This window comes from Lepidochelys olivacea, assembly GCF_965140295.1.
Source record: "Lepidochelys olivacea isolate rLepOli2 genome assembly, chromosome: 4".
NCBI classification, from domain to species: Eukaryota; Metazoa; Chordata; order Testudines; family Cheloniidae; genus Lepidochelys; species Lepidochelys olivacea.
In genome coordinates, this window is record NC_140414.1 from 139,110,673 (window position 1) to 140,264,105 (window position 1,153,433).

At 41.3% G+C, this 1,153,433-nt stretch overlaps 2 protein-coding genes and 2 long non-coding RNA genes across 10 annotated transcripts; 3 read left to right on the forward strand and 1 right to left on the reverse strand.

Moving 5' to 3' along the window:
- Positions 1-54,387: 54,387 nt before the first annotated feature.
- CTNNA2 (catenin alpha 2) lies at positions 54,388-845,136 on the reverse strand. Of its 4 annotated transcripts, XM_084626177.1 has the most exons (20): positions 844,993-845,136; positions 767,150-767,292; positions 750,647-750,753; positions 680,077-680,272; positions 629,617-629,783; positions 620,541-620,660; positions 617,500-617,766; positions 571,552-571,755; positions 223,343-223,423; positions 197,382-197,534; positions 137,651-137,743; positions 137,205-137,361; positions 129,757-129,957; positions 111,006-111,157; positions 103,624-103,737; positions 98,975-99,156; positions 96,354-96,459; positions 92,134-92,268; positions 81,197-81,340; positions 54,388-55,511 (listed from the first exon to the last, which is right to left on the reverse strand). In XM_084626177.1, the coding sequence occupies exons 3-20, from the start codon at positions 750,746-750,748 to the stop codon at positions 55,224-55,226; spliced, it is 2,862 nt and encodes a 953-aa protein (XP_084482303.1). In that variant the 5' UTR covers positions 750,749-750,753; positions 767,150-767,292; positions 844,993-845,136; the 3' UTR covers positions 54,388-55,223. The 4 variants fall into 4 exon arrangements, with proteins under 4 accessions (XP_084482303.1, XP_084482306.1, XP_084482304.1 ...); XM_084626180.1 differs by lacking the exon at positions 81,197-81,340; XM_084626178.1 differs by lacking the exon at positions 767,150-767,292 and having other exon boundaries at positions 844,993-845,117.
- Positions 275,729-278,417, forward strand: LRRTM1 (leucine rich repeat transmembrane neuronal 1). The gene has a single exon (XM_084626181.1). It carries the CDS (start codon positions 276,578-276,580, stop codon positions 278,141-278,143), a length of 1,566 nt encoding a protein of 521 aa, XP_084482307.1. The 5' UTR covers positions 275,729-276,577; the 3' UTR covers positions 278,144-278,417.
- Positions 845,137-845,225: 89 nt separating the features above from the next.
- LOC311519557 lies at positions 845,226-851,274 on the forward strand. 4 transcript variants are annotated; one of them, XR_014711304.1, is made up of 3 exons: positions 845,226-845,345; positions 849,356-849,569; positions 850,885-851,274. It is a non-coding gene; the product is annotated as an uncharacterized lncRNA (long non-coding RNA). The 4 variants fall into 4 exon arrangements; XR_014711305.1 differs by having other exon boundaries at positions 849,356-849,519; XR_014711306.1 differs by lacking the exon at positions 850,885-851,274 and adding an exon at positions 849,732-850,309 and having other exon boundaries at positions 849,356-849,519.
- Positions 851,275-1,042,350: 191,076 nt separating this feature from the next.
- LOC311519203 lies at positions 1,042,351-1,051,820 on the forward strand. The gene is made up of 4 exons (XR_014711225.1): positions 1,042,351-1,042,724; positions 1,045,790-1,045,916; positions 1,046,655-1,046,811; positions 1,051,665-1,051,820. It is a non-coding gene; the product is annotated as an uncharacterized lncRNA (long non-coding RNA).
- The last annotated feature ends 101,613 nt before the right edge of the window (positions 1,051,821-1,153,433 follow it).

A 1,153,433-nucleotide genomic window follows, 5' to 3' on the forward strand; every position in this document is an offset into this window, starting at 1 on the left:
AAACTAGGTTCAATGGGGGCAGGTGACAAAATCTTACAGGTAAGCCTTAAAAAGGTGACCTTAACAGAGGGTTAGATGTTGGGGGCGGACATGGAAAATTACAATAATGTCAAAGAAGCTACAAGAAGAAAATCACTGAGGGCATCTGATCAACATTTTAGATGCCTGTACCCAAATGCAAGGAGTATGGGAATAAACAGGAAGAACTGGAAGTATAAGTATATAAGCAAAATGATGATTTAATTGGCATCACAGACTTGGGGGATAAGTCTTATGACTGGAATATTGGCATACAGGGGTATGACTTGTTCAGCAAGTACAGATCGGGAATAAAAGGGAGGAGGGGTTGCATTATAAAGGATGTGAAGTCCTTGTTCTGAAGTCCAGAAAGAGGTGAGAGGCAGAGCAGTGAGACTCTCTCGGTAAAGATAAAAGGGTAAAAATAGGGGTGGTGTCATGATTGGAGTCTACTATAGACCACCAAATTAGGAAGAAGAGGACGATGGGGCATTTCGAAAAATCCAAAATACAGGACCTGGTAGTAATGGGGGACTTTAACTACCCAGATATCTGTTGGGAAAGTAATACAGCAAAACACAAAATCTCCAGTCATAGAGTCATAGAATATCAGGATTGGAAGGGACCTCTGGAGGTCATCTAGTCAACCCCCCTGCTCAAAGCAGGACTGATCCCTGGTTAAATCATCCAGTCAGGGCTTTGTCAAGCCTGACCTTAAAAACTTCTAGGGAAGGAGATTACACCACCTCCCTAGGTAACACATTCTGGTGTTTCACCACCCTCCTAGTGAAAACGTTTTTCCTAATATCCAACCTAAATCTCCCCCACTGCAACTTGAGACCATTACTCCTTGTTCTGTCATCTGCTACCACTGAGAACAGTCTAGAGCCATCCTCTTTGGAACCCCCTTTCAGGTAGTTGAAAGCACCTATCAAATCCCCCCTCATTCTTCTGTTCCACAGACTAAATATCCCCAGGTCCCTCAGCCTCTCCTCATAACTCATGTGTTCCAGTCCCCTAATCATTTTTGTTGCCCTCCGCTGGACTCTTTCCAATTTTTCCACATCCTTCTTGTAGTGTGGGGCCCAAAACTGGACACAGTACTTCAGATGAGGCCTCACCAATATCGAATAGAGGGGAACGATCATGTCCCTCAATCTGCTGGCAATGCCCCTACTTATACATCCCAAAATGCCACTGGCCTTCTTGGCAACAAGGGCACACTGTTGACTCATATCCAACTTCTCGTCCACTGTAAACCCTAGGTCCTTTTCTGCAGAACTGCTGCCGAGCCATTCGGTCCCTAGTCTGTAGCGGTGCATTGGATTCTTCCGTCCTAAACGCAGGACTCTGCACTTGTCCTTCTTGCACTTGGTCCAATCCTCCAATTTGTCTAGGTCCCTCTGTATCCTATCCCTACCCTCCAGCATATCTACCTCTCCTCCCAGTTTAGTGTCATCTGCAAACTTGCTGAGGGTGCAATCCACACCATCCTCCAGATCATTTATGAAGATATTGAACAAAACTGGCCCCAGGACCGACCCCTGGGGCACTCCACTTGATACCGGCTGCCAACTAGACATGGAGCCATTGATCACTACCCGTTGAGCCCGACAATCTAGCCAACTTTCTATCCACCTTATAGTCCATTCATCCAGCCCATACTTTTTTAATGTGCTGGCAAGTATACTGTGGGAGACCGTGTCAAAAGCTTTGCTAAAGTCAAGGAACAACACATCCACTGCTTTCCCTTTATCCACAGAGCCAGTTATCTTGTCATGGAAGTCAATTAGATTAGTCAGGCATGACTTGCCCTTGGTGAATCCATGCTGACTCTTCCTGATCACTTTCCTCTCCTCTATGTGCTTCACAGTGGATTCCTTGAGGACCTGCTCCATGATTTTTCCAGGGACTGAGGTGAGGCTGACTGGCCTGTAGTTCCCAGGATCCTCCTTCTTCACTTTTTTAAAGATGGGTACTACATTAGCCTTTTTCCAGTCATCTGGGATCTCCCCCGATCGCCATGAGTTTTCAAAGATAACGGCCAATGGCTCTGCAATCACATCCACCAACTCCTTTAGCACTCTCAGATGCAATGCATCCGGCCCCATGGACTTGTGCTCGTCCAGCTTTTCTAAATAGTCCCTAACCACTTCTTTCTCCAGAGAGGGCTGGTCACCTTCTCCCCATACTGTGCTGCCCAGTGCAGTAGTCTGGGAGCTGACCTTGTTCGTGAAGACAGAGGCAAAAAAAGCATTGAGTACATTAGCTGTTTCCACATCCTCTGTCACTAGGTTGCCTCCCTTCATCAGTAAGGGGCCCACACTTTCCTTGACTTTCTTCTTGTTGCTGACAGACCTGCAGAAATCCTTCTTGTTACTCTTAACATCTCTTGCTAGCTGCAACTCCAGGTGTGATTTGGCCTTCCTGATTTCACTCCGGCATGCCCAAGCAATATTTTATACTTATCCCTGGTCATTTGTCCAATCTTCCACTTCTTGTAAGCTTCTTTTTTGTATTGAAGAGCAGCAAGGATTTCACTGTTAAGCCAAGCTGGTCGCCTGCCATATTTACTATTCTTTCTACACATCGGGATGGTTTGTCCCCGTAACCTCACTAAGGATTCTTTAAAATACAGCCAGCTCTCCTGGACTCCTTTCCCCCTCATGTTATTCTCCCAGGGGATCTTGCCCATCAGTTCCCTGAGGGAGTCAAAGTCTGCTTTTCTGAAGTTCTGAAAAACTTTTTCACTAGGAGGGTGGTGAAACACTGGAATGCGTTACCTAGGGAGGTGGTAGAATCTCCTTCCTTAGAAGTTTTTAAGGTCAGGCTTGACAAAGCCCTGTCTGGGATGATTTAATTGGGGATTGGTCCTGCTTTGAGCAGGGGGTTGGACTAGATGACCTCCTGAGGTCCCTTCCAACCCTGATATTCTATGATTCTAAGTCCAGGGTCTGTATTCTGCTGCTCTCCTTTCTTCCTTGTGTTAGGATCCTGAACTTGACCATTTCATGGTCACTGCCTCCCAGGTTCCCGTTCACTTTTGCTTCCCTTACTAATTCTTCTTCTAATAAATTCTTAGAATGTATCAGGGACAATTTTTTGTTCCAGAAAGTGGAGGAAGTAACCGGAGCAGGGACAACCATTTTAGACTTGATTCTAAACAACAGGGATGGGTCAGAATGTGAAAATGAAAGGCAATTTTGGTGATCGTGATCATGAAATGATATTTCATGATTCTAGGGAAATCATGATTCTAAGGAAAGGAAAGAGTAAGAGCATATAGACTTTAAAGAAGCAGATTAGAAAATTCAGAGACGTGGTAGGTAACGTCTGGTGGGAAGAAAATCTAAGAGGAAAAAGGAGTTCAGGAGAACTGGCAGTTCCTCAAGGAGACAGTATTAAAGGCAAAAAGAAAAGGAGTACTTGTGGCACCTTAGAGACTAACCAATTTATTTGAGCATGAGCTTTCGTGAGCTACAGCTCACTTCATCGGATGCATACCGTGGAAACTGCAGCAGACTTTATATATACACAGAGAATATGAAACAATACCTCCTCCCACCCCACTGTCCTGCTGGTAATAGCTTATCTAAAGTGATCATCAGGTTGGGCCATTTCCAGCACAAATCCAGGTTTTCTCACCCTCCACCCCCCCACACACAAATTCACTCTCCTGCTGGTGATAGCCCATCCAAAGTGACAACTCTTTACACAATGTGCATGATAATCAAGTTGGGCCATTTCCTGCACAAATCCAGGTTCTCTCACCCCCTCACCCCCCTCCCAAAAACCACACACACAAACTCACTATCCTGCTGGTAATAGCTCATCCAAAGTGACCATTCTCCCTACAATGTGCATAATTAAGGTGGGCCATTTCCAGCACAAATCCAGGTTTTCTCACATCCCCCCCACCCCCATACACACACAAACTCACTCTCCTGCTGGTAATAGCTCATCCAAACTGACCACTCTCCAAGTTTAAATCCAAGGTAAACCAGAACATCTGGGGGGGGGGGGTAGGAAAAAACAAGAGGAAATAGGCTACCTTGCATAATGACTTAGCCACTCCCAGTCTCTATTTATGCCTAAATTAATAGTAGCCAATTTGCAAATGAATTCCAATTCAGCAGTTTCTCGCTGGAGTCTGGATTTGAAGTTTTTTTGTTTTAAGATAGCGACCTTCATGTCTGTGATTGCGTGACCAGAGAGATTGAAGTGTTCTCCGACTGGTTTATGAATGTTATAATTCTTGACGTCTGATTTGTGTCCATTTATTCTTTTACGTAGAGACTGTCCAGTTTGACCAATGTACATGGCAGAGGGGCATTGCTGGCACACGATGGCATATATCACATTGGTGGATGTGCAGGTGAACGAGCCTCTGATAGTGTGGCTGATGTTATTAGGCCCTGTGATGGTGTCCCCTGAATAGATATGTGGGCACAATTGGCAACGGGCTTTGTTGCAAGGATAAGTTCCTGGGTTAGTGGTTCTGTTGTGTGGTATGTGGTTGTTGGTGAGTATTTGCTTCAGGTTGCGGGGCTGTCTATAGGCAAGGACTGGCCTGTCTCCCAAGATTTGTGAGAGTGTTGGGTCATCCTTTAGGATAGGTTGTAGATCCTTAATAATGCGTTGGAGGGAATTTAGTTGGGGGCTGAAGGTGATGGCTAGTGGCGTTCTGTTATTTTCTTTGTTAGGCCTGTCCTGTAGTAGGTAACTTCTGGGAACTCTTCTGGCTCTATCAATCTGTTTCTTTACTTCTGCAGGTGGGTATTGTAGTTGTAAGAAAGCTTGACAGAGATCTTGTAGGTGTTTGTCTCTGTCTGAGGGGTTGGAGCAAATGCGGTTGTATCGCAGAGCTTGGCTGTAGACGATGGATCGTGTGGTGTGGTCAGGGTGAAAGCTGGAGGCATGCAGGTAGGAATAGCGGTCAGTAGGTTTCCAGTATAGGGTAGTGTTTATGTGACCATTGTTTATTAGCACTGTAGTGTCCAGGAAGTGGATCTCTTGTGTGGACTGGACCAGGCTGAGGTTGGTGGTGGGTGGGATGGAAATTGTTGAAATCATGGTGGAATTCCTCAAGGGCTTCTTTTCCATGTGTCCAGATGATGAAGATTGCAAACTATTCTGATGCAAAGGAAAGACAGGAAGAATAGTAAGAGGCCTATATAGCTCTGTCAGGAGCTCTTTAATGACCTGAAAATCAAACAGAATTTCCTACAAAAAGTGAAATGTGGATTAATAGTTAGGGAGGAGTACAAAAGAACAGCACAAGTATATAGGGAAAAATCAGAAATGTTAAGGCACAGAATGAGCAGCACCAGACATGGGATATAAAAGGCAGTAAGAAGTGGTTCTTTAAATATATGATGAGCAAGAGAAAGACCAAGGAAAGTGTAGGTCCCCTACTTAGCGGGGAGGGAGAGCTAATATCTGAAGGCATCAAGACAGCTGAGATGCTTAATTCCTATTTTGCTTCAGTCTTCACTGAAAAGGTTAATGATGACCAGATACTCAACACAATTAATACGGACAACAAGGGGGAAGTAACACAAGCCAAAATAGGCAAAAAATAGCTTAAAGAATAATTGGATAAGTTAAATGTATTCAAATCAGTAGGGCCTGATGAAATTCATCCTAGGGAATGTAAGAAACTAGCAGACGCAATCTCAGACCCACTAGTAGTTGTATTTGAAAACTTTTGGAGGATGGGAGAGGTCCCATTAGACTGGAGAAGGGCAAACATAGTACCTATCTTTAAAAAGGGGAACAAGGAGGACCCAGGGAATGATAAACCAGGCAGCCTAACTTCAATACCTGGAAAGATAGTGGAGCAAAATTATTAAAAAATCAATTTATAAGCACCTGGAAGATAATAGGGTTATAAGGAATAGGAAGAGTCAGCATGGATGTGCCAAGTACAAATTATGCCAAACCAACTCAATTTCCTTCTTTGATAGGATTACTGACCTAATGGATAGGGGGAAACAGTAGATGTGATATACCTCGATTTTAGTAAGGTTTTTGACACAGTTCTGCATGATATTCTCATAAGCAAACTAGAAAAATGTGGTCTAGATCAATTTCCTACAAGGTGGATGCACAGCTGGTTGAAAATCGTTACTCAAGAAATAATTATCAATGGTTTGCTGTCAAGTTGGGAGGGTGTATATAGTGGGGTCACACAGGGGTAAAACTGGCTTTAGTACTATTCAATAATTTTCATTAATGACTTGGATAATGGAGAAGAGAGTATGTTTTATAAATTTTGCAGATGACACCAAGAAGGAAGGCATTGCAAGCACTTTGGCAGACAGTCTTAACATTCAGCATGACCTTGACAAATTGGAGAATTGGCCTGAATTTAACAAGATGAAATTCAATAAAGACTAGTGCAAATTACTTCCCTTAGGAAGGAAAAATCAGATGCACAGCTACAGAATTGGGAATACCTGTCTAGGCTCTAGTACTGCTGAAAGGGATTTGGACATTATAGTGGACCACACACTGAACAGGAGTTTGCAGCTGCATCACACTGACAAAAAGGCTAATATGATTCTGGGATGTATTAACATGAGGGTTGTATGTAAGACATGGTAAATAATTGTGCCGCTCTACTTGGCACTGGTGAGGCCCCAGCTGGAGTCCTGTGTCCAATTCTAGGCACCATGATTTCAGAAGGACGTGGACAAATTGCGGAGTCCAGCACACAGCAGCAAAGTGATTAAAAGGTTTTGAAAATCTGACCTATAAGGAAAGGTTGAGAAAACTGGGTATGTTTAGTCTTCAGAAAAGAATACTGAGGGATGACTTGATAACAGTCTACCGCTATCTTAAGGGCTGTTACAAAGAGGACAGAGATCAATTATTCTCCATGTCCACTGAAGGTAGGACAAGAACCAATGAGCTTAATCCGCAGCCAGGGATATTTCAGTTAGAAAGTTTTTCCTAATATCTGACTCTAACAGTAGTTAAACTATAGACTAGGCTTTTGAGAGAGGTTGTGGAGTCCCCATAATGAGACGCTTTTAAAAACAAGTTGGACAAACACCTGTCAGGGATGGTCTAGGTTTACTTGGTCCTGTCACAGCATAGGGGGCTGGACTTGATGACATCTTGAGGTCGCTTCCAGCCCTACATTTCTGTGATTCTATAATCCCCACATCCTTTTCTCTAATACTGCTTCCTAGGCAGTCACTTTCCATTTGTTATTTGTGCATTTGATTATTCATTCCTAAGTGCAGTACGTTGCATTTATAGTGATTGCATTTCATCCTATTTATTTCAGACCATTTCTCCAGTACACTAAGAATGTTATGACTCCTAATCCTGCCCTCCAAAGCACTTCCAACCCCTCTCAGCTTGGTATCATCCACAAATTTTATAAAAGTGTACTCTTTCTGTCATTATCCAAATTATGATGAAATTGAATAGAACCGCACCCAGCACAGACCCCTGCAAGACCCCACTTGATATTACTTTCCAGCTTGACTGTAAACCATTAATAACTACTCTCTGAATACAGTTTTCCAACCAGTTGTGCACACACTTTATAGTGGGCTTATCTAGGCTATCTTCCTAGCTGAAGAAGAGAAGGTCATGTGAGACAGTATCAAAAATCTTACTAAAGTCGAGATATAGCACATCTACTGCTTCCCCCCATCCACAAACATGTTACCCTACCAAAGAAGGCTATTAGATTGGTTTCACATTATTTGTTCTTGACAAATCCATGTTGACTGTTACTTAACACAGTACTATATTCTAGGTGCTTATAAGTTGATTGTTTGATTATTTGCTTAATTATCTTCCTAGGTACCAAAGTTAAGCTCACTAGTCTATAATTTCCTGGGTTGTCCTTATTCCTCTTTTTATAGATGTATACTATGTTTGCCTTTTCCCTGTCCTTTCAGATCTCTCCCATCCTCTATGGCCTTTTAAAGATAATGGCTGAGATCTCTTTTCATCCAGTTCCTTAGGTGTTCTAGGATATATTTCATCAGGCCCTTGAAGATATCTAATTTGTCTTAACTTATTCTTTCCCTATTTTAGCCTCAGATCCTACCTCATTTACACTGATGCTCACTATGTTAGTTGTCCAATCACTGATAACCTTTTTGGTGAAAACAAACAAAAGTGGTATTTAATACACTGATCATTCTGAATCAATTCTGAAGCACTTAGAGGAGAGGAAAGTGATCAGGAACAGTCAGCATGGATTCACCAAGGGCAAGTCATGCCTGACTAATCTAATTGACTTCTAAGACAAGATAACTGGATCTGTGGATGAAGGGAGAGCAGTGGACATGTTGTTCCTTGACTTTAGCAAAGCTTTTGACACGGTCTCCCACAGTATTCTTGCCAGCACGTTAAAGAAGTATGGGCTGGATGAATGGAATATAAGGTGGATAGAAAGCTGGCTACATTGTCGGGCTCAGCAGGTAGTGATCAATGGCTCCATGTCTAGTTGGCAGCCGGTATCAAGTGGAGTGCCGCAAGGGTTGGTCCTGGGGCCAGTTTTGTTCAATATCTTCATAAATGATCTGGAGGATGGTGTGGATTGCACCCTCAGCAAGTTTGCAGAGACACTAAACTGGGAGGAGAGGTAGATACGCTGGAGGGTAGGGATAGAATACAGAGGGACCTAGACAAATTGGAGGATTGGGCCAAAAGAAATCTGACGAGGTTCAAGAAGGACAAGTGCAGAGTCCTGCACTTAGGACGGAAGAATCCAATGCACAGCTACAGACTAGGGACCGAATGGCTAGGCAGCAGTTCTGCAGAAAAGGACCTAGGGGTTACAGTGGACGAGAAGTTGGGTATGAGTCAACAGTGTGCCCTTGTTGCCAAGAAGGCCAGTGGCATTTTGGGATGTATAAGTAGGGGCATTGCCAGCAGATCGAGGGATGTGATCGTTCCCCTCTATTCGACATTGGTGAGGCCTCATCTGGAGTACTGTGTCCAGTTTTGGGCTCCACACTACAAGAAGGATGTGGAAAAATTGGAAAGAGTCCAGCGGAGGGCAACAAAAATGGTTAGGGGACTGGAACACATGAGTTATGAGGAGAGGCTGAGGGAACTGGGGATATTTAGTCTGCGGAACAGAAGAATGAGGGGGGATTTGATAGGTGCTTTCAACTACCTGAAAGGGGGTTCCAAAGAGGATGGCTCTAGACTGTTCTCAGTGGTAGCAGATGACAGAACAAGGAGTAATGGTCTCAAGTTGCAGTGGGGGAGATTTAGGTTGGATATTAGGAAAAACGTTTTCACTAGGAGGGTAGTGAAACACTGGAATGTGTTACCTAGGGAGGTGGTGGAATCGCCTTCCTTAGAAGTTTTTAAAGTCAGGCTTGACAAAGCCCTGGCTGGGATGATTTAATCCGGGATCAGTCCTGCTTTGAGCAGGGGGTTGGACTGGATGACCTCCCGAGGTCCCTTCCAACCCTGATATTCTATGATTCTATGATCACTGCTGCATTTTCTGTTATTGTCTTGCCCTCCTCATTGAGTAATTCACCTACCCTATCCTTGGTCTTCCTCTTGCTTCTAATGTTTTTCTACAGTGCTTTCTTGTTACCCTTTAGGTCCCTAGCTAGTTTAACCTTGTTCTGTATCTTGGCCTTGTTTTGTGCCTACATGTGGGGTTTTTGTTTGTTTTAATAATATTAACTCCTCATAATCTGACCAGGTTTTCACTTTTGGTATGACGCTTTTTTGAGTTTTAGGTCATTGAAGTTCTCCTGGTTAAGCGAGGAGCGTCTCTTACCATACTTCCTATCTTTCCTATAAATTGAGATAGTTTGCTCTTGTGCCCTTAATCATGTCTCTTTTTAAAACTGCCAGCTCTCCAGAACTTGTTTTTCCTTAGTCTTGCTCCCCAGAGGATCTTGCCTATCAGTTCTTTGAGTGTGCTAAAGTTTGTCTTCTTGAAGTCCATTGTCTTTAGTCTGCTGTTTTCCTTCCTTCCATTCTGTAGAATAATTACTGTTATCATTTCACAATCACTGTCACCCAAGCTGCCTTCCACCTTCAAATTCTCACTCTGTTCCTCCCCATTTGTGAGAATCCAATCTAAAACAGTCTCTCCACTAGTTTCTCTCTCCACCTTCTGTAATAAAAAAGCTGTCTTCAGTGCATTCCTACATGGGCCAAATGCATTTCTTGGGAGTTAATCAGGTGCTACAAGTGTTTTGTTTGTAATGTTTGAGGACAACGTTAAGTCTGACGTAACTCGCTAGCCCAGTTTGTCTCACTTTTAGAAATCTTTTCTGTGCTTTACTTATTGTAATAAAATTAATATATGACTGCCACACAGGAGCCAGGCTCTAGGACCCAAATTCCATAGCAATGTCAAGCACTTCTGGTAAATCACCCTTGCAGGTGTTTGGACCATCTATGAAGGTGCATGGTGATTATTTGAGAGTCATACTAGCATGCATCCGATGAAGTGAGCTGTAGCTCACGAAAGCTCATGCTCAGATAAATTGGTTAGTCTCTAAGGTGCCACAAGTCCTCCTTTTCTTTTTGCGAATACAGACTAACACGGCTGTTACTCTGAATACTAGCACAGTAATGCCAACCTGTCACAGCAATCGATCACATGTGAACTGTGGGTCAGACAACTGCCACTACAGAGAACAATGCACAACACACACACACACAAGAGCACTTTAAAAAGGGAAAGGGTTTTTTTTAAAAAAAAAGGTTCCATAGGAACTGAAATAACAAGTAAATAGTGTATGTTTACCCTAGAAATGCTACAGAGGTGCAGCTGTGGCTATGCTGATATTCACTAACAGAATTCTTCTGTTAACCTTGCTGTGTCTATACCGGGTCTTACCTTGGCATCATTACAGCCCTGAGTGATACAGTTAAGATGACCTAATTTTGTACTGTAGACCAGTCCATTGAGATTTGCGTAGCAAATTCATAACAAAATAGTTCCCAGCTAAAGTGAAACCCCTTTTCCCTCCTCCCCCCACTCACCGCTTCACCAGAATTAGAACAAATCTTTGCATCAGCTGAAGTTCCAGGCTAATGCAATCTTTTTAGGTACAAGCTTCTGCCTGAACTAAGCTTCCCTGGCAGGAATCTTTCTGGGCTAGGGCAGATCTCGGTCTTGGTTGAACTACCAGGCTAGACAAAGTCTTTCAGGGTTGGAACAAATCTTTCAAGCTTGGCAGGCCCCTGTTAGAGCCAGGCTTTCAAGCTAAACTCATTCTTACAAAGCTGCAGCAGCCCCCCCGTGTAAACCAAACTCCCAGTTGAGAATGACTCTTTCAAAGCTGAGGTAAGTTTTATAGGTGTTGACTCCCTCCACCAGGAATACCTATAAGTGGCAGACCACTACATCACACTACCCTATGATTCCAACTCAGGAGGAATTAGCTCGAAAAGACTCCAAGATAGTGTTATTAACAACAATAACCCAAATATCACATGGTTTTGGGGAGTGACTTCAAACAGAAAACATCCTGCTCCCCCTTCATTAATGTGATTGGGCCAGGGTAAAAAACACAACCAAAATGTCTCTCCAGACGACTCTGTTTTAACCCATTTTTATCCAGTTCCCCTCCCTCAGAGTCTCTGTAGTAGCTTCCTTGGATTTTTCCAACCCTCGTCCTGGGTACAACGGCAGGCTTAGAGATCAGTACCCATCCCTCACAACATACAAACTCCAGTTGCTGCCCCCTTCCCACTCCCAGGCTCCAGTGGTCTCCTTCCCTATTCCTCCCTAACAGGCTGGAGCACCCCCTCCAACTCTCCACAGCAGACAGCAGTACGTCACCCTACATCATGCATCCCTCCTGCTTCCCATTCCCCGTCTGTCCTGCAGGCTCTAAGAAGCAGCTGCTGGAGAAGAAGCAGCTGAGCTACAGGCTAGGGGAGGGGAGACACGTCCCATGTGTCTTCAGTGGAGCAGGGACTAGAGGCCAGATTTCATAGGTTAAGTGCCCTAACCACTTGGCTGTAGAGTCAGTCTCAGTGTTTCCTCCCCCACCACCTCCCAAGGTTCCTACCTGAATTTCCCAACCTTGCGCCACAGGATGAGTGGGGCAGCTCAGAGCACAAAAGGGCAGCTAGAAACTACAGACAACTAACTCCTGCTACACACACAGCTTGTTAGCCTCTAGCGGCCATAGAGAAAACTCAGATCAGATGAGATCACAAGAGTGGCTACTGTGTCCGCAGGTGGATTCAAATGAGCTCAGACCAGGACACAAGAAGCAGAAGCAGGTAATGCAGAGATTGCTACATTGGGAAGAGAGGAAGACAACACAGGGACGCAGTTGAGGCCATCCTCCTAACCATACAGGAGAGACATGACTGAGGGGGACTAGGTATCCCCTTGCCATGTGTGAAAGAAACTGCAGGAAGAAGCCAGCCAGGGATTCTAGCTTGTAGGAGCAGCTGCACAGAGGCAGCTAAACCAGTGCCGCAGACTTCTACAGTTTTGTTTTGACTTTCACTGCCCTGTGCTTATCGGCTGTTTGCTTCCACCCCCTCATAACCCATTCTTCCCAGTCACCTCGGCCTCACTCCACATGTGCCTCTTCTACCCTCTTCTTCTCCCCTGCCCTGCCCCCTCATCCCTACCCTCATTCATTTTTCTTTCCATTTAAAATATCCCCTTCAAACTAGCCTCCCTCCCCCCAAAACCTCCAACTAATCTGCCATTTGCTGCCATCACATTGTTCGTGTGTCTTGTGTTATATATCCCTCCCCACTACCCTCTGCCTATCTTGTCTATTTAGATGGAGCTCTTCAGGGCAGGGCCTGTCTATCACTGAGTACTTGTACAGTGCTTGGAACACTGCCCAATTGTTTTATAAGCTTATCCTCACAACATCCTTGTGAGGTAGATGAGTATTACTCCACTTTCCAGGTGGAGGACTGGGACGTAGATAGATATAGGAGTTGCCCAAAGTCACATACGTCTGTAGTAGAAGCTGAAATTAACATTAGAATCCTGCTGCAACTTCTGAAACCCGGGACTATGCTTTCATGTACAAGCGGCTAGAAGAGCTATATTTTAGATTATGCAGTATTATTGGATTCTGGTTTTTATGTACATAAATGTCTGGAGACCTTAGAAATTAGATTTCAGATGATTCATAAAATGGATGGCCAGGTGTATAGAGCGTCATAAGAATTTATAATATCATAGTCATATTGGATTTCCTCATTCTAATTCACTCATTGAAAGGCAGGAATAACAGAACATCTTTATTTTTTTCTCCTATTGCTTTCCTTTATGTTAGTTTATTATATCGATGTATGTGCAAAAAAGGCTTCAAGGCCTTATAGGATACCAAATGCACATTGCAGTTCTCAGTATACTAAGCTATGGACTCTGTTTCATTGAAGTTAGAGACAGAAAGATGGAAATTCACACAGTAGATTACATTTTTAATCTTTTAAGATTACCTTTGACCAAATAAGCAGCTTTCTCCCCACTTCCCCAGTGAAAATCTTGCTCTTATACAAAGCATTTGTAGAGCTCAGTTTGAAGTGGCCAGTGCATTCTGTCTATTTTGGATTCTGTAAGCTCCAAAAGCCTATGTGTCCTAGCAGACCAAATGGAGGACTGGGAAACCAGGAGTTCATGAATGAAGATGTCTTGCTTGGACAGTGACTTCCTGTGTGGCCTTTAATCACTTAACCCATATGTAATTAATGAAACTTATATGTGCCTCATTTTTCCTATCTGTAAAATGGTATTGCTGACTAGAGAGGCAGGTGCTTGTATTGTGGTTTAGATTGGAATGGGAGACTGTCAGACAGAGATACTCAGTGCTATTCCTGGATCTACTATTAATGCATTAGGTGATGCCCTTAGTCTGCCTGTGTCTCAGTTTACCCATCTGCCTGTGTCTCAGTTTACCCACCTATTTCACAAGCATGTAGCGAAGCTTTGGAGCAGATTGCGTCTATCCCTATCACAGGCATGTGGGGTTGGGGCAGGAAGACTTGCTCAAGGAGCCTTTTTGCAAGGCCAGGCACAATATCACTTCCTGTGCTTGGGTGACGTCGCAACTGCTCACTACTCCCCTTCCTAGGGTGACGGGGGAATCAGAGCCTGTCACAGGAGCCCATTTACCTAAGGGGAATCTCCTCCAGGCTCCTCCTCCTGGTGATTAGCTCCTTTCAGGTTCAGTCTCCTTTTGCTGCTAGTTCAGATGCCCTATCACCCTTCTGTCTCTGCAGTTCAGGATGCTCTCTCTTCATGGCTTGGCCCTCCAGCCAGGTCACTATAGTCCTCCCCTTCCAACATATCACAGACCCTTTGTACACACTGTCTCTGGCAGTTTTCTCATTCACTGCCCAAAGGGTGCTACTTCCCCAGTAGCTGGGAGACAAACGCGAGCCTGCCCTCAACTCTAGGTTTCAGCTCAGAGACCCTCTAATCAGCAGCCAAGGTCTGCACCATCTTAACCCTTTCTGCTGTGGAAGGGATACACAACTTCATGCTTCAGGAAATAAACAAACCTCTAAGTAACGGCCGTTTAGGAGGCATCATGACTGCCTACTGTGGAGTTTCTTGCACCTTCATCTGAAGCATCTGGTGTTGGTCACAGTCAGGGCAGGATATTAGACTAGATGGAACTAGCCTCTAATATCTGTTCTTATGTCCCTACAGATAATACCCTACAAATGGAAAAATATCCCTCCACCAACCCAAGGGGCAAAAATCACAACTCTAAGTGCTGGCCACTGGCATCCTAGTGTCAGGTCAGATGAAGGCTGAGCATAGGTGTACAACCTACGAATGATTGAAAGATAATCTTATTTTCCAAAGGTTGGGGAAGAAAAAAAATATCTAATTAAATCTTGCACTAAGAAATCATTATTCCATTGAAATAATCCAAATAGCATGGTGTAATTTTAATTATTATAACAGGATGTAATTGTGACTAAATTGAGGAGTTAATTATTCACAAAATAATTGTGCCATTCTTCCACAAATAAAATGAGACAAAAATGTATTTTGTAGCTCAGAGGTTTAGTTAATATGAACATAGTCACTATATTTACTGATGTGAATCTTTTGCAACAGTCAAATGAGTTCCAATCAATTTTCTCATATAAACCGCATATAGAAATTTTAACTGGCAAATTAGATAGCTGTCATCTAATGGCTCTAATGGGAAATAAGAAATCCCTACACAAGATCTTCAGATTAGTTTTCACCAGTTGTCTGAAGTAATGTTAACTAATACTAGTCTATGGTTTTTATTCAAATAGTCTGCACTGGGAATTGATAACTCAAATGCAGTAAGCCACATGTGTCACCCATGCGTAACATTTATGAAAATGCCTATCCCACATTATTGAATGAATGTGAATATTTTTAATCACTTGGGCACACTCTAAAATCATAGAAATGTAGAATGGAAGGGACCATGAGCAGTCAACAAGTCCAGCCCTTTTGCGGTGGCAGAACCGAACAAACCCTAGACCAGTTGTTCTGAAACTTTTGTACTGGTGACCCCTTGCACATAGCAAAACTCTGAGTGCAACCCCCCTTATAAATTAAAAACACTTTTTTATTTATTTAACACCATTATAAATGCTGGATGCAAAGCAGGGTTTGGGGTAGAGGCTGACAGCTCGCGACCTCCCCATGTAATAACCTCACGACCCCCTGAGGGGTCCTAACCCCTGTTTGAGAACCCCTGTCCTGGACCATCACTTGCAGGGTTTATCCAACCTGTTACTAAAAATCTCCAATGATGCTGATTCCACAACCTCCCTTGGAAGGCTATTCCAGAACTTAACCAGCTTTATCATGAGAAAGATTTTAACTAATATCTAACCAAAATTTCCCTTGCTTTAAATTAAGCCCATCACTTCTTGACCTACGTTCAAGGACATGGAGAACAATTCATCACAGTCCTCTTTATAACAACATTTAACATATTTGAAAACTGTTGTCAGGTTCCCCTTCAGTCTTCTTTTCTCAAGAGTAAACATGCTCAGTTTTTATAACTTTACCTCATAGGTCAGGTTTTCCAAACCTTGCATTATTTTTGTTGCTTTCCTCTGGATTCTGTGTAGTTTATCCACCTATTTCCCAAAGTGTGGATGCTGGAACTGAACACAGTACTCCAGTTGAGGCCTCACCAGAGCTGAGAAGAATGGGACAATTACTTCCCATGTGTGTTTAGTAGAGTGGGGACTAGAGTCCAGATTTCATAGGTAAGTGCCCTAACCACTCGGCTGCAGAGTCAGTCTCAGTGTCTCTCTGGCCCAATCAATATTTAAGTAGTTCTTGGAACATCTTAAATAGGAGAGATTGAACCAGTCCCCAAATACCCTCTATTCTAGTGGTTAGGGCCCTCCCCTGAGAGGTGGGAGACCTGGGGTTCAAATCCCTGTGCTGAATCAGGCACAGTGGAGGTTTATATCCAGGTCTCCTGCTGCCTCTTCTTGTGTTTGTGTGGGGTTGATCAACTAACAACAGGCAGGGGAACACCTAGCATGAGAATCCTGCTGAGGTTTAGACATGAGTTAGGCATAGGGTGTCACAAGTTAGGTGGCTTTGTGGAAGCCCACTGACAGAAATTTAGGCACCTAGGTGACTTTACAGGTGGAAATTTAGGTAAGGGGGGGTATGATGATCCACATTTTTCATGTACATACCTGAAAGTGGCAGTTATGTGCCTACATTCCCTTTGTGGATGTGTCCCTAGATAATATTGCTTACTTTAGAACTGTACATAAATGAACAAAATAAGTATTTTCATTAGAAAAGTCTAAATAATGATAACTAAAATTTAACCCTTTAGCAGTTTATTCTTTTATTTTCCCCATCACTGATATTTACAGAGAAAAGTATCCAGAACTGACTTGTGCATTTTGAGGGGTAATGAACAGGGATAAATCCCTGTCAAGCAGAGTTAGGGAGTGCAGTAATCAGCTGAGAGTTTAGACAGCACAGCAAGTAAGCATGCTAAACTGCATTTTTGGGCCAGGGCTCTGACAGAGAAGGACAAATAGGGGGATGGATGACCCTAAGAAAAGCCTTATTAACAGCTTCTCAAGGTTCTAACTTTTGTCCTGTCCTGATGCATTGCTATAGCTTGGAATCTGGAAAGTTCCAATGCCCCACAAGTTACAATAAGGAGAAACCAATTCTCTTTTACATAGATTTTTATACTGTGCTCATCACCGTAGTATCTGAGCACCTAGCACTACTGCATTAAGCAATGTGACTACACATCTGTCATATGCTATTTGCTCTGTGCTCCTTTCCCCGGAGGAAGAAGTGTATGTAGAGGAATGGCTCGTTTTGGTAGGGGTTTTTTGTCATGGGTTTTTTTTTTTTTTTTGTTAAATAAATATACTTGTTGCTACATGTTCATATTAAAGGATTTCCTACCCGCATATATTGTATTGCTGTAATCCAGCTGAGAGATGACACAAGCATGAAAAATTGAGGCTAGCACTTCATTTGTCTTGATGGGATGGAGTCTGTTAGCCAACCGGAGATAACATAAAGCATTACGTGTAGCTGTTTCGAGTAACTAACAAAAGAAATACAACCAAAGTGAGAAAGCAGAAAGTCTCTGAGGTGGGGAAATGGTTTTTTGGATATAAATAAAACTCCCAAATTTCATAATCTCATCTTCTGAGATAAAGAATTTCACTAGAAACAAAAAGAAAAGGAGTACTTGTGGCACCTTAGAGACTAACCAATTTATTTGAGCATAAGCTTTTGTGAGCTACAGCTCACTTCATCGGATGCATACTGTGGAAAGTGTAGTGATCACTCTCCTTTAGATAAGCTATTGCCAGCAGGAGAGTGGGGTGGGGGGAGGTATTTTTTTCATGCTTTGTGTGTATAAAAGATCTTCTACACTTTCCACAGTATGCATCCGATGAAGTGAGCTACAGCTCACGAAAGCTTATGCTCAAATAAATTGGTTAGTCTCTAAAGTGCCACAAGTACTCCTTTTCTTTTTGCGAATACAGACTAACACGGCTGTTACTCTGAAACTAGAAACAAAATGGAAGTGTTGTCAGATATATAGATAGATAGTTGAACAAGCTAAAGAAAGCCAGGTCAGGTGATTCTTTCCCGCTTTCCGAGTGAGTTAACAGGCTGAAGGAATCTACCCACTCCCTAACGTGAGTTCAGACTTTATTAATCAATACTTAGAATCTGTAGAAGTCAGAGATTAACACCCAGAGTGGAATTTTAGAAACACTCAGCAGTCTGACAATGCTGCTGAGCTGTAACTCAATCTGTTGGACTCTAAGGGTACGTCTACACTCCATTCAAACACCCCTGGTTGGCCTATGTCAGCTGACTCAGTCTCACGGAGCTCAGGCTCAGGGGCTATAAAGTTGCAGTGTAGGCATTCCAGCTCAGGCTGGAGCCCGGCCTCTGGGACCCTACTCCCTTGCGGGGTCAAACCTGGAGGGTTGAGTACACTGGAGTTGGAAAGTTTAATTTCTGCCTTGAGGAGACGCACCCACGCTCCCCCTGATGGAATTAGTGTGCTAAGATAAAAGAGTTGCCACAGCAGCATGAGCATGGGCCTGAACACCTGCCCCAAATACATGCCTAGCACCTAGGATGGGATCATATTCAGGGTAGCTAGCCCCTCCCACTGCTCCTGCTGCTCCACTTCTGTATTTTGCACCAGCTCAATTAGAGCTAGCCCTTGACCTGGAAATTACACCCTCCAGCACCAGTGTAGACGTACCCTAAATGTGGTCAGGGCAGTGGCATGGTATGTCCCGAGAGTACCTTGTAACAGCTTTCCCGGAAGACAATGGGACATGGACAAGTATGTTCTCCTATCGGATATGCTATAAATCCACTATATATTGATCTGATAATACACTCCTGGAGATAAGGGTTCAGAAAAGAGCTCTATCAATCTACCATGATCTAAGATGCCCCTCACTTTAGTATCTTCAGTCATTCAAATTATTATTGTATCTTGCCCAAGAGTCTGCTAGGTACTTTACAGTACACAGAGAAATAGTCCCTACTCCAAAGAGTTTACAATCTGCAGCCCCGATACTGCAATAATGATCTCAAAGAGCTCTGCATGGGCACACCAGTCTGCCCGCCTGGAACTATTAACAGAAGTGGGTCTAATTTGGGGCATAATGGAACCAGTCAGGGTAGTATTAGAAAGTAATTACAGGAATAAGCTCACATGGCTGCTCAGTGGACATGTCCACATGATAGGGTTTCAGTGCAATTTTTTCTACTTTTTTTTATTATATCCCCAGACAGAAAAGTTATGTTAAGCTGAAGTTAAGGGTAATATATATCAGTAACTTAAGGGTAAAACAAAAGTTACATAAATGTTGTAATTATCTAAAATAATAGGCATTATAAACTCAAGCAATTCAAAGTTAAATTGCAACTTAAAAGAAATCCAGATATTTTCAGGTCTGGAACGCACTGCTAAGGTACCCAAATAACCTTAACTCTGCTCTGGAGGAGGGATTAAAAAACAAATCTGTCTTTAAAAAAAACAATTAATTTTATCTGGAATCAGAAACAGTAAAAAGCCTCAATTATAATTGTATGGTTATTGCATGATGTTACTATAGTGTCCATCATTTGTTGAGACTCACCCACTGAGAACATTTTCACAACACTAAGAAAACTCAAGAGGTGATGACTGACCATGTGAGGAGTTTTGAGTACAGTGTGATATATCTATGTCCTATTGTACATTCAATAATCTGTAATAGCTATAATTAGCCTTTGAGCAGTCATTGTATAAATTAATAAGTGCAGACATGATTTGGAGAAGGAATTTGGTATGTCAGGCCTATCCCCAAGCATAAAGCTAAGGAAGATTTTTAGAAGTGTCTCTCTGAGGTGCCTCCCAGCTGGACTGGGGGCCCTTGCCATACCCAGTTACCACCACGGGGTTAGCCCAGTACAAGCCACAGCTGCTTAGTCCTTGCAGTGGGCCCTGCCTTTGTGGGCCTCCTTACTTTGTTTGTAGGTCGGGGGAAAGAAAAAATTCAGACTCAGCACAAAACAAGCCCCTCCTGGGATCAATAAAAAGCAAAATGTTCAGTGGTAGCACCTTAATTCAGGGGTGCATGTGTAGTGACCCACTGGGTGAGCTAAAGTTCACCTCATTGCCCTTCTCCAGTGCCTTAAAAAAAAAAAAAATCTCCCATAGAAAGTAGCTGGAGACCCAGACCTCAGTCTCTGAGGATTTTCAGCAAGGGTTGCACAGGGTCATTCTGTCATGATGGCCCATTGACTTCTCCTTTTAATGGTCAAGACCAAAGGAAAAGGGTTCTTCTGGTAACAAACAGAGAATCAGCAATCTTTTTCTGTAAATCATAAGGGTCAAAAGGCTGAAGAAAACATGCAGTAATTGAACAGTGAGTAACTATTCTCGCTACATAGGCGGAACACTTTGAACTGTAGCTTGCCCTGGCCACCTTGCTTTCATTTCTCATTGTTCATGCAGCCTCGTAGACCTTCTGAAGTGCTCCTCATTGACCAACCGCTCATTTCCCTAATTTACCTGGTGAGTTAATATTTGAAATTATGTGCTAACAATGCCAACTCTGAAACCTCTGTTCTTGTTCTGAACAAGATCGAAAATTCAGGATTTTATCTGGATGTTTGGATCAGCTGAGAAATCCAGAACTTGCTTTCTCTCTCCAATTCAGTCATCAAGCAGCACTGCTCCCTAGAACATAATTAAGCGTGTGTGGAGGAAGGGTTTTAGGCTTCCTAACAGGCAACTATTTTCCTAGGTCATCTCTAAACTACAGCAGCAGGGAGCTCTAGCCACTTGCCTCTGATCAGATATGCACGATCTTTCTTTCACAAGGCAAAAAAGATTTATATCGGTAAAACTATTGGGACAGATTATGATCATTCATCTGAATGACAGTAATACCAAATGAACTTTGAACTCCCTGGAAAGGCTGCCACAGGATTTGGATCAGACCCTTATCATCTGGTTGAGTGCAAGAAAAAGTTACAAAGGGCTTTGGATCAGATTAGACAGGATTCTACTCTTATGCGGAACTTTTATGGGGAGTTTTGTTTTCGTTACAGAGTCTCACTGAGTATATTCTCTTCCTCAGCCTTGTTATCCAAGACCATGAGCTCCTCAGACCCCACAAGTTAGGGAAGCAACGTGACCTAGTGAGTATTTCTTATAAGAATGATACTTGCACTTATAAGCTATGTCTGTAAAACACCCAGAGCTGGCACAAGCCGGCTGACTCAGGTTCATGGGGCTTGGGTTGCAGGTCTATAAAACTGTAATGTAGACATTCAGGGGCTTGGCCTGGAGCCTGGGCTCTGTGACCCCCAAAAGGGGGAATGGGCTCCAGCCTGAACCCCAACATCTACACTGCAATTTTATAACCCTGCATCCCAAGCCCCCTGAGCCCAAGTCAGCTGACACGGGCCAGTCACAGGTGTTTTATTGCAATTTAGACATACCCATAATGTGCCATTTATCCATAAGATTTGACTTGCACAGGTAGACAAACCAAGGAACAGAACGGTTAAGTGACTTGCCTGAGGTTAATCAGCAAACAACTGGCAGAGACTGCAATGAAACCCTGTTAAACTGATTAATGGTGTGCTGAAGTAAGCTCTAGGTCACATTGCCAATGAGGAGATACCACTAAAGGGAAAATGCAGGGCTCCCCATTAAGTGGTGACAATCATTCAGTAGGTGATATGTTTCTTTCTGCCAGAACATAACCAGTCATCCATAACTATGCTAGTCATAAATCATAGAATATCAGGGTTGGAAGGGACCTCAGGAGGTCATCTAGTCCAACCCCCTGTTCAAAGCAGGGCCGATCCCCAATTAAATCATCCCAGCCAGGGCTTTGTCAAGCCTGACCATAAAAACTTCTAAGGAAGGAGATTCCATCACCTCCCTAGGTAACGCATTCCAGTGTTTCACCACCCTCCTAGTGAAAACGTTTTTCCTAATATTCAACCTAAATTTCCCCCACTGCAACTTGAGACCATTACTCCTTGTTCTGCATCTGCTACCACTGAGAACAGTCTAGAGCCATCCTCTTTGGAACCCCCTTTCAGGTAGTTGAAAGCAGCTATCAAATCCCCCTTCATTCTTCTCTTCCGTAGACTAAACATCCCCAGTTCCCTCAGCCTCTCCTCATAACTCATGTGTTCCAGTCCCCTAACCATTTTTGTTGCCCTCCGCTGGACTCTTTCCAATTTTTCCACATCCTTCTTGTAGTGTGGGGCCCAAAACTGGACACAGTACTCCAGATGAGGCCTCACCAGTGTCGAATAGAGGGGAACGATCACGTCCCTTGATCTGCTGACAATGCCCCTACTTATACATCCCAAAATGCCATTGGCCTTCTTGGCAACAAGGGCACACTGTTGACTCATACCCAACTTCTCGTCCACTGTAATCCCTAGGTCCTTTTCTGCAGAACTGCTGCCGAGCCATTCGGTCCCTAGTCTGTAGCTGTGCATTGGATTCTTCCGTCCTAAGTGCAGGACTCTGCACTTGTCCTTCTTGAACCTCATCAGATTTATTTTGGCCCAATCCTCCAATTTGTCTAGGTCCCTCTGTATCCTATCCCTACCCTCCAGCATATCTTCCTCTCCTTCCAGTTTAGTGTCATCTGCAAACTTGCTGAGGGTGCAATCCACACCATCCTCTAGATCATTTATGAAGAGATTGAACAAAACCGGCCCCACGACCGACCCTTGGGGCACTCCACTTGATACCGGCTGCCAACTAGACATGGAGCCATTTATCACTACCTGTTGAGCCCGACAATCTAACCAACTTCCTATCCACCTTATAGTTCATTCATCCAGCCCATACTTCTTTAACTTGCTGGCAAGTATACTGTGGGAGACCGTGTCAAAAGCTTTGCTAAAGTCAAGGAACAACACGTCCACTGCTTTCCCTTCATCCACAGAACCAGTTATCTCATCATAGAAGGTAATTAGATTAGTCAGGCATGACTTGCCCTTGGTGAATCCATGTTGACTCTTCCTGATCACTTTCCTCTCCTCTAAGTGCTTCAGAATTGATTCCTTGAGGACCTGCTCCATGATTTTTCCAGGGACTGAGGTGAGGCTGACTGGCCTGTAGTTCCCAGAATCCTCCTTGTTCACTTTTTTAAAGATGGGCACTACCTTAGCCTTTTTCCAGTCATCCGGGACTTCCCCCCGATTGCCATGAGTTTTCAAAGATAATGGCCAATGGCTCTGCAATCACAGCCGCCAATTCCTTTAGCAATCTCGGATGCAACGCATCCGGCCCCATGGACTTGTGCTCGTCCAGCTTTCTAAATAGTCCCGAACCACTTCTTTCTTCACAGAGGGCTGGTCACCTCCTCCCCATGCTGTGCTGCCCAGTGCAGTAGTCTGGGAGCTGAACTTGTTCATGAAGACAGAGGCAAAAAAAGCATTGAGTACATTAGCTTTTTCTACATCCTCTGTCACTAGGTTGTCTCCCTCATTCAGTAAGGGGCCCACACTTTCCTTGACTTTCTTCTTGTTGCTAACATACTTGAAGAAACCCTTCTTGTTACTCTTAACATCTCTTGCTAGCTGCAACTCCAGGTGTGATTTGGCCTTCCTGATTTCACTCCTGCATCCCCGAGCAATATTTTTATACTCCTCCCTGGTCATTTGTCCGATCTTCCACTTCTTGTAAGCTTCTTTTTTGTATGTAAGATCAGCAAGGATTTCACTGTTAAGCCAAGCTGGTCGCCAAGGCGGTGCTGTAGATATTGTCTGCTTGTGATCATTATTGATCCAATGGCACATTTTCAAGGTTGATTAACACAGGTGTCTTAGATAACTACATGTTTTAGGAATACTAGATGACTGCTCACAATACCTCCGCATACTTCATTTCCTATCTGGTTTTTAACGGTGTTCGCACTGTTAAAGAGTTGCCATGTTTCAACCCAGGCCCCATCTCAACTACAGATGAAGAGATTCCTATAATATAGTTTGTAAAGCCCTCTGGGGTCCATTCGGATGAAAACCATAATATAAATGTAAAATATTATGAACAGCACCTATGGTTTTCAGTAGATTTAAATATGCTACTAGTTCCTGTGATATAACATGCTGTGGATAAGCTAGTTCCAGAGTGATTTTCATCCTATTTTTTTCTGCTGCTGGTGCTGATTCACAGTTACTTTATTTATTTATTTCCAGTGTCCTAAACCATATATGAAATTGATGAGTTCCACAGGATCACAGTCAGCAGATGATGCATTACCCTCCTTGTTTCCATTAATATTCTCACATGAATCCCATCTGGTCCTACAAACTGTTTTTTATTTGCTTAACCTATTTGCTTCTATTTGCGTCACTGATCCCAGAAATAGTCCAAGGTCATGCATATAAACCACTGCCCAAGTATTCTTTTTCTAGGTTTTCCACCCTTACATTTTCCTGTAACTGACCTAACCACCCCCTTGCCTTATGTGACTGTATTTCACATCCCACCCAAATGTATTCATCTGTCTCTTTCACACATCCCGTGCTTCTTTTACAGATAAACAAGTTTTCTGCATTTGAAATTCTCTGCCTAAATTGGGTCAACTTTAAAAAAAAAAGGTACTTTGCTTTTTGAGTCTCTGTTGGTCTCGGTTTTAGAAGTTCCATCTTTCAATGATTACCTGCAGCCACACTGCAACCTGTGACAGAAAAGCATGCAAGGAACACCAACAGAAATGATGTGGAGTAATTCTGCTCTTAGAACTAGGTAACTTGGCCAACACTATAATTGTAAAGGATCCCTTTATATGGGCAGTGGGGTCCTCAACCACTTCAAAGGCATCTTTTCCCTCTGCCCAGGACCCTTCCTTAAGCAGGATTAATCATCAGTGATGGAGGATATGAAGAACAGGGCACAGGAGGGAGAGAAATGGGGAACACGTAATGTCTCTCTCAAACTTTTTGGAAAAGTTTGTGGATGGTGATTACAGTCTGGGGATGCATTTCTTCTACCTCAGACCTATTAAGACTGTTAAATAGGAGTTATGGGGGCATTGTAAAATACACGGACTGCATGGTATCTGGGAGCTGATGAGAAGTCATGGGTGCTGAGCATCCCTGAAAACCATGCCCATTATGACGCTTTTCACTGAACCCTTTTTATTATAGGTTTGTTCTGCATCTTTCATTGCCTTAAGTAATTCAGTAGGTTCCTCGCACATATTTTTCCTTGCCTTTGGAGATACTCCATGAAGTTCACTAGGGTTTTGCTACTGCTGATTAATTTTGCATGGAAGATGCTCAAATACTACTGCTGAATGACATTACCGTACCATTACCACCACAGAAATCTCTTTCTGCACTCATATTTTTGCAGCCCCCAGATCAAGTAGTGCATGGATTGCATGACAAACAGTGGTGTCCCATCTACCATGGGAGTGTGGCTTGCATTCATATTGCTCTCCACATCCCAATAATGACTGGAATAATCTTTAAGAACAGAAAGATGTGTTGTTCTTTAAAAATGTATGTATCCTGTCCTACTAAGTGCAAGTGGAACATCAGAGAGAAATTGCCTTGAAAGGAGTGAATCATGACTCATGACCTTGGCAATCCACTCTAACTTTTGTGCAAGGAAGAGTATGTCCCCCTCAGATTTGTTCAGAGCATTAGTTTCCAACGAAAACACATGTGAAATTATGACTCCCAAGAATCATCACATTTGGAATAGCCAAGAACATCTTGAAGTCTGCATGTGAGATAGTGACATATGGTAGAAGCTGCCTGGTATGTAATTGGTGAACCCCATTGTAACCTGTATAGGCTTATCTGTGAACTGCCTTACACACTAATGCATGTGAGTAAGAGAACATAAAGCACCCCCTTGTCCTTCTACACCGGCTACCCACGTCACCAGTGTGTGTGTGTGTGTGTGTGTGTGGAAGGGCACTATAGGGCAGCTACTCCTCCTCCCATTAAAGAGACTGCAGAAGTCCAGTGAGTATGTGGAGCTTTGATTCCATCCCCCAGTGCATTGGTCAGTAGAGCTGATCCGGCACAGAGTGGGGGATAAATTGTGCCGGGATAGGCCTGGTACAGTTTATTTCCTCCTAGAAACAAGGACCCAATTGTGACTCTCTAGTTCATAATTTGTCCTGCTGGTCTGATCCTGGGGCAGTATCAGGGCTTATGATAACACTACAATCTAGCCCTGTGATGTGCTTAGCAGCATTTTTAGATATTTTATCATTATGCAGCTTTTCAGGCAAATCCTTTTCAAAGACAGAGTGTGGAATTAACTTGACAAAGAAAACTAAAATGACAAGTAAGCACCAGAAGATTTATCGTAAGTTTCCAAGACTATAGGTATGTCTATACTGCAATAAAAACCCTGTGGCACTGTTGCAGCCGGCCCAGGTCTGTTGACTTGGACTCGTGGGGCTCAGTTTGTGGAGCTATAAAAGCCCGAACATATACACTGCAATTTTATAGTCCTTCAGCCTGAGCCTGAGTCAGCTGACCCAGGATCTGCAATTCAGTGCCACGAGTTTACTATCACAGTATAGATTTACCCTAAGGTACCTTATAGCACCTATGCTGTGTGCTATGCTGATAAATCTATGGTTCTAGTAAATATATATTGTGACGTAGCAGGGTGTAATCCAGACAGATGAGCAGCTGTGTCTCCCCTGCCCACAACCTTAGGTGTCTTACAATGCCTTGCTGAAGTGGCTTCCACATGGGCCTGTCACCGCCTTCCAGCATGCAAGCCACATCCTAACACTCTGTGTACAACTGCAGCCTTCCAGCCACACTCGGATTACACTCTGGCAGTAACCTGCCTGGGTTATACAGCAGGGTGACCCCAACACACTCCCAGTCTTGGATATCCCCCCAGAAATGTATGCCCTGTACTGCCCAGCCCTCTCCTGGAAAATACAAGGTCCATTATACAAAGTCCATTATTTCTTTAATAGAAATAATATGCACACAACTTGCCACCCCAAATGGAATTTCCCAGACCCTTCAATTTAAACACACTGGATTAGATAAACCAATAAAATAAGTTTTTTAACTACAGAGAGAAATTTTAAGTGAGTACAAGTGGGGCATAAAAGTCAGAAATGATTACAAGAAAAATAAAGATAAAACACAACTGGTGCCTACTTTAACAGACCATGTTAAATTCAAAGCAAATTTTTCTCACCTCATGCTTTGAAAAATCTTAATGATCAAACTTCTTATGCCAGAACACCGCCCCCAGTCCATCGGTGACTTACTTCATCCCTTCAGGTGCAATGAATCAATGGGGAAGGGGGGGAGAGAGAGGTTTCTTGGGGTGTTCATCCTCTTTTTATAGTACCAATCCCCTTCTTGAAAAACATTGACAGCTGAGATTCAGAAGACAAAGAGTCTATGTCCTGATAGCTTTTTTTCACCTGTTTGAAATTCCTTTGTCTCCCTTTCCTGCTTCATGACTCTCTTTACTCCTTAAATGCAAGTTAAGCAGTGCACACATTCCTTTGTTTAGGACAGACCTGTTCGCCAACTTTTGGATAGGGAATGTGTTAATAACAACATGCAGGGAAATCTTATAACTTGACATTCAATGTTGCCACACATATTTTATCAGGACAATATTGCTCAGCTACTTACGAGTTTTCAAATGATAACTTACATGAAATACCTTGTACAAAAAATATTACAACAGTGTGTAACGTGTGAACACAGAGATATATTCTGTCATATATATATATATATATATATATATATATATATACACACATATAATTAGGGCTGTTGATTAATCACAGTTATCTCATGTGATTAACTCAAAAAATTAATCATGATTAATCACAGTTTTAGTCGCACTGCTAAACAATAGAATATCAATTGAAATGTATTAAATATTTTGATGTTTTTCTACATTTTCAAATATATTGATTTCAGTTACAACACAGAATACAAAGTGTACAGTGCTCACTTTATATTATTATTTTGATTACAAATATTTGTACTGTAAAAATGACTAAAAAGAAATAGTATTTTTCAATTCACCTCATACAAGCACTGTAGTGCAATCTCTTTATCGTGAAAGTGCAACTTACAAATGTAGATTTTTTTGTTACATAACTGCACTCAAAAACAAAACAATGTAAAACTTTAGAGCCTACAAGTCCCTTCAGGTTTAATTCTTGTTCAGCCAATAGCCAAGAGAAACAAATTTGTTTACATTTACAGGAGATAATGCTACCCACTTCTTATTTGCAATGTCACCTGAAAGTGAGAACAGGAGTTCACATAGCACATTTGTAGCCAGCATTTCAAGGTATTTACATGCCAAACATATGCTAAACATTCGTATGCCCCTTCATGCTTCAGCCACTATTCCAGAGGACATGCGTCCATGCTGATGACACTTGTTTAAAAAAATAATGTGTTAATTAAATTTGTGACTGAACTCCTTGGAGGAGAATTGTATGTCTCCTGCTCTGTTTTACCTGCATCCTGCCATATATTTCATGATATAACAGTCTCGGATGATGATTCAGCACATGTTGTTCATTTCACTGCAGATTTGACAAGACACAAAGAAGGTACCAATGTGAGATTTCTAAAGATAGTTACAGCACTTGACCCAAGGTTTAAGAATCTGAAGTGCCTTCCAAAATCTGAGAGGGATGAAGTGTGGAGCATGCTGTCAGAAGTCTTAAAAGAGCAATACTCAGATGCGGAAACTAAAGAACCCAAACCACCAAAAAAGAAAATCAACCTTCTGCTGGTGGAATCTGACTCAGATGATGAAAATGAACATTGTTGGTCCATACTGCTTTGGATTGTTATCAAGCAGAGCCCATCATCAGCATGGACGCATGTCCTCTGAAATGGTGATTGAAGCAGGAAGGGACATATGAATTTTTAACACATCTGGCACATAAATATCTTGCGACGCTGGCTACAACAGCGCCATGCGAATGCCTGTTCTCACTTTCAGTTGACATTATAAACAAGAAGTGGGCAGCATTATCTCCTGCAAATGTAAACTAACTTGTTTGTCTGAGTGATTGGCTGAACAAGAAATAGGACTGAGTGGACTTGTAGGCTCTAAAGTTTTACATTGTTTTATTTTTGATTGCAGGGTTTTTTTGTACATAATTCTACATTGGTAAGTTTAACTTTCATGATATAGAGATTGCACTACAGTACTTGTATTAGGTGAACTGAAAAATACTATTTCTTTTGGTTTTTTTTTTTACAGTACAGATATTTGTAATAAAAATACATATAAAGTGAGCACTGTACACTTTGTATTCTGTGTTGTAACTGAAATCAATATATTTGAAAATTTAGAAAACATACAAAATATTTAAATAAATGGTATTCTATTATTGTGTAACTTTAGCACCTTTGTGGCCAAGAGAAGGCATGCGCAGGAATGCAGCAGAGAAAGTCCTTTCCACACCAGGGCACCTGTTCCAAATACCCCAGAATGAACACACGCACCTTGGAAAAGTACAGTGAATATAGGAAAGTGAAATGTTTATTCCCAGAGGGATGAAAGGAGAAAAACAACAGAGGGAATAATAGAGGGAGCAGTAAAACAGGGTTGCTTTTGGCTCAAGGCCCCACAGGCCCAGTGGTACCACAGTCTGAAAGGGCAGACACCGAACAATGTGTCTGCACACAGAGTTCAGGAGTCCTGGGCAAAGTTCCAGTCCACTGGTGAGTCTTGGGTGCTCCTGGTTTTCTTCGGCATGAGTAAAATTCCCCCAACAAACCCCTCCTGTGTCCTCTTCTGCAAAACCACACAGAGCAACAACCTCCCCAGTTAACTAGCAAACAGTCTCCCTCCTTATTCCCAATGCCAAATCACAAGCCCCAGTATTCACAGCCCCATGCAGCTCTGGGCATCAGTGACACTGGGTCCAGCTCGGGTCTGTCCTTCTTGGGTGATTCTATCATGCAGTCCTTCTGTCTGGAGCTCCAGACATGCACCCTGTTGCTCTCTCCCCTCTCTCTCTGCTCCCAACAGAACTTCCTCCTTCTGGACAATCAGCACTTCCCTCCTCTGGAAAAAAATCATTTGGAGCAATTTCAATTTCGTACTGATCAGGCAGATCTGAAACCCCTCCAAGCAGAGTTTTTCAGTTAGAAAAGAAAGTCTATGTCCTGTTCTGGTTGTTGGTATCTTAGCTCTTGTTAGCTTTTGGAATTGATGGTCATGGGAGTTTACCTATATTACTGAATCAATTGCAACAATGAATCGGGATGAAATAAGGTTATTTCTTCCTGAGAAACATATACATTTGATCACATTTCAATTTTACTTCTTTTGAGGTTACCATTTTGGATCATAACTTTTGCTGATTATGCAAAATACATCTTCCACCTAGTGGCACTCACTTTTTCTGGTCTGCTCCTACCCTCCTTCCACCCTCTACTTTTATTATTATTAACTATACATTTAACACCTACAGATTTCACTCAAGATCAGGGGCCTTGTGGTGCTAGGCACTGCACAAATGCATAGTAAGAGACAGTCTCTGCCCAATGAACTTGCAATCTGAATAAACAAAGCGTGGAAGAAAAAGCAGAGGCAGAGTGTTTTAGCTAAGGAGAATACTTCATCTCCATCTTCTTGTCTTCTTCCATCTTCTTCTTACTTTCTTCCTTGCATCCCAATAGTTAAGGTTGCAACCAATTTTGCAACCATGTTCCATAGCGTGTAAGCCACTTGGTGCAAAGACCATCCTCTTGTGTGTTTGGAAAGCATCGAAGACATAGTAGGCACTACTATAAATAAATACACTGTGCAGGTGGTCATAGTCCCTGCTCTGAAGAAGTTTACAGTTGAAGGCCCCGATTCTGAAAATGCCCATCAAGAGCCACAGTTGAAGTCAATGATCTGAGGACCACCTGCATGGAGCAGCGTATAGGACCAGGGCCCAATATCTAGGTTACTTATATGGTCCCTAGTACTGTAGTATCTGAATACCTTGCAATATATTTTAAATATATTTTATCCTCACAACATCCCTCTGAGATAGGAAAATGCCATTTCTGCCGTTGTACAGATAAGGCATCAAAACACAGAAAGACTAAGGGTAGGATCCATGAAGGGACTTTGCCATTGAATGCTGAGCATGAAGGCACCTACCTTTGGAAAATCACAGGAACAAGACTGCGATCAACAAAGCTGAGTTAGACACTTAGGCTGCCTATACAATGAAAGGGGAGAGAGAGAGATGTTTTAGAAAGTGATCCACAAAAGCCAGGACCCTAGTGGGGAAGCTGCCTACACTAGCCAACAGAGATGCCCCGGAGAGGGGTGCATCCTAGACCCCACCCCTCTTTTGGGAACAGGTACAATAAATGCAAGCCTAACTCTGTTTAATGATTGATGACAGGGAACCGTCTCCCGGAGTCAGGCAGCTTAGGTGCCTAGAGGTGTTTCTTGCAGAATGAGTTAGTCACCTCCCTTGCTCCACACAAGGCAATGAGAGAAGGAGGAGCGGGTGCCCACATGATGGGTTTCTTCTTTTTGACCAAATTCCCTCCTATAATACAGGCCCTTTTAGAGGAAAGTGAGTACCATCAGCATATTTTTCTCCCACCAAACAAGGTGGCTTTAGTTTTAAAAAGACAGATTCTGTCTGCAGGTATCATTCAGTTAGTTGTATCAACACTAGTGACTCTCCTAAAAGAACATAAAAATAGCATCTGCTGAATTTCCATAAGGACTCATACAATAGCGGAGACTACTCACCAGATAACAAATCAGTATCTTCCTCATTGGGTTGCTTGTGGCTTCTACAACCTGCAGCCATTCTTTTCAGGGCCTCTCATCTTCTTCTGAGATGCTAACTGCTACTGTCCTTCTTGTAGCAGTCCTGCTAGCAGGGTCTGTTTTCACTCACGTTGTGTTACTTCTGTGCATGCTTTAATTTTTGTTCATTTTCCCAAAACAGAAACTTCCACATGGTTAATGGCTGAAAATCAGACCAACAAGAAATCCTTCCTCCCCCGCAGCTTCTTCCTGGACAACCCAGATTCTCCATTCAAACTGCTAGCCTGATGAAAAACGGCACCGAATGACCTATTGTTTTAAGAGTTCAAGCCTGTCCGTTTGCAGTTGACAGCTTAATTTGTCTTTTTAATTATTATTACCCAGTTGTGAAAAGGATCAAAACCCCTAAAAGATCCATTTCTTTGGCCAAAAGCTTGTGCCACAGACTGCATGAGAGTAAAAAGCAAGGACTACTTAATGGAAACTTAATACTGTAATAGCAGATCATAAACAGCCTTTCAATATAACTGGAATTGTGCTGTCACTCGAAATTGCACAAATAATTACAACGCCACCTGTGCAAGCTATCTGAAAACCTAACCCTTAGCGTTTCTTACTTTCCAACTTATGGGAGCTGCATTGATTATTTTCCTCTTATCAGTTTTTCTCCAGTTGACTTATTTGTGAGGTAAGCAATATCCCTGCCACGCCATCCCTCCATTTCTTTCTTTCTTTTTTTTTTTTTTTGGTCTGATTATAATAAGGCCATTCTTTTAAAATTGCCCATTTTACCACTGCCCACAAAAGACTATTGTTAACTCACTTTCTATTACAGTAATTTTACACCCATCAGAAGTGTCAATAAAATAAAAACCAAGCAATTTCAAGTTTCCTCCTGTCGTATAGCATGTTGTATCCCACCATTGCAAGTGATATGCTTCCCAGGAATGGCTGGGAGACTGATAAGATTCTGGCAGCTACAGAGAAAAGGCCATATGTTCTGGGACTGAAGCATTTTCACATTTCAATGGTGGTAATAATAGAGATCTGTGATGCTGTGTATGGTTTTGATACATTCATGAATCTGAAGCTGCAGTTGAGCAAAACATTTTAAGCACATGCTTAAGTCCCATTTAAATCAGGCCAACCTATTTAAGTCTTGTGTGAAGAATTCATTCCAGGAGCCCATCCCTATTCAGAAAAGCAATTGAGTGCATGCTATATTTTAAGCATGTGCTTAACTCCTGCTGAGGTCAAGTACATGCTTAAGTACTCTGGTGAACAGGGATGAACTGCAGAAGTAGGGCTTGAATGAATTCTTCACAAATCCACTTCTGATTTAGGCTGTGTCATACACTAAAGGTCAGAAACTCAACTGCTGTAAATCAGGAAAGCCAATAAAGCAATGCTATTTTGCACCAGCTGAAGTTCTGAACCAAAGCTTCCGCTGGTGACTCCCACATGTACTCACTGTACTTTTCTGAGCTGGTCCCATCACTGAAATTTCACTCCTGTCATCACAACTGAATTAAGTGTCAGCATCATTAACATTTCTGAAACATGCTTTAAAGCAGAAAGGCTAAACAACTGACTGAGACATTATGCCCCATATTCTCCACAGAAATATAGTTATGATATGAATATGGCATAAAATGTGTTTTATGCAAGATGGGTCATGTGAGGTATCATTGGAAAGGTTATGATTTACTGAATGTAATTATCCAATCTGGATGCATGTATCATTTCTGTATCTGAAGTTATGAATATTGACTATGTAACAATTACAACTGTGTGTGTACTTAGGGAATGTCCACCAGTATGCAATCAGCCTGGATGGGCCATTAGGGAGGACAATAGGATGGTGAAGATACTAATGTCCCTCCTTCCTGAGAAGTTTCCTGGGAGGCTGCCTTGACACTGCAGGGTCATGTGATCATACCATCTTGAAACACTGGTACTTCTGCATGGGAAGAGGGTGGGGGTCAAAACTGGGAAAGAAAAGATTCCCACCATATGCAAATCCTATTTAAGGCTGGGGAGTGACTTAATCTAGGCTTTTCTCCACTGCCTCCTGTCCAGGAAGGAAGACTGCTGAAAACACCTGAAGAAACAAAGGAACTAAGCTGGGGTAGGCAGGGGTTGAGCCAAGGCTAGGAATGGTGTCTAGCCTGTAAAAGGAATCCCTGGAGATTTAAACTGCAAGCAGTGCAGTTTACCTTCAAGAAACTCTTCAACCTGCATAAAACAACATTTAGGGTGAGAAATTATTATTCGTAGTCGGTATTCCTTAGTGTATTGAGCTTAGTTTACGTATTTTGATTTATTTGCTCAGTAATCCGCTTTGTTCTGTTTGCTATCCCTTATAATCACTTAAAAATCTACCTTTTATAGTTAATAAACTTGTTAAAACCCAGTTTGTGCAATTCATAACTGGGGAGGGGGGGCAAAAAGCTTATCTTGCATATCTTCTTCTACACTGAGGGAGGGGGCGAATTTTATGAGCTTACGCTATATAGCACTTTATACAGCACAAGACAATATAATTTTGGGTTTAGACTCCAGAGGGGGTGTGCACCAGAATGCTGGGCAATTCCCCGATGCTGAATCCTCCCACACAGAGCTGATTGCAGACACTGTCTGATTCTGCATTTGGGTCTGTCTCTACCTGTGTGTGTGCTGTGAGGGGGGTTGAGAGCCTGTCACAGCAGCACAGAGTAAGGGGAACCTAGGCTGGGGGGACAGGTGGGCTCCATTGGACCCCAGCACATCAGGTGGCACCTCGGTAAGGGGGGGTCCAACCCGTCACACTGACTCCCCTCTGGGACTCCATCCCCATTCTGCTTTGATCATGTTGGCCCTGGTTCCGTGCAGTGCAGAACTCCCTGGACTCCCCTTGTTCTGATAGACACCAATACAGGAGCACAGATAGATGAATGGATTAGACTGAAGCTAGGGAGTCGAAGCCAATGGGAGCTGCGGACACGCTACCTTGCAGAAGTCCTCAGTAGCTTGAAGGTTCAGCCCCAGAGTTGATGCTGATTCTCTAAAATAGAGTACAGTAATACCATAAAAATAAAGAATGTACCAGAGGTCAGGAAGGATTGAAGGAAGCAGAGAGGTGCAAAGCGACCATCTTGAATAAGAGCAAGCAGTTCTGAGGAAGGGGAATGCTAAATTATACATTTTCAGATAGTTCTATGATGTCTGTTAAAGGTTTCCCAGGAGTCCTATAATAATCAATTGCAATTGCAGTTACTTTTTCGTACCAACCTGAGTTTAACAGACTTAGCAAATGCAAATTTCACTAGCTTTTCCACTCAGTCAGAACATTTCTTGGGGATCTCTTAAAAGGATATATGCTAGGCTCTTTTAGGGATAGATTCTGCCACCTTTGCTCACCTTGAGTTGTACCTTACTTCACAATCAGTTCATAAGAGCTGATGAGTGTGAGTTAGAGTGATGTAATCTGGCTGTTAACATTTGCCTGCCTACAGGTCATATATCTGGGTTTAGAGTCACTAACACACACTGCAGAGCACAATCTTAACAAAGAGTAGCTAAAGGGGTTACTTGATCATAGTGTGTAAATACCTACACGGGGAACACAAATTTGATAACAGAGGGCTCTTCAACCTAACAGAGAGAGTTATAACAAGTTCCAATGGCTGGAAATTAAAGCTAGACAAATTCAAACTGGAAATAAGATTATTATTATTTATCCATGATTGTAATTGACCGTCGGAACAATTTGCAAAGCATTGTGGTGGATTCTCCATCATTGGAAAGTTTAAAATCAAGATTGGATGTTTTTTTTTCTAAAATATGTGGTTTAGTTGAAACAGAAACAGAAATTAATTGAGGGCAATCATATGGCCCGTGTTATACAGGAGGTCAGACCTGATGATCACAATGGTCCCTTCTGGTTTTACAATCTATGAATCATCAGGGTTGCATCTTGCTATAGATTAAACCCATTACATCTTGTCCGACTGTCAGTGGACATGGAGAACAATTGATCACAGTCCTCTTTATAACAGCCCTTAACATATATGAAGCCTTATCAGGTCCCCCTTCAGTTTTCTTTTCTCCAGACTAAACATGCTAGTTACTTTATATCACAATGAGAAACAGATGGCCCCTGCACTGATTCCACAACCAGTTACACATGCTCTCAACATACACACTGGGGGTAGTCAGCGGAAGAGCTCACAGAGCATAATGTTAATCCCATGCATTTGTAGGATTAGGACTACTTGTGAAGTGACAGGCAAGATAACAACATTTTGGGAGGAGAATCGGCAGATGGGAGCAGGGGGAGGAAGTAAAGAGTTTTTTAGAAGAGTAGACTCCTTACTGGCAGCTGGGTGTGACATAGCAGGCTCTCCTCATCTAGTACCCACTCCTGACAGCAATTCTGGCCCTGCAGTGGCCTGATTCTTCTCATGACTCAGCCTTCTGGGCAGGTCACTTGAAAGTCTCATTCCTCCTGGCGTAACAAAAAGTCTGGCAAACAGTAGCCCCATGGCCTTGAGAGAAGTCTTTGGTGCAAGTCCCAACTCCTTAGTCCTTCCATCCCCGGTCTTCGATATCTTCACACCAACTTTTTCAGTAATCAGTTGGGGAACCCGGGGCCTCCGTCTTCTCTAAGTTCCAGCCCAGGAAACTTGTAATAAGCAGGCTAGTTCTGCCTATTTACACTCCTTGCTTCCTCCTTAGGCTTCTTCCTACCTCAGCCTGACTTCAGGCCTTTCCCTCCACCCCTATCTGGGCCCCCTGTATAGTCCTAAGGGTCCCCAAGATCTCAGACTTTCCCCCTCCTTGTGGCCATGGCTCACAGGATTCCCCCTGGAGTTCTCAAAAAAATCTCAAACCAAAAGTACAAACTGAAATCACTTCTGCCTCTTTTCAGGCCCAAACTTTAATCCTGCCCAAGTCTTCCCTGGCTCTACTCCTCAGCTGAACACAGACATCCCAGAACAGCCTCCCTGGAGTCTTGAAATCCACAATAGGAGCTAACTCCCCTCCTTTGGCTTTCCCAGTCCTCTTCTTTCCTGACTTTTATCAGATCATCTTAGAGAGCAGGAAATTATTCCCAATCTCCTTTCTCCTGGGTCTCTCTAACTGAGCTCTCTGTCCTTTTAGGGAAACCCGACTCCTTTCCAGATGGACCTACTAATTAACTTACTTAACACCTCTCTAGGTGCCAGCTGGCCAGTTAATTTAGCTATCAAGCTCCTGTTAACCATTTCAGTACCATGGGACTTACCTGTAGAAGTACAGCAATAAGTACAGCTCTTACAGCAATAAGAGCATTTGTTTACTCAGTGTAGGTATGTAGTGATTAGAAAGATGATTTATGAAAGTGACGGTAATATATTATATTCTTGGCTCCCTTCTTGTGGACATCAGGGAAGTAGTGTTAAACAGGAACTTGAATGAGAGGAAAGAAATGGCTTGGCAGGCCAGAATCACGAATTGTTGTTCACAGTATTGTTGTGGTTGTGCAGGTGACAGAATATTAGAGAGACAAGGTGGGTGAAGTCATATCTTGTATTGAGCAATTTCTGTTGGTGAAAGAGACAAGCTTTCAAGCTTATACTGAGCTCTGTGTCAGCTCAAAAGCTTGTCTCTTTCTCCAACAGAAGTTGGTCCAATGAAAGATATTATCTCACCTACCCTGTATATCCAGAATTAGGAAGACTTTTATATTAGCCCAGTGCCGAATCCGTTGAAATCAATGTGGCAGGTCTGTAACTTGAAATCTTTAAATCATTATTTGAGACTTCAGTAACTCAGCCAGAGGTTAGGAATTGATTACAGGAGTGGATGGGTGAGGTTCTGTGGCCTGCAGTGTCAGGGAGGTCAGCCTAGATTATGATGGCCCCTTCTCATCTTAAAGTCAATGAGTCTTCAACTGGAATAAATTGCTCCATTGACTTCAATGGAGGTATGCCAATTTACAGCAGCAGAGGATGTGCCCCGTAGGAAATCTTTCCATTTATTTTATAATAGAGCTGGAGGGAAAATTCTTTTCATCAAAAAATGGCCTTCTCTGCATTTCAAATTTCTGTTTCCTTCTAAATGCCCTGGCTTTTCAACAACAACAAAACACTTCAATTTCCCCACAATTTTTCAGTGAAATATGTCAGTTTCTAAAAATTAAAAAAAATTATTGAAAACCAAAGTCTTTTTTTTCTTTTTGAAAAAAGATAAAAATATTGGGTATAAGTTGAGGGGGGGAAACAAAATGCCCACGGAAATGTTGGAAAATAAATCCATGGAAAATATTTACAGTTTTCCAACATGCTCTACTTCAAAGGTATGGAGCCCTATATGAATGTCATTTAAAAACTCTTTTTCCCCCAGTATTTATTTTAATATGGGATTGATTAGATGCTCAGGGAGTATGTTACATAAGGAAGCATTATAGAAAAAGAGGATCTTCCTGGATGGTCACATTGCACTTTCTGCGAGATAGAAACTGAGCTCAGTACTCTTCCAAGGTTTTGGGTATATTTGATAAAAATCAATTGTCAAAAGTAGCTCTCAGAGTCTGATTGTAAAATTATTCCTCCTTTCTATGGCGGAGGTGATGAATTAACTCAGCAGATATCACACATCATTTGAATAATGTCTTATTTCTTGTTTTCCCTTCAGGAAAATGAGTAGCTAACCACTGCCTGATATGTCCAGGAATTTGTTAGATGGGGAGCTACTGGAGTTGTAGAAGACTATTCACTGAACTGAGCCTCAAAGCTTGTGAGCATCCTCATATTATTTGCTCTGGGGAAATAAAAAATGCTAAGAGAGCTTATTGCTTTGCCCCAAAACATTAGAAAATATAGAAGCCCTGTCGCTTCTGAATTTCAAGTTTGCTTTATTCTCCACAGTGGTGAATATAAATATTTCCCTTAACCAATATTTAACGCCAGTCATTCCGACTTGCTTGGTTTCTTATACTTAGACAGGCAAGTGTGCAATGTTCATTTTGGATACTCATCCAGGAGCACCAAGGAATTTGGGTTTCATTTTTAATTTTGATCATCAAACTGAAAACAACATCTAGGGTTCGTATTAGCTGTATGTTTTTTTTTAACTGTGTGTAGCAAAATCCCTTCAAAGAAAAACAGCATTCATGGCAACTCTATGGTACAACAACAAAGAGCTACCCACAAGAGAACAGCTGTAGCGAATTCACTCACACTCAGCCCTGAGCTATCACTTATTAACACAATATGCTCCCTGTGCCCCAGTAAGCTTATCTGGTGGGAGCTTATTATTTAGAACCCTTGGTGAGACTCTGTCAAGTAAATAGCGTTTCCAGTGGTTTCAAGACCTCAGAAGTTCACTGGAAAATTGTAGATTGTTTACCATTGGTGCCACTCTTTTCCATTTTCTTTAGAGTCACCTTAGCTCTATTAATAGTAGGACTTGAAAAAATATTCGGCCCCATTCCCCTCTGTTACCTCTGTGTAAATCTGGCACTTACTCTGCTGTAATGGCGAGCAACTTTTGGATGAATTACTGGTTTAAAAGTCATCGGGCCTGATTCTGCTCTCTCTTGGGATGGCATAAATCAAGTCACTTGGTCAGATTCTCTGGTGCACTGTAAACCTTTGTAGCATGCCCATAAAATGTGAAAGGGTTGTAAAGCCAGATTAACCGGCTTCCTGAGGAATCTCACTGCATGGGGCATCCCAGGTGGCATAAATCTGGCTCTACATCACCCCTTCCTTATAGTCCTTGAGGATGTGGCCAGCCAGAGGATCTCTTGCCTCATTAATGAAAAAATCCTTTAATCTAGTAATCCAGACTGGTGAGTAACCAGCCCCAGGACTGAGGAACTGCAAATGACTCTTTTCTGCCCCACATCTCCTTGCCCACACATCGTCCTTCCATTTTAATGGTTCTGCCTCTTCAGCTCCATGCTCAGTGTAGGATCATAGAATGTCAGGGTTGGAAGGGACCGCAGGAGGTCATCTAGTCCAACCCCCCGCTCAAAGCAGGACCAATCCCCAACTCAATCATCCCAGCCAGGGCTTTGTCAAGCTGGGCCTTAACAGCTGTAGAGCAGCCTTGAGGCCGAGTTAGACCCAACTGCCATGGCACCTGCTAGAGAATGTCCCAGCAGCCAAGGATCACCAGAATTTATGCTACCTGCGTGGTGTGAAATGACCAGATTGCAACAGAGGACTGGGCCATTATTTTAAATTTCAGTGATGAGTTCAATTAATGCTAAAAAGGAGACTGAGCTGCTATTTCTTGATAGTAACACCATTAAGGATAAGAACATATGAATTTAGTCTTTAATAGTCCAGCGGAAAAAGATATCCATGCTAATATGAATTTAAATCTGGGTCAGATTACTACTGGTAGAGGGAATAAATGGGTAAGAACAAGATGTTAAGTCACTGTATTATAGTCTAATTTAATTTATAATTGAAGGGCCATCATGACAATATAATTATATACCATTTATGCCCAAGAGTGAGTATTTTAAATGCAATCCAGTTCAATTTGTATATGTAAGTGGAATTTAAGTTACTTTAATGTTACCGCACAAGACAAGAACTCACATTTGTTAAGGTTTTATAATATAAAATGATACATGATTTCCTAACAGAGACTCAGTCTAATCTAATTAAGAATGAGGAATCTTTGTGACAATTTCAAATAGGATCCGTCTGTCCTCCTGATAAAATTCTGCGGCATGAGGTGTAATGCAGTCTAAAACACCTCATCACCATTCTCTACTGGCTCCCTATCTATCAACATACAGACTTTAATATGGAATTAATCGTGTCTGAGAGACTGTGCATAGAATGTAACTGAAGTCCTTATTCAGTTAATGGGTGTTTTACCTTAGTATATTTTTACTTCAGCATTGGTCCTTCAGTGACTTCTTGATATCTTTTTATAATTATTTATTATCTATTTATTAATCATAATTATTATTTATAATTACATTAGTGTCTAGAGCCTCCAAGTGAAATGAGGAGCCCTTTGCGCTAGGCCCTGTACAAAAATAGTAAGAGACAGTCCCTGCACCAAAAAGCTTATGGGCTAATAGACAAGGCAGAAGGGAAAACAAAGGCACAGAGAGATGATATGATTTGGCCTAAGCCTCTGACTGTCAGAAGCTGGGACTAGACAACAAGGGAGGATCATGGAAAGATTTCCCTGTTTCTGAAGCATCTTGCCCCAGCCACAGTCAGAAGAAAGGATACTGGGCTTGATGGACTATTGGTCTGACCCACTATGGCCATTCTTATGCCCAAGGTCACAGAGAGGGGAGTAGCTCAGCTGGACTCAGAACCCAGACCTCCTGAATCCCAGTCCAGTGCCCATTCCAGCTGACCATGTTAGGCATGGACAAACTAGTCTGGATAAAAGTATTTTCTTCCTCCATTCCCTGCCCTCTTGAATCCCCCATGACTAAAACCCAACTCCTCCTAATTTTAGAGACAAATCTTTGCTGAGCATTCTGAAGAATTCTGATGACATTTTCTACCTTCATTTTTGTGAGTGGCTCTGTCCCTGTAAGCCCTTAGTCATATTTTGCAAATTCAATACGTTGGGCAAACTTAGATATTTCTTTGACCCAAAGCTAAACTCCAAACCTTTGCAGTTTACCCATTACTGCCCTTTATGCCCTTGTGCTGTCATACCCATGACCATAAAGGAATTTCAGGGTTACCATGACTCTGAGCACCACAAGCATTCAGAACTTCATGGCAACATAAAGGAGAGATAGAACGCACATCCTGCTGCTCCAAAAACGGATGACTCTACCACTTGAGCTAAAGAAGAATCTCTGGTAGCTTTCAGAGTAACAGCCATGTTAGTCTGTATTCGCAAAAAGAAAAGGAGTACTTGTGGCACCTTAAAGACTAACCAATTTATTTGAGCATAAGCTTTCGTGAGCCACAGCTCACTTCATCGGATGCATGCATTCGATGAAGTGCGCTCTAGCTCATGAAAGCTCATGCTCAAATAAATTGGTTAGTCTCTAAGGTGTCACAAGTACTCCTTTTCTTTGGTAGTTGTTAACAGTATAGTGTCTAGGGTGCACAATTGAATAATTGTGATTCCAGCCAGTAGAGTGATTAGTTATGTTTAAGCATTAGCCAGTCATTAAAGTATTTCAGTGGAAATTCATTCCTGACTTCAAATCTGGGGGTCTAACCTACATCATGTTTCCCTCCCAGTCAGATGAGTAACAAAGTGAAGTAACAAAAAGTGACTTACCAAGGCTGGTTGGGATTTGACAGATAAAGGTCTCCTATTGAGGTTCTTGGTGCTGTTATAAACTAATGCACAAACCAGAACATCCGCTTTTTGAAGCCAGACTTCTTAGCTGACAGCAACTGAACTCACAGCTCAGAGAAGTCAGCATGTGAAATTATAGTGTAGCTCTCATTCCTCTCCCCCGCACCGGGCACTCTGTTTATTCTGTTTCCTCTGTTCTTGTAGGTGAGGAGATCCAAGATTATGAACATTTGCTAAAGGTGCCTTTCCTTCTCTCCCAGGGTCTAATCTGAAGACCTTGCTCAGGCAAAGAAGCCTCCAGCACCTTTCTGTCATTCCTGGGAGTACTGAATTTTGGTATTGAAGCACTAGAGATGCCTTTTAACAGTCAGATAAGGACCAGATGGTGTACGTGAAGGGCTCAGGACAAAGCTATTGTGGGCCTGACTCTTAAACAAACCTGGCTTTATCATAAAAGGGTAATAACACAAGTCCTTTTGCATTATCTTAGATTCAATTAGTGAAATACTAGACAGCTGAATAGAGTTGCTACTGGCTTCCATCAGAGTGAACTGAATAGGTAGGGTAGCAATGATGTTGGTCCTGCATAATTCTGCTGCATTTGCAGAGAATGATATCAATATGATTCTGTTTAACTCAAGAGGTTTTTGATGCTGAAATATACCCTCTGCCATATGGCATTAGTGACAAGGTGTGATACTCTGTCCTGGCCTGCAGGATTAGAGTGGAGAAGTCCTAGATTCTTAAGGACGCTGCTTTTCTTTACTGAATAAACTCTAAATGATAGAGATCCTTTCCTGCCTAGTTTTCTTTAAAAGATGGCTACAGCAAGAGAGAGGTGTGTATTTAACACCATTTCCAAAGTTCTTTTAACCTCTTATCTTTATTTATTTATTTCCTTAAAGGACATAAGGGCAGCATAGTCCCTGAGGGATAGGGCACTGGTGTCAGAAACTGATGACTCAGGTTCTAGTCCTGGCTCTGCCACTGACTCACCATGTGACCTTGGGCCAGTCATTCAATTTTTTGCCTCATTTTCCCCATGTGGGGTTAATCATGTTTCCCCACCATTGTCAAGTGCTTTAAAATCTACAGATGGAGAGTGCCATGTATGTGTTTTAATATTATTTGTTGATATATTTTATTCATTGTCTTCATCTCCCTTTAGTTTCTTATCTTAATGGGCCTTGTCCTTGTTTTCTGCTAGCTGAGAAAGGAATCAGTTCCACCCTCACCCCCTAGCCATCACTTAGCAACAAAGCAACTGGTGAAATTGGTGATTTAAGGTCCAATCTTGAGCATCTGCAGTGAGGTGCTGATTAGGATCCTAATGATCATTTTCCCACAAGCCTAATTTGAAAGGTTTCCTGGTCTGAAATGTAATGGCTTTCTGGCATCCACTGGCCTCTAGAAATGGGATGTAAAACTTTTCCCATGGCTCTTCTAAAATGGAAAGCAGTCAAATAATTTGTTGCTCAGATGTGAAACTTAGGTCCCAGCCTGAGACTTTAATGGGTAAAACTGATTGAGACCCTAGGCACCTCAGTATTCACACCTTACATGTTACTGCTATAATATTGGTACAGAATATGCTGTATGAGTTATCATATGAAAGCTAATAACACGTTGGTTATTTATATTGTAAAACACATGTTAATGGTACATGGGAAGTTATGAATTCCCTCTGTATGATGTTACTAGAACATGTTTAAGCCTAGGCTAAGTAAAGGTGATAAACAGGTCTGTCCTAGAAAAAGGAATGTGGGTTTACCTCAATTTATGTGTTAGCAGTAAACAAAGCCACCATGCTAACCCAGCCTGGGTTATCCTGAATTTGAGAATTAACATGGCTTTGGCATCCCAGAGAGACACAGGAGAATGAATCCCCAGGAGGCCTTCCTGACTCGTAAGACAAAGACATTCCCCTTGGGGACATAAGTAACAGAGAGAGACTCCATCTTGATCTTTCACCTTAGGAGACAAAGGAACAAAGCAATTTCATCTCTAGGATGGGTCCTGTCCAGGCTGGCCCGTAAAATTTAGAATGAAGATTGTAGGTGAGAGAAACCATCTTCAACAAAGACGGTACCTTGATAGCTTAAGTTTTAGTTTTTTTAATTCATGTTTTCAGTTTTATTTGCTTGTAACCATTTCTACCTTTATCCTTTTACCTTGGTATCACTTAATCCATGAGGAATGAACGGCATATGTTTAAACGTGTACACCAGATCAGAAGCTGCCCAGAACCATTCACTGTAACAGAGCTGGAAGAGACACTGGATAGCATCAAGTGTGGAATAGTTGCAGGCAATGACAACATATCTCCAGAATTCCTGAAAAACCTTGGCCTCCGTGCTCAGCTTTGGCTTGTGAAATTCTTCACCAGGATCATCATTGAAGGCAGGCTACTGAAGATATGGCGCACTGCAAAAGTCATTGACCTCCTAAGGCCTATAAAGGGTCCAAATCAAGCATCAAGCTATCCTCCCATATCATTATTGTCGGTGTGCTTCAAGGCACTGGAGCACTTGGTCCTACAGTGCATATTACCCGACGTAGAGAGAATTTTGAGCCCTGACCAAGCCGGCTTTTGCCGAGGCCGTAGCACATGCAACCAAGTACTCACGCAGACTACATTTGTTGAAAATTACTTCCAGAGAAACTTGAAAACAGGCACTGTTTTCATTGACCTAACAGCGGCGTACAATATGATATGGCAAATTGGCCCGCTCGTGAAGGTATCACAGGACCTGCTACCTTGGGTCACAGGCGTCATTGAACTGTTCCTCCGCGATAGGCAGTTCAGAGTCCATATGGGGGAGAAGACGAGTGCTGGGAGACGACAGAGCAATGGGTTACCCCAGGGCTCTGTGCTTTCTCCAAGCCTGTTCAACCTTTACACCAATGACCTGCCAACAACGGAGTTACGAAAGTTCATTTATGCAGATGACATCTGTTGCAGTACCCAGGCCCAGATGTTTCACGAGCTTGATGCCACCTTAAATGGAGACATGATAAAGTTAGCTGACTACTGTAAGACTTGGTGCCTCCAGCCAAGCACCATAAAAACTATCTTGTTTGTTCCATCTTCATCGTGCCAGCACAACCCAAGAACTAAATGTTTATCTGAATGGTCAGGAGCTGAAGCACGAAGTGGAAGCGTTCTATCTAGGTGTGACATTAGACTGCACACTCCATTACTATGCCCACCTGAGGAAGACAGCAGCTAAAGTTAAGACACGCAATAATCTTCTTAGCAAACTGGCAGGTCTGTCATGGGGTGCTCATGCTCCAACTTTGCGGACGTCAGCTCTTGCCACCTTGTATTCAGTGGCGGACTACTGCGCACCAGTTTGGAGTTGATTGCCACACACCAAACCGGTGGATATGCAGTTACATGCTGCCATGCGTATCATCTCTAGCACCATGCATCTGACTCCACTCCCATGGCTTCCAGTTCTGAGCAATATTGCTCCTCCTCAGATCAGACGAGATGTTGCCACTGGCCGGTTACTGGAGAAAGTATGTGTCAACTCAAGCCTGCCACTGCATAATGACCTTTTTAAACCACCAGCTGCATGTTAGCCATCTCATCCGCTACGCCAGGATGATAGGGCAGAAACACTCTGACGAGAGGAATGGATATCTGTTATAATCCCCAACCAGTCCCTTGTCGCCAATCCCACAATTTGCCAACCTGGTTTTGTCCTGTCCTGTCGCCAATGGTTCCTGTTGAACAGGTTCCGGACTGGGCAAGGTCTCTGTGCAGCCAACCAGTATTGCTGGGGCCTTCGTGACAGCCCTTTGTGAAACTGCGGCGCAACACAGATGATGACGCACAGTGTTGATGAATGCCTGCTGCCTAGGTTCAGCGGTGGCCTATAAGAACTGCATCACGCCACTGAAGATGCCATTGCTTGGCTAGACAACTATGCACATGCTAAATAATAAAATCCATGTTCTTTTGCTTGTAAACTTGTTTTCCTTTTGTTATCAGTCATCGGTGCTGTGTAAATTCAGTAAAATGTGTGCTTCTAGAGAAGCTAAGAGGTTGGAGTCTTTGACTGTCTCTGCAAAGGCAGGAAACCTAACACTTTCTCTGTGAAGGTTCAGTCAGAGGGACCCTGCAGTAGGACAATTTTAGGGGTGGCAGTGTACTAAAGTCAGCCATCCAGGAGTAATCAGGTTGTGGCCTGCTGCCAGGCTGTGGAGATCAGAGCTCTGGAGCACAGCTGTACAGCCACAAGACACCCAGGGCTACAAGGCAGACAGTGACTGAACCCCTTACTGTTCTGGGTGAACCCCAAAATGTCACACTCAAACTCTTCCCCCCTCGCGAGGCCATCCTCCGTTCCCATCTCTTTAGATGTGATCTCCGCTCAGTGACTCTTGTATTTACATTTGCGCTGCCTCTGTTTCAGAGAGGAGATAAATTTCAGGAGAAGCTGTAAAAGAGAAAGAATGACTAAGATGGATCAAGCAAAGAGGGGTGGGAGAAACTAGAGAAAGATAATGAAAGAGAAAAAAAGCGATCAGGGTTTTAACTGTAACACAATTTATTTTGTCGAGTTGGGAAAATGCCTATGATTTGTGAGCTGCTAATATTTTTTTCTGTAGACATTCTTTTAACACTGGGCTACACAGGAAGGATTTGCCAGGATATAGACTATTTTTTCATCAATTTAATTATTTGACAGGTCACTAGTAACGTTAAAAAAAGTTGGATGATTTTTATGAGCACTAACAACATTTGCAGCTGTGCTTGTTGAGAAAAGGGTAATCAAATGTTGTGCTTTGGGTCATAAACTGATTGTCAGAGGTGCCACGAAGAGTTTCCGCACAGCACAAACAGCAAAGTGCATTTCTTATTTTTATTTTCACATTCCGCTGAAATATCAGGTGCTGCCCACTGTTGGGCGAGGGGTACCAGAATTGATGGGTTGATCCTGTGTCAGACAATGGCAAACCGACACTAGTCAAACAATGACCAAAGTAACTGGTGCTTTCTTATGACTTTAAATTCGGTTACACACCCATATGGAATGCTAGAACTGACATGCTGCAGGTGCGAAGGATTTGGTAGTGACATACCAATGCCATTTTGACAGTGCTTCAAAATGTACAGAAGCATACGAAACAGAAAAAAAGTTTCCCATTGAAATAACTCTGAGAGTTCACAGATTGGAAGGACAATTTTCAAAATTAAGTAGTGATATGGGAGGCCAACATTGTTTTCGGTGCCCAACATGCAGTATCTTAAACAGGGGACTGATCAGAGGTGGGTGCCATCCTTTAAAATCCCTTTAAAATGTCTGAAGCTGGGCACCCAAAAATTGAAGTTCCCCAATTCACAAGTCTCTTTTAAGATCTCAACCAAAATTTCTTTACACAAAGGAAAATATAGGGTTTGACAATAGATCGTTTGCTGTAAGATTTCCTGTACTAATGGTATTGGGATGAAAAGTACCACAGGGAGAATGGTGTAGGTTTGTGTTTGTGTGAGAACATGCAAGAAAGAGAAGATGACTACAATCAAATAATTACAGAATAACCATTTTGTCTCCGGTAGGAAGCCCAATTTTACACTGATGTGCAAAAGTGGGCTGAGATCAATTAGCTTCTGTCCCCTCTCACCAGGCCCTGGTGAAACAGAGACTTCAGTGCAGGGAAACTTTTAGCCAACCCCAGCAAAATAAACAAATGCCATTCCAACCACGGGATGCAGATTTCTCACTTATCACTGTTGACGAAATAGAAGAGGGGGAAAAAGAATGACGTCTTCACTTTTATAAAGACATGAACTAACTTCTAGAGTGAAACTAGGCAAACTCAGACAACTATCATTCCTCCATAAAGACAGGTAAATGGGTCGCTAATGAAAATGGATTGCAGTTTGTTGGGCCTCTTACCTTAGCTCATTGCGACTTTAAAAAGCTGTCTTAGGGGACAAATAAAAAAAAATGTACATGAGTGTTTACACAGACATTTGTCAGGAGCTAAGGACCCTAAATCATTCTTCAGTGAGGGTCCAGTAATGGTTCTTCCTTTAGGTCTCAAGATCTCTGTAGCTCTTAAAAACTGAATTAACTGGGGAGAAGTCACTGTTGAAATCATAAAAAAATACTCCATCTACACACTGTAACTTGACCTCTTAAATTGATGTGTTCTAGATCCTTGACCAGGGCCATTGGGAGACCATTTATTATATCATAGGCTAAACATTTTTCTGGAAGCAAATTCTGGGACCACCAACAAAAGATTCTAAAAGAGAATTGAGTAACATTTCTACTAAAGACCTGAGTCTTTGGAGAATAACTGTTATTTATTAGTATTTGTCTTTCAGTAGCCAAATCAATAGTTATAGGCTCTCTGGTCTATCAATCTGACCTGTCTATGCATGTATACCAGGCTGATCACTGTAGAGTCTGAGCATAGATTTTAAGACCAGACAGGACCATTATGATAATATAGTCTGACTTCCTGTATAACAAAGGCCAAAGAACCTCACCATTAATCTCTGCACGTAAAAGCTAAACTGGATCAGAAATGTCCTTTAAGCTAAGAAATTGCCTCTGAATATAAGGGTCCTTTGCAGGCTGAGAAAGACCAGAATAATTTCAGCTCTCTCTCACTGGTCTAATATTCAGCCATTTGGAACTGAGAAGTGAGCATAATAGTGGAAAATTCACAATCTGCGAAGATATGGCTATTTACAGATCCATCATCACTCAGAACTTGCCAAACACATTTGGAACTTTGAAATTTTACTTCAAGGTACAAATGACTATTGTGTTGGACAATCTGCAACATCAAACTATTCCTATGGCACTCCAGCAAAGCGTTTCAATAAAAGGCAGTGTAGATCAAGTCATTAAATATATATTGCTTTAAAAAAAATAACAAGAAAAAGAAAACACATTTCAGTCACCTGGAGCCTTCACCAGTTGTCAAATTCTCCATGGCTTGATGTTAACTGAGATATGAGGGAAACATCACTAGAACTGGAGTAAAGGGATGAACTTTTACCTACACGTGTTAGTCATTCAGACAAGAAATTGTCACTCTCTATAGGCCTAACTTAAGTGCCTCTCTAAAGGTCTGCTTAAGTACATCCCTATTCTGCAAAGCACCTAAACATGCACTCAGGTGCCTAAGTGGGTAAACCAAAGGGTAGATAGAGAAAAGTTGCAACTCAGTCGGAAAATCACCAGGCACCTGTGAAGCACAGATAATACCTTGATTTAAAACATTGTCTAGGAATGCCAAGTGGACTCCCTTTTGACTGTAGAAGGAGCTGAAAATACAAGCAACCTTGAGAGTGTTGAAAGAAATCTGTGGTCCACTTTGTATCACTAGGTAGACTTATCACAAGTGGGGAGGGCTATAAATTCCTACAGTGAATACTTTCCCAGGTGTTTGGCTGGTGGGTTTAACTGATCGCCATATTTGGGTTCAGGAAGGAATTTTCCCCTAGGTCAGATTGGCGGATACCCTGGGAGTGTTTCACCTTCTTCTACAGCATGGACATTGGTACCTTGCTTGTGTAAACTAGACTAAATGGTGGATTCTCTATAATGGGAAGCCTTTAAATCATGATTTGAGGACTTCAGTAACTCAGCCAGAGGTTATGGGTTTATTACAGGAGTGGGTGGGCGAGGTTCTGTGGCCTGTGATGTGCAGGAGGTGAGACTGATGATCATGATGGTCCCTTCTGGCCTTGAAGTCTATCATCACCTTATTATCAGGGGAGAAAAACAATTGTTGTATTGCACTGCCAAAAAAATTCAGATGAGACATTTTAGTTTTTGGGGTTTTTTTTGACTTTTCATAGGACATTTCTAAACAAAATGAAACTTAAAATTTTGTTTCAATTAAAAATATTTTGATTGGAATAGAAATTTTTGTTTCAGTTCAGTTTTCAAAAAACAAAATGAAACAAAAAAATGCAGTTCTAAACTGAACAATAATTTTGATATCATAGAATATCAGAGTTGGAAGGGACCTCAGGAGGTCATCTAGTCCAACCCCCTGCTCAAAGCAGGACCAATCCCCAACTAAATCATCCCAGCCAGGGCTTTGTCAAGCCTGACCTTAAAAACCTCTCAGGAAGGAGATTCTACCACCTCCCTAGGTAACGCATTCCAGTGTTTCACCACCCTCCTAGTGAAAAAGTTTTTCCTAATATCCAACCTAAACCTCCCCCACTTCAACTTGAGACCACTACTCCTCATTCTGTTTCGTTTTGAAATTTCCCATAATTTTTTTTCCTTAAAATATTCAAACAAAACCTTTTGTTCTTGACAAAGCCAGAATTTTCAGCTGAAAAATTATAGCCAGCTTTAATCACAGGAACTTAAAAATTTAAAATAGAAAATATCATCCAGTCCACCTTTTGGCCAAAATAGGATTGTTGTCTGCAGTGTATTTCTAGTGCTTCATATCCACTCTGCTTTTAAAGTACTCTAGCAATGGGGCTCTTGAAGGTAGTTCACCATGGTAGATCACAACTGTAATAAATATAAAGGGAAGGGTAACCACCTTTCTGTATACAGTGCTATAAAATCCCTCCTGGCCAGAGGCAAAACCCTTTCACCTGTAAAGGGTTAAGAAGCTAAAATAACCTCACTGGCACCTGACCCAAAATGACCAATGAGGGGACAAGATACTTTCAAATCTGGAGGGGAAACAAAGGGTTTTTCTGTGTGTGATGCTTTTGCCAGGAACAGATCAGGAATGCAGCCTTACAACTCCTGTTAAATTAGTAAGTAATCTAGCTAGAAATGCGTTAGATTTCCTTTTGTTTAATGGCTGGTAAAATAAACTGTGCTGGATGGAGTGTATATTCCTATTTTTGTGTCTTTTTGTAACTTAAGGTTTTTCCTAAAGGGATTCTCTATGTTTTGAATCTGATTACCCTGTAAGGTATTTACCATCCTAATTTTACAGAGGTGATTCTTTTACCTTTTCTTTAATTAAAATTCTTCTTTTAAGAACCTGATTGCTTTTTCATTGTTCTTAAGATCCAAGGGTTTGGGTCTGTGTTCACATGTACAAATTGGTGAGGATTCTTATGAAGCCTTCCCCAGGAAAGGGGGTGTAGTGCTTGGGGGGATATTTTGGGGGAAGACGTCTTCAAGTTGGCTCTTTCCCTGGTCTCTGTTTAAAACGCTTGGTGGTGGCAGCATACTGTTCACGGACAAGGCAAAGTTTGTATCTTGGGGAAGTTTTTAACCTAAGCTGGTAAGAATAAGCTTAGGGGGTCTTTCATGCAGGTCCCCACATCTGTACCCTGGAGTTCAGAGTGAGGAAGGAACCTTGCCAACACCATTGGGAAATTATTAGACCAAAGTGTTATTTTGCTTAGATTCATCCCCTTTCTACGAATCATAGCTCCGATTCAGCAGGGTATTTAAGCACATTTAAGTTTAAGCACAAGTAATGCCATTCCTAGGCAGAAATGCACTTAAGCACTTGCTTCAAGTTAGGCACACACTTAAGTCTTACTGGGAACTTAAGTTTTAATACATGCTTAAAGTGAAGCATTGGCTTAATTGTTTTGCTGAATCGGGGCCTGTAGTCTGGCTTTGGCTCGCTCAAAAGATTTCTTTGATCGTCTTGATTTGTGCACCCTCCATACACTTGTAGATGACCACCAGGTGCCCTGTCCCATTAGCTGCCCTTTGGACTAGATCATATTTAACTTTTAAAAGTCTTCTTCCCTCCAATTACTATTAAAAAATATGCTATCATGGAAAAGTTCTTCCCAACCTGCAACAAAAAATCCACCAGTTCTGTGTATTCACAAGTACCTGAGTCAGAAACTGATGGTTATACTTACCAAAGGGAGAAACTGTAAAACAGAAACATTTTGGTTCAGCTTCATCAAGGTGGGCTCCAAGCTCAAATCCCAAAACTCCACTGTATTCTCTGCAGAGGCACAGTTCAGAAGAAGCAGCCATTGTTGGAAATAGTATACGAGCCAGTCTTGTAGGTTGGATCTCTGGTCTTCTATGCAGAGGCCACACATTCTGGCATTTGAACAACAATAGTGACCACAGTATGGAGGGCTATGCCAGGACTTTTTTATTCCTGCTTAAAACAGAATCCAACTCAGGGATGCCTGCCAGAACGCCACACTGTTCTTCAGTCCAATGGCTGGGAGTCTGCTCACCAGCTGGAAGCAAATCATTATCAAAAAAGCCTGATCAAGTGCAAGACATGTTACCGAATTTTACCTCCTACAGCCAGAGGCTTAATGCTTTTCCTTGCACTGTAATTATGGTATGATATTGAGTTAGAAATGTGGCACTCACTCACTGTTTAAATAACTCTCTTTCTTTGGATTGTTACTGAACTGAATAATTGATCACCTGAGGTTGTTAATTGTCTTCACGTTTGAAATGTTGGCTTTCTACTGGCTCCCATTTTTCAGCCATCATTTATGCTGATAGGTAGGTCTGTTTACTCCTACTGAAAGTGGGGAGTGAAGGGAGGGAGACAAACAAAAAACCCACATTTTTTCAAAGAAATGGTTTGTATCGTGTACTATTTATTTTTTGAAGTCATCATTTTGGAAATGCTACTTAAAGGTATCACAATGGTAATATTGAAATTAGGGAGACCAATGCCCACAATTTACACTGTTCTTAATTGGCATACAACTAGTTATAATTAAAGTAAGCAAACCACGCAGCATATAAAAATCCTCAGAGTTCAACGTGAATAGAAGGTATTCCAGTGTTACCTAATCCCAAAGGGATACTTCGAGTAGTAAGAGATCCCTTTGGAATACTTCTGACGTGCCGTGATCTTTTTTTTTGTGATCCAGTAGTTAGGCCCTAATTGATGGCCATGAGGAACTGGTTGCAGGTTTCTAATTTAGGGCTGCTTGGCCCCAGGGTAAATTAGAGAAGGAAGGATACAGCTCTAAATTATGCTACTAAAACTGCTGGTGTAAGGACCCTACCATCAAGGACGGGTTCAGCATAGCTCTGCCATGCTCCATCCAATCCTGATACATACACAGTTCACACCTGACTCACCCCTTCCTTTATCTTTTGTGTATATAGAGGGATTCTCTGCTGGGAAACTCTGGCCAGTTTAAAGCCATATTTTGTTGGCCTTAGAGGACTGGGAAATTTGGGCCACCGATTTTAAAGATTTCGGGGCAGGGATTACAAGGACTCATTCTCTACTGCTGTATCTCTGCTGAAGCCAATGGAGTTACACCAGCAGGGAATTTGCCCCTTGTGTCTTTGTTTTGTAAAGAGCCAACTACACCTATGGTGCTCTATAAGTAATAATAATGAATACCATATGTCATGACAATTAGTGTCACGGATTTCAACTGGCTTCTGAGGTAAGGTTTTCAGGGGAGGATTCATGTCTTCCAATGTGTTTGAAGCTCACTTAGCACAGTGGGGGATGGTCTTGACTGAGAATCTTCAGGCATTAGACAAATAACACAACATAGCCTAGGAAAACTCTTATTGTGGTGTGACTGAAAGGTATTTAATGCGTTCAGTCTGTATGTGAGGAAGCAATATAATGCTATTGTGTTGCACTGATGTTCTGACAGACAACAGCACATGTCCAACCAATATATCCTGGGCAAGCATACTAACTCAGCTCTCAAAATAATATAAAGCAGATAAATGCCATGTACGTTATAACTCACTCTGCCCCGGACAAATTTTATTCATGCTCTTTCATCAGAGGTCAGGAATCCTCTATTAAGTTCTAGGAAATAAAAATTAATTTCAACAAAAATATTTTCATGCTGATTGTCCTACATTCAAATAGAGGAAAAACCTTGTTATAGTGATATTAACCCAATTAATGCAGTTCAATCAATTCTTAGACTGTAAAGTGAATATAAGTTAATGATGCATTTTTCAGTACAATAATGTGTAGATGGTTCTATGCAACCTGGCATGTCAAAATGATCTCCCAGATGCTCAGACACCTACATTAAATAGAGCTTTATAAATTCAGTACAAATTAACTACTGTGTAGCTGCTTCGGGGTGAAATGCATCAGATATTTTCTGCCACATTATATGAAAGAATCTGTTTGGGGAAGTTGTTTTGTTGCTGTTCTGTACAATTGATAGGAAGGTATTCAACTGAAGAATCACTGAATTTTATCTCACATACATGCTCCATGCTGGGATTTGACACCCCTCCCCTTCCTTGTTGTGAGAAAGTGAGTACACAATACACTACTTTGTCTCCCCCACCCCCAAAATGAACGCAGAAATGCAAAATAAATTGATTTCCATCTGAAGGCCATGGTGAATGATACCTGTGCATTAAAAGACAGAAGTCATACCCAGGACTCCAAGGTTAAATGAGTTTATTGAGATTTAGTGGTTACAATGGTATATTAGATACCAGTAATCCAAGCTACACCTACATATTTGCCTCTAAATTCTCACATAATTAATTTCTCTGCCTCTAAGCATTCCACCACCAAGTCTTCTATTTCTAACAATAATATAATAATAATAATATAAAAGGCAATGTCAATCACCATATTTGTGCTTCATACTTCACCATAAAGAATTCAGTTGGCAAAAAGTAAAACTTTTTCCATATTAATGGGATTAATTGAAACATGAGCATAGTCATAACCACTACTAGAATATAAAGAATAAAATATGAATTAAAAGAAGCATTTTAAAAATGGATTAGTTTTTATCCTTGTTCAAAATTCACATACTATGATGAAGATGAATTAAATTTAATTATTGGGCCACACATTTAAGCATATTGGCTAGTACATTTTTGCACTGTAACAGAAGCAATACGAGCTTTATGGTCTACCATTACACTTCCAGGTTTTTTCAATTAAATATACCTGCCAACTTAATGTTTCTTGCATGCATAAAGTTTTGCTTTTCAGTTTATTATTTACCCCCACAGTTGAGGTGCAAATTCTTTGGCCAATTTTATGCTATAGTTTAAAAAAGTAAGCTTGGGATAACTCCATGTAACATCAGAATAGAATGGTCTGCATTCGTGGGTTGCAGATTGTTAATTACTTTAATAGAGCCTCAGGACGCATGCAAATTGACACTGCTTCATTTGTTTTTTCCCCCATGCCAGACGCATACAAGTCGGCAGGTATGCATACAAAAAGGAATATAAAACCCTCCTGGTAAAGCCTACTGTTTTAGAAGGAATCCATAGCTTTAAATTCACTTAAAGCCTGTACTGGGGAAATGTGTTTCTTCTGGGAACCTCTTCTCACTCGTGTCTGATATTCTTCTGGCTTTTCTCTCTTTACTAAGGGTTTCTTCTCAGGGGCCTTCATCTTCCAAGATACAACAGGTGAGTTCACTGCAGCTGTACCATAGACCTTCTGATATTTCGTAGAAGCCACATATGATGCTTTCACCGTAAGGACCACAGCGTTCATCAGATTTTTAGCTGCCTGGATGAGGGACGTAGCGCTGTCCAGCTGTGGATAGAAAAGAGAATGAAATATGAACTCACCTCCAGAAGGATTTGATATATACTCTCAGATCTGATTGGATTTTCTTGCAGAAGGCCAGCAGAATATTATACAAAAAGAACAATCTCTGTACAGGATACATCCAGGTTTGTAGCACAGGTGTCCCAGGAACAGCCCACCAGTAATGTGCACTGAATCGGACTGCCAGCTACAGAGAAGCTGTGTGATACTTTACATTAAGTTTACAAACAGTTCAAAAGAAAAGAAGTTGTTTTTCTTGTGTGTGTGAGGGGTTCGATTACATAAATTCCTCTCAAAAGTGATGTCTCACCAAACCTCTGACAACGTAGGGCTCGCCTGTCCTAGAAGTGCTGCGGCTGTGCCGCTCCAGCACGTCTGCTGAAGATGCTCTGTGTCGCCAGGAGGGAGCTTTCCCATCGGCAGAATAAAACCACCTCCACCAGAGGCGGTAGCTATATTGGCGGGAGAAGCTCTCCCGACAACTGAGCACTTTCCACCTCAGTGCTTAGGTCAGTGTAACTTACGTTGCTCAGGGAGTGACTTATCACATCCCTGAGCGATCTAAGTTATACCGACATAAGTGGTAGTCTGTACAAGCCCTTACTTTTAACTGTGAGGGACAGCCAAACAGGTCAGGTGGGATTTCCCCAAACTCTCAGCTTTAGCCTAACTGCTCTCATTAAGTCAGTGTAAAACACCAATTGTTGTCATTGGGAGAGTTAAGCTAATGCTAAGCCCTTTGGGGAATCCCACCTGAATAGTTTAGAAAAGGTTGTGAAACCCTCAAGAAGCAGAAAAGACAAAGTAGCTGAGCGTAGATTTCACAATTATATGAGTAGGTAAAACAATGGTTTCACAATTATACATGTGTAAAACTATGCAAACTCTCACCCAGGTATTCGCAAAAAGAAAAGGAGGACTTGTGGCACCTTAGAGACTAACCAATTTATTTGAGCATGAGCTTTCATGAGCTACAACTCTGAAACCCAGGTATTATTGACTCTGTGTGTTATACTTGTCACTGCCTTCATTTTCCTCCAAAGGACCTTGATTTTGCAAACTATCCCTATTCATCAAAGCCCTTATGCATATGCTTAATAGTAAGCATGTGCTTAAGTCCCATTAATCCAATAGGACCTAAACATGTGCTTAACTTTAAAGCAATGTGACTTCAAGTCAACAGGATTTAATCATGTGCTTAAATAAGTATGTGATTAAGTGCCAGATTTTTTTGAGGTATTTAGACTGCTCCTGGGGTTTTGGAGGGCAGATTTGGGGTTTTAGACATAGATAGGTACCTAGTGGAATTTTGGAGCTAGGTATCCAGACGCTTTTGAAAAATCCCACAAGAAGCTACATGAAAATGTAGATCAGTGGTGAGCAACCTGAGGCCCATGGGCCGCATATAGCCCATCAGGATAATCCGCTGGCGGGCCGCAAGAAAGTTTGTTTACATTGACTGTCTGTAGGCAGAGCTGCCCGCAGCTCCCAGTGGCTGTGGTTCACCGTTCCCAGCGAATGGGAGCTGCGGGAAGTGACACGGGCCGCAGAGACACGCTGGCTGCCGCTTCCCACAGCTCCCATTGGCCGGGAACAGGGAACTGCGGCCACTGGGAGCTGTGGGCGGCCGTGGCTGCAGACCGTCAATGTAAACAAACTGTCACACGGCCCACCAGTGGATTACCCTCATGGGCCGCATGAGACCTGCAGGCTGCTCACCACTGATGTTGATCCTCAAACTCCTAACTGACAACCCTGTAAGTGCCCCAAATTCCTAGGAACCTACATTTCTGCAAGTAAAATCCTCACAGTGCCAACATTTCTGGCCATGCTTGGGCACATTGCCATCTCCTGACACTGCTGACACCATCTAAGCCACAGGGGGATTACAAACTAGGCTTTCCCCCCTGCTTATTTTACCTGCGGGGCCTGATCTGGTAAGCGTGCTCTGAAAATGCCTTAGAGCACACGTACTGGATCCGATCTCCACACAAAATGCACCCCAGAGGAGGTTTACCCAACAGCTCACTCACCCAGGATGTTGAAGACCTAGGTTCAAATCCCCACTCAGCCTGATGTAGGGCAGGGACTTGAACCAGCATCACTCAGCATTTTCCCCAACCACTGGGCTATGAAGGATCCTGGGGCAGGTCTCAATCTCCTGGGGAGGCTGCTCCACTTTGTGAAAGTAAATAATTACTCACTGGGCCAGAGAGACAATGAGAACGACTCTGTAGCCTGGTAGTTTTTGTAAGAAAGGGCTCACTTAGTTTATATGGCTAACTCTAGGAGAAGGTTCACCGCTGTGAATTCTGAGCAGATTGAGGAGCCTCGCTCCCTTTGACGGGCACAGCTTAAGCCACACCCACCTCCTCAGCATTTCCTGATGGCTCACTTAGATGGCTCCCCACAAAGATTGTTGGCTTTTGTGGCTCCCCTCTTGTAGATCCCTAACTCTCTGTGTACCTTGTATAGGGAGCTAGGGCACCTGATTTGGGGCTGAAGATTTCACCAGGTGGCAGGGCACCTGAAATTAGGCACTGAGCTTAAGTCCCCCTTGTAGATCTAGCCCTAGGCCCCTACCTGCATCTTTAAGTGCTTATACATCTTTGAAAATCTGGCCCTCAGGCCCAGAGCCACAAAGGTATTAAGGCACCTAACTCCCATTGAGTTCAATCAATACGAATTAGATGCCAAAATACTTTTGAGGATCTGGACCTAAGTGATTTGCTAAACTGGGGCTCAAGTTACCATGTTCATGTAGTTATTTGAAAAACATTGCAAAAGGGGGGTTAGTTCCTTGTTATTAAACCAACCAGGTCCTCATTGCAACAGGTTTAATTTTCTGCTAAAATAACAGTGTTTTCAGGCTTGTTGGGATTATGTCAGATGAGACGACTTACCATAGCGCTGCTTCCATCCCACTCTACTTTCCCAGCCAATTTCACAGTCATTCTAATGAGCCCCTTCCCTTCCTAGTTCCCTCCAGTCCCAGCTTTGGGTGATGCATTTTCATCTTTCACAACAATTTACATGTATGTTTAAAAAAGGCAAAATACACACAAAGGCAACATCAAACATATAATGTGCAGAATACATGGACACTATGAAAACACTTTGTGTTACTCAATATAAGCAACGATGTTGCCCTAATCAACATGCTCAAAATATAACCAGAAAGAAACCCGTTCCTCCAAGAATAGAAATGGGAAAGGGGGAATGGGCAGCATAGAAGTATTATTAACAATGTTCCAGAGGCCTGGAGGATGTGTGTGAGAGAGCAAGTGAATTCACAAAGCAGAAGGAAGCAGAGGAATCCCTCACTGTCAGCAATGAGTCGCACTCTGCAGCTTCTCCGTGGAGACGGAGACACAAGGATTCCACCATCCCTGCTCCGCACAAAAATGGAGGCTCCAAAATCCAGCGAGATGACATCTCTACAGCACCCAGATTTTTAAAATGCAGTGGGAGTGATTTACATGTAAAAAAACCCAGCAGTGTGCTCTTCACCAGCACTCTATTTCAAGACCTTTTGCACTCCGCATCTGTAACAGAAAATGTTCACAGCATTGTTTACTTTGTATTCCTCCTTGTCAATGGGTATTTCACTGCCTCATTCCTACATTTGTGCCATCCCCTGAGATTACTACCTCGGGTGGAATAGTGATTGGCTCTGTGATGAGTCGGACTGGCCCCGCACTCGGAATGAGAGGGTCAACCCTTCCCTGCTGGCAGAGGAAGCCATGCCCCTGAGGCTCTGCTAGGCATGCTCCAACAGACAGTCCAGTATAAAAGCCTGCAGAGCTGCTCAGTCAGGGTTGGTGGCTGAGGAAGGAGGACACGCAGCGGATGCTTCAGCCCAGGAGCAATGGTGACTCGTACAGGAGGGAACTGAGGGGCCAAGAAGTGGGACCAGAGACCGGCAGCTGTGGGAACCCCAGGGAGCACCAGGGCTGAGGAACCTTGAAGACTCTGATGCCACAGGGATTGCTACGTTTGGAGAACTGGTAGGAAGTGACCCAGGAATGGAAAGGGAGTGGTATCTCCCACCACTCTGAGGGCAGTGTGTTGCAGTAGGATTCCCCGTTGACCCGGGGCGGATCACGCCATAAATGACAGAGCCCTGGGTTGGAGCCCAGGCTCCCCTACCGGGGGTCTCCCACCCTTTTTGTGATGACATAGTTCACCAACCCCTCTCTTACCTCAAAGGAAATAGATGAACTCCGGCCGCTGGGCTGCACTATCTTATGAGGGGAAGAGGACTTAGAGGGACTCTAGGCCTCGGGCCACACTGCTTTAGGAGCGCAATAGAGAGACTCCGGTTGCTAGGCCGTGCTGTCCCACCAGGGGAAGAAGATTTAGAGGGACTCTAGCCATTGGGCCATACAGACCTGACTACCAGGGAGGTTGTAGAACCGGCATAGAAGCCGGGAGGTGGGGTTAACCTCCTTCCCCCCAACTCCTCCACACCCTGGAATCAAAGGGGTTGACAAAGTACAAAACCCGGCCCAGGCTCTTACAACTTGTCATGCTTCATTCCTACACTTCCTTGCTCCTTTCCCTCTCTCTGGCTGCAATGACATTTGGTTCAGTGTGCTTCCTTTTGTGCCACCATTTGTTGCTGATGAGCCCTAGCAGTCACAAGCAGATTTGTAGCACCTGATTTGAGGTCTTTTACTGCCTCTGCTAGGCCATTAAATCAAAGCTGAAGCCAGTGGTTTGTCACTGGAAGGGCAAAACATAATGACTGAGCTTTCATCAAAATCGTGCTGATGGAGACTAGCTAACATAAGGACATAAGAACATAAGGATGGTCATACTGGGTCTCACCAAAGGTCCATCTAGCCCATTACCCTGTCTTCCGACAGTGGCCAATACCAGATGCCCCAGAGGGAATGAACAGAACAGGTAGTCATCAAGTGATCCATCCCCTGTCGCCCATTCCCAGCTTCTGGCAAACAGAGGCTAATGACACTATCCCTGTCCATGCTGGCTAATAGCCATTGATGGACCTATCCTCCATGAATTGATCTAGTTCTTTTCTGAACCATGTTATAGTCTTGGCCTTCACAACATCCTCTGGCAAGGAGTTCCACAGGTTGACTGTGAGTTGTGTGAAAAAATACATCCTTTGGTTTGATTTAAAACTACTGCCTCCTAATTTAATTTGGTAGCCCCTAGTTCTTGTGTTATGAGAAGGAGTAAATAACACTTCCTTATTTACTTTCTCAACACCAGTCATGATTTTATAGACCTCAATCATATCCCCTCTTAGTCATCTAAGTCAGGAGTATTTCCTTTGTAATCAATCAATGTGGGACAGTACTTTGCGCTCCTATGAATTCCTTTCAGAATTTCAAAGAGCCTGACAAACTTCAATTTTCATGACAAAACTTTGAGGAGGGAATTTTCATGACAAAACTTTGAGGAGGGAATGATTACAGGCATTTTCGAGATGGTGTGAACTAAAGCACAGAACCATTAAGGGAAGCATTTTCAAAACTTCAAAAGCAAGGCACCTAAATCCATATTTACAGCCTGACCTTACAAGCACTTACCCCATTCTGTTAAGCACGAGGTAATTCCACGAGGGCCAATGGGCCTATTCACGTGCTTAGAGGTAAGCATGTGTATAAGTGTGCGAGGACCAGGGCCTTAGGGTACCTCCACACCACAAAAAAATAACAAAGAAAACCCCAAACAAACCTGTGGCAGCGAGTCTCAGAGCCCAGTTCAACTGACTCAGACCCACAGGGCTCACATTATGGGGCTAAAAATAGTAGTTTGGTATACAGTCCAGCTCAGGCTGAAGCCAGGGCTCTGAAACCCAGTGTGGGGTGGTGGGTCTCAGAGCCTGGGCGGGAACCTCTACATTACTATTTTTAGCTTCTATCGGGTGCCCAAGTCAGATTCTGAGACTCACTGCTGCAGGGTTTGTTTTTGCAGTGTAGATGTGCCCCAGGATACCTAAAAAAGTGGCCTGATTTTCAGAGATGCTAAGCACACCTGCAGCTTCCACTGATGTCTCCCATTGTCCAGCACCTCAGAAAAGCATCTCACTTATTTTTGTGCCTCTTTAATCACCTGTCCCTCCTTTTCAACCCATTATTACAGCAGATAAAGGGCTGCTCATCTTCACCAGTACTAATCTAAGGATGAGTTCCAGACACCCCATCATTGGTCTTAGTATTCATTTACATTCTAATATGCCTCCACGCTCTGAAAGCTTATGAGAGACATAAAAAGCCCCTACCATTATTAGGCCCTGGGTGTCCGCCAAACCTGCTCATAAGTATCCCCCATATCCAATTTGGCCACCTAAGTGAGTTCCTTATTGCCTTCAGGTCCTGGCCTGTAGTTTAGTTCAGCAGAGAAGAATTAATCTGAATGAGCATCACTTCAATTCACTTTTTAGGCCTTGCTGTGCCACTGTGGTACTTCAGTTTTAAGCTGGCCTGTTGAAATCAGGAGGGTTACACTGGCACAGAGCGGATGCAATAGTGAATCAGGACCTTGATGTATTAATTTCCTACAAAATCTGGGCACAGAAACACACACACTTTCCCAAATATGTAATGCTGATAACTGAAAAGGGGAAATTAACGTTGAAAATAAAAGCAACAGCAGGATATTATTGTGCAGACACAGAAAGCAAACACCACTCCCTAGCAATGGAAAGGAAATTATTCATGTGATGATACCCTTCGTGATAATAGCTAACACAGTCTTTTTGACAAGCTATGCAAGTGATATATTTTCAAGAGTTCTGATACTTGGATCACTTTTTGCTTTCATTTAGGGAAAAAGCCCTCAAAGTCACAAAAGAGAAATGTAGGCGATTGTGCCATAAAACTTCAACAGCAAAGAAGGGTGGAGAAGGAATCACAATTCTTAAAGAAACTTGGAATCATTCCGCTGGAGCCTGGTCATTCATTCAGGTTAAAACAGCCATCTACCCAAGAGGAGGCACAAATCATTTGGAAAAAAGACTTTGCTACAAGCTAACTTTGTAATTAATGAATGCAAGGTTAGAGAACTGGAGCAGCAGAGCCTATATCCTGCCAAGAAGATAATTTCAGGTGTAACAAAACTGCATAAGGCTTTCAGGAATGTGTGATCAGCTTCTACGCTGTGCTACATTTCCCCTGAAATAGAGGCAGAATTTTCCAGCGTCTTGTGGCAATAAGGATATTTTGCTTCTTTTACGGGCACACCATAATCAGAAGTGTCTGAATAACAAAAACCAATAGCTACAAAACTAAAGCGGGGGGAGGAAGACTGCTCATGTTTTCCTCAACAATATTTAAACGTAGAATAATTTTCCCTCTTCCTTTTATTATATCCTTAGTGTGGGGGAAAATGATGACTCTGTTTTAAAAGGAAGAGCATTTTCTTTCCAGCAGTCACCCTACGATTTAGAGAAGGAGAGAGAATGGAGCTAGCAGAAGGGAAGGAACCCTGATCTTTCACAATTCAATGTGCTTTTTTCAATGCAATGTTAATCTTTTTCTCCCTTTGGTGAGAAAGTGGTGTCGCTGAAATAGGAAAAGAAAAAAGTTACAGAATAGTTGGATACATTGGATGTATTCAAGTCAGAAGGTCCAGAAGATATTTATGCTAGGGTACTTAAGGAACTACCTGAATCAATCTTCAAACCATTAGCAATCTTCTTAAAGAACTCATGGAGGTCTGGCGAGGTACCAGGAGTCTGGAGAAAGGCAAACATCATGCCTATCTTTAAAAAGGGAACAAAGAGGATCTGGGGAATTTTAGATCAGTCAGCTTACCTTCAATACCTGGAAAGATACTGGAACAAATTATTAATAATCAATGTGTAAACATCTACGGGATTAAAGGGTAATAAGAACTAGGCAAAATGGATTGGGGAAAAACAAATCGTATCAAACCAATCTAATTTCCTTCTTTGACAGGGTTACTGTTCTAATGGATAGGGTGGAAGCAGTAGACATAATATATCTTGGTTTTAGTAAGGCTTTTGATGCAGTCCTACATAACATTCTCATAAACCAAATTGGGAAATGTGGTCTAGATTAAATTACTATAGATGGGTGCATAACTGGTTGAAAGACCATAATCAAAGAGTAATTAGCAATGGTTCACTGTCAAATTGAGAAGACGTATCTAGTAGAATCCAGCAGGGGTCTATCATAAGTCTGGTGCTATTCAGTATTTTCATTAATGACTTGCATAATGAAATGAACAGTCTGCTCATAAAATCAGCAGATGACACTAAGCTGGGAGAGGTTGCAAGCACTTTGGAGGACAGGATTCAAATTCAAAATAACCTCAACAAATTGGAGAATTGGTCTGAAATCAACAAGATGAAATTCAATACTGACAAGTCCAAAGTACTACAGTTTGGAATTAAAAAACCCAACTGCTCAAATACAGAATGGGGAATAACTGGGTAGGCACTAGTCCTGCTGGGGGCTGGGTGCACAGTGGATCACATATTAAATATCAGCCAAAAATGGAACGTAGTTGTTAAAAAGGCAAATATAATTCTGGGGTGTATTAACAGGAGAGTCGTACATATGACACAAGAGGCAATTGTCCCACTCTACTTGGCACTGGTGAGGCCTCAGCTGCAGGACTGTGTCCAGTTTTGGATGCCACACTTTAAGAAAGATGTGGAAAAATTGGAGAGCGCCTAGAGGAGAGCAACAAAAGTGATAAAAGGTTAAAAAAGGTTAAAAAAGAAAACTGGGCATGTTTTGTCTTGAGAAAAGAAGACTGAGGAGGGGGACCCGAAAAAAGTCTTCAAAAATGTCATGGTCTTCTTCAAAGAGGACTGTGACCAATTGTTCTCCATGGCCACTGAAGATAGGACAAGAAGTAATTGTCTTAATTTGAAGCAAGGGAGATTTAAGTTTGACACAATGTCAAATTTTCTGACTATAAGGATAGTTCTATACTGGAACAGCTTCCAAGAGAGGTTGTGGAATTCCCATCACTGAAGGTTTTTTAAGAACAGGTTAGACAAACATCTGTCAGGGATTATGTAGGTTTACTTGATGCTGTGTTAGATCCCCTCCAGCCTTACATTTCTAAGGTTCTATGAAAATATTTGTCTGAGGAACTCTCCCAACCATTAGTGTTGATTTTTAATAGGTCTTGGATAACTGGGCAATTTTCAGAGGACTGGAAGAAAACTAATGTAGTACCAATATTTTAAAAGAGTAAATGGGATGACCCGGGGAATTATAGACCTGTCAGCCTGCTCTTAATCCTGGGTAAAGAAATGAAATGACTGATATGGGACTTGATTAAAAAGAATTAAAGGCGGGTAATATAATTAATGACAATCAACATGGGATTATGGAAAATAAATCTTTCCAAACTAACTTGATATAATTTTTAGATGAGATTACAATTTTGTTTGATAAAGATAATAGTATTGATGTACACCTAGACTTCTGCATGGCATATAACTTGGTTCTACACAACAGTTTGATTAAGAAAAGAGAACAATACAAAACCAAAAAGGTGAATTTAAATGGTTCAAAACTGTTTTGATAGATCTCAAAATATAATGGTTAACTGGGAATCATCACTGAGTCGGTATGTTTGAAATGGGGTCCTGGAGGCATTTGTTCTTGGTCTTACACTATTTAATATTAGTATCAGTGACCTGGAAAGAAACATAAAATCATTACTGATAAAGTGTTCAGATGAAACAAATAATAATGAAGAGCACAGGTCACTGATACATAGTGATCTGGATTGCTTAACATGCTGATACAAGTAAACAAAGTGAGTTTCAATAAAGTCAAATGTCAGGTCATATGTTTAGGAACAAAGAATATAGGCCATACCTACAGCGTGGGGGGACTCTATCCCAGAAAGCCGTGACTTTGAAAAAGACTTGATGGATATTCAGTTAAATATCATCTTCCTGAAGGATGCTGTGGCTAAAAGGTCTAATGCAATGCTTGGATGTATAAATAGGGATATATTGAAGAAGAGTAGAGAGGTAATATCTTCATGTTCAGCATTGGTGTGACCATCACTGCAATACTGAGTCCAGTTCTCGTGTCCAAAATTCAAGAAGGATGTTGATAAACTGGAGAAGATTAACAAAAGATCCTCAAGAATAATTAAAGCACTGGAACATATGCCTTGCAGTGAAAGACTCTAAGTGCTCAGTCGGTTTATCTTAAGAAAGAGAAGGTTAAGTAAAGGGTTACTTGATTACAGTCTGTACATACCTACGTAGGTAACAGAAATTTTATAATAAAGGGCTCTTCAACCAAGCAGACAAAGGTATAACAAGATACAATGGCCAGAAGTTGAAACTAGACAAATTCAGTCTCATAATGAAATGTAAATTTCAACAGTGAGAGTAATTAACCATTGGAATGACTTAGTAAGGCTTGTGGTTGATTCTCCATTACTGGAAATGTTTAAATCAAGGATGGATGTTTTTCAAAAAGATATGTTCAACCACAGCTACTAGACTTGAAGCAGGAATTAATACAGGAAAGTCCTGTAGCCTGTCTTACGCAAGAGGTCAGACTAGAGTATGACAGTGGTCCCTTCAGGCTTTAAAATTTATGAATTAATTTTTACTACTAGTACTAATGGCTATTGTTAGTCTGATTGGCTTTATCAGGTTAGTTTGTGGTTGTTGTTGTTTTAAATTATTCTTATCCTTGGTTATCATATATTACAACAGCACCTAAAGCCATTGGAATGGGCACTGAACAGCAGTGTAAGGGCTAGATTGAGATTTGGATTACATAACTGTGCAGGACCCTCTTACACCCCTACTCTGGCTAACAGGACCTAGGTGCCGAGAAATAAGCAGTGCTATGCATCTGCTTTCTTCCTCCCCAGACCAAGTAGCAAGAAAGAAGTGTGAAATGGATCCATTCCACCCATTGTTGTAGGGGTAGTACTGGCCAATGAGCTTCTGGTATAGGCCAGCAGTGAAGTAGTATCCCCTGGGAGCCAAGAGGAAACAAGGGAGGAATTGCAAAAAGAAAAGGAGGACTTGTGGCACCTTAGAGACTAACCAATTTATTTAAGCATAAGCTTTCGTGAGCTACAGCTCAGAAAGGTGTATGAGGAATAATGCCTCCTAGAGCTACTGCTGTGGAAGTTCACCTTCTGCAACAGCCCTTGCTCACAGCTATGTCTTAAGGCAAAGGGCAAGTCTACACTACAAAATTAAGTTGACCTAAGTGACTTAAACGTACAGCTACCAAAGTAATTGAATCAGTTTTACATATCCACACTATGCTCCTTGTATAGGTGGTGTGTGTCCTTACCAGAAGCACTTGCACCAATTTAACTGCCAGTGTGGAGTATTGTGGGATGGTTTCTGAAAGGAGGCAACTGTCAAAGTAAGCAACACAATGTCTACATTGACACTGCATCAATCTAACTATATCAACTTAAGTACTACGCCTCTCATGGAGGTGGAGTTATTAAGTCAGTGTAGTGGGCGATTTAGATCAGTGGGAGATAAATTTTAGTGTAGATGCTTACAAGTTAGGTCGAGGTAAGGCCGCTTACATTGACCTAAACTTTGTGGCATAGACCAGGCCAAAATCTAGTCCTATATAAATAAATGTATATTTTTCTCACAATTATAGTAATGCCACCTGACATTTCTGTAGTGCTTTCCATTGCAAAGCACTTTACAGTTTTACAAGTGTGTATTAATGACAACCAAAATACAAATCACTACACCCAGGACTCAAATGCAGCCATCTCTGGGTTGTTTAACAGTAACACTACACAGTAGGCTAAGGCCCCAATCCACCAACTAATATAAGCACATGAGGAATTCCACTGAAGTCAATGTAATAAAGTGCTTTGCTGGATCTGGGGCTAGGACCTGAAGAAAAGTAAAATCCATTAGTCAGTTGAAAGTACATGGCAATGTGTTGTAGCTAAGCAAAATGCTATTATCCAAACCGGAATGTGGCCATGACACTGATGTTAAAAAGGTTTCATGGTTAGCTAGAGAAAACAAAGTATATTCCCCCTTTTCTTGATATTTTCCCATTGGATTGCAATTAACTTACTCCTCTTGACATGTTGACGTTTTAACTCATTTAGGTGGGTAGCTGTGTTTCATAACTTGCCAATTCACTGAGTGCTTCTTGTCATTTGCATTGTTTCAATTATAGGTAGGTAAACCATAGGGACTCCCAAACAGACTTAGTTATACTGAACACATTCTGCATCCTTAGCACGGTTTTTCATACCATCTCCCTCATCATAATGGGAAACAGACAAATGTACCAAGAATTATGGGTAGCTCCTCCATATAACATGAATCATTGCCATTTTGAGGAGAGACTTATATTGAAGTTGGTTGGTTACCAGTTTCATTATGACAATATCCAAAACTATAAGTAGTGTTCTAATAAAAGAAGACACACACAGAGGCAAACACACTTGATATAGAGACCGGGAGGATGCATTTGTATTGCTGAATAAATCACTTTGACCAATATTAATTGCCAAAAAAAAAGAAAAGAAAAAGAAAAAAATAGATCCCATTTTATTTTCTTTGTATAAAAAGGTCTATTTAATGTAAATAGGTATTTAATTTGTGAAAACAAAATATCTAGAGATAAATATAATAGAAGATATTCACTGAACTGAGCTATGTTTTAAATCACATTTAACAGCTAAATGAAGAGATAGTCCGTAAAGAAGTAATAAATATTATTCTATGTATAATAATAGGTTATAATACATAATTTTAATTAAATTAGTTTTAAATCAAACCGGTTGACCCATAACTCCTGATGGTTAAAGGCTGCCATAAAGGACTTTTAATCCTAAAAGTTAACAAAAATATATGCACCAGCCCTAAAAAACCTTTCACTTTGTTTTTACACTCTGCAACTACCCAGAGATAAAGATTACCTGACTGAAAAAAATCAGGAAAATCAGGAAAAATCTTTATATCACAGTGAAACCTATTTTAAGTAAGCAAATATGAAACCAGCCCCAAATGGTCATCCAGTAGAAAAGGTCTTAAACCCTAATGGTAGTGAACTAGAAAGTTTGAAGATATTTCAAAGTGTTAATTTAAGATGGGGTTTGTGTGTGGACGTAATCACTAGTTCACATTTCACTGTTATGCTACTTGCACACTGCATACCACATGCAGCAGCATGTAGGGTATGTTTAGCTACACTCCACAATCAAAAGCAGGCTGTGTCCACATTGCAGCGTGTAGCTACATGTGTTAGTGAAAGGCTCTGGCAGGGTCAAGGCAGTGGGGAAAGGCTCAGCAGCAGGGAACTGCCAGAGCCTGTTCCCACTGCCTCCCCACTATCAAGGTCCTTCCCTGTTCCTGGAGTCTTTCATTGCAGCGGCAAAAGGCCCGGACACCTCCTTTCTACTGGAGTCTTATCCTGCTGCAGGGAGTTGTTTTATCCTGCCACAGGGAGCTGCCAGAGCCTTTGCCCGTTGCTTCCACACTGCTGGAGTCTTTCCCCTCTGTTGGATCTTTTCACTGCAGTGAGGAAAGACTCCAGCAGTGAATAGGCAGAGGGACACTACACTGCTAAAAACAGCAGTGTCATCAGGGAAGGCACTGCTTGGGCAAGTAGAGAGCCATGTAAGGGATATACCTGGGTGCATACCCACAAGATCCAGGTGTGTCTTTGCTCATCTAAGAACTCCCTCCCCGTCTACACTGATATTTGTACCCGTGCTAGGGGGGAATGTAGTGTATGTACTCCACATGCCACTGAAAGGAGTGTGCAGTGTAGATGTGCCTTTTATGTAATCGAGTTTAAGGCCACAAGGGATCACCAGATCATCTAGTCTGACCTTCTGTATATCACAGACAACTAATACCACGGCCACACTGACCCCAGTGAAATCTCTTTCTGAGTTTACTTACACTGATGCATGGCCCTGATTCAGCAAAGTACTTAAGCACATTGCTAACTTTAACTTCAAAGCAGACTACTCACTCACTTCAGCTTAGGTATGTGCTTAAGTACCTTGCTGAATCAAGGCCTAAATCCAGAGTACCTACGAAGGATTTAGAGTAACTTACTCCATGTCTGCACTGCAGACTTCTGTTGGCACAGTTATGTTGGTCATGGGAGTGAAGAGGTATGATCCCTGACCCATGTAGTTGTGCCGATGGAGGTCCCTAGCGTAGACACAGTTATATCAGCAAAGCTGAACTTTTACCAGTACAGTTTGTTTCACTTGTTGTGGGAGGTTTAATTACATGAGTACAAAGTGAAGTTTTGCTGGTATAACTGCGTCCATATTAGGAGCACTTTGCTGGTAATGTTTTTTCTTGCCTTCACCTTGTCCTGTTAGTTGGGCCAGCAGCTCTTGTTCAGGTCCAAGCACTCTTGTTGACTACTTTTGTCCAAGCTGACACCAACTTTCTTCATGTCTTGCTTCGGCATCTCGAACCACCTTTTTCTGATTCTTCCTCCTGGTCTTTGTCCCGTGACTACTAGATCTGATACTCTCTGACCAACACACCACACGTCTTGTTGTCTCACATGACCCAACCATCTTAGTAGATACTCTCTCCGCTTTTCCATGATGCGGGCCACCTGCATGATAACTCATACCATTTCATTGTGTGACCCCATCCATCAACTCTTGTCTTCCTAGTGTTAACCTAAGCATTCTCATTTTGGCAGTATGAAGTAATTGTTCTTCTCTCATTCATCCGCTAACTTTCTGACCCATATGTCATGGCCAGTCTAATTATGGTCTTATATACTTTGCTCTTTAGCTTACTTGCCATATTCTTCTTGCAGAGAACTCCTGTCAACTACCTCCTTTTCCACCAAGTGCTCTTCATGTGATCCCTAACATCTGCTCCATGGTCCTCGCATGGCTCAACACTGAACCGAGGTATTTAAATTGTTGCACAGACTTTAACTCTATACCATCTAATTATACTGACTTCTCATTGTCCCTCTCAATAAAGCATTGCGTGTATTCCATCTTTTGTTGGTTGATTCATAAACCATTTTCTTTTCACGCAGCCCTCCACTATAATGGTATTGCTATACCAAGTTTTAAAAAAGCACCTTAGTGGTATCGCTGTATCAGTAAAATGTTTTTAGTGTAGATATGGCCTTACCTCAGAGTTTGGCCCATATATTCTAGCACTGAACAATATATTGGGCCAGATCCTTAGTTGGAGTAACTCAGTGTGGCTCATTTCAGTGGAGTTAGGACACTTTACAGCAGCTTGGCTTGATTAGATCAGCTAGACCATGCCCCTGACAGTGCAGGATTGGTCCCTATTGCACATTTTTCTAGAATTATAGACTCTAGAGTAAGAAAGGCCTGTTGCGGTAGCACAAAGGATCAGATTTATGTGCTTTAGCAGTCATCCATTAGCGGTAATTCCACTCCAGCTGAAATTTTGGAAATTGCTTTATCAAAATACCATTCTTATGTCAATGGCTGATGTTCCAAATTGTCAGCATTTATCCTATGAATGAGGCATGATGAGAGCATAAATTTTAACACTCGAAATGAAAATATGGAACACAAGCCAAATGGAAGCCACTGAGTTTTTAATGTTGTCCAGCTATAGCTATGTAAGTATTATTATTATTGGCTTCTTTCCATCCTGATAGGAACTGAATGTTAAGAAACAGTACTGTGTTCCACGCATCTGTCATAAATCTCACAGGAAGCAGGGATATAGATCCTTGTATTATTGGTACAATAGTCTTAAAGCAATGGGGGGGAAAATCTGACATACCAACTAGCTAGAGTGGTGTGGGAGGCAGTGAAACTGGACATATGGATGAGGGTTCTATTTGGGATACAGTGTTTCTTTATCCGAGTATAACAGGGTGTAGCAGGGCCCCACTTGGTCCTGCCTCTTCTCTGCTCTAAAAACCGCTACAAGACCTTCTGCCTCAGCAGTCACCAGTGCAGTTTATTTACATCATGCCATCCCACCACCTTCTCACCAGGCACAGCTTGGGGCTTCCGGCCTTGAGGACTTCTTAGCCTCCGGACCCAGAAGGGCAGAGCTGCTCCTTTCCCCTTCCCCTTCCCTTGCTTCCTCCTTTCTATCTGCCTCCCTTAGCTTCCTTCCTCTGCGGCTTTTATACTGCCCCAGGCTAATTAGGCTGGCAGCTGTTTCCCCTTTGCCAATCAGGTGCAGATTTCTCTAGCCAGCTCCAATTTACCTCCCTTAATTGGAGCAGGGGTGACAGAGGGCTGGCTCAGGAGTTCCTGCACAACACCCTGTCACACCGAGTGTAACTATAATAGAAACTTTGTGTTTGACATCTGCATTAAATACAGCAAACGAGTAGCTCACACATCAGAAAACTACAAAGCCATTTATTTAAACGTAATGAATTAATATTACCCACATATCGCAAAATACTTCAACTCTCTTTGCAAAGGCATCAGATTTCATGTAAAATCTAATGTTACAACAATAAAATCCTCCAAACCATTCTGCCATCTCAGCTGGATCTTTTAGTGTCTGTGGATGGATAACAGACACAGTCCCAACCACATCTGGTTTGAGGAAAAGACGAATCACAGTGTGGAGGAGAGGATGAAGGTCCCATCACAAAAATAAAATAAGAATACATCTCCTAGTGTGGTTGAGTCAAATAATACTTTGGAGAAGACACAAGATCCCAATCTATCACAGAAGATACATTGTCAGCATGGATACTGAAGTGCACAGAATAAGAAGTCTCTTGAGAATCCACTGATCCAACAAGAAGTCAGTTAGATAAAAATTCAGGTGAGTGATCTGCATACAACCAGAACTTCATAAAACTTTTTATGCTCTGATTCACAAGCAGGACAGATACACACAAATCAGTCCATCTTTGATTCTGGACATCTCCTGAACCTGAGATCATATGTAAAACCCACAGCCAGGTCTCTCTCTTCACTAACCCTCCCTGAATCTGAGTACCCATTTATGTCAGATGCATGAAAGAAAGTGCAGGCTTTCATATTCAGTTGCTATTACATCTATAAGAGGCCGATATAGGGTAGCATGTCAATACTATTGATTTGTCTCCTCCTGCTTTGAATTTTGTATTGTATGCCTTTTGTGAGACGGTTTAAAGATGTAACAAATATATCTAGATTTTTTTTTATATATTTCAGTTTTTCCAAGTGAATTTAATACTTCTATAAAGGTGTTAGATTGCCAACCCTGGAGACCAGTCTCCTCTTATTTATCCAGAGAACAGGAACAGGAACAGCAACTAGAGAGACAGTGCATGTTTTTCCTTACTGTCTTACCTGGAGAGACTTGGAATAGACTCATGTTGATTGGTTATTGCACAATCAACACCAAGTAGCGTAACTATCAGACACAAAGTGAATCATAAAATCATAGAATAACAGAGTTGGAAGGGACCTCTGGAGGCCATCTAGTCCAACCCCCTGCCCAGAGCAGGACCAATCCCAACTAAATCATCCCAGCCAGGGCTTTGTCAAGCCTGTCCTTAAAAACTTCTAAGGAAGGGGATTCCACCACCTCCCTAGGTAACGCATTCCAGTGTTTCACCACCCTCCTAGTGAAAAATTTTTTTCCTAATATCCAACTTAAACCTCCCCCACTGCAACTTGAGACCATTACTCCTTGTCGTGTCATCTGCTATCACTGAGAATAGTCTAGATTCATCCCCTTTGGATCCATCTTTCAGGTAATTAAAAGCAGCTATCAAATCCCCCCTCATTCTTCTCTTCCGTAGACTAAACAATCCCAGTTCCCTCAGCCTCTCCTCATAAGTCATGTGTTCCAGTCCCCTAATCATTTTTGTTGCCCTTCGCTGGACTCTCTCCAATATTTCCACATCCTTCTTGTAGTGTGGGGCCCAAAGCTGGACACAGTACTCCAGTTGAGGCCTCACCAATGTCGAATAGAGGGAAACGATCACATCCCTTGATCTGCTGGCAATGACCCTACTTATACACCCCAAAATGCCATTGGCCTTCTTGGCAACAAAGGTACACTGTCGATTCATATCCAGCTTCTTGTCCACTGTCACCCCTAGGTCCTTCTCTGCAGAACTGCTGCCGAGCCATTTGGTCCCTAGTCTGTAGCGGTGCATTGGATTCTTCTGCCCTAAGTGCAGGACTCTGCACTTGTCCTTCTTAAACCTCATCAGATTTCTTTTGGCCCAATCCTCCAATTTGTCTAGGTCCCTCTGTATCCTATCCCTACCCTCTAGCATATCTACCACTCCTCCCAGTTTAATGTCATCTGCAAAGTTGCTGAGGGTGCAATCCACACCATCCTCCAGATCATTAATGAAGATATTGAACTAAACTGACCCCAGGACCGACCCTTGGGGCACTCCGCTAGATACCGGCTGCCAACTAGACATGGAGCCATTGATCACTACCCATTGAGCCCAACAATATAGCCAACTTTCTACCTACCTTGTAGTGCATCCATCCAGCCCATACTTCTTTAAGTTGCTGACAAGAATACTGTGGGAGACCGTGTCAAAAGCTTTGCTAAAGTCGAGGAATAACACGTCCACTGCTTTCCCTTCATCCACAGAGCCAGTTATCTCACCATAGAAGGCAATTAGATTAGTCAGGCATGACTTTCCCTTGTTGAATCCATGCTGACTGTTCCTGATCACTTTCCTCTTGTCTAAGTCCTTCAGAATTGATTCCTTGAGGACATGCTCCATGATTTTTCTGGGGAATGAGGTGAGGCTGACCAGCCTGTAGTTCCCAGGATCATCCTTCTTCCCTTTTTTAAAGATGGGCACTGCATTAGCCTTTTTCCAATCTTCTGGGACTTCCCCTGATCGCCATGAGTTTTCAAAGATAATGGCCAATGGCTCTGCAATCACATCTGCCAAATCCTTTAGCACTCTCAGATGCAACGCATCCGGCCCCATGGACTTGTGTACGTCCAGTTTTTCTAAATAGTCCTGAACCACTTCTTCCTTCACAGAGGGCTGGCCACCTCTTCCCCATGCTGTGCTGCCCAGTGCAGTAATCTGGGAGCTGACCTTGTTCGTGAAGACAGAGTCAAAGAAAGCATTAAGTACATTAGCTTTTTCCACATCCTCTGTCACTAGGTTGCCTTCCTCAATTAGTAAGGGGCCCACACTTTCCTTGGCTTTCTTCTTATTGCCAACATACTTGAAGAAACCCTTCTTGTGACTCTTCACATCCCTCGCTAGCTGCAACTCCAAGTATGATTTAGCCTTCCTGATTCCATTCCTACATGCCCAAGCAATATTTATATACTTATCCCTGGTCAATTGTCCAATCTTCCACTTTTTGTAAGCCTCTTCCCGGTTTGTGAGCAGCAGGTCAAGAAGAGCTCCGCCCCTAGTTGGTTCCTCCAGCACTTGCACCAGGAAATTGTCCCCTACAGTTTCCAAAAACTCCCTGGATTTTCTGTGCACCACTGTATTGGTCTCCCAGCAGATGTCAGGATGATTGAAGTTGCCCAATGGACTTGAAGTGCAATGGACTTTCGGTCCAATGGCATCAATAAAGCACATAGACTAGAACATTTATTTTCATAAGACTGCGTTAGCCAAAGCTGTTCCTCATGATTTTGTCAGTGTGATCAAATAGCACAATGTGGCATTTCAATCTATATTGCTAAAAAAAAGTGTGACTGTCCAACTTTTCCATTTGTAAAACTGTCGGAACCTCTGTGTATGTGTTATCTTTCTGTCTTCATCTGAGATGATATCTCACATTCCAAGGCAAATTGCTTCCTAACTAAATTCAGATGCCTGCAATTGCCTTTGCCCAGGTCAGCATAAGAAGAGTTTGAGGATGACTTTGCTGGCATACATGGTTTTCCTCAGGGGAGCTTACCAAAACCATCAATCATATTCAGTCCTGAAATAAATAGGATGTAATAGCATTGCTGAATGGCAGATATCGGCAGGATAACAGTTCTTCTATCCTGGCATGGTGTTTCATTGCTTGCCAACTAATATTTTGCATCTTGTATAAAAAAGATAACATAGGGTTTAAACTCACAAGTGCTGAACACTTGTGAGATATTGAGTTCCCTCCATTTCCACTGAAGTCAATGAGAGCATTCAGGGCCTGATCCAAGACCCAATCAATGGAAAGATTTCTTTTGATTTCGGTGAGCTCACTCTTGCAGGTCTGAGCCCATAGCAAAAGGAAGAAGGAAAAGAAGTCCTGACCACATGCAATATGATCACATAGACAGTAGAGTATCTATATTACAGTTGATATGATAGTCTGTCAGCTAGCAAATGCAATTTTTCAGCAGAGGTTTAGCCATGTAACACATTATGTGAAGATTCTCGTCAATCACCAAATACATTATTTGTGAATATAAAGAGGTGCATTACTATAGATACTATTGGCCATTTTACTCCTTAAAAGAAGCAGTTTGGAATTTCTGGATACTTTGTAAATAAATTAAAACACAAACAAATGAGTTAAAAATTCAGTAGAGATTCCAAGAAAGAACAAAAAACAAGGGAAAGTAAAATGAACCAAACCCCTCTCATTCTATTCACAAGAGCAGTCTTGTGCATGTCAAAGTTTGGTGGCCTCAGTGGGATTACCCAGACGAGTAAAATAAGAAGGATTAAGCCCAATTTAGACAACAAAGATACTTTTTCATCACTTATGTCAATTCTGCAAATGTTTATACATCTGAGTAACTTTACCGATAGGAGTAGTCCTATTGAGTTCAATGTCAGAGTTACACACATAAAGTGTTTGCAGGACTAGGATTTAAGTGAATAATGATCCATTTGGCCAACTTTTAGAATTTGCAATGGAGGTCATTCAAGAAAAGTGCTAGAGGACACTAATCACACATTTGGCATTGACAGATATTTAACAATTCATCAGATTTGGCTGGTCCAACACCATTTCCTTTAGCAATTACATGTTATGTTACTGAGTTACATTAGGAAATTATAACTCATTTGGTCAAAGTTTTATTTTGAGCTTCAGAATCTTGGAAGGAACTTTACTCTGACAACACACGCAAAGGTACTTACAATGCAGTCTGAATAATTCACATGCTTTAAGATTTTTTGTACTAAATATCCTTGGGACACTCGTTTCTATATCCATGCAGAATAATGCAACCCTCCCTCCAATCCTTCTCTCCAATTTATAATTGACCTAGAAATGTTACACAGCCAATCTCAGCCTCTACTTTAAAATGGAAAAATAAAAGGAAGCCCCTTAACCTTTTCCTTTGTGAAGATAACCCTGGTATATTCTAGATTTGGGGTTATTTATGGTTATGTATGGTTCTCTGTACAGTTGCCTAGAGCTAGTATTTGGTATCTATGAAAACCATGGCCATGTGTCCCTTTATTTTGTGGAGGATCCATGATTTTTTCATGACTATGGGGGCAGAGTTGCATGAGATGCTACCAACGACAGCCTTCTCAGCTGTCTGAATCTGAGCCACTTCCTCTGCTCTGAATCTCTTTTGACGTCTGGCCTCAAAAAGGAATAACTAATGAGCATGATAAGGACAGTGTGGTCCTGGGGCCTAGGCATGGAATCAAGAAGAAGTGCATCCTAAATCTGACTCTAATGTGGGCTTCTTCTGTGGCCTTGGTCAATACACTTAGATGTAAAATGCCTGTTATATATGGATAAATCCATCTTTGGATGCCTAAGCTGACTGTCTAATTTTTGAGAGCTACTGAGCACCCAATTCAGTCAGTGAATGCTGAGGGTGCTTAGCACTTCTGAAAAAATCAGTTCCTTGTTGTCTCCAATTAAACAGGCCAAGAATTATGGTGAACAGCATGGGTGGATACTTTTGAAATTGTTGTCCTTAAGCTCTCTGTCTTATTTTTCCAAACTGCCAAATGAAGATAATTACTTACCCCATGGGGGTGTTGTGATTATTAATTAGTTGATGTTTGTAAAATGCTACAGAAGTGTTAAAACTCACCAAGACATAGAGGCTCCAAGACCCCTGGTTTATTTAAATCAATGTTCTTTGCAAAACTTTGTAAAAGTTTTGCCTTGACTTCGGTACGAGATGGGCTCCATTTCTCCAACAGCCCCATCTCATCCCCAAACTCATATTTTTTTCATGTACAATACAAGGCTATTAAGCATGTTACTGAGAACATGGCAGGTGTTGCCTCTAAATGTTCAACCTTGCTTTCTGAAGCAGATTGATACCTCTTATACTCTGAATTTTCTTTGTCAGCAACATTCCCAGTGTAATCAACTGAGCAGCTAATATTTAGTGATGGGTTTCTACGAATCCAAGTTGCTATCCTGGATATCTGTGCTAATGGTATTGGTAAATGATAGCCATAACTCAGAAGTGATTTCTAATTTTACTGGAGAATACTGGGGTGATTCTGGTGCCACTGCTAATGAGCTTCCAGCAGTGATACAACCAGGTTTATGATGGAAATGGTCGACTAAGTAACAATGGCAATGACAGTAAAAGATGAAGTGTTTATAACTCAAAAGATATACAATCTTCAGAATTTGTGGTCAACTGGGATGCTTTATACAGTATAAGTGCTGCATCCTTTCATAGCTGGTGTCCTCCGTCCAACCCCCACCCACTAGTTCTTGTTGTTTTAATCTTTTTTGCCAGGGAGAGTGCAGACTGGGAAGTGGTGAGACCTGGATAGGGAAGGTAGGTGTCTCAAAAATTATCTGAGGACCTAATGGCTTAAAGCACAACTGGGAGTCATGACTCCATGGCTTTCTTTCTGCCCATTACTTGCTATGATGGCATTGTTCAAGCCATTCACCCTCCCTGTGGCTCCTATATTCTCATTTGTAAAACAAATAGAATAAATATAAATAACAATAATAATAATAATAATATTTGTTTCCACCATGGGTTTTGTGAGGCTACATTGTTTGCAAAGTCGTTTGAGATACTCAAATGAGATACATTGTGAAAATGCACAGTAGCATTATTAGTTATTATGGTGAGTCTGGCAGATGACTGATTGGCTAATGCCTTTGAGAGAGGACTCTCCTACAGACAAAAAGTCTAGGGTATTAAGGTGGTCATGGTCTCCTTCCTGGTTCCTCTGACCACTGGAGTTTAGCCAGCTATGGTTTAACATTTCACTGGTGGTTCAAGTGACTACAGGACAAGGTTTAAAAGAATTGTGATTTAAACCTACATGAAGGGTTCCCTGACTGCTATGGGTCTGACTGTCTTTTCAGTGAAACAGGGATAAATCAAGAGTAAGACATGTGATGTCGATGGAGTTACACCACTGTAAAGGAATTACAAATGAGGGCACAATGATGATCTGCCAGCTGACAGTTTTTGAAGAGATGGAACATTTCACAATTTCACAACTCCTCCCTCACTCCCAAGATCATAAATGGAAAAGGAGGAGATAACAGTCATTTCTAGCCAAGAAGCCTCTAATTCAACTTCTGAGAGAGTTCAGACTGGCAAGTGTTGAGGATTTGGGAATTATAGGGATGCCCATTAATCACACTGAAAATGTTTGTGGATTCATGCAGCTGAAGCCATATAATTAAGCTGCTACTCAGAATGTAGCAGTATGTGCTTGAGGAAGCCACATGGGATTTCTGTGTGTTTATCTGCTTACACATACATGTATAGGTAAACCTGAGTAGTTCTTTTGTTCTTATACTGCTAGGCAGAGTGAGTGCAAAACTGATCCAAGACAAACTTGGATGTGTGCCTTAATTTTTTTTTAATAAATAGTGCTGTCGAGTAATTTTCAATGCATAAAAGAGGTTGGGAAGGATTAACTAGTTCAAAGACTGGATATTTGGAACAAATTGCTCAGCTTGCTGCAGATACAGTGCCCATATTACACACTGAATGAGATCAGTGGGAAAAGAACTGGACCACCATTTCTGAGTTGGTTTTTTTTTTTACTTTACTTTAAGTATGTAACTTTCATGCACAAATACCAGAAAGTACAATCAATATTGCCAATGACAGAATAAATATTTCATCCTGTGCAGTGTGGAATATAAGTACTTTGTACTTCCAATTTCTTTATTGTCTTTAGCATATTTGCCAATTAAATAATTGAACACGGGAAGTGGTTAGCTCTGTAGATTAGTAATAGGTTATTTAGCCTTTCACTTTCAGGCTGCAGGGTCCATTACAGTCCTGGGATAGTACTGACAGATATTTGTTATTATGACTAGCCATAGGCATCTGCCTGTTTTGTTGTTGCTTAGGGTTGTGTCACTTTGCATGTCCATCCCTTTACTGTCCATTCAAACTCCACCCACGGGTTGGCCCACTATGGAGACCCACCCTCCCTGCATTTATCTTGGAAGATACATTTGGGGAACCAACCCTCCATGGCCTTCAAGTGACAAATGCACTGATCCCACTGCATGTCACTGCCAGTGACCTAGAGATGGAGGATTCTGCATCTTGTACCCAATTCCTCAGAGCTATCCAGTCATCTGAAAAAAAGTATGTCATCCAGCAGACTAAATTACACTTGGGTTGAAAAGGCTATGATCATGCTCTCTTTGTCTTTTGATTTATAGAGTATGCATTACTGCGTTCTAGTACCGTTCACTGTAATATGATAAGGCCCCACACAGAGCTGGGAAGGAGCTTTAAATGTACAAGAACAGCAATATCTCTGCCATCCCTAGAGGCCAAAATCCTCACATGACCCTTCTTCTGCCCTTTAGTGACAGAGCTCTGACATCGTGACAGCTTTAATAGGTAGCCAAGAGGCAGAACAAGAGTAAAAGATCTTTGCAGTCCATCTTGTCTTTCTAAAATTCTGAGGGATACAGGGAGGGAAACCACACACAAGTAGTAACACCAGGACCAAGAAAAGAAAAGCAAGCTTTAAGTGCTATTAAATACAAAACCTATGGTTAAATAACGTAAGGGCTGTAACACAAACCAGCAAAGCCAGGATTTTCCGTTAGAGCTCATTCTGCTCCACCATTAATTCACAGCATCCTGAAGCTTTGACTTTGAATTTCAAAGATTGTGTCTAGTTTGCGTCTAAATATTAATCATGTGTTTTGGGCTTACATCACTTGCTTAAGAGGTTTTCCTCTCCTTTTTAATATTTTTTTTTAGAAAGGTTCTTAAAAATGGCCTGATGTCAGCAAGTAGACATACACATATTTAGAATTAAGCAGAAAAACAAAATAAACATAGAAGATCTGGAGAAAAGAAATGTTCCATCTATCCTAAAAAAGTAGACATTTCTCCACAGTTAATAGTAATAATAATAATAATTAATAATACATACAGGAATAACAATATCTTCCATTTATAAAGCACCTTTAATCCCAAAGCACTTTACAAAGTAAAGGCCTGATTCTTCACCCATGAGGTCAATGGAAGTTTTGCTACTGATTTCAAGGGGACCAGGATTGGGCTCTTAAATTGATATTTAACATATTCAGAGGGATCCCTTCACCCATTACGAAAATGTGGCCATCTCTGTGGTAGCTGTTTTACAACTCAGAGGAAGTCCGCACAACAGTTTAGATTGGGAAATGAAGAAAAAAAAATCTTTTCAAGTTTAGAAAAATAACATGCAACTGATTTTGTGTTAGCGCTGTACTTTAACCCCTCCCCAAAAAACTAAACTGACCAACAAACAAAATGCCCTCTTAAAATCTTTCCCCTCCCCCCCACAAAACAGTCAGAGCTTTACATAATGGTATAAATTAGAAACAAGGTTACTCACCGTGGAGGAGTCACTGCTTCCGTTCCCAAGCGTAGCTCCCTCAGCACAGGTGGGTAGGTGGGTAGAAAGTTGACTAGCCCTGCCCCCATCTATGACATCACATTCTACCTCATAAAAGGTAGTGAAAGTGCTCTGAACTCCAGTCTGATTTCCGAGAGATACAGAAAAGAGAGAGTGAGAGAGAGAGCAAGAGAAATATTGTACCCTAGTGCAGAGGGGAGAAGAGGAGAAAATGTGTGCTGAAGGAGCTATGCTTGGTAAAGGAAACAGGGACTCTTCCATGGTGAGTAACCCCACTGTGCAATTCCTCTCACTTGCTCCCTTACCGCAGGTAAGAAAATTACTGAACAATTTGCTAAGAGGGGAAGAGTGAGCTATGGTCCTATATGATGAAAACTAGAAGGGCCAGGAATGGCTACCCTGTTGAATCATGATTGCACTAGAGTGGGCTAGGGAATTTGGCAGAGGGATTAAAAAGTAACATTTCTGTGTATCTTTTTAAACACTGGGAACGCACATATAAAGGTGATGTAAGCAGTTGGAATTTCACCGACTTCAATGGGAGTTACACACAAATACACTAGGGTTGAATTTGGTCCATACAGAAGTCAGAGGAGAGTTTTAGCCAACCGTTTTATAGAAATCAGATGAGAGGGCAGGGAACCTTCACTAGCATGAAAGTCCAAACATTGTGGTCAGAGAGAGTCAACTTTCTCTCACCCTGCCTGCCTGAGCTGAGAGAGCAAGTGAGGGGAATGGTAAACATTCTGGGCAAACATTTATTTACAAAGCACACTTTAAAGTTCTATAAAGTATCAGCAAAATTACACAAAGGTGATCGCTTTAGAGAGTGTATATTTTAGTCTAGTAATTACACACAATGGTACCTTCTAGACTGAAGCCAATTCTCTCAGAGGACAACTTCCCTATAACCAGAATTGTGGTTTACAAATGGGAACTTTCATTCTAATTCTCTCTAAATGGAATTTTGCTCTATCAAATTCTGTATAAAGCAGGTTTGACAATATATATTACCATTATCCATTACAGTTTTGATTTTCTTATAACCCAACAAGGCGTCCCAGCTAAAAATGTAGTATATTTACTATGGGCTAAATCTACCAGCCTCCCTCATATTGAGTAGTACCTCCATCAGTAGGTAGCCACACTGCTTCCAGAGTAAGGGACTACTCAATGTGAGCAAGAGCAGTAGAATCTGGTCTGATTTTTTTTTCTTGATGTATAAGGAATGCTCTTAAGAGTCAGGATTACAAAGTTACACTGAGCAAATACTGATATTTTCCCTTAGGATCTCAGTTGCTACAAGGATAATGTAAATTGTAATCTACCCAGGATTATTTTTCAGTTTCACTAATGATTAATGTGCATCCTCTGCTCTGCTTGTGTTGGTTTTGGTTTCCCCCCTCTTCCGCTATAGCAAAAGAAAGTCTTTTTGATTAATGGCTACTACCAATCACTTCATTTAAAAACAGAGGTCAAGGATATTGCCTCTTTATCTGAACATCTTTCACTATATTTGGAAATGCAACAGCATTTTAACATTCAAAGTAAAAATTAAAAGAAAAGAGAGAGCAAGAACAACTTTACCACCTTGATTAGCTCCTCCAATCTGGCTTGTTCTACCTATCTTAAGCAAGAGCTACTGTAACTGTAAGAGGCGAAATATGAGTTCAGGAACCCAATGCAAAACTAGGCTGCATCTGAATGATGCAAAGTGATGATGGGTGCTGTAACTTTAGGTTTATAATTGCTGTAACTTTAGGATTTCTAACCGATTCCTGGTTAAATGATGTCTTTAACCTACGTCAATGTTTAAAGAGGGAAAAATAACTTTTCTGCCTTGTAATAGGACTGGATTGAGTTACGTCCATCTGAACCTTATGACCTACTGCTAAAGGCTTTCCACATTTTGGTGAATCTTCAATCAGTTGGTGGAGACTTCATTGTTACCTTTTCTAACCAACATGGGTTATTACTAATCCTCCAAATGGACAGGGAAAATTTATCTTTTAAAGGCCTTTGAGGTAAAAGGTAACTGCTGTAATCCAATCAGGTCACAATCCATAGGATTGTCTTGATCATTGCACTATTGTTGATTTTGCCAAATGAAGTAGGAGCATATTCTAAACTCTTCAGCAGATATCAGAACTTCAGAGGCCCAAGCAAATAGTAGTTGGCATGGTAAGACTAGATTTTGTGGGGAGATGCAAATTGTCATTTAAATATTACCCTCAAATGGAAATGCCATAGCACAGAACCTTCTGATGGATGGTGATGGCCAAATAAATTCTCCACTAATAACCTATTATTAAAAATGAGGCCGTCAGATCCCACAGTGATAGCATGGTATAAATACCTAGAAAGATTAGGTTTGATGATAGACTATTAGAAAATGTGAGAGGGCATTTCGGTTTGCACTGTGGAGACCGCACCTGGTGTACTGCTTTGGGCCACTCAGTATCGGAAAGACTTTGGTTGAAAAAGAAGAGGAAATGCAGAGAAGAGTAAAACAATAGTGAGCAACTTGAAGGGATTGATTTAGGAGGATATACATAAAATTTGGTTAAACAGAGAACTAAGTAAGAACTACTACAATGAACTACAAACACTTGCTGGGCAGTATATTTCAGAAGAGAGAGAAATTGCTCCTAGTGTGCCAAAGAACTATAACTATGAGTAACTGGAAGAGCATATGCAAAGTTGAGTATCAAGAGGAACTAGATGAGGGCTTTTAGGTCGTCAAATCACTTCCTAAGGGAAGTGGTTGCAGCTCTGTAGCCTAACGATGCTATAAACTTAGTTCAGCTAATGATTTGACATCTTGCACCTAACTGTCTAGCAGCCAGGAGCTGGATTTGTCCAGGTTTGGTTTCACAACAATCATCTGTCAAATAAAACAACAACAAACTTGCTTAATAAGAATTTGGCAGAAGGTAATAAATGAATAGGCTCTATTCAGGCATTGGCGGGTGCCACTGAGATAAAGTTTGAATGCTTTCCCTCAAGATTGTGGACGGCTGAGAAAAATGATGACTGCTTAGAAATACCAGCCCATAGATGTGCTACTGTTCCAGCTAAGGAAGGTAAAAACTGATATACCATGAGAAACTCAATGACGACTTGGAATAAAATATCACACTCAAGGCATGTCAAGGTGCCAGGTTCATAAGGGTCAAGACAGAGACCTTAACTCCACACCCCAGAAAAAAATTCTGTTTTGCTGTTGTCGTGGATTAAGTTGGTTCTGATGGATGGATAATGAAATCCATCTCATTCATCACATGTCATATCCAAGGAATGGCCAAACAGATAATATCCCATATGACACTGGATAGAACATGCAAGTCCTGAAAGCTTTTAAAATTGGCAGATAACATGTTGAATTTAGTTATTGGTATGTACGAGAATTCTTGGTATGGTCTATTAGCTCAGCGCTGGATGCAGTCAACATACCTTTCCCAGATTATCCTAAAGATCTAATAGGGCCTTTAATGAGGGCAGGGCAAACCATTTGAATTTGTTGCCTCATTTTCCCAGTCTGTAAAATTGGGGTATTACTACTTACCCAGCTCACAGGGTATTTTGATGATGAATAAATTCATGTTCAACAGTACACAATTCTAGGCATTATCATTTTTAGGGTATTTTAGGAGGATTGGTCCTACGTCTGTGTCTTAAATCAATAAATATTGGCCTCACATATAGGGAGCTGGTTTGTAATTCAAGGCTAATGGTGTGATGTGGAGGATAGACATATGTTTTCCTTTCTCCTGAGAAATTCATGAATAAAAGCAGCCAGATTACATCTGGTGACTGGAAGAAATGACTTAAGAAGTTTGACACACAAGAGACTCTGAACTTCCCTAATGCAAAGGCTGATTTGCTGCTTTTTTCTTCCTAAAGTTATTCTTACATAGTTTGTGTGATGGAATTAAGTTTCCCTGGTGAGTTTTATTGAGTGTTTTATATGCTGTTTTAAGTATTTTCCTTCAGTATTTGTGATTAGTTGGAAAAACTGTGTGAAGTTTCTCCTTGAGGGTATGACTTTGTGTGTGTGTGTGTATTATCCATCTGCAATGAAAGTTGTCAAGAACCGTAATTAAAGGGAAAGAGATTGAAGAGTCTAGTCTGAAGTTATTATTTCTTTAATATCACATAGAAGACCACTTAGCAGTATTTTGGAAGTGGGATTAAGTCTCACCACTACACAGATCAGAGTGAAATAATTGGTAGAACTGGAGTTTCACTGTATATTATCAATCAATTCTGATTTTATCCAAAAATCTCCTTCCATTACTATGTTGAATCTTTAGGTGCTCCAGGCCAGGTCTGTCATTTCCCCATGCATGCCATTTAGCTAAATGCTACACCTAAATATGGTCAGATTTAAAGTAATGGGATGGACACTCAACCCTAATTTCTGAGCTGGGGACATAATCTGGCTGCAACTGGGGAAATCTCAACTGCTGTAATGCTGGTGGACACAGATCCTAAACCTTCCACTCGCTCTCAGAGAAGGGAGCCTGATGGGGCAGGCTGGAGCCTTATTTCTCTACAAAAGTTCTCAACTGCATGGTCCTTAGGGATTATAGCCAACTGTTGTAAATCAGAGCAGCACCCAGGTTCCTCTAATTTATTGAAGGGCCGGGGTAGTTTGAGAATCAGGAAGCTGTAAGTGGCTCTTTGACATTCCCTTCTCCTCCATGCTGATCATATCATGGCACAGGAAAGAATCTAGCCTAGCATTCTAGTTATTTCATGAACAGAAGTTTTTTGATTGTCAGATTTCCTATATTTATATAATGAGAATAGTATATATTGAAATATATAGATTAGTATTGCCTTCAAATCCATAACATACTTGTTTCAGGCATCAGCTTCCAATAGATAACTTTTATTTTTTTTCCATTGAATTAAATTGCTCAGGAGTTCTTATTTTTGATATCAGGCTCTTTTTTTCTTTGAAAAACACTCTTAATTGTAAATTTCAGTAAATGTACCGTCCAATAATTCATAAAGTTACTAGTTATTACAGAATATGCACCGTACAGAGAGGGGAAAAAAAACACTTTAAAATCCCTGTGATTCCAATCATACATGTAGGATCCTTCTAGGGCTGTCAATTAATCACAGTTAATTCAAGCGATTAACCCAAAACAAATGAACTAGAATAAAAAAAAAGCTGTGATTAATTGTAGTTTTAATCATACTGTTAAATAATAATAGAATACCAATTTAAATGTACTATCAATATTTTGGATGTTTCTCTACACTTTCAAATATATTGATTTCAATTAAAACACAGAATACAAGTTGTACACTGCTCACTTTATATGCTTATTTCTATTATAAATACTTACACTGTAAAAAAGATAAACAAAAGAAATAATATTTTCAATTCACCTCATACAATACTGTAGTGCAATCTCTTTATCATGAAATTTATCCATTGTTATTTTTACATATAATTGCACTCAAAAACAAAACAATGTCCACTCAGCATAGGTGCTGGAACTAGGGGTGCTCCTGTACCCCCTGGCTTGAAGTGGTTTCCATTATATACAGGGTATACAGTTTGGTTCAATGGCTCTCAGCACCCCCACTATACAAACTGTTCCAGCACCCCTGCGACTCAGTGCTACCCTTTGTTCAGCCAATCGCTAAGACAAACAAGTTTGTTTACATTTACGGGAGATAATGCTGCCCACTTATTATTTAAAATGTTACCTGAAAGTAAGAACAGGCATTCGCCTGGCACTGTAGTAACCAGCGTTGCAAGGTATTTACATGCCAGATCTGCTAAACATTCATATGCCCCTCATGCTTCAACTTGTACAGTGCAAATATTTGTAACAAAAAAGAACAAAGTGAGCACTGTACACTTTGTATTCTGTGTTGCAGATTAAATCAATATAATTGAAAATGTAAAAGAATACAAAGATAAGTATAATTAATTTAAATTGATATTTATTATTGTTTAACAGTGCATTTAAAACAGTGATTAATTGCAACTATTTCTTTTAAATCTCACGATTAATTGAGATTTTTTAAACTGTCTGGCAGCCATAGTTCCTTGTACTATATTCACCGTGATTTAAATTAGATGCAATTACTAACAAACAGAAAGTAGGAATCTTATTATCAATAGCTATGAATTGTGATTAGGAAAAGATTACTATTGTATTTTAAAAAGCAGATGGGAGGACATTCTGTATAAAACATATTGCCGAAAGAGATTTCTTCCAAATCTGAGAGATCAACTGGCCAAGCAGCCCAGCACACAGAGGTCTAAATAAATTTTGGTTTATCAGTCTGTTTTCAAGGGTTTATTTCATGTATTATTCTTCTGTTTAAATTCTAATTCAGTAGTAAAACATACTCAGTTAGTGGCTGGAAACAGGAATATTTAGTTTAGATTCATGATGCTCTCAAATGAAAAGTAGGTGACAGTCTTGGCGGTCTACCAAATCGCTCATTGAGCAAGCTGTCTTTGTTTCACATAATGCTAAACTGTTACCCAGTTAAAGAAAGGATTAAATTGCTGTAGGAAACACAACAGTGGACATCAAGCTCCTGACACAAACATGAAATAAAACTAAATGCAAGCTCAGGGCCAAACTGTATAGTAGACTTTGTGCTGTGAATAGATCGGTTTCAAACCGTGAAAGGAGAGACCAGAACTACTGGTTGTTTTCTCCATAGCAATAAGGGAACATACAGGTCAGTTTTGACGTAATGATATATTTTGATACATCTGCTGGAACACCGAGAAAAGAAGTACCCCAAACTTTTGTGAAACTTGGATTTTGAGCTGGATTTAAACTTCATAGATTACATCCCTTTTCAACAACAACAACAAAAACAACAACGTGCTAATGCCTGTTGTGAGGCCATGTATCTGTAATTGACATTTACTTCAATGGGAGAAATGTGGAACTGCACCTCATAAAAGTTAGTCCATCTTAAGGGTGATTCCTGTTTATCAGGCAATAGCTGCACTTTGCACTGAATAAACTCTCTGGCTGAAGACTGAGGAAATGAACTCTGAAGTTGAGGTGCTTATTATCCCAGGATATTGTAACTACTGATTAATAAGAAATGCCTACTACTACTAATAATAATAATAACAACAATTAATAATGAGGCTGTCAAACTTATTATTTATTATTATTATTATTATACAGGATTTTTATTTGTAAATATTCAAAAGTTTGTATGCTAAAGTACAAAACCACATGGGCTGCAACAAGAAACAAAGCAGGAGATTAAATTCTGGCCACATTGAAGTCAATGGGAATTTTGCCTCCCTCACTGCAGAATCTCAGAGCCCAGCCCAAACCCAAATGTCTACACTGCAATTAAATGGCCCATATCCTGAGCCCTATGAGCCAGAGTCAGATGTCATGGGCCAGCCGTGAGTGTTTAATTGCTGTTTAGACATACCTAGTGAGGCCAGGATTTTACTCAAGATCTTTAGCAGGTATTTAAAAATCATTTTGGGCATTTCAGCCTCTATTCCCCTATTTCCTTATTATTTTATGTCTCTCCCTTTATATCTTCCTTGCCTCCCTATGCTTCCCTCACTCCAGGTTAATAAGGCTCTTAATCACAGAAGAGCTCTCAAATACGGTTTTCTTAGACTGTGTTTCAAAACTCAACTGGGAGACAGGGAGTTGGAGTCTCACAATCTAAACATAAACCTACTGATTCAGATCACCAGCTGGTATAAATCAGCACTCAGCACAGGCCATTGAAACACATGGAGTTACACTGATTTACACCAGTGGAAGACCTGATGTATGAGATTTACCTGGGGAAAAGAGTCTTGTTGATCGGTAGGCAGAGAACATCTTGAGATGGAAAGATCAAGGGAGAGATGGAAGGGAAGTTAAGGGAGAAAGGATTGAGAGAAAGGGGGGGAATGATTTAAAGGGCTCTTTCCTCTTATTGAAATAATTTCCCTTTCAGGAGTTTGACAGCCTCATTTTCTTTGCTTTTTGATATACTTTTCAGCCTATCTGTAGGTAAGTCAATGATACCAACGAAATCTTCATATATGAGGTTAATGTCATATTGATGGAGAGAGAGAGAGAGAGAGAGAGAGAGAGAGAGAGAGAGAGAGAGAGAGAGAGAGAGAGAGAGAGAGAGAGAGAGACTGGGCGTGTTCTTAGGTTTGAATGTAAAATACACTGCACTACAAGTAACTTATTGAGAATATAAAGAAATAGAAATTTCACCGAAAAGGCATACACCATATTATGCAATAACTTCAACATATCACATAAAATGGAACACATTTTCCCTTGCCAGAACAGAATTAAGGTAATCGGAACAGAGTATTTATGTCTCTCAGGTTCTATTCATTTTATATTTATTCACTGTATTTGGAAACATGGATTAACATTCCTAATAAAGTAGAAAGTCAAGCAGAGTTTGTATTCCCCAGAACCAGTGGTTCTGAAATCACAGCTAAACTTCTGGATGAGGGAAATGGTGAATTATACGGTGACTCCTTGTAAATACAGATGTATGTTATAGTTCCATCTCCTCCAAAGTTTGTAAATGTCAAGTGCCAGGGTGATTGTTACATCACAAAAATTAATTGAACATAATGCTACACATCAGTTTCCTGCAATAGTGAATGGTTTGGGGACCACGAACTCTGGATTTCCACTGCACTTTCAAGATCATTGTACTGTATGCAAGTTGCCAAATAACTGTTGTTCTTTTTTATGCAAATAAAGTAGTATTTATTTGCAGCTGGCTATCCAAGAGAGAATGAAGAACAAGATGGAAGCAGAAGTGGCAAGTGGATAAGTAGGCTACAGATGCAGATGTGGATTTGGACATCTGATCTCTGGATAGTCCCGAGGTCGGCAAAAGAACATACAGTACCCAGCACTTAAAGATGTAAAGCATGTTTTATGCTACCAGAAAAGCAGTGGATTCATTTTGATTCACCAAGCTCTAAGATATCAGTCTCAAAAAGGAATGTACAAAAGATCAACTTTCTGCACCATCTCCATTAAGTCTATGACGGAGTAAAAACTGAAGAAACAGATACGGCAAGCTTAGGTTTCTGCCAATGCCATTAACACTGTCTTTGGAGTCAACTCAAAAGCTAGTAATTTGAATGGCTGAAGTTAGCATTGCTTTGTACTGCAAGTGAATGCAAAAAAAGACAATGGTGATGAAGCCTGGGAAGCAGCAGATGTTAACAATGCCAGCTTGGGAATGAAGAAGTCAAGCATTCAGTCACTTAAATTTCACAGTGTATGATGATGTTTCAATACAACTGTATGTCAGAGGTTCACAATGGCCTGTTCAACATCCACGTACAATAAATAAAGAGAACTGGAAAAGAAATAAACACAAGCACAAAAGCCAAGCTGAGAGAAGATCTAATTTGGGCAATTGTTATAGATGGATGGGTGTGAAAGCTAAATGGGTATGGAAAGCTGGACTTGTATGGCAGCAGGTAAGATAAGGTCTGAAGCATTTGGTATGTAGTACACTTGTCAGTGATATAAGGAAAGATCACTCATTCAACACCAGGAACATGAAAAGGGATTTTCATTGCTGTGGGAAGATCAAGGTGTTAAAATTACACTACTTTGTACATCTGCCAAGAGTTGGAGACCATCTGCAGGAGAGGCACAGGTGGAGTACAGTGCAGCAGCTTCCTTCTAGGACTGCATGCATGCTTTCGAAATAATAGTTCCAAGTAGCCCAGCCAAGTTTTAAAGCTGCATACTGTGCTTTGCAAAAAAATCATTGTTTTATATCTATATTGAACAAAAGGGCATATGTTTTGTTCTCAGTTAGCTTTCAGAAAGCCCACTGATTTCCCTTGGGGGCGTATGGATAAAATAGAGGGCAAAGCATGTCCCAGAAGTCCTCAAATTTGATTGGCTTTAAACAATGAGAGGTTTTTGTTTTTTTTTTCTCCCCAAAATGGCATTTTCAAACAAACTTATCCAAAGTTTTCCCAAATCCCTGTCATCTTGAAAGCACAGTGGGGCTCAGGGAATATAGTATACACTGGTATATGCAAGAGGGAATACAGCATACACACAGTCTATATGCAGCTTGGGCAGTGACCAAACTGTGGTTCGGCCAAACCTACTGTGAGCAGCATAAAGAAAAAAAATCATGAAGAGCAGGAAATGCTAGTACTTTTTGCCACTGGTCTCACAGAGACAGATGGCTCAAGGTGAGGTGAAGGGGAGAAAACATCTTTTAAAATGCAGCAAAAACAGTTTATGTTCTGACTGCCTCTACACATTTCTAATCTGGGCAACAAATGTCTGGTGATTGTGGATAAAACATTTGCATATTCATTAAAAATTACTGGAACAAGCAAATGGAAGGAATTAGAATATGTATTTTTTTAGGTTTGGCAACTGTATTTGGAAACAGCACATAAAAAGTAAAATATTTTGCTGGCCTTCCAGAGTTTTTGATAAACCTAGTATGCATTGGAACCTGAGTGAATGAAATCCTGTTAGATATTACCATCTTAACAATATGCACTCCATACAGAGCAGTGCTGGCTCCTGCTCAGAGGAGGGAAATTACCAATACTAACAAAGGAAACTAGATTTACAATAAGCAAATATACAAAAGCTCCAAATAATTATAACATTCACGGCTTGGCAATGAGTTTCTAGACTATGAAATTACCTTTCTTTTGGGGGAATGAAGATTTGACAAGGTTACTATAAACAAAGGGTAATTGGAAAATCAAATTGCTCGACACAAGTTATTGTAAGGTCTGGAATAATGGAGATAACATTTTAAGAAGCTTGCTTATGACTCACTATTATTTTTGTCTTTTACATTCTTGTCACTAAAAACACTCCGTGGCAAATTGAACCATGGGATATGTAAACTGCTAAATACAAATACCAGCTTACCCCTGATACAATAAGTTCTCCTCCGAGATTCTGCACTTCTGCCTTCACCTTGCTGCAGATATTGAGCTGGTGGCAATAGAGGGCAATGCGCTGCAGATATGCCAATAGATCCTGCTTGCAGGCTGAATCAGGGCACTGCAAGGGGGGAAAAATAAGCAACACTGATTAGATCTAGCTCAGTTTATCTGTTCATTATACAAAGGCAATCCAAGGAAACAGTAGCACTGTTGACGCCATGTTAGATTCATCCATTTCACTTAACCCTTTAGTGAGGAATTTGATGAGAGCTGAAAGCTATTCTGTACCTCTTCTATAGCTTGAGACTCATAAATTAAAATGTGAAGATAGCCTGGGTGCTTTACAAAAATAATCTCTTTTTGTCACTTACCTGATGAACTTAAAGAAAACAAACTAATCTCTGTCGATGTTTTTCTTAGGGCATCATTCAGTTTGTAATAAACATAGGAGTCTACTGATGCATAATATACGAGTCCATCTATACTGGAAGGAATTATTTATAGTAATATACATAACATTACAGAAGATACTTTCAGGCTTGCAGCCCTTAATAAGAAGGAAATGAAATAATTTGGTCTCCTTGCCTGTCTAAGCAATACTTCTCACTACTACTGGTAGGCCATCTAAAGTACTGTACCATTTTGACATATTCCTCATGACAAAAGTGTGCAGAGAAAAATTACACTAGGTCAAACTAAGTAGAATTTGTGAAGGTTTCATAATCAATATAACCAGACAAGGCCCAAGCACAACTCATTTATAGTTCATTGAAATACACTTTTACAAGGAACTGCAGCAACCCCAACAATAATCAACAGCACAATAAACAGCACCCGTAGTTACTATTCCTAGACTTGCCTCCTGAGCACAGGCCTGTATAATTCACACAAATGAACCAGAGTGAAAAGGTCCCCTTCCGAAGAGCACGTCTCCAATAAACACTTGTCAGAGCTACACAACAAAGTCCGCCTTACAATATTGTTTGACTATGGAGATCAAAGATTCAGAGACTTTTGAACTAGCTTCTTTAGGTCATTAAAATGCTACATTCAATTTTCCATTTTGGAGAGTAAAACCACCACATGACACCTTAAATAAACATAATCAGATTAAACACTTACAGCCCAGTGGCCCCACAACTTCTGTCTAAATGGTTATAATAGCAATGACAAATAAGGCACAAGGGAAAAATGTTTACGGTGCACTTGGATGTAAAACAACAGCACTGGTTACATACACACACTGTGGCCCCTAACTCTGAAAGCAATCACTTAGTTTGCTCCTCTGTCTTTAAGTCTAACAAATAAAAAGAGCTGAAAGAACGAGGAGTGCTTGTGGCACCATAGAGACTAACAAATTTATTTGAGCATAAGCTTTCGTGGGCTAAAACCCACTTCACTGGATGCATGCAGTGGAAAATACAGTAGAAAGATATATATATATATACACACACAGAGAACATGAAACAATGGGCTCCATAAAGACTGGGAGTGGATGGGTCATTACACAAAGTTAAACTATTTCCCCATGCTTATTCCTCCCTCCACACACACACACACACACACTCTCACACAGAGTTACTCTCACCTTCTTGTCAACTGTTGGAAATGGGCCATCCTGATTATCACTACAAAAGGTTTTTTTCTCCTGCTGATAATTGATCACTCTCGTTATAGTGTGTATGGCAACACCCGTTTTTTCATGTTCTTTGTGTCTATATCTTCCTACTGTATTTTCCCCTGCATGCATCCAATGAAGTGGGTTTTAGCCCACGAAAGCTTATGCTCAAATAAATGTGTTAGTCTCTAAGGTACCAAAAGCACTCTTTTTTTTTTTTTTTGCTGATACAGACTAACACGGCTACCACTCTGAAAAAAGAGCTGGGAGTTCTTTGGAGACGTTAGGCCAATAGGCCATTTAATCTGTTCTGTACTTATGATAATATCATAACGTCTTCCTCTCGCATAGTTGCAATATCTTTCAAAAGTGAATTCCTAAGAGACCTTTTTTTCCTACTTGTGACAATTTAATACAGTAATATTTATCCTGCTCTTGAGGCCTATGAGCTGAAATAAATGAACTTTAAAACAATATCTCTCGAGAGCTGACAAGGCTTTACATGCAAGTACCTTGAATCAAATTAAGATGTAAGATCTCTCTCATTGGAACAGTAATTAAAAATGCCACAGTCAATAAAAAGTTTATACTCCATGTATGTCTCAAAAGTTCTGTAAAATATCACCATGGCCAAGGGATTAAAAGAGACATCTAACTCTCATATTGATTAAAGACATGGCTCAAGCCAATATTCTCTATACAAGCTGCGTGTGTTATGTACCTGACATTTATTTCTTTAAACTTTCCCACCTCAAAAACACCAGAATGAAAACTTCAAGATCATTAATGAGCATTTTACAGCTCTCTTGACAGGGGGAATTACATTAACACAGGGACAGATTTCTCGCTCCTAGGATGTATCCAACAGGAGTGGGCTCCAGAGGGGGAAATGGGCCTCCTGGGTGGAACAGTTCACATCGCCAAATCTTTGGGGATTATAGGAAAAAGCTGCAGCTCTGTGTACAGCTCTGGCCCAGAGTATCTTGCAGGATGAACCTAATGCCATTCCCATGCTCACATTAAAATCCCTGTGACCAGCAGACTTTCTCCCATTTTAAGGGGAAGACAAGGATGGTTAGAGGTCACAGCTGTAGGTTTGGAGGGGGATGATAAGGGAGGGTATCTGAGAGGATATATCCTCCTCACCTACAACCCCCTCCTATGGGCTTTCCATGTGAGTGGATGATCCAGGTCCTTCTTCCCTTGGGGGCATTTCTCTGTCTTTCTGTTTGTCTGTAATGAAATCATTTTTGAATGCCACATCTCATCCATTCCAATTTTTCAGGGAATTGTCTAGGTATCAGTGGACAGAAACTCATTGGTTTTGGTGAAATTTGGAAAACTGGAAGGGCTAATGGACAACTCACAAAGGCCTCTGCATCTGGTTAGCAGGCACAGCAGTGTCGACCACCTCTGTAATGGTCAATAAAGGAAAGAACTGGTTCTGGCATCCAATATAACAATACTTCCTATCTCAGCTTTGCCCATCTGCCCAATACAGTTTAAAAAGTTGACATCCTGAATGACTTATCTCTCAGACAGACAGAAAAGTAAAGAGAATAGTGTGGACAAGGGGGCACATACAGAGCCCCTAAAATGGAGGTCCCAGTATGACATGAATGGGGGCAATAAGCAATGGGGGCACACAAAGTGCCATGGCATGGCTGGAAAATAAGGGACAATGGTATGGGGTTGGAGATAGGGGACACATAGAAACCCTGAAATATGGGGGGATGGGGAAGCACATGGAGCCACTGCCATGGTGGGTAAGGGGGGCTATAGTGAGGAAGGACTGAATGAGGGGGAACATTGATTCCCTGGCATTGAGAGAGAACTGGGGACAATGGTATGAGGGATAGAGATCTGGAGGGAACACTGAGCTCCTGGAATGTGGCAAAAAAGGGAACAGGGGCACACAGAATCACTGGCAGGAGGAAGGGGTGGGGTGGGGTTGTATGGAAGCCCTGAATTGGAGGGGGATGGGAGGGTGGTGCACAGGGAGCTTTGGGTGGGGGGAGGGGACAGAGAAATGCAAGGAGCCCTGGCATTTGCAATGAGCTTGGGCTACAGAAGCACCAAAGTGTGTGACCTTTTTATTGCTTTTCGCCATCAACATTCTACTGCAATCATCATTTGTAGCCAAGATTCCTTTGTTCCAGATGAAGACTGTTGTAACTTCTGGGCTTTTCTGGGGTTCTTAGACTAGTTTACAGATTTCCCATAGCATGAAAGGTACAGAAGGGTGTGCGTAATCCCCTTTTAAGTAAGGGCAACAATGAGGAGGCTGGAGTAGCTCGGGTCACCTTGGTGTTTTTATCTACGTTAGCTGATGCTATTATTACTTAGTTGGTTTGATTTCTGAACCAGTGAATTAAAGGGCTTCAGTATCAGCTTCATTCAACTGACAATGATCTTTCCAAACTGACTGGTGCTGTACAAACAGCCTGTTTTCAGCCACTAGATCACAGCACGAGTAGAGACATTCTCTAGAGGGTCCTTAAACCACACAGCTAATTTGTACTGTCCATTCAAAATGCTATTGATTGACTGATTCATATTATATATTTATTTGTTTGGGACATTACCTGATCAGCTACAGCTCGTGCCAATTTGTCCATTCTAGAGCCTGCTTCTGCAATCTTCTTGGCAGCATTAATGACATCAGATGTATTCTTCAATGGCCCTTTACCTCTGGAAAGAACAATATGGTTATACTACAATCTAATTAAATCATGACACAGCTGCAGTGTCCTAACTCAGTATATGATTATTTATTTTATGAATGCCTTCCTAATTTACTGCAACTTCACCTTGGACTTAACTACTAATTATACGTTAGCTTGATTAAGAAACGGGTCTGCTATATTTCCTTTCACATACAAAATGCCTCACTAGCAGGTTAATTTGATGGTGACTTCAAGCCCATGAACTATGTTTAATAGTGTGCGCATTTTTAAGTGCTCATTAGGAAAATGTCCTTGCAGGAATACAAAACTTTTTAAAAATTCTGTTATTCCCAGACCAGCGCTTAACACCAAGTCTGACAAGTCTAGTGCAGAAATGTCACATTAGAAATCTCTTCTCTTAGATTTCTGTCATAAAGCTGCTAAACTACCTGAGGCATAATTCAGTTGCGCTTAAATCCTGCTTGATTTTTTAAAAAAAAACTTTACTACTAATTTGTCTCTCTTGATATTTGTGAGATGATGTAAAAGACACAAGTTCTTACAAATAATGACACCACCTAATTCTTTTATAGTGATTTTCACCTGCACATCCCAAAGTGCTTTAAAAAGGAGGTCCGTATTCCCATTTTACACATGGGGAAACTGAGGTGCAGGAGGGGAAGTGACTTGCCCTAGGTCACCCAGCAGACCAGAGGCAGAACCAGGAATTGTACGCTAGTCTTAAGTCCCAGTCACCTTAACAGTGACTGCCTATGCTTTGCTGTCAATTATATCAAGAGATCAGCACATCTGGCAGTAACACACTCCAGATATTTGGGAGTTATTCCATTTTAACACCACTGAAGCCACTGTAGGCAAAGGAGATGCAAAGGGGTTTTGTTTGTTTGTTTGTTTGTTTGTTTTTTAGTGGAAGATGTTAAAGGAGACTTTATTGAATCTGGTGTAAACAGATGCACTACAGTCCACTTTGACTTTTTTTTAATTTACTCCAAACATGATAGTGATTTTAGTCTCATTTTCACATTATTTCTCATCTTTCGATGTTAGAAACATCCAATTACCAAACTTTCAGTTTGACGATTAAGGTATTAAAACTTATGCAGCATGTGGTAGAGAAACCTTTGTATTCTGGTCCCCTGAGAAGTTATTAGATCATCACCTCTCCCTTCCAGAACTGATAGTGAGGCATGAGGAACTTTTCATTCTGCTTCAGAAAAGAGAGGTGAGAGATCCAGACCAAAAAGAGATTTTTTTTTATGTCCCTGTCATGAAGGGTTTAGAGGGATTTTACACTCCTTTCCCATGAAAGATGGGCAGGGGGCTAGACATATTGTAGGGGGAAGAGAAACTCAGCTCTCTAGAGAAAGATCCCTACATGATTCTTCTGCCTAAGGAAATGATTTTTTCCCTTTCGAGTGCAGAAAGGAAGAATAAGGCCACAGTGGGTTTGGGATTTTTGTTTGCTTGGTTGGTTGTTTTTTGCCTTGCAGAAGTGTGGCAAAACATATCCAAAGCATGAGCTTTTGTCATTCGCTCCCCAAGACAGCAGGGATTGTAGCACTGCATAGATAACTCTAACTTTAGGAGGGTGCGTTTAATCTCTTGTAAAATGGTCCCCCTAGTCTGATTAACAATGTGACTGGATATAAACAAAAATGATTTTGTTTAAATGATAACATTAATTAATAGCCTTTTGATGCACTGTAATTAGAAAAAATATTAAAGCAAGGAAAAAAGTCATTGTTATTGTCAAGTCCTGATGAAAGTTACTTCTGGATGAAATCAAGGGCTGCTTTTTTAAAGAAATTCAGTCATGAGAATGAGTTCAGTGGATTTTTTGCCATTATTTTTGATTGACATTCATTGCGATGAAATGTTGAAAGTTCAGCAAGCCTTATGCATTTTGACTCGTGTTAGACAAAAGGCCATTTGAGGGCCTATCAGGTCACACATTATCCTTGCTGCACCACTTCTGCTGAAATTAAAGATGCACAAATAACTAACAAAACCATACATCTTAAATGGTGAACTGTCCAAAATAGCCAGGTGAAAGGAACTATTTGGGCATGTCAGTAACCTGTGCGCTTTAAGCTGGCTTTATGTCCCCCCCAACCAACAAGTCACTAAGGAGTCTCAAATATAAATGTGTGTGTTTGATGTTCTGGCCCGCTGGTAGGAAGTAAAGCACCTCTGTAACTGATTTCACTGGGGCTACTCATGTGATTAAAGTTACGCAAGTGGTTAGGTGCTTTGCTGAATCGGGATGGAATTGCTCTTGTGCTTAAGTGCTTTGGTGAATTGGTGTCTTAATACTGAACAGTGTTTAAACAATATTGAAGATCTCCTTTGTGTTAAAAGGCAAATACACAGGGCAGTGATTATAGAACCAGCAATATTAGAATTGCTACAGACACATTACTTAAACATAGTAAATACACTCAATGTTCCTTAAACACCATCATAAAGAAATGATGCAGGGTTTCAGAGGAAGCTCTCAGTCCAAATGCTTTTGTGCTTACCTAGTAAAGTCTGTCATTTCCATCATAATCATGCACATCTGCTTTGCCAACACAATGATGTCATTACCACTGTCGTCCCACTTGGCCACCTCAGCATCCAATTTGCTCTTTTCTTGGTGGAATATCTCTACTTGCTCCGCAATCTTAGCCTTCTCCTCCTGGGGCAGTTGAGCCATGATAGCCTGGATAAAACAGAGTAGTTGCCCATGAAAAAAGGAAGCTAGAAATCATTTTAGTTTCTAAGGGTCTAAACTGGCAAGGTGCTGAGTGCACACAACTTCCAGTGTCTTCAGAGGGAGCTGAGGATGCTAAATCCATCACAGCTGAACTCAGCACTTTTTAGGATAGGATTTTAATTCTGAAAGCTGTAAAGTGAAATGTTTCAGAGTAGCAGCCATGTTAGTCTGTATTCGCAAAAAGAAAAGGAGTACTTGTGGCACCTTAGAGACTAACCAATTTATTTGAGCATAAGCTTTCGTGAGCAAGTGAGCTGTAGCTCACGAAAGGTAATGCTGAAATAAATTGGTTAGTCTATCTAAGGTGCCACTAGTACTCCTTTTCTTAAAGTGAAATGGTGCAGACAGTTTCTTCAGAAAGGATAATTTCACACCGAACAAAGAGACTCCCGGGGACTCCATACAGAATAGCAGAAATCAATCAAAGCTTATAGTGCCAGACGCTTACCTGGTGCAAATCAACATAGCTCTACTCACTTCAGTAGGGTTACACTGATTTACACTAGCACAGGATGTGGCCCCGGCTACAGTGAAATCTGCCATAAATGAGTCCAGTTGTTTTAAGTGGACCAGATTGTTTAGAATAAGTTATAGCATAACCACATGACAAGCAAAATTGAACTGGAAACCTCACAGGTGTGCTTCAGAATGGTCTCTTAAAACAGTGGTTGCCTGTTAAAGATGGTCTTTAGAACTGATTTCACTCTCAGAGCATTCACACTATTAAACATTTTTAAATTAAAATCTATGCATTTAATAACAGGGTCCAAATTTTGTTATCACTACATCAGCTATTTCAAGAGTAACTGCAACATATTCCTGTAAAACAAGGGATTTTTAAAGTCCTTATTAAATCTTTGCAAGTTTAAAGACTGTACATCTATGACATTGCAGACTGAAGAGGGTGGGCCGAAGCCACTACAATTAAACTAAAAGACAGGATTTTTTTATTATATCTAAAACTTTAGACACATGTAAAATGAAGGAAATACACACTAACAGGCAGCCCCGTAGTTTGACTGAGCGTCAAACACCTCCACCTCTCCATATCTCACTGTCAGTCAGAAACACCCTGGCTTTCTATTCAACTTGAGGTTGAAATAAGCCATGGCATGCAAGGGAGTATGTTTAAAATGAACGGAATGAACGTACCTTTCAATAACATTTAGTGGTTTAATTAGTTCTTGGATGATATGCAAAATGGCACTAAATAGGTTGATTCTAATTTGCCTTGACTATCAACAAAGGAAAAGGAAAATTACCAAAAAAATGGCAAAATTATGGAAGTTACTTTTGAAGATGAAATGGACACTTCCAACAATGATTCTCAAGATGAGATACTATTTGGCTTCAGGGTTCTGAAGACTGCATTATGCATTTAATGGGGTGTGACACATTTAAGTGTCATTAAATTTTTTCTTGTTTATGTCACTTTCAATCAGATGAAGTCTTTCTCTACATATTCTTACAATGCTCTTGGCTTTTAAAAATTCACAATTGACCTTTTCCAAAACTGGAATTAAAAAAGGTTATCTATAAACAGTAGATCAGAAAATGAGAAATTTGCAAGTTAATCAAATTAAAATTCAACACATGAGTTTTAATTAGGCCTTATCAAAGTAACTCAGTGGTTTCAAATGTTAACACATTAGTCTTTCCACAGAGAAATGCAGTGTAAGTTAAACTCTCTCTCTTTCTCCCCCTCCAGCCCCCTCTAAACACTCTAGAACTGATGAATTCATTGTAACTAATGGGATGTGAAAATAAAGATCTGTATTATCAGGAAGCTAAGAAGACCAAACTGTATTACTTGTGTTTGGTTCCTGTCTTCGTGGACAGTCTAACCTGACCTTCTCAGTGCTGGTTCAGTATGTCTTAATGACTCTGTTTCGGTTGCTGATGCCTTTCTAAGGAGCCATACCCAGCAGCAAATGCAGATTGTATATTCAAGTTTTATCTCCCTTCAAAGACAGACACCAATCCTTTCCACTGAAATGCTAATAGCTTTTATGGAGTAGGCATATTATACAAATCTATTATAGCCTCTAACTAAAATCCTAACTTTTCTCCAACAAACAGTCCTATATGGCATCCCCCAGGAGGCTGAGTACAGGGGTGCTGGAAAAGGAGAGTCCAAGGGGCCATTGCCCCATCACTTTTGTCCTGCCTCAAGGGTGAGTGATGGGGGGGGAGTGGGCAGACAGGAGGGAGCGGCGAGCGGGGCCTTGGGGGAAGAAGCAGAGCAGGGGCAGGACCTCCGGAAGAGGAAGAGCGACAGGGCCACCATGGTGGTGCCAGTGGCCCCCCTACATCTCGGGAGCCTCCGGAGCTCCTGGCTGACTAGCTGCAGCTCAAGGGGTCACTCAACACAGTGGCTTTTGCGGCTTATGCTCATCACACTGATCATAATCATCTCATTTTCACCTTGTCTTCCTTCTGATGCTGTTGTATCCACCCATTGGATCTTGTCTTATACTTAGACTGTAAGCCCTTTGGGGCAGTCACTGTCCGTTATATTTTTGTCCAGCATCTACCACAACTGACAACCACAATAATAACTATAATAGGATTTGAGATTACTCAATTGCTAGCTGGATTAGGCCCTTAATAAGGATGCTATGATTGTCTCTATTTCTCTTCATCTAAATCTATTTTTTTAATTCTAATTTTAATTACTGAAAGAGCAGCATGATCCCATTGCCCCAGGTTTAGCTATGAAAGAAATAAGGACAGAATCTGAATCCACTAAAGAGCACCAGGAAACTTTTCACACTTGAGTTTATTTCAGCACTCAGTTTTTCTGCATGCATTAAACATTATGTAACACTCTTTTAACCATAAAAACCTCTCACATATAACTGCCATGGTCCCTGGGCAGGCTGCCTCTTCTGAGACCCTTTGCCAGTCCCCTAAGTGCTCCCCTTTCTAGTGACAGGCCTGTTCCTCTACCTCTCTTTGGAGGGGACCCTGTGATCTGACCACTCTCTGACAGGGTCTCTAGGGTCCAATCTTCCTGGTTACCAACCACAATACATAGCAGGCCTAACAGGTTTGGCACCTGCCAATGTTTTTCTCCAGCACCCGGTGGGCAGCAAGAGCATACAGTGTCACAGAAACAACTTTTTTTTTTTTTTTTAAAGTAAGATTTATTTGCCAAAAGGTTCACAGCACTCAGACATGGATATAAAACAGAGAGCTCTGCGTGCCCACTATTTTACCTACATTTGGCGTTCCCCTCAAGGTAGACATGACATAACCTCAGTGCCTCTGTTCTCCTGGGGACCAGGTTACAGCCTGCTTGCTGCAGACCCTGCTCCTCCTTCAGTCTGTGTCAACCTGCAGCAGCTGAGAGCTTCCCCCTTCCTTTCAACATCTTTTGCTCTCCAGATTCTCAGCCTTGGCAATCAGCTAAGCAGGATTGGGACCAAGAAGTTGCTGTCGCTAACCTGGCTATGGTGTTTTGGTGTTTGTTGGGATGCTCCCCGTCTGGGCTATTGTGTTTCCAGTTTGGGTCCCCTAATAGCTCTCTTTTGATCCATCTGACAGTAAGTAACCCACCATAAGCAAACATATAGAGGGATGCACAATAGTAATAAAAATAAAACAGAGATTTTCCAGTTCTCCACAATGTCTCTTTACTGCTTCTGTACCAGGTTAAAAAAGGGGAGGATTTTAAACTCTCTTTCCAGTCAAATACATGTTCATGTGGTGTGTTAACAACATAGTAGTCACTGGATTTCTTATCTGAACTGAGGAGCCTACTTAGCAAAAGGTAAACATTAATCAGAGGGTGAAATAATCCTGAGGGTCACCCAACTTCATTTCTCCAGCATCTCTGACCCCTGAAGCACTTGTCCACTCCATTTGCAATCGCCGTGCCTACGCTAAGGTCACAAATCACAATGTCTCCAGTTTATCATGATATAATTACGCTGGTAAAATTACATTGAGTCAGTAACAAATGTCTTCAATTACAATTAGGTTACAGAGACTACTCAGCACCTTAAACAGCTTTCCTAGACAAGTCAGCACCCTGAGAAACATAACAAATGTAAGATATCTTCAGATACTGCACATTGTGCCCTTACGTTGGTTTGTTTGTTTTAAATTTCGTGAATACTCTCTGCTACAGTACATTCCAAATGTGCAAGGCCTTTTACTATAGTTCTAGCTTGAGCAAATAACGGATACAAGACATCACATAATCCTGACAAAAATCATACAAGAAACTTGGCCCAAATGTACTGCAAGTGAAAAGACCTAAATAAATATCTATGCCTGAAAACCAAAATTCCCAGCCTTCTTGCTGAAGTGACCCCCAAAATTTTAAATCTCCCAATTTGTTTTCAGAGGCATACCTTTTCATTTGGAGCTGAATACAGAGTTGACGGGGTACACGGATTTTATACTCACCCTTGCACTCTGCCCAGCAATAAGCTGGTCATCCTCAGTCTGAACACTCGTTCGGCTGCGGACATCATAATCTTCTTGTTCAAAGTCTGAATCATCCTCTAACTCTTCAGGGGTCTAGAAAAAGAGAGAGAAATAGAGAGAGGAGAAGGCAGTGATGACGAGCTTATAAAAGATACAGACAAACTCCAGTGTACAGTAAGTTCTTATTTCATCGACTACCTGCCCAGGAAACACTGTTTCTTTTTTTCTTTTAAATTAACTTGTCTGCCCAGGCAGTCAGGTCCTGAAATTGAATTGTCCTCAGAATTAAGTTGTTCCAACTCTGGTTTCTTTCACATTCATCATCGCCTTGCTGTGATTTCTCTTAACTCAGTTAACATGATGAATGCAGTCTCATGAACGCATATCTTTTGGATGTATTCGCCGCCGAAATGCAATATTTCAAAATAATGCTAATTGGTCTATAAAGGGAGACTAATACTATTAGAGTATGCCTAATCTTCAAGAGAGAAAGTAAGTACCTGGGAAAAGGTAACCAACAGACTGGTAGAAAAAGAGAAGTCCTCAAAGCAAATGTAGATGATCTGGTCAATTATTTTTAAAGCAGGTATAAAGTTTTGAAACATGCCATCTTGGTGGTGATGGAAACTAAACACTCTGCATAGTCCTAGGCCTTTGTAACTTCTTCCCCAGGTCCATTGAGTGAAAGATTGTTAGCTTTCAGGGCATGCTGCAAGATACACCTTTTCTCCCTTGCCCAAGAGAATTGGGTGTTGGACAGGGCTGAGCAGTGGTGGTGTGAGCTCTGTTGGGGGTCACGTGGGGAAACCAATTAGTTTTTGTTCTATTTATGTTGTCACTAGGTCCTTTGATCTAGTGACTGATGGAGCTATTTATTTATTAGTGTAGTTTTCCAATTTGTTTTGCATTGGATGGGTGCTCTTGTATTGTAGTTTGGGGGGAAACACAATGACTAAATAAAAATATAGCAATACATTATTAATATTAATAATTAAACAATACAAATATTTAACAATATATTGAATAGTTAATAATATTGCTAGGAGCTACTCTATCCAAATAAATAATCATAATAACAATATAAACAGAGAGATCACAGGTGTCGCCCATTCCCAACTTCTGGCAAACAGCCTAGGGACACCATCCCTGCCTATCCTGGCTAATAGTCATTGGTGGACCTGTCCTCCATGAACTGATCTAGTTCTTTTTTGAACCCTGTTATAGTCTTGGACTTCACAACATCCTCTGGCAAGGAATTCCACAGCTTTATTGCGATTGTGCTTCCTGTATGGTTATGTGCACATGACAAGAAGAGGCCATCTTCATTTGACTTTTAGAGTGTGAATTAAATATGAGATTTGACGTTGAGCTCTGAAGGAAGAAATACAGTATGACAGTATAGATATGAAACTTTGGCAGAATCACTGAAGGGATGCATGTACAATTAGTGTATGTAACAGGTTACACAGAAGATAAAGTGGAGGTGAAAATATAAATTGTCTTTTCTTTTCTACTACTGGGGAAATTGTTGAATGCTATCCATCATTATAAAATCCCACTGTCTGGTTCTGTTAATATTGTATGTGCTACAGTCATCTCTCAACTGCCTAACAGCTAGACTGTGACATTAAAATCTGCCCTCAATAAGGGACAATGTGTAGCAGATCCAGTCTAGGAGCAAACCAGAAAAGGACTTGTACCTCAAAGTCCAGCTCTTCATCAGCTCACCCCTTGCTCTAAGTGCTTTTCATGAATCAATTTATTTCACACCCACCATGCACTCAGCTAGCTATTGTGGCTGTCAAATAGAGGGTGGAGCCAGAGCTCCTCCTCATTCCTGCTCCTCTCAGCTCCCTCTACTCCCAGTTGCTCACAGGTGACAATACTGGTCAAATAGTCTCTCCTCTACCGCCCACAGCCAAAGTTGCAATCTGGGCAAGGTAGTAAGGGGGTCTTGTAACTACCCTATGCAGCCAGGAAAGGGCTGTGCTAATCCAGCCCTGAGAGAACAGCCTGGGAGAACAAACAAAACAATGTGGACAAATGACATCAATTTAGGGCACAGGAGGAAGTCTGTGAAAGAGGTAAGGCATACTCAGAAAGCTCTGCATTTAAGTGGTTTACACCTAAGAAAGCATTCTGAAACAAAACACAGCCGTTGCTTTAAAATCTGATATTTGTTGTCTTACAAACCACAGTACTCAAAAGAGGGAAAAACATCCAATTTGGTTTAGGTGGTGAGCTTAGAAAAAACAACCCCTCGCCCCGCAAAAAAAACCAACAAACCGTTATCATGCAAAAGAAGGGACACTTTAATAGAGGTATTTTTGTGTAACAATATTCTACAGTAGTTATATGGAACCTAAATACCTCCTCCATGCACAGCTCAGATCTAGCCCCAAGCTAGCTTTACACATCCATCCCATTTTCTGTTAAGGTTTTCAACTCTGGAGGATGAAATGTCCTCATTTTCTGCTGAAGCTGATTCTTTTCTGCATTAAGATCAACAATAGCAATCAGCTGGTTTTAGGCCCACATTCAAAATCATTGGCATGCTTTGGAATGTGCCCAACTTCACACCCACCACGTCAGGTATGCACAAAAGGGTGAATGCACTTTTGAAAATTGGGGCCTAAAACTGACTAATCAGCTGACTCTTTAGTTTGTTATTTACTATTGCAACATTGCTTTCCCGCAGCCTGATCTCCTAGGTATACCGCCGGATGCTAACTAGCTCTTCAATTTGCTTGGAGACAAGGCACAGGGATACAAACCACACTTTTATAAAACACATATTTTGACTTTTAAAGTACATGCCTTAGGCAGGGTCTTACAAAAAGTGTCATGGGGTCTTTAATGTCTGTGCACAGCAGACAGGATCTTGTTTTTAAAAACTAATCTTCAAGGCTCACAACAGTGTCTGGAACTCAATTAGTTTACTTTGGAAGAATGAAGGACTGATTAAATCCTGTCAGGACTTGAACCTGTTGCTATTGTAACACTGACAGACCCTGGTTGTCAGTGGGCGGGATCGAACCTGGGACCTCTGGAGCTTAGTGCATGAGCCTGTACTGCATGAGCTAAAAACCACATGGCCCTTAGCTAAGGCTGTAGAGCAGACTCACTAATCTCTCTAAGTGGTCTTGGTGCCACTAGATGGGATAGAACACCACACCCAGGAGGTGTGTGGGTTACATACTTCCTTGAGCTGAGGAAGCGCGTCCCAAGCTTCAGAGACTTCCCAGTTGAAATCCAGGACGAGCCCCCACTTGTAATGCCAACAGAGCCTAGTTGTCGGTGGGCAGGATCAAACCTGGGAGCTTAGTACGTGAGCCTCTACTGCATAAGCTAAGAGCCACATGGCCCTTAGCTAAGGCTGTAGAGCAGACTCATTAATCTCTCTCTAAGTGGTCTCAGTGCCACTAGATGGGACAGAGCATCACACCCAGGAGGTGTGTGGGTTACACTATAGGCACCAGTAAGACACCCATTTTAAATCCAAATTTTATCAATCACTGGGGACAGGAAGAGCAAGATCAGGCTACATTAGTGAACTGCAATGAAGCAAAATAATCTTCAGCAATATAAGTCTGTTCTATCTTCCATGTGGCCCCACCATAAACCAGAAGGAATAATTGTGCATCCATAAGATTTTAAAAAATGTCTATATGAGGAGATTTGAAAGGGGTGTTTGGTCTTTATCCATTTAAATATATTTTATAAAGATAAAACAACCAACTCAGCCATAGTTTTATATGTTTTTGACAACTGTAAGAAGTGCATTTTTTATAATAAACCCAGCATTGCTATAACTGCTATATAAGCCAGTGTAACCCTCTTAACAAGAAAAAAGAAAGACAAAAAAGAAATTACCCTATTCTCCCATCACCAACCAGACACCCTCAGAATTCTTCCTATTCTCCAAAAACTAGGGGGAATACAAGTGCCTTGGCGCATTCCTTGGAGTGTCATATCTGGAGTATTCTTGGACCAAGAGGGGACTAGTTCCATAACTGAGAGGCCCTAATAGAGAATGTCCTCCTAGCAGCACCTTTGCTGACTGTAGCATTACCTTACTGGCAATGAAAGAGAGGCAGCCTCGCAACAGATCTTTGGATATTTAGAGTCTTCTAGGTCAAAACCAACACGTTAAATTCAACCTGGAAACCAACAGGTATCCCATACACATCACAGAACACTGGTGTAATATGCTTACAAGACACACAACTTAACAAGCAGGTGATTAAATTCTGCACCAGCTCCATTTCCAAATTGATTTAGGATGTAGTCTCACACAGAGCATATTGTAGTAATCTAATCTTGAGGTAACAATGGCACAGATGACAGTCGCGAAAGACTCCCATCTGAGAGCAAAAGACTCAACCTCCTGGCCATTCAAACATGTAAAAGATGCCGTTGTGCTAGTTGCTAACTGTACAATGGGTTTCATTTCCATTCCCATAACTAGGGAAAACTCATAAGTAACTATGAAACAAAACGATGTGTAACAGGATCCCTAGACAGTGATAGATGACTGAATTACGTTATTTTCTATCTTCATTTTAGCTTCCATAATTGTATTACTACATTTATGCTACCATCAGTATTTTTTCAAGCTTGGAAGAAGGATTTTTTTTTATACCAACTATGTTAATATTCCCCAGTAGTATAATGGTTCTCCTTTCTTTTCCATAAGGAAAATAAAGAAAAAAAAGATTTCTTTCTCTTTCTTTAGTTTATTAAAAGCAGTAATACAAAGAAAAACTAGTTTAAAAGAACTGGATGTATTTCTTCCAAGGAATGAGACAACTATCTCAGGAACTTCCATTCTTCTCTGACATGCACATGAACAATTATTGGGGAATGATATTTTTTTCTGTCAGATGCTCTGACAAGATTACAAGTCATTTTAATTCCGGGAGAAGGTTTAAGGCACAAATCGGAGGGGTATGTGAGACTAACTTCATCACTGGGTAAAAATACTTCAGCGATTGTTTTCAAAGTAAGCCTTCGTAACTGTGCATTTAATTGTAATATAAGGTTATTTTCATGGATCCTGTATCTCTTACTGTTGTTACTGGATTCTGGATCTCTTGTCATTATTTATCTCTTGTTATTAGCAGTTTGTAGTTTATCTGTTTGTTACCTAAAGGACAGGTAAATTGACAAGAAAATCCTACTATCTCGTTGGCAATCTCAGCAGAGTCAAGACTGATGACTAAAGTACCCTTTTATTCATACAGATGGACTCCTAATGTCATAAATGAAGCAAACCAAGCAAGGCAGTGTGGTAAAATTAGCACTGCCAGTACCCAATATCATTTACAGAAGTCAATTTCTCCTACTTTGCAGTTGTTTGGATGGGTGCTCTAAAGAGAAACTGTTCAGACTGAAAATCACATTTCTTTCTGACATTTTGTACCCACTATCACTATAAGTAAGACTGCTCCTGCAAAAATGGACCCATGTAACTTTATGTCTTTGAGTTGCCCCATTGAACTTGCAAAATAATCTATCCATCCATCCCTCTCTCTTTGCTCTGACAAAACAAGTGTGAGTTTTGCCCAAGTGAGGAATGCCCATCAGGTTCCATCTATTTGTTAATGTTTGGAAGGAAGTTTTTACCCTGACCTCATAATGTGACTCTGCAGAATTCACCAGCTCAGATTTCATGCAGAACTGAAAAACAGCAGAATGATACAATTGAAAATGTAAATTGGGATATTTTCATAGAGCTCACAAGGCCTGCATGCTGATCAGCTTTCCAGGCTAGTGGTTAACATGTCAGGAGGGGAATAAGGGGGCGGGGGGAGGGAAAGGGATGTGAATCCAGAATTAAAAGTGGTGTTTTACTGCTAAGAAAAAAATCTAGCCCTTTCCACTGTAGGAGTGCAGGTGGCCTTGGTAACACATCTGGTATAGTCCTGCTGTGCAAGGGGAGGAGCTGGAAACCAGGGGCTTCTGCAGAGGGTAGCTGAAAGGCCCGATATCTGTGACAGTTTATACAGAGGGAAAGAGGACAGTCCGAGGTGGTCTGATCCTGTAACATAAGCATCCTCTAATTTCCCTCTCACGTGATGGGGTTGCATATGCCTGTTGTTAGGAGGAGGATTGCCTCTGCAAGCCTACCTTCCCAGCTATCTGGGTTTGGCATTAGACACTGGACCGGAACCTAAATGCATTGCAAATATAAAGTTAAGCATCTAAATAGCTTCCGTTGCATGTGTAGCAGATAGTGGCAGATGAATAAAAAAAGGCTGACAGCCCACATCCTTCCAGGTTTTTTATCAGTGCCATGCTAGTCACAACCACCAAGCATGGTTACCAGTTTGCTGAAAGCTGCTCAAAGTGAGGGCTATTGTTTCAACACTGCCAGTTGCTTAAATAGGGAATTTTTTATTTTGCTGTGTTTCAGATTCTTTGAAGTGTTTTCACAGCTGCTGTGTTTGCATGGCTTTCACTGGGCCTGAGGCTTGATCCTGACAGGTCCTACCGAAGCCACACATCCCATTGTTTACAAACAGGAGCTCAGTTGTTCTTAGGGCCAGGCTCTTTATGATGTGGCTGTGGTGACCCTGAAGAACTAGGCTGACCTATTCTCTGCTTATTATTGCTCAGCTTATTATAAAAAGGATAACCGATCAAACTGAATCGATCAGCTAGTCCACATTCAAACGGCACCTTCTTTACCAGCATAAACATTTTAAACCATCCATTTGGAAGCTCTGTGGAGCAGCAAGGTAATTTATCTACTCATTTACGTATTAAGAATACCTACCGAGATGCATGCAGGGATTAACAATAAAATATTCCATGCAAACAATTAAGGTCTTAACAAAACAATTGCACTAACACTGAAATAATTCTTTTGTACTAGGCCTTGCAATACAGAGAAATGTGAACAAATCCTACCCTGGATAATTAACAAATATATCTTTTGTGCATCTTTTGCTATTTCCTTGGGAACACAGAGCTACATAAACTGAAACCTACGCAACGCCCGATATCAAACTCTGGTTTAAAGAGGCTAAAGGCTGGAACAACAGGGTGCGATATGTTACAATTCAGGTGCACGGACAGCTATTTGTAGAACCTAGTAGTGCAGCACACGGCTGTCGCCTCTGCTGCTGCTCCTTAGTTGCTACAAACCTCAGACTCACGTACAAGTGTTAAAATAATCTAATCTCTTTACTAACAAGATCTTTCTGCTGTACAAACATTTGTTCTACATTCATTTCCAAGTCAAATGATTCGCCTTGATTGTAAAACAATTTAGGTTCCAGGCAGCTTTTACATTCCTCTCGTCTTTTATGACACTTTCCTTTAAGCACCAACCTTTATTTCCCAGGTGCCTTACATACCCTGATCATCAGAACAGCTTTCCTGATGTCACGAACTCCATCATAAACCAAGCGGGAGGCATCTATGAATTCATTCTCTTCAAATGGCTGTGGGACATTCGCACTCAATGCTTCAATGGCAACCTCAACTTGTTCAGCAAAACGTGGCATAACTAGATTAAACAAAATGAAAGGCAGTACGATTACAGACCTTCTTTCATGTATATTCTCCCCTGCCCTTGGCCATAAATCCTTTCCAGCGGGTATGAAACATGCTGCTGTCATAGTTTCAAGACACAGAAAGGAAGGTTCATTGACTGGATTTGTGCTGACTTAGAGGTGTGCAGGGCATTCTGTCACATTTTGTGAGAGAAAGAAAACAATGTAGTTACCTGTAATTATATGACAAAGAATTAACAACTCTTTAACAAAGAATGACTCACTGTCATTTTAAAGTCTCTAACTCATCTCATATGTCAGTTAAGTACATTCAAAAGCATGCCTAGAAAATTACAACTTGGAATTTATGCTAATACAATGTTATTCATGTAAAATGACCAAAATGCGATTTAGCCGTTATTCAAATTAGTTAACAAACCATAGTGTAACTCACAATGAATAAAAAGTCGTTCCCCCCCACCACCCCCAAACCCAAAACATTCTTAGACTGCAAAAATCTGGTAAATGTTATTTCTGAAGGTATGTAAGTCCCTGCTTCTTCATTATAGTAATGTTTATATGATGAAAGACATCAGCGGCTGTAAATTAACAATCCCTTCCAGGTGTTAATGACTGGGGTATATGTATGCTCTAAGAATACACACATAATGAATATATTCATTATTTATTTATTTTAGTAGTTGATAGATATTTCTATAGTTTTGTCACTGGAGTAATTGTAAAATCTTAGGGTGCTTCCCCGCTTGTATTGCCAATTTTGATTGGGCGTATTCTTGGAGGTTTCATCACATGACATAAACTTTAATTAAAGATTAATCTTTACCCTATTTCCAACAAGCACTTAGCATGGAGCAAAAGACTGTCACAAACAGTCCATTGAATTCACAGTCATTGGTTCTATACAGAGTAGCAAATGTTCCCAGTATCAGGGTTTTTTTTCGGCTAAGGCCAAATTCTACATACATTTAAGTACATGAGTAATCTTGCTAGGTTCTAGCCCACGAAAGCTTATGCCCAAATAAATGTGTTAGTCTCTAAGGTGCCACAAGGACTCCTCATTTTTGCTGATACAGACTAATACGGCTACCACTCTGAAAACTATTCAGATGCTTAAAGTTAAGCACATACATAAATGTTAGTAGGATATAGATATAGATATAGATATAACAAATATAAGCAATGCATGACTGATCAGTTCCCATTGATTTCATGGATTGGTTTCATGGATTGAGGTGAATAGATTTATAAATATTTGGCCATCTTTACTGATATATAGATAATCATTATTTGAATTGTGGTAGCACCTCGGAGCTCCAGTCATTGACCAAGTACCCTGTTGAACTAGGTTGTTTACAAACCCATGACAAAAAGACAGTTCCTGTCCCAAAGACCTTACAGTAACATCTAATCCTTTTTCTGCTCTTTTATTCTTTTTCATCCCCTTTATTTCTCACCACCAGCCCAATCCTGCCATCTGTATACAAGAGAAACTCCCAACAATATTACCGGGAGAAATGATCTCTTATATTTAGAAGAACCACCGATAGCAAACACAGACTCATCTTTTCCAGTTCTGAGCTTTATGCATGATTTAATTTATTCATTCTAACCTGAATTTGGCATGAGAAATTCTTATATTAATTGGTATTCATTAGACACGACTCACTTTAGTGGAACCTGTTAAACGAATAAATCAACTCAAAATATAGTTTATTCTGCCAACCCCCAAAATATATTTTATGTAAGAAGATAGTGGAGCTTTCTTTAATACATATAAATTAGGGATGGAAAAGACCTATAAGGTCCAGACAGTTCAGACAATGTAGGATTCTCCTCCACTGTATATCTGAAAGCTTTCTCTGATTCAGTTTGAAGTGAATTAAATGAAGAGGCATCTACCGCTTCCTTAAGGAGACTAACTAGTGCATGGCCAAAAAAAGCTCATCGATGGGATTTTTTTCCCCAAGTGAAAAATTTTTTTCTCATTACTTTATTTCTCCATTGTAATTCATCCCCCTGCTTGTAATATATACTGCAATTTATTTTTATAGCTGGGCTATATTTATTTATATAGGTTTTTTTCCTTAAAGCTTCACTTGATCCATGGAAATTAAACACCCTGATGCATGGAAATTAAAAAAAAGATGGAACTCTGTAATGTGTATTTCCAGCTAGCCTGGCCATCAGAAGAGACTCACTGAAATTGCAGCTTTACATATGTGGACTTCAGAGCATATTGCCTTGGAGTATTTGTAAGGGATTATTTACTTGATAAATTATGACTGCTCCTCTGGTATCATGGAAATATGTACTTTAAAACATGGAAAAGTCAGCTGTGCCTGCTTTATTCAGCAGAAGAGCCTAAAAAATGTACATGGTAAGAAGCACTTCTCACCATAGAAAGGCTGCATATTGAATTTTTGTTTAAAAGATTGAAACTCACATATTTACCCAATATACCACAATAGAACCCATTATTGTGCATTTCTTAGGACTAAATTGTTAAAGTAAGCAATAGCTCTGTGATAGCCCAGACAGGAGCTAGACTGTTCTCACAGGAGAATAGGGATCATTATGTCTACAAAAATTCTTCAGCTACTGGAAGCGTGTAACCCACATTAACCCAGTGAAAGTCTCTGTTCTCCCTATGCTGGCTAAACCGTGTGTAGAAGTTTATGAATCTGCTACTATTGTCACTAAGTTAAAGGACACATTTCCTTAGCTGAAGCATGTATGGGTCCCCACCTTTAAATTCAGAGGTTGTTCTGGGTTCAAGCCTCACAGATGGTCTCTCTCCAGGTGGTAATGCAAATGAGGCAGCAATTGTAGAATTAAGACTGTTAGCTCAGAGGCTTAGTAACAGATTCATAAACATCTAGCCAAGGGATCGGCAACCTTTGGCATGCGGCTCATCAGGGAAATCCTCTGGCGGGCCGGGATGGTTTGTTTACCTGAAGTGTCCGCAGGTTTGGCCGATCACAGCTCCAACTGGCCTCAGTTCACCGTTCCAGGCCAATGGGGGCTGCGGGAAGCAGCAGCCAGCACATCCCTCGGCCCACGCCGCTTCCCGCAGCCCCCATTGGCCTGGAACGGTGAACCGCGGTCAGTGGGAGCTGCGATTGGCTGAAGCTGCAGACGCTGCAGGTAAACAAATCGTCCCGGCCCACCAGCAGATTTCCCTGACAGGCCGCGTGCCAAAAGCTGCAGATCCCTGATTTAGCACTAGAGAGGGACAAAGAGCCATGTTTTGTTATCTTTGGAAGCATCCGCGTGCTTAACCCCTCTATAAGCAGCAGGGTTTAAAGACCTTTTGGGATGGCATTAGCCAGAAGCAGTCCTTGCACAAAATATACAGTTGTGATTGGCTGCTATGTGACAAAAGGCACTTATCCACTCTCAAACCATTTGTACTCTGCCACACCTGACAATAAACTGTCCCTTAATGTCAACTATCACACACACTTTAATTTGCCTTTTTTAAATGCAGAAAGTTATTAAACTAAATTTGGAATTGCTTGCTTGCCAAAATGCATTTTTAAATCAATGCTTTAGTTGTGGTTGATGTGCTGGACAAGCACAAAAAAACACATTAAACTAATAATGTCTTATTTCCCATTGTTTCTCTGGCCATACATTATTGTTGAGCACAGTAACGTTTTTTGGAAATTGAGGGAAGAAACCCATTGCTCTCCAGTTCAGGCTTTCGGGCCACACTTGAAAAAACGCTATGACAGTGATATTTGGCAAGTACATACCTTTGTTGCATTTATAAAACCCACATTCTGCATTTCAGTCTCACATCTGTAGAGACTGGGATTTTCCTATGCAGACAGCAGAAGTCAAAAGCAAAATTCAGCTGGAACCATAAACATTTTGATCGGGATTTGAAGTTCATGGGTGAGTGCGACTAGGAATTGGTTCAGTTTATTTAGTACAGAGAAGAGGCAAAAAATGGGTTTAGTTTGCCCCTTAACAACATTTTTTTGGAACTGCCACTGAACCAAAAGAAATCAGATATTCACACAGCTCTAATCTTGACCTTTACTATTTCTTCTAGGTCTTTGAGATGTGGTGATCAAAAATGAAAGCAGTATTCAGGGTATTCATGAATACCCTTGTTAATGTACAGCCTAACATCTTATCCATGGGCTGACTGCTGCTGTGCATTGAATAGATATCTCCAACAAGCTGTCCATAATAATGACTAGATATTTTTGAAAAAAGAAAAGGAGTACTTGTGGCACCTTAGAGACTAACCAATTTATTTGAGCATAAGCTTTCGTGAGCTAGAGCTCACTTCATCACGAAAGCTTATGCTCAAGTAAATTGATTAGTCTCTAAGGTGCCACAAGTACTCCTTTTCTTTTTGCGAATACAGACTAACACGGCTGTTACTCTGAAACCTAGATATTTTTGCTGAGCGGTTACATTAACTCAGAACCTATCAGTGTGCATGCAAGTAGTTTAAATTACTTCTCTATTTTGTGAAATTGAATAAAATTACCTTTCTTGAGGTCCTTCTGACTTAGTCTTTACAGCTATATCAGTATTTTCCTTCCAGCAAATTTTGCTTCCTCACCATTGACCTGTTAATTAATATATTATGCAACACTGGCCACAGTGCTAACAACAGGGCATCACAGGATTAATCTTTTCCCATGCTTTGTTCTGGCCATTTATTCTTTACTTCTTATCTCTTAAACTATTCTTAATTCACCAAAGGCCTCTACCTTTCACCCTCTGGTTATCAGTTTCTTAAACAGCCTCTTGTGAAAGAATATCAAAATCTTTAAAAAATCTAAATACATTAAATTATATCCACCGAGTCTCTTTTTGTATTACATTTATTTTTAAGAAGTTATTTAAACAATGATAGCAGATAAGGAAAATATAATTTAACCTTACAGAAGCCCTGCTGATTTATCAGTCTCTTGTGAGACTCATTTACTTGTTTTATAACTCTATGTTGAATGGTTTTCCATTCTATTCCTCGTAGCAGTGAAGCATAGTACTCTCTGGTTTATAATTCTCAGGGTCACAATAAGGACTGTTCTGAAATATGGGTATAATGTTGGATATACTCTAGTCTTTTAGTATAACAGCTGTTTGGAGTGATAAATTAGATACATCTGTTAGTTGCTCAGCTATTTGGATCTTTAGTCGCTGATTCATCAAAGCATTTAAAAACGTGGTTCAGTGCTTTGTTGAATTAGTGCCTTGATTTCCTTCAGAATTCTTGGAAAAGAGCCTCTGGTCCTGAATGTGATGAAACTCAGAAACTGAAATATGGTCAACTGAAGCCCAACAAAATAAGAAATTAATACTGATCACTTACAAATATTCGCAATCCTGGAATTTTGTAACTCTGCCTCCCACTCTGATATCTCTTCCACCACCCCATCTAATATGGAGCTCATCTTCTTTCCTCCCAAACATTCCTCTCTTTTCTGTCACTGCTGACAAAACTCACCATTACCCCTGTTAACTCATGGGGGCATCTTTGAAATCTTGCTTACCTTCTCCCTGCATGGCCAGGCCCTCAGCAATCACATTGTTTTTTCTCTTATGATGCATGTCTCCAATTTGCCTTTTCCTTTCCACCCACATTTCTTGGTAAACCTCTCTTGCACATGTTCTCCTATTCCTACCTATCTATCTTAGATACAGTTTCTCTCCTTCACTTCACCATTCATTCTCCTTCTCTTTTTAGCCTCTGCAAAGGCTCCCCTTGTTCTTCCTTATACATTTCAGTCTTCTGACGTATAAAAAATTCTACTGCTTTGGCCTCATTTCATACTATAACTAACCTGTGCTCTCCTTAGCCTTTCTCCAAGCTTTCCCTTTGCCTGCTCCGCAATCTTTGCCTTCTTCCACAACATCTCTAGAGTTTGCACAGCTTCCATGTCAGTATTCACCAAGGTCTTTATCTAACGCTCATTGAAGTCAATGGGACTCTTTCCATTGACTTCAATGAGTGCTGGACCAGGTTCCTTTGCTCACTTTCAAACCACTACTAGATATCTGCATGATCTACAAGGCTGAGCTTAACTAACATCCAAATGGAAATCCACCTACTTATACCTGTGTTGACTGTATGGTGTTCTCTCTATATCTTTAGATTTTATGCCCTTTATGGCAGGGTCATGGTTGTGTGTGTTTATCTTACTTTTTACATTGATGGTGTTATATAAATGATAAATAATGATATTGCAATATGTCAAACAGAAATGAATGAATTTCTGCAAAATAAAAAGAAAAAAATAATTATTTGTTTTATTACACAAACAATAACAACCTGGCAACTGATAGCTACACCTATTATCAATTGGAATTAGTGGCATATATGTGGAAAAAAATACTAACACAATGACAGGTTTCAGAGTAGCAGCCATGTTAGTCCGTATCCGCAAAAAGAACAGGAGTACTTGTGGCACCTGAGAGACTAGCAAATTTATTAGAGCATAAGCTTTTGTGAGCTACAGCTCACTTCATCAGATGCATAGAATGGAACATATAGTAAGATATGGTAACTTCCAACTTATCTGTAAATAAGGTCAAAACAACAGACTGGACTTCTACATAGATTGCTTCCGTCGACATGCACGGGCTGAAATTGTGGAAAAGCAGCATCACTTGCCCCATAACCTCAGCCGTGCTGAGCACAATGCCATCAACAACCTCAGGAACAACTCTGACATCATAATCAAAAAGGCTAACAAAGGAGGTGCTGTCGTCATCATGAATAAGTTGAAATATGAACAAGAGGCTACTAGGCAGCTCTCTAACTCCACATTCTACAAGCCATTATCCTCTGATCCCACTGAGGATTACCAAAAGAAACTACACCATCGGCTCAAAGAAACTCCCTGAAAAAGCACAGGAACAGATCTGTGCAGACACATGCCTAGAACCCCGACAGGGGTATCCTATCTGCATGTCGATGGAGGCAATCTATGTAGAAATCCAATCTGTTGTTTCGACCTTCAGAACGGAACTAGCTGTCACCTTCAGCCCCCAACTAAAACCTCTCCAGCGCATCATCAAAGGTTTACAACATGTCCTGAAAAATGATCCCTCACTCTCACAGATCTTGGAAGACAGACCAGTCCTCGCTTACAGACAGCCCCCCAACCAGAAGCAAATACTAACCAGCAACGACACACCACACAACAAAAACGCTAACCCAGGAACCTATCCCTGCAACAAAGCCCGATGCCAACTCTGTCCATATATTTATTCAAGTGACACCATCATAGGACATAATCACATTAGCCACGCCATCAGGGGCTCGTTCACCTGCACAACTACCAATGTGATATATGCTATCATGTGCCAGCAATGCCCCTCTGCCATGTACACTGGCCAAACCAGACAGTCTCTACGAAAAAGTCTAAATGGACACAAATCTGACATCAGGAATCATAACATTCAAAAACCAGTAGGAGAACACTTCAACCTCTGAGGCCGCTCAGTAAAAGATTTAAGGGTGGCAATTTTGCAACAGAAAAGCTTCAAAAACAGTCTCCAAGGAGCAACTGCTGAGCTTGAATTAATATGCAAACTAGATACTGTTAACTTGGATTTGAATAGAGACTGGGAGTGGCTGGGTCACTACACATATTGAATCTATTTCCCCATGTTAAGTATTCTCACACCTTCTTGTCAACTGTCTATATGGGCCACCTTGATTATCACTACAAAAGTTTTTTTTCTCCTGCTGATAATAGCTCATTTTAACTAATTAGCCTCTCACAGTTTGTATGGTAATTTCCAACTTATCTGCATGTGTGTGTATATATATATATATCTTACTATATGTTCCATTCTATGCATCCGATGAAGTGAGCTGTAGCTCACAAAAGCTTATGCTCTAATAAATTTGTTAGTCTCTAAGGTGCCACAAGTTCTCCTGTTCTTTCTTACTAACACAATGTTCACAAAGGTAAATACATCTGAGAGATACTTTAAGTTGTTATAGTTATTCTTAATAACCACTTTCTGTTCTATTTCTTGTAAAAACAAAGCAGAGCTAACTACACAGGGAATAGCTTGTAACACAAACAAAACTAAAATCCATGCACTATTGTAGAATGTGGTACAGGACAAAACAGAAGATTAAACTCTGGGGCCTTGTTTTCCCACTGCAGATAACAATTAACATCTATTGAAAGCCATATGAATTTTGCTTTTATATTTCTAAGAAGTCATTTAGACTTTATGGTTTCATGGTTTTTGTCTTAGATTTCTGCAACTGTCATGAAGTGGGAGTCAAGCATCTGCTTTGTTTTTAAAGGGAAATGAAACTATGTCATTATTCAAGAGGATTTAACCAGCATGTCCTTAATTAATGCTAATATCAAAGACACTGGGGGCATAAATGTGATCAGAACAGGCTCTAACAAGCACAAGAATAAAGGTCACCAGTCAACTAAACACAGCCAAGAAAGCAGGGAACAAATGAAACATATAACAACAAGAAAAAAATTCGTAACAAAAAAAACCTACACATATCAGGAGATTTTTTTAAAGTCACCATTAAATTAAAATGAAGAAAGGATGGGTTATGGGTTATAAAGTATTCAAAAAGAAGATCATTAAATGAAATCTAGAAATCAGGTACCAAATTCAGATCTTGTGTAAGTAGGTGCCACTTTCCTAAAATCAAATATGAAATCTGTCTTCAAAAATCTCACCATACTGCTGCTCAACAGGTTGAAATCAGGGTAACTCCACTGAAATTCAGTGGAGCTAGGCTGATGTAGGCCAGCTGAGGATCTGGTCCAGTATCTCTTTGAACACCCGGTTTAAAAAAATGCACAAGGCTCTGGTATCCCTGAAAAACTATATTTTGTAATTTGGGCTTTTATAGTTCAACAGCCAGATGCATTTCTTGAGCTGAGTCCTCAAAGAGTAAATAATAATAATCAAGGAAGTGTTCAGTGCTATTTTTTCTCTCTCTTATCATTTAAATTAGTTTCCCTGAGTCTACAAAAGCTTCTTCCTTTAAAAATGAATAAATGTTCAATTAAAAAAGATTAGGGACTTACCGTAGTGTTTCACACTCATAGCTATCGAATCCAATTGTATCCCACATTCATGTCTAAGGGCAGAATCTGTCCCTATATTATAATAACACTTTATCCTTCCATCACATCTTCTCAGGATCCCCAAGTGTTCTACAGACATTACTAAATTAAGCCCCATTGTAAGACATGATAAGAAAAGGAGGACTTGTGGCACCTTAGAGACTAACCAATTTATTAGAGCATAAGCTTTCGTGAGCTACAGCTCACTTCCTCAGATGCATATCGTGGAAACTGCAGCAGGCTTTATATATACACAGAGAATATGAAACAATACCTATTCCCACCTCACTGTCCTGCTGGTAATAGCTTATCTAAAGTGATTTCCAGCACAAATCCAGGTTTTCTCACCCTCCACCCCCCCACACAAATTCACTCTCCTGCTGGTGATAGCCCATCCAAAGTGACAACTCTTTACACAATGTGCATGACAATCAGGCTGGGCTATTTCCTGCACAAATCCAGGTTCTCACATCCCCCCCACCCCCAATAGCCCAGCCTGATTGTCATGCACATTGTGTAAAGAGTTGTCACTTTGGATGGGCTATCACCAGCAGGAGAGTGAATTTGTGTGGGGGGGTGGAGGGTGAGAAAACCTGGATTTGTGCTGGAAATCACTTTAGATAAGCTATTACCAGCAGGACAGTGGGGTGGGAATAGGTATTGTTTCATATTCTCTGTGTATATATAAAGCCTGCTGCAGTTTCCACGATATGCATCTGAGGAAGTGAGCTGTAGCTCACGAAAGCTTATGCTCTAATAAATCGGTTAGTCTCTAAGGTGCCACAAGTCCTCCTTTTCTTTTTGCGAATACAGACTAACACGGCTGTTACTCTGAAATAAGACATGATAGTAATATAATTTAACAGACGAGGAAACCAAAGGAAAGAGTTGTTAAGGGATTTTGTGTAAGGCCCCACAGTTGGTCTGTGGCAGAAGCAGCAACACAACTTGTGACTTTAGTGAACCCAACTCTGGAGGGAATGAGAGGGCACAGAATTGAGTTAGGAGGCCTGGGTTCTCCCCTCAGCTCATCCACTGACTTATTATGTGACTTGGGCAAGTCATTTCACCTTTCTGTGTCTCAATATAATAATCTGTAAAGCAGGACTAATCATACCTTTCTAATGTGTTTTGAGAACTGCAGATGGAAAAACACTACACTGTATAAGTACAGAATACTATGAGCCAGATCCTCACCTGGTGTAAATCAGCGTAGCTTCATTGACTTGCACAGTGCCAGGATTTGTGCCTGTGTTGTTTTCTGGCTCACAGTCATGAGTGCTTCCACTGAAATGCAGCTCCTATTCTTCAGTGTTTTGCTTTCTGAGCAGTGGCACAGAGGCCAACAGAGAGAGAGAGAGAGAGAGCTGAAAGCAGAGGACTTTGACTGGAGATCTGTTGGAGGAGAACAGAGGCAAGCAAACCCCTGTTCCATAGTGGCTGTGAGTGAGTTCTTGAGAGTGTGAGGTTGCATCTGAAAAAGTGGGGGTTTTACCCACAAAAGCTTATGCCCAAATAAATCTGTTAGTCTTTAAGGTGCCACCGGACTCCTTGTTGTTCTTGAGAGTCTGTTTGTTTGCTTGCTGGTTTGCTTTCAGTTTGCAAAGTCTGGTAGGGGGCAGTGTGTACGGAGAGAAGTAGAGCCTTTGATTACAGCTAAACCTTGATTAGGAGATGGGGCTTCCTTGCAGCCAACTGGCCCGCCAGCAGAACAGGAGCCATACCTGTATGTCTAAAGTGCCACCCGATAGATCCAAGGAAGAGAAGATCTAAGGTTAGGAGATACAGCTAGAAACTATGGTTGAGTTTCAAAGGAGGTTTGAGCAGATGATGAGGAAAGTGGCCAGTGGAAGCATGTGACTATGAGAACAAATCAGAGGGAAAGACTGGCTCGTGAAGGAGAAATAGACCTGAGGAATAGGTTTGGTGAGTCAGAAAATGAAGCGGAGAGGCAGTCAGTACCAGAAGATGGGAGAGCAAGGAAGAAGAGAAAGTGTGAATAGCCCTACAAGGAGAGGGGAATAGACCATGGAGATAGCCAGAGTTTGGAGCCCCAAGAACTCTCAGAAATTGCAAGTGAGAAGAGAACACAAGAAGACTTGCAGTCAGAACGGGCAGGCCAACAATCAGTGGGGCCATGAGACATTTGAGGTACTAAAGGAGCACTCAATGAAGACAAGGCAGTTGCAGAGAAGCTAAAGGAATTTGTCGCATGGGTCTTCATTGCAAAGGATGTTAGGGAGATTCCTACACCTGAGCCATTCTCTTTAGGTGACAAATCTAATGAACTGTCCCAGACTGAGGTGTCAATAGAGGAGGTTTGGGGACAAACTGATACATTAAATAATATTAAGTCAGCAGCACTAGATAGTATTCATGTAAGAGTTCTGAAGGAGCTCAAATATGAAATTGCAGAACTGCTAACTGTGGTATGTAACCTATTGCTTAAATCAGCGTCCATACCAGACGAATGGCAGATAGCTAATGTAACACCTATTTTTTAAAAAGGCTCCAAAGGCAATGCTGGTAATTATAGGCTGGTAGGCTAACTTTGGTACCAGGCAAATGGATTGAAATTATAGTAAAAGACATAATTATCAGATACATAAATGACAATGATACATTGGGGTGGAGTCAACACAGCTTTTGTGTTGTGAAAGGGAAATCCTGTCTCACCAATCTATTAAAATACTTTGAGGGGGTCAATAAACCTGTGGACAAATGTGATCTAGTGGATATAGTGTACTTGGATTTTCAGAAAGCCTTTGATAGAGTCCTTCACGAAAGGCTCTTAAGCAAAATAGGCAGTCATTGAAAAAGAGGGAAGGTCCTCTCATGGATCAATACCTGATTAAAAGGTAGGAAACAAAAGGTAGAAATAAATGGTCAGTTTTCACAGGGAGAGAGGAAAAAAACATGGTGCTCCAAGGATCTGTATTGGGATCAGTGCTGTTCAATATATTCAACATATTCATAAGTGATCAGGAAAAAGGGGTAAACAGTGAAGCGTCAAAAGTTTGCAGACAATACAAAATTACTAAAGATGTCAAGTCCAAAGCTGACTGTCCATAGGGATCTCACAAAACTGGATGACTGGGCAACAAAATGGCAGAGGGAATGCAATGTAGACAAAAGTAAAGTAATGCATATTGGAAAACAGAATCCTAACCAAACATACAAAATGATGGGGTCTAAATTAGTTCAATGTTCAATGTTCAGCAGCAGTAAAAAAACCCTAACAGATTATTTGGAACTATCAGGAAAGGAACAGATAATAAGACAGAAAATATCATAATGCCATTATTTAAATCCATGGTACGCCCACACCTTGAATACTACCTGCAGTTCTGGTCATCCCATCTCAAAAAATGTTATAGTAGAATTGAAAAAAATATATATAAAGAAAGGCAGCAAAAATGATTAGGGAACAGCTTCCATATAACAAGAAATTAAAAAGACTGGCACTGTTCTGTTTAGAAAAGAGATGACTAAGGGGGGCCATGATAGAGGTCATGAAAATCATGACTGGTGTGGAGAAAGTGAATAAGGAAGTGTTATTTACCCCTTCACATAACACAAGTACCGGAGTCACTCAATGAAATTAGTAGGCAGCAGATTTAAAACAATACTTCTTCACACAACACACAGACAATCTGTGGTACTTGTTGCCAGAGCAGGTTGTGAAGCTCAAAAGTTCAACTGGTTTCAAAAAAGAATTAGCTGAGTTCATGGAGGATAGGTCCATCCGTGGCTATTAGCCAAGATGGTCAGGGATAAAACCCCATGCTCTGGGTATCTCTGTGCTCCTGACTGTCAGATACTGGTACTGGATGAAAGGGAATGGACTACTCAATAACTAACCAGTTCTGTTCATTCCCTCTGAAGCATCTGGTGCCAGCCACTTTCAGAAGACAGGATACTGGACTAGATGGTCATCCTTATGCTCTTATGTTCTATTCTTTCCCAGGTGTAAGGCTGGTGGGTCTTAACCACACGCTCAGGGTATACTAATCACTGTATTTAGGGTTGGGAAGGAATTTCCCCATAGATCAAATTGGAAGAGACCGTGGGGTGGTTGGTTTTTTTTTGCTTTCCTCTGCAATGTGGGACACAGGTCACTTGCTGGTTTGAACTAGAGTAAATGGCAGATTCTTTGTAACTTTCAGAGTAACAGCCGTGTTAGTCTGTATTCGCAAAAAGAAAAGGAGTACTTGTGGCACCTTAGAGACTAACCAATTTATTTGAGCATGAGCTTTCGTGAGCTACAGCTCACTTCATCGGATGCATGCCGTGGAAACTGCAGCAGACTTTATTTATACACAGATAATATGAAAAAATACCTCCTCCCACCCCACTGTCCTGCTGGTAATAGCTTATCTAAAGTGATCATCAGGTGGGCCATTTCCAGCACAAATCCAGGTTTTCTCACCCTCCACCCCCTCACACAAATTCACTCTCCTGCTGGTCACCAGGGGGTGGAGGGTGAGAAAACCTGGATTTGTGCTGGAAATGGCCCACCTGATGATCACTTTAGATAAGCTATTACCAGCAGGACAGTGGGGTGGGAGGAGGTATTTTTTCATATTCTCTGTGTATAAATAAAGTCTGCTGCAGTTTCCACGGCATGCATCCGATGAGGTGAGCTGTAGCTCACGAAAGCTCATGCTCAAATAAATTGGTTAGTCTCTAAGGTGCCACAAGTCCTCCTTTTCTTTGTAACTTGCAATTTTTAAATCAAGATTTGAGGACTTCAGTAACTCATCTTGAGGTTATGGGCCATCTACAGGACTGGGTGGGTGAGATTCTGTGGCCTAAATGTACAGGAGATCAGACTAGAGGACCGTGACTGTCCCTTTAGGCATTAAAGTCTATGGATTTATAGTCACAAATCTACGTCCCTCTTATGAGAATAAGATAAGCAGTGACTTTGATCTTGGGGATGGAGCAGGGGATTGGAATTAGGGAACTGAGTTCCAACTTCAGCTCCAGCGCTAACTCACACTGTGACTGGAGTGAAATCCCTTCGTCATTTGGGCCTCCATTACACTGTTTGTAGTCTGAAGGTGACAATGCCATTGTGAAGCACTTCAATATCTACTGACAAATAGTGTAGTCATTGGTTAGATAAAAGTGGTATTAATCTGATTATTGCTTTAGTTTCCCCTAATTGTGTTGTCTTCAAGATATACAGTTTTCAAAAAAGGACACTTCAATACACTTCCACTAAAGACGGAAGTGGTTAGAATGCTAACCTAGTGATCAGAAAACCAAGGTTCAATTCCCTGCTCTGCCAGAGACTTTCTGTGTGACCTTGTGCAAGGCACATAGTGTCTCTCTATGCCACAGCTCCCCATAAGAAAAGGGGGTTAATAGCAATGTGCTCACCATGATGTTGTGAGGATAAATATATTAAGGATTCTGAGTTGCTAAGACGCTACAGTTATAGGGGACATAAAAGTATCTGAGAGAGAGAATGTACAGAATGAACTGAAATACAGGCTTTAAAATACAGTATCTGTAATCTGGAGTCCTCTTTCTCTACAGAACAGCAACCAGGTGCAATTTTTCCCAGACCTCACAGAAGGGGTTGGAAAAGATGCACTTAATAGAAAGCTATTATCACTTTGTTATAATTCAGGCTTTATTAAAGAACACGTTAACTATGCCATGTAAGTGTTTAATGTCCCTGTTGTAGATCCATTTTATTGTGTTTTTATCATTGTAAATTTGTTCTATGAAAGATGAACATTTTACATAAAGTTGGGCCAGAAATGTTAGCATAATAAAAAGTCTGAAAATTAATTTTGTTCTATTTAAAAATGAATTCATATTGTTCAGAAATCGCTCAGTTTACTAATGACAGGTTTCAGAGTAGCAGCCGTGTTAGTCTGTATTCGCAAAAAGAAAAGGATTACTTGTGGCACCTTAGAGACTAAAATTTATTTGGGCATAAGTTTTTGTGAGCTACAGCTCACTTCATCGGATGCATTCAGTGGAAAATATAGTGGGGAGATTTATATACACAGAGAACATGAAACAATGGGTGTTACCATACACACTGTAAGCAGAGTGATCACTTAAGATGAGCTATTACCAGCAGGAGAGGGCAGGGAGAAAACCTTTTGTAGTGATAATCAAGATGGGCCATTTCCAGCAGTTGACAAGAACGTGTGAGGAACAGTGGGGGGCAGCGGCACTGCTATGGGTACCTGCATGGCCCCAGAGTATGCCAACATTTTTATGGCGGACTTAGAACAACGCTTCCTCAGCTCTCGTCCCCTAATACCCCTACTCTACTTGCACTATATTGATGACATCATCGTCATCTGGACCCATGGAAAAGAAGCCCTTCAGGAATTCCACCATGATTTCAACAATTTCCATCCCAACATCAACCTCAGCCTGGACCCGTCGACACAAGAGATCCACTTCCTGGACACTACGGTGCTAATAAGCGATGGTCACATAAACACCACCCTATACCGGAAACCTACTGTCCGCTATTCCTACCTACATGCCTCCAGCTTTCACCCAGACCACACCACAAGATCCATTGTCTACAGCCAAGCTCTACGATACAACCGCATTGGCTCCAACCCCTCAGACAGAGAGAAACACCTACAGGATCTCTATCAAGCATTCGTACAACTACAATACCCACCTGCTGAAGTGAAGAAACAGATTGACAGAGCCAGAAGAGTACCCAGAAGTTACCTACTACAGGACAGGCCCAACAAATAAAATAACAGAACGTCACTAGCCATCACCTTCAGGCCCCAACTAAAACCTCTCCAACGCATCATCAAGGATCTACAACCTATCCTGAAGGACGACCCATCACTCTCACAGATCTTGGAAGACAGGCCAGTCCTTCCTTACAGACAACCCCCCAACCTGAAGCAAATACTCACCAGCAACCACACAGCACACAACAGAACCACTCACCCAGGAACCCATCCTTGCAACAAAGCCCATTGCCAACTGTGTCCACATATCTATTCAGGGGACACCATCATAGGGCCTAGTCACATCAGCCACACTATCAGAGGCTCGTTCACCTGCACATCTACCAATGTGATATATGCCATCATGTGCCAGCAATGCCCCTCTGCCATGTACATTGGTCAAACTGGACAGTCTCTACGTAAAAGAATAAATGGACACAAATCAGACGTCAAGAATTATAACATTCAAAAACCAGTCGGAGAACACTTCAATCTCTCTGGTCACTCGATTACAGACCTAAAAGTGGCAAATCTTCAACAAAAAAACTTCAGAAACAGACTCCAAGGAGAAACTGCTGAATTGGAATTAATTTGCAAACTGGATACAATTAACTTAGGCTTGAATAGAGACTGGGAGTGGATCGGTCATTACACAAAGTAAAACTATTTCCTCAGGTTTATTTCCTCCCTCCCCCCCACTGTTCCTCAGACGTTCTTGTTAACTGCTGGAAGTGGCCCACCTTGATTACCACTACAAAAGGTTTTCTCCCGCCCTCTCCTGCTGGTAATAGCTCATCTTAAGCAATCACTCTCCTTACAGTGTGTATGGTAACACCCATTGTTTCATGTTCTCTGTGTATATAAATCTCCCCACTGTATTTTCCACTGAATGCATCCGATGAAGTGAGCTGTAGCTCAAGAAAGCTTATGCTCAATTAAATTTGTTAGTCTCTAAGGTGCCACAAGTACTCCTTTTCAGGTTACTAATGAAGACTTTAATGGAAATAAACTTCAGTATATTTTGCTGGTTTGTGAAAGTCTGTTGACCCAAGAACCCAGTCACACTGGACAGGTCATATCTTCCTGTTTTAAATCCATGACAACTGCTTTTTGCTAGAGTTTACATTATTTTGCTGATGAAATGCCCTTTTGAAGCTAAATTTATGGTTAAAAACCTTTGATCTTGCATTGAATTTGCAATAAATATGGAATTAAAACAACCACTTTCTGATCCTCTTGTGTTTCCTTGACTAAGAACTATACAAAGATTTTCTATGGAATCTCACTAATGTCAGAGGACTACCACTCCAGCATCTTCAAAGGCATAGAGGGCCAAATTCTCACTCTCTTTGAACACAGGACTGGAAGTGACCACTTGGGTCATGAAGTCCTGCCGCCAACTAGCACAAGCAGCCCATCCTATACTCCCATTTATAAATGTATCAAACTCTATCTTAAACCATTTAGGTTGTTTGTCCTTCACTACTCTTATTGGAAGGCTGTTCCAGAACCTCACTCTGATGGCTAGAAACTGTCTAATTTTCAACCTAAATTTATTCCTGGCTAATTTTTACCCATCTGTTCTTGAGCCAACATTGTCCTTAAACTTCAATAACTGCTCTCATTCTCTTGTTTTTTTCCCGTTTCATGTATTTATAGACAGCAAACATATCCCCTCTTAGCCTTTGTTTTGCTAGGCTAAACAAGCCAAGTTCTGTTCATCTCCTCTCATAAAATAAGCTCTCTAGTCCAATTGTCCACTTTCTCTGGGTTTATCCAAATATAAGCCAGAGAGGTGTTTAAGGGATGTATGCTGATTAGGGCTAAGTGGCAGGGTATATACTATTATGTGCAGATCACGCTCCCAAAGGCTAAATCCTCCTTTGAAATGCCCCTCCGTAGGCCAAAGCAAGGATAAATTTCACCAGTTCTGCGGAGACAAAGTTTGTTTCCTAGCCTCCTCTAATTTTGATCATATACTGAAAGATGTACAGTCAGAATCTGGGATTCAATCCTTAATCTCCAGCGAAGGGACATAGAAAGCAGAGCTATTAACATTTCACCTTCCTGGTTTGTTTATGGGGCCACACTGTTCAATTGGAACAATAAAATAATAATAAATTATAATCCATGTATCAATATATTTTGATAGCTTGCTTTATAGCCTGATTTATATATCAAGAATTAACAAACATGCAACCAGTGATAAAGGATTCGCTATGTTGCAGCAACAAATCTGATGCTTCACTCTAATATTACAGTCACTTATATTATCTGTTGCTACATGTGTTTGAATTGCTCATTGGTTATTTGTCACAACTGGAACTGTCCTGGTGACCACAAAGCCTAGAACAAATACAGTGGTAAAGAAGTATATGAGTGAGAATAGGAGTGGAAAAATTTATGATCCTGCACATAGTCCTACTATGAAATAACTATGAAATTATATTACTTTTAAAATGATATAATCATGAATTGCCAGTCATTCCAAAGGACTTTCACTGAAATTTTGTTAATTCTGAGGTTTTCTTAGACCTTTGGAGAGGACATGAGGTTTTGAAATTAGCCTTATTATTTGGATTTATTTTTTCTGTACTTTTTTCAACATGTCAGTGTGTCTTTTTTATTGTTTTGTTTTGAAACATGAACTTTAGTCACTAACAAGCAGATCCATCCACACAGAGAGAGCACAGATGCTCTTCTAAATTACAGACTGGAAAATATGGATTTAAACTGGTTAGGAACTTAATGTGTTAGAGAGCTTAGTCAGAATAAGCTTACCGGTTTCTGAGAGCAATTTTGTAGCTTCCAGTACCTTCTCAGTATAAACTCCAGCTTCATAGTTTTCCATCTCTGCATTGATGATGTGAATGACTCTGGCTGCACGGCCACGGATTGCACCTGCAGTTCTGTCCAGTGTATCAACATCTCCCTCTTGGAGGGCGATCACACATTTATTCACATCCTCCAGAATATGGTTTTCTGCAGAAATAACACATATAATTTTCAGTTCATCGCTAGGCTTATACGTGTATACTGCAACTGTTGAGTCATAAGGAATAATTTGTCTGTTCTGAGTACTTTTCTCGTGTAATAGAATCATAGAATCATAGCATCACAGAAATATAGGGCTGGAATGAACCTCAAGAGGTCATCTAGTCCAGTTCCCTGAGCTGAGGCAAGGCACAGTAAACCTAGCCCTTCCCTGACAGATGTTTGTCCAACCCATTCTTAAAAACTCCCAATGATGGGAATGTCACAATCTTCCTTGGAAGCCTATTCCAGAGCTTAACTATCTTTATAGCTAGAAATATTTTTTCCTTAATATCTAACCTAAATCTCCCCTCCTGCAGATTAAACTGATTACTACTTGTTCTACTTCCAGTGAGCATGGAAAAGAATTGATTACTGTCCTCTCTATAACAGCCCTTAACACATTTGAAGACTGTTATCAAGTCCCCACTCAGTCTTCCGTTCTCAGGATTAAACATGCCAAGTGTTTTTTTTTAATCTTTCCTCAGAGGTCAGGTTTTGTAAGCCTTTTACCATTTTTGTTGCTCTTCTCTGGATTCTCTACAATTTGTCCACATATTTCTTAAAGTGTCTTGCCCAAAACTGGACACAATCCTCTAGCTGAAGGCTCACCAGTGCTTAGTACAGTAGGACTATTACCTCCCATGTCTTATTTACAACACTCCTGTTAATACACCCCAGAACAATATTCGCCTTTTTTGCAACTGCATCACATTGTTAACTCATATTCAGTTTGTCATTCACTACAACCACATATTGTTTTTAGCAGTACTACTTCCTAGCCAGTTATTATTTGCACTTTTTATAATTAAATTTCATCTTGTTGATTTCAGATCAATTCTCCAATTTATCAAGGCCATTTTGAATTATAATAATCTCCTCCAACGGGCTTGCAACCCCTCCCAACTTGGTGTCCTTTGGAGATTTTATAAGCATACTCTCCACTCCATTGCCCAAGCCATTAATGAAAATATTTAATAGTAGCAGACTCAGGACAGGCCCCTGAGGGACCCCACTAGATATGTCCTCCCAGTTTGGCAGCAAGCCATTAAAAGCTACTATTTGGGTATGAGTTTTTCAACCAATTGTGCACCCACCTTATTGTAATTTCATCTACACCACATTTCCCTAGTTTGTTTCTGAGAATGTCATGAAGGACTGCATCATGTGTGACTAAAACACAACAGCTTACAATATTGTTACCACAGCACTTTAGGCCATTTCCAGGGTATACTGTAGTCTCTTAATAAGGGTACATAATAAGTTATGGTGCTTTACATTCCAGGTCTCCATTTTGAGTCTGAACCTAGGTCAGTACTGACCAAAATTAATTTCTGTCCAATGTCTGTTTGGTGACTTATTCTGTGTTAAATAGGTTGAGTAGGTCTTCTCACCACAAAAGTCACCTACATAACTAGCATTTATTCGCACCATTATTCAGAGTCTCAGCAGAGTGAACAAACCAATGACTTATTTACCATTGAGACAGAACTACCCTTCTCACACTACACATTGTCACTCCAAAACAATCTTGAGGCACAGACGGATCCAACAGTTATTTTAAGGGTAAGTACAGCTCTTGGGATTCCCAGTGTTGTAAATCTGGTACTTTTCTCAAACACTAAAATTCACTTCAAATATCAACTCTTAATTAAATTTAAGAGTTACTAAAATAACAATAAATAAAACTGGAGTATAATATGGCCATACATACTGTATATGCATTGACAAGAAGTCAATATTTAAAAGATTAGTCTGTTTATTACTGAAAAGATTTAGGGTGTGAGTTTCAAAGGTGTCTAAAGAAATAAGGCACCCAACTGCTATTGAAAGTCAATGAGAGTTTGAAGCCTGTTATTTAGGTTTACATCGTGGATAAAATTCACTCTTGTGAAGAAAGTTTGCATATGCTCAGTCTCCACTAGCATGACATCTGAGAACATGGCCAGTCCAATGTCCTGACCCCTCACCTGCGTCTTCACAAAACACTCTGTAGAGAAGGCACTTTAGTAGGTAGCTTTCTGTTGGCTGGGGAGCACAGGTGATTCTTGGCACAATGAAGTCAATAAGAATTTAGTCATCAAGTGCAATGGAGTCAGAATTTCACCTCTTTCGCATGGACTCAGGGGTCTGGGTTCAGTTTCCACTTGCTGTCTCACATCATTTGGTAAAATAATCTTCTTTTATCTTTGTAAGTACTATTGTGTATCGTCTCTACCACCTCTCACCCAGGAATCTTGTTAGATGGGCAGTAGAGTGGCTTTAGAAATAATCTGGGGGAGTGAGAGATTTGTCAGGGGTTCCTCTCCCATGCCCATCAAATGGTATCAGCAGTGGGAGAGTGGACGGAGCAAGAGCTGGTTTTTGCATCCCTCACTGCATCCAGAACCAGGAGAAGTGAGGGATTCAATTCAGGGAGGGAGGTGGAGGCATCCCCATGCAGAGAGCAGGAAGTGGAGGAGCAAGCAGCTCATCCCCTTCCCACAAGACCAGGGACAGAAGTGGGAAGCTTTTACAGCAGGGAACATGCTCCTAAGTGTCAGTGATTGTGTCTGTCATGATACTATACTAATGAACATATGGCAAGGTCTTCAGCTTGTGTACATTATTGTAGCTCTATTGAAAGTAAAGGAGATATACCAATTTACACAAGCTGAGGGTCTGGCCACCAGGTTTTATACACTGCAGTATATCGTGTGTGCCTTACACAGCACTGTCATGTGTTGAAGCTGATTTTCCGTAGCATGGAACACTGTCCTTCTCCCTCCAGTCAACATAGTTCAAAAAGTCATGTCAACAGTGAAAGTGACATCTGAATTTTACATTTGGCTATAATCTCAGGCAAATCTGAGCTGCAACTTCTGTTTCTGCCAGTACCACCACAAATGAGCTGGGGATAAAATTACATACCTTGTAGTAAGATCAATAAATCAAGGATGATTATTTATCCAACTGATTTTTTTATCCATTCCAGGGTTACAAAAAATAGGCTGAAATTGTCATGTGACTTGCCAAAGATCCCATGGTTCGCTCTTAATTTTTCCCCAGAAAAGTTAACAATGTTGCCTTTCAAATGGTAACAATTTTGAATGAGAACTGAAATTCTCCAGTGTTGTGAATGAAGGTCATTTCAAAGGGAAAGTTCACTTCAAAAAAAGGACATGAATACATTTCAAAAATGTTGCTCTGCAAAAAGATTTTTGTAAACCCATTTTGCTTAGCACAGCATGCCCACATTTTGCCTGAAGTGAAACTCTTTCGGAAATATGAATGGACAATGTATTTGAAATGTAAAGTGTTTGATTAAAATTAATCTCAGCTTCCTTCTGTAGCCACTGCACCGATAAAAATGTGCCATCAATTGTGGCAATGGGTAATAAGTGGGGAGGGGTCACTTTGTCAGAAATTCTTAACCAGTCACCCAAACGGTTTTGAATACTTTAATGGTTTTACAACCAAAAATAAGCTATTGCTTCTTTGTGTGAATTTCTGATTGAAGCCAAGACTTCAGAGTTCACTGGTAATAGAGCAGAGTTCTCTAAACAGCGTGGGACAGTACATCATTTTTAAACAGATAAGAAAATAAAATATTGAAAAGACAGACCTGAACTCAAACCCCAGATTTGACCCACCTTGGCAAAATTTGGCTCTGGATCCAAGTTTTGTAACTCATGCTTATCCCCAATAAATACATTATGAGAATAAATTGATTTCTGACATAAACAGTCAGTACAAATTACCCCTGGGAAGAACGTGCAATTTATGAATGCAAGTGCTTTGCTTTGAACAGTAGAACAAAAATAAATAATAAAATGGCAGCTCCTCAGCTTGTGGACCGTATCTATGGACCACAGACTGGGTCCATCCATTATTTGTAGAGCTAAGTCTGTGAAAAGGTGCTTGGCAGCTCCAATTGTCAAATCAAAATATATGCTCTCCCAGGTTCAGAAGCACCCAATTTTCGGACAGTGAATTTTCATTTCCTTGTCATAGCTTGTTGTAAGCACTCTGCACTGGGGTTGAATCGTGGAGTGTAATCAGGTTCAACTACACCGTTTCCTTGTTACCAGGAATAACATGACGCAACCAAACAGAAAAAAAAAAAATGAAGGAATGCTTTCTAAGGATGAATAAGCCATTCCCCCCGCCCCCCCCCCACACTCTATTTAAAATAGTATTTTTGAAATGTGTATTTTAGATAAAGTATATATTCAAAATCTTTGCCTAATATGAAGTTGAGATCCAATAATGCCTCATCTTCCAAGATTCACAAAGAATAGAGAGCAAAAGCATAATAGAAACAGGGATTTTCCTGTTACTTTGAAACAAGAACTGATTACATTATTTTATGTAAAATGTATCTCTTCTTTTTTCTAAGTTAACTGTTATTACCTTTTTATTTACAAAAGAAGTATAAGTAAGTGGCTTTTGCACAGTTGACAAAGTTGTAGCAAGTGAAAACTTGTCCCTTTCCTTGGATTTGGTATTATTCTTGAAAGGATCTCAAATTAGACCACCACAGAATTCAGCCCATGCTGTCTCCTGAGGCTTGGCTGCTCTCAGAGATCCTCTCAAAGGACTGCTCAGGCCATACTCTATGTCCTTTTCTCACAACAGCCAATTCCACCTCCCTTACATCTTGATGGTTAATAAGCTACCGCAACAGTGAATCAAACAAACAACTTTTTGCAGCAGGATCACTAGCTTTTTATAGCTAGATTGTAACTTTACATTCTGCCATAAGGAGTAGTGTGTATTTACACCTCCCCAGAAGCACCAGAGAGAAAGGACTGTGAACCAGACAGTCCAAATCCCTTTCACTTTCCTTCCTGTATTTGGATGAGGAGTAAGTTACTTTAAGTCTTTTTGTGGAACAGCTTGCTCTCTACTGTGTTCCTGTCCAGCTATTGTGGTGGGTGAGCAAAGGGGTGAAGGGCCATATCAGGTATCCTTCAACTTACACTGCATTCTTTCCCCTTCCCACCCATTTGGTCACATTGTTGAGTCACAATCTGAGCAGGACTATGAAAGAGAGTAAGGCATCCTTTCTCTCACACTTGGATAAGGACCGTGACAATCAAGTTCTTACAAAATAACATTTGCAGACACTGGCAGCCTGTTACAAGACATTAATGAATGGGGAAAAGGGTGGTTCTGTACTTATTGGCAATAGAGACCGGTCCAGCCAAAACTCTAGACATGAACACCTCTGAACTTTGGTGTCATAAATATAAAGGGAAGGGTAAACCCCTTTAAAATTCCTCCTGGCCAGAGGAAAAATCCTCTGACCTGTAAAGGGTTAAGAAGCTAAAGGTAACCTCACTGGCACCTGACCAAAATGACCAATGAGGAGACAAGATACTTTCAAAAGCTGGGAGGAGGGAGAGAAACAAAGGGTCTGTGTCTGTCGGTGTGCTGCTTTTGCCAGGGAAAGAACAGGAATGGAGTCTTAGAACTTTTAGTAAGTAATCTAGCTAGGTATGTGTTAGATTATGATTTCTTTAAATGGCTGAGAAAAGAACTGTGCTGAATAGAATGACTATTTCTGTCTGTGTGTCTTTTTTGTAACTTAAGGTTTTGCCTAGAGGGTTTCTCCATGTTTTGAATCTAATTACCCTGTAAGGTATCTACCATCCTGATTTGACAGAGGTGATTCCTTTATCTCTATTTACTTCTATTTCTATTAAAAGTCTTCTTGTAAGAAAACTGAATGCTTTTCCATTGTTCTCAGATCCAAGGGTTTGGGTCTGTGGTCACCTATGCAAATTGGTGAGGATTTTTACCAAACCTGTCCCAGGAAGTGGGGTGCAAGGGTTGGGAGGATTTGGGGAGGAAAGACGTGTCCAAACTACATTTCCCAGTAAACCCAGTTAGAGTTTGGTGGTGGCAGTGGATATTCTAAGGACAAAGGATAAAATTAATTTGTACCTTGGGGAAGTTTTAACCTACGCTGGTAAAAGTAAGCTTAGGAGATTTTCATGCAGGTCCCCACATCTGTACCCTAGAGTTCAGAGTGGGGGAGGAACCTTGACACAAAATAACATTTGCAGACACTGGCAGCCTGTTACAAGACATTAATGAATGGGAAAAAGGGTGGTTCTGTACTTATTGGCAATAGAGACCGGTCCAGCCAAAACTCTAGACATGAACACCTCTGAACTTTGGGAACACCTGAAATCCAAACCCAGACCTGGATTCAAATTTTGCTTGTGACCCATACCTTTATAATGAGATCAAACAAACCCTGAAGTCTGGGAAGCTTGGAATCTGGAACCAACTCAGAATTCTGTGGCTTGAAGCTATCTCTGCTAATTACAGCAAAGGCAGAAATCCTGCGCTGTGGGGAAATGGATTAGATAATCCAACAGATCTTTTCCAGGCTCAGACCTCCCCTATGTTTGAGCTCTACTAGGTGCAGTTTTGGGGAGTGCATCAGAAAGCCAATTATAACTCCATAATTCACTGATTGCCTGGTCCTTATATTAGTTAGAACAACTAGTGTGTGCACTGAAGTGACTGGCACAGGTGACTGGCACAGGAGTGATCTCTGCCAGGTTTACACTAGTGAAGAATTTTCCTCCAAAAGGAAAATCTCTGCTGAATATTTCTGCCCAGAATCCATCCATTTTGTACCACCTGAGTGGCACAAAGTGAATGGATTGCACTGGAGACTCTGGGTCTCTCTCTCTTAACTTCTTTGACTCCATGAAGGTGGTTTGCCATTTACTGCAGCACGCAGAGAAACAGCCAGGCCCCTGCCCAGCCTCTCTTTTTATCGGGGCAACACCTTCAATTCATTTTGGCTGGATATATTAACCACCGGATACGAAAAGATGCAAATTAGGTAGATAGGTAGCTGTCCAACTACGAATACATGCGCTAGCAATAAATTTTGTCCATAACAAGGGGAAAACTGGTGCTAAAAATTTATACTTGTTTTACCTGCAATTGTTTTAGTCCCATCAGGGTTTGAAATTCAAAACATCTCCCAGAAGAGAGAAACACATGTACAATGTGACCAGTTATTAGGGATTAATTGGCAGGACTGGATCACTCCCACTGAGTTCAGCAAGCCAGCATTCGAAGTGGATGGAAGAATGCACTAATGGCTCATCTGTAATTCTAGCTGCCTTTCTAATGTGACCATTATTTTAATTTATTAGCTTATTTTTAGGAGGCTCCTTTGATCCCAGTACCTGAGACCGAGAGGAAGTCGTCCACAGAAGTGATGTCATCAACTGCCTCGGTCAGAACTCTCACTTGTTTCTCCCACTGATCTTTAAAGACGTCCATGTTGTCCTGAGCTACTTTGCTCTGGGGTCTGGCAGCCAACGTGAGAGCAGCATTTATTACCTATTATTTAGAATAAGTTGTTACAAGAAATGACAAAACTTTGCTCAAGGGGAAGAACAAATTGATTAAATACTATGTTAAAAGCACAGCTGTGCACTGTGTTCATTCTGTTCATTAAGCAAGGCTCACAATACAAATGTATTTTTCACAGTTTTTGCCAGGCAGTCAACAATATAATGAAAAAGGCAAGGCTATAATCTTCATATGGGACATTTTTCTCTGTCAAATACCTTATGCTCTTTAATGCTTTAACAGTCCTTGAGTACTTTTCAGCAAGGATTTTGCCTACCTGTGGGCATAGACTATCAATCTGGGTTGCTGCCATACGGACTAACTTCACACCTTCTTCGTTATTGGAGATAGAACAGGCCAGATTGGCAACCTGAAATGAAAATAGCAGACAGAGTCAGGTTTTCAGGCAAATGGCACATTTTATATCTGCTTTAATATTATTACTGAACCTTGCTTAGAAAGAGGGAATCATATTAGAAGCATGAACCTGCAACATTTATGCCACTGAGCAGAAACCCACATGGATCATTTCCTCCCTCACAAACTAAATGCAGCCATCCGCAGTATTAATATATTTCACATGTTCCTTCACTGCCAAGTGCTCTGCATCTCTCCGTAGTTCATACATGACACTTCCTGTAAGACTTTTCAGGGGATTGTTTATGTTTCAAAACAATTATCGAGATGTTTCTTTCTCTCTCCATGTTTGTTATAGTGTTCAGGCTCTGTCATATCCTGATAGTCATGCCCTACTGAAGAGATTCAGAGGTCCAGCTCTGCTTGGCTAACCACAGCCAACATTCTGATACCTGTACTCACACCCAGAAGTTCCCTACTACTTGAGTACTCCTTTTAGTCTCAGATTCTGATGCCCTTACTCACATTGAGAAGTACCTTACTTCTCAAGTACTCCCATTTATTTCAATGGGGCTGCATGCAGAGTAAGGTACCATTCAGTGAGGATATCAGAATCTGACCTCATGGAATGTAACCGTTAAAAACTACATTAAGGAGGACAGGATATACAAATCTCATTTAGAAGCATGTATCCCTCCGTGTGCTGTGGAGCACTGTTCCAGGAAGTGGGGCAGGTTCAAGCCATTATAATGCTACGGCTATTTGGAGCAGGAGTAGACTGGGAACAGTTAAGGAGATAAAAAGAAAAGGAGTACCTGTGGCACCTTAGAGACTAACCAATTTATTTGAGCATGAGCTTTCTTGAGCTACAGCTCACTTCATCGGATGCATACTGTGGAAAATACAAAAGATGTTTTTATACACACAAACCATGAAAAAATGGGTGTTTATCACTACAAAAGGTTTTCTGTCCTCCCACCCCACTCTCCTGCTGGTAATAGCTTATCTAAAGTGATCACTCTCCTTACAATGTGTATGATAATCAAGGTGGGCCATTTCCAGCACAAATCCAGGGTTTAACAAGAATGTCTGAGGAACGGGGTGGGGGGGAGAGGGGGTTTGTAGGAAAAAAGCAAGGGGAAATAGGTTACCTTGCATAATGACTTAGCCACTCCCAGTCTCTATTCAAGCCTAAGTTGTATCCAATTTGCAAATGAATTCCAATTCAGCAGTCTCTCACTGGAGTCTGGTTTTGGAGTTTTTCTGTTGTAATATCGCAACTTTCATGTCTGTAATCGCGTGACCAGAGAGACTGAAGTGTTCTCCGACTGGTTTATGAATGTTATAATTCTTGACATCTATTACCAGCAGAAGAGTGGGGTGGGGGGAAAGAAAACCTTTTGTAGTGATAAACACCCATATTTTTCATGGTTTGTGTGTATAAAAACATCTTCTGTATTTTCCACAGTATGCATCCGATGAAGTGAGCTGTAGCTCACGAAAGCTTATGCTCAAATAAATTGGTTAGTCTCTAAGGCGCCACAAGTATTCCTTTTCTTTTTGCGAATACAGACTAACATGGCTGTTACTCTGAAACCTGTAGTTATGGAGATTTATATGCAGACCTACCCGTCAAATCTTGCCCTTAACCGCTAAAAGGGCTGGAGCTCTATGGCCTGGATGTGAATGGGGGAATCAAGTCTCTCAACTGCTACAGAATGTCCATGCAAAAAATCCATTTTCAAAGGCTTTGTGTCACAGAGGGGAGTTTGGTCTAACTTGTTAAAATAGCAATTCATGCCAGAGTACAGAAAACTAAACAACATTGCACCTGTGATGTTTAGAAATATGAGTAATTTTTTTGAAGAACAGTAAAGAACTTTTTTTAAAAAAATTCACTGGGAAGTATGGCTCTGAATTCTAAGCTACATTAAAACACACATACATTTTTAAAGATGCTGTCTTGGTATTATTCATTGTGCTTGAAGGCAGAACTATCCGTTGGAAATGATTCATGAATTAGATCAAATACCCCAGTCTTTCCAATTTTCCTTTAGTCTCCCCTTGTGGTATTAATCTGTTCCTGTCTTTAGTGCACATCACCATATTTAGCCTTGATCCATCTGTTCTCCACAGAACCCATTTCATTTCACAGTTATTTAGAATGTGGTTTGCATGTATCACTGTGTCAAAATCCACGGAAGGAAACCACCCTAGGCTTCAAAGAGTCTTCTAGGCACTTCCCAGTCAAGATTTTATTATAATGTGGTGATTCTTGTTTTCATTACACGGTGAGACAAATGACTTCGTCTGTTTATTAACAGCCTTACAGCACTGATATCAGCAATGTTCTCCTAAGCTGATATACTCAAACTAATTTGCTGTTTTCTGTAGTCCCTTTTTCTTTTCTTTTCTTTTTTTTTTGCATACCTCAAGCAGTACCCTTTAATCTTCATTGGAAATAAAAACTATACCAGAGAGTAATTGGAATGCAGTAGCATGTGTGGAAAGTTAGATGATTCGATGAAATGTATAGGAGGATTACAGATTTAAATACCATCAAACAATGTTACATTCAGCACAAATCAGGGTCCTCATATTTTAAAATAAGTCATCTTTTAGATTTACTTTTCTTTTTGAGATGATCAAGATGAATGAATTGTCCTGAGGCCCAAAATGTACTATATATCTTAATTTCTCTCAGGTATGAGCGATATGGAATTGAAAGTCACTTTAATAGGACCATAATAGGTCTCCTGAAATGGCAATAAAACTATCAAGCTGGCATGATCTCGCCAATTCTACTGGGAACAGACTCTTCTCATTGCATTGACATTGAAATAAAATTTTCTTCTTCTTTCTCTGTATTAATCGCTCTCTTGGTTCTATCTGGTGAGGATAATATTTGGAAACTACTTTGTAAGAGTCTGTATCGAGTCATCCTGAGACAATTGGCTATTCTTTTTTGTAAAATCCAACATACATAGTATGGGGAACTGAATGTAATGTCTGGTATAATGATCAGTACTATAAAGAATCCAAGAGTAATCAGTGGCCATACTCAATATGCATCGTAATATGCATGATACCTATCTATATCCATCTATATCCATAATGCAAATTTTTTGATGTATATCAACTATAATCTCTGCCTTTTCCATGAGTTGTTTTAAGTCTTGTACAAATATTGTGCCATGTCCATTGATTACAATCAAATGAAACCAATTTAAAACAGTTGAGGATCTGGCCAACTGACTTGAAAACTATGCACAGCAGCAAACAAATCTTACACTAGAGGTTACACTTTAGTACAAATTAGAATTTAACACCAATTCATCATAAGGGAAATTATGCCTGTAATGCACAATGTGAGACAGACATTATTTGTCAGGAATTGTGGGGGAAATACATTTTTAATGCTATTAAGTGTGGCTTCAAGAACAAGAACACATTTTAGCTCATTCAACTCCTCAGTCTTGCAACATTTCTCATGTTTATTGACTATGATTAACTTGGGTCATGATATTAAAATAAGAGAAGAGAGTTCTTCAGAGGTACAGGGAAACCTTGTTTTTGGTATTCATATTTCATAACAACAATGCATATTGTGAAGAATCCTCGTTGGATGATAAGTTATTTACCATGAATTCCCCCCCTCACCCCCCGCACCCTCCTGCTGGTAATAGCTCACCTTACCTGATCACTCTTGTTACAGTGTGTATGGTAACACCCATTGTTTCATGTTCTCTGTGTACATAAAATCTCCCCACTGTATTTTCTACTGCACGCATCCGATGAAGTGAGCTGTAGCTCACGAAAGCTTATGCTCAAATAAATTTGTTAGTCTCTAAGGTGCCACAAGTACTCCTTTTCTTTTCACCATGAATAGGAATTCTCTTAATAGTGACACATGTACAGATCAACAGCCTTGAATCTGGATTGCTTTGAAATGACAATGAAATAGGTTGAGCACCTTGACACAATCATGACACCTTGTGAAGACTCTGCAATACACAGCAGTGCCATTTCAAACATGTATATTGAATAGTATCCAGATATTTAGGTAGCAAGGTGACCTGTCCATAGTTCCTTAACGGCAGGGTCCAAGTTGGAAGGTACAACCGTCTGCAATGAATATTATGTTCTAAGGATGTGAAATAACAGAGTACCGTGCCAAACAGTCTCTATATAGGGAAGTACCAGAAAAGTGAGGACAGATCTCGAACATAATCCTAGCCCCAGTGAAGTCAATGGCAAAACTCCCATTGACTACAACGGGTCCCAGATTTCACCCCTGGAATTTGGCTCGGATTGCAAAACCTTCAGAATGTTTAGAGATGAGAGGGGACTGCTGGTGAGGTGTTCTCTATGAGATGCTCTTGGCTTTGCAATTGACTGTCTCCCATGGTCTGGCCAATGCCAGATTTGATGACTTCCAAACCATACTGCAGATACCATCTTTCCTTTTGGGCAGCTGGGGAGGAGGTGGCTTGGTAGGTAGCAGGATTGTTAATGTGGTTGGGTTTTTTTAAATGTCTGGGCAGTATACTAAGTTTATTGAACACATGGAGTTCACTGACTGCCTAAAAGGGTTCTCATTTTTTAATTAAGATTGTCGTGAAGGATCTAGAGTACTTAAATAAATGAACAGGTAACTAAACAAATCAGCAAACCATGAAACACCTTTTGAAATGTATGTGGAACTAAACTAATATTAATCATCTGCTTAAATAACCATTAAGGTCCAGAACTTCAGGCCCATTGATCCTTTTGGACCATCAGAATGATTCAAAGGGACCTTAGTTGTCAGCAGTCATCAAACCAGAGTAGCCAGCTCTATCAAGTCCCTCCTTCACCTGAAAGTCTCCCCCCAGCAGTCCTTACCGCCGGCCTACTTGCCACTAAGTCAGCCCCAGGATCAGCAGAAATGAACAGATGGTTTAAGAAGCACCTTTACCTTCCTTCCCCACTAGCTGGACTAAGCCCTCTAGGCCCACTCCTTGAAATTCTTATATACATATCTTTAATCATGTAAATCACTCCATTGTTTTCAGTTATTTACAGGTAAAATATATGCAGGATCAGTCCTGAAAAAAAAAAAAACAGAAAACTTTTTTCTGTGATTTAGTCACAGGAATATCCCTGCACTAAGTAAAAATATGGCACAATTGGAAAACAGCATTTTATTTTTAAAATAATATAAATACAACATGTATTCTAATTTATTTTTATCTTTATTACTGTACACAGGATTAAATTGCAGTTCTAGGACATATTAAAGATACTAAGGCCCTTTTACATTTACAGCATCTTTCAGATCCCTTTACACTGCTAGAGTGTTAATGAGTATCAGGCTCAGATATCTTTCTTCTGTATTTCTGAACTGTACCCTTTCCACTTCTCACAGTTGAACTGAACCCTTGGGGATTATTACAAGTAATTGTGATGATCAAAATGTATTTTCCTCTGTATTAATCTTAAATTCAAAGATTTAGCAGGGCTGCTCTGGATTTACTGGAAGTGGTCCACAGAAACACAAATTAATTGCTTGGAGCAAAAATTCAGATGAAGGTTCCACAATATGTTACAACAAAGCAGGGATACAAATATAAATACGACAGGGCATTGAGGGAAATTTGCATAGTCTTTCCCTCCCCCTCTCCCATCCCCCTAACAGCACAGATTGGGTGAAGGTATCACACTGCAGAAGGACTCAGATGCTTCTGGGCTCTCAGTGACTATGCAACAGTTCAAAGATAATAGAAAAAATACATGTTTAAATGGTGATTTTGCAGCTATTGTTTGAGGTTGCCTTACCTATTGTGACAGGGTCGGGCCAGATGGCTATAGGAGAGTAACAGAAGGCAGATCTATTAGCCCCAGGCTAAGTAGGTCCCTTTTCCGTGGGTAAGGTAACAGGGAAGGTTCCAGAACAATCAGGAACCTTCTGGAGACAATTAAGAGAGGCTGATTAGAACACCTGCAGCCAATCAAGAAGCTGCTAGAATCAATTAAGGCAGGCTAATCAGGGCACCTGGGTTTTAAAAAGGAGCTCACTTCAGTTTGTGGTGCGTGTGTGAGGAGCTGGGAGCAAGAGGCACTAGGAGCTGAGAGTGAGAACACGGACTGTTGGAGGACTGAAGCATTATCGGACACCAGGAGGAAGGTCCTATAGTGAGGATAAAGGCGGCGTTGGGAGGAGGCCATGGGGAAGTAGCCCAGGGAGTTGTAGCTGTCACACAGCTGTTCCAGGAGGCACTCTAGACAGCTGCATTCCACAGGGCCCTGGGCTGGAACCCGGAGTAGAGGGCGGGCCCGGGTTCCCCCCAAATCCTCCCAACTCCTGGTCAGACACAGGAGGAGTCGACCTGGACTGTGGGTTCAGAAAAACGGCCAAGCTGAGGGCTGCCATGAAGAACCAAGGTGAGCAAATCCACCAATAAGCACAAGACCCACCAAGGTAGAGCAGGAACTTTGTCCCAACTGGTGTCAGTAGTGGGATCTGGTGTCCACAGTGCAGCGGAAGAAGGATGGTGTTTGGAAGGAAGAAAAAAAAAGAGGAGAGGGTCTATTTTTATTTTTTTTCACCATAATGGAGGAGGTAGTGCGGGCACTGATACAAGCCATGGCTGCCCAGCAGGAGGCTACTCGTGTCCAGGCAGCCGCCCAACAGGAGGTAGTGTGGCTGCAGCAAGAGACTAATCACCTGCTGATGGACCAGGCTGCTCAAGACTGGGCTATGTTGCGGGACCTGGTAAACCAGGTAAAGGCCCTTACAGAGCTGAACCGCAACCATGATGGGATGCAGATCATGCGGGCCAGCAATTGGCTGCAGAAAATGACACGAGAGGATGATGTAGAGGCATACCTCCTGGCCTGCGGGAGGCTTGGCCCTGAGAACAGTGATCTGGCATCCTCGCTCCATTCCTGTGTGAGGAGGCCCAGAAGGCCTACTATGATTTGCCTGAAGAGGCTGCGGCAGACTACCCCCAGCTGAAAGCAGAGATCCTGGCCAGATCTGGGGTAACGACCGCAGTGCGGGCCCAGCGATATCATCAGTGGAGGTACCAGGAAAACAAAACCCCGCGGTCCCAATTATATGACCTCATCCATCTCGCATGCAAGTGGTTACAAACTGAGTCCCGGAGTCCGGAGGAGATACTAGAGGTTTTGGTCATCAACCGGTACATGAGAGGACTGCCGCCAGACTTTCACGCCTGGGTAAGCCAGAACGAATCCTCGACCTAAGACAAGGTTGTCACGCTGGTAGAAAGGCGAAGGACGGCGAGGGAGCTGACCCAACCAGTTCAGGAAAAAGCACCCCGGGTTAAACTAGCAGCACCAAGCCCTAGAGCTCGGGTGACTGGGCAAGAGAAAAATGTTAAAACACTTTAGCTGCCATTTTCTGTGTCCAGAAATGAAAACACTCATCTGCCTCTGGGCATGTCTACATTGCCCCGCAGTGAAACTCAGGTGTGCATAGCAGTGTGCACCAAAGTGCTGCACTGTAACGTCCCCATGTGGATGCTGCGGGTGCAAAATTAAAGGTTCCTTGTTAGTACTAATGGACTCCTGTTTGAGGAGGACTATATTAGTGTGAACTAGAAATCTTTAAGTTTGTGCCTCCAGTGTCCACATGGGGGAGGTTCAGCACAGCCTGTTGGTGTACACTGCTATTCACCCTCCCTCCCCAGCCCCAGTCCGAACTGAAGGGCAGTGTAGAAATGTATCTGGCCCCCTTTAGTTTAATGTCTGAATACTTCACCCTCTGTGGAAGTACTAATCCTCACAATACCCCCATGAGGTAGGAAAGTAAGAGTAAGAAAATTGCACAGAAAGAGTAAGAGATTTTCCTAAAGTTACGAAGAGAGCCTGTGGGGGAGCAGGTCTTTCAAGGCCCAGACTAATGTCTGAACTGCCCGACCAGTCTTTTTTTAATCACTCATATTCTGTATTATGAACAGATTTCCATGGAATCGATACAGGCTTTTTGTACATACACAAATAAGTGCTAAAAACAGAGTATCACAGACTACATCTAGCAGCATTTTCTCCTTCACAGAACACAGTTCAGCTAGCTGTACCAATTCTTACTGTTAGGATACTCTTGGGGGCTACTCTCTTTCTCGATACCTGGTCCACATGGAACTGGGGAAAAGACACACTGAATGCTCTCTACAGTTCTAGGTACTTCAGTATGTGGAGGAGATCAACAAGATGGAGAGAATTTATAAATAGTAACACAGATTAAAATGGGTCTAGAGAGCCTCTTGTATGAAAAAAGAATAAAATAGCTCAGATTTCAGGCCTGGGATGAGATGCGTGTAGGCTGACATGTGAGGAATGTAATTCACTTCAACAGGACTCCTGATAAAGACAGGAGTCCACCATCTTGCAGCTTATTGCAGGACTGGGGTTTTGACATGTACAACATTAGCTAAAATATGGTTGGAGAAGGTGTTAAAATTGCTGCTAAGAACTCAAAGGTTGTCAGGCCCAAGGAGGAAGAGCTAGTATTTAAGGTTCAAATGAGCAGGAGCAGACAAACTAGTCAATATTGTTTGTTTGCCACTACACAAATGCAAGTGATCAGTCTGTCCCAGTGACTTTAATGGGAAAGTAATCACTAGTTTGCATTCATGAACAAATTAATGCTTCGATTCAAAGCTGAAACACTCAGCATCAGTCTACACAACCCATACAGTATCTAAAAACCTCATTGGCCTAAAACGATGCAATAAAGCATGAACTCATGATTTCCAAACAGACTCTCATTCGGCATATGTGGTTTTGGGATAACAGTAGGAAAGCACTGCCCCCAAATAACACAATAAATAGGCACATTTAATATTATTTTTATTCATCTGGCACCCTGCATTGCTCTTTTCCTACCTGTGTGAGCTATCATCACCCAGACAACTCAGTGTTGGTTTTTCAATTCAGATTTCTTTTTTGAGAATAAAAAAAATTAGCCTAATCACATTGCTTTTTAACATTACTAATTATTATTATTTTTGTTTTGCAGTAATACCTAGAGGCCTCAGTCAGACATCGGGGCACCATTGAACTATGTACTATACCAAAATATAACAAAAAGACAATCACTGCTCTAGAGAGCTTACAGTCTAATTAGCAGCGCTAGACAGGTAAATTTATTTTCATAGGCATAGTAACCGCTGAATTCTACAATGATTTTTCTGTGCAATGGAGCCTTCATCCAGAATTTTCTTTTTGTAACATAATGAGATTTATAGCATATTCCACTGGCTGAAAATTAGTAATGAACAATCATCAATAGGCCTGGAGTATATGTTTAATTTAGATAATGGATGGGGTGTGACAGAATACACACCTGTATTCACACCGTACACACTAGTGTCATTCTCTTTGTACAAAGTATGCCTTGTAAGGTATCATTTGAAAACTCATAATTTGCTGGTCAGCATTGTCCTGGTAAGATATGTGTGGCAACATTGTATGTGACGTGATAAGATTCCTCTGTGTAGTGTTATTAACACAAGTTCCACAGCCCTGCTCAAACAGAAGTTGGCAAACAGGTCTGACCTAAGAAAAGGAACGTGTGTTCTGCTTAATTTGCACTTAAGCAGTGAACAGAGCCATCAAGCAGGGAGGGACACAAAGGAAGCTTAACCAAGTGCGAAAAGCCAGCAAGGAACATCCTTCCACGTACGCTCTTTGGGCTCGTCTACACTGGCACTTTACAGCACTGCAACTTTCTTGCGGAGGGGTGTGAAAAACCACCCCCCCGAGCGCTGCAAGTTTCAGCGCTGTAAAATGCCAGCGTAACCAGCGCTGGGAGCTACGCCTCTCATGGAGGTGAGTTTTTGAGAGCTCTGGGAGAGCTCTCTCCCAGCGCTCTGCCGTGGCTACACACGCCAGGCTAAAGTTCTGTCACAGCAGCGCTTTGGCGTTACCGGTGTAGACTAGCCCTTTGTCGGTTAGTGCTCATCTGAACATGTTTTGCAAGCGGGGGCCTGAAACTACAGAAAGGAGGGACAAACACCCCCTGGCACCTCTCCCTCTCCCTGCCTATTGCATTCAATGCTCCTGAATGGAGAAAGGAAGCAGTCATTAAAATCTGGGGGAAAGGTCGTGACCCACAGAGTTTGGTCAGTAAGGCTGCTGAAAGCACGTGGTGAGAAACTTTGCTTGAATCTGATATAGTTTGTTAAGTCAGTAATCATTAGTCACCACGGTATGCATCCGATGAAGTGAGCTGTAGCTCACGAAAGCTCATGCTCAAATAAATTGGTTAGTCTCTAAGGTGCCACAAGTCCTCCTTTTCATTTTATCTTTATTTGTCTTGTCACCATTTCTGACTTTTATGCTTCGTTACTTGTACTCACAATCTCTCTCTCTGTAGTTAATAAACTTGGTTTTCTGTTTTATCTACCCCAGTGTTTTATACTGAATTGTGTGAATAACTATTTGAGATAATATATTGGATTATTATTTCCTTAAAGGAATAACAGACGTAAAATATCTGTACTGTCTAGGACAGAGGTGGGCAAACTACAGCCCGCAGGACCGTCCTGCCGGCCCCTGAGTTCCTGACCCCGGAGGCTCGCCCCCGGCCCCTCCCCTGCTCTTCCCCCTCCCGAGCAGCCTCAGCTCACTGCAATGCTGGTGCAGTGCTCTGGGCGGTGGGGCTGCGAGCCCCTGGGGCACCGTAGCTGCAGAGCTGTGGCCTGCCCTGGTGCAGCCGTGCCGCTAGCCACCGGTGCACCAGGCAGTGTGGTAAGGGGGCAGGGAGAGGGCGGTTGGATAGAGGGCAGGGGAGTTGGGGGATGGTCAGGGGCCGGGGGTGTGGATAGAGGTCGGGGCAGTCAGAGTGCGGGGAACAGGGAGATTGAAGGGGAGCAGGGGTCCCGGGGCATCAGTCAGGAAGGAGACGGGGGGTTGGATGGGGTGATGGGGGAAGTTAGGGGCAGTGAGTCTGGGGGCGGTCAGGGAGAAGGGGTGGTTGGATGGGGCAGGAGTCCTAGGGGGCAGTCAGAAAGGAGAGGGGAGGTTGGGTGAGGCAGGGGGTCCGGTGGCATTCAGGGGACAGAGAGCAGGGAGGGTGGATGGGGCAGGGGGCGTTGGGGGGCTGTCGGGGGCAAGAAGCGGGAGGGGGAGGGGGGGCAGGGGCCGGGCCACGACTGGCAGTTTGGGGAGACACAGCCTCCCCTAACCGGCCCTCCATACAATTTCAGAAACCCGATGCAGCCCTCAGGCTAAAAAGTTTGCCCACCCCAGTCTAGGAGAAGGCTGGGCTGTACAGGACATACATTTCTGGGGGGAATCTGGGGGACTGGGGGTGAGTTGGGATCATCCTGCAGCATAACCAAGGCAGGTGAGAGCCAGAGTGTAACCCAAGTGTGGTTATCAGGCTGCAGATACACACAGACACTTGCACGCTGGAAGGCTGTTTTTGAGCAGTCCAGGTAGGAGCAACTTCAACAAAGCATTGTAAGGCACCCAAGGTTGCAGGGCAGGGATGACAGAGCCCCACAGTGCTCTGGACTGTACCCTGGTCCCAGGGAGTAAATCCAACTAGCTAAAGAACAGGTCTGAGAGTCAGGAAATCTGTAGTCCTAGGTCTGTCACTGAGTTATTACACAATCTTGAGCCAGTCCATTATCTTATTCAATTCACCACTCACTACTCCGATACAATTCAGTTTGAAGTCAAATAAGAGTTTATAATGGGGTTAACAAACCCCATTCAGGCCGTAGGCAGACGAGAAAAAGAGAGCCTTCCAACGCCATAGGCAACCAGGCTGACCACATGCCAGCACAGCTGCCAATCAGGGAACAAATACCCGCAGCTGGAACCAATAAGGAAAACAAGCTCAGCTATAAGGGCAGGAGAACAGAAAGAGAAGAGGAGGCAGAAGGGCCTGGGATGACAGAGGAGCATAGTGCCATGCTAGGCTACCTCTGGGGAACTGATAAAGAGCCAAAGGAAGACTGCATAAGAGCTGATAGAGTTGTTTTATGTTAAGTTGATAGACTGGCTAATTTAAGTTAAATAGAGGAGAGCCAGCTCGGTGAAAATGGGCCACCTAGAAGGGACTGCACGCAGAACCTTTGACAGAGGTACACCTATTTAACAAATTAGGCCCTTCATGTCTAGGTTTCCCCACCTATAAAATGAGAATAATAATTATTTACCTCATGGGTATCTGTAGCCTTAACTCACAGCTTGTAAAGTAGTTTAAAATCATGTGATAAAAAGTGCTATAGACATGTGAAATACGAAGACTGTCTTAATCACTTGAGTCTATAAAACTGGGCAGTAAATCTTGAAATGAATGTATTACCATAATATTTATTTGAAATAATCTCTTTCTCATGAGACTTTCTGCTTTGGGTTTAAAATAATTCTGATAGGAATTGAACCAGTATAGATCCAGAATATATTGTGATTTTCAAAGGGGATTATGGATGTTAGATGCCTAACTCAATTCAAAAATTGAAATTCCATTCTTGGTGGCAAAGTTTGAAGCAATGTAAATGAGATCAGAATGTGGCCCGCTTCCTTGCAGCATTTTGGTACTTGCACTTCTGGTCGTGACTAGAAACTAGCAATGCTAGAGGGTTCCAAAATAAAACACACTGGAAAATCCTTACATTTTAGTATTTTTAAAACTGCATTTTCACTGGTGACATTTCTTTCTCCATAAAAAATTTCCAGGTGAAAACAGTGACTTGGATACAGTGATTACTAAGATACTAGGGAAATGGGTGTATGAAATATGAAATTATTTTCCACAGCACATGTTATAAACCAAAATCGTGGAAGTTCTGTACCTACTGTCAGCATCCCTCCCTTTTGTGTGTGGTTGCATTTGTGGGTGAGCAAGAGTTTATAGAAATTTTTTTGTGAAAGATTGGCTCTGCTCAGATAGACTGACTCCTCATGAGAGGCCTTTTTTTAAAAAAGAAAAAAGTACAGATTAGGAAGCAAAAGTACATATTTAAAGCAGCTGAGAATTCATTGACATAGAATAGTCTCTGTGAAATCTAATTCCCTTTGTGAAAAACTTCCGCAGTTGGGCAGAACACTCGTAATTACATATGATCCCCACTCCAGCATCAATACCATGGATGTGGGAAACTTAACTGCAGTACGATTAGGTGACAGTCAGAAATGCTTAGCAAACTAATCAGCATGATTAGGGAATAAAGTCCCATTGAGGTTATTGGATGGTTACCATTATAGACTAGCAGGTGGCTATTCTCATACTAAAATTATTCCTCATTTGAACCACAAACAGACATGTATTCTGGAAATTAATTACTTACTTTGGAGTAGCACATACTAATATTAAATATAATATCATGTATGTACAACTCTCCTGGTGTTGAACTCAAGAACAGATTTATCAATTCTGACCAGTGTTGGTGTTTTATGACTTCCACTGGCCAGGTTTTTTCCTAGCTGAATCAGCTATCCGGGTGTAGAGCCAATCTGTGTGACCTTCCCAAATAAAGCTTTTTGTTGAATCAGCCGTGCAAAATGTACACATTTAGTAGCTCAGACTGTTACTGCATACTAATTTGGCATCCAGATGAGTAAGACACTCAAGCACATGCATAATTTTAAGTATGTGAGTAATCTCATTGACTTCAATTACGAATGTGCCTAAATACTTTAATTAAGAATCAGTTTCTAAGTTAGCATGGAGTAAGGAAAGTAACTGAAGTTACACACCTGCTTAAATACCTTGCTGAATGAGGGCCTTAAAAGGCCCAGTAACTGTAACATCAACAGGCCCTTTAAAATGATTAAACTGTGTTTATTTTTAGTTACTAAATACGAATTTGCTCTTTTGTTTAAATTAATATTATTTAAGCTCTAAGGCCCAATTCCTGACCCTCCTTCTAGAATTTGAAATTCACATATTTTTAGTATCCCTCCATTCCAGGCATCCATTCCACCATTTCTGGTGGACTTCAACGCCTCAATTGATTAATTTAACTTTTTACCTTATTTAAAACAAATAACCAAACCACTACAATATTAAAAAAGTTATATACTCAACTCAAAAATAGAAAACTAATCAGATATGCATGTAGAATAGATCATCTCATGAACATTTACTCTTATAGCTGTCTTCCTCCTCATCCTCACACTATATCATGAATAGTAATCTTACTTCTCCTGTAACTTTTATTATATGAACCCAAGGGCAAGACATTTTATTTTATGGATCAGGACATAGAGGTGAAGGAAGATGGATACAGGGATGGATTTAAGCAGCAGGCCACAATTTTATTATGTGAACCATGGGAAGAAGCAGTATCCACCCACTCCCTCTCACATACCAGGCATTTGACTGGCTCCAATGCAGGTTAAATGGATTCCCACCAGTAGGAGAAAGACCTTCAGCCAACACCTAGGACTCAGTTCCCTTCTGAACCCTCTTGTCTTTCCTCTCCCAGGAGGAATAGAAGGTATCAAGGGGTACCTCACTCTGCAAAGACTTCTCTCCTTCCACTAACAGGCAAAAGGTGTACCAGTCAAATCCCAGATCTCATGTACCTCTGGGAGATGCCCCCTTTCACCTCATCTGTGCCTTGATACCAGCTGCAAGTTGCAACAAACTGACATTCCTATATTCCTACTACCATTAAATTCCTAGTCTTACTATGTTTCACCTAATCCGTGCCTCCACAATGCTGCGAGAAAGACAAACAACCCTCCTGTTTGGCACAGCAGAGAAAAAATGCTCCCTGATCCCCAAAACAGGTCAGAACCACAACATTCTGGAAACACAGCTCAATAATACCTGAAGTACCAGGAAGCAGGGTGGGACATCAAGAGGGCAACTGGCCAATGGGAGGCAGAGTAGTCCCTTCCCCTCCCTGAGGTGCTCCCCTATCTGTACTTTGAGGCACAAGATGGGAGTTCCCTCCAGCAAGTCTGGGCATGAGCTCTCTCTACTCCCTTCCTCCCCCTAAGAATTGGCCATGCCCCTGCTTGTCCATCCAAACTCCCCGACCCACACTGGTGGGAGGAGCAATTGTTTATAAAGTACTGCACACACATATAATGTTATAGAAGTAATAATAAAGACCTGCAATGATTCAGGGGTTACATTAGAGCAGAATTTGGTCTCAGAAACATATTTCAATGAGACTACTTGAGAAGTAAGGCACTACGCAGCATGAGGAAGAGTGGCTGAATCTTGCCCTTAGATAAAAAGAGGTATTATTAGGGTTTATAAAAAAGCTGGTGGACACTCCTCCATCATCTAGCTATATATAAATTTAGGTGGGCCAAGGAAAAAAGCAATCTAACCTGAGCTAAATAGCTAAATCTACCATCAAGTCCACACCTTTACTGTTCATTATTAGTTAACAGGTACTTCACTTTCTTATGTGGCTGATGGGAAATGAGTCTCAGAGATGACAGCTAGAAATTAATTTGATTTATTTATTTTTTGAGCTATGGCTATAAATGCTTTTTATATCCTGCTGATGCACCTTTATGCTCTTCCATTCGCAGAAAGCAAATTTATAGTCCCTAACAGAATTTTTTCTGCGAAGGTCAGAGATAAACGGGCACATCCATCTCTTTTTACCTTTCTTAGCAGATTCTAGTTGTTTTTCTGTTTAATTTGTGAGTCGAGTTAAGATTCCCCCCCCCCCCATAATTCTGTATAGGTTGTATTATTTATTTAATAAGGAAAAAACATTGAACAAAAGAGTAAGGTTTAGCACAAAGATATAAATCACCTATGCACGCCAACAGAACAGAAAGCTTAACTAACAGCAACTTTTACATTTGCACATACTGCGAAAAGACCAAAGGGGACACTCTCTTTCTCTTTGCTATTCCAAGAAAATGAAAACCCAGTGCATTACTTGTGTATGAAATCTTTTTGCTGAGCTGGAGTTAAGGCGATTTTGGTTAAAACTTGTCACCAATTATTTTCAATGGTTACTGCAACACCATAAAAGGTAAAGTACACAGAGATATGTTTTAAAATATGCCCCTTTCTTTTTAGGGGTGGAAGAGAGACAGAGAGACTTCAATATTAACAATATTTTTTAATGTTTATTTTAACGCAGGACAAGTTACAATGTGGATTTTATGTGATCCTGGTGTGGTTTTTTAAAAAAAATATTTTACCATATATGACATTCTGGGGTGCAATTCAGACCAGTGAGGGGCTGTGTCATCACCTGCTTTGAAAACTTGGTTGCCTCACACTGCTTTGTAAGTGACCCAGGTGGGACCTACAGCAGCAAAGAGTCTGCCAGCATGCTGGTAGCACCCGGAATGTCAGTGTATAGCTGCCGCCTGCCAGCACATTCCAGTCACACTCTGGCTTCCACCAGCCTTGGTGCAGGGTGACCCCAACATACTCCCTGTCCTGGATTTCCCCCCCCCCCCCCCAAAATGTGTTCTGCACTGTCCAGCCCTTTCCTAGACAGTCCAGATATATTAAGCCTTTCACCCTTCTGAGGGGATCAAGATAAAACAGTTTGCCACCTCAAATGGAGTTACCCACACACTTCATAACACTGGATTAGTTTTGATTAGAGTAAAAAGTTAATTTAACTACAGACAGATAGGTTTAAAGTGAATACAAGTAATGGGGCATTACAGTCAGAAATGTTTACAAAAGAAATAAAGATAAAGCACTTCCTAAACTTAATAAACTAGACTTTGTTCAAGGTGAAGTCCCCTGCCACATGTTTTCAGTACATTGCTGACCAAACCTTCAGGTTAGGATCTGCTCCCAAAGTCCAATGTTTTTTTTTCTTTTGTCTTCATAGATGAAAAGAGAGAGATGGGTAGGGAGAGAACTTGGGATGCTTTTGCCCCTCACTTTTATAGTTCGGTCAGACTTCAAAATGTTTTTCCTGAGAGTGACCCTTACATAAAGTTATTTCTAGCTGAGAGCAAGGAGACATGGAGTTTGGTGGGGGAGAGGTTTTTTCCTTGTTGCTTGCTAAGATTCAGATCTTTCTGTTTCTGCCCCCCCCCTTTGCCAAAGAAATGCCACCTGATAGGTGAGATCCCATCTGCTTTGATGACACTTGGCTAGGGGTGTCAAGTTGTCCTTTATCTTTGAGAAACAGGTTTACCCACTTCCCAGACTTGTCTGTTAAACACACGTCAGTCATGATGTCAACTTATGTTCATAACTTTACATATAATGTTACATACATTTTACCATTATATTATTGGCCAGCAGGTTATTAGTTTTCAGATGATACCTTACAAAGCATATTTTGTGCAAAGGTTATTACAATAGTGTATAGGGTGTGAATACAGGGGTGCATTCTGTCACACCATAGATTAGTGCTAGTTTGATGGCAATGGAAATTGATGTCTTCTACCTAGTCACGGAAGAAGTAGAGCTGGCAGCAGCCATGCAAGATTCCTCTTCCCTTCACCCCCACCAATATGCCTTAACCATGACACAGAAAGACAGCCTGTGTGGGTGGGTAGAGAAGAATAGGTATTCTCCACATTTTCTGGCAGAGTTGTGGCAGCCTTGTAGGCAGAGTGCTAGTTGTGATGGTGATTTTTTGTAAAGTGGATGTCTGACCACCAAGAACCAAGGTAAGACCACCAACTTATTTCATGGGAAAGCAGACAGGTGGATATAAAGGATTTTTTATTCTAATATTATTAAGAACAGGGGGTCTCTTTTTGGCCCTTCTTTTATATTCCCTAACATTTTATATTATGTGAGACCATGATGGCTGACATAAGCTATGTTTTTCAAACATCAGAGTACATCTATTATTGGAAGAAATATTTTCTTATAGACCTTAGATACTGCAGTATTATTAATTATTAAATATGTTGAAATTCATATCCATACATAATACCGTCTCTAAATTAAAGACTATATTTTCTGCTTTTTGCTGGAGTTTATTTTTTTATTACAGAACTAACAAATATGCACAACTTTTCATCCTAGCAATAACCTGAGCCATATGGTTTATCTGATTAAAAGACTATAAGAGGGATAATATTGCTGATTTGGCTTTACATTTTATCCCAATCCTCACACATTTTGCAGTTCTATGCATGAAAGATGATTACCTTCTCAAAGGATCATTATTAGTTCATAAATACACAAACCCATGTGTACATAATTGTGATTATTTTCTGTCCATCACAAAGAGCTCCATTTTTATAATTTTTCTTCAACTCTTCCAAATAAAAATGTCATGATACAACTCGCAGATATCCAGTTTTTATAATGATTTGCTGGCAATACCAGAAATTATATTAATTGTTAGCAAGTTATGGCACTTAATGCAATACAGAAACAAGACACCTAACTGTTAATCTACAAAGGTCAAGATTCTGAATGTTTATAAGGAATCGGGCAGAGAAGTGACAGGAATTTCAGGGATGTGTTTGATTTAAAGGAGGGTGTCAGTGAGTTCTTTCTCAGGGTCACCCCATACCAGCCTCTGTTCCTTTTTAGTTTTGTGGAGCAATGACTGACAGCAAATCAGTCAAAGCCAGGATTGTCCAGCAGAAGCAGGTAGATCCTACCAATGCTCTTAGTCCCACTGAGGTTGCTTTATAATTTCAACTCAATAATGAGTCCACTCTCCTGTCTGTGGAGTCCATTGGGAGGAAGTGGTCCTCAATTGGAATAGTTGTGTCCTTCACTACAGAGGAGGGTTGACAAAGTTTGGCTTGTGTGGTCAGCAGTTTGGGTCTTATTGAGAACTCCCTGTTCCACATTGATGATGATCTCCATTACCAAATATAGAAGTATCCATCTTTGATCCTTATGAGAAATATTTTCTCATCCTTTTTATGGCCTTCTGCTTCTCCTGCTTTTCCTTTTCTTTCTTTCTTCGCTAGAAGACCAAGATGACCTTTCTGAGCAAGGTCTCACCTCAAACATATCTGAGGGAAAGATTTTCTCCTGTCTCTCCTCCTCTTGGCTCTACACTTTGAACTCCAACAAATGGACTTCCTCCCATGAAAATGCACGGAAAACCTCCCTCTTCCTTTCCTTTCTTTTTTGTCATGGGAGCCTCTCTGGCTAGACTGCATAGGACCAGAGGACACTGAGAAAAAAGAAGATGAGTTTCTATATCTACTTTTGGCTTTACATTTCTTAGGCAGTAGGGCCTTAGACTACGTTTCTGGCTCTCAGATAGTTTTTTGGTCAGATTCCAACATGAATTAATGAGATTGAGGATGAGATATCATCAGCCTTTTAGGGATCTTAGAAAGAGACAAGGCTGACTTTTTTTGCTTTGATTTTTCCTCATTTCCTTGAGAGGGACAAGGAAATGCATACTGGTAACCTCTCTACTTCATTCCCCACTGAAAATCTTGGTTGGAGCTATCCCCTTTGGGCTTCATCATTGTATAGAAGGGCTTGTACACTACACCCTTAGTGTCTCTGTCTAGGACCCTCTAATGTAGGTCTGGAGAAGAGGTCTTTATGTTGGCAAGCAACTGACACATTGAGACTGCCTCAGGATGTAGTCTAAGAGAATCATACATGAAAATTAACTTTTAATGCCTGTAATTTTACAGATGGGAATTTCAGAGTCAGAATTAAATTAAAGTAAACTTAATTATAACAATTACATAATAAAATCCACATTCTGTGGGGGGGGAACATATTATACTGTGTGCCTTAAAATCTTAATGCTTAAAATTTCTGAAACTGTTACGACAGTAGTTATTGACAATAAACTCTGCACTCTGAAAGCCTCTGCATTAATTATTAATGCTAAGCTATCTAGGAACCTATTTTCTATCTAGCATAATTTTTATTACAAAATAATTAAAAGATGAAATAAACATTTTGGTTTGAACAGTATGAGCAAAATGCTAGATTTAAACAAAGAATATTAATGAAACTTCCAACCAGGGAAAACAAATAGAGCATTGAAAGGATTGTGGAGATGCCACTGAAGTGGGAAACAGCATAGGGTGAAATCACTGAATTGTTGAGGAAAGGAACACATGACGGGTGGTTAGAAAGATGCCACAGGGATGTGTCAGAGATATAGAGTAAAATGGCCCTGTTTGGAAGAACTACTACATTCAGTCAACTTTTGTGTATCCAATGCTATTTAGAGAAGAAAAAATTTATGCACATTATGAGGACTGTACACCTTGAAACGTAAAAAAAAAAAATTACCTTTAGAACATGCTGATATGAAAATTAATTGGCCAATAATAAACACAAACAAGCCATGCTGATGTGTTTTTTCTCTCCATACACTTCTCATTTGTGGAATCATTGCAATATAGAAGCTAAAACTGAGATGTGAGTTGCTAGATTTTGTGACTACAAGGAATAAGCAGAATAAAACTATAAATGGCAATTTCAGTAAAAAAAAAAAAACCTCTTGGCTTCCTTTGGGACCGTCTTTTACCTGATTTATAACAAACTCAGGAAGCTTTAACACTTTTTTTAAATGGTGTCTGAGAAGTTTTACACATCAGTACAAATAACATGAATATCTAAAACAAGAGGTTTGAAATCCCTTCGTACTGTTTTATTTGTGTGTGTATTTTTGTGTTTGAAAGAGCACTGAAAGGGATTATTTATTGAGTCTAAACATTTTCATCCTGTAAATTAAATTCCCACATATTACCTGGACCTTTACAATATTTTGTTGCAAGTGAAAGACCGAAGGAAAAAATGAAACCTTATTAAAACATTTCTCTGAAGGTTTCTTTTTTCTCCTGGGGAGACATCTTTCCCCACAGAAATATGTGAAAAGCCAGTTCCTCTGATCTGATTCTTGTATTATTATCATTGTCTACGCTCCACTGCCTCTCATACCTTAGACACTCACAGCTAAAGATAAAATACTCTGGAGACCTGAATAAGAGCTCTGTGGAGCTCAAAAGTTTGTGCCTTTCACCAACAGAAGTTGGTCCAATACAAAATATTACCTCACCCGCCTTGTCTCTCAGGTGACATCCGTAATGAAATTCTTGATCAGTTGACCATTTGTGTAATGTATACATATAATATACAGTGGTCAAACTTAAAATGGTTCTCCTGGTATGAAAGATCTTTCCTACCCATAGCGTGGGGAATATCAGTAGAACCAGAAAGCTCATTTTAAAAGACAGAAACATTTGAAGTGTGACCATTGTAAAAAACGTTTCTTTGCCTATTTTTGCATAGGACAACTATCAAAATATCTTTAGGCACATGAACAGTAAATATTTACCGATCACATACAATAATATTATAAAATGACATAAGGCTGACTGGAAATATATAGCCGTCCCACTCAAACACAAAATTTGAAATCCTCCTCACTCAAACCGCCTCATTGGAAGAAGGCTGAAGGCTAGATCCTCAGCTGATGTTTAGTTGTATAGTTCTAACTTTAGTGGAGCTATATCCATATACACCCGTTGAGGATTTGAACCTGAGTGTATAGGTAGATCATACAATATACCTGGTGGTCAAGACCTTCTGATTCTGTGATGGAAATGAATTCCAGAATAAACCCCCAAACTACATTTGAAATGTAGAAAATGTTCCATTTTCATCTTTGTTTAGGGGAAACAGTATTCAAGAGTTGTTTATGGGATCTATATGTGTATATATGTATCCACAAAGAATAATGAATAATGCATTATAGAAGACGTTAGATTGGTCCTCCCTACTTTTATTCTACTAAAATACATGGATTTAATGGTTGATTTATTCTGAATTCATTGTATCAATCCTCAGCATGTATTTGCACTGCTACAAACTGTGCCTTATTAGTATAGCTACAAACTGAGACTTATTTAGTTATCTGGGGTCAGTGAACATGTAACATAGTTTTATAAACTGATATTGAACAGGAAGAAACCGCATTAGAATGAAATCTGAATAACAATAAGACAAAGACTCAGGAAAATATTTTTTGCTCCAGCTGTTACACACACATATTTTTTCACTGTCAAGAAACTGAAGTTCTTTTTTTTTTAAATCTTTACTTTCTTGCCAGTTACTTTTTTTTTTTTTTAAGCTCTGTAACCCCCCTGGCAGTTGCCATGATGACAACCTACTGCCATCTAAAAGGGCAGGTGAGCAAACAGCAGGAGTGCTCTAGCTGTGTATGGCTGAACTAAGCATATGATGGGGTTTCGTCTCACAGACAGGGATTCCCACATGGCAACACAATGTGCTGCAACTTGGATTTTCAGTCTAACAGGATTTTAATACTATTCTTTTAAGTCTCCTTTTTTCTAAGAACTTTACAGTTTTTAAAATGACATCTTCTGACCAGTTTTATAGCAGTGTGAGATTATGGATTCAGCAGAGCTAGTCCTCATTTACATTCATGTGAGTGAGAGGAAAAGCAAGCCCAGTCATTTTAGAATAAGAGCTGTTTAAAAGTGTTTATTTGTGTGAACCCAGGGAGCCAAATTCATCTCTGAGTCAATGGAATCATAATCTAGCCTAGGATTTTCTAATTTAATGAACAGCTTTTTCATGTGCAACAATATTCAATCACAAATCGGTTACTTACTATGCATAAATCAAAATAAATTGTTGAGAAACACACCAAGAAGCAATACATAAAACTCAACTATCATGTACAGTTAGACCTATGTGACATCTGAATCAGATACTGTATACTTTGGAACTAAATTGTCTAGTCAATTGCTTTGCGAAATGCCATGTAAACAGACCTGAATTTCTTTTATCATCTTTAGCATAGACCTTGTAAGGAAATATATTTCTCTCCATGAACAATTTCAATAAACCGATGAAAATGTTCTTTGAAATTGTTCAGGTTCTCATTCTAATATTGAAAACGAAAGATTTTTAGTTTTCAGCAACTGAAAATAAAAAACAAAACAAAAGGACATTACCTGCAGAAACTGTGACAAAAAACCTACCAATAAAATTTTGATGGATATTTTTGACCAGTTCTATGGAATGGTTTAAAATGCGGATACTGTGACTGATTGTTCTGTTTGAATTCATATGACCTCTGAAAAATGTTAATTTCATCTGTATGGACTAAAATAAATTTAATTCATTATCATTGACAAACTAACTCTGGCTAAGAAGAATTCTATTTTGAAGAATCATGGCAAACACAAAGTAGGACCAGCTACTGCACTCAATCTCACTGATGGCAATTGCAGATCGCCTCTGCTGAAGTCACTGAAATTACTCTGGATTTGCAGCAGTGTAACTGTGACCAGATTCTGACCTTTGGTCTCCAGACATATTCCAAAAGCATTGGCAATGTCCATGGGATGCCAGTCATTTTCTATTCAGGGAACAATGTGCAAATTGGGATTACACATGTGCTAGACTGCCAAAAAAGGCCACATAACTGTGATAAATACACGTTGGAAAGGAAGAGAAGCTAGAATGAAAAAAAGGAGTAATAACATTTCCCTTTTCATAGGTTTCAGAATATTTAAAACGCATTCGATCAGTTAAAAGAATCATTCAATGGCCCTCACTGAGCTGCTCTTCAAGTAGAAATGGCTGGAATAGAATCTCCTATTTCCAGAAATGCTGGCCCTCAGCAGAGGCAATCCTTGATGTTTATTTTGAATGTATTGTCTCTACTTTGCAGTGGCTAAAATGCCTCTGGTTTCCAAGGGCTGAAGAAGATAGAGCCTCCGTTGTCTGGTGTTTTGTGTAGTCTTTTACTCCTGTGCAAGATGAATGCAAAAAATGGGTATAAAATACTACCAATCTGATTTGTGCTCACGTTTCCTCATGATTAATCTTACTTGTGCTCACATCTAACCCCAACTCATAGTTGCATAAGACAGTAACAACCTTGTTTCAGAGTAACAGCCGTGTTAGTCTGTATTCGCAAAAAGAAAAGGAGTACTTGTGGCACCTTAGAGACTAACCAATTTATTTGAGCATGAGCTTTCGTGAGCTACAGCTCACTTCATCGGATGCATGCCGTGGAAACTGTAGCAGACTTTATTCATACACAGAGAATATGAAAAAATACCTCCTCCCACCCCACTGTCCTGCTGGTAATAGCTTATCTAAAGTGATCATCAGGTGGGCCATTTCCAGCACAAATCCAGGTTTTCTCACCCTCCACCCCCGCACACAAATTCACTCTCCTACTGGTGATAGCCCATCCAAAGTGACAACTCTTTACACAATGTGCATGATAATAAAGTTGGGCCATTTCCTGCACAAATCCAGGTTCTCTCACCCCCTCACTCCCCTCCCAAAAACCACACACACAAACTCACTATCCTGCTGGTAATAGCTCATCCAAAATGACCATTCTCCCTACAATGTACATAATTAAGGTGGGCCATTTCCAGCACAAATCCAGGTTTTCTCACATCCCCCCCACCCCCATACACACACAAACTCACTCTCCTGCTGGTAATAGCTCATCCAAACTGACCACTCTCCAAGTTTAAATCCAAGTTAAACCAGAACATCTGGGGGGGGGGGTAGGAAAAAACAAGAGGAAATAGGCTACCTTGCATAATGACTTAGCCACTCACAGTCTCTATTTAAGCCTAAATTAATAGTATCCAATTTGCAAATGAATTCCAATTCAGCAGTTTCTCGCTGGAGTCTGGATTTGAAGTTTTTTTGTTTTAAGATAGCGACCTTCATGTCTGTGATTGCGTGACCAGAGAGATTGAAGTGTTCTCCGACTGGTTTATGAATGTTATAATTCTTGACATCTGATTTGTGTCCATTTATTCTTTTACGTAGAGACTGTCCAGTTTGACCAATGTACATGGCAGAGGGGCATTGCTGGCACATGATGGCATATATCACATTGGTGGATGTGCAGGTATACGAGCCTCTGATACAAGAGATCTTGTAGGTGTTTGTCTCTGTCTGAGGGGTTGGAGCAAATGCGGTTGTACCGCAGAGCTTGGCTGTAGACGATGGATCGTGTGGTGTGGTCAGGGTGAAAGCTGGAGGCATGCAGGTAGGAATAGCGGTCAGTAGGTTTCCGGTATAGGGTGGTGTCTATGTGACCATTGTTTATTAGCACTGTAGTGTCCAGGAAGTGGATCTCTTGTGTGGACTGGACCAGGCTGAGGTTGGTGGTGGGATGGAAATTGTTGAAATCATGATGGAATTCCTCAAGGGCTTCTTTTCCATGGGTCCAGATGATGAAGATGTCATCAATATAGTGCAAGTAGAGTAGGGGCTTTAGGGGACGAGAGCTGAGGAAGCGTTGTTCTAAATCAGCCATAAAAATGTTGGCATACTGTGGGGCCATGCGGGTACCCATAGCAGTGCCGCTGATCTGAAGGTATACATTGTCCCCAAATGTGAAATAGTTATGGGTAAGCACAAAGTCACAAAGTTCAGCCACCAGGTTAGCCGTGACATTATCGGGGATAGTGTTCCTGACGGCTTGTAGTCCATCTTTGTGTGGAATGTTGGTGTAGAGGGCTTCTACATCCATAGTGGCCAGGATGGTGTTATCAGGAAGATCACCGATGGATTGAAGTTTCCTCAGGAAGTCAGTGGTGTCTCGAAGGTAGCTGGGAGTGCTGGTAGCGTAGGGCCTGAGGAGGGAGTCTACATAGCCAGACAATCAAACACCTACAAGATCTCTGTCAAGCTTTCTTACAACTACAATACGCACCTGCTGAAGTAAAGAAACAGATTGATAGAGCCAGAAGAGTTCCCAGAAGTTACCTACTACAGGACAGGCCTAACAAAGAAAATAACAGAACACCACTAGCCGTCACCTTCAGCCCCCAACTAAAACCCCTCCAACACATTATTAAGGATCTACAACCTATCCTAAAGGATGACCCAACACTCTCACAAATCTTGGGAGACAGGCCAGTCCTTGCCTACAGACAGCCCCGCAACCTGAAGCAAATACTCACCAACAACCACATACCACACAACAGAACCACTAACCCAGGAACTTATCCTTGCAACAAAGCCCGTTGCCAATTGTGCCCACATATCTATTCAGGGGACACCATCACAGGGCCTAATAACATCAGCCACACTAGCAGAGGTTCGTTCACCTGCACATCCACCAATGTGATATATGCCATCATGTGCCAGCAATGCCCCTCTGACATGTACATTGGTCAAACTGGACAGTCTCTACGTAAAAGAATAAATGGACACAAATCAGATGTCAAGAATTATAACATTCATAAACCAGTCGGAGAACACTTCAATCTCTCTGGTCACACAATCACAGACATGAAGGTCGCTATCTTAAAACACAAAAAACTTCAAATCCAGACTCCAGCGAGAAACTGCTGAATTGGAATTCATTTGCAAATTGGATACTATTAATTTAGGCTTAAATAGAGACTGGGAGTGGCTAAGTCATTATGCAAGGTAGCCTATTTCCTCTTGTTTTTTCCTTACCCCCCCCCCCCAGATGTTCTGGTTTAACTTGGATTTAAACTTGGAGAGTGGTCAGTTTGGATGAGCTATTACCAGCAGGAGAGTGAGTTTGTGTGTGTATGGGGGTGGGGGGGATGTGAGAAAACCTGGATTTGTGCTGGAAATGGCCCACCTTAATTATGCACATTGTAGGGAGAATGGTCACTTTGGATGAGCTATTACCAGCAGGATAGTCAGTTTGTGTGTGTGGTTTTTGGGAGGGGGGTGAGGGGGTGAGAGAACCTGGATTTGTGCAGGAAATGGCCCAACTTTATTATCATGCACATTGTGTAAAGAGTTGTCACTTTGGATGGGCTATCACCAGCAGGAGAGTGAATTTGTGTGGGGGGGTGGAGGGTGAGAAAACCTGGATTTGTGCTGGAAATGGCCCAACCTGATGATCACTTTAGATAAGCTATTACCAGCAGGACAGTGGGGTGGGAGGAGGTATTTTTTCATATTCTCTGTGTATAAATAAAGTCTGCTACAGTTTCCACAGCATGCATCCAATGAAGTGAGCTGTAGCTCACGAAAGCTCATGCTCAAATAAATTGGTTAGTCTCTAAGGTGCCACAAGTACTCCTTTTCTTTTAACAACCTTGTGACTCCCTGCTGCATACAGCAAAAAGACTTTTGGAACCAAGCCTCTTAGGCATAGAATGAACAAAATATGACAGGTGTTGTCTCAGGGACAGTGGCAGAGCAGGACATAAGACAGTGACAGGCCAGGTTTGCTGCACAATCCACCTGGCAGACATTTATAAGAAGGCTATTCTTGGGACACTGATGTGACAACGTACCAGACTGTTGGGCCCCACCCTGCCCCTTTTCACCTCTCCAGTGGTGCATAGGGGCTGCTAGGCTGATATAACTAGCCAGCTAGGTATTGTGTAGTGTGGAGGAATCTCTGTGAGGCAAAAGGTAGGTATAACTAGCTTCTATATCAGTGCCCTCTATACCTGATCTTCAATGGAGGGGATATGGTTGGGTAGATGGAGGCATAGCCAGAATGTTGCTGGGTTCTGCTGATCTCCGGGTTGGTTATTAGCCCATTGGAACCATCCCCAACCAGTGTAGCTCAGAGTAGCTCCTAGGCTGCTTAAACTATGCTGGGGCCAAGGCCAGTGTGGAAAAGACACCAAGACTGGTAGCTGTAAACAGCTTCTCATTGGCTCCCTCCATAAATTATGTCTAGCATTTACTGAGCACAGTTGAGAATTGAGCCCCATATTTATTTATTTTTAAAATAATTACAAACAAACTGTTCATTTTTTCCAATCCACTTTTGAGCAACCTGTTACTTTAGCACAAAAACCTGTGGAAAAGTCAATTTAAAAAATCCCAAGCCGACACAACCTTAATATTTATTATGCTATCAAAGTAGAGAACAATTTGCAAAGATTTGTGAGGACTAAGGGCTTCTTTCTCTGCATTTGCTTGCTGGCATAAAGGCCATTTTCAAATTAACTAAGGTCATCAACTTCCAGTAATAAGCATTGGTAGCACTTCTGCTGCTATCAAGAAATTTTCTTCTTTAACATGCACAAATCTCAAGTCCACTATGAAAAAGTGAATAACATATAATTAACTGGTCAAATTTTTAGAGAACATGTTAACCATGATGTCTTACGTCTCCTCTCTGGGGGATTGTCTTTTGTTTCAGAAAATAAAAAAATACCGACAAAAAGGAAGCAGGCAAGAATAAATCTCATAAATATCTGGGGGGAGAGACAATGTCGGGGAGGAAACGTCTTTTATTGAACCAACTTCTGTTGGTGAAAGAGACAAGTTTTGAACTACACAGAGTTCTTCTTCAGTACCTGAAGAAGTTGTGTAGTTTGACAGCATGTCTCTTTCCATCAACAGAAGTTGGTCCAATAGAAAATATTACTCCACCTGCCTCATCTGTCATATCCTGGGACCAACACAGGTACAACAACACTGCACACATAAATATCTGATGGTGCATTCTTTCTATTCATAGATACATTTAGCAAATTACAGGGATGGGGAAGGGGTGTTGGTTGGGTGGGGCAGTTTAGCTTCTATCCGCAAAACTGCAAACTTCATGTTCATTTTCTGTAGCAACAGAAATACTTTGGGCCTTTCACCCACTGTTAACAACAGAATGTAAGACCCAAGAATCTCAAACCAATTTATACAAATCAACATCCTGTAAGGTAGCTATTGTTCTCATTGTCCAGATGGGTAAACCTAACGGAGCGAGCAAAAGGCTGGGATTTCCAAAGGAACCTAACGGAGTTAAAATTAAATGAGAATCTAACTCCCTTATGGTCTTTTTGAGAATACCAATCTAAATGACTAGCTTGAGGCAACATCATAAAGCAGGACCTGATAATAATATATAGTGTTTGAGAGTAACTGCCCAAAGCATGGCAGTAGCACTGCTGTAAAATATGGGGGTCAGAAATATTATATTAAAATAACTGTGGTATATTTTTATAAGGAGTAGGAGAATCAGGATAATAAATGAGGGATCTTGACACCTAGTACCAGTAGATAGTCCCATTTTGAAGGGCCCAATCCTGCAATGTGTTGAGTCAATGGGAGGGTATTCAAGGCCTCATAGGATTAGTTCCCACAGCACAAATAAATACCCTTTGATAAAGGTCAGATGATGGTAGTTCAAACATGCTTAGTAATAAATAAGGAAAGAAAAATACAGAAATTGAGTCCTTCAGGGAGAACTGTGTCTAAAGAAAATGCATATCAAAAATTTCTGCCTCAAAGAAACTGCCGTTTAACACCGCATATCTTTGATTTTGTTGGCATAAATCAAACCTTTGATGATGCATTAATGTGGTTTTGTGATGTAACATCCAATGTATGCATTTGTTTTGTGTGCGTGTGAAGAACTTTACGTCCAGCTGCTATGACTTCACTTCAGAGTGGCTGTCTTCAGAATGGCGTCACCTATTACCAACACAAAAGGCACTACTGCTTTCATCCGCTACCCACATGCTTTATCCTTTAGTACCAAGACTATTCTCTTAGCATTTAGCTTAGTGTCTGCTATTGCCAAAATAATTCAATGAACTATCTAATGTTTGAAAATTTCTACCCATCTTCCCTTAAACTGACATTTTGCTGTGCTGTCCCGCCATGGTTCAGCTTTATGTCAATCACACACTACTCGATACAAGTATATTTATCAATCAATAATCATACCTTACCAGAGAGTTTGAGATTTTCAGACATATTATACCCTACTCAGATTCACGTTGTTGTTATGAAAAAATACGTGTCACTCTGATGCTTAGTAATAATTAGTCAAAGCTACACAGTCACAATGTCTAGCTCAGCAGCTTTGCTAGTATAGCCCAGAGCTGGCGTGTAGAAGAAAATCATTTTGGAATAGAAAATAAATCAATAAAAATTGGAAATGGGAAAATACCCCAGATTAAGTTCTGCTCCAAATAATGATAATTTCAAGCTTCCTTCAGACTGTGGAGAGCTCTACCAATGTTCTTCCAGATAAGTAGTTTTGTTTTAAAGAAAAAAGAATGATCTGAAGGTCTCAAAAGAGTCTCTGGATAGACAGAGATGAACACAAGCAATTAAACTTTAGCCAGCATTTTCCTGTCCATCCCTTAAGATCTATATCTATCTCCCAGTAGTGCCTGCCTTCCTAAAGGTGTGAGTATCTGCAGTGTTGAAGGAATAGCATTTTTCTTTTAAGAAAGAGACTTTACTAGACCAGAAGGTTTGGATTCATTCCTCTGTTGATTACCGTACTGGAGTTACCAAAGAAGTTTGAATTAGCTAGAAGCTTGTTCATTATACCCAGAAATTGCTGAGCATGAAAAAGCATGGGGGACTAAATAAAAGGTGAAATTATATCACCTGATCAATTCTAACCAAAAATAACTTTGACATGTTTTAAATTCAAGGGACTATTTACAAAGAGAACCAGAGGCATGAAGTAAGCCTGGGAAACCAGAAAGACCAGATCTGAGATAATCCAACCAAAAACCTTAAGCAGGTACTGCCAGCATCAAAGTTTTGCTAATACTCCTCTTGAAAGCTATGAAGATATTTCATCAGGGTAAATTGCATGGGTATTTATTTAAGAAGGTAGGCCAGATAGGCTAGGTTACCAGTTGCAATGTCTGTAGAGACCAGTAAAGTTAATACTTATGCATGGAATAGCCAGAGGATTTGAAGAGGCTAGAGTTTTGCTAAACCAGTTCAGTTCACACCGACTCAGACTGATCTCACTGCATGGAACCACTGGTGGTTATCAGAGTTCTGACCTGTAAAGTGCACCAAGTACACATCAGAGAATCATCCGCAAAGGTCGTCCAAAGCTCTTCTCCACATTGCCTTGATCCTAGCAGTGCTCTGTGCAGGCCATTCCCCCAGATGAAAGTAATACAAGGGCTTCACTAATGTATGCTGGATTCTAACAACCATCACAGTTGAAAATCTAGCCAAGAATTGGCCTAAAATCAGGGTGTGTGACCACATCCCCTCTTCTCCAGAGGTGTCCTTTTTCCATGGCATGCTGGCAGCAGGAAGGATATGTGGGCATCAGAGCCTCTACACCAGCCCTGTGAATTAACTTTACAGTCAGGTTACACTAGTAGTGTGACACAAAGTGGACACAGCACTGTGGAGAATCTATCCCAAGGAATTTAAAATAGGAGAGAGATAGGATCTCATTCAAGAGACACATTAGATCTCTGTAGTAAATGCTCCCCTAAAATAATTCTCCTCTCACGGCAAGTGTTGACTCCAATATTCTTCTCTCTTGAAATGTGTGGGATCAATAAGAGATCCGTATACAGAGTTAAGATCATCCTGGGGTCTGAGAGGAAAATGTTGTCCTATGTTTCTTACTAATAGAACAAAGGACTGTCTTCAGTAGACAATGAAAAGAATACAATAATAATAATGAGTATTTGAGTATGACACATCTTCAGAATTCTGTAAAAGCACTAAACATTAATAGCACTTTGGTCACAAGATCTTCTGCAGGATTGATCAGTAAAAGTAAAAAAATATATAGTTCTAAGTTTATAATAAACTTTTCTTATTCTGATAGAGATAGCAAAGATAGAATTTCTGAGCACGACATTTTATTTGTCCTTTATTTTTCTGTTTTGAAAGCTCTCTATAAATCATCGCAATAAAGACTAAATAACTCCCTCTTGCAAGATTCAGATTTCCATTACTTTATACACAGGAACACAGACGGGTTTTTCAAATCAATATTAGAACAACAAAAATGCCATAATTACAATATAGGATATGGGAAAGTACACATAGGAGCCTGCTTTATTTATTATACATGTGAGAAAAAGGGAAAGCAGAGACAATGAAAAGAATAACAAAACTTGAGCTGGAAAAGATATAGAGAACATTTATGGCAAGTAAAAATCTGTATTTCAACCTCCTCACTAAAATAACTTCTGTAAAACATACCATTATTGTTTAATTGTATAAGTAATTTGTTTTCTTCTTTTTAATTGAAGACAAAATTTGAGCAAAGAGTTTGAGAGGCCAAGTGTAACCATTTGTAAACAGGCTTAAGCAACTAAAGCACTCACCGGGCTATATTAAGTAAGGGAAGGAGGTGAATATGATGAATCAATCAAACTCTAATCCAGAAAAGCATTTAAGCACATACTGTACTTAACTTTAAGCATGTGAGTACTCCCATAATATCACTCAGCACAATGGGATTAAGCACATATTTAAGTGTTTTGGCGCCACTTCGGGATGAATCACTTGATAATTATCTGTTCTGTTCATTCCCTCTGGGGCACCTGGTATTGGCCACTGTTGGAAGACAGGATACTGGGCTAGATGGACTTTGGTCTGACCCAGTAAGGCCATTCTTATGCTTGATTGGCATTTAAATCATTCATAATCTTCACTAGGGTCTAGATTTCACAAATAATTATTGTGAACAATGTGGGAGATATTTTTTTTTAATTTATATGATGAGTACTTTTGTTCATTTGATTACTGTAATGCTGTCTGCTATAAGGGGTCAAAGAGTCCGGGGTGGTTTTACACATGTATAAGAAGGCAGATAATGGTTGTAGATACCCCAGTCACTGATATTTAACAATGCAGATGTCGGATCCTTTCAAGGTATTCCCACCACATTCAGATGAATAGGCTGTTTGTGTTTATCCCCATCACCTTCTTATCAGAAAGGGGGGCAGGCAGGGAGGAAATCCAAATGGAAACAATTAAACAAAGAAATTTGGAAGGGTTAAGCACCACAGTCCTGAAACTGAGAGGTGTTAGAAAGAGACAGTGTCTCTCCACTCCCAGATGTTGGGATGTCTGGGATATGTCAGACCTGTCTAAGGTAAGACAATATGCATACAAGCCTCTTAGTTGTTTTAATCCTTTTCCTCTCTGATTGTTAGGTACTTATGGATAAATAAATACTATTTTGTTTTGAAGGGGCTGTTCAGAATAACTATATTTTCATACTGTTCACATATCTGGCAGGCACCAAACCCAGTTGGACCTGCTAAGGAAACCTGGCTGGTTAAAAGGGGTGCTGTAACCTGGTGACCCAATCTAAAAGTGGGATGAATCAAGGGATTCCATGGTGGGAGAAGTGCAAGCAGAGGTTCTGTCACTTTGCAGGTTGCCCTCAGTAGGACTGAGTGAGGGTTCAAAGTACAACTTATCCTGGAATCATAACAGTTATTCACTTAAAAGTCAATTGGACTACTCATGTGAGTGTAGATATTCAGAAGCATTAGTGATTGTGGGATCTGTCCCTAAGTTATGGGCATTGTTAGGCTGATTTAGAGAGCAGTAGGCACGACTATATTCTGTAAGGTGCTCACCACCCTTTTAAGCAAAATAAATGGAAAACAAAAAGATAAAGAAGTGTATGTTTGTTTTTTCTTTGAGATAAAATAAAGTAGTACAAGCAAGAAAACCACTTAATACAAAGAATCTCATGGGACAGATACTCATCTTGATGTAAAATATATTAGTTGACACTATTTCAGCACAATTTCTTTCCAGAGTTTTTTATATGTCAAGCTTTGGTCCCAACACAACAGTACCCTGAAAAAACCATGTGTAGTCTTGCATACACTTATTAGCAAACACAGGGCTTAGTACCATGAAAGTTCTCTGGCTTTCCTACTTTTGGAAAGGGGGGAAGCCTTACATTCTTAAGGCAGTTCATGGCTTTCATCCTCCATGGCTCTCTTTGAAGTCAGTGGGAGTCATTTTCATTCCCATGATATTGATGTTAAAACTAACCCCTTAATTTATTGCAATTATAACTGTTTGCCCTGATTTATAGGGCAAGTAATTCATAGAAACTTATTTGGTTTCATGAATAATAAATATAGCTGAAAGAAAAGGAGTACTTGTGGCACCTTAGAGACTAACAAATTTATTTGAGCATAAGCTTTCGCGAGCTACAGCTCACTTCATTGGATGCATTCGATGATAAGCTGTAGCTCATCAAAGCTTATGCTCAAATAAATTTTTTAGTCTCTAAGGTGCCACAAGTACTCCGTTTCTTTTTGTGAATACAGACTAACACGGCTGCTACTCTGAAACCTGTCAAATATAGCTGAGATATTTAACTACTTTAACCAGCCAAGATGCTCGCTGCTGTCTTAGCAGTTTGATGCCAAAATAGTTTTCAATGGCATAAAAAAAAATGAGAACATCTTTGAGAGGCACTGCAGGCTTTTCCATGAATCTTAAATAACTGCATATGTGGAATAGGTTCAGATAAAATACAACTGACCATAAGTGATGGCTATGGGACATTATCTCCTTGTTTTAGTTTGAGTGAGAAAACTAGAAGGAGGAACACTTTTGCACAGTTGGGGCCAGATCTTCATCTGGTATGAATCTGTGAATATCAACTCTCACCAGCCCAGCTGAGGTTCCTGCCATTGTTTTCTTGAGTTTTCACCTAGGGACTTCACATTGCAGACTCCAACTGGGCCTTCTGGTGCATATTATAAGGGGCAGATTTTGATTAAAAGAAAAAAGTCTGTGTTTTCTGCAGAAGGTCATTACAGGCACATTATCTGCTTGCTGCACAGTGGCTGGGGACACTGAAAAAACAAAACAAAATCCCTGAGTGTCCAAAGTTAAGTGGGGCAAGCTGCGTAGACCAGGAAGGGCAATTCTTGCTATAAGGAAGAGCAGAAAACTAAAACCAGTAGATAGCAGTGGTCTGCCTGGGACAAACCCTTTACCAAGGTGCCACTGACATAACTTGATCTTGATGATATGTTGCATGTTTTATCTACATTTGAATATATAATTCCTAAATGCGGGGTGGTAGCCAATGATTTCTAAAATGGATGCAATAGATTGACCAATACAACTGGCTGTTAAATGGCCCAAGCCCTTTGCACATAACTGAATCTAGTGTAATGTTCTTCAAGTCTGAAGGTTAAATGAAGATAACTGAGACTGTGGAATGGGGAGAGGGTAGACAGTTAATAAACCCTCAGACAGGAATCAAACATCTCGCTTCTTATAAATAAGAAATACTTTGGACTGCTAGTTGAGACAAGGGCTGTGTGCCAAATCCTCAGGTACTGTGAATCAGTGCCGCTCCATTGATTTCAGTCATGGTAGAAATCATGGACAAGGTCCTCACCTGATACAAATGAACAGACCTCGACAGAAGTCTATGGAATTATGCCAATATATACTAGCTGAGGATTTGGCCTTTATCTGTGGCATGTGTAGCATCAAGCATTATTGGTGCTTAAAACAACTAAACACTAAAAAAAAAAAGCAGAAGCAGCTCACTCTCCTGTTTTGAAGATCTTGGAAAGAATTATTCCATAAAAGAGAAATTCATTAGCAACAGTGAAATCAAACTGTGGAAGAGGCCATAGACCAGATTCATCAAGAGAATACTGGGATAGCATTTTTCATATTATACTTTAATGTATATACATGATGTGTAGTTGTGATGATAATTACCAAGGTTGGGTATGTATAGAACTCAATGAATGTCTGTATTTTAAGAAATCAGCACATCAAAAAATGAGAAGAGACATGGAAAGCTTCCATCAAAGATTCCATCAAAACTAAAAATACAGCAAAACATGAGAGGGCCTGGACCATCCTTTGCAAAAGAGATGATAGCTTCTTCACAAAAAAAGGAACAAAGAAAGGGGTAAATCAAAATTTAAGATAAAATCGTATTTGCACATTGTATGCCAGACTCTCTTACTGGTTTCTGGCTTTTCACCATCTCATTCTCTGTGTGCATCTTCAATTGGGAAAAGTGCATTCAGGATTGATAGTGACTTTCTGAGATGAAAATAGATATCATCACTCAGAAATCAGTGTCACGGTAGTTACCCTCTAATCCAGAAAGAAAAAAGATGGACTCTTACCTGGTTGCTAAAGTAAGGAGTTCAGAAAGAACATGAACAAACCTTATAAGGCTCATTTTGATCAACTTTTAATAGAACAGATAGTATATAAAAATGGAAAAATGACTGATGGTGTGTTCCACTGAAAGGTCAGCTTAAATGAATTATTTAGGTCATTCATACATTAATTTACTAGGATTCTCAATATCAGCTGTCATAACTAAGTTGTTATTATTTTACACTTCTATAATGGCTTTCAGATGAGCTTGCCAGTGATTTATCAATATTAAAGCTCATGCATGGCACATCTATGAGATAGGCAAGTATTATTACAGTGATTTTACAGATATGTAAACGGAGATACAGAAAAATTGCATAGCATGTCCAAGGTTACCCGGGAGTCAGTGAGCAGAGCTGAGACTAGTCCTGAATTTCTAGATTTTTATAGCTCACTGGCATTGTAAAGACTTTGGACATATAACACTACCCCTCCATCACTGTTCTCCCCTTCTGACAGACTATGCAGATATGAATTATTACAGTTCTCTCTACTTTGTGATTTTGAATGGTTGGCATTATCAGTTAAACAGTTGATATCCAGGTAATATGGTTTCTAGTTTTGGTTTCTAGTACTCTGTAAATTAGTCCATTATTAATATTTTGTTGGGTAGTCTAATCATGGTGGCCTGTAGCAGATACTGTTATTTCTCCTTTAGATTTCACTTTATTTCCAGACTGAATTTGTCTAGCTTCAACTACCACCCATTGGATCACATTTTACCTTTCTTTGCTAGACTGAAGAGCCCATTATTAAATATTTGTTCCACATTTAGGTACCGATAGACTGTAATCAAGTCACCCGTAACCTTCTCTTGGTTAATCTAAATAAATTGATCTCTATGAGTCTATCACTATAAGGCATGTTTTATAATCCTTTATTCATTCTTGTGGCTATTCTCTGACCCCTTTATCAACATCCTTTCTGAATTGTAGGCACTGGGACTGAACACAGGATTCTAGCAGTGGTTGCACCAGTGCCAAATACGGAGGTAAAATAACCTTTCTACTCCTCCTTGAGATTCCCCTGTTTATGCACCTCAGGATCAGTTAGTTCTTTTTGGCACAGTATCACCCTAGGAACTCACTTTCTGCTGTTTATGTACCATGACCCCGAAATCTTTTTTTGAATCACGGCTTCTCAAGTAAGGGTGCCCCATCCTGTAAGTATGGTCTACGTTCTTTGTTCCCATATGTGTACACTTGCATTTAGTCATATTAAAATATATTGTTTGCTTGAGCCCTGTTTACCAAGTGATCCAGAACATTCTGAATCAGTGTTCTGTCCTCTTCGTTATTTACCACTCCCCAAATTTGTGTGTCATCTGCAGACTTCATCATTGGTGATTTTGTGTGTTCTTCCAGGTCATTGATAAAAAATGTTAACTAGCGTAAGGCCAGGAACCAAATCCTGTGGGACCCCACTGGTTACAGTCCCACTCGATCACTTGTACCTAAGTTACCATCATTTTTTAGTTATGTGATCAGCTCCTCTTTATTTGTTCGGACGACGTCTAATACAGAACTTCCCGTGTCAGCTGTAACATTTTTCAAGTCATGAAATTGTCATCTCTTATGTTTAAAAATTCGAAGGATGTTTTAGTACTGGTAGCAGGAGACTTCCAGCATATGTCATTCACATTGAAGTCCCCCATGATCATGCAACCTCTTTTCCTACGCATTAGAGATAGGTACGTAGAAGGCAGTCATCCTGTTCCCTAGTGTGATTTGGTGGTCTGTAACAGACACCAACTAGTACCTCATTGTGCTTTATCTATTAGGACATTAATGTATAAGCATTAAGATCATTTTCCTCCAAATTATCAGTGCTTAGGGAACAGGCAATGCCATTTTTTGCATAGAGTGCCACTCTCCCTCCTCTTTGCCACTCAGTCCTTCCTAAATAAGTTATAACCATTGATTTTAACATTCCAATTGTGCAAATCATCCCACCAGGTTTCAGTAATACCAACTAGATTGAATTAGTGTTCATCAATAATCAAATCCAATTCCTTGTGTTTATTACCCAGGCTCATACCATTGGTATACAGGCAATTCAATAATTTCTTCTCTTCATGTATTTTGGTTCCCTAATTAAGTTTGTTCTCAGTATCTTGATTTTATGCGGAGTGCTCATATCTTCCCTTTTTTTACCCTCCCCTTTTGCTATTGGTTTAATCCCCTCCTGACTCCTCTAGCCAGCTGGTCCCCAAGGATATTGGTCCCCCTCCTAACGTGATAGAGGCTATCCAAGCTATACAGCCCCTTTTCCCCACAGAAGTTAGACCAATGTTCCATAAAACCAACGCACTCCATCACCTACCTAGCCATAGATTCATTTTCAGAATCTTTTGCTTTCTGTCTTCCTTTGCTTGAGGCACAGAAAGTATCTCAGAGAAAGTGGCTTAGACAGTCTTCTTTAGCATGCTCTCGAGTTCCCTGAAATCATCTGTCTGCGAGATATCCCCTGACACAGTGTCATGTGTGCCAGTATGAACCATCACTAATGGATCCTTGCCCGTCAACTTCAGAACTCTCTATAATCACAGAGTGATGTCTCATGTCTTGGCTCCAGGATGGCAGCACACCATCCAGTTGTCTGCCTCTCCCTTGCAGAATGTTCTTTCAATTCTTCTGAGTACTGAGTCTCCAGCAAGGATCCTCTGTTTACTGTTGATGTTTGGAGAACTCTTTGCTAGTAAGCTTGATTTTCTTACAAGTTGAGCTGAGCTGTCATTCACACCTACACCATAACTAGCTGCCTTCCCTTGGTCCTACTGGAGCTTGAGAGGTATTTTCCACAGTATTCAAGTTGAGCAGCTGCTATGGTTTTGAAATTTACAGCTTTATGTAATTTGTCCTGCTTCTCTTCTACTGTTTGGTGGCCAGAGTCTGCCTACCTTTATCTGTCTCCAGTCATACTGACTGCTGTCACTATGTCTTGCTTCTGGTGATTGCGAACAGTCAGGACTCCTCTCTGACTTCCTCTCTCACTGATTTCTTTGTGGCCAGCTCCATTCTTCCTTCAACCTGTGGTACTGGTGTTTCCCAAAACTGGTTGTCTAGGAACCCCTCAGTTTCTCTAACTTTTAATAGCATCTCAACTTGTCCTATCCAAGAATCTTTTCCTCCAGCACAGCCACCCATTTGCACTTTATGCACAGAAAATCCCTTCTGGCTTCAAGTAGGAAAGAGAACATGGCACATTCTTTGAAAGTCACCACCACTATTCCATCACTGGTCATCTTGATATTACACATGTAACCCTTCTGCCAGGCCAAGTTGATAGCAGCAAAGGCCGGGTTCAATACACAGGGGTTCCCTCTCATCAAAGCAAATGCAAAACTGGCTCGAGCCCCCACCCAGTGACCTGGGAAAATCTTACACACCCCCTGGGCGCCTCAAAGAGGCAATACTTCCCCTCTCGCAAGCACAGAGTCTCGGTGTAGCAGAGAATCTTTAATACCATGAGGTAAATGACATCAGCATTAAATTGGGGAAACACCACAACTAGTGTTCATTAACCAAACCATGAGCAAAGACCCACCCCAGCAAATTGGGCCACATCCTTTCCCTCGGGTTCTTGAGTCCCAGAACCCAAACGTCTCTTGAGTCCAGCAATCCACAAATCACCCAAAGTCCAAAATGTCCAGCCCCAGAGTTCAAAAGTTCATCTGCAGAGTGTTACTCCCCAGTCTGGCTAAAAACGTGCCTGTGTGTGGGTGGAAAGAGGTAAGGGGCACCTTACGTGACCCGAAGCTGACTGCCCCACAGGGCTCCACTCCGCCGTCTCACGAATGGCTCCGCTCTGCACAGCTCAGCTTGCCGTCTTACGAACGGCTCGGCTCCGCTCTGCCGTCTCACGAATGGCTCTGCTCTGAACGGCTCCGCTTGCCGTCTCACGAATGCTCCGCCAGCCTATCCACGAACAGCACCGCTGCACTCCAGATCTTCCGGCTCCCCACTACTTGACACAGTGCTCAGTGATTTCAGCTCTCACTGACTTCAGCTCATAATAGTGGGAGCCTTAGTGCTGGTGCACCATAAGGCCAAAGTGAATTCAGAACAGTACCTGTAGCAAGACTCTTAATAGACCCAAAATTAGCTCTGACATTCCACAGTGGAGAGAGACAGAGGTGCAATTGGTGTTTCAGACCCTCACAAAGTGGCCCACACCACTAGGTACTAATACCTGTCTCAAGCCTCTCTCAATTCACAGAGTTTTGGAACCCATGTCCCTTGCCTAGTGACTGCTACTTAGCTGATGGTGAGTCCCTCCATCATAACAAAAGGCCAAGTACAGTTCCAAGCACAGTTCCCATAATCAGGGTAATAACAATTTATTCTTCCTGCCCCAATAACAGAGACACTGGGGATCCCACAACAGCCAAAGTGACCATTTGGGCAGCTATGGCCTCATTCTAGGTGGGGTGGGTGTGCCTATGCAAGTGATATCGGCCCCTGAAGTTCTTTTCCACAACTTGCCACGCCTCACCACCAGATGTCAGGGTGGAGCTCATCCTGACTCTGCTTACACACATAATACTGAGCCTCTCACACTCCCTCTCCAAAACTCTCCCGTTAGCACCCTCTGTTCGACTGTTGAGTTTGCCTAGCAAGTGATTTTTTTATACCAAGTCTTCCGTGCTTAGCTCAGCTCACCTCTGCCCCACCAGGGAGTGATTAATCGCTCAGACTTCGAAGAGCTGGGTTGATCAAAGGGCCAGAGCTTCAGGGACATTAGCAAGGCTCTGACTAAAGCTACAAGGGCTTACTCAGGCTCTCCAGCCTAGCTATGCAAACTGTTTGTTCTCTGTGTGCAAACACTCAAACATACAACCCACCAATTCCAGCTACCTCCACGTACAGAGTCTGCAGCTGGAGTTACTGCCTCTGAAACTTTCCTGTTAGTTGCCTCTCTTCTTGGCTAGACTTCAATTTTTCACACAAATAATAATCACCATCATTTGGTATCATTTCCAGTTCTTCTTACTCATTTCCCATTATTCTCACCTATTAGAACATTTTTATATATTAATATTCTTTTCAAACTTCATTTTTCATTAAAAAAGATCTTCATTTTCTGTCTTATGGTGCGTTAAAGCAAATGTTCTTTTGCATTTAAGACATCCACATACTGCTTTTCACCCATGCACAGAAACACTGTTTTAGAACCATTTTACATAAGACTGCAGTTTGTAGCAATTTGCTTCCTTGTTCATAATCTCTGAACAGTATACAGTGCCCTTATTGAATCATAACAGCTGACATATACTGTTCCACATTTCTGGTTTGTCTGTGAACAAAAAGGATTCTTGTTCTTCAATACATTTGAGGAAAAAATAAACAATAATTGACACACTTAATTTGAGGGAACAGTCTGGAAAACAGTAATCTCAAAAAAGACTACGAACATGAGCATAGCAAGAAATTACACATGTTCTCTAACTTGATATGACAGCAAAAATGGTCAAAAATGTAGATATGTTCCCATGAAAAAGGCAGAAAATAGACTTGGTCTCAGGTAACAGTTTCAGTTTTAGTCAGGGCACTATGAGAGGGAACTTGGGAAGGATTTTACCTTCCCGAAAGCAGGAGTGCTGGAACAATTTGTATAGTGGGGATGTTGAGAGCCACTGAACCAAACTATCAACCCTATAAATGATGGGATCCACTTCAAGCCAGGGGGTGCGGCAGCATTTCCAGCACCCATAGTTCCAGCACCTATGCCTGAAGGTCCTTGAACATTTGTGAGGATCAAATGGGCATTTCCCACATGATAGATACATTTCTTGTGATTGCACCAAATATAGGTGTAGTCCAACATCCATTGGGCTTCAACACCAGCCCTGGGAACTTACAAGTTGTGGACTACAAAATGCGGAATGTTGGGAGAACTTCCTGGGTCCTACCAGGACGTACCCTCTGCCTCCACAGCAGGAGGTCTCAGCAGTGACTGAGCTGGGAGCATGTAGCAGGCAAGCAGAGACCAGACTGCAGGACTGCAATCCTGTTCTTTGTTCTTTAAGGAATAAAGCTTTGTTCCTGGTGGTTTGTCTGAGTGGGTCTGGCCTGAAGTGAACACATACTGACACACAATGCAGAGCACACAAACAAGCCTCAGGCCCAGTTTCCCAAAGTTGTTTAAAAAGTTACAAGGCAGGCTTCCCTTATCTTGAACAATCTCATAGGGGGCCAGGCTACACAGGCACTGGGGGAACCTTTGTCCTACTTGGCATCTGTAGTTAGTGCTTTAAAACACTATCTATTTTAAAGGCACTCTGTGGCTTGCAGATTACTTTTTCTAAACTTCTAAAGTCTTAGAACCACTTCAGGATCAGCAAAACACAATTTTATTTAGAGTTTTATAACCACTCTACTGTAACACTATAACTAAGGTTGAGAGGGCACTTTCATTCCAAATCTCTGTTCTCAGTACTTATAACTTTCTCAAACAGCTGCCCTTGGGCTGAAATTTCTCATGCTTGGTCTAAGCCCATAGGTGACACTTTTTTGGAACTTAGAAGAAAATCCATTGAAGTTCTTTTTTAAGTTATCTGAGCAAGCAAAATGGTGATTTTTCACACTAAGAAATTAATTGAGACCCTTTTTTTGGTGCTGCAGTATTTGATATCTCACAAAAGGGCTCATACTGAAACCAGATACTGTGCTGTACATAATCCTAAATAAGCAATGGGTGTTTTGCTTCTCTGAAGAAATGTAGTTTCAAACTATGGTTGTGAAATAAATTTGGGAAACTTTTTGATGGAAGTGTGCACCGTCCTGTACATTACGTTATTTAATATTTTCAGGTTCTTTGTTTAGTGTAAATGTAGTGCTCTGCATAGAGGTCTTTAGGAATACAGCATAGACAGTGGCAGTCACAAGTTTCCACACAATGACTCTCGCTAATAATGCTCAACTCCGACAGTGGAAAAATCACATCTAGCGGGTGAGAGGATATGTCTGTCTCCACATCCATTCAGTGCCAGACTTTTCTCTCAGCTTAAGTATGCAAGGGTGCTGATTAGGGCCCAATCAATCCTCCATACACTGAAGGAGGATTTTTGCCATTGAATTAAATGGAAGCAGGATCGCGCTCATAGTGCCAAATATTCATCCTGTGCACAAATCTAGTGTTAATCTGTTAAAAGTTCAAATTTCCCATCCTAATTCACTTTTTAGCAGCTAATGGAGCTCTCAAGTTTGTTGGACTCTACAATTTCAATGTCTTTGGGTCTGATGATTCTTCTGGGTTCACTTAGGATCTCCTGGTTGCCATGACAGCTACAAGTCTGTGTCTCCTACCTGCAACACAGTGCTTACAGGTGGGCACAGAGTAGACGAACTAAAGCTTTTTAAAATGCATGTGTTCAGACCCAGATATAATAAAGTTGAAGTAATCTAGTCTGGTGGGTCCTGACTGTTCGTACACAATCCTCATCAGCTAAGACATGATACTCTCAGATGGAATAAGGTATTTTTTGCAACCACATCTATTTGAGGCTCCAGTAATAATGAGGAGTCCAAAAAACTCAAATAAATCTAATGATCCATAGTCAGACTCCCTTGGTAAAGGGTGACTTGATGGTGATTACTAGATTCTTAATGTTTCGTTCTTCCCACACATATCACCTCTGTCCTGCTAGTGTTCAGCCCCTGGATGAAAATTAGCAGGCTAAAGCTGATTTTGGCCAGACATCGGGACAAGTGGGAGGATAGTACTATTTGCATCTGAAGTGAAAGCACTATAGAATTGGTTTTCTTTTGTCAGTGTATTAGTGCCATTTGAGACCAGGGCATCTCACAGTTCCCCTGAATGGTCTATATAGCTATTAAAAGGATGGGGAGAGAATCAGGACTTGTCAGACTCCACGAGTGAGTACTCTGGAGGTGGAGGAGATCTTTGGGAGCATTCTAAAAGAAAGGGTTTGTTTATTAAAATGAATTCTGCATGAAGATACTACAGAAGCTTACAAGAAGTGGAAGATTGGACAAATGACCAGGGAAGAGTATAAAAATATTGCTCGGGGATGCAGGAGTGAAATCAGGAAGGCCAAATCACACCTGGAGTTGCAGCTAGCAAGAGATGTTAAGAGTAACAAGAAGGGTTTCTTCAGGTATGTTAGCAACAAGAAGAAAGTCAAGGAAAGTGTGGGCCCCCTACTGAATGAGGGAGGCAACCTAGTGACAGAGGATGTGGAAAAAACGAATGTACTCAATGCTTATTTTGCCTCTGTCTTCACGAACAAGGTCAGTTCTCAGACTACTGCACTGGGCAGCACAGCATGGGGAGGAGGTGACCAGCCCTCTGTGGAGAAAGAAGTGGTTCGGGACTATTTAGAAAAGCTGGACGAGCACAAGTCCATGGGGCCATATGAGCTACATCCAAGAGTGCTAAAGGAATTGGCGGATGTGATTGCAGAGCCATTGGGCATTATCTTTGAAAACTCATAGCGATCGGGGGAAGTCCCAGACGACTGGAAAAAGGCTAATGTAGTGCCCATTTTTCAAAAAGTGAAGAAGGAGGATCCTGGGAACTACAGGCCAATCAGGCTCACCTCAGTCCCTGGAAAAATCATGGAGCATGTCCTCAAGGAATACATTCTGAAGCACTTAGAGGAGAGGAAAGTGATCAGGAACAGTCAGCATGGATTCACCAAGGGCAAGTCATGCCTGACTAATCTAATTGCCTTCTATGGTGAGATAACTGGCTCTGTGGATGAGGGGAAAGTGGTGGACATGTTGTTCCTTGACTTTAGCAAAGCTTTTGACAAGGTCTCCCACAGTATACTTGCCAGCAAGTTAAAGAAGTATGGGCTGGATGAATGGACTATAAGGTGGATAGAAAGTTGGCTAGATTGTCGGGCTCAACGGGTAGTGATCAATGGCTCCATGTCTAGTTGGCAGCCGGTATCAAGTGGAGTGCCCCAAGGGTCAGTCCTGGGGCCGGTTTTGTTCAATATCTTCATAAATGATCTGGAGGATGGTGTGGATTGCACTCTCAGCAAGTTTGCAGATGACACTAAACTGGGAGGAGAGGTAGATACGCTGGAGGGTAGGGATAGGATACAGAGGGACCTAGACAAATTAGAGGATTGGGCCAAAAGAAATCTGACGAGGTTCAACAAGGACAAGTGCAGAGTCCTGCCCTTAGGATGGAAGAATCCCATGCACCGCTACAGACTAGGGATCAAATGGCTCGGCAGCAGTTCTGCAGAGAAGGACCTAGGGGTTACAGTGGACGAGAAGCTGGATATGAGTCAACAGTGTGCCCTTGTTGCCAAGAAGGCCAATGGCATTTTGGAATGATTATGTAGGGGCATTGCCAGCAGATCGAGGGACGTGATCGTTCTACTCTATTCGACATTGGTGAGGCCTCATCTGGAGTACTGTGTCCAGTTTTGGGCCCCACACTACAAGAAGGATGTGGAAAAATTGGAAAGAGTCCAGCGGAGGGCAACAAAAATGATTAGGGGACTGGAACACATGACTTATGAGGAGAGGCTGAAGGAACTGGGATTGTTTAGTCTTCAGAAGAGAAGAATGAGGGGGGATTTGATAGCTGCTTTCAACTACCTGAAAGGGGGTTCCAAAGAGGATGGCTCTAGACTGTTCTCAGTGGTAGCTGATGACGGAACAAGGAGTAATGGTCTCAAGTTGCAGTGGGGGAGGTTTAGGTTGGATATTAGGAAAAACTTTTTCACTAGGAGGGTGGTGAAGCACTGGAATGCGTTACCTAGGGAGGTGGTGGAATCTGCTTCCTTAGATATTTTTAAGGTCAGGCTTGACAAAGCCCTGGCTGGGATGATTTAGTTGGGGATGGGTCCTGCTTTGAGCAGGGGGTTGGACTAGATGACCTCCCAAGGTCCCTTCCAACCCTAATATTCTATGATTCTATGAAGACCACTACTACATTATAGCTGGAGTAGAACATGGCAGCCTGTTTGCTTAGTGGATTTCATTGGAGATAGTACATTACAATGGTGCTCCTAATGCTACACTGACTTCTTTTTCACTTCTAGGTGCAGACAGTGATCTACATTTGTAAAGCCCTATACGGTTTGGATCCACCACATTTTGAAAGTTGGGTGGGAAGCTGGGACTGAAACTGGACTGAGATCAGCTCATTTCACAAAAGCCTACAGACAGCCATCAGATGGTAACAACTTTCAGTTACTAATGACCTGCATTGTTATTGAAAGCAACAAACTATATTTCACTGTAAACTCCTAAGCTATCCAATCCCTCTATAACTTACTGATTTAATTACCCATTTAAATACCCAAGCACAGATATTTGTGCAATCATTCATACAGCTGCTAGTGATCCTAATTTATGAGGTGTACAGGTAGGTTAGACGTGGCAATCTTGTAATCTGGGAGCCCTTCCTGGCCATCATGCATCAAGCATATATAGTATTGCTGAAGCTTTTGCTGCTACAATCATCTACCTTAATTTTTGAACTTGTCATCTGCATAGCAGTTTATAATGCTAATGACATAACACAACTCAAATAAGGACATTGCAGATTTAGAAGTACATCCTGGGAGGGATAAATTATGGGTGTGATAATCAGTTGCAACTAGAAGAATAGCAGCTGAGTGTTTGTAGGGCAGTGGCCTTGGTGGTCTGGATAAACTTGACATTGCTTCTTGTAAAAAGCTGAACAGGATTTGGTCTTCAGTGGCTGTCCTGACCATTATTTGATTTCTAGGCTTGTGGTTAATCTGGGGTAGGAAATGCTAATCTTAATGATTTTAGATAAGTGTTTAATTTCTGTGTTGGACATCTGGCCTGGTGGCTTATATTCATAATGCTCTGTATTTTTATGAAGGAATATCTTCTCACTCAAGTAGTACAAAATAAATAAGTGCATTATTAGCTTGAAGTCATACTGTCCTAAACTGTGGTCTTGTGAGATTCCATAGTCTAATCAGTACTTTAAGGGAAGACCTCCGAGGCATGGGGAATTCTGTCCCTTATATTTTTGCCGTCTTGTTTTCCTGTAAGTCCTCCAGTTCCCTCCAACATCCTTATTGCCTTCCCTCCTCCAACTTTGAACCTTTTGCCATACCACTCTATGCATGAATTGTCTTTCTACACAATGAATGGAAAGTTTACTTCTTCCTTTCTTCCAAAAAGTTTCCAAAAAATTTATTCCATGAAACATTCCAGTTATATTGACCATACGTCACTCAGCCTTTGTGCTGTATTGTATAGCACCATTCAGTGTTTGTCTCATCTCTTATCTATCTATGCCTTTATGCAGCAAACCTAATTTATCATCTTTAATTTTATCCCTTTGCTCCTAATTATAGCCCCTTGCTTCTATCCTAAATCATATGCGTTAAGACAGAGTGATGTTCCACATTTGACTCAACTTAATCACATGAAGATCTGAAATACACAACTGGAAAGATATTTCAAATTGCCCATCAATTGAAAAATAGTAGTGTTACTAAATTTCAATAGAAAACCAGCCAAAAATAAGCTGTACAGAAATGAAAAGGTAAACTAGCTTCCCGGGCAGCTTTAAACAAATCCAACTGTAAAGCTGAAAACACACTGAAAACTGCTCCCTTTTAAAGAAACACAAGCAACATCTGCAGCTGTGGTTATAGAGTGTCATCATAGACACAAATGACAGAATTATTTTCCAATGGAGCCTGCATTTCAGCTCTTGCATGGGGCAGTAGATGAGTAAGTGAGACTCTCTAGAACATTCTACCTTTGAAGAACTACAATATCAGCAAAGTCATTTTCCCTGTCTTCAGAAAGGATGTATCTCCCTTAGATGTCCACAGCGGGAGATTAGAAAATTGGCAAAGTGTCTGTATTAAGCAACACATTGAAAATAGTTGTATGAAATGAAGAGACCAAGAGAAACAAATGGAAGGAGGCAAGTGCTGGACACTTTGAAAATATAAGCATTAAAGTCACAATATTACAGCAAGTAAGTGGTGGCACTCAGAATAGTCAAGCTCTGGTTGCAGCATTCGCGCAAACCCTGCTGGACTTTCCCACATCCAGTTTGTCAGCCAGCATGGGGCAGGGTTTCTACAATTATTCCACCCAGCTACTTCAGCTGCTATGGAGCTCACATTAACGGCTGCCTTTCCTCCTTCCCCACTGTCACTGGTCCCTGCTGCCAGGCTGACAAACTGGGAAGAAGAGCCAGTGGGGGAGGAAGAAGTTATGGAGAGTGATGTGATAGTGTAACACTGACAGACCCCGGTCGCCGGGATCAAACCTGGGGCCTCTGGATCTTAGTGCATGAGTCTCTGCTGCATGAGCCAAAAGCCATGTGGCCCTTAGCTGAGGCTGTAGCAGACTCATTAATCTCTAAGTGGTCTCAGTTGCCACTAGCTGGGACAGAGCGCCACACCCAGGAGGTGTGTGGGTTAACGGTAGTAAAAACAGACGTGGCTAAACTAACCTAAACCAAACTAAACTTTTTGAGGAAATGTATCAGGAGACAGAAACACCATCCCACACACTCCCCCTTGCCAATAGCTCAGGGCACTCACCTAGGAAGTAGAAGCCCCAGGTCTAGGTCCCTACTCTGCCTGATTCACAGCAGACACCCATTGGCTATTCTGGGGTGTCTCTCTTGTGTTTTTTCACAAAAGATTCAGCTTTACTCCACATCAAAATAAAAACAAATTCCAAAACCTAATTTTTTTTGCAAAGCAGAAATGGTGCTTCCAGGCAGCCCTACCTGTGGGTAGATCAGAGGAGAAGACTTGTAAGTGCAACTTCTGAAGGGACAGAAACTTGCCATCCTCTCTCATCCCAACTTTATTTCCACCTGCTGATCTTTCCCTCTGTACTGTTCAGATACCACCTTGGCTCTGTGAATGAGCAGAAATCACTCCCTGCCATGTTGCCAAGAAGCTAGCTAATAGTATGGTCAACCAGAGTGCTTGCAGTAACTGTACCTCTGGTAAATGTAATCATTTAGCTGAATGGTGAAGAGACTTTCATTCTTCCTACATGGCATAAAGGAAACACAGTAAAAAAAAAAAAAGAGTGCACCTGTCACTAAAGACAGGCAAATGATAGGGTTGACGGTACTGATTTCTGCCTACCAGGGCAGGCAGGGAGTTGGGAATTTTTCACCATGTCATCACACAAGTGTGTCTCTTTCTTTCTCACTCACACACATGTTGACAGCTTAAGAGCAACCCCTAATGAGTTTTCCTTCTTCTCTGACCTATTAAAGGGTAATTAGAGAAGACTCGGCTATAAGAGTTTCTATTCACATTGTTAACATGACAGTTAATAAAAGACTGACAAGATTACAGGGTCCTAGTTCTAAGTGAAATGACATCTAGGCTTCACATGACCCTTGTCCATAGGAAGGGTCACACATACAGCGTCTCTGAAGTGCTTTCTGCTGTAGAAATCCTAAGAGTTAGGTGCCTGCCAGCTACCTTATTGTATGGAATTTCAGTGTAATGAAGTTACAAATTCAATCCCTGATTAAGGCACAATTGTCATTAATTCACTGATACATAAAAATCAATTATTTAAAATGGTGCTATGAGCTCCTGATTGAGGTATTAAGGTCTAAATGACCCAGGCTGCTATATTATAGGAGCGTACCAGCTAGCATGCAAGTAAAAGGATTGCAGAACTGGAGCTGGTTGGGAGCTTTTCGACAAAATGTTTTCTCGGCAAAAGAAGCTGATTTGTTGAAATGAAACTTTTGACAGAAACCGAAACATTACATTGGGAAGGTTTCTCAGGTCAGGATGGAATGACAGGGAGAGTGCCTCTATAGCCCTTTTGCTAAGGCATTTATCTGGGATGTGGCAGACTGAGGATCATGTTCCTGTTTTGAATCAGAAACTTTTCAAAAACGGTTTCAGAGGGGTAGTCCTGTTAGTCTGTTTCAGCAAAAACAACGAGGAGTTCTTGTGGCACCTTAGAGACTAACACATTTATTTGGGCCTAAGAAAATACAGATAGTTTCACATATGTTCAAGTGCCCATAAGTTAGTGGTTTGTTTATTTTTAGGGTAGTATTTTGGATGCAAAGCGAAAAATTCATAGGGATATATTTACTGAGCAAGCACAGGGGAGATATAAATTCCAACTTTTTGAGCCATCCTGGATGGCAGAGCTTCACAGAAGCCTTGCCAATGAAGGATGCTGTGGAATGGGCAAAAACAGTATATCTAAGAATGTCCTGGCTATGCTCTCCAACCCCCCAACTCCCATGACCCTTGGGCCAGGGCTCCACACTTTTACTCCAGTGGTGGCTCACCACAGAGAGAAGACTGCATCCATTTTCTGCAGCCATAACCTGCCCTTGGCACTTTCCAGCCCACGGAGTCTCTGCCAGGATCTATGTTGGCAGAAATCAATGGACTCTCACATGAATATGGTCTCTAACACTCAAACATTTATTATTTTATCACTTCTATCAATAAGGTTTCTTCCCCTGGTGTGTTCAAGAAGCTGAAGGGGTCACAAAATGTCAGTTGCTTCCCCTACCTCTTTTTCTGGCCCCCCTGCAGCAATTTGGTTTTCAGTGAAGTTGGCCATACAGGTTGAAGGGGAAATTTCTGGGGATCCCCAGATATTAGAAACTAGCAATGGGCTACCAGTCCAATGTGAACAGCAGGAGCTGAATATAAAGTCTCATAGCTTTTTCACACATCCCAAGGCCAGAAGAGACCATTGTGATCATCTGACCTCTTGTACTCCACAGGCCAAAAACTTCCCCAAAATATTTCCTAGAGAATATCTTTTAGAAGAACATCCAAAATGGTCAGTGAGGAAGAATCCCTTCAAAAGTGGCCCCCAATGATTAGTTACTTTTACGGTTAAAGGAAAAGAAGTACTTGTGGCACCTTAGAGACTAACCAATTTATTTGAGCATGAGCTTTCGTGAGCTACAGCTCACTTCATCGGATGCATACCATGGAAACTGCAGCAGACATTATATACACACAGAGATCATGAAACAATACCTCCTCCCACCCCACTGTCCTGCTGGTAATAGCTTATCTAAAGTGATCAACAAGTTGAGCCATTTCCAGCACAAATCCAGGTTCTCTCACCCTCCACCCCCCCACACACAAACTCACTCTCCTGCTGGTAATAGCCCATCCAAAGTGACAAGTCTCTTCACAATGTGCATGATAATCAAGGTGGGCCATTTCCTGCACAAATCCAGGTTCTCTCACCCCCTCACCCCTCTCCAAAAACCACACACACAAACTCACTCTCCTGCTGGTATTAGCTCATCCAAAGTGACCACTCTCCCTACAATGTGCATGGTAATCAAGGTGGGCCATGTCCAGCACAAATCCAGGCTCTCTCACCCCCCCCACCCCTTTTTTTTTCCGGGGACACACACAAACTCACTCTCCTGCTGGCAATAGCTCATCCAAACTGACCACTCTCCAAGTTTAAATCCAAGTTTAACCAGAATATCTCAGAGGGGCGGGGGTAGGAAAAAACAAGGGGAAATAGGCTACCTTGCATAATGACTTAGCCACTCCCAGTCTCTATTTAAGCCTAAATTAATAGTATCCAATTTGCAAATGAATTCCAATTCAGCAGTCTCTCGCTGGAGTCTGGATTTGAAGTTTTTTTGTTTTAAGATAGCGACCTTCATGTCTGTGATTGCGTGACCAGAGAGATTGAAGTGTTCTCCGACTGGTCTATGAATGTTATAATTCTTGACATCTGATTTGTGTCCATTTATTCTTTTACGTAGAGACTGTCCAGTTTGACCAATGTACATGGCAGAGGGGCATTGCTGGCACATGATGGCATATATCACATTGGTGGATGTGCAGGTGAACGAGCCTCTGACAGTGTGGCTGATGTTATTAGGCCCTGTGATGGTGTCCCCTGAATAGATATGTGGGCACAGTTGGCAACGGGCTTTGTTGCAAGGATAAGTTCCTGGGTTAGTGGTTCTGTTGTGTGGTATGTGGTTGTTGGTGAGTATTTGCTTCAGGTTGCGGGGCTGTCTGTAGGCAAGGACTGGCCTGTCTCCCAAGATTTGTGAGAGTGTTGGGTCATCCTTTAGAATAGGTTGTAGATCCTTAATAATGCATTGGAGGGGTTTTAGTTCGGGACTGAAGGTGACGGCTAGTGGCGTTCTGTTATTTTCTGTTAGGCCTGTCCTGCAGTAGGTGACTTCTGGGAACTCTTCTGGCTCTATCAATCTGTTTCCTCACTTCCGCAGGTGGGTATTGTAGTTGTAAGAAAGCTTGACGGAGATCTTGTAGGTGTTTGTCTCTGTCTGAGGGGTTGGAGCAAATGCGGTTGTATCGCAGAGCTTGGCTGTAGACGATGGATTGTGTGGTGTGGTCAGGGTGAAAGCTGGAGGCATGTAAGTAGGAATAGCGGTCAGTAGGTTTCCGGTATAGGGTGGTGTTTATGTGACCATTGTTTATTAGCACTGTAGTGTCCAGGAAGTGGATCTCTTGTGTGGACTGGATCAGGCTGAGGTTGATGGTGGGATGGAAGTTGTTGAAATCATGATGGAATTCCTCAAGGGCTTCTTTTCCATGGGTCCAGATGATGAAGATGTCATCAATATAGCGCAGGTAGAGTAGGGGCTTTAGGGGACGAGAGCTGAGGAAGCGTTGTTCTAAGTCATCCATAAAAATGTTGGCATACTGTGGGGCCATGCGGGTACCCATAGCAGTGCCGCTGATCTGAAGGTATACATTGTCCCCAAATGTAAAATAGTTATGGGTAAGGACAAAGTCACAAAGTTCAGCCACCAGGTTAGCTGTGACATTATCGGGGATAGTGTTCTTGATGGCTTGTAGTCCATCTTTGTGTGGAATGTTGGTATAGAGGGCTTCTACATCCATAGTGGCCAGGATGGTGTTATCAGGAAGATCACCGATGGATTGAAGTTTCCTCAGGAAGTCAGTGGTGTCTCGAAGGTAGCTGGGAGTGCTGGTAGCGTAGGGCCTGACGAGGGAGTCTACATAGCCAGACAATCCTGCTGTCAGGGTGCTAATGCCGGAGATGATGAGGCGCCCAGGATTTCCAGGTTTATGGATCTTGGGTAGTAGATAGAATATCCCAGGTCGGGGTTCCAGGGGTGTGTCTGTGTGGATTTGATCTTGTGCTTTCTCAGGAAGTTTCTTGAGCAAATGCTGTAGTTGCTTTTGGTAACTCTCAGTGGGATCAGAGGGTAATGGCTTGTAGAAAGTGGTGTTGGAGAGCTGCCGAGCAGTCTCTTGTTCATATTCCGATCTATTCATGATGACAACAGCACCTCCTTTGTCAGCCTTTTAGATTATGATGTCAGAGTTGTTTCTGAGGTTGTGGATGGCATTGCGTTCTGCATGGCTGAGGTTATGGGGCAAGTGATGCTGCTTTTCCACAATTTCAGCCCGTGCACGTCGGCGGAAGCACTCTATGTAGAAGTCCAGTCTGCTGTTTCGACCTTCAGGAGGAAATTATGCCTTATTTTAACAGTGAGCGTTAAAAGAACCAGTTCAGAGGAGGGTTCTGGGTTCATATGCCGCTAGTGGAATGTCTTTTTTCCCCAAAAGCCCCTCTATCTATGCTCCTAGCTCCCTCAGCTTCAGAACAATCAAAGTCTTGTATACTCTCAAGGTAGAAATAATAGACTTACTTAGCCTGGCTGCAGTGGTGAGTCAGAAGAAATAACTCTGCAGACTATTAGAGCTTTTCACACTCACTTCATACTGATAATTACAACAAATTAGCCTTGCTAAAGTTTAACACATTTCTATATATTATTTTTGCTGATGTTTAATAAGGATTGAGAGCATCTGCTGCTAACACAAGGAGGAAAGGTCTGAGATGGAAAGCTGAATTAAAATGAATCAGTTGAACAGAGGAAGCAGTGGACATAAAGCTTTAGTTTTAAAAATAATCTCTCAATTTGCAGGTCTTGAATTAAAGCAACCATGACCTTCCAAATGCTGATTTATGCAAATCAATTATGAATATCCTTAGTGTATAAATCCTTATCTATTCTAGGTCAAATGTCAGGGAAAACAAAAATATAAAAAACAAATCATATCAGTATATAAGGAGGAAAACCCAGACAAGTATTAATTTTTTATGAAGGTAGCTGAGATAAAAAAGCTCTGAAAGAATATTGACACCTTCTCTTCACTACTTCAGGGTGGGGGTGGAGGGGAAAGTCCTAGGTACTCAGATAACACGGGCACAATATGAAGAGAACAGAACATTTCGCAGACGGTCAGGCTTTGCAAAGTATGTTACGTGGGAATGTTCCTTGTTCAGTAATTAACGTTTCAGAATTAAATTTGTTAATCTGGATTTACACAGCTTTAAGTGAGTGCCCAGTGTGATCCTTGTGAATTCATAAAGTTCCAATCAAAGCACAAAGAATGCATTTATTTGTATTTTTCCTTCATAGAGCTTATTAGTAGTTTGTAACACCGAGATAATGGGCCAGATTTCTGCTGCCATAAATTGGCATCACTCCATTGATTTCAGAGGACTTTTGCTATTTTACACCAGCTGAAAGCTTGCTCCATGATTCAATCCCAAGAGCTGGCTGCATATGTAAATGATCTTTCTAAAATGTTACACGCCAGGTGAGGTAATATCTTTTATTGGACTAACTTCTGTTGGTTTCAGAGTAAAAGCCGTGTTAGTCTATATTCACAAAAAGAAAAGGAGTACTTGTGGCACCTTAGAGACTAACCAATTTATTTGAGCATAAGCTTTCGTGAGCTACAGCTCACTTCATCGGATGCATATTGTGGAAAATACACAACTTCTGCTGGTGAAAGACAAACTTTAGAGCTATCCAGAGCTCTTCTTTGGGTCTGGGGAAGAGTGCTCTGTAAGCTTCAACGTTTGTCTCGCTTACCAACAGAAGTTGGTCCAATAAAAGATACTACCTCACCCACCTTGTCTCTCTAATATCCTGGAACTGACCTGGCTACAACATGACTTCATATGACAATGAAAGATATCTTTCTAATGATGTATGTCAACTCCTCGAAGTTCCAGTCCATCCTTTCATTTATTCAGAACGTCTGAAGTATATTTCAGAGAGAGGTTTGCATAACACAAACAATGTAGGACTAGATTCTGGTTCAGTTATGCTAGCGTAAATCAAGACTAATAATTCCATTGATTTAAGAGATGTCTAGTATCTAGCTGGCATGGTAAAGAAGTTATTGAACAGATTTGACTGCCCAATTTGTTCCTAGTATACTAGCAATGCTTTTTCTTCCTCTTTCCAGTTTTCAGATGTTTCCATGTCATACAATACTGTAGGATCAATTTGAATTGTGCAGCAACAAATGAGATATCTCATAGGAAATGAAGGGCAGTGCTCATAGTATCTTCATAAGGAGAGAAAGACTAAGTAAGACACTTACACTTCCATGACAATGTGGAGGAAAAAACTTTTCAGAATGACAACTTGATGGTCAGGAGTTAATAAAGGCTCCTGTAAGCCTAGCAGACAAAGCGACTAAAAAACAGAAATAGAAATGTTGTTCTTTGGTCCCATCTGCTGCAAATTACTGTCCAACCATGTGATGCTATTGATTTGCTTGCACTATATCAAATTTTAATCACCATAAACCATAGACTAATACAGGCCAGCCCCCAACAAGTGCTTCTAGTAGATGACTTTGATTATTTTGACAGGTTTCAGAGTAACAGCCGTGTTAGTCTGTATTCGCAAAAAGAAAAGGAGTACTTGTGGCACCTTAGAGACTAACCAATTTATTTGAGCATGAAGTGAGCTGTAGTTCACGAAAGCTCATGCTCAAATAAATTGGTTAGTCTCTAAGGTGCCACAAGTACTCCTTTTCTTTTTGATTATTTTGGACACCCCTGGCCTTTAAGTTTATATGGGAGATATATGGCCTTTAAGTTTATATGGAGATAGATCCATGTAGGGCTTCATAAAATCCTTCTTTAAATTAATTCATATTCATGCAAAGTGGGTAGGACACTGTCTTTTGGAAGGACTGTGTTTTAGTGGGAAGAGATGCAGCACAACATTTAAAACAGCTAAAAATAAAAGTGCTACACATGGTGAGATTAACAATTGTTGAAAGAAAATTTAAGGACAGAACAATGTAACTGATTCTGGTTCACTGGTCTTTGAATGGAAAGTTTAAGTCAATTTAACCCTTTGGGCTCAGAATTTCTTGAGGCTCATGGTACCAGCAGAAACTTTTGACCCCCAACATTTAAGAACTTAATACCATTTGCAATGAATAGGTCACACATGTGAACCTACTATGCATTCCTTCTAGTGATGCAGAAGACAGTTTTCACATCTATTATAAGCCCCATCTAACATTTTCTATTGTGTCCTCAGTGGAAATCCGTTTAGGTCAAAAAAACTGACACCATTCAGATACAGCACAGCATCACCATTCTTGATCTTTTTGGCAACGTCCTTGATATTTCCCTTGAAAAATGTTCCAGCCCATACTCACTGAAGCAATGTTCCTCATCAAGATGCTAAAATAAAAGTACAGAAACCCTCTTTCCATTAAAAACACTGAGAATTACACCGTCTGAAACTTTATTTCCTTTTCACAAAGACTCGCTGTGTCCTCCATCAGATCAATGACAAGATTGTTGCACCCATTCCATTAATTTATTTATCCTCTCCAAATGACAATAGCTATGGACAAACTACCATAGTGCAATGTAGTGAAGAGTTTGTGACATTTTGATTATGGGTCAGTTGCCCTTTCAATTATGCCATTTTTCATTCTTCAGAATTTTATAACATGACTCTCTGAACAACAGGTTCCAGCTTTGGTACTGTATGCACATTATAAATCCAGCTGCAATTCTCCCTCATACTCCGGCCTCATAATGAGCTCAGCTGTCATTTTCCAGAGCAGCAGCCTTTTGCTTCCCCGCGCCCCTCCAAAATATCTGTTTATATAGTCAGTTTTGTTGTTGATGTTGTTTTAAAATAGAGTTTGCTATTTAGCTAAGAATATAAGGATGGCCATAGTGGGTCAGAACAATCTAGCCCAGTATCCTGTCTTCCAACAGTGGCCAATGCCAGATGCTTCAAAGGGAATGAACACTAGCTAGGGAACACTAACATGGTCTACACGGGCCAGTTAGTGTGCAAAACATTTGTGTGCTTTAGAATTCACCTTCCTCTGGTGCACATTGCTGCACTGTGTAGACAAGGCTTTAGGCACTTGGGAGTCTACATCCCATTGATTTTTCATAAGACTTAGGCTGCTAAGTGTCTAAGTCACTTCTGAAAATGGGATTTAATCTTCCAAGGGCCAATGTCTCAAAGGTATTTAGGTGCCTAAAGATGCAAATGCATGCCTCATGCGGTTTTCAGAAGTATCTACACAGGTTGGCACCTAACTCACACGAAACGAAAACACGTTCTGCAAAACAGTTTAGAAAAACATACAAAGTGTTGAAGTACAGCATACATTTTGGAAACTTGGCAAGTATTTTCCCTTGATTAGTGTTATTTCATGTTAGATTTTGGGAATCCCACATTTTAGCAGAATATTAATTTCTAATTAGGTAAAGCTATTTATAGTTAGTAAAATGATCACTCATAATCCAGGTAAAGAAGGTAGTAGAAAGCATTTTGGAGGTTAGTATTCCTGAATGAGGCACAGTGTTGATCCCACTCCCTCATAAAAGGGAGATGGGAGGGACAGAAATAGTCAACCAAGGCCTTAATGCAGGATTTTATAGTGCATGTTGCAGAAGATCTTTGAAGAAAGGTAATTTATAGAAGTCCAGTTCTTGCAACATATATCTTAGAAAAGTACTGGAATACACATAAAGTGAATTATCCCTCCCCTTTGGTTGGCCAAACGTCTACAAAAATGTCACATTTACACAAGTACATGCTGTTCTGATCCTGCATTCTGCATTATACCCAAAAAGCCCATTAAACTCCGTAGGATGTGCAAGGAATGAAGAATCAGGCTCCAGAGTCACAGACTGAAACAGTAGTAATGCTACTGTGTTTGGATTCCTGGTGCCAAATTCCGCTCTGACATAAGTATGCACAACTCCAGTGACTTCACTGGAGCAGTGCCTGCCTCCACAGGCGGTGACATTGGCCCTCTGCCTGTGAGAGAATCTTTAGCTCCTTAATCAAGAAAATATAATCTTTAAATCACATTTTGTAAGTGCGATGGGCAGCACTGTAATCTATTTTTATTTGCAAAATTAGTGACACAAGCAACCACGAAAACTTGGCTGCTATGACATGCCTTATGCATCTACAAATACAAATTATCAGAAAATTTTAGCTGAATATACTCCTGTATATGGACAGTAAACCATGATTTCAAATTGACATGTTCTCTTGGAGCATAATTTCCTATGAACCTACACACCTGAGGTTCAGAATTCTACCTATTCTTCAAGAAGGAAGTATCTATAACATGAACTTTTTTTTTTTAACTCTGCTACTTACTATGGTATTCCATCCCATTGTCATCAAGAGTGCAATACAACATAGTAAGCCAGGTTCACAAAAGCATCATTGTACAAAAATGAACAGTGTAATATGATCATAGATTCAGAATCATAACACAATTGTAATGTTTGCAGAATTAAAATGAATGTACCTAAACCCTATTTTCTTTTTCACTGCTACTGCACCAGTCACCAGATAGCAATAATATACATGTTTATCTTAATGCAAAGCACCCAACCCTGCAAGGTGCTGAGTTCCCTCTTCTCACATTGCAGATGCTGGTACTCAACCCAGTGTAGCAGGCAGCCAGCACTGTCTAGAATCAAGCCCCAAGTTTTTAAACAGTAAGTGTCAGTTTGTGATCTCAGTTAGATGGGTAACTTTAGATTTAAACCAACCAGTATAACTGAGATCAAAATCTGTTCCTGCAGTTTTTAAGAAAAAACATTTTTTAGAATTATAACCCAATAGTCCGTGTCAAATCTGCACTATCCAATTTTAATTAAAATGCATGTACCATGAATTGTTATAAAAGATGTTACTACAAGCTGCATAGTCTTCAAAACAGTGCTAGTAAAGAGGAGTTAATAATCCCATATAATAATATCAAAGACTAAAACTACTAAACAGTATTTATATGTTCAAGAAACAATTTTTTTTAATAGTTCTTAATCTGTCATGGAGAGCAAACTTGGCTAAACAAACATGTTTGACTAGTTAAAAGTTGTTCGATAGGCATCCAGATTCCTGACCATCATGTTTTGTTTGAATTATATCTCGAAAGAGGCAGTTTCAGGAACAAAATCATTGCAGTACTATCCTTGAAACCAGTTACAGTTTGCTAACATTGCAAAGTGTCTATATATAGAGAAGAAAAACATAGAGAAACCCAGTTTGTGTGTACCTATACAAAACAATATACTTACATACACACTATATGTATATAATATATAATACACACACACAGGGTGGGGGAGATGGACAGTTTTAGACTATTATCCATTTTATGATGCTTTCACTATTTTAGCTAGACAGTCTAATAATAATCTAGTTTGCTCTCTAAGCAATCAGAGTCAGATACAACACACTGAAGCATCTATTTGGCTTCCTGCCTGGTATAGAAGACAGCCTACTATACTGCAGTGCTGGTGAAGTTTAACTGAAATCTGCTTGTTGTTACTCAAGTCACTATTGACAAGACACAGGAAATTCTGCATAACACATGTTCAGCTGGTTTAATCTTACAGTAAAGCACAGGGCTGTCCCTGCCTGTCATTTTTACAAATCAGTAGATTTCTAAATAACCATCCCAAGTAAAAACCCCAAATTGCTTAAATCCCAAAGGAAAAGCCTCCAACGTTTCAGCTAATTTATCATTTTCCTTGACCCTCACAAGACAATGCACTCCAATGATGCCATCAGCATAACTTACCTCAACTAACTTGTTGGCATGTTCACGGAAAACTTGAGCGTATTCCTTCACTTCTTTCTCGTTACCACTCTTCGCAGCCTCAATAAGAACAAGTAATGGAACATTGGTCTCCAGGAAGGAGTCAGATATATGATCCATAACGGCCTTCCGTAGCTGTGTTAAAAGAAAGTGGAGCAGTAAGTAGCTGAAGAGTTATCGATACACATTTCCAGCATATTGATCAGCGAGTTATAGTTGAGTAAATTTGTCATATCTCAATGTTGTACAACGGGGTTTTTTTTGGTAGTATTTATGGATCTGTAGCATTTTTTTTTTATTTGTAGGAATTTCTGGTAGCACTTAAACCTAGATAACTAAAGGCTTGATTCTGCAATCCTTACTCACTGAAGCAATTCCACTGACTTTAATGGGACTACCCAGCTGGACAAGCACTACACACATAAGGGATTGCATGTCTATGGCAGCTGCTAGGTACCCAACACTTTTAAAAGTCAGGTCAGGTCATTTAGGAGTCTAAATGTAGATTTAGGAGGCTGACTTTAGGCAATCATTTTAAAATATTGGCCAGTGTATTTCCAGACCTCATGTGAAATCTGTATTCAGTATTACACTTGGCACATGCATGGTGTCTCGTTTTCATTAGCAAATCTCTAATAGGAACAATCTGAAAACTTTTCCATGCATTTCACAGGCAGGATTAACAAGTGTATAGAAAATGTATTCTTAATGAAAAAATACAAGCCATTAAAGATTGAACACCTGTTCTTCCTTTAAAAAAATACCCATGTTTGAAAAAAAAAATCCCACTACTTTAAGAGTGATGGCACAACCTTGTCCTCTGCCATTCTGCAAAGTACAAATCAATGTCAGACTTTCCTAGTCTCTGTAAAATGCACAAAAATATGATTGAAATATTAAATAATTCTTCCTGGAGATGTCACTGCTCTATGATAGTGTGGATAGCAGACATATTTTAGCAGACTTCCTTAAGCTTTTGGGTATAATTGTTATTAAAAATGAAAAATAGCAAACTCAAAGCCACCAGGCTGGAAGCCATCTAGCCTGGAGGTCCAACCAGACATTAGTCTCATTAAGTCATACATCTTGTAGCTAGACTGAAGGTCAATTCAGGTAATCATTCAATTTTGTAAGCCATGCTAGAAAGCTTTAACTAGCTGAGGTCCTTTCAATGCTCAAAATTGCACAGATAATTATTATATTGGGTGCTACAAGAAAAAAGAGGATTCAAGACCCCTGTGGAGTTCAGCTGCATTGACTGTGTGCGGTTTTTCTTCAAAGGGAAAAGCTAAACCAAAATATTGCTGGTGGTGACCACTCCATCCATTTCTTAGTATGGAAAAGGCAAGTGCCATTAACAAAGCAGAATGGTTTGAAAGGCAGTGTAATATTTCCTTTGTTAAAATGATGACAATTAAAATAACACAATCATGATTAGTAATAGATGAATAAAATGAGATATTATATTGCCCTGCCAAGTTGATTAAAGTGCTTCATCGTAATTATAAAAATAATTCATAAAAAATAAAAACTTGACAGCTATGACCACTACCTATGATGTGGACCAGTACAGTCTCATTATTTCCTTGTTCTCCCCTGTCTGTCTGCATCCATCTGTTGTCTTTTATTTATATTGTAAGTTCTTTGGGGCAGAGACTGACTTGTTCTCTGCTTGTACAGTGCCTAGCAGAGTGGGGTCCTGGTTCCTGACTGGGGCTCACAGGTATTACAGTAGTAAATAAATAAATACATAATAGAATATTAAAACATTGAAAATTTAATATAAAATAACCCATGAAAGAGCAGGTGATACTGCATAACATCACAAAACCTAAGGTGCATTCATAGAATCATAAAATATTAGGGTTGGAAGAGACCTCAGGAGGTCATCTCGTCCAATCCTCTGCTCAAAGTACGACCAACACCATCTAAATCATCCCAGCCAGAGCTTTGTCAAGCCAGGCCTTAAAAACGTCTAAGGATGGAGATTCCACCACTTCCCTAGGTAACCAATTCCAGTGCTTCACCACTCTCCCAGTGAAATAGTTTTTCCTAATATCCAACCTAGACCTCCCCCACATTGTGAGGCTGATGAGTCTCCAGTCACTATCAGATTTTTTTAAGGTATTTAGGTGCTTAAAGACGCAGATTGAGGCTTAGTAGGATTCCCAAAAGCAGCTAGGTGCCTAACTCTCATTGATTTAAATGGGGGCATTCACTGTCTTATAGTGATAAGCTAAGATAGACGCAAAGAGCTTAACAAAGAAAAGATTAGGGTGACTTGATTACAATCTATAAATAGGTATATGGGAACAAATACTTAATAATGGGCTCTTCAGTCTAGCCAGAAAAGGTACAACATGATCCAAGGCTGGAAATTGAAGATAGATAAATTCAGCCAGAAATAAGGTATGAGTAATTAACCATTGGAATAATTTATCAAGGGTTGTGACAGATTCTCCATCACTGATCATTTTAAAAACAAAATTGGAAGGATTTCTCTTCTCTCCTCCCCCTTTAAGAGATCTGCTCTAGGAATTATTTTGGGGAAGTTCCCTGGCCTGTGTTATACAGGAGATCAGACTACATGATCACAATGGTCCCTTTTGACCTTGGAATCTAAGACATGAACAATACAATTTTTACTCTGGCCAATGCAGTATTATATTTCTGACTATGTCATGATGCTCCCCTACCATATAACATTAAAACTGGAAGAATGTCTAAAAATACACCATTGATTTTCATTGGTAGTATCAAGCACCTCTACTCTTAAAACACACATTAGATGTCAATGAAAAAGGAGATCATCAGAAAACTGCAATTTGGACCTTACTATTGTAAATACAGAATTTATTTATATAGTAATGAACACCTAACTTATAATTAGAGCTGGATAATAGGGTCCTGAGTCCAAAGTCACAAAAACTGAACTGTGTTAGCATTCTGCATCATGGCAGATTAGATAAATATAAATTTAGTAAATCCTCATTTAGTTTATGTGCTATTATTCATAGCTGTCAGTGAATCATTCATAGATGTCAGTAGCATATTTCTGAACCCTTATGTAGAAAGGCATTGTAGTTTCTTTATAAATTGATTACCTGAATTTTTGGATGCCCTTGCATGGAAGTTGAAAGGTACAGATAACAGTTTTTATATATGCAGGAAACCACAAGTTTAACTATCCATCAGCACAGGCTATAAGGAATGACTTGACAAAATCATTTGTTAAATGTGACAGAGTATGAACATAAGGCATTCTTCCAATAGCTTAAACAGGTGCATGACAAGGTAATATTAATGGCACAAGACAAGACATTTAAAGGTATTAGCTCAGCACTACCAGTCTATTGTATTCAATTAGGGCTATTTATCAATGTGAATAATTGCTGGAAAAGCTAATCTTGTATCTTCCTCTAGGTACTACAGCAAAGTCCAGCCAAAGTGATGATTTATGAATGAAGAGTATTTAATTTTTGTATGGATGTGTCAAGGTTCCTCCCCCACTCTGAACTCTAGGGTACAGATGTGGGGACCTGCATGAAAAACCTCCTAAGCTTATCTTTACCAGCTTAGGTCAAAACTTCCCCAAGGTACAAAATATTCCACCCGTTGTCCTTGGACTGGCCGCTACCACCACCAAACTAATACTGGTTACTGGGGAAGAGCTGTTTGGACGCGTCCTTCCCCCCAAAATACTTCCCAAAACCTTGCACCCCACTTCCTGGACAAGGTTTGGTAAAAAGCCTCACCAATTTGCCTAGGTGACGACAGACCCAGACCCTTGGATCTTAAGAACAATGAACAATCCTCCCAACACTTGCACCCCCTCTTTCCTGGGAAATGTTGGATAAAAAGCCTCACCAATTTGCCTAGGTGACCACACACCCAAACCCTTGGATCTGAGAACAATGAAAAAGCATTCAGTTTTCTTACAAGAAAACTTTTAATAAAAATAGAAGTAAATAGAAATAAAGAAATCCCCCCTGTAAAATCAGGATGGTAGATATCTTACAGGGTAATTAGATTCAAAAACATAGAGAATCCCTCTAGGCAAAACCTTAAGTTACAAAAAAGATACACAGACAGAAATAGTTATTCTATTCAGCACAATTCTTTTCTCAGCCATTTAAAGAAATCATAATCTAACACATACCTAGCTAGATTACTTACTAAAAGTTCTAAGACTCCATTCCTGGTCTATCCCCGGCAGAAACCAGCATATAGACAGACAGAGACCCTTTGTTTCTCTCCCTCCTCCCAGCTTTTGAAAGTATCTTGTCTCCTCATTGGTCATTTTGGTCAGGTGCCAGCGAGGTTACCCTTAGCTTCTTAACCCTTTACAGGTGAGAGGACCCTTTACAGGTGAGAGGAGCTTTCCCCTGGCCAGAAGGGATTTCAAAGGGGTTTACCCTTCCCTTTATATTTATGACAGGATGCCATTCTTTCAAAGGGAAATGCAAAAGACTTGTATTTAAATGGGCATATAAAAAGTGATAGCATAAGGAAAGATTAATCTATAGGAAATTAACAAAAGATAGACAGCTCCTCTGATCTTGTGAACATCTACAGATGAACTACTTTCTTCTCCAATTACTTAAGAGCTTCCCTGATGCAGATGCAAACATTGTGTGGGTATGTCTATACTACGGAATTAGGTCGATTTTATAGAAGTTGATCTTTAGAAACCGATTTTATACAGTCAATTGTGTATGTCCACACTAAGCACAGGAAGTCGGCGGAGTGTGTCCTCACTGCTGTGGCTAGCATTGACTTACAGAGTGGTGCACTGTGGGTCGCTATCCCAGAGTTCACGCAGCCTCCGCTGCCCATTGGAATTCTGGGTTAAGCTCCCAATGCCTGATGGGGCAAAAACATTGTCATGGGTGATTTTGGGTACATGTCGTCAGGTCCCCCTCCCTCCATGAAAGCAATGGCAGATGATCGTTTCGCACCTTTTTTCCTGGTTTATCCGTGCAGACGCCATACCATGGCAAGCATGGAGCCCGCTCAGCTCACCGTCACTGTATGTCTCCTGGGTGCTGCTGGTAGACACGGTACTGCATTGCTATACAGCCGCAGCTCCTTGCCTTCGCGGCACACAGTGCAGTAGGACTGATAGCTGTCGTACGTCTCCTGGGTGCTCCTGGCAGACCTTGGTGAGGTCGATCAGGGCCTCCTGGACAGACCTGGCTATCCTCCTCTTAGAGCACCAAATGGGAGCCAGAGAGTCCAGATCATTCACTTCTTTAAGTTTGGTCTCATGGAGATTCAGTCCTGCCTGGACTATCATGTGAGCTGGAGGCTTCTGCCTCAGGCTGCTCTCTCAGCCTTCAGCACCACGCGGTGGTGCCTACCCCTTGCTCCCATGGCTCATGAAGCCTGGACAGTAGTAAGGAGCAGTTCAACTATAGGCTGAGCAAGTGCACAATGGTGGTAGAATGTGCCTTTGAACGTTTAAAAACTCACTGGCAATGTTTGCTGACTAGGTCAGACCTCAGCACAACCAACATTCCCATTGTTATTGCTGCTTGCTGTGTGCACCATAATATCTGTGAGAGTAAGGGGGAGAAGTTTATGGAGGGGTGGGAGGTTGAGGCAAATCGCCGATTTTGAGCAGCCAGACAGCGGGGCGATTCGAAGAGCACAGCAAGGCGCGCAGAGCATCAGAGAGGCTTTGAAAACCAGTTTCATGACTGGCCAGGCTTAGGTGTGACAGTTGTGTGTGTTTCTCCTTGATGTAAACCTGCCCCCTTTGTTGATTTTAATTTCCTGTAAGCCAACCACCCTCCCCCCTTTGAAATAAAGTAACTATTGTTTTGAAACCACACATTCTTTCTTCATTAATTAAAAAAAAAATGAGATAATGGACAAGGTAGCCCAGGTGGGGTGGGGAAGGAGGGAAGGACAAGGCCACATTGCTTATTGTAGCCACACTAAAAATCAAACTGTTTGAATGACAGCCTTCTGGTGCTTGGGCCATCCTCTGGAGTGGAGTGGCTGGGTGTCCGGAGCCTTCCCCCACCTCCTGAACACTGGGTTAGGATGCTATGGAACATGAGGAAGAGGGTGGGCGGTTTTACAGTGGATGCAGAGGGGGCTTCTGAGCTTGTTGGCTTTCCTGAAGCTCCAACAGACGCTTCATCATGTCTGTTTGCTCCCCCATTAGCCTCAGCATTGCGTCCTGCCTCTGCTCTTCACACTCACTTAATTCTTTCCTGGCCTCTGCCACTGAATGCCTCCATGCATTAAGCTGTGCTCTATCAGTGCGGGAGGACTGCATGAGCTTGGAAAACATGTCATCGCGAGTGCATTTTTTTCGCCTTCCAAACTGCGATAACCTCAGGGATGGAGATGATAGGGGGAGTGTAGAAACATTCTATGCTCTGATTCTGGGGGGACTGCATGGTCTCCTGTGCTGCTGAGTTCGCCATGCTGACCAAACAGGAAATGAAATTCAAAAGTACCCGAGACTTTTGCTGTGTACCTGGCTAGTGCATCGGAGTTCCAAAGTGCTGTCCAGAGCGGTCACAATGGAGCACTCTGGGATAGCTCCTGGAGGCCAGTACCATCAATTTGCATCTGCATAACCCCAAATTCGACCCAGTGAGGTCAATTTTAGCTTTACTCCCCTCATCGGGGAGGAGTACAGAAGTCGATTTTAAGAGCCCTTGAGGTCGACGGAATGGGGTTGGTTGTGTGGACGCAGTCATTTTTAAATCGATCTAACACGGCTAAATTCAACCTAACCACATAACGTAGACCAGGCCTGTACTGTACATTGTCATTTATAGATTCATAGATTCATAGATATTTAGGTCAGAAGGGACCACTATGATCATCTAGTCTGACCTCCTGCACAATGCAGGCCACAGAATTTCACCCACCACTCCTAAAAAAGACCTCACACCTATATCTGTGCTATTGAAGTCCTCAAATTGTAGTTTGAAGACCTCAAGGAGCAGAGAATCCTCCAGCAAGTGACCCGTGCCCCATGCTACAGAGGAAGGCGAAAAACCTCCAGGGCCATCCAATCTGCCCTGGAGGAAAATTCCTTCCCGACCCCAAATATGGCGATCAGCTAAACCCTGAGCATATGGGCAAGATTCATCAGCCAGATACTACAGAAAATTCTTTCCCGCGTAACTTGGATCTTACCCCATCTAAAAACCCATCACAGGCCATTGGGCCTATTTACCATGAATATTTAATTACCAAAACCATGTTATCCCATCATACCATCTCCTCCATAAACTTATCGAGTTTAATCTTAAAGCAAGATAGATCTTTTGCCCCCACTACTTCCCTCGGAAGGCTATTCCAAAACTTCACTCCTCTGATGGTTAGAAACCTTCGTCTAATTTCTAATCTAAATTTCCTAGTGGCCAGTTTATATCCATTTGTTCTTGTGTCCACATTGGTATTGAGTTTAAATAATTCCTCTCCCTCTCTGGTATTTATCCCTCTGATATATTTATAGAGAGCAATCATATCTCCCCTCAACCTTCTTTTAGTTAGGCTAAACAAGCCAAGCTCCCTGAGTCTCCTTTCATAAGACAAGTTTTCCATTCCTCGGATCATCCTAGTAGCCCTTCTCTGTACCTGTTCCAGTTTGAATTCATCCTTCTTAAACATGGGAGACCAGAACTGCACACAGTATTCCAGGTGAGGTCTCACCAGTGCCTTATATAACGGAACTAAAACCTCCTTATCCCTACTGGAAATACCTCTCCTGATGCATCCCAAGACGACATTAGCTTTTTTCACAGCCATATCACATTGGCAGCTCATAGTCAACCTATGATCAACCAATACTCCAAGGTCCTTTTCCTCCTCCGTTACTTCTAGTTGATGCGTCCCTAGCTTATAACTAAAATTCTTGTTATTAATCCCTAAATGCATGACCTTACACTTCTCACTATTAAATTTCATCCTATTCCTATTACTCCAGTTTACAAGGTCATCCAGATCCTCCTGTAGAGTATCCCTGTCCTTCTCTAAATTAGCAATACCTCCCAGCTTTGTATCATCTGCAAACTTTATTAGCACACTCCCACTTTTTGTGCCCAGGTCAGTAATAAAAAGATTAAATAAGATTGGTCCCAAAACTGATCCTTGAGGAACTCCACTGGTAACCTCCCTCCAACTTGACAGTTCACCTTTCAGTAGGACCCGTTGTAGTCTCCCCTTTAACCAATTCCCTATCCACCTTTCAATTTTCCTATTGATGCCCATCTTATCCAATTTAACTAATAATTCCCCATGTGGCACAGTATCAAACGCCTTACTAAAAATCTAAATAAATTAGATCCACTGCGTTTCCTTTATCTAAAAAATCTGTTACTCTCTCAAAGAAGGAAATCAGGTTGGTTTGGCACGATCTACCTTTTGTAAAACCATGTTGTATTTTGTCCCATTTACCATTGACTTCAATGTCCTTAACTACCTTCTCCTTCAAAATTTTTTCCAAGACCTTGCATACTACAGATGTCAAACTAACAGGCCTATAATTACTTGGATCACTTTTTTTCCCTTTCTTAAAAATAGGAACTATGTTAGCAATTCTCCAATCATACGGTACAACCCCTGAATTTACAGATTCATTAAAAATTCTTGCTAATGGGCTTGCAATTTCTTGTGCCAATTCTTTTAATATTCTTGGATGAAGATTATCTGGGCCCCCCGATTTAGCCCCATTAAGCTGTTTGAGTTTCGCTTCTACCTCAGATATGGTGATGTCTACCTCCATATCCTCATTCCCATTTATCATGCTACCATTATCCCTAAGATCCTCTTTAGTCTTATTAAAGACTGAGGCAAAGTATTTGTTTAGATATTGGGCCATGCCTAGATTATCCTTGACCTCCACTCCATCCTCAGTTTTTAGCGGTCCCACTTCTTTCTTTGTTTTCTTCCTATTTATATGACTATAGAACCTTTTACTATTGGTTTTAATTCCCTTTGCAAGGTCCAACTCTACTTGACTTTTAGCCTGTCTCACTTTATCCCTACATATTCTGACCTCAATAAGGTAGCTTTCCTTACTGATCCCTCCCTTCTTCCACTCCCTATATGCTTTCTGCTTTTTCTTAATTACCTCTCTAAGATGCTTGCTCATCCAGCTTGGTCTACAACTCCTGCCTATGAATTTTTTCCCCTTTCTTGGGATGCAGGCTTCCGATAGCTTCTGCAGCTTTAATTTAAAATAATCCCAGGCCTCCTCTACCTTTAAACCCATAAATTCTTCAGTCCAATCCACTTCCCTAACTAATTCCCTTAATTTTTGAAAGTCAGCCCTTTTGAAATCAAAAACCCTAGTTGCAGATTTATTTTTGTTAATCCTTCCATTCAGTTTGAACTGAATTAGCTCATGATCACTTGAGCCAAGATTATCCCCTACAACCATTTCCTCTATGAGATCCTCATTACTCGCCAAGACCAAATCTAAAATGGCATCCCCTCTAGTCGGTTCAGCAACTACTTGTTGAAGGAATCCATCAGCTATCGCATCTAGGAAAATCTGAGCCCTATTATTATTACTAGCACTCATCCTCCAGTCTATATCTGGGAAGTTAAAGTCTCCCATGATCACACAGTTTCCATTAGTATTTACTTTATTAAAAACATTAAAAAGGGCTCTATCCATATCCAAATTAGATCCCGGCGGTCTATAGCACACCCCAAGCACTATCCCAGGGGAGGCTCTAATAGTTTTCTTCCCAATTTAATTATTGCCCAGACAGACTCAGTCATATCCATTTCATCGCTTCTTATTTCTTTACATTCTATCTCATCATTGATATGCAGTGCTACTCCACCACCTTTACCTTTATTTCGGTCTTTCCTAAACAGCACATACCCTTCAATACCTGTAGCCCAGTCATGACTACTATTCCACCAGGTCTCTGTTATACCTATAATATCTGGTTTCACTTCCTGCACCAGTAACTCTAGTTCCTCCATTTTGTTACCTAGGCTCCTTGCATTAGTGTACAAACATCTTAATTTTTGCTGTTTGGCTCACTCACATTCTGTACCCTATTAGGCACGGTTATTTTACTACCAGTATAACCTATTAGACTTGTATCTACACTGCCCTTCCTCCTACCTACAGCTGTATCCACTCTTACTTCATTTTCTTTCCACTCTATGCTAAATTCTGGCGTGGAGATTACCTGGACATCTCCCAACCATCTCCCCCAAATTCCTAGTTTAAAGCTCTCTTAATCAGTTGTGCCAGCCTCCATCCTAGAAGTCTATTTCCTTCCCTACTCAGATGAAGTCCATCCCGAGAGAACTGTCCTCTATCCATGAATGCCTCCCAATGGCCATACATCCCAAAGCCCTCCTTATAGCACCACTGCCTAAGCCATCTATTGATAGTCATAATCTTGTCACACCTTTGTTGCCCTTCTCTAGGAACAGGCAGAATCCCACTAAAGATCACCTGAGCCTCAATTTCCTTAAGCGTCCTCCCCAGCCTAACATAGTCTCCCTTAATACTTTCCAGTGAGAATCTAGCCCTATCATTTGTTCCCACATGAAGGATAATTAGGGGATTCTTTCCCGCTCCCTTTAGAATCCTTTTTAACCTCAGGTCTACATCCCGTATCTTAGCACCTGGAAGACAGCACACCCTCCTATTTTCTGGATCAGCTCTGGTTACAGGCCTATCTATTCTTCTCAATAAAGAGTCCCCAATCACATAGACCTGCCTTTTCCTAGTGACGGTGCTATTCTCCAGTCTATCCCCTGTTCCCTCTGGCTGCAAGTTTTTTCCATTCCCATTCTCCCTTGTAATCCTTTTTAACCCATCCTGTATCCTCCTGGGGCTCATATTTGGTGTAATCTCCATTAACTCTTCCCCTTTTCCTATAGGACTAACCGCTCTTCTCTTCTTCCTTGCCCTGTCACCTTCAGTGACTACCTGCTGAGCCCCTTCTTCATTTTCCAACTCTGCAAACCTATTCTGAAGCTCTATTTCTCCTTCACTAGCCCGTCTTTTCCTCTGCCTAGTTCTTTTAGTCACATGCTTCCACTGACCACTTTCCTCACCCAGTCTCCCCTCAGAATTCCCTAGTCCTGCTTCCATCTGCAAGTCTGAGCTTTTCCCTTCAGATACCTCATGTCTTTGCTCCATAATCTGCTCAAACCCCTTCCTAAACTCTACCAGACTTTCCACCTGCATCTCCAAACCTCTGATCTTTTCCTCCATCAGCTCTATCAGACGGCATTTCATGCAGACAAAACTCTTACCAGGTGCCCCCTCCAGGATCATGTACATACCACAGCTTCCACATCCAGTCATCTTCATTGTGTCATCTGCTACATGGGTCACTCCCACTGCCACCTCTGAATCTGTCATAGCCTTCCCACCTAAATCCTGTTAATCTGGGAAACACAAACCACACCAAAACACCACCACCCACAGCAAAGCCAAACCCCACACAAGCACCACAAGACAAACTCCGCTTTCAAACTCCCACTCAAACTCCCCTGTTTACAGCTCTGTTTGCTAGCTCCTGTGCTGCTGCAGCTGTCAGCTATGGCTTATATTAAATTCTCCCTCCTTGTAGTTTAAAATCAAGCGTGGCTTCAAAATGAGCATGGTTTCTATTAATTACAGGGTTAAAGTTCTACTTACTAATAGAGGGTGGCATCAAATGAAAATCATTGTTATTAAATAGAGTATGTTAAATGTAAAGTGAATCAAATTAAATCCAAAAAAGTTGATGTGTCAGCCAAGCACAGAGATGTGATGTGTAAACAAAGCATGCAAATATTCATTTTAAATCATGAACAGTCTACTACAAGGCACATTCCCCAGCTTATACAATCAATGTAGTCAGTTTATGGTGCACAGAGTAAGTTACTGTTATTCATAGCTAAGGGTTCTACCGTTCTAAGCACTAGTTGGGCCTACTTTATCATTGTTGATTCACAGCTCTAATTGCACATTCCAGAATGATGCTTTTCATTGCTGTATAATAATTTTAGAACCGAATGTCTCTGTGCTACTTACAGTCATGTAGAGAATAGAATGTCTAATCGTGACACTAGAAGGTAGAGCCACCGCAGGAGATTAACAGCTCTAACAGATTGTTAAATTTTATAAAGACTGGCAGTATAAAGCTGTCTGTAAAAAAAACTTTACTTACCCTTTGTTCATAACTATATCACACAACAAACAGCATTGCATTCACCACTTTCGACTTAACACCACAAAATATACTGAACCCAGCTCCAATCACATGGCTTGTTAGTGTTCTGTAGCAGCAATTAGGTATAGATTAATTGGCACAGACAGAAACAAACTTTTCAACTGCAGGTCTAGTGAATCAAGTATGTCTCCCGAAATGTTATGAGGAATTGAGTTTTCAGGTACAATACAGTGACCATGAGAAGTTCTTGTAATACTTCATTTAACAGGAATTTAATAATTTGCATTAGAAATTTTGAACTATGGTCACAGGAGAGGAGTGTGTGAAATGCGAACCGCAGGCCTGCCCTAGTGCTCTCTCATCTTCCTTTGCTGGCTCTGTTTTCTGAAGCTCCAAACAATTTGCAGTGTAGATCCATGGCAGGATTCCTTTCTTTTCTAGTGACCATTCCAGCAGCTTCAGTGGTGATGCAGATTTTTATATGCTCCTGCAGAGCTCTCATCTACTACCCATGTACTAAGACTCACTGTAGCTGTCATTTAGATTTTTTTTACCCCAAAGATTAGGAAGGCATTACAAATCTTACAAACAAAACACCCTGAGAGCAGCTGACCCCACACATGATAGCTCCTGACAAAATGCTGAGTAATTACACTATCTTCAGAATAGTTCTTCTGTGAACCCGGATGTCAATGCATTCATCTTGTGCCCACAGTAGCTTAAGTGGGGAGAAGGTTCAACATTTAAAGCCTCTTAGACTTTCACTGCAGATCTCCAAGATCGACCATAAGTGATGCATTTGAGGATTTGAACATCAAGGAAATAGTTCCCAGAAGAATGTTACTACAAATAAATGTGATAATTCATTTAATTGTGTGTTTGAGTGTGGGACCTTTTCTCTTCCCTTATCATGATTAATGAGATGAGGGAAAAGTCTGGGGCTGATATTACTGATGGAAAGCAACGACAAATAGTGATTTTTTCCCATACCAATTTGAAGGAGGACAGAAGAGGAAGTCTTCTCCAGCAGTACTACTACTAAGGGTACAAATTCCAAAAGCATCTAAGTGACTTAGGAGCACAAGACCCCGCTCTTTAAAGGTATTCAGGCATTGCTCCTCTCAGCATTGCAACACCTGACTTTGGAGACCAAGTCTCATTTTTAAAAAGTGACTAAGGCACTTAAGGGCCAGATCCTCATAGGTATTTAGGTGCCTAACCCCCACTGATTGTAATGGGAGTTAGGCACCTAAATACCTTTGAGAATCTGGACCTTAGGCCCCTAAGTCCTCTGTAGCTCACGAAAGCTTATGCTCAAATAAATGTGTTAGTCTCTAAGGTGCCCCAAGTACTCCTTTTCTTTTTGCGGATACAGACTAACCCGGCTGCTACTCTGAAACCCAAGTTTCTTAGGTGCTTTTGAAAATGTTATCCATGTGAAAAAGGCAGAGGAGGAAGTAGTACAAGCTCTTCAGGGCAGAAACTGACTCCCACTATATGATTATAGAGTGAATAGAATGCTGTGGCCCCAAATCTATATGGAGTCCCTAGGCACTATCACGATACAAATAATAATAACTTATAATAATAAGGGCAGTAAGAAGAAAGGAATGAGCAGTGTGCTGAGTACAGGGCCGGATTTTCAACTAGGCACAGTAGGCACGTGCCGAGGGGTGCTGGTGTTCTAGGGGCACCTTACCTCTCTAAAACTGTGGGCAACACAAAGGTCAGCTGTAGGCAGTGGGAGGAGGGGGTGAAGATGCTGTACCTAGGGGCACGTAAGGTGTAAGGAGAACTAAGATATAGGAAAAACTAACCAGTGTTTTGAACAAAAGACTGAGAGTTTGAAACTGACACAGAAGGAGACAGAGTTTGGTGTACTTTGTGAAGAGGAGTGAAATGGTCAAAGCGATGGAAGATGATTTTTTAATGTCTGCACTTTGGGTGTTACGGAGAAGGAGAGATAAAAAGATGGGAGGACAAAAAGGAGGAAGTTACAGCAGTCAAGGTAACAGATGATGACTAAGGCACGAGCCAGGGTTTTAGAAGTAGAGACAGTGTGGAAAGGAGGGATTTAGAAGATGCCACAGAGGAAGAAGTGATAGGATTTTGCTAAAGGCTTGGGGGGGGGGCATGCAGGGGGAAGGACAATAAAGTGTCAAAAATGACAGTGCAAATGCAAGCCTGAGTGACACAGACAGAGCAGCTGTCACTGGAGCAGGAGAAAGGTGAGTCAGAGAAGGGTAATGGAGGAAGGATAAGAAGTTCATGGGATAATCATTCCATTTCATTGACAGCTACAAATCATGAAATGCTGTAATTCCAATGGCGAAACGATGCAACATATATTGATCAAGTACACTGCATTGCAGGACTATATATATATTATAACTATAATAGTCACAAAGGATATGAAAATTAGGGGCCAATATTAAAACTGGCTAATTGTGTTCAGTGGCTAAATAGTCTGTGGTTACATACCCTTAGTATTTGGATCATTGTGCTATTTCCCATTGTAAGTATATGCAAATGTAAGGGAGTGCTGTAGATCAGTGATTCCTAAAATTTTGGGCCATTGACCACCAGAGGTCCACAGATCACTTGACGGGTGGTCTGTGGACAGCTGACTGGTCACCTGGTGCTAATTCTCCTTCTTGTTTCCCACTGTTAAAGTACATTGACATAAGCTAAAAATACAAGAAGTACTTTTCTAACATCACTTTTCCTGTCAGGAACTTCTGCAAATTTCTATGATGAAGTTACTTGCTTATGAAACGGAAAGGAGCATCAATCACAAATGGTAAGAGCATGGTCCATGAGATACACTCTGTTAAGGTATGCTCCACTGTTACCATCTTGTAGTGTGCTTTCTTGAGGAGTTTCAGTTTCTACTGACTGACCCTCCTTAGTTTGCTCTCAGTCAGGTCAATGCCTAGACCCTCACCTCCAATTAGGTCTATGTGACATATAGTGACAAAGCTCTGTCCTTGCCTCCATGGGTCCCGTGTTTCCTGGTGGATTTCGCTAGCCTCAGAGGCTTATTGTGACCCTCCACGTAACCCTTCTCTCTCTAGAGACAAGGGTCACAGTCTACTGAGCCATTTTCATCATAAGCCTGTGAGGGAGGTGAGGAGAAGTTATCCTTCCTTGCACAGTCTCTGTTGTCTCCCAGTCTCAGTGATTAATCAGGGGGCAAAAGGCGGGGGGGAAGAGCCGGGGCCCACCCTCTACTCTGGGCTCCAGCCCAGGGACCCTAATAGTATCAGCTATGCTAGCTTTTAGAAACATGACGTGAACAATTCCCTGGGCTACTTCCCCCACAGCAACCCTCACTTCCTCAAGCTCCACTTCACCCTTACCTCAGGGCCTCCTTCCTTGTGCCTGACATGGTGTGTACTGCTCAGTCTCTCCAACAGCGCAACTTCCTCCCACAGCTCCTGACATGCACACCCACCTGACTAACTGGGAGGCTTTTAACTAGTTTCAGCCAGCCCCTGATTGGCTTCAGATGTCCCAATCAACCTAGCATTCTCCCTGCCTTCTGGAAAGTTCTTAATTGGCCCCAGGTGTCTTAACTGACCTGGAGCAGCTGCCATTTCACTTATCCTGGTACCAGGGATTTGTTTAGCTTGGACTAACATATTTATCTCCCACTACTTTTCTATAGCCATCTGGCCTTGACCCGTCACAATATTTATATATATGTCCTTCACTTTTTGGGCTTGCAGTTTCCTTCCATCTTCTGGCTGTTTTCTCAAAGGCGGCCTGATGTGAGTCTGTCACCCCTTTGTTGTCCCAGGCCTTTCTGCTTTTCTTTCCTTCTCTGCACTCTCCCCTTTAAAGCAGACCTTGTTTCCTATATTGGTTGTAGCTGTGGGTGCCTGCCTCAATGATTGGCAGCTGTGGCAGCTGCCTGGGGTTATGTTCAAGCTGCTTGCTTGTAAACAGGACAGACTCGGCTCCCGCTCTACCACAGTGCAGTCTGGGGATTGTCGACCCTGTTAATATCCTCCCCTGCAAGGCCAAAGCCCAGCCTTGGCTGGCATAGGCCAGGTCCCTGGACTGAAAAATGGTGTTTCAATGCAAAGTTCCTGCTTGGTGCTCTGTCCAAAAGGCATATGGTTGTAATGACAGTTATCATCTCATGGGATCATACTCAAGGGAGTATGATCCTTAACAAGTGTGAACTCATTCTCTAGAAGATAGTACCACAGCCTTTCTATTGTCCATTTGGTAGCCAAGCATTCTTTCTATCACTGAGCATATGTTCTTGCAGGGGAAGTTTCCAGCTGATATATACTATCAGATGTTCTTCTCCATCTACCTCTTGAGAAAGGACCATCCCTAGTCCTATCACCAATGTGTCTGTTTGTAGTATGATCTCCTTTTCAAAGTTTGGGCTATACAGCACTGGGTGTCCGCAGAGTATGATCTTGAGTTTTTGAAAGGCAGTTTTGCAGGTGGGTGTCCAGAGTGCCTGTCTTGGGGAGGCATCCCTAGTTAGGTCAGGCAAAATGGGGTATAAATCAGTGACAGTACCCAGGTTAGCCTAGGAAGGCATGCAATTGCCTTTTGGTCATGGGGTCTTGTATGCCTGTGAGGCATGAACTTTATCCACCAATGGACTTGTCCTCCACCAGCTCTGGGTCCCAAGCAATGAGCTTCTTCCTTTCCTATTGCACATTTAGCTGGGTTTGCTCTTAACCCAGCTTCTCTCAGGAATGGGAGTCCCAATCCTTGATATAGATAACTACATCATCCAAAGCTGATGTTATTAGGCCCTGTGATGAACATCAGCCACACTATCAGAGGCTCGTTCACCTGAACATCCACCAATGTGATATATGCCATCATGTACCAGCAATGCCCCTCTGCCATGTACATTGGTCAAACTGGACAGTCTTTACGTAAAAGAATAAATGGACACAAATCAGAAGTCAAGAATTATAACATTCATAAACCAGTCGGAGAACACTTCAATCTCTCTGGTCACGCGATTACAGACATGAAAGTTGCAATATTACAACAAAAAAACTTCAAATCCAGACTCCAGCGAGAGACTGCTGAATTGGAATTCATTTGCAAATTGGATTCAATTAACTTAGGCTTGAATAGAGACTGGGAGTGGCTAAGTCATTATGCAAGGTAACCTATTTCCCCTTGTTTTTTTCCTACCCTCCACCCCTTCAGACGTTCTTGTTAAACCCTGGATTTGTGCTGGAAATGGCCCACCTTGATTATCATACACATTGTAAGGAGAGTGGTCACTTTAGATAAGCTATTATCAACAGGAGAGTGGGTTTGTGTGTGGGGGGGGGAGGGGAGAGAAAACATGGATTTGTGCTGGAAATGGCCCAACTTGGTTATCATACACATTGTAAGGAGAGTGATCTCTTTAGATGGGCTATTGTCAGCGGGAGAGTGGGGTGAGGGGAGGTATTTTTTCATGCGTTGTGTGTATAAAAAGATCTTCTACTCTTTCCACAGTATGCATCCGATGAAGTGAGCTGTAGCTCACGAAAGCTTATGTTCAAATAAATTGGTTAGTCTCTAAGGTGCCACAAGTACTCCTTTTCTTTTTGCGAATACAGACTAACACGGCTGTTACCCTGAAACCTACATCATCCAAGTATGCCACTGCATATTGATTATGCTGTTGGAGTAATCGGTCCATCCAACATTGAAAAGTGGCCATCATCATGTGTTCCAAAGTGCACAATCTTAAATTAAAATAGGCCTAGTGGTGCAGAAAAAAGCCATCTTGTCCTAAGAATCTGTTTTAATGGCAAAGTGGGGGTAGTCTTAGCAGCTGTAGTCCACAGTGATATGGCTTCCAGGTAGCTGGTGGCATAGTCCATGATGACAAGTATATGCTCATGTCCAGAAGCACTCCACTCTTGAGGTCCTATAAAGTCAATTCCAATTCTTTCAAAGGCAGTCTCCACCAAGGGGAGCAGTATTAGTGGAGCCCACAGGATTCCCCTAGGGATTGTTAATTGGAATTTGGGACATGAAGCACAGAAATTATCTATTTCTTAAAGACCCTTGACCAAAAGTATCAGGCAAGAAGCCTAGACTGGGTCTCGTCCTTCCCAAGATGTCTCGCATATTGTGTGTGCCAGATGCAGTAATTTGCTGCAATATACACAAGGTACTAGCAACTGTGTCTGTATCTCTTGTGTCTGCTAGTCTTGGTCTACATGATGTAACTGTAACATTATCCATTGACTTTCCCCTGCATGTTGATTTTTTCTCACATTAAGAAGGGTGCCATTAAACATTCAACATTTGCAATTCCGTAAATCTGTGGAAGCATGCTTCCTTCTAGTCTAAATATAGGAGGTTTCTGGACTTAGTACAGGAAGCTGGGTTGGTGAACAGTGAGCTTTTAATGGAACTCTATGTATGGGGAATAATATCAAAACTATCTGCAGGGCTCATCACTCTTTGCATAATACTCTGAAAACACCTGCCTATATGTTCACAGCATCACACAATAAAAATTAACTGTTTCAAGCCAATGACTGCTGTGAGTTTATAGAACAGTCATGATCCTACCGAAAAGTTTAGATTAACTGTGGCTCCTTCACTTTTTGCCATGCAAAAATAATCTGGTATGAGTACTTAAGTTCCAGATCAATTTTTTCTTCATTTGATGGAAGGGTTACACACAACTACCTGTTTTGGGTATAGTTTTCTGAAATACGGCACCATATGTGCATCAGTAAACATTATTTGTAGAGTAAATTAAACTGAGCCTTATAATTAGGCAGTAAGGAAATTACTGCAGACCTGAAAGAATAAATCAGCATTATTAAAACACTCTCCATTTCCTCTGAAGCACTCTCAAGTGTCATAAAAACTCAATGTCACAGTGATAAACATCTAGAAGAAATATATTTTGAGATGGGCAACAAAAAGACATGGGAATTCAAATAAGCCTTTTAAGTTCAAGTCCAAACCACCATTAAAATGAAGTTTAGGAACCAGCTCTTGCCCCTAACTTTGACATCAGATATTTAGATATTTATTTAAAGCAACTATTCATAGACTAAATATACTAATGATTCTATTAAATAGTAGAAGACAAAAATGGTTCCAGAAATGTATACCTTGCCAGAAACCTACACCTTTCTGAGTCCAATCCTACAAATGACAGGTTTCAGAGTAGCAGCCGTGTTAGTCTGTATTCACAAAAAGAAAAGGAGTACTTGTGGCACCTTAGAAACTAACCAATTTATTTGAACATAAGCTTTCGTGAGCTACAGCTCATTTCATCTGATGCATCCGATGAAGTGAGCTATAGCTCACGAAAGCTTATGCTCAAATAAATTGGTTAATCTCTAAGGTGTCACAAGTTCTCCTTTTCTTTTTGCAATCCTACAAAATGCCTCTAATTCACAGTATCTTCAGTGCTGGCAGTGACTTGAATGGAAGGTGAAAGAGCTCAGCACTTTGTTGTATTGTGCGTTCATTCCCTGTACTTTGAGTAATTTAGCGACATACCCAGATTTCTATCCAAGACCAATATACCTTTGTACCAGGCTTTAAATCAAATGATTTAATTAAAGTACATATATACACAAAAACAATAACAGTACATATGCACTAAACATTATACATGGCAAAATCAAGTGTCCCTTTGTGCTACCAAGTGATTTCACAGAAACAGCTTCCTGATTTCCACAACCAAGAGCAATAGAGGCACTGCAGTCGAAGCAGTGATATATTAAGCCTCAAGAAGGAAGCTGATGAGATTCCAATGAGGAAAGGCTGATGCTGCAAGTGGCCTTAGGTTCAAAGTTATATACAGGTTCACTCAGGGAGGAGTCACTTTCAGAAATGCTAACATTTTATCAGGAAGCATTCTGATGTAGCAGGATGAAGCAATGTCACCAATCACACTGCAAATTCTCTGGGGGACAACTGAAACTTCATCTCTGGTAATACAATGCAACCTTAGAAAGGGACGGTCAAATGGCTAATTTATTCATCTACAAGCTGACTACGTAACATGACTTTGCATCAACTTTGCCTCTGCAAAATAAGTTGCTAGCAAATGCTCATCTAAGACTTAATTTAAAGCTGCAAGCTCTTCTGGATATTCTACTATTACATAACAAATATATACAGCTTTTCAATCTTCAGTATTATTTTATAAACTATCTAATGAATCCTCACAAGGCCCCTGAATTGGGTATTGTGGAGCCTGTGAAGCTCTCAGCTACTATCATGAAGGAAGCCATGAACCCAGAGAGACAGATTTGAGTCCATAGACTAAGAACATTATGTAAGAGTTTATCCATGGTATAATTTGCATTATATGGGTTTAGATACCATAAAACCTACTCCAACAGCATACATTTTTCAGGGTTAGGTGTCTCCTTTGTCTAACAGCTTGGCCTAAAGGACATGTTTTTACTCCTGGAGACTCTAGTGTATACATGAATTTTCAATGGCTTTCAAAGTGCTGTAAAATAAGATTTTTTCCCAGAGTTCATAAGCAACGGTAATGCAACGTCCTCTAAATGGCGTTGCCCCACATAAGGAGCATAAAATAATATGTTGTCTCCCGAGTGCTAAGACAAGAGATGTAACAAGAAGGACCAAGGATATCCTGGAGAATGTTGTCTAATTCCACCTACTGTAGTCTACGCTAGAGAAAAAAATTACACAGAATCATGGATAGTTTCTGAGACCTGCAAAAAGTGCTAAAGATGGAGTTAAATAGAGAGGTTTTCTCAAAGATCCTTTTAGTAGGTTGATACAGGAAACCAATTAATAAGTGTGCCAATGATACAGAGGGTTTTATTTATGAATTATATAAACTTACATATAAATACATAATGTGTTTCATGGTTTTCTACAATTCGAAAGACTTGGACCACCAGTGTATTTACTGAAAGGAAAATATCATCTCAGTGATTTTTGGATTTTAACTTTACAATCCTGATTCCTATTCTTTTATTATAACATCCTGTGAACTAAAGTTCTGCAGAGGACGTAAACTCCGTTTCACAGAAGACTGAGATTCTGCAACCTGTTTTCATGACTATTCAGAACTAAACCGCCAAACTTCTAAATTCTCCACAACAGAAAGCTCCGATTTGGTTGCCATTGGTGTAGTTGTTTTGGAGAGGTCAAAACACTTTGATTGCTGTAACTTAAAGAAACACTGGCAAATAGTGGCTGAACCAGATCAGCTGCTAAACTGGAGGAGAGTCTGGGGCACAGAGACTGTGGCAGCAGAATTGACAGGTGGCAGCAGAAATCACCACCTGCGGTGGTGACAGTGGAACAGCTGGTAGACTGCTAACTCTACTCCCAATGATCTGTAACCATGTTGGCTATCACTGTGCCTTCAGCCTGCATGTAAGCCAAATTCTTCCCTGCTTATCTTTGTTCCAATGTTACTGCAGAGTCACAGTGTCTCAAAGATTGTGTGTACATGCTGTTTCCGATTAGCTGTAATATTTAAACGATAAGAGTTATTATTTTTTCTCAGTAGAGAGAACATACAAACAAAATAACTGGCAATAGCATGTTTCTCTCTGCTGTGATCTTTCTTGTCAGCTGGAGCATGGTGTGAAGGATGTTTCCAATTTAGGGGGGCTGGTTTGTTTTCTTTACACAAACTTGTGTGTCTAAAAAAGCAAAAAATCCTGCCAATTGGCACAACTTGTTATCTGACACAGAACTCTCTGCTTTTCCCAAACAACTGAAAACAAAGTAAGTGGCAGCAAGAAGCAGTAGGTTGCTGTGGGACACTTGCTTCTAAGCACTGATTCAGTCTGACTCAGTTTGATATTATTCTCATTCACAGTTGACATAAAGGTGTAAAAATTATATCTACGTAATATTTTTCAAATACCCAGAAGATTCAAAGTGATGATTATACAAGGTGTTATTCCTCCAAAAGAGGAAAAACTGATACTGCTAGAAATTGTGAGATGGATTTTTTAACACCAGATTCCCCACCCACAACCACGTCAGCATGTTTGTGCATTGCTTTGTCTAACTAAATAAAAACCTCAATGAGATCTGGAGTAGAGTGACCTGGGAAAAAGAAATCAGTCTGACTGCTGAAGCCTGGGAAGAGAGCCCTTTCTGAGAGATGGAAGACAATCCGTCCCTTGCCCACAAATTCATTTTGTAGATCACTCAGTTCTAGGGCAATAACAATGAGCTTGGGGAGTCTGATTGACAAGAACTGAAAGAGGCTCCTACTCGAAAAAGTGACTCCGTAAAAAGGGTATTATTCTGCTTAGCGTATGTGCAATGTGCCTCAGGTAGCACATGACCAGGATTCATCACCAAATTTGGTCTGCTAGTTGGATCATTAGCTTCCCTGGCCCAGGCCAGATACTGATGGGGAGCACGACATGAACACTGAACCATACCCCCGGATGGCATGATGCAGCTCCACATTTGTTGTCCCTGAAAAAATGTCTGCTTATAATTTGATTAATTCACAAGTAAAAAGATTGCAAACTGCCAGGCTTGCACTCTCAAACTCGGTTCATTTCTTCTTGAACCTCACTGCCCATAATAAAGAATCTGTTGGACAAATCCTGCCAAGTCCACTGGGCAACCCCACACATGCAAACACCCTGTCTTCAGTCAGCCTCACCTCAGTCCCTGGAAAAATCATGGAGCAGGTCCTCAAAGAATCAATCCTGAAGCACTTGCATGAGAGGAAAGTGATCAGGAACAGCCAGCATGGATTCACCAAGGGAAGGTCATGCCTGACTAATCTAATCGCCTTTTATGATGAGATTACTGGTTCTGGGGATGAAGGGAAAGCAGTGGATGTATTGTTTCTTGACTTTAGCAAAGCTTTTGACACGGTCTCCCATAGTATTCTTGTCAGCAAGTTAAGGAAGTATGGGCTGGATGAATGCACCATAAGGTGGGTAGAAAGCTGGCTAAATTGTCGGGCTCAACGGGTAGTGATCAATGGCTCCATGTCTAGTTGGCAGCCGGTATCAAGTGGAGTGCCCCAGGGGTCGGTCCTGGGGCCGGTTTTATTCAATATCTTCATAAATGATCTGGAGGATGGTGTGGATTGCACTCTCAGCAAATTTGCGGATGATACTAAACTGGGAGGAGTGGTAGATACGCTGGAGGGGAGGGATAGGATACAGAAGGACCTAGACCAATTGGAAGATTGGGCCAAAAGGAATCTGATGAGGTTCAATAAGGATAAGTGCAGGGTCCTGCACTTAGGACGGAAGAACCCAATGCACAGCTACAGACTAGGGACCGAATGGCTAGGCAGCAGTTCTGCAGAAAAGGACCTAGGGGTGACAGTGGACGAGAAGCTGGATATGAGTCAGCAGTGTGCCCTTGTTGCCAAGAAGGCCAATGGCATTTTGGGATGTATAAGTAGGGGCATAGCGAGCAGATCGAGGGACGTGATCGTTCCCCTCTATTCGACATTGGTGAGGCCTCATCTGGAGTACTGTGTCCAGTTTTGGGCCCCACACTTCAAGAAGGATGTGGATAAATTGGAGAGAGTCCAGCGAAGGGCAACAAAAATGATTAGGGGACTGGAACACATGAGTTATGAGGAGAGGCTGAGGGAGCTGGGATTGTTTAGCCTGCAGAAGAGAAGAATGAGGGGGGATTTGATAGCTGCTTTCAACTACCTGAAAGGGGGTTCCAAAGAGGATGGCTCTAGACTGTTCTCAATGGTAGCAGATGACAGAACGAGGAGTAATGGTCTCAAGTTGCAGTGGGGGAGGTTTAGATTGGATATTAGGAAAAACTTTTTCACTAAGAGGGTGGTGAAACACTGGAATGCGTTACCTAGGGAGGTGGTAGAATCTCCTTCCTTAGAGGTTTTTAAGGTCAGGCTTGACAAAGCCCTGGCTGGGATGATTTAACTGGGAATTGGTCCTGCTTTGAGCAGGGGGTTGGACTAGATGACCTTCTGGGGTCCCTTCCAACCCTGATATTCTATGATTCTATGATTCTATGATTCAAATGATGTCCTCAGTGACACCGGTGTAATATCATTGCTTACGTGGGGTTGCTTATCTGTAACTGAGTGGAGATTAGCACACATTCTCTTGATGATGCAGAAGGAGAAACAGAATGCAGTTTATGTCTCTTAGCTGTGGACAATTTCCCCTCTGATTATACACTCTTCAGTGCAGTGACTCTGTCTTCCTGTTCATTTCCATACCACCTACTACATTTGTGATTTGATTATAATGAGAAGGGCTTTGGGCCACTACCATAACTCGAATAAATAACAGACTCTTCAGGGCTAGCAGGAATAAAACAGAGTTAGAATGTTAGAGGTTTTGGTTCCAATTCTACAAAAACTGACATACACTTAACTTTGCTCACATGATTAGCTCCAACTTATTTTTGTGATTGAAGTAGTAGAGATGATGCCAAATGCACACAAGGAGCAGTTGTGTTGAGTAAGGAGGTGCCATTTTTACATAGTCCCATCTGAGACAGGAACCTGATTTCAGACGTGAGCAATACAAGTGTCTGCTGGGAGCCCCACACAGAATAGCAACTCGTGTGTTGACCTTGTACTTCACTCTAGCAGTGGGAACAGAGTGAGAAACAAGATGTGGTGCAAACCACACTCTTGCAGTTTGAGGTCTCACAAATCAGGAGGCTGGACCTGCAGAGAGACAGTATTTTTCTGCTCTCATTAACTGTAGCAACAGAGATAATGTTAGCTTTTCTACAGCATGGCTGATGATTCATACTGTGTGGGGGTCCAACTATAGCACATTGTAAAACTGCAATGTTTTTATTATTACGGTATTGCAATGGGCATTGAGGCCAATATTTTCAAATCTGGGTGTCAAAAGGGAAGTAGCTAAATGTATGGCCTAATTTTCAAGGTGATGAGCACGAACATACATAAAAACTGTGGATGCCTAGCACCACTGCAAGCAAGGCTACTTAGACAGGTACCTAAATACAGACTTAGGTGCTTATGTCATCATGCTTATTTGCATAGTTTGGTCTGTTTGTGTACAGCAAAGGTCTGATTGGCCAGCCGATCCTTTCTGACAATGTCTCAACCATGGACCAACTCAGAGCTGGAATTTCATCACCCAAAAGAGGAGGAAGATCCTTCTACCCTTAATGTGAAATTGGTAAAACACCAAGGAGATTTAATTTAGAGGGAAACATCCAACTCCATCCTCCCCGACTAAATTTCCCATCCCCAGTTGCAGAGTTTTGCATCATATTATTCTGTTACAAAATACATTGCCTAGTAGAATAAGAAAAAAAACATAGTATGGAAAAAGCAATAAGCACCTTTTCACTTCTGTTTTTCCATCTTCTCCCTATTCATATGCCGTTTCCATTTAACAAGCATTTTAGCTGAGTTTCCTTTTAAAATGTTAGAGGCTTTGGCTCCCATCCTACAAACACTTACACATGTGCTTAACGTTTATCACATGAATAGTTTAGTGTATTTCAATGGGACTACTCATGTGAGCAAAGATAAGCATGTACGTCGGTAGCTGCACAACTGGCTTTAGTGGTTCCCGGGTTAACTAAAGCTTAGAGTGTTTCCCTTCTCGCAGACATAAAGAGCACTGGGTGATTCATCTAGCAGGTAATTCAGTTTCTCCATTGTTACTCAGCAGGTACCAAACCTGCTGCCACCATTAATTATAATGTAATAATAAATTGTAAACAAATCATGCATTTTTCTAATTCTACTCGTGTCAAAGAGAGTCTGAACATGCAGAACAATGACTTTCTTGAAAATGAACATGCATAATGAACACAAAGTACCTGTCTTCGCAGATCCCTCGTTTTTTTGGTCATCTTATCAATGGCAATGTTCAGTGGGTCCCCTTTTTCTTTTCTCCCAGTCTATTTAAAAAAATATGTTTTTACAGTTAGAAAAAAACAGTTCAAAGATGCAAAAAAGTACAGTCTAAATATATAGGTTTTAAAATTCTGAAAATGTATCAAAAGAAGCATTTCAAAAGCCACCTAAATATCTATGTATACATGCAGTAAATCTATCTCTGTATTGTTTGCACCCATCACAGCACAAATCAAGGTTTCTTTTCAATATACGTTATCAACCACACTATTAGGGGGACGCTGCTGTGTATAGCAGATTTTTGAACAATTCATAAAAGGATAAAAAAGGGAGATTAATGTGACTCACTAGACCGTTCAGAACTTTTGCACTGATACATTATGTTTGCATGCTATAGCACTTGCTGCCAAAATCTGGCAAGACCTCTCACTATATAACAAATATTAAGAGTTTCTAATCTCTGTCCTGCCAGGCGGTGGGTATGTTAAACACGATAATAAGCAGCAAAACAGCTTGAGGACAGAATGAAAATGTTCCATATGACTGTAACAAGAATTGTACTGGCAGACGTTAGATATAGTATAAAGGAGACTTCCACTTAAAACGCTCTCTTGTGCAGGAAGTCTCGAAGCACAGATTCTCAATGAAGATTAAAAAGGGGAGGGGAAGAAAGGGGAAGTTTTTTGCAGCTTAGTGTTAAAAAAAAAAAGTTTTAAAATTCCAAGGTACAAAAAAGCTTTAAGTGACTGTCAGATGTATTATCTTTCTTTTAAGAGAAGGCTGCTTCTTAAAGATTTGTTAAATTTTGTATCACATTGAAATCCATTTGATAAGGGTTTTTTTTTATGAACAACAAAGTTCTCTTCAATCCTTTCTCCCATTTTCTTTTCCCACATCTGTTTTCAAATATCATATTTACAATTATCCCCCACATACCATTAACCAAGATTTTGTACTTCCAACAGAGCCTAACTGCATATGTTTCTAGGATCTACTGAAAATTCACTTTCAAAAGGTTTTTTAAACATACCCTTTCAATAATGATTTCTCTAAGACATATGACTATGCTATCAACTCTAAACGGTCATCTTCTCATCCTCCGCTTTAACAAGTTAGCTGAGTCAATGTTTGACTTGTATTACTGTAATGTTAATTTTGATAAAAGGCCAATGCATTTATAATCATTCAGGAATCTGTAAATCCTCTTTTCTCAATCTCGAAATTCAAACATTACAGTAGCAAACGACAATAGGATTTCAAACAAAATACAATTTTACTCCTTAGGTTCAGAAAAAAAAAATCAATGATAAACCGACTGAAGTGAATTGTACACACCCACAGGAGAGAACAGGGACAATATACCCCTTCAATATTTTACAACAGAAGATATTTGTGTAGCCCACGGGTGAGTTTGCATTACAGGTGTGTCTTTCCCCCTACCCCAAGTCCCTAGTGTGTCAGTCAAGTTAGTGGGCACCATGTTTTTAAGTGGTTAGCCTACAGTTTGTCAAGGTGAAATTTAACATAAAAAAGGAAAGAGATTTGGACTGATATGATATGTAATCAAAACATATTTAAATTGTGGCAACAGAAGAGAGATTGTCAAGTGTGCTGGTCTATATAATATATAAATACAGTCGAGGTGCTAGTTTAAACTTAGAATATAAAGTGGTACTCTCATAAAAAAAAATCCAGTAACTCTGTTATATATATATATATATTAACTGTTTGCAGTAACAAGGGTTGGTGACATTAGTATTCAATGCCACTTTCATTTCTCTGTTGCGTGACTCCATGTATGTAATGTTATGTAAGGTCTCTCTTTCTCCTCTCTCGTCTAGCTGGCTACCGGGTGAAGTTCTGATCACAGAGCTGTGGCAAGAGGTACAACTGTATGAAATGTTTTAATCCACATTTATTGCTGTCATAGGGATAATACCTCATTGTGATGTAAAAAGAGCTGCTGATAAACAATGCAAGTTACTCTGCATATTAGCAAAATGATAATAATTAATAAGCTAATCAACAGAATTTAAAGCCACTTCAGGATGAACTTTTTAAATAGTCACATCACTACGCAACAATTGACTAGCATTTTTGTACTAATTTGGTGCAGTGTAAATTTTTCTTGGGTCCTTCCTTGATTTCTGTGATGCAGGATCAAGCAATTCCATTTAGCACCCATTAAAATGGATCATAAAGCTGCCCTGACCAGGCAGCTGGTAATTCCCCCAGAGTTCAACCCTCTCAGTGCAGGGGCCAAGCCAGGGCTGATGAGGGACAAAGATAGAGCGTGCTGTGCTGTGGCTATCTCCAGCCATTCTAAGAGCCATTGCAAGGCACAATAATTTGTAGCAGCGAACCTGAGGATTGTCTAAATTATGCCATGGACTGAACCAAAATCAAAAGTCCTGGGGGAGAACAGAGATGGGATACATCCATATTTTTCTCGTTTCCCCTTCCCCTCACAACCAGGTCCTGTGCAAGCAGAACTCTACTGTAGCTGAGGATCTAGCCTTTGCAATTCAGTTGTGAATGTCCCGAATGTAATTTCTTGGGAGACTGTTCTGATGTCTTACACGACTACTCACGCTCAGGATAATTCTGGGTGACATTCAGCCTAAATGTACACCATCTTAATTTCAACACATGATTTTGATTGACCCAACATGCTTTGGAAGTCATGTCACTCCCTCCTGAGAAATTCCTCTGTCATTGCTGTTTACATTTCTAAAGGGTTACAATGCCTCCCCCAGTACACAGTTTTAAACAGGAGAGCAAGACAAACACCTTAAATAAACAGCATTATTGGCAAAAATGGTAGGGCACATGATGTTACATAGCATCCAGCAGCTCTGTCAAATCTCATCTGTTGTTGGCTGAAAATATATATGTTATAAAAATGTATTTATTGTAGTCTTTAAAAACTCTTGTATAGAAATTGTTACGGGGAAGATCTTCTGCCTGCGTTCCTTGAAGGGAACTGACTGACAAAATGAGGCCTATACCCAATATCATGGTATTTCTCTGTTCCTCCCTTCCAATCCAGGGGGCATGAAAAGTACTTTGGAAGTGTGAGAGAGAGATGCAGAACCAATGGCATGTGTGGAAGAAGGGAATGTGGGGCCCACACAGCCCCAGACATGGGAGGGAGAAGGAAATGGGAGGCCCAAAGAGGCTCTGGCATGAGTAACCCAGATACAGGGGAAGGTGGAGATGCGGGGCACACGCATCAGCTTCAGCCAGGTCAGTGATTCCAGCATCACAACTCAAGCTTAACTATTCACATATTATATCTCTGTCAGGACATTTTCACAGTACCATCTCCATCAATTTTAGTACCATCCAAATAGCCTGGGAGCCATTCCTCGCCTTGTCTGATTTCTTTTCAGCAAACTGGGATGGGTCTTTTTCAATGGGCTCCTGACAAGTATTTGGGGGGAGGGATAGCTCAGTGGTTTGAGCATTGGCCTGCTAAACCCAAGGCTGTGAATTCAATCCCTGAGGGGGCCATTTAGGGGGTTCTGGGGCAAAACTGGGGATTGGTCCTGCTTTGAGCAGGGGGTTGGACTAGATGACCTCCTGAGGTCCCTTCCAACTCTGATATTCTATGAATCTATTAGTGATTATCTTCAAAAAATTGTGGAAGATGAGAAAGATTCCAGAGGATGGGAAACGGACAAATATAATTCCAATCTATAAAAAAGGGAAATAAGGACAACCCAGGAAATTACAGACCAATCAGCTTAACTTCAGTACCCAGAAAAATAATGGAGCAAATAATTAAACAATAGATTTGCAAACACCTAGAGGATAATAAGGTGATAAGTAACAGTCCGCAAGGATTTGTTAAGAACAAATTGCATCAAACCAACCTAAAAGCTTTCTTTGCCAGGGTAACAAGCCTTGTGACTAGGGGGGAAAGCCATTCCCAGAGAGCAGTTATCAGTGGTTTACAGTCAAACTGGAAGGGCATATCTAGTGGGGTCCTGCAGGGGTCAGTTCTGGATCCAGTTCTGTTCAATATCTTCATCAATGATTGAGATAATGGTATAGAGAGTACTCTTATAAAGTTTGCAGACAATTTTGCAAAAAAAGCAATTATCATTCTGGGATGTATTAGCAGGAGTTTTGTAGAGAAGACATGAGAAATAATTCTTCTGCTCTACTCCTCGCTGATTAGGCCTCAGCTGGAATATTGTGTCCAGTTCTGGGCTCCACATTTCAGGAAAGATGTGGACAAATGAGATAAAGTCCAGAGAAGAGCAACAAAAATGATTAAAGGTCTAGAAAACATGACATGGGAGAGAAGATTGAAAAAACTGGATTAGTTTAGTCTAGAGAAGAGAAGACGGAGAGGGGACATGATAACAGTTTTCAAGTACATACAAGGTTGTTACAAGGAGAAGGGAGAAAAATTGTTCTTCTTAACCTCTGAGGATAGGACAAGAAGCAATGGGCTTAAATTGCAGCAAGGGCAGTTTAAGTTGGACATTAGGAAAAACTTCCTGTCAGGATGGTTAAGCACTGGAATAAATTGCATAGGGAATTTGTGGAATCTCCATCACTGGAGATATTTAAGAGCAGGTTAGACAAACACCTGTCAGGGATGGTCTAGATAATAATCAATCCTGCCATGAATGAAGGGGACTGGACTTGATGACCTCTTGAGGTCCCTTCCAGTCCTATGATTTCATTGTTTCTGTGATGTCTATTAGCTGGGAAATGGGGATTTCATTACTCTCACAGCCTCAGCTTCCACTACAGTCTCAATTTATGGGAGCAGCCAAGCTAAGAATTTCCCCCTCCCACACCCAGATAACTTCTTAGATGGTTTGTAAGCCTAAAAAGCTATTTACACATAAAACGTTGGAGAGCACAGAGTGCTCAGCCTCCATGAACAACCAAGTGTGTGACACTCCAGTTATTTTCCCCCTCTCAAAACTCAACAGTCAAAAATACTTCCTGAACCATGAAACAGAAAAAAACATTAACTGGCCTCCATAAATTGAGCAAAGTCAAAGTCAACAGTTGCCACAGAGTTATTTTTAAGCTAATACAATAACTCAATTTACTTAGAGCAAATAACGAGAGTATCCCAAATACTCCACGCACAGAATTAGGAGTCAGTGTGGAAGGAATTTCATCCGCCAGTGCAATGAGGTGTTCTAACATGTAGTGGTTTTTATTCTTAAGACAATTTTCTCATGAGCTGTTCACAGGTGCATGAAACTGAATTAAAGGTATATCTTTCTCTCTAAACATATTTCCATAACCATGATACCTGCTATTCCTTATACCTGCTTAGTAATCAAGACCCACTTTGACCAGCTTGAAGGCATTTACAGAACATTCTTTTGCAGCCCTAGAAATCAGTATGGGGAAAAGAGTTGGGGAATACACTACGGTGTATTGTGTATGTGATGTTATCAGACTTTAGGGAGGAGGCTTAGCTATTACAGAGGAACTCTGCTGCCAGTTTTGCATAAAATTAAATACTACACAAATGTGAGTTATTAGAGTTAAAAAAAACAACTCCTGAAACTGACACACACAACACAACTAAGGGTGAATTTATATTTTTTTAATATTGGAGGTGCTTAGATAATTGTGATGATGAACATTATTATAAAGGCATAGAGATGAAAAAGGGACCTTGAGCTGAGATCATGTATGCTGAATAATCACCCGACTGAGCATTATTACTCAGCCTCAAAAGCCTCAAAAGCTAGATTTGATTAGCCAGAAGAAAGGTGACTGTAAACCCACGTACAAACAGGGCTGAGGTAGGTGCTACACAGGAATCAAAGTTGCTTCTGTGATTACAGAGCTGCATTGTTCTGGTGCAGACAGACGGCACATTTGTTGTTATGTCACCAATAAAAAGGAAGACTTCAAAGTAAAAAGTATGGAAGAAACTACCTACTTCTCCCTTTAAGACATCTTATCTGGAAGGCTAGACAGAATAATGGTTCAATTTATTACAATACAAAAAAAAAAAAAAACCTTTCTCCAGCTGTGTGAGAAGGAATCAGAAGATGCTATCGTTTTTACACACTCAGACACCTTCTGTCTTCTCTGCTCAGATAAGTGAAAGCTGGGATAGCTCAGTCTCATCATGTATGACATGCTGCATGACCAAGACAGACCTGCTGTCATTTATCCAGTAATTTAGCCCAAAGGAGACAGGTGTGACGATTGTCTATTGATCCAAAAGCTACCGTTCCTTAACATACTTTTAACTATCACCTTGGTAGATGCCTCCACGATTAGAGTTTATTCACAGCTGCAACACCACACTGTTAAGGTATACATTCATCTTCAAAAATATACCAGTCCTAATATCTTCTTTTCACTGCCGAACAACATCACTCCTTTAAAACTATGTTTCTGTTCAACATCTTCATAAAAGTGATGAACTGAAACGTAGTACTAGAAAAAACAGACAAAACAACAGACTCAAGTGGCAGCTTTAAGTGGGAAGATAGGAAAATATGCACTGGTATTTTTAGCCCTGTGGTCTATAAAAGGAGACTAAGTCGGGTCAGGAGAAGACTATTCCACCTATCCCATCAAATAAAGGTAAATGTCAATGATATTTGAAAACCCCAGGCTAAGTGGAGACAATGGTCAGGAAAATATATTTTGGATAAAAAGTCAGGTCCCCATATGAATAATCTGAATAGAATACTGCATTAGCCATACATTAAGTAAAAATATGTAATATCTGACATATTAAGAAAAACAACAAAAAATTTTGGAAGTGATAGAAAGTTTTAAACACTTTCTCTCTCTCTCTCTGTATATATATATATATGTATATATCAGCCACATACAAACCAATTTTAACCAGATTAACTAGAGCAAAATAGGGATAGATGTTCAAATGACAAAGCTGCCAGAGAACAGTATACTACGGACATTTTAATGAGAATTAGCACCAGTTAACCTTTTGTCACTTGAGAAAGCCATATTTAATTAACCCTTTTTTATCTCTGTACCCTGGCACAGTAACATAGTTAGACACGGTTCAACATATATATCACAATTTCAATTGGCTAACATGCTTTGAATCACTTTGGGAAAACAGGCAATGGTTTAATGCTCAGCTGAATCTTTACTGTGGAAAAAATTGCCTACATTTACGTCATCTTTTTTAGAAAAAATTCATCCTATTTAATTTTATACTTTCCCCAGCTTTAGTTTAAGAAAGGGCCTTCCACTCATCTATTAAAAAGAAAAAATCTTCTGCTTCCTTCTTTCTAGCACCCTCCCAAGAAGACAACAAACCTTTTTAACTCTTAGACACATGGGGTGAATTTCTGGCTCCACTGAAGTCAATGGCAAAACTCCCATTGACTTCACTGGGGCCAGGATTTCAACTATGCTTTTAAGTAATACCAGGATATATTTTCATTTTTGAATAGTAGAAATGCCTCCTAATAATATGCACTCACTCAATCTGGCCTAATTCAAAGTGTGTGCCTGTAACTGTGTACACACACAATTTTGTTAGGGATTTATCACATACTAAGTTTTAATGTGTACGTCCCATTTTTCTCTTGTCTATTTCCATGATTAAGTGAAGGAGCAGTGGGAAACTTTGCATAGATTAGGAAAAGAGCCCCACTTGGGATTCTTATTCCTAGACAAGCCTTTCTTATTAATATTGTTGTTTATGTAGAGGCATTTACATAGAGGTAGGCTGGCTCAGCTCACACAGAAAATCTGCAAGGACAGAGCAGAAAGATTACTGTATGTTAACTACCTTGCCTAACTGACCTATTGTGTTTATTCAGGGACCTTCCAAGCTTTAAGTCAGTTCCAGGCTATGGCTCAGTGGAGACTAGTAACTTGTTCATTAACACAAGTGCCAAACTCAAAATTCCCCCCAACTGTCTTCATGGGTTTTCAATCACATTAAACATCTCCAGACAGATCTTTGTTGGTGTAATTAGCACTATCGCCCTGCCAGTGGCATCAATTCGCTCTCTGTACACAGCATCACAGAGATGCAGATATAACAGTCATAAAGGCATGTGCCTCTCCAGCATACCCCTTTTGGCCTGTTGTGGCCCTGAAGGCAAGTTGCACTTAGTGCCCCTGGGGTCTTTTCAAAGTTACCCAGACAAGTTCAATCCCTCTTTGCAGGTCTGGTTTACTCTCTCATTCTACAGAGGGTAACTTACTTATTTAGCCACTCAAGTTCACACCCACCCATTCTCACACCTGTGTCAAAATCCTGCTCAGTTTCCACCCATGTGCAGGAGGTCCCAGCCCTCCTCCCAGAACTGGGTTGTACATCAGACAATCCTTCCGTCCCTCTCCTTAAGACTGGGGCCTCTTTTCCTTGGAGCTGGAGTCCTACTTTGGGCCAGCTGTCGAGCCTGCGGCAGCTTCTCCTCCAGCTGGCCCTTTTCCCAGTCACCCTCAGGCTGGGAGGGTTCAGCAGGCCTACTTCCCCCTGCTACTGTCTTCTCCCTAAACTCTGGGCCCTCATAGAAGCCTTCTTGCTCTCTGCAGTGTCTACAGGTATCTGCCCTCTATGCAGGAGGAGGGCAGCATTTATGCTTGCTCCTACTGCTAGCTCATTCTTCTTTGCCTGGGGAAGAGAAGCACTTTGTCCCATCCTCTCAGCACGGTTCCAGATCATAGTCCCTTAAAAAAATACAGAACAGGAGTCCCTGTAAATGCTACTTCTTCCTGGGACCCCTTTCCTCTCCCCAGATCTCCTCAGGCATTGAGTATCCGACCAGCCCAAACTGTTAAAAGGCTATGGCACATGATGGGGAGTATAGACCAGCCGGCAGTATCCCCTTTAAAGGGCCAGCTACCCACACATATTTGGTTTTGGCATGCACAGTAAAATGAAGGCAATGTAAGAGGAGTAAACCATGAGATGGAGAACATGTTAATATGTTTGGAGCACAAAGCTTCATTATGTATATGAATTCAATGTCTGATTTCTATAACTCCACTATAAACAATGTGTAGATGTGTTCCCTGGTTTACTGTGTCACACAGATGAATGTAATTTGGCCTGGGATGCTTAAACAATTAGTAATATATTAGTAATGTGGAAACAATCCAATATTCCAGTCAAGAAAGGCTCCTATTTAGCCCTCATCACGTCACATCTGAACAGCTTCCTGGTGTATGTCAAATGATGTGACTAACATTTATCTCTCATCTTCTCATCGGGGTGGGGTGGGGGGGTAGGGGATTGTGGTGTAGGGGAGTGTTTCTGTTGACTTCAGTAGGCTTCAGAGACCCCAATCAGGATTAGGGCTTGATTACACTCGTTGCTGCAAACAGCAATTGCCATTAAAAATACCACATATACCAGTTATCACAAAGTGGTTAATTAGTGGACAAAACATATTCTTCTGATGCTACTCTGTGATGCTGAACTTATGGGAACATTATGGCTCTGCAATGGCAAACAGTTTATTTATGTAAACAGTACATCCAGCTATGCATGACTGTAGTATGTATTTTTTTCCACAACATTTGTTGTGCATGTTAGCCCCAGAGCCATTCAAGATCCAGGATAGTTTCCATAACGATACATAAATCCCATTGAGCTGTTTAAAAGAAAAATTGCAAGAGGGGAAAAAGTTGGAGGTTTCAAAGGTGGGAGAAAAGGCTTAAATAAAACACCAATATTTTTTAGTTAGTAACATCAAAAATATTAGATAAACTGACCATTGTTTCAATCATCTGCCTGTTACTTTAATATTAAACATCACTGTATAAATGCTATTTGCATAGTCAGTATTCACTAAAAAATGGGGAATAACTGGCTCAGCAGTGATACTGCTGAAACGGAAGTGGTGCTTCCAGTGGCTCACAAATTGAATATGAGTCAACAACGCGATGCAGCTGCATAAAAGGCTAATATCATTTGCGGGTGTATTAACAGGAGTGTCGTGTGTAAGACACGGGAGGCAACTATCCCACTCTACTTGGAATAACAAGTAGATTGGAATAACAGAGACTTGGTGGGATAACTCACATGACTGGAGTACTGTCATGGATGGTTATAAACTGTTCAGGAAGGATAGGCAGGGCAGAAAAGGTGGGGGAGTAGCACTGTATATAAGGGAGCAGTATGACTGCTCAGAGCTCCGGTACGAAACTGCAGAAAAACCTGAGTGTCTCTGGATTAAGTTTAGAAGTGTGAGCAACAGGAGTGACGTAGTGGTGGGAGTCTGCTATAGACCACCGGACCAGGGGGATGAGGTGGATGAGGCTTTCTTCCGGCAGCTCGCGAAAGCTACTAGATCGCATGCCCTGGTTCTCATGGGTGACTTTAATTTTCCTGATATCTGCTGGGAGAGCAGTACAGCGGTGCATAGACAATCCAGGAAGTTTTTGGAAAGCGTAGGGGACAATTTCCTGGTGCAAGTGCTAGAGGAGCCAACTAGGGGGGGAGCTTTTCTTGACCTGCTGCTCACAAACCGGGAAGAATTAGTAGGGGAAGCAAAAGTGGATGGGAATCTGGGAGGCAGTGACCATGAGTTGGTTGAGTTCAGGATCCTGACACAGGGAAGAAAGGTAAGCAGCAGGATACGGACCCTGGACTTCAGGAAAGCAGACTTCGACTCCCTCAGGGAACGGATAGGTAGGATCCCCTGGGGGACTAACATGAAGGGGAAAGGAGTCCAGGAGAGCTGGCTGTATTTCAAGGAATCCCTATTGAGGTTACAGGGACAAACCATCCCGATGTGTCGAAAGAATAGTAAGTATGTCAGGCGACCAGCTTGGCTTAACGGTGAAATCCTAGCAGATCTTAAGCATAAAAAAGAAGCTTACAAGAAGTGGAAGGTTGGACATATGACCAGGGAAGAGTATAAAAATATTGCTCAGGCATGTAGGAATGAAATTAGGAGGGCCAAATCGCACCTGGAGCTGCAGCTAGCGAGAGATGTTAAGAGTAACAAGAAGGGTTTCTTCAGGTATGTTGGCAACAAGAAGAAAGCCAAGGAAAGTGTGGGCCCCTTAATGAATGAGGGAGGCAACCTAGTGACGGAGGATGTGGAAAAAGCTAATGTACTCAATGCTTTTTTTGCCTCCGTCTTCACAAACAAGGTCAGCTCCCAGACTGCTCTGCTGGGCATCACAACATGGGGAATAGATGGCCAGCCCTCTGTGGAGAAAGAGGTGGTTAGGGACTATTTAGAAAAAACTGGACGTGCACAAGTCCATGGGGCTGGATGAGTTGCATCCGAGAGTGCTAAAGGAACTGGCGGCTGTGATTGCAGAGCCATTGGCCATTATCTTTGAAAACTCGTGGTGAAAGGGGGAAGTCCCGGATGACTGGAAAAAGGCTAATGTAGTGCCAATCTTTAAAAAAGGGAAGAAGGAGGATCCTGGGAACTACAGGCCAGTAAGCCTCACTTCAGTCCCTGGAAAAATCATGGAGCAGGTCCTCAAAGAATCAATCCTGAAGCACTTACATGAGAGGAAAGTGATCAGGAACAGTCAGCATGGATTCACCAAGGGAAGGTCATGCCTGACTAATCTAATCACCTTCTATGATGAGATTACTGGTTCTGGGGATGAAGGGAAAGCAGTGGATGAATTGCATCTTGACTTTAGCAAAGCTTTGACACGGTCTCCCACAGTATTCTTGTCAGCAAGTTAAGGAAGTATGGGCTGGATGAATGCACTATAAGGTGCGTAGAAAGTTGGCTAGATTGTCGGGCTCAACGGGTAGTGATCAATGGCTCCATGTCTAGTTGGCAGCCGGTGTCAAGTGGAGTGCCCCAGGGGTCGGTCCTGGGGCCGGTTTTGTTCAATATCTTCATAAGTGATCTGGAGGATGGTGTGGATTGCACTCTCAGCAAATTTGTGGATGATACTAAACTGGGAGGAGTGGTAGATACGCTGGAGGGCAGGGATAGGATACAGAGGGACCTAGACAAATTGGAGGATTGGGCCAAAAGGAATCTGATGAGGTTCAATAAGGATAAGTGCAGGGTCCTGCACTTAGAACGGAAGAACCCAATGCACAGCTACAGACTAGGGACCGAATGGCTAGGCAGCAGTTCTGCGGAAAAGGACCTAGGGGTGACAGTGGACGAGAAGCTGGATATGAGCCAGCAGTGTGCCCTTGTTGCCAAGAAGGCCAATGGCATTTTGGGATGTATAAGTAGGGGCATAGCGAGCAGATCGAGGGACGTGATCGTCCCCCTTTATTCAACATTGGTGAGGCCTCATCTGGAGTACTGTGTCCAGTTTTGGGCCCCACACTACAAGAAGGATGTGGATAAATTGGAGAGTCCAGCGAAGGGCAACAAAAATGATTAGGGGTCTGGAACACATGAGCTATGAGGAGAGGCTGAGGGAACTGGGATTGTTTAGTCTGCAGAAGAGAAGAATGAGGGGGGATTTGATAGCTGCTTTCAACTACCTGAGAGGTAGTTCCAGGGAGGATGGTTCTAGACTATTCTCAGTGGTGGAAGAGGACAGGACAAGGAGTAATGGTCTCAAGTTGCAGTGGGGGAGGTTTAGGTTGGATATTAGGAAAAACTTTTTCACTAGGAGCGTGGTGAAACACTGGAATGCGTTGCCTAGGGAGGTGGTAGAATCTCCTTCCTTAGGAGTTTTTAAGGTCAGGCTTGACAAAGCCCTGGCTGGGATGATTTAATTGGGTATGGGTCCTGCTTTTGAGCAGGGGGTTGGACTAGATGACCTCCTGAGGTGCCTTCCAACCCTGATATTCTATGATTCTATGATTCTACTTGGCACTGGTGAGGCCTCAGCTGGAGTCCTGGTTTCAGTTTTGGCACCACACTATAAGAAAGGTGTGGACAAATTGGAGAATCCAGAGGAGAGCAACACAAAGGATCAGAGGTTTAGAAAACCTGACCTCTGAGGAAAGTTTAAAAAAACCTGGGCATGTTTAGTCTTGAGAAAAGAAGACGGGGGGGGGGGGGACCTGATAGCAGTCTTCAGGTATTTTAAGGGCTGTTATAAAGAGAAAAGTAATCAGTTATTCTCCATGTCCATTCAAGGTAGGCCACGAAGTAATGAGCTAAATCTGCAGCGAGGGAAATTTAGGTTAGATATTAGGAAAAGCTTTCTAACGATAATAATAATTAAGTACTGGAATAGGCTTCCAGGTTTGGGTGTGGAATCCCCATCATTAGAGGTTTTTAAGGATAGGTTAGAAAAACATCTGTCAGGAATGGCCTAGGTATACTTGGTCCTGCCTCAGTGCAGGGGGATGGACTAGAGGACCTCTCAAGGTCCCTTTCAGCCACAGGATTGTTATCAGATAATACGTTTGAAAGTGTGTGTGGTATAATAGATAAGTGCAATTAATACAATAGTTAATTATATATTTCTACTATATAGCGACTTTCAACCCAAAGGATCCCAGAGTGTTTTACAAACTATAAACAGAACTTTGCTCTTTGTTTACATAACAAGGTCACTTTCTACTGACACTTCTAGGGTGAAAAATACCCCATAATTGCATCTAACACGGTTGAGTAATTTGGCTGCTGCCTCCTGCACCAGTTAAATCCTCTGAATGGTCATCAAGTGGAGAATGTATTGCAGTAATCCAATCCAAACAGAAGGATATTCTTTTTTGCATGGCATGTCATCAGCCAGTAGAAATCAGAAAGACAAATATTGCAGCTGGATTTTAAAATGGCGGGATAATTGTATCACTAATATTACCTGTTAATTTCAGGGTGCTATGCCTCTATGAATTCTCAAGAGTTCCTAAGGATACTGTGTGCGAGTACACAGCTTCAATCCCTTCCTTTTCCACATAAGGTATTTGTGCTGTGACAGGGTGCTGGGCAAAGGGTTGCTGATTCAGCCCTCTGCCATGTCAGTTTCCATTTAAGGGAATACATTAGTGTTGGCCAGGGGTAACCTGGCCCTAATAGGGGAAGCAGAGACAGCTACCGCCTAATTAGCCTGGGGCTGTATAAAAGCCTCAGAGGAAGGAAGCCAGGGAGGGAGCAATGAAAAGGCAGGGAGTGGAAGCAGAAGCAGGGATGAAATGGTGGTGGGACCAAGCTAGTGACTAAACTGCACCAGTGATTACTAACCCCAGGGGATCAGAGTGACTTTGTGAACCTAACAGAGGCAGGAGCAAAAGGGGCCCTGCCATGCCTGTTACAGCGCACCTCACCACCTCTTTAGACACCTGAGTCCATAATTTGAAGCCAGTGACATTCTCAAAATTGCCACTCAGCTGCTGCCTAGCCCCTTAGGCGCCTAACCTTCTGCCTGTTGGCATTCATAAAGTCACCAAGCACTGATGGCATTACACAGCTAATGCACTGCTTGGCGCCCTCGCTCAAACCAAAGCCATGGGCACCCTTAAACTCTTCTTCTCTTCCTGCCTCTCTCCTCAGCATTTCACTCCTGGCCATCTTGGACAGGATGAGAGTTGCTTCCTTAGGCACCTGACTCTCCCCATACAATGCACAGGGAGTCTGGGCACCTAACTCACGGCTGAGACTTCCATTAGGTGGTGGCGCAACTAGGGGTGAGGCACTGCAATGTGTAAGTACCTTTACAGACCTGGCCCTACGGGGCAGGTTTTCAACAGCAGACAGGATTGGCACCTAGTAGTATTATGTAAAGCCTAATTCTCATTGATTTCAATGGCAGTTCGGTGCCTAACCTGCCTAGCTGCTTTTGAAAAGCTCCTATTAGGGGCTAGATACATAGAGGCAACTTAGGCCTGGCAATACCTAACTTTTAGGCACATAGCCAATCAGTGGAATTCACAGCCCTGAGCATGTTTCCTTCATTGGGCCCTGTAGGCAAGATAGGCAGGATAACAACTACTTTGAGAATCCCACTGGGGCTGAGGCGAGAGATAGGTGTCTGGGCTCCTGTCTGAGGTGGCAGTGTGCAAACCCAGCAGCGGAAACTCAGGCACCTAGGGACTTTTACAGTGAAAATTTAGGCACTTAGGGAATGCAGATGCCTCTAGAGTTAGTCAGTAGCTGAGCAAGGATTTTGTGAAATGTGCCTAAATATTGGCCTAGCACCTCCTGGGAGTTTGAAAATCTGGGGTCAAGTGATCACTCACATTAAAACTACGTTCTAAGATAAAGAAATATAGGCACCACTTTGGGGTTGCTTTCATCACACTGACTTTAAAATTACAAGGAAGTAAACATTCAGGCTCTAGAAAGGACCAGCTCTAGGAAGTCATTGGCATTGCCTGGTACTCAGCACCTCGAAAGGATTAGGCTCTCAGGATATAATAATATATTTGTTGAAACTGGAACCTTGTATGCTAGAAAAATTATTCACATTTTTAGATACGTTTTTCTCAAGGCAACCTCAGTACAATTACATACATCGGCATACCAATTTAAAGGTTTGTACTGATAAGATCTTTAGAGTAGTTTAAGAATGCCTTCAACTTGGATTGGCTATTGACAGTGCTAAACTGGAAAAAAATAGCCGCGTTTCCATGGGATAAATCATACAGTTTGGCTCAGAAGACACTAATGTACAAAAATTGTTCTGTTACAATTTAGTGCTTATAAAAAAAAATACTTCTGGAGGCAGAAGCTCAGCTGGTGTAAACTGCCATACCTCCACTGCACGACAATTTACAGTTGATGAAGATCCATCGTCCTCACCTTTTCAATGAAAGCTTGCAGATGCCTTCATTTAGAAGGTCAGAATCACTTACTCTGGAAAGCTAAATTATTCTAATTTCTTCATTGCCAGCCATTTACATAGTGTCCACCACAAACTCCTAATTTAAGAATCAACTGCTTCCCAGCTGTGAATTGCAATCTGCTTTTATATCTCCACTGCTCTGTTTCATAATCTCAGATGATTCAAGGAAAAGGGAAGAGGCAGTAAGCACATGTCCCCATTCACATGATGGGGCTATGTAAGGAAAAGAAGCTAGAATGAAATCATAACTCTCTTAACAAAATTACATTCTCATTCTATCAACAGTAATATGAATATTAATAATAAGTATAATAATACTTAATAACAATAATAATAATTTAATCTTCTCCACTGCTTTCTGCTCAAGAATCTCTAAGTGTTTTAAAAAGCTAACCACTGAAATTTTACAACAGTCCAATGAGTGGGTAAGAAAACTGTATGGGTGAAACACATCAACTATTCTCACAGAACAGAGAAACTCCATGAAACTATTAAGACAAATAGCAAACAATACTAAGTGCATTTAAAATCCAAGGGAAACGTAAGGAGGTGCAATGGATTTCCCTAAATTACACTTTGGCAAGAATAGTTGGATTAGCACTCCTACTGTTTAAAAAAATGGCTATTTTTTACACTATGAGCTACAGGTAGTATGAATATAAATAGCAGTGTAGCTATGGGAGAACAGGCAGCAGGAGTGGATGCATGGCTTAGCCATGCCAAGTGCAAACTTGCCTGAAACAGGTGGATATGTTCTCAGCAAGGCTAAGCTTCAGAGTAACAGCCGTGTTAGTCTGTATTCGCAAAAAGAAAAGGAGGACTTGTGGCACCTTAGAGACTAACCAATTTTTTGAGCATAAGCTTTCGTGATCTACAGCTCACTTCATCGGATGCATACTGCTAAGGCTAAGCTGTGCACAAAAGCAGGGAAAACAGATCCCTACCTCATAGTGTAGACATAGCTTAAGTGACCACAGCTGGCCAGAATCTGAGTTTTAAGTCTCATTCAAAGGACAATGTATCCAGCAAAATTCCTCTCCCCAACACCATGCTAATTAGACCCGAAATGCTGACTCACAGGATAAATGTCCCCAGATGAATTACCTATAACTTTTCCTGCAGCGCGAAGGCACACCTTGGAAATTTCCCTCTGAAGTACTGCTCAGGCCTCACCTTCTTTAGCTTTTTAGATCAAGCAGGATAACCACTAAGATAGTTCGACTGCTAGGAACAACATTTTTAAAAAGTTATATTTGGCTACAATATTTGACCCTATTGTCTCCTGGGGGGGGGGTCTTTTTTCACCTCTTTTCCTTCTGTTAGAGAGGCATTGTGAACAAGAACACATCACTTACAAAGGAAGAGATTTTTGGAAATGTGGACAAACAATTAGCAAAAAGGTAGGCATATCCAATCATGAGACTAGTTGCTGATTTACATGTAACTGCTTGTCTTAATGAACATGCTGAAGTGCCAACTGTAACTTTTAAAATATATTTTACCAGGTCTATTTATTTTTGGTTCATCTTTTACAGCATAGGTATCGCATCATCTTAAAAATCTGAGACAGAAAATATCTAGCCTATCTTCAAGAATTAATTGCAGGATTATTCTGGATAGTGCAATTGATAGTGCTTTGCCCAATCTGCTTTTAAATGTCTGGAGCAAGGGGGTTTCTACTACTTCACTTGGTTGAGTCCTTCCCAGATCTTGTCATAAGGGTATATATCCTGATATCATGTCTACATGTCCCTTTTCTCAATTTCCTCACATTATGTTCCTCCGGTGACCCTACACAATTTGTCTCCGTTCTCAATGTCCACACTCTATCTGATAGGTGGGTGTCAATGAAGGAAGTGTCCTCCTAAAATAAAATCTAATGTAAGGGACACAGGCAGTTAATACTGGAAGAGACAAACTGGTTTATAGCAGGGAATTAAATGCTTTTCAAATGTGCTTTCCTACTTTCTCCCCTACTCTGTCATCTCCCTCCTCCCCTCCGTGCTCTCTCTCTTTGTTTGCCAACCCATTCTCTGGGCCTCATTTAATTACAGTTTACACTGAAACCATATCTTCAAATGATTTGGGCCGATGTGCTTTTTCCATCAGTGAAATCACTGTTACTCTCCACCGCTAGCTTTCTCTTGGCATATTACTGTACTGCCTACATAATATCAGGTTAGTGCATGTGTCAAACTCTCTGAGAGCAATGACTTGTGTGTTTGGCAGCAAGCCTTTCCCAGTCTGGCACACCTCCAACGGAAAACCCACCTGCAAGCAAACAATGTGCATGAGAATTAATTGGACACATGCTGTAACTTTAGCTATCATTTTAAATTAATGGAGATGGAAGCAAGCCTGGGAAAGAAAATGACTCGATCCTCATTAATGTAAATAATGGATCACTATTGAATATTGCCTTCATCTTTGTGCCTGAATATTTCTAAGACATCACTACTCAGAGAGATAGAAGCGGCTGAAGTTTGAAACAAAAAATGAACTGGATCTAATTAAGCCCAAGAAGGAGAGATTCAAAAGAAGACAAAAAGGAAAGAATTGACTCTCTGTGTGTAATTCTTCTCCCTCTACGTACCAGACATAGTTGAGATATAGTAATAAACCTTAGACACTGTGTACTGTGTAGAAATGCTGCAATCTATTCCTGCCACCTCCTCAGATCAATGTGCTAAGTGATATCAATTCACGTTACTTGTCAGTTTAATTAGAGAAAGTGAAACACAATTACAGGGCATTAGTGCAAAGCCAGCATAAAACAGCAGAAGGCCCATTTGAGTTATTGGCGGCAATTAACTGCAGAAAGTAACTGTGCAACATTTTCATCACAATCTTTATTAAAATGTTAATCGAGAAAAACAGTTTAGCAAATACCATTATAAACTAATAGTGAATGAACTAATGTTTTTAATCTGTGCACTCATTAAACCCTTATATTCCTTTTTAGACTACAATTTTTGGCTTCTTTTTTGTTACTGTTTGTCAAAAAAACAACAATTAAATGGAGCCTCTTCTACTCCCTCCATGCTTATGAAACTTTAAGGTTGCAAATCTGATTATGAAAAAAGAAGAATGTTTTTACTGCAATGTGAACTCAGGCAAGCTACACATATCAGACCTGTTCCTGCTCCCACTGAATTCAGTGAGAGTTTATCAGTTTACAATGCAAGTAGGATCAAGGCATAAAATGTATGGTATTAGGACATGATGCTGTAATTTATGTATGCCCAAAACTTCTACAGAATTCCATGGGAGTTTTGAATGCTCAAGAAATGCAGCCTCTGAATCGCCCAGCTAGTAAGCACTTTCTTGAGCTTCCTTCAGTGGATATTTGTGCTCGTATGACATTTGTGCTTCAGGGATTCTACCATCATATTTTCAGACTGTCAGGCGATTGCACCTCTGCTGCAGTGAGCACTGCAGTGTGGCCCTCCTTTCCATCTGGCATATCTCTACCATCTTCCCTTCCCACTTTTAAACAAACACAAACCAATGTTTCCGTCCAAGAATTTTTTTCTTTATTGTGATTAATATTCTCTCATTTGCTTTTTACACACAACATTTCCCACTCCTCTTTGTAGTTGTATGACAGGGGTTATTATCATTAAAATAGTCTTATTTAGTTGTTGTGAATTATTGTTCCGTAGCCAATGTGACCTGATGGGACAGTATATAAATAAAATTAATTTGGCCGAAGGATGGACGTTGCCACCCCACTTTTAGCACAGTGCATACGTACATACTGGACCTATGTTCAAACCCATCACCCCCTTCTGGGGCTTACCTTGATTCTTAATTAAATTAACAAAAGCCTAGTAGAACTGTACTTGCACACATAAGCTTTAGTATTACATTTTCTACTGAGAGAGAGGATTTGTACTGCTCTCAGAACCATATTTCCATTTCCTTGCAGAGCTTTTCTACAGACTCATCCTGCAGGGCAGGTCAGGTGGATTTTGTTAATTGCTCCAAAGAACATTAAATATTAAGGGCCTGATTTGCCACTCACTTTCACCTTATGTACTTATTTTCACATGTTGAAATTGCTACCAAATCATAATTCTCCACTCTTACTGGTAGTAGCATTTTACACTCCCTTTAACTTTCACCTTTTCTGTTCATGAGATATATAGGAATTAATGGGACTCACTTGGTCTGACAAGCAGGGTGATTTAGTGAACAGCTCTGCACTTTCACATATATTCCTGTGAACTGATATCTACTTACATATTATTGTTACATTTATGCAATGTGAGTTAATTTTGCTATGAGTGACAAAAAGGTACTAATAATAATTGATGATTAATTTTGATGATGATTAATATTTGACCCAATATTATATCTAACATGAAAACACGCCGATAAAACCTATACACAACAGGCAAAACATTTAAGATAATAATAAAACCACTTTACTTTCTGCCTATCCTTTACAACTTCAAAGAGAAAAAAAAGAGTTACTGAGCATGGTGATTATTTTTAGTGCTTCACATGGTACATCTTCCTCCTAAGGCAAACCTTAAGTCAGAGAAGAGTCTCAAAGGGGCTAAAAGCAAGACAATCCAATTTTGAACATCAGAATTAATCACTGCCACAAAGGCCTTGTCAAGGTTCCTCCCACACTCTGAACTCTAGGGTACAGATGTGGGGACCTGCATGAAAAACCTCCTAAGCTTATCTTTACCAGCTTAGGTCAAAACTTCCCCAAGGTACAAAATATTCCACCCTTTGTCCTTGGATTGGCCGCTACCACCACCAAACAAATACTGGTTACTGGGGAAGAGCTGTTTGGAAACGTCTTTCCCCCCAAAATACTTCCCAAAACCTTGCACCCCACTTCCTGGACAAGGTTTGGTAAAAAGCCTCACCAATTTACCTAGGTGACTACAGACCCAGACCCTTGGATCTTAAGAACAATGAACAATCCTCCCAGCACTTGCACCCCCCCTTTCCTGGAAAATGTTGGATAAGGAGCCTCACCAATTTGCATAGGTGACCACAGACCCAAACCCTTGGATCTGAGAACAATGAAAAAGCATTCAGTTTTCTTACAAGAAGACTTTTAATAGAAATAGAAGTAAATAGAAGTAAAGAAATCCCCTCTGTAAAATCAGGATGGTAGATACGTTACAGGGTAATTAGATTCAAAACATAGAGAACCCCTCTAGGCAAAACCTTAAGTTACAAAAAAGATACACAGACAGAAATAGTTATTCTATTCAGCACAATTCTTTTCTCAGCCATTTAAAGAAATCATAATCTAACACTACCTAGCTAGATTACTTACTAAAAGTTCTAAGACTCCATTCCTGGTCTATCCCCGGCAGAAACAGCATATAGACAGACAGAGACCCTTTGTTTCTCTCCCTCCTCCCAGCTTTTGAAAGTATCTTGTCTCCTCATTGGTCATTTTGGTCAGGTGCCAGCGAGGTTACCTTTAGCTTCTTAACCCTTTACAGGTGAGAGGAGCTTTCCCCTGGCCAGGAGGGATTTCAAAGGGGTTTACCCTTCCCTTTATATTTATGACAGGCCTGTTATAGGAACCACAGTGTAAATATTTCAAAGAATATTAAATGAAATAACACCACAGTGAAAACTAAGGTTCTGCTGTACAACCTGACATAGCTTTGACAAACCTGTTAATTGTGGCCAGCTCAATTCTACTATTCTAATGGGTGGGATTTTCAAAAGAGCCTAAGGGAGTTTGTGCCCAAATCCCACTGAAATTCAGTGGAAATTGGGCGCTAGATCCTCAAAGGCAATTAGGCATCGGAACATCTAATTTCTAGATGCCATGGTACCCAGTGGAATCCAGAGCCCTGCATTAGGTGCCCAGGACTCTCTATACAATGCACTGGGAGAGAGAGGTGCCTTAGAATGGGATCACAAATAGTAAATATCCAGGAGAGGGGGAGGGCCTAATCCCCATCCTTCTCAGGGATTTAGCTGCCTAAATCTGCACTGGAGGGAGGTGCCTATCTAGCCTGGGGATTCTCAGACATGAACCCTCCCCTGAAGACTGCCTCTGCCTCCTCCTCCTCCTTCCCCCCCTCCGTCCATGGTAGTTTTGTGTAGGGTTAGGCATGCTCAGAGCATGCCTACCAGATTAGGCCCTGCAGGCAAGATAGGTAGGACAATGCCTAGTCTATGAATCCCGCTGGCAATTTGGTGTGACTGCGAGATGTACCCAGGAGCCTAGCCTGAGGCAGCTGTGTGCATGCTCACTGGAATGTAGGCACGGAAGAACTTTAGGTGCCTCCAGGGATAGGAGACAGCTGAGCAGGGGTTTTCAGGATCTTTTGGCTTATGCACCTAAAGCAGCAGTTAGGCACCTAAATCCTATTGTGGATCTAACCCTAGGTTTCTGGCTCCTTTGGGCTACATTAAACATCTCAGCCTGTGCTGCCAAGTCACCTAAGCAATTTCATTCAGTAAGACAACATATGGAAAATTTTCAAAAGGGCCCAAGGATTTAGGAGCTCAAATCCGATTTTTTAAAAAAATGGATTTAGGTTCCTACATTACTTAGGGCCAGATTATTAAAGATAGATAGGTGCTTAAAGATGCAGCTAGGAAGCTGAAGCAGATATGATGCCTAAAGATGCAGATGGGATTTTCAAAATCAATGGGAGTTAGGCTCTTAGGCGCTTTTGAAAATTCTACCCGGTGCCTATTTGCATCTTTAAGCTTCAAGATATATTTAAATATCTGGCCCTTAGGCCCTTTGAAAAATATAGTCAACACAGTTTAATTTTGATGTATAAAGGTGTGAATTATTCACCAGGATGTCAATAACAATTCTAGAAGTAGCATAATAGAGCATTACAGTTTCCTTGGCTTATTATTTTATTCCATATACACAATACATGATAATTTCCACTAGCAAAGGACTAGCATAATGGTTGAAAAGGTGTTTCCATAAAACAGCAACAATTACCAACGGTTCAACTACCTGTTCAGCATCATCCTGCAAGCTAGTGGCCGAGGTGGGATGAGAACCAATGAGCTCCTTCACCCAGCGCCAAGTTCAATGTGCCAGGCCAATGCTGGCCTGCTTTCTTTAAGGCGTGAATTGGCTTTAAGGATGAGTCCATTGTACGTGAGATGATCAAAATGTCTAAAGTCATTTTAGAAAATAAAATAAAGCTCTGCAGGAGAAACTCGATACCTTATCACACTGCATGGTGCTTTTCACAGAAAAAAACTATTAAGTAAATTACTGAGTAAAAGTTACTGGGAATAAAAAGGCCTACACTGTGAAAAACAATTATTCTAAAGTACCAAATGGACAGAAAAAAACCTCTTATTAAACAGTGCCACAATGTTATATGACCTCCCTAGTATCGTTTTGATCAATCTTTTTTCTCTCTTGGGCTGCATCTACACTATGAGCTGGGGTGATTAGAAAACTTCATTTTCTAATGCCTGGAATTCCCAGATAGGATTCTCTCTCTCCGGACTCCCAGGAAATGCTCACTGTTCATCCTAATTATTTGTTTAGGCACAGGCACCAGCTTCTAATTTTTCTCAGGGGTGCTCAACCCCTGCTCAGTCCCAGGCCCTGCCACCACTCCACCTGTCCTGTTCCCCCAAACCTCCACCCCGCCCCTTCCCCCAAGGCCACACACATGCCCTGCCTCTTGCCACCCCCTCCCCTGAGCACACCCCATCCCTGCTCGTCCCCCTCTCCCGAGTGCCTCCTGCACGCCGCTGAACAGCTATTCCACAGTGTGCAAGAGGCACTGGGAGGGAGGGGGAGGAGTTGATCAGCGAGGCCACCGACAGACAGGAGGCGCTGGGGGGAAGGACAGGAGCATGGCTGCTGGTGAATGCTAAGCACCTGCTAATTTTTCTCCAGGGTGCTCTAGCCCTGGGGCACCCACACAGTCAGCGCCTATGCGTTTAGGGTAATGTCCACTATGTGCTAGGTAATCTTCAGATAGAAGTGAAGCTACAGTTCCTGTCCCAATGAGCTCACAAGCTAAGGGCAAAGAGCCAAAACAAGCAGACACAGGTTAGGGAGATCAGTCTACTGCTGTGGCTATGCCATCCTGGAAGAGTCAGGTTTTCCTTGCCATGGTGGAGCCATAACTTATCCTATTTCACGAAGCAAGTTCCTACAGGGGTGTTGAGAGGAACAGCCCCATTAACGCTGGTTTGTGAAACAATGCTGAGCATGGTTTGCCTAGCTTGATGGATAGAGAGAGGCCTGTGCCTAAACAAATGATAATTTATTCCAGTGGCTGGATATTTTTTTTTAAAAATGCTAGTAATATATGTGATTGTCTTAAATTAACTAGAAGTTGGGGGGGAGAAGAAATGCAAATAATGTGAAAAAAGAGCTCTTTCTCTAGGCCAAAAAATAATTCAAATGGGTTGTAATATTGGATATTGGCTCATTAAAACACGACTATCAATTATAAGGTTATTTACTTATTTACACTAAAATCTGGAGGCAGAATATATGCAGACTTCAGTCCTGATTCAAAATGAAGAGTTGCAAAATTGTGCTAATAGAGTGCCAATCTGAATTCAGTGGTTTATAGGTGCAACTCAGAGAAAACATTTTTAGTTAATGACCTTTTCATCAGTGTAAATGGCCAACATATACTGCAGATTTTTTGAGTATTTACATAAAGTTGCCATCCCAAAGTGATAAGAGAGCGATTTTCTCAAATTAAATATCAGCCATATATCACATAGTTCTTGTTGCAGGGGCAAAAGGAGATGACTCCCTATTATTACTTCTGCAACATACATAATTGCTTGGTCTTAAGAACGATCAAAAGGCAACTTTAGAATCAAGAACACAACACCCTGAAAGTCATTGTAGCCTAATCTGTTCAGAGAAGCCGCCTGTATTCTGAAACAGTTTTCAAGACTTGACCTTTGAAAGGACATACAGTAATATATATGTGCTGCCAGGGGATGGCCAGGGAACAATTTTATTTTGCAAATGAATGTTGAAAAGCACTTTGTCAACTGTGTAGGCCAAGGGTTAGGACTTCAAAGGGGCCTTAGATTCAGCATTGCAATGCCCAACGTTAGGCACCTGTTGCCTAGTGGAATCCAATGTGCCAAGTTAGGAGCCTAGTCTCCAAATACAAATGGGGAGAGTTAGGAACCAACGAATGGGATACACAAAAGCCAGCATGCTGAGCGGGGAGCTAGTGAAGTTAGTCAATGAGAAATAGAGAGGAGAGAAAATATCATATTGCCTCTATATAAATCCATTCTACGCCCACAACTTGAATACTGAATGCAGATGAGGTTACCCCATCTCAAAAAAGATACACTGGAATTGGAAAACGTTCAGAAAATGGCAACAAAAATTATTAGAGGTATAGAAGAGCTTCCATAATGAGAGATTTATAAGATTGAGACTTTTCAGCTTGGAAAAGAGACGACTAAGGGGGGATATGATAGGGGTCTATAAAATCATCACTGGTGTGGAGAAAGTAAGTAAGGAAGTGTTGTTTACTCCTTTTCATAACACAAGAACTAGGGGTCACCAAATGAAATTGATAGGCAACAGGTTTAAAACAAACAAAACAAAGTATTTCTTCTCATAACACACAGTCAACCTGTTGAACTCTTTGCCAAAGGATGTTATAACAGTGTTCAAAAAAGATCTAGGTAAATTCATGGAGGATAGGTCCATCAATGGCTATTAGCCAGCATGGGCAGGGATGGTGTCCCTAGCCTTCATTTGCCAGAAGCTGGGAATGGGCAACAGGGAATGGATCACTTGATGACTCCCTGTTCTGTTCATTCCCTCTGGGGCACCTGGCATTGGCCACTGTTGGAAGACAGGATACTGGTCTACAGACCTTTGGTCTGATCGAGTAAGGCCATTTTAATATGCTTATGAGGGGTGTGGCCTAAGCCATGCCCCACAAAGGAATTTAACCACCTGAATCAGAGTTAGAGGGAGGTGCCTATATCTGCTAGGGATTCACCGCCATGAACCTTCTCCTGGAGTCAGACACCTAAACCCTTTCTTGCAAAATAAATCATATAAGTTTGCTGGCTTTTGTGGCTCCCATTTTAGGCACCTAGCTCTCCCTGTACATTGTATAGGGAGCCAGGGCTGTGGATTCCACCTGGCGGGCAGGGAGCCTAACATAAGGTGTTGCAATGCTGAGCTGAAGTCCCCTTTGTGAACCTAGCCCCAGGCCTCTAAATACACATTGTAAATATTTCTCTGCTGAAGTAAAATGTCATTCACAGCTTGACCTCTAGGATCAGAAATTGCTACTTCCAGAAGGAAGAACAGCCATGTCTTCTTAAAGACAGTGTAGTGCTTGCTTACTGCTCTTCAAAATCTCTCCTTTAGGGTGAGAATACTGTGCATTTAGAGTTAGGCATGACCTAACTGTGTCCCCACTGAAGGCACTGGAAGTTTCCAGTAGGAACAGAATTAGGCCAATGCTGAGCACTTTTGAAAATCCAACCCTTAAGGCTTTGTTTTCACGAAGTCAGGTGCAGGATTAGACATGAAAATTGGACAGCTGTATATGTGAATATCCAATAAATACACACCTGGACATCTACATGCACATATATCACATTTGTGTATATTACTGCAGTAACTGTGCTTACAAATTAAAGTCCCAGTGTTGCAAGGACATTTGGGCACAGGGATCCACCTATATGCAAGATTTTGTTCTAAATTAACTGCATGCAAATTTTGTACATTCGATTGTATACATGCCTTTTTAAAGATCAGGATCCTAACTTGGAGATCTCAATGGGAGCTGAATGGGCTCAGTATGTCCCAGGGTTTGTCCCTAAGATTCAAGTATCTTGCTTCTGCTACTAGTACATCATTGGAATGAAACAGAACTAGGTTGCTTTGGTCACTTCTGTAAAATTTGGTAAAATATTAAGGCAAGCCAATTACATTCTTTTTTTAAAAATTAACCATTTAAGCTGGTTTTCAGGTTTAAAACACACAAAAAAAACCTCCCCCCCCAAATGAGTGTCACGAATTACAGAAAAGGAGATGTGTCACCTTTAAAGCATATTATAGTGTGTTAAACTGAAGGATAACATTTCACTTTGTACATAACCTACTAAATCAAGAGACCTATAATCATCTCCCATCTAATATATTCCCTAATGAGTGCAAATCTCAGGTAGGAGTTTTAGAGTGTTTTTTATTTTTTCAAATGAGGATAGCAGAATGACTGACTAGGCTAGTATTCTTGTTGACTTATGAGTCCCGGAACAGTTTAATATGACAAATAGTTTCTCATAGCAGAGTCCTCTTCTTCTAATGGGGATTCTGTTCTCAGAAACGTGTACTTTTAATATCAGAAACAAATTGCAATGACATGAAAAAGAATGAGACTCTGCCACAAAAAGCTATTTATCATTCCAAATAGCTCCAGATTTCATCAAATGCAAAGAACAGAGCTGGATGGGAGGTAGGATGTATTTTGAAATTAAAGAGTCACAAAATGGCTGCTTCCATAATTTGCATCCATTATATTTTACTTCTGGATAAGCAAAACAAATGAAAACAAATACCTAAAGCCAAAGGCAACATGAAGTTAATGCATTTCTCACTTTCATTGTGCCATCTATTTGTTGCATCGGTTCTTAATGGAATATTTAATATTTTCATAATTTAAAGATACACTACCATATACCATGCACTATTTACTTTTTTCAATGATTTATTTCTTGTATCTTCTCTACTCATATGACATTGAAAAATGTTAAAATACTGTAAAAGTCAAAAGTTACAAAATGCCAGGATATATTACTCAAGTTGGAGTTAACACTGACATTAACAAAGCTATGCAAAGTATCCCAGGGTGTTTAAATATCATAGCTGGGCACCCTTCTATTTTTCACAAGAAAAGGAATGTCCCAGGGAATGACAGGAAAAGAGAAGATGAGATACTGTGCTGATAGGTGTTACAAAAGTTTGTAAAGAGAAATAAAACTTCCTCAGAATTCCTAGATTGTTTGTGAACTATTTCACTAAAAGGCATGCGTCTTCAAAAAGTTCTATACTGAAAAAGGAACGACTGCAGTATCTCAGATACTACTGAGGAAGTATTGACCTATAATAGGGAACACCATAAAAATTACCTGGCTTTATTTCCAGTAATGCATTTTACTAATTTGATTACGTCACTGAGTTGATGCATTAGGTTGATCTGTTTTTATTAGTACATTTTAATCTTTTTTAAAAAATAGGACAAGTGACCTCTTTTGATTTTCACTGACACAAAACTGGTGTAACAGTGGAGAATTGGGCCCATTGTCTCTTCACTAAGGTATAGAAGTCATGAGTATTTGTAACTCCTTGGGCACAGTCCAAACTTATTGTAGTCAATAGAAAGAGTCATTGACTTCATTGACCATTGAATTAGATGCTTATCCTTCTACATGCAACATGGTTATTAGAGTTAGAGAGCCTCCAAGAAGAAAAGAAACCCCACAACAGTAAGCATGGAGATCTAACATATTTAATGTCACATCAATCATTCTATATGGCATGCAATTTATAAACTACTGTGAATAATTCCTCGAAAGAACAGAGTAAAATAAACACAGCAACTTGAAACAAATAGAGACTTTGGGTATGGCGACACTGCAATTAAAACCCTGCAGCTGGCCTGTGCCAGCTAACTCAGGCTCACGGGGCTTGGCTAAGGGGCTGTTTAATTGCAATATAGACATTTGGGCTTGGGCAAAAGCCTGAGCTCTGGGACCCGCTCACCTTGCAGGGTCCTAGAGCCTGGGTTCTGTCTAAAGCCCAAACGTCTACACTGCAATTAAACAGCTCGGCAAGCCTGACCCCGAGTCAACTGGCACGGGCTAGCTGCAGGGTTTTAATTGCAGTGTAGACAGACCCTTAATCACAAATACCTCACAGGCCTCCAGGCTTTAAAGATCATCAATAGTTTTGATATGTTGTCTTTTATGCCCATGACATTTTAGCTTAATTCAAATAATTATAATTAATCAATTTTCACCTTCAATTTTGCTGGACAGAGAAGTCACCTGAAAGTGTAACCATTGAGATTCATATATGAGTAAATCCCCACATTTTTAGAAATGTCTATGCATCTAGAACATAATACGTGAAGAGATTATGTCTGTCTAAATGACAAGATTTCAGCTGTGCTCCATTTGGATTGGTGCAAGGCTGTGACATCATTAGAAAAGATCAGTCAATCAGAATGTGGATTTGCACAATCAATGTCCCTTGTCATCATTCAATCTGAGTTACTTGTATTGAGTAAACTTTAAAAGAGAATAAAACCTTTTTTCAGTGATTTCTTACATAGATACTACGTAAATTATTCAAAGTAACAAGCATATTGCATTTGAAAGAACATGCAACTGCAAAAATCAGTATTTAAATTCAAGAATATTTTTAAAGAATGTTTAGAAATCAAACTGAACTTTACGCTTCTTCAGGAAAGGAGAGTTAACTGATTTTTTCTGAAGTATGATCAGCAAAAATTTATTTTAAAAACCCAACAACTTCAACATAAACCTGTTCAAATATTTCAAACCTGTTTTTAATATGCCAATTGTTAGGATATAGATATTCAGGTCTGTCTGCAAAGGCCTGTATTTTGAGAATTTAGTTGTATTCTTATCACTTGGCTAGTTATAGAGACATAAAAGAATCAAAATCACTGCCTGCCGGTGTAAGGGCCTTCTCTTACTGTGACAGTCTGAGGCCTTGTGCTTAGGCTAAGGCCTTCGGCTAAGCAGCAGAGGCAGCCATAAGCTGGGAAGTGACCGGTCACATCCTCACATTCCAAACTAGTCACATTGAAAGAAGGCTGTATTGGGCTGTTAGGAATACAATCCTGTCCTGATAATGCCTATCGCCTCCAGAGAAAGGGAAGTGCCTAGAAAATATAAAAGGAAACTTAGTTTGATAGCATCCTGTCTGGCAAGAACTCACTTATCAATAGCTGGGATGTGAAATTCTCACTTCTGTATCGTCTTGTCATTATAGTTCCCACTTTGCTCTTGTTTGTCTGTATAATCTCTGTCTGGTTCTGTGATTGTTCCTGTCTGCTGTATAATTAATTTTGCTGGGTGTAAGCTAATTAAGGTGGTGGGATATAATTGGTTACATAATCATGTTACAATATATTAGGATTAGTTAGTTAAATTTCAGGAAAATGATAGGTTAAGGTATAGCTAAGCAGAACTCAAGTTTTACTATATAGTCTGCAGTCAATCAGGAAGTGGGTGGGTGGGAACAGGGCATGGGGGTGGGGAAATTGGAATCATGTTTGGCTAAGGGCAGAAATGGGAACAGGGCATGAGGGTGGGGAAATTGGAATCATGTTTGGCTAAGGGCAGGAATGGGAACAGGGACACAGGTAAGCCTCTGTGGTGTCAGAGCTGGGAAGGGGGACACTAAGGAAGGAAACTGGAATCATGCTTGCTGGAAGTTCACCCCCATAAACATTGAATTGTTTGCACCTTTGGACTTTGGGTATTGTTGCTCTCTGTTCATGTGAGAAGGACCAGGGAAGTAAGTGGGTGAAGGAATAAGCCCCCTAACACCAATCACCATAGTATCTGAGCCCTGTCATGCAGTAAAATTATGCTAATGGAGATGCTTTTGGATTGATCGATCTTTCTATCTAGGTTAATTTAGTGCTCATGGTTGGTGTTGGACTGGTAGACCCCAAAGAATGAATTCCTCTACATGATCACCAGAACACACCAGATCAATGGATTAGGTTCATTTCAGGAGAGTCTGATGGTTAATTTACATTTTACAATTTTTAATTCTTTTCCTGGCACCCTACAAATTGCTGGTCCTAGAGCATCACTCTATTTATAACATATGTGTACAGAGCCTAACACTATGAGAATGGGAGCCCTGATTGGGCCCTCTAGATAGTATTGAAATACACTGTACTGCCAACCACAATCATTTAAAAGTCAAGTCAGTTTTAAAAAAAATATGAGATTAGTTTAAAAATCACAAGATATTTAAAAAAAATAAATTGGGCGTTACAATTCTGGTTCTTTAGCCTTTAGATGTATTGTCAATCATTCTTCCATAACCGAGAAGACTGAAACCATTTTTTAAAAAAAGTCATGGAATCCCATGACTCCAGAAGTTGGGCTTTCCAAAAACATCAAATATTGTTATTTCACATCCGATGAAGTGAGCTGTAGCTCACGAAAGCTTATGCTCAAGTAAATTTGTCAGTCTCTAAGGTGCCACAAGTCCTCCTTTTCTTTTTGCGAATACAGACTAACAGGGCTGCCACTCTGAAACCTGTTATTTTATTGTAACTCACAAAAGAGCTGGCAATACTGACTACCAATCAGCAATTACAATATCCTTACGTACCTATCTTTCATGTTTGTAAACCACTTTGTTGTTCTAGTGCATCTATTCCCTCTAAATCACCCTTTTTTTTCAGTGAAACCCACAACACTCTCTTTCTCTCTCTCTCATACACACACACACACACACACACACACACACACAGTGCTAGGAGCTACACAAAAGTGTAGGTAGATATGTCCCCTACCCCAAAGAGCTTACAGTCTAATTAAAGTGAGCGTAACAAACAACTGGACAGAGGCAGGGGGGATATGGAGGATGAGGGACACAGTACTAATATGCTAGTACAGAGGCTACCTATATGCCCAACAGACTGATGGCTAAGAATAATTTAAATCCTCAAACTGTAGCCCCCCCCACCTCATGTTCCCTTAATATTATTCTTCCCACCCCCATAAAAAGTGACACAGGGCTTGCTGCCTATTTTCTGAATATTAATCATGTATTGTTTCCTTTTCGTCCTTCTATATAAACAATCCATAACTAACCTAGCATTATGAAGTAACTTGTATGAAAACCAAACAAGTACTATCCCCATGGCCTCTTCAGGCAATTGGCCTGCCTTCACTGTACATAACTCCCCCATTGGGGTGGCAGCTCCATGTCAGGTGAGGAGGCCACCAAGACTGCCAAAGGCTTTCTTTGCAACTGTCGCACTCTTTGCAACTGTCAAGTGAAAGAGGGCAGAACCTCCATACGCATTTATAGAGCATACACTCTGACTTCACAGCAGTGTGGGGCTAGGTATTGCTAGCACCTCCTGTATGTAGCCCTCTACTCAATTACTATATATACCCTACTCCTTCTCCATCAAGTCATTAACCAAAACCCACAAAACAGCTCACAGACTCATAAATTGATGGCATTGTTGGAGCTCCTGAGTCTACAAATGGTCCATCTCTGGCCTTGGAATCTATGAATTTATGAATCCTGGTGCTGCTGGGACACTTCAACAAAAAATGTTGTCACGCCCCAATTTAAAAACAAACAAACAAATGAAATAAAATGAAAAAGATCTCAGGTATACCCTGCCCCTTTGGTCCTGTTGTCTTTCTCGTTCTATTTAGAATAAGCAAATTGGGGCAGGGACCAAGTCTTCTTCTCTGTCTTGTACAGTGCAGAAAAGACTTATGTGCAATACTGAACAATAGAAAAAAACAAGCCTAAAAGGTAGACTCTCTCTCTCTTTAATGGTGGGTGTGATCACACCTGATGGCTATGAATGCTGACCCATTACACTGAGGGGAACCAATCATCACAGGACTTCAAAGATTCATGGCAGAGAAAAGGTAATTTAAGAAATGTGCTGAAAAGGCTCATCCCCTTTACTTTGGAAGATTCAGTCATTAATATTCAGGATCTTTGTATCATGTCATATACCTTTGTGATAAATATGTAAACCCATGTTGAATTGTAGCACAACATAACAATAAACAAAATCACATTATTTTTAACTGAAAATACACTATAGAGTATAAAATGTCAGATTTGTTCACAGCAGAAAAGCAGGATGAATTACTGTGTGGGGGGGAAATCACAGGATTTCCCTTTTTTATATGAATCACACTGTTTAGAACCATTTCTTTGGGGCATGATGTGACCTTTTCAGCTTGTATGGATTTCTCATGGGTTCTGGGGCAGTCACAGAGAAGCAGTGAATCAATTCCATATAGCTTTTCCACCAGGAACAAAAATGGCCCCACATTTAATTCACTATTCCTACTGAAATCACATTTTTATTTGAACATACAGGGTCATTCTCTCCCACCAACAGGGATCTGATGATACATATGCAGTAAACAAACTCAGTTTTTGCTCTCGTGTATGGCATAGTGTATTGCATTCATTAAAACCCCATTAAACAATGTCATCGTTACAAATACAAGCAAGGGTTTAGTTTAAATGTCATTTTAATGTCATTATTTAAAATTTCCTTGCTATTTTCATCCTCTCCTTTTACTTGTCCCAAAGCTATTGACCAGCTTTATGTGTAGAGATTTTAATTCTAATCACACACTTGGCCATCTCAAATCATTAGGCAATACACCCGGGCTACAGCACCACGTTGGCTTAATTCACTTTATTCTATATGTTAATTACTTAAATTCATTATGTTATGGTTTATTTGGTTATGGTACCCCTATGTAAAATAACATCGGTGTTCAGTGAGCAGTCCCATTGATTCTGACCCTTTGTATCTTCATGACGGATTGCAGAATGGCTTTGACGAATGCAGACCCAATACTAGCCCAAGCCTCAGTATGTAAATCAGTTATCATGGACACAATCTTTCCCTAAGTTTGCCAACTGCAGATGGTTCCTGCAGTGGTTCTCAAACTTCATTGTACCATGACCCTCTTCTGAGGAGAAAAATTACTACACAACCCCGGGAAGGGGGACCGAAGCCTGAGCCGGAGTCTGAGCCCCAGCTTCAGCCCCGGGTCCCAACAAGTATAACGTCAGCCCAGGAGACCCCATTAATATGGGGTTGTGACCCGCTTTGGGGTCCCGACCCAAAGTTTGAGAACCGCTGGGTTAGAGAGAAGGCTAATATATTATTTTTGGTCTTCTATTCATTTTCCCAAATTCATGCAGCTTCATAGCATTTGTACCTTTAGATTCACAGGTGCTTCCTTCTTCTGTTTAATATTTTATTTTGTCAACTAATTTGTGCTTTAATTCCTCCTACATTAATTTTAAAAGCTCCTTCTTTCTGATTTGTTTTCCATAACAACATTTTTATCCAATGTGAAATGCATTCCAAATCTCTCCTCTTTTGGCATTCAGAATCTCTGCTTTATAAACTGTCAACCTTCACTTTACTCTCTTTGATGGCTGCTTCTACATTCAGTTTTATAAATCCAGCTCCTCCTGGAGAGACATTGAAGTTTGCCAGGGCTAAATTCTGCTATCAGATCTATGAAACAATGTCTATAATTTAAAAAAAAACAAAACAACAACCACACTTAGGTGTTACAGGAGTTGCCAGCAATACCTGCATTAAAACTGCAGGTATTGTGCCAACTTTCAACAGTGAGAATCCATTTGGGCATAAATAAAAGAAGGGATCGGTGGTGGGAAGTGGCTCTTGGACCACAAGAAGAAAAGACATTACTGTGAACTGCAATTTTCTCTCCCAAAGAGCGACAACCAAACAGGTGGGTAAAAAGCCCTTTCTCCTATCAAAAAAGCAGGGTTTAAATGGGGGTCTGTAAACAAGTAGAGTTCACACTCTGCTCTGTAATACACTAGGCACACCACAGAGTATAAAATCGAAACTTAGTTCCTTCCCAAATTTTGGATTTATTGGTAGCTCATAACAGTGACGGTGCATAAACCCCACTTTAAGCTTTCTCCCCATGTTTAGCTGGTTCTACAGTTTTCCTGCAGGACCTCAGATTCTACCACTTGATTCCTCTGACCAAGAAAAGCCGTTCCAAAATCTCCTTCATAATCCTACATTGGGGTTAATTGAGCAGACCAGACCAAACCTCAGAATGACCCACCAACATATCTCTATACTGATTCCAAGCTCCTGACATCACAAGAGCCCCAGGCACAGTCCTAAAATCAGCCATGCTGTTTTAGAGCCTCATGGTGAGAGACTATCCCTAGAACATATCACGACTGTCATTTCAAGTCTAGTGAACTGCAAGTAAGGCCTAAGGGTATGTCTATATGGCAATTAAAAACTCACAGCTGGACCATGGAAGCTGACTCGGGCTCACGGGGCTTGGGCTAAGGGGCTGTTTAATTGTAGTGTAGACATTTGAACGACTACACCACAACCTTAATGTCTACACCGCAATTAAACAGAGCCTTAGCCCGAGCTCCATGAACGGGAGTCACTGGCATGGGCCAGCTGCGGGGGTCTAACTGCAGAGTAGATCAGCCCTGAAGGAATGAGGCTCTGGTGTGTGCTTAGTACTGTAAGCAATAGAGGAATAGAGCATATATTACAGCCACCTTCTTCAAAGATGCAGATTACAGCTGATGAAATCTGAAATAAAAGTCCAGGACAAGCTGCCATTTTTTCTGTGATTGAGTCTACCAGCTGAAGTATAGAAATTATCAACTGAAGTAACTGAAGATGCACAGGACTGACAGTTTTACTGGGACCTAAGCTCAGAGCATCCCCCCAAAAGCATCTGTAACTGGGGAGAAATGGGAAGTGGATGGGGCCTCAGTGAACATGATGTACTGGGTCCTCAAATTTCTCTTGCCTGGCACTAGGACATGGTGCAGCAGCCTTGAATGCTGTTCTGGGGAAAGAGACAGTCCAATGAGAGGGCAGCTAAAGCTGGGGAAAGTGCTCAGACTCTGCCCAAAAGGGAAGCTGAATGGCGTTTAGAGAAGAAGGTGGTGAAAAGAGACTGTGCTGGGGTGAAAAGGGGTTTGGCCAGAAGAAGAAGTGTTAGAGGAAGCTGAACCGTGATGAGCCAGGTGCAAGGAGTCTGGCTGCGAGGGGCACAGAGTGTATGTCTGGCAAGGCTGACCATTGGGACACTAACAGAGACAATACAGTTTGGGCACCTAGAGAACAGGTGGCTCTCCAAGTGAAGAGCTGTCATTCACAGGTGGAGATGTGCGGTCATTGCAGTGTCAAAGCAAAGGAGTATTGCTGGAGAGAGGTGAAACTGGGATAAAACTGGACTTTGCTGCCAGGTAGAGAAAGAGTAGATTCTCTCTTGGGGTGATACAGCATGTAGCTGAAAAAAACGTTTTATTGTGATGGTAATTTACAGTTTATTATTCTGCTAAGCAACTATTTGATGTTATTTTCTATGATATTTTATATTATTTATATTATGTTCTTGTTCCTGCCAAATTTCTTCGTTTTACTTTATAAAGTTTAACATTATTTCCACTATACTGGTTTGCCTGTGCCTCTCCTCACAGTGGGGATAGCTTAGGTCACCGCAAAGACCTGCATTATTGTACTGGGAAAAAAAACTGTACAGCTGTGTTTCATACACTACATGAGAGGAAGGATGGTCCAGTGGTTAGTATGCTTCCAGGAAACACCGTTTGAATTCCCTGCTCTGCCACAAATTTCCCATGAGACCCTGGGCTTGTTATTTAGTCTCTCTGTGCCCCATCTGTACAATGGGGATAATAGCACTTCTCTATCTCACAGTGGTGTTGCAAGGAGAAATAATATTAAAAGATTGCAAAATGCTCAGATACTGTGGTCATGGGGGCCATACAAGTACTTAAAACAGACTGAGATGTATGGAGAGGTGTCAGCTAAATGGAAAGAAATAACATTTGACATTCCCCAAGAACCTCCTTTTTGCTGAAATAGAAGAAAACATATGAAAAGGAGAGATAGCATTTGTCATTTTTGTGAGGGCCTTTTGAAAACATGAGGAAAGATGTGTACTGAAAAGAAATATACCCATATATAAATACTAAACAGTGTCTGCTGTAATCTACCTGAGTAAATAACAAAGGCTTTGCCTCTGCTATGGGAGATTAATTCCCCAAAGTACAGTTCCCTAACTGGAAGGTGTTCTGCATGTGTGATAACAACTATCAACAAGTGGTGGCTCTGGGTTGCTACCATCTAAGAACGGGCAGGTCTGGAAGCGAGTTTACTGGGCATAATTAATTCCAGACCTTCAGTGAAATAATTTACGCTTTTGAGCCTTCTCATACATGTAACTGTCTGACGACATAGTCTTTTACACATCCGTCCAGTAAATCAAATATCCCAGTGCTCTGTCTATCACACAGGGACATCATGTGAATGTGGAATTTCCTCTTTCAAGGTCTTTGGGGATATATGTGAACAGACATGGGTGTCCTTTCCCTTGACACGTGGAACATGGCTAACATTTTTTTGTTGTAATATACAACAACAATCTAAAGCAAAGGAAATGTGTAATTTAGTACAAGGGTCTATGTGACAGTGTGATTTGTCCATTTAAGTGAATACGTAGTATCTTGGAGGCTTCAGAGGGAAGGACTCTTTGGCAACTTTGATGGCAAAAAACAGAGCCACCCATCCACTGGATCAGAGATCTTGTAAGGATGGAAGGCATTCCATGCCTTCTCCCTTCTAAGCCTCTGTGGATATTTCTATTTAATTTTAGGGTTTCTTTTCTTCCCTGGAAACTTTTTTGGGGGAAGAGAGGGTAGGTGTGCACATATGTCATATGAGGCATGAATTTAACTGTTCTTTCTTTTCTCATTACATCATTCCTATCTTCCTAACTGTGCCCCACAGCAAAGTTTCAATTAATGGGCTCTGTGCAATGAAGTCACCTCGGCAGCTTTGAAAACCTTAACCTACACATTTTACTTTAAACACCTTGAACCTTAATGTTTTACTTTAAACACTCAACTGGTCTGAGCTCTCTCTCCACATCCGACTCCAGTCTCTTTGCCACTGACTGCCTAGAACAAGTTAAGCCCTTTATTATAGTGTTTTACTGTATTAGATCGCCATGACTGAAAGAGCAAATGAAAAGGACATAGTACAGTATATGCAAAAACTGATCCATTACATATTGATCAAGTGACAGGCATTTCTGGATTTTGTTTGTAGAAGTTAAATATAGGATATAAGAAATGGGTCCAAAATTCTATGTTTATGTATCTTATTTTCTGATTATGCATACTGGCATTTCGGTTAAACTATCTGAACTGTGTAATTTCCTTTTTTATTACATAAAGTGAAATTTTTGGGACCTGAGAAATTGTCCTGAAAATTTACAAGTGTCAGCACAAACATTTACTCACCGCCTCTGCCATGAGGATGATGATAAAAAAAATGATCTCTATTATATATGTGTACACACACACAAGCACATCCTGTGCAAGTGAATGAATACAGTGTTATCAGTCTGGCATAGTTGCTCTGTTGGCCTATATGTCCTACAAAGAAATAACTGGAAAGCCTGCTCTGGAATGCAGAGTCGGGAATGTGGCATATGTGGATACCATGGTGATAAGAATGTTGTAAATAAATACAGTTGATCAGTATGAAAATGAAAATGGTCTTAAAGCAGATTTCACTGTGCAAGGAAAATGTAAATATAGTTATTTATATTACATAGGAGGCTACCATATACAAGCAGTTAGACATATCAAATATGCAATAAACTGCAATATGCCTCATAACACTCACAGCTTGCTTCAGATTTTAGTGGCATCTTTTAGGTAGTTTTGCATTTGTAGCTTCAGAAGGATAGGACTTAGTGAAAATCTAGACCACAAGAAAGAATAGGACAAGAGTCTGAAACCCTGCGTGCATGTGAGCTGTCCTGGAAATCCAGTGAAACTTTTGGCTCCTGCCAGTCACAATCACAAGCCAAAATTCCATATGTTATTCCATACTGGGCATAAATTTATGGCACACAGCCTTTGCCTTCCAAGGCATATTTAATTTTAGAAAAACACATCAGTAAAATAAAGAGTTATCTTTTATACAGCTATATTTTGTAAATTGTGAAAACAATATTTTTTAAAACAAGAGTTTGTAACAGAAGGGCCAGCAGTTCACACTAATGATCGTAAACCCAGCAATTCCCACTAATGATCATAAACCCAGAATATCGACTAGATTAATAATGTTCTCATAGTATAGTACTTTCTTTTGAACTGGCTTTTTCTTATGCAAAAAAAGATGAAGCTTAGCTAATTTTACAGCTTCTTTCCTTATTGAAGAAATCCCATATTATACAAACTTTTACTCACGTGAGTCCTCACGTAAGTAGTAATGCTGGCTTCCCCAGAACAGCGGGACTAGTTATGAGTAAGGATCTGCAGCAGTGAATAGCACTTGCATGCTAAAGCCACCAAAAATGGGATGCACTGTTTTAAAGGCTATTTGCACTATGAGTGCCACAGAAGAAATTTGAACTTGTTTTGTTTTGTGTTATGCATTTTAATAGAAAATAATGGTAAAACTTCTTCACTGGTGCATGAAATCTTAAGGCTACATATCTTCATCTGTGTGTGGCAACTCAATGGGTTTGTAATGTAGAAAAATATATAGTGGCATAACAGAAAAGAAAAAATCTTAAAGTGTATACTCTGCATTTGCTACTAGGTGCACATGGTCTTTTCAATATGGAAGTAGAATTTTTGCTGAAGTACCTTGTGGCAAATTTGAAATACTAGCCTGGGGGCCCCAATGAGACATAATTCACTATCCTAGCTAGAACAAATCAAGCTTCTACGTCCATGCCTCTGAACTCATTATTGACCTCAGGGAAAATGTTAGCCTTAAGCAAGTTTTAATAAAGACTCCTGTGGAGTAGTTTCTGTGGCACTAAATGAGATAATGAGAAACAAACCACTTATCTGCAATAGACCCAGGACCTGTATATAACCCTAACATCAGTTTTCTAAGATTCTTGGGATTCTTTCCAGAGATGAAACCAAGATCCAAAAGAGATTTTTTTACCTTGCTCACTAATTTATTATGTAAAAGTCAGGCTTAAATTCACCAATATTCTGCTTATCCTGTATGACCATCATTTATGTTAATAATGTTTTGGTAAAGTAAAAATGTCCACATAGTAAGCAAAACTCAATTGATAACTAAATTTTTTACTAAACCAGCATAAAGTGCAAGTATCTAAAAATGGCTTTAAACATTAATATTCAGTGTAACTTTTTCTAATTTATTTAAAACAATTGAAATACGTTATCACCATAATAAGTAGGTGGTGCATTACACCAAGCATGCCACAGGCTACACTATTGTTTGAAGGTTTCTTGTAAAACAACTGAACACTAACTACCATTGCTGTAGGTAAATAAAAATAAACAGATGAGCAGCCTGTGTTCTTTTGAGGTTAGCACTGTATCTCATAAACGGTGACTGAACTGCCCCTCGTCTATCATTAATTACCAAATAAAACCTGCTAGGCAGAGGAAGGGGGTTGAAAATTAAACTGTGGTCCGGATACAGAGCGACGGAAAAAGAATCCTATGTCTGATAGTTATGATCATTAGTTTCCAACCCAGGCAGAGCGATCACAATTTTTGTGTGCGCTCATTTTCAGACGGGCATTAATTCACAGAGTGATGTTGTTCTTTATTTTTTGCAAATTCCACAGGCAAGTATTAAAGAATCATGAGATTCTGTGGGGTGAAATTGAGAAAAAAATACTATATGTTAATACTTTAGCGATACAGCTGAGGGAAACAATAATAAAAGCCAAGAAGAAGGTCAGCAGAAGAGGTACAGAAGGCCAGGTTCTGATCTCTGTTATACTGATGTAAATCCAGAGCTGTTCCATTCAAGGCATCCACATTAATCTGAACCTACTCTAACGTAACTCAGATCAGGCCCATTGTGATTAGGTTTTCATGAGAACAGTCACTTTGATATAATTTTAATTTAATTTGTACCTTTTCACTAGGTTTAATCAAGCATTTTCTATACACAGAGAAAATTAATAGACTAACATAAAACCAGGGAAAATATGTGCTATATGTGTTACAGTGAAATCATCACATATAAAGAAACTAATAAGTTGTGTTTGCAATCAATCAATTAATGTAATTCACATGAAAAATTTCTAGCACTTCTCCTTTTTATGGAATCTCTTGACTTTTTTAATTGTGTCTCAGGAATCATTGTGTAGTTTATGATTCTGGAGTTACTAGCCATGTGTTTGGGGGGAGGGTTGTTTTTGTTTTTAACTGGTTGGTCTAAAAGCAGATAGTACTTGGTGATTCCAATAAAAATGGAATTGAAGCACGTTTCTATGTAACCAATAGCCTTATATAGTTGAGATGTGGTGGGTAGAGAGGAAAGAACAAAATATTTCTAGTTTGAGTAGAGATTAAATGACAAGAAGACTGGAGTTGCCATCTACTGGAGTGTACAAAGAATGACAACTGACATGTACAAAAATCCTATCATGAAATAATTAGTCAAAATAAGTCCAAGTGTTGCCACACAATTATAAAAAAATAATAATAATAAAGGGATATTATTCTTCAATGACAATTTTTCAGCAATTCAAAAAATACATGAGGATGCTGTACTAAAACCATCATATTTGCTTAACTTTTTTATCCATAGCTTATAAAAGATTATTCTTAGTACTTCATAGCAGCACATGTCTATTCCCCTATTCAAGCTTCACAAACATAAAACAATACCAGAAGCTGAAAGCAGTGATCCACTCTTCAAATATGAATACCTAATCGTTGTTATATTTTGTTGTGGTTTTTCACCATTATGCTTTGACCTACAATAAGAGACCTTTAGGAAATATCCTTAGCTAATGAAACATCTAAAGACGAAACAGCAATTTTTTTACATTTGTGTTACTATTAATCACAGTTACTCAGTATTCATCTGTGCAATTGTAATCATATGCAAAAAAAGCTGTTCACTTTTTTATTCAAATAAGATCTATAGCAGAAATGATGTTTCTCAGATGCCTCCTCTAACAGATAGCAGAACACACAAAAGCTCTTCAATAAAAACACTTCCAGAAACCACTTAATATACCAAATCATTCCCGAGACAAAACAGATCTTTCCCACATAGATCAGAACACCTGTAATCACCAGTTCAGTAAGGAAAGCAAGAAGTGTAGAACAAGTGCTTCAGTTGACACGCTGGCTGTCTCTGAATTTCTGGTTAGCATATCTAAAAGAGGCACAAAAGCTGCAGGGGAAATTACACCAAACTAGTAGGGGGCATGATGTCCGGTACAGCTACAACCTAGCAATTCAATGTATTCAAAGGAACAGACACTAAGAGTCAGCAAGGGTGCTGACACACTGCATCGATCCTTACAAGAAAAAGAACATGGCTGTAAGACATTTGCATTTCTTGGCATTCTTTTAACAAGTTAATTTTTCTTTAACATTTAGTGAACATATTCATTAGTCTGTTATTAAATCCTTTATATTAAGTGACTGGACTGAAGTCTCTGACGTGATCTTTGTGATTATGATTAATGGAACTCATACACAAAGGATTATTTCTCTGTAAAACGTCAAATTGTATAATCGCTGGAATTAATCCCAAAGGGCCATAGAAAATGTTCTGAACAGTTCCAAGTCACATTTTTATCACATTTTTCCTTTGACTGGGAGGCGACCTTTAATTGCAGCTTTAGGAAAAGCAAGTACTGTAAGCAAGTCATCAAACATGATGAAAAATGATGTATTTCTCCAACAGAGCCTAAAAGTAACCAATTTATTTTTTACCCCAGTCTGTAGGCAAAATGGCAAAAGCTGATCAATAAACAACAGGGTTTTTTAAAGGGATACCATCAATTTCTTTCATCCACCAAGTTTGGAACCAACCCGACAATTGACATCACTGGCAGTTTTGTCAGAGTAAGGACTGAGTGAAAGATGGTAGGTTTTGGATTTTGGGATTTTATAAATCTAATAACTTTTTTTTACTTTTCTGGATATATATACATGATATTTCTGTAAAAATAGAAATCTGGGATATGTGGAGACAGAGTAATTTAATAATTGTCCTAACAGGTTTTGACTAGATGAGTGAAGACTTAGTCAATCTGCGAGTGGTAAATTTTGCCAGAATATGCCTATTTACTAGAGCAATCTGAAAATAAAGTGTGATTTTTATTTTTGTATGAAAAATTTCTCCATTCTCATCCAAGTGGTTATGTCCTTACAAAAATTCATTTTTGGTGAAATTTTAGAACTATTTATTATTTTTCATTGAATCACACAGAAGTTTTAAAAAACCCACCCAAGGAGTCCTTTAAAATGAGGACAAAGGATAACATTTTCCAAAGTAACTAAGGTACCTGAGTTCTATTGAAAGTCAATTGGATTTAAGCACTTCAGAAGCCTAAATCCCATTTTCAAAAATTATTTAGGAGCCTAACACACTTTTGAAAATGTTACTGTGAAAGCTGAAACTTGACCTGATGTTCAATAAGGAGTTAGTGGAGCAAGCAGCATAATGGGTGATGGGGTTTTGGTACCCATGTTGCTGAGGAGGCTGAATCTGCCTGGGTTCCCTTGTTTGTGTATCTTGGGAAGCATGCAGAAGATCCCTGGGGACAGGTTCACGGGGATAAGTTTGTAGAGTTTCTCTTAGAGCTGTTTGGGGAAGGATTTTTACATCAGTTTCAGCTTTCATCAGGCTGATGTTGTCTGGACGAGGTATAATCCATTGTAATTTTTCAAAAGACATTTGAAAATGTCAATGCCAGGTCACCACTGGAAAGCAATAGGCAGAGTCTCCTTGATAACTGCAGTTCATGAAACATGCTTTTTGTGGCTGACGTTATGTGAGAAACCAGTTTCAGGAAGGCATCTAGGAAGACACCTAGACAGCAACTACCCTGGTGATTTGGGATAAGTGTCCTTCATTGGAGGTGATAACATACTGGCACCATGTTCGTCAAAGTGATTCCTGCTGCCTTCTAGCCTGACTTCTGTCTGCTTGGGTTCATCTTCAGCCAGCTCATCATCTATTTGCAGGTATTGGCCAATGGGACTGCTGTTAAAGTATGATGTGAAGGTTAAATAGAGGTGCATACTAGATACTTCTGCCATTTGAGTCCATGGAGTCTCAGAAATTCTTCCAGTGGCTGCATGAAGATAAGGAAAAGGCTAGGAGAGATGATTAAACCTTGTCTTACTCCACAAGCGCCCTCCGATGGCACATAATCAGATGCCCATCACTACCTTCTGGTTACAGATCTTGAGGGAGGATTTAAATTGTGACAGAATATTTCCTTTCACCTCTTCAATATCTCTTACGCAGGATAACAATATCCTGTGATCACCCTTTATTTTTGTGACAGAGGAGGGGAAGAGGTTGTGGATGTAACTGATGGGAGAATAGAGGAGGAAGAGATTGTCCAAGGTTTTCAGATACTCCACTTTGAATATGGAACAGGATTTGTGATATTATGCTAAATGCACAAATAGTGGAAAGGTTACTTGTCCATCTTTCTGTTCTGGTGAGTAGAAACCAAAGACGTATGAATACCCAGAAAGGTCTGTAGTCGGCCCAGCAGCCCATTCTCATGTTCCAACAAAAGAGGAGGTCACCACTACAGAAGCTGCACTTGAGAAGCAATAGTGGCAGAGCTGAATTCGATAGAATCCCACTCTGGTTCCTAACTAGCATTCCCTCTCCTAATTTTTAATTTGTACTCAAAGGATCTGACCTCAGTAGGCTGTGACCAGCACACTGACAATCACAGGATTCACTTGTAGCAGATGAACATGTAATAAAATATGATTATACAGGAACGTCATCATATAAATTGGCCACCTCCAAAATGAAGTACTTTCACTGATACTTCAGAAGCAAAAGCAAATATCAGCAACAGACCAGACAATTAATACCTCAAATAAAAGTAATGAGAACCCAGAATGAAAAATGTGCACACTAATTCCAATTCTTCCTTAGCCACATACAAGCTAGACATAGGGCAAGTTGAGATGGTTTGTATTTGGACTCAAACCTACAAGAATATGGAAACTGCGCACCTTCTAAATTTCCCCTGCTGTATGGACTCCCATACTGACACAGTGTTGTCCTTTACCCTTCAAATAATTATTGTCCTTCTTCAAGGTTAAAGGGTAATAACAACAACAAGCAACAACAAAAGAAAAATGTAATCCCAGTAATAACTCCCAAAGCTACATATAAAATTATATTGTAAACCAGCCTTTTTACAACACACCCTGTTACTGATCTTCCATTTGACAAACCCTAATTACCATTCCTGGAGTTATTTTCTTGGGGGCAGAAATGGCCTTCTAACTCTTATTTGGTATTTTTGGAAGATGACACCTTTAACATGTTTTGGCAGCATATCTCCTCCAATGCTCAATAAGCCTGTGAGAACAAGTGAACATGGCTTCAGCTGATCTACCTCAGCACACAGTTTAGGCTCAGCTAAAATAGCAATCTGAAGAAATACCATGTGACAAATCTTTCCATACGGCATGAAACACGTCATGGGCATCTTCAAATAACTTTATGCTGGCTCCAAAAATGTGTGCATGAAAGCATCCCAGTTTTGTGCATTATTATTATTATTTGTATTGAACCATAGCACAAAGACCTCAGTTGGAACTGGGGTCCAATTATGCGAGGCAGTGTGTCAAAACAGAAACAAAGGAAACAGTACATGTCCTAAAGTGACTAAAATCTAAAAAAAGACAAGACAGATGAAGAGGGGGAGGACAGGCATACAACATACACAAAGAATGAGCAGGATGATGATAGGGGGATGCATGATGACTTTTATATATTTTTTGAAAACTATCCTCAAATGCTCCTCCACTCAGCCATTGTTAGTTATTATATATAAGTATATAAACTATGCCCATCTTCCATTCTAGCTACATTTTTGTCCTCAGATGGCATATTCCTAATGGCAAATTTGTTTCCTTAATCACTTTTTGTCCCCTATCTTCCTATTCCCAAGATGGATCCCATTTTAGGGCCTTGGAAGGAGGGTGGAGTTTGTAGCCAATCTGAAGAATCTCTCATGAACTAGCAATTAAGCAGACTATGATATGAGCAGGGTACTGGGCTGCTGAAGTATCATGCTGGGAAACTCCTGGGAGTTGTTTCTCTTCCCCCACTGACCTGAGGCCACGTGGCTAAGAGAAGAGGAGCTGCTTGGGGCAATGTGCAGCGGGAGGTGGATCCCCAGTCACTAGGTCTGGAGTGGCAGAGATACACTGCAAACTCAAAAAGGGGCACATATCAAGTGTTTTTAGTTTTACACCAATTATTTCCCTTGGATTTACCATTGTCATAGGATCGCATTATTTGGAACTTCACTGACGTAATCATGAAAAATTGTTATTATTTTTCCACAGTCTGGAGTCAAAGTCATATATAACACGCAGAATGGATTTATACATGTGAACACTTTGTTTATAGACAAAAATCTGTAGATAATGTTAAAAGATCTACAATACATTTTGAGCTATTGGGCATTTCACAGATACTGACCACTGATTTTGATTTAGAAGCTCTAACTAATAAAAGCTTGGCTCCATACCAAATCTGAAAAAGAAATCAAGCACTCTCTTGTCAGATTATAAGTATTTGCACTACAAAAAGAGTACAAAGTGAGCCAAGTGTTCTTTAAAAATGGTTCTCCAGTATTCTTAACAGACACAAAAGGCCCTATGTGCCTTTAGAGAGGACAATGCAGTTTTACTATTAAGCCTTACACTAATTTTGCACAAAATATGGAATGGGTCCTAATAAACTCTATGGTATTCATCCTATAGCAGAGATTTCCAAAATTAAAGACTCAGAATTGCATCAGTGAGTACAAACACTCACTAGTTAAGAAAGCTAAGTAAATTAGATGCCCCTGAGACCAAGGTCAACTTCTCAAGTGACTCTGCATCTGTTTATAGAATTCACTGTAAATTTCAAATCATTTGTTTTAAGACAACAAGTGATCAGTAATAAGCTTTCATTCTATCATGTCTTTTTTTGTTTTTGTTTGTTTTTTTTGCTGTCAGTTGTGTAAGATCCTTAGCATAGGAATGTGAAAACATAAAAAGATTTAAAGAGGCATGATCCAAAGCTTCCCATTGACTCCAATTGGCTTTAAATGAAGACGTTAATGAACAAAGATAGCTTTCTTTAAAATATATATATAAAAAAACCAAACAAACAACGCTACACACATACACATTAAATTGGCAATAATTTAAAGAAAGGTCAGATTGTACACTTGTTAGGACAGTGACCATCTTTATGTTATGTGTTTTTACAGTGCCCAACACTATGGGATCTTGGTCCAGGAATGGTGTTTCTAGACATTGTAGCAATATAAATTATAACAATACTTCAGCTTCTCTAGGTTTACCACCATTATCAGAATTAATCCCATGTGATATGATCATCAGTATTTATATTTTTGTATTTTATATTTTCCTACTATATATGATAAGATGTAAACTTCCTGTAATCTTCCAGTGAAATGGATTACATGCAAAAAATGATTTCAAAAGGAGGTCTATATTCTGATAATGGTAATTTTGCAAATTTTCTCCTTTCTGTCTCTGTATATTGTCAGAGCAGAAAAATGGTAGCATAAAAATATTGCCCTTCTAAACAACCAAAATATAGAAAAAGGCACAGATATCTGGGCATGATTTAGTCTGCCAAAGATCTGTTTGTATGTTTTCTATAGGGGTTGTGAGATATTGATCATCATCTATCCCCATGGCTACCTAGGCCAGTCTGTATTGTTTAGAGACTGTAGGAATTCTAGGAGTTCAGAGAACATTTCAGACGATAAAACATTCCAATAAAATTATCTGGAAACATATTGCTTAACTGTAATGCCTTACTCACTCGGAATATTACCTGTTCTGAGTGAAGAAAACACAACTAGAGACTTTATTCCAAGAACTTTTTTGTTCCTTGGCTCAGGTAGAAAAAAACTTGCACCAACCTAGCCTATTTGTGCTAATGTTCTCAGTGCCAAAACACTGGATGCCTTGAAATTAATTTAGTCTCAAACTCTTTAGCTAATGGGGGCAGTGCATACTCCACAGCAATGGTATAGTGGAAACTGTACTATATTCCCGCAAGAAGATTATGAGAAAACAAATATCGACTCAGGGTGGGATTTTTTTTGTTCTGATTTTCTGGTTGTTTATGAGAAATATATTTGGAAAAGAGCAAAAGAAGTGACTTGAGAAGTATTTCCTAATACTATGAAGAACAGATTTGTGCCTAATGCACTGTGAAGATTTTCCAGGAACAGTTTATCCAGTTGTAAAATGACTCCCGGTAAGGCTGCCAGGAACAGCTTTTAATTTGTTCACCCCAACCTTCTGAAAACTTATTTTAGAACTTTCTTTCTATGAATTCCTGCACCTTGTTAGTCTGAGTAGTGGTTTTTGGCAGAGAGACTTTGTCTTCACTGCAAAAAAGGTGAGTTTTTTACATCAAGACAGCGATCTCAATGTAAAATCCTAGTTGAGACAAGGCACAGGTAGTTTTTACCTTTAAGCTTTAAGAGTGTAAAGAGTTGATTTTGACTTGCTACTTCAAGGTAAAAATTACCTGTGCCTTGTCTCAACTAGGATTTTACATTGCAAGCACTATCTCAAATTAGCTATCTCAATGTAGAAATGTGTCTCTTTCCAATGAAACGTAGCCTTAGGTTTTCTCTATGCCGGGAAAATGAGTTGGGTTACAAGATGTGTCAATTAACACACTTCAATTAATGTGTTTTAAAAACCATTTAGTATGCAGTATAGACAAAGACAGTTATATTTTGAAATGTGTTACCTAGTCATGACTAACCATAAGAGGAAATGGTGACCCGTGGGGTATGTCTACGGTGGTGTGTGGTACCATTTTAACACCAGTTAACTGGAAATCAATTAACTCTAGTTAAGTAACACCTCCAGAAATGCTTTAGAAGGTCTTGGAATAGATGTTTGTAGAGTGTCTAGATTAGCATTTCTGAAGGTGTTAACTAGATTTAACTGAAATGCAATTCACTCGAGTTACAACAAGACCAAACTTCTAGTCTAGACGTACATGAACTAGGAGTTGTTTACAACCAGCTTAATTGTTATATTTTCTTTAAAAGATACACTGACAATTTTGCATGTAGATTGCCTCCATGACTGACTTTACAGAGGTTCACATGGGTAACTGTTGTGGCTGGTGATGACAACCAAGTATCTGCATGAAGAGATAAAAGTGTATTTATCATATTGTCAAAATAAATAGGCTGATTTACATGAGAATATCTATTTCTTAAAGATTGTAACACATCCAATGTGTCTATTCTGTACTGATAGTAAGGCAGCAGAGATAGCTATCTTTTACTTATTACTTCAACACCTCGAATGGCCAGAGTCATTTTGATTAAAAAAACTTATATATTACAATGTTTGTGTGCCCACTAAAAATACCATTTTATATAGCTCATCCACTCCTTATCAACTGATATTCTAAATCCTATTTAGGGGGGGGCAGTGAGGCAAATGCCAGGAGTGTCCAAGATGTAAATATCAGAGCAATAACAGATTTAATTTGCTACCCTTGAAGTCATGTCTTTTCTTTTCCTTTCCTTTCCTTTTCTTTCTTTAAATGTTTATAACAATGCCACAGTTCAGTGCACTTGAAAATTAAAGACTACAGTGTAAAGATCAAGGTTTGAGTTTGTCCATTCCTAGCCACAAAGGGAAATTAAAATCACCAATCAAATTCCCATTCCTTATTACACTGATAGAAATAACTTAGAAAATACCAAAAACAAGAAGTACATTTATGGTATTCTTTGTGCATGGCATAAACAAGATTATTTTACACTCTGCTCAATGGGATCTTGCACATTTTTGAGTTTACATATTTGATTGTTAATAAACTAAAGAGTATACATACACTTAGAGATTATGAGCCAAATTCTGCATTTATTTACACCGGTGGAACTCTACTGAAGTCATAGATTCATATTTTTCAAGTCTAGAAGGGACCACTGTGATCATCTAGTCAATACTAATTCAATCAGCTAAACTTTTTCTAAAGCTTTATATTTACCTTCTGTAACCTACTTTGCATTGATTTAATCAGTCTCCTTTAAATACATATACACTTAATTTATACTTCTGAAAACAACTTATAATAGCTGCATTTTATACAACTAAGTTAAGTCTTTTAATGTATACAAATGTGCCACAGGGTTTTGAACTGTAGAAAATGTGTAAACTTAACAAGTTGGCAGTGATAACAGCTTTGACAGAGGAAATTAAGTCATTTGAAGAAAAATTAGGTTGAAAGCAGATTTCTGTTTTTATTACAGTAAAAGGTACATTTTAAAGTGTTTAGCCACTCTATGATAGACAAGTTTACCAAAGACATTGTAGAACCAAAACACATTCACCCAATTTTATTTTTGTTCGAACCCATATTCCATACTTCTTGGATTTAGTCAACCCACTGCTTCAATGGCTGTAGCTAGACATATTGAGCTCTGCCATTCTTAGAACGACCTGCTTTCTTTGTACAAAAGCATTTTTAGATAGGGGCACATTCTCTCCTACAACAGAGCTCGACTCAGCACACCACAGCTGATTCTGGCCCCCTAATTCTGAGAGCCAGCCTTCACTTTGACACCACTTACATCAGCTGAAGTAAGATCTAATTTATGCCATTGGCATGGGATCCTTAATAGATCCTGTGCCAATGCAAGATGTGCAGCACCTTCACCCACATCTGTCTTCCTCCTACACCAGCGGAGAAGGGGCCAGATTTAGAAAATTAATGCCCTGGAGAGTACTCACCAATGCCAGAAGAATTCTTTTCTGATGATTTGCAGCTGCCTATGGCTCCTTTATGCCATTTAAGTAGTAGATATCATCATTACAAATATAGGGCCTGCCAACCTCTCTTGAAGGGATAACAGAATTCTGTGAAGTTCCCTTTACAGAGTTGCCCCTGACCTGTTCAGGGGCAGAGAGTATTGAGCTCCTCCTGGGATTCCAGATCTAAAACCTTGGGGGGGTTGTGCAATTTCCATATAATCCCAATGCCTCAGTCTCTGCTGCTGACTTCATCAAATACTCAGAACTGGAATCCTGAATATGTCCTGGCATGGCCATGATTTTTACAGCCTCCCTTTCCTAGTTAGCTTCCCTTAGTCTCTCCCCATGTTCTTTCATCACTTTCCCCAGTGTTTTTGTGTAGTGGGAAAGAGAAGCCAATATGCACTGCCACTACCGGACAGGAACCGGCTGTAGTTGCCACTACAGGACTTCCTGAGCTGTGAATAAGGAACACGAGCGGGAGGAGAAACACGGTCAATTTTCCATCCATGATTAGAAGTCTAAATACTACAAAAGTTTCAGATTTTGGTATGTGCCCAGCCACTCTTATTGGAAAACAATGGATATGTACAGTAGAAGGGCATAAATACATTGAATTAGGAGGATAAATAATTCTTGATTCCCAGTTCTGAGACTGCAATCAAAGGATTTTAACACATTTGGGAAGGATGTTTTGAACAAATATGTTTGAAATGATTCACTCACATATTCATGTTTGAATTCCTGAAAATAGTTTTGGCATTACGTTTTCTGTGACTTCCCTTGGAAGAGAACTTCTGTAGTATCAAATCACTGTGTTCCTTGAGCTGTACCAGCACATGCTCAAAGCAGCCAATCATAATCAAATACGTTTAGCAGAACCAGGATCTTGTATTGATTCGTCAAAAACCTGAAAAACTGTTTTGGTCAGTATTGTAGCCAAACTCAAAGCTAATCCAAATTTACACACCCACCTAATCATCAATGGTGACTTAAATAAGAGAACAGCACTTTCTTTTGCATGAAATGTGTTTTCATATCAAACTTCCTTAAAGGGATATACTGAACCCTGAGTTGTCAGTTCCAATAGCATTTGTCAGCCGTCTCACTTCTGATGGTATTTCATAATAGAAAAGAATGGCCAATATCTCCCTGACAATAGTATTGCATATTTCTCGGTCTAAAGATTACAGAGATAGCTTATCAACAGTGGTCTTTTCTATAAATAATGATGAATGAAAATTAGTATGCAATGATTTGTTGGTACATAGAACAAAGGGCAGCACAATTGGGAAAACATAATCTAATCGGGTTCCAAATCCCGTCTCTCCCCACCACAAACACACTGAAAGGGCAACCTGCATGTTGATCTCATTCAGAAAGCACAGCATTCTTTATGCTGCATGAATAATAGCTCTGTGTGCCATAGCATAAGCTAAAAAAAAAAAAAAAAAAAAAAAAAAGCGCCATTAGGAAAAGCATGTGCTGACCACATTAAAAATATGCAGGATGGTAAAAGACCAAATGTAATTAAAACATACGAGTCCAGAAATTCGAATTTGCAGAGCCCTGACTGCCTTTCTGTGAGAAGGATTGCACAGAATTCTAAAACATGCCGTGGTGAGAGGGTATCAGAATAAAAACATATTCCCAACAAATGACTATAAAATTCAAACGTTGGTCTTGAAAAAAATAAAAGAAAAAAAATCCAAAGATCACATTTTCTATACTCATTCTCAGAACAAGAAACAAACACCCACCCCTATGTGCCTTATGAATCCAGGCGAGTTTAAACAAAAGGGGTGGGGGGAAGAAAGAAAAAAAATCTAATTCTGTTCTTCCTACTTAGAAATGCCAGGCTGCTGATGATAATTTTTGTGTGTGTGTGTTTGAGAAATGGAGAGAGAGGCTTAAAGTATTTTCCATTTCATCAAAGAACATATATTACTTTACTGGCTCACTAAAATGTTGGTTTTATGCCCACCCCTTTTCAATCTGCCCATGTCTGAGATGCACAGTGCAGGCGTACAATCATGAGCAGCTTACGACACTCAGTGAGCACTAGGTGCCTCTGCATGCTTTACCAACATACTGCTCAGCTGAAGGGAAGGGATTCTTGCTGTCTCTCTCTCTGCTCTAAGCATCACCTAACAAGCAAAGCGAACAAAGAATGGGAAATAAAGCTATCCTTAGCCGGTCAGTGAGTGAATTGTAATCTGTCTCTGTGGAGTAAAGGTTGTGCTGGTCAATGGTCGTTTCAAATGATGGACATTAAAGAGATTGTCAAATCCTGTGGAGTCGTTAGTAAAGAGTTTGGAGTTTTTTTCACAACGTCACAGTATTAACTGCAGAGAAAAGGACAGAGAGAGAGAGAAAGAGAAGATCAAGCTCATGCACATAGTTCTGAAACTTGCACGTCCTAGAAGTCAGCTAAAAAGCTAGCTGGACATCCCTTTAGCTCTTTGAGCAGAAGCAAAATAAGACATTGTGAGCCTGCCAGCTTTGCACAAAATTGAAAGGGACTGAATTTGTAGCACAGAGAGGTCTTTTTAAGTTCTGCATATAATTAGTCCAAACACAAAGGAAGCAACTGAATGGAGGTTGTCACTCTCTGGAAAAGGGTGGGTAAGACACTTTTTAATTAAATTCTTTCATGAAGAAAGATTTTTTTTTTCTTTGCTGCAGCATCTAACATGAACAAAATCAACATCTTTTTACCTGTGAATGTCTGTGAACTTTAATGCTGCACAGCTCCTGCATGCTGTAAAGTGAAATATTTGCCTGTGTCTTTTTTCCCCCCTGAAATAAAATATGATGTAGAATTTGAAAAGATTTCAATGGACATTCTCAAGCATATTTGGAAATATTCTTGCTAATGGATTTCCTTCTTATTGGTCTCTGTTTAAACTGGTTGCTGAGGAAGCCCCCAGGGTTGATATTGTGTACACTGGGTGTCTTTTTAAAAATGCTTCCAGCCGTGAATAGTGGGTGTCCACAGCTATGTCGGTGTGAGGGCAGGCTTTTGTACTGTGAGTCATTGAATCTTACAGAGATGCCTCGCAACCTGTCGGGCATGATGGGCTTGTCTCTGCGGTACAACAGCCTTTCAGAGCTACATGATGGACAGTTCACAGGGTTAATGCAGCTCACGTGGCTCTATCTGGATCACAATCACATTTGCTCAGTGGAGAGGAATACCTTTCAAAAATTGCGGAGAGTTAAAGAACTCACTCTGAGTTCCAACAAAATCACCCAACTGCCCAATACTACTTTCCGACCGATGCCAAACTTGCGTAGTGTGGATTTATCATATAATAACCTGCAGTCTTTGGAACCAGATCTGTTTCATGGGCTGAGAAAACTAACAACTTTGCACATGCGGTCAAACGCCATCAAGTTTGTGCCAGTGAGAATTTTTCAGGACTGTCGCAGCCTGAAGTTTCTAGACATAGGATACAATCAGTTGAAAAGCCTGGCTCGAAACTCTTTTGCAGGCTTATTTAAACTCACTGAACTACACCTTGAGCACAATGATTTGGTGAAGGTGAATTTAGCCCATTTTCCAAGGCTCATTTCACTGCATTCTCTCTGCCTACGAAGGAATAAAGTCACTATTGTAGTCAATTCCTTGGACTGGATATGGAAATTGGAAAAAATGGATCTCTCTGGCAATGAGATTGAATATATTGAACCTCATGTTTTCGAAAGTGTACCTCACCTCCAATCACTGCAGCTGGATTCCAACCAGCTAACCTACATTGATCCTAGAATCCTCAACTCCTGGAAATCACTCACTAGCATCAGCCTTTCTGCAAACATCTGGGATTGCAGCCGTAACGTTTGCGCCTTGGCCTCCTGGCTAAGTAACTTTAAAGGTCGCTATGACAGCAATCTGCTCTGTGCCACCCCTGAATATGCACAGGGAGAGGATGTTTTAGATGCAGTGTATGCTTTTCACTTATGCGAAGATGCAGAAGACCCAACAAGTGTTAACATGCTATCAGCAGTAACAAACAACAGTGACCAAATGTTCACTTATAGCCCTGCCACAATAATATATGATGTGCAGGATACTGAAGGAGAAAGAACAACAAATGCCATAACGGTAACTATCCCCAGTGAAAACACTGAGAATGCTGTTCAAATTCACAAGGTGGTGACAGGGACAATGGCACTGATTTTCTCTTTCCTCATAGTGGTTTTAGTGTTGTATGTCTCCTGGAAGTGTTTTCCAGCCAGCCTAAGGCAACTCAGACAGTGCTTTGTGACACAGCGCAGAAAGCAGAAGCAGAAACAAACCATGCATCAAATGGCTGCCATGTCAGCCCAGGAGTATTATGTTGATTACAAACCCAACCACATTGAAGGAGCCCTGGTGATCATTAATGAATATGGATCTTGTTCCTGTCACCAGCAGCCAGCAAGGGAATGTGAGGTGTGATTTTCTGTGGGGATTTAAACAGTGTGCAACCAAATAACAATGGGCAGACAGTTGGATGGGGGTTTACTGTGCTTTTCTGATAATTTCTGATGCACTTCTTTGCTGAAATTGTAAGAGGATCTGTCTAAAAGACTTGATATGTTAGCTTTATTGTGTCTTAAAATCTTCAGGACAGTCAGTCCTAACATTTCATATGATAATATTCCCTTTGAAGATCTGACAATATTCAGGAATCCGAGAGTGTAAAAAGGTACCAATTATTGATTGATTTTTTTTGTAAACTACAAAAACGTTTAAAATAAAAAAAATAGCATTTACAGTTTTTACAGACTGGTGTATACTACATGAATTGTTACCTGTATGCAAATTACAACAGTTTAACCTCTTTTCTCTTCACATAAAGTGTTGAAATGAAAATCTATCAGCAAAGAAGCCACATAAAATTGAAAGATTAAAATTAAGCAGATGGCTTCACAGTGTAATTATTACACATCCACATACACCATGTTATTGAAAACAAAAAAAAAGCATGGCATAGCAAATATATTTTTGTTAATATGCTACCTGTAACAGTATATCACTAAAAGAAGGAGCTGAGTCATCTTGGAAAGGCTAAAGTTCTAACCTGTCACAAAGAAATATTTCTGAAGATTTTTCAAGATAGCTGACTTCTGAGTTGTACTAAGAGCCACAAAGATGCAGCATTTCCCATCAGTACATTCTGTATCTGAATTAATTACATTGCAAAGTCTGATTAAAAAAAAGACAGCCTAAAAAATGCTACTTTGTCTTTCCCTTTTTTAAAAAAAAACAAACACCTTATTTTAAAGGGCTTATTTAAAATCTTCTATCATTTCCCCCTTTCATGCTCTTATGCCGTATGCTAAAGGTAGAGAAACCATTTCTCTCTGCAATGTAGAGTAATGATGAAAGGACTAAGGAGGCAGCAATCCAATTTTCAGTGGTGAAAGCTCTGTGTGTTTCAAAAGTAGAACCTTGGGTGTAACACTGCAGGCCCATTAAGCATCGAGTGATTAGACCATACTTATGGTTACTATAGTAAACCACTGTCTTGGGATTGGGATAGCTTGTCAGTCACTGTAATCACAAGACATCCTGAACAGCCCCTCCTTTTAAAAATACCTGCAGAGGAAGAAAGTATATGAGCCCACCTCACTAAGTATTGACACAGGGATCGGTGATTACATTAACAGTGCTTTGTTAATCCAGAGCCATGCAGTGGTTTCATTTTATTGCCCTTCTTTAAATGCTTGCTTTTCCTTTTGCATTTTGGATTTTTCTCTCCAATATGTAACCAACCAATATGTACTGACTGCTCTCCACTCATGTCAATGAAAACGAGGGTGTTGCATTTTTATACCATCAGGCAGTGCATCTTTTCAAACCTTCCTCACACAGCATACCCTTCTAATAAAATGTTACAGATAATGGAGTTTGTAAAATGTATACACTTTGTACCTATTTCTTCATGCTAGGGCTAGCAACAACGGAAGGAAGTGCCACAAAATTGACATTTTTAATGTTAACTTAGATGTACAATTTTTTAAAAAAATGCCTATGACACTAACACAGATTTATAAAATGCAGATCATGAAAGGAGCAACCCAAGTTTTTTTCTGCAGAGAAGCTTAGTAGGCAATAATGTTTAATTGCATAAAAAGGAAGATTTTATAAATTATTTCTAAATGTCAAATGAGCATATCCTTTGAAGAGCCAAAGCTTACTCTTTGTCTGCTTAACAACTTTCACCCTGATTTATATTAATTAAATATGAAGTATTGCTGTAGTGTAATCAGATTATTTTATATAGTAAAACTACAATATCATAAATGAAAGCCATGATCCGCATCAGTAGAGGATCATTTTTTTCATTATTGCAAATTTGAAACTCAAAAATGAATGCTTTTGTTTTTAAGCCACTTACAATTTCCCTGCTGTCTTGAAATTTGCTCAGACTATTCTAGCTAGAATGGTATTTAACCATTTAAGCAATAGTGAATTTCTCTTTATGTTCCACTGCAAATCTGCAAGGGTCTAATTCTTCAGCCACTGAAGTCAATGGCAAAACTCCCATTGACTTCATTGGAAGAAGATCAGGCCCTAAATGAACAGTGATGAGCAGTGATGGAACCAACAGCAAGACATCCCCTTGTTTGTTTCTGTGTCTGCTGAGTTTTGTAAGACAAAATACTTTACACAATGTTAATTTAGAGCCATATTTTCCAGTCTTTGCTCATGAAAAGCTCCACTGAGTGCAAAGGGGGGTTTTGCCTGAGGCAGGTCTGCAGAATTTGGCTCTCTAACTTTAATTACAAGCACTATGATACACCCCTCAAATCAAAATGTAACTTTAATGTCATTTTGCAAACTGATTGGTTTAAGTTGGTTTGACAGAAAGCTTTCAAGAGCACCCCAAAGACAGTTAAAATTCTACATATGTGAAAAACATTGAACTGCCTTTATTTCTTCAGTAACTCCTGTTGCTATAAGAAAAAGTGCCGGTGTCTTCATTTTTCCTCAGCGTTCATGTACAGAGAAGATGTCTTGGTGCATGTAAATCTGCTGCAAGACTGGTGCAAAACATACCAGCTTTCCTCATATTTTTAGCATGTGTGTGGGGTGTGTTTTACATGCAAGTCACTGCACACATCTACAGAATTATTCATTCTGTTTATCAGTGTTAGCAATTTCAAATGAGGTTTTGTGAGACTTGAACAATTCAACCTTGGTGATTTATTCACCTCTATGCTTCATGCATCTTGCATTGGCACCTTAAGTAAACTAAGAGAGATAATCTGATTTTTAAAAGTGCAATACTTTTCACAATGAGGGCTAATCACATTACTTCCTCTTACCAGTTCTCTAAAAGGAGAGTAGTTACCACCAATGACTTGCTTCCCATAGCAGAATGATAGCTGAACCCTCCACACATAAGATAACAGATATTCAACTTCAGAGATGATATTTTTCAAATAATCACAAACAATCTTTTTTTCTAAACAGACGAGTGACAAGACAAACTTCTGCTTCTTCAGGTCTCCAGAGGATACCTGTACATATCTCCTGGGAGTCCTGAGCAGTCACCGTGGCCCCTTGTCATTTAAATTAAGCTATATGGCTATAAACCACAATGATGCTCTAAAGGCTGCCCAAATCTCTTCTGAAAGTTAATGTGAGAAATAAATGAATATTCCAAATGCAAAGGGGAAGCATTTATTGTGTTACAATCCAACTAATCAAAATACAGTTATTTCCATCCCGTTTCAGGCAGCTTGCATGGGTATATTTGAACATCACTACCTTTGTAGTGTACATGGAGCAATAGGAGAAAGCTCTTGCTGATTATTCTTTTCAGATTTGAAATTCAACTAACTATCCACAGAAATGTCAGTGTTTCTGTTCTGATCCCCTTATCAGACATTTATAGCATGGCTACAAAAATATGCTTCTGGGTGAAATGTGACACAGTTTCTCACCCAAGAGGTTCTAGGGGAAAGTTAGTGGGTAAAACTATTTTAAATAAATCCCCTTATTATGTTCCACTAGAAAGACAATCTCCCTTTTTTAACTAGGCAATTAGCTCAAGCTGTTCCTTTCAGTATTTTCACACACAAGGCAAGGCAAGGAAACTATCTTTCATGAGGATTGTTAATACTCAGTCAGTGTTATGGATCCATAATAGACAATCTTTTGCTACTAACATCAATACACAGTCACAGTGCACCCAATAACGGTTTTGAAGGAAAGGTTAGTGTGTATGCTCTGAATACTTATGCGGGATGATTTATGTCCCTTCCCGGCTTTTTCTTTTAATTTCTGAACTACAGAAAAAAAATGACCTGAAATCACAAAATCAATGTAATGTATCATATTCTGTATCTGGCCTGAATTTATAAATACAAAGAAATTCTAAGTTAAAGCTGTAAACTCCATCCTTTAGCTTCCTCATTGTGCTTAAGTACTGCTGGTACTTAAGTACACCAGTGGATGATCTTACATGCCATATGCACAGCAATCTCGACGTATTCTATAGTGGGCTAAGGATGAAACCTTAGATGAAGCTCTTAATCTCCTTGCTTGTGTATATCAAAGAAAGATCATATACCTGAACATATTTTGTATAGTTTAACATACACAATGTGTTTTTATGGTCAGGGTACTGAGAAACTCTTCAAATGTCTATATTTAATCATTTTCTTCTGCTCTGATAAAAAGCCCAGCAATTGCTTTTTTCCAGATATACTAAATTTGTTTCCTTCTGTGTCTTGTTCTACTGTGGTTGCAAAAGAACATTCTAAATAAAAAGCCCAGTTACTTCAGACAGCTTTCAGAAAGGCAAATGGGAAGCAGCATTTAATTAGCAAGCTTATTACTACTGCTAAAATATATTCAAATTAAAGAAAAGAGGAAGGAAATGAAGACAAGGAGACAAAAGACAAGGAGGAAAGACTTAAGTGAAGAGGACTAAACCAGGTCTTTTTAAAAAAAAAGATGATAAGCCTAAAGGACTGGCAAAGATTTAAAAAAAAATCGAAGACTGAGGTGGGTAGAGAAACATATAGCTTTACAGAATGAGCAAGCAAAGATGGAAGGGCTTGTGGAAAGGAGAGCACAATAAAAATATAGGTTTGCAGCATAAGGAAGACAAAAAGGAAGGATGGAGGAACATGAAGAAAGAAGAGAGACGGATAGGTGACAAGGCAGGCAAGATAAGTTAGCTTTTTCTGTGTGTTACCTCCCATGTTCTAATTGGGGGAGAGCCATCCAAAGACATTCTAGAAGGATACTGTCTCTCTCACTCTCAGGCATGAACACACACACACACTCACTCAGTCACTCACTTTCATTGGGAGGCGAATATAAACAACACTGTACTATTCCCTCTCCAGAACACTGGTAGTTGAATTCCAACATCATGTCCCTCTTTCAGTTTTTCAACAGCATTTCCTAGTTGTATTAGTAGCAACTCACTATGGACTTTCTAGAAAACTAGATATTTATACCAAAAGCAGTTTGCTTTCCTAACAAAAAGTGCCCATATTCAGAGCTGAGCTTGTGCTCAACTGATTCTCTTATTAACCATACCCGGACTCAATCTCTCTCACACTCAGGTTTTGTAGTCACAGGTATTACAACAAACACATATCAGGCATTTTTCCCATGCACAATTTATCAGTATGCCACAAGGTTGCTTTTCAGGATCAGTCCAGTGTTAATAAGTTGAATGTCCGGTTACTTGAGGACACATATACTTATCCTCAAAGCCTGAATTTGTCTGGTGGGCTGGAAAAAACGCCAGAGACCTAAGGTTAACATTTCAGATGAATACTGACACATACCAAACCCATTCACTTATTAGAAATAACCAGAGTATTTATTAAGTAAAAATCAAACAATCAAAACCATGCAAAGAATTCCTCACATCCTTTGTTACAGCAGAGAAACTTGCTGAAAGAACAGGGTTGAATGCAGTCTGCCTCAGAAGTTGTCTTAAAAAAAAAAAAAAAGGCCTGACTACACTAAATTAATGAAACAAAGCAACAATCTAGCTGGCAAGACAGAAATTTGTAATTGGGTGGGTGACTGTGAAGAACCCAGCTGAATGCCGAGGAGCACTATAATTTTATTGCAATATGTCGGGTTTATAGTGAACATATTTGCAGTGAAATCTGTATTTCTCTTCCAGACAGACATTTTATCATGATTATTAATTAATATTATTTTTATCGTTATTAATAAAATGTCACTTGCTGCTACTCAGACACAATTGTTTAGGATTTAGACGAATTGTTCTTGTTCTCTAGTATCAGTCATCCCTAACACTCTACTTTCAAGGCCAGGAAAAAGGACGAAGAAGCTGTGGGAAATAATTAAATGTAGCCGACCAAAATGAAATGGATTCTGAGTTCAGAAATGTGCCAACTATTTACATGAAGGGAGAAGAAAAGAAATGTACTTTACAAAAGCAATGTGTAAAATTCAGCGCTCCTGGGAGCGAAGAACTATTAGCAGTAGCCAAATATAAACAGAATGAGCAGGTGCTAGGCAAACATCACACACAGCTCTACTAATACACCTCCGTCCTGATCCACACCAACTCTCCTGCACTGTTCAAATCCGCAGCAGGCACAGCTAGTAATGCCCAGCTAGGTGTTTGTTACTGTGGACAGCATGGGATTATGACCAATTCATTTCCATTTGTGACATTATCAAGAGCTGACTACAAGACTCCAAATGTGACAGGTTTGCGTCAAATCCACTGGACCAGCTAGTCCTCATACTTAATGAAGATGATTTAAAATTATGATTGGCTTATATGATTAGTGACTAAGCACATAGCCTCAGCAAACTTTCCTCTGTGTTCCTCTGAAGACATGCTGTTCCCTTTCCTACTAACAGCAATCTGTAGCAGCAGAGTTTAATGACAGAAGACTTCAAATTGTTTTGTCAATAAAATCCACGATAAGAAATATGCATGTGTGTATTTAACTGATAGAAAAGGAAATTACCCAATTCAGGTATTCACTGCAGCCTGACTCAAGACTCAAGTTACCCAAGACTCAACTGAACAGCACACCTCTGTGTTCGAATGGGTAGTAAAAGGTGCAGGGAAACAGCTTCGTTATAGATGTGGGACTCAAACTGGCAACTGTTTTATGAAGATCCTTTAAACACAGATTTTCTTTCCTGTTTGTATTAAGTCTGCTCCATTTTTATTCTCCTTCTTTTTCAGTTTCCTCTTATCCCTGTCTTTCCACTCCCAGAATTCGTACATCCGCTGAAAAAGAATCTGAATCAAAAGAAAAATCAAATCAAATCAAATCTGAAAATCCAGAACTAAACTGCAAGAATAGTTCACAGCTATTGAATTCTAGGGGTTTTTATTCTTTTAGCAACTGCCAGCTCTTTGAAGCACGTCTGCTATCAATGGCTCGTGTTTGCAAGACTAGAGCTAAAGTGAGCTCTCTGGAGTAAACCTGAATCTGTGTCTCTAGTTCAATGCTTCTACTGACAGTTTGGCTGGCTAAGAGAGAGTGTGGTAAATATTAAAGAATGTTAATAAAAATGAGATAAAACATCTAGGGATTTTTTAAACTAAACTTGGCTCACTACTAAAGTTTATCTTGACAGAAAATTTACTTCTCTGATCCAGATCATTTCCCAAAGCAATTTTCCAACAGCAAACATAAATTTGTGGCTGCTGCTAAAAGGTTTTCAATCCCAATGCTAAAGAGGCCACTGAATGTCAAATGTTTACCTCAACTTCATGTAAATGTCATACTGTATTGGGCACCATTACTTCACATTAGCATAATCAGCTGCTCACTGCCATGACCTTAAACCTTAATGTGAGACATTTTTGCTTTCCATATAAACAACTACAGCAAAGGATCATACCATCAGTTCATATATCTAGATAATATCTTGTTTGTAATTAACTACATTCATACATACATACATCCATCTGTAATTACAGAATGATAACCTAATAAGCTGCATACCTTTTTACTACATGAATTTATGTCAATGGGCTAAGTAATTCCATAAGATTCACAGTACAGAAAGATCCAAATCAAAGTACCAATGAGGCTGGAAAACTAGTGCTACTGACAGAAATGTGGTACAGGGCCTAGTACTACCAGAGATGAGGTGAAAGAAGATATTGCTCATATGTTCCTAAACATGAGGCAACCGGGGGGAGAGTAAATGGACAGGGGGACAGGCAGTATACATGATTGTACTCTATGGATAAAACACCATGGACCAGAATGATCAAACTCCAGAAGTTAATGCTTTCTGAGACAGAATTAACTGCTAATAGTGTGTGTATTAGAGATCATATTTGAGGAATCAAACTCACTGGAGATAACTGGCAAAAGTAAACAGTGCCCAGTGAGGATTAGTCAGACACAGAAGTGATGAATGCCTACAATGGGGATGGCCCTCATCAACAGATCATGACATGACATGACATCCACCCAAAGACACAATCAAAGTACAAAACAAGTATATGCACCATATACAGGGGGAAACCAGAAGTCCACAAGATCTAATATAGACACTCCTGAGAACCTTCCTTTGCTCTGGTATTTTCATGCTTCTTTACCCTTTATCACCATCTGTTACCCACATGGAACCTCCATTCCATTTGGCTTAAGTGTACAATGATGAAACCAGAATTTGCTTTCAGGGGCTAGCAAATGGGAGTTTTGCGAGGGAGTTCTCCATGTGAAGGAGGAGTGAACCTTGTGGTGAGTTTGTTGTCTGTTAGTGGTTTGTTTTCGTGTGCTTGCTTGCTTGCTGTGTGCCTGCTTGATAGAAATTTATTGTGTGGTCTGTTCAGGGGGCTGTGTGCTGAGCCTACGGGCCTGCCAGGTGAGGCTAAAATCTGCCTAAGGCGGCTTTAGCCTGTCATCCCTTTAGGATTACTTCATAAGAGGGGCAGGGCTAAATCAGAGAGAGCAGGGGTTTTAAAAACCAGCTCATAAGTGATCAGAGGAGCCAGCAAACAGGAGCTGCAAACAGGGGAGTTTTTTCAAGGGAGCATGAGCCAGATACACCTAATAATCATTCTCTAAACTTAGGCCAATAACACTGCCTTCTCTCTCAACACTCTCCTCCCCACCCCCTCTCCCCAACAAACATAAAGTAACCCTGCAAGCGTAAAAAGAATGCAGGCAAAAGTTTAGCAGCAGAGTGCAGGGCTATCCAGTTTATTGCACTGAATGAAGCATGTATGATTACCTGCCTGGCAGGTGGCATATGTGTGTTCAGAGCAACCAGCGCATGGCACTCAGAGACCGAGGATGGGGTCCCTGAGACCAAAGTGAGTGAACTACAGGAGACAGAGCGGTACATAGATTAGACTTTCTGAGATACGTAGAACGATCCCACCCCCACTATGACAGCCTCTGGGCTGTCAAGGAGGATGAATATCTCAAGGAAGGAGAACATCAAGCTGGAGCAGAAGGAAAGAGAAAATGATTAGGGCTGGGTCACATGACTTATGAGGAGAGGCTGAGGGAACTGGGCTTCTTTAGTCTGCAGAAGAGAAGAATGAGGGGGGATTTGATAGCAGCCTTCAACTACCTGAAAGGGGGTTCCAAAGAGGATGGAGCTTGGCTATTCTCAGTGGTGGCAGATGACAGAACAAGGAACAATGGTCTCAAGTTGCAGTGGGGGAGGTCTAGGTTGGATATTAGGGAAAAAAAACTATTTCACTAGGAGGGTGGTGAAGCACTGGAATGAGTTACCTATGGAGGTGGTGGAATCTCTATCCTTAGAGGTTTTTAAGGCCCAGACTGACAAAGCCATGGCTGGGATAATTTAGTTGGAGGTGGTCCTGCTTTGAGCAGGGGGTTAGACAAGATGATCTCCTGAAGTCTCTTCCAACCTTAATCTGCTATGATTCTATGAAAGGATCCCATAGTTGGGACCCTTCTGCCAAACAATATCATGGTATCCTCTCGCATTGAGGACCCCTCTCTGGGAGGGTGGACCCTGTTATTAGGAAGAGACTTATCTCCCATTCTGATCTTACAGAGTTGTTCTCTTATCTTTTTTTGTTCTTCTAATAAAGTTCTGTTTTTTAAGAATCTGACTGGGGTTTTTGGGTCTTAAAAATCCAAGGCTGGTTTGTGCTCATCTTGTTTATTCTCAAGCCTTCCCAGGAAAGGGGGTGTAAGGGCTTGGGGGGATATTTTGGGGAAACAGGAACTCCAAGTGGTCCTTTCCCTGTTCTTTGTCTAAATCACTTGGTCGTGGCAGCATACTATTCAAAGACAATGCGAAATTTGTGCCTTGGGAAAGTTTTTAACCTAAGCTGGTAAAAATAAGCTTAGGGGTGTTTTCATGCGGGTCCCCACATCTGTACCCTAGAGTTCAGAGTGGGGAGGGAACCCTGACACCACCTAACCAGAAAGAAGAGGTGGATGTGGCTTTTAAAAACAAACAAACAAACAAACAAACAAACAAACAAAATCATCCAAAGCACAGGATTTCATGGTGATGGGGGACTTCAAGTACTCAGACATCTGTTGGAAAAATAACACATCAGGGCTCAGATTATCCAACAAGTTCTCAGAATGTATTGGAGACATTTTTTTTATTTCAGAAAGTGGAGAAACCTATTGGGGAGAAGCTGCTCTAGATTTGATTTTGACAAATAGGGATGAACTGCTTGAGAATTTGAAAGTGGAAGGCAGCTTTGGTGAAATAGTAGAGTTCATGATTCTAAGGAATGGTAGGAGGGAAAACAGCACAGTAGAGATAATAGATTTCAAGAAGGCAGACTTTAGGAAACTCAGGGAATTGATAGGTAAGATCTCATGGGAAGCAAGTCTAAGGGGAAAAACAGTTCAGGAGAGTTGGCAGTTTTCCAAAGAGACATTATTAAGGGCACAAGAACAAAATATCCCACTGTGTAGGAAAGATAGGAAGGATGGCAAGAGACCATCCAGGCTGAACCAGGAGATCTTCAATGATCTGAAATTCAAAAAAGAGTCCTACAAAAATTGGAAACTAAGTCAAATTACAAAGGATGAATATAAACAAATAACAGAAGTATGTATGAACAAAATTAGACAGGTCACGGCAGAAAAAGAGATTAAACTAGCTAGAGACATAAAGAATATCAAGAAAACATTCTACAAATACCCTAGAAGACAGAGGAAAATGAAGGACACGGTAGGCCTCTTATTCAATGAAGAATAAAATCATAACCGAAAATGCGGAAATGGAAGAAGTGCTAACTGACTTTTTTGTTTCAGTTTTCACCAAAAAGGTTAGTAGACATTGGACGTCCAACATAGTGAACGCCAGTGAAAATAAGGTTGGATCAAAAGTTAAAGTAGGGAAAGAACAAGTTAAAAATTACTTATACAAGTTAGGTGTCTTCAAGTCACCTGCTCTTGATAAAATACCTCTTAGAATACTCAAACAGCTCACAGAGGAGATATCTGAGCCTTTAGGGATTATCTTCAAAAAGTCATGTAAAATGGGAGAGATTCCAGAGGAATGGAAAAGGGCAAATACAGTGCCAATCTATAGAAAGGGAAATAAGGACAACCTGGGGAATTACAGACCAGGCAGCTTAACTTCAGTACCCGGAAAGATAATTGGGCAAACAATTAAACAATCAATTTGCAAACACCTAGAAGATAATAATATGATAAGTAACAGTCAGCATGGATTTGTCAAGAACAAATCATGTTAAACCAATCTAAATAGCTTTTTTTTGGACAGGGTAACAAGCCTGGTAGATGGGGGGAAGTGACGGATGTGGTATATCTTGACTTTAGTAAAGTTTTTGATACTGTCTCACATGATATCATAAACAAATTAGGGAAATACAACCTAGATGGAGCTACTATAAGGTGGGTGTATAAACAGTTGGAAAACCATTCCCAGAGAGTAGTTATCAGTGGTTCACAGTCAAGTTCGAAGGGCCTATAAAGTGCGGTCCTGCAGGGATCAGTTCTGGGTCTGGTTCTGTTCAATATCTGCATCAAGGATTTGAATAACGACATAGAGAGTGCACCTATATAGTTTGCGGACAATAAAAAGCTGGGAGGGGTTGCAAGTGCTTTGGAAGATAGGATTAGGTTCCACCTAAACCAAAATGGAACTAGATTGTTGGCAGTTAAAATTAAAAAGATCTTAGGACAGTTTTTTTAAAATAAGGGTTGGGGGAAAGCTGACAGGTATAGGGAAGACATCCCTTAGGGGAGGATCTATTAATGGAGATTCTCTATGTCCTAGTAAGAGGATGGAAGATGATAAAATACAGGTAGGATCTGATGAGAAACACTCAAATGAAAAAAAGTCCTTTTCGTTTACATCATGTAATGGCAGAACGCTAAAAAGTGACAAGTTTTTAAAGTGTTTATATACAAATGCTACAAGTGTAAATAATAAGATGGGTGAACTAAAGAGCCTCGTAATAAATGAGGATATTGATATATAGGAATCACAGAAACTTGGTGGAATGAGGATAATCAATGGGACACGAATACCAGGGTACAAAATATATCGGAAGGACAGAACAGGTCATGCAGCTGGGGGAGTGGCACTATTTGTGAAAGAAAGCATAGAATCAAATGAAGTAAAAATCTGAAATGAACCAAACTGTACCACAGAATCTCTATGGATAGTAATTCCATGCTCTAATAAGAAGAATATAGCAGTAAGGATATATTCCCGACCACCTGACCAGGATGGTGATGACTGTGAAATGCTCAGGGAGATTAGAGACACTATTAAAATAAAAACTCAGTAATAATGGAGGATTTCATATCCCCATATTGACTGGGTACATGTCACCTCAGGATGGGATGCAGAGATAGTTTCTTGACACCTTAAATTACTTCTCGGAGCAGATAGTCCTGGAACCCACAAGAGGAGAGGCAATTCTTGATTTAGTCCTAAATGGAGCACAGGATCTGTTCCAAGAGGTGAATATAGCTGGACCCCTTGGTAATAGTGACAATAATATAATTAACATCCCTGTGGCAGGGAAAACAACACAGCAGCCCAACACTGTAACAATTAATTTCAGAAAGGGGGACTACACAAAAATGAGGAAATTAGTTAAACAGAAATAAAAAGGTACAGCGCAAAAAGAGAAATCCCTGCAAGCTGCATGGAAAAGTTTTAAATGCACCATAATAGAGGCTCAACTTAAATGTATACCCCAAATTAAAAAACATAGTAAGAGAACCAAAAAAGTGCCACCGTGGCTAAACAGCAAAGTAAAAGAAGCAGTGAGAGGCAAAAAGGCATCCTTTAAAATGTGGAAGTTAAATCCTAGTGAGGAAAATAGAAAGGAGCATAAACTCTGGCAAATGAAGTGTAAAAATACAATTAGGAAGGCCAAAAAAGAATTTGAAGAACAGGTAGCCAAAGACTCAAAAAATGATAGCAATTTTTTTTAAGTACATCAGAAGCAGAAAGCCTGCTAAACAACCAGTGGGTCCACTGGATGATCGAGATGCTAAAGGAGCACTCAAGGACAATAAGGCCATTGTGGAGAAACTAAATGAATTCTTGACATTAGTCTTCATGGCTGAGGATAAACTAACCAGTAATAAGTCACCAGGACCAGATGGTATTCACCCAAGAGGTCTGAAGGAACTCAAATGTGAAATTGCAGAACTACTAACTGTAGTCTGTAGCCTACCTTTTAAATCAGCTTCTGTATCAAATGACTGGAGGATAGCTAATGTGACGCCAGTTTTTAAAAAGGGCTCCAGAGATGATCCTGGCAATTACAGGCCAGTAAGCCTGACTTGAGTACCGGGCAAACTGGTTCAAACTATAGTAAATAGCAAAATTGTCAGATACCTAGATGGATATAATCTGTTGGGGAAGAGTCAACATGGTTTTTGTAAAGGGAAATCATGCCTCACCAATCTACTAGAATTCTTTGAGGGGGTCAACAACATGTGGACAAGGGGGATTCAGTGGATACAGTGTACTTAGATTTTCAGAAAGCCTTTGACAAGGTTCCTCACCAAAGGCTCTTAAACAAAATAAGCTGGCATGGGATAAGAGGGAAGGTCCTCTCATGGATTGGTATCTGATTAAGAGATAGGAAACAAAGAGCAGGAATAAATGGTCAGTTTTCAAAAGGGAGAGAGGTAAATAGTGGTGTCCCCCAGGCGTCTGTACTGGGACCAGTCCTATTTAACATATTCAGAAACGATCTGGAAAAAGGGGAAAACAGGGAGGAGGCAAAATTTTCAGATGATACAAAACTTCTCAAGATAGTTAAGTACCTCCTTGGGTGCATGCAACCTGCTGTAGACATGGCCTGTGTTGTCTCTGAAGTCATACCCATACTTTTCTGCATTCAACATCTATTTCCCTGACTACTGCAACAAATGGAGAGAACATCTATTAACCACAGTGGACTTTGACTTAGGTTATTTTTGATAGAGCTATAAGGATATATTTTAATGATTCTTCCCTGGAGTGTTAGTTGAAGAGTTTTCTGTTCTTTTCTACAGTCCTTATTTCCTATTTCATAAAATACCCTAGTCCTAACTTGTCATTATTCGAGTTCTAAAATTCAAACTAATATCAGCAGTGGAGGAACTAGGTGTGTTAATAAAAACTACCATTTAGATCACTAAGACTAGATCATACTAGGTGTGTTAATAAAAACTACCATTTAGATCAGTAAGACTTACCTCAGTATCAGGTAAGTTGGTTGCAACAATAATTAATATGATAAAATACCTGGATGAACTTGACATGATAGGGATGAATCATCCTGGCTTCTATAAAAGAAAAGCATGCCTCTCTAATCCATTTTTGAGTATATAAACATAGTGGAGGATAAAGTAGAAAATCACACATTTGGACTTTCAAAAAGCTTTTGATAATGTCCCTCACAAGAGCTTATTAATGAAAGTCACAAAATGAGATATCACCTTCCATCCTATATTACAAAATGGGACAGAAAATAAAAAGAATAAATGGCCAATTTTGTACACAGAAAAAGTTTAAGAATAGTTTGTCCCAAGATTCCATACTAGGGTTGGAGTTGTTTAACATTTCTAGTAATGATCGGGGGGGGGGGGGGGGAATGTGAACAGTAGAGTAGCAACATTTGCAGATGACATCAAATTATTTAGGTTAGTCAAAAGCAGAGAAGACTAAGGATCTGCAAAGGGAGAAGGGATAAAAGGCTAATGGATGAGCTTCAGTGTGTCAAATGCAAGGTAAAGAACATAGGAAGGAATAATTAGAACTACTTGTCCACAGTGCTGAACTCTAAATTATTTGTAACAATTAACTAAAAAGACCTGAATATCATTCTGGAAAACTCAATGAAAAACTCTGGTCAATGTGTTGAGGTGATCAAAGAAAGGAAATAACATTTAAAGAAATGTGAGTAACATAAATGTGAGTATCATTGAAAACATTATAATTCTCTTGTATACATCATGGGAATACTGTGTTCGGTTCTGTCTACCCTAAATAAAAAAGGAATGTAGAAGGGGTTCTGTAATTAGTAATTTAAATGATTAGAAGCATGGAAAATCCGTCATAGAAATGATTCAGGCATACTAATGTAACACAGTTATAAAGTGTGTATCCATTCCCCCTCTAGTGGCTGGTCCATATAGAGGATATTATAAAAGAAACAAAATGGGCAATGAAAATGAACTTGCAACAAACTGGAAACTGATTTAAAAAAATATTTCTCCCACAATGCATAACTGATCATTGATTTTTACACTGTCCAGAATTGTGTCATTGTTACCTTGTGTTCTCTCTCTACCTGTTTGTTGTACTCCTCTTTGTTTCTTTTCTAATTACTTAGATTGTAAACTCTTTAGGTCAGGGACTATCTTTTTGTTAAGCATTTATGCTCAACCTAGCACAGTGGGGATCTGGTCTATAATTGTTGCCCCTAGGCATTACCTTAATGTGAATAATTAATAATAATAAAAATTAACCGCTGGGACTCATTGTCACTAGGCATTGCTGAAGCAAAGAGCTTTCCAGGATTATTTTTAAAAAGGATGGGATATCGATCTATATATGAAACTATCCACCTATTCATCCACTTGCACTTAATAAGAATATTAGGCTGGATAAAGTGGATATAAACTCTCATGCTTCAGGAATAAGACAACCAGCATTTGATATGAGTTGGGGAGAAACATCCCCTAAAGAAGATTTTTTTTTCTAACCTACTTGATAATAGGAGTTCACCCAGTACGTAAAGTAAAAATTCAACTACTTCCTAGATTTGACTTGCTTTTTTTTTTTAAGGTAACATAAGGACTAGTTCAAACCTTCTGCCCAGGTTTAATTGCTCCTAGGGTTCCTCAATCAAAACTTCTCAGCCCACATGCTCTCCAAAGAGACACCCTCATTTTCTTATATCCAGGTAGAGTGGTGAGTTACCTGTCTCAGAGCCCAACAAACCATGTTGATTCCTTTCCCAAAAAGATCAGTAGTTGCTAATAGACTGCGATGTTTTAAGTTAATACAGCCATCCTGTTCAATACCTCCCGACAAGTGGGAATCATGTATTCTGGTTTCCCCTCCCTTCCTGGATTGCTTTGGGATGCTCCCAAATACTGAAACAGTTGCCAGAGGACCTGCCTCCCGAAGCATCTTCTTTTCTGTGGTCATGAGCCTATCTCATGTCCACAGGTCACCCTCGGTAGCTCATGAAAAACTGAACGTATAGCTAGGCTTCCCTCAAAACAATTGCCCAGGGCAATGAATGGGTCACCACCAATAGGAGTCAGCCCTTCTATCTCCAACTCACAAGGTCACCATTGTAAAAGGATAAGCCCATGAGCTTCAGCGGTTGCAGCAGTCACCTGGAAGATCTCACATCCCCCCCCTCCCCCGTACCAATGTTTGGATACACCTTGAATCCACTTGGCTGATACTTCTACTTCCCCTTCCTCCATACTGCCGTAGTATATACTCGGGGAAACCTGAGACCACACAGCCACAGCAAAAGTGCAATCTTGCTCCATCATCACACTTCAGAAAGGGACAACATTGTTGTAAATGCTGCTGTTCCCCACAAAAAAGAATAGATTGCAGGAAGGCTGGTGACTCCACCTCGGAGTCTGAGTGAACGTCCTTTAGGACTGCAGTCTCAATGAGCACACATATCTGCCCAAACTCATATTTCCTGATAAGACAGAACTTTTTGTGTGACCCTGTTCCCCACAAGCCTGCAGCCTGGGCAATTGATGTTTTCCCTCTATAATCTCCCTATTCTCTTCACTTTTCTCCCCATCAGTTCCTCAGTCCATCCCTTGGGCTGTCTTTTAGGTCAGAGATGCAGCCACAGATGTGTTGGGCTCTTCACCTGTTCAACCTCTATGAAAAACATGGTGTGCTGCACCACTACTCTCAGCATAGATGGCTGGTGAGCCCAAATCTGCCCTCTACCAGCGTATCCAACTGCTTAAACCTTCCCAGAAGGATCAGTTGCTGCTATCAGGATGGGGTGTTTCAGGTAAATACTGCCAGATTGTTATAGCAGATTATTCCACAGTTCTCTTCTGGGTGTCTTGTCCTATCCCCTGATGCATCTGGAAACAGTCACTTTCACAGGTACTGGACTAGGTGGATTTATTGTCTGATCAGTATTGCAATTCTTATATTCCTGTGGCAATTCCCATTTTCAACTATAGTCAAAGAAGTAACATAGTTGTAAAGGGGGTGTATTTTGGCTCCTAAAGCAGGGGTGGGGAATCTTTTTTCTATTGGGAGCCACTGACCCACAGAAAAAATCAGTCGTGGGCCACACACAGCCACGCAGGGGGGCATGGAGGCCCGGGGCTGTGCCTAGGCTCTGGGATGGGGCCAGAAATGAAGGGTTCAGGGTGCGGAAGGGGGCTCCAGGCTGGGTCTGAGAGGTTTGGCATGTAGGAGTGGGCTAAGGGCTGGGGCATGGGGTTTGGGGCAGGGGTGCAGGGTCTGGGAGGGAGTTAGGTGCAGCAAGGGGTTCCGACCTTGGGCTCAGGGTGGGGGTATGGGCTCTGGGGATGGAGGGTTGGGGTTCAGGAGGGTGCTCAGGGCTGGGGCAGGGGTTTAGGGTTCAGGAGGGGGTGAGGGGTGCGGGCTCCAGTCGGGCGCCGCTTACCTCAGGCAGCTCCCGGTAGGCGGCGAGGCTAAGGCAGGCTCCTCCCCTACCCTGGCCCCGTGCTGCTCTCGGAAGCAGCCAGGATGTCTCCAGGCGGCTCTGTGCTGTGCCCACATCTGCAGACACTGCCCCTGCAACTCCCATTGGCCGCGATTCCTGGCCAATGGGAGCTGCGGGGGTGGTGCCTGCAGGCGGGGGTAGGCACACGCAGACTCAGAGCTTTCTTGATCGCCCCTGCTCTTAGGGGCCACAGGGGCAGCCAACCGACGGGCCTGGCACCCTAGCTCCCCATCACAGCGGGACGAGCTGGAGCTCACGGCTCCAGGCTCACAGGGGGCTGCCGAGGCCCAGGGCTTTCGGCCTCTGGTACTGAGACTTGCCGCAGGCCGGATGAAATTAAACAGGGTACTGGCTCCGGCCAGGGGGCCGGAGGTTCCTTTCCCCTAAAGGCTCAGAAACAGACACATATTTAAGCTTTGTCTGATAGCTTCTCCTTATTGAAAAATATTCAGAAAACAAAGAATTTCCCCTTAGCCCCTCATTCCAAGTAACATTTTATGAAGGTATCGGTGAATCATTCTTCCCACATCAAATTAATTCACCCGTGTACCACGTATAGAACTGGATTGGGAATCTATCTTTTTCCAGGGCAGTTTCAGACTACACTTGTATTTACAATAGATTGTGTTCAGGAAGGTATAAAGAATAGGAATATAAGAAATTTTTACAGACTATAAACCAAAGGAAAGAAAGGCACTCAGGTAACATGGTGATGGGGTGCAGTATGAGGAGGATAGATTTATGGATAAACTCACATAAAATTGATTCTTACAGGCCAATGTGAAATGAAGATGTCTCCTCTTATTGATTAAGATGACAAGATTTCTTTCACCAATACCTACACAGAGAACTATACGGTTATGACTGGTAAACAGAAAATAATGATGTACGTGAGTGTGTGTATGGGCACATTGGGTAAGATTTAAATGTAGGTGAAACTTTTGTATCAAGGTGCTGAAATAGCCTCATAAAATCTCCAAAGTGTGTATAATCCCTCTCCAGCTAATCAGGTTGCATGAAAACTATTCCTCCCAAAATAAATAGAAATCATGGTTATATCTTTAGCCTCTTGCTTTAAAAGATTGTCTACAGATTTTCAGTGAACTTCATTCATTAGTATGGAAAATACATGCTCTTAAGAAAAACAGCAGAACTTCTATAAATAGTGAAATAGACTTTTTTGTTTTTCTTCTCTTTGCCCTAATTTATCACAGACTAAATATATTCTGTCAGATGGTTCCTCATTCTAGTTAAAGTCCCAATGCATATTTTCATTTGAAAATCTAAATCATGTTACAACTTTCAGAAAGGGTGGCTTCTTCTTCAGAGTGACAGCCTGATATACTCTGTGATTTCCCAGAGTGCCATTACTGGGGCAAATTAAGTGTCAGATTCCAGACTAATTCATCACTTATTAATTAACAATATCAACAAACTCTTTTTCATTACTGATAACACATTTTACAGACTACCAGAAGGATTTTTATTACTAAACTTATCTCAAAAGCTCTTTCCTGTTATCTACCGCAATAATAAAAAAAATCATCATTCAATCATAATTTTAATGGCTGATCGTTTTTCCCTTCACTAAAATTAAATCATAAAAGCTATTTAATTAAATTGAATAGTCATTGAATGACTTTAATCATGCAAAGAATTAAAATGAAAGATTCTTTCTCCCCAAACCTTACAACATGTAATGACAATGCTGTTCCATGTGGCCTTACACAACAAACTATCTTTCTTGTTCACAAATAAAGCTTTTCTATTAACATCACTGTTTCTTTCAGCTTGTAATGGAGAACTTTGAGGCCTTTTGTAAAGTTTATGAAAACTTTAGCATGCATGCTAAACTACAGTTTTACATGTTGATCTAGCTGTACAGAACATTATTAAAACTGCAAAGCTACTATGCCATCCAGCTCCTGTTACTTCAGACTCCCACTAATGTCAGTGACACTGGATCAGCCCTAGGTTACAGAGCCCTGTAAATTACATGCACCCTTTTACATGAAACATTTGTGTGGTTCATAAGATTACACTCAAAGATGAACGTTCACAGTTCATGATGAAATGTTATTTTGAACTGTCCTGTTTTTGGTAAAAATCACAGTTTTTCCTTTTATTTGCTATATTCTAATGTCCTGTCTCTCCGCTGCTAATGAAGACGTTTATCCAATACCTAGTCTAACATGCCATTGAGATTTGATGTACTTTTCCCAAGACTGCAAAGAGGAAAGCTATTTTATACTTCAAATGGTTTTATAAAACCCCTTTCTCAATACCTATTCTTTATGGTTCTAGAGGACTAAGGAAGAGGTTCAAACACAGAGAGTAAAAGGAGGTAGAACAGAAAGTAAAATGTCCTGTTTAAGGAGGCCACGTGGATCGATTGCAAATCTAATGAACATGTACAAATCACAGGCTGGAAGAACACTCATACTTCTATCAAGAAGGCAGGACAGCCACCCAAACCCTTTCAAGCCCAACCCTACAGGAACGAGAATTGATTCCTTTCAACTGCCTATACCCCAGCAGGCCATCTTCATCCCCATTCTTTAAAAATGTAGGTATGATCCTCAACACTGTTTCCTATATGTCCCTTGGTCTCTTTACTGATCAATATTAGGCCTCCCTGTGTGAGGTGAACATAGCTCATTTTAATTCAGAGCGGTAAACAGCAAACTGATGCTTCATGCATTAACAGATCCATCCCATGACAGTGTCAAGCATGTGTGGGAATTAGAAATAACGTTTGGAAAAACTCTGGCCAAGTAAGTAATTATGCCCCAAATGATTTCGTGCCAGTTGGCTTGGGTCACAGATGGAATGAATTTTTTTTTCACATTCTTTATACACTGAGATAGTTTCCAACAATCTTGAGCTGGAAGTCTCTAAACTATTGATTTACAGTTACATATGTCTATTAATTAATTACACATTGTATAAATTACCATAAATCCTATGAACAAAATCATACAGAAAATGTATGAAAATACTTTCATTTTAAAGCCTGTTAACTGTCGAAATTATAAATAATTGTAACTAAAGATACTGTGTTCGTCAATGTTAGTCTGCGGGACTGGACCCCATGTGAACCCGACTGAACGGCTCCACCTGGCGGGCAGCACCCCCAAGGCAAGGGAGGGCGCGGAGGATTCCCTGTCCGTGTGGCGCCCGTGACAGCCCCCTGCACAGACATGGGCACTGCCCCAGTTTTTACAGTTTGGAGGCCCCTGGGTGTTGTCGGCACAGAGGCACCTGCCGAGTACAGCCTATACAGGCCCCGGCACGACCCCAGTCAGGTTTTACCATTTGGTTTGGTTTGGTTCTGATGCTTGGGAGCTTTTCCCAGGGCAGAGTTTGGGTTTTAAAGGGTTTAAAAATCTCCATGTTTGGATTTGCTCTTGGCGGCGGGGGTGGGGGGGTGGGGGCTGAGGGGGACCGGGCTGGACAGACGGATGCCGCACGCCCCTCACGTGCTCTGGGTTGCATTGCCAGCCCCCCCATCTCACATCCTGCCAGTGGCCTCGTCCCCTTCTCTGGGGAGGGTTTATTTATTTGAGCAGCGGTTGGGCCGCGGGGCCCTGCAGAGATGGGTGTAACCCGCCCGGCTCCAGGACTGAAGTGTACTGAACATCAACCTCAGCCTGGACCAGTCCACACAAGAAATCTACTTCCTGGACACTACAGTGCAAATAAGTGGTGGTCACATAAACACCACCCTATACCAGAAACCTACTGACCACTATACTTACCTACATGCCTCCAGCTTCCATCCAGGACACATCACATGATCCACTGTCTACAGCCAACCCCTAAGATACAACCGAATTTGCTCCAATCCCTCAGACAGAGACAAACACCTACACGATCTTTATCAAGCATTCTTAAAATGACAATAACCACCTGGGGAAGTGAGGAAACAGATTGACAGAGCAAGACGGGTACCCAGAAATCACCTACTACAGGACAGGCCCCACAAGGAAAATAACAGAACACCACGGGCCATCACGTCCAGCCCCAGATAAAACCTATCCAGCACATTATCAACGACGTACAACCTATCCTGGAAAATGATCCCTCACTCTCACAGACCCTGGGAGACAGGCCAGTCCTCGCTTACAGACAGCCCCCCAACCTGAAGCAAATTCTCACCAGCAACTACACACCACACCACAGATATCAATCGCTGTAGCAAACCTCATTGCCTACTCTGTCCCCATATCTACTTTAGCAACACCATCAGAGAACCCAACCACATCAGCCACACCATCAGAGGCTCATTCACCTGCATGTTTACTAATGTTATATATGCCATCATGTGCCAGCAATGCCCCTCTGCCATGTACATTGGCCAAACCGGACAGTCCCTACATAAAAGAATAAATGGACACAAATCGGACGTCAGGAATGGTAACACACAAAAGCCAGTGGGAGAACACTTCAATCTTCCTGGACCTTCTATAACAGATTTGAAAGTAGCTATACTTGAACAAAAAGACTTCAGAAACAGACTTCAAAGAAAAACAGCAGAACTAAAATTCATTTGCAAATTTAACACCATTAATTTGGGCTTGAATAGAGACTGGGAGTGGCTGGCTCATTACAGAAGCAGCTTTGCCTCTCCTGGAATTGACAACTCCTCATTTGTTGTTGGGAGTAGACTACATCCACCCTGATCGAATTGGCCCTGTCAACACTGGTTCTCCACTTGTGAGGTAACTCCCTTCTTTTCATGTGTCAGTATAATTATGTCCACATCTGTAACTTTCACTCTATGCATCTGAAGAAGTGAGGTTTTTACCCACGAAAGCTTACGCTCAAATAAATCTGTTAGTCTTTAAGGTGCCACCGGACTCCTTGTTGTTTATGTTAGTCAATGGTGCTTAAATACAAAAGGGTCTTAGACAAGCCAAATATATATATGCTCTTTCAACAATAAACATTATTTTTTCCTTATGTTCAATTCAATTTAGTATTCTTTTCATGTAGACTTTTTCAGGTATTTGCTGTCTCTGTAGAGAATCTGAATTGTAATACAATGTTTTTGAACATACAGCTTACTTTTTAGAAGCACTTTAAAAATGTAAAATAAAACTCCAGGAGAGCTGGACAAATAGTAACAAACTGATGACTAAATAATTTGTTTTAATAATGGAAGTTGTTGAATAATGAGTCACTTAAAGCTTTTTCTGCAGCATATACTTTTATATATCAATTAATTGTATCATTGTTAAGCACATTCTCATATTTAATAAGGAACATATTTTAAAAATCATATTTCTAATGCTAAGACAAGCTTCAAAACAAGATAAATATTAGAAGCCCAATAGAGTAAGATAGTTAAGCAACTGCGTAACTTTAAGGAAGTCAGCGGGACTACACGTGCTTAAAGATACACACATGCTATGATGAATTGGGGCTTTGTCTGTATAACTTATGCATTCAGCTTGATATTGTGAAGTTGTATTATGGAACTGCTGCAACATGAACGCCTACATGTCTGCGGATCCATCGTTGTCAGGGCCTGCAGCATGTACACACCAGACAGATACAAAGTGACCGACTGAAGGACAATGGTAGTCACTTAACATTTTTTGAGGGCTATGTTAAAAAAGTAAGTGCATCTTTAGAAATCCAGTGTTAGATTCCCCCACCCCACCCCTCCTGCCATGGGAGCGGGGAAGCTAAGAGCAGTGGAATCTTACCAGGAAAAGCACAAAAGACCAGATAACCAGGATGATTTAAATAAAGAAACAAAGACTCTGGACAACCCAAGGGTCATGGACCCCAGCCCAAAGGATGGCTTGGAGGGTGAGGAAACTGAGGTAAGAACATGCACTTAGTGTTTACTGTTCTATGTGATCTGTTCTTCCCTGTGCTTTACATGATTAAGTATAAAAGAGCACAAGGGTGTAAGACTGTGCAAAGTGTGTGTGTTGACTGCTTCACAGCCACGGCATGCCCTTGGGAGAGTCATACATTTTATAGGGGGAGTTCTGGGAAAGGGAAATAGCATAACTCAACTTGGCCAAGAGGGAGTACTCACTGGGATCTGTGACCCCTGCTTACGTACCTTCCTGAATCAGGGCCTAGGAAGCCAATCATGCATTGTGTTTGTACCCAAAACTCCCACTGAAATCAATGCAGGGCTGTGACCAAGGTAAATTATGCAGCCAGGCTTACTTCAGGGGATTTTTGTGAGGAGGCTGCTGATGGCCCTTCTTATTCTGTCGAAACACTCCTCTTTATGGTGGCCACTAACATGCCGGCGTAGTAGAAAACAAACCCTCCTCATTATAAGACAGCCATTGCCACATGCATGCTCAGCTAGGATCTGATTCAACTTCCATTTAGTCAAAGGGAATTTTTCCATTCACTTTAATGAAGGCTGGATTGGCCTCTGCTCCCCATTGTCCATGCTACACTCACCCTGGCAATACACAAAACAGACCCCCAAAATTCACCTGATGTGAAATGATTTTTTTTGCATGGGGGAAAGAATACTAAAACATAAGAAGTATTAAATATCACTGTGTATAAATAGCTCTGTTGCTGCTACCAGAAAGCTGAGCCAAAAAACACTGATTTAGTAGCCACGGCTAGCCAATTACCATTCAGATGATATTGACTGGTCTTTTTTGATTGAAGTGCTCAGTTTGGATAGTAGACCACTGTAGTAGATACCACAATGTAAGACAATGAGACTATGCAATTAAAAGTAGTACTGCAAAGACATCTAAAGTGTCTTAATTAACTATGACATTAAATGTATAAAGGTTCATGGAGCCTTTCCTGGGATTCTGCAGAACAAACAATTTGAGAACCAAGCAATAGCAAGGCAGAAGTCAGATGTCCAGGAGAGCTCTCTCTTTCTCTCTCTTAATAAATGGCCTGCAGAAGGAAAACACTGGAGAATTATAGCTAGAGGGAATTCAGTTTATTAACTGGGAAATAGCATCCCACCCACTTCAGAAACATGCATTTAATAGCCGATGGTTTATGTTTAGTAGCTAATTATACCATGCTGGTTAAAATGCAGCATATTGCTTACAGCAGAGGACTGGAAACTGGCCCTGACGCGCTTAACCACTGAATGCATCCAATGAAGTGAGCTGTAGCTCACAAAAGCTTATGCTCAAATAAATTGGTTAGTCTCTAACGTGCCACAAGTACTCCTTTTCTTTAAGCACATATGTAACTTTAAGCACAGGAGTAGTCTTATAATCTTCTTGTCTGGGGGGTATACACATGCTTAAGGGCTTTGCTGGATTGGATACTATTGCTCATTCTACAAATAATTCACTATGTGGTCCTGTGTAAGTCATTTAACCACTCTGTTCTTTAGTTTACAGTCAAATGAGCTAAAGAATTGCTTATTTCACATATGGTGTTGTGATACTTAATATTTCTTTTTGAGATCCTGTGATCAAAGTGCAATATATTATTAAGGTGTCTTCTTAATCTAGTTGGTTTATCTAATCATACAGGTAAAATTCCAGATTCTGAGATATACTTCTAAAGATGTGTGTTGTCTGTATATCTCAAGATGACTTAATTAAGATTCAACTTCAAGATACTATGCAGGATCGGATATTTTTTTCACAATGACTCATCTGTTATGGGTTGCCAATTTATAAAGCCAAAGTATAGTATGCAAAGGTTTACTTTTGCTATGCCCACTGCAAAGTTTCTGAAATTCAAATGTCTCTCTTTCCTAAGAACCTAAGTATTCAACAACTGGAAACATGTTTCTTTGTATTTTAGAAAGAAAGAAAGAAAGAAAGAAAGAAAGAAAGAAAGAAAGAAAGAAAGAAAGAAAGAAAGAAAGAAAGAAAGAAAGATTGATTAATTAGCCTGTGTTACAAAAGTTTTAAACATACATTTTGGGGAGAGAGGGGAACTAAGGGACACTATATTTTAGTCCAAATGGGGAATATACCAATATTGACACTGCTGTGCTTAAGACCCAACTACAGATTGAATCTGTGATTTATAGAAATAGGTAAGCTAGGAAATGCAATTACTATCTGTAAATCATTTTGCTATAACTGTCTACTTCAATATTCTTAAATAGCAAAATGCAACTGAAGCTATTTTAGTTAAAGCCTGCAGAAAATAAATCCTTTTGGCAACACTCATCTGTCAAGGGATTTGATGTTCTCCAAAGTACTTGTTGGTATTAAGCAAGCAATCTCTCACTTCTAATGGGCTTTCTTATTGATATGTATGAGCTAAGTAGTTTATTACTTATAGTTAAATGTGGAGTGATATGTTAAAAATACAAAATTAAGGAAATTGAATATTACATGATCTAAAGCATTTAATTACAATACAAAATAGCTTCAAGCCTCTCTAAGCTATTCCCTTAGAGGTATAGTAGCACTGTTTTAATAAAATTATGGTTCCTAGTTACCATGGGCCAACAAACATGACACAGTGAAATAATTGTGTGCAGTGTAGTTTTACCCATGTTGGTCCCAGGATATCATTATCTTTTACTGGGCCAACTTCTGTTGGTGAGAAAGACAAGCTTTCGAGCCACACAGAGCTGTTCTTGAGGTCTGGGAAAGGCACGGACCACTACCCTTGAATGGTCCCTTAGAATACATGCTAACTACTTATGCTAAACAATCTGTTCCACCTTGCATTTAGGTGTGATGCTGGTTGCACCTTTCCCAGACCTGAAGAAGAGCTTTTTGTGGCTCAAAAAGCCATATAGCTATATAGAAAGAGATAGATTGCTGTAGCTATATAAATAAAATATAAAGAAAAATAGGTTTCTTAAATGCTTATTTGGATCTCTGATAATCCATGGATTCTGCAGATACTTCTAATATTATGATACTGATATCACTGTTTGAATTTGAATGTTTAGAGAACTACACTGAAGTAGGAAGTTTTTGGATTCCACATCTGTCCGATTTAGTGATCAAGGGTCCTTCACTCACTATGGCAGTAGACAAGGGAAGACAAGGCAGGAGGAAATTCAGAGTTCACTGTATCCCAGCATTGAGATGTATAATCTCAATTCCATTGGCTTTGCCAAGAGATAGAGGAAGTTGATAGACAAAGATCCCACTCTGCTGCCAAATGCAATATTGCTGGTTACTAAAGTATTGACTGTCCATGCCCAATCCATGGACACATCCCCCAATCTTGCACGTATTACCAAATTTTGGTTGGATGGTTCTGTTGGACTGGTTTTCCAACAGTTGATACCGACAAGGTATTTGGTACAGCATAAGCCTAAAGGGGTTCAGGAATGAGTTGGCATGACAGTGCTGTTTTCATCCAATCTGAAATGTAGGAGGTCTCCCCTTGCAACCCTGGATCAAAGGGGTATAATTCCTGGGATGTTGGGACTTGGTATGTTGTGCCAATAACCCCCTACACTGCAAAGTCTGTGTGAAATTATGAAGTTCCTTACTAGATCTGGGTGAAATTTTTTGACTGAACGTTTATGTCAATGAAAATCTTTCTTCCCCTACATTTGGGGTGGAGCACAATATTTTGTGTCAATTTCTGCAAATTATTTTAGACAACCCCTCCCAACCTAAAATTTGTTTAGCCTTTTTTTTTAAAAAATGAAATGTTTAACTTTTTGTTTTGAAATGACTTTTAATGTCAAAATTTTCTCTCTCTTTTTTTTTTTACATTAAAAGCAAAAAGCTCCACATTCTGATTTGCTCAAAACCTCAACAAATTATTTTCAGAGTTGATCTGAAACAATTAAAAAATATATTTTTTGGAAGAGGCATCAAACTGAAAAATTCATTATTCACACAACTCTATTCCTCAGCCCAGGGGCTTTGGAGGAATAAACACTGATGGCACTCAGGGTATAAATTCCACCCAGATAACAAAGCCTTCTGTTCTGCTCAGGATTTCATGGGCTACATGACAGCCATGGAACTTACTGGGTCAACTCATATATATGGTCATATTCTTGATTTAGTGTAGGCTGGTATAATAAATTAGATGATTGAAAATTAGACCACTGTAATGAAGTGACCATTATCTTTTGTCAGGGTGAGAGACGTGTGATAGTCCATCCTTAAAGACTTACCAAACCAGGGCATTTTCAGCAGGCCCAGAGGGAAGGTATTGTTTGTTAGTCACATCACTCTGTCTCGGGTGTTAGGATCCGATAATAATCTTTTAATCTCATCCAGCAATATGGTGGCCTTCAGCACCATGTTCTTCCGTTTCATCATCACAGGTCACCTGGTCTTAAAGATTACTTTCAAGAGATGAAACTGAAAGGAAGATTACAGATGGTGAAGCTGATTGGTTGTAGGATAAAGAGTTTTTGAATTAATATAATGTGGCCAAAAAAGAGGGGAAGAAAGATTTCTATGCCTCCATCACACTGTCTGCAAAGCCTTGATTAGCAGATTGGTTTCAGATGATATGTCGTTAACCCAAACTGTCTTCCTTTGTCTGGTAGCAGCCTCCCTTTCTGAGGGATTTTGTGAGTACTATTGATTTGGTTCACCCCAAACATTGATGCAGGCAGGGCAAATCTGGAGAGGACAAATGCTTGGATTTCTCTGCTTGAGTGTCTTTTATGGAGGTTCTGTGTTGGGAGAATTTCCTGCCACAATTTGTGTCTAGGAGCTAGATCAGGGACCCATTGGACTAGACACTGTGTAAACATATATGACTGTTTCTTCTCTCAAGAAGTTATAGTCTAAAATAAAGACAACCCACAATAGGTGGATTAAAATAAAGAAACTGTAAATGCAGGAGAGAGGATGGAAGGGAGAAGAAAGAAGATGGGTTACCAAAAACAGGATAGTGTAGCTCACACTGTTAGCAAAATTCATAGCCAATTAGTAGCTGTACTGAAATATGCCACATTCCTAACTGCTACAGGATGGCAGCTTTCTGTATAAATGATGGCAGAAATGAGTTACAAGGAGGGAGTTGATGAAGGATGAAGATACTTGTGGCACAGGTCCACAATTTACAAATCCCATTTAGGAGTCAGGCTAGAGAACAGTTGTCATGAAGAGCACTTCTTCCTCCTGCATCTGTTTGTCAAGGCAAGAGCACTTCTTCCTCCCGCATCTGTTTGTCAAGGCAAGTACAGCTATGTTTGCTGGATGTGGACGGTGCTCCATTTATTCATGCTCTTGGTCTCCTTGAGATTAGAAAATTGTTATGTGTACTATATGTGTCTTGAACACTTCCAGAAGCTTAAGCAAGTCCAAAATGTGGTTAATCATCTGTTAAACTGAGTTCTGAACCAAGAACACACAGCTCCATTGCACTGGCTATCGGCTTCTGGATGGACCCGAAGGTGTTGATTTTCATTTATGGTCCCCTTAATAGTTTGGGACCTTGTGTAATTCCAGACACAGTGGAGCTCCAGCATCCCTAATGTAAGAGAGGGCAGCTGCAAGTTGTTTCAGTAATGATCCTTCGGTTTAGGAACTTGCTACCCTCTGTAGTCTGCCTCAGGCCTGTTCTGCCCCAGATCTGTTAAAAGATGCACTAGAAAACCCTTTTTCCCCATTGGGCATCAAAGGGGTGAAGGAGCAGTGGTTTTGGACTTAGGATATGTTGGATTTTGAGACAAATGGGCAGTGCATTAAAAGCGGGCACACTTTATTTGGTTTAATTATATTATTTATTGTTAGGGCCTTAGAAAAATGAAACCACACGTATTTAGTAACCTCAGTTTAGGAGGCTAACTTTAAGCACCCAAGTTTGAAAATGGGGCACTCAGAAAGTTTTGGACATGAACCTCTTTTAATATTTGGTTAAAAAGATTGAAATCAGTAAATAAAAAGTGTTTACCTCCTGGTGGATTTCTAAAGACCCTGTTCTAATAGAGTAGTCATTTGATTTTGTTAATTAAAACACTATCTTCTAAAAAATGGCTTTGCCTAAGATTAGAAAAGAAGGAAAAATTCCATGTAATATTGCCTTTTATATCAGATGTTCTGCCACCAGAATATGAAGTGGTTGTATTAAAGCTAATTGAGTACTTTTAATTTACACTGGCATACATGACTACTAAAAAGCCCTGGTATATCCCCAGACACTCTACATATGCACACATGCACACATATACACAATTAATTAGATACATATCTTTATCGTGAGATTATGTCCCACCCAATGGCTAAGTACTGTTTTAAATAAATAATATTTAGGTTTCCAAATACTGCAATTATATGACATTATTGTTTTCTATACTATTTACTGCCCAAATTGTATGGTTATCAGATTTTGCAATACAAGAACATAAGAATGGCCATTCCGGGCCAGACCAGTGGTCCTTCTAGCCCATTATCCTGTCTTCCAACAGTGGCCAGTGCCAGATGCTCCAAAGGGAATCAACAGAACAGGACCATTATTGAGTCATCCATCTGCTGTTGTCCAGTCCCACCTCTTGGCAGTCACAGATCTAGGAACATCCGGAGCATGGGGTTGCATCCCTGACCATCTTGGCTAATAGCCACTGATGGACCTATCCTCCATGAACTTTAGCGAATTATTTTTGAACCCAGCTGTACTTTTGGCCTTCACAAGATCCCATGGCAACAAGTTCCACAGTTTGGCTGCATTGTGTGAAGAAATATTTCCTTATGTTTGATTTTTTATTGTTGCCATTATCCCCCTATCTTTTAACCAGTTACTGATGCATGAAAGCACCTTCCCTTTTATCCCATGACTGTTTACTTTGCTGAAGAGCTGTTCCTAAGGGACCTTGTCAAAGACTTTCTGAAAGTCCAGGTACTCTATAACCACTGCATCACCCTTGTTCATATGTTTGTTGATACTGTTAAAAAATTCTAATAGATTGGTAAGGTATCATTTTCCTTTACAAAATCAGTGTTGACTCTTCTCCAAATTATCTGATCCACAAAGGTGGCCCCTATGCCCATGAAAAGTCCTATTGACTCTACATGTAGGATTGGCATCTAGAAGAATCCCACAACTGAGAAAGAAGGCTACAATGGAGATAAAAACTGCCTGTCTTAGAGAGGAAGTGAATATGTGTGTGTGTGTGGTGTGTATCTATATCTATCTATAGATATACAGAGATACATACACACAAAGCAAATGGGAAAAGGGGGAAGTTGATAGCAATGAATATACATTAGAAGTTAGAAATTGTAGAAAAAATATAAGGAAGAAAAAGGGGAAAAAAGGAGAAATATATGGCCAGCAGAGTTAAGGAGAACAAGAAGATTTTTTTTAAAGTATGTCAGGTGGAAATACTTGGTCCAATAGTAGGTGGAAATAACAGATCTGTCAGTAAAAAATGCAGAAAAGCAGAAACATTCAACAAATATTCCTGTTACTGTATTTGGGAAAAAGGCAGATGTTGTATTCATAGCAGATTACAATGATTAAACACTTTCCATTCCATCAGTAACTATAGTCAATGATGTTTAACATTTACCGAAGTTAGACATTTTAAAATCATCAGATCTGGATAACTTGCATCCAAGAGTTTTAAAAGAGCTGGATGAAGAGCTCTCTGGACTGTTGACTTCCAATAAATCTTAGAACACTGGGAAAACTCCAGAGGACTGGAAGGAAGTTAATGTTGTGCCAATATTTTAAAAGGATAAACAGATGACCCACATAATTATAGGCCTGACATCGACACTAGACAATATAACAGAATTATATGAAACTTGATCATCAAAGAATTAAAAGAGAATAATACAATTAATGCCAATTAACACGGGCTTATGGAAAATAGATCTTATCAAATTAAACTGATACAATTTTTGATGATATTACAAGTTTGGTTGATAAAGGCAACACTACTGAGGAACATCTGTTAGGCATTTGGCTTTGTAATCTACAATATTTTGACTAAGAAACTAGAATGATACATAATCAACAAGGCACGCATTAAATGGATTAAAAACTGACTAACTCATAGGTCTCCAAATGGAGTTGCATATGGGAAATCATCACCCACAGGGACCATTTGGTCCTATTTAATATTTTAATGACTGGGACGAAAACATAAAATCATTACTGATAATGTTTTCAGATGACACAAATGGGGGAACGGTAAATAATAAAGAGTACATGTCACTCACAGAGAGCAATCTGGATTGCTTTGTCAGCTGAGCACAAACAAACCATATTCATTTTAATACACAGAAATGTAAAACCATACATCTAGGAACAAAGAATGTAAGCATTAGTTACAGGCTGGGGGATTCTAACTTGAGAAAAAGTGACTCTGGAAAAGACTTGGGGATTACTGTGGATAATAAACTGAACATGAGCTCCTAGTGCAACACTTTTGCTAATAACACGTTCAAGGATTGCATTAACAGGGGGACATTGCATTAACAGAAGTAGAGAGGTTATATTCCCTCTATATTTGGTAATATAGACTGCTAATGGAAGAAGGATGTTTGAAAAATTGGAGATGGTTCAGAGAAGAGCTACAAGAATGATTACAGGATTGTAAAACATGCCTTATATCGGGATATTCAAGGAGCTCAATCTATGTAGATTATAAAAGAGAAGGTTAAGAGGTGATGAGATCACAGTCTGTAATTACCTATATGGTGAACAGAAATTTGATAAAAGTGAGCTCTTCAGTATAGCAGAGAAAGATATAACAAGATCCAATTGCTGAAAGTTGAAGCTAGACAAATTCAAACTACAATTAAGGTAAAACTTTTAACACTAATGGTAAATTACCATTGGAACAATTTACCAAGGGTTGTAGTGGGTTTTCCATCATAGAAAATTTTGCATTCAAGATTGTTTTGTTTTCTCTAAAAGATATTTCCAAGTCCAACCATAGCTATTCAACTCGAAACAGGAATTAATTCAGGGAAGTCCTCTGGCCTGTGTTATGTAGTAGGTCAGACTATATGATCACCATGGTCCATTAAGGCCTTAAAATCTATTTAAAAACATTGCTAGTGCAAATACAGATCAAGTAGTAAAAGTAGAAGACTATAAATATTTATCATCCATTTCCTGTATTTTTATGTAAAGAGTAAACACCATTTTCAATTGGCCATGATGAATCAGCTTTTATGTGGTAACAGTAAAAAGAACATGCTTGGCATTTTAATTCTTTATTGCACTGGAGCTGGATTTGGGAGATTTCAAATAATTATCTACATTTATGTTGCTATGTCATTTATGTTGAGAACTACATGGACACTGAAAGATTAAGACCTTTCTCAATTAAGTTTCATCCTGTCAATGTATACATAGTTACAAACCAATGTTAAATGTATATTAGGTAGAGCTTGACAGTATGCAAACAGATTTGTAACAAAGTCATTACATCGGATTAAGGTAATTTCTGTGGAACAAACTAACCTGCACCTTAAAGATGGCATGTCAAAGTCAATAAATGTTATGAGTCTTTGCTACTGAGCCATCACCAGCAGCTAAATTACCAAACCTCATTAGAAGACGTATATGACCATCGAAGTCTAATCAGGCATCCAAACATTTGTAGTAAAAAGTTTATAACAAACAACATCTCTTGCTCTCTCACACACACACACAAACATAAGACTGTGCAATATTGGGGCCTCAGGCTCTGAATCACATGTAAGGGGCTGGGCTGGCTTGTCCCCAGCCCACAAAGAACTAACTGCCACACCCAGAGTCTCTTCACAGGCAATTTTTTCCTCCCAAATATATGCAAATACACAAAGTTCCTCAGCCCTTCCTGGGCGAGAGTTCCCAGGGGATTTTCCTCTTTACCTTTCTCTATCCCTCCTGCATCAGGGACTACTGCAGGATTCTGCCTTTTAGCTGAGCACCGCCTCTCCGACCTTTCTCCCTGCAGACTCTTTTGTCCCCAGCAAGTTCCCACTGCCTCCTCCCCCAGGGGACTCTGACAGCCTCTGTAAGGGAACTCTCCTGCTTCTTACTGAAAGCCTGGCTCTTTGTTGGGAACACCAGCCCCCTCCTCAGACAAACCTGGTTAATGAACAGGGCTAGCTGGTCCCACCCAGCTACAATGTGTCTAAAGTAAAGCACATGCTTAAGTACTTTGCTGAATATGGATGGACTTAAGCCTGTACTTTTATGCTTTTGCTGCATTCAAATCTCAGTGTCCTGACTCCAGGAGTTCTTCCCTTTAATTTTTAATATGCATACTAGGTTATAAATTAGTCTCTCATTGATTGTATTTGAACACACATACTTTCTTCCACCAAGCAGCAACTAAGGGTGAATTGTTGGCCTTACTGAGGTCAATGGAAGTTCTTCCATTGGCTTCAATTGGGTCCAGATTGCACCCTAAGTATTTTTATAATTAGAACAACACTGTGCCGAATTTCATAGTTGGACTGTTTAAATGATCTTCATGCTAATGAATTAGAAACTGGTAAAGTAATAACTTCATAATCAAATGTACAATCATTGTGTGCTAATCCAAGACTAACAAACAGCTTTGTTCATTAGAATCTATTTAACTGAGTGAAGGAATGTTGGCAAAACCACCATTTTTCACTTCCATCCAGTCAGTGATGTGGAACTTTAAAAAAAATAAGTCTCTTCTCGAGAATGGCTGCACTAGTGATACAGCACCTCTGCCCCAACAGCAATGCCGTGTCAGTTCTGGGTATGAGCCCATGATCTTTTGGCTCAGAGGTACTGTCAGCTGAGACAGAATGATACTGTATGAAATTTGATACAATCTGTAGTAATTACCACAAAGAACCAAAGGACTCATTATAGTCTCTCAAGTAGACACATTTCATTTAGTATTGTGTTATCACATTTAGAGGTCAAAATTATGCCCCAAAATATTCCTTTAATCATCCACCCATTTGCGAAGGCTTTTTTCTACCAGAAGAAGGTATAATGTTTATAAGAGTTGGCGAGTAATATGGCTGGGAATATTGACTGTGTTATTTAAGGCCACAATTCAATATGATAATTAAGCACATGCCTAACTAAACCTCTGAGCAATCTTCACTTGCTTCAAGGACCTGATCTGAAACCCATTAAAGCAAATGAAAAGATTTCATGAACTTTGGATCAGGCCCTGAATTAGACACATGCTCAATTACCATGTGAATTGTGGCCTAATATATTTGTGGCAAACTCATCCTCTCATGAAGCTTCAACTACCATCTCTACACTGGTGATTTACAAATCTATCTTTTGAGTCCTGACCTGTCCTCTTCTGTCCAGTATTGTATCTCTAGCTGTTTTTTTTTTTTTCTGACTTATATGACTTGTTCTACTGACAAACCAAACTTAACCAAGGCCAAAACTGAGCTTTCCAAAAAAACTCTCTCACATTCTTCCTGTTCTCTACTACCTTCTCTATAGTCAGACACAAAACCTTCATATTCCCTGTCACTCAGCCTCATGATCTTGGGGGATCATCATATGGCAACATAATAACACCTACATAGGTCATTAGCAAGGTTGGAACCTTCTTATCTACTGCTCAGACTTCTCCCATGTGAGCTGACAGACCGCAGTAAGCTGTCCTCATCTACGTGAGCCAGCGCTTGAAAGAGATGAGACACACACTTTGCCACCGAGTTTCACTGATACTGACTGCTAAGGAATGCTGAGATAGGAATCCTGGGTTCCATTCCAGGCTCTAGAGCAGAGTGTACTATCGTGGGCACAGAATGGTCTGCACATTCCTGCCAAGATTAACCCCTTCTGTGCCATCCCCTGCCACCAGTCCCAGTCTCCACTCCGAGTCCCAGTCTCCTTGTGCAGCCAGTCCCAATTCCCCCCTCTCCTGCTCCAACTCTTTGTCTCCAGTCTCTTTTCCCAGTCACAGTTCCCCCCTCCGATCTCCTCCGCCCTCCTCCACTAGCTCTCAGTCCTAGTTCCCCTCCCTCCGAACTTCACGTCCTTGCTCCAAGCATTGGGGTACTAGCGTATTTCAAGAGAAGATTGCAAGATTTTTTTTTTAATGGGCAAAGCAATGTATTACTCCCTCAACTTGTTCTCCCAAATGTCTGGACTATTTTGGTTAAAATTAAATTAAAACAAAAATCAGCCTGAGAGCAGACATCGGGCACACAAAATGTCAACCCAAACAGTTGAAGTCTGGCAAAGTTATAAGCAACTGAAAACAAAGTCTTATCATGGGAAGTGTCAGGCAATCTTGAAAAGGAGGTGGTGTTACCAGCTCGATCTGTAATATACTTCTAAGGCAGCACTATCTTCTCAGTCTCCCAGTGTGCCTGATCCAAGATCTCCTCTTTTGTTTAGGTTGGAATCTATAATGGGCAGACTTTGTGTCCTTATCTGTGTCTTGTGAAGCACAGTTGGCCCTTAAATAAATGGAAAAAAAAAACCCTGTCATAATAAACTTCAGTTATGCCATGGTTTAATTGTGCTAGCTCCAAATTATTGCCAGTATCTGGCAATATCTGGTCTTTACCTAAAATCCCATTGGAGTCAAAGGATTCTGCCTGAATAAAGTCTTCATGTCTGCACTCTTCAATTATTTTTCTATTACGTAAATGTACCCAGATAAATAGGCTATAGACACATTATAAATAGAAATGCATAAAATATGTACACTAGTTAGCGAATTAAATATGCACACATGTGGAGCACCAAAGGTTTGGATTCACCCATCTCATTGGGACTCATGTAACTGTTCACCTAGAACCTGGCCTTCAATGAATATAGATAAACCAAATGATTAAATTACTCTATAGACTATAAATGCAAAATATAATCTCCAAGATCATTTATAGCACCCGAGAAACTGTTGGACTATTTGTGTTCACCAATGGAAGTGAGGGATTCACAATCTAGCTCTGAGTGATTAAAATTTTGTTGACCTTTAGCTGGGCAAATATGCACCATATATAATATATATGTGTCCCTACTGACGTCAGATATTTCCTAGCTCTTGTTATCAGTTCCCAGCTAGGTATTAAAAATCTCGGAAATTCAATTTTGAATGTCTTACATTGTGTACACAGCAATTTAATAATGTGAAATGGTTTATTCCTATCAGATCTTTTGGGGACTCTTAAAAGTAAATCTATATATATTTTCCTTTTGGACTGAGGGACTAAGATTATTGCATGAATATTCATCAGATGAATGACTGATTTGATTCAGTGCTACCTTATTTATTGTGGTCAGTGATACAAAACATGGAACTGTATATGATTTGATCCTGACTTCCTACAGAGATGGACTACCTCTTTCCTCAGGCTCCCCACCATCTGAAATCTTGCCAGCAGTGCCTAATTCTTGGGGCTGAGGGTTCTCAGTAGAGAGCCATTGCTGCTAGAATTTGGTTCCCCATCTGGACCTGAGCACTTCAGTTCAACTTGAACTTCTGTTTGATTCATAATGATTTCAGAGGTTGATATTGTGTCATTCTATATGCAATCATAAATATGACTTTATATTTTTGTGTATCTACTGAGAGAGATTAATGACAGCAGATATTAATGACTGTAAATAAATAAAGATTTAGCAAGAAATAGGTAAAAAAGTGTCATTTCAAGAACAGATTATTGACAGCAGCCTATTTGTGGGCTGCTTATTTTTTGTCCAAAGAAATCTCATAATTAAAGTGGCTTAGGGGTTACTAGATATATAAGCTTAAAGTTTAAGGGTGAAATCCTGGCCCCTTTGAAATCATGGGGCTTTTGCCATTGATTTCAAAGGAGCCAGGATTCAACAGAATAACCTTAAAAAATGGGTGATATTCAAGAGATGGTCTAAAAAATAAGTTCCTAGAGCAAGAGTGTAGTTGGCACTTCTTTTCTTTCCTCACTGGTCACAAATAAGAAGGCTGTTAAGTTTGAAAAATCCATCATTGCTTTGTTTAGTCTTTCCCAAAATTACCAGCCTCATTTGAATGTTTTACTGTGACTTTACTAGTCACAGACTTGGCAAACATGCCAAAGAGATCTGACGTCTCATCAGATAAGAATTCAGCTGCTAAGGGGAAGCACCCTGTTTCTTTCTGGAATCTTTATGTCTCTTTTAACCAAAAGACCTTTTCCTTTTGACATGTCATGCAGTCAAACAAACAAGGCTTGAGTGACAAATGACATGCCTAACCCTTCAGAAAGGAATCTCAACTCCTTTCGTAGAATAAGTTTTTATTTTTTAATCTGAAAGACAAGACAAAGATACATTACCCTGTCTGGGAATTGATGATGTCATCACAATGTTTAGAAAAGAACCTCAACATGCTGCTGCTGTTGCTGTGTGGCTCTTTTCTTTGTTTGTTTGTATAATTTAATAAAAAGTTGAACTTGTAAAGCTCAGATGGGTAGACTGTCCTATATTTCTGAGACTCTGCTCTCCCAATTCAGTGGGGCATGGACAAATCCGTCTGTCAATTTTCTGCGTGTCAAGAAAAAAAAAACTAATTCCAGCACAGCAGAGTTTGAAAAAAATGCATAAACCCCTAGAGCTTTTAAAACACGTTTAATTAATAACTTGATGTTATCACGGTTAACAGTTCTTGAACTATTTTGCCCTGCGGAGGTAGTGGCACTTTCCTCTTCTTACTCCACAGAATCAAAAAAAGAACAAAATAGATTTGCTTCTCTTGCTAGCTTAGAATATGAGGAGGGAGAGCTTGGTAAAGAGTTATCAAGAAATGTGTGTATGTTGAGAAGCACAGGTTAAAGTGGCCAATTTTCATAGATATATAAAATTAAGAACAGTAGGACACAGAAAGTCACATAGAACCTGAGCCAATTTCCAGTGAAGTCAGCGGGAGCTGTATCAGATCTCTGGTCTAGTCCCATCGACATGGAAGGATTTTTACATGTAACATATTATCAAATGGCTTCTACCAAAATATCTTGATAAGCCTTAAGTCAACCTATATTTTCAATGAACTTGCTCTAAAGAAATATTGTGTGGTATTCAACCTTCATCTTCCTTTGCTCTATTTCATTCCTCTGTCCCAAGTTGGACCTATACTCTCATCCTGCACAATTCCTCTCCTTCCTTAGCACTTATGTTCTTCAAATACTTGTGCAGATTATTATATCCCTCTTCATTCAAGTTAAATCAAAATATTAATATTTAGTCCTTTTACAGTTACCTGGCACAATGACAGTAACTGGAAATATTGACCCTCAAAGGGAGGTTAGGGCCTACTAAAGATAACAACTGAGCACTTTCAAAAATAGTATGTAGTAAACTATTAAGAACTACATTTAGAGAACCAAAGGAGGAAGGACTTGTTTCAGCAACTCTTCCCTCAATCTCTTTTAGCATTTTCTTTTTGCAATGGCTCTATTTCTCCCCTTTTGTTCTGAAGGGGGCAATGGCCTACTGTAGTAAGAGCTTGTATGAAAAATGTGTTCAATTTTCTTCCTTGAAATAGAAAAGGCAATGAACCCAAGTCACAGCAAAGCAGCTTGTGACAAATAAGGTATGTTCTACTTTCCTGTTTTTTACTCAGCCATAATAGAAAAAATATGACCATGTGACACACAGAAACGTATGGAGGCCATCTTAATATGTACCTAGGAAACTGAAAATTTGCCCCAAATTCTGATTGATTCTCTCTGGCAATAACTACTTAGATGGAAGGCCAATTAATCTATGCTACTCCAAGAGCAGAAACTAGTTTTATATTATCAAAATAAAAGGTCTCTTCAGTGCCGTTTTTAAATAATGTATAATATGGCTGAACAGTTTTTAAAAGATATGTTTAAAAATAATTCAAGAGTAATTTGCACACAAAAATACGTCCGGAAGCGTAAGTGGAGAGACATTTTTATAATAGAGGCACTCCTATCAAACTAGAATGCAAGTGATTTGATGATAGATTTTTCTTCATTACTTTTTTGATTTAGGAGCTCATCTTGTCAACTTTTACCCTCCTGCCTCTCCTCTTGCCATATATACGCACTTCGGACTCTACTTTTCCTCTCAAGAAAACAGGACTATATTTCAAGGAACACTGCCAGGTAGCTTTGGTACAAAAAATAACATTTGAAATTTATACACACACACACACACCCCTATCTATATCTCCATACGTAAAGTGTGTGTGTGCACGTGTGTGCATAAATATTGTCCCAGCAATATTGGTAACCTAGCCGGAGCAGCACTGTCAGATGTGGCAAGTGAAACTGACTGGAAACAGTAGCATAACAGTTACTCTCCTTTTCTTTGTTTTTTCTTGTTCCAAAGACTATCTGGTTGGAGCAGACTCCCAATAAATTTTGACAATCTCTGTCCAACTCCTCCTTCCCCAGAGCCATTGCCTTTCAGTTTGTAGTGACTTTGCCCTCTCTGGTTGCAAATACTTAACTACCATGTGTAGTCTCACTGGGACTATTTGCAAGACTGGGACCTCAGTTTGTGTTGTTCTGGGTTGCATTACTCCAGCTTCTCCCAGTAGGCCATGATCCTACAGTGATTTACACACATGCTTAAATTTATGTATTATGAGTTGTCCCACTGGTTCACAGTTTGTAAAGTTAGGCAGGTAAGCATGTCTTTGCAGGATCATGACCTTTATATCATAAACTCTTCCAGGTAGGGATCTGTTATCATCTTGTAGACGCTCACCTGTTTTACAGCATTACACTCCTGTGTTCTGTAAATAACAATAATTATAAAGTATTTATTTTCATTGTCCAAGGTGAATTAAGTGCAAAAAAGCACAAATGTGGAAAGTAAATTGTATAGTTTTTTTAAAAAATCATTCTTAATTATATTAGGTGTTAGAAATACCAGTATAGGCAATGAATTGCATGTTGTTAAATATATAATTTTTGACATTTAAACATTCTTTTTTTAAACAAACGTTGGGCCTGTTTTACTATAACCTTTACATGAATAACCTTTATTTATGTAAGCAGTCCAACTGAAGAATTGATTGTATGAAAAAGGGCTGAGTGAGCAGATTATTTATAAATATATCAATACTGAACCTATGAGTAGTAAAAGTGATGAAGCATGAATTAATCTATTACCTTCTCAATGGAAGGATGAACATTAAACTTGAAGAACAGCCAGTTATATTTTTACTAGTTATATTTATACTAAATCCAGTGCAATCATGGTCTGAAAAAATTCAACTTAAATTTTAATATTCATCTGAGTAACGTGTTGATCACCTTTATGACTGGGTGGAAAAGCAAATTCTATTGTACTCTTCACAAGTCCTTTTTCCACTTTTTATTTTTCAGGGACTTTTTTCCTTTAAATTACTTCACATCTTTATTGAAATATGATTTATTTAATAAGTACCGATTGAACACATACACACAATTATTTACAGATGTGCATCAGCAAAAAATAAACAAACTCTCTCCCTCCTCTGACCCCACCCAAAAAATCTGGCAACGTTACAGGTCTATTAATCCAATTGAAAATGTAGCTGTTGTGTTTAATGAGTAAATTGCCATATAACCTAATCTTTTACATGCATTTTGAAATACCTAGCACAATTTTCCAGTACTCTAAAGAGTAAAAAAAAAAAGAAAGAAATAATATTTTTTATCCTTATGAAGACATTTATGCAGAGAAAAGGGAGAAAATAAGAAAGGTCAGTGAATGATAATTGTAACAAGGAACCCTACAAGTCAGGTGCAAAACAACTTATGGACCATTCAGGTCGATCTCCCTTTTCTTGAGGAACTAGTCCTTAAAGTACATTTTCTAGTACTTTGTTCAGGCAAGTTTTAAAAAATCTCAAGCAATGGGGCTTTAAGTACTTCCCTTAACAGACAATTTGACACTCTAGTGGGGGTCCCTGTCAGGAAGTTGTCTGGACAGTCAGCATAAATTTTCTGGTTTCAGAGTAGCAGCCGTGTTAGTTTGTATTCGCAAAAAGAGCAGGAGGACTTGTGGCACTTTAGAGACTAACAAATTTATTTGAGCATAAGCTTTTGTGAGTTACAGCTCACTTCTACAGCTCACTTCATCCGATGAAGTGAGCTGTAGCTCACGAAAGCTTATGCTCAAATAAATTTGTTAGTCTCTAAGGTGCCACAAGTACTCCTTTTCTTTTTTCATAAATTTTCTGTTTCTTAATTTCAACTCACTACTCCTTGCAAGGAACCACAATACATAATTGCTCTGTCTTTAACATTCTTCTAATATTTGTCAATTGTTAGCACGTATCCTTTAGTTATTATAGCCAAACTATAGTATACATATAGCTCTTTGAATCTTTCCTCACAGGTCAGTCTTTCCAGCCCCTTATTTGTTGCTCTCTGAACTTTCTATTTTGTCAGCATCTGGTAATGTGGACCAGAAACAAAGTCTACTCAGAGCACTACAGAAAAGAATTATTGTAATCCTATTGTGTGATATAATGCCATTGCTAAAAGTGCAGCCATTTCACATTGCAAATTCATGTCTAACTCATTGTCCATTATCTCGTCAAGGGTTTGCCTTGACCCACCCCAAGATGTATTAGTGGACAGTTTCTAAGATGAATCTCATTTTGTTACCTTCCACCTATAGCAGGAAATCTCTCGAAATCCCTTATATTTTCTCTCTCTGTTCACTGCCGTTTAGAATGCCTCACAATTTCGGTATCATCTGTAAATTCCATAACAGTGCCTCAGGCTCTATGACACACATCATTAGTGATGGTGTTAAACAACACCCCATCTTACACCAAACCCTACCAAACCCTAGAAGGCAATTCCTCTCAGCTTGATATATTGCTGTTTTATCAGTACCATTTGTTTTTGGTCATTAAGCCAATTTTCAAATCACATCACAGCATTCCTATATAAGCCAATTTGAAATGAATGGTCAGGTAAATTATTGTGGGACACAGTATCAGTTGCTTTTCTAAAATTAAAAAATATACTTAATCTACTTTATTTCCTTTACCCACTATTTCCCCCTCACCCCAAAGATAGGACTTTCAAAGGTAGTTAGGCATTTAAAATCCACTGAATGTCAAAACTCCCTTAGGGTAAGTCTACATTGCAAAGAAAAAACCACAGCACCAAGTCTCAGAGCCCAGGTCAATTGACTCAGGCTTGAGGGCCTCGGGGTTGAAAGCAGTGTAGATGTTCCTGCTCCACTGGAGACCAAGCTCTGAGACTGTCCTCCCTCACCAGGTTTCAGAGCCCGGGTTCCCCCCAAAGCCTGAACCCCTGTACTGTTATTTTTAGACCCACAGCCTGAGTCCCATGGGCCTTTGTCAATTAGCCCAGGTTCAAAGACTTGGTGCCACGGGTTTTTCTTTGCAGTGTACACATATCCTTAGTCTTCTTTAAATTCCCAGCCTTAATACTTGACAAAAATATTTTGACTAGCAACATTTATTCTTTACAGTCCCATGCTCTTTATTATTTATAGCTCCATTACCTCCCCGAATTAAGGCATTTTTTCACCTCATACAATAAAAACCAAAGGTAAAGGGCTGGAAGGCAGTGTGTGTTATAGTCGTGTAATTACCACACTTTTATCAGCAGAAACTATATGGCTCTGTGTGAAGTTGGGAAACAATAGTAAATGAAACTGCCAGAAATAAATGCCTCCCTGATTCCTTTGATTATCTGAATAATCAAGCCATTGTTTCTGTGGTTGACCTTTCCTGCCATGATATACCTGATTATCAGCTTTCCTACACTGCCTTCCCACTAAATACTGTTCTCTTTATTGTGTTCTTTTGTTCGACTTGGGAGGATTTTTATTTTAAATCTTCCTTTCTCCTATTGAAATTGCCAGTATCTCCCAAAATACTAACTCTTATCCAACTCCTTGACCTGTTTGATTAAGGTAATTGAATGCTTAACTCTTATTTATATGATTCTGTTTAAAGTATCACACTAAAATCAGACATTCTTACAGCTGTAGCTCTTCATATTGCACGCAATATATGCAAGCTCCTATAACAGCTTATATGAAAAGAGTATATGACATTTTCCCCCAAACATCAGCAACTGCTAACACCGTTGATTCACTCATTTAGCATCACATCACCGCCCCACACGCTGAGATGTACACAAAAATCCCTTGATCTTGTCAGATGTTGGATTGCACAAAAACTTGTCACAAGATACTGTAGAACATTTTGTTTTAGATATATGATCTGATTGAGCAACACTTATCTGAGTATTCCTTATTCACACTGGAAGCATCCTCTCTTTAAAAATAGGACTGCTTGCAAGAGTAAGAATTATTCACATAAGAAAGTGTTGCAGGATCAGACCCATAATTTGAAAGCCATATTTTCCATCTCTCTCCTAATTTTACAGCTACAAATTAACTTGTCTGCTTCAGATTTCCAGAAAAAAAGCATGAATAGCTTTTGTTGATGCAATTTATGGAGCTAGTTTTAGAAAACACCTAATGTCAGCAGAGGGAACTATTTTCATCACAGTATATTGTTTAACGACCCTTGATGGTCATCAAATTTAGTGCACCTATAAAATGCAAGGCAGCTGCAGAGGATGAACCAGCAATTTAGAAAATACTAAAGAACAGAAAATTATCTAGTCAAGTTTCCATTTGTCATGTAGCAAATCTACTGACAATGCTGCTTCTGCATGTAAAATGAAAAAGAAATTTGTATCTGTATAGCACGCTAAGTCAAAGGGAGATTATATACTATATTAACTGCGATTGACATTGCAAAGTTTCAAAATTAGACAATTCTAAGAACAAATTTAAGCAAATTGTCAAAATTATGAGACACAGTGAATGACTGGCAGGAGTCAACAAGCTGAATAAGTGACATTCAGAAAATAAGTGAATTTGAACCTCACAGCAAAATCCTTATCAAATGAACCTGGGCCTGATTTCACAACTCAGTTAATTGGGAGTAATGCCAGTGACATTAATAGAACTATACTGGTGTCAATCTCCTGAGTGAGATCAGAATCAGAGCACCAGTATGCATCCGATGAAGTAAGCTGTAGCTCACGAAAGCTTATGCTCAAATAAATTGGTTTGTCTCTAAGGTGCCACAAGTACTCCTTTTCTTAGAGCACGACATGTTCACCTGGTGTAAACTGGTGTAGTTCACTGACTTCAGCAGAGATATGTTGCTTTACACCAGCTGAGAATCTGGCCCAAAGTCTTTAACACTGCCTTAACAGTAATCTAAAATCAGGGAATTTTCCTCCAAATGAGTGATGTGACAGTTTAGAATATATATCTGCATATATCTACATCAATCATCAAACTCCATTTTCCTTTGTGAGCACCATTTTCAGTCTAGGATTGTACTTTGCCTAAACTTTTGCCTTTTACCCTTCATCTTCTGCTGAAACCTTCCAAGAAATGTCAGGAGAAATTATTGCACCTGCAAAGGGCTAACAATGGAGAACAATCAATACTAGTTGGTCTTTCAAACAAACAGAAACTCCCTGGGCCAATGAGATGGCTACGGCTCAGAAGAACCACCTCTACAAGGTGGGTTTGAAACCAAAAATAGATCACCTAATGAGGGACTTGAAGTCACCCAGAAGAGTCACCAGATGGGGAAGACATTGGAACCTTATTGAAAAAACTGCTCACTCATCAGCCATTTTAGAGAAGATATCTAAGTAGCCAAGATTGGGCAGGACAAAAGGAGGGTCCTAGGACCCTGATTAAAATGCAAAGTACTGAGATGTGCTTAACTTTAAGCATGCCCTTATTTCCCATTTTTCAGAGTGGTAGCTGTGTTAGTCTGATTCAGCAAAAACGACAAGTCCTTGTGGCACCTTAGAGACTAACACATTTATTTGGTCATAAGCTTTCGTGGCCTAAATGGTATAAGCACTTAGAGTCATAGAAATGGAGGACTGGTTACCTGGTCCAGTCTGAGACAGGACTAAGTACTTTCTGGACCATCCCTGAAAACTGTTAGTCTAAACTGTTTTTTTAAAAACTTCCAATGACAGAGATTCCACAACCTCCCGAGGTAATTTGTACCAGTGCTTAACTACGCTGACAGCTACAAAGTTTTTCCTAATGTCTAACCTAAATCTCCCTTGCTGCAATTTAAGCCCAATACTTCTTGTTCTGTCCTCAGCGGTTATGTAGAACAATTTATCACCCTCCTCTTTATAGCAACCTTTTACATACCTGAAGACTATCTTATACCCCCTCAGTCTTCTCTTCTCGAGACTAAACAAACTCAGTTTTTTCATTCTTTCTTCATATGTAATGTTTTCTAGACTTTTAGTCATTTTTGTTGCTCTCCTCTGGACTTTCTCCAATTTCTCCACATCTTTCCAATCGAGGCCTTATCAGTGCTGTGTAGTGTGGAAGAATTATTTCTCATGTCTTACAACACTCCTGCTAATATACCCCAGAATGATGTTCATTTTTTTTGAAACAGTTACATTGTTGACTCATATTTAGTTTGTGATCCATTATAACCCCCAGATCCTTTTCTGCAGGATAGCCTCCTACGCAGTCATTTCCCATTTTGTATTTGTGCAACTAAATATTACTCCCTACATGTAGAACTCTGCATTTGTCCTTATTGAATTTCATTCTATTTATTTCAGACCATTTCTCCAGCTTGTTCAGATCATTTTGATTTCTAATCCTGTCCTCCAAAGCATTCACAACCCCTCCCAGCTGAGTATTGTCTACAAACTTTATAGGTGTACTCTCTCTGTCATTATCCAAATCATTTATGAAGATGTTGAACAGAACCGTACCCATGACAGATAGTTGTGTGACCCCACTCAGTATGTCCTTCCAGCTTGACTGTCAACAGCTGATGACTATTCTCTGAGTATGGTTTTCCAACCAGTTGTGCACCCACCTTATAGTAGAGTCATCTACGTTGTATTTCTCTAGTTTGCTTATGAGAAGGTCATGTGAAATAGTATCAAAAGTCTTATTAAAATCAAGATATATCATATCTACTGCTCCCTCCACAAGGCTTGTTACCTGTCAAAAAGGATATTAGGTTATTTGGACATGATTTGTTCTTGACAAATCCATGTTGACTTATGTATCACCTTATTTTCTTCTAGATGCTTACAAACTGACAATTTGATTATTTGCTCTATTATCTTTCCCAGTATTGAACTTAAGTTGTCTGGTCTATAATTCTCTGGGTTTTCCATATTCTCTTTTTTATAGATAGGTACCATATCTGAACTCATAGATTCATAGATACTAAGGTCAGAAGGGACCATTATGATCATCTAGTCTGACCTCCTGCACAACGCAGGCCACAGAATTTCACCCACCCACTCCTGCAAAAAACCTCTCACCTATGTCTGAGCTATTGAAGTCCTCAAATCGTGGTTTAAAGACTTCAAGGAGCGGAGAATCCTCCAGCAAGTGACCTGTGCTCCATGCTACAGAGGAAGGCAAAAAACCTCCAGGGCCTCTTCCAATCTGCCCTGGAGATAACTTCCTTCCCGACTCCAAATATGGCCATCAGCTAAACCCTGAGCATATAGGCAAGATTCACCAGCCAGATACTACAGAAAATTCTTTCCTGGGTAACTCAGATCCCACCCCATCTAACATCCCATCACAGGCCATTAGGCCTATTTACCATGAATATTTAAAGATCAATTAATTACCAAAATCATGTTATCCCATCATACCATCTCTTCCATAAACTTATTGAGTTTAATCTTAAAGCCAGATATATCTTTTGCCCCCACTGCTTCCCTTGGAATGCTATTCCAACACTTCACTCCTCTGATGGTTAGAAACCTTCATCTAATTTCAAGTCTAAACTTCCCAATGACCAGTTTATATCCATTTGTTCTTGTGTCCACATTGGTACTGAGCTTAAATAATTCCTCTCCCTCTCTGGTATTTATCCCTCTGACATATTTATAGAGAGCAATCATATCTCCCCTCAACCTTCTTTTAGTTAGGCTAAACAAGCCAAGCTCCCTGAGTCTCCTTTCATAAGACAAGTTTTCAATTCCTCGGATCATCCTAGTAGCCCTTCTCTGAACCTGTTCCAGTTTGAATTCATCCTTCTTAAACATGGGAGACCAGAACTGCACACAGTATTCCAGGTGAGGTCTCACCAGTGCCTTGTATAACGGTACTAAAACCTCCCTATCTCTACTGGAAATACCTCTCCTGATGCATCCCAAGACAGCATTAACTTTTTTCACAGCCACATCACATTGGCGGCTCATAGTCATCCTATGATCAACCAATACTCCAAGGTCCTTCTCCTCCTCCGTTACTTCTAATTGATGCAGATATCTAACTTGTCTAAGTAATTCTTAACTTGATTTTTCCCCCTATTTTAGAGTCATATCTTATCCCACTTACACTGATGTTCACTATGGTAGTCATCCAGTCATTGCTAACTGTTTTGGTGAAAATTGAAACAAAAGGGGCGTTTAACATTTCAGCCATTGCTGCATTTTCAGTTTTTGTCTTTCCCTCCTGATTGACTAGAGGGCTTACACTGTCCTTGGTCTTCCTTTCTATTTTCACATATTTGTAAAATGTTTTCTTGTTACCCTATATGCTTGTTTTATATATATATATATATATATATATTCAGGTTTTTGTAATTTGACCTACTTTCCACTCTTTGTGGAATTTTTTTATGGACTCTTTTTTTTTAATTTCAGGTCATTGAAGATCTTCTGGTTAAGCTAGGATGACCTCTTATCATACTTCCTATCTTTCCTATGCATTGGGATAGTTTGGTCTTGTGCCCTCAATAATGTCTCTAAAAAACTGCCATCTCTCCTGAACTCTTTTTTCCGTTAGACTTGCTTCCCACAGGAGCTTACCTACCAACTTTCTGAGTTTGCTAAAATCCGCTTTCTTAAAGTCCATTGTCTTTATTCTGCTGTTTTCCCTCCTACTATTCCTTGGAATCACCAGTTCTATCATTTCATGATCACTTTCAACCAAGCTGCCTTCCACCTTCAAATTCTCAACTAGTTCATCCCTCATTGTTATAATCAAATCTAGCCTCTCCTCTAGTCACTTTCTCCACCTTCTATAAGAAGTTGTCTCCAATGTATTCCAAGAACTTGGATAATCTGTGCCCTGCTTTGTTATTTTCCCAACAGATCTTTGAGTAGTTGAAGTCCCCCTTCACTAACAAGTCCTGCATTTTTTATAAATTTGTTAGTAGTTTAAAAAATGCTTCATCCATTTCTTCTTCCTGGTTAGTGGTCTATGGTAGACACCTACCATGACATCACCCTGGTTTCTTATCCTTTTTATCCTTCCCAGCTTTCAACAGGTCTGCCTCTCACGTCTATCTCAGCCTCAGTATAAATGTATCCATCTTTAATATACAAGGCAACACCTCCTCCACTTTCCCTACCTGTCCTTCCTTAACGAGCTGTACATTTCTATACCAATATTCCAGGCATGTGAATTATCCCACCATGTTTCTATGATGCCAACTATGCCATAACTGTGATTATTCATTAGTATTTCTAGTTCTTTCTGTTTATTTTCCATACTTCTTGCATTAGTATACAGACATTAAGATGTTCATTAGATTTTCCCCTCTAAATTTCCTTATTTCTCCTTTGTCCCTGCTGCGATCGTCCATGTTCCCCCCAGATTCTGACCCTTCATGCAGGTCTCCATGTTTTGGACTCACTTGTGTCTGCTGCCCACCGTTGAATTGATTTTAAAGCCTTCCTCACATGTTTCAAGTGTTTTGCTGAATCAGGGCCACAATCATTTCCAGCTTTTCTATAAAGTGAGCCATAATATGGTAATTTCTTTTATTTTTAAATATGAAAGCAATTCCATGTGGATATTGGTGACACTGATTATTCTGTATCTGCTGTTTCAGTTCCACAGGCCTAAGAAAGGACATATTCTGAACCAACCTCACTTTTTTTCACACACAAAATTTCAGTGTAACGTTCTCAGTAGTGGAACTCCCTATCTTGATAACCAGCTGGAGCCCAAGTTTGCTAACTTTCATACAGCAGTACCATGCAAATCACACATCTGTGTATAAATAAACAAAAAGGCAAAATTATATAAGTTCTACATAGCTGATTGATACAATTCCTATCAATTATGTAACACCACAGGACTGGTAGTAATTACTCTCCTTTATCCACTTTCCCTCAGAGAACAAGTAATAAAGCAGTATTTCAGTAAGTGGTACTAATTTACCTCTAGGTCAAGCTCAAACTTTTTTGTTGGGGTTAGATCTGCTTGCTTTACACGTTTACTGGTTTATTTAAAAGGGAAAAATATTTTCTAACACTGATTTCCTGAGCTCTGTCGCAAGGTAAAAACAACAACTCTCATTAACAATCAAAAACCCAAGACCTTATACCACGTCTACAGGTTACTCATTTGACATGTACAGCAACACGAGCGGAGAAACAGCCAATTCACTGGAAATTGACAATTTAATGAATTCAAGCAGACCTGGAAAATTATAACATTATTGGAGCAGAGAGTAGGTTAATGAGAAATATTTCAACTCGTGAGGGATGAGCTTACTCATGCCATGTGCAACTCCCTCCAGTTCTCTCTCTCTTGTGTTATGAGCTCATCCCTATCTTGTGCAAATATGTTTCACATTAGATTCTTCTCTGTCTTGCGGTCTCTATTTTCAAGACCACAAGACAATAAGGAATTTACTGTTAAATAAATTTACTACTTAACAGACATTTCAACAAATGCACAGTACAAGAGAGCAGCAGCATTATACAACATTAATTCATGTAATAGCATATTCAAAAAAAGAAAAGAATAAAAATAAATAAATAAATAGATAAACCAAAAGAGATGTTTAATGCTTTTTTAAAAATTATTATTGGTATGGCAGAGCCATTATCCAAGTGTAGACCTTATTCAAGAAAGAAATGGAAGGAGATTGGGAAGAGAAGGAAGCAGAGAGGAATATTAAGAAGCCATATTAATGGAAGGGAAAGAGAGGATACCAACTGAGAACTTAAAGACAGGTGTCAACTTTAAAGGTCTCCCCTGTGGACAAGATTCATGATGAGAGCATTTTTTGTAGGAATCCATAATATTGAGAGAATAAGAATAAATTGCTGTTTTCTTGTGTGAAAGATTTTCCTTCATTATGAGCAAGGAAGAAAGTTTTTCTCCATAAGTAACAGAGCAACTGTCTCATCTGGATTGTGTGGTATAAATATATACCAAACACACTTCACAGTATTATGGAGAGGGGGGCTGCCAGTGCATGCTATATTTGAGGTTGCAAAATGGTATCTATTACAACTCCCATTTCAATATGCTCACCACTTTCTATAACATGCATCTTTTGGGATGAACTTTTCTGCGCTTGGCTTGCATGCAAAGGTTATTTTTGAGAATGGGAAAAAATGTACAATTTTCCAATTTAAAAAGGGGAAAAGATCAACACAACTTTATTTTAAAAACATGGCTACAGCAAAGAGGTCTGAAATAAGACTGCTGATGGCACAACTTGCAGGAAGGAGATTGTAACTGCCTTGTTGAGATGTGCCTAACAAACTCCTCTGAAAACAATAGCCTTAGCTTCAGGGACAAGAGAAAATCATGGACCTGGAGGGGAAATGCGGATCCTGCTGCTTTAAGGACTCTGCAATTTCTGCTGCATCTAAAATATTCTGTAGATTCCAAGCTTTTCTTTAAAAATTGACAGCACACTGCCCCCCACCAAAAGAAAGGTGAGAACTCTTTTTTCCCAAATCTGACTCATTTAAATGAGGTGTGGATTTCAAAGGCAAGCTGGAAACACTTACATGTTCACATTATTATCACAAAACAGAATTGCTATGCAAAATTCTGTTAATTTAGACTTAAGGTGATGCAGTTAAAAAAATGTCAGAAAATGCAGACATTAAGTTTGTAATTCCCACATTAACTTGGCTTTTTTACACATATATTTTTGATTCCTGTTTCCCTGGGTTCTGTGTAGTTTGGTAGATTATTCCATATGTTGTAGAAATGTACGTGATAAAATAATCAGGACACACAATGATGCTGATTTAATGGTCCTGCAGCAACCCTCACTTTTGAATTACTTGAATTTTTTGAATTTTAACTGTGAATCCCTTTTTTCCCCATTAAACTTACATACTGGTTGCACATTAATCTTACTTCCACAATAAACAAAATAATTAGAACAATCAGGAAAACAGTCATCACTGTTGCATAATTATCTGCAGGGTATGTTTGGTGATCATTTAGGAGTCAATTAGTGCTAGAAAGCAGTATACAACAGCATACCCAAAGCACCCAGGAGAAACTCAAAGTCATGAATTACGTTAATCCACTCACTACATTTGGGGAAAGACTTACAGGCTAAATCTATATCCTAGTGCATAGACTCAGTTATCAGTCTTATTATTGCTTACTTTTTTCCAGTACGGTCCATGACGAGCTATGCGCTATACTTGTAGCAAGGAAGACATAATTCTTGGTCTTGAGAGCCTGCAATCTAAGAGACCAACGAAGGGTAGCGGAAAAGCAATATCTGGGGCCTTGTTCCCAACTTTGATGTTTCCCCTCTTTACTATCTGCCTCGTGATAAAAATGGAACAAAACAAAACAAAAAAACCCAAGCAAAGCTGGATCCCCCATCTTGGGATTCTCCTTGTTTGGGAGAGGCTCATGCTGGCAAAGCCTCCTCCTCCATCATGTCCTGCAGCTCCCAAAGTTTGGGTCCATGCCAGGAAGGGGACGTGTCCTAATCTTCACTTGCTGCAGAATCAGGGAGCCACAACCTGCACCTTTGTGGCTTCCCCTCTTATTTGTGTTCACTGGATACTGGTGGTGACTGGCGATATCTTGCCAAAAGAGTGTTTCTCATTACAAAGGGGATTTTATTTTAAATTAGAAACGTAAAACTCTCCCCAACAGCCTCTCTGCCTCACCACTAAGAGACAGGAATTCTCTCCCTTAAGTCAATGTGTGGCAGCTCAGTGGTTTTAGGAAGGTTAATGCATAGTTGATCTACATAAATCCAATGACTCCATTCCCACACACGGGATCGGCTCTAGGCACCAGCAAAGCAAGCACATGCTTGGGGCGGCACAATTCCAGGGGTGGCATTCTGGCCATCCTGTTTGGTTTTTTTCGCTTGGGGTGGCAAAAAACCTAGAGCCGGCCCTGCCCACACACAAAAAAAAAAACATTGAAACTGGAGAGCAGAAAGCCCCCTTAAGACACAGAGCAGAGTCTACATCCTGAACAGGAGAAGCACCCCTGTTCCAATGTGGCTGCGATCTTTTGCACCCACAGAGGAAGGATTTGTCCTTATGTGAATATGATTTGAAAGCAGACACATAACTATAACCATACACCTGGCAGTGTGTATACTCTCCAGCCACAACGCAAAGCAAGGCATAACTGAAGGATCTGGTCAATTGCTTTTATTAAAAACTAGATATATCAAGAGGCAAAGGAGTATAATCTAATGCCGCAAATATAAGGCCAGTAGCCAAGTTGTTCTCTATCATCGATACTTTATTACTATTTACACAGATTTAATAAGCTAAATAACTTTACATCTTATTAATTAAGTAACGTTTTTATGTTTAAAGAGTAAAATGATTCATTTGATTGATAAACCAACATTCAAACAGGTAAAAAGGTTTCACGACACTGCATTCCAATGCTGCTTATGATGTTTTAATGTTACATTTTGTCAATAAGGTTTTCACACTCACGTAAGACAGACAGGAGACTTTTTTCAGGCATTCCACATACTCCAAACGCATGCTACTGAGGGTTGACATTCTAATCCTTTTCTACTGAGCAAGCAACTAACTGTCCTTAATTTCCTCCGGCAAAAAGATGGCTGTTACAGTCCCAAACATGAAGGAGAGTTTGTGAGCTGCCTTCCAGGGCAGATGGGTAGAGAATTTCAAGGACATTCAGTATATCAAAAAATGTGGATGATCACAGATCCAGTAGAAGGGGAAAGGACCCATCGGCAGGGTGTATCAATGCTGTGTTGACAGAGCATAAAAGAAAATAATGGGCAGGTCTGAGAATTCTTACGTTTCCCATCAGGAAAGTGATACAAGCAGAAGGATTCATTTGGCAGTTTTCAAAGCCAGTTTAGCCGCTAGGCAGAACAGGCTAGGGTCTAAGACACTGAATCTGTGGCCTCCCATGGGGGGTTGGGGTTTTTTTGTGTGGTTTTATTTGTTTGTGTTTTGCATTATTGACAGGCACTGGAAGTTCTCTCTCTTTCTAGGATCGCATGATGATGTCACATACATATAAACAGGTATGACTTGGGCTCTGGAAAGCTCTGTAAGAGGCTGCAGAACTAGATGGGTCCCCATTTCCACAGCAGAGGCCCTCTCACTACTAGGGCTCTGTGAAATAGTTAGCCACTACAGCTGCTGTTCCTGTTGGCCCATTATTATCTACCCCATTTTCAGGCCAATTGGGAAGAATCAGGCTGCGTTCTACATGAGCGAGTTAGGGTTTCCCTTCTCCCAGTCTGCTTTAGAACCCAGGGTTTGGGCATGATGAAGGAATAAGCAGGTCCCTCAGCCCACCACTACTGCACCTCTTCTGGTGAAAAGAGGAGGAAAAGCCCTCCCATTAGCCTATTGCTCATATAGTTTGGGTGGGCTGGGAAGAAAAGGACTTGGCTTGTTACACTGCATGGCTGATGGGCCAGGGCTTCCCTCTTCCTCAGCCCACTGCTGTTCCACCTCTTCAGGCAGCTGGGGAAGGAGGAACTGCCATGCTTTTGGGGCTGCAGCACCTGAACAGACAATTCTTATTGGGGGCTGGAGGAACCTCTTCAAAATCCCCTTTCCCAAGCAAAACATTGTGGAATGTGAGTGCATGAGTGGGCCCTGTGGGGTGCTGGGGTTCCCACCTCCTGGAGTAGTGTACTCTGCCACCATTGCTCTGTCCACAAGCAGCAAGTTTTATGAAGATGAGGGTGTGCCTATAGTGGTGGGGTAGGGCTACTGGGGGAGGGATGCAGCTCTCTTTACAGGTTGAGGGAAGGCCTTTTTACTTCATCTAGGGCCTCATATCTCAATGTTACATGTGTGAATGTCACAAACTTGAATCCAATAGTCTGATGATCAAGCACGGTCAACAATACCGCACATTCTTATCTTTTTACAAATTGACTCATTCTGAAGTCCAGAACTCCCAATTTAGAACAAAGAACAAGACAACTAAAAGCTCCAGATGATACAAGAATCTCAGTTCAGGTATGTCAGCCAAAATATAAACTGCTTTAATTAATCTAAAACACCCTTAAACCTCAAAGCTGGATATCTCTTTCCCATTTATGTCTGTGTGGGACCCTTCACCCTAGAGATTATTGATTTTGCACCAGCTAGGAATCATTGATTTAGGATGAACAAATGTCTAATTTTAAGCAGCAGAGGAGAGTGATAACCAGATGTGGGTATAATCCTGGGGGAAATATGTATCCTGTGTCTAAACAAAGGGCGATTTAGGGTAAATTAACTCTGGAAACTGGATCACATTTTTCTCTCTGAAGGTTGCTGTGAAAGATACCCAGACAGAAGTGGAAGATTACATCTGTCATCCCAGAGTTACTCATAAGAGGGAGAAAATTCAGAGGAGCATATTAAAATTAAGATATACAGTATGGGTGTCCATTCCATACTCTGAGGGGTACAGAAGGAAAGGAAGATCTAGCTACCTAGCTAGGTACTACCATAATTGAAGTACAGATACATTTGTTTACTCTGAACAACACTGCGTTGGAATACCATAATTTAACGCCTGTGGTCTGGGAAACATATTCCTGACAGTTCACTGGGGTGCATTACAGAGCTTTACAGCAGCCTAGATAAAGTAGGTTAAAAATTGATTGAGTCATTCAACATCCTATCTTAATAATACGAAATACTAGAGGGAACAATTGTTTCCTCTGGGCATTCTCTCCCTTTCCTGCCTTGGCTGTTTACTCCGACACAATCACTTGTTCTCAACCTCACTCTACCCATTCTCCAGGCCTGCTTTCTCTCACCTCTCCACCTCCACTGCCTCCTTCCCCTGCATTTCTATTTTGTTGCCTTCTTTTATCCCCTTCACCTCAACCCAAAAGAAACATATCAAAAGCAAAACAAAAAAATGTGGAACTAAAATGCAGATGGCAGACCAGCTCTTTATTCACTGTGCTTGTTATGTTAGAACCCTTTTCCACAATGCTTTGTCTGTCTTGTTGAGACTATAAGCTATTCTTGGCAAGGACTGTCTTACACTCTGTTTGAACCATGGATAATGGGGCCCCAACCTCGGTTGACCTCTTGGCATTACTATAAGCTAAATAAACTATAATACCAACATTTGCAAACAAGGTAGAGAATAAATTATTTCTGAGCAGTGCAGAGGTATGTGTTAAATGAAAAAGAGAGGTAATAAATTAGAGGATCCTAAAGTATTTTTCATGATAATATAGAACACACTAAAACAACAAGGAGTCCAGTGGCACCTTAAAGACTAACAGATTTATTTGGGTGAAAGCTTATGCCCAAATAAATCTGTTAGTCTTTGAAGTGCCACCGGACTCCTTGTTGTTTTAGTGTGTTCTATATTATCATGAAAAATACTTTAGGATACTCTAATTTACTACCTCTCTTTTTAATTTAACACATACCTCTGCACTGCTCAGAAATAATTTATTCTCTACCTTGTTTGCAAATGTTGGTATTATAGTTTATTTAGCTTACAGTAATGCCAAGAGGCCAATCAAGGTACCCCCTGATACTTGATATAGAACACACTGGATCCAAACCTTTATATTTGAATATACATCCAAATGCCTACACCATTTCTCACGATGACCATTTTTACAATGATTCTACAAGCAAAGTGAATGTGGAATTTTTTGTCAAAGACAATAGAGGAAACAATGTTAATATTTAAATATTAATGTATGCTAGTGCATTTACTTGTCTGAGAAACTGATATAGCTACTTAGTGCAAATAAATCAAAAATAGAAGTTAAAATTACTGCAAATTGAGTTTAACCTTGACAATGAAGGGAACTCTAGTTGCTCTGTCCAAAAAAAAAAAAAAAAAAGAGAGGAAACTTTTTTATGCTTGAATATTTCTAGTACGGAGATCATTAATACCTAACAACATTAAGTTCACAGGTCACATCCAAGACCTTGCTGAAAACTGAGGGAAAAAAATGCTTATTGAGAGACCTATAGCATGACCTTCAATTCCTAATAGTTTAGGAGAAGTAATGAGTCATACATTCATAATGTTCTAATACCATTAACTTCAGTAAATACGTATTGTTCTTACTGAAAACATGCTTTATAAAAGAATGCAGAAGCATTTTATGTCCTCAACTTTCATTTCATAAGGGAATTCAATTTATAGGTCTGGATACAAATGTTGCATTTTTATACCAAGTATATAATTCAAGCCAATGTGTTTGTACAATTTTCAAGGGACAATCTACAGTATCACTACAGAAAAGCCAATTCATCTGCACCAATGACCTTCAAACAGTGTTCCAATCAATATAATATCAGAAATGCACACTAAAATTTACCCACCCATTTTCAGTAGCTAACTTCAGTTATAACAATGTACAGCCCCCATGCTGTCTCAGGATAGATTGCAGAACACCATCCTATCAAGATCATTTCCCAGTGTAGTATCGGTGCATCAAGGCTCGAAATCAAATACTGGTTCTGTGGTCTACACACCATTTTTCTTTCTAGCATATCATCTGGTCAGACTATAGAAATGTGATCTTGAAAATGGGAACAACTAGTGTCATAGATTGTGCGATACCTTTGCCAATTGAGCATGTACTTGCATACCTGAAAAGGTTAACTATTCAACCAGCATGGTATCAAGATGAAAACATGTTGAAATCCCTGGGCAGTAGACAGATGTTTTGCCAAAAATGAATAGTCCTACAAGTATGTGCTGTATGTTCAGGACAATGATACCTAATAAAAATGTTAATAAGGTAAATTAAGTGCAAGACGTTAAATGATGCTGGCAGTGCCATAACTGTAAGCAAAACATCCTTTGCATAATGTTCACAGTAAGTTTGGAAAAGGAAAAAAGAAATAAAAACAAATTCTCTACACTAGGTGTCACAGCTTTCCAAACCTAAACAATCTTCTCGGCTAATGAATTCACAATAGGAAATCAAGAATAAAGCATTTTTCAAGGTTCAGCAGGGTGGAAAACCTTTTGTTTGCTTTTAAATTTGCTGTTTGGTTTAGAGGTATACATAGGAAACAACAGAACATGTCCAGGAGTTTGTCAAATGAAAAATAGACAGTTATATGTTTGCTGTGTATTTTATTTATCAGACTACACCAATCTGTTATTCTGTTTCATCTCTTGCTCACTGCTGTTGATATACTTTCACAGGGTGTCTAGTGTGCGCTAATCATTATGGACTTGATCCAGAACCCATTGTAGTCAATGGGATGGCTATCACTGGCCTTCAGATGATAATGCTCAACAGCTGGGAACTGATAGTCAGGAGTCATGGGTTCTGTCACTGACGTGCTCTTAGGCTTTGCCCACATTTTCAAATGTGGTCTTTATTTTGGGATGCTTCAAACATTGATTGGCCAGCACATACTCACTCAGCCAGCACTCCCTGGCTCATCTCAAGCATGCCTGTACCCCCATGTGTGAAGTGTGTGTCCATCTCATGGTGTTAACTCTGAAAGCTGCTGGGATTACTGCCACCCAATTTATACAGAATCCCATTTTGCACACACAGTTCATCTCTCACCTGGAAATGGGGGTAACCTCCGGTGGCACTTGCTCCTTATGATCTGGGCAGCCCTGGTGTAGGAAAGGTTTTAGGGTCAGTAGCATCTCATCCAGGCTAATGCTTTGTTGCATTGCCAGGAGCCTCCTATCAGAGATGCAAAGGCATGTAGTTAGACTCTATCTCCTGTCCAGCAGAATGAACGGTGTTTACTCTGAAAGGTATGCCATGCTCAGCACCAGTACTGACTTTCCTGGGCAACATCTTATCCTCACTTCCTAGTGCTGGAGTCTCACTAGCATGTGCTGAAGTCACTTGGGTGCAATCAGCACTGGCTTCTTCATAGTGCTTTCTAATGGCTTGTGATCAGACTGCCGAGTCACCTTGTACCCAAAGGTGAAGAGATGGAATCATTCCATTCCAAAGAGCACAGTCAGTAGCTTCTTTTCTATCCAAGCACATCCCTTTTCTGCGCCCATCAGGGTTCTACCAGCAAATACTACGGGGCTGCAGGCTCCATAGGCCTCATTCGGCGGTATTACACTGAAGTTTTAGCTGCTCTGCAGGGTTGCAGTACTTCAGGACTGGTGCCTCACTTAAGCTTTCTTTATACATTTCAATTCCTGTTCCTGTTTCTCTGACCATTCCCACACTGCACCATTGTGCGTTAACTGTCTCACAGATTCCTAGGTTTCTAATAGGTGTGCACAGAATCTGGAAAGATAGTTGGCCATCCCTATACATTGCTAGTCATCCCTGTAAGACGCTAGACTGCCTTCACATCCTTTGATCTGGGCATTTCCTTTATGACTCTCAGTTTGTCTGACAAAGACCTTCAGAGGTCATGGATTGTGTCTTCCTTGTCATTTCTTTCTGCAATAAGAATCTCATCTGCCACCATCTTTATGCCTGGGAGTTCCTCTAATGCAGTGGTGGGCAACCTGCGGACCATGGGCCGCATGCAGCCAGTCAGGGTAATTTGCTGGTGGGCTGCCAGACCGTTTGTTTACATTTTTGCACGGCCACCCACAGCTCTCAGTGGCCATGGTTTGCTGTTCCCAGCCAATGGGAGCTGTGGGAAGCGGCACGTGCCTGGTCACCGCTTCCCGCAGCTCCCATTGGCCGAGAATGGTGAACCGCGGCTACTGGGAGCTGTGAGTGTCCAGGCAAATGTAAACAAATCATCTGGCAGCCAGCCAGTGGACTACCCTGATGGGCTGCGTGCGGCTCGTGGGCCGCAGGTTGCCCACCACTGCTCAAATGCCTGGATCAGTTTACAATGGAAGACCAGCAGGCCTGGGCTGATGCCCATAGGCATTCATGCCCAGAAGTACTGTCCAAAAGGTGTCATAGGTTGTCAGGTGGCTGAATGACTCATTTAGTTTAATATGCCAGAATCCATTCTTGACATCATAGAATCATAGAATATCAGGGTTGGGAGGGACCTCAGGAGGTCATCTAGTCCAACCCCCTGCTCAAAGCAGGACCAATCCCCAACTAAATCATCCCAGCCAGGGCTTTGTCAAGCCTGACCTTAAAAACCTCAAAGGAAGGAGATTCTACCACCTCCCTAGTTAACACATTCCAGTGTTTCACCACCCTCCTAGTGAAAAAGTTTTTCCTAATATCCAACCTAAATCTCCCCCACTGCAACTTGAGACCATTACTCCTTGTTCTGTCATCAGCTACCACTGAGAACAGTCTAGATCCATCCTCTTTGGAACCCCCTTTCAGGTAATTGAAAGCAGCTATCAAATCCCCCCTCATTCTTCTCTTCCACAGACTAAACAATCCCAGTTCCCTCAGTCAGATGTTCCAGTCCCTTAATCATTTCTGTTGCCCTCCACTGGACTCTTTCCAATTTTTCCACATCCTTCTTGTAGTGTGGGGCCCAAAACTGGACACAGTACTCCATATGAGGCCTCACCAATGTCGAATAGAGGGGAACGATCATGTCCCTCGATCTGCTGGCAATGCCCCTACATATACATCCCAAAATGCCATTGGCCTTCTTGGCAACAAGGGCACACTGTTGACTCATATCCAGCTTCTCATCCACTGTAACCCCTAGGTCCTTTTCTGCAGAACTGCTGCTGAGCCATTCGGTCCCTAGTCTGTAGCAGTGCATGGGATTCTTCCGTCCAAAGTGCAGGACTCTGCACTTATCCTTATTGAACCTCATCAGATTCCTTTTGGCCCAATCCTCCAATTTGTCTAGGGCCCTCTGTATCCTATCCCTGCCCTCCAGCGTATCTACCTCTCCTCCCAGTTTAGTGTCATCTGCAAACTTGCTGAGGGTGAAATCTACACCATCCTCCAGATCATTTATGAAGATATTGAATAAAACCAGCCCGAGGACCGACCCTTGGGGCACTCCACTTGATACCGGCTGCCAACTAGACATAGAGCCATTGATCACTACCCGTTGAGCCCGACAATCTAGCCAACTTTCTATCCGCCTTATAGTCCATTCATCCAGCCCATACTTCTTTAACGTGCTGGCAAGAATACTGTGGGAGACCATGTCAAAAGCTTTGCTAAAGTCAAGGAACAACACGTCCACCGCTTTCCCCCCATCCACAGAGCTAGTTATCTCATCATAGAAGGCAATTAGATTAGTCAGGCATGACTTGCCTTTGGTGAGTCCATGCTGACTGTTCCTGATCACTTTCCTCTCCTCTAAGTGCTTCAGAATTGATTCCTTGAGCACCTGCTCCATGATTTTTCCAGGGACTGAGATGAGCCTGACTGGCCTGTAGTTCCCAGGATCCTCCTTCTTCCCTTTTTTAAAGATGGGCACTACATTAGCCTTTTTCCAGTCGTCCGGGACGTCCTCCGACCGCCATGAGTTTTCAAAGATAATGGCCAATGTCTCTGCAATCACATCCGCCAGCTCCTTTAGCACTCTCGGATGCAGCGCATCTGGGCCCATGGACTTGTGCTCGTCCAGCTTTTCTAAATAGTCCCGAACCACTTCTTTCTCCACAGAGGGCTGGTCACCTCCTCCCCATGCGGTGCTGCCCAGTGCAGTAGTCTGGGAGCTGACCTTGTTCGTGAAGACAGAGGCAAAAAAAGCATTGAGTACATTCGCTTTTTCCACATCCTCTCTCACTAGGTTGCCTCTCCCATTCAGTAAGGGGCCCACACTTTCCTTGACTTTCTTCTTGTTGCTAACATACCTGAAGAAACCCTTCTTGTTACTCTTAACATCTCTTGCTAGCTGCAACTCCAGGTGTGATTTGGCCTTCCTGATTTCACTCCTGCATCGCCGAACAATTTTTTATACTCTTCCCTGGTCATTTGTCCAACCTTCCACTTCTTGTAAGCTTCTTTTTTGTGTTTAAGATCAGCAAGGATTTCACTGTGAAGCCAAGCTGGTCGCCTGCCATATTTACTATTCTTTCTACACATCGGGATAATTTGTCCCTGTAACCTCACTAAGGATTCTTTAAAATACAGCCAGCTCTCCTGGACTCCTTTCCCCCTCATGTTATTCTTCCAGGGGATCCTGCCCATCAGTTCCCTGAGAGAGTCAAAGTCTGCTTTTCTGAAGTCACAAACTACCTTGGATAAATCAGGTAGTATTTCCTCAATTGCTGATAATGGGCAGTGACTTTTTTTTTTTTCAATGCTCTGTCCAATGCCTTTTGATCAATGTAGATCTTCAGTTTACCTGAAAGTTTCCTCACCAGTACTAGCCGGCTAATTTTCTTTGTTAGCTTTGTAAGCTTGCCGATCAGTTCCTTCTTCAGTGGCTCCCCTAGGACTAATGAAATTTTGCATTTTGGTAGTCTCATGGACTGGATGTTGCGATCTATTCCAAACTTCAGCTTGCCCTTTGGGTTTCCGTCTCCTTGAAATACATACTTATGTTCTGTTACAATGCTGGACAGGGCTAACAGTGACTGTTCTCCCTCCTCTTCCAAGTTGAAAATTTTCTGGTGTTATACTGAGATCAAATCCATGGCTTATACTGCCCTGCTGTCCAGCAGTCAGTGGTATTCCTATGTATTAGCTACGATAAACTCTATGCAATGGTGTCTCTTATTTCATGGGTTTCTTACTGACAGCCTGCATTTGCCACTCAGAATCGTTTTATTGTACACCTGGTCACATTTCACCAGTCTAATATTGCTGCTTATCAGTGTGGCTGGGATTAGATTGCAGCTGGCTCCACAGTTAATGTAGAATCAAATTACTCTAATAACATAGATGCAAATATGGCAGCTGAATGGCTGGCAGCCTTCTTTTGTGTATATACTGAGATTCTTTCAGTCTGCTGAAGTCACACTGGAAGTCTCTATGGTCTCGATCACTGTATGTACTGCTGGATTGTTTGCTTGTTTCCTAGCGTAGCTGCAGCACTGGGGCACAAACTGGTTCTGTTGTCTACACCTCTGACACTGTTGCCTAGAGGTTGGGCATTTTTCTTTTGGTCTTTTGTGCTGCTTTCCACAGTGTATACACTGGACCATAATGCCTGCACTCTTGGTCAGTCTTTTTTTGTCTTGCTTTCTAGGGTCCTTTAACTTGATCATATACACTAGATTTGCACTAGTGGCTGTCACTATTTTGATCCATAGCCTGGACAGTTCAGATACCATTAGTATTTGGAAGCACATCTCCGGGGTTAGATCTGTTTCTCTCAACAATCTCTCCTATAAGCTGGAATCACGTCCCCCACAAACGATCCCATCTTTAATTAGGGAATCTTTCATGTCTCCAAAGTTCCATGTGGCTGCCAGAATTCTCAGCTCTGTTATGTACGTGTCTGTTATTCCCTCTTCTGCCTCTTGGTTTCAGGTAAAAAAACAGTCTCTCTCCACAGTGTCATTCTCTCTGAGGTCACAGCACTCCTCAAACGCCTGCATCAGCTGTTCCAGTTTTTCAGACATCCTCAGATTTGGCTGATCGCAGCACCCACTGGCCGCAGTTCGCCGTTCCAGGCCAATGGGGGCTGCAAGAAGTGGCGCAGGCCAAGGGATGTACTAGCCGCTGCTTCCCGCAACCCGCATTGGCCTGGAATGGTGAACCGCGGCCAGGGGGAGCTGCGATCAGCCGAACCTGCAGACGCTGCAGGTAAACAAACCATCCCGGCCCGCCAGCGGCTTTCCCTGACGGGCCGCGGGCCAAAGGTTGCCGATCCCTGAACTAATGGAACAATTTACCTAGGGTTGTTGTGGACTCTCCATCACTTGACATCTTTGAATCAAGACTGGGTGTCTTTCTACAAGATATTCTTTAGGTCAGCCAGAAACTATGGCTTGACACAGGAATACATGGGTGAAATTCTATGGCTTATGTTATGCAGAAGGTCAGAGCAGATGAGCATAATAGTCCCTTTTAGTCTTAGAATTTATGAACATGTAAATGTATGAAAATACCAGCCACAACAGAAGGCAGAGCCCCACAGGACTCAAGCCTTATAGAACTTGAACCTGCATCCACTGAAGTCAATGGGAGTATTGCAATGACTTCAGAAGATGCAGGATCAGACTTGTAGACCCTGATCCAAATCCCACAAAGTCAATGGAAAGAATCCGATTGACTTCAGTGAGCTTTGATCAGTCTCCTGCTGTATTAGTGGTGCTATTTGATGAGCTCCTACACATTATATTGTAATTTATGATCATTGAGATGCTTGCATATTGAATACTCAATTTTTATGTCCCAATTTGCAACATTCTACATTCTGATTTATCTATTTTTATTCTTGTACAGATTCATTCACCAACAGAGAGGAAATCATGCTTATTTACAAATTACCTATAAAGTGTTTTTAACACTGATTTACTGCAACACTTTCCTCGTTCTCCATTTTCCTGGTACTTCTCAATGATCAACATGATAAAATCTATATCAGCAAGCCTACTACTTTTACAATATCTGATTATCTAGTTTTAGCTTTGCAGTTAATGCTCATTTCCAAACCACTCAGAGCACTGATATTTATTTTCATCAGATATTTAACAATCACTAATGGAACCACCCCCATGTAGCTATTTATATTTCAAGACTGAACAATTAACGTTTCTCTCTTCTTTCTGCCATAATGCGGGGGAGTGGGGAGAACGCCTACAAGTAATGGCGGTTTGCAAAGGACACTTCTAAAGCAGTCACTCTGGGTAAATGTGCCAGAATGAAAGTAAAGCAGCCAACTGTGGCTTTAAAAAAAACATCTGTATCTTAATTGTCACTGCAGAGGATGCTTCAGACTTGAGTAAGAATCTCAAGATAAAAATACAGCTTCATAAAGGAATCCCCATTTCCCAACCCTATCTATCCTTGCGGTAGGAGGGGGAAGTCTAAGCAAAATAGGTTGTGGAGACATTTTAAATATATTTTGGGAAAATGCAATCAGCCTTTAAAAATCCAGTCAAACATCCCTCTTCAGACTGCAGGGTTTTTTTGGTTACTCTCACACATTGCCTGTGAAGGTTTCCCTCCTTTGCTTTTTGATAAGAGTCTAAACTATATCTTTCTTGCTTCTGCTCTTTGCTTCTTTGCACACTCTCTCTTTCTCTCTCCATTTTCTCCCTCTCTTTTTTCCCCATTCCCTGTCTGACAAATCATGTGTTTTTTACTTTAGTGGGCCAGCCTACACCACATCGCTGCTACCCTGCTCCATCTAGTGGGATTATTGTAGAATGTATTATAAAAATCAATACTCCACAGGAGAAGGGAAGACAAGCAGAACAGCACAGAACCCAGTCTGACCACTAATATTTAACATGCTAGCTTCCAAGGATCACAGCTGATTGATGTGACTAGATTTAACTCTGAAACCCTACACTTTCCTTTATGCAATATTAAACAGAGGATAACGTTACTACTCATATCATATGTATGCCATAGCAAGTATTAAGCCTTTGAACAACATGTAAGAATTTTACAGAACATTACAACCTTCACAGCATTTACAGCATTACAACCTTTGATTTCACTTGTATAAAACACTAATAAATGCAGAAGCATCAGCTTATTTTTAATGCTCAAAGAGCCATCCAAAATTATGTGAATACCGTGTGTGAAAGATAAAATGATGCAAACCCCTCATAACTCCTCCAAGAGAGACTATGAACGCCAGTTTGGTCAATAAAGTATTTAAGCCCTCAGTGACACGTAGTTTGATGTAGATCAATTTTTGAATCTCTTATAGTTTAACAAGGTCTTTAATTTTATTTTAACTGTAGGCATCAGACCATACACTGCCAGTAGAAGCACAAGACATCCACTTTCTCATTGGGTTTCTTTTAACAGAATGGTTCTTTTAATGGTTTCCTTTAGGTCTGGTCTACAAGACAAAACACTCAGTTACAGCATACAGTCATAAACATTCACTATGGCTAAATCTTGAAGTACTTAGTCACTGGACGTCTGATCTGAGGATTTGCCCATGGTATTGAAGGTTCGATCAACACCCTCCACATCACATAAATCCTGACTTGGAGCTGGGTTGGCACAGTGGAGCAGGTGTGCCTATGCAACCCCAGTGCTCTGCAGAATGGCTCTCTGCATTGGCCTATGGAAATCAGTGAGGCATAATCAATGCTTCAGACTCCCCTGAATCATTTTTCAGGTACTCTAAACTTAGGCAGCTGTCTCAGAGAGGGTGATGGGAGGTTTAAACTGTGTAAACAGGTTGAGCTAAGGGGTAAAATCCCAGCCTTGTTGAAGTAAATGGGAGTTTTGCCATTGAATTTTATGGGGGCAGGATTTCACCCGAGAACCTGTTTTTAGATTTTGTTGTACGGACCCGATCCAGTGAAGTGCTGAGGACACTCAATTCCCAGAGACGTCAAAGAGGAGCAGACTTCCATCTGCTGCAGCCAGAAATGAAGGTGGCATAACCACCTCCATGTGACCAAATAATATAATAATATATAATATAACAGAAAAATATAACAGACAATATTTGCATGTCTATATTTGGACATATGCCTGTATTAACTATGTTGCAATATTTTGTCCATTTAAACTCAGTCACCAAGTCAGGAAGAAAACTGTGCTCACTGATGCCTCATTATCTTAAAGAGGCCGGGTCAAACTAACAGTCCCAGAAATCAGACAATCGCTGGGCTTCAAAAGAGCCATAGGTCTTTACTGATAAAACCGCACCACAAGTGTGGAGGGCGCTGTACAGGCCAATTATAAAGAGACACGTACATGCCCTGAAGAGTTTACAATCAGAGAGTCTGGTCATGCAATCTCTTAACCACTAGTGAAACCAAAGGGACTACTTGTGTGAGTAAGAGTGTGCACAATTAGGCCCGCTCTTCCGTAACTGAGCCCGGACATATCACCTCTATGATGTGTCTAAGCATCACTCACCCAAACAGGGATCTTGAATTTAGTCCAAATCCTGCCCTACAATATCAGAGGGCCACACATTCTTATTACTGTCTTGTGGTTGTTCTTGGTTTAAGGGTGGGGAGCTACTGCTGACTAATTTTTATTGGATGTTTTTGAAACTATTTTAGATATCTATGAATAAACAGAAAAATTAATTAAATCCTCGCCGTGCTACTGAATCAGAGTTACTGTTTCTCTTCTGAGCTCCCATTTTAAACTGCCTCCTTTATGATGCTTGTATGCACAATGGAGAGGCACACATTGAAATCCATTTACAAATCACAAAAGGTCCTAAGTTATTCGATAAAACTCGCTATATGAACTTTGCAGGGCACTTTTATTATTCAGCCATAATTAGCAAATTAAGCATTGCAACTCAGAATGGCCCCTCAAAGTTCCCTACTGACAAGGAGTTCTAGCTTAAGCACTTCTGAAAGATCAGGCCTCATACCAGGCTTGGTGTTAGGGAATCCACATGGTGGGGGTGATGAGGAAACAAAGGACATATTGGTCCTGATTTTGAGCAATTTATACATAAAATTAACAATTCCAAAAGTCAAACTCACTCACAGGAACAATCCGGGCCCATAGGTGCTACTGCTAGGAATGAGAACACAATGACACAAGCCATCTTCTTTCCCACTCTGCTGGGAAACCAAGACTTGACTAGAATGACTCACAAAATGGGTGGATCTAGCCTGGACTGGGCTGGGATCAGGTTAATTCAGCACATCTCCTGTGGAACCTCCAACAGCTTTCACCCATGTGGAGCCCCAAACACAAATAAAGTTGCACTCCAGCTGTGGAACCCATGGAGGGTGGGAGGCAGAAGTGCCCTTGTCTGCCTTTCCGCAGCGATATGCTCTTACCTCCTCAGCTCCGCCCATGGACAGAGATGGGTGTAAACTGCACCGTCCTGATGTGCACCACTACTAGATGATGCTGTCCTCATGTATTTTTCTTGGTTTCCATATCTAACTTTCTTAAGAACTAGAGGCTTACCCAAGCTACCATTAAACTTGCTGGAAAGACTCCAATTGATTAAAATGGTAATTGGATCAGGCCCTAAGAACACATTGATTTTGACCTAAATTTTCAAAGTGTGCTGTGCCCAAGTGTATGCAAGGGACCTAAAACTAAGCCTATGCCTAAATAACAAATGTGACCCTCACCCAATAGGAGCATAGTTCCAAAGTGCACATAAATTGGGCTTGCACAGGTGTGTATCTACATTACCAGTGTAAACCCAACTTACGGGGAAAGCTGTGCATCTATATTAACTGCACACACAAAAAAAGCATGTGCACAAATATGAGCATACAGTTGTGAAAAGATGGGCCCACTTGAGTCAGACAGCACTAACAATATAATATGTTGGTATACTTTAATCAAAATATGAGCTTTCAAAAATAGCTACGTTTAGTAGTTACTATGTGGCTTCATCTGAACAAGAAGATTTACAATTTTCTCAAATATGTTTTGGTTAAATAAAACTTATCTATAATTGTAAACCTGAAATGCTAAGTATTAAATCTAGCATAGAGCAGATAATTTCTAATTCTGAACCAGTTAGCCTGAGAAGCATAAAGTGAATAACATTTGGTAGAAATTTGTACAGGCTGCAGAATGGCTTCCTAAGCCCTCTTTTCCCAGCAGAGTTTTAGGGCTATCAATGTTCATCATCAACAAGAGCTTTATTATGGGCCTGATTTCCAGAGGTGCTGAGCACCCACAACTCCAACTGAAATCAATGGGAGCACTGGTTCTCAGAGGATTCGGAAATCACATATTTATCTCCTTAACAGTTTCCCAGGGTTACACACATATTTGTAGTTAATGCTAAACTCCACTAGGTGTCTTCTAGCACTACATTTCTGTATGGAGTAGGAAATTGCCATATCATAACATCTCCCGTGTTAAAAATGTTTTTATACATCATTGGTTTCATGGTGTTTAGATCCTATTATTTTCTGCACTCAGACACTTGTTTCTTATTTTACTTTCACAGACAGGAGTTTTCTTCTAAGCTTATACGGCTAGAAAAATATGTTCTTCCTTTGGAAATACAACTTTGGAAACAAGTCACAGTGTCTTCATTTTTAGAGCCTGACAGTATTCAAATAATGTTTTCTTGTATTTCCATAGGGGGGAAAAAGCCTTCAGCTGTTCTGTGTTGTGTTTCTGTGATATTCCTTGTGGGTGGATTTCACTAAGCAAACAATACATTCCTGAAAACATAATTAAATTACTGCCTTGGCAGTTTTTTAATAAAATTGCCTCTGCTACTGCTGAAAGGCTTCTAATTTGTCTCTCTTCTATGAATTACTGGCAGTGGCAGCAAGAATGGTGTGGTGGGAAGGCTGATTTTAACTTCATCCCATAATCATCTGTAGTAAACTGGTTACAGCAAAAGGAGGGCTTCTCAAGTCCTATTCAGTTAACTAGATACATCAGTGTGATTTTGATAAAATGCCTTTCAAACGTTCCTTATAATCAGCACTGCACAATTTCCATCTCTTTGTGGCCATTAAAGATCCATACGAAATTTCATAAAAGACTGGGAATTGAAGTCAACATGCTCTTACCTAACACCAACACAGTAATTACATTTTGTCTAAGTAAATCCCTACACCCTTTTGTTTCAGGTTTCTGTGATATTCTTTACTTCCTGTCCTAAACTGCTGTGTCCTACTGTGGTGTTGTGAAGTTCAGCTATTAACAGAAAAATACTTGAAAATCTTCAGTTGTGTCGTTATAGTTATTAACACACACAAAGATAAACTATATGTAATTCAGAGTAGCAGCCGTGTTAGTCTGTATCCGCAAAAAGAAAAGGAGGACTTGTGACACCTTAGAGACTAACAAATTTATTAGAGCATAAGATTCCGATGAAGTGAACTGTAGCTCACGAAAGCTTATGCTCAAATAAATTTGTTAGTCTCTAAGGTGCCACAAGTACTCCTTTTCTTTATATGTAATTCAGACTTACTCATTTGTAATGGATCTAATTTTCCATTCATACATGTAATGTATTCCTAGGAACCTTGTGGGTGCAATTTTCAAAGCTTGGCCACTAAGTTGTCCCTGCAAAAGTTCTGTACAACCTTAGTAAAGGGAAACACCACATTTGCACATGCAGGCAAGTACCCATTTTGCAGTAACAAATGTCATTCCTCACAGGAAAAAAAGACACTATGAATGCTAATTCCTCATGTCAATTTTCACCTTTTAAACCTCAGCTACTGGGGCTGTAAAACTGTCATTAAAAGCATCAAGAATATTGCCAGAATGGGAATGTTTATTTTCCCCTATCTTCACGCTCAAAAGCAGCAATAGCTTCTTCCAACACAGCAGAACTCACTTTCATTTTAAGTCATCAACCTTGCTACACCAACCCTTCCCTGTAGGACAAAAAGTTCTTCCATGTTCGTATATGAAATAAACCAATAATAAAATTAAATAATCTAATGGTTCCCCAACTTTAAGATTTAGCACACCCCATCTAATGCTCAGAAGTCCTTGGTGCACTGCCTTAATTAGTATAGTATTAAAGGATTTTTAGCCATATAAGCCAACACTAATACCACCTGATAGCAGCCCAGTGGTGCGTGTGCCACAGTTTTTAGAACCGCTGAAATAAAATCTCTCAAAACGCAAGTTAGTCTCTTTTTGGCACTTCACAGTGCATTCTAGCTACTTGGGGCTAGATCCTCAGCTGTTCATAAGCATAGCTCTACTCTCATTAATGCAGATGCAATGATCTACACCAGCTAATCTGCCCTGTGCATCTGTTTTGCTTAAACTGTAAAATCTCTTGAGCAGGGACTATCTATGTTTTGTGTCTCATAATTCAACACACACACTGTAAGCATTTTAAAAGAGAACATTCAATGAATAAATAAAATAACTTAAAATTCATTGTTGGGCAGAGATCAATCATGAAAACTTTATTCTTATAGTAAAAGTTTCAGAAGGTAATGAGTGAGTGGAAACAAGGAGTCAGGATGGGAACTATTATGCAGCCTTAAGTACAGCAGTCACTGTCACTCCTGCTATAATAAGTTTCAGCTATCTCCCACAGACTATCTAGGATAACATGATTGATCAGAACCTTTTGCTGTGACCTCTTGAATAAGTTAAAAGCACTATATCTGAAAACTGCTGCTATGCTGATTCACTCTTAGCCAAAAATGGAATCTCTTTTGCCTTGTTTTCATGTACCAAGGTGACTTTTGAGCATTATGTTAGGTAAACTGCATCTCAAGTAACCACTAAAAAATAGTCTCTATACAAAATTCAGGGGCTTACACTTAATATTTCATCTGTTTAATTCCAATATGTTGGAATCAATGGGAAAATATGTTTCCTTTGCCATTATTAAAAGCTGTGCTGAATGGAATGGTTAGTACATGATTCTTTATTGTACCACATTTACTTTTGTATAGTAAAGGAGTTAAGTACAGTAATGGAGTTAAGTACAGTAAAGCACTCCATTTTCCCCCTCACTTATGTTGTTATGAACTTCCTTCTTTTCAGGCTTTGAAAATTGGGCAATTCTGCATAGAATACATAACTGCTTGCCAGGCAGATAATGGGGTGTCACAACATATTTTTGTACTTTTAGATTCATGCACTGAATCTGGATGAGTGTGGATGCAAGTGACTTTTTCAATGACTTCCCTAAGTGGTCCCTTTGTGTATTCATGTGTATTTAACCTACAGATATACGAGAGGAATCTGAACCATACTGATACTTTGACATGTTCCCAATACTTTGACAAATTTTCCTTTTCATTGTGTACAGTAATTCTTATTATTTACATAAAGGCATATGGTGCTCTACGAAAGATGCACAAGACATGCGGCAAGACTTTCAAAAATACTCAGCTTTGACCTGATAGGAATTTCACCACTGACATCAACGGGAACAGAGTTAGGCCAACATGGAGTACTTGAAAACTGAACCCATGAGCCCTGCTTGAAAGAGCATATTGTCTATTTCAGGAAAGTAAGAGAGCTTTTTTGTCAGACTCAAAAACCTGGAATGAAGGAAGTATGGCACTAGCTGCCCATTTTAAAGCAACGAGCATAAAACTCTTCAGATGAAGAGCTTTCAGCCAGAATTAATGGATTGTCTTGCACACAGTTTTTTCTCCCCTTATCCCTTTGTCACCACTTCCTGTCCATTTATTTTCTCTCCCTTCATCCAATTATCTTTCACCCTGCAAGACAAAAATGCCTCCTGATTTCCTAACTTTCTGTCATGCTCCCAGACAGAACACAGGAAGGGAACACATTGTTCCCTTCTGTCCCTGGAGAAACCCTCTGAATTTTGAGGTGGTGACGACAGCAGGCTGTCTCAGAAGAGACTGATAGAACTCCTGAGACCTTATAATTAATGCTAGCAAATCCATTGAGTCTTAATGGAAAACTACCTTTCACAGATAGAAACTTCAGTGTAAGGGGTTGCACGATCACAACCTGCCTTCCACTGGAACTGCAGGTACAAAGAGATTCAATTTGCACAGTTTGCATTGTGCTTCTAGCCATGAAATTCAGTTGTTAAGATGAGAATCTACACAAAGAACCACAGAAAACTATTGAATGCTACAAATTGTTTGTTGTGACACTGGAATCTTAAAAGGGTAACCTGAAAAAAAGATGCCATTGAAAAACAAGTTTTTCCTGTATTTCATGACAACCCTACATATTTATGAGTAATACAGATCATGTATATGGGGAAGACAGTTTTTTTCAGGCTACAAGAAATAGATATTTACAAGAATATAATATATCATAGAATGAGGCATTTAGCTCAGATCATAGAGTCATCTGAAAGGGACCTCGAGAGGTCATCTAGTCCAGTCCCCTGCACTCAAGGCAGGACTAAGTATTATGTTGGTCTTGCTTTTGGGTGATACCCCAGGGACTGTATTTCATAAACAGCTCATCATTGTGTACAGACTATCCAGTGAAATTAACAAACTAGATGAGATTTTGAAGTCTTTCCTCTTTCAGAGTCAAATCGTAGATCAATAGTTGTGTGACCAAGGCAAACATGGTGTCATAAATATAAAGGGAAGGGTAACCACCTTTCTGTATACAGAACTATAAAATCCCTCCTGGCCAGAGGCAAAACGCTTTCACCTATAAAGGGTTAAGAAGCAAAGTTAACCTCGCTGGCACCTGACCAAAATGACCAATGAGGAGACAAGTTACTTTCAAAGCTGGAGGTGGGGGTGGGGGGCAAAGGGTCTGTCTGTCTGTGTGATGCTTTTGCCGGGAACAGAACAGGAATGCTCTTCAAAACTTCTGTTAAGTTAGTAAGTAATCTAGCTAGAAATGCGTTAGATTTCCTTTTGTTTAATGGCTAGTAAAATAGGTTGTGCTAAATGGAATGTATATTCCTGTTTTTGTGTCTTTTTGTAACTTAAGGTTTTGCCTAGAGGCATTCTCTATGTTTTGAATCTGATTACCCTGTAAGGTATTTACCATCCTGATTTTACAGATTTTATTGTTCTTAAGATCCAAGGATGTGAGCCTGTGTTCACCTATGCAAATTGGTGAGGATTTTTTTTCAAGCTTTCCCCAGGAAAGGGGGTGTAGTGCTTGGGGGGATATTTTGCGGGGAAGACGTCTACAAGTGGGCTCTTTCCCTGTTCTTTGTTTAAAACGCTTGGTGGTGGCAGTATAGGTTTCAAGGGCAAGGCAAAGTTTGTACCTTGAGGAAGTTTTTAACCTAAGCTGGTAAGAATAATCTTAGAGGGTCTTTCATGCAGGTCCCCACATCTGTACCCTAGAATTCAGAGTGGGGAAGGAACCTTGACACATAGTGTGAAGGATGAATAAATACTGCAAGATATGGCCTAGATCAATTGGATTAAAAGAAGCAGCAATACAATTCTTCCTGTAACTTTAAAGTGCATTTATATTAAAAAGCCTGAATCCTCCTTGCTTTATTCATATAAGTAGTTTTATTAAAATTAATACGCGTTGGGATTATTCATGTGACTAAGCTGGATTTGGCCCAGAAACATTATTGCAAAAGTTGCTTCAAGGGGTTCCATCATAACTTTATAGACGATGGCAACTCTACGTTTGATCCAGTTTTGAAGTGGGTATATATATATATATATATATATATATATATATATAGTGACACTTTCCAAGTTGTCTGATTTTCTTTGTAAGAGCAGGGTTTTGTTGGATAGACTGTACAGGTCTTTCTTCTTATGCACACTCATCTCTCCCAAATAACTCAGTCTAAGTTGTCTAAATTGTGATCATGTGTGTTGTGTGTTTTATTTTCTCATTCATATTGACCTACAATACCACAAAGAGCTGTACCTGGCCTTCAAATCTCTTAATCAGTGTCATCAGTAATTCTGTCTTATTTGGTATGATAAGCTGACTAATAGACGAAAGGCCTACCTAGGACCTCTCAGATTTGAAGTCCCAGGTTATGTTGATTAAATATAATTCTTCATCAGGGAGACACTTAGCAGCCATGAATGCCTTTTGTCTATACGGACATTTCTCACTATATTAAAAAATAAAAGTTTCAGTTTTCCCCCGCAGTTTCTTCTATTCAATATCCTCTCCATTACTCTCAATGCCTTTTCACCATGAAGGAGAGTAACAGAATTATTTTCAGGTGGCTGTGCAAATTTATTTGGGTCTACTGAATAAAATATGTAATTTTCAATACATATGGCACCTGGAAATAAAAATAAACCTTATGGTCTGAATACTTAATTAACACAAAGACTTCTGGGTGGCAGTTGTGTAGGTCTGTCTTATGAACATACATAAAATAGCATATTCAACTATGGTTATATCAAATAGACAATACAAAGGCAGGATATAAAACCCCCCAAAAGTCCTGAGGAGACTTTGTTCCATATCCACTACTTCATGTAATAAATATTTTTCTTAGTAGGTCATTCTGATTGCAAAATACACTTACCCTGAGTTGATGGGATATACAAAAGGATATTAATTTTATAGCTGTGATCCAATTCCTAGACAGACCCACCATTACTATTCTTTGAGGGGACATTGAATAAGGATGTCCTGTGGTGAGAATGTCCAGTAATAAGGTCAACTGCAGGCACATGATCCTGCTAATGAGATAAACCCATGATGACAATGCTGGATTCAGACAGTCCTGAAAGGCAATTAGAAAGGATACGATGGTAATGTGTGTGAGTGCTGAAAGGCGGAACTGAGCCCTGGTCACTTTAACAATGGGATGTTTGATGTTCTATTCTATACAGGTTTTTATACTTTTAATGGTAAAATTGGGTTCATGCTGGAGTCCTATACTGTATGGTACAAGGTGCAATGACTACTGAGAGTGAATGTCAACATGCTTTTTACATCACAGTCCCAGTGGTTCTGCCACTAAGAGAAATGTCAGAAACGATTTCTGTAATTGTTTTATCTCAATATGTCTTCCTCAAAAGGATGCATTACCCATTCTTCTCTCTCACAGATCAGATTGTGTTGCCTCAACACCAGCAGTCCACTTATTTAGTTATTTAAGAAAGAACAGCAAGAAGAATAGAAGGAAGCTTTATCTTGGAGTGGAAGAGGCCACATGACCAGAGAATGGAGCCAGATATTTGGAGGAAGAATTGGGGAGGCCTAAATATAAAATAAGTCTGACAATTGTTAGGTATAACATTAAAAAAAAAACCTTTTGGTTTCGACTTAGATGAATATTTTTGTTTCCAGTGTTGTAGCCATGTGATCCCAGGATGCAAGAGAGACAAAGTGGGTGAGATAATGTCTTTTATAGGAACAACTTCTCTGTGGCACTTAAAAGCTTGTCTCTTTCATCAACAAAAGGTGGTTGGATAAAAGATGTTACCTCACACACCTTGTCTCATTAACTTTTCTGACATTTACATTATGAAGTACTCTTTAAGGAACAAAACAAAAACACCAATGTATTTACTTAGGTACCTGATTAAATTATATTATGCAACATATCTGTTGCATATTCAGCTACCGATGTCTGTTAATCAGGCAACTTATAATACTCTCCATTACACATGTATCACAACTTGACAAAACTGATTTGTAATTTCCATTCCACAGGCCATGAGATCTTTACTCTCTAACTCCTTTCACAGGCACATATCTTGACAATCAGACCAATTTTATGAGAGACACAAGGTGGGGTGAGATAATATCTTTTATTGGCCCAACTGCTGTTGGTGAAGGAGACAAGCTTTTGAGCCCCACAGAGCTCTTTTCAGGTCTTTAGGGAAGAAGAAGAGCAGCTCTTGTCTCTTTCATCAGCAGAAGTTGGACCAATAGAATCTCACTCCACCTTGTCTCTCTGACTTTAGGGGACCAATACCGCTACAACAGCATTGCTAATTTATCTCAGCTAAGATGAAAAACAAAAACAACATAGTTATTTACGCTACAGTGACTGTAGTTCTTTGAGATGTTGTCATTAGTGTGTATACCACTCCCCCCCCCCCCACGAGACTGGATATTTTTTTTTAATAGCAGTGTCCATCAGGGCCACTAACAAATCCTGTGCCTCTTTGTGCTCCCATAACCCTTCCGTAGTTCCATCACAATTCAAAGCCCAATATAGCAGAGGACTCTGGAAAGCAGGGGTGGAGGGCAGGATCTACGCTGAGTGTAGTATCTTGAAGAACCAGTGGGTAAGTAACTGAATTTTCTTCTTCACGTATGTGTCAGTGTGGATCCTGCTTTAGGTGGCTGGCAAGGAGCATCCTCCCCAGATGCTGGGCCTGAGGCTTCTTGGGTAACTCAGTCAAACAGGTTTCAGAGTAGCAGCCATGTTAGTCTGTATTCGCAAAAAGAAAAGGAGTACTTGTGGCACCATAGAGAATAACAAATGTATTTGAGCATAAGCTTTGCATCCGGTGAAGTGAGCTGTAGCTCACGAAAGCTTATGCTCAAATAAATTTGTTAGTCTCTAAGGTGCCACAAGTACGCCTTTTCTTTCAGTCAAACAGGGAGTTGAGTTAAGTTCTTCTCTTCCGAACTTTTGTTGCTGAGGAAGGACGAGTATGTTTGTGCAGCCTTGAGAGCTTGTAGTTCACGAGGTGATAGCAACAAGAAATAAAATTTTGCCATCGAGACAGTCTCATGAGCTTGAGCAGAGGCTCCCTAGGGCTGTAGAAGAACCACATTAAGCTCCCACGTAGAAGCAGGGTCTGTAAAAGAGTCCCCTTAGGTTTTTCTCCCAGATGGTCGGAGACCCTGGCCATATCCAGTTATTGACACAGGTTGGCTTATGCACAGGCCCCCGTTTCTTATCTCTTGCAAGGCGGACCCTGCCTATTGTGGGTCTTAAGTCTCTTTGGATGAAGGGATCAAAAGGAAAGTTAAATGCCCCAGTGCGTCCACGAATAACTTCTTCCCAGAGCCCTCAAACAGGAAAAAGGCCAACAGAACCTCCTTAATTGAGGCCCATCTGTGTAGCGGCTTTTGAGGAGTCCTGGTGGGACTGCTGAATTGGGCTCATTCCATCAGCCTTACCCCAATAGCTCACTGCACTCCCCAGAAACTGGTGGGGTGGAAATCTCCTGGATGGGTGTTTCCTGGTCAGGGTGATCTCTCCCCGCAGATGACTGCAGTTTTCTCCTTTTTAAAGACCTCCTCCCTACTCTACATGATTGACAGGGTCAGGGGGTAGGGCTAGCCCTGCATACAGGGCTACTCTGGTGCCTTCCTCATCAGTGTGGGGTCTATACACTCTCTCACAGGATCTCTAACCAAAGGGCAGATATGGAGAAGGCCTTTGGGGAAGCTCAACACCACAGGGTGTTAAAAGAGTGAGTGTGACTGTACTAGAGTGTGGTACACTGATATTGATGTCCGATTGACTTAAAAAAGAGCTAAACCCTAGTCCTATTTGTGTCAGGAGCAGTATGTGGTCCAGACTCTTTGGCATCAGGACCTCAAACAGGTTTAAACCATTTTGCATTTCCCATATGGAAAAATCATATCCACTTCAAGGAGAAAAGATCTGTAATGGAGGGTTTCCAACTCTATAGAAGGAGCTCCCAGATGCACAGAGAACATTGTCCATCAGTCCTGCTCAACCACCCAGCAGCCAGGCCACCAAATGCAGTGACTGTGGGCTATGTGCAACATTTGATCCTGATTCTTTGGGAGCATATCTGGATAGATGGGGAACTGTTTGGATATCTGTAGAAAATCCAACAGCAAAAGTTGCCTCAGCCAATAAGGGACTATCATGATGACGATAGCTTGATTCTTGGCCGGGGATGGGGGTGTGGATCAATGGGAAAGCAGCCACTTGACACCACAAATGTGTAAATGAATCTGGAAGGGAACTGGATCACAACTCCCCTGGAGCAGGAATCCTTGCATTTGCAGTTGTCCACATAGTGTTCCCCACTGCCAGAATATTGGTTTAGGATGTATTTCTGCAGTGATGGCTCATGTCTGGTTACCATTCCTGCTCAGGAAGTCCAACAGGTCATTGCTGACCCCCGGTAGGTGCAGAGCTATCAGAGTTTCTCCATGCTGATGTCACGATTCCTAGAATTTGAGTGCCTTCAGATAGAGAGGGAATAGAGCACCTCACTGCCTATTTGGATAGTGAATCACTGATATGTTGTCCACCTGAATCTACACTGTGGGATTAGAAAGGGCAGGCAGGAATGCATTGCAAGCAAGTATGGTGGCTCTCACTGCCAAGAGACTAATGTGTGGTTTTAAAATACAAACCTTGTATTTTCAGGTGATTCAGGTGGGCACCCCAGCCTGTCCCTGATGTGTCTGCACCCAGTGCCATTGTCAGGGTAGTAAACGTAAAGGAATTGAAGAAGTAAGTTTGAAGAAGCTTTTGAGAAATTAATGCAGAACAAAAGTCTGGTGAGTTGGACACTCACCAGGTTCCATCTCACTACTTCAGGCAGTAAGAGGGAAGGGATGTAGTCGCTCCTTTTTTATGTCCCTGTATGGGAACACGAGGCGGCACAGAGCCATAGAGGACACGGTTACAAACAACAACAACAAAAACCCTAGTCTTCTGCATTTGGGATGCATGCATTCCAATGCAAATATTCAAAGAGCACACTTTTGTCTGGCTATTAACGATGTACATAACTAAAATAATCTATGGCCCAGTTCTGCCCTCTGAGTAAATGTATACAACTCCCACTGAACTCAAGGGAATTGTACATGCTTAGTTGAGAGCAGAACTTGGCACCCAGTTAGTAAATAATAAGTAATTAATATAATACTAACTCATAGCTTGCATTGTCACATGGGTGTAATCTGTAAAGTTGTGTGTAATAAAAAGCCAAAAAATGATGAGAACTTAGACACTGGATGGTAACAGTCCACAAATCCCAGAGATGACTGAACCTGGTGATATTATAAGCAAAAAGAGCTCTCAATCATGTTCATAGCTTTTTCCATCACTTCACACTGATGCAACAGACATTCTAGGTTTCAGAATGAAACACAGACAGAGTGACAATCATGGAATCTTATTATGAAGAGAATAAACCAAATTAAAAATCCATACTTAGTGCTTCTATAATGCTTTTCATCCATAGGTGGCATGTGTGACAGATCGGAAGTAAGAATTGGGGAGGCATGGTTACCTTTTCATGGTCACACAGGAAGACAATGGCAGAACCAGAAAGATAACTCTGTTCTCCTGATTCCCAATGCTCTGCCCTGTCCATCTTTTCCTAGATAGCATAATTTAATGCCCATTAGCACTACAGAAGAATTAGATTACAACACCTGGTATAAAATTTAATGTTCAATGAAATACTAATTATATTAATTTTAAAAGGTGTGATAAGGTTCATTGTTTAAATACCTTGACTACATAAGAGGATATTTTCTTAAAAAAAATCTTTAATATTTTCTTAGTCACTGTATCATAGCAGCATTACACAAAGGACCAAATCTTACTTGCCTTAAAAGCCTTCACAGTTGATCTCTGTATGCATGCTAATGTAATTAACATTAATGTGCATTATATAAACACACATCAACAGAGGTAATGACACACATTTGTTAGCTATTTGATAGGTATTTGATAGTCAAATTCTTCTGATGGTCATAATTTCTAAAAACTCTTTGTATAGTTTATTTTGGATATTTGTGTTGGTGACAATCAATCCAATGCAGAACCCTGCAAAAGGGTTTATTCATTCCTTAGACATGTTGCAAGACCTAATGTGGAGCTCACATAGTGTGTTGAACTTTGTTCGGTCTTTTTGCAGTAGGGTGAATTTTACCCATTAGCATGATCCATTTGAGAAAATGAAGGGAGGATAAACCAGATTCTGAACTAATCACTAAGTACATGGGGTGAAGATATCTGGGTATTTACAAGATCTAATGGTTAGGAGTCAAAACTAGACAAATTCAAAGTGGAATCAAGGTGTACATTTTAAGTGAGGTAATTTACAACTGAACATCCTATCAAGGAATGTAGTGGGTTTTTCCATCACTTGAACTCTTTAAATCAATATTGTATGTCTTTCTAAAATATATACTGCTGTTCAAACAAGTTATTGGGCTTGATACATGAATTACTGGGTGAAATTTTGTGTCATATGCTATGTAAGAGGTCTAACTAGGTAATCACAATGGTGCTTCTGGCCTTAAAATCATGACTCCATCGTCTCGCAATGGGGGTAGATCAGGAATAATTCCACTGAAGGCAATATAGTTATACTGATGGGAAACTGCAGTGAAGGAGAGTCAGCCCTGACAAATCTGTTTTATTTCTTCTTTGCTAATGGATACCCATCAATAATAGTTCAGTTCATTTTTAAATGACTAAACTTTTTGAAGTAATCTACTAGTAGCTCCAATGACATTGACAAAAGTTGAACAACATATACCAGCCACATAAAGCTGAGGGCATGCTCCTTCAGCGTCCATCATGGGAATTTATCATCGGCTGTTCCCTATATGGTGACATTTTTTTTTAAATAGGCTTTTTTAGCCCAAATAAATATTAATGTTGTCTCAGAAGGTAGACTACATAAAATATCTTCTCTTTTCCAACAGATCAATATATTTTATCTATATAGGATGCCATTTTGTTGACTGGTGTCTGGAAATAATGCAAACAAGAATTTTAATAAAACAATAACTCAGTGGGGGAGAAAGCTGTATGACCACAGATTTATGTGCCATTTTAAATGAGAATCTGCCCGACAAGGTTGCAATATTTTATTCCATAGAACAATGTTATTTTTGCTGGGATTTGGTAGATGTATGGACCTAAATAAGCAATGGTGAGATCTTAAAGAATGAAAAAAGAAAAATTAAGAGACTGTAGTTTACTTGTAAAATATATACATCACATAGGACTCATAGACTACATTTTTCTTAAATAACTTAACATAAAACCTTTTTTATGGCCATCACATTGGTAGCCTTGTGATTTATAGTCAGAAACAAATGTTTTCACTAGTTTGGTCAATAAAGGAGTTCCCAAGCTGTAAAAGCGGGGAAAAAAACGGTTACTTGCATTCTTGTAACTGTTGTTCTTTGAGATGTGTTGTTCATGTCCATTCCAATAAGGTGTGCATGCATTGTGTACATGAGAGCTGCAAGATTTTTCCCTTAGCAGTATCCATAGGGTCGGTGTGGGTGTCCCCAGGAGTTGTGCCTTCATGGTGCCCAATAGAGGGCCCTGCTGACCAGACCTCCACTCAGTTCCTTTTTGCTGTCTACTCCGACAGAGGGGTAGGAGGGAGGGTATTGGAATGGACATGAACAACACATCTTGAAGAACAACAGTTACGAGAAGATGAGTAACCGTTTCTTTACTTTGAGTGCTTGTTCATGTAATTTCCAATCAGGTGACTCCCAAGCCCAAGTTCAGGAGGCAGGATGGGTGTTGTCCACTGATTGTAGCATTGCTCCTCCAAAGGCTGCATCATCTTGGGCCTGCTGGTTGATTACATAGCACATGGTAACAGCGTGCATGGAGGACCACGTCGCTGCTCTGCAAATTTCCTGGGTCCAAATCTGTGTCAAGAACACTGCTGCGGAGGCCTGCACCCAAGGGGTCGAGTATGCAGTAATCGGAGGGGCAACCTCCCCTGCCAGGTTATAGCACTCACATATGCAGGGTGCGATCCATGACAAAATTCACTGAGAAGAGACAGGAAGACCTTTCAGTCTGTTGGCCACAGTCATGAATAGTTGGATGGATTTTCAGAACAGCTTTTTTCTCTTGATGTAGAAGGCTAGCGCTCTGTGGACATCCAGTGAGTGGAGCCTCTGCTCCCTACCACTCAAGTGTGGCTTAGGATAGAACACCGAGAGGAAAATGTCTTTGTTGATGTGAAATTAGGAGACAGTCTTCGGGAGGAAAGCCGGGTGAGGCCTGAGCTGAACCTTGTCCTTATAGAACACAGTGTAGGGTGGGGTCTGATGTTAAGGCTTTGAGCTCAGACACCTTTCTGGGTGAGGTTATCGCAACCAGAAACGCCACCTTGTATGAGAGATAGAGTGGGGAGCATGTCACCAGTGGTTCAAAGGGCAGATTCATTAGTTTGGAAAGGACAATGTTAAGGTCCTAAGGTGGGATTGGCTGCCTGACGTGTGGATATGGCCTGCAAGACCTTTGAGAAATCAACTGACCATAGGGTTGGCGAAGACCGATCTTCCCTCTGCAACTGGATGGAATGCTGAAATAGAGGCCAGGTGAACCCTTATTGATGACATGGACAGGCCCTCCTGTTTGAGATGGAGGAGGTAGTCCAATATAAACAGTATAATGGTGAGCGTCAGGGAAGAACGATGCTGCACAATCCAGATTGAAAATCTCTTCCACTTGGCCACGTGGGTAGCTCTAGTGGAGGATTTTCTACTGCCAAGGACAACTTGTCTAACCTGGTCTGAGCAGGTAAGCTCAATCGGTTTCAGCCATGGAGCTTCCACACTGTGAGGAGCAACAACTCGAGGTTCAGGTGCTGGAGGCGACTGTGATCCTGAGTTATTATGTCCGGGAAGAGCGGCAAGGTGACCAGGGCTTCCACGGACAACTTGAGGAGGGATGTATACCAATTGTTGGCAGGGCCAGTCTGGAGCTATCAATATCACTGAAGCGTCTTCCTTCCATATCTGGAGGAGACCTTGTGAACAAGAGGGATGGGGAACTCATATAGGAGATGATCTCCCCATGGTAATAGGAACACATCCACTATGGAGCCTGGACTGTGGTTCTGGAAGGAGCAGAACTGCTGACATTTCCTGTTGAGTTGAGTGGCAAAGGGGTCTACCTGGAGAAAGCCCCACCGTTGCAAGATGGAGTTTGCAACACTGGGTGTAGGGACAACTTGTGGCCTTGGATCGACCTGCTGAGGTAGTCCACCAACTCATTCTGCACCCTGGGGAGGTATGAAGCTTGCAGGTGTATCAAATATTCTACACAGAAGTCCCACAGCACAAGGGCTTCCTGGCACAGGGGAGAGGAGCATGAACCTCCCTGTTTGTTGATATAGAATATCGCCATAGTGTTGTCTGTCATAACTGAAACACACCTGCCTGTTAGGGAGGCTCAGAAAGTCTGGCATGCCAGGTGCACTGCTCTGAGCTCTCGGACATTGATATGGAGAGCCAGCTCTGCCTGCAACCCGAAGCCTTGTGTCCTGAGGTCTCCCAGGTATGTCCCCCGCCCAGCCCAAGTCTGATGCGTCAGTCACCAATGACAGAATAGGCTGGGGGCTGGTGAAAGGAACCCCAGCACACACCAACTGTGGGTCGAGCACCACAGAAGGGAATCGAGGACATGGAGATGCAGAGTCACGACTCTGTCCAAACTGTCCTGAACCGTCCGATACATCGAGGCTAGCCAGGATTGAAGCGGACCAAGTCTGAGCCTGGCGTGTTGCACCATATAGGTACACACGGTCATGTGCCCCAGGAGTCTTAGGCAATTTTGTGGTGTGGTGGTGGGAAGCTGCCTGAGACTTCGAATTATGTCGCTCATGGACCGGAACCTCGATTCCGGCAGGTACGCCCTGGCCTGGCTCAAGTCCAGAACTGCCCCTATGAACTCTATCCACTGAACAGGGGACAGAGTGGACTTCCCCATATTCAGGAGAAGGCCCAGTGCATCGCACATTGCCATGTTGAATTCGCCTTGCGCCTCTTCTAGAGCCCTGGAGCAGCCCTGGATCAGCTAGTCGTCTAGGTGCAGGAACACTGTACCTGTCGTCTGCACAGGAACGTGGCCACGATTGCCATGCACTTGGTGAATACTCAGGGTGCTGCTGACAGATTGAACAGGAGGACTGTTAACTGGTAGTGGCTGTTGCTCACCCCAGACCTGAAGTATTTTCTGTGGGACGGAGTTATTGCTATGTGAAAGTATGCATCCTTCAAGTTGAGGGCGGCATATCAGTCCCCTGGATCCAAGGAAGGGATGATGGAGGCCAATGAGACCATGCGGAACTTGAGTTTCTTCATGAACTTGTTGAGTTCAAGCAGGTCTAAAATAGGTCTTAGCCCCGCTTTGGCTTTCAGTATTAGAAAATACCGGGAATAAAAGCCCCTGCCCCTATAGTCCTGAGGAACCTCTTCCAATGCTCCTGGATAAGGAGTTTCTCGTGAGAGGGGTCCCTGAAAAGAGATGGGAAAGGAGAGTGGAAGGGCGGGAGGGCCAAGAATTGGAGAGAATATCTCTTTTCTACTGTGTAGAGCACCCAATGGTCCAACGTAATGCGGGCCCACTCAGGGTACAAAGGGAAAAGACGGGATGAAAAGATAAGGCTGGAAGGATTCAGTCTCTGAGCTGGTGCATCACCCCCAGGTGCCCCTTCAGAAGGCCTGCCTCTGGCCTGAGGAAGGTTTCAACAGGCCAGAGCCCTGGCCGGAGGAAGGATGAGTTCCTGTTCCTCCTTCGCGACCTTTCCTGTCTGCCCTGAGGCTGATAATTCCTTGTGCGTGGGGGAGGCCTGAAATGCCTCCTCTGGGTCGGAGGCATGTGAAGGCCCAAGAACTTCAGGGTGGCCCAAGAGTCCTTGAGTCTGTGCAAATGCGAGTCAGTCCTTTCTGAAAGCAGTGATTGACGCTCAATCCTCTGCTCATATCTCTTGGCGGCAGCGAGGATGGGGTCTGCCACAGTGTCTTGGTGGCATTTGTTAATTGTTTTGAACAGCAGGGATGGCCCAGGAGAGGAGAGAATATCGACCATTGGCTCGGCTTCATCCACCACCTCTTCCCTTTTGTTATTTAGGTTCTGGGCCACCCATCTCAGCAGCTGCTGAAGGACTTCAGTCCCCGGAAAAATCATGGAGCAGGTCCTCAAAGAATCAATCCTGAAGCACTTACATGAGAGGAAAGTGATCAGGAACAGTCAGCATGGATTCATCAAGGGAAGGTCATGCCTGACTAATCTAATCGCCTTCTATGATGAGATTACTGGTTCTGGGAATGAAAGGAAAGCAGTGGATGTATTGTATCTTGACTTTAGCAAAGCTTTTGACACGGTCTCCCACAGTATTCTTGTCAGCAAGTTAAAGAAGTATGGGCTGGATGAATGCACTATAAGGTGGGTAGAAATTTGGCTAGATTGTCGGGCTCAACGGGTAGTGATCAATGGCTCCATGTCTAGTTGGCAGCCGGTGTCAAGTGGAGTGCCCCAGGGGTCGGTTCTGGGGCCGGCTTTGTTCAATATCTTCATAAATGATCTGGAGGATGGTGTGGATTGCACTCTCAGCAAATTTGTGGATGATACTAAACTGGGAGGAGTGGTAGATACGCTGGAGGGCAGGGAAAGGATACAGAGGGACCTAGACAAATTGGAGGATTGGGCCAAAAGAAATCTGATGAGGTTCAATAAGGATAAGTGCAGGGTCCTGCACTTAGGACGGAAGAACCCAATGCACAGCTACAGACTAGGGACCGAATGGCTAGGCAGCAGTTCTGCAGAAAAGGACCTAGGGGTGACAGTGGACGAGAAGCTGGATATGAGTCAGCAGTGTGCCCTTGTTGCCAAGAAGGCCAATGGCATTTTGGGATGTATAAGTAGGGGCATAGCGAGCAGATCGAGGGATGTGATCATCCCCCTCTATTCGACATTGGTGAGGCCTCATCTGGAGCACTGTGTCCAGTTTTGGGCCCCACACTACAAGAAGGATGTGGATAAATTGGAGAGAGTCCAGCGAAGGGCAACAAAAATGATTAGGGGTCTGGAACACATGACTTATGAGGAGCGGCTGAGGGAACTGGAATTGTTTAGCCTGCAGAAGAGAAGAATGAGGGGGGATTTGATAGCTGCTTTCAACTACCTGAGAGGTGGTTCCAGAGAGAATGGTTCTAGACAATTCTCAGTGGTAGAAGAGGACAGGACAAGGAGTAATGGTCTCAAGTTGCAGTGGGGGAGGTTTAGGTTGGATATTAGGAAAAACTTTTTCACTAGGAGGGTGGTGAAACACTGGAATGTGTTGCCTAAGGAGGTGGTGGAATCTCCTTCCTTAGAAGTTTTTAAGGTCAGGCTTGACAAAGCCCTGGCTGGGATGATTTAATTGGGGATTGGTCCTGCTTTGAGCAGGGGGTTGGACTAGATGACCTCCTGAGGTCCCTTCCAACCCTGATATTCTATGATTCTATGACTTCAGTGTCCTCTAAGGCTGGAGCAGTTGAGTTACCCGCCACTGCCTCATCCGGCGATGAAGAGGATGAGAAGGCAGCCGGTCCTGGGTTCTGATCACTGTCCTCGGTCCCCAGGGTCCCGCGGGGCAAGGAGCCATGGCGCAGTGCCACAGTTGGTGATGCAGTCGGTGGTACCACCAGTGCTGGGATGGTGCTGGGCTCGGCGCCTCAGTCAGTGCTGGGATCGGTATTGCAGCTGGGATAGGGGCTGTGGTCGACGCCGGGATTGGAACCACGGGCGATGCCGGGATTGGAGCCGTGGTCGATGCCAAGACTTTGCCGTCGCTGCCGGGAACAGTGCCGAGGACAGTGCAGCAGCTGGCACTGTTGTCAGAGTGCCCAAGACTGAGGCCACCGATGCCTATCTGGAACCCTGGCTTTGATGATAGGCCCAGGGTGTCCAGAAAGGCCACTGGGGGCCCTGCCACTTGTCCTGCCAGGGTGCCAGGTAGGGATGACGATCGTGGTGGGAGTGGGATCTTCTGCTCCTGCTAGAGTGAGAGGACTCGGCCTCCGAGGTCTCTGAGGACTATGGAGAAACGGAGCCTCTTGGTGCCAAGGATCAGTGCCAGCTTGGGGATAGGAGCGGTTCCCCTGCAGAACCCCCTGGTGCCAGTGGTTGATGTAATGGGGATGGCCTCACAGCAGACATCATCGCCGGCTTCCCCACAGAATGTACTGGGCCTGGGATCGGGGCCAGCAACCTGCCTCTCCTAGGAGGTGAGGTCGGCCCCGGAGTGCCAATAGGTCCACTGCAGCCTCAAATGCCTCCAGTGTGGGGGGCAGTTGTATGTCCTCGCAGTGGAGGCCCGGTGAGTGGCATGGGTCTGGACTCAACCGTACGCCTCCTGGGGCAGGAGTTGACGGGATCCCGGCTGATTGAGCGCCCGATGGGGGTTTGCTCGTTACGTGGTCCTTAGATCTAGCAGGGGAGTGCCCTCTGTCGGCCTTCTTCTTACGGAGCGCTGGGGAGTGAGAACGGTGCCTCACCGGTGACTTCCCTGGGTGGAGCCGTGTCGGTGCCTAGGGCCTCTAACTGAGTTCTTCCTCAGCACCGGTTCGCTCATCGACGGTGCTGATGCACTATGCACCGAGGATGCAGAGCTTTAGGCTGGGACAGGTGCGGCATGCTCAGGCTGGGGCCGAAGAGCTGCCTACATAAGTAGGACTCGGAGGTACTGCTCTCTGTCCTTAAGGGTCCTGGGGCAAAAACCCGTACAGATCTTACAGCAGTCTCTGAGATGTGGGCCACTCCTTGGCATAAACCTGCCACAGTCTGAGGATGGTTTAAAGCCCAGGGACCAAGGCATACCCAGGTGCCAGGGGAAAACATCGGGGGAAAGACCCCCCCAAAGGAAACCGATAAGAAAAAACTACCCTAACTATAACTACTATGCTAACTATGTAGACGAGGATAGAGATACTGTGAAGCATGTGCTTGCCGATGCAAGAGAGGTAGGGAGTTCCAGCTAGCTGTCACAGGCAGTAAGAAGGAACTGAGTGGGGATCAGGTCGGCAGGGCCCTAGATTGGGCGCCATGAAGGCACGACACCAGGGGGTGCCCAGGCCGACCCTACGGACACCACTAAGGGAAAAATCTTCCGGCTGTCATGCACACAGCATGCACGCATCTGATTGGAACTGACATGAACAAGCACTGGAAGAAGAATGGGTGTCCACTGGGGAAAAAAGGAAAAGTTCACATTGCTGCATGCAATGGATTTTATAATACAGTGGCAAAGAGTCCCATGTTTTCTGCAAACATCTCACTTCAGACATGACAAACTCAATACACCAAATGCATATCTTACAGGATATTGATCCACCAACACGAACAGGTAAGGTATGTACAGAACGCTCGTAACTTATCAAGATTCATAATCATTGTGAGATGTATGGATGGGTAAGGTTTAAGGACACATGTGTTTATATTGAAAGTATGCTTCATGGCTTTAGAGTGAGAATTAGTTACCGGGGTAATGTGGCTCGGTAATGACACATTCATGCAAGAGAGTGTCATCACACATCCTTTCTCATTGGGTGACCAACGTTCTATGGTCAACCCTTGCCACACCCCAGAACAGTCAAAGGAAAACCACCAAAGATAATTGCACAGGATTACTCCTGGGGGGACTCTGGGTGACTTGCGCCTGCAGAAAATGCCCTGCCCCCTCCCCACAGAATTCCTGTGCTTCCCTGCCAAAAATGGGAGGGAAGCAAAGGGAAGCTGGAGGGACAACCAGGGGTGCCATTTTGGGGGGGTTGCCCCTCCTCCAAATAGAGGTGAGGCATGGGGGGCACACAGGGTTATGTGCCACAGCCCCCCTCATTTCTGCAAGTGCAGAGCTGCCCAGCTGAAGGAGGCTGCCTCTCTGCTCTGCTGACTCTGCAGCTGAACACTGCCTCCTGGGTCCTAGTGCCAGTTGGGCTCCCCTTCTGTGTGCTGGGAGCCTTCCCGTTTTCTGTGCAACAGTGAGTGCCTGCAGTGGGGCTGGGAAAGGAGGGTCTGGGGAGAAGAGGCAGTGGGGAAGAAAAACAGGGGGAGGAGAACGTGGCACCAAGAGGAGGGGGATGGAGAGGAAAAGGGGATGGGGAAATCGCAGGGGAAAGCAGGAGCCCGGCATGCGGCATCACCTCAGCAGTAGCTGGGGATCCCTTGTTAAGCAGGCTTATCGAACCCTCATCCTGACAAGCCCTACCACCTCACACCTGGACCCCTCCACCGAGCTCCCTTCACCCAGACCCCCACTCCACTGATCCCCACTCCCCCAGCACCTGGACCCACCCCTTGCCGAACCCCATCTCCCCAGACCCCTATCCCCCTGCTGATCCCCAACCATCTTCACCTGGACCCCCTGCAGAGTCCCATTGCCCTGCAACTGGAACCCCCCGACAAGCCCCCGCGCATCCACATCTCCCACTGAGCCGCCTGCACTCAGATTGCCCCACGCAGAAACCTCTCACCCCACAGCTGGAGCCCCTCCCCACTTGGATCCTGCTGGGCTGACCCTGCCCACCCACAGCCAGTGCACCTGGCACAGAGGGGCAGGGCCCCAGGTTGTTTCTGGGGCAGGCCCAGCCATTGCACTGTGTCAGGGTCAGGTCCGCGTCCCCATGCCAGGGGAGGTGGGGCCTTCAGGGTGATCTCCCACCTCAATGCAGCCAGTGGCCTGTGCTCCCCACTGCCATGCTGGAGCCACATTTATTAATGGCAAATACAATTTGCAGAATTTTAAACTATTGGGCTCATAATTTTTATTTTTTTGGTGCAGAATGCCCTCAGGAGTAAGGGATTGAAGCCACTTAGAGATTAAAAGGAACATTACAGCAGACAGGAGATCATCCTGGCTGTCAAAAGACTGGTTCAATATAACAGTATAGGGAAAGACAATGTATCCATTCACTAAGGAAACCCCTTACGAAGCAGAGGGCTCTCATGAACATTTAGATCCTGCTTGTTGTGAAACCAGCCAGCTCTGCAGTGGACTGAACTTTGGGAGGAAAACCTCCTTTATTAGATAGGAAAGGTAACTATTGAAAAGTGTGCACCAGGTTCATGTTTTGTGATTTTGTTTTGTTTTGTAACTAGTTGTTTCCATCACTCTCACTTTTAGTTAAATTTTTATTCCTTCTCAAATAAACCTACTTCTGTTTTAATATAAGTGGTCACAAGTGCTGTGCAGGTTACAGGAGCAATGGATTAAGATAAAACTGGTAAACTGGGGCACACTGGTCTACCCAGATGAGAACGTTTGAGTGGCTGAAAGGCTGGCAGTGTTAGGGAAAAGACACCTAGATACCATATGAAGGACTCCCTCTAGCTTTAGGCAGCGGGTAACAAGGTGACTCTGAGTCCTGGATGTCCTGAAAACTGTCATAAGTACCCAGTGAAATGATGAGTTTGATACAAGGAAAAATATTTATTTGGCTGAAGGAAGGCATTATAAAATTTGATGCACATGGAGCTGTGCCAGACAGTCATGAGGAAGACACAGGACTTTCATTGCTATGGGAATTAAAAAACATGCCCTCTCCCCCCACAATAACTATGCAATCCTCTCAGGTAGGTGTGCTCTACAGCTGTGGGTTCACAGAACTAGCCACTTTGACCTGTGTTCTTTGCTTCAGCTGAGTATTTGAATAACAACTTTCTGTATGATTGGTAATAACAATGCCCTCCCCTACCCACTGACGTCAGTCAATGGGCTAAACGTAACAATATAGCTACAGCCTGTTTGGTGCAGTAAACTGAAGACTATAAAATGTCTAGAGGCAGGGGAAGATCTTGCTCGATCCTGAATAATTTTCACACTATCCATTTTTCTCTTCCATGTTCCACACAGTGGAACCAATGTTGTTGCCTTACTCACACAAGTAGTTCCTCTGAAGACAATGGGAGCTGTAAATGATCAGCACCTTTAATAATCCAGCCAGTTATTTATGTGCCTAACTATGGATATCATAGACAATGATTCCTTATCTATGTTGTTTTTAAAACTAACCTGTGGAATACCTTTCTTCTGTTACATTTCTTAGAAAAGCTAAAAAAAAATGCTCGACAGCTTAGAATTTCCTCTTAAATTCCATATAACTTTTCCAAAAGGCATGAATCATTAGTGTGTAGATAATCCTATGGGCCTCATCCAAAGTCAACAGAAAGACCACCACTGATGTTACTAGGTGTGGATCAGGCCCATGATTTGTATTGTAGCTCAAAAGTAATTTTTTTTTTACACAAGTATTCTACTGTATTTCACTATAAAGTTTTAAAACATCCAAACCAAAACCCAACACCATGTCAGTTCTGCTGTTAGAACTGTGGATGCTGCGAAATGGATGTTCTTCCTATCTGCAGAGAATCAACTCCACTTATTTATTCTTGTCTACAACATAAAAGCCCTGGTGGAGGTAAACATCTTTTCCAAATGCTGTCTGCTTTTCAAAACACAAACATATCACCCAAGATAAAATGCTTTCTCTAAATACATTTTTTTTTCATAGTCTGCTTCTCAAGTAACCATTTCATCTTCCGTCTCCCTTCTATTTTAACCTGTGTTTCATTTTGTCACCAAACCTTTAAAGGTCTTCACACTGTTATTGGATCTTTCTACCGGGTGTTCCGGTTGAAAACTGGATGCCTGGCAACCCTAACTAGGATGCAGGCTTGTGTATTTAGTAGCTTGTTTCAGATCCAGTCCTGGACATTCTACATTTCATGGCTTGTACATTTTTGGCTTAGGGATGAATGACTGCAGGAGTGAACACAGAGGACAGCTGGGTGTGAAGTGGTCAATGACTCTGCTTTCAGGGAAGCTGAATCTTGGCCACATTACTTCTAAATATCCCTGGATGATCTTTAATATAAGTAGCACTATTTTTCCCTGCCCAGTGAAAAATGGTCCTAATTATGAAAACTGCCTCGCTGTGAAGAATTTAGTTTTGTGCCTTATCACTACAGAACTTAGGCACCAGCCATAGCTTCACTGAATGAGATACACTTCATTTCACTGCACCCGAGCCTGAACACACTTTCCCTCCCCAATACAATCCACGGGAAACAATTTGGAGGAAGGAAATAGCCCAAAGGAATCAGTGGTACCACAGAAAGAAAATTCGTAGGCATCTCCGCTGGTGCAGATGATGTGTATCCCCTTTGACCCACCTATCCTTCCCTGCCTCATCCAATCACTGCTCCACCTCCTGAGTAGATCTAAGTGGGAGAATGAGTCCTCTCTTCCCCCATAAAGTAGTTTCTCCAGTGCTTAATAGTGGTTACATGGAAAATAATGTTTAGTTGCTCACTCAGTCTTTTTCCAGTGGAGAGAAATATGTCCTTAATCAATGGTTGTCTTTTCTAATACACTTTTCAAACAGCCACTGATAGAAAGATCTCCAGCGACAGTTTCCTACTCATTCCTAATGAGTCTTGGCAAGCCCACACCTTCAGATATCAGCTCCCTGCTCCCACTCAGCACAGTGAGCGATGTCCATGTTACCAGTGACCACCACTGACATTCTGCCATACACAGATTATTAGACATCAAAGTGACCAGAAATGCTAGTGAATTAAGCTTTAAAAATAGTAGCATTTTGGTTTAGGTGACAGGGGTTGCACAACTTGTAATCCTAGAAGAAATTATATCATTGTAAGTGGGAAAAGCCTGCTAAACACAACTGATTACACAGGGAAACTCACCCTAATTCCCTCCATTGTATTTTGATTAGACACCAGAAACTAAAAGCATCTGAAAGGCAAACTCAAAAGAATTTATCTTGTGAAGATCCTTGCAACTAATCCTGGTGTCCTTTTTCTGATTTAATGGTACTGATTTTCTTTTTTTTCTCTCCTGATTAGCAACTCTGTCACAACTCACACCAACCAAGGCATAACACAAATAGGAAAAAAAATGCTGTAAATGTATATGTGGAGTTATAGGATATAGCACCCATTTTTCTGTCAAGATGCTCTTTTAAATCCAGATCCGTGCTCCGGTATTGGAATGACTCACATGCTTAAAGGTAAGCACACGCTTTGAAGTACTTTGCTTGGATCAGAGGCAAAGTTCTCAGGAATATTAATAGGAAATACAATGGTCATTATTAAAATGTCAATGTTTACAACAGTTACCACACAGTGGTAGTTGAGATACCAGGTGCTCCCTCACTGCCTCCTCCTCATTACATTATTTTTAACAGACTGGGACTATGGCAACTGTTGGCAAACATTCACTTTGTCACAGTGACCACAGAACACCCACTCATTGCCAGGAGATGAGATCTGAATAATGGAAATCAGTGTACTGCAGTGGCAGTATACTGAGAAATTTTCTGTCAAATCTAACTGACAAGGGAGCTGTGAAACCTTATTGGTTTTGGCATACCATCTGATTCCATCAATTTGAGAAAAAGAAGAGAATTAACATTAAAAATATATACCGCAACTTCAAACCATTTTAACACATTCAATTTGTTTTTTGTTTAAAGCTTTCCAGAAGTCTGGGATTTGCCCCAAACTGTGTCAACATGTGTGCTGGAAGCAACCTTAAAAGTAATGCTACTGTTTCTCGACCCTCTTGAAAGGTTTAAAAAGTTGATTGATTCAATGGGGAGTGTCAGTCATGCTTGTCTGGGATACCAAATTGATTAGGTTTTTCTGTCATTTAGCTTAGCCCGATGCTTTTATTATTCCTTTGATAGCAAGGATAAGAATGTGAGAGTGCTTTGCATACTGGCAGACATGTAATAAATGCTTTACATAATTTGAAATTATTTGATTTTTTTCATGGAGTATAAATGAGGCCAAAATACGAAACTGATTCCATGTTTGATATTTTTGGGGAGTGGGGGAAGAGGCATTTTAACTCATTCATTGTAAGATATGAAAATAAAAATATACTGATATCATAGCAATGCAAGTATCTGGTATGAAGTCGCATAGTAATTAAAGGGAAAGATCACTAGTAAAATTTTAGATTGGAATCATTATGCAAAACTGGATGCTGCCCATATCAGATGCTGAAAACACTTGTCCCTCTAATCATTGCAAACTTTCAATTGGAGATTGCTGAAATGTAACCCCCACACCTACAAAATACACCCTCTTTGTCATTAACTATGTCACATTACAATGAAGTGGGTCTAAATGGTAAAGTAACACACAGCCAACAGTAAGCCAATATTTGATGATCACTGAACATGACCATTCTATAATAGTCACTTTTACATTGAAATGGTGTTGTAATCAAATTTCCACTAGAAATGCAATTTAAGTACATCAATATTAAACTGTAATTGCTTACTATAGCAAGTTTAATTTTTCCCATTTACTCCTCAGCACTCACAATAATTTACTATTTTTATTTATTTTGACTTCTAAATCAACCAACTCTTCTTAGAGTTCTAGGCACTTGTACATAATTAATGTATCTAACTCATAGTAAAATTAATAGGAATTAACAATTATGATAGCATATCCTGTCTGGATCAACTCTACACAATTAACAAGTTAACCAATCAGCCAATGAATGAAATATTAAAGAATTATTATTGGTGAAATCCTGATCCTACTATCAATGGCAAAACTTCCATCAACTTCAATGCGGCCTGGATTTCAGCCTGTATGTAATAATTTAGGATTTAACATTTCTTATAATATGTATTCCCCAATGCTCTACAGCCAACTATAATGCTCCACAATAGCCACAGAAGGGGAAACATTTTCTAAAATGGCAATATTTATGGAACAGCATAAAACCTTAAAACATCTGCCAATGAGCTCTATTTGGAAGCAAAATACTCTCCCAAAGGAAGTGGTAGAAGATCTTTCATTTGAAATTTTAAAACTAGAATGGACAAAGTACTGTAGGAAACAATGCCCAATATGGAAGATGGAATTAATGACCTAATATAACACTTCAATTATTGTCTGAAATCCATGCCAGTGATTGGAACAAAACTATGAGCCAGACTGTGACCCTCACAACTCTGTGCAGTGGAGTCTGGGTATATCAGCAGCCCGCTCGCACCAATAACATTCTGTCCGATGCAACTAAGCCAGTGCAGAACGGGAAAAAAATGTTCACCACATATATGGTTGGTGCAGATCACCTCGCTCATGGAACAGGAATAAGCAGGGTCAAATTTGGCCCCTCATAGAATCATAGAATATCAGGGTTGGAAGGGACCCCAGAAGGTCATCTAGTCCAACCCCCTGCTCGAAGCAGGACCAATTCCCAGTTAAATCATCCCAGCCAGGGCTTTGTCAAGCCTGACCTTAAAAACCTCTAAGGAAGGAGATTCTACCACCTCCCTAGGTAACGCATTCCAGTGTTTCACCACCCTCTTAGTGAAAAAGTTTTTCCTAATATCCAATCTAAACCTCCCCCACTGCAACTTGAGACCATTACTCCTCGTTCTGTCATCTGCTACCATTGAGAACAGTCTAGAGCCATCCTCTTTGGAACCCCCTTTCAGGTAGTTGAAAGCAGCTATCAAATCCCCCCTCATTCTTCTCTTCTGCAGGCTAAACAATCCCAGCTCCCTCAGCCTCTCCTCATAACTCATGTGTTCCAGTCCCCTAATCATTTTTGTTGCCCTTCGCTGGACTCTCTCCTTTGCTCCTGGGGCAGCATAACTACATGCTGCCACTTACTGAAGGTGAATTCAAGATGCCAACCCAATTTAGGGTGGCCACTGACAACACCAGAATACAGGACTTCTGGAACAGCATGGGCCCACCATTGCTGGCATGACCACATCCCTACTGTGATCACATCAGCAGAGGGATAGCAGTGCACATACTGCAAAATGGCATCCTCCATGCAGCCACGATAATACTGGACAAAACCACATTCTGGTTTATATCAGTACTGGACAGGGACAAACTTTACAAAACCAGGACTGTTCATCTTAAAATTGGACCAATGGCCTGTCTAACCCAATGTATATGGTTTTTTTTTGGTCTTGCATACAATAGGAAATGAATGACTAAAGCAGAACTGTGGCATACTTTATTTTTCCTAATTCTTCCAGCATGTATTGTAACTTGAATGTCATGGGGTTGGGGAAATGTTCTAATTAGTAATGCCAACTGAATTATAAAAACTCATTAAGGTCACTTGTTACTGACTTGAACTTTTACTCTTTGGTGCAACGTGTCAAAATCAAAAAATCAATTGCAGTTCTGTGTTAACTTCACTGTAGCTAGGAGTGTGTGCAATTAAGGAAGAAATCTTAACTTGTCTAGTGCTTTGAATATAGACAGTATTTATCAAAAGACAGAAAAAATATACCAGATACAGTATGCCATGACATTACTATTTTAAAACCTAAGACCAAATTATGTTCACCCAGCCCGTGCTAATGGTCCCATCCACTGTACTACTTGTGTGAATAAGATAAGCAGAATTTGGTCCTTACATACAGTATCAGGAAAACACCTTATAGACTATTTCCAAGGACAATACTTGACATGAAGTTAAATATCCTGACTTCAGACAAGGTTGTGAACCATTCCCTCAAGTTGAACAGTACCTTACTCACTGAACAGTCCCACTGAAATCAATACTCACCATGAATAACAGTTTCAGAATCCAAACCCTCATCTTCACATCTATTAATTAGTATAAATTAACATTTATATTTTCGTAGCACCTAAAGGCCACAACAAGATGGGGCTCCATTGTGCTAGGCACTGTACAACACATGATAAATAACAGGCATTTTCCAGACTGTTTAATGAATGTCTTTGGAGCGTCTCTCAAAAGACACTTGGCATTTTTCATGATATTTTATTGTTTTTTTCTGATTATTTTAATTAGGGAAGGGGAAGAGAGAAGTGAGCAGAATCCCATATTTTGTATCCAATACATACTTTTAACTATTCTGAACTGATTGCACATGAAACTTGGGGCCTGCCTAAATAAAAACAGATGCTGTTGTTGCTGTCAAGCTGAAAGAAGAAGAAATATTGCACTCTATTATTATAAACACAATGGATATATCCAATGGTCATATCTGCTAAGGTCTCCATCCAGTAAGAACATGGCTCCACCTGCCTTTATGACAACCCAACTGATTAAAACATTTTTCTGAAACATTAAAAAATTAAATCTTATAGTGACAAAGGAAGATTAAGGACCAGACTATCTCTTGCCCCATGTGGGATAATATAAGAAACCAATCCCATGAAAGGCTCAAGAACCATTTGTGCTCCTGGCACAAATACAAACTGGGAAAGTCTAAAGTTATCAGTTATCTCAAAGAGGGCAGAAAGGAGTGGGCCAAAATGGGCAGCAGCTGTGTTCCCCACTCAGCTGATCCCCAACCATCAGAAAATATGGTTACTTACCTTATAATAACTGTTGTTTTTTGATATGTTCTGCACACATGGATCCCACTTACAGTTTTCACGTGCCCAAGCACAGGAGTTTGAAATGTTTTCACTAACAGCGTCCAATAGGGGTTGTGCATACACTCTGCATGCCCTCATGTCCCCCAAGGCCATAAAGGGCACAGTGACTCCCAACCACCACCTCAGTTCCTTCACCACCCAAACTCCTCATTTATAAGACTCCAAGTTGTGGGGCCAAAGGGCAGGTCTTGAGATCCATTTGTGCAGAATATCTCAAAGAACCACAGTTACTATAAGGTAAGCAACCGTTTTCTTACTTGGAGTTACAGCACACTTGGAACACACTTACCGTGCTTGGCCAGCCGTCATTGTTCAAGGAGGTGGGAGCTAGCAGTTATCTAAAACTAGACTACAAAACTGCTCTTCCAAAGAGCACATCAGATCTTAGAATCATAGAATCATAGAATATCAGGGTTGGAAGGGACCCCAGAAGGTCATCTAGTCCAACCCCCTGCTCAAAGCAGGACCAATTCCCAGTTAAATCATCCCAGCCAGGGCTTTGTCAAGCCTGACCTTAAAAACCTCTAAGGAAGGAGATTCTACCACCTCCCTAGGTAACGCATTCCAGTGTTTCACCACCCTCTTAGTGAAAAAGTTTTTCCTAATATCCAATCTAAACCTCCCCCACTGCAACTTGAGACCATTACTTCTCGTTCTGTCATCTGCTACCATTGAGAACAGTCTAGAGCCATCCTCTTTGGAACCCCCTTTCAGGTAGTTGAAAGCAGCTATCAAATCCCCCTCATTCTTCTCTTCTGCAGGCTAAACAATCCCAGCTCCCTCAGCCTCTCCTCATAACTCATGTGTTCCAGTCCCCTAATCATTTTTGTTGCCCTTCGCTGGACTCTCTCCAATTTATCCACATCCTTCTTGAAGTGTGGGGCCCAAAACTGGACACAGTACTCCAGATGAGGCGTCACCAATGTCGAATAGAGGGGAACGATCACGTCCCTCGATCTGCTCGCTATGCCCCTACTTATACATCCCAAAATGCCATTGGCCTTCTTGGCAACAAGGGCACACTGCTGACTCATATCCAGCTTCTCGTCCACTGTCACCCCTAGGTCCTTTTCCGCAGAACTGCTGCCTAGCCATTCGGTCCCTAGTCTGTAGCTGTGCATTGGGTTCTTCCGTCCTAAGTGCAGGACCCTGCACTTATCCTTATTGAACCTCATCAGATTCCTTTTGGCCCAATCTTCCAATTGGTCTAGGTCCTTCTGTATCCTATCCCTCCCCTCCAGCGTATCTACCACTCCTCCCAGTTTAGTATCATCCACAAATTTGCTGAGAGTGCAATCCACACCATCCTCCAGATCATTTATGAAGATATTGAATAAAACCGGCACTAGGACCAACCCTTGGGGCACTCCACTTGATACCGGCTGCCAACTAGACATGGAGCCATTGATCACTACCCGTTGAGCCCGACAATCTAGCCAGCTTTCTACCCACCTTATAGTGCATTCATCCAGCCCATACTGCCTTAACTTGCTGACAAGAATACTATGGGAGACCGTGTCAAAAGCTTTGCTAAAGTCAAGAAACAATACATCCACTGCTTTCCCTTCATCCACAGAACCAGTAATCTCATCATAAAAGGCGATTAGATTAGTCAGGCATGACCTTCCCTTGGTGAATCCATGCTGGCTGTTCCTGATCACTTTCCTCTCATGCAAGTGCTTCAGGATTGATTCTTTGAGGACCTGCTCCATGATTTTTCCAGGGACTGAGGTGAGGCTGACTGGCCTGTAGTTCCCAGGATCTTCCTTCTTCCCTTTTTTAAAGATTGGCACTACATTAGCCTTTTTCCAGTCATCCGGGACTTCCCCGGTTTGCCACGAGTTTTCAAAGATAATGGCCAGTGGCTCTGCAATCACAGCCGCCAATTCCTTCAGCACTCTCGGATGCAACTCGTCCGGCCCCATGGACTTGTGCACGTCCAGCTTTTCTAAATAGTCCCTAACCGCCTCTATCTCCACAGAGGGCTGGCCATCTCTTCCGCATTTTGTGATGCCCAGCGCAGCAGTCTGGGAGCTGACCTTGTTAGTGAAAACAGAGGCAAAAAAAGCATTGAGTACATTAGCTTTTTCCACATCCTCTGTCACTAGGTTGCCTCCCTCATTCAGTAAGGGGCCCACACATTCCTTGGCTTTCTTCTTGTTGCCAACATACCTGAAGAAACCCTTCTTGTTACTCTTGACATCTCTGGCTAGCTGCAGCTCCAGGTGCGATTTGGCCCTCCTGATAACATTCCTACATGCCCGAGCAATATTTTTATACTCTTCCCTGGTCATATGTCCAACCTTCCACTTCTTGTAAGCTTCTTTTTTATGTTTAAGATCCGCTAGGATTTCACCATTAAGCCAAGCTGGTCGCCTGCCATATTTACTATTCTTTCGACTCATCGGGATGGTTTGTCCCTGTAACCTCAACAGGGATTCCTTGAAATACAGCCAGCTCTCCTGGACTCCTTTCCCCTTCAAGTTAGTCCCCCAGGGGATCCTGGCCATCCGTTCCCTGAGGGAGTCGAAGTCTGCTTTCCTGAAGTCCAGGGTCTGTATCCTGCTGCTTACCTTTCTTCCCTGCGTCAGGATCCTGAACTCAACCAACTCATGGTCACTGCCTCCCAGATTCCCATCCACTTTTGCTTCCCCCACTAATTCTACCTGGTTTGTGAGCAGCAGGTCAAGAAAAGCGCCCCCCCTAGTTGGCTCCTCTAGCACTTGCGCCAGGAAATTGTCCCCTACGCTTTCCAAAAACTTCCTGGATTGTCTATGCACCACTGTATTGCTCTCCCAGCAGATATCAGGAAAATTAAAGTCACCCATGAGAATCAGGGCATGCGATCTAGTAGCTTCCGTGAGCTGCCGGAAGAAAGCCTCATCCACCTCATCCCCCTGGTCCGGTGGTCTATAGCAGACTCCCACCACTACATCACTCTTGTTGCACACACTTCTAAACTTAATCCAGAGACACTCAGGTTTTTCTGCAGTTTCATACCGGAGCTCTGAGCAGTCATACTGCTCCCTTACATACAGTGCTACTCCCCCACCTTTTCTGCCCTGCCTGTCCTTCCTGAACAGTTTATAACCATCCATGACAGTACTCCAGTCATGTGAGTTATCCCACCAAGTCTCTGTTATTCCGATCACGTCATAGTTCCTTGACATCACCAGGACCTCCAGTTCTCCCTGCTTGTTTCCAAGGCTTTGTGCATTTGTATATAAGCACTTGAGATAACCTGTTGATCGCCCCTCATTGCCAGTATGAGGCAGGAGCCCTCCCCTCACAGACATTCCTGCCTGTGCTTCCTCCCGGTATCCCGCTTTCCCACTTACCTCAGGGCTTTGGTCTCCTTCCCCCGGTGAACCTAGTTTAAAGCCCTCCTCACTAGGTTAGCCAGCCTGCTGGCAAAGATGCTCTTCCCTCTCTTCGTAAGATGGAGCCCATCTCTGCCCAGCACTCCTCCTTCATGGAACACCATCCCATGGTCAAAGAAACCAAAGCCTTCTCTCCGACACCACCTGCGTAGCCATTCGTTGACTTCCACGATTCGACGCAGTGGAAGCAGTGCCCAACAATTAATGATATGTAAATGTATGAGCTGAAGACCAGGTAGCAGCTCTAGATATTTTCAATATTGAAATTTGACTTAGACATGTTATCACTTCAGTTTGTGCTCTGGTGAAGTAAGTTCTGATATTCAGTGCAGGGTTCTTCTCATTAATATCATAAGCAATTAAATAAAATCTGACCCATTTCAAAAATATCTGGGATGAAATAGCCATTCCCCTTAGATTTAGTTCTGTCCACAAAGAGTCTTGAAGTTTTAAAAAAAGATTTAGTTCTGTCCAGGTAATATAACAGCAACCTTCTCCCACATAGAATATGTTGTTTAGATTTGGCCAACAACAAGTAAAGATTTTTTGGATTTTTTTGTGGGGGGGATGGTAAGTGAATAAATTGATTGATATGAAAATCTGACAGTACTTTTGGAATAAAAGATGGATGTGGTCTCATAGTTACGCTGTCCATATGAAAAACTGCATAGGAGGGATTTATCATTAAGGCTTGTAATTTCCTTTTTCTATGAGCCAATGTAATTGCTACAAGAATGCCACTTTCACTGATAGCAGATGAATTTTACAATTCGATAGAGGTACAAAGTGGGTATCCATAAGTGAAGAAAGCACTAGGTTTAAGTCCCATATTGGAGTGATCTTTCCTACAGGAGGAAAAACATGAACAAGCCCTTTCAAATTAATTCACTAGTCAATGAGAAAAAACTGATTCTCCCTCTACTGAAGGATAGAATGCAGAAATTACTACTAAGTGGGCTAACTGAAGTGATAGACAGTCCCGGGTGCTTTAACGATAACAAGTAATTGGAATAGAACACTGACCTGGAACATAACCCTTAGCCTCTGACTATAATGAAAATCATTTCCATTTGGCAATGTATGTAGGCCTAGTGGATAATTTTCTGCTCTGAAGAAGAATACTCTGGAGCTCTGAAGAGCACTCCGTCTACTGAGGACATCCAGATATCATCCAAGTTGTGAGATGTAAAGAGGTCAGGTCTGGGTAAAGAATTACACTGATTGTGCTATATCAATGCTTTCTGAACTGGAATTGTGATAAATTGGTGATTTGATAATAGTATTAGGTCTGAGAAACAAAGCTGGCAAGACAAATCTGGAGGCACCACTATTATTTGAGCCTTTTCCTGTCTTGTTCTCTGTAAAACCCTTGTGCTCAGCAGAAAGGGAGGAAAAGCATACATCAAATGGTATGGCCAATGAATCATGTAGGTGTCTGCCAAGAATCCTGGACTCTTGGCTGTTCAAGAACAAAAAACAAAACAAAAAAACCCCACAACAACAGACCTTTCCTATTTTGATCTGATGAAAACAAGTACATTTGGGGAATTCTCCATTTTTTGGAAGGATTTCGTTTTAATAGTCAATTTTTCAGTTCCCATTCATGAGACAAGGACATATGTCTGCTTAGTGAGTCCACAATACCATTTTTCTCTCCTGGGAGGTTAAAAGCGGTCAGACAGATGTGATTCTGAATACACGTTCCCAAAGTTTTATGGTTCTTGACAAAGATGGTCTGATCTCACACCTCCATGTCTGTTTACATAATACATGGCTGTGAAACTGTCCATGAGAACTTGTTTTGAAGAAGTCCTTGATGATAGCTTGCAAAGCCTTTCTGCCTAATCTCACTGCTCTTAGTTCTAGTATGTTTATATGAATCATGGATTCTAGACATGACCAGAGGTCAGGAGCCTGAAAGTGATCTATACTTGCACCCCAACCTGTCTTGGATGCTCCTTTTATCAGTTTTGGACATGCTCGGACAGGCAAATGGATCTCCCATACATACATCTCCCTCCATCATCCACCATTCCACTGAGGTTCAGCTTTCATCTAGAATCATTACTGGAGTATTGGTTTGTAAGCTGACTCGATCCATGCTTGAAATGGTCTAAACATAATATGGCAAATGGGGTTACAAATATACATGAAGCCATATGGCCTAAAACTTTGAGTCACATTCTTATTGTAGTCCCAGGGTAAATATGAAGTAAAGGATCAGATTTTTTTAAAAAATATTTAAAATCTCTCTGGTGGGAGGAATGTTCTCACTGCTACTGAATCCAGGAGAACTCAGATGATTTCTTTACTGTGGGATGGATCCAGATTTGACTTCAAGATGATCCTAAAACCCAGGGATGAAAATAGATGAATCACTTTCCTTGCTGCTGCTATAACTTGTTTACGATTTCCCCCGCAGAAGTGGTCCAGATATAGGTAAATGTGCAAACCTTGTCTGTGTAAATGAGCTGCTGCCACTGATAGGCATTTCGTAAACAATCTCAGTGCCAATGACATTCTGAAAGGAAGTATCTGGAATTGATAATGACTCCCAGAGCCATAAAATGTAAATACTTCCAGTAGGCAGAATGCATTTGCACATGAAAATACGCATTCTGTAAGTTGATGGTAATGAACCAATCTATGGGATAACTGAAGCAAGAGTTACCATGCAGAGCTCACGTGTCAAATGAATTTGCAAACTTTCTTGAGAACTAAGTTCAGATACCAGACATCATTATTTTTTGGTATGAAGAAATAAGGAGAGTAGAAACCTTTTCTGATGTACTCCTTAAGTACTAATTCTGTTTCTCCTAGCTGGATAAGGCAGTCTATCTCCTGATGCATGATACTCTTGTGAGAATGGTCCCTGAAAGGGGGTGGGTGGAAAGGAGTGGGGAGGGATAGCTCAGTGGCCTGCTAAACCCAGAGTTGTGAGTTCAATACTTGAGGGGGACATTTAGGGTTCTGGGGCAAATATTGGGGATTGGTCCTGCTTTGAGCAGGAGGTTGGACTAGATGACCTCCTGAGGTCCCTGATATTCTATGAGGCAGGGATTGAAACTGAATGGTGTATCCAGCCCTGATTGCTTGAAGTACCCATTGAGCTGAGGTGATCACCATTCAAGCCTCCAGGAAATAAGTTAGACTGTAGCCAAAAGGTGGGGTAAAAACATACATCTTGTAAATTAGTCCAAGATCCTTGACCATCACATCGTATCTGATGTGTCTGTGTCTGACCCAACTGAGTAATGACAGAAGAGGGTAAGAGAGCAGATCACTTCTTCCATAGCTAGTTCTCTTTTTAAATTGTTCCAAAAGCCTCTGGTGATAAGAATATGAAAATAAGAAATTGTTTCTTTTTGAAATGAGGACCATATAAACGCAGTAATCAGAGCATGGATCTTGAATCTTTTAATTAATGCAGAGATTAATTAGTCTTATCACTGAATAGATTCTAACCATCGAATGGCAAGTCTTCTGGTTGCTTGCACTTCTTTTCGTAAACCTGACCAAATAACCACAATAAGTGTTGCATCGCAATACTCGTAACCTTTGATTGAGCACCAAAATCAGCAGCATCTAATGCGACTTGAAAAGAGGTTTTAGCAATAATCTGTCCTTGTTTTTAAATAGCTTTAAATTCATCTCTACCCTCTGATGATAATGTATCCTTAAAACGATCCCACTACAGCAAGTCATATTTAGATAGCATGGCTTGATGATCTGCTATCCTGACCTACAATAATAATAAAGAATAACATTTCTTTCCACAAAAACAAACCAACCAACCAACCAACCAGTCTTTCGGATTCTCTCCCCTTAGGAGTAGATTTCCCAGAGTTATTTGATCTTTCATTGGCTACAGCAACAACTAGTGGCAATGGAGCCGGATGCATACAAAATTACCAAATCCTCTGGAGGGTACCTGATATCTATCATAAGTATGTTTTGAAGTAGCTGAAATGGCAGCAGGGACAGCCCAGAGATCTTTTGACAGATCCAATATCCCTTCATTATTAGGTAGTGCAACACCACTTTTGGATGCTGGCTGTAGAATATCAAATCATTTATATGCTTTTTTCCTGAACTATATCCAAAGGAACTGCCAATGTTTTTTGCCTCTGTTGTTCCAAATTTCCAGAACTGTTTGAACTTGATCCCTTGATCAAGCTGTGGAAAGTTCTGACTATTGCTGCTTTTGTCTCTTGGAGTTTCGGGATGAATTCATTCCTCAATTTGCTCTAAGGCTGAATCCTTCCTCTCTGATGGCCTATGCTGCTCCCTAGTGCTTTAGGCACTATTTGGGCTTTGAGTCACTTGCTCATTCTGCTAAGTGACTTTCCCCTTCAAAGGTCTACAGATAGAGTCATTCAATTATGCGAAGGAAGACTTTGAAATTCATGTTGCTTGACTGCACAGGCTGGGTAATGAGCAATAAATAAATACATTAATAAAAACAACACACAAGTCCTGTCTGTTTAAATCTTTGCTAATTTCTATCTAATTAAAGTAAATAGTTAAGAGTGAAAGTCTCTCTTCAATGCTGGTTAATCTGACAAACTGTGCAGGCAAGCCATGTCAAGTTCAAAGGCGTCTTCTCCCTTCCTCAGAACTGGAATGTCAGATTCAAGCAGCCAGGGCAATTATGGTTTGAGTAGTACAAAGATATCAAGTAATTTATGGACACAGAGAAGTGGTGAATCTTCTATAGTAGCTCTGAAGCATTCTTTCAAGGGAATTATTTTCCCCAAATATCTATCATTTGGTACAATATAGTGTATTATAAAAGGAAGAAAATACAAACAGTAAAATAAATTGCTTTTCAAAAGTGTCTTTATTATCCAGGGTAAAATTCATCCTGTGTGGGGATGGTTTAGCAATACACAGAGGGCAATCAGCAGCATGGCAGGGAAATCTCTCCCAAAATGTGAAAATGTGTGTGTGAATACATTTTACACATAATCATTTCTCTTTATGTGTATGTATTTGTACGTACACACACACAGCTTTGAAAACTAGCTTGTGCCTTTGGTTCTGGAATCAGTAAGCATGTGTAATGTGCTTAAGCATGTTTAAACAGTAAGCAGTAACATGCTTAAGCATGTATTTTTATCAGTGGGATTCCTCACGTGGTCAAAGAGAGGCATGTATTTAAATACCTTGTGAAAATTGTAAGTTCTTCTAGAAGAGATTGTTATATTTCTGACAGAGTTTACCGTGTCTATTGTAAAACAATATGTACATTTGTGCTGCTAAAACTCTCTCAATTTTTTTTTTGTTTTTATTACAATAATTTGACATTCAGCTTTCTATTAGACCCATGTATATGTCTATATATAACTTACTGTGGCTCTTGCTTTTGTTCACTCTTCTCTCAGCCCTCCCCCACAAACTCCTCTATTTTTTTCTTGTATCTCATGGGTATCTTTCATGGGTTGTTTTCTCTGTCCTTCCCCTCACACCTCCTCTTCTTCCTATCCCTGCACTGTGTTCTCTACCTCCATGTTTTCTCATCTCTGATCTATCCCAACAGTATCTTTCTCCTTCCCAAGGCCCCTTAGCCTGTCATATTTCCTTTGACCCAACCTCCACATCTGTTCATTCCTCTCTTGCCCATAGCCAGTCAGTTGCCTCCTTAGACAATGCCAAACGCTCACCCAATTACACCCATCTGGCCACACGTTCGCATACAGTGTGTGTGGGATTAGCAGAAGGGACACAATAGTCTGATAAGCAGCTACTCCAACTCTACTACTCCAACCAGCTGAGCAGCGGGGGACAGCAGAGCAGCACACAGCAGGAGTTTGCCTGGGAGTTCGCCTGGAGTGAGCCCAGTGAGGCTTACATCTTGCCAACTTCTCTGAGGAAGCTCATAGTAAGAAGGTGATATGGAAGGGAGGGGTTCAGCTGTTGTGACCTGCACTGGATGTGCCATGTTTGTCTTTCTTCCACAGGACAGAAGCGACTTTGTGTGCACAAAGTGCAAGCTGGTCTCCATACTGGAAGAGAAGATTGAAGGTCTGGAGCAACAGATAACGACCCTGCGTTGCATACGAGAAATGGAGGATTTTCTGGACAAAAGTCAGGATATGCTTCTACGGGCACAAAGCTCTAAAGATTTAGAGCAGGTTGCACAGCGGAGCCAAGAGGCCAGTGAAGAAGCTTGGCAACATGTGACCTCCAGAAGAAGAAGGGGGAATGTCCGGGTTCCAGCAATGCGGACACAGGTAACTAACTGCTTTCATGTTCTCTCCACAGGTACCGTTGCGGAGAGTGGACCAGATAATATGTCTGGGGGGAGAAAGCAGAAGGAGACTCCTCTGGCTGGAAGGCATGAGATGCGCTGTCCTGAGATGGGGGGGTTCCACGACCACCACTCCCAAGAGAAGGAGGCGGGTGGTGGTGGTCGGGGACTCTCTACTCCGGGGGACTGAGTCATCTATCTGCAGCCCTGACTGGGAAAACCGAGAAGTCTGCTGCTTGCCGGGGGCTAAGATTCGCGATGTGACGGAGAGACTGCCGAGACTCATCAAGCCCTCGGATCGCTACCCTTCCTGCTTCTCCACGTGGGCACCAATGATACTGCCAAGAATGACCTTGAGCGGATCACTGCGGACTACGTGGCTCTGGGAAGAAGGATAAAGGAGTTTGAGGCGCAAGTGGTGTTCTCGTCCATCCTCCCCGTGGAAGGAAAAGGCCTGGGTACGGACCGTTGAATAGTGGAAGTCAACGAATGGCTATGCAGGTGGTGTCGGAGAGAAGGCTTTGGATTCTCTGACCATGGGATGATATTCCATGAAGGAAGAGTGCTGGGCAGAGATGGGCTCCACCTTACGAAGAGAGGGAAGAGCATCTTTGCGAGCAGGCTGGCTAACCTAGTGAGGAGGGCTTTAAACTAGGTTCACCGGGGGAAGGAGACCATAGCCCTGAGGTAAGTGGGAAAGCGGGATACTGGGAGGAAGCACAGGCAGGAATGTCTGTGAGGGGAGGGCTCCTGCCTCATACTGAGAATGAGGGGCGATCAGCAGGTTATCTCAAGTGCTTATATACGAATGCACAAAGCCTTGGAAACAAGCAGGGAGAACTGGAGGTCCTGGTGATGTCAAGGAATTATGACGTGATTGGAATAACAGAGACTTGGTGGGATAACTCACATGACTGGAGTACTGTCATGGATGGTTATAAACTGTTCAGGAAGGACAGGCAGGGCAGAAAAGCTGGGGGAGTAGCACTGTATGTAAGGGAGCAGTATGACTGCTCAGAGCTCCGGTACGAAACTGCAGAAAAACCTGAGTGTCTCTGGATTAAGTTTAGAAGTGTGAGCAACAGGAGTGATGTAGTGGTGGGAGTCTGCTATAGACCACCGGACCGGGGGATGAGGTGGATGAGGCTTTCTTCCGGCAGCTCGCGGAAGCTACTAGATCGCATGCCCTGGTTCTCATGGGTGACTTTAATTTTCCTGATATGTGCTGGGAGAGCAATACAGCAGTGCATAGACAATCCAGGAAGTTTTTGGAAAGCGTAGGGGACAATTTCCTGGTGCAAGTGCTAGAGGAGCCAACTAGGGGTGGGGGGGGGGGCTTTTCTTGACCTGCTGCTCACAAACCGGGAAGAATTAGTAGGGGAAGCAAAAGTGGATGGGAATCTGGGAGGCAGTGACCATGAGTTGGTTGAGTTCAGGATCCTGACGCAGGGAAGAAAGGTAAGCAGCAGGATACAGACCCTGGACTTCAGGAAAGCAGACTTCGACTCCCTCAGGGAACAGATGGCCAGGATCCCCGGGGGACTAACATGAAGGGGAAAGGAGTCCAGGAGAGCTAGCTGTATTTCAAGGAATCCCTGTTGAGGTTACAGGGACAAACCATCCCTATGTGTCGAAAGAATAGTAAATATGGCAGGCGACCAGCTTGGCTTAATGGTGAAATCCTAGCGGACCTTAAGCATAAAAAAGAAGCTTACAAGAAGTGGAAGGTTGGACATATGACCAGGGAAGAGTATAAAAATATTGCTCGGGCATGTAGGAATGAAATTAGGAGGGCCAAATCGCACCTGGAGTTGCAGCTAGCGAGAGATGTTAAGAGTAACAAGAAGGGTTTCTTCAGGTATGTTGGCAACAAGAAGAAAGCCAAGGAAAGTGTGGGCCCCTTACTGAATGAGGGAGGCAACCTAGTGACAGAGGATGTGGAAAAAGCTAATGTACTCAATGCTTTGAGCAGGAAGTCACTAATATGCAAGAACCAATCCATCTTGCTCTTACAAACCCAAATGCCAAGAGCACCCTTGATTTCAACTTCCAATAGAACCAAAAGGGATTCATAATGCCTGAAATCTATCTAAATAAAACCTTAGGAACCTGAGAACATCTAGGTTGTGACAATTGTTCTTCCTTTGTTTTAGGATTAGTCATTGCAAATGCCCTGTATGGAATGGATTTAGATTTATATAACAGGTAGCACAGAGTTCATAGGGTGAGAGTCCAAACTGACAGAGTCCCCTCTGCAGCTTGAAAGCGAGGGCTGCATACCCAGTTACAGTTACCTCAGAAAGTGGGCCTGGGGCTGCATTCCCAGGGAGGGAGTTGGCCAGTGTGGGCAGAAGAGTGCCAAAGCAACCAGCTTACTTATTATCCTGTGACTTCCTCTTACCCTCTGAAAACATGCTACAGTAATTGAAGGGCTACAAAATAAGAACTTCGCTTGGGTTACTATCCTGCCTAATCTGTGTGATGGTGATTAACCCCTATCACCTGCAAGGCTAGTGAATGCACCCAACTGGTCATGCTCTGCACCTGGGGAAGTGACTAGCTAACTGGCTTCTGGCCAGAAGGGGAGGAGCTAAGCCAAACCGAGTAGACCGAAGGAGCTCAGTTGAGACAGGTCTCCCTGGCTGAGAGAAGCCCAGGACTGGGACAACAGATACAATGGGGGCAGCACAGGCTGCTGCAAGGGAAGTCCCGAGACAGGGTTTTGGAATTTTAAGGGGAGGACTTCAGGACATCTGCCCAAGGGGAGAGAAGAATTATCCTGATTCATTTGGACTTTGTGACTTGGCCTGAGCCACAGAAGACCTGGAATTAGAGGCGAGCAGCCAGCCAGAGGCACCGAAGTCATACATATAGGCAACATCCCACACTGATATCAGAAGGCACACCCAGGGTGAGAAAGCCCCGCCACTCACAGCATATAAGGGAGGAGCAATTAGTAAATTATTTAAAAACAAAGTGCTGGTATTATTACATCTATAACAATAATTTATTATTATTGCTGCTCAAGCCCTGGAGTGACAGCAGATGTGGAAGATTCCTTCCTCCCCAGACCAACAGAGCTATTAGTTCACAGCCCTGATACGAAGGCTGTGCATTGGGAGTTTGATTTTCCTTATACTGTATGACTCACCTACAGATTTATTTCCTGATGACATACAGGGTTCAGAAATAAAACAAAATTTCACATCACCTGAGTGTTGTAAAAGCCCACAGAATTCCATGAAAAATAGAGCTTCTAATTGAATCTTCCCTCGTGTTACCTGTTAACAAAATTTCTTTGAATAGGGTTAGGTTTTAATTTGTCCAAACATAAATCCTGACTTGAAGTATGTACTGACATCCCAGTGAAGTCAATGGAAGTTATGTCTCTGCTTAACTTTAAAACATGTTTAAGTGCTTTGTTGAATTGGGGTTATTTTGTACTTTTTTCCATCTGCATCATCAGGCCCCATTCCCAGAGTTTGTTTTGTATTGTTTTATTTTCTAAAACAAATAGTTACCAGCAAAAGACAGTTTTGTTTCCCATCCTTGAGATATCAACAACAAACTGTAAAGCTGTTGGATAATGCAACAACTTAATATAGGTCATCATCCCTTACACAAATACCCAACAGAACAAATAGCCAGCAGCAGCAACAAAATGTCCTTGTATTAGTGTGAGCAAAACCTGAGATAAATATTACATTTTGAATCTGCACAATAAAAAATTCAGATCCAAGATATTATATTTTATAAATTTTGTGGTTAAGAAAAAGCACACATTTAAGGATATGCCAACTGTTTTAATGAGGCTCTGTCATAAATATAAAGGGAAGGGTAAACCCCTTTAAAATCCCTCCTGGCCAGAGGGAAAATCCTCTCACCTGTAAAGGGTTAAGAAGCTAAAGGTAACCTCACTGGCACCTAACCAAAATGACCAATGAGGAGACAAGATACTTTCAAAAGCTGGGAGGAGGGAGAGAAACAAAGGGTCTATGTCTGTCTGTATGCTGCTTTTGCTGGGGATAGAACAGGAATGGAGCCTTAGAACTTTTAGTAAGTAAGCTAGCTAGGTATGCGTTAGATTATGATTTCTTTAAATGGCTGAGAAAAGAATTGTGCTGAATAGAATAACTATCCCCGTCTGTGTGTCTTTTTTGTAACTTAAGGTTTTGCCTAGAGGGATTCTCTATGTTTTGAATCTAATTACCCTGTAAGGTATCTACCATCCTGATTTTACAGAGGTGATTCCTTTACCTCTATTTACTTCTATTTTTATTAAAAGTCTTCTTGTAAGAAAACTGAATGCTTTTTCATTGTTCTCAGATCCAAGGGTTTGGGTCTGTGGTCACCTATGCAAATTGGTGAGGATTTTTACCAAACCTTTCCCAGGAAGTGGGGTGCAAGGGTTGGGAGGATTCTGGGGGGAAAAACGTGTCCAAACTACGTTTTCCAGTAAACCCAGTTAGAGTTTGGTGGTGGCAGTGGATATTCCAAGGGCAAAGGATAAAATTAATTTGTACCTTGGGGAAGTTTTAACCTACGCTGGTAAAAGTAAGCTTCAGAGGTTTTCATGCAGGTCCCCACATCTGTACCCTAGAGTTCAGAGTGGGGGAGGAACCTTGACAGGCTCGTTTTGCGTGTTGTCCTGCAATGCAGTTGCAGTGTCTGAAGGAAAGTCCGGCTCATCAGTATGCACTAGTAGTACTTGTTGATGTATGCTACCTTTTATCATTTATTATCTTGACTTATACTTTACACATGAGTAGTCTTGTCCTCACATCAGTAAATACAGCCACAAAGCAATGAGAAATAGCAGTGGGATGATGACACCAATTGTATTGTCTTCACTTGAATTAAAATTGCTAAACAGTAAATGAGATTACTAGTCTAAAAATAATCTTAATTTAAATGTGAAGCTGCATTTATCTCCTTTTAGCTGTAATTCTCCAGAAGTGCTAAAAAACTGTCTAATAGGAATCTATTGTTTTGTAGGTTTTAAACGTAATTAAATTTCCTCCATCCTCCCACCCCCTATATGTTTTGTTCTGTTGCCAAGATTTACACATGGTAATTTGCAGATCAGAACTGAGAAATCAAGTATTTTCGTAAATTTCCAGAAAGGAAATTGCTTTAATATTCTCTTCTACTTTTTGTAAGAAATCCCTATTACTGCCTATGAAGAAAACAAGGAGATATGGGTTAGTTAAAATGTAGGATTGTAATGGATTTCGTAATTTACAACTGTTCTTTGGTGAATCTTAACATTTCTTTACGAGAGTCATAAAGCAGCACAAATGCATTGTGAAAATAATTCTAAAACATTATTTAGCTTAGCAGCTAACAATGCTAGTTTTTCCTATTAACTAAGGGTTTGTCTACGCTGCAGTGTAAACCCAGGGTTAACAGAACTCGATTTAGCAGACCCTGGGTTTGTTAACCTAGGCTTGAGTGTCTACACTCATTTGTAACCCCAGGTTACGAATTGTTGAACCCTGAGTCTCAACCTGGGGCTCCAGTGTCTACACTGCATTATGCAGGCCTGAGTCCAACCACCAATATCTCGGGCTTCCCAGCACCCTCCCAAATGTGGCTGCTTTAGCCCTTTGTCCATTGTACAGCGTGGGAAAACTTGACTGTCCACCATACCTGACTGTCCAGAGAACAAAAACCGTCAGCCTGTTGGATTGTGGGATACATTTGGCAGAGTCCAGCGGGGCTGCATCTACACTGCAAAACAAAAGGGCTTGAACACTGGACCCTGGCTTGATTCAGGCTCAGAACCTCCACCACCCTGGTTCAAGCACTCTGTCAATGTGATTTGTGTGTAGATGGAAAGGGGGTTACGCTTGAGCCTGAGTTCAACCCTGAGCCTATGTGGTGGCACAGATACACCCTAAGAGCTATTATTGACAAGCTTAATTAAAAGATTCACAAAGCAGAAATCTTGCTTTTGATGTGTACATATACATACATAATGCCCACAGAGCTTGAGAGTTGCCTCTAGGGGCACACTATTTATTGACACCATGAGCAACATATTGAAACATGCAATTTACCAAAGCGCCTACATTCTGCTGCAGCTTTCAAATGCCCATTACTACCTTCAGTTACATGGATGTATCATGGCGGGCACCACAGAATGCAAAGTCCAGAATCCCCTTTAGGTCAGGTCTGTGACTAGTGGAGCACACCTTGGAAGATACTGTAGAGGTCATGGAAGGCGTCAGCTGACTTGTTCCAGATTGTCGATTTTTTCACTGGTTTCAGGGATCAGCATCTTTGGTACATGGATGTATTGCTATCTTCCTCCTCCCCACCCCAACCCCCAAAAAGACCTGATCCCATTTTGTGAGTCACCACTGGTGGAAATACCTGAGTACAGCCATCTGCTGTTACCTCAACATGTAGAAATTACAGCCTGTCTCCAGTGTCCTGAAGCTCTGCAGACAGATTTCTTTCTGATGCAAATTGGACCCCTTTTGACATTTCAATGTGGGTGGGTGTCTGCTTAGAAATTTGTCCACATCCCAGTTCATTCAGAGACTAAGCTCTACTATGGTCCCTCTGTGTTTGAGTTCAAAGAGAACCACGTGCAATGTTAACACCAAATAATTTTAAGTCAGCAGCCCTTGTTTTTAAAGTAATTGGCTAGCAATGACCTTCACCTTCAATAAAAGTGAGCCAACAGCAGTGAACAACAACAACAACAAAAATCAAAGTTCAGTGGGGAATCGTGGCATTTTCCAACAAAAAAGGGGGCTGTCTGCCATTGAGTTCTGCCAAAGGATGTCACTAAAGAACTACCCCATCACGATAGTGAGGCAGGATACTGTTGGCCTGCTACCCCCTGATATGTCAGTGCACTCCCTTTTTACACCTGCACAACATCCCCCATGAATCATCTCCTCTTCCCACTCACACAATTGGACACTCCCAATAGTGTTTTGGGTGGCGGCAGGCCCAGCAAAAGAAATTTGGGGCACCAATACATCATGTTCGCTAGGACCCCAACCCTCCCATTTCACTTTATTTACACAGATGTTAGGCATTTGGGGCCCTGCAACAACTGCCCCCCTTTTCTTTCCCTTTAATAAGCACTAGGTGGATTTCAGAATTTCTCTGAGCTGCCTACCCCATGTCCCCAGTCCCTCCAACCCCGACCATGCATCTTCTCTGTTTCAATGAGGCACCCAAACCCCCAATCATATTTCTCTTATTAATAAAAAACAGGGGCCACTTTGTGCCCCTAGTGCCAATGAAGATTAGGTACACTCCTGCATCTTAAAGGGCAGAATCCCAACCTTTAATTGAAATATAAATATTTCCCAGTATTTGTGTGTGTCAGTCTTAATGTATCATTTGTGTGCCCTAATTCTACGCTGATTTGCATTTATCTTCATTAGAAACCCAATTATTTTTGTAATTGGCAATGTTTTATGATTTCACAATCCCAGGCTGGCTTTTAGTAGTGGACTCTAGCAGACTATGGAAGTGTTGAGAAGTAAAAGTCAAAAGCAACAATGAAGCTTTCACCAGTAGCTGCTCCCACATCTTTTGGTCTCTTTAGTAACACATTTCTGGACTCATGACTTGCTGGTGCTCTGAATTGGCAGTATAGGCGGGAAAACTGTATCAAGCTTTTTTAAATACACATTTCCAACCCACGCAAGTCAGAGTGGCTCACTGCTCTGCTTATCCATGGCATCAACTCTAAATTTGACATTATCCTCAAACTTTCAGAAAGTGCTGATTCTAGAATTGGTCATGCAACTCTAAGATACACATATTGACAGGCTGGGAGGGGAAAAATTACAGAAGACGACAACAGGTCTGATATTACACTGAGATTTCCTAGGTACAGAGAAATCCAAATCTGTATCAAGAATTGCCTCTCCCTAACAAACATTGCTGAGACCACTGAAATCTGTAGGGCAGAGTCTCCTTTATTTTAATTTATTTATTTATTTTCATAGTGACTAGACACCCCAGTCATGAACCAGGATCCGATTGTGATAGGCACTATACAAACAGAACAAAATGGGAGATTTGTCTGACCTCCTTATGAGCAGATGGATCCCCCCACCAGTTTTAATGGGCCATAACATGTTCCCTTCCGAAGTTTGGTGTTACACACAAAAGGAACTCAAAATGTAATATTCCAAAATACACCCCATGCCATCTCCCCAGGCTTGGATGCTATCAGGGTTCCTCCATTAGGACAACTCAGCCCACACTCTAGAAAACCACTCCAACGTCCCTCCTATTTTGGTGAGATAAAACTATAAACAGCAGTGAGTAAACAGAACAACATTTTCCAGCAGGAAATTCACCTACTAACAGAGTGGGGTTTTCAAGAACACTGCCAACATGGCCCACACAGCAACTCTTATTTTAATGGTGGCACTAGAAATCATGATTCCCAGAACATTTCCTCTGGAATACTCTAAATACAATGATTAACTCCAGATGCCCTCACAATACCACATCGTCCAGTTGTCCAAATGAGTTTATCTTTGTTCGGTCTATCTACAGCAGAATCACAGAAATGTAGGGCTGGAAGAGACCTCAAGGGGTCATCTAGTCTATCCCCCTGCAGTAAGGAAGGATCAAGTATACCTAGACATCAACCTCCAATGACAGGGATTCCACAACCTTCGTAGGTAACCTGTTCCAGTGCTTAACTGTTACAGTTAGGAAAAACCTTCTAGTATCTAACCCAAATCTCCATTGCTGCAAACTAAACCAATTATGTCTTGTCCTATCCTCGGTGCACATGGGAGACCAACTGATCACCGTCCTCTTTGTAACGATTTTTTCACATTGGAAGACTTGCATCCCCACTTCTCAAGACTAAATGAGCCCAATTTTGTCAACCTTTCCTCACAAGTTATGTCTTCTAAACCTCATCATTCTTGCTGGTTTCCTCTGGACTCTCTCCAATTTGTTCTCTTTTTTTTTTTTTTTAAAGCATGGTGCCCCAATTTGGACACAGTACTCCAGCTAAGGCCTCACCACCACAAAGTGGTTTGACACAATTACCTCCAATGTCTTACTTGCAACATTCTTAATATATCTCAGAATGGTTCTACTTAAAATGTTTCTAAGAAGATTTAATAGTTTGAGAAGTATTTCCTATTCATATTAGGGTGAATATTAGTTATAACTGTCACATTGGTGAAAACTCAAATGCACCCCCACCCCATCTGTGTACTTGTGTGGACATTTCCTGTATGTCAGACTCATCACAGCATCTGGGGTACCATGATAATTTTAAAATGCCATCCTGGATATTCTTTTTTGAAAGCTTGCATATATTCTGTTATTTTCCTTCAAGAAAAGATCCATCTTGTGTTTACACAGTCTTATCTCATTTAAACAAATCTTTCTGGTTTAACAATATATGTTTTGCTAACTGCTTCCCTTGTGAGGTCTAGTTGGTTGCCTTTGTGCCACTCCATTACAATCTTTTAAAAGACGTACACTACTGTAAATTGAAAGTACCTGACTCACTTCATTGATAGGCATGAAGTACCATATTACGCAACTTAATTCAGCACACAGGGGTCTTTCAAACTGACCTTTGTCTGTATTTGAAAGAGATGAGGTATTCAGAGTTGGTGGAAGGGAAGATTAAGAAGAAAAAACAAATCTAAAATGTCTTTCCATCTCCCCATGAAACAAATGATTTATGGTAAATATATTGGAGTGCTGATTACCATTTTCCTCTCGGAAATGAAAGAGGCTATCCTGAGCAAAGCAGCCTGTGAAGCAGAAGTGACTGGCCAGGTTTTAGTTGGTGCTATTAGTTTTGGGGAATAAGATGTAAAATGTGACAACACTTTTATTAATATCAGCTTTCAGCCTCTTTTTTTTTTTGCACTAGTCACATACTACCCATTTTCTCTGTTGACTCCTGTCCCTTAAGTACTGTGTACCCACAGATTCTATCCTACTGAGGCCTCCCTGAAGTCTACTGATTGTTTCTGTCCTAATAATTTTAGGCTAAATTTTCAGACCTAATATCCTCTTTTCTAGCACTGTAAGAATAAGGAGTGCCTTGGAGGCAGCATCTTCCACTTTGGGTAGGAGGAAGGAGGTCTTGTGGGAAGCAATGAGGATGAGTGGTTCTGGTTTATATTCCCAGCTATACCATTGACCAACCCTGTCAATTCCTCTAAAGAGTCTTTGAACTGGAAGGTGGTGATGTAACAAGAGTCAAGCTAAGTGGACAGATAAAATTATTACAATTCATTATTCATATTACAGCAGCAGCTAGAATTCCCAATGGAGGCCAGAGACCCATTGTGCTATGCTGAAAAATTTATAATCTATACAGATAACTCTGAAGAATTGTACCTGTGTCAGAGAGTGGGGGAGAAGGAAGTAATATTAGCCTTATTTTGCAGATGGGGAATTGAGGCACATACATTAAGTGATTTACACAGGAAGACTGAGACAGTATATGAATACAAGTCTCCTGAGTTGCAGTCCAGTGTCGTAACTAGAAGACCATGCTTCCCTTCTATTGGTAGCCATATGACTCCAATCTCTTATGTAAAAGAGACAGCTGATGTTACGTTCCACAGGAACACACTGACAGCTGATTTCACCACCAAGTTCAATAGGCTGCACCGGAAGAGACAATATGTTAACATCCTGTCATCATCTGATAAGTCATAGACTGCTGGGCTAACAATAATATATAATCAGCATCTCTATCTTCAGATAATGGCATTGTAACCCACACACCGCCTGGGTGTGGTGTCCTGTCCCATATAGTGGTACCGAGATCACTTAGAGAGAGACAGAGATAAAACGAGTCTGCTCTACAGCCTGAGCTAACTGCCAGTTGGCTTTTAGCTCAAGCTGTAGAGCAGGGGTGGGCAAACTATGGCCAGCCGAATGGATCCAGCTCGTGAGCTATTTTAAGCTGGTCCACGAGCTCCCACTGGGGAGCCGGGTCAGGGGCCACACCACACAGCTCGGCCCTTCTCCAGCTGGGGCCCTGGGTCGGGGCCGCACCACGTGGCTCCCAGAAGCCGCAGCATGGCCCCACTCTGAGGGTCAGGGCCGCTCCATGCGTAGCAACCAGAGAAAGGACATGCCACTGCTTTCAGAACCGCTTGAGGTAAGCGCCGCCCAGGGCCTGCACCCTTGAGCCTCTCCCCATGCCCCAACCCCTTGCCCCAGCCTTGATCCCCCTGCCACTCTCCAAACCCCTTGATCCCAGCATGGAGCACCCTCCTGCACCCCAAACCCCTCATCCCCAGCCCCACCCTAGAGCCCTTACCCCCAGCCGGAACCTGCACCCCTTTCCACATCCCTGCCCCAGCCCTGATCCCCCTCCGAACCCCTCAGTCCCAGCCCAGAGCCCCCTCCCGCATCCTGAACTCCTCATTTCTGGCCCCACCCCAGAGCCCACACCCCCAACCAGAGCCCTCACCCCCTCCTGCCCCCCAACCCCAATTTTGTGAGCATTCATGGCCCACCATACAATGTCTATTTCCTAATGTGGCCCTCAGGCCGAAAGGTTTGCCCACCCCTGCTGTAGAGGCTCATGCACTAAGCTCCAGAGGTCCCAGGTTCAATCCCACCTGCCAGGGGACCGGGATCTGTTGGCATTACACCATGATACCTGTAGTGTTATTGATCATGCCATACTAGGGCATCAGAACCTCAAGGGAAACACTAAGGGCTTGTTTACACTTACAGCGCTGCAGATGTGCCACTGTAGTGCTTAGTGAAGATGCTACCTACGCAGATGGGAGAGCTTCTCCCATTGGCATAGGTACTCCACCTCCCCAAGAGGCAGTAACTATGTCGATAGGAGAAGCCCTCCCATCGACATAGTGCTGTGTACACTGGGAATACCTGGATTTCCCACACCCCTGAGCGATATAGTTATGCCAACATAAGTTTATAGCGTAGACCAGGGCTCAGGAGAACTCCTCTGTGGAGGAGGTAGTTATAGACAGTAAACAAGAATAATCTCCGAGTTTGCGATTGAAGCCCAAACTTTTCTCAATACAACAAGTAGCTTAAAAAAATTAAAGAATAAAATGGTAAAATCAAAAACTGCACAAATCTCAATATCACCACTAAAGCTGAGAGCTCTCTTTCCAGCTTGTCTCTACCCCTCTCCAGCAATTTATAAGCTTTCTTGGCCCACGGACTTTCGTGACATTTTTACTTCATCCGCTTGCCAGACAGTAACCCAACTGAAAGCAGGTGCAGGAAACAGCAGACATTTCTCTTGCAGCCACGGGTTAGCATTCAAGGATTCACCTCTTGGCTCCCTTCCCATATGCTCTTGCTCAAGCTGCAGTAATATTGCATACAACCTGCCTAGTCCCCGCTCATCTCCACTTCCCCATGCAGCATAGTGTGTGTGTTGGTTTTTCAATTGCCTTTGTGCACAAACACACATTACTCTGTGCCTACCCAAGCATTGAGTGTTAACTCTTTCCTACACCAAGGGTAATTGAGATACTTTTTGCATCCTGGCAGTGGCCGTGCTGGTGAGTACTTACATGGGAAACCTCCAAGGACAATCATGGGTACGGCCAGAAGTGGTGGTAATGATTCAGTATTGTAGATGCCATTCTTCTCTTCACGTCTATATTGAACCAAAGGCCTGGCCCAAAGCCCCAGCATGGTGTTAGAGGACTCTGTGGTGTTGGAGGAACCATTTTTAGAGGGGATGTAAAATCAAATTCTGGACCTTAAAGCTACTGGGGCGTGTTTTGCGAGAAAAGAGTTTAAAGAAAAAGCATGGTCTTGTAGTTAAGGCATTGGACAGGGACACAGACTTCTACATAATCTTGGGCAAGTCACCTAACCTCTGAGACTGAGTGTGATATCCTTATTCACACTGAGTATTACCTCACACCATAAGTAAGCCCATTGAAATCTACTGGACTGTACTTGTGGAGCAAGGTTTTACTGAGCAGGAGTGCAGATCTCAAAAATCTGGCTCTCTCTTTCTCAGCTCTCCATCAGCAATATGGTGATAGTCACATGTTCTTTCACCTACCCTTTGTCTGTCTTGTCTATTTGGACTGTAAGTTCTTTCTACGTGTTTTTGCAGTGCCTAGCACACTGGAGCCCCAAACTCTGTTGTGGCTTCAAAGTGTTACTGTAATACTACTAATATCTCTGTTCTGGTCATTTCTAATTTGGGCGACTACTTTTTACCCATATCATTTCCCCCTGCAACATCATACACACGCACACAATTGTCTACATTTCCTATAACAAGCATTTGTGTGGTATTGCTGTATACTGCTAGGCAGCTGCCACATTCCATTCCAGCGATGGCTGCATTGTAGTGGTGAGTGAAAGGATTTCTATGTATGTAATTCTTTGGGATACTTCGGAGTGAAAGGGTCTATATGCAATTTATCATTATTAGACAGTACATCTAAGCAGGAACATGGAGGTCCTCCTCTTGTGTTCTAAACCTATGAGGAAAAAAGAGAAAGGGGAAACAGACACAGAAAGAGGGAAGGAGAGGGAGACATTAACAGAGAGAGAGAGAGAAAGAGAAAGAAATGAAATGAAATAAATATTGTGAAGGTGACAGAAATAGAAAGAAGGGGGAAAGAAAACAATGGGGGCTCAAAATATCTCCCACTAACTCTAGTATATTTATATAACACTCATATCAAGGATTAGCTAGACTATCAAATTTGCCTTTTGGCAACTCACTTACCCAAATCTATGTGCTTGGCTATTCTGTCTATGAAATGAGCTATTCATACATATATAAACCTCATTTTCAGTGTATTACATGTCTTCCTTTACAGACTGGTCCAAATAGGCTGTCTACTCATGCTTCCAGCTATATGTAATCCTTTACTACAAGTGACAGAAGTCTGCTACATTGATGAGGTTCAGGGTTCAAACTCTGCTGATGCTGGGAAGGGGGAAAGGCATGCATGGGAAATTACAGTGACACAGAACAACCTTTATTTGGCGTTTTTTTCCTTTTTAAAAAAGCCCCAAGTTCTTACAAATATTAATGAATTTAACTGCACAAGTCTCCTGATAGATAGGAAAGCATAAATATCTCCATTTTAGACATAGATAACTGAAGCACAGACACACTAAGGTCAACATTTGAAAACAAATTGGATGCCTCATTGATTGTGTAAGTAACATGAGAAATCTAAGGCCTGATTTTTCTGAACACAATAGTGTTTATGTTGAAACTCAAAGACATTAATTATCTTCATAACACCCTTCTGTGGCAGGTAAGTGTTCTTATTAGAGCTGGCCGGAAAACTGAAATTCACATTTTATGGGAAATTTCAAAATTTCAACAAAAAAATTAATTGCAAAATAGACCAAACACACCAAACTTTCCTACAGAATGGGAATTCCAAAAAAATTGTTTTGAAAAAGTCAAAACTACAATTTATTTTGACTTTGTCAGAACATATCTGCAGCTCCCAAAGTTGCCTGGACCCCCAGCAATCTATCAGATGGGAGCAGGACAGCTGGGGGACCCTTGAGCCAAACAGCTAAGAAGCCTGGGAGGCAAGCCTTCTGAGAAGCCAGGTTGGTGAGGACTTGGTGGAAGCCTGTTTTCCACGGAAAGTTCATCAAAACCGATAAATTCCTGTGGAACATTTAGACAAACTGGCATTTTCCAACAGCAAAACATTATCAGAAATTTTCTGACCAACTCCAGGTATCACTCTCTTTTCACAGAATGCAAAACAGATAAAAGGCTAAGTGACCAAGCCCACACAGTGAGTCAATTGCAGAGCCAGGATTAGCACTCAGGACTGCCTTATTCCCAAACCAGCGCTCTTTCCTCCAGGACACACTATCCTTACCACCAGAGGTCCTGAGCACTCACAGCTACCACTTAGGGTTGCCAAGTGCCCAGTTTTCAACCGGAAAGTCCAGTTGAAAAGGGAATCTGGCAGTGTCCGGTCAGCAGTGCTAAAAGTCTGGTTTCCCTCTGCCACCGCGGGGTGGGAAGAGCAGTAGCTGCAGCTGGAGAAGCTGCTCTCTGCTCAGCTGCTCATGGAGAGAAGTAGATGGCTGGCTCCCAACCAGCTCCCAACCTCTCTGGCAGAGAGCTAGATATGGGGGGAAACCTGTAACCCCCTCACCCCATTGTGTCCCGATTTCCCCTGGTCCCTTGCTCCAGGAACTGACCCCCCAGCCATGCCCTGATTGGGCAGGCAGACAGGCTCCGCATCATCTCTTCCCAGCCTGTCTCTGAAGGCAGCAGGTGAATCCTGGGACAAGGGGGGAGTCAATGATGGGGGTGGGGAGAGCAATGGAGGGAAGTGTAGGACCAAGCGGCGGGGGGCAGGGCCTGGAGGAAGAGGAGTAGATGGGGCCACAGAGAGAAGGGTTGGGGCAGAGGGGTGGACATGCTGTCCTGTTTTCAGCAGATAGAAAGTTGGCCACCCTAGAATGCTCAGCACTTCTGGAACACCACGGTGTCTCACACTGGGAGCTCAGAAAATGAAGCACATACAATTAGTAGCCCCTGATGAAAATCTTGGCTTAAGTAACTTACCTAGCATCACACAGGAATTCGGTGGCACAGCCCGGGATCAAACTCCCGCATTCAAACACCTTAACCACAAGACCATCTTCTCCTCGTATTGCTGTCCTCTGCCCCATTCTGTATAAACCTTTCTACTCCCTATAGTTAATGAGGACGGTGTCCTACAGATGATAGTCTCATTCACATTGCAATTCAGATTCATTTCATGAGCTAAGTCCATCACATTGAATAAGGGTGTGATCCTGTGGGGGGAAATAATGTGATCATTTCATCTAAGACTACCATAACAGATATGCACTAGGAGTCCGAAATAACACCACATGGATAAATGTAATCCCAGAATTTCCTAAAGTCTGCTTGCTCCCGAATTTAAATTGTATTGTCTGTCAGTCAGATTTCCATTCCTGTGAGCCTCTGATGCTCAAAGATGAGGCCTCATCTGGAGTACTGTGTCCAGTTTTGGATCCCACACTACAAGAAGGATGTGGAAAAATTGGAACGCATCCAGCGAAGGGCAACAAAAATGATTAGGGGACTGGACCACATGACTTATGAGGAGAGGCTGAGGGAACTGGGATTGTTTAGTCTGCGGAAGAGAAGCATGAGGGGTGATTTGATAGGTGCTTTCAACTACCTGAAAGGGAGTTCCAAAGAGGATGGATCTAGACTGTTTTCAGTGGTAGCTGATGACAGAACAAGGCGTAATGGTCTCAAGTTGCAGTACGGGAGGTTTAGGTTGGATATTAGGAAAAACGTTTTCACTAGGAGGGTGGTGAAACACTGGAATGTGTTACCTAGGGAGGTGGTGGAATCTCCTTCCTTAGATATTTTTAAGGTCAAGCTTGAGAAAGCTCTGGCTGGGATGATTTAGTTGGGGATTGGTCCTGCTTTGAGCAGGGGGTTGGACTAGATGACCTCCTGAGGTCCCTTCCATATTCTATGATTCTATGAGCTTTGTCTCACTAGGGGAGTATGCAATGAACCTGCTAGTTTGTATGTGTATCACTGCATTCTCCTGAATTGAAATGGAGTGGCTCGGTTGTGGTGAAGGTCCTATATTCGTAATTCTATATTCCTTTCCTACAGAAGACTCTTCTTTAGCTACTGTTGCTGTAAAATTACAGGTAACCAGAGCTTTTAGCACATTGATAGCCAGGAAGCTTGAAGGTGGGCACAAACTTGTCACAGTATATTTAAAATCTTATTTCAAGGTGACTAAAGTGCAGCCTGAGGGCAAATGTGGTCTTCAGCATCCTCAAATATGATTCCTACGTATCTTTTGATATGCTGTATGTTAGCTGTGGAAGTACAGCTCACAGAGACCAATTATCCAAACAGGCCAGCGGCCAAGTGTGCTATTCCTCTTGACTGGCTTTGTGAATGTTTCAGGGTATTTTTTGTTGTTGATGTTTATTTTATTTGCTAGTGAACTCAACACAAGCTATTTCTACCCCTATATCAAGTACACGGAAACATTGTGGCTGTGTGAGTTTATTCTTAATTTAAAAAAATATGAATGCAAACTAGGTGTGGCCCTCAGCTCCAAGAATGTTGTAGTTCTTAGTAGCCGAAAGTGTGGGCATCCTTGCTTTATTTGCTTTTAACTGCAAAAATGCTAATTTAAGCCATTTAAGGCCTATTCATTTATTCCCTCTAGGCTGAGTTAAAATAATTAACTACAACAATGACTGGGGCTCTATGAATTTACCTAGGTAGATTTTCAAGCATGTATCTGTATTTAGCAGCATTTACAGTAACAGCTACTTACCACATAGCGTGAACAACAGATTCATAGAGTACAAAGTCATTAAAACAATAACACAATGTCTGGATAACCCTAAATAGCTGTCACATGAACTGAAGTATCTGATGTGTGAAAAAGCCAAGAAAATGGAAGTTCAAAGAAGAGAGTCACTATGCTATCCTGGAGAATGTACATAACATGCAGCAAGCTACAGGTTTACAAGGAGTAAAGAGAAATATCTGTGTACAAGTCATGAAATAGAACCCTATATTAACTTTCCTCTCCTCTACCTCTCCAACATTAATAAAAAATAACTCCTCTGTAAATCTAAAAATACAATTTGACTATTTGTATTGCTAAAGCTTCAGTGGGTATGTTTGATAAATTTGATGAGAGGACCCATCCTCTTTTAGAAGCTCCACCTTGACCACGCAATCTGCATGGACTGAGAAACTCCATGTAGTTGCCGCCATTTTAAAGCACCACATAGAAAGGAGGTCTTTAAATAGTAAGCCCTTTACATCTAAAACAAACACACACACAGAGTCTAGAGAATATCACATTTTTAAAATATGCTAAAAAGATGAAAACATTAGGTGATGTGGCCATGTAATGATTTCTCTTAGAGGATATCTATGCAAAGCTAAAGAGCCACATTACTTCTGTTGGAAAATAAACAAACACAAAACCAAAACCAAAATAAAATATGGCACATTTCTATATAAAATATGGACATGCTGAATAGGAGGTTGATTCATAGACTGAAATCCTAACATTGTGGCAGCAGTTTGTTATACAGTGAGAATAAAACTTAAATTATTGTTTAGTCAGCTCTATCTCCTACTGTGGGTAATTTTTCAGCACTGTATCTTTTTTCACTTCCCTCCTCCCACATTATAAATTAAAAAGATTTTCTGGCACTTTTCAGAGACAACAGATGTAGTGCTTTCAGCATTTCTGATAATGCTGAAAAGCACCTCAAGCAGTAAATATCCTGCTTTGCTGCCAACCATTCCCATTTTTTCTATTCTGTTGTATATATTAATATATGTGTGTGTGTATACACAGAGCATAAATCTTCACATACACATGCACAAATAGAGACAGATATATATTCATTCTTTCATTCATTCAAAACAACAACATTATGTTTAAGTGATGATTTGCTGTGGTTATAAAATGCTGACATGTGGAAAATCAAGAAATTTGTCATTAAGGGTCTACAAGTAATCCTAATTCTCTTTTGGTGTCACCCATCATCTGTTCTATGGACCAGAAACCTTTTTACATCCTCCCTCAATCAATCATTTCCAATGAAGGCCCTAAATTCTCAAAAACCACCACAATTGGCCAAGAGACCATCTTCTGGTTCACCCAGTATTTATAAAGTGTAACTATTGATTGTATAGAATTTACGAGCACTGCTGGGTCTGTTTTAAAGAGTGTACGTTTCATGGATACTAGCTATACTTCTCAAAACCGTTTGGAAGATACTAGTCTAAGGTTTTACTTGAGGAGCCTGTAAACTCCGTAAACCCTGAAATGAAGGACAGAGATTATTATAAATTACAGTAGAAATGGGCATAGGAAGCATATTAGCTAAGCAGGCATAGAAAGGCCATCTTAAGGTCTAAAGACAGTCTTGTAAGAATAGTTAGGGGTCTGTAGTGTTTAGAATACAGTTTTCATGCTGCTAGCCTGCAGATGAGTAAGCTCCACAAGCAATAAACAAACTAACCTGGGCGGATTTGCAGCATTATAAACACTGCAAGATCTATCAGAATGTTTATAAACTCTATTGGAACCAAAGGAGATGCAGAGATTTTTCATAAAGTAAAACCCTCTCTTTTTCAGATGTGTGTCTGGTAAAAGTACCGCCTCTGGTTAACGGCAAACTTCCTTCCAAAATTTTCTTCCACCAAGATACTAGAAATATTTCAGAGTATTTCAGATCAAAGAATTTATCTGAGAAAATCAGTGCTGGATTATATCCAGACATATAACTGAAACTCTCCTGAAACTAGACTGTGACTTCAGGCATAGTAGTGCATAAACTGTGCCAAGCCAAGAGGCAGGAGATATTGTGACTCAGAGACATGGCTTAGGCATAATTCCTCCCCTGCTACCAACTTTGCTTCTGAGAGGTAGAAATTGACTGCTGATCTGTACAAACAGTAAGCAACTGCCCACACTGCAGTGCCTCACATACTCTGGCCAGCAGGTAAGATGTATAGCCAAAACTAAGTTAATTCCCTGCCCATATTTGTCTACTCATATTTGATCCAGGAATGCAGTAAGCAAGTATCTCTGCTTATTCCTACACAGCTGGACCCAAGATCATGGCATGCTGGGTAACAGTGTAATGCAGGGGCAGATCTTACTCCATATTACTCACTTGTATGAGCGCTTAGTCAAAATCACACCCTACCCCTTACTTTTTTTACTCATGGTATCAGTCTCATGGGATTTAACTCTGAAAATATTCTAATGTAACTTAAAACTTCCACAGGATCACTCAATGATCTATATTGCTGAAATGGATAAGGACAGCGTCCTGTTTTGCAATAGAGGGATTTAAAATGTTTTCTAGTGTCTTGATGCAATATTTTGAACTGTTAATGGGTTATTTCTAATATGAAATGCAAATCGGTTTTTACCATGAACTCTAAAGCATATGTTCTAATCTCAGTTCTGGGATGTACCCACTCACATCCCTGCACATTATACAAAAAATAAACTCATAAATCTGAAGACGCACACAGTCTTGACTAAGTCTTCACAATCATGACTAAGGGTTACAGGAAACAGTGCAAGGATGCTGACTATGCTGAATTCAAACTGCTAACCGGAGGCAGCACTGAAGAGTACCTATTGCAGACTTATGTTGGTTGTAATCAATCCATGAGAACAGCCCTGAATTAGGAGTGGAAAGATGAGGCACTGACCCAGGTGGAACTCTGGGTGGGACTTTGCCTCCAACCTTCCCACTATATAGATGGAGTGTACACGCTGCACCATCCTTTAGGAACAAGGTCTTTCATCCTTATTACACTCTCCTGCCCTCTGTGGTGTAGCTTGCATTCTTGGGCATGCCAGGAGGGAGCAGTCATAAAAGACAATGACTAGGAGAGGGGCTGTGGTGGGATGGGATATCCTAAGCCCATGCGTGGATCAGGCAACCTGTGGTGGGGTTCACCTCTCCAGCTCACTTCCACTGTAGCCCTTGCAGCACAGCTTGACTAATCTTGACTCAGAGCTTTAGAGCTCACACTGGAGGTGGGGACAGGATGATGTGGTATTTCCCTATCCAAAAGGAATAGGCTCTCATCTGTACTAAATCTACTCCAAGCATCTGGTAATCCGAAAATCTCACTCATCCATCATAGGATGCCTTCTCTCACACACTAGTGCCAATGAGTGAGGTGACAGAGCATAGTTATTTAAAAAAAAATCACATAGTGATCGTTCAGATTTCAGGGGGAATTTCACGCTTAGGCTCAGCTAGAAATATTTATTGCACGTAAAGCACAGGCTCACATTTTCTCTAACCTGTTGGGCAGCTGCCCAGGTGATGTGAATCATTGCTCCACTAAAGTCCATGGGGCCACACCAATTTACCCAGATGAGGATCGAGTTCAGGGTGAGTGACTAAGATGTTTGCAGAAACAAAAGGACCTTTTTGAAGACGAAATGGACACTTAAAAATGGCACCAGTTTTCTCTACTGCACATCTATTTGACATAAATTGTGGCTGTGATATAACACAAGGACCATGATTTATTACCAAATGTGTAAAATACAAACTGCACATTAATTCCTGAGCAGTTCCTGTTTGCTCTTTTGCCGGATTTGTGAGGCAGGTGTTATACTATGTACGTATTACTCCAGGGGGTGAAAAATACTGACCATGTGTTCATGCAAGATTGGATAGTCTTTTCACATGGAAATGCAGGTGCTTGTGAACTATTTATCATATCTGGCTATTTAAAACCCAAACACATAAACATATGATTAAGTTCCCAGGGACAAACAGTAAAAGTCCTTACACCAGATGTATTTCATACATTAACACTGCAAATTGTTATTGTGATGACACCATTCCAGGACCATAATTTAGTTTTGACATCACTGACCCGGCAATCAATGTTCTGTCCATTAAGTATTTTAAACATCACAGTAAAATTGAATGACAGTAACAGCAACACAATCAATACTATCGAGATGTCATCTACCTTTACTTTTTCCAGTCAGCTTTACTAATGTATTTTAACTGGGTAGGCATTTTAAAGTATCTTTATTTGGCAATTCATATATAGTTCTTTGCATATTTGCATTTTATTCCTATTTTTGTGTTTTTAATGTAGTGCCCAACACACAGAACACTGAACAAGTCCTTCAGGTATCTAAATAAATCAATGCACTAAAATAAACATTTGACTTTTTTTTCTTTTTTGAGTTTCAAATACTGACAATATTTTTTTCTACCTCTATCTTCCATACAAACTAGTTTTCCACTATCCTTGGACAAAGATAATGAATCAAACTTGCAAGTTTACCTTCAGAAAGTCTAATGTACTCTATCCCCAGTGCTTTTGTGTTCCTCTTCACCGCAAAAGCTTTGTGGCTTTCCACGTTGTTGAACATCACGGATGGTTTCCTCAACCAGCCAGTTGAATAACCAGAATTCAGATGAGCATCAGAAAGCAATTTTTCAAGTTCTGCAGCTGCCTGTCACAGAGAGTTGATTAGGCCTGCAGACTTCTTTTTAATTTGTCTCTCTTCCCCTTCAAACTGCTCTCCACTTAATTCAAAAATGGTCAGAAACTGACCCCTGCATGACTGTAGAAGCTGCTTTTGTAATTTTAATAATCCAGTTCAAGGCTGGATTAGCTGCTTCAAATCTTTCAAATGCCAACTGGATGCTTCATATACAGTTAACAAAAGTCACATTAACTTTGCTTTTTAATCTGCTCTCCTGCCTCCAGAAGAATCTTCCATTACCTAATGTGGAGTGCAATGCACATCCCTTCAAATCATGTTTTGTTTTGTTTTTTTAAACCAGTCACATCTATTAATGTAATATTTCAAAACAGGTTTTGTAAACCCAGATCTGGTCTGTCAAATCCCTGTCCTCACTTCATTTAAATCCTTCTGAGTATGGTCCAGTAGGTCTTTCTTGATGATAAATAAAGATTTGCTCCTTCACATAGCCTCTGAGTAACCCCTCCACTAACCAGTTAAGTCTAGGGGGTAAGGGGAGCTTTTCTTGCCGAGCATTTTATTATTTGTCTATCTGAACAGTCCTTGGTTGCTAGAGACAATTCCTGAACCTGACTTATGTTTTTGCTTTTCCAGAACAGTGGAATTCAAAAATCCGAGTTTCAACCAAAACATCCCGGGGACATGCTGCAGCCCATGCTAATGATCTGGAAACCTTAATTGCCGTCATCCATCCCAGTCCATTCATATTGGGATGTTCGGTTATTTTCAGGAGTCACTGAACAAAAAGCGTGACTCAGTTTGGGCAGGGGGAGGGAAGGCTGGTCAGAACCATGAAATGAACTTCCACAAGAACAAAGGATTATCACAAATCTCACCACCTTCTGCTCCAAGAGCAAGGCACAGTTCTTTGGTCTTACTTTCTCTAATATAAAAACAGAGCAGAGTTCACACTTAAAAAAAATTCACCCAAACCCAAACTCTATGTTGCACACACAATTCTTCCACTTGGGGAGAGGATAAAAGAAAGTACAAACCTCACAGGATAGATGAGAGTCATGTCACTTTCTGTATGACTGGAATGTGCTTCTATACTAAGGTGATAATGGCAGTATAACAATATATATGGAATAGAATTTAAAATATTTTAGCCTGGTGACAGCCTTAAGTCATTGTGGTGGTTTCTATGTAAATGTTCTATAGATACAGTGCTGAAGGTTTATATGTCACAGAATCTGAATACTTAAGAAGCAATTAACATTAAACAGATGCATAGTACATTCTACTTATGAATTAATGTAACTTATTCCAAAACCTAAGAGAGCTCCAAAGAATTATGAAGAATTTATAGTTTTGGAAGACTACTCTCAAATACCGTTTGTGACACCAAAAAAAAAAAAAAAAAAAAAAGATAAAACACTGTAAAAGATACAGTTACACAGAGTATATTGGAAATGCCTAAAAGTAAAAGAAATTGGTTAGAAAAATCCCTTCACTGAACTTGAAGATTGAATCCAGCCAGTTCTGAAATCAGAAAGGCATCTTCCTCCGACTAAATATTGGGTAACATGCATTTGCAATACATCTATACCATCGATCCAATAATGCAATTCAAAAATCTGAGAATGAAGAAACATCACCAGATTCGGAGGTATAGAGATCACATCCATCAAACCCTTCTTTGACACACCACTGAAAGTTCAGAGAAACCTCTATGAAAATACTCGCCAGCTGAGCCCAGCAGCACTTCAGTGTAAGCAGAGCTGTGAACCGACCAAAGCTGGATTTTCAGCTCTCCTTCCGACTGGCAGTCTATGGTGCCTTCTTACCTGTAATCAGGATCCAAATGGCACAGCTGTGAACCAAAAAAAAATATGGCCATTACACCTCTCCAGTGGCATAGCAGTCAACGCTGCATTCCAGACCCCAAGCAGACTCCAAAGATAGAGTAACTTTGCTGGACCCAGGAATTTAAGCTACTCGTGAGATTTCATTTAAACACACACACACACACACACACACACACACACACACACACACTGAAGTAACTGGCTAACTTTCACCTGGTTCAGAGCCACTAGAGTTAGGCTGAAATTAGACATTAAAAGCTAGTGGTTAATAACTACTCCCTAGGTGTTACCTAGTTGTCTAACGCAAAAGGTGACTACCTAGCTTTAGGGGGGAGTGGCCTGAAAACCAAAACAAACAAGTAAACAAAACCTTCAGACTATTCGTTGATCTTACATGGAAAAATCCTTCCTTGATAAGTCTTCTAAAGAACTGACTCCTCAGTGGGGACTCTAGCAAGCTAGCTGCCTGTATTAAGCACCACTCCAATGTTCCAAATCTCGTAGGCCTTATCTACATGAGAAAATTGTACCCATTTAAATAAGTCAGTTTAGAAAGTGATTTAATAAAATGGCACAACCACCCTGTATGGACACTCTTATTTCAGTTTAAGGATGCTTTATGCTGATATAGCTTAAACCGGTAATGAAACGATTTCAGCTAGAGTGATATTGCCCAATTTAAAATAAAATAAGAACGTCCATGCCAGGGGGTTACACCATTTTAACTAAATCACTTTCTACATTGATTTAACTAAATTGATACAATTATCTCAGGTTGACAAGGCAGTAGGTACGATGGAAAAGAGAGGAACGTGTTTACCTCTTCTAAAGAAGTTGCTATTGATTCAAATAATAGATCATTGTGTAAAACCTAATTGTTTGCATGATCATACATGCAAACTGCAATGTAGCCTTAACTACAGCCAAAAGACACTTTCTAAATTAAAATAATCTTAAAATGGAGGGGATGGTATGATCAAACTGCCTATGATGGCACGTGGCCCTTTGGTGATTGCCAGTAGCAAAAATCCCCAGCTGCTCGAGACGAGACATTAGATGGGGAGGACTCTGAGTTACTACAAAGAATTATCTTTCCCAGATAGAAGAAGAGCTTTTCCAGATATCAGCCTGGTGGGTCTTACCCATCTGCTCAGTTCTAACTGATCGCTATGTTTGGGGTTGGGAAAGAATTTTACTCCAAGTCAGATTGGCAGAGACCCTGAGATTTTTTCACATTTCTCTGCACCATGGGGCTTGGGTCACTTCCAGATTTAAACTAGTGTAAATAGCAACTTTTCTGTAACTTGAAGTCTTTAAAATGAGGTTTGAGGACTTCCGTAACTCAGCCAGAGGTCAGGAGTCTATTTCAGGAGTGAGTGAGGTTCTGTGGTCTGCAACGTGCAGGAGGTCTGACTAGATGATCACGATAGTCCCTTCTGACCTTAGAAGTCTAAGAGTCTATCCCTTTGATGTATTAATCCCATGCCTTAAAATCCACTAGGTACTCTTCATTACCTCAGTATATTAAGGAGTTGCCTTAAAGCTATTATAGGCCTCTGAGTGCTTTGGGGCAGCAGAATTACTTTGTGTAGTTGCCCTGAAAATATTTGCTGCCAGAGAGCTATTGTTGTTTATTCCCTCCAAAGTATTTTTGCCTCAAATGTTTCTCTTATTAAAAGATTAAGAGTCCACTTTGTGCAGAGAAATCTTGATAATTTTTTTTTAAATAGAGATTACATAAATAATGCATGCATTTGTTACCTTAATTACGGCTTAAAAAAATGTATTCCGTCTTTGAAACCTGCACTACTTTCTTTTTAAATGGAATGGCTGATGTGTTCCTTTATGTGAAATTCCAGAAGCTGTCAATATTTGTTTGCTAAATAAAAACTATAACAAGAGAAGAAAAGATAAAGGGGGCCTGTTTTAAAACTGACGTATGAAAGAAAAAATGGTTCCTTACTCCCTGACCATCCAGCTGAGTCCTGGGCAAGTGCAGACCCCTATTGGTGCACACATCCAGTTGCAGAATTAAGGCCTCAATGAGAAAAATCTTGTGCTGTAACAGTAACCAGCACGACCCCTTGTGTTAAACCTTAAGGGGATCATTTGTATTATATCTTCTGAACTATTAAACAAATATGATTAAAATGTTGCGGATATATTTTTTTTTCTTAGAAACATGCTGGCTCCCTAGGCAATTGAATACTGCTCCAAAATAATTTCCCCCCATTCCTCCAGCCACGCCAAAAAGAGAGGAAATAACTATTATTTAAGGGGCGGGGGAGGAGAAAAGGAAAACAAACGAACCATTAATGTGTGCCCATGCCTATTGATCAATCATGTTTGGGGGAAGTACCATGCCTGTCTACACGCACTGTAAAGGGGTTTGTGGACATGAAGGTGATAGATAAATAAAAATTGTTACATTGAATTAGATCTGCTGCATGCGACAGTTGTGGTGCATAGAGTATGCAGCAGAACTGTTACAAGCAGATGGAATTCAATATAACTTCTTACTTTTATTTATTAAAGAAGTAAATAATAGTGATGGATGAGCAAAGGAGTTTCAGTGAAACATTATCTAAACTAGACACTGAATTGAAAATTTCATGAGAAAGCCAGGCCACACAAGATTTCTATTATTTCTCAACTTTGGCTGGGTGGGGAATACAGTCTTGTGAAAGACTAATTAGACTAGCTAATGTTTTTCGTCACTTTGAAAATGGAAATCACTAGATAAATGTGTATTACCATCCAAAGTAGTCCACAAATCCCCAGTACAGTAAACATGATGTCAATATTAATTCAGATATTATTTTCCTGTTATCAAATAGGTTTGTGTCTAGTGACTACCCCCAAAGTTTATAGGCACTCATATACTTGGGGCCAAATCTGAGCACTGGTCCTGTACACAGTGCAGAGTCTTCAGGACTTGGATAGTCAGCCTGATCTATACACTCAAGGAGGGGAAGTAAAATCCTGAGGGCAGACCTCTACCGTACATCAGCTGACCTACCCCTTATGGAAGAGTCAATGAGTCTGCCCCAACATTTTACAAAGGTAGGGATCATGACAGGGACCACCGGAGACTGCTATCTAAGAAGGAAGTGCTTTCCTGAAGCCAGTGAGACAGGAAGGATCTTCCCTGCTGTGACAACTGGGGAGTGGATGCAGGGGCAGAATGGCTTTCAGAAACAAGTGCCTATTATGGACTTTGAAACAGAGCTGTAGCAGATGTTTACAATTCTCCTGAATCTTTAGTGCAGTTATGTGGGGGAGGAGAGATGGCTCAGCCCCTGGAATTCTCCAAGCCCCAACCCAAAGAGTAGTTTTGTACCTGTCATCAACAATACTCTCTCACCTCATAGCATCTCCACTGTGGATACCTGCAGCTCAGGGCTGCAGTAGTCTGCATGGAGCAGAAAGGAAGCAGGAGCCAAGGAGGACCAGTCAGTGATCTCCCTGGCCCCTTCAGTATCTTCCTAGGTCCTAAACCCAGACCAGAGGTCCTCACACTCCCTTTCCACATCATGACTCCCTTCCACACCTCTGTACTGTCCTCTAGAATGGTCAGGCAAATGTGCAGTCACCATGTATGCGTATGGGGTTAACGTACCTTTACTCCCAAATATCAAAGGGGCAGGATTCAGTCTTCAAAGAGATAATTTATGGTAAGGCATCTTTACTTTCTTGGGTAAAGTTTTCTCTCATCCAGACAGCTGTTTAGATAATATTTATTTTTTAACTTGCATTTTAAGAAAAATGTCAAATTAAATTAAAAATTGGAAACGGTGAATGAAGAGAAAAATACTAAAAATCTATTTGACTCTCCCCCGCCCTTCAGTATTTTCATTATCACCACTCCCATAACTGCATTGGTCACTGGGACACCACCATGAATGCCCCAACTGGGAGTCCGGGGACAGAATAGGCCCTCTGCTCCTCCTGCATGTCGTAAGAGGGGACGAAAAGGGGGCTTCCTGGAGAGGGATTGGCTTCACCAGGTTAGAAATTTGCCCAAGACACACCCTATGATGAGCAAGTTCAGTATTTTAGCAATCAAACCACCATTTAGCTTCCTATAACCTGACTTTTTTAACAGGCTGCAGGTTGATGCCTACTGGCATCAATCTTTAGAAACACTTAAATCAAGATCTGTGCATAATCCTGAAAAGAACTAAAAGTCTATTTGTTTTTTATGGCCAAATGTCTTTGAAAACACAAAAAAATGCTACTCTCAGCAAGATATTTACAGGTGACTGAAAACAGAACAAAAAGAACTGTGATTTATCAAATATCCCCTGAGAGTGTTTTATTTGTCACTGTGGCTTTGCAGACTATTACATCTCAAAGGTATTGGCAAGCATTTCTGTGGGACCATCAAGGCATTCAAATAATCTCAGAAAGGGTAAAGAAATATAGATGAGATGATCAACATCCTTGATAGGAAATTTTAGGAAAGAACAAAATGATTTGGTAAATGTGAATGCATTAAATGCACACTGAATAGCCTTTAACAGAAAGAAAAAGGAAGGAGGGAACTGAAGTAACAATGACCTTCCCCCACACCCCCTCTTAAACAGCAGCTTCTAAAACCTCTGAATTACCCATAAAATTAGCTAGAAGATAAATCTCACTATGGTGATTTGCTCTTTATAAGTCCAGAAACAGTGTTCTGAATTTCTAGCATATAATTACTTCCACATAGATAAAACATGAGTCATCTGTTCCAGCCTAACCTTTGCATTTAAAATTGCATTTTATTCTCGCTTATCTTTTTTCTAAACTGATATTACTGTCTACTATGTTTATTAAAAACAACTTAAAGCCACAGTGCATGTCAATCTCTGAATTGAGGCATCATTTGTTGTTATATTGTAATTAAAATGCCTTAGATTAAAATTCTAATCATTCCCATTAAGCTTGTCAAATTTATCTTAAATGTCAAATTTTTGTTCACTAACTATGTCCAGATGCCCAGTGGCCCTCTAGTAGAGCTCTGCAGAGCCGGATGAGAGGCCCAGGTCTGTTTTGTTTCCTGAGCTCACTCTGCAGTGACCACTCCAGTTGGTTATGCAGTGGAATTGGCAAATTCTAAAAGTTACTCCACCTGGCTATGTCCTCAACCTGTCAACTTCAGTAAGAAGAAAGGTTAACATACTGTACGGCACTGAAAGATGGTTTAGGGGAGGAGGGAGAAAAAGCAGGGGGAGCGGATGTTGGAGCCTGCTGCAGTACACACTGAATGGGAGTGTTTCCATTTACTTCAGTGGGCAGTGGATTGGATGGTATCTAAATAGAGAAGTTTCAACTAGAACTTTGATTAAGTACATTCCTTACATGGTCTGGCCCCAGATGCATAATTACACCAAGACATTAAATAAAAGTTCCCTAGGGTTTTAATTTACTCATCCAGGCAGCATGGCTTTCATAGCTATCAGTTGTCTTTTTTTAAGCCATTCTAGAATCATAGAAATGTAGGTCTGGAAAGGACACTGAGAAGTCATCAAGACGAGCCTCCCACTCTAAGGCAGGACCGAGTAAACGTAGACCACCCCGACAACCTGTTTGTTCAACCTGTTGGTAAAACCATTCAATAATGGGGATTCCTCTCCCAGAAGCCTATTACAGAACATAATTACCCTTACAGTTACAAAGATATTTTCCTAATATCTAAGCTAAATATCCCTCACTGAAGATTAAGCTCATTACTTCTTTTGGACATGGAGAACAATTGATTACAATCTTCTCTATAGCAGCCCTAAATATACCTAAAGATTTATCGGGTTCCCCCTCAGTCTCCTTTTCTGAAGACTAAACGTTCCCCATTTTTTTTAACCTTTCCTCATAGGTCAGGTTTTCTAAACCTATCATCATTTTGGTTGCTCTCTTCTGGATTTTCTCCAATTTACCCACATCTTTCCGCAAGTGTGGTGCTCAGAACTGGACACAATGGTCCAGTGCAGAGTCAAGGTCCTTTTGAATTCTAAGGTTGCTACCTGAAGTGCTTTCAGCCCCTCACTGCTTGGTGTTACCAGCAAATTGTATAAGCATATATTCCAGTCCATTATCCAAGTCATTAATTAAAAAATTGTATGATACCAGACTCAGGACTGACCCAGGCAGGACCCCACTAGATATATCGTCCCAGTTTGACAGCAAACAGGGATAACTACTCTTTGAATATAGTATTTCAAACAGTTGTGCACCCACCTTATACTAATTTCATTTAGACCACATTTCTCTCGTTTGCTTATGAGAATGTCCTGCGGAACTGCATCAAAAGCCTTGTTAAAGTCAAGATATATCTCATCTATTGCTTTCCCCCATTCACTAGGCCACTAACCTGATCAAACGGTTTAATTATGCCTTTAGTGACTTCACAGCAGTGGATTAAGCTTTTTTGTATAAAGGAAATCATGGGCCTTTTGGAGCAAATTGAATGTGGTCCCCCGACATCACTAAATATCCTTTTCCATAAATGCCCAAGGGACGCAAGCAGATTGAAAGGTTCTGCCATGGGGAAGAGGAGGGAGCAGGACGCCAACTGCAGTTTTGTTCTCATGAAAGGCAGCTCAATCAGGAGAAGGCTTTACAGAAGGCAAACAGAGACTTCCTTCCCTCCTCCTCCTGTCCACACTAAAACAAGCCTATTATATATATATATAAAATGCCATGTTCATTTTTTAAAAGGATGAGTGGTGAACAAGGGGCATTTGACAAAATGTGCACTTATCTTAAATATAATGGAACATGCTGACATCTTAACCTTCACTAATGCTAATTAAATTCAACAATGTGTCTAGTTGTTAGTTCAGAAAACTGAGTCAAATAGAGCATACTGTACAGTGAAGTTCTTCTCAGCATTTACCAGAACAAAGTAACTGGGCACTCTGTATTATGGTCACCCTTTAAGACATGCACCTACTGTGTAACTCAAACACGTTCCACCATTTACTATGCAATAGTTGATCTTTTCCATCTCTTCAAAGTGTTGATTTGCAAGGAGAAGCACTTTTCAAAGAAAATATCAAAGATCATGTTATGATGGTGTTGGGGGAGGGGCGCTACATCTTGGGTTGTTTACGCAAGGCCAGATTGTCCTAAGATCCAGCATGGGTGTGACATAGGTGAAGGGTCTGCAGGCCAAGGCATACTTTAAGATGTGGACATCTAAAACAATTCCTCTCCCTCCCCTGTGTTCATGTTTGCACCCTTCAAATGTTTATAGGTATTTACTACTGTGCATGGCTCATCCTTTAATCATCATTTAAGAGAACAGTACATATTTTGTTCCTTTAATCATTTCTCAAAAATTATGTGCTCCAACCCTGCAATCATTTCTGATGCTGTTCTCTTAATCCCCTCCAATGTGTTGATCCTCTCCAGATATTAAGAGTCTTAGAACTATATGCAATAGCTACAGTATTCCAGGCATGATCTCACAGGGTCTAACAGAGATATACTATCCCACCTCCTTTCTCCATTATGTGATTCCTCCCTGTTTAAAACACATTGGGGGAACTCCTGGACATCTTAATGTCAATGGCAAAACTCCCAATAGCTAGGATTTTGATGAATGAGGGCTGGCTGGCTGGTTTGTGTCATCATATCAAACTGAGAGCTAATATTTAATTTGCTGTTCACTATCACCTCAAAGTCACTTCTTTGGCATTATTGTTTGCCAAGTGCCTTACTCCAAGTACATGTGTGGCTTGGACTGGGTTAACTACTCCATCTTCAGAAAGAGTGCCCTGAAAACAAAGCATAGCCAGTAATCAGGGACTGTGAGAGCCTTTTATTCAAAGTGATTGAAAATAGAATTCTCTGGGAAAGGGAGGTTTGAGGGGATTGAGGCATTGGGCTCTGCAGATGTTTCTTCATTAAAGAAGAGTAGGGATCAGGTTTTGTTCAGTCATAATCTGGTTCCTCGAGCAAGTTCCTCTCCAGCATAATTGATCAAACAGGGGAAAATGGAGAAAGTACTGTCTCCACTGCTTTAAGCTCCAAGACCAAGGTGAAGACACATGGTTCATATCAGGTCTCAACTGATGCAGACAGTCCTGCTGGTGACAGCAGGAGTGTGGTGGGTCTGCAGATGGCACAACAAAGGACCCTGCTAATGAAGGACCTTGCATCACACAAGGTGCGCCTTTGTGGCATTCAGGGTTACCAGTTTTGTTTGGACATATTTCTGGGGGTGTCATCATGTGACAATCTTTAATTAAAGATAAATCTTTGATTCTTGGAGACTCCAGGATAATCCTGGAGTTGGCAACCATACTACCATTTGTCTCAGGTCTACTGGATTGAAGTGGCTTTGAGAAAAGAAGAAAAATCCTAGACAGAGACAAAATGATGTTTCTGTCTGAGTCACAAATCGTGTATGATTTTTCACTGAGGGAGCAATCACCAGGGATGCTGCCAGATGTAAAGAGAAAGACTGGGTAAAAAACCATTATTTTCCCCTGACTGACTGCTCCTTGCCTCACTATCAAACAGGATGATCTCGGTGGCCTGCAATGCTGGCAACCATGTTACAAAAACTCAGCTGACCTTAAAATTCTGTTTGGTATCCTCTGGATCACTTTTGAAGTCAGTTTTACAGACGAAGGGCTCTTTATTCATAACTATGCTCTGGATTTGAAAACACACCCGCTATTTCCTTCCAGGAACTCTTAAGTACTTGAAAACTTAGCTATAAACCTATGTAATGACTACCCAAGAGCAGTAGTTCTTAAACTTTGCATTGTTTGATGGCATAGCTGGAATAACTTCTCTACTAATTAAAGGAGGGGGAAGATTGCAGTTTCCAGGCACTGAAGGCTTCTGGAGATACCACTTTAGATCTTGTTAAAATAACCAAGGAACGTAAATTGTTCATACGTGATTAATGCCAGAGTGACCCTTTTACATATGAAGGGATATAGGTGAGTACAGTGCTTTTCAACCTTGTGTACACAAAAAGAAAGACATAAAAAAAAAAAAGACAACTAACAAAAGCAACATGAAACAAACATGACAGGTTTCAGAGTAGCAGCTGTATTAGTCTGTATTCGCAAAAAGAAAAGGAGGACTTGTGGCACCTTAGAGACTAATAAATTTATTTGAGCATATGCTTTCATGGGCTAAAACCCACTTCATCGGATGCATTCAGTGGAAAATACAGTGGGGAGATTTATATACATAGAGAACATGAAACAATGGGTGTTACCATACATACTGTAAGGAGAGTGATCACTTAAGGGGAGCTATTACTAGCAGGAGAGCACGGGGGGCGGGGGGACGGACCTTTTGTAGTGATAATCAAGGTGGGCCATTTCCAGCAGATGACAAGAATGTCTGAGGAACAGTGGGGGGTTGGGGAATAAACATGGGGAAATAGTTTTACTTTGTGTAATGACCCATTCACTCCCAGTCTTTATTCAAGACAAAGTTAATTGTATCCAGTTTGCAAATTAATTCCAATTAAGCAGTCTCTCCTTGGAGTCTGTTTTTGAAGTTTTTTTTGTTGAAGAATTGCAACTTTTAGTTCTGTAATCGAGTGACCAAAGAGATTGAAGTGTTCTCTGACTGGTTTTTGAATGTTATAATTCTTGACATCTGATTTGTGTCCATTTATTCTTTTACGTAGAGACTGTCCAGTTTGACCAATGCACATGGCAGAGGGGCATTGCTGGCACATGATGGCATATAACACATTGGTAGATGTGCATGTGAACGAGCCTCTAATAGTGTGGCTGATGTGATTAGGCCCTATGATGGTGTCCCCTGAATAGATATGTGGACACAGTTGGCAACGAGCTTTGTTGCAAGGATAGGTTGGTTCCTGGGTTAGTGGTTCTGTTGTGTGGTATGTGGTTGCTGGTGAGTATTTGCTTCAGGTTGGGGGGCCTTCTGTAAGCAAGGACTGGCCTGTCTTCCAAGATCTGTGAGAGTGATGGGTCCATGATATATGCCATCATGTGCCAGCAATGCCCCTCTGCCATGTACATTGGTCAAACTGGACAGTCTCTACGTAAAAGAATAAATGGACACAATTCCCTTTTTATAGATGGGCACTTCATTTGCCCTTTTCCAGTCCTCTTGACTCTCTGCTGTCTTCCATGACTTTTTGAAGATAAATCACTAATGGCTCAGATATCTCCTCAGTCAGCTCCTTGAGTATTCTAGGATGTATTTCATCAGGCCCTAGTGAATTGAAGACATCTAACTTGTTAAGTAATTTTTAATTTGTTCTTTCCCTATTTTAACCTCAGATACTACCTCATTTCCACTGACATTCACTATGTTTTACTTCCAATACCTACCAACCTTTTCGGTGAAAACTGAAACAAACAAAAAAAAGTCATTTTGCCCTTCTGCCATTTTCACATTTCCTGTTATTGCCCCCCCCACCACCCCCACCGCACACACCTTTGAGTAAAAGGCCTACCCTGTCCTTGGTCTTCCTCTTGCTTCTGCTGTATTTGTAGAATGTTTTCTTGTTATCTTCCTATCTTTCCCACGCAGTGGGACAGTTTATTTTGTGCCCTTAATAATGTCTCTGATAAACTGCCAACTCTCTTGAACTGTCCTTCCCCTGGGATTTGCTCCCCAGGGGATCTTCCCTACCAACTCCGTGAGTTTGCTGAAGTCTGCTTTCTTGAAATCCATTACCTTTATTGTGCTGTTTTTCCTCCTACCATGCCTTAGAATCATGAACTCTACCATTTCATGATCAGTTTCACCTAAGCTGACTTCTTTCAAATTCTCAACCAGTTCCTCCTTATTTCTAAAAATCAACCAGTTAACAAGTCCCTTAGCAGTCAACAGATTTCTACCCATGTTGCTGTTTATTAAAATGTCCTGCAAAAAATATATTTCATACACTTTCATTCTCATCTAGGACAATTATTTTCTAGTGAAGTATCTCTGATTATATTTTTGTTCCTAACAAAGGAACTTTTTAATACTCCTTTGAACATGACATATAAAGCACATTTGATAAGTAATATATACATGTGTGTTTCTCTGATTTTATTCAAAAAAAGCTTGTAAGAAAAAAATAAAAAATAAAATCTCCATCTATAAGGTCCATCAATAAAAAAAAACCTGCCATCTTTTTTTTTCCTGGCAAGAGGTGCTGCTTCTACATAGGCATTGTATCACAGGACCATAGAAAGTAATGTCAGATACTCTCAAATCATGTGACACTAAAAGCCAACTAAAAATATTAGGAAAGTCAAGAATAAGGGCAGCTGATAGGAAGTAAGAAAAGGGGGAAGAGAAGAGGGTGAAAGAAGATGTCATTAATTGAAAGAACTGTTCAACCTATTTTGTCTAGGTTTTCAAGATCTTCAATGTAGCTAGCTATGTTGTTAAAGATACATGGGCATATGCTAAATAAGGTATAGGTATGGACCAAGGCAGTAATGCAAACCATCATTGAAACACAGACGCATAGAAGATTAGGGTTGGAAGAGACCTCAGGAGGTCATCTAGTCCAACCCCCTGCTCAAAGCAGGACCAACCCCAACTAAATCATCCCAACCAGGGCTTTCTCAAGCCAGGCCTTAAAAACCTCTAAGTATGGAGATTCCACTACTTCCCTAGGTAACCCATTCCAGTACTTCACCACCCTCCTAGTAAAATAGTTTTTCCTATTTTTCCAACCAGAGCTGTAAACAGGGAAGTTTGAGTGGGAGTTTGTAAGGGGAGTTTGTCTTGTGGTGCTCGTTTGGGGTTTGTTTTTGCTGTGGGTGGTGGTGTTTTGGTGTGGTTTGTGTTTCCCAGATTAACAGGTTTTAGGTGGGAAGGCTATGACAGATACAGAGGCAGCAGTGGGAGTGACCCATGTAGTGGAAGACACAATGAAGATGACTGGATGTGGAAGCTGTGGTATGTACATGATCCTGGAGGGGGTACCTGGAAAGAGTTTGGTCTGTATGAAATGCCGTCTGACAGAGCTGATGGAGGAAAAGATCCGAAGTTTGGAGATGCAGGTGGAAAGTCTGGTTGAGTTTAGGAAGGGGTTTGAGCAGATTATGGAGCAAAGACATGAAGTATCTGCAGGGAAAAGCTCAGACTTGCAGATGGAAGCAGGACTGGGGAATTCTGAGGGGAGACTGGGTGAGGAAAGTGGTCAGTGGAAGCATGTGACTAAAAGAACCAGGCAGAGGAAAAGACGGGCTAGTGAAGGAGAAACAGAGCTCAGGAACAGGTTTGCAGAGTTGGAAAATGAAGAAGGGGCTCAGCAGGTAATCACTGAAGATGGAAGGGCAAGAAAGAAGAGAAGAGCGGCTAGTCCTATAGGAAAAGGGGAAGAGTTAATGGAGACTACACCAAATATGAGCCCCAGGAGGATACAGGATGGATTGAAGAGGATTACAAGGGAAAATAGGAATGGAAAGAACTTGCAGCCAGAGGGAACAGGGGATAGACTGGAGAATAGCACCATCACCAGGAAAAAGCAGGTCTATGTCATCGGAGATGCTTTACAGAGAAGAATAGACAGCCTGTAACCAGAGCTGATCCAGAAAATAGGAGGGTTTGCTTTCTTCCAGGTGCTAAGATACGGGATGTAGACCTGAGGTTGAAAAGGATGCTAAAGGGAGCAGGAAAGAATCCCCTAATTATCCTTCATGTGGGAACAAATGATATGGCTAGATTCTCGCTGGAAAGTATTAAGGGAGACTGTGCTAGGCTGGGGAAGATGCTTAAGGAAATTGAGGCTCAGGTGATCTTCAGTGGGATTCTGCCTGTTCCTAGAGAAGGGTAACAAAGCTGTGACAAGATTATGACTATCAACAGATGGCTTAGGCAGTGGTGCTATAAGGAGGGCTTTGGGATGTATGGCCAATGGGAGGCATTTATGGACAGAGGACAGTTCTCTTGGGATGGACTTCATCTGAGTAGAGAAGAAAATAGACTTCTAGGATGGAGGCTGGCACAACTGATTAAGAGAGCCTTAAACTAGGAATTTGGGGGAGATGGTTGGGAGATGTCCAGGTAATCTCCACGCCGGATTTTAGCATTGATAGGAAAGAAAACAAAGTAAGAGAGGATACAGCCGTGGGTAGGAGGAAGGGCAGTGTAGATACCAGTCTAATAGGTTATACTGGCTGTAGAATGACCGTGCCTAATAGAGTACAGAATGTGAGTGAGGCCAACCAGCAAAAATTAAGATGTTTGTACACCAATGCAAGGAGCCTAGGTAACAAAATGGAGGAACTAGAGCTACTGGTGCAGGAAGTGAAACCAGATATTATGGGGATAACAGAAACATGGTGGAATAGTCGTCATGACTGGAGTACAGGTATTGAAGTGTATGTGCTATTTAGGAAAGACAGAAATAAAGGTAAAGGTGGTGGAGTAGCATTGTATATCAATGATGAGGTAGAATGTGAAGAAATAAGAAGCAATGAAATGGATAAGACTGAGTCCGTCTGGGAAAAAATTACATTGGGGAAGAAAACTATTAGAGCCTCTCCTGGGATAGTGCTTGGGGTGCGCTATAGACTGCCGGGATCTAATTTGGATATGGATAGAGCCCTTTATAATGTTTTAATAAAGTAAATACTAATGGAAACTGTGTGATCATGAGAGACTTTAACTTCCCAGATATAGACTGGAGGACGAGTGCTAGTAATAATAATAGGGCTCAGATTTTCCTAGATGCTAGATGCTATAGCTGATGGATTCCTTCATCAAGTAGTTGCTGAACCGACTAGAGGGGATGCCATTTTAGATTTGGTTTTGGTGAGTAGTGAGGAACTCATAGAAGAAATGGTTGTAGGGGATAATCTTGGCTCAATTGATCATCAGCTAATTCAGTTCAAACTGAATGGAAGGATTAACAAAAATAAATCTGCAACTAGGGTTTTTGATTTCAAAAGGGCTGACTTCCAAAAATTAAGGAAATTAGTTAGGGAAGTGGACTGGACTGAAGAATTTATGGATCTAAAGGTAGAGGAGGCCTGGGATTATTTTAAATCAAAGCAGCAGAAGCTATCGGAAGCCTGCATCCCAAGAAAGGGGAAAAAATTCATAGGCAGGAGTTGTAGACCAAGCTGGATGAGCAAGCATCTCAGAAAGGTGATTAAGAAAAAGCAGAAAGCATACAGGGAGTGAAAGAAGGCAGGGATCAGCAAGGAAAGCTACCTTATTGAGGTCAGAACATGTAGGGATAAAGTGAGACTGGCTAAAAGTCAAGTAGAGTTGGACCTTGCAAAGGGAATTAAAACCAATAGTAAAAGGTTCTATAGTCATATAAATAAGAAGAAAACAAAGAAAGAAGAAGTGGGACCGCTCAACACTGAGGATGGAGGTCAAGGATAATCTAGGCATGGCCCAGTATCTAAACAAATACTTTGCCTCAGTCTTTAATAAGACTAAAGAGGATCTTAATGGGACTAAATCGGGGGGCCCAGATAATCTTCAACCAAAAATATTAAAGGAATTGGCACATAAAATTGCAAGCCCATTAGCAAGAATTTTTAATGAATCTGTAAACTCAGGGGGTTGTACCGTATGATTGGAGAATTGCTAACATAGTTCCTATTTTTAAGAAAGGGAAAAAAAGTGATCCAGGTAATTATAGGCCTGTTAGTTTGACATCTGTAGTATGCAAGGTCTTGGAAAAAATTTTGAAGGAGAAGGCAGTTAAGGACATTGAAGTCAATGGTAAATGGGACAAAATACAACATGGTTTTATGAAAGGTAGATCGTGCCAAACCAACCTGATCTCCTTGTTTCAGAAAGGAACAGATTTTTTAGACAAAGGAAACGCAGTGGATCTAATTTACCTAAATTTCAGTAAGGCGTTTGATACCGTGCCACATGGGGAATAATTAGTTAAATTGGATAAGATGGGGATCAATAGCAAAATTGAAAGGTGGATAAGGAATTTGTTAAAGGGGAGACTACAACAGGTCCTACTGAAAGGTGAACTGTCAGGCTGGAGGGAGGTTACCAGTGGAATTCCTCAAGGATCGGTTTTGGGACCAACCTTTTTATTACTGACCTCGGCACAGAAAGTAGGAGTGTGCTAATCAAGTTTGCGGATGATACAAAGCTGGGAGGTATTGCCAATTTAGAGAAGGACAGGGATATCCTACAGGAGGATCTGGATGACCTTGTAAACTGGAATAATAGTAATAGGATGAAATTTAATAGTGAGAAGTGTAAGGTCATGCATTTAGGGATTAATAACAAGAATTTTAGTTATAAGCTAGGGACGCATCCATTAGAAGTAATGGAGGAGGAGAAGGACCTTGGAGTATTGGTTGATCATAGGATGACTATGAGCCGCCAATGTGATATGGCTGTGAAAAAAGTTAATGTGGTTTTGGGATGCATCAGGAGAGGTATTTGCAGTAGAGGTAAGGAGGTTTTAGTACCGTTATACAAGGCATTGGTGAGATCTCACCTGGAATATTGTGTGCAGTTCTGGTCTCCCATGTTTAAGAAGGATGAATTCAAACTGGAACAGGTACAGAGAAGGGCTACTAGGATGATCCGAGGAATGGAAAACCTGTCTTATGAAAGGAGACTCAAGGAGCTTGGCTTGTTTAGCCTAACTAAAAGAAGGTTGAGGGGAGATATGATTGCTCTCTATAAATATATCAGAGGGATAAATACCAGAGAGGAAGAGGAATTATTTAAGCTCAATACCAATGTGGACACAAGAACAAATGGATATAAATTGGCCACCAGGAAATTTAGACTAGAAATTAGACGAAGGTTTCTAACCATCAGAGGAGTGAAGTTTTGGAATAGTCTTCCAACGGAAGCACTGGGGGCAAAAGATCTATCTGGCTTTAAGATTAAACTCGATAAGTTTATGGAGGAGATGGTATGATGGGATAACATAGTTTTGGTAATTAAATATTCATGGTAAATAGGCCCAATGGCCTGTGATGGGATACTAGATGGGGTGGGATCCGAGTTACCCAGGAAAGAATTTTCTGAAGTATCTGGCTGATGAATCTTGCCCATATGCTCAGGGTTTAGCTGATCGCCATATTGGGGGTCAGGAAGAAATTTTCCTCCAGGGCAGATTGGAAGAGGCCCTGGAGGTTTTTGCCTTCCTCTGTAGCCTGGGTCACTTGCTGGAGGATTCTCTGCTCCTTGAAGTCTTTAAACTACGATTTGAGGATTTCAATAGCACAGATATAGGTGTGAGGTTTTTTGCAGGAGTGGTGGGTGAAATTCTGTGTCCTGCGTTGTGCAGGAGGTCAGATTAGATGATCATAATGGTCCCTTCTGACCCAAATATCTATGAATCTATGATTCATATACAGCTTCTCATCCACTGTAATACCCAGGTCCTTTTCCACAGAATTGCTGCTTAGCCAGTTGGTCCCCAGCCTGTAGCAGTGCGTGGGATTTTTCTGTCCCAAGTGCAGGACTCTGCACTTGTCCTTGTTGTCATGATTATATTTACATAATTATCTACGCTGGCCCTAATCCTGGGAGATGCCATGTTCATTGATCAAATTGTTGAATGTACCTCATAGGACCAATGTCACTGTTAGTGTTATTGATTCTATTAAGTTACCACAGTACAGTCAGTCCTTCAGAGCATAAAAAGTGTTTGATCAAAGAACTTTCATTAGTCACACGTGCCATTTATTAAAACAGAAAACAGAGAAAATGGCTATTTCATCTTTCATTGTGACTAACAATGTAATTGAGCTGGGATAAAGTAGATAATGATAATAAGCACCATATTACCATCACATACACATCCCACATACTTCCTAGGCACTATTTGTGCACTACTTACATTGTTAATATCAGAATGCTTCAAGCAACATAATCCAATATAATCAAAGTTATAAAAAAACACCACACAACACTTTACCTTTTAATCAAAAGAGACTGCAAAGACTACAACCTTGATTAGGCCCCAATCCTAAAGAGCACTTGTGCACACATGTGATTCAGCCTGTATGAGTAGATTCCAAAGCCCGCAAATCTCTGGATTCTTTAAACTGCATATAAATTAGGTATACCACTACATTTATATTGTGTGGTCAGTGAGGCAGTCTAAGGGAACATTCCCTCACTCTGCTCATTCCAAGGTACCAGTGTAGGGGAATAAGGAGACAAGGCACAGATATGGAAATTCAGATTCAAAACACCAAACCTAGCAACCTCTCTCTAGCCTTCTTTAATGAAATCTGGGGGCAAATGGTGGTGCAGAGTCCAGAGTAGGGAGAAATGTGAAATCTAGAAACAGTGGGCAGGGTGGTGCTGTCACACACTCACAGCAAGAGGAGGAGAAATAGGGAGACACTGCCAGATGGCTCAGGCTGCTGATTCAACTACTTTTGTAAACATGAGCAAGCTGGGAAGCCCAGCTCCTCCTTTCATCTGTTGCAGTGATTACTTTAACCCTACTGTTACAGGTTCCATGTTACCCCTGGCTCTGAACCAGAGGAAAGACGGAGAGGAGAGCATGGAGTCTGCAGCAGAAGCTTGAGAACCACATCCTCAGTGAGTGTAAGGACATTCACTAGGACTTGGAAATTCAGACTTACAATTTATATATCTATATCTCCCTTCTGAAAGTCTAGATTTAAGAGCCTTTTCTGTAAAGTACAGAAAACCCAAAATGAGATTGGTGTTACCAACACTTTAAATTTATATGATGGCCTAATCTCATGTCCAGTTCTAGGTCAGCAAGACAGTTATATGGAGGAAGTAATAAGGAGGAAATGATTTGGCTATAATATCATCACAGTCCAGGACAGATAAATATCCACATCCAAACCAGCTGCAAAGAGATATGGTACTTTCACTCTGAATGCTGAAACATTCAGACTACCTTCCTCATAATGCAACATGAAAAATAGAAAGCCATCTACTTAGAATGGAGATACTGTTTTATTTTTCATAAATCTAAAGTGCCATGAGTTTAAACGGAACGGAGTGATACATATGACCAGGGGAAAAAAACATCAAGAAAAAAAAAAAACCTTCAACTCTGCATCTCCCAAGAATGATATTAAAAAACTAAGCAGCACTTACTCTTATTTAAAATGTCATCTCTGTTCAGTGTAACCGTTAGATATTTAATGCAGATAAATGAGCTAAGTGGACTCTATGAAGACTAAACTTCCCCTTTTACATCCACTCTAAAAGCTTTCAAAATCTCTCTGTCAAGAACAATTTGACTGTGTATCAACTGCATTCCCCTACTACTGCAGAACTTACAAGGGGAAAAAAGGTAAATATACTAGTGACATGAGACACTGTCAATCTAATGGGGTAAAAAAACTGGGATTGTACATAAATCTTACTTTGCTCATTAAAGTTCTCTTGCAATTAAAACAATAGCCAGGATGTTTCAGAATGCTATCAAAATGTTGTGTTTCCAATAATGTCATTTCTGGTGTTTCTCTGTTGACCTCATGATTAATTTAGCCCTCGGACTTTTAAGAGATTACCCATGCTTTTCTTGCCTTGGCTCATTTTATGAAATGGGCCTAGCTGAAAAAGGGCATGTGTCCATAATGTCAAGCCTGTAGTAGATATCTAGGAATAAACAGATGACTCAGAGACTTGCCTCTATATCTGCAAAGCATTGTCCCAGGTTTCATAATCCAATTCCTTTTGACGAGAACTGGAATTATATGGATAAACCTGCCCATTACTTTCAAAATGGAAGGTCTGGAATTAAGGCCTCTCCTATCTTCTTGGTTCTCCTCTGTTGATGTCCTGTTAGAAATTAAAGATACTTAACCTTTCTAGCAGATGGGAAAGAATATAAAGCACATAATTTAGCCTAAAGAAAAGGAGTACTTGTGGCACCTTAGAGACTAACAAATTTATTAGAGCATAAGCTTTCATGAGCTACAGCTCACTTCACCGGAAGCTTATGTTCTAATAAATTAGTTAGTCTCTAAGATGCCACAAATACTCCTTTTCTTTTTACGGATACAGACTAACACGGCTGCTACTCTGAAACCTATAATTTAGCCTGGCGTTCTCAAAAGGAACCGTTATGGTCTCACACATGAATACATATTTACCAACATACTAAAATGAGCGTAATTGACTCATCTTCCATATAAATCCATATCAGTTATAATTTTGATCCCCCAGGCAAGAACCACCATTACCCAATAGTTTGCAAATCTTTAAGTCATACTTAAACGCCATGTATTCGTTCAATGATCAGTATTCGTCTCATATCACTTTCATTCCAGCTCTATCCTAGAAAACTTCATCGTGTTTTTGACCAACAACAAAAATACTGGGTATTTTCAAAGGACAACTTGGCACCTTAGCACTAACTCAGAAAATTTCCTCAAAAATAAAGGAAAAGTTCTAGATCTGGAAGGAAAAACTTGGGGCCCAATTCAGAACTTATTCATGCTTGTCATCATTCCGGAATAACTCAATTAAAGACAGTGGAGTTACAGAGATGTGAAACTGGGAAAGAGGGATCAGAATGGATTCTAAATAATTTATGATATCCCCAGTATGAATCACCACCATTAGGATATTTCTGTCTATAGAAAAAATTAGCCACAGGAGTCAATTTTTAACTATTGTGAACTTGCCATTTTAAGTTAAAGGAAAAACAAAATATTCCTTGCCTCAGAGTTATGCCTGAGTAACCTTTCCATACACAGAGGTGGCACCTTCTGAACAAACTTGAAGCATGCTGGCTGAGTAACGTAGAGAAACTTGTACTGCTTCTACCTACATTGCTTTATCGGTTCTGTGGACAAAGGTTGTAATTTTCCAGGGCTGCCAATCTGGCACTCTTTATGACAAATACATTCTTGAAAGAAAATCCACAGGGTCCTATTAGCCAAGAGCAGGAAATATTGCATTGTTAAAACAAACAAAACACTGAGAAAAAAAAAAATTAAATTTTAACAGGGTAGTAAACATCTATGATTTCTGCCCCCCTAACAAATTCAGCTTAATGAAAGGCAAAATGTGTTCCCTTGCCAAGACTTTACATGATAAATTTTATCCTAGAGTGATATTTCACAGCTGTATTATAAACCCCTAAATAGCAAGGACTCATAATGGAACTGCTGAATTTAGCTACAGGTATACTGGTAACAGAGTCAATGATGTCTTCATAAAATTATACCTTGATGTCCATTTGCCAGAACTTGGCATACAAACTTAATACACAAAACCATCACTGAAATCTGGCATCATATTGGCTTTGATGGACACTTTACAACATAAACCATGACATTGCTTTGAAGTGAGATTTTACCTTGCATTCCCACTTCTGTTTTCATATGTTGCACAACACAGGATATGTAGGACAGATAAGATGGTATGACAACAGTCAAAGTTATAGGCAGTTATCAGGGCCTCTGAATTTCACTACTATGTTCCTGTCTTATCTACATCATGGTCCAGTTTTTGTGGGATAAGGACCATTCAGAATAATGCCCTGGAGTCTTGACAGTGAACTTACAAAAATGTTAAAAATAAAATACTGTACAAAATTGCACAACTAAATGTGTAGGAATTGTCATTTTTAACACTACAAGGAAGTATAGTCTAGATGCCATTACTGTAATGTGGGTGCACAACTGTTGAAAGAGTAGTTATCAATGGTTCACTGTCAAAGTGGAGGGAAAATCTAGTGGGGTTCCACAGGGGTCGGTCCTGGGTCTGGGGTAGTTTCATTAATGACTTGGATAATTGACTGGAGAGCACTCTTATAAAATTTGTCGGTAGCACCAACCTGGGAATGGTTGCAAGCCCTGTGGAGGACAGGATTCGTATTCAAAACAATCTTGACAAATTAGAGAATTGGTCTGAAATCAACATGAAGAAATTCAATAACAATTCAATAAAAATTTAAGTGAAAAGTACTACACCGAGGAAGAAAAACAAAACAAATACACAATCAAAAAGGGGAATAACTGGCTAGGTAGTAGTACTGCTGAAAAGAATCTGGGGTTGTAATGAATCACAAATTGAATATGAGAGAGGCAAATATGGGTGAAGAAAAATCTTTTACTGGACCAACTTCTTTTGGTCAAAGAGACATGCTTTCAGGCTACACAGAGCTTTGTGTGAAGGAGAGTTCTGTGTAGTTCGAAAGCTTGTCTCTTTCACCAACAGAGGGTAGTCCAGGAAAATATATTCCCTTGTTGGACCCCTCTCTCTAATATCCTGGAAACATCATGGTTACAACACCTCAAACAAAAACTGAATATGAGTCAACAATGTGATGTACTTGCAAAAAAGGCTGTTATCATTCTGGGTTGTTTTAACAGACCTGTCATATGGAAGACATGAGATGTAACTGTCCCATTCTGTTCAGCGCTCAGTACTGTATCTAATTCTGAGAACCACACTTTAGGAAAAATGGAATAAATTCAAGAGAGTCCAAAAGAAACAAACAAAAAATTTTAAGCAGTTTGGAATACCTGATTTATGTGGAAAGTTTAAAAAACTAGGCATATTTAATCTTGAGAAAAGAAGACTCGAGTAGGGGGAGACCCGGTAACGGTCTTCAGGTATGTTAAGGGCGGTTATAAAGATGATCTTTTGTTGTCCATGGCCACTGAAGGTAGGAAAAGTAATGGGCTTGATCTGTAGCAAGAGAGAGTTAGGTTAGATATTAGGAAAAACTTTCTAATTTATAAGGACAGGTAAATTCTGGAACAATCTTGGTATCCCCATCATTAGAGTTTTTAATAAGAGGTTGAACAGACACCAATCAGAGATGGTCTAGGATTACTTGGTCCTGCCTCAGTGCATGGGGCTGCTCTTGATGACCTCTCGAGGTCCCTTCCAACCATACATTTCTATGATTCTATGAATACATAATGAAAATAGCACATTTGTCTACAGATTAATTATACAGATCTAAAACAAACATGGGTTTCATTATAGCTCCAGCATTAATTTATGGAATGGACCAGCTCCTGCCCTGTGTTACACTGGTCCCTTGAGCATGAAGAAGGGGATACAGAATCACTACCCGCCACACCCACAGATGTGCTTTTGAAGCAACAGGGCAGGAATCATTCCTCATGCTCAAGAGGGAGCCTAGAAGTGATCTATTTTCCCCATCATCCAGCACAACCCAGTCCCAAAAATGTCCTGCTGATTAGGGGGCATAGTAAAGGCTTCAGTTTGTTAGTGTGTATACCTCGTTCAGAAGTATACAGCAGCTGTAAGGTTGAAAGAGGGTGATCCCCACATCCATGACCTTCTCTGCACCATCCTGATACAGAATGTTATTATTGTCCTTATTTGTAAGACAATGATACTCAGACCTCAGTGGTTTAGGAGCCAAAGGAGCTACAGTCATGTGAATTCATTGTTTCATTACTATAGTACTATAGATTCATATTTAAACTGTATGACAGTGGGAATATTTAATGTATTATTCGTTTTTTTCACAGCAAAATGACTGAACGAGTATTATTACCTTATCAACTACAATTGGTTAATAACACAATAAAAGCATCCTGATTGGTTAATAATTAAATCACAGTGTTATAATAGGTGCTGCAAAGTGCTGCAGGAGGCACGTTACAGAGCCACTTGCAGCTCGTGAGCCTCAGCCTTAGTATTACTGGCCTAGGAACCCTTGTCATGGAACAGGAACCCATTGTGCTGGGGGCTGTCCAAACACAGAACAAAAAGATTTGCAGGGCCCTAAAGAGCTTATGATCTAAGCATAAGACAAAAGACCACAAATGGGTAGAGACAGTTGGGGGAGTACAAGAAAACAATGAGACGATATGTCCTAAGAAACACACTTATCCTAGCACTCCTGCACCTTCCCACCAGTATGGTCAGCAGATAGTTCAGTTACATTAAGTAGGCTGATATTTAAATACTCTTAAGACATTTCCCTAGAGTCAAAGGTCAGGGTGAGCCATTGTTGGGAAGCCAACATTACTACAAACCTTGCTGTAATTGTTCTGAGGTCAAGTTTGTCCAGGAACCTCTAGAATGTGCACAAACACCCTTGGAGGGACACTTGCTGTTAAAAAGAAAAGAGTAGGTGGAGCCAGGTTCCCTGTGCCCCTGCCGTGCCCCAGAGCACATTCATTGTGTTTAATATTTTGATTGCTGGAATAGCCTCAGGAAGTTCACATCTCATATTTAGTAAGGAATCCCAAACTGGAAGCCTTATGCATCATGGGCAAAATGGACTTACAACAGTAACTTAACTTACATTTCCTTCCATTCAATAAATATGACAGCTCAAGAGCCACACCAAACCACTGGTTTAATGTATTGGGTGACGAACCTTAACTGCTTTAAATTTTAACAAATAAAATCAAGTTTTTTGACACTGCAGTTCTTTACCAGGTTTACTACTGTTTGCTTTCAAGCAAGGCCTTTCTAGTAAATAATACACATGCTGAATCAATAACTTACTACATCTCACTGCATCTTTTGCACAGCTGCCATTCAACAGCAGGGGGGGAAACGATACTAGAGTTTGATCATGAATTCTACCAGACCATACTGTGTCTCATGGTTATTGCCTTTCACATCTAATCCTCACAATCTGCACATCCACGTTAAAGTGGATCCTGAGTGGACCTCCCAGAAATGTACATGAAATAGACTCCAGCTCAGCAGCTCTGACAGTTAATTCTTTCTCAACAACAAAACCATGTCAGGAACACCCTCAAGTGCAGCATAACTGCACCAGCTAAACAACATTATGGAGGTTCAGAGACAGTTGAGCCCAGAGCAATACATTAGTATTTGTTTATTTGGAGATTCTGAATACATGGAAGTTATTTATATGTCTTTCAGTATTTGGAAATTCTATATTTTCAGGTATTTTAGGATTCTATAATCAGGAATTCTCACATTTGCCTTTAGTGCCTGTTTATCTCCATACAAACACAAAAGACCTGCCTTACAATAATAATGAATTTTAGACTCATGATTTAAGCTTGTTAGTCAAAATTGGGAACACAATATATAAATAGTTTATAAATAGTTAATAAATAGTTTACCATGTTCATGGGGTTTTTTTTACAGGATAATAGAATTCATATTTTACTATGATCTGTTTTATTATGAACAAGTGAAAGTCAGTCATGGAAACTTCTGCTTTGAAAAGTAGCCAGTGTGTATGGGGAGACTTTGGCAAACCAGTAGAGTGCCTGAAACCACTATGGCTTATTGCTAAAAGCAGCCAAGTCAGCGAGGGGGGGGGTGTTGGGTGCCACAGAAAGGGCAGCTTGACCCCACATCCTTCCTGATAAGAACTGTGTTGAAGTTGCTGATAAATGCATCTTAGAAGAGCAGGATGTGCCCCAGGAATGTCTGTTGGGGCCTCAAGGCTGCAAATTCTGGAAAAACCCACACCTGGTTAATCGATAATCAGAAGGAGCCTCTTGCTTGCCCATTGGAACTGCTTGCTTAACAAGTTTTCTTTAAGGGACATGTCATTCTATTACTAATGTATAAATAAGGGGGAAAAGTTTGAGGTGGGGGACTCTTCAGGACTGGACTCCCCCTCGGGATGCATCTTGTGTTCCCCAGTAGCAGACGGGCTGCCGTTGTGCCACTTGAGAGCCACACTCAGCTTTGGTAATTATCAGGGGTTCAGGGTGTTTTACTAACCTGTTGCAGACATGTATATAAGTGCTTGAGACTAAGTAAAGTTTAGCTTTAAGTGAAAGCTCTCTTGTGTTGTCCCGTTTGTGCCAGCCATCTATCGGTCGGACGGCTGTGTCTCCCCTTATTTATTTCTTGACACCACCTCGCACAGAGTAAAAGTTACCAAGAGCGTTGGGTTGAAAGAACCCCGGGTAACAAGGGCAGTTAGATATCTGAAGACTACGCATGATAGCCTCAATAAAAAATAATGCCGCTCACCTTTTACTTCATCCAAACAAACTTCTGTGGCTTTCATTAATATTTCAAATTTACAAGTTATATTTCTGGCTACAATGCCTTTGAAGTTATCAGTCTTTCAGACTTCAAAACACACAAATAGACTCCCTTCAAGTCTGCCATCTCGTCAAGTGCTGTTTCCTGTGTTCTTTTATTTTCCCAAGGGCCTGAACTGCAGCCCTGACTCCTGTGAGTAGCCCCATTGACTTCACATGAATAAAGCCTGTAGGATTGAGCCCAAAACTAGAGCGTGTGTGTAATCTATATCACACATACATCATATTCACCATTTTTAAGGATGCAGCGATGTAAAACAAAGAAGCAGAATAATGCGTGTGTTTTTGAACATATACAGTACAATGCATTCCACAAGGGAAGAGGAAAGCAGTCATGCCCCTGTTCTAAACTGAGGAGCTCGTGTAGCTTCCAAGCCATAGTGCATCCTTGACATCATCAAGAGAGCTCTGTGGCTCTGGAGGTTACACCATCTTCTTAGCTGGAGAAGGTTCACTGTTGTCTGGTGAAAATATTTCTTCTCCTTTCCTCCGTGTAGTGTTCCATACCCAGCCATGTTATTCCGGTTGGTGAAATGATTTTGCCCATGTGCTTGTGCCGCAGGAATCAAATTCAACCCTGATGTAACTTGAGTGAAGTCATTTTAAATTTAGAACATGCATTGCATTGTTTGGAGCACAGGCACTGTGATATTCTGCTATACTCCAGGTCCACCTGGTCTCTAATAGTGATCAGTAATGGTTGCTTCATAAAAGGTTAAAAACAAAACAAAAACAAAAACAAAATTGCAGACAGTTATGGGATAATTGAAGCAGCTGACATTGGCCACTGGCAGAAACTGGGATATTGGACTAGATGGACCACCAATGATCTGATCCAATTTCGCTGTTCTTATATTCCTGGCCACCAGAAACATATAGATGCAAACTTTGTTTCAAGAGGCCATGTCTTTAGCAATAAAGCTGTCTCTCAACTAAATAAAACACTAGAGAATATACTGTAGGAAGGTAATGATTCTCTGGAGGTCATCTGCATCTCTAATTTCCATGATTCACTATTACTGCATTGCAGTGCCAGCACTGGGTGTATCCTGAAGTGGGAGTTGAAACAGCCTACATCTTCTGATTCAGAACCTTAAGAACAAGTTGCTATTTGAATGAGAAATAAAGCAACATTAGTAGGTCTCAAAAAACCACCACCATAATTTAAACCAAATTATATATTTTTTCAATTCAAGTTTCTAATTCTTTTTCCTTTCACAGTTCCAACAGGCTAGTTCTACACCTCCAGCTGTGTATCAGTGTGCAACCTCAACTTTATCTGATTTTCCAGTCCTCTACCACTTTCAAAAACAGGGAAGAATTTTTTGAAAGAAAGGAAACAGTCCAAATAATCTTTTTCTGTTATCAAATAAATATTTTCTGGAAAGGAAGAGCATGCAAGTCCTCTACTGAAGTACAAGAGTTATTTGCAGGAAGACTGGAATTACTGTTTAGTCTCTCCACATTTTACAGAATTAACCATGTCAGCAATGGGAGGAAACAGGCTACTTTCAGTGAATCCCACAGAATTTCAAACACCTGCACATTACTACAAATGCTGCAATATCATCATGTAGCATATTTCAAATAATGAACATGCATATCTCCTAACTAACCTCACTCAGGTGACAGATTAGCTATGGTCATCTTAGTCATTGGGAAAAGCCTTCATGTAGCTTCAAAAAAACAATATGTCTGTTAGACAGTGAACTAATATATACCCTGATTTACACTTCTTGTAGCTCCAGCAAAGTCAATGGACTTGCAAGAGATGTATTGATACAACCTGTAACTTCCCATCAATGGCTCTAGTGGACTTTCGCAGGATATCCCAACCTTTCATCGAGGAGCACAGTTCTCTCAAATTTCTTAGCTGGCAGGATAACCATCCTGAAACAATACAATCCGTGCCATTCTTTGGTCAGACAGGCAGATTGTACATCTCTCTTTCAAAACTAACTACACCAAAACCATGAGTTTGGAGCGGGGGATGTAGAGGGAGGGAGATATTAAGGGTGAAGCAGCTAGTATCCTCTATTATTAAGGTTGCCTGATTTATCCCATTATAAAACCATTTTCAGTTACATATAATTTTGCCAAATTTTAACTGTTTGATTTTAACATTCCCATGCTGTCTGCCTGCCTCAGACTGATTTTTCTTTTCCAGCCAAAACATTTCAGCCATTGCAGAGACTGCATTAGGGAGAAAAATGTTTTGCACACATTAAAAAAAATTCTGCCAACCGTTTATTTGAGAAGTGCTCCCATGCTCTGGAGCAGGGACTTGAAATTTAACAGGAGGTGTCTTTGTGCCAGGGATGTGACTTTTCCTGGGACCGTAAAAATCCACCCAAATTTGGACAAGTTATAAACATGTGAAAATCAGTTTGCACATGCTCAATAGAGACTTACTAGAGCCTCAGAACTAAATTTCCTGAAAATTACATCCGCATAATGCATATGGACCTGGGAGCCAATTAAGGTTGCAGAGGCAACCTTAATTCTGGAATTCCCTAACTTGAGTGTTTCATTTTACAATCTTAATAGTGTTCTTTTAACACAGGTTGGGGTTTTGTTTAGTTTTTTGCTTTAATGTAGTATATTTTAATATTTTTGTGTTAACTATTTTAAACACACACACACTTTATATTACATACCAACTTTCATCTGAAAATACAAAAGTTCTTTACAAACATTAATTACTTAAGCCTAATAAAAACACTCATATTAGACTGAAGATACTATTATTCATATTTTACAGTTGGGAAAACAGACTCGGTGAGGTTTAAGTGTTTTATCTAAGGCAGGATTTCTCAACCCGTGGATCGCGACCCAAACTTAGGTCTCCAGAATGACACCAGACTCATGGGACTGGCTGGACTTGGCTCTCTGCTCTGACTGCTGCAACCGCCAGTGTCACAGCACCACTCCAGTTTGATTCAGCTGCCCCTCCATCATGACGACAGGGGGCCAGTCAGCCCAAACTTGAGTGAATGATGCTGCGATCCCATGTGCCAGGTTGCAATGCCACTCATAAATTTGGGCCAGCTGTGCCTCCCTCCCACAACTGCTGTTTTTCTTTTAAGTTTGACATCCCTTCTACTCTGTTACTGAAGTCATACAAATCCATAGAACAGTAATCTATTTCACAGTTTGCTCTATCACATAAAATAGTAAAGTGGGTTGTTCTAAATAGTCTGTCACTTAAAAAACCCTCACCAGGGAAATTATGTTCAGCTGAATCTCCTGTGCAGGGTTAGGATTATCAGATTCCAGATTAACAAAAACTGAAAGAAGTTTGCTCCATGTCCACATCACTCCAATGCCCCCTTTCTCAAAGCTCCATCTCTTCTCCTGAGTTATGTTCAAGCTACATTCTGACTCTGATATATTCTTGGCAGTTCTCTATCACTTGACAGCTGGTTCTCCACCATCCCCTCTTTAGATACTAAATCCATCTTTTGCCCTGTTGCTCTGTTCTTATCCCCCATGCCACATACTTACAGATTCTCCTGCCTCCTTTTCTGCAGTCAGCAGTTCCATGGATATGTCAGTATTTCCTGCACAGAGACCCTGTGTGCTAAAACTAGGCATTACAGTCTGTATCAGTCAGGCTCGAAGCTAGACAAAAGTGTGTGTATATCAGTCCCATAAATAACCACCTTTCCATTCAATGAAATAGAGTTGTGTTCCTTTTCTGCTGCAAGAACACAGTTGCTTCATACTGTTGCCTTTAGATGACTACTACCCAGGTTACTGTCACACTCCAGTCCACTCCCTTCTGTGTCATCTGATCACAGTGCGTTCATTACTTCTACTTCACACTTAAATTAGGCAGGGTGAGCAGAGCTCCAGCTTGGAGAAGCAACTGAGGGGAGGGTTCCACTAACAGTATCAGGAAGGAGGAAAAATTTTAAATGGTGTATCTAGAGGTAACCTTGTTAAACAGAGCAGATTCACTACAAAAATCTAATTTCCCCCTGCTGATACTCACACCTTCTTGTGAACAGTTTGAAATGGGCCACCTTGATTACATTGGACTCATTAGCACTACAAAAGTGACTTCCACCCCTTCTTGTCAACTGTTGAGAATAGCCCGCTTCCCCCTTAATTGAATTGACTCGTTAACGCTGACCCCCCCACTTGGTAAGGCAATTCCCATCTTTTCAGATGCTGTGTATTTATACCTCTCTACTGTATTTTCCACTCCATGCATCTGATGAAGTGGGTTTTAGCCCACGAAAGCTTATGCCTAAATAAATTTGTTAGTGCCACAAGGACTCCTTGTTGTTTTTGTTAGAGCAGAGATTGAGTTTGAAATCAGCCTCCTGGGTGCTTAAGTTGAAAATCATGAAAGTTGGCCAAACATCGTCCAGTATTGCTAACTTCCAATTCCACACACCAATTTCAGGCACTTAAAATCATGAGATTAAGTTAAATATGAGATTTTAAAAATACATTTTTTCATTCTTTTTATTTGCCTTCTGGATTTAGAGCCTTTAAGGATCATGTTTTCAAGCTTTTCTCTACAGCCATTGAGCTAGAAACTTACTTTTGAGGAAAATGAAAATTGAGATGGACATGCCAATTGTCAGGAGCTGGGGTTTTAAGAAAAATACCGAATCCTGTGAGACTTGTGATAAAACTGCAACAGCTGGCAACACTGATTGTGTTTGTTAGCAGATTGACCAATCAAAGGAAGCTCCATCTTGGGAGAGGACAAAGCTCAAGGAGGCTCAGTTTATAAGCATCAGTGTCTTTGCTGAACTATCGTAAGGCTGCCTCCAAGCTCTGCACTTCCCAAGCATATAGGAATGAGGTTCTGAGGAAAGGTACCTGGAGAACATCACAGGAGCCAAGGCCCAGGGAGGGGCGCTGGGCCACATTGAAAGCACAATGGGGGGTGGGGGAAAGGAAAATCACTGCCGAAAACGAATCATGGAAGAATGGTATCTCAATAATAATCTTCCATGAAGAACTATAGTTGTGTGTTCTGGTGGGAGGGTGGGGATGGAGAGTATTTCACAGAGATAGAATGGATTAGCATTGCTGAGGCATTTGGGGTATTTCGGTTCCATTGCGCTGCACAGTATACAGGACCTTACAGCAAAGTAACATGCTGATTTTTGTGAAGAAAAGAAAACGGTGTGAAAACACATTGATGCATTTATTATTATTCAGAGCCAATTAAAAACTAAAAACAGGCTAAGGAAGGAGGATTTTAAGATCAAAGAAACAAATCTGTTGGCACATTCTTAATACAGTGGCGATTGTTTAAAAGGAGGGTGAGAGAGAGAGAAATGAAATCAGCATTAACTTGGAGTTGGCAGGCAGCGGTATCTGAGATAGCCCAGTTATTTCCAATATATAGAAACAAACAAACCCCCCTAAATATGTAAAAATATTCTCCAGCTATAGGGTTTAAATGCAGTATCTCAAATGTATATAACAACTACTGGCTTTCACTCTTTTTAGTGGTGACCATTCCACTTTGCGTGCAAGAGTAAACAAAGTTAACATAATGATGCTATTTCTTATCACACATCTTCAGTGAGTTATTAACTTTCTGCTTCCCCCCCCCCTCAAAAAGATTCACAGAAATGCATTCCCTTAAACGGGCAAATAGATAAGTTTCACATTAATATCACAAGTCTGTCATCCTGTGGCAGTATTTTCCACAAGAATATATCGGGTAGGGAGTTATTTTAGAGGCTTGTTCTATTTGTGCATTATACATAATGCATTCTTTCAGTATCATTTGAGATTACTGTGTTCTAACATTTCATGTCACACTACTCATCTATCTAGCTATCTATCTACACACACAACACACACACACCCTCACTAGGCAATTAGGATTGTCCTATGGTACCTTTCTTTTCACAGATTCAAAGAGTTTTAGACATGAGGCAACTCAAATACACATCAGAAAACAAAACAAAAAAGAAAAAAACACTAAATGACTGGCAGAGAGCAAAGACTGGGCAGGGGGGTAACAGGACTACAGGTAGGAGCAGCACCCACTGTCAGTCACAGAGATGAGATTGATTTTCTTTAAGGAAAATCAACACTGGTACTGCATAGTTTGGGACCAATAGAAGAGAGCTGAACCACCTGACTCAATGAAGGAAAAAGAGAGCAGAGAGGGTGAATAAAAAGCAAAGAGGGAAGAAGTGTAGGTGTCATTTTACTTTGGCATTAAAATGCTTTCAGGTTTTCAAAGTGCCACACCCCCTTCACCAACCCATTAATAGCTTTGGAATTCACCATCTGAAAATTCAATTTCTTCTCTTGATATTTTCCTTCCTTTCTTTCCATTTCCTCCCCAGTTCAGCTTTGTTATAAATCACCTGCTCCATTGGTGCCTGGATACAGTTCAATGCCAGGAATTTGACATTCCTCCCCCTCTGTGAACTTAGCACATTCCAAAGCTTGGGCTCCTATTTATTGCAGAAGGTAAGCGCAGAGCCCTTGCATTTGTAAATTTACTGTTAAATCATTCCTTGTGCAGCCAGACCACTGCCTCGATGGGAGGCTGTACCGTACACACTGTGCAGTTACATGAAAATATTTCACAGGAATAATCAGCTCGGATAAAGAATCATGAAGAATAGATTCAGTCAGTCATCTAATATATCCCTTGACAGTTCAAGATTGTTCCCTGGTGAATTAATATTCGTTATATGCTAATTTCCCATTTTGCGCTCTGCAGTGCAATAGACATGGTTTCTACCCAAGGAGATTTGAGAGAGACAAGGAACAGACTTGAACACATGGGATGTGCCCGCGGATGGTGATAATATAAACTTTTAAAAAAATATAATTGTAAACGGGGTGCGGATGGAATTATCTTGATGTCATCTACCTCAGGGAGCCTCCCAAAAGAAGCCTGGTGTTGCAAAGGAACCAAGTCTCTGTGCTTCCTGAATGGTTTCACATAGCACTGCTGCCCCAGTTCTCCCAGCACAACCAGCAGCAGCAACTGCTGACATTTCAGTGGTTAGAAACTGACCTCAAGCCCCCTCACAATCCTGTTTCTCCTCCTGCCTGCTACCCCCAGCCCCGTGTCCTCCCATATAGTCCCATTTCTCCTTCTGTACAGCCATGTTCCTCCATCCATTACCCTTGGGTGTCCAACCTGCCTTCCTAGCGTGGAGATGGTAGAAGTATATGAACTAAGGAGAGCGGGGGATTCAAAAAGGCAGGCTAGGCAATGTTGAAGAGCAGCAGTAGTAGCTAGGAGAATGCAACCGTTCATTCAGCTTCTCTCTGGGAGAGCTAAAATAGTTATGATGAATAGGGGGAATAATTCTTATGCTGAAGTCTAAAATTGTCTTATCCCTAAGATGTTATCAAAATGCATGTGTGTGAAATATGGGACTTACAGTTTCTGGATCCTTGTGTCTTTAAAATAAAATCAGGAAATTTCAGACTCTTTTTAATGTTAAAACAAAAAAACCCTGATAAAATTATGGAAAATGTAATGGTGTCCAGAGTTGCTGTGTTAAATATGGGAAGTTAAAATACTAAAGCATGAAACTGAGGCATTTTAATCCTGCATTAAAGTGTAATTGTGACAGCAAATTTAACTCCAATTATACACATATAATTGCATTCTTCCGGGGGTTTTAAAAGTCCAAATTATAGAATCCCATTTCAAACAAGTAATTTTCAATGTACACCTCTATTTTAAAGAGCACAAAATGCTAAAACTAAATGTTATTTGAGGAGCTGGCTCAGAAACCATAACTCAATTAAAATAGCAATGGGAAAATTTGACCTATATGAGAAATCTTGCCATTATGTTTGGACTCAGGTGAAGAGGGCAAGAGGTATATCATCAAGAGGAAAGCAGCACAGTAATAATTGTAATGGGACATGACCAAAGTAAGAATTTCCCATGTCATACACAGCAATATTTTAAGTGCTGAAATCAGAGAGATGGTGCTCGTGTCTGCCATTGTCAGAACTGGACATCAAGCACAATACTTCCTCTTCTTTAACTTACTTTTTGTGTTCCTATGATGTGTTTTGCATTTTTGGTTGGGCCTGCAAAATAATGTTTTGCCCCAATTGCCCAAAAAGGGCACGTTTCTCATTTTAGCCATGTGCATGTCACCAGCCTGAGGCTATTGAGGAGTATTAGCATAACTGATATAAAACATGGGGGAAGATGCAGGGACTCAGCAACTTGTCCATGCATAGCTAACAACTTCTACTAAAGCTTGCCAAGGACAATTGCCCAAAGAGTTAAGAAGAAGCTCAGTTAATGAAGAAAGTTATTATTCCATTTTAAAGATGGGGAACTGAGGCAGGGAGTGACTTGACCAAGGTCATGGAAGGAGTCAGTGTCAGAGCAGGGATGAGAATGTACAAATCCATGCTCCAAATCCCACAGAGTCCATCAGATCACGTTGTCTCATGCTATTAAGCAGTTCACCACTCTAGCCAGAGATTAGACAGCCTGCTCAACAGGAAGAGAGCAAACTAGTTGTAACATCCCAGCCTGGGGTTAACCCAGTCCTGTCACCCTGGCTATGGAGACTGACCTTCCCTAAGATGCTTTCTCCCATCCAGTCCATTTGTAGCCTTTCCCTGATGTGGGGGTGGCGGTGGGGAAGAGAAGGTGAGCTGAGTTTAACCCCATGTGCACCAGGGATCAGTTAGTACCCTCTCCCACCGATCCCAGGTTGGTACTCAAGAAAAATCTGAAGAGCCCCAAAAGCATCTTTGCTGGTTCTAGCCCTATCAGGTCCTGAGACGTTAAAATCACATCCTTCTGATTACAGTCATGCTTTTCCCTCTCCCCCACCAACGGCCCTTCTGGTTAGGCAGCTGATCTCTCCCAAACCACTAAAGGATCAGATTCTCAATGGGTGTAAATCAACACAGAACCACTGAAGTCAATGGGGCTACACTGTTTTACACCAGCTGAGGATCTGGCCCTTTGCAGAAGTGTACGGCAGATGCTCTTGCATGTTAATTTCTCACCCTAGTTGCTGTGGAAGGAGAAAACCACTAAAGCCAGATCGCAGACCAAGTGGCAAATACAACCAGATGATCACTGGAACATAAAGCCCCAGATCCTCATTATCTACATTAATGATCTGGAGGATGGCGTGGATTGCTCCCTCAGCAAGTTTGCAGATGACACTAAACTGGGAAGAGAGGTAGATACGCTGGAGGGTAGGGATAGGATACAGATGGCCCTAGACAAATTAGAGGATTGGGCCAAAAGAAATCTGATGAGGTTCCACAAGGACAAGTGCAGAGTCCTGCACTTAGGATGGAAGAATCCCATGCACCGCTACAGACTAGGGACCGAATGGCTGGGCAGCAGTTCTGCAGAAAAGGACCTAGGGGTTACAATGGACGAGAAGCTGGATATGAGTCAACAGTGTGCCCCGTTGCCAAGAAGGCCAATGGCATTTTGGGCTGTATAAGTAGGGGCATTGCCAGCAGATCGAGGGACGTGATCGTTCCCCTCTATTCGGCATTGGTGAGGCCTCATCTGGAGTACTGTGTCCAGTTTTGGGCCCCACACTACAAGAAGTATGTGGAAAAATTGGAAAGAGTCCAGTGGAGGATGACAAAAATGATTAGGGGGCTGGGACACATGACTTATGAGGAGAGGCTGAGGGAACTGGGATTGTTTAGTCTGCGGAAGAGAAGAATGAGGGAGGATTTGATAGCTGCTTTCAACTACCTGAAAGGGGGTTCCAAAGAGGATGGATCTAGACTGTTCTCAGTGGTAGCTGATGACAGAACGAGGAGTAATGGTCTCAGGTTGCAGTGGGGGAGGTTTAGGTTGGATATTAGGAAAAACTTTTTCACTAGGAGGGTGGTGAAGCACTGCAATGCGTTACCTAGGGAGGTGGTGGAATCTCCTTCCTTTGAGGTTTTTAAGGCCTGGCTTGACAAAGCCCTGGCTGGGATGATTATTTGGGGATTGGTCCTGCTTTGAGCAGGGGGTTGGACTAGATGACCTCCTGAGGTCCCTTCCAACCCTGATATTCTATGATTCTATGATTCTGCAAGATGCACTTCACTGGCATCTGAAGTGGCCATGCTTCCAACACTGAAAGACGGTTGGGGTCTTTCCCCCCGACACACTTCCCTCCGTCAGCCCCCCCCTCCTCAAAACAAACAAACAAACAAACAAAGGACCTGTGTCTGTAGGTTTCATAGGTCCCCAAGTCAGACTTGGTGTGCTGATTGTGCACAAGTACATGGGTGTGTGCTGATTGTGTGTGTGTGTGTGCATGCATGCTGATTTTGTGTGGGTGGTTGGCAAAGGGAGCATAGTAAGCCACCTGGGATCTTTAAGAAAAAACTGTGACAAACTTTCAACCCCAGTGTCATAACCATACAGCAAAAGGTAGCCTAGAATTCCTCCTTACCTGTAAGGGGTTACGAAACTCAAATAACCTGGTTGGCACCTGACCAAAAGGACCAATGGGGAAAGAAGATACTTTCAAATCTTGTGGGGGAGGCTTTGTTTTGTGTGTTCTCTTGGGAAGCAGAGAAGCATCTGGTCAGAAAACTCCTTCTCCTATAAACCATCCTAAAAGTCTCTCATATTACAAAAATTGTAAGTAAAAGCCAGGCAAGGCGTGTTAGATTATCCTTTGTTCCACTTGTGAATTTTTCCTTTGCTGGAGGGAGGTTTATTCCTGTTTTTTGTAACTTTGAAACTAAGCCCAGAGGACGTTCTGCTGTGTTTTTGAATCTTTTGTTACCCTGTAAAGTTATTTTCCATCCTGATTTTACAGAGGTGATTTTTTCCTTTTTTTTAAATAAAATCCTTCTTTTAAGAACCTGACCGATTTCTCTCTATTGTCCTAAGACCCAGGGGTTTGGGTCCTCAATCACTTTGTAACCAGTTGGTTAGGATATTGTTCTCAAGCCTCCCCAGGAAAGGGGATGTAAGGGCTTGGGGGGATATTTTGGGGGAATAGGAACTCCAAGTGGTTCTTTCCCTGATTCTTTGTTAAATCACTTGGTCGTGGCAGCATGCCGTCCAAGGGCAAAGAATTTGTGCCTTGGGAAGTTTTAACCAAAGCTGGTAAAAATAAGTTTAGGGGGTCTTTCATGCAGATCCCCACATCTATATCCTAGAGTTCAGAGTGGGGAGGGAACCCTGACACCTAGCAACTGGTTTATATTTATATTCACGGAGGGGGGGGTGGTAGATTTTAATTAATTAATTAATTATTAAGAACAAAAGTGGAGGTTTGGTGTGAGTTTGCTAGGTCCCCAAAACCATAGGCCCAAAAGGTCAGTTTTGGTTCTCAGTTTTAGATCATGCACCCTATCCAAAAAACATGCACAGAAATAATTGGGGGGGGGGAGGATTTAAAAGCTAAATTCATCCCAAGTGTACTTGGGTTTATGTCAACATATTCCATGAACAAGAATGTTATATTGACTTTCAAAGTCTCTGCAGCTAGCCATGAGTCTAATTTGCTATTTTGGAAATGCAGCAGTGCCTCAGATTACAGCAGATTCTAAAACATTACCATGTAAATCAAGCACTACAATAGGCTACAAGGCAACACCCATGCATCTCAGAATGCATCAATATGCATGAAGCAAACACCTCCTCCTAGTGCAATAACCACTGCAGATAATGAATATGTTCAGCTCCCACCTCTCAACTCTCTTTCACTCTCAGATAGGAGTGCGACTTTGCAAACAAAAGCAGCATTTTAAGGCCATTTGTGTTAAAGGGTTCTGAAATACAGATTTTAGAATGACATTTTTTGTTTTACATTAAGAAGAACAAGAGGTTTGAAGTTTACCAAGATTTTTACCTGTTTTAGATAATATTTTTAGAGTGTACCCTTCTCCCATTAGAGTAGTTAATCCACCTCCACAAAAGACAGTAGCTATGCCAGTGAAGAAGCCCTCCTGTCGATATCGCACTGTCTACACTGGGGGGTAGGTTGGTGTAACTGCGTCAGTCAGGGGTGCGGATTTTTCACACCCCTGAGCAACATAGTTATACCAATGTAAGTTTATAGTGTAAGCCTGGTGTGTGTGTGCGTGCACACATGTACTTACATGCACACACAACTTATGTGGAGATGATAAAAGGCATAGCCATGCAATAAATGAATTTATCAGGCACCTCTGACTACTGTCTCCTGTCTTGTGCTCATTAACCCATCTTACTCTAACATTCTAAACCTTTGAGAAGTTTCAAAAAGCTGTTATTTTTATTTAAATCAAGGTGCCACTGAAATATTTCTTCTTTCCCTGCCCCCACAAAAATGTGGATTTCCTCCCAGCATCCCCAAATTACATCAGCCCAAAGGGGGCACAACCCAGACCTAGCTCAGTAATAGCTTTTCTACGGATAAGGATGGTAAAATTTTAGAATCTGATATCCTGCATCTGTACAGGACTAGGGATGGGAGCTTTATCCTGTTAGGAAAGAGAGATAACCAGCTCCTGAAGGGACCAAGTACTCACTTCTGGCTCTAGAAGAGTCCAAGATAAAAGGCTTTACTATTATAAAATTGTTATATATTTTATCCTATTTTCAGTCTTGCAGATTGTTTTTTGATTCCCTCAGAGATGTGTACATTAGCACTCCTGGCCTTCCTGCAGGAGGAAAACCAGCACCTTGCTTTACAAGAAGAGCAATAAAGAAAAATCCTAATTAATTAAATACACACACACACACACACACACACACTATATTTATAAAAACATGTGTTCTGTAACAAATATGTTTTACACCATTATCTTATTTATGCTGCTGGTTTTATCCAGGGTGACAACTGAAGCCACAAACACTCAAAAGAGCTGCTAGATAATGTGGTTTTAAAATCCCATTTTATCTCTCTGTTCCATCCATCCTATATGTTTATTTCCCAAGCCTCTGTTTAATTTGCTAACTTCAAGAATGTTTGCAAGTATGAACAATCCTGTGCTTTCTACATGACCATCACCAGAGAAAGAAGTGAAAGCTAGCAACTATCAAACATGAATGGCTATTGGCAGAATACCTGATCAGCATCTGGCTCTTTGGGGCCTCGTGTCTTTGGGGGAGTTGACAGGTTTGGTTACAAGAATTTGGTCTGATCCCAAAATTATTACACATGCCAACATACAACAGGGAATGCTGAACAAACAGATCATGGTCACAAAAAAAACCTTGCCTTTCCCAGACACAACAAAGCAAGGGAGAAGGAAAAGAAAAGAACTAGCCTCTCTGTCTCACCCAATAGTGTAGGGGAAAGGAATGACTGAAAGAATGAACCAACATCCCTACCCACTCCTGCTTTCTTCCCTCGATCCTTCAAAAAAAGAGTGTATTTTTAAGTAGTTTGGTGTTACTGCTCCCTGTTTAAAGCCTATGACCTCAGGCCCTGAATTAAATAGTTATATTCCTTTGCCTTCCCAAGTCCTGTAGCCCTTGTTCATAGTCTGTTTCTCATTCACTTCTACTGAGTTAAGAAAACCATATGAACCTTCAAGAGGGCATTTAATGCCTCTCTTCTAAATACTTCCCCTTTCTTTGATGGAGAAGGTGGAATGGAAGCATCCCTTATGGGAGCAGAGATGCAGTAGCTTGCTACAGCTAGGCTGCTGTGAGGATGCTAGATGTGACTATACAGTCTTGGATGCAGGAGGCATCAAGTAAAGGTATTTGAATGGCTGTTTGTATGAGGGTATATGTTTTAAGTTATATCTGTAGTGCAGGATTTATTTTCCACCCTTGTGGTACGCAACACTCTGAGGTATTAACGATACAGAAAGTAGACTCCGCTGTAAAGAACTACAGAAAGAAAAAAAGAAGAGTTGCACCACAAATGAATCCCCAAATATATCACTGTATGAAGCAGCTTTTCAAGCAACTTTGCTTCTGCATGACGACGAGCTTTCCCCCCACAGACTTCTCTTCCCAATCCATCTCCTGTAGCTCTCTTGCTGAAATAGAAAGGTGCAACCACTCTAAACCTTCTCTTCACACTCCCACCCCACACCCCCAGGGCCCAGAACATGCTGTGGCTATTCTAGTTGCACACTTCGTTCCTCCCCAAACAGCCAGGCCCCTGCCTCCTATCCACCCCCCGGACTGCCCCCCTCAGAACTCCCCACCCATCCAACTCCCCCTGGTTCTTGTCCCCTGACCACCCCCGCCCAGAACCCCCTGCCCCTAACCAACCCCCTGGAACCCCACCCCCTATCCAACCCCCCACTCCCTGTCCCGTCTGCCCCGACCCCTATCCACACACCTGCCCCGACAGGCCCCCCCCCCGGGACTCCCATGCCTATCCAACCCACCCTGTTCCCAGTGTACCAAGTCACTGTTTTCTCATATTCTCTAGAGAGCATAGCTGAGTAGGTGTCATTAAGATAGACAGTTCTACAATTGGATCCAAACTTACTTTATCACACAGAGATATGGCACTGGCCTTTGTTTACTATCCTTGATATTTGCTATCATGAGCAACGGTCAATTATGACCTAAGCATCATAGAAAAATCTTACTATTCAAGGTGATCTTCAGAATATAAAAAACAAACTAAAAACTTCAGTATTTAAGGGATACTTTCAACTGAAATCTCAGATTTCTGTTTGAGGATGCTTTATTTACCATTATCACTATAACACCCAAGATCATTACCTGAAAGAGATTAAAGAAATCTTTGCAATCAAATGAACAAAGATAAACACCCTGGAAAAAATACAATTTGGGCCCCATAGCATGAATAATACTCATGAGTAGTCCTGCTGACCTCAAAATAACTAATTATAGAAAGAGTACTACTCAATGTAAGGGTTAGAAAATCAGATCATTGTTCCATTGGTTGTTCACAAGACTTTTTCCACACATTAAGAAAGGAGAGAGGTTTTTAAAATAGGAAAATATTGTAAAACCACACAAACAGGAGTGGGCAAGGAAGATTCAGGGATATGTGTACTCTCCACTAAAACCTTTTCAGTCCCTAAATCACTGACGTGCAGGATTGCCAGCCACCCCAGATTTCTGGCATTCACCTGTGTGATCCCATATCCCTGAAGTGCTCCCTTGAGAAGCAATCTAGTTTTGGCGACTGACATTGAGTTGTGTTGTGATACTATTTTGATGCAAGATCACCAAATGATGTTACAACATGCTAAGAAGGCTTAAAAGTCATGACACTCTGACTGCTGCTAAGTTTGTCCCACTGGGCAAACTCCAAAGACGGTGCAATAGTTCACAATAAAACACAGGCTATATTGGCTTTTCAAACACTCCTTCCACTCCCAAACCAGTGTGTTTTTCTTGCTTTTTTTCTATCTATAATTTAGACTGTCCATGGTGTTTTCCATTTAGGTTCTGGAATAATCAGTCAGTGAGATGAGAAAATCAGATAATTTTTGCCCATATTTAGGCCAGACAGAGACAAATAGAGTTTTCTTATGATCAGAAAATTACGCAGAACTGACTAGGTTCACGTGCCTTCTTCAAAGCTTTCAGGCTGAAAAGCAAGGTTCTTAATTTATTTTGTTCAACTTCAGAATGACAAGTTTATTTTGTTCTGAACTGACACAGAACTGCTCTTCAAAAGGTTCAGAATGACAAGCAAAAAGTTTACTGTTAAAAATTAATCATGTTCTCTTTCTGTTCCCACTCTCCTCCTACTCTGCGCTTTTAAAGGGATACACGGCACAGTAACTTCACTTTCACATTACTAAGCCATTTCTTTTAAATATTCCCTGTTTGTTCAGTTTGTTCTGTGTCATTTCATGTCCTCACAACGTGCAACAGAAAACAATTACACTTTCCATGCTTCTTGATGACATGGAATACAATTTGCTTCATTATTTTTTACTAATAAAGTTTTGCATCTGAAGCCTTCTTTTTGCAAGTCTTCATACTTATCCATGACTCCAAAATGCTTTTTCGCTGAGACTTCCCTGGTCTTTCACTTTGTCTAGCTCCTCCTCTGCAACTTTGTCCACATGAATCCTTAAATTTGATCCCATCACTGCAAATTCTTAGTCCTGCCTTAATGTCTTTCCCATATCAATGGCTGCTATTTACCCTTTACTTATTTACTCTTCACCCCCTGCTCTAAACATTAGGAGGTCCAGAACATTGTAGCAGGCTTTTTTTTTTTATTCTTCTAGGAAGTGAGACCTTATCTGGTTGGTGATGCATTGTGTCATCTGCCTAGTTGATCTTTAATTTTCTGTTGCATTTCATTTATAACATGCTTCACTTCAACATCTGACTATATATCAGCCAGCTCATCACTGTCCTGGTGACTTCTTTATCCTCTCCTTGTGATACTCCACAGCTAGAGTTTATTTGTGCCACACAGTGTATCTGAAACACCCTTCTCTTAAACACCCAGAAGAAACACTTCTCTTTTTAGCACATTTCCTCACCTCCTTTTTTTCTTGTTGATTTTATGCTTCAGTCTCGGTAAGGCTTGTTGTAATACCCCACATAACGAAGAAAGGATTGTGTGATCAAGGGCCTCTAGGCAGTCCTTCACTCTGACCCCAGGGTCAATGAGCTTCAGAGTGCGAATCACATCTAATGCTGGGCCGCCAAGGCTCTCTAATAGACATCTTTGCTTTTCTGCACCTGGTACAGCCCACGCCTGCAGCATTTCAGTGGTATGCTCTAACCAGGGTTCAAACTTCTCTTCCCCAGCAAATAACCTTAACTTACGACAAGAGTTTGACGTAGCATGGGACAGCACAATCTTTTCCAATGTTTGCCCAAGGGGATTTCTGGAGCGCCTGCCACATTTCAACGTCCCATGGAAGAAGTTGTGGGAGACATGAATTTACTGAAAGTGTTAGTTTATTTGGATGACCTGACTGTGTTTGGAAGAGCCTTGGAGAAGCATGAAGAACAACTTCTTAAAGTGCTTGATAGGTTGGAGGACTATGGTTTGAAGCTTTCAATAGACAAATGCCAGTTCTGCCGAACCTCAGTGAAGTGTGTGGGTCACACCATGTCCCAAGAGGGTGAGAGTACTGATCCCGATAAAATAGAAGTACTCACTCCCTGGCCATGTCCAAGTAACTACAGAAAACTCAAGATCGTTCTTGGATTTAGTGGCTACTACCGCAGATTTGTGAAGAACTATGCTTCGATTGTAAAGCCTCTAAATGATCTTACCAGGGGATACCATTCAGGGAAAAATACAAATCTAAGACAAAGAACAAGGGGAGGTCCCCAAAGCCTCCTTTGCAGAGACACTATGGCCCCTTCGAACCTTTTGGGCCACAGTGGGATGAGAGATGTGAGAGAGCATTTCAAGAAATCATTATTTGCCTAACTCATGCTCCAGTCCTAGTCTTTGCTGACCCCAGCAAACCATTTATCCAGCATACTGATGCCAGTTTGGAGGGTCTGGGAGCAGTCCTGTATCACGAAGTGGAAGGCAAATGTAAACCTGTAGCCTTTGCCAGCCGAGGACTGTCTGATAGTGAAACTCGCTATCCCACCCACAAGCTGGAGTTCCTGGCCTTGAAATGGGCCATCACTGAGAAATTTCGAGACTACCTATCTGGTGCTCAGTTCCAGGTGTGGACAGACAACAATCCACTGACTTATGTGTTAACAAGTGCTAAGCTCAATGCTACAGGGCAAAGATGAGTGGCCGCTTTGGCTAGCTATGACTTCAGCATTCAATTCTGATCAGAAAGAAGCAATGTAGATGTGGACGCATTGTCTAGGCATCCACAGGCACCGGAAATCTCTGTGATACCCATGGATGGAGTGAGAGCTATTTGCAGTGTGAGTCATCGAGAGCCAGAGGCCCATGAAAGCCTTCATGGATGTTGCAGAAGCTCTGGGCCTGACCCCTGAAAGGGTGCCTTCTGCCTCAGTGAGCTATATAGCATTGGACCAGTCTCCATTGCCCACGCTCAATGTGGCTGCCTGGCAAGAAGCCCAGCTGCAACATATTGACATCTGTGATACACTACTTGCCAAAAGAGAGGGGCAAAGCCCAGCTGCAGTTGTCCCACCTAGACCTGAGGGTAAACTACTATTGAGAGAATGGACCAAACTTAAACTGATTCAGGGAGTGCTACAACGAGTGACCTTAACCTTTTACAAAAGCAGCGAGCACAACTAGTGCTGGCAAAAGAGTACAGAGCCCTGGCCATGAGGGCCCTGCATGATGATTTTGGACATCTAGGGATGGAGAGCACCCTGGAACTTATTCCATTGGCCCCGGATGGCTGAAAATGTTCGCAGGAAATGTGAGACCTGTGCCACAAGGGCTGCATATCTCAAGAACATCACCAGCAACAAACCTTTGGAGCTGGTATGCATTGGTTTCTTGTCTCTAGAAGTAGACAAGAGGAATGTCAGGAACTTTCTAGTAGTGACTGACCATTTTATGTGGTACTCACAGGCATATCCCACACGTGATCAGAGGGCCACCACCATCGCTCGAGTATTGTGGGAGAAATATTTCTCAGTCTATGGATTCCTGGCCCAGATACACTCTGATCAGGGGTGGGATTTTGAGAGTCAACTTCTAAAGGAGGTGCTGAGGATAGCAGGAATTAATAAGTCTAGGACAACAACTTATCACCCGCAAGATGATCCTCAGCCAGAGAGGTTCAACCGAACCCTATTAGATATGTTGGGGACTTTGCGATCAGAGCAGAAGGCAACCTGGAGCTTGCATGTCACATTCCTGGTGCATACCTACAACGCCACAAAGAACAATGCTACAGGAGTCACCCTATATCTCTTGATGTTTGGACGAGAACCAAGATTACCCATAGACTTGTGCTTTGGTGTATCAGAGGATGGAGATAGCTATGAAACTCATCAGCACTATGTATCCCGACTAAGAGAACAGCTGCCAGATGCTTATAACTTAGCTACCTCTGTGGCTCGGAAGAACACAGACCGCAACAAATATTGATATGATGCTCGAGTGCATTTGCAGGAGCTCCAGCCAGGGGACAGAGTCCTGCTGCGAAATTTGGGTATTGCTGGCAAACACAAGATAGCTGACAGATGGAAGGCAATACCTTACCTGGTGATGGAAAAGCTGGAAGATCTGCCTGTCTACAAGATCAAACCTGAAGAGGGTCTAGGGCAAATAAAGACAGTGCATAGAAATCTTTTGCTCCCTGTGGGGGAATTGGAAGGCACCCCTTATGAGATGGGCCACAACAGGGCAGCCAGCCAGAACAGAAGTGCTAGACCAAAGCCACAATCCAGCACAGACAGCAGGCCCCCTGTAGCTAACCTACCCCTATTCAGCACATCCGAGAGTGAGTCTGAGGAGGAAGACACAACCATGGTGTATCCTGGAATAGAGACAAGATTTCAGTCTCGATCAGCTGAACCAAAAGAGAGCTCCCCCTCCTCCGCCCTAAAATCCCATGGCAGAGGTACTTAGGCCCATTACTGGCACCTCTGTGCCACCAATGGGACCCGCCCTGTGATGATGCACACAGGTTATTGGGCAGTGGAGACATCCAGGGGGTGAGGGCCCTAGGCACATTGGACCTTCCACGGTCAGAACCGGAGATGCAGGGGCCTATGCCAGTAGCCGAGGGATCCTCAAAGGAAACCTTTCCATCCGTTGCTCAAGAAGATGTCCCCCCTACCTCTGCAACAGAGATTCTCAATAGACAAGACAGGGTAATAAGACCAGTAAAATAGTTAACTTATGATACTTGTGAAAGCCGAAGTGGGCTTTCTGAGGCCCTTTGGAAGGAACCAGTGAGTTGGTATAATAAGGAGTGTGATTTGTCAGGATGACAAATTCTCAGCAGCGGGGAGGATTTAAGCAGAGTCAGGATGAGCTCTACCCTGACATCTGGTGGCGGGTTGTGGAAAAGAACTTCAGGGGCTGATCTCCTTTGCGTGGGCGCACCCACCCAGCCTAGATGGTCACTGTGGCTGCTGTAGGAGCCCCAGTTTCTTTGTTATTGGGGCAGGAAGAATAAACTGTTATTATCCTGATTATGTGAATCAAGGACAGTGGAACTGTACTTGGCCTTTTGTTATGATGGAGGGACTCGTCATCAACTAAGTAGCACTTGCTAGGCAAGGGTCATGGGTTCCAAAACCCAGTGTATTGAGAGAGGCTGGGAACAGGTATTAGTACTTGGTGGTATGGGCCCCTGGTGAGGGCCTGAAACACCAATTGCACCTTTTCCTCTCTCCACTGTGGAATATCAAAGCTAATTTTGATTCCATTAGGAGTCTAGTTACAGGCTGCTGAGCTGAATTCACTTTGGGCCAATGATACACCAGCACTGAGGCTCCCCTACTACAAACTGAAATCACTAAAGAGCTAAAATTACTAAGAGCTGAAGTCACTGAGCGCTGTGTTAAGTAGTGGGGGGTCCTAAAGATATATTGTGGGACGGCTGGCAGAGTGAAGCAGTTTGCGGGATGGCTGGAGTGGCTCACGGGATGGCCGGTGGAGCAGAGCCCCACGGAGGGGGGGCAGTCGGCTTTGGACCACGTAAGGTGCCCCTTTACCCCCCACCCCCATTTTCACCCAGGCTGGGAGGTAAAACTCTGCAGATAAACTTTCGAATTCTGGGGCTGCACTGACCAGGGAAAGAGACTTTTGGGTTGTGGGACTTTGGGTGACTTTTGAGTTGCTGGACTCAAGAATCAAAGGAAAAGAACACGACCCAATTTGCTTGGGGTGGGTTTTTGCTCATGGTTTGTGTTATGAATCCTGTTGGTGGTATTTCCCCAACATATTGCCACAATGTTTCTCTCTGTTATTAAAAGGCTTTTGCTACACTCAGACTCTGTACCTGCGAGAGGAGAAGTATTGCCTCTTAGAGGTGCCCGGGAGGGGGGGGGTGGTATATATTTGTCCCAGGTCACTGGGTGGGGGCTCAAGCTGGTTTTGCATTGTGTTATTGGAACAGAACCCCTAGATATTGAACCCAGCCCTTGTTGCTGCCAACTCTGACAGGCAGAAGGATTACACTAAATTGACCACAAGTGCATCAAGTCCCATCCAGAATCCACCTGGCCAAAAATCTAAATTAAAATAAAGTATTCTACCTCAGCCCTCTTGTATCACATTTGAATAAGCATCTTAATTAAAATAGTTTCTCATCATATTATCCTCCCTGCAAGAACTTCTATAAGAACAGGTTGAATAAAATGATAAAATCCTGATCATGCATATTTATGCATCCAGGGCTTACGAAATCTGCACCCCCAGGGTGAGTATGAAGCTTCCCAGATGAATGCCATCAATGTCTACAGAGTCTTAGCTTCCAAAAACAAAACAAAAAAGGTGGGTTTTTTAAATAATTTATGGTTTCAAAGATAATCATCGAAACACAAAAGAGTGAAAAGTCAATGCAGTGCAAGTTTTCTAAACCCGATAACAAGGAAATGGCAAGCAGCAGCTGTGTGAAACTAACAAAACGTTAGTCAGTTTCACAGCATGACCCCAGTTTCTCTTCCAAAGCTTACAAATAAAATTACTGTCTACTATGCTAACTGCTGAGAGACCAATCTTGATCTGTTATTCGAACTAAGGAAGAAAGATCCTGCCTCCCTCTGAAGGGGATTAGCCAAGCATGCTGTCCTGTCTTAATGAATCCCTGCAAGGAAGAAGGGGAAAAAAGGGAGGGGGCGGGGAAAAGGAGGGAGTCTGCCCTACCTCCATCATCCATAGGTGAAACTCTGCTGTTGAATCACACTCGGTCTTAAAAAGAAAAGGAGGACTTGTGGCTTAGAGACTAACCAATTTATTTGAGCATGAGCTTTCGTGAGCTACAGCTCACTTCATCGGATGCATGCACTTGGTCTTATATCTGTGGTTTGGTAGACAAAAGCCCACTGCTGCCTATTTGTTTCACAAGCTAGATGTAGTTGTGCCCATGTGAGGTGAGGATACAAGTTACAGCAGCAGTGTCAGGGCTCCTGTACAAGACAGCTCAGTCATCATTTATACCAATGAAATGTTTATTACATGTGACTTTACCTTACGCTCCAGATGCCATAACTTGAACATTTTCACATGTCATTACACTCTGTCCCAACAAGGGAATATTGCATCAACTGAATCCCATTACTACTATGGTTCAAAACAACAATGGCAACAAAAGGGATGCAGTTGTCATTAATAAAAGTGTCCTTATGTATTTCCCCCCTTACATATGCATCAAACACACAAATAATGAGCTTCCATTTGGTGGTTTTATTCTTCCACTGAGTCATGGAGGAATTTATATGCGCAACCTCCACTACTATTCATGGAAGTTACCTGCAATAATCCCCTATCAGTCAGAGGGAAATATATCAGTAAGCTTGCGGTGCTGAGCCTAGCAGCACAAAAATGCATTATGCTCTATGGCAGCAAAATCCTGAATGTCAAGGGGTTAATCGCACTGAACACTGGAATGAAACATAAAAGTAAACATGTTTTATTGTTCATTTACAAACATTTAGATAAACTCAATGAATGTAACATTTCACTTTTAATAAAGTGAATGGAGAGTTTTGCACACCAACAATTAGACAATTTAATTGTAAATTAAACAAATGAAGTAAAAATGGTACACATTATACTAAACTATTAAAATCATGAAATGACTGTTTCTGGCCAAAGGAACAGAAAAACAGTAGAATTTAAAATGGTTAAGCCTCAGTTACACAGTGTCTATTAGCAATTACAGCAGCCCCACATATTTAGTTATTGCCCTATGATTAACTACACCCTTTAGTGATAATGGGCATTGCATTCAGCCTGCAGGATGATATTTTATGGACTGCTGGAGGCTTTTAATTTCTTTATAGTACATTAAAATATAGTCAGTCTTTGAGACATTTTAACCTTCTTTAGCATAAATGGTTGAACTTGAAATTCACCGACTTATACGGTCCATGGAGGATGTCATTAAGAATTGCTGTACTGGATAATTTTTCCCCACGAATGTATAATAAATTTAATTATTAATGTTCCTATATCATTTATGGCCCATTGTTTTTGAGCCATTCCAAATCTTTTCACCTTAAGTGTTCAGAGAGTCAGAAGAGTCATAGCACAGCATTCTAGATAAAGACAAAGGCACTTTCTTTTGTCACTACTCCCTGTATTAGCTAAATTAACCTACATTCCTGAGTGCTGACGATTAGACAAATTTCCAAGGTCAAGTAGAGAAATTTACTGGGGGAGCAAAGACATCTGTTGTTATGCAAGTTAATGATTTTTGCATCAATTCCAAGAGTAAATATAAAAGGGTTTTATTGTTGTTTTCAATACAGAAAGCACAAATGTGCAAGGGGAAAATGGAACAACTGTGATTATTTAAAGAAAAACTATGGAGAGGTGAGGTTTTTTCTGTAATGAGAAGGGCTATTACCTTTGCCGGTTATTAATTTTGATTAACACTATCTAAACTATGCACCTGTATTATTGTAATATTTTACTGCCATTTAGAAAACTCCATCTCCATCACCTTTGCAAAAATGAAACAAGCAAAAATCCCCAAACAAACCCCATCTTTTCTATATGCTAATATACACATAATCAAATCTTATGCTTCGGGGCATTATCTGATTGCTGAACAACTCAGGAAGGATTTTTTTTCCCTACAAGAACAGAACTGCATAATTGGCCAGGTTCTGTATTTTTTCATGTATATTTTATTTATTTGCCTTGCTCTGAAACGTCAACTCTTGGCCTCTGTCAAGCAGGGAATTGGAGCTGATGGAGCATTGCTCTAATTAGGCATGGAAACACTTATGTTTTTCTGCTAATGCTACTGAGAGGTCCTCTACAGATCTTTGTCCTTCTCTTCTAGAAGGGTCCTGTGGAAGTTACTGTAGCCTCAGAGCTGAAATAATGTCGGAGTAAGTTGAGAAGTTGAGTATTCTCTAAAAAAAAAACAAAAAAAAAAACAGGAGTACTTGTGGCACCTTAGAGACTAACACATTTATATCAGCATAAGCTTTCATGGTTAAAACCCACTTCATCAGATGCATGCAGTGGAAAATACAGTAGGAAGATATAATACACACACACAGAGAACATGAAACAATGGGTGTTATCATATACACTATAACGAGAGTGATGAGTTAAGGTGAGCTATTACCGATGAAGTGGGTTTTAGCCCACGAAAGCTTATGCTGAAATAAATTTGTTAGTCTCTAAGGTGCTACAAGTACTCCTGTTCTTTTTGTAGATACAGACTAACATGGCTGCTACTCTGAAACCTGAGTATTCTCGGTGAATCACTGACATCTGCCAGTGCCCAGGGAGACAAGGAATTCAGAGACCCCAGGGAGTCTCCAACGGGTACAGGTGGACATCAGCTGCACACCTGACAAAATACAGCTCTTGAGATAGGGCTTGTCATCACTAGGTTATTATTTTTAAAAACTGAGTTAATTGACGGCCAAGGTTCTGATCTAAGGTAAACCACTGTTTGTACCCTGGAACAAATGTGTGGAGAGTGTCCAGAATAGCCTGAGTGTCCTGATTTTCAAAGGTGTTAAATATCTGAAGTTAATTGACCAGGGCCAGCCCACAACATTTTGGCATCTGAGGCGGGGAGCTCAAATGATGCCCCCTCACTTGGGCCAAAACTTTGAAACTCTGGGTCCTTGGCTCCCCCCCCACACACACACAGAGTCTGGCACCTGAGGCAGCTGCCTCAGTTGGCCTCATGGTAAGGCCAGCCCTGTAATTGACTGCCAGTTAACTCAGGATGAAAACTAAACATAGACCTATCTGGAGGGTTCGTTTAGTTTCCCACAGCCATGGAATGCTACATGGCATAGGTACAGGCCTTAAGATCTAACCATTAATGAAAGGAGAAAGAAACCCAGAGAAGTCCAAAGTGACTCATGGTAACTAACTCATGCTGCTCTATGAAAGTTTGTTTTATAACCTAATAGTCATAATCCTCTGAGTGTCAGACCTGTGCAACATTAGCAAGCTAGGAGAAATGCTACTTTGCATTTATTTTCCGTGTTTGAATTAAAGCCGGTTGGACATTTTCAGACAGAACAGTTTTCCATTGGAACGCGCTTATTTGATGCAAAATATTACTGATTTCCTGACAGCTTACCTACACACACTCCCTGTGGCAGCCCACCTACTGGGCCCCTGGGGAGCCTAGATTAGCAGTCTCCTCAGCTTCTTGGCAGCTCCACTGTCAGGCTGAAGCCCAGGCTCCCAAACTTCTTGGCCAGAACTACCTGCTAGGAAGTCAGGCAGCCAGTTGTCTGGCTCCCTGGGCTGTCCTGTTTTATTACATTTATGTGGATGCGAGTGTGGGGAGACCTGCTGAACAGTTGAAAATCTGGTTTCAATCTAGGTCATACGGAACCTCTGCCATTCCCCATCTCTGAAATTTGTGAAATAAGACTTAAGGTGTGGCAGGTCTTTTGTATTTGGGGGAGGCTTAGCCTCTTCTATGCACTGCCCATGGCTCAATCACGGTAATGATTAGTTACCATAATGTTGGCAAAGCACTTTAATTGTTTTAAACTGCCATGTAAAAGCAACATTTTTTTCCTCATGTAAAAGGAACATTTCCCCCCCCCCCTTTTTTTTTTTTCTCTTGCCTGGAATGTTTACATCTCCAGAAGAAGGACCCTTTCCTTTGGGATAGGCCATAACTTCATCCATGGTGGTCTCTGACATCCCACAGGCAAAAACTAACATTTTTTCCTCTTAAAAATATTCATTTCAACATGTCAAAAAATAAAACTGCAAATAGGGATAGACACTATTCTCTATAGAATCGTAGGACTGGAAGGGACCTCCAGAGGTCTTCTACTCCAGTCCCCTGCACTGAGGCAGGACTAAGAATTATCTAGACCATCCCTGACAGGCGTTTGTCTAACCTCCTCTTATTTTATTTTAATTGAACAAGTTTTAAAATTGTTTCTGTTGGACCCATAATTTTTCTGTAGAAGCATCCTTTCTGTGGGTGTATTGTGGGCAAAGCTGGGTCAAGATCTCTATGGTAAACCTCAGATTTCAGAAGTAACGTTATCCAGGCTTAAAACTTGGCAGAGAGGATCTCTACAATTTTGAAATACTTTAGGATTGCAGTTTGAAATACACACCCACACACAGATACTTTCACATTAAAATAAAGCAATGCAAGCATGGAATTTTTTGATTGACAATTTTGCACTTATTTGCCAAACACAATGGATAAGGATAGTACCCAGATTTACATAACAACTGCCCAGGTTAAATATGTATTTTGACAGTTACTGCTGATACATTGGTTGCAGGTTTATTGTACTAATTTCGAACATATACATCATTCGTTTGCAGACTCATTATCCTTCACAATATAAAAATGGATTTGGAACTTTTAAATTAAAAGTAGATTTGGGAGCCTAAGGAGCCAGAGATTTCCAGTGAAGCCATTAGAACACCAAGGCCGATAACCCATGAGATAATACTTACATAACCTACTGGTTTATTGGGTGCAAAACAAACTGGGGACCCAAACATTCAATTCTTATTCACAGGAATGAAGTCAATGGATTAACTCTCATGAGAAAATGTTGCAAGACAGGACCAATGGTTCAGTAATTGTGTCCACTGGGCTTGACCTATAGAAATACTTTTAATCAAATGCTAATAAAAGAAAATCACAGCCTAATAGGTGATTAAGTATAGGCATAGACCTCCTATCTACCACACACAAATTATTATTTAACTCTGAAGAACTATAAAAACTCACATTTATGTAGCATCTTTCACCTTACGTATTGTATAGCTATAAACTATATACTGAGGTCCCTTCTAGCCCTACGGTGTACAATTCTGTGATAAATACACAGCACTAAAACTGCTGTTACAATATATCAGGGGTAAAAGGCAACAGCCAGACAGACTATGCATAGCACAGTACACCCCTGTAGAAAATTTTGGACAGACTCTGTGTCAAACCTCTCCTTCCACAAAAAGTATGATGGGGTTGTTAATGACTGTGCAGAGAAGACTGATCTTCAGTTATTTTTAGTTTTCCATTTGAAATTTACCATCCCCCAACCACCAAACATACAGAAACACACATGTGAACATGCGCTCACACCATAAAATACATGGGACTCCATTCATCTGACTAAAGAAAACTAAATTTACCCTATCGGGGTTCAAACCTCTATTTCTACAGCCTATACATAAACTAAAAGCACAAGCTAAGATCACTAAAGTCATCCCTTGTAGTTTCATAACAAAATATGGGTACAATCCTGCATGTGATCTGTGCACAGAGTGGCTAAAGAATTAGATCTTAATTTTTTTAAGCTACTGGTGTATTTATAAGGATCTTTTGCTATTTCTAGACACACATTTACATAGGCCTAAATACATGCACATAATCAAGCAGCAATCACTGCATTTGGATTTATCTGATAAATAATCAACGCTGAATAACCAACAATGAATGACTTTAAAGGATATAAAGTATAGACGGATCATTTCCCTTCACGTTTGATTTTCCAGATTTGGTTGGCTTTGATTGTAACTACAGTGTTATTTATACTTATCTTTTCTATTTACTACAATTAATAAAAACATCCTTATAATTATATATGTATTTATATGTAGATTACTATTATACATTTTTACACCTGTTCACTTCATTATAACCAATGAAATATTAGGTCCCAAGAGAAAAATCGATGATGAACTATCCCCAGATTATTTAAAATGTTCTGCACAAAGTAGACTACAAATTGAAAATTAATGAGGAAACTTGTTTAAAAATTGGCTTCAGTTACCCAAGGGTTTAAAAACATTTTTAAAGTGCATGTAGAACTCATTTTTATATGCAAAAGTCCTTAGTGATAAATAAATCACATTGTTTCTCAAAATTACTCCTACTAGATTAATTTTTCAATGTTTGTCTCTATTAATATTATTATAGCATCTCAAAAGACTAGCTTATACAGTAATACTTATTTAAATTATATCCCTTCCAGGCAAGATTCATCTTCCAACATTAGTATTCAAGGTAAGGGACTCCAGACTGGGTACAGCTATTGCTCATGAATGAGCGGCAGCCTGAAAAAACTCAACATTTATATTCCAGAGGGTCTTGAGTCAGGTACTGTACACATATGTATTTGTGCATGCACACACATGACAAGTCCAAGTGATGTGATAAAAAGGGGTCAAAGAAAGAAGTAATGTATGATTGTAATATTTGGAATCTATTTTTTTTTCTAGCTACACATGTTAGTGAACGCCTGATGCAAGGGCCACCTAAGTAAATGAGAGTCTCTTCCTTTACTTCAGTGGATTTTGGATCAACCCTAAGAGAGGCTGAATTGTCTGGGGGAAGAATGGTCTTTCGGTTAAACCGTTGAACTAGAACGCAGGAGATCTGCATTCAATTCCTGGGTCTGCTACAGACTTCCTGCATGACCTTAGGTAAGTCACTTAAGCATACACTTAAGGGTTTTGCTGAATTAAGGCCCTGAATTAAGTATCTGTCACTAGATACTCAGTACACACCTTTAGGTTTGCATGGAATTAAGTTGAGCTCCTTTCAATTCTTTAGGTGTGGTAGCTTACTCTTTTCTCCCAGCTGAAGATCTCATGGCTAGGTCAGGGCTTTGGTGGTTAGTTGCTTTTCCCCAACTTGATTTGTGAGAGCATCCACATTTCTTCCAATGCTTTAGAATTTCCAGATGGATAATTGTCATTAGGGAAGATTTATGTGATCTTCCTACTGCAAATCTTTTTAGTGTCAATATTTTTTAGGCCAGCTTACTTTCCAATGGCCCCCAGAAAAGTGTGTTTCCTTGCTATTGATCCTGCCTGGGCACCAGGCATCCACTTCCCTCTTACTCAGCTGAAAACTCCAGTCTCTCAATTTCCATATTGCCAGGAAAGGAAAATGCTACTTCCTTCCTAAGATACTATTTGGCCTTTAATCAATTCACATCACTCTCCTGATGATTTTGTCTCGGCTCCAACAAGCACTTGCAGCTTCAAATTGCACCAAATGTTTGCCCACATAAAAAAAATTACAACATCATAAGACAAATGGCAACATACACAGATCTTCTCAACTTATAAAAGTTTAAGGGCATTCTAAAATAGAATTATTGTAATATGGTTCTCTCTTTAAAAGACAGTGGCTAGGACTGAAGTAATATTTTACTGGGCATGCATGAGAAAGGTCTCTTTTCCCCTTTATTAAAACCTAATTTTGAAGTGAAGGATTAGTGTTTAAAATGATAATCTAATGAAAGTGTTATAATCAAGCTCATTCTATCTTTGTGTGGGAGGGAAAGGTGAGGAGAGTACTTGTTAGCGAATATCTTTTTTAAAGAAGTGTCGAGAACTTTCACAGTGAAAGGAACAGTTGATAAATGGCAGTTAGAATGAGAAAAGTGCTTGTTCATTGAACAAAGTGGTGTGTAATTTATTTTACTTCATTAGAAGCTGAATTCTTCAAACACTGAAAGAAATTAGAATGCTTGGAAACTAATTATTATAAGTATGTTTAATCATAGCTTTGAAGTTACTTTCAAAATAGTACTCTACTTCAGATTAAATTATATATCTTTCCCATTCACTGTAACCATCCAGATCCAGAACAGTAGAAAAGCTGCAAAATAAATCTAAGTGCTCAGAGAAAAGAAAGATTTTTTCTGCTGTTTTTTTGCCTCAGTTCTTCAGAAATATTTTCATATTCACATCTTGCTATTAACCTACCAGTCCCATGCAAAAATAAAATTAAAAGTTAATACTCAGCATAAAACAAAACGACACAATAATATTAATGGACAAACACATGCAGAGAAGTAAGAGAACAAGAAATGAGCAGATAATCTAACAGAAAACAGAAGTCATGCCTATAATTTAGAAAACCCACACACAAACATTTTAAAGTCTCCAACAAACAGCCACAGGTATCTGTATTTTCTGTTGTTTTGACAGTCACAGATCACGGAGCCAGAAATCCCTGAATTCTAGTTTCAAATCTGGCATTGACTGTGGATTGGAGCAAGCAATTCATAAGGACACTGTCTTTTCTGAACACAAAAAAGAAGCTTACAAGAATTGGAAGATTGGACAAATGACCAGGGAAGAGTATAAAAATATTGCTCGGGCATGTAGGAGTGAAATCAGGAAGGCCAAATCACACCTGGAGTTGCAGCTAGCAAGAGATGTTAAGAGTAACAAGAAGGGTTTCTTCAGGTATGTTAGCAACAAGAAGAAAGTCAAGGAAAGTGTGGGCCCCTTACTGAATGAGGGATGCAACCTAGTGACAGAGGATGTGGAAAAAGCGAATGTACTCAATGCTTTTTTTGCCTCTGTCTTCACGAACAAGGTCAGCTCCCAGGCTACTGCACTGGGCAGCACAGCATGGGGAGGAGGTGACCAGCCCTTTATGGAGAAAGAAGTGGTTTGGGACTATTTAGAAAAGCTGGACGAGCAAAAGTCCATGGAGGCGGATGTGCTCCATCTGAGAGTGCTAAAGGAGTTGGCGGATGTGATTGCAGAGCTGTTGGCCATTATCTTTGAAAACTCATGGAGATCAGAGGAAGTCCCAGACGACTGGAAAAAGGCTAATGTAGTGCCCATCTTTAAAAAAGGGAAGAAGGAGGATCCTGGCAACTACAGGCCAGTCAGCCTCACCTCAGTCCCTGGAAAAATCATGGAGCAGGTCCTCAAGGAATCAATTCTGAAGCACTTACAGGAGAGGAAATTGATCAGGAACAGTCAGCATGGATTCACCAAGTTCAAGTCATGCCTGACTAATCTAATTGCCTTCTATGACGAGATAACTGGCTCTGTGCATGAGAGGAAAGCGGTGGACGTGTTGTTCCTTGACTTTAGCAAAGCTTTTGACACTGTCTCCCACAGTATTCTTGCCAGCAAGTTAAAGAAGTATGGGCTGGAGGAATGGACTATAAGGTAGATAGAAAGTTGGCTAGATTGTCGGGCTTAATGGGTAGTAATCAATGGCTCCATGTCCCGTCGGCAGCCGGTATCAAGTGGAGTGCCCCAAGGGTCAGTCCTCGGGCCGGTTTTGTTCAATATCCTAATAAATGATCTGGAGGATGGTGTGGATTGCATCCTCAGCAAGTTTGCAGATGACACTAAACTGGGAGGAGGGGTAGATATGCTGGAGGGTAGGGATAGGATACAGAGGGACCTAGACAAATTGGAGGACTGGGCCAAAAGAAATCTGATGAGGTTCAAGAAGGACAAGTGCAGAGTCCTGCACTTAGGACGGAAGAATCCCATGCACCGCTACAGACTAGGGACCGAATGGCTAGGCAGCAGTTCTGCAGAAAAGGACCGAGGGGTTACAGTGGTCGAGAAGCTGGATATGAGTCAACAGTGTGCCCTTGTTGCCAAGAAGGCCAATGGTATTTTGGGATGTATAGGGGCATTGCCAGCAGATCGAGGGACGTGATCGCTCCCCTCTATTAGACATTGGTGAGGCCTCATCTGGAGTACTGTCTTCAGTTTTGGGCCCCACACTACAAGAAGGATGTGGAAAAATTGGAAAGAGTCCAGTGGAGGGTAACAAAAATGATTAGGGGACTGAAACACATGAGTTATGAGGAGAGGCTGAGGGAGCTGGGATTGTTTAGCCTGCAGAAGAGAAGAATGAGGGGGGATTTGATAGCTGCTTTCAACTACCTGAAAGGGGGTTCCAAAGAGGATGGATCTAGACTGTTCTCAGTGGTAGCTGATAACAGAACAAGGAGTAATGGTCTCAAGTTGCAGTGGGGCAGGTTTAGGTTGGATATTAGGAAAAACTTTTTCACTAGGAGGGTGTGAAACACTGGAATGCGTTACCTAGGGAGGTGGTGGAATCTCCTTCCTTAGATATTTTTAAGGTCAGGCTTGACAAAGCCCTGGCTGGGATGATTTAGTTGGGGATGGGTCCTGCTTTGAGCAGGGGGTTGGACTAGATGACCTCCTGAGGTCCCTTCCAACCCTGATATTCTATGTTTCTATGATTCTAACTTAAAATTGAGTCAAAAAAAAATTTCAGGCACTGCACAAACTCTTGATTACCCCTGCCAATTTTCATGGTTTTCCAATACATGTTCCATTTTATTTTTAAATATATATTTTCTCTCTTCTGTTGATAGGCAAAAGACCTACACAAGTAACATATGAAGCGGTGTAGTTGGTTGTCCATATAGAAGAAACAGCAACACTGACGATACCCAAAGTACATAAGTAAAACTCAAAGTAAAGAAAAATTGTAATTTCTTTTAATCTGATTCAGTTCTTGTAATTGTGGATGTTACTGGTAACAACAGTAGGTAAAAATAAAATACTTTGTGGTAGAAGTGTAATTTTTAGTTGATAATCCCTTTAACCACACAGCCTGGACTTTCCTATATTTAAAACAGGGTCAGTACTATTTATATACCACACTGGAATGCTGTGAAGATATCTGTGCAGTAATATAAAACATCTAGATAATACTTAGTCCAGCCATCAGTGCAGTGGACTGGACTAGATGACCTCTCCAGGCCCTTTCCAGTCCAACAATTCTATGAAACTAGCAGGCTAATGCTGTTGGCAGACTATGTACCTGTTCTTGCAGCAACAACCATTAAATACCTCCTTATTTGGACAGCTGTTACTGAACATTGCAGAATGTTCCCACCATTGTTTACATAGTTAGTAACTGCATTGACTAATTTTATGTTGGGTTTCAGAGTAACAGCCATACATACTGTAAGGAGAGTGATCACTTAACGTGAGCTATTACCAGCAGGAGAGCGGGGGGCGGACAGACCTTTTGTAGTGATAATCAAGGTGGGCCATTTCCAGCAGTTGACAAGAACATCTGAGGAACAGTGTCGGGGGTGGGATTTGGGAGCACCACCATACATGCAGGAAATGATTTGTTTCTGGTTTAGAAAAGAGTCAGCTGATCAAATACAATATAGGGCTTTCTTGACACATACATAGTAGCATCCCCACACAGAGAAACAAAAGGGAGCAAGAGAGCAGACGAACTCGACTACTACTCATCAATATATGGAAACTGGGGGGATATCCCCAGCCTTCAATGAAAAGCATCAGGAAAGTCTACAAATAATTTTAAACCTGTCTTACACAATGCTTCCCCATTGCAAGTGTAACTTCTTTAATGACATGAAACAAAGGTTCTCCTGGTCCCATTCTGTTTTTTTGTCGGTTTTTGTTGTTGTTGCATATGCTGTGAATTGAGTATTTGTCATACAAGATGATTAGATGGAAAAAGTATTCAGATACCTAAAACTGCAATATGGCACTGATGAGGACTGTTGCAATACCTTCCTATCAAAGAGAGCACTTTTTATTTCATAAGATTGATTGACTTGTAAATTTATGAGCATTCTTATTTCATGCTTGCCAAAATCTATCAAAGCAGCACACAGCAAACTTCAGGGATGTTGAGGAGCCCGGTCACATTTTTAAGCCATCTGTAGTCTTAAATGGATACACACTGACTCACGAGTTAGAAGACACATTTATGTGTTTTTTTTTTATTTTTGTGACTCAACAGCCCTGCACACAAGTGTACTGACATATCAAACCTACCAAGGGACCAATCCTGCAGGGTGCTGTTCAATGGGAATTAAGAGAAATAAGCTTTTTACAGAACATAGGTCCAAGTTAGGGCTTCCCCTTTCCCTTCCCGGCTTTATAACATCAGCTTCTTGATGTGATAAGGATACTAGAAAATAACCAGTAAAGCGTTACTATGCCACCACCAAGTACTAGTGTCCAGGACCATATTTGACCATGCAGGTCCTGAAATGCTACAGTTAGCTCTTACCACACCTGTCACCCATTCATCTCCAGTCTATCATAGTGAAGAACAGCTTTATAGATCCCATGGCTTGCTAAAGCACTATGGCCATTCCATTACCACTATAGCTTCTCCATAGCATTCAATATTTCCTTCACTTTAATTCTCTCTCACGCACATTTGTTCATTCTCCTGTCTCTAGTGTTACCAAACATACATCTTTCTCCGCCCTTCAATTAAGGACATAATGCGTGGCTGTCCTCTCCAAACGGGTCCATTCATGGTAAAAACACTTTTGTATAGTTCAGTTTCTATGATCTGGAGGGCAGAAAAGGGATTTAGCACTGTTGCGAATGTTATGCAACTGGTAGCACTGATTGAATTAGCCAATACTTATTCAGAAAAAGTTTAAGGGGTTCTTTGATTTAAAGTTATCTATTTAATGCACTTTTCATTTGGAATTTATGGAAGTAGGGATTCCCATCAGAAATGAGATGGCCATAAATAAGCAGTGGACCTGTGATGTTAAACAGTGATAAGTTAGTAGATTTTTGGTTTTTGTTTTTTTAAGGGGGTCAGAAGAGAAATCTAGCAAACTAATGAAGACAAGGGTAGAAGCATCAATATGTTTATTTCACAAACACATGTTGACACTTTGTAATTGGTAGAGACATTACTTTAAAACTTCAACCATAAGTGGAAGGGTGCCATTTCATCCTCTGCATTTTCTACTTTATTTATTTATTTTGGTACTTTCCCTGTAAAACACATTCTAACACATCCACACACTGTCTACTCCCACTCTGCTCTGCCCACCAAACCACATGCATCCCCTGAAAGGTTCCTCATCAAGGCACCTTTCCCACCTACCATCTGGCAAAGTTTTATTTTTTGAAAAAAGACCATATTTCAATTAAAAAAAAAACTTTTTGGGAAAAATTAGTTCTGCCTATCAGTAAGATCACATAGGAATAAAGTAGGAAAGGTAAGAAAAATCCTGACAATATCAAATTAAATACCCTTTTAAAAATATAATAAAATACATAGGTTTATTACTAGCAGAAATATCTTACTTTTGGGAGTACTGCATGCTCTCAAATGGAGAAAAAAATAAGTTCTATGTTTCAAATACTCTTTTATTCAAAGTTTAAATTAGTTTATGAACTGCTACAAATTGGCAGGTCTTACTTTTCAATACTCCCTAACTACTTATGGCAAGGGTGTAATAAAATGTAACAGGCTAACGTCTCCTGTGCAAACACCAAACACAAATTGCTAAATAAAAACCCAACTGAAGCCTATTTGTTGTGAGTCATATAACTGAAAATATAGTGTTTATTAAGGTGCTGTTCTTTAAGTATCTGATCCTCATCCTGCTGAGCTTCCTTACCAACACTTAAAATATTAACGTACTGGTTTTATTGCTTCCATCCACTGTTTTTGTGGTTAGCAATACATACATAAAATATGTCACATTATGTGTGTCTACATTATGTGGATCTATGATTTAACTAGAACGTGTGTTTAAAAAATAAGTAGGATACCTTTTTCAGTTACCAGTTATTCATAAGATTTTATATCAAAGCTAGTTTCTGTTGTACGAATTTCAGATAGTTTAATTGCAGTCAGATTTTAATGCAAATCATGGTTTGGAAACACTTAAGGTTTATGTCTGGATAGCTTTAAAAGCAAAACTGCACTGCTTTATTCTCTCTTTTGCAAGGCAGATGCACTGGATGATTGTCTCATTGGACTTACAAAATTGCAATATAAAGTAACAAATATTACCAGCCAGTTTCTATGCTAAAATAAAAGGATTCCAGATTATGAAAGTGTCCATAGTCATAGTAATTATTGTTATTAATGTGAAGGCATACCATCAAGGATTAGCCTTTTGAACAGTATAAACTAGAAGACAATGAAGGAAAGAGGTGCTGGTACAGTGTCCCAAGTGAGACAATACTAATAACCTAATAATAATTAACATGTTATAAGTGCTCAGCAAATAAGATCAGACCAGAATTGGCATATGAAAAAGGGTTTTACCATTTTGAACAATTTTCCATACATGTATAATATCAATATTGATCAAACAATTTATGGTTTTCAAAGTTTTTTTTCTATTGTGTGTCCCCCATTGTGTTGTAGTGACCACTATAGTTACCATTAGAAAAAGGTCTTCTTAAAAATACCTGTTTTCATATATTCATAACTTTCTGAATTATTCCACTTTGCAGTGGAAGTTTTCTGTTCTTGGTCATTTGGACAACATTCAGCAATATTTTGGAAATTCTAAGCTTTCATTATTTTTAAGGTTTTATTCCCCTTCCTTTTCCCTTTGGGCAAAGGTACAATGATCACTTTATAAACAGATAGTTTTCTGTCAGGCTGCTGTCCTGTTAACCCAGCCTATCTGTAGCCAGACAAGAGAGAGAAAGGGGTAATGATTTCCAGTTAAAAAATAAGTTTATTATTGTTAAAGTTTTGTTGTACATGGAGTTTGTTTGCGTGTTTTAAATCCAGAACAAATAAGGAACAATCTCACTAAACATTCACGTAGGTCGATCATCCGATATTCTGAGAGCAGGACAAGACAACACCACCTACACTACAATAGAAGTGCTTCAGAACCTCCGGCGAATCAAGATGGTGAAAACGATAATATATTCATAATAATATTTAATAACATTAACAAGATACCATATAAAACATGACTAACAGTTGTGGGACTTGGTCTCACATTTTATGCAATACATGACCTTGGCACAAAGACTGAACTGTGCATAGTCTTTGAGATAGCCCCTCCAGAATATTGATGGAGACATATTGATGACCAGCACTGAATTCCTCAGTTAAGCAATAAATTCAATTCAAAACACAAAATATCAGGGCACATTTTCCTGTTCCACCTATGAAGCGTAACTGTGTTATTTGTGTAGTCCAACAATATAAGGGCTTGTCTACACTACCTGCCAGATTGGTGGGCAGCAATCGATCCAGCGGGGGTCGATTTATCCCATCTTGTATAGACGAGATAAATTGACTGCTGAGCGCTCTCCCATCAACTCTGGTACTCCACCAGAACGAGGAGTGCAAGCGGCATCATCAGGAGAGCATCAGCTGTTGACTTACCGCAGTGAAGACACCGCGGTAAGTAGATCTAAGTACATCGACTTCAGCTACACTATTCACGTAGCTGAAGTTGCGTATCTTAGATCAACCCCTCGCAATAGTGTAGACAAGCCCTAGAAGGCCTTTCTTAGGCACAAGATTATTCTGTAATAATCATTCTGATAATGCCGAAATCTAACTTTATTTAAAATAGTATTATGACAGCATGACAATTATAAAAACAAGGGTAGGAAAAACAACTGCCATGAATCATTAAAACTGTATTAAGTGAGGACTTCAGAATCAGAACATTGGACATGATGGCACAGTGATTCTGTAAATTGAATTCTTTCATTTACAAGATATTATACCAAGGAACCAGACAGTACTATTAAGGTCTGAATAGTACAACAATACTTGGATAAGTATAAAATGGTAGAGTCCAACCATGACAATTTTTGCCAAGGAAACTTGTCTCTCTACTCTGTCAGAGTTCTTTGAGAAAGTTAAGACCACAGAAGGTAAGCCAACCTACTGGAATCAATTTACTTGGATTTTGAAAATGGTTTTGAGAATGTCCCTAATAAAACCCCGAGACTTTACACGTTTGCCTGTACTTCAGCCAAGGAGCTTTTATTTGCAGGAACTCAGTGATATTCAACACTTCAAGTCAGGAAATTCCATAGAAAAAAGCAGGAATTTTAAAGAACCAGAACTATACAAGACTCACTAAAGAAAATAAACATGGGGAAGGAGACAACGCATGTGTTAACTGATTTAGAGTAGCAAGATAGAAGTAATTATACAACGGGGAGAGAAGTTAACAGTAAGTAAATGCTTAATTTTGGGGGAAGTGGACAGTGAGTTAGTAAAGGTTGCTAATGGCATCTAATATTTTTAAATTTGGTAAAAACAAAGGATGGTTATGATGAATCCTAGGGAATTCCCCAAGGGGCTTAGGGAATCCCAGAGCTAGATTTACAAAGGGATTTAGGTGCCTAAATCTCAGATTTAGGTGCCATTGATATTCACAAGACTCAGCTCAGCTGCCACTTAACCCTACAGAAGTCTAAACACACTCAACGCCTACATGTTTTCAGTCACAGGTGCGTATATACACTGCAGTCTCACTCCAATAATCCAGACTTCTAACCCCAGAGGAATTCACAGACTGGGGGATGATAGATGTTCCTCCGCTTAACTTGCCAGCAGAGCCCGATTGAGAACATTGTTCTCTGATCGTGCCTAACTCCTCACAAAGTGCTCTGATTGGGCCAGAGACAGAGAGAGAGAGAGAATGAAAATAACCTGATGGGTTGAGCACTCACCTAGAATATGGGAAACCCAGGATCCAGTCCCCCTGCTCCACTGTCTCTATTTATCCAGAGTAGAACAGCTTCAAGAGGAGATACTGAGGCAGACCCACATCAGACTATGCCATAGCCCAATAGTTAGGGCAGTCACCTGAGAGGTGGCAGATCCATGTTCAAATCCTTTCTCCATGTGAGGCATAGGTGGAACTTGATCCAGGGGTATCTCACATCCTAAGTGAATACCCTAGCCTCTGGGCTAAAAGCTATGAAAGAAGGCCTCCTTCCTGCCCGTCCCCCTGCTTCTTGCAAGTAATGCCTGACTCTAGGAGGGGGTTCACAGCAGAAATAGGTGCCTCCTTGCAGCCTGGTTTTAAGAGCCAAACTCCCTGAGGTGGGCAGGGCTTAGGAAACAGCCCTCTTGCTCGTCTCCCATTGGCTAATTTAGATTGCTCCTTGCTCAGTTTGCTGACTTTTGTGAATCCCATTTTAGGTGCCAATCTCTCTCAATTCATTATACAGACAGCCTGAGCACCTAACTGAGCAATTGTACATCCCAGCAATTTTATAGGCACCTAAAATTGACACTGAGCATCGCAACACCTACATCTCTTTGTGAACCTAGCCCATTGTGTCTGATCCTGAACCACTAGCATCATTTATGTTTTTGTTTTATTGAAAGTGGACCCAATCCTGCAAGGTGCAGAGCACATCTGACGTGCTGATGTCTCAACGCCCAGTGGCTTCAATGAGAATTGAGATCAATCAGCAGCTCACCGGATCAAGCTTTTTAATAGGAGCAGACTCGGAATACTACTAAACCTGAAATGGTATATGAATACAGAAAGATAGTAATACATTATTCAGTCCCATTTATTTTATATATGCTGCTGGATATTAGTAGTGCAGAATCTCACTAATTCACGTTGAAGACCCATTGCACAATATTAAATTTTATAAATTAGCAATTAAAAGTCTAAACACAAACAAAACAAGGACAATGCAACACAAATAATGTTAATTTGTCCCACAAGTTCTATTGAAATTATTTATGATCAACTTTCCACCGTACTGGTATAATAAAGAGCCTGAAATACATTTTGTAAAAGTATCTAAGTCTTGTAATACTAATATCATACAGTAACACCCTGGTAATAACTAATAGCTCTGGAGAAAAGAGAGATCATCACAGGAGGCAACCAACGCAACAAGTACAGTTTGTCTGTCATGACCACGTGTAAGGTGAGACTGTAAAGGATCGGCACTGTCTGGGGAATGCAGATGTCACCAGATAGGTCTTGCCATGACTGTCTCAACAATGTTCCCCCAAAGAGAAAAAAAACGTGAAATAGGGTGATAGTTACTGTTCATCAACATAACTATTTATATTGGTCAATGGTTTTCAATAGAAAAAAAAATGGAACATCAGCTTACAAGGTAAAAAAACAAAAACAATTCACTAACATAGGTACTCAATGTATTAAAGATTTATGGCAGCCTTGTGTTCCTGAAAAAAATTTCTACAATATGTTGTCAAACAAAATTTAAAATGCTCTATACATCCTATTCACACCAACAGAGAGACTGTTTGTAACACACATGGAAGCAGGGTGAAAGAACGAACAAACCATAGGGTTCATGGTAGGGGGAGCTCCATGCTGCCCAGAGAGACAGAGGATGAACCAGTATCCCTATTGGCATATCAGTCAACATCTCTAGCACCTATTCAATGAATGCTTCATCAGGGATTCTAGAGTCTTGACCTACAGTATTGCAGCATGTGTGACTTTGAGGCCACACCCACTGCCAGTTCTGACAACAGGCTCAATGTGCAATGAGATGACATGTATAACCTCCAGTCCTCTGATTCTGAGGATATTTATTAATAAATTTACCCCATACACAAGAAGGAAATATATGACTCTATACTTACAGTTACTGCCTGAGCATGAGCTAATTCTGCCTACATTGTATCCAAATTTCTATTTATCTTCTCTAAAAGGGTTAGCATTAAAGATTGATGAGACAGCCATCCTGCTTCAGGTAGCAAATCATTTCTATTCAGAGTCTTTTCACAGCATGCTCCTTTTTTTCGGGCTAGGCAATGTGGATGCAAAAGAAATCTTAGTTAGAGTCTATATTCTTACATGTAGACATTATTGAAAGTAAATAGAAAACACACTGTATGAAACTGATACAAATCTGCAAAAAGAACAGGAGTACTTGTGGCACCTTTGAGACTAACACAAGTACTCCTGTTCTTTTTGTGGATACAGACACAGCTGCTACTCTGAAACCTGATACAAGTCTGAAATTATCCTTAAGGGACAATTAAATAAAATTTAAAAATAATTAAAAACCCCCCTTAGAAGTCAGTGAAAAGCATGCCTGAAAAGCTCAATAGCTCACCTGTAACCCAGAGGCTGAACTTTCTAACTACTTAATTTATATTACTTAATTCTCTGTTCTACACTGCAGATCTTTAAATTTGCAATAATTCATGCATTAGAGTGACTACAAGTATCTTCTGTGCTAAACTGTTGACTGGTCCAGATTCTTCAGCCCTCTCAGAAGTGTATACCACTAGACCTATGACCCTGTGTAAGTTATTTTCAATTTCCAGATGTGAGGGTGCTTTACAGAATTTGGGGAAACTTAGCCAAATGCATACTTCCTCTGTTTGCTACCACCTTAAAGAAGAAAAACTTAAATCAGCATAGCAGATTATGACAGACTGTGTGCTGCTAAAATGCCTACTGCATAAATGCTGATAAAAGTATTACTAAATAGTAATTAAAATTCTTTAAAAAACACCTTACTATACTGGGTTAAGCTCTCTGTAAAGAGCCTATCTCCATCTGCACAGTAATACATCAAATGCTACTCAATTTGTTAAGAGTGAAATTTATGGTCTATCACTTAGATCATAGGATTTTTCTGAAATAGGAAAATCCATTTATTAAAGGGATCGAGATATCAATGTAAAATTAAAACCAAAAGGATAAATAAGAGGATAAATAGTATTAGTCAGTATATTAGAAAATCATTTTTGCATACACAGAAATACTCTAATCGAGTTGTTTGTTGTAGGAAAGTATCAATTGTATCATTTTTTAATGTCTCCATAATCTCATCCAACAATGGATGTATTTACTGAGTTATGTAAACACAGAAGGCAGATCATGTCTGTACTGGCTGAATGCACATTTAGGGCCCTCCACTGGCATTAAGACCACCTGGACAGAGATCAGAGAGATGCAAGCCTCTCACAACCCCCACTTTGCTCATTGGTACAGCTCAAACTGGGCAAGACTGGGCTCCCAGGAGCTGAAGCAAGGCTGGCTTGGAGTTATGCCGAGTCAGTGCATTGCACAAGCAGACTCTGCCTAGGGCCCCTATGCATTTCTGATTATAGAAAAGACTGCTCCATGACCAGCAGAACCACAGCTTAAGAGAGGCAATTATCAACATCTACCCCGAAAAGTGAAAACCTCCCTCAGCCACTCTCAAGGTGTTGGGACTGCTATAAGTTCTTTTATACACATCAAAAGAATCGGGGCTATAAATGAAGACTTTCTGGGTACATGACAGTCGTTTACTGGCAAGGACATGGCACAGGCTTTCACTGCAATTTTGCCAAGTGGCTAGGAACAGAGTTCTAAGATGTTCTCAGGCTGCTTCCTGCAGTATCTATTTAAGCTTCATTTTTAGTTAAACCTATCTTTTATTTCAGGAATTTTCCTATGTCTCTGCGAATGCCAACAAAACTTTACTTAATTTAACCTGAAATTGTGTTTAGAGCCTGCGGTGTTAGAATGGCCAAGACGAGGCAGGAAGTCAGAGTCTGTATGTAAAGTCAACAAGCTACAGTGGAGCATTAAAATACTGCAAAGGATAGTTGTTGTTTTTTTAAAGGTGTAGAATATTGTCCACTCAATAGCCCCAGCAAAATTCCCTTCCAGGTAGACACTCTTTGATGGACTTTTCAGATTTTAGCTCACCACATAGCAACCCATCATTAATGAGGAAACTCTGACAAATGTGCGAGTTAACCGTCATCTCTTCCCCTTCCCATGGTTCCTTCACTTTCCCTTCTAATGAATGTTAAGATTTTAAAAGTGTTTCTACTTACATCACTCAAAATTGCAAAATGTCTTGTTACAAGACAAATATCTTCTTAAATGTTTCATGCCATGAGATGTCATAGTATGGCAATATGTAACAAGACAAGGTCTGTTCATTTCTCCATAGCTATAGTTCTTCAAAAATTTGTATTGATTAAATGATTTTGTGAAATTCGGATACCTAATTAGCATGTTTGGTTATTAGAAATAAAGTGTGGACTCCAATCTGTTACTCTTTCCACCATATTAATCTGCTCCAAAGAGAAAAATATGAAAGTTTCTCAATGGTCAAAAAGAAATTACCAATCTATTGGACAGGTTTAGAGACACAGGGAACATATCCACAGCAAACCCAAATATAGACCAGCGCAAATTAGATCCAACATTTTTTTTTAAAAAAGTCCATTACTTTTTATATCCAACTTCAAACACCTAGATTCAATTCTCAGAGGTTATAAACAGTCCAGATCCTATTGCAGTCACTAGGAGGTGAGGGTTTCTGAAAAATCAAGCCTATATAAGAGAACTGTTGCCCCCTTACTAACATTCAGTGGGGGTGTTTTGGTTCGCTAGCTCCCAGTACTAAAAGGGGAAGGATCTATGGGAAACCAGGCCCCTGAAACTGATAGTCCCCAGGAACAATGGGGAGAGGCCAATGCTCCAGGTCAGCCTGAACCACAGGGCGAGCAGGCTAATAAGGGAGTCGAGACTAGGGAGGTCCTGTCCTCCGTGTGAGCTGGAATTGCCTGGGTCGGACAGAGTGGGGCCGAGCTAAGGAGAAAGCAGGGGCCCAAGTTAAGCTGGGGAGCAGAGCTGTGCCAGACCCAGAGGGACCAGAAAAGCAGCCCAGAGAGAGCAGACCCTGTCCTGGGAGCAGAGCTGCAGCCGCAAAGCCAGAGGCACAGCCCAGAGACAGCTGACTTGCCCTGGGAGCAGAGCTGCAGCAACGAGAGCCAGAGGGGCCAGAAAAGCAGCCCAGGAAGCAGGTCAGGGCTGGGAGCAGAGTCACAGAAGCAGCCTGCAGAGCAGACCTGTCCTGGGAGCAGAGCTGCAGCAACCAGAGCCAGAGGGGCCAGAGAAGCAGCCCAGGGAGCTGGAGGCAGAGCAGTAGCAGCAGCCATGCTGAGATCAAGTGGTGGAGCTGGGGCTGGAGCAGTCCGGAGCTGGGTGCGGTGAGCAGCTGGGGAGAGCGAGGGGGACGCTGGGCAGTGGGCCCAGCACAGGGAGACACCTCAGCCAAGAGGCTCTGCAGGCCAGGCTTGGATCGTAACCCCGACAGGGCGGAGGCGACACTGGGAAGAAGGGTCCCACCACTTAGAGCCTGAGAGCGTGTGGCCACCACCAGAGCAAGTGTCCAACCCACAGCATCCCTGCAGCACAGCCAGGGCCTGAGAAGGAGGCCGGGGACTTCCAAGGAACAGACTGTGAACTGCCCTGACATTCCAGAGACCCTGTTTGTGATGTTCCCTGCCACAGAACGAGGTGATGTGTTTCCTTTAACCTTTCCCATTTTGCCTTATTCTTTTTCAAATTAATTGTTGATTAAATAACTTGCATTTGCTTTAACTTGTATGTAATGATCAGTGGGTAGAGAAGTGCCCAGTGCAGAGAGAGTACCCCGGAGTGGGGTCACCCTAGCCCCTGTCCTAGGTGACCACAGCAGGGTTGGGGGTCGAGCCCCCCAGGAATCCTGAGCCGAGCCTTGCTGGGGTTACGAGGACTCTGCCAGACAGGAGAGTGGAAGGGGGGAGTCCTCAAGGGCAGGAAGGCCACTGGGTAAAAGAAGTGGGAACGAGGACTAGGATCCTTTCGCTAGCCCACTTCACCGGGGTAGTGCAGAAGCCAGGAAAGTTCCCCACAATCGCGGGACTATTCCCCCACTTACACCTAGATGTCCAAAGTTGGGCACCCATAATTAATGGATGTTTTTGAAAATTTAATTTGAAGCGTTTTAGCTTGGGTACCTGACGACATTTCATGTACAGCCTGATCCTGGGTGGGGTGTCAGAGATACCCAAGCCCCTTTCCGTGTACAGGAGGGGAGATCCATGTGTAGAGATCCTTCCATATGCAGATCTAAGATTGGCCCAGACCATCCCACTGTTTTCTAGTGTTTTATCTAGTTTAATTGTATATCTCTGGGAAAGGGCATTAAGCCATTTCTGTCATGAAAACATTCCGTAGTCTTTAGAAATGCTTCTATGACCTCATTCAACAACAACAATGTAGCCTAAGTTTTACATCCTGTTCCTCGTCTTCATTCCAACTAAGCATTTGCTGTCTTTCTTCTTCAAATTATTGTTATGTAGTCTTTGCTTAGCCACGGAATACAATACTGATCATTATTGTACATTATATTGTTGAAGCACTTCGGGACCCAAATCATAACCAAGACCTCATTGTGCTAGCCAGTGTACAAACACATACCAAAATGTTCCTACCCCAAGAAGCTTACAGTCTAAACAAACACATTGCTGCTTTTCTTGATCTTTCATCACTGGGCGTATTCCCTGACCCTTAGGCATTATCATAATAGTTTCAGTATTAAAAATCCCGGCTCCCATTAAAGCGCCAGCACTACCGGGGACAGTGCAGAAGCACCCTGGCTTGTTCACACTAGCCTGTCCACTTCTGGAGCCATGGGGAACATGCCCAGGTTCTTCAATGTGTGTGGCGACATCTATCCTGCAGGAGCAGGGTGAAAAGACCACAACTCTCTCAGCAGCAGTAATGGAAGAGGAGCAGAGTGTAATTTCCTCCCCTTTCCCTTCCCATATAAACATGAGAATCTTGCTTGGGGTTCTGGAGATGCCCTAACTCCTCCATGCTGCTCCAAAGTGATTCTCTGCATAACCTTAATCTTCCCACCTCCAGCTTCCTTGGAAGCCCTTACAGCCCCAGAGTCAGCAGCATTAGCATCACGTACAACAAACAAGCATTCCTGTTCTCCAGCCCCCCACCCTTTTATCAGACCCTTTGGCCTTCAGACTTTCCAATTGCAGTTAATGGATTTCTTTGTTGACATTTACTATTATCCATTTGTTCTTCATCACCAGACACTGCACCTTGTCTCCTGATCCATACCCTCAATCTTTCTCCACACTCCCCCCAAACTAATATCCTTTAAATGATTATCATCTCTCCAATTTTATACTCTCACAAATCCATCCTCTAAGCCCCCCTTCACCAACTGCCCACACCCAACCTATCTAAGCACAAGAATTAAACAAACACAACAGATCTTTAACTGATGCATTTCATTTAAATTAAAAAACAAAAAACTTTCATAGCATGTTGTTCAGGTTCTTTCCCCACTCTGAACTCTAGGGTACAGATGTGGGGACCTGCATGAAAGACCCCATAAGCTTATTTTTACCAGCTTAGGTTAAAAACTTCCTCAAGGTACAAACTTTGCCTTGTTCTTGAACCGTATGCTCCCACCACCAAGCGTCTTACACAAAGACCAGGGAAAGAGCCCACTTGGAGACGTCTTCCCCCAAGCCCTACACCCCCTTTCCTGGGGAAGGCTTGATAAGAATCCTTACCAATTTGTACAGGTGAACACAGACCCAAACCCTTGGATCTTAAGAACAATGAAAAATCAATTAGGTTCTTAAAAAAAGAATTTTAATAAAAGAAAAGGTAAAAGAATCACCTCTGTAAAATCAGGATGGTAAATACCTTACAGGGTAATCAGATTCAAAACACAGAGAATCCCTCTAGGCAAAACCTTAAGTTACAAAAACAGGAATATACATTCCATCCAGCACAGCTTATTTTACCAGCCATTAAACAAAAGGAAATCTAAGCATTTCTAGCTAGATTACTTACTAATTTAACAGGAGTTGTAAGGCTGCATTCCTGATCTGTTCCTGGCAAAAGCATCACACACAGACAAACCCTCCAGCATTGAAAGTATCTTGTCCCCTCATTGGTCATTTTGGGTCAGGTGCCAGCGAGGTTATCTTAGCTTCTTAACCCTTTACAGGTGAAAGGGTTTTGCCTCTGGCCAGGAGGGATTTTATAGCACTGTATACAGAAAGGTGGTTAGCCTTCCCTTTATATTTAAAACACATGTGCATGGCTACATACATATACTTATAGCAACCATCAAGAGGGGCACATAACTCCATGACCAGACTTGCTCAACCCTTGTCTTACTTCCCCCCGCCCCACACTCCCAGCCTATTGTTTGTTGCATCTTGTCCAAAACATCAACTTGTAAGCTCTTTGGGACACAGGCTGTGTCTTTGCTATATTTGGACCATACCTACCACCTATTAGGAGCTCAGTGAATATTTTTAATAATGATAATGTGAACTCCAAAATCTTTCTAATCTCTATGGTACCGAGGTGCCCAGAACAGAAAGCACTATTCCATGTATAGTCATGCCACAGATGTATTAAGAGGTGCTATTATTCCCCATCTCAGTGGCATGAGGCCTCTGTTTGTCCCCACGACAACCCAGCCTCCCAGTCGATTCTTCTTTCCAAGAGTTCTCAAACCCTTGCCCCTTCCTGCTCTTCCACAGTAAAGTTCCCCAAGCACCTTCCTTTTCATGACGTATCCCATCATCACTGATGAAACTGAGAGACCCAGAAGTTCGTCACAACCATAACTGTTTATTTTAGCGCTATAGAATTAAACGTTAGCACAACATGAAAATTACATAAAACCAGAGTATGTCCATAAATTAAATTCAGGTTATTTTCTTCAATAAAATGCACATGGATTAAAGGAATCTAAGGAATGTGCAGTTCAGGAGGGAACTCTGACTAAAAGGTACAAATTAGATATAGCCCAAAATGGGGCAATTCATGTTAAATACAGTTTGCAAACATTTTCCCCCATCATCACACCCCCTTAAATATCTAACTTTATCTTTATTACTGTTTTTCAGACAATCACTCTGATTTTGATCCTCTGTTTCCTGTTAAACTGGCAATAAACTTTTACAGAAATGGCCTAAAATTAAGCCATTGTGCTTATAGTTGCAAGTTTTCAATTCCTTTCTAGATTTTCTTCCCCGCGATTACATCCAAACTTTCTTAGAATTCAATTTAAAGAGTAATTAGTGAAATGTATTAAAACAAATTAAATTGATCCACACTGATTTGTCAATACTATTCAGCTGTAGCTAACTGTCATCTAAAGGTCACTTATAATCAGCAATGGAGCATCCGCATAAACTTGCCACATCGTCTTTCTATTGCTGCAGTTAACCTGTATGAATGAATACTGAAGTGTTGCGCTCTCTGTTTGCTTGTCTATTCACTGCAGCACCATTTTCTCATGAGCAGTAAAATCAATTCTAAGAAAACTTTATAGAACCAGTTGGCTGGGAACCAGCTTTGTATAGATTTGGATTTGACCTTGCTCTTTTCAAGTCTATGAAGATAGAGAGCAATTCTCTCCCTGTCTACCTTAGGTTAATGAAGCTGTACTGCCTGACTTACTCAACACACAAACTTTTCTGATAATGGGCCATTCAACTGAAGACCAGCACTACTTCTACATTTTTCTTTAATATATTAAAGACTTCCAAGCTACTAAACAGGTTATACTAAAAGGCTGAGTTTTCAAAATAAAATAGCTATACACACAATATGAGAACAAAGTTCCTTCCCGTGAAACTCTGACAGATACTTGATTCACACTGAAGGGATCTGTCTTATAGCCTACCCTCAGGAGTTTTATAATAATAAAAACACAGGGCAACATTTCCATAAAAAAGGCTCATAGAACATCAGGGTTGGAAGGGACCTTAGCAAGTCATCTAGTCCAACCCCCTGCTCAAAGCAGGACCAACCCCAATTTTTGCCCCAGATCCCTAAATGGTCCCCTCAAGGATTGAACTCAGAAGCCTGGGTTTAGCAGGTCAATGCTCAAACCACTGAGCTATCCCTCCTCCACTAACTTTTAAGCAGTCTTCTACTCCTTGGAATGCTTGAAAGAAAAAAATCCTCTTCACTAATATGGGTATTTACAAAATAGACATTACCCTAATCCTATTTTTGCTTATACCCTATACAATCTTTTTTTTAAAAAAAATCTAAAATTAAAGGTATTTTTCCTGGTTTATCCTGTTTGACAAATATGTGGTTGGTGTTAATATTGTCTTTGAGCATTTTTCTCTCATAAAAAAAGTTTAAGAAAGACTTCACCCTTTCATCATGTTCTACTACCCACTTATCTCCCTCTCTAAAACAAAGATACTAAATTTGATTATCTATATAAACAGACATTTTAATTGTGGGAGCTAAAGGACAAAAATAAATTTCCACTTGGGGTACCTATATGTGAGATTTTTCCAAAAGTTTTCCCCATTCTCACTTAGAAATCCTCATTCACCATGGCGGATTGCTCAGTGTTGATCAAGTAGGAAAATCAAGTGTTGATTAGTATGCAACACTGTGTTGCAGCAGATGGAGTTCATTTGCTGAATTTCATAATTTCCATGTGATATGAAGTCCAAATTAAGTATTTTCTCAACAGAAATCCTTGTTTGCCACTAAAAGCCACATACACCCTGCCCCGTCCCCTCCCCCCAAAAACTAAGTTGTTAAAAAGTTATTTTGCTTTTTCAGAAAAGCAATGAAAAAAGGCAACAACTTGTCATTTTCATCCAAAACTTTTGTCACAGCCCTATTACACTCTGAATTTTGAGTCAGAGCTACATGCATTAACTTTCGTATCAAGTTCACAGTCGTTCTGGCAACATTTCACTTTTACATATATCATATAGTAGCAAGTAGCACAGTGCTGACCAGAGGTTTTGAAAAAAAATATCCCCCCGATGCAGTCTAAGAACAAACTCTGATTTATGGAATGTAAGTGCTAGTAATGACTTAGTCTGGGTGAAACAAGTCTATTACCCTGCAACCATATATCAAGTAGCTTTCATTTCGGTTATATACAGAATGTCAGGTAACCCACAGTCAGAACTGAACACTAAATTCACTCCAGGGTTAATAAAACTTTCTAGTGAGCAAGAATGACAGACAAGGTCTTGATTGTAATATGCAAGATAGCAATTTCTGTGTAAGTGCTTGAACCTATATTTCATAAGACAAACTTAAAAAACTGAAAATAAAGCATTAAACAGAAGTGGAAATAGCAGAGAGTGGTACTGGTAACTCATTTATAATTGTAAAACCAACCTACACTTTAAAAAAAAAAAGCTAAAATATTCAAGAAAGATTTGTATGTTGATTATGAATTGCCAACACTTTTCAAAATGCTCATTTTAAAAATCATGTTACCTTTCCTGTTCTGCACACAGTGATAATGTTCAGTATCACTTCTGGGAATTTGTGCCATTACCATGAATATTCCTGGGCCAAACAAGCACACTTCATTTAAATTTTAAAAAATAACCCAAAACACTAATCACCAGGAAAAAAAGAAAAACTAAAACAAAAAGGGTGAAAGGCAATAAAATGAAAACACTAAAAGCAAGTTTATTATACTTTTCTACTGATAGATTTTGAATAAATGTCACCTTGCCATTTGAAGACCCTCAAACAACAAACCTACCAGTGAGAAATTACATGTTCTTTCTGAATTGTCTTGAAATTAACATTCCTTTTGTCCACATCACAAATGAAAACTACCAGTCAAAACTTTTAAGCAGGAGAAGAGAACCATGGTAGACAGATAAACATATGGCATGCGGAGAAGAAAAAAAAATCACATCAAATCTCATTGCAGAAGAACCACAGTGAAGTATTAAAAATAGCTTTGATTTTAGGCCTTGTCTTCACTAAAAATTTTAGGGAATTTTCTGATCAATCTCCTCCTACTTATGTTAGCAAAGGTAGACACACTAATTCAGCTCAGCGGATTCCTCACCAATAGGCCCCCTCCAAACTGTCAGCTTGGAAGGGAAGATACTGGCTGCGCTGGATTTGCTGCACGTTTTCCGGAATGGATGCCCTGGGCTCCTTATCCCTCCTGACTAATCAATACTTGGCATGGTTTTGGACTGTGTTAAAGGTTGCTCTTTTGTCTCTAAAGAGTCGTCTTATTGATGCAAAGGGAATTCCCCCCTCCCCACTTCCCCCTCTCCCAAGGAGGCTGAACTGGCGAAGAGCTGAGTTTCATTCAGCCTCTCCTTCTTGCATTGTTGCATTTGCTTCTTGCAGCAAAGGTTTTCCCTCCCACCCCTGCACTTAGGGCAAGTGACTGTTGTTTAATCCTAGGAGATTGCATTGACGTATAACTGCTGGAGGTACGCTGGTTTGATGTTCACTAGCCATTGCATCTTTGTTGTTGTTCCGGACAAACCTGAATTACAACTGGGTTACACATGTTCCAGTACATTCTGTTGCAACTTTAGGTGGATGTAGTCTTTGCAGGGGGTACATTTATTCAGCTGTTTAGGCTGGGATGGTAAGTAGGGAAGAGTCTCTCTCAGAGAACAGAAGAACTCCCATATATCTGGGACCAAAAGACTCCCTGGCAGAGTCTGCCTGGAATTTGACCCTGCTGTAGCTCTAACCCTGTGTAGAGCGGTGGAGCTTGGCTTTGCACAATCTGTGTGTCCAGGCCTGCATGGGCCAGACAGCATCTCTGGCTGGTAGCCATTTTGACCTTGGGCTCCGTCAATCAGGACACAGGGTGGCTCATGTTTGGGCTCAGCAGCGATGAGCCGCATTTTCCTGCTACATTCGTTTTCTCCTTTGTTTATTTACATTCCTGTTTATTAATAAAGTTGCTGCCTTTGTGTCATAAGCCTGTCTTTCTCAACCTTTCCGGACTACTGGAGCCCTTTCAGGAGTCTGATTTGTCTTGCATACCCCCAAGTTTCACATCACTTAAAAACTACTCGCTTATAAAAATCAGACATAATTTCACTATTACTGAAAAATGGCTGACTTTCTCATTGTTACCATATAATTATAAAATAAATCAATTGGAATATGAATATAGTATTCACATTTCAGTGTATCCTATATAGAGCAGTATGAACAAGTCATTGTCTGTATGAAATTTTAATTTCTACTGACTTTGCTAGTGCTTTTTATGTAGCCTGTTGTAAAACTAGGCAAATATCTAGATAAACTGACGTACCCTCTGGAAGAGCTCTGTGTACCCACAGAGGTATGTGTACCCCTGGTTGAGAAGCACTGCCATAAAGTAGCCTTAATTTGTGGAGCTCTCCTGGGCAACATAGATGAGAAAGGATTTTTTACCTTGCTCACAGATCTAAGAGGAGTTAATTTCCCTTAGGTACAGACAGATAACTGATTCCTGCCCTCTAGAGCTCACAGACTAGGACATAACCATCCATAGGATCAGGACCTTTAGACCTGAATATATCTGAAATCATATTTTGTCATTATTATTTAGATTTACATAATGTTTGTTTTGCAAGCAGCTTGATAGGATAATCTTGCTTCCACAGCAAGAAACTGTCTTGGCATTGTGACTTTAAGGAGACAAAGCCACAATGATACACTTTTAACTTTGACACCGTAACACCTTCTTCGGGAAGACAAAATTTAAAATGTCAAGAGATTGCCATGACACCACTTTAGCTGAGACTTGCAGATTTCAGTGAAGGTGGTACAGATTATACCAGAAGAACTGAATGCAGAATTTGGACTTGTGTCTCTAAACAGGAAATTAGAGTTGGTAAATATTTTGGAAGTGAACATTACTGTGCATGCTACATATGCCACTGTGTGTTAAATTAGTCCTACCCTCTAGTTATGCATATCAGCAAGAATCTTATCACGTTATTCTGAATTACTTTTACAGTTATTATAAAATGTGTGTACAGTGCCACACATTTACACCAAATACTACAAAGCACACTCTCTGCCCCACAGATCTCCGACCTCAGTAAGGGCAAGAGTGTGGATTACATCAATGAGAAGGACAGAGGGATTGTAAGGAGAGTTTTGAAGGTACAGCCATAGAACACCAGGTGGATGAGGAGAGGGAGACTGTATCAGAAGTCAGGGGCAATATGATGGAAGGCATGAGAATGGGAGGAGATTAATGGATTGGAAGACGGGAAGGGACTAGGTGAGAATAGAGACATAGGTGAGTATATAAGTATGTAGAGGCTCTTAGATGAGACAAAATTTTTAATTTAATGCAGTAGGGCATTGGAAACCAACAGAAGGATTCAAGGCGGGAAGAACATACCATACTCAGAATGTTAGTTGAAGCCATGAGAAGAAATGAAAATGCTGAGAAAGGAGATAAGAGAAGGGCTCCTGTAGACAGAACTCTGAAAGACAACAGACAGAAGGAGGAAAGAGGGTGAGGTACCATCAAAGTGGACAGTGAAGGAGCAGTCAGCAGGAAAGGAGCAGAAAAGCTTGGTCTTAGAAAATGAAAGACAGGATGAAATGAACATGTTCTTCCTATGGGTCCTCATTTTCTCTCCATCCCTTGCCTATTGGCATCTTTCAGGTTCTGTTCAATGTCCCCTCCTTTTGACTTTTTCTCAGCATTTTTATCAGAAATTGATAGACCCTGGAGGAGGAGAGATGACCAGGAGTATCAAAGGAAATAGATATCAAGGATGGTGATAGAGGAGTGCACCTTAGATTTAGAAAGTGGGTCCTCCATAATATTGACAAGGGTGGTTTCGTTAGAGGGGAGAAGTAGCTTGAGCAGTCCAAATAAAAAAGAATCCACATAAAAAGGATCAAGAATGGGAGCCGCAAGAGACCGTGTTACACAGGAGAAGTAGATTGTATATACGAGGTGTCAAAGACAAAAACAGGCAGGGGCAGAGAGAGGACAACAGCAATTTAGAGACATACTGGATTGAAGGAAAGGTGTCTGCATAGGACCTTATTTAAAATCTGCATTGTGTAGACAAATTGTGCCTCCTTGTATTTGACAGTCTTAAGGGGAGCTACAGTAAAATAACCTTGAAAGAGCTGCAAATTGCACCTGTAAATTTTTCAGCACAGTTTTGAAGATTAAGCAAAGACAAATGCAAAATTTATTCTAGTGCATTACTTGCCCATTTCTTCTGAAATAGCAAAATTGTGCTTACTTTATATTCCTGCACGCAACACTTAATTCATCAGTCTGCTGCCAGGTTTCCATTCCATATTGTATGTCATTGAAGTGTAAAACTACTGAATACATTCCAATGTGATTTTACTCAGATTACAGAATATGTTCCAAGTTGATGTAATCAAATGGCTTTTATTGTGACAAAACTTAAGTTTACTGCTGCTACCCAAAATTTAGCACACAAAAAGTTGGAACTACAGTATGTGACACTGGGTACTGCTCTCTGTGCATGACTTGGCTAAACTTCACAACAATGTGCCTATTTCAATCATTGGTACAAGTACTGTAGACTCCCTCTTTGGGACTAAATGAGGAAACAATGCAAGTCTTAATAGTAAATGAACACTTAAAATACTCAGCTTGAATATTCTCTTTGTTGTTAATGGGCAATGCACAAAATGAGGTTGGTTTCATAGTACAGAACAGGATAGCTTCCTCAGTTATGCAAACCCTTATAGAATCTGGTGCAGGTAAATAGCTTTATACCTCACATTTTGGGGCCATGGAAAATGAAGCCTGCCTTAGCCCCGCTGTGCCACCAGACTTTACCAGCCAGAGATCACAATTGACTCTCAGAGGCTCCAGGATCGACCAGTCGATCACGATCTACTGGTTGGTGACCACTGCCACTCTGTAGATACCCTTTCCCCCCCAGCAAATGGAGAATCAGGGCCTGTATCTTCACTCTGTTGTCAATGGTTCAACAGTAGGGGAGAATGATTCCCTGCATTGCAGGATTTAGTGGGTGAAATGCTATGTGCTGTATTATACACGAGGTCAGAATAGATGGTCATACTGATCCCTTCTGGCATTAAACATCTATGTGTTATCACTGTTTGATGCTTAAAAAGAAAAAAAAATCACAAAATAGTACAAGCTACTCATTAACACCTTAGTTCTATAAAGGGCTCTTATAAATAGATTGAATTGAAAACACAAACATGTATTTTGAGTAATATTGGGCAGATGGGAAACATCACTGAGTATATAGCAACATTTTCCTGACATTGGCCATGATCAAAAAGAAAACAATATGAAGCTGACTGCCCAAGAGACAAACCATAGATAATTGACTTGTAGAGGTGACCTTTTAAATAAAAGTGTGTCAAGGTTCCTTCCCCACTCTGAACTCTAGGGCACAGATGTGGGGACCTGCATGAAAACGTCCTAAGCTTACTTTTACCAGCTTAGGTTAAAACTTCCCCAAGGTACAAATTATTTTACCCTGGGATTTCTACTGCCACCACCAAACTTTATCTGGGTTCCTGAAAAAACGTAGTTTGGACACGTCTTCCCCCCCCCCAAAATCCTCCCAACTCTTGCACCCCACTTCCTGGGAAAGGTTTGGTAAAAATCCTCACCAATTTGCATAGGTGACCACAGATCCAAACCCTTGGATCTCAGAACAATGAAAAAAGCATTCAGTTTTCTTACAAGAAGACTTTTAATAGAAGTAAAGGAATCATCTCTGTAAAATCAGGATGGTAGATATCTTACAGGGTAATCAGATTCAAAACATAGAGAATCCCTCTAGGCAAAACCTTAAGTTACAAAAAAGACACACAGACAGGAATATTCATTCTATTCAGCACAGCTATTTTCTCAGCCATATAAAGAAATCATAATCTAACACATACCTAGCTAGATTACTTACTAAGTTCTAAGACACCATTCCTGTTCTGTCCCCGGCAAAAGCATCATACAGACAGACACAGACCCTTTGTTTTTCTCCCCCCTCCCAGCTTTTGAAAGTATCTTGTCTCCTCATTGGTCATTTTGGTCAGGTGCCAGCGAGGTTACCTTTAGTTTCTTAACCCTTTACAGGTAAGAGGATTTTTCCTCTGGCCAGGAGGGATTTTAAAGGGGTTTACCCTTCCCTTTATATTTATGACAAAGTGTAAATGTAGTTTAAAGATGTTGCCTAAGAAAGCAGGATGCCAGCTGAAAGTGATCTGTATAGTTTCAATGTAAGCCACATGCCATGGGAGGAAGTTTGTATTGTGATAGACCCAGGCCAGTTGGGTACAGCAGAGCAGTCAAAGGCAGATATACTGGCCACTGGATAAGCAGTTTTCTGTTCCCTGACTGAGGAGAGCAGGGGCTGCTCCAGGCTAGAGTGGACAGATGACTCCAATTAGCCTGCAAAGAGTCAGTTGAAGCTGTTAGGCTAATGAGAACACCTGACTCTAATTAAAGCCCCTCTGATACTGTAAAAGGGCTCACTCCAGTCAGGCCAAGGAGAGTCAGAGGAGAGGAAGTGGGGCTGAAGGGCTGGGTAATGAAGACACCCTCAGGCCACTGGGAAGGGAGCCCTAAGGTAAGCGTGAAGAAGGCGTTAAGAGAGAGAAGCGAGGGAGCCATAGGGAAGCGGCCCAGGGAAAAGTAGTAACTCTGGCAGTGAAAGGTCGGCTGCCAACAGCTGCTGCCATTAGGGTCACTGGGCCGGAACCCGGAGTAGAGGGTGGGCCCAGGTTTCCCCCCAACCTGCCCCTACAGAAACACCTCCTGCGAGGGGAAGACAGGCCCCTGTCAGGACAGGAGGCTAAACTTTTCTGGAATAAGCCTGTAGGGACAACAGAGGCTGTGGGAGTTCTCTCACCAACCTCCTTGCTGGCTTATGATGAAAAGGGCTCAGTAAACTGTACCCTGGCCCCAGAGAGAGAAGGGCTACGTGGAGGGTCACAGTGAGCCTCTGAGGCCAGCATAAACCACCTGGAAGCGCAGGACCCATGGGAACAAGGTTGGAGCTCTGCCACAGTATGTAAAGGAAGGCTGGCGAGTGATCCCAAGGCCAATAAGCCTTGGGGTTTTCTGTCACATAAGTATCCATTTTACCTGAGAAAAAGCTGAGCAGTCCTTGAATATCAAAATAAGTCTATGACAAGAACCTAGATAGATTAGTGTATATAGATCAGTAGTTCTCAAACTATTTATCATTGTGGGCCACATCCAGAGGTGAAAGCAAGCCGGTATGGAGCAACTCCAGCTGAGGGGGAGATGGCACCGGAGTGCCCTGCTGGAGCACTCCTGCCATTAGGGAAGGCAAAGCAGCCCCCTGTGGTGAGGGAGAAAGGAGCTCAGCTGCCAATTAGGAGCGCTGCTGGTTCCTCTTCCCTCCCCGTGCTGCAGGAACACACTGCCAGGTTCCAAGTAGAAAAGGGAACCTCACGGAGTCGGTGCCTATGACCACTGATATAGATGCTTTAAAAGACATATCCAGCTTTGAGCAATGTTAAGAGTTTTATATTTGTTGAAGAGAAGATTTGATCAATTATGTTAGAATCCATCTGCTTGGCTACCCATATCTCATCATGGACATTTTTCTTAACACACAGCCAAAGACAAAGGTAGTTGCACAATAATAATAGTTCATAAACTAGCTAATTGCATGTGTTAACTTTGAAAAGAACTGGACTTAAGTGCATGCTGAAGTCCATTGAGGAAATAGACCATAATCTGAAACTTTTGGGTGGGAGGGAACCCACAAGCAAACTATTTTGCATGCTTACAAACAAGTTTAATGAGGAATGATTAACTTAATCAGACAACATTTGCAACTATAGTTGAACAAGTAGGTTTCCAAGGTTACAAGGGGGAAAACACTTGTGTGGGTGAAATGGTTGTCTTGATTTTAGAAAGTGTATTTAGGGAAATGGTTGCAAAAGGAGAAAAAATACTGATTCATCTTTGAGTTGGTAACACATGTCCACTAATATATGGCTCATTAGTATCCAGGATGCTAGAAAGCCTCTGTCACTGACAGTCACGAGATTGGTTTTAAAGTTAAGAAAAGAAATATTTGTCAAACGAACCCTCAAACACAGTTGTAAGCATTACAAACTTTATTCCTGGAGTATTACAGTCACATTTGCACCTGTGTCTCAGGGGATTTCTTGCCATGTAGGGAGAATCCCATTGACTAATACCGAGTGCCTATATAAACATAGCTTATAGAAGCATATAATTTGGTATGTTGCTTCTGAAAGGCTCTATGGCAAACTGGATGAGATTTGGGTTGTTATATTAGAAACCTAGGTTCTGTTCCCATCTCTGGCTGAAATGACCTTGTTCAAGCTCTCATTATCTTTGTGTGAAATAGGCAAATGACAGCCACCCGCCTAAGGTAGCAGAACGTGCCCCTTACAAACAAAGCCAGGCTTCAGGCAGACATTTTGTGAAGTTAATAGACAGAGGAGTTGAAAATAGGACTTTTCACAACATTTTCTTAAATATACTGGAAGTTTCCCACCACAGCTGCTGCTACATTGCGAGCAGAGAACTAACAGGATTGGCCAACACATCACTGGAGGTGTAACCATGCCCCCAGGCTAACCAGCATCCCTGTCTTGTGGGTGACTGCTATTGGTTAATCTCATCACTTTTATCAAGAGGTGGGAACTACTGGCAAGGGACCACTCAAAGGGTGGCACAGAGCAGAAGTAGTCCGCTTCTTGCAACTGCCATCTCCTGTTGCATCATGCTCTGCTTTATCGCCTCACATAATGAGTTCCTGAAGAGCCATTCAGCAAAAACAGCAAAGGTTTGCTGCATAAATAAACCCAGGCTTCAACTCAATCAGCCTAATTTGTTCTTCCTTGAACATTGTTAGTTAACATGAAGAGGAACTAAAACATGGCCATCTCAACTTCCTTATAGCATTACTTTAAAAAGCTCCTTTTTTAAATGTAGGAGACTCCTACAGAAGCACATCACACCAGAACTACCATAAAACAACTGCTTCTCAGTTAGCCTACTCATATGATCAAATTATTTTGATTAAAAGTTAGGGCTACGCTAACAAACATTATTCCTGTCTTTTTTAAAAAAAAAGGCCTTAGCAACATAGAATATTGCCTACTTAAAGCACTGTGACGCAAATATGTGTAAGAGCAGGTCCAGGGGGGAAAAGTCTCATGGAATTACTACATGTTCTAGACAGAAGTCAGGGTATTTCTTCTCCTCCCCATTGCACAATGAACTGGAGTTCCCCTCCCAGAGCCCAGTATATCTTGCAGAAGCAGCACCACAAAGATTGGGCTCAAACTACAGATTCAAAGGAGCAACAGAAGAATGGACCAGTAACGTCTCATTGCAGAAGAATATAATGGTAAATATCACAACAGGTTCTAAGAAACGGTGGGAGAGGGGGTGGTATGAGGCATTTTTCTCTTGAGGAGATGAGTCACAGGAACACTAGTGTAAATGTATAGAAATAATTGTTCATAAATGACAAAGAGCTGCAAAAAAGAAGCCAATTACACTGCCCAGGAAGCTTTACTGGTCCTATGAAACGCATACTCTATGCTACATATTATGAGTGCCATCTACTTACATCTTATCTAGTCACTATGTACAAATTTACCAATAGATCACACTCTTGTAAGAGTGATACCTGAGTCTGGGTGAAGGAAAAGAAGAGGGATTGGTTGGGTCCAGTTGTTGAGAAGAGGCTCATAGGTATAGTTAGGGCAGCTGGGTATAAACTGCATTGGATCTGGTATACTATTATTTGGCTCTAAGAACGGTGAAGACAATAAATTATCCAAAGAAATTGAGTTTAAAATTTCAGAGGCTTAACTAAACCTTTCAGAAATGTCTGTCCCAAGAAGGTTTTGAAGACGGATCCATCCACAACAATACAGGAAAAATTCAGGGTACATTTGACACAAAACAGAAACAGCCATGGTAGGTCTGTGAACTTCTACCTTAAGTACCTACCACAGTGGGAACTAAAATATAATGAGACCAATCCATGGACAAGAGCAGTTATTGAATGGAGGAGTATTTGTACTGAACAGGTGAACAATTCTCATTTTCAGTTAAATGAATCCTGCAAAGGTCTAGTGCAGCTGTAAAGATGACAGCATGTCTAAAAGTGATCAGATTTCTCAAGCAGAAATTTTATCCAAACAATGAACATCTTAAATTAGTGAAGAACTGTATGTATCTTTTCTTTACTGTTTGTTTCTATTTCTTTGTCTCTACATTTTCATCATCTTCCCACAGTTCTTTTTATTTTAGTCTCTTTATGGTAATGACAGCAGAAGAAAAGATTAAATATCCTTTAAGTTAAAAAAAACCCACAAATCCAGCAGAGAACTGTGTAAGAATCAACATAAGACAATAACCTATTATATAAAAATTATGTAGGGTTAACTAGCATGTATTGTGAAAGCCCATATTTGCAAACATTTAAAAAAATACTCAGACCAGTTCTAAAACCGATCATAGAATGTCAGGATTGGAAGGGACCTCAGGAGGTCATCTAGTCCAACCCCCTGCTCAAAGCAGAACCAATCCCCAACTAAATCATCCCAGCCAGGGCTTTGTCAAGCCTGACCTTAAAAACTTCTAAGGGAGGAGATTCCACCACCTCCCTAGGTAACGTATTCCAGTGTTTCACCACCCTCCTAGTGAAAAAGTTTTTCCTAATATCCAACCTAAACCTCCCCCACTGCAACTAGAGACCATTACTCCTCGTTCTGTCATCTGTTACCACTGAGAACAGTCTAGATCCATCCTCTTTGGAACCCCCTTTCAGGTAGTTGAAAGCAGCTATCAAATCCCCCCTCATTCTTCTCTTCCGCAGACTAAACAATCCTGGTTCCCTCAGCCTCACCTCATAAATCATGTGTTCCAGTCCCTTAATCATTTCTGTTGCCCTCCACTGGACTCTTTCCAATTTTTCCACATCCTTCTTGTAGTGTGGGGCCCAAAACTGGACACAGTACTCCAGATGAGGCCTCACCAATGTCAAATCATGTAACAGCAGTATTTGGAAAAGCAAATATAGGGACATATTCCATTCCACTGACAGCAATCTGGATTTATACCGGTATAACTGACAGCAGTATTTGATCTATACTAGCTACCAAGAACTATATCGTATAGTTTATGGTGTATAAATGCACATCTGTATGATTCCTGAACTGAATTAAATATTGGTGTTAAACTCTTGTGTTATAGAAGCACTGTTGGTGATCCCAAACTTAAGGCTGAGCTGAGCTTTAGGGCTTTTGCATTTAAAATTAAGTGAGAAGGGACCAACACACATTACTTTAATAGTAATGGAGAAAAATACATACAGCGGCAGTTTGTACAAAGAAGTAGATGGACACAGCTACAGAAAAGCCCAGAAACTGCTAAATAAGATTGACACACTCTTCTCAAAGGTTGATATATTGTATTCTCTAACATGTTCAGATAACCCTGGGCTGCTTTCTGCACATAAATGCAATTGCTGCAACTCAAGACAGCTCAGAATGTTTAGATTATAAATCCTGATTGACATACATGAACCACGTCATTGTATTCTGCCTCAGCTGAACCAAGTATCCCTGCATCTAAGGCGTTTACTCCAAACTAAAACCCACACATTGTGCATCATATAATGTGCACTGAATCTTTCAATGTTAATAAAACTCTCCTATGAATGTGAGTTAAGAGCACAGTATGCCAATTTTAGTACTTAATCTACCATTATGTTGCTTTTATATTTGGGGGACAAGGTGTTTTTCAGGATTAATCTTTTTTGTTCCTTGCCTCAATTTCCAAACTAATGGACACATTTTTCACACTTGAGGGCCCGAAATCAGATCCCTAAGTATTGATTTAGGTGTCTAAGTAAGCTGCCCTTTTTTGATAGGTACAAAAGTACCCACAACAAGTACCCTTGACTTCAGGTGCCTAAATATGTATTTAGTTTCTTAGCTACAGACACTAAACTTAGAAAATTTTGGCCACACTGTTTAGTTGAATTATTCACATATGACCATGGGTTAAACATTTGAACAGAAGAAAAGTGATTTATTTATCCTTGAAAACAAAATGGTTTTATCTAGTAATTACTGTATGTAAATGAGGTGTATATTTTTGGAAAAGTTAGAAAAGGTTTGAAGGTATATAGACAAATTTCACTGCAAATATAGGATGAGGACCTGATCCATGTGCACATTGTTTCAGTGGTTCCAATATTTTTCCCCTCTCTCATGTGCCGGTCCATTCCAAACTAGCAATATGAAAAAGCACTCTGTTTTTGCAAAAGTACTGTACTTGGAATTATTTCTTAAATTGCTTAAATAAAACGGCCACTGGACAATGAGCTTTTAAATCATGTTTCAAGCCCCTGAGGATTTATATTGCTAAACTACCACAGGAAAAAAAAATCTGGTTTTGTAAGAGAAGTGCTGATGACATGATCAGAGAAGAATGAAGTAGTAATGCCACTCTAATAAACCATAATAACTGTTAGCCTATTGGACATTACTTGTGACACATTTACAACCCATGGCTAACACTGCTTACCCAATTAACCTTCTGACCTCAGGATTTCCTGAGCAGAGTAATAAGGCAAAAAGTATTCGCTCCTACCAAAAAGAACTCTGGGATTCATGTGCCAAGGAGTTCAAGAACCAATACAATATATTTCCTGAATGATCTTCAGAAAACTGTATATACTGGATAACTCTCACTATGCAAACAGCCCCAGCATTCACAATCTAGTTCCGATAATTTTAGCAACCCACCTCTCATTATTTTCTTGCTAGACTAAGCTGCTGACGAAATGACAAGAAATACACATTCCTTTGAGGCAGTGTTTCCCAAACTTGGGATGCCGTTTGTTCACGGAAAGCCCCTGGCGGGCCAGGCCAGTTTGTTTACCTGCCGCATCCGCAGGTTCGGCCGATCGCGGCTCCCACTGGCCGCGGTTCACTGCTGCAGGCCAATGGGGGCTGCAGGAAGCGGCATGGGCTGAGGGACGTACCAAACGCCGCTTCCCGCAGCCCCCATTGGCCTGGAGCGGCGAACCACGGCCAGTGGGAGCCACGATCGGCCGAACCTGCGGACACGGCAGGTCAACAAACCGGCCTGGCCTGCCAGGGGCTTTCCCTGAACAAGCGGTGTCCCAACTTTGGGAAACACTGCTTTAGGAGATACATTAATTTATTCTTGAGTGGCTAATACGTCAACTCCTCATACATTTTCTGAGCCAGAATCTAATGTGAGAGGGCTGGGACACCTTTTGAAAGATCTGACTGTTCTTGTACAAATACATGATTCATCTGTATTAAATGAGTGGTTCATCTGCTTGTCCAGATGACATGTCAACATGCGTTCTTGTATTAATAACTGCAGCATAGTGCAGGCTTGATCAGCCTATGGACAGTGCCATCTCAGTCCTTTTTCTAGATACTCTGACTCTTTCACTTCCATTGCTCCCCCTGTCCCCCATACAAGTTGCTTGCTTTTTAAAAAAAATATTAATGAGTAACCCTTCTGCCTGTCAGAGTTGGCAGCAACGAGGGCTGGGTTCAGTATCTAGGGTTCCGTTTTAATAACACAAGGCAAAACCAGCTCAAGCCCCCACCCAGTGACCTGGGATAATTACATACCAACCCCCAGGCACCTCTGAGAGGCAATACTTCCCCTCTCGCAAGCACGGAGTCTGAGTGTAGCAAAAGCCTTTTAATAAAAGGAGGGAAGCAATAATGCGGCATTATGTTGGGGAAACACTGCAAACAGGATTCATAACACCAACCATGAGCAAAAAACCGACCCCCAAAGTAAGTTTGACCGTGTCCTTTTCCCCTCAGGATCTTAAGTCCAGCAACCCACCAGTCACTCCACCCACAGTTTTCTGACCATGGTTTGTGCAGCCCCCAGGGTTCAGAAGTTCCTCCACAGAGTTTACCTCCCAGCCTGGGTGGAAGTGGGGGGAAGTATGCGGGGGGGATCTCACATGCTCCACTGCTCGGGTCAACAGCGGATTGCCACACCCCTCCATGTGACTCTGCTGTAGTCTTCACCACCCGCTGCTCCTCTCCACCAGCCGCCCTGCTATCCGCTCTGCTCCACTCACAGTCCTGCTGGCCACGCCTCTCCCCCAGCCACCCTGCTATCAGCTCAGTTCACCACACTATCTACTCGCCTCGCCACTCCGCTATCTGCTCCATTCCTCCAGTCGTCCCGTGAACTGCTCCGCTCCGCTAGCCACTCCACTCCAGCCGTTCCGTGAGTCACGCCAGCCATCCCGCGAACTGCTCTGCCAGCTACTCAGCAATATATTTTCAGGCCCCCCCCCACTACTTAACACAGCACTCAGTGATTTCAGCTCTTAGTAATTTTAGCTCTTTAGTGATTTCAACTTGTAGTAGGGGAGCCTCAGTGCTGGTGCACCATTCGCCCAAAGTGAATTCAGCTCAGCAGCCTGTAACTAGACTCTTAATAGAATCAAAAATAGGTCTGATAGTCCACAGTGAAGAGAGAAGGAGGGGAAATTGGCGTTTCAGGCCCTCAAAAGAGGCCCACACCACCAGGTAAAAATGCCTCTCCCCAGCCTCTTTCAATTCACTGGGTTTTGGAACCCATGTCCCTTGTCTAGCGAGTGCTACTTAGTTGATGGCAAATCCCTGTCATAAAATAGTTCCACTGTCCTTGATTCACAATCAGGGTAACAACACTTTATTCTTCCTGCCCCAATAACAGAGAAATTGGGGATCCCACAGCTGCCAAAGTGACCATTTGGGCTGCTGTGGGCTCATGCTAGGCGGGGTGGGTGTGCCTATGAAAGCAAGATCAGCCCCTGAAGTTCTTCTCCGCAACTGGCCACAATTCACCACCAGATGTCAGGGTAGAGCTCATCCTGACTCTACTTACATCTGTAAAACTTCTCTTTTACAATGCAATGGAATATGGGCCAAATCCTGCTTGCTTTATTCACATACATCATTCCACTGATTTCCTGAGATGCAAGCAGTGACACTAAGCACAGGGTTATGAGTGCAGACCAGTATACTAAAAGCAGTGTTTTGTAGCTGCTGGATTCTCCTAAATAAGTAGAAAAGGGGACCTTTGGCAAGCAGCAATGAAACCCACATCTCCATGTTAAAAGAAGTCATCAGCCAAGAGCAGGGACGAATATGTGACTATTAGCAGCTAGGAAGGAAAGGCCATGTCCCTACCATTGACTTACAGCAGTTAGGAAGTTGCCAGTCTTAGAGATTCAGTAGCTGAGCAGCTGCATGTGGCAGGATTCCCTAACACCACCCCACCAAGTTTGCAGGAGGGCATCAGTACTGAGGATTTGAGGAGTGAACTCCCATGAAAGCAAGTTTGTTGGGTTATTCTGGAGTTGAAGGGGTTGACACATTTGGGAGAAGGACTGAGGCTACAACTTTAATCCAACCATGTGCTCAAGATATTACATGGATCTAGTTTCCTATGGGGTTTCAGGAAAGGGACAGATGTCCTTAATGTCTCCATGTCTGAAGAAACAAAAAGTGTTAGATATTGGAACATCTGCAAACAGAGTTTGATTAGGACACCATCTTATATTAAATTGAAGTTTGAGAAGGTTATCAGGCCAGGGAACACAATGATAAAAACTAATGTAAAGAGTAGTGGGGCCATCAGCCTTTATGACGTGGGGATGCTCTGCTGAATTTCTTGATCATGCTTCCCACATCAAGGAAAAGCAACAAATGGGCAAGTTTAAGCCTGCTAATTTGGGAAATCACTTGAAGGGTGTCTATTGAAGAGTTAGCCTTAATGATATTTGAGACAGTTTAATTTGTCCATTTAAAACAAACATTATCTGTGCCCTCTTCTGCTGACTGAGAGTCACACTCCTCGACCGTATAGGCTCATTTAACAACTGACAGTCTGACACATTCTGACATCTAATCAACTTGCTGAGGTTCATTACATTCAACAATAATTCTACTGTTCCAAAAAGTGACTGGCAATTAGCATTTTCAACTGGCCCTCTCTCCCCTTATGCTTAACTTGTTTTCATAAGTAAATCTATAAAAAATGGAGAGATTCAGAAATTTTAAATATATACGTCTTTGTTGCAAGTCAGATAGGCAAAATCCAGTTGTCCGCAAGAGACATACAAGGTTACTTAACTCAACCTCCAGCCAAAGCACATGTGCTACTTATATTTAAGGCTAAGATTTAATCATGGGTATTTTTAGTAAAAAAGTCATGGAGAGGACACGGGCAATAAACAAAAATTTACAGCCCGTGACGTGTCCATGACTTTTACCATAAACACCCCTGACTAAATCTTAGCTGCCCCATCATTCCACTATTCTGGGGGGCCCACTGGGCCAGCCCCACCGTCCCTGCTCAGGAGGTCCCTGGGGCCAGCTGCCTGTGGCCGCCAAGCAGCAGGTGGTGCGGCCGCCTCTGGGGTCACTCTAGCAGCGGCCACTGTGGCTAGTCCTGGAGCCAGCTGCTCGGGCGGCCCTGGGTTCACCACACTGGCTGCTGCAGAATTTGATGATGATCACAGAAAGACTCTGAAGCCATGACTTCCGTGACTACCGTGACAGACTCTCAGCCTTATATTATCTACCCATGTCTCCGGTGTTATTTTAAGCAGTGATGCTAAACCCAGGTCCTTAGAAGATTTTGAGGTCTACTAGATCTCATTGTTGGGAAAACTTTCCAGATATTCAGTTTAAATTATTTTTCTTCTCAGTTTAATCTCATACCTTGTTACACATGCCTGTAACACACTAAACATTCTCTCCTCTCCTATAGCTCCTTCAAATACTTGTAGATGAAAATGTCTCTTATATGTTTCTGTTCTTAGAAGGACAAAGCACAGGATTGGGAGCCAGGAAAGGAGTTCTAATCACTGCTCTCACAGACTTTGTGTGATGCTAGCAAGTCACTTAACTATTGTGGTACTCAATTTCCATCTCCGTAAAATCAGAACTAAAAAATACTTGCTTCATGTGTGTTGCAGGGATCTTGTGAGGCTTCTATCATTGTCTGTAAATTAATTTATCTGAACATAAGAGAAGCATAGTGATCTGATTTTGGAAGTATTATTTAAACACTATATGCTGTATAAGCAGTCTGACTGAAATGTAGCTACTTTTGAGGTTGGATCCAGTAGACAGCTTACAGAAGAGCCACAATGGAAGGGATATTTGGATAAGGGCAGGTGAAATTCCCCTACTCTCATGAAAGGTACTATGGGATCTTTAATGTTCATAAGGAGAACACAGGTCATTATTTTAAGACTATATAGTGAACTGAATGGTACTCAGTGTATCTATTCAGGAAGGATGAAGGCCTGGGTTACACCTATTCAGGAAGGATGAAGGCTTGGGTTACACCTGGGTTACACTTTATACTGGCATACTACATACATTCCCTTGTAGTGATACTATGGAAAGTAAGAGGGCTGAACACTGCCCATTCAGCTATGTTGCAACATATTTCTGTTGTCTGAACTCCCTCCTCAATTGCATACATTTCACTTGCATCCAACTGTTGTTTTAATCCATTTATCTGTCTAGAATTATGTTTGTAGATTACCAGCATGAACAAATTTGTTTTCGAAAAACCAGTGGGAAAAGATCAGTGGGTAGCAAACCTCCCAACATGTCTAGTCTCCAAAGCGGAACCGTTGCGTCCAACCCCTGTGGAGCCATCCCCACTGCAGCTGCATTACCCGCCAAGTCTGTGCCATACTCAGCCCCACTTTCCACCCCTGCCCATTCAACTGCAGTGTTACTCCCCATCCCTGAGCTTCTCGGCAGTCACTGACCATGCCCGAGAGCAGCAGAAGCTGCTGCCTTCCCTAGTTCTACCCCTGCCAACAGTATGCACCATTTGCTGCGGGCACTACTGAATGTGGGAAATGTTCTACTTTAATTGGGAGAGGAGGCTGGGGGGAGTCAAAGTGAGAGAGTCCTGCAAAACCGGGAACTGTTGGCAGGTACGGGCTGCAGCTGAATTTTACTTGGTTAGAATTATTCCTGCCAATGCACAAGGGTACTCTGCAGACAATGTCCTATTTCATTTTCATCTTTTCTTCTTTCTCTTCTTTTTTTTTTTTAAATTTAAGATGGCAATCATGGGCTGAATTTGTCTAAGGATCTTACTGGTAGAAGGGAAATCACTACTTGGGATAGACACACCGTAGCTGCTCCAGCAGAAGCCACACCCCCCCACCCGGCATCTCAGACCCCCAGTGCAGGGGGCTTTCTTTGAGGAAAAAGGGTCATTTCAATAGCTCAGCAATTCCTGACTGCTAGAATGTCTCCTTGGAGGCAAGGATAGTTAATTGTAAGCTAGAGAAACCTTCTGGCCACTAATTTATAAGCACCTAGAGGATAATAGCATTAAGGAATAGCCAGCATGGCTTTGGCAAGAACAATCATGCCAAATCAACCAAATTTCTTTATTTGACAGTGTTACTGCCTGAGTGGCATGGGGAAATCAGTAGACATGATAGACCAGTAAGGCTTTTGGCAGTCCTACACAACATCCTCATATGTAGACTAGATAAATGTGGTCCAGATGAAATTACAGTATGGTGGGTGCCCAACTTGTTGAAAGACCATACTCAGTAGTTCTCTGTCAAACTGGGAGGTAATATCTGGTGGGATCCAGCAGTTGTCCTTCCTGGGTCTGGTACTATTCAATATTTTCATTAATGATTTGTGTAACAAAATCGAGAGTATCCTTATAAAATGTGCAGTGACACCAAGCTGGGAGGAATGGCAAGAATTTTGAGGACAAGATTAGAATTCAAAACAACCTTGACAGATTGGAGAATTGGTCTGAAATCAACAAGCTGAAATTTAATAAAGACAAGTATAAAGTACTTCTCATGGGAAACAAAACCTCAAAGGTATAAAGACAAAATGGGGAATAATTAGCCAGGTGGTAGCATTGCTGAAAAGGATCTGAAGGCTATAGTGGATCACAAAGTGAATGAGTCAACAATGGGACGCAGTTGCAAAACCAGCTAGTATTCTGGGGTGTGTTAACAGGAGTGGAATATGTAAGACACAGGAAGTAATTGTCCCACTCTGCTTGTACTGGTGAGGCCCCAGATTGAGTATTATTGTGTAATTCTGGGTACCACACTTTAAGAAAGATCTGAAAAAATTAGAGGAGAGCAATAAAAATGGTATAATGCTTAGAAAACTTGATCTATGAGGAAAGGTTGACAAAACTGGGCATGTTTAGTCTTGACAAAAGACACCTGAGGGGGACTTGGTAACAATCTTCAGATATGTTATGGGCTGTTATAGAGAGGACTGATCAATTTTTCTCCACTGCAGGTAGGACAAGAAGTAATGAGCTTAATCTACAGTGAGGAAGATTTACATTAGACACGAGGAAAACTTTCCAACTAAGGGGAGTTAAGCTCTGGAATAGGCTTCCATGGAAGGTTGTGGAACCCCCATCATTGAAAGTTTTTAAGAAGAGGTTGGACAAACTCCTGTCAGGGATGGTCTAAGTTTACTTGATCCTGCCTCAGCACAGGAGGCTGGACTTAATAACTTCTAGGTCCCTTCCAGCCTGACATGTCTATGATTCTATAATATAAAATAAATTCTCCCCCAAAAGAAAATCTGAAAGGGAAAAGACAGATGAGAGTAAGAGGAAGTAGATGATAGGGAAGTGGCTGAGGAAGGTCATTTCCTTCTTGAGAAACAAGGAAATCCTAAAAAAGAAACTTTTAGTGTATGTTTTCTTTATGGTATTATTAGCAGTTGTTTAAAGCATAAGGATATTTTGCATTATTATTTATTTTTATTACAGAAGCACCTAGCCCCTTTACAGAAGATATAGATCGCCAGCCCAGATTACAGACCAGGATGCTATGCTACCAGCATAGGGTACCGCAAACACTTGCCTATCCTCACACCCCTTTCTCCCTCTTTCCTCCAATATAAATAGACACTCACCTTCATTGGCCTCCACTTCTTTGATCCTTAGAAACATTGGGGGATTGGTGCTGCTGGAGAGACAACATGTGTGTATGGGACACACAGTATTGCTTAAATATTCGGCCCAGCAAAAGTGCAGGTCAGAAGAGGCCAGGATATTTTTTTCTGCCTCTGTAGGACTATTTGATCATTTCAATGAAACACTTCACAAGGAGATTGCTATTTCTCAAAGGTTTGTAACAAGTCTTGTGTCTCATCATCCATCCAAGGTCTGGCAATACCCTACCACAACAATCTTCCAATCTCTTTGTTATTTAAGTAATCCCTGGACACCATTAAATGTTTTGCAACCTTTAGCACTCCTCCCTTTGGCTTACTCAGAATTGCATTAAGGTTGCAATCATCAAGCCTATTTCATTTTTTCACCAGTCCTCTCATGATCTATCCAGTGAACATATAAAATTAGACACTACACAACTATAAAGAGTGTTATAAAGAGTGCAGTATTAGATTATCACTAATTAATGTCATTAACTGTGTACTCCTGAATAGCCAGCACAAAAATGATTATTTGCCTTGCAGCAGTGTTGAAATTAAAACCTATTATGAGGCAGTATCAACTGCAAAAGGCGTCAGCAAAATATTTTTATTTTGTAATAAAAACCACAGTAAAACTAGTCTTTATTCAGACGTAGTTGTAACGTGGAAGGGGAACCCGAAAGTAAGAGCAACAAGACCATTTTGTAAACCTGAAACTAATGCTAGTTGATGGTTTTCCAAAATTTCACTATGCATAAAACACTGACATCCCTATGTGCCAAGACACCATTTAAAATAATATTTTTTATGACATTATAATAATTTTTTCAGTATTTTCAGGCCACTGGGGCATGGCAGAGAAAACGTGTTACAACTGATATTTTTATGCTGATATATTGGTTGCAATAAGCAATAGTTAAAATATAATAGTGATAAATAGTATAAGTTCACCCATAACTTGTGACACAAAACAAAACAGGATGGAAATAATCCACCAAAGTTGTAACAACTTAGACTTAATGATGAGCAATAGAACATGCAACTCAGTATAACAAGTAAATAATACATGATTACGATCAAAAGGAATAATTCAAGTACAGTAGAAGCTCAGAATTACGAACACCTCGGGAATGGAAGTTGTTCTTAACTCTGAAATGTTAGTAACTCTGAACAAACGGTTAGGGTTGTTCTTCCAAAGTTTACAACTGAACATTGACTTAATATAGCTTTGAAACTTTACTACACAGAAGAAAAATACTGCTTTCCCTTTATTTTTTTAGTAGTTTATGTTTAACATGGTAATGTCATGTATTTGCTTTTTTTCCCTTCTGCTACTGCCTGATTACATACTTCTGGTTCCAAATGAGGTGTGTCATTGACTGGTCAGTTCGTAACTGAGATTCTAGTGTAAGCAAATATCTGTTGCCAACTAAAGTTGACATTTCTACAGTTCTGTGCATTAAAATTTCTTGCTTACAGAAACACTATCTCCATATTAGCAAAGAGTTGAAATCTACATTCTTTTAGAAAGGAATATCATGAAAGTTGAGAAGCCAATAAAACTAATACCGTGCCCACAGTAAGACATGTATGTAACAGAACTGCCACTTGTTAGCAAACATAAAAAACTTCAATGTCAGTTTACTAAGAAAAGTGAAGTAAAAATTTTGTTCGGGATATATATATCTCTATAAACACCCACCCACTCATACCAAACAAAAAACTTACCCTCTACCCAGCATATAGATGTTAAGGCCAGAATGGGCTACTGTGACTATCTAGTCTGCCCTGCAAAACTGCATAACACATGCCCTAGAATTTCACACAGTATCCTGCATCAAGCCCATAACTTCTGTTGAGCTAGAGCAATTTTATAAAATAGATAGAGCAAGTCTATAAAATCATGACTGGTGTGGAAAAAGTACATAAGGAAGATTTGCCTCCTCATAACACAAGAACTAGGGATTACCAAATGAAACTAATAGGCAGCAGATTTAAAACAAACAAAAGGAAGTCTATTTTCACACAGCACACAAGCAACCTGTGGAACACTTTGACAGAGGATGTTGTGAAAGCCAAGATTACAACAGGGTTCAAAAAAGAACTAGATAAGTTCATGGAGGATAGATCCATTAATGGCTATTAGTCAGGATGGGCAGGGATGGTGTCCCTAGCCTCTGTTTGCCATAAGCTGGGAATGGACGATGGGGGATGGATCACTTGATGATTACTAGTTCTGTTCATTCCCTCTGGGGCACCTGGCATTGGCTACTGTCAGAAGACAGGATACTGGGCTAGATGAACCTTTGGTGTGACCCATTATGGCCATTCTTATCTTCTAGAAATACACCTAAGCTCAGAAACTAACAACACAAACACCTCCACATAAGTCAGTTTTCCTTGGAGCTGGCAGATACTTTCTTCTGGATCAGGTCCTAAGTAAGTAAATGGGTCACATGCAGTTTTCTTAACAGCAGTAAGTTCACTTCTTTATTTTTTTTTAAATGCATGCAGTAGTTCTGCCATTAAAGGGGCTCTCTGATGATATAGGCCCCAACGCTGCAGTACCAGTTGAGTAAATTCCTTACTGTAAGCACATGTGTTGTCCCATAGAAGCCAAATTTCCCACAATGCTATTTTTGTCACTATTAAAGTACATTTGATTTTTTAAACAAATACAAATTACATATTTTTGTTTACCGATTAAGATGCAAATAAAGTCACCCTGAATAGACTGTGATCAAGCAATGGAACTGGGACTTTTTTAGGCTCTCGTATTCGTACTGAGATTCCAGGATGGCAGTGGATGAAGGATTGAATAGGAAAATAAAAGTCAATTGCTCTGAGTCAGAAAAGTTAAAATAAACCAACCCCAATCATCTCAGTTTTAAACCCATGTTATGTCCTCACATTCAGTTACTGGTCTCCATGGCAGGTAGTCTCCTTCTCTTAGCAGGTCAGCCTTGTGCAAAGCCAAAATTAATGACCACATAAATTCTTCATGGCAATGAAAAACAACTGATGTCTGCTTCTGAATAGACTTGGAACAATTTAAAGATTCATTAATACAGGGTTCCTCAAAATATATCTTCTGATCAAGTTCCAGAAAAGTCAATTATTTTTTTAATTTATTTTTGGTTCAGCCCTTGGTTAGAAGAGTTCTTTTCTTAGCTGTTGACTGGTGTGTGCACATGTCTTCCTGCTCGTTGCTTCATGCTCCCTGAACTCAGTTTTCCTGTTCCCATGTGTATGTGCGTTACTCAGAGCCTGTCATTACATACTTGTCATACTTTGGACTTTTATGTTTTGTTCAGACTGTTGCTGACTTAAGTGGTTCATGATTATTACATATTTTGATTGGCCACCTACCTGTACATCTTTCTTTGATTTCCCTGTGTTTTGGGATTGCTCTTCTGGGATGTGTAGCCCATAGGGTTGACTTGCCTTTATTATATTCTCTGCTTTGCATTGTATTCAGCAGTAATGCAAGGAATCTACAGGCCTGTATCCTGTAAGACATTAGCTTCAGCAAGTTGGCATAAGGCTTGAGGCCTATGAACTTTGAACAGATAAACTTTGAATGGATATACGGCCCAACGTAAAACCCCAAGTATTGGGGAGCTGAAAACAGAGTGTATAAGGGGAATTTCTGAGCACAGGAATATACCCAACCACAAGAGTGTCATGGCAATAAATTGACGTATATGATAATAGGATGAGATCATTGATATACTAATCTGTAGAAGGAAGACACTCCAACATTAGTAAGGTGAGCATATACAAATAAGGAAAAGAGGAAAAAACCCTACTGAGTATGCATCAAACATAGTGGCGTCAGCGTATCATATAATGAAAGTTGCATCCCAGTCTATGGGGCAGTAGAAGAAAGACATGTCATCCTTGGGAGGTGCCAGAATGATAGCCACTGATGAGGGGGAAGGTGATGGTGATGAGGAAGATGATGGGTAACATTTCACATTATTTTACAAGGGATGCTCTGAATATATGAATGTGCAGATGTACATTCTGTAGTATCGCTATCTACCTTCCTGAGTTGGGGTGGGACTGAGTGTGCTCAATGTATTAATAAACTATTTGTAAATATAGAAGAGTTCCTATAGTGTGAGTGTGCAGCTGTGCACATTGTGGTTCCCAACTATATAATAATTTGAATAATACTGGGCCTGATCTTGGGACAAGAACCTGTCAACCCTCAAAGTGATAACTGGGAATTCTTAAGTAATCAATATAATCATATATAATCTATAGATCAGGCTACAGGTGCATCAGAGCGTAACACTTAATATATCATGCTAGACAGTAAAAACACGCCATGATGTCTCATGCCAACAGTTGCACTATCATTGTTTTTTAATGCTACCTCAATTACTGCTGATTTTGCAAATGTTAATCGCTAATCCAAGCACTCCTAAAAAGTCAACCCTTGCCCATTTTGGTCAACTGCACTTGCTTTGGATGCATTGATGAACTAGGCCCTCAGTATTACTGCAGACTTATGCCAGTATAAATCCATTGGCAAAACCCATACCCAATGAGGACCCCATCCTGAAAAAAATCTTTCCCAACCCCGCCCTTCTGGACTTCAAACAACCTCTCAGGCTCACAAATCTCATCATCGGAAGCAAACTACCCACAATCAGGGCACACTAACTCAAAGCTGCCAGCACAGATACAAAACCTGGAAGCATATTTCCACTGCTAGGATGATCAATACCCCCCACAACACACTTTTCAAGCTCCCTGGGTCCTACACATGCTATTACAACATGTGGTGTACCTCATCCAGTGCACAAAATGCCCCAACAACAACTATGTGGGTGACACCAGATAATCACTACATACTCAAATGAACTCTCACAGAAAAACGATAAGACAAAAAGCACCCTACCACTCCTGGAAAAATGCTCTTCACAACGCACTAACTCCACATCAGACCTCTCAGTCCTCATCCTCAAAGGAAACCTGCACAACACTACCTTCAGAAGACGAGCTTGGGAGATTAAATACATCACTTTCCTAGATGCTAGAAGTGATGATCCCAATACAGACTTTGGATTTATGATTTATTACAATAATCTGTATCCCACTAACCACCACCCCCTTTTTTTGTCCCATGACTGCCAAGGTGTTAACTGGCCATTTCACTTTGAATGTCCCTTGAAATGAGTTAACTCCTTGTGCTAAACAATCTGTTCCACCTTTTATTTAGCTGTGACACTGAGTTCCTTTCCCAGACCTGAAGGAGAGCTCTGTGTAGCTCAAAAGCTTGTCTCTTTCTTCAACAGCTGTTGGTCCAGTAAAAGATAGTACCTCACCCACCTTGTTTCTCTAATATTGTGGGACCAACAGAGCTACAACACTGTGACATTCCCCACAGTACAATCTGGACTGTTGGACAGCTGTGTCCCCTCAATATTCCAGCCTGGGGTGCCATTTACACTGCTTTGCTGTGAGAATCGCCACTCCTGGCCAGTTCACATACAGTCTATAGCATGAAAAAATCACTCATAACTATATTACATGAATGCTCCGCCCAGCCACTCATGAATTACATATAGGGTAATACCAGCGAATTGCCAGTCCCAGACCTTCCCCCAGAAATGTGCATCTTATACTGCCCAGCTCTCTACTTGACAATGCAAGCCCATCATTTGATCAATGTTAAATTATATGCACCAGCCCTATTATATCAAGTGAAGCTCCCAAACACTTCAATCCAAACACACTGGTTTAGATAAAACAACAATAAAACAAGTTTATTAACTATAGAAAGATAGATTTTAAGTGATTACAAGTAATGAAGCATGAAAGTCAGAATTGGTTAAAAAGAAAATAAAAACATAAAACACAAGCTATATGCCTAATTTAAAAATCTAAGTGAATTTAAAATCAAAAGGAATCAAAATCAAAAGGAATACCTCCCAGTCACGACCCCTCCCCAGTTCAAAGATGTTTCCTTTGTCTTTTCAGTGTTGTAGTTGCTGAGAGTAGAGATGGGGGAGAGAGGTAATTTGTTGTGTGTCCTCTCCATTCTTATACTCTTTCCCCCTCTTTGAGGATTATATCCAACTGGGCTTCAGAGGACAAGCAATCTGTTTATATGGAAACCCCCCACTGTGTCTTTGCCAATATGTAAAGTCCTCATTCATACCCTTCTTCCTGCCAAGGAATGGCTGTTTAACTAGGTGATTGTCCAATTGATTATGCGGATACCCAGCTGGCGTGCCAGTGTGTCTGTGCCTGATGAACTAGTTTGGGCCTTCCCTTCTAACTCTGGAATATTTTACAGCAATGTTATACAGTAGAAACATATAACTTTACATACAGTGTTGATACATATAATTTACCAGGACAATAATGTTCAGCAGATTATGAGTTTTCAAATACCATCTCACAAGGCATACTTTATATAACATTTATGATAGTCTTGTACCGGATGAATACAGGGGTACAGTGTCACACACTGCAAATGAAAATTGTTGAGGCCATAATATAACTAATTTAAACAAGCTAATTGCCCCCCTCAGAAAATAATACAGGTTATGTCTACACTATGAAGTGAAGATGTGCATGTAGTATGGGTTAGCATGCCCATGTGTGACGTTATTAATATGAACTGTGACTGTATAGATCATTGCTACAACCAAGGTCCAATAGTGGCACCAAATCTTGTACAAAGGAGGTCAAGTAAGGTATCTATGAAAAGGTTACAATTTGCTGGTTTTGATTTGCTATCTGTATGCAGGTATCATGTTTGTATTTAAAGTTATATGTATTGGCTCTATACTGTCTGTATTTCAAACTTGTGCTATGCTTCTAGTGACACCCCAGACAGTTTGGCATCAGCACTGCCTAGCCTGCTTGATGGCCCATTAAGGAACATCAGCTATATAACTGACCCATTGAGAGAAGGCAGATACACCTTATGACTCAGCAAGGCATGCAGGGACATGTTATGGAGAGATCTTTAAGAGAGAACTTTCATGCCATGTGCTGGGCAGCTTGTGTTTGAAATAAAGGAAGCACAGGCCACATGACAAGAGACTATAAAAGGCAGCTGCATCTTCTCCATTTTGTCTTCAGTCCTGCTTCTTACCTCTGAAGGAACTTTACTACACTAAAGCTCAGAATTGACCCATCCAAATCTGTGGATGTACTCCAGAGACTTGATTTGAGCCTGCAGTTTATTCCATCACTGCTACAAACCTGAAACAAGAACTTTGCCATTGCTGTATGTAATTGATTACTTTGACTGATTTTAGCTCTCATCTATATTTCTTTCTTTTTATAAATAAAACTTTAGATTTTAGATTCTAAAGGATTGGCAACAGCATGATTTGTGGGTAAGATCTGACTTGTATATTGATCTGGATCTGGGGCTTCATCCTTTGGGATCAGGAGAACCTTTTTTCTTTTACTGGGGTATTTGTTTTCATAATCATTCATCCCTATAAGGAGTGGTGCTGGTGGTGATACTGGGAAACTGGAGTATCTAAGGGAATTGCTTATATGGCTTCTGGTTAGCCAATGTGGTAAAACCGAAGTCCTCTCTGTTTGGCTGGTTTGGTGTGCCTTAGTAATAAAGGAACCCCAGCCTTGGGCTGTGACTGCCCTGCTCCAAGCAATTTGTCCTGAATTGATACTCTCAGTGCTGTCCCACAAAGGCAGCATCGTTATACCATATTAGTGCTATTCCAGCCTGCATGGCTAACAATAGTTGTGAAGACATGGCAGCATGGGCTTCAGCTCAGGATACAATCCAAGTACAAGTCCACCTGGGACTGTGGGTATGTACTCAGATTACTAGACCATTTTGAACCTGTGCAGCCTTCCCCACCCCCAGCACTACTATATTACTGATGCTAGCTAAATTATGCCTAACCATGCTACAATGACTCCTTAGATTTGCAGTGTAGACGTACCCCAAAAGAGCTGTAGTCAAATTATGTGTTTGGGTTTTAGTTGCTATCTCTGCCTATGACAGTATCAGCATATGAAAGCAACAGCTGGATTTACATAAAATTTGGCCAAAGACAGGGCATTAATAAGTTACTGATCATTTTAGGTGCCTTCATGAACACTGTTGAATGCAGTATTGTTGTAGTAGTGTTGGTCCCAGGGTATTAAAGAGACAAGTTTGGTGAGGTAAAGAGCCCTGTGTAGCTCAAAAGCTTGCCTCTCTAACCAACAGCAATTAGGTCCAATAAAAGATATTACCTCACCCACCTTGTCTCTTTTGGGAACATTGTCATGGTAGAAGATGATGTATTAGAAAATTATTATTGCTAATTTCTCAAGCATTGACAATATGCTCAGCTTTGTACCACGCATGGAGAAGATAAGGTCCCTGGGACCTCAGGAAGATCCTTCCTGACAAACTGGTTAAGGAAATCCCAGACAAGGATGCACTTGGGTGGTCATTATTTTGTAACCCTCCACTGGCAGTAGCACTTATTTCTGAAATTGAGATGTCAGAGTATTCATCATATTCTGATGAAAGCACTTGCTTCTAAGTTGGGAGCAATACTTTCCAGAGCAGGAAAGTCAATAGCAGTCATTCTCAGAAGATAATAAATGGAACCTCACCTGCAATAAAATGTTATTTGAGCTGAACAGCTCTTGTCCCTTGGTAGGGTCAGCAGTTTAATGTCACAACATTTAGTGTAATGACTGTGATTACAGCTTGTTTATTTACACACCTACTGTAGGGGGCTATTAAAGTTGCATAGTTTTATTTCTACTTATGATGTAGTATTGGTTTAATCTGAATTGGAAAAAAAAATACAATGTACAGGATCAGGTCAATTAGGAGGCTTTATAATTACCAGGTCAGAACTTAATAAGCTTGATCTTGTTTTTTTTGTCAGGAGAAAAAACTAAAAACATCCAATCAGTAAAACAGAGTAAAAAGTCTCTGGACTTTAGGTCAAAAAATGTAAAAAGGCACAAGAAAGTAATGAAATATAAATTATGTATTTTAAATAAGAGTTTAGTTTGTTTCCCCAGAATAAAATAATTACACAAAATGAGAGTAGAAATATTTACTGCTATATTGTGTTTTATTTTGGTGACCAAAGACATATTGTATATTTTGGTTAAGTTTTTTTATTTTTTTTAAAACTTGGATTAATGTCTTTATTCTAGTAGCAACCATGGTTTGCTAGGCATTGATCGTACACGTAGTAAAACAGTCCCCGCTCCAAAGAATTTATAATCTATTATTTGTGTGACGTTTCTCTGAATTAAGGGGCACGTTTTGTCCTCTCTTCTACAACCACTTAGGACCTGGAGATCCAAGATGAAACTGAAGTTATTTCTGTCATCCTGTTTGTCTACAAGTATTATGAAGTGTCCATCAAAATGGTACCCAAGAACATTTAACAATGTCGAGTAATCTGGGATTAGTTTTTCAGAAGTGTGTCCATAAATGTCCAGCATGCATGAATCCTGATATGCACATAACTACAGCATACATATACTCGAATCTGAGGGGCTCATTCACTGAAATTTGTTTGTAGCTGAAAAAGTAGACACTTTTTAAATCTGTACCAAAAGTTCTTAGATAGGGTAAAAAAAAAAAAAAAAAAATTTCACTGCTAGTAAGTCATGAGCGAGGTCACTAGAAAAATCTCAAAGGGCTGTGGAATCAATTTTTCTAAGTCTGCTCTTCTGCTTTATATCACAATTTTTACTGCTACTGCGTTGCTTGCAGTTGTGGGAAATTATGGAGGGTGGTTCAGACAATTATTTAATGAGAGTAGCTGTTGATAGTCAAAAGAGTTACAACTTTGTAAAACCATTAAACCAAATTGTCAACATTACATGTCAAAACATTCATAATAAATGTCTTTTAATCAACAATTCAAACCATTCACTAGCCCATTCATAACAACCCTAATTCAGAAGTTTAAATCACTTAATTTTGACTCTAATCAGTTCTCAAGCATCATTTTTCTCTTTTCCTATTTGTAAATTTCAATAATATCAATGGTTTGTGTGTGCATGGTGAAATCAACAATTAATGACAAAAATGTAATCCTTTCAAGCCTGTCTATAAACATACTGCCTCCTCAGCAAGCTGAACATTTAATCTCCAACAAAGCACAAGTGTGGTGGTGTTGATATTTTTTTTTTTTTTTAGAATTAGTTTTCTAGTACAATTTCTTTTGATCTGCCCTTAGAAGCATTTACAGAGTGTTTTATTATTTTTCATAAAATGATTGTCAGTATTCTGGCCTTTCACGCAGTCATACAGAACTTGCACAATCCATGATAACTTTAACTACTAAAGAGGATTTGAAGTGGTCAGCTACTCAGCAATAGTAGTTATAGTGCCCTTTGTAGTAGTATTATATAAGGAAATCCAAATTTCAACCATTTTCTACCAAGTAAATTAATCCCAAGGGTCCATAACTAGACAAATCTCACTGAGGCAAAGCTACTTCATAAACATAACTGCTATGACAGATTATAAAAATACATTCATTGCATTAGAATAGGAACTGTTCATGTCATAAATTCTCAAATTTTGCCACACTGAATAAATATACTCGTATACTCAATTACATAAATGTATAATGTTAGAAAGACATAAGGGACCAGTCCAGCTCCCATTAAACTGAAAAGAAAACTACAATTGAATTTATTTCCAACAATATTGGAAGTAACAATTACCAACTCATTTGCCACCCCCAGAATTTCTTGGTGTGACATTAGACTGGAGCCTGCATACCACCAGCACCTGAAAAATATTCATGACAAAATGAGGATGTGTGTACAAATCTCATCCAGAAACTTGCAGGAACAACCTGAGAAGCCAATGCAAAAATCTCAGATCTCTTCACTGGCCCTTGTCTACTGTACCACAGATACTGTTCACCTTCCTGGACACATAAGCTCCCACACTTCACTTGTCAATTCTCAACAACGTCACATGGATTCTTAGAGAAAGAAAAATTAATGCCACCACCATGGCTTCCTGTACTGGTGCAAATACACCCCAAATTCATTGCAACATGAATTCTTCAGGTGTTCCATTGTATGTGAGGGAACAAGGATCTTCCAATACCTGAAGAATTAAATAATATACTGAATTCTGACTCAAATCCAGAAAGCCTTTTTGGCTTGCAGTGCACGAGCTCAAAAACTTGGAGATTAACCCCAAAGATCAGTGGTGAGCCAGATGGAAGGACTCCAACATCCCAAATAAACAACTAATCAAGGATCCAACAAAAGAATCTAGTGGCTTTTCCCTCCCACCGAAAACTGACACCTTGTCAATCAACATCCCAAACGAGCATCTCTGCCATCCACTTCTTGTCACTTGAAGAAATCATTTGGACCGCCAGCCTAGACTCGGACGTCTAAATGCCAGTTTTAAGCCATACAAAAGATAGCTTGTTGTTCCCTCATTCTTCCAGATCACAACACTCCTTTAATCCTGAATATTAACTGCAATAGATTTGTGTACGTTTGTGTGTCCATCTGGTCCAAGAATTTCCCACAACCCACACAATAATGTCCAGGGCTTCTGTCCATTTGTCACTTAAAGTTCGGTCGATTATAATTGAGATTAAATCTGTTTGTCATCAAATCCACTGGACCGGAATTCTTTGGCACTACTGTGGCAGATTGGAAATTCTGCAGCAGGCACATTTCTATTTTTCTAATGAGTGTACATTATTGAATCATAGAAGCTGATAGGGAAAATGGTTAATTGGCAGGTGAGACATGAGTAGGAACAATTTAGCTTGTGGCAGTTGGGAAGAATGAGAGGCAGTTGGTGATTTTGGACCATTGGTTAAACCTGTGACTCAGTTCAAGTTGTTGTTCCGCATCAGATGTCTTGGCAAGTTAAATGAAAAAAATCAATGGATGTTAGGAGCCTAAATACCTTTGGCACCCTGTGCCTCAAAGCCATCTTTGTAAAATGGACTTCCCTACCTCACAGAGGTGTCGTGAGGATAAATGTGTTAAAGACTGTAAGGCACTCACCTACTATGGTGATGGGGACCATAGAAGCATCTTGATAGATGTAAGCACATTGAGGATCTTTCTACTAAATAATCAGCAATAAAACAGTTAATGCTGATATTTAAATGTGAAACCTTATATTTCAGAGCTAAAACATAGATGGAAAAGAGAATCCAATGCCTTTCAAGAGCCACTCTTTTGGATGATCTGCAGTCAAAAGAAGACAACATTGTTTCATTTAGTTTTTCAAGGTTCTCTTGGCAGCCAAGAGGACTAGAATTTTTTTTTTTAAATAAAAGTTTAGATTCTGGAGCATTCATATGATGCCAAAGTACTTGACAATGAAAATAATTGATAACAGGGAAATAGAAGCAATGTTGACTTAAGAGTTAATAAATATAATAAACTTCAAATGAAATCTAAATAATAGATTTTCAAAAAAATCTACAAGTGAGTGAATTTCAAAATCTTAAATTCCAGACATTTGCTACAAAGAGATCCAAAAAATTAAATTTTAAATTCTTAAAAGTCCCTACAAGTAAATGCTGTGGATTTGGGGAGAATACAGTAAATACACTTGAAGATCTAATCCCTGCTTTAAATGCAAATCTCCTCGAAATGCTAAATATGAAGTCAATGTGCCACGTCCTTTATTAGGCACACAATCCATAACTCCTGTCTGCGTTGTCTAGGCAAGCACCACTTACCACATCTAACTGCTTCTAACAGTTCTGGTTCATAACAGCAACAGCAGTAGCCACTTATGGCTTCAAAGGTAATGATCTGAGAGGACTGAGAATGCCAGTAACTGGAAGTAAAATTTTTCTTCCAATGTTTATGATGTCACTTAAATTGAAGGGGAAACAAAGAACCACAGACTGAGATCCTGACAGGCAGAACTGATTTATTATTTATTCTGTTTCCAGTACTGCCCACCATACATGAGGAACTTTCCATATGTAAAAAATGAAAGTATGGTCCTTGCCTTGAAAAGGTTCACATTTAAGGCCCTGGTCCCTGCACTGGCATCTGTTCATGCAGGTCCATGCACAGTCCTAGTCATTGAGAGCTGAAGATGCCCAGCATCTCTGGCTATGTCTACATGCTGATGGCGGCATCTAGGGTGTTGCCACATGCCACAGTGGAAAGCATGGTGCGTGTACTCTGTGGTATATAACTGTACAGTTGTGAAAGGCTCTGGCAGCAGGTAGGGAGAAGGGAAAGGTTTCAGGAGCTCCCTGCTGCCGGAGCCTTTCCCATTTGCCTCCCCATGCCAGAGTATTTCCCTCCCACTGGAGTTTTTTTTCTGTGGCAGGGAAAGGCTCCAGCAGCAGGGAAGCAGTAGTAAAAATAGCAGATATAGAGCTGTCATAAATATAAAGGGAGGGCTAACCACCTTTAAATCCCTCCTGGCCAGAGGCAAAACCTTTCACCTGTAAAGGGTAAAGAAGCTAAAGATAACCTCGCTGACACCTGACCAAAATGACCAATGAGGAGACAAGATACTTTCAAAGCTGGAGGCGGGGAGAAACAAAGGTTCTCTCTGTCTGTGTGATGCTTTTGCCGGGACCAGAGCAGGAATGCAGGTCAGAACTCCTGTAAAGGGTTAATAAGCAATCTAATTAGATATATGTTAGATTCTGTTTTGATTAAATGGCTGATAAAATAAGTGGATTCTCTATGTTTTGAATCTGATTACCCTGTAAGGTATTTACCATCCTGATTTTACAGAGGAGATTATTTTACTTTTTCTTCAATTAAAATTCTTCTTTTAAGAATCTCATTGCTTTTTCATTGTTCTTAAGATCCAAGGGTTTGGGTCTGTGTTCACCTATGCAAATTGGTGAGGATTTTTATCAAGCCTTCCGCAGGAAACGGGGTGTAGTGCTTGGGGGGGGGGGAGACGTTTCCAAGTGGGCACTTCGCCTGTTATTTTTGTGAGATGCTTGGTGGTGGCAGCATAAAGGTTGAAGGATAAAAGGTAAAAGTTTGTACCTTGAATAAGTTTTTACTTAAGCTGGTAAGAATAAGCTTAGGGGGTCTTTCATGCAGGTCCCCACATCTGTACCCTAGAGTTCAGAGTGGAGAAGGAACCTCGACAAGAGCCATTGCTTGAGCAAGTATAGAGCCATGTGTGTATATTTCCACAGACTTCAGTCATGTCTCTAGTCAGCTAACCTGTGCATCTATGTCTGCCCTGCTATTTATACCTGTGATAGGGGCTCTGCCCATGTATGTATTCTATATACCACCATAAGAAGTCTGCAGTGTAGTTGTACCTTAAATTAAAAATGGATTTAGGATCCTAACTTTAAACAACCAAGTTTAAAATTCAGGCCTGAGGCACTAGTTTAAACATTTGAGGTGAGAGGTTACATTTTCAATAACTGTTAAGCTATGTTGCTGTAGTTGTTTTTAATAGCTTTTTAAAGAGCAGACCTCTTCCCCTAGGTATAGGCAATTCTGTGCTACTGAGATGGCGGGGGAAGGGGGCAGGGGAGAACTGCTCCATAAATGGTTATTAAACAATCTTGTAAAGGAATCTGCTTTAGTAACAGTAAATAGCAAAGCTCATGAAATCCCACATGCAACAGCGGATTCTGCAAAAGTTATTTATTCCTTCCACTCAGTACATTCCCATGGCTTACCTGACTTTGCCTAAGGGAAGATGCTGACAAGCTCTGATGCCTTAAATTACATGTAACTGCACTTGGAGTTTGTCAGCTCCCGAAGCACCACACTGATCCTCTACCCTAACAAAAGGACTCCAACTAAGATAGCTACCAGAGCCCTCTGACACCAATTTTCAGCAACTTTGGAGTCAGGAGTTAAAGACAGAGAGAACTAGAAATCCCTAGTGTAGCCAATAGGGAAGTTTCTACCTGGGTGATCTGGATAAGCAGTTCACTGGACCAATGACAAGCCAGGAATGTGCAGACTCCAGTGAGGGGACAGTCTGACTCTATACATATGAGTGAGGAGTTGAGTTTCAGTTTTGGTTTGGAAGCTGAGGGAGAGGTAGTGAAGCTCAGTGAGCCCCTGTTAAACTCCCTTGTTCTGCTGGGAGATCCAGCAAAGTGGATCAGACAGTTCCAGCATGGCAGTGCCCGGCATCCAGCTGGGAGTTTTCTGACCCAGTGCCATTTACTGAGACCAGCCAAGGCCCCCACAGGATTCCAGACCTCCACTATATGTGAAAGAAAGCATAGACTCAAATGAAGTAAAAATCTTAAAAGAACCTAACTGTCTCATAGAATCTCTATGGATAGTAATTCTATGCTCAAATAATAAGAATATAGCAGTAGGGATATATTACTGGCCACTTGACCAGGATGGAGATAGTGACTGTCAAATGATCAGGGAGATTAGAGAGGCTATTAAAATTAAAAAAAACAACTCAGTAATAATGGGGGATTTCAGCTATCCCCATATTGATTGGGTACATGCCACCTCAGGATGGGATGCAGAGATAAAGTTTCTTGACACCTTAAATGACTTCTTGGAGCAGCTAGTCCTGGAACCCACAAGAGGAGAGGCAATTCTTGATTTAATCTTAAGTGGAGCACAGGATCTGGTCCAAGAGGTGAATTTAGCTCGGCCGCTTGGTAATAGTGACCATAATATAATTTAATTTAACATGCCTGTGGCAGGGAAAACACCACAGAAGCCCAGAACTGTAGTATTTAATTTCAGGAGGGGGCACTACACAGGAAAGAGGAAGTTAGTGAAACAGAAATTAAAAGGTACAGCGCAAAAAGTGAAATCCCTACAAGCTGCATGGAAACGTTTTAAATGCACCATAATAGAGGCTCAACTTAAAGTATACCCCAAATTAAAAAAAAAAACATAGTAAGAGAACCAAAAAAGTGCCACTGTGGCTAAACAACAAAGTAAAAGAAGCAGTGAGAGGCAAAAAGGCGTCCTTTAAAATGTGGAAGTTAAATCCTAGTGAGGAAAATAGAAAGGAGCATAAACTCTGGCAAATGAAGTGTAAAAATAGAATTAGGAAGGCCAAAAAAGAATTTGAAGAACAGCTAGCCAAAGACTCAAAGAACGATAGCAATTTTTTTTAAGTACATCAGAAGCAGAAAGCCTGCTAAACAACCAGTGGGGCCACTGGACGATCGAGATGCTAAAGGAGCACTCAAGGATGATAAAGCCATATCAGAGAAACTAAATTAATTCTTTGCATCAGTCTTCACGGCTCAGGATATGAGAGAGATTTCCAAACCTGAGCCATTTTTTTAGGTGACAAATCTGAGAAACTGTCCCAAATGGAGGTGTCATGAGAGGAGGTTTTGGAACAAATTGATAAACTAAATAGTAATAAGTCACCAGGTCCAGACGGTATTAACACAAGAGTTCTGAAGGAAATCAAATGTGAAACTGCAGAATTACTAACTGTAGTCTGTAACCTATCATTTAAATCATCTTCAGTATCAAATTACTGGAGGATAGTTAATGTGACGAGAGGTGATCCCAGCAATTACAGGCCAGTAGCTCTGACTTCAGTACCAGGCAAACTGGTTGAAACTATAGTAAAGAATAAAATTGTCAGACATATAGAGGAACATAATTTGTTGGGGAAGAGTCAACCTGTTTTTTGTAAAGAGAAATCGTGCCTCACCAATCTACTGGAATTCTTTGAGAGGGTTAACAAGCATGGGGACAAAGGGGATCCAGTGGATATAGTGTACTTAGATATTCAGAAAGCCTTTGGTGAGGAACTCTTAAGCAAAGTAAGTTGTCATAAGATAAGAGGGAAGGTCCTCTCATGGATTGGTAACTGGTTAAAAGATAGGAAACAAAAGGTAGGAATAAATGGTCAGTTTTCAGAATGGAGAGAAGTAAATTGTGTTGTCCCTCAGGAGTCTGTACTGGGACCAGTCCTATTTAACATATTCATAGATGATCTGGAAAAAGAGGTAAACAGTGAGGTGGCAAAATTTGCAGATGATACAAAACTATGCAAGATAATTAAGTCCGAGGCAGACTGCAGAGAGCTATAAAAGGATCTCTCAAAACTGGGTGACTGGACAACAAAATGGCAGATGAAATTTAATGTTGATAAATGCAAAGTAATGCTGTGGCACATGGCCAGAAAGGGTTAAACATCCTGCAAAATAAATAACTAAAGACATGAGGGGAGATAATGTTTGTATTTTTGTGTATTTACATATGTACGAGGAGGATCTACAGTGAAGTCAACAGTCCCTGTCTATGCTCTATTCTGATAATTCAGAGATCAAAAGACCATCCTAGCATTTAAATGAATTGTAAACATGGGATCACATTCTATTAGTCTCTTTGAAATGTATAGCAAATAATCTGTGAATAGTGGAGGAAGAAGCATATTGCCTTATGTTAATTACATAGCTAAGCACTGGTGATGCACCTCCTTCAAAGTCATCCTAATTACCTTTTTTCCAAGGAGGAACTCACAACTAGTCAAAGAGGACATGAAGTTATATAAAAGATCCATGGGTGCTGAGCCTGTCATCTCACATCTGCTTAAGGTTTTATGCAGGGGAAGCCTAAGCCACAAGAACTGAGATCCCAGTTCTAACTGGATCGCCCTGAAATATAAACATTGGACTATAAGCGATGAAGTACTTTTGAAAGAACTCTTTGCAACTACAAAGCTCACCATCTCCGCTATGTATCTAAACCTCAAAAATTAAACTCATGTATGTATGTTTATTGATCTTTTTAAGCATAGTCTCTTTTCCTTTTTAATAAACTGTAGTTAATTAATAAGGATTGGCTGCATGCATGTGTTTAGGTAAGATCTGGGGTGAGGGATAGCTCAGTGGTTTGAGCATTCGCCTGCTAAACCCAGGGTTGTGAGTTCAATCCTTGAGGGGGCCATTTAGGGATCTGGGGCAAAAATTGGGGATTGGTCCTGTTTTGAGCAGGGGGTTGAACAAGATGACCTCTTGAGGTCCCTTCCACCCCTGATATTCTATGGTTCAGTAACCTGGGAGGTAATGTGTCTGATCCTTTGGGATTGGTGGAACCTTTTCTTTTATATGATGAAATAAGATTTACAGGAATCTTCATCATATTTGACTTGGGTACCTGGATGGAGGCCTGAGGCTGGGCACTTTAAGAGAACTGTATTATTAACTCCTGAATAACCAGTGAGGTAATTAAGAAGCTGTTTTATGTTGGCTTGGTAAATCTAAGATTGGAACATCCATGAGCGTTTGGGGGGTTGTCTACCCCATTCTTTGCAGTTCACCCTAATTGAGTGACCACAGCTGGTCCCAACTGGGACTCTGGTCACAAATGCACATTGGAAAACATAATGCTAAGTATACATATAAAATTATGGGGTCTAAATTAGCTGTTACCACTCAAGAAAGAGATCTTGGAGTCATTGTGGATAGTTCTCTGAAAACATCCAATCAATGTGCAGCAGCAGTCAAAAAAGTAAACTGAGTTTTAGGAATCATTAAGAAAGGGAGAGATAATAAGACAGAAAATATCCTATTGCCTCTATATAAATCTTGAATACTGCTTGCAGATGTGGTCTCCCCATCTCAAAAAATATATACTGGAATTGGAAAAGATACAGAAATGGGCAACAAAAATGATTAGTGGTATGGAACGGCTGCCATACGAGGAGAGATGAATAAGACTGGGACTTTTCAGCTTGGGAAAGAGACAACTAAAGGGGATATGATTGAGGTCTACAAAATCATGACTGGTGTGGAGAAAGTAAATAAGGAAGTGTTATTTACTCCTTCTCATAACACAAGAACTAGGGGGTCACCAAATGAAACTAATAGGCAGCAGATTTAAAACAAACAAAAGGAAGCATATTTTCACACAACACACAGTCAACCTGTCGAACGCTTTGACAGAGGATGTTGTGAAGGCCAAGACTATAACAGGGTTCAAAAAAGAACTAGATAATTTCATGGAGGATAGGTCCATCAATGGCTATTAGCCAAGATGGACAGGGATGGTGTCCCTAGCCTCTGCTTGCCAGAAGCTGGGAATAGGCGACAGGGTTGGATCACTTGATGATTTCCTGTTCTGTTCATTCCCTCTGGGACATCTGGCATTGGCCACTGTCGGAAGACAGGATACTGGTCTACAAACCTTTGGTCTGACCCAGTATGGCCATTCTTACGTTAGTACACACCAGCTTCCAAGATACAACCCCAGATTGCCACTCACTTAACTCACGGCACTTCAATATATTTATAGTGAAAACAAGAAAAAGTTTATTATCAAAGAACAGAGATTCAAAAGACAGTGAGAAAGAATATTGCAAACAAGTGGTCACACTCAAAACAAAATCATAGCATTTTTACTAGAGCCTAAACTTAACTCATAAAACATTGCACTGTTTCCTTCAGGAGAGCTAACCCTAAGTCCTTTCTTTGTGTTTTAATAGGATGTCTGAGATAGCCCTTTCATGAGATCAAGCCCATTGGAGGCTTGTCTTCACTGACTCAAAGATGCTAGAGCATCTCTCTGTACCCCCAGATATACCAGGCCATACTTCTGTTTTTCACCTAAAAAGAGGGTCTCACCCCCGCTGTTTATCTCTGCTTGTTAATTTGCTTCTGAAGTCTCTGCAAGCTCTTCAGTAGCACTTGAATCAATATGCCCATAGAATTCTATTGTAAGATGCACAATACATAGAGGTCCACCAAAGAGATAAGTGTATCACACTTTCTGTCTGGAAAGTTTGTCTCAAGGCACATTGCCTTGGAGTGGCCTGTCTTTAATTGCAAGTTGTAGAGAACATGATTTCAGTATATATCCATAGATTCTCACGTATTTTCCATACATACATCTCACAGTGATTATGATGACCAATGTGACAGGCTTTCATTAGAGACTTTACATGACATTCCTTTGGTGAACCCTGTACTCATCTGTACCCCTGTACGGTTTGCATCCAGAGGTCCTTGGTTCACAGCTGTGATTTTTAATCTATAAGATAGATGCCCAGAAACTGGATGCGTGCCTATAGATGCATTTTAGAAAACGGAAGAAAATAAAATGTTAATACTTTAAGTGATTTTGAGCTGTATTCATCTTACAAAGTGATTTTCCCAAATGTATTCATGCACTTGAATAAAACACCAAAACCACACATCTTTTAATAGGTTGTCAAAGAAACTAATTCATGGTTTATTACCATTATTCATCCTTACTCAATAAATGGGCTCAGTACCATTCATCATTCATTAAAAATGGTTCATTTCCCTTGGCCTTTATTCACTGCTTAATATTCCTAATGAACTTAATGTAGCAAATGATGTAATCAGACAAAAAGAATGATAAGAGCTCTTTGTGCCACTATAAGCACAATCATATTTAATTAAGGATTGAGTATGAACTAAAGACTACCAGTTAACTGTTACAGACCCAAGATATTCTCTAGTTTAGAGCAGTGCATTTTTCTTTTTGCATGAAAAAAACAAAAGCAGAAAGTTCACTGTTGCTTATTTCTTTTTTAGATGCCTCTTCTGCTCACCATGTATGCTTGACATAACAAAAGGGGTCTTTTAAACCTAGCAAAAAGAGTTGGCAAGAAGCTAATAAATTAGCAATGGGTCCCATGGCACCTTGTCCAGGATCCCTCTGTGAAGGAAAAGATACAGTTACCCACTAATTAATGGGCACCTGAACATAAGTAGTAAAATTAGTAATCACATTCAATCAGGAAAATTATTGAAAACAGAAGAGCTATTTTGAAGGCATAGTTATTAGTTGATTAAACATTGCCCTTTACAGACAGCGCTGAAGCTGTGGCTAAAGGGTATTTATCTTCTGTTTCTAACTTTACCTTCTCTTTCTCCATGTATTTTAGATTTCCATTTTACAACATTTCCAATGCATACATGTACACAACAGCCTCTTTTCAATGTATGCAATATACTATAGATTGAAATACAAAATGTAATGATTTCTAACCTTATCTCATTTCTTCTCCTGGAAAAGACTTATAAAATCTTAAGGAGTCCCTTGTCTTTCTCCCCTCATTTTAAACTACATCTATTCAAGATCTTAGCTTAAGGTCATCATCTTCACAATCATGGAGAACAAATTAGTCTCTCTCAGACCCCAGACAATGCTATTCCTTTGTTGGCTGATGGAGTCCCTTGTTGAGTCAGCCAGAACATTCCCTCCTCAAGCAACAGGGAAAAAACAACAAAACAAAAACCAGCCCTGCTTCACCACTATTCCTGTGATATTTTTTAAATTGAGCTGTACCACCCTTTGTGGAGAGACTACTGAAATGTTTGCTCTCTAGTTGGAATACAATCAATGCCATGTTACTGAACTCCCATGAGGAGGAGCTGAAGTGTTTTATTCCATACACTGTCCATTGCAAAAGCCTCCAAGTAGGAGTTGATCTCCAAGAGCAAGAATCTAGTGCTACTTCAGTCCAATCTGGTTCTTTTGTTTTACAAACTGAATGAGATACTATCTAAAGCTCATGGCTGAGTGGAAGGATGACAGAATTCTGTTTTAGTGCCAGAATTTTAAGAATTCTGTTTTACTGGCACTTAAAGCTAGATTTCGGGTGAATTTTAAACATATTTATGTCTTTAATCTGAAAATCTGTAAGGGATTTTTTTTTTTGTTTTCATAGAAACTGCTGCAATACATAGCAATATCATGCATCCGATGAAGTGAGCTGTAGGTCACAAAAGCTTATGCTCAAATAAATTGGTTCGTCTCTAAGGTGCCACAAGTCCTCCTTTTCTTTTAGCAATATCATGAAAACTCAGAGTATAAGGAAACTTTACACGCCTTAGTTCTGCCTCTCCAGTTCCAATAAGAATTTTAGCTGTTTATCCCTTTGAACATCAAACGCCTTCAGAAACAACAATGTAAATTTCAGACATTAAACCATATTCATTTTAATTACCCTCACAGTGAAGCTACTAATGGGGGCAAAAAAAGGTCAATACCCTAAACATCTAAGACATTCCAATGACTACATAAATTGGAATGAAGACAAATAGTCAAAAAAGATGGACTAATACTGCCATTTTTCATTCTTTATGCTTCACTGCTAGTGATCATCATGGTACCAACCTGTCCCATTCACCTGTCCTGTTCACAGAGATGTTCAAAAGCCTATAAAAATTATCTAATGAACAGGACCTTCCAAATGTAACAACATTACAATGAAAAAGTCTATTAAATCTATACTTTTTAGTAACTCTACACAATTATTCAGTAAACGGCACTTATACAAACACATACATATATACACACAGCGATGAAACCAAGTTTTGCTTGATTTTTATAAGGAGTTTCCATCCAGAGAAGATTTAGCAAATATATCTGTGAAGATCAGTGCTTCTAGAAATCGGTAGCATCATGCCACTGCATTTGGATAACACCAGTTAATACCAAGTAAAAGACTGATTTCTCCAGGCAGAATGGAATATCAACAAAATCTTCAAGCAATATAACAACAAATGTTTACCTAGTTGATTGTCAGTATTTGGTTCCAGCTCACAGAGGATATTTGAAATTTAAAAGAGGATGTATGATAAATGATGAATTTATTACATTTTCTATTACATTTTCTATCAGATTTCTTTCTTTGATGACACTTGCTCTTTGCTCCTGTCAAGGTTCCTCCCCCACTCTGAACTCTAGGGTACAGATGTGGGGACCTGCATGAAAAACCTCCTAAGCTTATCTTTACCAGCTTAGGTCAAAACTTCCCCAAGGTACAAAATATTCCACCCGTCGTCCTTGGATTGGCCGCTACCACCACCAAACTAATACTGGTTACCCGGGAAGAGCTGTTTGGACACGTCTTTCCCCCCAAAATACTTCCCAAAACCTTGCACCCCACTTCCTGGACAAGGTTTGGTAAAAAGCCTCACCAATTTGCCTAGGTGACTACAGACCCAGACCCTTGGATCTTAAGAACAATGAACAATCCTCCCAACACTTGCACCCCCCCTTTCCTGGGAAATGTTGGATAAAAAGCCTCACCAATTTGCATAGGTGACCACAGACCCAAACTCTTGGATCTGAGAACAATGAAAAAGCATTCAGTTTTCTTACAAGAAGACTTTTAATAAAAATAGAAGTAAATAGAAATAAAGAAATCCCCCCTGTAAAATCAGGATGGTAGATATCTTACAGGGTAATTAGATTCAAAACATAGAGAACCCCTCTAGGCAAAATCTTAAATTACAAAAAAGATACACAGACAGAAATAGTTATTCTATTCAGCACAGTTCTTTTCTCAGCCATTTAAAGAAATCATAATCTAACACATACCTAGCTAGATTACTTACTAAAAGTTCTAAGACTCCATTCCTGGTCTATCCCCGGCAAAGACAGAATATAGACAGACACACAGACCCTTTGTTTCTCTCCTTCCTCCCAGCTTTTGAAAGTATCTTGTCTCCTCATTGGTCATTTTGGTCAGGTGCCAGCGAGGTTACCTTTAGCTTCTTAACCCTTTACAGGTGAGAGGAGCTTTCCCCTGGCCAGGAGGGATTTCAAAGGGGTTTACCCTTCCCTTTATATTTATGACAGCTCCATTTTAGCCTTGCTTATGTAGTTTGTAAATTGCATAACATTTTCCAAGACAATGGCATGCATCACAATTTATAATAATGGTGTTAACTGTCCATTTGTATGAATTATTACCAAAATAACAAACACTGGACATGATAGATATCTAGCAACAATTGGGCTCACAATATTCAGAAACAGCACCACCCCACCATGGTACTGCAACAATCTGGCAGGTACTGACTGCGCAAAGACAGCAGCTGGAAGAACTGCTTGGATTGCAGAAGCACAAAGAGCTAGTAGCCATATTAAACCTGGGGAGAGTTCCTGAGAGGTTTGCCAAAAAGAAACCACCACTAACAATACCATTAGAAGCCCATACTAAATTCACCTTCATTTTGTTGATTATAACTTGGCAGGCTAGCCCTCAAGAAGAGTAAATCCATCTGCTGTTTCTTACCATGTTTCCATTTTCAATATATATTTTATTGACTATATTTAAAAAATCAGAATTAAAATGTATGTGAAATGTCATTAGCATATGCCAATTAAACCACAGAACTAAGAACTAAAAAGTTACCATTCTTTTTTCAGGCATGGTTCTCTCTTCTCACTTGAAATTATCTGCTGAATCATAGAATCGTAGGGTTAGAAGGGACTGAAGGGTCATTTAGTCTAACCCCCTGCCAAGATGCATGATTTATTGTGTTTAAACCATCTAAGACAGATGGTTGTCCAGCCTTCTTTTGAAAACCTCTACTGAAGAAGCTTCCACAACCTCCCAAGGCAGTTTGCTCCTCCATTATCCTACTGTTCTTACAGTTAGGAAGTTTTTCCTGAGATTTAATCTAAATCTGCTATGTTATAGTTTGAACCCATTTTATCTTGTCCTGCCCTCTGTAGCAAAAGAGAACAATTTTTCTCCATGTTTTTTATGGCATTATTTCAAGTATCTGAAGACCACTACCATATCCCTCCTTAATCACCTCTTTTCCAAACTAAACATACCCAATTCCTTCAGCCTTTACTTTTATGGTTTGCATTCCATCCCCTTGATCATCTTTGCCACTCCCTCTGTATTCTTTCAAGTTACTTTACATCCTTTCTATAAATTGGTGACCAAAATTGGACACAGTACTACAGCTTTCAGAGTAGTAGCCGTGTTAGTCTGTATCCGCAAAAAGAACAGGAGTACTTGTGGCACCTTAAGAGACTAACAAACATATATGAGCATAAGATTTTGTGAGCTACAGCTCACTTCATTGGATGCATTCAGCTGAGGCCTAACCAGCGCCGAGTAGAAGGATACTCTCGCCTCCTGTGATTTGCATGTTATGCCTCTGTTAATGCAACCTAAAATTGCATTTGCTTTTTTTGGAACAACATTGCATTGCTGACTCACAGTGAGGTTGTGATCCACCTCAACTCCCAGATCCTTCTCAGCAGTGCGGCTGCCAAGCCACATTTCCCACATTCTGTATTTGTGCATTTAGTTCTTCTTCCCTAGGAGCAGCACCGTACGTTTGCCTTTGTTGAATTACATTTTGTTGCCGATAGTCCACTTCTTCAATTTACCAAGATCCCTCTGAATTTTAGCTCTTTCCTCCAAAGTATTGGCAACCTCCCCAGCTTTGTGTCATCTGCAAGTTTCTAAGATATAAATATCATACATTCATAATTAGGATAGTTTAAACTGTTTCTAACAACTCGAAGTCCATTTGGTCCATTATTTTAGTGTTGACAAAAATGTATTCTCCCCCCCCAATCTACATTTCTAGTTAATTTAATGCAAATGATTATAAATTCTGTTCTTTCTAAATTACCTTTTTTAAAGAATCTGAAGCAGAAATTGACTTGTTTTCTTTTCTCACCTTCAAGGTTTGACTTTAATACCAATGTGAAGACAAATTACTTTATTATGTTCAGAAAATCTGCTGAAAATCATTGAATTTTTAGTCCAAGTTCAGAAGATATTTCTTGTTTGACAAAGTAAATCAATATCTGCCACTGCCATAGAGATTGAATTTAAAGCCATTTTTCAGAACAAAAGAAACAAGAAAGATTTAACTATGACATTCATTTAAAGTAAAACATCCAAATACAATAAGAGCTGTCAAACATTTACAGTCGAGGCCTGTATTTCTGTTTGTTTTAATTACTCATACCATAGAAACATCTGTAATTGTGGTCGACCAAAAATGTGATGAACTTTTAAGATCATTCTAGCAGCACAAAGCCATGCATTTAAATGCACATTTCCAATTGCAATGATATTAAGAATAGAGAATAATAATGTACTTTGGCTATCACCATAGTGAATCCAATAATATATAGGGTGCAACAACTTGCATGAACTGTTTCAACATGGAGAAATGTCTTGTATGTAGTTTTATAAGCCATTACATGGAGGGTGAAACTGTGGTTTTGTTGAAGTCAGTGAGGGTTTTGCCATTGACTTCCATGGAGTTAATGTTTCACCCACAGACTTAAGAGGTGTTTTGCTGAAGCTACTACTTTAGTTCAAGGGAACAAAACTGACAGCTGCAGGCTGCTTTCAAACGGCTCAGTTGGATGAAACAGGGCTTTCGATGAATGCTGAGAACCTAGTAACAGTGTGTTGTGGGTTTTTTTGGTGTTTTATTCTCTGTTCATTGCCTTTTACACTGTTTCCCATGGAAGGACTCCAGAAGTGTTTAAGTTTGTGCTTATTGAATATATGCCTCTAAACTGCCCTTATGTATGGAATGCTTTCCTGACACTTATCTATACAGCCACAAGCCTCTTTTCCTTCCAGTCCCTCCTTAACAGCCACTTCTTCTGTGATGACTATGAAAAAACAAACAAAAAACAACCCAGGCTAACTAATAATGGTTAGATTGAAGGGGTTTCTGGGATATTCAAGGTGAAATCCTGAACTCATTGCAGTCAATGGGAGTTTTGCCATTAACTTCAATAAGGCTGCGATTTCACCTATGATATGTATTTATTTAAAACAGAATTATGTAATGAATATAGAACATGTTTTAAAATGTGCATAATGTACATAAAGTAAGTGCTCGTTATTGTTTCCTTCTTCCCTTTCCTTTATAATTGCACTTACTATCTTGGGAACCAAAATAAGAGGAATGAACAAGGGAATATGCCTGCCATCATTCTAACCAAATGCCTTGTAGAATTAGTACCTTTGCCTGGTTTTGGCCTGTGTGGAGTGTGAGTCTTTTGGTGGAAGATACTATGGATACTTTGTGATGGTACATCGCAAGAGAGCCAATGTTCTCACTAGAACCCTAGGACAATATAAATAGCAGCCGTTGTAGCAACAGCAGCGTGCTTTTTCCACTTTTCCACCTTCCAGGAGTCATAAAAGGAATATTACTGCATCTCTACTCACATTAAACTGCTCTGCAGAATTCAACTGTAAGAATATTTCCCCAAAAATTAGATGTTATTAATTACCGGATTCTTATTAAAGTCTTACAAAAACATTAACATTGCTTTGTTTATTTGGAAGGAAGGGGATCACGTTAGGATACAGCATAAGCTGTTTTCGCTCAGAATCCCCAAAACGTCTGGGTTAAAATCTTAGAGATTCAAAGTCGAATTCTGCAAATCAACTTGTGGATGCTGGGGTCTGCCCATGAAAGGTCAGTTGCAGGACTAGTCTCTTACAGAGTATGTTTTGATTGCAACTGAATATTGCATATTTTTGAGAACTTAGTATTTAATTTTTTTCACAAATAAAAAGCAACGTGTTTAACTCCCAAGTACTTTGTATTTTTCCTTTGTGTTTCTTTATATACATATGTACACACATTATATATATATATATATTATATATACACACACATACATACACACACACAACCACCCTCTGGAAGAAAGTTTGTGGAATTAACATATCACACATTTTTGCAATAATCTCAAAGAACTAGTTGAGATGAAAGGAAAAGAATAATGTATATGGAGCTGCAAAGTAGAACAAAGTGAATTAGTATTAAAAGAACAGTTAGTTTATGGCTAAAATGGCAAACTGCAGAAGATCACAGGATTTATATGCTTTTCAGATGTCATCTCAGTGACAATTTTTTTTTTAGAAAGATTAATATATACGGTAAAATATTGTGTGTATTGATGTTCCTTCAGTCTCACAAAAGAGGATTATTTGAAAAAAAAATTCAAGATGATTTATGTCCCTGTCCTCATTTATGGAAACTAGTAGCAAGTTGAAAAGTAAATAATGGTTGATTTGGATGAAGAAAATTAAAATCTTCCTCAAACTGAAAGTCAAATCACTGACTTTCTGAGGAAGCTCCTCCAGTGCACCACAATGCATTGCTATCCAGGATGGATTAGACTGTTCCTTTAAAGCACCACCTTGTGTTGGAAGAAATTGTGCTTACTGAGCAGGTTGCTCCATAGCATGGTGCAAAGGTGGGGTCAGAGAAGTAGCAGAGCCAAAGACTGACAAACTCTGTGGGAGTCACTGAGTGCTCAGCATCTTTGAAAATCAAGCGGCTTATTTCAACGCTTAAATTTTCATTTAGGAATGGTTTCAGAGTAACAGCCGTGTTAGTCTGTATTCACAATAAGAAAAGGAGTACTTCTGGCACCTAAGAGACTAACCAATTTATTTGAGCATAAGCTTTTGTGAGCTACAGCTAACTTCATCAGATGCATACTGTGGAAAGTGTAGAAGATCACTTTCCAAGGTATGCATCCGATGAAGTGAGCTGTAGCTCACGAAAGCTTATGTTCAAACAAATTGGTTAGTCTCTAAGGTGCCACAAGAACTCCTTTTCATTTAGGAATGTTTGCTTTAGTTTGTTTGTTTTCAATCTGAGAATTACTCTATATTACAGAGGCCAATAGAAAAACACAGGATATTCATTAAGATTTTGAAACGCACTATTTCAAAAAATCAGAATCCCCGCAAAAATGTTTATAGAAATATCCTATATTATACATCAGTAGCCTTCTCCTAGGCAGTGTTGTGGGCCCTACAGCCCAGTCTTCTCATGATTTCTGTAGTAATTCTAATAATATTACTTGTATCTTGTGTTAAATTGACCTTAATGTTGATATTTTTGCACACCCATAGATTTGCAGGTTCTGACACCTTATATTGAATACAGGAACAATTAGGATTCCTTGGATACTAGAAGAGAAACTGTGTTAGTGTGAAACATATTTAAACATGGCTCTTCCTTATATAGCTAGAGCTAACAAAGGCCTGTGTTCTAAAATCTTTTACAGAAGAGGCCTGTGTTACTGACTGTTTAACAAACCTAGTTGCTGCCTACTTCCGTAATACCTAGGCCATTACATGAATGGTCATTCTTGCAAACCTTTACTCACACAAGTAGTCCCATGAAAGCTAATGGGGCAAATCACATGAGTGAGCCTTGGTCATTTGTGTAACATTTTGCAGAAAAACAACAATGCTTAAGTGCAGTCTAAACTAGGCAGTGATATGTATGGGGCCTTCAAATTTCAATTAGAATAAAGTGGAAACTTGGAAACAGACTCTTTTATTAGAACATAAGAGTGGCCATGCTGGGTCAGACCAAAGGTCCATCTAGCCCAGTATCCTGTCTTTGGACAATAGCCAATGCCAAGTGCCCCAGAGGGAATGAACGGAACAGGTAATCATCAAGTGATCCATCCTCTGTCACCCATTCCCAGCTTCTGGAAAACAGAGGCTAGTGACACCAGAAAAGAAATTGAGCATAGTTCAATACCAGTGAGCTCAATAAAAATGAACAACAATGAAGTTCTGATCAAATAGAAGTGACTTATTAAAATTCAAAAATACTTAAGATTGAACTTGCAATCAGTTGCTCTGATATCTTGTACGACAAAATCAGATCCAATCATATTTAAAAATGACATTTTCAATTTTCTGATAACATTTACTTTCAGGTTTGAATATTTATCACATTCCTTGTGAATACCCTAACATTTCATGTTAAAAGTTGTTTTTGTAGAGTTAAGACAGTTAAAAAATGTAAATATTAAATCAAATCATTCAGGATTAGGACTAAATCTTCCAAAACCCGAAAACAACAACAACAACAAACACAAGGTCAAGTTGCAACCTTTCAGTTTTTTTCTTTTCCCAAATATTTTATGTATTTCACAAAGAGAAAGGAAAGTTTTCAAGAGTCAGACTTCAGAAGCACTTTATATAATTCTAAGGACAAAACACATGAAATCCAGATTCAGAGAGTTTAATACTGTTTTTTGTTTTGTTTTGTTTTTTGTTTTTTTAATGTTCCTGGTTTGTTTGGGTACCTGGCAGTCAATGGCACACATTTTTGGCATTGGAAACAGAAGATAGGATTCATTTTAGGTTTTGGCCATATGTGAATTTTGTCCAGGAAGGAATTAGTATCCTGATCTAAAAGACAATATTTTAAATCATCTTTTTACATTGCTCTGGACTCAGTACTAAATACAATACTTTACAATGAAATAAGTTAACCTACATAGAGAATTGTTGACATTGGGGACAGAAAAGACCTATGTGGAGCCCACACTGATCCCATGCCAGTGCAAAATGAACCCCTGAAAAATATTTTACAGTGCTTTATTCAGTCTGGTTCTAAATGTCACATCTGCAGTGCCAATTTAAAGTTGCGGATGACAGGAGACAAAGTTAAATGTCAATAGTATGAGAGCCTGAGGGAGGAGGTGTGTTTGACCATAAGTTTCAAAGATAAGACACCAAAGTGGTTAGATTCAAGTTTAAACCTTGGAATTCATCAAAGTAGCAAACAGACCAAAAACAGGAGTTACAAGGAGAGAAGAGAGAAATGAGAGAAGAAAGTAATCTAAAGGGTTTCAGGGATCCATAGACTCAGTGTTACCATATCTTGCTATATTATTGAAAACAGAATAGATTTTAAAATAAAATGGGTAAATACAGTTTTGGAAAAGTTAATCACAAAATGTGCCTAACTGAACATGATTTTCAGCAAATTTGTAATTTCAAGAGCACAATTGAGCCACTGGTTGAATTTGCCAGACACGTGTCTAAAAACACGCCCACACACAACAGATAGCCTTGTAAACAGAATCATAGAATATCAGGGTTGGAAGGGACCTCAGGAGATCATCTAGTCCAACCTCCTGCTCAAAGCAGGACCAATCCCCAATTTTTGCCCCAGATCCCAAATGGCCCCCTCAAAGATTGAGCTCACAACCCTAGGTTTAGCAAGCCAATGCTCAAACCACTGAGCTATCCCTCCCCGAGAAGAACATGAGTGCATATGCAATCATTCCCACCTGGTGTCTCCAATCCTGTGTCTACATAAGAACATAAGACAGGTTTCAGAGCAGCAACCATGTTAGTCTGTATTCACAAAAAGAAAAGGAGTACTTGTGGCACCTTAGAGACTAACAAATGCTCAAATAAATTTGTTAGTCTCTAAGGTGCCACAAGTATTCCTTTTCTTTTTAAGAACATAAGAATGGCCCTAGTGGGTCAGACCAAAGGTCCATCTAGCCCAGTATCCTGTCTTCCAACAGTGGATAGTGCCAGATGCCCCAGAGGGAATGAACAGAACAGGTAATCATCATGTGATCCATCCCAGGTCACTAATTCCCAGCTTCTGGCAAACAGATGCTAGGGACACCAGTCCTGCCCATCCTGGCTAATAGCCATTGATGGACCCAACCTCCATGAATGCATCTAGTCTTTTTTGAACCGTGTTGTGGTCTTGGCCTTCACAACATCCTCTGGCAAGGAGTTCCACAGATTGACTGTGTTGTGGGAAGAAATACTTCCTTTTATTTGTTTTAAACGTACTGCCTATTACTTTCATTTGGTGACCCCTAGTTCTTGTGTTATGAGTAGTAGTAAACAACACTTCCTTATCTACTTTCTCTACACCAGCCATGATTGTATAGACCTCAATCATATCTCCCCTTAGCCATCTCTTTTCCAAGCTGAAAAGTCCCAGTCTTTTTAATCTCTCCTCATGCGGAAGCCATTTCATACCCCTAATCATCATCAATTATTCCCCTACATCATCAATTATTCGACCATTGCCATTGCATACAACGAGTACACTGAGAGAAAGACACACTTGCCATTCACAAAGAAGCATTTTATCATTAGGTCATATCTGAATGGCACTGGGTATTCAATATCTCACATGAGCAATGATAAATTTACTAAGCTATAAGATTAATGCAGGCACTGCTTGCTGCTAGTACTTCATATCATTGTAAAAATTAATATGTACATTAGTTCTCAAAAATGCCTCCGTCTATTGATAACTGCAGTGACTAGCTACATATTTGTTTATTTATGTGGTATCTTTCAATAATTTTTGAAGACTGAATTAGGAAGCCAAGTACTGAGGTGATCTCAGGTAGTTCACGAGTCATTTGTGTTGACCGCTCTATTTTCCTCATGGACAAATCTCAACAGATGTAAAATGTTTGGTTCAATTCAGATAAGAATTCAAAACTCTGGTGGCTTATCTAAACTTCCACATCTACAGAAGTCCCCTCCCTCCTGAGTGGAAACCTTACCCCCTATTTTTATCTATCATACATGACCTCTTCCATTCAGAGCTATTGTGAACCATCACAACCACCCCCCTCATCTGATCCCTTCCAGTTCTGTTTGTGACATTGCCTTGAGTATGGAATTGAAGACCTTGACCACACTTCACTTTCTTTGCTGGACCTGAAAGTTAGATTTTCTTTTCACAATCTTGCATTCCAGAACAGCACTAGATTTAACAGGAAGTCATTCTGTGTGTCTTTTTAACTAATGCAAATGACAAACACCACAAAACATATTGATGACTAGGGTCATAAAATTAAATCAGATCAATGCTTTTCATGAGAAATGTTTTATTACAGTCCTGTCATAAAAAATAACAAACAAGATTTGCAGATAAATGCTAATCTATGGCTTTTGCTGAATGATAATAAAATAGAAAGTAACTTTTTCCATTCGTTGCTTCACGCTTTCTTTCATATTGTTCCAGAAAACTTTGAATTCCCACTCCTTTTCCTTGTGTACCAAGAGATCTCCCTTCGCTGCATTCACATTACTCCCAAATCTCAACTCTTCTGTGAAGCCTTTCAAATAGTAATTTACCAATAATTATTTTTTTAATTAAGTTTTTGAATTACTGAGAGATTGGATCATTAACCAGTTTATCATTCATGGTTAAATTGTACTCTGATTTAGACTGATAGCTTCTTGGAGCAGGAGCAGTATCATCAGAGTTTATAAGGCACTAGGCATAGTTACAATACTCAGTAAACAGTGCTAATAAATGAAGACATTCTATGTGAATTATTAATCCAAAAAAATTAAAGAAAATCTTCCTACTTTATGTTCTAAAACATGCTTTGTTCTGCTTCCATGTTTACTTGGTCTTATATCATTTATTGCTACATGTTCACCCTGCAAACTATGTGCAAATAAAGCTTTTATGTCTGGGATATAAGAAAATATATCATTTTGACAGTTGTAAATGACAAAAATATCTCTCAGAATCCTTCCCTACTTGGCTGATAAATGAGGCATATCAGCCATGGATTCTACTAACAAGTAAAGCCCGGTGTAAACAAGCTAAGCATTCAAAAGATGGCTTGGAAATTGAGTGCACTCTGTTTTGGAGAAGGAATAAGATTAATCCAGCAATAAATTGTACGCAACAAGCAAAATGCCTATTGAGTTATCTTACAACTTAATACTTGGCGTTAATGGGCCTAATTCTGCACTTTGTTACACCAATTTTATGCTGATGTAACTACTTTTGAAAGGAATGGAATACAGGGGTATAAAACTAGTGTAAAGGATGAGGGATCCTCCCTAATATCTTATTTGCAAGGTCATTCCAATATCTGACTATTATTTATTTCATTTATCTATGAATAATAGTGAAACTTATTTATCATTATTATTGTGTAGTATCCAAACTGTGCTAGGTGTTGTACAGTCACAAATGAAGACAGGACAAAATTCTGACCCCACTGCAGTCAACGGGAGTTTTGCCACTGACTTCAATGGGGGCAGGATTTCACTCACAGCTCCTAAAACAAAGCTTACAATTCAAGGAGTCAAACAACATATGAAGTGTGTGGGAGAGGACTAAATTAAAATATTTACCATCTTATCACAGAATCACAGGGTTAGAAGGCACCTCAGGAGATCATCTAGTCCAACTCCCTGCTCAAAACAAGACCAATCCCCAATTTTTGCCCCAGATCCCAAATGGCCCCCTCAAGGATTGAACTCACAACCCTGGGTTTAGCAGGCCAATGCTCAAACCACTGAGCTATCCCTCCCCACCTTATATACATTTCAAAAATAAATATCAGTTACACTCAGCTGCTCTTAAACCTATCCATTGTTAGTTGGGTAATTTACTGCAAGAAGCACAGATCCTACTAGAGGCACGGTCCACTAGGGCCACAGTCAAACATGCTCCTCTTTTTCTCATCTCATGAAGTGCCGTGAATGGCAGAAGCTCTGTCGGTGGGAGAAGCTCTCTCGCTGACACAGCACTGGGCACACAAATGCTTATGTCAGCATAACTTATGTTGCTCAGTGGGGTGCTTTATTCATACCCCTGAGTGTCATAGATTATGCCAGTATAGGCATAGCCTTAACCCAAGTAAGCTTCCACAATTAAACCAATGCATGGGACTGTGTAACTATATCAAAATTAATTAATGCACTATCACAGTTACCCATAGTTCTCAGCAGCAATATAACTAACACAGAACATGTTTGAATTTTCACATATACTTTTAGGTCCAAGATGGAGAAAATTAAATTATATGATAGTTGGAAAAAATGTTGATTTTCTTGCAAAAATGTGGAGGCCAAGAATAACAAAAACGAAAGAGACGGCTGCCTAACTAGAATACCACCTAGAGTCGTACAGGTAAGAATCAGGAGACTTATGCTTATGCTCTTTCTGTATTTCAGATTCGCGCTCTTCCATCCTTTTGTTTATTTGTGCATTAGGATATTTTCTGGAAAGTTTTGTTTAATAACACAAGAAGAAGAATAATTAATATTAAGCTTACTCATCCAGAAAGGTTTAGAAAATATAGGGAGCTATAAATTAAGCCAAATAAAGTAGCTATTTTAAATTGTGGATAGTTTCATTCACAGGCATTTGAACATACTTGTATGTGGCTAACTGAAAATTCAACTTACATAATATCTCCAAACACTATGAATATCTCCAGTGCAAAAGCATCAAACCAACAATGGAAATTTACTTTGTGAGAATTCTAAGGACCTAGACAAATTGGAGGATTGGGCCAAAAGAAATCTGATGAGGTTCAATAAGGATAAGTGCAGGGTCCTGCACTTAGGATGGAAGAATCCAATGCACCGCGACAGACTAGGGACCGAATGGCTAGGCAGCAGTTCTGCGGAAAAGGACCTAGGGGTGACAGTGGACGAGAACTGGATATGAGTCAGCAGTGTGCCCTTGTTGCCAAGAAGGCCAATGGCATTTTGGGATGTATAAGTAGGGGCATAGCGAGCAGATCGAGGGACGTGATCATTCCCCTCTATTCGACATTGGTGAGGCCTCATCTGGAGTACTGTGTCCAGTTTTGGGCCCCACACTACAAGAAGGATGTGGATAAACTGGAGAGAGTCCAGCGAAGGGCAACAAAAATGATTAGGGGTCTAGAACACATGACTTATGAGGAGAGGCTGAGGGAGCTGGGATTGTTTAGCCTGCAGAAGAGAAGAATGAGGGGGGATTTGATAGCTGCTTTCAACTACCTGAAAGGGGGTTCCAAAGAGGATGGCTCTAGACTGTTCTCAATGGTAGCAGATGACAGAACGAGGAGTAATGGTCTCAAGTTGCAGTGGGGGAGGTTTAGATTGGATATTACGAAAAACTTTTTCACTAAGAGGGTGGTGAAACACTGGAATGCATTACCTAGGGAGGTGGTAGAATCTCCTTCCTTAGAGGTTTTTAAGGTTAGGCTTGACAAAGCCCTGGCTGGGATGATTTAACTGGGAATTGGTCCTGCTTCAAGCAGGGGGTTGGACTAGATGACCTTCTGGGGTCCCTTCCAACCCTGATATTCTATGATTCTATGATTCTATTCTCAGAAGATATGTTAATATGAAATAGCAATATTTTTGCCATATTAAAACACTATTTTAGATTATTTATTATAAAAATAAACAGATATGGTCAGGCTGAGATACATCACAAAATGTTCATAGGTAATGTCTTTTTTTTCCAGTAATGATGATCCCTTTTAGCTCTCTTTTATGTACTCAGTGTTACTCCTCAGAAAGTCATACTAACCCATAGTAATGGGACTCAGGAGACCTGAGTCTATTCCTGGCTATCCCAAGAACCCACCCGAACACACCAAGAAATCTGTTACCTACAACCAGGTACTCAGATGCCACAGAAAATTCTCTGTGGAGAAAGTCCAGCATATACACCTTACACACTTAAACTGCCTTCACCAAACAAGCACACTCTAACAGAGAAATAGATTGCATCATGCAAGAGGCCACCAAATACCCTGAGAGAACTTACTTTCGTACAGAAATGAAATCCCCTCTGACCACACACCATTAGTTGTCACCAGACAGTGGAATCCTTATGGGGTATCAAACAATCACAACTCATATTTGATAGGGACCCCATTCTAAAAGAAATCTTTCATGAACCCCCCTTTTCTGGCCTTCAGGCCTCTACCCAACCTTTCCAGGCTTATCTTCAGAAGCAAGATCCCCATAAACCAGGACACACCAATTCAAAGTGGCCCGAGATACTGCCAGAACAACAGATCTTCTCTGCTGCAATGATCAATACACCCCACAACACACCTTTCAAGATTTATCATAAAATCATAGAAGATTAGGGCTGGAAGAGACCTCAGGAGGACATCTATTCCAGAGATAGCTCAGGGATAGCTCAGTGGTTTGAGCACTGGCCTGCTAAACCCAGGGTTGTGAGTTCAATCCTTGAGGGGGCCATCTAGGGATCTGGGGCAAAAATTGGGGATTGGTCCTACTTTGAGCCGGGGGTTAGACTAGATGACCTCCTGAGGTCCCTTCCAACCCTGATATTCTATGATTCTATGAAAGCAGGACAAACCCCAACTTAATCATCCCAGCCAGGGCTTTGTCAAGCCGGGCCTTAAAAACCTCTAAGGATGGAGATTCCACTACCTTCCTAGGTAATCCATTCCAGTACTTCACCCTCCTAGTGAAATAGCTTTTCCTCATGTCCAACCCAGACCTCCCCCACTGCAACTTCAGACCACTGCTCCTTGTTCTGTCATCTGCCACCAGCCTAGCTCCATGCTCTTTGGAATTCCCCTTCAGGTAGTTGAAAGCTGCTATCAAATTCCCCCTCCGCTTGCAATGCGCCTACTAATGCAGCCCAATGTGCTGTTAGCCTTCTTGGCAACAAGTGTGCACTGTTGACTCATATCCAGCTTTTCGTCCACTGTAATCCCCAGGTCCTTTTCTGCAGAACTGCCGCTTAGCCAGTCGGTCCCCAGCCTGTAGCAGTACATGGGATTCTTCCATCCTAAGTACAGGACTCTGCACTTGTCCTTGTTGAACCTCATCAGATTTCTTTTGGCCCAATCCTCCAATTTGTCTAGGTCACTCTGGACCCTATCCTACCCTCCAGCATATCTACCTCTCCCCGCAGCTTAGTGTCATCCGCGAACTTGCTGAGGGTGCAATCCGTCCCATCATCGAGATCATTAATGAAGATGTTGAACAAAACCTACCACAAGACCGATCCCTGGAGCACTACGCTTGATCCTGGCTGCCAACTAGACATCGAACCCATTGTTCACTACCCATTGAACCCAACGATCTATCCACCTTATAGTCCATTCATCCAATCCACACTTTTTTAACTTGCTGACAAGATACATCACATCCACCGAGCCAGTTATTTCATCATAGAAGGCAATCAGGTTGGTCAGACATGACTTGCCTTTGGTGAATCCATGTTAACTGTTCCTGATCACCTTCCTCTCTTCTAATTGCTTCAAAATGGATTCCTTGAGGACCTGCTCCATGATTTTTTCTAGGGACTGAGCTGAGGCTGAACGGCCTGCAGTTCACTGGATTCTCCTTATTCCCTTTTTTAAAGATGGGCACTACATATGCCTTTTTTCAATTGTCCAGGACCTCCCCCGATCGCCACGGGTTTTCAAAAATAATGGCCAACGGCTCTGCAATCACATCAGCCAACTCCCTCAGCACCCGTGGATACATTAGGTCCGGTCCCATGAACGTGTACCTATTGTAATATTCTGTTTCTCTCCAACTTCCAGCCATCTGTTAAAGTCTCCTTCTAAAATCTACCTGTGGGCTTTTGTCACCTGTCCCCTTTGAACCTAGTTTAAAGCCTTCTTCACTAAGTTGGTGAGTTGGTGTCCAAAGGCGCTTCTTGATCAAGGGGTCCCTATCACTTCCCAGAAATCCTCCCTCCTGGAACAGCACCCCACGGTCAAGGAAGCCAAAGCCCTCCCATCGATACTATCCAGCCATGCATTAATTTCCAAGATATGCTTGTCCCTGCCTGGACCACCAATCTCAGCCAAAAGCATGAACAAGAACACCACCTGTTACCTTGTCTCCTTCATCCCCTCTTCCAGAGCCACTCTTGGTCCATTCAGGATCATACGTGGCATTATCATTAGTGCTCACATAGATGTACAGCATAGGGTCAGATGAGCTTCAACAACCTTTCTGTGACATCTCAGAGGAGGTCTCCAGGCAGGCAGCACAACTCCCAGGATGTCAGGTCAGGTCAACAGATGGATACGTCTATCTCCTTTAGAAGGATGTTACTGACCCCCCCCCCCTTATGTCGTTTCCTCTTGTGTGCGGTGACTGTGAGCCTCCCAGTGCTGGGTGCAGATGGCTTCTGTTCCTCAACCAGTCAGGTCTGCACATCTCCTGTTGCCAGTACAGTATACCAGTTCTTGACCACAATGGATGGGCAATTTGGGAGCAGAGTGAAGCACTGTCTGCTGCACGAGGTGGCCAACAGCCAGTCTCCTCCCTGCAGAGCAGCTGGCTCTCTTTCCTCCTCTGGTGCAGCTGTAGTTTTCTCTAGTTGGCTAGTATTCTCCATCCCAGACATGTCCATGTGCATCCTGTCAATGAAATCCTTATGCTTCCAGATGCTATGCACATGAGCCCACTTCCTCCTGCAGATCACTTACGTTTTTCCTGAGGGACTCCACCAACAGACGCCTCTCACACTGGGTGGTTTCCCCCAGCTTTGTTTGGCAGGTACATGAAGGTTGCACCCAGCAAGTCAAAACCAGGACCTGGGTAGAGGCCTCCAGGGTCAGGATGTTTATTTGACCAAGGTCCCCACAGGTATAGGCAGAGGAAGAGCTAGCAGTCGTAGTGGTAGTCTGCCATTTTTCTCCCCACTGCAGGTTCTTCCTTTCAGATTACCTGCAAACTTAAAAAAAGACACCTCTCTACATTCCTCTGCTGGTGAACTCCACTGGTTAACTCCCATAGTCTCCCAGCTTCCTTCATCTCACCAGCTCCTGGGAACCTGCATTGCTTCTTTAAAATCTGTCCCTCCCCTCAACTTTAGAGGTCACAGCTGGAACAAGTGACTCACTCCCTTGACCCTCTATTGCAACAAATGCAAGGAAAATAATATTAAAAAGCAATGCCAGAATAAATGTAAATATGAGTCAATTCCATTACTGGAAAATTTCTGGTAAGACATATTTTTAATCTACCCATTTTACCTTTTTCCACTTCCAGAACTGTTAGGAGCTTGTTAATATTAGTTGCTAAATGGGGTGCAGTAGATTATAATGTCACAAATCATCAATTGTTTTGGCATACATGGAAATTGTTCTAACATACTCAGTGGTTCATGTGATTATGAAGCCATCAATGTAAATTATATTCACATTCAATGTAACTGATCTATGTAGTTAGATTTGTAAAGCTGTTGATATGAAACTTTGAATAGGGTTTCAGAGACTTGGCATCCGTTAGTGAATTCTGACCTCTATATTCCATTATAATGCCCATAACATATTCAGGAAAGTGAAGAGATTTTGTTTCTACTTCTAGCTCTGCTAGTAATTTGCTAGTTGATCTTGGACATATCATAACCTCTCTATGCTGCCGTTTACATGTGTAAAATGAGGAAATAATATATATTCACCTTTGTAAAGCAATTTGAGATTCTCAGGTGAAAGGCACCCTATAAATGTAAAGTATAATTACTATTATCAAATGCTATTTTGAAATACAGTACTTTTGGTACATAACATACAACTGGATGTTTTCCCTAGTGAAATTTATGTCACAAAAAAATTAAGGTCCAGATTAAGTGTTAGCAAAAAGAAAAGGAGAGGGGTGAGAAAAGCTGGATTTGTGCTGGAAATGGCCCACCTTGATTATCATGCACATTGTAGGGAGAGTGGTCACTTTGGATGAACTATTACCAGCAGGAGAGTGAGTTTGTGTGTGTGTGTGTGTGTGTTTCTTTGTTTGTTTTTTTGGGGGGGGGAGGGGGAGAGAAAACCTGGATTTGTGCTGGAAATGGCCAACCTTGTTTTTCATACACATTGTAAGGAGAGTGGTCACTTTGGATAAGCTATTACCAGCAGGAGAGTGAGTTTGTGTGTGTGGGTTTTGGGAAAAAAAAAAGGGGGGGGGTGAGAAAACCTGGATTTGTGCTGGAAATGGCCCACCTTGATTATCATACACATTGTAAGGAGAGTGATCACTTTGGATGGGCTATTACCAGCAGGAGAGTGAGTTTGTGTGTGATGTTTTTGGAAAAAGCGGCAGGGGGTGAGAAAACCTGGATTTGTGCTGGAAATGGCCCACCTTGATTATCATACACATTGTAAAGAGAGTGGTCACTTTGGATGGGCTATTACCAGCAGGAGTGTGAGTTTGTGTGTGTGTGTGGGGGGGGAGGCGGAGGGTGAGAAAACCTGGATTTGTGCTGGAAATGGCCCAACTTGATTATCATACACATTGTAAGGAGAGTGATCACTTTAGATAAGCTATTACCAGCAGGAGAGTGGGGTGGGAGGAGGTATTGTTTCATGGTCTCTGTGTATATAATGTCTTCTGCAGTTTCCACAGTATGCATCTGATGAAGTGAGCTGAAGCTCACGAAAGCTTATGCTCAAATAAATTGGTTAGTCTCTAAGGTGCCACAAGTACTCCTTTTCTTTTTGCGAATACAGACTAATACGGCTGTTACTCTGAAACCTGTCATTAAGTGTTAGATCAGTCTAGGTCTATTAAAGACTAGGGCTGTCAAGCGAGAAAAAAATAATCATGATTAACCGCGTGATTAAAAAAAGTAATTGTGATTAACCATGCGATTAATGACACTGTTAAACAATAACAGAATACCATTTATTTAAATATTTTGGATGTTTTCAAATATATTTATTTCAATTACAACAAAGAATACAAAAATGTACTGTGTTCACTTTATATTTATTTTTCAATACAAGTATTTGCACTGTAAAAAACCAAAATAAATAGTATTTTTCAATTCACCTAGTACAACTACTGTAGTGCAATCTCTTTATCATGAAAGTTGAACTTACAAATATAGATTTATGTAAAAAAAATCTACATTAAAATAAACCAATGTAAAATTTTAGAGCCTGCAAGTCCAATCAGTTCTACTTCTTGTTAAGCCAATTGCTCAGACAAACAGGTTTGTTTACATTTGCAGGACATAATGCTGCCCACTTCTTGCTTACAATGGCATCTGAAAGTGAGAACACATGTTCTCATGGCACTGTTGTAGCCGGCGTCACAAGATATTTACATGCTAGATGTCCCTTCATGCTTCAACCACCATTCCAGGGGACATGTGTCCATGCTGATGACGGTTCTGCTCAATAACAATCCAAGGCAGTGCGGACGGATGCATGTTCATTTTCATTATCTGAGTCAGATGCCACCAGCAGAAGGTTGATTTTCTTTTTTGGTGGTTCGGGTTCTGTGGTTTCCGCATCAGAGTGTTGCTCTTTTAAGACTTCTGAAAGCTTGCTCCACACTTCACCTCTCTCAAATTTTGGAAGGCACTTCAGATTCTAAAACCTTGGGTCGAGTGCTGTAGCTATCTTTAGAAATCTCACATTGGTACCTTCTTTGCGTTTTGTCAAATCTGCAGTGAAAGTGTTCTTAAAACGAACATGTGCTAGGTCATCATCCAAGCCTGCTATAATATGAAATATATGGCAGAATGTGGGTAAAACAGAGCAGGGGACATACAATTCTCCCCCTAGGAGTTCAGTCACAAATTTAATTAATGTATTCTTTTTTTAAGAAGCATCATCAGCATGGAAGCATGTCCTCTGGAACGGTGGCTGAAGCATGAAGGGGCATACGAATGTTTAGCATATTTGGCAAGTAAATACCTTGCAATGCTGGCTACAAAAGTGTCATGCAAATGCCTGTTCTCATTTTCTGGTGACATTGTAAATCAGAAGTAGGCAGTATTATCTCCTGTAAATGTAAACTCACTTTTTTGTCTTAGAGATTGCCTGAACAAGAAATAGGACTGAGTGGACTTATAGGCTCTGAAGTTTTACTGTTTCGTTTTTGAGTGCAGTTATGTAACCAAAAAAACCCCTACATTTGTAAGTTGCACTTTCACGACAAAGAGATTGCACTACAGTATTTGTATGAAGTGAATTGAAAAATATTGTTTCTTTTATCATGTTTTACAGTGCAAATATTTTTAATAAAAATATACACTTTGATTTCAATTACACCACAATACAAAAGTAGAAAAACATTCAAAATATTTAATATATTTCAATTGGTATTCTATTATTTAACAGTGTGATTAAAACTGCAAGTAATTGCAATTAATTTTTAAAACTGTGATTATTATTATTTTTACTTAATCGCGTGAGTTAACAATGATTAATCTCTTGCTATCATTCCTCTTTGTGATCTATTCAGCAGAGGAAGGGGAAGCAGAATGCAGATTCTGTCGAGCCAAGGAGACAGGTATCCACAACCTGCAGCTAGCCTACATGGAGGAAGGGAGATGTGGAAAACCACATCTAGCATCGAAAAGAACAGGGAGACAGGAACAATCTACTAGAGTTCCCTAAGAAACCACTATCAAGCCTCTAGTTGCACCAGACCCAAAGGGACTCACATTTAGCCATAGGAGAAACAGCAGCAAGAGCAATCCTGGAATTATCCATGGGACATTTTCAGTACTATCCTGTCTATGTGTTGAACTTCTAGCTGAGCAGAACACTAGCTCCCTAAGACCCTTCTGAGAGGCAGACATATGATCTGCTGTCAAGAGGGAGGGGAGAAAGAATAAGTAAGAGTTTCATCTACTTCCTTTCCACCACAAGGCCCTTCTGAAAGCATTAATCCCCCTGGCCTGATAGCCACTGAGAAAGTGAGGTGCTGAAAAGAGTTACCATATTTCCTCTTACTTCTTTCTGGAGAGCAGATTAACAGGTCAGCTGCCAAGGGGGAAAGGTATGCTTGGGTTGGGGGTCTGTAGAAGAAAGCAGGAGTGGAAAGATTAGTCCATGTCATAGACATAGACTTCCCAATGGACCATTTCCCTTCATGTGGCTGGATGTTTTAGGCCAAACAGCTACTTTTCCCAGACACACCAGGTAGTCAACGTATGTAAGGTAGTAGGAATGTACACTTGTCCTCCAGGCACACACATAGTACAAATATGATTATTTCCTTTCTTCAGCAACAAGTGCTGCCCTCCTCCTGCACACAGATTACTTTTTTAAAAACAAAAATAAGATATAAATTTTCAAAATAAAGAAATAATAAAAATAATAATAGCATTAACCAGTTTCAACTATTGGGAACCCATGGGCTGATTCTGCTCCTACATGATTCTTTAACTAGAGAAATAGAAATGGCAGGCTGGGGAGAAATCTCCTTCCGGGAAGGAGAAAGAACAAAAGAAAAAGAAATCAGTGGGTCCCCCAAAATAAGTTGTTGGTTTGTTTGGTTGGTTGGTTATTGGGGGGGGAGGGAGGGTTGCTTAAGGAAAACAAGATTGATTTATAAGTTGATCTGACCCTCACTTATTTTTTCCTCACATAGACAAGTCTGGTCACTGATGCCAGCCACACTTTAATATCACAGTGTGACAGGAAATGGTTGCATTTCATATCCCAGTGTCATCCTACTTCTGCTTCCTTTCAGCTGAGGCCTTCATGCATTATGTTCCAGGTACAGCTTGTCAGTTACATGTCACGCAATCTGGAAAGGAGTCAGAGAAATGAAAATGCCTCTACAAAGAGTAATACAAACATAGAGCTCAAGATGAGAACAGCAAGAATTGCTCTGAATTCTTAATAATGCTTTCAAAGGTCATTTAACAACCCTAAATATAGTTTCTTCTATGTAAAAGTAATTTTAATGAAGTGAAAACAAATCTCAGCACTCCATCTACAACTTTTAGCTGAAGTAATAAAATGTATCATGTTATATAAATATGTTCTATATAATATGCATATCACATGTACTTATTATAACATTCAATGATATAATTCCTTTAATCATGAAAGATCATGAAGTGCTTTGTACACCTACCATTTACCTACCCTCCTGAATGCAATCTTAACAGCTAATAGCAATACTATGCAAGTGTTCAGAAGAGGAATTGAAGAAAGCTCTACCCAAGGGAACACTGACAGACTGAATATATGAACCGTAGCTGCACTTTAGCCAGGACATCAATGTTAACACTAAGGATGCAAGAACGTCCAACGATGCAGTTTGTAATAGCCATCCAACAGTCTGGACTCAGGCAAAATCATCAAATGTTTTTAACGCACCCTGTCACAGGGGGGGATGGCTCCTTCAGGGAGGTGGGTTTAGCCTTATCTGTGAGTAACTAGCTACCTCCCAAGAGATGATTTTGAGGCCAGGAATCAGATGGTACACTGCAGGTCACCTGGCCCTCAGCTAAAAGGCCAAAAAGCTCAGTTTAGCGGAAGAGAACTTACCAGAGCTGGAAAGCTCCTGCAGGAGGCCAAGAGAACAAAGACCCAGACGGGTTCTCTCCACAATAGCTAGGTGGAAGGCCTGGCTAGTTACCTGCACTGTTGGCAGAAGCACTTGTGGTGGGGCCAGGCAGCAGGGCGTGTTGTCTCTCTTTTTATTTGCTTTGAGCTGCTTTGGTATTGAAAAATAAATCTATCTCTGGAGACGGGGACTAAAATCCTGCCACTATTGGGAGCTTTCTCTGATACCCTGGCTGGTGAATTAACCCACTAATTGGCTCATGCACCCCAATTACTTTTCTTCATCATGATCAACAGCCTCATAATAAGTCTCTCTTCACTCCTTCACCCAGAGACCCAGTCTCTCAGCAATTACCTAGAAATAAGCACAATGGAATATATGTACCCATATATACTTAGTGTGTGTTCACATCTCCTTCATCTCTCTTTGTACAGATGTAACTCACTCATATCACTTGATCTCCTCCAGATGCTTCTACTAACAGCTACCCCTCTGACCACTCCTCCTTGTCCAGGGTCCCATATCATATTTTTTCTTTGACATCTCTTCTTAAATGCCCAGCTCCTAACAAAGATTAATTCTCGACGAAACTTTTGTATTGTCTTTTGTATCCTTTAGCGCTGTAACTTCAGCACAGTCTGAGTATTCATTACTTTTCTCCCTCCATAGCCAGGATCTCATTACATCGTTTGTGCTTCTTCTTCCTTAAGATAATCAAAACTCCCCCTTTCCTTACTTTCGTCACCATTAAACCGTGTACAACAGCTGGGCATCTCTAACCTTGATTGCAATAATTTTCTTGTGTCCAGCCTCTGACGCTCACCTGCACGCAGTTCCCTTTCCAGCACATCCAAAATGCATCTGTTAGTCTTCTCTCTCTCTTCACTGGGATAACAGCACCAACCTACCACCTCTCTCTCTCTTTGTCAAGTGCCATTTCCCATCACCAGTTCAAATCCCTCTTTAAAACCAACCTCTTCAAGCAATTACTCTTTTCTCCTTATTATTACTCCTCTCCAGCAAGACAGGATGACTGTGCAGGTCTGAAAATCTGAGCTTAGTATTTTTCACATTCAAAACACAGGACATTCTACATTATGGTTCCCATAGTGACAATACATTGAGATATAAAAGCCACCCGAAATACAGAGGACAACAATGGACTTGTGGCTGTTTTCAGAGCCATGTCATTCTTACTATCCTGGTCTTTGCGTGTACTCTAACATTTCCAACACATAGTGCATAAATATTGCAGTTTTTGCACTTAATTTTTATATAGTGTTTTTGATAAATAAATATACTTTTCTTCTAAATAAATATAACTTTCATTCTCTTAAGTATTAACTAACCACCAAAAATAAGTATCAAAGTTGGTCTAATGTATAATACTTCATGGTTTTAAACAGAGCTGGGTGAACATTGCAAACAATTTCCTCTAATAGAACAAGTGTTTAGATAGATTTATCATCTATGCTAATGTCCCTTTTTCGCCCTCTTTCCATGAATACAAAGGCAATTAAGTGACTTGGCCAAATATTTTGGGGAAAGCAAAGTTTGAAGTCATGTGAATAAAGATTTCCAGAGACTGAATTTTAACTTCACACGTGTATTTGTGCCAAAAGTGTTTGTGATCCCATACAGCCATGGAACAGAAACAACATTATAGAACCTATCTGACTGATCGCAAACTAAACAACTCAACTCAAAACTTGGAAAACTGAAAATCAAATCAAGTTTTGCTGAAAATCAAGCAGTGTGCCCTTGTTGCCAAGAAGGCCAATGGCATTTTGGGATGTATAAGTAGGGGCATAGCGAGCAGATCGAGGGACGTGATCGTTCCCCTCTATTCGACATTGGTGAGGCCTCATCTGGAGTACTGTGTCCAGTTTTGGGCCCCACACTACAAGAATGATGTGGAGAAATTGGAGAGAGTCCAGCGAAGGGCAACAAAAATGATTAGGGATCTGGAACACATGACTTATGAGGAGAGGCTCAGGGAACTGGGATTGTTTAGTCTGCAGAAGAGAAGAATGAGGGGGGATTTGATAGCTGCTTTCAACTACCTGAGAGGTGGTTCCAAAGAGGATGGTTCTGGACAATTCTCAGTGGTAGAAGAGGACAGGACAAGGACTAATGGTCTCAAGTTGCAGTGGGGGAGGTTTAGGTTGGATATTAGGAAAAACTTTTTCACTAAGAGGGTGGTGAAACACTGGAATGCGTTACCTAGGGAGGTGGTGGAATCTCCTTCCTTAGAAGTTTTTAAGGTCAGGCTTGACAAAGCCCTGGCTGGGACAATTTAATTGGGGATTGGTCCTGCTTTGAGCAGGGAGTTGGACTGGATGACCTCCTGAGGTCCCTTCCAACCCTGATATTCTATGATTCTATGATTCTATGTAGGAAACAAGACACAGACAACAACATTAGGTTGAATGTGGTGGGAAGCAACTTTATTAAAGCCCAAACTCCCGGGAGGCTGAAGTTATCCCCCACTTTGCCTACCAGGCAGTTACTTGGGTTCAGTGTGATAAAACTAACCAAATTAACCAAGAGGAGAACTGAGGGGAATTGGCTGAAGCCTCCCTATTGATGGTCCATGAGTGTCTGGATCATTCATGTAACACAGTTGGGTGTGTTCCTGCCTGTGGATGGGAATGTAAGGACCTCTCAGATGCTTTTGCAGCACCACACCGTGAGAGGCAGCCCAGGCTGCTGCATTTGAAGGGCCCACTGGTCCCAAAGTCCAGGTTGCACACCAGGAACCCCGTCACATACAATGATTAGAATTACTTTGCTTCATTATAGACTTAGAACAAATCTAATTTATTCCGCATAATGAACAGTTTGAGGAAGATGATTTTTTAATTTGTTCTCAAATTTTATTTTTTATTAACAGCTATTTAAAACAAAAAAAAAAGGATGAATTTGGCTTGGAGTTTAGCACCAAGCAAACACAGCATATTGTAGTCTAGAAAAACCACCTAAGATCACTTATTGGCTCATCAGTGGATTATTGGCTCCAGGGGGCCACTCGGGCAGGGCTCACTGCACATGCAACTCCTGCCAACTGATCTTAATAGTGGCAGTAGCATTATCGCTGCAGAATGCTTCTCTCAGCCAGAACAACATTGTGGCTGCTACATTTTCAAGATGAATGTTGTTGCCATGGTAAAAAGCTTGTGGTCTCTAGAATGAGAACTTTGAAATATTAAGGACACTATGTGATTAGGGAAAGGTAGAACCCATGTTTTGATATGAGAGACAGGAAAATGAGAGAAACTATTTCTAATTACCATCTTTTCTCTCTACTGGCTTTCTGAGATGCACCCTATAATGAACATGCAATTACAATCAAAGCATTAAATAAGCATCCCCTCACTCCCACATTATACAGATTACTGAAGGAAGCACATAATGGAAAATCATTTTAGAAACCCTAGTATTGAATGTACTGTTAAATATATCTCACCATGTTCTGAATACATCCTCCTATTTTTAAGTGTATCCTTAACCAAAGCATGTTTAGTGAGATCAAAACTCTACTCCACATTACTATAGTCTTCCACCCTACCCCCAAAATGCATGCATAGCCCTACCCAAAGCCCTGTATGTGTGGGCTAAATGTTAATGTATTTTGTCAAAAACAGATTACCTTCCATGGCTAAATTATTCCATGTCATCATCTACAGTAGCCATCTGCAAGCCTAATCCCCTTGTGCTCTCAAATTCTGAGTGCCTGCTACACTATTTTTGTTTTACGTTCCCGCATAAATCTGTTAAACTCAATATGTTACAGCAAATTCCCCAAATCAAAAGCAATCTGCTGGCCTATAAAACACTGGCTACTGAAAATCAAAGGGTTCATTATGGTAACAATTCAAGAAGTCAGTAAGCAATCTTTGCGGTCTGAAGCTTGAATCACACACTACAGTATCTGCTCAGATAATCCATGCTGTAAAATCTGATCTGTTCTTGCTATACACAGTGTGGCCTGGCCTTGCACCCATTCATGTATTTCATATCTAATAAAAATCTGAACAGTTGGTCTGATTGGATTTTAAGTGATGCAAATTTGAAAATCAAAGAGGCAGACTCCCTTTAGACTTCGTCTATTTAGATTATAATTGTAAAGAACCTCAAATTACATTTACTGTGCTATTGAATTCTCAAGAGATTCAATAGGAGTTTTACCAAATGAAAACTATTTGTCATTTTAAATTTGTTAACAGCAAATAAAAGTGTATTCAGTATATGATGCCTTTTTTTATTTTAGTACAGCCTTGCTTACATATGCAGTAAAGGTGTAATCACTTTTCACTGCATGGATCACTCTTTGGTTTCCACAGTAATTTAATTACATTGTTTGACAAAAATAGTTATTTTTTTATTATTATTATTCTATTAGCCTGGCAACTAAATTAAATAGACAAATACCATTTAAATTCCCCATCAGACAGATAATCATTTGGAGAGACCAGTTTGACATTCCCAATTAGAAGTTTCTTCTCGGAAATGTAAATATGATGAAGTAACACATGTTGAAAGCATCAGTAGGCTTGAAAAGCAATAAGCTTTCCTAGCCTAAGATTTTTTTCTTAAAAACAAAAGTTGTTTGAAATATTTAGATTGATTTGGGTCAAATGCAGGCTTATAAACAGAGGCAATTATCATGATGGATAGATATCACTTTCTAGTTAAGGATTCTAACAGTAGAAGTCAAAATCTTCCCTAAAAACTTTTTTACTTGTTTTGATCACCAATCTCTGCTCAGATAATACCTCCTTGAAGATGAGATATTTATAAGTATGTATTAAAAACAAACAAACAAGATAACTCAAATGTAGCAAACATGACAATGGAAAAGAAAGTAGAATGCTCTCCCAAATCCAAATTTCCTTTTTTGGCATGGCTTTTCGTATTCCCCTAGTATGTTACATATTACTTGTGTTATCTGTCCAGATTAGGCCCTGATACAGCACCTGACTGACTGCAGAGCTTCTCTGATCTTTAAAAAATGTTCTTCTGTGTAAAGGCATACAAACTCATAGATGCAACAGAATTAACCACACAAAGGAAGTGTGTGTATGTATGCTCATACTTTCCTTATAAATATAAGGAAACCTTGGAGCTGTGTTAGACTTGCAACTTATCATATGAAAAATAAATGATCTTCCACTGTGGCTTAAAATGCAAAATAAGGAGTCACTAATTAGGGTATATTACTCCTGCAAACTCTTCAGCACATTTTAATACAGTTTGGTATCTGAGACAGACAAATGAATACATATATCATGTTATTTAAATATATTTGTTGAGAATTTATCACATAATTTATTAAAATAGCAGCTTAGTCCATCACTACTCTTGCCACCCCACCCTCTGATGTGGATCTGTAGATGCTTCAGGCCCAGGCTAGCTTACCCTATTGTGGGTACAGGTTTGAGCCTGTGCTCCAGTTTAAGTCAGGCTGGAACCCACCCACCCCTCTCAGTGAGGATGCAGACAAAAATAACCTGGGCTAAGCAACGCAGATGCTCAGACCTGGGTCTCAAAGGTTAACTGTGCAGTGAGTCTTTACTCCTCTCTGCATCATAGACACCGGACTGCACAGAGAAGCTTCTGCTGATTTAGGAATAGGGGTGGGGATGAAAGGCAAAATGCCATAGACTGTCTTCTCCACACACCAATCTAGGAAGCATAATCTGGCACCAGATCTAACCTAATTTCTTCTCATTCTCCAGCAAGTATTCTGTACAATGAATCGTAGGTCTTCCTCCTCCTGTGTCCCTAACATCTAGCATAGCCTCATTGCTAAATACAATCCTCAGCACCATCAGTTGCCTATTACCTCTTGCTTGACTCATAAATAGCTGCAATATTGATGGGTTAGATTCTGCAGTCTTTACACAGAGAAAACTGCAATTGAAACCAACATCATCTATAAGATTTGGCTCAATATATTTTAAAAATAACTATAACTATCAGTATGCAGCATTTTTCATCCACAAGGAGCACAAAGTGGTTTACAGACTGATTATGTAGGAATCATTAATTACTCTTTCAAATGCAGCCACCCCTGGGTAAGCCATTGCAGTCATTCTATACCAACAGCAATATAAATATGGCTTAGCCTTCTTGCTGCCTCCCAAGCTGCTCTCTGTTTGCATAATTCTTCTGTTCTCCTCTTTGGGCATCGTTCCATGCAGCCTCTTGTGTCTGTAACTTCCAACCCTTCCTTGTATACCAAACGACCAACCTCTCGTCATTCAAATCCATTCTCAAAACTCTCTATTTCCATGAAGACTTCCAAGAGAATACACCAATGAAAGTGATCATCAACTATCCATGAGGCGTATTATCTGACAGAAATGTACTGCCTGTACATAACTCAGAATATAAAATTATTTGGGAAGAGATCCTGTTTTCATCCATAGTTTAGTTTTCAAATATGTGACACTAATGACTACCTCTAATAAAGCTTAACAACATTGTACCTCTAGCTCACCTGGAAGGAATTATTCGCCACTCACACTTAAGTAGCCTCATAAATGTGCTCTGACAGGACAGCGCTAGAGGCTATGCATTTTGACTAGATTATCTAATCAAATGTTTTGCTCCCCAAAACAGCTGTACATCGTGAGTGGTATGGAACAACCTGAATAATTATGCAAATTTGAAAAAGAAACTGGTGTAAATCTATAAAAATTGCAGATTCTCCTCAGCCATATGTATTTTAAAGGCAAAGTACTTTGTTTCATGCAGTTCTAATCAAATTGCCCCTTACCATTGCCACTGGCTGCTCCTATTTTTATTATTATTTTTAAAGTAATTTGCCTAAAGATCTAAATCACACTAATGGAGTTAGACTACTGTGGGGTTAGCCATCTGGCTTAGTGGCTCATTAGTAAAGAAATGACCCCTATGCATAAAACACAGCTGGGTCATTCCAAGCTAATGAGCCTTCAAGTTTTATTGTCTGGTACATCTACAAATGGCTGGACGTGGATCTCTTTTATAAGTCTACAATTTTTACATACTAACAATTAGGCATAGGATTGATTAAATTGTAACAAATATTATGATCTGTGAACACAGACCTAAAATATCTACTCATGTAACATCAATATGGACTTCTTTAAAAGAACATTTCTATACTGTAAGATCTTGATAAAAACAATGCCTTTATCTTTATTTTTTCTGCATTAGAACTTGCTTAGTAACTTAATGTAACATGCGGATAATGTACTGCTCATTAACTCATTTAAGTTTAATATTTTACTCTATAATTTTAATGTAAATATATTGTAATAAAACACAGAGAGTTCATTCCTGAAAAATAATGTGAACTATTTATGTAAGGCTACTCACATTAGAAAGATTTACAGGATCAGAACCCAAACACCTGCTCCCACAAGAAGCTAAGGCCCCAATTCAGCAAAGTACTTAAGCACTTACATGTCTAACTTTAAGCATTTAAATAGTCCCATTGACTTCAGTGGGACTCCTCACATGCATAAAGTTATGTACCTACCTAGATATCTTACTGAATCAGACTCTGTATATTCTCATGAGATATTGAGTTACCTCCACTCCAACACAATGGGAGCTGATATAGAGTGATCTGGATTGCTTGGTAAACTGGGTGCAGGTAAGCAAACAATGTTTTATATTACTGAATATAAATGTATCTATCTAGGAACAAAGAATGTAGACCACACTTAAAGGCTGGTGGACTCTCTCCTTGGAAGTAATGACTAAAAATGTTCTGGGGGTCATGGTGGACAATCAGCTGAAATGAGCTCCCAGTCCAACACTGTGGCCAAAAGGGCTAATGTGATCCTTGGATGCATAAACAGAGAAATGTCAAGCATAAACAGAGATACCTCTGTGTTTGGCATAGTGTGTCCAGTTCTGGTATCCACAATTCCAGACAGATGTTGCCAAATTGGAAAGGGTTCATTGAAGAGAATGATTAAAAGATTAGAAAACATGCCTTATAGTGATAGACTCCAGGAGTTCAACCTATTTAGCTTAACAAAGACTTGATCACAGTCTATAAGTACCAACACAGGGAACAGAATTTGATAATGGGCTCTTCAATTTAGACAACAAAAGTATAACAAGATTCAATGGCTGGATGTTGAAGCTAGACAAATTCAGACTGGAAATGAGGTGCAAAGTTTTAACAGACAGGATAATAAGCCATTGGAACAACTTACCAATGGGGGTGGTGGATTCTCCATCACTGACCATTTTTAAATCAAGATTGGATTTTTTTCCCCTAAAAGATATGCTTGAGGTCAAAAAGGAATTAATTCAGGGAAATTCTATGGCTTGTGTGATGCAGATCAGACTGCATGATCATAGTGGCCCCTTTGGCCTTCGAATATATGATTTTATGAGCAACAGTGAAAATCAGACAGTTTTTCCAGTGTCTTTTGTACTAACTTTATATTAAATATTGTGAAATAAAGAAACATTTAAAAAATAGTGAATGCTTCTTGTTTTCTTACAAAAATAAGCATAATAAATTAGAGATAATTGAATATGCACTCACTGCAATCACAGGGTCTTATTCACACCGGTAGTCTTTACTTGCATTTATGTAATAAATTACACATATAAAGGTTTGCAGGACGAGGCCCTTAGGCATTCAAAATATTGTTTAATTTTAACAGGTAACAGATATTTTTAAACTGAAGTAATGGTATAAGGAGTGAGTGCGGTGCTTGAATTTTATAACCGAATTTAAATTTCAGACATTTGAACATGTCTATACAAAAGCCAGATGAAAGACAGACAAAATGAAGTTATTAGGAAAAAGGTCATGTCTGCAATGAAAATTAAATTCTCCAATGTAAAAAATCATCAGCTTGTTAATAAGAAGTGAGATAAACAAGCTAATGTTACTATCCTTTCACAATAAGCAGTAATTTCAATTTTGCTCTTTAAAAAAATAAAAACCAGTACATTCTCTGCCTCAGTGGTCCTACCAGCTGGGTAAAATTCAATTTTGTTTTTTCATCAAATTGCTATAATAAAATATAACTAACACAATTTTGTCCAGTTCCTTGGGTTTCCAGTGTTCAAGATAATGTGATTATATTAGATAACACCATTTCCTCTACCTATCCGTGTCAATCGTTTTCAACTCTTCCATGACATTTCTTATCAACGACAGATTGTATAGTTTTTAATACAATAGCCTGAGAGAGGCAAGGGTTTCATTACATTAATATGTCTCTGGTTAATTCTACCTTATCTACTTATTCAGCTTAGCCTTAAAACCCAATTAAAAACTAATTTATCTGATCCCTGGATTCTGAATACCATTTGGCAATGAATCTGACAGCCTTGTAGTAACTACATTACTATACATTGTGCCCCAAGGTATTCTAAATAATGTTTAAAAAATTCATTTAGAGCAGTAGAATTCTCTTTTGGGGCTCTTTGATTTCATAGTGAAGAACAAATGTTTTATCATAATGCAAAAATCTAGTTATGCTATTTAAAGATGTAGGGCCAGATCCTCGGCTAATGTAAATTGACATAGCTCCACTGGAACTAATGGGACTGTGACAGTTTAAACCAGCCTAAGATCTAGCCCATAGGCTCCAATTCTCCACTATGTCGGAGCTGTACTTGGTCATAGTGAAGAGTGGCGTCTGCAAGGGCACCAGTTGATTCAGTGATCCTTGACTTCCCAGCATTGGCAGAAGTTAGAGTAGCAGAGGGTGCACTCTAACTTTCACCACTGACAACTCCATTATGAAGTTTGCACCAGCAGAGGATCAGGTGTAAAGTGTATGTGGTGGACTGTAATATTAATCCTAATGTGTTAAGGGAAGACATTCTTTTTGCTTTCTACGGCCCCAAACTTGCATTCACATCCTTTTGCCTGGACACATATGACTGCATGACTTCTGTGATGATTTGCTATCATTTTGATACATGAATGACTTCAGTGGGGCTCAACATGGCACAGGGATCCCCGCTAGTGGATCCAAATGAGGGCCCTATATACTGCAATAATAAACGTATTGCAATAATAGATGTGCAGTATATTATTTCAGGTTTCATTGTATATTACATTTTAAGACTAATGAACAGGAAAACCTGTTACACATAAATGTATTATAGTGAACTCCTCCTATGTCAGGAAATTCCATATAATTTCAGTGTAACAAAATGGAAGCCAAACTATTTAAAATTGTTTTTTCTTGTATCAGTAACAAGACAAAGGTGATATTTAAAATATATTTACCTGGTGATAAAATGAGTTCTATGTAAGTTGCATATGCTACTTGTGTGACAGTGACTCCATTGCATTTGTTTTGTGATATCCTGATATATTACAAGCTAACCCAAAATAATCATATTTTATGCTAGATGTTTAATAAGATATCAGATTCAACTGTTTTGTGAAAAGAAATCCAATATTTTAAATTCAGTGCTAAAAATCCAAGAATATATTGAAAAAAATAATGTTCCAACCCAGTTTCCCTTCTGTTAAAAAAACCCTGATATTGTAATATGTGAGTTTTAGGAAACTGATCATATCACAGGTTATTTTTCTTACTTTCATTTGTCTATGTTAAAAACAAAAACATCACATGCTGCTATTGTACGAAGAACACACAGATCTGGATGGAATAGATTTAAGTTAACTGACGAGTTACCCTATGATATACTCACAAGGTTATGATCTGTCACAGTAATTCTATTGTAATCATTAAATCATAAGATGATATGACAGGTCAGACAGTAAAATTCCACTGAAAACAATGCAATTACTTTATGACATTTCATTATATTGTATAATTTACTTTAGTAGAAGGAAACTTGTAAGTAGCCTATATCAGTACTGTATATCCTTTGTATATTTCAGCATACATCTGTGATATCTTCCCATATAGAGATAAATCAGAAAAAATACATGTTTATTCCTGGAACAATAATTTCTCTAATATTTTAAAACCAAAATGCCAATACTTTTCAGAAATGCAAGAGGGATTTAGCACCTAATCTTTGATTTGCTCATTTATGCACATATACTACACAACATTCAAAATAATTTATTTGTCTTCACAAACCTTTTGACTCGGGTGTCTTGTTAAAGATCCTGTACCTAATAAAAATAAGCTTTCATTTTTGTTTATTATTAAATTTCCTTTTATTACAGCTATACAATATCAGAATGCAGTTCTTTTAATTATGCAGAGAATCCTTATAGCATGCAAGTGTGCCCTCTTCTGGACCAAGCCCATTATTTCAGAACCAGGCTTCTAAAAGGGCGTCTGAATTCTTATAGTCCATCAAACACTTAAATAGAATCATATCAGAATAACCATTAAAAGAAAAACAGTAATCCAAACAGTAGTAGCACTGATTGACCTGTAATTCTACACGAAAATTCTACATCCAAATAAATGAAACTCACCACTGCAATATATACATGGCACATGTTTACATACTAGAGTATCCAGCATATATTTTTTTTCAATTTTCACGTTTAATGTAAGTTTTGGTGCCTAATGCAAAATAAAAATAGAATTTCCAACACATATGTAAAAGAGAGGATTGGCCTTTACATGTGACTTTCAAGGAAATGCACCCTGGTTATTAAAACACCATTGTTAATTTATGTATTAATATTGGAGGGGATTCATTTTTTTTTAAATTTCAATCACTACTGGTTTTGTAGTTAGAGGAAGAACTGATTTTATACATAAAATGGATTAAATACAAGGCAGCTTTAAAATTACTATTATAGGTCAAAGTCTGGTTAATGTAGGGATAAATGGTATAACTCTATATCTCAAATTGTGATATCGATAAGATACCTCCCTCCCAAAAACCATATTGCTTACATGGACCTGCATGCTGCCTGAGACCAGTCTCATGTACAGCCACCTCCATTGACAATCCCGGTTATGCTAAACCACAGAAAGTACAGAATCTAGAGGAATCAAAATGGAGATACTTAACTGACACCATATGTTCCTGCTACTGTCTGTAGGTTTTTTTGGCCTTATATCTGGATATTACATAATTAAGATGCCATGATACCAAAAAATCCTTAAGAGAGCAGAAGACATGAAGCCTTTTGGGAAAAATAAATTCAAAACATGAGTTTCTGTAAGCTCACTAATTTCAGCAGACATGTTTATTTTGAAACATTTCCAATAAATATTTAAGACGTTTTTTCTTTGTGCTCAACATCTATAGGATATACAAAGATGGAAATCTGCCCTGTAAAAATACTGAAATGCAGGAGAAATATGCACAAAGCAGAGGTACATATAGAAAGCAAAATCATCATACCATAAATGATATTGCATTAACTACAGAAAAACTTCTCTCACAACAGGATAATAAACTTCATATGACATGTAGACAAACAATAGCAACAAATTAATGACCCATACACGCAAACTCCAACACTGAAAAGAGTAGTTAAAGAGCATTGAACAGTCACACAACTATAATCAGGGTTCACTCTGGAAGGTATAAACAGATGAACAAATAACTTTAAACAATAGCATGTTCAGTCACTCAAGAACTGACAATCGTTATTGAAGTACAAACTTCTCACCTAGCAAAGTGTATATGATTAGCTGTTGAAGGAGTCTTTACTTCTGTAAGCAGATGCATCAAAACAACCAAAAAATAATCTACTACTATTGAAGAACTGAAATAAGAAAAATAAATTGTCACCCTATACTTCTAAAATAAAAAAGGAGGGCAGAATGAAAATGATAGAAAGACTTCGGGTTGTACCGTACCGTTTGTATTATTGGACAAGTCACATATCCCTTTTATTTGATTATAGTGACTTTTAGAGGGGTGGCAACAATTGTAAGGTATAAATATTCAGGCACACTCATGGGGGCAAAAGGAGAGGGAGATTGTGCCTGGACATTTAGGATATGTCCACACTGCATCTGGGAATAAGCCTCCTAGCCCGGGCGGATAGCCTCACACTAGTCTAGCTTGAGCTAGCACACTAAAAACAGCAGTATGGACGTTGTAACTTGCGGTCCCAAATCTGTCCCACCTGGACATGCGAACCCAAGTCCACACTGCTATTTTTAGTGTGCTAACTCAAGCCCTTAAAAGTTAAGCCTGCCCTTAAGAACTCTGCTGATTTGGGCCTAAGAGGGAAAAAGGATAAAAGATCACACCCTGTAGGAAGCCATCTCATAGTAACTGAAGAGGAAGAGAGCCTGAGGAAGGATTTAAAAAAGGGATTAAAAAACAACACACTTAGTACCCTTAGTTCTATTGAACAAGTCATATATTCTATAAAGTATAATAGTTTATATAGATTGTAGTGGCACATAGAGGAGATGACAGAAATTATGAACTGTAGACAATTTGCTATTGTACTTTTGTGAAGAAATACCCTTGGTCATACAGTTTTATTTATAGGTTGCATTGTTTTTGTTGAATATCCCTTTTCTCCATACATTCATTTTCCCCAGAACTGAGTCATGTACATGTACGTACACACACACACACACACACTTTATAAATGTGTGTATGCGCATGTGTGTCGGGATGTATGGAACATTCACTTCTCAGTTCAGGGATTGCATATTCTTTTGCATTTGTACTATGTCCTTTGTGGGCAGTACCAGGAATTAAGAATAAACAAACACCACAATAAAAGCATTACTTGGCCCTCAGAAAACAAGGAATTTACTTTTGGTTTCGGGTCTCTTACCCTAGCACAGGTGCTCTGGGGAAGAGACAAAAGAGGGAGAACGCCTTTTGAAATGCAAAGTGTTCGACATCCTGGTCATGCAGGCTGGGTGAAATTTAGGTTTTGGAAACTTTCAGTTATGTTTATATTTTTCTGCTTGCAGCTTGTTCAGATGTATGCTGATAAAGATTTGCTCCTGCTGAAAAATCCTGCTCATTATTGCTAAATTCCTTCCTAGTAACCCCGCTAATCCCTGGTTAGAAGGGATGTGAAATTCCAGACTCATACAGAGAGTGAGGACTAATTAAAAACAAAAAAAAAGTAAAACTTGATGTTGTGGATAGCTTAGCAGTGGGAGAATGAATAGTTCCCAACTATTTCCCACTGATGCTACAACAGCAACACCAGTAGGAATATTAAATGAAGCAAATAGGATAGACACCCCAATGGTAGAAAGAGATGTACCACCCTGTGCCAAACTCCAAACGGGAGAGGGTTCTTGATAAAACAGGATGAGGAAATGACTCTGAGCCGTATCTTGAACCATTTGAACATTTGGGAAGAACACTTATGTTGAGCAATGGGCCTGCTCGGGGGGAGCCCTAAGAGGCCTATAGCTCAATGGACTGGTGATTATAATCTTCTCAAAGATATAATCTATAGTCAGACATTCTGTATGAGCTGGGGGAGTGAGAAAGGTTATCGTGGCAGTTTAGAGCAGTTAATTCATGATTTCAAGCCATGGCACAGGAACTGGTTTTGCCTCTGCAATCAGTGGCTGCAAACAGAGCCTAACTCCGCTGGAGAAGCAGTAGAGCTGATTATGTCAGAACCACATTGTTTCCACTGGCTGGAGTCAATGATTGCATTTGAGGCCAGCCTAGGTGACCACATGACAGGTGGAGAATTTCCTGGTTTCAGAGATTGACTGTGGAAGTGTGAGATTAGCTAGGAAGACACAGGGATGGGTGTTCAGATGAAGAGAAGCCAGGAGAGATAGTAAAGGAAAAATAGAGTTTTCTCTGATGTCTTTTGAAAGACTTGCAGTGGACCAAATATTTTCCCAATTTAACCCCGATTGCCCAGAACTGTACTGAAAACATCAAAGATTCCACTTGGGATAGACTAGGCTCTGGGTGAATCTCTCTAGGGAAGTCAAGGGGCAGTGACAGTTGCCACACGAGTTGATGCCAGATCTTGTACAACCTCAGGAAAAAGAGCACCTGGAGTTGTTTTTCACGTAGGTAGGAGGGTCATGGCTGCCATTCCTGCCCCTTGAAGGATTATAACTATGCTGTAGCTTGCAATTCCATTTTACAGATGTCTCCAGTGGTACTGCAAGATTTGTTTGATTCCCGTCATAATTCATGAGCTTAAGTTTCAAGGGCTGTTAGATTCTTATTATGCTGAAATGTTTGTGCCAGAATGGATAGTGGGCCCTTACATACATCTGTCTGCCATGATGTTGCACATTGGCTGCACTTAAAAAGAAATCCAGCCTTACCTTAACTCCTGGGTTATAGTGACAGTAAATAGATGAACTTCAAAAAAGAAAAGGAGTACTTGTGGCACCTTAGAGACTAACCAATTTATTTGCTCAAATAAATTGGTTAGTCTCTAAGGTGCCACAAGTACTCCTTTTCTTTTTGCGAATACAGACTAACATGGCTGTTACTCTGAAACCAGCCAAACTTCAGTGATGGTTATTCCCACTGTATATGATTTTTATTGTAACCGTGTGTGTGTGTGTGTTTCCCTTGTTCCACTGAAGTTTTAGACCATGAGTGGGAACAGACTGATACGTTTTCAAATCAATGGTGGCACTGACCTGGACTCAATTGGATCCATGACTGGCAGATTTGAAAGGTCTTTCATTTTAGTTATTCTGAACTTTCTGGCCCAGTAGGTGGAGGCAGTAGAGACAGAATACTGGTTAGCTAAGAATGGAATAATAGTTACCCAGAAGGAACAAAGGAAAAGGGCCCACAGTGGCACTGCAACTTAGTGTGCTTTAAGACCCTCCAGGGATACTCAACTAGGGGGGATTCATTCAAGGTTATACCATTAGTGGATGACCAATCACTCAGTTCCACTAATTTTATAGAAGAGAAAAAGAGGCAATGAAAAGCTCAGTCACATATATGAGTGCTTGGCTGTGGTTAGTGAGGCTCGGGTGGACCTAGTATTTCGATTTTGACTTAGAAGGAAATGTGCTGGTCAGAATCATCAGTGAACCTCAAATAGGAATTCATTTTCCCAAATTCTCATTCCAAGGATTTCCTGGAAACAGAGCTCTCTGGGTATTTCAACAACACATATGGAACCTATCTCCTGCCAGCGTAGAACCCAAGACATATTTAAACATTTCTCCCAGGTTGACATGCCCAAGGTAATAATGTTGACAGACCATGGCACGAGCATTACTTCTCAGGTGCTGCAAGAAGCATGCTTTCTCCTAGATATTTTTAAAGTCAGATAAAACCACAGTCTATCATGCTCAAACAGATAACCTACTTGATCCTTTTAATAGAACACTCAAAGGAATGCTGTGTAAATGTGATTACCAAAGCCCAAAATTGGACAAAGTGCTTATATATAACTGTTATCTGCAAAGCACGAGGTACCACTCTTTTCTACAGGGCTTGCCTGTTGTGAATTGTGTTTATGGAGGAGAGCAACCGGATATTTTGGCCCTGCAAAAGGAAACACAAGGCAGCAAACGTGATCCTGAATATCCTGAAATTATGGAAACATCTGGATTCTGTAGCAGCTTTTGCTTATAAAAACCTGCAGGCAACACAGATTCCCACAGTACTATCATAAAAGTGCTAAGCAATGGGTATATCAACACCAGGTCCTGCTGCTGTTACCAAGAAAAGACAAGAAACCAAACTACTTGCCATGTAGCTGGGACCCTTTGAACTAGTGCTCTGGGTAGGGTATGCAGATGGTAAATTTTTTGTAGTTGGGGAAAGGTAAGGTACCCAGAAGTCTCTCAAATTTAGACAGCTAGATGGGTACATCCTATGGAAGTAGGAGTTAGAGTGAGATTGCCAGCAACCAGGTGCTAGGCAAGCCAGGAATTTGATAATCACTTTGAAACAGCACATTTCATGATTTCCATAAGAAGTACCAGGAAAAATGATATTGTTGTCAACCATCCCAGTGACTCAACTGCTCAGAATTTTGTGAAGAGGGGGGGAATCTGCATTTCTCTCACCCAATAAAGCCAGTATGCTTCTAAAAAACTGCCCGAATACTTCATTTTCAACAAAATATTGAATCAGTTACTAAAAATTGCTTGATATCACAGGGATGGATCATTGCAACATAAACACACTGTTCTGACTGGTACTTAAAAAGGCAGAGACCCACCCTTTCACAGTCCCAACCTGTTTGTTTCCACATCACTTTTTCAGGCCAGGAAATATAAAACTGTTTCCAGAGATCCTCTAGGAGAGCAAAATGAAATGGCCCAGTTCATTATTTCAATCTTGAACTACAGTATGTAGCTTTAACTAAAACTTGCTTTTCTAAGTATTCCTTGAAAAGCTAGCAGAGCAATACTGAGAACAATTGATAGATTGTCCTTTCTAGGCTGCTGTAACTAAATCAGACAATTCTGATGACTCAGCAGTCAACCTCTGTCACCAATCACTGATTACGGAGTTCGAGACAACTATGGACATTTTGCTGTCTCGTGAATGTAATTTAATGTTCACTGTCACACCAATTAATCTTGTGTGATTCAGAGCCACCTCTCTAAAGGATGTAAGAATGATTTTTTTCCTTTTTTAAATATGAGTTCAGCTATAGCTGTTAAATATGGAACTTGACAGTGTCTTGAGAGTCCATAGATTTTCATTTTCCATCACCTCTTTCATTCCAATTTGGTTGTGCCTTCAAGAACAATGACCTCTAACTGCCCATTAAAGACTTTTAGATTTTACTCACTGCAGCACTTTTTTAAAATACCATTTTATCTGGGACAAACTCAAATGTATTTCCAGTATTTCAGTGAGCAAAACCACCTGAAGGTCTACATTTTCTCTACCTTCATTCCCTTACATTTTTTATCTTCAGACCGGGCATTCCATAGACCCATGGTATAGCCACAGAGCTCCAGTGACCAGGAGTTGAGAACAGGCGACAACTTTGGAGGACAAGTTACAAAAAAGCACCGAAGGCTTAAGGGGAATCTTTCCACTGTGTCATATCAAATATGTTTAGGGACTTTAAAAACAAAAGCCCACACAGATTGAGGAGAAGGATCAGAAATCTGGGAAATGCTGAGGAGGAGCAGAGGAGGATCAGAGTAACAAGGAAAACAACAAGAGGATTCTGCTTCTACTAAATTTACGCCACAGAATAAGCGGGTCTTTAAAAGATTGCTGCTGCACCCTGTCACTATTTTGAATGCATGCATTCTGAAGTTCATTCTAAGTCCCAGAGAGTGCTGCTATGAAGTTCCCTTTCCCCAGCCTTTTTAGTGTACCTGCTGATAGAGGAACCCCATCTGCAGGAAAAGCAGCAGCAGTGACTATTGGATACTAGCATCAGAGGGGTAGCTGTGTCAGTCTGGACCTGTAAAAGCGGCAAAGAGTCCTGTGGCACCTTATAGACTAACAAACGTATTTGAGCATAAGCTTTCGTGGGTGCATCCGACGAAGTGGGTATTCACCCACGAAAGCTTATACTCCAATACGTCTGTTAGTCTTTCTTGGATACTAGGTGCAGGAAACAGCCAGACAGGCCCCAAAGCCCTGACCAGAAACATTCCCTGAACCGCAATGGGGGGAACCCAACAGAAGCGCCTGAGCCCATGAGACTCAATGGCCATGCAAATTCCCTGTCTCCCTGCCCAGAGCTCCCGCCAAAAGCAGTCCCACTTCACAAAGGGGAAGAGCTTTAGGAGTTGACTTGGGAGCCTGCAGGCAGGGACCAGCCACTGTGTTCTCCTGTCCCGCACCTAGAATCCCATACCAGAAGCAGACCCCAGTCTTCTCCAGGGTGGAAAAAAGCCAGTGGACTCTGGAGGAAGACGCCAGTCAGGAAGGCCCCATTTCCACACTTCTTCTGAAAACAGGAAAGTTAACTACCATTGAGCCTGTGACACTCAGTAGTACGAGCACTGATCTAACAGGCTGATTATTGTCAGGGAGGAGTTAATTGTGTCTTTTTGGAAATGGTGGGCATATTAGAAGGTGTTTCCCAATCCCATATAGGCTAATCTACACTACAAGCTATGGGTGTGATTACCCAAGAAGGGGGTCACCTGTTGGCACAACTCATCATTCTCACAACTAGTGAGAATATAAATGGTAGTGTCACCATGGTAGCATGGGGTAATGGTGGGTACAAAGTCAGCATGGCAAAGCCATTCTACTGGGAATCATAGAATATCAGGGTTGGAAGGGACCTCAGGAGGTCACCTAGTCCAACCCCCTGCTCAAAGGAGGACCAATCCCCAACTAAATCATCCCAGCCAGGGCTTTGTCAAGCCTGACCTTAAAAACTTCTAAGGAAGGGGATTGCACCACCTCCCTAGGTAACCCATTCCAGTGCTATACTGCTATTTATACTTGGGCTAGCTTCATGAAAGCTGGCATGAGTATGTGTACAGAGCAGGGGAATCACACCCCTCTTTTATACAGTGGACGTAGCCATATTTTCTGAATATTCTTGTGGTGGGGCCAGGGGTGGGAGACTTCAGTATTACTAATCCCAAGATTTAAAAAAAAACACACACAAAAAAAACCCTGAGTTAGCCCCGCAAATCATGAGACTGATTTAAAAATGAGATTATAAGAAGTTTTACTTTTTGAGTTTTTTATTTGCCTTCTGGTGTTTGGGTCTTTGGGATTCACATTTTCAAGAAGGATTATGGGATTTCAAAATTGGGTTTTGTTCCAATTTGGAATGAAAACCCAAAATTTCAAAATTCTCCAGGTAACAGAATTAATGATATTTTTTTTCAAAACTTGGAACAATTAGACGATTTAAAAACGAAATTCTGCCTATAAAATGAAGGGGAGCCAGGAGCCTGGAAGCCCCAGATCCCAAAGGTCCAAGGCTCCCAGGTTATCTGGGGATTGCAGGATCCTGATTCCCTTTCAGCTCACCAGGTGGGCTGAAGTGGAGCCAGGAAGCCTGGGAGCACTGGCAGAGCAAGAAGCATAGGAGCTGGCACGTTTACAATTTGTGGGGCTCTCAGCTTCCCATCATCCCACCAGGCTGAAGAGCTGGGAGCCTGCCAAGGAGCCAGGTAACCAAACTGGCATGAAACTAGACAGCAAAAATTTCTGATGCGTTCTCCTTTCAAGCTCTTCTCTGAAGCCATGAGGACTAGAAACTTAATCTCTTTCATTTAAAAAGAAAAGTATCGCAAAACTACAGGAGCTACAGCTTAAAAAAATCACCAAATACCATGAGACTCACAATAAAATCAGAGTTGTCCTTTGGGAGAGCTAAGAAAGAAAGAAAGAAAGAGGGACTATTCAGGGGAAATCTTAAAAAAAATGTAACTGACAAGATACATACCTTTGACATTTTAGTTATATGAGGTTTATGACTTTGTCTATCTTGTCTTCTTAGAGGTGCTTCCTCTGTGTTTGTACATCTAGCACAATGGAACCCCAGTCCTCATGGGGGCTTTTGTGCACGATCACAATACCAATATACAATTATTAAAAACAATGATAGAGCTCCTGTGGGCTAATACTGCAAAACCTCCCACGGTATTAATCATTCAAACAAATATTTGCAATGGAGCCAGAATATCTGAATATTTGATGAGGGAATAAAACTGAACCAAATCTAATTCAGTATATTAATGAAAATCAAAGTGAAATGGTCAAGTTTTGTCTTTTCACCCCTTCTTAGCAAAGTTGTGTCACTTTGCCTGAAATCTTCATAATATTGAAAATCATTTTTTCTGAGACTGAAACTTAGTCTTCCCCCTTTTCCCCCTTGCAAACCTTCCTTCCACCTGAATATAAAAACTAATGTCTGAACAGTGAGAGAGGGAACAAAGCTTTTTACAGGATCCTCAGACCCTGAAGTCCTACCGTGCCTCTCCCCTCACCAACTGATCAGACATCCAGTGGCATCTTTCTGAACTACAAACCAGCGCTGATCGGCTCAATAAAAATTTGCTTGGAACATTGTATAAGTGGCAGTGTATGCTATATACAAGAATGCCATTTCAAGCATATAATTAGCTAGACGGACATTGTTAGCAACTCACTAGCACATCAGGGATCTACAAAATGAGCAGAAGAATTCTCCCTCCTGCATCACAATTTTCTTTCTGTTACCAGTTTGACCTAAAGCTATGGTAACATCACCTATTGTCACAATAGTGAAAAGTAAGATAGGCTGATTTGTCCTAAGACTGAATGCATCCAGTCCAATTCTACTGTTTTGCACCTAGTCATTCATACCTGAGCAAACGGATTGTAAAATGAGAGGTAACACACTACAATTTATACCCACTTTGTACTCACTATGCACAGGTGTAAAGGATTAGCTTAGTGCAAAGGCACAGAGAATCAGGACTCTTCTTTAAACAACATGAAACAAAAAAACAACTTGTAGGTGAAGAGTGAGTCTCCCTTGCCCTAGATCACTGAAGAGGGTAAGTGGAGGGGCACTTTTCGGTTGAGCAGAGCTATTAACATTTGAATAGGCAAGAAAATAATAATAGCATTGCAACTGCAATGTACAGTCTCTCTGAAATACTGGCATGCAATATTACTGGCATAAAATAACGGTATTCTTAATGAAGAGTATCAAAGGAGCGTGCACATTTTATGACTGATGATTAGCCACAAAGTTTCAGTTTTTTCCATTACCTCTTCCTCTTGTTCTTTAATCAGAACAATATAGGAGTAGATTTAAAATGAGGTACTGATAGCACTGGTTAAAGGCATTCTGGGCAGATGTTTGCAGAGCTGTCCAAGGGAAGCTTGTAGAACGTATCTCAGTACTAAGCGGGAACAATATACTCTTACAGACGGGCGGTCTCTTGATCAGGCTGTCAGTTGTCCCAAGTCATGCCTTATCGCAATCAGATTTAGTTTTACCTTGCAACAATTCTACCAAGCTTCTGGGAATTTTGCAAGTGAAATCTTTGGCAGTTGTAAAGCCCTTGCTTCTCATTACTGAAAACCCCATGTCCTCTTATCAAGACAGGGGTTAAAAACAAAAATGGAAGCCATGCCGGTAGATACAAATGTTGTATCTTAAAAAACCAAAAACCAAAAAACAACTAGGAAGTGATTACATGACATAATCTATTTTTTAAGTTTGAAATACTATACCTCAAACTAAACATTCATTTGTTAAGAAGAAGATACTTATACATGAACTGTTAAACTGATTTCATTACGTTCCATACGAAACATGAAGAGAAAAAGAATTGGGAATTATGGATCTTAGATCTAATTAGACTGCTATTAGAAGAATAGAAATATAAAGATGGACAAATATCCATCAGCTCAGTTACTTAAACACCATATATAAAGTGTAAAACACAACTCTCTTCCACTAAGCATTCTAAGAGAAACCCTGAAACTACATTAGCCATCCTCTGCATGGTCATAAACGAATGCTGCCATTTAAACTCTAAAGATTCTTTTGCCTTATCTGAAAGTGGTGTCAGAAATAAAATAAGTAATGTTTCTGAAGCAAGGGCAAATTCATTTTGCTATCACAAAGCATGGTACATAAGAAACAGGATACAACAATCCATCAGTTTTGGAATGATCTTTGTAGAGACCTTTTAGAGCTTACACCTAAAAGTAATAATTCTGTGAAACAAGATTCTGCAGACAGCAATCCAAAAAGCTATATTTCACATCATCATCACCTGTCCTTTAACTCACTCTCTTTACGGCTTTCACCTCAAGATAAAACAACATCAGCTTTGCTGTCATTTGCACCAAAAGAACATATCAACTGTCACCTTAAAAAACAGCAAACAATTTCTGTGTTGTAATCCTAGACTGGGGAATAGCTGTTCCTTGAAGCCAACACCATTTTACTGAACAGTAAAAAGAAAATATAAGCAATTTAAGAAATAAATTCTAGTTGTCTCAGGTATACAATAAAGCAAATAGAAGATTGAATACTTTCACTGGTTTGATATTGTATATTATCAGTCTTGCAACTAGAAATAATAATAATAATAATAAAAACACTTAATCCTTGAATGTTAGTTTTCAACATTTATCAGAATTGGGGACTTGGAAAAAACAGGATCAAAATATGCAATGTGTTTACTTAAACTCTAACGTTACCAGCAGATGAAAAATGAGGCATGCAGTAGAACACTTGCTCTGGTAAATATATTTGGACGGCTTAAATGTGCAAATACTCATTTGGAAATATTTCCAATCATATAATGTATGTTCAAAAAAGGGGAAATGGATTTGAAACCCTGAAATATCCTTAAACACAGTATCTAGGAGCTCATGGAAAGACATGGGCATCACCATTACCTCTTGAAGTGGCTACCACCATATTGTCAGAGAAGAACTGCTTCCGACAATATTTCCAGGAATTAAGTTGTAATATAAAAAAAAGGTTATTGACTGGTTATGATCTCACTGCATATATCACAGCCTTGCAATGATGGATGAGTCTAGTAACAATAGTGCAGAATATCCACAAATAATTTTGGAAGTATACATAGGCACTGTTAAGAAGAGGATGTTTATCATGTAGGAGATTATACACATAAAGCAAATGATACTGTATGTCTACACTGTGGTGACTGATGTATTTAAGATATTTTAAAAACATTTCATTATGTGCACTGCAATAATGATAGATAATACTGAACGGATTCAGGGAATCTGCACACTTACAGTTAATAGCTCCAATTACACTGTTAGCAAATAAGAATCCTCATGGTTTAACTACATCCTCCCACGTGCAAACTTAAAGCTACTTCATGTGAACTTCTGTGTGTACATCTGAATAAAACGCGACATGACTATTTCCCTACAACAATGAATAATGCTAGAAACCGACTGTACACATTTTCTTTTACAAAAATAGTATCTAGGATATTTTCATTTGACTTATCCACGTTCCCTGTTTGCTTACCAACTAGGAGTTTTATACACATTTCACAACAGCATTTGGGCTCACTAGAAATATTTAAAAGTTGTGTGGACTACCTTTTAGTTAAAATGAAACAAATCACTGATTCAGAACACAGTAGTCTCTTATTCTGCAGTAGAGTGAGGGAATCTTACAATTGGGGGCTTTCCTTTTCAGAACAAAATGCATTTCAGGATATAGTTATTTGTAACAAACTACTATAAAGCAATCTCAACCTCCCAAATGTTGAAAACCACCGAAGCATTTTAAGTGACTACCTTGATTTTCTTGAACTGCTGCTATTTAGGATAGTCAGTTTTACTAAGCATGTAGGCATTTTAGAATAGTCATAAAACTGCTTAACAATCCATACAGGAGGAAAAGACTAAAGAGAGCATAGAACTTACATTATTCATATACTCGCTAAGTAGGTCCTGGAGGGCCTGTCGTACAGCATTGCACTCAGCAACAATTCTCTCTCGGCGGTCATCACGTGTGCATGAAGAGTCTGCCATCAGTGCTGCTCCACTGATAATACTCTCCAACCTCTCTTCAAGAGATGGTCTGAATCTGGCCTCACTGAAAGTCATAGGGTCTAAAATAATCTTGTTCTGAAATATAAAACATAATGTAGAAAAATGAACAGCATTCTTGGGTGTTTGCTATTGTTTTTGAAATATCCCCTTTTATGGCTTTTCATCTTTCCTACTGAATAAATACAGGAGTTCTCTGCTACATTCCAGGAGGAACTACACTTACTGAAATATCTAGTCTCTATTAAATTTGAGGTCCTTAAATAACATATTTTAAAAGGACCAGACAACATACGCTTGTTTTAAAATTTGTTTAAAATAAACATCTCAACAGATGAGTTTTCAAATATGTCAACAGCCTAAAGCAAAAGGAGGAGGTGACCTTTAAGCACAGTAAATTGTTGACTATTATACTTTTACTGGATCTTATGAAGCTTTTCACAGCTGAGAACTGGTACATGAAATGTACCAAACATGCTATTTTTTTTTCAAATGTCACATATTCATTGAATACTTAAATCTCTGTTAATATCATATAATATTACTGCCTCTGTATTTATTCAAGTAATCTAATGTTCAGTTCTGTGTACAATGAATGGGTCTGCTCCACATTTTCAGCATCATTATAATTTACACTGATTTCATTAAATAGGACTTAACATATTTTTCATAATTTTTACAACTATTGCTTAATGATTTGTGTAAACCATCATGTCCTGTGAATACATTTCTTCCTTACTTAAAAACACAAACAATGTACTAATGTAAGCTTGCATTTAGGTGTTGGGCTGGTAGGGTTATGTTTTTGTTTATCAGCGCACTGACTTTTATTTGACCCACTGCTCTGGGACTCAGAAGAGCAGGGTTCAATTCCCAGTTTCACAGATTTCTTGTGCTAGTTTGGACAAATCCCTTGATCTTTCTGTTTTTTTCCCCCCCATTACATGTGAAATGGCAAAGGTAAATAATACTTCATCTCCCCCACCTTTTGCATATCTTGCCATGACAATGTACCTGTTGCAATGTATCTGCTACAGTTGTAAACAAGAACTGGGGAAAGAGGAACATCTTGGGCCTGGGACTGTTTCTAAACCTCTTGGATTTTCGCAATTTGCCCAGAACTGTCTCTTCGAAATTGCCCAGACAACTGCTGATGTGACAGAATGGATTATAAAGGATGTTAGATACACTCACAATTTGGAGTCGTTTGTGGATCCAAAGCCCTGTTTAGATTAAGATGTGGTAATCCTGGCTCCCCGCATCTTGTGATTGGACTGAATGTCGACTGGCCATTGGGACTTCAGTTCTGATCTTCAGATTCTGGTGTAGTATGCTTGGGTTATGAATGTAAACTGAGTGGTTTATTTTGTAACAATAAGTAGTACTTGTGGATTATATATGAACACTGTATCTGGTATCTGCCTGCTCTCCTATCTCATAGGGAGACTCCTGCTGTGGGTCTAACAAACCCTACATTGTGGGTTGAGGAAGCCATGCCCCCTTTACTGTACTGGGCATGGTCCAAGTGCACTGGTATAAGAAGGAGCAGCTCAGCTCAGTTGGGGCTGACTGCCAGGGAGGAAGGACATGCTCCGTTGGCTCCAGCTGAGGATCAGCCAAAGTCCGAGGCCAGGGAGGCCGGAGACACTGTAACCCAAGCAGACGCTAAGGCACCTATTGGGAACCCGCTGCCCCAGGAGTCACTGGGGACAGCGCAGACCGGATAACCCGGAGACAGCAGACCACAGCAACAGAAACTACAGTAAGCTGCAGCCCAGGGGAATTAGATAGTGGCTTGGTTAGTGAGCCAGTGTTTTGAGTCATTGTGTTTCAGTCGGAACCTCCCCACTGACTCAGTGGCATGTGCCCCTGCCACTACCAGGGCCTTGGGCTGGGGTCCAGTGGAGAGGGAGAGACTGGACCCCTTACCAGGGCTGCCACCCTCCCACCCCGCTTGTGTGTGGTGGTCCCCTTCCTGACTGACTTTGGCCACTAGGTCTTACTGCCAGTCTTCCTGGGGCGAATATACTGATTGTGGCTACTAGGCCTTACTGTCCCGCTAAGAGGGGCAAGCCTATTGACTTTGGCCATTGGGCCAAACTGACCAGCTATTAGGGGCGAATACATGGACTCTAGCCATTATGCCTCACTGCCCTGCTGAGAGGGGAAATATATGGACTTTGGCAGTTAGGCCTTACAGCCCTGCTAACTGCGGCAAAGCTTATGCTCAAATAAATTGGTTAGTCTCTAAGGTGCCACAAGTACTCCTTTTCTTTTTGTGAATACAGACTAACATGGCTGCTCCTCTGAAAGCTATTAACGTTGGTCGGTTGGCCCACTGCCCTGCAAACCGGGTTGAATTTACTGATTTTGGCCACTCGGCCTCACTGCCCTGCTAAGAAGGGTGAATCTATAGACGGGGACTACTACACCTTAGAGCCCCACAAAGAGGGGGCGAATCTATTGACTTTGCCCATTGGGCTGCATGGTCCAGCTCTTAGGGTCGAGTACATTGATTAGTCATTAGGCCTCATTGCCGTGCCAAGAAGGGCGAATTCATGGACTTCGGCCACTAAGCCTTACTGCCCTGTCATCCTGGGGCGACTGTATTGGTAGTAGCTATTAGGCCCTACTATCCTGCAAAAAGGGGTAAATCTTTTGATACTGGCCATTGCGCTGTATTGCCCTGTCTCACTGGAGCGAACTTACTGACTATAGCCGCCAGGCCTTACGGCTCTGCCGATGGGGACCAATTGATTGACTCTGGCCATTGGGCTACACTCCCCTGCTAAGAAGGGCGAGTATATTGACTGGGGTCTAGGAGTGTGATGGGGTGCACTCATCCTACACTGGATGTGGTCATCCCCAACCCTGTCACAATAGGTTATATGTACATTTTACTATCTCAACTCAACATTAACTAAGATTTTTGAGGGGAATCACCACAGGTGTATAGTAACTTTGCATCATGGTTATTACAGCTAAATCATAGAGACAAATATTGAAATACCCCCATTTGGCACCCTTTAGTATGCCACACCTCCTCCATACCTCTGCTTTCCCTCCCTGTTCTCCCACTTTTCCCCTTAGAGACTCATCTTCCAACCAACATGCTTCCATGTACAAACTCCATTCCTGAGACAGCTTCTTCCTCTGGCAAATCCCTGAGTTTGCCAGAACACAGTCCTAGCATGACACTTCAGAGCAGGTCCATCACTCCAGAACTACAATTTTCTGTGTGTCCCCCATTACTGCCAAATCTGAGCACACCACAATCTTTAATGTATTTATCCTTAAAACCCCTGTGAGGTAGGGGTTTTGAGGGGAGATAACATTATTATCTCCATTTTACAGATAGGAACTGTGTCACAGAGACATCAAGTGGCTTGTACAAGGTCACAGAGAAAATCTCTCAAGTCCTACACTACTGTCTTAACCACTGGGGCATCCTTCCTCCTATATATCCTCCTACAACTGGAGAGGTGGCTGGGAACATGAGGAGAGAAGCATGTGTATGAATTGGTCAATATGAGGAGCATAGGTGGACAACTGGATAGTCTCCCTGCTTCCCTCAGTTCCAAGTTCTCTTTCCCTTCCCCCATGCAAAACCCACAACTCTCTTCTCCACACCACTTATCCCTTACTAGTCAGCCTGTCTCCTGGCTCCCTATGGTCTCTGTGATGAGTCAGCTAAATAGCGATGGAATTCAATTAAGTTGTCATGGATTGGGGAAATAAATTATTTCAATTTTCCAAGTTCAGAAGTAAACAATCTAAGCTATTTTTCACAATGAGGTGGGGTTTTTTTTTGGTCTGTGCAGTTTGGGGACTATGGCAATTTTAGCTAGAGGAATCTCAAACAAATTGAGGACTTTTATTTTTATTTTAAATGAACGTTCAACATTTTTCCTCCACAAAAGTTACTGTTTTATGAAAAGATTATGTAGAAAATGCAACTGTCCCGAGAGTTAATAGGTCAAATTTTAGTCCTACTTTAAGAGCAAATCTCAATGCAACATTAGCTATAGAGCCTCTTCCAGGACCTTCACAAGAACAAAAGATAACAGGATACCGATGCTGCTTCAAAAAGCATCCAGCAATGTAAAGATCAGGATGATGAAGTATGGACACCAAGCCCTGAGCCTCTGAGATATCTGGTGACTTGGGGAGCAAAGGGAGAAAAAGAACCATGACCTCACAGCACAAAGTGCAGGGAAAGCAGTGAGTAGCACTGGAGCAAAAGCAAGAGGAAACCAAAGGCCAGCTGGTGCCAATGAAGTCTTTTGACACGGATTTTTTTTTTCAGGTCTCCCACCAGGCTGCCTCAGCTCTACTTCCAGCCGTTCTTTGACGGGAAAGCCAAAAAGAGGTTCCTCACCTAATACAGTAACTGGAGTTCTTCAAGATGTGTATCCCTGTGGGTGCTCCACTCTAGGTGCGCATGAACCTTTGGAGATTTTTTTTTTAGCAGTGCCCTTTATGCCCGCACATGGGCCCTGCACATCCTCATGCCCTGTACCAAGGCTGTATTGGCCTGTGTGGATGAAGTGCCCTCAATTCCTTCTCTACTATAAAGCCGACAGAAGCAGCTCTGAAGCAGAGTGGAGGAGGGCTGGTATTGGAGCAACCAGAGTGGGACATATCTCGAAGACCTCCAGTTACTCCTTCATCAAGTAGCATCCCTGTGGGTGTTCCACCTTAGGTGATTCCCTAGCAGTTACCCTTTAAGGAGGTGGGAGTTTTTGATTCCCTAGCAGTTACCCTTTAAGGAGGTGGGAGTTTTGGAACAGAGTCCATCACTGAAGAAAAACCTGCACTGCCTACAGCCAAATCTGACCTTCCAGTGTGAATTAGGGCATAATAGTTGGAAAACATGTGCACCAAGGACCCTATTGCAGCACTTCAGATTTCAGCAACTGAAACATCTTTGAGTAGATTTACAGACACACTGTGATCTAGCAGAGCATGCAGTTACTTTTAGGGGAGGTGTAACATCAGTGAAAACCATAGCAGGCAATAATACATCCAGAGATCCATTTAGAAAGTCTCTGAGTGCAGATAGGTGTTCTCTTAGACTTAGCTGCAAAAGAAATAAAAAGAGTCTAAGGGTCTTCCTGAATGGTCTAGTCCAATACAAGTAAAAGGCTAACACCCTTCTAATATCCAGTGTATGAAAAGCAGACTCTTGCATAGACTGTTGACGCTTTAAGAAAAAAACACCCAGAAGATTAATATGAAATTCAGAGGACGCCTTAGGTGAAGACTTCGGATGAGGTCGTAGAGATACCTTCTCCTTGGGGAACAGAATAAATGGAGGGTCTGCCATTAGAGCTCCCATTTCCCCAACGCTTCAAGCAGAAGGGATGGCCACAGACAGATGTAGCAGGATAGATTGTCGGGCTCAACGGGTAGTGACCAATGGCTCCATGTCTAGTTGGCAGCTGGTATCAAGTGGAGTGTCCCAAAGGTCGGTCCTGGGGCCGGTTTTGTTCAATATCTTCATAAATGATCTGGAGGATGGTGTGGATTGCACTCTCAGCAAATTTGCAGATGACACTAAACTGGGAAGAGAGGAAGATACACTGGAGAGTAGGCCCTAGACAAATTGGAGGATTGGGCGAAAAGAAATCTGATGAGGTTCAACAAGGACAAGTGCAGAGTCCTGCACTTAGGACGGAAGAATCCAATGCACCGCTACAGACTAGGGACCGAGTGGCTCGGCAGCAGTTCTGCAGAAAAGGACCTAGGTGTTACAGTGGACGAGAAGCTGGATATGAGTCAACAGTGTGCCACTGTTGCCAAGAAGGCCAATGGCATTTTGGGATGTATAAGTAGGGGCATTGTCAGCAGATCGAGGGACGTGATCGTTCCCCTCTATTCGACATTGGTGAGGCCTCATCTGGAGTACTGTGTCCAGTTTTGGGACCCACACTACAAGAAGGATGTGGAAAAATTGGAAAGAGTCCAGCAGTGGGAAACAAAAATGATTAGGGGACTGGAACACATGAGTTATGAGGAGAGGCTGAGGGAACTGGGGATGTTTAGTCTACGGAAGAGAAGAATGAGAGGGGGTTTGATAGCTGCTTTCAACTACCTGAAAGGGGGTTCCAAAAAGGATGGCTCTCGACTGTTCTCTAGACTGGTAGCAGATGACAGAACAAGGAGTAACTGTCTCAAGTTGCAGTGGGGGAGGTTTAGGTTGGATATTAGGAAAAACTTTTTCACTAGGAGGGTGGTGAAACACTGGAATGCGTTACCTAGGGAGGTGGTGGAATCTCCTTCCTTCGAAGTTTTTAAGGTCAGGCTTGACAAAGCCCTGGCTGGGATGATTTAATTGGGGATCAGTCCTGCTTTGAGCAGGGGGTTGGACTAGATGACCTCCTGAGGTCCCTTCCAACCCTGATATTCTATGATTCAATGTAGCTTATAGTTCAAAAGATTGTTTCATGAGATGCTTAAGAATCAGGCTGAGATCCCACAGTGGTGTAAGGAATCCAATCTGCAGAAAAAGATGGATAAATCCTTTTAGAAATCTTGCTGTGGTTGGGTTAGTAAATACTGAGAAACCTTCTACCGGCACATGGAAAGCTGTTACTGCTGTTAAATTAACCTTGATTGAATTCATAGAAAGGGCTGAATTTTTCAATTCCAACACAAGATTGAGGAAGTTGATGATTGTATGAACAGAGAGGAAAGGTTGTATCTTAGAGATGTTCTTTAGAAAGAATCAGCAAGATATAGACAGCCTGGATGTGTGGATCTAGAGACAGGTCCAAGTCAAAGAGGACCTAAATGTAAACCCTAAACTTTCCATAAGGTATTTCCAAAGTTACTGTATCAGATGAGCCTAGGGTAAGGTGATTTCCTGTCTGAAACAAAGATGACATCATTTGATGATGTGAAACAAAAAGTGAAAATACTGTAATGACTCAATTAGCGTATATGAAAATTTCTGCTAAACTGTGTAGCAGAAGCCCTTTACTGTTCATTGGTATTGGAGCTGAAAGATATGAGTTCTGTCACAGAGATGTACTAACTGGTCAAGTTATGCCATGTAGTGACACCAATTACATTGCTAGGTGGTCACAAATTTATGTTTCTGAGTATTGTTTAATCTAGCAGAAAAAGCCATAATGAGATCCAACAGCTGGAATATGAAGATAGACAAATTTGGACTAAAAATAAGGTGCAATCTGTTTACCAGTAAGGGAAACTAACAATTGGAACAAATTACTTAGGGATGTGGTGTATTCTCCATCATGTGAAGTCTTTAAATCAAGACAGGATATTTTCTAAACTTATAACTCAAACAGAAGTTTTGGTCCTGAGGCACAAATTGCTGGGTGACGGTGTACGGCTTATGTTATACAACAGGTCAGACTACATTATCATAATGGTCTCTTCTGGCCTTAAAAACTTATGAACCTATTACCTTACTGGAATTATTTCAATTAAGTTAAATTGGTTTAGATGGATGGTTTCAATGATGTGCACTCCCTGTTATGGCAAAAGTTCTTATATATGACTTGCACAGTAGTTAGGATTTTTCTGGAAAAATATTGTAGCAATGAATAATGTTTGTTTTTGTGCTAAAAGGCATAAGTACTGAATGACAAGTACTGTACCAATTGGTAATGTTGGAGGCCAGCATCACAAAAGGTCTGCTGCTACTTTCTGGCAGCTACCCACTACTTTATTTTTTCTGACAGAACCTCTACTGCTGCCTTCCAATTTTCAATGACAGAAGGTCTAGGTTGTTTACCCAAGTTTTCATTTTAGCCCATTTTTCACCTCCTACCCTCATTCCATACTACCTAGCTGTTATTCCACACTGTGTAAAACCTGAAGGATCGCATGGACTTTGCTTACTTTTGCCTAGGGAGTGAACATTTTGAAATTGTCTTGAAGCCAAGTCTCCTACATAGTAGCACGGAGGTCAGCTTCTGAACAAGTGAGTCAGTAATTAGAACTGATTAGATTATCTAGGCAGATTTTGATTAGAAAAAAGATGCTTTTATAATCAAATTATTTAACTGAGCAGTCCTTAGAAACAGATTAAACCAAATGTGTTATGCATTCAGTCACATAATGTATTAGGAAAAAAAAACATTTTAACTCCAACTGGAAAGAATATTTTTAAAAGAACAATCTACTTGCTTTCCAGGTTAACACTTTTATCTCAAATTAATGTTATTGTAGGGGTGCACAAGTTGATTTGTAGTTTAGAAGCTAAACAAATTACCAGATGGCAAATTTTGCAAGTGTACATAAATCTTAACCTTAAGTGTGTTGTATGAGATAACGATAAATGATTTTGGATCACCATTGGGTTATTTTCTGACTCATTTTTGTTTCTTTATAGTTCAAGGTGGCAGGTGCAAAAGAAGAGTCAATCTGTGCTCCTACCTAGGGGCACTTTACCCACACCACCTGCTGCTCTATAAAATTTGGCTGGAATCATGCAAGCAGGTTTCATATTTGAACAGTTTGCAAAGATGTTGTGTTACCATCTCTCTGCTGTTACCATCTGAACCTTAAAAGAAAATGAGTCAAGAAATAAATAAATATATAGAGAGCTACAACTAGGGATGGGAGAGAATTTATCCAATTATTGAGATGCATAATATTTCAGTCATTATTTCAAACAGACCATTCAAATGCCAAATCATGATAAATTCTAATGGAATATTTTAATTTTCACAACATTTTAATGAAACATAAGTTTGTGCAATTTACTGCCTGGGATAGCCCAAATCAACACAGCATTAATAGGTCAAATGACATAGCTAATTAGGAGAACCAATATATTTTAAAATCCTGATAATATATTATAACAAACATAAAATGCACTCCCTAGTTGTCAACAGCCTCTAACAGTGTGAAGTTATAGCAAAACTAACAAATTGTATTCTGATTACAGTACACTCATTCACATAATGTAAAAACAAAGTCAAAGGTGAAATCCTGGCCTCAGTGAAGTCAGCAGAAGGTTTGCCATTGACTTCAATGGGGTCCAGATTTCACCCCAGATATCTAACTTTTGGTTTTTTTTTTAAAAAGTGTCTGGCTCTATACATAAGGACAAATGAGAAGATAATTTTCCTTCCGGGGGGGGGGGGGGGGGCTACAATCTAAATAAGTGAATAGCAGAGGAACAACACACACAGAAATATGTGGGAACCTTGCTATGATTCATTGTTTAATAAAGAGGAAACTCACAGTTGAACAATTTCAACCAAATGTCACATTGTTCCAGCTCCACCAACTGCTGGTGTAGTGGAAATTCATGTATCATTCTCTAGAATGTGCCATTATGTTTCTTACATACCTTCTAGCATATATGTCAAAAAATATTGTTCCAGTTTTACTACCAACTAAATCATAACTGATCTCTTTGAAACGATCCATACTGATAGGGCTGTTCTAGTCACTCATACGTTAATTCCTTAGGTATGCACTTCACTGTTGCACTTGAAAATGACCTAGTTTCATTCACATTCATTGCACATCCTTAAGAATTAACAAAAGAGCAAAGTTACCTTTACTATCATACTTATAGTTAATAGATCTGTATCGCTAGAGAAAATGCAGTGAATAAACTGGGATAATTAAAATGTATGGAAATCATGAGAAATAATTTTTGCAGCCAACAGTCAGTCGATTACTACTTCTTCAGAACCTTTTCAACATTTCCTTATTAAAGGGGATTTTTAATTAGAAACATACACACTAACATTTAACACATGCAGTAGTCTCTACTACCAACCAGAGGATTTTCCACTGCCAACACTCTCCATGCTTGTAACACATTTTGTCCACACACACAAAGTACTTGCACTTGATTAAAGCAAGACTCTGTATATTGCATCCTGTACTGGGTCATTCTGCACTCTTGTTGCTGTAGTGCAGAGGTTATCAAATTGTGGTCTGCGAGCTCCATTCAGGTGGTCTGCGGATAGTTCCCTCTAAGGTATGTGCCTGGGCGGTCACACACAAGAGAATGAAGGGACACCCACGTAATTAGTGGAGCCACACAGGCGTGGCTCCACTAATTAGGTGTCTGGACCCTGGAGAAGACATATGTAAGGTGGGGGGCTGCCATGGCAGGGGAAGAGAGGGAGAGACCCCCCTCCTTCCCAGCCCCAGGTTGGGGGCTACCACAGTGGGGGAGAGAGGGCACATCCACTGCATTAGAAAGGTAAGACTAGTGATATTAAAATATGAGTTGTGTGCGTTTATTTGCAGATCCAAAAAACTGTTAATTATTAAGAGTTTTTTTATACAGAGCTTTTATCCAAAGCGCTTTACAATATTTAGCTAAAGATACAAACAACATTTGGAACGATCATTAAGTGGTCGGCTGAGACCCTCAGGGATTTTCAAGTGGCCCGTGGAAAAAAAAAAAGGCCTACACACCTAACTTAATTCCTCTTTGGGGAAGAGACTGTCTCTTAGTTCTTTGTAGGTACAGCGCTTAGCACAATGGGGTCCTTCTCCATGACTGGAGCTCCTTGGTACCCCAATTAAACAAAAGAAACAAATACATAAAAATAAATATTAAATAGATAATTCTCACCTACTAATGGATATGAGATAAATAGTCATATCAACTTGATTAGCTCTATGACCAGGAGAAGTCTGTTGAGTCATCTGAAAGATCCTGTTGGCATAGAGGGAATGGCCTTCAGTGGGTTCACTTTTTTCCTTCTGGAAATACTGGAATACCAGTGGACAATGCTTCATATTCCCTGAGGGCGGGGTCCCATCTGCCTCTGTTTTATTTCCCCTCCTATTTAATGTGCATGTAAAGCCTCTATTAGTATTAATGATATTTCCAAGGGGCATTGCTTTTCCAGAAGATTCCTGAAGCTCATCATTAATAAATAATAATACTTATTGTTATTACAGCATAACCCATAACAGGAAAGATGTTTTCAGTGGTTGGGATGCTAGCCTCGAACTCAGGAATTAAAGGTTCAATGTCTCGTTCTGCCACGAACATCCTGCATGACTTTGGACATGTTACTTAGTCTCTCTGTGCTTCAGTCCCCCATCTGTAAAACGCACATGCCTCTGCCTCAAAGGGGTGCTGTGAGGATTAATACATTAAAAAGTGTGAGGCACTCAGATAACATTGTAATGGAGGACATATGAGAACTACTTCAGTAAGAATCAAGGTGACACCATACAAAGCAAGTAGTAGTCCCTATCTGCAGAATTTATAGTCTAGGTAGAGGAGACAGGTAAAAAAAGTAAAAAAATGCCAATGTTGTTTGTTCCTTTTTCCCCCACTCAAAATTAAATTGTGCCAACCCATCCCCCATATTACCATTGCCCAGGTGCTTCAGTCAGCCTGCTTAGGGTGACCAGACAGCAAAGGTGAAAAATAAGGCCTGGGTTGGGGGGTAATAGGTGCCTATATAAGACAAAGCCCCGAACATTGGGACTGTCCCTATAAAAGCAGGACATCTGGTCACCCTAAGCCTGCTTCACCACTGATAGCCCAGTACACCCACCCCTCAGTGATGCAAGCAAACAAAAGAATCCAATACAATAGTGTTTGTGTACCTGAAGCTATGTACAGACATGCCCCTTCTGCCCAAGGGGCTCCAGCTGCTCTCTACCCTATGGCCAGAGGACTAATGAGAGATTTCTTCCTCCTCCAGGACTCCTTGCACTTGGGGGCAAAAGCTGGCCACAGCATATCCCACAAGTGGGGAAATATGCACAGGCCCTATCAGACATCAGGGCATGCAGCTGAGTCTGGGACCAGATAGCTGCCCTCCAGCTGAACACCATGATGACCAAAATACCTGGTTGGCTGAGAGGCATCACCCGACCTGTTCTTAAGCCCATCAGCAGTACCAGGCAAGTGGCTGCTCAACACTTACACCTGAAGCTGCAATCACTCATGTGCCTGCCCTGCTTCTGCACTGCTCCCTTGCTTAGTTTCTGACCCCTACCCCTCTGACTTTGCCTCCTGGTTGTCACAGCTCCAAACATTAGGTATGACTGCCCACTGCCTGGTCCATGACAGTTTCAGCAGTCTAAAACCAAAAGGAAGAAAGGACAGGTTCTGCCAGCAGAATGGATTTCATGAAGGTCAGCATCTCCAGGGTCAGAGATAGCAGGCCCTTTGCAAAACCTGCAGATGCAGATTGCAGGCACAGAGTGAGACACTAGAGGAACAGGCTGTGCTATGCACAACTCTGATGCCAGCCCCTTGAGAAACAAAAATTCCACTGCCAGACAAGCTTGCCAGGGACCGTGGTAAAATCTGTGGGTTTCTGTTTTCCCTCCAGTCATTCCCCATCCATCAGTCCCAAGTGGGACTTATCCTCAGCCTGCTGACCCAGAAGGCCTTAGCCAGGGCCTCTCTACTCTTTGAGAAATCAAGCCCTCTCCTGAGCCAGCTTGTCTTCTTGAGAACTTTGTTCATGCCACGGAAGTGATTTTTGATGACCCAAGACATGTGCATACAGCAGAAGCTGCACTCCAAGCATTGCCAGCCAGTTGCTAATTGCGTTGTGGAATTTTGATGCCTAGCAGCAGACACCCAATGGAATGAAGCTGTGCAGCACTGTCACTTCCGGCTCAACCTAGACGAAGAGATCAAAGGTGGGGCTGGTGTGGGTGGAGCCTCTGACTGGCCTGGACACCCTAACTGAACTGTGCATTAAGATTGACAGCTGCTTGATGGAATACTGCCAAGACAGAAGGTCAGCTTCCCAACCCCCATCAGTCTCGCTGACTCCAACCCACTAACCTTCCACATCCTTCCTACAGCCCATAGGTGCTGGAACTAAGGGTGCTGTGTGTGCTGCCACACCACCTGACTTCAAGTGGTTTCCACTGTATACAGGGTTTACAGTCTGGTTAAATTGCTCTCAGTACCCTCACTATACAAATTGTTCCAGCACCCTTGCTACAGTCTGAACGCTCATATCTGCTGGCAGGCAGGTATGGTGCATTTTACTTAGCCATGCTGCCAGCAACCTTACCTACCAAATCCAATCACAGACTAGAAGTCCTCTGCAGCTCTGCCTGCCTGCCAAGGGCTTCCAAGACAGAGGTATTACCCTGAAGAGAACGTCAGCAACCCAACACCCTCTGTGATGCCTGCCAAAAATCAAAGCTTCATTGACATGTTCAACAAAAAGAAAGCTGAGATCCTTCTGCCCCATCATAGCTACAACTGCCCCATCAACCTCCAGCCTGGCACAGAGCTTCCTTTCAGGTGTATCTATTCCTCTGGAGATATCTTAAAGAAAACTTGTTCCTAAGTGACCAGAGGAGCTAAAAAACAGGAGCAGTGAACAGGTGAGTTTGGTGAGGGAGTTCTTCAGGTGAAGGAGGAGTGACTGTGTAACACTTGGGGTGAGTTTGTCATTTGATGTGTGCTTGCTGCTTGACTGAATTATATAGTGTGATCTGTTGGGGGGGAGGAGGGGGGCAAAGTGCTGAGCCTAAAGGCCTGCCAGGCAAAGTGGAGAGCTTCTTAATGAGGCTTTGATCCCTGATCCCTTTAGGATCCATTATCCACAGGGTGGGGCTACTCAGGGATAACAGGGGTTTAAAAAGCTAGTTCATAAGTGACCAGAGGAGCTAGTGAAAAGGAGCAACTAACAGGGGAGCTTTGTGAGGGTGTTTAGAGAGGAAGTGTGAGAGCAGCTCCCCCGATTAACATTCCCTAAATTTAGGCCAATAAACAACCTCCCCACACTATGCCCTTTCCCCCCAAAAGTTCCAGGAGTAAAAATAATGCAGGAAGAAGTCTAGCAGCAGAATGGGGGCTATCCAGCTTGTTGCACTGAATGTACCATATATGATTATCTGCCGTGTGGGAAAGTGGCATGGGTGTGCATTCAGTGCAAGGAACTCAGGGCCCTCAGAGATCAAGTACAGGCTCTGAAGACCAGAGTGGCTGAACTGGAGGAGCTAAAGGAGAAAGAGAGGTACATAGATAAGACTTTCTGGGACACAGTAGAGCAGACCCAACCCCAGCCTGATAACCCCTATGTTGTTGAGGAGGACAATAGTCTCTGGGAAGGAGAACATCAAACTGCAGCAGAAGGAAGCAATCACATAGTTGGGACCCTTCTTCCAGATGATGTCATCGTATCCTCTTGCACTGAGGGTACCCCTCTGGGGGGAGGGAACCCCTTTTATTAGGAAGACTCAGGTAATAGTAATGGAAGAGTCTATCATTAGAAATATAGATAGCTGGGTTTATGATAACCAGGAAAATCGCACAGTGAATTACCTGCCAAGGATGAATATTGTGGATCTCTCAAGACATCTAGACAGACTTATGTGCAGTGCTGGGGAGGAACTGGTAGTCATGATAGACTGATGACATATGGAAAGGTAGGAGAGAGGTGCTGGAGGCCAAATTTAGGCTGCAAGGTAAGAGATTGAAGTTCAGGACCTCCAAGGTAGCATTCTCTGAAATGCTTCCAGTTCCATGTGCAGGGCCAGTTAGACAGGCAGAACTGGGTCTCAATGTGTGGATGAGATGATGGTGTAGGGAGGAGGAGTTAAAATGTATTAGGAACTGGGGAAACTTTTGGGAAAGGAGGAGCCTATACACATAGGATGGGCTCCACCTAAACCAAAATGGAACCAGATTGCTGTCACATAAAATTTAAAAAGCTTAGAGCGGAGTTTTTGAACTAAGGGTTGAGAGGCAGCCAAGAGGTTCAGAAGAGCACACAGATCGGACAGACACATCCCACAGGGGAGACTCTGTTAATGGAGATTCCCTATATCCTAGGAAAGAGAAGAGGCTAGAAGTTGATAAAATACAGGTAGGAACTAAAGAGAAATAGTCAAATGAGAAACCGTCCAATCCAATTACATCACATAATGGCAAACAAATAAATACTGAACAGTTTTATAAGTGCTTGCATAAAAATGCAATAAATCTAAATACTAAGATGGGGGAACTTGAATGCCCTGGTATTAGATAAGGATATTGATATAATATCACAGAAACGTAGTGGAAAGATAATAATCAGGGGGATATGGTCATACCAGGGTACAAAATGTACAGGTGCTGGTAGGGAAGTGACACTATATGTGAAAGAAAGCATAGAGTCAATTAGTAAAACTCTTAAATGAATCAAACTGCACCACTGAATCTTTATGGGTAGAAAGTCCATGCTTGAATAATAAGAATATAGCAGTAGGAATATATTACCAACCACCTGACCAGGATGGTGATGTGAAATGCTCCAGGAGATTAGAAAGTCTATAACCATAAACTCAGTAATAATGGGGGATTTCCACTATCACCATACTGACTGGGTGCATGTCACCTCAGAATGGCATGTGGAGATAAAATGTCTATACACCATTAATGACAGCTTCCTGGAGCAGCTAGTCCTGGAATCCACATGGGGGGAGAGAGGCAATTCTTGATTTAGTTCTAACTGGAGAATAGGGTCTGGTCCAAGAGGTGAATACAGCTGAACCGCCCAGTAATAGTGACCATAATGTAACTAACTTAATGTCCTTGTGGGAGAGAATATACCAAAGAACGCCACCACTGTAGCATTTAACTTCAGAAAAGGGACCTACACAAAAACAGAAATTAAAGGAGTAGCTGCATGGAAACATTTAAAAAAAACTCTATAAGAGAAGCTCAGATTAAATGTATATCCCAAATTAAAAACATAGTAAAAGGACATAAAAAGTACCACCATGGCTAAACAGAGTAAAAGTAGTAGTTAGATTTTAAAAAGGCATCCTTCAGAAACAGTAGGTCAAATCCTACTAAGGAAAACAGAAAGGAGCATAAACTCTGGCAACTTGAGTGTAAAAGCATAATTAAGCAGGCCAAAAAAGAATTAAGAAAAACTAGCAAAAGACACAAACTAACAGCCAAAATAAAAAAAAAAAAGTTTAAGTACATCGTAAGCAAGAAGCCTGCCAAACAATCACTGGGGCCACTGGACAATCAAGGTGGTAAAGGAGCACTCAAGGAAGGTAAAGGGCATTGCAGAAAAGCTAAACAAATTATTTACATTGGTCTTCACTACGGAGGATGTGAAGGAGATTTCCACTACTGAGCTGTTCTTTTTACATAATAAATCTGAAGAACTGTCTCAGAATGAGGTGTCAATAGAGCAGGTGTTGGAATAAATAGATAAATTGAATAGTAATAAGTCACTACGACCAGATGGTATTCACCCAAGAGTTCTGAAGAAACTCAAATATGAAACTGCAGAACTACGAATTGTAGTATGTAACCTATCACCGAAATCAGTTTCTGTTCCAGATGACTGGAGAATAGCTAATATGACACCATTTTTTTAAAAAGGTTCCAGAGGCAATCCTGACAATTACAGGGCAGAAAAGCCTAAATTCAGTACCAGGCAAATTGGCTGAAACTATAGAAAAAAACAGAATTACCAGACACATAAATGGACAGGATTTGTTGGGGAGGAGTCAACATGGCTTTTGTAAAGAGAAATCATAGAATCATAGAATATCAGGGTTGGAAGGGACCTCAGGAGGTCATCTAGTCCAACCCCCTGCTCAAAGCAGGACCAATCCCCAACTAAATCATTCCTCACCAATCTATTAGAACTCTTTGAAGAGAGACAACAAACCCATGGACAGTGGTGATTCTGTGGATATAGTGTACTTGGACTTTCAGAAAGCTTTTCACAAGGTTCCTCACCAAAGGCTCTTAAGCAAAGTAAGCAGTAGTGGGATAGGAGGGAAGGTCCTCTCATGACTCTGTAACTGGTTAAAAGACAGGAAACAAATGATAGTAATAAGTGGTATGTTTTCAGAATGGAGAGAGGTAAACAGCCATGTCCCCTAAAGAACTGTACTGGGACCAGTGCTGTTCAACATATTCATAAATTATCTGGAAAAAGGGGTAAACAGTGAGGTGGTAAAACTCTGAGAATGATAGGGGTCTAAATTAGCTTTTACCACTCAAGAAAGTTCTTGGAGTCTTTGTGGCTAGTTCTCTGAAAACATCTGCTCAATGTGCAATGGCAACCAAAAAAGCTAACTGAATGTTCAGAATTATTAGGAAAGGGATAAGATAATAAGACAAAAAATATCATAATGCCACTCTACAAATCCAGGTACACTCACACCTTAAATACTGGATGCAGTTCTAGTCACCCTATTTCACAAAAGATATTAGAACTGGAAAAGGTACAGAGAAGAGCAAGAAAAATGATAGGGGTGTGGAACAGCTTCCATATGTATAGTGACTAAAAAGACTGGGACTGTTCATTTTAGGAAAGAGATTATTGGAGGGGGGATATGATAGAGGTCTATACAATCATGAATATTGTGGAGAAAAAGTGTTATGTATCCCTTCATATGAAATTGATAGGCAGCAGGTTTAAAACAAACATAAGGACATACTACTTCAAGCAATGCACAGTCAGCCTGTGGAACTCATTTCTAGGGGATGTTGTTACGGCCAAAACTATAACTGGGTTCAAAAAATAATTAGATAAGTTCATGGAGGATATTTCCATCAATGGGTATTAGCCAAGATGATCAGGGATGCACCCCATGCTCTGACTGTCCTATGCTTCTAAATGCCAGAAGCTGGGAGTGGACAACTGGGGAATGAGTCCCTTAATAATTGGCCCTGTTCTGTTCATTCCCTTTGACGTATCTGGAATTGAATATTTTCAGAAGACAGGATACTGGGCTAGATGGACCATTGGTCTGTCCCAGTATGGCTGTTCTGATGTTCTAAAACCTGAAGAAAGGGTTCATCTGTCCCTCCATGTCACCAGCCGGGGCTTCACTTTTCTTTGTAAGGAGGAGTGCTCTACAATCTTGTGTGGATTACTAGGCATTAAATAGGGTTACTATCTGTAACCGGTACCACTTACCCCTTATCCATGAGCTCTCTGAAAAGCTCTGATATGTGAATTGTAAATTGAACCTTCTTGGAGCTTACATCTTGATTTGGATTTAAGATGATGATGAATGGAAGATCACCTTCTGCACCTAGTATTGCCATCTTGACTACTCAGTTACCTGGTTCCCATTCAAGGTCCTTATAGACCACTAAAACCTAGAATACCTCCTGACCACCAGACATCTCAACCAAAATCAGATCCCTAGTCCCTCTTTTTTTGTCCAGTTTGACTTTGTAGGTAAATGTCCAGGGATGAGAAATGGAAAGGCTGACTCAGTGTGTCACAACAATAAGTACCTCGAACCTGGCAGAGAACCTCCTTCCACAGATCATAAGGTGTCCTATTTTGTCAGTGGATAGCAGTCTGATGTTCTCTATTCATTCTCTGCTGCCCAACAATCCATTCACCACCCAGATCCACCAGGCCCTGGGTGATGCAGATGGCCAGCATGACTATGAATTCAGGCTGCAGGATGGTGTCCTCTATCAGGAATAGGATTTATGTTACGGAGGGGCAGCCTAGACTTCAAGTCTTGAAATTGTGTCATGACGTGCTTCTGTTCTGTCACTTTGGCCAATCCAAGACTGGTTTGGTGGAGTTTCTGGTGGCCAAGTCTATGCGCTTATGTCAAGGAATATGTGAAGTCCTGTAATCTCTGCTCTCAGACAAAGTGCCTGTGCTCTGCTTTTTGCAGTACTTGCCCATTCCACCTCAGCCTTGCTCAACCTTATCTATAGACTTCATAATGGAGATGCCTCACTTTCATGGGCACACAGAGATCCCACTGTTGGTCCATCTCCTAACTAAGATGGCAAACTTTGTTCTTGCCACACCATCTCCAGTGCCCTGGAAACTGTGTGTCTCTTCTTAGAGAGGATCTTCCATTACCACAGACTACTAACCAGAATAGTGTCTGACCAAGGCCCTTGCTCATCTGCTGTTTTTGATGGGAGTTTCTAAGACTTCTTGGAATAGTCCCTCACCTCTTCTGCCTATCACCTACAAAGCAAGGGGCAAACAGAACAAGTCAACCAGATACTGGAACAGTATCTTCATTGTTTTTTGAATTGCCACCAGGATTACTGGTTTTCCCTGTTTTCCTATGTGCAATTTGCCTACAATAATACAATCTATGCCTCCACCCAACAAAACCCATTCTTTTCTTAACTATGGCTCTCACTTTCACCCAGACATACCTAGAAGTTCTATGGTACAGACTTGGCTACCCACCTGTGCCAAGTGCACTGAGAACTCAAGGAGCAATTGAGATCTGCTGAAGAAGCTTACAAGCACCATGCTGACCAGGCCTGCCCCTGACCTTGCTGTATCAGCTCACCCATCAGACAAGCTAGATCACCAGTACCTGGGCCCATTCAAGACTTTGAACAGGTTAACCCAGTAAGAGTTAAACCGCAGCTACCCACGTTCCTAAAGTTCTATCCAGTATTTCATATCTCCCTTCTAAAGACACATTGAGAACCTGTTCCTTAACTGCTCCAACCCACCTCCACTGCCCATAAGCATTTGAGGATAGGAAGAATACTTGAGCCAATGAATTCTTCACTCCTACTGAGTTAGGGGGGAAAATCCAGTACCTGCTGGATTGGGAGGGCTATGACCCAGATGAGTGGTCCAGAGAGCTGATTGAGAACATCCACTTCCTGGACCTGCTACGGGACTTCTGTTAGAATATAAATATTCAGGCCTGTCTGCAAAGGCCTGTACTTTAAGAATTTAGGTGTATTCTTATCACTTGGCTAGTTCTAGAGGTATAAAAGAGAATCAAAATCACTGTCTGCTGGTGTAAGAGCCTTCTCTTACTGTGACAGTCTGAGGCCCTGTTCTTAGGCTAAGGCCTTTGGCTAAGCAGCAGAGGCAGCCATAAGCTGGGAAGCGACCGGTCACATCTTCACATTCCAAACTAGTCACATTGAAAGAAGGTGCTATTGGGCTGTTAGGAATACAATCCTGTCCTGATAGTGCCCATCGCCTCCAGAGAAAGGGAAGTACCTAGAAGATGTAAAAGGAAACTTAGTTTGATAGCATCCTGTCTGGCAAGAACTCACTTATCAATAGCTGGGATGTGAAATCCTCATTTCTGTATTGTTTTGTCATCATAGTTCCCACTTTGCTATTCTTTGTCTATATAATCTCTGTCTGGTTCTGTGATTGTTCCCGTCTGCTGTATAATTAATTTTGCTGGGTGTAATTAAGGTGGTGGGATATAATTGGTTACATAATCATGTTACAATATGTTAGGATTGGTTAGTTAAATTTCAGGAAAATGATTGGTTAAGGTATAGCTAAGCAGAATTCAAGTTTTACTATATAGTCTGCAGTCAATCAGGAAGTGAGTGGGTGTGAGGGTGGGTGTATGGGTGGGGGAGATGGGAACAGGGAATGTGGGTGAGGAAATTGGAATCATGTTTTGCTAAGGGCAGGAATGGGAACAAGGATGCAGGTGTAAGGCTCTGTAGTGTCAGAGCTGGGAAGGAGGACTCTAAGGCAGGAAACTGGAATCATGCTTGCTGGAAGTTCACCCCAATAAACATCGAATTGTTTGCACCTTTGGACTTTGGGTATTGTTGCTCTCTGTTCATGCGAGAAGGACCAGGGAAGGAAGCGGTTGAAGGAATAAGTCCCCTAACAACTTCCATTGAATGTATCCCAAGTAGCCAGACCCTAGGGCATCCCTGAAGGTGTGTGTTAGGGGGTGGGGGGTGGTACTGTCAGGAATCAGGGCCTGCAGCTGAGCATGGGACCAGATAACTGCCCTGCAGCTGAACACCTTGATTCACCAAACTATGTGATTGACTGAGAGGTGTCACCAGACCTGCTCTTAAGCCCAGCAGCAGACTGGGCCAGCAGCTGCTCAATGCTTATACCCACAGCTGCAACCACTCATGTCCCAGACTTGCTCAAGCCCTATTCCCCTCCCAGTCCTACTCCCTGCTTGGTTCCTGACCTTGGCTCAGACTCCTGGTTTCTTACTCCAGCTCTGACCGTTGGTGCTCCTTCTGGTTTCTGACTCCATGTCCAACCACTATGTCTGTCTACCACTGCTCCAAACCAGTAGGTTTGTCTGCCCACACCTGGTCCATGACAGGCCTTCTCAAAGAACAATTATTGTCTGACACTTAAGGTCTTAATTTCAAGTTACTGGGGAATTTTTTCATGTTTCTAATAAGCAAATAAACTGTTAAATACATTACTTATTTGAGAGATTCAATCAAATAAATGAAGAGGAAATTCTGAAGAACTAATTACATGGAACTGATAGCTCATTAAAGATGTCACTTTCCTCAGCTACTAAAAAGACAGATTCATGGATGTGGCTAGGAGAAATTAAGAGATCCAGCCAGCTCTAAGGTACACAATTATACTTTGTGCCCGACCTCAGAACTAAAAGTAATAATTTGTATCTTTAAGGAAGTATTTGAGAAATAAAGAACTGTATATATCAAGTGGCTGCATTACAACAGAATGAAAGTTAAGGGTCTGAAATATTTTCCATGAATTGAAGATACCAAATCATTCATAAAAGCACAAGAGGAAGTTGGTGATAGGTCTTATTTACAGTATTGAGATTTTTTTTTTCCAGGATGCTCCCAGAGGACCCCATCAGTGCCAGATCCCCATTATTCTAGGCAGCGTACACACACAGATGACATAAGAACAGCCAGACTGGATCAGACCAAAGGTCCATCTAGCCCAGTCTCCTCTCTTCCGACAGTGGCCAGTGCCAGGTGCCCCAGAGGGAATGAGCAGAGCAGGTAATCATCAAGTAATCCATCCCCTGTCGCTTATTCCCAACTTCTGGCAAACATGGGGCCAGATTCTCCCATCTACCAAGTGCACTTTGCAAATTCACTTTTTACTGTTTACACAAGGTAAAGTGATCTTAAAATGATGAAAAGATGTGCTCTGAAATGTGCTAGAGCTGCGCTCAGTATAAGGAGAGGCATGGGACTGGGAGGGATGGGGAATTTTAGGGAAGTAGGGGCCTTAAATTAGCAGCAGCAGAGAAAACTATCCCCCTGAAGTTTTAATTTACACTGGGGTGGGGCACTTGATAATCAGGAAGCTGCAATTGACTTCCCAACATCTTCGGTCAGCTCGAGTGCAGTGGATAATCAAGATAACGGTCACTTCCTCAACAAATTTATAATCTAGTCTTAAATTGAGACAAAAATGAATGTAAGCAACCAAAAGGGAGATGAAGGGAGTGCAAGGGGACAAGATTACAAGGCTACATAGTCTAAAAATATTCCAAACCTCCATTTTTTTATTATTCTTTCACTGCCTATTACCTTTTTATTTTATTATACACTTCCTTTCATTTTTCAATTATATTCATTTCTTAAATTTGTGTACTGTCTCTTTGCTTTCTTTAAGTAATCTCTAAGCAATTAAGACAGATTTACATCTATAATTTAAGATCTTAAACTTAAGATTTAAGGCCGTGATCAAAGCCATAGTATCTTAACACACAACACATTCTATAATTGCCCTTGTGAACTGAAGTGGACAATGTTCAGTGCAGTATCAGCTTCCTCAGGAGGGATCTGCAAAGAATCCGTGACCCTTCTGATAAGGTTCTGGAACTGTTTAAAATTGTCAGCCGGGATTGGTGGAGGTGGCATGACTGCTTTATCTGGGGATAAAGAAAAGATTTTGGCTGGTGGAGAGATCTATTCATCAGCCCTAGCTTCCAGTTAATCAAAAGGTTTCCTCCTGTGCTTCCGGTGTCCTGGAGAGGGAAGGTGATGAAGGTTGTCTAACTCTGTGATGGGTGGTGCTTGAGGCCCTAGAGAATTGCTGACGATAGACCACCCACCAGTCCCAGTATGGCCAAGGTGATGGGGCATATCAGATGGAATGGGTGGAAGCATCCATGGGTGCTCATACCAGCGAGATGGTGATTGTGGATCTCTCTCACCAGTGAGATCAACTTAGTCAGAGACCTCTGGAAAAAAGAGCCTCTATTGAAATGGAGTGGAAAGCCTTGGACAATATTTGAGAGACTGAGGCAAGATCTTCAAATTGACCTACACAAGGAGGATTTTGATGAAGTGGTGGAGCTGCAGAAGAAACTTGAGGTATGACTGTGGGTATTGGACAGACATCCAGGGATCTGGAGGTCCTTGGTACTGAGAACAGATTGGAGCCAAGAAATGGTGAGCCATGTGTCTCAGGCACAGCCAGGTCTCAGGAAAAGCAAAACTCTTGTGCCACTGAGTGTTGTGGTACTGTGTCGAGGGCTTGAAGAAAAGTTGATGGTACCATGAGTCTTGAGTGTTGCAAGAGGAGTCCAGATGGAGCCCTAGCAGTCTTTTTCAGTACTGAGTATGAAGAGGTAGAGCTCTTCATGCCACCTCACTCCTTTCATGGTACCAATTGTCTTTTGGAGCCCAACATTTTGAAGTCTCTAGGCTTAACAGTGCCATTGTCGGTACCCGAGGAACCAGCAGCCTCATGGGTTCCGGGTTGGAGAGATGGGAGCCAAAGTGGCTGGAGTCACTAACAACCTTGACTTTTTTTGAAGTACATTCCATACCCAGAGAACTTGGGGCACAGTCTTTGGAAGTCTTATGAGAGGACACTTGAATCTTCTTCTTAGATGCTTTGAGGAGTGTGGCTCGGAGGTAGTAGATATAGTCAACTTACTTGAAGACCAGCATATAGGGGCAATGGGGGAGGAGTCCCCGGCCCAGATCAGAGGCAGGGCTCAGTGAGCTATCCATCATGAGAAGACGAAGTTTGAGCGCCCTTTTTTTTAAGCTCTAGATTTTAATGCCAGATTACAGAAGTTGTGCTTTTGGGAAATATGGAATTTCCTGAGGCATTGGATGGACTGGAAGTGTCCATCAGTCACTGGTATTACCTCCCGGTATGATAAGCAGCATTTAAAATTGAGAGAACCAGGCATGCCCTCCCAGAAATGTAGAACTCCCAGGAGGGAAGAAATTATCTAAAACGATAACAGTCCTTTTCTCTCTCTCAAGATAATTTTCTTTTCTTTTCAAAACCACTGCAGCTAAACTACAACTAACTACTACTAACAACTATAATTAACTAGTAAAAGAGCTAAGGGGACACATCTGAGATAAAACTCACAATGGACAACTGCGAAGGCTCTGCCCCAGGCCTAGGCCACTGAGAAGGAGCTAAGGGCGGGTTGTCCACGCAGTACTATATAGCAACGGTGTGGAGCATGACACTGAGTAACACACATGAATAGGCCGAATGGACATAGTTATGTGAAATCTCCAATCAAAGGGGCATGTAGCGCTAGCACACCTAGTGTGGAGAACCCATAGGTACACTATTCTAAGAAGTAATTATTTCAAACGAACATAAAGTAGTATATGAAAGAACATCAAAGTCATGGTCCAAAATTACCTAAATATACAGTTATCAAGGTGGGTGTTTTGTTTCTTGTTTTTGCAAATTTTGGTAAAATGTTTTACTAAAACAGTTTATGGTCCAGGTCCTAAAGTCCTTACTTAGCCCAAATTCATACTGAAGTCAAGTTTTCTTTCATATATAGAATCATAGACTATCAGGGTTAGAAGGGACCTCAGGAGGTCATCTAGTCCAACCCCCTGCTCATAGCAGGACCAATCCCCAACTAAATCATCGGAACCAGGGCTTTGTCAAGCCTGACCTTAAAAACTTCTAAGGAAGGAGATTCCACCGCCTCCCTAGGTAACACATTCCAGTGTTTCACCACCCTCCTAGTGAAAAAGTTTTTCCTAATATCCAACCTAAACCTCCCCTACTGCAACTTGAGACCATTACTCCTTGTTCTGTCATCTGCTACCACTGAGAACAGTCTAGATCCATCCTCTTTGGCACCCCCTTTCAGGTAGTTGAAAGCAGCTATCAAATCCCCCCTCATTCTTCTCTTCCGTAGACTAAACAATCCCAGTTCCCTCAGCCTCTCCTCATAACTCATGTGTTCCAGTCCCCTAATCATTTTTTTTGCCCTCCGCTGGACTCTTTCCCATTTTTCCACATCCTTCTAGTAGTGTGGGGCCCAAAAGTGGACACAGCACTCCAGATGAGACCTCACCAATGTCGAATAGTGGGGAACGATCACATCCCTCGATCTGCTGACAATGCCCCTACTTATACATCCCAAAATGCCACTGGCCTTCTTGGCAACAAGGGCACACTGCTGACTCATATCCAGCTTCTCGTCCACTGTAACCCCTAGGTCCTTTTCCGCAGAACTGCTGCCGAGCCATTCGGTCCCTAGTCTATAGCGGTGCATGGGATTCTTCTGTCCTAAGTGCAGGACTTTGCACTTGTCCTTGTTGAACCTCATCAGATTTCTTTTGGCCCAATCCTCCAATTTGTCTAGGGCCCTCTATATCCTATCCCTACCCTCCAGCGTATCTACCACTCCTCCCAGTTTAGTGTCATCCGCAAACTTGCTGAGGGTGCAATCCACACCATCCTCCAGATCATTTATGAAGATATTGAACAAACCCGGCCCGAGGACCGACCCTTGGGACACTCCACTTGATACCGGCTGCCAACTAGACATGGAGCCATTGGTCACTACCTGTTGAGCCCGACAATCTAGCCAACTTTCTATCCACCTTATAGTCCATTCTTCCAGCCCATACTTCTTTAACTTGCTGGCAAGAATACTGTGGGATACTGTGTCAAAAGCTTTGCTGAAGTCAAGAAACAACACGTCCACCGCTTTCCCCTCATCCACAGAGCCAGTTATCTCATCATAGAAGGCAATTAGATTAGTCAGGCATGACTTGCCCTTGGTGAATCCATGCTGACTGTTCCTGATCACTTTCCTCTCCTCTAAGTGCTTCAGAATGGATTCCTTGAGGACCTGCTCCATGATTTTTCCAGGGACTGAGGTGAGGCTGACTGGCCTGTAGTTCCCCGGATCCTCCTGCTTCCCTTTTTTTAAAGATGGGCACTACATTAGCCTTTTTCCAGTCATCCGGGACTTCCCCGGTCCGCCATGAGTTTTCAAAGATAATGGCCAATGGCTCTACAATCACATCCGCCATCTCCTTTAGCACTCTCAGATGCAGCGCATCCGGCCCCATGGACTTGTGCTCGTCCAGTTTTTCTAGAAAGTCCCAAACCACTTCTTTCTCCCCAGAGGGCTGGTCACCTCCTCCCCATACTGTGTTGCCTAGTGCAGTAGTCTGGGAGCTGACCTTGTTCGTGAAGACAGAGGCAAAAAAAGCATTGTGTCCATTAGCTTTTTCCACATCCTCTGTCACTAGGTTGCCTCCCTCATTCAGTAAGGGGCCCACACTTTCCTTGATTTTCTTCCTGTTTCTTCTCGTTACTCTTAACATCTCTTGCTAGCTGCAATTCCAGGTGTGATTTTGCCTTCCTGATTTCACTCCTGCATGCCCGAGCAATATTTTTATATTCTCCCCTGGTCATTTGTCCAATCTTCCACTTCTTGTAAGCTTCTTTTTTGTGTTTAAGATCAGCAAGGATTTCACTGTTAAGCCAAGCTGGTCGCCTGCCATATTTACTATTTTTTCTACACATCAGGATGGTTTCTCCCTGTAACCTCAATCAAGATTCTTTAAAATACAGCCAACTCTCCTGGACCCCTTTCCCCCTCATGTTATTCTCCCAGGGAATCCTGCCCATCAGTTCCCTGAGGGAGTCAGTCTGCTTTTCTGAAGTCCAGGGTCTGTATTCTGCTGCTCTCCTTTCTTCCCTGTGTCAGGATCCTGAACTCGACCATCTCATGGTCACTGCCTCCCAGGTTCCCATCCACTTTAGCTTCCCCTACTAAGTCTTCCCGGTTTGTGAGCAGCAGGTCAAGAAGAGCTCTGCCCCTAGTTGGTTCCTCCAGCACTTGCACCAGGAAATTGTCCCCTACCCTTTCCAAAAACGTCCTGGATTGTCTGTGCACTGCTGTATTGCTCTCCCAGCAGATATCAGGGTGGTTGAAGTCTCCCATGAGAACCAGGGCCTGCGATCTAGTAACTTCCATGAGTTGCCGGAAGAAAGCCTCGTCCACCTCATCCCCCTAGTCCGGTGGTCTACAGCAGACTCCCACCACGACATCACCCTTGTTGCTCACACTTCTAAACTTAATCCAGAGACTCTCAGGTTTTTCTGCAGTTTCATACTTGAGCTCTGAGTGGTCATACTGCTCCCTTACATACAATGCAACTCCCCCACCTTTTCTGCCCTGCCTGTCATAGAATCATAGAATATCAGGGTTGGAAGGGACCCCAGAAGGTCATCTAGTCCAACCCCCTGCTCGAAGCAGGACCAATTCCCAGTTAAATCATCCCAGCCAGGGCTTTGTCAAGCCTGACCTTAAAAACCTCTAAGGAAGGAGATTCTACCACCTCCCTAGATAACGCATTCCAGTGTTTCACCACCCTCTTAGTGAAAAAGTTTTTCCTAATATCCAATCTAAACCTCCCCCACTGCAACTTGAGACCATTACTCCTCGTTCTGTCATCTGCTACCATTGAGAACAGTCTAGAGCCATCCTCTTTGGAACCCCCTTTCAGGTAGTTGAAAGCAGCTATCAAATCCCCCCTCATTCTTCTCTTCTGCAGGCTAAACAATCCCAGCTCCCTCAGCCTCTCCTCATAACTCATGTGTTCCAGTCCCCTAATCATTTTTGTTGCCCTTCGCTGGACTTTCTCCAATTTATCCACATCCTTCTTGAAGTGTGGGGCCCAAAACTGGACACAGTACTCCAGATGAGGCCTCACCAATGTCCTTCCTGAACAGTTTATATCCATCCATGACAGTACTCCAGTCCTGTGAGTTATCCCACCAAGTCTCTGTTATTCCAATCACAACATAATTCCTTGACTATGCCAGGACTTCCAGTTCTCCCTGCTTGTTTCCCAGGCTTCTTGCATTTGTGTATAGGTATATGATTTGTGTTGTTTTATACATTTGTGATATTTCATGCTCAATAATTCTATAACTCATTTGAACTCATTCTCCAACTCAAAATTTCATAAATCTGGTTTAAAGTCAGCAGGTTAAGGACCCAGAGAACCAGCAGGAGCTCAAAAGAAGGAGAGGCAGGCTAACTGCACCTAACATTCAAACCACAAATAAAGAAGACAGTCTCTTATGGAGATTGCCATTGTTAAGAGAAAACTATTCCGTTCATATTGTCATATCAGTCCACGCTCCCTGAGGGACTGTTACAACCCTATGTTTTGGTTACTTATTTTGTTTTGTAAACTTTGCCTAAGTAAGCATCCTGAAGAAAGGAGGGCTCTTGGATGGCTTTCAAAAATTAGGTCCCGAAAAAGAGAGGTTATTCTTCTGCTCCAGACAGTTTCCTGCTCTTTTCAGGAGAAACTTTAGATCTGGGCACAGGCTCAACGTACATTACGGTGACCAGATGTCCCAATTTTGTCAGGACAGTCCTGATATTTGGGGCTTTTTCTTATATGGGTGCCAGTTACCACCCCCCCCCCCGAATCCTGATTTTTTCACACTAGTTATCTGGTCACCTTAACATACGTTAACAGGAAGCATGATGTTCTTATACTAGTGATTTGATGCTATATAACTACTAACCTTAGAAAAATCTCTTAGAAATAAAATTGATTATCTGACAAAAGATTTCACACAAAAATACCCTTCAAAAATGTGAAAAGGACACTGTAAACTTTTCATCATTTGCTGACAGTCAATTAGTGAATGACTAATGTAAAGTGTTCCAATTCATTTATATTTATAATTAATCAACAAACTTTAAAGTCATAAATCAAAGACTCAGAGTAGGAGCCATGTTAGTCTGTATCCGCAAAAAGAAAAGGAGTACTTGTGGCACCTTAGAGACTAACGAATTTATTTGAGCACAAGCTGAAGTGAGCTGTAGCTCACAAAAGCTTATGCTCAAATAAATGTTAGTCTCTAAGGTGCCACAAGTACTCCTTTAAATCAAAGTCTGACACTATAATTCAGGTTATGAGTAATTGTTTCAGGTTTCCTTACTGTTGAAGATACAGTTTTTCACAAATGTATCTTTACTGGTATACTAAATGTACATGGATTTTTTTCAATAGATGAAATAAAATTTTAAAAAAATTATATACCTTGACATGGAAACTTATTTACTGATTATTAAAGTCCTGACAAATGCCATTTTAACATGGTAGAATATACCAAATGTATTTATCTTATGAAAAATAATTAAATGCTCTCCATTTGTTTAATGCAGTGTTTCCCAAACTTGGGACGCCGCTTGTGCAGGGAAAGCCCCTGGCGGGCCAGGCCGCTTTGTCTATCTGCTGCGCACGCAGGTTTGGCCGATCGTGGCTCCCACTGGCTGTGGTTCGCCACTGCAGGCCAATGGGGGCTGCAGGAAGTGGTGGCCAGTACGTCCCTTGGCCCACACCACTTCCCGCAGCCCCCATTGACCTGCAGCGGCGAATTGCGGCCACTGGGAGCCACGATCAGCCGAACCTGTGGGGGGATTAGGGATATGGAACAGCTTCCCTATGAGGAGAGATTAATAAGAGTGGGACTTTTCAGCTTGGAAAAGAGATGATTGAGGGCAGATATGATTGAGCTCTATAAAATCATGACCAGTGTGGAGAAAGTAAATAAGGAAGTGTTATTTACTCCTTCTCATAACACAATAACTAGGGGGTCAACAAATGAAATTAAGGCAGCAGGTTTAAAAACAAACAAAAGGACGTATTTCTTTACATAATGCACAGCTAACCTGTGGAATTCTTTGCCAGAGGATGTTGTGAAGGCCCAGACTATAATAGGGTTTTAAGGAAAAAAAAAACAAAAAACAAGATAAGTTCAGGGAGGATAGGTCCATCAATGGCTATTAGCCAGGATGGGCAGAGATGGTGTCCCTAGCCTCTGTTTGCCAGAAGCTGGGAATGGGTGACGGGATGGATCACTTGATGATTCTTTGTTCTGTGCATTCCCTCTGAAGCACCTGGCACTGGCCACTGTCAGAAGACAGGATACTGGGCTAGATGAACCTTTGGTCTGACCCAGCATAGCCATTCTTATGTTCTTAACTACCCCTATTATAAGGTTTGCAAGAGCTGGTCTGTACAGATGAAAACTGCTCAGATGGCCTATGTACACACGTAGCTGAAAAGTAAAAGAAGCATCAGCATAAGAGGCTTAGATAACTTCCTTTGAAAAAATAGTTTTAAATTTAATGTTTATACACTTCACCAGACAGCTTCATGGATTATAGATCCTCCCCCACACTCCCGAAAGTATTAATAAATCATCATTTTACACATAATACAAAAGTCAATGCAATGATATTTTCATTAAGGAGAAGTCTGAGGACTGCTGGTTTGTTAGATTTTCCCAATCTTTTTAAAGACAACAAAAGTTGCCTCTGACCATGGCAGAATCTAAAGAGAATCTATCAAGTCTTTTAGAAGCAAAGATAGTTTCGTTTCAATTTGTTCTAATCTAGTGGGGATTGGTTACTAATCTTCTATACTCTGTTTATTGCATGATAAAGTTATTCAAAAATAAATTACAGGACGACCGTACAATAAAAAACACTAAATGAATTTGTATTTCCATTCTAACTTTCTTAAAAAAAATATATTTCAATGGAAGTTAGGATTATAAATACCTTTGAGGATCTGGGCCTTAATCTCTCTGTGTCAATTGTAAAATAAGGATAGTACTTCCCTAACACCCGGGGTGGTGTTAAGATAAATACATGAAAAGATTGTGGGGCACTCAGATCTAACAATAATGGGGGGCTGTATAACTACCTCAGACAGAAAGAAGTGTCCTACCTCTCCCACCACCGCCCCCCAAGTAAGAAAATTATACTCCAGGCTTCTAGTAGCTCTACTTGCATTGCTTGATGTTCCTGAGTTATTATATATAAAAGTCATGATGACAGTATTGCAATCCATTTATCCACTTTGTGGTCTAGCATCCTACCTCCTCCCATTTTTCGATAGCTAACACACAATAAGAAAAACAGATTTTGATGCTTTTGGTTCCAGTTTAATTTGTCCACTTTAAATATCCGCACATAAATTCATTTAGATGATCTCACACCACAGAAAGTCATGTGAGATAAAAAAGTTATTACTATACTGCTCTACTCTCCATGTTCACTGCACAGTAAATTTATTCAATAATAAATGATACTGGATGCTGTACAATAAAAATACTAAGTGGTTTTGTATTCCCATTGGATTTTTAAGTTTACTTTTGGTATCCAAGAAAGAAACAAACAGTATTTTATCATTAATTATAATCTAAATCATATTCACGATGAATTGCTATATCTTTCTGTAATATTAACTTACTAGGGAATGGAAATGCTATATAGTACAGAGTAGAAATGGAAATAATTCACGTGTCCACTAGGTGGTGATATTCTACAAAAAATAGAAGGCAGCAGAGACTCTTGCTGTATAATACAGGTGCAACGCACTGGAGTCCCATGCATATAGCATGGTTTACAAAAGGTTTTTTCTCTGCTGCATGACTGAGGTGAGCACCCAATGATTTCCAGTGTCTACAGTTACCATTCCCTCTAAAAAACCAACTTCCACAAACTAACATAGCCCACTTATCTAAACACACAGAGACATTGAGGACAGAGTTCTGGCTCAGGTCACTCAAATGCTCTGCATTCCAGGGCAGACTGATCCTGCTGCTCAACTGTTCCACTTCAGTTGGAAGCTTCTCTTCTCCTGTAAGCGGAGGGGAGCCCGAGAGAGTAGGGAGCCCAGAGCTGCCAGAGAAGTCGTATATGGGAGACTGAGGAACTTTTGAGTCTACAAGGGGTACCAGCTGCAAGAAGCCCTGAAAAGAGGTAGCCTAAATTAACTGAATTGTATTCGGGAAAAGGAGCAGTGTGAATTTGGGAAGGGGGAGGGGGAATTTCAGCATACGCCAAGACTTCTTTCACATCAGTGTATGGTTCTTTTCTTAAGCATGCTGCAGAACATTACGCAGTTTCTTGTGTTCTTGATCATTATCAGCCCAGTTCAACAGAACAGAACAATTAGCTCCACCCCAGTCAGACCCGCAAATATATGTAAAATATCAGAATTGCCATATTGGATCAGACCATTAGTCTGTCTAGTCTGACAGTGTCTAGTACCAGCTGCTTCAGAGGAAAGCTCAAGAAATCCTAGGTGGATATTCATGGAATAACTTGCCCATAGAAGAAGTTTCTTCCTAGCCCACTCACCCACAGGTTGACTTAAGTGCAGATTATGAGGGTTTATAGCCCCTTTTCTGTATTTTTTTTAATCAGTTGTACCTCTGGGTTGTTCTCATTATCCATAGAAGTGTCCCATCCTTTTTAAAAATCTTACCAAACTCCAAGCCCCAACGCTATCTGGTGGGAATGTGTTGGAGGGTGCGGAGGGGAAATCACATAAATGTTCACCCACCAAAAGGAGAATTCGAAGCTGCAGGTTTTGCACTCTTTGCCACTTTTGTACTTGGCAAAACTATTGGCTCCTATTGAAAAAATAAAAATGCTCTTACATTTTGAAGCCTAGACATGATCTCCTCCACTAAAGAGGTAGCACTTGTAGTGGATGGCCTTATTCAAATCTTTTGAATCTATACAAATCCTTAACTAGCTTTGGTTTTATTACAAGGCAATTTTGTTTACATCAGTTATGTCTATTTGTTCAATAACGTCTAATTTTCACACCTGATCAGTTTCAGCTTTTACTTTTGTTTCCCAATGCTACTGGGACTTTATGGTCTGTATGCATTTTTAGTGGGACATTGTGATCTATAGCATTGTAATGTATTATAGCCTTAATGCATCCAAGTTCAGTAACACCGCATCAAATTCTTTAAGCACAAACATTTGTATCCTATTTGGTAGACCAACTGATCATATATGGAATCACATGTATTTAGACAAGTTTAGCTTAGAATTTCTATACAGGGTTCTCAATCTTTTTTGTAAATGTTTGCTGTGATTCCATACTGCTCCAGTTTCTATTCTGATATTTACTTTTAATTAATTAATTTCCAGTGTCACAAACCAAGCTATTGTATACCTTTGCTTTATAAATATACTGAGATCCAACAGAGAGTTCTGTGTCAGCATAGCTTTGTATTGTAACTGTATGTTCATTAATGTAGTTTGCTTTTTATTTCTTTGCATTTTGTTTTGAGAACATGCTTTTGCAAAATGGTCACTTTTATTGCCGACATGACATTGTACCTCTTATGTTGAGCACTTTTGTTTCACACTGTGGCTGTTCCCCCGTGTATTACAAACAAAAGTGTTTTCTGCTATTTGTATACCATTGTATTCTGTTTTGTGCCTTGGTATGCAGTTTTCATTAGATACATACCAGATCTTTCATTGCATTTAAGAAGCACTGTTTCCACTAGCCCTGTAAACTTCCATTTTTTCCCCCGAAAGCCAAGTCAGTTTCTCACACAAACCGTACTATGACTTGATTATCAGTTATACCACAAACAATTCACTCTATAACAGTCCCTCTGTTAAGTGCAAATTCACATGACCTAGCTTTATTATATAGATCTGCAAGATAATGCCCAGTCATTCAATCTGGCAGCTGGTTAGTAATAAAGAAATGGTGTTTTCCAAAATGATGGGCTTTGACTGATCACAGAATTATTGAAAAATTTGAATTACTTTGTGTAGCAGTTTGGAGCCTTCTTTTTCCTTCCAATAGATCACGCTGTAGATTTTCAATATCTTGGGGCCTTCTACTTGCAGCAGTGTGGATGGTTAAACACTCTGATTTCTCTGCAATAGAAACCATTTGCCTCCAGAAATTTTTGGAAGTGTTCCAGACATCTCTTTCAGTTCTCAACCAAATTCCCTTCCTTCCAAATGGAGATTTTAGAATGGCTTAATTTTCTCAAGTTCAGTTTGTTCTGACACCATGTAATAAAGGTGTGACACACAGGAATGCTGGTAAGAAGCATGGCATGGATCAGAGTTACCAAAGATTATACAGTTCTGTCCCCTGGCAGGGATAAATAGCCAATGTCTCCAGTAGCTACAGTTATAGACTGCAAAAAGAAAAGGAGTACTTGTGGCACCTTAGAGACTAACCAATTTATTTGAGCATAAGCTTTCGTGAGCTACAGCTCACTTCATCGGATCTATACTGTGGAAAGTACAGAAGATCTTTTTATACACACAAACCATGAAAAAATGGGTGTTTACCACTTCAAAAGGTTTTCTCTCCCCCCCCCCACTCTCCTGCTGGTAATAGCTTATCTAAAGTGATCACTCTCCTTACAATGTGTATGATAATCAAGGTGGGCCATTTCCAGCACAAATCCAGGGTTTAACAAGAACGTCGGGGGGGGGGGGGGGGGTTGTAGGAAAAAACAAGGGGAAATAGGTTACCTTGCATAATGACTTAGCCACTCCCAGTCTCTATTCAAGCCTAAGTCATTATGCAAGATAAAAAACAAGGGGAAATAGGTTACCTTGCATAATGACTTAGGCTTGAATAGAGACTGGGAGTGGCTAAATCATTATGCAAGGTAACCTATTTCCCCTTGTTTTTTCCTACAAACTCCCCCCGACATTCTTGTTAAACCCTGGATTTGTGCTGGAAATGGACCACCTTGATTATCATACACATTGTAAGGAGAGTGATCATTTTAGATAAGCTATTACCAGCAGGAGAGTGGGGGGGGGGGAGGAAACCTTTTGTAGTGGTAAACACCCATTTTTTCATGGTTTGTGTGTATAAAAAGATCTTCTGTACTTTCCACAGTATGGATCCGATGAAGTGAGCTGTAGCTCACAAAAGCTTATGCTCAAATAAATTGGTTAGTCTCTAAGGTGCCACAAGTACTCCTTTTCTTTTTGCGAATACAGACTAACACGGCTGTTACTCTGAAACCTGTTATAGACTGGTCACTCTAAGGCAAACATACACACCTAGTTTTATCTGGTCATAGAATAAAATACTGAAGTGATTTGTCAGGATTTTGGGGAATACATTTACAAGGATGTTACAGAGCCTTAACATGGATGACTAACCCCAAAACGGATCTTTGTACTCTATGGAGCAGCATTGATTCAGGGCATGAGTTATGTTGATGCTCTCAGTTCCTGTGCTTTGTGCCACAGCAGCCTATGGATACCAGGAGGAACAAATGCAAGGAAAGTCAGGCCCTTGGATGGAGAACGTTCAGTGTTTATGGAATCTCTGGAGAATTTAGCAGCCAAGTTTTTAACAAGTCTCAACTGAGCATGCATGAACCAAGATTTTCCATATGCTTATAACTTGGTCAACTTTTCATGGAGACAGCAAAAAGGTACATTCCTGACACCTCGTACCAAATTTGAAGTCCCTGCTGCAAAGTATGGAGGCATTACAGCTTCTCAACAAGACAGTTGTAAGAATTTTAAACATGGGGAAAACAATGCATTTCATTTTTGGAAATGGCTGTACCATTTTAGCTTAAACTCCAAAACCAAAAACAAACAAACCAACAAACAAGAACAGGAACATTTTCAGCCTAAATATCTTAAGTTTGACAAAGCTATACAGAACTGAAAACAAGGTCTCACAATGGAAAGTACTAAGCAATCTTACCAATCTGAGGAACAACTAGTTGTGCCTATAACACCACTTTGGATTTTATACACTTAAACAAATGATTGTCCTTTCTTCTATTATATCTTATTCTCTTTCTTTAATAAACCCTGAATTTAGACAAATACTTTTTGTATCTATGTTATTGGTCACAACAAAAATCTAGAGAGTCAGATAAATTGTATGGAAATTAAACATCAAACCCAAATTATCCAGTTGAAACTAAGAGCAATAATACTTACATTAAATATAGGCAATGTCAAATACTATTACACTTACTATCACCTGTTTAAAACAAAAGAAAAACATCTAAAACTAAAAATATTTCAGTGCCAAACTCTGACTAAATGGATTCATAAGCTCTTTACATTCCTATATAAAATATTTCCAAAATCTAGTAAATTATAGTTCTTCTCCAAAGACTACGATACATACAAATTATACAGAGGTAGCTGTTTCATTGCAATATACAATCAACATGCCATAGAATATGACAATTACCATGTGAAATCTATTTAAAGATGACAGTTTAAGTGTTTAAAATAGGTACAGCCTAATTGAAACTAAATATGAGGCTATTTTGGTTTACAAAGTACTTCAAATTATTAACAATGCAGGTATTTGCAAATAGCAGTGATGAGAACTATGGAAAGCCGAGTCTGAAATTAGCAGTAGCTCAGTGAAAGAAGTTTCAGGTGGTATTATGCTTAAGAACAAATCCGCACTCTTTTTGCTTTAGTGAAGAATGATTCTTTTGCCCTACCGTAGGTGTTTAGTATACACTTCATATCAATGCCAGGTTACCACTCATGCAAGTTTTTTACTACAGGAGATATGGAAACATTAATGTAGCAATGCTAATTACTCAGCCAAAAGGATTAAAAGTAGTATTCTTTTCCCTTGCTGAAGTTATACTTTAATAAGGAGGGTCAGAAGTGTCTCTCTATCCCCTTGTTTCCTGTGCTGCAGTCATGCTGGCCTGTTTTATCTGTTAGCACGTAGAGAAGTGACTTCAGAATCATCTCAGAATTGCAGCTACATTTGTTAGACAGGTACTCTTAGAGCTAAAGAGAGTGATGTGTCAGCCCCAAGAACAAGGCTAAGTAAGTCCCTGTCTGCAGCTAAGCATTCAGGTGAAAGTGGCTAAAAGCGGGCAAAACAAGATTACATTCAAATGAATCTTCTGTGTCCTCAGTGAAATGGACAAATTAAAATAAACTTCTTTTTTACTTCTTAATATTAGGAAGAAAGAGACTTTCTGAAAATAAAGCATATACATTTTTCACAAGTGCACTTACAAATCATGATGTGACTATGATTTTACGTGTCACACATGAATCTATTACACTTGCAACACAATGCAAAAGTGTGAAAATATATTACCTGAAAGAGGAATGATGTCTGAATATTCCTACGAAGAATCAGGGGATCCTACCTGATGACCAGCATAGTCTTCTCAGTCCCAAATATCAATGCATTTATTATCACTAAGCACAATGCCCCTTGTTGCATTGAACAGTAGCCCTTTCCAGATAGTGGTGGCAGCATCAGTTAGAAACTGATAAGCATCACATGATAATGGTCAGTTTCAAAATTCTGCTGTTCATACCATGTGAAAAACCCTCCTGTGCAAGATCCAAAGTACAATTAGATCAAACAGTGATAATTTTAGGGGACTCTCACCATTAAGGAAGTTTAAAAAAAAATATGTACAGGCACTTTAAAAATATGGGATTCCTAAAATCTTGACCCACCGTTTAAAGCCACAATTACTTCAGTATGAAAAAATATGATCAGTTTAATCAGAAGATACAGCATATGTATTATGGGCACAAAGAAGTTTTGAAAAAGCACAAATCAAAAATTATTTTAAACCCAGATGGGTCACACTTTAAACATAGGGTCCTGCAATATCTACACAGAAGGGGTTTTCTTGGCCAATTTCAGACCCTTCATAATCAGGTTTATTTTTGCTGAAGTCAATAAGTTTGCCAGAGATAAATTTGTCCTTTTATGTATTATCAACGCTTTTGACACTGCACGAGCAATTCTGTTCTATGCTAGCAGTGATAAACATCAATAATTGTAAAGATGTATTAACATCAAGACAACGTTCAGATTCCGTGCCATTTAACAACATATTCACAGCAAAAAATAAAAGGATTAATAAAGTCAATATTGACCGTTTCCAAGGCTACCAATATTTGCTAGACCATTTAAATTGACACCCGGCACAGAAGAAACACAGAACCATACCCTATAAAAAATGATTTAAAAAAAAAACAAACAATTTTAAACTTTGTCTAAATAGAGCTCTTTTCACATAGAATCACACAACTTTCCTATCCCAGCTATTAAGGTAACTCATGTCAATAAATTTGTTTCTGGATAAGGCAATCAAAGGCACATTAAATATCCCCTATATAGACAGAGGAAAAGCTTGATAAAACTAATTGTGTCTTACAATGTGTGCTGAAGGTACCAAGCTCTAGGCAGATGGAGCATATTCCCGAGACATAGGCTTTCCATTGAGAAGCCATGTCATCAGCCATTACAGCGTGTTAAATTCAAAGAAAAAATAGATAGAACAAGGGGAGGGGAAGAGCTGTTCTCTCAACAGTTCTCAAACAACTCAGATTCAGACCATTTAGGGTTTTATAGATCCTAACCAGCACCTTCATTTTGCACCTGGGACTGTGCATGGTAGCTAATGCAGAAAACAGAGTACTGATGTTCATCTTAAAATGGCACACTTTGGGGTCCGTTTCTGAGTGTGGAAAATGGTTAGGACACTGTGGAGGCTACCACAACCAAAATAATAAATCACATTTTAAAAACCTACATTATAGGAATGCTTACATTGCAAAGTCAAGCACTCAAAAGCCAGAAAATGCCAAAATTGGGGCTGGCTCTGCAAATTTAATCTGGCCCCCTTGTTGCTATGCATTATGATCACAATCTTTAATTACAGGTTTCAGAGTAGCAGCCGTGTTAGTCTGTATTCGCAAAAAGAAAAGGAGGACTTGTGGCACCTTAGAGACTAACCAATTTATTAGAGCATAAGCTTTCATGAGCTACAGCTCACTTCCTCAGATGCATATCGTGGAAACTGCAGCAGGCTTTATATATACACAGAGAATATGAAACAATACCTATTCCCACCAGCAGGACAGTGGGGTGGGAATAGGTATTGTTTCATATTCTCTGTGTATATATAAAGCCTGCTGCAGTTTCCACGATATGCATCTGAGGAAGTGAGCTGTAGCTCACGAAAGCTTATGCTCTAATAAATTGGTTAGTCTCTAAGGTGCCACAAGTCCTCCTTTTCTTTTTGCGAATCTTTAATTACATGATCACATATACTTTACCAGTGGGTTTCATAGCTATTTGCTGATAGCAGAGGAACATAGAGACTGAGGACCCTGGGTTCAATTCCAGGTTCTGGAGGGGAGTGTTCTCTAGTGGGAACAGACCTTTCTGGTCCTGTACCCCCACCCTGTCTGTCCTCTCTGCTCTTATCCACACACACACACCCTGACCTCCTCCTACCCCCAATCTCCCGGCTCCAGCTCCTCTCCTCCAGTGCTCCAATGCACTTCTTACCCTGGCTCCTGTCCCCTCTTCTCCTCCAACCTCCCTAGATCACATAACCCTTTTCCTTCCTCTGCTTCTATTTGCCCCAGTACAGACAAGGAGACAAGTGGAGCATGATTGAAAAGGCCCAGCCTGTCGAAGAATCAAGTTCTTACATTCTAAGTGAGATGGAGCATCTATGTTGCTTCCACCTTCCCTACAACTGAATGCCCCAAAACCATTGCTAAGGCAGAGTTAAGGCTTTACAGTGGCAGCTCCTGCCCTTCCAGGATGGCATGACCTTACCGATAGCAGAGCTGCTGCTCTGTTGCTGTAATTAGAGAGAGTGGAGAAGGGCAGGGCGGGGCACTACATCTATAAGCAGCACAGGGGGTTGGGAGAGGTGTGAAGTGAGCCACACAGCTGAATGAGATGGTCTCTGATTAAAGAGGATGCCCCAGGGAGAGGAATGCAGCTCGGAGCAGAGAGAACTGCTCCATTCATGTTAGTGGGTGTTCCTATTCCCCCCACCTCCATGTTGGAGAGTTTCTGATTGTGTCAAGCATACCCGTTCAGTGTCAGATACAGGCGCCCAGCACGACTGTTCAACCTCCCCACCCAGACAGGCAGGGCTTCCCCAGATTGTGGCTCCCCTGGGCCAGGTGGGAGGGTAAAGAGTTGGGCTCAGAACCCCCTGGAGGGACAAGGCACCCCAGCTCCCAGCTCACATGAAGGGGGTAAGGAATGGGGCTCAATCCAAGAACCTGATTCACACAAGGGTGCATGGGGGAGTGTCAGACTCCCATAGATGGGTCGGGGCTTCACAGATCCTGGCACATACACACAGGGGGAGGGAGTGGGGTTTAGACACACCTGTGGGCACGGACTTGTGGGGGGGACTTAATGAGAGGGGTTCAGACACCTCCCCAGAAAAGCAAGGCTCCTCCAGAAGCAGGCTTATATGAGGGGCCATGGAGGGGGTCAGACTCCCAGAGATGGGCAGGGGCCATCAAGCCCCCACCCCCAGATCCTGACACAGAGGGAGAGGTTCAGAAACTCCCAGATGGCAGGGACCCAGGACATCTCAACTCACATGAGAGAAGGTAGGGAGACGGACTCAGGCTGCTAGCCCCCGCAGACTACTGCTCCCCCCCAGAGGAGGCACATGGAAGGGGGGTTAGATCCCCATAGATGGGTAGGGGTCCCCCAGATCTTGGCACAGACATTGGGGTCAAGGAGCAGGGCTCAGACATCCCAAAGAGACAAGGCCCCCCCATAATCCAACCCACATGAGGCAGGGAGATTGGAGAGGGGCTCAGATTCCCTAGACAAGTAGGGGCCCCCCAAATCCTGGTGTAACACTGACAGACCCCGGTCATCAGCAGGCGGGATCGAACCAGGGACCTCTGGAGCTTAGTGCATGAGCCTCTACCACATGAGTTAAAAACCAGCTGCCTCTTAGCTAAGGCTGTAGACCAGACTCATTAGTCTCTCTCTCTGTAAGTGTTCTCAGTGGCACTAGGTGGGACAGAATACCACACAAACAAGGAGGAAGGTAGCAGGGATCAGAGGCCCTGGTGGGGGCAGGGATACCCAGATCCCAGCTCACATGGGATGGGTGGGGAGAAGGGCTCAGATCACCACCAGATCCTGGCACACACACAGAAGGAGAAATGTGGGGATGACAGCTCCCTGACCCTATTCTTTGCCAGTCATCCTACCACTCACCCCTATGTCCCCTTCCCAGCGTCCCTTCCCCTCCCCCTCATGAGCCCCCCCAACTCCTCTCACCTCCCCTACCACCCATCCGCATTTACCCCTCCCCTCAATGCAACCCCCAAATGATTTTCACTCCTATTCCCCCCCACTTCTCCACCCCCTAAAATGCCTTCCCACACCACTGAGGGCAAGCCTTTGCATATCAATTTAAAACAAATGTTTACAAAAATACTTTGATTACACTGTCTCCCCCGCTGCCCAAAGACAGAAAAAAAAATAACAGAGAGATTTTAGCCAAATGTCTTTCTACCTTTTTCAGATTTCTGTCCAAGGTGGGACTCACGCTGACACTGGGTGATTGTCACAGGTTCAAAGAACTACTGCCTAGTCCCTTGAGATATGAAGCAGGTGTAGAATCATAGAATCATAGAATATCAGGGTTGGAAGGGACCTCAGGAGGTCATCTAGTCCAACCCACTGCTCAAAAGCAGGACCAATCCCCAATTAAATCATCCCAGCCAGGGCTTTGTCAAGCCTGACCTTAAAAACCTCTAAGGAAGGAGATTCCACCACCTCCCTAGGTAACGCATTCCAGTGTTTCACCACCCTCCTAGTGAAAACGTTTTTCCTAATACCCAACCTAAACCTCCCCCACTGCAACTTGAGACCATTACTCCTTGTCCTGTCCTCTTCTACCACTGAGAATAGTCTAGAACCATCCTCTCTGGAACCACCTCTCAGGTAGTTGAAAGCAGCTATCAAATCCCCCCTCATTCTTCTCTTCTGCAGACTAAACAATCCCAGTTCCCTCAGCTTCTCCTCATAACTCATGTGTTCCATACCCCTAATCATTTTTGTTGCCCTTCGCTGGACTCTTTCCAATTTATCCACATCCTTCTTGTAGTGTGGGGCCCAAAACTGGACACAGTACTCCAGATGAGGCCTCACCAATGTTGAATAGAGGGGGACGATCACGTCCCTCGATCTGCTCGCTATGCCCCTACTTATACATCCCAAAATGCCATTGGCCTTCTTGGCAACAGTGGCACACTGTTGACTCATATCCAGCTTCTTGTCCACTGTCACCCCTAGGTCCTTTTCCGCAGAACTGCTGCCTAGCCATTTGGTCCCTAGTCTGTAGCGGTGCATTGGGTTCTTCCGTCCTAAGTGCAGGACCCTGCACTTATCCTTATTGAGCCTCATCAGATTTCTTTTGGCCCAATTTGTCTAGGTCCCTCTGTATCCTATCCCTGCCCTCCAGCGTATCTACCACTCCTCCCAGTTTAGTATCATCCACAAATTTGCTGAGAGTGCAATCCACACCATCCTCCAGATCATTTATGAAGATACTGAACAAAACCGGCCCCAGGACCAACCCCTGGGGCACTCCACTTGACACTGGCTGCCAACTAGACATGGAGCCATTGATCACTACCCGTTGAGCCCGACAATCTAGCCAACTTTCTACCCACCTTATAGTGCATTCATCCAGCCCATACTTCTTTACAATGGTGAAGGCTAACAGTCATGTTAACTCCTTCGTCTGTGCACGTTCAATGTAATCAATTTGGCATGTCAATAGGTGCATGAGTATTAGAACTGCTTGGCACATGCCTAACTAGAGAAGCAAACTCTTTTTCAAATAATATTTTAATTTCATTTCCCCCAAAGGACTGATGGGTGCCAACAACTCTGTTGGGATAACTCTTGAGCATCTGAGCCCCTGGTGCAATGATCTGAACTCTGGTTTGATCCCTATCTGTGCACTAAAAACAGGAGTAGAGAGGTTATTTTATCTCCATATTTTTCACTGGTGCAGCTGCTACTGGAATACTGTGTCCAGTTCTGCTGTTCACAATTCAAAAAGGTTGTTGATAAATTGGAGAGGAATCAGAGAAGAGCCACAAGAATGATTAAAGGAATAGAAAACCTGCCTTATCGTGGTAGACTCAAGGAGGTCATTCTATTTAGAGTAACAAAGAGAAAGTTAAGGGTGACTTGATTAGTCTATATGTACTACATGGGGAACAAATATTTAATAATGGGCTCTTCGATCCAGCAGAGGAAAGTGTAACATGATCCAATAGGTGGAAGCTGAAGTTAGACAAATTCAGATGTGCTGTCCTGCTCCCCGATTAACTGTGCTGCTAGGCAACCAATGAGCCCAGCTGCATTGCCTTAGACCAGAGGTTCTCAAACTGTGGTCCATGGACTGCGAGCTCCATTCATGTGGTCCGCGGATAGTTCCCTCTAAGGCGCAAGCGTGGCTCCACTAATTAGGTGCCTGGACCCTGGAGAAGATGCATATGTAAGGTGAGGTGGTGGCCTTGGGGGGAATAGGGTGAGAAGAGGGGGTGGGGGAAATCTGGGACATGCAGGGCTGCGGCAGCCAGAAAAAGAGGCGACTTTCCCCAGCTCCAGGACTGTGGCTGCTGGGGAGAAACAGCCCTCCTTCCCAGCCCCAGCTCAGGGGCTGCTGCAGCGGGGGAGAGAGGGAGGACCCCCCCCTCCTTTCCAGCTCCAGCTTAGGGGCTGCCATGGTGGGGGAGAGGGCACATCCATTGCATTAGAAAAGTAAGACTATTGATATTAAAATAGGAGTTTTGCTTTTATTTGTAGAACTAAAAAACCTTTTTTTATATATATAACACTTTTATCCAAAGCACTTTACAATAGTTAGCTAACAGTACAAACAACATTTGGAAAGATCATTAAGTGGTCTGCCGAGACCCTCAGCAATTTTCAAGTGTCCATGGGGGGAAAAGAAGTTTGAGAACCACTGCCTTAGACCTGTTAGGGTAGCCACAGCCCCTGATTGGCTGCTGGTTTAGCTGTGCTCCTTATAAGCCTGCTCCCCACAGCAGTTTATAGGCTGCTCAATGCATACTAGACTCACAGCAGTGCTTGCCCTTGTTCCAGTCCTTGCTCCTGCTTGTTCTAGTTCCCTGCTCCTGCTTGTCTCAGCCTGCTTCCAGTGTATGCTCCTGCCCAGCTCCCCAGTAGCTTCAGTGTTTTGGTTTCGAACACTGGCTTTGCCTCTGCTGGCTTATGACTCCAGTTAACCCTCCTGTTCTGGCATTTGGCTTATGCCCCTCTGGTACTGATTGATCAGCTTGTTTCCTGTACTCCACTCACCCTGGACCCAGCTCTAACTCGTAGGTTGAACTCTTGCCTTCACCATGAGGCATGACTGCCCATGGCCTGGTTGGTGATAGACTGGAAATAAGGTGTAATTTTTTTAAGGGTGAGAGTAATTAATGATTGGAACAATTTACCAAGAGTCATGGTAGGTTCTTCATTACAACAATTTTTAAATCCAGATGAGCTGTTTTTCTAAACAATATGTTCTAGGAATTATTCTGGAGAAGTTTTCTGGCCTGTGTTATACAGGAGGTCAGACTAGATGAACACAATGGTCCCTTCTGGTCTTAGAATCTATATTTAGAATTCAATACAATCTTGATATATTACAGAATTGGTCTGACATCAACAAGACGAAACTCAGTAAAGACACATACAAAGTACTGCATTCATAAAGTAAAAAATGACAAGTACAAAATGGGGAATAACTAGCTAGGCAGTGCTGAAAAGGATCTGGGGGTTATACTGGACCATAAACTGAATATGAACCCCCGCTCTAAAGTGCTAGTAACCCCTTCCACCTTGGTATCATTCACAAATTTAATAACCATACTTTTCACTCCATTATCTATCATTAATTAAAATACTAAATAGTATTAGACCCGGGAACACATCCCTGTGGGACCCCACTAGATACGTACTCCCCATTTGACTAAAAACCATTTAAAACTACTCCGAGAGTATAGTTTTTCAACCAGTTGTGCATCACCTTACAGTAATTTCATCTAGACCACAATTCCTCAGTTTACTTATGAGAACACCATGTGGGACTGCATCAAAAGCCTTACTAAAATCAAGATATACCATGTCTACTGCTTCTCTCCTATCCATTAGGCTAGGAAACCTATCAAAGAAGGAAATTAGGTTGGTTTGGTATTATTTGTTCTTCATAAATCCACGCTGGCTATTATTTATCACCCTATTACCCTCTAGGTGCTTACAAATTAATTGTTTAATAATTTGTTCCAGTATATTTCTAGGTATCAAAGTTAGGCCGACTGGTCTAATTCCCCAGGTTCTCTTTGTTCCCCTTTTTAAAGATAGGTACTATGTTTGCCTTCTCCAGTCCTCTTGGATTTGCCCATCCTCCATGAGTTCATGAAGATAATCGCTAGTGGTTCCAATACTGCTTCAGCTAATTCCTTAAAGACCAGCTACTTCCTTAAAGAATTTCGTCAGGCCCTGCCAATGAAATTATGCATCTAGAGCTCTTCCAAAAATGCCTTCTTAATGGTATTCCACAAAAATGGGATGAGGAAAACTTAGAACTAAGAAGTCATTGACAAGGCTTTAACCATGGCCCTTGCCACCAACTGAATTTTGAAGGCAGTGGCACCCTGTCTGCAAAAAACCTAGTAGCAGTGGTCTTCTCTGAAAATCTCCTTGTAGGTTTTTACTGGACGTGAGGGGCAAGAATCTAATGAACAAGCAGTTGGGCATAGCTCCTTCAACATTTCAGAGAAGAACATGTATTTATATCTTCCTGCACTGAATTTGCCTGTGACAACAACCAAATCATCCTAAATCACTGCTTATCTTTTTCAGCAAAGTAGATAAAGACACTCTTAAAACTCAACTTTTTAACAGAACTAAGGCAACCAGATTAATCAGACTACCAACCGACTTGAAAAATTTAGCTGGATAAGATTTTGCTTATGCTGAGGCGGATGGAGAGAGACTTCTCTGCTTCTGTCAGTCACAGCAGAAGAAAACAAACAATGACTTGGAAGTTCTAGCATTCACTGAAAGCAAGAGCTATTCCTCATTAAAAATTGATGACCACTTGCATCTTGCTTGCTGCAGCCTAACAAAAGAAAGTTGTGTACAAAACAAACGTATACCGTTCAAATTCTGTTTGACAAAAGGTACGTGGGATTTCCTGAAAGGTGTGTCATTTTGGGCACACACTTAATACTTACATCGAATTCATTTAGTGCTGCAGCAAGTTCTCCAATGCCAGTGTGCCCCTTGTTCTCATCGGTTGGTGAGGTGGCCTGTGCAGCATTAGAAATACCGGCTATTGCTTCTTGTACTTGTTTGAAGACATAATCTCTGTTGGCCCTAGTGGCTGCTACATCAGGGTGACGGAGAAACGCTTGAGAGGCAGTGTACAGCATAGTAGCATTCTTCTTCAGAGCACCTCGAGCAGCAGCCATTTCATCCCTACAGTGAGGATCTTTCAGTTCCTGTACAAAAATATATGTACACTGTACAGTTATATAATGAAGCTTTAGAATATGCTACAGTTACAATGTTTATTCATATATACTATTAAGTAGGGCCCTGTGGTCCTGATTCTGTAGCAATGGAATCCATCACAGAATTTACCAGTTATGTTACAACAAAATGTTCCTTCTGCCCAAGAAAATCTGTTTTTTATTGTTTTGTTTTTCTTCTATGTTATAATGGGTCAGCCACATGGAAAAATGGAGGAAAATAAGAGGAAAATGCTAACTATCTTAAAATGCAGGAAAACTTCTGGGCAAAACATCTAAAAGAAAAGCAGCAAGGCACACAAAAAAGGCAGTATGGAATGCCAGTGGACTTCAGGGGAAGAAGAAAAAGAAAGAGAGGGTGGCAACTACATGGAGAAGTGAATATTCTTAAACACCAGGGAAATTATTAAAAATATTTTAAAAAATAATTGAAGTAGAGAAAATATACAAAATATGTATGAACTAGAAACATGTGTGATGTCAAAAGAAGAAGGAAAGAGCCATTTCCGGGGGGGAAGAAACAAACACAAGTCAATATTCCTAGAAAGGTGGCCTTCTCTGCAGTGTAAATTGTGTGTGTGGAAGTATATTGTTTATAAATTATGTTGCACACTACAAATTATCTGTAAATTGTTTACTGAAATAATACACTGCAGAGATATTTTGCAACTGCACTATAATCTGTTCTTTTTCACTCTATTAGAAGGTGCGGTGACTGACTGGAAGCAGCATTGCCCAGGAGGAGGCCTAGCTATGAGCAGCCTAGTGAATGCACGTGTATTCTCCCTCCTTTATTTCCACATCTCCACAGGAAAATATACTTTAAAAATCTGTAACAGGGCTCATTGATTGGGCTGCTTAGGTGAAAGCTATATGCTGAGTGGAAGGGAATGCATAATAGTGAGACCCTATAAGGTCTGCCCCTATAAGTACCCAAGGTAGCAATAATCATCAGCTTTGTGTGTGCTCTAAAAGGGAAAAGTATGACCTTATGCAAAAACATACGTAATTTTGGATGCGGAATCATTTTTGTCACTTTCAGGTCTTCTATTTTTTTTAATTTCTTTGTTAATACAAAAAAATTAAATTATCTTTTTAATCATCTGAAAACTAACAATGTTGTTTGTGAGCATCAGAATAAATTCCTGTTCCTTCTGAAATAGAAAGACTTCTATTACATTAGACTATCAGAGACCTCCATCCATATGAACAACTTTTCCTTGTAAAAAATAAGGCAATTAAAAAAAATTGCATCTAACGTTAGGCACCTAAATATGTGGGATAATTTTCAGGAGAGTAAGGTCCTACCAACTCCCTTTGATTTCCATTACTAGTGTTTATAATTTGAGTTGAGTTGTTGGGTGTTTTAGAAATTAGAGCACTGATGTGATAAATGAAGAAAGGGGGGGTAGCTCCCTTTTATGGACAGCTAGACAGCCAGTAGCTATAAAATCCCTCTTAGGAGCTGTTCTCTAATCACTCTACCTGTAAAAGTCTCACTGCTATGCATACGTAAAAGGAAGGGAGTGGGCACCTGGCCAAAAGAGCCAATGGGAAGGCTAGAACTTTTTTAAAATTGAAAAATGACTCCCCTTTTGTCTGTCTGTGGTTGTTCTCCCAGAGAGAGGGGATAGGGCAGAGCTATGCTGTAAGGCGCTTGGGCCAGGTATGAAAAATCATCCGTATCATACCTAGAAACTACTCATTTAAAACCCCAGATATGTAAGTAGATCAGGAAATGTCTAGGAAGACGCAATTAGGTTTATTCCTTTTATTTCTTTATGGCATGTGGATTCCTCTGTGCTAACCCCAGGTGCTTTTGTTTTGCTTGTAACCTTTAAACTGGACCTCAAGAAAGCTATTCTTGGGGCTGAATCCTTGTAGTTGTTTCTTTTAAAATCTAGCAATGGCCTGAGTTCCCAGATGTATTTTCTTTCTTTCTTTTTAATAAAATTTACCCTTTTAAACAGCAGAATTGGATTTTTGTGTCCTAAGAGGGTTGTGCACATGTTGTTTAATTAGTTGGTGGCAACAGCTGATTTCCTTTGTTTTTCTTTCTTAGCCCTTCCCTGGAAGGGCGGTGAAAGGGCTTGAGGGTGCCCCACGGGAAGGAATACCCAAGTGCACCTTCCTGGGCTCTCAAAGTGGTTCTGCACTTGGTTGGTTTAACCTTGAGAGTTTAATACAAGCCTGGAGTGGCCAGTATTAATCTTTAGAATCCTTGCGGTCCCCCACCTTCTGCACTCGAAGTGCCAGAGTGGGGAATTAGCCCTAACAACTTATTTAGGTGCCTAAATATTAATTTAGAAGCTTAATTTTAGACATTCATTTTTGAAAATCTGTCAAAACATTTTTGGAAAGAAAATATTTTTCTTTATAAAGAACACTTCATGTAGACCACCACACAATAATCAGATATGACCTCCAGTCTCTACTGACCTGGACTGGACTGAAGTGACCACTAGATAACGTAATTTCCTTGGTCATTTGCTCTCTTATTCTTTAAGCCATTCTTAACTGAAGCATTGTTTTTTAAGATTTTCCTTTTTAAAAAAAAAAAACACTTCTAAAAAAAGGCAACTGTGCATTGGAAAATTAATAGGCTTAAGATATAGGTAATGATATAATAATTATTGACAAATCTGATGATGCAAAGCAGAAACAACATTTCTTTTAACATGATAAAAACCCAGGTTATTTTATATGGCTGAATTTTCATACCCACTGGTTTACAATTTACCCACCTGTTGTCTTCTAGCAGCCACATAGTTAAGTTTCACCATCTCTTTCCCAAATTCTTTAAACCGATTTGCTAGGTCTTGCTCATTTGTTGCGTTCTTCACAGCTTCCAGTGCTTCTTCTACCTACAATTTAATATATGAAATTTATTAGAGTTTTAATCTGTCTCTGTCATTTTTCCCACCTTGACCAAGTCACTAATCATTTTATGCCCCAGTTTCTCATAGGCAAATTTGACTCTCAGTTACACCAATGTACAGTTCTCTTAATGTTGTTCTGTATTACTTCTCCTTCTTTGCATGCCACTATAATGTATACCTCATATAACAGGTATTAGTTTAGACACTATCTTATTCAGATATACTTCCTAGATTAAACATGTTTAATATCTGTGTCTTTTTTTTTTATTGGCCAAGCTTGCCAAGGACCTATATTCAACTGTATGTAAATTCTCTGTTATGTGTCTGCATGTTTGTCTGTCTGTAATGCAATAACTTATGAATACCATACCCAATCCACTACAAAATTTTAGAGGATATTCTAGGCATCAATAGTCTGAACTCTACTGATTTGGGGGGAAAGTGGGAAACCAAAAGGAGAAAAGTAGGGGGCACAAGGAGCCTGTATCATCTGATTAGCAAAGCCACAGATGCAATCAGATCTGCATCTGTCTATAGAGCAAACAACTGGATGATGGTACCATTAATGCCACGCAAGAAAACAATACCCATATCCAAGCTCTGCCTATCCTCCCCATGGAGTTTAATAAGTTGACACCGTGAATGACTTCTCTCCCAGACTGAACGAAAACTAATAACTACAATGGGGGCAAGGTGAGGGAGACTAGCACCCATCTTCTGACATGGGAGGAAAACTGGGGACCCAGGTAAGGAGAGGGGGAAATCTGGCAAAGCCGAGATTGGAGGACCCTGGCCTGGGGGAAGTGGGAAATGGAGGCACACATGGAGCCCCCAGCACAGAGGAAAGGGTGGGAATGAAGGACCCTGGAATAGTGGGAGGAGGACAGTGGGGGAGGGCATACACAACACCTGGTGCAGGACAGATTGAGAGACTCTGATATGGAGGAAAGGGGCGCACAGAACCCCTGGCAAGGGAAAATTGGGGGGAGTAGCAGGGAGTCCCTGAAATAGAGAGGGATAGGACGGTGGCACACAAGGAACTTGTGGGGTGGAATGGAGGGATGTAAGGATCCCGTGACATGTGAAATAAGCCTAGTCAACAGAAGTTATTAAGTGTATGACCCTCCAATTGTAAACAGAGAGAAAAATTTCCTAATGGTGTATGTGCAGTATAGGCTTTCTGTGAAAACTAAGAGTATGTCTCCTCTAGGACTTTTGTTAGTACAACTTACGTCACTCAGGGTTGTGAAAAAACACCCCTGTGAGAGACATAAGTTACGCTGACAGAAGTGCTGGTGTGGACAGTGCTATGTCACTGGTAGACATAGACTCCCGTTGGCATAGCTACCACCACTCGTTTAATTATGTTGGCACAGAACAGCCACACGGGAGATCTTACAGCGGAGCATCTGCATCGGTACAGCTGGGCCACTGTAAGGTCTCTAGTCTAGACGGGGCCTAAGGCTATTTACAGCTTATGGGAACAAATCTAAAGCAAAGAAAATTAAACTTGCCATTGAAACTAAATTTGTAGATTACCCTATATTACATAGCTAACATAGCATCTTTTAGAATGTAGTTAAAACAGAAGGAGGCCCAACATGGAATAGTAACTATGGCATAAGAAGTAGTTTGGCGCTTCGTTTTCTATTTTTTCTACTGTTATCAAAACTGTTACATTTACTTTTACATAAAGAGCAGAACTTAACAGAAAAAACACACTCTCCATAGTGATTCAAATTCGTTCAGCAAAAGAGGTAAAGATATGAAAATCCTAGAAGTATTACCAAGTGCCCACTTAGTACAGCTATCACAAACTTACCAGCTTCAGCATAAAAGCTGCTTACCGTTACGATTATAATGAAAAGATTTAAAATACTTTATTCATCCAGGAAATAAAATTACCTGCCCTGGGAGCAAGTGGGGCAGTGGAATTTTGTGAACTTGTTCTGTCATTTGAGAGATCAGTGAAATTCCCAGCAGAAGGGTTGAAACAGTGAATGTAGATCTATCCTGATCTGTATCAAGTTGAATTAATGAAATATTTAACTGGAACAATAGGTGTTGTCAATCTGGACATGCTGTTAACAGCAGACACATGAACTGTCCTTTTTCAGAGGAAAGGTTATTTAATTCCAACAGGGACTGGTTCCTAAGAAAGGATTTAGAACTCCATCTTGCTCTCTGTAAAGTCTCTGGCACCTCATCAACATCAATAACAAGAGCAGGCATCTAATTAATTTAGACAGGGTTTAAAATATACAGGGTCTGCCTCACCACTAACTTGTACATTGTGTTATTTTTACCTTGCAAAGTGAATGTAAAAAGTTAGCACCAGTCCGAGTGGATAATATTCCTTCTGTCACGTTTTGCACCCACTTTACACAAAGATAAATGGCTGCACAAGGTGTAAGGCCATGGAGAATCAGGCTCACCCAGTTCTGCAGAGAAATATTCTAGCTGGAAATTTAAATGCATAGCTGTTTTCTGGAGGTGTTATGCTACATCTAACAGTTACAAGCTGCACTTTGCTTTTGTGGTCAAATCAATCTGGGCCTGCATCATCTCATTTCTTACCCATAAACTGAACAATGATGTTCAAATCCTAACTACCATGACAGCTCACAAAATTAGTATGAAAACTATATTGTATGGTCTAATTTGTTCCTGCTATTTATCTACCACCATTTGAAATACTAACCCTCAAGTTTTCGAGCCGCACAGGTATGTCTACGCAGCAAAGAAAGATCCGCAGCTGGCCTATGCCAACCAACTTGGGGTTGCAGGGCTCGGCTGTGGGGCTGTTTCATTGTGGTGTAGACTTCTGGGCTTGGGCTGGAGTCCACGCTCTGGGACTCTCCCACCCTACAGAATCCCAGAGCATGAGCTCCAGCGCAAATCTGAAAATCTACACAGCAATGAAAACAGCCTCGCAGCCCAAGTCTGAGTCAGCTGGCATGAGCCAGCCACGGATTTTTCTTTGCTGTGTAGATATACCCACAGAGTTCTTCTTCAGGTCTGGGAAAGGAATTCCCAGCAAAATGCAAAGTGGAACAGATTGTCTGGCATAAGTTGTTAGCACATATTGTAAGGGATCATTCAAGGTACAGTGGCCCATTATAACCTGTGCAGTCACAGGAGAAAAAGAGGGGGTTACTGGGTTACAGATTGTTGTAAGAAACCATAAATCCAGTTTGTCTGTTCAGTCCAGAATTTTTGGTGTCTAGCAGAGTAATGAATTTAAGCTCCCAGGCTTGTCTTTTGAAAGTGTTGTGGAGATTTCCTTTGAGGATGAGGACTGAAAGGTCAGATATAGAATAATCGCTTTATGAAAAGTCTTCTTCTACAGGGGATACAATATTTTTTATCTTTAATTATTTTCCTTTTGTGAGTGAATTTCAGAGCAAAGCGATTGTTTGGTTTCACCCACATTTTTGTTACTGTGGCATTTATTGCACTAGATGAGGTATAGCACATGTTGCAATAGGCATGTATAGGATACATGCATCTTGAAAGGTGTGTTGTGTGTGGGGGGGTGTTGCTTATTGTAGCAGTGGGGATATATCTGCAAGTTTTGCATCTGTTGTTTTGGCAGGGTCTGGTGCCACTTTGAGTCGGCATGCCCTGGTCTGTGGAAATGGTCCCTAACAATATGTGCTAATAACTTACTTATGCTAAACAATCTGTTCCACTTTTTATGTTGCTGTGATGCTTCATTTCCCAGTCCTGAAGAAGAGCTCTGTATGGCTCGAAAGTTTGTCTCTCTCACCAACAAAGTTGGTCCAATAAAAGATTTTACCTCACCCACCTTGTCTCTCTAACATCCTGGGACTGACACGGTTGAAACTACATTGCCTACATTTTTTATTATGATAGCAGGGCCGTCCCTAGCCATTTTGGTGCCCTACACCCCTTTCCATCCCTCCCCGTGGGTGTGGGTGGGTGTGCTAGCCTCAGGCCTCTGGGGGGAGGGGGAGGAGGAGGCAGGGGAGCTGGTGCTGATGAGAGACCAGATAAATAATTTAAATCAATCCCAAGCAGTAGTAATTTTTAAATCAATGAGAGCTGCTGGCTATTCTTCACATTTAAAATCAGGCAACGTATTTAGGTGCCTAAATAAGTCTGAGCACATATTTTTGAAAATCTTTATTAAAAAAACAAAGTACATTTAGAAAGCACATAATAGGTCATTAGCCATTGGTGTGAATTGATTGTAATTCATTAATATTATTTATCTTTACATTTCAGGTGAAATCTTAAATATCTTATTTAACAATGTTTTATTTCTATTTTCAGAAGAATAATAGCTCCAGTGAAGTAACACAGAGCCAGTTTGCCTCCACAGGGTGGAATCCTATCTAGGAAGTGATGTTTCCTTGGATCATTCCATCAGGATGGGTGGGAGATTGCCTCCAATGTAATGAGCAGAGGGTCTGGCTCATAGAACCTGTGCCATTCTGTTTCCCACTCTGTCTCCTTGGCAATTGCCAAGGTCTCCCCTTGCATACTGTAATCCTGTTCTGTTAAAGGGGAGAGCAGATTCACCACTGTTTGCCAGGGAAACATGAAAATGTGCATATAACACCCTAGCCCCACACCCCACTTGCTGGCCCTCTCTCCACATGAAGTTCCCCAGATCCGTACAAACTCCTTTTGGGCATGTGGCTGGTGTCTGACATTTACCAAGTAAAATCTAGGCATAGGTTTGGGTTGGAGTGCAGCATTACAATTCAATTCAACTCAACAATTATTACTAGGCCAATATCAGAACAACTAGGTTACAAGCAGCTGATAGATAAACTGTTATAATTCCAAGTACTTGAGTTATTTCTGCATCACCTCATCAGGCATTTCTCCCTTCCAATAAAGCCCCTATTGCACCATCCTTATTGGGAACTGTAAGAAACAATACATTTGATTTCTGTGCCTACTTTGTAAAGCTATTTAAGATCCTTTGGGACAAAAGGGCCTACATGTATTATTTCTACAATACCTTGAGCTATGTAAGTTATACCTTTGTTGTAGCTCAGTGACTATTTTTATTTATTTTATTTTATTGAAACATGGTTATGGCCAGAAAAGTTGCTATAAAAACATCTTCTTATGCAACAAATCTTCTGATTGTCTCGAGTGGCCCAGGATGCTGCAATGCTGAAAGCACCTTGGTCTATCTGTTAATTAGCCTAATTTGTATGGCCCAAGGGATAGGTGACTATATCACTGTTCAATATCTGCCAAACACCAAGGACATCAAGGATACAAAGTAATGTAGGGATGCAAAGCTGAGAATTGGTCAAAGGTAGATGCATTAGTCCCAGATTAAGCAGGTCCCTTTTCCCTAGGTAAGATAACAGGGACTATTCCAGAACACTCAGGAACTTGCTAGAACCAATTAAGGCAGGCAGGCTAATTAGGACATCTAGATCCAATTGGGAAGCTGCTAGAAACAATTAAGGCTAATCAGGGCTCCTGGTTTAAAAAGGACCTCACTTCAGTCAGTGAGGTGTGTGTGCGAAGAGCTGGAAGCAAGAGGCACTAGCAGCTGAGAGTGGGAAAGCATACTGCTGGAGGACTGAGGAGTACAAACATTATCAGACACCAGGAGTAAGGTCCTGTGGTGAGGATAAAGAAGGTGTTGGGAGGAGGTCTTGGGGAAGTAGCCCAGGGAGATGTAGCTGTCATGCAGCTGTTACAGGAGACACTCTAGACAGCTGCAATCCACAGGGCCCTGGGCTGGAACCCAGAGTAGAGGGCAGGCCTGGATTCTCCCCAAAACCTCCCAACTCCTGATCAGACACAGGAGGCGTTGACCTGGACTGTGTGTTCCACCAGAAGGGAAGGTCTCTGATCTGTTCCCCGACCCACTTGGTGGATCAGCAGAGACTGTGGGGATTGTTCTTCTTCCTTTTCCCCATGCTGGCCAGTGATGAGGTTAGCTGAGTGACTGGCTGATTTAAGCCATGAAAGTGGCCAAACTGAGGGCTGCCATGAATCTCTGAGGCAAGCAAATCCGCCAAAAAGCAGAGGACCCACCAAGGCAGAGGAAGAATTTTGTCACAATATATATCAGTTATTTCAAGAGACAGTGAGTCACAAGATATTGGTCCTTAAATTGACATGATTCCGATTACCATCTTACCTTTTCCCACCTATTTTTGACCTTAGCTCAGTGTTTATTCAACTGAAACTGCTCAAGCTAAAACCAACGTCTTTAAAGCCTGATGAAATCATGGCACAATTTAAGTGGGTGAGTGGGAAGGGGAAGTAATGGGATGTACAAAACAATAATGAGAAGGACTTCATTTTAAACCCAGTGTGGTATCCAATTTACTTACGAGAAAGGAATTTGTTTCTCTTCCCCAGAAATGTCTGGGAGGTGCAGTTCCATCTAACATTGCAAACAGCTCCAGTTTCCACGTTCAGTAAGACCCCCAATGGCCCAATGAAGTAAAGTGGAGAAAACAAATGGATTTATAAAATAAAAAAAGATAAGGCCAATTTCAATTAACTTTATGGGGTCATTGTAGTTCTTAATAAGATTGTGCTACTTTTTTAACTCCAACTACTATTTAAGAGTCAATATATCTCAGGGAACGATAACTAGATTTTACTTATGCTCATATATTATCAGCAGAACTAAGTAAGTTCAGAATGAAAAATATGCAGGATTGGCAATGACATGCAAGTAACAAATAATGCAGTATGACTTTCAAGTCTCGGGTTGAGATTGTAGGGGTAGAAGTGAAATTTTAAAATGAGAAAATTGTATATGGAAGCTATTGAAAGTCTTTGAATATGGATTCCTAAACTGATATTTTTTCACAAAGTCACATTTGAGAATATACTTGTTCTTCAAATAAATATGTTTAAATGAATATGCATATATTGTTACGATTAACAGTGATTATAAATATATAGGTATTTACATACGTATTTTAATATTAATGCTAACAGTAAATGATATGATAAAGTGATTAACAATCTTTCTGAAGAGCACCTACGTACATTCACAAATTGATTAAAATGCACTTCTCTCCATAAAGACTGAAGTGCAACTCACTGCCTTGACATGATTTAAATTAGAACTGATTATAGTACATTTTAGGGTGCGTGTTGGATAAATCACCTCATATAACTCTGACAATGCAAAGTGATTTTAATTCATTAATTTTCAGAGTACCTGAAGTGAAAATTACATACTGTAAATCGGTCTTTGTACATTAGTTGCAAGTTAATATTAATGCTGTTCCATGTGTGACAACTACCACCATCAATCTTTGGCCTTTTAATGCCAAAAAGTGGCCTAAAGCTACCTTGGTCTCAAAAATAATATAAAATAATAATAAGATACAAATATTTGAATTGCCCTCCTCTCTTGGAAAATAAAAATAACTAGTGTTCTTTTAAAGCTGTAAATAATGCAAAATGATCAAATGCAAAGTTAAACTTTCAAGTGCTTAAACACACTTAACAAAAAGCACAGGAGACAAAAATACATAAAAATAAGGCTGAAGGTTCTTTGAAATAATTTCTTGGATGATTTGCAAAAGCTACAGACTATGTTGATGTATGCTGCCTTGAGAATCCACAGAGACAAAAATGATATGAGAACATTACTAAACAGCGCCCACTTACAAAAGATCATTTGGAGAATGCTACTCTAAGCAGTGTATCATACTACTTCCAACAAAGGAACTTATCAACACAGAAAGTCAAAAAATTCTGGCTTCTGCTCAGATACAAGAACAAATGACCTCTTCACCTTTGAAATGGTCTGAATAAGAATTTGAACTGTCGTGTACACATAGGAGTCCTCTTACTGCTAAAATTAAGAGTTAGAAAGTCTCTACTGACAAAGCATTATCTGAATTAGAATGTTGTTCATTATTAAGTTGAAAAAATGAAGGCATATTCGAGAGTCACATTGCTTACACAGCATGTAATCACGGGACAATGTGCTGACATTTTACTACGATAGCACTGCATTCTTTAGGGCAGTGCTTTCTAGCATTTGTACAGAAAAGCGTTTGCCATTTTTCATTGTAGAGTCTGTTTTCAAAGGATTAAAATTTGTTTCTACAATCTCATTCCAGGCTAAAGGTTCTCATATCTCTGCAAGAGAACAATATCTAAAATTTACCAAAATAGGGGTGGGGGAGTACCTTTTGGGCCATCTATCAATAAAATAAACAAGGTTTTAAACATTATGTATATGCATTTTTACACCTAGGGCAGTGGTTGGTTTCCCCCCTCCTTTTTCTTCTCCCTCCTCCAGATTAGCAAAAGCTGGCCATGTGATAAAGACCAAGAGAAAAATCAATCATTAAACTGGGTAGTGACAATTACAAAACACTGTATGCCTTTACAGACAGGTAGATAGACAGCATCAAAAGCAGAATACAAATCTACAGCAATTCATTTGCAAATCTACATGTCCTCTCTGCTATTTTTTTTTTCATTTTTGAATACTAATTAGACACTTACCCTGCTTCTAATCCCAATCAATGTTCCTCCCTTGTGATACATTCAGTAGTCATATAGAAGCACCTAACTTACAAGGCACAACAAAACTGTAGTACTTAAATTCTGCCACAAGATAGCAATACTCTACAACTACTGTGGATTATTAAACCACTGGCATGAGCTTCACTGTGATTTAAATGTGACTTTTAGTCCAGCATGGTACACAACAGCAGTACAAGTACAATCTATCAGAAGTACCTAGCGATGCTGATTTTAACTCCAACACATTAATTCATTTAGATTGAACATATAAGGGTCTAAAAAGTAGAAATGTATTATATTCTAGTTCCACTTTAGTGCTTCCACAAGAACAGCAACTACAAAGACAATAGAAAACTTGTGAAACTTGGACTTTTGTTTATAATTTCAACACATCTTAAATGAAGAAAACAGTGTAGAAAATTTTAAAAAGTCATACAATTTTCAGGTGGGACAAAAGCCTCATGACATCAGCCATATCAGCCAGGATGAGTAAGCGAGTAACAGCCGACAGCAAGGCCCGAGCAGCCCGCACCATGGTGCCTCGTTTCACGGAAGAACATGGATCATCAGCAAACTCTGAAGAGGCAATTCTCATTGTTTCACCTACAATACAATAAAATAATTTTGATTACACAAAATGTTTTACATTTATACCATCCAGAAAAACAAACAATTCCCTGAACAAATTAACTGTTGCTAGCCAGAAAGGAATTTAGTTTTTGGTTTTGGTTTTGATTTTGGAGTAGTAGGTTGCTGAAGAGAGGAGTTCTGTGCAAAATGTTTTAGAATCTCAAAATAACCTGGGATGATCAGGTCAAATACAACAAGCTACACAGGAAGTAGCTATGTATTTGGCAGACTACTCAGCAACCTTCTCTACACAGACTACACTCCTTACTGTTTTTCTCCCATTGTATAAATCTCTTCTGTTTCTATTGCAGCCCCCCTGCTGCAGAATTAGAGGAATAAGATACCAAGACAAACTGTTGAATATTCACCTGCAGAGATATTCACCATAAGGTTAGAGAAGCTGCTATTGGAGAGCTGTAGGAAACATAAAAAACTCACCTCCTTTTATGCGGATGGACAGAGTCGGAGATTCATTAGGTTGACGCCAACCGAAATTTGCAAAATTTCCTTCCATAAACAGACTTTCTAATCTACACCCATTGTAGCTATCTTTCCCCTGTGAAGGGCTCCTATCCTACTATCATGTAAATCACCACCTTCTGTGCAGACTCACCAATCCACTCTCTCTCTGCTCCCAACTTTCCCTGCCATTTCTACATTATTTCTTGACCAGCTCCCACTCCAACTATCTCCCAAGTTTCTACCACTCATTTGTTCTGGGTCCCCATTCCTCGTTCATATGGACAGAGATCCTGATCTGATCTTCTCCCCACAGCTATCAATCCTGTTGATAGAGTTTTTATGCCATTACAATTACCTGTATATTCAGCCCTGTAATGAACCCACTTCTCCAGTCCTCTCCACTCCCCCCTGACCCCAATCTACACTTGTTTCACTTAAGATACTTCTCCCAATGGACTTGACAGAACTATCTCTTTAAGCTACTTGTTAGAGACTTAAAACATGGAGGACAAAGTCCTCTGCTTACAGGATGTATAGTATTTATGGTATTTATTATTATTTGTTAAACTTCAACCACGTTATCTATTATTTTGTTTAGTGTCTGGATAATGTAATAACATCCCTTATTATTATAATTATTATTATTATTATTATTATTGTGCCAAAAGTGTTCAAGGTGCTTAACAGACTATGGAAACCAGATCTGAAGAAGAGTTCTGTGGAGTTCAAAAGATTGTCTCTTTCACCAACAGATGTTTGTCCAACAAATTATGTTACCTCACCCGCCTTGTCTCTCTACAAAGACTACATCTTTTAGAATGAAGGATGAGAGTTCATAGGTAAGGCTCTGTGTTTGTCATGGAGGTCACAGATTCCGTTACTTTTCGTGACCTCTGTGACTTCTGCAGCAGCCCATGCGGCTGGCTGAGGAGGCACCTGAGCAGCTCGGGCAGCCCCTGGGCCAGTTGCAGTGGCTGCTGCTGGGGCAGTCTTGCCCCCCCCCGCCCCCAACAGCAGGATCATGGGGGTGGGGGCTCAGGGCTGGGGAGTGAGGTACAGGGCGGTGCTTACCTGGGGGGGGTGCTCCCTGGAAGGGCGACAGGAACTCCCCTCCCTCAGCTCCTAGCTCCACATGCTGCCTCTGCCTGTAGGCACCGCCCCCACAGCTCCCATTGGCCATGGTTCCCAGCCAATGGGAGCTGCAGAACCGGGGCTTGGGGTGAAGCAGAAGCAGCACGTGGAGCTAGGAACTGGAGGTTGCTGCTTCCCAGGAGCCAGGTAGAGAACCTGCCCCAGCCCCACCAACCCCCCACCCCCTCTGAGCACCCACGATGCCCCCCCCCCAGCATCTGCGGCGCCCATGCTTCCCAACCACCCGCGGCGACCCCCTGGGCTGTGCTACCCCTGAGTACCAGCAATGCCCCCCGGGCCACCCCATCAGCATCCACTGCCCACCCCTACCCCAAGTTTTCATCAGGAGTATATAGTAAAACTCACGGTGTGATAAGTGAAAGGGTGGGGGTAGCTCCCTTTTATGGACACCCAGACAGCCAGTTAGCTATAAAGTCCCTCTTGGTGGCTGCTTGCTTTACTTGTAAAGGGTTAAAGAGTCCCCCAGGTAAAGAAAAGGGAGTAGGCACCTGACCAAAAAAGCCAATGGGAAGGCTAGAACTTTTTAAAATGGGAAAAAAAGCTTTCCCTTTGTCTCTGGGTTGCTCTCTCTTGGCGGAAGAGACAGGGGCAGCAGGAATGCTGTGTAAAGTTTGAAGCAGGTATGAAAAATCATCTTCCATACCTAGAAGGATTCATTGGGACAGGGAATGTTTATTTCTTTATTTTGGCTTGTGGATTTCCTCTGTGCTAAGCTTGGGTATTTTTTGTTTTCTTTTGTAATGTTAAGCTGGACCCAGGGAGCCATTCCTGGTGTTTAACCCTTTTTCAGTTGCTCTATAACATCTAGCAAGAGTCTGATTTTCCAGATGAGTTCCCTTTCTTCTTTTTAAATAAAATTTACCTTTTTAAAAAACCTGATTGGTTTTGTGTCTAAAACGGTCTGTGCATATGTTTTTCAATTAGCTGGTGGCAACAGCTGGGTTTCCTTTTCATTTGTTTTCTTTCTCGGCTTCCCCGAGGGAGGGGTGGAAAAGCCAAGAGGCCTCAGGGAAAACTTCCCAAGTGAATTTTCCCAGGAACTGCAAGAGGAAGTTTTTCACTTGGGTGGTGGCAGCATTTACCACGCCAAGGTCAGAGAAAAGCTGTAACCTTAGGAGTTTAATACAAGCCTGGAGTGGCAAGTATTAATTCTTAAAATCCTTGCAGGCCCCCACCTTCTGCACTCGAAGTGCCAGAGTGAGGAATCAGCCTTGACAAATGGACAGGTCATGGGCCGTGAATTTAAATTTACTGTAGGTGACCTGTCCATGGCTTTTACTAAAAATACCCATGACTAAAATGTAGCCTTATTTATAGGCATTGTGGGGAAAAGAATGTTTTAAGACAGCACTTGGAGAAAAGGATTAAGGCAATGGTGGATGAAGGTATGGAGGTAAGTATGGAAGGAGATGAAGGGAATGTTTTTTCATATAGTTTGGGTGGAGAGGAAGTATGACAAAGACAGGAGATGGAAAAGAGATTATTGCAAAGATATAGGCAGGAGTTCAATTGTGAAAGGCCTTGAAACAAGAACCATGGAGTCTTCTGGCAGCTTGTAGAGGAATTTGATCAACTCAGCCCAAGTGGAATAATCATAACAGGGCAAAAGGGCTTAATGATTCACTATGCACAGTGGTAACCCTGCAGCTGAATATCTCTCTCTGCCAGAAATATCATTGGGGGTGGGGGGGCATCTTTGTCTTTGGGAGTAGCTTTCACTCTACTTTGGCTGTGCCATTCGTTTACAGCCACTGCCCCTGCCCCCAGGGTGCCTAGTGGGGTGTGCTGATAAAAATTGTACTCTTGTGAAGGAATTTGGTATTTGTGTTCCATGCACAGTGCTACCGGTATTAGGGATGTGGGAGTTTGCCCTAAGGCTTTTATAGGCAGCATAATTGCCTCTTTCTAGGGAGAGCAACCTTCCCTGACATAGCGAGGTATAATATGTCCATGAGATTGTGAGGATTTTTCTCCACAAGTTCCATCTGTATTCCCACAGATATAGCCATCCTTTTTAGGAGATCCTGACAAGATTCAAAATCATCTGGTACCAGAAAAGACTCTGGTACAAGGGCCTTATGTGGCGAAGAGGACTAGGTGTTCAGAGGAGGCAGGTTAGAACCCTCCTGAGGCTGGTCTTGCACTGTTGATGCTGGAGGTCTGTCTGAAGCCGGCAACAGGCGGTGCCACTGTTCTTCACACCGCAGAAGCTCAGTACTGACATTGAGCAGTAGATTGTTACCTCATGGAGAAACTTCATCCTTCAGTGTAGTGGTTGCCTGGTACTGACTTTGGAGTAGGAGACTTAGGAACCCCTTTCAGACTCTGAGGAATATAGTACTCCAAAAGCCAGGGTGGAGCAGTACCAGATGGCACAACAAGACATTGGGACCATGATCTACATGGGCCTATAGTTCCGGAGCCAACACCATGGGCTTCCTAGATATCACTACTGTGCCTTGTGGCAGAGTGGTTACCACTGAACTCAGAGCTGGCACCGAGATTGCTGGAAGTGCTGCCAGACCTGAAGCCACAGGCACTGTTGCAGATCCCAACATTGAAAAAAACATGGGCACCACATGTGACAAGCCTGACAAGGTACTATCAACCTGAATAATCACCAAGAGCAGTACAGAGAGGCTCAGCAGATCCTGCACAGCTGTGTATGCTTCTGAGGCAACCGGTACTGAAATGGGCCTTTGCTCCACTCTGAGCCTGAGGCAACAACTTCAGCATGCATGCCAAGGAAGTAGCCAGACTCGATGGTCCCAACATGGGAACTAGAGTCACTGGCTCTAGCCTGGTCGAGCCACTAGGATGAGGTACCATGGAGCAGCAGGCCAAAGAGGGTGCTCTACCTTTGGTACTAGAGCAGCTAACTTTGCAGTTGACGAGTGCCAAGTACTTTGAGGATATACAAATCAACCTCTTCTTTGGCTTCGGCAGCCAAGGGTGCTCCATGCACTTATACCTCTTTGAGACTGTCCTGGCAGAGAGGCTCTCCTCCTGGCTCTATCCCCAGGTAGGGCTGGGGAGTGGGGAGTACTGCTGGACACAGAAGAGCGGCATCCATGAAGATGTACCTGAGGCGTTATTCTCTCTGCATCTTATTTCTTGTCTTGAAGGCCCAGCAAATCAAAAACCTGTGCCTAATATGACCCTCACTCAAGAACTTCAGGCAGTAAGAGTGTGGGACACTGACAGGCATTGGTTTGTGATACCCTGATGCATGATTCATTGACTGGTTATTGATTATATTGATTTTTTAAGAATTTCCAATTAGTCACTGATTACAATTCTAAGGTTTAAAAGGTTCCAGTGGCAGAAGCAGGCACAACAAAATTAAATTCTATATCTGCTGGGAAACCTTGGCATGAACAGCGACACTCTTGCTGAGGGTGAAGCAAAGCTTTAAATACTCTTATTAGCATAATTAGTAAAAATTCAAATGTTCCAACCCAAATGAGAATATAGCTGTAGTGAAGAATGAAGACGGTATCCAGCACTATCTCTAACACATACTCACAGCCTTATCATGTAAACATAGTGGTTGGTGGGAGACAGTTGGTGTTGCGCGAGGGTCCTATCCTAACTCCAGCATTTTAAGCGAGTCTGATGGTCAAGATCTCAAAGCTTACATGGTGGTTTGGCCAGTTACAGGGCCTGGTGACTGTCATGAATATTCATATGGATACCTGGTCTCCTTTGTCCATAAGTAACTTCCTCACTCTAATAATTATGAGGTGCCCTTAACCTATAGGGTAGTATATTAATGATCTCAACTCTATGTCACATATGTCAATTCATTGCCAACACAAGTTGTGGTTATACTTTTGCAGATGCTCCTATCCTAAAATATCCAAAATCTGGTATCAGTTCATATTCCTGCAGTTATATGGTTTCATTCGATACAAAAATCCCCTAAATGCGATATTCCCAGTTCCCCAATAACTCAGGGTCATTGCTGTGTAACTTGCTTATCCTAAGGCTCATTGGCCTCAAAGCCTTATGATAACTACTTAAGTTAAATATCTTACAGAGGGTAGGGCTGTAGGTGTCTTGTGTTCATGCAACATAAAATACCTTTAATCTAGTTCTATGGGCTACAACCCAGAGAAGGTTTTGTAGCCAGGGGATGTTGGCACAGGCTCCCCCAGAGTCCACTGAATGTGAACAATTGGTGAAGAAAAGAAAAAGAGGTTCAAGGGCCAAAAAGTGAGTGCCATTAACCAGCTAACAACTAAAAATGGCATGTTTGCTAAAGGAATGAACGCCACCAATGGTAAGAAGAAACTGAAGGATGGGTGATGTGTTTCTGCCCTTTATACCTTTGGCTTGGAGCACAAGAAACACTAGGGCACAGGAGTAGCTGACCCTACCTCTGGTACCAATGCATGAGGGGAGCACTCATCTTGGGGAATGGACATATACAACTACTCAAAGAAGAATGGAGGACACTGGCATAGTGGGGTGGAGAAAAAGTACACGATTCCACACACGTACAGTCAGAGAGATGCTATTTCCTGGTTAAAAGATCTATTTCTGTAAACACTTATGAACATGAATAATTTTACACTTACATGAAAATGCTCGTTGATTTCAATGGATCCTAATTTTGTATGATCATTCAAAAGAATGTGTAATTAAAAGTCTCTTGCAATGCTAATTTGAATATAAAGCAGTACTCAAGTTGGGGATCTGTTTCAAGGCTTAAAATGGATTGGATCAAAGCAGTGTCAAATAAAGAGTTTTCAGAAGAGCCGTTTGCTGGTGAGAGGGCTTTAAAAAATATATTTGAACAAGCTGTCCAATCTGTGAAAAATTGTCATGATATCATGAATTGCCATCAAGAGCAATGACAGCACTTATGAAAAACTGCTCATTGCTGTCAACTGGAAAACAAGGAGAAAATCAGAACATACCATCTTCCCAATTCAGGCAATGAGAGCAAAACGACATTCTGGAAGTAAGTGCAATTATAAAGAAAAATTCATTACTGAGATTACTGATCTGTGGCCCTCTCTAAAAACAAAACCAACAGTTGACAATTTTTAAGGCTCTCAGAGTGTTTAAAAGTAACTGAGTCCATTTATGGAACATTGTTAAGGCCCCATCTATACCGCAAACTGGAACCATATTATAACTGCACTGGGTGAAAAGAATCATCCCCTAACTCAGCAAGATATGAAGTCAAATGCCATATTCTAGTTGCCTTTTTGAATTCACTATTATCCATCTGAATCCCAAATATCCTGCTATATCTACAAAAAGAACAGGAGTACTTGTGGCACCTTAGAGACTGTCAAATTCATTTGAGCACAAGCTTTTGTGACCTTTGTGACTTTGTCTGCACCCACAACTATTTCACATTTGGGGACAATATATACCTTCAAGTCAGCAGCACTGCTGTGTGTACCCGCACGGCCCCACAGTGTGCCAACATTTTTATGGTTGACTTAGAACAATGCTTCCTTAGCTCTCATCCCCTAACGCCCCTACTCTACTTGCGCTACATTGATGACATCTTCATCATCTGGATCCATGGAAAAGAAGCCCTTGAGGAATTCCACCATGATTTCAACAATTTCCATCCCACCATCAACCTCAGCCTAGACCAATCCACACAAGCGGACACAATTGTGCTAATAAACGATGGTCACATAAACACCACCCTATACTGGAAACCTACTGACCGCTATACTTACCTACATGCCTACAGTTTCCATCCAGGACACAAAAAGAAAAGGAGTACTTGTGGCACCTTAGAGACTAACCAATTTATTTGAGCATAAGCTTTCGTGAGCTGAGCTGTAGCTCACGAAAGCTTATGCTCAAATAAATTGGTTAGTCTCAAAGGTGCCACAAGTACTCCTTTTCTTTTTGTGAATACAGACTAACACGGCTGTTACTCGGAATCCAGGACACATCACACAATCCACTGTCTACAGCCAAGCTCTAAGATACAACCACATTTGCTCCAATCCCTCAGACAGAGACAAACACCTACAAGATCTCTATCAAGCATTCTTAAAACTACAATACCTACCTGCTGAAGTGAAGAAACAGATTGACAGAGCCAGAAGAGTACCCAGAAGTCACCTAGCACAGGACAGGCCCCACAAGGAAAATAACAGAACGCCACTAGCAATCACCTTCAGCCCCAACTAAAACCTCTCCAGCTCATCAAGGATCTACAACCTATCCTGAAAAATGATCCCTCACTCTCACAGATCTTGGGAGACAGGCCAGTCCTCGCTTACAGATAGTCCCCCAACCTGAAGCAAATACTCACCAGCAACCACACACCACACAACAAAAACATTAACCCAGGAACTATCCTTGCAACAAAGCCTGATGCCAACTTTGTCCACATATTTATTCAAGTGACACCATCATAGGACCTAATCACATTAGTCACACCATCAGGCGCTCGTTCACCTGCACAGCTACCAATGTGATATATGCCATCATGTGCCAGCAATGCCCCTCTGCCATGTACATTGGCCAAACCGGACAGTCTCTACGCAAGAGACTAAATGGACACAAATCTGACATCAGGAATCATAACATTCAAAAACTGGTAGGAGAACAATTCAACCTCTCCGGCCACTCAGTAAAATATTTAAGGGTGGCAATTCTGTAACAGAAAATCTTCAGAAACAGACTCCAAGGAGAAACTGCTGAGCTTGAATTAATATGCAAGCCAGATACCATTAACTTGGATTTGAATAGAGAGACTGGGAGTGGCTGGGTCATTACACATACTGAATCTATTTCCCCATGTTAAGTATCCTCACACCTTCTTGTCAACTGTCTAAATGGGCCATCCTGATTATCACTACAAAAGTTTTTTTCCTCCTGTTGATAATAGCTCATCTTAATTAATTACCCTCTTACAGTTGGTATGACTACTTCTACCTTTTCATGTTCTCTGTATGTATGTGTGTGTGTGTATATATACCTTCTTACAATATGTTCCATTCTATGCATTCGATGAAGTGGGCTGTAGCCCACAAAAGCTTATGCTCAAATAAATTTGTTAGTCTCTAAGGTGCCACAAGTACTCCTGTTCTTTTTGCGGCTACAGACTTTCATGGCTGCTACTCTGAAACCTGCTATATCTACAGTACTTGTGACTTGGTTTTCCATAATCTATAACTCTCACAACTTTTTTAACTACTGTAGTAAAAAGGGAATTAATAGGATTTAAGATCATATTTTATCTTAACATGCATCCACTATTGCTAAAAGATTTTCAGTTTGCCCCAACTTTATCTCCAGTGTACAGACTCATGTGCGAATGTTCCTAATGTGCAGTCAAACCTTAATTCCATTGTCTTTATGACCACTAAAACAGCATTCAAAGCAACCTCTGAAGACAAAATTCCCCAGAAGACAATACAAACAATGTGCAGGAGAGGCTTTGGTATTCTCATTGAAGAATTCCCACTGGGACCTCCTTCCTTTACGGTTAGGCCTAATTATTGTTAGTGTAATTTGTGTGCTAAGCACCTAGGGTGTTAAGTAACGAATGTACAGTCTAAGCGCATACATGAAGATTCCAATAGTTTATTTCTCTTACTGTCTCTATTTTGTAGCCAGATTAACAAAGACAGAGTTTGTTAGATCTCCAAAAAACTGCCAAAACTCATAACAGAGACTCATAAAAATTGTTTGTAAGAGTAAAAAGAGAGAGAACAAAACTAACTCTTAGGAAGCAAAATGACAGATAATAGCTTATACTGCATATCAAGCAGAATGAACTATATGAAAGAAAACTACTAAGCTGCATTAATGCTGTGGACAATATTTCTGAACCAAAGAGATTCAAGAAATTTCACCTTATGAAAAATCCTCCTATGGGATCTTCCCTCTCCCATTTCCAAATATGACATCATCCTAAGATGAATCACAAATACTCATAACACAAAATGACCACATATCCATCTTTAAAGGAAAGCTGCTGGTAACTGGATGATTGCCCCCCTTTCTGTCCTGAGGTAGTAGCGGTTGCTGTGTGGCTACACAGCCAAACTCGCAATCACAAGCGAAACACAGACTTACAATTAAGCTTCACAGTATTCCTGTGCAATAAATTAGGTACAGTAAGTACTATACTCATTTTATAGATGAGGAAACAGTGAAAGAAAGAAGGCATAGCCAACTTCTAAAAAAATGATTACCTTTTTTAGGTGCCCCTCGAGACACCTTTTGTCTGGTTTGACATTTAAGTCCCTGCTTTTAATCCATCTGCAGAAACCTGAGTGTAGGCAATACACTACCTCCCAAACCCCAAATGATCCTCCCATGCATTGGTCTTGGGAATTGGCAACTACAGCACATACGGGTTTCCGACTACATCCTGGATGGAGTTCCAAACATCTTATCTCATGTGTGCAGCAGAACAACATTGGCTCCACTGCCTTCAGGTTCCTCCAAAGCTAGTTGTGGGATGGGAAGTGGGATTTTCCCCGTACAGGAAAGTGCAGGATTTCCAAGTGCATTTTAATGCAAGGTTTGGCTTAGTATGAGGAAGGATTTTAAACTTGCAAAACCCATTTGTCCAACAGCAGGAAAGTGAGAGGATACTTGAATGAGTTACTACTACTTATGAATCTTCATAATGCTTTATTCCAAAGACTGTCAGCAATGACATATCTAGATTTAAAAGAATGTTCCAGTTATTTAGTTGTGAATTGTTGTATTAATTTAGATGGAATATACTAGTCAAAGGTTAACATAATCCAGTCACTGTGCAACATTAAACAGTGTTAATCAAGGTCCAGGGTTTGGTATATATAGAGATCTCAGCTTGCTTAATACTATTGAAAACACACTCCTAAAAATCTTTTTTTAACCTTCTATTAAACAAACAGTAATTAAAATTATCACAGCAGAACACTTAATATTCAAATGAAGTTTAACTGGATCTGTAGTAGAGATTTCTGTACCAAAGTGACCGGTTCCAAAGTACAAATTCAATATTTTGTCTTATATTTAAATTAGCATGACAAGACAGTGTTGCTATGTCAGGGAGAACCAGGGTTTGAAAAGTCAGCTCCTAAGTGACCAGAGGAGCTAGTGAACAGGAGCAGCAAACAGGGGAGTTTTGTGAGGGAGTTTAGACAGGGAGCATGAGAGCCAGATACAACTAATAAACAGTCTCTAAATTTAGGCCAATAAACTCCCCCTCAAAACAAAAAAACAAACAAAAATAATCCAGTAAGAGCTAAAATAACACAGGCAAAAGTCCAGCATCAGAGCGGGAGGCTACCAAGTTTATGGCACTGGATGCTCCATGCATAATTACCTGCCTTTTGGGCAAATGGCATATGTGTGCATTCAATGCAAGCAGCTCATGGCCCTCAGAGACCTCATACAGGCTCTGGAAACCAGAGCGTATGAACTGGAAGAGATAAGGGAGACAGAGAGAAACATACAAAAGACTTTCTGGGACAAAGTAGAGAGGTCCCACCCCCACAAGTCTGACAGCCTCTGTGCTACTGAGGAAGATTAAAGTCTCAGGAAAAGAGAACATTAAGGTAGAGTGGAGCGAAACGATCGCATAGTTGGGACCCTACCTCCAGATTAAGTCATGATTTCTTTTCGCACTGAGGATACCTCTTTGAGGGAGGGGATCCCTGTTATTAGAAACAGACAGGTAAAAGTGATGCTGGTTTCAATTATTAGAAATATAGATAGTTGGGTTTGTGATGGAGAAGCCTATAGAGGATGGTCTCCACCTAAACTAAAACAGAATCAGATTGCCGGCATGTAAAATTAAAAAAGTGGTAGAGGAGTTTTTAAACTAAGAGCTGGGAGAAAGCCAACAGGTGCGGAGGAGCACATGGTTTGGACAGGCACATCAGTTAGGCGAGGATTTATTAAAGCATACACTCACTATTCCAGTAAAGAGGAGAGGATGGAGGCTAAGTTCAGGTAGGAACTGAAGAAAACAGTCAAACAAAAAAAAAAAGAGTCATAGTCATGCAATCATAGAGTCATAGAATATCAGGGTTGGAAGAGACTTCAGGAGGTCATCTAGTCCAATCCCCTGCTCAAAGCAGGACCAACCCCAACTCAATCATCCCAGCCAGGGCTTTGTCAAGCTGGGCCTTAAAAACGTCTAAGGATGGAGATTCTACCAATTATAGTCAGTTATATCACATGAAGACAGACAACTAAATAGTGACAAATTTTATAAGTACTTGTATACAAATGTAAAATTCTAAATGCTAAGATAGGTGAACTTTGAGTGCCTGGTATTAAACAAGGATATTGATATAATAGGCATCACAGACACTGGATGGAAAGACAATAATCAATGGCACACAGTAATACCAGGGTACAAAAATACATAAGAGTGACGGAATAGGTCACACTGGTGAGGTATTGACACTATATATAAAAGAAAGCATAGAGTCAAATACAGTAAAGACCTTAAATGAATCAAACTGTAACACAGACTCTGATAGAAATTCCATGCTTCAATAATAATAGTTCAGCAGTAGGAATACACTACTGACCACTTGAGTAGGATGGTGATTGTGATATGCTCAGGAAGATTAAAGAGATTAAAAAACAGAAAACCAAATAATAATGGGGGATTTCAATTTTCAGCATACTGATTGAGAACATGTCACCTCAGAACAGGTAGCAGAGATAAAATTTCTAGCCATCATGCATGACTGCTTCTTGGAGCAGGAAGTCCTGAAACCCACAAGGAAAAAGACAATTCTTGGTTTAGTCCTAAGTGGCACACAGGATCTGCTGTAGACAGAATTATAACTTCCTCTTTTACATTTTGATAGTCATTAAACTTTGGTGAAAGATTAGACTTTAATTCCACAGGAGTACAAGTATTTTACTTCTAAAAAACATAGTTTGGGGATTCAATTTCTATATACAGGCCTCTTTGCCTCATGTCACAGGGTAGCTGGTCTCTGTGGATAGACTGAGCCAAGCTCCCCTGGACTGGAGCAGGAAGGCCTCATACAAATAAATAAAGAGGACTGGGCTACTTGGGCCTATAAAGGGCTGCTAGTAGGCAGCTAAGGAGGAAGGAAGGAGACAGGCTGAGTCCTGGTCAGCAGAGGTCACATTGGAATGGAGCAAACTCCTGTGGTGGGTCCCTGGAGCAAGTGGGTTGGGGCTCAAGGAAGCAACCCTGCAGCTGTGCCCCTAAGAAGGGAGCAGAGCTGGAGGTGGCAAGGATGTTGCCAGGAATTGGAGAGCTGGAGGCCCGGAGACCCCTGGGAGGGGTGGCTCTGAAGACTGTGGGCCAGGTATTGACTTAAGACTGCCTTCTGTATGTTTATTAACCTTTGTTAGAAAAGAATGAACCGGCCTGACTGGGGCTGGGTATGACAGCACATGCTTGGAGGAGGTGTGTTGCAATGGCCACCCAGTGACACTTTTTCTTTGGATTGTCAAAATAGATGGCCCTACTGGATCTTAGATACACACGTAGCAACAGTAGCCACAAATGTCATTGTTCATCTAGCAGGTCATCTTCTAGGTAAAACAGACCAACCAGAACATAAAGGGAGTGTTTGCCTACTACCTGAACTGCTGTTTCATTCTGGATTGGAGACTAGATCATCTACCATTCAAACAATTTACCTCAGGATGTGATAGATTTTCCATCATGGGAAGTTTTTTTTAAAAATCAAGAATGGATGTCTTTTAAAAAAAATGCTATCGTTCAAACAAAAGCTTCCATTCTAATTCAAAACATTCTTTTTTGACCTGGCCTCCTCTAAGATCAACATATAAGCACATTATGCAAAAAACAACAACAAAACAATCAAACACACACAATCTGCCTGTTCCAGGAACTTACAGAGTAGAAACTATATGTAGAAGAAGTTAGTCTCCTTGACTAATTTCTAATTCTAAAAACTGTCAGTTACCATGGTTATAGGCACGGTGTAATAGAGCCAGACTCACCCGGTGGCGCCTCCTGCTGATTGTCCTTGGGATTTAGCTCATCAGCCTCTGGAGCGCCCTCTGCCATCTTGTGATCCGCCTTAGCGCCAGCCCCAGTCCCTCCCAGGACCCAGTGCCTCCTCCCACTGGGGTGCTGCCCCCGGCAGTAAACCCCCAACAATCCTTGACGGTCTCCCCTCCCCGTGGAACCCCCACCCACTACCCCCACCTCACCTCAGTCTTGGCTACTGCCAGTCATCATTTAACCCCGCTCCCTGGGGCAGACTGCAGTGTATCAGCCACTCATCACAGGCGAGGGGGTTTTGACCTGCTGCCTCTGTCTAACCATGGGCTGCCCCCTTGCAACTCCAGTACCTAATAGGCCCTAATCTAGGCCTCGCAGCCTGGGGGTTTCCAGATTGGAGCTCCCCTGGCCTTTCCCCCTCAACCCTGCTCCAATCTAGGTATTCCCTCAGGTCCCTGCAGCCAGCCCTTCCCTCTTTGAATGCAGAGAGAGACTCTGGCTAAGAGTTAGCCTAGCAGCCCCTTTATAGGCCCAGCTGCGGCTATTTCCCCAATCAGCCTAGCTTCTCTTGCCCTCAGCCCCGGCTCTCTCCCAGGGATTTTAAGCCCCACAGGGCAAGAACGGGTAACCGTCCCGCTGCACACAGTATAAAAAATAAATAGACTAGAACAGGATGAACTTGAGTCTAGTCACCTTTAGAGTTCATCCTCTTCTATTCTATATAGTTCCAATAATTTACAACCTCACATAATGGACAGATCATTAAATATAAGAATTTAATTATCGTAGCTATAGGCTGTTCCTAGGGATGCTTTAAAAGCATGCACAATTTTATGGCGTTTCAGTAACAAAACTATCAATCTGATAATCTGCACTTTACAAAAGTCCCCTTAACAAAGGACCTTTTTAGACAGATACTAAGGTAATGGTGTTTTGGAAATACCTAAGATAAATTTAAATGAAGTAACATTATGGCATTCATTAAAACAATTAGATTGGCGTGGATATTACCATTAGAAAACAGATTACTATTTGTCATTACACCTGGTGATTGGTCCTCTGCTATCTGTCAATGTATTGCACTTCGGGAAGCTTAGTGGGGTTCCACAGAAATCTACACTGAGAACATTGTGATATTAGGGGCTGTGCCTTTAAGGGCTGAACGTCCCTGACAGAGAGTCTGGGCAGGCCACTGTGAAACTCGTGTTGTTATGCACAGCCAGTGGGAACCAGACACCAAGTAAACCAAAACTCTTGCAAGCATCTTAAGTACTGAGTGTTCACTTCTTGCAAGCATCTTAAGTACTGAGTGTTCACTGAACAACACACACATTATTTAAAATCATGTTTCATGATCTGCAAAATGGGATTACCAGCACATTACTTTAATTTGCAGGTGACAATAATATGGGATGTACTGAATCAGATGTGAAGACAGAAGACTACTAAACAAGACTTACAGAGGTTGGAAATTTGGGCAGGAAATAAAACATGAAGCAGGTCTCCCTTCAGTAATGATGTCAGCTCAATATCTCAGCAACACTCCCTTTGGATATTAACAATAGGAGTGATCCCACCTAGTAAAGTTTCATAGATTTGAAGACTAGAAGTGATGTAAAAGATGCTATTCTCAGTGATCTGTGTGTCTAAATACTATGGTATTGGACAAGTTCTAAATGGATAGAGAGATGAGAGCCACAAGGCTGCATTAGAGGCTGTGGAAGATTCCTTTTCCCCTGGACCATATCAATTATCCCTTGTGTAAAGCTCCTTTATTTCACATTGGCATGGAAAAGAAGCCTTTGCCTCTCAGAGGAAAGCTGTCACTTAATCTATGGCCACCACTCAAAGAAAGCACTAACTGAACTCAGCATTTTAGAATAAGAGGTGACATCTGATACATGCCCTGACTGAAGTGTTTAGTAGTTTAGAGAACTGAGAAGCTATTTGGGAGATGAGGAGGGAAGAGAGATGGTCAAGTTGATTGCTAGTGCTTCCTCATAGTAAGTGTCCAGTGAGGTTCTCATTCCATAGGGGGTCAAGACCCTGATAAACCAGAATTGGAAGCAAGTATAGACCAGGTGTACCCTAAGGAAGCTGAGAAATGGGGCTGAGGCTCCTACTGTCTGGTGCAGTGAGAAGACAATGCCCTTTCCCTAGCCCCTCATATGAGGGGAGTGTGATGGAGTCCAGCAAAGGGTTGGGGAACAGCCCTTGTAAGGGTGGGGGGCTGATTGGAGCACTCCACCAGGTGGAAACTATTATGGAAGTAATGGTGACCTGCATCATACAAGTTATTGTGGGATAGTTCCCAAATGACTTAGGTTAATAAAGTTGCAGCCTAATATAACCATATCCCTTCCACCTTGTCTTTCTTCGCACATGTCTGGGAGGCATAATCTGATCCATGCCCTAACTGCCGTGTTTAATATTTTAGAGAACTGAGAAGCTATTTAGAGCTTAGTCTTTATCATTAGAGTAAGAGCTTTATTGTCACCCATTCTTTCAGATAGCTGCACATTTGACTAAGCTGAGTTGCAGGTTTGATATGAACAGTTATTTTAAAGGTTACATGCTGGAATCTAACAATCTATCATTGCTAATATATTTTTTTTAAATATGCAAGTTGTATTAAAATAATGTTAGCTTATTTCTTCCTTCATGCGCGCGCCGCAGGTTTCCCAGCACTGCTCTTAGTGGTTAATCCTTCTCCATAAGTGAGGGGTAGTAATGAAACCCGAGGCTAGGTGTATAAAGGCACTTGCAACCTGAAAACCTGAGCATGCTAACCGGGGTTTCTGAGGCAGTTTGCACAAAGGAAAGAAGGAGCATTTTCTGCAGTTACAGCTCTGCATAACAAATAACAACAGAACATTTATTGTGACCTGTAAGGGATATGCCAAAGATTTGCTATGCATGAAGTGCAAGTTGATATCTGTATTAGAGGGGGGGAAATGTGGTCTTGAAGAGCAGCTTTTGAGAGCTGTGTAGCATTAGAGAGTCAGAAGAATTCTTGGACCATCGTATTTGGGTAAAACCATTGCAGATCCAACCAGAGAACAAATTGGTGTCAAGAAAACAAGAGAAAAGACAACAGAAGGACTGGCAGTTTGTAATCGAAGAAGCAGGAGAATATGGGCAGTATGTGACTACCAAAGGAAAGGTGACCAGAAGAAATCTGACATATGCAAAGGTATATAATTGCTTTCAAGTACTCAGTGTGACAGCTGCAGAGAATGTCTTGGATGATCCAATGGGAGGAAAGGGATCTCTACAGAATACACCAGCGGATGGATTGCCCAATCCTTAAGGATGTCAAATGTGCCTAAAACAAGAAATACAATCCTTAATTGGGACTTGATATTAAAAAGAGCTGACAAAATATTCTGTAGGGGATAGTGGATGATGGGTGTAAGGGACCAAGTGCTAGGTGGTCTTGCCTAGTGGTCACAGCTGGGCTCGGGTCTGCACATCAGGGGCAGCAGTTGCTGAGCTGGCGTCAGAGGAATCACAAGAGCCAGGATCAGTAATCAAGAGTTGGGGTCAGAGTCAGGCTGTGGTCAGAGACCAGAGGTCATATGTAGTGCCATGCTGGAATCAGGAGGCAGAAATCAGGCTCAGAGTCAGGCCAAGGTCAAAGATCAGAGATAGTATGAAGCCAGAGTCAGGAGGCAAGAGTCAGGGTCAGAGTCCATCTGAGACCGGAATTTGCAGATCAGTAGACATGGCAAAATCTGGAGTCAGAGCAGGCCAAAATCTATGTGGTTGCCCAGACAACTTCCTGAGCCAACCCCTGGAATTAAATAGGATACTTGGCCAACCAGAGGGCTGCAGGGTACTGTCATTCTGGCTCCCTTGGGTGGTACTTCCTGAGGCACTACTCTCTATCATGCTCCCTGACTGTATTTCTACCTCCTGGTGGCACTGTGGGAATATCAGCCATCCCAGGCTCTGCAGATCCAGGTTCCAGTTCACAGCTCCTTACAATGGGATTCTGTGCTGTCTTCCTGGAGCAAAGATAATACACATGACTAGATGGAATTCTGAAGACTACAGGCAATAATCTCTTTGGTTATTAGATACATTAGAATTAATAACATTGCTTCAAAAGACACCTCACCAATCATCAAAGACTTTTCAATCTCAGAATAGAGCTAAATGAGATGAAAGTTCAGGAGATCTTCTTGGTGAATGTATTCAAATAATTACAACAGTAATTACTATAAAATGTTGCCAATTTTTTGGTGAACTATTCATTTATTCAAATATAAGAATGACTCTCAATTACAAGGGAATTGTTTGAAATAGGCTGTCATTGATTAGAAATGTTACCATATTATTTTAAATAGAACAGTAACATGGTACTTCACATTTTGATCAAACTACAGAAACTCCAAAAATATGAGGTAAAATATACTGTTTAACTGTTCGAGGATGCAAAAGACTGACACATCTTATACTAAGTTATTTAAAATCTTGCATTTAATCCTTTAAAGTGTTCTTGCATAACCATTCATGAATGAAAAGTGCATTATGATTAATAAAAAGAAAAGGAGTACTTGTGGCACCTTAGAGACTAACCAATTTATTTGAGCATAAGCTTTCGTGAGCTACAGCTCACTTCATCTGATGCATACTGTGGAAATGATTATGATTAATGAACTTCAATTAAGTGTATCAACTACATAAAGGACAATGCCCGAAGAGGATGCAGATACTCTAACATACATAATGTGAATAGAAAGGGAAGTAGTGTATGCAACCTACTGTAGCAGCCTGCATTAGAAAGATTCAGATTGCATCATTTAGAATATTACTTTGATTCTGCTCCTTAAAGCCTTTTAAGTCCTACTTAGTCAAGCCAGTTAGTGAGTACATTACACCTGGGCTCTTGACACTGCACAGATTTCTCATTTTTCTGGGTGCAATTCAAAATGCTGATGTGCATAAGCCCGGTGTTTTTAGAATTACTTCCTTCATTCTCTATATACCGCCACAAAAGTTTAGATCAGCTCTTGCTATTGGTCCCCCATTTGACCTCTTGAGAAATGGAGGCAGGGTCTTCTCAGTGCTACATTCTGTTCTTTGGAAGTATCTCCCTGTGACTGCCTGCTCATGTGGGATGCAAGGATTCTATTTTCAACCACGCATTTGCTTGACAGAAGCCTAAGACTATAGTGGTGTATTCCACCAGGTCAGCTGGGGGCATTTACACTAGAAATGGTGGTTATTGTTGGTGCAGCCATGACCACATAATAATCGTTTTCTTTATTATGTTACTACTTTGAATGTATAGATGTTCATTCTATAGGTTAAAATTATGTTACTTTATAGATGTTACTACTTTGAAGTTATAGATGTTCATTCTATAGGTTAAAACACACAAAATAATATAGGAGGGCTGTCCATAAATATAGCTGCCCTAGCCCTTAGTCCCTGCTCAATAACCTGAACCCAAGAGACACAAAAGATGGGCTTTATGACATACCTGGAAAGTTAACAAATCCATAAATAGATGAATGCATAACAATGTACATTTAAACACGTATTTATCGCTATTAATGTATAACTTGTACAACACTAACAATGTGTCAAATGCTTTATAGACACATAAAAAGGCACAGCCACTGTGCCCATGAGCTTACACCTTGGGAGGGGGTTGAAATGGAAGTGGGGTTGAAAAGGCTGGTGATGGGGGATATAGGAAGAGACAGAATATGCACAGGCATGTACAGAGGTTGGTGATGGGGGTTTGTGCCTGGGGAAGATGGGTCTATGAGTGAGTGCTTCATGGTGGGGATGATAGTAGTGGGGAGATGACATGGGAGGGGTGAGCAAGTTGGTTGGTACCTGAGGGGAAGTTGTGGGGGTAGGTACCAAGGTAAGGTGATGGTTGGATGGTCAACTAAGGGGTTTGGTGACGGGGGAAATCTCAAGTAGCTGGAAGTGGTGGGAAGACTGCTGAGGGGGCCAGCTTGGGGTAGCTGGGTGGATGTTTGTTGGTGGGAAGGGAAGCCTGGGGCCAGTATTGAACTTATCACCTTGTTTCCTGGCCAGCTGCTTTCTTCTGCCTGCTACTACATCCTCTGCTCCTGGCTGTTCATTCATGACTTGAATACAGCAAGAAGGAACATAAAAGTAGAGGCAGAAGCCACCTGGCTTCCTGCAGAGTAGGTTCTACAGCAGACCCCAGTGAGCAACAGTTACCACAGTAGAGGAGTCCTTGCTTCCTGCCTATTGCTCACCTGGATACACAGGACTCCAGTTGGACTATGGGCAGGAGAGAGGTGCAAGTGAGAAGGTTACATGAAACATGTGATACTTGGCAGATTTTGTCTTGGTGGTAGGGATGGGCAGATTATGGAGATGTTGTTGGGGGAGGGGGGTTAGCAACATCAGCAAATTGTAGGGAGCAGTAGGTGACAGGTTGAAAATAACAACCTCCAGAGATTCTTCTGTAGTGAGAGGACAGTGATGTTACCGCCAATGATAGATAAGTGAGAAGGGAATAATTTGGGAGGAGAGAAAAGGAGTATAATTTTAGACCAGTTTTAGACATCCAGGAAGAAATAGAAAGGCACTCAGAAACTGGACGGCAGAAGATAGGACAGAGGCACACAAGAAGTCTCTAGAAGAGAGGGAGTGACTGCATCACAGGTTTGTGGTAATAAAGGTAGAAGTCAGGAAGGAATGCAGGAGCAGGTTCAGAAATTAATGAAAGAGAGCTGGAGACATATTTACAAGTTGCATTAGCACTGGCTGAGACTATTTCATTGCTACCAGTTTCCATAATCTTCAAACTAGGCATTTATAAGAACTTATATTTGAGACCCAATTTAGAAAAAACATATGGCTGGCTTTTGTATCATAAAAAAACCCAGCACTGATCTTGGAATCATGCCCAAAGAATCAACTTGCATGAAAGCCAAATCTGTTTTTTGCTTATCTATATAAAATAAATGGCAACATTAGATAAAAATCACAAGGAAGTTTAACGGAGTACAATAATCTCTGACCTATACTTGATTTCTGGTAAAAATTTAATACAATACCACTTTGCTGCCTGTTGAAATCAGAATTCCTCTACCGTGTATGTTAATATAATGTAGATAACCTCTTATCTAATGATGCACAATGCATAAATGTTTCAAAATTTCAGCACCACTGATGTAGCAAGATAAAGATACCTGCATTTCATATTGTTAAATTATATTCTGATCTGAATCAACACACACAGCATTGCACTGTCCATCAGCAAAGAGAAGAATCAAAGAGGCAGGTTGATGTGTTTTAGAATATAAAAGGTTAACAAATAATGCATGGTTATTGTTAGATGTATAGTGACAGAAAAGGACACTGCTAGCTCTGAAAGCTGCAGACAAGGATGTCACAGAAGAAAAGCATAACAACAGCAGAAACTGTGGCTGAATATAAGCGAAAAAGACAAATAGGGTAGAGAAGGTGGTTATCAATGAGGAAGATACAGAACAGAAAATAGTATTAGTCAGGGAAATGGTGGCGGAAGCAGTTTAGCAAAACAAATGGGGTAGGGGAGAAAAAATAAGGAGAAAGGAAAGAATGTAAAATACAGAAGTTTGCAATAGAAAGTAACCCTTTCTATTGTGATAGAAAATAATCTCAAGGAACAGACCCTGACTAAAGTATTGTGTGCAATATGCACATTCTGTCATATGGAGAGTTGTGTGAATGATAACTTTGTGAATGGTTTCAGAGTAACAGCCGTGTTAGTCTGTATTTGCAAAAAGAAAAGGAGTACTTGTGGCGCCTTAGAGACTAACCAATTTATTTGAGCATAAGCTTTCATGAGCTACAGCTCACTTCATCAGATGCATACTATGGAAAGTGTAGAAGATCTTTTTATATACACACAAAGCATGAAAAAATACCTCCTCCCACCCCACTCTCCTGCTGGTAATAGCTTATCTAAAGTGATCACTCTCCTTACAATGTGTATGATAATCAAGTTGGGCCATTTCCAGCACAAATCCAGGTTTTCTCACCCCCCTCCCCACACACACAAACCCACTCTCCTGCTGGTAATAGCTTATCTAAAGTGACCACTCTCCTTACAATGTGTATGATAATCAAGGTGGGCCATTTCCAGCACAAATCCAGGGTTTAACAAGAACGTTGGGGGGGGGGTTAGGAAAAAACAAGGGGAAATAGGTTACCTTGCATAATGACTTAGCCACTCCCAGTCTCTATTCAAGCCTAAGTTAATTGTATCAAGAACTTTGTGGGTATGTTTCTTTCACAAGAACCATACGCTAACAGGATATGGACCAGGACAAGGCAAGAATTTTATATAACATTTTTCTCACAGTACGAAGGCTTTACAGAATTACAAATCAATGTTTCTATATTTAAGGATCCTGTCACCTTCCACTGAAATGCATCCACTTCTGAGATGGAACACACAAGCAATTTAACATTGCATAGCAACACCAAACCAAAGTTTAAGTATGAAATGAGTGCAATGCAGGGGGATTCTGAGGCAGGGAGAATATAGTTACCATATTAGTATAAGGGTTGGTATGCTATGGATAATATCTTTATTCTTGCAAATAATTTAATACAATCTTTATCACAAGAGATCCAACACGGGATTTACATCATTATCCAAAAGACAACAGCTGCAGTAGCCCAGTACGTCCTAATATCAAGTTCAGGAAGTAATTTCATTCTTACTCCAAAGGAAAAGTGCAACCTGAGTTAATGTCATTTCCTGCAATGCCTTCCCCTCCTTTGGAAGTCTCTCATCCAGCTACTAATCAAGACTAACCCAGACAGACAGCTGCAGCAGCACAGGAGCTAGCAAACAGAGCTGTAAACAGGGGAGTCTGAGTGGGAGTTTGAAAGCGGAGTTTGTCTTGTGGTGCTTGTGTGGGGTTTGGTTTTGCTGTGGGTGGTGGTGTTTTGGTGTGGTTTGTGTTTCCCAGATTAACAGGATTTAGGTGGGAAGGCTATGACAGATTCAGAGGTGGCAGTGGGAGTGACCCATGTAGCAGATGACACAATGAAGATGACTGGATGTGGAAGCTGTGGTATGTACATGATCCTGGAGGGGGCACCTGGTAAGAGTTTTGTCTGCATGAAATGCCGTCTGATAGAGCTGATGGAGGAAAAGATCAGAGGTTTGGAGATGCAGGTGGAAAGTCTGGTAGAGTTTAGGAAGGGGTTTGAGCAGATTATGGAGCAAAGACATGAGGTATCTGAAGGGAAAAGCTCAGACTTGCAGATGGAAGCAGGACTAGGGAATTCTGAGGGGAGACTGGGTGAGGAAAGTGGTCAGTGGAAGCATGTGACTAAAAGAACTAGGCAGAGGAAAAGACGGGCTAGTGAAGGAGAAATAGAGCTTCAGAATAGGTTTGCAGAGTTGGAAAATGAAGAAGGGGCTCAGCAGGTAGTCACTGAAGGTGACAGGGCAAGGAAGAAGAGAAGAGCGGTTAGTCCTATAGGAAAAGGGGAAGAGTTAATGGAGATTACACCAAATATGAGCCCCAGGAGGATACAGGATGGGTTAAAAAGGATTACAAGGGAGAATGGGAATGGAAAAAACTTGCAGCCAGAGGGAACAGGGGATAGACTGGAGAATAGCACCGTCACTAGGAAAAGGCAGGTCTATGTGATTGGGGACTCTTTATTGAGAAGAATAGATAGGCCTGTAACCAGAGCTGATCCAGAAAATAGGAGGGTGTGCTGTCTTCCAGGTGCTAAGATACGGGATGTAGACCTGAGGTTAAAAAGGATTCTAAAGGGAGCGGGAAAGAATCCCCTAATTATCCTTCACGTGGGAACAAATGATACGGCTAGATTCTCACTGGAAAGTATTAAGGGAGACTATGTTAGGCTGGGGAGGACGCTTAAGGAAATTGAGGCTCAGGTGATCTTTAGTGGGATTCTGCCTGTTCCTAGAGAAGGGCAACAAAGGTGTGACAAGATTATGACTATCAATAGATGGCTTAGGCAGTGGTGCTATAAGGAGGGCTTTGGGATGTATGGCCATTGGGAGGCATTCACGGATAGAGGACAGTTCTCTCGGGATGGACTTCATCTGAGTAGGGAAGGAAATAGACTTCTAGGATGGAGGCTGGCACAACTGATTAAGAGAGCTTTAAACTAGGAATTTGGGGGAGATGGTTGGGAGATGTCCAGGTAATCTCCACGCCAGAATTTAGCATAGAGTGGAAAGAAAATGAAGTAAGAGTGGATACAGCTGTAGGTAGGAGGAAGGGCAGTGTAGATACAAGTCTAATAGGTTATACTGGTAGTAAAATAACCGTGCCTAATAGGGTACAGAATGTGAGTGAGGCCAAACAGCAAAAATTAAGATGTTTGTACACTAATGCAAGGAGCCTAGGTAACAAAATGGAGGAACTAGAGTTACTGGTGCAGGAAGTGAAACCAGATATTATAGGTATAACAGAGACCTGGTGGAATAGTAGTCATGACTGGGCTACAGGTATTGAAGGGTATGTGCTGTTTAGGAAAGACCGAAATAAAGGTAAAGGTGGTGGAGTAGCACTGTATATCAATGATGAGATAGAATGTAAAGAAATAAGAAGCGATGAAATGGATATGACTGAGTCTGTCTGGGCAATAATTAAATTGGGGAAGAAAACTATTAGACCCTCCCCTGGGATAGTGCTTGGGGTGTGCTATAGACCGCCGGGATCTAATTTGGATATGGATAGAGCCCTTTTTAATGTTTTTAATAAAGTAAATACTAATGGAAACTGTGTGATCATGGGAGACTTTAACTTCCCAGATATAGACTGGAGGACGAGTGCTAGTAATAATAATAGGGCTCAGATTTTCCTAGATGCGATAGCTGATGGATTCCTTCAACAAGTAGTTGCTGAACCGACTAGAGGGGATGCCATTTTAGATTTGGTCTTGGCGAGTAATGAGGATCTCATAGAGGAAATGGTTGTAGGGGATAATCTTGGCTCAAGTGATCATGAGCTAATTCAGTTCAAACTGAATGGAAGGATTAACAAAAATAAATCTGCAACTAGGGTTTTTGATTTCAAAAGGGCTGACTTTCAAAAATTAAGGAAATTAGTTAGGGAAGTGGATTGGACTGAAGAATTTATGGGTTTAAAGGTAGAGGAGGCCTGGGATTATTTTAAATTAAAGCTGCAGAAGCTATCGGAAGCCTGCATCCCAAGAAAGGGGAAAAAATTCATAGGCAGGAGTTGTAGACCAAGCTGGATGAGCAAGCATCTTAGAGAGGTAATTAAGAAAAAGCAGAAAGCATATAGGGAGTGGAAGAAGGGAGGGATCAGTAAGGAAAGCTACCTTATTGAGGTCAGAATATGTAGGGATAAAGTGAGACAGGCTAAAAGTCAAGTAGAGTTGGACCTTGCAAAGGGAATTAAAACCAATAGTAAAAGGTTCTATAGTCATATAAATAGGAAGAAAACAAAGAAAGAAGAAGTGGGACCGCTAAAAACTGAGGATGGAGTGGAGGTCAAGGATAATCTAGGCATGGCCCAATATCTAAACAAATACTTTGCCTCAGTCTTTAATAAGACTAAAGAGGATCTTAGGGATAATGGTAGCATGATAAATGGGAATGAGGATATGGAGGTAGACATCACCATATCTGAGGTAGAAGCGAAACTCAAACAGCTTAATGGGGCTAAATCGGGGGGCCCAGATAATCTTCATCCAAGAATATTAAAAGAATTGGCACAAGAAATTGCAAGCCCATTAGCAAGAATTTTTAATGAATCTGTAAATTCAGGGGTTGTACCGTATGATTGGAGAATTGCTAACATAGTTCCTATTTTTAAGAAAGGGAAAAAAAGTGATCCAAGTAATTATAGGCCTGTTAGTTTGACATCTGTAGTATGCAAGGTCTTGGAAAAAATTTTGAAGGAGAAGGTAGTTAAGGACATTGAAGTCAATGGTAAATGGGACAAAATACAACATGGTTTTACAAAAGGTAGATCGTGCCAAACCAACCTGATTTCCTTCTTTGAGAGAGTAACAGATTTTTTAGATAAAGGAAACGCAGTGGATCTAATTTATTTAGATTTTAGTAAGGCGTTTGATACTGTGCCACATGGGGAATTATTAGTTAAATTGGATAAGATGGGCATCAATAGGAAAATTGAAAGGTGGATAGGGAATTGGTTAAAGGGGAGACTACAACGGGTCCTACTGAAAGGTGAACTGTCAAGTTGGAGGGAGGTTACCAGTGGAGTTCCTCAAGGATCAGTTTTGGGACCAATCTTATTTAATCTTTTTATTACTGACCTGGGCACAAAAAGTGGGAGTGTGCTAATAAAGTTTGCAGATGATACAAAGCTGGGAGGTATTGCTAATTTAGAGAAGGACAGGGATACCCTACAGGAGGATCTGGATGACCTTGTAAACTGGAGTAATAGGAATACTATGAAATTTAATAGTGAGAAGTGTAAGGTCATGCATTTAGGGATTAATAACAAGAATTTTAGTTATAAGCTAGGGACGCATCAACTAGAAGTAACGGAGGAGGAAAAGGACCTTGGAGTATTGGTTGATCATAGGTTGACTATGAGCTGCCAATGTGATATGGCTGTGAAAAAAGCTAATGTCGTCTTGGGATGCATCAGGAGAGGTATTTCCAGTAGGGATAAGGAGGTTTTAGTACCGTTATATAAGGCACTGGTGAGACCTCACCTGGAATACTGTGTGCAGTTCTGGTCTCCCATGTTTAAGAAGGATGAATTCAAACTGGAACAGGTACAGAGAAGGGCTACTAGGATGATCCGAGGAATGGAAAACTTGTCTTATGAAAGGAGACTCAGGGAGCTTGGCTTGTTTAGCCTAACTAAAAGAAGGTTGAGGGGAGATATGATTGCTCTCTATAAATATATCAGAGGGATAAATACCAGAGAGGGAGAGGAATTATTTAAACTCAATACCAATGTGGACACAAGAACAAATGGATATAAACTGGCCACTAGGAAATTTAGATTAGAAATTAGACGAAGGTTTCTAACCATCAGAGGAGTGAAGTTTTGGAATAGCCTTCCGAGGGAAGTAGTGGGGGCAAAAGATCTATCTTGCTTTAAGATTAAACTCGATAAGTTTATGGAGGAGATGGTATGATGGGATAACATGGTTTTGGTAATTAAATATTCATGGTAAATAGGCCCAATGGCCTGTGATGGGTTTTTAGATGGGGTAAGATCCAAGTTACCCGGGAAAGAATTTTCTGTAGTATCTGGCTGATGAATCTTGCCCATATGCTCAGGGTTTAGCTGATCGCCATATTTGGGGTCGGGAAGGAATTTTCCTCCAGGGCAGATTGGAAGGCCCTGGAGGTTTTTCGCCTTCCTCTGTAGCATGGGGCACGGGTCACTTGCTGGAGGATTCTCTGCTCCTTGAGGTCTTCAAACTACAATTTGAGGACTTCAATAGCACAGATATAGGTGTGAGGTCTTTTTTAGGAGTGGTGGGTGAAATTCTGTGGCCTGCATTGTGCAGGAGGTCAGACTAGATGATCATAATGGTCCCTTCTGACCTAAATATCTATGAATCTATGAAAAGTGCAACCTGAGTTAATGTCATTTCCTGCAATGCCTTCCCCTCCTTTGGAAGTCTCTCATCCAGCTACTAATCAAGACTAACCCTTCTTTGCTTGTGAAGGAGGGCAAGTGACTTTGATGTTCTGAAGACATTTAATTCATAATGTTATAGAAGACATGCACAGTACTTATTTTTTGTTATTTTTGAACGGTCATTGAGTCCACTGTCCAGAGATACACAAGTATGAATATCTGGAGGTCTGAACGCCGCTGGAGTTATTAGAGTTACAAAGCAACACCCTACTCTCCCTCCTAAAACAACTAAGTCTATGGAATTTTATATTTAAAATAAGTTCTTGAATTAGCCAAGCACAGAATAGCATGACTTCCTTTATATATATATAAAAAAAAGTGAGAGGTACTTTTTCATGGTTGCAACACTGAAAACCAGGGTAGCAGACAGGATTTATAGACACTGGGATAAGAAAGAAAAGCACTCCCACTGTTTTTACACCAACATCATGCTCCCAGTGTTGTTTTGGTTTATTATACCTATCCTTACGCCATTTCCAGCAGCTTACTTGGGTTTTACTTTGCTAACTTTCTATTAAAAATAATTTTTCATACCCAAATCCATTAATTCTGAGCATTAAACTTTCTATTAAACCTTACAGCAATTAAGTTACTGTCTCCCCTTTTATTTTCTCTCTCAAATATCTCTTCATCCTAGTTTAATGTTTACCTTCCTTTTTTCCAGATCCTGGGAGACAGGCCAGTCCTTGCTTATGACAGCCCCCCAACTGAAGCAAATACTCACCAGCAACCACACACCACACAACAAAAACACTAACCCAGGAACTATCCTTGCAACAAAGCTCGTTGCCAACTGTGGCCACATATCTATTCAGGGGACACCATCATAGGGCCTAATCACATCAGCCACACTATCAGAGGCTCGTTCACCTGCGCATCTACCAATGTGATATATGTCATCATGTGCCAGCAATGCCCCTCCGCCATGTACATTAGTCAAACTGGACAGTCTCTATGTAAAATAATAAATGGACACAAATCAGATGTCAAGAATTATAACATTTAAAAGCCAGTCGGAGAACACTTCAATCTCTCTGGTCACTCAATTACAAACCTAAAAGTTGCAATTCTTCAACAAAAAAACTTCAAAAACAGACTCCAATGAGAGACTGCTGAATTGGAATTAATTTGCAAACTGGACACCATTAAATTAGGCTTGAATAAAGACTGGGAGTGGATGCATCATTACACAAAGTAAAACTATTTCCCCATGTTTATTTCCCCTTTCCCCACTGTTCCTCACACGTTCTTGTCAACTGCTGGAAATGGCCCACCTTGATTATCACTACAAAACGTTTTTTGTTTTTTTGTTCCCCCCCGCACTTCTGCTGGTAATAGCTCACCTTACCTTACCTGTATGGTAACACCCACTGTTTCATGTTCTCTGTGTATATAAAATCTCCTCACTGTATTTTCCACTGCATGAATCCGATGAAATGAGCTGTAGCTCATGAAAGCTTATGCTCAAATAAATGTGTTAATCTCTAAGGTGCCACAAGTCCTCCTTTTCTTTTTCCCTTTCTTGTCTTTCTTACTGAGTTTTCCCTTCCATCCCAATGATCTAGAGCAAGCTGCCATTTTTTATCCTCTGATCTTTTCCATCTCCCTTTTTGCTCATGCTGACACACTCAAACACCCCAACACATTTTATTGAATCATGGTTATTGCAGTTTATATTTACATTATTCATCTTCAAATACATTCTATAACATTGCACATCAAAAATATTTCTAACTCTTTCTTGTTTTCCTGCTGGTATAGGCCCCGATCCTACAAGCACACACCTGCAGGAGAACTCTTGTGCCCACAGAGAAGCCATTTGACACCAATGAGTCTCTGAAGCACACCAGACCATATGAACTTGTAAGATAGGTGCTATAGTTTTGTACAAGTTTGTATTCACTGCCTTGAGCTGCCATGATCATATCAGAACCACCTTATGGCATTTAAAGAGCCTGAATAGAAGGTGGAGGTTTGGCAATAGATAATACTCTTCCCTGAGTCTTAATTTGTTGTTTACTGCTATCTGCGCTCTGACACTGCTTACATTTTTAGAGGCTCCACCCTTACACCTATGTTTGATGGATTACTGAGCCATTTCTACTTTGACCTCTGTGGTAGAGAACATGCTGTCTTTGGGCAACTACCTCATCTAGGGTGACCAGATGTCCCAATTTTATAGGGACAGTCCCGATTTTGGAGTCTTTTTCTTATATGTGCTCCTATTACCCCCCACCCCCTTCCCAATTTTTCACATTTGCTGTCTGGTCACCCTAGCCTCATCCAATCTCTCTTCATTATTAAATTACTTATGACATTCTTCTCAGTAATGTTGCCTGTTTAACCACTGTAGGACCTTGAGCATAATGGCCACCAACCCCCACTTTCCATGTACCCCCACCCCTGATGACTCTTCTATGTTTCAGCTTCTTAATCTTAATGCCATTTGTTTTATGCGGTTTTAATTTTTCCTGTTTATTGATAATTCTGTAGAGCTCTGAGAATCTCAGTGTGAGTGGGGTTTGTTTTATAAAGAAAATAAATATTACATTATAACACAATACTTTGGTTAATTTATTGCATAATAATCATTCTTCTTCTTAAAGAATTAGAGTAAACACGGTCTAGAAGAATCAACATATGACTAGGAGCCAGGAAATCCTAAATTCTAACCATGGGCTCAGACACTGGCTTGTTGTGTGGTCTTGGACATGTCACTTGGCCAAAGGTTTCAGAAAGTCACCAACTTGAGAAATCTACAACCTGACATTCAAGAGGTGCTGAGCAACTATATCTGATATACTTCAACTGGAGTTGTGGTTGCTAGGGCACCAAAGATTAATGGATATGCTGATCATTTTCGCCTTAACTTCTCTGCAACTCAGTTATCCCAGCTGTAAAATGGATTTAATAATGCTTACCTATGTAACAGGGTTATACTACAGATTAATTAGATAATATTTACACAGTTTACATATATATATATATATATGTGACTAAGATGGATTTTAAAAGAAATATGCTATTTTTATTCTATTCAAATCTTTTTAAATTAAAAAATAATACTGTCATCGTTTCCCTTTAACAGAATCTAGTAAACAGAGCAACCCTTACTTTGACTACTTTGTTGAATTAGTAATGGGAATTCACTATGAATGAAAAGGAGGCTTGTCCACATGCAAAGTTTTCTCACAAGGTAAAAACTGTAGGGGAGGTAGAGGAAAAGCAATGATGGGCAAAAGAGAGAAGTGGAAATTGCTTTTCCCAGTAGGATATATAAGATTGTTGAACTAGAGGCATATAAGGTATATGTCCATGGAGAAGCATAAAACTAATGAAAAATTATATAAAATTCTTTGGAGATGCTGCTAACAGCTTCACAGTTGGGCAGTACTAGGATTTTCCTTCCAGTGGCACCTTTGCAATCTTCTTAAACACTTGGGGCCCAATTCTCTCACCATCTAAGGCTACAAAGTGGCTTCAGAGCATTGGGGGAGAGAGCCAGTGGAGAATTTCCCCTGCACAGAGGAATTCTGCCAGTGGAAAACTCCCCCTGCCATCTCCACACTCGAAGCATAAGGGAACAATGGGGTTCAGTTTGGGGCATTCTAGGGGCAGGGCTTGGACAGGACAGGAAAGAGAGGGGTCACAGTACTGCAAAACTCTACTGTACCCCACTGTCCTAATATCCCCGAGGGACCTTAACTGAGTGGTGTCAGCTAATGCTGCTCCCTTACACCTTTAATTTACAGCAGGATAAGTTAGGTGAAAACCAGGTAGCCAGCCACTGGCTCCTCTACAGTCCTCTCTCTCCACTGCAGAGTCCCGGTGCAGCAACTAATCTGCCCCTTCTCTATTTAATATCTATAGATTCAAATTCACTCTCTCTATATATATATATCAATAAACTTCCATAATATAAATACCTGTAACTATCTAAGTGGTTGAGGACTCTTCTAGGCCTAAATGATTTACAGCTTTAAGTTACTGGAAAAAAATCATTAACTCACACTAGTTTTGCAAACATTGTAAACCTAAAAAAAAAAAATAAAAAATTGAGAGTTTCCAGCCTCATAGGCATGTCAGAAATACTTAAGCTATAAGAAAAGTATATACAAACACTTGACTATTTTTTACCATCTTTGCTATTTTCAGAGGATGAAGCTGGAGCACTGCATACAGATTACATTTCCTGATCCAAAACACAATTATCATTATTTCCTATCTTAAAGCATCCCAAAGTCTGTTAAGTGTCTCACAGCATAGATAAGACATGGTCCCTTCCCCAAAGATAATTACTGAAAGGAGGTAAGAGGTAATAAAACAATAGGGCAGAGGGATAAATGACATCAAGTTTACACAGTGACTCAGAAAAGGGATGTGAAATAGCATGATATAGCATTACATATAAATATAAATCAATATAAATATCTTATTTGCAATGTTGTTCACAAATGAAACATGAAACCAATGATATACCTGAGATATATCAATGATATTTTTATCCTCTGGACAGGTGACCTACTCTTCCTAATAGATTTCTACCACAACTTCAAGAACACCACCCATTCATCAAAATCTCTCTAGTACACTCCCATGCCAGCATCAACTTCCTAGACACCATAAGCAGCTTCAACAATAGAATCTTACAGATAAGTATGTACAGGAAATCCTCAGATCACCATACTTACTTTCACCGCTCCAATAACGACTCCAAACACACCAAGAAATCTGATATCTACAGATACCACAGAATATGCTCCAAGGAGAAACACCTTAACACACTTAAAAACTGCCTTCACCAAACAAGGATGCTCTACCAAATTGTATCATGGAATGGGACACCCAAATACCCTGAGACTGTCGCAAAAAAAAGCAAATGCAATTTTGGGTTGCATTAACACAGGCATAGTATGCAAGTCATGTGGGTGATAGTACCGCTCTATTCAGCACTGGTTAGGCATCAGCTGGAGTACAGTTTTTGTCACCATTGTATAGAAAGGATGTAATGAAACTAGGAAGGATCCAGAGGTGAGTGACAAAGATGATCAAAGGGATGGAATACAAGCCATATAGGCAAAGGCTGAAGGAACTGGGTACGATTAGTCTGGAAAAGAGGAGATTAAGGTGGGACATGATACTTGAAAGACTGCCATAAAAAAAGCATGGAGAAAAGTTGCTCTCTTTTGCCACAGAGGGCAGAACAAGAGGCAATGGGTTCAAACTACAGCACAGCAGATTTAAATTAAACTCAGGAAAAACTTTCTAAGGGTATGTCTACACTTACCGGGCTTACGATGGCTTACACTTACGATGGCTGCAACATCGATCCACTGGCAGTCACTTTAGCAGGCCTAGTGAAGACCCACTAAATCAACCACAGATCACTCTCCTGTCGACTGGGGTACGCCACCGGAAGTCAACTGGGGTACGTCACCGAAACTAGAAGCATAAGGTAAGTCAACGGGAGAGTTTCTCCCATTGACCCAGCATGGTGTAGACACTGCAGTAAGTCGACCTAAGCTATGTCGATTCCAGCTACATTATTCACATAGCTGGAGTTGCGTAACTTAGGTCAACTTAACTCCATTTTGTAGACATGCCCTAACTGTAAGGACAGCAGGACAATGGAACAGACCGCCTCCTTCACTGGAGGTTTTCAAAAGGAGTCTGGATAGCCATCTGTCTTGCATGATTTAAACCTAACAAATCCTACATGTTAGCAGGGTGTTAGATTAGATGACCCTTGTGTCCCTTCTAACCCTATGATTCTATGAGACAACCTGCTTCAATACAGGAAGAGTGGGAACACTGACCATGCAACTGCAGCTGTCACCTACCAATCCACAATTGAACCCATACGGGGTATCATTAACCAATTACAACCCATACTTGATGAGGACCACAGCTTGAAAGAAATTATTCCCAAACTCCCTCCTTTGGCCTTTAAATAACTCCCCACCCTTGCTAAGCTCATAATCAGAAGCAAGCTCCCCACAGACAAGGGGACACTAACTTAAAGTGGCACCAGATCATAGAATCATAGAATATCAGGGTTGGAAGGGACCCCAGAAGGTCATCTAGTCCAACCCCCTGCTCAAAGCAGGACCAATTCCCAGTTAAATCATCCCAGCCAGGGCTTTGTCAAGCCTGACCTTAAAAACCTCTAAGGAAAGAGATTCTACCACCTCCCTAGGTAATGCATTCCAGTGTTTCACCACCCTCTTAGTGAAAAAGTTTTTCCTAATATCCAATCTAAACCTCCCCCACTGCAACTTGAGACCATTACTCCTCGTTCTGTCATCTGCTACCATTGAGAACAGTCTAGAGCCATCCTCTTTGGAACCCCCTTTCAGGTAGTTGAAAGCAGCTATCAAATCCCCCCTCATTCTTCTGTTCTGCAGACTAAACAATCCCAGCTCCCTCAGCCTCTCCTCATAAGTCATGTGTTCTAGACCCCTAATCATTTTTGTTGCCCTTCGCTGGACTCTCTCCAATTTATCCACATCCTTCTTGTAGTGTGGGGCCCAAAACTGGACACAGTACTCCAGATGAGGCCTCACCAATGTCGAATAGAGGGGAACGATCACGTCCCTCGATCTGCTCGCTATGCCCCTACTTATACATCCCAAAATGCCATTGGCCTTCTTGGCAACAAGGGCACACTGCTGACTCATATCCAGCTTCTCATCCACTGTCACCCCTAGGTCCTTTTCCGCAGAACGGCTGCCTAGCCATTCGGCCCCTAGTCTGTAGCGGTGCATTGGATTCTTCCGTCCTAAGTGCAGGACTCTGCACTTATCCTTATTGAACCTCATCAGATTTCTTTTGGCCCAATCCTCCAATTTGTCTAGGTCCTTCTGTATCCTATCCCTCCCCTCCAGCGTATCTACCACTCCTCCCATTTTAGTATCATCTGCAACAGATCCTGCCAGAACAACAGATGTAAAACCTGCAGACATATCTCCATGGCTACAATGATCAATACCTTCCCCAACACACCTTTCAAGATCCAGGGGTCCTACACATGCCTATTACAACATGGGGTTTACCTCATCAGGTGCAATAAATGCCCCAGTAACAACTATGTGGTTGAAACCAATCACGACATTCCTGAATGAACTCACATAGAAAAATGATAAAAGATAAAATACCATATCACTGGTGGGAGAATGCTTTTAACAAAACAATCACTCCATATCTGACCTCTCAGGTCTCCTCTTCAAACAAAATCTGCACACCTTCAAAAGGTGAGTCTGGGAGCTTAAATTCATAACTTTTCTAGACAACAAAAATAATGGATTCAATAAAGACACTTTTATGGCTCATTATAACAATCTGTAACCCACTAAACCTCCTTTTCTCTACAACCACAGAGGTGTTAACTGCTCACTTCACCTTGAATGGTCTCTTCCAATCTGTAGGTTTCAGAGTAGCAGCCGTGTTAGTCTGTATTCGCAAAAAGAAAAGGAGTACTTGTGGCACCTTAGAAAATGTGTTAGTCTCTAAGGTGCCACAAGTACTCCTTTTCTTTTTTCCAATCTGTATTAACTCCTTATACTGAACAATCTGTTCCACCTTGTATTTAACTGTGACATGCTGAATACATTTCCCAGACCTGAAGAAGAGCTCTGTGTAAGCTTGAAAGCTTGTCTCTTTCACCAACGGAAGTTGGTTCAATAAATGATATTATCTCACCGACATTGTCTCTTTTATAAATATCTCACTTAGATGAATGACTTCTTCAATTTTAATATAAAGGAAAATACCATGTTGATTATAAAGGAAGGAATGTGTAACATTGGTGAAATCTCAACTAAATGCTTTTAGGAACCTGGCTAATGAAAAGCTAAAGAGAACTGAGAATTAGAAAAGAGACTGAAAGAGGAACTCTGAATAACAGAGTGTGCTTACTAAGCAAAGATTTTGGGAGAGGTATCTCATATTTACATGACCAACCTAATGTAATAGCCTTTGTGAATAAGGTTTGTGTCCCTCCTCCTTCCATGCTCCCTGCATAGGGCTGGGTTTTCTAATCTGAATAGTCGGTGTCCAGCGAGTCACAGTACTGAAGCAGATAGCAGACTTGCAAGGTGATATAGGCATGAGAAAGAACCTGGTTATAATCTGAGTGTGCCAAGTTCTGGTTCTGGTTTGCTTTTACTGTTTGTGTTGTACTTGCTTTTATTAAATTTCAAAGCTTTTTCCCTTGCATTATTTTTTATTTATATACATTAAATGTGCTTATTCCAAGCTCTAGGTACTTTGTAAACCAAAAAGAAAAAAAAAATCTAGGAATAAATTCCATAACAAAATTTCAAAACAAATACTCTGTTAGATATAAATGTGTGTCTCTGCACGGCAGATCTATCTTTAGTCTCTTGCATAACATAGAACCTTGGGTCACATTCAGCCTTAGTGTAACTCCACTGAGCTTGAGTTTTTCTCTCCTGTAAGTGTTAAAATAAACCTGCTCTTTTATTTAGATCTATGATGTCTGTATCCTGTAGCTACTTACAAAAAAAACAGGCTTTTTTAGCAGATAAGATCTCCAATGAATGCATGAGAACTGTAAATTAACCTTGAAAAGAAGGGAAATACAGAGGTATTTAGCCTGTAGGGGTATCTCTACACTGCTATTAAAAACCTGAAGCTGGCCTGTGCCAGCTGACTTGGGCTTGCGGAGCTCGGACTAAGGGGCTGTGTAATTGCAGTGTAGACGTACCCTAGGTATTTCAAATACTCATTGGTGCCAACAACTTGTGTTCTATCTCGGCATTTATACAATCCTTATCATGGTGGTATCTGAGCATCTGTTTAATTGTGTCTTTGGATATTTGTTCAAATGTTTGTCAGGTTCAAATCACTGCTTTGAGGGAAGCCTGTGACAGCCTATTACTATGGAGGCATCATTAACAGCTACAAAGTTATGATAGTGTAAACTATGTATAGGGAAGCAAAGTCAATCTATTTACCAATTCTGTACTACAGGTTCTTCTCTCTGACCAAGTATTTGCACAGATCCTGAATCTCTATCCTCGCAAGAGACTATAGCTGGATTTTCCACAGGAACCTTCCAAATACTAAAAGGGGAAATTATAATAGGATTCACTTTCTTTCTCGTCTTAGGAATCGAGTACTAGTCTTTACCATAAGACAGGTAGGTACACACACACACACACACATTAATTTTAAATTCCTTATTATGAATAACACGCCAAAGATAAACTGTTACAACACAGCAGTTACAATGCACCTACTAGACTAACATCTCTAACTAGAGATTTGTTATTTTCCTTTAAGTGAAGAATAAAACACAGGGCCTAAACCCCAATATATAATACCATACAAAGTAAATACAAGGATTGGAACTTCTGACAATCAGATATCTTCTGCTTTCACATTGGCTCATCCTGGGTATTTGTCATAAATATAAAGGGAAGGGTAAACCCCTTTGAAATCCCTCCTGGCCAGGGGAAAGCTTCTCTCACCTGTAAAGGGTTAAGAAGCTAAAGGTAACCTCGCTGGCACCTGACCAAAATGACCAATGAGGAGACAAGATACTTTCAAAAGCTCGGAGGAGGGAGAGAAACAAAGGGTCTCTGTCTGTCTATATGCTGTTTCTGCTGGGGATAGACCAGGAATGGAGTCTTAGAACTTTTAGTAAGTAATCTAGCTAGGTACGTGTTAGATTATGATTTCTTTAAATGGCTGAGAAAAGAATTGTGCTGAATAGAATAACTATTTCTGTCTGTGTATCTTTTTTGTAACTTAAGTTTTTGCCTAGAGGGGTTCTCTATGTTTTTGAATCTAATTACTCTGTAAGGTATCTACCATCCTGATTTTACAGAGGTGATTTCTTTACTTCTATTTACTTCTATTTCTATTAAAAGTCTTCTTGTAAGAAAACTGAATGCTTTTTCATTGTTCTCAGATCCAAGGGTTTGGGTCTGTGGTCACCTATGCAAATTGGTGAGGCTTTTTATCCAACATTTCCCAGGAAAGGGAGGGTGCAAGTGTTGGGAGGATTGTTCATTGTTCTTAAGATCCAAGGGTCTGGGTCTGTAGTCACCTAGGCAAAATGGTGAGGCTTTTATCAAACCTTGTCCAGGAAGTGGGGTGCAAGGTTTTGGGAAGTATTTTGGGGGGAAAGACGTTTCCAAACAGCTCTTCCCCAGTAACCAGTATTTGTTTGGTGGTGGTAGCGGCCAATCCAAGGACAAAGGGTGGAATATTTTGTACCTTGGGGAAGTTTTGACCTAAGCTGGTAAAGATAAGCTTAGGAGGTTTTTCATGCAGGTCCCCACATCTGTACCCTAGCGTTCAGAGTGGGGAAGGAATCTTGACAGTATTATATTGACAAGTAGATAAAACATTTAGTTTTGCTACACAACTAATTATTTCAGCTATTCACACTACTGAGCATATACACAACTTCAAATAAGATCAGAAAGAAACCTTGACAACTACTGCAGGTGTTAGGCTAGCACACTTGTCTTTGGTTCATTTATGTAGTATACCTCCTGAAGACGTTTGGCCTCCAGTCTGTGATTCCTCCTTAATGATGTTTCCCAGTCTAAATCTCACTGACTTCTGTAAAATTATATGAAAGTGCACTGAGATCCAACCCACGGATTCAGTCAGGGTTACCCCTGGCAGCACTATCTTCATGGACCGTGATGGATTTGATTGGTGCCCAAATGGATGTGAGTTTTGCACTCCTGACAGAATTCACTGCTGATTGACTAGGAGCTTCTAACTAAGTTGGTATGTGTGTAGATGCAGAAATGTCTACCCTTAATGAAGACTTCCACCACCAGAGTTAAAACAGTTTCTGAGCATGAAAAACAACTCCCTGCCATCCACCTGGTGTGCTGAAATCGTAATTACTTCTTTGCAGCCACTCAAGGCTCTATATTGCCACCTTTTCAGGACAGGACATCTCTCTGTCTAGTGTCTCTCAGGTGCAATCCCCTCCACCATCATTCCTTTCTAACCTCCACTGCTCGATTGGGAACAGGTGAAAGTCATAATTCCTTTGTTTACAACTTTACATTCTAGGTGGGAAAAGCTTTCCATGTCACTTAAACTTTCTAGTTTGGTGCTCAGTGCTTCTCAGGTTGCAAAGTTTCTACTGCTTCATGTGAAAAGCTTCGAACACAAGAGAGTGAAAGCTGGAGCATCAATAAAATCTTATTTTCTCTCTGACATGCATAGTTTAAATGGAGGAGATATGTTTAATTGACCCGCTTCCCAGCTGACCCATCTTTGCAGGCTTTAACCAGTCCTCCGGCTATAGACCAGAGTAAAGATTTGGGAACACTATGAAAAAGTCACAAAGATGCTTGTGGGTAATATTATTGAATAAGGGCCTTGAGGTTGGCATCACTGTAAAGCAAAATAATAGCATACTACATCAGAAAAACAGGTGGTGGTTTGCAATGCTTAAAAGGTGAGGCTAGAAAGTCAAGAGTCATATAAATGATTCCTAATAATATTAAAAGGATAGTCTGAATCAAATTAATTACAATCCTTTCCAATTACTAAAATTGTGGGCCAAATCCTGCAATCCTTTTTCACACAAAACTCTCCTTAAAATTAATGGAAATTTTGCTTGTAAAGGAATGGATTGCAGGATTTGGCCTCACAATTGCAGACAAACAATAATATAAGATTTATATAAAAACATGCTATAAATGTTATTAGTTAAATATGAAAAAAGCCATGCTGCTTAGATAGATCTATTTTCATTATTTTCCCCCAGTAAAAGCATTTCTGCAATTCTTAATTTCTGTAAGTGCTGTCAGAGTCCACCAATGTGTTCCAACAGCAAGAATCTTTCAGAGAGAGAACTTTCCTCCCCGGTGTATGCTGGCATGAATTTATACATTTAACAGGTTAAAACAAAAACATAAGGTGAAACAGAACTCAAAATAAAAAAAAGCAAAACTCAAGCTACACCTAAAGCCAGTTCCTTTATAACCAAGTGTGGTCCTCTCCTCTGAGGTGTCCTGCTCAGCCTGCTCCCTACTAATCTTAGTTCTTCCCTGTTCAGACTATTATTGTGCTATTTTATAGGGCTTTCTGATATAGGTCCTTAGCCCCTGTTTGACTTAAGTTAAAAGCCCTATATCTCATTACCCAAAATCCTCTCCTTGTGGTAGCTTGGACCACCAGAGATTTGAGTAGGAAATTGGCTCCTGATTTCCTTTTTTTTTTTTCATTTTTAAAGTAAATTTTAAAATGTGGACCACAATTCTGCAGCAAGGAGTAGCTTCTCTGGAAAATTTAATGGCTAAGGATCAATGAGATACTACATCCTTGTTGTGAATTTAAAAAAAGAAAGAAAAAAGCTGGTATCAGAATGAGGTAATGCCTCCCCAGATGTTGAAGGTACTTGGTTCTTCATTTCCCCCAATCTCAAAACAATGTCTTGTCATGTTTATTGTTTAAGAGTTACTACTTTGTTCTTAAAACCAAAAAGGAAATGTATTATCTGTACAACACATCTTTGAGACCCTATGCAATGTCTAGTATTCATTACAGGTGCTTTATATCATCCTGGAATGGGAACATTAATATCTTTCAGAAGCTATTTCTCTAAGAGCTGAAAGATAATTAATAGATTTGAAAACGGTCTGAATGAACTAACAATAGAACATTTGCATAGAGTGGCACTTAGTGTAGAATATTTCTTAGACTGAGCAAATATGAATAACAATTGAATTTACTTCCAAATGTAATAAGCACTTTAAATTGGTTATGAATATTTACTGGAATAATGAGATGCCATTGTTCAGGCTACAAGTGCACTGTTTCCTCACTGAATACACAGTTGAATTCAAGGCCTCTGTCCTGATTTTCAAAGTCCTCCACTAGACTAGCACTACCCATCAGAGAGACCACTTCAGAATAAGAGGCAAAGAACTTCCAGTGGCAGTGACTATAAAACTATTGGCCAATGTGTGGAGATTTGAGTGCAGAAGAAGGAACTTTCATAGGGTAAGACCAAAACTCACTTCCAGATGAGATATAAATGCCTACAAGCCTCACTGCATTCAGTACTAAATGCAGAATTCATTTCTCTGACAAACCTTTCCACCAATAGGTTCTTTTATCACACACATTCTAAATAAGCAATTTGCTGCTAGCTGCTGCCTGGATGTGAAAGAAAGGGAAGTGATTATTTCTTCTTAAATACATGTGGGGTACCTAGATACTTTGGGGATGGGCAATCTATACAAATCTAGAAATAATATATTATATAGGCAGACAGATTAGATAAATTCACTAGGGAAGGATTCCTTTCGCCACTAATCCAAGATAGGAAGTAATGACTCAGTTTACTCAGAAAAAAAATCTGAGCCTCACAACGTATTTGCTCTTTAAACCAAAAAGGCCATGACCTGCTCCTGACCAAGGACAAATTCTATGGACCCAATTTGGAAGAGGTAGTCAATTTGTCTGAACACAGCCTTACTCTTGGACGGGTTGAGGGAGAGGGGAGAAATCTGGGATAGGGGGTCCTTTTGAATTCTATGGCATAACCCTTGAAATGATGTCTCTCCCTCATTTGTCAAGGGTGGAGGTAAACCAGGTAGGAATATATAGAGACAGATGCCCCACAGGGGAAGGTTGGATAGTGACTGATGATTCTTAGCGGCATTCCTGGAGAAGGAGTCACCTCTGGGTTTATCAGGCCTGGTTTTCTCCCATCTATTCTTAAATAATCTGTTGTCTCTCCTATCATATCTATATAAATTTCTGTAACACCACAACGTAGCTGTTGCTGAAGTTTCTTCATAGCCAATGTAGAGAGCTGATTTCACCCTTCTGTCAGAGATATGTTTGGGTAAGAAGTCCCCTTCAGCAAGGAGGACAGTGTCCTTGACACGGTTTGACAAGGCTGCATCCGTTTTAGGTAATCCAACCATGAATGTTTTTGACTGGTGGACATTTGAGAATTTTTTTGGCTCTTTTGGTCAGACTCTTTGCCTTTCCTGAGTTTTCCAATTCAGCCTTTGCGACTTTCATAGGGCATGACAACTGGAATGGGAATGTGAGGGTCAGTTTTCGAGCCTGTTGGAAAATATTTACAGATATTTTCTCTCTTTTTGACCTCATCCTTGACTCCTCTTTTTTTTTTTTATCCTTTTTGGCTGAACGCTATGGGAGATACCTAAGAAGGCAATACCCAGATGCCTTAGATTCTGAACGTCTATCCGTTTGGAGGAGGAATGTCTAGATTTAGATGATTTCTTTGATGTATGTCTGCTTTTTGGTCCCTCCCCCCCCCACCTGAGCTCCAGGCAGGAGGAGGGGGAAGTAGATGAGGAGTAGCTTCTACATCTATAACTCCTCCTTTGTCCCCTTTCTTCTGCAAGTTGAAGATTGTGAGATGCTGGAGAGGAGGAGACTGTGCAGGAGCTTTTTCTAAAATGGACACCCCCTGAGGAGCTAATGCTCCCAGTTCCAAAATGGCCTCTGAAACCCTACTGCAAAGGAAAGTGGTCGGCAATGGCAGGATATTATTTTTTTTTCAGTCTCTGGGTGATTCTTGAGACCCCAGAGAGACAAAGAGGATGCCCTAACTGCAGTACCTGCTCCCTTGAAGGAAGAGGGGTGTCTCTGGCAACACATATAGCCTCTTGGCATTGTGCTTTGGCTGTCAGGGTGGGGGGGGGTCTCTAGGGAATTACCTCATGCCAGTTCTGTTGGCTTCAGCTCCTCAAGCCAACACAGTAAACCCACCTGGGGTGTGACACCTGGCAAAGGGTCCTGGTTCATGTCAGTGGCCACAAATTGAACCCTAGTGTCCTGGGTGGTTTTTTTTCCAAATCCTTGTCTTTCTGGGCCATTCGTTTGTTCACAAACACCACTGCGCTGTCTAGTTAAGCAAGAGGAACACTTTTCCCCTTCAGTGCACTCAGACAAGGCTCTATCCATTCCCTTCCTTTTTTTTTTTTTTTTTTTTGCTTTTCAGCCATTACCAGGGGTTAATTTGGGAGGAGAGCTTAGTAAAGTTCTCTCAACTGGCCGGAGCTGAGTAGAGCAAATTTAAATGGCCCTTAAAAAGTTAGTAGCCCAAAAAAGTGGAGAGTTGAGAAAACAGGGCTGGGGGGGGGCGGGGGATGTGGGGGTAAGAAAAATAATCAGGTTATGATCTATAGAGAACCTGACTCTTAGCCTGCTTCACTTTGGAGGCAGAAATAATTTTGGAGGGGGTCTTCAGTAGAAGGAGTTATCTGGAGAATCAGTCCAGCCAATTAAAAAGATCTGACTCTTCCTCTTGTAGTGTAGGGGACTGAAGAACCCATCACTACTGTTATGGACCCACTCCTGAAGTGAGCATGACAACTGAATTTTGGTGATTAAATAAACAGACCTCAAGAAGGGAGGCTGGCTTGATACAGAAGAGCTTGAGAACCCCCAAGAAGGGGAAACCTAGGAAGCAGCAGGGTCTGACATAGGATCAGGTAACAGACAGTTAATGCACTCTCACTCTCTCTGCATACCGTACTATTGTCGTTGAGATCAGCAAAGACACTTAAACTTAAGAAGCATCATTATTATAAATTAGAATTGTAGTTGGTTCAATGGCTTTGGAATATACTCCAAACATTGGTCTGAAATAGAGCAGACCTGATTAACTTTGCTCCTCATCTTTTTTTCCAAGGCATTTGAAAACAGGGGAGAATTGTAAGGGGAGTGAAATGTTGGAGAAAGAAGGTGGGCTTAGCTTTTAATTTTCTTGTTTTATGTATGACTGTTTCCGAATATGGAACACTCCTGCAGTTGCAGGGGGATGCATCCAATGATTTAATAGCTCTTTTTCTATCTCTCTATTCTAAGACACAAAGTTCAGACACCTGTGAGTTTGCATTGAGTTACACATAATAAATATCACATTGGTCTAAAAATAGTAAATTACAGCTAGACCAGATCATATTTAAAAAGGTCTCCTGCTGAAGTTCTGTGTCTTTGATGTGCTTCTGTGATAATTACACCAAAATCAGACAGCCATTGGCATAATAATTATAATGTTAAATTTCACACACCATATAATTTTAATAGCAGTTACTTTCCAGTTTCTGATATCTCTGCCAAAATTAGTTTTATTTCTAAAACTATATGCTATTGACTTTAACCAAAGCCAGCTTCTCCTTTACATTAACTATAGTATTAAATTAATTTATAGAATGTTTTAGGAACTGATCCTACTTATACATTTATCCATTCAACTGTAAAGCACTCATGAAGATACAGAAAATTGGTTCATCTAATTTTCTAAACAATTTGACTTTTCTTTTCTTAAAGTTTCAAATTATTTTTATTAAAACCATATCAATTAAAAAAAATCTAAAAGTATTTTGTAATCATTTCAAATGCTGTGCAGTCATTACCAAAGAGCAGTATGTGTTGTATTTGGGGAAAAGAACAAATGTCTCATGTGCTGACACTGTATTATTACAAATGGTTTATTTAAAAAATATCGTGTTGATTTCATATTTCACCTAGTGACAGACAATTTGTAACAAAGGGATAAATTTATAGTTGAGAAACATTTGTTAACACCTTTTTTTATAACTGTATGTTGATTGGTGGCAATAAGGTATTGAAGATAATGGGAAGTAGTATTTTACATAATTCAAATGTGAAGAAAGGGACTCAACTGAATGAGGCATTAAAAAATTGTCTGAATTTCAAAAGTCCCACAAAACTTCAAGAACTGATGTGTGATGTTTTCATTTTGGGGTGGAGGCAGACATAATTATTCTCTCATAGCATGCATAAAAAATCTTTTAAACAAAGCAGAATTTTAAAAATAATGTTCAGTAACTGATAGGCTGAACCTCACATGAGGTGTTATTCCATGTATATTGGCTATGCGTAAATCAGAGGAGTTTTTAATGCTGCATGATTCAAAAGTCTAGAGACCACATAAAATGGCAGTTGGAAAGGAGTTCAAAGGAAGACCAACATTTTCAAACCCAAGACACCTTTAAAAAGGTGCTCAATGCTTTTCAAAATCAGGCCACTTATTTGGGGACCAATCTTTAGGCACCCATATTTTAAGGCATTGGCTTTAGTCCTACTTATCTCAGAAATCATCATTAGACATTCTAATTAGTGTACAGTCATTTTGAGTTAGGACTAGAGATTATTTTCTGACCTGTCTGACAATTTAGTTAAATCTGTGAGGTTAGTCAAGACATGCATACCTGATATATAAACACACCTAGAATTATTTTTGTAATAATTCTGAGAGTGTGACATTTGCAAGAGACTTGAAAGAGCTGTTTTCTTGTTCCCAGAATAGCTGCTTTCAAGAACTCTTGACTTGTTAAACTGAAAGTGTTGATCATCAAGATGTTTTGCCTCATTCCTGCTGGGGAAAAAAAATCTTAATTCTTCCATTTTCTTCCAGTAATAATGATCTTATATTTGGATAGTCCTTTTTAACAAGTAGGATTCCAAAGCACTGAGCAAGCAACATACTACAATTGCTTCACCCATTAATGAAATGCATCCCGTTCCCAGCTGTTCAACTGCATACATAAGATACAGCAATTTAGGACTGGAAGGGAAGAATATCATATCCAGTTGAAACTGCAGGGGAAGCTTTTAGATAGGAACTACCCAATATGAAATTTAGCCAGGAAATCCACACACAGTACTCTTGCAAAACATACGATGAGATTTTTATTTCAGCAATTTATGTCATCTAGTTAAACGTGTCAGTTCATGCTTCACCACAGCTGGACTGTCCACGTGTCACTGTATTAAAAATGGCACATGGATTTCTCTTGATCAAATAGTAATAAACCCATTGTGTTTTGCAAACCCACAATCCACCCCATTCTTATGACAGACATAGAGTGTTAACATAATCTGAATATTTGCAGTGTTTCACAGAGTACTGTTTAACACCTTTATCTTTTGTTACACTATTTCTGTGGCTTTACACACACATACACACACCAATTTTTTTAAAAAGAGGCATGTGAGCAATTTGAAAACATGCTCATGTGCCATAAATAGAGTGAGTGGAGGGGTAAGGGAAGGATTCCTCTCAGGTGCCTTTAACTTTATGAAGCACAAGTTTACAAATCAAATTAGTATTAAACTAATATAAGGCACTGATAAACTGAGTAAGGAGCTCAGATATGATAATGGACATGCTATCTATGCTTAGATTAGATAGGCTTCATGGATCACCCTAAATCAGGCACACATGGACTAAGAAAAGCAAAACTGAACAGCTGAAATTGCCAGCAGTCACAAGTTATCACACAGCTCTTTATAAGTAAGCACAGTTATTCTTAAGATGTAAGTATCACAGAGAAAACATATTAAAAACAATAAAAGAACCAACATTCATGCTAATAAGTTTCCCAGAGATCATCCCCCAACTCCAATTTCAGGTTCTGGTAGGAGTCTAACACTTCTAACCCAACAAAGGGTTGTTGTTTTTTTTCTGTTGATTACAAAGTTCATAAACAGTCTTAGCTCAGAACTAGCGTCCCCATGAATAGGTTACTCTTTCCTTTATACCGCTTGGGCCTTTGATGTTGAGAGTATAGAATGGGTAATCAGCAGATAATGGTCCTCTCGTCAGGGCGTAGCTTCCATAGCTTGCTTTTTTAAATAGCCACAGGTATGAAAATTGCATTCACCTTCCCCTAGAGATTCTCCAAGCAAACCACTTGGCACTGTTTCTCCCCAAAACCCATTCTTGTCTGCCACATTGTTCGACATAGTCTTTTGAAGTTCATGACACTTTCAAGGGTTCACATCATATCTCCACAACAGAGAGGTTACATACAACCCCAGCCCACAATAATACATAGTCGCTGCATTTAATACAATGGATTCCAAAAATACTTAAACTTAATTCAGTAAGGTTTTTCAAGGATAATGCAGGGAATTGTCACAACTGTCACACCTGCTATGTATTTTACCTTTAAAATTCTTAGCTGAGATACAAGGTTACTTTTGAATTTCCAAAGCCTTATTGTAGTTATTATTTATTTGAAAGCAGGTGTCCTATAATAACAATGCAAACTATTGTAATGGTTATAAAATTAATTTTCTTAAATTTCTTTTCCACATGCTACTGTGAAAGATGCATATTAGATGAGTAGCTTGCATATTGTTGGTATATCCTGAAGTTACCATTCTATAAAATATGCAAGGTATCCTTAACATCTATTTAACCACCAACTACATAGTGAAGATCAGATTATAATATTGCTTGTATTTTTGTGATTTAAGATTATGCTAATCTTTGTGTTACACATTTAAAAACCAAAGAATTCTACATCATTGCATTATTTGGTTGATAATTATTAAATTGTTCACCATGCAAAATATTGATTACATACATGCTATATATACATGCTTCTTCTTTAAGCCACTATTCAGAGCTTAACAGATTTGCAATCTATTTTCCCTGTAATTTCATTACAGAAAAAAGCTCATCCTCCACACAGTGATATAAAGAATAACTTGAAGCAAAGTCAGCCTCATGGTTTTGCATCAGCACTGGTCGTTTAGGACACTGAACAATCTCCGAGTTTCCTATTTCCTGAGTCAGTGGAGCTCAGGCAAAATGATGAGATGATGTGGTAAATTACCTAAGATAGACTGTTCTGTAGAGTTGGACAACAGTTTTCAGTTTATTCACTGAAAAAATCAGTTCCAGCCTTTGCAAAACTATTTGTGAATTTGACACAAATTCTCCAAGCAGTTTTGTCCCACCCCACACCCAAATTTTTCAGAGTACATTCACAAAATGACGGTATTCACAATAGGCACTGGGGGGATGGGATCAGTGGTGGTGCCACCTCCCTCATATTTTTAAATTCAATGGTTAGGACAGGCATTCAGAATAGTCATTAAATTAGAGGGACTTGAACATGGCAGTCCCAGCTCCCAGATAAGTACCCTAACCACCTGGAATCACAAGCACTCTCACTTTTTGCCTATTAAAGTATTTTATAAAGAGGAAGAGCTTCAACAGGAGAGACTGAAAAGACTAGGCCCAGAATACTTCACATTCCACTCGTTAGGATACTCCCCCTCAACACGGGATTTGAACCTAGGTCCCTTACATCCCCAGTGAGTGCCCTAATCGCTGGGCTAAACATTATAAAGGGTGTGGGCACCACCTCTGCCTTCTCCCTCCCCATTTTGTGACTCTAGCCCTTTAAAAATGTCCAGAAACAAAATGTTTCATGCCAAACAAAACATTTTGCTCAACCAGTTCATCAACATTTTAAGCATTTATTGGTTTCAGTTTAATCTCAACTAATTTTTCCCCCTGAACAACCAATAAATAAAAAAAATCAGTTATTGACCCAGCTGTAATTTTCAGCTAAACACATTGCTACTACTGAATAAACCATTAGTTATTTGTACAAATATTGAAAATATAATGCAATCTACACCATATCAGTAGTTTTAATCACATGATCATCATCCAGGAAGCTAGAGGCATACTTCTCTTGGAAGAAATCCAGCAATCATAGAATTATAAAACTGGAAGGGACCTCAAGAGGTCATCTAGTCCAGTCCCCTGCAATCAAGGCAGGACTAAGTATTATCTAGACCATCCCTGACAGGTGTTGGTCTAACCTGCTCTTAAAAATCTCCAATGACGGAGATTCCACAACCTCCCTAGGCAATTTATTCCAGTGCTTAATTTCCCTGACAACTAGGAAGTTTTCCCTAATGTCCAATGCAAACCGCCCTTGCTGCAATTTAAGTCCATTGATTCTTGTCCTATCCTTAGAAGCTAAGGAAAACATTTTTTTCTCCCTCCTCCTTGTAACAACCTTTTCATAGAATCATAGAATAATAGAAGATTAGGGTTGGAAGAGACCTCAGGAGGTAATCTCGTCCCTGCTCAAAGTAGGACCAACCCCAACTAAATCATCCCAGCCAGGGCTTTGTCAAGCCAGGCCTTAAAAACCTCTAAGGATGGAGATTCCACCACCTCCCTTTTATGTACTTGAAAACTGTAATTGTGTCCTCCCTAAATCTTCTCTTCTCCAGACTAAACAAACCCATTTTTTTTTCAATCTTCCCTCACAGGTCATATTTTCTAGACCTGTAATAATTTGTGTTTCTTTTCTCTGGACTTTCTCCAATTTGTTCACATCTTTCTTAAAATGCGACACCCAGAACTAGACACAATACTCCAGTTGAGGTGTAATCAGTGTGGAGTAGAGTGGAAGAATTGCTTCTTGTGTCTTGCTTACAACTCCTGCTAATATATCTCAGAATGATGTTCACTTTTCCCGCAACAGCGTTATACTGTTGACTCATATTTAGCTTGTGATCCAGTATGACCTCCAGGTCCCTTTCTGCAGTACTCCTTCCAAGGCAGTCATTTCCCATTTTGTATGTGTGCAACTGATTGTTCTTTCCTAAGTGGAGTACTTTGCATTTGTGCTTATTGAGTTTCATCCTATTTACTTCAGACCATTTCTCCAGTTTGTCCAGATCATTTTGAATTTTAATCCTATCCTCCAAAACACTTGCAACCCCTCCCAGCTTGGTATTGATGACAAACTTTATAAGTGTACTCTCTATGCCATTATCTAAATCATTGATGAAGATATTGAACAGAATCGGACACAGAACTGATCCCTGTGGGACCCACTTGATATGCCCTTCCAGCTTGAATGTGAACTACTGAAAACTACTGTCTGGGAACAGTTTTCCAAAAAGTTATGCATCCACCTTCTGTTATCTCCATCTAGGTTGTATTTTCTTAGTTTGTTTATGAGAAGGTCATGTGAGACAGTATCAGAAGCTAAAGTTAAGTTATATCATATCATCTGCTTTCCCCCTATCCACAAGGCTTGGTACCCTGACAAAGAAAGCTATTAGGTTGCTTTGAAATGATCTGTTCTTGACAAATCCATGCTGACTGTTACTTCTCACCTTATTATGTTTTAGGTGTTTGCAAATTAATTATTTGGTTCATTACCTTTCTGGGTACTGTCATTCCCTGGTTGTTCTTATTTCTCTTTTTATGGATTGAAACTATCTTCGCCCTTTTCCAGTCCTCTGGAATCTCACTCGTCTTCCATGACTTTTGGAAGGTAATCACTAAGGGCTCAGATAACTCCTCAATCAGCTCCTTGAGTATTCTAGGATGTATTTCATCAGGTCCTGGTGACCTGAAGACATCTAACTTGTCTAAGTAATTTTTAACTTGTTCTTTCCCTATTTTAGCTTCTGATCCTACCTCTTTTTTTACTGGCATTCACTGTGTTATACGTGCAATTATTACTAACCTCTTTTGGAGAAAACTGAAACAAAGAAGTCATTTAACACTTCTTCCATTTCCATATTTTCTATTATTGTTTCCCCCCTTCTCATTGAGTAACAGGCCAACCCTGTCCTTGGTCTTCCACTTGATTCTAATGTATTTGTAGAATGTTTTCTTGTTACCTTTTATGTTTCTAGCTAGTTTAATCTTGTTTTGTGCCTTGGTCTTTCTAATTTTGCCGATACTTACTTGTGTTGTTTGTTTATATTCATCCTTTGTAATTTGACCTAGTTTCCACTTTTTGCAGGACTCTTTTTTTGAGTTTCAGATTATTGAAGAGCTCCTGGTTAAACCAGTGTGATCTCTTGCTATACTTCCTATCATTCTTATACAGTGGGATAGTTTGCTCTTGTGCCCTTAATAATAATCTCTTTGAAAAAAGTGCCAGTGCTCTAGAACTGTTTTTCCCCTTAGACTTGATTCCCATGGGATCTTACCTACCTACTCCTTGAGTTAGCTGAAGTCTGCCTTCTTGAAATCCATTATCTTTATTGTGTATATACCCTTCTAGGTCAATAGAAGATGTGTATTATCCCATCAACTGTGGTGCCAACTATGTAATAGTTGTGCTTATTAACTAGCAATTCTTGTTTTTCCTGCTAATACCCAATACTCCTCGCATCAGTATATAGACATCTAAGACATTGATTTGATTTCTCCCCTATGTTCTCTCATGTAGCAATTATAATAAGTTCAGAGTTAGGACAGATTCACTGTACATACCTTGTTTGCGTACATCCTCTACAGCAACAACCAATTCCTCCTTGAGGTCATGGCTCTCTTTAGCAATCTGTTCTCCTTTTTCCAAAAAGTTTTGGGTAGCTTGCTCTACCGAAGCAGCCAACACATGCGCTTTCTTAGATCGCCCTTTCTTTTTACCAGATGGCCCTTTGTTGCTTGTGTTCACAAGGGTTGTCACCTTTGGGGAGGGAAAAAAAAAGTTTTTAAAAAAAGTTTGCACAGCACTTTAATTAGTTGCCCTAATTAGTATGAAATTAGCTGTCCCATATGGAAGATCATATGATCTGTATGTGTCAACTTTTTTTTTTTTGCAATAAAAATAGCCCAACCTTCAGACGTGCCAAGCATGCACAGATTTGATTGGCTTTCATTGGAGCTAAAAGTGGTAGGCACCTAAATTCATAAATTTCAAGGCTAGAAGGGACCATTGGGATCATCTAACCTGACCTTCTGTAGAACATAGGCCAGAGGATTTGCCCCAAATAATTCCTAGAGCAAATCTTTTTAGAAAGACATCCAACCGTGATTTAAAAGTTGCCATTGATGGAAAATCCACCACAACCCTTTGGAAAATCGCTCTAATGTTTAATTACCCTGTTAGAAATATATGCCTTATTTCCAGTCTGAATTTGTCCTGCTTCAGCTTCCAGACATTGGATCATTGGATACCTTTCTCTGCTAGATTGAAATGCCCATTATCAAATATTTGTTACCCATGTACTTATAGACTGTGATCAAGTCCCCACTTAACCTTCTTTTTGTTAAGTTAAATAGATTGAACTCTTTGGGCAGGTCTTCACTACCCGGCAGGTCGGCGGGTAGTGATCGATCTATCGGGGACTGATTTATAGCATCTCGTCTAGATGCGATACATTGATCCCTGAATGCGCTCCCCGTCGGCTCCGGAACTCCAGCTTGTGAGAGGCAGAAGCGGAGTCAACGTGGGAGTGGCAACGGTTGACTCGCCGCCGTCCTCACAGCCAGGTAAGTCGACCTAAGATACGCCATCTTCAGCTACGTTATTTGTGTAGCTGAAGTTGCGTATCTTAGGTCGACCCCCCACCACCAGTGTAGACCAGGGTTTTGAGTCTATTCTTATGAGGCATATTTTCTAATCCTTTAATCATTCTCATGGCTCTTCTTTGAACCTTCTCCAATTTATCAACATTCTTCTTGAATTGTTGACACCAGAACTGGACACAATGCTCTAACAGCAGTTGCACCAGTGCCAAATACAGAGGTAAAATAACCTCTCTACTCCTATCCAAGATTCCTATGTTTATGTCCCCAAGGATCACATTCATCCTTATGGCCACAGTGTTGCACTAGGAGCTCATGTTCAGTGGATTAGCCATCATAATCCCCAAATCTTTTTCAGAATCATTGCTTCTTAGGATAGAGTCCTCCGACTTTTAAATATGGAATACGTTCTTTATTCCTGGGTGTATGCATTTACAACCACTTGTTTTAATTTCTTAAATATGGATTTAGGTGCCTAATATGAGGCTCCCAAGTTTGAAAATGTGGCCCCAAATGTCCAGAAAATTATACTGATAATAAGGAACAGAGATATTTTTACTGCTTATTTCTTGATCCATATCCAGCCCCGGTTGGGAGAGCAAAATGTTATTAACTCTCAAACATTTGAAGAGATAGTGTTAAGAAGCAAAGTACAGAAAGTAACAGTATTAAAGTAATGCCACAATCGAGCAATTAAATATGATGACACAAAAGTTGGCGGCAGTCAAAAAAGCAACACTTTTCTGGGATGACAAACGGTATTACTTATATTGCGGTAGTGTCTAAATTTTGGGCACTTTCCAGGCACAAAGGAAGATGTTGCCCCTGCCGCAAAGACTACACAAGCTAAAAAGCATTATTAGTTTTATTACTTCAATGTACAGGTACTATGGTGGGGCAATAGTTAATGCTGCAGTAATGGTCCCATTTTTGCACTGAAGACATTTTAACTTAAAAATACTGTTCATGCAGTCACATTTTTTTTTAGTATTAGGTCACACTTAGAATTTATTAGACAATTAGAATTTATTGCAAACATGTTAAATAACTTGAGTAAGAATTTTTGGAGATTAAGAGACCAACATTTAGAAAACATTGCACACTGTATCTGATGTGCCTTTCTGCCACTCTGCCTGCCCAAAGAAATCACATTACATCACAAAATGCAAATCATTCAAGTTATATACAACAGGCTAATATACTTTCGGAACTAACATAAGCATGCAGGGCACATCTGTTGATGTGTTCTGTTATCATGTGCTTAAACCCTGAACGAAGAAGCAATGGAATTACTGCTGAGTCAAAATGACAGGTGGATTTAAATAGCTCTAATCGGGATATAAAAGGTTGTTTGGGTGACCATAAGGGTACGTTTTCACTGCAGGGTTAACCTGGACTGTTATCTGAGAGTTAAACCCTAACCCCTCCCTACCATCCTCACACAAAATCTTTGTACCCAAGTTTGTATCTGCTTTGGACCTGGGCTTACTATGCCAGCTGGGGCTATAAATTAGAACACAGTTTTCTCCAACTCCCTTTGCAGTCTGGACACCCACACACAGATCTGGTGAACTCAGAGCCCATGTTTGTTTGTTTGTTTGTTTTTATTTTAAGCAGAATTTGAACTTTGAATTTCCATACTTTTAAAAGTTGATTTCACTGTTTATATCATGGTGGTACATCTCTGTAACCTAATTCCAGATTAACAAAGAAACACAATAAATTACTCATAAAAGATTAGTAAGAACAGGTTTCAAAAGCAGTTGGCAGTGAAACTAATTGACCTTATACTTTCAATAAAAAGATATTGCAGAAATTGGCATGGTTAAACTGAGGGCAAAGAATATGAAGCTGGGATTTGAGTTTAATTATACCCTTGACGGGGGATGGATGTGACAAAGCATGTGTGACCAATTGACAGTGCTGGCTAAAGCATTCTGATCTCCAATGTATGGGGCACATGACCACAGAAGTAGAACACATATAGACTAGCACTCACAGAAGAATTAGGTCTGTTGATGCCAAGCTACTTCAGATAATACATACACAGGGAGAAAACATAAATTAACGAAAAGTTGGACAATAAAGAATTGTCATCAGAAAGTTTCTACATAGAGAAGAATCACTAACATGTTGCAGCACTGGCAGCCAAAGACAACGGAGTCCAGCGGTTCAAATAATAAATTACTCTAATAACATATAGAATTTTTTGTTGGTAGAAAAATTGCTCCTATGAATGGGCAGAGACAGAGGATGCCTAACTTTTTCCTGTTCCCAAAACATTCAGTTTTCCATTTAAAAAAAAAACAAACAAACGTAACCTTGTTGATTGGTATAGTGCACCATTCTGCACATCCCACCAAGATAAAGAAACAACTAAACAAAAATTAAGTAACCAAAAATTAAATAATCAAAATCACCTCCACAAAAATTCAATATACTGATTTTTGTTGAACCTTAATGGAAATGGTCCGTTATTGTGGCTATAATAGCATAATATTAAGTTTTCATTAATTATTTAAAAGGAAATTATTAATTTTCAAAATATTTACCCATCCTTAGAGAACTGATATCAAGGAACTTCACTAAAATAATACACGTTGGGTACTTTTATTTCAAAATTTCCCCAACCACTGCAATGCTAATATGTGATGATACTGAGGGCAGAACTAGGTTATAAATTTTCCAACAAAAGAGTTTAATCAGAAAACGTAGATTTATAGAACTCAAAATGCTTTGCAGAAACATTATGGGTTCGATGAGCTTTTTGTGAATGAAAGGGAGGTTTCTGTGGGAAACCTGCCACTTCTTCAGGCTGCTCAGGTCTTCCAGGATCCTCAGCTCCACAGTAGCCAGATGTATCAGGGCTTCCAGACTCCTGGTCATGGATCCGGGAACCTGAAAGCCCAGGAGCCCCAGCTTTACCCAGGGCTCAGCTTCTGGCTCCATAAGCTTCAAGTTTCCAAGCCAAGTACAAAATATATCAGAAGGACAGAACAGGACATGCTGGTAGGGGAGTGGCACTATTTGTGAAAGAAAGCATAGAATCAAATGAAGTAAAAAACTTAAATGACCCAAACTCTTTCAAAGAATCTCTTTGTACAGTAATTCCATGCTTTAATAATAGGGATGTATTACTGACCACCTGACCAGGATGGTGATAGTGACTGTGAAATGTTCAGGGAGATTAGAGAGGCTATAAAAATAAACTCAATAAAAATGGGGAATTTCAGCTATCCCCATATTGACTGGGTACACGTCATCTCAGGACGGAATGCTAAGATCAAGTTTCTTGACACCTTAAATTACTGTTTCTTGGAGCAGCTAGTCCGGGAACACACAAGAGGAGAAGCAATTCTTGGTTTAGTCTTAAGTGGAGCACAGGATCTGGTCTAAGAGGTGTATATATCTGGACTGCTTGGTAATAGTGTAATTAAATTTAACATCCCTGCTGCAGGGAAAACACCACAGCAGCCCAACTCTGTAGCATTTAATTTCAGAAAGGGGGACTACACAAAAATAAGTTAATTAAACAGAAATTAAAAGGTATAGTGCCAAAAGTGAAATCCCTGCAAGCTGCATGGAAACTTTAAAACCACCCATAATAGAGGTTCAACTTAGATGTATACCCCAAATTAAAAAAACATATTAAGAGAACCAAAAAAGTACCACCGTGGCTAAACAACAAAGTAAAAGAAGCAGTGAGAGGCAAAAAAAAAAAATGGAAATTAAATCCTAGCGAGGAAAATAGAAAGGAGCATAAACTTTGGCAAATGAATTGTAAAAAATATAATTAGGAAGGCCAAAAAAGAATTTCAAGAACAGCTAGCCAAAGACTCAAAAAGTAATAGCAACAAAAAAAAAAAAAAAGTACATCATAAGCAGGAAGCCTGCTAAACAACCAATGGGGCCAGTGGATGGTAAAAATGTTAAAGGAGCACTCAAGGATGATAAGGCCATTGTGGAGAAACTAAATGAATTCTTTCCATCAGTCTTCATGGCTGAGGATATGAGGGAGATTCCCATCCTTAGCTATTCTTTTTAGGTGACAAATCTGAGGAACTGTCCCAGATTGAGGTGTCATTAGAGGAGGTTTGGAACAAATTGATAAACTAAATAGTAACAAGTCACCAGGCCTAGATGGTATTCACCCAAGAAGTCTGAAGGAATTCAAATGTGACATTGCTGAACTACTAACTGTAGTTTGTAACTATCATTTAAATCAGCTTCTGTACCAAAGGAGTGGAGGATAGCTAATGTGAAGCCAATTTTTAGAAAAGGGCTCCAGAGGTGATCCCAGCAATTATAGGCTGGTAAGCCTGACTTCAGTACTGGGCAAACCGGTTGAAACTATAGTAAAGAACAAAATGGCTCCAGGGAGACTCTTCCAAGCATGATCTGTTTGAAATGTCATGTTAAATGTAGTGGGGCTGGCTCTGTCTGATATTAAGTCTGTCTGGTAAACTGCCAGAGAAAGACGCACACGGAAAACCCCAAAACCACAAGCCTGCAGGTCTTGACTGACTAAAGATACCCAAGTGCTCAAAACAGCTCCTTATATGGCAACAAAAGGTCATAGCAGATGCAAACATAAACAGGGGCGGAGGATTTAGCAGGGAAATTAGAGGGCAATTATTGGGCCGAGACCGAGACTAGAACTGCCCGCCTGGGGAGGAGAAGGACTGATGATTACAATAAAGGGGAAACAGGTGGTTCAGCTATGCTTCTGCAGGGTGTAGCGGAGCTTCAACAGGAATGGAGTCTTAGAACTTTTATATGCATCCGATGAAGTGAGCTGTAGCTCACGAAAGCTTATGCTCAAATTAATTGGTTAGTCTCTAAGCTGCCACAAGTATTCCTTTTCTTTCTGCGAATACAGACTAACACGGCTGTTACTCTGAAACTTGATCCATAACTGAAGACTCCAGTCTCCGTGTGTTCCTGTGTGTCCCTGTTGGTTGTGTCTGAAGACATAGGAGACTCCAACATTAATCGTCATTCTTTACATCAGTTTCCCTTTTCTGTGATTCTTCTCTTCATCTCTTATATCCCTTTTGTGTAATTTCAAGAGGCCTAGAGTGAGACACATTAGAAGCCAGTTTTTTTCTTTGACAGTTTCAATTATTATGTGCCTGCAAACACATGCACCCACACTTACTCTCTTACTCCCTCCCCTCCTCCCCCATTAGCTATCTGCCCTCAATTCATCTTTTTTTCAATGCATTTTCATAGAATCATAGAACTGGAAGGGACCTCGAGAGGTCATCCAGTCCAGTGCCATGTACTCATGGCAGGACTAAGTATTATCTAGACCAGTCGTTCTCAAACTAGGGTCTCCACTTGTTTAGGGAAAGTCACTGGCGGGCTGGGCCGATTTGTTTACCTGCCGTGTCCACAGGTTCAGCCGATCGCGGCTCCCACTCACTGCGGTTCACCACTCCAGGCCAATGGGGGCTGTGGGAAACAGCGTGGGCCGAGGGATGTGCTGGCTGCCCTTCCTGCAGCCCCCATTGGCCTGGAGCAGCGAACCGCGGCCAGTGGGAGCCGCGATCGGCCAAATCTGCAGACGCAGCAGGTAAACAAACCGGCCTGGCCCACCAGGGGCTTTCCCTGAACAAGTGGCCCTAGTTTGAGAACCACTGATCTAGACCATCCCTGACAGGTGTTTGTCCAACCTGCTCTTAAAAATTCTCAATGATGGAGATTCCACAACCTCCCTTGGCAATTTATTCCAGTGCTTAACCACTCTGACAGTTAGGAAGTTATTCCTAATGTCCAACCTAAACCTCCATTGCTGCAATTTAAGCCCATTGCTTCTTGTCCTATCCTCAGAGGTTAAGAACATTTTTCTCCCTCCTCCTTGTATTAACCTTTTATGTACTTGAAAACTGCTATGTCCCCTCTCAGTCTTCTCTTCTCCAGACTAAACAAACCCATTTTTTTTTCAATTTTATACTATCCTATATAATCTGTTAAACACGGAGTCTGAATGCACATCTTTACATTATATCCTCCAATTAAAGATATGTCTTTGTCTTTCTATACCCATACACTTTACAACAAAGGGGGAAAACAAAGGAGGTAGAAGAGAGGAGATTCTTCTCCCTAGCTCAGAGTCACACCAGTAGAAAAGCTTTGTTTTGTTTCAAGTTGAGGCAGGGGTGCCCTAAATATATTAATATCCTCGATGAAGAATTTTTTGACACCTAAAAACATATGTAACAGAGTTAAAACCAGTTAACACAAAACAAATGATAATACATCATGTTTCAGAGCTGCTCCTAAATCACAGGTAGACATAAACATGAATACGGAAAATCCATTATTTATATCAATTTGGTTGTCAGTGGCAGAATTTTTCTGCACTGTCTAATACATGTATATAAAGACAGGTCTCCAAAAAGCATATATTCATCTGCTCTAGGAATTATTTTTGGGAAGTTCTATGGCCCGTGTTATACAGGAGGTCAGACTAGATGCTCACAATGACTTCTTCTGGCCATGGATTCTATGAATCTTTCACCAGTGGTTCTTAACCTTTTCCATACCAGGACTCCTTTTCTCATGCCAAGAACTGGAGTCTTCCTCCCATCCAGCTGGGACTCTTCTCTCCTTTAGCAATATGAGAAAAGCAATCTGGCTGCAACCCACTGGCATGTTGTTCAGAACTGTTGAGAACCCATAACCTAGATAAAGATTAATCATCTAGATCAAAATATAAATACAAGCTTTGCAGAGGATGATGAACTGACATTAGTATGAAATATTTTTTTAGAACCCTCAGGGCTGTTATAAGTCGAAAAAGGAGCACCATACACTAGGAATTACTGCTTTCCACTCCAGCATCAGGCTTTTCCTGTCTTTTTACATTACTGAATTGCAGATGAAGACATCTCAAACAACAAATCTCTTTTACAATGAAATGCTGATCTTTAAACCAAGATCATAGTTTCATTTATAAATGAGAGGGTTTTTTGTATGTCACATGCGTAAAAAAGACTTTTTTGGTATCGCTGGCAAAAACTACACATTTCTGGTTTGCAATAAATTTCACTATTTCAGAATTTGGTTTCATTCCAGCTTGGCATGGAGCCTAGAAGCTCTTAGAACTGCAGTGTTACCAGACTCCCAAGCTCCATGGCAGGGAGTATGGAAGCCCTGGCGTGGTGGTGTCACGCTGGAGCCATGGATTCTTGGAAGGGTCTCTGACAGCTGGCAGGGAACCCGGCAGGTGTCCGTTGCAACTCTGTCAAACAGGGTTGTGTGAGAACCCTGCCTGTGATAAAGCAAAATTTATCAAACCATTTTCATGCTAGAGGCACAGATTTTCCAACAATTGACCTGCACTGACTGCTAACTTTTAAACAATGGCTTACAAATTTTAAACAATGGACAGACAATAGCTACAAACGTGGAAGGCATGAACTAGCAACATCTGACAATTATCAAAACAAAGGCAAGTCATTGCTAGTAGGTTTTTATGCAGAGGGTTGATAATTCCCATAACAACAAAGTAACATCATTCACCTTTGAACAAAGGAGAGATTTGGAGTCTAACTGCAGCCTGAGATCAATCTCATACATACTTTTACTCTACTGAACATGACAATGAAGAGGAAAAAATAAATACTTAGAACACACAAAACCCCTCTCCCCCCAAGGTTGGCTACTATTCCAATAACTCATTATCCTCATCACCATGGCAAATCCCAAAGGAATATAGTCTCCTTGCAAATTAAGGACTACTCAGATTGCTCTCTGGCAAGGTGCTTATGGTAGTCTGATTATGTTTAATTTATGTCTCTCACTGGCAATTCTGTTACACCACTGAAGCTTTTGACACACACACAATCAACAGTCATGTAACAGTGTTCCTTGGTGCAAAAGTTTCTGAATTTGCAGGTCTTTCATTCCTATAGTATATCCATACCAAGGAAACTGCCAAAACTACGCCAAGGAGGAGGTGATTGTTGGTTTCAGCTTCAAATATTCTCACTTTGGATCTTGTCCTGCCACTTGATATGGAGCAGCTGATGGAAACAACAAGAATCAGAAATGTCAATCTGGTGTTCGTCAGCCTCCCTCAGCACCCTTCCATGCAACAGAGTTGGTGTAACTGTGATTCCATAGATCCACAGCTTTGTAGCAAGCTGTCATGATTGGGCAGTGAGCAGCCAGATCTAGCTTGAGTCTGCAGTCCCAAGAGAAGAATCAGGCTGGGTCAGGATACCAGGAGGTCAGAGTCATGAAACAAACTGGAGATCAGAACCATGAATCAAATGCCAGGAGTCATACCAGGTTTGGATGATAGAAAATCAAGCCAGTGGAGTAGGAGCGGGAGCAAAGAAGCACAAGGCACAGAGTCTAGAAGAGGGTGGACCCCAGTTGTTTGGACAGCTTCCTGTTCCTGCTGCTGGCTTAAATAGGTACAATCTTGATGTCATGAGATCCCTACAGAGACCAAGGAAGGGCCTAAAACATGGAGGCAGCTGCTGCTATATGACTGTCCAAATCTTTTGAACATCCTCCACCATTCTCTCTGATGCCTCCCAAGTATTTGACACCTGCCATCTGCTCAATGTCCCTTCCAGACAAGTTAATACTGAGCTGGAAGCTATGCTATGGTAATGACCAGAGCTTAGTTTTATCTGGATTAATAACCAGAGCAATGCACACTGTTTTGGGCCAGACCAGATTAACTATCAGCTGCATCAAATCATCAAACTAAGCCAACAAGACAAAGTCACAGATGTATTCAAGATCTTGAAGCAGAAAGGTGTTCGCCCCAATGCAATTTACAGCTGACTCCTCAAGCTTATCCATCAACCAATTTATGTTGATACTGAACAATAGTGAGAGATCACAGCCTTGCCAAACTCTTGTGAAGATAGGAAACCATGCTGTGTATCTGCCATTGACTCAAATGCAGCTGTCCATTGTGTTACAGAGCTCTACCAATGACACTATTGCAACGGACAATGGAGGAACATCTTTAAATGTTCTTCCCACTGATGCAACTGATGCTGCAGACTCTGGCTGATAGAGAATTCAGATGGCGCTACCAGACAAGCTGGTGCCACCTTCCCTTGCAAATACCTCAAAGTTGAATAGAGGGTGTAGAGCTTGTGCTTGATGGCAGCCTGTTGTGAACTGACTGCCTGAATACATCACCAGTAACTCTAAATATATTAACTCTAAATAGCCATGTTTTCTGAGTCATGCAACCTAAGACCAATTTTGTGCTATCTACAAACTTTATCAGTGATGATTCTGTGATTTTTTCCAAATCATTGATAAAACATTAAAGAGCACAGGGCCAAGAATGGGTCTCTGAGGGACCTCACTGGAAACACACTCTCTTGATGACAATTCCTTATTTATAATTACATTATCATACATAGCCATTAGCCAGGTTTTAATCCATTTAATGTGTGCCATATTAAGTTTACATCATTCTAGGTTTTTTAATCAAAATGTTGAGTGGTATCAATGCAAACACCTTACAAAAGTCTAAATCTATTTTGTCAACACACTACCTTAATCAACCAAAGTTGTAATCTCATCAAAAAAGAGATATCACGCTAGTTTGACAGAATCTTCTTGCCATAAACAAAGGCTGATTGGCATAAATTAAATTACCCATCTTTAATTCTTCATTAATTAAGTTTCATATTAGCCACTACATTACCTTGCCTGGGATCGATGTCCGGCTGACAGGCCTATAATTATCTGGATCATCCCATTTACCCATTTTAAAAATTGGCACAACATTAGCTTTCTGCCAGTTTTCTGGAACTTCCCCAGTGCACCAAGACTTACTGAAAATCAACCTAAATGGTCCAGTGAACTCCTCAGCCAGCCAACTTTTGGAGACTGAAACATCACTGGGAATAATTAATCCAGACTTACGCACCTAGGCTCCAGAGATGACAGTGGTCTGGTCTGGCGTACTGGTAAGAAATGGCGTACCGTAAGCAGCCCAAACCACTAAGTCTTTTATGTTACTTTCACCCCTGCTAGGCTCCCTGTACAATGACTGGGAGAGAGATAGGCACCTAGAGAATGGGATTCACAAAACCCAGTGTGCTAGGCAGCTCCCTGCATAAGCTAGACAATGGGAGATCCCAAGGAGAGGGCTGTGTCCCAAGTTCTGCTCCTCTCAGGGACAACAGTACTTAAGGCTAGGCTGCATGTCCCTCTGCTTGGGAGTCTCAGTTGAAGAATCTTGCTGTTAGGTGCCTGCAACTTTTTGACAAGAAGCTAACAGAGTGGTGGTGGTGGGAGTGGAGGAGATATAAATCGGGCCTCACACTTGCGTTAGGCATAGGAACGCCTATCTTCTCACCCATTGTGAATCACACTGGCACTTAGGTGTCCAGAAGCCTAAAAGGGAGCAACCGTGCACATGCTTGGAAGGGGGAACACAGTTGCCTAGGAAACGTTTACTGCAAAAACCTAGGTGCTGATTGAGTTTAGGAACCTACAGAGTTTGGTGGCAGCTGAGCAGGAGTTTTGTGAATCTTAGTGGGACCTAATTCTGGGATTTAGGTGCCTAAAAGGGCAGTCACAAGTCCTTTTGTGACTCTAGCCCACTAAATTAAGACTTTTACTGGATTAAAAAAAGTGGTAAAAAATTAAGGTAATTCTTGTAAGACACGTTTATTTTATTGAATTTATTCTCTACACATATATAATGCATATTATAAACATAAAATTCCGGTTGCCAGAGATAAAAATATTAATTTACAATAGCATCTCTGAAAGGTTATTAGTATTCTGCAAAACATTTTTCCATTTCCCCCTAATACCCAAGTAAACATTTCTTGTTCCAGACAGTGGCATTTCTTGAACTCTAAATGGAAATGGTTGTATGTTATTCTTCTCTTCTCAAAATACTAATATGTCATCAATCTGCTAGAAACACTCAATGACCTGAATAAAGGCAGCCCTGACATTTTAGTGTAAGGACTTTTTTTCTCCTTCTAGATATAATGGCAGCCTTCCACCTGAATGCACTTATTGCCCGACTGATTATACTAATGGAATCACTCTGAGCATTGTTTTTTTTCAGAATGCCCATGGTTCTGAGAAAACTTTGTGTCGTCAGAGGGAAAAAACATGTTTGTAATGATATGTTTCCCATACTTTATCAAATGAAATCCTTTTGCAAGAATAAAGTTACAAGGGACAGTAATCTGGATATTATGATTCTTTAACACTGTATTTTCAAAAACAGACCAATTATTTTTCAGAAGTGACTGGTAATTGTGGTTGATTCAAATTTTGGGCGACACCTTAGTATGTTATATAGTCATATTCAGAGGTGCTAAGCACCTACAACTCCAACCTTTCAGGATTCGCTCCTAATACAGAAACAATTCAAAATTTTAAAAATGCCCATAGAAAAAAATGTTAAACGTAGTCCAGTGGTCCTCCTACCTCTCTAACCAACATTTCTTTCCCCTCACATCCATCTGACACACTTTGAAACTAGGTAAATAACTCTAGAAATAAGAGATGGAAAAGTCCTGTTACGAATCTATCAACTGACCAATACAAGATCATTCCCTACTCTATATTTTCTAGTGTTTTGTCTGGTCTGGATTTAATTGTCCTATGTGACGGGGCTCCCTCCATTTAAATTTGGAGACAACGTCACAGTCTAATGTATTTCACAATCAGGACTGATATTCCACTTAAAGTTTCCTCTTCTCAAGGTCATCCTGAAGAGTGATTGTGAAAAATGACATCCTGCCATTCTAGATTTCTTGGTTCTCAACTGCTCACACATTAAATTTACAAGTTTATAAGTAATGTGTGGTTTTATTTGCTTGTTTTATAAACTTTCAGCTCTGCATACTGTAACTCACCCTAGGATCTGGAAGTCAAGCTGTGCTCTTTCTGGGTTCATTACCAGTCATCCATAATAACGCTTACCCAACTGAGAAGCATTAGATGCTAGGAGAAGGTAAAAGCATTTGAAAGCTGGTACTTGCATTCTGTTCATGAGCAAGACAGAAAAAACATCTAACATGCTCTTCCATAGCTTTGTGGGCTCTGTAGTATTAATAGAAAAAATACAAATTTACTTTTTGTTTCTAAATTAAGCCAATACAATTCTGAACACATACAGAAAGAAGATCTGTTGAGTAAGATGTTGTGTTTTTATATAACTACTTTTCTGATTATAATCATGCTTCAATATTTCCAGTTACACTCTCTTGGTCACTTTAAATAAATTTGCACTCTCCTTACCACAAACTGTATTGTTTAATTTTTCCTGCCAAATTACGTCACAAATATATATAATTCGTTCTACGCTATCAGCTGTAAGATTCTCTGAAGATTCCAGGTATCTCTCTTGTCGTAAATATCTGTGTTATTGATTATTTTATTTTATACCCAGCAACAACATCATCTTTTTACTTAAAAAAGTCTGTGTGAATGTATTGTTCATGAAAGCTACCTGACTGACATCCATCAAGTTCTCCATATATCCAGCTAACATGTCCATGTAGTGTAAACTTCCCCACACTGCAAAGCCAGCATGCCTCAGTCTTGATCAAGCGAAAGTCCCTTCACAGGTAAGATGGTTGTTCTGTAGTTATGGCTAAAGCTAAGATTTAGTCATGGGTATTTTTAGTAAAAGTCATGGACAGGTCACGGGCAACAAACAAAAATTCAAGGCCCATGACTAGTCCATGACTTGTACTATATGCCCCTGACTAAATCTTAGCTTGTGGGAAGGCGCTGCTCTGTGCGGGTGCAGCGGACCGCTGCTGGGGCGGGGCAGGAGCAGTGGCTCCAGCTGCCAGAGGTCACCGAGCAGCAGCTTTTCTGGCTGTCTTTGAGGCCACCTACCTGCTGCTGCTCCCGCAGCCCCCGTGACCGCTTCTGGGGGCCGCTGAGCTATGACTGCTCCTGCTGTCCCCGGGCTGCTGCTCAGTGCAGGTGGCTGCTGAGCTACTCCAGCAGCAGCCGGCGTGGCTGTCCCTGGGGCCAGCTGTTTGGACAGCCATGAGGTCAGCCACACTGCAGAAGTCACAGAATCCATGACCTCCATGACAAACACAGAGCCTTAGTTATGGCCCATTTCAACTCTGTGCTCAGTCTGACAAGAATGTCAATTTGTGCCATTTGTGCTGGTGCCTTGATGCAACATGGACACTTGTCAAACACATACATTTACTTTTAAATAATGCATCTTCTGTGCTATGCTTTAGGAATTCAAAACCTGTCCCTTAGTTTACTAAATTAGATTATAGATATACACGCACACACATATAGATATATTTTTAGCACCTTGTTAGTAATTTTGATAAATATGGCTTTTGTCAAATTAGAAAGGCTTAGACAGGTGTTTAATTGAAGCTAATTAAGCAATCTATAGTCACTTCCGGTTTGCCATTTAACTTTCACTGAAGGGAGATTTGAACAAAATTGATTGCTTACTTGTTGTATTTAAAAGGCTGTTCAGTGGTTTTTATCCAAACAAAATTTAGAAAATCTCTCAAAACTTTTTCCCTCATCATCTTCTTAATTCATATTGCCTCCAATTTCTAACAAACACTTCTTTAAAAGACCTGCCTTTCCAGTGCAATAGCATTTATACAGAAAACATTATAAAATACACATTCATTGTTTCATTATTTTTATATTATTTTATTGCCTGAGTCTCCCACACTCCATTCACAACACCTGTTAGATTTTAATCCTTTTCAGCTCAATAAACATTAAATATAAAAAAATGACAGAAGGATATACTTAAATCAATCTCCATAAATGTTTCTCATGCATTCTCATCTTTTCTCCATTATCAGTTTCTTCCAAAACAGACAGCAACTTTCTAAAATCCTAAATATCTTCTACAAACAAGTTTTTCCTACCAACAGAATTTTTTCAATTTTAAATAAACATTGTTAATCTAGTACCACCAGACTGGCAAGAGAGCATCTATAAGAAATCTACATTGGTTATATCTAGTTTATGCCATTTTGTATAGTCACATTTATGTTTAGTACTAAAATGTGAGTTTGGGCTGTTATTTACTCATGAAAGACTAGTAAGAACTGCTGAAGATACTAAGAGGCGTGTATGAGTAAGTAAAAGCTAGAAAACATATTGTTGGGAAATTTTCACCAGGTCTGCCGATGACAGTGCCATTGGCCCAGTTTCTAGAATTGTGCCTATGGATTACTGATTTCCCAATGACATGTAATACCAATATATACGACTGAGTTTTCTTACATCACATTTGAATTTATTAAAGGAAATTCAGTCAACCAGACTGAATCAGAATCAGGGTCGCTCTCTGTTAGCCTTCAGAGTAACAGCCGTGTTAGTCTGTATTCGCAAAAAGAAAAGGAGTACTTGTGGCACCTTAGAGACTAAATAACAAATAAATTGGTTCGTCTCTAAGGTGCCACAAGTACTCCTTTTCTCTGTTAGCTGTTGTACATATACACAGGAAGACCAAGTACATGCCCCAAAAGACCTCAAGATCTAGAAGACAAACAAAATACAAAGGTTGACTGGTCGGGGGGAAGGGACACATTTTAATTTTTTTTTTACTGATCCCCAAAAACTAAATAATTTAACTTTTGTGTGTTGTGTATCAAAATCCCATTTATTTACCAGTACTTTCCTTTACAGGAAAACTATTTTCCATTAAGCCATAGAACTTTATTTTTCTCCATTATTTTGTATAGGAAGAGACTAAACCCAAATTATGCCAGTCTGGGTCATGGTAGGAAGTTCTTTCACTTGACCACAGGAGGGCATCCTATACTATAGTAACAGGGGGACATGCTAAACTGCGAAATATCTGTGGTGTGTATATCTTTGGGATGTAACAAAGGGTTTGGGTGGTATGTGGGGCTAACCACACCTTGTACCTTGAATGCCATTTACAAAGCATTGCCTTATCTGAGATCAAGAAATATGTTGCTTTTTTAGTTTTAAAAACCTATTAAATTTAAAAGTGTAAGAGCAGACTTAATTCTTGTAAGATCTATTCAACGCCAACATGTGCAAAATTCCTGTTGAAAAAGGCACGCCACCATTGCTTCTACCAGGGTCCTATGATTTTTTCCAAAAAATAAATAAAGCTAGGGTCATTCATACTTGGAAAAATAATGTACATTTGTTAGATTAATGGATATCACATCTAAAAGAGAAGCTTTAACATTACATTATCTTTATTTTTGTTCCAATGGTTAAGACTTTGTATTAACTGAAATAAGATAAGAGGATTTAAATAATCCTTAAATGGCGATCCATTTATATACTTAACCTACATAAATGTAACTAAAATCAGACCAAATAAAGCACTAGACAATATACTGAAAACAACAGGCCTAGGCTGATCAGAAGACTGGACCAGATTTTCTACCCTTTTCTAACTTCTACTATTCCATAAACAGTCTTTTAATCATCCAACATGAGAAAACAAGGATTTGAATCAAAACAGTTATATACAAGAATACATCCAGTATTCATTCTTTTGCTTCAGAAGTCATATTTCCCATGTGAAATATCAGCTGATTTGGCAATCAGCTAAAAATGGCTAACATAAAGGAGTTAACATCTATATCTCTTGTAGCATAGCAGCTGGCACAAGAGAACATTAAGGGATTCATGGATTATTATAAATATACAAATTAAAAATACTAGATAAAAACTTGTCAATGATTTTAAAAATATATATCTTTTACTAAACAAAGTTTGAATTCAGGTCCAAGAATGATGCTTCTAGCACAGTTCTGCAGCTGTATTCTGGATCCAAGTTTAATAGAAACCATATGCGATATAATAAAATAATAAATGCATTTTATCCAAGGATCTTAAGCACTTTCCAAATATTCAAAGGATACTTCGTTGAGTGTGTAATACCTAAGAATACAATCAACCAAGAGATTAGGGAAAAAAAATATTTCCTCTATTTTGTTTTTCAGCATGTTTTACATGGTGCACTTGACAGCACTGGTGAAATTCAGTCCATGTACTTAAAGATAAAAAATCAGGACTCTAAAAAGGTGGAGTGTAGTGTGTCTGAGGAAATGAAATCTCTCTCTATCCCGAATTAAGATGGTTTCCCATATAAAATGAGTCCCTCAGTCCAACCCACCCCCTCCTCCCTGGTTTGCATGGGTCTTTTACACAGCAACAGGGAAACAAAACTTTTTACAAAACAATACAGTGTAACTATACAATTGCAAACATTGTTATGGTGACTCAGGACATTTTTTAAATTGACTAGATTGCAAGTCTGACCGTATCCCCTAACATGAGCCTCCACACACTCTTATACCTAGGTGGCGTACCTGTGTCCAGCCAGCAGCAGCACCTCTCCTCAGCATCCAGATGCATATGTACCCAAATATACGCTGAGGAATACTGCTGCTGGCTACCACAGGTAAGCTATACACTTTGGGTGTAATCCTGTACTGGCAGAGGAATAGACTGGATGCTCTAACAGGTCTTTGCCAATACTAAGTTTCATGATTCTGTGTCCAGGGAGCGCATGGAGGAATAAGTAGGAGATGGTGGGCAGTAAATCAACTAACCTAGCACACTAGAAATAAGTATGTCTCCTGATTGGTTTGCCACCAAGGTGAGACAAATTGTTGGAACCAATAAAATAAAAATATAACAACTCTGCATGACTGCTGCTGATCTGATCTTCCTCAAGAGTAGCAGAACCATCCTACACAATTTTAAAACTGACTTCTGTCCCACATATTCCACACGTATATGTAGTTGCACAGAAAGCAATACTTTTTCCTCTTTGTTTTTTCAACAAAAGTATGAGTAATACATCTAATTATCCCATTGCATATGGTGCCTATGCCTTTTGAATCACCACAATACATGGCATTTCTCTGCCCACCAGATTACCGGATTTTGCTTTTCCTTCCATGCAGAGGCAAAGGGTCTTTTCTTGCAACTGGAGTTATCATTCCTACCCTATTATCTTTGCTACCATCACCAATATCAGCAGCCACTTTCCGAATAACCTTGGCCCTGATTTTTGCAGTAACAGGACGAGTCTGTGATTTCCCAACGTTTGCCATCCCTAGTGAGGCTAAAACTACAGGCACGACCTTATCTGAGAAAAGATCCCTCTCTATACACACACACACACACACACACACACACATACAGGTACACACAAAGGTAGCGAGAATACAAATACTATGTGTTCTAATAAATAGATCTAATATATAGTTTGCCACCAACAAGTGACAGTTGGCAGGACAAACCAGCAAGTGTCAAATCAGGAGTGCAGTTTTTTTCTGTAAGATAGAAAGTGAGATGGAGTTGCTTAAACTCACTCAGCCACAAGCAATGAAGGCGCGTATAATGGGTGTTCTTATCACATAGCAAACATATGACTTGATAGCAACACTGCAGAACGCTGACTTGACGCAGAAATTACTAAGTGAGGTTCTTTGGCCGGTTTTGCAAGAGGTCAGAATAGATCACAAAATCTGGCTTCAGAAATCTGTGAATCTATATTGCATTGTATACTAATTTTATGTGGACTACAACAGGACTAGGATACCATTATAGGAAAGGGTTTTTTTTTTTTTCCCTAGAGGCACCTTCTAAAGATATTTTCTTTGATTTGTGTGTAAGGAAAATATTCCCCAAAGTTCCTCAATTTCTTTATGTAATTTATTATTGTTTAATACTTTGTAAAATTATTTTTACCACACTACTCACTATAGCTAAGCCTGGTACCCTCAAGGCTTTTTGCCTATGCATGTGCCCACTGTGTCCTTAGTCAGCTTCTGGGTAGCACTGCCCCGGGGAGAGGAATCACAACCCTTTTCAACTTTGACTCTGTGCTCAGACCATTACCACCTCTGCTCACTCAGCCTCCTCTGAGAATAGAGTTTAGTTTTCTTCTCTACAAGATAGCTCATAATGGTTAACCTCAATTTCACTATCTCTCAATGCAATAAAAACAGAGATTACTGGCAGAATACCAAAACTAGAAACATCAGAAACGGAAAGACATTTGTACATAAACACATCTGGGTGCACAGTTCAAAAAGCTCCACTAGACCTGTATTAAACATTTGTATTACAAGTTATAGAAATATTACCTGTAGCATGGCTTAATTATACCTACATGTGTCTCTCTCACTTTCTCAGTAAAACAGGACGTCAGGGATTCTCCCAGCCTGTGACCTAAAAGGTTTGGGTGTTGACCAGGGTCATCCTTTTCCCTTCCTTCTGTGTGAGGGAATACCTTCTGGATATCACCCTTTTAACCTTGGATATGGTGATTAAGGGCTTCTCAGTTCCTTATACACTTATGGAGTGACATCGTTTACTTGATTTGATACAAACACTAAAATTAATTTCTCTCTGTTACTACAGATAATTGAAACTCGGAATTTCCATTTCAAGGGAAATGTTGACATTTCAGAATTTGTTTTCATTCTAATTTGGAACAAAAACAAATATTTTCTAAATTTCCCACAAAATAGAAATTTTGAAAAACATTCAAATTTTCATTTCAAAACATTTTTGTTTCAACCTTTTATGTTTCATTTTTATATTTTTTGTCAATATTTCATGAGGTGTCAGTAAGACATATGTGAAGTCATGTCATAGTGTGACATAATAAAAATCTTTGAAAGATTATTTTTAATTCACTTTTAAAATTATTGAGTACATCAGGGATCAGCACTGAATCCTTTCCTGTTTATTCTCATCCTGAATACTCCCACATGGAACATACAGAAGGAGGCACCTTGGTGCATGTTCTACGCAGTGAGGAGAAAGTCTAGAAGAGGATGCTAGTAATTGGAGAGATGGGTTAGAGAGGCATGGGCTCCAAATAAGCAGAGGAAAAGCAAACAATGTGGTATGTAATTTCAATAATGTGAATACTGAAGAATTACCCTTGAAACTAGATGGGAAGATAACACTGAAAACATAAAGTTTAAAGTACCTGGGTTCAAAGATCTGGGAAAAGAGAGGACAAAATTAGAGCTAGGATAATAAGTGGCTGGCTCAAATGGAGAAAGATAAGTTGTGAATTGTGTGGCAGGAAGATACCAGTAAGATTAAAAAGTAACATCCATATAAAATGGTGGTCTGTCCAGTTTTAAATGTATGTCACTGAGTGCTGGACAGCCAAGAAGAAACATGAGCAAATGAGGATGAGAGGTGTAAGCAGGAAACACCACACAAGGTATGTGTTTATTAGAGACATGCTCAAAGTAATACCCATGCAGGGAAAAATGAGGGGGTGCAAGCTCAGATGGTTTGGTTATGTAAAGTGTAGTCCTAACAACCACGTGGGTAAGACAGTCCAACAGATCAAGACTGAAGCAAAAAGAGAGGCCAAAGAAGTGGTGGGATGTCATAAAGAAAGCCATGTTAGCATGTGGTATGATAGAGGATATGGCATTGAATAGATCACTTTGGAGGGAGAGGATTTGTAGAGCAGACCCCATTTGATGGGATTAACACAAGGAAGAAGAGGAAGATGGTACCCAGATAATCCTGCCGAGTGACCCGCACCCACACACTGCAGAGGAAGGCAAAAAACCCCAAGGTCATTGCCAGGCTGACCTGGGAGAAATTCCCTCCGTATCCCTCGTATGGCAATCAGGTAGACTCTGAGCATATGAGCCAGAACCAGCCAGCCAAGTACTGGAGAGAAAGAATGCTCAGACCCACTTCAGAGCACTCACCCATCCCTTCCAGTGTTCCATTTCCAGCAGTTTGACATTTGATCTAGAAAATAAAATAAGCACTCTGAGTACTAATAAATGAAGCAGCTGTTTTCAATATTCTGGAAAATTCCAATTGGAATTGCTATTTATTAGCTCATAAAAACATTGGTTTTCATTTTTCCCCTGTAGGAAATTTCTTCAAAATCTATACGACTGTGTGAAAAAATTCTTTAGTCGAAATGGTATTTTGGACTAAAATAAAAGTAGTTCATTTTGCAGTCTAATTATTATGTACATAACTTCTATAATTAATTTCAGCAAGCTTTATACATCAGTCACAATCATAGGTTTATTTTTATTTACAGGCATTACCAATTAGGAAGGGAGATTCATGCTCCAACCAGTGACCTGTATCAAGATGTTCCTAAATGGCTAACAAGCTCACTGAAGAATTTACATGTTGGGCCAGTACGAAGCCATGAGAAGAGAGAGGACATTGGGAGGGAGAAGAGACAGAACTCCTAAAGTCTAGTTTACACACAAAATTGCACCAGTTTATCTAAAGGTATGATTTCAAACCCATTTAGTTAAACCAATACAAAACCCACTATAAACACACTACTTGAATTGTAATTTGATTTCATGTAGGACTACATCAGTAAGAACTAGGGACCTTTAAGTTCACACCATCTTCATCCACACGGGGGAGGTACAGCACATAATTTTGAAGTGCACTTCTATTCATATCCCCATTCTGCTAACTGTGGGGCAGTGTAAACATACCCTAAGCCTAAGACTTATCCAAATACCCATTTGATCTTACACTTCCCCTTCTCCTCACTGGGTAAACCATGGTCTTCTTAAGAGTGATCCCCTTTGGTCAACCTGACATAATTTAAAATATAGTAAAGGTAGGGAGAATACATGGGCTAAGCAGCATCCTTTAAAGACCAACAATTCAGGATCTATTTTCTACTATTATAGACCTATATTTAAGAGTGTAATCTTTAAGTCATTTTTACCCTTTCTGTTGACCTCACTAGCCCTGTAGCCTATCAAAGAAGAAAATAGGTTGGTTTGGCATTATTTGTTCTTGACAAAGCCATGCTGGTTATTCCCTATAGTCTTATGATCCTCTAGATGCTGTGACGGGGCAAGGCCAGATGTCTATAGAAAAGTAGTGGGAGATAGATATATTATCTCCAAGCTAAACAAATCCCTGGTACCAGGATAAGTGAAATGGAAGCTTCTCCAGGCCAATTAAGACATCTGGGGCCAATTAAGAACTTTCCAGAAGGCAGGAAGAATGCTAGATTGATTGGGACACCTGAAGCCAATCAGGGGCTGGCTGAAACTAGTTAAAAAGCCTCCCAGCCAGTCAGGTGGGCATGCATGTCAGGAGCTGTGGGAGGAAGTTGTGCTGTTGGAGAGGCTGAGTAGTACACACCATATCAGGCACAAGGAAGGAGGCCCTGAGGTAAGGGTAAAGTGGAGCTTGAGGAATTGAGGGCTGCTGTGGGGGAAGTAGCCCAGGGAATTGCATATGTCATGTTTCTAAAAGGTCAGCTACCATAGCTGATACTATTAGGGTCCCTGGGCTGGAGCCTGGAGTAGAGGATGGGCCTGGGCTTCCCCCACCTTTGCGCCCTGATTAATCACTGAGACTAGGAGACAACAGAGACTGTGCAAGGAAGGATAACTTCTCCTCACCTCCCTCGCTGGCTTATGATGAAAATGGCTCAGTAGACTGTGATCCTTGCCTCTAGAGAGAGAAGGGTTACATGGAGGGTCATAGTGAGCCTCTGAGGCTAGCAAAATCTGCCAAGAAACGTGGGACCCATGGAGGCAAGGACAGAGCTTTGTCACAATGCTTACATATTAATTGTTTAATAATTTGATCCAGTATCTTTCCAGGTATCAAAGTTAGCTGACTATTTGATAATTCCCTGGATCTGCTTTGTTCCTTGTTTTAAAGACAAGTTCTATGTTTGCCCTTTTCCAGTCCTCTGGGACATCACTTGTCCTCTCCATGAGTTATCAAGGATAATTCCTAACTCTATTACTAGGTCCTTGAGTACTCTAGTATTCATCAGGCCACACCAACTTGAATACATATACCTTATCTAAATATTCTTTAACCTATCTTTTCCCATTTTGATTTGCATTCCTATCCCATTGTTGTTAATATTAATTGTGTTGAGTATGATCACCATTAACCTTTTTAGTGAAGATTAATGCCTATTTTGCTTCAAACTCCTTAGCCTTCTTGATGTCATCAGTTATTAGTTCCTTCCCCTGCTAAGTAGAGTACCTGTACTTTCCTTGATCTTTCTCTTGCTCATTGTGTATTTGAAGATCTCCTCTTATAGCTTTTTATGTCCCTTTCTATAAGTCATTTTGTGCCTTAGCTTTTCTGATTTTGTCCCTACATGTTTTTCGTATTCTTTTGTACTCCTCCTTAGTAGTTTGTCCATGGTTTCCACTTTTTGTAGGATTCCCTCTTGATTTTCAGGTCATTAAAGAACTCCTGATGGAGCTGTATTGGCCTCTTACTACTCTTCCTACCTTTCCTTCTCATTGGAATAGTTTGCAGTTTCGCCTTTAATATTGTCTCCTTGCGAAACTGCCAGCTCTTCCAAGCTCCTTTTTCACTTAGTTTTTCTTCCCATCAGACCTTTCCAAGTTCTCTGAATGTGTTAAAATCTAGTTTTTTTTTTTAAATCCATTATCCTTACTCTACTGCTCCCACTCCTTTCTTTTCCTTAGACTCATGAAGTCTTTCATTTCATGATCATTTTCATCCTAATTGCTCTCCACTTTCACATTTGCTACCAATTCCTCCCTGTTGGTCAGAATCAAGTCTAAAATGATTGTCCCAAAGTTACTGCCTTCATTTCCTGAAACAAAAATGTGTCTCCAATACATTCCAAGAACTTACACAATGGGTGTAATTTATTAATTAGAATATTTGAGTAACATAAAAAAAACGCACAAAATTTTAAGAACTTAGTTCTTTGATACGTGAGTTTGTTATCCAGGAAATTCTAGTAGGAATAAATTGATTGGCTGTGTTGACAGATTGTCAGAAAGGTGGGAAGAGTTTTGAGTGGTACATGTGGGAGTATGATGCACAAAAGTACATGCTTGACAACTGATTTTTTTACAAAATCTCTGAGATGAAAGCGGAAACACTGAGCACATTTGATAAGATATACTTTTCAAAAGTGTGTTAAACTCTGAATTAGACTATAGCGAGTTACCCATTTTCACATGGCAGCTAAATTAGGATTGCTGTTAGGAGAAATTATTGTAATTAAATTATTTTGGTGCAAAAGTTGCTATAAATGCATCTAAATTGCTATACAACCTCCTACCTCAGATCAGTATGCCCTAGGAAGAAAAACATACTCCGCACATTCATTACCAAGTATAGCCCTAGGTCTCAGCAGATCCCAGAATCAACAAGGTCTATTCACCAAAACAGTCAGTGATGAAACCCTATGCTTCAGGTACACTTAAACTTCCAATTGCCAGAAACTGGGATTGGATCATAAGGGATGGATTACTTGCTAAATGCCCTTTATGGTTCATTCCCTCTGTAGCACCTGGCACTGACTGGTGTCAGATGACGGAATACTGGGCTAGATGAACCACTGGTCTGACCCAGTGTGGCCATTCTTATGTTCTTAATCAAAATTATCAGCTATGGTGAAACAATTCCATGTCTGAAACACTTTTTTTGTTTCTCTGGTGGGCAGATCTCTGGCAAAAACAACCTTGCAATTCAGAAAAGGAAGAAAAAAAAGGAAAGAAAAAGGAACTATAGAGGGCTGATCTGCAACTTTGGGAGTGGAGGTTCTTAAGAATATGGTCCTAGCTCCACTCATCTCAGAAACAAGCTGCAAGCCACCCCAACGTAACACCTCCACAGCATTTTCAGTGGCAATGACATATCATGCCCTTTATGACATATTTCTGGCAGATGAAGCCACATACCTTGGAAGCCCAAAGGCTGTGTTGTCCAGAAAGATATTAACAAATTGGAGATCATTTGGAAAACAGCATTCAAATCTGATGAAGTGATTAGAGGGACTGATTTGTGAGGAAAGATTAAGTGAGTTTTGTATCTATAGCTTGACTAGGTGACAAGTAAGAGGAAACATGATAAAATCTGCAAACATCTGAACAGTGTAAACTTCATAGAGGGGGAAAAATGATTTTGGAAAGACAAAAGGGTTTAACTAAGAGCAATCAGATAAAATTAGGAAATAGACAATTAAGATTGAATACCAAGAAAACTTCCTGAAAATGAGATGTATTAAACAGTGGACTATTGTTTAAGGGAAATAGTGAAGTCCCTGTTGTCTGACTGACTTAGATTTAGACGAGACAAAAGATAGAAAATTGACGACAAAGGAACATTCCATCTCCAACTTGCATAATTCTATAAACAGAATTTGAAAAAGATTTATATTCATAATGGTGAATTACGAATAGACTTACATATTGTAGATATCTACCTGTAGTAGAGACTAAATTTTTAGTGGGCTAAATCACCTTATGTTAACACTTAAAGATATCTCCAATACTTCAAGAAAGTTTTACTACTTCTGTTAAAGCAATTGGATCTACCAATGATCACTCATTACTGGTCGCAGATGTAGAATCACCCTCTCCTAAAAGACCAAGGAGACTTGTTTTGGAATTCAATACCCATAATAAGCAAACTTTATAAATGCATAAGTTGTGCATAGGAGATTCTTCTATTTGCATAGTTGTGTGTACTCTAAGTTCACCAGGCAGCAGTTAAATAAAATATACTTCATATTTTTATTTTACTGCATCAAGAGTAACTAGCAGACAGAACAGGTTTCTTTTGGCTACAACTTATCCTCAGAGGACATTAAGTGTCTGATTTTCAAAATGGAAGATTTTCTTTTATGGACATAATGAATTTGTGTGTGCATTATTTGGTGCCAACAACTGAAGTACATAAATATATCTGAACTTGATAGTTCTAACATCCCTGATTAGGTAATCAAAAGCAAAAATACAATTTTGCCCCCAAATTTGCTTTTCAGGCACAAATTGATCCCACAGAAATGCTATACCCCTTTTGAAAATTACCCTCAATTTGTTTTTGCTAAATATTTGGATTTGAAATTAATAAGAAGAATAAAAGTATTTCAGTATTTGTATTTTAAATATGTTATAACTCAAATAGAATAATCTAAAATTCAAAACAGAATAGTTTCCATGTTTATACTATGTAGAGGACAAATCCTTCAAAGCATTTACCACTAGATAGCAAAAGAGCTAAGATGTGTATTCTGTATCACAGGTTTCAGAGTAACAGCCGTGTTAGTCTGTATTCACAAAAAGAAAAGGAGTACTTGTGGCACCTTAGAGACTAACCAATTTATTAGAGCATAAGCTTTCGTGAGCTACAGCTCACTTCATCAGATGCATATCGTGGAAACTGCAGCAGACTTTATATATACACAGAGAATATGAACCAATACCTCCTCCCACCCCACTGTCCTGCTGGTAATAGCTTATCTAAAGTGATCATCAGGTGGGCCATTTCCAGCACAAATCCAGGTTTTCTCACCCTCCACCCCCCCACACAAATTCACTCTCCTGCTGGTGATAGCCCATCCAAAGTGACAACTCTTTACACAATGTGCATGACAATCAAGTTGGGCTATTTCCTGCACAAATCCAGGTTTTCTCACATCCCCCCCACCCCCATACACACACAAACTCACTCTCCTGCTGGTAATAGCTCATCCAAACTGACCACTCTTCAAGTTTAAATCCAAGTTAAACCAGAACATCTGGGGGGGGGGTAGGAAAAAACAAGAGGAAATAGGCTACCTTGTATAATGACTTAGCCACTCCCAGTCTCTATTTAAGCCTAAATTAATAGTATCCAATTTGCAAATGAATTCCAATTCAGCAGTTTCTCGCTGGAGTCTGGATTTGAAGTTTTTTTGTTTTAAGATAGCGACCTTCATGTCTGTGATTGCGTGACCAGAGAGATTGAAGTGTTCTCCGACTGGTTTATGAATGTTATAATGGCCCACCTGATGATCACTTTAGATAAGCTATTACCAGCAGGACAGTGGGGTGGGAGGAGGTATTGGTTCATATTCTCTGTGTATATATAAAGTCTGCTGCAGTTTCCACGATATGCATCTGATGAAGTGAGCTGTAGCTCATGAAAGCTTATGCTCTAATAAATTGGTTAGTCTCTAAGGTGCCACAAGTACTCCTTTTCTTTATTCTGTATCAGATACTGTTCATTCTAAAAAAGGCATGTTAAGAATTTCCCTCTTCTAAAACGGTTGAAGATTGCACACAAAAACAAAGTGGTGTAGTAGAGATTTTAAGCAAATCTAGTAAGTTCTTTGGGGGCAGGGATATCCTTTTTTCATGTGTTTTAACAGTGCCAAAAACAGTGGGGGCCCAATCCATGATGAGGCCCCATTCTGCCAGGCACTATACCACAGAACAAAAAAAGATTTTTCTCACCCCGAAGGCTTTCAATCTAAGATATATCTTTCCATTTACAATCCTATTACTGAAGGGAGATAGAAAGGAGAGAGCCTGCCACCTTATCACTAGTGTACAAATTCCCCAAATTTGAGGTGGGTGGGAATTAGTTTGCTTACTAGTAGAGGTGCTCAGAATTTTTCAGGCAAAGCTCTTTTTGGGGCAAAAAATGTAGATGGAGCAACACTTAAACATTTTGCAAATTTGTGTCCATTTCATCTAATTGTTTTGCAAAAATAAAAAATAAATCAGAAATAATCAGAATGTTTCCTTTCACCATTTTTAAAATGAAATGTTCTGATTTTTTTAGTTTACAGCAACTTTTTGTTGCAAAATTCCTTTTTTAAAAAACTCAAAAACGTTTAATGTAGGTAGTGTCTCCACTAAGCACTACCGTGGATGCAGCTGTGCCACTGCAGTGCTGTAAATGTAGACAGGCCCCAAGCACAATAGGCTCTTTCGGATTGAGCGGAAGTAAGACAACAAGTTGCCCTCAGACTAATGGGTTGTAATGCTGTACAAAAGTTCTAAGCATTCCCTGCCTTTAAAAATAATCTTCAACTTTTAAAAGAAACAACATACATGCATCAGAGGCTGCAGCTACTGTTTCTCATCACAAAATGCAAAGAAAAGAATGAGGAGTCACAGGAAAAGGGGGAATACTATAGAGGATGCTAAAATTTTTGACAATCTGTAATTTGGTTCTACTTCTGCTTGTCAGTCCATGAGAGAGGCTGTAACCTAACCAATTCAAAGCACATTTCTAGTTCCATTCCAATCAATGAGAATGTTACCACTGATTTAAATGGAAGTAGGATCAGCCCACTTGAGGATCCTCATGGTAAAATGTGTGCTACAATTGTTAACTACAAAGAAGTCCAATAATTTATATTGTACTGCAGGGGTACTATAATGCTAAAAGACTTAAAGTTAGTTATCAATAGAATCAATAAGATTCTTGGAGTTGACAAATTATGCCTCCTTGCAGATGTTGGTATAATTACAGACATATTCAAGCCCCCTACAAAATTTCTATTAAAAAAGATGCAAACCAGCTGGGTCATTCAGCTCCACTGAGAAGCTGTCAAACTGTCAGGAGCCTGCCTACATCTATTATCTGCTTTTGTTATTGAGGCTGTCCAATGTGCTCCAGTGTAATGAATAATGTAGAACATTTAGCTTGAATATTCAGTATTAGAGTGTACCAGTGAACATCTATTATATAACAGCCTATTTTGATAAGTTTTTATAATCTCTACTTTATATTTAATTAGGACTTATTGTGTCAGTTTTATCCTAACTTCTAGAAAAACAGACTCTTAAAACTTGAACATCTGTTGGGGAAAAAACAGATCAATTTAAAATACATTTGGATATATCATTTTAGCAATACAATTCTTTTCACTTAGATGGCACTCTGTAAGTATGAAATCTTAGCCTCTTTACTCCCATCTGATATGAAATTTCTTTTATTTTTATATATATATATATATATATATATATATATACTGAATTTACTTTCCAATTTATTTGTGGGCATATAACTCGAGGAGGAGGAGAATCACTTGATAAAAATGCCTAATTATTTTGTACATATACAATATTTTCCATCTGCTATATCAAGTCAGGATTAATTCCTGCCACCAGGAGGAGACAGAAAAAGCTAATTAGAACTGTTTGATGCCTTTTAAGCAGTTGTTGTACATAGCAACCAATAAACTCAAAAACTAGAGGACTGCAAGCTACACTCCTTACTGCAGACTTGTTTCAGGAAACCATCTCTATTCAGGAAAAAGAAAAGGAGTACTTGTAGCACCTTAGACTAACAAATTTATTTGAGCATAAGCTTTCGTGAGCTATAGCTCACTTCATTCAGGATGGCACTTAAGCATGTGCTTAACTTTAAACATGTGCTTAGTCAACAGGACATAAGTACAAGCTTAAGCGCTGTCATGAATTGGGGCCACAGTTTTTACTATATAAGGAACACCACATTCTTGGTGATGATTCCCATATTGCTGCAGTAGAGTTGTCAGAAACTAAATTTGAGGCTAAATAGTTTCATTTCTGCAATATTTTTAAACCAATGCAGGCACGATCACATAATTTAAATTATCAAAGTATTTTCTAAAAAAAAAAAATAATTATAGGCAACACAAATAGTGATGACCATAGTTAAGAATGCCAGACACTAAAACCCGGTTTTCAATTGCTTGTAACTTTGCCATAGTTTAATAATTTGGGTTAAAATTTTTCTTGCTGGATGTCTGCATCAGACTGAAGTTTCTTTTGTTTTCTGGTACTCTTTCAGCAAAAAATGATTCAGCCAACTTAAAAGAAAAACGATCAGGGAAAAAATGCATTTTTGCCCTTGTTAAAAAAAAATCTTACAACCACTTTGTTAAGCTGCAGCACCTCTATGCTTTGGAGCAGGGACTTGAAATTTGGCAGGAGGGGGAGGAGAGAGAGGTTGCCCAGGTGTCAGGAATGTGGGGGTTTTTTGCTGTTACGGTGAAAAGCCATCCAAATTTAGCCAAGTTATAAGCCTCTGAAATGCCCCACTCCTCCCCCAGTCCCTCCCATAGTGGACAATTCTGAGGGTATAAAATAAAAGGGTTCTCAAGCACCCTCCAGTTCTTTCCCTAATTTCATAATTCTTTACTTGAGACTCCAAAGAGGTCAGGAAGGTGGACAGGGAGTGTGACAATGTAGAGGTGACATGCTCGAAGCACAGCAATGATAAGTAATCTCTCTTTCTTCAAGTAGCCTCTGCATAGTCTCATTTGTAGATTAGCAAGCAGATTAGGAAGGTGGACTAAGGAATTCTAGGTAAATAAGGACTACACAACTGCTGAAAAAACTATTGGTTCTAGATAGCAGCTCAGTAGTGACCACAATTTCATTCTCCAAGATTGCACCTGAGTGAAGGATAATTTTTTTCCATAAAGGTCACACAGTCCTTCAAGTACCAGCACTGCAAATTCTATGAAAAAGACATAACTCCTGAAAATGATGCTCACTTCAAATAGTTGAGTACCTTTTGATATATCCAGGTGAATGAATAGCTGGTGAGTCATTACAATGGGCCTACTCACATATTTAAGGTTAGACAGAAAAGGTGGGTGAGGAAATATATTTTATTGGACAAATTTCTGTTGCTGAGAGACACAATCTTTTGAGCCACATGGAGCTCTTCTTCAGGTCAGGGAAAGATGATCTGAGCATCATGTAGTTGGGGATTGGCCCTGCTTTGAGCAGGGAGTTGGACTAGATGACCTCCTGAGGTCCCTTCCAACCCTGATATTCTATGATTCTGATTCTATGATCACAGTTAAATACAGATTGTTTAGCAAAAGTAATTAGCACATATTCTAAGGGACCGTGCCAGGTAAAGTGGCCTGTTAACATCTCTGCAGTCATCAGAGAAAAAGAAGGGGTTAGTGGGTTATAGATTATTGTAATAAGCTATAAATTCACTGTCTCTGCTCAGTCCATGATTTTTAGTGTCTAGCAGAGTTATGAATTTAAGCTCCCAGGCTCGTCTTTTGAAACTGTGGTGCAGGTTTCCTTTGAAGATGAGGACTGAGAGGTCAGATATAGAGGGATTGCTTTCTGAAAGTGTTCACCCAAAGGTGATAGGATGTTTTTATCTTTTATCATTTTTCTGTACGAGTTCATTTAGTGAGAGCAGACTGTCTGGTTTCACCCACATAGTTGTTGTTAGGTATTTAGTGCACTGGATGAGGTACACCACATGTTATAGGTAAGTGTGGGATCCATAAATCTTGAAAGGTGTGTTGTGGGGGGTGTTGATCATTGTAGCAGTGGAGATATGTCTGCAGGTTTTGCATCTGGTCTGGTGCTGCTTTGAGTTGATGTGTCCTGGTCTGTGGGGAGCTTGCTTCTGATGATGAACTTGGAGAGATTGTTTGAAGGCCAAAAGTGGGTGTACAGTTAAAATTTAATGGGTCTCTCTACGCTGAATGGTCCCTTAGTATATGTGCTAACAGTTTATGCTAAACAATCTGTTCCACCTTGCATTTAGCTATTACGCTGGAGTACCTTTCCCAGACCTGAAGAAGAGCTCTGTGTAGCTCGAACGCTTGTCTCTCTCACCAACAGAAGTTGCTCCAATACAAGATATTGCCTTACCCAAAGTGTCCCTCTAACATCCTGGGACCGACATGGCTACAACTACACTGCCTATTTAAATGTAGGCATATGTGTGAGTACTTTGCAGAATTGGGGCCTATGTGATCATTTGAGGAATCTTTCTGTACAACTTATGCATTCTGTTTGAAATTTTGAAGTAGTGACTCTGAACAATTGCTGTATCATGGAATGCTTCTAAGTCTGTGTTTTCAGCATTCCCTATTCCAGCATAGGGACGATAGCTGACATTAAACACTATCAGCACCAGAATGGGAAACTACTAGCAGTAGAATGACGACTGGAGGTGATGATGTTAGCTTTTAAAAAGAACTTACAGAGTGAAGGTAGTGAGCCAAGCCACACAAGATGTTTCAGACAGGAGAAAAGAAAAGGATGTACCAGCCAAGGTCAGAGAAGGCTCTGTGTTGAGAACCCAAGCCATGCACTGCAGAAGAAGGACTCTGACCCCAGTCCAAAGAATACTCTGGAGTGGTGAAGACACTGAGGCCGGGAAATGCATGCAGTGCTTATTATTGCATAGATCTGCATATTTGTTAGGTTATAAAAGAGCAATGGTCTCAGCACCCTGTGCAAAATCAGTCTGAGTGTATGAATTACACTATTCACATACCTCTTGGAGAGGTAACCTGTGGGCCCAGAAAACCCACCCAACTACAGTTCTCTGAGAGGGTGTGTTTAAGCTACAGGGGAAGTCAGAGGAGTTAGCACACCAGGGCTGGACAGTGGATTACACTGTCACAGCTCTCAGGAGATGGTGCTAGATAGTGGATCTACACCTTAAGTGTGAGCCTAGAGGTCCCAAAGACAGGACAGTGGCTGGACTCTGCTCACACTCTGAAGGCTTAAAACTCCTGGGGAATCAACTGCATTACATTACAGAAATCTGGTGAGTGGCTAAAGGGAGTGCTCAGCTAGACCTGTGACAGCCTAAAAGAGTAGATTAAAATACCAAGTTACACTTATGCAAACAGAGAAAAGAAGCATCACTTGGAAAAAAGCATCACTGCTACAGAATAACCAACACCATAATAGAATAAACTTTTTTTCAAAGTATATTGGTACATCTTGCTCCAACATCACAACTCACCTCACAAAAACAGTCCCCCGCTCCCTCTCCCCCCACCCCACCCCGCATCTCCCTTTAGCCATTTCAGAGCTAGGGCAAAAGGAGGTCAGATTTTTCATTATAAATACAGCATGTTAAACTTTTATAGGAGCCTAGTGAAAGTTCTAGGGATGACTGTCAATTTATAGAAAGATTACCTAAGAGAAAAAGTCAATTCTGATTCAGTGCCTGGTGTAAGTGAAAACCTGCTTTTTGGCACAAAAGGAAAGTGACAGAGCAGCTCAAGTATTCTTGGGTGTCCAAAACGTCACAGTTGAATTACTGTTTTTAAAGCCGGGGCAGTGCATTCTAACCTTTTTCTAATATCACTTTATATCTACCTAGAGAAAACCCACAGAGTTGACTAGTGAAATACCTGTCTGTATATCACTTTACAACTATCACCCAAATTCAACAGTTTGTTCTGTAAGTTAAAGCTTTCCAAGCTCCAGACTGTATGTTTATTACATGAGGGGAATGCTCCTTCAAAAATCTGCCACTTAGGAGTCAGGTCAAGAGAAATAATAGACTAGACAATGTAGTAAATCTTCAACGCCGAAAAAAAGTTATCTTGCACTCAGTCACCCTTTGAAACAAACCACTTCTGTACCAAATGAGAGCTATAGTAAAGCAGAATTTTTCTCTGATTTCAGTTTTCCTGGAAGCAAAGCATTAGAACACAAAATGTATGAGTATCTATAACAATATTTTTAAAACCTGATATCTGAGAAATTCCTCTACTTGCTGGTAAGAGTCACCCCAAATATCAATAAGTGTGATATGCCAATTAAAAAGCCATGCAACCATAATGATTACCAATCAGAGCTACTTAACAGAGGACACACTTTGTTTTTCCAAGGCTCATCAGCTCCAGATTGTTCCAGTTGCTCCAGATTTCAAAAGGAAAAGACATTTTAGCTTAGGTTTAGCTTAAAAGAGCAAAAATATTATGAAAAAAATTCTTTTTTACACAAGGATCTAAATGTTTGTATTTCTACACTGTAATCTCAGAATGTCATTCACATGGCAGAAGGGAATATGTGTACATAATTATCATTATAAGAGCTCCATTGTTTGTTTCTAGAATTATAAAGTATTGTCAAATGTTCTTTGAGCAATTCCAAGAACTACTTCTCCCTGGTGTGAAGGAGTTAGTATCATCAAGACAACAGATGAGAAGAGTTTTTAATTCCAAGAAAATACACGCAGGGGAACTCTTATAAATATATAATAAAATATTCAGTGTTTAACAGCTTGATTCTTTTGTCATTCAAAATAAAAAGCAAGCAGCAGTATAAACCAATTAATTACTTGTTTCCCAGTACTTGACCTATATAAACAAGTACTGGACATTTTAAAAAATGTCTTTCATGTTCCTCTTCACAGTTAACTGGAATTTTTACAGCTTGCTGGCTATTGCTTCCCAGCCCAGTTGCTCTGCTTAACGGCTCTTCTTCATTGTTTGCCTGACCCCCAGGGGGATTGTGTAAATCATGTACCATGACTGCCTTCCCAGGCCTAAGCTCTGCAGTCAGTCAAGTATCTTTGATGCACAGAGTTTAACCTCCCGCTGCTGACCAGAAATTAAGGTGCTGGACAAAGGTTTTCTCACTTGTTCTCAGAAATGGTTCCTGGCATCTCTTCCACAGATCCCATTATACCTCTTGGTCAGTTTTGCTCTTCAGGGTTGTTTGGTCATGCTCATCCTACTAAGGGTCCTAAATAAGTAGCTGCAGTAGAGACAACTTCATTTGAGCAGTATAAATGTTTCATCACATTTACAATCTGGTAGCTGACAATCTGGTAGCTTGCCATTATAAGTACTAATGCCTCAACAAATCACAACTTTCTACCCCCAGCTAAATGGGGAAGGAAAAGGACACAGCGGGAGGGTGGGGGGGTGGAAAGGGAAGAAGAGAAGACAACAAAGTCTCACATTCCAGGAGGTGTTCAGAATTTAGCTGTAGCCAGTGTCATCTGGGTCCCTGTCTCCGGTCCAGTCTGGTCAGGACATCTCTCAGGATCAGGATGAAGAAGGTCTGGAGTCCCAGGAAACAGTGGCGGTGACAGCCAGGATAACAAAGCTCACAGCAGCAGTTGTTAGCTGCTTCTTTTCCTAATTTTTCCCATAAATATTTTCTTTTTAAGAACCCAAAAAGGGAGCATTAGGCCTAATTTGTGACACATCAGTTTGGTTCATTGATTTCTGGTCCTTTACTCCTCTGGTTTACCATAATCTTAACACAAGTCCTTGAGTGGTAACAGTAAAACCCTTTATGTTTAAATTAATTCAGTCTGTCTCCTTCTTACATCTTTTCTTAAACAATTTTATATAATAAATAGGTCAGTGTGACAATTTATTAACTTTCACTCCCTTTTTACAGTTGAGCTTATGATGAAGGTAAATTTGTAGGCTCAGACACCCCCTCAGAGCTGTGATCCCATTAAGGTGCAGCAAGCAAACGCAAGGGAGAAGCTGAAGACCAAGCAGCAGGTGGGAGTTGATCACAGGCACTATAAAAGTACAATTATTTACCCTACAATAATGGTAATTCTCCAAGTATTGTCCACATAGATTCGTCTGTTCGTGCCCATGATCAGATTCTTTTGGACAGCAGTGTCCTTAGGTCCCATCCACCTAAAGCATAAAGGGCAGAGCAGATACAACTATCCCTCAAGTTCCATAAGAATATGACTCCTAGTTAGGGTGACCAGATATCCCATTTTTATATAGGTGCTTATTACCCCCCACCCCCATCCTGTTTTTTCACAGTTGCTATCTGGTCACCCTACTCGTAGGTAGCAGGGGAGGAGGTTATGCCATAGAATGTGTAGACAACACATCTTGAAGAATCACAATTACTGTAAGGTAAGTTCTTTCTTCAGGGGACTGTCCATGTGGATTTTATTCTTGGTGACTAAGAAGCAGTCGTCTATTGCTTCGAGTTGGACAATGGAGAGTAATGGACTTCATCAGCCCTGTTACTGAAAAGTTCATTACCTTCAATTGTTGTCTGGTCCTTCACTTGGAACCCTAAGGACTGAAGCTTTTAAGATTTTAGATATTGATACTTTGGATCATTAATAATAAGACATTAGATTTACATAGTCTTACATTGCCCTCCCCCACTTTTTTTTCAAACTCATTTGAACACTACCTTAACATGGTGTGTACGTGCACATTTGTGCACGTGTGTAACCATTCACATTAATTTCTTTTTTGTTTTGGGGGCAAAGCTGAATGTTTTTCTGAGGGACAGTGGGATGGGGGAGAAAGTCTTAAGAGAACAGAAAGAAAGGAAAGTTAACTGGGGGAGAAGGGATGTAATTCAATTATTATCCTCTTTATATTCATCTTGACTATCCTATAAATACAGGATTACTGTGTCTATATCAGAGCATATCAATAATTTCAGTATTTCTATTGTATTGTTTTCCTGTGACAGACATACTATTACTTTTATCCTTTTTAAAAAAAAATTGTGTGGACTGTTCTCACAAAAAAAGTTGTCTTCCATTATAAGATATTATATCAGGGGTGGGGAATGTATGGCCCACTGCTAAATTTCATCTGGCCCGCAGTGACCCCCTCACCCCCATGGGTCTGGAAGCCCCAAGCCTCCACGCAGAGGCACAGGAACTAGGGGTGTGCGGAATCCTGGCTGCTCTGCTCCCAGCCTCAGCCTCCTGATCCCTGTATGCATCCTTCCTGGAGCCATGGCCCAGTCTTGACTCCAGCTCTGGGGAGAGGGGGCATGAACAGGGGTACAGGAGGTATCAGGTAAAAAGTTTGGGGAACACTGGCTTTAAGCACCCCCACTGTCAAAATTGTTCCAGCACCACTGTCTCCACGTCCCCCATGGGGCTGGAGCCGCGAGCACTGGCTCGCCTTGCTGCAGGAGGAGGCCCCCAGCCTTTGCCCCACCGCAGCAGGTTAGTGGCTCACAATTGATTTTTTTCTGTGGGTCAGTGGTCCATGACAGAAAAAAGGTTCCCCACCCCGGTATTATATTTAGAGTTTTTACCATTGATATGCAGTAGGGATCATTGCCTGAGTCCACACATTTAAGATTGCTTTTTTTGCTGTGGCTGAGTTTGAATCTTTTTACAGGCCAACTCCCAATACACCTGTCTATATCCTGTTTCAGTTCTGTCTCTATTTTCCAGAATGGTTTTCCAAAAATATTTTACCATCCAGCAATCCCATATCATGTCCATGAAAGAGGGCCTCCTGTTTTGTATTTCATACAAATGTCTGGACAATATTATGTATTTTTAGGCTTTGAAGGATGAGATTCTAATTGACAATGTTGATAGACATCAGTAACACCATACACACTAACCAATGGACACATATTTTCATTGGTAATAACTGAAATGTATAGATAGGCAAAGTAAGAAAAATGCTGCTTGAGAACTTATCGGAGTTTTATTTAAGGGTATAGTTTGACATACAATGTCCCCAATTTGTATTTTAACCATTATAAAGCTTTAAGTTTTTGAATGTCAGTGTCTACTGTCATTAAATAATTATTGTTTGACTCCCCCCATTGTCTGACCCTACCCCATAATTTCCCACAACTGTGAAATTTAAATTGATAAAAATAAAAATAAATATTTAAAACCCATAATTCTGTGCAACTGTGAAAATTTAAATAAATAACAAATAAAAAATTGCTTAAAATAAACATGCATGAGGCCACCTCTGCTGGTCCAGAAGTGGGTTGCAATAGGTATCTGGAAGCTGGCTATCCCAGACTGCTACAGGTCTGTTGCCAACCAGTTTGGTGTTGGAAAGTCAACTGTGGGTAAAGTGGCGGAGGTTTCTGAGGCAATCAAGCATGTGGTTTATCCCATGGTAGTGGGCATAAAAGATATTCCTCACATAATTGCTGGCTTTAAGAGAATGGGATTTCCAAACTGTGCCAGGACCACTGATAAGACTCATGCCCATAGTTTTCCCTTGTCGAGAAGCACATGAGTACACAAACTGCAAAGGGTACTAACTCCATTGTTATGCAGGCACTTACGGACCACAGAGGTCAATTTATGAATGACAAGACGACTTATGAAATGGGGGTGGAGGAATGGTGCAGCGATTACAATAAACTTTGTTGATGACATAAAAGGCTTTATTTATAAAAATGTATTAAAAGAGTACAACAGTCACCCATTGCCAGGCAGGCCCACTGCCATTACAATGCCCAAACACCAATTACAAAAGAACATTTCCAAAACAAAACAACAAATGTGCATGAACAAGTGTAAACACTACAGAAACCCCCTACTGCTGCACATCCTCAGAACACCCTGTTTTCTTTTCCCTTCTTTCCTCCTTTTCCACGCACTCGGAGCCAGGGATGAGGGGTGGAGGTATCCACGGGAAAGAGGGTTAAGATGGAGAGCTTCATGGGGTTTAGTTGCCCTGACCAGCTGCTCCTGAGGCCACCCAGATATGGAGTTTTCCAGGCTGTTTCTGGACTGAGGGTAGGTCACAGGGGAATCAAGTCATGGTGTGGGAGAGGCAGCAGGAGCCAGTAATATTGCAGCCATGATTGAGATGAGCCACTCAAACAGTTGTTTCTGCGAGCACTGTCCTCCTCTCTTAGCCACCATTCCTGTTACAGGAACTCCAAAGCAAGTGCCTGCTCTCACGATGAAACCCAATCCTCAGGCTGTGCAGGTAGCCTCAGCATTTTCTCCTGCCTCTCGGCATGCCTTTTCTCCAGTCTTAAGTCCCTACATTTCTGGTAGCAGACCTGCTATTGGCTCTCTCAAGAGCTTCAACTATCTGTTCATCATGGAAACACTTCCTCTTGGAATGTCCGTACATCGGGCCAAGCTTGCAGTGCACTGAGGTCCAGCTGTGGAGCTACAGACACCAGTAGAGGTCGGAGGGCATGCAGTAGGACAAGACACAGAGAGTTATTGTCTCATGTAGCTCAGCAGAGGAGCACATAATTAATTCTTGTGGAATTTCAAGGACAGAAAATGTTACATTTAAAAACTGAACTGCAATCTATTGTGAAAGGGATGCTTCAGTCCACTGAAACTCCCTGGACACAGCCTGGTCAATCACAGTTAAAGTACTGCAGAGACATGGCAAGTAAAAAAAAAAATCGAATCTGTTTTTGTTTCACAAAAATTGCATACCTACTTGGGTTGGAGCAGAGGGTGAGGATGGGAGCTTTGGCCTTACAACAAAAGGCTTTTTCTATCATTGCAGGCCTTTCACATTTTGAAAGATATAACTCTTCTTGTAGTGCCCTGCTGACAAAGGGAGATGTTACTCCAAGCTGTTGGTGGAAAACCTGAGGTGTTCAACATATAGTGACTGGACAGCACATCTATGAGTGGAATGGGCTGGTCAGCTACTGAGGTGGCCCTCGAAAATATGCCCTTTCCTGTAGTGACTACTTATCTGGGTTACGTGCTTCAGGAACACTTTGTGGCTATCAGCAACTAGGATTGCATCATAATTCATGAGGGAATCAACAGGCTACTACATTACCCTCCACCTCACTCACCCTGTTATAGCTGCACATTTCTGGACAAAAATTCAAACCCCAGTCATCCTTGGAACAAATGATTGTGTCACCTATATACAACCTCTAATGTAAAGGGACTAGATTTGTAAATGGATCACATTTGTCCAAACACAAGCACACACACTTCACTGTTTCTACATGGCTCCATAGACCAAATGATAGAGCAGCAAACAAAGGAACTGCAATGTAATATTATTAGGGCTCTCTCAGTTAACTCACATGATTAACTCAAAAAGTAAACTGCGATTAAAAAAATTGTGATTAATCACAGTTAAACAACAGAATACCACTTGAAATGTATTAAATACTTTGGATGTTTTTCTACATTTTCATATATATTGTATTTTGTGTTGTAATTGAAATCAAAGTGTATATTATTTTTATTACAAATATTTGCACTGTAAAAATGATAAACAAAAGGAAAAGTATTTTTCAATTCACCTCATACAAGTACAGCAGTGCAATCTCTTTGTTGGAAAGTGCAACTTACAAATGCAGATTTTTTTTGTTACATAACTTTTTTTGTCAAACACAAAACAAGGTAAAACTTCAGAGCCTACAAGTCCACTCAGTCCTACTTCTTGTTCAGCCAATCGCTAAGACAAAAAGTTTGTTTACATTTATGGGAGATAATGCTACCCTCTTGTTATTTACAATGTCACCAGGAAGTGAGAACAGGCATTAGCATGGCACTTTTGTATCTGGCATTGCAAGGTATTTACATGCCAGATATGCTAAACATTCATATGCCCCTTCATGCTTCGGTCAACATTCCAGAGAACATGCTTCCATGCTCATGACGCTTGTTAAAAAAATAATGCATTAATTAAATTTGTGGCTGAACTCCTTGGGGGAGAACTGAATGTCCCCTGCTCACTTTTACCTTACATTCAGTCATATATTTCATATTATAGCAGTCTCAGATGATGACTCAGCACATGTTGTTCATTTTAAGAACACTTTCACTGCAGATTTGACAGAATGCAAAGAAGGTACCAATGTACCTTCTAAATATAGCTACAGCACTCAACCCAAGGTTTAAGAATCTGAAGTGCCTTCCAAAATCTGAGAGGGATGAGGTGTGGAGTAAGCTTTAAGAAGTCGTAAAAGAGCAACACTCCAATGTGGAAACTACAGAACCCGAACCACCAAAAAAGAAAATCAACCTTCTGCTGGTGGCATCCGATTCAGATAATGAAAATGAACATATGTCGGTCCACAGAGCTTTGGATTGTTATCAAGCAGAATCCATCATCACCCTGGATGCATGTCACCTGGAATGGTGGTTGAAGCATGAAGGGTCATATGAATCTTTAGCACATGTGGTACGTAAATATCTTGCGACTGAGAAAGCCTGTTCTCACTTTCAGATGACATTGTAAACAAGAAGCAGGCAGCATTATCTCCTACAAATGTAAACAAACATGTTTGTCTGAGTGATTGGCTGAACAAGAAATAGGTCAGTGATATTGCAGGCTCTAAAATTTTACATTGTTTTATTTTTGAATGCAGGTTTTTTATACATAATTCTACATTTGTAAGTTTGACTTTCATGATAAAGAGATTTCACTACAGTACTTGTATTAGGTGAATTGAAAAATGCTATTTCTTTTGTCTTTTTACAGTGCAAATACTTGTAATAAAAATAAATGTAAAGTGAGCACTGTACACTTTGTATTCTGTGTTGTAACTGAAATCAGTATATTTGAAAATGTAGAAAACATCCAAAATATTTAAATAAATAGAATTCTATTATTAACAGTGTGATTAATCGCAATTAATTTTTTAATCACTTGACTGCCCTAGTTATTATTTTTTAAAAAGCTGGAATGGCCCTAGCAGAAATCTGTGCCTTTCCAGTAAAAGTCCTCTTTACAGGTGTTCTTTACTGTTTGCATTTCCAGGTTGCCATTTTGAACTACATGTGGTGGGAGGGAGGAGATGGGGGGATGCAAAGGCACTGTGACACAGTGCACGATTAGCGGAGACACACATCTAGCCTGGGCTTCTTATGACTTTTGCATTTGTTTTAGAGTGGAAATCCCTCCCATTACTGTAGCAATAAACATTAAATTGGAGGCAGAAACTTACCAGTTTCAGGGGCGGCTTCTGTGCCCTCCACATCTGCTGCAGGGTCGGCAGTGGGCTGTTCCTCATGGGTGCAAGGGCATCAAACAGCCCCTCCAAGAATGGACCCAGAATTTGTGATTGATCCTGTTCCAAAGCCTGCTCTGGGATCGGTTTCAGCAACAGAGTGACTTCATGGTCCTCACTCGGTGCCTGCTGCTGGCTACCATAAGTCCCCATGCTGGATTCTGGGGCCAGCAGGGCACCTTGCGAGCTGACAACATCATACACCACGGTCGGCTTCATGCTAGGCCCAGTGCCTGGCACCTGGTCAAACTCACAAAATGGGAACAACGTTGGCAAGTTGCCCAAGGTAAGGGTCTGGTCCCAGGTCTTCCGGTACTTGCTCTTGAGTCACTTAGTCTGCTCCCTGCACCGGTCTCTGGTTCTCTAAATTTGCAATGCTGCCAGCTTCTTCCCAATCTGCTGTTATGCATGATCATTCCTGATACCTTCACTAAAGTTCACAGTTTTGCTGGCCTTGCACCAGAGAGTCACCAAAATCTGGCTGTGCTCCCATTACCATGAAGCAGTGCATTTTGCAAAAGGCTTGTTCTGGTCTCTGCAAAAACAAAAGGCTCTCTGATGGTGTGTTTGCGGCTCTGTGGTCAGAAGAAAATGGAAGGATTAACACCGACTCACTGGGCTGCTGCTGTATGCCAAGGGGTGACTTCCATTTTCAATTGAGTTGCCTGGAGATTGTTGGGATAGAGGAAGAAGGAAGTTGGCCCATGGGATTCTGGGATACTTTTGGCGGACTCCCAGGACCCAAGTGAAGAGGGGTTATGTCTACACTGCAAAGCAAAGAGCCTCAAACCACAGGTCACAGCTTAACACAGGTTCAGATCCTCCACCCTCCCAGAGTGCTAATACCCTAGGTCCAAGCCCAAGTCTGAGATATGTGTGTGTCGATGGAAGGGGCAGGGGGTTGGTCTCAAGCCTTAGTCCAAGCCTAGGCTTACATTTCAATGTAGATATACCCTGGGAGACCTAGCTCTGAGGCAGTCCACATGGCAGGTTGCCCTGGAGCTAGGGTCTCTAGAAGCTCTGGCTGCTGAGAATGCATGAGCCTGGTAGTCCTGGTAGCTGAGTAATCACAAGTCTGGGAACTTGGGAGCTGGGACTCCCAGAGTTTTCATACTCTTGGCTCCTCATCAGCCTGCTAGGTGGGCTGCCAATGAGCCTGGGACTCTGGGAGCTCCTGCTCTGAGGCAGTCCATTAGTGAGTTGCCCTGGAGCTGGGGACCCTAAAAACATGGTGTCAAGGTTCCTCCCCCACTCTGAACGCTAGGGTACAGATGTGGGGACCTGCATGAAAACCTCCTAAGCTTATCTTTACCAGCTTAGGTCAAAACTTCCCCAAGGTACAAAATATTCCACCCTTTGTCCTTGGATTGGCCGCTACCACCACCAAACAAATACTGGTTACTGGGGAAGAGCTGTTTGGAAACATCTTTCCCCCAAAATACTTCCCAAAACCTTGCACTCCACTTCCTGGACAAGGTTTGGTAAAAAGTCTCACCAATTTGCCTAGGTGACTACAGACCCAGACCCTTGGATCTTAAGAACAATCCTCCCAACACTTGCACCACCCCCCTTTCCTGGGAAATCTTGGATAAAAAGCCTCACCAATTTGCATAGGTGACCACAGACCCAAACCCTTGGATCTGAGAACAATGAAAAAGCATTCAGTTTTCTTACAAGAAGACTTTTAATAGAAATAGGAGTAAATAGAACTAAAGAAATCCCCTCTGTAAAATCAGGATGGTAGATACCTTATAGGATAATTAGATTCAAAACATAGAGAATCCCTCTAAGCAAAAACTTAAGTCACAAAAAAGATACACGGACAGAAATAGTTATTCTATTCAGCACAATTCTTTTCTCAGCCATTTAAAGAAATCATAATCTAACACATACCTAGCTAGATTACTGACTAAAAGTTCTAAGACTCCATTCCTGGTCTATCCCCGGCAAAAACAGCATATAGACAGACACACAGACCCTTTGTTTCTCTCCCTCCTCCCAGCTTTTGAAAGTATCTCGTCTCCTCATTGGTCATTTTGGTCAGGTGCCAGTGAGGTTACCTTTAGCTTCTTAACCCTTTACAGGTGAGAGGATTTTTTTTCTCTGGCCAGGAGGGATTTTAAAGGGGTTTACCCTTTATATTTATGACACGCCCCCCAAATCTCAGCTAGGGTGAAACACTTGCTGGGATTTCTTCCTGGAGCTCTAGGAAAACAGAGTTAATAAGACACATGTATCTCTAAATATACTACCAAGTACATAGAGACTAACAATATTTTCTACATCTCAAGGACAATTTTAACCAGTTGATTCTGGGAAACTTTCATGGGAGAGTGCATCAGCCACTTTGTTAGAAGCTCCTGAGATGTGTTGGATGTCGAAATCAAAATCTTGGAGAGCTAAACTCCACCGAAGAAGTTTTTTGCTATTTTCTTTGACAGTGTGAAACCACTTCAGTGCAGCATGGTCGATTTGCAGGTGGAAACACCGTCCCCAAACATATGGGCATAGCTTTTCCAGAGCGTAGGGAATGGCGTAACATTCTTTTTCACTGACTGACCAGTTGCTTTCCCTCTCAGACAGTTTCTTGCTGAGAAACACTACAGGGTGGAATTCTTGATCAGGTCCTTTCTGCATTAAAACTGCTCGGACGCATCTGTGGTTACTAGGAACGGTTTGTCAAAGTCTGGGGCCCTTAGTACAGGGTCAGACATGAGTGTCACTTTAAGCTTGTTAAAGGCCTTCTGACACTTTTTGGTCCACTGAACAGCATTTGGCTGTTTCTGTTTGGTTAGGTCTGTCAGTGGGGCGGCGATTTGGCTGTAGTGCAGTACAAATCGTCTGTAATAACCGGCCAAGCCTAAGAAGGATTGAACCTGTTTCTTTGACTTTGGGACAGGCCACTTTTGCATAGCATCCACTTTGGCCTGTAGGGGTCTGACAGTTCCTTGACCCACCTGTTGTCCAAGGTAAGTCACTCTGTTTAGGCCTATTTGACACTTCTTAGCCTTAACAGTTAGTCCTGCCTCCCTTATGCGCTCAAGGACTTTTTGTAGATGTTCCAGGTGGTCTGCCCAGGAATCCAAAAATATGGCCACATCGTCAAGGTAGGCGACTGCATATTCTCCTAATCCTGCTAGGAGACCATCTACAAGTCTTTGGAAGGTGGCGGGTGCATTTCGCAGCCCGAAAGGGAGTACATTAAATTCATACAGCCCGAGATGTGTGATGAAGGCTGACCTTTCCTTGGCAGATTCATCTAGCGGTACCTGCCAGTACCCCTTGGTTAAGTCCAAGGTAGAGATGAACTGGGCTGTCCCAGTTTCTCTAATAGTTCATCTGTGCGTGGCACTGGATAGTTGTCTGGGCGAGTTACAGCATTTAGCTTACGGTAGTCCACGCAAAAACGTATTTCCCCATCTGGTTTGGGAACTAGAACCACTGGAGATGCCCATGCACTTTCAGAGGGGCGGATTACACCCATCTGTAACATATCCTGGATCTCCCGTTCTATAGCAGTTTTAGCTTGAGGAGACACCCGGTAACGTTGGACCCTAATTGGGTGAGCATTACCTGTGTCAATGGAGTGGTATGCCCGTTCAGTCAGCCCTGGGGTGGCTGAGAACGTTGGCGCGTAGCTAGTGCACAGCTCCTGGATCTGCTGTCGCTGCATACGCCCAAGGGTCATGGAGAGGTTCACCTCTTCCACACCCCCAGCACTTTTCCCTTCGTAGTAAACACCTTCAGGCCACTCAGCGTCTTCTCCTCCCTGGGCTGTAAACTGACAAACCTTTAATTCTCTGGAATAAAAGGGCTTTAGAGAATTAATATGGTATACCTTAGGCTTTCGGTTGGAGGTGGGGAATGCTATGAGATAATTAACAGCTCCCAGGCGCTCCTGGACCGTGAATGGCCCTTCCCACCATGCTTCCATTTTATGGGCCTGGAGCGCCTTTAAGACCATGACTTGGTCCCCTGCTTTGAAGGAATGCTCTCTGGCATGTTTATCATACCAGGCTTTTTGCTCTTTTTGAGCATCCTGTAAGTTTTCTTTAGCAAGGGCTAAAGAGGTTCGGAGGGTGTTTTGTAGGTTGGTTACAAAGTCCAGAATGTTAGTTCCTGGAGAAGGTGTAAATCCCTCCCATTGCTGCTTCACCAACTGCAATGGCCCCTTAACCTCATGGCCACATACAAGTTCAAATGGGGAAAACCCTAAACTGGGATGTGGTACAGCTCTGTAGGCAAAGAGCAACTGCTGCAACACTAGGTCCCAATCATTGGAGTGCTCATTTACGAATTTACGTATCATGGCCCCCAAAGTTCCATTAAACTTCTCCACTATGCCATTTGTTCGATGGTGGTAAGGAGTGGCAACCAAGTGATTTACCCCATGAGCTTCCCAAAGGTTTTCCATAGTTCCTGCCAGGAAATTGGTCCCTGCATCTTTGAAGATGTCGGAGGGCAACCTACCCTGGCAAAAATGTCTGCTAGTGCCTGGCACACACTTTTAGCCCTGGTGTTGCTTAGAGCTACTGCTTCTGGCCATCGGGTGGCAAAATCCATGAAAGTCAGTATGTACTGCTTTCCTCTGGGTGTCTTTTTCGGAAAAGGACCCAGAATATCCACAACTACTCGCTGAAATGGAACTTCAATGATGGGGAGTGGCTGGAGAGGGGCTTTGACCTGGTCGTGGGGTTTCCCCACTCTTTGGCATACCTCACAAGACCGGACATAGGTAGAAACATCCTGGCCATTCCCTCCCAGTGGAATGACCCCCACAAATGGTCTTTGGTCCTGTTCACCCCAGCATGGCCACTAGGGTGATCGTGGGCTAAGCTCAAGAGCTTGGCCCGGTATTTAGTTGGAACTACCAACTGTCTCTGAGGATGCCAGTCTTCCTGGTGTCCACCAGAAAGAGTTTCCTTGCATAAAAGTCCTCTTTCTACAACAAACCTGGATCGATTAGAAGAGCTGAGAGGCGGTGGGTTGCTCCGTGCAGCCTTCCAAGCTCTCTGGAGGCTTTCATCTGCTTCCTGTTCGATCTGGAACTGTTCCCTTGATGCTGGAGACATCAGTTCCTCATGGGATTGTGGACCTCGGCTTGGTCCCTCTGGAAGCGATTTTTGGGATGGGGCTGTTTCTGTTGACTGTGAACCGCTCTCCGCTGGTGCACTATGTTGGGATTCAGGCTCCGGCTGAGCCTTTTGTGTAGGGTTATCGGCTGCTGCCAGTTCAGGTTCGGTGGGGCCCTCTGGTGTTGAGGTTGCAAGTACTGGATTCAGTGCTGGCAATGGGTCTGGTGTTGGTTGTTCGGCTGGTTCTGGTTCTGGGATTGGTTCCGTCTGGGTCTCTGGGATTGGATCCACTACTGCTGTTGCAGACATTGGCCTGGGGTCCGGGTCCATCACCTCTGACTGGGTCTTGATAGAAGTTTCCGGAACAGAGCTAGGCCTCACAGCTTGTTTAGCCTGGCTGCGGGTGACCGTTCCCACCCTCTTGGCCTGCTTCACATGATTGGCCAAGTCTTCCCCCAACAGCATGGGAATGGGATAATCATCATAGACTGCAAAAGTCCACGTTCCTGACCAGCCCTGGTACTGGACAGGCAACTTGGCTCTAGGCAAATCGAAAGAGTTGGACTTGAAAGGTTGAATCGTCACTTGGATCTCTGGGTTGATTAAATTGGGGTCCACTAAGGAAGCATGGATAGCTGACACTTGTGCTCCAGTGTCCCTCCACGCGGTGACCTTCTTCCCGCCCACACTCACAGTTTAGCTCCACTCCAAGGGTATCTGGGAGGTATCTAGGCCTGCGGACCTCAGGTGTGATTCCGGTGCAATGAACTGTAATCTGTTGGGGTTCTTGGGGCAGTTGGCCTTTACATGCCCCAGCTCATTACATTTAAAACATCATCCAGCTGACGGGTCACTGGGGCGAGGTGGGTTGCTGGGGAACGGGGTGGTGGAACGATAAGGGGTCTGGAGGGTTCTTTGGGAGGTAGGTGGGGTTTTGGGTGGCCCCTGGTAATAGGGTGTGGTCTGGGGTTGTCTCTTCTGGTCTCTGCTCCAACTGCGACCAGTTTTCTTCTTCTCTGCCACCTCCACCCATCTGGCTCCAATCTCTCCTGCCTCGATTACAGTTTTGGGCTTCCCGTCTAGGATGTATCTTTCTATTTCCTCAGGAACACCCTCTAAGAATTGTTCCATTTGCATTAGGAAGGGAAAATTTACTGGAGACTCACCACTTGCTCCTGATATCCAGGCATCCCAATGTTTCACAACGTGGTAGGCATGTCGGGTAAATGACACGTCTGGTTTCCACCTTAGGGCTCTGAACCTCCAACGAGAATGCTCGGGTGTTATCCCCATTCTGACTCTCGCCTTGGATTTAAACAGTCCATACTTGTTCATGTGTTCTTTAGGCATTTCAGCTGCCACCTCAGCTAAGGGTCCACTGAGCTGTGGCCTCAGCTCTACCATGTACTGGTCGGTAGAGATGCTGTACCCAAGGCAGGCCCTTTCGAAGTTTTCTAAGAAGGCCTCAGTATCATCACCTGCCTTGTAGGTGGGGAACTTTCTGGGATGGGAAGTGGTACTTGGAGAAGGACTGCTAGGGTTTGTTGGGATATTCCGCTGAGCCTTTATCTTCTCCATCTCCTCCACATGCTTCCTCTCTTTTTTCTTCTCCTACAGTTCTTTGGCCCTTGCCTCCTTTTCTTTGTCCCTTGCTTCCATAGCTCTCCTGTGAGCAGCCGCTTGGTGTTGTTCTGCCTCTTTCGCTGCCTCCCTTTCTTTCTCCTTTGCCTCCATTTCTCTCCTGTGAGCAGCTTCTATAGCTTTTTTGGTTGCTTTCATTGTCTCCAGTTTGGCTAACTCCAATTTGTGTAGTGCCTTGGTGTCTGACATCTTTACCTCTCTGTTTTTAACTAACTTTACACCCGAGGTTTAGAAATAAACAAACAAAACTGGGCTGTAAAATTTTGCTGTGCTGGAATAGAATACCTATTCTCTGATAGTGATTGTCAGCCTACAGAAAAAGACAATTCCCTTGTCTCTGCTGCTCTGGGCCCAAAACAAAGCAAAAAACCTCCAACTACTTGGAAACCTGCTTACCAGCAGCCTAAAGGAAAAAAAATTCCTTTTCAAACCTGTGCTCCTTGTAAAACAAAAAAATCAAAATCCTAAAAAAAACCCCTGCCACTTTTGTCTCCAGGCAAATGGGTAGAACACCTTCTCTCCCCCGTTTACTTTTAGGGAAAGAAAAACTCTGGGTTGGAAGAGTGAATTTCCCTGCAGGAGTTAAGTACCCCGCCTCCAGGCAAAGAAAACCTGCAATTCACAAAGATAATCCCCTTTTGTCTCAGCTCTGGCTCCAAAGCAGAGAGAAAACAAGCTGCTTTTCCAGCAGCTCCAAAGGAAAAAAAAAATTCCTTTTTAAAATCTGTATTTCTAGTTCAAAAAATCTCAAATTGATCTCAAAATGATTTCAGGTTAATCCCACCACTCTGCCACCATGTCAAGGTTCCTCCCCCACTCTGAACGCTAGGGTACAGATGTGGGGACCTGCATGGAAACCTCCTAAGCTTATCTTTACCAGCTTAGGTCAAAACTTCCCCAAGGTACAAAATATTCCACCCTTTGTCCTTGGATTGGCCGCTACCACCACCAAACAAATACTCGTTACTGGGGAAGAGCTGTTTGGAAACATCTTTCCCCCAAAATACTTCCCAAAACCTTGCACTCCACTTCCTGGACAAGGTTTGGTAAAAAGCCTCACCAATTTGCCTAGGTGACTACAGACCCAGACCCTTGGATCTTAAGAACAATGAACAATCCTCCCAACACTTGCACCCCCCCTTTCCTGGGAAATGTTGGATAAAAAGCCTCACCAATTTGCATAGGTGACCACAGACCCAAACCCTTGGATCTGAGAACAATGAAAAAGCATTCAGTTTTCTTACAAGAAGACTTTTAATAGAAATAGGAATAAATAGAACTAAAGAAATCCCCTCTGTAAAATCAGGATGGTAGATACCTTATAGGGTAATTAGATTCAAAACACAGAGAATCCCTCTAGGCAAAAACTTAAGTCACAAAAAAGATACACAGACAGAAATAGTTATTCTATTTAGCATAATTCTTTTCTCAGCCATTTAAAGAAATCATAATCTAACACATACCTAGCTAGATTACTTACTAAAAGTTCTAAGACTCCATTCCTGGTCTATCCCCGGCAAAAAACAGCATATAGACAGACACACAGACCCTTTGTTTCTCTCCCTCCTCCCAGCTTTTGAAAGTATCTTGTCTCCTCATTGGTCATTTTGGTCAGGTGCCAGTGAGGTTACCTTTAGCTTCTTAACCCTTTACAGGTGAGAAGATTTTTTTTCTCTGGCCAGGAGGGATTTTAAAGGGGTTTACCCTTCCCTTTATATTTATGACACATGGACTGCCAAGGAGCTGAAGAGCCTGGAAGCCCTGGCAGCCCTCCAAGCAAGCGGCTTGGAGCCAGTGACCCTGGGAGCTCAGGATGCTGAAGAGCTGCACACCTCAGGTGCAGGAATCCCAGACTCCCAAGCTCCTGGCTCTCCTTTGGCTTGCCACGCAGGCTCTCTGGGCTGCTGAGGAGCTGGGAGGCCAGGCTGGCAAAAAACCAGGCAAGGTATTCTCAGGCTGCCAGAGATTGGGAGGTCTGATTCAGCACCCAAGGTGCAAGCAGGCTGAAGTACCATGGTAATGGATCTATGGATTTTTGCCTGAAGAAGAAATTACTCAGATGACCACTGCTTTCTGGATAATTCCCGGACTCAGGATGCAGGCTCCCAAGAGTGGGGCTTTGCAAGGCATTTCCCAATGGAGAAAGAGGTGCTAGAGAGATGATGTCACTGCAGAAATAAAGATGAAGACAATAGAAAAGAAGTGGATTGGCTGACTGGGGATTGCTAATGAGATATTAAACAGCTCACACACAGATTACACATTTGAATATATCCAGGGCAGGAATGACCTCTTTATTGGTACTTTATTGGTGACCTTTCATTGTTTATTTGTATAACTGTATCACCTTGAGGGTCCAAACAGTATCAAGGTCTTATTAGGCTAGGTGCTGTCAAAACATGCAACAGTCCCTTCCTCAAATTACTTAAATCAACACTGAGAAAAGATGCATCAAGTAAGTGTTAAAAACACGAAATAAGAAGGAAGGGAATACTAGGGAAATAAAATAAAATTATGAAGTTACATATGTTGACTACTGCATATGCAACTTAAAAATAGAATTGGGAATCTTTTTTTGATGATTATTTTAAATACATAAAATCAGCTAAGTCTGAATAATAAACAAGCAAATTATCATTGCTTAATTGACTTCCTAATACTAGCAGTAGTACAATACTGCACATGCACTGGACAGGACCAAATGTCCATGAATCAGTGTTTCTATACTTTTCAGGCTGGAAATATATGGTATGAGCCTGATTGTATCTTGAGGTAGGGCAAGCTTGGAGTCCAGAATGGTCCCTTTGAGGATGAAAAGCTGAATAGATGTCAGCATATTTACTCTCAACCCAAATGATTTGAAAAGGCAGACCATCTCCCATAGGGCGTGGACAACTCTGTCATATGGATTGACTGTTCTCAGCCAGTAATACAGATACACCCAGCTTTCCGTTATACAAACAAATAGTTTCATTAAAATAAATAGGATCAGTTGCATAAATTAAGGGGTGCACAATCTGATTCTATGCATATTTTGCTTTGTCTTCTGATTTTTCAACTCTTGAGTTTAGCAGCGTTACCCGCTGCCAACTGGTGGGCACCACATCAGACACTGCCATATCACCACTCCAGGCAACAGCCTTGTTATTCTCTAGGGAAGTCTCACAGTACTTTGTGATTGGCAAATCCAAACCATTTCACCTTGGTATCTACTTTATTGCTGGTGTCTAGAACTAGAAATAATTTCCCTGTCCTCTCAAAGGATGAAAATAGCATCATAAATGTATTTAACCACTGAAATTCCATCACTGAACAATGACAGACTTGGCACTTATTTGAGACCATGGAGCCCAAGGGTTTGAAAAGACAGAACATATAACCATCACAGACTTTTCGTGCTCACTGGGGAGTAGTATTGTAAACTCTGAGTTCTGTATTTACACAAAGCATGTAACGATACTAGGCATTTTGTGTGTAATGGAAAAGACAAATTGTGGGAGGTAAAGACACCCCAAAATGAACACTGGCTCCAAAACCTCCCTCTGCAACTCATATCAGCCCAAAATTCTTAACACATTGTTTCAGAGAGGGGAAAGCCAACTTGGCAAATGCCCAGGGGCAGAAGAGACTGATATTTTGCTCTCTCAGAAACAAAGGAATGTATGCCTTGACTTTTTACTATTTTGTACTTGGATTAGTACAATCTTACAGACCACTATATTGCTAATTAAAACATTACGAGCCATGTATTAAAGCTTAATCACTCTGTTCTATAGAGTGCACACATATGCTTAATTTGCTGTGAAAACCTGGACAGATTAATATACATCCTCTGGAAATAACTCAGTATTCAGTAGCTGTTCAGTATGTTGGAACCACCCTTCAGGTAGCTGAAGGCTGCTATCAAATCCCCCATCACTCTTCTCTTCTGCAGACTAAATAACCCCAGGTTCCTCAGCCTCTCCTCGTAAGACATTTGCCCCAGACCCCTAATCATTTTTTGTTGCCCTCCGCTGGACTCTCTCCAATTTGTTCACATCCCTTCTGTAGTGTGGGGACAACTGGATGCAATACTCCAGGTGTGGCCTCACCAGTGCCAAAGAGAGAGGAATAGTCACTACCCTTGATCTGCTGGCAATGCTCTGACTAATACAGCCAATATGCTGTAGACCTTCTTGGCAATGAGGACACACTGCTGACTCATATCCAGCTTCTCGTCCACTGTAATCCCCAGGTCCTTTTCTGCAGAACTGCTGCTTAGCCAGTCGGTCCCTAGCCTGTAGCGGTACATGGGATTCTTCCTTCCTAAGTGCAGGACTCTGCACTTGTCCTTGTTGAACCTCATCAGATTTCTTCTGGCCCAATCCTCTAATTTGTCTAGGTCACTCTGGACCCTATCCCTACCCTCCAGCACATCTACCTCTCCCTGCAGCTTAGTGTCACCTGCGAACTTGTGGAGGGTGCAATTAATCCCGTCATCCAGATCATTGATAAAGATGTTGAACAAAACCGGCCCCAGGACCGACCCCTGGGGCACTCTACTTGATACCGGCTGCCAACTAGACATCGAGCCATTGATCACTACTCATTGAGCCGATAATCTAGCCAGCTTTCTATACACCTTATAGTCTATTCATCCAATCCATATTTTTTTAATGTGCTGGCTATAATACTGTGGGAGACTGTATCAAAAGCTTTGCTAATGTCAAGATATATCACATCCACTGCTTCACCCATATCCACAGAGTTTAGTCAGGCCTTAGCTTCATACTTTGGATCTGTCTGCTGTAGTTCAATTCAAACTCATTTAATTCAGGGGGGTGGAAGCGCCCTGTGAATGGAGAGCGTGGCAGAGGGATAGGAAGGGATAGGAGCAGGAGTGAGGAGACACACTGAGACTCAGCAGGGAAGGAGCCAAATTCTGGATGAGAAGGAGGGCCCTAGGGTTCCTACCTACTCCTGGGCCCATCCCAGGGCTTTTTGGTGCTGCTCATTGTTCCCTGGCCTGGTCATGGGCCCTGTGGCTACTGCTCCAGCTCATTTGGGTCCTGGTCTTGCCTCCACCCGCAGCGTTCATGAGTTTATGCAGGGGTGATGCCTTCACAATAGGTGCTAGCCCCACTGCCTGTCCCCGGAGTTCTACCACCACTGATTTAATCTGTCATTTGAAGTCTCATGCAGTGTTGTTGTAGCTGTGTCGGTCCCAGGATATTAAAGAGACAAGGTGGGTGACCAACAGAAGTTGGTCCAATAAAAGTTATTACCTTACCCGTCTTGCCTCTCATTTGAAGTCTCAGACCTTTTCTGTTCTAAAACAGAGAGGATCCTTAAAAAAAAATATGAAAGTAGCAAAGTCAATAGCTAGGGCTTTTAGAGTAAACCATGTTCCTACCAAAAGAAATCTCTCTTTTGGTCTCAAAGTAGCCGGTACCAGCATATTTTATTGTTCAGATGTTTCTAGCAGCAACCAACACTTAATTAGCTGGGGTAGTCCTGTAAACCTTGACAGAGGAGACAGAAGTCTTCATCCTCCAATTCAGCAACAAGCAGAATCTGCTTTTAAGCAGCAGATCTGCAGCTGTGTAGGATAAAGCTGTAATAAAACTTAAGACAAACTTTTCATTTTCTATCCCGTCATTTTGGAGACCATTTTGCCCATTTTTTCTTGGCATTGTAAGTTCTCTCTTTAGAATGATGAGTCCTGGAGATCACTGAATGTGATATTTCCCTCAGTTAGTGGCCACACCAAAACCCAACTCTTTTCTGGGGAGCAGTACAAAAAGAAATATCAAGTCTCTTGCAACTGAGACCCAGAGAAAAGGTGCCAGTCATAGTGGAGCACAGGTTTCCTTATCCCAAAAGGTATGCTAGCAGTGCCCCTGTGTGGACCTCTATCCATTATAGAAAAATAAAATGTAACCAAACTCTCCACAGAATGTACAGGTAATCCATATTCTAAATCTTTGGAACTGTCTCTGAGTAGTTAACTTTCAAGATGTATTTTACACATCTCCATGAGACAAATGCACAGGATGTACCTCAGATTCCATGTGGATGACAAACATAGTTAATACAAAGTTCAGGCTTGTGGTTTGCAGCTTGTCTTCATCTTGGGCCCTGGAGGTATCTCTCTAACAGGCTCATCACAGCCCAGTTATACAACAGAATAGTTTGCCCCTTAGGCCCAGGCTCCAGCTGAACCATAATTTGCCTCAAAGACAACAAAAAGACTATTTGACACAGCTGAACTGATATCAGTTTTTTGTTTGTTTGTTGAGGGGAGGCGCATATTAAACAGACTTTACCAAATATCAGGGCAAATAATGCAATAACCTTTCTTTCTTTGGTGTGTGTGTGTGTGTGGAGGAGAAGGTTTTACTGAATAGTTTAAATGTTTGTTTGTTAAATTATAATATTCAGAATTTTGTGAAAGTTGAAAATTTTATTTATAAATTGACAATTTCTTAAAGGAAAAAATAACGTATATTTCTTATTCAATTATGTGGATCTATGTTATCAGTTCTATCTTCAGTTCATGTTCCATCATGCTGCAGTTTCTTTCAGAGTCTAGACTATTTTTTAAATGAAAACATTTACATAAATAGCAGGAGCTCAAGCAGTTTCTTTGTTCTGGTTCTGGTGAATGCTCAATAGCCTTTTATTTACAAGCTGGCTATGAACCAGCATTGAAAATTTGAGCAATCAGCCTTCTGTTTGTTTAGTTGCACAACATGAGCCAACAAGTCAGGTAAAATTATGGAGAAACTGTTTAAAAAAAAAAAAGAAGCAGGTTTAAATTCCAATTTTGAAATTTGCATTCAAAACTTGCTTTCCCCCGCTATGTTTAATCGTAAAACAGTTGCCTGAAATAAAATAAATGCTTCTGTTCAACTGACATGAAGGCAATATTTATTGCACACTTTTCTAAAGTGTCCTTCATATTAGAATCTGAGTGTTCAATGAGCTGTAAATTAATTAGACATATTTAAGATTCCCATTATTCAACAAGAACATGTTAAAGTTTCATAGCACAATGTCTGTTGACCAACACAATGCAGATTTAGAGCAGACCTACATGAAGGACAAATGGTTAATCACCCTTTGAAAGATGCAGAAACCACAAATTTCCTCAAGTTCAGGTACAGAAAACATTTCTTCACAATTACAGCATAGATAGCTCTGAGCTGCAATCTTCAGGTAGAGACACTGACCACAAATGAAGTTGTAATAGGAGAGGGTTATTATCTGGATTTTAGCAAGTAGAAGAACTAAAGATTACATAAAAATTTTAGTAGGTTGCTTAAGACAAACATTTTAACATAGCTCGACTGTGTGAGTGAGTGAGAAGCAATGTTTAGTTAACATATCTAGCCAGAAGAGGACAGTTTCTGCCCACAGTTTGACCCAAATGCATTTTTTTCTGAAAGATTAAAATGAGAGCCAGCAAAGAAAGATTTGTTAGGTACCTTAAGATATGTAAATGTCAATGAAAAAGTGTACATCCAACAACAATGGCAACAGACTATTCCCAGGTAATTAGCATAGGAAAGAAAGAAATGGAAAAAATGATTGTGCAATATATTTGAATTTAAAAGAATTCTAAGTAAATATGCAGTTCTCAGGTGCATTAATGTGCATTAATGTGTTATGAAAAAAATCTATCATTTTCCAAAAGCTTACATAGAACAACATTAACTTAATTAAGACTTCAAAGCAAGATCTGGTAGTTGGTTTATTTCTTCAGTAATCAGGATGGTTGGGTAGCTTTTCTAACTTTTAAGATAAACATTGTATGAGGTCATATAACAAATTAATGCAGTGAACAGTAATAAAGCAAATGAGATGTTTAATGTACGACAGCTCAAGCTTCATTCTCAGTACATAGCTTAGTCTCTGTGGGAGGAAGTATCTCATTTTAAATACCCTGGGTTACAAATCAAGTCTTTGGTCTCTGGGGAGTTTTAGCTACAAAATGAGATTAATATCTGTTACCATTTTCTTGCTTTATTTACACATTTTAAGGTCAGAAGGATCCATATTTATCATCCAATCTAAGCTCTCTATATAACATAGCCAATAGATTTTGACGCTGTAATTCCTGAATAGTATCGTAACTTCTGACTGAACTATATGGCTAAGGCCCTTCATTTTCAGTTTTTACCGATTTTTACCAAAAATGTCCTAGGTTTTACAAAAGCTATTATTTGTTTGTTTGTTTGAACCAGTTTTCAGTCAAATTTTGGATGCAGCTCAGTAACTTGGCCAGTTCTTAGGGAAACTCTCTGCGCCCGGATCCTTGCTCTACAAGGAGAGATGGCAGCTTGGCAACCTGGGCAGACCTCACAGGATCCTAGGGAGAAGCCCCCCAAACCCAACTCTCCCGCTCTGAAAGAAGAGTTGGTGGCTTGATAACTGGAGCAGGTCCATAAGTGGAAGATATGGAGCAGGCAGCATGAGGAGATGGCACCCTCGCCTCATCCACCTCTTCTAGTTCCAGAATACTGATACTTACCCAAAAAACTGTGGAGTCAATTTTTGCAGGTTTTTTTTTTTTTAATTTTAGTAACAAACACTAAATTTACACAAAATAAAAACCCAAAATGAAGGGTGTGAACTATAGCATATATCTTAGAAACACATCCAATCTTGATTTAAATACTTCAAGAGACAGAGAATCCTCCACATAGAATTATTCCAATGGCTAATTACACCACTGTTAAAAATCTGTATTTTATTTTTAGTTTGAATATGTCTAGCATCACCTTCCAGCCATAGGATCCGGTTAGGCTAGATTAAAAAGACCTCTACTACTATGCAAAAGATTACATAGATCCTGACCAAGTGACCTCTTAACCTTCTCTTGGAAAAACAAAGTAGATTTTGAGCTTTTCTAGTCCTTCTCTCTAAGACACGTTCCCCAGACTTCATAAAATTCTTTTAGCTCTTTTCTGAACACTTTCCATTTTGTTAACATAATTTTTATAGTGTGGATACCAGAACTGGAAAGTATTCCAGGAATGGTTTCACTAATGCTGTATTACAGTGATAATACCACCTCTGTACCTGTGTTTGATATTCTCCCACTTATACCTTCAAGGATCATATTAGCTCTTAGCCACTGAATTGCATTTTGAGCTCATTGTTCAGATGTTATCCACCAAGACTCTTGAGTTCCTTTCAGAATCATAGAATCATAGAATATCAGGGTTGGAAGGGACCCCAGAAGGTCATCTAGTCCAACCCCCTGCTCGAAGCAGGACCAATTCCCAGTTAAATCATCCCAGCCAGGGCTTTGTCAAGCCTGACCTTAAAAACCTCTAAGGAAGGAGATTCTACCACCTCCCTAGGTAACGCATTCCAGTGTTTCACCACCCTCTTAGTGAAAAAGTTTTTCCTAATATCCAATCTAAACCTCCCCCACTGCAACTTGAGACCATTACTCCTCGTTCTGTCATCTGCTACCATTGAGAACAGTCTAGAGCCATCCTCTTTGGAACCCCCTTTCAGGTAGTTGAAAGCAGCTATCAAATCCCCCCTCATTCTTCTCGTCTGCAGGCTAAACAATCCCAGCTCCCTCAGCCTCTCCTCATAAGTCATGTGTTCTAGACCCCTAATCATTTTTGTTGCCCTTCGCTGGACTCTTTCCAATTTATCCACATCCTTCTTGTAGTGTGGGGCCCAAAACTGGACACAGTACTCCAGATGAGGCCTCACCAATGTCGAATAGAGGGGAATGATCACGTCCCTCGATCTGCTCGCTATGCCCCTACTTATACATCCCAAAATGCCATTGGCCTTCTTGGCAACAAGGGCACACTGCTGACTCATATCCAGCTTCTCGTCCACTGTCACCCCTAGGTCCTTTTCCGCAGAACTGCTGCCTAGCCATTCGGTCTCTAGTCTGTAACGGTGCATTGGATTCTTCCATCCTAAGTGCAGGACCCTGCACTTATCCTTATTGAACCTCATCAGATTTCTTTTGGCCCAATCCTCCAATTTGTCTAGGTCCTTCTGTATCCTATCCCTCTCCTCCAGCGTATCTACCACTCCTCCCTGTTTAGTATCATCCGCAAATTTGCTGAGAGTGCAATCCACACCATCCTCCAGATCATTTATGAAGATATTGAACAAAACCGGCCCCAGGACCGACCCTTGGGGCACTCCACTTGATACCAGCTGCCAACTAGACATGGAGCCATTGATCACTACCCGTTGAGCCCGACAATCTAGCCAGCTTTCTACCCACCTTATAGTGCACTGCCTTCCAGATTACAGACCCTATTCCAGTAAGTGTGACCTGCATTCCTTGTTCTTAAATGTTTGACCTTGCATTTGGTTACATTAAAATTGCATTGTTCAAGTTAGCCAAGTTTACTAAACAGTGAAGATTACTCTATAGAATTAAGTTGACATTATTTATCACTCCACCATTCTTTGGTGTCAATCTTTAAACTTTGCCAGTAATTATTTTTTATTTTCTTCCAGATCATTGATAAAAATATTGAATAGCATTGGGCCAAGAACAGATCTCTACAAAACTCCATTTGAACTGCGCCCCCATTGGATGATGGTTCCCCAGTACTTTTTGAAATCTATGTGTCAGCCAGTTTTTAATCCATTTAATATGTGCTACATTTTTTAAAAGCACTATACAAAATCAGTCGGAATGGCATTTGGCACTCAATCAAATGGCTTACAGAAATCTATTATGTCAACGGTGTTTCCCTTATCAACCAAAATTGTTATCGAATAAAAAAATGTTATTAAGTTTCTGTGACAAGTCCAATTTTCCATTAAACCATGTTGATTTTCATGAATTAGACTCCCATCCTTTAATTCAATTAATGTTATCTGATATACCTTCCTTATTTCTGTTTATATATTTGAGATAAAAGTTGAGTTTAGGGGTTAGAATCCTGATCACTTTCCATCTTGTTCAGATCAACACTACCACAAAGTATGTGAAACACTAGTAAATCATTTTTCATACACAACAATGAATTATAAACCTAATTTTGAGTATGACATTTAATTTCACAAGACATTTTGACAAAGTTCATGGAACTGCTTTTTAGACAAGCTGAGAAAATACATTATGCACCAAAACAAACTAATTTTTTTCACTAAACATTGTAGAGCTTTCTTATTTTCTTAATTTTGTAAACCTTACTCTAAAGGCAACCTCCCTCAATTAACTGGCATTATCCATTTAAAAAATAAAATAAGAATTCAGATTATTAATTAATTTAAGAGACAAGAAAAAATATGTTTCCCCTGAAAATGGAGTTCAGGTTCTTGAACATATGTAGTAATCTAGAATAATATACATGGCATATATTTTAAAATATTAATTTACGTATTCCTTGTGGAAGATTTGAACTTGATTGGGCAGGGAGGTGTCCATAACCTCTGTTTGCCAGAGGCTGGGAATGAGCAACAGGGAATGGATCACTAGATGATTATCTGTTCTTTTCATTCCCTCTGGGGCATCTGGCAATGGCCACTGTCAGAAGACAGAATACTAGGCTAGATGGACCTTTGGTCTGACCGAGTATGGTCGTTCTTATGTTCTCAATGTTATCCCTTTTGTGCACTTGAAATTTCATCCATAATGTTACACTAGTTTACTGTAATTATAGTAGTTACTAGTAGTGACACCTATGCTTAAAGGCTGTCTAACACTTTCCATTATAAACCTTGTTTTCAGTTACTTCTTACTTTGCCAAACTAACTGTTCAGGCTGAAATGTTATGCTGGGTGTCTGCCTCCCACTGATTTTTTGTTGTTGTTGTTGAAAATTTCAGCAAAAGCAGTTAGCCATTTCCAAAAAAATGAAATTGGTGAAAATACGGTTTGCCTGTTTTAAAAATTTCTCACAACTCTTTAAATGGGAAGCTCTAGGACCTACTTATTTTGGAGCAGTCAATTGAAATTGAGCAGGAGAGTCACCCTAGTGTTAGGAAAGTGCCTTTTGCTATCTCAGTGAAAATCTGCCCAAGTTTGGCCAAATTACAAGCCCCTGGGGTATGTCTAGACTGCAGGTGAGAGTAAGCCCCTGAGCCAGAGCAGACAGACTCCTGCTAACAGGGCTCAAGCTCGTGTGCTAAAAATAGCAGTACGTGCATTGCAGCTTTGCAGGGCTGGCCTTACCATGAGGTGAACTGAGGCAGCCACCTCAGGCGACAGGCTGTGGGGCGGGGGGTGGGCGCTACTAGGACCCAGAGTGTAGGAAATTGTGTCTGCTGGTGGTGCACATGTATTCTCTCTGCTCTAGATGGACAGAGATGGTGGAGTGCTGTGCTGGAGGAAGGAGGGCACAAGAGACCTAACAGGCAGGCAGGAGAAAAGTGAGAGGGAATAACAGAAAGTAGCTGGAGCTGCAGGGAGAGAGGAGGAGGAGCCTCTTATGTACCTCTCTAGCACCCCCAGGAGCCTGGACTGATTAACACCACCTTCTCAGGGCTCTTCCTATTTCCTGCTGCTTCCCGGAACCCACCTGGGGCAAACAGGCAGCCAACTGAAATAGTAGGAGCCAGTTAGGCCCTTACGACGCTGATATCTTCCCTCACTCAGGCCCTGCTACCAGCCTGCTTATTTGTCCCCTTCAGTTGAGTGTTGAGAGCCACTATAACTGGCACAGAACAGCAGTCATGAGTGAAAGAAGAAATCACCCCTCTGGGGCAGCATTCAGAAAAAGAAAGAAAGCAAAGGAATCTTTTCTATCTAAGCAGTAAGGAGCTCTCCTGAGATACGTAGACATAAATGTTCACGGTGAGCCTTTCAGCCCCAGTGAGGATGTGAGTGGTGAGGAGATGCCTGATCTTCCAGTTAGTCAGAGTGCAGGTGACCTGGCAGCTACTGCAGCATCCATATCTCCATCTCAAATGGATGTAACCATGCATATTCCTGAAGAAAAGTGTAGATCAGAGAAGAGTGTGGTGGAGGCGCAAGAAACAGCTGCTGCTACCATAACAAAAACGGTAGTAACAGTCACAGTCCTATATTTTCCCTTTATGACTGAAAGTGAATGCTCTGTAATTAATCCACTCATATTTATAATAGATGTTTTTGCCAACCATCGTCCTTTGTGCAAATTTTATTACGAAGGGGAACTAGTGCCCCACTATTTGGGTGACATTACTGGAACACAAAGGCAAACTAATTCTTCTAGTTTTTTTCTAGAGTCTAAACTATTCATAATCAAGAAAGCAATTACAGAATCCTCTTATGAATGTGCCATAGTTGGGGCTGGTCCTGCTTTGAGCAGAAGGTTGGACTAGATGACCTCCTGCAGTCTCTTCCAGTACTAATCTTCTATGATTCTATGAAAACCCCCTGCATTTGGAGGGTCTAATCACCTTTCCATCACAGTTACAGGTTTTGAACCAGCTGCAGTTAGGTCTACCAGTGTTGTTGTCATCAACAACAGTGAAGGAAGTACAGAGGCCATATGGCCCGGAGTGGGGGGAGGGAGGGACAAAGGCAATACGGAGCTTAAATATGGATAACTTTTCAAACTACTAGACACCATTTATATTAAAATATTACCCAGAACTATCCGCAATCTTTATGCACCAAAGTCAACCCCCAGCTATTCGTGTACAGTTTCCACAGAAGCCAGTGGAAGCTGTACACAAGTATCCGAGCACAGAATTCAGCCCTAACTAACCTCGATGATTTTAGATTGCTTTTGGTTAAAACTCAGTCTATGGAAATAAACCTATCACTTACTTTGGTCACTATGTACTAAGGTGCATACTGTTCCTTGAGGAAGTGTTTCCAGTTATATTTATGTGTGATGTAGTATTCATAAATACAAAATTTTATAATGAAGGGAAATTGTAATAAACCTTCATAAAACAAAGAAGGCAACAAATACAGTAATTACTTTTTATTGTTAGTTGTAGAATGAGTGAGGCAGAGGAAAGACAAACATGACAACTGTAATCATCAGATAAATCTATTCAGTATTTTTCTGTAAGAAATAGAAATTCTGCTAAATTCTTCTCAATTAAATTTATTCCTAAAAAGCCCGCTTAATAACAGCAGTAATATGAAAGTCAAATGCCATGTGACATAGCATATCTATTGTCCTTTCTGGATGAAGACAAGCAATGGGGATATGGGTTCTTTAGCAAGTTCTAATGCTCTTAGATCTCTGACAGCTATGTAAGTTCTAATTAGTCTGCTAGTCCAGGGTTTCCTCATGTAAAAGCAATTCTATCATTTCTTATGAATGCTCATGATCTGTTAATTGATTTTTTAAATCAGCTTAATAGGTTTTCCATAGTTTCTCATTTGGAACTTTAATTAACTTGTCTAAAATTCAGTTTTAATGTACCGTTTTTGGCTCAATGAGTCACTATTTTTCTTGGACATTTTTTTTTTTGTTTCCCTTTTTAAACCCATTTTTCTATTCAACTTTTTAAATATCTATTCAAGACTTCAGTGACATTAGTTGGGTGCTCAGTGCTTTTGAAATTCAGGTCACTTATTTATGTGTCTAAATATGAACTTAAGAATCTAAATTTAAGCACCCATCTTTGAAAATTAGCCCAAGAACTTTAGGTCCAAAGAGCTGGATATTATTGTTTCTACTTTTCCAAAATGCCCCTGAAATCTTTTGCATCGTGAGCATTAAGAATATAGGCTAACATATTCAAATTTTGATGCCTAATTGAAAAATGGTCCGATTTTAGAGGTGCTGAGTATCTGTAGCACCCACTGACTTCAATGGACACAATAGATGCTCAGCACCTTTCAAGAGTCAGGTCATTATTTAGGTATTTAAATACAGATTTAGGCACCTATATTTAGAAAATATTTCTTAGTTGAAGGTACAGAAGAAAAAAGTAGTTTAAATATATTTTTGCATTGCCTCTGAGTCCAAACTTTTTGCAACCCATTCAACAATGTTCATTTCTGAAATAACCTTCCCCTGGTTCTGTAACACCAGATGCCTCTATTAACAATTGCATTGTAAATTCTGTTAAACTGAATGTATAATATGTTGTTTAAGAAAGAAATGCTTTTTACCAGCTGTGATGAGTTTTGTTTTAGTTATTTGGGTATTCCCAGTAAAGCCTATTTTGCCTGAATCTCTTCCTATTAGTACACAAAATCACTTGTGTGTGAGTTAGGTATATTATGTATAGATCATCTGTAAAACAAAACCACAAAAGCAAGGAAAATAAATGTTAAGGCATTTAATGTGCCTTGTATTCCTCCACCCAGAGAATAACACTTCACTACTAGAACTACCACTATACAGCGCAGACAACCCACCACAATCTTAATTTTGCCTTAGTGGGATGCCAGCCTACCATCACGCCTTCCCTGGACTCCCTACTACCATAAAAAGCCAGACTTCCTGTCAAGGTTCCTCCCCCACTCTGAACGCTAGGGTACAGATCTGGGGACCGGCATGAAAACCTCCTAAGCTTATCTTTACCGGCTTAGGTCTAAAGGTTCCCCAAGGTACAAAATATTCCACCCGTTGTCCTTGGACTGGCCGCTACCACCACCAAACTAATACTTGTTACTGGGGAAGAGCTGTTTGGAAACGTCTTTCCCCCCAAATACTTCCCAAAACCTTGCACCCCACTTCCTGGACAAGGCTTGGCAAAAAGCCTCACCAATTTGCCCAGGTGACTACAGATCCAGACCCTTGGATCTTAAGAACAATGAACAATCCTCCCAACACTTGCACCCCTCCCCTTTCCTGGGAAAGATTTGGTAAAAATCCTCACCAATTTGCATAGGTGACCACAGACCCAAACCCTTGGATCTGAGAACAACGGAAAAGCATTCAGTTTTCTCCTCTGTAAAATCAGGATAGTAGATACCTTACAGGGTAATTAGATTCAAAACATAGAGAACCCCTCTAAGTTACAAAAAAGATACATAGACAGAAATAGTTATTCTATTCAGCACAATTCTTTTCTCAGCCATTTAAAGAAATCATAATCTAACATGTACCTAGCTAGATTACTTACTAAAAGTTCTAAGACTCCATTCCTGGTCTATCCCCGGCAAAGGCAGCATAAAGACAGACCCACAGACCCTTTGTTTCTCTCCCTCCTCCCAGCTTTTGAAAGTATCTTGTCTCTTCATTGGTCATTTTGGTCAGGTGCCAGCGAGGTTACCTTTAGCTTCTTAACCCTTTACAGGTGAGAGGAGTTTTCCTCTGGCCAGGAGGGATTTTAAAGGGGTTTACCCTTCCCTTTATATTTACGACACTTCCCCACTACTGTCTGTTATACACCATTCTGGAAAATCACAGTCACTCATGTCTGGGGACTAACCACAACGTAAACCAACAGTTTACCAACTTTTGGGGGAGCCAATTTTTAATTGATTAGAAATCAGAAAGCAATTCACCACTTTTCTTGAAATGACTCAGAAAATTCAAGCTTTCCTGAAAGATGACATGCTGAACATTTAGGGCAGATATGCTGTGTTCAATAAAAACAAAGAGCCTAAACTCCTGCTTTAAGTACAAAACTGAATGCAAACTTAACTATGACAATGCCAGAGTTTTCGTAGGTGCAGCGGCTGGTGATGTTATGTCTCTGCTGTCTGAGCAGAATAAAATCAGAGAAAATCAGGGGGATAAAATTCTTCTTGTTCTAAAATGACTAAGTATTTGTATGCAATAAGGGAAAGTAATTGAGCTGCTCAGTACTATTTACATAGATTGGGATTAACCAGCCCACATTTTGCCAAGAGCATACATAAGGTCTTTCATCTTGATCTTTTTATCATTTTAAATTATGAATTCACATCTTCCTCTCCCATATTGTGGTAGGGGTTTCTAACGGCTTTCTTAAGAGAGCAATACATCTAATTTTAGAGCTTTTGAAAAGGAAATGTAAGTGAATATACATCCATAACTACTAGAGAAAATGGAACACATTCATATTAACACCAAAAACTTCAATTGCCACAACAAGACATAACACAAACCTGCTGATGCTAACAAGCATTCCTGACGTAAACAATTAGAAAAAAACAATTAATTAATTTCTCAAGATTAATTTGTTTGAATTTGGCTGTAGTGACCTCTCTGACACAAAGGATATAATCAGAAATTTCTAGAATAATTTCTTGCCTTAAGTTCCACCAAAATAATTGCTATCGGCCAACTTGCTGTGTTTTTTTCTTGTCGTAATTTTAATTTTAATTTAAATAAGATTAGTTCTGAAAAAACAAATGTATTTAAATTAAAAATCATATTTAAAAATCTGTTTTATTATTATTGTTATTTTAGTTATTTTATTTTATTATTTTAATAATCAATTCTTATCCACCCTGATTTCATCAATATAGTTATTCAGTGCATAACTTTTATAATTGTTATTTTCATCTATCTTTCCATAACTGTTGTTCTTTAAGATGAACTGCACATGTCCATTCCACTGGAGGTTTGTTGCATGCAATTGGAGATTCTTCCCTCAGCAGTAGCTGTTGGGGCAGCACATGTAGCTCATGCCACTGTACATATTGCCTCCAATCCCCTCAGTTCCTTCCTACCAGAAAGACTCCAGTGGAGACGGTTATCCACCAGAGAGTGAAAAGCTGAGATAGCTGTCAAATGGACTCTGATGGAACTACACGCTAGCTCTTGTTGTTTCAGGAAGAGGTGAAAGTCTAAGATACGGGAAATGGAATCTTGGACTGCGTGGATGCCTCTTTGCATAGACCAAATGGAAGATCTCTTCCATTTACCAAGCTAAGTAGATCTAGTTGAAGACTTTCTGCTATTTAAAATAATTTCTTGTACTCATTTAGAGCAATCTTGCTCTAAGACTGTCAGCCATGAAGCAGCTATCAAGTGGAGGGCATCTAGGTTGGACTGTAGATGTCCCGGTAGATGTCCCAGGAGATCACATCTTCATCTCTCGGAAGCGACAAAGGGGGTATGACCGACAGGGTTACACATCTGACTGCAGTACCAGGTGGGTGAAACCAGTACTAACAAGTAATCCCTGATCTGCCTCAAAAGCTTCAGGTATAGATGATACCTCCAAGGGCTCCTGACACTGTTGTGACACAAGGTGTGCTAGTCCTGGGATCAGTCTCAATGGGCCCTTTCTGGGCTCTGGAGTCAACAATATGTCTTGGCATGCAGACTATATATGGGGATGCCTCTTCTTTGAGTGCTCTTCAGAGTCCTTGGCTCCAATTGATGTCTTGCCTGCAGATTTCGATGTCCCCGGTACCGAGTTTTTCAAAGACTCACAAAGTCTTTTATTTGGTACTGATGAGGTGGGTCTGTCTATAGACACAGCTAGAATCGGCAGAGCACTCCTGAAAGACTTGGACATGCTCAGTATCCACTCCAAGTGGGAATGTTCCAATGGAGGGTGAAATGCAGACTCCATGACTAAGTAGTTGAGCCTGGCAGCCCTGTTCTTTTTGGAACAAGGTTTGAACCCCTCTTCAAATGTGATATTTGTCATCTACATGTGCTCCCCCAAATATTTAAGGCCGCTGGGGTAAAAGTTGCTCACCGACATAGGTTTGCCACATGAGCAACAGGCCTTGAAACAGGGAGAACACAGCATGAGTTCAGTACAGGATCGGTACCCAAATGGGCACCAGAGACTGCACATCACTAAGAACTAAACTAAACTTACTCTAATCTCTAGCTATGTACAAAATACACTACTCTATACTAAACTAACATGACAGATACTATAAATACAAGAAGAGAGGGAAGACTTTCAAATGCAAAGATAACAGCTCCAACAACGGTTACTGGTGGCAGGAAGGCACTGAGGGGAGTCGGGAGCTGATTGGGCCTTTATACTGGTGTGCAGTGGCAGGTACCAGAGGGCACTTGTGCTGCCCCAATGGGTACTGCTGAGGGGAAAATCTCTGACAATCATGCACGAGGCATGCACACACCTACAGTGGAATAGACAAAGGCAATCACTTTGAGAAGAACTTGAATATTTTAGCCTACACTCTTTTTCAAAAGGTCCTATATCATTTTCAATGTGTCTCCTACGATTCCATTTTAGTGGGAGCAAAGGGCTGACAACATTGACCATGAGATGTCACAGGAACAGAATTCCACAGGAAGACTTCCATACGTGGAAAGGAGATGGATCATCACTGTCAAACAAATTCAGAAGCAATCATTTTTGTGTAATATGTTTCTGTTAAAAATAAACGTACTGTGCTCAGAACATTTCATACTAGCAGGGCCAGTCATAAGCAAAGCAGAAAAGACCAAAAAAAAGTATGTGAAAACTGATGAAATATTCTTATAGCAAGAGACTTAAGAAGCTCAATTTATCTGGTTTATCAAAAAGAAGATTGAGCAGTGGCTTTATTATATCCTTTACAGGGAGAAAATACCAGGATTAACAGGATCTTTTATCTCCCTGAGAAAGGTATAACGAGAACCAATAGCTGACAGATTCAAATGATAAAGATGGCACTTTAAAAAAGAACAGTGAGAATGATTAACCACTGGAACAAATTACCAATGGAAGCAGTGAATTTCCCACTTCTTGAAGTCTTCAGATCAAAAGTGGATGCCTTTCTGGAAGATATGCTTTAGTCAAACACAAGTTAGTGGACTCAAAACAGGGTGGCTGGTTTAAATTTTGTAGCCTGTGTTATACAGGAGGTCAGAGTAGGTACTCTAAAGGTTCCTTATGGCCTAAAAAATCTATGAAATCAAGAAGTTGCTTACGGACCATCAGAGACTCTGAAATGTACAAACTGGTTCAATTTTCCCCTCCTGAAGCTAGACAGTGCATTGCCTCCCACTCTCATCTTGTTGCTAAACTATGAAAAAAATCAACATGTTGCTGCACTCAGCAAAATGGTGGTGGACTTCAGGGCACATGTTAGTTTCTATTGTTGGATAAAATGATGTTACAAAGTCACGTATAATTATTTATATTATGTACATTGGTCTTGCTGATCTTAAGCCCATCAACACCAAACCTGACCAAGGCAAATGCAGAAACCTGTGTATAAATCACTAGTCCCAACCAAACAGGAGCTTTACTGTTTTCGTCTGAAGTCTTCAACCATCCTCTCAGAGACCATGGAACTTTTCCCCTGGCAGACTTTTCACCCTTTAGTAAAGGCTACTTTCTGCTGACCTATTACTGCCTAACAGAGTCAGCCTGCTATAACTTCGCCTGACTTCCCTCTCTATCAGCAGGACCAGAGCGAAAGATAACTCATAACCTAATTTGTCACCCCAACTCAGCATGTTAGGATCTTGCAGATTTTAAAAGAGCCCTCCACATTGGCAGCAGATTTATCTGTCTAGGTTTGTCAGGAGAGTTCATTAACATGTTAAATGAAAGCCACACCCATGTGACATTCCCCTGGTGTTATCTGGACCGGTGATCTGCTAGGTCACTCCAATCCTCAACTCCGGGAGCCAGCCTTACCCTGCTCTACTGTGAGAACCCCCACTCCCAGGTTGTTCTCGCACAGCCTCAAGCATGTAAGCTGCTCCCAGCTACATGAGTGAACACTTTTGGCCAGCCCCTGCTTGGATTGTGCAAGCAAATGATGCTAGCCAATATTTCCAGTCCCAGACACAAGCCTATTTCCCCTTGTTTTTTCCTACCCCCCCCCCCAAGACGTTCTTGTTAAACCCTTGATTTGTGCTGGAAATGGCCCACCTAGATTAACATACACAATGTAAGGAGAATGGTCACTTTGGATAAGCTATTACCAGCAGGAGAGTGAGTTTGTGGGGGGGGGGGGGTGAGAAAACCTGGATTTGTGCTGGAAATGGCCCAACTTGATTATCATACACATTGTAAGGAGAGTGATCACTTTAGATAAGCTATTACCAGCAGGAGAGTGGGGTGGGAGGAGGTATTTTTTCATGTTTTGTGTGTATATAATAAGATCTTCTACACTTGCCACAGTATGCATCCGATGTAGTGAGCTGTAGCTCACGAAAGCTTATGCTCAAATAAATTGGTTAGTCTCTAAGGTGCCACAAGTACTGCTTTTCTTTTTGCGAATACAGACTAACACAGATGTTACTCTGAAACATGTTGGAGTGTCCAGTTATGCCCACTGTATGCTGCAAGCTTATATGAGCTTGTCAATTTAACAAAGACATTGATATGTACCAGGATTGTTAACCCAAGGGGAGTCTCTGATCACTTCAAACCAAAAACGCTGCTTCAGGTAGAACAAACAAACAAATGTATTAACTACAAAAGATAGATTTTAAGTGATTATAAATCAAAGCACAACAAGTCAGATTTGGTCAAATGAAATAAAAGCAAAACACATTCTAAGCTGATCTTAACACTTTCAGTGCCCTTACATACTTAGATGCTTCTCACCAAAGGCTGGCTGGTTGCCCTTCAGCCAGGCTCTCCCCTTTCATCAGCACTTCAGTCACTTGGTGGTGGTGTCTGTAGATGGAGGTGGAAGAGAGATAGCATGGCAAAGTTCTCTCCCTTTTATCATGTTCTTTCTTCCCTCCTGGCTTTGCCCCCCCCGTTCAGAGTCAGGTGAGCATTACCTCATCCTAGTCCCAAACTGACCAAGGGAAAGGGGGTGACTCACTCGAGAGTCCAACAGATCCTTTGTTGCTGCCTAGTCCAGTGTCCTTTGTTCCTGTGAGGCTGGGCTGGGTTTGTCACATACGTGCCCTGATGAAATGTGAACTGCCCCTCTACTCCTGGAGAGTTTTGCCTGGGCTTGTTTTAAGCCATGAAGACACATTTTCAGCCGTATAACTATATGCATGAAATTACAACCTATAACATTACTATAACAACAATGCTCAGTGCATCATGAGCCTTCTGAAGACACCCGACATGACAAACTTTGCACTGGATATCACACAATCAAATTATAAGGATGAACACGGTGAGAACATGGGGGTACAGAGTGACATAACCCATTTGATCACTTCATAAATCTCAAAAGGTCATGTAGCCAAGGTTTACCTTATCCTGGGTTGTCAAATGTAATTTGAAGAAAAATATAAAATACCTTTTTGTCCCAACATATAAAGGGCAAGACAAACATATTACTGGTGGCAGCAATTTTGCTGGAAAGTGACATCATTCAACATGAGCAGTATGGGAGCCTCATATAAAAAAGATCATTTAAAAATAGAATTTTTGTTTAATATCAGTTTTACTTTCACTGTAGAAGCCAACATTAATCTCAAAAGAAAGCCTACCCCTTGTCCTTCAGACCACTCCCCAAGGTCCACCTCTGCCATAATGTCTGTAAGAAAACTGCCAATTAATAATGACGTAAGGGACAAAAGGGGATAGTTGGCATTTACTTTATATATAATTGTTAGAAGAATAATTGCAGATTGTCATTATCTATTATAGCTATATAAAATTGTATTTGTCTGATTTTATTCCTCTCCCACGATTTTTTTTATGACATTTGTCTTAGACTGCAAAGACTCTAAAGCAAGAACTCCTGAATGTGTGTTTGCACACTGCCTCGTGCAAGGAGACTGCCTGGGAGCCCTTTAGCACTACTGTAATAAAGAATAACCATACATTGAGATATAGCATCACACTCAAGACAACAGCTAACTACTGTACAAAAAAATCAACTTACCTGTGTAACAAGGGGTTCCAAGAGCCTCTCTACTGTAAGAGTCCTGATTTCCAAACTTTTTGGGTCCCATTTTAAAATGATAGGTGAAGTTGCAGAAGTCATGCTCCCTAGAAGAGACAAAATCACATAAACCTATGTAAATTATTCAGTCTGTGTATTTTTAGATATTACATAAAAAGGAGTACTTATATATTCTATGCACACAAGATATACAGCAAATATTCCTGCATCACTTATCTACCTCCCATATGTACACAAGACCCACAACTAATTTCACAAAATGTTTGAATTAATTCACAAGGTCCCTTTCCCGCTACATCCTCACTGAACTCCTTCAACACCCACTTTTGTCATGCTGCCTACATTTGATCTAGTTGCAGTGCTGCCAACTCTTGCAATTTTATCATTAGTCCGGCAATATTTGATGTTTTTCTCAAAGCCTCTGCTCTTGGAAAAATGTAATTATGTGAACATCTCAGCATTTATTTACAAAACGAAAAGGAAGTGTACAGCCTCCACTACTGCAGAGAACAGCTTGAAGATGTGAACCATAAAGGCTCAAAATCCAGAACACTTATAAAAAGAAACAAAATGTATTATTTTTAAAAATCTCATGATTTGGTGGGGAGAGGCTAACTCAGAATTTTTGAAGGTTTGGGGTTAGCAGTACTATGTTGACTTGTATAAAAGCTAACCATTTGTTGTTCCTCTTCCTCTAACCTCTGTCTACCTAGCTGTCTTTAGACAGTGAGCTCACTGGGTTAATTTCTGAAAAGTGCCTAGCATAGCATGAGCACTGTCACATAAAAATAATAAATAATAATAAAAGTAGCAATAATAATGTTTTACAATGTCTTGTATAGCTGAGATCAGAATAATACCTTCTATATTTAATTAACCCGGACATTTAAAATGGTTTTCTTAATCCAAACTAATTACTGCCTACACTAAACCACAGAGGAATGTATTTGAGTAATATGAAAGGCATGTTATAATTTACAAAAGCAGAGGCATTCAGGCACATACCCTGAAATGTGCAATCCATAGCACGTACTTAGTACTGTAAGTATTGCCTACCACCAGACAACATCTGATGGAGGGATTTGTAATAGGAAGGACTTGCCCTGTATGATTCAGGAGAGTTGCCGTGCCCATTAACTACCACTCAGAACCATAGGTAGGTAAATGCAGATCAAAGGCATTTCACAAAAGACAAAGAGATATTTATCTTGTCCACACACTACCTAAAATATATCATAAGCCAATACAAAAGCAGAGTGTAATACCACAGAACCTAACTAATCCATGCTCCTTATAATTTGCAGATGCAAAAAGAGTCCTCTCTTCTCTCTTGTTTGCAGACATTTTGCAAACTGAATGTTGGTGTGAGCATTTGATCAAGATACTTACAGGCTACATCTAGTGATGCTTAAACCCATATTGGTCAGCTCCAATGCGGTCAGACAGGTACTAACAATGAACCCTTAAGAGTTTACTTTTTTACACCCTGTAACAAGCAAGTGTTGTCATTGCCAATTACTGAATTCAACCAAAAAGCAATTTGAGACAGTTCATGATTATTTCTAATCTTAATCCAGATAAGATTTACAACCTCCTTTCTCCCCAAGGCCTTTCCTCCCTATTTCTTTCCTCCTTCTTGCTGATCAACAGTTTTTCCTTTGCACCTAAATTCACAGTGGACATAATTTTTTAGATAATACTGGTATGGGGGGTGGAAAGGTCAGTGTTGACTCTTTTTTTAAGACAGATTCTCTTTGTCACATTTTAAACCATCTGGAGACATCCTTATTGGTCAGAGGCCTTCCTTTTAGAAACTTCCCCTTATTTCATTAGTTATTCTTTGAACAAAAATATCATTGACATTGTTAATTCATTATGACCAGACTATACTCCACCTAGCAGAGCAGACATTGCTAGAAGTTTTCTGGATCCAGTATGTGAAGGAAATTGAAATGTTTGCAAAAAACATTGATGGGAAATTCATTAATCTGAATCTTGATGGGTGGAGCAATGCACACAATGATCACATAATATGCACCTGTGTGACGACATAAAATGGGATTATCTTTTTTACAGAAACAATTGATGCATCAAGAAATGCCCATACAACAGACTACTTAGAAGTAGTATCAGTAAAAGCTGTAACAAACTGTGAACAAAAATTTAAGTGTCAGGAGTGCAGCTTTATCAGAGAGAATGTTGTAAATTTAGCAAAGATGAGGAGAAATCTAGAAGAGGACAATGAAGGGAACCTGAAACTTGAAGGGAATCTGAACCTTGAAACATATGGGTTCAGTGCTCATTTGATTAATCTTTTAGACAAAGACTTAAGTACAACTCCGGGAATAAAGGAAAATGTCAAAACTGCAAAAATACTTCTGTAACAACCACTTTGCTTCAGCTTCACCAAAGAGAGCAGGAGGATGCAAATTAATTCTCCCCTAAGATGTATGATGGAATTCAGTGGTTGACTGTTTTGAGTTATTAAGGACTGGCCTATTCCGATGACAATTTGTGAAGAAAATTGTGACAAAACATATGGAAATAACACAGCTAAAGTAGTCAACATTGGACTGAAGAGAAATGTAGAAGATATGCTGAACATACTGAAAGCTATTTCTGTAGCCTTGGACTAACTGCAGAAAGAATGCTACTTCATTGCTGATGCTGCTGAAATTTGCAAAGCGCTTCAAGAGACACTGAAGAAAGAAACACCCAACAACAAAGGAAAATTGCAGGCAGTAAAGAAGCTGATGGATCAAGCAATTAATCTACCTCATTTTTTTGGCCAATATTCTCCCCCCCCAAAGTATCAGGGTAGATTCCTAACTGCTAAAGAAGATGATGCTATATGACATGGACATCTAATAATCATCATTGTCATGCCAACCATACTAAATTTAAGGGTTCAAGGTGAACCATTCAAGCTGTACATGTTTGCTGAAGAAGTTTTAAAGAAAGTCACACCACTGAACACACCACTGTAAATCACTAGCTAAGCACCTGGAACAAGAGTCTGTTGAAGTGCTAAACCAACTTTTGACAGCAGTAGCCTCTTCTTCAGGCACAGAAATAATATTGTCTTCATTTGGATTAATTAATTTAAAGATGAGAAATCGATTGGGAGTTGAAAAAGTAGGAAAACTCGTCTTTCTCTTCCAGTTTATGAATAAAAATGAGACAGGAAGGAATGAGATCTACTAGTTTTAACAGTTTAAAGGACAGCTTAAATAACTTAAAAGACTGTTGTCTCACTTTCAAGAGACGTAGGTGAGTAGAAATTTAAGCTACAGTCATTTTCATCTAGGCATATTTGAAAATTTCTCCAGGTTGAACTGAAATAATCAGTTTAATACACTGTCTAGTAAATAAGCAGTATATAATTCACTATTTTCTAATATACTAAAATGTACTATAAATAAAAATCTTAAAATATTAAGCTATATAATTGCTTAAATAAATGTATATGGTTATAGAGCACTGTTCTAGGTAGCAAAAAGATGTATCAAATCTAGTATAAAGACGCCATTTAGTTGTGAATCAACATGTTTTAATGATATCAACCAATAAGAAAACACCTGTATTTAGAAAATAACAAAGTACAAATGGAAAAATTGATTAAAATCAAGGCTTTCCAATTTGTGATTTAAACCATAACTTAAATTGCCTTGCTTTAAATCAATCTACCCTGATTGCAAAATCAACACAGTTAAGCAAAACAAACAAAAATGTTAAGTTAAATAATTATTCATTCTATTTCATTAACTAATGCCACCTGAACAATTCAAAATGAAAAAGAAAGTGAATAGGGGTTACACTCCTGAGCATAATCTGTTAGGATTAAAGATTTTCCTTGCAACTGATAGGGAATTCTTTCCTAGCCGAAAAAAACAGTCAAACAAGGAATAGGTTGCATAATGACAGCTTTCAGTGTAGCAGCTGTGTTAGTCTGTATTCGCAAAAAGAAAAGGAGGGTTCACTTCAATGAAGTGAGCTGTAGCTCACGAAAGCTTATGCTCTGATAAATTTGTTAGTCTCTAAGGTGCCACAAGTCCTCCTTTTCCTTTTAAGGAATAGGTTGTTGATCATATTCTGTTCACATATTCTGTTATCTCTTCTAGCCAAACAAGCAAAAACATTACTTCACATATTGTATTTAAACACAAGAACCTCACAGCCCTGAAGTATTGCAGTGTACTTAGGCCAGATGGGACACTGGCAGACCAGGAGCCAGCTCATGCCAAGGCCCCAGGCCTCAATGAACATTTACAAATGCATAGCTGGAAACCAGATAGATGCTGCATGTATTTTTCTCACTCCACTATGCCCCATGTTACAATGTAACAGTGAACACTTGCATTGTATATATCCCTGATAACTGAAAGTGCTGCAGCCTGGGGGAATTACGAAGGTTAAGATTTTGTCACGGTTATCTTTAGTAAAAGTCACGGACAGGTGGCAGGCGTACAAAAAGAAAATTAATGGGAGCCATGACCTGTCCGTGACTTTTACTAAAAATAATGAGGGGAGAGAGGGTGGGGTGTTGGGAGGGAAGGAATGACAGCTGGAGCCCCATGGTGTGGACTGACAGCCCCAGTCCCGCCGTCATGGTGGGGATGGGTGGGGGAAAGCACAGTCCCAGCTTCAATCCTGACTGAAGCCATGGGGCAGGGACAAACAGCAGCAACTCCAGCTCCAGCCACACCTGAAGCCATGGGAGGGGAGATGCACAGCCCAGGGTCTAGAACTGGCCACAGCCATAGGGATGGGGGGGGGGATGCACAGCCCCAGTCCCAGCTGAAACCAAAGGTGAGGGGCTCACATCCCCGACTCCCACCCCAGCTTCTAACAACTGAAGCCGAAGTCATGGAGCTCTGGTAAAGTCACAGAATCCATTACTTCTGTGACCTCCATGACGGAATTGTATCCTTAACAATTACACACCTTCTGGTGGGGGATTGTGACCACCTGGATGATAATCACTGAGCTAACAAGGTAATTGGGGAGAATATAAGGAGAGGAAACAGGAAGCAAAGGCAGCTGAGGAAGGAGCTCAAGAGGAGCTCAGAGGGTGAGCCTGGGCTGAAGGATTAGGGCTACAGGGAAGTCTGTCCTCGCTATAAGCCCATGTTGGATGTTCTGGTGATGTAAGAGGGAAATATATGCACACCTTGGTGAAGGATAAACAGCCTGCTGTGTGTTTATGACTGCGGAACCACCTGAACTAGTGCCCTGTGACACACTGTAACACGCTGTAACACTCTGTAACTAAGTAACCCATCAAACACAACAAATGTGTAATGCAAATGAAGGACTATAGCAGGAAGGTGCGAATCCCTGCATATTTCAAAAAAATAAAAGGTCATGTGTGACGATCAAAGACTCTAAATGCTTTCCTCTCTCTCCGCATCATCAAAGAAAGAGCCCATGTCGGTAGTGACTCTGTCAACTTGTTTTTCTGTGACAAGAAGCTATAAGTATGGACACAAGGAAAAAATCTCCATCTCTGGACTGTTTGGATTCTAACGGGGCAGAATAACCAAACAAGAAGACAGGGATCCCCAGAATTATTCTGGGTGGCCCTGAGAGACTTTTGAGAAACGGGCAGATTACTACATCTCTGCTACCATTTGGAATTATAGACTGTGACGCACCTGTGCATATATTTTACCTGCATTAATCTCTCAATAACTCTCATTTCTTTTTCCTCATTAATAAACCTTTAGTTAGTTTGCTATAGAACTGACTACCAACATTGTCTTTGGTGTGAAATTTAGGAAACAAATCAATCTGGGTGAGTAACTCGTCTGTTGGCATTGGGTGCAGCCTGATTATTTTGTGGGTTTTGGTGCAAGTGACCATTTATCACACAGACTAGCTTGCCCAGTATCTAAGGGGACTGTCTGTGACTCCATTTTAAGACTATTGCATTACTTTAGGAGTTCAATTTGGTACTGTCTTGGTGAAATCTAATTATAGAACATACCAACAGTTGGGTGTCTGCCCTGAGGTAGGCACTCATGGCCATAAGCCACTCCAGACACCATGACCCCACATTTCTGCCACCCTATTATGTAGAAGGAGGAGAACCTATGCTATCTGTCAATAGATGATAACCACAAGACTTAATATTATTAATATTTTTGTTTAAATATAAAATATTATTTTTTTAGTGTGACAGAGAAAAGGTTCAGGAAAAAGTCTCTCTTTTCATCTTACTTTCCCAGCTCAGAAAGAAAGCCAATATTTTCCAAGAGAGAGATGGTGGTAGAAGTAATATCTTTTATGTAAGCTCAAAAGTTTCTCTCTCTCCAACAGAAGCTGATACAGTAAAAGATATTACCTCATGCACCTTGTTTCTCTAATATCCTGGGACTAACAGGGCTTCAACATTGCAAACAATCTTTTCCAAGTTACTTTAATTTTCTTGCTTTTCTCCAGGAGTTTCTGCTTTGCAAAACTTTCCATTTTGAAAACCTATATTGACCATGTAGTTAGATAAGCAATAATCCAATGTTTCTTGAAACTGAAGTTAGTTTGGGTGTAAACACTTATAATTTACAGGTATGTGCTGCTCTTTATTCAGACTAAGTTTCACTGAACTAAACTATGACCAGCATCTTTCTAAATGTTTATTGGAGAGGACATGCAGTTCCTCAGTACAAAACCTGACTGAAAAACATTCACCATTGTTCCACTGACTTTGATTTAAAGTCCAGACCTTGAAGCATGTTGTCAACAGTGGAAATCCCTGAGCCAGAGAGTGTGATGAGTCATCAGAGGCAATTACCTTCTGATAGGCCCCATGCCAATCAACTGGGTCCAGCCAATCACAGGCAAAGACCCACCCAAATGATCCCAAGGTAGATATATAGGCTCTTAGGGGAAGCAGTCTCTTCAGTCTACTCAGCATCACTACCTGGTCAGGAACACTCCCACTGCCAGTAGTGTCAACCCACTGCCCTTGCTCCTGCTCCTACTCCAGTCTGTGTCCGTTTCCATAGTAGCGTGGGCCCGTGTCAGTGCAGAATCCTAATGTCAGTGGAATTCTGCATGGGTAGTCCACACTACCCTGAGCTTTTAAAAAACAAAACAGACATATTTTACTGTATGTGAGGCTTTTTCTTTTCCACTCATGGAAAACAGGGAGGAATCAAACTCGAGTCTACCACACTACAATGTGTTGACTTCATCCATAGTGTAACGATCTTGGGGTTCATTAAATAACAAACTAGTGAATGGGAAAGGAATACAACCTTCATAAAATAAACTGGAGAGCCTCTCTGCTGAACTGCTGCACACAGCCATGCTATGTTTCCAATTCTAGTCTCCAGGGCACATCACCAAATTCCCACATTCACAACACTATCCCTTATGAGGGAGTGTGTCCAAATCACAATCTTTCATAAACATCTCTCTACACATAAAGAAAAGGAGTACTAGTGGCACCTTAGAGACTAACAAATGTATTTGAGCATAAGCTTTCGTGAGCTACAGCTCACTTCATCGGATGCATTCAGTGGAAAATACAGTGGGGAGATTTATATACATAGAAAACATGAAACAATGGGTGTTACCACATACACTGTAAGCAGAGTGATCACTTAAGGTGAGTTATTACCAGCAGGAGAGCGGGGAGGAAAAAAACTTTTGTAGTGATAATCAAGGTGGGCCATTTCCAGCAGTTGACAAGAACGTCTGAGGAACAGTAAGGGGTTGAGGAGGGGGGGAAAAACATGGGGAAATAGTTTTACTTTGTGAAATGACCCATCCACTCCCAGTCTTTATTCAAGCCAAAGTTAATTGTATCCAGTTTGCAAATTAATTCCAATTAAGCAGTCTGTCCTTGGAGTCTGTTTTTGAAGTCTTTTTGTTGAAAAATTGCAACTTTTAGGTCTGTAATTGAGTGACCAAAGAGATTGAAATGTTCTCCAACTGGTTTTTGAATGTTGTAATTCTTGTTGTCTGATTTGTGTCCATTTATTCTTTTACGTAGAGACTGTCCAGTTTGACCAATGTACATGGCACAGGGGCATTGCTGGCACATGATGGCATATATCACATTGGTAGATGTGCAGGTGAATTAGCCTCTGATAGTGTGGATGATGTGATTAGGTCCTATGATGGTGTCCCCTGAATAGATATGTGCACACAGTTGGCAACGAGCTTTGTTGGAAGGATAGGTTCCTGGGTTAGTGGTTCTGTTGTGTGCTGTGTGGTTGCTGGTGAGTATTTGCTTCAGGTTAGGGGGCTGTCTGTAAGCAAGGACTGGCCTGTCTCCCAAGGTCTGTGAGAGTGATGGGTCGTCCTTCAGGATAGGTTGTAGATCCTTGATGATGCGTTGGAGAGATTTTAGTTGGGGGCTGAAGGTGATGGCTAGTGGCGTTCTGTTATTTTCTTTGTTGGGCCTGTCCTGTACTAGGTGACTTATGGGTACTCTTCTGGCTCTGTCAATCTGTTTCTTCACTTCAGCGGGTCAGTAATAGCTCACCTTAAGTGATCACTCTCTTTACAGTGTGTATGGTAACACCCATTGTTTCATGTTCTCTATGTATATAAATCTCCCCACTGTATTTTCCACTGAATGCGTCCGATGAAGTGAGCTGTAGCTCACGAAAACTTATGCTCAGATAAATTTGTTAGTCTCTAAGGTGCCACTAGTACTCCTTTTCTTTTTGCAAATACAGACTAACACGGCTGCTACTCTGAAACCTCTCTAAACATAGTTAGTGTTCTACCAAATTCATGATCCATTTTGGTCAAATTCGCAGTCATAGGATTTAAAAAACCCGAAATTTCATGATTTCAGCTATTTAAATCTGAAATTTCACAGTGTTGCAATTGTAGGGTACTGACCCAAAAAGGAGTTGTGTGTGCGTGGCCGGGGGGGTTGGGAGGAAGAGGAAGCGGGGAGTTGCAAGCTTATTTTGTAGAGTGGGGGGTTGCATTACTGCTACCCTTACTTTCTGCACTGCTGCTGGCCAGGAGTCTAGCTTTCAAGACAGAGCCTCCTCCAGGAGCAGCGCAGAAGTAAGGATGGCATGGTATGTTACTGGAACCTTAATTTCTGTGCTGCTGCCTGCAGAGCTGGGCCCTGTCAGCAGCTACCACTCTGTGACTGCCCAACTCGGAAGGCAGCATCTCAGAAGGAAGGGTGGCATGGTATGGTATTACCACCCTTACTTCTGTACTGCTGCTTGCATGGCGCTGCCTGCAGAGCTGGGCACCTGGCCAGCAGCCGTCGCTCTCTGGCCGCCCAGATCTGAAGGCAGCACAGAAGTAAGGGTGGCAATACTGTGACCGCCTAAAATAACCTTGTGACCCCCTGCAATTCCCTTTTGGGTCAGGACTCCCAATTTGAGAAACTCTGGTCTCCCCCATAAAATCTGTATAGTTTAGGGTAAAAGGACACAAAAGACCAGATTTCACAGGGGGAAGACTGGGGGGGGGACCAGATTTCACCATTCGTGATGCGTTTTTCATGGCCATGAATTTGGTAGGGCCCTATACATCATATAGCCCTTTTCCTTCCAAGTCACACAAGTTTCCTTTTAACTACTACCTGGACTACAGTCCAGGTTCCAGGTTAGAATGCACATCATCTAATTAAGTTTGCAGCTACGTAAGGGTAACAGGAAAAATAGTAATTAGCTTTCCATATGTAAAGCAATACTCACTGAACAGAATAAATATATAATTTCCTAGAAAGATGGGAACTAAAATACTAGATCAGGCCTGTGGCCCATTTTATCCAGTATCTCAGTCTCAGTAGTGCCTAGCACCAGATGCTTAAGATGAGGTGCAAGAAAGCTGTACTACATGTTATGTCACCAGCAATAATGAAGTGACAGTATTGGAGGAACACAGAGCGGTACTCCTAACACGACATTTACTAGTGGAAGGAGATAATTGTAGCATGAAGAAGGCTTGAAACATAAGGCTTTGTATGTGAGGCCTTGTATCAGAGGCCTCATACCAGGCCTTACTACAATAATGTCAGGCAAAGGATACTTGTTTATTTAAAAAGGAAGACACAGGAAGGACAAAGCAGAAAAATAGAAATAAGAGTAACAAGAGTTGCAACAAGCAAGAATGAAATAATACCTTAGTCCTTTGATAAAGGCTTACATTTTCAAAACCCAGTGGAAATATGAACTAAATCATTCTCAACAGTCCTGTGTAGTAAATAGGTAATATCCCAGACAAAAACAACAAACAAACAAACAACAGTTCATTCAGAGTTAAGTTTGAGCAGACACACCGCTAATGCATTTAGAAAATTCCTTAATGGAACATTGCAGTTTTAAAAAAAAAAATCATTGGGAGGCATGAAAGTGCACAGTTCAGATAAACTAAGCAACTTGAGCTCTGCTTCCCTACTACCAGCAACCTCCCATCTCTCACCTAGCGGAGCCCTCATATATGTTGTGACATATGGTTTTAAACGAATCAATCTACAACACTTTAAATCCGTTTTTATAAGGGATTTGAGAACTCCACATCTTATATGCAGAAAAGCCATGCTGTTTAAAAAATGTATGTGGCATGTAGTAAATGTGTTCTAAATCTGATTCTCTGACCAAAAAGGGTGATCTTTCGCCACTACGCTATCTTTTACTCTCAGAGCGTAAGTCACAAACTAAGTGTTCTCTGCTTACCTGATTTATATTTGTTAGTAGAAAAATATTTTAAAAAATATAGCTACCCTATTTGGAGGCACATGTGTTTTAAGAATCTATGTTTCCTCCTCCAAGGAGCTTAGCTTCTGTAGATCTCATTAGAGTGTAAGTGACTTGCCCAAAGTCACACTATGCATCAGTGCAAGAGCCAGGACTGGGACTCAACAGATCCTGGTTCCCAGCCTTTTCCTCAATCCAGTGGCCTGTGCTACCTGTCACAATGGGTAGGGACAGACCAAAAGAATCAGACTTGACGTAGAGGAGGACACAAAGTAGAAAGAATCTGAAAGGTAATTGTGCAAGAAGTAGGGGAAAAAAACAAATTCAGGGAAATATGAAAGGAAAGAGGTAGACAGGAAGAAAGAAAGATACAAACACAGAAAAGGAAAAGAAGATGACAGAAGTAGGCAGAGAGGAGAAACAACCTGTGGGTACGAGCACCTGTCATCAGTCACTGACAAACAGCACAGCTGTAAGCAGATCTGTCTGAAATAACAGCAGTTGACATTGGAGGCCCAAACCACCTTACCTAAAGAAGAAAATTAAAAGATGGGACAGGATGGTTTGGAGGGATATTTGTCTCTGTTTATTTGAACTACACATTTTTGACATACCTGTTTATTTTGTTTCTTGTGTGTGCTGCCTTTTCTCTCCATAAACTTAAACAAGAAAAATAACCAAAACATGGTTACACACATACCACACCCATACACATGAGGGTGGCAAGGCCAACTGCTCAAGTCAATAACAATTAGAGGGTGATTGCTTGACTCAGAAAGGAAAAACAATACGGTCAAGTTGTAGGTGTTTAATTAAATTTTTTCCAACTAGTTTTTCAATAGCCACATGTAAGAACATAAGAACATGTAAAATTCCTAACTCTATTTTTTTTTCTGCCATGCAACATAAGAATGCACTTTTGTACAAAGAATAATTATGACCATCGAGAAGAAAAGCGCCTCAAAAGTACCTAGGGTTACTTAGGCTTAAGTCTCATTTTGAAAAGCACCTAAGTCCCATTGAAAGACTCTTACATCACTTAGACACTAGACAATTTTATCCTGGATCACTAGCCACTATTCATTCACACACAGCAGCTTAGCCCCATCGGCTCCTACGACCTCAGATGGAAACCTGTACAACCTATTCTAATGGGCTGTAACAGACCAATACCTCTGAGCTCACCACCACTCTTGGTTCACTTGGAACCAGACTGAAAGCTCATTGAAGTCAATAGGCTTTGGATCAGATCTTTGTGAAAAATGATATTGAGAAATGGATTACTGACTGGGTTGGGTGAATTCATACCATATGGTACAGTCTGACCCTAGCACGAATTGTCTCCCCTCATAGAAGCGGAGGAGACCCTCAATTTCTATTTATTGCTAGTGAGCACCTTCATGAATATCAGATGTTCTCATTATCTACATATTTCACAGTATGGACCAGTTTTCAGACACTTTTCATCATTTTGTGGCAATATCAATGCAATATTCCCTCTTCTTTTAAAGTAGGTAGACATAATTTGTGGATTAAGACAACCAAAAGGAATATCTATTTCATTTTCACATCTTGCACCAGATGTATGCCGTTACTCAGTAAGCATGTTTAACTACTGGAGATTTTTTTTATTCAAAATATCTAGCTATTGGCATTTATAAAATACTTAGTGTAGTAAGCAGTAATTATCTTTGCTTTAAAGTGGTTGACAATTTGTGCTCCAAATATCATACAGTAGACTAATCCAAATGTTAACAACTCCTACAAGAAGCCCTTTCTAAAATGTAGCCTAAACCTTTCCTGCTCAAGCTTTTATTTGTGAAAATATGAGATCCCTTCCTTACAAAGTATCACTGTGCCTACTCCTAAATTCCTGTACTAGAAAACTTTAATGAAATCACACCTTAGTCTCTCTGCATCTCTTTCCTCAAAAAAGATTCCTTCCATTCTTTAGGTCAACCTTCCATATTGTCCTCCTCTGTGCTCTCTGTAATAACTAGAGATCTTTTAAATTAAGTTACCTAAATTTCATTACAATGTTCCAGAAATATGCAGAAGTGCCATGCAGAAATGCAAAAAACAAAACAAAAAACCCCATTTCTTTAGATTTAATATGTATTCTTTGTTTAAAGCAACCTATCCCCCCTATTAGGATACGGATACTGCTCATATCACCTCTAAATGCCTTTTTTGCCTGTCTCATTAATATTTAATTGGTATTTCATGTTTTTGTTCTTCTCAGCCCAGAAACAACACATTTCCTGAATTTAAAAGAATATTTTAGTCATCTGACAATTTACCCAACAAGTCCAAAAGCTCCTACAATTTCACTATATCCACCACTGTGTCAACTATCTCATGCTTCAGTACCATCTGCAAGTATGGATGCCACACAAATACAGTAGTTCAATTTTCCAACTCAGTAATTAATTTGTTAAAGAGGATTGCTCTCCACACAAAACCCTGTGGGAACCCAATTGTCATTTCACTCCAGGAGGATTTTGTGCCATTAATGATAACCCTCCTCACTGTTCCTGCCAACTTGCACATATTTTCTCATCAGTGCTGATATCTAGATTTATCATCTTGTTCAACAATTGTCTGTGGGGCAACTTACTAAAAGCCTTATTGAAATCCAGGTAACTCACATCCACTGCCATGCTTTCGTTATTTTTTTCGCTCCTTCAAAGATGTTAGATTTCTTTGACCTAATCTATTCTTAGTGAGCCCCTGCTCAAGAGAGCCTAAACTCTCATATTCATTTCTAAAGCACTACGTCAGGATTTGTCTTTGATGGAGTCCAACTATGCCATTCTATAATTATTCACTTCTCTCCAGCTAATTTTTTTTAAAGTAATATAATCACAGAAATTAGAGATGGAAAAGACTCATTAGATCTTGTAGCCTGACTTCGTTTTCCCATACTGACAGGAAGTTTGCCTGATATTCATCTTAACTTTTCTGTTTGTTTGTTTTTTTAAATTTTAATCACAATTCATCATGGGAAGCTCTTGAATTCTCATAAGCTGTTTTGCTCCTCTGGTCCATTGGACCATTCTGCCCTGCTAGGGATTTGATCAGGAGAGTGGTTTTATAAGCCACTTCTGAAATACTGGTTTCAGAGTAGCAGCCGTGTTAGTCTGTATCCACAAAAAGAAAAGGAGTACTTGCGGCACCTTAGAGACTAACAAATTTATTTGAGTACAAGCTTTTGTGAGCTACAGCTCAATAAATCTGTTAGTCTCTAAGGTGCCACAAGTACTCCTTTTCTTTTTGCAGATACAGACTAACACGGCTGCTACTCTGAAACCTGTTGTTATGCAAGGCACTGAATTTAGCTGTATGGAGTGGAAATCTATCAACTTCATGAAAAAACTCATACAGATACAGTGACATGCATCCGATGAAGTGGGCTGTAGCTCATGAAAGCTTATGCTCAAATAAATGTGTTGGTCTCTAAGGTGCCACAAGTACTCCTTTTCTTTTTTTCTGAAATACTGGAATACAACTTGGGAGCAACATCATAGCTGTATTTTGAGAAGGAATAAAGCTGACTAAAGGGTGTTAAAGCTAATGAAAGTATTGTTTTCTCTCGTATGGGCAGTCCGCTATCTATTGAAAAGATACTTGATAAAGCAGTGAGCCAGAAAATGCATGCAGTCCTCTTAATTTAAGAGATAACTATCCAGAGATGGAAGAGTGCAGACAATGTGCTAAATCAGCACAGCCAGATTGGTCCTTAATTTTATTTTAAAAAATAAACTTTGGAAGAATCTAATTTGAAGAGGATGCATTTGTTACACTCCTGGGTTATTGGTCTACAAGTATCATACCATACATAACTATTGTGAAAGGGTCCCCACCACTACAATCACTGGTCTGATACAGTCAATTTGCATGCTCTTTCATTCCGTTTGGCCATACCTTATTCAATAAGCAGCAAGGTAAGCAACTTCAAGGAAAATGGTACCAATTTGTGCCTTAATGAGGAGTTACCCTTACATAGGACTTGTTGTACTGCAGCCATTGCTGTGCCTACTGCAAACCAAAACACTGAGGGGGCCTCTGGGCTCAAATGGATGGGGTCCATGATGACGCAGTGACACCATGGAGCTATGTGCTGCTACCTCCACCAAGTCCAGAAATATTATGTTCATCCTATTAGCTTGGCTCCACCCACTTAGCTGGTTTAGAAAATTGGGGAAATACGAGAGGGCTACTTTCCAGCAGGGAGCCAACAAAAGTAAGTGGGATACTTCTCAACAGAGAGCTGTTATGAAGAGTATAAGATTACTAAATACACTTTGCTACAAATGCATCTGATTCTGAAGGTATGAAGAGGACTGAAAGAAAATTTACCCCAGAAATAAAGGCATGAGAAAGAAACACAGAGTAGTTCAAAATAAATTATTGAAAAACTAGACAAAATGAAGACTCGACCAGAGAGGATTTCATAAAGAATCTGCATGCAAATTGCAAGTAGGTTCACTTTGTTGATATTGATATTTAGTGGTTCCACTGAACATAGATAGGAAAAGTTAAGATAATATTATGCAGCCAGCTGAGAAATTGTGGAGAAAGGGAGTACATAGTACACTTAAGCGGCATGAATTGATTTAGGAACAAAAAAAACAAACAACCCCCCTTTTCACCCCCCATATAAAACAAACAAACAAACAAACCCAAAGCTCTCTAAAGTCAAGTGATAAAGCTGCAGTAAACTAGCCCCAGGCAGGAGCAACTTCTACAACTGCAGCTGTAATATTATAGCAAAGATGAGCAAAAATGAGCTTCTAATAAGTCGCTAAATTATTAGCAACAAGGCTGGTTCGACTCAATACCAAGATTTACATGCATTGTACAGACACACCCCTGTCTTAAAAAAAAAAAAGAGAACAAAATACCAGCAATATCTCTGTAGTCACGACAGGTTTCAGAGTAGCAGCTGTGTTAGTCTGTATCTGCAAAAAGAAAAGGAGTACTTGTAGCACCTTAGAGACTAAGAAATTTATTTGAGCATAAGCTTTTGTGAGCTACAGCTCATTTCATCGAAGCATAAGCTTTCGTGAGCTACAGCTCACTTCATTGGATGCCTCCGATGAAGTGAGCTGTAGCTCACGAAAGCTTATGCTCAAATAAATTTCTTAGTCTCTAAGGTGCCACAAGTCCTCCTTTTCTTTTCATAGTCACAATGTCACCCAAAATAGTCATGGAATACAATCATGAAAACAAACTCGAGGTTACAGTTTGTACCTGGAAAAAGAAAAGGAGTACTTGTGGCACCTTAGAGACTAACCAATTTATTAGAGCATAAGCTTTCGTGAGCTACAGCTCACTTCCTCAGGCTGTAGCTCACGAAAGCTTATGCTCTAATAAATTGGTTAGTCTCTAAGGTGCCACAAGTACTCCTTTTCTTTTTGCGAATACGGACTAACACGGCTGTTACTCTGAAACCTGTCAGTTTGTACCTGCTCTTACTTTTCTAATGTTCTTATACAAAACAACAGAAAGCAATCCCAGACAGCGAGGCAGTCCCTTGGGTAGGCCAGCCCCAGGCGATTTAGGACTTTGTAGGTCACAATCAACAACTTATCTCCACCTGTAGACAACAGGCTTTATCCAATATAGTCAATCCACTACCTTTCATCTGCAAACTATTTTTAAAAAAATGTATTTACAAAGTTATCCATGAAAGGTACTAGACAGGTAGCATGCATTCTTCAGCAATGTGTCTCATACCACATCTAGAAGGACCCCTTGGAGAGGTAAAGAGAAAGTTAAGTTACCATGCCCATTCACTTACCGCTCTGTTGAGATTGCCAACAAAGTTGTCAATATCAACTATTCTGTTACTGATGCGGATACTTGTCCAAATAGATCATCAACAGCCATCTGATGGTAATTGTTCAGATTACTACAGATCTGGGCTGGATTTCAATCACTGACCTGGGGTGAAGGTGACATTGTGATTACCAAATTATTGAGCCATCCCATCCCCCAAAACAGTTATTTTAATCAATTTTAGAAATAACTAGCATGTGGTTCCCAGTAAAACTACCAGTAATCTCATATTAAATAACCATAAACATCACAAGTCACGTAGTATATACATTTAATGAGACTGGGGAGGGAGCAAATAAAAAATGAAAATCGGACAACTTTGTATGTTTTATAACTACACAAAATGGAGCTGACAGTTCTGATTTTCCACAAGTTTATTTCTTGCATTTACAGCCACATCCATATTTCTGTTTAATAAATTCAGGCACTGTAAGATGCCTGCCTACATCTCTCTATCTGCTTTACAATCCATAGCTTGAACATGCTTGAAGCTTCCTCTAAACTTGTGGGTGGAAAGGTGCTGAATGCATGTGAAGAACGCTCCTGTAAAGTTCATAGTGTAGTTGTTGTTTGGTTTTTTTAAACTACCCCTCTATTTTTCTTCATAATACATAAATGCAATATATAACATTACCAGTAATAAAGATTTGAAACTTAGCTAACATGTCTATAGTCTAGATAATACTTAGTCCTCCATGAGTGCAAGGGACCAGACTAGATGACCTCTCGAGGTCCCTTCTAGTACTACGATTCTATGAATTCTGTTGATGATGCACAAGCCATAAAATCCAATATCTAGTTCAGTATTCATAATGATACTGGCTAAGCAGTGCTGATAGGAATAAAAGCAATAAAAACTTGATTTTAATCAGTAAAAAAGAAGGTGTGATTTAGAATATAACAGAAAGCGGATGAGTTGAAAAAAATGCTACCATTTTTGCAATCGGTAGTATAACCATAACAGCACTTCAATTTCTCTTCCTCAGTTTCTTCCACGTACAAAACAGAGATTGTTACACCTACCTATTGTACTGACAGGAGAGTTGTGTAGATTATTTTATAAAATGCTTTGCAGATTTTAAAAAAATCTAGTTTTGAAGTTGAAAAGCATGATAAAAGTGCAAGGAACTTTCCTTTTTTTTGTTTGTTTTTGTTTTTGTTTCCCTAATTTCAGTACATGCTTCTGGATCTCAACCAACACAGTATGCATGGACATTCTCAGCTAAATAAATACTAGGACTCTACTGGTAGAAGTGGCCAAGCCAAACAAAATTAAACATTCCCAAAATGTAAAATTAACATTACCTTCAAATATTTTCATTTCTTCCTCTAGCCTCATGGTTTAGAAGTGATATTTAGAGAGGCTACAGTTTTTTTTAAATCTAGGAGCTAGCCATAGTTCTAGGAAGATCCCAAAATGTGAAATACATCATTAACAAATTTTAAAATAGCAATGAAATATTTTTATTCCAAGTTCCAATTACAGAAATACCAATATATAGATTCTTCCAAGAGAGAAAAAACGAAAGACGTTCTACCCACTTATATCACAAAACCTCAAGGAATATCCTTCAGTCTCAACTCCTCCACTTATGGCATTCAATTTCCCTAAAATGCTTACGAAGAAAGATTTGTTTTGCAGCCTGCCCAGATGGAGCAATGAATTCTGGCTCTGGCAAACTAAGGAGGGTAGCATGAATTCTAAGGTTGAGAATCCCCCACAAAAAACTCTGCCATCCACTTCCTGTTCATACCAAGTGAGCTTCAGCTAGAGTGTTGGTGGTAATGCTGGTGTGGGGAGAGAGGCTCTCCAATCAAGTAACCAGGTGCTAAACTATTTAGATCTTTATACTTTGGTTTAAGAGCAGCATCTTGAAATTCACTCCGAAACATTTATCAAAAGTTTTGAATTACTGAGCCTGGTACAATTTGGAATTTTTCATTATTACAATGTTAAACCTCTCCCAGCTTTTACACAGTTATGTTTGAACCATATAAGTGCTACTGGCTTCTTCCTGCCTCTGCACCCAAACATTGCTATTGTTTGACTTTGTTTTATTTTATAATACAGTAGTTACTACGTAGTTTGCTTCAGGATTTTTTAGGATGAAAGGGGCATTGTTGCATAAAAATCACTTCAGTCTGATCTTTTTTTTCCCCTACCGTCACACGTTACACTTAAAATTACTTTAAATAAAAAAAATCAGAGAAAAAAACTCTATTTTTTTCAGTTTCTTTATTTGTATGTAGGGGCCTTTCACATACCAAAAAGGGAGAAAAAATAAAAAATATACGGCTAAAAATATCCCCACAAAAATGGCACGTGGCTGCGGGGCATGTTCGTATCAAGCTGATTGAAAAATGCAGAAAAAAACCCCATGAGATGTGTTTGTTGAAATTAAGGAAAAATATTTAGCAAACAACTTCTCATGAAACTTAAACAATTACAAAAATTGATAAACTTTAATGCAGTATCTGAAACCATTTGTAACTAATCAGTTTTCAAAATGGACTGTGTCACATTACAAGTGTCTGTGAATGATCAAACTATTTGGAGTATAAACATATTTTAAAGCAATTTTATCATGTCAATATACAGTAGACACATCACTTTCTGTCCTTGGCACTTAAATATGATAATGAACTCACTTGTTTTCCAATATACATATTTGTCTCCTATTTCTTCGAATGTGGGACCTGTTAAAGTGTTTATTCAGAAAATTGGGTGAAATAACTCTCTATTGATCCACCTAGTCCAATTTGTGTGGATTCAAAACTAGAACTTTCCCACAGTTGTCAGGTTCAACAAAGCCATAAAGCAAATTTCAGCTGAAACAGCACAGGGTTTTCAGATTTCAAGCTGAAATCAGATGAAACCACAGTTTCACACAATTTCTTCCCAACACACCAGCCATGGTGAAACGACTAGTGAGCTAGAACAGAATTTCACCCAGCCTGTTTTATCTGGTTTCACATTTCAATGAGAAAAGTAAAAGGTGTCGAGTCCAGGGTGGAATGTTTTAAATTTTAAATCATGATTTAACTTGATTTAAGTAACCCATGTTAATCTTGTTTGGCATTTGTACTTTCTAGTTATTTTCCTAAAGAAAGGTTGATTTTTATTGGTTGGTAATAATTAAAACGTTGTTATACAGCTAGATCTAGCCTTTACATTGAATTTGGTACTTATTTTTGCTAACTGGGAGCATACACTAGATCTAAACACATTTATTTAAGAAATTATATAGATTAATATATATTTATTCAGTTCTTATTTTTTATGTATTTATTGTGTTAGAAAATGGTGAGTGATGTATTTCTTATTTACTAGAGGATTATTTTTTTTACTCATGATTTGTGTCAAGCTCGATTTGGATGGAAATTAGAATTTGATTAAAAATGCTGCTAAAGGCATTTAAATCTATTTCTATCTGCTAAATAAAATTACTTTAAATGTGCTAGATATATAAGAAAAAAGTAAGTTTATCAAAACATGTTTTACATTTAAAACAAACAGGTTTATTAAACAAAGGAAGTGAATTGAACTCAATTTTTGGTCATCATGTCCTTCAAGACCTTAGAACTAGTAGATCTGATCCTCTCACACCTAACTTTTATTCATAAGTTAGAAAATAAGCTTTTCTGCTTTTTCAACTCCCAATCAGTTTCTTGACGTTGAATGAATTAATCATTGAACTGAACTCGATAAATAAACTGAAATGAAGAAAATATTCTCTCTCAAACTATCAAAGCTGGTATAGCACTTCAACAAACTCTGATTCTGGGTGCTTAGCCAACATCTTCAACCAGTTCAGTGGTCTGACTTTCTTTAAAAGCTTGGCAGCAAATATGTACTGTTTAATTTTAAAAAAAAGTTTAAATTTTAATAGATTAGAATAAGTATAAATAAAGACAGTATATGTGTTGTCTAGAGTTAAAGTTTAAATAGGATTATTTTAAAAAAAGAAAATGTACTTAGTTTTAAAAATACAAGTTTTATGGGTTTTTTTAAAATCATTTATTTTTATGCACCCTGGCTGATTGACCAAGTAGGTGGTAAGCTAAACATTGGTTTCTCTTGCTATATTGGCCACTAATTGTTAATGAGACACTTCTGAAAAGATTCCTGCTTGAGCCAAGTCAATGTCTTGTACTTTGGCACATGAGTTACATTCCTCAAACTGCATCTTAGAAAGATATGGGCTGTAGCTTACTGATGCAATTTAACTCAGTAAGTATGTAGTGGGGAAGAGGGTGAAGGAGGTAGCTAATATGACCCTATATAAGTTATTATAATACTTATTGTCGTATTAATTATATCTAAGCTTCTCTTATGAATATTTGTTTTAGAATATGAAGTTAGGGAGGAAATTACCTCTACAGTACCACCACACCATCTAAGAAAAGAGAATGTAAATCACTGAAAGACAAAATTATGGTTTTTTGAAGCTTTATGAAAGATCTGGGAGAGAAAAAATCTAGGATTTATAAAATAATAAAGAGCAGAAAACCAAGGTTAGGAAAATGATTTCATTTTAGGATTCTGAAGATATAAACCACTTCTACTTTGTCTTGTGCTGACCAATCTCAACAGAAACTATTGTTTTCTTGTATTTCATTAAAAGTTGTCCATTTTTTCTCAGCATAATTTATATTTTTAGTTGATGGCTCTCCTTCAGTATCTACGAGATAAAAGCTTTTATGTAGCACATATACACAAACAAAGTTTCCGGTATGAATAATTTCAATCTCATTCATGGCAGAAACAAAATAAACAATTACTCAGAAGAAGTTTTGTACCCAAAAATACAGATCAGCAAACCATCTCATGTCCTGGAGGATGTTACACAAGCAATCTACAGATTCTAAAGGAAGTGTGCCGCAGAAGCTACTCCTCACTGAAGAAAGAGGATGAAATTCTACAAAGCCAAGTTTATGTTTCCTTCCATGAAAACTAGAACAGAACCAGATTTAATTGTATATGTTTAATCTGGCTTTTTGGGTACATTATTCTGCTACAATATCTCCACACCAATCAGTACCTTTGTATTAAGCCAATTGTAGAAATTACTTAACAATAAAAAAGTAAATCTATTAAAAAATCCTCATTGTCTCATCATTAGTGAAGTATTTGTCCTGTAGATTAAAACATTAATTTAGACCTTTAAATAAAGTGAGTTTTGATTGTTGGTAATACATCTCCCTAAATTGTTTTGATTAATGTAGAATATTGGAATGATGTTCTTATAAATCACTTAACTCTTAACTGCATCTTACAAATCCCTTAGCTCTTCTGTGTTGGTCTTGCAGATGGGAAACTTGATTGGGACTCAGAATAAGTGGATTCAATTCCCAGCTCAGCCACACACTTCCTGTGTCACCTTGGAGAAGTCACTAATTTACCCTATGTTTCAGTTTTCCATTTGTAAAATTCCAGTACTACTTTCTGCAACTCATAGGGGTCAAACATGAAGATAGAAATCTATTCATGGTTGAGATGTGCCAATACTATGGCAATGATGGCACATACATGAGTACAGATTCATAGGCTGCAAGGCTAACATGCACCATTTTGATCATCTAATCCGATGTCCTGTATAACACTGGCCAGAGAATTTCCCCAAAATAATTCCTAGAGCATTTCTTTTAGAAAAACATTGAATCCTGGTTTTAAAATGGTCAGTGACGGAGAATCAACCACAACCCTTTGTAAGTTGTCCCAATGGTTAGTTAACCTCAGTATCAAAAATATAGGCCTAATTTCCAGTCTGAATTTGTATAGCTGCAACTTCCAGCCATTAAATCATGTTATACCTTTCTTTGCCACACTGAAGAATCCATTATTAAATATTTTTCCCCAGGTTGGTACTTATAGACTACATTGAAGTCACCACTTAATCGGCTCTTTGCTAAACTAAATAGATTGAGCTCCTTGAGCCTATCACTATAAGGCATCTTTTCTAATCTTTAAACATTCTTGTGGCTTTTCTCTGAAACCTCTCCTATTTATCAACATCCTTCTTGAATTGTGGACACCAGAACTGGACACAGGATTCCAACAGTGGACAGACTAGTGCCAAATACAGAGTTAAAATTACCTCTCTGCTTCTACTTAAGATTTCCCTTTTTATGCATCTCAGGAGCATGTTAGCTCTTTTGGCCATAGCATCACACTGAGAGCTCATGTTCAGTGGATTATCTATCACAATCCCTGAACCTTTTTCAGAGGCACTATTTTGCAGGCTAGAGTCTCCCATCCCATAAGTAGGGCCTATAGTCTTTGTTCCTAGATGTATACATTTAGCTGTAGTAAAATGCATATTGTTTGCTTACACACAGTTTATCAAGCAATCCAGACAGTTCTGAATCAGTGAGCTGTCCTCTTCATTATTTACCACTCCTCCAATTTTGGTGTCATCTGCAAACATTATCAGTGATGATTTTATGTTTTCTTCCTGGTCATTGAAAAAGCTGGTAAAGAGCACAGGGCCAAGAACCAATCCCTGTGGAATCCCACTAGAAACAGACCCACTCGGTGATGATTCCCCTCTACAGTTACATTCTGAGGTAGTCAATTTTCTGAGCAATCCAGTCCCCCAGTGTCTCAACAGACCCATGTAGTTCAAAACTTTGCAGAACCAAACTCAGCTAGACAACCGTAACAATGCAGCAATTGCAAGTGATCAATTTTTCCTGAGAACTTGATTGAAATGTGAGAATCAAGTGTCCAAAGAATGCCCTGTCCTTGTCCGATCATTTAAAATATTGTGGATAGAGCTTTCTATTTATCTGGAAGCATCAGCTGTTACCCTAGTCAATCTATCATATTTAAATGTACAAGTATGTCCTTTGTTGCCACAAATCAAGGTAGCATTCACGGGCACTTTGCCAATTCTAAAGGAACATATCAGATACATAGGGCATTAATGAAGATGCATTTTACCTTACATACCACAGTATGGACCTCATCCTGCTCCACTGATGCCAATGGGAGTTTTCCATTGACTTCAGTGGCGGAAGAATCAGAGCCTGTGAGATGCAGTATATACGGTGAAGAAGCCATACAACATATCCTGAAGTACGACTGCCTCTAAGTCAATTAAAGGTCCTCCTGGTTTTTTATTTGCTGATTTGCATTCCCTTCTTATCACACACTTTATTTCAGTAACTCTGTAGGCTTGTTGAATAATGTTTCCATAATGTATTTTTCCAGTGGACTGGCTTCCTAAAGTGTACCTCGCCTTAGAAAACTTCCCTTATCAACTTTTCTAAAACAATGATTTTCATCAGTGTTGTTTTTGCAAGATGTGTATTCTCATCTGTTGAAATCCTTGGGTTACCACAAGAAAAGAAAAGAAAAGAAAAGAAAAGAAAAGAAAAGAAAAGAAAAGAAAAGAAAAGAAAAGAAAAGAAAAGAAAAGAAAAGAAAAGAAAAGAAAAGAAAAGAAAAGAAAAGAAAAGAAAAGAAAAGGTCTATGCTCTGCAAATGAAGATACGATAGCTACTGAGACAAATAAACTATATTATATATAGTTTATCACTTGAATAAAGGCAACAGAAAAATATGATGGGAAGGACCAAGTTTCACTTATATCTGCCCCCTTAAATCACAACTGAGTGTAAGCGACACACTCACCTGATCCCAGGGACAGATCTCTGCTTAATACTCCAGAAGAAACAAGAAAATACTTCCTAACACCAGCATTAAACCGTTGAATCCCATGCATGTGATCAACGATCACCATAGTTAATCTGCAACATAACTTTATCGTTTATTGGCTTTTACCTAGAACACTCTAAATGGTTTTAAGGGCCCATTACTTGAATACTACCTCTCCATGTGATAATGATGTATTTATGAAGTAATGAGCATAAATTACAGCACTCTAAGTCCCCCTCAGTTTAAAAAGAAGGGAAGTTAAGGCAGGGTTCTCTCTCAGGAGGCCTAGACTTTGCAGCTTACTCCCCATCTGGTTTGAAATAGCCTGAATCCATGCGCTTTAAGGGCACACTGCAAAGCCCCCTGTTCTCCCTGACTTTTGGAGAGGCAGAGTACAATGAAGACTGAGGACTGATGGCAATGAGGTGTATTTCTCCCTTGTTTTTTGTCCAAACATTGCCTGATCATGTTCTGTTAGCACACTCATTGAAGTGCATAATTAGTCATTTTTAAACAGTACAAATTATTCTCACATGAATATCAAATTCCTATATACCCTAAACAAAAGTCTGAAGATTATTCTCAATCTTCACACCACAGGATTGAGTCGTCTTTATTTTTCCAACTGTCTGTAACCCCTTCCATCATATGAATGCCTCATTGCACACACAACACAAACCCAGCAACAAAGAATTTCCATAGCAACTGTTGAAACAGACTGCAGCTCAGCAATTCATATCATGTCTTCTTAACATTTTATGTTCTTTCATCCATTCCTTAATTTGCTTAGTTGTGTTTTCCTATCTACATTGGTCTGCAGACTCTAAAAACAATCAAATATACATTGCTCATTAAAGGTCTAATAAAATTAAATTATTTTCTTAAAGACAAGTGGGACTATTACTGTTCAGGGATAAATGAAGTAGCTTCAGTGTTCACAAATGTCTGAAAGGAATAAACAGTTCTTCAAAATATATTTAAAGCAACCCTCCACCCGCAAAGAAATTTTAAGTTTCACTCTTCAAAAGTAAATATTTCTAAGAATGTATCTGATATTTATATTAATATTTCCAAGAGTAATGATAAGAGAAAATATACATTACTGTGAAATTTGTAGAGTATACTGTATCAGAAAAAATATAGGAAAGAAAAACTTTTCCAATTTAGGAAATATAGTACCAGAGCAGATTTACAAGTTGGAATCAAGGCAAATTCAAAACTTCTTTCTCCTAGAAGCAATTTAAGCTGGGTGCTATCTTGTTGACTTTTGTTAGATTTTGGTTTTCTGCAATGGCTTCTATGAATTAAGTAGTATTTTAACTTATCTCTAACATCTGGTGTACTACAGCCAACATTAATTCACCCCAGCAATACTGACTAGTCCACAACAACATTCTTTGAAATAATCAAACAAACAGTTGCTAAGCTCTCAACATCAAGCACCATGGAAAATGTGCTGATCACAATACTCTCTGAAGCGTGTTTTGCATATTGTAGGTGCAAACTTCGCAGTTTTTTAGGACCACAATGGTAGAGTTGACTACATGGGCCAAAATCTGATCTGAAAGCCATGTAAATACAAAGTAATGTCACTGAAGTCAATAGATTTACTCAGGATATACAAGGGTATGATGAAGTGGAATGTGACCCAGTGTTGATATTATGTTTATTCACACAAGAGGACACAGGTCATATCATAGAATCATAGAATATCAGGGTTGGAAGAGACCTCAGGAGGTCATCTAGTCCAGCCCCCTGCTCAAAGCAGGACCAATCTCCAACTAAATCATCCCAGCCAGGGCTTTGTCAAGCCTGACCTTAAAAACTTCTAAGGAAGGAGATTCCACCACCTCCCTAGGTAACACATTCCAGTGTTTCACCACCCTCCTAGTGAAAAAGTTTTTCCTAATATCCAACATAAACCTCCCCCACTGCAACTTGAGACCATTACTCCTCATTCTGTCATCTGCTACCACTGAGAACAGTCTAGAGCCATCCTCTTTGGAACCCCCTTTCAGGTAGTTGAAAGCAGCTATCAAATCCCCCCTCATTCTTCTCTTCCGCAGACTAAACAATCCCAGTTCCCTCAGCCTCTCCTCATAAGTCATGTGTTCCAGTCCCCTAATCATTTTTGTTGCCCTCCGCTGGACTCTTTCCAATTTTTTCACATCCTTCTTGTAGTGTGGGGCCCAAAACTGGACACAGTACTCCAGATGAGGCCTCACCAATGTCGAATGGAGGGGAACGATCACGTCCCTCGATCTGCTGGCAATGCCCCTACTTATACATCCCAAAATGCCATTGGCCTTCTTGGCAACACCGGTACCCTGTTGACTCATATCCAGCTGCTTGTCCACTGTAACCCCTCGGTCCCTTTCTGCAGAACTGCTGCCTAGCCATTCGGTCCCTAGTCTGTAGCAGTGCATGAGACTCTTCCGTCCTCAGTGCAGGACTCTGCACTTGTCCTTGTTGAACCTCATCCGATTTCTTTTGGCCCAATCCTCCAATTTGTCTAGGTCCCTCTGTATCCTATCCCTACCCTCCAGCATATCTACCTCTCCTCCCAGTTTAGTGTCATCTGCAAACTTGCTGAGGGTGCAATCCACAGCATTCTCCAGATCATTTATGAAGATATTGAACAAAGCCGGCCCGAGGACCGCTAGGGGCGCTCCACTTGATACCGGCTGCCAACTAGACATGGAGTCATTGATCACTACCCGTTGAGCCCGACAATCTAGCCAGCTTTTTATCCACCTTATAGTCCATTCATCCAGCCCATACTTCTTTAACTTGCTGGCAAGAATACTGTGGGAGACAGTGTCAAAAGCTTTGCTAAAGTCAAGGAACAACACGTCCACTGCTTTCCCTTCATCCACAGAACCATCTCGTCATAGAAGGCAATTAGATTAGTCAGGCATGACTTGCCCTTGGTGAATCCATGCTGACTGGTCCTGATCACCTTCCTCTCCTCCAAATGCTTCAGAATGGATTCCTTGAGGACCTGCTCCATGATTTTTCCAGGGACTGAGGTGAGGCTGACTGGCCTGTAGTTCCCAGGATCCTCCTTCTTCCCTTTTTTAAAGATGGGCACTACATTAGCCTTTTTCCAGTCATCCCTTCTGGCCTTAAGCTATGAATTTGGCTCAAGGAACACAGCCAGAAAGTATTAGAAATATAGATAGTTGGATTTGTGATAACAGGGAGAACAGCATGGTAAATTGAGAAGGTTGTATATCTCACAAGACAGGTAGACACAAGCGTGCAGTGCTGGGGAGCAGACAGTGGTCATGGTACATGTAGATACCCATAACACATGGAGAGGAAGGAGAGAAGTCCTGGAGACCAAATTTAGGCTACTAAGTAAGAGTTTAAAGTCCCAGAACACCATGGCAGCATTCTTGGAAATACTTCCAGTTTCACGCGTGGGTCAGAAAGACAGACAGAACTGAAAGGTCTCAATGAGAGGATGAGATGATAGTATAAGAAGGAGGGTTTTAGGTTTATTAGGAACTGGAGGAACCTTCTGGAAAAGGAGGAGCCTGTACAGGAAGGATGGGTTCCACCTAGACAAAAATTAGATCAGACTGCTGACATGTAAAATTGAAAAGATTGGAGAGAATTTTTTAAACTAAGGGCAGTGGGATACCTGACAGGTGTGGAGAAGCACATGATTCGGGGAGAGACATCCCTTAGGGATGAATTTATTAAAGGGGGATCTCGAAGTCCTACTAAAGAGGATAGGAAAGAAGTTGGTAAAATACAGGTCGGAGATAGTCAGGAACAGTCAAATGTAAGAGTTTCATTTAAATAATGACCATGAAGGCAAGCAATTCCATATTCACAAAATGTACAAGCACTTATATACAAATGCTAGAAGTATAAATACTAAAATGGATGAACTAAAATTCCTGTTATTAAATGAAGATGTTGATATAGTAGGCATTGTGGAAACTTGGTGGAATGATGATAATCAGTGGGATACAGTAATACCAGGGAACAAAATGTATAGGAATGACAGGAAAGGTTGCACTGGTGGGGGACTGGCACTATATGTGAAAGAAAGCATAGTGTAAAATAAAGTAAAAATCGTAAATGAATCAAACTGTACCATACAATTTATATGAATAGAAATGCCCCGCATAAACAATAAGAGCATAGCAGTAGGAATATACTATTGACCACCTTCGCAGGATGGTAACAGTGATTGTGAAATGCTCAGGGAGATTACAGAGGCTATGAAGGCAGAAAATACAATAATGGGGGATTTCAACTATGCTCATATTGACTGGGTATATGTCACCTGAGGAAGAGATGCTGAGATAAAATTTCTAGAAACCATAAATGATTGCTACTTCATGCAGCTTCTCCTGGAACCCACCAGGGGAGAGGCAATTCTTGGTTTAATCCTAAATGGATCACAGGATCTGTTCTAAGAGAATATTGCTGAACTTCTTGGTAAAAGTGACCAAAATGTAATTACATTTAACATCCTTGTGGGGGGAAAATGCCAGAGAAACCAACCACAGTAGCATTTAACTTCAAAAAGGGGACCAAAATGAGGAGGCTAATTAAACAGAAATTTAAAAAAACAGTCACAAGAGTGACATAGCTGTAAACTGCATGGAGATTATTTAAAAACACTATAACAAAGGCTCAAATTTAATGTATAGCCCAAATAATAAAAAAGTAAGAATTAAAAAAACGCCACTGTGGCTAAACAGCAGAATAAAAGAGGGCATTCAAGACAAAAATATATCATTTAAAAATTGGAAGTCAAATAAGGAAGCAAAGGGTAGGAATAAATGGTCACTTTTCACAATGGAGAGAGGTAAATGATGGGATTTCCCAAGGATCTGTACTGGGGCCACTGCTGTTCAACATATTCATAAATGATCTAGAAAAACTGGTGAGCAGTGAGGTGCCAAAATTTGCAGATACTAAATTACTCAAAATAGTTGAGTGAAGCTGACTGTGAAGAGATAAAAAGGGATCTCACTAAACTGGGTGACTGGGCTACAAAATGGCAGATGAAATTCAATGTTGATAAAGGAATGCACATTGGAAAAAATAATCCCAACTAAACATACAAAATAAATTAGCTGTTATCACTCAAGGAAGAGATCCTGAAGTCATTGTGGAGAGTTCTCTGAAAACATCCATTCAGTGTACAGCAGCAGTCAAAATAGCTAACAGAGAGTTAGGAACCATTAGGAAAGGGACAGATAACACAGAAAACATCATAATGCCAATATATAAATACATGGTATACCCACACCTTGAATACTGTGTGCAATTCTAATTTCCCCATCTCAGGAAAGATATTTTAGAACTGGAAAAGTTACAGAGGAAGGCAACAAAAATTATAAGGGGTATGAAACAGCTTCTGTAAAAAAAGGCTAGGACTGGTCAGCTCACAAAAGAGACGACTGAGGAGGGGAAATGATCGAAGTCTATAAAATCATGAGTGGTGTGGAGAAAATGGCGAGGGAAGAGCTATTTACCCCTTCACATAACACAAGAATGAACGGTCACTCAATGAAATTAATAGACAGCAGCCTTTAAACAAACAAACAAAAGGAAGCACTTCTTCACACATAATCAGCCTGTGAAGGCCAAAAGATAACTGGGTTCAAAATAGAAATACCTATGTTCATGGAAGATGGTTCCATCAAAGGGTAATAGCTAAGATGGTCAGGGACATAGTCCCATGTGTCCGTAAACCTTCAACTATCAGAAGCTGGGACTGGACAACAGGGGATGGATCACTCAAAATTTCCATTTTGTTCATTCTCTCTGAAGCATCTGGCACTGGCCACCACCAGAAGACAGGATACTGGACTAGATGGACCATTGGCCTGACCCAGTATGGATATTCTAATGTTCTTATAAAAAAAGTCACTACTACAGTCTCAGGTCTGTAGCTGCAATTGCAGCCCACGGTTCTGGCAAGTTGATCTTTGTAAAACAGTGAATTTACAAAAACTCTCACGTAGCCTCTCCACCATTTGCCTGTCGTTTTGCTTCCCCTGTTGTGGGGGCCTTGGGCATACATGCAATGATACAGAACTTGTTCATAAATTGTAAATTTCTCACACCATGCTGTAGTTGGCTAACCACTACTATGTTGCAAAGAAATTGAGAGCCATACTGTTACATTTTGTTTAAAAGTTTTATACAAGTCTAATATGCATACAAATATTCCCATAAATGTTTTTTGTAATTTCAACACTTTTATTTGAATTTCACATTGCTCTCAAATGTTTGTAACACAAACACTGAAACAATATGGCAGCATATGAGAAGCAGAAAGTGAAAAATTTGTGCTCAGCTTGTATGGGGAAAAAGGAGAAAGTACCTATGTGACAAACAGGTAGCAAACCTGTGTATTGCAAGATGGAGTTTTCAGTGGTAATCGGATGATAGACAATGTGGGAGGTAAGTTAGATTGTTACCATGGTTTTAGTTATTGTTGACATGACAACCAAGATGAAAAATCTAAGATAAAGTGACACAAAGAGGATAAGTGACTTGTTCAAGGCTACATGGTGGACTTTGGAAGAGCTCGAACTAGAGTTCAGGAAATCCTAGCTCTGAACTGTTACTGAATTCATAGACCATATTTCCTTTCAGAATTTTATATGCACAAAAGTTACAAGAATCATACTGATGCTTCCAGAATTTGTATTTATTTATTTTTAGTTATGCTTGTTAGTTCTTGTGAGTTTGTCTCATAGAATAAAATATTTTAGCCTATAGAAATAGCTGTGAATTGAAATTACCTTTGTTATAGTTGGCATGTATGTACAGCAGAGTTGATACAGGCTTCTTATCCATGGGTGGCTTCTAAAACATGCTGACTACTGTGCGCTTGATGTGAAAGGTAAAAATAATAATCGTACTTCTGTGTAAAGTAGGCAGCTTCTGAAGATGTCCATACACACACAGTGTATGCTCAGCAACTGAGACTCAGTGGTAGTTATCTTTGTTCGTAAAGTCAGCAGTTCTTTTAAGGGTGTCACAAAATATGTACTTAAAGTTTTATCTTCTTAGGGTTTTTTCTGCCCAAAAATATGGACAGCTGTTCTCTGTGTATACTATATGCCTGGCATAGTGGGGTGTTTTGTTTACCATGCATGTGCTGACCTCTGTGATTGTGGTCACTTGAAAGCTCCTATTGAATTGTGTTACCATTTATGACTTGTGTAGAGGTCATGAAATGTTGGGCTAATTTGGTAGTACCTTCACAGACAAAGGTTATGGAGTGTTTTAATCCATATAAATTTTGTCCTGGTTTCATTTTTAATCTGGTATTAAAAGCAACATGAAAATGGATTTAGAATGTCTTATACAGAAGCTTTTTTGCTCCCAGTGTTAAAATGAAGTGAGTTAACAATAAAATCATAGAATCATAGAATATCAGGGTTGGAAGGGACCTTAGGAGGTCATCTAGTCCAACCCCCTGCTCAAAGCAAGACCAATCTCCAACTAAATCATCCCAGTCAGGGCTTTGACAAAAAAGTAATAAAATAACTAATAAAATAATTATTAGTATGCATGCTCCTGCTGGTGAGGGACATAGCTGCCGTCAGCACTCTACAGTTATATCTGTAGTCCATTTTTCTGTTAAACTCGGCCTTTGCATGATTTAACTTTTCCACAAAAAATACAGGGTATCTCCCAAGTTATCATCACTTGTCCTTGGAAGGTAAGTGATGACCCCTGCTTCGTACATGGTTATTTTCTTAAATATTCTCATCGTATCATTCCTAAAAGTGAAATAATAAAACTGAAAGTTAAAGATGTTAAGTTGGATGGTTGAATAACTGCATTTATACTAGCTGTCTATATAGACTGAATATACTGTAATGAAACCATCTTTATATAGAGAGTGTAACTCTGCAACTACATTCAGTCTGGTTTCTGGTCTCTCCACTCCACCTAAGTAGCTGTGACTAAAAGGTCTCAAACGGTCTCTTCCTGGTCCACTTGCAAGTCTTCTATTTTCTCCTCCCTTGATCCTTTGGCACTTTTGACACCATCAACCTTGTTAAAATCTTGTACTCCATTGGCCTTTGTGACTCTGTCCTTTTCTGGTTCTCCTCCTACCCCTCTGGTCTTCAATGTCTTATTTGGTGGCTCCTCCTCTTCTTACCTCTCTTTCAGTAGATGGGCCCCCTCTCCCCCCTGAAGCTTTGATCATGGCCCTCTGCTTTTCTCTTTTCAACCTATCTCTAGAAATTGGTACTCAAAAGTATGGCTTCAAATATCTTGATGCAGATACCTCTCAATTCTCTGCTAAAGACTTATCTCCCTCCAACCAATCCTACATATTAGCCTGCCCTACTGACATGTGCCCTGTCTTTGCCTTTCAGTTAACAAGAGGTGCACTCCAAATCCTCTTGAAGCTTTCCTCTATGATATACAGTGCCTTACGTTGGTTGCTCACAGAAATCCCAGATCCTCTGTCGCAAAAGGAGCAGTGTACCCCAGTTTACCAGTTTTACTTTAAACCACTCCCCTCTATAACATGCATCACTTGCAATGAAATAACAGAAGGCTTATTTAAAACAGAATAGAAATTCCAAAGTGGTGGAAGCAAAAGGCTACAATACAAAACAAAATCATAAAACACAAACTAGGGTCTACACTTCTTAATAGTTACCTGTCTTACCTAATGAAGTAGGTTTTTCCTCCAAAGTTAAGTCTGTTGCAGAGCTGGCTGGCTTCAGAGGAATCAGAATCCAATCTTTCATGAAAAATATCCCTACTCTACAAGATATCTCCTCAGAGAATGGATACAGAGTGTCTCTCCTGACTCTGTTATACTGAAACAGTCGTTTATCTTTGTTCATAGGCAGGAATCATCCCATCTGTTACAATGTTTCTTTTTTACCACCAAGTGGCTTTGGTTGTTCACATTTGTCACTGATGATTTTCCATTGACCATTCTGTGATGGGGCAATGGGATATAATAAAATCGTGCATTGCCTCACCGGCTGGTCAGGGAGGGTTGGCCACTCCCTCGTGCATAAACAGGCTGTCACTGAGGGTATGTCTACACTACAAAATTAGGTCGATCTTATAGAAGTCAATTTTTAGAAATCAATTGTATACAGTCAATTGTGTATGTCCAAGCTAAGTGAATTAAGTAGACAGAGTGTGTCCACAGTACCGTGGCTAGCATCAACTTTCAGAGCGTTGCACTGTGGGTAGCTATCCCACAGTTCCCACAGTCTCCCTGCCCATTGGAATTCTGGGTTGAGCTCCCAATGCCTGATGGGGCAAAAACATTGTCATGGGCGGTTTGGGGTACATATCGTCAGTCGCCTCTCCCTCCGTGAAAGCAATGGCAGACAATCGTTTTGCGCCTTTTTTCCATGCAGACACCATACTGCTGTCAGCAGATGGTGCAGTAGAACTGCTAACCGTCGTCATCATCCATTGCTTCTGCTGCAACTTTGCTCTGCTGCTCTTGTCTCAATAGCGAATTTCTCCATGTTGTCTGTCATGTGCTCCCGGATACTTGTGTTCTTCCTTGGGAAATGTGCGCGATGCTAAACATCATCCTCCATCGCTTCCACTGCAGCTCTGCTCTCCTGGTGCCATGAATCCACCTCGCAGGTCCTCTCATTGTTCTGTATAAATATCTATTCTCATGGCATCTGTCGTCAGCCACTGCTTCTACTGCAGCTCTGTTCTCCTGCAGACGCCATACCACAGCAAGCATGGAGCCCGCTCAACTCACCACTGCTGCAGTATGTGCAGAACCTTCAAAAGCAGGCAAGGAGGCAACGACAACGCAATCATGATAGTGATGAAGACATGGACACAGACTTCTCTCAAAGCATGGGCCCTGGTAATTTGGACATCGTGGTGGTAACGGGGCAGGTTCATCCCATGGAATGCTGATTCTGGGGCCAGGAAACAAGCACAGACTGGTGGGACCGCATAGTGTTGCAGGTCTGCTATGATTTAGTGGCTGCAAAACTTTCGCATGCATAAGGGCACTTTCATTGAACTTTGTGACTTGCTTTCGCCCGCCCTGAAGCACAAGAATACCAAGATGAGAGCAGCCCTCACAGTTCACAAGTGAGTGGTGATAGCCCTCTGGAAGCTTGCAATGTCAGACAGCTACCGGTCAGTCAGGAATCATTTTGGAGTGGGTAAATCTACTGTGGGGGCTGCTGTGATCCAAGTAGCCAATGCAATCACTGAGCTGCTGCTATCAAGGGTAGTGACTCTGGGAAATGTGCAGGTCATAGTGAATGGTTTTACTGCAATGGGGTTCCCTAACTGTGGTGGGGTGAGAGACGGAACGCATAGCCCTATCTTGGGACCGGACCACCTTGGCAACCAGTACGTAAACCACTGCAATGGTGCTGCAAGCACTGGTGGATCACAAGGGACATTTCACCAACATCAATGTGGGATGGCTGGATAAGGTGCATGATGCTCACATCTTCAGGAACTCTGGTCTGTTTGAACAGCTGCAAGAAGGAACTTATTTCCCAGACCAGAAAATTACCATTGGGGGTGATGAAATGCCTACAGTTATCATTGGGGACCCAGCCTAACCTTAATGCCATGGCTCATGAAGCCGTACACAGGTACCCTTGACAGTAGTAAGGAGCAGTTCAACCATAGGCTGAGCAAGTGCAGAATGGTGGTAGAATGTGCATTTTGACATTTAAAAGCATGCTGGAGCAGTTTACTAACTAGGTAAGACCTCAGCGAAACCAGTATACCCATTGTTATTGCTGCTTGCTGTGTGCTCCACAATATCTCTGAGAGTAAGCAGGAGATGTTTATGGCGGGGTAGGAGGCTGAGGCAAATCGCCTGGCAGCCGATTACGCACAGCCAGACACCAGGGCAATTAGAAGAGCACAGCTGGGTGCCCTGCGCATCAGAGTAGCTTTTAAAACCAGTTTCATGACTGGCCAGGCTATGGTATGACAGTTCAGTTTGTTCTGTTTGTTTCTCCTTGATGAAAACCCACCCCTTTGGTTGACTCTAATTCCCTGTAAGCCAACTGCTCTCCGCCCTTCGATCACCGCTTGCAGAGGCAATAACGTCATTATTGTTTCAAAATCATGAATTCTTTATTAATTCATCACACAAATAGGGGGAAACTCACAAGGTAGCCCGGGAAGTGTGGGTGAGGAGGGAAGCACAGGGTGGGATAGTGGATGAGGGGAGGAGGGAAGGACAAGGCCACACTACAGTTCAAAACTTATTGAATACCAGCCTTCTGTTGCTTGGGCAGTCCTCTGGGGTGGAGTGGCTGGGTGCATGTAGCCTCCCGCACCCCTGCATTCTTGGAGGAGGATATGGAGCTTGGGGAGGAGGGCGGGCAGTTATACAGGGGCTGCAGTGGTGGTCTGTGCTCCTGCTGCCTTTCTTGCAGCTCCACCAGATGCCTGGGCATGTCAGTTTGCGCCCCCCCTTAGACTCAGCATCGCATTCCTCCCTCCTTTCATCGCATTCATTTAACACTTTCCTGGTCTCTGCCATTGTTTGCCTCCACGCATTCTGCTGAGCTTTCAGTACGGAAGGACTGCATGAGCTCTGAGAACATTTCATTGCAAGTGTGTTTTTTTCACCTTCTAATCTGCACTAGCCCTTGGGAGGGACATGATAGCGGGAGCATAGAAACATTTGCAGCTGCAGGAGGAAAAAAGGGAGAGTAGTATTTAAAAAGATACATTTTAGAGAACAAAGGGAAGACTATTTCACACTGAATCAAGCGATTCACATTACATAGCACATGTGCTTTTGGTACAAGGTTGCATTTTGCCTCCAATATTGAGTGCCTGCCAGTTTGGTGTGAGACATCACACATGCTCGGCTGGGCAACAGAATTGGGCTTGCAGGAACAGAGTTCTGCCTGCATCGATTTTTCTCCCCATACAGCGATCAGATCCAGTGTCTTCCGTTCGGTCCATGCTGGAGCTCTTTTGTGATTCTGGGATTCCATGGTTACCTGTGCTGATGAGCTCTGCATGGTTACCTATGCTGATCAGCTCGCCATGCTGGCCAAACAGGAAATGAAATTCAAAAGTTCCTGGGGCTTTTCCTGTCTACCTGGCCAGTGCATCTGAGTGGAGAGTACTGTCCAGAGCGGTCATAATGGAGCACTCTGGGATAGCTCGGAGTGCAATACCATTGAATTGCGTCCACACTACCCCAAATTCGACCCAGTGAGGTCAATTTTAGCACTACTTCCCTCACCGGGGACGAGTACAGAAATCGATTTTAAGAGCCCTTTAAGTCGACAAAACAGGCTTGGTCATATGGATGGGTGCAGGGTTAAATCAACCTAACACTGCTGAATTCGACCTAAACTCGTAGTATAGACCAGGGCTGAGTCACTCCCTGGTGACTCCTTTTAACTTTAAGACCATAAGGGCATAAACTTGAATATAGTTACATTATGCCTTAAATATTTCCTATACACACATCACACCATGATTACAAACATTAGTATGTTGCAAGCTTTCACTAGAGACCACTTAAGCAAAATAGCAGTGAAAATCAAGACACTGCAACAACCTTCTCAGAGAACTGGTTGGTTCTTCATGGGGAGTCCACCACCAATCAGTTCCTCATCACAGACCCTCCTGCTTGCCTGCCCAGCTTTAACCTTCCACATTGTCAGTGGTCCCTGATTAATCAATTCTGGACGGGGCAAGGCCTTTGTGCAGTCAACCAATACCGTTGTGGTCTTCAAGACAATCCAAGCTGCAGCTGCGGCACAGATCAAACAATGATACATATTGTCAAGGAGTGCCTGCTAACTAAATTTAGCAGTGGGCTCCAAGAACTCCACTTGGCCACTGAGAACACTACTGCTTCGCTTAGCTAATATGCAAATGCTAAATAAATACTAGAGACTTTAGATGCTAACTTTATGGGAAATTACTTTGTAAGCAATGTGTTTGATGTCGTGAGTTTGTCAGGTATGAGACGAGAATAGTTTTCGAAGAGCAGGGGACCCTTTGCCAAGGGAGCTGTGTGTCAAAGATAAGGACTGTATTATTTTCTGCCTTACATAGCACTGAATACAATAGTTCTTAAGAAGCTTTAAAAAGACTGCAATGGAAAAAAGATTATTTCTTCCTTCGGAGGACTGGATTGGAAAGGGAAATTTCACGTACACTTTTGCATGTGCCTTCTTGCTTGTCTTCCTTATTTGAGAAGCCACTGACCACATCAAGCTCAGGAGGGGGTAGAGTTATGCTTTTTAGTAGCCTCACACTTCCTGGGACAAGTCTAGCTTCTGCTTGTGATGGAAACAACAATGACTGATTTCATTACGCTCTACATCTTGCCATGACCAGCCAGTCCAAGTAAAAATATCACTTCACATCCTAAATTCTGGATCTCAGTCATGTCAGGGTAGTTAATGAAAGGAAAGAAAGTGATTCGTTGTGGTGTCATAAGTCCTCTGTGCGACTCAGTAATTGCCTGCCAAGAAGGCACACATGGGAAAGGTTTGTGGGCTGGAGTGGGCATACTAAAAGGAATCCTTCACAGTCACACACACAAACACACTGATTGACTTTTAATTCTCTTCCTCGATTATGAACTTGCTCCCATAAAGGTCATTTGGCAGCTATTTTAGTTTTTCTATCAGCACTTAAAATATACTGTTTTTCTTGGGAGCAAACTTATCAGATTTATGAAGGGCTTATGGCATCTAAAACTCCTTCCCAATTTTAAAAGTCCCCTGTGCTATCCAGTTCTCATGTAATCTTAGTTGGCTAATTAAGCTTCCTTTTAAGCCAACTGATAGCCATTGCTTAATTTTCGAGTTTTGGAGGTTTCACAGCGCTGCCAGTGATGTCAGCTGACAAACCCCATGAACTTTTGGCACTACTGCTGGATCCATTCTATACCAAATTTAACAAAAAGGCAGAGACAGAATTTAATGTTAATTAATCCCAGGTGCTCTCTGGTCCTGCATTTGAGGTCATGGATTTGGTGACAAACAATGGTGAATAAATAAAGGAATCATTTCTCCAAGATAGATCACATCCTTTACTAAAGGGGCAACAGAAGAATGGATCTAAATAATTAATATCAACTCGTTCTCCTTTATCCTGAATATTATTGACACATTAAAACAATTCTAACCGATTAGAGAAACATTCTTCTTCTTTGCTGAAATCGTGCTGGTGAGATCCTAACATATTAAGATCTTCCAGATATTATTATTCTATTTCTAAATTATTGTTTCAACCAATTTACCAGGTATAGATGTGAGACGTACTGGCCCCTAGTTCTCCAAATCACCCCTACAGACTTTTAAAAAATATAGGTTTCAGAGTAACAGCCGTGTTAGTCTGTATTCGCAAAAAGAAAAGGAGTACTTGTGGCACCTTAGAGATTAACCAATTTATTTGAGCATAAGCTTTCGTGAGCTACAGCTCACTTCATCGGATGCATACTGTGGAAACTGCAGAAGACATTATATACACAGAGACCATGAAACAATACCTCCTCCCACCGCACAATCCTGCTGGTAATAGCTTATCTAAAGTGATCACTCTCCTTACAATGTGTATGAAAATCAAGGTGGGCCATTTCCAGCACAAATCCAGGTTTTCTCACCCCACCCCCCACACAAACTCACTCTCCTACTGGCAATAGCTCATCCAAACTGACCACTTTCCTTACAATGTATGATAACCATACATTGGCCCACCTTGATTATCATACACATTGTAAGGAGAGTGGTTGCTTTGGATGGGCTGTTACCAGCAGGAGAGTGAGTTTGTGTGTGTGTGTTGGGGGGGGGGGGTGAGAAAACCTGGATTTATGCCGGAAATGGCCCACCTTGATTTTCATACACATTGTAAAGAGAGTGGTCACTTTGGATGGGCTGTTACCAGCAGGAGAGTGAGTTTGGGGGGGGGGGGGGGGCGGAGGGTGAGAAAACCTGGATTTGTGCTGGAAATGGCCCAACTTGATTATCATACACATTGTAAGGAGAGTGATCACTTTAGATAAGCTATTACCAGCAGGATTGTGCGGTGGGAGGAGGTATTGTTTCATGGTCTCTGTGTATATAATGTCTTCTGCAGTTTCCACAGTATGCATCCGATGAAGTGAGCTGTAGCTCACGAAAGCTTATGCTCAAATAAATTGGTTAATCTCTAAGGTGCCACAAGTACTCCTTTTCTTTTTAAAAAATATAGGTACATTTGCTATCCTCCAATCTGCTGGTACAATACCTTTTTTTTAAATAAAGGATCACATACTTTTGCTTTCTAGCACAGCCACTTCATTCTTGATCTCCTTCAGAACTCTTGGATGTATATGGTCTGGGCCTGGTGACTTACTTCATCTCACATTTTTGACAACTTGTCTTCTGACATATCAATCTCATAGCACCTCCATCTTTATTTCCAGGAAAGAGCAAGTTTGGAGTAAGTATGTCTCCAACATCCTCAGCGGTGAACACTGATGGAAGAAGTTGAACAACTAGTGTCTTTTCAGCAACAGATTTGCGAAATAAGAAAGTGAAGGGAAGGGCAGGAAGGGATGTCTCCCTGCCACAAATCCCACCTCTTTCCCCAAAGAAAAATGTAGCTATTTTAGGGGTTTGGGTGAAACACTACAGCATGTAGGTTGTTGATTGATTCCTTTCTCAGAAATATCACTCTTCCTGTGTGCTGCAAAGGAGAAACTGTTGAGGGTCATTTAGGCAGATGTACTCTGAAGAAAAAGAAAGGCTGCTGCAAAGGCAATTGAAGTGTGGTTGTTATATTTCTACCCTCACCACAGTCAGTCAGTAAGACAGTCATACAAAAAATATCTGCTGAAGACAAGAAATATCCCACAGTAGCTCTGGCAGAGATGGATAAAATGGAAAATAGCATAGTGCTGGGGTGAATTCTGGTCTCATATTACTAAGACTTCATTAATTTTGTAACATACAGGACTGAACATTTGTTAGTATGCTATGAAGTATCACAATAAAACTCAGTTGTAATTGTAAAAATAAATGAAGATACATTTTGTGATGCAGTATCCTTGATATCTGTTTTATAATATCTGTGCATTTACTGTCTAAAGTGCAAGGATCATCTAGTCACTTGAGCAAATTAACAAGAGTCTAGTATATTTCTAAATGAAAATCACAACAAAGTCTGATATGTATTAGCAACATTGTCTCATCAGATGATGTTACATTTCCCCCTCGCCCCAAATTAAAAAACAAAACAAAAACAGCTGTTGGAGTTAGTGATCTACATAATTCACTCCTATTCCTCTGCTAATTTGGAAGCATAAAAATCAAAATTAATTTATATTCCCAAAATAAATCCAATGCTATTGAAACTAAATATAGAAGCTACTTTTATAAATGTAATATCTTTAAAGACTAGCATTTTAGTTTAGACAATCCAAAATGAATATAGGATTTGACAATATCTTAAACTTCTTTCCTAGAAGCAAGTAAAACAGTACTCCAGGCTGAATCTTTTAAAATTCAAGTGCCTGATAAAACAACTAAGAAGAAAACTGTCAACTGTGGATAGCGAGCTAAACAATGAGGCCACAGTGCAGATGTAGAATTGAAGAATCACATTTCAGATACATAAAATTAACTTAATTGAAAATGAGAAGTTGCCTATACTTTTATTTTACTTATTTCATAATTGTCAGGTTGTTTTTTTTCTCAAGGATTTATTTCTAATAAAATACAGGTAGTAGTTTTATTTTAAAAACATTTTATAAACTTTAATCCTCAGTGCTTCAGCGAGAAATTATATTCACGATTCCACATCAGGGCAAATAAGGCACAAAGCAGTTAAGTAAATTGCCCTGGGTTACACAGGAGGACTCTATCATGGCCAAGATTAGGATTAAACAGTTCCGCATTTCCAGTCCTGTGCATACACTCTAGATCATCCTTCTTTCACAGTTCTGTTCTTGAAGTCATACTTTATATAAAGTGCATACTGTAGAAAGTTTCAAAGCAGTGTTAGAATACTGCTGAATACCTGAATGTCTAAAACATTACTGAAAAAGAAAAAAGTGCAACATTAAGGAGCAATTTAGAGGTATAAATCTGTTTAAAATAAAATACATCTAGATTCACTTGGATAAAGCTCTATATATTCATAAACATCTGTAAAAATAAACGTTTGACTTTTAAAAAATGTTAATTCATTTTAGATAGCACAGTTTGGACAAGTTAGATATAAATCTCATTTGGCAAACTATACCCACTAAATATAGTGAATATAACAGTCTCTCTGGGTATTTCTATGTGTTAACACATCTGTAATGCTCCCTTCTATTCTGGGCACAAGAACATTATCAAAAATATATGGCCAAATGGAGAAAGTTGAGTGAATAGCAAACAGAAATGATAGAAGATTGGAGGGATTTACTGATCAAAAAATGCTAGCTAGCTATATATTGGTATATAAATAAATAAAATGTACACACACCCACTTTCTCTAAAATTTCAGAGAGGGGAGGGAAGGCAAACACCAAAACACATCAAAGAGGAAGAAGAATGTTTTAGGATGATGCCCAGCTGTATAATTATAAATAATGGGATGAAACTAAGGATGTGGAAATAGACATATGTTTTGGATAGTGACATTTATTAGAGACTATGGAAAAATCTTCCCTGGAAAGTGGCAGAAGCAACATCACTTGAGATATTTATGATTAAAATGGACAAACACAATTGAAAAAGTAGTTTAAGGAAAAATCCTGTGTTGGCAGGGAAAGGTCTTTTTCCACTCTATTTGCTAGGATCTCAAGACTTGTAGATCAAACATTTGCTACCCTACAGCAAAACTGAATACAAAAACTTTTAAGACCGAATTCCATTGCCTAAAGCATCAAATACAGAACAGTACTTTTTCCAAATGATTAGTTTCAGTCGGTCACTGGTTTATATCTGCTTTGCACAAATTTACCATTAGCATTCAAATCCATTTAAAAAATGTAACAATTAAAACAAAAGCATCTACACCATGTAAAATACAGAACTTCCTCTCTCCTACAGTTGCCAGAATGCTGCTATTGTAATCAAAGAAGAAAAATTAAAGATAAATATTTAATCTTGGCACTCCACTTTTTGAAAATTATATATATATTTTAAATACCTAGGTAATTAGGTTAAAACTAATGAAATATGTGTTCTACCTGAAAATTTTGTTTATGTGTTTGGGCTTTTAAAATAATATATTTTTCCCGTGGGTTATTTCTAGGGCTGTCGATTAATCGCAGTTAACTCACGCGATTAACTCAAAAAAAGTAACTGTGATTTAAAAAATTAATCAGGATTTAATGCAGTTTTAATCGCACTGTTAAACAATAGAATAACAATTGAAATTTATTAACCATTTTCAAATATATTGATTTCAATTACAACACAGAATACAAAGTGTACAGTGCTCACTTTATATTATTAATTTGGATTACAAATAGTTGCCCTGTAAAAATGGTAAACAAAACAAATAGTATTTTTCAATTCAACTCATGCAAGTACTGTAGTGCAATCTCTGTTGTGAAACTGCAACTTACAAAGGTAGATTTTTTTGTTACGTAACTGCACTCAAAAAAACAAGAAACAGTGTAAAACTTCAGAGCCTACAAGCTCACTCAGTCCTACTTCTTGTTCAGCCAATCACTAAGACAAGCAAGTTTGTTTACATTTACAGGAGATAATGCTGCCCACTTCTTGTTTACAATGTCATGAGAAAGTGAGAATAGGCATTCATATGGCACTTTCGTCACCAGCATTGCAATGTATTTACATGTCAGATATGCTAAAGATTTGTATGCCCCTTCATGCATCAGCAACCATGCCAGAGGACATGCTTCCATGCTGATGATGCTCATTAAAAAAAATAATGTGTTAAGTATATTTGTGACCCAACTCCTTGAGGGAGAACTGTGTGTCTCCTGCTCTGTTTCACACACATTCTGCCATATATTTCATATTATAGCAGTCTCGGATTATGACCCAGCACATGTTGTTCATTTTAAGAACACTTTCATTGAAGATTTGACAAAACACAAAGAAGGTACTAATGTGAGATTTCTAAATGTAGCTACAGCACTCAACCCAAGGTTTAAGAATCTGAAGTGCCTTCCAAAATCTGAGAGGGACAAGGTGTGGAGCATGCTGTCAGAAGTCTTAAAAGATCAACACAGTCATGCGGAAACTACAGAACCCGAACCACCAAAAAAGAAAATCAACTTTCTGCTGGTGCCATCTGACTCAGATGATGAAAATGAACAAGCGTTGGTCCATACTGCTTTGGATTGTTATTGAGCAGAACCCATCATCAGCATGGACGCATGTCCTCTGGAATGGTGGTTGAAGCATGAAGAGACATATGAATCTTTAGCACATATAGCACGTAAATATCTTGCAACACCAGCTACAACAGTGCCATGCAAATGCTTGTTCTTACTTTCAGGTGACATTGTAAAAAACAAGTGGGCAGCATTATCTCCTGCAAATGTAAACAAACTTGTTTCTCTGAGCGATTGGCTGAAAAAGAAGTCGGACTGAATGGACTTAGGCTCTAAAGTTTTACATTGTTTTGTTTTTGAATGCAGGATTTTTGTACATAATTATACATTTATAAGTTCAGCTTTCATGATAAAGAGATTGCACAACAGTATTTGTATTAGGTGAATTGAAAAATACTATTTCTTTTATTCTTTTACAGTGAAAATATTTATAATAAAAATATAAAGTGAGCACTGTACATTATGTATTCTGTGTTGTAACTGAAATCAATATATTTGAAAATGTAGAAAACATCAAAATATTTAAATAAATGGCATTCTATTATTGTTTAACAGTGTGACTAATCACATGATTAATCGTGATTGATTTTTTTTAAAATTGCTTGACAGCCCTACTTATTTCCCTTTAATAGAAAGTTTCATCACAGCAAGGATTAGTTTACAGGTCCAACCTTTGGTGTTTTAGGCAATTTTTTCAACTGCTTCCTCCTTCTATCCGTGCTCTCCATGGCAAAACTTAGAGGAAACAAACACTTTTTGAGGTAACGTTGATTAGGTTTTTTTTTTTAAATGTTCAAAACTATTCAGCAGTTTGAGTAAATCAATCGTGAATCATATCATACACTAATTGTTCTACAGGATGGCCACTTCAATAAGTGAATTGAGCTGTAGCTCACGAAAGCTTATGCTCAAATAAATTGGTTAGTCTCTAAGGTGCCACAAGTACTCCTTTTCTTTTTGCAAATACAGACTAACATGGCTGTTACTCTGAAAAAAGTTATCAAGGTAGAAATCAGTGTCTCTCAAACTTCATTGCATGGTGACCCCCTTTTGACAACAAAATTACTACATGCCTCCCGTGCTCTGTGTTACTCTAGAATCAGCACCGATGTTAGGGGTGACAAGCAGGGCAATTGCCCAGGCACCCCACAAAGCTAAGTTGCTCAGGCTTCAGTTTCAGCCCTGGGTGTCAAGGCTTCGGCTTTCAGCTTTGGGCCCCAGCGAGTCTATTGCTGGCCTTGGTGACCCCATTAAAACAAACTCATGACCCACTTTGGGGTTGTGACCCACATTTTGAGAACCACTGAGGTAGGTGGCTGTCAGTGAAAAGATAGCTACCACCTAAGACATAAGGAGTGTGTGAACCCGCCAAGAGTTTTTGGCTGAGTATTGTTTTAGTGGTAGGGGAGGGGGATTTGAAGGCAGGAGAGATAAAAGACTGAAAAAAACAAGACCAGAGAGAGAGAGAGACAGAGAGAGAGAGTCAGAGCAAAAAACAAGAAAGCCAAGAAGTAGCCTATGAACACAGTGTGCTCCTGAGAAAAGCTAGAGAAAGAACTTTTGGGTCTTTGGTCTGTAAACTAGGAAACTGTTCTTTTTGTTCTTGGTTCATCCTGTATTCAGAGGAGACAATGTTGGATACTCCTAGTAAATCAACAAGACTGCATCAAAGAGAATATCAGACTCCCATCAATTTCTACTTTCAACTGGAAGTTCCTCAAGGCCCCAAATTTGACTAGTCACTCTGGTTGAAGAGGGGCAACAATATTTTCTTGTGGCTAAAATACCGGATTAGAAATGAAGAGATCTGGCTTCTGTTCCAAGCTGCCTATCCTAATAAGTCTCTTCTTATTTTTTTAATGTTTCAAGGAGGAGAGGGTAACACCACATTTCTTTAGGGAAATCTGAATACTGTCTGTTCCTTAAGGAAAGGAACCTGTGACAGCATTTAACAATCCTTGATATTTACTTTTGAAAATTAACAGGTTAACACACAAGATCCAAGGGTGAACTCTAGTGACACTAATTAAGATATTAAAATTAAAATGTTTCAGTTTTCCAGATAGAAGTTGGGTATGTCCTCTTGCTGAAGTTTCTGTCAGCAGACAGACTTTGTAATGTGTTTTTCAGTGAGAATATTCTTGATCATACTGCTTATCACTGCATTCTGATACAGATAAGAAAGATTGGTACAGTAATGACAAAGTGAAATTTATCCTGCTGTACATGTAGTTTTTATAAGTAACATGCTATCAGTTCTTGCAATAATTATGTAACAATTAAATGTTCCTATTCCTTTTGCAAAGTCTTCTGTTTAAAATCTCTGTATTCGTATATAATTAGAGCAGGCTGATTTGACAGAACATCAAGGATCAAATAGACATTCTGACTGAGTAATATATTTCTGTCTCTGACTGCTGGCACGAGCCCTAGTAGTGCCAGATACATTATTAATTAAGAACACTGGAAATGACTAGACTATTGTACACACACACACACACACACAATCATATTATCAACAAATCAAATAATACATTCCCATTTGAGTACAAACCTGGGCAGTAGATATCCCAATTGCACCCCTGAACCTTCACAATAACCTAAACTATGCTCCAATGCCTAATGTGGAAATATATGCTATGTGCCACCACATGAATAGCCAGCACACAACCTTGGAGGTCCCCAGTGAGATTTCCTGATAGTTTAAGTCTTTCTACTACACAAATAAGACTGATTTTGAGTAGAGAAATTCATTTAAGACTAGTTAATTAAAGCATTGCATGAGTTAATTTCACCCCAATAAGTGTTTTCCGTTAAAGAGGAGATTCAATCTGTGCAGTACATGTATCCCAGTCCTTTGCAGGAATTTGCAATTACACTGTACCACTTTAAAATATATATTACTTGAAAATTATTTTGAGCGTAACCCTCATTTTTATCATGGAAGCAACCTAGAATTCTGAATTTTCCACTTAAAATTGGATGTATATCCCTAAAACATAGTAATTCACACAAAACCTTCTCAAATCTGGAATACTTCAAGAAAGAAGGCAAGCCTTACTTTCCTGGCACTACTCAGTCTCCCTAAAGCCACCTTAAGATTTCTAAAGATTTAAAGTTATTCCTCTTTTGAGATTTCCACAAGGATTCTAATTTTTGAGGCCTTCATAGCATAACAGACACACACTCTCAAAATGTCACATACTTGATATTTCACAAAGAGCTTCACACAACAGAAGTCCACCAGAATAATTTTTGAATTCAAAATACTATGCTGAATGAAAATTCTTTTCCTGATAATTTTCCTTATTTGGGATCATCTACACCAGGTCAAACACTGTATTTATAATTTCTCCCAAAGGACAGATAGAAACAAAAAAAATATTTTTTTGATATTATACTCTATCTATACAAGGAGTATACTTTCTCTCAGACTTCTCTTGAAATACTATGAAAGCAGTACCAACAGACAGGCAACTGTTATAAACAACAACCAATAACTCTAGTACAGTAATATATGCAAACATCCCCATGAAAATTTTTATTTAAACCTAGTTTACAGCAGATTATCCTAATCTGTGTGAGGAAGGAGTTTAGACTAGTAAGTCAACTTAAAAAAAAAGAAAATTATCAGGTGAAGGAAATTTCACCTTCTCTCATCCATCCTCTAATTTTAATCCAGATGTTTAGGATCTCCCCAAACAGTGCAAGAACCTCAATTAGTGAGAAACTAGAACCTGCCAGCTCCTGTCAACACCTGTATGACAAAAGCCACATTCATGGATGTCTTCACATCAATCCTGTAATGTTTGACAGAGGTGTAAATGAACATCCAGGTGGCTGCCTGAATAATATGTAGCAAGAATGCTTACCCTCTGTCCGAAAATGACTAAGCATTGATCAAGTCAAAAGCCCTTAACTGGCTCTGACATGTTTTTCCCCAATGTGAAAGTAAGTCTCCTCAATCAGTTCTTTAATTTGCTTTGAGGGAGTTGACTTAGACACTGCTTGGCCCTTTTTTGTTCGTAGGTGTATGACAACCTTTTCAAGAGACTCCTGAAAGAACCTGAAGACTGGAGCAGTATAAGAATGTTATTCACATTTATTATTTTTCAAGCACCCAGAAATATGCTAGTTAAAACAAGTAAATATATGGTTTTGTCCCCAAAAGTATACAAATTCAAACTGACAACTGAAAAATCAAACAGACAGGTCGTGGAGGAGAAGAAGAGGGTAGGAAAGACAAAGGTGACAATGGTAAGCACATGAGATTAGACAGTAAGGAATTACACAACTTGAAGGTTATGTTATTAATTATTATGAATTATTATTATTATTTGTTTTGTAGTAACACCTAGGAGACCCACCCCCACCCCCCTTTGACAAAGCCCTGGCTTGGATGATTTAGTTGGGGTTGGTCCAACTTTCAGCAGGGGTTTGGACTAGATGACCTCCTGAGGTCTCTTCCAACCCTAATGTTCTATGATTGTGTCAGACTCTGTATAAACACAGAATGATGGTCCCTGTCCCAAAGAGTTTACAACTTAAGTATGTTACTTCCCCCTCCCAATTTCCCCCCTTGCTTATATTTTCTCCCCCTAGAAATAGCAGGAATTAATTTCTAGTTGGAATTTCAATATAGCCAGGGACATGGTTTGGAAAACAGGTTTGGATAGACTATTTCAAGAATAAACAACAGCATGGAGAAGGTAGAGCAGCAACTGTGAGAGAAGACAAAGGAGCTGATGTGATTGGCAAAGCAAAGGAAGCAGAGAGAAATACAAAAGGAGACCAGCTCAGAAAGGTGGGCAGCAAGACCACTTTGACTTTAGAAAGGAAAAACAAAGTTTTTAAAACAAAAGAGTTTAACTCCGTTCGTTCTTTAAATAAGCCTGTTTTTTCCGGGTCTGTGACCTTCCGGGCTAAGTCTAATCCCCTCCCGATAGGAGTTCTGGGGCCTGGGGTACTGTCTCTTGTATGCCCCAGAGGTCCCAGTAGGGCCACTGAGTGGGGAATGACACAAGCGATGGCAACCATAGGTGGCCAAACCAGGTCTGGGTGTCAACCCTGTGGTTAGAGTTAGGCTGTAGAGGTGGGCCTAATGCTGAAGTACTTTGTATGGGAGAGGAGTGATGTGATGAAAAAGCACTCTCCTCCTTGTCTTCCTCTTTGCTACAAAATGCAGGGGCCAAAGATGAGGTACCGAAGGGTGGTGATTTTGGCATTGCTGAAACCAGTAACTCTTTGTGGTACAGAAAATACTGCAGTGCTGGTGGTTTTGGTTCCAAGGTGGCCAGTGGTGACAATGCTGTTGTACTTGCAGGCGTTGGTACCGAAACGTGAGCACTCTGTGTTATGGGAGCAGAAGGTGGCGCCATAACCTGTGGAGAGTACATCAGTGCCGCATCAACTCCAAGCCTGCCCATTTGGGATCATTGGCTTTTGCAGTACTGGAGGATCCCGGTGCCTTGTATGTACTCAGCTGTGGTGCAATTGGTAACGAGGATGTAGAACAAGCTGGAGACCATTTCTTTTCCAGTGGCTCTTTAAGAGCGCAGGTTATTGCTCTTTTCCTCGCTACCTTTTTGGCGGAGTGAGCCTTCCTCTGTGAGAAAGGTGAAAGTTGTCTTTCAGAAGCAGTCGTTAGAGACCATTAACCAGAGGGGGTCCGCTGTCAGGTATCGGATGCCGGCCGCAAAGACTTCTCCATCAGGATAAGTTTAACAAAGCGGTCTCTGTCCTTCCTGATGCGAGCCTTTAAATTGCTGTAGTGAGAGCACTTCTGTGGGACATGTGTCTCACTTAGGCACCGGACACATTGAGAGGTCCATCTGAGACTGGGATCATCTCCTGGCAGAAAAGGCAGTGAACCAGCATACTCTTATGTCCACAATCAAGAACAATCTTGAAAAATTGGAGATGGTTCATAGAAGAACCGTGAGATTGATTAAAGGATTAAAAGACATATCTTTCAGTGACAGACTCACGGAGTTCAAGCTGTAGCTTAACAAAGAGAAGGTTAAAGTTAGTTACAGTCTATAAGTACCTACCTGAGAACCATATTTAATAATGAGCTCTTCAATCTAGCAGAGAAAGGTATAACACAATCCAATGGCTGGAAGTTGAAGCTAAATAAATTCAGACTGGAAATAAGATGGAAATGTTTAAAAATTAGAGAGAGTAATCAACCATTGGAACAATTTACTAAGGGTTGTGGTGGATTCTCCATCACCGACAATTTTTAAATCAAGATTGGATATTTCTGTAAACGATCTGCTCTAGGAATTATTTTGGGGAAGTTCTCTGGTCTGTGTTATACAGGAGGTCAGATATGATTTTTGGCTTGGAATATAGGTACTTCCACAGCTTTCCCCGAGGAAAGCTTTCCATGAAGAAGGAATGGCTTAACTCTTAGTCTCAGATTCAGGAAAATACTGAAGCACATACTTATGTCTATCTTTATTCAGGAGAGAACATAACACATGGTTAACATTTGCGATGTGTTTAAGTGATGTTCTGAACAGGGATGCTTTCCTGCACTGGGATCTTAGATCATATGCTTGGACAGAAAACTGAAGCAAACAGAAATAGATTTTCCTGTGTTTGATTTTTTTTTCCTTATCATGATGGAACATTCACCCCACACCAGCAAGGATGGGGTTCAAGTGGCAACAGAGGCCAATTAGCCATAGGCTGCACCTGCTGGGGAGCTAAGGGTCAATGAGACTGATTGAGAACAAAGCTCAGAAACAGGTAGGGCTTCTATAAAACCTAGAAGATGAGGATGGAGCAGGGGGCTGTAGTCAGGGAGCCAGCAGTCACGCTCCCTGATACAAGGAGGAGAGTAGGACCCTGAAAAAGGCAGGGTAAGAAGCAATACAGGGAAGAAGCAGTAAAGTCTGACACAGATAGAGCTGACCTGCTGGTTCAAGGATCCCCGGATTTCCCTAACAGCCACTGTGGGAGTGGTGCAGCCAGCACAGTGGCAATGGAGAGGACTTCAGGAAGGAGACTGCCACGGTGCACGTCACTCACCACACTGGGCTGGCATCTTCTCTTGGTCTTTCTGGGGATTATCTTGAGGTTGATGCCACAGTCCACAGTCTGCACCCCACTCCTTCTTCGTAGTCCACCTGCAACCCCTCTTGCAGCGTCAGGAACCCCAGCATCCTCGTCATAGCTCATCCTTCTGGCTGCGTCACTGTCTGTGTTCCCCTCTTCCAGGGGAGTTTAGCTCCAAGTCCATCCAATTCCTAAGGGGCGAGTGGTGGGGACCCAGGCTCACCCACTACTCCAGGTCCCAGACCAAGGACCCTCTGGACCACAGACTCCTGCTGTGCCTCCAATTTTTCTCCCTGCTGCTATGTCTCCATATGCCACTTACCCATAGCCCTAACACCTTCTTCACCCTTCCTCAGGGCCTACAATTACCCAGCCTCAGCAGCCAGCCAGGGGCTCCTCTTGCTCACCTAGTCCCTGCCAGCAGTAGCTCTGTGCAAGTTGCAGCAGGTCTCTCAGTCTGTTAGAGACACAGTTTTCACTCCTTGAGCCCCGGGCAGCTACTGATCCTGCTCTGCCCTTAGGTTCTTTTTATATGGGCCTGCTGGAGCTGACTGGCCACTCCTCACATCCCCTCTCCTATTGGCTGCTTTTCATGCAGCCTCCCAAGGGCTCTATTAAGTCCTTATGGCCAGTGTGGGGCAGATGCCTAATCAGATTCCTCCCACTCAAGACCCACCACCCCAGGATAGGGGGTATTACCTCCCCTGCCTCCCACACAGCTGTGCTCGCAGAACGTCTGTCTCCTGTTTCAGGTCACCCACTGGGAGGTACAATCTGCCTCTCTCCTATATGGTCTGAGTCCCTACCACAGCCTGTTCTGCCTCCGTGTGGGTTCTCTTGTCTGTCCGGGTCCTCTCCATCCCAGTCACCTTCTCCATCACCTCCCTACCACTCCCTGCTGGGTGTGGGAGATGGCTCCCTGCCAGGTCCAGTCATCACTGCCAGATCCATCTTGATGGCCTCTGACCTAGCCTGGTTCCCAGGCACCCCTTTTCTATCCTGCCTTCTCCTAAGGGGGCAATGCCTTTATATATGGCCCTCCTCATGGCACCCAAAGCAAACTCTTTGCCTCCCCTTGGCCATGGGACTCCCATTGTCCTTTCCTTACTCAGCCTCTTCCCCTGAACTAGCCATGACCCAACAGCTTATGTATGGGCATTCCCTCTCCAGGTGCCCCTGCTGCCCATGGCCCAAAATGCCAATTTCCTCCTTGTTCTCCTCACAGGTAGGACTGTCCTGGGCTCGCTCTTCTTCTCATTTTCCGGGTGAGGCTTCTGTCCCCCATCCCAGTAGGGGCATGCTCTCTTCCAGTGTCCTTGTCACCTACAGGAATAACATGGCCCTGTCTCAGACACCGGCCTCCTGGCCCTAGTGCCTTGCTTTCCCTCTTTCTCTCTGCAACATCTAGTAACCTTTTCCCATAGAATCTTGAATATATACAGCTGTTGTTCAGCTTGCTGGGCTATATAGATTGCAAGTACTCCTGTGCCTCCCATTGGGTCTGTTGGGTTTCAAGTACCTGCTACAGCAGGGCCTAGATTCACCCTTGCTGCTTGTCAGCCCATTTCTTCAGGGGTAGCAAATCTGGAGTCCAGCCTGGGAGGGTATATGAGCCTTCAGCAAAATGTGGTTCCACATATTGCTGTTCCATTGTCTCTCAATCTTCACTGTCTCTACTTATGTCTTTTCTTACTCCCCTTATGTGAGGGTCACTTCCCACACTGGCCTCTTCCCCGTTTCCTTGTATCAAGGGCAACCATGTGCCCGCATTCTCCATCACGGGTCACGTGCACATCACTCACAAAGCTGAGCTGGCATCTCCTCCTTGTTGTTCTAGGGATTAACTCAAGGCTGATGCCCCCGTCCATGGTCTGCACACCATCATTACTTCTTCTCGGTCCACCTGCAACCCCTCTTGCAGTGCCAGGAACCGCAGCATCCTCTTTATAGCAGAGCCCTACATCCGTTTCACTATCCATGTTCCCCCCTTTCGGGGGAGTTTAGCTCCTAGTCCATCCACTTTCCCCAGTGGCGACTTCAGTTTAGAGATGCAATGGAGGATCAGGATAAAATGTGTCTCAGGGGGGTGGAGGAGGGTGACTTGGAGCAGGAGTGGGATGACTTGTGAGCGCAAGCTCCAGCAACTCCAAGGGAGGAGGCATCCCTGCCCTCAGGGGTTACACACATCAGGGGAGTGTGTGTGATGAGGCATTCACTCCACACCAGCAAGGATGGGATTAAAGTGGCAAAAGAGGCCAATTAGCCTTAAGCTGTACCTGCTGGGGAGTTAAAGGGCAATGAGATGGATTGAGAAAGAAGCTTACCTGGGCAGGAACAGGTAGGGCTTCTATAAAGCCTAGAAGCTGAGGATAGAGTAGGGGGCTACAGTCCGGGAGCCTGCAGTCACACACACTGATACAAGGGGGAGAGTAGGAGCCTGAGACAGACAGGGTAGGAAGCAGTCCAGGGAAAGAGCAGTAAGTTCTGACAGAGACAAATCTGAACGGGTGGGTCCAGGTTCTCCTACCACCCACTGTGGGAGTGTTGCAGCCAGATAGATGGACACTATCTGAGACTTTGAAGAAGGAAACTCTGATAATACCCTGAAAGCGGAGGACAATAGTAATTTGGCCAGAGGCCTAAGCCACAAAGCAGAGGTGCTGCAGCTCCTGACCAGCAAGAGAGGGGCTGCAGAGTGTGTGACTAAGGTAACAGGCTGACTGACTGCCAGATGGGGTATGGACACTGGTGATCTAATTCCCCAAATGAACTATAAGGAGGACTTGCCAAGCAGTGAGTAGCATGACCCCTGACACTTTTCCCTCAGATTGACAAGTAATGCGATCAGATTTCTGCCCACAGCTATAGGAGTGGTAGTAAACAGCAGTACAAGCTTCCTCATCTTTAGGGGAGAGAACTCCATATTGGTGCAAAATGATTATGAATAAAATTATTATAACTTATTTTACTAGGTTGTTACAAACTTGTTTGTGCCTTTACTGAGTATTAAGAGATAGTTACAAGTATCAGAGTAGCAGCCGTGCTAGTCTGTATTTGCAAAAAGAAAAGAAGTACTTGTGGCACCTTAGAGACTAATAAATTGGTTAGTCTCTAAGGTGTCACAAGTACTTCTTTTCTAGTTACAAGTATGTTATAGCCAGAAAGCTTGTAAATATAACCTATGATTAACTAGTTATGTTATAAAATGTGAACTCTAATCAATGAAATTATAAATGTTTAAAACTCTTGTTCACTTTTTAAATGTTGAAATGGGAAACACCTTTGTGAAATGCATACTTGCAAATATGTTAGCTAAATGCAAAGGCCCTCTTAAAGCTCCTAATATTATTGCTATGAAAACATGCTATATACAATCACAGATATCATAGAAATGTAGAACCGGAAGGGACCTCAATAGGTCATCTTGATCAATCCCCTGCACTGAGGAAGGGCTAAGTAAAGACCATCCGACAGGAGTTTGTCTAACCTGTTCTTAAAAACCTTCAGTGACGGAGATTCCACAACCTCCATAGGTAATTTGTTTCAGTGTTAACAAACCTAATGTCTAGCTTAAATCTCCCTTGCTGCAATTTAAGCTCATTACTTCTTGTCCTGTCTTCAGTGGTTACTGAGTATGATTTATCACTCTCCCCTTTATAGCAGCCTTTTATGCAGTTGAAGATTGTTATGTCCCGCCTCAGTCTTCTCTTCTCCAGACAAAAACAACCGCATTTTTTCACCCTTTCCATGTAGATTATGTTTTTTAGACCTTTAATCATTTTTCTTGCTTCCCTCTGGACTTTCTCCAGTTTGTCCATGTCTTTCCTAAAGTGTGGTGCCCAGAACTGGACACAATATTGCAGATGAGGCTTTATCATTGTGGAATACAGGAAAAGAATTACTTCTCATGTCTTGCTTACAACACTCCTGCTAATACATCCACAAATGATGTGTGTTTTGCTTTCTTTTGCAACAGTACTACATTGTTGACTCATATTTAGTTTCATGCAGTTGATAGATTTCCATTTCATACGGCTAAATGCAGTGCCTTGCATAATGACAGGTTTCAGAGTAACAGCCGTGTTAGTCTGTATTCGCAAAAAGAAAAGGAGTACTTGTGGCACCTTAGAGACTAACCAATTTATTTGAGCATGAGCTTTCGGCTACAGCTGTAGCTCACGAAAGCTCATGCTCAAATAAATTGGTTAGTCTCTAAGGTGCCACAAGTACTCCTTTTCTTTTTGCGAATACAGACTAACACGGCTGTTACTCTGAAACCTGTCATATTTAGTTTGTGATCCTCCAGATCCTGTTCTGCAGTACTCCTTCCTAGGCAGTCATTTCAAATTTCGTATCTATGCAATTATTATTCCTTCTTAAGTTTAGTACTTTGCATTTTTACTTATTGAATTTCATCCTATTTATTTCAGACCATTTCTCCAGTTTGTCAAAATCATTTTGAATTCCAGTCCTGTCCTCCAAAACACTTGCAACCTTTCCCTGCTTGGTATCATCTGTGTACTCTCTATGCCATTATTCAAATAATTTACAAGGATGTTAAACAGAACTCAACCCAGGATAGATCTGTATAGGACACCACTCGATATGCCCTTCCAGCCTAACAGTGATACTATTAATAACTTCTCTCTGAGTATGATTTTCCAAGTAGTAGTGCTCCCACCTTATGGTAGGTTTGTCTAGGCCATATTTCCCTAGATTGTTTATGAGAAGGTCATGTGAGATTAACAAAAGCCTTACTAAAGTCGAGATGTATCACATTTACTGCTTGCTCCTATCCACAAGGTTTGACAGGGGGAAGTAGTAGATTTGATTTATGTACCAACATGGAATCTACGGGCCATGTTAAACTAGTCTAAGAAGTCATTTAAGTGTAGAATATTTATATTAATGGGGGATTAATTACTTACTGGCAGTATGCAAGCCAACCCTCATCCTACTCCAGGAGGCAAGAATAATCTCTCCACAAATTGTTGTTAGAATGAAGAACTCTAGCTAAAGATTTTCTATGAGTTTATTTAATTTTAAAAGGCAATTTTGAAAGCTGAAATCTTTTATATGAAGAACTGGAGTGTTTAGACTTTTTGAAAACAGAATTTCATTTCCTGACAAACGCTAAAAAAAAATCTCAGAAAATGGACTAAGTAGGAAACAAATGTTAAAACTAATTTTTAAAGTTATCTGTCACTTTTCTGCCACAAGAACAACAATGGCAATTAAAGAAATGTTATATATTCGTTAGGCAGACTGCATATTAGAGCTGCATGTGTCACCTGAGCCAAACCTAAAGCCACAAAGCCAATGAAAGGGTGACAGAAACAGATTTGAATATAAACAAGAGGTATGTTTCCTATAATCTAATGAAAATAGGAAAGAGGCGGGTATAACAAGACTCTGAAGTGAGCAACCCATTCACACATATCCCTGCTACTTTTAGACAGCAAACGTTCCATAAGTCATCCTGTGCATCTCTATAAGCAAGCTGCCACAGACAAATGAGAAAAAGAAAGATGACTCAAGAAGAAACCCACCCAAGGAGAACTTCCCCAAAACTTCAACGTGGATTAATGAGAGAAGTTTACTAAAATGCTGCCAAGAGATTAGGTTTAAATTCATATAATGATTCTATTAGGATACTCAAATCCTACTGTAACTTAAAATATTAACAGTTTCTCCTCTTATTTACCAAGTTGTTACACCATGTATTTCTGGAGAGGAGATGGGGCTATACATTGGTTAAAAAAAGAAAAGAAATAGTGGTATTTAATTAGATTTTAAAATTCTTAATATCTGTAATTGACCTGTCTCAAAACTGTCCTTAAATGGCTTCTTTTAAGTAACTGATTTAAATATTTTCTTCAATTTCATAGGATTTAGTTAAGATTCCTTATTTTGCTCAATTACAAACTATCTGGTTATTTACTACTAATCAACAGGATCCATCTGCCCTTAAACAAAATCATTTTGTCCAGTAAAAACTGTTTTAAAATATCTAATAAGATACTACAGAATGGATTCCCAATAGTTTTGGGAAACAAAATAATTTGATCTCAACTTACCAAGAGGAAATGCCCCACCAAAGGCAGGTTCACTGTCAAGGATATAATCTCTTTTAAAAGGTCTCCACAGAGAGATTGTAAAGGAACTGACCAGTTTATCATTTGTTTTCAGATACTGAGGTATGTAAAAAAAAAACAACCCGTGACCAAAGAGTGGGAACTACAACTGTAAGTTAGCAATAGCAGAAACAATTAGTAAGAACTGGCCCTACCATTTCTTGTTTCTCTAAACTAAATATTTTTAGTAATTTTAGAATAAAATTACTTGCTATCCAATTATTTAAAATTACCCTTTCAAATCCCACACATGTTCCTGCCCAACATCTTCAGTTCTGACCCAAAGAACCATTTTCAAAGCATTATGGAGTTTTCCACCAACATACTACTGAGAATTGTTATTTTCATTTTTGGCCATCTGGGATGGAATAACTTTAAGACCCTCTTGTCAAAGAGAAGTAATAAATGAACACTGTCCTCAAATAAGTTATGTGATCCAGATCTGATATTTTCACGAACAGACTCTTAAAGGTCCAGAATTTTAGAATTGGAGACATACATTAAAATTAAGAAGTTTCAAGAAGTCCTAATACTGAATAGTATATTTTATGACCTTACTGCAAGGGTTAATAATGTGAAAAGGTCTGAAAAAGTTACTGGTTCCCCAAGTGCCATGCCTAACCCACTTCTGAAAAATATATTCTTCTGGGAGCATTGCACTAACTCATGCTACTTCCCAGAGATTCCTTCCATTTATACATTACACAATTTTCTCTCCGCCTTTTTATATGTGGCGCACACGTGGGCGCACACATTTTTTTTCAGAGATTCTAAGGCCAGAAAGGACCACTGTGGTCATCATGTCTGACCTGTATAACACAGGTCAGGGAACTTCCCCAAAAATAATTCCTAAAGCAGATCTTTCAGGAAAACATCCTTTCCTGATTTAAAAACTGTCAGTGATGGAGAATCCATCATGATACTTGGTAAACTGTTTCAGTGGTTAATTACTCTCTCTCACTGTTAAAAAATTCTGCCTTATTTCCAGTCTGAATTTGTTTAGCTTCAACTTCCAGCCATTGGATTGTGTTATACCTTTCTCTGCTAGATTGAAGATCCCATTATTAAATATTTTCCCCCAGGTAGGTATTTTTACACTGCAATCAAATTGCCCCTTAACCTTCTCTTTGTTAACCTAAGCTTCAGTATCACTATGAGGAAGGTTTTCTAATCCTTTAATTGTTTTTGTGGGTCTCCTATTTATCAACATCCTTCTTGAATTCTGGACACCAGTATTCCAGCGACATTTTCACCAGTGCAAAATAAAGAGGTAAAACAACCTCTTCATTTCTACTCAAGATTTCCCTGTTTATGCATCTAAGGATTGTGTTAGATCTTTTGGCCCCAGCATCACATTGGGAGCTCATGTTCAACTGATTATCTGCCATTACCCTCAAATCTTTTTCAGAGTCACTGCTGCCCAGGATAGAGTCCCCCCATCCACTATGCACAGCCTAAATTCTTTATGCCTAGATGTATACATTTCGATTTAGCCATATTAAAACATATATTGTTTGCTTGCACTCAGTTTACCAAATAATCCAGATCACCCTGTATCAGTGCCCTGTCCTTGTCATTATTTACCGCTCCCTATCCAGGTTTTGTGTCATCTGCATGTGTGATCAGGGATTATTTTATATAATGTAGATGTAATGTTCTGCCTTACCATTGGTCTAACTGAACAACAAGTTCTGGAACATGCACACATCCCCAACATACTTCAGAATATGAAAAATATAATGACCATGACTTGTTGTTTACTTTACGAAGAATATCTTACTTCAGCATGGTCAGACAGATAATGAATTAGCTATATAACCCAATAGCCACAATCCCTATTTTAAATGCAAATGCCAATATTTTCAAAGTTGGGGGTACTAAACTTAGGCAACTATAGCCTATTTAGCTACATAAATAAAAAAGGCTTGATTTTCAGAGGTGTAGGGCACACACAGCACTCACGTTTGAAAATGTTGACATTACTGAAAGGAATTCAGGTAGATGTACACTTACCACAGACATCTGAAGAAACAATTGTTCATTTACAGTCCTGGCCGTACTGTGCCTTAAATAATACTGAAGAAGTTTTCTTTTAGCTCAAAAGAAACAAAGAATGTTATCTATGAGAGCTCATCTTACATCCACATGTAATGGCCGCCATCACACACCCCTTCAATAAAGTAACTTGCACACAGGGTTTTTAGGCACTAATTAAAGAATTTTACACATTGAAGCTATTATAATCTTAATAGAAACAAAAGTGAAAAGAGAGGATAAAACAGGAAGAAAAAAAGTGCCTGTAACACATATTTGTTCTATAGAATAAATACAATGGCAAAAATTTTCAATGCAGTGAATCACAAGCACAGTCATAAGACATTTTAATACTACCCATTATTCCTCATGCCACTAAAATAATTAATACATCTTTTGAATCACAAATTGACTTTAGCTATTGATCAGAAATCTTGATGTCCTTGGAAGGAGCAGAATTTTCAAGAAGTCTTTATACCATTAAGCAGTCTAAAATAGATTTATATAGAGTACTACACAATGGAACCAGCTTTCTGGCTTATAACAATACCTCAGCAACCATACAACTACAGTATCAACCCAAATGTAAGCCACAGTAAGGAATGTGGAGAATTTCAGATTTTATGGAAAATAAAATTATAGTACTTGGCTGAGACACTTCTGTGCAACAAGAAGGGAAAAAAAACAGGTACCTTTTCACAGTGTTGTTCTTTCAGATGTGTTGCATATGTCCCTTACACTGTAGGTGTGTGTACGTCTAGTGCACTGGTGCCAGTGGCACCTGTCAAGGCAGCTCTGCCCACTCCCGAGCTACACGTGTTCTGAACCGAGGGTATAAAGGGCGAAGCTCCCCATCCCTCCTTCAGCTCCTTTGCATTGGAAGCCAATAGTAATTCCAATGTGTCAGGGAAGGAAGGTGCATTGCGTAATGCACATGTGCAACGTATCACAAAGAATAACCATTATGAGAAGGTAACATTTTTTCCCTTCAAGTGCTTGCTTATGTCCATTACATTGTAGGTGACTCCCATGCTGTGACCCCAGGCAAGAGGGCTTGGGATTGCATCAGAACAGGGACTGTAGGACTGCTTTTCCTACATTAACAACCTCCTTTGATGCAGCTGTCAGTTGACAATACCTGGCGAATGTATGAAGAGAAGACCATGTCACTGCCCAGCAGATGTCCACAATGGGGATGTATACCACAGAAGACGGTGAGGCTGAATGTGCTCTGATTGAGCGTTCTGTCAGCTTGTCAAGAGGCAGTATCCCTTTGCCAGTGTAATACATGCCAATGCAGATAGTGATCCATTCTGAAAAGGTCCCTGTGTTGAAACTGTTTGTCTTTTCATATGCTCTGCAGATGAAGATTGAAAGAAATGTGAAAGGGCTTTGTCCTACCCAGGTAAAAAGACAAAGCTCAGTGAATATCCAGGTGTGCAGCATTCACTCATCTTTGTGAACATGCAGCTTCAGAAAGGAAACTGGCAAGCATCTGGATATATTCAGGTGGAAATCAGACACTACTTTTGAGGGTAATTGAGTGTGGGATATGAGGGTGATAAACTGATTTGAGCCAAGCCTGTAATGCTCTGAGGGCAGCCTGGTATGAGGTGTCACACAAGTACACAAAGCCATGTGGCCTAAGACCCTGAGGTAATTCCTCACAATGGTCTGTGGGTGATCCTTGAGGGACATACAGAGGTCCCATATAGTCTGAAATCTGGAAAGAGACAGAAATGCTGTTGCAGAGATTGAGTCCACAACGGTCCCGATGAATTTGTAGAGACAATAATGTCGACTTTTCTTTGTTTTACTTCAGGACCAGGATGTTGAACCAATAGAGAATTTGATGGACAATGGCATTTGCCTGACATTTGGAGTGACCCCAAACCAACAAAGATGCTGTTCCCAGAGCTGCTTTGTCTTGGCCTTGAAACCCCAGTGAATTTTATGTGGTGCGCTCGTGGGCCATTCCCAGCGAATGGAGCACCACACATGGACCTCACCCATGCACTTGAAACAGTGTGAATGAGAGTCACCAATGGGCATGGGCTTTCAGCACTCCAAGCAGTTTCAACCTTAGGGACCCGGGCATAGCCTCTCCAGTACTGAGATGGGCCTGGAGGCCCACCTGAGAGGGGAAAAAAATTAAAACCAGAAAAATGTAAACCAAAATAAATATTAACAGAAAACTAACATCAAACAAAAAACGAAAGTGTACCACTAGTAACAAAAAAGAAAAATATAAAAAGAACTTAGTTCACAGGGAACAGAATATGCTCTGACTACCAACAATAGTAAGAAGGAACTGAAGGAGGTGTGGGCTGGTTCCGCCCTTTACAACCTCAGTTTGGAGCATGAGGAGCTTGGGTGTGGGCGGGGCCATTCCTACCAGTCCTGCTTGGGAAAATTCTCCAACACGCCACTTGCAGACATCTACATATGCAAGCATTCAAAAAAAAGAACTCTGATTTCTCTGCATCCTAAGTGTCTCAATTTTGTGGAATATATCTAGAGATTTAAAAAAAAAAAAGAAAGGAAGAAAAAGCAACTAAAGGATAGTCAGGTAGTATGACAATTTGACAAGACAACACAATTATGTTAATTTTAGAATAAGTTTTAATATAATAAAACATCACTCTAATAATATATTCAGTAAAAATAGTGCCACTCTAGTTTTGCAGATTTCAATAAAACCCAGCAATTTCACACTATCAATGATCAACTATTCAATTATAATACTGATAGAAAATTCAGTGGAATAAACTCTATTAAAGATACTCTTACAGACCAACAATCTGATCCTGCAAACACTGACCATAGGGCATGATATTTAAGATTGTAGTATGTTGCCTACCTCTGCAGCAAGATGCACAGTTCACTTGGCGGTTTAAAATAGTGCAAATAGTGGATTATCTGTAACTTGAAGTCTTTAACTCATAATTTGAGGACTTCAGTAACTCAGCCAGAGTTTATGGGTCTATTACAGGAGTGGGTGGGTGAGGTTCTGTGGCCTGTGATGTGCAGAAAGTCATGATCATGATGGTCCCTTCTGAGCTTAAAGTCTATGAGTCTTCCCTGCAGTTAAGTCAAGTGATCAGCCTTTGCCTTGTCCATTTGTAGAATTTGCACTGCTACATCCCAGACTGTACATAAATCTTTTTGCAGCTACATATGAAATGACTTGCCCTATAGATGTTTCTTCTGCAGATCAAAGACCTTAATATAATGTCTTTGATTACATATTTGGCAGAACAGTGCTTCCATTTTTTTAAAAAAAATGAGTAGTAATTCTCAACCATCCTGCTGAAGATTGTCATTGTTAGGTAGTCTTCTACAATAGGGATCTGTGAAGACAGTATCCTAAAACACATAGACGGTTTTTGGCAATCTTGTTCTCCGAATGTATTATATATGCAGATCCACACACTGACAATCTCCTGTGCTTAAGAACTTTAAAAAAATATGTCAAGAGTTGGAGAGAAACTAAGGGATGGCTGGGGGATAGGTTGGTTCGTTCATGCTGTCTTATCTTTACCTTTTTTCTCTCAAACCATCTCTATTTCAATGACACTTTCAGATATACCTATTTAGTAATGTTTGACCACAGTATGAGCTTCTAAGCAGCATTCTTCCCTTAATTCCAAGTTTCAAAGAATATGATTTTCATTACAAATTCTAAGACACATCTAATATATAATGCAGTGCATTAACCTTAATTAACTGTCTTTTTATGAATGCTATTTAGTATTGGAGAAGCCTTGGAGAGATAACATCTCATTTTCTTAAGTAAATCTAACATACAGTATAATACACCTAAATCACATGCCATGTAATGGAATAGTTGGAAACTTAAAACAATTCAGCAATATATGTTCATAGTTATTACACTGATGTAAGAACACTAACAGACATTTTAATTAATCATTTAGAAAATTGAATAGCAGTGCAAGCTGTACAGATCTGCAAGAGAGAATGGTTAGGAAACTTTCCTGATTGCTATTGGTCAGTAGGCGACTACATGTGCACCAAAGCCAATTCAGTTGGTATTCTCTATCTTCCACTCCCCTTTAAAAAACAAACAAACAAACAAACCACAACCCTGAAACGACTTTTTTGAAATGAGCACATCTTGTGGATGGATTACAATTTGAAGCCAGATTGCAATTTGAAGCAAATTCTTACAGATGAGTTTTAAACTTCTGAAAATGGGACTTTATGATGGAGGTACCGATGTAGTTAACCATCTCAGCTCAAAAATCTTTCTTCAGTGGTTGAGATGGAAATAAAAAAAAAGTGTATTGAGAGGACTGAAGAGAAGACTGGTGACTAGACATCACCAAATCAGCTATGGAATAGTCACCTGATTTAAAGCTGTGCTGGAAGGAAGATAAATTAAATACTAAAGTGTGTTTGTAAAAGGCACCTTTACAATCCACAAAATTTAAAAAAAAATTATATATTGCAGATTTGAAATTGAACCCTTCTAGAATCTTTGTCTTACCTAAGAACCTAGGCATAATGGAGTGAATTAGAAGAGAAATTAAATTGTTCATATTTTTAACCCCTGGAGCCACTCTAATTCTCTCTCATTATGAAGAATATCCCATATATAGTTTGACATTTACTTCTATCCATGAGCAGGGATTTTGACTTTTTTTTTTTTAAAGAACACAACTTTTGTTAAATAACTGTTTTTCTGAACAAACTCAAAAGCCCTTCAGAGAGTATTTTTCTGCATGATTGGTTCATCGTGGGCTTTCCGTCTTCCTGTAATTAGCAGATCAGTAGTTGATATACCGATGAAAATAGAAGGGTTATAATGGGGAACTCTTTACTGCAGTACTGAAAAAGTGCTACAACGTTTACACTATTCATGTTTAATGGTACTCCCACACAAACTGTCAACATTCTAACAGTGTGATTTTATTTTATTAAATATATTTATATTGATTAGTTTTATCCTCACAAAACAATAATTGAGTTGTAGGCACATTCTATACAGAAGTTGTCTTTTGACATCTTGATATTTCACTCTTTGTATTCTATGCAGGACAATTTACCTCTTATTGGTTGATGAGAGAATTGGACAACACAGAAAAAGAGAGGTGAAACTGGTCATGAACATGGACTTTAAATGTAATGGGAAAGTACAGTAACTTTATATGAATGGGAGGGGAGCCTATTGGCTGTTCTGCGAAATATGCACATTTGCTCCTTCCTGAGGAGTCTGAAAGAGGGTGCTTAGTATAACCATTGGTTTTAAGGAGGTCTGTGATTGGCTTTGGATTAAACAGTCCTCTAATGGCAGCCATTATCACCTTTCAGCAGAATAATACTGACCTTGTACATCCACAGCCTTGCAAAAGGAATCACAAAGGTGTATGAAGCCATCAATATACGCATACAGAGAAAACCAAAATGGGGTTACTAGTCTGAAACCATTCCCTGTACTCCAACTTGGGAAAGACTTCTTGAAACTTGAGAAGCACTTACATATGTCAGAAATTGAGTGGGTTCCTGTGGTGCTCCGGGGTTTCATCCACATCAATAAGAGGATGTGTCACCCCCTGCCCTGTAACCCTGAGTGTTGCTGTGCTATACAGCTTTGGCTAAGAGCCCTGACACCAGCAGCCTTGTCACAAAATGGCCTCACTAGCAGATGGGTTACTCATTGCATGGTGTTACCAATGCCCTTCCACTCCCAAATCTCCCCAAACCCATCTCCTCTGCAGTGTCCAGTCCCCTTGATACTCACAGAAGTTAAGTTCACTACCTTCAAAGAAACAGAGGACACACCAGCCTGTTACTTTAGTGGAGGACTTCACCCTTCAGTTTAATACACAGCACTTTGATGGATTTGTCATGAAATAATAAGTTTAACAAAGAACAGATATTTAAATAAGTAAGAATATGCTTACAAGTAAAACAAAACAATTTCTAGTAACTAAAACTCAACTTCAGCAAGTTACAATCTCTATCTAAGCAGGTTTCTCACCTACAGTCAGTTTCAGGCCAAGCGGATCCACTTTTCATGAGCTCATAGAGTGCTACTCACCCTTTGATCCCTAGGTAGTGGATGCCAAAATAGCTTTCTCTTTCTGGTTATATTTCCCAAAGTCTATTGTGTCTGTTTCAGGAGCCAGAAAGGCTTTCTGAGGGATGCAGACTCCATTTCCCATTATGATCCTTATGCAGTCTTCCCTCCCACCACTCATTTAGCTTGATGACTTTGTTTAACTTCTATTTAGATGCACTTTTCATTGTCCTCTGAGGTGTTAGCTGGCTCCCTTTACATTGTAGACAAAGGAAAACAAGTGAAAACATTTTTTTTTGTCTAGGACAGGGTGGGCTTATGCACTTCTTACAAAACATCTTTTAAGACATCTTTCCAGCACACATCTATAATTCTTTACAAATCACCTGTACATACATCAAACAATAATATTAATGACCAGTTTGTTACCAGTTTGCATATGATGCCTTACATGACACCTTTTAGATACAGATTATGACAACCATGTTTTGAGGGCAATGAGTGTGTCAGGCCTGATGTGAATTATGGTATGGTCTTCACTCTGCCAGTTGGCATTAAGGAACTCCCTGGGTCACAGCTCCAAATCCAACATCTTTATATTTACTGTTAAGCCAACAGAGCTGAAGAGGTAGCATATACTCTTTAAAACATGTATTACTCCACGATACAATTGTACTCTTTGAACCGGTTTCAGAGTAGCAGCCGTGTTAGTCTGTATTCACAAAAAGAAAAGGAGGACTTGTGGCACCTTAGAGACTAACCAATTTATCTGAGCATAAGCTTTCGTGAACTACAGCTCACTTCATCGGATGCAGTCAGTCAAAAAAAAAAACCTGAATGCATCCGATGAAGTGAGCTGTAGCTCACGAAAGCTTATGCTCAAATAAATTGATTAGTCTCTAAGGTGCCACAAGTACTCCTTTTCTTTTTACTCTTTGAACCAGCCATCCAGATACAGATACACCTGCTGGCTCTGATAATGGTGGACAGACATGACTGTCATATATTTTATTAACATAGAACTTCAGCCAGTCTGAACAGTTATGTCCTTATTCATATGATTACCACTCAGATTGAATACGAGATACTTCTTGTACCTCTGCCTTAACAAGACGTGCAAGTACGCATGCAGAAGGCCAAGGGCCCCAAACCAAATATTCCCCTCAGAGACTACATGGAATTTTAAATGCTGAGATATGAATTTAATGTTCAAAATCTATAACAGAACATAGGCTTTTTTCTTTTGTTGGGGCATAAGGAAATTAAACCAATGAAAACCATCTCCCCAGTAAAGCTCTGGAATTAACTCAATAGCACCTATCCCCAAATGGAAGTAGATTTCATTTCATTCAGGAATCTGTTGAGAAGGATCCTTGAGATCCAATAAGTGGTTTAGAAGGTTTTGGCAGGCCTCAAACCAAAGCATTTGATCACTGGTCCATGTCTGCAAAAACTGGCACAATTTGTCCCGAAAAGGAGGAATAAGTGTAGGCTAGTTCTCAAGCTGTAATTTGGATAGTGTAGAGGCAAACATGCACATTATATGCCTCTGTTATGTTCTGTCATGGGCCAAATCTGGCGTGTTAGAGGATAGAATGCTTGTGAAGGACTGGTGTCCATTGATGCCATCCAGCCATTGTGTTTTAGGTCTTCCAGGTGGTCTTTTCCATCCTGCTGTCATTGGATCAAAGATAATTCTTGCAGGGAAGTTGGTAGGCATCAGAGCAGATTACCATACCTCCATAAGGAGCACTGGGTGACTGCTTGAGAGTGTGTGACCTGTTTAGTTAAAAAATGGGATCTCTTCATTCAACTTGAATTCATACCATTTAATGTTTTCTATCATTCAGAGATGCTTTATCTGAATGGTGCCCTATTTCTTTTCAGTCTTGACACTGAGGGACCATGGTTCAGTCCCACAGATCAGAATAATGACCACCAAAGCATCATTAATCCTCAACTTCATTTCTCAACTTATCAGGGTGTCTGGTGCGCAAAGGACATTCTTGATGATGTATGCCATTATGGGCCATACTTTTGCAGTGCGGAATTCGAGTTCTCTCTTGATGATGCCCATGTTAACAACAAAGCTGAGGTAGGTGAAATCACTGACAATCTTGAATGGGTGATCACCCACTAAGTTGCAAGACCCCACAACATGCTCAAAATCATCAACTGGAAGATTAACCTCCAATTAACTTTCAGGCCAACTTTTGCTGCTGAGCTTTCCAGGGCTTTAAGTGCTGCAATTAGCTCACCCATTTATTTGTCAACAAAATTGACATCAGTGAGGTTCTTATCATCAAGGCATATGCTTAAAATGGGTTTACTTAATGTCTGGTCAAGCATGTAGTCTATGATGGCATTGAAGACTTCTGGAGTGCCAACGTGTCCTCTCCCATCCATTCCCATGCACCCACTGAGCCACAACAACACGTTGAACCCTCCACCATCTTGTGCTAGTTTCTGGGCTGATTGTGTTAGGCTTTGTATTATGTGTGGCCCCTTAACTGTCTCTTACAACTGACTTAAATAAACACATCAATTTGAAGAGGTTTTAACCCTACCCATGACAAGATTTCAACCAATTTATAGCAATATAGAAGACAGAACATTCTACAGAACTTGTCAGGGAGGCCTGCAAATATTAAGATCAACCAAAGTGATTTCCTATCAGAGTAAAATACAGCCTTGATATCCACAAATTCAATGTGAATGGGCTGCTTGAATTCTTGTGCATTCTTCGTAAACTGGCGTACTGTGAAGATTTGCTCCATAATGGAATGGCCAGCTTGTTGTGATCTTCTCTTGCTCCTTGAGACATCAGTGGCTCAGGCCAACAAGGCAAAGAAAAAAAATGGATAGAAGAGTAATGCTGAGAAAGTGATGTCTCATTTCCTGTCTTTACTTTACTTTTCCAAAGTGGTAAAATAATGTCTTTTTCTGGTCCAGCATTTTTTAACAGTTCCATAGGAATTCCACAGGTATCTGCCTCTTTATTTCCCTTAAATGTATTTTACAGCTCTGTGGATTTTGCCAATAGTGAATTTGCCAGGATCATTTTGTACAGAATGTATCAACTTGCAGAGGGCTTAATATCAGGGTCCAAAGAAATTGGGGATGCATTTAGCAGCTGACTGAAATGTTCACTCCAGTGTGCCAAGCACTCCGCTTCTGCATTGATTAGCTCAGCAGAACTAAAGTAGACCGCACTGAGTGAATGATCTTTTTTATCAGTTAGATCCCGAAAGCATTTATCTTCGAGAGCAATAACTTTGGCTTTGGCTTTCAAAAAAGTTTTAAGTCATTATGTACTGTTTTATTTACAAGCATGATTTAACTTATGATACGTACTTATATTATCTCTCAAATGAGTCCTGAGTTTATTAAGGTATTACTAGAAATGCAGGGCTTCTTAACTCTTTTTTTTGGGGGGGCGGAGGGGAGGGCAGGGGTAGGGAGGAACCAAAGGCAGTCACAGAAGTATTGATTACCCGAGATAAGAAGTCCATCCAGGCGGATTCAGCATCAGTATACAGTAACATGGTCTCAAACTGTTCAAAATTTCAACTATATAATGGTTTCGACTGCTCTCAATTTTTAGATTTGATCATTCAAATTTTGGTAGCCTAATTGTCATCTTTCCTATGCTTTTTCAAGTCTAAGATGGACATTTCTTGAGACTACTTTGTGGTCAATGAGTAGCAGCCGTGTTATTCTGTATCCACAAAAAGAAAAGGAGTACTTGTGGCGCCTTAGTGATTAACAAATTTATTTGAGCTATGCTCAGATAAATTTGATAGTCTCTAAGGCGCCACAAGTACTCCTTTTCTTTTTGTGGTCAATGTTACCGAGCTCAGCAGATAAGTAAGTTCTGCAGTTGCTGATGAACAATTTCCAGCTACAAGAGATAACAGTGTAATCAATCATATGCTTTGTTTGGCCATAACTACTTATCTAAGTAAATTGGTGAATTTGCGTTCTATGAAACCAGGTGTTCATAATGACAATCTATGAGAAACATACAATGTAAAAGGCATTTGCCGTTGTCATTTAAGATATCTGGGATAAGAAGTCCAATAGTTTCTCCATCCTCCACTTGAATTATCAACAGGAACATTAAAGTCACCAAGGAACGTGACGATGTCGTAATTTGAGATAGTTGAAAAAAGAATGCTGAATTTAAAATTGGTTCTAAGCTGTCTAGCCCATCTGTATAATTATTATTTTACCGAATCCATGGAGGAAAGCCAATGGACCTGAAGGAGAAGTTGACGACTGCCTTTCTTTCACCCTTTGAAAGACTTTCCAAACCGACTAGATCCAGAACCTTGTTAGAACTGGAAATAGTCTGAAAAGGAAGTGGAATAGTGAAAATTGCTTCTTTACAGCCCCTTATGTATGAAGTGACTCCTTGAACTCATCTGTAAGACTTTGCTATGCATGAGTGATTGATGAAATACTGACTACTCTGTTGTCACTTTACAAGCTAAAAGAAATGCAAGATGTGAATAAAGATAATAAATGATTAAGAATAAAATAAATTTTGAAAATGGTCAATTTTGCTAACACCAACCCAGTTTTTCAACACAGCTAAGAACTCTTCTCTCCATATATAACTATATATTCACTGTGACCCTTTGAGCTAATGTGATTACTTTCTCAATCTATATAAAGATCAAGGGAAAAACAAAGAAAACTAGATGAACTTGGAGAAATGGCAGAGACAAACTGAAGCCTTTCAGGTCACCAGATAAGTATAATTCTACCGGTACTTCCATGCAGTATGAAATATTTTAGCATATAAAGATTATTGGTGATGGAAAGAGAGAAAGTAAAAAGCATACCAAGAAATAAATAGACATAAGAAACTTTGTCAGACTTGGAAGATTTAATAGTTTTCCCATGGTGAAGAATTGCTACCACTATCACCATGTTAAAAATCATCAATAAGAGAGAGATGCAAAACTTTGAAATACGAAGCAAAAATTGTTCTGACTGCTGCAGAATATTGTGTTCCATATACTACATTATATTTATGTTCAGAAATTGCTACTAAGTGTTTAAACTTGGTCTAAATGTTTTGACAAGCTGCTCAACAGTGAAAGAGTTTTGTCTGACTTTTAGTCTCAAATCATGAAAAATTTCTAGTAGTTACAATCCAACCCAATGGTTTTAAGATTAACCAACAGGTTACCAAATGCTAACAATACCTACTTAAAATCGTGTTAGTAACCCTAAAATCAACATTCTGATGGAAGGAAAGCTTTGCTACATTTTAAAGCAAAATACAGTTTTATATCAGGCAACTAAGGACATAAGAACAGCCATACTGGGTCGGACCAAAGGTCCATCCAGCCCAGTATCCTGTCTGCCAACAGTGGCCAATGCCAGGTGTCCCAGAGGGAGCGAACCTAACAGGCAATGATCGAGTGATCTCTCTCCTGCCATCCATCTCCACCCTCTGACAAACAGAGGCTAAGGACACCATTCCTTACCCATCCTGGCTAATAGCCATTAATGGACTTAACCTCCATGAATTTAGCCAGTTCTCTTTTAAACCCTGTTATAGTCCTAGCCTTCACATCCTCCTCAGGCAAGGAGTTCCACAGGTTGACTGTGTGCTGTGTGAAGAAGAACTTCCTTTTATTTGTTTTAAACCTGCTGCCCATTATTTTCATTTGGTGGCCCCTGGTTCTTATATTATGGGAACAAGTATCCTTATTCACTTTCTCCACATCACTCATGATTTTATATACCTCTATCATATCCCCCCCTAGTCTCCGCTTTTCCAAGCTGAAAAATTGGAGTCTCTTTAATCTCTGCTCATATGGGATACGTTACAAATCCCTAATCATTTTAGTTGCCCTTCTCTGAATCTTTTCTAATGCCAGTGTATCTTTTTTGAGATGAGGAGACCACATCTGTACACAGTATTCAAAATGTGGGTGTACCATGGATTTATATAAGGGCAATAAGATATTCTCCATCTTATTCTCTATCTCTTTTTTTAATGACTCCTAACATCCTGTTTGCTTTTTTGACTGCCACTGCACATTGCATGGACGTCTTCAGAGAACTATCCACGATGACTCCAGGATCTCTTTCCTGATTAGTTGTAGCTAAATTAGCCCCCATCATAGTGTATGTATGTACAAAATCTACAAATGCAAACAAAATGCTCTGGATCACAGGCCAGGTTTCCAATCACAAGTTTATCAGGCTTTATCCCAGCAAGCAGCATTAATTAATGGTTTCCCTCCAACTTTCAGATAGTGTTTAAAAAACATCTCTTGCATAGAAGAGCTGCACTATTTTTGCTCTCTTAACAAGTGGCTGAACTGGAGAGCCTGCATAAAGTAGTAAGAGGAAAATTCACAGCATGTAAAGAAAGAGACAGAATTTCAATAAATTCTGAGAAGAAAGGCAAACAAAAAAATCGGATTATATAACAATATCAAATTGTCCATAAATATCCAGTTTCATGGTGATTCACTCACTGTAACTTAGAGAGTAACAGATAAATGGTAATGAATAAATGTTACTAAGTTAAAGAGAAACTATGAAGTAGTTTAGGCCCAAAGTTTCTTTTTAAAGTCCTGGAGGGAAATATCTGCTCACTTTTATGGATTGTTTTCAAATACATTCACTCCACCCAGATTTTTTCTTATTTTTAAAACAGCCAGTATATGCAGTAACTAGAGTTGTAATAATATAAAATAAAAGTATTTGCACATAACCTCAACCTCACTAACATTGAGTTTTGATATATCATTATTGACTGATATGTGGAGGATGTAGCTGTTCATAGGGTTTGAAATATTTTGATGTTTAGAAATCCTGAAAAAAATGATTTTACAGTTCTTGGAACTTTCTTCATACCCCAATTTGGTTTTAATTTGGCAAGTATCTGTTCTAGGAGATCTCCAAGAAATAAACTAAAAATCTTTAATCAGCTTTATTGCACTTTGCACAGAAGAATCTTGGATACCTTTATTTGCCATTCTGCCTTTTTAATCAACAACATATTCAGTTCTCCCTTCACATTTATTGGTATATTGTCCTTTCTTTACCTGCACTGTTATGTAGCACTTCCCATCTTTTCCTCCCCTCCCTCAAATGGATAGCAATTCTTTCCAATCACTTTTTTTTAATTGCTAGCCACTTCAAACAATGCACCTTGAAGAACTAGCTTTTTTTTAAAAGGTCCTTTCTGTGTACTTGTGGGATCTCCTGGGGCTCCGTTTAAGCAGGCCGCAGCTGGTGAAACTGGTTGAGAGAGCCAATACTATGCAGGCTGTCAAGGTTACAGTGCTAACTGCTCCTGTCCCTTCTTCTGGCCTCACTGAGTGCACACCCTGAGGTGTTAGGCTTCATGGATATACATATCCTGAGTTGGAATCCTGAAATTTTCCCATTCTTAGAGCAGGCCCTACGCTACAGTACCCCATGTACCAACTATGATTACTCAGCAGACTCAACTGGGTTTAGCACTTGAAAGCCTTCCTTTTGGGAACTTGTGACCAGTGATTAATACAGCTGACCAGACAGCTTTCTCGGATAACAGTATGGTATAATCTTAACTATTCTTGGCTAACTATTCTTAACTCATCTTGAGTATTCTATCATTCATAATGGCAATGAATAGTCATTGGGCCATATTATGCTTTATTCCTACTGTGAAGATTACATAACACTTTGGTGTAAGAAGTATATTTAGTTACACTATTCATCACAGGTCACAAACTTCTGAAGGGAAAAACCATAGATGTCTAAGCCAGTATTAAACCAGTGGAAGGAAATGGATACTGGGAGACCAAGTCCCATATCACAGAGCCTAGGGCAGCAAAGGCCTACTGACCTAAGTCATAATTAGGGTAATCCTAAAAGGCAGAGACAGTACTCGAGCACAAATACCTGCCACGAAGTATCAAGGAGGTGATCTCAAATAGAGCCAGGATTTAAAAATATTCTGCATACAGTGTCATCTGGTCCTGGTGACTTATTAGTGTTTAGTTTATCAATTTGTTCCAAAACCTCCTCTAATGTCACCTCAATCTGGGGCAGTTCCTCAAATTTGTCACCGTAAAAGAATGGCTTAGGTTTGGGAATCTCCCTTAGATCCTCATCCATGAGGACCAATGCAAAGAATTAATTTAGTTTCTCCACAATGGCCTTATCAATCTTGAGCATCTCAGTCATCCATTGGCTCCACTGGTTGTTTAGCAGGCTTCCTGCTTCTGATGTTCTTTAAAAAATGTTTGCTATTACTTTTTGAGTCTTTGGCTAGCTGTTCTTCAAATTCTTTTTTGGCCTTCCTAATTATATTTTTACACTGCATTTATCAATATGCCTTTATAATTCTAGTCCCTAAACAACTGTTAAATGTTGATTTTCAGTAAGTCTTGGAGAGATTAGTTCTTGGCCTTATGCTAGTTAATATTTTTATCAAGAAAGAAAGAACGAAAGAAAGAACGAAAGAAAGAAAATCATAATAATTGACAAAGTCTGCAGATGACAGAAAAATTCAGAGAGTGGTAAATAATGAAGAGAACAGGTCATTGATTCAGAGCTTTCTGGATCACTTGGTCAACTGTGCACATGTAAATGATGTGTGTTTTAATATGGTTAAATGTAAATGTAACCCATGTGCCTAATAGGGAGATATTTCTTTAAGAGATCTATTGGAAGGGTAGGAATGAGTTATGTCTGGGTCATTGTTGCTAGGCAGATGCACAATTAGCACTCCACATCCAGAAGTTTCTGGAATTGGTGTGGTAGTTTTGGGTATGCTAAACAGGTCCTCTGTAGTTGGACTCAGACTCCATGAGGGCAAGTAGTCAGGGTAGCTATTTTACAAAAGGCCATGTGCCCTGTGTGGGTTGGAAGAAGCTGAGCCACAGGAGCAGAAAACAGGCTGTTTTCCCTAACTCTGAAGCATTTTGCAATAGGGTTTTTAAAAACTATATACTTAACTGAGCGGTTGGTTAATTAGTTAGCTGGTTAGCTAACTGAGTGATTTCAAAGGAGGAGGAGGAAGAGTCAGTATGGATTCCAGCTGAAGATTTCTACAATCAAGTGGAGGGAAGATGTTATTGTAGTGCTTTTGACTAAACAGACTGTATAGATTATGGTGATCAAAGACTAACTGAAACTCAGGTGAACTTAACCTAAGCTTTTGGGAACTCTGAGTTACTTCTCACTGTGTTTTTGTGGGGACTGACCTGTTTAGATTTAATTTGTTTTCTTTATTTTTGTTTATGTACACCTCTGAAGATAATGTACATGGCTTATATAGTGTAGAAATTAAGTTATTACTATTATTACTACTATTCCATTCTTTATATTTATAAAGTTGGTACTTAAAAATTAAGTTAATTCCCTTTGTTCTTTTTTGGACTTGAATGTGAGGAGGTTGACGCCATGCAATCCTTGCAGAAAATCCTTAGTGACTGAATGCTGTGTCTCCAGGTGCTTTTCTATGGGAGTTGGGTTTTTTTAGGCACTGGAGGGCAGTGAAGTAAACTCTAGCCCACCCAAAGGTTACATATACATCTAGGAACAAAAAATGTAGGCCATACTTACAGGATGGGGAACTCTTTCCTAGGAAGCAGTGACTCTAAACATTATTTGGGGGTCACAGTGGATAATGAGCTGAACATGAGCTCTGCTTTCAGCAGGGGGTTGGACTAGATGACCTCCTGAGGTCCCTTCCAACCCTGATATTCTATGATTCTATGATGCTGCAGCCAAAACAGCTAATGTGATCCTGGGATATATAAACAGGGGAACCTCAGGTAGGAATAGAAAAGTTATTTTACCTTTATATCTGGCACAGTTGTGACTGTTGCTGGAATACTGTGTTTGTTATGGTGCCCACAATTCAAGGAGGATGTTAATAAACTGGAGAGGGTTCAGAGAATATCCACAAGAATGATTAAAGGATTAGAAAACCTGCTTTAGTAATAGACTCATAGATGGAGCTCAATCTATTTAGTTTAACAAAGAGACGATTTAGGGGTGACTTGATTTCAGTGTTTAAGTACCTACTGGGGAACAAATATTTAATAATGGGCTCTTCAGTCTAGCAGAGAAAGGTATAACACAATATAATGTCTGGAAGTTGAAGTTAGACAAATTCAGATTGGAAATAAGGCATAGATTTTCGATAGTCAAGGTAATTAACCACTGGAACAGTTTACCAATGGTCATGGTGGATTGCCCATCACTGACATTTTTAAATCACAATTGGATTTTTTTTTCTAAAAAATCTAATGTAGGAATTATATTGAGGCCATGTTATACAGAAGGTCTGATTAGATTATCACAATGGTACCTTCTGGTGTTGGAATATATATGAACGTATATATTTAGAAAAAGAGGTGCCTTCCCAGCTGATTACATCTTGACTCTAAAGCTATAGGTATCTTGTTAAGACCGTGAATATCTCAACTTAAACACCCACATACCATGCCAAATGAATGTTGCTAATAAGTTACTTTTGCAACATTAAGAATGAAAATGGAAATATACAAGTCAGAATATTCAAAAATTTAGGTTCCCTCATCCACAATAACTGAAGCATGTTATAACACATAATATGTTCATATAGCACTGAGGCCATATGAACATTGCCATGGGAAGCTTAGATTTTAAGTATCCCACATTTGTGCATTTAAATCTTCAATTTTAGTATTGTATTAGACATAGTAACACAAGGAGAGCAATCACCCATGCAACAGGCCAGATCTGCTCCACTTGATGTTTTAGTCAACCTCCCCAGAAGAGATTATTATTCTGCAGAATTTAAAATTTCATATTTTGTAATACAAGGTTCTAGTCTGATCTTTCTTTATGATTGCAAAGAAAACCTAATGTGAATCACTGACATAGAGACATAGCTAATTATCTGGATATTTAAAATGTCATCATCATCAAGTTTCAGAGAAATTTACTGAGAAGAATGGCCTCCACTACTGTTTCAGTCTGTCTGCAACCCTGAAAAAATAACTTTTCACTATTGATCAATTTTAGGAGAAATATCAATCCATTTTTCCAGGATCCATCTTGGAAATATCAATCCATCTTTCGCTGGCATAAAGATGTAGACTGCAGCAGTGCTGTCATTTCTACTTCTGATTCTGTGATTGAGCCTCTGTCCAAAAGAGAAGGAGGAAAGAAAAGTGTGTCACAACTAGGCTCCTTTGTCCCCTGCCCAAAGATGTAGGGAAGAAAAGTGAGCCACTTTTGGGTTTCCCTCACCCACTTAACAGATACCATATTCTACCTTCAATCTTTGTACCAAACTCACATTAATTTACAGTGGCATTCATGCTGAAGTCAAAGGTTATTATTTATATCCGCTAACTCCTTCCATAGCTGCCAAGTTTTTTGAAGCCACATGTGTGACATTGTATGCAAACTATTTAATGAGAAATATGCACATTTGCAAGTAATTTGAATATAGACTGAAAAACAACTGGAAGTGATTTAGTGTCCATTAAAGGCATCTCGTGAATGAGGCACTCTGTTCACACAGAGGGGAGCCGCAGGGCAATCATCCTTCGCACAATGCCCTCCCAATATACCTCTGGGAGGGTGGCAGAGAGAGGGAAGTTCCTGTAAGGGTAACAGAGGTAGTTCATTGTCCATGGTCCCTGGAGTTCTTGGCTTCTCTGTTGAATCTACAAGTTTGTACTAAGTCTGGTGGTCACTTTTTCAAGGTTTTTTTTGCAACCATAATGGCTAGAGATTTGTTTGATTGTTGCTTTGCAAAACTGAAAGCTGGAATTAGAGATTTATTGAGAGGCCATCCTCCTACTCCCCCCAGCAACTCCTTTGAGCCACCTCCAGGACATGTATGGGAGTGGTGAGGGGATGCTCCACTTTTTGGGAAACTGCCTTAGGCTCTACAGAATATTTTGTTGGAGATGGAGGTGTCCCTCTCTCACCAGAGCTGCTGCTACACCTAATACCTTCCCCCTCTCCAACCAGTGCAGCAGCAGTTATGTAACCTGACAACTGAAATAATCACCTTATACATTTCTCAGTGGGGTGGGGACAAGATCTGGCCAGGCTATGAACTGTTTAAAAAAATTATCAGCGTGATTGAGTGAGGAGAAAATCTTAACATTCTTTTAACACAGGTTTTTGTATGCTATAATCTTCCTATAAGATTACAGGCAGACTGACGGTTTACTGAATTGCTGACGAGCTACACCAGCTTTCACTTCTAGGTCACCTATTTGAATTCAACCCAGCTCAATAGGGATTGAATGTCATTCCCTAATAGATGTTTGCTGGCCCCTGCATGAGATGAATTGGATGGACCTCTTTTACAACTCCCACATCACAGATTCACCACAACACTGCGCACTAAACAGACTCAGAAGGAATTAAGAACTGCATGGGCCCTGGAGAATAGACTACGTCTGTTACTTCAGTGAAACTTCCCCACACTCACCCTGCCCTCTTAGATCAGGGCTGAGGCATAGTGGTAGGACACTTCAAGAAAGAAGTGTCTCCTGTTGCTGTTCTCTTGATAATTAATCTGACACCTTTTGCCAACATTAAATTACATATTATATATTAAAATTTAAGAGAATGCATACTTGCAAGTAATTTGCATATAGCCAAAGTAGCTCATTAAATAATTTACATAAAATGTGGCCTCCCTCACCTTCTTCTCCTAGGATAGTGGTGACTTAGACCTCGTGCCACTGATTGGTAGAGAAAAGGTTTCTCACGGTCTCTATCACTATTTTACTTTTGCAGAGAAGGAAATTGAGAACTTTTCCTAATTCCATATAGTTAGAGAAAGCTGAGAGAGAAAAAAAAAATCAGCAGCTCAACTGATTTTCCTCCTTCTCCTGATCTAGCTTCTTAAGGGAATTCAGTCAAGATGATGTATTTTGGCCATGTAGCCCTTTAAAATTTCTTTCATTGCTGACTGACAGCCACCTAGCAAAGAACCAGTTTTGTGCATTAGGATATCAGGAGAACACCTGAGCATGCTTGTATTGTCAGTGCATTTCAATGTCATTCTCATGAGCCCTATAGCCATAAAACAATTAGGCTGAACCTCATCTGACTTAATCCCATGATGGATCCAAAGTATTGTCTTTGGAAGAGAGGGCATGTCATAAATATAAAGGGAAGGGTAAACCCCTTTGAAATCCCTCCTGGCCAGGGGAAAGCTCCTCTCACCTGTAAAGGGTTAAGAAGCTAAAGGTAACCTCGCTGGCACCTGACCAAAATGACCAATGAGGAGACAAGATACTTTCAAAAGCTGGGAGGAGGGAGAAAAACAAAGGGTCTGTGTGTCTGTCTATATGCTGGTTTCTGCCGGGGATAGACCAGGAATGGAGTCTTAGAACTTTTAGTAAGTAATCTAGCTAGGCATGTGTTAGATTATGATTTCTTTAAATGGCTGAGAAAAGAATTGTGCTGAATAGAATAACTATTTCTGTCTGTGTATCTTTTTTGTAACTTAAGGTTTTGCCTAGAGGGGTTCTCTATGTTTTTGAATCTAATTACCCTGTAAGATATCTACCATCCTGATTTTACAGGGGGGATTTCTTTATTTCTATTTACTTCTATTTTTATTAAAAGTCTTCTTGTAAGAAAACTGAATGCTTTTTCATTGTTCTCAGATCCAAGGGTTTGGGTCTGTGGTCACCTATGCAAATTGGTGAGGCTTTTTATCCAACATTTCCCAGGAAAGGGCGGGTGCAAGTGTTGGGAGGATTGTTCATTGTTCTTAAGATCCAAGGGTCTGGGTCTGTAGTCACCTAGGCAAATTGGTGAGGCTTTTTACCAAACCTTGTCCAGGAAGTGGGGTGCAAGGCTTTGGGAAGTATTTTGGGGGGAAAGACGCGTCCAAACAGCTCTTCCCCAGTAACCAGTATTAGTTTGGTGGTGGTAGCGGCCAATCCAAGGACGACGCGTGGAATATTTTGTACCTTGGGGAAGTTTTGACCTAAGCTGGTAAAGATAAGCTTAGGAGGTTTTTCATGCAGGTCCCCACATCTGTACCCTAGAGTTCAGAGTGGGGGAGGAACCTTGACAGGGCAACTTCCACATTTGTCACGCCAGATCAGTCTATAGACCAGCACTCAGGTTACTAAGGTGTTGCATAATTATTATTCTTCAAGATGCACATGCCCATTCCACTTTGGTTATTGGTGCGCCCAGCACACAGCCATTGGAAACTTTTCCCCTGAGCGGCTCAAGCTGACATGTGCCACTGCATGCAGTTATAAAGGACAGAGCCGCCCCTAGCTCCTCTCAGTTCTTTCTTGCCTCAACTCTGATGAAGAGATGTGGGAGGGTGGGTCATGGAATGGACATGTGCAACACATCTCAAAGAACAACAGTTACAGAACAGGTTCGTAATAGTTTAATCTTCTTCTTGTGATTGTAATGTGCATTCCACTCTTGGTGACTCAGAAGCTGTAAGACAAAAGGCAGGATCAGACTCTATTTCAATGAACACTGGAGAACAACTCATCCCACTCTAGCATCGTCTCTGGAGTCTTGAGCCACAGCATAGTGAGAAGCTAGGGTATAGACAAACAACCAGGATGCCACTCTATAAACATCCACAATTGGAACTTGTGTCGAAAGGCCACTTAGGCAGATTGCTACCTTGTTGAACGAGCTCTGATTCTGTCACGCAGGGCAACATTAGCCAGGTCACAGCACATGCATATCCAGGATGTGATCCAGGAAGAAATTCTCTGAGTAGAGAATAACTGACCTCTTACTTGGTCTGCTGCTATAAATAGCTGGGAGGATTTACAAAAGTGACAGGTTCTGTCCAGATAAAATTCCAAAACTCTGATATCCAAGGTATGCAAACATTCTTCCTTTCTGATTGTATGTTGTTTTAGGCAGAAAACAGACAAATAAATTGGCCAATTGATTTTGAAAGAGGAAACCCATCTTTGGAACTAACTTTGGATGAGGATGCAGGTAAACCTTGTCCTTAAAAAGCTTATTTATGTAGGTCCCAACATTAATTCCTGCATCATCCCTACTCTTCTGGACAAGGTAAAGGTCACCAAAACATATCACTTTCATTGATAGATGCAGTGAGGATGAAAAGGCTGCTTTCCTGAGCTGCAATAAAAATACTTGGCACACCAGTCTAATAGCTTTCAGTTCTCTGACATTAATGTGTAAAACTAAGTCCTCTGAGGACCACAGACCCTGCGTTTGTAGACAACCCAGGTGGACTCCCCATCCCAGAGCCGAAGCATCTGTCACTAACATGAAAGTTGATTGGGGACCGGCAAATGGAACACTTATACATAAATTGGCTGGATCTGTCCACAAATCTAGGGAATGAGTTTCAGTCTGGTGTATTTAACCACATAAGTGCAAGAGGCCAGGTGACCCAGAAACCTCAAACAATTTCAAGTTGTTGTGACCAAGTTAGCTTTCAAATCTATAACAGTCGATCAAATTGCCTGTAACCTGGAGTGTGGAAGAAAAACCCTGGCTTCAGATGAGTCCAGTACTTCCCCTATAAACACTATCCTCTTACTGGGGAGAGGACAGATTTTCTGTGTCAATTAACAGTCCCAGAGTGCTGAATGTTAACTGGATCAAGGCAACACTCCTCTGCATTTGCCATTTGGACTGGGTTATCTAGGTAGGGGTAAGCCTGTACTCCCAAACTTTAGAGGAATGCAGCTACTACCGCCATGACTTTCATAAAAACTGTGGGAGTTGCTGATAGGCCCAAAAGGTAGTATAGTGAACTGGTAATAATTTTGACTTACCAGCTATTGGAGGTGCTTTCTGTGGACTTGATTCATTGTCACATGAGCATCTTTTAAACTGACACCAGTCCCTAGGATCCAGGAAAGAGATAATAGAATCTAGGGTGACTATGAGAAATGTTATTATTTTTAAGAATTTGTCGAGATGATATAGGTCTCAATTTAATCTGAGACACCCCTGCCCCCTTCAGTTTGAGGATTAAGAAATATTGGGAATAAAACCCCTTCCATCGGAGACCACATGGAACCTCCTCTATGGCTCCAAAGCAAAGGAGCAACGGAACTTCCTGGATAAGGAGTTTTTCATGATAGTGGTCCCTGAAGAGGGACAGGGAGGGAGGGTAGGCAGGAAAGGTAGAAGCAATCTGCAGAGTATATCCCACTTACATAGTTCTCAAGACCCACTTGTCCAAAGTAATCTGGGACCAAGCACTGCAGAAGTGGGACAGATAGTTTGTGAAAGTGAGGAGGTTCGGGTCTGGAGAGATGGAGACTTATGTCGACCTTGACTGGCCCATCAAAACACCAGAGCTGGAGCTGAACAGCAGAAGGGGGAGGCCTATGGTTTCTGCCGAGGAGTGAAATATTGGGGTGTCTGGTGTGGCTGACAGTACTTCCTCATTGCAGCAGGTGTATACAGACCCAAGAACTTCCAGGTGGCGCTAGAGCAGTGCTACTCAAAGTGGTGGTCCGCGGACCGGTGCTGGTCCGTGAGCAAATCGGCTGCCGGTCTGCGCGCACATTGGAAAAAAAAGTTGCCGGTCCCCCACATCAGAAAGCTTGAGAAGCACTGTGTCTAGAGTCCTTAAATCCATGAATCTTGCTGTCTGTCTGGTCCGAGAACAGAGAGGGACCCTTGAATGGCAAGTCCTGTATAGTACTCTGCGCTTCATAGGGAAGACCAGAAGACTGCAGCCAAGATGATCTATACCTTGCCACCACAGAGGCCATGGTTCTAGCAGCCAAGTCTGCTGCGTACAGCCCCACCTGCAGCGAGGTTCTTCCTGCAGTCTGCCCTCATTGACCAGGGAAAATAAGTCCTGCTAGTGTTTTCCAGAAGCAGCTCCTTGAATGTTACCATGGAACCCCACAAATTAAAATTTTGTAGTCCCAACAGAGCCTATTGTTAGCTATACACATCTGCAAATCCCCTTCGAATAAATCTTTCTGACAAAGAAGTCTAGTCTTTTAGTGTCTTTTGACTTGGGGACAGCAACCTGTTGCTCCTATTGTTCTCTCTCAATAGCCACTGCAATGACTAAAGAGCCCAGAGATGAGTGAGTATAAAGGTGTGCAGAGAAGAGTGAGGGGGGATTTGATAGCAACCTTCAACTACCTGAAGGGGGGTTCCAAAGAAGATGGAGCTAGGCTGTCCTCAGTGGTGGCAGATGACAGAACAAAGAGCAACAGTCTCAAGTTGCAGTGGGGGAGGTCTAGGTTGGATATTAGGAAACACTATTTCACTAGGAGGGTGGTGAAGCACTGGAAGGGATTACCTAGGGAGGTGGTGGAGTCTCCATCCGTAGAGGTTTTTAAGGCCCAGCTTGACAAAGCCCTGGCTGGGATGATTTAGTTGGGGTTGGCTTGTTTTGAGCAATGGGTTGGACTAGAGGATCTCCTGGGTCTCTTCCAACCCTAATCTTCTATGGTTCTATGAAAGGTACTCAAACCCACGTGAGGGTACATAGTACTTTCTTTCCACTCTTTTAGAGGTGGGAAGCAAAGAGGATAGAGTCTGCCAGAAGGCTTTTATTGGCTCTAGTATCTCTTCAACTCACAGAGCCATCCTGGAGGGATTTGTCAATGGTAAAATGTCAACCCCGGGAAATGGAGGGCTACCTGACCTCTTTGACCTGTGCACCTAAGTCGGCAGCCACTCTCTTTAATAATGCCTAATAAACTTTAAAATGTAGGGAGGAGGTGGTGAAGTCATGCTGTACAAAACAACCTCCTCTGGAGAGAATGAAGAGGATGCCAAGACTGGAGGGGGAGAATACCTTCTAGCAGCTGTTGCTCCAGTTCTGAAACCTCCTCTTGTTGCTCAGTACTGGGCCAGGTGCGAGACTCTGGGGATGGAGTCTTTCAGTGCAGACTCAGAACTTCTAGATGAGACCACTGAATATGCATAGTGCAGGGAAGATCTGGAAGCTAGGAAAAACCCTAAGGGTTCTACAACAGCCACTGATATGGGGCAGGGCTCCCTTGTCCCAGCCACATTCCTATGGCAGGTCCAATTCAAGGATCATGGTGCTAGGTGGGAAGAGAGGAGTTCTTTGGAGACAGGTGGTTCTTGCTTCGGGGTTCTAATACATAAAATCCCATCTCATAGTCTGATGACAATGATTCTCCTTCCTCTGACCATGGCAGGGCTGATCCAGTCAGTGTTGGAATCCTCTGCCAAGAGCCTGGTGATGGACAGTGTCACACCATCATAGCAGGTTTCTCCTTGGACAGTACTGAGGGGTGCCTGTCTGGGAAGCAAGAAAATGTAGTACTAGAGGTTGAATTGCTGGCACAAGTGATAGCAGTGACAAAGGACTGGATTCCTATAAGTAGACACCAGCACCAGCAGGTAAAGCAGGTTTCTTGCAGCTGCAAACATCTCAGGCATAGTTGACACCAAGATTGTCTCTCACTGTGGTGCCAAAGAAGCTGATGGTGCCACTTCTGGCACCAAGTTCAACAGTGCCTCTTCCAGAGCCAGAGACAACTGTGCCAACTTAGGCACCAAGTTGGAGGAGGAGTGCTTAGATTTCAGGTACACACTACACGACTCCTCCTTGAGCCTCTTACCAGATGTAGAGGGTAGGGCCCTTCCCATGGCCAGTGCCTCTCTGGAAGCTTTGCATTTCTTCCTCAGTATGGACAAGAGAAAACAGAGCCAGGATTCCACTAAAGCTTGAGGTGCACTTCTCACTGAAGCTGCAGCATTTGGCACTGAGTCACACCGGGACAGCTCTGATGGTGGCCTGAGTGTCACTACCGTCAGCAGGGATTTCAGCTTAGCCTCCCTATCCTTCTTCATCCTAGGTTTAAACTCCCTGCAAACCTGGCACTATCCTTGAGGGGTGCTTCCCCCAAGCACTTCTGGCAGCTATTGTGTGGGCTGCTCACTAACATAGGCCTGGAGCAAGAAGCACATGCTTTGAAACCTGGTGACCAGGGCATCCCTCAGTACCACGCATAGAGAAAACCACAAACAGGGCAAACAAGAAGTCAGAAAAACTTTATATAAACACAGCTAAAACATACTATCTTAAGAACACAAAATAATAGACCAACGATATATGTGCACATTATGTTCACAAAGGCTGAGAGAAAGAACTGTTCTGGTATAGAACACAGTTCCAGTGACCATCATGGGTGGTAAGAAGGAACTGAGCAGGGGCTGCGGGACTCTGCCCTTTAATACCTGCTTACAGTGGCGCATGGCAGCCAGGAGAGCTCAAGCCACCCAACAGGTACCACTGAGGAAAAAGTTTTTGATGGCTGAGTATAGTGTGACAAAGCTCTGTCCTTGCCTCCGTGAGTCCCGCATTTCCTGGCAGATTTTGCTAGCCTCAGAGGCTCACTGTGACCCTCTACATAACCCTTCTTTCTCTAGAGACAAGGGTCACAGTCTACAACAGCGCAACTTCCTTCCATAGCTCCTGCCATGCACACCCACCTGACTGACTGGGAGGCTTTTAACTAGTTTCAACCAGCCCCTGATTGGCTTCAGGTGTCCCAATCAACCTAGCATTCTCCCTGCCTTCTGGAAAGTTCTTAATTGGCTCCAGGTGTCTTAATTGACCTGGAGCAGCTTCCATTTCACTTAACCTGGTACCAGGGATTTGTTTAGCCTGGAGCTAATATATCTATCTCCCACTACTTTTCTATAGACATCTGGCCTTGCCCCGTCACAATAGGTATCGTTCAGGACTGAAGACTACGTCTCCCACTAGTGAAAAAGTTTCTTCTGAGACTGTCACTAGAGAGTTTTGTGCACCTGGGAGGTACCTCACCGAGAGCGTGACATGGTTCTGGATACACCAGAGAGGAAGAAATTTCACTCCTTCTCATTTATTTATATAGAAGATGGCCATCACATTGTCCAACATTATCTAGACATGTCAGGACTGTATAAGTGGGAGGAATGCATTGCAGATTACTCACACTGCCTTTAGTTTTAGGAGACTAACGTGCATCCTGACCTCCCAAGGTCAGTGTGATTGCCCATAGGGCTCCCTAGCCTATAAAGGATGTATCAGTGATTATGATTTATTTGGTTATGAATGGAAGAAAAGCAATTCTAGCACACACCTGCTCTGAGTTCATCCACCATACAAGGGAAGCCATGACCAGACAGGAATTGTTACCCTGGTGTTCATGTTGTCTCTGTCATGTTGTCTGAGCAAACAGACCAAAGCTAGGCCTGTAGGAGGTGAAGCCTGGCAAGTGGTGTTACATAACAACACAAGGCCACATGGCAGGGAAAGACAGACTCTGACTGTGGTTCGAAACCTATGGGCGACTTCTTATCAGGCTGTTCTTGGCCAGGGATCTGTCCACATGGAGGTAGGCCTTTGCTGAGTCAAGTCAAGGTCACTCCTAGAAGATTTATGATTTTTCTGGGAGTCAAAGTAGACTTTTCCCTGTTTACGCAGACTCCCAAGGATGCCAGAAGGCGAAGCAAAAATGAAATTGTCAACTGAACTTCCCAGCTAGATAAGTCTGCTAGAAGCCAATTGTCTAGGTATAGAAATACTGCATAGCCACTTCATCTCATGTGAGCCACCACCCCTGAGATGATCTTCATGAAGACCAGGGGTGCTGCTGCCAGCCCAAATGGAACTACTCTGAACTTTCATGATGAGAGCTATGAACCAAATGCAGTTCTCCAGGGAGGAGATTATCAATGCAAACATAACAAAATGGAATTTTGATCTGCAAATAAAAATATTCAGCTGACATATCAAGAATGGGTCTACATCCTCCTTTTTTTCTTGGGGACTATGAAATTTTCGGAGTAGAACCCTTTCCCTTGATGTTGAGGTGGCATTTGCTCGATATCTCCTCATTGGAGGAGAGAGTCCACCTTCTGGTAGAGAATCTCCTCATGAGAGTGGTCCCTACAGAGGGGACAGAAAAGAGGTTTGTGGGGGCGAGTGGAAGGAAATTCAATGGTGTAGCCAGAAAGGATGATATCTAGTACACACTTGTCCTTTTTATTACTCTCCAGTTGTGGGCAAAGTATGATAGTCAGCCACCAAAGGTTAAGGGTGCAGGGAGGGAATGACATAAGTAATGGTATGCAGTTCTTGAGCATCCCATCAAAAGTAACCCCTGGATGGTAGAAGGGGTTGAATGGCTGAGGTAGAGGAGGCTGTATACCTTGGTTTTTGTTTCTTCTGGCATTTGCTTGGCAGCTCATACAGTTTTGATGGTAGAAAGGCTATGGGGGAGAAGGGTTTGGATTATACATTTGTATGTGGTGTTTCTTCTTTAGGGACAGGGTATAAATGCCCAGGGAGCAGAGGGTCGTCCTGGAATCTTTTTAATGAGACTTTAATGTGTGTAGCCAAGTAAAACAGTTAGCCTTCAGAATTGTATTATTGGTTACTATAAACAAGCCAAAAACAACCCATCTTGGTTTTCAGATTATAGACTGAGCCTGCAACACTGGCAGTTTCAAAAATATATCTTCTTTTATCAGAAAAGAGAGAAAACTGATTCTAGAAATCAAGGAGAGTCAGCAAACATGGAACCTCACTGTGAATTTGTGATAGTCATTTTTAGAGTAGTTTGTATTTTAATTCTTAAAAATTAAATAAAAATCCTCAAAAAACAAAGCTTACCCAAATTATTTATAGGATGTGGAGGCTTAAAAATTACAAATACATTTTAAAAGTGAAATGCAGCCAGAATGCAAGATTAGACCTCATAAATATAGATGACAGCAATGACATGTGGAGTGGTGTTAGGAACACAGCACTTGTTCTGCTCTAGATATTGGGCCACAAGCTTTTGCAGAAGACATACAGAAATTTGAGGGCCTGAACTTGGACCTTATCATATAAAAGCCTCTTCCATTCACTTAAAATACAAGTCTAACCATGTATCCTATTATTTTTAAGTCTTCCTGTGTATCCTATTATTTCATATTTCAAAATAATGTAGTTGGAAGTTTTTTAAAGACATTTCTCTTTCTCACCACACACATACACACACTTTTAAAGGAGAAGATACTAGGTGAAAATGTTGCTTTCAGGTGCAAAGATCAGAATTTTGAGTAACTTTTCATTAAAGCTGCTCTGGATTTACACCAATGTAACAATGGAAATTAGCTGACCATTTCTACCAACGTTATGATTAAGTAAACTACCAAGATACAGCAATTTGTGCTCACTTCTTAGTTGTTTACTCTGTAAACAAAGGTAATTAGCATGCTATAGCTCATTTTAAATAAATATATTATTTTTCTAGGTGCTAGATAAACTACAGGTCACAATCTGATCTCATTTATACCACTGCAAATCTGGATTAATTCCACTTACGTCACTGGAGTTATTCTGGATTTACACTGGTGTAAATTAGATCAGAATTTCTCAATGAATATAATTCTATTAGTCAAAACAATCATAATTTTTACTTCCAGGATGTTAACCATGGGCTTTGTCCTCTTTGTACTATTAAACAAAGACTGCAGCTCTTTTATTTTACCTTATAGATTTATGAAAGTCTACATTATACAGCAAAGACCAAGCACAAATTTTAAGGGCTAGACTTACAAGGAAGACTTAGGCATAGCAACACTGAGTGTTGCAATATCCACCTTTTAAACTCCCTGCCACCTCGCAGATTTCACAACCTTAAGTCAGGCACCCAAGCTTCCCATACAATGCACAGGGAGAGTTAGGCACCTAAAAAAGAGATTCACAGAAGCTAGTATGCTGAGTGGGGAGCTGCCAAAGCTAGCCAGTAGAAAATGCTGGAGAGGGGAGAAATGCCTTAGGCCCCACCCCTCAAAAGGGAGTTAGGCACCTAACTCCTGGCCCGAAGGAGGCACTTCCCTCCATTCAAGATTCACAGCCTAAGACAGGTTAGCCTTTTCTTGCCAAAAAACAAGGAGGACAACATAGCACAGCTAAAACTCCCCCTCACCCACCTTGTACTCAATGGTTAGCGCACTCAACACGGATGTGAGAGATCAAGATTCAAATCCCCACTTTGCCTGATTCAGAGCACTGACTTGAACCCAGGTCACCCATATCCCAAGTGAGTGGCCTATATAGAGTCACACTCACTCTCTGGCCCAATGATTATTTAAACACAACAGCTTCAAAAGGAAACATTGAGAGAGGCCTGTCTCAAAATACGCTCATATAGCCTATTGGTTATAGCACTCACCTGGGAGGCAGGAGACCGGAGTTCAATTAGCTACTACAAATTAGAAAAAGAGTGGGGATTTGAACATAAATCTCTCATATCCTGACAAGTGCTGTAAATACTGGGCTAACAGATATAAAGGGGGCAGCAGCACCTCCTCTTTGCTCCCTTTGTGTAGGTTAGGCATGATCAGAGCATGACTACTGGACCGGGCTCTGCAGGCAAGACATTCAGGGAAACATGTAGTTTGAGACTCCTGCCTGGGCTTAGAAATTAGTTCGGCACTGAACTGCTAATCAGTGTCAGAACGTAGGTGGTTTTGCACATACCTAGTAGAAGAAATGTAGGTGCCTACAAGGTTTGGCAGCTGCTGAGCAATGGTTTTGTGAATGCCAGTGGCATCTACAGTGGCCACTAGGAGTTGAAATCTTCTTTGTGAATCTAGCCTTAAGTGTTAACATTGACCCCAATTCTGTAATTCTCTATGTGCAGGTGCACCATTGTACTCACATGGAGCCCTGCTGATTCATCTGGGCTCTATATGGGTATAGCTGTGCGCACATAAACAAAGAATTGCAGAATTGGGGCCATTGTCAGTAATGGACAACTCAACACAGCACAAACTTGATAATTTAAAGCAGAAAAAGAGGTTGTTCAGCAAACACTCAAGGGCAAAAGATATTTCATCACAGGAAACACTGCCTGTGTTGCACATCTATTTACATAATTTGTAAGATTACAAGCTATGTGGACTCAAAAGTCCTAAACCGACATTAAAATAAAAATAACATCTTATCCTAACTGAAACAGAAAATACCAAAATCTCTTTTCCAGAAGCAGCCAAGTATATATAAAATCTCATCAGACAAATATGTCTCCTCAAACTATTCAAGCAAGTTAGAACTGCAAATAATTTTTGCACTTCTTCTCAATAGGTTTTCTTGCATGCATACTTGTTAATATGATTCCTTTGGAAAGGGCACAATTACTACTACTGTAGTTTAACAATATTTTCTTCTGGATTGAACTCACTGATCTATTGTTAATATAAAGCTCTTGGAATTGCTTCAACCATGACATGTCACTTGCTACTAATTTAAATCTAGTTACAACAAACATTCCACAAGAAAAATACCTAACAATGTAACAGAAAATAAAATCTTAATATCAAAAAGAGAAATAAATTAAAAAGAGGTATATTTATATATACCATAAGTATGTGATTCTAACTGAAAAGTTACATATTAAAGACATTTTCCCTTTGGTCTTTTCTATTTTGATACATTAAGCTCTCTAGTCAAAGCCGTTTTCTTAAAGTGATAAGCAAGTATGGTAAAAGCTATCACACGATGGATTCAGCTTCACTCAGACTCTGAATGAGAAAGTGTTGTCAACGGGTCCATTTTTGTAGGAGAAGCGCTGAAATTGAGAAGTTTAATGGCCTCCTTATGTCCTGAAGGGACATTAATGTAAATTGATACATATTTCCCCACACACGGATTCAAGGCAATATAGAAAAGATGGCTTACTAGTAAACAATAAGGTATTTTTAAAATATTTTAAAGTCTATTATTTATTAACATCATGAACAAATTAATCATTTCAGGTAAAATTTTCAAAAGCGCTTGAGACTTAGAAGCCTAAGTCTCATTTTCAAAAGTGACTGAGGCATTTCAGAGTTTAAGTTTCATTAAAAGGGACAGATGCTAAGTCACTTGAAAATTATGTCACCCATTTACAAAGTGTCCCCCATCGCCATCTTCAAATGCATTCTAAGCCTTTTGCAGCATATAAACACGATTAAGAAACCCAAATATAAAGACAAAGAGAAGAGGGGAGGAAAGGAGAGAAGTTATACCTAACTTAATCATTCCAACCCCGTTTACAATAGCAACTGACTCCCAAAAGAGCCTACACTGTCTATTAGTTAATACTTATAAAACACTTTGAATATGTAAAGCACTATATAACTGCCAATTATTATTCTTTCCTACCTCTCAAACAAAAACCAGGTGATGTAATCTTACTGAATATTTTATGGGATTCAACCTTACTAGAAGTGATCAATTCTCATTAAATCTTGAAAAATTGGTCCAGTCTCTGTAACAATGCTGAAACAGGAGGAGGAGGGGGTTGCATGAGGGGGTGTTTGGATTTTTCCTTCTTTCAATGATCCAACCAGCAGACCAAATTCAGTGATGAATCCTGGTCACATGCCACCTGAGGCACATTGTGCATACACTAAGAACACCAGTACAGGGGAAACTGTGACTGATAACTGCAGCTGGTCAAAAATTTTCAAACAGGAATTGATAGATTTCTTTGTAATGTTACAAAAAGCTTTGAAGCATTTCATGTTGATAATATAATATTAAAGTCTAAAAGCACCACTTCTACAAGGTTGTTCAATAGTTCTAAAATAATTTTGGGTGGAATTTCCATTTTTAAAGAAATTTGAAAATTTCATCTTTTCATTCCTATTTGGGACAAAAAGACATTTTAAGTGTCGGTCTTTCCTGTAGAATGGAAATTCTAAGTTTCAACTAGCTGTACAGATAAAAGTTAACAGCCACAGTTCAGTTTCCTAGAGTAGTTGGATTTTAATGGTTTAACCCTGTCCTCAACCTATCTATTCACTCCAGAGTTTACCAGAATGCCGCATTTATAATGAAATGGGCGAGTTATTGGAGAAAAATCTGTAGGACATCTCGTGTCAGGAGAGACCTGTGTTTTATTATTGACTCACCGACTGACTCACATTATGAACTTGAATAAATCACTTAACCGGATTGTGTTGTAGTTTCCTGTTCTGCAAGATTGATTCAAGACCTCATATTTGTGAAGCACTTTGAGTCCCCATGACAAGAGATTCAATACAAGCATAAAGTACTGTTTTGATTTTTAAAAGAATTCTTGATGGCACAGCAACAAAAATGTTTAACAAAAAGAGTTCTGGTTATGGAATTTATTAGGAAACAGTGAACTATCCCACTTGAATAATCATTGTTAGCTGTCCCTCACCATTCAATTTTTTAAAAACTTGTGATATGGCTTAATTAATATTTCGTGTTTCAGTAAGTATCACACACATTTTCTACAACGTGGCAACAAACATTTCTACATTCTCTAGTAAGGAGGTAAAATACTTCAAATATTGTGAAAACCAAATAAAACAATACTGCACTATTTTTAAAAAAAATAAGGAATTATAATACAGTTGTTGTCACCACGGGTGCTCTGGAACAATTAAGTTAGCTGTCAATTCCATCCTGTTAATGAGCCAAGTCTTCCTTTCTCTTCTTAGTAGAATCAAGTCTTAATCACATTTTCTACAATCGTGTGAAGAACAGATCTGTCCCATCTACACTAGCAGTTAAATCATGTTCACCAGCGTTCAAGGGCACCCTTTGCTAACAACTCTTATCGGCAAGGGGCAATTTTCTGGTGTAGATAAGGCACTAGAGTCCCAAAGCCAGGGTTTTTGGTGCTTTGCTTTAGAAAGCAAACGCCACAAACGAATTGGTGATTTGGGTAACCTTCAGTTTCAATAAAGCCCTAGTGTAGTGAAAGTACTTTAGTGAAGTTCTATTAAAGGTTTGTGTCTGAGCAATTGCCAAATAATTAAGGCACACACATAGATAAGTACTGAAAAAAAGTTTATTTTGGCTAATGACTATGAAGATAGACAGTGGTAATTGCTGAAATGTATTGTGTATCTTTATTTATACCTTATAATTGAAGAACATAGACCTTAAATGATGTTAGTCATCAAGCTGAGCACTTAACTAATCTATATAAACATGCGTTTATCACTGTTACCCTTATTCTTCCTCACCCAATCATTTATTTTGTCACATCCTCTTGTATCTTCTTTTACATCAGATTGCAAGCTCTTTGGGAGAAGAACTGTGTCTTCTTCTATGTCTGTACAGAGCCAGTACAATAGAGCCCCAAACCTGATTAGGTTCCACACTGCTACTATAATACAAATAATTTTATATTAGTTTAATATTGGCATTCTTTGTTAACATTACTTACTATATTTATTGTTTCTATCCTTTGTTTTGGGTTACAAATCCTAGCATAAATAGAGCTCTTCTGTTTTGTTATGCTTTTGGAGGGCTATTTGTAAACAAAGGATACAGAAAAGGAACAAATAGCTTGCCCTTCTTTGGCTAGCACTTCAGAGTCCACACTGCCCTGAAAACTAACCATCTGAGTGGCCGGGGCAGTATACAGAGAAAATTTTTCCAAACCCACTGATACAGATAGTGTACAGTACCTATAGAAGACTGTCATGACAAACACTATTTGGCACAAAAGATAATTAAGTAACTCTAGTAATTAAAAGTGGCTCTGTGGCATTTCAGCGGTACCCACACATTTTCAATGTTAACATGACATAAGGAACCCCCAAAACATACATAAATTAAGGTTAATTCCACCTCGGAGTTCCAGTGATATTGACAAGGTAGTAGAGCTGCACTCTTGTGGCTTATGTCGTCACCAGAACCCATTAATGGAATTACAGTCTCATTATGTACAGTTGGGGGTACATTATTCCTCTAACAGTCCCTAAATACTGTTACATGATTGACTGCAACATTTCTTCTACCCAAGTCAATGCTTGTGCATTTCTAGGAGGAATTCTGTTAATTTCTATGATTTTTTATGCCCCCAGTTGGGGGAGGGGGTGGAGGGAGAGAAGAGAGCTACAAAACTATAACATTAACCATGAAATTTGAAATGAAAAAAATCAAATACATTTTAATAGTTAGCTACAGAGCCAATAAAGTCTGTCGTTCTCATCAGGAATATCACTAGATTTAAGTCTATTCCTTACTTTTTCACCCTCCGCTCCAAAATACACAACTATATTTGCAGTAATCTTGACAAGTTACATAATCTTAATGTTCTCAAGGAATATATGCCAAAATATGGTACAGTTTGAAGGTTTTTACATTCCTTTGACTGATAAGAGTTTTGCATTGCTAGCTATAGTATCTTTTTATTTCCAAAATAACAAGAATGCTGGAACACATTCATCCTGACAGAGTATAAATAAACTTCTTATAGCTCAATAAATGGATGTTTGAAAAAGAGGAGGAAAAAAAATAAAATTGCCTGGAATACAGTACCTATCACACAAATGCTTTATATATCTTTGTATTGAAGCTGAAGAGAGAAAAGGCAGCGTTCACATAAAGCATTTCTTAAAAATGCCTGACCAGCACCTTAAAAAGAAACAAGAAATTTACACCCCCAATGTGTCACGAGATAATATAACCCACCCACCCATCAAGAAGCAGGTGCATGCTACATATTACCCTTACAAGTTTCTTTTAAACACCCTCTCTGTTTTGCATAACAACATTTTAAAAACATGTTCACTGTGCACACCACAAAACACAGCCCTTCAAAGAAGCAAACAAAGCAACAAAAATCACACCTCTACGTACCAAGTACCACCCTGTTTATACACCCCATGTTTAGCGGAATCTGCTCCTAATCCAAAACCCAGCTATGTCCCATAGCGTAAAACACTTTGTCACTTCCCACCCCTAATTATCCAAACCCCATTCATCTGAATGTTTTTGACATCCCCAGAACATTGTGGATAAAGACAAGGTTGCACTGTACATATTAAAAACTTTAGTTCTTTGCCCCTCACCAAATGCTTTGACAGGACTAAGGACCTTTCAGGATGGATTCCAAATCAAATATTAAGCGGGTGGTTTGAAATATAGTAGAAATTGGAAGAGGCCTAAAGGGAAAGGGTGTAAAAAAGCTGCTTTCTCCACACTAGCCTCCCCCCTCCCCTTTCCTGGTGGCTTCTTACTGAGACAATCAGAGCAGCAGCAGAGAAAGGCTGTAAATTAGAGACACAGGGTGGATGGCTAAAAAGCCCTCTGATGCCTGAAGAAAGGGGAATTTAAAAAATGAATAAAGAGAGGGAGACAATGAAAAGAACAGAGAGCTAGAAGCACCTCCAAGGGATGGCAGGGGGGAAAAGAAAGGACCCAAGCCACCTCTGACCCTTTTCCTTCCCTTCCTAAATATAATCCTCCGCTTCCCACCATCCACGCCGCACAAAATGACCATTAATTCAAGTCCATCCTTGAAAGGGGGGGGGGGGTATCTCTGCCTGTGCCTGTCTGATCCTCTCTCCCCCCCCGGGGGCGAGCATTACGACCGCATTAAAAATCGGGAGAGAATTGTGGTTCCTTCTGGTGGGTGCCAAATGGGGACCAGGGGAGAAGGCGCCGGGGTGGGAGGGGAAGGAGAGAAGAAAGGAGAGGAGAAGGGGAGCCGGGGAGAACAGGGAGCGAGGCAGGGTGAGGGGAAGGCAGCAGGGCGAAGGAAAAGGGGGACGAAGGGAAGGAGCCCGGGGATGGGGGGCGAAGGAAAGGGAAGATGCTTTGCCCTGGCCTCACCTCAGCTGGGTGGGTGGGGATGGGCGAGCCCCTCGCCTCCTGCTTCTCCCCGGCAGCGACGGTCCCTAACGGGCCAGGGGTGCGGTGCGGCTCCCCTCACACAGCGCCGGGTCCCCGCCTCCTGCTGCCCGAGCCGCGCTCGCTGGGCTCTGAGGGAGCCGGGAGCCGCCGCCGCCGCCGCGAGGCTCTGAGCAGCCGCCGCTAGGGGAGGAGGCAGCGCGCCTGCGCCGCCGCCCGGGCGGGGAGACTGGAGGAGCCGGCGGCGGCTCCAGTACCCGGGGAGGGGGAGTCCGGTCCCGGCCCGGCTGCCTGAGAGCGGCGCGGGGCACGGGCCGCCTCAGTGCGCAGGTGCGGTGAGTATGGAAACCGCGTTACCAAGGGCCGGGCGCCGGGGCGGGGAGGGGGCCGCCACAGAGCGGCCGGGGAACGGGCCTGGGATGGGCAGCGGCCGGGCACGAGGGGTCCAGGGCAGAGCCAGCGGCCGGGCCCGGGGGGGTCACAGGGCAGAGCTAGCAGCTGGGCACGGGGGGTCACAGGGCAGAGCCAGCAGCTGGGCACGGGGGGGTCACAGGGCAGAGCCAGCAGCCGGGTCCGGGGGTCATGGCGCGGGGCAGAGCCAGCAGCCGGGCCCGGGGGGGGGGTCACAGGGCAGAGCCAGCAGCTGAGCACGGGGGGGGGGGTCACAGGGCAGAGCCAGCAGCCGGGCACGGGGGGGGTCACAGGGCAGAGCCAGCAGCCGAGCACGGGGGGGGGGTCACAGGGCAGAGCCAGCAGCTGGGCACGGGGGGGGGGGTTGGGGGGTCCAGGGCAGAGCCAGCAGCCGGGTCCGGGGGTCATGGCGCGGGGCAGAGCCAGCAGCCGGGCCCGGGGGGGGGGTCACAGGGCAGAGCCAGCAGCTGAGCACGGGGGGGGGGGTCACAGGGCAGAGCCAGCAGCCGGGCACGGGGGGGGGGGTCACAGGGCAGAGCCAGCAGCTGAGCACGGGGGGGGGGGTCACAGGGCAGAGCCAGCAGCCGGGCACGGGGGGGTCACAGGGCAGAGCCAGCAGCCCGAGCACGGGGGGGGGGGTCACAGGGCAGAGCCAGCAGCTGAGCACGGGGGGGGGTCACAGGGCAGAGCCAGCAGCCGGGTCCGGGGGTCATGGCGCGGGGCAGAGCCAGCAGCCGGCCACGGGGGGGGGGTCACAGGGCAGAGCCAGCAGCCGAGCACGGGGGAGGTCACAGGGCAGAGCCAGCAGCTGGGCACGGGGCGGGGTTGGGGGGTCCAGGGCAGAGCCAGCAGCCGAGCACGGGGGGTCCAGGGCAGAGCCAGCAGCCGGGCATGGGGGTCGCAGCGCAGGGCAGAGCCAGCAGCCAGCCCCGGGGTGGGGTCACAGGGCAGAGCCAGCAGCTGAGCACGGGGGAGGTCACAGGGCAGAGCCAGCAGCTGAGCACGGGGGTCCAGGGCAGAGCCAGCAGCCAGGCACGGGGGTCACAGGGCAGAGCCAGCAGCTGGGCCCAGGGGGACAGAGCCGACTGCTGGGCATGGGGTGTGGGGCACAATGCGGGCCAGATCCGGCTGCTGGGCATGTGGGGGGCACAGTGCAGAGCACAGCCAACTGCTGTGTGGCAGGGCTAGCAACTGGGCGAGGAGGGAGGGCTGGGTGAGCAGCTTGGCATGTGCAGGGGAAGACAAGGTAGGGCCAGCAGCTGGGCATGGGTAGAGCGCAGTGTGGGGCAGGGCCAGTAGCTGGGTATGGGTGGGCACAGTGTGGGGCAGGGTTTGCAGCTAGACACGGGGGAGCACTGGGGCACAGGGCCAGCTATGGGGCACAGGGGTACTGTGTAAGGCAGGGGTAGGGCCAGCACTTGGGCAAAGTGTGGGGCATAGCCAGCAGCTGGACACGGGGCCAGTGCGGGGCATGGCCAGAAGCTGAGCATGGGGGTACAGTAGCTGGGTACAGGGGGCACAGTGTGGGGCAGGGGCAGTAGCTGGGCACAGTGGGGCAGGGGTAGTAGCTGGGTACAGGAGGTACAGTGCCAGGCTGGGCAGTAGCTAGGCACAGTGCTGGACAAGGACAATATGGGGTACAGAGCTGGGACAGAAAGGGAGATGGGGTTCATGGTTTAGGGCAATGGGATGGGCACAGGACTAAGGCATTAACAGCTGGCCACTGGGTGGAGCTCAAGTACAGGGTCCGGATAGCAGTGGGCAGGGTTACCATGGGAATGGAAAAGGTAGCAGCAGGCACAGAGCAAGAAAGACAGGAGTGCTGATGGGGCAGGGTAGCATTAGAGGATATAGCACTGGATCATATGGGGTGCAAGATACAGTGGTCAAGGGTGGATCATGCCAGTCTGACAGAGAGAGAGCCACAGATGGCATGAGGCAATCACCTCAGCACAATGATAGGCTCTCTCATTTATTCAGATTTTGGTCTCATACACACACCTAGGGTGCCCAGTTGGTCTGGGGCATAGCAAATGGTAGCAGGCATAGGAGGGATGTGATATGAAGAGAAGTAATCTTCCTGGAGTTTTAAGTGTGTGTGTAAATTAAGCCCACCTTTCAAGATCCCATAAGTTTTAAGTATAGTAATGGGAGAGGCCAGGAGACCAACATCCAAAAATAAGGCAACTTGTTACTAATGTGTTGCTGACAATTTAGATTGCTGAAATGACACCCCTCTGAGCAGGGTCCTAGAGCCAAGCTTCAGCCTGACTCTAGAAGTCTGCACAGCAATGAAACAGCCGCGCAGTCCGAGCCCGAGTTGGCTGGCATGGACCAGCTCTGGGTTTTTCTTTGCTGTGTAGACATACCCTCTGTGTCTTCTAGTCTTGGAGCAGGAGGATATCTTGTTATGTGTCTTGTACAACTCCAGAATTCAGGTCTTACATATCTCTGCCAAATCCCCACAAGCCCCATTCACACCTTTTTGCGCTGGTCTTATTCCATGACACTTCCTCACATCCTCAGTTTCAACTGTGATACCAGCCTCACCACACTATTTGGTCCTTACAGATGGAACACCTTCACTGAGCTGGTTCACAAGACTATACTTCTCTGTAAACGACACCCCCTTCGGGCCTGGGGTGACTCTGCAGGCATCTTCCTCAGTTTCCCCAGAATAATGTGGTCACAGTCTTTGAAACAATATTCCCCTTCTGCTGAGGTCTAATTCAGTATCATTCATCTCCTACAAAGGCTTCTTTCTGCCCACCCCCTCAGATTTAAAAGTCCTCCATCTTGGGACTGTGGCTTTAAAATTCTGGCCTTCCTTGAGCTGTAACTCACCCTTGAAGGCTAGGGTCTCTCAGTCCCTCCTTCCTGGGGCTGTGTGCTGGCTGACATCTATTGTTCAGCAGCTCCTTACCCCTCAGATCTAGGCATGGACCGAGTTAGTCACATGACCGAAATCATTTTCCCACCTGGGGAGGCAAGTTAGGCTTGTCACAGTTGGATTGGGGCCCATCTCCCCAAAAAGGCCAGCTACCCTATGTAACTCTCCCTATCTACGTCTCTCTTGGAGACCCCACCCCCAGCACAATGCCAGCAGGAAACTAGCTAATTATATCAAGATATGGGAGAGTCTACATTGGTGTTCCCTCTGACTTTTGTTTTTAAGTGCATGCAGAATGACCGGCTGAGTTCAAGTTTAATACTTATGAGTGCAGTCCCTTCAACCTCATTCACCTTGTTGTTGTTCTCATTCCATCTCATTCGTTCTCATTCCACAAATTCCATCCAGCTATTGTCATTCGCTCTCTCTCTCAATCCATCTTCCATTCTTATTCACTCCATCTCAGTCATTCACTCACTCTTTTCACATTCTCTCCCAATCTGATTCTATTCTCTCCTCTTCTCCCCTATCTCACATTCTCTCAGTCCATCTCTCTCTCTCTGTCTTCCCCATTATTCCTCCTCCTCACCCAAATCAGTAACTGCTGTCCCTGTCTCTTCCTCTCAACCATATACTGCTACCTCCCCATTCGAAAATCATGCAGTGCCTTCAACCCCCAAATCAATGGCTTCTGCTCCTCAGGCCAAGATGGGCCCTGTTGCTGCTGCTCACTTGGGCAGCAGGAGGCCCTCATCTTGGGACATAGGTAAGGATACCTAGATTTTCATCTCCCCCTTCCTTTTTTCAGGCTTAAAAAGGGGGAGGGCAGATCTGCAGAAGTCTTCACGCCCCATCAGCCATAGAGGATGGTCACAAGGATCTTCAATCTCTTTCCAATATTCAATGCTGGGAGAGGGGTTGTTTCCAGTCTTCTCTTCCTCCCATTCCCATGTCTGAGGAGATAGCTTCCCTCCCTTGGCTTGGGAATAAGGAAACTGCAGATTTCAGGGCTAAGTAGGGATCTTAATTCTGCCTTCCCCCTAGCCAAGAGCAGCAGAAGTGGCCATGGAAGAGGCAGCAGAAGGGAGAACCCAGAGCACGCTTGCCAGGAGTCAGTACCAGGAGGAAATGGGAGATCCTGGAGGCAGATGCCATCCTAGGGAAGAAGTTCCCCCACACACCATGCCCATGAGCTATGCAGCTTATGGGTAATCTTGGTCTACATCCCTAACGAATGAAAACATATTATCAAAACAATGTATATATACCTCCTACCCCTGTCCTTCATATGTCTGTGTTTATTCAGTCTTTTAGTTTGTGAGATCTTCAGGGTAGGGACTGCACCTTATTTTATATTTGTAAATATATCTAACACATGGTGGGGGCTAATATTGGTAATTTTCCTTTCTCTCTACCCCAGACAGAATCCCTGCATGTTAATGAATCTGAGGATGAGGCATCTTTAACTAGCACCTCTCAAGATGCACTTGCCCCGGACCTGCCATGTGCTGAAAACAGTCCATGAGGGTTTTTAAGGACCTTAGTAGGAAGAAGACTATAGATGTTTCTGGATTCAATTCAGGCTTTGATGAATCATGAAGATAACAGAATGTTAGTTTTCTGGAGAGGCAGGAGGCTAAAAACAAAGGGAGGAGAAAGATCAAAGAAGAGATTAAAATAAGGAGTCCTTGGAAGCCCTCATGGGCTGTTTTCAGCAAATGATTGGAGAAGATAGAGGCCTAAAACAGGAGGTGGAGTTAATTTGAGACAGACTAATGAGATGCAAAATATAATGATATTAGTATCATTTAGATTGAGTAAATGGGCCAAAGACGTTAACATAACACAGTCTGGCATTAAACAGTGTTAAACAAAGTTCAGGTTTTGATATATGGAGACTTTAGGCTGCTTAGTAGCATGGCAAACACACTATGAAATTCATGCCAAAGACTATCAATTTATTGACTGAAACGCACAAAAGGAAAAGAATAAAATGAGGTAAAGAGCATTGAAACAAACTGATTCTTTATGCAAAACAAACTTAATCAAAACTTAACAAAGTTCCTTTTTGTAGATAGTGTATATTGATTAAAGTCTCTTATTCAGACAAAAAGTTCTGCCTGAGGAGGAAGAAAGGGTTAGTTCAATTCTGAATCCCTTTCCTGCTTCAGACAAAAGAGACAGACACAGAAGGGAAAGAAGAGGTAGGATAGTAAAGATGCAGGAAATACAGCTGTGATGCTGGCAGGCCTGTTTCCAGCTAATGCCGAAGTCCCCATGTCTCAAGTGAACACTGACAAATACATAGCTGGAATCAGTCTGGCTCACCTGTCTGTCAGTATTGTTAAATAGGTATCGGCATTATGATAATGTATTTAGTCTTTATTGAATGCTTGTGAGTTGCTGCATGCATTAATCTCATTTATAACATCAGTATCCCTTATTGTAAGGTGTGGTTTGAGTGATTGCATTGTGAGCCTCTGTGACTGTGTACGTCACCAGACAGGAGAGACATACATTAATTAGTATGAAGGGATGATAAGCAACAGAAAGTGTTACATCCTTCCAAACAGGTAATCTGCATCAACACCAGACAGACTATTGTGGGATGTTGTAGTTCTGCTCTCCTGCCCTCCAACCCCAAAGATGAATCATGCAAGAGGATTCCTCCTATCAGCTGAGTTTGCAGTTCAGAGCACATGGCAGGAGAGGGATAGAAACCTCAAACAAGAGGAACTAAGGAGCTCTATACTGCTTGCAATCTGGGGGGTAAGCAAGAGATATCCAGCTGTTTAGACTGGCTTAGCCCTAAAGGATATATGGAACTTGTTGGCTATAGAAGCTTCTATTACCTTTTCAAACTTAATATTGTAACTCATTTGTGAATCTATGTTTACCTGCTTTAACCTTGTAAATAACTCTCTTGTTTTCTTTTCCTATTTAATAAACCTTCATACAGTTTATTATATGATTGGCTACAAATGTTGTCTTTTGTATGAAAGCTAAGGTGTAACTGACCTGGGATGAGTGACTGGTCTTTTGGGACTGGGAGTAACCTGAATATTGCCATGATTCTTGGTGTAAGGCACCATCTTTCACAAAGGTATACTCACTGGGGTGGCAGCATACAGAATATCCACCAGGACTGCATGTAGCACCATGTTTAGGCTGTTATTGTGCCTGAGGAGTTTACACTTGATAATTGGTTGGTGACATCTAAGTATAGATCTCCCAACCAATTTGAGGTTTGTGCCCTACTTCCTAACAGTCTGCCCTGAGGGTGACACTTACGTTCTTGAGTCACTGTTGGAAGCATTACAACAGCTTTGTTGATGTTCTCAGGATATAGCGCAGCTGGTCAGCCATGAATGGATGCTTTGGGCTGGCATGTTGGCCTGTTGCTCTGGACCCAAGCTCACCTTCCTGTTCTTCACTGGAGTTTCTCAGGCCAGCAGAGCTGGATGGGCATCTCATATCGCTGTGCTGGTGACCTGCAGTGGATTTCAGAATCAGGTGAAAAGCCACGAGAAAGAGAGAGACCAGGAGAAAAATGAGGGGTAGAAAGGAGCACATGAGGGAAGGGAAGACTGAACAAGTTCTCACAGGTATCAAGTTTGGGTCCTTGCTGGTGCAGTGATGATGGTCAAGTGTCCCCACTGGAGTATCAAGTTCTGGTGTCACAGCAACAATCCTTCCACTGCAGCTATGGTAAGGGTAAAATTTCCTTTCTTCCCCACCCAAGTCTCTTTCTAAGTAACCCAAAAAGGCCATGAATGAAATAATCCATCCTCTCATTATTTGTCCACCAACTAGGCCTAATTTCTGACACACCAATTTTGGCTGTGCTCTGCTCCATTTGTTTACCAGTCATAATCTTAACACAGTCCTGAAGTGGTATCAGTAGACCTTTTCTGTTTAAATTAATTCAGTCTCTGTCTCTTTAGACCTTTTCTTAAACAGTTCTATATAACAGATTATTGTGACAGACCTGGAAGAGCAATAGGGACTTTTCCCTGGGTCGGTAAATCACTAGATGTTGTTTCAAAAATACTATTTGCAATGGAGGAATTTATTTCTCTCCTTTAGGATATTATCTGGTTTGAAACTACTATTATTCCTCCCTCTTCTTTTATCACTGTTAACTGTTTCATAAAAATGGAAACAATATTACCACTGGCTACCAAAAACTGAGATAATTTGTTAAGTATTATTTGTAACCTAATGATGGTAGCATTTCTGTTCCTTCAAAGAAAACACTTGAGAGCAAGTCTTTCAGCCACAAGAAACCAACTGACTGTTCCTAACTGTTATTTCCAACTGTCATGGAACTATCCAGTACTAAATTCTGTTCCTTGCATTAAAGAAGCATCATCCCACTCCTCATGCTGTTTGATTACCAGGGGTGAGGAAAAAATCACTCTATTGTACCTAGATGAAATGCACATTTTTTTACACAGTACATAATTAACCTGTGGAACTCAGTGGCATAAGATAATCATTGAGTCCAAGAGTTTAGCAGGATTAAACATTTTTAAGGAAAATGAGAACATTCACAGTTACATTAGGATAAAAAAGCATAGAAACCCACATGTTTCAGGGCATAAGTCACCTACTGCTGGGGATTGGGAAGAAGCATCCCTTGGGGTCAAGTTAATGCATTGCACAGATTCTCGCACTTCTCATTGTAAGTGAGAGAGTATTGAGTAAATAGATGACTGGTCTGATCAGGTATGGCAATTCATATGTTCTGAAACGTGGTTCCATCAGGATCATAACAGTATTTTAAACATATCGCCAAATTTAAACAATTTGGGAACATGTTTAAAACAAACTTAAGTCCAGTCTTGGCATCATGAGGAAACTGTTTCAGCCATTTAGGGGAATTCCTGTGTTGTATTCAGGTCCCTCAGCAAGATTAATCTGTAGTGCAGAATTTAAAATTATTTAAAAATTAGTATGGAGTTAAATTTACATATGAGATTTTTTTTTAATTTGATGTTGGCAGATCAATTACTGTGTGCAGTTCTCCTCTTCTAGTAAGTTGCTAAATATAAATGTTGACCATCCTCATGCACTGCCCAACCGGTTGCACTATATGATTCATTCAAGGGCCATGTGGAAATAATAGTATGGGATAACGTAATTAAAGATTACATAATTAAAGCGTAAAGGGCAAAATTAAGGTTGCCTGCACAGTGTTAACTTTGGTGTTTCTTGACTTTTGAGTGCTTAACTGTACAACTTTAATGTTCTTTGAATATATTTTGAAATAAATGTCCTTCTCTTCCTATCCCTCCTCCTCCCGAAAATCTATAGACAAAAAAAGTTCCATAATGTGGTGGAACAGAGCTTTTATGAATAGGGACAGTCTTAAGTATGTGTTTAAGTACTTTGCTGAATCAGGCTCTGAGTGTTTTCTTTTGTGCACCGGGGACCTAATTCTACAACCCCCACTCACTATGAGTAGCATTTACCTACAAGAATAGTCCTACTGAAATGAATGGTACTGCTAGTACGATTAAGTGTTGGAGAATTAATGCAGGGTTCTCTGTACCTTCAAAGATGTTGTGGTGCGTGGCAGCATGGTGTTTTATGAAGGTTTGTAGGCCATTTCCAAAGTAGGTTGGATGGATGTGAGGAAGTCTGGTCTATAAGTGACAGCTGAGCACGACTAAAGATGGTTGTTTTTTGAAATATGCTGTATAATAATGTAGCTTTATTTAAGAGATGATATGAGCAATGAGGATATTATAATATTGTCCATCCATCACGAGAGTGTATTTCAGACTTGGTTGGCTAATGTATGCACAGAAATCCATATGTGGACTCTTAAATACCCATTTTATGCATCTGTGTGCTAATTTGGGTGCTTAAAATAGGTATTTAAGTGCCTACATATGGAGGTAGGAGTGTAATTTTTGGCATCTATGATTGAAAATTGAGAAGCACAGCAACAGTAATGCTTTCAAAGCTTGCAGGTCATTTCAAATGAGTATTGTAGGACATGTCCTTTGCAAGCTGGGATCCGTCACTGGCCATGCTCTCAATCACCTTTTCTCCCTGCGTTCTCTGACTCTTAAAGAATCTGTCAGTCAGAGCAGGGAAGAACTTACACTGACATGTGTTTGTGTAGTAGCTAGAAGGCAAACAGCAGCTGTAGTTCATGTGAAAAACCACGGGGGTCACTTCTGCCCCTTCTTTTATATTGCAAAGATGGTGGGACAACTACCCTTTTTCCCTTTGGAAAGCTGAATTTAGAAATTCAGAAGCCATAGCACTTTTCATTATAATATATCCTCTGGTAATAAATCCAGTGATATAGTAATATTTCTCATTAGAGACTGATTTAGGGACTTTTCTTTTAATGATTGCTTTACAAACCACAAAAATAGTTTTGCCTTTTTATTTTCCTTTTACTTTGAATTTCTGTTAATGTTAGCTTTTTCCTTTATTTGTGTGTGTGGGGGGGGGGAGTGCTGTCTTTTATTTATTTGTGAAAGATGCCAAACATCTATATAGTTTTCTATTGTTGAAGTGAGGGAAAGGGAGTTAGGGAATTTGGAATATGTAGAGATAATATGCCATACTCATTCAAACATTAAGTTCAGATATTATTAAAAATGGTTGTCGTTGTTCAGATAACTAAAGCAAGCATCTCTGGAGGATGGCAGGAGTTAAGGACCAGGAATGGGACGCAGAAAATGTGGCTTCTACTCCCAATTCTTCCACAAACTTTACATATGACCTTTAATAACTGACGTAGCCTCTTTTAAACAGCTTCTTTTTCCCCATCACAAAAATTGTGATAATTACACATACTTCACAGGATTATCTTCCTTCAAATCCCTCCTTTGCCATAGTGCCTACAGAAAACTTAACAGATAGGCAGCTGATTTGTGGACACCACCAGCATTGTCTCCTAAGGCTTCCTACTTCTCTGTTGTTTTTTGCCTAGTAATTAGATTGTAAAGTCTTTGGAGCACAGACCATCTTTTTGCTGTGTGTGCGTACAGTGCCTAACACAATGGGGTCTAGGTCCAAGACTGAGTCTCCTACATGCTACCGCAATACAAATAATTGTTCTGTGTGTCCCATGACTGACTTGGTCATGGGGGCACCATTCCAACAGGCAGTGAGTGCTTTTAATCTGGTGGTGTCTGTTTCTGTTCCAGGACCCCTGTGAGATAGGGAAGCAATATAATCCCCATTTTAGAGTTGGGGAACTGAGGCACAGAGAAGCTGAGTGATTTTGCCCAAGGTCCCACAGGTAGTTCATGTTGGCACAGGGAATGTAACCTGGGTCTCCCACATCCCAGGCCAGTACTTCAACCACTTGGCCATCCTTTTTCCCCGTAAGTAATTGTTCAGAAGCTTCATTTACTAGAATACTTAACAAAACAGTCAATGCACTTGCTTCACCTCTGTGACGCTTGTATGTACCTATTACCTCACATTCCTTTATTTGTGGCCTCCCATTTACTTGTGCTCTTCCAAGATTCATCTGGAATCTTCTAGACACTGAGTCACATCACTTCTCTTCAAATTTCACTTTAAAAATGTTGAGCTAAATCTCAACAGTCTTACTCAATCTTATTCAGTCCTTATTTAGGCAAACCCCCACTGGCTTCAGAATTTGGCCCTTCATGTTTACTTTAACACATGCTGAACCATAAATTCTACCCTTTATGACATCTTACTGATTTTACATTCCATATTTTCCTTTACAATTTCTTGGTACTATGCCCCTTTTACTTTTGGACAATACGTCATGAGTTTTAGGAACCAATTTATGCCAGACACCCCTGACTACATTCTGGATGCTAGAATTTTAACCAGTTACTGATGGACAGCTCTTTTGGGAGAATCTCAGCAATCTATCTGATGTAGGAGTTTTTCCTAGATTTTCTATTTCTTTGAACTTTAAAATCATGAAGAAGTTTTCTGATGGTTCATGTTCCGCTTTATACATGGGGATCACAGTCAGTGCATGTTTGCTTGTGCACAATACCTGATTTGTCCAGTTGCATCCGATCTTATTGTTTACTCTTGTCAGTTGTCTCATATCATAGCAGTCCTATTCCCCAGTGGTCTGGTGGTAGATAAGTTCACATAGCAGATGAGGAATGTTCACTAACATCACAGTGGGTAATAGCAACCACAGGCAGCAGAGTTGTTGGCCTGTAAGCAAGGAAATCATTAGTCTTCCTTTCATTAGCTCTGCTACTGTGGTTACTGAACTCTGTTTTGTAGTACATTAGACTAATTAACATTAAATACCATTATACAGTGGATTGGCTTGATGTAAGGGTAGCTAGACAGTTCTTAATCCTCTCTCTCTTACATCACAAGAATAACAAACAAAAAACCCTCTGACCTCAATACACTGTGTAGCTTGAAAAAAATGCCAAAGTCAAGATTCTAGACAGGCACAAAATGGCCCAAACAGAAACAGTGTCTTACATCATGAGGTTAATGAGATTGTGTTCAGATAAGAAAATTAACAATATTTCACTTTCTCTCCACTATCAACAGAATCCCAGCGACTCTGAGGATGATGCATCTTTCATAGAATCATAGAATATCTGTGTTGGAAGGGACCTCAGGAGGTCATCTAGTACAACCCCCTGCTCAAAGCAGGACCAATCCCCAATTTTTGCCCCGATTCCTAAATGGCCTCTGCAAGGATTGAACTCACAACGCTGGGTTTAGCAGGCCAATGCTCAAACCACTGAGCTATTCATTCCCCTTATCATTATCTAACACCTCTCATGATGCACTTGCCCTTGGACCAGCCAGATGTTGAAAACAGTCCACAAGGGCTTCCCAGGATGTTAGTAGGAAGCAGAATAGAGGAGATGTTTCTGGAGTCCATTTCAGGCCTTGATGAATTATGAAGAAGACAGAACGTTGGTTTTCCCATGGAGGCAGGAGGCTATAAAACAAAAGGAGGTCAAGAAAGAGATTAATGTAAGCAAATAGAAGCAGTGCAGCACCAGGAGATGGAGGCCCAGGATAGGAGATGGAGTAACAGTGTGAGACATAGTTGGGGATTGGTCCTGCTTTGAGCAGGGGGTTGGACTAGATGACCTCCTGAGGTCCCTTCCAACCCTGATATTCTATGATAGACTAATGTGATGCAAAATATAATGATGATATTACTATCATTTATTCCCAGACGGCAGGGGGTGATCTCAGATGAACTCTAACTCCAATTCTTATCACTACCACAACATATTTAATGGCAGTGATTTTCACATCCTCTCTTTTCTTCCAGATATCTAAAGCACCTTACGAAAGAGGTGTCAGTATCATTATCCCCATTTTACAGATGGAGAAACTGAGGCACAAGGAAATGAAGTGATTTGCCCAATGCCACCCAAGAATATAACCCAGATCCCTTGAGCCCCAAGTTCAGTATTCTATTCGTTAGGCCACATTGCCTCTCTTGTGTAAGATTTTTTTTTAAAGTCACAATTAAAAAAATGATTTAGTTGAAATAAAACATTTCGATTGACTCAAAATATTTTTTCTTAATTTTCCTTTGCAGAGAATTTAAAAAATCTTGAGTTTTGTTCAGATTCAAAATAAAGCCAATTTTTCATTTTTCAGTGGACCCTTCGGTGAACCCTTTTGTTGCTCAGTGTAATTACACCAGCAATGAATTTGCGCCAATATATTTGGGATAGGTGTTTCCTTAACTATGGTTCAATGGAAAAATTCATTATTCAATGATACCTTACTGAAATTCACTCTGTCATATATTGTACTGTGCATGTGGTCATCCAGTGTAAATACTCTTTCTTATAATATAAAATCTGTAGGAACAGCAAGTGATTCATGACCTGCTACGGAGGCTTCTGAGTCCCCTTCCAAAGAGGGGCAGCAGGGGATGGGGAGAGAGAGAGACACACACACACTTTCTCACCGGTGGGGTAGCAGAATCAGGGCCTTGGATATGACAAAACAAATAAGGGTAAGGGGAGGGGTGAGACAAAGGTTACAATACTGGGATCATGCAGTTACTCAGTTAATGTATGTATAATCTTAATTGTAATGGTAGATTTTATTAGTTTGGGGTCATTTTTGTTTATTTAGAAGTACATTTCAAAGCACTTCACTGAGTTACAGCTGTGTGATTGGTTGACTTTTTAACTGGAGTCATGGGAGTAAAATCCTGTGCAATATGAACTTTTACTCCAAATATATTTTAATTATATCTACATATTTGAAAGACACATTTTTTACTGTTGTTTGCAAATGGCAATTCTCAACAAGGATGGCTTCTCAAGAAGCAACTATCTAGGTGCTCAGATATATTATAAAGTACTGCAGGTTTGGAAAGTTTTTTAAACCAATTTTTTAGGTGACAGTGAATATCCCTTGAAAAACTGCCTAATTTATCTTCTGTCTTATCCACAGACTATCTCTGAAAACTGTTTCATTATAAATTATAATGAAACTCAAAAAATGACCAGAATGGTAATTGAAAGAACATTTGGTATCTGAAAAATGAGATTTAGATGCTTAGATAAATTTGGTGGAAAATTATTAAACTGCCCTTCAGAAGAGTGTAGGATATTCCTGGTTGGCTGTACATTATATAATGTGGCCATTAAATATGCCCCATCTTTAAAAAGAAGAGGCAGCAATTTAATGAGTAAAACCAAATTACTGATGTAAATTATCATAATAATGTATACTTGAAAGATTAGATTACAAATAAAGCAGAAGAAATTGAAAATAGAGCTAGATTTCTAGATCTCATTTTTAAGGTAAAGCAAAAATCAAAGCCTCCATTCATAAGGATGTAAAAATAATTGTGTGCTTAAATACAGGGCTGCAATTCAGGAGAGCTGGGATCTATATCTAGTTCTGCCACAGACTTCCTGCATAATATGATCATATGATCTCTCTGAGCCTCGCTTACCCCATTTGTGAAAAGAGACACTTTTCTGCTTCATGGCGATGTTGAGAGACTAAATATATTAATGTGTGTACTTTATCAATAGGTTTGTTTGAGAGCCCTACCAATTTTTCCCTGTACGCCATGGAGCTTCACTTGCAACACCCAACTCTAGGGTTAATGTAAAGATTGTACTAGATGAAACCGTGACTCCAGGAGGAAAATGTCTCTCTATCCTATGTTTTCTGATTGGAGCTCTGGATTTAGTTTAGTGAGTCAGCCAGGGGAGACCATAGAAAATAGAGGTCTCATCCACAGTAGCTAAAATCAATGTCTGCAAATGGTACTGCTGGCAAGGTCCTCCAGGGGAAGAGGGACTGCCTGATTTGTCCATTCTCAAAAGCATTTGGGTACCTTTTCCAGCCAACTGTAAGGCAACACCTTGGGCCTGATTCTCCACTGCCTTGCACACTGTGTCATTATTGACCACTGTGCACAGTAAATGTAAATTGTTATTAGCACTGTAAGAATGTGAAGAATGCTGATTTGGTAGTATTTTACTTTGCTCTACTTTGCATAGGTGTAAATAAAAGGTACAAATAAGGAGACTGGGGAGGGGGGAAGTGTCACATGGTACCCATGAGGATAATGGCTGCTTAGTCCTGGACCACCTCACTCCCTACATATCAATTCATCTCTAATAATTACATTCCTAACAAATAGTCAAGTAAGTTTCTGTCATAAAAGATTAAATTAATCCCCTGGATAAACTTCAAACTGTTGACTATGGATTCCAATGAAAAAATGAGAGGCAACAAAAGACCTATGCCTGAATTACCTAAGCAGCTGAAGCGGGAGACTGCAAGGCCGCAGCAGAATCTAGGCCAGGATATCGTGGCACTAAAAGAATTCCTCGCAGACTGACTGGATACAATCTCAAAAGATATTTATGGCCTCTCTAAAGATATATGTGATGTAAAATCCCAAATGGTTCTCAGAGCTACAAAAGATTGTCATTGAAACCAGGAAAATTAATGAAGAAGCTGCCTCGTTAAAGCTTAGACAAGACAAACTGGAAAAAAACCAGGATGACAGAAAACAGATCTCAAAGAAATAACCTTTGCTTTTGGGGCATTGCTGAGGGTCTAGAGGGGAAGGATATTATCAGCTTTCTTCAGAAACGGCTACCTGATATACTTAAATTGGACCCCCCTGTTATGCCTATTAGATATTGTAACGGCTCATCAAATGCCTGGTACTGGAGGGCAGGAGTCTGGCAAGCCCAGACCCCATCATCTTCAAGCTGCTGAAATTTACTGATAAAGCAATGTTAATGAATGCTGCCAGAAGGCTGAAACCCATATGTACAAAGGCCACAATTTTTTTTTCCTGACTTCCCAGCTGTGCTACACAAAAAGAGGGCTGCATTCAGTGGCATAAAGTAAATCCTGAAAGGGACCAACATCAGATACAGCATAAAGTACCCATCCACTTTCACTATGGATTTAGTAGGCTTCACAAGATTTTGCAAAAACCCCTCTGAAGCTTGGCAGATACTTTCAAAGACTGACACCAGATTTGACCAAAAATAGCAGAATGTTTTTTTTCCATCATGAAAAGCATACCTCAACAAGTTTAAAAATCATTTTGTTTTCATGGAATCTTCCAACTCCTAGCAGATAACCAGCTATACTGAACTCTTCTGCTGATATCCTTTGGAACTGAGCAACAACAACTGCATAGCACGGGAATGCATAGACTAACAATTTAACACTAAGCGGGCATTTATAACACCATCTACTGACTGAAGTATTATCAGCACTAATCATCACAACTTGTACTGCTAGACAGAATCTCTTCACTAACTCTGCCTCTGATGGATTATGTTATGGTGACCACAAGTCTCTTGGAACAGTCAACGCTCCTGCCATGTAAAGTAGACTATAACTGATTTTATTTTTCATACTTAGGTTTTGTACTCATTTATATTTGATTTACCAAATTGATTGTAAATTTACATGTGATGAGTCTGTATATATGTATATGCATATACATATGTGTATGTATACATAAAATCTTCTGTAGAAAGAAATATAATATATATATTCTAGACTGCCCAATGGTATTTACAGGGTAATATTTGACTTAAAATATATTTGTATTTAGAGACATTTAGACTATTAAATTAGATAATATAGGAAGAGGAGGAGCAGATGGAACTGACGCCATCAGGGATCTGAATGTGCCCAAACTGGCTTGTTTTATGGCTATTAATTTTTTTGTTTGTTTTCCGTTACAAATATACTTTGGAAGACACATGATATTTAACTATAGATCTTTTTTGTATACCTGGCATTCTTAGAGACTAAACTGAAGTCATAAATTCATTCAATACTAAACAGTATCTAATATATATAAATACAGACCGTGTCCTAGAAATGTGGCTGTAGAATATGAACAGGGAAATATGTATCTTTAACATAAGGTTATATATCTTAATATATCTTTTAAAACTTTGCCATTAATTTTCTTAAAGTGTGTTCCTGGAATGTAAGTGAACTTAATCAACCTTCCATAAGAATTAGAATCCTGAGATACTTCAGATTGAAAAAGTGCCAAGTAGCTTTACCGTAGGAAACTCAGCTAGCAAAAATAGATACCAATAGAATCAAGAAGATGTAGGTAGGTGTTGAGTATCATTCTTCATTGAATTCTGAGAGCAGAAGCACATCCATATTAATTCATAAAAGTATAACTTCTAAATGTATAATTCCTGGTCTGATCCTGTAGGAAAATATGTTCTTCTTGAAGGCTATTTCAACTAAAAAAAGTTAATTCTAGGAAGCATTTACAATCCAAGTGGAGGGTAGTTTTGACGTTTTCAAAGACATTGCAGGTGTTCTCTCTAATAAAAAAATATTCCTATAATATTGGGACATGATTGGAATACTACACTAGATAGACATCTGGACAAATCCAATTACATGAGACCCAGATCTCAAAGCGCCATAGGCCAACCCACACTGTTAATGAATGAACTTGATTTAAAAGTATCAGGGGATAGCCATGTTAGTCTGTATCAACAAAAACAACAAGGAGTCCGGTGGCACCTTAAAGACTAACAGATTTATTTGAGCATAAGCTTTCATGGGTAAAACCCTCACTTTTTCAGATGCACCAGCATCTGAAGAAGTGGGGTTTTTACCCACGAAAGCTTATGCCCAAATAAATCTGTTAGTCTTTAAGGTGCCACCGGACTCCTTGTTGTTCTTGATTTAAAATATATAGGAAGACTGAGACACACCAAGGAGTGTAACTGTACATATGTGTAACCTTTCTGCCAGGCCGAGTTAATAGCAGCAAGGGCCGGGTTCAGTACATAGGGTTTCCCTCTCAACAACGCAATGCAAAACCGGCTTGAGCCTCAACCCGGTGACCTGGGAAAATCTTACACACACCCCTGGACGCATCAAAGAGGCAATATTTCTCCTCTCGCAAGCACAGAGTCTCTGTGTAGCAGAAAATCTTTAATAACATGAGGTAAACGACATCAGCATTAAATTGGGAAAACACCACAACTGGGTTCATAAACCAAACCATGAGCAAATTGGGCCATGTCCTTTCCCTTTGGATCTAACAACCCAAAAGTCTCTTGAGTCCAGCAACCCCAAAATCATCCAAAATCACTCTGCTAGCCATCCCATGAGCCGCTCCGCTTCACCAGCTATCCCACAGTATATCTTCAGTCTCCTGCCCACTACTTAACACAGCACTAAGTGATTTCAGCTCTTAGTAATTTTAGCTCTTTAGTGATTTCAGCTTGGAGCAGGGGAGCCTCAGTGTTGGTACACCATTGGCCCAAAGCAAATTCAGCTCAGCAGCCTATAACTAGACTCCTAATAGAATCAAAATTAGCTCTGATATTCTACAGTAGAGAGAGAATGAGGAAGAAGAGGAGAAGAAGGTGCAATTGGTGCTTCAGGCCCTCAAGACAAGCCCACACCACCTGACACAAATGCCTATTCCCCCATATCTTTCAATTCACTGGGTTTTGGAACCCATGGCCCTTGTTTAGCGAGTGCTCCTTAGTTGATGGTGAGTCCCTCCATCATAAAACAGTTCCTCCGTCCTTGATTCACATAATCAGGGTAATAACACTTTATTCTTCCTGCCCCAATAATAGAGAAACTGGGGATCCCACAGCAGCCAAAGTGACCATTTGAGCTGTTGTGGGCTCATGCTAGGCGGGGTGGATGTGCCTATGCAAACAAGATCAGCCCCTTAAGTTCTTTTCCACAACTTGCCACAATTCACCACCAGATGTCAGGGTAGAGCTCATCCTGACTCTGCTTACATCTGTTTCTACAGTACATTCATTTTACTCCACAATTGACTTTTTTCTTGTGTCTTCATAACTGATTCCAGGACATCTGGAAGCAGCTATTGATAATATATTAATTTCAGATCATGCTCCCATTATATTTACCATAGACATTGGTTACACATGATTAAAATCTTCTAGGTGGAAGCTGAACGCTCTGCTACTAAATGCTGCAACATTTTATTCCACAGTCTATTCAGTCATCTCTAACTTCATACAAGAAAATAAGCAATCAGTTACATCAGATACCATCTTTTGGGAAGCTCTGAAAGCAACTGTAAGGAGTAAATGCATAAAGTATGCCTCCCAAAAGAAGAGAAAGACTCAAGTTGCTAGACTCTCTGGACAGGGAAATAAATGAGTTGCAGAGTAAGTATAAGACTGGCCCAAATAATCAAAACCTCCTACATTCTCTAATCAATGCCAAATATAAATATAATGAATGTTCATCCAGCCAAGTCGAATTTGCACTCAACAGGATCAAACAAAGATATTATGAATGGGGAGATAAAGCAGCTAAATTACTTGCCAGAAGACTTAAGAGGGAACTAGCCAACATATTTCTTCCTTATTGCCATCCTGGAACCAATAGATAAAAATAATCAATTTAAACTATTATATCAAGCTTTGTACAAAATCTGACAACCAATTTGACTTTGATAAATGTGATCATTTCATGAAAGGCCTACCCTTTAATACCCTAATTTCAGAACAAGCGTTGTTTATGGACAAAACAATCAAAACACAAGGGATTGAACAGGCTATGCAAATATGAATTCAGGCAAGGCCCCTGGGATAGATGGGTTTCTGGTAGATTTCTACAAAACATTTTGAAATCAGCTATCTTCTGTTCTTTCTAACGTTTTCACTGAAACATTCCAAAAATGAATCAAGTCTTGTGACGCGAGAACTACTTGAATTACTTTAATATTAAAGAAGAACAAAGATGATTGCAACTGTGCTGACTTCCACCCTATATCTCTGTTGAACATAGATTGCAAAATAATTGCAACATTTTTAGCAACGCAACTGAACACCATCACCCCATCAATTATGCACACAGATCAGGCTGGTTTCATTAAAGGAAGATTAGCTGCTGATAATGTTAGAAAAATTGCTCACCTGACCCAGCAAGCTCAGATGTCAGATTTTCCTTCCATAGCCCTATCGCTAGATGCAGAGAAAGCCTTTGATAGGGCTGAATGGTCTTATCTAATGGCTGTCCTAAAAAAAAACCACACACAGATGTGGACCAATATTCCCGAATTGGGTCAGTGTATTATGTAACTCTCCCCTCACTTCAGTATCATCTAATGGAGTTATTTCTCCAACATTTCAACTAGCATGTGGGATGTGACAGGGCTGTCCTCTCTTGTCCCTCCTTTTATATGTTGCACTTGAACCACTGGCAACGTACGTATGTCAGCATTCAGGGATTGAAGATATGACTGTGAGCAGGAAAGAATATAACATCAGTTTATATGCTGATGACATTTTTGTACTATTGAATAATCCTCTGTCCTTACTGGGGAGACTGGAAATAGCCAAAATGAATACCTGCCCTAGAATGACTTATATCATTCTCCTATTGCCTTTCAAGGTCTTTTCGTTGCTCTTAGTTTGAATAAATAGGCTTATCATACAATGTATATGGGATAAAGAACAGCTTCCCATGTCACACAAGACCCCTAAAAAACCCTGGGCAACAGGAGGTAGGGGATTGCCAGATTTCTATCTATATTTTCTAGCATACCAAATGCATCCTAATGTAAGGTGGGTCCCCTCCAGTAGCTCTGTATACACACCGGTCTGGTTTGAGATTGAAAAAAGCTTAGCTATGCCATTTGGTTCCTTCTCTTCTTTTTTATTCCTTAAAAAGCTACCCACATCCTTAAGAAAAAGCCAGTCTTTGCATCTGCATGGGACATTCTGCAATGCATTAAGATGACTACAGCATCCAATCTCACTAATTCTCTTCTCATACCACTATGGAATAACCCATACATCAGGATCAAGGCCAACTCCATGCTTAATGCAATTCGGATAGAGAAAAGGTTAACAAAAATTAAAGATATAATAGGAGATGATAGACTGACCTCCTTCGATTACATGTGCAGGAGATATCAACTACTGCTCTCTAACAGTTCCTTCTTTCAGCAGCTATGCTCAAGGATTTATGCAAGGATGGGGGACAACTGGCCTGTTTCAACTTTCTCACCTCTTGAAGAACATGTTAAGAAATATGGAAACAAAAGTCACTTTTTAGGAATTACTTATTGGTGGCTTAATGGTTTTCATTAACTTCTCAATCTCCAAGAACAATGGGGAGAAGAACTTAGCCTTACTATCACAACAGAAACCAAGGAGAATATCTGGCTCAATGTGAAACATACTTCAAGTTATTTATCCTTGCAAGACTTCCACATCGAGCTATTAAACAGGTATTACTGGACTCCAGAACATTTGTTTAAGGCTAGATTGGCGATACATAGTGAAGGTTGGAGCTGCAAACAGCTCCATACCAATCTTTCACGCATCCGCTATACCTGTCAAAAATGCATGTGTTCCGGAACACCATATTTGGTGTTCTCTCAAAAACTTTGAAGTGTTGCCATTTTTCATTCTCCAAGCCTGTGTATTTTAGAGGTGCTGGATGAATTGGTCTTGCCAATTAACATTAAGATACATTGCAGTAACTATTTTAGTGGCCAAAAGTGTTATTCTGAAGAAATGGAAATCTGCAATTTCCCCTTCATACACAGACTGCTTAGTGAGCTCTCTACTACTGCATTAATGGAAAAAATATGGCTCTGTCTAATAGAAACACTTGGAAAAATATGAGGTTGTCTGGTCACACAGGAAACTATTGCATGCTTTTGCAATTTATTATATATTCGTCCTCAGTACTCAGAGGTTATGGTCTCACTTATTTTTCTATTTACTCAATTTAACAATTGATGCCCTGCATGGCTTCTACAGGTTCAGGGCTTTTGTTTATTTGTTTTTGGTTTGTTGTGGGTTTTTTTCAGATTTTATACTGAACACTGAATTTTGTTATTTATGTGATATTTCCATCTTATGAATGCATTTATATAGTTTTATTTTAGGTGTTCATAGTTTATATTAAAAATAAGGTTTTAAAAATAATAAATAAGATCTACCCCTTCACTAGAGGTCCAATTTGTGAACACCTAGGAGAGAATAAGGTGAGAAGGAACAGTAAGCATGGATTTTTCAAGAACCAATCATGTCAAACCAACCTGATAGCTTTCTTTATAGGGTAACAAGACTTGTGGATGGGGGGACTTTAGTAAGGCATTTGATACTGTCTTTCCTGACCTTCTCATAAACAAACTACGGAAACAGAAGCTAGATGGAGCTACTATATGGTGGGTGCATAACTAGTTGGAAAACCATTCCCAGAGAGTTCCCAGTGGTTCACAGCCAAGCTGGAAGGGCATATCAAGTTGGGTCCTGCGGGGATTAGTTGTGGGTCCAGTTCTTTTCAAAATCTTCATCAACGATTTAGATAATGGCATAGAGGGTACACTGATAAAGTTTGCAGATGATACCAAACTGGGAGGGGTTTCAAGTGCTTTGGAGGATCGGATTAAAATTCAAAATGATCTGGACAAACTGGAGAAATGGTCTGAAATAAATAGGATGAAATTCTATAAGGACAGATCAAAGTACTTCATTTAGGAAGGAACAATCAGTTGCACACATACAAAATGAGAAATGACTGCCTAAGGAGGAGTACTGCAGAAAGGGATCTGGGGATCATAGAGGATCACAAGCTAAATATGAGTTAACACTGTCATACTTGCACAAAAAAGCAATCATTCTGGGATGTATTAACAGGAGTGTTAGCAAGACATGAGAAATAATTCTTCTGCTCTACGCTGTGCTGATTAGGCTTCAACTGGAATATTGTGCCAAGTTCTGGCCACCACATTTCATGAAAGATGTGGACAAATTGGAAAAAGTCCAAAGAAGAGCAACAAAAATTATTAAAGGTCTGGAAAACATGACCTATGAGGGAAAATTGAAGAAATTGGGTTTGTTTAGTCCGGAGAAGACTGAAAGAGGACATGAGAACAGTTTTCAAGTACATAAAAGGTTGTTACAAGGAGGAGGGAGAAAAATTATTCTCCTTAACCTCTGAGGATAGGACAAGAAGCAATAGGCTTAAATGGGAACAAGGGAGGTTTAGGTTGGACATTAGGAAAAACTTCCTGTTAGTATGGTTAAGCACTGAAATAAGTTGCCTAAGGAAGCTGTGGAATCTCTGTCATTAGAAATTTTTAAGAGCACGTTAGACAAACACCTTTTAGGAATGGCCTAGATAATACTTAGTCCTGCCATGAGTGCAGATAACTGGACTAGATGATCTCTCGAGGTCCCTTCCACTCCTATGATTCTCTATGGTAAGATAGTGCTTGTCGATCCTCAGATAGAAAGTTCTCTAGAAGTGTGAAGTATTACTACAATTATCATTATCTACATATTTTTATTCAAAAATTGAAATATATAGCTGAATACAATGGATTTACAATTAAAAACAATGTTTTAGCCAAAGCCTACAGTGTGTTCTCCCAGGCAACCCTCACAGTGACATATCAAATAAGCTTCCTGGAAAAGATATCAGTAATGTGATGGAGTTTTCCTGAGCCCTATTATTATTAAATTTGGGACTGGTCCTGCTCTGAGCAGGGGGTTGGACTAGATGACCTCCTGAGGTCCCTTCCAACTCTGATATTCTATGAATTCTATGAATTATTTATTTGTATTCCAGTTGCATTCACAATGTGCTAGGCACTGTCCATACACACACAGGAAAACACAGACCCTGATCTAAAAAACCCTCATGATTTAAGGGCCTGATCCTGCACCAGTTAAGTTAATGGGAGTTATGATATTGACTACACTGGGAGCAAAAGCAAACCAGAAGGCCCCAGTTATGCAAGCTGCTATACATTGGCAGACCCACAGCTCACACAAAGCCCTAAATCGATCTCAGTGGAGGATTGAGCCCTGGCATATTCATATTTTTATATATACAGCACTATTAATGTGCATAGCACATTAAATAGGGATAAAAGACTGGTTTTACAGCCCCAAGAATACTGTGGCTCCTCCTGCATCCACTAAATTCAACAGCAAACTCAACCTGAATTTTATCAGTGAATGTCAAGGTTCCTCCCCCACTCTGAACTCTAGGGTACAGATGTGGGGGCCTGCATGAAAAACCTCCTAAGCTTATCTTTACCAGCTTAGGTCAAAACTTCCCCAAGGTACAAAATATTCCACTCGTTGTCCTTGGATTGGCCACTACCACCACCAAACTAATACTGGTTACTGGGGAAGAGCTGTCTGGACACGTCTTTCCCCCCAAAATACTTCCCAAAACCTTGCACCCCACTTCCTGGACAAGGTTTGGTAAAAAGCCTCACCAATTTGCCTAGGTGACTACAGACCCAGACCCTTGGATCTTAAGAACAATGAACAATCCTCCCAACACTTGCACCCCCCCTTTCCTGGGAAATGTTGGATAAAAAGCCTCACCAATTTGCATAGGTGACCACAGACCCAAACCCTTGGATCTGAGAACAATGAAAAAGCATTCAGTTTTCTTACAAGAAGACTTTTAATAAAAATAGAAGTAAATAGAAATAAAGAAATCCCCCCTGTAAAATCAGGATGGTAGATATCTTACAGGGTAATTAGATTCAAAAACATAGAGAACCCCTCTAGGCAAAACCTTAAGTTACAAAAAAGATACACAGACAGAAATAGTTATTCTATTCAGCACAATTCTTTTCTCAGCCATTTAAAGAAATCATAATCTAACACATACCTAGCTAGATTACTTACTAAAAGTTCTAAGACTCCATTCCTGTTCTGTCCCCAGCAGAAACCCAGCATATAGACAGACACACAGTCCCTTTGTTTCTCTCCCTCCTCCCAGCTTTTGAAAGTATCTTGTCTCCTCATTGGTCATTTTGGTCAGGTGCCAGCGAGGTTACCTTTAGCTTCTTAACCCTTTACAGGTGAGAGGAGCTTTCCCCTGGCCAGGAGGGATTTCAAAGGGGTTTACACTTCCCTTTATTTATGACACGCCCCCCAAATCTCAGCTAGGGTGAAACACTGGCTGGGATTTCTTCCTGGAGCTCTAGGAAAAACAGAGTTAATAAGACACATGCATCTCTAAATATACTACCAAGTACATACAGACTAACAATATTTTCCACATCTCAAGGACGATTTTAACCAGTTTATTCTGGGAAACTTTCACGGGAGAGTGCATCAGCCACTTTGTTAGAAGCTCCTGAGATGTGTTGGATGTCGAAATCAAAATCTTGGAGAGCTAAACTCCACCGAAGAAGTTTTTTGTTAGTTTCCTTGACGGTGTGAAGCCACTTCAGTGCAGCATGGTCGGTTTGCAGGTGGAAACGCCGTCCCCAAACATATGGGCGTAGCTTTTCCAGAGCGTAGACAATGGCGTAACATTCTTTTTCAGTGACTGACCAGTTGCTTTCCCTCTCAGACAGTTTTTTGCTGAGAAACACTACAGGGTGGAATTCTTGATCAGGTCCTTTCTGCATTAAAACTGCTCCCACACCACGCTAGGACGCATCTGTGGTTACTAGGAACGGTTTGTCAAAGTCTGGGGCCCTTAGTACAGGATCAGACATGAGTGTCGCTTTAAGCTTGTTAAAGGCCTTCTGACACTTTTCGGTCCACTGAACAGCATTTGGCTGTTTCTTTTTGGTTAGGTCTGTCAGTGGGGCAGCGATTTGGCTGTAGTGCGGTACAAATCGTCTGTAATAACCGGCCAAGCCTAAGAAGGATTGAACCTGTTTCTTTGACTTTGGGACAGGCCACTTTTGCATAGCATCCACTTTGGCCTGTAGGGGGTTGATAGTTCCTTGACCCACCTGGTGTCCAAGGTAAGTCACTCTGTTTAGGCCTATTTGACACTTCTTAGCCTTAACAGTTAGTCCTGCCTCCCTTATGCGCTCAAGGACTTTGTGTAGATGTTCCAGGTGGTCTGCCCAGGAATCCGAAAATATGGCCACATCGTCAAGGTAGGTGACTGCATATTCTCCTAATCCCGCTAGGAGACCATCTACAAGTCTTTGGAAAGTGGCGGGTGCATTTCGCAGCCCGAAAGGGAGTACATTAAATTCATAGAGCCCGAGATGTGTGGTGAAGGCTGACCTTTCCTTGGCAGATTCATCTAGCGGTACCTGCCAGTACCCCTTGGTTAAGTCCATGGTAGAGATGAACTGGGCCCGTCCCAGTTTCTCTAATAGTTCATCTGTGCGTGGCATTGGATAGTTGTCTGGGCGAGTTACAGCATTTAGCTGACGGTAGTCCACGCAAAAACGTATTTCCCCATCTGGTTTGGGAACTAGAACCACTGGAGATGCCCATGCACTTTCAGAGGGGCGGATTACACCCATCTGTAACATATCCTGGATCTCCCGTTCTATAGCAGTTTTAGCTTGAGGAGACACTCGGTAAGGGTGGACCCTAATTGGGTGAGCATTACCTGTGTCAATGGAGTAGTATGCCCATTCAGTCAGTCCTGGGGTGGCTGAGAATGTTGGCGCGTAGCTAGTGCACAGCTCTTTGATCTGCTGTCGCTGCATATGCCCAAGGGTCATGGAGAGGTTCACCTCTTCCACACCACCACCACATTTCCCTTCGTAGTAGACACCTTCAGACCACTCAGCATCGTCTCCTCCCTGGGCCGTAAACTGACAAACCTTTAATTCTCTGGAATAAAAGGGCTTTAGAGAATTAATATGGTACACCTTAGGCTTTCGGTTGGAGGTGGGGAATGCTATGAGATAATTAACAGCTCCCAGGCACTCCTGGACCGTGAATGGCCCTTCCCACGATGCTTCCATTTTATGGGCCTGGAGCGCCTTTAAGACCATGACCTGGTCCCCTACTTTGAAGGAACGCTCTCTGGCATGTTTATCATACCAGGCTTTTTGCTCTTTTTGAGCATCCTGTAAGTTTTCTCTAGCAAGGGCTAAAGAGGTTCGGAGGGTGATTTGTAGGTTGGTTACAAAGTCCAGAATGTTAGTTCCTGGAGAAGGTGTAAATCCCTCCCATTGCTGCTTCACCAACTGCAATGGCCCCTTAACCTCACGGCCATATACAAGTTCAAATGGGGAAAACCCTAAACTGGGATGTGGTACAGCTCTGTAGGCAAAGAGCAACTGCTGCAACACTAGGTCCCAATCATTGGAGTGCTCATTTACGAATTTACGTATCATGGCCCCCAAAGTTCCATTAAACTTCTCCACCATGCCATTTGTTTGATGGTGGTAAGGAGTGGCAACCAAGTGATTTACCCCATGAGCTTCCCAAAGGTTTTTCATAGTTCCTGCCAGGAAATTAGTCCCTGCATCTGTGAGGATGTCGGAGGGCCAATCTACCCTGGCAAAAATGTCTGCTAGTGCCTGGCACACACTTTTAGCCCTGGTGTTGCTTAGAGCTACTGCTTCCGGCCATCGGGTGGCAAAATCCATGAAAGTCAGTATGAACTGCTTTCCTCTGGGTGTCTTTTTCGGAAAAGGACCCAGAATATCCACAGCTACTCGCTGAAATGGAACTTCAATGATGGGGAGTGGCTGGAGAGGGGCTTTGACCTGGTCTTGGGGTTTTCCCACTCTTTGGCACACCTCACAAGACTGGACATAGGTAGAAACACCCTTGCCCATTCCCTCCCAGTGGAATGACCCCCCCAAACAGTCTTTGGTCCTGTTCACCCCAGCATGGCCACTAGGGTGATCGTGGGCTAAGCTCAAGAGCTTGGCCCGGTATTTAGTTGGAACTACCAACTGTCTCTGAGGATGCCAGTCTTCCTGGTGTCCACCAGAAAGAGTTTCCTTGTATAAAAGTCCTCTTTCTACAACAAACCTGGATCGATTAGAAGAGCTGAGAGGCGGTGGGTTGCTCCGTGCTGCCGTCCAAGCTCTCTGGAGGTTTTCATCTGCTTCCTGTTCGGTCTGGAACTGTTCCCTTGATGCTGGAGACATCAGTCCCTCATTGGATTGTGGACCTAGGCTTGGTCCCTCTGGAAGCGATATAGGGGATGGAGCTGTTTCTGTTGACTGTGAACCGCTCTCCGCTGGTGCACTATGTTGGGATTCAGGCTCCGGCTGAGCCTCTTGTGTCGGGTTATCGGCTGCTGCCAGTTCAGGGTCGGTGGGGCCATCTGATGTTGAGGTTGCAAGTACTGGATTCAGTGCTGACACTGGGTCTGGTGTTGGTTGTTCGGCTGGTTCCGGTTCTGGGACTGGTTCCGCCTGGGTCTCTGGGACTGGATCCACTACTGCTGTTGCAGACATTGGCCTGGGGTCCGGGTCCATCACCTCTGACTGGGTCCTGATAGAAGTTTCCGGAACAGAGCTAGGCCTCACGGCTTGTTTAGCCTGGCTGCGGGTGACCGTTCCCACCCTCTTGGCCTGCTTCACATGCTTGGCCAAGTCTTCCCCTAACAGCATGGGGATGGGATAATCATCATAGACTGCAAAAGTCCACATTCCTGACCAGCCCTTTTACTGGACAAGCAACTTGGCTGTAGGCAAATTGAAAGAGTTGGACTTGAAGGGTTGAATCGTCACTTGGATCTCTGGGTTGATTAAATTGGGGTCCACTAAGGAAGCATGGATAGCTGACACTTGTGCTCCGGTGTCCCTCCACCCGGTGACCTTCTTCCTGCCCACACTCACAGTTTCCCTCCGCTCCAAGGGTATCTGGGAGGTATCTGGGCCTGTGGACCTCTGGTGTGATTCCGGTACAATGAACTGTAATCTGTTGGGGTTCTTGGGGCAGTTGACCTTTACATGCCCCAGCTCGTTACATTTAAAACATCGTCCAGCTGACGGGTCACTGCGGCGAGGAGGGTTGCTGGAGAACGGGGTGGTGGGACGATAAGGGGTCTGGAGGGTTCTTTGGGAGGTAGGTGGGGCTTTGGGCGGCCCCCGGTAATAGGGTGGGGTCTGGGGTTGTCCCTTCTGGTCTCCGCTCCAACTGCAACCATTTTTCTTCTTCTCACCACCTCCACCCATCTGGCTCCAATCTCTCCTGCCTCAATTACAGTTTTGGGCTTCCCGTCTAGGATGTATCTTTCTATTTCCTCAGGAACACCCTCTAAGAATTGTTCCATTTGCATTAGGAAGGGCAAATTTACTGGAGATTCAACACTTGCTCCTGATATCCAGGCATCCCAATGTTTCACAATGTGGTAGGCATGTCGGGTAAATGACACGTCTGGTTTCCACCTTAGGGCTCTGAACCTCCGACGAGACTGCTCGGGTGTTATCCCCATTCTGACTCTCGCCTTGGGTTTAAACAGTTCATACTTGTTCATGTGTTCTTTAGGCATTTCAGCTGCCACCTCAGCTAAGGGTCCACTGAGCTGCGGCCTCAGTTCTACCATGTATTGGTCAGTAGAGATGTTGTACCCAAGGCAGGCCCTTTCAAAGTTTTCTAAGAAGGCCTCAGTATCATCACCTGCCTTGTAGGTGGGGAACTTTCTGGGATGGGAAGTGGTACCTGGAGAAGGATTGCTAGGGTTTGTTGGTATATTCTGCTGGGCCTTTATCCTCTCCACCTCCTCCACATGCTTCCTCTCTTTTTCCTTCTCCTCCTCCACATGCTTCCTTGCTTCCATTTCCCTCTTGTGGGCAGCCTCCTGTACCTCCTTCTCCAGCCGCATGAGTTCTATCTGTCTTTCATGTTCCCTTTGTTTTTCCTCAGCCTGAAATTTGGCTAATTCCAGCTGTAGTCGAGCCGCGGATTTTGTCATTCTAACCTCTCTGTTTTTAACTAACTTTACACCCGAGGTTTAGAAATAAACAAACAAAACGTGGCTGTAAAATTTTGCTGTGCTGGAATAGAATACCTATTCTCTGATAGTGATTGTCAGCCTACAGAAAAAGACAATTCCCTTGTCTCTGCTCTGGGCCCAAATTAAAGCAAAAAACCTCCAACTACTTGGAAACCTGCATACCCAGCCCAACGAAAAAGCAAATGGGTAGAACACACACCCCCTATTTACTTTTAGGAAGAAAAGAAAAAAAAAAAAACCTCTGGGTTGGAAGACTGTGAATTTCTCTGCAGGAGTTAAGTACCCTGCCTCCAGGCAAAGAAAACCTGCAATTCACAAAGATAATCCCCTTTTGTCTCTGCTTGGCCACAAAGCAGAGAAAAAACAAGCTGCTTTCAGTTTCAGCTGCTTTCTGGACTTCCTTTCCAAAAGGAAAAAAAATTCCTTTTTAAAATCTGTATTTCTAGTTCAAAAAATCTCAACTGGATCTCAAAATGATTTCAGGTTAATCCCACCACTATGCCACCATGTCAAGGTTCCTCCTCCACTCTGAACTCTAGGGTACAGATGTGGGGACCTGCATGAAAAACCTCCTAAGCTTATCTTTACCAGCTTAGGTCAAAACTTCCCCAAGGTACAAAATATTCCACCCGTTGTCCTTGGATTGGCCGCTACCACCACCAAACTAATACTGGTTACTGGGGAAGAGCTGTTTGGACGCGTCCTTCCCCCCAAAATACTTCCCAAAACCTTGCACCCCACTTCCTGGACAAGGTTTGGTAAAAAGCCTCACCAATTTGCCTAGGTGACTACAGACCCAGACCCTTGGATCTTAAGAACAATGAACAATCCTCCCAACACTTGCACCCCCCCTTTCCTGGGAAATGTTGGATAAAAAGCCTCACCAATTTGCATAGATGACCACAGACCCAAACCCTTGGATCTGAGAACAATGAAAAAGCATTCAGTTTTCTTACAAGAAGACTTTTAATAAAAATAGAAGTAAATAGAAATAAAGAAATCCCCCCTGTAAAATCAGGATGGTAGATATCTTACAGGGTAATTAGATTCAAAAACATAGAGAACCCCTCTAGGCAAAACCTTAAGTTACAAAAAAGATACACAGACAGAAATAGTTATTCTATTCAGCACAATTCTTTTTTCAGCCATTTAAAGAAATCATAATCTAACACATACCTAGCTAGATTACTTACTAAAAGTTCTAAGACTCCATTCCTGGTCTATCCCCAGCAGAAACCCAGCATATAGACAGACACACAGTCCCTTTGTTTCTCTCCCTCCTCCCAGCTTTTGAAAGTATCTTGTCTCCTCATTGGTCATTTTGGTCAGGTGCCAGCGAGGTTACCTTTAGCTTCTTAACCCTTTACAGGTGAGAGGAGCTTTCCCCTGGCCAGGAGGGATTTCAAAGGGGTTTACCCTTCCTTTTATTTATGACAATAGCACATTAAATAGGGATAAAAGACTGGTTTTACAGCCCCAAGAATACTGTGGCTCCTCCTGCATCCACTAAAATCAACAGCAAACTCAACCTGAATTTTATTCGTGAAAAATTGTATCTTAACGTAGACAAGATATTTCATAGAGAGAGAGGCCTTCAGAAAAGACAGCATGGGATAATCAATGGGAGTTTTGTCTGGGAAAAAGGATCACAGTATTTGATTCTACATAAATAAAATCTAACTATGGGCTTGACCTTGTGCCATTTCAGACAGTGGGTGTTTTGCCACTGATTTCCATTTTAGCAGGCTTTAACTTAAAGTGAAATAATGCTACGAAGACAATATAAATTCCTTTACATTGACATGTACTGTATACGTGTAGTCCACTGGCTCAGTTTTATTTTGCTTAAATGTTTTATTTGATCATTTTAAATGACAGGAAATAAATGACAAGTAAATGAAACACATTATTAGGTACAGGATCATTATACATATGTCATGGGAGGGAATTTGTCTAGTCATGATGCTCCTGAGAGATTTAAAATTTTTGTTTTTTAACTGAAATTTTTCCAAGTTAAAGCCATGGTGTGTACATAAGATGTACACATGCAGAAGGGGAAAAAAAGACTTATGGCCTGGTTTTTACTTCTATTTATAGAATTTTATATATTTCTTACTTATTAGAAATAAGGGCTAGATTCTCAGATGGTGTAAATCTGTCTCATTTCAAATGAATGGTGTTGCACCATTTTATACCAGATGTGGCCCTTTGTACCTCAGTGCTGCCTGTATTCCCATCTATTCTGACATGAAAATTCTGTCTATGTGCCTGTCAGATTAAAAAATAATTTTAAAAAAATTGTTCCACATGATTTTGTCAGAACTTTCTAGTTAATAATCAGTTTGACCACCTCCATCTTCACACACATTTTTAGAATTTTCACTTGAATAAATGAAATCAAGTGGGTTGTAGAACAGTAAGGGAGTTTTTGTGCTTCAATATTTTGTGGAGTTGTTTACAGCTAGAAGATGGGAGGAGAAGTGTTGTTAAAGGAATAACCTTGGTTCATAAACCTGAAAAGTAAAACAATGTGGGAAAGTTCACAACAGGAAAAAAGGGAAAAGAATATCATGCTCCGATGGAATAATCATATTGTACAATAATTCAAAATAAATGAATCTGTTGAGCAACTAGCGACACTACATGAAAAGAGCTTTTTACAGTGGAACAAAAGTGGTACTGATATCTTAATTGCTGATTAAAGTCTGCAAATACTATATCTATACAATTATGCACATTTTAAACAAGAATCAGCAAGACGTAGCTAACAAGAAAAAACGAGTTCTACAGTGCAATGCAGACTTCTTCAGTTTTTTTATATGACATTGCTGATAAACAATTTTGTTGTTATTATTTCTGCCTCACAGCAGCCACAATGTAATCACCAGTTTCCACACATTGAAAGTGTGGTCGCTGCTCCACCGAACTTACCTTCGAAATGTTACAAAATAAAGGAGAATCAGGGAAACAGAAACAATAGAACCATATGTTTTTTATATTTTGGCTGGTAACAATGGAGCAGAGTCTGATTATTTGTTATATGAATGTTATATTTTTAAAGACTGTCAAGTGTGTCCAGAACTTGGGATGGCACTTTTTCCTTGTTTAGATTTATACCACATCAGCAACAACCAAAATCAAGCAATTAATTATATACTGATATTTTAATGCCATATTTTTTTGTTTTGTTTATCAATAGCAGTATAGGCATTCCCAAGCTGCTCTACGTGCTGATGAAAAAGTGGGACTCTTGAGAACCAGGTCAGGAACTTCTCTGTATGCATAGGATGTAGCGTGGAAGAAGGCACTGAGAATCATAAGCAGAGTGATACAAACGATTAGGGTACATAAACTGGAAAGATCAGAGTTATAGAGAGCCTTGCAGAAACATTAGCAAACACTTGATCATACATAACAGCAAATAGGCAGATCAGATTCTTGCATTCCATCCAATGCTATTGATTCAGTGGAACAATTAATTCAGAGAGCCTGTTGAACAGAATGTTTGGCCAATGCTTCCCTGAGGCCAAATCCTCCAGCTCGCAATGAACAATGGAAGAATAGAATTTCCATCTTTGAAACCATCTGATTTCCTACCCATTCCATTGGTGGTACACATTTCTTGTTGTCCCAGTCTATTTCTGAATAGGAGGTCTAGCCTAAAATATCAGCAAAAAGCCAGGTCCTACAGCAAAATACCATTCAGAGTTACTGTAAGGTATGATAATGGAACAGTGACAAGAATTTCTGTAAACTTTTTTCAAAATAATTATTTAGAGATGGCACATACCAAAACTTCAGACCCAAACCACTGCACATAAATGGGTTAGGATTGTAACTGCCAGAGCTAAGTCTGCCCTGTAGTTTTAGTCTAAGATTGGATCATGAATGGGAATAGTATTATTTTCCAGGAACCAATTTAGATGTGGCACAAAATAGTTGAAATCTCATGAAAACAGATAATCCCACAGGAGTGAGATTTTTTTTTCAAGGTGGCAAAAATCTTCTTAGATCAGCTAATTTGACACAATTTCCAGCATTTTAGACTTTGGTCTCAGAAGAGACATTGTTGCCCCTAAATTCTTATTCCTTTCCCAGTCAGATTTCTGAACCTTAGCTAGAACATAAACCTGGGTCAAATGTTGCTTTCTTGGCCCACTCTGTTAAAATTTCGTAAGCATTTCTCTAGGTGACTAAAATATTATAGCTAAACACTGCAGTTTTCCTTTTAAAACCATCTATTTTTTATTCAGGCATTACACAAGCTAAGACTTTATCTAGCAAAGTCCTCAGGAGGATCTCCCCTATTCAACAAGACCCAAAAAAGCTGCAAATGTAATAAATATAACATTTAGGGTACATCAGTAGAACAGCTAACAAATATGCCTGTGTACAATACTTCCTTAAAGTGTGTCTTCAGACTGCAAATCTGATCAGTCTTTGCTCAATTTACATCAAGCTGGAGTGCTTGAAATTGCTTTTTGATCTGAATAAAGCATGCGATGCAACGGCAAGACTGTAGCAAAGGGCTTTCTGGGAAATGACAGAAGTGTCATGGAGATTCCAGTTTATTAAAGTGCACATTGTTAAACAATAAGGGAAGTTACTGCTAAAACCTGAACCATGGCATAACACTTCCAAAATGAACTCCTTAGCGCAGGACGAAGGAGAAGCCTCATTGGCTGAAAACATCAGCTATTGCAATCACGATTTCCCACATTATTTTATGCCTGTTATAAGATCATTCTGTAGGCACATTTTGAAAATTACGTTGCTGTTCCTTTAAAGCAGCTTATGTGAACTGCAAGCCTGAACCTGCTACTCTTCTTCATCTTATTCTTGCCACTTTTATTCGCTGCCACTCTTATTCATATTCAGTTGGGTGCGGGGGTCTGATTATTTATTATATTTATGTTATATTTTTAAAGAAGAGTGCCAAACATGTCTAGAACTTGGGTGGCACTCTTGGTTAGTTTAACTTTATACCACAGCAACGACAACAAAAATCAGGCAATTAATGATAGCCTCATAATATTTTAATGCCATATAGTCTTTGCTTCTGGATAGTAGTATAGATATTCCCAAGCTATTCTACAGACACGCTGATGAAAAAGTGGGACTCTTGATGCAATTCACTCCATTAATTCTGAGAGTCCTCACATGGGAGAACCTGCAAGATCGGGCTCATACACAGCATTCAATGCATCATACAGATACTTTTTGCCCATTTGGCGCACGTGTACTTACTATCACATTTTACCTCTCTAGAATTCCTGAGCTGCCCTATTTCTACATCTTAGTTAGTACACAATGAAGGTGGCTTCATTACCTTTGTATAATGTTCAGAAGGGTCCTAATTAAAACAAACTACAGGTTCCAGGGAATTGGTTCCCTTAAAGTGCATCTTCCAATGGTCTGAAGATTCTAGTGTAAGGAAATAGGAAGCCATACATGGTGCCTTCTTCAACTCCTCAATGCTCAGGAGGAGAACGTCCACTGCTATGCCCCTTAAGTGGGTACAGAATACATTCAGTGATCACTCCACCACTTCTGCTGGCCAGTGCAGAAGGAAAGCAGGCCCAATACCCATTTTGGGATAGCCAGCATCTGCTGTGGCAGCAGGAAGGAGCAGTCTCTGAACTCAGGAGAATATGAGGACTCTATATTGTGCTCAGGCACAACACAGGGATCTAAGAATGGTTGGGAACTCTTGCTTCCTCTTCCCCCTGCACATCCAAGCAGCCACATGCAGACAGGTCCAGTATTCTGCAAGTGGTTGCACATCTCCAGCCAGGAGGGAACTAGGTTTGAAAGCAATTTCAAGCGTACCAAAAAAGTTTTCCTGCCCACAGCATCTCCAACGTTTTTTAGAGTGTTTACCTAAAATCTTAGCTAATTTGTCTGGTGTATTCTTGCTAATGGTTTAAACTGTGGTTGTGATAGACTAATGAGACCAATACATTCTTTAAAGAATACATAAACCCTGTCCAAGCTTCTTGGCCAATGCTTATGCTCAGCTCTTTATCCCCCATCCACGTTTGTTAACAGTATGGCTGGCATTTCTATTATTTCATACATTGTTATATCCAGGTGAATATGTTTTCCATTTATTTGTTCTTTGATATCTGAGTTTATAGCACATCAGATTGAAAATACAGATACATGGGAAAGGTGGATAATTTCCAATTAATATTTATATTATGGAGGCTCCAACTATAAAGGGCTCCAACTAGGATCAGAGCCCCATTTTGGTCGGTGCTGTACAAACACACAAAAGAGACAATCTATGCCAGGCTTACAGACTGATGACGGGGTAGGGGAAGAGGATACAACATGCAAGTAAACTGGTGAAAAATTGACACTTCTTTGTTAGTTATGATTTGGTTTTGTTAACTGGAGGTAGCAGTGGAGAGGAAGAAAAGGAAAGAAGGGGAAGAGAAACTGTCAGTTTGTTATGACACATGGCCATCAGGGTTTTGTAGACACCTTGGAAGAGATGAATCTTCAGGAGGGTTTTGAAGGAAGATAAGATAGTAGCCATAGGCACCGACTCCGTGGGTGCTCCAGGGCTGGAGCACCTACGAGTAAAAATTAGTAGGTGCTCTGCACCCACCAGCAGCCAAGATCCCTTCTATCTAAAACTGCAGTTTATTAGATTTAAGCACCACACAGATATAAGCAACAGGTTTAGAACATCCCAGATATTTACCTAACATCTGGAACAGTATTTAGTAATTAAGAGCAGTTTCAAAACGGGCAGTTGCTCACCTGCTGGGGAGAAAGGGTGTTAGGAAACCTCCCTCTCATGATGGCTTCAGAGGACGGCTCTAAAGTACACTCTATTAGCTAATCTTTTATAACTAACTTCTACAAAACACAAAAGACAGAATGACCCCTACTGCATCATCACTTTTCCTAACTTTAAATAAACTTTCTAATGTCAGAGGCATCTAGATTCAAGGTTTTCCAGCCACCAAGGTTTTCAGTCTAAAGTTGTTTACTTTTCTGCCCCCTCCTCCTATTCTGATTAGCAGAAACTGCCAGCTAGATTTACCTATTTCTTATACCCTGTATCCAAATTAACCCTTACCTATGTGGTGTTCTATTTCATTAATTCAGAATGGCTGAATTCATAAAATATGGTTGCAATTAACTTGATCACATTCTGGGGCATACACACCCCTCAAATCCAGGGCAACAGTAGGACTGGAAGGGACCTCAATAAATCATCTAGTCTAGTCCCCTGCACGGAGGCAGGTCTAAGTATTATTTAGACCATGCCTGACAGGTGTTTGTCTAACCTGTTTTTAAAAATCTCTAGTGACGGAGATGTTATATGTTAGATAGTCATGATTAACAGTAAGGAAATCTATTTATTGTTTTAATTACAGTAGCATCCAAAAGCCTAGTCAAGATCAGATCCCCATTGTGGTCGGTACTGTGCAAACATTGTAAAAGGTTACAGTCTAAATAATGTAGTACTGACGTTTTAGGGTAAAAAGAAATAGTGTGTATCTCAGATGCCACCAGATGGTAATTATTGGCAAATAATGTTTGTTGTTCTTCAGTTTTTAAATATGCATTTGTATGAATCTGGTAGATAGAAATTTCCACCTCCCAGATACATCGACTTTTTGTGTGTGTGGGGTGGGGAAGGAGTATATATATTAGCACATTCTTTATATTTAGGAAGATATGAAAATATACTGATTGGCCCCTTCAATGAAGAAAATGTTGTCATATTTGATAAATTGATACAGAAGAAAAATTAAACACCATTTCTCAGAAGAATATATAAAAAGCAAGACTAGATTATATATGTATCTTGATACATCTTTATATTTTGGTATTTTCAGGAAGATGGATTCCAGTCCATTAAAACTAAGGGTTCAAGAACAAAAAGGCAGCTATCTGATGTATAATCTGCCACATAAAGAACTACTAGCTAGCCGATATGATTGTATATCCACATTTCTATATGCTTCGAGAAGAAGGAAAATGTTGAACTGAACAGTCAGTAACGTTGCTTAACACAGCTACCACTCTGAAACCATTCGCTAGAATCATAGAATCATAGAATCATAGAATATCAGGGTTGGAAGGGACCCCAGAAGGTCATCTAGTCCAACCCCCTGCTCAAAGCAGGACCAATTCCCAGTTAAATCACCCCAGCCAGGGCTTTGTCAAGCCTGACCTTAAAAACCTCTAAGGAAGGAGATTCTACCACTTCCCTAGGTAACTCATTCCAGTGTTTCACCACCCTCTTAGTGAAAAAGTTTTTCCTAATATCCAATCTAAACCTCCCCCACTGCAACTTGAGACCATTACTCCTCATTTTGTCATCTGCTACCATTGAGAACAGTCTAGAGCCATCCTCTTTGGAACCCCCTTTCAGGTAGTTGAAAGCAGCTATCAAATCCCCCCTCATTCTTCTCTTCTGCAGGCTAAACAATCCCAGCTCCCTCAGCCTCTCCTCATAACTCATGTGTTCCAGTCCCCTAATCATTTTTGTTGCCCTTCGCTGGACTCTCTCCAATTTATCCACATCCTTCTTGAAGTGTGGGGCCCAAAACTGGACACAGTACTCCAGATGAGGCCTCACCAATGTTGAATAGAGGGGAACGATCACGTCCCTCGATCTGCTGGCAATGCCCCTACTTATACATCCCAAAATGCCATTGGCCTTCTTGGCAACAAGGGCACACTGCTGACTCATATCCAGCTTCTCGTCCACTGTCACCCCTAGGTCCTTTTCCGCAGAACTGCTGCCTAGCCATTCGGTCCCTAGTCTGTAGCTGTGCATTGGGTTCTAACGTCCTAAGTGCAGGACCCTGCACTTATCCTTATTGAACCTCATCAGATTCCTTTTGGCCCAATCTTCCAATTGGTCTAGGTCCTTCTGTATCCTATCCCTCCCCTCCAGCGTATCTACCACTCCTCCCAGTTTAGTATCATCCGCAAATTTGCTGAGAGTGCAATCCACACCATCCTCCAGATCATTTATGAAGATATTGAATAAAACCGGCCCCAGGACCGACCCTTGGGGCACTCCACTTAATACCGGCTGCCAACTAGACATGGAGCCATTGATCACTACCCGTTGAGCCCGACAATCTAGCCAGCTTTCTACCCACCTTATAGTGCATTCATCCAGCCCATACTTCCTTAACTTGCTGACAAGAATACTATGGGAGACCGTGTCAAAAGCTTTGCTAAAGTCAAGAAACAATACATCCACTGCTTTCCCTTCATCCACAGAACTAGTAATCTCATCATAAAAGGCGATTAGATTAGTCAGGCATGACCTTCCCTTAGTGAATCCATGCTGGCTGTTCCTGATCACTTTCCTCTCATGCAAGTGCTTCAGGATTGATTCTTTGAGGACCTGCTCCATGATTTTTCCAGGGACTGAGGTGAGGCTGACTGACCTGTAGTTCCCAGGATCTTCCTTCTTCCCTTTTAGAAGATAGATTGTGGTCAAGAAGTCAAATTCAAATCAGAGCTGCTGCATTACCAACACGAACATGCATGAACTATTCCTGTGTCTTCACTTCTTTTCATTTGAAAAGACTGTTACTTCAGCATCTTCTTAAATCAGGACTACATAGGAATAAAAAGCAAAGTGGCCTCCAACTGGAAGGAATCTTATATATTCTACGAGAGGTAGTCATACAAGAACAAAGATTTCCTTAGTTATTACCACCTTCTATAAGACTGATGAAGCCCATGCAGATAAAGAACTGAGAGACTTCACTAAACTGCCTCCTTTAGAGGTTAGGAACCACAAAGGCTATTTTAACATACACTATACAACAAACAAACCAACCAACTTTACCACCAGGTGATGCAGCTTGGAATAATTTTATAAGTATTCTGAAAGTAGCCAGCATACTGGTATGGTGATTTTTTATTTCCAAAAGGACAAAACAACTTATTACTTTGTCTTCATTTACTCTTCATTTCATATCACCAAGCAACCTACCCATTCTGAAAACAAGGAGAACTGGCTATAACTAGCATTCTGCATATCACTACCATGTGTTCCATGGACCCCATTTTGTACATAATAGTTTACCTGCCTTGCAAACAGCAAATGTATTTTTTCCCTCCTGATCCCAGACTACATATCTGTGAGAGCACAAACCCATTTTCCCCACTTTGAGAATATTGTTAAACAGAATTATATAGTTAAATCACAGGCTGTTGAGTAGCAAGCAGAACTTTAACAGGGTTTGCCAATCATTAGCATCATCTTTATTGACTTCCTTGGGGTTTGGATCAGGCCCATCCAGCTACCTAAATTCCATTCTACAACTTCAACTGTCAATTTAATTAATTTTATTTGTGTGTATATATATATCTAAACTTTAAAATGATATATACAAAATGTCAACTGTAAATTATGTAATTTCTAAAACACAGTATAGTATTTCTGTGTGACAATGAATAGCTTCCATTACCCAGAAGTGGCTGCTTTTCAGTGAGTAGGAGGGATGAGGGGGGGAGGTCAGTGCTACGGAAGCAACAGATCCTTTATTCTATGCAGAAGGGAGAGATCAACGTGCAGAGAGTCCCCTCTGTGCTCACATCCAGGTGGTGTTATTCAGTTTAGTGTGTAGGGGAAGATTGGGGTAAAGTTTTGTACTGAGATTTGAAAATATGATTTTGTTTCAGGACATAGAAGTGTTAATCGAGTCAATAAAAAAGCACCAGTAGGAAGTAAAAGCAGGCTCACTGTAAATCAAAATGAAAAATCTGGAGAATCACAATCTGTTAATCAGCTTTTAGGAAAAATAAGGGGCTTGATCCTACCTTTCAGCCAAGGTAGTAGCAAAAGACCAATTGAGTTCAATGGGAGAAGGATTGGGTCCAGAGTGAGAAGACATAACAGATATACTGTTTTGTTGATGAAGAGTTCATAAATAAATTCACGGGGGAACAGTGCAGAAAGGATATTAAAAGAGCCAGTGAGAACCATGGACTGGAGTGTCATTTCTCAGAAGCTCTGTGGTTCAAAAGGATGTATTATAGTTTATATTGATTTACAGTTATTAGACAGTTATTGTAATTTGTGTTGATAAAATAATCACAGAGTATGGAAAATATGTATTAAATGTGAGCAGCTCTGTAATACTTACACACTTATTGCAACACTGATCATCAGAAATAAGTATATTCTAATACACAGTTAATGAATATGTAACTTGCAACACATAACAGTGGGTCTGATGGATCACACCCACAAGGACTGGTTAGATGAAATGATATTGGCTTGGTTTTAGGATTATTTAACTGATATATCACAGGATTTCCAATTAGGAAAGAGTTTTTCAAAAAGTGTGTGGTTTTCAGTGTCTGACTTCCCCAAGGAAACAGTATCAGGGCTAATTCTGTTTCTTGTTTATTGAAAAATTAGCAACCTTGAGCAGGGGGTAATACAATGGTGAACCAGCTATATTCCAATTAAGTGGCATTGTTCTCTAATCATCATTTTCATGGACTTTTTGGAAGGTACCATCCAGGTTTCTGCAGAAAGCAAAATAAAATGTGGACCTCATCCAGGAGAGCTCCTTTCATGAGGTAAGCCGAGAGGAGCAAAAGTTTTTTCAGTACACTGGTGCAGTGGTTAGAGAAGAATTGGGAAGGACTTGGGGCCACAGCTCCTGTCATAAATATAAAGGGAAGAGTAACCACCTTTCTGTATACAGAACTATAAAATCCCTCCTGGCCAGAGGCAAAACCCTTTCACCTGTAAAGGGGTGAAGCTCTGTGCTGAATAGAAAGTATATTCCGGTCTTTTTGTAACTTAAGGTTTTGCCTAGAGGGATTCTCTATGTTTTGAATCTGATTACCCTGTAAGGTAGTTACCATCCTGATTTTACAGAGGTGATTCTTTTACTTTTTCTTTAATTAAAATTCTTCTTTTAAGATCCTGATTGCTTTTTCATTGTTCTTAAGATCCAAGGGTTTGGGTCTGTGTTCACCTATGCAAATTGGTGAGGATTTTTATCAAGCCTTCCTCAGGAAAGGGGGTATAGGGCTTGGGGGGATATTTTGGGGAGAAGACATCTCCAAGTGGGCTCTTTCCCTGTTCTTTGTTTAATACGCTTGGTGGTGGCACCATAGGGTTCAAGGACAAGGCAAAGTTTGTACCTTGGGGAAGTTTTTAACCTAAGCTGGTAAGAATAAGCTTGGGGGTCTTTCATGCAGGTCCCCACCTCTGTACCCTAAAGTGCAGAGTGGGGAAGGAACCTTAACAGCTCCTGACATACCCTTGCATAAAAACATTCAGTGATATGGAACACATGCACAGCAAACCAATGTGAGATGACTCATCAGCAAGGGGCCTGGACTTTTCAGAGAGTGAGGATAGGTACAGACAATAGTCAAAGGGGAAGATGGGATACAAAGTTTCCAGGTGGTCCACAGTGGTCAGTCTAGCTCAAACAGTTCTCAAGATACTAGCCATTAAAAGTGTTGGATAGAGGTGAGAGGCAAGGTCATCATGTGCTTTAGACGACAGTGTATTAGATTGGGACCCTGGAGTCCTGGATTTTGTTCCCAGCTTGGACACTGGCTGACTGGGTGACCTTGGGCAAGTCATTTCACCTCCCTCTGCCTCAGCTTCCCGTTCTGCAAATGGAGATGTTGATACTGACCTCCTTTGTAAAGCACTTTGAAATCTACTGCTGTAAAGTGCTATATAGGAGCTAGGTATTATTTCTGTTACCAGAATTCTGTGATTTTAAGGTGTGATCTTCTCTCAAACCTCTAGGGTGAGAAAAAGCTGCTAAACATCCCTGGAAAGCTTGAATTCATTTCCCAGCTCCATTGGTGTATAACATTATTTTTTGTTCCTGGTGGCTAACAAGATATTAAGGCTCCTAATTCAGCAAGGTACTTAGCACTTTCATAACTTTGTGGGTAGCCCTATAAGGGCCATTACTACACACACACTTAAAGTTGGGTACCGGCTCATTCAGGAATTAATGTTCATTTGGTCCCTGAGACAAAGCAAAAACACATGCCACATTTAAGACAAGCCAGACTGCTTCCACCATCCCAGTTGTCCTTGTCCTGTCTCTTGCTAAGCAAGTTATGCAGATTGCTGGTGCAGGGGAGAGTGTTTTATGCTCATTCCCTCTCTTTGGGACAATATAAAGCTATTTGCAAGGAAAGGAGTCTGGAAAGAGGTTTTTTCACTGTGGTTCTGCTTGTGGAACTATTTCCCACTCCCCTTAAGCTCACAGTAGCACTAATTTTGCAACTTTTGAACCTTCACTGGGCATTTGGGGTGTCTAAGAACTGCAGCAGCTGGCCTCTGGTCCTTTGCCAAAGATTAAAAAACCACAGTACTAGAACCTGCTGATTGTAGCTATTTTTAATTGTTAGATATGGTGTTTGTATATGGGTTATCCATAGTGTGCACTGCATGCTTTCATTTGAGGGACATGTCTGAAAAGGGAAGCATGATCTCAGTCTACCTTTCCAAGTGAAAATAGATATAAACAGTAATGGCCAAATCCCGGGTTTATTGGGGTCAATGGGAGTTTTGACACAGATACCAGGATTTTGACTTTAAGCAAACAAACAAAATTGTTTGAGCTCCAAATTACATGCATGTTACACATGTTAAACAATGAGTGGCTGCTTTTAAAGCAGGAATAGAAAATGAGAAGGACATGAACCATTACCAACCTCTATCAAAGTAATTGTGAGCCATATAATAGAAAGCCAACAGTAATACGGAATTGCTGGGTAGAACATAATACAGGATGCGAAACATTAAGCTTTATAGATAGTAAACAGTACACAGAAGTTGTCTTACAATTACTAAAGGAAACAGGAAAGTTATGGCAAATTCTGAGAACATGGGTCATCTAGTTATGAGAACAATTAGTATGAATTACAAAGGTTTTGTTCATGCTACTATAATTAAAGGTCACTCAACACTTCCAATTTAAGTATCTATTTCCAGTGTTCTTTAATTCACTGCAGAAGTTCATTCTGGGCAAAAATTTATCATACCAAGTTTCAGTCAGGGAACCATGTTTTAAAAACGTAGCTTGTGCGTATGATTTACAAATTAAATTTGACTGCATATTTGAACAGAACTATTGGAGGTTACATTACATGGGATAATTGTCTTTTTATTTTTCTTGTTTTTTATTTTCTAGCCACAATTTTGATAGATGACACATCCAATACTTAGTAGGCATTAACAGAATACCCTGTAACAGTCTCTCTATTACCAGTATTCTCCTACACATAATTTTTAATATGTAATCTCTCTGGGGCAAGAACTGTCACAAACTGAATACTTGTACAGAGCTTAGTGTGACAGATATGACAACTTCTTGCAATATCCTTGAAAAACCTTATGGAATTAACTTTAAATATCTTAGGAGTCCATTGCATTAAATGCAACAGCTACTTATTATTCTGGGACAGGATTGTATGTAACCTGTCTAGTGTGGAGAAGAGATGTGAAGCCTCAGAAGTGTTATGAATTTCAAAGGACTGTATTGAACAACATTTCAGAAAAGGATGCACTTTCAGAACAAACAACATAAAGTGGTTTGCTTGAGGAATCTTTAGGAAATGGTGAATGCAAATTCCCCACCTCTGGCTAAGCCAAAAAAGAAAAAGGCCTTTTGAAGCTCCACCCTGAGAAGAGGACAATTATCTGCTGAGTTCCTGTTCCTGGAGCCTCAAGACCAAAGGCCTGAGCTGTATAAAGGAAAGAATAATTTATTTATGGGATTCTAGTTCTGAACTAGCACTGTTTTGAAGTTATAACCATGGGAAAAACCCCTTTGTAGTGTTTGATGAACTGACTCCTACTAGAGCCTGAGGTTGGAGTTGGCTGGTGATCTCTCATAAACATATTAGCATGCATGTAGGGTTTTTATTTTTTTAATCTATTTTATCTGTAATGCCTTAAGAATAAATGTGCTTGCTTATAAATAGCTGTGTAGTAACTTGTGACTGCTGACAATTACAGCTGTTCAGAGCGTTCAGACAGAAAGCAAAGCACAGATGCTGGTCGGTTTAAGCAGTCTGGTTTGCTAGGGATATCACAGTGTAGGCAAGCAACTGTGCACCCTGGAAAAACCCTGGAGAAAAGGGAAAGACATGAGGTTCTCTCCCCAAAAGGCTGACAGCTGAGGAGCCAGGAACCTGAAGTAGCTGCCGTTGACGAGAGAAATACAGGGATAGTTGCCCTGAATTGTGATATTTAATACAATGGGGCCCTGCAGTATAAATGTTAAATAATTTTTAAAAATAATAATATGATGTGCTATGTCAAGACAGGTGACAGTAATACACAAAACATAGTTATAGATTAGTGGGTCTGAAGGTTTCTGGGACACAGTGATATGTTGCTGATTTTTCTACAAATGGAAATCCCACGTAGCCTGTGATAAACCCTAGGTGGTTGCATGCTCTTGCAGAGAGGGTTGAAGGACTCAGGAATCTATTCATTTGAAAATAAAAATCCTTGCTCATATGCATAACCAAGGATGGTGGCAACACCACATACTTATTGTTTGCATGATGGCAGTACCTACAGGTCCCAGCCATGGATCAAGGCCCTTTGTGCTAGGTCCTAGTACATATTAGTAAACAAAATTGTAGTATGGTAACATGCTCGAAGTGGTTATACCTTTTTGTCCTGCATAGACAGCATGTCCTGGAGTTCTAGTTGGGTAATTTGAGATGGCGGGGGAGAGGACATTTCTTGTAGGGGGATCCTATGGTTTCTCTAAGAGAACACTGAAATATAAAAACACTGGACACTTGGAACAATCTGGGAAATTTTAAAAAGAAAAATGTTGATCTTCCAACATATTTGTATGCATCCCAGGTGGAAGTGTTCTCTCACATGAATGATTTAGCAATATCCACAGATGGGGTGAACTCCATCAGAGCCGGGGAAATTACCCCAAACCTCCATTTAATTTGGGGACAGAATATTTAACCAGGGACTTCGAACACCACTCATTAGCATATCACTGCTGGACCCACCTAGCATGTCAGAGAGACACTTGCCTCTCTCTGATTACTGCAGTAAAATAAAAGAGACTGAAAAAAAAAAAGAACACTCAAAACTATGTTACAATGACATGAAAAATCCAATTCACTGTAAAATCGTAATAGCTAGCAAGTCACAGTTGTCACTCCAAACTATAGTAAATTCACCCTGTCATTACAGCATCCTGTTATTACAATGCCATTCTCAGACCCCTGCAGCATATGGGTAAGAAAGGGTGAGTAATGGACAAACAGCCTATACTTGGTATTTCCTTGCTGTTTTATGTCAAATATTAACTGTGGCTGTAATGCAGTTTTTGTGTTGGTGTACATAGGAACTCTGTTTGCTGGCTGAATTGGGAACACTGAAAGAGAACAACCCTTTCCTTTCTTTTTGCCTCCTTTTTCTGTCTCTTCCCAAATGGCAGTAGTATGTAATAGTTAAAACAAGAGAATGGGAGTTAGGGCTCTTAGGTTCTATAACTGACTCAGCCACTGAGTGACTCAGTCACTTTCTATGTGACCTTAGGCAAGGTTTTCAAAATTAGAAGACTGCAGTTAGGTACCTAAATCCACACGAAGTATCCTAAATTAGTGGCCTTATATTTCAAGGTTGTGGACTATCTGCAGTTCCCACCACAATCTGTGGGAACTGTGGGTGCTTAATACCTCTGAAAATCAGGGCTCTTTATACCATTCTCAGGACTCAGTCCTGAACATTACAGGTGCAGGATGCTGTGCCTATGTGCACAAGGTTAAAAATGAGGGGAAGGACTGGGAATAGAGAGAAACCTAAGTCTGCATTAATGAGAGGATTGCTGTGTGGTCACCAGGTTACCCTTACTCTTACAGTAAGAGTCAGGCCTACGGTGGAATGAGTTGTTGGCTGAAAATTGCACCAAGAACACCGTTCAAGTACTTTTGCTCACTGTGTGTCTATCTTGGTTCTGTGACAGTTGACTAGGCCTAGTGCTTACCCCTAAGAAACCCACAGACAATCTCTGCTCACACTTGCACAAGATGTTAAGAACCCTGCACTCACAGCTATGCACTCAACACACAAGCACTTGTAGGGTAAAAGTTTCAATGTCCTTCCTCAAACATTTCCACTGATACCCAAAGGATCTGTACTGGAATCCATGCTGTCCAACATATTTATAAACTACCTGGGAAAGACGGTGAACAACAAAGTGACAAAAATTGCAGACAACACAAAATTATTCAAGATAGTTCAGTTCAAAGCTGAGGGCGAAGAGTTAAAAAGGGATCTCACAAAACTGGGCAACAAAACGGCAAATGAAATTCACTGGTGATAAGTGCGAAGTAATGCACATTGGGGAAAAAAAACCCAATCTCAACTATGCATACAAATAATGGGATCTAAATTAGCTGCTGTCACTCAAGAAAGTGATCTTGGACTCTTCATGGATAGTTCTCTAAAAACATCCAATCAAAAAATCTAATAGAATAGTAGGAACCATTAGAAAGGGATAGATAAAAGAAAATATCATAATGGCAATAAATAAATCAATGGTACACCTACATCTTGAATACTGAGTGCTGTTCAGGTTGTCCTAGCTCAACAAAGAAATATTAGAATTGGAAAAAGTACAGAGAAAGGCAACGAAAATGATTGGGAGTATGGAACAGCTTTGTCACGGAGTCCCTGGGCGATGCTCTGGAACTGCTCCCCATGAAGCCAGTCAGGACTCTGGGGAAGTCTCCTTTCTGTGAGCAGCTTGTCTTCAGGACACAAAGCTCACACAGCTTCCACCTTCGTGGATCTGACCTCGGAGCATTCAGCATCCTCTGCCCCTCCGTGCGCTTCCCACAGCGAGTTCGCTCAGGCGGGGCTCCTGGGGAAGCTAGAGGGTCCTGCACCCCAACTTCGCAGTCAGACGTGACTCTCAGTCAGCCAGTAAAACAGAGGTTTATTAAACGACAGGAACATGGTCTAAAACAGAGCTTGTAGGTGCAGAGAACAGGACCCCTCAGCTGGGTCCATTTTGAGGGGCAGTGAGCCAGACAACCACGTCTGCCCTTCACTCCACGTCCCAGCCAGGCCCAAACTGAAACTCCCTCCAGCCCCTCCTCCTCTGGGCTTTGTCCCTTTCCTGGGCCAGGAAGTCACCTGATTCCTTTGTTCTCCAACCCTTTAGCTCTCACCTTACAGGGGGGAAGGGCCCAGGCCATCAGTTGCCAGGAAACAGGGTGTCGGACATTCTCTGTGTCCAGACCCCTGCACATACCTGCCCTCTAGGGCTCTGCAATGATCATACACCCTTACCCCACCACCTAGATACTTAAGAACTGCATAGGGGAAACTGAGGCACCCCCACACTATTCAGACGAAACATTAAGAACAGTCCCACTTCGTCACAAGCTTCCATACAAAAAGAGATTAAAAAGACTTGGACTGGTCAGCTTGGGAAAGTGATGGCTAAGGTGGGATATGATAGACATCATTAATATCATGAATGGTATGGAACAAAAGTGTTATTTACCCCTTCACATAACACAAGAACCATAGATCAATGAAATTAATAGGCAGCCAGTTTAAAACAAACAAAAATAAGTACTTCACACAATGCACAGTCAATCTGTAGAACTCTTTGCCATGGGATATTGGGAAGGCCAAAAGTATAACTGTGTTCAAAATACAATTAGCTAAGATCATGGAGGATAGGTCCATCAATGGCTATTAGCCAAGATACTCAGGAACACAACCCTATGCTTCAGGTGTCCCTAAACCTTTGACTGCCAGAAGCTTGGAAGAAAGACAGAGGGTGGATCACTTGAGAGTTATCCTGTTCTGTTCATTCCCTCTGAAGCATCTGGGACTGGGCACTGTCAGAAGACAGGATACTGGATTAGATGGACCATTGTTCTGACCCAGTGAGGCCATTCTTACATTCTTATGATTGATTGTTCATGCACATTGTTGTTGCTGCCACCACTGTTGTTAAGCTTTGCTGATTCTGTGCCCTACTCAGTTGGCTTCTCCTTTCTGCACTGAATGGTGAACACTGAAAACAGTGCTGTGTCACCCTGATAGAATCTAAGAACAGGAGGGGATTTAAATCAGCTGGGGCATTCAATGACTAGAGATACCGCTTTTTAGCAAGGGGAAACTAATGTGTCTTATCAAGGAGAACAACATTTACCTCCGACTTCTTGTTTCCATTACCCATCAAATCAAGCTCCAGCTACCTATTCACCTGATGAGAGACAATAAAGCAAATGGTGAGTACAAAACAAAGAGAAACTAGAGCTTATGACATTCAAAAATTAGCCCATATTGTAGCTCAGATATCTCCCTGCAAATAAAATATTCAACAGAGCATAAAACTACATTTCACATATTCAAGGTGCATTTGATTGTTATAGGAGTAGAGGCAAAATCAGAGAGCTTTTCAGTAAATCAGTTGAATTGCTTAACTTCTTGATGGATTCAGGATATTTTAAGTCTGACCAGACACTGTGCACCTGCTGTGCCTTTGAATATGTACCAGGTAAAGTGTATCTTCCAATTTACTTCAGTGGAGTGTTAATGTATGATAGAAGGCCCAGCAGCACTAGGGTTAATGAGAGTTAAATGTTATAATCTTATGAAAACAAAAAGTCAGAAGGGAGTGGGGTGGGGAAATCAGCTTCTAAAAAAACCATTTTATCACATGGTGAAAATGGAAACAGAAGTGTTGGAAGGGCATTAGAATGGTACAGTTTATACTGTATCTATCAAATATCCCTTGGAAGAGTAAGGCACCAGAATCAATTTTGAGAGGACAGTTAAGGGGCCTACAGACTGGAAAGACATCAAGAAACCAAGGTGATTGTGGAGATTCACCTTTTCCTTTCACCAAGTAGATACATTACAGTAGACGGTTTTCTAGGACTGAAACAATCTGAACAAAAGCTAGAACTGTATAAAAGTGACAAGAAATAGGTCTTAAAATTTCACCTCTGAATTTATCTTTTCCTTTTGGGCCATTATATAACTTAAATTTCACTTTTGGATGGAATTTCATCAAAATAGCCATTTTCATACCCAAAATACAAGTAGAGCATCAGTACACTGTAACCCTGAGGCTATACCTAGTATAATGTGTTTATTTCTGGCATCTCAATACCAGATTAAATGTGATGGAAACCAAAGAGCAATAAGAATGATTAAGAGGGATAGTGTACAGGAAAGATGTAAAGAATTAAATATATTTAGTTTGGTGACTCACTGTAGGTACACACTATATTTTAAGGATGACAACATCTAGGGCCAAATTTTGACTTGAATTACACCCTGAATAATGCCCCTTAAGTCAGTCACTGATGTAACTTGATAGCAAAATCTGCCCCACAACATTAATAAAGAAGAACACGTGATAAAGCCTTGCTCTAGTTAGGATGGAATTATAATGGTATTGATTAGTTCAAAAGGGGTTTGGGGTGTTTTAGAAAGAAATTTTCACAGAAGAAAAATGAAACTCTTTGTTCCCATTTAAAACACAATATAAAATTATATAGCAAGCTATCAAAACAAGTAAGTTGGGTTGATGGAGTGTATATAAACTCCAGGAACTTTTTGAAGATAATGAATAAAAACAAGCAACCTACTTGAAGATTTTTAATAACCTTGCATCACAGTCCAGCTGCTTACATTGTATTTTCAGCTTTTTTTGAAATGACGCCAAATTAAAGTAAATTTGAATATTATCTACAGAGAAGTTCTCTGTGGAATAATCACCAGAATGTTTTTCATTATAACACAATTATATCACAAACTCCTAATGATCAGAATGCAGAGAGACTGATTATTTTCATTATGCAATTACTTTATAACAAACATTTTAGAAAATTCAGCTGCATGCAAACAATTCTCTCAAAATACTTCATTTGCCAGATTAACCACCGGATGGGATCCCCTTCATCTCCCATCAGAAACTCACCTGTTCTCACTGTCGATTTAAATTACAATAGCAAGCACACAAAGATGAGAGAGAGACAGAGAGAGAGACACAGAGAGAGAGAATGCTTGCTTCTTTGAGTATAGAGAATGATTTTAATGGCCAGATTTTCAAAGCTAGGTAAGTACAATTGTTTGCCTACATTTTCACATGCCTCCATTTATGTGTGCAAATCCCCAAGGTATAAATGCAAATCTAGTATTTGTGCCTGTATATTAGCTGGTCACAAATGCACATAGCATAGCTATTTAGGAAATAAATTAACTGTGTACACACATAAATGCTTGATATGCGTATTGGGTACTTAGGTGCATTAGTTAGGGACGCACAAATATATGCATAGAGTTGCATGCAGCTAACTTTAACATTCTAGCCCTTAGTGCATATAAAAATAATTAGAGCTTTTGCAAATAATCTGAGTCTTTCATACATACATAAATTAGTCTTATAAGACCGAATCTATCGCTCATGTAGCACCACCACCTGAATTGGGTTAACTAGGAATGAATTTAGGCCATTATCTCATTTCACAGATGAGGAAACTGAGGCATAATTTGGTAAAGCATATGCCGAACTTCACATGAGGAGTCAGTGGCAGATCCAGACAGTGGATGTATGCTGCCAGCATAGAGAAAGCCACACAGAAGAGCAGCTGCTCCTTACAGGCTGAGGTCTTGGGTTGTCCTTTGATCTAGCATATCTGCAGGGCTTCAAAGTTGCACACATTCCTCTCTGTCAGACCTAAGGACCTTGCCCTCTCAGGGTAGCATTCCTTGGAAACTGCAGGAGTGCAGTCTCAAGAAGGTTCTACAAGAGCCCTCCCTCTCCCAGATTACTCCCAAAGAGTTATCAGTTTGGAAGGTAATCGTTTGAAATAGGGGCCTGAGGGTAGAGGATGCTTAGATCTTAACAACTCTCAGGCTGGTGATAAAGGAACAATGAGAAAATCCTCCATGCTAGAATTTGGATTCTCCCACCTGTGATGTTTCTTTTAATGCTCTAGACGTCTACCTCTAAACCTTCTTTAATGGGAAGTGAGTTCGTCAGAATTCTCAGGCTTGTTTGAACCTACTAAGAGAACAAACAGCGAGGCTGGGAAAGCCTAGAGTAGGTAAGGCCACTAAAGTTCATGTTTCTGACAAGCCAGCTAGATGCATCTTGTGGACAAATAATGCTCATTATAGAAGCCATGCAAAATATATTTTGCACCGTGAACGATCACAGATGTAAGGCCGGCTAGTGCATTTTGTGAATGTGTATTTTTGATGTTCTTTTTTTCCTATTTAAAATATTTTCATTTTGTTCAATAAATGGGAAATACATGTACCCACACCAGTAACACAAGATCAGCTGTCACATATCCTGACAGCAAAAACACAAACAAAAATGCAACACATCATACACTAGTCATATTGGTCCAAGTTTTCAAAATGGCAGTTTTGCACATGCCTGACTTGAACACTCCCCCAAGCTGTTTTGAAATAGAATACTCCATCCAGTCTAATTTTCCTTTACTGTTCTTTATAATAGTTGATTCCATCCAATTATATCAAAACACATGGAAGAGATGTGTTATGCCTAATTTAAGGATGAATGAACAGAGGAATCATCTGCCATGTGACTTACAAAAGGCCACTTGCTGATTCATAGATTCATAGATTCATAGATATTTAGGCCAGAAGGGACCATTATGATCATCTAGTCTGACCTCCTGCACAATGCAGGCCACAGAATTTCACCCACCACTCCTAAAAAAGACCTCACACCTATATCTATGCTATTGAAGTCCTCAAATTGTAGTTTGAAGACCTCAAGGAGCAGAGAATCCTCCAGCAAGTGACCCGTGCCCCATGCTACAGAGGAAGGCGAAAAACCTCCAGGGCCTTCCATCTTTGAAAGTGCCCATCACTGGGTATCCTGGCAGATGCTCTGAAGACATGACTCCAAGTTCTTTCTCAAACCACTTGTTTCCACTAACAATGTTACTGATAGCCACTGTTACTTTAAGGCTCAAACCGAGCGCTTTGCCTGATATTTTCAAAAGAGGCCTAGAGAGAGTCAGGCCCCCATTTTCAATTGATTTTTCAGTGAAAGTCAGTGGGAGTTGGGTGCCTAACTCCCTTAGGCCCCAAGTATAAATCCCAACCTTTATCTTTTTCTATACATAATCCATATATATTACTGTGCTGTGCATATATTTAAAAAAATCCTCACATATACCCACTAATAGCAAAATACAAAGGAGGAAAATGTACAAAAAAGAAGTATCCTCTAGATTAAATGATACTTGACACATTTTTGTTGGTGCCAGGATACCCAGTGATGGGCACTTTCAAAGATGATATATACGACAGGTGGAATTTACATTTATTTGAAAGTCTATGGGATTTGTGATCTTAGGTTCATTTGAAAATCCAACCCACAGCTACTGGAGCTGGTAAAAAGCAATCATCATTATTATTATTATTGTGTAAAAACTGTTGAAGTTGTTTCCATTTTGCAGAGTTCAAAATAGAGCCTTTTCTATTTTCAAAATTTGTCATGATATTTTAACCAACATTTTTGACAAAATTACAGTTGAAAGTTTCCATTTACCAACATTTGTTTTTTTCTTATTGAAAACTAGATTTGCAGTAAACAAAACATTTTGGTAATGATTTTGCAATCAATTCTAATAAACAGTTGATTTAATTGGTTCATAAAAATATTAACAAAAGTGGAAAATCTTTATAATGGGTATTTTTGGCAAAACATGTTTTCAATAAAAGGACTTTTTCAGCAAAAAACTTTGTGCAAAACACTTTGATCAACTCTAGTGATTATTCATATTTTACTGCATCAAATACTTAATGCTGCTCTTGTCTTAAACCAACAATTCATAATATAAAAAAACAATATACATAAAAATTGGTATTGTAAAAAATGAACCAATCCACACTAGCCATACATATGCACACCTCTCCTCATGCCTTAGTTTGGCACATTGTCTAATGAAATACACCTCTACTCCAGTATAAAGAAGACAGCACCAAATGCAGCTCCTTCCTCTCCTTTCAGTCAACTGGACTTCAGCCAACTGGGAAATAGATTGGATCCAAAGGGGGTTCCAAAGAGGATGGATCTAGACTGTTCTCAGTGGTAGCAGATGACAGAACAAGGAGTAATGGTCTCAAGTTGCAGTGGGGGAGATTTAGGTTGGATATTAGGAAAATCTTTTTCACCTGGAGGATGGTGAAACACTGGAATGCATTACCTCTGGAGGTGGTGAATCTCCTTCCCTAGAAGTTTTTAAGGTCAGGCTTGACAAAGCCCTGACTGGGATGATTTAGTCGGGGATCGGTCCTGCTTTGAGCAGGGGGTTGGACTAGATGACCTCCTGAGGTCCCTTCCAACCCTGATATTCTATGATTCTATGATCCATAATTAGGGAAAGTCCAGTAAAAACAAAAAAAAATAGGTCATTGTTCTTAAAACAACAAAGATGATGCAATGCTTCTGGCCAGTTATTTTTATACATGCATGTATGGGCTGTGATTTAGATTAATTTGATTTAGCCTGTTTTAATAATTGCGTTACGTTTATCTGGCTTTCCATGCCAGATGGTTCAGGCAGCTTAACAACAGGAAAGATGTTGTGGCTGTGGCCGTGAAATAGAACTTATTTATAGAAGTCTGACCGTCCCTCGCACACATCAGAGTTCTGCACTCCTGCATTTGAGCACTTTGCAGTAGGTTGCCCTTATGTATATCTACTTGATTCTATATAATTTATTTACCTCCAGGGGAGGAAGTGAGCCAGTACGGGCCGGTACTGCGTACTGGTAAGAACCCACACCCAGCCCACGTTAAAGCGCTGCTGCCCCTTTTGCGCCCTTTTGCACCCTTTTGCAATAGGGAGCAGCTGCCCTGGGGCTGGCGATTTAAAAGTCTGGAGCCCCGGGCCCTTCAAATCAACACGGGAGCCCCAGGTGGTGTGGGTCAGGCAGCCTGGAAGGGCTGCTGACCTGGGGGGATGCTGACCTCCAGCCCTGCCCCTTCGCCTCGACACCCCGCCCCTTCCAGGGGCCGGAGCCGCCCTGGCTCGGTACCGGTAAGTGTCCTCAGTTACTTTCACCCCTGTTTACCTCCCAAAGTTACTTAATTCATTTTATTCAGAACGTGCTTTTTTCCTTCGGTTGGTCTCCTAGACTGTGTGTGTTCTTGCAGCTCCTGATTCTGCACTCACACCATTGTAAATTGAGAGCTTCTCCACTGAAATCAATGGCGTTACACTGTGGATAGAGAGCTGGCAGAATTGAGTCCACTGACTTTAATCCTTACATGAACAGCTCCCATGCTTCAGGAGTTCTCGCAACACTTGGATGTTTAAAATGTCTTCAGATTGGTAATTCTCTTATTCAGAATCCCAGACACATGCTAGTTTTAAGCTCTGATCCAAAAGCTTTCATCTGTAGAGACTGAAATTCAGGAACCTGCTGTTTCTGATTACTTGTATTATTCCATTACATTTCCTTTGACTTGCTTCTCCTGATTTAATTTACATTCACACACAGTAGGAAGCAATAGTCATTTTGCCCTCTGATTTAGCATTAGAGACTTCCTGTATACAATTCATCTGTTTTTCAGACCTCCAATTATACTGTACATAGAATAGTTATGCACACTTAAAGGCTCACAAGATTGAACAACAATTTAAGAGAGGTGGAAATATGGCTGGATTGACTGGTTTGGAAGACAGACATCCCAATTTTGCCTTCAACGTGCTTCACAATTAAATAATTTGAATAGTGCCACTAAAATATACAGCTCCCAGCTGTTTCTATCCACCGTGACACTCACTATCAATATTCTGAGCAATAATCAGTGCCCCTTTTACTTCTTCAAGAGATATTTGTCTGACAATGAGCTCAGTTCTGCAAAGTGCTGAGCACCCCTCATGGAGCTGACCATTCTCAACTCCCTTGGATATCAAGACCAGGCACATTAGGTCAGCAATCTGCTCCCACTGAAATCAATGGCTACATTTCCATTGACTTTAATGGCAGAGTCAAGCCCGCTGTGCTCGAAACAAAATGCTCATTCCATCAACCTGTGCATAGAAATTATATATTTTGCAGAGAACCCTAAAAAAGTGCTTCTATTATTTTGCAAATCACACAAATAGAAAATCCTTTTTTTTTTGTGGTTAAAACGTTTCCCCCTCATTTGTCTACATAAAATCAATTCAAGAATATGCATTTATACGGCTTTCATCCCAGCCATGTGTCTAGCTTCTTAAAATAAATGTTATCTGAGCTCCAAGTCCTTTTGTCAAGCACGTGTCAGTCAGCAGCGGTAAGAAGGGATTTCCTCCTTCCCCTACTCCTCTCATTCCTTTCCATTATGTGGCACATTTTGAAAAGCTGGCAAAGCTGTAACAAAATGGTCACTAACTTTCCTAAAGGATCTTAGAGAAGAGGTATGTTGTTTAGTGCCAAAGAAAGTCAAACAATCTCAGCATGCACTTTACCTGTTAGGACCTAATTCTGGTCCCACTGAAGTCCAAGCAAACGGGAGTTTTGCCATGCATAATCCAGACCAGACATTCCGCTAATGAGTAATCACTTATCCAGTGAATTTCAGCCCTTCGTTCTGTTCATGAAGAGCTTGCTATCACACACATCTTTTGCATATTTGTTATCTGTAATTGTTAAATAATTTAGGGGAACAAATTTCAGCCTGTGGCATTTTCACAATTTGTTTTTGTTTTTTAGACTTTTCACTTTTTGTGATTCGAGGCTGGTGACTCAGATCATATGGTGCTATTTTTGCTCCATGACTGTGTGATTGAAACTTTTTAAAAAGTGGAGTGGTCAAAAAATGCTATATATGTTATGCTTTGACACAGATTCCCTCCCCCGTCATTTTTTTTTTGGCTAAATAAAATTGATTTTTTTTCGGTTATAAAAAAACAAAATTTGTTCAGTTTTTATTTGTCTTCCTTCTTCCTCATTTTTCATGAGAAAAATGAAAAAAAGAAAAGAAGGTGAGCATGGGAAATTCTCCCAAAAGATGAACACTTTGTTTTGGGGATTTATTTGTTGAAAAAAACAAAAATTTTGAAAAACCTGAAAATTTTCTTGTCTATCTAAAGGCCATTTTTCATCTAAAAAAATAACTGACAAAAATTTCACTCAGTTCCAATAAAAAAGAAGATATGTAACAAATAGCAAATAACATAATTTCATGCACACATGAATATTAGCAGAGCATAGCAAATGGAAAGAAGTCATGGACGTGGTTGAATTGAAGAGTCATTCAGATTCCATAGGAAAGTCTGTGAATTCTGTTTTTGTAAGCGTTTAGCGAGCAAATCTCCTGGAAACAGATAAATTAGGACCTGATTGAAAGCCCGTTGATACCAATTATTTTTGGATCTAGCCCCTAAAAAGTTCCCCCATCCCCGTAACAGAATTGGTATAGCACACAGTATCCAAAAAGGGAAATATGGAATGTAGGATCACATGAAGCAACTGAGAGCTAGTAATATGGTAAATAACCAGATAATAATCGTCTTCAGTGATGAAGGGCTTATTTATATGCACATAGGCCCCTGTCATAACCATAGGGGTAGCCTAAATTCCTCCTTACCTCTAAGGGGTTAAGAAGCTCAAGTAACCCAGTTGGCACCTGACCAAAGGAACCAATGGGGACAAAAGATACTTTCAAATCTGGGGGAGAGGTTTTGTTTTGGCTTCTTTGTTTTCTGTGGCCGTTTGCTCTTGGGACTAAGAAGTATCGGACAGCAATCCATGTTCTCCAAATCTTCCTGAACAAGTCTCTCATTTTTCAAATTTGTAAGTAACAGCCAGGCAACGCGTATTAGTTTACCTTTGTTTTCTCAACTTGTGAATTTTCCGTTTGCTAGAGGGAGGTTTATCCCTGTTTTGTTGTAACTTTGAAACTAAGGCTAGAGGGGGTCCCTCTGTGCTCTTTGAATTTTCTGCTACCCTGTAAGGTTAACTACCAGCCTAAGTTTACAGAGGTGATTCTTTTACCTTTTTCTCTTTAAATAAAATCCTTCCTTTTAAGAAGCTGACTGATTTTTCCATTGTTCTAAGACCCAGGGGTTTGGGTCTTTGATAATTTTGTAACCAATTGGTTAGGATATTATTCTCAAGCCTCCCCAGGAAAGGGGGTGTATCGGCTTGGGGGAATATTTTGGGGGAATAGGACTCTAAGTGGTCCTTTCCCTGATTGTTTGTTAAATCACTTGGTGGTGGCAGCGATCCCAAGGCAAGAAGTGAATCTGTGCCTTGGGGAAGTTTTAACCTAAGCTGGTAAGAATAAGCTTAGGGGGTCTTTCATGTGGGTCCCCACATCTCTACCTAAGACTTCAGAGTGGGGAAGGAACCCTGACAGTAAATAACCAGATAATAATAGTCTTCAGTGATGAAGGGCTTATTTATATGCACATAGGCCCCAATCTGCAAAAATACAGGAGTAATTTTATTCAAGGGACTAGTCCCATTAAAACCAATGGGACTTCTCATGTGCATAAGTATTTGAAGAATCTGGTCCACAGATGGTATATGCAACTTCATATTTTGCATTTCTTAATTCTAGTATGCTTAAATTCTCAAACTTAACATGGCCTTAATGTAAATCTTTGCATTTCACTTAACTCCTTCCTCCTTAACATTTAAAATCACTCATGTACATTTAAAAATGATCATTCCAACAGTGTTTTGCCAGAATTACAGTCTAATTTGGCTTTGAAGTCCCAGGCTGTCTCATTTGCTGATGGCTGTTAGGTATTGTACTTCAGCCCTGTTTCAGGGTTTCTTGCATGTAATTTTTGAAAGTTGCCTTTGAGTTGGTGTGGTTCACTGACACCTCATCTGCTTCTGATCATATGCAGATGACACACAGTTACATCTCCAAATGGATTCAAATGACAACCTTTCACTGACATTCAGCACTAATTGCCTTTCAGACATGAGGGTCTGGTTAACGATCAATATTAACAAAATGGAAGTCAATGAATCATATATATGATCCATTGACTTCCATTTTATATAGTCACCTTACTTTATGCACCACGATTTGAAACTGGGGTCTTCTGCCATTGCAAGGGTTGAGCAAATACTGGGGAGAAGATAATAACTTTATTGGACCAACTTCTGTTGTTGAGAAACACAAGAAGTTGGTCCAATAAAAGATATTACTTCACCCACCTTGACTTTCTAATTTCAACCTCTTGTGTGTCTGCATTCCATAAATACTCACTTTAGCAAATGACCTTACTGGCAGGGTATCTGAAATTAGTTTTCAATTTTGAAATAGGTAATAGTCCCACCAGAAGCCCAATTCTAAAGATTAACACTTGGCCAATAAGGGGTTAAAAGCTTATCATGTGACCTATTTTCAACCAACTACTGCTCAAATTTTGAAAACACAATACTTTCAGCCAGCTCTTGACTAAAGAACAACAGACATTTTTCAGTTTATAATTTCAAACAATCCATGTATCTGAGAAAGTTCTGATAAGGTTCATGGACAATCCAAGAACAGAAAAAGAAGTGAAATTCACTAAATAAACTATTCATCATTAATTATTCACCTCACCTTAGTAAATATACACACTTTGGCATGTGGTTATAGTACATGTAGGTGTAGTACTTGTGAAACTATATGCATACAAACACAGGCATTTAGTCAATATGTTCAGTATTCCCAATGGTGTTTCTTTAAAACTAGAGATGCATCTACTAAAGGTATGTATGCTCTCCCACTGCCAGGTGCCTTCCACTACATGCTGCCAAAATTGCAGGCTTATTGCTATGATGCTATATCACTCCAAGAAAAAATGACCCCCCCCCCATGACATTTCTACCAGCAATCTCAGAATTGACAAATTGAGATGAACTGATTCTTTGTGAACCCAGAAATTGTTTTAGTTGACCCAAATCTGCATTTTTCCTCCAAAAAGAATTTTGGCTGAAAAGTTGTGCCCAGCTCTAGTGGAGACCCATGCTGTGGGGTCAACATAAGAACATAAGAATGCCATACTGGGTCAGACCAAAGGTCCATCCAGCCCAGTATCCTGTCTACCGACAGTGGCCAAAGCCAGGTGCCCCAGAGGGAGTGAACCTAACAGGTAATGATCAAGTGATCTCTCTCCTGCCATACATTTCCACCCTCTGACAAACAGAAGCTAGGGACACCATTCCTTACCCATCCTGGCTAATAGTCATTAATGGACTTAACTTCCATGAATTCATCCAATTCTCCTTTAATCCAGGTCCCTTTTCTGGATTCTCTTCCCCTCCTCCCACCGCCCCCCCCCCCAGTACCCACATATATGGAGGGATTATAAGTAGTGAAGAAGGCATTTTGACAGCCCTGTGTACTGTGGGAGAATTTCACCTTGGGAGAAGTCACAGTACCTAAGCTTTACTCAGCAAAATCATTTCCACAGTGAAACTCACTTAAAGACCCTTTCCAATGAGCAACTGCTTTAAAGTATCCCCAGGTTTCCAAAGCAATCTGAGACTATGGCATGAACCCTACCTGGAACAAAGAACATCACAAACCTCACCACCTTCTGCTCCAAGTGAAAGGCACATTTCTTTGACTTTGCTTTCTTAAATACACAGCAACATGTATATTTTTTTTAAAAAAACAAGCTGCCAAAACATGACACTCCACTTCATAAACTTCTCCCCTCTGGAGGGAGCATGAGAAAATAGATACCACATTAGTCATGTTCCTTAATTCACTATTGGAAGGTGCTCAGATACTATGGTGATAAGCACAGTTTAAGAATCTATAGAGAGTGGAACTTTCCCTTTGGGATCCACTAGAAGATGATTGGCTTTTGTAGGTCCTTTGAGTGTTCGTTCACTCATGACAGGTGCCACTATTGCTATGTTTGCTTACCTCATAAGGCGTGTTTGTGAAGCTAAACTAACCTTTGTGATGGCTTTTGAGAGGCTTGGATTCAGGGAACTAAAAATGTGGAAAATGTTCTCACTAGCTTCTTGGCACACCTTTCACGATATGGACAACTGCAGGAGTCTTATACTTGCTTTGTAGTGTAAATTCTTCAAAGACCACGGTACCAGTGTACCAGTGTACATTTCTCTGAGGCAACTTGAAAAGGTAAAAAAACAAAACAAAGACATATTTTCAAGGTACATGGATCCTGCTGACCTTGAATTCCAAACTTAAATAAACTCCTTCTCAGGGTTCCAAACACACAGGAAGAGAATGATGGGATGACTGAGTCATCCAAGCTTTGGGTTTGAAAACAGACAGGGTCTGGCTCTGATTTCCTTTGCACAAGTGTAATGCTGTTGACAGCAGTTGAGTTAATCCTGATTTATCCCAGCATAAGGCTATGTCTACACTACAGAGCATGTAGTAGCATTCTATGCTGGCATAGCCTCCTAGTATAGACACAGCGTACACCAACAGAAGAAGTTTACAGAAGAAGAAGAGGCTTACAAGAAGTGGAAGATTGGACAAATGACCAGGGATGAGTATATAAATATTCCTCGGGCATGTAGGAATTGAATCAGGAAGGCTAAATCACACCTGGAGTTGCAGCTAGCGAGGGATGTTAAGAGTAACAAGAAGGGTTTCTTCAGGTATGTTGGCAATAAGAAGAAAGCCAAGGAAAGTGTGGTCCCCTTATTAAACGAGGGAGGCAACCTAGTGACAGAGGATGTGGAAAAAGCTAATGTACTAAATGCTTTTTTTGCCTCTCTCTTCATGAATAAGGTCAGCTCCCAGACTACTGCACTGGGCAGCACAGCATGGGGAGGAGGTGGCCAGCCCTCTGTGGAGAAAGAAGTGGTTCGGGACTATTTAGAAAAACTGGACGTGCACAAGTCCATGGGGCTGGATGCGTTGCATCCGAGAGTGCTAAAGGAATTGGCGGATGTGATTGCAGAGCCATTGGCCATTATCTTTGAAAACTCATGGCATCAGGGGAAGTCCCGGAAGACTGGAAAAAGGCTAATGTAGTGCCCATCTTTAAAAAAGGGAAGAAGGATGATCCTGGGAACTACAGGCCGGTCAGCCTCACCTCAGTCCCCAGAAAAATCATGGAGCATGTCCTCAAGGAATTAATTCTGAAGCACTTAGACGAGAGGAAAGTGATCAGGAACAGTCAGCATGGATTCACCAAGGGAAAGTCATGCCTGACTAATCTAATTGCCTTCTATGATGAGATAACTGGTTCTGTGGATGAAGGGAAAGCAGTGGACGTGTTATTCCTCGACTTTAGCAAAGCTTTTGACACGGTCTCCCACAGTATTCTTGTCAGCAAGTTAAAGAAGTATGGGCTGGATGGATGCACTACAAGGTGGGTAGAAAGTTGGCTAGATTTGTCGGGCTCAACGGGTAGTGATCAATGGCTCCATGTCTAGTTGGCAGCCGGTATCAAGCAGAGTGCCCCAAGGGTCGGTCCTAGGGCTGGTTTTGTTCAATATCTTCATTAATGATCTGGAGGATGGTGTGGATTGCACCCTCAGCAAGTTTGCGGATGACACTAAACTGGGAGGAGTGGTAGATATGCTGGAGGGTAGGGATAGGATACAGAGGGACCTAGACAAATTGGAGGATTGGGCCAAAAGAAATCGGATGAGGTTCAACAAGGACAAGTGCAGAGTCCTGCACTTAGGACGGAAGAATCCAATGCACCGCTACAGACTAGGAACCAAATGGCTAGGCAGCAGTTCTGCAGAGAAGGACCTAGGGGTGACAGTGGATGAGAAGCTGGATATGAGTCAACAGTGTGCCCTTGTTGCCAAGAAGGCCAATGGCATTTAGGGGTGTATAAGTAGGGGCATTGCCAGCAGATCGAGGGACGTGATCGTTCCCCTCTATTCGACATTGGTGAGGCCTCATCTGGAGTACTGTGTCCAGTTTTGGGCCCCACACTACAAGAAGGATGTGGAGAAATTGGAGAGAGTCCAGCGAAGGGCAACAAACATGATTAGGGGACTGGAACACATGAGTTATGAGGAGAGGCTGAGGGAACTGGGATTGTTTAGTCTACGGAAGAGAAGAATGAGGGGGGATTTGATAGCTGCTTTTAACTACCTGAAAGGTGGATCCAAAGAGGATGGATCTAGACTATTCTCAGTGATAGCAGATGACAGGACAAGGAGTAATGGTCTCAAGTTGCAGTGGGGGCGGTTTAGGTTGGATATTAGGAAAAACTTTTTCACTAGGAGGGTGGTGAAACACTGGAATGCGTTACCTAGGGAGGTGGTGGAATCCCCTTCCTTAGAAGTTTTTAAGGTCAGGCTTGACAAAGCCCTGGCTGGGATGATTTAGTTGGGATTGGTCCTGCTGTGGGCAGGGGGTTGGACTAGATGGCCTCCAGAGGTCCCTTCCAACCCTGATATTCTATGATTCTAAGTTTTGTAGGAACACAGCCTCCCTGAAGCACTTTGTCAGTGTAGCTATTCCAACAGTGCAGACACAGCTGTGTCAGTCAGGGTATTGGTATTTTTACCCCAGCCAATATAGGTATGCCTATGCTGATAAAAGTTTCAAGATTGGACTAGCGTGGGTGAGATTAGAGTCAGGTACTTAGACTCTCAGGAGTCCCCTCAAGTCTAAGGGACTTAGAAAAGGGAAAGTGAACTGGAGCTATCATTACTTTCCCTGCTGAAACTTCACGGGACCAGGGGGAAGCAAAGGTGATGGGCACCCCTTATTCTGAGCCACAGCCCATATGGTGCCCAACCACTACTTATTTCTAGGGAAAGGGGAAGCACTGCTGTGGAAGTGGCTGACCCCTAGTTTGGTAAGAGGGAGGAGAGATCAGGATCCCTTCGCATTTGATCCCAGGGTGGCATGATATGGCTCAGGGTACTTTAGATGTGCCAGATGCAAATGCTTTAATTCTCTGGAGCAGCAGCTACTGACATTGGCACTTTGCTTATGCTAAATACCAGATGCATTCTGGGAAACATATAAGAAGAACTGAGGGTATGCCTCCAAGTTTGGATAATCATTTTAGGGACAAATCCTGCAAATTACATAAAAAAAAAAGACAATGACATCATGGTTATTTATAGATCCACAAGACTCTGGAATTGTGTGTTAAGCCGGATCTTTTGAGACTTCTTGGTTACAATGATTTATGTCTATGCCCATCTTTGGCCTAATTCCTTACTGCCTGGATTCTTGTTTAAAGCCATTTACACCCGCATAAAGTAGGTGTAAAATGCTGCCATTCTAATTTAGTACTGTTTTACACTCACTCTGCACTGACTGTATGGGGGTAAATGATTACACAAGATGCAAGGCAGTGGAGAATCAGCCCTCTCTTCTTTTATTTTCTTTGTTCTGCTCAGATGTTTCTGCCATTTTGCTTCTGGTTTGGTAGATGTCCCTCTCTTCGTAGCACTGCCTGTAACATGCTTTCTTTGAGAGATCTGGGAGGCTGAAATTCTGACCCTAAATCAATGGGAATTTTATCATCAGCTTCAATAGCGTGAAAATTCCACCAGCGGTGTTTAGATAATAAAGATACCTAAGTCTTACATAGAACTTTTCATCAGCAGATCTCAAAGTGCTTTACAAAGGTCACTCAGCAGGCCAGTGGAAGAGCCAGGAACTGAACCCAAGTCTACAGAGTTAGTCTAGTGCTCTCTACTGTTTACATACAATTTACGTCTCTGTACTTCCAGCAGTAAGCTCCATGCTTGAAAGAAGCACAAGATCTGCTGCTGCAGTTAGAGAAAGGGATCGTTGCAACACAATGTAAATGCCCTTGATTCTGAGAGGAGACACCAGAATCAGAGCAGGGACAATCCTCGGTCCCAACTGGTCAATGGGCGTTCTATTCCTAATTAAAGTTCTAAGGGCAGCGTCAGGCTCTCTTTCCAGTCAGTGGCGTTCGGCAGGAAAGCCGATGACAGGCTATAACACTGTTTAAAAGGTAAACAAAATGAAAGACACGGTGGTACGGCAAACACCTCATTGCAGTAAATCATCAGAATCTGCTTCAGTGAATCATCATAAAAACAGAACTCGTAACACAGGAAAAGCAGAAGGAATGTAAACATTTAAGAAGAAAGAGATGCACACAGTGGTCCTGATTCTCCACTACCTTGAACCTTATTTAGACACTGACAGCTGTGCAAAATAGATTTAAAATACAACCAACCTAGAATAGCTATGGCACACTCCCAGCCTAAGGGCTTTGTCTACAGGAAAAGAAGTGTGACCAGACATCCCTACTTCTAGCAATCCCTGGTGACTGGAATTGACCCTTGGGGCTGTTGCATCTGGCACAGTAACAATGGGGAGTGAGTTGGCAAAGAACTGGGATCTAAAAATCTGTCCCTGTTGCTTTAAGATTAATTTTTAAGTTTAAAAATCTCTGTAAAAAAAAATCACAAGATGGAAATGAGAAGGTGCTATAATTCTCAAACCACTGATTTTCCAGCCTGTAATGTTGCTGAAGGATGTTGTCATTTGAGCATGTGTCACTACATACTCTCAGCAACACTTAAACCTTACAGACTCTTGGCATTATCTCTATTCTGTCAAACTGGTTCTGCACTACTCAACCATAATTATTAGGAACCAAAATGTATTTGATCTTAAAGCTCTTAAAGCTTAAACTGTGTGTTTGCTGCATACTTCTAAAACCAGACAGGATAACACAACTTTTACCACATGCTTTCTCATCAGTAGTAAGGACCCTCTGTGTGTGGAGCTGGCTTTGACAGCAGTTTGCTGATCTGCACCTCAGAAGCATAGCAGGGTCATGATTCAACTACTAGCTATCTCTAGATCTGTGGTAAACATGTATGGTTGGCTTAAATGGTCTTGTTCTGCTTTATAAACATTCCTTCATTTGCTTTCGGGACCTGGCATAAATCATCTTTCGAATTTAGAACTGCATGACCTAAATCACCTTGATTTATATGTTGATTAAGCAGGACCCCCCAGGGTAATCAAAAGACCATTCCCACAACTCTGGACACTGATTTCTGAATTTGTTTCATATCTAGGCTTGGAAGGATTAGTTTTGTATTGGTAAATGATGATAAAAACGTTAATTTCCCTGTATGCACACAAACAGGCAAAAAAAAATTCATAGCTAATAGAAATTCACAGCTACACAAAGTAAGAAAATCGCTGCTGGAGAAATTAGAGTTTGATGTGAGGGTATTTACTTTGTATATTTTGACAGATGATGTTGACAATTTGCATTTGAATGGCTATAAAGCTTTAATTTTTTGAATCTCAATATCTACTGTCATTACATAGATATTGTCTGACCCCTGCCATAATTCCCCACCCACATTAAAATTTAAATAGATGACTACACCCCCTTTCCTGGGGAAGGCTTGATAAAAATCCTCACCAATTTGCATAGGTGAACACAGACCCAAACCCTTGGATCTTAAGAACAATGGAAAAGCAATCAGGATCTTAAAAGAAGAATTTTAATTAAAGAAAAATTAAAAGAATCACCTCTGTAAAATCAGGATGGTAAATACCTTACAGGGTAATTAGATTCAAAACATAGAGAATCCCTCTAGGCAAAATCTTAAGTTACAAAAAGACACAAAAACAGGAATATACATTCCATTCAGCACAGCTATTTTACCAGTCATTAGACAAAAGAAAATCTAACACATTTCTAGTTAGATTGCTTACTAACTTTTTACAAGAGTTCTGAAGAGCTCCTGATACGTTCCCAGCAAAAGCATCACATAGACAGACAGACCCTTTGTTTTCTCCCCACTCCAGCTTTGAAAGTATCTTGTCTCCTCATTGGTCACTTTGGTCAGGTGCCAGCGAGGTTATCCTAGCTTCTTAACTTTTTACAGGTGAAAGGATTTTGCCTCTGGCCAGGAGGGATTTTATAGTTCTGTATACAGAAAGGTGGTTACCCTTCCCTTTATATTTATGACAAGCCATGTTAGAGATCAGTGTCCAAGCTGTTCCCATGTCTATTGCCCATGGAAGGCAACATACTGTGTCGTGTGGGTACTCCCTATCTCCGCTACCTTCTGTCCATGACCTACTCCAGGTCCATGCAAAAACTTAATCCCATGGGAGCACATTGGTGGAGCTTCCACAAGGTCCTTACAATTGGAGGAGTATGATACAGCATTGAACCCCCTCCACAAATAGGCACGATCTAGCTAAGCTTCTCTTCACATATGAATTACCCGTTAGTGAGTGTCTTTACAATAGAAGTTCTAACACTCCATCATAAAAACACTTGGACTCCATTTGCACTCTAAACTTAATGGATCAGATTCCTTTCTAGTGTAAGTCCATTGACTTTAATGCAGTTCAGTCATTGATGCCTTTGGTCTACAATCTAAGTTCTAATGACAGACTCTATTGTCAAACACTACCATTCTTTCCAGAAAATCCACTATCCACATTATGAATTCACTTCAGCTTTGAATTAATTGTGCTTTAATTGGCAGTCATGAATTCATTTGCCCTTTTATCTGCAACAATGATTACTTATGGTATTATTATAAATGACTGCAACTACAACTAATGAGTCAGACTTCAAAGCAGAGACACTAGAATACATTTCTAATTACATTTTACATACATTTAAGGAAGTCCCACTGTAGTGGGAGGATGCAGAGCAAAAATCTGATTAGATTTGCAGTTGCTTAATCTGCTGTTGTACGATTCTTCCATGCTCACAATTGGGTGTAGCTCAGTCAACCAGGTCCCAGGCCTGTAATCGAAACAATCACATTTCCTTGGACATGAAAATTAAAGTTAACAGAAGGGGCAAAAGGAGAAAAAAAATATTGCCTGAAAAAAGATGGCTCAGATGAAAATGGCCTTTACTCTTGATGGTTAAACTATTGGGTTCAAGCCATAAATTTATGAAGACCTGAACACAGTGTGTATTAACAAGTTTCAGAGTAGCAGCCATGTTAATCTGTACCCGCAAAAAGAAAAGGTGGACTTGTGGCACCTTAGAGACTAACAAATTTATTTGAGCATAAGCTTTCATGAGCTAAAGCTCACTTCATCGGATGCATGCAGTGGAAAAAAAGTGTATTAAGTAATCCAAACCTGTTTGGTTAAAGGTCCAGAAAAGGCATGCAATATTCTTGGTGAGTGCATTCAAGACAGACAGTATCTCAGCTTTCTCTCTATCTATAATTATAAAAAGCAAGATTTTTTACTGATTTCTCGACTGAGTTATTAGCTGGAAAGTCCATGCAATGGTCTTCATAATGAATCTGAGATCAGTATTCGCATCAGTCACTGAACTTCCATGCAAGCAAGCTGGTTGTTGATTTGATGCAGGTCAGTAGTTAGAGCTGGAACATCCAAATAAATTACATAACTTGGCAAACTCCTTGCTTTTTCAGTCTCTTGCATATTCAGTGTACCTTCCTTTCAAAAGTTTGAAAGGAAAGGCTTTCAGGAACTGTCAGCTTTCATCTGGGCTTTCCTACAGCCTGTTGTGAAATAACCTCACCTTCTTCTGGGGTGTGCTACTCACTAATCTAAAAGAGGTCAGGAGTTCCCTTTTTATGCCTCAAAGCTCCATTCATATGAATCTAACTTAGTTTAGTTTCTTCAGCCAGGGACACATTATGCCCGGCTCTTGTATCAGTGTGCAACGAGCTTCCCTTTGTACTTTCTGTTTAGGGCTGGCCACAATCACAGCCCCTTGTGATCACCTGAGGCTTGTGCAAGTCTAGAGCTGCTATCCACCCCCAAAAGTGCCAGGGAGGGATGTGGAGAAGACAGGTACATGTTCCTACCAGGTTCTGCCATTGGGGAGATGCCTACTGCAGTCTTTTGGGAGTCAGAACAGCTAAGGTGTTGCATGGGAGTCCAGAGCCCTGGGTTCTATTCCAGCTACTGACCTGCTTTGCGACCTTGGGCAAATGATTTCCCCATCTACTCTCTAACTTCAGTTTATTATTTTAAGCTACTAATTTAAATGCCTTGATCATTGCCCTGTATTTGCTTTTGCATTTTTCTTGAAATTTTTTTTTAAGTGTAGCGAATTGCTGGGAATGACAAAAACTAGAAAATCATCTGCTAAAGCTTCTTGCAAAGTCAAAAGGAAGGACAAACAAACTGCCATCTTCTATGTCTTAAGAGCACTTATGTTTGAGCCCCTTAAGAGAGAGCCTGTAGGATGCTCTTGTGCCCCTGGTGGACAAACTGGCTGCTAGAGAAAAATCAAAAGAAGAGAAAAAGCCTTTCAATGTAGTTTTTGCTAAAGGCAGCGGTGAGCTGGAGCCGGTTCGCACCGGTTTGCTAGAACCGGTTGGTAAATTTAGAAGCCCTTTTAGAACTGGTTGTCCCTTCCGTTCTAAAGGGGCTTCTAAATTTAACAACCGGCCAAAAGTGGCACCTTAGGCGCCAACTCCGTGGGTGCTCTGGTGCTGGAGCCCCCACGGGGAAAATTTGATGGGTGCAGAGCACCCACCGGCAGCTCCCCGCCCTGCGCCCGGCCCCAGCTCACCTCCGCTCCACCTCCGCCTCCTCCACTGAACGCACAGCCCCTCTCTGCTTCTCTGCCCCCCCGGCTTCCCACAAATCAGCTGTTTGCGCAGGAAGCCTGCTGGGGCTGAGAAGCAGGCGGCTTCGTGCTCAGGCCCAGGGAGGCGGAGGTGGAGCGGAGGTGAGCTGGGGAGGGGGGCGCGAGGAGGGCCACCCTCACCGCAGCAGGTAACCCAGGGGTGGGGGGGGGGGCGCAGGGGAACCACTCCCTGCCCCAGCTCACCTCCGCCTCCCTGGGCCTGAGCGCGAAGCCACCACCTGCTTCTCAGCCCTCCCAGGCTTCCTGTGCAAACAGTTGATTCGCGGGAAGCCAGGGGCGCGCGGAGAAGCAGAGTGGGGTGGTGTGTTCAGGGGAGGAGACAGAGAGGAGGTGAGGTGAGCTGGGGCCGGGCGCAGGGCAGGGAGCTGCCAGTGGGTGCTCTGCACCCACCAAATTTTCCCCGTGGGGGCTCCAGCCCCGGAGCACGCAGGGAGTCGGCGCCTAAGGCGCCACTTTTGATGTGATCAGTGGGGGGGAGCAGCTGCTCCCCCTGCTCCCCCCCTAGCTACGCTCCCCCACCCCTAGGAGCTGGAGGGACCTGCCAGATGCTTCCTGGGAGCTGCCCCAGGTAAGCACCGCCGGGATTCCCCACCTCGCCCTCCAGCAGGTTCCTCTGGCTCTTAGGGGCGGGTGGGCACCCACTATGATGGCCCACGAGACCCTCCTGCCCAGTTCTGGGGGTCGACAGGGGAGTGGGGTGGATGGGGCAGGGGTCTGGGGGGGCATCAAGGAACGTGGGGATTGGATGAGGCAGGAGTCCCCGGGGGGCAGGGGTGGGCCACGACCCCCTTGTGGGGTGAGGAGGGAACCGGTTGTTAAGATTTCGGCAGCTCATCACTGGCTAAAGCATTCTCTTGTCAGCAAGAACACAGGCAGAACTTCTGGGCTGTTCTTTTAAATTCTTATTTCAGTCTTTTTAAAGAAAGTCCTAAATTGAGACACTGAGGGTTAGTGTGACAGTGGTAAAAATACACAGAAAGGGTCCTCTCTGAAGCTTCTCTGTCCTTCTACTTCACTGAAGAGTTTCTACCGAGTCTGCCCCATATCCCCTCCACGATCCATTCCTCCAGCCTGGCTTTCTCCTACAGATCCAAAAAAATGTTTCTCACCCCTCCTTATCCTCATGTTCCTTAAAGAGAACAGGAGAGGCTGCACTCTCAGTGGTGATAGAGCAGTGAATTTATGCCTGTGTGTTTCTGAATGGTCAGAGGCCAGAGAAAGTAGAAGCACAAAGCAGCAGCAGTCAGGAATCCCTTTCAGATTGGGCTGCTCTTCTCATTCCATGAGCTGGCAAATGTTTGCCTTTCTTACTTTCAAGGCCAGTGAAGTTCTGCTCTTTGATTTACAATACGAAGAAAATAATCGAGTCTGGCTTTTTCCCCAAATGTGGCTGCAGAATATACTGCCTGTTGAAGTCAAACACTTTTTTAAAAGTATCCTTATTGCATCATTTGCCCTGAGCTGCTGGTTACACTGTCGCTGAAATGAATGGGGCCAGCATATCATTCTATTGCACTAGCATCAAACCCCATTCATATAGCACCACAGTTACCCACTGCTCTGCATACGCAGGAAGGCACGTGCCCTGGTCTAAACAGCTTAAAATCCAAGAATGACCGGATGACCTAGCAGTAGACAAGGCACTGGACAACTGTTCAGCAAAGGGATAGGAGAGAATTCTCCCATCCTTGGAGGCTTTTAAGAACAGGTTAGACAACCCTCTGTCATGGATGGTCTAGGTATACTCCATCCCGGCTCCACAGGTGGTGGGGGAGGGGGAAGGATGGTAGACTAGATGGCCTCTTGAGGTACCTTCCAGCCCTACATTTCTATGCATTCCCACAGATGGTAGTTTTTAAAGAGGATTTGAAGAACAGAGGGTAAAAAGAAGGGGTAGTGGTATGAACCTTTTGTGGAGAGTACACAAACTCATACAGTAGATCTTGAAGGCAACTAAATCCCTCAATGGCTCTTGTGGAGAAAGTCATTAGACACCCCCACCAGGTATAAGCATGGGAGGTGTCACTACTGGATTTTCACAAGAATCACCGTTATTTAGCTCAGATTCTCTATAATTAATATATGAGATCCTTAAACTCATCCATCCTGATCTGATGGTCTAGCAGCAGCATGGTCTAGGATTGGGCAAATAGCCAGGCTCTTCTGAGTAGCGATAATACCCTACATCCCAAGGATGTTCTGGGAATTAATTAATGTTTGTGAGGTGCATTACTAGTACTAAGTATTTGGAATAGTGAGGAAATCACTATACAATCCTGGATATTCTGGAAGCAGAAAAAGAAGCTAAATTCACTATTATTTGTTAGGCGTTATTTGCTTGGCTGTAGTAATTCAATCCTTTCCCATCTCTAATTTCACTACTATTCCTACAGTGATATGTACTGCCTACACGTATCCATTCTCAAACTGACTCATTAGTCTCACCTGTTTCCATTTCTGGATACTTAACTGGAGACTTCTACCGCCTAATTTACAGAGTTGCTGAGCTCTTGTTGACTTCAACTGGATTTGTGAGCACTTAGCATCTCTGGAAATCAGGCTGTTTTGAGGCATCTCAAAATGGTCATCCAAAATCAGTGGACGCTCTTGTCACTTTTAACCTTAGTGACTTGTCCAGTGTCACAACAGCAAGACAATGGTACCACACAGCGTGGGCTAGAGCTCTGGAATCTGAACTCCCTGGCTTTTGCTCTGACAATTACTGTAGACAGAAAAATGCCTCAGCTGTTCGATTACTTCTTGAAATGTGCACATTTTAAACCCTATTTTCAATTTTAAAAAGGAAGCAATGAATTTTCATTACCAGTGGTGGAATTCCAAAAGTTAAAAGGAAAACATTCACATCCTTCTCCCCCACAATAAAAAACCCTCTTAATTTAATGCAAGTTTTATGCAACCTAATATTTCATGTGCCATTGATATTAGACTTTATCCCTTAGTAATTACTGGTTGCTCACACACCAATTAATTAGACTGTAGCATTAGTGATCTTTTTGCTTCTCCGAAGGGCTGAAATAGTGATGTCTAGCATATGAACTATATCTTGACTTTGATTAATTTAGACACAAAGCATTATTCTGCACACAAAGCAAATAAAATCATTTAAACTGTCTGCATCTTCAGCAATATCCAGGAGGGCACTGCAGAATTGTGCATTGATTACAGCATTCAGCACAATGAGAATGACTCGGACTCTTCTCCTGAGGTCAGCCAAGATAAGCCACATTTGTCTGCATAGCCCACCCTCTGGTTTGTACCTCCATCTCTTTCTCACATGAACGAACAGGTGCAATCAGTTGTAGGTCATCTACCATCAGTTAAAAGTTTTTCATCTCACCTGATATTTGTTTGTGTTTGCAGAGTTGGAGAATGGTAAGCAAAAACTCACTGCAAGAAAAATAAAGTTTCAATTTGTGCAAATCACTTTGGGATTTAAGTTGATTTACCTGTGTTTTTTCTTCTCTACCATTATGACAGCTTTCTTAGTTCTAATATACCACTGTATCACTTCTCTATGGGCCAGATTCTGCCACTTTTATTCCCACTGAGTAATGCCTTATGCCATAGTCAACACACTGATTTCAATGGGACGACTGAGAGAATAAGATACTGCTCAAAATAAGAATGACAGAATCTGGTCCCGTATGTTGATATGACACAACAGATTTGGACAAAGTAACAGGCAAAATCATGATCTCAGTTAGCCCTCTTGTCCTAGACAACATTGCAGAAGAGTAACTAGGCACAAAATGTATCCCAATGATTCTTTCTTCTTCATTACGAACACTGGCAATGGAATGTACACTCAACAATTAATTATTTCAGAATGCATCAATCCAAACCTAATGCTGGTAATATAAGTGGATGCAACAATTCTTTGAGTTACTACATACCATGCAGTGTGATATTCAAAATGGCATTCTATACCATGTATTCGTGAAAGAAAATCAAAGTAAATATGTGACAGCAGTCACCAGTGTCGTCAGATGTTCGGCTGCATGTGTGTGTTCTCTCTGTATGCTGTACTGACTCTGGCCAGATAACCTGTACAGCAGGCTCCGATCGAACTGCCCAATAAATCCAGATTCAGTTTTCAGCAAATGAACTTGGTCAGGTTTATTGCCGACGAAGCCCAGCTATAATGCCCTGACTCAATGGTTACAGATACACTAACACATGTATGCTCGTGACAATGGACTGGCTCAGTGAATGGCAAGGCTTTCCATCCTCCCCTCAGGCAGACAAAGACATTGCCTCTGAGATACATCTTTATATATGATACAAACAAATTATGTATTACCCCTCTGACGTAATTAGGTGCCACGCTCTGATGTAGTTAACCACCACCTGTTTCGATCAAAACATTTCTATCCTTCATGCTGTCCTCCTGACCTTATCTTCAGGATGGGTCAGTGTGCTTATCTTTGGGGAATGTGCTTCTATCGAGGTGTTCTGGTACCTTGGAATGTGTTTGCATATATATCTTTATGCTTAGCACCACTTAGGAATGTGTGTTTCTGCAATATCAGCACTGTTCTTGCCAGATTCTGTGAGCAGAGCCTGCCTCTTGCTCACAACTTAACTTTGCTTTAGATCAGCAAAGTTTTGACTACTTTATACCAGGCCTCTGATATATAGGCTTATGTTTCAGGCCCTCTTCCTACTACAGTGTGGATAATGACACAGGTCAGTCCAACTGCATCAAGAGAGCTGATCACCAATTCAACTTCACAATAGCGAGCGTTGTGTAAACCTTGAGTGAGACAGTTTCTGTAGACTCTCCCTTTGTGAAACCATGGGTCTAATATTTGCCCATATCTAATGTAGGGCAAATACTAGGTGGGTGCATGCAGATCAGGCATTAGCCCATGTATGTGGCCTGTTAGATAATTTGGGCCTGATCCTTCAAGGTGCTGAGTTCACTTAGCTCCGTTCAAGTCAATGCAAGTTAAGACACCTTCAAGGACTGGCCCTTTATAATCCTGGTTTCCTGTCCACTGTTCTAATCCCTAGGATTAAACTGGTCAAAGTGATGGTGTGTACATTTTTCCTTTTTAAGATAGCTATAGCTCAAACAGGAAATTAATTTAAGGAAGTACTTTGGCCTGTGTTATGCAGAAGGTCAGATTAGATGCTCACAATGGTCAGCTTCCGGTCTTCCTCCATTCTTCTATAAATCCAGGACAAAGTGCTCTTGACAGATTCAAGGAAAAAGAAAGCAAATTAACAGATGACAATGACTAATAGTGTAACTGTTCTAGATCAAGCTTCCTTAAAGTAGGAATAATCAACACCACACTTGAATTCAGACAGAAATGCTACAGAAACTAGGGACTAAGTAATAATATATAAAAAGCAATGAAAAGCACCTGGACCCCATTGCACTAGTGAAAAAAAGACAGTCCCTGCCCCAAAGAATCTAAGTATGAATTTACATTCTCAATTTAAGACCTGACTGTACAATCCTTTTGCTGGGTGCGCGCCGGCTTGTCTGAACAGTCCCACTGAAGTCCATAGAGTTACCCAGGTACGTAACTATTCCCCAGAGTGAGTAAGAGGAGCACAACTGGCCCTTAGGCTGGGATTCTGAAAGGAACCAAAGGATACATCCACACTGTGTGTTTTAAAACCCAAGGCAGCAAGTCTTGGAGCCTCCATCTACAGACTGTGTTTATGGGGACTAAAACCAGCTGTGTAGAGGTTCGGCTTAGGCTGTGAGGCCCACCCTCCTCACTGGGTTTCAGAGTGCAGGCTCCTCCAGCCTGAGTGGAAACCTCTCCAGGGCTGTTTTTAGCCCTGTAGCGCAAACCCTGCGAGCCTGAGTCTGTTGATCCAGGCTCTGAGACTCACTGCTGTGGGTGGGTTTTGTTTTGTTTGGTTTTGTTTGTTTTTTTACAGTGTAGACATACCCTAAGGATCTGACTCCCTTCCATTGAAATTTGTGGCCTAAAGGAACAGATTCAGTGAGTAATTTTTGCCAAATACGTTTTGTATTTAAGGGTCTGCATACTTAATCTCAGTGAATTTAAATTTTCTTTTGACACTTATGGAGTAATTCCAGACAAGCCTCAAAGGGCACATTTATCTATATTTCCCTTCATGTCATTACTATTCCGCTGTCAACTGTGCACTGTGTGTGAAGAAAGTAGCATAATTATTTTGCCCATTTCCAGCTTATGCTCTAATGGTTGGGACAATTCCAGTTTTTAATGGTTTCTCTTGCTGTTGGCGTGTCCATTTCTTTAACATCTTTTATGCTGAAAGAAACTGGTATTATGAGAGACACAATTTGTGGCAGGTTCACTCGGTCAGCAGTATGACATTATTATATCAGAATTTAATATAATATGAAAGTACTTTTGCTTAAATCTTTCTCTATCTGCCAGGGGGTAAATGCTTATATTTTCCATGTAGACCCAGCCTTTACAGGCTTCAAACATGTCAACTTATCTTAATGGCTATTGTAATACTGTATATTAAGATGATGCCTAATTTTAGAGATACCAAATAGCAAATCATATATTACTGCTGCAGATAAACAAAAGAGCCTCAAGAAAGATACCAAAATAAAGGACTAAAGCCAGAAAAAACATTATTCTGTGCATTAATTTTTAAAGCAAGTTCACTGCAACACTTGGACAGAAGCATAATAACTCTAGAACTCACGTACTCGCATAGAGTATTATACTGCAAACACAGAAAAAAATGTTTGCGAATAATTTTGCAAATAAAACCCTAGCCAATTATTTGTGCTGATATACACAACCCTTTTTTATTCATGAACAGTCAGGTGAATGAGTTTATATCCCTAAGAATACTGGCAGAGAACAAAAGCTTCATGAATACTAGCACAAACAAACACCTGTAAAAATGTCCACAATGTCATAACCATCCTGGAAAGCTCTTCCTTCTCACAAAAAGGCACCTTCTTATAATGTTGCATCATGATGTGGCCATATTTTGGTTTTGCAACATGATTATGTTTTGCAGGCCGGAAAAAAATGATGTTAAGGACCTAGGAATGTCATGCAAGCATGATGAGATAGACTCAACACAAAGGTGGAAACTGTGAAGATTTAATAATCAGCTAAGTAGGTCAACTTTTATCACTAATTTTTATGCTGGAGGTGAGCCAACCTTCAAAGTTTGATGGCTTGATTAAGTGTGTCACAAATAGAGTATTCATTGGCTGTTATAGGAAGGTCAATTTCATTTCCCATCTATAATTTTAAAAGTGGTTATTGGCAAGTGAAAGTAGATCTAAAAAGCAGAGAGAAGACGTCTTTTGAAGCAGGACAAAGACTGACAGTTTAAAAGTAATGCCTTTTGGATTATGCAGTGTGCTTGCCAACTATGAATGGTTCATGGAGAGGATACTGCGACAGCAATTGCACAGAAAGCCTCTCTCAGCCTGTTTATTAAATCTGGGTGCCATCTTGGCGCATGCTAAATCACAGAAAAAAACTAATGTATTTACCAAATGGTTCGTGGTAAGCGTAAATTTGCTAGTTTGAAATTAAATTCAAAGGAGTGAGAGTTGGTTTAAAAAAAGTGTGATTTATGTTGGTCACTTTATCAGCAAGGAAGAAATTTCCCCTGATTAAAAAAAAGTGAAGCAGGGAAGACAGAGTGATCTGGATTGCTTGATAAACTTGGCACAAGCAAATAATATGCCTTTTAATACATAGGTATGCCGTACTTACAAGATGGGGGTGGGGGTCTATCCTAGGAAATAGTGACTCTGAAAAAGGATAATCAGATGAACATGAGCTCCCATTGTGATTCTGTGGCCAGAATAACTAATGCAATCCTAGGATGCATAAACAGGCGAATCTTGAGTAGGAATAGAGAGGTTATTTTACCTCTGTATTTGGCACTGTAGTGACCGCTGCTGGAATACGGTGTCCAGTTCTGGAACCCATAATTCAAGGATATTGATAAATTGGAGAGGGTTCAGTGAAGAGCCACGAGAATGATGAAAGGATTAGAAACTCTGCCTTACAGTGATAGAGTCAAAGAGCTCAAATCTATTTAGCTTTACAAAGAGAAAGTTAAGGGGTGACTTGATTACAGCCAATACATATCTATATGGGAAACAAATATTGAATAATGGGTTCTTAAATCTAGCAGAGAAAGGTATAACACTATCCAATGACTGGAAGTTGAAAATAGACAAATTCAGACTGGAAATAAGGTGTAAATGTATAATGGTGAGAATATTTAACCATTGGAACAAATTACCAAGGTGTGTGGTGGATTCTCCATCACTGACAATTTTAAAATCAAGATTTGAGGTTTTCCTAAAAGATATGAGCTAGGAATTCTTTTGGGGAAGTTCTATGGCCTTTGTTATACAAGAGGTTAGACTAGATGATCACAGTGGTCCCTTTTGGCCTCAGAATCTATTAATCTAACACTAGGCCAATCCCTTGTTCATTGGTGGGTTTGCCAAAATAGAAAGATAATTGGAATAATGGTTAGTGGATAGAAGGAAACCTCTGCCTACCCCAACATCATAGCCAGGTAGAAGAAAGTAGGAGAAAAATGTCCTAAACCTATGACACCATTTTTGGTTTGGTTTGGTTTGCTTTTTGGGAAGAGCTTATAATAGCACCTGCATTCACAGAAATACTAACCAGAATGACTTAAATTCAGGCAAAAAGCCAATGCTACAAAACAACTGTGCTCCTGTTTTTATTCTCTAACCTCTCCCTTCTTTATATATATATAGTGACAAAGCTCTGTCCTTGTCTCCGTGGGTCTCATGTTTCCTGGCAGATTTCACTAGCCTCAGAGGCTCATTGTGACCCTCCACGTAACCCTTCTCTCTCTAGAGACAAGGGTCACAGTCTATTGAGCCATTTTCATCATAAGCCAGCGAGGGAGGTGAGGAGAAGCTATCCTCCCTTGCACAGCCTCTGTTGTCTCCCAGTCTCAGTGATTAATCGGGGTGGGGGGGCAAGGGAGGGAGCCCGGTCCCACCCTCTACTCCAGGCTCCAGCCCAGGGACCCTAATAGTATCAGCTATGGTAGCTGACCTTTTAGAAACATGACACGTACAATTCCCTGGGCTACTTCCCCACAGCAGCCTTCACTTCCTCAAGCTCTACTTCACCCTTACCTCAGGGCCTCCTTCCTTGTGCCTGACATGGTGTGTACTGCTCAGTCTCTCCAACAGGGCAACTTCCTCCCACAGCTCCTGACATGCACACCCACCTGACTAACTGGGAGGCTTTTAACTAGTTTCAGCCAGCCCCTGATTGGCTTCAGGTGTCTCAATCAACCTAGCCTTCTCCCTGCCTTCTGGAAAGTTCTTAATTGGCCCCGGGTGTCTTAATTGACCTGGAGCAGCTGCCATTTCACTTATCCTGGTACCAGGGATTTGTTTAGCCTGGAGCTAATATATCTATCTCCCACTACTTCTCTATAGACATCTGGCCTTGCCCTGTCACAATATATATATATAGCTCCTTTTTCCCCCCTTCATCCATATTAAAAATACAACCTCCCGCAAAAGACAGAAAAAGCTAGAAGGCATGGGAAAAATCAATCGCTCTGTTCTACTCCTGAAAGATACTGCACATGTAAAATAAAGGCACATACCTACTTTGTTGCTGTCTTACTCAATCAGATCATCATCTCCAGGACACGAAAGAACTGGAAGAGAAAGAAGAGTGAAGATTAGTAACACATTTTCCACAGTTCATCAGAATACCAATCATCTTCAACAGACAGACTAGTCGAGCTATCAAGACATTACTACCCAAGAAAATCAAAACTTCTGGAGGTGGTTCTTTCTCTATCCACAGTTTGTGTCCCCTGCCTAGGTCTCACAGTATTTATTGCCAAGAGGACCACTTGCACAGATGACTGCTACTGACTCTGGGTGCAGGAGGCACATGCTTGGCTCACGCTCTGACCCCGCTAAAGCCTGTCTGTTGATTCTAAGGAGAGAATACAAGAGTGCAGGAAACTACTGGTGCAAAAAGAACTTGGAAACCAACAAAAGAGAAAAAGAAAAACTTTCAATAAAGTGCACACGCAAAAAAAGGAGAGAACAACTTGCTCGTATCCTCGAATATCATCACTCACATAACGTTGTGCTCATTACAATATATTCTAAGGCAGCAGGCCCACAGTCAGTTAGGGTGTGGAGAAACAGCCTCTGCCATCTCACTACAAAGAGCAGTGCGATGGTATAGCTTCAAGGAGTGCATGTGAAGAGCCTGTGAGAGGTATTACAAATTGAAAGCGGTTAACAAACCTTCCCACAACTTGTCTGTTCTGTTTATACAGACTGCAAGCTCTTTGGGGCAGGGACTGCCTCTCACTGTGGGTCTGTATAAGTCAGTGGTTTTGGTTGTGAGGCAACTGAAGAAAACTGATGACCATTTTGATTTAATTGGCAAACACAAGTATAAATGCTAGCATAGACATTTCATAAATGTTTGTTCCAGGACACAAATATTTTGTAATTAGGTTGAACGGCAAGCAGGGACAAAACCATTGGGAGCATCTATATACTAGTATTTACAATGATCACAGTCAACTTACATTAATTTGCAATTACTTGGCTCAAATTACAACACAACCACAGACCCGCTCTGCATATACAGCACCTAATACAATAGGCTCTTGATCTTGGTTGGGGCCTCTGGGTGGTGCTGTAATACAAATTAGTGATAATAAAGTCACTGGAGGTAACAGCCAAACACCAATAAATAAAAGCAGAATCCGATACGGTAACCGTTACAATATCAATCTAGTGACACATTAAATAAATTGTCATATTAGTTTTAATGTGTTTCCCAATTTGTGGCATATAATGTAATATTTGCAGCACAAACTTTGAGTCAAGTTTTCAGTATACTTCTTCCATTTAGGTAACTGCAGTGCACCTGCTGTACAAAGCTGTGCTCAGATCTGTGGGAGAGGCACCCCAATCCAATGCTACTGTATCCACTTGCAGAGAGTACCATATGTATAGACACAGGGCAATAGTGCATCTGAAATAGGATGGCTAACGTGGACAGCACCATAAGAGGGCTGTCCGCTTGGCCAACACACAGTGAACTGAACCTGGTACCTCCAGAACTAAAGGCACGAGATGAGATAACTTGAGTTAAAGCACTGTATGTAGGGCTGAACCAGACGCATATCTTCTGTGGACTGGCACACGGGGTGAATGGATACTCTCAGTCCAGGTGGGTTACAGCTGCACTGCTGCAGCTTGTCCCTGTTCAATCAGCACAGTGCAAACTGCAACAGTGCATATCTCTACAGTGAACAAAACGCGAGGTGCTGGCTGGTTGGTACCTAGGGCCTGAACCTGCAGGTGTTGAATGCATGCAACTCCCACGGAAGCCAATGGGAGTTTTGCTGCCTGCAGCAACAGCCCCTTAGAATAGCACAAGATATATTTTTGTGCTTTGGATCCCTAAACACTTTTCCCTTGAAGTAATTCCCAGAACTGTACATGGTTTGCATTTATTGTCACACAAAGCTCCTTGCTTGTTTCAGTCCACCTGGTAATAGTCCATGTTGCAGGCCAAGGAGTAGAATCTTTATTTTGCTTTCCCCGTGCTCTCAGTTTTGGATCCTTGCATCCTTTCTTTGGGTCTGCTGTGTGTATTTCTCTCGGCTGTTTGGTACACAGTTTCACTTGCAAGAATCCCATTTAGAGAAATGCCAAATGATTTAACATTCATGCAGGTAGCTACATACAGCTTGTTCCAGTAAACTCACTTATGTGGGTATATATAGAATAATATTCAGCACTTTATAATTGCTGATGAGGGAAAACAGCATGTCTCTGAAGTCTCCAAGGTAATAGAACAGCTTAATCTTGAAACTACATCAACCAAAATTATTTCACTTCCCACCAATATTGAAATAAGCTGGGAGTGGATCTGAACGTGGTCATTACCATACGAGGTCGGACCAATAGTCCATCTAGTCCAGTATCCTGCATCTGAGGCAATGATTATAGTAAAACATTTTGCAACTGATCTCCTGCAATGGAGCAGCTATACCAGTGCTAGCAATAATAAAACTGGATTGTTGCAGGGAAATGCTACAAAAGTTTCTAGTAGACAAGGCCAATTCTTAGATGCTTCAGTGTAAATTGCAGAGAACCCTTTAGTGGACACATATGGAATAACCTTTCCATGGGGGAAGTTTCTTCCTAACCTCATCAGTTATGATGCAGAGAATGAGGTTTATATTCCTTGGCAGTTTTCAGCCTATGTATGTAACTGCGTATGTTGTTATTCATATACGTGGCTAACCTTTTTTGAATGGTACCAAGTTCTTTGACTCCATATATTGTATCAGTGAGTTCCACTGGTTAGTTATGCCTGTTTTTTTTTTTAAGGGATTCCTTAAATTAGTTTTGCATTTTTAGTTACCATGTTTCGTATTATGACAGAGGACAGATAGGGCCTTTCAATTCATTTTTCCTAAGGCATTTTATAAACCTCCATTAGGCCACCTGTTCTCCTTTCATAGATGTGTTGTAATCATCTTTTAAATCTCCTTTCACATGGAAATCTCTTCAAGCCTCTACTAATACATGGTGCCCTTCTTTGGACCCTTTCTATTTCGAGGATATAATTTTTGAGATGGGATGATCACAACCGAGCACAATCGTCAAGGTGAATGCACATCAATTTATACCAAGGCATTAAAATATTTTCAGTGTTATTCTCTGTCCCTTTCTTAATATATCTTGATATCTTCTTTGCGTCTTGATCACAGCTGTGCACTGAGCAGATGTTTTCCCTGAGCTGTCCACAGTGACAGCCAGATCTTTTTCCTCAGTAATTACAGTGAACGTATAACTTAGTAATGCATATGAGTAGTTTGAATTGTCCTTTCCAATGTGTATCACTTTGAACTTGTCTACAACAAATTTCATCTGCCATTAGTGTTGGCCAGACATCTAGTTTAGCCTGGCCCATCTATAGTTCTGCAAAGTCTTATTTAGTCTTGACTGACGTAAATTACGTTATATAAAATAATACAATAATTCTACTTTTATGCATCCGATGAAGTGAGCTGTAGCTCACAAAAGCTTATGCTCAAATAAATTGGTTAGTCTCTAAGGTGCCACAAGTACTCCTTTTCTTTTTGCGAATACAGACTAACACGGCTGCTACTCTGAAACAATAAAAAACGTTGTTGCCAAACTAATTTTGCCACCAAACTCATTTCTCCAGATTATTAGCAATAATTGTTATTTATTTCAGCTAGTGCCCACTGTGTGCTAGGTGCTTTTCAAACTGAAAAGAAAGCATGGTTCATACTCTAAAGAGCTCACAAGATAGAGTTTTGAGGCCAGGGGTGTAACATATAAGCAGAATTTTCAAGGTGGTGATTGCCCACATCTTGGTAATATAAAGGTTATGTTTACAATTTTTAAAAACGGTTTGATATAAAACTATCCCAAATGCTTCTCAGACTTGTCAGTGTAAGTCAGCTAGTTACCCTGTAGGCATCATAACATAATACATTTTATTAAACAACCACAGCCCTCACATGGACTGTTGTGGCAGCTTTCCTTCCATGGTAAAATTTGACTTTTTATTCCTACTCTTGAATTTTTATCTTAAGAATATAAGAATGGCAATACTGGGTCAGACCAAGGATCTGTCCAGCCCAGTATCCTGTGTTCCAACAGTGGCCTCTGCGAGAGGCTTCAGAGGGAATAAATAGAACAATGCAATTGTTGAGTGATCCATCCCCTGTTGAGCGATCCATCCCAGCATCTAGCTGTCAGAGGTTTAGGAACAACCCGAGCATGGGGTTGTGCCCCTGACCATCTTGGCTTTGCTCATCCATTAATTTTTCTAATTTTTTTAACCAAATTACACTTTTGGTCTTCACAACATCCCCCTCAATGAGTTCCACAAGTTGACTATGTATTGTGTGAAGAAATACTACTTTAGATATTTTTTTATACCTGTTGTCTACTAATTGCATTGGGTGACCCCTGAATTCTTGTGTTATGGAAAGGGGTAAATAAAATTTCCTGATTCACTTTCTTCATACCAGTCTTGATTTTATAGATGTCCATCATATCCCTCTTTAGTTATCTCTTTTCTAAGATGAACAGAGTCTTTTTAGTCTCTTCTCGTATGGAAGCTGTTCCATACCTGTGTTCATTTTTGTTGCCCTTCTCTGCACCTTTTCCAATTCTAATACATCTTTGTTGAGAGTGGGCAACCAGAACTGCATGCAGTATTTAAGGTGCAAGTGTATCATGAATTTATATAGTAGCTTTATGATATTTTCTTTCTTATTATCTATCGCTTTCCTACTGGTTCCTAACATCCTGTTAGCTTTTTGGAGAGGCACTGAACATTGAGAAGATGTTTTCGGTGAACTATCCACTATGACTATCAGATCTCTTTCTGGAGTGGTAAAGCTAATTCAGACCCCATAAGTTTGTATATATAGCTGGGATTATCTTTTCCAATGTGCATTACTTTGCACTTAACATTGAATTTCATTGGTCATTTTGTTGCCCACTCGCCCAGTTTTGTGAGATCCCTTTGTAACTCTGTGAATTTTGGACTGAATTATCTTGAGTAATTTTGTAGAGTCTGCAAACTTTACCACCTCACTGTTCATCCTTTTTTCCATATAATTTATGAATATGTTGAACATCACTGGTCCCAATACAGATCTTTGGGGGACACTGCTATTTACCTGCTATTTACCTCCATCCTGAAAAGTGATCATTTATTCCTATCGTTGGTTTCCTATTTTTTAACCAGTTGCTGACCCATGAGAGGTCACTCTTATTCCACAAATGCCTACTTTCCTTAAGAGCATCTGGCCAGGGTCCTTGTCAAAGGCTTTATGAAAATCCAAGTATACTATATTCACTGGATCACCCTTGTCCACATGCTGGCTGATCCCCTCAGTGAATTCCGATAGATAGGTGAGGCATGATTTCCCTTTACAAAAGCCATGTTGACTCTCTCCCAACATATTGTGTTCATCTATGTGTCAGTTAATTCTGTCCTTTACTATGGTTTCAACCAATGTGTCTGATACTAATCTCCTTTGGATATTTTTTTAAAAATCATTATTACATTAGCTACCCTCCAGTCACCTGGTACAGAGGCTGATTTAAGCCATAGGTTACATACCACAGTTAGTCGTTCTCCAATTTCATATGTGGGTTTCTTCAGAACTCTTGAGCGAATACCATCTGATCCTGGTGACTTATACTGTTCAATTTATCAATTGGTACCAACACCTCCTCTACTGAGACCTCAATCTAAGACAGTTCCTCAGATTTGCCACCTAAAAAAGAAATGGCTCAGATGTGAGAATCTCCCTCATATCCTCTACAGTGAAGATCAATGCAAAGTATTCATTTAGCTTCTCTGCAACAGCTTGGTGCATCTTGAGTGCTCCATTCGCATCTAGTGGCCTCACTGACTGTTTTGCAGGCTTCAATATGCTTAAAAATGTTGTTAGTTTTTGCACAGGTGTCGACTTTCTAATGTGTTGGGGGGGGAGTGCTCTGCCACAGGCTCCCCCCACTCCAAGGCCCCACCCTGCCTCTTCCCACCCCACACTGCCTTGCCTCATTCCATCCCCTCCCCCAAGCAGATAGGGGGGCTTCTGGTGGGTCCTCAAGACCCACCTTTTTTTTTCCCTCCATGGGCACTCCAGGCCTGGACCACCCATTGAGTCAGCACCTATGAGCTTTCGTGTCTTTTGCCAGTTGATCTTCAAATTCTTTTTTGTCTGCCTAAGTATGTTTTTACTATTAACTTGTCAGAGTTCATGTTCCTTTCTATTTTCTTCAGTAGGATTTGACTTGCAGTTTTTAAAAGATGCCTTTTGTCTCTAACCACCTCTTTTACTCTATTGTTCAGCCATGGTAGCATTTTTTTGGTCCTCTTTCTGTGGCTTTTTAAAATTACTATTTGAGGTATACATTTAGTTTGAGCCTTTATTATGGTATTTTTAAATAGTTTCCATGCAGCTTGAAGGGATTTCACTCTTGTGACTGTTCCTTTTTAAATTTCCATTGAACTAGCTTCTCATTTTTGTAAAATTCCCTTCTTTTAACTTAAATGCTAATATGGTGGGTTTCTTCAGTATTTTTCCCCCACAAGGATGTTAAATTTAATTACTTTATGGTTGCTATTACCAAGCGGTTCAACTATATTCACCTCTTGGACCAGAGCTTGTGCCCTGCTTAGTGCTAAACCAAGAATTGCCTCTCCCCTTCTGTCAAGGTTCCTCCCCCACTCTGAACTCTAGGGTACAGATGTGGGGACCTGCATGAAAAACCTCCCAAGCTTATCTTTACCAGCTTAGGTCAAAACTTCCCCAAGTTACAAAATTTCCACCCGTTGTCCTTGGACTGGCCGCTACCACCACCAAACTAATACTGGTTACTAGGGAAGAGCTGTTTGGACGCGTCCTTCCCCCCAAAATACTTCCCAAAACCTTGCACCCCACTTCCTGGACAAGGTTTGGTAAAAAGCCTCACCAATTTGCCTAGGTGACTACAGACCCAGACCCTTGGATCTTAAGAACAATGAACAATCCTCCCAACACTTGCACCCCCCCTTTCCTGGGAAATGTTGGATAAAAAGCCTCACCAATTTGCATAGGTGACCACACACCCAAACCCTTGCATCTGAGAACAATGAAAAAGCATTCAGTTTTTTACAAGAAGACTTTTAATAAAAAATAGAAGTAAATAGAAATAAAGAAATCCCCCCTGTAAAATCAGGATGGTAGATATCTTACAGGGTAATTAGATTCAAAAACATAGAGAACCCCTCTAGGCACAACCTTAAGTTACAAAAAAGATACACAGACAGAAATAGTTATTCTATTCAGCACAATTCTTTTCTCAGCCATTTAAAGAAATCATAATCTAACACATACCTAGCTAGATTACTTACTAAAAGTTCTAAGACTCCATTCCTGGTCTATCCCCGGTAAAGACCAGCATATAGACAGACACACAGACCCTTTGTTTCTCTCCCTCCTCCCAGCTTTTGAAAGTATCTTGTCTCCTCATTGGTCATTTTGGTCAGGTGCCAGCGAGGTTACCTTTAGCTTCTTAACCCTTTACAGGTGAGAGGAGCTTTCCCCTGGCCAGGAGGGATTTCAAAGGGGTTTACCCTTCCCTTTATATTTATGACACCTTCTGATTCTAAAACAAGCTGCTCCAAGAAGCAATGATTTATGGTGCTAAGAAATTTTCTCTACATCCTGCCCTGAGGTGACATGTACCCAGTCAATATGGGATAGTTGAAATCACTCATTATTATTGGATTTTCTATTTTTGGATGGTATAAAGTATCAGGGAGTAGCGGTGTTAGTCTGTATCCACAAAAAAAACAAGGAGTCTGGTGGCACCTTAAAGACTAACAGATTTATTTGACAGGTTTCAGAGTAACAGCCATGTTGGTCTGTATTCGCAAAAAGAAAAGGAGTACTTGTGGCACCTTAGAGACTAACCAATTTATTTGAGCATAAGCTTTCGTGAGCTACAGCTCACTTCATCAGATGCATACTGTGGAAAGTGTAGAAGATCTTTTATACACATAAAGCATGAAAAAATACTTCCTCCCACCCCACTCTCCTGCTGGTAATAGCTTATCTAAAGTGATCACTCTCCTTACAATGTGTATGATAATCAAGGTGGGCCATTTCCAACACAAATCCAGGGTTTAACAAGAACGTCTGAGGTGTGTGTGTGTGGGGGGGGGGTAGGAAAAAACAAGGGGAAATAGGTTACCTTGCATAATGACTTAGCCACTCCCAGTCTCTATTCAAGCCTAAGTTAATTGTATCCAATTTGCAAAAGAATTCCAATTCAACAGTTTCTCGCTGGAGTCTGGATTTGAAGTTTTTTTTGTTGTAATATAGCACCTTTCTTGTCTGTAATCGCGTGACCAGAGAGATTGAAGTGTTCTCCAACTGGTTTATGAATGTTATAATTCTTGACATCTGATTTGTGTCCATTTATTCTTTTACGTAGAGACTGTCCAGTTTGGCCAATGTACATGGCAGAGGGGCATTGCTGGCACATGATGGCATATATCACATTGGTAGATGTGCAGGTGAATGAGCCTCTGATAGTGTGGCTGATGTGATTAGGCCCTATGATGTGTCCCCTGAATAGATATGTGGACACAGTTGGCAACAGGCATTGTTGCAAGGATTGGTTCCTGGGTTAGTGTTTTTGATGTGTGGTGTGTGGTTGCTGGTGAGTATTTGCTTCAGGTTGGGGGGCTGTCTGTAAGCAAGGACTGGCCTGTCTCCCAAGGTCTGTGAAGTGATGGATCATCCTTCAGGATAGGTTGTAGATCCTTGATGATGTGCTGGAGAGGTTTTAGTTGGGTGCTGAAGGTGACGGCTAGTGGCGTTCTGTAATTTTCTTTGTTAGGCCTGTCCTGTAGTAGGTGACTTCTGGGAACTCTTCTGGCTCTATCAATCTGTTTCTTCACTTCCGCAGGTGGGTATTGTAGTTGTAAGAAAGCTTGACAGAGATCTTGTAGGTGTTTGTCTCTGTCTGAGGGGTTGGAGCAAATGCGGTTGTATCGCAGAGCTTGGCTGTAGACGATGGATCGTGTGGTGTGGTCAGGGTGAAAGCTGGAGGCATGTAGGTAGGAATAGCGGTCAGTAGGTTTCCGGTATAGAGTGGTGTTTATGTGACCATCGTTTATTAGCACTGTAGTATCCAGAAAGTGGATCTCTTGTGTGGACTGGACCAGGCTGAGGTTGATGGTGGGATGGAAATTGTTGAAATCATGGTGGAATTCCTCAAGGGCTTCTTTTCCATGGGTCCAGATGATGAAGATGTCATCAATATAGCGCAAGTAGAGTAGGGGCGTTAGGGGACGAGAGCTGAGGAAGCGTTGTTCTAAATCAGCCATAAAAATGTTGGCATACTGTGGGGCCATGCGGGTACCCATAGCAGTGCCGCTGATCTGAAAGTATACATTGTCCCCAAATGTAAAATTGTTATGGGTAAGGACAAAGTCACAAAGTTCAGCCACCAGGTTAGCCATGACATTATCGGGGATAGTGTTCTTGACGGCTTGTAGTCCATCTTTGTGTGGAATGTTGGTGTAGAGGGCTTCTACATCCATAGTGGCCAGGATGGTGTTATCAGGAAGATCACCGATGGATTGTAGTATCCTCAGGAAATCAGTGGTGTCTCGAAGGTAGCTGGGAGTGCTGGTAGCGTAGGGCCTGACGAGGGAGTCTACATAGCCAGACAATCCTGCTGTCAGGGTGCCAATGCCTGAGATGATGGGGCGCCCAGGATTTCCAGGTTTATGGATCTTGGGTAGTAGATAGAATATCCCAGGTTGGGGTTCCAGGGGTGTGTCTGTGCAGATTTGATCTTGTGCTTTTTCAGGGAGTTTCTTGAGCAAATGCTGTAGTTTCTTTTGGTAACTCTCAGTGGGATCAGAGGCTAATGGCTTGTAGAAAGTGGTGTTGGAGAGCTGCCGAGCAGCCTTTTGTTCATATTCCGACCTATCCATGATGACAACAGCACCTCCCTTGTCAGCCTTTTTGATTATGATGTCAGAGCTGTTTCTGAGGCTGTGGATGGCATTGTGTTCCGCACAGCTGAGGTTATGGGGCAAGTGATGCTGCTTTTCCACAATTTCAGCCCGTGCACATCGGCGGAAACACTCTATGTAGAAGTCCAGTCTGCTGTCTTGACTTAGGAGGAGTCCACCTAGAATCCTTCTTTTTGTAGTGTTGGTAGGGAGGTCTCTGTGGATTAGTACGTTGTTCAGAGGTGTGTTGGAAATATTCCTTGAGTCGGAGACGTCGAAAATAGGATTCTAGGTCACCACAGAACTGTATCATGTTCGTGGGGGTGGAGGGGCAGAAGGAGAGGCCCTGAGATAGGACAGCTGCTTTTGCTGGGCTGAGAGTATAGTTGGATAGGTTAACAATATTGCTGGGTGGGTTAAGGGAACCATTGCTGTGGCCCCTTGTGGCATGTAGTAGTTTAGAAAGTTTAGTGTCCTTTTTCTTTTGTAGAGAAGCAAAGTGTGTGGTGTAAATGGCTTGTCTAGTTTTAGTAAAGTCCAGCCACAAGGAAGTTTGTGAGAGTGTGTGGGGGGGAGGGGGAGGGGGGAGGGAGTGAGAAAAACCTGGATTTGTGCTGGAAATGGCCCAACTTGATTATCATACCGATTGTAAGGAGAGTGATCACTTTAGATAATCTATTACCAGTAGGAGAGTGGGGTGGGAGGAGGTATTTTTTCATGCTTTAGGTGTATAAAAAGATCTTCTACACTTTCCACAGTATGCATCCAATGAAGTGAGCTGTAGCTCATGAAAGCTTATGCTCAAATAAATTGGTTAGTCTCTAAGGTGCCACAAGTATTCCTTTTCGTTTTTAGATTTATTTGAGCATAAGCTTTCGTGAGTAAAAACCCCACTTCTTCAGATGCATGGAGTGAAAATTACAGATGCAGACATAAATACACTGGCACATGAAGAGAAGGGAGTTACCTCACAAGTGGAGAACCAGTGTTGACAGGACCAATTCGATCAGGGTGGATGTAGTCCACTCCCAATAATAGATGAGGAGGTGTCAATTCCAGGAGAGACAAAGCTGCTTTTGAAACAAAGGAGGTGCTGTAGTCATAATGAACAGGTCGGATTATGAACAGGAGGCTGCCAGGCAACCCTCCAACACCATATTCTACAGGCCACTATTCGCCGATTCCACTGAGGAGTACCAAAAGAAACTATACCATCTGCTCAAGAAACTCCCTGCTACAGCACGGGAACAAATCTACATGGACACACCCCCAGAGCCCCGACCAGGGGTATTCTATCTGCTTCCCAAGATCCATAAACCTGGAAACCCTGGACGCCCCATCATCTCAGGCATTGGCACTCTTACAGCAGGATTATTCGGCTATTTGGACTCTCTCCTCAGACCCTATGCTACCAGCACTCCTAGTTATCTTTGAGACACCACCGACTTCCTGAGGAAACTACAATGCATTGGTGATCTTCCTGAAAACAGCATTCTGGCCACCATGGATGTAGAAGCTCTTTACACCAATATTCCACATGAGGATGGACTACAAGCTGTGAAGAACAGTATCCCTGATGAGGCCATGGCACACCTGGTGGCTGAGCATTGTGACTTTGTCCTCACCCACAACCAATTCAGATTTGGGGACAACTTATACCTTCAAGTCAGTGGCACTGCTATGGGTACCCGCATGGCCCCACGGTATGCCAATATTTTTATGGATGACTTAGAACACCTCCTTAGCTCTTGTCCCCTAGAACCACTCCTCTACTTGTGCTACATTGATGGCATCTTCATCATATGGACCTACGGGAAGGAGGCCCTTGAAGAATTCCACCTGGATTTCAACAATTTCCACCCCACCATCGACCTCAGCCTGGACTAGTCTACACACGAGACCCACTTCCTGGACATTACGGTGCAAATAAGTGATGGTCACATAAACACCACCCTATACCGGAAACCTACTGACGACTATACTTACCTATATGCCTCCAGCTTCCATCCAGGACACATCACACGATCCATTGTGTACAGCCAAGCCCTAAGATACAACCGAATTTGCTCCAATCCCTCAGACAGAGACAAACACCTACAAGATCTTTATCAAGCATTCTTAAAACGACAATACCCACATGGGGAAGTGAGGAAACAGACTGATAGGGCGAGATGGGTACCCAGAAATCACCTGCTACAGGACAGGCCCAACAAGGAAAACAACAGAACGCCACTGACCATCACGTCCAGCCCCCAGCTAAAACCTCTCCAGCACATTATCAACGATCTACAACCTATCCTGGAAAATGATCCCTCACTTTCCCAGACCTTGGGAGGCAGGCCAGTCCTTGCTTGTCTCCCAGACAGCCCCCCAACCTGAAGCAAATACTCACCAGCAACTACACACCACACCACAGAAACACTAACTCACGAACCAATCCCTGTAGCAAACCTCATTGCCTACTCTGTCCTCATATCTACTCTAGCAACACCATCAGAGGACCAAACCACATCAGCCACACCATCAGGGGCTCATTCACCTGCATGTCTACTAATGTTACATACGCCATCATGTGCCAGCAATGCCCCTCTGCCATATACATTGGCCAAACCGGACAGTCCCTACGTAAAAAAATAAATGGACACAAATCGGACATCAGGAATGGTAACATACAAAAGCCAGTGGGAGAACACTTCAATCTTCCTGGACATTCTATAACAGATTTGAATGTAGCTATACTCGAACAAAAAAACTTCAGAAACAGAGTTCAAAGAAAAACAGCAGAACTAAAATTCATTTTCAAATTTAGCACCATTAATTTGGGCTTGAATAGGGACTGGGAGTGGCTGGCTCATTTCAAAAGCAGCTTTGCCTCTCCTGGAATGGACTCTTCCTCATCTGTTATTGGGAGTGGACTATATCCACCCTGATCAAATTGGCCCTGTCAATGCTGGTTCTCCACTTGTAAGGTAACTCCCTTCTCTTCCTGCGCCAGTATATTTGTCTGCATTTGTAATTTTCACTCCATGCATCTGAAGTGGGGTTTTTACCCACGAAAGCTTATGCTCAAATAAATCTGTTAGTCTTTAAGGTGCACCAGACTCCTTGTTCTATTTTTGTAGCATCTCTCATCTCCCTGAGCACTTCACAATCACTGTCACCATCTTGGTCAGGTGAGTGGTAGTATATTCCTCTTGCTACTCTCTTATTATTCAGTTATGGGCTTTTTATCCACAGAGATTCTATGGTACAATTTGATTTTACTATATTTGACTCTGCTTTTTTCCCCTCCATCATCACGGCCTATGCTGTCATTCCTACGTATTTTGTACCATGGTATTACTCGTTCACCCATCTTTGTATTTAGAGTTCTTGCATTTGGATACAAGCTCTTATAAAGTGTACCAACATTTAGTGGTCTCTCTTCATGTGCTATAATTGAATGGAACGTCATTTTACTGATTCTCTTCAGTTCCTGCCTGTACTTTATCAACTTCTATCCTCTGCTCTTTACTGGGATAGAAGTGTCTCCCATAAAAAATCCTTCCCTAAGGGATATATTGTCCAAGCTTCATGATCCTCCATGCCAGTCAGCTTTCCCACAGCCCTTAGTTTAAAAACTCATTTATGTCCTTTTTAAATTTTACCTGCTAGCAATTTGCTTCAGTTTTGGTTCCTTCCTGGACAGATTCCCCCTTTCCCAAAAGTTTCCACAGTTCCTAATAAACCTAAATCCCTCCTCCACATGCCATTTTCTCATCCAATAATTGAAACCCATCACTTCTGGCTATCTGCCCTGCCCTTGGACCTGGAAGCATTTTGGCGAATGCTACCGTGCATTCTTTTGATCTAGTTTCAAGCTCATGGCAGAACTTTCCCTCTCACCCTGAGAAGAGATAAACAGCCTCTTGTGATGGACATAGTCAAATGCTTTTTGAAAGTCCAACTAAATAATATTACCCCCCAGTTCTGGGGGCACCAGAACAGGGGAGGCCAGGGGGCCATGGCCCCATCACTTTTAAAAGTGGGAGGGCTATGCCAAGGGGAGGGGCCTCAGGGGAAGAAGTGGCACAGGGGCAGGGTCTCCGGGGAAGGTGTGGTGCGGGGGTGGGCAGTTCAGGTGCCTGTCCCCCTCTCCCACTTTTAGGAAGCTTCCACCACACATGCCCAGTTCTTCTTTAGCCACCGTTTTACAGGCAACCTTAAGCCCTGATTACCATTCAATCCATGTGCAGTGAAGCACTTAATCACCTCCTTAATGTAAAGGATGTCCTTAAGTGCTTTGCTGAAAAGGGATGACTTAAGTATGTGTAAAGCTTTGCTGAATTGGGACCTTAAGGAACTGATTAGGCAAATGGCAAGCAGAGACTTTTACTCTAAAATGTATTCTGTTCATGTTTACCTCCATTTCCCATCGTCCCTCATATTTTTCCACTTCATCCACCTGCTACGTACTGTCCGACACCAAGAATGTAATCTTTCTGGGGCAGAGGATGTCCATCTGCTTTCCTACACATCTGTACAGTGCCTCACCCACTGGAACCCTGATCTTTGACTGGGGATCCTACGACTATGGAAATATTTACTACTAATTATAATTTGGAGAGACACAGGAGCCATCTAAGTGTTTAATAACTATCTTTATTTCCTTTGATATTTTCAAGGAATTGGCATACATTATACCTACTCTCTGTACAGTGTATCAGTTTTGTTTGACTATTAGATGGAGGGCATTCATTCTGCTGTGTTAAATGCACAGTGTAAGTCTCAAACTTTCTTGAGTTTCATGGGTTTCCTTCCTCTCAGTGTCTGTGGAAATATTATTCCTTGTAGTTCACAGATCATCGAAATGACATTCAGTTGTCATTACCCCCCCTCCTTTCATTCTCCCCCACCACCCCATTTCATGCCATACTGGTATTCTACGCCCTATTTCAGCATCTGGCTACAGAGAAAATTGAAATACTTCTGGGCTCTGTTTCTTCCATCACGTTGGCAATGATAGCTGAAACAGAAGAACCTTTTACATCACTGAATGAAGACTAAAAATGTAATTAATCTCTGCAGTGCTTATTGAATCTTAAGAGGATTTCATCACAAATTTTTCTTAACTTATAAAATGTTTGGCATATTTGAATCTTGTACAATATGATGAATTTGCTTTATGTACAAACCAAATTTTTAAATCATATTAATAGGTACTTTTTATTGGGCAGGTGAAGATACTGGTACACCCACTTATCTACACAGGTTCAAAATGTATCTGTTTCAAATGTGGCTTCTGTTTATTCTTTTCTTCATACACAGGTAACTTTAATAACTAACTAACTAAAAACAAGCAAGGGATCAGATGCCAATTAATGCATGAGAACACAGTGATATACATTATTCACCGATAATGGGATGGACTAAATCCTACATTCTTTCTCTCAAATAAATTTCCCACAGATGTCATCAGAAGTTATGCCAGTTCATCCTGCAGGACTGTATTGACAATTAATTGGTATGTATTGTTCCACTACCCAACTAGATGTGCACATGGAGAGAAAAGGTCTTCTACCTGTGCAGACAGGGGTGTGGTAGGCAGGTGTCTCCATGTCATGGCTTCTTTTCCTCTGACCATTACCCCTGTAACACCATGATAATAGCTGTCACAGCTAGAATGAAAGCCCTACGATGGCTTCAACTTATTCTTTTTTATAAACCATAGTGCCCAGGAGCCCTAGTCATGGAGCAGGACCACACTGTGCTAGGTGCTGTACAAACACAGAACAAAAAGGCAGTCCCTCCTTAAAAGCTTACAATCTCAATATAAAAGACAACAGATGGATACAAGGAAACAATAAGACAATATTAGTCAGTGTGATCAGCAGTGATTGGAGAGGCAAGTGGGGTCAAGATTTTTTTTTTTTGACAGTAACACTTTGGAGACTGGCATATTCCACATCCTATATAGCTTCCCTCCCCCCAAGAAGCCATTTTGCCAGCATCCTTTAGAACACTATATGTTAATCTGTCTATTCAGGACACATTGAATACTGGACAATCAGAGAAAACATTTAGTGCCTATGTTAATTTAGAACTGGACCCAAGTGTTACATGCAGTGCATTAGCTGCAAATCCGATTAGCACGAATGGGGTGAGAAAACCTGGATTTGTGCTGGAAATGGCCCACCTGATGATCACTTTAGATAAGCTATTACCAGCAGGACAGTGGGGTGGGAGGAGGTATTGTTTCATATTCTCTGTGTATATATAAAGTCTGCTGCAGTTTCCACGATATGCATCTGATGAAGTGAGCTGTAGCTCACGAAAGCTTATGCTCTAATAAATTGGTTAGTCTCTAAGGTGCCACAAGTACTCCTTTTCTTTTTCCCAGAGAAATACCTCTACATTATGGCCAGATCCTCAACTGATGTAAATGATGCAACTCCATTGTTTTCAACGGGGATCTGCCAATTCACCATCTGTGGGTCTGGCCTTGTATGTGTCTTAAATCCACCATGGGGCATTGTCCTTTGCAGGATCTGGCTACAGAAGATCTCCCCTTGGGCACACATCTTCTCCCCAAGTCCAGAAGGGAAGGCTAAGTTGCTGCCTAGCACTGTTCCCTGACACATAGAATGCCAACACATAGATCCTTGGAGTTGAAGAGGCTGCTTCACATTTCAGGGAACAGTGTTAAGTCCCTTCCAAAGCTGTTCTCTATGGGACAAATTGGGGAGAAAAGCTTGGGAGAGGGAGCCATGGGTGCATGAAAACTCTGAGGTTCCCTTTGTAGTTTCTTCTGAATTCTTCCACTGCAGGGTGAGGCAGCATTTGCCCCGGGAAAATGCCTTAGGAAAATGCAGAGCTTTGGACCATAAGTCTCATAGATCACTTGTGTTCCACACAGAGATCTGCTGGTGGTATAAGGGGTCGACACTAGCTTACAGGGATCTCAAAATAAGCCCATTGAAAAGTTATTGCATCACCAGGCCACATTGAGTTTCCTGCAGATTCCGTGTATCCCTTATTGAGGGATGGGATAAAACAATAGGGAATCTGCAATCTGTTTAGGCCCCTGCTCTGCCCAGTTGGGAGGAGGAACTTGCACCTGGGTCTCCCACATCCCAGGTGAGCACCCTAACACCAGGTTGGAGAATCAGTCTCTCTTTCTTGCCCAATGAATGTTTAATTCTTTATGCCAAGTGGAACAGTACGACAGAATTGATTAAAATAAAAGGAGGACTTGTGGCACCTTAGAGACTAACCAATTTATCTGAGCATAAGCTTTCGTGAGCTACAGCTCACTTCATCGGATGCATTCTGTGGAAAATACAAAAGATGTTTTTATACACACAAACCATGAAAAAATGGGTGTTTACCACTACAAAAGGTTTTCTCCCCCCCACCCCCCCCCACTCTCCTGCTGGTAATAGCCCATCTAAAGTGATCACTCTCCTTACAATGTGTATGATAATCAAGGTAGGCCATTTCCAGCACAAATCCAGGGTTTAACAAGAACATCTGAGGAACAGTGTGTGTGCGGGGGGGGGGGGGGGGGGGAGAAGGAATAAGCAAGGGGAAATAGGTTACTTTTTATAATGACTCAGCCATTCCCAGTCTCTATTCAAACCTTAATTAATTGTATCCAATTTGCAAATTAATTCCAATTCAGCAGTCTCTCGTTGGAATCTGTTTTCGAATTTTTTTTGTTGAAGGATAGTAATTTTGAGATCAGAAATCGAGTGACCAGAGAGATTGAAGTGTTCTCTGACTGGTTCTCTCTGGTTCTTACTATCCTTCAACAAAAAAAATTCGAAAACATACTTTCTGGAATTAATTGGAATTAACTTGCAAATTGGATACAATTAATTTAGGCTTGAATAGAGACTGGGAATGGCTGAGTCATTATAAAAAGTAACCTATTTCCCCTTGCTTATTCCTTTCCCCTCCCCTCCCTCCACTGTTCCTCAGACATTCTTGTTAAACCCTAGATTTGTGCTGGAAATGGCCCACCTTGATTATCATACACATTGTAAGGAGAGTGATCACTTTAGATAAGCTATTACCAGCAGGAGAGTAGGGTGCGGGGGGAGAGAAAACCTTTGTAGTGATAAACACGCATTTTTTCATGGTTTGTGTGTATAAAAACATCTTATGTATTTTCCACAGTATGCATCCGATGAAGTGAGCTGTAGCTCACGAAAGCTTATGCTCAAATAAATTGGTTAGTCTCTAAGGTGCCACAAGTACTCCTTTTCTTTTTGTGAATACAGACTAACACGGCTGTTACTCTGAAACCTGTCAGAATTGATTAAGAGAGCCCCAATGGTCTGGTGGTTCAGATACTGACCTGGGCTATAGGAGACCAGGTTCCGCTTGTGTCTTTGTTTTTCTGTGAACATTTTCAAAAAGATCTATTTCCTCCTGGTGCAGGACAAAACCAAATGCCAAAACCTTGAGATTTTTTGTGAAAGAGAATTCTTGTTTTCTGGTCAGCCACACTCATTACAATAGCACAGCTAATATAGCTTCCAACAGCATCTTCTTCCTCCCCTATAGTGGCCTTCCTGTTTGCTTTCTCATCCCCCTATGTGAATAACCAACTGAAAGCCAGGCAGACAGCAAGAAAAAGGGATTAAAGGAATACAGCAGTCGCCACAGAATAACAACGTTAAGAGAGAGGAAGTCTCCTGCAAGTGGTTTTAAGTAAAAGCTCCCGGCACAGCTACAGCCTGCATTTGTTGCCTGATGTTGACTTTTCTGTGAAAAAAAGGAAATTCAATTTGGAGCACGAAATAGGGGAGGAGACAGGCAGAGGAGAGAATGCTGAAAGCCACACTGGTGGAACTAAGGGCTGGTCTACACTATGAGGTGGTGGTGGTGGGAAATCGGTCTAAGTTACGCAACTTTAGCTATGTGAATAATGTAGCTGAAGTCGACGTACTTAGATCTACTTACTGCGGTGTCTTCACTGCAGTGTGTCGACAGGAGACGCTCTCCCGTCGATTCCCCTTGTGCTTCTTGTTGAGGTGGAGTACCAGAGTCGACGCTAGAGCGATCGGTGGTCATTAATCGCGTCTATACTAGAGGTGATAAATTGACCCCCGCTGGATCGATTGCTGCCCATAGATCCGGCCGTAGCGTAGACAAGCCCTCAGGGACTGTACAGAGCTCTGCCATTTCAAAACCCACTCTTCTCTCCTCTTACATTCTTTCTTCCTTTGAATCGCACGGTCAGGCTCTCCGGTCTCTTTTATGCTTTATTTATTTATCCTTCTCTTCCCCCTACAGGCCTCTTCCTCTCCCTCTGATTATTTTGATTAGAAAATGTTAAATTGTCTGAAGGGAAAAATACAGACGTCCAAGAGCTGGTTATTCCCTCCCACCCACCCCTCCCCATTGAAGTAGCTTTGTTTTCTAATGCATTACTTGTGAGTAAAGAAGCCACAAGTTAAAAATGTTTTATTGGTCCTTTTTCATATCCCTCTACCTGTAAAGCCAGTTGTCTTGGTTACCATTAGCCCAACTACATGGGTTACAGAGAGACAGGAGAATAGAAGTGATACATTTTAGTAACCTCTAAGAAAATGACCTAAAATAGCTTCTTCCATACATAAGGAAGACTGTACATTTAAGATCTGATATCTTAGAAGCTTTCAGATCTTGGAACAAGTGTTCTGTCCCCATTAGGAAGCTGTGAATCTCCATTTTCCAGTGGCATAAAGCACCTACTTACAGCCTCAATGAGTTAGGGGATAGATATTGCATCTTAAACTTGTCCCTGGTCCAGGACCAAAAATTTAGAGCCCTGCAAAACTGCAGATATCTGCTTTATATCCGTGGACCATTTTTTCAGATTGCATATGGATACAAATTTTGTATCCACGAAGGGCTCTGCAAATATTGCTCACCCTGCACTTAAAACCACCTTAATTTGGGGCTAGAAACATTCCACATTTAGGGAAAAGAAGGAAAATCCTTGGAAGTTTTATTTATCTTTTACATAAGAGATCAGCTGCTTAAAGCTGTTCAGAAATATAAAAAGTTAGAAGTAGCCCTGGAACAGGGATGGAGCTATAGGGCAGCGTGCAGGTGATGGAGTCAAAGGTATGTGAAAATAGCAGTTTGTCACCTGGTTATGAGGATTGTCACATGACTATCAACACCAGACATGTGACGTGAAGACAAATGCATGCATATACTCATCAACCCTTTGACAGACCATTACAACACTACACCACACAAGTTTAGGACAGGAAGTGAAGAATGCCTTATCTAATTGAAACTGCGGGGAAGGGTTTGGAAAAGAGAAATGTAATATCCAAATGGGATTTCACTAAGAGATCAGGTTTAATACTTTAACACTTGTGAGAAATGAGGACCACAAGAGGTCAGGAACTAGTCCTTTTATTTAGAATAATAATCAATATTGATTTTATAATACTGTGTTGGTAAATGCATTTCCTTGTTTGTTTTAAGTAGGATTAAATCTCTCTTGTCATCAAGACACGCCTCATTTCCTTGTTTCCAAAAACAAAACAAAAATATCCAATTTAGATGATTGTTTTCTCCAGTGGCAGACAGTTTAGCCTAAACGATTCAGAAAAAAAAAGGACAGCTAATTATTTACTCCTTTCCATGCACTTTAACAGAGCATTCTTTGCTGCGAGTAAACAGACTTTCCACACTGGCTCCTCGCCAAAGTAAGGGAAAGAATGGAGGGCAAAGGAGACAGAACCTCTGTCATGTATTTGTAATCTTCAGGATGCATAAAGAAAAAATATAGTCTTTTATAGCTTGGCTCTGCCTGGCCATTAATGGGAATTAGACATGGTCAGCATTATATACCAAACACGAAGATTGCACCTCATTACAAGACACAGACCTCCTTTTAGATTCAAATTTAACTCAATCTTCCACATAGTGGGGGTCCTCCCCAGTCCATGGCTTAGTAGTTACAGAAAGAGACAGAGTTGAGATTCCTAGGCTGTATTCGAAGCTCAGTCACTGATTTGAAATGACATCTTGGTCACTTTATAACTATTTATTATTTATACTACAGTACATCTACTGGTCTCAATGAAGATCAGAACCTCATTGTGCTAGGCACAGCAAAAGCACACAGTAAGAGAGAGAGACCTTGCGTGAAAAGCTCACAGTCTAAACAGACAAAGGATGGGAAATGGAGGCACAGAAATGGAAAGTGACTTACCTGAGGTCAGGGCAGAGCTGGGAACTGAACCCAGATCTCCTGAATTGCAATGCCATGCCTGAACCACAAGCCCATCCTCCTTCTCCACTGCTTTGATTTCACTGGTACTCTTGCCTATAAATATATTTTGAGTCCAAAACAAGGGCCAAATTCTGCTCCCCTTAAAACTTATGCAAACAAATGGATTCACTCTGGTGCAAGTGAGAGCTGAGTTTGGATCAAAGCATGCTAGAAAGATAAGTTATTAATCACCATTGATTATTTACATTGTGGTAGAACTGAAAATGTGCAAGAGGCTGTACAAATGCATCAAAAGTCACAGGGTCAAATCCCCAGCAGGTGTAAACTAGCATAGCTCCTTTCAATAACACTCAGGGTTTTGCTTTGGTGGAGCGACACTGGTTGAGACCAACTGAGGAACTGATCCACAGGTCCTGGCTGACAGGCTAACACTGAGCTTTACATTATAACATTTTTATATACCTTTTTAAAAATGCTGTTGTCATAAATATAAAGGGAAGGGTAAACCCCTTTGAAATCCCTCCTGGCCAGGGGAAAGCTCCTCTCACCTGTAAAGGGTTAAGAAGCTAAAGGTAACCTCGCTGGCACCTGACCAAAATGACCAATGAGGAGACAAGATACTTTCAAAAGCTGGGAGGAGGGAGAGAAACAAAGGGTTTGTGTGTCTGTCTGTAGTCGTCTTGGCCGGGGACAGAACAGGAATGGAGTCTTAGAACTTTTAGTAAGTAATCTAGCTAGGTATGTGTTAGATTATGATTTCTTTAAATGGCTGAGAAAAGAATTGTGCTGAATAGAATAACTATTTCTGTCTGTGTATCTTTTTTGTAACTTAAGGTTTTGCCTAGAGGGGTTCTCTATGTTTTTGAATCTAATTACCCTGTAAGATATATACCATCCTGATTTTACAGGGGGGATTTCTTTATTTCTATTTACTTCTATTTTTTATTAAAAGTCTTCTTGTAAAACACTGAATGCTTTTTCATTGTTCTCAGATCCAAGGGTTTGGGTCTGTGGTCACCTATGCAAATTGGTGAGGCTTTTTATCCAACATTTCCCAGGAAAGGGGGAGTGCAAGTGTTGGGAGGATTGTTCATTGTTCTTAAGATCCAAGGGTCTGGGTCTGTAGTCACCTAGGCAAATTGGTGAGGCTTTTTACCAAACCTTGTCCAGGAAGTGGGGTGCAAGGTTTTGGGAAGTATTTTGGGGGGAAGGACGCGTCCAAACAGCTCTTCCCCAGTAACCAGTATTAGTTTGGTGGTGGTAGCGGCCATTCCAAGGATAACGGGGGTAATATTTTGTACCTTGGGAAAGTTTTAACCTAAGCTGGTAAGGATAAGCTTAGGAGGTTTTTCATGCAGGTCCCCACATCTGTACCCTAGAGTTCAGAGTGGGGGAGGAACCTTGACATGGTGGCACAGTGGTGGGATTAACCTGAAATCATTTTGAGATCCAGTTGAGATTTTTTGAACTAGAAATACAGATTTTAAAAAGGAATTTTTAGGAAGTCCAGAAGGCAGCTTTGAAACTGAAAGCAGCTTGGTTTCTCTCTGCTTTGTGGCCAAGCAGAGACAAAAGGGGATTATCTTGTGAATTGCAGGTTTTCTTGCCTGGAGGCAGGGTACTTAACTCCTGCAGGGAAATTCACAGTCTTCCAACCCAGAGGTTTTTTTTTTTCTTTTCTTCCTAAAAGTAAATAGGGGGTGTGTGCTCTACCCATTTGCCTGGAGACAAAAGTGGCAGGGTTTTTTTTAGGATTTTGATTTTTTTTTTGTTTTACAAGGAGCACAGGTTTGAAAAGAAATTTTTTTTTCTTCTTTGGGCTGGGTAAGCAGGTTTCCAAGTAGTTGGAGGTTTTTTGCTTTAATTTGGGCCCAGAGCAGAGACAAGGGAATTGTCTTTTTCTGTAGGCTGACAATCACTATCAGAGAATAGGTATTCTATTCCAGCACAGCAAAATTTTACAGCCAAGTTTTGTTTGTTTATTTCTGAACCTCGGGTGTAAAGTTAGTTAAAAACAGAGAGGTTAGAATGGGCAAATCCTCAGCTCGACTACAGCTGGAATTAGCCAAATTTCAGGCTGAGGAAAAACAAAGGGAACATGAAAGACAGATAGAACTCATGCGGCTGAAGGAGGAGGAGAAGGAAAAAGAGAGGAAGCATGTGGAGGAGATGGAGAGGATAAAGGCCCAGCAGAATATACCAACAAACCCTAGCAATCCTTCTCCAGGTACCACTTCCCATCCCAGAAAGTTCCCCACCTACAAGGCAGGTGATGATACTGAGGCCTTCTTAGAAAACTTCGAAAGGGCCTGCCTTGGGTACAACATCTCTACTGACCAATACATGGTAGAGCTGAGGCCGCAGCTCAGTGGACCCTTAGCTGAGGTGGCAGCTGAAATGCCTAAAGAACACATGAACAAGTATGAACTGTTTAAATCCAAGGCGAGAGTCAGAATGGGGATAACACCCGAGCAGTCTCGTCGGAGGTTCAGAGCCCTAAGGTGGAAACCAGACATGTCATTTACCCGACATGCCTACCACATTGTAAAACATTGGGATGCCTGGACATCAGGAGCAAGTGTTGAATCTCCAGTAAATTTGCCCTTCCTAATGCAAATGGAACAATTCTTAGAGGGTGTTCCTGAGGAAATAGAAAGATACATCCTAGATGGGAAACCCAAAACTGTAATTGAGGCAGGAGAGATTGGAGCCAGATGGGTGGAGGTGGCAGAGAAGAAGAAAACTGGTCGCAGTTGGAGCGGAGACCAGAAGGGACCACCCCAGACCACACCCTATTACCGGGGGCCACCCAAAGCCCCACCTACCTCCCAAAGAACCCTCCAGACCCCTTATCGTCCCACCACCCCGTTCTCCAGCAACCCTCCTCGCCCCAGTGACCCGTCAGCTGGACGATGTTTTAAGTGTAACGAGCTGGGGCATGTAAAGGCCAACTGCCCCAAGAACCCCAACAGATTACAGTTCATTGCACCGGAATCACACCAGAGGTCCACAGGCCCAGATACCTCCCAGATACCCTTGGAGCGGAGGGAAACTGTGAGTGTGGGTGGGAAGAAGGTCACCGCGTGGAGGGACACCGGAGCACAAGTGTCAGCTATCCATGCTTCCTTAGTGGACCCCAATTTAATCAACCCAGAGATCCAAGTGACGATTCAACCCTTCAAGTCCAACTCTTTCAATTTGCCTACAGCCAAGTTGCCTGTCCAGTACAAGGGCTGGTCAGGAATGTGGACTTTTGCAGTCTATGATGATTATCCCATCCCCATGCTGTTGGGGGAAGACTTGGCCAATCATGTGAAGCAGGCCAAGAGGGTGGGAATGGTCACCCGCAACCAGGCTAAACAAGCCGTGAGGCCTAGCTCTGTTCCGGAAACTTCTATCAGGACCCAGTCAGAGGTGATGGACCTGGACCCCAGGCCAATGTCTGCAACAGCAGTAGTGGATCCAGTCCCAGAGACCCAGACGGAACCAGTCCCAGAACCGGAACCAGCCGAACAACCAACACCAGACCCCGTGTCAGCACTGAATCCAGTACTTGCAACCTCAACACCAGAGGGCCCCACCGAACCTGAACTGGCAGCAGCCGATAACCCTACACAAGAGGCTCAGCCGGAGCCTGAATCCCAACATAGTGCACCAGCGGAGAGCGGTTCACAGTCAACAGAAACAGCTCCATCCCCTATATCGCTTCCAGAGGGACCAAGCCTAGGTCCACAATCCCATGAGGAACTGATGTCTCCAGCATCAAGGGAACAGTTCCAAACCGAACAGGAAGCAGATGAAAGCCTCCAGAGAGCGTGGACGGCGGCACGGAGCAACCCACCGCCTCTCAGCTCTTCTAATCGATCCAGGTTTGTTGTAGAAAGAGGACTTTTATACAAGGAAACTCTTTCTGGGGGACACCAGGAAGACTGGCATCCTCAGAGACAGTTGGTAGTTCCAACTAAATACCGGGCCAAGCTCTTGAGCTTAGCCCATGATCACCCTAGTGGCCATGCTGGGGTGAACAGGACCAAAGACCGTTTGGGGGGGTCATTCCACTGGGAGGAAATGGGCAAGGATGTTTCTACCTATGTCCAGTCTTGTGAGGTGTGCCAAAGAGTGGGAAAACCCCAAGACCAGGTCAAAGCTCCTCTCCAGCCACTCCCCATCATTGAAGTTCCATTTCAGCGAGTAGCTGTGGATATTCTGGGTCCTTTTCCGAAAAAGACACCCAGAGGAAAGCAGTACATACTGACTTTCATGGATTTTGCCACCCGATGGCCGGAAGCAGTAGCTCTGAGCAACACCAGGGCTAAAAGTGTGTGCCAGGCACTAGCAGACATTTTTGCCAGGGTAGGTTGGCCCTCCGACATCCTCACAGATGCAGGGACTAATTTCCTGGCAGGAACTATGAAAAACCTTTGGGAAGCTCATGGGGTAAATCACTTGGTTGCCACTCCTTACCATCATCAAACAAATGGCATGGTGGAGAAGTTTAATGGAACTTTGGGGGCCATGATACGTAAATTCGTAAATGAGCACTCCAATGATTGGGACCTAGTATTGCAGCAGTTGCTCTTTGCCTACAGAGCTGTACCACATCCCAGTTTAGGGTTTTCCCCATTTGAACTTGTATATGGCCGTGAGGTTAAGGGGCCATTGCAGTTGGTGAAGCAGCAATGGGAGGGATTTACACCTTCTCCAGGAACTAACATTCTGGACTTTATAACCAACCTACAAAACACCCTCCGAACCTCTTTAGCCCTTGCTAGAGAAAACTTACAGGATGCTCAAAAAGAGCAAAAAGCCTGGTATGATAAACATGCCAGAGAGCGTTCCTTCAAAGTAGGAGACCAGGTCATGGTCTTAAAGGCGCTCCAGGCCCATAAAATGGAAGCATCGTGGGAAGGGCCATTCGTGGTCCAGGAGCGCCTGGGAGCTGTTAATTATCTCATAGCATTCCCCACCTCCAACCGAAAGCCTAAGGTGTATCATATTAATTCTCTAAAGCCCTTTTATTCCAGAGAATTAAAGGTTTGTCAGTTTACAGCCCAGGGAGGAGACGACGCTGAGTGGCCTGAAGGTGTCTATTACGAAGGGAAATGTGCTGGTGGTGTGGAAGAGGTGAACCTCTCCATGACCCTTGGGCGTATGCAGCGACAGCAGATCCAGGAGCTGTGCACTAGCTACGCGCCAACGTTCTCAGCCACCCCAGGACTGACTGAACGGGCATACCACTCCATTGACACAGGTAATGCTCACCCAATTAGGGTCCAACCTTACCGGGTGTCTCCTCAAGCTAAAACTGCTATAGAACGGGAGATCCAGGATATGTTACAGATGGGTGTAATCCGCCCCTCTGAAAGTGCATGGGCATCTCCAGTGGTTCTAGTTCCCAAACCAGATGGGGAAATACGTTTTTGCGTGGACTACCGTAAGCTAAATGCTGTAACTCGCCCAGACAACTATCCCATGCCACGCACAGATGAACTATTAGAGAAACTGGGACGGGCCCAGTTCATCTCTACCTTGGACTTAACCAAGGGGTACTGGCAGGTACCGCTAGATGAATCTGCCAAGGAAAGGTCAGCCTTCATCACACATCTCGGGCTGTATGAATTTAATGTACTCCCTTTCGGGCTGCGAAATGCACCCGCCACTTTCCAAAGACTTGTAGATGGTCTCCTAGCGGGATTAGGAGAATATGCAGTCGCCTACCTTGACGATGTGGCCATATTTTCGGATTCCTGGGCAGACCACCTGGAACATCTACAAAAAGTCCTTGAGCGCATAAGGGAGGCAGGACTAACTGTTAAGGCTAAGAAGTGTCAAATAGGCCTAAACAGAGTGACTTACCTTGGACACCAGGTGGGTCAAGGAACTATCAGCCCCCTACAGGCCAAAGTGGATGCTATCCAAAAGTGGCCTGTCCCAAAGTCAAAGAAACAGGTTCAATCCTTCTTAGGCTTGGCCGGTTATTACAGACGATTTGTACCGCACTACAGCCAAATCGCTGCCCCACTGACAGACCTAACCAAAAAGAAACAGCCAAATGCTGTTCAGTGGACCGGAAAGTGTCAGAAGGCCTTTAACAAGCTTAAAGCGACACTCATGTCTGACCCTGTACTAAGGGCCCCAGACTTTGACAAACCGTTCCTAGTAACCACAGATGCATCCGAGCGTGGTGTGGGAGCAGTTTTAATGCAGAAAGGACCTGATCAAGAATTCCACCCTGTAGTGTTTCTCAGCAAAAAACTGTCTGAGAGGGAAAGCAACTGGTCAGTCACTGAAAAAGAATGTTATGCCATTGTCTACGCTCTGGAAAAGCTACGCCCATATGTTTGGGGACGGCGTTTCCACCTGCAAACCGACCATGCTGCACTAAAGTGGCTTCACACCGTCAAAGAAACTAACAGAAAACTTCTTCGGTGGAGTTTAGCTCTCCAAGATTTTGATTTCGACATCCAACACATCTCAGGAGCTTCTAACAAAGTGGCTGATGCACTCTCCCGTGAAAGTTTCCCAGAATCAACTGGTTAAAATCGTCCTTGAGATGTGGAAAATATTGTTAGTCTTTATGTACTTGGTAGTATATTTAGAGATGCATGTGTCTTATTAACTCTGTTTTCCTAGAGCTCCAGGAAGAAATCCCAGCCAGTGTTTCACCCTAGCTGAGATTTGGGGGGCGTGTCATAAATATAAAGGGAAGGGTAAACCCCTTTGAAATCCCTCCTGGCCAGGGGAAAGCTCCTCTCACCTGTAAAGGGTTAAGAAGCTAAAGGTAACCTCGCTGGCACCTGACCAAAATGACCAATGAGGAGACAAGATACTTTCAAAAGCTGGGAGGAGGGAGAGAAACAAAGGGTTTGTGTGTCTGTCTGTAGTCGTCTTGGCCGGGGACAGAACAGGAATGGAGTCTTAGAACTTTTAGTAAGTAATCTAGCTAGGTATGTGTTAGATTATGATTTCTTTAAATGGCTGAGAAAAGAATTGTGCTGAATAGAATAACTATTTCTGTCTGTGTATCTTTTTTGTAACTTAAGGTTTTGCCTAGAGGGGTTCTCTATGTTTTTGAATCTAATTACCCTGTAAGATATATACCATCCTGATTTTACAGGGGGGATTTCTTTATTTCTATTTACTTCTATTTTTTATTAAAAGTCTTCTTGTAAAACACTGAATGCTTTTTCATTGTTCTCAGATCCAAGGGTTTGGGTCTGTGGTCACCTATGCAAATTGGTGAGGCTTTTTATCCAACATTTCCCAGGAAAGGGGGAGTGCAAGTGTTGGGAGGATTGTTCATTGTTCTTAAGATCCAAGGGTCTGGGTCTGTAGTCACCTAGGCAAATTGGTGAGGCTTTTTACCAAACCTTGTCCAGGAAGTGGGGTGCAAGGTTTTGGGAAGTATTTTGGGGGGAAGGACGCGTCCAAACAGCTCTTCCCCAGTAACCAGTATTAGTTTGGTGGTGGTAGCGGCCATTCCAAGGATAACGGGGGTAATATTTTGTACCTTGGGAAAGTTTTAACCTAAGCTGGTAAGGATAAGCTTAGGAGGTTTTTCATGCAGGTCCCCACATCTGTACCCTAGAGTTCAGAGTGGGGGAGGAACCTTGACAGCTGTTGAAAGTATAAAATGAAGCATGTCTATTGGGGGGCAGGGATAGCTCAGTGGTTTGAGCTTTGGCCTGCTAAACCCAGGGTTGTGAGTTCAATCCTTGAGGGGGCCATTTAGGGATATGGGGCAAAAATTGGGGATTGGTCCTGCTTTGAGCAGGGGGTTGGACTAATGACCTCCTGAGGTCCCTTCCAACCCTGATATTCTATGATTCTATTCTGTACCCCGACGGGCCATGTGGAAGCTTCAGGGCAACATACTCATATGAGAAAATGATCAGTATTGTTAAATGGGGGTTGTGCCTGTGAGAACACAGAACAATCTTCAAAAAAAATTCAGCTTGTGTGAATCCTGTTGAAATGCACTTGGACTTCCCTAGCTGGGATTCTTTAAGGAGAAAGCCATGAAGAAAGAACTGAACGAAGAAGAAAGAAATAAAAAGTCTATGCTGATTGTACCGTTCTGTCTGCTCGAGGCAGAGCCATGTGGGATGGCTGTTCGAGCTGAGTGGCACTGCAGAGGAGAAAGGCCTTGACATCAGCAATGCTACGACTGTGAGCCAACAAAACAGAGGGCAGTACAGTAGGAATAGGGATGGCATGAGAGAAAAAGAAGGTCTCTGAAGCTGGGCTGAAAATACGTTTAGAAAAGTATATGAAGGATTTTTTGGAACTGGAGCATGAATGTAGGGACAAGGGTGTTGCTGGAGGATGGGTTTCATGTAATCCTGCCCTTTTTTACACACGAAAAGCCAAGCAGTAACTTGGTGCATGTACAGAATTTAACTGCTGAGCTTTGAGACAGTCACTGAGGAGAGATGCTCTCTGACCCCAAATTATAGGTCTTTGTGGGGGAGAGCTATATATTAGGGCTGTCAAGCGATTAAAAAAAACAAAATTGAAAAAATTAATCGTTATAAATCACGCCGTTAAACAATAATAGGATACCATTTATCTAAATATTTTTGGATGTTTTCCACATTTTCAAATATATTGATTTCAATTTCAACACAGAATACAAAGTGCACAGTGCTCACTTTATATTTACTTTTTATTATAAATATTTGCACTGTAAAAACAAATAGTATTTTTCAATTCATGTTACCAATTATACTTGATAGGACACGCACACAACTGCTGCGAATTATACCTGATAGGTCACTCACAGTTCGAATCTAGGCTGAGGCACATGAACAAAGTCCACAACGGCAGAGTTCCCCAAAAACACCAAGTTTATTACGCTCGAGCATGGTGCCCCCTGCTAGCCAGGAGGGGACCCCGAATACAGATTATACAAAGGTTATATACCTCTTAGCAAAGCATGTTGCCCTCGTGCATCGGAAACTCTAGCCAATAAACAAACCCTTTTCTTAACTACCACCTATCCCTGCTTGGTGCATTCCTCGTGCTAAACTAGTATGTTAATTACACAGCATGGTCCTAAAGCAGTGCATCAGTAACTTTTATTATCAGGATGGGAGGCCTCACATCAAAGGCCAGGAGATAGGGAGTTAGGGACAGACAAAGAACAGATACCTGGAGTCAAGGCAGGCTGGAGACAAGGAGGAGGATTTTCACAGGAATGCAGTATCTAAGGAACACTCCTCCTGGTGCATGATGTGCTTGTTTTTAGACAATGGTGGGCCCCAAATCAAAATGGAGTCACATGTGCTAACTTTTCCTTAACATTCACTTAATCAAGTACTGGAGCGCAATCTCTTTAGCATGAAAGTTGAACCTACAAGTGTAGAATTATGCACAAAAATAATTGCATTCAAAAATAAAACAATGTCAAATATTAGAGCCTACAAGTCCACTCAGTCTTATTTTTGTTCAGCCAATCGCTCAGACAAACAAGTTTGTTTACATGTGCAGGAGATAATGCTGCCTGCTTCTTGTTTACAGTATCACCTGAAAGTGAGAACCGGCATTCGCATGGCATTGTTGTAGCTGGCGTTGCAAGATATTTGCTTGCAAGATGTGCTAAAGATTCATATGTCCCTTCATGCTTCAACCAACATTCCAGAGAACATGCATCCATGCTGATGATGGGTTCTGCTCGATAATGATCCAAAGCAGTGCAGATGGACACATATTCATTTTCATCATCTGAGTCAGATGCCAGCAGCAGAAGGTTGATTTTCTTTTTTGGTGGTTTGGGTTCTGTAGTTTCCGCATTGGAGTGTTGCTCTTTTAAGACTTCTGAAAGCTTGCTCCTCACCTCGTCCCTCTCAGCTTTTTGAAGGCACTTCAGATTCTTAAACCTTGGGTCGAGTGCTGTAGCTTTCTTTAGAAATCTCACATTGGTACCTTGTTTGCATTTTGTCAGATCTGCTGTGAAAGTGTTCTTGAAACTAACAACATGCTGGGTCATCATCCTAGACTGCTAAATATACTAAATATAACTAAACACTAAAAACACTAAATATATGACAGGATGTGGGTAAAACACAGAGCAGGAAACATACGATTCACCCCCAAGGAGTTCAGTCACAAATTTAATTTACACATTACTTTTTAACGAGCATCATCAGCATGGAAGCATGTCTTCTGGAATGGTGGCCGAAGCATGAAGGGGCATACGAATGTTTAGCATATCTGGAATGTAAAAACCTTGCAATGCCAGCTACAAAAGTGCCATGTGAATGCCTGTTCTCACTTTTTGGTGACATTGTAAACAAGAAAAGGACTACTTGCGGCACTCCTTTTCTTTTTGCGGATACAGACTAACACGGCTGCTACTCTGAAATTGTAACTAAGAAGCAGGTTGCATTATCTCCTCTAAATTTAAACAAACTCGTTTGTCTCAGCGATTGGCTGAACAAGGACCATGTGGACTTGTAGGTTCTAAAGTTTGTGTGCAGTTATGTACCAAAAAAATAAAAAACCCTACATATACAAGTTGCACTTTTACAATAAAGAGATTGCACTACAGTACTTGTATGAGGTGAATTGAAAAATACTATTTCTTTTATCATTTTTACAGTGCAAATATTTGTAATAAAAATAATATAAAGTGAGCACAGTGCAAATATTTGTAATAAATAGAAACAACACACTTGTTTGTACACTTTGTATTTTATGTTGTAATTGAAATCAATATATTTGAAAATGTAGGAAAAAACAAAAATATTGAATAAATTTTAATTGGTATTCTATTGGTTAACAGTGTGATTAAAACGACGATTAATCGTGATTAATTTTTTAATCACGATTCTTTTCTTTGCGTTAATCACATGAGTTAACTGTGATTCATTGACAGCCCTACTATATGTACAAAATGGACTGAAGACAAGATAGTATTTGCTATTCCACTTCATCCTCCCTCCCACCACCCCCATCACTGATAAACCAATATCCTGCCTTCAGGGCAGAGATTTCCTAGAATATAGGCCCCGGGGTTATAGGAAGCAGCAGCAGTGATTTGGAGCTGGAGCAGTGCATACTGGTGCAGCACACCCCTCATTTGCCAGCTGCTGGGCTACATTGGGTTGTCTTACTTGTGAGGAAGAACAAGGCTTCTTGGGTGCAAGAAAGACTGTTGTCCACCCAGCAGTAGGGGGCAGAGGAAACTGGGATGAAGTTTTGGTGGAGCAAGGCCCTGTTTATCTTTAATAACCCCTCTGCTAACTATGGATTTGGCAGCAGTTTTATATTAAATAATGACTCATTCTTCGATAGTGACTTATTTATGTGCCTGCCTTAATGTTTTGCAAATCACTGTTTTGAGGACGCCCAGCTGGAAGCCGCACAAGCTTGGGGAAAAGAATCAGCTTGATAGAGAATCAGATTCAATAAAGGCAAGATGGAAATTGACAGCTGGTGCACATGGCTGGAAATAGAAAGCATGTCATCTGGAGAGTAGAAACACAGACCTACTGCTACTCCACGTCTGATTTGCATGGCCTCAGAAAGCAGGTTGTTACTGGCTATAGATAAATAAAAAATGAAAAGAAGGAGGAAGAAAAGAGAGATAAATTTGCTTATGTTCAGTGACAGCATTTCTTCAGGTCTGAAAGATTCTATTGGTTCATAGATTTTTAAAGCCAGAAGGGACCATTATGATCACAGAGTTTGATCTATGAGAGATTTCCCAGTACTTAAAATGGAGAAGACCAATGAGACCAATAGTCGCTGTTAAAACTGAAGTAACTTTTAAAGTGTGACCAATGTACCAAGAGGTAGTAGTTTGTTTCTTTTGTACTGAAGACAGACATCTTCTCCATGGGCCAAACTTCCATGAGTCCTAAGGCAGGCATACAATTTGTGGTGGTGAGGAAGGAAGGAAGCAGAAGGTTTCAGTGGACAAGACAATGGCCAGGAGTTAACAGACTTGTATTTTATTCCTGGCTCTGCCACTGACTTGCTGTGTAATGCTGGACAGGTCCCCTCCCTGCCCTCTTTGTGCCTCAGTTTCCCCATCTATGAAAAGTGGATAATACCTTCCTTTGTAAAGTGCATTATAGGGGCAAATTGCTCTGTACATGTCAAGAATTAAAGGGGAGATTTTTCAAAAAGACAAATGCAACTTAGGTACCAAACTCCTCTTGTAAGTCAACAGAGGTTAGGCACATAACTGGCATCTATCTGTGCCTCTGAAAATCTGCCCCTAAATACTGTTATTGTTACATTGATATTCTTCTCAATGCTGAATGTGACTAAAATATTATTGTCACTATGTTGTGTTTTCATGGTACTATATCCATATATCTGAATATATCCTCCCCTATACATATATACATGTCTAGAACTGTGATTGTGGATGACTGATGCTTAATTTCCAGAAGTTGTTTTTTTACTATTAATTGAAAAGCAAGGACTTTTTCCGATTGTATCTATTATCTATTATAAGGTAAGTTACAGTTGACATGGACAACATTACCAAATATCCATTCCTGTTGATAAGTAATCCTTCCTTTCAGGTCTACATGTCATAGAATATCAGGGTTGGAAGGGACCTCAGGAAGTTATCTAGTCCAACCCCCTGCTCAAAATAGGACCAATCCCCAACTTTTGCCCCAGGTCCCTAAGTGGCCCCCTCAAGGATTAGTGGCCCCTGAGTTTAGCAAGCCAATGCTCAAACCACTGAGCTATCCCTGCCCCCCAATGTCATTCAGTCTTCCTCAGACTTACGAACACCTTGGGAATGGAGGTTGCTCGTAACTCTGTAATGTCCATAACTCTGAACAGAACTTTACGGTTGTTCTTTCAAAAGTTTGCAACTGAACATTGACTCAATACAGCTTTGAAACTTTACCATGCAGAAAAAAAATGCTGCTTTTAACCATTTTAATGTAAAGGAAACAAGCACAGAAACAGTTTCACTACCTTGTCAAAAAATTTAAACTTTCCCTTGATATTTTTAATAGTTTACGTTTAACAGTACCATATTTGCTTTTTTGGGAGGGGGTCTCTGCTGCTGCCTGATTGTGTACTTCCAGTTCCAAATGAATTGTGTGGTTGACCGGTCAACTGGTCAGTTCAAAATTCTGGTGTCTGTAACTCTGAGGTCCTATTGTACTGAGGCTTTTCCCAATCTGTTGTTTAATGGTTACAGAGGGGGAAAGAGTCAGGTCTCCTAAACTGCATTCTTAGTTTGGTCATTGACTTACTATGAGATCTTGAGGGAGACAAGGTGGGTGGGCCAACTTCTGTTGGTGGAAGCGACAGCTTTCAAGCTTCACAGAGCTCTTACTCAGGTCTGGAGAAGGAAAGCAGTGTCCATGTTAAATACAAGGTGGGACAGAATAAGCAAATGGGGCTCACACATGTTCTTGGAGACCACTTAAAATGAAGTAACAATTAACACCTCTGCAATCATAGTACAATGGAAGATTAGTAGACAGCAAGGTATGTTACAAGTTGTTATAATGGGCCACAACACCAATTTATCTGTTAAACTCATGGTTTTTGGTGTCCAGCAGAGTTATGAATTTACGTTCCCAGGCTTGTCTTTTGAAGGTGTTGTATAGGTTTCATGTGAGGACAAGGATGGAGAGGTCAGATAGGGAGTGATCATTTTGTGAAAAAAGTTCCCCCACAAATGTTACATGTTTTTACCATTTTTTGGTTTGAGTTCATTCAAGAGTGCAGTGATTGTCCTGTTTCACTCACATAGTTATTGTGGGGGCATTTGATACACTGGCTGAGGTAGGCCACAGGCTGTGATAGGCATGTGTAGGGACCTATGGCGCTTGAAAGATATGTTGTGGGGAGGGCGTGATGCTGGCAGACCAGGTGCCAGCTTATCCCAAGGACCCTTAGCCTCAAATAAACTCTGACATATACATAGCTGGAAGACGGTCTGGCTCACCTACGTGTTAGCATTGTTAAAACAGATGTTAGGTTTATAAGAAGGTGTTTAGGCTTTATGAAATGATTGTAGGAGGCTGTATGTAGTAATCTCACCTATAACATCTATACTCCGTGTACCCTTTGTAATGGTGCAAATCATCAAACAGGAAAGGAGCAATAATTAATGTAAAATTCTGGCTTTCTACAGAAGATGTTAGGTCCTGTCCACTAAGAAAGTCCATTTAAACCAAATGAGCTATTGTGAAACATCAAAGTAGAAAGATTTTAATTGCTCTCCCCACAACCATGAAAAAGGAGACTTGGACTTGTCCCATCTTGTACTCTGGGGGAAGGGAATACAAACCCCTGAGAAGAAAAAACTGGATCTCCGTGCTGCTTGAACTTTGAGAGGGCAAGATTTCTAAGCATAAGAAAGGGATTCCTAGCTGCTTAGCCTGGTTTAGCTGTAGAGGACATATAGAGCTTGCACAGGACAGCAGCTTTTATTACCTTTCGAAAGCTAAGACTGTAACTCATTTGTGTGGGTGCATATGTTTACCTGCTTTAACCTTGTGAACAATGCTGTTTCTTGTTCCTAGTTAATAAATCTTCAGTCAATTTATTATAGGATTGGCTACAAGTCTTTGGTAGGTGAACTGAGGTGCAACTGACCTGAGGTAAAAGACTAGATCTTTGGGACTAGGATCAACCTGAATATTGTGTGATTTTTTTGTGTAAGGGACCATCTATCACCAAGTCAAGCTTACCTTGGAACTGTCTGTAACTCCACATTAAGGCTGTTATAGCACTTGAGAAGTTCACAGTTGGTACCTGGTTGGTGAAATCTAAGTACCCTCAGAACCAGTTTGGAGTTTGTGCCCTGCTTCTTAATGGTCTGTCCTGAGATTGAGTTTCTCACGCTCCTGAGCCACTCCAAACCAGCTTGACCAGGGGTATTAATCATTCTATCAATGGAGATATGTCTGCAGGTTTTGCATGTGTTGTTCTGGCAGGGTCTGGTCCTGTTTTGAGTTGGTGTGCCCTGGTCAGTGGGGAAACTCGCTTCTGATTATGAGCTTGGGGGTTTGTTTGAAGGCCCAAAGAGAGGATGCGGGGTTCTAACTGTTGTATGATACCCTCTATGTGGCATTCTAGTTGGAAGGTACATGACAATTAGCAGTGTGGGGTCAGTATAGCCTACCCCCCCCCCATATTGAAGCATATTCTTCTGGGGTATTTGGGTGGCCTGCTCCCTGATGAGATCTTGAACACTTGATTTCTCCTTAGGTCAGGATCCCTACTCGTAAAATTGAGATGACATTTGTCTGGCTCATGGTTGAGTTGTGGGGCTTACTTGAGCTCAGAGGTCCTTGAATGGAAGGCATAATACAAATGCAAAGTATTTGTCACTATCATAATTATAGCTATAAAAATGCTGAATCAGGATAATAAAGGCATAGGAAATGTCATTTATGTTAAATTAGTTCAGGGTAATTTTAATTGCTAGCCCTTTATTGAAGACCAACATGGGATAATTAACAGCAAAGTAAGGAGAAGAATAGGTAGGACCCAAGTCTCCTCTCATATCAGTTTTATGTTCACGTAATTCCACTGACTTATTATGATGATTATTTGGATTGCAGGAGTGCATAAGAGCCCCCGTAATGGATGAAGACTGCACTGTGCTAGGCCCTGTACAAACACAGAGTTCAAGGTGCTGCTCCTGATGTATACTAGTATAAGCCAGATCAGAATCAGACCTGTATTTCCTCTACACAATGATGATCTAGTGAGCCAACATTATATCCTTAGTACTCTGCCTTTTGATCTAGTGGGTCTGTCAGCATTGTATCTATACCACCTTCTATCAAATGACTTCAAGGTGCCCTTCAAAACAATGAATTTTAGTCTGCCAGCAGCTCCGTAAGGTAAGGAAACATGCCTGATTGGAGTAGTTGCACATTTAAGACATTGTCCCTGGAGGCTAAGGGGGCATGTGGGGGTGCATCACCACAGCAGGAGACCCGCAAGTATTGTGACTGATGCAGTAGGATTTCTCCAGGGCTCTGGAGAAGCACAGTCCACAGCCACCCCTGGGAGTTCCAAGTATAAGACGGAGCATGGAAACAGTGCAAAGAAAAGGGGCTAAAATCAGGCAATGCACTTTGTTTCCCTTGTATTGAAATGAACATGACCATCCAGGGTCATCCCAAGTGAACATGACCCTTGCAAGATTCAATGTCTCGCTCTAATTTCATTGCACAAGGTGCTGTAATCTACAGTTTATAGTCCTGTTTTCATATGTTTCTGCTTGTTTCGGTCATTCTTACATTCAGTTGGATATAGGTTGAGCCCACTCACTTCCACTTAGTGTTGTATTTAGTAGAATATTGTTGACAGACAGGAAAAGCTAGATTAGGAATTTCATTTGAAGGAGTGGAGATTTGGTGATATACAATCTAAATTTAGATTGAGCTCCTGAAGAAAGAGGGGAGAAGATTATTGGTGTCTCTGGACACTTCGAGTTACATAATCTCTCCTGTTCAATACTCCCCAAAGTTTAACAAGAACAAGAAGCCAGGTATAGTAGGGCTATCACAAGGGAAGGTTCTTATATTTAACTCTTTTCTACATTTAACTCTTATACCAACTCTCCATTGCTTCATGCACATTGCTGGTTTCAGTTCCTCAAGGTTCTCATTGTCAATTTTAAGGTGCCCACTACTGCAATACTGTGTGTAGTTCTGGTGTCCACAATTCACGAAGGATATCGATCAACTCCCTGTGCGCTGTCAGCACCAAATCCTGAGCAGAATGTGGTTCAGCTTTGTGTGAAATGCCACAATCTTGGAAGGATCTGGCCTTCCTCCAACTAACTGTTCAGTGGCAAAAGCAGCGTTGCATACTTTTCAGCCACATCATGTGGATGGTCAAAAAAAACCCAAACCATGCATACCATGCTCTGAAATGCTCCATGGACACGTGAAGGAGTGCGTGGCCTGATCCTATCTACAATTGCTCATGGGGCTGCCTCAGAGATTCATGGATTTGCAGGACTGAGCCAGACCTGGAAACGTCACACTATGATGCCTGGTGTGATCTATCAGCCTTGGTCACTCTGGCTGGTTCAACAGTTGTCAGCAGACTATATGCATTTGCTGATGATAGGGTAACCAGATGTCCCGATTTTATAAGGACAATCCCGATTTTGGGGTCTTTTTCTTATATAGGCTCCTATTACCCCCCCCATCCCGTCCTGATTTTTCACATTTGCTGTCTGCTCACCCTAGCTGATGATGGTTGATCAGTTGGAGAGGGTGCAGAGAAGAGCCACAAGAATGATCAAAGGATTGAAAAACATGTCTTACAATGGTAGACACCAAGAGCTAAATCTATTTAGCTTAACAAACAGAAGGTTAAGGTGTGACTTGATCACAGTATACAAGTACCTACACGGAGAACAAATATTTGAAAATGGGCTTTCCAATCTAGTGGAAAACGGTATAACAAGATCCAATGGCTGGAAGCTGAGGCTAGACATATTCAGACTGGAAATAAGGCACAAGTCTTTAACAATGAAGATAATCAACTACTGGGGGGAAAACAAAACAAAACAAAAACAAAAAAAAAAACAATTTACTAAGGGTTGTAGTGGACTCTCCATCACTGGCAATTTAAATCAAGATTGGACTTTTTCTGAAAGATCTGCTGTAGTTCAAACAGGAATTCATTGAGCAAAGTGCTATAGCCTGTGTTATACAGGAGGCCAGACTGGACAATCACAATGGTCCCTTCTGGCCTTGAAATCTATGAAGACATTACACAGCTTTGCCCCATCTCCATCTCTTCTCCCACTTTAGCCTCTAATCTTCTTCCTCTCCTACTAATCTTATTTCTCCCAAGCTTGGGCCCAAATCTGGCATGATTTAAACTGGGGTCAATGAAGAATATTTGTATTGAAGTCAATAAAGTTACACCAGCGTAAAACTCTTGTGAGGGGAGAAACAGCACCATGATGTCTTGACCGCTTCCTTTGACTTGTTTGATGACACTCATCTTCAGACCATCTCTCAAACAGCCTGAGTGCTTGAAAAGGCCGCTTAGTGAATATCTGCCAAATGCCAACTGCTAGATCTGGTCCATTTTTTTTTTTGAGGTGGGGTGCTGTCAAAATGTAATTTATGTGAAAAATGGCTTTTTGTCAAAAGTGAAAATTGTAACAGAAAAAATATTTTTTGATGAATGGTTTCTCAATGAAAAACAAAAAATATTTAAGTAAAAATTGTCATTTTTCAGTTAAAAATATTTTTCAAAAAATGGGCAATTTTGACCAAAAACAGCCTTTGAAATCCAAACATTTTTCAGTTTTGTTTTCTGAAAAAAACTCCCAGAAATTTAATTATGAGAAATTTCAACAAAAAATTAATATTTTCTTCTGAAATTTCCCACCAAAAATAATTGTTAGTTGGGGACCAACTCTACAACCCTGGCCTTTAAGAAACTCCCAGATGTCCATTTCTTTTGGGGAGAACTTCAGCTCTGATGACCTCACTCTTTCCACTTGGGTTTACCTTGTTCTAGGACCTAGGTTATGTAGAATCTAGGTTATGTTTTAGATTGTAAGCTCTTTAGGCAGGGAATCTCATTTGTTCAGCACATTTTACCTACTGCATGGGAAGATTTTTTCAATTTCCCTGTCACCCAGGAAAGGTTTTATCCTTCTCCTCTCCCTTGCCGATGAAGGAGTGAGATCTGAGAGCCCAGCCGGTTTGCTAATGCGCAGCCTGAGCTCTCTTCTTTCATCCCTTCCCTCCCTTGTCTGATGCATGCTAAGGCCAGTGCCTAGAGACAAGGTGAAGTGCTCGAGAGGAGCAATCTCATGCTTTATTATGCTACCTGTGTGAACCAAAGATTAAATACTCTCAGCTGGAAGGTCAGCCCACCTAGCTGTTAAGGATCAGAAAACATCCTACTTGTCCCCTACTTCTTTCCTTACTGGTTCCCAGCCTGAAGCAGAGGTTAAGAATCAGTAGTGGGGTAGTTGTGGGGTAAGGGCTTTTTTTCAGCAGAGTGGATTGGGACCTCCTTCACCACCCCAGAGCTCCTAGCTGCCCATCTCTCAGCAGTTAGAAATGCCCCACAGTGGCCACCTGCAAATGCTGGAAATTAAGCAGTTGGCAGATGTTGTACATCTGGGAATTAGCAAATTGTCTAAGGGTTAATAATTGGAAGTGCTGGACCTCCCACAGCAGGAATGACCATCCAATGACCCCAAGTTAAAACAGAAAAGTTTTATGTTCCTCCCCTCCCAAGAGGATGTCCCCAAAAAAAAGACTTCCTTGAAACCTTTTAATGATCCCCACGTTGAGAACCCATGACCTATGCCATCAAGTAGACTATCCTCTCTGTGGAGTAATTATCTCTGAAACTGGGAAATGTAGAGAGGGGAGAATGGAGAAACCAAGTGTAACCAGTGCTAAAGAACTTACTTACCATGTTACTGCATGTGTCATTAAGGTTCTGCGAGTAATGTAGGCTGTGTATATGCACAGAGTATGCTAAATTCTGCTCAGTTATGTGTGTGTAAATCTGGAGTAGGGTCATTCCATTGACTTTAATGGATTGGAGATGGATTTATGCTAGTCACTGAAAGCAGACAAAATAAAGCTAGCCCAGTGTATTGAATGCCCTGAATTGGCAGTAGCACTGGGAACAGAAAGTGCCTTTTGAAATGCACTGTCTAGACTCTTCAGTGCAAAGCGGTCTGTGCAAGTGTGTTGGGAGAATGTAGATTGAAGTAGACTAGACTGTTAGGAGCAAACCTCAAGGTCTTTCCTTTTGCAAAAAACAAAATCCCATGTGTACCACATACCACAATCTGCTGGCTCTCTGTCTATAAATAGTGACTGCTGATAGAAATTGTGGTAAAATATTGCCCTAGGGATAAAAGATTACGATGCAATGCCTGGAGCTAAAGGCTGAGATTTGTACAATACAACAGAGATGACTTTTCCTGTCCTGAGGGCAATGTTATACTCAGCAATTGCTCAACAAAATAAAGACGAGAATGAAGCTCTCTCTCTCTCTCCACATATACACACATGCAATCAGCCATTACTTTGTTGTGTTCATTGTGCTTTTAAAACACTGGCTGTTAATGGGAAAGTTTCAAGATAAATATATATGTTATCCAAAGAACCATGGCAAAAGAAAGTTAAGGTTGCAGAGTCAAACACTGAAAAAGTTCGGAAAGGCCACAATTAGAGTAGCCTGGTCAACTTGAAACCAGCCCCCTTATGCGTACATATTATGATTCAGTCTATAATTACATTATATCCTGCTATATTTTCCAATAAAAACCCATTTTTTATCCTGATGCTGTGATGCAAACAGATTAAAAACAAAAAGCTTCCTCATGACTATTCAGACTCCTTGCTCTTCAAGACTTATGCTACCTTCTTGTGCTACTGGTTCAGCCTAATTTCTTGCATTTCCATTAGTATTTATCAACAGCTACTGACTTCATGGTCTGCTGTATCCTCAGTTGGAACCTGCCTTTCCTGCCCCAACCAAAATCAACAACAAATATATCCCTAAGCAGACACATTACCCAAGAAAAGTTAGGCAAGCCAGAGACTCCAGTTGTCCATTAGGGACTTTACTATTCCGATGGATCTTATGTAGGAGGCTCAGATACTACATTGATGAGCAGCAGCATAAAACACTAGGGTAGCTACATAGATCCCATGGAAAGCAGTGGGAGCTTTTCCATTGACTTGAGTGAGAGTTGGGTCAGCTTTGTGGAAGTTATTGCTCAAATACCCACTTTTGATGTAATTTATAATATTATTTCCCCATTTGACAGACAGGGAATTGAGAGAGAGAGAGGCTTACCCAAGGTCACAGAAGAAGTTTACAGCAGAGCTGGGAATTAAACCAGATCTTGTAAGTCCCTGTTCAGTGCTTTAACCACAACGCCATTATCCTTCTCCCCCGCTTACACTGTTACACGACTCCATTTGCCAAACACCATCTTTATCCATTCCTTTGCTTTTCTTTTTCTAAATTCTCAAATCAAACAATAGGATAAGCCCAGAGACGTGCACAGTATAAATACCTTGGCAGAGAGAAGGTATTGTAACAGGCTAATAAGATGGTTTATACATCCCTTGAGAAACAAACAACCTGGCTTAGAATTTGTTGGTTTTTTCCATTTATTTTTTTTGGCTAGTAGTTTCGTCTCTCTTCCATTGTCTTGTAAACACAAAGAGAGAATTCATGTTATATAGCCATTGTCTAGCAGTTGTTACTCTATGCCTCTTGAAGTTTATTTGAAGGAGAAAACAATTAAGGCCCTTATCCTGCAAAATAGTTAAGCACGTGCTTAATGTTAAGCATGAAACCAACAGGACAACCCACATGCTTTAAGATGAGCACAGAATCATAGGATTGGAAGGGACCTCGAGGTCATCAAGTCCAGTCCCCTGCACTCATGGCAGGGCTAAGAATTACCTAGAACAGCAGTTCTCAAACTTTAGCAACCTGAGGATCCCCATTTTGATATAAAAATTTTTGTGGACCCCCAAGCCCCCATGCTCAGTCCCAGGCCCTGCCTCCTTATCCCAAGATGCCACCCTCACTCCACATCTTCCTGCGCCTGTTCCACCCCTCCCCTCCTCTTCCCCACCTCTTTCGGCCCCCCTCCCCCGAGGGCGCCCCAGCCCCGCTCCTCCCCCTCCCTTCCAGTGCCTCCTGCATCCCACTGAACAGCTGTTCCTCAGCGAGGTGATCAGTGGGGCCGGCAGCCTCAGACATGACTCATGGACTCCAGTTTGAGAAATCCTGCTCTTAAAAAACTACTATGATACAGATTCTACAACCTCCCTGGGCAATTTATTTCAGTGCTGAACCACCCTGACAGTTAGGAAGTTTTTCCTAATGTCCAGCCTAACCCGCCCTTGCTGCAATTTAAGCCCATTGCTTCTTGTCCTAGCCTCAAATGCTAAGGAGAAAAAAATATTCTCCCTCCTCCTTGTAACGACCTTTTATGTACTTGAAAACTGTTACCATGTCCCCTCTCAGTCTTCTCTTTTCCACACTAAACAAACCCATTTTTTCCAATCTTCCCTCATAGGTCATGTTTTCTAGACCTTTAATCATTTTGTTGCTCTTCTCTGGACTTTCTCCAATTTGTTCACATCTTTCCTGAAATATGGCTGGACACAATACTAGGTGTAATAAGCATGGAGTAGAACAGAAGCTTATTTGTTTGCAAGACTGGAGCCATCCTTGTTAAAAACAACCAAGCAAACATGCAAGATATCCTCAAAGACAACAGCTCCAGAACTGTTAGAGTGAACACTGCCTATTCTGTTTTTAAAATGACCTCCCCGAACCATCCAAATCAGATCACGAGGAATAGTAGCAGCCAAAGGGACCCAGAGCACAGAAAATAGTAATGTTTTGTTGAATGTGCCTATCTACTTTCTGGTATCACCAGTGTATGGTGGTTTCCATTTAAGAACCTCTTTCTCCTCCTCCATCCAAATTTCCATTAAAAAAAAAAAAGATGGCAGCTAGATGATGTCAGAGCAGTAAGACTTTGGCTAATGCCTGAGTCATGATAATTCTCTCTCTAAGAAGGGACACTGTACTTCCATCATTCGTACACTTTTTAGCACAGAGAAAAATTGTGTAGCACTCTGTTGCTGAACTGCATTCCTGGACTTCCTGTGTGAGTACCTTATCTCATGTCACAACTTTCATACTTTAGCTCCTCAGGCTGCATTAAATTCATTTCATGCCATTTCTACAAGCAATTCTAGTCTACTTTGGAGCTGGAGGTGTAGACATATCCACACTAGCTTGAACTGAGCATTGTAACTATGGTGGCATTGGCAGTGGGAGGGGCTAGCCACCCCAAGTCAATTGTAACCCACACACCTTCTGGGTATGGTGTTCTGTCCCATCTTGTGGCACCGAGACCACTTAGAGAGAGTTAAATGAGTCTGCTCTACAGCCTTAGCTAAGAGGCCATTGGCTTTTAGCTCATGCGGTAGAGGCTCATGGATTAAGCTCAGGAGGTCCCACGTTCGATCCTGTCTGCTGACAACCAGCATTACACAATCCCATCTGAAACTCTAGGTATATATTTGTAATGGCTAGTCCCTCCCACCACCTGTGAAGACATGGCTACACTACTAATTTTAGCGCTCTAAAGCTATCAGAGCCAGTGCCGGTATGTCTACCAGAGCTGGAAATTACACCTTAAGCTCCAATGTAAACACGCCCTTAGGCTAGTGTTAAACACGTCTGAAAATCCCACCCTATAAACAGTGAAACAGACAGCACATTCCCCACCCCCCACCCCAACTGCTTTGGCATCAAAGACAGAAAAAGTTGTGTGCGCACACACTTATAGATCCTGAGGTCTCAGGGTCTATCTGCACATTTTGAACTTTTTCAAAATATTCTCACTTTTCATTAAAAACAAGTTTAAGGCCCCCCTCCCATTTGTGAAGATGAAGCTATTAGAATGTAAATGAAAGCGCTGCTGCCTTTTGACATAGCCCTGTAGAAAACTTGCCACCAATTGAATAATAACAGCATAAATGCTAAATCGAAGCATGGGGAGTTTTTCCCTCTTAAGAATCAAGGAAATTAAATGCAGATGCTGCTCCCTGTTATATATGTGTGAATCCCACTGGGGTGGCAGAATTTGGCTATTGAAGTAAATTTAAATTCAAATCTAAGGCTGATTGATTTGGGGGGAAAATGGGGAAAAACCTGGAAAGAAATGCTCAGCTCTACCATGATTAAATAGATCCACTGGGACCATAACAAATGAAATTGCTGTCCATAGAATAGCAGAGGGAACACGAATTCATTGAGAAACATTGCACTCAGCTTGGGAAGTCTTGACTTTTCTAGAGTAATTTTTCGTTCACCTCCCTCCGCAGAGAGGCAGTGTATTCCAGAGGCATGGGGAGCCAGGAAATTGGGGTTGTGACTCTGCCACTGATTTTCTTAAAGTGGTTCACGCAGTGATAACTTTTGTAATCCAAATGAATAAGAGACCGTGTATAAGACAATAGTAGACGTTCTCATAACATTAACTCCTTGACATAACGCACGTCTTCGATATAGAACTTAGAGCAGAACATGTTCCAGATGTCAGTGACCGCACTGCACTCTACATCCAGTGCAACTCCATTAATTTCAACTGCGTTGCTTCAGAATAACTATAATCAGAATCTGTCCCTTCACAGCTAGTCCAAGTTATTGATAATCACAGGCCTGATTTTCCATAAACTGCACAGCAGTATAATAATTTTCTCCAATGCAATGTGAGTGTAAACTGGTTGGAAAATGCTAGCACTAGAATCAATGACTGGTGAATTCTGACTGGGTAGTGTTATACACCCACTTTTGCACTCACCTGTCATTGGTTTGACTGCACCAGGTACAAAGTGGTGCAGCATCTCTCCCGTATGGGTAACTTAATATTGTGATAATGTTATGGCAGCTTTAGATTTTTTTTCCATTCACTGACTTGCAGGCCTGGTCATCCCTTGGCTTCTACACTATTGTCCATTACACTTGTGCACAGAGGGGTTAAATGCTACCAGTTCAGCATTATCCTCCCACCTGTACCCACTTTGCATGGGGTAGTAAATGAGGATACAAAATGCAAAGCAAGGGAGAAGAAAACTTTGCATGTTTAAATTTGCACATTTCCCTTCTTTTTACATTTTTCTCTAAGTGACACAGAGGCAGACTTTAAAAAACCCCAAACAACAACATAAGAAAACAGATCAGAGGTGCCTTTCAGATTCTAGAACAGGTTACAAAATGTTAAGGAAAGTCAAATTTTAAACCTCACCTACAAGACTGTGTCCTTTGTTAGGTCATCATCAATGTAACCTACTCCCTTTTGTGACACCTAGGGCCTCTTTGCTGGACATGACTGTATGCAAACCATTTCCCATTAAGGATTAAAAATGGAATGGGGAAATCAAAGTGAAATGGAAATGAAAGATTTATTTCTTGTGAAGTGACTAATGTGATTAGCTTTATTGTAAGGGAGAGCAACTGAAGCTACATTTTTGATCTCTGACTAGCTGGGGAATTGTAACCATGTTGAGCAGTATGCTTTCAGATCTTTATGCTCTGGGCAAGGGGTTTGTTCTTTGAAGTGCTTTTCTTTTTTTTCCCTTGGTGGACAGAGAAACTAGGAAATATTTAAACAGCCTAGCTCTTTCAGGAGAACACGTCAGATCACTGGATAGTAGTAGTTACTCTAGTTACAGTTCTGACCACCAGCATCAGTACAGAATGCTCTGAACAGCTGGCTTCACACTGACAACAATGACAGTGATAGTTGGCACCTGTGCATTTCAGAGGGCTTTATAGAGGTGGCATGACAACACTTTACAGATAGGGAAACTGAGGCACAAAAAGGCTCAGGGACTTGCTCAAGACCATGCAGCAAGTCAGTAGTGGAGTTAGGAATACAGCCCAACTCTGATGGCTCCTATCCATTTGGCGGTGTTGCTTTTCTCTACAGAGGGAGATGAAATACAAACAATAGAAAGTCAAGTACAAACTACTTTAAGCCACACACACATTTTATAAGGAGCTGTAGAAAAAGATTTTGCTATATATAGCACACATTCCCCCCCTTCCCCCTGCCGCCCCCTTCATGTTCTCTGTGGAGCTATTTAAACACAGCATTTCTCTCTGTTTTCGTCAACTTATTCCAAAAAGTAATCAGTCTTACATCTAAATAGAGTGTAGGGCTAATGACCAATTATTCCACCACATTCACACCCCAACTCCTATTTGAAGTCAATGGAATTTCTGCAGAGAAAACAGGGGAAAGCATCTGTCCCATAGACCCTGATCCCACACAATGAACCTTGTAAATACAGAGATCTGTTCTTCATGGAACACGTTACAGGATTAGGACGATAATATAATTTCCTCTTTTTCGTGCACTGCTTGTGGAAAACAAACACAATCTTAATGTACACATTGCTTTTTTTTCTTAAACTCGTTTTAAAAGATGGTTTAGTTTCCTGACTGGGCCAGAGGGAGGGAGCAGAAAGTGGGTGCTGTGTCTCATATGGGAAAAGGGAATTTGGTGTTTGAAGGAAAGGATGGAACATGGAAGAATCCTCCTTCTCTTATGGGAAGTAGATGTTACAAAGTGGATGTAGAACACAGAAGAACCAGATACCGTTCTGAGGAGGGGCATGCACATAAGAAGAATATTCTTTGCTACTGTGAGTTTCAAAGGAGTGAAGGTATTTTGGACAGTGGAGGAGAAATTGAGGAGAGGGACCCATGGTGGGAGCATTCACGGATGGAATGGATGATTGGTGTAGCATATACACCACTGCCTTCTACGAAATAGAAAGTCAGAGGCTATAAGATAATGGAGATCTTTCTTTAGCTCAAGTTATGTTTTCAGAGCAGAAGTTCCTGAGCTTTCTCCAGGCTGTTGACAAGGAAACCCATAGGACTACATTAATGTAAGGGGGGGGGGACTGTAAGGGGGGAGAAGTCCTGCTCTTGTGGGGAACTTTTCTGTCTTCTGCACTACCCTGGTGAAGTGGGCTAGCGAAAGGATCTGAGTCCTCGTTCCCACTTCTTTTACCCAGTGGCCTCCCTGCCCTTGAAGGCTCCCCTTCCACTCTCCTGTCTGGCAGAGTCCTCGTAACCCCAACAAGGCTGGGCCCAGGATTCCTGGGGGCTCGACCCCCAACCCTGCTGTGGTCACCTAGGACAGGGGCGAGGGTGTCCCCACTCCGGGGTACTGTCTCTGCACTGGGCACTCCTCTGACCCACTGACCATTACATACAAGTTAAAGCAAATGCAAGTTATTTAATCAACAATTAAATTTAAAAAGAATAAGGAAAAATGGGAAAGTTTAAAGGAACCACATCAACTCGCTCTGTGGCAGGGAACATCACAAACAGCGTCTCTGGTACGTCAGGGCAGTTCACAGTCTGTTCCTTGGAAGTCCCCGGCCTCCTTCTCAGGCCCTGGCTGTGCTGCAGGGATGCTGTGGGTTGGACCCTCGCTCTGGTGGTGGCCACACGCTCTCAGGCTCTAAGTGGTAGGACCCTTCTTCTCAGCATTGCCTCCGCCCTGTCGGGGTTAGGATCCAAGCCCGGCCTGCAGAGCCTCTTGGCTGAGGCGTCTCCCTGTGCTGGGCCCACTGCCCAGGGTTCCCCTCGCTCTCCCCAGCTGCTCACCGCACCCAGCTCCGGACTGCTCCAGCCCCAGCCCCACCACTCGGTCTCTGCGCTGCTGCTGCTGCTCTGCCTCCAGCTCCCTGGGCTGCTTCTCTGGCCCCTCTGGCTCTGGGTGCTGCAGCTCTGCTCCCAGGACAGGTCTGCTCTGCAGGCTGCTTCTGTGACTCTGCTCCCAGCCCTGACCTGCTTCCTGGGCTGCTTTTCTGGCCCCTCTGGCTCTGGTTGCTGCAGCTCTGCTCCCAGGACAGGGTCTGCTCTCACTGGATCTGGCCCAGCTCTGCTCCCCAGCTCAGCTTGGGCCCCTGCCTTCTCCTTTGCTCTGCCCCACTCTGTCTGACCCAGACAAATCCAGCTCAGACATAGGACAGAACCTCCCTGGGCTTCTGACTTCCTGATTAGCCTGCCCGACCTGTCATTCAGGTTGACTTGGAGCCTTGGCCTCTCCCCATTGTTCCTGGGGACTGTCAGTCTCAGGGTCCTGATTCCCCATCGACCGTTCCCCCTTTTTACTACTGGGAGCTAGCAACTAAAACACCCCCACTGAATGTTAGTAAGGGGGCAACAGTCCCCTTACATTAAGCTGAAGAGATGACCATAAACTCTGTGCAGCTATGGAATCATTATAGCATGTGTCTCAAGGAGCACATAGGAGAGGTCTACAAGGGGAAAACGGAAATGAGGACACACATGACTTCCTAATACCATAAATTTCTGTTGTCTTTGTAGTGAGGTGGGAGAAAAGTGAGCACGGTAGCCCTTTATTTTACCACTAATGATTTTTATTACAATAGCACCCAGAGGCCGCAACTGAGATCAGGCATTCATTATGCTAGCTGTTGTACATACACAGATAGTCCCTGAAGAGTTTACAGTATAGAGAAGACATGGGGTAGGAGGGAAAACAGAAGTACAGAAAGATGTAGTCCAAGATGACACGGGAAGTCAACACAGGAATAGAACCCAGCCTCTCCTACAGAGACTTCCGTTGCAGTAGAGGTTGGTGGTGTTTGCCACTTCCGGTGTATTTTATTTCTTTAAAGTGATTTTCTCATCGATTGTAATAGACGGTAAAATGTCAGAGCCATAAAACTCCGAAAGAACAATGCCTTGTGCAGAGTTTTAACATTATATAAAGAGTGCCACGTGGCCAACGAACTTCTAACTCTGTGAGAGCTAGATTAGGCAAACCTCACCTCACAGAACCTCTCTCCAGATTCCATCCCTGCACACAGGCCTCAGCCTCATACTCTAGCAGCGCCTGCTACTCAGTGTTTTCATGACCAAGCCCAGTTTTATAGTGATTTATAAATCAATGATAAAAACTTGCTCTGGGCTAAATCTTGGCATACAACATCACAGCCAAAACCTGATGTCACTAAAGCTGATTAAAAACTGGTTTGACGTTTTAAATTACACTGAAGGAGAGAAGGGGGAAAATCAGTTTATGTGGATTTCCCCCCTCAGCCCCATACCATTTGAATTAAAATATATATGAATAACTATGCTCTGCCACTACTTTCTCTTTTGTAGTCCTGCCATCCGGCCCTCTTATGTGCCAGACGCTGCTTTTCTAACCTTTAGTATGTGCAAATGAGACCCCTTAAACAATATCAGAAAACATTTCTGTTTCAGAAGCACTTTCTGCTTTGGAAATGATTTGAGAGCTATGGTGAATAGTGTTCTACAGGCCTGATCCAAAGCCCACAGAAGTCATAAGAGTCCTTCTGTTGACTTCAGTGGACTTGGGATCAGGTCCTAAAAGAATCAAGTGTTCTTTAGTATAATATTTTTCTGCAAATTCTAGTGCTATAGAATGCTGTAGTGAAATCATTTGGATTAGTAAAGGTTTTGGGCATTGATGGTGGTGGTAAAAGTTTTTAGCTAGCTGAAGAGTTTTGAGCTTCATGAGACTACAGAGATGAGGTGGTTAACTTGGAGGCCTAATTATAAACTCTGAGGCCCCCATATTTCTTCTGTTGAGGCAAGCTCCAGACCTACACCAGAAGCCACCCAAAACATTGCAGTTGCACAAAGATGAACTGAAATTTCAACAAGGGAACTGCTCTTGTTCCTATTTAAATCACTAGAATTGTTACCATTGACTTCAAAGGAAGCAGGCCAGGATTTGCATTGATGAGCATTGTACCAGAAACACCTAGTTATTGCATTTATCTAGTTTGGCTAGAAATTAAATCAGCATTTCCAACTCTTGTGATTTTATCACAAGTCTTGTGATACTGGCTGTATTTTTCACAGCCACAGCTTCACAGGTCATAAGATTACATGAGCATCTCAGCTTTCATTTTAAAAAATTAAGTGTTGAGCCCTCCTGATTGCAGATAGATGCTTGTACATAGGAGCCCTAAAGGTGAAAACCTGAGAAGCCAAAGAAAAAGAAACCCAATTTTAATATTTAAGTCATTCACAAGGGGTTTCTTTTTCTCTCTCTCTTTTTTTAGGAGGGTGGGGTGGGGTGGGGTGGGGTGGAATGCTTGGGGTTAGTCCTCACATTCATGCCATTTGAGTTGCACAACATCAGAGGTAATACTGATTTTGCCAAACTTTCTCAGTAGCTTTTTTTTTTTTGGGGGGGGGGGGGGAAGCTCCAATCAAGCTATTTTTTTATCCAAATTCCTAAAGTTGAAGAGAAGCAAGCAAGGAGAGAGAGAGAGAGAGTTTGAATTTCAGCCTCTCTCTAAAATATTTGGATGACTCTTCCATAGGCTGCTTTCTTTGAAGAAATAAAACACCGTCTACACTCCCCAAAAAAGAGATTCATGAATAGTCAGCAATAAGAAGAAGGAAAACATAAGAAGTTCTTACCAGCTTAAAGAAAAAGCATAACAGCTACCATTTGTAAAATGTCTAGTTTAAAGCTCTAGGTGTTTGGTTCTGCCAAATTTAAAGGGCCAGCTGTAGAAAGGCATGCTGGGATAAAGTTCCCATTACAAGGTAACCCTTCACTAAAGAGCCTTAATAAGCCGGGGGGGGGAGATCACCAAAGGAGGTTTCTCTGTGTGGTGTCATGCCTGGCCTCTCAGTATCATATTAGGTTATATGTAGGGTTTATTTTCTCTGTTTTTGTTTTCTTTAACTTTTTTCACTAGGGAGAAATATATATTTCCTATCCAGCTCTATTAAATATCTGCATACATGAGGATCAGGGCTAACATTTGTACAGGGCTGCTTGTACTTTGACTGGAAGTACATATAATTGTTTTTTGTTTCATAGTACTGAATTCACTCAAGTCTTGAGAAAAGGGGAAACTGAAAAATTTGTCCGATACCTTGTGTTGGGTTAGTACTGCTGCCTCTGTATAATTACAGCCGATTGATGAGACTTTAGATGCAGTGCCTGTCTAAATGACTTTTATTTGCTTTTGTTCAAAATAATGCTTTATTTTAAAGGAAGCAAAGTCAAAGTAATAATGCCTATGTGAGGGAGAAACATGTTGCAACCTTCAGTTATTGCAGAGGAAAGAAAAATCACAAGATATATGGTCTAATCAACTGCTGTGTGCCCAGCAATTATTAAAAGGCACAATCAAATAACAGTGTGACATGGAATGCTGTGTTGCATTTCACTACGTTACCTACGATATATCTTGTGCTTTATAAACCCTATTTGTTTGGATTTAACACAGCCTGCAGCCATGCCACTGCATTGGGGGATATTAGCAGGTGACATAAATGAAGCAGGCCTGAGCCCAATTAGTTTTAGCACCGGATTCCTCAAGGAAATTCAGGTGCTGCAGAAAATGATGTTGGTGAAGCAATTAGTGGCACTCTTGGTTCATTCTGAGTCAGTATGAACCAGTGTCTTAACGTGGAGTGATGGGGTGTTACATAAAAACTGGTCTACTTCAACTGGTGCAAACTGGCTTAAACCTCTAATGTAGCTTAAGCCACTTTAAGTCTTGCTTAAATGACTTTAGCTTGTATTGATAGATGACTGAGAAAGATAAATCAACATAAGCAAAAATTAAACTGGTTTAAGTGTATCTTCATTAGGAGTTTGCATCTGTTTAAACTGCTTTTTAGATACAGGCAAGGCCTTACTGATGTAAATAGGAGTTGTGCATGTTTGGGATGAAGAGCATAGACCCCTGGCTATAAGCCTTTTCTCTCTGTAGTCAGAAGGAGCAGGATGGTATACGAAGATGGGATTGCAAATAGGCATGATGAGTTAATAACATGGACATTAGATTATAACGTGATGGGGGTAGTTTTGGTGCAATGAATCATTATCTTTACAAGGCTACCCTGCTTTCCAAGCCCCCACTCCTGATGGGGGAATCTGGGGCATCTTGCTCACTCTCTAAATACTAATCTAGGCAGTGATCCTTGTTTTTCAACAGCTGTGTCTCCCTGCCCTGCCTCTTCCTTTAAAAATATATTTTTGCTTCCCCAGAGTCAGTCAGCTGTTGCTCTTTAAAAGGTAACTACAAATGGTCCAGGTATGATAGTCAGTTTTGTAGTCTTATGGAGATGATAGTCATCCTTGTGACAGCTCTGGTGTTACACAAAGCCCTTGAATACTCCTGGCTCACTCAGTACGTGGTCCTCGCTCCAGATCCTTCAACTTCCAGCCATGTAAATGGTTTCACATAAACTGAAACAAATATTAAAAAGGTATTCACATGGCTTTCATTTCCATAGAAGTAAGTTCCAACAACATTCTAGAGAAGGGTTTGCTTAGTGGCTGCTTCTCGCTTGCAAACCGTAGGCGCAAACCTGCAAACAAATGCTGGTACAAGCAGTTGCATTAAAGCCAATCAGATTAAGGCTAGTAGCACTGGGCCTGGTTCTGCTTCCATTGAAGTCAATGGAAGTTATGCCACCGACTTCAGTGGGAGAAGGTCTGGCCCTAAAAGTGCAGTCAGCTACTGCAGGATTATTAACAGGTTTGCCACCTCCCAGCAGGCTGAGGCAAGAGACATTTTATTTGAAACTGTCACATTCAAAAAATTCATGCAAAGACCTACACTGTACAATACTGATCTACAATCCATATTTTAGTCTCTTGTGCAAAGCAGAACAGAAATGTTAATCTATTTTTCTTCTCCCTCTAGATACTGAGTCATGCAATCCAGGAGACTTGGTTATATTCCATGACTCTTCTATGGAATGGTTATGTAAACTCGTGCAAGTCACTTCACCTCTCAGGACCTCTGGCCCCTCCCACCCCCCCCCCCCCATTTAGGCTGTAAACTCTGTATGGCAGGAGTTGTCCCTAATTATTGAAGCATTTTCAAATGAGCCCAGCACATAGGGACCTCAGCCCTTATTAAAATCTGACTGTTCATTATGGGGCCTACATGGGAACTGAAGTCTTGTAAATCTGGCTCCGAACACAGATGCTGAGCCTTTCTGAAAACTCTTGCCACGAGTATTTGTACAGTGTGCAGCTGATACACATTTTCTGATGTGAACTGATTGATGAGGCCCCAATTTCATTTGGAAGGATCGTCCAGAGGACAGGATTCTACTGGCAGGCACATAAGCCCTGACTTCAATTCCCTGCTCTACCACAGATTTCCTGTGTGACCATGAGCAAGCTACTTAGGGCTAGATTCACAAAGGTATTTAGGCACAGAACCACTGCTCACCTGATGCCTTTGTGGAACCTACATTCCTACCAGTAAGCCTGCACAAAGCTGCTTAATTCCTGACATCACCCCACAGCTAATGAGATGCTCAGTACCCTCGCTCATGCCTAAACCCAATAGGATTGCCAAACTTCCTCAACATGGCTCAATGTGGTAGGCATGTGCAGATCATGCACACTGGATTGGGCCCCAGACAGACAGCTGGGGCAAGAATTTGTGTGGATGTGGTTGTCTGTCCCAGAATAAATAATAGCCCAGTGGGTAGGGTATGCACATGGGATGTTGGAGACCAAGATTCAAATTCCAACTCATCTTATTTGGAGCAGGCACCTGAATGCAGGTCTCCCACATCCTATGTGCCTAGCTACTGCAGGCTCTAAATAAGCCATGTATAACATACTTTAATTGATGTGTAGAATATCTATTTTAATAACTGATGTTTTCAAAGGCAGTAGCTAATTAATATGAGGAACGCAAAAAAACCCAACCAAAACAACAAACAAAACACAACCACCACCACCACAGGCATGCTGGACCAATTAATAGTCCTTCTCCTAGCTAGCCAAGATTTTCAAAACTAGGAGACTAAAAGTTAAGCAGCTAAGTCCTTATTTAGGCATCTACAGAAATGCCCTGATTTGCAAGAATACTGAGCTCTTAGCAACTCCCATCACCCAAATGGGAACTGTTGGGTGGTCATCACTCATGAAAAATCAGGTCACTTACTTAGTCTAAATAGGGATGTAGCTGCCTAAATTTAGCTAATTTTGAAAATCTTGACCAATGTTTCTTAAACCCTAACTAAAATCCTGAGATGATAGTATTGTGGGCAGATGGTCCTGTTCAGCAGCCATGAAGCTTGAGAAGTGGGCCAATTTCTTGACAGATATAGTGCCTAGGAGTTTTAAATCAGTGAAGCTTGTGAGTTTGTAGAGTACTCTTGGTGGCATGCCAAAGCTAGAATACAAGCCTTGCTGTTTCAAAGCTCACCAAATTGCATTATTAACCTTGCACTTAAAATACAAGACCATTAGCAAATATTATTTGGATAATTAACATGCAAAAGTGATAGAAAGCAAATAGCAACATTCCCCTGGACACCTACTCCTCATTTGCACATGCTAATTACTTCCATTTGCATACACATGTGAAAACACAGTGTCTTCCGCATTAGTACTGATCACATTCCTCATTAACTTAAGTCAATACCCCCAAAATGCAAATACAGTTGTAGCTAAATTTAACACTGTTTTGCATAGACCAATAACCCATAACCTCTTTGGATTTTTTTGGCCATCCTGGATAGTAACCTAGTGACTAAAAGAACAGTTGCACACTCTGACAATGAAGGCAAGTCAATCTCTTGCAGTGTCACCTTCTGACGCCGTCATCTTCTTGGCCTGCATTTGTCAGACGTGGGAAAGCTGAGCAGCTGTTGGCACAGGCAGCTTATTGGCATGCGGCGAATATAACATTTCCTCTGTGTGAATGACTTGGGAATACAACTCTGTTCAACCCCTTTCACCGTTTCTGAATCAATACAGACTACACAGACTCCTTAGTTTCAACCTATAGTAAAGAGAAAAAAGATGTTGGTCCTGCTTTGAGCAGGGGATTGGACTAGATGACCTCCTGAGGTCCCTTCCAACCCTGATATTCTATGATCCTTTCTAGTGTCTACATTAACCATTGCAACAGGCCAGGCTGTATTTTGTGGAAGGGATTGTCGTGAGCTGGGTTAGGAACAGCATGGAAGTTAGAGGTTTTTAATCTTTATTAGGCCATCTACTCCATACCCCTCTTTCTAATGCAAAATACAGCCTGAGGAAGAATAGATTATGGCAGTGTGAATCTTCAGACATGGTATTTAAACTCTGATAAACTACAGGTGTAAGTATTAGTTATGCACCTAAATTCTGTTCCTTAAGTTTTCAAAATGGGTCATTGCCAAAGCTGTTTTGGACTTTATAAGGGTATTACAAGCCAGGGTCCAGTTTCACTGCTATGCTCTGGTTCTTTTGCGCTATCCAATTAAGCCACAACCTTTTGCAACACCAGTGCGAAACAGCCAGAGCACACTGATATACCTGGCTTTCTGGTATAGAAAGTTACTTCTGGCTTTTGGGTACACCACTGCAAGTTAGATGCTGATGTAGACTGTAAACATAGACATAAGATGAGAACGTAGAAATAGTGTCATAGAATCATAGAATATCAGGGTTGGAAGGGACCTCAGGAGGTCATCTAGTCCAACCCCCTGCTCAAAAGCAGGACCAATCCCCAATTAAATCATCCCAGCCAGGGCTTTGTCAAGCCTGACCTTAAAAACTTCTAAGGAAGGAGATTCCACCACTTCCCTAGACAACACATTCCAGCGTTTCACCACCCTCTTAGTGAAAAAGTTTTTCCTAATATCCAACCTAAACCTCCCCCACTGCAACTTGAGACCATTACTCCTTGTCCTGTCCTCTTCCACCACTGAGAATAGTCTAGAACCATCCACTCTGGAGCCACCTCTCAGGTAGTTGAAAGCAGCTATCAAATCCCTCCTCATTCTTCTCTTCTGCAGACTAACTCCTTTAGCATTTCTTTCAAGAGTTGTACTAAAATGGTCAATTTTTATCATGGCAAAAGGCTAACTGTGGGGAGTCACAAGGTTCTGTTCTAGAATGGGGTTTTTAAAATGTATCTATTAATGATCTAGAACAGGGGGGTGAGCACGGAGGTGGCAAAATTTGCAGATGACACAAAAATATTATTTTCAAGCCTTGAGAAGACTGAACAGAACTCCAGAGGGACATAACCAAGCTAGGTAAATGGGCAACTCAATGGCAGATGAGATTCAGTGCTGATAAATGTAAAAAAAGGCACACTAAGGGGGAATAATTTGAATGACTCATACACCATACAGTGTGAGCTGCAAATTAACTATATCAACACAGGAAAAAAAAGAAGATGTGGGCATCACTCTGAACAGCTCAGTAAAAACTTGTGCTCAACGTGCAGCTGCAGTCAAAATAGTAAACAAAAATATAATTTTGTATAGAGAGTAGGAAGGAGAATAATACAGAAACAATCATGAAATTATATAAATCAGCCTTTACCTGGAATATTAGGTTTGGTTCTGGTCACCCGTCGTCTCAAGAAGCAGAACTAGAGATGATTCAGAGGCAGGCGATTAGAATAGAAAAATTCTCATAAAAAAGAGAGTTAAAAAAATTGACCCTGATCACCTTAGTGACTGAACAGATAAGAAGGGCCAGGATACAGGGATAGAACCTAACAAATGGTATAAAGGGGAAAGATGAAGAACTTCCACTCACCCTTCCTCATAATACAAGAATAAGGGGACATTCCTGAAGTTGGAAGGCAACAAATCCAAAACTGGTTAAAAGAAATTCTTTTTTCACACCATTCCTAGTTAGCCGGTGGAACTCTTTGCAACATGATACCACTGAGGGCTAAAGCATATCATCAAGATTAAAAAAGAAAGGATTGTTCTGCCTCTGGCTGCAGAAATAAGGCTCTCTCTGGAACACAGTTTATAATTTTCATTCTGGGGAAGGTCTAAAGACACAAGTCCCTGAATGAAGACATGTCTGGTACTTATGTAATATGTAGAGTCTTATAATTATATTTTTACCAGCTTCAAAACATTTTCAGAGCAGCTAGAGTCAGAAACTGTGCCAAAATGTACTGCAGGGAGATCTTGCACCTCAAAGATGGTCTTCCAGGACATCCTAGCCAGGAGAAACTTCTCACCTGCTCCTCAGGAGAAGGATTCCAGAAGGAAAATTTCTTCCATCTCACCTACTGCCCAGGATCCTGATGATGGTCGTTGTCCTGCTGTGCTGGAAGGTACCCAAACCAGCAAGACCAGACTTCCCTCAGAAACCACCCAGCTGGACCTCAACACCTCACTAGATGCCTGTCCAGCTGAGCCTCTCCATACTACTCTCCCAGAGCCACGAGAACCATCTAGTGAATCTGCTGCTACAACTGAAGCACATCCAACAGAGAGAGAAGAAAAGGAGAACGATTGCATCTATCTCCAGTATCCCCTCCTTGCGGACACACTCCTCTGCCTCTTCTGCTATCTGGTCCAAGGATTCCAGTACATTGGCAATCTCAAGAGAATCCACAGCAAGCAGATCGCTTTCCGGTATGCACTCTGTGACCTGCCTTTTGAGACGCAGAAGAAATGTAAGTCTCATCAAGTCAACTGCAAAGGACATCTCAAACTGGAAGAGTCCAACTCTATCAATCCATGTTGCCGCCACCCCATCTCTGCTCCGAAAGCAGAAACACCACATGCTCCGGCTCTGGCTTTCGACTCCCCAATCACTCCAGCTATTGCATCCCAACCAACTCCCCCAGAGCCACAGCACAAAGAGGTGGTCCAACCATCTACTGAGGGAAGGACTACCCCTGACCCTGAGACCACCCAACTGGATACTACCATTGAAAGAGTAAGTGCTGCCTCAAAAATCCCTAAACTGGACCCTGCCAAGAGGAGTATCAGTGCTCCCTTGCAGTTTATGCAAGGTAACTCCATCTCCAGATGGCTTAGTGCTTCCTCACAGTATGTCCAGCACAACGCTGTTGTCAGAAGGGTCAGCCCCGCCCCCCACCCCCACAGATAACTTCACAGGATTCTGTCATCTGAAGAGCGAGCACAACCTCACAGGCCACCCAGCAAGACCCAGACAGTGGAGGAGCTATTTCCACTGCTCTCACTCTGCAACAGGACTCCACCCCTAGGTGAACCAATACAGCCTCCAAGATCACCCAATGGGACCTTGCCCCAGAAGGTCTCAAGTTGCATCAAAGACACCCCCCCACCCCAGACAGAACTCATCCACAGAAGGACCAGCATCGCTCCGGAAACTCCCAAGCAAGATCACATCCCTAAAAGGGCCAGTACTGCTGCCTCTAAAACTGTCCTTCCTAAAAGGACCCGTGCTGCCCTAAAATCTGTAAGGGAAGACACTGCCCTTGTTCTGGAAGATCCTGCTGAATGGATTTCTGAAAACCGGGAGGGGAAAAAGGCAACAGGCTAATCCCACAGCAGTTTTCTAGCCTAAGCCTGAGGAGATTGAACAGCCGGAAGAGCAGCAGCCCACGGTGAGGGCTGCCACCCATGGCAAACCACTTGGATGGAGGAGTTGGTGAGGACAGCCTCCTTGTAGACAGACTCACTAAAGATTAGTCTGCAGAAATCATTTCTGGGAGGAAGGAAACTCAGGAGATCACACTGACTGCGCACAGAGCTCCTGCATCCAGACAGAACCACAACATCATGAGGGAAGCCAGGGAGAAGGAAGACCAGTTGCCACTATGACCCAGAAGCACATCCAGGATCCAGAAGCTCTACCAGTCAAACCGCCCTCAGGCTATGAGAGAGATCTTCGACAGACCCACATCCCACTTTGCAATCCTGTCTGAGAGACTATTCTCATACTTCAAGGGGGGTTTGACTGTGTAGCTCAGAATGATGCACAGCATCCAGACTGCCTTCATCCTTTACCCCACATTGACTGTGCAGAGGACCTGGAACAAGACTTTACATCACAGGAAATAGAGACCAGACTTACAAAGACCGAAAACACAGCCCCAGGAAAAGATGGCATTCAGTATAACATCCTGAAAAAAACAGACCCCAGCTGCCTGGTATTAACTGCACTTTTCAACAAATGCAAAGAATTCTGCCATACTCCCAGCTCCTGGAAGAAGTCTGTGACGGTGCTTGTCAACAAGAAAGGCGAGCGCGATGACCCCAGCAACTGGGGACCCATCTCTCTCTCTGCTCTACCATGTACAAGCTGTATGCCAGCTGCCTTGCAGCTAGGGTCACAGACTGGTCGGTGAACAGAGGAGCCATTAGCTCCATCCAGAAAGGCTTCGTGTCACGCCAAGGCTGCGATGAACACAACTTTGTCCTTCAGACTGCCATCCACGCGGCCAGGAGGGCATGGAGGCAATGTGCCTTAGCATGGCTCGACCTGGCTAATGCTTTTGGATCAATGCTGCACCGGCACATTTTTGTTATGCTGCAAGAGTTCGGGATGCCTGAAAATTTTCTCCAACTGATCTGTATGAACTGTATGAAGCCTGCATCACCACCATCCGCTCCATGGAAGGAGAAACGCCGGGAATTCCTATCCGTAGTGGCATGAAGCAAGGTTGTCCCCTCAGTCCCATTGTTTTCAACTTAGCCATGGAGCTGCTCAGTCCTCCCTACTGGCACCATGGCAGAAGATCAATGCCTTGAACACCTTCCTGATACCCCATATCTCATTCATCCTGAGGGGATCTGCCGTGGCGAAGGTACCTCTGAACAAGGCAGACAACACCATCAGACAGCTAATAAAGAAGTGGATGTTTCTTTCCCAGAGAGCCAGCAATAAACTGGTGTACATCTCACACAGGCAGGGCAGCACCAACATCCCTGGTATGCGTGATCTGTGCAACGTTGCAGTGATCACTCATGCCTTCCACCTACTGATGTGCCCAGGCACCATGGTGAGGAGCATCGCAGAAAGTGCTTTGCATGATGTCATCAAGAAGTGAATCACCAGGACCCCCTCCAACCATGATGTCGCCACCTACCTAAGCGGCTTGCTGGAAGGCGAATTTGGAAGAGATGGGGGAGACTTTGCTTTGCTCTGGACTTGTTCCCGCAATGCTATTCGATGACTGGAGAAGTGTATTGGCTGTTGCTGGACATGGTGCGAGAAATGCCAGGAGCTGGGAGGCCTGGTGCCACAGGTGAAGAATACGGTGCACACAACCATCATTCCGAGAGCTAGAACCATGCTGGAGAGGATGTTGAAGGATGCCATCCACTGCCAGTATGTGGAAGACTGCCAGCAGAAGCCGGAACAGGGCAAAGTGTTCAAGGTGATGTACAAGTGGGATGCCAGCAACCACTTCCTCCTCGGAGGCAGCTTCACCCGATTTGCCGACTGCAGGTTTATCCACATGGCCTGGCTCAACTGCATTCCACTCGATGGAGCCATTCGCCACGGGAATCAGGACAAGCGATGTAGGATGTGTGGCTATGCTAACGAGACACTACCCCATGTCCAGTGTAGCTGCAAGCCCCGTTCCAGAGCCTGGCAGCTGCGACACAATGCCATCCAAGATTGACTGGTCAGAGACATCCCGCCACCCATAGGGAAGGTTGCCGTGAACTCCACCATCCCCAGAACCGACAGCCAACTGTGACCAGACATCATCACCAGCGAGGACCGGAAGATCGTCATGGTGGACATCACAGTGCCCTTTGAGAACAAGCCCCGGACTTCCATGATGCCCAAGCTCAAAAGGTGGAGAAATACGCCCATCTGGCCGACACCTTGAGAGCTAGGGGTTACCAGGTTCAGACACATGCACTGATCATTGGAGCCTTGGGCGCATGGGACCCCCAATAACGAGCGAGTGTTGCAAGAATGTGAAATCAATCAATGCTATGCTCGTCTGATGCGGCAACTCATGGTGTCAGATGCCATCAGACGGTCGAGGGACATCTGCATAGAACACAATACCAGACATTGACAATACCAGGAGGGATGAGCTAGAGTGCCGATGAGAAGCGCAGTAAGGAAAGTAACTGAAAGTATTTCCTAAATGGACAACCTACCCTAATTCTCAGTTACTGAGGGACAATCTCCACTCATTGATATATTTTGCTTTCCACAACCAAATCTCTGTACAACTTCTCATCAGTGATATACGCAAATATCTGGATGCTAATATCTAAACTGTATTCTTAAATTTATTCACCTAAGTTTGGGTTATTGCTGATTATGTACTCTATGTATCATATGACTTTTAAAAACAAACTCTGTATTTGTGGATAATCTAAGCACTATAGCCAGATGTACAGACACTTTTCTCAACCTATGTAGTACATTTTTTTTAAGATTAGCTTTAATAAATTTTTAAATCAGGTTAAGCTGTTATGTCTCCTTCCTGATTCAGAGGACTGTATCCTGCAGTGATTGAGGAGATGTACTTTATATTCAAATAGGTCTTTTCTTCCCCTGACTCCATGACTGACTTTTAGAACAAAGGTGTTACTTCTGTTCCAAATACTCCTGTTTTGTGAATTAATAAAATGGTATGTCCTATTTCCCAAACACAGGATGTACTTTTAGTCTAAAATTAATTAGTCTGAATCAAGCAAAACAAGAACAAGAATAAAATCTTCGAGAGAGCACAGTGTATGCATTGGTTCTGTAATAGGTTGTTGCAATTCAGAAAACAAAATGGCTATCTCTGCAGTCCAGGAAAAGCTCTTAGGTGCTGTAAACAGGAAATGAAGACATAACATTTTAGACCTATGGTACCTATTGTACAGGACAGTATGACTCAACTTTACCCCATTACCCTCTGCCCCCTATTTTTACATTTTTCCTAACCAGAGTAATGAGCAGTGTGGGTAATGCATCTCCATCAACAGGTCCCCTAACCCTGGAAAGTGGAGTTTGAACCAGTTTAAGAAGCCTTTTCCTTATGCATTTCAGAAGCCTACATTTTATATAACATCAGAAAACCAGGGTATATCTTGCTGTTCTATCAATTCTATAGTGAGGAGTGGGTGCTGCTCTGTAAACCTAAGCTTGGAAAAGTTAGATGAGGCTTTGAGGCACACCAGTGAGAACTGATCTTCCAAGGAAAAGTCTATGTGTGGTACCATTGTAATAAACAGTCTTTGATTTGGTGCAAAAGCACCATATCTGTCATCTTACCTGGACAGTCATTTTGTCAGAATTACAAGGGGGAACCATGCAGAAATAAATGAGTTTTACTAAGGAGTCAAAAATAGTTGCTTCTTATTCAAGAAAGATTAAGTAACAAAACTTTGAAATGGAAGGTGTGGAAATGCATTCCTAAAATCCCCATTTTGTGTAATTTTAGGAAATGTATGTGCGTGCTAAAGTATCTTGTTCTGACGTTTTTTTATCAGATCCACATGGAGTTAGTTCCAGCTATGAAATGCAAATTTGTCTCACACTGATCTTGCTGGCAGTATAAAGATTAAAAATGCATATGTAATGCTTATCCTGGAACGTTTGAAAAGGGTTTTAGATGGTGATTCAAGGTTTTATGCTGCTGCTCAGAATCGTGTTAATGTCACAGACTTATACTGGCCCAAAATGTATAGAATGGTATCTCCTTTGGAGATAATATTTCTTTGCTATTAAAGGGACATTGCCAAGTAGGGTAGGTCTCCAAAATGGAGGGTGGTTTTTTTTTTTTTTTAAAGGGAGGATTTGCAAATTCTAATATGCACACATCTGTTTTTGTGGCTTTTTGTTTTAATTTCAACTTTTCTCTGAAGTGCTAGAAACCCCCAAAACAGTGCACCATTGTGTTAGTGCATGAGAGAGCTAATAATTGACATACTGTCAGATTTGTTGACCAGAGGGAAATGCAAGAAAGAAATAAACAGTGAAGAAGAAGAAGAAGAAGAAGAAGAAGAAGAAGAAGAAGAAATAAAAGTAAAGCAACACAGATAAAAATACTTTAAAATAGGAACCATATTCTCCAAGAGTGAGTGCCTAAAGTTAGATCCACACATCTAGCTATCTAACTAAAGCTCAGATTCAGGAAAGCATCCCTGTTAAGGACAATGCTAAAGCACATGTCCTGAACGGATGCAAAGTGGCCTGATTTTCAGAGGTGGTGAGTCTGATTTGCATGGGAACTATTGTTCCTCTGGAAATTAGGCCACTTAAGATCTGATCCAATGACCAAAGAAGTTAATGGAAGGATACCCCTTGACTTGAATAGGTGTTGAATAGGCCCTAGGTTGGGTTCTTAACTTTATCTTTCCCAGAAACAAATTTTAATTTATAATATGATGGTTCTTGTTTTATAATTCTTTTTCTGGTGTGCACAGATATAAGAGATTTATGCTGGCTAGTAAATGTAACCACTTAAGGGGAGTAATATAAAAAAGTGCAGGTGCACTTAAGTTTGAAAAATCTGAGCTCCCAAACCATAAAATGTCTGAAGTAGTAGGTGTTTCAAGTGTCCTTATTAGTGAAGGTGCTTAATCTGTCCTATATGATCACCAGTGATGAAAAGAACGATTATCAGCAGAATAGTAAATCTATGTCTTGTCTGAGTAGCTGTGAGAGGTTAAACACCATAAGCAATCATATCAACTAATGGTGTATATAGAGTTCTGAGAAATGCCATATACGAGGCTCTGAACAAAGAGGTTTTTAAGGGAAACTAATAAAACATAATTGCCTAACCTGTACAGATTCAAGGTGAAACTATGAATTCCGAGGACTTTCTTAATACTATCATGAGACCATACTCTGCTATTGTAATTCCAAATCTAAAAGCTCAGGTCCCTATTAATAAGGCTCAAAACTAAATGCACTCTGATAATTAGCTGCATAAAAGGGATGGAAGGAATACAGTATGTGATAGACCCAGGCCAGTTGGGTACAGCAGAGTAGTCCTGTTGGTATCCAGGAGGTGAGAGGACTTCTGCCTGCCCAGTATTCAAGGACTTCCCCCCAGCCTAAGGAGATGATCCACAAGTCTGGGATTCCAAATATGTTCGGGGGACAACTAATGAGATAACAGGAATGGGAGTGAGGTCCCAGGGCTAAACAAAGGGAACCTGATGGGGACACCGAGCAGAGATCCCCGGACAGCACCCACTGCTCCTCAAAGGCATCCAGGGAGCCAGCGGACGCCACCCAGAGGAACTCTGCCTGGATGCGTGAACAGACTGAGGAACTGAAATAGGCCCCACAGTCACAGGAAACCCCATTGGCCAACCTCCTCTCCCTGGTTTTGTAGATGGCCATTTTGGCCAAGGCTAGGAGGAGGTTGACAAGGAGGTCCCGCGACTTTGTGGGGCCACGGATAGGGAATGCATAGATGAACAGGTGAAAGGAAAAGTGCAACCAAAACTGTAATAAAATCTCTAGGAGGAGCTGGAATAGGGGCTGCAACTTGGCACACTCTAGGTACACGTGTGTCAGGGTCTCCCTCATGCCGCAAAAGTGGCAGGTGTCCAGGAGGGGAGTGAACTGCGCCAAGTACACACCCGTGCTCACGGCTCCATGAAGGAGCCGCCAGCTGATGTCTCTGGTGGGCCTTGGGACCAGGATGGAATATAGGCTGGCTCACCAGGGCTCCTCACCCTCCAGAGGTGGCAAGAGGTTCCGCCACTTCATGTCAGGGCGGGACGCGAGGGTGAGGAAGTGAAGAGTGTGGAGCATGAGCGTGTATAGATGTTTCCTTGGCACAGTCTGGAAACGAACTGGCTCCAAGTCATGTAGCCGGCTCACAGTGAAGGGGCAGGGGTGTTGGTTGGGTCCATGGGGCGGGGGCCCGATGAAAAGGTCTGGAGGACCTGGAGTGGAGGGTGGGCAGGGCGTGCCCTCTCACAGGACCCAGTCGAGGTAGGCCCAAGCAGCGGGCAGTAAAGTGGCCCTCACCTCCTGAAGTACGCGCAGGGGAGTACGAGGTCTGGAGAGGTCTCCCACACAGAGCTGGGAGTTGTGTAGCAGGGGCTCCATGAGGAGATCTGCCCCCTCGGTGGCTGCCATGGACCTTGTCACAGAACAGTTTCCAGGTCCTGAAGAGGTCCTGGTAGAAGACTGGCAGCCCAGAGGGGTCTCACGGAAGACCTCTCAGATAGAGATAAAGGAGATGCCGGTCGTATCGGAGCCCTTGGAAGCGGCGCAGGAAGGCGTGTGCCAGTACGCTCCACGTCAGACTACCTGCACCATAAAGGAGCCTCTGCAGGGCCTGGAGGCGGAAGACATGGATCTGAGTGCGTAGGTACTTCAGGCCCTGCCCTCTCTCCTCCAGGGGCAGATGGAGGACCCCTGCAGAGACCCTGTGTGCTCCTGGCCAAATGAACTCCAGACTTGCCGTCCAGAGGTTGCCAGGAAGCCTGGGGCTGGGAGTAGGGTGTTGAGCATGGACAGGACTAGTTGATTAAGCACCAGTGCCCTCCCTCAAAGGGAGAGACACCAGAGTAGTCCTGTCCATTTCTGGAGCCGCTCTGTCACCCTGCCCTCTAAACCATGCCAGTTCTCTGGCAGAGATGGATGCGTGGCAAAAAGGTAAATGCCCAGATAGAGCAGCGGACCTGCGCTCCACTGGATGGCCTGAAGCGTGGGTGGGAGGGAGCTCGCCTGCCACTCATCCCTGACCACCAGGCCAGAGCTCTTGACCCAGTTGACCTAGGCGGAGAAGACTGCTGAGTAGACTGCCTGGCAAGCCTCCACCCGCACCAAGTCACCTGGGTCCTGGACCAAAAGGAGCAAGTCGTTGGCGTATGCTGACAGGACCAGCTGCAGCTCTGGCTCTTGCAGCACCAACCCCGTCAACCTCCTGCAGAGGAGACAGAGGAAGGGCTCAATCGCCAGAGAGTACAGCTGGCCCGAGAGGGGGCACTCCTGCCGTACTCCCTGCCCGAAGCTGACTGGCTCAGTCAGGCTCCAGTTGAGCCTGACCAGACACTCTGTGTAGGCGAAAAGCACCTGGAGAAAGCCCACAAACTGGGGTCCAAAGCCTAACTCTTGCAGAGTTCCCAGGAGATACCCATGGTCCACCCTGTTGAATGCCTTCTCCTGATCCAGGGACAGGAGGGCGAATGACAGACCATCCCTACACTCAAGCTCCAAGAGATCCCGGATCGATACACGTTATCAAAGATGGTACGGCCCGGGATGGTGTAGGTCAGCTCTGGGTGGACCACGTCCACCAGCACGGAGCCCAGCCACAGCAAGATGGCCTTCGCTATGACTTTGTAGTCCGTGCTGAGGAGTGAGACAGGACGCCAATTCCGTAAGTTGCAGAGGTCCCCCTTCTTCAGCAATAAGGTGAGCACGGCTCGCCTGCATGAAAGAAGGAGGACCCCGCTCTGCAAAGACTCAGCCCAGATGGTGACGAGATCTGGGCAGAGGACATCCCAGAACATGCGGTAGAACTCCACGGTCAGCCCGTCCATGCCCGGAGATTTATTGGTGGGCATGCGGCAGAGGGCTTCCGAGAACTCAGCCAGTGTGAGAGGCAGCTCTAGTGGGTCTCGGTCGCCTGTGCTGACCGTCGGGAGCCCGTCCCAGAGCACTCTGCAAGCGTTAGGATCGGTCAGATCCAGGGAGAAAAGGCCTGCATAGAAGGTCCTGGCCCTCCTGCATATCTCCACCGGATCCGTGAGGGGGGTGCCATCCTCTGCCAGAAGGCAGGTGATGTGCTTCTTGCCGCCCCCCCCCACTTTTCTCCAGGGCATAGAAGAAGTGGGAGCCATGATCTGTCTCCCAAAGAAGGCAGATGCGGGATTGAACAAAGGCACTTGTCCCCCACCATAATAAGAGGGGGGAGAACAAACACCGGAGGTGGGGGGAAAGGGGAACAGGTCGACCACTCCTCCCCTCTAGGCTGCTGGAAGGGGAGGGCTGGATGGGGAGCGGGGGGCTATCAAGGACGTGGGGCGGGGTCAGTCACCAACTCAAAATAGGATTCTGGCTCCTCTAGCTGCACTAGGGGAGAGGGGTTATAATAGCGTTGGGGGGTGCAGTGATACAGGGGTCAACTAAAATGGGAGGGGCACAAGCACATGGGAGAGGAGCATGGGCGCACAGAGCGAGGGGCTAATCAGGGTGGGGGGAACTGCAGGGGGAGGGAAACAACCAGGTTGGAGGTAGGACAAGGAGACCCAGGGGCTAGCTTCAGAGGCTGGGGCGGGGCAAACAGAGCAGCGGAGGGAAATGGGTGGGGCAGACAAACTGAAGCTAGTGAGGGGGCCTGGGGCAAAGGGGAGGGGCAAAAGGCTGCAAGGGCCAAATGGGAAGGTAGCAAGGGGCAAAGCAGCATGTGTCCCATCAGGGTAATCCACTGGTGGGCCACGAGACAGTGTTTACATTGACTATCTGCAGGCACGGCCTTCCGCAGCTCTCAGTGGCCGCAATTCCTCCTTAAAACTTTCTTCTGCAGTGATGACTACAAAAAATTAATCTATGGTTAGACCACTGATTTGCTGTGACATGCTGCCCAGTATCATCTCATTGTTTCCTTGTACTCCTTGCTGTAATAATTGGTCCTACAAATTTACCTTAATTGTAAGCTCAGCTCTAAAAAGTATGTAAATGTCCATAAAATGTCACAATAATCTAGAATAACAAAGGTTGATAGGAAACAGTGCAAACAGGAGACAGAAAAACTGAATTAGTCTAAACAAAAAAGGCTTAATGATATAACTCAAGGACTATGTTAAAATCATTCTCAGTAAAAACAGAAGCTGTGGAACGAGAAATGAATGAACTAAAATTGGTTAGTGAAATATTAGGCCTAAATGATGGACACGGTATGAGGGGATGGACTATTCCACCTACCATTCCCTTTGTGGGTCCTTAATGAAGGAGACTTTGAGGCTGGAGAATAGAGAAGAACAGAAGGAGGGGCTACTGAGGCAAGCTTTGTCATCATGGCTGCCATCTCTACCATCTCCTGGGACCCCACACCTTTGTCTTCCTAATCTGGAGAGATGTCCTGACTGAACCAAGCCAGGAAGAGGCATTCAGATTACATCGCCATCCCGAACAGCTCCAGCTGAATCCCAAATACCACCCAAGATTAAATGAGATCGGACTTTTAACAACAGCAGCAACAATGGCTCCAGCTCATCTCAACTAACTTTTTCTCATTTACAGTTCTTACCAGCTTTGATACTGTCTAAGAGATTGTCAAACAAGAGTGTTTCCTTCTAAAAACTCTTTCCAGCTAAAGGGAACAAGGGCTGATGTTAAATGAAAGACTTGCTTAATGCTTTGCATTTCACGTTTTAAGTTTTTCCTTCTTTCTGGTATCGCTAATAAAAGGCTAAAAAGATTTTTAATGGTGTGTTTGCCATTGTTAGGGGCTTATTCCTTCACCCGCTTACTTCCCTGGTCTTTCTCGCATGAACAGAGAGCAACTATACCCCAAGTCCAAAGGTGCAAACAATTTGATGTTTATTGGGGTAAACTTCCAGCAAGCATGATTCCAATTTCCTTCCTTAGTGTCCCCTTCCCAGCTCTGACACCACAGAGCCTTACCTGTGTCATAGAATCATAGAATATCAGGGTTGGAAGGGACCCCAGAAGGTCATCTAGTCCAACCCCCTGCTCGAAGCAGGACCAATTCCCAGTTAAATCATCCCAGCCAGGGCTTTGTCAAGCCTGACCTTAAAAACCTCTAAGGAAGGAGATTCTACCACCTCCCTAGGTAACGCATTCCAGTGTTTCACCACCCTCATAGTGAAAAAGTTTTTCCTAATATCCAATCTAAACCTCCCCCACTGCAACTTGAGACCATTACTCCTCGTTCTGTCATCTGCTACCACTGAGAACAGTCTAGAGCCATCCTCTTCGGAACCCCCTTTCAGGTAGTTGAAAGCAGCTATCAAATCCCCCCTCATTCTTCTCTTCTGCAGACTAAACAATCCCAGCTCCCTCAGCCTCTCCTCATAAGTCACGTGTTCTAGACCCCTAATATTTTTGTTGCCCTTCGCTGGACTCTCTCCAATTTCTCCACATCCTTCTTGTAGTGTGGGGCCCAAAACTGGACACAGTACTCCAGATGAGGCCTCACCAATGTCGAATAGAGGGGAACGATCACATCCCTCGATCTGCTCGCTATGCCCCTACTTATACATCCCAAAATGCCATTGGCCTTCTTGGCAACAAGGGCACACTGCTGACTCATATCCAGCTTCTCGTCCACTGTCACCCCTAGGTCCTTTTCTGCAGAACTGCTGCCTAGCCATTCGGCCCCTAGTCTGTAGCGGTGCATTGGATTCTTCCGTCCTAAGTGCAGGACCCTGCACTTATCCTTATTGAACCTCATCAGATTTCTTTTGGCCCAATCCTCCAATTTGTCTAGGTCCTTCTGTATCCTATCCCTCCCCTCCAGCGTATCTATCACTCCTCCCAGTTTAGTATCATCCGCAAATTTGCTGAGAGTGCAATCTACACCATCCTCCAGATCATTTATGAAGATATTGAACAAAACCGGCCCCAAGACCGACCCCTGGGGCACTCCACTTGACACCGGCTGCCAACTAGACATGGAGCCATTGATCACTACCCGTTGAGCCCGACAATCTAGCCAGCTTTCTACCCACCTTATAGTGCATTCATCCAGCCCATACTTCCTTAACTTGCTGACAAGAATACTGTGGGAGACCGTGTCAAAAGCTTTGCTAAAGTCAAGAAACAATACATCCACTGCTTTCCCTTCATCCACAGAACCAGTAATCTCATCATAAAAGGCGATTAGATTAGTCAGGCATGACCTTCCCTTGGTGAATCCATGCTGGCTGTTCCTGATCACTTTCCTCTCATGCAAGTGCTTCAGGATTGATTCTTTAAGGACCTGCTCCATGATTTTTCCAGGGACTGAGGTGAGGCTGACTGGCCTGTAGTTCCCAGGATCCTCCTTCTTCCCTTTTCTAAAGATTGGCACTACATTAGCCTTTTTCCAGTCATCCGGGACTTCCCCCGTTCGCCACGAGTTTTCAAAGATAATGGCCAATGGCTCTGCAATCACAGCCGCCAATTCCTTCAGCACTCTCGGATGCAACTCGTCCGGCCCCATGGACTTGTGCACGTCCAGCTTTTCTAAATAGTCCCTAACCACCTCTATCTCCACAGAGGGCTGGCCATCTATTCCCCATGTTGTGATGCCCAGCGCAGCAGTCTGGGAGCTGACTTTGTTAGTGAAGACAGAGGCAAAAAAAGCATTGAGTACATTAGCTTTTTCCACATCCTCTGTCCCTAGGTTGCCTCCCTCATTCAGTAAGGGGCCCACACTTTCCTTGGCTTTCTTCTTGTTGCCAACATACCTGAAGAAACCCTTCTTGTTACTCTTGACATCTCTTGCTAGCTGCAGCTCCAGGTGCGATTTGGCCCTCCTGATATCATTCCTACATGCCCGAGCAATATTTTTATACGCTTCCCTGGTCATATGTCCAACCTTCCACTTCTTGTAAGCTTCTTTTTTATGTTTAAGATCCGCTAGGATTTCACCATTAAGCCAAGCTGGTCGCCTGCCATATTTACTATTCTTTCGACTCATCGGGATGGTTTGTCCCTGTAACCTCAACAGGGATTGCTTGAAATACAGCCAGCTCTCCTGGACTCCTTTCCCCTTCATGTTAGTCCCCCAGGGGATCCTGGCCATCCGTTCCCTGAGGGAGTCAAAGTCTGCTTTCCTGAAGTCCAGGGTCTGTATCCTGTTGCTTACCTTTCTTCCCTGCGTCAGGATCCTGAACTCAACCAACTCATGGTCACTGCCTCCCAGATTCCCATCCACTTTTGCTTCCCCCACTAATTCTACCCGGTTTGTGAGCAGCAGGTCAAGAAAAGCGCCCCCCCTAGTTGGCTCCTCTAGCACTTGCGCCAGGAAATTGTCCCCTACCCTTTCCAAAATCTTCCTGGATTGTCTATGCACTGCTGTATTGCTCTCCCAGCAGATATCAGGAAAATTAAAGTCACCCATGAGAATCAGGGCATGCGATCTAGTAGCTTCCATGAGCTGCCAGAAGAAAGCCTCATCTACCTCATCCCCCTGGTCTGGTGGTCTATAGCAGACTCCCACCACTACATCACTCTTGTCCCTGTACCCACTCCCCACCTTAGCAAAACATGATTCCAATTTCCCCCCGTATTCCCTGTTCCCATCCCCCCTCCTTACTTCCTGATTGACTGCAGACTATACAGTAAAACTTGAGTTCTGCTTAGCTATACCGTAACCAATCATTTTCCTGAAATTTAACTAACCAATCCTAACATATTGTAACATGATTATTTAACCAATTATATCCCACCACCTTAGTTTGCACCCAGCAAACTTAATTATACAGCAGACAGAAAATCACAGAACCAGACAGAGACCATGCAAATAAACCGAGCAAAGTGTTAACTGTAATGACAAAACAATACAGAAGTGAGGATTTCACAACTACACCTATAAAGACATAAGGGTTTCCCAGCTGTGTCTATTGATAAATGAGTTCTTACCGAACAGCCTCTAGACTCTTCCCTTTCTCTGGAGGGGATAGGCACTATCAGGACAGGATTGTATTCCTAACAGCCCAATAGCACCTTATTTCAATGTGACTAGTCTGGAATATGAGGATGTGACCCATTCGCTTCCCAGCTTACACCTGCTTCTGCTGTTTAGCCAAAGGCCTTAGCCGAAGAACAGGGCCTCAGACTGTCACAGTAAGAGAAGGCCTTTACACCAGCAGACAGTGATTTTGATTCTTTCTTTTATACTCTATAACTAGCTAAGTGATAAGAATATACCTAAATTCTTAGAGTACAGGCCTTTGCAGACAGGCCTGAATATCTATATCCTAACAGCCATGATACCAAGCAAGTGGAGGTATACCAAACTCTGGACCTTGCTTAACACTGTTTAATGTTGGACACTGCCTGGGTTATGCTTATGCTCAAATAAATGTGTTAGTCTCTAAGGTGCCACAAGTCCTCCTTTTCTTTTTGCGGATACAGACTAACACAGCTGCTACTCTGAAACCTGGGTTATGTTTGACACCTTTGGCCCATTTATTCCATCCAAATTAATACAACACTCCCTGTGTTTTTTTTCTCCACTTGTTATCCAGTTCTCACACTTACATTGTAAATTCTCTGGGGACAGGGAGCATGACTTTGTTATATGGTGCACAGTGTCTGGCACAATGAAGGCCTGCTATTGTAATACAAAAAATATACATCCATGCTCAGGGACTTCGCACTCACTTTAGCAAAGTCATAGCATTCCATCCTTTCACTCCCACACTGGTAAGGTGATACCTCTCCTCACTTACTGACCTGTAGTGCCAGCATTTTGTAATGAGCAAAGGGGTGTGTGTGTAGTGACAACGTCAGACCTGGCAGCTCTGGAAGGATGGTGAAGGCAGGTATATCAGTCTTAGAATGGTGAAAGTCCTTTTTTCCTATGAATTAAAAGAGGTTATCACACGTTAATTATGGACACCTGAGTGTAGTCAAGGGCAGACTCTGACCTTTTTAAACCTCTTCCAGGGATGAGAAGCAAGCTCCAGAAGGGTTGTGTGCAGTGAGGGGGAAAGGATTCTCCTATATAAAGAGCTGTTTATTCCTATCAAGGGAAATTTATGTATTTCTGCTTGGTGAGAGGGCCTTGGTTCCTAGCGTAGCTGGGCCAAGAGTGCGTTAGAGAGGATGACTGGCAATTGATAGTCAGCAGAAGAAGAGACAGTACTTCAGTAGGAGTTAGGAAACATAATTTTGTTTTGGTTTTGTTTATTAAACAAACAAACAAACAAAAACACCCTCAGGCCAACCCTAAAAATATTGTAAATAAACCATGAAGTATCAAACTTCCAGAGTGGGAGTGATTTACTCCAGGCCCTCCCAATGCTAGAGGGAGACACACTGAGCCCTGACATGATTGTCACTCTCTGTGTGTGTGTGTGTGTGTGCGCGCAAACCAATTCTCACATTCACACAGTATGCATTTACTTCACAGAGTGAATGCAACAATTTTTTTTTTCATATTTGGAAACAAAAAATGAACTTCTGAGTTTCTAATGGGTAAGGCCATTAGAAATAGCTACTTTTCCTCCTCAAATCTGATGTCTTCGGGTGAGCCTGGGGGATATAACTAGGAGTCATAAAATGAGACTGAGCAAAGCCAAATGTTGGCTGCATGTCAGGGAAAACATCTGTGTGGTGCAATCTATTAAACTACTGAATGACCAGTTGCTTATCGAGGTGTCCACATACCAACGATGAGGTGATTAAACAAACACTTCCACGGTCGTAACCCAAGCGGGTTTTATCCCAACAGGGAGAAAAGCTGGAGTCCATGAAGAGCAAGGGGAACAAATGACTATTTGGGCCAGATCTTCAGCTGGTGTAAACTGGAAGCCAATGGAGCTATACTAAACTGGAAGCCAATGGAGCTATACCAGTTGCATTGTTCATGATTTTATAATGTGCTTTTCCTGTATTTTCACTGAGAAAAGTTATGAGGAAAGGCAATGCTGCTGAGACCCAACTCTGTGGTTAATTCTGTATAATGTATGGGCACAGCCTATTGGCTAGATATCACCATTTACAATACCCATTGGGCAAGTCTTTTTGGCAGCCCCATAGATTTATATGAGGCTACAGCCGTGTAACTGCTGTAGCGGAGAACATATTCAAAAGGTATACTGTACATGGAGCATACATAGCAATGCTAACTGGGATATTATATTTTGCATTTAAATGTATTTCCAACCTTATATAAAACCTTCAGAATTAAAAAAAAAAAGAGCCATTTTGTAAAAGCATCAGAGTAACTAATGTGCCAGAACATGGGCTGCAAATCACAAGGATAACTGCATAGCCTGGATGCTGGCTAGAGGCACTGAGAACCAAATTCAGCGTCTGATGCAGCTCCACCAAACTCAGTGGAATTAAATCCATTTACACTGAGGGTGAATTTGGCCTTCAGCCTTTCGCCACATACTGCATGTGGCGATCACATTACTTCTCATGCCATGCTGAGTGTTATTATTGCTTATGGGCTGCTAAAGAATTATCAGTCATTCAAATGATTGGCAGAGAATTCCAAATTGCACTCTTTCACTGAGCTCTGCACGCCAAATGTGATGAAAATCCGTTTCTAGCGAGGAAATATGCCTTCTATCTCTTGCACGGTCAAAAGCAATTCTGCAACAGGGAGGCACTCTCCTCTTAGCTGGATTTTGATCTCTCTTACACTGGTCTAAATTAGGGAGAGCTCAGGTGAAGTTAGCAAAACTGTGGGAGTATAAAACTAATATGTCGCAAGCGAGATTAGAAGTGTGTATGTGAGTGAGAGAGAGAGACACTTCTTTTACACTATAGAAAGGCTACTTACCTCCCCACTGCTTGTGTGTATTGATGAATTTCAGGTAGAACGAATCATGACAGGGTGACGCATAAACAAAATCAAGCAATATTGACAAGAAGTAGTTGGTGACAACAGTAGTTAATGCGAAAGAGGCAGAGAGAGGATTTAGTGGTTATGGCACGGTACACCCAGGGAGATAAGGCAGAGGCAGTCAGCAAAGAAGCAGTGGGAACACAGTCAGCAACAGGCAGAGAGAACGGAAGGAACAGATGACTGATTAGAATAAAAGCCACTTACGGGTATATGCTCCCATCACTGTATGCATGCAGCTCCTATTAGAGTGAATGGGAATGACAATAGGAGTGTGTCTTGACAGAAGAATTAGATTGTTTTAGAGTACAGAAGCAGGAAAAATGTTTGCTGTGATCTGTTTAGGTCACTACTTGGCCCCCATCGCCATAATATCTGATGGCAGACTGTGAGGGTACTACTAATATTCAAATCGCTGTGCATAATAGAAATTGCATAGCTGGTTCTGTAAAGCTACACCAAGGGTGAAATCCTGGCCAAATTGACATCAGTGGCAAAACTCACTGATTTCAATGTGGCCAGGATTTCATCTCAGGAATTTAAGGAGGGAAAGAATTAAACACTCAGTGGGAAGGCATATGGTCCTGTGAGTTGAACAAGATACTGGTGATTAGAACTCTTGGATTTTACTTCTGCCACTGTTGGATCATATAAAAGAAGTTCTGAATTAAAATCACAAATGAGTTTGATTCCCCATAGTTTAAATTCCAGGGTATTACTAATTAAGAGGTCTCTTGGTTTTTGGTCTCTTGTTTTTACTGTTTCTCTCCCTCTGTGTGAAACTTGCCAGCTGCTAATTGTGTTAGTACATCCTAAGACAGAGTCTGTTCTCAAAGCAATACTTTGTAACAACAGATACAGCACAAAGAGACTCCCCGCCCTTTTGTTGTATTTATCTCGCTTTGTTAACAATTGTGATTAAAATAGAGATAGAGGATGTATGTGGATGGATGCTTGGTGTGGATAATAACTAAATGATCAGGGAGGTCCCAGCCTAAGAATCCAGTGTCCATCCGCCGAAGAAGGTGTCAAGTGGAAACAACCAGAGGACCCCCGACGAGCAGACTGGAATCCACCGAACAGCCTCAAGGATGGGAGAACCAAAGAACAACATGGAGCCATCAGGAATGTGCCATCTGCTGATTGATTCAGCAATAGCATGATGAAGCAATTCCCATAGACTGGCATAGGAATAAATTCCTATAAAAATGGACTCTAGAAACTGAGAACTTTGGGGTCTGATTTTGCAAACAAACTTCCAGGAGCATCAGATGTGCATTTGACAAGGCCCTGCTCCCTCCTCGTGTCCAGGCCACCTGGCCAGTGGCTTGGCATGAGCAACTCTAAGGCTGGTAACTATGATAACAACCTTGCAGAACCTGTGTGTGTGTGTGTGTATGAATATATGTGTGAATAGATATGAAATTGAATGGAAAGTTATAGCTATAACTAACTGCTTACTATGATTCTTTCTGTATTCACAATAAATGTGGCATTTTGCCTTATTCCCTTTAATAAGATCCTGCTGGTTTTTATTTTATTGGTATAACACCACTTCCTGTGGCATTTGGTACTGTAAGTCATTTAAGCCCAGATCCTTACTGGTAATTAGGCTCCTAACTTCCACTGGTTTCAAGTCAATGGAAGTTAGGAGCCTAAATACCTTTGCGGATCTGGAACTCAGTTTCCCCCCACGCCAGTAAAATTGTGATAATACCAAGGCACTCTTCTCTCTCTTTCTCTCTCTCTACCCATGGAAAACAATCCCATTTTTCAGACAGCAAAATGGCAAGTTTCCTGGGGCACTGTTAAATGTCTTTAGCACATATTTTAGAGGCCATTACCAATCAAACGCTAAGGTGCTTGAAGTTTTTCCCCACCTTTCCATTTGCTTTTTAGCTCCTTGGAGCTTTACCTGGAAAAAGAATGCCAAGAATGGGAGAGAACGTGTTCAAAACTGCAAAGAACACAAATAAAATTAAGGTAAACCTAAGTTCTATAGTTTTGCCCAGCTGAGTGCAACCTGTTGCAGCTTGCTGTATAGATTCAATATCGAGGTTTATGAACCTAGGATCAGCGTTTAGCAGTAACGTAAAATTGGTCCTTTAGCCCTTGTCGTGTGGACCGGCACACAAAGCCAACTAATTGTTTGTCTTGTCTGGGGTATGTTCTGCACAAAGGGCTCAATCCTGAAAGGTACTGATAATTAATTAATTACTTTGTATTTCCTTAGCACTGAGGTGCCCCCAGTTATGGACCAAGACCCCATTGTGCTAGGTGCTGTACGAACATGGAGCAAAAAAAGAGTCCACAGAGCGTTTGCAATCTAAATATAAGACAAGAGAACTTCAGTGGGATAACTCACATGGTTCAAGTAGAGCACATACTTAATTGTTTTGCTGAACTGGGGAAAAAGCACTCAGTACCTGGAAGGATAAAGCCCTAAGCTGCTGAAAAGTGAATGATAGAGGTCTTCACATTCATTCCAACTGGCAGTTTTCTTGCAAGCAGATTCAAGGGAGTGACCTTCACATTAAGCAAAATGATTTTCATAGAGAAGCAAAAAACCCTCTGGAAACTGGATTTTGCACAGCACAGTCTAGGAAAGGGGGATGCAAAGAGCGCCTTAGTCTGCCTTTGTTCCTCCTAATCAGAGACTAGCTATGCACCTCTGTTTCCATTTGTAACTTGTGCCAGGTGTCAGTGGCCTCAGAGATCTAATATTGCAGCTGAGGATCCTCAGGGCATATCTACATAGATCAGGGTATGTATTTACAGATACGTTCCTTTTCTCCTAGCTACAAGCTGCGCTGGCCATAGGAAGGGGTGATAGTGAAGGAGCCACTATAATGGCTTTATGGCTCTGAAGAATTCCTCTATACTGGGCTGATCCTCTTATGGTCACTTTTACACTGACTTTAGGTTTCAGAGTGTTAGTCTGTATCCGCAAAAAGAACAGGAGTATTGGGGCTTACTTAGAGACTAACAAATTTATTAGAGCATAAGCTTCCGTGGGCTACAGCTCACTTCATCGGATGCATAAAATGGAACATACAGTAAGAAGATATATATACATACAGATAAGTTGGAAGTTGCCATACAAACTGTAATATGCAATTAATATGCAAACTAGATACCATTAACTTGGATGTGAAGAGAGACTGGGAGTGGCTGGGTCACTACACATATTGAATCTATTTCCCTAAGTTAAGTATCCTCACACCTTCTTGTCAACTGTCTAAATGGGCCATCTTGATTATCCCTACAAAAGTTTTTTTCCTCCTGCTGATAATAGCTCATCTTAACTAATTAGCCTCTTACAGTTTGTATGGCAACTTCTAACTTATCTATGTGTGTGTGTATATATATATCTTCTTACTATATGTTCCATTCTATGCATCCGATGAAGTGGGCTGTAGCCCACAAAAGCTTATCCTCTAATAAATTTGTTAGTCTCTAAGATGCCACAAGTACGCCTGTTCTTTTTACTGACATTAGGGCTGCTTTGTGCCAATAATGCAGCATAAGGTGACCACAAAGCAAATTAGTATCTGTGTGCATATGGTTCTTAAAGTGAATGGTCAATTTAATGATTTGCACTGAATTCATTATAACTATGAAAATAGCAGCCCTAATAATACCTATCTCAGAGGAGTGTTGTGGGGTCTATTTTAAAGTAATGCCTATAAAGCACTTTGAGATCCTCAGACACTGCTGCAAACTATTATTAGTTAGCATCCATACCCTTACAAATTTAGTGCATGTTTATAAAATGACGTGCATCTCCATATACCATTCCAAATTTTTATGCCCTGGAGTCTCAGGAAAAGATGAAGACAATACTGTCTTGGCCACAGATCTGTAGAAACATATTATATATATATAAAAGCCAAACCACCCAGGGTTGCCAACTGTATAATTTCAAAAATACATCCGATGAAGTGAGCTGCAGCTCATGAAAGCTTATACTCAAATAAATTTCTAAGTCTCTAAGGTGCCACAAGTACTCCTTTTCTTTTAGCAGATACAGACCAACATGGTTGCTACTCTGAAACCTGTATAATTCAGAAAATCAAACACCCTTGCCCCACCCCGTGCCTTGCCCCTTCTCAAGGCCAGCCCCGCACTCACTCTCTCCCTCTGTCTCTCGCGCTCCCCCACCCTGTCACATTTTCACCAGGGTGGGGCAGAAGGTTGGGATGTGGGAGGGGGTGAGGGCTCCAGCTGAGGTTGCAGGATCTGGGGTGGGGCCGGGGATGAGGGGTTTGAGTTGCAGGAGGGGGCTCCAGCCTGTGTCCAAGGGGTTTGGAATGTGGCAGGGGACTCATGGCTGGGGCTGGGGGAGGGGTTAGGTTGCATGAGGGGATGAGGGCTCCAGCTGGGGGTTCAGGTTCTGGGGTGGGGCCAAGGATGGGGGTTTGGGGATGCAGGAGGGGGCTCGGGGCTGGGGCGTGGGATCGAGGGGTTCGGAGTGTGGGAGGAGGCTCCTGGCTGGGGCAGGGGGTTGTGGTGGGGGAGGGTGCCAGCTTGGGTGCAGGCTCCGGGGTAGGGCTGGAGATGAGGGTTTTGGTGCAGGAGGGGGCTCCAGGCTGCGGCCAAGGGTTTTGGGGTGCAGGACAGGGCTCTGAGCTGGGGAAGGGCGTTGGGGCACAGAAGGGGGTTCAGGGTACAGGCTCTGGCCTCAGGCAGCTCCCAGGAAGAAGCGACACGTCAGTCTGGCTCCTAGGTAGAAGGGCGGCCAGGGAGCTCCATGCACTGCCCCCACCCATAGATGCTGCCCCTGCAGCTCTCATTGGCCATGGTTCCAATGGGAGCTGTAGGAGCAGCATGAAGAGCCCCCCGGCTACCCCTCTTCCTAGGAGCGGGAGAAACATGTGGGCCACTTCCTGGGAGCCGCACGGAGCTGGGCACAGAGCCTGTCTGCCCACTGGTGCTGTGGCCAACTGTACTTTTAGTGTTTCTATGGGAACAAACCTGACAGAGGATAATAGCCCCAATATAACTTCTGCATCCCAGTGCATATTTCTGAGAGGCTGGGGAATAGAGCTGGCCTAGGATAACTGTTGCTGGAGACACTGCAAGGTGTTAAAATCACCGGAATGCATTCTGGACTAAAAACAAAACAGAAATTCTTAAACTGTAAAACAGAGTGTGAAAAAAGCAATTGCAAAATAGATACCCCTGCAAGAGGAACAGCAGAGTTAACCCCCTGCAACTAGGAATTATTGCAATCAATGGAGACTGGTAAATGTGAATTACTATCTTCTCACAGCATGTAAACTTTGTGTACTGGGGGAATATAGCAAGTATTTCTGATTAAAAAAAAAATCTGGAAAACCAATTAAACTTACCAAAAAAAGTGCTGTATTAATTCTCCATCACTGGCAATTTTCAAATTGAGAGTGGATTTTTTTCTAAAAAAGATGCTGTAATTCTAATAGGAATTAATTCATGGAAGTTCTAAGGCCTGTAGTATAGAGGTCAGACTAGAAGATCACAGTGGTCCTTTCTGTCCTTAGAGCCTGCAAATCTATGATTTTATGTAGCTGCTAAACCTTTGCTATCTGTATGCTGCACCTTCTAATCTCTAAGGACTCTGCCCTCTGCAGAGACACTTCACCAATTTATGTTGGATTAGGTTTCAGTGCAAACTGTCAGAGAAGAGACACACCCTTTTGTTCTTTTTTATCTAGTGGTTTCTTAAATATAGGGCGTTTTGATAAAGTATGGTTGCTATTTGTGTAAGGAAAAACCTAACCGTCTGCATTTTTTAAAAGGGAACATAATAGCATAAGAAGTACGATATGTTATGTAGCATCATAACAGAAGTGGATTGTGCGGGAGGATTCTCAGCATATTTGGTACCCAGAATATATCTAAAAAGCAGCAGAGAGTCCTGTGGCACCTTATAGACTAAGAGATGCATTGGAGCACAAGCTTTCGTGGGTGAGTACCCACTTCGTCAGATGCATGTCTGTTACTGTGGCAGCAATGTGGAGATGGAGCTACCTGGTCCTCCACTTTTGTTTGCACAAATGTGGAGCGAGTTTCTCTCTCTCCCTTTTTACCACCAAACTTTTCTTTAGTTGACTTATTGGTTCAATCTGGTGGCCCTGAAGATGAGAGCCCTGTGTTTTTCAGAATTACTTGGGGCAGCTGATGACGACCTGCTCATGGTCTGCCTTTTGACATGCCAACGCACAACCAACGTAATCACATCAGCATCTGAACATCAGTCAGTGAAGTCCTGAATTGACCAGCAATGAAAATAGTTACTCTGCAAAGAGTGACTCCCTCCAGAGCCATTTGAAGAGAACCCTATGCCCAGTGCTATGAATTTGACAATTGGGCCTCAAAGGTATGTTCTGTTCTGAAAGCTCGCATTATGAGAGACAATACGATTGACGTTGTTACCGTGCAAGAAACCCATTCCAAAGATGATGCCATCCAAGAATCATGATGCTTTATTGTCGGCTATAATCTTGTCTCTTTCCTCCATAGCTCGAAAGATGGCCTTGCCACATATTTCAAGCAGTGCATCAAGGATTATGACATGATAGGCATCATAACCTTCACCATCGCAATAAGAATTAGCAAAATCAAGGTGGCTAACACATATAAACCAATGAATACAGGTGGGCCATCTCTCCCATCACCCACAGCCTTTCAGCTGTCTATATATGTCGGAAAGTACAACAGCCACCACATGATATGAGGGTATAATAGTAATGATACTGCAGGCAAGGCATTTGCAGAATAAAAGAAGACACATACCTTCTTTTCAGTGTGAAAGACAGAGACACTTTTTATTCTGCCCACGGGAATAGAGGCTACAAGCCAGATCTCTGTTTCCTTACCAAAGACCACTTCAGAATCACTCATCACCATTCCAGAACTATTCTTGGCAGCTTTCCACACACCCAGCATCAACCAGGGATAATCCACAGTGGGACTGAACTCTCAATAATCATATTATCGCCCACGCCATGCTGGAATTTTTGAAAGACAAATTGGCCAGGGTTCACTGCAACAACTGAGGCAACCAATGATATGGCTCCACTGATGCCGGAAAATTCTGATGGTTTTTCTTGCGGTTATGTGCATGAGCTGGGTGAAACAATCTCTCACCACTATTGAAAAGGATACACCCCATCCTGGAAACCAGAAACAGAATGGCAATTAAAGGAGTACCAAACGCCTGGTGACCCGGGTTCTTGAATATCCTTATTTGAGTCACTGAATTTAGCGCACCATCAAAGATGGATCAGGATGGCTGAAACTCTGGACTTCACTCATTCCAGCCACAAAGCTTGGCTATTTTTGAGTCAGCTTGGAGCTTCAAACCCACTTAAACATCAAAACCCTGACATCTCAGAGGATGCAATCACAAGAATGCTCCTTATGAATTCCCAAGTGCTAGGGGATGTCTCTATGAAGTGCCAAGTACATAGACAGCTCTGATAAATAGTCAGCTCACTACCTGTCTCCTCCCCCAATCATTGCCCTATACTTTTGAGGAAGGAAACAAATCCTCCTCACTCGCGAAAGCCAGGAAAGCTGCCGGGCCTGATAGCGTTTTTCCAGAATATTTTATAATCCTTGGAGCCAAAGAACTGAAATGGTAGGCAGCACTGTTTTCCAATATCCACTCCTCAGGGCTCGTCCTGAGGATCTGGCATGAGGTATGGTTATTGTCACCGCCAAGCCTGGGAAGCCAACCAGTAATCTTTCCTTGTTCCAGGCTGTATCTCTCCCCTGCACATCGTACAAGCTCATGGACAGAATATTACCGACAAAGATTGTGCCACTTTTCGAAGCATTGTTATTGAATGAACAAGTGGGTTTCCAACAAGGCTGCAGCTGCCCCTGCACCAACCATGTATTAGCCTTAACACACACTGAGGTGGGATTCCAGCAAAAACTCAGGATTGGAACAGCTTTCGAAGACTTATCTGCCACCTATACCACTATATGGAGGTATGGTCTCTTCCTAAAAGCCAGCCAAATTAACCTGTGCAATGCAATGATAAAAATTATTCCAAGAAATTCTGACTAGTCAAAGGTTTTACATTTCCCTTAGTGATCAGGTCATCAGTCCCTGCATTCTCAGTGATGGTGTTCCACAAGGTCCAGTCTAAGCACTGATCCTATTAAATATCTATATCAGTGACCTTCTGTGAACATCGTCACAGAAATTTGTCTGTGCTGATGACTGCTCTGACCATACAGACATGGGATTTGCCTACCATAGAAAAAATCTTCACTAAGGACCTTAAAATCATAGAAGAATATTTCTTATGTGGGTGGTTAAAACCAAACCCTGCTAAGACTTTGAGGTCTTCATTCCACTTAAACAATTGAAAGGCTGGGGAAGAACAGCATGTGGATTTCTCTAGTCAGCAGATGAGACATGATCCCACTCCGAAATATCTCAGTGTGACATTAAAAAGAAGCCTCGCATACCACCACCCTCACCTGACAAAATATCCATGAAAAAATAAAGATGCTTGTGAATCTCATTCAGACACTGGCAGGATTGATCTGGGGAGCTGATGCAAAAACTCTGTAAACAAGGACTACTGAAGAGGTCTGTTCTATTGCAGAATACTGCTCACCCCTCTGGACACATAGCTCCCACGCATCACTTGTCAATTCTCAATATAACATTGTCATGTGGATTATTACAAGCACAGTAAAATCAATGCCACAACCATGGCTTCCTGCACTGATGCATATCCACCCCACCGCAACTTTTCTGTGATATATGAATTCTTCAGGAGCTCCACTGTATTTGAGGGAACAAGTCTCTTCTAGTACATGAAAACCTACATAATATACTGAGACTCCAATTCAAATCCAGAAAGCCTTTTTGGCTTGTGGTGCAAGAGTTTGAAGACTGGGGGGTTAGCCCTGAAGATGAGCAAGCTGGAAGGACTCCAGCATCCTAAATAAGCACCTCATCAAGGACTCAACCAGCGAACCCCATGGCTTTTCACTTGCACAGAAAACATGGTCCACTTTGACTCTCATCCACACATCCCGTGGCAGATGTGCCTTCCTTCTCCATAAATGGAGACGGAGACACAATCTTATCTGTGACTGCAGAAGTGGGCTTCAAACTACAGCACATCTGTACACCTCATCAAAGTTCCAAATGATCATATACTGGTGGTATCTCTGCCATCCGCTCCTACGCGCCTGAAGCCATCAGTTGGATCACCAACCTAGCCTTGGACATATAACATTGCTGTTTTTGCACCATATGAAAGAAGACAACTCAGGGTTTGTCTAGACAGTGAGATAGCTGCAAGCTGGGGAGTAACGCCATAGTGCATTAGCTTGCCGCAAACTCACTGCTGGGTGGACCCTGCTACTATGCACTAAAACCTTCCCAGTGTGCTTTGAGCTCCAGTTTCAAACTGGAGTAGATCAAAACACACTGGGGAATTTTTAGTGTGCAGCAGCAGGCCCACACGGCAGTGAGTGTGCACTGTAGATTTGCACACCAGCTTGTCTCCGTCTAGACAAGCCCTCGGGTTGTGAGCTCTTTGAAGTGGGGACTGTCATTTTGTTCTGTGTTGTACTGCACCTCGGACACTGGTCTACGACTGGGGCTCCTGGGCTCTACAGTAAAATCAATAATTAATAGTAATAATCTTGGTGGAAGCACAGAATTCATAGAAGCACATCAGCTGCCCCAGAAACATGCCTCAATTCATAGTTGCAGGATCCCAGTCTAGCAGGGAGATTGTAGGTCATTCTCTATCAGTCTTTCAGCTGTTGGTGAGAAACTGACAATGCTAATTGAGGGGGTGATCTTGTGATTGGACACCTGTCTGGCAGAAAGTGGCCTAAGACTCAGCAACTCTTCCCGTAGAGCAGATTATCTGGCCGAACGGTGTGAATGTCATGCATGCTATGAGATGCTGATGTATAAAGACTCAGGGCAGAATTCTCTTCGTACTGAGACACTCATTAAAGGTCAGTCTCTAAGGTGCCACAAGTACTCCTTTTCTTTTTTGCGAATACAGACTATCACGGCTGTTCCTCTGAAACCTGTCATTAAGGGGCTGCAGGAAAGCACATCAGACATTCCCTGAGGTCTCTTGGTACTGCAAAGTAGCTGCACAAAAGGAGGATCGATGTTTAGGCTCTCATTTTTGGGCCACATAGTTCTAGGTCAGCAGGTTTGGGCTTGGGGGGTTCTAAGGTAAAAAGCTCAGGAGCTGAGGGAGGGGCAGGGAAGTCATGAAACACAGGCCCATAAATGCCTCTTTTTTTTGAAAGGCTAGTGGTGCTGCAAGATGGAGTTGCTTGTGTGTGATTTGTGACCGCGTCTGTTCATTTGTGACTAAGTAGAGTGCACTAAGAAAATACCCTGCCCCTACAAAAAGAACAGGAGGACTTGTGGCACCTTGGAGACTAAGAAATTTATTTGAGCATGAGCTTTCATGAGCTACAGCTCACTTCATCGGATGCATTCAGTGGAAAATACAGTGGGGAGATTTATATACACAACAGAGAACATGAAACAATGGGTGTTACCATACACACTGTAATGAGACTGATCACTTAAGGTGAGCTATTACCAGCAGGAGAGAAAAACCTTTTGTAGAGATAATCAAGGTGGGCCATTTCCAGCAGTTGACAAGAACATCTGAGGAACAGCGGGGGGGGGGGGGGGGGAATAAACAAGGGGAAATAGTTTTACTTTGTGTAATGACCCATCCACTCCCAGTCTTTATTCAAGCCGAAGTTAATTGTATCCAGTTTGCAAATTAATTCCAATTAAGCAGTCTCTCCTTGGAGTCTGTTTTTGAAGTTTTTTTGTTGAAGAATTGCCACTTTTAGGTCTGTAATTGAGTGACCAAAGAGATTGAAGTGTTCTCCGACTGGTTTTTGAATGTTATCATTCTTGACGTCTGATTTGTGTCCATTTATTCTTTTACGTAGAGACTGTCCAGTTTGGCCAATGTACATGGCAGAGGGGCATTGCTGGCACATGATGGCATATATCACATTGGTGGATGTGCAGGTGAACGAGCCTCTGATAGTGTGGCTGATGTGATTAGGCCCTATGATGGTGTCCCCTGAAGCCTGCTTCTCTGCTGACATGACAGCTATAGAGACAAATAGCCCATGGTTACTGTGCCATTGCACTCTATATGATTTGATAAAATATGCTAATGAGTGTGAATATAATATAACTGGAATATGCTTCATGCAAAAGGTCTCTTGTAAGGTATCATTACAAAGTTTATAATCTACTGAGTGTGGCCATCCTATTTGTATAAATGTATCACTCTTGTATCTGAAACTAGAAATATGAAATATAACTGAGGTCCTATTGTAGTTATGCAAAGTATGGGCCATTAATGGTGGTTTGGAATCTTAAGGGCTCCCATTAACCAGGACAATTGACTGTAGATGACTCTGTTTTACTTGTAAGTCTTCCTGTATACAGGTGGGCTGGCAAGTGGGTAATGAAGTCTTACAGTGACATGTGATCATGTCACCTGAACTAGAATCCATCTTTAACTTGGTGCTTTTCCATTGAGGAGGGTGTGGGAACCCAGAGGGCCAAAGGATTCCCTCCTTTTGCAAAAAAGATATATAAGTGGGTGGAACAGAATAAATGGGGCAGCCATCATGAGAAATCCCCTAGCTACCACCTGAGCTGGAACAGGGGCTGTGCCAGGGGAAAGGATTGTGCCCAGACTAGGACGGCATCCAGCCTGTGAAAGAAACTTATTGAAACATCTCTGAGGGTGAGATTTTATCTGTATTCAGTTTTATTATTGTACTAGGCTTAGACTTACGTGTTTTATTTTACTTGGTAATTCACTTTGTTCTGTCTGCTATTATTGGAACCACTTAAATCCTACTTTCTGTATTTAATAAAATTATTTTTTACTTATTAATTAACCCAGAGAATGTATTAATACCTAGGGGGGCAAACTGCTGTGCATCTCTCTATCAGTGGTATAGAATCATAGAATATCAGGGTTGGAAGGGACCTTAGGAGGTCATCTAGTCCAACCCCCTGCTCAAAGCAGGACCAATCCCCAACTAAATCATCCCAGCCAGGGCTTTGTCAAGCCTGACCTTAAAAACCTCTAAGGAAGGAGATTCCACCACCTCCCTAGGTAACGCATTCCAGTGTTTCACCACCCTCCTAGTGAAAAAGATTTTCCTAATATCCCACCTCATTCTTCTCTTCTGCAGACTAAATAATCCCAGTTCCCTCAGCCTCTCCTCATAAGTCAGGTGTTCCAGTCCCCTAATCATTTTTGTTGCCCTCCACTGGACATTTTCCAATTTTTCCACATCCTTCTTGTGGTGTGGGTCCCAAAACTGGACACAGTATTCCAGATGAGGCCTCACCAATGTCGAATAGAGAGGAACGATCATGTCCCTCAATCTGCTGGCAAACAATTTATGAGTTTATCCTGTATACACTTTATACAGGGTAAAATGGATTTATTTGGGGTTTGGACCCCTCTGGGAGTTGGGCAGCTGAGTGTTTGTGGTGTTTAGATGCTGCTTGTAATTATTAGAACTGGGAGCACTGGCTGGTGGGGGTCTGAAAGGACAGGAAACAGGAAGGAGGGGGGGAAAGTAGAGGAGGTGGAGTGAGAGCTACCGAGGGTGCAGCAGCAGCTTGGTAAAGAGGTTTCCACTTTAAAAATAAAGTCCTGGTGAAGTTTGTTAGTACCTTGCCTGGTTGCTCCAACAGTGTTAAAGACAGGAACACTTCTTAAGCTGCTTTCAATTAAGCCTCCAGCTGTTAGGGGACGTGGTTCAGACCTGGGTCTGGGTTTGCAGCAGGCTAGCGGGTCAGGCTCGAACCAGACAGGGCACTGAAGTCCCAAGCTACCAGGGCAGGAAAGCAGGGGCAGAAGTAGTCTTGGGACATCAGTTGGCGGCCCCAAGAGGGTTTCTGTGATCCAACCAGTCACAGTTATTCCCCAGGGGAATGGAGTTGAGCGGCTGGCAAACCCAGAGGAGTTGGGAGAGGCAGAAGGAAGCATTTCTGGCCCCACTTTAGCGACGAGGAACTGAGGCGCAGAGGTTGTGTGACTTATACACAGTCAAGCAAAAGGTTTGTGGCAGAGCTGGGAACTGAAGCCAGGGCTCCTGAGTTCCAGCTTGTGTGTTTGTATTGCTCTCTTTTTCTCACACATGCGCACAAACACCCCGCATCTCCTCACATTCAAAAGCTGCCTACGTCCCTGCTACCTCATAGTTAAGAGCTCAGGGAAAATATATAAAAAGGAATAATTTATAAAAAAAATAGTAGCTACTTTACAGTGAGCGAGGAGAGCAAACTGAATGGACTGACCAGGAATTGCAGACAGAAAGTCTGGAACCACCACAGCAAATTAAGGCTTTAAAGACGCGCTTCCATGTCTCCTTACTTATCTGGGACCAGCCCATGACTCTTGCTTCACAGAGGAGCAAGGGGTCATAAGGAGCACACTGTACTTCCTGCCTGCCTTATGCATAGCAGCATCTACGAGAGAGCAGCGGTTCCCTCTCCCAGGAACATGAGTTGGTGGGCAGGGGTGAGGAATGGGCGGGGGCTTGGTGCCTCCATTCCAACATGCTGGCCCGGGAAGATAGGGCAGTCAGTGTTACCAGGTGAAGGTCTGGCACAGCTTACTTCCTGTCCTGGAGCACAGCTGCCTGCTCTGCTCTTGAGGCATCACAGCTGTGTGTGCCCTTACTAATGGCAGCTGGAAAGATTAAACTAATGTATGATAACAGCAGCAGGTTGTTACCACAAGTAGGAGTTTATCATTAAATTGACAAGGAGACATTTAGTAGGGACCGCGCATCCACATGGGAGGAGCGGTAATGCCAGCAGAAGCATTAGGTTTTGCAATTTTCGTGTGCAATTTTTATGTCCAGGCCCTTCTGGGTGTTATTGTATTTTTTCCCTCCAGGATCAAAAAAGGAATTGCTCTTTTGCCAAAAGAGCAGGACCATAGCGGTCAATCTTTGGCCATGGGCTAGGCACTGTTTTATAGGTGGGAGTGTCATTAACTCATCTTGAGGGTGTGCTGGCTCCCACTCTTAACAAGGTGCTGTCTGTGTATTGTAGTAATAAAGCTGGCAACTACTGAAGAATAAGGAGCCAGTCTGCCTAAGATGGCTAGATGCCATATGCATAAAAGGGCAATTCCTTATAGATTAGCATCATAAATTTGTTAGACATAGTTTTCTGTTGGCTCTCTGTTGAATCTCACCTTCAGGAAGAATTAAAAAAAAATCCTTTCATTTACCGTGAAAAAAAATCCTCCAGGGTTAGGTTTGCCAACTTGGGAATATTTTACAGACTGGACACTCCCCTGCCCTGCCTCTTCCCCACTGCCGCTCACTGCTTTTTCCTTCTCTTCCCCCACTCAGGTCAGGAAGGACTTGCCTGCAGAGTTAGAGCTGGGAGCTGCAGCTGGCCAACGCAGGTAGGAGGCGGCCCCAGCTGAGGAGGGGCTTGTATGGGTGGTGACTCGGCGAGTCCTCGCCTTCCCTGCCCACAGTAACCGGACATTGGGTGTCCGGTCAGTAGATTTGACTGGACACTGTCGGGTCCCCTTTTCGACCGGACTTTCTGGTCTGAAACCGGGCATCTGGCCACCCTATCCAGGGTTTTCCCAAATACTTTCTCAAGGAGGGAAGGCCCAATGGATGAAGGGATATAAAATTATGAAGGTTCACTTCAAGCTCCAAACTAACTTTTGCTTTGTTGACACGAAGGAAGCTCACCCTGCTTTGTTTTCTAGCCCCATCTGTAAATCTGGCACACCCAGAACCCAGCTCAGGTTCACAGAAAGGTCGAGCTGGTTAGGATTTCCCACATGAAAAGGATTGTTTGTAAATGAAAAATGCCTCTTCTTTTAAGCCAATGTTTTTACAAAAATTTTTATCGTTGTCAAAGTTTCACTTTTTTACCCACACAAATGTAGTGCTTTCTTGGCCAGATATCTAAACACAAAATGCAGTGGGGTGAAGGAAAGAAAATAGCAATATTTCAAAATTATTACACTACTGCATTGATTGGGCCCTAGGTGCTGTACATACACAGAGTAAGTATATAATATTACACAAACTACATTAAAAGAATGTTATTAAGATTGCAAAGTCAAGCACTTAAAAGTTAGGAAATGTCAGAATTAATGCAATCTTAATTCACTCCCCTTGTGAATATGCATCATCACCACATACTTGTTTTTTTTCCCCCACAGGACTTCAATTTCCATGGGAATTTTTTAAAAGGTTAGGCTTTATTATGTGCCGCTTTCAACTGCTCTGTTCGTCCCATTGCAGTAATGGAATGCAAAATGCTAGAAAGTGGTCTATGGTTTTTTTCAGCATTTGTTTCAAAGCCACACTGCAGTACTTAAAAACGGATGACTGACCAGTATGAGCCTGGTGCTGTTAGTCTTTAACAAACTGAAGCTGAACCTCGCTTGAGTTAACAAATAACTCTTGTAAACCATTTGGTATAACCCAGCCATACGTAGGCGCTGCAGTAATTCACAAGCCTCAGCTAATTATGCAACAAGAATACTACGCTGGTACTTCCCATAATATTGCTTTTATCTTTAAATAAGTATAGCAGGATTCAGCATAAAAACCAGACATCAATGATGCTGCTAGAATCATCTGCTAATTGGCTTGGATTCTAATCAACAGCATGTTTATTCAAGTGAAACCTGGTGATAAATATACTAAATCAGAGGCACATTGTGATTCAGAGCAAAATCCTCAGTGTTAAATTAGTTTTTTTTCCTCCACAATTGAAACAGTCATTACTTTAACAGAAACCCCAGAAAACAATTTCTCCAAGGAACCTCGTCCATCAAATTGTACATCTCAAATCTTTCCCAGGAGTCTGAATTTCAGTACATTCACTGTAGAAAGAAACTGATTGGAAGAAGATTTTTATTAACACCACTTTCTCCCCCTAATATCCTCAACCAATCCTCTTCCTTACACCACAGGCCAGCTGTGATGTCAGCTATCCTGGTGTAAGTCAGGAGCAACACAACTGAGATCAATTCATGGGGAAGCTAGAGGGGGAAAATGGCTCCCTGTGGACCAGTTTTCTTCATGAAGATCGTACCGCATATTTCGAAGATACAGAAGGCCGTTATTTTTAATTGCTTTTATGGCTGTGTCACCTGGTGAGTAAACTGGACTTAAGCAGTTGGGGTTATCTCTGTAAAGACTGAAGGCCACCTCCTCCCACAACAAACCCACATGGCTGCAAAAAGACAAACTCCAGTCTTTAGAATTCCACTACTGGAACTGAGCAAGTGGGTGAAATTGGGGCATGAATACCATCTTCCTTCCTGGGAGTATGGAAACACTGTGCCATGCCCTTTTCCCCCCTCTGTCCCCTCTGATTGGCCAGCTGTTTTGACATTTTTGCTCCACTGATTGCTTGGCTGATCAGGGCTGGGGAAAAAAACATAAGAATGGCCTGTAGCGAAGCAATGACTCACCAGTGTGGTGCCTCCTGTTGACTATCGTGAGAATTAGCTCTCCAATGTACAGAGCACCTCCTCCTGGCTGGTGTCTTGCCTGCCTTAGGCCCCCATGTCCCTCCTGGACCCCGATGCCCCTTTACCTCAGGGTTCTGCCCCCATCAGTAACCCACAGTCTGGGTCTCCCCTTCCAGGGGCACCCCCAACCCTCTATCCCCACCTTGCCCCAGTGGCTACTGCCAGTCATCATCTAGGCCCCGCTCACTGGGGCAGACTGCCGTCAGTCGTGGCCACTCAGCATTGGCAAGGAGGTCAGACCAGCTGCCTCTGCCTATCTCTGGGCTGCACCTCCCAGCCCCAGTGCCTGCATAGGCCTTTATCAAGGCCTCAGCCTGCGGACTTGCCAGGCTGGAGCTTCCCAGCTCCTCTGGCCGTTCCCCAGCCCTGCTCTGCTCCACTTCGCATATCCTTTTCTTTCCAGCAGCTAGGTCCTTCTCTCTCCACAGCTAGAGAGAGACTGACTCAGCGCCTCCCTGAGCCCTTATAACAGGGCCAGGTGTGGCCTGATTGGGGCATGGCCCTAGCTGTGGCTGCTTCTCCAATCAGCCTAGCGTTTTTGCTCAGGAGCAGGGTCACTGCCTTGCTACATGGCCACATTAGGCCCAGACCAAGGGTCGATCTAGCCCAGTTTTCTGTTTCTCACAATGGCCTGATATTTCAGAGGGAATGAACAGAACAGGGCAATTGAGTGATCCATCCCGCTGTTGTCCAGTCCCAGGTCCTGGCAGTTTAAGGACACCTGGAGCATGGGGCTGTGTCCCTGCCCACCTTGGCTAATAGCCATTGCTGGACCTATGCTCCATGAGCTTAGCTAATTCTTTTTTGAACCCAGATAAATGTCTGGCCTTCACAACATCCCCTGGCACTGAGTTCCAAAGGTTGACTCTGCATTAGGTGAAGAAATATGTCCTTATGTTTGTTTTAAACCTGCTGCCTATTTAATTTTACTGGTTCTTATGTGAAGGAGTAAATAACCTTTCCTTATTCACTTTCTCCACACCATTCATGATTTGATAGATCTCTCTCATATCACCCTCCGAGTCGTCTTTTTTTCGAAGATGAAGCCCAGTTTTTTTATCTCTTCTTGTTCCATAACCCTAATCATTTTTTTTGCTGTCTCTGTACTTTTTCTAATATGTTTTGAGATGGGGTGACCAGAACTGCACACAGTATTCAAGGTGTGGTCATACCATGGATTTATATAGTAGCATTATGATATTTTTCTGGCTTCTCTGTCTTTTTCCTACTGGTTCCTAACACTGTTAGATTTTTTTGACTGCTGCTGCACATTGATCAGACGTTTTCAGAGAACTCTCCACAATTTCTTTCTTGAGTGACAATAGCTAATTCAGAGCCCATCACTTAATAGGTGTAAATTGGGATAGGGTAAGTTGGGATAGGTGGAAATTGGAATGTTTGTTGGGTTGGCTTGGCATAAGTAATTAGATATGGGTGAGGCCTCATTTCTTGGGAGACCGGATTAGGGAGGTAAATGCTGCGGTGCTGGAACTAGGAGTGCTGCCATACCCCTGGCTTGAAGTAGTAATAACAAACACCAAATACATGGTTTCCATCACCAATAACCTCACTAGAAAAAATGTTCCAGATGATTGTGCTGTAGTTGCACAGGCAAAGGAGGATCTACAAACAGCCCTTAATTGCTTCTCTGAAGCTTACACAAGCCTAATGCTAACTCTGAACATCGGCAAAACAAAAGTTCTTCACCAGCCTCTCCCCGGTCAATCATCAGACCCCGCAAGGAAGATCTACGTCGGCAAAGAAGAACTGGAAAATGTAGACTACTTTGCCTATCTTGGCAGTTATCTCTCACCAACAGCAGATATAGACGTCAAAATTCAGCTGTGCCAGCCCAACCTTTGAACACCTGGCGAAACAGTCTGCCAACAATCCCAACATCAGAACACATACTAGACTTTTAGTTTATAAAGCGGTGGTAATCCCAACTCTCCTCTACGGCTGTGAGACTTGGGTGACCTATAGAAAACACCTGAAATACCTGGAGAGCCAGCATCAGCACTTTCTTAGGAAGATCCTCAACATAAAGTGGGAGGATCATCACACTAAAGTCAGTGTCCTCAGAGAGGCCAGCATCTTCAGTGTTGAGGCCCTGATTATCCAGCACCAGCTGAGGTGGAGAGGGTCCTGTGTGCGCATGCCTGATATATGCTTACCTAAACAACTGCTGTATGCCCAGCTCACCAAAGGAGAAAGGAAACAGGGAGGCCAAAAGAAATGCTTTAAAGACACCCTCAAGATAAAAAGCAAGAGATGTCATATAGACACCACACACTGGGGGAGAGCAGCCCAGGACAGGGATAACTGGCGAAGACGTGTTATAGAGGGGAATGTCCACCTGTGAGGAAAATTGCTTTGCCCTGGTCGCAGAAAAACACCAGAAAAGAAAGAAAAGACAACTGTCACACAGGAATTGCAGCCCAGCCCTGTCTTCCAACACTACCTGCAATGTCTGCCAATAAGCCTGTGGCTCAAGGATCGGACTCCTCAGTCACCAGAGGACCCATGGAAAATAAAACCTGTGAAAGATCATCCTCAACCTCAGGGGATCACAGACAATAAGATCACTTACAATAGTTATTCTTTAGCGACTTCTACTAAATACTACTAATAAAATAAGGCAATGTGAATTTCTTCGCATTTGAGGGTTTACAAAACTCTTGGGCAAACTTTTGGGTCTGCAAGACTCACTATTTGTTTGCAAGCCCTGTAAATCCATGTTTTATTCCAAAGGGGAAATTAATTTTTTCTCTCTAAAGATGATCATGTACTACATATAGGTGACAGAAAGAAGGGCTGATCAGAAAGGAAGGTGAGACTTGTGGTTATGGCCCAGGACAACTGGGTTCATTTCCCGCTCTACTACAAGGCCAGATATAGATTTTTTTTCTATTTTTTTTACAGAGCATCCAGTGTACTGAGTTTTATTGAAAATCTAGCTACATATTTTGGTGCCTAAATGGGAGCTGAGCTCTTCTGGAAATCTGGTCTTTAGTTTCTGTGTGCCTCAGTTCCCTACCGAGGATAATAACCCTTCCCTTCTCCTACCAATCATCTGTGTTCAGATTGTTAGGGGAATGAGTCTCTTGCCTAGCATAATGGACCCCAACTGAGACCAGGACCCTATAGGTGCTACCACCATACAAATAATAAAGAACATACTCCAGCCCAAGCCTCAGGGTCATTACCAACCCCCTGTGTCCAACTGCCTTTCTCTTCAGGGAGACTTACCAGATACTGAATAACTGATGCTACACCTGCACCTGTTGATCATTGTAACCCACACACCTCCTGGCTGTGGTGCTCTGTCCCCCACACTTGTAACTCCGACAGACCCCAGTCATCGGCAGGCAGGATTGAACCCAGGACCTCTGTGTATGAGCCTCTATTGCACGAGCTAAAAGACACATTGCTCTTAGCTAAGAGCAGTAGCAAAATCATTAACCTTTAAGTGGTCTCGGTGCCACTAGAGGGGGACAGAGCACCACATCCGGGAGATGTGTGGGTTATATCATATACACTCTTGCCAGCTTTTCTGCTGTTTGACTGGCCAGGCCAGTAGGGATGGACATTTCATGTGGTGTGATTGCTGGAAGGACTGCAAGGTCTTTTGCGTCACTGTCATCTTTGCCATCAACCATTGCAGTGTGTCCTGCATTGCCTAGACTGCCAAATCTTCTCACCAGTTCCCCCTCTCAGGTTCTCCATTATGACAGATGAAGGAAATGGGTCCCGGATAAGCCCCCAAATGTAACAGGGCGGGCTTCACTCCTGCCCTGGGCTCCCACAGAAACAATCTTTCATTCTCTTGTTTAACATCTCTGTGTGATTTATTAACATTACCATAACTATCACGCACCTCTGCAGCAGTTTTATCTACAATATTCCTCAGATACCAGACCTTTCTCTAGAGAGAGAAAAAAGATTTCCCCCTGCTGAGATCCCTTTCCCCTCCCTTCCTGTGCTTTTTAATTATCCCTCCCAAATGAGGGGACTATTAGCTACTTAGTGCCCATAGCCTGATTAGGTAATTAAGTATCATAGATATCAGGGTTGGAAGGCACTTCAGGAGGTCATCTAGTCCAACCCCCTACTCAAAACAGGACCAATCCCCAATTTTTGCCCCAGATCCCTAAATGCCCCCCTCAAGGATTGAACTCACAACTTGAGGCTTAGCAGGCCAGTGCTCAAACCACTGAGCTATTGGCCTGGAGCAGCAAACCGCAGCCACTGGGAGCCGCGATCGGCCGAACCTGCGGACGCGGCAGGTAAACAAACCGGCCCGGCCTGCCAGGGGCTTTCCCTGCACAAGCGGTGGAACAAGTTTGGGAACCACTGACATAGAGAGTACACATATGGAGTTTGCAGATGATACCAAGCTGGGAGGGGTTGCAAATGCTTTAGAGGATAGAATTAAATTCAGAATGATATGAACAAACTGGAGAAATGGTCTGAAGTAAATAGGATGAAATTCAATATGGATAAATGCAAAGTACTCCATTTAGGAAGGGACAACAAATTGAACACATTCAAAATGGGAAATGACTGCCTAGGAAGGAGTACTGTGGAAAGAGAACTGGGGCTCATAGTGGACCACAAGCTAAATATGAGTCAACAGTGTAAAGCTGTTGCAAAAAAAGCAAACATCATTCTGGGATGTATTAGCAGAAGTGTTGTAAGCAAGGCATGAGAAGTAATTTTTCTGCTCTACTCCATGCTGATTAGACCTCAACTGGAGTATTGTGTCCAGTTCTGAGGGCCACATTTCAGGAACGATGTGGACAAATCAATGGAAGTCCAGAGAAGAGCAACAAAAAATGATTAAAGTCTAGAAAACATGACCTATGAGGGAAGATGAAAAAAATGTGTTTGTTTAGTCTGGAAAAGAGAAGACAGAGGGGACATGATAACAGCTTTCAAGTACATAAAAGGTTGTTACAAGGAGGAGGGAGAAAAATTGTTCTTCTTAACCTCTGAGTATAGGACAAGAAGCAATGTGCTTAAATTGCGGCAGGGGAGGTTTAGGCTGGATATTAAGAAAAAAGTCCTAACTGTCAAGGTGGTTAAGCACTGGAATAAATTACCTAGGGAGGTTATGGAATCTCCATCATTGGAGATTTTTAAGAGCAGGTTAGACAAAAACCTGTCAGGAATGGCCTAGATAATACTTAGTCCTGCCTTAAGTGCAGGGGACTAGACTAGATGACCTCTCCAGGTCCCTTCCAGTGCTATGAGTCTATAAGCCACTTGACAAATAATGGGGGAGAGCGGGGAAAAGGGAGTGAGAAGTGAAAAATAGAAATAGAAAAATCAACAACAGTGGGAGTGATGCCGTAAAGCAAAAACACTTTCTGGAAAGTTTGATGGGGAAACATTCAGCATGGCTGGGCGATGGTGGCCACTACCACCACACCAGCTGGTTGTGTTCTCAGCTACCTGTTGTGTGATTGGGGACAGGTCTATTCTGTTCTCTGTGCCTTCTCCCACACTTTTTCTATTTAGACTACGAGCTCCTTGGGTCATCAGTTATCTCTTAGTATGTGCCTGGACAGTGCCTAGCACACTGGGGTCCTGCTCAGGACACTAGTGAAATACATAGTACCAATGTATGAGATATGGGCAACAGAGTTCATGGCCACTCCCTAGGTCCCTCAGACTTGATTGGCAGCACCAGGCAGAGTAGACAATGTATGAGTGGGGGTGGGTGAGGAAGAAGATTTATGATATATTGGTGAAATCGTCTTCTGCTAAAAAAGGATAATTCCAGTTCCATATTCCATTACGTTATCAAGCACTCTATGTGGAGCACTGCAGAAGTGTGACAAGGGCTTTTCACATAGTGGTAAGAACTCACTTATGCTAAAATTCATTACTGGGATAAGAAAACTAGACTCTTGGCCCATTTACTACTGAAGAAAATGTGCACTGTGACTTTGCAAAGAATGTATTTCCACAGCAGAGTTCATTTTGGTTGCTATCCAGCATGTGTGCAGGTGATCTGCAAAAACGCGAACATCCATTATATTTTAAAATGGCATCAACAAATGAGATGAAGTAAAGCCCGTCATACAGCATTTCAAACATCGGTCAAGTGTGGCTGGGTTTTAAAATATGTATCTAATTTGAATTCAGAATGAGGATTCATTGTCACTTTGCTTCTTAACTCTTAGTCCCAAAATAAGTACATGATAAATGAAAAAAAAAATCCAAGGTAACTTTAGAGACAGTTTTCTATCTTGTCACTTTCAAAATATCCCAACAATGGGTAAATAATAGTTTGCATCCATCCATGGCAAGGAAACAACCTATTCTCTTTTGTAAAGGGTTGCTAAAGACGATGACTTATTTTTGCACAGAAAGTAAAGACCGTCTGTAGTCTGTGAAGCGAAAACAATGAATGTTAAAGAATGCATGATGGGCCCCTGTTAGCATAAAATATTGATATCTTGTATGAGGCTCTTTGGGATCATCATTCTGCTGTCATCTAATTAGAAGACGTTGTTTCCTAGCAAAATTATAGTGCAATGTTTCTTCTGTGTATTCAAACCTGCCCCTCCATCCTGCCTGTTTCCTCACCCTCCCTGCAGGCTTCCAGGGCTGCCAGGGCAATGTCTGCCTCTTTTAAAAAAATGTAAGTCCATATGCTGCTAAACTGGAGTGAGGAAACCATTCCACAAGTCAGGTTCATTGGGGATTCAAAAGACCCTGTTTTCCCAGGGTGTTTTTTCTTAACCTGGAACGAGAATCAATCTTCAAATGTATAAGAAGAATGGGCATGTTTTAAGTATCCGGCTTTTTCCAAATAAAACCACTAGAAATGAGCTAGGGAGCCTTTCATTTCTCGGGCTCTGATCCTCCAAGTGGCTCTGCATGGTGAATCTTTGCACTAGGGGCTGCCTGGGCAGAATCCGCCCCGGGATTTGGGCCTAAGACACTTATTCAAATCCTTTCCAGGTCAGTGGTGACCCAAACTTGTCCCTCCCCCTCTGTGGTTTTTCAGTGGTCTTTTCAAACTGAGTTTGACAGTTTCAGATCAGTACCCCATGGGCAACTGGGCCCGTGCCCCAACACAGCATCCTAATGGGCACTGTTAATGGCAGCCACAGCAGCGAGTCTAAAGAGGGAAGAGGTTATGAAGAATTGATTGCCCTCACCCTCTGTGATGGGATCACCAGTGTGCAACCTAGACTGTGGGACTGCTGAGTCCTCCAAACCCACCAGCCTGGGCTGCCTCTCACAGTGTGGTGCTGATGTCAAGCTACAAGCCTCTGCACTTACCCAGCCATCCACAGACAGGGACACCCCAACAGCGTTACATGAATGATCTCCCAGCCACTCATGAACCATCAATAGAGAGACTCCAGCCAAGACCCCCCAGCTCACCAGCCTTGCACCCAGAACTGTACTGTCTTGCACTGGTCAGAAGCCTGAACAGTGTAAGTTCATTACCTAGTTCACCACTTCGTCAAAGGGAAGTGGACAAGCACCTTTGTAACCTGGGCAGATTTCCCAAGCACTTTATCCTTACCGGTAAGTTTGTCTAAAACGTTAAAATAAGCTTAATTACAGAAAAGTAGATTTATAAGTGGTAGGTATAAAGGTCAGAGATAGTTACCTCAAGACAATAAAAAGTAAAGGTGCATTCTAAATCCTAAACTTTTAGTCTAAGCAATAGCTGAATCAAACACCCCAACAGCTGATACAAGCAGCTAATAGTTCTTCAATACACAGACTGGACCCTTTTCCAGCTTGGGACCAAACTCCTTCAGTTCAAAGTCTTTTTCTTCCAGACCTTCTTTCAGGTGTTGAGATGGGGAGAGGGAGAGAGGCCAAATGATGATGTCAGTGTCTCTCCTTTTATACCTTTTCCCAGTTGCTAGAAACATCCTTGCTGCGATGTGTGTTGGTCTGCCCTCATGGTGTATGTGCCTTCTCCGTGAATTCTCTGGGAGAGTGGATTGTGTGTTGAGGAGCCATTAATGATCATCTGGCTATCAATGGCTATTCCTTTGTTGTAACTGAAAGGCTGGTTCTGGGTTTTCCCAACCTTACAACATATTTCAGTAACACACATAGCAATACTTCATAACTCCACACAGCACACACAATCCAACAGGATATTAATGTTCAACACATAAAGACCTTTAAAACGATACCTCACAGGCATACTTTGTACAAAACATATCATAATTATATGACAGTGGTGAAAATGGGGGTTTCACAGTGCTACTTTGAGGTACACAGTGTCACACCCCTAGAAGTGACCCTTCCAGGTCAGGTGTAAGACATAGAAGCTGGTCAGTCTGGATTAGTCTGCAGTGCTGATGTCCATGTGATGGTGTGGATAAAAAGCTTGTTAAATGGATACACAAAAAAGGTCAGTCCCAGAACTTTGCTCCTGCCTGGTTTTAAAGAAACAATACCAATAACCTCACTGTTGGTGTATCCCTCCTCTCTCTCGCTAGACTGTTGGATGTTGCCTTTCATCAACTGCTATGCAGCACTTTGGCTCATCGGTACACAAAGCACAGTGAAAAAGGGGACCCCAAAATCTTGGATGCTTCTGGACCAAAACTAACTATGAGTACTGACAGCTCCAAGAGTTCAAAAATCATGAGCCAGGTTTCCCTCAAAAACAACACCAAGGGCTTAAAAATCATGAGGGGTTTTTTTCTGTTGTTGTTTAAATAATACATGTTGGGGTTTATTTATTTATTTGCCTTCTAGTTTCTGAGCCTTTGTTCCACTTGGGCATGCTTGCAAACTTTTCTCCTTACTGTGAGGGCTAGAAACTTACTGTTTTGAAAGTGAATGCTGATTTTATCTAATCACCTGACTCCAGGAGCTGGGTTTTTTTGAAAAACACCAAATACAACAAGACTAACAATAAAATCATGGCAGTTGGCAACACTCTCTATTTTCCCAGGTTTTGCCTGACACAGGAATCACATTCTCCGTGAACCTTTTAGGTCAAAACGCATTGTTCGGCAAAGAATATCAGTTTTAATTTCAACAAAAGGGAGAAGGGGAGAGGACGAGGAGAAGATGAAGAAGAAAGAGCTGGATTTTTTCAGATCAAGCAGCACAGCTCTAGCTCTGCATACACACGGGCTCGGCCGGAGATAGCCCAGTTACAGTATTCAGCCAAAGCCCAAACAAAATAGATTTCATCTACCCCTGGCTTAAGCTGTAACCATATTGAAACTATCAGCAAAGCCTTCATTTCTAATGTAAAACATCATTTCAAAGCAAGAAAGGGTTTTAGCCTGGTTTCCCATTAACCTCATGTGAAATGTCAGCTCTTTGTATCCTTCTTATTTCTGAATGGAACTTCTGGGACTTTATTATTCGTAATCAGCCTGACGCCCTTGGGGCCATTGCATCACTAGGTTCATCAGCTTCTTCTCTCCACTGGCCCTAAAATCCAGGGATTTCTTTGGAAAGAGTCCTTGCTTGTTATAATTGAGACCAGACATTAATTTTGCCCAGAAGGTATGGCTTAGTTGCTAAAATTAATCTCTGAACTTCATACGTTCTCTGAAACCGTGAGTTCAAGTGACTCAGTCTCTTACTTTTCTTAGGCAGATAAACCGAGTTCCACGCTCCACTGAGTGGAGAGTCTTTCAGATGACACTTGATGGCCTCATTTTTGAATGTACTGAGCTCTCTCAGATACCCCTAACATCATGAAATCTTGTTTGCTGTGAAGATCCTTTGGCAGGCTACATAACAAAAGAAGTAGTGCCCAGTGTCCTTGTCCAAATGTCTTCTCCCACACTTAGCATGCCAGGCATTGGCTGATCGTTGCCCTCCCAGTCTAGAAATGGCTACATTTCAGTAGTGTTATATATACATAGTATGTAAAGAATTTGGGGATCCTTCAGGATTAGACGTGCCATAGAAATATAACAGAATAATTATTCTAGTCTATAGCCCAGTCCACTTCAAGCCTCTGCCCCAGAATTTCTGCATGAGCCAACATCCCTTTCTTCACCTCCCATGAGCTTTTCATTGACAATGTTCCCTTCATATTTAAATAGCATGTCAGGAATCTTCCCAGCTTTTGCCAGATGGCAATTAATACAGTACCGAGGACCTCACATTCAGGTTTCTCAGCTCATTCTATTTTCACCTCAGGTGTTCACCATCCATTACAGAAAGTAAATGGGCTTCCTTTTTTTTCCAGTTGTACCTTGAAATATCTTTAGAATGTGTCTAGATCACGATAATCCATTCAGAAAGGCTGAGCTCATGTAATCAATAATAATATACACATCTGTGCTTGAATAGAAACTTTTATCTGAGGATTTCAAAGCACTATGCATCATATCTGTGGTGTTACTGATGCACCTGAAAGGGTTAACTTGAAAAAGTGGCTTTCAGAAATTGCTATAAATATTGTCATGATGGATTTAGGATATGATCAGCCAATGAGAATGTGTTCCACTGATGTAATATTTCTAACTTGATATTCCTTTGGTTGATTATGTTGTCACATGACAGCTTATATCACCTCACGCCTCTCTGACTTAGCTCTTGTCAGTGATCATTAGGACTTTTTAACTGGGCTCAGCCAACCAGTGTCCTGGCATTGATCACACCTTATGGACCAGACTTTTTTTCCTTTTGACCAAGCATTCTGAATGGACATAGACTCTAGACCCAGATGATAAGGATTCTGCAGGGTGGATCTGGGTGAATATCCTGGATACGGAGTCAGACCACAAGTATCTTGAAGAAATTAAGATTTGCTAAAAACAGAGTGATCAAAATAAAAAGCAAATAGCACCAAAGTCAGAGTTGGGGTAAGCCCCAATCCCTGTGAAAATATACTTAAGGGGAAACAAAATGAGGCACACATCTTTAACATGAAGCATCAGTCTCTCATGGTCTGGCAATTTCTGCCCATAACTCCTACCCTGACAAGTCAGTGGAAAAGTGTGACTTTGTTCATTAGCATCCCAGGTATAACATCCTCCGTTGTAATTATCATCCTGACAAGGATATTTGCACTGGTCTCCTCACTGGGGGGGAACATGAAAAATCCCAGTCCCTTATTGACATAATATGTATTGTATGGTTCCAGTTTCATTCAATATTGTATTTGCTGCCTTGGGCAAACAATTTTGGTGCCTGGTTTCTTGTCACCTTTGAGCATCTCAGAGACACAGACCTATTCAAACATGTTACAATGGGTATATGCCATTCAGTGTCTTCCTCTTCACAATAGATTCACCACTGCTAAAGCTGACTCACTTAGGTTTTTTTTTTGTTTTTTTTTTACTATTATTAGCAGCAGCAGTATTACAGAAGTGTACACAACATGCAAGGAGCTGAGGAGCTGGCTACACACACAAGAAGATAGTCCCACTCTGGAAGATCTCACCATCTAAAACCATGAATGGTTGGGAAGAAGGATAAACCATACAATTCCTTTTATTTAATGATGCCTCAGCCTAGATTCTCCCCTATTCAAGGTGACTGTCTTTTCCACCTAAAGGATCAAGACAGGTGTCATGATTTGTTTCTGGAAACAAATTTCAAGACTTTCCACAGTTTCAAGGAATTTCTAATCTAGTAGTCATTTCAAGCAAGGCGAACAGCGCTCCCTGGCCAGATAGTATCAAGTCCGTCACACCCTGCTGTACAGTTCGGTGGAAGGCCAGAACTTACTTTACATTTCATGCTGTTCAGGTGAGCTGCACATAACCAAAATTTCTCTTGTTGCTGGAACCTTCACATCACAAAGAGCTGGTGGGTGGATGGCACCTACACCTGCCCCTCATGCTGTGACTTGGCAGAGTGGTGGCATTCCCTGTTTTTTTCCTGTCTGTTCTCTCTCTGTCTGCTGTCCCCACCGCCTTTTCTTTTGCTTTCCTTATTCTCCCTCTCTGAGTAAATTTTTCCCTCTCCCCCTTTTCCTCTCCTTCTTCTGAGTGCACATCTCTATAACCCCACTTCTGTGATGGATTTGCGCTGATGTGCGTATGCCTCTGAGCCACGTGTGTTCCTGTGGCTGAGCTGACTGCTACCAGAACATAAAAGAGAGGCTTGGCCCTGTAAGTTTCTGCCTGGGACTGTAGTCCTCTACATACAAGAATCTCCCCCAGCCATCCTCATTAGGGCCCCCATAGGAGCAGGGAGAGGAGGCCAGCAACTTTTGAAGAGTCACCTGAAGTTTTTCCCAAGAGCTGAAAAATATGTTTGCAATAGATCCAGAGTTATGAATCTTTCCTTATGTCCATTGTTCCTGTCCATCACCTGTTCCCTCACAGCCGCCCCCTCCCCTGTTAGCCTGCTGCATTCTGAGGTAAGCTTTTAGTCAGTTATTTTCCAAATTACTGTCTAAAATTAGAATTGCTATTGCCCTAAACACAGCATCCTCCCAATGAGGTAGATAAGCGCCCAATTTAAAGGTGGGAAAGGTAGAGAAAAATAATCACCATCATAATTTATGTTACAATAGCCCCACAAGACCCCAATATGCATACAGATGGTAGGAGATAACTCTTTGGGGCAGGAACTTATAACCTAAATAGGCAAACAGGATGGGAAACTGAGGCACAGAACTATAAAGTGACTTGCCCAAGCCAACAGAACAGATCATTGGCCAAGGCAGGACTAGAACCTAGGTCTCCTCAATCCCAGTGCATTCTCTATTTGTTAGACCATCCTGGCTCAGGAAATACAGCTAATAATGAAAAAGTAACTACAACCCAGGAGTAACTTTTCTTGCTTTCTTCCCCCATAAGCTCAGTAGATCATGAATTCCTTTGGCTATCTCTTTTTTGTGTGTGCCTCTGACATTTCAGCTTTTTCATCAGTGATTCTATTTAGGAAGATGAAAACCATCCACTGCTGCAGAAGCAACCCCATGTAGAGGTTAATGTCACTGAGATGGAAGAATTTATACTTCAAGCACTCCTGGCCTGGACACCTCTTCAGCATGGACAGGAGGCTCTGGGAAGACTTGTCTATTTTTCCCTTAGATTTTATGATCTGTAAAAAAAAAAAAAAAAGCTCACAAACGCAGGCAGGAGAGGTAGCAGCAAGCCAGGTTTTAATAAGGGCCTTGGCTGAAGCTTGCTAAGTCATATGCTTCCTGAATTCCTTTAATAATAACCTCAGCTGAGGACCCTTGGGCTGAACTTCTTGGGTTCCCTGCATTCAGTAATAACCATGTATTAATCCTTAAAATCATGACAGCTCTTTTATTCACAGTGAACCTCTGCATTTATCACCAGATATGCTCATAGCTTTCAAAAAAAGCCTATTTTTGTGTCTCTAACTCTTTATCTCCAGGTTTTTTTTCAGAAGAGACATAAAACCAAGACCTGCGGTTGTTAAAGATCCCATGGAATTTTTTGTGAGAGGAGGAAGTGATAACATCAGGGTCTTGGCTATCTCTCCAATCAGGTATTTAGAAGTGCCTGCCTAAATTCTCTCTTTGGTTTTGTTGGGAAAAGGCTTCCACACCTTCTCTTCACATTCCTTAACCTTTATGTAATTAGATGAGGTGTGAGCAGCTGTTGCATTGTGGAAAACAGATTTTCATTTTTTCCTGCACTTTATCATGTAGCATATTTTAAAATGTTGGTTCAGGAAATCTCTTAGGATTGAATAACTAACATCTTCAAGACACCATTCAGGTTTAATGATCTGTCTGCATAGATCAGATTGACCAGAACCACAGGGCCTGGTTCAAAGTCCAGTGGAGTCAATTAAAGGACACCCACTGACTTCAATCATCTTTCATTCAGGCTCTCAGAACCCAATTCAGCAAAGCCTTTAAAACATGGTTAATTCCATCTGTATTCTGCAGAGCGCTTAAGTACATGCTTAACTTTTAAGTCCCAGTGATGTTTATTAAAGTTAAGCATGTGCTTAGGTGCTTTGCTGAATAGGGATGAATTGTTGAATCAAGGCCTAAGTTTGTATGAAAGGCGGTTTGGGATCATTATGGATGAGACACATTATGTGACATTTACATTATTATTAGCCCTTGTAAATAAATTAGCCACACACCATGTCGAGAGAGACCAGCACAGAGAGGAAAATGCATATTAACTGAATCAAAAATTTCTATCCTTTTTTTTTACAATATTTGTTGAAGTGGCTGTGAAGTTCTTACCTTCCTCTGATGCATCTGATCTCCCTTCTCCTAAAACTTTTGAGTAAAAGCTCCTTTCAGCAAGGTTAATTAATATTGCTTTAGAAGTCGAAAAGGTGATGGCTGAGTATTCTTAAAATGATCAGCAGCCCAGTTCACTCACGGATGAATAATGAATACTTCTGGAAATAAAGCAAATTTTAAAACATGCAACAAGAACAGAGAAACGGTGAATTAAAAAAAGTCATGGTGCATAAATGGCAAATGGCCTTTTCTTGTTCCCTCCAGGCTTATGTACCATAGTGATAGGTCTGCATAAAAACTTAAGATAGGCCTCAATATAGCAAATCACTTAAACAAATGCTTAACTTTAAGCATGTACATTAATCCTATTCAATTCAATAGGGGACAGGGATGGATGTGAGCATAGACTTAAAGTTAAGCATATGCTTATGTTGAATCTAGGCCCTAGTTAACATCTTATTTGCAATTATGATTGGTGTGTGTAATATTTTTGAGTACAACCAATGTAAGGCCTTGATACTCACAGTTCTTCTAGGCCAAGTTAACATTTTCAAAAGTACCTAGAAGACTTACGAAGCCAAGTTCAATTTTCAAATGTGACTTTTGCACTAAGGAACATAAGTCCTATTAACTTTCTCTAAGAATAAATGCCTACATCACTTCTGAAAAATGGAACTTAGATTCTGAACTAGGGCTGGCTGAAATTTTGTCGTCAAGATGGGTTTTTTGATGGAAATTTGTTTTTCTTGAACGAAACAAGTTTGCTCATGTCAAGTGTTTGTGTTCTGAAGAAATTTTTGACATTTTGATTTTTCAATAAATACCCAATTCCTGAACAGTTTTGATTTAAAATGCCACCCCCAGCGCATCTTGGGAGCTGTAATATGAGTGTCTCATGCCCTCATTCTCCTCTCTGGGCTGCATTGCCTAAAAAGACTACATATCTGATTATTAGGGCCCTACCAAATGCATGGCCATGAAAAACATGTCACAGATGGTGAACTCTGGCCTCCCCCCATGAAAGCTGGTCTTTTGTGTGCTTTTACCCTATACTATACAGATTTCATGGGGGAGAACAGTATTTCTCAAACTGGGAGTCCTAACCCAAACAGGGCTTGCATGGGGGTTGCAAGGTTATTTTAGGGGGGTCATGGGATTGCCACCCTTACTTCTGTGCTGCCTTCAGAGCTGGGTGGCCGGAGAGCAGCGGCTGCTAACCATACCATGCCATCCTTACTGCTATGCTGCTGCTGACGGTGGCTCTCCCTTCAGAGCTGGGTTCCTGGCCAGGAGCTGCCACTCTCTACCTGCCCAGCTCTGAAGGCAGTTCCACCGCCCGTAGCAGTGCAGAAGTAAGGGTGCAGTACTGCAATCCCCCTACAATAACCTCGCAACCCCCAAGCTATAGAGAATTATAACTCCCATGAGGAACCGGAGTCACATTTCCAAATGGAAATTTTTGATTTCCTGATGGCACAAGTGCACCGAAAAGTCAAAAATTTCCATGGGGAAAAGACTTTTGAACCAGCTCTACTCCCAAGTTACTTAAATATTTTACCTCAAATCCAGATCTGGTACAAATGGGTGCAACTCTATTGACTCGCTTATAAAAAATGTTTATTAAAAAGGTTTCATAACATGAATTGCCTCCATCTACACTGGCCAGCCCCACTGGGCATAAACAATTTTAGTCAAGATGGGGTGGTAGACCAGTACAGCAAACTCTGAGTTAAATCAGATGCTACTAGCAGAAAAGAGAACAGAGATTAAACAGTTTTATGCTTGGGTTCCTATTCGGTGCAATATTATAGCTCAACTTAAGTATTTTTTCAGGCTTCTTATAAAAAAGGGGGGCCTATTAATTAGGAGGAATCTTCACTGGGGAGATGGGTGTCTCAATTAAGAGGATTTTACAATGACTGTGTTCAGACCCCATGGATATAAGCACCATTTAAATACGGATTATGTGTTATTTTTATTCTCTCTCAGTGAAGAAGCGTGACATAGCCTTCACACATCAGTCCCCTGAGGACCAGTGCAGTGCTATTTAATATGTCAACGGTCTTATCAAACCAGGGAAGACTGGTAGTACATTAATGGCCGATTTCACCCTTGGTGTAATACCACATTGAAACAAGCTGCATTACCCCAGGGATCAGTTTCACCCTATGTGCACTTGTGCCTTAGACACTTAACTCACAATGATCTCTTGTGAACGTGGAGGGTTTGTCTACACCGCAGCTGCAGCCGCGCATTCCAAACCAGGCAGACAAACTTGGGCTGCTGGTGCTTGAGGTAGCGTGCTAAAAATAGCAGCGCTTGGGCTCTCCAGCCCCTCTGCATTGAGAACCCAAGTTGCCGCCCACGCCACAATGTCCACACTGAATTATTTTTAGCATACTTGCTTCAGTCCTGCAAGCATGTGTCTGTCTTCCTGGGTGGGAAGGCTCTCGTCCTGCTGCAGTGCAGTCATGCCCATTCACACTGCCCTGGAAGGCTTTGGGCCTCATTCTGAGCTCACTGCAGTGCAGCTCCACTGACTTCAATGGAATACCAGGGTTGGAAGGGACCTCAGGAGGTCATCTAGTCCAACCCCCTGCTCAAAGCAGGACCAAGCCCCAATATTTGCTGCAGATCCCTAAATGGCCCTCTCAAGGATTGAACTCACAACCCTGAGTTTAGCAGACCAATGCCCAAACCACTGAGCTATCCCTCCTCACACCGTCAGTCAATCCGTCACAATAAACCTTCCCCCAGGATGATAATTGTTGATTGTTTCCAGTTGTCAAATGATTGCGGTAATTACCATGGTTGCTTCTTTTTTAACCAGTTTCTGCAAGCAGGAAGGAAAAAAAACAACTTGGGAATAAAAGCGATTGCTGGCACATATGCGTATACTGCTTATGTATGTAGAGGAAGGAGGTTTTTGCTGAGGAAAGGGGATAGTTATCAGAAGGGAGGTGTCAAGAGAAGACTGGAAAAAGGGCCATAGACCTCTGGAGAGAAGTGTGGCAGAGGGTCATTGCTAGAAGGAAGGAGAATTTAACAGATAAGACCAATAAAAAACAACAGCAATAATAATGTGTAGGTTTTAATCAATGGGTGAATAGGCATGGGTTGGGGATGTTAGCTTAGTAATAAAACCTTATAACTACCTGAAATACTGAGGGAGAAAATCCATACAAAATACAAGGGATGGGCAAGAATAGAATGAGCTAAGGAAGAGTTAAAGGGGTGGGTGCGGGGGGAAGGATTACCAAGTGTATTAACATCATAGCCTCTAAAAAATTAAATGCAATCTGTGTGTGTGACCATGCACATAGATACAGACATGTACATATAGATTTACACAGATATGAATGCTACAGGGGCTCTGATCGTGGCTCTACACTTAAGTTTACACTGAGAATTTATATATGGACAGACAGACAGACACAGTCAAATGTGGCCAAAAGCCTAGACAGAAAGGGACTATATGTAGCCTGTTTGTAAAATGCTTGGCACACATTCAGCAATAATAATAATAAATACAAACATGACTGTCGAAAAGAGGAGTTAGACAGGGGGAATGTTTGCACACTCCAGAAAGCAGAGTTCTGTGTTGAAATGAGGTGCGAGCACTGCTGTCAATTTGCACTGCAGCACACTTGATCAAAACCAGCATACATGCCTCTTGCCAAGGCAAACAGACACAAGCAGACAACCTGCAGCCACACGGTTTTCATCCTGGTAAACAGAAAAAAAGCATTTAGGGCTGTTGCACCAACCCAGGGTAAGATTACAGCTGTGGCCATAAAATAAAAATAAAATATTGGATGAGCCATTTTCCAACTATTCAAAGACAAGTGAATGCGGAGGGCGCTTGCCTGGCTCAGAGGCATCGCACACGTGATGGCCACTGTCACACTTCCAGAAAAGTTACTTGTAAACTTTTAAAAGCTACTCTGCGGAGACAGCTGAATTACATGTTGAATCAGAGTCTGTGGAGCTGGGGCCAGGTCTATAAGACAGAGTTAGGCAGATTACGTCAACCTAACTCTGTAAGTGGCTACACTACAAGGTTGCTCCCACCAATGTAAATAACCCCACTACACCAACCTAATAACTCCTCCTCCATGAGAGGCATAGCGCTTAGGTCAATGTAGTTAGGGTGACACAGGGTCTGTGTAGACACTGCATTGCTTATGTCATAAATATAAAGGGAAGGGTAAACACCTTTAAAATCCCTCCTGGCCAGAGGAAAAACCCTTTCACCTGTAAAGGGTTAAGAAGCTAGGATAACCTCGCTGGCACCTGACCACAATGATCAATGAGGAGACAAGATACTTTTCAAAGCTGGAGGGGGCGAAATAAAGGGTCTGTGTCTGTCTGTGTGATGCTTTAGCCGGGAACAGAAAAGGAATGGAGTCTTAGAACTTAGTAAGTAATCTACCTAGAGATGCGTTAGATTCTGTTTTCTTTAAATGGCTGAGAAAATAAGCTGTGCTGTATGGAATTGAATGGATATTCCTGTTTTGTGTCTTTTTGTAACTTAAGGTTTTGCCTAGAGGGATTCTCTATGTTTTGAATCTGATTACCCTGTAAGGTATTTACCATCCTGATTTTACAGAGGTGATTCTTTTTACTTTTTCTTCTATTAAAATTATTCTTTTAAGAAACTGAATGCTTTTTTATTGTTCTTAAGATCCAAGGGTTTGGGTCTGTGTTCACCTATGCAAACTGGTGAGGATTTTTATCAACCCTTCCCCAGGAAAAGGGGGTAAGATTTGGGAGGATTTTGGGGGGAAAGACATTTCCAAACAAACACTTTCCCAGTAACCAGTGTTAGATGCTTGGTGGTGGCAGCGAAAGTCCAAGGGCAAAGGGTAAAATAGTTTGTACCTTGGGAAAGTTTTAACCTAAGCTGGTAAAAGTAAGCTTAGGAGGTTTTCATGCAGGTCCCCATATCTGTACCCTAGAGTTCAGAGTGGGGAAGGAACCTTGACAGCTTATGTCGCCTGTCAGCACTGCCCAGGCTGTGAGCTCCATACAGAGCAGACAGCACAGGCTGCGGGTCCCCAGCCGTGGGAGTGGGGCTCCAGCTGTCAGACCTGTGCAGAGCTGACAGCTTATGTTGTCAGCCCCTCACACCCCCTCTCCCACCACCCCCGCCCCGGGCTGCCCTACTTAAGTCAGTGTAAGTGCTCCTGGTGAGGACACACCCCATCAACAGAAGGAGGTTAGAGTGGATGTGGAAAACCACAGTAATTACTGTGGTGGCAGTACGGTGACCGGACAGAGGTCGACTTCATTGTGTCATATAGACAAGGCCTGGGACTGAACATTAAAGACTGTATACTAATTCTGAATCTATAGCTGGGCTCCCTCTGATATCCTCCGGGGGGGAGGGATAGCTCAGTGGTTTGAGCATTGGCCTGCTAAACCCAGGGTTGTGAGTTCAATCCTTGAGGGGGCCATTTGGGATCTGGGGCAAAAATTGGGGATTGGTCCTGCTTTGAGCAGGGGGTTGGACTAGATGACCTTCTGAGGTCCCTTCCAACCCTGAGGTTCTATGATTCAATGGGAGTGTGCACCAAAATAGAAGGCTACAGGCTGCGCCCAGGTAGGTGCTTAATTTTCTAAGGCCAAGCCAACACTGAAAGTCAGTGGGAACCTTTCTGTTGACTTCAGTGGTCTTTGGCTCAGGCCTTTAGAAAAAATAACTGCTGCATTTAGCATTGCTCAGTAGGAGGGGGGAAATGGTGTCAGGAAAACATTTGTATTGTCACTGTTCCTGCCCTTTGTTTCTCTTCCTGCACCATCCACCTCTCTCTGTCTCATCTCCTGTTCCCATGAACTTGGGCTAGGCCTCCTCCCCTAGACATACTCTGCCTCCCTTTCCCTAGCAAAGTCTGTCCTGCCTCCCTTTGTGACCTAAGATCCATGGTCTGCACAAGCCCAGAGATCCTCCAGGCTGGGCTAACCCCAGCAGTTCAGCCAAGAGGGGCTTGTGCTCCTCTGAACAGGTGAATAGATGCCAGAATAGGGGGAGGAGGCTGAGGAGGACAATGGGGAGCAGTTGGTAGCTGGTGCTAGCCCATGAAAATTGGAGTTTAGGGGAGGTCGGGAGCAACAAATGGTAGAAATAACTCAGGAGGCTGATAGGGTCTACTCATGGAGGGGCCTTTTGCTGCTCATCAGCTAGACCTAGGGGATGCCACATGCAGCCACATAGCTAGAATGACCCTTGGACCAACATTGGATTTCTCCTTCCCCTCTTCCCTTGCCAAGGCTGATTTTGAATTTTTGGGAGGGTCTTGAACTGCTGCTTCCTTTGATCCCAAGTGAGAAAACACATAAGCCTCTGTCTGGTCCCTATACAAACAGGCAGAACATTGTGTCTTTGATGTCAGTCAGGAAGCACATTTAAGAGATCATCTGGTAGCTGAGATTTGGAGCCAGAGACTTTCAGCAAAATGGTAAAAAATGTCAGAGGTACTCCTAGAACAGGCAGGGACACTGGCACAGCTCTGAAGTGGGGAAGATGCAATCGGTGAGCTAAAGAGTAGTGGGATCATGGTGCAAGAAGCAGCAGAGAAAAAAAGTTCCCCTGGGGAACAGAGAAGCATCATCTTTCACAATTCTGAATGACTATTTTAACAGTAGTATTACAATAGCACCTAGAGGCTGTAACTGAGACTCAGGCCATATTGTGCTGGGTACTGTACACACGTATAATGAGACAACTGCTGCCCTGAAGAACTTACAATCTAAATAAACCAGAGGCACAAAGGGAAAACTAGGGATAGAATGGTGAACTGCTTTGCCCAAGGCCATACAGTAAGTCAGTGGCATAGCCAGGAATACAGCCCAGGTTTCCTGGTCCATAGACCTAGTCTCTCCACCGCACCATGTCCATAGGCAGGAGGCAGTAGTTAATTAGGGCCCTTAGATTCATTTTAATGTCTGTTCTATAGGAAATTGGTGCCAGAACAGATGCATCTTCAACAACAAAAGCAAGTTGGCTTCAGTACTGATATGGCCAAATAAAAGCATGCCCTACAAGAAAAGAATCCTACCCCTCCTCCCATCCCATCCCCCAACAAAACTTAACCATTGTCAGCAGAGGACTCAAACAACCAGAGAAAAATATGACTGTTTGGGGGGATCATTCTAACCTTTGGTGTAGGTGTAGCAAGCATAATTTCTGGACTTTTTGCTGCACATTTCTTCTATGTGATCAATGGTTCCCTGTCTAGTTGGCAGCCGGTATCAAGCGGAGTGCCCCAAGGGTTGGTCCTGGGGCCAGTTTTGTTCAATATCTTCATTAAGGACCTGGAGGATGGTGTGGATTGCACCCTCAGCAAGTTTGCAGATGACACTAAACTGGGAGGAGTGGTAGATACACTGGAGGGTAGGGGTAGGATACAGAGGGACCTAGACAAATTAGAGGATTGGGCCAAAAGAAATCTGATGAGGTTCAACAAGGACACATGCAGAGTCCTGCATTTAGGATGGAAGAATCCCATGCACCGCTACAGACTAGGGACCAAATGGCTAGGCAGCAGTTCTGCAGAAAAGGACCTAGGGGTTACAGTGGACGAGAAGCTGGATATGAGTCAGCAGTGTGCCCTTGTTGCCAAGAAGGCCAATGGCATTTTGGGATGTATAAGTAGGGGCATAGCGAGCAGATCGAGGGATGTGATCGTTCCCCTCTATTCGACATTGGTGAGGCCTCATCTAGAGTACTGTGTCCAGTTTTGGGACCCACACTACAAGAAGGATGTGGAAAAATTAGAAAGCATCCAGCAGAGGGCAACAAAAATGATTAGGGGACTGGAACACCTGACTTATGAGGAGAGGCTGAGGGAACTGGGATTATTTAGTCTGCAGAAGAGAAGAATGAGGTGGGATTTGATAGCTGCTTTCAACTACCTGAAAGGGCGTTCCAAAGAGGATGGATCTAGACTGTTCCCAGTAGTAGCAGATGACAGAACAAGGAGTAATGGTCTCAAGTTGCAGTGGGAGAGGTTTAGGTTGCATATTAAGAAAAACTTTTTCACTAGGAGGGTGGTGAAGCAGTGGAATGCGTTACCTAGGGAGGTGGTGGAATCTCCTTCCTTTGAGGTTTTTAAGGTCAGGCTTGACAAAGCCCTGGCTGGAATGATTTAGTTGGGGATTTGTCCTGCTTTGAGCAGGGGGTTGGACTAGATGACCTCCTAAGGTCCCTTCCAACCCTGATACTCTATGATTCTTTGATTCTATGCGTTCTCACCTGTGTGGCAGTAATAGACTGCAGGTGTTCTTGCATGTGCAACCATTCCAATTTCACTACCTGAGGGTCAGATTCAAAAGCCCATTGAAATTACTGGGAGTTTCCCTATTGACCTTGAAGGGTTTCGAATCAGGCCCTCAGCCCTGAAGAATGGGCTTGGAATATGGAGTTAACCTCCAGCCCTCTATCATGTATCTTGCAGGCCTGCTGAAGTGCTAACAGAATGGCTCACGTACTTGCTAAGTTATATCACTGACAATTTTCAAACAGGGACATCATTTGCCATGGGGCAAGGCAGGCAGTTGTTTCCACCCCACAGACTTTTCATAGATCTATAAGCTCCACTTTTTACCTCCTAACTCCCCCAGGCTTTCAAGGATACAGTATAATCACATACAATATTCTATATTCTGATAACTCCTCCCCCCAAACCCAATTTTTTTCCTGAAATGTCACCCTGTTTTTAAACCAAGCTTGAGTGTTTTTCTGAAAGATGTGCTCTAGTTCAAACAGGAATTAATTCATCGAAGTCCTATGGCCTACGTTCAGACATGCCAACCGCAGGGGGGGGGGGGGGGATGCAGAAATTGGGCTTGTTTTTGGCTTAATTGGTTTGTGAGTTGCTGGCTGTTTGTTTGGCTTGTAGCTTGTTTTAATTGTTGCTTTTTTTATTTTCGATTGGCTCCCGGCAAGCAGGGGCAAGGGGGAGAGAGTCGGGGTGCACAGAGGGCCCACCACAGTCCCAGACTGCACACCGGGGGGATCTAGTCACATAGAGTGTTGGGGTTCTTAGGGTTTGGCTTGTTTTGGCCTTGTTTTGAAATGGGATTAGCTTGATTTTTGTCTTATTGTGAAAGTCGGGGTGTTTATTTACTGCGTGAAAGTTGGCAACTGTGACTATATTATGCAAGAGGCGAGAAGATCACAGTGGTCCCTCCTAGTATTCTGATCTATGAATCATTTAAAATATTTGATGGGCATGTGCATGGCACAGCCCTGAGCAGCTATGGCAGTCTTCTCGTAGAAATGGCTCTAACACCCCCAGTTTATAAACAATGATATGGAGTGTAGGTTATCTGAACCACCACTCTTTACAGCGCATCAAGTCTGTTTACAGTGGCATACCAACATCATCTCCCTTTTGGGCCGCCAACCCTCCAGTATTGTCCTGGAGTCTCCAGGAATTAAAGATTATGTCATGTGATGAAACCTCCAGGAATACATCCAACCAAAATTGGCGACCCTACCCCCCTTTACCATAGAGAAGAGAACTCCTCATACAGTGATTGCCCTTTGCACTGGCCTTGCGAGCCACTCGCACTTTCTCTCTCACATTCATCCGTTGCACGTCCTTCCTGTGCACCTTTCTGCTTTGCCAGTTAATGAGTTAATTATCTCCTTAATTCTCCGCAGCTCAGAAGATCTAATAATTAGCCCCAGCTTCTTACAGTCAGGCCCTTCTCTGGAGAAACTAATTGGACTTTCAGTGACCCGAGTACTGGTTCTAGCACCATGTCATAGCACCTCACAAACATAAGTGAATGAACTCTCGGAACACTAACATGCCAGGGTAGTAAATGATTATTCTATTGTAAATTGGTGGGCAGTTTCTCCAGCCAGGGAAGGGAAATGAAGCTAAAAGCATTAGCCTTTAAAGGCCCTTGGCTTTATTGTCCACAAAAGAGTCACAAAACAAAAAACAAATCAACCGAGAAACACTGGGCAATAACCCCTAGAGGCTTTCCCTGCTTTCATCAGCCAAGAGAGGAGAGAACAAACCTCCACTTTAGTTATAATTTAACCCCACTTCCCCCTCCTTTTATATGCTGCCCTAAACAGTCATGTTACCTTCAGGAATTTATTAACCCTTAAGAGACTCCATTGCCCTTACCTTGTCGTGCCCATTTTACAGGGATGTGAACTGAGGCACAAAGAACTTAAAAGACACATTTTCAATAGTGGTCTCTGGTGGGGTTTTTTGGCTTCCATTTTTTTTGTTCTCAGTGTTGGCCATTTAGGAGTCTAAATTTGAGCACCCCAAAAACAGAAGTCACAAAATGAATAGCCACTTTTTAAAACAGGGGCGTGAGTGAGTTGAAAATGTTCACAGGAAGGCTGCTGCAAAGTCAGGAAGAGAAGCCAGGTCTCCTTATTGTCAGTCCTGTTCCATATCTAGAAAACTTTTCTCTATCATTCTATAATGCCCCATGTAACTGGCACATCCTCTTGGATGGGAATGGAGGGGTGCTTTGCTGTATGCACTAGGGCAGTCAGCACTCAAGGGCTTAAATTTCTGCAAAAATAATTGCTTCCGTACAGACTGGCTAAGCTGCACAAGAGGCAGAGTTCCCTTATTGCTGGAGAAAGAGGTGATATCTCTATAGAAGTTTTGCTCCATTTCAATAAAACTCAGAGACAAACAGTGCATATATAGTTTCCCTGATCCTCTGCCACCCACTTTCCACACTGGAGATTTGGATAGCACAAGACTTTAAAGTCTTAATACAATAGACGCTATAAAAGCTTTAGAGTTTGTAAATATTGTATGTAGTATAAAAACCCCCAACCTTTGGTATTCATTGGGGTGATTTAAATACTGCCCGTTTTTCTTTTTCCCATCTGAGCAGATGCCATTCTATCTGACCAGCAGAATATTGCTCAGAAAGATTTTAATAAAACAGGAAATCAAGTCTCTGAACAATCCACAAAATGCATTTCTCCAGTTGGGCCATGCCGGAGTGATATGTAGGTGGCAGCAGAGATGAACACCTGTCAATCTCCTGAATTAATACAAATCCCTGTTACCTAGGGTATCCCTTCCCGAGAATAATGTCTAGTCCTTGGTCACTCTTAAATTGTACTGACTGTTGAAATGTCTGGGTATATAACAGAAAGTTGTCGATACTCTTAGTGGCAGCAGGAATTTTTTTTGTCTGCAGTCGGCTTTATTGATATTCAAATATGTTTATAATTGTTATATGAAAATATGGATGTTTGACTATACAGCTTACTTAGTCATTATTTGATTAGTCACCTATACAATAAATAAAGCTGTGTTATGGTATGTAGTTATCACAGACATGTCCCTGGACAGATAGAACACAGATCAGACATAATCTGAAAACAAAGAACATGATTTAAGGCCTAGTGAAATGAATGGGAGTTTTTCCATTGGCTTCAATAGTTCAGAATCAGGCCCTTAGTACCTATTTTCAAAAAAACTCAGCTTCCGTTTAGGCATCTAAAGGAAATAGCCAAGTTGCAATGGGATCCACTGGGTGTGGAGGAACACTTGAAAGTCTGGCCATAGTGGGCACATAAGAAACGTCTCTGATAGAGGGACCTAATTGTGTTTTAACTGTGCCCTGGAACTATGTAGAAATGCCACAAAAGGCACTGCATTGGTCACCTCCATCCAACTCAATATATTTCAGCTTACTGCTATCCTTTGTTTACAGTCTTTCAAACAGTTTTTAATCAATGTAACTCACATCCAAGTGAATTTGAATGGTTTTTAAAGAGAGAGCCCATGGGACATTGCATCAAATGCTGTACTAAAGTCCAGAAACATTTACCACATTCCCTTTGTCCTTAATTTGATAAGGAAAAGCTATCCAGTTCATACTGTGTGATTTGTTCCTTGGGGAGCCAGTTGTGCTGCAAGGATAATGCCCCAGATTCCACAGCAGATTTGGGTCCTGTCTGAGGCCCAATTCTCCTTTTGCTTACACCAGTATAAATCCGATTAATTTAATGGAAGTCAATAGAGTTATACCACCAGAGAACCAGGTCATGGATGTTTTAGATTCTCTGCCCTGATGTCGTTCATTTGCACTTTTCAGCCAGCACAAATGGTCTGGACACAGGCTATATCTAGTTATCATAAAACTACCCCTTAGCTAGTGGATAATCTGGTGCTATGCCACGCTTCTCTCTTGGACATGGCAGGAGGGCCGTGTGGATGCACTTCAGATAGAGGGGACATAGCCGGAGCATGTTGCTCTGTAAGTTCTGTATCGATAAAGGACCCTTTGGGAAGATTTTGACAGCCAGAGTGGGTTAGAGTTGCCCCTCGGCAGAAAGCAAATTTCAAAGGTACCAACATGAGTATTTACAGAAACAGAATTTTCAATTCACACTAGCAGGCATTGGCATTTAAGTGTTTGCCTGCTTACCCAGTCCAGGGACAGAAACAGTGCCATGGGGCTTGTTGGACTAGCCACACTGAAGCACCTGCGTTTGGTTTTTGAATGGTCAAAGTGAATCCATAAAATTAAAGAGATATTTATTAAATAAATTCAAATGGACAAATAAATGTGAAATGCCTGTGTAATGGCAACAGACCCCGGTTGTCGGTGGGCAGGATTGAACTAGGGAACCTGTGGAGCTTAGTGCATGAGCCTCTACCACATGAGTTAAAAGCTAACAGCCTGTTAGCTAAGGCTGTAGAGCAGACTCATTTTAGCTCTCTCTCTTTAAGTGGTCCCAGTGCCACTAGGTGGGACAGAACACCACACCCAGAAGGTGTGTGGGTTACACCTGCAGACATTATGTGAGCAGGAAAAAAAATACTTTCATTGACTATATTAGGCCAGATCCTCAAATGGTGTGAATCAGCATAGCTCCTGGCCCATTAGTTGTTGAAATCATTTGGATCCTGTCTGCTGTGAGCTCTGCTAATGGTATTTTAACTACACTTGGTAACCACAACAAATACTGGGTCATCTGAGTACCTAGGTACTTAACAAGATCTGAAAGGCTGAAGTCTTTTTATCTATTTGCCAAGGAACTTTAACAAGATTAACACTGAGAAACAAAACTGGTACATTTTTGTGCTGAAGTGAAGAAGCCACAATAGAATAAGTAGTTAGAGTATGACATATCTATCTTGAAAACTGTGACAGCAGAGAAGGTGAATTCAGCCTGAAATAAAGGGAAAGACCTCTGGAGTATTTTCTTTGCAACAATAATTATGCTCAAGTGTCTTAACAAAATCTAAGAAGATTTAAAAGTCATTGTAACCTCTTTCTTGTATGGCTTAGTAATTGTCAAGACATCAAAGGCTGATGAGAGAGGATAAGCTATTCCGAATCAGATCACATGATCCATAGGGTGAAAGCAGCAAGATAAATTGGCAAGTGTGGACTCTCCGGAAATACATGGCTGTAAGTGGAAAGCTTTATTCTATGGTTTAGGTAAGATTGTGCACCCTTACAGGACATCTTGGAAATATGCATCAACAATCCCTGAAATGTAATTGGGAAAACAGCTGCCATGTAGAGAATTAAGTACTGGCAGCTATATTTAGGCTTGGAAAGATTATTTTTTAATATATTTCAGCAACCTATTTACTTATATTTTGCACTCACAGGACATTATTTAAAAACCTATTTTTAAAAAGAGGTACCTAAATATGGATTTGGGTCCAAAAGTCAGACATGACACCTAAATAAAAGGAGTAATGAGTACATGCAGACTCCAGTAACTGCAATGGGATTTATGGAGTGGTCATCACCACTGAAAATAAGGCCACTTTTCTTTAGGTGCCTACAGAGGGACTTCAGGACCTAGCTTTATGCACCTAAGTTTGAAAATGTTGAACTAAAATGCTAATGATTTATTCAAAATGTATGCCAATTTTTAAAAAAGTTAAGTTAGGATGCTAATCATAGAACCATAGAAATGTAGGGCTGAAAGGGACCTCAGGAGGTCATCTAGTCTGTCCTCCTGTGCTGAGACAGGATTGAGTATATCTAGACCGTCCCAGACAGATGTTCATTTAACCTCTTCTTAAACACCTCCTTGCCATACATAGCCATCTAACGAACTCCATGGGAGCTGCTGGCTGCTCAACATTTCTGGAAACTACTTATTTTGATGCCTAAATATGACAGTAAGACTGTTAAGAGCTTAATTTTAAAAACTTAGATTTTAAAATATTGGACTTAATGAATGTAGGAGTCAGTCAAAAAGCATATTCACAAATGAAGGCAAAAGAGGTCAACAGTTGCAGGCAGTTAGGTTATAATTTTTCCTCTCTGTACTTTTTGACTATAGAAGATGAGGAGGAAATAGGGAAATGGCAGGTTGGAAAGGAATGGAAGGAGAAATCAAAAGCAGAGTCCCCACAGATTTGTATTAGGGCCTGTGCTGTTTAACATAAACGTAAATGATCTGGAAAAAGGGGTAAACGGTGAGGTAGCAAAACTTGCAGATATACTAAATTGTACACATCCAAAGCTGAAGAGCTACACAGGGTGACTGGGCAACCAAATGGCAGATGAAATTCAATGTTGATAATGCAAAGTAATGAACATTAGAAAAATATTCCTAACTATTCATACAAAATGATGGGGTCTAAATGAGGTGATACCACTCAAGAAAGAGATCTTGGAGTCATTGTGGAAAGTTCTCTGAAAACATCTGCTCCATGTGCAGCGCCACTCAAAAAAGCGAACAGAATGCTATGAACCATAGGAAAGGAATAGATGCTGGGAACTGGGCTCGCTTAGTCTGCAGAAGAGAAGAGTGAGGGGGATTTGATAGCAGCCTTCAATTATCTGAGGGGTGGGGGTTCCAAACAGGATGGAGCTCGGCTGTTCTCAGTGGTGGCAGATGACAGAACAAGGAGCAATGGTCTCAAGTTGCAGTGGGGGAGGTCTAGGTTGGATATTAGGAAAATCTATTTCACAAGGAAGATGGTGAAGCACTGGAATGGGTTACCTAGGGAAGTGGTGGAATCTCCATCCTTAGGCCCATCTTGACAAAGCCCTGTCTGGGATGATTTATCTGGGGTTGGTCCTGCTTTGAGCAGGGGGTTGGACTAGATGACCTCCTGAGGTTTCTTCCAAACTGACATGCCAAACCCATGAAAAAAATACAGAAATTGGGCTTGTTTTTGCCTTAATTGGCTTGTGAGTTGCTTGTTGGCTAGTTTTGGGCTTGTAGTTTGTTGCTTGTTTGGCTTGTAGCTTGTTGCTTCTCTTTTTTGATCAGGTCCCGGCAACCAGGGTCAAGGGGGCAAGGAGGGGCAAGGGTCAAGCAGGGACAAGGTGGGGAAGAGAGTCAGGGGTGCACAGCAGGCCCACTGCAGTACCAGACTGCATGTCGGGAGGATCTAGTCACATAGAGTGTTGGGGTTCTTAGCGATTGGCTTGTTTTGGACTTGTTTTGAAATGTGATTAGCTTGATTTTTGTCTTATTGTGAAAGTCGGGGTGCTTATGTACTGTGTGAAAGTTGGCAACTGTGCTTCCAACCCCAATCTTCTATGATTCTATTTTTCTATGATTCTATGATATTGAGACAGAAAATATCATAATGCCACTATATAAATACATGGTGTGCCTACACTGTTTTGTATGCAGTTCTGGTCATCCCTTTCCAAAAAGATATGTTAGAATTGGAAAAGATACAGAGAAGGGCAACAAAAATAATTCGAGGTATGGAACAGCTTCCTTATGAGGAGAGATTAAAAAGGACTGGGGCTCTTCAGTTTAGAAAAGAGACAACTAAGGGGAGTCTATAAATTCATGAATGGTGTGGAGAAAGTGTACAGGAAAGTATTATTTACTCCTTCACATAACACAAGAACCAGTGCTCACCTTTTCCCTATTAATGAAAGCATAAGGAAGTGGAACTAGTTGCCACAGGATATTGAGAAGGCCAAAAGTATAACTGGACTCACAAAAGAATTAGCTAAGTTCACGGAGGGTAGGTCTATCAATAGCTATTAGGTAAGATGGTCAGGGACGTAACCCCATGTTCTGGGTGTCTCTAAACCTCTGCTTGCCAGAAGCTGGGCATGAATGGCAGGTGATGGCTCGCTTGAGAATTGCCCTTTTCTGTTCATTCTCTCTGAAGCATCTGGTACTGGCCATTGTCAGAAGACAGCATACTGGGCTAGATGGACCATTGGTCTGACCCAGCATGGCCATTCTTATGACTGATACTCAACAGCTCAAATCAAAGCTTTGCAGGCATAAATATATCTAGTGAGCCATCATCTGAAGCAGTAAATCAGGCATAGGCCTAAATTAACTATGCAAAATAAAGCACATATTGAGAATTATTTTAAACCTTGCCCTTCCGTAATTTTATTTGAAGTGCAGAATCTATGTAATCTGCTATGTGTTTCTCTGCCCCTCCCAAACAATGCCCTCTGCATGATGAAATGTCATTGTCAAAGCGGTTAGAGTATGTGTCACCATGTGCATTTTCTTCTGACTCCAGCCAACAGACAATATATGTCCTAAAAATGAAGAGGAAAGGAAGAGGAACATAGACAAACTGGGGAAAGAGGCAGGGAAAACAGCAGGAAGAAACAACATATAAAGCGGAAGAGAAGGTTTGAAGAAGGGTGAGCTACCCCATGTTACAAACACTAAGATGCTATGGTGATAGGGACTATACTAAGCCCTAAAGACAGAAAGATACAATCCCACAAACCATTTGCTGGTTTTGTTGCATAGATGCAGAAGTCTCCATTGAAATCTTTACAGATATGTTTGCATGTAATGAATGTTGTTCCTTCTACTAAACACAAAGGCTGGATTGCTTAGCCACAGCGGGAGGCCCTGATGGCCCTGATAGAGAGAATCTCTGCCCTGAAGATTTTAAAATCTAAATAGACAAGACAGATAATAGATTGGATAAAGGAAGTATTACTATTCCTATTTAACAGAGGGGGAACTGAGGCACAGAGACTAAGGGCAAGTCTACACTACAAAATTAAGTCAACCTAAGTTACATATCCCTACAGACAGAGCAGTAATGATATCGATTTTGTATGTACACACTATGCTCCTTGTGTCAGTAGTGTGCGTGCTCACCAGACATGCTTACACCAATTTAACTGTCACTGTGGGGCATTGTGGGACAGTTTTTGAAAGGCAGCAACAGTCAATGTAAGCAATGCCGTGTCTACTCTGACACTGCATTAACTTAACTATATCGAACTAAATGCTATGCCTCTCCTAGGAGTAGGGTTATTAAGTTGGTGTATTCGGCGAGTTACATGAGTGGGAGCTACATTTTAGTGTAGATTCTAACAGAGTTAGGTTGATATAAGCTGCCTTATGTTGATCTACTTCTGTAGGGTTGATCAGGGCTAAGTGATGTGCCCAAAGTAACACATTCTGACAGAGCTGAGAAATGAACCCAGATCTCCTGAGTCCAAGTCCAGTCCCCCCGCCACAAAACCACCCTTCCTGTATATGAACCTGATCTGAGTTTGGAATTTGTAACCAAATCAGGTGAGTTTCACATAATTTTATTGTAAATACCGTTGCCTGGGCCCGGGGAATTATATAACAGTCAGCCTACCTTTGATAGCTTGGAAGATACCATAACAAATTATTAAACAATCAATTTGTAAGCACCTAAAGAATAAGAGGTTCATAAGGAATAGCCAACATGAATTTGTCAAGAACAAATCATGCCAAATCAACTTAATTTCCTTCTTTGATGGGATTACCGGCCTACTGGATGGGGGGAAGCAGTAGACATGATATATCTTGATTTTAGTAAGGCTTTTGACACAGTGCCACATGACATTCTCATAACCAAACTAGGGAAACATGGTCTAGATTAAATTACAGTTAGGAACCAGGACATAGGTAGCCTTGCCTAATGGGAGGGGCTGGGATAAGTAGCTGGGAGCCAACCTGGAGTAGGTAAGCTGAAGACAAGTGGGGGGGTCGGAGCCAGGATTGGTAGCTGATGATCAAGGGTCAGGTGCAGGAACCAGAAACAAGGCAAGAATCAGGAGCAACTCAGGAGCCAGGAACACGACGGGTGAGGGTCCAGAACCATGAACAGGGTTGGAAGCAGATTGGAGGAGACAGGAAAAAAGTAAGGTCAGCGTCATCATCTGCAGGTGGTGGTGGTAGAAGGGGAGGAGGAAGCAGGTCTGCACAGTTGCTTCAACAGCAGACTTAAGTAGTGGGTGTGAGCCAATCAGGTGCCCCAAGGTCTTCAGCATTCCAACTGGATTTCCTGTGGAGCCTGACCTTCCAAGATTAGTGAGGGTGGTGCTTCATTTGTCTTCTTGGTGGTGAAGAGGGAATGTTGGTGACCCAGGACCAACACAGCCCCCTATTCTAGACCCACCAAAACTGAGGACTCACACCCTCAGATCTTTACAATTACTAAAAGGTGGTTGCACAACTGTTTCAAAGACAATACTCAAAGATTACTTATTGATGATTCACTGTCAAACTGGAAGGGGTATCTGGTGGGATCCTGCAGGGCTCAGTCTGGTTCTGGTACTATTCAATATTTTCATTAATGACTTGGATAATGGAGTAGATGGTTATAAAATTTGTGGGTGACACCAAGCTTGAAGGGGTTGCTAGAACTTTAGAAGATGGGATTAGAATTCAAAATGACCTTGAAAAATCAGAGAATTGGTCTGAAATCAACAAGATGCAATTCAATAAAGACAAGTGCAAAGTATTACTTGTAGGAAGGGAAAAAATTAAATGCACAACTACAAAATGGAGAATAACTGGCTATATGGTAGAATCGCTGAAAAGGACCTGGGGTGATAGTGGATCACAAACTGAATATGAGTCAACAATGCGATGCAGTTGTGAAAAAGGCTAATATCATTCTGGGGTGTATTAACACGAGTGTCCTATACAAGGCACAGGAGGTAATTGTCCCACTTTACTCAGCACTGGTGAGGGCTCAGCTTGACTACTGTGTCCAGTCCTGGGCACCACACTTTTAAGAAAGATGTGGACAAGCTGGAGAGTGTCTAGAGGAGAGCTAGAAAAATGTAAAAGGTTTAGAAACCTGACATATGAGGAAAGATTTAAAAAACTGGTCATATTTGGTCTTGAGAAAAGACTGAAGGGCAGGGGAGACCTGACAATCATCTTCAAATATTGTAATGGATGTTATGAAGAGGACAGTGATTAACTGTTTTCCATGTTTTCTGAAGGCAGGATAAGAATTAATTGGCTTGATCTGCAGCCAGGGAGATTTAGGTTAGATATTAGGGAAAACTTTCTAACTTAACTTAATTATAATGATAATTAAGCACTGTAATGTTCTTCCAAGGGAGGTGGTAGAAACCCTGTCAATGAAGGTTTTAAGAACAGGCTAAACAAACACCCGTCAAGGCTGGTCTAGATGTACTTCCCCCTGCCTCAGTGTGGGAGGATGGACTAGAAGACCTTGTGACAGATATGGCAATTTCCTGCAATATCCTTGGGAGAAATTGTTGAGCGAGGTGTAAGTATGTTTGAATCAAGTGTATGAAATGAATGGTTTATATATTATTGTTGGCCAGGATTGTATGTAACCTCTCTCTAGAGAGGAGGTAGGATGTGCACTCTGGGAAGTGTTATGAACTTCAAAGGACTCAACTGAACAATGTGCCAGAGCAGAAAAGTGACGGCTGAGGAGCTGAGAGACTAGAATAGATGTCTTTAGTACACCACTAAGTGGGAATACAGGTTCAGTTGTCCTGAACTGTGACAGACATTTCAAGGTCCCTTGCAGCCCTGAATTTCTATGGTTGTATGATTGGGATCCAAACTCCAAGCAGCAAATCTTCACATTGTCCTGAGTAACCCAGATTGACCTACATGACTGGCATTCTTAAGAAAACATCTGATGTAGTTCTGCAGAATAGGTTTGTGCTGTAGCTAAACCAAAGCACAAATTCACAGCGACTGGGAACACTGACAGACAAAATCCAGGTGCCTCTGATGGGAGAGTACAGTCCTATTCAAGGGACCTCATGAATTCCCATATTTCATTGGCCAAAGTTTTGACCTTTTACTGTTTCCAGGAATGAGTTTGATGAGCAGACATCCCACATGCAATGTGCTGATAGCACAAAATTCGAAACAGTGTAAACAAAAGGAAAGGACATCAATATTTCAAAAGGTTTGAATCCCTTCATTGATGGAGCTGAGACAGTGTAGAGCAAACACAATTCTACACAACAGATGCAAAGTTGATAGGACACTCACACAAGACAACCAAATCTGATAACATTTTGAGTCAGGAAGATGTTTAGAAAGAGCCTCAAAATAAGACTGGCCTCCACGTTTCGCCTACTTTTTTCGTGTGTGATCCACAGAAAAGTATGGTTCCATAAATCCACAACTTTAGGTATAGCTAATTAAAATTTTATATGCTCAGCTGCATTATATTTGAAGGTAGAGCATCGGGAAAGTAAAATCAATCAGACCAGTTAATTTTAGACTTAAAAATTTGAGGTAATGTAATGTAGAACCCTCAAGTGGATTTCTCTCTCTTACTATCAGGACATTATGACAAATGAAATAAAAAAGATAAGCTGAAAGTCAGGAGAAAATGTAGTCAGTTATAAGTCTAAGGAAATTACAGTGAGATTTCTATAATGAATGGGTCAGAGCTTATTTAGAATACTGTACTTACGAGAGCAAAATCACACTGTGTATCTTGAAAAGGTACAGCATAGGGTAATCAGGCTTATTTTAAAATAAAATATGTATAAAATAAATGCAATTAATGTTTGAAACATGAAATGTAAAAAAGCCTGGTCCAAATGACCTCTTACCACCCCTCTGCCCACCCCTACAGAAAAACAAACAAACAAACCCAACCTTTGAGGAGGAAAAGGTAATCCTGAAGCTTTCCCAAATCTTTGTCAAAACAAGGCAGAATGGCTGGCAAAGACAAGTCCTTACCTACGAGTTTGGGGTCTCAGACTCCTTCACTACTCACTAGCGAGGCCAAGTTTTTAAAAAGTGACTAATCATATTTAGAACTCAGCACTTTTGGATAATCAGGTTCTTTCCAGTTGTCACCTAAAAAAAGAGGCATCCCCAATCATTGGTCAATTTTGAAAATCCTGACCTAGGCACCGGATTCCAAAGCCCAGCATGAGTAAGAGTAGGAAAATCCATTCTTTCATGAGATTTCTTCCTCAAGGAACACTCTTTTGAGATTGGATCTTCCTGTGAAAAGCATCCAGAATGATTCTGGACACTACCACAGTACCAAAACAAACAAACAAACAAAACCCAATAAAACCATAATAAACCTTGCTTCCTTTTAGATATGTTTTTAAAATAAATGTGGGGAAAACATGTCAGCAGATTGGACCATCTGAGGCATTTTACTTTCCTTCTGATTTATAGATACAGCAGCAACTTCTAAGACAGCATCACCCCCTGCAGAATCACTATCCTTTTTAAACCAAATAATTGTCTTCAGAAGTGATACAATTTTGCAGTGTCTTTAGGCTTGTGGGCTTCCATAAAAAGTTCTCTTGGATGTTAATTTATTTGGTTACATTATTGCAAGATAAATCTGTTTTCAGGAAGTCACTGGTGGGGCATAGGCAAATAAAACAGATAACTGCTATAAGCTAGAAGCATTATGAGACAGAGTATGGGGGGAAAGGGAATTGTTGGAAAGGAGAAGATGGAAATTTTAACCGTAGGCAGCTCCTGAGCATTTACAATCCTTTGACTGGCACACTGGTCATCCTATATGACTGTGATATGATTATAGAGAGGATTAGGGCTTCATGGACAGGGCAAGACACTTCAACCTCGAGGCATCAGTTTCCCCATTTCTAAAGGAGGAAAATACCCACTTTTGAGATGAACAGTGCTCTGTGAGAGCTGTGTATGCAATGTTGTTACCCAATTGCTATGTCTACAGCCATACCACCCTGAACATGCCTGATCTCGTCTGATTTTAGAAGCTTAGCAGGGTCAGGCCTGGTTAGTACTGGGATGGGAGACCTCCTGGGTGCTGTAGGCTCGATGGGGAGGAATAGCTCAGGGGTTTGAGCATTGGCCTGCTAAACCCAGGGTTGTGAGCTCAGTCCTTGAGGGGACCATTTAGGGATCTGGGGCAAAAATTGGGGATTGGTCCTGCTTTGAACAGGAGGTTGGACTAGATGACCTCCTGAGGTCCCTTCCAACCCTGATATTCTAATTGCTTCTGATACCTTTATCTGGGCTATTTAAAGAAGATACAATGCTAGCCATAATGTTTAGAGTCATCCCAACTGGATCTTGAACTGCATCGGGATGTAAGGTTTTTCTCAGGAGATCAGCCCATTGTGACATTGAACCCACAAGAGTTTATTTTATAGGGAACCAGCTCCAGAGCATCGATGGAAATGGAGGGCTGGCAACATGGGCAAACAGATGACCCAGAAGAGCTCTGTGCTTCATGAGCCCACTGTGATGCTGCACTCCATAATGTTTTATGGAAATATGCTTATGAGTGTAAATATGATGTAACTGGAATATGCTTCATGCAAAATGTCTCTTGTAAGGTATCCTTACAAAGCATATGATCTACTGAGTGTGTTCATCCTATTTGTTTGAATGTATTATTTATATATCTGGAGTTAGGAGAATAAGATATAAACTTGTATTACTGATGTAAACACATTAAGTGGAAGCCATTAAGGGTGCTTCAGAATCAATTAACTGTGAATGGGTTTGTTTACCTACAAGCCTTCCTGTGTAGGTGTCGGCCAGCTCCTAGATAATGAAAGAGGTCTTACAGTGACATCTGATCATGCCACCTGAACTGGAATCCCTCTTAAACCTGGTGCTTTTCCATTTAGAAGGAGGGGTGGGGACGCAGAGAGACAAAATATTCCTGCCTTGTGCCAAAGCTATATAAGGGGGTGGAACAGAACAAAGGGGGCTGCCAGTCATGAGAACACCCCTAATTTCCACCTAAGATATCTTCTGGAACTGACAAGGACTGTACCAGGGGAAAGGATTGGGCCCAGACTAGGAAGGAGTATAGTCTGTGAAAGAAGCTTATTGGAACATGTCTGAGGGTGAGATTTACCTGTAAACAGTTTCTTAATGTATTAGGCTTAGACTCTCTCTTCATCTATTTGAGGTCCTGGTGCCTCTGGTGATGCCACTGCATGGATCATAAAAGTAGGAGTGAGAAGAGGAAGGCAGCTAAGGAATCCATTCTCTGCTGATGTTGGAATAATGAAGGACCATAGACAAGGAATCTTGGGTTTATGCTTTGGCTGGTGGGTGCATATATATAAGAGAAGAGAGACCCCAACATGGCTGGATAGGCAGCTTCGCCTAATGCCACCATTGCTCCTAAATACTTGCCTTGTATTAATGACCTATCCATTGGCATTTTGGCATCCATTCTTCTGCAAGGATTTACTTGTTCATTCTGCAGTATGTAAATGTGCATCTCACACTGACAGGGCCACGTCTTTAACTTCAGAAGAGCCGGTTCCATTGAGACCAGCCTCCAAGTTCTGAGAATCTTGTTTTACATACAAGGTAGGTGTAATTAGCTGCATTGGTTTTGCTTCTACAGTTAAAGTTCTGGTTTCAGAGTAGCAGCTGTGTTAGTCTGTATCCGCAAAAAGAACAGGAGTACTTGTGGCACCTTAGAGACCAAAGGTTATTTGAGCATAAACTTTTGTGGGCTACAGCCTAGTTCATCAGATGAAGTTCTGTGATTGTTTCCCCATCTTTTTCTCCAGACTTCCCAGGAATGTTCATTCAATTTTTAAAATAAATTTGCTTCCACCATGGTTGTATGTGGTTTTTGTTCCCTTTCCAGAGATCATTCCACCAGTCAAGTTTTACAGGCAAAAGAGTTTATGCAAAGCAAATTCCAAAGTGGCCTGCATTAGTAGTTGCAGACACTGAACATCAAATGTGCATCTGGCAGTATTTGCACTAGAAGACCTTACAGTCAGGGAACATGTGCCATGTGACTTATCTGACCAATCACAAATAAGCAATACAAATCAAATTTCAAATATTCCTAATCAGGCCATAGCATAAAACTTTAGAAAAGGCCGTTGTCAAACAAGAAGCTAAATTTGTTGAATAAGTTATTCGTTATGAAATTATTTGGTCAGCTCTGACTGTTTCTATTCCCATTATTAATATAAATGTCAATGGAGGGGTTTTATCTATGACAAATAGGCATTTTACATTAGAAAATGCCTGACAGTGGGAAATACTAGGAGCTAGCTGATGCAGGTTAGTGCTTTCACTTTCTACCTCTGGAGACTTGAGTTCAAACCCCACTTAGACCACAGTGGAGGAGAGTGGTCAGATGAAAAACTAAATGACATTGGAGTCTGCTGTGATATGGACTGCACTGAAGCATCTAAATGTGTATCCCTTCAGCTGTATTTGTGTAATCCCCCATTTGCAAACTGAGATCAATCGCACTGGAGGCTTTGAGCCAGATTCCTCTTCTCACCTACACCAGTATATCCCCAGTGAATTCAATGGAGTGGCTCCTGATTCTCATTTGCATAAGTGAGAGGAGACTCAGACTCTCTCTGTGCAGGTGTGTGGCACCAACAGGGGACAGAGTGTATCAAAGAGGGTTGTATTCAACACAGCTCTTTAAATGAGTTGTTTCATTTCCCAGAGAAGTGGGAAGCCTGCCTAATCCATAATGACCCAAATCATTTGCTGTATGTTCTTTTAAATGAGTTTTGCCATGTAGTTTCTCAATGACAAAATCCCTTCATTTTCTGGGGCTATAGAGGAAGATTAGCACACCAAATAACATCTGTCTCTGCTGCTGAAAGATCTTCCTTTCTTTTCCACAGAGCACGTTGCAAACCTCCAAAACTGGAGATTGCAAATAATCATCATCTGTGGGAGACCAGGCACCAGCCTGAAACAAATATATCCTCTCCCAGTGATTTGCTGAAGTGGTGTTGGCAACCAGTCTCTCAGCACCCTCACTTGTAGGCCCATGCCTGGAGCGCATCACTGCCAAGGTAAAGCATCTTATCCACCAGCTATCGGTGGCTTTTCTTCATTTTCGAGATCACGTACAATCAGGTCTTGCCAATGGATCAACTGTTCCACAATCCCATCTTTTCACATTCAAGCAGTAACCTTTCCTTAACAATGGCCACCAAAATCTTGTAGTAAAAAAGAAGATTATTTAGCTGTCAGGGCAGGGGACCAGACTCCTGGGTTCTGTTCCCTATTCTGTCACTGACTCACTCAGTGACCATGAGCAAGCCACTGTTTATTATTTGTATTAGTGTAGCCCCAAATGAGACTACAGGCCACACTGTGCAAAAACAGAAATAGACAGTCCCTGGCCCAGAGAGATTACAAACTAAGTAGACAAAACAGACAAAGGGTAAAAAATAAGCATTACTTATCCCCATTTTACAGATGAGAAAACTGAGGCACAGGCTATTAAATAATTTGCCTAAGGTAACACAGGGGCACTCTGGCAGAGGCAGGAAACGAACCCAACTTCTTTTGGGTACCTTCCAGTACCTTAACTGTCCCTGAAACACTGATCCTGATTATTCACTTTCTTGCACCTTGAACTGTTGTTTAGATCCCTGAGAAATGGATACAAAATGCTGCTGCTCTGATTTGGTAGCATTTTGCATTCACTTTGAACAGGTACAAACGACTATACACAGTACAATGCAATAGCTAACCTTGCCCTCAGCCTCCAATATCTCATCCAAGTGATAACTTGCTTACAGTATATACTAAAGCAGAGAGGGCTTGTAGGAGGGGACATTAATATTTGCAAAATGCTCTGATATGCTCAAGTGAAAGATGCTTTATAAGTGCAAAGTATAAAAATGTTATATTCTGGGGATTTGGTCTCAGCCTGTGTTATTGGATCAGCTGCTATGACTACTAGATCTAAAAGTTGCATGTATGGCATTTGGGTAGTGACCGGCATGCCAAACTGACCACTTCAATTCTATAGCTCTAAAAGATACATTTTCTTGGGTCGGGAACTTGGTTTCCTGCCTTCTCCTTTTTCTGCGTTTATCCTGGAAGTGGACTGGGTGCCCACATCTCTTCTGTTTGCTAACCACCAGAGTGTATTTCGAGCATGACTCAGAAAAGCACATCCCCCTACCCACCTCCCTGCAAATAAAAATATCCTGTTGTTCTCAGCCGGAGCGAAGCAAGGCTCGGGGTTCTGGTGTTAGCCTAAGAATTCTGGGTAGCCACCTTACTATTAGGGGCAGACGTCTGTTGAAACTGCATTGATGTAGGATAGGGACTCACCCCTGAGCCACTTAGAGGGGCCCAGTGCTTAGGGCACTTGCCTAGGCCTTGGGAGACATTGCTGACAAAGGCACAACACACTTTGGTACATGTGCACATGAAAAAGAGATTTAAAAGGCAAGATGCAGAAATGGTCTTATTTATGGTTGATGTGTGCCTTGGACCATCGCAAGCCGGGAAGTTACAGGGAGCTGATCTGGGAGAAGGCAACATGATCTACCACTGGGAGCAGAGGTCTAGGAATGTAGACACCAGTGTTCAATTCCCAGCTCTGCCATTGACCTACCACATAACCTTCTTCGAGTCATAGTAACCTTTGTGCCTCAGTTTCCCCATATGTAAAAGGAACCGGAGACAAGTGCTTCTCTAGTTTATGCTAGCTGGAACACCCATTTTGCCAGGGAATCCTCAGGTACAGCTTTTCTGTCTAAGCAGTAGAAAGCTGCTGAATGGATCTGACCTCAGGTCTTCAAGGGGTCTTAAACTGGGCACCTTAGCAACACAGGCCACTCTTGAAATATCTGGCCTAACAGCTGGGGTAACTTGCCTCTTGCACAGAGCGAGAACAAGAGACAGCATGAGTAACTGCATACCAAGCCTTCCTCACCACACACAGGTTCAAATCCAGCTTCCCACTCCTGGAAAGGAGCAGCTGAGTCTTAACTGTCTGGTGTAAGGGGACTTTTAAAATGAGTGGTTTGGTTTAAAACCCATAATTGCTCACACCATAGATAATGTACTTGGCAGAAGGGGTTCAAACTCACTTGAGATGTGTGCTGCCCTATATATATCTATAGGGTCTGTTCATTGCTGTACAGCATCCCCTTTTGGCTTTCTTCCTGCACTTCAAATTTTAATAGGCAAATGACTACTTTCTTTTATTATTATTATTATCAAGTTGGCAGGAGCTGAACAAATACTGACAGCGAACATGCAAACTTGGTTCTTTGTACCCACGGGAGATGGCCAGTTGTAGCTTTAATATGGTCTTGCTTTACTTTCCAGGAGATTAGAAAAGCATCATAGACAGAATGGATATCAAGGGAGATGTCTACGCTGAGTTGTTCTCAGGCAATATTCCAATTGGCACCAGTGGATATTTGCTTTATGTTTGACAGGCAGGATCAGCTTCAGGGGTGCGGGGACTCGGAGATGGAAAGCAGGTTGTATGGTTGCCCGGATTTCATTGCCTCGATGAAGCCGTGTTATCCATGTAGTTAGTTATCAGCCATGTACTGTAAGAGAAGTACAGCATCTAAGGGAGGATTGCCCAGTGGTCAGGGCACCTGCCCAGGCAGTGGGAGACATTGCTGACAAAGGCACAAGATCCAGGGGCTGGAAGTTGAAGTTAGACAAATTCAATCTTGGAATAAGATGCAGTTTCTTAGCAGTGAGGGAACAGCTAATGAGGAAGATGGTGGAATCGCCCTTGGTTGGAGCCTTGAAGATGAGAGTAGCTACCTTTCTAACCAATATGCTTTAATCAAGTTTCTGGGAGAAATATAACGGCCTCTATGTGTGGGGTGTCAGGCTGGGTGGTCGTGCTGGTCCCTGCTGGCCTTGGAGTCTATGAATCACCTTGTTCATTCCCTTTCATCATGCGACATTGCTCCTACACACTCTTAACATCTGGAGCTCTTCATAACACCAATGACTATAAAACTCATGTTTCAGGGAATCAGGAAGGGTTTTTTTTCCCTCCAACATAACAGGCCAGATGTATTTAGGGGCAGGGAAATGAGGCTGCACCTTCATCTGAAGCATCAGAGATTGGCCACTGCTGGAGATGGACATTGCATGGGGTGGCCTGGACAATGCCCTGAGATGGTAGAGAGAATCCTCTTTCTTAGATGTTGCATGGTTTGAATGACCTCTACTTCAGTAAAAGGGGGACCAACCTCCTTGGGAACAGGCTAGCTAGAGGAGTCAGGAGGAAGTTAACTAATAGTAAAAGGAGAGGGTAAAAGAGAGAAGATATGAGCATTCAGCACAAATGAGATGTTGAGAACAAAATTAAATCAAGAAACCAAAGGATATGAGGAGAAGAAATTCTTGAATTGAACACTAATGCGAGCAGCTTGGGTAACAAACAAGAGAAATTGCAACTACTCATTTATGGCCAAAAATTTGATCTAGCTGGTAGTATTGAAACCTGCTGGGATGATTTGCATGATTGTAATGCTAAAATCAATGGTTATAACATATTTAGGAAGGATCAAGTAGGCAAAAGGGGAGAGGGAGGGGCATTCTGCATCAAAAATGGCATTACCTGTTTCTGAGTCACTGATAACTTGGAAGAAAATGATCTAGAATGCTTATGGATCAATGTCCTAACAGATAAAGCACAAGATGGGGTACTAGTTTGGTGTCTGCTATAGACCACCAAATCACAGTAGGGAACCGGATGACCACCTCCTATGCACCTATCTATGAAGTGTAGGGAAAATGTTATGTGATCATGGGGAACTTGCATTTGAGTGACACAGGGCGGAAGTCTCATGCTGTCAATAGTAAAACATCCTTTGAATTTCTAAACATAGATGACAATTTCCTAACTCAAAAAGTGTTGTAGCCAACATGGGGGAATTCTTTATTAAACCTTCTTCTAACAGATAAAGAGGAACTGATCACAGAACTAAGAGATAATGGTAATTTAGGTGCCACTTGCAGCATGCGGCCTCCACACTGTCACTCAAATTGAAGTTCCCCATGATCACCCATCATTTTTCCCTACATACCCTGATGCGTTAATAGGCCAATGTCACAAAGCTGAAAACAATTATGAGCCAAATCAGCTGGGATGAAGAATTTAATCTGAAAAATGTGAATGATAATTGGCAATCATCTAAGAATACCATTAAGCTGTCCTACAGCGGCTCAAGAGCATGAAAACCAACCTCAGGGCAGATTGTTAGGAAGTAGGCACAAACCCCAAATTGGTTGTGAGTTCTATACTCAGATTTCACCAACCAATTATCAAGCATAAACTCCTCAAGCACTGTAATGGCCTAAACATGGAGTCTCAGACAGTCCCCTGGGGCACTCCCATCTGTCTAGCCACCCAGGTAAGCTTACCTTTGTGATAGATGGTCCATTATGCCAAGTATCACAGCAATATCCAGGCTACTCCCAATCCCAAATGACCAGTCACTTAGCCAAGATCAATTTCACTTTGGATCTCACACCAAAGACAACGCTCGTAGCCAATCTTATAATAAACTATGTAAAGATTTATTATATAGGAAAAGGAAATGAGTTATTTACAAGGTTAATGCAGAAAAACAGATGCACAAATGAGTTCCAATTTTAAACTTCAAAAAGTAATAGAAGCTTCTATGATAAGTAAGCTCAGTATTCAGAGTAACAGCCGTGTTAGTCTGTATTCGCAAAAAGAAAAGGAGTACTTGTGGCACCTTAGAGACTAACCAATTTATTTGAGCATGAGCTTCCGATGAAGTGAGCTGTAGCTCACGAAAGCTCATGCTCAAATAAATTGGTTAGTCTCTAAGGTGCCACAAGTACTCCTTTTCTTTAAGCTCAGTATGTCCTTTAGGGCTAACCCAGGCTAAGCATTGGGATCTTTTGCTTATGCCTAGCAATCCTTGTCCCCCAAAGTCCAAGCAGCAAGAAAATATAACTCCTCCTTTTTAGGGTCTTTTATACCCTTCTCCCCTTCTGCTTTGAGCTGTCATGTTTGCTGATGGGAAGAATTCACTTGCAAGACTCATCTTTGGTGCGGGTGAGAGTAAACAACTGCCTTTTGTCCTCTTTGATGTTCCACTCTAGGTCATCTCACCTTGATGGGCCTTCCTTGTTGGGCAGGCTATAACACCATCCGTTGGAGACCAGCATCTCATATTAATAAATGTCTCTCTCCTGTTTGGTGATTTACACCATTACAGAAGTTTACAATAGGAATGCTCAAATATTACCTTACAATATAAGATACTGGTGTTATAAGTGAGATGAATGCATGCAGCAACTCACAAGCATTCAATCAAGTCTAAACACATTCTTATAATTCCAAGACCTATTTTAACAGTATCAACATGCAGGTGAGCAAGATTGATTCCAGCTCTGTATTTGCCAGTGTTCAGTTGAGACACAGGGACCTTGGTCTGAATTGGCACCTGGTCTGCCAGCATCACAGACATCTTATTAGAAGATGTTCTGAAAGCCACAATTGAGGAAGAAGGCTGCGCTGGTTAAAAAACCAACCTGGTTTAGAGGGGAAGTGAAGGCAGCTATAAAATATAAGAAACTAATTAACAAATGGAAGAAAGGGGAAGTTGATAGTAATGAATTCAAATCAGAAGTTAGGAACTGAGGAAAACTGATAAGGAGAAATCTATGGCCTGCAGAGTTAAGAGCAATAAGAAGGAGTTTTTAAAATATATTAGAAACAAAGAGAATCCTGACAATGCAGAAAAAGCACACATGTTTAATACATATCTGTTCTGGATTTTGGGGGTGGGGGAAAAATCAGATGAAAGTCTCATAAATGTCTCTGGAGGATGCTAACCAGAAGCTACTGAAGTTAGTCATTTTTAAATCAGCAGGTCAAGATAACTTGCATCTAAGAGTTTTAAAAGAGCTGGCCGAAGAGCTCTCTGGACAATTCATGTTGATTTACATTAAGTCCTGGAGCTCAGGGGAAGTTTCAGAAGGGATGATGGTGGTAATTATAGGCCCGGTAGCCTGACATTGATCCTCAGCAAGATAATGGAGCAGCTGATACAGAACTAGATTAATAAAGAACTAAAGGAGGGTAATGTAATTAATGCAAATCAAACTGGATTTATGGAAAATATATCCTAACTAACTTGATATCTTTTTTTTTATGAGATTACAAGTTTAGTTAATCAAGGTAGTAGTGTTGATGTAATATATTTAAACTTCTGTAAGGTGTTTGATACACAATTTTGATTAAAAAACTAGAATGTTATAAAATTAACAGGGGGCACATTAAATGGATTAAAAACTGTCTAACTGATAGGACTCAAAATGTAACTGCAAACAGGGAATTGTCACTGAGGAGACCTGTTTTCAGTGTGGTCCTGCAGGAACTGGTTTTTGGCCCTATGCTATTTAATATTTCTATCGATGACCTGAAAGAAAACAAATTAATAACTGCTAAAGTTTGCAGCTCACACAAAAATTAGGGAAGTAGTAAATGACGAAGAGGACAGGTCACTGATTCAGAGCAATGTAGATAGCTCTGGGCACAAGCAAACAATATGTATTTTAATACAGCTAATTGTAAATTTATACATCTCAGAACAAAAAATGTAAACCATATTTACAGGGGACTCTATCTTGCGAAGCAGTGACTCTGAAAAAGATTTGGGAGTGTGAGGTGAATAATCACCTGAATATGAGCTTCCAGTGTGTCGTTGTGGCCAAGAGAGCTAATGCAATTCTGGGATGCATAAACAGGTGAATCTTGAGAAGGAGCAGGGAGGTTATTTTACCTCTGTATTTAGCACTGGTATGACAGCTGCTGGAATACTACATCCAGTTCTGGTGCCCACAATTCAAGAAGATGGTCAATTGGAGAGGGTTCAGTGAACAGCCATGAGAAAGATTAAAGGACCAGAAAACATGACAGACTCAAGGAGCTCAATCTATTTAGCTTAAAAAAGAGAAGGTTAAAGGGTGACTTGATTACAGTCTATAAGTACTTATATGGGGAACAATTATTTAATAATGGGTTCTTCAATCTAGCAGAGAAAGATATAACATGATCCAATGACTGGAAGCTGAAGCTAAATAAAATCAGGCTGGAAATAATCTGTAAATTTCTAATGGTGGGTGTAATTAATCACTCCATCACTAACCATTTTAAAATCAGGATTGGATGTTTTTTCTAAAAGATCCACTCCGCTGTAGGAATTATTTGGGGGAAGTTCTGTGGCCTATGTTTTACCAGAGGTCACAATACATGGTCACAATGGTCCCTTTTGGCCTCAGAATCTATGAAACTATGAATTTGACTGGTGGCTCTGGCTCACATGCTCAGGGTCAAACTGGTCACCAGATTTGGGACTGGGAAGGAATTTTCCTCCAGATCAGTTTGGCTGGGATTTCAGGGGGAGGTTTCACCTTCCTCAGCAGCACAGGGCATGGATCACCTGCTAGGATCATCCGGTCCTATCCCACCAATCAGTTCCCTGCCACTGCAGGGGTCTTGGGCATTGGTGCCCCTTAGTGTCTCCTATCTTCTGCCTGGCACGTAACAATTTAGTCTCTTGAGGACTAAAATGCTTTAATCTAACTCAAGTTATTGGGCTCAATATAGAGGTATCTAGGTGGAATTTAATGGCCTGTGATATACAGGAGATCAGACAAATAATCCCTGCTGTTCTTAATCCCTGTGAAACCTGAGTGCTATTTCCTGCTTCACCACCGACTTCCTGTGTGACCTCAGGCAAGTCACTTAGCTGCTCTATATCTGAGTTTCCCATCACTACAATGGGGATAATAGCACTGCCCTGCCTCCCAGGGGTGTTGTGAGGATAAATACATGAAAGACTGTGAGGGGCTCAGAGACAGTGGCAATGGGACCCCATATAAGTACCTTAGATAGAGATAAAGTCCCTTCTCCGAAGAGCTCAGTCACTGTTGAGGTTTTACATTTCTTCACCTGGCCTGTGTGCCAGCCTACGCAGCTCACCCTGAGGCAGGGTTTCAAAGTCAGTGGGATTACCCATATGAATGAGGCTAGAGGGATTTGGCCCTATATCTACCTACAACCCCCAGGATGAATAATCCACTGAGGGACAGAAAGATCAGGATTTGGGTAAGAGATGGCACTAGAAATGGGAGACAGTGGAACCCCCATCCACATGCGACTTTTAAAACTAGCCTGGACCAAAGGCTAGGAAATGTCCTGAAAGAATCCACCCTGAATGGGCCAGTGTAACCCACACACCTCCTGGGTGTGGTGCTTTGTCCCGCTCTAGCGGCACCAAGACCACTTAGAGATTGAGGAGTCTGCTACCGCCTTAGGTAGCAGCCACGTGACTTTCAGCTCATGCATTTAGCGTTGGAGGTCCCAGGTTCAATCCTGCGTGCCAACAACTGGGGTCTGTCGGTGTTACACTAGCCGGGGATGTTAACAGTTACTATTATTATGTGTCCTGTAGCAGTCGCCCCAGCCTTGGAGCAGGACCCTGCTGTGGAAGGCACTCCGTACAAGAGGAGCTAATGAGTCCTTCTCCACCTCTAGGGAACATACACAGCCGGGAAGGAAATGTGAGACAGAAGGGCCACGTCATGCCGTCCAGTTATTTGGCAGGCAGGGAGGGGAGTCCAGGCTCTACCAGACAGAAGCACTTTGACTAACCCCTCAAAACATAATGCTCTGGCAACGTGAAGACTCCAGGAGGTCAAATGCATTACTGCCTGGTGCAGGATCACTTCCAGCAGTCTGAATGAAGGATTAATGAAGAGGACTTGACATTTACCTAGATTCCTGTGCCACTAATAGGGTTGACAAAAGTGCTCGATGAATAATTTATGCAGAGCAATTCACAGATGGGAAGATTCATTTTCTTCTCATAAGCAGAAAAAGAAGGTGGGGTGGGGTCGGGGGGGGGGGAGAAATCAGACAGAAAGGACTGGTTTCAGAGTAACAGCCATGTTAGTCTGTATTCGCAAAAAGAAAAGGAGTACTTGTGGCACCTTAGAGACTAACCAATTTATTTGAGCATGAGCTTTCGTGAGCTACAGCTCACTTCATCGGATTCCCTCGTTCCATAATACCATTATCAGTGTAAAGTGGGGTTAAGGCTTGATGGTTTAGTGTCACGGTCACTTGCTTTCCATTAAGGAATTAGTTTTAATTACAAAGAAAGGTTACAGGGCTTTTTTTCTTTTTTCGGTTGTAATCAGTGCGGTAGCTTGCAGCTGAGCTCCTTGTGACTCTAATATACTTAGAGCGGGGAAGGAAAGGGAAGAATTAATATATTCAGGGATATGAGTGCCCCCTTTGTGCACACTACACTAACTTTATGGTGTGGTGCTGTTAGAAACACTGAGCCTTGTTTCTCAAGGAGAGGTGAACACCAGCATCTGGTGTAACCACTGGAGGATAAAATTTTCACGTTCCAATCAACTACAAAAATTTGAACTGCACTGCAGTTCCAAGGCAAGGTTGATAATGAAGTATCAACATGGATACAGTGCTCTTCAAAGTCCTTGGCTAACCATAACAGTCATTAACTAAACCTAACAACTGCCTTGCAAGGTAGGTACAATCATCTCCTTGCTACAGGTGGGGAAACTGAGGCAGAGAGGTGCCGTGAGGTCAAACATCCACGGTGCTACTAAGATAATTAAAAAAAAAACCACTCTTCACTAAATAAGCTAAATTGGTGTAGATTACTCCAGTTATATATTTGGGAGATGGAAATCTTCTAATAATCATTGCAATATAATACATCCCATCTAAGCACTCCCAAGAGTCCCTGCTTATCTACCAGAGACTAATGTAATATTCATACCAAATCACAACACAGAAATACAGTTGTTTAAAGAGGGGAAAAACATCTTTACTTTGACATTGAAAATACTAACAATGCTATTTGTACAGAGCTAAGCATTTATGCGTAATTATTGGATTATTGCTAATGTTCAAGAGACCAGCATATAAAAGGAGGAAGGCACAGAGAGAAATACACCAAGGGCAACCTTCATGACTCTGAGCACTTATAGAGCATTTTTCTTCTTTAAAAGTTAATTTATTAAGGCATCTGATCTGGAGTGCCCTGATCCTCCTCCCAGGTTGGTTTAATCCTGCAACAGCTCATGGATCCATTCACCTAGAAGCTACAGAGTAAAGCCCAATTTTGCCACTCCCTCCTAATTGAGGACTAGATTCTGCCATCATTCATGAGCAGTGCCTTATACAGACAATAGTACTAGTCTGGATCAATAATGCTTAAACCACTTCCTCCCTGAGGCCATGTGCACCAACAGGGATATTTCTTCCTCATCACAGGCTCTCTACGACATTGTTCTGCCATGCAATCCAATGGCAGCTGGGTCAGAGCCATTGAGACCATTTTAGGGCTAGTTGAAAATTTTCCACTGAAAAAGTTTTTCCATCAGAAAATTGGGTTTTCAGCCAAAAAAGAAAACATTTCCCCATTTAATTGAAAAAAAAAATGGAAACTTTCCATCTGAAAACCAAAAAAGCTTTCAGTTTTTTTGATGAAAAGTTAAATTTTCCCTGCAAAACAAAATGCTATTTTCTGACCAGTTCTAGACCATATAGTTTTGTTTTCATCTGGACAGACCCATTGAGATGTGTCTGTGTCCTGAAAACCTTTATTTGGACACCTGAACTGTCTGAGTTTTTCACTTAAGCAAAACGTTCATTTTTTAAAGAACTGCAAAATATTTGTTCCTGGCATATTGGCACTATTGTAATGGAAAATAGCGTTTGGAAAGGCCTCCTTCCCATTCATTGCAAAGCCAGCATATGTTTGTAAACTCAGTTCTTTAAAGCAAACAAGCTGAAATGATTTGTGGTGAGTGAGCTAGACGGAGAAGCAATCTCCATAAAGTGAAGTGTGTGAAGAAGCGCATTGAAGGTAAAAAAAAACATGGAACGTGAATGGTAAATCTGTGCGTGAATGTAGGGTTGAGCTTTCTCACTATGATAAGGAATATAGGAACTGGATCAAACCCCAGTGTCATGGGGTCCACTCACTGCTAGGCAGGGGTGAAAGTGAGCCGGTAGGGGCCGGTACTGGGTACCGGTAAGAACCCGCACCGGCCCATACCCAGCCCACAGTAAAGTGTTGCCACGGCAGCACTTTAATGTCCCTGTCGGCGGCCCTGCTGGTAGGGTCCGTCCCGGCAGGGCCACCAACGGGGCGGGGGGAAGGGGCAGGGACATTAAAGCTCTGCCACAGCAGCTCTTTAAGGATGGCCCTTTGCTGCCGCGACACTTTAATGTTGCTGTGTCCCCCTTAACATTCCTGCCCCTTTTGGCCCCCCCAGCTACCAACAGGCGGGGTGGGGCAAAGGGAGTAGCTGCCCTGGGGCCAGCAATTTAAAAGGGGCCCGGGCTCCGGTGCAGGAGCCCCGTCCCTTCCACCCAAGGCCCCGCCCCTTCCGGGGGCAATTGCTGCCCCACCCCATACCAGTAAGTGGCCTCAGCTACTTTCACCCCCGCTGGTAGGGTACTGCCTCCTGGCTTTTCTGGGGATTAGCTCATTCTAGGTCTGACACCCCTTTCCTTGCACTGTGGCCCTCTCTCTCTGGGACTTGAGGTCCTCTTTTGTTATGACTCCACACAGGTCATAATACTCCTCCCCTTCGAGGGTATCAAAGTCCTGTTAGACAACTGTTCCAGACAGTCTTCTGTGCCACTGCCCAGTCTATGCCATTTCCCCCCAGTAGCTGGTAGGGGAGCCCAGGCCCACCCTCTACTCTGGGTTCCAGTCCAGGGACCCCATGTCTAGCAACTGTAGACGGCTTTCTCTCAGACCCTGTTGTGCTTTCCTTGGACTCCTTCCTACAACTTCTGGCTCCCTCCTCTCTGGGCTCACCAGCCCAAACTCCCTCCCCCAGGGAGTAACTACAGACTACCTACCTCCATAGCCCTAAACACACCTTCCCTCTCCCAGGGAGTGACTGCAGACTACTTCCCCTGCAGCCCCTTTCTGGGGCCAGCTTCCTGGCTTTTTCTGAGCTTCACATTTTCCTTCTCAACTGGGGTCCATCATCAATCAGCCTTTTAATCCCTGGATTCCCCCCCTCCCCCAGGTGTAGCCTGTCAAGTTAATTAGCCTAATTTAACCTGCTCTACCTTGTGTAGGCATGAACACCCCATCACACTCAGGGCCAACAGTGGCCAGAAGCAGATGCTTCAGAGGAAGGTGCAAAAATCCTTTCATTAGACAGATGTGGGATAATTTGTTCCCCACATGGGTCTCCTCCTAATACCTTATAGTTAGATATTGGATTAAGGCATGAAGTAGGAAGTCTAATCCCGATTTTCTGTGGAGGTACTACGAACGTAGTAGAATCATTTTTTAGTGTACCAGAAACAAACAGTCTATTTGAATGAGCATTCCATGTGAAGAACAGCATTTGGGGTGAAGGGGCAAATCACATCAGTATAGACCAGTGGGTCTCAATCTTTTGTACTGGTGACCCCCTTCACATAGCAAGCCTCTGAGTGTGTCCCCCCTGAAAAATTAAAGACACATTTTAATATATTTAACACCATTATAATTGCTGGAGGCAACGTGGGGTTTGGGGTGGAGGCTGACAGCTTGCAACCCCCATGTAATAACCTCACGAACCCCTCAGGGGTCCCGACCCCCAGTTTAAGAACCCCTGGTATAGACACTATCAGAATTGATCTTTTCCTCAGAGTTATGCTTCTGCAATTTTGCATGATAAACTTACTCCTTCAGAGCACTGTGGGTACACCTACACTGCAAAAAAATCAACCAAACAAAAAACAACAACCAAACAAAAAAAACCTATGGCAGCAAGTCTCTGAGCCCAGGTCAGCTGACTTGGGCTTGTTGGCTCACACTATGGGGCTAAAAATAGCAGTGTAGACATTTCTGCTTAGGCTGGAGCCCAGACTCTGAGACCCTCCCACCTCACCTGGTTTCTGGGCCCAGGCTCCATTCTGAGTTGGAACATGTACGTGGCAATTTTTTAGCCCCATAGTGTTAGTTAATTGACCTGGGTTCTAAGATTTGCTGCCATGTTTGGTTTTGGTGGGGTTTTTTTGCAGTGTAGACATACCCTGAATTACTGGAGAATGCCATCCACTCTGAGAAATAGCCACATAGAAGTGTTGAGCTGGAAGCTGCTAACAGTTATACCACAAATTATTTTTATTTAAAAAAAAAGAGTACATGTATTTTTGTCTTTTTATGATCATTTAATGAGCTTACAGACTCATGACCTTGTAGATGGAAATTTCAGGGGTACATTTCACCCTTACACAGTACAGCAATGAGGAATAACTTGCTGATGGAGTACAAGAATCCTGCATTTCTAGATAAGGTGATATAATTGAACACCTGCAGTTATCTCTTTGGACGGCTCTGTCTGAAGTACTATGAGGGAATTTCCTCCTGGAGAAAAATAATTATTCCCAATTAAAAAAAAAAAAACCTGTTTGATTTCCTAGTATCGCTTCTCCACATCCTCATAAGCAATCATTCCTTAAAGGCGATTCAGACTCCTCAGGACACACCGACTAAAAAGGGATAATTTTTAAATGTGTTGGTAGCTAATTAAAATGTGGGACATTCAGCATGTTGTCAGAACGTGTCATAAAAACGAATTACAGGACAATACAACCTGCCCCAGATAAGTGCTCAAATGAGAACTTGGCCAGTCAAATATTATGCAGGGGAAGACAGGTTGGATTAGGCACTTTGTGGACATTCGGGGCCTCTCGCACCCTAGCTGGATGGTATTGGTCTGTGTATTGCTGCTACGGATCAGTTTCACTCCTCTTCTTCAGTCTTTATGCAAGTTTCTCTTCTCCAGTCTGTGCTGCAGATCTCTGGCCTGGTGGTAGCCAGACATACAACAAGTAGTTCAATCCTTGAGGGGGCCATTTAGGGATCTGGGGCAAAAATTGGGGATTGGTCCTGCTTTGAGCAGGGGTATTGGACTAGATGACCTCCTGAGGTCCCTTCCAACCCTGATATTCTATGATTCTAAGTACATCTTGGAGTACAATTTTAGATTCCCAGGGCAACATTTCTTACAACAAGTGACTAAGACTGGTGTTTATATAATATGCTACTAGTGCTTTCTGACAGCACCAACTGAGGACATGAACATACTGGTCTTGACTAACCCTCACTTATACAAGCAGGTGCAAATTTCACTTTCCTGAGCTAGCAAGGACTGCTGCGCTACACTGGGGGGATTCACCCCAAAAGAGACCAGGGGTGTTCCCTACTAGCAACCCCGGTGGAAAGACAGCTTTTAATGGCAGTTGAGCTCTCAACAAACACCTCACCAGCAGAGGCAGCCTGAGGGATGCACTGGAATGAGTATGATTTGAGAAGGCTCAGCCCCTTGCAGGATCAGGTCCCATGTGCGATGAGTCCATATACCAATATGTATGACTCAACCAGTTTCCAAAGGCCAGAATCTGGTGCCTTAACTAATGCCTTAGTGGTCCCATTAGAGTAAATGGGAACATTTGTGGAGTGAGGGGCTGCTCAGTCTAAGCATCAGAATCTGGTCTTCACATTCTATCCAGCCCAGTGTCCTGTCTTCCAACAGTGGCCAGTGCCAGATGCTTCAGAGGGAATGAACAGAACAAGGCAATTATCAAGTGATCCATCCCTTGTCATCCAGTCCCAGCTTCTAGAAATCAGAGGTTTAGAGACACCCAGAGCATGGGGTTGCCTCCCTGACCATCTTGACTAATAGCCATTGATGGACCTATCCTCTGTGTCAGAGCAAATGAAATATGTTTCCACAAATGCAGGTTAAATTAACTATTTTGGTCCTTTAGAATAAATAAGAAAATAGCCTCTCCAATATTCCTTTGGAAACAATTTTCATTTGCTAATGAGTATACTATATACTATTTTTTTAATTACAGCAGTGCTGCTGAGCAGCACAACAAAGGTTAAAGGTTTTTCATTATTTCAGTTAAAAATCATTAAAATTAAACCCAGGTTCATAACTGTGCTATCAAAATTGTCAGTTTTTTTTAATGCACAGTTAAAAATATCAACTTGGCTGGTTTACAAGAAGAGCCACACAAGGAAAAGGAACAGATGGAATGTGAAAAGGAAAGGCAATATCCCACTACTGCTAGATTTATTTCATTCCTCATACTTTTGTTTGGCTTATGTAAATGTAAATGAAAATCCATAATATAGACTAGGATCCTTTTTGTACATGATTCAAATGGATAGATTGAAACATAAAGGATGGGATTTTGAAGTTTGCTCAGAGTTGGCCAAATTCTGGTCCCATTAAAGTCAATTGTAAAACTCCCATTGAAATCAATAGGAGAAGAGTTATGTCAAGCGCTGAACATTTTCAAAAATTCCACCCAAAGTAGGTGCCGTGGATTGGGGATAATTCTCAAAGCACTGCAAGAAGTTTAGCACTGTTCCAGAGTCTAGTCCTTTGGCTAAAATATGTTCGTAGCTTTTGGAAAATGTACATTCAAAATCTTATTGGATAAGTGGCTTGCCACACCAATTTACAGCAGCCTCATCAGTGAAGTCCAGAGCCCTTGGACCACCATCATCAAATCTGGTCAGAAGGCAGTTGTCAGTGAGGTGTGACATTGTCAGCCTTTGGCCACAGCTACTCTCTCTCATTGGCTCTGGGTGTGAAAACTGGATGTACATTGACCCTTGCCCATTAGAAATCAGTTCAAAAGGGCCCATGAATGGCATGGCAAATCAAAACCGGGTAGGTGCATGGTCGGGTGAGTTATAAGAGACTTGTTTCTGAAATGAGCTGCAGACCATTCTTCACACTACTTCAATGTTTCAGAGAAATCTAGGCAGGGCAAGTGGGTCCGCAATGGATGCCTCAATGACAAGCATGCTCTTGGGTCATTGAAGACGTCTGGGTAGAAGAGGCTCAGATTTGCCTTGATCTCCTCAACCATTCTGAGTGTAGCATCCTTACGACAGATGTGTGGAGGAGTGATGTTGCTTAACATGGGGAGCCATGGTACTAATGGGGGTTGAATTGTCCCAGTTATGATGTGCATTGCTGAATGTAATTGTGTGTCAACTAACTTGACGTGAGACAAAGGGAACCAGACCAGAGCACAGCATTCTGATGCAGAGTAACAGAAGCTAAACCAGATGATTAAAGAGTTTGAGAATTTGCTTCCCCATGAAGTGCCAGCCAATATGCTTAGAAGGTTGTTATGCACACTCACTTTAGCCAGAGTTTTCTTCAAGTGGCTAAGATATCTGAGAGATCTATCTAAGGTTACTCTGAAGATGATTCATTTTTCCAGTGATGTCCATTGAGAAAGATATTCCATTCTTGTTCTCCTTGGTATTGTAAAGATGGAACATACTCAAAATTGTCTTGCTCACACTTCGTTGTAAATGCCACCAACTATGCTAGTTGGACATCTTAATTAAGTCAGGGTTTAGAGCATTTTCAGGTTAAGAGAATGACTGTGCTTGGATGCCTAAGCAAATGTCATCTGTGTTACATGAACTAGTGGGACTGGGTGACTAGAAGGTCATTTGTGTATAGGTTGAAAAGCATTCATGCCAGCACTGAACCTTGGGGGAGACCATTGGTTTGTCTTTTCCGCACACTAACTCTGTTTTCCATGTGCACTTGGAAATGTCTGCTGCAAATGAGAAGGTCCGTGACATTGACTACCCATGCTGGGAGTGCTCTTGACAATTTGACTAAGAGCCCCATGTACCAGACCATGTTATATGCTGCTGTCAGTTCCAGAAATACGGTTCTCATCTTCAAGCTTTTCTGAAAACCATTTTAGATGAATGTTGTCAAAGCCAGCACTTGCTCATAGGTGTTTTAAACTCTCTGAAAGCCTGTTAGCTTGACGCTGAGTATTGTCTCCACTTCTGGGTAGATGAGCTGAAGAATGAGATGGTCCAGCACCTTGAATATCACAAACACCAGATATATAGATTGATAGCTTGCAGCATTATATAGGTCTCTCCTTAGTTTCAGGAGAGCAATGACTTTTGACATTCACCATGTCTTCGGAAGATGCTCTTCGTTGACTATGTGTGTGAAGAACTGCGCCAGCCACTGGTGAGCACTAATCCTGAGGTGCTTCAAGAATTCTGGCAATATGCTGTCATAGACAAAGACAGTCCTGCTCCTAATATCGCTCAGAATTTTATCTAAGTGAGGGTGTTAGCAGCTCTATGAATTGCTGAGTGCCATTTCTCCAGTGGATATGATGCAATTTTTCATGGGCTTGTCATCTGACATGTTTCCTATTTGGGGCCTTTGACACATACAGCAGAAGGCTTGCAGCTTGGTTTGGCGTGACAGGTGCTCAGATTAGGTCTGGTGGTTGCTGAGCTGCACCGTGACAATGAATCAAATTCCAGCATTGCCAGCACAAGTGAGAGACATCAACATTCTGAGCTGTGTTTTCCCATCATGCCCATCTATCCAGTGACTTGATTAGGTGATCAGCAATATCTGGATCACCAGAGGATTCATGCTGACTGAGCAGTTTGGCACATTCAGCAACAAGGCACGGTATGTAGACTGCATGGTGGCCGTGCAGTATGGATGTGCAGGTGACTTTGAAGATGGCTCCTCAGAATCCCAATAGCCGTAGTGGATGATAAAAAACTAAAAGATTCTCCTGAGCTGTTGTGTTTTTGGCTCAGGAACTCACACTGGGTGAAATCAGACTGTGTATCAGGCATAAATAAGGAAATAAGAAGGCAGAACAAAAACCAGTGACTGGAAACCAGAGAAATTCAAATTAGAAATAAGGCATCTTAATGAGGCTGATTAACCATTGAAGAAAACTACCAAGTGGTGGATTCTCTATCTCGTGATGTCTTCAGATCAAGACCGGATGCCTTTCTGCTTGAGATGCTTTAGCCAAATAAAAGTTATTGGGCTCAATGCAGGGGTAAGTGGGGAAACTTCTATAGAGTGTGTTGTGCGGGAAGTCAGACTGGATGATCTAATGGTCCATTCTTGCCCTAAAATCAATTATATTCACCCCAATGCAGAGGACCAGCCCTGATGAGCCAGACTCTCTTGCTCAATCTTTGCTTTGAGCTCTAGGACCCCACTTTTTAATCTTTGGCCAAGACAATGTACAAGTAGGTGCTGTAGCAGACTCACATTCCCTGGAGATTTGAAAGACAGGGAGAGGTGGAACACACTCTGACGGAGGAGTTATATTTGCACAGGATGCATAGGATCCTGATGCATAGGACCACTGATGCATAGGATAGCTTTGCCTCCGCAAAGACTGCAGGAAAAGGAGCTTAATGGTGTGTACTATGAACAGATTTTAGAGCTTTCAATACCACAGATATAAATGATACATTTCACTTTTTATACGACCCTTTTAAATCACAAAAAAAATAAATTCTATTAATGTTGAAAGGCAGAAGCCTACGGTTCCTAACTCACCTTGCCTTATAGTACTAAAATAAGCTCTTCCTTAACTTTCTGTAAGTGATGCAATATATTTCTGGCCCAACAGGGTAGAACTGCAGCCTTAACTCAATATTTCCTGGCTTTTGGATTTCTTCATAACTTTCAACTGCAGATAGCTTGTGCGGTATAATAATAAATAAGCTCCATGAAAGTGTAACTGTCCACAAGAAATCAATTGCAGAACAAGAAACACTGGGATAGGGACACACTGATTTTTTTATATTTTTCCAGCAGATGTCTTTACTCAAATCCCTTCCTTCCCTCCACCGCATTATTGCCCTGTTAATTGTAATAACGATACCCCCTAGTTCCTTAGCAGAAGAACGGCCACAATTAGTCCATGACTTTACCTTGCCCATGCCAAGGCAGCTGGTATATGTGTTTTGGACTCTGAGCACCTGCAAACACAGTGCATGGTGGATGTTTGGATCCTAAAACATACAGCTGTTGGCTTTCAGAAGCATTGTGTTGGGAGTGGGGAAGGGCACAGACATGGAGCATGAAAAAATGGCTATCTGTGTTAATGCTGTGTTTTCCACACTTTGAGTTTTAATCTGTGCATTTCACTCTTGTTTGCTAAATCTCAGTTGATTAAGGGATAGATTAAGCAGAGCTATCTGCAGATTATGCAGTCTGTAGGGTTCCATGTGTTATGAGGCTTTGTGGATAGTTTGAAGTTTCTAAATATAGTGTGAAAAAGACCATGCATTTATTTTGATTTATTTCCTATTACTCCTCTTTCTGAGCTGCTAAAGGACAGTTCAATTTGGTTTTGCACAGTTCTCAGTTTGTGGAATCTGGAATCTGGCAGTTAGCACTCTGGCAGTTTTACCCCAGTGAGTTTAATAAGCACTGAGAATTACAATAGTTGTGTCAAATGTTCAGAAATGGCCTTGGATGCATTTCTTTTCCCCAGAAAATGTTAAGTGGCATTGCTCATGTGGGAAATTTGAATGTGGGTGGCATCAATTTGAAATGCAGATGGCATATTTTATTGAACACCATTTTAGCTATTTGCAGAGCTCAGAATAGTATTTGCCTTGAATTTAAATAATGATACAAAGTATTTGTTAAAAACATGCTTGGGCATGTTTTGTTTAATTAGCAGTTTGAAATTTCCTAGCATATGGCTCATGATTTGGTAAAAAGATATGCAATTATGAACTTCCTTGAAGCTTTACTATTTAAATACAAAATTAACTTACTACGTTCATCAGTTAATGGCAGGCCATTAAATATAGTATTTACTAAACAAAAGACATATAGGAACATCACAGCCCAGCTATGCCATCTGTACCTAGCCCAGTGTTCATCTTTAGGTTCACGGAAAATGGACACGACACAATCTGTTCATACAATCTATTACCAGAGTTTTCTACACTTCAGTGCAAACCACATTTTGTCTGTTTATTGTCTTTAAAGGCACGACTGCTACTTTAGAAGCAGTATTTGAATTCATATACAGAAGGAAAGCTAACGGGCCATCTGCTTTTTGGAGAGCTGCAGGATGTTTTCCCTCTTAGATACAGAATGGCCTTTTAAAGTTTTCAGGACATTTAGTTGTTTAGACACTTTGTTTTTCATTGGGAAAGGAAGAAGAGGAATTGTGATGTTGGAGGATGGTACATATATAAAAAGCTTTTCTTATCTTGTCTTCTCTATCCCTTACTTTCATCACAGTAGGTGACTGATATACTTACCAATGAAAAGTCTAACTCTACTGCCCCGACTTCCTTCCTCTAACTTCCTCCAGTTTTAAACCAACTCACCCATTCACCATTTTGATCCCTTACTTAATTGGTGGGAGGGGGATTATTCCAAATCGCACTTAAGGTGATGGAAAGACTGGCATCATACATCTCAACCAGCCCTCATTTCAAGCATCACCACTCATATTAATCCCAACTTGCACACAAATTGGATATCCTTTCACGTTTATTGATGAAAATTGCTTCCATGAGAAGTAAAGAAATGTGAAAATGAGGTTGCAGGGAGAATAATTTACACTAAAGGAATTAATCCTACAACAATGTGTCTCCTGAACGAATAATTTTATGTGTCCTTCATTTCGGGTCTTTGTCACCCACATTGCAACCTCCCTTATAATGGCTGAGAGTCCTGAATCCCACTGATTTCAATGAGAGTGGGAGTAGACACATGGTGTTCACTGTGGCTGACATACTGGGCCCGGTGAAGACAATGGCAAAACTCCCATGGACCCCAATGGGGCCAGGATTTCACTGTATGTTCTTTCTAATTGTTATTCTTTGGTTAGCTGGCACAGACAATATGCTCAGCACTGTGAAAGAGACAAACAGAGACAGAACCCCTCCTATGAAGACCTTACAAATAGACAGAGACAGAGAAGAGAGGAGCAAGAGAAAACAGAGGGAATAACTCAAAGTTATTTTAAATCACCATTTACCATTTTTGTTTTCAGTATAGTGTGTCACAACTTGGGGGGAGGGATAGCTCAGTGGTTTGAACATTGGCCTGCTAACCCAGTGTTGTGAGTTCAATCCTTGAGGGGGCCATTTAGGGATCTGGGGCAAAAATTGGGGATTGGTCCTGCTTTGAGCAGGGGGTTGGACTAGAAGACCTCCTGAGGTCCCTTCCAACCCTGATAGTCTATAATTCTATGATGAACTCTAGATGAGCGCCCCCTCTTGGCCACTCATCATACTGCTGTGAGGGGAACCACCTCACTGCGCTCCATGTGCTTTAAGCCTCTGGAGTCTGAACTGAGTCCAGGCACTGCTTGGGGTCTCTGGGAACACTCTTGAGGTGCAGATCCTCCTTGTATCACCCCCACCTGAGAGCTGTGCGGACTTACCAGACTCCAAAGCTTAAACACATCCTCTTCCAGAATGCCAGCCACGTGAGTATTCTGGGTGCATAGGTTAACTCTGCAAAGAGACATGTGAAATGTATAACCCATAGCACCCACACAGATAGACTTCACACAGGATTCTAAAACACCATGGTTCTTCTTTAATAGCACAAGAAATTCACAGAGCTGTACAAAAATAATACACCCAACACATATTTCCCTGCCTCAGTTCCCTCACCACTCTGGAGAATTCTTTGTTCTGTGGCATGGGTCTTCTGGTGGTATCCAGGCCCCCTTCCCTCTCTCTCTTTCTCTAGCTCAGTTTACTTTCTCTGACATTGGTTGGTCCTGAAGCTAAACTGCTCCCCTCTTGCTACAAAAGAATGCCTATGTCTTCCCTTCCTACCCAAAGCTTCCTCTGTTACTCTCAAGTTTATATGCCCCACCACCAACACCTGGGTCCCTTGTTCTGCTGGTGGTGATTTTCCATTTCCAAATGCCAGCCCTCTGCAGAAAAGTTGGAGGAAGTGGCTTGTCCCAGCTCTAGCCAATTTCCTTAGCATACCCACTGACTGGTCAAAGTACAGTTGTTAAGGTTAACCACTCTCCATTGTATCTCACCTGGGATTCTTAAAGCCTTGTCAGCAATGGTGGATAGACAGACAAGGAGGCACTCCATGATTCAGCCATTGTCATCAGAGCAACTTCACAATATCAACTAGAATTCATAAATCGTATACTCCAAATTGTCTCACTGTGTTAGCAAAGCCCATCCTCTCCAATCTATCCATACTGCAGAAACCTCTGTTCAGACCCTGCTTCTCTCTCACCTTGATCACTGTAATCATCTCTTCCCTATCCTCCTAAGTATTTCCCTGCCCCCACCACTCTTACCATGTTATTCCACCATCTCTCAGAATCCCTTCACTGGCTTCCTGTCTTGTAACAAATTCAGGATCCTTATTTTCACGCCCCTCCCCCCAAGCTGTCCCTTCCTTTCCCTTAGCACTCATTTCCTCCTGCTCACCCTCTTGCACTCTGCCCAGGCCTCGCTACTTAATGCTCCCGAAGTCCTCTTCCATTCTTGACTGCAATTTTTTTTCATACTGCTCCTTCCACCTAGAACTGACTCAACAGGCTTATAGAACAAACCACCTCATTATCCTTCAACTCTCACCTTGAAACCCTCTTCTTTTCACAAGCCATCTTTGCTCCAGTGCTAGCTACTCCTGGTCTGCCACTGAACCATATGTAACAGCAAACAAGCTATATCTGACTCTCCCCACCCCCAAAACCCCAACATATCTACTCTCCCTTCTCTGCAGAATACAAAGGGAGATCCCTCAAGAGCAGCATTCTCCTCCCTTTATTTACTGCTGTGTCTCTTTCCCTCGCACCAGTGGTATATGTATCTTTTAGTTGTGTTATTGTTTTATTATAATAGTACCCAGAAGTTCCAGTCAGGATCAAGGTTCCATTATGCCAAGCACTATACACATCTACAGTAAGAGACAGTCTCTGAATCTACTTGATATGAGTAGTTCCTAATACCTATCTTGCCAGCATTTATTATTAAGTTAGACTATAAGAACCTAAAGGTGGGGACCTGGCTTCTTTCTTCTTCTTCTTCTTCATTATTTCTATTCTGGGAATGCCCACAATGTGCTAGACACTGTCGACACACATGAGAAGGCAATTTAGGTTGTAAGCACTCTTTCTTACTATGTATATATTGATCTTTGCGCCAGCAGCTAGTACACTGGGGCCTGATCTTAGCTGGGGCCCCTGGACGTCATACAGATACTAAAAAATTCTTAAAGTTGAAAGAAAACCCAAAGAAATTATTATTATTATTTTTAGGATAGGAATCACAGTAAATGTGACTTCTCAACCCTGCCTAGGGACTGCCTTACCCTTTTAATAAGTAGCTCTTTGAAGCCATCCATCCAGTCTTACATAAATGTGCCATATATTCCTTCCATTGCCAAAGGACTCCAGGCCAGATTTTCAAAGGTATTTAGGTGCCTAAAGAAGCAGATAGGCACCTTGTGGGATTTTCAGAAGGGCCTGGTGGCCAGATTTTTAAGACATTTAGATGCCTAGGAGTCTGCTGGCACCTTAAAGACGAACAGATTTATTTGGGCATCAGATGCGTCTGAGAAGTGAGGTTTTTACCCACAAAACCTTATGCCCAAATAAATCTGTTCATCTTTAAGGTGCCACCAGACTCCTTGTTGTTTTTGTGGATACACACCATACCCTGTTAGATGCCTAGGGGTATTTTCAAAAGCACCTAGGTGCCTAATTCCCATTGAAATTAAGGTTTTTATATTTTTAGGGTTAGGTGCCTAGATTCTTCTGGAAAATCCCACTAGACTCCTAAATACCTTTAAAAATCAGGCCCAAAGTGCCTAATTCACATTGACTCTGATGACAGTTTAGTTGCCTATGTGCTTTTGAAAATCCCACTACGTCCCTCTCTGCCTCTTTAGTCACAAACTACCTTTAAAAAACTGGCCCTCTCTCAGCATCATTCTCTAGCCATTTCTTTAAAAGCTCTCTGAAACTTTGTGAAAGATATATGGCCACATTCTGAATTCCATTCATCTGAATTTGACCCATGGAGTATTTTTAAAGCTTTGAATGCTGGCAGAAAGATCCTTAACCCTTAAAGAATCATAGAATCATAGAATCATAGAATATCAGGGTTGGAAGGGACCCCAGAAGGTCATCTAGTCCAACCCCCTGCTCGAAGCAGGACCAATTCCCAGTTAAATCATCCCAGCCAGGGCTTTGTCAAGCCTGACCTTAAAAACCTCTAAAGAAGGAGATTCTACCACCTCCCTAGGTAACGCATTCCAGTGTTTCACCACCCTCTTAGTGAAAAAGTTTTTCCTAATATCCAATCTAATCCTCCCCCACTGCAACTTGAGACCATTACTCCTCGTTCTGTCATCTGCTACCATTGAGAACAGTCTAGAGCCATCCTCTTTGGAACCCCCTTTCAGGTAGTTGAAAGCAGCTATCAAATCCCCCCTCATTCTTCTCTTCTGCAGGCTAAACAATCCCAGCTCCCTCAGCCTCTCCTCATAACTCATGTGTTCCAGTCCCCTAATCATTTTTGTTGCCCTTCGCTGGACTCTCTCCAATTTATCCACATCCTTCTTGAAGTGTGGGGCCCAAAACTGGACACAGTACTCCAGATGAGGCCTCACCAATGTCGAATAGAGGGGAACGATCACGTCCCTCGATCTGCTCGCTATGCCCCTACTTATACATCCCAAAATGCCATTGGCCTTCTTAGCAACAAGGGCACACTGCTGACTCATATCCAGCTTCTCGTCCACTGTCACCCCTAGGTCCTTTTCCGCAGAACTGCTGCCTAGCCATTCGGTCCCTAGTCTGTAGCTGTGCATTGGGTTCTAACGTCCTAAGTGCAGAACCCTGCACTTATCCTTATTGAACCTCATCAGATTTCTTTTGGCCCAATCCTCCAATTTGTCTGGGTCCTTCTGTATCCTATCCCTCCCCTCCAGCGTATCTACCACTCCTCCCAGTTTAGTATCATCCGCAAATTTGCTGAGAGTGCAATCCACACCATCCTCCAGATCATTTATGAAGATATTGAACAAAACCGGCCCCAGGACCGACCCTTGGGGCACTCCACTTGATACCGGCTGCCAACTACACATGGAGCCATTGATCACTACCCGTTGAGCCCGACAATCTAGCCAGCTTTCTACCCACCTTATAGTGCATTCATCCAGCCCATACTTCCTTAACTTGCTGACAAGAATACTGTGGGAGACCATGTCAAAAGCTTTGCTAAAGTCAAGAAACAATACATCCACTGCTTTCCCCTCATCCACAGAACCAGTAATCTCATCATAAAAGGCGATTAAATTAGTCAGGCATGACCTTCCCTTGGTGAATCCATGCTGGCTGTTCCTGATCACTTTCCTCTCATGCAAGTGCTTCAGGATTGATTCTTTGAGGATCTGCTCCATGATTTTTCCAGGGACTGAGGTGAGGCTGACTGGCCTGTAGTTCCCAGGATCCTCCTTCTTCCCTTTTTTAAAGATTGGCACTACATTAGCCTTTTTCCAGTCATCCGGGACTTCCCCCGTTCACCACGAGTTTTCAAAGATAATGGCCAATGGCTCTGCAATCACAGCCGCCAATTCCTTCAGCACTCTCGGATGCAACTCGTCCGGCCCCATGGACTTGTGCATGTCCAGCTTTTCTAAATAGTCCCTAACCACCTCTATCTCCACAGAGGGCTGGCCATCTCTTCCCCATTTTGTGATGCCCAGAGCAGCAGTCTGGGAGCTGACCTTGTTAGTGAAAACAGAGGCAAAAAAAGCATTGAGCACATTAGCTTTTTCCACATCCTCTGTCACTAGGTTGCCTCCCTCATTCAGTAAGGAGCCCACACATTCCTTGGCTTTCTTCTTGTTGCCAACATACCTGAAGAAACCCTTCTTGTTACTCTTGACATCTCTGGCCAGCTGCAGCTCCAGGTGCGATTTGGCCCTCCTGATATCATTCCTACATGACCGAGCAATATTTTTATACTCTTCCCTGGTCATATGTCCAACCTTCCACTTCTTGTAAGCTTCTTTTTTATGTTTAAGATCCGCTAGGATTTCACCATTAAGCCAAGCTGGTCGCCTGCCATATTTACTATTCTTTCGACTCAATGGGATGGTTTGTCCCTGTAACCTCAACAGGGATTCCTTGAAATACAGCTAGCTCTCCTGGACTCCTTTCCCCTTCAAGTTAGTCCCCCAGGGGATCCTGGCCATCCGTTCCCTGAGGGAGTCGAAGTCTGCTTTCCTGAAGTCCAGGGTCCGTATCCTGCTGCTTACCTTTCTTCCCTGCGTCAGGATCCTGAACTCAACCAACTCATGGTCACTGCCTCCCAGATTCCCATCCACTTTTGCTTCCCCCACTAATTCTAAGAACATTGACACTGTATATTAATAAGACAGTATAGTAACTTTTAGCCATTGAATTGGTGCTCCATTACGAGCTACTTTGCTCTAGAGTCTAAGGAGCCCTTTATTCTACATCTGAACTGTAAGAGCTGAAACTTTTATTTTATTCCCCCATCATAAATTCCATGTTGGATGGAAGGCCAGAATTTGATTTCCTACAGAGAAGAAGAAAAGGAAAAGACCAAATAAAATACTAAGTCATCCATCCCTCATGGCTTTAAATTGTCACTCCGAGCAGCAGAAGAAAAAAAAAAAACCCATACACAAACAAACCAATGAGCCATGATAGCAGGCAAGAATCCATTAGAGAAAAAGAGAAAACAATTCAAGCTTTTAAAAACACAAACACATTCTAAACGATGAAATGAATCCCACCATGATCAAATGGACTTCCCTGTGTCTGCTTCTTTTAGACTTCCAAACAGGGATGAAAGTAACTTAACGGACTAATTGGTATGCAGGGCAGCCAGGGTCCTAGGCAAGGTGGGGGGGTGGTGGTGGGGCGGCTCTGGGGCTCCGCAAGGGGCGGGGCCTCCGGCGGAAGAGGCAGGGCTAGGCCAGACTCCCTCAGCTAGCCCTTCAGCGCTGCCCGGCCCGTGCCACCTGGGGCTCTGGTGGCGATTAAAAGTGCCCGGGGCTCTGTCTGCTGGCGCGGTAGCAGCAGTGACAGCCGGGAGCCCCAGGCCCTTTAAACCACCACCGGAGGCTTGGGGTAGGTGGCGACAGCCAGGAGCCCCGGGGCTCTGGTGGCGATTTAAAGGGCCAGGGGCTCCTCCCGCTGTCAGGAGCCCCGGGCACTTTTAAAACGCTGGGCTCGCCCCCTCTCCCCCATCAGTGGCCCTGCCGTTAAGGTCAGCTGTGCTGCTTCCAAACCGTTCAACTTGACTTCGCAATGCAAACAAATTGGGCTCGTTCACTGTTTAGATGAGACCCACTTCTCCACGGCACTGCTATGTATTACAAGTGGTGCCGGTAATACGGTAGGTGTCACTCCTCCCTTACTATGCTTTTTAAAAAGTGTGGCAAGCGCTCTCCCATCAGTGTAGCCATCTTGAGCCACAGTCAAGCCAAACCATGGACCCTTCCAGACCCCTTCTAGAAATGAGTCTGCTGTCGGTGGCAAGTGCTGGAGACAGCATTAGCTATCCTCGCTACCTTCTACTCTAGAAGACTGTGTTGCATGTTTGAATTTAATAACAAAAATAACAATGTGAGCTGTCAAAATAACAGGCGCCCATGAAATTATTTAATCAAATATACTTCTATAGGCATCTTTCACTAGTTTTGAGGGGTCCCTTTCCTGGGCATTTGGACTCTCACAGACTGAGAGGTGCTGAGGAGAATTAGGTACAACGCAATATATAAATTACTGAACACTGGCCACACACTAAGTTCAGGTTAAGAACCAACATTGTGAGGCCTTAGCGCCCAGACACAGTTTTGCCTAATGCAGCAAAGATTAATGTACAAAGAATTATGAGAGTTTAACATAAAAAATCTTACAATGTTGATATTTAGCAATAATTGGTTCCCTTCAGCATTGTCACACTCGGAAGGGAGAGGGTTCCCTGCACTGTCCTCTCCCTGCAGCATAACCATGCAGCAGGAGCAGGCATAATTCGGCTCGTATATTAGTTAGAAGTGTACAGAAAGGAGAGACCTCAGATCAACAGTGACTTGTCTAATCAATACTTTAAACTAAAGCTAAGATTCTCATTAGAAAACATGACTCCAGGAGCTGGGGCTTTAAGCAAAACACCCAATATTGCGAGACTCGCGATAAAAGGGCAAGAGTTGTCAGTATTGTAGCTGGACCTTGCCCTGAAGATCAGTAGACATGGGTTCAGTGCAGGGAGGGAATGTCAGAAGTGAGGGCCCTTCCCTCAGCACATCTTGCAGCAAGACATTCCTATTTAGGGTTTGTGAACAAGAGCACCCTACTCTCTGCTGTGGCAGATAAGAATATAAGAACAGCCATACTGGGTCAGACCAAAGGTCCATCTAGCCCAGTATCCTGTCTTCCGACAGTGGCCAATGCCAGGTGCCCCACAGGGAATGAACAGAACAGGTAATCAACAAGTGATCCATCCCCTGTCACCCATTGCCAGCTTCTGGCAAGGAGAGGCTAGGGACACCATGCCTGCCCATCCTGGCTAGGTCCATAGGAACAGAGAAGGCTGCATAGGTAGGGAATATTATGTTTACCACATACCAAGAGAGAAGTTAGATATTTTATGTTCTTATCTTTCTGGAAGGTTGCAACATAACACTGTTTCCCCCCCCCTTAAAATTCAGAACTTCAACACACAAGAATAAAAAAAGAGAGACAAAGCAGCCTGCTCCCTAAGGCTGAGAGGCACAACTCATCCCACCTTGCTGTAGGCTGGATCTCTGCAGACTGATTGCTGAAGACCCAGATTGCATGCTTTCCTACAGAGCCCCTTAGCCTGTGAGCAGGGTCAGAAAAACCACAGAGAATTTAAAGTGATAGCTTGTTATTTTAACATAGTCTTCAGTACACCCACAAGGAGGGCCCCAAATCACATAAGGTCAAAAGCAGCACCCTGAACTGAAAAGGAAGCTGGTATGGTGCCTGGAAAACTGGATGCTTTCTATGGCCAAGATCAGGAAGCAAGGAAGCAACTTTGCCAGCTACAGCTTCTGAGGGGTCTTCAAGGGTGGAGCTTTGCAGTAATCAAATCCTGAGGTCACTAAGGTGTGTACAAATGAAGAAAGGTGTATATCAGAGAGAAAAGGCACCTCTGATGTTACCCATTTATACAGTGCTTTTCATCTTCAGATCACTTTATGAGCATTCCCTAATTAACCCTCACAACACCACTGTGGGGCAGAGCAGGTAGAGTTAGTTAGATGGACAATTTTAAAAATACTATGTTTTTAATTTACTCTTTATTAATGTATTATATTTTTAAGACAGTATTTGATGGGCCAATTCAATAGACAGATTCATTGCTCTAGGCCCATGATATGAAGCAGCAACAACCATAACCTGCTTTGAGTGCAGGGGCCTGGACTAGGAGACCTCTCAGGGTCCCTTCCAGTCCAACAATTCTGTGAGTCTCTGATACTAGTTTTACTATGGGGCATCTTTCCATATGATAATACTGCAATGAAATAATGATGCAAGCAGCAGCTCAATCATTTCAATAGGATGTTGCATAGTTAAACAAAACAGAGTAAAATAGAAAGTGACACAGATGCCCAAGAGACTTGCTCCACAGAGACCTTTAAAAAAAAAAACTATAAAGGGTTGTATTGTCCTCTGTGCCTAGCAAAGCTATGCCAGTGGAGGATTGCCATGGCACGGCAGAACTCCAGCACAACCCCTCCAACCTCTATCAGGCCCCCTCCTGCCCCCAATATGTCCCTTAGAGCAAAATCAGGACAAGGGTGCAGGGCCCGGCTGCACTGCAGATAAACCAGCAAGGAATTTGTCAGAGAAATTCTTTGCTGGGCATTTGTGGCTGAGTTACAGCCTGCTTCATTACCTGTGTGGCATAAAGGAATCAGGACTAATTTGTGAATCTGGCCCCAAATGTTCAGAGCCCCAAATTATGCTCAATACCCCTTCCAGATGTACCTTTTGGGACTCTGATTTTGTCAGATCTGACACTCTCAGCAGGGTCAGGTCTGGCCAGTGCTGGATGACAGTCATTCAAGCAAAACACAGGTGCAAAAAATGTGTTCTTGGAGCGGATTGACACCTTAAAGACGAACAGATTTATTTGGGCATAAGCTTTCATGGGTAAAAAAACCACGTGCATCTGAAGAAGTGGTTTTTTACCCACGAAAGCTAATGCCCAAATAAATCTGTTAGTCTTTAAGGTGCCACCGGACTCTTTGTTGTTTTTGTGATACAGACTAACATGGTTATCCCCTGATACTTGGAGAAAATTGTACTCCCTTTGAAATTAATGGTAAAACTCCCATTGTCTTTATGGGAGCAGGATCTGGCCTTTTGACTCACCCCTTCCCAACAACTTCATTAGGGTACAATCCTGCAAGGAGCTGAGCACCCTTCTACCTCCACCAGAGCTGTCCCTAGTGGGGTGCGGGGCCCGTGGCAGAAGTGACAAATTTGTCACTTCTGGGACCGACCCATCACTTCCAGGACTGACCGTACCAGCCAATTGCACCGGCACTTCTGGGACCGACCATGCCTGGCACCGGCCAATTGCATCAGTCGCCCTGATTTGCCCTACCCAAGGGACAGCGCTGTTATTCTCCATAAAGACAGTAGGAGCTGTGTGTGTTCAGGACTTGCCAGGATCAGGCTTTTTGGGAGTACTCTTCCTTCTCAATCAGGACTGAAAGCATGCCCCAGATTTCTGTTTGAAGGGCTCCAGGCTGTATGAGGTGTTGTATTTCAGATGAGACATAAAACCAGTGTGCTGGCTGAATTACAGTTTGGATAATTACATTTTGCTCACATAAATTCCTGTAATAGTTTCAATGGGGGAAACTATTCACTTCCTCTCATAAAGCTTTTGTGTACTATTGCTGGCACAGAATGGATGGGACAATTCGCCTGAGAGGTGGCTGGATTTTAATAGCAGATGAATTAATCCCCACATAATATATACTAAGTGCACAGCATTCCAGGATCCGCCTGGCCTGGATGAAAGATGAAGAGTATTACCATCTCTCTGAAATCTCACAACTCTACATCTCTGCCCATGATATGTCTTCCTTGATCCTATCCCATGTCTCAGCCTGACATCTCTTCTATGATATCTCACTTAGCAAGGGCTAAAATTGAACTCCTTATTTTCCCACCCAAATCCTCTCCTCTTCTTCTTTTCTCCATCACCTGTTGACAATAGCAGCATCCTTCCTGTCACCTTGGCTCCTAACCTGCCAGTCATCTTTGATTCCTCCACTCTTTTTCCCCTCACATCCAGACTGTGAGCAAATCTTGATGGTTCTTCCTCCACCACATTTTGAAGACCCAGCCCTTCTTCTCTTTGCAGACTTGCTAAAACTCCTGTCCATGACCTGATCAGGTCCCATCTGTTTTGGCCTCCTTGACACCCACATCACCTGTTACCATCTTTGCTGTCTAATTGTTTTCCATACAATGACAAATTGCAGCTGCCAGTGTTATCTCAACTGAATATTGACAAAATGTACAAATGCTTATATACAAATTCTGGAAGTCTAAATACTAAGATGGGTGACAGGTTTCAGAGTAGCAGCCGTGTTTGTCTGTATCTGTAAAAAGAAAAGGAGTACTTGTGGCACCTTAGAGACCAACAAATTTATTAGAGCATAAGCTTTTGTGAGGTACAGCTCACTTCATCAGATTCATGGGTGAATTAGAGTACCTGGCATTAAATGAGGATATTGATATACCAGGCTTCCCAAAACTTGGTGAAATGAGGATAATCAATGGGACATGGTGATGCCAGAGTATGCAATATATAGGAGTGACAGAGTAGGTCACACTGGGAGGAGTAGCTCAATATGTGAAAGAAATCATAAAGTCAAATAAAGTCAAAATCTGAAATGAACCAAACTACCATAGAATCTCTATGGATAGAAATCCCACGCTTGAACAATAAGAGCATAGCAGTAAGAATATGCTACCAACCACCTGACCAGGATGGTGACAGTGATTGTGAAATGCTCCAGAGGCGATCCTGGCAGTTACAGGCTAGTGATTGAAACTATAGTGAAAAACAAACTCATCAGACACACAGATGAACATGATATGTTGAGAAATAGTCAACTCTGCTTTTGTAAAGGGAAATCATGCCTCACCATTCTATTTGAATTCTTTGAGGGTTTCAGCAATTATGTGGACAAGGGTGATCCAGTTGATATAATGTTCTTGGACTTTCAGAAGAAATCTGAGAAGGACACACACCAAACACTGTTAAGCAAAGTAAGCAGTCACGGGTTACGAGGGAAGGTCCTCTCATGGATCAGTATGTGGTTAAAAACAAAGGGTAGGAATAAATGGTCAGTTTTCACAATGGAGAGAGACAAATATCGGCAGCCCCAAGGATCAGTACTAGGATGTGTGCTGTTCAGCATATTCATAAGTGATCTAGAAAAGGGGCTGAATAGTACAGACAATGCAAAAATTCTTGTAATAATTAAGTCCAAAGCTGACTGAAGAGTTAAAAAGGGATCTCACTAAACTGAGTGGCTGAGCAACAAAATGGAAGATGAAATTAAATGCTGATAAGTGCAAAGCAATGCACATATGAAAAAATAATTCCAACTATAAATACAAAATGATGGGGTCTAAATTAGTTGATACCACTCAAGAAAGAGATCTTGGAGTCACTGTGGATAGCTCTCTGAAAACATCCGCTCAATATGAAGTGGCAACCGAAAAAGTTAACTGTGTGTTAGGAACCATTAGGAAAGGGATAGATAATAAAACAGAAAATGTCATAATGCCACAATATAAATTCATGGCACACTTATGCCATGGATACTGCAGGAAGTTCTGGTCACCCTATCTCAAAAAAGATATATTAGAGTTGGAAAAGGTGTGGAGGAGGGCAACAAAAATGATTAGTGGTGCAACAGCTTCCATGCTCTGAGAGATTTAAAAAACTGGAGCTGTTCATCTTAGAAAAAAGAGAACCAAGGAGGGGTGTATGTGTATAATAGAGGTCTATAAAATTACGAATGCTATGGAGGAAGTGAATAGGGAAGTGTTATTTACCCCTTCACAAAACATAAGAACTAGGAGTCACCCGATGCAATTAAGAAGTAGCAGGTTTAAACAAAGAAAAGGAAATACTTCTTCACATAATACATAGTCAATCTGTGGTACTCATTGCCATGAGATTTTGTGACAGTCAAAACATAGCTGAGTTAAAAAAATTAGCTAAATTCATGGAGGATAGGTCCATCAATGATAGTTATCTAAGACAGTCATGGACACAGCCCTGTGCTTTGCATGTCCCTAAACCTTCAAATGCCAGAAGCTGGCAATGGGCAACATGGATGACTTGAAATTGCCATTTTCTTTTCATTCTCTCTGAAGCATCTGACACCAGTCACTCTCAGAAGACAGAATACTGGGCTACATGGACCACTGATCGGATCCAGTGTGGCTATTCTTATCTTATCTCCTGCAAATTATCCCTCCAAAATGTGGCGGCTAAAATGACCTTTCTAGTCCCCATCCCCCTCCTTAAATCTCTCTACTAGCTGGTTTGCCCCAGCAAATCAAATTCATTCTTCTTGTCTTCACTGATGAGCTAATCAAAAATCTGAACCTTCTTGTCTATATACTCTTGTCTTTTATTAAACAGCTCCACTGACCTCCCCCTGCTTCACCATTGATCCCAGCCCCCTTTGTCAAGTGTCTGAACCTTTTCTGTTTGCTGCCTGTGTTCCCTCTGAGCTGCGCAGTTGGGTGGCCGCCCAGAAGAGATTCAAGTGCCGAACACTTGATTAGGAGAGCCACACACATCCTGCACCTTGTGTTCAGCTGCCCCTTCCCCCACTGCTTTCCAGCCACATTGCTCCTGCAGCTGCTTCCAGGACCCTCCTGCTGCCTGTGCAGAGTGGGGGTGCTGACGTCAAGGTGTCCCCCTCCCCCTGAGCCTGTAGCCCATCTCCACAGAGCAGGGGAGAGGAGACAGCCTGGCTCAGGACTCGGAGCAGGAGAGAGCTGCTGCGATCTGAGGTCTGAACCAGCCTTCTGGGTGAGTGAGTGAGTGTTCCTGAAAGAGATAGCGCACGGTCTCAGAGACTTCCCCAGCAGCCAGCACACACAATCTCTGTCTCTCTCTCTCTCTCACAAAACACACCGAGAGTCTCTGTAGCACACACACACTGTCTCTTTCACACTCACTCCCAACACATACTTGTATTATTGTTGTTGTTACTTCTTGGTACTTCCTGCAATACACATATATTCTCTTTAATTTTATTCTTTCAAAGGGTGTTATTTTACTGTTTTGACTGGTCTATGCATTTCATAATTTTTATTTCTCTTACACTTAAATTTAATTCTTTGAGTAGTGAGTTCTAAAATGCCTAATCTGTCCTGGCTGGACTAATTATCCCTATGGTAACTTTTTAAAAATATATATTATATCCAGGGTTTTTGTTTCTACTGGTGGTGCACATCCACACATACCTTGGTGGACATAAAATTTATTCTGCACAAGGATGGAAAAATTAGAGGGAACATTGTTTCCCACTCTCATGCCTGCCCTCCTAACTCTGCTCAACTAAGCAACTGCCCTTTTCTCATTTAAATACCTCCAGAAAACCAAATTCTCCCTGGATTAGGAAATCAATAATTTTATCTTTATTATTGTTTTAGATTAGAAAACGAACTTTACAGAACTTTACAGAATATATGCACTTGCATCAACCAAGAGTCCCCAGGGCTCTATTTCTGCAGCACAAAAATTGCCACAAAGTAGCATTGAGGCTAAGAGCTTCAGAGGATCCAGAAAAGAACTGATGAACTACATGGCTAACAAGAACATCTAAGGGACATGAGAAAGGATTAAAAGACAGAAATAAGAATCTTAGAAGAGACATAAACCACCAGACTTCAGGGCAGAACCCAGCCTCCAACTAATGGGAAACCAGGAAGAAACTTCCCCTGGGGGCAAGTTATCCTGTCATGGCCTATTGTAGGGCTTCTTGTGCCTTCTGCCAAAGGAGCTGTTACTGGTCACAGCTGGGACACTGGACTAGATGGTCACTGGTCAGATCCAGCCTGTCAGTTCCTATGTCGCCTCCTCTCCTGCTTCCTACAGTTTGTTTTTTATGTTGTCCATTATGTTATGTCTGAAATATAGGCCCCAAGCCTTGTACACCTCTTACATTAGTATGGTCAGTAGTCCTGCTGATTTCAACTGTGGGTGCTGAATCGATGAAGTGAGCTGTAGCTCACGAAAGCTCATGCTCAAATAAATTGGTTAGTCTCTAAGGTGCCACAAGTCCTCCTTTTCTTTTTACACAGTTGAGAATCTTTCTCCAAAGTTTCTGGTTTTAGTAGCTGATAACGTATGTAACACCTACTGTTGCATTATGTTCTTATCATGAGCAGATTTTCTCAAAACATATTGCTTTAAACATTTTTCCCTTAGTGTTTGCACTGCCCGCACAATCCCCTCATATTTATCTTGGGTGTTTACCTCTGATATTTACATAATACGTAAACCACAAGGAGCAGTGTGAGGGAGATAGCCAGGGCAAATGTGACTTGAAACCAACTTTACATCACCTGAATGCTGGAGCAGTCCCATCATGAATTAGAGCATAAATTAATGCTGGAGGCTACTCTAATTCATGGAAAACTTTTCTGGGCTGCCAATGTGCTGTATCACGTTCCATTATTTCTGTATGGTTTCAGAGTAACAGCCGTGTTAATCTATATTCGCAAAAAGAAAAGGAGGACTTGTGGCACCTTAGAGACTAACCAATTTATTTGAGCATGAGCTTTCCTGTAGCTCACGAAAGCTCATGCTCAAATAAATTGGTTAGTCTCTAAGGTGCCACAAGTACTCCTTTTCTTATTTCTGTATGGTGACCACCCTATCCCCCCTCCACTCCTGTATGCCTGTTTCGTGAGTCTTGTAAGAGCAGTGGTACAGGGCAGATTGCATCAGCCCTACATTTCTCCCACAGTGGGGAAATTGTCCATTAGTGACTTGTGTTGCCTTTGCAGCCCACATACTCCACCAGGGTGGCGAACAGGAAAGGAATCTTGCCCCTCGGGTTTTCTTTGTCTCATCTCCCTCCCATTTTATTTTATTTTATTGAAATTGTATTTACACGGATGCTCAGGTGAAGCACGTCAGTCCAAAAGTCTTAACCATGCAAAAACTAAGGGAAGGGCATTGTGCAAGTGTAGGAGCATTTGGCCAGTGGGTGCCGCCTACCAGTAGGCGGCCTACACGTTCTAACTCTCCACCGCCACAAGTGGGAGAGTCAGAAAAGCCCCACTTCTCGTCCTTTGCAGCACATTGGATCACTCTGCATCTGAAGCGATTGAGCTTTACTCGCAGATGTTCTGGAAAGTCAAATCAGGGGGCTGGACTGTTGGATCCGTCAGGAGGTAGGCCTTGGCTACATTTGAAGCCTCTTCCTACCACCTGATGTGCCATCTGGAGATGACTGAGTTCTTTACAGGAATTCTCCAAACTGGGCACCTTGAGATAAGATGGTAGATTGGTGGATGGGACACATCTTTAAACAGGGGGAGATGTGGCATGTTTTGCACCCTTCCATTAATGTAAATGGGAACACACCTTATTGACTTTAAAGGCAGTTGGGTCAGGCCCTTAATCTACATTAAAAATATTAACATTGCCAAGTGAAGTGCTCAGGAATCAGGAAGTTGCTATGTTAAGGTGGCAAAGCAGTAGGTGAAGGAGAGTGAGTGGAGTCACTGCAAGAGAGAGGAAAGGGAGTGACATAGTCAGACGAATGGCAAGGAAGGTAACTTTAGTAGCTGCATTTTGGACGGGCTGGAAAAGAGTGGCACAGGTGAGAATGAACGCAAGGACAGGAGAAAGAGTAATCACTGGAACCCACAGTACTTTCAGTTGTTTAAAATCCGATGGAATTCATGTTTCATCTAGTTTAATAATAAACTAAGCGTGACACTTCTTTTTTTCCTAACTTCTCTGCAAAGGAGTCTTAAAATGCAGGCAAAAATTCTTATCAGCATTTCTAAAGCTGCATTAATTTGGATAGAAGATATATTCAATGTTTTCCATAGGGGTTCTGGTTTAAAAAAGAAAAGAGAGTGAATAATACCTTGGGCCAAATCTTCAAGAGGTATAAATCAGATTGTCTCCATTGACTTCAGTGTAGCTGTACTGATTTACACCCAGGCTCTTGTGATAGTCACAAGCACTGTAACTCACAAGAGTTTGATTATAGTGCTTTTGGTCATTGCTAAAATCATTGCAGGGTTTCTAGTGCTTAATGTAATTCTGATCCCACTGACTTCAGAAGCTTCCCTTTGATTTCAGGGGGAGATCAGCGCACTCAGCACCTTGCAAGATTGGGCCCTGATATGTGGAAGCAAATTGCCATGTGTTCTTGTACAGCCTGTTATCATGCTTGTGCAGTCATGCACACCAATTGGTCATACAAGCTCCTGAATGTTCACTGGACTTGCTACTACACCATGGCTATTTTATAGCAGCCTCACTACAATAACAGTAATTATATTTGCCCTTTACAGCACTCTTTATCTAAGGATTTCAAGGTGCTTTTACACAGGTTAATTAAGCCCCACTTTGCTCCAGTGAGGTAGACATTATTATTACCATTTTGCAGATGGGGAAGCTGAGGTACAAAGAAGCTATAAATAACTTTGCTCAAGATGTTGTGAATCAGCGCCAGAGCTAGGAATAAAATCCAGCAGTCCTTGCTCCTGACCCTTTGCCATTCTAATGTTAATGTACTCAGACTACCAGACTAGTCAAGGTTTTTAAGTTCAATAGTCAGGCAAAGAACATATACAGCTCTGTAGATAGTTTTTATATATATTTGGGACAATTTAAATTCCTATTGCTATACAGTCACCATTCCCTTCAATACTCTCGTATACTATAATGCATAATGTATGTGTCAGAAAACTGCTATGGAAATGAATAAGTTGAACGCACCATCCAAAGAGGACCTGATCCAATGCCCACTAACTTCAATGGATCAATCCTAGGGGTCCTGATTCAAAGACCACTGAAGTCCATGGCAGTCTTTCCAATGGGCTTGGGATCAGGCCCATGGCTAAAAGGCAGTCTTATCTCGATCACTCCACTGCTAGCTTAGGGTTACCATATGTCTGTATTTTCCCGGACATGTCCGGGTTTTTGGTTCTTAAATTGCCGTCGGGGAGGAATTTTTAAATATCTAAAAACATCCGGGATTTTGCCATTATTATTTTACCCCGAAGAAGAGTTGATCGTTCAAGAAAGAGAGTGAATGTTGATCATTCGAGAAAGAAAGTGAATGTTGATCACTTGAGAGAGTGCCTGCTTTTTCTCCCTAGCTCCCAGCACTTGCTCCGTGAACCAGCTATTTTGAGCGGCTGGGAGGGAGGGTGGAGGAGGGGGAATGCGGTGCGCTCAGGGGAGGAAGCAGGGCCAGGGCGGGGGTTTGGGGAAGGGGTCCAATGGAGCAGTGAGGGGGCGGAGTTGGGGCAGGGAGTTGGGGCGGGGCCAGGGGTGGAGGGGCGTGAGCAAATTAACACCCCCCCCCGTGGAATGTCCTCTTTTTTGAATGTTCAAATATGGTAGCCCTATGCTAGCTAAAATATGTCCCAAGGTATGTTCTAATGACAGTGCCTGGAATTTAGATTACTTACTACAATTTGCTTCTTAGATAAGCTTCCTTGCTGTGGCAACCTAAAACTTGATTGTTGGATAATAAACTGTAATTATTACAGCAGGATTAAACTTTTAGCTGGTGTCTAAAATAAGTATGCAAAACAACTGCTCAGCTAGGGAAAACAGAGACACTTCCTGAGATGAAGAGGTGATTACAATGCTAATAGACCTATTCAAAATGGGATGTTTGCTCAAGTCCACAGCAGGGGATGGCTAGCCTTTGGGAAAGAAAACAGCACCTAGGATGAAACTCCTAATGCATGTGTACATTGATACAAAGTTCCCTTTGAAATTATAATATAATTCCATATTATATTATTATTATTATTATTCTACATTTATACTGCAGTGTCACTCAAAAGCCCCAAGCAAGGTTTGGGGGCCCATTGTGCTGGGCACTGTGAAATCACACAGGGAGAAGCAGCCCCACCTGTGAACAATTTACAGTCTAAGAAGAAACATTAATTTGCTAATTACTGTTCAACAGTTAAGGGAGGAGGCCCTTCTCTCCCTATTGGGATCAGAAACTGGACCAGCAATAGCTGAAAGCTCATTGTGCTTGGCTATTTGCCTAGAAGTCTGCCATATCAATAAGGCTTTTGGAGTACAAAGGCTCACTTAAGCATTGGTGCTCAGATACTATGTGGTGGGATGTAAAAAATATAAATGTCAGATGGGAGTGAAATCCTGGCTCCATTGTAGGCAATGGGTATTTTACCCTTGACTTCACTGGGGTCAGGGTTTCACCCAGGGAGTTTAAGAAACACTGCACTAGTCAGTACAATAACTGACTGAGGAGCCTTTAACATGTCAAAAGAAAAGGAAGACTTTGAATGCATCTGATGAAGTGAGCTGTAGCTCACGAAAGCTTATGCTCAAATAAATTTGTTAGTCTCTAAGGTGCCACAAGTCCTCCTTTTCTTTTTGCAGACACAGACTAACACGGCTGCTACTCTGAAATTTAACATGTAAGACGTTTAATCCTGTTTAGTCACTATCTTGTAATTACAAGATTTGGCCTAGCTGAAGCTGCTGTTGCCCAGTCATTAGATTAGTTACAATTTATACTGATTAACTTTCTATTTTCTCTGTCAAATGCAATATGTTGTATTGAAGCTAAAGAGGCCTAAGGACTAGAGCTGCGTGAATAACCATTGCTTTGGTTTGTTTGGGTGCCAAATCCAGGGAAGGGGGAATCATTTCAGCTTGAATCAAAAAAATGATTTTTTAAATTTTTTTTAGGGAAACAAAAAAGTAAAAAGAAAAAAAAAGATACTTTTTGGGGGGCAAGAGCTGTTAACATTATAAAATGTGTTTTTAAACAAAATTATGGAAAATTCCAAAAAGGAAACATTTTTTTCAAATGAAAGGTTGAAATGTTTTGCTTTGGAAATAACAAATGAATCTTGATATTCCTGATTTTTTAAATTTTTTTGGACAAAAACTATTTGCCAAAAATCTACCCGAATTTGTGAATACTTTTGCTTGACCCAAATCTGCATTTTTCAGCAAAAAAACCCTACTTGCATGAAAAATTTGGTCCGATCTAATGTGGATCAGTACCATTGGGCAGATGTTTCTGGACATAGCTGCTGAAATAGATCTCGCTCCTGTCCTCAGAAGAGCTAGACTGGGGCTTGAGGTGCCATCATGTCAGAGGCCTGGGCCCTCAGAGCCAAAAGGTGCTGGAAAAGCAGCTGCCTGGAGTCAGTGTGGTTATGGAGAAAAATCTAAAGCCCAGCAGTGGCAGACTTTGGACACCTCAGCTAAGGTGTGCACTTGAAATTGTTTACAAACAATCTTTCCTGCAACAGAAATACACAGAACTGGTCAGGGAAAAAAAAAAAAAAACCTGGGGAAAAGTTGAAGTAATTACCCTTCCACATATTTCAGGCTTTTCATGGAAATTTTTAATGTTTGAAAATTTCAGGTTTTAAAAAAGTATGTTCCTTCTACTCCTTCCCTTCTTTTTCTCCGTTTCCGATTTTGCAACTGAATACGTTACAATGAATGACGTGCAGGATTTTTTTCATTGTTTCTTTTCTTCATTTTTTTTCTTTGTCTCATAGACCAACTCCCCTCCCTTTCATGAACCACTTCCTCTTCCCACCAGTGGCTGAGTAACATCTTTGAGATTCTGTAAAAAAGTCACAGTAGGAAACTTTTTACTGTACTGTTAGCTTATTCTACTGTGAGTTATCAGTTGGAAACAAGGACAACAGCCAAAACCATGTGACTAACCAGCATTCTGCTGACAACAAGCAATAATGCCAGGACTATATTCTGGGAACACTGCCCTAGATCCCTGAACACCTTAATGTATCCTTACTGTCAGTTTTATTGTGGTGTTTACATATTCTCTTCAGCTGTTCTGCCTTACCTAACACAGGTGACCAGATAGCAAATGTGAAAAATCAGGACAGGGGTTGGAGAGTAATAGGCACCTCTTCAAGACAAAGCCCTGAATATCGGGACTGTCCCTATAAAATTGGGACATCTGGTCATCCTAACAGGTGGGCTTTGATGAGCTGAGAATCATTAGTAAGTAAAGGACACGTATACTATGCTCCAAAAGTTATATTGCTGAACTGAAGCAGAAACTCAGACCAATTAATTATTTACTTAACTGGAAACTTTTAAAACACATTTCAAGGAAGTTCACAGCTTTTTATTAATTTCAGTTCATCTGGCTTGGATTTTTTGCTCATGGAATTTTCAGCAGGTGAACAGCTGTTTATATTTATATGCATCATACACATTTTAAATGTCATTTCATTAAAAGCTATTTATGGAGCAGAATGTTGATATAATTAATTTTTTTGAAAGAAAATGTGAATTGCCCAAAGCATTTTTTCCCCCAGCGCCTGCGGTTACATTGCTCATTGAAACCACACATTTGATGGACTTTTTTGTACTATAGGATTTTATTCCATGCACGTAATAAATGAAAAACATATTTGACATTTACTATACTAGGCATAGCGCCTTGAAGTCCAAGATCCCAAAGCACTCATTAAAAATTAGATTTCTATGAGGATTATTTATCCCCCTCCCCAAACTGAAAAGCAGCTACTGCTGGTTTGGAGGACAGCACTCTTAGAACTGTAACTCTGCGAAGTGAGAAGTGCTTTATCCAATATAAATTTCAGGAGGAATTTAGATTGGCACAGAGTAATTCTCCGTTTGGAATTTTGCCAGCATATTGAGGCTAGAACTCCTGCTCTAACAAAGCTAACTTTGAATCTTAATCACAAATAATGAGAACCTTGGGAATGTCTTATCTGGAGGGAGGGAGAGAAGAAAAGAGCAGCTCTTGTAGCTTCCCTGCAACATTAACTGAACCAACACTCAGCACGTACACAGCACTCTTCTCCCATAGACATCAAAGCACTTTGCAAAAGTAAGGGTGTCATTACTCTTCAATTTAGCCCCTGTTCTTCATTATAACAGATGCTGTATCACTCCTCCAAACTCTAAGCATGAAGAACTTTATCACAAGCCAATTTTTTGGCTCTATTCTGGCAACTAATTTTTATGCAGCATTTCCCAATGTTTCCAGTCGGGATGCTTTCCACAAGGCTCACTGGCAGGATGTAGTTACAAGGTTGTGGTCCCATGATAGTGAACCATAGAGTTAGGTTTGGTTTGAAGAATATTTCACATTCCAGCTGATTGCTTTCAGGTTTTCTAGCAGTTTATTTGGTATTGGTGCCAAAGTTATCAGTGGATTGGTCAAAAAAGCATCCGCGGTAGTTTAAAAGCAGAAAGAGAAAGATTCCAGCGTGGGCACATTGTTCTTCTGTACAGTAGTGAACATTCACTATTGGTAATAAGCTTCGTTCTCCAAAGCAAAATAGAACAAGTCAATGAATTCATCTTAGCAATGGCAGGTTGCCTGTTTCTCACATATCCTTGACATTTTCATCACTTTCCCAAGGGATACTAGTCATCCCTTCAAGAATGCCATCAAAAGGTCTATTAGAGAGACAAGGTGGGTGAGGTAATATCTTTTATTGGACCAACTTCTGTTCATGACAGAGACAAGCTTTCGAGCTACACAGAGCTCTTCTTCAGGTCTGGGAAATGTACTCCAATTGTCAGAGTTAAATACAAGGTAGAACAGATAGTTTAGCATAAGTAATTAGCACATATTCTAAAGGACCATTCACGTTGAAGTGGCCCATTAGCACCCCTCTAGTCGTAGGACAAAAAAGGGGGATTAGTAGGTTACAGATTGGCGTAATAAGCCATAAATCTAGTGTCTTTATTAAGACCATGGTTTTTAGTGTCTAGCAAAGTTTTGAATTTAAGCCCCCAGGCTCGTCTTTTGAAAGTGTGGTGCAGGTTTCCTTTGAGGAGGAGAACTGAGAGGTCAGATACAGAGTGATCGCTTTGTGAAAACTGTTCACCCATAGGTAATAGGGTGTTTTTGTCTTTTATCATTTCCCTGCATGAGTTCATTCAAGAGTGTAGTGATAAATTGCTAGATTTAAAAAGAGCAAATATAATAATTAAGCATCAAGAATGGTTTTCTTGAGGTCCAGCTTAATAGTTACAAGCAAAACAAAAGCATTTGGGGGTTAGCACAGAGGAGTCCACATTTGTGCGACATACAACAGTTTACTGAGACAGTTACAGGAAAAGAAGTTTGGCTACTGTTCATATTTTATATGAGGTATAAATAGACATTGCATGCCCAGTCAAGGCACAAACAATGCTGCTCTCCACTGAGGTACAAATGCAGATTGGCAGCTGGCTATACAGCTATGCATGCTCAAGCATGAGACTAAAAATATAAACAATATTCCCCTGGGTGTAAGTGTTCTCTGTGAGATGCCTTGCTGGTTGCTCGAACCACGGAGCAAGACTCTGCACCTTAGCTTCCTGCCCATCGGTAATACTTACCCCTTGGTCTCACAACTATTGTGCAGAACACAGCACACAGCCATAATGGTTGAGACATTTTTTCTGCTGCTTCCAAATGATTCTGTAAGCAGCAGCATCTGCCTTTCAAAAGGCCAGATACACATTTGAGCACCATTCTGCAATTTCTCAGGCAACAGTTAAAGACTGTCTGCAGTCTGTACAGCTCTTTGGGACTATCTGGAATGAAAATCCTGCTTTTAGACCAGGAGTTGGTCATGCCCAGGACAGCGTGGGCTAGGCAGTCTATTCAACATTTCCGTAGCACCGTTCATCTTCAAAGGGCTTTACTGTTGGTAGATCATTATGCCAGTTAAGCTAGGTAAGGTATTAGAATTAGGTATTAGAATGATTGTTTAAGGAGAAGTAGTGAATCAGTGGGTCCAAAGGGGTGGGGGACAGAAAGAATTCCAGACAGCGTTTCTGTAAGACTAAAATAACCATAGGCTTTTTGGCCCGAGACCTGGACTGCTAGGAGATTTCCTCAAGTTGTAAGAGCTGCCTCCAAACACTCAGGAGCTTCAGTAATGCCATCTTCAGGAATGGGGCAGTCATGAAAACAACACTGAATAGAAGAGAAGCAGTTGAACAAGGATTCCAGTTAGGTCCCAAAGAAGACAGTTCTTGAGTCCAACCAACGTCCAGTTTCACTTATGGGGGGATTTTAAACATGATGTAAGGGATTTAAGAGATGTACTGAATGCATATGATGGTTTCATCACGTTACAAACGAAGATGTCTGGTGTCAGACCAACCAGCCTCCAATGTCTTCCCAAGTGATTCAATACTGGATTAGGTGGCTTCACCATCTGCTTCATATGCCAGTCCACCAACTTTATGCATTTGAGCCGACTCAAGCTGGTTGGAGAAGATCTTGTGGACAACCTTGCACACACTCTGAAGGGATGCTGTGTCTCCTGATCTCACTCAGCTCTGCCTTAAAATAGAGCAGGTTGCAACACTGGTAGCACACAGGGCTCTCTGGAAATGAGTGATCCGAAGTATGCATTCTGTGCTTCGTGAGCTGGAGAATGAATGAATGAATGAATGAATGAATGAAGAGCACATGTCCCATGGCCGATAAAAGATCTCTTAGCATCCTGTGGCACTTTGGAAAATCTCCCCACTTCATATTTGGGAGGCTTTATTTTCTGATTAAAAACACCCAGACATTTTGTCCCAGAGTCTCATAGGTATTTAGGTACCTAACTCTCTTTGAAATCTGGGCTTAGGTAACAGGGTGCAAATGTTATACGTGAGGAAAATCTCACGTGTCCTAAATGCTAATATCTCATTGTTAACAAATACAGAGTAAGATTGCCCCCTGCCCAACAGAATTACAGCCTAACAGGCTGTGGGTAGTGGAATGGAGTTAAGCAGTCAGGATAGGGTGTGGATATGAGTAATTTTTGTAATTGTGGTGTAGCCCTCAACAGATTTCTATCAGCAGACTGTCTATTCTGAGGAAGCCAAAACATGGGCTACTTTTCAGCAGTCTGTGGGCTTCCAGTATTAATGAAGAAAGCTTTCTCCTTTTCTTTCTTTAATATATATATATATATATTTGTGTGCACATCACAGGACTAGGAAGTTGCTATTTCTCTCCCCCCCGTCCCCGCCCCCGCCACTACCCTCACAGTGACATTTGAAATCCCTTTTCCTTTTTAACAAACACATCCATCTTCATGCTGCTTTTGCTTCCAGGTGCTGTGCAAATCAAGCCAAAAGGTGCTGCTTTTAATGATCCATCTTGCCAATATCGGTAATAGGTCTTGAGGGCTGAGATAGACTCTAGGTTCAATATTTCTCATTAATTGGTGTGTTTCTCCCCTGAGAATGCACACATGCCTAGGTAATCATCAGCCATGTTTTAATCTTGTCCTAGAGATTGCAGGCACATATCAAACCACTGCTGCCTGCAATATATATAAAATATGACCCTGCCTACCTTTCTTCACAGCTAAAACACTTGCTTCTTCACTCCCTAATTATCTCCCCCCTCATTGCTGCAACCTTCTTCTCACCAACTTCAATAATTCCCAAATCACCCTTCTCCAGGCTCTCCAAAATCTAAATGATCATTCTCACCTGTTGATCTGATGATTTCACTCCCCTCTTTGAACAAGTTTACTAGCACCCTTTATTAGTATTCCTACTGGTAATTACAGTAGGGCCTAGATTCCCCACCTGAGATTGGGGCCTCATTGTGCTAGGCACTGTATGTAAACATAATAAGAAGCAGTCCCTGTCTTGAAGAGCATGCAATATAAATGGACAAGAGAGAGAAAGTTAGGTATTATTATACCCATTTGACAGGTTGGGAACTGAGGCACAGAGAAATTGTCTTTCCCAGCATCACACAGAGAGGCTGAGACAGAGGTGAGAACTGAATATAGCTGTCCTGAGTCTCAACCTAGTGCCTTAACCATAAGACCAGCCTTCCTCTCTCCTTGCCTAGAGCATAAAGTAATGTTCTCCCTTTTCAAGGCCTTGAAAAATTCTCCCATGGCTTGTAGAATTGAGTGTCTCTTTCCATATTTTCCCACCAGCTTCTCTCTGCCAAGGGTGCTAACCTAGAAGTCCTGTTTGTTTCCTTCTCCCACTGTTGCCCTTTTGCATTGAATGTTGTCCCACTTCCCATTGGCCTCCAACTTCTATTTGTTCAAATCCTTCCTAAACGCTCAATCTCTAAGTTGCCCTCAGGAAATGAGATGATGATGATGATGAAACAAATAATAATAAAAAATAATTAAATTAAGCTACAAGTTAATTCCCTCCTGTGGGTTACCGATTCTTTCTTGACATCTATGCAGTAAGCTCCTTGGTGCAGGAATTCTGTCCTGTACAGCACATTGTGTTTAAACAAATACTAACTAATGATAATAAAGCAGATTGGGCATACTCGAACATTGCCTGAGTGCTACTACAGCGCTGTACTAACTTCCCCCTGGCTCCACATACTTGGAGACACACCAACAAGTTGATTTGTTATTATTTATTTATACTACACCATAAGGTGGGTCTGGTGCCTTGTATGTATAAGATGATGCATCTCTGCCCCAAAGAGCTTAATTAAGATATTTGCAGTGCAGGGAGGGGAAGAGGATGGAATAGCAAAGATAGTCGGTTAAATTGTCCTCGGTGGTATCCCAGTAACTTAAATGGAGTCCCACCAGGGAGGAATGCATCATTGCAAATGCATCAAGCTAGTACTGGAATTTTTGTTTTATTGGGCAAAGATAAGACCATGCACACTTGCATGAGTGGCTGGCATAAAGAGTAAAGATCAGTCATGAAAGGGTAATGGAATAAAGGAGGAATTCACAGGAGGAGCGTCGGATGCCTGGCATGATGAAACAGGGAGTCTCTTCCAGGCATAAGGGATGCTGAGCAAAAAGGCAGCAGACTGTAGCAGAGAAAGAGTAAAGGAAGGACAAGGCAAGAGAAGCAATCCATAGTAATGTTAATGGTGGTATCTAAGCCACATCCAATGAGCTGAGAATTCTGAATCATCTGGAGTGATTCACTGCAGCAGGAAATAGCTTTGTGTGCGTTGTTTAATACCAGCTCTGTTTATCTTTCTTTAGGCTCAGGTACTAGTGCAGAACTTATTACACAAAGACTACAGAGAAAGGACAGGGGGATGATAAGCTCTGTGACAAAAGTCTGCTTATGTCATTCCATTTTGAAAATACGATACTGCTTTTATCGAGGAAGGAAACAGCCAAACTCTGGGCCCATTGAAATCAATGGCAAAACAACAATGGGACTAGTCCAATGCATTTAACATAGGTAAGAGAAATCGGTGAGGGCATGGAAAATCCATATTTAGCTACTTTTCCCAACAGTTGCTGAGCTTCATTCAATATGAAAGCTGCTGACTGTGTGAAGATGTGAACTGGGTCTGTTCATGTGGAGGCGTCCTGCTACACATCAAGCAGTGATCGTCCCTGTCTGTGTTCAGTTCAGGACACCTTATTACCAGAAAGAGGAGCTGAGGAAAGCAGGGTGGATTGGTTTAAAAAGGCATTTGCTAGGTGAACTTGAGAGCCATGAACAGAGGCCACAAACAGGAGACATTTGGAGAGCATTTGGAGAGGAAATGTGAGCGGCTTTCCTTTCAAGTTCAGCTCTATGTGCAGTATCAAGATGGTCAGCATCAGGACAATGGTCTTCACCTGCAACAGATGAGCCAAGTTTTCTTTTCTGCCTGAAGTCAGAAGGGATATCCTGTGCATGAAGTGCAAGTTGGTGGCTGTGCTGGAGGAAAAGATTTTGGACAGGAGGGGCAAGTAGAGACACTACTGAGAATCAGAGAAGCTGAAGAGTTCCTAGTCAGAAACATCAGTCCCCAGATTCAAGGAAGAAACGAGCTGGCCACCAAAGAATCAGACAGATGAGAAGTCATAGAGGAGGTGTGGCAATTCATAACCACCAGATACAAGAGGTCATGTTGGTATTCTTCACAGCTGGAGACAGAGGAGGATGGGTAGACCGTAGCCACCAGAGAGAAGAGGAGGAATTCCACTCCGCTAAAAGTTTCCAATTCATACCAGGTCCTCAAAGTGGAAACTATGGAAGATACCTCTCAAGATCCAGCTGGTCCAAGAGTACAGAGAGATATACAGGACCCACCTGTGGATGGTAGCTTGGCCTAATCTGTAAGAAAGGCAAGCTTGCCCACAGAGAGTTCTCCAACAGTCCAAGGAAGATGGACAGTCTTTGTTGGGGATTCAGTACTCAGAAGAATTGAAACAACATTCTGGAAGGGACAGGAAGACAACAGGACAGTGTGCTCCCTTCCCTGAGCCAAGACATGAGAAGTCACTCTAACAATTAGGTAGGCTTTTGAAGTTGATGGTACAGGATCCATTGGTGAGAGTTCTCATGAGCACTAATGACACTACACCGCGGATATCTTACCTATAAGAACATAACAACTGCTATACCAGGTCAGACTGTGGTCCATCTTGCCCAGTATCTTGTGTCCAACAGTGGCCTATACCAGAGCTTCAGGGCAAATGTACAGAACAGGGCAACTATAGAGTGATCCACTCCTGGCTTCTGGTAGTCAGAGGTCTAGGGTTGCCCCAAGCATTGGGATGTGCCCCTGATCATACTGGCTAACAACTAGTGAGGAACTTATCCATTTCTTTTTTGAACTGTGGGCCACCACAATAGCCCATGGCAATGAGTTCCACAGATTAGTTGTGTGTTATGTGAAAAAGTACTTCCTCTTGTTAGTATTAAAACTGCTACCTATTAATTTAATCAGTGACCCCTAGATTTTGTACTATGTGAAACTGTAAATAACATTTCTCTATTAACTTTTTTCACTCCATTCATGATTTGATAGACCTTTATCATACCCCTTAACTCATCTCTTTTCTAAGTTGAAGAGCCATACTTGTTTTGGTTTCTTCTTGTATGGAAGCCGTTCCATACCTTTGATCATCTTTGTTACACTTCTTTGAATCTTTTCCAGTTCCATCATATCTTTTTTGAGATGGGACCAGAAAAGGATGCAATATTCACGGTGTGGGCACATCATGGATTTATATAGTGGAATTTGGATATTTTCTGTCTTATTTTCTATTAGGAAAACCTGCTGTGCATTGAGATAAAGTTTCAGAGAACTATCAATTGTGATTCCAAGATCTCTTTCTTGAATGGTAACAGTTAACCATCATTATATATGTATAGTTGGGATTATTTTTTCCAATGTGCATTACTTATCATTGCACTTATCAATGTTGAATTTTATCTGCCATTTTGTTGCCCAGTCACCCAGTTTTGTGAGATCCTTCTGTAACTTCTCACAGTTTGCTTTGGACTTAACTATCTTGACTAGTTTCATATCGTCTGCAAAGCTTGCCACTTCACTGTTCACCATTTTTTCCACAGCATTAATGAATATGTTGAATAACACAGGTCCCAGTACAGATTCTGGGGAGGGGGGCTTACTATTTACCTCTTTCTATTGTGAAAATGGACCATTTATTCCTACCCCTGGTTTACTATCTTTTAACCAGCTACTGATCCATGAGAAGACCTTCCCTCTTATCCCATGACTGCTCACTTTGCTAAAGAGTCTTTGGTGTCAGACTTTGTAAAAGGCTTTCTGAAAATCCAGGTACACTATATCAATACATGTAACATCAATGGTAGAGTTACTGCAGTAACAGAACCCAGGAGCCCAGCCCTCCAGTGACTACTACACCACAATCCATCCTTTAGGACACTGCAATTCATGTGGGATGTTTACATGTTTCTATTGAGTTTTTCCCTTCACAGATTGCTGTTTAAAAAGGCTACTTCTTAGTATCTGGGAAGAGATTTCTGACAGACAGCTCTTGAACTGAAAAAGTCATAAGATCCAACAGCTGCAAGGTGAAGTGAGACAAATTCAAACTAGAAATAAGGCATGATTTTTAACAGTGAGGGTTATTAACCACTGGAAAAAATTGCCTATGGAGAGGGTGGATTCTGCATCACTTCCAGTCTCAGTCAAGACTGGGTATCTTTTAAATTATATATGCTCTAGCTCGAACAGAGGTTAAGGGCTTGATGCAGGAATCACTGGGTGAGTTTCTTTGGCCTGTGCTACGCAGGAGGTCAGGTGAGATGATTGTAATGGTTCCTTCTGGCCTGAACAATCTATTAATTTGTAACTGGGAACAGACAGTACATTCTACTGAACACAGGAAGCATTGCCAGAAGACACGCCTGATTTGTTGAACAGAGCAGACATACCTGGCCAGGAAGGTTACCTGCTGCCATTATGAAGCTCTAGGGACAACTACACTTTGGCTTGTTTTTGACAGAGTTTCAGTCATTTGTTTATTTATGTTTAGATTCTGGTTTCTATGTTTTACAGTCTATCCATCAAGGGTCACTGCAGCTATTTTAGCTCCTGGGAATTGGCCAGAGGGTTAGAATGACCAAACAATCTTCTCTGAGATCCTTCCTGTCCCGCAGGCAAAGGAAGACAGAAGGCAGAATATTCTGAAAGTGAAGCCCTGACTAGGTAAGTGGTGGAGGGTTTTGGTTTTGTGGAGCATAGGTCCACCTTCTGTAGGGAGAGGGGACTTTATAGTTTGGATGGCCTCCACGTCAGTAGAATGGAAACAAAGCTCTTTGGGAACAAGTTGGCTAGAGTAGTCAAGAGAGTGTTAAACTAATAACAAAAGGGTAGGATAAAATGAGGGAAGATATGCACAATCCTTTAGTAAAGAAGCAAGATGTTGAGAACAAAATTAATCAAGGAACCAAAGGACATGAAGAGAGGAAATTCGTGAATTGCCTTTACACCAATGCTATGAGTCTGGGTAACAAACAAAGGGAATTGGAATTGCTCATTTAGGTGTATACATTCAGTCTAGTTGGTACTACTGAACGCTGGTGAAGTGATGCGCACAACTGGAGTACTAAAATCAATGGTTATAACCCATTTAGGAAGGACTGAGTGGGCAAACGAGGAGGGAGAATAGGACTCTTTGGGTATGTCTAAATTACGAAATTAGGTTAATTTTATGGAAGTTGATTATTAGAAATCGATTTTATACAGTCAGTTGCGTACGTCCACACTAAGCGCCTTAAGTCGGCGGAGTGTGTCCTCATTACCGTGGCTGGCATCGACTTACGGAGCGGTGCACTGTAGGTAGCTATCCCACAGTTCCCACAGTCTCCGCCACTCATTGGAACTCTGGGTTAAGCTCCCAGTGCCTGATGGGCAGAAACATTGTCGTGGGTGGTTTTGGGTACATGTCGTCAGTCGCCTCTCCCTCCGTGAAAGCAGTGGCAGACAATTGTTTCGTGCCTTTTTTCCACACAGACGCCATACCTCGGCAAGCATGCGGCCTGCACAGCTCACCTCACTGACACCGCTGTTGTTGTGTCCTGGGTGCTGCTGGCAGCAGACAGTGCAGTAGGACTGCTAACCGTAGTCATACACCGCGTCTGCTGCAACTTTGCTCTGCTGTTATTGTCTCAATAGCGAATTTCTCCATGTTGTCTGTCATGGGCTCCCAGGTATGTGTGTTCTTCCTCGGGAAATGTGCACGGTGCTAACTGTCATCCTCCACCGCTTCCGCTGCAACTCCGCTCTCCTGCTCTCATGAATCCACCTTGCAGGTCCTCTCGTCATTCTCTATAAATATCTATTCTCGTGACATCTGTTGTCAGCCACCACTTCTGCTGCAACTCTTCTCTCCTGCTCTCCTGTAGATGACATACCACGGCAAGCACGGAGCCCACTCAGATCACCGCCGCCATTATGAGCATTGTAAACACCTCGCGCATTACCCTGCAATATGTGCAGAACCAGAACCTGCAAAAGCAGGTGAGGAGGTGACGGCAGCACGATGACGAGAGTGATGAGGACACAGACACAGACTTCTCTCAAAGCACAGGCCCTGGCAATTTGGACATCCTGGTGGCAATGGGGCAGACTCATGCCGTGGAACACCGATTCTGGGCCTGGGAAACAAGCACAGACTGGTGGGACTGCATTGTGTTGCAGGTCTGGGATGATTCCCAGTGGCTGGGAAACTTTTGCATGCGTAAGGGCACTTTCATGGAACTTTGTGACTTGCTTTCCCGTGCTCTGAAGTGCAAGAATACCAAGATGAGAGCAGCCCTCACAGTTCACAAGCGAGTGGCAATAGCCCTCTGGAAGCTTGTAACACCAGACAGCTACAATCAGGAATCAATTTGGAGTGGGAAATCTACTGTGAGGGCTGCTGTGATCCAAGTAGCGAATGCAATCAATGAGCTGTTGCTATCAAGGGTAGTGACTCTGAAAAACGTGCAGGTCATAATGGATGGCTTTGCTGCAGTGGGATTCCCTAAGTGTGGTAGGGCAATAGACAGAACACATATCCCTGTCTTGGGACAGGACCACCTTGTCAGCCAGTATAAAAACTGCAAGGGGTACTTTTCAATGGTGCTGCAGGCACTGGTGGATCATAAGGGACGTTTCACCGACATCAACATGATGGCCGGGAAAGGTGCATGACGCTCGCATCTTCAGGAACTCTGGTCTGTTTCAAAAGCTGCAGGAAGGGACTTATTTCCCAAACCAGAACATAACTGTTGGGGATGTCCTACCCCTTAATGCCATGGCTCATGAAGCCGTACACAGGCAGCCTGGACAGTAGTCAGGAGCTGTTCAACTACAGGCTGAGCAAGTGCAGAATGGTGGTAGAATGTGCATTTGGACGTTTAAAAGCGCGCTGGTGCAGTTTACTGACTCGGTTAGACCTCAGCGAAACCAATATTCCTATTGTTATTGCTGCTTGCTGTGTGCTCCACAATATCTGTGAGAGTAAGGGGGAGACATTTATGGCAGGGTGGGAGCTTGAAGCAAATTGCCTGGCCACTGATTAAGTGCAGCCAGACACCAGGGCGATTAGAAGAGCACAGCGGGGTGCGCTGTGCATAAGAGAAGCTTTGAAAACCATTTTCATGACTGGCCAGGCTACGGTGTGAAAGTTCTGTTTGTTTCTCCTTGATGAAAACCTGCCCCCTTGGTTCACTCTACTTCCCTGTAAGCCAACCGCCCTCCCTCCTTCGATCACTGCTTGCAGAGGCAATAAAGTCATTGTTGTTTCAAAATCATGCATTCTTTATTAATTCATCACACAAATAGGGGGATAACTGCGAAGGTAGCCCGGGAGGGGTGGAGGAGGAGGGAAGCACTGGATAGGGTGGTGGATGAGGGGAGGAGGGACGGACAAGGTCACATTGCACTTCAAAACTTATTGAATGCCAGCCTTCTGTTTCTCAGGCAGTCCTCTGGGGTGGAGTGGTTGGGTGCCCAGAGGGGCCCCCACCCCGCGTTCTTGGGCGTCTGGGTGAGGAGGCTATGGAACCTGGGGACGAGGGCGGGCAGTTACACAGGGGCTGCAGCAGTAATCTGTGCTCCTGCTGCCCTTCCTGCAGCTCCACCAGATGCTGGAGCATATCAGTTTGATCCCCCAGTAGCCTCAGCATTGCATCCTGCTTCCTCTCATCATGCTGCTGCCACCTCTCCTCTTGCTCCTGCCACCTCTCATCTCGCTTGTCCCTCCTTTCCTCACATTCATTTTCTGCTTTCCTGTACTCTGCTATTGTTTGCCTCCACGCATTCTGCTGGGATCTTTCAGTGCGGGAGGACTGCATGAGCTCAGAGAACATTTCATTGCAAGTGAGTTTTTTTCGCCATCTTATCTGTGCTAGCCTCTGGGACGGAGATGATAAGGGGAATGTTGAAACATTTGCAGCTGCGGGAGTTAAAAAAGGGAGAGTAGTATTTAAAAAGACACATTTTAGAGAACAATGGGTAGACTCTTTCACGGTGAACCAAGCTGTTAACATTACATAGCACATGTGCTTTCGGTACAAGGCTGCATTTTGCCTTTTATATTGAGGGCCTGCCGGTTTGGTATGAGAGATCACACACGCAGGGCCGGGCAACAGAATTCGGCTTGCAGGCAGCCATGGTAAGCCACAATCTTTCGGCTTCTTCAACCTTCATAACATGTGGGAATGGTTTCAAACAGCAGTGCCCTCCTTTCCCATACCAAGCACCAGTTGGGTTGGCCATTTAAAAGGAGGGGCTGCGGTTTTTGGGTTAATGTGCAGCACAAACCCAACTACACCCCCCCACAATTCTCTGGGATGATCACTCTCCTGAGGATAACATAAAGATATATAGAACGGATGTTTCTTGAATGCCAGCAAACACCGGGACCATATGCTGCCATGCTTTGTTATTCAATTATTCCAGACTACGTGCTACTGGCCTGGCGTGGTAAAGTGTCCTACCATAGAGGACGGAATAAGGCTGAACTCCCCAGAAACCTTTTGCAAAGGCTTTGGGAGTACCTCCAGGAGAGCCTCATGGAGATGTTCCTGGAGGATTTCTGCTCCATCCCCAGACACATTAACAGACTTTTCCAGTAGCTGTACTGGCCGCGAATGCATCCCAAGTCTTCAGGGCAAATTAATTATTAAACATGCTTGCTTTTAAACCATGTATTATATTTACAAAGGTACACTCACCAGAGGTGCCTTCTCCGGGTTCATGGTCCAGGAGCCCGCCTTGGGAGGGTATTGGCTCCAGGGTGATAAATAGTTCCTGGCTGTCGGGGAGAATGGTTTCTCTACTTGCCTGCTGTGCACTATCTTCCTCATCATCACCATCTTCCTCATCCCCAAAATCCTCATCCCTGTTGCATGAGACTGCCCCCTTGCAGGTATCCACAGACGGGGTGGGGTAGTGTTAGGGGCACCCCTTGAATTGCATGCAGCTCATCATAGAAGTGGCATGTCTGGGGCTCTGACCTGGAGCATCCGTTTGCCTCTTTGTTTTTTTGGTAGGCTTGCCTGAGCTTCTTAATTCACGCGGCACTGCTGCGGGTCCCTGTTGTAGCCTCTGTCCATCATGGAGCCATTGATCACTACCCGTTGAGCCCGACAATCTAGCCAACTTTCTACCCACCTTATAGTGCATTTATCCAGCCCGTACTTCTTTAACTTGCTGACAAGAATACTGTGGGAGACCGTGTCAAAAGCTTTGCTAAAGTCAAGAAACAATACATCCACTGCTTTCCCTTCATCCACAGAACCAGTAATCTCATCATAGAAGGCGATTAGTCAGGCATGACGTTCCCTTGGTGAATCCATGCTGACTGTTCCTGATCACTTTCCTCTCCTCTAAGTGCTTCAGGATTGATTCTTTGAGGACCTGCTCCATGATTTTTCCGGGGACTGAGGTGAGGCTGACTGGCCTGTAGTTGCCAGGATCCTCCTTCTTCCCTTTTTTAAAGATTGGCACTACATTAGCCTTTTTCCAGTCATCCGGGACTTCCCCCGTTCACCCCGAGTTTTCAAAGATAATGGCCAATGGCTCTGCAATCACATCCGCCAATTCCTTTAGCACTCTCGGATGCAACTCATCCAGCCCCATGGACTTGTGCACGTCCAGCTTTTCTAAATAGTCCCTAACCACCTCTATCTCCACAGAGGTCTGGCCGTCTACTCCCCATGTTGTGATGCCCAGCGCAGCAGTCTGGGAGCTGACCTTGTTCGTGAAGACAGAGGCAAGAAAAGCATTGAGTACATTAGCTTTTTCCACATCCTCTGTCACTAGGTTGCCTCCCTCATTCATTAAGGGGCCCACACTTTCCTTGGCTTTCTTCTTGTTGCCAACATACCTGAAGAAACCTTTCTTGTTACTCTTGACATCTCTTGCTAGCTGCAGCTCCAGATGCGATTTGGCCCTCCTGATTTCATTCCTACATGCCCGAGCAATATTTTTATACTCTTCCCTGGTCATATGTCCAACCTTCCACTTCTTGTAAGCTTCTTTTTTATGTTTAAGATCCGCTAGGATTTCACCATTAAGCCAAGCTGGTCGTCTGCCATATTTACTATTCTTTCGACACATCGGGATGGTTTGACCCTGTAACCTCAACAGGGATTCCTTGAAATACAGCCAGCTCTCCTGGACTCCTTTCCCCTTCATGTTAGTCCCCCAGGGGATCCTACCCATCCGTTCCCTGAGGGAGTCGAAGTCTGCTTTCCTGAAATCCAGGGTCCGTATCCTGCTGCTTACCTTTCTTCCCTGTGTCAGGATCCTGAACTCAACCAACTCATGGCCACTGCCTCCCAGATTCCCATCCACTTTTGCTTCCCCTACTAATTCTTCCCAGTTTGTGAGCAGCAGGTCAAGAAAAGCTCCCCCCTAGTTGGCTCCTCTAGCACTTGCACCAGGAAATTGTCCCCTACACTTTCCAAAAACTTCCTGGATTGTCTATGCACCGCTGCATTGCTCTCCCAGCAGATATCAGGAAAATTAAAGTCACCCATGAGAACCAGGGCGTGTGATCTAGTAGCTTCTGCGAGCTGCAGGAAGAAAGCCTCATCCACCTCATCCCCCTGGTCCGATGGTCTATAGCAGACTCCCACCACTACATCACTCTTGTTGCTCACACTTCTAAACTTAATCCAGGTTTTTCTGCAGTTTCATACCGGAGCTCTGAGGAGTCATACTGCTCCCTTACATACAGTGCTACTCCCCCACCTTTTCTGCCCTGCCTGGTGCTTTGCAGTTGAGCTAATTGTAAGAAGTGGAATTTGGCTGAGCAATAATCTTTAGTGTATTTTTAAAACTGCTGTTGAATCAATAAATTCAAAGCTGATTTATTGGTTTGTTAGGATTAAACTAAACGAGACTCTTGGAAAACCCCGCTCACTAAACATGCAGTCTTGGTTAAAATTGTTCTCAGTTATTGGTTATCAATTGGTTATTGATTATCAATATATTACTAATAATCTATTAATTATCAATAAGTTGTGCAAGATCAGGGACCTTGACAGGTGGCCATTGACTGATCTGGCAGGATGGATTTGCAATTTACCTGCCAGGAGCAGGACTACTTAGAGTAGAGATGGGACTCTGACTGGATGTTCAGGAGCATAGCACACCCTCCATGCAGGCCTTTCAGATCAGATATATAGATATAGAAGCATCAAAATAAGAGATAAGGGCTTAACCAGAACATATAAAATAACTAAGCAAAACACTGCCCTGGTGAACCACCGTAAAGGAATAATAGCAAAATGAATACATATATCAATAGAAGAGAAGGGAGAAAGGCATAACACCACCCTCAGTAAAAAATAGTAGCATAATGTCAATTTATTAAGTTAAAGGAACTCTAGTGTCATTAGTTAAAATGTTTATCTGGTTCCGTGGAGGTGCAGACAGAGCGTTGGACACTGTGTGCCACCCAGACCCGTGGGGTCCCATGGAATCACTGTTTGCAAAGGGCATTAAAGGAAAAGTACAGGACAAAGAACTAAAGGGCAAAACAATGCAGTATCTTCTCCTGGTTGCCAGAGCTTGCAACTACAGGGTAAAGGAAATAAAGGGGAAACTTAAGGAGCTGGGGGAGAAATTAGAGAGGGAAAGGCAGCAAAATGTAGAATTAAAATAGCAATTAGAAAAATCCTAGAGGCCTGAATGCTTCACTAGCCTACCATGTACAAGAAACCAAAAAGAAATTCAAAAGACTGCCAAGATCAGTGCAGACAGGGGAGAGCAGAGGATGGGGAGAGGAGATAGAACAGGAGGTTAGTTGGAAAGAGCTAGGGATACTGGATAGCAAGTGTGAAAAATCGGGATGTGGTGGGGAGTAATAGCCACCTATATAAGAAAAAGCTCTGAATATCGGGACTGTCCCTATAAAATCAGGACATCTGGTCACCCTAGAAAGAGCAAGCCGAGCATTTAAAAAGTACTTATGCCGTTTTACAGGAGAATCAGGTGTAAAGAGGAGCAGGAAGAATTAAGGCAGCAAATTTATGTATTGAAGGGACAGATCGCTGCTCTGGGGCCCATAGTGTTGTGACTCTCTGCTCCACCCTATCTGGGTCCCATAGGGAAAATATGTCTTATTATCAGAAATCTGACTATGAGTGGGACCAGCTATGGTTACTGAGTAGAGCTTCAAGCACAAATAAAAAAAGATTCTCTGAAGAAACTACCAGGGTGGAATAAAAAGTCTAATAAGAGATCCAGACAAAACTCCTAAAAGAAAACTGTAATATTAAGTCTAACCAAAATGATTAATTTAAAAAGAAAAGCAGTGTGGTTTTAACAAATTTTATATTAAGTTGAAAAAAAATACAGTTGGCTATTGGTTAAAAAGCTGCTGCCCAACTAAATCATTTAAAAACGTGAATTTGCCATAAAATGCTTTTGCAAAACGACATATGGGTGTGATCCGTGCACATCACCCCTCTTCCTGCAGAGGGAGTGGGATGTCCATGTAATCACATGAGTCTAAGTTAAAAATTAATTTAAGTAAATTAATCTAAATTTTAAGCAGAACACTTAAAAGGAGAGGCAACACATGTGTACAATTGTGGACGGCTTTAACAAAAGCTCCCTGCTTAGGAGGATGGAGGTGTATGTAAAATGTGTGTCTAAAACAAACTGGCTTTCAAAAGATTCCCCTAAGAATCTGCCTTAATCATTAAAGAGTTAAATCACTGTAAAGGTGAGATAAAGTAACCTTGTTGGAATAAAGGTATTATTCAAGTAATGCACCATATAATTTAAAGTTAAAGGTATTAAGTCGTTAAATGTTTCTGTGGTTTCTGTGGTTAAGTGTAATTCCTGTGTAATCATTAGGTCCAAGTTGAAAAGCTGACAGGGATAGTGAAGAGCAAAGGGCAAAAATGTCATTTAAGACTCTTTGGCCAGCGGCCAATATGTTGCAGTAAAGAAAAAAAAAAAGTGTCTTTCCTGGAAGTCTTTGTAAAAAAAAGAAACAGATAAACAAATTGCTGTTAATCTAAAATTTGGTTTAATGACTATTAATATTTGTTGCCCATGGCTCCCAGTCCTAAGACAAAAAAATGTAAATAAATAAATAAATTACATTTAAAGTATTATTTTTTTTATTTTAAAAGTGAATAATGGATCTTAAACTCTAGAGCAAAATGCAAGTCAGACACAAGTAACTACTATCAATTGGCTTTGTTGTTTAGCAATTAAACTATACATTTTAATTAGCTGCCCCTTTGAGCCTATCAGTGCTTTTATAAAGTTCAGCATCTGTCTAAAAAGACTATGCCTGATGTAAATGGAAAAGGTCAATTAATAAATGAAAACAGGGTAAAAACAAAATCCTGCTCACCATCCTTCTGACCTCAAAGTATGGCAGGGGAAGTAGGAGAAAGAGCAAAAGTAAAACCTTTAGGGGTAAATGAAAGCATTGAGAGAGAGAGAGAGAGGATGTTTCATTGTTTGTTTATTGGTAATGTAAGTTATTAGTTGAAGGTGATTCATTTAATATGTTAACAGATATAGTGGGTTTTTTTTAATCCTGTATATGTAAAAAAAAAACACAACCACCACCCCGTATTCCTCCTCTTCTCTCTTCAGGAAAACCCTTTGCTTTTGAAAATTTTACAAGTAACTTTGTTCCTTTAATTTGTTAACCTCTTCTGGTAGCAACAGGATTGATGTTTAGACTTTATGTTTTTGTGCGTGCCCTTTTATTGGAACCACAAGATATCCTGGGGTCTGACTTCATGATTTGACAGTTGGGCAGGAAAATGATTTGCTCTGCCTATAGGAGATACGTGTCAACCACCATAGTCACAGCACTCAAAAGCATTAAGCAAGGCAAAATTCCTGATATCATTAAGGATGGGCAGCTTCTCAAATTCAGCTTCTAAGGGAGCTTTTTTTTTAAGAACAGGTTCGACAAACACCTGTCAGGGATGGTCTAGGCTTACTTGGTACTGCCTCAGTGCAAGGGGCTGGACTTGATGACCTCTTGATGTCCCTTCCAGCCCTATATTTCCATGATTTGACATGGTCCTGTTCCCTGTGGGTAATGAGGAAAAGCCTCAGTGTATTAAATTATGTAAGAAGATACCTTTTAGTACAATTAAGAATTTGGGGTCAGTGACACCATATTCAAATCAAGGCTACCATAAACAACACAGTCATGTAGGACTCCACACACAGCTTGCTGTTACTTTGGGGGACATCGATATGTGTGCAAGTCTTTGATATTGCAACCCTGGTGAGTGTATATACAGTGCTGGACCAATTAGATGGGGTAAATGAGACAGATGAACTGGCCACCACAGCCTGATGCCCAGTCAGGCTAATGAAATGGAGACAATCAGACGGAAGAGTAACCAGTAACATGGAGGGACTTTATTGTGTTGTCACTAATCATAAAACTGATGTATACGCAAGCCTTAGATAGCGTGTCCCCACCCTACATTTTTTTTTTACAACCTGATGATTGGATGAATAGTAATAACTCCAATCCCTTCCTTTCATTTCAAAAGAAAACTTTGCAGTTTTCAGCCACTGAGAACTGAAATGTTTTAGTGTAAAACTGAAACTGTTTGGCTTAAGGTGACAGAAAAATGAAATTTGGTTTTCAATGAAAACCAGAAACTGTTCAGCAAAAACATGTTTTTTCATGAGCATTTCCATTGTGTCAAAATGCCATTTTTTGTTAATCAACAACAAAACTTCTGACCTGCTCTAACTGGGTACAATCTGGATCTAGTCTTCTTACAAGGCTTATTCTGAAAGGTTGAGGGCGCTATTCAGAGCATAAGGCGTTTATTCAGGCTTTGTCTTCAAAAAAAGTGCATTTTTACCATAGGAGAACTAATATGTTCACTAACTAGTTGTAACATCTTGGTGGACACAAGGCCCTATTCTCTTACTGTGGGGTAAACTACGCGCATCAACCGTGTCAAAGGTCCCCCAAGTCAATGGCTAAGCACGTTGATGCAGTTAAGGCACGTCAGTTTCACAGTCAATGGTACAAAAGTGAACGATGTGGCCAGCATCATGTCCGGCTGCCTTCGACTCCCCTAATGCAATGGATCAGGTACCCATTTTGCAGCTGGCTGAACTGGAGTAGCCTTTCAGCGTGAGATCAAGTGAGACTCGAATCCACAACCTTCAGAACTGTAGGCAAATGCTGGGGAAGTAATACTGACCTCAACAAGGTTATGGTTAGAAACTAGAGGAACCTTGTCTCCACTTATGATTTTACAGTGGGATAGTTAATGCAGGTTACCAAGCTGTAACCCCCACTCCACCGCAAAAAAACTCCACAATACCTGGTGTTTTTTGTTGTTGTTCTTTTGCAGTGAAGTTATAGCCTTACTCATCCTGAGAAACACTTCAATCTGGCCTGAATTTTCTGCTGAGTTTTACTGAGCCAAGTATTTAGGTATAAAATAGAATCTTAATGAAAAGGCAAAAATGAATTTCTGCACAGGAAATTCAGATCTTTAATAGGAAGGTAATTGGTGTCATGAAAGCCTAATAACATGAGTATATGAATAGCAGCTAGGCTCACAGAGTCCTAGATAGGGCCAACTTAAAGCCTTGACACTTTATTGTGCTACCATATCTCACTCTGAGGATGGAGAGAAAGCACCTAGAGCACCATATAATTAGTTAATACAAGAAAATAATCTCTCTTTGCTAAGATTATTTTCTTATGTTAAGATCCATATGTGGCTGCCTTCTGGGCATTGTTCTTTTAGCAGTATTAATTAGTGCTGGTGGTATTAACTGCCTTTTGTGTTTGCCTGTCAGATGCAGTGAGCTCAGTTGAAAATGCAATCTTCCTCTGACCTTTGTTTGCGGAGACAAGCCCTATACAAGGAAGAGTCTACAAAATAACCAACCCCTAACAACCAAATAAAAAAATCAAGAAGTCTTGTAATATTAATGTTAGAACTTTATAATAGTAATGGCTTTTACTTGAATACTTTATGGGCTTTTTTATCGGCTCAGGAGTCTGTCCAAAGCTTTAATTAAAAGATACATCCAATATATCTTCAGTCTTTATAGTCCTGTTTCCTCTAAGGCATGATACTTGGCATGAGCTGTGCAGTCTGCCTGTGATCTGTCTCTGTAGAAATATATTGGTAGAATGAGGGAGGTCACAGATTGTAAGGCCAGAAAGAGCCACTCTGATCATCTTGTCTGTCCTTCTGTATAACCCAAGCCAAAAAAACCCTGTCATAGGCAAATGAATAGCTATGCACGCACTAACCCTAGCTCCTACCCAGGGGTCTAAGTCCCAGGCCCTTGTTGAGGAAATCTGAAAGGTTCTAGTCACATACAATACCACCCGGGCTTTGCAGAAGATAAGGGAGCATCTCACAAAGGTACTCACAACACTGGGTAGACATACACCTTGGCTGATTCTCCACTGCCTAGTATCTTGTGTTGTCATTTACTCCTGTGCAAAGTGAATACAAAGAGAGTTTCAAATGCTACTGGATCAGAGTGGTAGCATTTTACACTCATTTTGTACAGAAGCAAATGATGACAAGGTACTGACCAGTGGAGAATCAGCCTCTTAATTTCCTATTCTGCATCTGCATTTTCCATTTGCACATGCAGATTTGGGAATTTCCTCATGCTCTGAGGGTTCCCTTTACTGCTTGCTTTTAATATGATGAGTAGTACAGTATAATCCAGTTTATCTGAAAACATGTTTAACCTCTGCATTAACTGAATCCCTTCCTTATCCAGTCTGGATGATGTGTCGCTGTGGATAAAGAACAGAGACTGCCTGGAGGAGAAAGAAGAGCCCCCGGCCATGGGGGAGGCAATCCCTCTGCTTAGTGGCTCCTACCCTCTTGATTAGCTGAACTCTTGAATATCTGAATGAAATCCATGTCTCCTACACCATTCAGATAATCAGACCCCAATGACAGAAACTCCACTGAGATCAGGCTTCCATTACACTAGGCACAATGTAATACACATGTAGAACTGATCAATGAAATTGTTTTTAATTGTTCACTTTATTAATATAACTTCATAAGCACATTTTTATGAATGAAACAACATTCATTCATAAAACCGGTTACCCCAATAACTAGCTATTGAGTTTCACTTTCAATCCAATTGCTGCTTAAATTGCTGAAACTTACACTGTTTCAACATTGTAACTTCTGCTCACTGTTTGTCATTATACTTGTCTCCATTGTAACTTCTGTTCACTGCTTGCCATTCCTTACACTTGTCCATATTGTAACTCAAACTCCATTTTAACTTGTCCCAAACTGCATTTTAAAATGCTCACTCCGTTTTGTAAAAGCTTGCTGCAACCTTCATTTTTGCAAAACCCTGCTGTAATCTTATTAGTGTAGTTTAGATGTGTGAATGAGGTATGTATGGATGATGGAATCAACCTCCAGCCCCGTCTTGTCCTGATGAAATAAAGTGTAAACACCCAAGGGCTGAAGATGCAGACGACAGCCCTGACAAAGTAAGAGGAGTCTACCCTCAAAAGAAAAGAACAAAAGTACAATTGAAGAAACATCAAAGCCAGGTCCTAGTCTCAAAGTCATGTCTGCAACTGATGGGTGATCAATCACACTGGACCCAGAGGCAGCGTGACACAGCAAGACCGATAGACTCTGGATTCAAACTCAACCCTACAAAACGGATGGGGGAGATGGAAGACTTTGGAGGGTAACATTCTGCTGCCAACATGGAAAAGCATCGGTGCATGTCCAACAGAGACCCAGCTCTTCCTTGTGCCCGGCTTTCCTGGCCAGTTAGCCGCCCCAAGCTACGAACCCAAGCCACGAACTCAAGCTACATTCAGGACTGGTAACTATACAGCAGCTGCAGAACCTGTGTATGTGTATGAACGAATGTGTGAATGAATGTGAAAATGAATGAAATGTTATAGCTATAACTGACTGCCTCCTATGATTCTTTCTGCATTCACAATAAATATGACATTTTGTCTTATCCCCTTTAATAAGATCCTGCTGATTTTTATTTTATTGGTATAATGCACAGACTCTACCTGCAAGAACTCACAGTTTAAATAGAGCAAGACGAAAAATGGGAGGGGGAACCAGAAGCCCAGAGCGGTGAAATGGCTTGTCCAAGGTCACACAGTAAGATGTTAACAGAGCTGGTAACAGCTCTCATCTGCTAGGGGCTGATCCTTTCTCACTAGACCACACTGCCTCACAATCTAAAGGCAAAACTCATTCTTGCTATCGTGGCTACTGAGAGCCCTGGCACATGTTGACTCCACCAGATCTAGAAATGAAAAATAATTTTAATAAACGCTAAACAGATGAACTTCAGGACACGCGAAAAGACTTTAAAAGCTCGGATGATAAATTGGGAAGAGGAAGAAGAAAAAGGAAAGATGTTAGCCTGAAGCAAGATATGGGAGATAGAATGATAAATTCAGAGGTAGGCTGTTAAACACATTTAGCAGTTCACAAAAAAAAAAAAAATTCCAAAGATACCAAACTCTTAGTTATCAGTGTGAGCCATGCTTCAGGCAAAATTTCCTTGGTGCATTATCGACCTTTAAAATTACATCCTACTCCCAAATATTGCTCCTTACTGCTATCTTTTATTGTGCTTGGCTTTCTGGCAGCAGTTGTTTATCAGGTTGCTCCTCTTTGTTTACCTTAAGCCTTTCAGAACCAATTATACAGAAGGTGAACAAAAACCAAGTAACTGGCATGGACTAAGCTACTGAAGCCAGTGGAGGGAATAAATAAAGGAGAAGAGGAAGGAGAAAATAGATTAAAAGAAGAAGAGGGGGAAAGAAGTGAGAGGAAGGAACCTGTGATTTTCCTCTCACTTACACCAGTGTAAATCAGAAGTGATTCCACTGGAAAGGGTAGTATTACACCAGTGCAAAACCTATACAAGCAAGAGGAGAATCAGACCCGTAAGTGAACTGAGATACTACCCACAAACCAAAAGTGATTAACTTCTGGACATTCCCACTAGAGACAACCTATGCCAATCCTCACCTCCCCCAGACCCAACAGCCATCCACGAACCTTAGGAAGGTTCAAAATCCAGATCTTCATTTTGGAGGTTCCCCCTCTATGTCTGTACGATGGGGCAAGCCAAAATCCTGGAGTGATATCTGTCTGAACTTTGAGTGATCTGAAAGAAGGATCTGGAACTGGACTTTGCAGGTTGAGCCCTTCTCCGTGTCAAACACAGTTACATGTTGCCCAGTAAAGGCAGGGTTCCAAGATGCTGCAGGCAGATATTCAAGGCTGAGTGGTCTATGCTTGAGGTCACATTACCAGTGGAGAGTTGTTGTGCAGGCAGTGAACTTCCTCACCCTCCAGTCTGCATGCAGAGATAGGAAGTGGTAGGGGGAGCAAATGGGACCAGATGTTTTTCCCCATTCTGTTCCCACTAGTAGAGAGTGGGGCTGGCCCATGACCTGCTCTGCCAATGATGGAGTCACAGGTTAGAATCATAGAATATAGAATCATAGAATATCAGGGTTGGAAGGGACCCCAGAAGGTCATCTAGTCCAACCCCCTGCTCAAAGTAGGACCAATACCCAATTAAATCAATCCAGACAGGGCTTTGTCAAGCCTGATCTTAAAAACTTCTAAGGAAGGAGATTCCACCACCTCCCTAGGTGACGCATTCCAGTGCTTCACCACCCTCCTAGTGAAAAAGTTTTTCCTAATATCCAACCTAAACCTCCCCCACTGCAACTTGAGACCATTACTCCTTGTTCTGTCATCTGCTACCACTGAGAACAGTCTAGATCCATCCTCTTTGGAACCCCCTTTCAGGTAGTTGAAAGCAGCTATCAAATCCCCCCTCATTCTTCTCTTCCACTGACTAAACAATCCCAATTCCCCCAGCATCTCCTCATAAGTCACGTATTCCAGTCCCCTAATCATTTTTGTTGCCCTCCACTGGACTTTTTCCAATTTTTCCACATCCTTCTTGTAGTGTGGGGCCCAAAACTGGACACAGTACTCCAGATGAGGCCTCACCAATGTCAAATAGAGGGGAACGATCACGTCCCTCGATCTGCTGGCAATGCCCCTACTTATACATTCCAAAATGTCATTGGCCTTCTTGGCAACAAGGGCACACTGTTGACTCATATCCAGCTTCTCGTCCACTGTCACCCCTAAGTTCTTTTCTGCAGAACTGATGCCGAGCCATTCGGTCCCTAGTCTGTAGCAGTGCATGGGATTCTTCCAACCTAAGTGCAGGACTCTGCACTTGTCCTCGTTGAACCCCATCAGATTTCTTTTGGCACAATCCTCTAATTTGTCTAGGGCCCTCTGTATCCTATCCCTACCCTCCAGCGTATCTATCTCTCCTCCCAGTTTAGTGTCATCTGCAAACTTGCTGAGGGTGCAATCCACACCATCCTCCAGAGCGTTAATGAAGATATTGAACAAAACCGGCCTGAGGACCGACCCTTGGGGCGCTCCTATTGATACCGGCTGCCAACTAGACATGGAGCCATTGATCACTACCTGTTGAGCCCAACAATCTAGCCAACTTTCTATCCACCTTATAGTCCATTCATCCAGCCCATACTTCTTTAACTTGCTGGCAAGAATACTGTGGGAGACCGTGTCAAAAGCTTTGCTAAAGTCAAAGAACAACACATCCACCGCTTTCCCCTCATCCACAGAGCCAGTTATCTCATCATAGAAGGCAATTAGATTAGACAGGCATGACTTGCCCTTGGTGAATCCATGCTGACTGTTCCTGATCACTTTCCTCTCCTTTAAGTGCTTCAGAATGGATTCCTTGAGGACCTGCTCCATGATTTTTCCAGGGACTGAGGTGAGGCTGACTGGCCTGTAGTTGCCAGGATCCTCCTTCTTCCCTTTTTTAAAGATGGGCACTATATTAGCCTTTTTCCAGTTGTCCAGGACTTCCCCCGATCACCATGAGTTTTCAAAGATAATGGCCAATGGCTGTGCAATCACATCTGCCAGCTCCTTTAGCACTCTCGGATGCAGCGCATTCGGCCCCATGGATTTGTGCTCGTCCAGCTTTTCTAAATAGTCCCGAACCACTTCTTTTTCCACAGAGGGCTGGTCACCTCCTCCCCATGCTGTGTTGCCTAGTACAGTAGTCTGGGAGCTGACCTTGTTCGTGAAGACAGAGGCAAAAAAAGCATTGAGTACATTAGCTTTTTCCACATCCTCTGTCACTAGGTTGCCTCCCTTATTCAGTAAGGGGCCCACACTTTCCTTGACTTTCTTCTTGTTGCCAACATACCTGAAGAAACCCTTCTTGTTACTCTTAACATCTCTTGCTAGCTGCAACTCCAGATGTGATTTGGCTTTCCTGATTTCACTCCTGCATGCCCGAGCAATATTTTTATACTCTTCCCTGGTCATATGTCCAACCTTCCACTTCTTGTAAGCTTCTTTTTTATGTTTAAGATCCGCTAGGATTTCACCATTAAGCCAAGCTGGTCGTCTGCCATATTTACTATTCTTTCGACACATCGGGATGGTTTGACCCTGTAACCTCAACAGGGATTCCTTGAAATACAGCCAGCTCTCCTGGACTCCTTTCCCCCTCATGTTATTCTCCCAGGGGATCCTGCCCATCAGTTCCCTGAGGGAGTCAAAGTCTGCTTTTCTGAAGTCTAGGGTCCGTATTCTGCTGCTCTCCTTTCTTCCCTGTGTCAGGATCCTGAACTCGACCATCTCATGGTCACTGCCTCCCAGGTTCCCATCCACTTTTGCTTCCCCTACTAAGTCTTCCTGGTTTGTGAGCAGCAGGTCAAGAAGAGCTCTGCCCCTAGTTGGTTCCTCCAGCACTTGCACCAGGAAATTGTCCCCTACGCTTTCCAAAAACTTCCTGAATTGTCTGTGCATCGCTTTATTGCTCTCCCAGCAGATATCAGGGTGATTGAAGTCTCCCATGAGAACCAGGTCCTGCGTTCTAGTAACTTCCGTTAGTTGCCAGAAGAAAGCCTCGTCCACCTCATCCCCCTGGTCCGGTGGACTATAGCAGACTCCCACAACGACATCACCCTTGTTGCTCACACTTCTAAACTTAATCCAGAGACTCTCAGGTTTTTCTGCAGTTTCATACCAGAGCTCTGAGCAGTCATACTGCTCCCTTACATACAGTGCAACTCCCCCACCTTTTCTGCCCTGCCTGTCCTTCCTGAACAGTTTATATCCATCCATGACAGTACTCCAGTCCTGTGAGTTATCCTCCAAGTCTCTGTTATTCCAATCACATCATAATTCCTTGACTGTGCCAGGACTTCCAGTTCTCCCTGCTTGTTTCCCAGGCTTCTTGCATTTCTGTATAGACACTTGCCATAACTCGCTGATCGTCCCTCTTTCTCAGTGTGAGGCAGGAGCCCTCCCCTCTCGCGTGCTCCTGCTCGTGCTTCCTCCCGGTATCCCACTTCCCCACTTACCTCAGGGCTTTGGTCTCCTTCCCCTGGTGAACTTAGTTTAAAGCCCTCCTCACTAGTTTAGCCAGCCTGCTTGCGAAGATGCTCTTCTCTCTCTTCACTAGGTGGAGCCCGTCTCTGCCTAGCACTCCTCCTTCTTGGAACACTGTCCCATGGTCAAAGAATCCAAAGCCTTCTCTCCGACACCACCTGCGTAGCCATTCGTTGACTTCCACAATTCGACAGTCTCTACCCAGGCCTTTTCCTTCCACAGGGAGGATGGACGAGAACACCACTTGCATCTCAAACTCCTTTATCCTTCTTCCCAGAGCCATGTAGTCTGCAGTGACCTGCTCAAGGTCATTCTTGGCAGTATCATTGGTGCCCATGTGGAGAAGCAGGAAGGGGTAGCGATCCAAGGGCTTGATGAGTCTTGGCAGTCTCTCCATCACATCGTGAATTCTAGCTCCTGGCAAGCAGCAGACTTCTCGGTTTTCCCGGTCGGGGCGACAGATAGATGAATCATTGATAGATAGTCCCCCTGAGGAGAGAGTCCCCGACCACCACCACCCGCCTCCTTCTCTTGGGAGTGGTGGTCATGGAACCCCCAACCCTAGGACAGTGCATCTCATGCCTTCCAATCGGTGGAGTCTCCTTCTATTCCCTTCCCTTAGATGTATCATCTAGTCCACTCTCCACATTAGTACCTGTGGAGAGAACATGAAAACGGTTACTTACCTGTTTTGGTTCCCCAAAAATTCACAAGCAGTCACACACAAGGCTCATGCCCCAGGCCCTCCCTGCTCTAGTGAGCCTAAACTAGACCTTTTGAAACCTCGCAGGTTTGAGATTCATCATCCAGAGGCCATTTCAGCATCAATAGTTCCAAGGAGCCCAATTTAGCCATGACAGTGCCAGGCTTTTTCAAGGGGTGACAGTGAAAAGTGGCCATGTGCCATATACCATGCAAGTGTTATATATACTGTCCCATGTGCCCAATCCACTGTTAACTTAAAATAAATAAATTTTACTGTAAGAAAGTGAAGTGGAGTTTCCATGCTGCTGTCATTAGCACTGACCTACTGGATAGAGTCCTATCTTATCAGCTTTCTGGGGTCTGCCTTTAATGTTAACATAAATACAAATGAAATATAAGTTTTCTCCTGATCTTGGCTGTTAGGATTTTTCTTGTAGGGGTTGTCCCTGGCCAAACTTCTTTGTACCTCAGAGAAAAAGGCCATCCCCTTCTATTGTTCAGTTCATAGGACCCACAAGCTCTGACATCAGAGTGAGACAGCTGAATTAACCGTGCATCTCTTTACAAGGCTCTAGCATCAGACTTCTGAGCAAGTCAATAATAAAAGATCGTTGTGCCACTTTGAAAAGACCTAGGACTTGCACTGCCTGTTATGAAAATGTAAAAGATTTAAAAGCTGCAAAAAATTTAACAGTGTCCTTCAAGTTTCCTTGGCTTGACGTGGCAAGTCGATGATTTGTCAGGTCTGGTTACATTGTCACATTACACTCAGATGACACATGAAGACGGCACTTTCAATAGGAACATGTCAGCTAAGGTAGAAACCTCATAATTTCCATGCAAGGTGGTTGTTTTTTTCATGATAAGTGAATTTTAGTATATCAAAGGATTCCAAATTGACAGCACAGCACTGGAGAAGGACGTCACCTGTTAATCCAGAGAACAGGGAAAGAAAAGACAAAGGGGAAGCTTCCCCATACCTCACAATCACTGTGACCGGTTTGGAGCCAACCGTGGCCTCTCTTGTGGGAACACAAACTAGAATCCTAATGAGGATAGTGGCTTTTGGGGGAAGAAGAGTGGTCCAGTGTTTAGAGGGCTAGCCTGGAATTCAGGTAAGCCAGCTTCAGTTCCCTGCTCTGCTACAGACTTCCTGTTGACCTTGAGCAAAATGCGTAATCTCTCTGTGCCTTAGCCCGTCTCTGTAAAACAGAGATAATAGCACTTCTGTATCTCCCAGGGGCACTGTGAATGTAAATGCATTCAGGTTTATGAGATGCTCAGATACTACGGTGATACGAACGCCATAGATAGATTACATATAGGAGCTGCCCTGAGACCACTGAACTCCTTTTCACATAGGCCAGCAAGTAGCTATTTTGTCAGCTACTAACAATGTTTTACCTCTCCCAACATGGGGTCACACAGTGAACAAGGAAGATAAAACAAAAGAACTGCTCATTAAATGAGCACCATTCATCCCATACCCTGAATGATGCAGTCACCTGTGGGGAAAATAGCATGTGATCAAGTAATTAAAAGCTATCTCATAATGCATACACACAAGGGAGAGCAAACTAAGATTGCACAGGGAACCTCAATTCTGGCACTTCTCAACTTTTGAGTGCTTGACATCACAATGTTCTGTTATTTGAATATAGCTTTGTATACGTAATTATGTATTTAACACATTTTTTTAATGGGAACATACTGTCCGGGCCAATCCATACCTGCCAGTCTAGCCTGTAGCTGTCTTTGAATTCTATGATTGTGGGATCATGTTGGTATTTTGGGGAAATGTGCCAATAGGTTTATCTATGTACCCATAAAGAGGGGCCAAATCCAATGAAGTCAGTGGGAGCCTTTCCATTGACTTCAATGGGCTTTGGGTCAGGCTCATAGCAAATATCTTTCCAGTAATAATCCCTCACAGAGATGGCCTGGCACATACTGCATTGCTTTAAGAGGGTGGAATTAGCCACTCAATCAACTTAGCCTCCTCATTACCGTACTAACCATGAATCAGTTTTTTCCTCCTGATAGCTAACATCAGAAATGTGATTTCAATATTATTTAAAAATATCTGCTGTGTGGCGCTGAAGTTTACAGATCCCATTAATCATAATAAAGCATTAGGGTAAAAAAAAATTACACACACACACAATTAGGAATTAGACCCATATCGTACTGATATCAGCTTGTGTGTATGTTTTAGGGCCTGAAGAGGAATTGAAGTTTCCCCAAGGTTTCATTAATTACGTCAGACCTTCTGTTAAATTTAATTTTAATTGCCAGTCTGAAGAAATTCATTTTGTGGATATTATCATTAGGCAGATTGGTTAGAAGTTTTATACCACCCTGTAGAGGAAACCCACAGAGCAAAAAACCATGCAACTGGGTAATAGCTATTGCTTTCTCATTTTGAAGCAGGGATTACTCATCAGCCAATTCTTCTGCTTTAAGCACATTTTATCTTTGGCACTAAATGTTATCTGTGCAAGGAATTATAAACTCAGGGAAAGAGAGTATCCGAATAAGCTTCAACCCACCTAGCATTAGACACTGGATTTTATTAGTCATAAACGTAGGATAAGGTAGCATGCTAGCAATATGCACCTGTATATCTGCAGAGCCTGCTAGGTTGCCTCAGCATGCTGGATGGCTTCTGGGCAATATTACAAGCAAGATGAATTGAAGCTGCTTCATTCTCAAACCAAGAATGGAGGCTTGCAGGGTATGGGATCATCTCCTGAGGAGGCTCTCTCTCTCTCTCTCTCTTCATTTGTTTCCTCATTTAGGGCCTGATTCTCCTTTACACTAAGATGGCTTTATATTGCTCTTGCAGTGTCAAAGGGTTTTAAAGTTACTGTAAGTGACAATAATACCCTTAGAACCTGATCCAAAACCCTCTGAAGTCAGAAGGAGTATTTCCCTTGACTTCAGGGGGCCTTGGATCAGGTCCTTACTGAGAGGCATGTCTGGAAGTAGGCTGAAAATCTTGGCCTTATTTTTAATCATTCAGTCCCTCCCATTGAAAACCACATGAGAACAAAAGGATTTTAGGTTTTTTCTTCTTCAGCTAAGGAATTTCGCACAGGCCCTACCATTATTTATGTTGCAATAACTTCACCCTCATGGTTATAAAGCACATTTAATGTAATTCCCTTTTAGTAGTGGCCCTTTATCATGCAGCCTCTGCTTACACTGTGGACGTGGTATAGTTTCAAACCCTCCCCTCCGCTCTTCCAGTACCATCAGAATTCAATAATCTATGTATCTCCTTGTCCCACAGGTCCTTCCATGCCTTCTTCTAAGCTGTCCCTCATGCTTGTGTAATGCCGACAGACTCTGGTCGTCGGTGGGCGGGAGCGAACCTAGGACCTCTGGAGATTAGTGCATGAGCATGAGATAAAAGCCAACTGGCAGTTAGCTAAGGCTGTAGAGCAGACTCATTTTATCTCTCTCTTTAAGTGGTCTCGGTGCCACTAGATAAGACAGAGCACCACACCTAGAAGGCATGTGGGTTACACTTGCAACCCCCTCCTAAAACTCATTTCTCTCCACTTCATAGAATTATAAAATCATAGAATATTAGGGTTGGAAGAGACCTCAGGAGGTCATCTAGTCCAACCCCCCTGCTCAAAGCAGGACCACCACCAACTACATCATCCCAGCCAGGGCTTTGTCAAGCCAGGCCTTAAAAACCTCTAAGGATGGAGATTCCACCACCTCCATAGGTAACCCGTTCCAGTGCTTCACCACCCTCCTAGTGAAATAGTGTTTCCTAATATCCAACCTGGACCTCCCCCATTGCAACTTGAGACAATTGCTTCTTGTTCTGTCATCTACCACCACTGAGAACAGCCTAGCTCCATCATCTTTGGAACCCCCTTTCAGGTAATTGAAGGCTGCTATCAAATCCCTTCTCACTCTTCTCTTCTGCAGACTAAATAACCCCAGTTCCCTCAGCCTCTCCTCATACAAATCCTTCCTATAAAGTCACTCCTGTGCCCTGCTTACTAGATGTGAGGCAGAACTAAAGTAATAACATATATAAATATAAATTTTATGTGCATAAAACATTTGTTCATGACTCAATGACGTTACTGTCAACCTTGTCCTGACTTTTCCCGCCTTTTTTGCTGCTACTTTCTAGTAGCTTTTTTGCTGCTACTTGCTAGTTTTCTGCTTCTACCTAGTTAATGGGGCAGCATGACAACTGTCACAATTGCGTTGGTCTTGTGGCTAAGGGGCTGGACAGGGATTCGAGAAACCTTGGTTTGAGTCTTGCTTCTAACCCAGGCTTCCTGTTTCTAACTCTAATCCATTAGGTTAGGATTTTCAAAGGGTTGCAAGTGAGTTTAGCATTCAACTCTCATTGAGGTAGACTCCTTTGAAAAACCTGGCCTTAATCTCTCCCCAACTTAGTTCCCAAGCTTATGCTTGTGTAAGCAGGCTCTGAATACTTCCCTGACAGCTCGCTGGGAGGGGGACAGACTTGGGTATGTTTATGTAAATACAGTTTGTTCCTGCTCTGCTTAGATATTCAGCACATAGGGCAGTGTCAAAGTAATCAATTTTGGCTGGTGTTGGGTACAAATCACTTTAGTACTTAATGCAACGGTAGTGAAATGCTGTTATCAAAATGTTGTAATTATTGTGGGAATACAGAGAAGCAGGGAATATTGTGGGAATACAGAAATGTGCTTAACCTTTCCCAAATGAGGGGGGTCATCTTCAGCTGAAAGGACCTCGTTAAGACAGGGGCTCAAATGCCAGAGCCCTGTGAAAGTAAGAGGGGTGGGGACAGGAATCCCCAGGCAGGAGGCTGCAAATTCCTATCAAGGGTCCTCCCTAAATTGATTTAACTTGTTCTTCCCATTGTTCAAAGAATAGAGCTAAATAGGCTTCTTTAGGAGCTTCTTTGTTATGTTAAATGAGTGGCTGGTGAAGTGGAGAGGCGTGATGAGCAGCCAGCAGGGTGGCTGGTGGAGAGGCGTGGTGAGAGTGGTGAGCAGGCAGCCGGTGGAAGCAGCAAGCAAGTGCGGCCAGTAGGATGGCTGGCAGAGAGGGGCAGCAAGTGAGTGCCCAAGCAGTGGAGCGAGTAAGGTACCTCTTTACCCCATCCAGGGTGGGAGGTGAACTCTGCAGATGCACCTCTGAACTCTGTGTCTGCACTGACCAAGGACAGCAACTGTGAGTGGGGTGCACAGAAGGGTCAGGCACGTGACAGGCAGGTGAAAGGGACTTTTGGGTGGCTGGACTTAAGAACCTGAGGGAAAAAGGACACTACCCAATCTACTTGAGAGTGGGCCTTTTACTCATGGTTTATATTTATGAACCCTGTTTGCTGTGTTTTCCCAAATTAACATCCAGTTACTTCCCTCCTTTTATTAAAAGTTTCTTTTCTACACTCAGACTCTGTGCTTGTGAGTGGGGATGTATTGCCTCTCAGAGGCACTTAGGGGTGGTGTGTAAATTTCCCAGGTTACTGGGTGGGGGCTCGATCCACTTCTGTGTTGTATCGATGGAAAGGAACCCCTAGGTATTGCACCCGGCCCTGGTTGCTGCTGGTTCCACCTGGTAGAAGGGTTACACTTGTATATTTGATCCCTTTCCCCTACTTTTTGTCCATTTAGATGGTAAGCTTTTTGGGACAGAGAGTCTTTGTCTCTTATTGTGTGTCTGTAGAGCACCCAATGTGAGCTGTGGTAGTATCTTTGAAACAATAGAAAATACCCAATTATGTTTTGAGCTTTTTATTTTCTTTTTGAAAAAGTGTGGAATTGCTAACATTGCAGGATACAGTACAAACATAGGAAAGACACTAAAATAACATAATATATAATTTTATTTACATATCTAGTTTCCTCCTGGACAAGGCTATGTTAAGCTCTATTGCTTATCACACACCCACTGAAAGTCTTTGAATGTGATGTTTGAACTTTATTTTTTCCCCAATCCCAGCAAAAGTGCTAATGCTCATTAAGAGGTAGTTACATGCCAGTTTTCAAGCTGCAGCTGTTTTGACTTTAGCTGTGACTTTAAAAAAAGTGTGGGTAGAATTCTCTTTGAAATGGAAAAATATATGTAATTGGCTGAATGAAGTTGCCTCAGATAGTCAAGAAAAAAAGATCAAAATTTGGCTGAGACCAATGATGGAAGAGTCCAGCCTGAAAGGGAAATCTTTGACAGAAAATTACAAGAGTCTGAAGTCAGCGGTGTATAACAGAAACAACTCTTCAACTATATGGAAGTCTTATTTACACAATCAGGGTTTCCTTTACTAATGGCTCATCCACATAAGAGGTTTACCAGTTCTTTATAGCTTCCAAATAATGGACGTAAACCCAATCCAAAGTCAACGAAAAGACTCATTGAATTCAGTGGCCTTTAGCTCAGATCCTTGAACTTTTACTTGGAATAGAAGCAGCTGATGCTTTTAGATCAAATGATCCTTTCTTCACATCCTACTGATGAGCCATTCAGGAATGTTGTTAAACTTAGCTTTCCCTCTTAATGGGGGATATAATAGACCATAGTTTATATCTGGACACATGAATGAGAAAGCAGGTCAGGAATCCTCCTTCCCCTAACTATAGAGCAGTAGAAAATTCTGTTAAACACTGATGAGGACTGACTTTATCTCAAAAGTAACAAAGTAACTAACTCAACAAGTAGCCGTGAAGTTTATAGCAGTCTAGTATCTCTCCCTATTTGCGGTGTACATACAAAATGTTAAGATATCTGCCTGTCTCTCTGCTCTGAGGGTTTCTATTCTGGAGAACAGATTCAGTTCAAAGTCCTGTTGTTACCGATCAAGTTGTGCACCACGCTCTCTGTTTCATGGAGACTTTATATTGGTTCTTTCTTATTCTGTTGTTTCCATTAATCTAAAATAACTTATTCAGGCTCAAGCTATAGAGCTTCTCTTCATAGGTGGGTAAACATCAAATGATCTGTGCTATGCTGCCTGGACTGAAATGAAGTCATTAATAGCTCAGGCTCTGCCCTTCTCAGATTCTATCGGCTAAAACGGGATGAGCGACTTTTGAAGAAACTCCTAACGCTCCCACAAAGATGCACGGGCAATTCAGTAGAAGGTGCTCTTCCCTCTGAATCAGCATGGAACTGATATCTAATTTGGTGAGAGGAGCTGATTGAACTAATCAGATTCTAAAAAGCAAGACCCTGACCATTTATAATCACCAGTGATCCTGGGACACTTTTCCCAAGCAAGCCTAAGGGTGTTAACGCCATAGATTAGGCCAGTTTCCAACACAGGTACCTTCCTCAATGCTTGTGATGAATGACTCTTAAATCATTATTAAGTTATCTGAACCTCCGCCCACCTTGTACTTTTTTCTACAGGGAAGGCATAATACCAACAGCAGCTTCAGAGGTTCTCCTTCCTGTGGTAGCATTGTTCAAAGGTGAGACATGGTAGTGGCCCCTATACAGCAGCAGGAATTGATAGCAGCAGGTTCTCCAGCCATCCCTTCACCATTCAGAATGCAGTGCCAGCCCCCTTGATTCCTCTGCAATTTCTTTAGTAAGAGCACCAAAGAAAAGACAGCAAGCACAGACAATGTAGAGGTGCCCAGTGTGACCCAAGAACTTCTTGATGCCAACCAACTGTAGAGGGCACAGAGGGCGTACAAGTTACAGGGAGCCCTAGGGTCTGGTATTTACATTCTAGTTCACCAAAGACTGTCATGTAAGGTTTTTACTGAAGACTGGTCTTCATAGTCATTGTAAAATGTGTGTGTGTGTGGAAAGTATTTAAGAAGAGGGGTGTGTGTGTGTATATATATGTTGGAAATTATGTGCTTAAGGCCTTGTAGTTATGGCAGGTCACCAAAAAGTGATTCACATACTCCTATCAGGTAGGGGAGGGGAGCGGAGGGAGAGATGATTCTCTCTTTCTCTCTCTGACCAGACATGTGCGAATTCAGTATTATATGGTTCACAATGGATGACCATTTGAATTCTGAACAAATGTTAATCAATACATTCCAGGGGCTGCAGGAAAAAACGATTTGATTTTATACGTAACCCTTTCTTTCCAACAGTTCTGTTTGGTATCACGTGAATCTCTATTCCTTGTTATACTTGCTTTTCCTATAAACAAATCTCATTGCTGTGTGTGAAGCAGAGCTGGGTTCTAAGGTGTAACTAGTAAGCCACAGTGGACTGTTCTTTGGGGACAGCAACCCTGGTAATTCTGTGAGTATCCAGTATATCAAGGGCTGGAGGCCACAGCGGGTTGCTCAGAGGACTCAGGCATTGGACCATCCCTATCGCTAGCCTGCATGAGGGACAACGAAGCCTGCACTGGCTGAGAGGGGAGTGCTTGTGTTGCTTGGGGCAGAGGTGGCAGGTAGCTGACCTCTGGCAGGCCCAGACAGAGATCCCTCCCACTAAGGGCAGGTAGTAGTGAGATACCTCACAACCCTGCGTCCCCCCTAGAAAGCATCCACACCCAGGCAAGCTGCCTAGTGGAGGATACTACTGGAGGTACTCAAACATCCGTAGCAGAAGCAGGCCAAGGGCCTGCTCATACTCTCAGTAGCGTGTGCACAAAGCTCCATGACTTGAGGAACAAACACTATGACTGCAGAGGGAGTTTCAGGTGCACAATTAACAGGATAGAAGAACTAGATTAGAACCTGGATGGGGGGATAGAAGTGATGGGCACCAATATTCCATCGTCAGAAGGTCCGGTGTTTGTTTAGGTTTTGGTGTTTTGGGGAGGGCAGTGGATAAAGGTTCAGATCGCAGTCGTTATGTTACCCAAACTGATTAGTTCATTCTTATCAGATTTCTCCTGTGTACAAATCTCAAACACCAATCTTTACTCCCCCATCCCAAAACACTTGCAGCCACATTGCCATCATACTTGTGGCAGCTGATACCAGACAGAGGGGGTTGAGGTTCTCTGGGATTATAAAATGAAGTGATTCATTAGTCACTAGTAGGTAGATCCCATCACATGTGAATCTTGACCTTCTACCAAGTATTGAAGTATCTTGTTTGTTCTTCTTGCTGGTTATGATCCCTGTTCTCACTCCCAACTGAAATGGACACGCGCTTGCTTGATTTGGGTGTAATCCAGATTTTCTTGTTCTATGTTTGCAACTAGGCTTTTCTTGTTCACTTTCCTTTCCTCTGTGTTGAGTGTAATACATACCGGATGCTTCTAAATATGCATCCTCTTTTGTTTAAATTGTTGCCCATTCTGCACTGGATTTTCTTTCTTTCTTTCCGGCGCAATTCTCTTTTGCTTAACCTCCCTCAGAAGGATGCTCTTGTCTCTTTGTGTGAGATATTCTATGTGGCTGTATGTAAGGCTCATTCCTTAGGTAAGAACATTGACAAGGGAAATAAATAGGAGCTTTGTCTGGCTGTGGACTGCAGGATCAGGCCCTTAGTTGGGATTGCTTGTGATCAGTCAGCCAATCACCTGTTAGGCTCCCTTGATTTAGGTGATTCTAATTTTTAATGTGAGGAAGCAGAGCTATTGCTGATCAGGGACCTTGATCCCTCTGCTGATCATTTATACAAGCAATCTATATAAACGATGAGGTTCATTGTATTTACTTGCTCAAAAGCTGGTGTCAAGAGTCCTGCTTTCTGTGCTGCCACACTTCACTCAAAAGCCAGAACCACAACATACGGCAGCAAGTTTAAGTCGCATGCTGTATTCAGAGGGAGAGGGATGAGATGACTTACGTTGTCTTATCCATTTCTAAACTCCTGTGATAGCTATGGCTGTTCTAATTAAGCATCATTTATTGCACTGAGTATCATTAGGCAAAACTGGTTACATGGGAGATATCCCACTAAAAGAGCCATCCCGATTAAGCACATACTGATTAAATGGAGTGTACTAAACCAGCTTTCTCAGCACATCCACACTCAGTCAGGGGCAGATTCTCTGTACAACACGTAGCGTGAGTAACAGGGCTGGGTGCTGGGGAAATGCACTGGTGGGCAGAAGAATAGCTGGAGAAATGCTCCGTTCCCATTGGTGAGGATAAGGGACTACATGCAGCTGAGGATGCCCCAACCATAGCCCCATCACTAGCCAACTCTTGCCCTGCCCGAACTGAATGGCAGTTCCATTGCCAAGGAAGCTTCCACCGTCATGGAGACAGGCCCAAGATTCGCCTTGAATAAAAACCGTTCCCTGCATGCAGTTTTGCTCATAGCACATTCCCTTCAGAATGGAATGATCATGGGGCTACAGGCCAGAGATTTGGTTAAGGAGTGCCAGCCTAAAGGAACTGCTGTGATGCTCTGTGTACCTACGTTCCTTTTAGCAGCAGCAAACAGCAGTACAGTGCTTCTAAACTTCCATGATAGGATGACTTTTTTAATCACCAGAGAACAGTGACCCAAAGGGGCTCATGCCATATGTATCAAATTTTGTTTCTGTAAGCATCCTCGATACGCCGTTTTCAAATAGACACAGTACTGTCTCTCAGCATTTCTCGTCTGCAGCCTTTTTGCAGGCTATCCTTCCAAATAGAGTCAAAGAGCCGTGTCTTCAATTGCTTCCAAAGCTTCCTTTCTGGATCATTATGTTAAAGATTGTTTTCTCTGATGGCACTTACAGGGAGGCTGTTAGTACTAAACACTTAGCGTGCTGTACCTTGACTGTTATCCCATATTGCAAATTTTTACTTCAAGGACTTGACTTTCCAATGATTTTTTTAAAAATAATCTTTACTACAGTGCGGATATAATAATTCCTTGTAAATATTCAAACAGAGAAAATCAATGTTAAGGCTGAAAACTCAACCATAACTATACTCCCTTGTATATATGCCTAATACCATGGTCCCTGTTCGTACCATTTTGTATTATTTATCAGATATTAGGACATGTAATATAATAGGACTGGACTGTGATTTTAGGTGCAACCTAGGGCTGAACCACTCTGCGACTAACCTCAGGAGCTGTTGTCACTCTTCAGGGCAGGATTGCCTCTTACTCTGAAGCTGTGTAGTACGGCCTCATTCTCAGTTGGCCACGAGATAGTAATGTAATAAACACAAATAAATAACCCCCCTTATTCTCCTCCATGTGTTTGTAGCTCAAGTTACAATCTAGCTCATAGAAACTAGAATGTCTTCTCCAATCTAACATACAGTCCATTTATTATAGTTTACCAAGCACTATAGATTCTGCATCTTAGGCTTGTCTGAAGTGATTGGTCTTTCATCTGTTCTCTTAGGTCAGTGGTTCCCACCTGTAACAACCTGTGAACACCTTTCAATAAAATGTCAAGTCTCGCAAACCCCCTCCTGAAAATGAATATTTCCAGGGATTTTCGGTTTTACCTGAGTATAAATTATAAAATCAGTGATCTTGGAAATATAAAATTTGTTTTTATGACATGCTTATTACACACTATTTATTATTTATCATTACAGTATTTTTACTGCCTTATGAAAATGGCAACACTCTTCCAAGATCTCACTTTCATAGCTTGTACCACTTTGAGTAAGTCTGTTATAAGACAAGGCTCCTATGTTTCATCAAGGAGTATCAGATGTAAAACAGCATGATGATATTTAAGAAGCCAACTCAAAGGGTTCCTCCTATACAAGCATTCAGGTCTTGAGAAGTCCAGGCAAACAACGGACGTTACAACAAAGCTTAAACTTGTTCTTCATAATAATTTTAAAAACAACACTAGCTGCCTATTTAATTTTAAAAACAGCAAAAAATATCCACCTCCCTTTCCATTTCTTATGAGGATTTTTGAAGTTTAAATCTCCTCAGTGTGATAGATATGCTTGCTTTGATCTGCTTAGCTCTTGGAAGTCCAGGGGCTCCGGGGCTGCTGGCCCCATGCTGCCTGGGGTCCCTAGGGACAGCTCTGTCCACCATTAGGGAATTTTTTTCCTGAGAACCCCCTGTAACATTTTGCAAACCCCCATTTGGGAACCACTCCCTTAGAAGAATATTCCCCAGTCTGATCGATCTTACTATGTTGGAACATTTTTTCTACATTTTTCTTTTCTTGCTCAACTTCACCCCATCATTCTGGACCCTGAGCACAACTATTGTCATGATGTGGTCATTATAACTCAGTGTGGGAACAGCGTTCTACCCCAGGAGTTTTGTAGTTGTTCTTTTGTCCTTCCTAAAAGACTTTTACATTTCTCAAGTTTGTCTCCACAAATTCTGTCTAGTGGCTTCTCTAGGTCTCTGATGGTTTTCTACTTTATTTCCCTGCCTTTACTCCTCCTCTTTTAGCTATACTATCCTATCTTTACTTCTCTCATTTGGTGCTTAGATTTTACCTAGATCTTTGCATCCAGTTCCTCCTTGTCCTAGGCTTGTCTTTTTTCTCTTCAAATTGAGACCTTGAAAATCTAATGTAGCATAAAGGTGATGGGTTAAAGATCATCTTTTTTGCCTGGTACCAATCTCCATTTGCTTACAACTTCTAAGTACTGCAAGGATACCATTAGCAGAGGTTTGAAAGTCAAAGTTCCCTGTGACACCATGTATCCCATGTTCACCACTTTTGTAAGGTTATAATATATTTTGTACAAAGTATGCCTTGAAAACTCATAATCTGTTGAATATTATTATCCTGTTGAAGTGTGTGTAACATGACTTCATGTAAAATTATGAGATTATGCTATAGGATTGTTACTGAAATATGTTGTATTTCTGGGGAATGCTCACAAACCATTTTCTTATCGACAAAGGCTTACTGGCACACCAGCAAGGTGCTAAAGAGCCATTAGCTGCTTAACTAGCCAATCACCAGCAGAAGGGAAGGTATAAACAAATAATTTATATTTCATCCCAGAAACACTTCAAACCTCATGTACACGGGAGACTGTCTGGACCCGGGTGAGGTATAATTCTCAAAGAAAGGAGGAGGGTACAAAAATAAGAGACAGCGACCTCCACATCCCCTCTCCCCCCCCCATCTCTACTCACAGCACTGAGATCGCTTGAAAGACAAAAGTAGCATAATTGAATTGGGGAGTGGTCCTGGCTGGAGGTTTCCCAGACAGTACAGACTGCAATAGGCATTTGGTGATAAAAAAAAAAATCCTTTCTTGCTTTTAAACTAGATCTGTCAATTAATCACAGTTAACTCATGCGATTAACTCAAAAAAATTAACAGTGATTAATCGTACTGTTGAACAATAGAATACCAATTGAAATTTAACAACTATTTTGGATGTTTTTCTATATTTTCAAATATATTGATTTAAATTTCAACATAGAATGCAAAGTGTACAGTGATCACTTATTATTATTACAAATATTTGCACTGTAAAAATGATAAACAAAAGAAATTGTATTTTTCAATTCACCTCATACAAATACCATAACACAATCTCTTTTTCTTGAAAGTTCAATTTACAATTGTAGAATTTATTTTTAGTTACATACTGCACTCAAAAACAAAACAATGTAAAACTTTAGAATCTACAAGTCCACTCAGTCCTACTTCTTGTTCAGCCAGTCACTCAGAGAAAAAAATTTGTTTACATTTATGGGAGATAATGCTGCCCTCTTCTTATTTACAATGTCACCAGAAAGTGAGAACAAGCATTCGCATGGCACTGTTGTAGCCAGCATTGAAAGGTATTTACGTGCCAGATATGCTAAACATTCGTATTTGCTTTCATGTTTCAGCCATCATTCCAGAAGACATGCTTCCATGCTGATGACACTCGATTTAAAAAAAAATGTGTTAATTAAATTTCGACTGAACTCCTTGGAGGAGAATAGTATGTCTCCTGCTCTGTTTTACCCACATTCTGCCATGTATTTCATGTTATAGCAGTCTTGGATGATGACCTAGCACATGTTGTTCATTTTAAGAACACTTTCACTGCAGATTTCATAAAATGCAAAGGTGGTAAAAATGTGAGATTTCTAAAGATAGCTACAGCACTCACCCCAAGGTTCAAGAATCTGAAGTGCCTTCCAAAATCTGAGAAGGACGAGGTGTGGAGCATGCTTTCAGAAGTCTTAAAAGAGCAACACTCTGATGTGGAAACTACAGAACCCGACTGTCGAGGGTTGACGACTCACCGCTGTGGCTCCTCCTGCTGGTTGTCCAGGGAATTAGCTCTCCAGCCTCCAGAGCGCCTTCTGCAGCCCTGTGTCTTGCCTGCCGCTGGCCCCTGTGTCCCTCCTGGACCCCAGTGCCCTCCTCGTAAGGTTTCCACCCCAGCAGTAACCCACAATCCGAGTCTCCCCACCCAGGAGATCCCCCAACCCTCTACCCCCACCTTGCCTCAGTGGCCACTGCCAGTCACCATCTAGCTCCTGCTCTCTGAGGCAGACTGCAGTCTATGAACCACTCATCATTGGCCAGGTTGGACCAGCTGCCTCTGCCTATTTCTGGGCTGCCCCTTTGCAGCCCTAGTACCCTTTCATAGGCCTTTCACTAGGCCTGCAGCCTGGGGCTTTGATAGGCTGGAGCTCCCCAGCTCCCTCTGCCCTTCCCCTGCACTGCTCCACCTTAGGTACCCTTCTTAGCTTCCCAGGCAGCCAGGTCCTTCTCTCTCTAGGAAGCTAGAGAGAGTGTCTGTCTTTGCCTCTGGCCCTCAGCCCTCTTAAAAGGGCCAGCTGGGCCCTGATTGAACTGGCCACTGCTGTGGCTGCTTTCCCCATCAGCCTGCTTTTCCCATTCACAGCCCTCTCCCGGGCTGCTTTAACCCCTTCAGGGCAGGAGCGGGGTAGTCACCCCACTACACCAACCCATCAAAAAAGAAAATCAACCTTCTGCTGGTAGCATCTGACTCAGATGATGAAAGTGAACATGCATCAATTTTCACTGCTTTGGATCATTATCGAGCAGAACCCTTCATCAGCATGGACGCATGTCCTCTGGAATGGTAGTTGAAACATGAAGGGACAAATGAATCTTTAGCGCATCTGACATGTAAATATCTTGCAATGCTGGCTACTACAGTGCCATTCGAACATATGTTCTCACTTTCAGGTGATGTAAACAAGAAGCGGGCATCATAATCGCCTGCAAATGTAAACAAACTTGTTTGTCTGAGTGACTGGCTGAACAAGAAGTAGGACTGAGTGGACTTGTAGGCTCTAAACTTTTACATTGTTTTATTTTTGAATGCAGTTACTTTGTTGTACATAATTCTACATTTGTAAGTTCAAGTTTCATGATAAACAGATTGCCCTACTGTACTTGTAGGAGGTGATTTGAAAAATACTCTTTATTTTGTTTTTTACAGCACAAATATTTGTAAATCAAAAATAAATATAAAGTCAGCACTGTACACTTTGTATTCTGTGTTGTAACTGAAATCAATATATTTGAAAATACAGAAAACATCCAAAAATGTTTAAATACATGGTATTCTATTATTGTTTAACAGTACAATTAATCGCATTTAATTTTTTTAATTGGTTGACAGCCCTATTTTAAACCTATTAGCCCTAGTAAAGTTTAGGAATTAGCTTGCGTATTCATCCTTTTATTTCTTTTGTAACCAATTCTGATTTTTATGCCTGATCACTTGTATTCACCTAAAATCGGTCTTTCTCTGGTTAATAAACTTGTTTTATCTAAACCAGTGTGTTCTGAAGTGCTTGGGAATCCCTCAGGTGCTCAAGTCAACAAGCCTGATGTGTAATCATTCCCAGTGTTGGAATGATACATTATCTATGAGCTTACACTGTCCAGAAGGATGTAGAACAGCGTGGGACACACATTTCTGGGGCAGCAAAGCCTGGGATTGGAGATATGCAGGTGTCACCCTGTATGTAATTCATAGATGGCTGGGCATAGCATTCAGGTGGGAGTGATTTTACATGTGTCTGAGCAGAGCCTGGAGGGCTTGCTGTTCACCAGCAAAGCAGTGTAAAGACTGGAGAGGTAAGGGGACACAGCAGTCCAGGCTGCATCCTGGACAATGTCACATTCCCCCAAGCCAATGGCTCATTGCGCTGATGTAGTTAAGGCATGTCAGTTTCCCAGCCAACAGTACATAAGAAAGTGATGTGGCCAGCATCACGTCTGACTGTTTTTGACTGCCCTAACCCAATGGATCAGGTGCCCATTTTGCAGCTGGGTGAACTGGAGGTTTTCTGCTTGAAAACTGGTGACAAATAGCAAATAATTAAGAATGCCTTAAAGTGTCTTTATTCACTAACAGCCTGCAGAACTGCACATCCCTCCTTCATTGGCAGAGTCTCTATTCATTATGATTAATTACTTTCAACTCCATAAGCCGGTAACAGTAAGAGACAAGATACCAGCTATAAACCTGTAAATAAAGTATTTACAGTGAAAAATGGGCAGAGGGATATTTCAGCTGTCAAGTTAGCTAAGTACATTAGAGGAAACATACAATATTTAAGTTCTGGAGTGGTCTTGCTCAAGGCCCTGTGTCTCTCAACTCCCCTTTCAGCTAGCTTCACTCAATTAACAGTGGCTTCCCTGTCCCATCATATTCAGGCTTCTCCTCTACAGCTCCTGTCACCTGTAACTGTCCTGTACATCTGGGCTCCACCTGGCATTAGTGTGTCCAGGGCTGGTGTCCATATTTTGAAAAGGACTTTGACAAAATGGAAAGTGTTCAGAGAAAGGCGGCAAGGATGCTGCGAGGTCTAGAAAACCTGCCTTACGGCAAATGTGTAAAGTCAATTTCTTTCATTTATCAAAGAGAAGATTAAGCAGGTGATAAGCACCAATGTGGGGAGAAGACTTCTGATAGAAAAGGGCTTTTTAGTTTAGTAGACAAATATATAACCATGGTCAAAGGCTGGAAACTGAAGCTAGACAAATCCAGACTAGAAATGAGGTGCAAATTTTTAAGTGTGGGTAATTACCCATTCAAACAGCTTCACTAGGGGTCTGGTGGAGTCTCCATCTTTTGAAGTCCTTAAATCAAGATTGATGTCTTTCTAAAAGATGGGCTCTAGCTCAGCCAGAAGCCATGTTTCGGCGCGTAATAGTCAGCAGATCTATGTATTCATTTGCTCCCTCCCCATCAGAGTTGGGCAGGGATTGAGTTCAGCCTCTTCTCCACACACCATACTCATTGTCCAGCGTAAATTCATAAGGAACAGGTGTGGCAGAGGAAGGTTAGTAGTGGTAAGTTATTAATGTGTAAGCAGTGTCAGGATGAGCTCCACCCTGACATCTGGTGGTGAGGTGTGGCAAGTTGTGGAAAAGAACTTCAGGGGCCGATCTCATTTGCATAGGCACACCCACCACGCCTAGAATGAGACCATAGCTGCCCAAATGGTCACTTCGGCTGCTGTGGGATCCCCAGTGTCTCTGTTATTGGGGCAGGAAGAATAAATTGTTATTACCCTGATTATGGGAACTGTACGTGGCCTTTTGTTATGATGGAGGGATTCACCATCAACTAAGTAGCACTCGCTAGGCAAGGGTCATGGGTTCCAAAACTGTGTGAATGGAGAGAGGCTGGGGACAAGTATTAATACTTGGTGGCATAGGCCCCTTGGTGAGGGCCTTACATGCTAATTGCACTTCCTCCTCTCTCCACTGTGGAATATCAGAGCTAATTTTGATTTCATTAGAAGTCTAGTTATAGGCTGCTGAGCTCACTTTGGGCTGACAGTGCACCAGCACTGGGGCTCCCCTACTATAAGCTGAATTCACCTAAGAGCTGAAATCACTGAGTGTTGTGTTAAGTAGTTGGGGAGCCTGAAGATATATTGTGGAGCAGTTCGACGCGGAGCAGTGTGTGGATGGCAGGAGCTGCTTGTGGGCCGTGGAGCTGAGCGAAGGAGTTCGTGGGGCGGCTGGCGGAGCGGAGCGCAGCTGAGCGAAAGAGTTCGTGGGGCGGCTGGCGGAGCAGAGCGCAGCTGAGCGAAGGAGTTCGTGGGGCGGCTGGCAGAGCGGAGCGCCGCTATGGAGCTATGGGGCAGTCAGCTTCAGATCACGTAAGGTGCCTCTTACCCCCGTCCCATTTCCACCCAGGTTGGGAGGTAAAGCTCCGCAGATAAACTTTCGAACTCTGGGGCTGCCCTCACCAGGGACAGAGACTTTTGGGGCATTGGACTTTTGGGACTTTGGGTGATTTGGGGTTGCTGGACTCAAGAACCAAATGGAAAGGACATGCCCCAATTTGCCTGGGGTGGGTTTTTTTTGCTCATGGGTTGTGTTATGAATCCTGTTGGTGGTGTTTCCCCAACATAATGCCACATTGTTTCTCTCTGTTATTAAAAGACTTTTGCTACACTCAGACTATGTGCTTGCGAGAGGGGAAGTATTGCCTCTTGGAGGCGCCCAGCGGGGGTGGTATATATTTGTCCCAGGTCACTGGGTGGGGGCTCGAGCCGGTTTGCATTGTGTTATTGGAATGGAACCCCTAGATATTGAACCCGGCCCTTGTTGCTGCCAACTCTGACGGGCAGAAGGGTTACAAATGGTATAGGCCAGCAGAAAAATGACTACCCTTCCCCGCTCAGAGTAAGGAGGAAACAGGAGAGGCATTATGACTGAGAGGGGCGTCGCTGAAGCATAATCCCTCCTTAGGCAGCAAATGGAGTAGTACATCTTACGCAACACCCATTCATCAGGGCTGTTCCTAAAGACATGATCTAGCCTAGAATTGCACTCTGAGTCCTCTGCATGGCCAAAGCAGGCCAGATATGTAATTGACACAATCTGGACCTTCTAGTCTCTCTCCCTTGGCTATTATGTTCCCTTTAATTGTATCATTTAAGACTGAATAGGCTTTGGGATACCATTTCTATGGGACACCGTTGCACAAAATAAAGCTGAAATGTGCATCATGGCGTTTATTTTGCTTACTAATTCCTATTTGAAAGTGAGTGCTGGATTGCTTTTACACTGGGCCATGAGAATGGCTAATATTAATTTTTCCCTGCTAGTTGCAAGATATCTTTCCTCGCTGCACATATTGACCAAATCCACGGTACAATGGGAAAGATTTGCCTCCGTATAAGTGATAAGTCATTATGCATTATCTAGGCTGGTGATTTAGCAAAATATTAAATCCGCATTACGTCAAGACAGAGGAAATGGAGTTGTAATCACAGTGATTTGTGACATGCAATTAAGAATGTTTGTAATTTGCATTTGTGAATAAAACTCAAGTTTAAATGGATATTAAGCAGAAGCTAATGAGGTTTTAAGGACACTGCGAAGGTATCTTTTCATAGATAACAATATGTTCATACAATGTAAATTAATTAAGCGTGCATGATAAATACAAAAATATGTATTGTATAACCCTTGCCTTAATGAAAACATTAGAAAGAGGAATAATACTGATGCAGATTCAGCCTTATTTTGCTATTTGAAAGGGCTAAATATTTATTGATAGCAAGCCGGGTTGTTGGTTTTCACCTTGAGAGACAGTGAATATTAGGAAAATAATAAAACAGCACAGGTTTCTCTGCCCCCACAACTGCCTCCCATTGTTTACATATGCAATTTACGTTCAAAGCGTTTGGGTAAGTCTGGGTATTAGACTGCAGCTGACATTTTAACAGGCTGGGGAAGGTTGTTTTTTCCCTTTCCTTCTCTAAACTGATGTCCTTCCTGGGCCCTTCTGTAAGAGCCCTATTTCACATGGACAGGTTACGTTTTATTAATGCTTCAGGCATCTAACCATTCAGATGTTCATAAGTAACCTTAGGAAGCATCCCCAAGTGTGTGTCTGAAATTGTTGCCTCAGGCTGTTCTGATGAATATTTGAGAGGGGTAACAACAGGCGTTTTAATGCCAATAGTAGTGTAAAACATTCAGAAACTATAAGCATGTAGTTGGGGGTTGGGAAGCACGTTTTCAATATGCTCCCTCAGCTACATCCATGTTTCCAGCAAGAACAAACCTTTGCTACCCTGAAATGTGTTTTAAGGAGATTGGTCAACTGGAGTAATAGTAATAGGATGAAATTTAATAGTGAAAAGTGCAACGGATTAATAACAAGAATTTTTGTTATAAGCTGGGGACGCATCAGTTGGAAGTAACAGAGGAGGAGAAGGACCTCGGAGTATTGGTTGATCACAGGATGGCTATGAGCCGCCAATGTGATATGGCTGTGAAAAAAGCTAATGCGGTCTTGGGATGCATCAGGAGAGGCCTTTCCAGTAGAGATAAGGAAGTGTTAGTACCATTATACAAAGCACTAGTGAGACATCATCTGGGATACTGTGTGCAGTTCTGGTCTCCCATGTTTAAGAAGGACGAATTCAAACTGGAACAGGTACAGAGAAGGGCTACTAGGATGATCCGAGGAATGGAAAATCTGTCTGATGAAAGGAGACTCAAGGAGCTTGGCTTGTTTAGCCTAACCAAAAGAAGGCTGAGGGGAGATATATATTTATAGAGAGCAATCATCAGAGGGATAAATACCAGGGAGGGAGAGGAATTATTTAAGCTCAGTACCAATGTGGACACAAGAACAAATGGATATAAACTGGCCATCAGGAAGCATAGACTTGAAATTAGACAAAGGTTTCTAACCATCAGAGGAGTGAATTTCTGGAACAGCCTTCCAAGGGGAGCAGTGGGGGCAAAAGACATATCTGGCTTCAAGACTAAGCTTGATAAGTTTATGGAGGGGATGGTATGATGGGATATCCTAATTTTGGCAATTAATTGATCTTTGACTATTAGCGGTAAATATGCCCAATGGCCTGTGATGGGATGTTAGATGGGGCGGGATCTAAGTTACTACAGAGAATTCTTTCCTGGGTGTCTGGATGGTGAGTCTCGCCCACATGCTCAGGATTTAGCTGATCGCCATATTTGGGGTCGGGAAGGAATTTTCCTCCAGGGCAGATTGGCAGAGGCCCTGGGGGTTTTTCGCCTTCCTCTGCAGTGTGGGGCACAGGTCACTTGTTGGAGGATTCTCTGCACCTTGAAGTTTTAAACCACAATTTGAGGACTTCAGTAGCTCAGACATAGGTTAGGGGTTTGTTACAGGAGTGGGTGGGTGAGATTCTGTGGCCTGAGTTGTGCAGGAGGTCTGACTAGACGATCATAACGGTCCCTTTTGACCTTAAAGTCTATGAGTCTATGGTAAAAGCAAGAAAGTTGAGCCAGAAATGATAATGGCAGGCAAAGTAGCAAAAAAACTATAGCCACCTATAAAAGGCAGCCATGCTGACTACCTGTGTAAAGCTGATTTTCACTTCTAAGCACCTTCAAGCCAGGAACATGTTGACAAATTGGAGGGAATTCCAAAAAGAAAAATGATTAGAAGGCTAGAGGGGCTGACTTTTGAGAAAAGATCAGAAGAACAATGATGTTGAACTAAGGCAAAGGGGAGTAAGTCTGAAGGGTAAACATCATGAATGGAGAGGAATTGTTTAAGGTGGCCCGCAGGGCATCACTAGGAGCAGTAGGATTAAATTAAGCAAAGGGAAACACAAGCTTTAATGTCAGGAGCAATACTCCAATGGAGAGATGTATGGGTTTGACCCTTCAAGAGGCAGAGCACCTCCTGAAAGGTGCTCAGCTCAGCTCCAATCCAGAGCCTCTCAAGAGACATGTGCAGGTTCAGGTGGTATTTGACTGCCTGAAGGATGTGTTAGAAATACCGGGGACATTCAAAACTGCTCTGGACAAAATACTCCAATACAGTGGATAGCAGGGAGAAGTTCCACATTGTCACAAGATGGGCTAGACAACCTAACAGGGCTTCTATAATTTGTATGATTTGGTATAGTAGCAAGAGTGGAGAGTTCAGTGTTTGAAATCCTGTAGGTACCTTGTGATCTTTTATTACACAAACCTTCCCGGGGCATAAAATGCAGAATCCTGGAATTCCCTGTGGGTTTTAGAGAATATCAAAGCTTTCCTTGCAGGAGTTTTATTGTTATGAGTCTTAGGATGGTGCTACTAACATCAGACCATCATAAACTGCATTATATCGAGGGTAACACAGCTACCCACATACAATTGACTGCCTCCTGCCACTACTGATGGTTCTTCCTCTGGAAGTTACATTCATTGTAGTTATTCCAGATTTACACTGGTGTACCTCAGAGCACATTTTGACCTACATTCTTTCATTTGTCTATAAACCACTGTGACCATTTATAAAATAAGTAGAGCTGGTTTAGGACCTTCCTATCAACATGAACTATATCTCTGTAATAAGATTCACCATCCCAGAAGCACGCTTGCCCAGCATGAACTGGCATTGCAGCAACTCAGCCCTGTCTCCTTCAGGATTCAGTGCATCCCGTATGGTGACTTGGCCCCTTCACCCAGTTCTCCCTCAGTTCCATCCGCACTACCAGGGTAAACAAAGTCCAAACCAAATATCTTACATACCACCAGATCAAAAGATCATCTACCTCAGCTGGGCTTATCCTCAGTTCCACTCTCCCAAGTGGAAAGTAAATATAACAGAACATAAACTCTAGCTCTCTTCTTAGGCTCAGTTTTCTATGGACTCTTCACCCCCTCACCTGGGCTCTGCAGAGTTCTTCCCTGCTCCTCTTATAGAGCATAACCTCCCAGGGCTTTCTCCTGGAGGCCTACCTCCCCTCAAGCCACTGACCCTCAGCCTTCTTCCCTAAAGTCCTGCCCTTGTCTGCCTCTTCCTAAGCTAGATGCCTATCCCCATCAGACTGACGGGGTTTGGCCTCTTCCTTCAGGGCCAGGCAGAGAAGACTCTATCCCTCTCGCAGCTCCCCCATCAACAGTCCCCTCTTGCAATTCTCCTGCAGCATTGAATAGGGCACACCTGTCCCCTTCCCATCCACATCTGATTCATAAACAGGGCTAATACACAGACCTCTGGCCCTTAAAGAGGCAGACAACAGTTACAATAACCTATGACACCCCACAATCTCCCCTATGGTTGAACTGTCATAGGGCGTCATAGGAATCTCTTAACCATGGGGCATCATGAGAGATGTAATCAGTGGTGAGCTGGAGCCGCTTCGCACCGGTTCACGTGAACTGGTTGTTAAATTTTGAAGCTGGTTTAGAACTGGTTGTTAAAGGGCTGGAGAAGCTCAGGGGGGACAGACAGGATGTGGCCCACAGGACCGTCCTGTCCGTCCCGCTTGAGCTCTCGGCCGGGGAGGCTCCCATGTGAATTTTTACTGACCCGGAGGCACTCTGAGCCTTCGGCAGCACTTCGGCAGCAGGTCCTTCACTTGCTCCGGGTCTTCGGCGGCATTTCGGCGGTGGGTCCCTCAATGCCGCCAAAGACCTGGAGGGACTGAAGGACATGCCGCCGAAGTTCTGCCGAAGACCTGGAGTGAGTGAAGGAACCGGTTCTTGAGCTTCTGGCAGCTCGTTACTGGATGTAATCTGGTTGAGCAGTCTGGCTCATAGACGAGAAGAGAGACATGAGGTTTCTGAACTACAATTCCCATGAGGCACTGCAGCCTGACCTTTTTTAAGCTTTCTGCACCATGAAAACAATTGAACTTTTTGCCCCTAATTTAGGGTAAAAACAAAATGTCAAAAATTGGAAACACTAACAATGTCAAAATAATGTATTTTCCCAGGGGAAAGCAAATGCTAAAGAGTCCATTTTAAGACAAAATCCAACTGTTTCTCCCACACTTTTCAGAAACAGTTTATTTTGTCTAAAGTGTACTTGTTGTCTGACACATTGTCATAGTTGGTTACCACAGCAGCAGTGGCCAAAGTTACGTCACATGCCTCATGCCTCATCTGAAATTAACCATAATTCTTCCCCGCACCCCCTCCCCACCCCCGTTTCTTCTAAAAAAATAGAGAATCATAGAAATGTAGATCTGGAAGGGATCTCAGGAGGTCAGAGAGTCCAGACCCCAGTGCCGAGGCAGCATCAAGTATCATATATATTATTCACATTTTTGCACTGGGCCTTCATCCAGATGAAAATGCCTCTTTAGCTGACAAGCAGAAATGCATTTGGTGGCTTTATCATAGTGCCCGGTGTCTCTTTCTTGACCTTCTTCACAGGTGATTGTGCTGAGTGCCAACAGTTTGCTGAGTGCTTTACAAAACAGACATAAGACCTGCGTAAGAAATCTGCTGTTGAGTTTGGATACTGACTTAACCATTCAGATACACCCAGAGATTTTTGGATGACAGCACAAGATTGAGGTGAAGGAATTTTCTCCAGTCACCTTTGAAAGGTTTTGCATCACAAAAATCAGAGTGGGGGGATATTGTTTGCAAAGATTTTCACAAAAGTTTGTCCCCTTTCTTTGTCAGAAAATTTCAAATTTTGACATTTTTTGACTGTCTGTCAATGTAGTTCTGTTTATAACAGCAGCATTAAGGCCTGAGATACATAAATCGGCCAAAGTATGACATTGCACTTGATGTGGCTAAGCCCAGAATTTTGGCAGTCCCCCTTAAAACTCTCTGCAGTGTTGCACATGTTGACCTTATTTTGTTCTCTGTCCCCTTTGACTTCAATGCATGCCTATAGCAGCCTGCCCCGAGCAGAACAGCGAGTACAATGAGCTCAGCATCAGTCTTTAAATGGTTAAACAACAGAACTTGGCTGTCTGCACCTCTAAATTAGCAAACGTACAGAAGTGGCAACTGCTTGGTTTCCGCATTTTAAGCAAAGGCCTGGGCATGGCCTTCAGGTTCAGGAATAGTGGTGTGGTTAGAACTAGGTTCAACTCAGTTTTCAGTTCTAACCACACCATTATTCTCGAACCTCAAGGCCCAGCCCAGGCCTTTGCTTAAAATGTGGAAACCAAGCAGTTTTGAAGGAATCTGAAAGGAAGCAGCCAGCCAAGCCTTCTTAACTGGCCTGCTGGCTCCCAATTTGTCTGTGTCTAGGCTTCTGGGGGGCTAAGTCTTGTTGGTAGCGCCACTTGAATGGGTTTTTGTCAGGGCACTGAAGCCTGCAGCTAGAGGCAGAGAAGGCCTGATAGACCCAGTCACAGTGCCATGCACATAAAGTAAGAATATACTTTAGCCCTCCTTGTGCAAGGAGTTATTGGCCACCTTATAAGCCTTGATCAGTCAACGCAAAGGGGGAGGAGTGGGAATGAACCAACCAAGAAAATCTGAGGGCAATTTTGTTCAGGTAAGTTTAGATTTCCATTTAGCATAACTGAGAAGGGAATGGAAGTCTCTCTCATCGTTTTCTCACTGTAAATAGGCACCTCAGATGTCCAGTTGAGGCTCTTTCAAAAGCTGTCACTATGGTAGACTTGCAATAGTAGGGCTGAAGCCAGAAAGGAAAAATCAATAAGAAGAAATTATGCTGACAACATCAAAATGGATAATTATTTGAAGGATTTCTTCCTTGCCTGGAAGTGGTAAAAAGCCGAACAGGGAGAAAGACATGGGCAATTTGCCCATGGCAGGCCAGCAAACATACTAAGGAGAACCTGGAAAATCTCTTTAGATTCCATGTACCATTGATTATGATCTGAAAAGCCTTTCAATGTGCTTTTAAGACCCAAAGAAAAGGATTGTGAACTGAATGCATAAGTAAATTATTCAGAGTGGCTGGAGATTAAAACAAAAGTTTTTATTTCATGCAGCAGACCGATGAGAGTTAATTTCCCGGGCTGTTTTCACTTTGTTTCTCTCTCAGTCATGAAGCAGTTATATCAAGGGCCAGATCCTGAGCTGGTATAAATTGGCATTGCTCTACTGACCTCAGTAGAGCTACACCAATTTACACCAGCTGAAGATTTGACACAATCTTCTGACAAATCACTGAATCGCCAATTTACAGCAGCTGCGGATCGGACACGAACTTCTGCCAAACACCGAGTTGCCAAGAATTCCCTCCACTCCCAAATGCAAGTGTCTATTCTTTCTCCCCACCCCAATCTTTGCTGAGACACCAATGAAGAAGCCTTGACTGACACTGAATTTAGACACCGGTGAGGGTGTGAAATCAGTGAATAAATTGGTTAGTCTCTAAGGTGCCACAAGTACTCCTTTTCTTTTTGCGAATACAGACTAACACGGCTGTTACAGTTGATCCACAGGTTTCAGAGTAACTCTAAATAAATCATGTATTTACAGCAAATAAACACAAGAGGGTGCACTAAGCATGTCCAGAGACCCTTCACTTTAGCTGTCATGGAAACGCTCCAACCACCGGAAATTCTGCTCAAATACATACATTGGTTTGATCTATTGTTTAGTATCTCCACGTCAGAGGCACAGCTGACTTATTCATCAGCATTCAAGGTAGAAGGAAAAGCATCATGCATCTGGATTCAGGGAACATACGCAAGGCAGTTCAGCTCAGCAAAACATGACAACTGTTATGTAAGTCGTTAAGTCAGTATAAAGGAAGCAAAACCAAAACAAAGAAGCAGCCATGTATAGAGGCTGATCTGAGTGTGCGTAGAGTTAGGTATAAACTCACTGTCTATTGTAAAAGGAGGTTTGCCATCTTCCTTACCAGTAGCACTCAGATAAGCAAGCTATGCTGAATGACTCCTGCTAGCCTATATTAAATGGGAGTGTGGCAGCATGAGGACACAATTGCTTTCTGTTGTATTTAAAGCTGACAAAAAGGAAACGTATATTTCCACCTCGCCCCATCTAATTAGTCCATAGAACTCACTGACACAAGACAGAGGCCAAGAATTTAGCAGGGCTCAAAGGAAAATGAGACATTTATTATGGGGCAAGCTTGTGAGGCCTTATTCTCAACTGGACAGCATTTCTGTTTGTCCATCTGCAACATGGTAACTTTTGAATACCGCATCCAATTGATTAAACTTTCAGGGAACACCGGGCATTAATGGTTAGAACTGTATTGATTGGTGGGACAATCAGAACATTGAAAGAGGGGACTATGGGGGACACATGGAGCTGCTGTCATCTGTTGAGGGCAGCCATTAACACTTTGTAGCATAACAAAACCCCTGCTCATCCTCCCAGAGTTCAACCTGCTGGCATACTGAATGACAGCAGGGGAATAATTGCTCTGCCTGTTGAGAGCCATGGGGCAGATACCTCAGTCCCTGGAAAAATCATGGAGCAGGTCCTCAAGGAATCCATTCTGAAGCACTTAGAGGAGAGGAAAGTGATCAGGAACAGTCAGCATGGATTCACCAAGGGCAAGTCATGCCTGACTAATCTAATCACCTTCTATGATGAGATAACTGGCTCTGTGGATGAGGGGAAAGTGGTGGACGTGTTGTTCCTTGACTTTAGCAAAGCTTTTGACACGGTCTCCCACAGTATTCTTGCCAGCAAGTTAAAGAAGTATGGGCTGGATGAATGGACTATAAGGTGGATAGAAAGTTGGCTAGATTGTCGGGCTCAAAGGGTAGTGATCAATGGCTCCATGTCTAGTTGGCAGCCGGTATCAAGTGGAGTGCCCCAAGAGTCAGTCCTGGGGCTGGGTTTTTTCAATATCTTCATAAATGATCTGGAGGATGGTGTGGATTGCACCCTCAGCAAGTTTGCAGATGACACTGAACTGGGAGGAGAGGTAGATACGCTGGAGGGCAGGGATAGGATACAGAGGGACCTAGACAAATTAAAGAGGATAGGGCCAAAATAAATCTGATGAGGTTCAACAAGGGCAAGTGCAGAGTGCACTTAATGTTTATTGGGGTGAACTTCCAGCAAGCATGATTCCAGTTTCCTTCCTTAGTGTCCCCCTTCCCAGCTCTGACACCACAGAGCCTTACCTGTGTCCCTGTTCCCATTCCCCCCCTTAGCAAAACATGATTCCAATTTCCCCATCCCCATTCCCATTCCCTGTTCCCATTCCCCCCCTTACTTCCTGATTGACTGCAGACTATACAGTAAAACTTGAGTTCTGCTTAGCCATACCATAACCTATCATTTTACTGAAATTTAACTCACCAATCCTAACATATCGTAACATGATTATTTCACCAATTATATCCCACCACCTTAATTAGTTTACACCCAGCAAACTTAATTACACAGCAGACAGAAACAATCACAGAACCAGACAGAGACCATGCAAATAAACAATAGCAAAGTGTTAACTATAATGACAAAACAATACAGAAGTGAGGATTTCACAACTACATCTATAATGACATAAGTGTTTCTCAGTTGTGTCTATTGATAAGTGAGTTCTTACTGAACAGAAAACTATCAAACTAAACTTCCTTTCACATCCTCTAGGCTCTTCCCTTTCTCTGGAGTTCACCTTTCTAACAGCCCCAGATTGCCTTATTTCAATGTGACTAGTTTGGAATGTGAGGATGTGACCGGTCACTTCCCAGCTTACAGCTGCCTCTGCTGCTTAGCTAGAGATCTTAGCCTAAGAACAGGGCCTCAGACTGTCACAGTAAGAGAAGGCCCTTACACCAGCAGACAGTGATTTTGATTCTTTCTTTTATACCTCTATAACTAGCTAAGTGATAAGAATACACCTAAATTCTTAGAGTATAGGCCTTCACAGACAGGCTTGAATATCTATATCCAAATATCCCTCTCCACCCCTTTTGACTGTCACCTTGCTAACAGCATCTTTAAACAATTACTTGACACAGGAATTTTTCCGCAGCCTTCAGCTCACCTACTTGTGAAAGCATCACTGAACTCATAAGAAGCCCTTACCCACTAATACCAGTTTTATGATTATATGTTGGACCCACTCTGTGAGTGGGATCTTTAGCTGGTGCCAATCAGGATGGCTTCACCACAGGAAATGGAACAGTGCTCATTTATAGCAGCTGAGGATCTAGCCCGTTATGGTTTCTTGCAAACAGAAGCAAGATGAGCATTTGGGAAAACAAATTCAATTTTCTACTTGAGAACTATCTGGAGCTGTGGGTGAGCGACTCAGAGGATTTATAGTGTGTATTTAGACAGTGCAGCAACTGAAAATCAATTTTATCTGAATGTAATAAAATTTGTGATGTAGCCAGGGATGCACTGGAATTCTTACAAGGAAATTCTATTAATTTTGCATGGGCAAATCTGCTCTGCATGGACATATCGGTCTGCCCTCCTGAAGCCCCACTGAAATCAATCCAGTTGTAGGATCAGGCCTTCCTAGCCAAATCCTGGTCTGTACTGACAGCAGCACCAAAACTCCATTTGACTTCAATGGGACCATGGATTTGGCACCTGGAGTAAGAGCAAGCTGAACTTGTTTGTACGAAAGATCATGGGGGTAGCATATGAAGTAGGTTTATCAAGTGATTAGAGAAAGAAGAGGTTAAGACTCAGTCCTGACACTGACTTGCTGTGTAACCTTGAGTAAATCACTTGACTTCAGTGCCTCAGTTTATCCTTCTGTGACATGGATACAGAGATTCATAACTCACAGGCGTGATGAGGCTAAATGGTTATAAAGACCTTTGTGATACTCTAAGGAAAGGTGCTAGGAAGTGGAAAGCATCACCATTGTCAAAGTGGTTCTAGCTGTCCGTTCCCATTGCAGCTTGTGGTGTTGCCCCACAAACAGATTTAGGGTACCCCCAGAACATAACTAATCTATTGTCCCCATCTGGGTTTACTAAGGGAGTCCCTCAAAATTTTACAACCAATCTGTTTTCCAAAGGTAGTAGTTTGCATCCAAGGTGGCTAAGAAAATACCTGGAGGATACGGATACAGCCTTCTGATAAATGACTGACACAAAGACAGTTGTTTTTTCCAAAGCATGGCACCTCTTTATTGGGGCAAATAATAACTCCTAGTAATAATGATCTAGAACACAAATCCCTTATAGCAAAGTTAAAAAGCATTCCAAACCGCAATAACGTACAGTTGAAATGAGTCTAAATGGTTGCATCCTGTCACAGGTGGCCAGTCTATCACAGGTTGCTGATAGCGTTTTCTAAATGTTTTAAATCCTATACATTTCTTTCACAATCAATGCACACACATACATCTTTATTAATCCACACACTAACACTACGCTGTACTATACTACAATTATAACTTGACAAGCTTATTCTGTCTGCTGACACAGGACTCCTGCTACTGGTGGCTATTCCTGTTAGTGCTGCTGCTGATTCTGCCACTGCTGTTCTTCTCTGCTCCGTGTTTCTCCACCACGTCCACTCCACTCTAGTCCACTCTTCACCTCCTACTCCTTTCTTCAGCTATCCTGTCAGCTGCCCACTGACACACTGACCTTTATACCATTTCTCAATTCTATTTTAGACATGACATCAAA

Excerpts from the sequence above, each read along its gene's own strand:
- LRRTM1 (XM_084626181.1), top strand. The coding sequence starts at position 276,578 with ATGGATTTCCTTCTTATTGGTCTCTGTTTAAACTGGTTGCTGAGGAAG.
- CTNNA2 (XM_084626177.1), bottom strand. The coding sequence starts at position 750,748 with ATGACTTCTGCAACTTCACCTATCATTTTAAAATGGGACCCAAAAAGT. Across the intron at positions 680,273-750,646 it reads TGGAACCCCTTGTTACACAG|GTGACAACCCTTGTGAACAC; the intron begins GTAAGTTGATTT and ends CCCTCCCCAAAG. Across the intron at positions 223,424-571,551 it reads TTAGCGAGTATATGAATAAT|ACTGGGAGAAAAGAAAAAGG; the intron begins GTAAGTTCTATG and ends TTTTTTAAATAG.